We start from the raw sequence: 1,153,433 nt of genomic DNA on the forward strand, positions 1-1,153,433 counted from the left end.
AATCTCATGAGCACAGTGCCCTGAAAACAAGAGGAGCTCAAAAATATTCATTCCATGAAACAGGCCATCCCCTATTCTTCCAATCCTATGAGGAAATCTCTCAACTCAATCAGAGCAACAGCTATGCACCAAGCTTTCTCTCCCAGACTGAGAACACTACAGAAATGTGAAATCCAATCTAAGTCTAAATATAAACACACCATGTTTAAAATCCTCACGAAATCATTTCCCTTTCCCTCTTTTAGAAACAGATGGCAGGAAATCTTAAAAGTCGTCTCATAAATAGATGGAGCGAATTTGAACATTTACAATAGACATAGTCCAAACAACTTTTGCTCCTGATGTGTGTCTTCAATTGTTATTTAGTAAGGATTAAAAAAAGAAAGCCATCAGAATGGCTAAGAATGCCTATAAGCAGACATCAGATAACCCCCAAGTCTGTCAAGCCTCCAAATTTAACAGGAAAATAGTGGGAGGAAAGGAAATCTTCTAATAATCACTCAGATTCCCTGGAGGAAACAACTTTTATTCCATCCTTAACCATCTGGTAAGAGACTAAAACCAGCCTGGAAAAAGCCATGGAAAATGACTCCTGCATTGTGATTCTGGCAGAATGTTCACATGTAAAAGTCATTGGTCTCTTCCCTAGAGAAAAAAAAGTTGCCCCAATTTAAGCATAATATATGTTGAAAAAGCCAGGAGCAGTGGTTTACACATGTAATCTTAGCTCCTCGGGAGGCTGAGATCTGAGGATCACGTTTCAAAGCCAGCCCAGGCACTAGAAAGTCTGTGAGACTCAACTCTCCAATTAATCACCAGAAAATCAAAAGTGGAGCAGTGGCTCAATGGGTAGGACGGTAGCCTTGAGCTGAAGAAAAATTCATGAGGCCAGGAGTTTGGCCTAGTGGTAGAGTGCTTGCCTAGCATGCATGAAGACCCTGGTGCGATTCCTCAGTACCACATACATAGAAAAAAGCTGGAAGTGGTGCTGAGGCTCAAGTGGTAGAGCTGTAACCTTGAGAAAGCCCAAGGACAGTGCTCAGGCCCTGAGTTCAATTCCCGGGACTGATCCAAAAAAATTCATGGTTCTACTCCAAGAACTGAAAACCCAACTGGCAGAACTAGGTTTTCAAATCAGACTGTCATGTCAAACTGTATGGGATGCTGAGAAGAGAAGGAAAATTCACAAGAGTCCAGCTCAACAGAAGGGAAGCCGAACACGACAGTGTGAGCCTTTGGTTTCTAGCAACTACTGGAAGTCTAAAAAAGCTGATCAAGGCCCAGAAATGTGTTCAGCAGGAAATGAAACCACCACCTCAAAAATATGGGGCTCTGGGCCAAGAGTGTGGCCTAGTGGTAGAGTCCTTGCCTAGCATGCATGAAGACCTAGGTTCGATTCCTCAGTACCACATGCACAGAAAAAGCTGGAAGAAGATCTGTGGCTCAAGTAGCAGAGTGCTAGCCTTGAGCAAAAAGTGTTCAAGGACAGTGCTCAGGCCCTGAGTTCAAGCCCCAGGACTGGCAAAACACACATACACGTACACACACACACACACACACACACACACACACACACACACACTAACCCTCCCAAACCTCATTAACCAATCACAAAATGAGCAAGGGAGCTAAGGAGGGACTTCTCAAAAGTAGAGGTAAGAATGGTAAAGAAACACAGGAGGAAATTCTGATCATCAGTGGCCATAAAGGAAATACAAATTGAAAGAACTCTGAGATTTCATCTCATTCCCATTAGATTTGCCAACATTGTGAATGCAAACAACAAATATCCTCCCTCTCCTTTTTTTTTTAATCTTACTAGTACTAGGGTTTGAACTCAAGTCCTAGAGTGTGAGAGCTCTATCATTTGTGCAACCCTTCCAGCCCTTTTTGTTTTGTTTTTAAGATAGATTCATAGAATGAAAAGAATATGCAGGTATGAAGTAACAGCTTAATGTACACTGATCTTAGTAACTATGACAACAATAATGGTGATTCTTATAGTTGGAGACACATTAGGTAAAATCATTTTCCTTGTTTTTGAGACAGTTACTATTTTCCCTACATTGGCAAAATTGACTCGTAAAAAAGAAAAATCCTTGGTTCACTGAGTACATGCTGAGATTCTAATTGTCTCTCCATCCTTGTCCATCTCTTCCCATCCACCCCCACCATGCTAACAGCTCATCATTTACACAGAGGAAGACCGTCTGATGAGTGCTATCAAGCATTTGAAATCCTGCTGGGTCAAGAGCCTGCCGCAAATGTAACCAAGCTCAAGCAGGATTCTGGGGGCTCACACCTGTAATTCTAGCTACTCAGGTGACTGAGATCTGAGGATCACACTTGGTGACACTCCTCTCTCCAATTATCCAGTAAAAACCCAGAAGTAGAAGTGTGGCTCAAGTAGTAGAATGCCAATCTTGAGAGAAAATACCAAGTGGGAGCACAAAGCCCCAGTACCAGCACAAAGTAACAAAACAGAAATGAGCTTTGCCGTGGAATGTTACTCATCCTTATGTCCTCCTGCCCCAGGTCCCACAGGAAAAGACAATTCTAGGTTGAGATGGACTACTCCGACAAAGAATTGCCTTTTGCCCGTTACCCTTTGCATCCTGCCTGAAATCTTCTTCCAGTGAGTGCCAAAATCATGTGATAATTGTCAGGTAACAAAGCCATCCTCCTGCCTCTTAAGTACCTGGGACTACAGGTAAGCACCATTGTTTAAAGTTAAGAGAGGCAGGCAGCCTTCAGGGCAAACACTAACACATTTTCAAAGCGTTCTTTCCTTCCACTTTGGTTGAAACCTTTATGATGGGAGGGGAGACAGGGATGGGGGGGGGAGATGGAGATGAGTTTGCCCATAAGTATTCTTATCTCCCATTCTAACTTTTTTTTTTTTTGCCAGTCCTGGAGCTTGAACTCAGAGCCCAGCACTGTCCCTGAGACTCTTTGTGCTCAAGGTTAGCACTCTACCACTAGAGCCACAGTACCACTTCCAGCTTTTTCTGTTTTTATGGTACTGAGGAATCGAACCTAGAACTTCATGCATGCTAGGCAAGCACTCTATCACTAAGCCACATTCCCAGCCCCCCATTTTAACTTTTGAACCTGTCCTCCATGACCTTAAAATTAAGTGTGGACTGGTGCCTACTATATTTCCTTTCTTGAAGGATAACCTGGAACTGAGCATGCCCAGTAATGTACATCTTAAACGGGAATTAATTTGCCACCCAAGAGTTTTTTTTTTTACATGCTGCAGGTAGTATAACCTTCTACATTATTTCACCTTTTATAATGGCTTTTGTACTCACCAAGAGAAAGACCCATTGTGCTGATGGCATCGTACTTCTGAATTCTTACATTTGAAGATGGGTATTTAGGTATGTCATTCTCCTGGCACAATGCCTCACATCCTGGGTGCTGTTTGAATAATACCTCTCTTCCCTTCTTTGATATTCACTAAAAATCCCTTTTTGAAACATATCACTAGAAGGGAACATGAGTATCTGTCTCCAAGCACGTTGCTAGAAGCACTAAATATTTGTTTCATTTGATGAGAAAAAGACTAGCTAGCCTTCCTGTGACTAACAGAGGAACTGTGTCCTCTAGTGGCCAAACTGAGAACTGCATACCTGAGGCAGGTGTGATTTGGACAAATTTGGAATTCATTGATTGGGATAAGCTTGAGGTTAGCCATTCACTTCCTTGAGAGGAGAGACCAGGGTGTCCAGAGCCTGCTCAAGCAACAAAGGAAACACACTAAACAGTTATGTGGGAAGCAAGAAGAAACACTTTCTTTGTTTCCAAGAAGAAGACAAATGGAGGAGAGGGAAGGGCTGAGCCAATGGAATGAAGGTTAATTGGAGATGAGAGTTGTGGACTTTCCTGCCCCAGCTGGCTTCAAACCTCAGATCTCAATCTCCCAAGTAGCTCAGCTTACAAGCATGAGCCACCAGCCCCTGGTAATAAACATATGTATGTATTGTGCAGGGAGTAGGATTTGAACTCAGGACCTCATGTTCTTGCTCATTTTCAAGCAGAAAACTGGAGTATTGAAGTGAGTAAGAACATATTCAGGAGCCAGACTACCAGAGTCTTGCTTTGTGGCAGCTATACCTTGGGCGAGATAAAAATACTTAAAGAGCTCCTGTAAATAAAGCATTTAGGACATGTGTAAGGTCTAAAAGCTTTCACATAGAGTAAGACTCTAAAAGTCTCTTCCATATGGTTTCATTCACACATCAGGATGATCAGGCACTTAGGAACTCCTTTTGCTAAAAAGTATCAACAACTTACCTGTGCTTCTAAGTTCACTGAGAGAAGGGGAAGCATGTCTTCCCGGATCCTTTGTTCCAGCATGCCCTCCTGCGATCACTGCAATCTGCCCCAATTCATGAAGATCAGGGCTGAAAAGAGTATTATACTCAGACCGCAGTATCAGAGGTCTCTGAGTAAAGGGTGCATGGAATAAGTTGGGGTCCCCTCATTGTAATCTTGGAGGGTTCTGGGCCTACACTTCTCAAAGACGATGAGTCAAAGTTTTGCTTATCGGTGGGACCTTCGGTCTCCTACTCATGCGCTACCCTAGGTCCCACGGGCATACAGCCTTGAGCCTGGACGCGAGTGCTCAACCCTCTGTGGCCATCCTAGGCCAGATGCCACTGTTGTCTATAGAGAAAGGAGGGTATAAACAGGAGAACAGCATGTCACCCTTCCCACAGAATGAAGCTAATGCTTCACTCCGGACAGTCTGTGGGTCTGTGCTGGGGAGGGCAGTGAATAGTGTTTTATGCTTTGGAATGTGGCTGCTACTCAGTCTCTGAGCAGGAGGGCTTTCAAATCATAAAATCATGATCATCCATTCCCACCTTACCTGAAAGGTTTTCCTGAATCAAAAGAGAACTGGGACTCCTTAATAATCACCAAGCAATACCTGGCACAGGGATTGTCTGATGATAAGAAGGGAAATGGCTGGGCACCACTAGCTCATGCCTACAATTGTAATGACTCAGGAGGCTGAGATTTGAGGATCATAGTTGAAAGCCAACCTGGGCAGGAAAGTCCATGAGATTAATACTTCCGGACTCTCCAGTCCTGGGGCTTGAGCTCAGGGCCTCGGCTCTGTCCCTGAGCTTCTTTTGCTCAAGGCTAGCACTTTACCACTTGAGCTACAGTACCACTTCTGGCATTTTCTGTTTGTATGGTACTGAGGAATCAAACCCAGGACTTCATGCATGCTAGGCAAGCACTCTACCACTAATTTACATTCCCAGCCCAAGACTGAGACTCTTATCTACAATTAACCACCCTGGCAGTGTACCTGTAGCTCAAGTGGTAGCATTCCAGGCTTGAGTGAAAAAGCTCAGGAACAGTGCTTGGAGTTGGTTTTCTAGTTCCAGGACACAAATAAAAAAAAATAAAATAAAAAAGGAGGTTCCTGGAATCCCTGTCTTCATCTCCAGAGCCAAACATCTCCCTGCCTAACTTGTACAATGGAATCTCATAATAAAAAGGCACAAATCACTTCTAAAGAGCTATTGGCTTCTCGGACCTTCTGGCCTCTAGGTGCCAGAACTCTATGACCAAAGGAGAGACCTTCAAATTCCAGGCATTCGACTATCAAAAAGCAAAGAAGCATTGTGAGACAGGTATGAGAATTCTCGCTTCATGTTGGGGAGATGAATTGAGGTATGATTAAGTGATTGGCCAAAACATCACAATGGATTTAACACTTATGCCACCTGGACCTCTGCCAAAGAAAATCATCTCATCAGAGTGATTGAGCAGAGTGCTTTTCACCTGCTGTGATCCCGCTGAACTTAATCAAAAGGCATTTATTAAATACTTAATTACACACAGCGCAGTGCTCCATGCCTACCAAGAGAACTGAGTGCACCTGGCCCCGCCTCCTCAGTGGTTTATCAAAGAGAGAAGTGGGAGGAGGAGGGGGAGAAGGAAGGAAGCAAGCCAATATTTCAACACTTCTCTTGTGTGTGCCAATCTTATGTAAAAGATCTCTCTCAATATATATTTATATTTTTATTTATATCATATATGTGTGCATCCAAACATATATCTTGACAAAATTAAATGCAGTGACTGGGGCCCAATGGCTCACACTTATAATCCTACTTAGGAAGCTGAAATTTGAAGATCACATTTTCAAAAGGTTCAAAGCTTACAGGGGTAGGAAAGTCTCTGAGATTCTATCTATCTCCAATTAAATGTCTCCCCCACTCAAAACAAAAACAAAAAAACAGAAGTGAAACTGCATGGCTCAAGTAATAGAGTGCTAACCTGGAGAGGGAAAAAAAAAAGCTCAGGGGACATATTTAGGCCCAGAATTCAAACCCCAGAATGGGCACAAACAAAAACAAAAATGTAAATGCAAATTGAACTTTGATTGCATTCTGATGGGTGAAACAGACAAATACCAGAAAAAGAACAGCGAGTTGGGCAGTATCACATGCCTTTATCCTAGCTATTCAGGAGGCTGAAATTCCTGAAACCAGAATTCAATAGTTTAGCTTGAGCAGTGCAGGGAAATAGCTTAGGCAGGCCAGGGAAACCCTATCTTTAAATAAATATATACATGTATTATATATATGTACATACACTTATACACAGAGCAAATGTGGAATATTAAGTAACAATAAAAACTAGAATAAATCAATACAAGGGATAAGGGATTTCATTGTTCTAGTCTCTTATTATTTTTTGTGGGTCATGGGGCTTGAATTCGGCCTGGGCACTGTCCCTGAGCTCTTCAACTCAAGGCTACCACTCTACCCTTGAGCCAAGCCCCACTTCCCATTTTCTAGAGGTTAATTGGAGATGAGTCTCAGGTCCTTTTGTGCCCGGGCTGGCTCTGAACCTTGATGCTCAGATCTCAACCTCTTGAGTAGCTAGGATTGCAGGCGTGAGCCACCACGCCCGGCTTGTGCTAGTCTCTTGACATTTGTTTAGGGTGACAAATTTCAAAATCAAAGCTTGAGGGGAAACGCATGTCCACATAAGTTCTTGAGAAATAATTCATAGGATGTTAGGATTGTGAGACTTTAAGATGCGGCGGAGGCTTACACAATCTTTCTGTTTTGGTTTGTTGGCACAGGGTCTCAGGTGAGAGAGCCCAACACGGCCTCAAAGCAAAACAGCCCACTGTTAGAAGTCACCTTGGTAGAGCTGGAGAAGCAGAACCCCCAGGTTCAGGTCCTCCGCTGGGGCACGCCCCTCGCCACCTGGACCAATCAGCAGTGAGGGGCGGGACCCGTCTGGCGGTGGGCGTGGCTGGCGCCGAGTGGGCGTGTCCGGAGCGGGGCCCGTAGGTCTGCGAAGGCGTCGACTTTCTGGGGTGCCCCCCACGCGGTGCTCCTGCGCAGCGGGGAGGCCGGGCCGGGTGGGGGGCTCCGTGGTTCGGGAAATGGCGTCGGGAAGCCGGATGGAGGACGTGAGTGCACCGGGACGGCGTGCGTCTGTCCCCGGGATTGGGGCGCACGGGGCGGGGACCTCTCCGCGCCTGCGGCCCGTACCGGCTCCGGGGACTCGGCCCTGCCTCCGGGGAAGGGCGCGGTGGGCTTTGGATACACGGGTGGGTGGGGGGGGCGGTTCCAGCCCACGCGTGACGCGCGTCCCGGGCCCCGGAACTGGGCAGCTCACGTGACGCGCGTGCAGCCTGGTAACCCTTCCTCCCCGGAGTCGTGACGAACCCCCCCACCCCCACGTCCCCGGCGTGGCGGCCTGCGAGGTCGGGCTGGACGCCGGCCGCCCCGGAGCGAGGCCAGCCGGGCACGGATGCAAGCAAACGAGACTGAATATATAGACTTTGCTTGTATTTATGTATGGGTATGTAGATCTCCATATCTCCCGGTTTACAGCGTAGCCGGACCCATCCAAAATCCTGCAGAACTGCCACCTTGACAGTTAAATAACAAGGCTGCAATCCTGCAAGAGATAAGGTTCCTGTGTAGAGACTGGAGTTAAACCGTTTCTTCTTGCTGGGGGCCTGTGGCCTGTCAGTCTTAGCTCCTGAGGATCACACTTGCAACTGGCAACTCCTGGCCACCAGAAAACCACAACTGGAGCTGTGGCTCAAGTGCTAGACTTGGGGAGGTGGGAGGGGGTAGGTTAGAGGCAGGCCAGCTCTGAGACAGCACCCAGGTCCTGAGTTCAGGCTCCTGGGCAGCATGGGTGTGACCATGTGTGTGCATACACACACACACACACACACACACACACACAATAAATTAAAAAGTTTTAAAGTAACTGAGAGGGTAGATAGGTTAGTTTGTTACACTGTGGAACCTTTTTGTTTTAAGTATTGTACCACATACATTCTCAGTACTGGAGAGGCCAGTCCTGTGTGTATTTGAAGTCATCCTGGCTGCATTGTGAGACCTTGTCTTAGAAACAAACAAAAATGGATTTTTTTTTCTACTCATTTTAATTTTTGCTGTGTTTATCAAGCCTGTACAGTAGTTGTTTATGGAATGGGATTTTCATTTTTTCTTTGTATGTAAATTTTTTGTCAATCATATGTGTGCTGCTACTGTGGCTTCAACTGTGGCTTTGAACTCTTTTGCTCAAAGTTAGTGCTGTTCTACTTGAATCCACAACTCCACTCCCTAGAAGGGGATTTTTCCCAATACTGGGTTTTGAATCTAAGTTGGGCAGTGTTTTGTGTTCTCCATTTTGGAAATGAAACCCTGGACCTTGTTTGTTCTGGGAAACCAATCTACATCCCAGTCTCTTGCCTTTTTTTTTTTTTTTTTTGCCAGTCCTGAGGCATGAACTCAGGGCCTGAGCACTGTCCTTGGGTTTTTCTCAAGGCTAGAACCCTACCACTTGAGCCACAGCACCACTTCTGGCTTTTTCTATGTATGTGGTCCCGAGGAATTGAACCCAGGTCTTTGTGCATGCTAGGCAAACACTCTACCACTAGGCAAACTCCCACCCCCCCTTTTTTTTTGTAACAGGATTTATAATGTAGTTTACACTATCCTAGAACTTGCTAGGTAGCCCTAGTTTGCTTTTTTTTTTTTTTTTTGCTCTGGTTATTTTTCAGAATTGTTGTTATGTTTTTCAAAGTGGAGGTGTAGTGTGTAGCACCAGCCTTGAAAAAAAGCAAGAGGCTTGGGGTTGGGAGTGGTGTTGTGGCTCAAGTGATAGAGCTCTAGCCTTGAGAAAGTCCAAGGACAGTTCTCAGGCCCTGTGTTCAAGCCCAGGACTGGCAAAAACAAAAGTGTGTTGCCGGGTAAGGTGGCTCATGCCTGTAATCCTAGCTACTCAGGTGGCAGAGATCTGAGGATCAAAGTTCAAGGCCAGCCTGGGCACTAAAGAAGATGAACTTCTTTATCTCCAATTAATCTCTAGAAAACGGGAAGTGAGGCTTTGGCTCTGGTGGTAGGGTGGTAGCCTTGAGCTGAAGAGCTGAGGGACAGCTCCCAGTTCCAGAGTTCAAGCCCCATGACTGACAAAAAAAAGGGGGGGGTGAGGCCTGAGTTCAAGCCCCAGTACCAGCACACACCAGAAAAGGTGGCTGTGTGTTTCCCAGGGTGGGTCTTATATCACTGTCCTCCTGCCTAGCCTTCTGTGGAACTTAAATGACAGGGACTTCCCACCAAATCTAGCTTGGGATCTCACTGGGTTTTTGTCTGGGTGGCCTGCAGTCACCTGATCTTGAGAAGAGATGTGCTGCGGTAGTTGTGATGGTTTGTCCTGGAAACATGATTCAGAAAGCAATGACTCCAGTCTCTGTTTTCTGCCCCTCAGGGCTCCGTGGACATCATCCAGAGCGTAGAAGATGAGCCCCTGCTGGACGCCCAGCTTCTCCCCCAGCACTCCTTGCAGGCTCACTTCAGACCCAGATTCCATCCGCTGCCTACCATCCTCATAGCAAATCTTCTTGTGGTGTTACATGTGAGTTAGCTGGACAGGGGGAATCTGCAGAGCCAATGCTCCTAAAAAAATCTGCACTCCTCAGAGGGCATTTGAAATGTTTTGCGCTCATGCTTGTAATTCAGAAAACTTACAGTAGATGTCGATGTGGGTAGGGTTCCTGTAACACCGGCCAGCCTTCGTTTCAAGGCAGGCTGCCTTTCAACACAGCTCACATTGTCTCTCACTTGAATCCTTGCTTTTGAAATACCCTTTCCTTTTTTTTTCTTCTTTCCCCTGTCTTTCTCTTCTCTTTTGTGCCAGTACAACTGCTTGAACTCAGGACCTAGATGCTGTCCATTAGCTATTTCATTCAAGACCAGCACTCTGCAGTCTCACTTCTGGCTTCTTGGAAATAAAAAGTCTTACATACTTTCCTGCCCTGGCTGGCTTTGAATCGAGATGCTTAGATCTCAGTCTCCAGAGTAGCTATGATTATATGCATGAGCCATCAGCACTGAGGGTAGATTTCAGTTTTGTTTTGTTTTTTGCCAGTCCTGGGCTTGAGCTCAGGGCCTGAGCACTGTCCTTGGACTTTCTCAAGGCTACAGCTCTACCACTTGAGCCTCAGCACCACTTCTAGCTTTTTTCTATGTATGTGGTGCCAAGGAATTGAACTTTGTGCATGCTAGGCAAGCACTCTACCACTAGGCCAAACTCCCGGCCCTTCAGTTTTAATTTATTGCTTATTTAACCCCATTTAGTCAAAACCACAAGTAGCTCAGTCAAAAGAGCTTTGTGTTCAAAGCCAAGCTGGGCTATATAAGTGAGATCCTGTCTCAGAGAAAAAAAAAAAGTTAAAGTCGGGCACTGCTGGCGGCTCACTCCTGTAATCCTAGCTGCTCTGGAGGCTGAGATCTGAGGATCAAGGTTCAAAGCCAGCCCAGGCAAAAAAGGACCTGAGATTCTTTTTTTTTTTTTTTTTTTTTTTTTTTTGCCAGTTCTGGGCTTGAGCTCAGGGCCTAAGCACTGTCCTTAGATTTTCTCAAGGATAGAGCTCTACTACTTGAGCCTCAGCACCACTTCCGGCTTTTTTTTCTATGTATGTGATACCGAGGAATCGAACCCGGGTCTTCATGCATGCTAGGCAAGCACTTAAACCACTAGGCTAAACTCTCGGCCCCAGGACCTGAGATTCTTAGCTCCAAATAAAATGGAAAGTGGGGCTTGGCTCAAGGGTAGAGTGGCAGCCTTGCACTGAAGAGCTCAGGCCGAGTTTAAGCCCCATGACCCACAAAAAAATAACAGTAAATAAAGTTAAGGGGCCAGGAGCGTAGCTTAGTGGTAGCATGAGCTGAAGAGCTCCGGGACAACGCCCAGGCCCAGAGTTCAAGTCCTACTACCGACAAAAAAAAAAAGAAAAAAGGAAAAGCTGGACGTGGTGCTGTGGCTCAAGTGGCAGAGCACCAGCCTTAAGCAAAAATAGATCCAAGCAGTACAAGAGCGATGACTCAATATTCGGGTACTCAAGGTTATGGATATGGTCTTGGAGATATGAACATAACTACATAGACATAAAAATCTATGATGGGATATATACTCTATAGACATAATGTTATATAGATCGATACGTATCTATGACATACAAACTCTCAGCTTAATCTTAATTATGTTCTAAAATCTATGTGCCAGTGATTGCATATAGAGATTCCCTTCTTGGATACTTATTTGTTAAGCATGACATTTGAAATATGATCTAAAAATCAGTGTTAATAAAATCTTTCAAAAAAACATAACTGTGTCCAAGGGAGGCTGGGAGTTTGGCCTAGTGGTAGAGTGCTTGCCTAGCATGCATGAAGACCCAGGTTCAATTCCTCGGTACCACATACATAGAAAAAGCCAGAAATGGTGCTATGGCTCAAGTGGTAGAACTCTAGCCTTTAGAAAGCCCAAGGACAGTTGCTAGGCTCTGAGTTCATGCCTCAGGACTGGCAGTAAATAAAGTTAAATATAAATAATTAAAATAAAAGGGTTGAACATGTAGTTCAAGTGGCATAGTGCTTACCTAGCATGCATGAGCTTAGTCCCCAGACAAGGAGCAGCATTTTCTACAGGCTTCTTTGTATCAGAATGGATCCTTCAGAGGCAGGGAGTTTAGCCTAGTGGTAGAGTGCTTGCCTAGCATGCATGAAGACCTGGGTTCGATTCCTCAGTACCACATACATAGAGAAAGTCCAAGTTCAGTGCTCAGTCTCTGAGCTCAAGCCCAAGACTGGCAAAAAAAAAAAAAATTAAAAAAATGGATCCTTCAGGTTTAATGTAGAGAATTATAGAGAATATGTTAACTTTTCAACGTTTTACATTGTGATAATATAATTTTTTTTTTGTTTTTTGGTAATATGAATCTGTTTGGTTTTTGGTTTGTTTGGTTTTTGTTTTTCCTTGTCAGTCCCAGGTCTTGAATTCAGGGCCAGGGTAGGCACTGTTCTTTGGGCTTTCTCATGGCTAGCACTCTTACTATTTGAGCCACAGCACCACTTCCGGCTTTTTCTGTGTATGTGGTACTGAGGAATGGAACCCAGATTTCGTGCATGGTAGGCAAGCACTCTACCACTAGGCCATGCTCCTGGCCCAGTAATTCTTGAGTCTCCACAAATCACCTTGACAGATCAGATCAACTTAATAGACTCATTCTGTGTAGAACTTACTAGGGTTGGAAATTAGCCATGGATTCCTGTTCCAGCTTCCTAAGCTTTTCTTTATATCTCCCTCTGTGTTTTTTGCTAAAATCATAGGAGCAGATGCAGAGAGGTCTGCACATCTGCGAAGGGCCTTGACTGCTTACAGAAAGTAGGGCCTCTGTAATGATTACTTCCTTCTGGGGATCCAGGCACAGCCAGCAGGGGACGTAGTGCTGCTGATCCACGCCACCAGCCCCTGTTATAACAGTGGTGAAAAGGGAATCTAAGCTCACACACAGAGTTCTGAAGCTAGCCCAGGCACAAAAGTCTGTGCAACTCCTATCTCCAGTTAACCACAAAAAAAGCAGAAATGGAGCACTGGCCTTGAGCAAAATGCTCAGGGACAGCACCCAGGCCCTGAATTAAAGCCCTAGGACTGGCACAAAAGAAGTGGGGGGCAGAGAGGTGATAGTGCTGGGAACTGGTTTCTCATGATTGTAATTCTGGCTACTCAGGAGGGAGGAATCCAGAGTCTGAAGCAGAAAAGTCCTTGAGAATAACAAGCAGATAGCTGGGCTGGAGGCATGGCTCAAGTGGTTGTGCGCCAGCTGGTTCTAAGCCATTAGCTAGCAAGCCATTGTAAGTGTGAGGTCCTGAGTTCAAATCTAAGGGCTGCCAAATATATGTATGTCTATTACAAATATTTATTTATTTATTTATTTATTTATTTTGCCTGGGGCTTGAACTCAGGGCTTAAAGCTAGCCCTCTGCCACTTGAGCCACAGCACCACTTCCAACTTTTTCTTTGTATATATAGTACATATACTATACATTATATATTACATATTATATATATATATATGTGCTATACATAGGCTAGCATAAGCCATGAGTCTTCTGGGATGGTGATTTTTGTTCCCCAGTTCTACATGTTACCACTAAATCAGCCACTTTCCTTTCCAACAGGTTGTGTTCGTGACTTTAGCATTTTTAACAGGTGTGCTTTGTACCTTCAACAATCCAAATGATGATGACAAGTGCCCAGGAAATTACACAAACCCACTGAAAGTTCAGACGGTCATAATCTTGGGGAAAGTGATACTGTGGATTCTGCATGTGTTTCTTGAGCGCTACATCCAGTGTCACCACAGCAAAGTGAGAAACCAAGGCTATAACCGAATATACCGATCCACCCGCCATCTTAAAAGCCTTGCCTTCATGATTCACTCCACTGGTAAGTAGCATTGTGTGCCAGCTCTCTGTGACTTGGTTGTTGAAAAGTGACAGCAGGAGGGCCAATGGAAGCAGAATGCTCTGAGTTGCTCTGATGCCAGCATGCAGGAAGCAGAGGCTGGTGGATTGCAAGTTTCAGTCCAGCCGAGGCTATCTTTGGAGATCCTGTCTCAGAACGAACACACACACACACACACACACACACACACACACACACACACACACACACACACGTGTGTTCTTGAACTTGGACTCAAGGACTAGGCATTTTTCATGGGCTTTTTCTGTTTTTTTGCTCAAGATTAGCACTCTCCCAGTTGATCTACACCTTAATCTGAAGTCATTTTTTAAGGAGTTTTACGGACTTTACTGCCCCAGCGGACACTGAATTGTGATCTTCAGATCTCAGCCTTCTGAGTAGCTAGGATTACAGGTGTGAACCACCAGCACCTGGCTTAATGCAGCAACCTATATTGGCCAGAAGATGTCACCATCACACAAAAAGACCTAAATGACCAAATAGTAATAATAATACTCAGTTTCCCACATGACATTCTAGAAATAGTTTGTTATTGTTGTTTTCTTTTATGGTAGTAGTGGGATTTGAGAGCTTTCCTCCATCCTTGCGCCGTAACTTCACTTTGGCTTTTTGGTGGTTATTAGAGGTATTTTCTTGCCTGGGCTAGCGTTGAACCCAGATCCTCCAGTGTCAGTCTTTTGAGTAACTAGACTTGAGCCACTGACACCAGCTTAAATTCTTCTTCACATAATATCCTTAATGAATGTGCTGTAACAGTTGGACATGGACAACGTATCTCTTTCTTGTTGTTCCTGTAAGGACAACAGGAAATCAAAGGGCAGGAGCGGCAGTCTCTCATGTTTAGCCTAGGCTGACCCAAGTTTAGTATTCTGCTTTTGTTCATGAAGGACTGGGATTCCAGGATTGTGCTAACACACTGTCCCATGTATTCATTATAATAAATAACAAAACAGAATATAATTTAGCCTGATGGGATGGTCATGGTCACAACCCTGGCACTCTGTGGGACAGGAAGAGATCAATTCAAGGCCAGCCTGAAAGGAACAGCAAGTTGAAAACCAAAGCGTTGGCCTATTGTCACGTAGGGTATTTCTGCTGCACCCTGAGCAAGTAAGCTGGGAGATCTGGATGGAAGGGGGTGGTGAACAACCTGGGGACAGATCTGGATGTGGCTGGGGAGAGCTGGGGGGTGGGGCAGGTTGTGCCCCCTACACCTCTCAGAGGCAAGGAAGTGAGTCTAGATCTAAACACTGCTGAGCAGGGGTCCTGGTGTAAGGGCTGTGTCCTCTACCACAGGGAACGCGGGGAAGGCAGATCTTAAAACGCCTTACAGGAGGTGACAGCTTTCACATCTGAGAACTCTGCTCTGATCCACTGGAGTGGTACCTGGGAATCCTCTACCAATGATTGCCTTTATTTGTAGAGGTTTTATCTGCTTCCTGTTGTAATCCCCCCGGAAGGATCACCAGAGACCGAAGATCAGTGGGAATTGCAATGAGTCGTTTATTGACGAGCTCGAGCACGAGCACGAGCACGAGCACGGGCCTCTGTCCTTGATAGTCGAGTGCAGACCAGAGCCCAAAATTACAGCACCTTTAACACATTCTTTGGTAGGAGGAAGGTCTCAGCAAGCATTGGCAACAAATCAATTGGCGCAATACAAACCGGGAAGAGGGTTGTGACTAATCATTGGTCGGTTTAGCGAGCTGTCGTGCTTTGAACTGATTGGCTAATGGACGAAGAGAAAGACCCAATATGGGGTTAGTGGAGAAAGACCAACAAGGGGCCAGACTAATGGGCAAAGAGAAAGACCCGACAAGGGGCCAGACGTGGACAGGCTAATAGGCTTGTGCCTAGTTCGCTGGCCCTCACAAGTCCGGCCTTGTAACTCATGCTCCAGATCTAGGAGTGTCTGGGGCCCGGGGGGAGTGTGTGGTTGTAGATTAGCCACGAGAACAGCAGTTACATTCCTCAGGGTTTTAGCAAGCAGGTATAGAGAAGCAGAAAGGCAAGTTAAGAAAATACAAGTATAAAAATACAAATGGCTAACATAGGTTTATAGAAAATATATATTCTTTACGCTCCTCAAAACTATGATCTTCTTGAGTAGCCAGGATTACAGGTGTGAGCCACCAGTGCCCAGTTTTATTTTATTTTTTAAATTATAAAAGTGATGTTCAGAGGAATAAGTTAGGAAAAGAGTACATTTCAGTTTGGGGTTTTTTTGTTTTTGTTTTCTTTGGTTTTTTTTTTTGCTAGTCCCAGGGTTTGAACTCAAGGCCTGAACACTGTCCTTGGATTTTCTCAAGACTAGAGCTCTACCACTTGAGCCACAGCACCATTTCCAGCCTTTTCTATGTATGTGGCACCAAGGAATCAAACCTGGGTCTTTGTGCACGCTAGGCAAGCACTCTACCACTAGGCCAAACTCCTGGCCCAGTACATTTTGTTTTGGACACTGACACCCCTTCCCTTACTGGCCTTGATCTTTGAGTTTTCCTGCCTCTACCAACAGCTGGGCTTACAGAATGTGCCACCGTGCCTAGCTTTGTTTCCTTCTGTTTGCAATGCGCTGGGTGTAAACCAGGAAAGTTCTCTACCTTAACCCCTTAGTTAATTTCAGTAGGTCATATAAGAGTGCTTATGGGGCTGGGAGCATGGCCAAGTGGTAGAGCTTGGCTATTTAGGAAGCTGAGATCTGAAGATTAGGATGCATACACCCAGTAGCTCCAAATCATAAAGAATCCTTTTCTTAAGCCAGGCATGGTTGTTCACACCTATAATCCTAGCTACTCAAGAGGCTGAGATCTGAATATTGAGGTTCAAAGCCAGCCCAGGCACTTAAAGTCCATGAGACTCTTATCTCTAATTAATTACCAGAAAACCTGAAGTGGTGCTGTAGCTCAAGGGGTAGGGCAGTAGCTATGAGCTGAAGAGCTCAGGGATATTGCCCAGGCCCAGAGTTCAAGCCCCACAACTAACAAAAAAGAGTATTTTATTTTGTGGTTGTAGTTGTTGGTCATGGGGCTTAAACTCTGGACTTGGCACTCTCCCTGAGCTCTTTTGGTCAAGGCTAATGCTCTACCACTTTGACCCAAGGGCCACTTTACTGCTGGCTAATTGGAGATAAAAGTCTCATAAACTTGGCTGTCCAGGCTGGCTTTGTCTGGGATCTCAGCCTCTGAGTAATAGGATTACAGGGTTGATCTACCAGCCCTGCCTCCTTATCTCTAATTAAGGAGGCCTAGCAAGTAGTGAATCACTAACAGTGAGCAAAACAAAACAAAGCCAGTGAGACAGTGAAGCTGAGTTCAAGCCAAAGTATGGGCCAAAAAACAGAAGAAGGAAGGGAATAAAAACTGGAAAGAATAGAACAGAAAAGGTTATACAGCTGGCCATGGTACTTGCTTATAACTCAGAACTTGGGAGGCCAGGGCAGGAAGAATGTGAGTTCAAAGCCCCCCTTAGCTACATACTGAGATCTGCCTGAGGGAAGGTAGGGAGGGGTAGAATAGAAGAGATATAAATAATCCTTGTTTTCTCACTAACAGTTTGATAAACATGTTTAAGGAGTTTAGAGAAATTCTGAGATAAGATTTTGTAGGAAACTGACCTTCTGACTTTTAAAATGAAGCCTATAATCCTAGCTACTCAAGAAGCTGGGACCTGAGGATCCAGGTTCAAAGCCAGCCCGGGCACAAAAGTCCTCTCCAACTAACTGCCAGAAAACTGGAAGTGGTGCTGTGGCACAAGTGGTACAGTGCTAGCCTGAAGAGCCCAGGGACAGTGCCCAGGTCCAAAGTTCAAGCCCCATGACGGGGAAAAAAAAGAATGGAGAGTTGGAGGCTGCCTACTTCTGTAGACCTTAACTATAAATCCGGCTTTCTATGAGCCAGTTCATCTGCATAATTTGCTAGAGTGGCTCATAAGTCCTGGTGACATCACCCCACTTACATCTGTGGATTTAGACAGAGATTCTCAAGCAGTCTGGGTGGGGCTTGGATCTGCTCAGCTTTTGGGTACTCCACCCTCTTGGTGAGGGAATCTTAGTGACTGGAATCTGGATCTGATTGTCAAGAATTCTTAGGAACTCATCACCCTGGGGCTGTGAGTGCCCCCTCCCCCTCCCAGTTTCACCCAAATCTGCATAAACTGCTGTGCTGAGGAAGGGCTTGTTTTAAATAACAAGCAATTCAATCATCCAGGTAATTCTGAGGGTTTTAGGGACTTTATGCCTAGACCAGTTATAACAAAAGATGTTCTCTCCTTCCTGTCATTCAGGAAATTACTGGGGTTTGGGAGCTCTGGGCCAGAAAGCAGTCAACTATCTACTGTGTTTAGGCCAGCTGGGTTTTTTTTTTTTTTTTTTTTTTTTTTCTGTTTCTACAGTGCTGGTAAAAACAGGTCTTTAGACTCCATGTTCAAAGTCCAGGAGTTCCAAGTCTAGCCACATGTCTCATATGTGAAATGGGGAACCAGGCTGGTAAAGGAGGTTTATAAAGCACAAGAGCCTTGGGAACACAGCATTAGAGTACCTCTTCCAGAGGTTTTGAGATTAAATACTCAAATTGGGGGTGGTGAGAAAGGTATGCATACACAGCCTCAAACCACAAGGTGTGGCCTGATTGGCCTTTATCTCAGTCTTGGTTCCCTGGGGTAGTTCCTGGAAAGTGGTTACTTTTTGACTTGAACTGAAGGGGAAATTCGGGTCTCTGGAGTTTGGGGCTGTTTCACTTAAAATTACAGCAAGGCTTTGCTTGTTTGAGGGGCTGGTTCCCTTCCATACAATGTAGGTATCTGAACGGTTATGTGTGTGTACATTCAGGGCCAGGGCACTATTTTTCTTTGCTTTTCACCCAAGGCTGGTGAGCAACAGCTCTATTTCCTGGGTTTTTTTGTGTGTGATTCATTGGACCTAAGCGTCTTAATGGAGTTTTAAACCTGGATCCTCAATAGCTAGGATTTCAGGCTTGAGCCACCAGCGCTGGAATGAAAGCATTGCCCTAGCTATTGAAACAGAGGCCTGTAGGCTCATTTCTTCTGGGACACACCCACACAGGACCACAGCCAGTCTTGTGGGCTGGCCTCTGGCTGGAAGGCCCCAGAAGTGGGATAGGCTTCTGTGGACCCCAATCTCCTTCAGCCACTCCAAGTCTTCACTAAGTTATTTTCCAGACCATTGGCCAGAAAGCCAGTGGTATTTTCCATCTTTTACGTCCTTCTGTCTGTTCAAGAATCCATGTGGGATCTTGTACTGATGTGGATTCTGCATAAAGGCCATCCCAGATTCTCCTTATCCTCTGTGATTGCTCCAGTGTCCTCATGCGAGCGTATCTTTCCTTTAATGGCAGCCATGACAAAAGTTATTTTCCAAAGGGGTTCAGTGTGTGAGAAGTAATGCACCTATTCCCTGATGAATGTAACTGTAACCACTCTATACATTATCCCGACAATAAAAAGGAAAAAAAAAGGTTATTTTCTATAACTCATCATCCTCTGAGTTGGTGTTGAGTGCCCACAGAATGTTCTGGAACTTCTCAGAGATCACTACAGACATGGCAGTGGCACCAGCAGCATGTAGGTTACTGCAGATTTTCTGGAAACATCTTTAAGTTGTCTCTGACACTGGTGTCTTTCTTCCTCCTCAGGAAATACCGCACTCCTCCTCATTTTAGGCCTGCAGCACTCCTTCCCCGAGTTCAGCCGGCTCTTCCTCCTCCTCCTCCTCACCACCCTGGGCCTGGAACTCATCTGCTCTCTCGCCTGGCTGCTCTTGTATGCAGGTGAGAACGACAGCTAGGCTGGGATGATTGTGTTATGTTTTGGTTTTGCATGTATCCGTTGTGTGAGGGGAAGGGGTCATTGTGACAGTGTTTCCCAGCCAATGGCACACCCTATGTCACCACTCCCCCTTAAAACAACCTCAGCCAGACTCACGGGTCTATTTTCATAACGCAAATGATGTGGCTCATCTTCGGCCTCAGCCTCTCCTCGGTTCACTCCCATGTGGCCATGGGAAGACTTCCCTTCCTCTCATCTTGAAGCATAGCCCTGACTGTAGTTGTCAGTAAGTTCCCCTCATTAGCTGCATTTGGTCATTTGTAGAAGGGAGTAGTTATGAAAGCTGAATAAGCAGCTGAAGTGTCGTAGAAAGTGCCCAGTAAACTTCAGTGATGACTGACATTGTATAACGACAGCTTCTAGATTCCCCTATTAGTGATGCCTGGGTCCCTTCCAAATGACCACCTGCACTTAGGAATACTGTGTATTCCAGTCCCATGCAGTCCCATGCATGTTAACTTACTAGCATGTATTAGCTGTACAAAGGGGAGTTTCACCGTGACAGTTCCACACATGCATACAGTGTGGCTCGATCTCACTCATCCCCATCACACTCCTTCACTCCTATCTATTGACTTACTTGGAAAGAACAGCTAGTTATTCCAAATAATTAGAATAAACATAGATATTTTCCAGAATTGAGTACTCTAATAATAATCTTGTTCTCTTAGTGAAAATTGGAAGATTTAATAGAGCTAAACCACAACCTGATATCCTTGAAGAAGAAAAACTCTATGCGTACCCCTGCAGTATTCCTTCAGAGACAGGATTCAGGTAAGGCATGAGCTGGGAACAAGAGGATGAGACAAGTAACTGGAATCTTTGCTGTGAGGTGGAGTGGCCATCTGACCTGTCATCCTGGCTACTTGGGAGGCCAGAGAAAGAGGCTTCCACTTTCAAGGCTTTGTCGCAAAATACATTTTTTTTAAGGCTGGGGTGGGAATGCAGCTGAGTGGGTAGGGTACTTAATTGGTGCATACACAAGGCTTTGAATTCCATCCCTAATATTTCAAAGAGGGGAAAAAAAAGATAGTTATGAGCTGGCTGCAAGTGGCTCACGCTTACAATCCTGGCACTCAGGAGGCTGAGATTTAAGGATCCTGGTTCAAAGCCAGCCTAGGCAAGAAAGTTCATGAAACCCTTTATCTCTACCCACCAAAAAGCTAGAAATGGAGCTGGGCTGAAGTGATAGAACCCTACTCTTGATTTAAAGGAAAAAAAAAAAAAAAGAAAATAGCAATCACTCCCTACTCTCAGGATTCAGGGGAATGTCACGGTGTTATTTTGGATTATCCTCCCCTCCCTCCTCCATCTGTAATGCCCAAGGCACCAAGCATGTGTATTGAGAGCTAGAGCTGTCTCACTCCCTATCACTCCCTACCATGACACTGGGCAGTACTAAATTCATGTAGCCTGTTTATTTCCTGATTCTTGCAGGACTATTTCAAGCTTAGAAGAAGTTGTGGAAAAGCAAGGAGACATCATCGTGTGCCTGAAGCGGCACAATGCACTGCTGAGTAAACGGCTGCTGGCACTCACTTGTCCGGACCTAGGTGCACAGATGTGACCAGGGTGTTAATGAGAGTTGCTTCAGACCCTCCACTCGCCGGCCCCATGGGCAGTCACACCCTCTGTGGAGCCACAGCTTCCTGTCTGGGGTGGAAGCCTGGATTTGGCTCTTACCTGTGTGGCTGTTTGGGAGATCGGAGCGTGGGGGTCATTTGGAAGATGTTTGGTACTCACCTTGAGAACTTGAGAAAAATGTCCGTTTTGTACATTTTGAAATACTTTAACATCTTGGCTTATTCTGGGATCAAAGGTACAGTTGAAGAATCCTGCGATAATTTGATTCTTCATAAAAGAAGTCTCATGTGACACACTTTTAAACAGAGCTTTAAACTAATACGATCTGGGACATCTCTGGTGGCTCACACCTGTAACGCTACCTATTCAGGAGGGTGACGTCAGAGGATCCAGGTTTGAAGCCAGCCCAGGCAGGAAAGTACCTGAGAGTCTTTCTGATAATTAACCACCAAAAAGAAAGATGGAAGTGGACGTGTGGTGCAAGTGGTAGAACACTAGTCTTAAGTGAAAAGCTAAGGGATAGCACCCAGGCCCTGGGTTCAAACCCTAGCACTGACACACACACTCACACACACAAAAATTTGTTCACTTTATTTTACCCTGCAAGAAGTTGCCATGGGCCCGAGCACAGTGGCTCATGCCTGTAATCCTAGCTACTTGGGAGGCTGAGATCTGAGGATCATGGTTCAGAGCTAGCCCAGGCACCGAAGTCCATGAGACTTACCTCCAGTTAACCACTAGAAAACCAGGGGTAGGGTGGTAGCCTTGAGTTGAAGAGCTCAGAGAGCGCCCAGATCTAGGGCACAAGCTCTTTGAAAAAAAAAAAAAAAATTCATGGGGTTTGGAATGTGACTTAGTGGTAGAGTGCTTACCTAGGCATTCATGAATCCCGGGTTCACAGAAAAAAGCCCCGAAGTGGCACTGTGGTACAACTGGTAGAGCACTAGCCTTGACCAAAAGAAGTTCAGAGACAGCACCCAGGCCCTGAGTTCAAACTCCAGCACTGGCAAAAAAAAAAAAAGTTGCCATGTAGTTCAGTATTGATTATATCCTTATTGAACCAATAAGTTCAGTTGTAGGAATAGAACCTTCTTTGGCTTAAAATTTTATTTAAATTGGGTGAGAAGTGCTAATGTTTGTGTTGGATTGCACTTTAAAATGTTAACAAAATAAAATTTCACATCAACTTAATATGTAGATAGTAAACATCAGATTTCTGTGTGTGGAGTTAGGGGTTGGATTTAAGGTTTGCAGACCTTAGGCAAATGCTTTACCATTTAGCTCCATCCATCTTCAACTCAAAGGTTTTACTACTACTGGTGTTGAGACCTAGCTGGCCTCGAACTTCTTTGTAACTTGAACTGGCTTCCAAATTCTAGCCCTCCTGCCTCCCAAGTGCTGGGATTGCATATAGAGGTGCACAGCCACACCCGGTCATGAAATTCTTAAGGTTACAAATACATGTATTTGGACACTTTCCCTTGGCTGGCTCTTAGATAAAATGGAAACTCTGCCCCAAACCCATGCAGACGTCCAGGTACAAAGGAACAAAAGAAGAAGTTTAACGCGGGGAAAGGGACTGGTAGACCCCTTCTGACATAGATGAGCACGTGGGGAGAAGCACTGGCTACTGGCTTTGATTCCTCAGTACCACAAGTGGTAGCCTTGAAAAGCCCAAGGACAGTGCTCAGGCCCTGAATTCAAACTCAGTGAGCGGCAAAAAAAAAATCTCATGGACTTTAGCGCTCTGGGTGACTTTGAACCAAGATCCACAGATAGCCTCCTGAGTAGCTAGGATTACAGGCATGAGCCACCATGCCTGGCAGGACAACATCTTAGCCTCCTGAGTAGCTAGGATTAAAGGTGTGAGCCACCAGCTCCTGCCTTCAATATTGCCACTTTTCTAAGCTCAACAATGGACATTTCCAACAATAAATGAAACTAGGTATCAGAAGTGACAGAAAAACGAACAGTTGAAGTATTCTATTTACTGTGGATGCAAAATGACTGTAGCTTACATTCTAAAGAGGAACTGGATTTCTAGACTCTGTCCTCCTTTGAGGTTAACTGCAGGAAGGTTTAGCTGCTATGTCCGGGCCCTGGGGGGAAGTAGGCTTCTGGGAATTCTGGCCCAGTTAATGACTAGAGATGCTAAATAAGTGGCTACAAATGCCTTAAGCACTGTGTATAGAGTGAAACAACTGTGTGAGCCAGAGTGTGAGGCTGGTGGGGGCTGGAGCCTGGCCACTGCCTGCTTGGACTTGGTTGATAACGGGATCCATTGAAAGGCTTCAAGCAGAAATGAAGACACAAGTTTTAAATGTGGAGGAAAGCTGGGTGGGGTAATATAGCTCTATAGTGCTAGTTTATGGGTGACTGAGATGGGAGGATTGCAAGTTCAAGGCCAGCCTAGGGTATATAAGAATTGAGTCAAAAATACATGAGATGGTACTGAGTCAAAGTGGTAAAGTGCTGGCCTTGAGCAAACAACTTTGGGGACAGTGCCCAGGAGTAGAGTTCGAGCCTGGCAACCACCACTGCCAACAACATCTATTAGGAAAAATGGTGGCAGGAAGACTTGGCAAATCCCTAATGTATTATATGTATATATGTAAATAGATGCATAACATGACGTTAAGGAAACTGACTTGGGGGATTGGAGGCATGGTTTAGTTGGTAGAACGCTAGCCATGGAGCAGAAAACATCAGGTACAGAGTTCAGGTCCCTGTCTGGAACCAAAATCTGATTTGCAACCTCACTGCCAAGGAACTATACCCAGCTGTGGTACTGCGGTCCCATACCTTACCCAGGACACTGACAGTCTTCGTCACCCTAATTTGCCTGACAGCTTTGTCACTGTTGTGATTGCATTTCTATAAGTACTAAAGAAGTTGATTTTTTTCCCTTAATTCTCTGATCTTTTTATAAATAATTTCTGATGTGCACTTTTGCCTCATTTGTTCCTAACTCCTCTGAAATACTTTGTTTTGTTGGAACCAGGTTTGAACTCAGTGCCTCCCTATGGCCCTCATGTGGCTTCCCTATGCCTGTTGTGCAGCACCAGCTAGCTCAAGGACGCAAGACCAGTCTCCAGGACTTTCTACTCCCGCTGGCTACTTCCTCCATCACCCTGGTCTCAGCCTTCAGGGCACCAAGGATGATAAAGAAAAAACATGCAGAAGCTGGGAATGTGGCTTAGTGGAAGAGTGCACTTTTTATTTTTTCTCAGTTCTGCGGCCTGAGCTCCTCAGCTCAAGGCTACTCCTCTGTCTCTTGAGACACAGCGCCACTTCCAGTTTTCTAGTGATTAATTGGAGATAAGTCTCATGGACTGTAATGCTCAGGCTGGCTTTGAATCTTGATCCTCAGATCTCAGCCTCCTTAGTAGCTAGGATTACAGGCATGAGCCACCACACCCAGCTTGCCTGGCACACCTGAAGCCCTGGGTTTGATTCCTCAGCCACATAGAGAGGGAAGTGGTGCTCTGACTCAAGGGGTAGGGTGGTAGCCTTGAGCTGGGCCTCAGGGAGGACACCCACGCCCAGAGTTCAAGTCCCACAACTGGACAAACATACAAAAAGCAGGAAGTGACACGAGGAACTAGTGGTAGGGTGGTAGCCTTGAGCTAAAGAGCTCAAGGACAGCACCCAGGCAGAGATCCAGCCCCATGACCACCCCTCCAAAAAAAAAAAAGCTCAGACAGTACTCAGGTCCTGAGTTCAAGTCCTAGGACTGGCAAAAAAAAAAAACCCAAAACCCTAATCTGTAACCTTACTGCCAAGGAATTCTGCAAAAGGTTATGGCCCTAGCTTCTGGGTGCTGGTGGCCTCACACCTGTACTCCTAGCTACTCAAGAGGAAGAGATCAGAGGATTGCAACTCAAAGCCAGCCTGGGCATGGAAAAGCCCGTGAGACATTTATCTCCAATTCACCACCAGGAAACCGGAAGTGCCATTGTGGCTCAGTGAGTAGAGGGCCAGCCTTAAGTTGGAAAGCTCAAGGACAGCACCAAGGCCCCGAGTTCAAGCTCCATGACGGACCACACTGTGTTCCCAGGGTTAAAGGCACACTGTGCTCAGTTGGTTACATGAGAAACTCTTATTCGGAGCTCTTCAGAAAGCCTGGATTCTTTCTCAGCACTGGTGAAGCCACCAGTGCTATGTGGCATGAGAGGCTTAAGTTTCCATAAGCATACATTTCACTTAACACTTAGCTGAGAGCTGACTGCGCACCAGAGAGGATTCTATATGCTGGAATCCAGACAGAAAAGGCTCCTGTTTAACCGTGGGGAGGTGAGTGGAAAATACTAGTAAATTTGGTTATTCTACAAATCCGTACACTAATACAAGGGGAAAAAAATCCCACTGGTAGTGCTTTTAATCCCAGCACTCCTGAGCCTGAGCTGGAGCAGTGGGTGGTGAGTCACTCCTTCCCCATGGAATCCTCCACCATGGGCTCTTGACAATGCCTGGCCCACGCTGGGTCCTTTCCATTTCTGAGCCAGTACTGTCCTGCTCACTCCACAAGACTCCATTGCAACTTCAGTGGAGACAAACTCACCCCACCTAGGCTTCCCCCAGTGTTCACGTTTTCCCTCTTGTTAACTTCTGAATTGAGGGGACAGTTCTCAGGTCATCGCTCAAGCCCGTAGTCCTGGCCACTCAAGAAGCTCAATTCCAGAAGAAAGTTTTTACACCATAGGAAAACAGCGTGGTGAGAAAAGTCTGTGAGACTCATCTCCAGTGAGCCAGCCAAAAGCCAGCAGTGGAACTGTGGCAAGTGGTTGAGTGCCAGCCTTGGGCAAAAAAGTTAAAAGGACAGCTCAGGGTTAAAGCCTTAGTTCCAAAACACACACACACACACACACACACACACACACACACACACACGACGCCAGCCTTGGGCAAAAAAGTTAAAAGGACAGCTCAGGGTTAAAGCCTTAGTTCCAAAACACACACACACACACACACACACACACACACACACACACACACACACACACACACACACACACACACACACACACACACACACACACACACACACACACACACACACACACACACACACACACACACACACACACACACACACACACACACACACACACACACACGACGCCAGGTAGGTGGTGCATACCCATGACCCCGTGGAGAGACTCTAGTCTCCGGGTTATTTGCATGATAGAGGCCACAGTGACTTCAGTGTGGCTCAGTGGTGGAACACTTGCAGATGACCCTGGGTTTGGAATAATTATTAGATTTCTGCAGTTTCTCAAAGAGCATCTAAATCATTTCAAAGTGAACAGAAATACATCCAAGAGTTAAAATTCCACAAACCACCATAGCAACAATTTTAATAATGAGAAATGGGTAACAAGGATAAAGACATTTGATAATATGTAGCCAAAGTTTCAAGTGATCAAACTTAAGTAGATGGAAAATATTTACAATATATTTTTTTATTATTTATAATTTGAGTTAACTGAAACCAAAATAACACTTAGGAAGCCATGCCATATTGTCTCCCATCTGTAATCTTGGCTACTCAGGAAGCTGAGATCTGAGGACTGCAGTTCAAAGCCAGCCAGGGTAGGAAAGTTGGAAGTTGCCAAGACTCTTATCTCCAATTAATCACCAAATAGAAAAAAAAAAGCCAGAAGTAAAAGCTGTGGCTCAGGTTATAGGGCACCCACCAGCCATGAACAACAACAAAAAAAAAGGGGGGGTGGGGGGAGACCCAGGCTTTTGAATTCAAGCCCCAGTTATCTGGAGAGCTAGCTGTCAGTGCGGGCTGCCTGCTGCTGTGGTGATGCTGAGAGGGTCTGAAGTAGGTCCCATGTAGAAATAGGGCTTCAGAGGTTCTGTGAAAGTCTCCCTAAAAGTGCAGAGGTGAGATTTCTCAGGCATGTTATAGAAGGAGAGCTCCCCCAGCTCGTAGTCCAGGAAAATGCCAATGCACCTGGCCATCACATCTGGCAGAGCTTTGGAAAAGGCTCCTGGAGCCTCATAGCCGTCATCTTGCAGTAGCAATCTCCAGCATCCTTGAGGGCAGGATGTCCGCTTAGCTTTTGGGGAGATAGAGGCTTTGCAGACTCCAATACCCCACTCAGCCTTGTCCCCTACTTGAACCTCCCAGAAATGCCTCCCAGATGCAATCTCCAGAACCCCTAGAACCACAGTGTTGGCTTTAAACCTTTTTGGAGAATTAGAAATTTCTTGTTTCTTCTTTGAAAAGGTCACACGTTTTTTATCCTTGGAGACAACCAAATTCGGATGAGCTGTCTCAGGGTCTAGAATTATGTTCACCGTAAATTTCCTTATAAGCTTTTGCAGGGCAGAATACTGGGGAGAAAAAGTGCAGACATGTGGCCTCAGATGACGTAAAATGATGAACGGGCTAATCTCACGGTAGAAGTCCTTGTAGAAATGTTTCACTTTTGTTAGAAATTCCACTTCCGGCAGCATCATCTGCTCTTCCCCCTGGCGCAGCAGACTTCTGAGTTTTGAACCATGGTTTGTAAATTCCTTGATGTTTGCTTGGAGTTCCTGCTCTATATCCTTTTCCTCTTCTTCCAACCTAGACAGAGCTGCCTTCTGCTCCTGCTCTAAATACCGCTTCAGGTGTTCACATTCGGAGGCGAATTGCTTCCTCTGGTTTTCCAGGATCTCTTTGAGCTCCAGATGCTTTTTGTTTTGGGTCTGTAATAGTTTCCGGGCCTGGTCCAACTGCATCTTCAGGGGCTGGATGAAGGCCAAGAGCTTCTCCCGGTGATGAGAGGCGGCCTTGGCGATGGGCCTCACCCTGTGGCGACTGTGGTTGGGGGGTCGCACGCACACAGCACACAGCAGCTCCAAATCCTTCTCACAGAACAGGGTGAAGGCCTGGTTGTGTTTTTCACACATGGGGTTCTCCTCCAGCCTCTTCCTCTTGCTGCTGCCCCCGTGGAGCTGCTGGGCGATTTTGATCATCTTCCCCAACTGGACATTGCTTCTGTAGTGCCCCTCCTCGTTCTGGTGGCGGCACACAGGGCAGGGAAACATCTCCTGCAGATTCTCCCAGGACTGCTGGATGCAGGCACGACAGAAGTTGTGTCCACATTCAATGGTGACGGGGTCTTTCAGGTCTTCCAGACAGATGGGACACTTGGATTCTGCCTGAAATTTGGCCAAGGCTGCTGTCACCGCCATTGGGACAGAGAGTGAAGGTTGCCTTTGGACGGGTTACTTCACAAGTCTGGCTCTCAGTTCTCTCTCTGCCCTGCAGATCTCCCTGTCTCAGACAGGCAGGGTGTCACCGCAGTCCTGGTTTCCAACAATGGTGACACCCTAAGAAGTCTTTCTGAAGTCTTCAGACTCTTCAATTTCAGCTGCCACGAAGAGTCTCGTCTGTGCGCCAGCAGCAGTCGATCGCAGCTCTTCCAGCCTGGCACTTGCTGTGGTTGAGAAATTTTCTTAGAAGAGCTCATGGTTAAAACCCACCGGCCATTATCTCACCACTTACACATTTCCTGCCGTCCCTAAAATGTGTGTCAGTGGGTTGGAACTGGGGCTTCAACTTAGAACCAAGGTGCTACCTCCTTTAGCTTGTGCTCGAGGCCGCTTTACATCCTGTGACTGGACCCTAAATGCACTTCCAATGTCACAGAAAAAAGGAGGTGAGGAGAATAACAGAAGAGCTGAGATTGATTGGAATATATTGAAACCTATGTGGAAATGTAATAATGAAATGCCCTGATTGTGGTTTGAGCCAGCCCAGGTAAATAAATCTGAAAGTCTTACCTCTAGTTAAAGTTGAAGTATGGCTCCAATGGTAAAGAATCAGTCTTGAGCAAAAAAGCCAAGTGAGAACCTAGTACCAACACACACACAAAAAGCAAAGAATGAAAGAAGGAAGGAAGGAAAGAAATTCCCCTCCGTATAACATAAGCTTAAAAAGCTTATTGCAGTGTAATCCTAGCTATTCAGGAGGTTGAGATCTGAGTATTGCGGTTCAAAGCCAGACAGGGCACTCTTTCTCCAATTAACCACTAGAAAATCAGAACTGGTGTTGTGGCTCAAGGGGTAGGGCTGTAGCCTTGAGCTGTAGGGACAGCGCCCAAGCCTAGAGTTCAAGCCTCACAACCGACCAAAAAAAAAAAAAAAAGACTTCTGATGGGTGGAAATGCACATCTAAGAAATTCGCTTTGTGTTTTGCATTTTTGCTTCTCTATAGATGCACCATGAAGTCCTATTTCTAAGTAGATCTCCAGAATGCATAACACTGCAATCTCAGCCCTCAAGAAGCTGACTGGCCTGCATGACTGAGACTCTCTCAAAAAGCCGAAAATGAATGAACAAAAAACCCCAGAAGGGCTGAAAAGGTGGTAGAGAGCTTACCTAACATGCATGAAACCTTGGGTTCCATTCCTCAGTACCACATAAACAGTAAAAGCCAGAAATGGCGCTGTGGTGGTTCAAGTGAGAGTGCTAGCCTTGCCTAGGCCCTCAGCACAGACATCTTAGGCAAGGCAGACTAAATGGATTGCAAGGTTGGCAAATCAAGTGTGTTCACAGAAGAGTCACTTCACTTACTGTGGCACAGAGCTGCAGGTGAGGAGTACGTGGCATGCACAAAGAAGTGAGCTTCTCTCCAATGCTGCAAAAAAAAGGGGAGAGAAAGAAGAGTTAAAAGAAGAAAAAACAATAAAGGGATCAATAAAAAAAGAAAACATTGATTTTCTTTCCTCTGCTAATAGTACTGGGTCAGAACTCAGGGAGTGGGGTGGGGGGTCCTTTACTCTTTGCTCAAGGCTGGTACTTTGCACTTGAGCCACTTCTGGCTTGATTGTGAATTGTAGATTACATTATCACAGACTTTTCAGTGAAGACTGGCTTTGAACTTCAACCCTCAGATTTCAGTACTGTGACTCAAAATGATAGAGCTCAGGGACAGTACCAGGCCCAGAGTCCAAGCCCATAACTGACCAAAACCAAAAAAATTACTCTCCAGTCTGGCTTTGCCTTCACCTCCCTAGTGTTATTTAGGGATTGTGCCACTGTGTCTGAATTAGTTATTATTTAATCTCCTTCTGGGGCAACACTTCCAAAGCAAGCAATAATATTAACAAACCAGGCTGGCCATGATGGCTCTCACCTGTAATCCTAGCTACTCAGGAGGAGATCTGAGAATCAAGGTTCAAAGATTCTCATCCCCAATTAACTACTAGAAAATGGGAAGTGGAGCTTGGTTCTAGGGTAGGGTGGTAGCCTTGAGCTGAAGAGCTCAGGGACAGCAGCTGAGTTCAAGCCCCAGGACTTACAGAAGATAAAAACAATGTATGTGGCCCCACACCAGAGACTCCAGCCTACAGTCCTAGCTACTTAGAAGGCTGAGATCTAATCATATCTAATCACAGGGGTTTGAAACAAGCCTGGGGCTGTCAAATCTGCAACTAACTAGCACAAAGCAGAAGATGTGGGGACCAGAGTGTGGCTTAGTGGTAAAGCGCCTGCCTTGAATGCACAAAGCTCTGGGCTTGATTCTTCAATACCAAATACACAGAAAAAGCTGGAAGCGATGCTGTGGCTCAAATGGTAGAGTGCTAGCCCTGAGCAAAAGAAGCTCAGGAACAGAACTCAGGACCAGAGTTCAAGCCCCAGAACTTCCCCACCCCCCCAAAAAAAAGGGAGGGAGGAAGAGGGAGCAGCTTGGCACCCATGGCTCATGCCTGTAATCCCAGCTACTCAGAGGTCGAGATCACAGTTCAAAGCCAGCCTGGGCACAAAGTCCATAAAGCCAGAAAACTGGCAGTGGCACTGTGGCTGAAAGTAGTAAAGCACTAGCCTTGAACTGAAGAATTAAGGGACAGCTCCTAGGCCCAGAGTTCAAGCCCCAAGACTGACCAAGGGGGAAAAAAAAAAGTGAGTTTTAAAAAAAAGCCTGGTTCAAGCACACACAAAGCTCAATGCTTTCATAAGCGGGGTCATCTAGACATAGGAGTCACCTCGAGGTAGCTCCTAGCGTCTGGGGCTCCGTCGGCCCTCTGTGTGTTAGCGGAGTAAGCTGACTCATCATTCACAGCCCAATCCTCAACAGCTAACATAGCTTGATGCACGTGGCTGACACCTGTAAATTGTAGCTACTCAGGAGCTGAGGTTTGGGGCCAGCTCAAACAGAGATGTCTTTGGTGACTCTTCTCTCCAACGAACCAGCAGGATTCAAGCTCAAGTGAAGCTTCAGCCAGAGGTGAAAGCCAAGTTCTGGCTGGAGACTCGAGTCCCCCCCACCCCCACCAGCAAAAAAAAAAAAAAAAAAAGGAAAAGATCGGGAGGCATTGTATGCATCAATTGCTGTGCTGGCAGGCAGCTCCTTTGTGTAACTACTTAAAGATAATTTAAAAGACAAAAGAAGTTCAGACAGGCTGCACTAGTGCCCCAGCCACCTCCAAACACGAACCACCCTTCGCTTTCCACATCCCGGAGGCCGGCAAACCTGCACCACCTGGAAAATCCAGGAGCCCACAACCAGAGGAGCAGGACTTAAATCCCCCAGCCAGTTTGATAGCCATAGCCTTTGACAGGTACGACGCTCCCCCTCAGCCTAGACCCCCGAGGCAGGGGGAACCCCAACGGCAGCCCCCACATTACCCAGCCCACCCCCACTTACCTGAGCAGGCCGCCCAGGATGGCTCACCGTCGCCAAAACGCCTCACTCTAAGCTCTGAACTCACCTTTGTGGGTTAAATGGGTTGGGCTGAGGGCCCCAGCCTAGGTGGGCGGGGCCTCCGGGCAGTGGGCGGGGCGGGACAGAGAGCCGCTCCAGGCCTGGGTCTTTTATTCCATCTTCATTGGCTGGTGGAGTCTTAACTACCCTTAGCCTAAAGACTTAGGTGTCAATGTAAGAATTTGGGGCGGTGGCTCAGGCCTGTAATCCTAGCTACTCAGGAGGCTGAGATCTGGGGATCCCGGTTCAAAGCCAGCCCTGTCATTGAAGAGACTCTTATCTCTATTTAACCACTAGAAAACCGGAAGTGGGGCTGTGGCTCCACTTTTGGGGTGCTGGGAATATGGCTTAGTGGTAGAGCGCATGCATGAAGCTCTGGGTTCCACTCCTTGGTACCGCTTACAGAGAAAAAGCTAGCAGTGATGCTGTGGTAGAGTGCTAGCCTTGAGCGAATGAAGCTCAGGAACAGTGCTCCAGCACAAGCACAAAATAAAAAATAAATGTGTGTGCTGATCCAGGAGCTTGAATTCAGGTCCTGGCATCTGTCACTTACATTTTTCACTCCAGGCTCGGGTTCTACGACCTGAGCTTTTTGCTGATTAGCGGGAGCTAAGAGTCTCACAGACTCTCCTTGCCCAGGCTAGCTTCCAACCACGATTCTAAGATCTCAGTGTTCTGAGTGATCCACAAGGACCCAGGTTGTCTTTGTGTGTGGAGGGGGGGGGGAGGGATGAGGGGCGGATGGTCATGGGGTTTGAACTCAAGGGTCTGGGCTCTGTCCTGAGCTCTTGTGCAAGGCTAGCCCTGTACTACATTGAAGCCACAGCTCCACTTCCGGGTTCTCAGTAGCTAAAAGGAGACAAGGGGTAGAGCGCTAGCCTTGAACTAAAGCATAGGAACAGTGCCCAGGCCCTGAGTTTAAGCCCCAGGCCTGGCCATAAAGAAAAAAGAAAAAAAATAAATCTTCTGGACTAGGATCCTCAGACTCTAGAGTAGCTGAGATTACAAGCAGAATCAGTTGCTTTTTTTTTTTTTTTTTGGTCTGACCTAGATCTTGAACTCTGGGCCTGGCCACTGTCCCTGAGCTCTTCAGCTCAAGGTGACCACCCTACCTCTTGAGCCACAGCACTACTTCCGGTTTTCTGGTGCTTACTTGGAGATAAGAGTCTCTTGGACATTTTTGTGCTATGGCTGGCTTTAAACCTCAGTCCTCAGATCTCAGCCTCCTGAGTAGCTAGGATTATAGGTGAGCCACCCACCTTGCCCACTTTTGCTTTTTTGCTTTTTAATCCACTGGGTAGAGGCTAAATAATTAGCAAAATAATTAGCTTTCCTTAGAGATGCAAATTAGACTCCAGCCCTCCAGGACTTACAGCCCTGGGCTAATTACTAAGGTATTGGTAATTAGTATTTCACCTTTCTTTCTTTCTTTATTTTTGGCCAGACTTGGGGTTTGAACTCAGGGCCTGGGCACTTTCAGCTTAAGGCTAGCACTTTGCCACTTGAGCAACAGCGCCACTTACAGCTTTTTTCTGTGTATATGGTATCATGGAATTGAACCCTGGGCTTCAGGGGTTACAAGCATGCTAGGCGAACACTCTAGGCTATGCTCCCAGCCTGTCATTAATATTTCTGTGTACCACTACGGCTTGAGGCTTACAGTGCCCCCCCAAATGTTGTAGAGATGATATACAACTGTACTCAGTTCTTTTTAAACCAGGTCACCCCTCACTCTCCCAGTTTTTCCCTTTCACCCACACACGGGACAGACAGTTCATTTTCCACTAGTGCTGCGCCACTGTTAGGTTTGTTCATCCTTTGTTCCACCTTTCCTGTGTTTCCCCTTACCCTCCAAATACTTTAGCTTCTACCGAATTTGTTCCCAGGAACTCATCAGTTCCTTTTAAGTGTGGGGGCCCCTCCCCTGTGACTCCCCTGGCAGATGGCAAGTCCTCAGTACCACTAAGGTCACCCTGCCAAGTCAGAGTCTGTGATCTCACCGTGTCCTTCCTCTGTAGAACACCAGTGGGTCACCCTCATGACAGCGCTGAGGCGCAGAGAGGGAACTGAGAGGCAGTCCCAGACACCCTTGAAGAGTGGAGCGTGCCAGGACTTCAGCTGAGGGACTTGCTGGTGCACTGATAAAGGAATGAGATAGGTCAAGAGATTGCTTTGGAAGCAGGAGTGTGGCCTAGTGGTAGAGTGCTCGTGGAGCACACGTGAAGCCACCAGAATATGGCATCAACCTGCTGTTTAGACAGGTGGCTCTCGCCTTCAAATCCTAGCTGCTCAGGAGGCTGAGATCTGAGGATTGAGATTCAAAGCCAGCCCGGGGTCTAAAGACCTTGAGACTCTTGACTCCAATTAACCACCAGAAAACCGGAAGTGGTGCTGTGGCTCAAGGGGTAGGATGCTAGCCTTGAGCTGAAGAGCTCAGGGACAGCGCCTGGGCCCACAGTTCAAGTCCCAGGACTGACAAAAAAGGCAGCTGGGGCTCAAGGCATAGGGTGGTAACCTTGAGCTGAACTGCTCAGGGACAGCGCCCAGGCGGAGTTCAAGCCCTAGGACAGACCAAAAGGGGGAAAAAAAAAGCAGCTGACTATTGTTTGTAATCTCAGCTACATTAGAGTCTGAGGATCCTAGTCCAGAAGACTTTATTTTTCTTTTTTCCTTTTTGGCCAGGCTTGGGCTTAAACTCAGGGCCTGGGCCCTGTTCCTATGCTTTTGTTCAAGGCTAGCCCTCTACCACTTGAGCCACAGTTCCACTCTGGCCTTTTCTGTTTATGTAGTATTGAGGAATGGAACCCAGAGCTTCATGCATACTAGGCAAGCACTCTACCACAAAGATAAAAGCCCTGGTTTGAATACTCAGTACCACATAAACAGAAAAGGCCAGAAGTGACACTGTGGCTCAAGTGATAGAGTGTTAGCCTGGAGCACAGAGAGGCTGAGGGATAGAGCACAGGCCCTAAATGGAAGCCCCAGGCCCTGAGTTTAAGGCCTAGGCATGGCAAAAAACAAACAAAAAACAACCTAGACACCCATGGCTCACACCTCTAATCCCAACTACTCAGGATGCTGATCTGAGAATCCTGGTTCAAAGCCAGCCCTGGCAGGAAACTGTGAAACTTTCATCTCCAACTAATCTGCAAATAGCCAGTAGTTTGTGGCTCAAGTGGTATCAAAAAAAACCTCAGGGACAGGACTTAAGCCTAGAATTCAAGCCCAAGGGATAGCACAAAAAAAAAAAAAAAGGCAATTTTAGAACTATAGCAAAAAGATTCTTGAAAGGTTCCAATGAAAACAGGCTGAAGGGGCTGGGAGTTTGGCCTAGTGGTAGAGTGCTTGCCTAGCATGCATGAAGATCCGGGTTCGATTCCTTGGTACCACATACATAGAAAAAAGCCAGAAGTGGTGCTAAGGCTCAAGTGGTAGAGTTCTAGCCTTGAGAAAGTCCAAGAACAGTGCTCAGGCCCTGAGCTCAAGCCCAGGACTGGCAAAAAAAAAAAAAAAGAAAACAGGCTGAAGTGTCTTTAAATTAGAGTGAGTCAAGCCAGGTGTCCTGGATCTCGCCTGTAATCCTAACTACGCAGGAGTCTCAGATCTGATCATTACCTGTCAGGAAAGTCTATGAGACTTTTATCTCCAAGTAATTACCCAACAGCCCAAGTGAAGCTATTACTTAAGTGATAGAGCAGTTAAATTCAAGCAAAAAAAAAAAAAGAAAAGAAAAAGAAAAAGCTCTCAACACCAGGCACAGTGGCTCATGCCTGTAATCCTAGCTACTCAGAAGGCTGAGACCTGAGGATCAAGGTTCAAAGAACCTGTGACTCTTATCTCCAATTAACCTCTACAAAATGGGAAGTGGGGCTTGGCTCCTGGGTAGGGCGGGAGCCTTGAGCTGAAAAGCTCAGGGACAGTGACCAGGCCTAGGGGTAGGGAAAGTGCCAAGGGGTAGGTCCAGAGCTCAGGGACAGTCCCTAGGCTGAGTTCAAGCCAATAACCCTCAAAAACTAACAAACAAAAAACCTTCCAGGGCCGGGAGTTTGGCCTGGAGGTAGAGTGCTTGCCTAGCATGCTAGAAGACACGGGTTCAATCCCTTGGTACCACATACATAGAAAAAGCTGGAAGTGGTGTTGTGGCTCAAGTGGTAGAGCTCTAGCCTTGAGAAAGCCCAAGGATGGTGCTCAGGCCATGAATTCAAGTCCCATAACTGGCAAAAATAAATAAACAAAAAGAAGAAAAAAAGCTGGAGGTGGTGCTGTGGTTCAAGTGGTAGAACTCTAGTTAAGGAGCATACTTAGGCCCTGAGTTAAAACCGCAGGACTGGCCAAAAAAAAAAAAAAATAGCTTCCAGCATCCAGGCTCTAAGTCTTAGGACTGACACAAGAAAAGTTTATAGCCAGGCGTGGTGGCTCACACCTGTGATCCTAGCTACCCAGGAGGCTGAGATCCGAGGGTCATGGTTCAAAGCCAGTCCAGTCACTAAACAGCCTGTGAGACTGTTATCTCCAGTTATTCACCAGAAAAGTGGAAGTGGTGCTGTGGCTCCAGAGGTAGGGCAGTGGCCTTGAACTGAAGAGCTAGGGATAGTGCCTAGGCCCAAAGTTCAAGTTCCACTACCGAAAAGAAAAGACAAATATGTGTATGTACAATGTTAAACCCTCTTGTCTCCTATCCCAGGAAAAATCTGTTAAGAAAATAATTAGAATCTGAGGAATGTAACTTAACCCCTCTATACATTATCCCTACAATAAAAAAAAAGAAAAAGAAAATAGACAGGAAGTGGCTATGGCCTAATAGTGGTAGAGCCCTAGCCTTGAGTAAAAAAAAAAGCTCAGGGATAGCACCCAAATGTGTCCAAACCTGAAGACCCATACACCCCCCCCCCCCAGGCTGGCACAGTTACAAGTCAGCCGGTGGGGCCAGGAGTGCTTACCTAGCATGTATGAAGACCCAGGTTAGATTACTCGGTGCCACATACATAGAAAAAAACCAGAAGTGGTGCTCTGGCTCAAGTGGTAGAACCCTAGCCTTGAGAAAGCCCAAGGAGAGTGCCTGGACCATGAGTTCAAGCTCCATGTCTGCCCCCCCCCAAAAAAAAGGATGAAATGAATGTAATAAAATACAAAGTCTTCAAAACATAGTACGTTAAAAATATTTATTTAAGCAATAGATATTATAAGACAGTTGTTATATGTAATCAGTATTGTACATTATCATATATTCAATATAGGTGTTAATATATAAATACATGTATTAGATAACCATGATAAAGTCACCAAAGGGAAGAAATTAACCTTTGTCTAAGTAAGCATTTTGAGTTTCCAATTTTTTTGTGGGGGGGTGGTGGTGGGTCATGGGACTTGAACTCCGACTGGGCGATGTCCCTAAGCTCTTCAGCTCAAGGCTACTGCCCTACCCTTGAGCAAAGCCTACTTCCTGTTTTCTAGAGGTTAATTGGAGATAAGAGTCTCAGGTCCTTTTGTGCCCGGGAGCTGACTTTGAACCTGGATCCTTAGGTCTCAGCCTTCTGAGTAGTTTAGGATTACAGGCATGAGCCTCCGGGCCTGGCTAAGTTTCCAAATTTTAAACAAAATTTCTGTTTCAGGTTATATATTGTACTTGGTATAACCTTACCTACTCAAGTTGGAATATGGGGATTCAAACTCAAAACCAGCAGAGGCAGAAAAGTTTGTGAGACTCCAATTAAGCACTGGGCCCAGCGCTAGTGGCATACACTTGTAACCCTAGCTGTTCAGGAAGCGGAGATCTGAGGATCACAATTCAGTTTGAAGCTAGCCTGAGCTTCATGAGTTATCTCCCATTAATCACTCAAAAACTGTGGCTCAAAGTAGTAAGCGCTAAAAGAGTTCAGGAATAGCTCTTGGTCAGGCCCCATGACCAACAACAACAGAAAAGGAGTAAAAAAAAAAAAAAAAAGTAGAACTATGGCTCAAGATGTACAACATTCCTACACATTTTACAATATTAATTATTCAGTCTTTTTCTGAACAGAGAGTAAGAGGTTTTAAATCAAACCCAATACCGAAAAAAGGTTTCAATGCTTCGGAAAACTCATCCATGAAAGTGTGGATGTGAGTGTTGTCACTTGAATTGTAAAAGGAAACCTCACCTAACTCATAATCCAGATAAATGCCAACCCTTTTGGGCTGTTCTGTCAGGGCAAGATTGACAAGAACAGCATTTCGAGCCACATACTTATAATTGAAAAGCTGAATAGCCCAGCATTTGTTCAGTCCTGAGGTTGGCCACTTTCTGTCCTGGCAAAGGTAGTCTTTACAAACCCCTACGGTCCACGCATCCTTGTCCCCCACTTGAACTTCCCAGTAATGGCGACCGGAAGTGAATCTGGCATCCCCTAGGATGGTTGGATAATCCATAACCTGCATAGGACACAGATGCAAGGATGGTACTCTCTGGACAAACTTCACACTCCTCTTGTCTGTGGACACATATACATTCGGATGTGCTGTTTGGGGATCCAGAGTGAATTCCACTTGAAATTTCTTTCTAATCTTCTGCAGCGCTGTAAACGGCAAAGGAATAGTACAACTTTCTTTCTTAAACCTGACTGAAGGGAAGTCTGGGGGCTTCAGGCTTTCATACTTGTGCACCATCTTCTTCATGTGTGTCAGTAATTTCACTTCTGCCATCTTGCTTTTCTTCTCCATCTCTATGAGGAGATCTTCAACACAGTCCCGGTAGCTTTCAAGGTCCATGGTGATTCTATCTACCTGCTCCCGAACCATTTGCTGTTCTTTCTGTAACTTGGACAGGAATGCCTCTTGCTTCTTCGCCACAACAGTTTTTGAGCAATAAAATTCAAAGGTTAATTTCTGTCTCTTTTCTTCAAGATTATTTCCCAGGAACACCCGTTCCTTGTACTGGGCAACTAGTTCCTTCTGACCATGAGACACTTGGCTATTCAGAGAGGCAATGCAACTTTGGAACTTTAGCCTGTGGTCAGTGGCGGCCACTGGGACCGGCCTCACAAGATGGCCTTTGTGGTCAGGGTGCTGAATGCACTGGTCACAGAGCAGCTCCAGGTCCTCCTCACAGAAATGGAGAAGGTCCTGCTGGTGCTTCTCACAAGAGTGTGTCTCTTCCAGTGTCTTCTCCTCGCTTTGACTCAACAGGAGCTGCTGGGAGATTTCAATCATCTTTTCCAACTGGTGGTTGCTCCAGAAATAACCCGCCATACATGGGTGACGACAGACTGGGCAGGAAAGCATCTCCATCTGTGTCCAGGTCTGCCGGATGCAAGAACGGCAGAAGTTGTGTCCACAGTCAATGGTGACTGGGTCTCTCAGTTCTTCCAGACAGATAGAACACTTGCATTCCATCTGAAACTTGGCCAAGATTGCTTGAACATCCATTAGGCTGGGAATGAAGGTCTCTACAGTGAGGGTTTAGGGTCTCCCAAGCATAGCCTTGATTTATGTTCTCTCTCCCAAAGCTCCTGCCCTCAGCGACAGCAGTTGGTGACTGGGTTGGTTCTAAAACTAGCCTCCAAAAGCACACATTTCCAGGGCAGTCAATGAGGCTTACTGGTCCCCACCCAGTGAATGGACACCGGTTAATTAATGTCTCCTTGTTTCTGTGAATAAGAAAACATGCATTCATGAAAAATTGTTACTCACTTGGGTGTTGGTAGCTGGAATCCTAGTGTATCAGGAGGCTGAGATCTAAGGATCTTGGCTCAAAACTAGGCTGAACAGGAAGCTCCATGAAATTCCTCTGTCCAGTTAGTTATGGCTCAAGTGGGAAAGCAGTAGCTTTGAGTAATAAAACAGCTTCTCAAGAGATACTTGACAAACGAGATTACATCAAACTAAAAAGTTTCTGCACAGCAAAGGACCTAGTGACTAAACTAGAAAGACAGCCAACAAGCCGAGAGCTGGTGGCTCAGGCCTGTAATCCTAGCTACTTAGGAGGCTAAGATCTGGAGGATCGAGGTTCAAAGCCAGCTGGGACTTTTGTGCCCATGAGACTCTTATCTCCAAGGAACTGCCAGAAAACCAGAAGTGGAACTGTAGCTCAAGCCTTAGCCATAGCCTTGAGCTGAAGAACTCAGGGAAGTGTCCAGGCCCAGAGTTCAAGACCCACAACACACACACACACACACACACACACACACACACACACACACACACACACACAAACAGCCAACTGGAGATCTTTACCAGCAACATATCTAACAAAAGCTTAATATCCTAAATATATCAGGAGCCCTACAAACTAACTCCTCCCAAAGCTAATATACCAGTTGCTAATGGGCAAGGGAGATAAGGAGAGACTCCTCAGAAGAGGTAAGAATGGCAAAGAAACACATCCCTCATGGCATAAAGGAAATACAAGTCAAAACAACTCTAAGCCGGCACCGGTGGCTCACACCTGTCTGTAATCCTAGCTACTCAGGAGGCTGAGATCTGAGGATCATGATCCAAAGCCAGCCTGGGCACAGAAGGACCTGAGATTCTTCTTCTTCTTTTTTTTTTTTACATGAGAAAGTTCTTTATTTCCCAAACTCTTTTTAACTTCAGCACACAAAATAGAAACTCGTGTCTCAGCTATAGGTAAGAAGACAGGATGAGGCAGTAGAAAGTTCATTAAATTGTCATTTTTGAATTTCTCCTCAGTAAAAGGCTGGCTGTCTGGAAATGGAATTAAGGGGACCTGAGATTCTTATCTCCAATTAACCTCTAGAAAACGGGAAGTGGGGTTTGACTTAAGGGTAGGTAGTAGCCAAGTTCAAGCCCCATGACCCACACACATGCACACAAAAATAACCAACTCTGAGACTCCATCTCCCCCTCCCCCCTACTCCACCCAAGATAGTCCATGAGATACTTCAACCATCAGAAAACCAAAAAGTGGCGCTGTGGCAACTCAAGTGGTACAGTGCTAGCCTTGACCACGAAGAGGCTCTGGGATAGTGCCCAGGCCATAATTTCAAGCCCCACCACTGGCAGGAAAAGAAAAAATTTTTTTTTAATTTAGCTATAGTTAGTGCAACCTTCTGCTGGGCAGAAGTTGCGCCCTTCTGCTTACCTGGAGCAGGAGTGCAGGGGAGCAGGGTATCCTAGCAGTGATTTCCAAGCCAACCTTGCACAGACTAGGTGCTGGGCCAGGGCTCAAATACGCTCTGGTGAGAGGGCGGGGGTCTAAAACCCCACCCAAACTGGGGCAGTGGCCTGGCTAGAGGCCAGGAGAGAGGTGGTTGGCTGGAGAAAATGCCCGAGTTCTCATTGGGTCACACTTATTGTGCATAAGCAGGATATTGAGGCTTTTGTAAATCTTGATGAATCCTTTTAAGGTTATAATCCTCTCTTTTCATCTTTTCAGCCTAGCAAAATTAGGGGCTGAGGTTAATTTTATCCCGACCTCACTCAGAACTTGTTCTTTGTGTGGGTTTTTTTTCTTTTTGTTGTTGTTGTTGTTGTTTTGTTTTTGCCAGTCCTGGGGCTTGAACTCGGGGCCTTAGTGCTGTCCTTGGGCTTTCTAAAGATTAGAGCTCCAACACTTTAGCCACAGCATCACTTCTGGCTTTTTCTATATATGTGGTATCCGAGGAGTTGAACCCAGGTCTTCATGCATGCTAGGCAAACACTCTCACCACTGGGCCAAACTCCCAGCCCTGGCATAGTTCTTCTTATAGAATCATTTTCCAGCCCTGGGCAGTTGGCCTGCCCATGCCTCACGAAGGAAGGGCATTGAGGGATCAGGTCACCGAGGGCAGTTTCACACCCTGTTCTGGGCCTGGAAAAGACACCATCCACCCAATGGCTGCCTGGTCAGGACAGCTTTACTGGGAGAAGATCCCAGTGCCTGGAAGATGGTGCTCTTGCCCTCTGGCATTTGCTGATTGTTCTTCAGTTATTATACCCAGGGTTGGGGCTGCAGCCATTATAATCCACGCATCTTGGTCCTTGAAAGGCTTTAACATACTGTTGGCTACCGACTGCTCAGTACCACCCTAGGGGCGCCTTCTCTGGAAAGCATTCTTTGAGCTGTGAAATTCTGGCATGTGATATATTTGTTAAACGATAGTTTGTGTGGCCCGATGCCCACAATGACACTTATAATTCCAGCTACTCAAGAGGCTGATAGGGCCAGGAGTTTGGCCTAGTGGTAGCGTGCTTGCCTAACATGCACGAAGACCCAAGTTTGATTCCTCCTTACCACATACATAGAAAAGCTGGAAGTGGTGATGTGGCTCAAGTGGTAGAGCACTAGCCCTGAGAAAGCTCAAAACAGTGCTCAGGCCCGAGTTCAAGCCCCAGGACTGGCAAAACAAAAACAAAAGAACATAAAATTAACAAAATGCCAGCCTGAAGGCATGGCTCAAATGGTAGCACTCCAGGTGTGTACAGCAAAGTAAGAGTGTGCGCGTGCACACACACACACACACACACACACACACACACACACACACACTGAGCTCAGCCAGATGGGAGGCCCTGAGTCAAGCAGAAAGAAAAGAGAGAAAAGAGGGAGGAAGGAAGGGGGAAGAAAGGAAGGAAGGAACTCAAAATTCAGAATTCAAATGCTCTGTCCTGGGGAGGGGGTGAAGCAGGTAGCTCAGTAGAACACTCAACTGAAAAAAGATAAAAGCAGGGCTGGGAATGTGGCTTAGTGGTAGCGTGCTTGCCTAGCATGCGCATAGCCCTGAGTTCGATTCTTCAGTACTACACACAAAGAAAAATCTGGAAGTGGAGCTGTGGCTCAAGTGGTAAAGTGCTGAGATCTGAGGATTGAGATTCCAAGCTAGCCTGGGCACTAAAGAACTTGAGACTCTTATCTCCAATGAATCACTAGAAAAACAGAAATGAGGCAGAGGCCCTGGGATAGGGTGGTAATCTGGAGATGAAGAGATTAGAGACAAAAAAACGCTCAGGCCCAGAGTTCAAGCCCTATCAAACACACACACACACACACACACACACTTGTCCCAGACTTGGGACTTGACCTTAGGGCTGGGCCACTGTTCCTGCTCTCCCTTTGCTCAAGGCTAGGGCTCTACCACAGCACCACATCTGGCTTTTTTCTGTTTATGTGGTACTGAGGAACAGAACCCAGCGCCCAGGGCTTCATCATGCTAGGCAAGTACTTTAACCACTAAGTCACCTTCCCATTCAAGGGAGGGGTTAGTTTCTTGAGGTCCTTTCATGTTTTGGATAGGCCTTTATCAGATGTATTAGTGGTAAAGATCTCCCAGTCTTTCTTTCTTTCTTTCTTTCTTTCTTTCTTTCTTTCTTTCTTTCTTTCTTTCTTTCTTTCTTTCTCTTTCTTTCTTTCTTTCTTTCTTTCTTTCTTTCTTTCTTTCTTTCTTTCTTTCTTTCTTTCTTTCTTTCTCTCCTCCCCCCCTCCCCTTGCTTGCTTGCTTTTTTGCCAGTCCTGGGCTTCAAATTAGGTTCCTGGGCACTGTCCCTGAGATTCTTTTGCTCAAGGCTAGCCCCACTTTCAGCTTTTTTTGGAAGATTTTATTGTTGGTGGTTGTGGGCCTTGATCTGAGCGTCTGAGGGCCTGGGCACTATTCCCAGAGTTATTTTTGCTCAAGGGTAGCATCTACCACTTTGAGCCACTCTCAGTTTTTGAGTAGTTAATTGGAGATAAGAGTCTCTAGTGGTCTTTTCTGCCAGGGCTGGCTTCCAGTGGAGATCTTCAGATATCAACCTCCTAAATAGCTAGGATGAGAGCTACAAGGGCCCTGCAGACTATATTTTTTACCCCAGAGTTAGCTGATAAAATCCACCCAAAGAGTGGCTTCTGAAGGAGACCTGGGTAAGTCTCTATTGGTTGGGTGCAACCAACTTTACATGAGTGGATAAGCCAGTCCACCTCCCAGACTACAATACCCAGCCTCCTCCCTGATGTCTCCTGCCCAGAGGGTGGATAAGACTCTTACCTCTCCCTTTCTGGGAATTTCAAACTTGTTTTTTTGCATTTCAAAGAGCTAATCAATCATTTAGCATTTCAACTATATCGGCTCTGGATTCTACTCTTTCTCTCCAGAGCACCTAGATCTGGGCTTTGGTCCTATTGGAGTTCTCCATTTTATTGCCTTTGACAGCTGGACAAGCTCAGCTACTCTGAGGGCGAGATCTGAGGACCCTAGTTCTAAAGTCATTTGGAAGAAAATTCCATGAGACTCCTATCCCCAATTAACCAGTTAGCAGCTGGATGAGGAGCTGTAGTTTAAGTGGAAGTGCCCTAGTCTTGAGCACAAAAGCTTAGGGACAACACTTAAGACCCCTGAGTTCAAATTCCAGGACCAGGGCCAAACGGGGAAGGACAGACATAGAAACAGAACCTTTCCAGCCAATCTGCAATTAGTTTGACTTATCTTACTTTGACTCTCAAAAGTTAATCATAGGGATTAAAAAAAAAAGATAAAAATAAAAACAGCAGGAATGAGAGAGCCTGCTTAAGGAGGGAGAATTTCCAACTGGAGTCTTAGTCTTTGGTGGGGGGAAGGGGTAGACAATGAGTGGGGGACACAGATCCAGATGCATTATGCTCATCAACTGACATGTCGCCCTGAAATACCTTTGTGCAACTATTTAAAAACAACAAATGAAACATATATACAAATTCATGCAGAAAAACGCGAATACCGCACGCATTTTTTTTTTCCTTTGTCGGTCTTGGGACTTGAACTCTGGGCCTGGGTGCTGCCTCTGAGCTCTTCAGCTCCAGACTAGTGCTCTACCCTCGTGTTACAGCGCCACTTCCGGTTTTCTAGTGGTTAATTGGAGATAAGAGTCTCCCGGTCGTTAGTGCCCAAGCTGGCTTTAAGCCGCGATCCTCAGATCTCAGCCTCCTGAGTAGCTAGGACTGCAGGCGCGAGCCACCGCGCTGGGTCTGCGACTTCTCTATAGCGACCTCCGGCGCCCAGGCATACTGGGCATGCGCCAGCAGAGACTCCGCCCACGCCGGAGCGCCTGTCAATCACGGCGGCAGCCGGACTCGTGCGACTCTAGGCACACGCGCGCTCGGGAGGCAGCTAGCTCCCAGATCCCCGGTACTGTCGAGGCGTTGCACAGTCCGCACCCTGGGCTGGGCCGCTGGTCTACCTGCACCAGGTAAGCCGGGAGGACTGCGGGGAGGACCTGGAGGTGGGGCAGAATTAAGCCGAGGCTTGGGTGCAGAGAGACCTCGGGTCAGCGGACTGCGCCCCCCCCCCCAAGGCTGCGCACACAGCGTCCTAGTCTGGGCGGAGGGAAGCGTCTCGACACCCCCCCCAACCCTGCCAGCACCCCCACCTCAGACTTCCAGCCGCCAGAGTCTTGAGGGAATAAACTCCCCAAAGGACAGACAGGCAGGACCCTGCCCAGCGCGGCGACGCGTGGCTGTAGTCCCGGCATTCCCGCACCGGAGCGGGAGCCAAGCCTGCGCCCCATTACGAGACCCTGTTCCCAAACAAAAAGAAGAGAGAAGTCACGAAGATGGTGGGATCTTGTTAACTGGTCCTTCTAGACCGGTCTGAGGACCAGCGGAGGGGCAGCCCGGAGGGTTGATGGCTGTGAAGGCGTGAGTCCAGTTAAGTTCATCGCCTCCACAACAGTTCGCATCTGGGCGGCGTGGAGGCCAGCCCGGGCTTCACTTATTATTCGCTGGAGTTTTCCAGCTAACTGGTTGGTGCTGGCAGTTTGTTGCTGTTGTTGTTTTTGTCGGTCCCAGGGCTTGAACTCGGCTTGTGTGCTGTCCCCGAACTCTTTAGCTCAAAGCTAGTGATCTACCACTTTGAGGCACAGCACCACTTTGGCTTTCTGGTGGTTATTTGAAGACAAAAGTCCCAACGACTTTCCTACCCAGGCTGGCTTTGAACTGTAATCCTCAGATCTCAAACTCGTGAGTAGCTAGGATTATGGGTGTAAGCCACCAGTGCCCCTTGATGTAACTTTTTCTTTTTTGCCAGTCCTGGGGTGGGCGGGGAGCTTGAACTTGAGTCACAGCACCACTTTTTTTCTATATATGTGGTACCAAGAAATTGAACCTGTGTTTTCCGTGCATGCTAGGCAAGCACTCTACCACTAGGCCAAACTCCCAGCCCCTCGTTCTGCCTTTTTTTGGTGGGGGGGTCAGTCTTGGGGCTTGAACCCTGGGCCTGGGCACTGTCCCTGAACTCTTCAGCTTAAGGCTCCACCACTTGAGCCACAGTGCCACTTCCAGTTCTCTGGTAGTCAGCTGGAGGTAAGAGTTTCACAGACTTTGAAAGGCTGGCTTTGAAAGGATCTCAGCCTCCTGAGTAGCTAGGATTATAGGCGTGAGCCACCATGCCCAGCAACAACTTTTTAAATATCAACTTAACATTTTACTAAATTTATACACAGTTAAGCTGCAAACATAAAGGCCACAGATTCTGTTCTGCTGTTTAAGAGTTCTCACTTTTAGCTGAGCTCTGTGGGTAATCCTGGCTACTTAGAAATCTGAGATCTAGGGACCAGGTACTCAGGTTCAAAGCCACCCAGTCTGCCTAGGTTTCTTTGTTCAAAGCTGGTGCTCTACAACTTGGCCACAACTCCACTTCTGGCTTTAGGGTATTATCTGGAAATAAGAGCCTTCCTGAAATGGCTTTGAACCTTGATCATCTGATCTCAGCCTCCTGAATAGCTAGGATTATGGACATGTGTTAGGGGTGCGGGGCTAATCTTAAACTTTTTTTTTTTCCCCAATAGCTTTGCTAGTGATTGGTTTCGGAATCCATTGTAATATTGTTGTTTGGAGTCTAGGATGTTGTGACACTACAGATCTTTCCTTATCCACAGGCACGAGATTTGTGAATCACTGCATTTTGAAGATGCTCATTTGGTGATATAGCTACAAGCCTTGAGTCCTTCAGGTCCTCTGAGCTAACAGTTCAAAGACTGCCAGGCCAGTGAAAGCCACTTCTCACTGGCTGTTGGGCTCCAGGAGACAGGTGTTGCCCCGGCAGCGCTGACTGGCTTTGCCTATCACTGTCTGCACCATGGAAGTTATGTCAGGACTGGCATGTTTGCAGGAGGAAAGCTGCTGTCCCATCTGTCTGGACTACTTCAAGGACCCAGTGACCATCGACTGTGGACACAACTTCTGTTATGCCTGCCTGCATATGTGCTGGAAGGATCTCAATACTGGAGACAGGGATGACTTTCCTTGCCCAGTCTGCCGATTCCACTTTGCGCGCATGCACTTCAAAAGGAACCCCCAACTCCGCAATCTGGCTGACATCGCCAAGCAACTCCAGGTCAGGAGGAGCAGACGGCAGCAGAGGCTGGAGGAACTCCCCATATGTGAAGAACACAACCAGGTCTTGACCTTCTTCTGTTTCAAGGATGCGCAGGTGCTATGTCCTGTGTGCAGTTTCTCAGCTGAACACCAATCACACTACATTTGCTCTGTGAAGAAATCTGTCCCTTACCACCGGAATATGGTGGAGGAGTTCATTAGTAACCTGCAGAGAAGTGCAGAGCGTGCTGAAAAGGTGATCCTCTTGCAAAAGGCCAGAGCTAAGGATCTAAGAGCCAAGGTGGAACTCTCCATGGATGAGATCAACTCCGAATTTGATCAAGTCAAGTTGTTTTTCCAGGATCAGCAAGAGGCTCTCCTGAAGCAGATGCGAGAGGATGAGTCCAGCATGTTAACAGAGCTGCAGAAAAATCTGGTGACACTCTCAGGCCAGGTCTCCACTTCACTCCATCTACTGAGAGATGTCAAGGACACAGAAGCAATGTCAGACCTGGAGCTACTGACAGATGTTAAGAGTATCCATGACAGGTTTCAAGCTAGAAAAAGTCCTAAACTTGTCTCGTTCAGGGTAAAGGAACATGCTTTGGTGCTCCCTCCACAGTACTCTGGTTTGGATCCAATTATTAAGAAATTCCACGTGGATGTATCTTTTGATCTCCACACTGCTCATCCCCAGCTTGTGGTTTCTGAGGACAGAAAAATGGTGTGGTATTCCCAAGGAAGAGAGAACAGCTCAAGAGAGATACATCTCTGTGCTGCTGTTCTGAGTTTAGAGAAGTTTGTTTCTGGACGCCATTACTGGGAGGTAGAGGTGGGAAACAAAGTCGGGTGGACCCTGGGTGTGTGCCAAAACCATCTTCCTAGGAACTGGAGCAATCACGCTGCAGTGCACAAGGGTTTCTGGGCACTGGGCATGTATGCAGAGGAGAGCTATGTAGCATTTGGTCCCAGGAAAATCCAGGTCATACCAAGAGTCACACCCTGTAAGGTTGGCATCTTTTTGGACTATGAATTAGGTGAGGTTTCCTTTTATAACATGATGGATAAGTCTCTTCTCTATAGTTTTAGTGGTTCATTTACCAGTACCATTTGCCCTTTTTTCTGTCCTGGAATAGAACCTGAACCTCTAAAAATTTTACCAATATCTACATGATGGAAGGCAAGTGAGGGCTAGTCTAGACAGTGAATTTCAGTCTATTAGTTATTTCTCGAACCTTTAAATTTCTTGGGGGGGGAGGTTGGGTTTTTGTTTTTGTTTTTGGTGCTAGTCCTCAGGCTTTAACTCAGGACCTGGGTACTGTACCTGAGCTTTTTTGCTCAAGGCTAGTGCTCTACCATTTGAGCCACACAGTTCCCTTTCCAGCTTTTTGGTGGTTAATTGGAGATGAGTCTCATAGGTTTTTCCTGCCCAGGCAAGCTTTGAACTGCCATCCTCAGATCTCAGCCTTCTGAGTAACCAGCTTCTGGCCTACATCTCCTCATTTTGAAGCACAAAAAAACCCGAGGTTGTTGCTAGCTGTAGTGGTAAAAATTTGTTCCTCCCAGCACTCGGAGATCCAGGCCAGCCTCTGGACCACATACCCTCACTTTTTAATTTAATGTTTTTGAGGCTTCCCAGGTCAAATTTAGAATCCAAAGTTAGGGAAGTTATGTAAGTCCTGGCTACAATAAGCTATATCCCTAGCCTAGATGCCAGCTGCTTTAGATGCTAAAATACTTCAGCTTATTACTAAATCCTGCCAATTGAATGCTTTGCTTTGAATGGGAATAGTGATCCATATCTATAATCCCAGCACTCAGGAGAAAATAGGCTAATAGGCTAACCTGAATAGCAGAGAGACCCAACTCAAAAAAAAAAAAAAAAAAAAAAAAGAGAGGGGTAGCCAGGCTTCAAGGCTCACACCTGTAATCCTAGCGACTCAAGAGGCTGAGATCTGAAGGTCAAGGTTCAAAGCAAGCCCAGACACAAAAGGACCTGGAACTCTTATCTCCAATTAACCTCTAGAAAATGGGAAGTGGGGGGGCTGGGAGTTTGGCCTAGTGGTTAAAGTGCTTGCCTAGCATGCACGAAGACCTGGGTTCGATTCCTTGGTACCACATACATAGAAAAAAGGCGGAAGTGGTGCTGAGGCTCAAGTGGTAGAGCTCTAGCCTTGAGAAAGTCCAAGGACAGTGCTCAGGCCCTGAGCTCAAGCCCAGGACTGGCAAAAAAAAAAAAAGAAAAAAGAAGAAAAAAATAAAGTCATTTATAAAGCTGCTTCTATTGTTATTTAGATACTGTTTCCCACCTGACAACCTTATCACAGGGTTTTTCTGCTTCTGTACCTTTCAAAAATATTTCAAAATTATCTGTATTTTTTGTTGTTGTTGGTTGTGGGACTTGAACTCTGGACCTGGGCATTGTCCCTAAGCTCTTCAGCTCAAGGCTTTCACCCTACCCCTTGAGCTACAGAGCCACTTCCAATCTGTATTTTTTGTATACTTGCTATTTCAATAGATAAATGAAGGTTTTAACTTTCCAAACCTTGATCCTCAGACCTCAGCCTCTTGAGTAGCTAGGATTACAGGCATGAGCTACCGCACCCGGCTTCCAAATACAATTTTTTAAAAAGCTATTAATGGGGTCATGGCCCAAGTAGTAGAGTGCTAGCCTTGAGCAGAAAAGCTCAGAGACAGTGTTTAGGCCCTGAATTTAAGCCCCAGGGCTGGGCCAGAAACAAAATATTTAGGATAGTTTTGGCAGGCACTGGTGACTCCCCTGTAATCCTAGCAAGTCTGAAGGCCAAGATCCAGAGGATTGTGATTTAAACCTAGCCTGAGCAGAAAAGTCTGTCATCAGCAAAAGGCAGAGGGCAGGGTGGGGATGTCCTATGTATTATTTTACTCAGTGGTTTGAGTTCCTGTGCTAATTCATCCTCCTGTGTACAAATGAAACCTATATCTTTGTGTATTTGAGACTGCCATGATAATTACTTAAGAATGTGCTTAAGGTTGATTGAGATATGTCATAAATGTGTAAAGATGTCACAAAGCACACGCCCCCTCGCCGCCTTGTACAAGTGATATATCTAATAAAGAGAGCTATAGCTTTGATTCTTGTCTGCCTCTGTCACATACCCCTGCAACCATACTTTTCACTGTGGTAGAATCCCTTGAGCCAAAAGCTGTGGAACAGATTTGGAAACTGCTAGGAAGAATTTGTTCTAACCCAGCCTGGGTTATTTTCATTCCTCTGGGGCTAGGGATCAAGACCAGAGCTTTCTTTGTACATGTTAGCTAGTATAGTAGGGCATACTATACCCTACTATGTTGTGTGCCATTGAGGTACACAACATCACTTTTTCTTTTTTTCCCCTTTCCCAGAGCTTGAACTCCAGGCTTAGGAACTGTCTGTGAGCTTTTTTGCTCAAGGTTAGCACTCTACCACTTGAGCCACAGCACCACTTCTGGCTTTTTCTTTTCTTCTTTTTTTTTTTTTTACTTGGGTCATGGGGCTTCAACTTGGCTTGGGCACTGTCCTTGAGCTCTTCAGTTCAAGGCTACCACCCTATCCTTGAGCCAAGCCCCACTTCCCATTTTCTAGAGGTTAATTGGAGATAAGAGTCTCGGATCCTTTTGTGCCTGGGCTGGCTTTGAACCTTTATCCTCAGATCTTAGCCTCCTGAATAGCTAGGATTACAGGCATGAGCCAGTTTGCCCAGCTCTTTTCTTTTTCTTAAATGCTGACACTTGGGCTGCAACTCAGAGCCTGAGTGCTTTTCTTTAGCTTTCTCACTCAAAACTGGCATTGTACTTGAGCCATACCTCCACTTCCCATATTTTTGATAGTTAGAGATAAGTTTCACACACTTTTCAGCCACTGATGCCTGGCTTCACTTTTCTTCCTAACCTTTTTTTTTTTTTTTTTTTTGCCTGTCTTGAGGCTTGTACTCAGGGCCTAAGCACTGTCCTTTGTCTTTCTCAAGGCTAGAGCTCTACCACTTAAGCAAAAGCACCACTTCTGGCTTTTTCTATGTATCTGGTACCAAGGAATGGAACTCTGGTCTTCATGCATACTAGGCATTCTACCACTTGGCCAAATTTCCAGCCATTCCCTTTCCCCGTCCTTGTATCTCCCTCCCTTTCTCTCTTTTCCTGTGTTTCCTGGGACTAGAATTTAGGGCCTGGGCACTGTCCCTGAGCTTCTTTTGCTCAAGGCTAGCACTCTACCACTTGAGCCACAGCACCACTTCTGGCTTTTTCTGTTGATTGTGGTACTGAGGAATGGAACCCAGGGCTTCATGCATGTGAGACCAGCACCCTACCACTAAGCTGCATTTCCAGTCCCCATTTTCTGTTCTTTCTTTTGATAGAGTTTCACTGTATAGCCCAGATTAAGCCTTGAGCTCATTAAAAATTGTCCTCCAACTTGTGATTGTTCTACCACTGCCAAACAAGTGCTGGGATTACACGGTATTCCATCATGCCTGGCTCCAGCTGACTGTGTGTGCGCGCGTGTGTGTGCTTCTATATGCCACATCTGGGATTGAATTTAGGGCCTTGTCGCTGTCCCTAAGCTTTTTTTTTTCCCTCAACACTGGCACTCCACCCCTACTTCCTGCTTTTTGGTGGCTAATTAGAGGTAGGACTCTCCCAGACTTTCCTGCCCAGGCTGGCTTGAGTTGAGATTCTTAGACCACAGGGCCCTAGAATTATAGAGATGAGCTACCATGCCTGGCTTTTTTTCTTCTTTTTTATATTTAAGGCCACACCTGGCGCTGGAAGCTCATGCTAGTAATCGTTACTGTGGGGCCTGAAATCTGGGGTGTTCTGTTGGAAGTCAGCTTGGGCAGGAATGTCCATGAGACCACCCAAAATGAAAAATGCCAGCTGCGGAACTAGCTCAAGTGGTAGAGCCCTAGCCTTGAGCAAAAGAAGCTCAAAGACAGCACCCAGGCTGAGTTAAAAACTCCAAAGACTACAAAAAACTTGCTGGAAGGAGGGGGTGGGGAGATGGAAATGGGGACAAAAACATGAGAAGGGGTGTCAATGTGTGAGAAGTAATGCACCTACTACCTGGTGACTGTAACTGTAACCCCTCTATACATTACAACAACAACAACAAAATCAATAAATAAAAAGTTGCTGGAGGGTAAGGCGGTAGCAACGTCGCAGGCTCCCAGAAGACAGTGAAGGAGTGACAGCCAATAGTGAGTGCCTGCTGGCCTGCCACTTCGTTCAGTGTAGACAGTGGGGGAACCCACTGTCTGCAAAGGGGGCTTGAAAGGGAGCTAAACTGATCCAGAGCTATACAGCCCAGGGGGAAGTTAGGATAAAGTCAGTCTTAGCCATCTGGTTTCCTCCCTGGCAAAGGTGGAATTAAAGTGATGAAAGGATGAAGCAAGACTAACCTTCAGGTTTAAGCAAAATGGATGAGACCCACCCCGTCAGATTCAAACACTAGACATTCTTCCCCTGATCAATCATTCTCTTCCTGTCACTGCCTGTCCAACCTAGGGAAGGAGCCACCATCCTTGTGGGTGTGGCCTTAATCCCTTTGCTCCTGTATATCACCCACTACTCAATCGGAGGTCTGATGGAGACTTCTCTGGAGGTGCCATTCGAGATTCTTCTCTGCAAGAGCTTCAGCACTCCTTGCTCCAGGTAAGCAGAAAGGGGTCCTGGTGGGTGGGGCTTAACCCAGATGAAGACTGCAGATAATGTTACCTGAACTCAAGTCTGATTATTATTTTTTTCTTTTTTTGTGGGTCATGGGGGCTTGATATTTGCCTGGCTGCTTTTCAGCTCAAGGCTACCACCCTACCCTTGAGTCAAGCCCCACTTCCCAGTTTCTAGAGGTTATTGGAGATAAGAGTCTCAGGTCCTTTTGTGCTCGGGCTGACTTTGAACCTTGCCCCCTAGATCTCAGCCTCTTGAGTATGTAGGATTACAGGCATGAGCCACTGCTCCAGGCTTCAACTCTGATTATTAAAAAAAAAAATACTGTTTTTGAGCTGGAAATACGGCTTAGTTGTAGAGTGCTTGCCTAGCATGCATGAAGGAAGCTCTGTGTTCGATTCTTCAGTATCACATAAAGAGAAAAAGCTGGTACTGTAGCTCAAGTGATAGAGTGCTACCCTTTAAAGTTAAAGAAGCTCTGCTACAGTGCCCAGACCCTGAGGTCAAGCCCCAGGACTGGCAAAAAAAATTTTTTTTTTACTTAAAATGTAATTATGCATATTTTAGTTTGTAGTCATTGGGTCTCTAAGAGTGTCTTTTGGTCTCACCATCTGCAAGTATCTAGAATCTTGTATAATAGATCATTTCCCGGTGTAGTTTTTTCTTGGGGGAGTGGGTCATGGGGCTTGAACTGGTCTGGGTGCTGTCCCTGAGCTCTGCAGCTTAAGGCTAGTGCTCTACTACTTGCGCCACAGCACCACTTCTGGTTTTCTAGTGTCGAATTGGAGATAGGAATCTCACAGACTTTAGTGCCCCGGGCTGGCTTTGAACCACAATCCTCAGATCTCAGCCTCCTGAGTAGCTAGGATTATAGGCGTAAGCCACTGGTGTCTGGCTACCTCAGAGTATTTTAAATCTAATTTCCATGTATGAGAACATGCGCTATTTGTCTCCTTGAGTTTGGCTTACCTCACTTAACATGATTTGTTTAGTTCCATTGTTTCCTTGCAAATGATATTCTTTCTAATGCTGTGTAAAATTCCACAATTTTTGAATGCACTCAGCTTTCGTAAGGCATCTGAGCTGTTTCCCAAATTTGACTATAGTGAACAGTGCAGCAAGTATTTTTATGCTCAGGGTAGATGCCTAGGAATGGTGTGGCTGGGACACAGGGAAGGTCTACGTTTAGTCTTTTTTTTTTTTTGCCAGTCCTGGGCTTGAGCTCAGGGTCTGAGCACTGTCCTCGGACTTTCTCAAGGCTAGAGCTCTACCACTTGAGCCTCAGCACCACTTCCAGCTTTTTTCTATGTATGTGGTACCGAGGAATCGAACCCAGGTCCTCGTGCATGCTAGGCAAGCACTTTAACCACTAGGCCAAACTCCCGGCCTACGTTTAGTCTTTTGAGGAACCGTAGGCTGCTGTCCAGAGTGGTTATACTAGTTATGTTTCTACCAACACTGCGATAGGGTTCCTTTCCCCAACTTTCCTTTCTGCCAACTTTTGTTGTTTGTTCTTTAATGTTGGCCAATCTAACTGGGGTGAGATGGAATCTGAGTTGTTTGATTTATATTTCCTTTAAGACAATGAGGGATGATGAGCATTTCCTTATGTGTTTCTTTATCAGTTTTTCCTTTCTTCTGAGAAGTCTCTCCTTAGCTCCACTGTCCATTTAGTGATTGGTTTAGTAGTTTGGGGAGGGATTAGTGTATAAAGCTCCTTGTATATTTTGGTATTACGCTTTTACCAGATAGACTGTTGGTAAAAATCTTCTTCCCAGTCTGCTGGCTGCCTGTCTAGTTTAGTAACTATGTCCTTTGCTGTGCAGAAACCATTTTTTTGTCAGTCATGGGGCCTGAACTCTGGGCCTGGGCATTGTACCTGAGCACTTCAGGTCAAGGCTAGTGCTCTACCACAGTCAGCCAGCACACCACTTCTGGTTTTCTGGTGGTTAATTGGAGATAAGAGTCTCATGGACTTTTGTGCCCACGTTGGCTTTGAATGGAGATCCTCAGTTAAGTAGCTAGGATCACAGGCATGAGCCACTGGCATCTGGCTCCATTTGTTTTTAAGTTGCCAGTCCTGGAGCTTGAACTCAGTGCCTGGGCACTATCTTTGAGCACTTTTGCTCAAGGCTAGAGCTCTACCACTTGAGCACAGCACGACTTCCTGCTTTTTCAGTGTATGTGGCACCAAGGAATCGAACCCAGGACTTTGTAAATGCTATGCAAGCACATCCCAGCCCAAGATTTGCATTTTTATTGATATATATTCTTCCTTGCTCTGCTCTACAGTACTTTTCTTTGTTTTTGTTATAGAAACCTGATCAGTGGATTATCAAGCAGTTTCACAGTGGAACTGCTTCATGCTTGTTCATTTGCATTGATTCAAGTTTTCTGCTTCCTGTGAATGAGGACATAGTCAAGGCTGAATTGGTTGAGCACTAATATCTGAGTGCCTGGGGAGCAGTCCCGCTCAACAGCTGTGTCTGGAGCTGAAGGAAGGAGGCAGCCACAGCTGTGTGGCCCCTCACAGCCTTACTTGAGTTCCCAGAGGACTGCATTTCTAGAACCTTCCGACACAATGGCCTCTGCAGCCTCCCTGGCTAAGCTCCAAGCAGAGGCCACCTGCCCCATTTGCCTGGCCTACTTGAATGACCCGGTGACCACTGAGTGCGGACACAACTTCTGTTACTCTTGCATCCTCCAGTGTTGGGAAGATCTCCAAGAAACCTTCCCCTGTCCCACCTGCCTCCAGTTTTGTCTTTCCAATGACCTCCAGAGCAACAGGCAGCTCCACCAGCTGGTGGAGATTGTCATGCAGCTGGGGGGCACTCAGAGCAAGGAGGCCCAGTGTGAGCAGCACAAGGAGGCCCTGAGCTTGTTCTGCGAGGAGGACCTGAAGCTGTTGTGCACCCAGTGTGGGGTCGCTCCCGATCACCGCCACCACCACCTCCTGCCCATTGAGGAAGCTGCAGCAGCTCAAAAGCAGAAACTGAAAAAGTACCAGATGTCCCTGAAAGAGCAGATGAGAAATATGAAAATGGCACACAAGAGGCTGATTTCCAAGTACCTTCGCCTGATTCCAAAGATGCAAAAGTGGAGGAAGGAACTGCAGTTAGAGTTCGAAAGATTTCAAGAATTCATGAGCACTCAATACCACATGAACATTGCCTATCTCACGTTAGGAGAGAAGGCATTTGAAGCCAAACTGTGGTCCAACATAAGTGAAATTTTAGACCACCTTGCCAAGCTCAAGAGTCTAGGGAGTGAAATGACAGAGAAGAGTCAGCAAGCCGACGATGTCGATTTCCTGAGAGGTGTGAGGAGCCTTCAGGAGAGATACAACAACGCCCGCTTCCCCCCGCTGCTTTCCTTTGAGTTAGAGGAGATTACCTATTTCCCTCCACATTATTTTGGCCTAGAAAAATTAATGTGCACATTTCAGGTAGACTTGACATTCAATCCTAAGTCTTCACACCCAGATATCCTGACAGTCTCGAATGACAAGAGGACTGTGGCATTAGTGACACAACCAAATGGTGCTGACTGTTCATCTCCTTTGTGTGCCACTATCCAGGGCCAGGACAGATTTCAAAGTGGAAGGGCTTTTTGGCAAGTAGAGATGAAAGGCACAGGCCAGTATTCCTTGGGAGTGTGTGAGGAATCTGTTGAGACCGATTCCCAGTTTCTCTACAGCCGCAGCATTGGCCAGGACAGCAATCCCAGCATGCGGGTAGGGATGGAAAGGGTTGGTATCTTTCTAGATTATGAGCTTGGAGAGGTTTCCTTTTATGATATGAAGAATCGGGCATGCCTTTATTGTGCTTGCACTGCTGAGTTTAGAGGTGCACTTGTGCCCTTTTTCTCTATCAAATGTCATTTCCCATCAAGTCTTTCTATCAGTTTTGACTCAGAGGAAGAATAAACTGGACTCGTGGGTAACTTGTTTTTTCCCTCCTCGGTTGGGCCCTATGGTGAGGACGTGGAATGAAGGCTCAGACCCACTTCCCTGCTCCCATACTGCCTGACACGACACTTGATGACAAAGGAGGAGAGCTGATTATTCATCTCATGGGAGTGGGGAGCACTGCCTAGTGGTAGCCTTGAGCTGAAGAGCTCAGGGACAGCGCCCCAGTCCAGAGTTCAAGCCCCACAACCATCCAAAAAAAAAGAAATACTTTTTTTTTTTTTTTTAGAAAGTAGCTACTTTATAGATTATTTTTTTTGTTTTTGTTTTAGGGATTAAACCCAGAGTTTAAGTACTAGGCAGTGGCTAACCTCTGAAGTAGTTCCTCCCCAGGCCTCTTTTGTTTTCTCTGGTACTGAGACTTGAATTCTGTGTAAGAAGTAATGCACCTACTATCTGGCAAATGTTACTGTAACCTGTCTATACATTATCCCACAATAAAAAAGAATAAAAATATCTGTGCACCCATGTTTTTTTAAAATGGCATACAGTGGCTTGGGATGTAGGTTAAAAAAGGGTGAGTCACGTTTTCTGATGTAGTTTATTAGCATACACATAGGATTTCACTGAGACATTTCCACATTGGTATACAATGTATTCCATCAATCTCTCCCCCTCCTCCATTATCTCCTTGCCCCAAACAAGTACAACAGCTTTTGCTGGTCTATCTTTCTTTTTTTTGGGGGGGGGGGGGGAGGGAGGAGGTCATGGGGCTTGAATGGGCCTGAGCACTGTCCCAGAGCTCTTCAGCTAAAGGCTACCGCCTTACCCCTTGAGCCACAACCCTACTCCCTTTGTCCAGATAAATTAGAGATAAGAGTCTCAAAGGTAATTAGTGTCCAGGCAGGCTTTGAACCTCAATCCTCAGATCTTAGCCTCTTAAGTAGCTCAGCCCCAAACTATTTCTCTTTTTATTTTGCCAATCCTGGGGCTTGAACTCAGGGCTTGAGCATTGCTCCTGGGATTTCTCAGGGCCTAGAGCTCTATTACTTGAGCCACAGCACCACTTCCAGCTTTTTTCTATGTATGTGGTATTGAGGGATCAAACCCAGGTCTTTGTGCATGCTAGGCAAGCATGCTCCCCCACCCCCAATTATTTCTGATAGCATTAGTGTCTGCTGGCTTAAAAAAAAAAACAAAAAACACTCTGTAATGCTTGAGCTTGGCGCTGTGGCTCACACCTTTAATCCTAGCTACTCAGGAAGCTAAGATCTGAGGATCAAGGTTCAAAGCCAGCCTGGGCACAAAAGGACCTGAGACTCGCATCTCTAACCTCTAGAAAATGGGAAGTGGGGCTTGGTTCAAGGGTAGGGGTTGAACTTGGCCTGGGCACAGTCCCTGAGCTCTTTAGCTCAAGACTACCACCCTACCCTAGATGTGTACTAATTATTACAAAGGAGGGAAACCATGGAGCCTATGTTCCTTTGGGTATGGCTTACTTCACTTAATATGATTTTCCTCCAGGCACTAGTTTGGTTAAAAGTAAAGAACTAAGCCTGGTGCTGTTGGTTCACACTTGTAATTTCAGGAGGTGGAGGTCTGAGGATCATGGTTGGAAGCCAGCCCAACTAGCAAAGTCCTGCTAGACTCTTAACACACACACCCGAAAACAAAAAGGGACAAAGAAAGCTGGAAGTGGCACTCTGACTCAAAGGGTAGGGTGGTAGCCTTGAGCTGAAGAGCTCAGGGACAGCGCCCCAGTCCAGAGTTCAAGCCCCACAACCAACCAAAAAGAGAAAAAATTTTTTTAAAGGAAGTAGCTATAGATTCACATTTCCTTTTTGGTTTTAGGGATTAAACCCAGAGCTTAAGCATCAGGCAGTGGCCAACCTCTGAAGTAATTCTCCCCAGGCCTCTGTTTTCTGTGATACTGAGATTTGAATTCTGCACCCTAGGCTTCCTAGACAATTTGCTTTACACCTTGAGCCATTCCCCTTTTACTTGAGATTGTCTCACTATAGCTCAGCTTTGCCTTGAACCCAAGGTCTTGCTTCAGCCTCTGGAGTGCTAGATTAGAGGTGGAAGCAATTACATTGATATGGGGTTTGGGGAGAGGATATTACACATCCCTCCAGGTGGGGTTCCAGGTCTCACCCCAGACCACAACGCAGATAGTTTCATACAAAAAGGTGAATTTATTGGAGAAGTACATAGTGAGCTGGTCGGCCAGGGACACAGTGCAGACTCAGATTTGGCGGGTATCCACACAAAGATGGTCCCTCCCACAAACCAAGCAGATATCCTTTCTCATGGGGGAAGGGGATAAGGTTGCCCCATCCCTGGATGGGCAAGGGTAGCTGGGCTGTTTTACTATTGTTGACCTTCAACAGTCCCCAAGAGGACAGGGTGCTCTTAGCATGTTCAAGATGAAGGAGTCAGAGGCCAGGAGTTTGGCCTAGTGGTAGCATGCTTGCCTAGCATGCATGAAGACCCTGGTTCGATTCCTCAGTACCACATAGGTAGAGAAAGCCAGAAGTGGTGCTGTGGCTCAAGTGGCAGAGTGCTAGCCTTGAGGAAAAAGCCCAAGGACAGAGCTCAGGCCCTGAGTTCAAGCCCCAGAACTGGCAAAAAGAAAAAAAAAAAAAAAAGATGGGAGTCAGTCTTGCTCCCCTTAACAACATCCAGTTCAAGGCTTTATTTTTTTTTTTCCTGAAGTAAAAATACATAAACATTGAGGAAAATAAAACCAAACCCAATATTTTATTGGAAACAACTGTAGTAATACAAGTTCCTTAGTTGTCTATAAAATAGGCTAACGTGAGGCTGCTACTTGAGTCACTGAGTCCTTATTTTTTTCCTCTCCTTTTGCTAGTTATCGAATAAGGTCTCTTGAATCACAGCACAGCTGGGTGTACAGGTATCATGTCAATTGTTGATGACATGAACTGGCTCATACATGCCTAATATCATGAAGAAAAAGTCTTCTAATAATTCATCACTCAGAATCTGTTACTGTACAGATTTTCAGGGGTTTACTGTCAGTCCCAATGTAGAAATAAGGCAGAAGTGCTTCATTAAAATGGTTATTATTGTAAGTATGGAGAAGAGATCTATCATCTAGATTGTAAAAGGAAATCTCACCCATCTCAATGTCTAGGAACACGCCGATCTTACTGGGTGTTACTTTTGGCAGGAGAGAGATTCTTTCAGGCCCCAAGGCAGAATAATCAGCATCCATGCACCGAATTGCCCATATGCCCTCCTGCTTTAAGAGCTGTTCTTTCTGATTCTTCTTCCTCCTGGGAAGAGACTGTTTACAAACACCCACGATCCAATCACTCTTGCCTTTCACCTCTACCTCCCAGTACTGCCTTCCAGAATTATAACCCCTAGAGCCCAGAACAGCTGGGCAAAGATAAAATCTGCTAGGCAGGGGAGGCAATTGTTGTCTGCGTCCATATTGCACAGTTTTCCCATCTTCTGAGATCTGGAGTCTACAGTGGGCCGTTTCAGGGTCTAGAATGACATCTGCCTGGAAACACTTGACAAGGGGGTTGAGGCCTGAATACTGTGGAGGAAGCCAGTTTCCAAAGTCTTTGAAAGTGAAAGAAAAGTTTTCTGGACTCTTCAAGCATTTATGGCTGTCATAGATACTCCTGAGATCTGTCAGCAATTCCATTTCTGACTGTACACATTTTCTCTCCACCGCCTTTAACACATTTTTCACAGAGGAGGCATGTTCTGAAGTTTTGGCAAGGCTTTCATTTAGTTTTGCTAAATTAACTATTTCTTCTTCTTGTAACTGCTTAAGAAGAGTCTCCTTCTGGTTTTCGAGAAACAACCTAAGTTGTTCAAATTCGAAGTTTATATCTTTCTTCCTTTGCTCTACCTTTCTTTTCAGTTCCAGGGGTCTTCTTGTCTGCATGGCTAGCACCTTCTTAACTTGATCTATCTTATCTTTGTATCGATCCATGGAACATGCTAGTTGTTTCCTATACAGGCGTGCAGCCTTCTCTATGGGCCAAGTACGGTGATGTTTGTGACTAGTGGAGCAGCACTGGTGACATAAAACCTCCAGGTCCTTCTGACAGAAAAAGGCCATGGCTTCTTTGTGTTTCTTACACATGAGCTTCCCTTCTGGTGTTTTCTTCTTGCTTCTCCTAGTGGGGAATAACTTAGCGACCTCAGTCAAGCTACCCAGCTGGAGATTGGTTGAGAATTTCTTTTTTGGACATTCAAACTGGCAAGAAGGGCAGGGAAAGCTGTTCTGTGTGCCCTTCCAGGAAAACCTGATACAAGGGAGACAGAAGTTATGCCCACAGGGCATGGTCACTGGGCTTTTGAAGTAGCCCAGACAGATGGGACAGCTGGCCTCAGCTTGGAGGTCTTCCAGAGCTGCTGTAAACTCCATTGTGTCTGGAGCACAGGTGTGGTCCTGGGCCATGCTTCTTTCTATCAGGCCCAGTCCTCTGGCTTTCTAAGAGCTCCTAGTCTTGGAGAAGCATGCACACTCTTTAGATCTTCCAGAAGGCTCAGCTTTCATTTTCACTGGCTTGCCATGCTGATGTCAGCCCCTAAAGAACATGTGTAAAAAAAGGAAATTAGGAAGAGAAGCAGGGCTGGAGTCAGGCTGGGTACCAGGTGGGAAAAGAAAAGGAAGGTGAATACATACTTATGACCTGTAAAAGGCAGGCCAATGTGGCACAGTACCAGCTACGAGTAGGAAAGGTCCAGCAAGAGAATGAGACTGAGTTCCTGGCCTGATACCAGCATCCACGTGAAAAATGCATTGTAGTTGGGTGCCAGTGGCTCACACCTATAATCATAGTCAACCCAGGAGGCTGAGATCTGAATATCGGTTTGAAGCTGGCCCAGAGACTCTTATCTCCAATTAACCACCAGAAAGCCAGAAGTGGAGCCTTTTTTTTTCCCCCTCAAGTTTTCAAGTATTTTCTTCAAATGCTGAATCATTTTTTACCTTCCCCTCCAGCAAGAAAAAAACAAACAAACAACAACAACAACAAAACAGCTTTCTGTGACTTGTGTTATACAAACAATAGAGTATGGGGTTTCAAAACACTTCCTCCTCTAGGGAGTGCTGGTCCCTCCTTTCCCAGGCCACTGGAGGACTCTGGTTTAGCTTTGAGCTTCTATAAAAGCTCAAGGACAGTGTCCAAACCCCAGGACTGGTACATGTATGCCCACATGTGTATTTGCACAAAGAGTACAACATATACATAAACTCGACATGTTTAAATAAAATCCTCAGGCCAGGATTTTTGCCTAGTGGTAAGAGTGCTTGCCTAGCATGCACAAAGACCTAGGTTCAATTCCTCCATAGCACATACATAGAAAAAGCTGGAAGTGATGCTGTGGTGCTGTGGCTCAAGTGGTACAGTGCTAGCCTTGAGAAAGCTCAAGGACAGTGCTCAAGCCCTGAGTTCAAGCCCCAGGACTGGCAATAAATAAAAATAAATAAAATCCCTTTGACAACTTTGAAGCTTTCTTGGTCAAGAAGGTAATCTCAGGTCCAAGCAAACGATTTCTTCCTAGGGACAAAGAACAGATATTTGGAAGTCTGATGCCTAATATATTGAAAACATTCTGAAAAGAATTCAGTAAGCTGTATGACAATGGCTCATGTCAGTAATCCTAGCTACTCAGGAGGCTAAGATCTGAGGATAATAGTTTAAAGTCAACTCAGGCAGGAAATATCTGTGAGACTTTTTATTCAGCCCCTGAGTTCAAATGTGAGAACGAGAGGGGGGTGGGGGGGGGGAGGGAGATGAAAGTAGGGGTTGGGAGTTTGGCCTAGTGGTAGAGTGCTTGCCTAGCATGCACAAAGACCTGGGTTTGATTCCTCTGTACCACATGCATAGAAAAAAAGCTGGAAATGGTGCTGTGGCTCAAGTAATAAAGCACCAGCCTTCAGTAAAGAAGCTAAGCTAGAGAGTAAGGCCGTAGATTCAAGCTCCAATAGCCTGCATGCACATATGCATCCTTTCTCTCTCTCACACACATACAAGAAAAATGCCCTTTTCTTTTCTTGCCAGACCCCGACTGAAGCACTCTACCACTAGGCCAAATTTCTGTCCCTTCTCCCCTTATTTTTTTTCTTTTGCCAGTCCTGGGGCTTGAACTCAGGGCCTGAGCATTGTCCTTGAGCTTTCTCAAGGCTAGAACTCTACCACTTGAGCCACAGTTCCACTTCGGGCTCCCTTACCCCACAATGTATGTGATACCTGGTTTTTGTGCATGCTAGCCAAGTACTCTAGCACTACGCCAAACTCCTGCCCCTACCCCATTTTTATTTTTATTTTTTTTGCCAGTCCTGGGCTTGAGCTCAGGGCCTGAGCACTGTCCTTGGACTTGCTCTACCACTTGAGCCTCAGCACCACTCTGGCTTTTTTTTTGTATGTATGTGGTACCGAGGAATCGAACCCGGGCCTTTGTGCATGCTAGGCAAGCACTCAACCACTAGGCCAAACTCCCGCCCCCCCCCCCCATTTTTAAAATACTCACTCATACCAACTTTAAGCAAATAAAGTTCATGTACCAAGCAAGCCACTCACCCATAAATACAATACTTCCCCTTTCCCACATACAGCTATGTACTCTCTTCCTCTCCCTGCACTTCCTTGCAATCCCAGAACAATTGAGATTACTGGTAAGGCTGGGTGCTGGAGGCTCGCAGCTGTAATCCTAACTACTCAAGAGACAGATCTGGGAATCAAGGTTCAAAGCCACCCCTGGCACCAAAGCCTGTGAAACTCTTATCTCCAATAAACCACCAGAAAACAGGAAGTAGTCTTGTGGCTTAATGTGGTAGAGCACTGGCCTTGAGCTGAAGAGCTCAGGGATAATGCCCAGATCCAGAGTTCAAGCCCCATGACTGACAAAATAAAAGAAAAAAGTAGTGGTGATGGTGAGGGCAAAGCTCTGACCTGTCAAAGTGGTGAGCTAGCTAGTTCTTTCATTACAGGTATTCTCTTACAACCCTTCCCTTATTAGGAAGATTACATCTTTCCTCATTTAAACTTGCCAGCCAGGTGGTTTGCCATGCTAGCACTTGGGAGGCAGAGGTAGGAGGGTCATGATTTTGAAGCTAGTAAGGACTACATCTTGACATGGTCTTAAAAAAAAATACTAATAATCAAAATAATTCCTGTCAGTAACTCTCAATAAGCCAGGACCAAGTTTTTTTTTTGCATCTTTTATTGTAATTGATAGAAGGGTTACAATATATTCGTCATATGGAAAGTGCATTACTTATCACTGCTACCCCTTCTCATGTTTTTGTTCCCATTTCTTATCATTCAGAGCCCTTTCTGTCTCAACTTTCTCTGCAGATGATCCCTTAACATTTGCTTCTATTCACTTGTAACCATGCTCTGCATGGAGAAAGCACTCACTGCGCAGGCTATCATTTTCCTCAGTCAAAATTTTACTCGGGAGACTTAATAGCAAGATGGCTCTATGCTAACTGTCACAGCTATGATCAGTCTTCTATTTGGCTGGATTCAAATGTACCAGCAGAACAGTTCTATGGGATGGGAGATAATCTCAATTGGAAGTATAAAAGCCCACAAGGACTTGCACTGCTCCTCTGGCAGTATGCTAATTGGTATACTGAACCCATGGTACTTCTTCAGACTCCACAGTACTTTCTTTCATTCCCTCCCTTCTCCTCCCTTAGGCTAGTGCTCTACTTTAACCACACTTGTCACTTTTGCCTCTTTTCGAATAGTTTATTGGAGATAAGAGTCACACAAAACTTAAGCCTGGCACAGTGGCTCGTGCCTGTAATCCTAGCTACAAGAGGCTGAGATCTGAGGATCAAGGTTCAAAGTCAGCCCAGGCCCAAAAGGACCTGTGACTCTTATCTCCAATTAACCTCTAGAAAACGGAAGTGGGGCTTGGTTCAAGGGGAGGGTGGTAGCCTTGAACTGAATTGCTCAGGGACAGTGCCCAGGCTGATTTCAAGCCACATGACCCCCCCCCCCACACAAAAAAGAGTCTCATAGACTTCCTCCACCAGTGCCTGGCTTCTATTGGAAAAAAAAAATCCTGTAAAGCACAGGTCATAATCCCTGACCTGGAGCCACCTGTACAATAGAAAAGTATTGTAAAGGCAGCCAACACCTGTAATGACTGACCTCGGGGAGGGTGCGGTAGAAGATCCCATGTGAAAGGCCAGCTTGGATAAGCCTGGAGTCCTGAGTTCCATGTCTAGCACTGCAGAGAAATGTTATAAACGTCCCAGATCTCCCGGCTCCTGGCCCCGGGCCCTCCCGGGACTCCCCCTCGCCAAGGCTCCCCAGGCCTCGCGGCCCCGCAGGGCCTGGCCAGGGCCTGCTCTTTCCACAGGCCCTCCTCGGCAAGCCAAGGCCGAGGGCCGGCTCTCGGTGGACGCCCAGACAGCTGCCAGGAACAAGCATCACCCCCCTCCCAGCCTGGCTGAGCCACCACCGGCGCGCTGACTGCTTACCCGCAATGGAAGGCCAGCGCCAAGGCCAAGGGAAAGGCTGCTCCAGCCGGAGGAGGCCCGAACCGCCGCGCGGCGCACGCTCGAGATCTCCCTACGACAAGCGCTTGCCTTCCCGAGTTACCGCCGTAGGCTCTCGCGGTGATTGGCTCCTCTCCACAGACTCGAGCGCTGATTGGTGGGTCTACCCCGAGCGGGCGGGGCCGGGGGGAAGAGCGTACGCCGGCGGCTTGGCCCTCGGTAGTGGGAAGCACGTGAGGCGATGCCTTCGGGAGCTGGAGGGAGACAGAGGGAGGATGGAAGTCAGCCAGCCAGCCGGCAGGGTGGTTTCCAGGCTTTCCCCACCCTCTCCGCCAGCGCTGCCGGAAGCCGGCTTCCCGTAGCCTGGGGGGGGGTAGATAGCCCCAGGGTGGACGTTTTTGCATCTCAGCGGGGAGCAGGGCGGGTCCCTGGCCCACCTGTGCGGTTCCCCCAGGCCTCGGCTGAAGGCGGAGACTCGTCTGCGGCTCCCAGGGGACGCCGGCTGGGCTGCTAACCCGGAAGAGCTAACCCGAGGTCAGCGGGCTGCCCTAAAAGGGAGGCAGGAAAGGGCGGTAGTCAGAGAGTGGTTCCAGCCCGGTGGCCCCCGCCTGTAATCCTAGCTGGAAACAAAACTGATCATCCCATACCTTTAGGAAATCCAGGGGCCCGAGCCGTGGCTCAAGGGGTAAAGTGATTGTTGTCCGGTTTTGTTTTTTTCCTTGTCTATTGAGTAACGATGGCTTGATATACAAACTCATTAAAAAAAATAGTATTGAACAGAAGATGGCCATCTTGCTTAAGAAAAAGCTAATTCACATAAAGAGGTGACTGTGCATGCAAGTCTCTTAGACTAATGTGGGGACTGGTGTCTGAATGCTTGCTAACCGTGCATGAAGCCCGGGTTCAATTCCTCAGTACCACAGAAACAGAAAGAAGCAGAAGATGTGCTGTGGCTCAAGTGGCAGAGTGTTATCCTTGAGCAAAAGCGAAGCTCAGGGACTTGGTTTATTGTTTTAAATGGTAGTGGGGCTTGAATTTAGGGCCTGGGTACTGTCCTTCAGCGTTTTTCCCTTAGGGCTGAGGCTCTACTACTTTAGCAAATCTCCATCTCTCTCTTTTTCTCTCATTGTTGTGAGCAGGCGAAGGAATTCACCAATAGGCAGGTAATATGATGCAAAAATACTTTATTAGGTTATACTGGGATCATACAATTACTATGTTCTAATCCTCACCTACCTGATCCTATTCTGCCTATCGAGCACACCCGCTGGACTCACCTCTCCGAACTCTTCTTAGTTCCAGAGTTGAACAGGGCCTGCCGATCTTGAGAGGGACAGCCACAAGTCCTGCCGTGGTGTGGCCTCCAGGGCCGTGTGACGAATCTCAGGCCTCCTCGGTCCTCCCGGCAAAGAGCAGCTCCTGCAGACCAAAGATCCTGGAATCAGCAAAAGTGCTGTCCCTCATTCTGGGTCCCTTGTTTATATTGGCCCTTGGTTTGCTCGTCTCTGGCCCAAACTCCTTCCTGCTTGACTCGAATTGGTTACGCCTTGGTCCTTGCTTGGTCTGGATTGGTTACGCCCATGGTCAGTGGTGCCCAGACATATGCTGGTTGTTTACTCTAGCTACTGCTCTATCTATTCTGCCCAGGTGGGTGGGCTCCTATGATACTATATTTTGTAAACCATGCTCCTGACGGTTCCTATGGTTACAGTCATTTGTGTCTATACATCATCATTTTTATCTCCTATGTCCATAAGCCTTTAGGTACAAGTTTGTATTGGGAATATATTTTTTTAGTTTCATTTCATTACTGTATTGCATTTAATTACTCTTCTCATTTTCACTATTTCATATATGCATTTAGCATTTCACAATATTTTCATCGTATATCATTTTCATATTACATTTATTTTATTCATCATGCTAATATTTTCACTCTATTAAATGCTCACAACACTCATCTATCTATCTATTGCCTATATTGGGGCTTGAACTCAGAACTTCCTATACTTGCTTGGCTTTTTTTTTTTTTTGTCAGTCCTGGGCCTTGAACTCAGGGCCTGAGCATTGTCCTTTGGGCTTTCTCAAGGCTAGAGCTCTACCATTTGAGTCATAGCACCACTTCCGGCTTTTTTTTTTTTTTACGTATGTGGTACTGAAGAATCGAACCTGGGTCTTCGTGCATGCAAGGCAAACACTCTACCACTAGGCAAAACTCCCCGCCCTTGCTTGGCTTTTTTTGCTCATGGCTGACACTCTTACCACTTGAGCCATGCATCCACTTTCAGTGCTGTTTTCTGGCAGTTTTCTGGAAGTTCATTGGAGATAAGAGTCTCATGGACTTTGTGCCCAGATCTCTGCACCTGAGTAGCCAGGATTACAGGCGCGAGCCACTGATGCCCAGCCCACTTCTTTCTTTTTAAAAATTAGCTTCTATGAATTAAACAGCAAGTGGTTTAATTGTTACATATAATATATTCTAATCCATCTCACCCCATCACTTTCTCTTCCCCAAACTATTCAACAGGTTCCATTGTTCTAGTTTCATAGTTGCAAACAATCTATTTTTACTATAGTCATCCTCTTTCAAAATGTATTTCAGGAAGTGGCGCTGTGGCTCAAAATGGTAGAGCCCTAGCCTTGAGCAAAAGAGATGGTGCTGGTGGCTCATGCTTGTAATTCTAGTTGCTCAGGAAGCTGACATCTGAGGATTACTGTTTAAAGCCAGCTCAGGCAGAGAAGTCCTAGTGAGACTCATCTTCAATGAACAAAAACAGGAAGTGGGGCTGTGGTTCAAAGTAATAGAGTATTAGTTTTTTTTTTAGGACAAAATATTTTTTTATTGTAATTAATAGAAGGGTTACATTATATTCACCAGATAGAAGGTGCATTATCTAACAGTCATTGCTATCCCTTCTCATGTTTTTTCCCCATTTCCCTCCCCACTCCTCTCCCACCCCTCCCCTTAGAGTATTAGTCTTAAGCCAAAGAACTCAGGGACAGGACAGTGCCTAGGCCCTGAGTTCAACCATCATGACTATTAAAAAAATTTATTTATCACTATTTTCTTTTTAATTGTCCCTTCTCCATAGTCTCTTCATTTGGTTCATGTTCTGTATTTATCCATATATAATTATCTAAATAATATAAATTGGTATGTACAGGTATGTACAAGCCCATAAATGTATGTCTTTTAGATCAAGCTTCCACATGTGAGTGAAAACACTTTTTTTTTTTTTGGCCAGTCCTGTAGCTAGAACTCAGGGCCTGAGCACTGTTCTTGGGTGTTGTGCATATAAGGCTAGCACTCTTACCACTAGGCCAAACTCCTAGCTCCTTTTTTTTTTTTTTTTTTTTTTTTTTTTTTAACCAGTCCTGGGGACTGAACTCAGGACCTGGGCACTGTCCCTGAATTTCTTTTGTTCAAGGCTAATACTCTACAACTTGAGCCACAGCTCCACTTCCAGCTTTTTCTGTTTATGCCATAGTAAGGAATTGAACCCAGGGATTCATGCCTGCTAGGCAAGCATGCTACCACTAAGCCACATTCCCAGCCCTGTTTTATTTTTTGAGCTTAGCTTGTCTCACTCAAACCAATGTCTTCCAGTTGCATCTACTTCCCTGCAAATGGCACAATTTCATTTCTTTGTGTAACTCTGTAATCTCCTCCTCCTATTCTTTTTCTTCCTCTTCTCCTCCTTTTCTTTTTCCCAGTCGTGGGGCTTGAACACTGGGCCTGGACCCTGTCCCTGAGCTCTTCAGCTCAAGGCTACCACCCTACCCCTTGAGCCACAGCACCATTTCCGGTTTACTAGTGGTTAATTGGAAATAATCTCTTGGACTTTAGTGCCCGGGCTGGCTTTAAACCTCAATCCTCAGTTCTCAGCACCTGAGTAGCTAGGATTACAGGTGTGAGCCACTGCACCTGGGAAGGTCACATCTTCTTTTATCTATTTGTCTGTTGGGCATGTTCTCTGCTGCCATCATTTGACTGGTGTAAACAGTGCTTCAGTAAACACAGGTGTGCAGGTCTTTCTGATATATTGGCTTATTCTCCTTGGATATATTCCCAATACTGACTGGTTTGAAGGTCTACTTTTAATCTTTTGATGAACTGCTATCTTTTTTTTTTTTTTATCAGTCCTGGGGGGCTTGAACTCAGAGCCTGAGCTCTGTCTGGGTTATCTTAAGGCTAGAGCTCTACCACTTGAGCCACAGCACCACTTCTGGCTTTTTCTCTGTATGTGGTACCAAGGAATTGAACCTAGGTCTTCCTAGCCAAGTACTCTACTACTAGGCCAAACTCCCAGCCACTGGTTTATAGTCTTACTGACAGTTTTATGAGGATATGTTTATTTCACCTAAGTCTTCACCAGCTGCTTTTGTTTTTTATTTCCTTGGTGGCTGTCATTCTTACTGGAGTGACATGGGAACTTGGTATGGTATTGAATTGCATTCTCTCTCTCTTTCTTTCCCCCTCCCTCACTCCCCTCCCTTCTTCCCTCTCCCCCCCTCCCTCCCACACTTTCTTTGCTTTGTTGTGAGGCTTAAACTTAGCAATTCATGGCCTGGGTACCGTCCTTTACTTTGAGCCACAATTCCACTTGTTTTGTTTTTCTGGCTAATTGGAGATAAGAATCTCACAAACTTGCCAGGTGTGGTGGCTTACGCCTATAATCTCAGCTATTCAGGAGACTGAGATCTGAGGATCTGGGTTCAAAGCCAGCCTGTGCAAAAGAAAGCCAAGAGACTCTTATCTCCAATTAATCACTAGAAAAGGGGAAGTGGGGCTGGGGCTCTAGGGTAGGGTGGTAGCCTTGAGCTGAAGAGCTTAGGGACAGTACCCAGGCCTAGGGGTAGGGCGGTAGCCTTGAGCTGAAGAGCTTAGGGACAGTACCCAGGCCCAGGGGTAGGGTGGTAACCTTGAGCTGAATTGCTTGGGGACACTGCCCCGGCAAGAGTTCAAGCCCCATGATCCCCTCCCCACAAAACAACAACAACAACAAAAACAAAGAATCTCACAAACTTTCCCACTTGGGTTGGTTTTGAGCTATAATCCTCAGATCTTAGCCTCCTGGGTAGCTAGGATTACAAGTGTGAGCCACCAGTGCCTGGCCAATTTTGAACTCTTGTTTTTTTTTTTGTTTTGTTTTGTTTTGTTTTTGCTTTCTTTTTGTGGCCTGGGTGCTGTCCCTGAGCTCTTCAGCTCAAAGCCACCACCCTACCCTTGAGCCAAGCCCCACTTCCCGTTTTCTATAGGTTAATTGGAGATTAAGAGTCTCAAGGCTGGGCACTGGTGGCTCACACTTGTAAACCTAGCTACCCAGGAGGCTGAGATCTGAGCATCTTGGTTCAAAGCCAACTCGGGCATGAAAGACTCCTCTCCAATTAATCACCAGAAAACCTGAAGTGGCACAGTGGTTCTAGTGGTAGAGTGATAGTCTTAAGCTGAAGAGCTCAGCAACAGAGCTCAAGCTCAAAGTTCAAGCCCAAATAAACCCTAACACACCCATCTATATACATATATACATATAAATGGATACTTTTGTTTTGTCCAGGACTTATTCTAGTATGCCACTTTTTGCAGATGTGTCACTGTTTTTGAGTTTTGGTAGACTTTGAGAGAGTCTTTGTCCTGGTTGTAGTCATTTTGAAATAAGCAGATCGTCAGAAATGTATCTAAAGGCCGAGTCTTAAATTCTTCAATTAAAAGGTATAAACAGGGGCCGGGAGTTTGGCCTAGTGGTAGAGTGCCTAGCATGCACAAAGAACTGGGTTCAATTCCTCAGTACCACATACATAGAAAAAAGCTAGAAGTGGTGTTGAGGCTCAAGTGGTAGAGCTCTAGCCTTGAGAAAGTCCAAGGACAGTGCTCAGGCCCTGAGTTCAAGCCCAGGACTGGCAAAAAAAAAAAAAGAAAAAAAAAAACCAAAACAAAGAACAAAAGGGATAAACAATGGAAATAAAGGTAAGTGTTATGAACATTCTAATACATTCTCTAAGCATTTCTTGTATAAAGGACAACTCAACACTCAAATCATACCAGATTTTATTAAACAATTATTGACGTTCTATGAGCAGAAACCTAGCACCAATTAATTACAATAGCAAATACTTGTTTGTTCCCTCGTTGATTTCAGTTTTGATATTTGGTGCTTGTTGTGGGGCTTGAACTTAGAGTGTGGGCTCTGTCCTTGAGCTTCAGTTATTTGAGCTACAAGCTTTACTTCTGTTCTTTAAAAAAAAAAAAAAGAAAAAAAAATTTTTTTGACAATTAATTGGAGATAAGTCTCATGCTTTGCCTGCACTGGTTCTGAACCTCAGTCCTTAGTCTCAGTTTCCTGAGTAGTTAATGATTGCAGGCACGAGGCACTGGTGCTTCACCTAAGCCTGATTTCTTTTTTTCCAGTCCTGGAGCTTGAACTCAGAGCCTGAGCACTGTCCTTGGACACTTTTGCTCAAGGCTAGTGCTCTACCACAGCACCACTTCCAGTTTTTTGCTATTGTATGTATATCTAGGAATCGAGCCTGGGTCTTCGTGCATGGTAGGCAAACACTCTACCATTATGCCAAACTCTTGGCCCCAAGCCTTATATTTTATTTTATTTTTTTTGTGGGTCATGTGGCTGGAACTCTGGGTCTGGGCACTGTCCCTGAGCTCTTCAGCTCAAAGCCACCACCCTATCCTTGAGCCAAGCCCCACTTCCCGTTTTCTAGAAGTTAAATAGAGATAAGAGTTTCAGGTCCTTTTGTGCCTGAGCTGGCTTTGAACCTTGACCCTCAGATCTCAGCCTCCTGAGTAGCTAGTATTACAGGAGTGAGCCACCTGGCCCAGCTCCCAAGCCTGAATTTTAACTGTTCTTTTGTGAATATGAGGATCTGTACTTTAAAAAGTTAGGGCTAGGGGGCCGGGAGTTTGGCCTAGTGGTAGAGTGCTTACCTACCATGCACAAAGACAGGAGTTAGAGTCTTCGGTGCCACATACCTAGAAAAAGCCAGAAGTGGTGCTATGGCTGAAGTGGTATAACACTAGCCTTGAAAAAGTTCAAGGCCAATGCTCAGGCCCTAAGCTCAAGACTTGGGACTGGCAAAAAACAAAACAAAAAAGTTAGTGTTATATTGCATGAGAATATCTGAACTCTATAAAGTATTTTTTATGCAAGATGTACAAATGATGGGTCGGGAGTTTGGCCTATTGGTAGAGTGCTTGCCTAGCATGCACGAAGACCTGAATTCGATTCCTCGGTACCACATACATAGCAAAAAGCCAGAAGTGGTACTATGGCTCAAGTGGTAGAGCCTCTAGCCTTGAGAAAGCCCAAGGACAGTGCTCAGGCATTGAGTTCCAGGATTGGCAAAAAAAAGAAAAAAAAGAAAAAAAAAAGATATACAAATGAATACATGTTTTTGATAAATATAATCCACAATAGCTTATATTTCTTATCAGAGGCACTTATGGAAACTAATCAAAATTTATCTATAAAATATTCTACAATTTCAGCAGGGCACAGTGGCTCATGCCTGTAATCCTAGCTACTCAGGAGGCTGAGATCTGAGGATCAAAGTTCAAAGCCAGCCTGGGCACTAAAGGCCTTGAGACTCTTATCTCCAATTAACCTCTAGAAAAGGGGAAGTGGGGCTTGGCTCAAGGGTAGGGCAGTAGCCTTGAGCTGAAGAGCTCAGGGACAATGCCCAGGCCCAGAGTTCAAGCCCCACAACCCACAAAAAAAAAGAAAGAAAACATTCTACAATTTCATTGATAATATCTATTCTAATGATATGTAAGGCATTTTATCAAACATCCTTTGTGTGTAAATTTAATTACAATATTAAAAAATTGCAATACATGCACCATTTTAAAGTAAGACAAATCCCAGTTAGTGATTTCTGCTCTGTTGATGACTTCAACTAACTATTACTTGGAAAGTAGAAAAGTCATACTTTCATAAAACAAAAATAATTCATAACTTTCCTCCCTTAATCTCTCAAAATAAATAGTCATTTCTCTTTATCCTTTAAAACCAGGCAATGCAACTAATTTCAAATTTAGCACTTAAATGTCTACAAAGTCAATATATTTGGATAATTGTAACAGTATAGAAAATTTGGAATTCTTGAACTTTTAACCATTTGAAAGTTCTAAGACAATAACAAGCATTTTTCTTTTTGGTCCATTAAAAAAAAAAACAAGTCCCAGAAAAGATGAGAGACCATTGTAATTGCAGGCAAATAGAGGTGAATCAGCATGGAATTGGTTCTCAATTTGTCTCAGGAAGAAGACAGTCCTGTGAATCAAAAAACCATCCTAGGTACTCTTAATGCCTTTTCTTACAGTAGCTTCTAAGCAATCATACTGTTACACAGTGAAGTTTTTTGGGTGGTTGGGTGTCATTTCTTTACTCCTGTCTTGTGGCAGACTCGGTCAAGTCAGCTGGGGAGCTCTATATTTGCAAGGTAAAGAAAAAAAAACACATTTAGTTTTTAGCAACCTTTTAATGCAATTATACTATTCAACAGTTGAAAGATCTTTTACAGGAGCATTGCTGAGGCCAAGGTTTCTCTAGGTAGTTTGGCTGGGCCCGTTCTGAAGGCATGAAGCCTTTCTATCCTTACTTCATTTCTGGAAGCATTTCCTTCCTTCACATCTAACTTCCTGACAGTTGCAGTGAAGTGTAACTAAACACTAAGAAGATGCAGGAGGCGGGTTCACACCTATAGTCCTAACTGTTCAGAAGGCTGAGATCTAGGATCAAGGTGTACAGCCAGTCTGGACAGGAAAGTCTGTGAGACTCATGTCCAGTTAACTACTAAAACTGTAGAATTGTGCCACGTGCTGGTGGCTCACGCCTGTAATCCTAGCTATTCAGTAGGCTGAGATCTGAGGATCATGGTTCAAAGCCAGCCTGGACAGGAAAGCCCGTGAAAGCCTTACCTCCAGTTAAGAAACTCGAAGTACAGCTGTGTCTGGAAGTGGTAGAGTGCTAGCCTTGAGCAAAAGAGTTTAAGGACAGTAGCTAGTCCTTGAGTTCAAGCCCAACAACTGCAAAAAAAAAAAAAATCACCAGGGAAAGCTGCTTGATGACATTCATGATGCTGGAGGAGAAGCAACTGAGGATGGAGAGTAAGTCTGGCCGAAGCCTTAGTGGGGACTTCATAGGGAGTGCAGGCTGGAGCTTGAGGTGCTTGGAGAGCAAGTAGGGCATTGGCCACCCAGTTCAGGTCCTAAAGGAGGGATTTCTACAGCTGCCCCAGTCACAAGAGGCTGGGTCACTGAAGATCAGGACAGAAGAGTGGTCACTGGATTCGGAAGAAAAGTCTGTGAGAACGCAGGTCGCTCACTAGGGGGCACTGTGCGACCGTCCTGGCTTCATAATGCCGTTTTTCTCCACAAGGAAGTGACCTGTTGCTGTGAGGAGTTTAGGGCTAAGATGTTTGCTTGCCATGCGTGGCGGCGCTGGATTTAGAGAGAATGGGGTGAGAAAGGCCAAGATAAGACAGCTGCACACGGATTTGGGAGGCAGGGCAGTGGTTGGGTCAGGATGTCCTAGTAAGGAAGACCAGCAAGAAGAAGAAAGACCTCTTCAATGACAGGCAAGGGTGACAGATTTGCATATACTACAAATCTTTTCTTAGCCATTACCTCTGACAAGTGAAAACGGGCAGCAGAATCCAGTGGGAATTTTACTTTTGACTACGTTCTGTGGTTAGCTACTCAGGAGGCTGAGATCTGAGGATTGAGGTTCAAAGCCAGCCCAGGAACTAAGTCTGTGAGACTCTTATCTCCAATTAACCACTTAAAAACCAGAAGTGGTGCTGTGGCTCAAGGGGTAGGGCGATAGGGTGGTAGCTTTGAGCTGAAGAACTCAAGGACAGTGCCTAGGCTCAGAGTACAAAAGCCCCATGACCGACAAAAAAAATTGTTGATGCCACATATGTATATGTATATATATATAATTCATATTTAAAAACTAGAGTGTTATTAATAGGGCTTATAGCTACCCAGTGCATATTTGTAAAGAAAAGCATTGAAATATTGCAGTTGGAAGAGGAAAGTTACTAGAATCTTCTTTCTTTCTTTTTTTTTCTTCCCTCTCCCCACTTTTTTTTCTTTTGAGCCAGTACTGGGACTTGAACTCAGGGCTTACTTGCTATCCCTTGGGCTTTTCTTTTTTCTTTTTCTCTTTTTGCTAGTTCTGGGGCTTGTGAAATCAGAGCCTGGGCATTGTCCTTGAGCTTCTTTTGCTCAAGGCTAGCGCTCTACCTCTTGAGCCACAGGGCCACCTCTGGCTTTTTCTGCATATATGGTACTGAGGAGAACTTCATGCATGCTAGGCAGGCATTCTGCCACTGAGCCACATTCCCAGCTCCTCCCTAGGCTTTTTCTACACAAGGCTGGCACCTTATCAACTGAGCTCCTCCTCCTGGCTTTTTTGGTGGTTAATTGGAGGGAAGAATGTCATGGGCTACTGTCCTTCTCTGGCTGGCTTCCAACCTCAATCCTCAATTCTCAGCACCAGCTGGAATCTTGAGCTTCCCCACTCAACCCTCTCACATTAACTTAGAAGCAAGCATTTTCTGACAGCCCTTCTCTTCCTCTCTTCCATTTTAATTCACTTATAGCTAAAGGTGATTACACAGTATTTCTGTGAGAAGAAAAAGAAATACATTAAAAAACTCCATTGTAAGCAGCCATCACCTTTCTCTTTCATCACAGTCAACTATGCTGAGGATCACCGAGGAGCATACAGAGCCGCCCAAGGCCCAGCAAGGAAGGGTAACAGGACATTCTGTCTAAATGACCTAATGGTCTAAAGATGCTGAAGAGTTAATCCAGAAAGTAGCGACAGTCACTTGTTTACCTTACCTGTCCTTTCAGTCTGGCTTGACTCTGATTCACAGAGCCTCATGCAGATTTTATCTAAAGCATGCAGAAGAGTAGAGAGAAATGAAAGGGAGGTTTTGCTGAGAAGTGGCTACCTTTGTTGCAAGACATAGAAAGTGTGAAAAGTATTTAGGTCAGTGAAAATTGTGTTATCAGATTAGAAGGTAGGACTTGTTATTGGTACTGTCAGAGCAAGCAAGACCTTGGGAAATTATCTTAAATGTTTATCTTACATTAGTTTGTCTAATAATCACTAGATTCCACCAGGTGACTTACACATTGGTCAGAGAACTGTAACTAGATGCAGAACTAGCCTAAACACAGAAAATAAACAGATGCTGTAACCTGAGCAGGCCTATAAAGCTATCAGTTAACTTTCCTAAAGGTTTGTGATTATGAACTGGCTTATATACCTTTCATTTAAATTTCCCTTGCTTTACAAAATTGGTTTATAGGTCAAAATTTCCCTTAACTCTGCCAATTTGAATTTCACTATTCTATCTGGTTTACTTGAAGCCCTGATTTTTTTTTTTTTTTAATACTAGGGAACGTTTGGAAAAAACCAAGCTAAATTGTGACCACAAATTTGTGCTTCTATTTTGCAAAGGTATCTTGTTCTGTGTACACAGAGTCTCTTGTTGTTGTGAAATGCCACTCTGCTCTGCTTTGTTATTTACAAAAGAGTGATGGGGAAACCACCATTTCTTCATTTCCCTTAAACCCAGATTTTACTGTTATTTTATAACAGGTGACATTGAAAAGCTCAGCTGGAAACATTATCAGCGCACACCAAAGGATATTTTAACATATTAGATCCCTTTAAAGCATGCCTCAATCATGATTAATTAGCTTCTCAGGAATCTTCTACTGTATCTTTCTAGATTTCTCCACCAAGCTTTCTTTTCATAATTTTTTTTACAGCAAAGAGTAATTTGTTCCAGAGATTTGCTTTAAACACTTGGCTTTTTGTCTCCTCCCGTGATAAATGCTTATTACCAAGTTGCTGTTCTCTAATTTCATTTCCTACTACAAGGTTTTCACTGGGATTGAAAAGCACGTATTAAACAATAGGCATAGCAACCATTCTTTCCACCCATTCAATACAGCCATAAAAGCCACCATCTACACACTAACTGAATAAGCTAATTTAGCAGATGCCAGTGTGTGTTAACCAACTGCAGGCCATTTCTGGTGTTTTCCTTCAGAGGATATATTTTTAAATGGACTAAAGGAGTTAAAATAATTATAACGGGACATCAACTTATTTATTAGTATTTAGTGACAAACTTTGGGCAGCGATGAAAGCTAGTTGATGGAAGCAGTATTATAGAAGACGGAAGGTGATGTGAAATCATTGGTTCTTTAGTGACTATCAAAACCAAAATGGGTGGCTGTCCATAATTTTTCCTGAAAGCTACATCAGCAGACCAATGTTGTTAGTGAGGCTGGAGAGCTGTCATGCCATTATGACTAAGCTGATTTTTTATAGTAAACATGAGAATATGGAGACTGGCGTACTGTATGGCACCATTGCATAAATGTCTCTAAATGAGAAATGTGCTTGTTCTGGTTAACATCTGTAGCTTTCAGTATTTTCCCAAACACGTGTTTAAAGATACTTTAAAAAAAAATCTCTTGGTGCTTGGTATTTTAATTATGAAAGTTCTCAAGCACACACAATAATGATATTTCCACTGAGCTATCCCTCAGGGTTATCAGGATCTTCCTTGTCTGTCTTGCTTTCTTCCCAATACACCATGACATTTCATGCTGCCACTCAAGCTCACACAGCTCCTCAACCTTTACATCATCATATGCCATTTTTACATATTGTAAAATAGTATAGTTAATTCAATAAAGGGTGAATCTTCTGCCAGAAATATACCTCAGGGGAAGGGCACTCTTGAGTGAAGAGGTATACAACGTCTGTGAAGGCAGCTGTGTCTGTGCAGTTTTCTTCTCAGGACCAAGTTAGCTGAAAAGAAAGAAAGGAAAATAATTGGCTATTGTGTTACCTAGAGAATGATTATATAGTACCTTATATAAATGTATATAATAGTGATAGCTATTGAAATCCTTTTAAGAAGGTTTATGGAAGGCAGAGAGTGTGTCCTAGTGGTAGAGTGTTTGCCTAGCATGCATGAAGCCCTGGGATCAATTCCTTGGTATCACACACAAGGACAATGCCCTGGCCATGAGTTCAAGCCCCAGGACTGGCAAATACAACAAAAAAAGAAGGGTTAGGGGGACAAGGGAGAGAGATGGATGAGTGATTTTGTTGGGGTATACTGCATGCATGGAAATGTCAAAATGAAACTGTCCCTTGTACAGCTAATCCATGCTAATAAAAATACCTTTTTTCCCCTACTCTTGGGGCTTGAACTCCAGGTCTGGATCTGGGTGCTGTCCCTGAGCTTCTTTTGCTCAATGTTAGCATTCTACCACTTGAGCCACAGAGCCACTTCTGGCCTTTTTCTGTGTTTGTGGTGCTGAGGAATCAAACCCAGGGCTACATGCATACTAGACAAGCACTCTACTACTAAGTCACCTTCCCAGCCTGATAAGAAAAAGAAATCTTAAAAACAACAATAAATCAGAACAAAAAATAACAAAGCAAAATTGGAGTATATTTGCAGCTAAATTGTGGTGTGGCCATTTCCTATTTGTTCATACATTGGTAAAATACAAAAATGAATGTGATGCATTCCTAACAGTTAATGTTAGGAGCTAGATCTTAATTGTCACAGCTTTTGCTTACAAGATTTCTTCCTAAATACTATTAGTACTTTTATTTATGTAAGAAGTTGATTGCAAACATTTTACAGGGCTATTGCACAAGGTTTTCTGTATTTTGGAAAAATGTAAATGGTGAGTAGCAATTGTAAACAACACAGAAGGAATTGCTGATTTGTAGTTGTACTTTTTCCTTCCAAATGCAAAAGAGAAGATCAGAGGGCATCATTTGAAATAAGCTGACAGCAACCAAACATCCCATGAATTAGAAGGCAATAAGTTATGCACCACATTGTTTACCTAACAGAAGAAATTATATTATCCAGTGAATAACATGACAAATCAGGATGTGTGTCTGTCCACTTTTCTATTGAAACTTAGGTCTGAGTTTTGTTTTTTTTTTTATGCAGAAATCTTTAACTTTCAGAATCTTTTTGTTTTTGTTGTTGTTCTGGTCCTAGAGCTTGAACTCAGGGCCTGGGCTCTGTCCCTGAGCATTCTGCTGAAGACTAATGCACTACCACTTTGAGCCACACCTCCATTTTTGGCCTTTTAATAGTTACATGGAAATAAGAGGCTCATGGACTTTGCCCAACTGGCTTTGAACAGCAGTCTTGAGATTTTAGCCTCCGTAGTAGCTAGGATTACAGGTGTGAACAACTGGCATCATTTTCGAATTCTTTTACTTACCAGGGCCTTGAAACCTTATGCCCTTGGCTCTGAAGTAAAAGCACCTTAGGATCATTTTGCTTACTAAGTCTCTGTTGGTTAAATACATCATAGCTGATACCATCCTTGAAAAACAGGCTAGTTGCATAAATTGTTTTGTATCTTGACCATACCTATTTTGGGTTCTATAGGCATCTATAGTTTAGATTTACAGATCTCTAGAAATATAAACTTCCCCCATCTCCCTCTCCTGGGGCTTTAACGCAAGCTCTGGATGCTGTTCCTGAACTTTTTCCACTGAGCACTATACTACCTGAGTCACAGCAACTTTTGCAGCTTTTTGGTGTTTATCAGACAAAAGACTCTCCCGGACTTTTCTACCTGACTTCAAGCGCCGATCCTCAGATCTCAGCTTCTGGAGGAACTAGGATTACAGGCGCCCAGCATAGGATTCTTTCATGATTCAGCTAACATATTGTTTTGCTCCAGTCAGCCACATGCTTTTAATAAACTGATTTGGAGTTTACATTTCACGTAATTATCTATAGGTTTATTAACTCTCTAGTCAACATTTCTTTTAACTTGTGAGGACAATGTAGCTACAATTGCTTAGGCACTTTCTTATAGCAGTGTTATATATCAATATATATACACATATGCAATGTTTTAAAAATACATCCATTAAAAATACTCCAACAATACTGTCCCCAAGTAGATAGAAAACTTGTGAAGTCGTACCCATTTCTCATAGCCGCCCCTCACTTCAGTGACTTCCAGTACAAACACACTCACACTCAGCACAAAAACAAATCGTTCGATACAAGATCCATCAAAGTCCTACCTGGTCTCTGTCCGGTGGTAAGGAGGAGACTCATTATCAAAACAAAAAATACACAAAGAAGGTGTTGAAATCTCATGTTTCCTCCCAGCCACAAGCCGGGAAGGCCACAACTCCGGAGAGAAAGCAGACGGTCGGGACAGGGTTTGCGCCGGGTCTGTGCGGGGCTGCTCTCATTCCAAGCAAGCTGGGCGAGCAACCAGCTGCGCTCTCTCCAGAAAGGTTAATGATCACATCAGGCGAGGCTACCCGGGCGCTGGGCTGTGTGGTCTGCGCCCACGGGGCTGCAAACCCCTCCTCCACCCGCGGCTCCTCTCCCTGCCCCTCCCCTTTATTTCCATAAGCAAATATTGGGGAAATGGACTATTCAAGCCGAGAGAGAGTGACTTAAATTCAACCTGGACCTGGAGAAATATGTAAAGCGAGTCCTGACACGGCCCCCTCCCCTCACCATTTGCATCTGTTTAAACTCTTGCATTGCCCATCTTGGTCCCACATGCTGAAACCAGGGAAATGACAGGAAGTCTCTCTTTTGTCCTTTCACAGGGAATTCTCAAGCGCTTAACTCAAGTCTCCCAAACATGTGCCGAAATGCTTGATCTTTACCAAATCTACTACAAAGGGTGACTATTTACATGAATCCCCTAAATGGCCGAATCTGTGTGGGGTTTGCACCATTAAAAGATTCCTGGGGGGCCGGAGTGGAGGGTGTTTAAGCTTGTTCTGAAATAAATCAGTAAAAACTTTGTATTTTCTTAAGTGCAATTGTTAAAAAAAAAAAAAAGGACTGGAGAGTATGTTCCTCTGCAAGCAGCCGATTCTTTTTAAAAGAGAATTTAGGCACACCACAGACCCTGGAGGTCTGTGTTCAGTTATAAATTTATATGTGGTGGAATACCAGGAATTAAAGTAGTGTTCAGTTCATTTCCCAGTGAATTCGGAAGACACAAAAGCAGTCTAGTACTGTCCTTGCACACAGACACCAAGATCTCTTTTGTCTTAAGTGCTTCCTTATCTGTAATACATAGTTATTAGAAATGAAAGTTTCTGTACTTACTATAAAGTGAATGGAAAGGTTAGTGTAGCTGTAATGTGACATGCAAGTACACAACCAAGTTACTAAATCTAAAGCATATGGAACTTGAGGACTACCAGGAATTGTGCTGAATGTGGCTTCTTTAGGTTCAGGTAGTTGGTATATAACATTGGTTCCTCAGTACTTAAAATAGGTCTTGCTTTGATGTCTGCAAAATTTTCTCCCAATCCAGTTATACCTGCAGTTTCTAATAGACAGAATAAAGAAATTTTTACATCGTTAAAAATCATGGCTGGGCATTGATGTCTTCTGCCTGTAATCCTAGCTCTTTGGGAAAGCTGAGGTCTGAGGTTAGTTTGAAGCTAACCTAGGGAGGAAACTCCCTGTGACTTATCGCCAATTAACCACGAAAAGCTGCAAGTGGAGTTTGTGGTTCAAGTAGCAGCACCCTAGCCTTGAAGGGGGAAAAAAAAAGCTTAAGGGAAGTACCCAAGCCCTGAGTTGTAGGCCTGGAAGAGGTAATAATAATGACAATGATAATAATAATAATATAAAAATTGTATGACCAGCATGCTCCATTATTGCATTAACCCTTCTAAGGTCCAAATTTTGGTTCTTATTTAAAAACTACCCTATTGAACCTATGATAAAAATAAGAATAACTGGGGCTGGGAGTTTGGCCTAGTGGTAGAGTGCTTGCCTAGAATGCACAGAGACCTGGGTTCGATTCCTCGGTACCACATACATAGAAAAAGCCACAAGTAGTACTGTGGCTCAAGTGGCAGAGTGCTAGCCTTGAGGTAAAAGCCCAAGGACAGAGCTCAGGCCCTGAGTTCAAGCCCCAGGACTGAAGGTTGAATAGTGTCCCTCCAAAATTCCTGTGATCAGTCTGGAATTCAGGGTTGCAACTCAAGTACTCTTTCTTGGATAAAGGGTCAACCCAGAAATAACTAGTTAAAATGGAAGGCACACTGGAGTAGGGTGGCTCCTAAGTCTAATAGAACAGCGTCCTTAGAAAAGAAGGGGAGACAGAGACTGGAGACACTGGGTCCCACAGAGACACCCTCAGGTGGCAGAGCCACAGGTTGGCATATGCTGCTGTAAACCAAGAAAGGAGTACCAAGTATGCCAACAGCCATCAGAAGCTAGGGGGGAGATATGGAACAGATTCTCCTCAGCCCTCAGAGGAGTCAGTTCTACTATCATCTTGATTTTAGACTTCTTCCTACTGACCTAGAATATAATGAATGACTCTTGTTTGTAATACTTCATTATAGCAGTCCTCGTGAACCAGTGTATTTGAATGTATACATATTCTGCAGCTATGCATATTTTCTATATAATTAATTAAATATATTTATTTTACAGCAGAATACAGTGTATCAAGGTAAGTAAAAAAGTTATTTACAAGCCGGGAGTTTGGCCTAGTGGTAGAGTGCTTGCCTAGCATGCACAAAGACCCTGTTTCGATTCCTCGGTACCAGATAAATTGCAAAAAGCTGGAAGTGGTATTGTGGCTCAAGTGGTAGAGCTCTAGCCTTGAGAAAAAGTCCAAGGACAGTGCTCAGGCCCTGTGTTCAAGCCCCACGACTGGCAAAAAAAAAAAAGTTATTTACACATTATAATCTTAGCGATTTCTTCTCTCTTTTACAGATGGAGATAACATTCATTTTCTTGAACAAGCATGAAATTAAGTGACTTGCCCTGAATCTCTTATCTAGTGTTCACCACTCTACACAAATGGGCATGTCTCAACTGAAGTCATTAAACTGTGTGTGTGTGTGTGTGTGTGTGTGTGTGTGTGTGTGTGTCCTAGTCTTATGGGGTTGAGCAGGGCCTAGAATGCTATCCCTAAGCTTTTGTGCTTAAAGGCTAGTGCTTTACCACTTAAGCCACAGCTCTACTCTTCTTTCTTTCTTTCTTTCTTTCTTTCTTTCTTTCTTTCTTTCTTTCTTTCTTTCTTTCTTTGTCTTTCTTTTCTGGTTGTGAGGCTTGAACTCAGGGCATGGGCACTGTCCCTAAGCTTTGGCTTTCTGGTAGTTAACTGGAGATTAGTCTTTGAACTTTCCTGCCTGGGCTAGCTTTGAACCATGTTCCTCAGATCTCAGCTTTGTAAATTGCTAGGATTAAAGGCATAAGCCACTGGCACCTGGCATCAATAACATGTATGTGTGTATATGGTACTGAAGATGAATTCACTGCCTGTGCCTGCTAGGCAAACAGCTATATTTACTTCCATTTTTCTCTTTTCTTGTTTTTGCTTCTGCTGTGTGTTTCTTTCCTTTGGAAAGTTCTACTGTGCCCCAGTTTTGCTGGAGTCTCATCGGTTCTTCAGGGTTTTAATTCAGTCATTCAAGATTAGTTCAACAGGGCTGGGGAAGATTATTTGTCTAGCATGCACAAGGCCCTGGATTCCATCCCCAGGATTCCCCCACAAAACAGGGAAAAGATGTGCTTCACAAATGTTTGCTGAGTACTTTATGTTCCTACAGTGTTCCTGGCAGTTCATTCTAGGTATATAAGGAGGGACCAGACATAGCCCCTACTCTTAAATTTTCTGTTTATTTGCTCATCAACTTTTATCAAATGAATGTCATTTCCTTATACATGCATTAGGTTTTCCGTATTCGCATTTCCTGATTCTTGTCAATAACTGAGATTTTAATTCTGTTCTGGTATCTGGAAACTTTCCTGTGTTATCATAGCCTTTTCACCACCCCGGGACTTAATGCCTCCCCTGTGGGCCATAATATACTGCTCCTGTCTGACAGCTTCTCGAGGACATATGGACTCCTGCAGAAACCAAGACCCCTGGGACCCAGAGCCTTGTCCTTGCTCCTCTTGATGTCTTCCCCAGAGTCTACAACTATGGAGTCAAGTGAGTTTGGAAAATTCAGGAGATATTTTGAGAGTGTGTGGGTGAGAAAGTAAAGCTACGATGGCTCCAGAAGTGAATCAGGATAAAAATAAAGGAGTATGTGGAAAAGATTAAAAGAAAGAAGAAGAGGAGGAGGAGGAGAGGGGAAGGAAAAGGAGAAGGAGGAGGAGCAGCAAGGCATCAGGATAACAATTTATGCAGCTTAAATAAAGATAGGTTACCTTTCAAATCTGAACATCTGTGTTCCTGTGTCACTATGGTCCCCATGATTTGCACGCAGGAAGTAGATTATGTGGAAGTAGGAATGTTTGTTTTCTTCATTGTATGTTTTCAGTATCTTTCTTTTTGTTGTTGTTGTTGAAGTAATGAATTGGTGAAATTCCACTCCAAGTATAGTAGTATAATAAATTAGACCTTAGGGACCGGGAGTTTGGCCTAGTGGTTAAAGTGCTTGCCTCGCATGCATGAAGACCCGGGTTCGATTCCTCGGTACCACATACATAGAAAAAAAAGCCGGAAGTGGTGCTGAGGCTCAAGTGGTAGAGCTCTAGCCTTGAGCTAGGCCCTGAGCTCAAGCCCAGGACTGGCAAAAAAAAAAAAAAAAAAAAAATTAGACCTTAATGCAGTCTGGATTTGCTCTTAACTTTTGATTGAAACACCTCTCTCTCTCTCTCTCTCTCTCTCTCTCTCTCTCTCTCTCTCTCTCTCTCTCTCTCTCTCTCTCTCTCTCTCTCTCTTTCTCTCTGTGCGTCTGTCTGTCTGTCTGTCTCTCTGGTGGAATTAACTCCTGTGCACAGATGGAAACAATAACAATCCTGGTGGGAACAGAATGGGATTTAGAATGAATCTTTCTAACATTGAGTCCGTTGGATTCTTGATTTGCTTAATCCAGTCAATTCTGACCCTTACAATTCAAACACCCTCACCTCAGGTGTCTGCCTGGGGCCTCATTTCTTTTTGGTACCCCCATTGCTTTGCTTTCTAACTCTTAGCACTTCAGGGAACTATACTAAAAGACTTAACTTTTAAATGTGTTTTTTTTTTTCTTTTGACTCTTGAATCATTTCTTGGTCTAGACCAATCTAATGTTTTAAAGTTTTCATTTCCTACATTAATTCTCTTAAGCCTCCCTTGCTATTGTTGTTCATGAGCTCCAAATTAGCACTAAAGAATAAGCTAATAATTATACTTGTAGAAGTTAAATCACCCTAAATAAGAAATGACTAGTTTCAAAAACGTATATGACCAAAATTGGCATTCTCCCTTCTTAGAGGAAATGGTGGATTAGACATGCTGGAGATATCAAATGTATAAAATTAGAATATTGGTGTGGTGAAATACTTAGTATAATACTTAGAAATTTTCCCAGGGTCTTCTTGGGCACATGTGCTAGTTGAAAAAATATTACTGATCATAAATACCACATCAAGTTACTATCTAAGCCAAAACATATATTTTCATAAGAACCCATAACTCCAAGAAAGGCATGCACTTTTGAGAATATGGATATCTTCCTAACCTTCCTATCTCTGGCAAATCTGAAAAAACAACATAGTCGTGAGTGTAACAGATAGTCAACTCTGTCGAAGGTAGTAATATATGTGAGTGATCATTACCAAGGCTATAACCAAATGGCATCAGTAAGACTCTTTCCTGTTATTAACAGGAAAATGGTGATCTTTACATGGTTTTCTAATGAGGAACAAATTGAAATAAGAGATGTATTCAATGGAAGAGAAGAGATCTTACTACTATTTCCCATTAAAAAGCAACAGGTGACAAATACAGTCTAAATGCTCAGTGTGTTTATAGGAAAATGGAACTAATTTAAGGGGATGATTGGGGTGAGGACTGATGGAAGGGGTGACACGGATAAAGCTGCAGTGTATAAGCTGGTCATTCACCTGTTGCTCGTGCCTGTAATTGTAGTTATTCAGGAGGCTGAGATCTGAGGATTACAGTTTGAAAGAAAGTCAATGAAACATTTTTTTCTAATCAACAAAAGCTGGAAGTGAAGCCTGAGTGGAAAAAGGTTGGCCTTGAATGCAAAAGCTAAAGGACAGTGTCCAGGTTCAGAGTTCAGAGTTCAAGCCCTAGTACTGATTTTTTAAAAATGGACATATTGGGGCCGGGAGTTTGGCCTAGTGGTAGAGTGCTTGCCTAGCATGCACAAAGACCAGGGTTCACTCCTCGGTACCACATACATAAAAAAAAGCTGGAAATGGTGCTGAGGCTCAAGTGGTAGAGCTCTAGCCTTGAGAAAGTCCAAGAACAGTGCTCAGGTCCTGAGATCAAGCCCAGGACTGGCAAAAAGAAAAAAATTGACATATTGATTTGAACACCTCTGTACAACTATTTATGTTTTTATTATTATTTTTTTTTGGTCATAGTGCTTGAACTCAGGGCCTGGCTCTCTCTGTATCTTAGCTCTACACTTAAGGGTAGTGCTCCACCACTTTGAGCCACAGCTCTACTTCTGGTTTTCTGCTGGGTTTGGCTTTGAAGTGCAGTTCTCAGATCTCAGCCTTCTGAGTATCTGGTCATCAGGGCCCAGCTTACATTTCTTTCTTTCTTTCTTTCTTTCTTCCTTCCTTCCTTCCTTCCTTCCTTCCTTCCTTTCTTTCTTTCTTTCTTTCTTTCTTTCTTTCTTCCTTCCTTTCTTGCTAGTTCTGTTCCTTGAACTCAGGGTCTGAGCACTGTCCTTGGGTTTTCTCAAGGCTAGAGCTTTACCAGTTGAGCCACAGCACCACTTCCAGCTTTTTTCTACGTATGTGGTACCGAGGAATCAAACCCCAGTCTTCATACATGGTAGGTAAGCACTCTAACACTAGACCAAACTCCCGGCCCCACATTTAAAAAAAATTTTTTTAAGAGAGGAATTTGAGTCTGTCCTACTTTTAACCTTGTTTGTGTACTTATATCAAAAACAGTCTCAGGTTTCAAATAAACCCAAATGCCTCCTAAGCAACAAGTTTTGTTTACTGGATAAATTATATATGATATAAAACTGCTAATAAACTCTGTGCTAGAATTCTTTAAAGGCATATTTAGGACCTTGAGATTCATGGAATTTATAATCTCTGTTGACATGTAGTGTTTGAAAGGTCTGTCATTCAGTGTTTAAACAGAGACCAGAAATTTTATATTTAAATCTTGGCCTTGGTGATTTTGTTCAGGACCCAAAGTGAAAGGACTTTTATATAATGGAAATAACATGACCTTAAGGGTCAGGCAACTTAAAATTTTAGTCCTGGCTTCTGTCACTATGTCATTTGGTTTTGGTCAAATTAGTTGATCAAATTCTTTGCTTAAAAAAGTGAGACATTGGGTCCGGGATTTTGGCCTAGTGGTTAAAGTGCTTGCCTAGCATGCATGAAGACCCGGGTTCGATTCCTCGGTACCACATACATAGCAAAAAGCCGGAAGTGGTACTGAGGCTCAAGTGGTAGAGCTCTAGCCTTGAGAAAGTCCAAGGACAGAGCTCAGGCCCTGAGCTCAAGCCCAGGACTGGCAAAAAAAAAAAAAAGTGAGACATTGCCAGGCGTGGTGGTTCATGCCTATAATCCTAGCTCCTCAGGAGGCTGAGATCTGAGGATCAAGGTTCAAAGCCAGCCCAGGCACAAAAGAACCTGAGACTCCAATTAACCTATAGAAAATGGGAAGTGGGACTTGGCCTAAGGGTAGGGTGGTAGCCTTGAGCTGAAGAGCTCAGGGACAGTGCCCAGATCAAGTTCAAGCCCTATGATCCCCACGAGAGAAAGAAAGAAAGAAAGAAAGAAAGAAAGAAAGAAAGAAAGAAAGAAAGAAAGAAAGAAAGAAAGAAAGAAAGAAAAAAAAGTGAGACATTTAGGGACCAAGAGCTGGGCCTAGTGGTAGAGTGCTTGCCTAGCAGGCACGAAGGCCCAGGTTTGATTCCTCAGTACCACATACAGAGAAAAAAGCTGGAAGTGGTGCTGTGGCTCAAGTGGTAGACCACTAGCCTTGAGAAAAAAGCCCAAGGACAGTGCTTAGGCCCTGAGTTCAAGCCCCATAACTGGCAAAAGAAAAAAAAAACCCAAACAAACAAAAAAAGTGAGACATTTAAAGAAATATTTAGATACTAGCCTAGCATGTATAGGGCTGTGAGTTCAATCCTGGCACCACAAATGGAGGAGGGAGTGAGACAGATATTTGGGTGAGATAGTCTAAGGTCCTATGACCCCTAACTTGAGGTTTTTTGGTTTTGTTTTTTCCTTTGGTGGGTCACAGGGCTTGAACTCAGCTTGGCATGTCCCTGAGATCTTCTCAAGGCTATCGCCCTACCCTAGGGCGTTATCCCTGAGCTCTTCAATTCTAGGCTACTGACCTAAGCTTGAGCCAAGCCCCACTTCCCATATTCTAGAGGTTAATTGGAGATAAGAGTCTCCAGGTCCTCTTGTGCCTGGCTAGCTTTGAATCTTGATCCTCAGATCTCAGCCTGCTGAGTAGCTAGTATTACAGGCGTGAGCCACCGGCTGGATAACCGTGCCTAGCTTTAACTTGAGTTTTATTTTGATTACTTTTGGCTGAAAAACCTAGAAGGGTCTTGAATTCATTTTATTAACATGTAATGAGCACTTATTATATGCAGGAATTAATTTTTGCATTTTTATGGGAGAAAAATAAATGACCAAAGCATCTGTGACACAAATACATTGGAGAAATTGCATTCTAATTGATGCATGAAAAAGAAAATTCAGAATTTCTTTTATTTTTTTGCCAGTCCTTGGGCTTGAACTCAGGGACTGGGCACAGACTGAGCTTCTTTTGCTCAAGTATACTGTTCTATCACTTGAACCACAGCGCCACTTTCAGCTTTTTCTGTTTATGTGCTTCTGAGGAATGGAACCCAGGGCTTCATGCATGCTAGGCAAGCACTCTACCACTGAGCCACATTCGTAGCCCCTTGGGGGGTGGGGGGAATTTTTCACTGTTCAGGAGATTCATCCTTTCCATGATCTTGACAAAGGTCATAATGATATAAGACTATCATTTTCCTCCTTTCCTTCCTTCCTTCCTTCCTTCCTTCCTTCCTTCCTTCCTTCCTTCCTTCCTTCCTTCCTTCCTTCCTTCCTTCCTTCTTTCCTTCCTGCCTGCCTGCCTGCCTGTTTGCCTGCCTGCCTGCCTGCCTACCTGTCTCAGGGCCTGAGAAAGTCCTTGGACTTTCTCAAGGCTAGCAGTCTACCCTTGAGCCACAGCACCACTTCCAGCTTTTTCTGTGTATGTGGTACATCAAACCCAAGGCTTGATGCATGCTAGGCAAGCAAGCACTCTGCCACTAGGCCGTGCTCCTGGCCCAAGGCTATCATTTTCTACAGAGTATCATTACTGTTTTTCTTGTTGTTGTTCAGTGAATCTAGTGCAATTAATCTTATCTCAGGATAGTTCAGTCGTTCAACCTCGCCACTTGTTTTCTTGACTTTCATCCTGATAAGTGGGCAAGGATTTTTGCAAACTTTCTTTTTTTCAATCCCGGGCACCCAACATGGACGCTCTTTATAAGAATGCTGAGCCAGGCACAGAGGCACAGGCCAATGATCACAGCAGGAAAGGCAGAAGGATGCTTGCATTCCAGCCTGTCTTTGTCTTGAAGGGTCCTCCCTGCTCTTTAAGGAGGCCTGGTGAGCAGTAACATAACCAGAGCTAGGGGGACTAGAGAGACAAGCCAAGTGTGTGAAATAAGCCAGATGGAATGTAGAAGTGTAAAGCCAGGAAGGAGGAGGAAGAGGAAGGAAGAGGGGCCGAGAAGGAGGAGGAGCAGGAAGAAGAGGAGGAGAGGAGGAAGAAGAAGGGGAAGAAAGGAGGAGAAGGAAAAAGAGAGGTGAAGAAGGTCTTGGAGGTGGAGGAGGAGTGGGAGAAGGAAGAAGAAAGCAGAAAGCAGGAAGGTTTCATTTAAGGCAAAATCTGTCCAGAGTTGGAATTTTCCAAAGGAAAGGACTTAAGGAGAGGGCCTTCATTTCAGCCAAAACATGTGCGAGAGTAGGAGTGGATCCACTGTATTACCCTGTGAAATTTCAAAGGTAGAGAGTAAATGTCAGGCCCTATCTGGGGCCTGCAGGGTTAGAAGGCCACGGTTATCAGCATGCGAAGGAGGGGATGGCTTTGAGGGACTAGAAGAAGGTGAACCCCTCTGAGGAACTGGAAGAAGAGAGAGGGCTCTCAGGAAGGTCGAGTGCCTTTGAGAACTGAGACCAGGGATGAAATATAGAAACTGGTGAGAATGACAAGAGAGAACTGATAGGGATCAATGGTAATCCTGTGTGGAAAGGTCAAGATGAATCTGAAGTAGCTGCGATTCTAGGCATGAGCCATTGGTGTCTCACAAAGCTACTATGTTTTACACACCTGATTTGTCTATAACACAAGTGCGAAAATGTGTGGAAGACTGGAATGCTAACTTGTCAAGAAGTGAATTGGATGCATTATTTTAATTTCATACCCTTCTTGTACTGAAATCAGAGGTCCTGGCTGAAGTTAATTTCTCTCCCAAAGCACATTGAGACAGCACATATGGATCCAATTACTTAATTTTCTGCTGCATTGTGATGGGAGTTACATCACTCATTTCAGCCAGTCTCTCTGTAGATAAACTGAAGGATGAATCCTCCAGCTCATCCTCAGCCCTCACTGGAAGAAACCAAGCAGTTGCAGATGCAGTGGAGTGAGGTGTTTGGGGGGTGTGGAGGGGAGGGAAAGGGAGCAAATCACATTTGAAAAAGGAAAAAAATGGGGCACAACAGGAAAATAGGAAGAGATAGATAGCTAGGTGCCAGTGGCTCACATTCCTAACTACTTAGGAGCCTGAGATCTGGGGACCATGGTTCAGAGCCAGCCCTGGCAGGAAGCTCTGTGAGATTCTTACCTCCACAGAAAACTAGAAGTGGTGCTTTGGCTCACAGTGGTAGAGTGCTAGCCTAGCCTAGAAAAAAAAAAAAAGCTCAGGGTCAGTGCCCAGGCCATGAGTTCAAGCCCCACAACTGAAAAAAAGAAAAAAAGGAGAGAATGAGAGGTGCTCCATTCTGCAGCATTTAAGGTAATGTATTTAATCCATGCATTTCATTGCATCTGCAGAGAGTTCATAGAGGGCTGTGAAAGAAGGTGGCTTTCCAGACTCAGAGCTATAACAGACTGTTCCTAATTCCCCTGGGCAGTGGTCTCAGGGGTACCACTTATTTCCTTGTAGAAAAATCCTTGTCAAATGTAAGTTCTGAGCAGCGAATTCCTTTCCCTCCCTCCCTCCCTCCCTTCCTTGCTTTTTTTCTTTTTGCCTTTACTGGGACTTGGATTCTGTCCCTTAGCTTTTTTTGCTTAGGGCTGGTGTTATACCATTTGAGTCACAGCTCTACTTCTGTCTTTTTGTTGGCTAATTGCAGATAAGTCTCACAGACTTTCCTCTCAAGCTGTCTTTGAACCACAGTCCTCCAATCTCCTAAGTAGCTAGGATAATAGGTATGAGCCACTCCTGCTTAGTTTCTTCCTTGAAAACAAACAACAAAAAAGCACGATCTCTCATTATTTGAAAGCAGTATCCATCTGAGAATAATACTAACTTTTGTAAGTCTAAATATGACAAAATATAAAGAAGTTCTATAACATGGAGGAACTAGTTTATTTTTTAGTAATCTTTGTTTGTTCTTTGAAGGACATTTCTTCACTAAAGAGCTGACTTTTAAAGGCCTTTATTGGCCAGTCAGGGGAAACCATAGTTTCCAGAGTTCAATCTTCCTTGTGTGTGTTTTTGTGTTCTGACCACCCATGCTACAAACCATTTTTACGGCTCAACAACATTTAGGTTCGGGAGGAAATGTTTACACTGGAAGGCAGTTTGGATTTTTCTTTTTTCCTTTGTGAACTAATTTCCCATGAGAGAATGCTGTCACCATCCACAGGGAACAGACAATAAAGCCCAGGGTGGCACAGTGTGCCTTGAGAAGCTGTCTGTGGATCACCTCATCCCAGACAGAGGGAGCTGTTCAAATACTTCCTCCTCTCTTTTTGTGTTCAGAGCTCAGAAAACAGCTGTCCACCAACAACAAAAAAGTCACCTCTGGATTAATGACCAGTACATTTTTACTTATATAAATGCACAAAGGTACAATCTATGTGCTTACAAATTAGATGAATAAGATGAATAATACCCATTTTAGGGGGTTTTGTAAATCCTGAGAAACTCAAACACCTTGGTATAAGGCAATAACTGATCACTTTAATTTAAAAGCCATGTTCAAGTTACAAAACAACAAAAGAGTTATTAAGAAGGTCAACTGTCATATTTTTTCCAAATTTTGATTTGAAACCTTAAAGTTTAGCCATGATTAATTTAATTATTATTTTTTATTGTGTTGGCAAAACTGCCAAAACTCCCAAATGTGTTGGCCTGTGGATGTGGCTCAAACAGTAGCACTTCTGCCAGCCTCAAACCACAGAACCACAAACCACAGCAGCAATAACAACAACCAAAACAAAAAGCCAACAAACATCTTTGCCTACGCTACTTTTTTCTTATTTTTCTTTTCCTTCCTTCCTTCCCACCTTCCTTCCTTCCTTCCTTCCTTCCTTCCTTCCTTCCTTCCTTCCTTCCTTCCTTCCTTCCTTCCTTCCTTCTTTCCTCCCTCTCTCCCTCCCTCCCTTTCTCTCCCTCCCCCCTCTCTTTCTTTCTCTCTCTCTCTTCTCTTCCCTTCCCTTCCCTTCTCCTTCCTTCCTTCCTTCCTTCCTTCCTTCCTTCCTTCCTTCCTTCCTTCCTCCCTCCCTCCCTCCCTCCCTCCCTCCCTCCCTCCCTCCCTCCCTTCTTTCTTTCTTTCTTTCTTTCTTTCTTTCTTTCTTTCTTTCTTTCTTTCTTTCTTTCTTTCTTTCTTTCTCTTTCGTTCTTTGGCCAGTCCTAGGGCTTGAACTCAGGGCCTGAGCACTGTCCTTGAGTTTTCTCAAGGCACTCTACCACTTGAGCCATAGCACCACTTTCTGGCCTTTTCTGCATGAACCCACGGCTTTATGCAGTCTAGGCAAGCACTATAGCACTAGGCCACATTCCCAGTCCTATTTTTCTTTTCTTTTTTTTGTGAGTCATGGCATAGGTGCTGTCCCTGAGCTCTTCAGCTAAAGGCTACCTACCACCCTACCCTTGAACCAAGCCCCACTTCCCATTTTCTAGAGGCTAAGAGTGCTAGCCTGGTTAAATTTTGTGCTTTAAGTTTTGTTCTGTTCCTCATTCTCTCCTATTCTCTGGGATTGGAGTTTCTTTTCTTTTCTTTTTTTAATATATTTGTATTGTAATGAATAGAAGGGTTTCCTTATATAAGCCAGATAGAAGGTGCATTACTTCACGAACATTGCTACCCTTTCTCATGTCTTTATCCCCATTTTCCTCCCCCCACCCTGTCCCTCATCTTGTTTTACCCCCTTCTCTATCCTATTTCAAATAAACAATTAAACATATATACAATATATCAGAAAACAAGGTAAGATACTGTAACAATATGAGCTAACCAAAGAACAACAAAAGAGATGAGAAATAACAGTGCATTGAGAACAACAATCACATATATGGCTGTTGTTTCTATATCTTGGAGGTCCTTTCATTTAGCCTCATCCTATATGGCCTTATGTGTCTAGGTTTTGTCCTATTGTAAACCAAGGAGAGTCCAAGGTTTCTGCTGATTATGACAAATGAGGGAAACCATGGAGCCTATGTTCCTTTGAGTCTGGCTTGCTTCACTTAATATGATTTTTTTCTAAGTCTTTCCATTTGGGATTGGGGTTTCTAAGCATTTTAGGTGTGGATGGAAGGTAATGCTGATGCGCTTGGTTTTTTGTTTTAGCTCATCCTGATGTTCCCCAAAGCTCCTGGAGTGTTGCTGTGTTCTTCGGTGCTTTTTTGAAGGTAGGTGGCTGTCAGCTGGGCCGGGGCTTTCCAGGTGTATGTTGTCAAAACCCAACATAAGTAAGTTCTGCTTCAGTTCACAACAGTCTCAGCAAAATCAAGTCAGTCTTGCTGTCAGACAAGATGGGTTCTTTTGCAATAAAGAATAGATTGGGTTAATATGAGTTGGGGCCTTAACAATTTCTATGATTTTAAGAAAATGACAATGGAGAAATATGGTCCCTTGAAGGTTGGTGGCTTAAGGATATGAGACAGTAGAGACCTTTATGTGGAAGTTTCTCCTTTTTTCATACCCTCCCATGGCTTCTCTTCCTGAATGAGGTAAAAGTTTCAGGAAGTTTTTCTTTTTTTTTTTTTTTTTTCTGCCAGTCCTGGGCTTGAGCTCAGGGCCTGAGCACTGTCCTTGGACTTTCTCAAGGCTAGAGCTCTACCACTTGAGCCTCAGCACCACTTCTGGCTTTTTTCTATGTATGTGGTACCAAGAAATCGAACCCGGGTCTTCATGCATGCTAGGCAAGCACTTTAACCACTAGGCCAAACTCCCGGCCCAGGAAGTTTTTCTTCATACTATCTCTACCACTCTTCCAGTCTTTGGAGGGATTGTATTTACAAACTTAGATCTATCACTTCGCTTTTAAAAGATTCTTCCAGTTGGCATTGGTGATGGCTCATGCTTATAATCCTAGCTAGATCCTAGATCTGAGGATCATGGTTCAAAGACAGTCTAGGCAGGAAAGTCTGTAAGACTCTTGTCTCCAACCACTTAAAAGCTGCAAACAAACAAACAAACAAACAAACAAACCCAAAACAATAACAACAACAACAACAAAAAACCTAGAACTTGAGCTATGGCCCAAGTAGTAGAGTGCTAATATTCAGTTAAAAAAAAAAAAAACCTAAGGAAATTGCATACACACACACACACACACACACACACACACACACACACACAGTTTAACTCATTTAAAAGTATTTATACTTCATGGTTTAGAATAATCTAAATAAATTTAACCATCTGTCTATTTACAAAACTTTTCCACGTGAACAAATGGACCTTAACTATTGATCTCAAAATAGCTTGTTATTCAAACATTGTGGTCAAGCTAAGGAATAGATATGAAACTTTGCTTTTATAGACAACAATGATTTCTTTCTCCTTCTCTGCCATCACATCAAATTAGTTTTGCTCAGGAAGATTTCCATGCCCCATGAATATGAATATTCTTTAAAAAAAAAAAGGCAGTTTTTTCCAGCTCTGGCTGTACATTGCATATGTTGACTCTTGCCTCTACATCGAGAAGCATTCAAAGATAACAATTTTATTTATTTTTATTTTTTATTATTATTATTTTTTCTATGTATATGGTACCGAGGAATCGAACCCGGGTCTTTATGCATGCTAGGCAAGCACTCTACCACTAGGCCAGACGCCCAGCCCCAAAGATAACAATTTTAATAGGAGAAGGTAGATAGGTAGATACTTATTTTCCAGTGGGAATCAGATCAAGGAAGGACTGGAGAGCCTTCACAGCTCTCAGACCACCTGTGGCAGCTGATCCCAGGCCAGCACCACATGAAGCCAAGAGCTGCTGGTGGGTACACGTGGTACAAAAAACACCTCATTCATGTTGTGCAGGGACATGTAGTGTATGTAATCGGAGACCTCATCTGCATATTTCACAAGGGAATGGAATTTGGGAAGAATTTGAATAATATATTCTCATGTGTTCTCTCTCTTTCCCCCTCCTCCCTCCTTCCCCCCTCCCCCTCTCCCTCCCTCCCCCTTCTTCCCTTCCATCCCCAACTCCCCTATTGGCCAGTCATAGGGCTTGAACTCAGGGCCTGAGCCTGTCCCTGATTTTTTTTTTGCTCAAGGCTAGCACTCTACCACTTTGAGCCACAGTGCTACTTCTGGTTTTCTGGTGGTTAATTGGAGATAACAGTTTCATAGACTTTCTTGCTTCGGCTGGCTTCCAACTGAGGTCCTCAGATCTTAGCCTCCTGAGTAATTAGGATTACAGATGTGAGTGACCAGGCTTATGTATTTCTTTTTATTCTTTCTCTCTTATTTCAATAAAGACAGTGTAATATAGTAGTTATGAATGAGATAATCTTGAATCATGTTAACTGTGTCTCTACAGTCCCTCCCTGTAAAGGAGTATAAAGCTTGTTAGGAAATGAGAGATCAGTTAATGAAAATATACACCAAGTACTCAGTACTGGGCTTTATCAGTGACAGACTACATATTTATACTGTATTTATATTTTATTTATATCGCATAGATATTTCATGAGAGGGGTCTTGAACTTAAGCAGCTATTTTTCTCTCTGCCTATCTAGAGGGTTAGAATTATAGGGATTGCACTACCATACCCCATCCTGAATTTTTAAAATGTTATTTATTATTTTTGTGGTGGTTGTATTGGGGTTTGAACTCAGGACCTCAAGCTTGCAAGGTAAGCACTTGAGCCATGCCTTTAGCCCTTTTTCACTTAGCAATTTTTTGGATAAGGTCTCAAGTTTTTGCTCTATCTGACTTATGTCTCCTATCTAGCTGAGATTAAAGGCATGGGGCACTACACTGAACCCAAAGTTTGATGCTTAAGTACAACGAAGGAGCACGGTACATAGGAAAATGGAAGTAAAGCAGTCACTTCTATCCTGTGTGTTTCCCACGCCTGGCTTGCTAGATTGTACTACTAAGTCATATTTTAGAATTAAAGTATGTTGAAGTTAAAATATTTGAATGCCTCCCTAAATTTCAATAGTTACATTAGTGAGGGAGTTCACATTTTTATAACCTCTATTTTCTATCATGTGGTTCAGATTTGAAGAACAAAATTCTTCCCTGCTGCTGGTCCTCTACTGAGTGGAGGTAAATTGTTGGAAAAAATGTATAATTAAAAAATACCTGCACACATGGTTACAAAAACATTCTGGAAATATTCTGTTGTCTTTTCTTCTTTTAGCCACACTAAGATGTATTGAAAGGAAGGCGCCTGCCTCTGCCGAGGAATGTTTGAAGTAGATAAATTTGTGCCTAGGAGTTGGGAGGTAATTACAAGACAAATGACTCACACATCCGGTAGAGTCATGGAGGGTTAAACTAAATATTTCAAGCTGTTATTTGGTTTGTTTACTTATGTTTATATGAGGTTAACAACTTCCACAACAGCCTTTCAGACAGTTGCTTCCAGGTGTCTTCTGTTGAGCGATGGACTCATTTCAGTTGCTTTCTGGGGATATATTTAGAATAGACACGGGCAGGGGCATAGCTAGAGATGACAGCTGTGCAAGAATTTGGAGTTTTGCACTCCTGTTTTCCTCTCTTCCTCCTCCTCCTCCTCCTCCTCCTCTTCCTTCTTCTTCTCCTTTCTCTTTTTTCTGTGGATCATGGGGCTTGAACTCTGGGCCCCTCCTTATCCCTTGAGCTTCAGCCCCACTTCCCATTTTTCTAGTGGTTTCTAAGAGTCTCGGGTTCTTTAGTGCCTGGTCTGGCCTTGAACCTCGATCCTCAGACTTCAGCCTCCTGAGTAGCTAGGATTACAGGTGTGGGCCACAGCACCTGGCTTGGAGTTTTGCTCTTCTTCACTGCAGCTATAATGTAAAGTTGGGGAAATGAAGTGACTATGGATAAAAGGAAGACTTTGATGGTGTGTGTCTGTGTGAATGTGTATGTGTGTTGTGATCCTTACAGGCTAGCAAGAAAAGTTATTGGAATGAAGAATGAAGAACACAGTCACTGCAATACATCTTGATTCATGAGATTGATAGTCATTTAGTTATTATTTACTTACATTAGGTTTTATAGTGGGTGCAGGGAATTGGATCCTGATTGCTCATAGTGAACTACATCCCAGCTGCTAGTTTGAGAATTTTCCCTTTTATTTTCTTCCTTCCCTCCTCCCTCTTTCCCTCCCTCCCATTTCTTCTACTTTTTTGCTATCTTCATACCCGGTTGCAATGTACTTTGAATCTTTCCCCCTCTTTCTTTTCCCATCCCTTTCCCGAATCCCCCTAAATAGTTCCATCCTTAGAATTATATTCTAAGTACATGTGTATATAATATACATACACGCATACCCATTAATATACATGTGATTTAGATCTAGCTTCCACATATGACTGAGAACATGTATTTTTGGCTTTTAATTTTTTTTTTCTGTTGGTCCTGGGGCATGAACTCTGAGCCTGGGTGCTGTCTCTGAGCTCTTCAGATCAAGATTAGTACCCTTGAGCTACAGCACCACTTCAGGTTTTCTAGTGGTTAGTTGGAGATAGGATTCTCACGGACCTTCGTGCCAGGACTGGCTTTGAACTGAGATCCTCAGATCTCAGCCTCCTGAGTAGTTAGGATTATAGGCGTAAACCACTGGCACCTGGCTATTTTTGGCTTTTTAAATTTGGTTTATGTTACTCAACATGATGTCCTCCAATTCCATCCAGTTTCCTACAAATGAAATAATACCACTTTTTCTTATGGTTAAGTAATAATCCATGGTGTAGACATACTATATCTTCTTTATCCATTTATCAATTGTTGGGCATCTCTATGCCGTGCTTCTGTGAAAAAAGCTACAGGACACACGGATAAGGCAGGTGTCTTTCTTGTACATTGAGTTATTACTCAGTGTTAGACATTTGCCCAGTAGTGATATTGTGGGAGTCAAAGGGTAGGCCTATTTTTCTTTTTTTAAATTTTGAGGTAACTTCCACATTGATTTCTATAGTGGTTCCATGAATTTCCATTCCTACCCATCATGCATGAAGGTCTTTTTCTTCCTCAAGCACTTAACAGTGTTGTTTTCTTGATGAGGTCCATTCTGACATAGAATCTTAATGTAGTTTTGATTTACATTTCCTTTGTGGCTAATGATGTTGAGCATTATTTTTCCTGTATCTATTAGCCATTTCTGATTTTTCTTCTGAGAACTGCTTGTTCAATTTGCTTTTGCATTTAATAATTGGCCTATATATATTATTCTGTTGTTTCACTTCTGAACCCTATTATATTCTGAATACTAATCTTTATCTATTGATTAGCCAGCCAGAATATTTTCTCTCATACCATGAATTATCTCTTGGTTTTGATAACTGTTTTTTTTCTGTGCAGAATTTTTTTTTTTTTTTTTGTCAGTCATGGTGCTTGGACTCTGGGCCTGTCCCATGTCCTAGACCTCATCTGCTCCAGGCTACAGCCCTACCCCTTGAGCCACAGCTTCACTTCCTGCTTACTAGTGGTTAATTGGAGATAAGAGCCTCAGGTTCTTTAGTGCCCAGGCTGGCTTTGAACTGTGATCCTCAGATCTCACCCTCCTGAGTAGCTAGGATTATAGGCATGAGGTAATGAGCTCAGCTCAGTGCAGAAACTTTTAGGTTTGTTATAATATAATTCTCAATTCTTACTGTGTTTTCGTCCATTTTTTTTCCTTTTGCTGGTTGTGTGGTTTGAACTTGGGACTTGAGTGTGTCCTCGAGCTCTTTTTGCTCAAGGCTAGTGCTCTACCATGTTAAGGCATATTGCCATGTCCAGTTTTCTGGTGGTTAATTGAAATAAGAATCTCATACTCTTCTTCCCCAGGCTGACTCTGATCCTCAAGTCTCAGTCTCCTGAATAGCTATGATTACAGGTGTGAGCCACCAGCTCCTGGCAATGGGGTCAATTTTTTTTTTTTTTTTGGTCATTCCTGGGGCTTGAAATCTGGGCTTGGGTGCTGTCCCTGAGATCTTCAGCTCAAGGCTACCACCCCACCCCTGGGCCTGGACATTGTCCCAGAGCCCTTTAGCTCAAGGCAACTGCCCTACCCCTTAAGCCACAGTGCCACTTCCGGTTTTCTAGTGGTTAATTGGAGATAAGAGTCTCATGATCTTTAGTGCCTGGGCTGGCTTTAAACCATGTATTTCTCAGATCTTAGCCTCATGAGTAGCTAGGATTACAGGCGTGAACCTGGCTTGGGTTAATTTTTTTTTTTTAATGTGTGTATCAACTTTTCTTTATCACTATACCTCTGTAGTATAATTTGAAGTGATACTTTCAGTATTATTTTATTTATTTTTGAACTCAGGATTATTTTTGCTATTTGAGGTGTTTTATGCTTTCATAAGAGTTTTTGGATCGATAAAAACTTACTCTTTACCCACTATCAGTAGTTCTGGTATAGTCAGCAATCCTTGTATTATCTGCTTTCCTGGCCATACCAGGAATTGAAGGTAAAATTAAGCATCTGCAAATAAACTGTTAACTGTCCTTGTGCTTCCACTCTTTCCTGCCCATACAACACCAGACTGTGAAATTCCTTGGCAGATACATTGTCTTGTTGCTCTTGGAATCTGTCCAGTGTCATTTTCTGTCATACAGTTGTTTGAGAAATATTTACTAAATGGATATATTAACTTATTTTAATAACTTTTTATATAGTGGCTTAGAAAGTGACATGATTTGTATTTTTTAAAAATTTACTCAACATCTTTACTAAGTTCCTACCATATTGTAGGCATTTGGTTAATCCTGGGGTGAAATTCAACAGTAAACAAGATGAACATGGCTTAATAATGTTCTATATGTTCAGGCTCATAAATTCTAAAGTTATAGACTATACCAATTCTTTGATGCTGTGACTCAATAGACTTGATGACAGCTCACAGCTGAAAGGAAGTTTGGGTACAACTATATTAATGGCCTTGTGTTTCAGATGCAATAATCGAAGTCAAGAGAGTTGAAGCGATTTGTGCTCATTATTATATCATATTATTTCAGCTCCCATCATAGCCATGAATTTTCTTCCCAAGGCTTTATCCACAGGCATTTATCTTGCTGCCAAGCATTCATTTAAGTATGTAGACAAGCTTTTCTTCTTCTTCTTTTTTAAATGGATTCTTGTGAATTGTTTGCATGCCTGAATTTAATCCTACCTTTAACTTTCAGGCATACATGGTTATCTGTTCTTTGTAATTTGTCATTTAGGTAGTCATTTATGATACTATTTTTATTTGGGAAATAAGCTAGGATGTTCCTTTCAAAACCCTTGAGAAATGCTAATTAATGTATTTAAAAAGAAACACATTCAGCAAAGGCCCAATCTAACCTGACACTTTTTTCTGTATAATCCATGTACAAAGAAAGATTTTTTTCTTTCTTTGTTCAAGCTTAGTCCTGGGGCTTGAACTTAGGAACCAGGTACTGTCCCTGAGCTTCTTTTGCTCAAGGCTAGCCCTCTACCACTTGAGCTATAGCACCACTTTCTATTTATGTGGTAGTGAGGAATGGAACCCAGAGCTTCATGAATGCTAGGCAAGCACTCTACCATTAAGCTACAGTCCCAGCCCAAGAAAATTATTTTTTATATGAAATTAAAAATGAATCTAGTTTTTGTTGTCAGTTTTGGGGCTTTAAACTCAGAGCCTGCATTCTGTTCCTGAGATCTTTTAGTCAAGACTACTGCTTTACCATTAGAGCCATAGCACCACTACCAGCTTTTGAGTGGTTAATTGGAGATAAGAGGGACTTTTTTTGTTGTTGTTGTTGTTGTTGTTTGTGGTGAGACTTAAACTCTAGGCCTGGGTGTTGTCCCTGAGCTCATCAGCTCAAGGCTACCATCCAACCATGTGAGACACAGCCCCACTTCCCATTTTCTTCTTTCTTTCTTTCTTTCTTTCTTTCTTTCTTTCTTTCTTTCTTTCTTTCTTCCTTTCTTTCTTTCTTCTCTCTTTCTCTCTCTCTTTCTTTTTTTGCCAGTCCTGGGGCTTGAACTCAGGGCCTGAATACTATCCTTGGGCTTTCTCAAGGCTAGAGCTCTACCACTTGAGCTACAGTACCACTTCTAGCTTTTTCTATGTATGTGGTACTGAGGAATCGAATCTGGATCTTCATGCATGCAAAGCAAACATTCTACCCCTAGGCCAAACTCCTGGCCCCCCACTTCTCATTTTCTAGTGATTAATTGGAGATAAGAGTTTCACGGACTTTTTAGTGACTCGGCTTCTTGAGTAGCTAGGATTACAGGAAGGGGGACTTGTATAGGGACTTTTCTGCCCAAGCTGACTTTGAACCATGATCCTCAGAACTCAGCTTCCTCAGTAGCTAGAATTACAGGACTTAGCTATTGGTGCCTACCTTCTAATCTTGTTTTTCCAAAGTAAAGACATGCTCATTCTCTTAAGTATGCTTCTGCTTTTTCATTACAACAAAAAAGCTGAATAATTTTTCTAAATCTAATTTACTATTTGAATCTCTGAAGAATAAGTTTACTCATTCCTAACTTTTGCTATATTTCTCTCTCCTTTTCACTGCTTGAGACATTAAAATATATTTAATAGAAATTGGTGTGACTAGCCTCAAGCTAAATAAAAAAAATAACTGTTCTAGGCTTTTTTTTTTCTTGGTCTTTTCCCTCAATATGGTTTAACACATATTTCTTTTTTCAAAAAAACCCCTATATATGCATATATATATATATATATATATGTTAGAAGCTGGTGGCTTATGCCTGTAATCCTAGCTACTCAGGAGGCTGAGATCTGAGGATTGTGGTTCAAAGCCAGCCAGGGCAGCAAAATCTGAGAAACTCTTATCTTCAAGTAACTGCCAGAAAACCTATGGCTCAAAGTGGTAGAGTCCTAATCTTGAGCTGAAGAGCTCAGGGACAATGCCCAGGCAGAGTTCAAGCCCCCCCCATATATATATATATATATATATAGATATATATATATATATATATATATATATAGAGAGAGAGAGAGAGAGAGAGAGAGAGAGAGAAGAGAGAGAGCCTGCAAATAATGTTTACCTCTGACAGACATAAAAGCATTCCACAGCATATATTGAAATAATTTGTTAACGAGGCAGTAAAAAACAGACTCCCTGTGGGATGTGACTACATTTTGTAATATAGGGGTCTTTTTTTTTTTGCATTCTTTATTGTGGTTAGTATGACTCTAGCTTCTCATTCTCTACCTCTAGATAGTAAAATCTAAGTAATTTATGTGGATTTAAATGCTTAGGGTTCTTTGAAAAGGAAGCTCTGGACTGATAATGGAAATCATCAAGAAATGCTTTTTGTTTTACTTAAGGAGATGTGTTGAGTTTAAAAATATACAACTTCACTTTCAGCTTTACTCTATTTTCATATATGTATATACAAGTAATATATGTATAGATACAAGTATATACATATAGGTATTCATTAGAAGGAAACTAGCTTCAACTTAATAATGAGGTACCATCTTTTTCTAGATTACATTACAAAAAGAAAATATTACATTTTCTAATGTTCATGGCAAAATGACAGAATGAATGTTGACATCCTTTTCAGAGTCAAAGTTAATCAGACACAAAGGATTTTCAAAATGTTGTCAATTGTTATTCAAAAGAAGTTATTTGAGTTGGGTCCTGGTAGCACAAACTTGTAATCCTAGTGATTTGAGGATTGACAGAAAAATCCAGGAGAGCCTGGCGGTGGCTCACACCTGTAATCCTAGCTACTCAGGAGGCTAAGGGTCAAGGTTCAAAGCCAGCCCGGGCACTACAGGACCTGACTCTTATTTCCATCTAACCTCTAGAAAAAAATGGGAAGGCTTGGCTCAAGGGTAGGGAAGTAGTCTTGAGCTTCATCTCAAGGATACTGTCTAAGCCCAGGGGTAGGGCAGGTAGCCTTGAATTGAAGAGCTCAGGGACCCACAAAAATAAATAAATAAAAATCAAAATCCAGGAGAGGCTTGCTCTAACTATCCTCTCCAGGAACCACTGATAGACACGAAAGTGAAGAATCGTCTCTGTAAGCAGATTATTGTGCAGTGCATCAATAACCAAAAGTCTGCTAAGCAAAGCACACAGAGCAAGCAGGATGCCCAGGTATTTATGCCTAACAGCTCTCCCCCCCCCCCCCCCCCCGTCCATTCCATCCTCAAAGGAAAAGTTGAGAGAACATCAACAACGACTTCTAGTAAAAAAAAATCTTTGTCCCCAGGTCTTATCCTGCCTCTGAGTCTCACCTCCTTAAGTGACCTTGCACCTGAAGACTGACGTCTTGCTCCTTTCACTGAAACTGCTCCAGTTTTTTGAGGCTTTTGAAATGCAGAATGCCCAATTTAGGCCAGAGAATTGATTTGCACAGTTTGAATGATAATAGAGACAACTATAACAACAAAAGAAAAAAAATCTGTCAACAGTAAATCTGCCTTTCACTTTTACACAGACAACCCCAACACTGAAAACACATTTTAAAAATTCTCCATTCAATCTTATCTTTAGAGAGGGAACATTTGGTGGGTCTTGATTTTGGGTCTATCCCTTAAATTGCTTTGAGTTTTGAATTACTCTCTTTAGTTAAGCGTTTAAGTCAAGTTTCAATTCCTGGGGATAAGTTAACTCCTAGTTCAGTTTGAGTTTAGATAAGACACTACAAAATCTTAGAAATTTAGTATGATATGAGTTAGTCTAATAACACCCTGTTCTTCATTCCCTTCACCCCCATAAAAACAGGGGCCGGTTGATTAGATTTACCTTTAATAATAGTTGATTTGCTTTGCTTTAAATTCAGAATAAAAGGAATTTCCTTTGAAAGAGAGAGAGAGAGAGAGAGAGGGAGAGAGAAAGAGAGAGAGAGAGAGTAAGAAAGAATAATAACAACAACAAAAAAGGCCTAGAGCATAGCCTAGTGGTAGAATCCTCCCCTAGCATGAAGCCCTGGGTTCGATTCCTTGGTAGGACATAATCAGAAAAAGCCCGAAGTGTGCTCTGGCTCAAGTGGCAGGGCTTTATTTAGCCTTGAGCAAAAAGTGTCCAAGGACAGTGCCCAGGCCCTGGGTTCAAGCCCAAGGCAAAATAAAATAAAATAAAATAAAAGACAAAAAGGGGTTTCCTTGAGACAACACTTCTATAAAATATGCTATCATCAATTTCACTCTTCATTATCCTTTCTTCTCTTGCTTTTTGAGTCTCACGTACCAGGCAGGCCTTGTCACTTCTCTGGACCTGAGATATCTAGCATTGTTTCTAGTTTTGAATTTTGTGGCATTTCTTAATTAATGCAGTTCCTTTGTAACAATAACATTTGTGGGTGGGGGGGAGGAGGGGCTTGACCTCAGGGCCCGGGCCCCTTCCTGAAGCCTCTTTGTGCTCAAGGCTAGCACTCTACTACTTGAGCCACAGCTCTACTTTCAGCCTTTTGTTGGTGACTTGGAGATAACTATCACTCAGGTAGGGCACTAGTGCTTCCCACCTGGAATCCTAGCTACTCAGGAGGCTGAGAGCTGATGATCACGGTTGGTTCAAAGCCAACCTGGGCATGAATGTCTTGAGAATCTTATGCCAGTAAATGCCCAGAAAAATGGAAGTGGCACTGTGGCTCAAAGTGATAGAATGCTAGCCTTGAGCTTAAGAGCTCAGGGACAGCGCCCACGCTCCAAATTCAAGCTCCACAATGGACCAGAAAACAAAAAACAAAACCAACGCCCCCCCCAAAAAAAAAACCCAAACAAAAGAAAACAAAACAAGAATCTCACAGACTTCTTGCCTGGGTTAGCTTTTCCAGCCTGGATTCTTATATGCCAGCCTCCTGAATACAGGCTGAGCCATTGATGTCTGGCTTCTTTCAGTGTTTAGAAAAAAGCTTCCCGGCTCCTTTAATCTACCATGTAGACATCTCTCCTTAAGTCAAGCAACTTCTTTTTGGTGGCAATGGAGTTTGGACTCAGGACCTCATAGTTGCTTGGCTATTGCTCTACCACTTGAGCTATGCCTCCACTCTGGCTTTTTCTTAGACTTTCTGGTGGAACTGATTTTCTCTCAATCTCGAAGGATTATACTATGAGCCAGCAGTGACTGGCTTCTCAAGCAATCTTGACATGATCTGCTTATTTTATCCTTTACCATTCTCAAGAGGCGTCATTTAATCTGAATCTTTACAAATGTAATGTTGAGATTAGAAAACAAAGCTTTTACACCTGTGGTCCCAGATCACAGGAAGCATTTGTTGCTGTAATAAATGTGTCACTGTATGCTACAAATGAATTATTAGCAGCTGATCTTTGAGTAGAGCCAACTACCGCTTTTTATCTTACCAGTTTCACTAACAGGTAAGTTATCTTTGCTTTCTCAGACTGTCAAGAGGCAAATATGTAGTTAATTTTTAAAAAGCTTACATGATTTTTTTCTTATTAAATAAATAGCCCATGTGGCATTTGATGTTCAAAGATTACAGGAATGTTGATTTAGAGCATGAACTTTTCTGTAAATGCTATCCTCCTCTTAAACCAACATACCTAAATATGTTACAGATTTGTCAACCATGTTTTATACTTAGTAGCTCAGATAGGAAGAGGACTTTGAAGTTTTAAATTCTGACTCTGTCTCTTACTCGCTGAAACATTATAGATTGATGGATAGATGGAGAAATAGACAGATAGACTGATAGAGTGATTGCTTGTTTGGTTGTGGGGCTTGAACTCAGGGCCTGGGAGCTGTCCATGAGCTGTTTTTGCTCCAGGATAAAATTACCACTTTGAGCCACAGTACCATTTTTCAGGTGTTAATTGGAGATAAGAATCTCACAGATTGCCTGGGCTGGCTTTGAATCAAGACCTTCAGATCTCAGCCACCAGAGTACCTAGGATTACAGATGTGAACCAATCAAACCTGGCAGTTGTTTTTTTTTTTTTTTGGCCAGTCCTGGGGCTTGAACTCAGGTCCCAAGCACAGTCCTAGGGCTTTCTCAAGGCTAGAGCTCTGCCACAGCACCACTTCCAACTTTTTGTATGTATGAGGTACTGAGGAATTGAACCCAGGTCTTACGTACATTCTAGGCAAGCACTCTACCACTAGGCCAAACTCCTGGACTTTTTCATTTTAAATTATCGTTTTGTGATGCTACCAGTTGAATGTAAAGCCTCATGATCCTAAGCTTGCACCCTAACACTGCTAACACTGAGCTACAACATACACTGCCCAGAATATTCTTTTTCTCTCCTGCTGGACCACACTGATTCTGGCTTTTGTTTTAAGCAGTTGTGGTGACTTGCAATAATACTGTCATGACTTAATTATTCGAGAGTCATATGTGCTACAGAAAGGCTGGATTCAAAACCTTTGGCTGTAGAAATAACTACTAGACTAGTTGTTTATTGAAATTAAGTAAAAAACACAAAATATATTTTTTACAGACATACCTTCTTTCAGTTTTTTTTTTTTTTCCTTCTTGAAGTGGATGGATCAAGACAAAGCTGAAAGGAGATGTAAATTTGAGTCCTAATTAAAATCCATTCCCATTCTGGAATTCCATTGCTGTGGCATTACAAAACCCCTAAAAACCAAAACCAAAAACAAAAACCCACTTCTTTTTACTTATTCTCTGGACAAGAAGTAGGCTTGTAAAACCCCGATTAGTTCTCAAAGGTACATAGAGATAGACAATGGAACAGATCTTGCAAGGAAACCTCAGAAGGGCAATAAAAGATGAACAGAGAAGAAAGCAAGCTAATCCCCTGTGTTCTTGGCTGGGTTTCCTCCCATCTCTACACACCCCGTAACACCCAGGCCCTCAGAGAGGGGATTGTAAAAGCCGTGGAGATGGAATGACAAGCATATGGCTAGTTCGTGCAGAAAGGTTTTGTGCTATTCACTCTGCCCGGTTCTACTTTATTTTGAAAAACTTAGATAATTTATTTGACAGTTTTAGACAGGGTTGTCACTTAAGAGATGAAAAGAAGGAAGAGGAAGAAAAGTCAGAATGGAGGCATTGAAATAAGCCTAGCTGGGTAGCCTACAAAGAAAAGTGTGGAGAGAGGGCAGAATAGAAAATATACGTAGCTCTCATTTGCATATCACAGGGATTGATTGGAACCTAAAGCACACAGCGACAATAGGAGTATAGTTATAGAGTTAGTTTATAGAAAAAAGCTAAAGAATAGTTGTAAGTTTTAAAGGGCAAAGATTTAAAAGTAGTCATGTGTACACCTGGCTTCTCCCAAAGAAGAATTTGATATTTCTACATTAATCAGTGAGGTGTGTGTGTGTGTGTGTGTGTGTGTGCATTCAGATACTCTCTTAGCTTTTCCCCTAAAGGCTAGTGATCTACCATTTGGGCCACAGCTCCACTTCTAGCTTTTTGGTGGTGGTTAATTAAAGATAAGAATCTCTCAGGCTGGCTTTGCACCGTGATCCTGAGGTCAGCTTCCTGAGTAGGTAGGATTACAGATGTGAGCCACTGGCGCCTGACTAGTCTCTCCTTCATTCTTCTTCTTTTTTTAACATTGAAGGTAATGGGATTTTTTTTTTTTTAATGAGAACCACTCTCTTAAAAACTTGTGGCTTCTGCTTCTACTTGTTTGGTTAATAACAACAAAGTTAGAGGAGATGGAGTATGTAGAGTATGGGCTGTGGCCAAGGTAAGAAATTGGAAATCGTGAATTTATTTACTAATAATACAAATTAGAACTCGATTGAATGTTGCTTTCGAAGGGAGAGGAGAAAAGTGAACCTAAAATACTAGTTATAAATTATTTGAACAAAGCTTGAATGTGCCCAAAGTCTTTTTTTTTGCTCTTGTATCTTTCCAGACTTTGCCTTTGGTTTTTGATCATGCAATCTTTTCCCCATGACCCCTTTGGTAACACTCAGTCATGGATGGCATCTAAGCCTGGATGGCATCTAAGCCTGGGTGGCTTCTCACCATGAGGGGATATGTGGAGAACACTCGTGGGGCTCAGGTCTGCTGTTTCCTGACTGAGATAATATTTTATCAGCATCCATGTCTTGTGTAAATAGTGTGGGAAAGTGATTCGGTCCACTGATCCAACCACTGACCCATGAGTTGACAGGGTGAGGACAAACTAAAAACTTTCCAGGTAGATGGATATTGAGTTCTGGGCAGTTCTTACCCAATCAAAAGCCTTCCTCCTCCCTCTTATAAGAACAGAACAATGAAAATACATTATTCCAAGAAAGCAAACAGAGCTAGTTTCTGATCATTGGTAATATATTGCTAGATTTTCATCATCAGTTTGTGAAGAGTTTTCAATGGCTCTCTATACTTAGAGAGATCACCGAAGTAATTAGTATGTCATCAAGCAGGGACTACATCTGTTTTCTCAATAGGATAGATTGCAGGTATTATTAACATTTCTTCTTCTTTCTTCTTTTGCTGGTCTTGGAGCTTGGATTCAGGGCCTTCCTGTCCCTGAGCTTCTTGGTATTCCAGACTAATGTTCTACCACTTAAACCATAGCACCACTTTTGGCTTTTTCTGAGTGGCTTATTGGAGATAAGAGTCTCATGCACTTTTTGCCCGGGCTGGCTTTGGTACTGAGGAATAGAACCCAGGGCTTCATGCATGCTAGGCAGGCACTCTACCACTAGGCCATACTCCTGGCCTCTCAGCCATAGTCTATTTTTTTTTTTTTTTTTGCCAATCCTGGAGCTTGAACTCAGGAAAAAGAGCACTGCTGAGAAAGCAGGAAACCATTCCAGAGTAATCACAGCTTCAATAAGACCACTCTCCAATGGCCGAAGCTGGGGTGTGTGCATGCTAGTTAAAAAGGCCCATTACGCTTTTTGCTTCCTGTCACGCCATGTACAATGTTACTGTCCCAAAGGCACTGAGCATTGCAATCCATTATATAATACTCCCCTGTCCCAAATAAAACATAGCTTCAAGTCAACGGTTCTGCTTGCCTGTCTTGTCTAGGAAACAAATAAAAAACATGGCTGAGATTAGTATTGGTGCTTAGGGTTGCTGCTTGCAAAGTTTATGCCCTTGGTGCTTTTCAGCTGAGTCTATATTGTTTGCTCTTATAACATTACTTACAAAGAAAGAATTAACAGCACTTAACAATCAAATAAAACAATCAAATAAAAACAGAGAATGGGGGGCCAGGAGTTTGGCCTAGTGGTAGAGTGCTTGCCTAGCATGCACAAAGACCCAGGTTCAATTCCTCAGTACCACATACATAGAAAAAAAAAAAAAGCTGGAAGTAGTGCTGAGGCTCAAGTGGTAGAGCTCTAGCCTTGAGAAAGTCCAAGGACAGTGCTCAGGCCCTGAGCTCAAGCCCAGGACCGGAAAAAAAAAAAAACAAACAGAATGGAAAATGGTGCTTAAATTCTTTGAGCCTCTATTGTGTCTACTGTGCACAAAAATGGATAAAGGCATAAAGGAAGAACTTTTGTTCAATAGTGGACTGAGAAAACAGTTCCAAAGGTGAGAATTATAATTTGGAGTATTCGAATGCCATAAGAAGTTTTATTTTTCTGCCAAGTACTAGTGGCTCCTGCCTGCAATCTTTAGCTCCTCAAAAGACTGTGATCTGAGGGTCTCTGTTTGAAGCCACCCAGGCAGGAAAGTCCATGACACTTTCAGTTAACTACCTAAAAGCCAGAAAAGGAGCTGTGGGTCAAGTGGTAAAGTGCCATTTTTGAGTGAAAAAGCCAAGGGATAGTGCCCAGGCTGTTAATTCAAGGCTTAGTATTGTGTATACTGGATTGTTCTCTCTCTGTCTCTTTCTCTCATTATTATTATTATTATTATTATTATTATTATTATTATTATTATTCTAGTCCTGGGGCATGAACCCTTCAGACCCCCCCCCCAAAAAAAAGAAAAGAAAAGAATCATTTTCTAGGTTCAGATAAACCCAGTTTCCAAAGTTTTAGTCAGATTACAATTATCATTTTGTGGTCAAAGAAAATAAATCATTATTTTTGTTCCTGCAAGTGAAACAAACGAATGTGAGTATTTCACAATGGAGTTTGTTATTTGATATATTTCCTTAAGATAACCTGAAAGCAGTACTTAGAAGCACTAAACTTTACAAGTCAATGTAGTCTGGTCTCTGTAGACACTTTATACAGTCTCCATTAAATGATTCTTTAGCCACCAGCTTAGGAGACATTAGAACAATGCTATGGATGATCTTAGGACGTCCTCCACCAGCCACTCGAGAACTAACAAAGACAAGCAAACACTGATAAGACATCAGAGGACCTCTGCAAAGGTCTTTGCTCTGGGAGAAGTTTCAGGTCCTCATTCTTCAAATTCAGTGGAAGAGCAAAAGAACTCTTCTGTCCTTCCTCCTCTGCTGCTATCTTCATGCGTTGCAATATCTCTGATTTTCTAGATTCAGGTTAATGGCAGACTCCAGTTTCTCAGATAGTGTGAGGCCCATTTCCTTTTTGTGCTGTCAGGTGGGCAGGCATAGTTTACAAGTCCAGGTGAAGATAAGCCTTTGTGGTCTCTCATCATCCACAGGTTTTCATTGTAGCACACTAATGGCTGTATCCCCCTCCCCCGCCTCCAGCCCTGCTTTTTTTTGGTGGGGGGGTTACTGGCAGGGGTTGCAGAGGAGGGTGACTGGTAGTGGAACTTGAAGGTAGGTCTTGAGTATTTGCTTGGCGTTTCCCTTGCAGACTAGAGGTCTACCACTTGAAGCATGCCTCTACTTCTGACTCTCGGCTGGTTAATTGGAAATAAGAATCTTTTGAGTTTGTCTATTTAGGCTAGCTTTGAACTGTGATCCTCAGGTCTTAGTGTCCTGAGTAGTTAGGATTATAGGTGTGAGTCACTGATACCCTGCCCGATTCTTATTTTGTTAGCATTCATTCTCCAGGTTCTTCCTGGAGATTAAGTAGTTGAGGAGTAACAAGTTAGAAAAATGCTACATGTGAGCACTAACTTTTCTTTTTTCCAAAGTGAGTCTTATTCATGCTCCTCCCCCGCCCCCAAAGCAGAACTGAGAGTGTTGAGAATACAATTCGTTTCCTTGCAAAATATGTTAAAAAAGAAAAGGCAGTATTTTGGCTACTAGGACAGAAGCATGGGTTCCATCAAGATAAACTTGCAGCCACAAATTCACATAGAATCCATTAGGGATGTATTAAAAAACAAAAACAAAAACCACAGGGTGAGCCAGGCACTGGTGGCTCATGTCTGTAATCCTAGCTACTCAGGAGGCAGGAGAGCTGAAGACTGTGCTTCAGAGCCAGCCCAGGCAGGAAACTGTGAAATTTATTTTTCTTTTTCTTTTTTCTTTTTGCCAGTCCTGGGCTTGAGCTCAGGGCCTGAGCACTGTCTTTGAATTTCCTCAAGGCTAGAGCTCTACCACTTGAGCTTCAGCACCACTTCCAGCTTTTTTCTATGTATGTGGTACTAAGGAATGGGACCCGGGTCTTGGTGCAAGCTAGGCACTCTACCACTAGGCCAAACTCCCCACCAAACCCAGTTAACCCCCTGAAATCTGAAGTGAAATTGTGGTCATATGGTAGAGCACCAGCCTTGTGCACAAAGAGGCTCAAGGACAGTGCCCGGACCCTGAATTCAAGCCCTACAAACATGACAAAACAAAAAAATAACAACTCTCCCTCCCCCCACACAGGGCAATAATAATCTCTGGAAAAGGACCAGACAAAGATGATTCCACCAAGCAGGCACATGGGAGTGTAAGCAGAAAGATCACATAGCTGGGCAGTGACAGAACTTTAAGATGACCAACAGGGCCAACAGGATTAGGTGAGGAAATGAGTGGTGTCAGGAATGTACGTGGAAACCCCTAGACCAGAGACATTGCAGGACCTTCTCGGTGAACTTGAGTTTTGTCTTGTATTCTGATGCCAGTCCTGGGGCTTGAACTCAGGGCCTGGGCACTGTCCTCAAGCTTTCTCAAGGCTAGTGCTCTACCATTTGAACCACAGCACCACTTCTGGCTTTTTCTGTATGTGGTGCTGAGGAATCAAACGTAGGGCTTCAGGCATACTAGGCAAGTAATCTACCACTAGGCATGGCCCCTGTCTCTAAGCTTTTTTGCTCAAGGTTGTTTTTTTTCCCTACCAATGGGCCATAACTCCACTTCTGTTTGGTGGTTAATTTTGCGATAAAAATTTCACAGTCTTTCCTTTTTCTTTTTCCCTTGGGAGGCTTGAAAATCTTGACTTTCATATTGCAGCTTCCTGATTGATTAAGATTATAGGCTTGATTTACCAGCGCCCTGGGCTCTGTGCAGATTTCTGAAAGAGCCTTCTGGTCACATGTTGGAGAATGGATGGAAGAGAGCCAGTACTAATGGGGGACTCTCAGTTTTCCTCCTCCTCCTCCTCTTCCTCCTCCTCCTCCTCCTCCTTCTTCTTCTTCTTCTTCATGTCCTAGGGCTTGAACTTAAGGCTGGGGCACTTTCCTTGAGCACTTCAAGGCTAGTGCTCTGACACTTGAGTCACAGCTCTACTTCTGGCTTTTTCTGTGTATGTGATACCGAAAGATGGAACCCAAGGCTTGGTGCATGCTAGGTAAGCACTCTACTACTAGGCCTCACTCCTGGCCCCTTCCAGTTTTCTTGATGCAAGTGAGTAGAGCTGGGTTTGGGTGGTGATGAGAGAGTGAAGAATGGTACATGAATTAAGTCTCTAAATAGGATCCTTGGTAGTTCAAAAATATGTGAAAAGATGAAGGAAAATAATTTAGTGAGTAATGGAGGAAGCACTAAACATAAAGTAGGAATGATTATGATTTCTTTTGGTGTGTGGCATGAAGCCTAATTGTTAATATGTTAATCTCTAATATTGAAGGGGTAAAAAATGCTTCATTCCAAGAAAGCTAGGAAAAAACAGAAATAGAAACTCAGACTATTTTATATCCAACAAAATATTATAGTAAGTTAAGATGAATGCAGTTGTCTTTTTTTTAGACAGTTAATTTTAAATTCCTTTTATGATTAGGCCAGAGAATATATATTTTGGTACCAAGAACAAAATGTTTAATTGGTCACTCAATTCAGAATTATAGATTTTGCTTCTCCCTTTTGAATTCTTTTCTTATATAGCGATGAAGCCATAATGTAATTGGTAAATTATCCCTATTAGACCCACAGCATTCATGAAAACTTGGAATGGAGAAACTTAATTTGAGCTACAGCTTATGGAAATGTGTTTTCTACATACTCTAAACTGTCAGGTTATGTTATTTGAATGACAAGTTCAGCAGCCACAAAATACTTGTGCATGTGTGTGTGTGTGTGTGTGTGTGTGTGTGTGTGTGTGTGTGTGTTTGCATATATGTTTGCATGTGTGTGCTAGTTCTGGGGCTTAAACTTAGGGCCTAGGTACTATTCCTGGGCTTAAAAATTTCTTTTCCCCCTCAAGGCTAGTTCTCTACCACTTTAAGCCAAAGCTCCCCTTCTAGCTTTTTGCTGGTTTACTGGAGATAAGAGTCTCATAGACTTTTCTGCATGGGTTGGCTTTAAACTGCCATTCTTAGATCTGAGCCTCTGGAATCATATAGGATTACAGATGTGAGCCACCAGAGCTTGACAAAAGAGTTTGTTTCTGAGAGGAAAATCAGTGGCCTGAAGGTTAATGATAGCCACATATCAGCAAATCAGTGTTATCCAGGCTGGGCAGTCTTGTACCCATTTTTGCTGTTGAAGGACAGAGAATTAGTCTATTCTGAAATTGGAGGACAATTCAGTTTATGTCCTTTCATGTATATCTCTTGCAAGTTTCTGTTTTTTTGTTTTTGGTTTTTTTTTTGCCAGTCCTGAGGACTGAACTCAGGGCCTGAGCACTGTCCTTGGGCTTTTTCCTCAAAGCTAGCATTCTGCCACTTGAGCCACAGCACCACTTCAGGCTTTTTCTATGTATGTGGTACCAAGGAATCTACGTATGTGGTACCAAGGAATCGAACCTGGTTCTTTGTGCGTGATAGGCAAGCACTCTACCACTAGGCCAAACTCCCAGCCCCTGGTCTTTTCTCTGTACAAATATGTCTTTTTTTTTTTCTGAAGGGACAGAGCTGAAAGAGGAAAAAGTTAAAATTTAAGCTAATTGGTCTAGTCTCTGGTTAGCTCTTCAAACAATAAACTAAGCTTGAGACAAACTCAAAACCACTGAATAAAGTTGGCTACTTGAATTACTTGTGAATTATTTATTCTTTGTTTTCAGGTAGCATAAATAATAGATCGTTAGTTTTGTTCTTAGAAAAATTTGCTTTTCAGCCAAGTGTGGTGGGGTATATCTATGGCTCAGCATCTGGGTCTGAAGCTTTGAATGGTGAGTTCTAAGCCAGCCAGGACTACAGTAAAGACCTTGTCTCAAACAAAAACAACAACAACTACAACAGAAATGAAATTGCTTCTATTTTCAAGTCATTAGCCAGTGAGCCTCATCTGGATAAATGCAGAAGTAGCACAAGGAGCACTCTGTGTGTGTGTGTGTGTGTGTGTGTGTGTGTGTGTGTGTGTGTGTGTGTGTGTGTGTGTGTGTGTGTGTGTGTAGCTTATCAGTTACCATACCTGGAATACCAAGATTTTCTTTGGAAAAGAGTAACCTGTCTGGTCTTCCTCTCCAGATCAGAGGAGATATGAAGTACTTTGGTCTTTAATCAGTTAAAATACTGCTAGTTGGAAGAATAACAAACAGTGGGTGGGTTTTCTACCTATTGTAAAGCACAATACAATGTTTACTTATTTGCAATACTATACTTTCTTGAATCTCTCTCCCTCTTCTTTCTCTTTTCTACCCTCACCCCATCTAATTTTTCCCTCAAGGAAACTTTCTCTTATCTCCTGGTATGGACCGGAGAGCAACCCTTCAACCCCTTCCAGCACAGGCTCCAGGAGTCAGTTTGAAACACAGTTTTATACATCACACCTCTTAAATTTTTAATTCTCCTTTATAGGCCTTTTAAACATGACATAAAATGGAAAACTGTCTGGAGTAATAAACATAAGAATCTTCTCTGGGAAGTATACAACACAAAGTTTTTGAGAGATACAGGAGAGATCCATCCTTCCTCCCTTCCTCCTTTCCTCCCTCCCTATCCTCCTCCTTCCCCCCCCCCTTTTTTTTCTTTGCCAGTTCTGGGCTTAAACTCAGGGCCTGCACATTGTCCTTGAGCTTTCTCAGGGACAGCACTCTGCCACTTGAACCACAGTACCTCTGGCCTTTTTTGTTTATGTGGTAGAGAGGAATGAAACCCAGAGCTTCATGCATGCTAGGCAAGCACTCTTCCACTAAGATACATTCCCAGCCCCCAGATTCAGAGATTTCTCATTCAGTTGACTTCCATTCTTGCTGTAAACCTGAAACAATCGAACATCTAAAGTAAATGGAGAGAAGTTCATTAACATTTTGAAAAGGAAATTTTGTACTTGAAGAGGGTAAAGTGGAAGAATATGTTATTTATCTGAGACAGTTCGTCTACCACATGGATCAACGTGCAGACTGGAATGGCGTAATCTTTCTTGATTTTAGTAGAACATGGCCATTAGGCGTGTGGTGCTTTTGGAAGCAAGTAGGATGGGTTTGATTGGTTGTGCCTGAGAGATTCTGTTTCACATGTCTCCTTATCATTTATCCTGACAATCTTCTTAATTAATTGGCCAGAACTTCTCATTTCTAGGTACTGAAGTACTAGATAAGCAGGGATAAAGGGAGTGACTGGTAAGCAGCCAAGTATTCTAAACCTCACAGCAGATTATAGATTTTTCTATTTGCCAGTAAAAGTATGTCTAGCAAAAGTCGGGGTGTGTAAATGATTTCAGGTAATCACCACCAACTTTATTTTTGCAACATCCCAAGCACTGAATTAAATGTTTATTTTAGTTTTGCCAGTCCTGGGGCTTGAAACACTCTTCTTGGATTTTCTCAAGGCTAGAGCTCTACCATTTGAGTCACTGCACCATTTCTGGCTTTTTTTTTTTTTTTTTTTTTGTGGGTCATGGGGCTTGAACTCTGGGTCTGGGTGCTGTCCCTGAGCTCTTCAGCTCAAAGCTACCATTCTACCCCTGGAGCCATGGCCCCACTTTCTATTTTCTAGAGGTTAATTAGGAATAAGAATCTCACGTTCTCTAGTGCTCAGGCTGGCTTTGAACCATGATCCTCAGATCTAAGCCTCCTGAGTTGCCAGTAGTACAAGTGTAAGCCACGAGTGCCACCAGTGCCTGGCTAGTTCTATTGGTCTTTAAAGCCTATGTTGGTCCTATCCGAGGCAGTGAGTTCCTTTCACTTTGTTTTCTGACCTGGGTCCCTTCTTGGCTAAATTGGCTGAACAGTCATCTGGCAGCCTATCTATCTATGCTAGGGAGCCATCCTTGTGAAGTCTTGCTGGAGTGAAAAGCACAGAAGAGGGATGAGTAGGGATGAGTTGTGTCCTTCATGCTACTGGAACCCAGTGGCCAGCAGCTGTGGAGGTTCAAGTTGTATCAGCTATGCATCACTGTCACGCATAGCTTTCTGTCCCTGCTTAACATCTGTCTCTAAGATAACAGGAAATTAAACTTGTAGGAAAAAATTTGACACAATCACTTTCTCCTAAATGCTTATATCTGGTGGATGTCCATAGTACTAGAACCAAAGGTTAAAAAGATGTGGACTTAGATCGGGAGCTGGGAGTTTGGCCTAGTGGTAGAGTGCTTGCCTAGAACGCACGAAGACCCGGGTTAGATTCCTTGGTACCCCACATACACAGCAAAAAGCTAGAACTGGTGCTGAGGCTCAAGTGGTAGAGCTCTAGCCTTGAGAAAGTCCAAGGACAGTGCTCAAGCTCTGAGCTCAAGCCCAGGAGTGGCAAAAAAAAAAAAAAAATTTGCATCTGTGTGAACTACACTGCTTCAAGTTTTAAATATGCATGCTATTACTTGATATAGGCATTCAAAATTTATGCCATAGCATTGTAAGGTGCATAGTTTTTTTTCCTGCTTCCATGGGCATTTCAGATGCAGAAGCAGTAAATCAGGCAACACACCAGATTATAATTTTTCATCACGGGAATCAAGGTTTATAAATTATTATGTTTATCTCAAGTTTCAAAAAAGCAGTTAGAACTTATGGGTCATTTCTCTTAGCAGCTGGGAACACATGTAGCTGGGACCCTTCTCCCTGTGCTGTCTTAATGATGATGATGATTTTTGTGATGATTATTATTACTGGGGCTTGAACTCAGGGCAAGGGTACAGGCTCTCAGCACCCTTTTATCACTGAATGCTGGCTCTCTATTGGTTTGAACCACACCTCCATCTCTGGTCTTTTGGCGGTTAATTAAAGATAAGATTCTCTTGGACTTTCCTACCCAGGCTGGCTTCAAACTACCATCCTCAGATTTCAGCTTCCTATGTAGCTAGCATTACAAGTGTGAACCACCTGTGCCCAGCTGCTGTCTTATTTTTGCTACCATTTGGCTGTGTACCATCCCATCAACCATCACACCTCAGCTGGCACGGTGCTCCTATAGGAAGACTAAATATTGTTATATACGGCTGAGTAGTGAGAACGCTATGAAGCTTTCTTCCCAGTATGGAGTTCATTCATGAGTGACCACTGAATCATCTCGGAACTTTCTTGCTCTTTCCCTTCTCTTCGGTGCTGTAAATCCCCACAGATGTCTGCTGCTATCTCTTTGCAGGGAAATCTTGGTGGTAATTGCCTAGGTAGCTCTGGGAACATCAATTTTTTCAATTCTGTCATCTTCCTCTGAGTAATTTTTCTTCTTTTTAAACTCTTTTCTTGTCTTCTTTCCCTTCATTTGGTGTTCTTCCTCTATAATAAAAATAATTAGGAAAAAGAGAAGAGGAAAAGGCATTATTAACCATTTGGAAATAAGTAGGAATTAACTTTGGGTTATAGAAGGACTTGGGTATTTGGTAATGTAGTGTTTCCTATCTGCTGGGAAAGAGTTTTACACAAAGGGAAAGATGACAAGCAAGGGGAGCAAGGAAATCTGACCAATAAAAGCAGATGATCAAACACATACTTCTGCCTTGGGAATGTTTTTGCTCAACTCCACAAAGGCTAAAGACAACATGGGAACCATCTCTAAAATATACGAGCACTTAAATTGATGAGAGAATAACCGAATGTGAGAACTAGGCAGCAGAAGAGTTTGTAAGGGACCTGGTGTTAGATTCTGGGAACCCAGAGGGCCTCAGAGCTGTTGGTCTTTGAGGATGTTACCCATGCCCTGAAGACAGGGTGGGGAGTTCTCTGCAGTGGGTCTGAGAGTTAGGGACCTGAAGAGGTGAAAGCGTGATAACCAGGTTGTGCTTTCCCTTTTCTTTTTTCCTCTAGGCAAGCACTCTACCACTAGACCACATTCTCAGTCTCTACTTCCTGATTTTGAAAGCTTGTGTTTCAGTACAGACTGTGTTGGAAGGAAAGATGGGGAGCGGGAACATTGTTTTCATTGTAAATGGATGATAAGTCTTTAAAGAAATATGTTCATTCTGACTCAAACATGTGTACATGCATTGAGACATGATATTCTATAAACCCAAATACTTATTATATATTATATTACGCATTAGTTGAACAATAAATCTAAACTACAAAAGAATCTCACATGATGTGAAATATATCTTTTTGACTTTTTTTAAAAAAAATTTTGGTGGTTAACCGGGCGCAGTGGCTCATGCCTGCAATGCTAGCTACTCAGGAGGCTGAGATCTGAAGATCATGGTTCAAAGCCAGCCTTGGCACTAAAGTCAGTGAGACTCTAATCTCCAATTAACCACCAGAAAACCAGAAGTGGTTCTTTGGCTCAAGGGGTAGGATGGTAGCCTTGAGCTGAAGAGCTCAGGGACAACACCCAGGCCTAGAGTTCAAACCCCAAAATTGACAAATATAAAAGAAAAAGAAAAGCAAACAAACCAACAACCCTCCTGCACACAAAATTTGGTGGTGATCTGTAGTTTGAACTCAGGACCTTGTGCCTGCTAGCAGATGAGCTGTGCTTCCAATCCCCACTTACTTTGTTTCTTTTCAATGCCAGGGGTCACCCTAGGGCTTTGCATTGCACTGACAGCATCTCTGACCCCCTTCTATCCAGAACTGTTTGCATCTAGCAAATCTGAAACTTATTCTTACTAAACAACAAGCCAAATGTCTGAGAACCAGTGCCACAGAAAATTAGTGTAGACTAACTAATTACGAAGGCTGACTATGTGGGTGCTGGCGGCTCACCTCCGTAATCCTAGCTACTCAGAACACTCAGAGCTGAAGATGAAAGTTCATAATGAGTCCAGGTAGATATACTGGTGAGACCCTTTAAAAAAATTGTCAATTATGGGGCTTGAACTCAGGGCTTGGGCACTGTCACTGAGCTCTTCTGCTCAAGGCTAGTGCTCTATCACATTGAGCTACAGCTTCACTCTTGTATTTTCTGGTGGTTAATTGGAGTTAGAGTCTCACGGACTTTCATGCTTGAGCTGGTTTTGACTCATGCTCTTCAGATCTCAGCCTCCTGAGTAGCTAGGATTACAGTGAGGCACCAGTGCCCAGCATGGTGAGACTTTTATCTCTAACTAGCAAAAAGCTGGGAAGAGAGGTGTAGCTCAAATGGTAGAATGCCAGCTTCAGTAGAAAAAGTTAAGTGAGAGCCCAACACCCTGAATTCAAGCCCCAAATACTGGTGTGTATACACACACACACACACACACACACACACACACACACACACCCCAAAGAAAAAGATGGCTGAAAGTATCATAATATAACCCTTTCAGATTTAGTAATTATAACATCATATGTTTTTTGCAAGTAGGCCAATACGTTTGTATCGTTTGTATATTGAACTTACTTTAATAATAGATTAAAATAGATATATAAAGATAAGCAAATCTAAAGAAGTATGTTTTTTGTCCTAATGAAAAGTATTCATTATTTGACTGGAAAATATTGATCCTAAATGTTCTAAGGGATGACTAAGAGTTACTTCTATATATTCTATAAAGTAAAAATAGGAAACTTTGTCTTATTTTCCATGTCAGACTTGACTTTAGTTACTTCAAAGTTTTCTCTTTTATTTTTCTGAAACCTTGGTTATTGGTATAGTGAGAGTCAAAACTGGTACCAATTTATTTGCAATGTTAGAATTTATAAGCATCATATGAAGTTACTTAAGACAAATTACACACATGGCACAATTTATTAGGTTACTTTTATAGGGATTTCGCAATGTGTAAAATATGCAGATAACTCAATTTTCAGAATTTGGCTTAATACTTGAATGCTGCTCCATTTTAAAAGTTCTTTTAAATGAAGAGTCATTCAGGGTGATTCAGGTAAAGTATTTCTTTTGTTTATAAAACCTTTTTTTTTTTTTTGCCCATTCTGGAGTTTGAACTCAGGGCCTGGGCACTGTCCTTGAGTTTTCTCAAGGCTAACACTCCACCATTTGAGTCATAGCAACACTTCCAGCTTTTCTGTGTATGAGAGGAATTGAACCCAGGGCTTCATGCATTCTAGGCAAGCACTCTACCATTATGCCACACTTCCTGCCCCTGTTTATAAATTCTTAACATTTTCTATTTAGATATTCTCCTAGCATGAGTTTCTTGAATATAGATCAAGAATTGGCATTATTATCTGAGACATAATAAATTCGGTATATTAAGATTGGACACTAGCTATTGTTTTGTACTATTTCTCCATTTATAATTTCTGAGAAATTAACTTCTATGACTTTGTTTCTCCTTCTATACAATGCAAAATTTAACATTTCCATGGCTTTGTTAAGCAGAGAATATATGTAAGATATGTGGAAACACATACCATCTATGTATTATTATGTACCAGAAAAATTACTTCTTCTTTTTGTTTTGTTGGTTGGGGGGCTTACACTCAGGGCTTGAGAACTGTCCCTGAATCTCTCAGCTCAAGGCTAGTGCTCTACTACTTTGAGCCACAGTTCCACTTTCTAGAAGAATTACTTCTAGCAGGCAAAGGCAGAGCGTTTACCCTCAGCTACTTATTACTTTTCTGAAATGTGTTTTATAATATTAGATTCTTCCAAATAGGAATCACTATTCAGTAGACACTAGTAATGCATGTATTATTTTCCAATAAAAGCATGGCATTGAAGCTGTATCTGAAGACCATTTCTACAATCCTAAATTTTTCCTGACAGCACAAGGCTATGGTTGGTGGGGAGAGTAAGAAAAGTATTGAACCCCACCAAGGGCTGAGTGAGGATTTATTGTGAGGATGGCATGGTTCTGCAAAATTGACCCCAACAGATGCAGCATGAAACGCATTTCCATAAAAATACTTCGCCAAGTATGCTTTCCAAGTATGTCTACACCAAAAAGTGAGGCTGTGCTCCCAGACTTTCTTCTAAAAGATTGACTTCTTCAAACACTAACGAGATTAGAATAGAAGAAAGATGAAAAGCAGACGTATTTTCTTAGGCAGATGATGGTGTCCACATGTTTATATAAAACACATTTTCTGAAAAGATAGGGATTTGGAGGTCAGGGTTAAGAGATGGAGACTTTCCATTATTCAAGTCAAGGGAGATCCAATTCATGACATTTGAGATTCAACTGTCAGGCAGAAAGAACACAGAGAGCGCTGGGCTTGCCCTGATGGGCTCCACTGGGGTCTGCGCTCTCTCTCTCTCTCTCTCTCTCTCTCTCTCTCTCTCTCTCTCTTTCTCTTTCTCTCTCCTTCTCCCTCTCTCTGTTCTCCCTCCACCCCTCCCCCATCCCTTCCTTCCTTTTTCTCCCTCTCATTCATTCATTCATTCATTCATTTTCCCCCTTCTTTCTTTCATTTCCCTCTCATTTTTTTGCCCAGTCCTGAGCCGTGAACTCAGGGCCTGGGCACTCTCCTTGGGCTTACTTTTATTTTTTTGGCCAGTCCTGGGGCTTGAACTCAGGGCCTGAGCACTGTCCTTGGACTTTCTCAAGGCTAGAGCTCTACCACTTGAGCCACAGCACCACTTCCAGCCTTTTCTATGTATGTGCTACCGAGGAATCAAACCCAGGTCTTCATGCATGCTCGGCAAGCACTCTACCACTGGGCCAAACTCCTGGCCACTGGGTTTACTTTTACTTTTTCTTTTTCTGTCAGTCATGGGGCTTGAACTCTGGGCCTGGACACTGTCTCTGAGCTCTTCAGCTCAAGGCTACTGTCTTACCTTGTCCTTGGGCTTTCTGAAGACTAGTGCTCACAGCATTACTGGCTTTTACTGTGTATGTGGTAGGGAGGAATTGAACCCAGGGTTTCATGCACACTAAGCAAGTACTCTACCACTAGATAGGCCACACTCTCGGCCTCCTTTCTTTTTCTCTTTCCATTTCCTCCCAACCCTTTTCTCCCTCTCTCTTTTGTTGCCTTTTTTTTTTCTTTTTGCCAGTCTAGCTTGGAATATTAAAAACCTGAAGGAAGGAAGCTGGGAGTGGTTGCTCACAACTGTAATCCTTGCTACTCAGGAGGCTGAGATCTGAGGATCAAGATTCAAAGCCAGTCCCTGCACAAAAGGACCTGAGACTCTTATCTCCAATTAACCACTAGAAAATCAGAAGTGGCACAGTGGCTTATGGGGTAGGGTGGTAGCCTTGAGCTGAAAAGCTCAGGGACAGCGCCCAGGCCCAGAGTTCAAGCCCAACGACCAACCCCCTGAAAAAATAAGGAAGGAAGGAAAGAAAGCAAGGGAAAAAGGATGATAAGGAAGGAAGAAAGAAAGAAAAGGAAAGTAGAAAAGCAAGAAGGAAGAAGAGAGGGAAGGTAGAAGGAAAACAAATAAATAAATGTACAGAGAAATAATGCATTTATTCTTTGGAAATTGCAGTTTATCCTGCAAATATTCCCTTTAGTATTGTTTAGGGAATAGTAAAATGGATCACAAGTTACCTCAAATATCAATATCTTGTATATATAAACAAGAAAATGTTTGTGTGTGTGTGTGTGTGTGTGTGTGTGTGTGCCTGCGCGCGCATGTGCTGGTTCTGGAGCTTGAACTGAGGGCCTGGGAGTTGCCCCTGAGCTTTTTTGCTCAAGCTAACACTCTATCACTTGAGCCATAGCTTCACTTCCTACTTTTTAGTAGTTAATTGGAGATGATTTGCCAGGCTGGTTTGAACCATGATCCTGAGTAGCTAGGATTATAGGCGTGAGCCACCAGTGTCCGGCTTGGGACAAGGTCTTTGATGAATTCTTTCACCTACAGTGTATACTAAGCCTTGAGGTAGCACTTGAGTGACATATATTCTGGGTCTGCTGAGGGAGTTTAACTATCACCCATGGCAACCTCAGGCTAGCCTCCATGACTGTAGCTGCGGGTAGATGGGAAATGGTGTATGGAGTAAATTGCTTGGCAAACAGCTTTCCAATAACATTAAGTTCCTGGGAAAATGTGTTGTAAAAATAAATCCTATTATTTTCCCCAAACCTGTAAAGTTGATTTTTCTTTAAGGTTATAATTTTTGATGCAAATTCAATATTGGTTAGTTATATATACTTTCCTAAAAGTGTTTAGACTCTCAACCGTCTCCAATGGGCAATCCCTGATTGCTTATGTGGGTTTTAGGAACAGCCACTATGTCTCATAATGCATGCTTTTTTTTTTACTGTTTGCAAATTGAGGCTTGGAATGGGACTCAGATTGCTCAGAGGATTACTACTATATGTAGCTGTGACCTTTAGTAACCTGTCCTGAAGATTTCTTTGCAGCTACCACTATAAGGAAGTGTCTAATGCTTATCATGCTCAAAACACAGGTTGCTTTTTGGTAAGAGACACACAGATGATGTCAGTACATTCATTGTGTAATGGAAATCTGAATCGATACCTCAAGACTATAGGGAATATATATTTAGTGTCTATATAATTCTTTGAATGGCTAGGGTTCACCTGAATGCAGCATCTCATTTTATCTTCACTCCGAGAAGGCAAATGTTTTTCTCCATTTTACAGAGTAGGAGACAAAGGCTTACAGATAGCTGGTGATGGGCCTTGGAGCATCAGAATTGATGATGTTCCGAGAAATAAAGTCTACACCAATAAAAATGAGCAACAAAACCCAGTTTGGAGTGGTTTTTAACTGCTCTTATCCTGGGGAAATTTTTCTCCTTTTACAAGGCAATTTTTTGTACTCATATAAAAACCAATGTGTAGACCAAGAGAACAAAATAGAGAACCCAGAAATTAGTTCACATAAATCTGGCAAACTGAATGTTTTTTTCTTGCCACATCAGGGGTGTCAAATCCAGGTTGCTGCACATGTGAGGTATCTTTTACTGTTGGGCTGCATCTCCAGACCCCAGACAACTCTGTGTGTGTGTGTGTGTGTGTGTGTGTGTGTGTGTGTGTGTGTGTGTGTGTGTGTGTGTGTGCGTGCGTGCATGTGCGCACGCACGCGTATGCCAATTCTGAGGCTTGAACTCAGGGTCTGGATGCTGTACCTGAGCTTTTCTATCCACTGCTAGATCTCTACCACTTGAGCCACAGCTCCGTTTTCAGCTAAAAAGTCACACACTTTCCTGGCCAGGCTGGCTTTGAACTGTGGTCCTTAGATCTTAGCCTCCTGGGTAGCTAGGATTATAGGCATGAGCCACTAGTGCTTCATTCCAGCTAACTAACTTTTTATTTTTTTGCAAGTGCTGGAGCTTGAACTTAGGGCCTGGGCAATGTCCTTGAGCTAGCACTGTATTACGTGGGCCACAGCACCACTTCTGGCTTTATCTATGTATGTGGTACTGAGGAATCCGGGGCTTCTTGCATGCTAGGCAGGCACTCTACTGCTAGGCTACACTCCCAGCCCACAGCCAATTTTAGTACTTTACTTCTCTAATCAGTGCATTGAGTCCAGCTGTGTCACAGCTATGTTGATTCTGGTTCTGATTCCTAGGTGGATCAATAGTAAGATGCAAGCGTTTCCTTTTCCCTCATACCCCAAGTCAGCTTTTCTTGTAAACTGTTGGTAGGTATTACTTACCTGAGCAGCTTTCATTCTCTCAAACAGGAGTCAACAAATCATATCCTTCAATGTACTGACGTCATAGCTAGATTTCTATTCATATAAATCTATCATGCTGTGTCTAATGCTACCTGTTTTGCAGTCTTTCAAGTTTCTTATGCTCATCTGGTAGACTTTTGTGCTCCACAAATACTGTATCTGAGCTGGACACTGGTGGGACACACCTGTAATCCTAGCTACTCAGGAGGTTGAGATCTGAGGATCACAGTGCAAAACCACCCTGGGTATTAAAGTCCAGGAACTCTTATCTCCAATTAACCACTTGAAAATGGGAAGTGGGTATGGCTCAAGGGTAGGGCCTTGAGCTGAAGAGTATAGGGGTAGCACCCAGGCCCAGAGTTCAAGTCCCATGACCCACAACAACAAAAACAACAACAAAGCTGGAAATTGAGAGGTGGGTGGGTCAAGTGGCAAAACATCAGCCTTGAGTAGAAAAAGCCAAGTAGGAGTATGAGCCTCTGAGTTCAAGATACACACACGCACACACCACACACACTGTATCTGGATACACAGCACTAAGAACCAGTGACAGCCAGGCATCTAGGCTCACACCTGTAATCCTAGCTACTCAGGAGGCTGAGATCTGAGGACTGCTGTTCAGAGACTGCCCGGGCACAAAAGTCCATAAGACTCTGATATCTAATCAACCACCAGAAAACTGGAAGTACCACTGTGGCTCAGGGTAGTAGAGCTCTTGGGTGAGCCATAGGGTTCAAGGACCACACCCAGCCCCTGAATTCAAGCCCCACAACTGACAAAAAAAAAAAAAAAAAAGAACCAGTGTTATCTAGCAGCAACACCGACCAACTCCAAATTAAACTGCCATTTGTTGTAGAATGAGCAATCTCAGGCCTTAGTGTGTAACACAAAAGCGGGTGGTCTGGGGAGTCAAGTCTGGAATGTCTTTTGTCTGTCTAGCCATATATTTTACCTCTCCCCTGGGAGTGGTGAGAACATCTTCCTGCTCTTACAACATCTACATTGACCATCCCATTTCCCAGCTGGGCCCCTGACCCCCACTTTCTTCCTAGACTGCTCTTCTTTTAACGTTTACTTTTTAGGGCTTCCAATCTTACTTTGTTTTTCAACAAATGCTGTGTAAGCGGGGAAACTGACTACGGAAACTGACTACGCAGCAGCGCACCAGAGAGGGAAAATGATTCTCAGACTCTTGTCATTTCTAACTTATTAGAGCTGAACTTGGATAACTAATTTAATTTTTCCTGCTGAGGATCTAAGACAGGGGTCTTAGCACATGTTCATTAAGTGCCTCGGAAAGAAAATGTCAAAAAATCACCCAAGGACTTTACACATTTTTCTGTCACAAAGAATACTGCTTTTCTATTTTTTTTGAAGTTTTTCTAGGTAACATCTTAGAAATTTGTAGACATGTAGAGAATCAATATATGAGAAATAAACCATACACATAAAAATTATTAGTGTTAGTCATCAGTCTTCACTCTATTTTTCTTCATTGTAGAGCTACTGCCTAATTTTAAGAGAACAGTTTTTTCTTTTTTTTGTCTGTATTGGGACTTAAACACTGGGTCTGGGCACTATCCCTGAGCTCTTCAGCTAAAAGCTACCGCCCTACCCCTTGAGCCACAGTGCCACTTCCGGTTTTTCTGGTAATTAATTGCAGATTAAGAGTCTCATGGACTTTTCAGTGCCCAGGCTGACTTTGAGCTGCAATCCTCATATTTCAGCCTCCTGAGTAGCTAGGATTACAGGCATGAGCCACTGTACCCTGAGAGAGCAGCTTTTTAAAGAGAATCCAATGTTGGTATTTATTCTACCAAGCTCTTAGGATATTTGGCCCAGGTCTTATCTACTTTGAGACAAGAAAAAAGGCTATCCACATTGGAAATATAATGAAGGAATTAATGATACACATCTGTCATGGTGCACAAAACCTCTGGGTACTAGTATCTAGCCAAGTGCTGGCATGCAGTTTAGCTCACAGGGATGACCCCACATAGCAGGGAAAAATTATTTTTCTTAGACTCAGGTATTTGCAAAATAGTTCTCTTTTAATGGCCACATGCTATGGCTGCTTTCTAGAAATTGAATGGATGAACTGATATGGTGCCTGCTCTCAAAACGAGCTGCATTCTCCCCTCTAGTGACCCATGAATAAACAGATTAATAATTCTCCATTTTATTGATTTGCTTCCCTCCCTCAAATAGGCGTGCCAGGAGTGCTGTTGCAGAGAGAATATTTTGATTTCATCTAAAACAAACTTGAAATTTGTCCTCAGAAATAAACAACTGAAGCCATCTCTCATTCCAGTTAAGTTCAGCACTTTGGGTGAGGGAACTAGACAAGATGACCTTAATCCCATTTATGGCTCTGTGTATGTAACTGCACAATTGGCTTATAAAGGCAGAGGGCTCGTCAGGTGCCATGAGCAAGAAAGACTGCAAAAATATAAGTAGTCTGAAAAATATGGATGCTAATTAAGAATCTACAAGTTGATCAGCAATTCCTGTCTATTCACTTTTATTTATTTATTTGCCAGTCCTAGGCCTTTAGCTCAGGGCCTGAGCACTGTCCTTGGGCTTTCTTAAGGCTAGAGCTCTACCACTTGAGCCACAGCACTATTTCTGGCTTTTTCTATGTACATGTGGTACTGAGGAATCGAACCTGGGTCTTCATGCATGTTATGCAAGCACTCTACCACTAGGCTAAACTCCCAGCCCTCTACTCACTTTTATAAACCAGTTTGGAATCCAGACATTGTGCCACTTTCCTCCAGTTAATATAACAGGAGTCCTTGGTGCCTGGGCCTTTGGCACCCACAAAACTATGCCAATGAGGCATTAGCCTAGCGGGCCCAGTCATGTGGCCCCCACACTGTGGAAATAGCTGGGCTGACCAACTTGCAAGTCTGCTTCTAATTACTAGATAAATGGAAATAGACACAGTCATCATCTACATTATTATTATTATTATTATTATTATTATTATTATTATTATTATTTGTCAGTTGTGGGACTTGAACTCTGGGCCTTGGCATTGTCCTGAGCTCTTCAGCTCAAGGCTATTTCCCTACCCTTTGAGCCACATGGCCACTTTCAGTTTTCTGGTGATTAACTGGAGATAAGAGTCTCACAGACTTTTTTTTTTTTTTTTTTGCCAGTCCTGGGCTTAAGCTCAGGGCCTGAACACTGTCCTTGGACTTTCTCAAGGTTAGAGCTCTACCACTTGAGCCTCAGCACCACTTCTGGCTTTTTCTATGTATGTGGTACCAAGGAATCGAACCCAGGTCTTTGTGCATGCTAGGCAAGCACTCTACCACTAGGCCAAACTCCCGGCCCCTCTCACAGACTTTTTAGTGCCTGGGCTGGCTTTGAACTACGATCCTCAGATCTCAGCTTCCTGAGTGGCTAGGATTATAGGTGTGAACTACCATGCCCGGCCTCATCTATATTATTTAGGATCACACTGTTTTAGTGAGTTCTTTCCTAATAGTAAAATGTCCAAAGGACTCTCTGTGAGTCTCTTTCAGGTAGAAAGAACTATAAGGCTTTTTGAAAAATACCATTTATTTATTTGTTTAATCAGTCATGGAACTTGAACTCAGGGCCAACTCAGGCTTGAGTGCTGGTCCTAAGCTATTTTACGAAAGGGGAATAGAGGATTTTCTAAAGGTCAGATTGTCAGATCAGTTCTGAAAGATTTTGTGTTCACTGGAATGTACAGGAATTTTGCCTCATGAATATTTAAGGCTGTGCGCTGGGCAGTGAACCCTTAAGTCAACAAGGAAATTCACGTCCAGCAGCTGTTTAGTGAAGTGACATTGAGGCATTTATGGGCTTTGTGAAAAGACAGGTGTGTGTGTGGGGGGCCACAGAGTCCTAACTGCGCCGTGCCCGGGGCTGTGTTGTCGTCATCCTGTTGTGTTAAGAATATGGCCACACACATTCTGAAATTTGTAAGTGTGCCTTGAACAATTTTCTGTTTTCTTTTTTGGTGGTGGTGGGGTACAAGTTAGCAAATCTTCCCAGAACAGGGGACACTGCCTTTGTCCTTTCGAAGTCCTGTGGTATCTGCTATAGCTTCAGCAGCATCACTCAACAAACACTTTTTCAGTGACATTTGGGTCACACAACTTCACACAAATCAAAATGCCCAACCATGCCCAAATCTACTCCCTCTTCCTCCAGAAAAGACCCCTAAACATAGCACTAGAAAACCAGAGATATGGGCCTGGAATCTGTGTTAGTGGTAGTTGAGTACTTGCATAGCATGCACAAAGACCCAGTTTTGATTCCTAGAAAAAGCTAGAAGTGGTGCTGTAGCTCAAGTGGTAGAGCTCTAACCTTGAGAAAGCCCAAGGACAGTGCTCAGGCCCTGAGTTCAAGTGAAAGAAAGAAAGAAAGAGAAGAGAGAGAGAGAGAGGGAGGGAGGAAGGGAGGGAGGGAGGGAGGAAGGAAGGAAGGAAGGAAGGAAGGAAGGAAGGAAGGAAGGAAGGAAGAAAGAAAAACAGAGATACTTAAAAATCACGAGAAGTGAGACTTCCTTGGACAAACTGGATTCTTTGGGAGTTCAGGTAACAGAACATCTAGGATAAATGTGAACAGCTTCCTCATTAGTTCCTCACCTATAGAGTGAAGAAACCGTTTACAAATCACACATTCCAGATGCACCCTAACCATATGAACAAGAGCAGCAAAATAGTAATAAGATGTGTATAATATAGTAATATATAACATTATATTATCATCTTTTATATGATCATATTTTCATTCCCACAGAAGGACATAGTGGGTAATTTATTGCCTTCCCTAACTTTCAAATGAGAAGGGGGACTCTTAAAGCATTTTCATGACTTCTGTCATTACAAGAGTAGAATTGGCTTTTCTATGGGCTTTTCTGCCCAGGCTCTGGCTTGGAACTGCTCTCCTCAGATCTCAGCCTTCTGAGTAGTTGAAAAGCAAATTTGTGTGTGTGTGTGTGTGTGCGTGTGTGTGTGTGTGTGTTGGTAATGGAACTTAAACTCTGGGTCTGGACACTGTCCCTGGGCTCTTCAGCTCAAGGCTACCACCCTATCCCTTGAGCCACAGTGCCATTTCCAGTTTTGTGGTGACTAATTGGAGATAAGAGTCTCACAGACATTTTAGTGCCTGGGCTAGCTTTGAACCCGATCCTCAGATCTCAGCCTCCTGTGTAGCCTGGATTACAGATGTGAGCCACTGTGCCTGGCTGAAAAGCATTTTAATTAGCATAAATCCTGTAGGGATTTTTGCTGTGTAGATAGAGTTGTACAACAGTAGCCCAAACAGCTAAATGAATTCTTAACAAACAGCGTATTTTTTTTTCTCTGACTGGACATGCCAGTACTTTAAGAGTTTTTCTTCTCTGGGTTGGTGGTTCACCAGCCTTGGGCATTGTTTTTACCCACTGGATTCTGTGTACCATGGGTGAGGCCCATAGGCTGTTCACCTGCGGTTCCCACAGCCTCCCTGGAAGGGAGGGTCTGGCATAAAGATGTGGGATGCCTTGTGTTTGTCAGGAAGCTGTGGACACACCTTTGATGAAGGATCATTACCCACCTAGAATATCCTGATTCCCAGATGGGTCACTTACATTTTATCACTTCCTTCTGGTCATTAGGCCAGACAGTGTTCAAAGACCAGGCCTGGCGCACAGGTGAATGGCAATCTAATCAAGAGGAAGGAAATAGCTGCCCCTGCATCTGCTGTCCTCTGAAGACACACACAGTTTCCCAGTTAGCTCTTCACAGGGTTCTGTGAAAAACTCAGGGGCAATGGATGAATGGAAACAATTCTTTATAACTGAAGGGAATAAAGAAGAACAATGGTTTGGATGATAGTAAGGATGGAAATGTACCATCCAATCATCCATCTATCTATGGATTTTTTTTTTTTATGACCAGCCCTGGGGCTTGAATTCAGGGTCTGGACACTGTCCTTAAGCTTCTTTTGATTGAGGCTAACATTCTACCACTTGAGCCACAGCGCCACTTCTGCCTTTTTCTGTTTCTGCGGTACTGAGGGATTGAACCCAGGGCATCATGCATGGTAAACAAGCACTCTACTGCTAAGTCACGTCCCCAGCCCCACTTCCAGCTTTTTGCTGGTTAATCAGAGATAAGAATCTCATGGACTTGTCTGCTTGTTGGTTTCAGACCACGGTTCTCAGTCTTCTGAGAGGCTTATAGGCATGACCCACTGGTACCTGGTTTTCTCTTTGGTTTGTAAGATTTTCCACACAGGGTGAGACTGGTGACCTTCCTTCCTTCTTTCCTTCCTTCCTTCCTTCCTTCCTTCCTTCCTTCCTTCCTTCCTTCCTTCCTTCCTTCCTTAGTCATGGGGCTTGAACGCTGGGCCTGGGCGCTGTCCCTGACTCCCACTCAAGGCTAGTACTCTACTATTTTGAGCCACAGTGCTACTTCCTATTACACTTTCATTCTTACAAAGATAAATGATAGGACGTGGTAAAGGTGAGCATTATATTAGTGACAGATGAAGATGTGCTGTAAAACTTCCACCGGATGAGTGAAGTGGAGAGAAAATTAATTTGCCGGGAAAGAAGGAGCAAGATTGAGGTAGACAACAAGGAGACAGGCACGGCTAGCAAGTGAGCAGAAGCTACCAAGGTGTCTGGACGGCCCTGGGGAGTCTTCGTTCCACTCAGCAGGCAGGGGTGGAGCGGAGGTGGTTTCTACCCCAATGTGAGATGACACAGAGAGGTGCAGACAGTGTGGTGTTCTTCCCAAGTACGCTTGGTGCTGTTTGTAGGTCTCTAATGAGTTAGATGGATGGGGTTTAGTAGGTCATTAATGAGTTAGATGGATGGGGTTTAGTAGGTCATTAATGAGTTAGATGGATGGGGTTTGGTAGTTTGCCGTCAGTCTCACCAAAAGAAAAGCAGAACAGCACAGAAAGTAGGAGGGTGGAGTAGCCCAGGGAAGCCGGCATGGTCGGGGGAGCTTCCATTCAGTGGCATGCATGTAGGTGTGCAGTGGCAGCTGGGGTGGGAATCCTGCAGTGGGCTTTCATCAGGAAGGCTCTAGAGTCACTGAGTGGGACTTCTCCATGGGAATTCTGAGCTGGAGTCCTGATACTAGCGAGAGTTGTTCCTTCCTCTATGTGATAGAAACATTTCTATCCCAAGCAGCTATATTATCTTACATCCTACCCATTTGAGAGGATCAAATAGACACTGGAACTAGACTATGCCAAATACAAAGGAAAAAAAGAAAGGAAAACAAAATAACAAGACAGATTTATTCTCTTCTGACTATTGCCATATGGACAGAGCCTCAAATCTAAGGGCTTCTATAGTAATTTCTCTCTTCCCCCTCCCTCTCCTCTCTCCCCTCTCTCTCCTTCCCTTCCTTCCACCAGTCTTGGTGCTTGAACTTAAGTCTTGGGTGCTATCCTGTATCCTTTTCTCTCAAAGCTAATGCTCTACTATTTGAGCCACACTTGCAGTTTTTGGTGGACAGTTGCATTTAAGAGTCTCATATAACTTTCCTGCCTGGATTGGTTTCAAGCAATGATCCTCCAATTTCAGCCTCCCCTGTTTCTAGTATTATAGGCCTGAGCCCCAATTTTACTGTAGGTTCTATAGAGGGGGGAGGAAGTGGTATAGGTGGTGATTGCTTGGCAACTGGGGGATTTGTCATTTAGCTCACTGTGTGGGAAATATTTATCTCCAGTGAGTTTCAGGGAGACAAACAGTTTTAACTAGTGTCAGCTAAATCATTTGTGAGACAAGGAGCTGGAAGTTCTATGTCTGTCCATGTCAGCAGCTTTAGACATAAAAGGAAAGGGCTTTCCTTTTATTCCTGTATCAGATAAACAAGGGAGTTTTCTGGTTTTACCAAGGTCATGAGAAAAGCAACCCAAGCCTTATCTACATCATGTCAGGAAATGTAGTTCTTTTCAATGAAGCCATTTCTTGGAACCTGGGAGTGAAGGATTTCAGAAAAGAAAGGTTGAAACACATAACTCTTTTCCTTTTCTTTCTTTTTTTCTCTTCTATCTTTTCTTTCCTTTGTGTGTATGTGTGTGTGTGTGTGTGTGTGTGTGTGTGCGTGTGTGTGTGTGTGTGTGTGTGTGTGTGTGTGCCAGTCCCTGGGCTTGAACTCAGTGTCTGGGCTCTCTCTGTCTTTGAGCTTTATGTTCAAAGTTAGTGATCAACCACTTTGAGCCACAGGGTCATTTCTGGCTTTCTTTCTTTCTTTTTCTTTTTGGTAGTTCATTGGAGATAAGGGTCTTGTGGACTTTTCTGGCGAGGCTGGCTTTGAACTTCAATCCTCAGATCTCAGCCTGCTGAAAAAAGTAGGATTACAGGCGTGAGTCAACATGAACCACCATGCCTAGACACAGGTTATCTTTGAAGGCTTTGTTAGTGACCTACTGCGCTGTCTGAATGGATCAGCTTCAGTTTAGGGAATGGACATCAGATAGAGGAGAAATAAAGACAGAGAAAAAAAAAGAAAACAACAAAAATGGACCATGAAAACATAAAGGAAAATTCCATTTTCATGTCTGGTCCAATCTCTCCCTTCTTCCTGCTGATGGATTTCAAGGAGACAGACAAGATGGTGAAAGGGATCCACTAGGAATCGCAGAGTTAGTGGGTCTGAGGTCTTACTTTTAGATTATCTCCTGATGAACTGAGTGTCCAAGACATGCAGCATTAAAATTATTATTATTATTATTATTATTATTATTATTATTATTATTATTATATAGGTTGTGGGGCTTGAACTCGGCCTGGGTGCTGTCCCTCAGCTCTTCAGCTCTAGGCTACTGCCCTATCCCTTGAGTCACAGTCTCACTTCCTGTTTCCTAGAGGTTAATTGGAGATAAGAGTCTCTTGGTCTTTAGTGCCCAGGCTGGCTTTGAACATTGATCCCTCAGATCTCAGCCTCCTGAGAAGCTAGGATTACAGATGTGAGCCATTGTGCCCAGTGCAACATGGTTTTTCAATCTGTTGTTACATCTGAAATATGCATCCTTAGATTCAGAGTTTCTTAATCCAAGCATTAAAATTTAGAATTATGGGAGGGCATGGCTTGTTAAAGAGATGACAGAGTGTCACACCCAGCATATTCTCTAGGTGTTTGTTGGTGGGTGGGAATATAAAGTGTTTTTGTAGTGTCTGGCTCTGGCAAGAACCAGAAGGTCAGTGGGTGTTTTACTATTTTAATTCTTCCTGATATAACATCTCATCATCCCCAAATACCCCCTAGCTGAAGTATCTAGTTCTGCCAGAACTAGATATTGCTGCTGTTACCTTTCTTTAGGAACAAAAATAAAGAAATTCCACCCTCACTTCTCCTTTTTTTCGTTGTTGTTGCTAGTCCTGGATCTTGAACTCAAGCTCAGGGATCACACCCAGGCACTCTTTTGCTTAAGACTAGCACTCTTATTACTTGAGCTACACCTCCACTGTTGACTTTTTTTTTTTTGGTAGCTTATTGGAGATAAATCTTGAGGTCTTTCCTACCCAGGCTGCCTTTGAACCACAGTCCTCAAATCAGAGTAGCTAGGATTCTAATTGTGAGCCACCAGAGCACTTGACAAAATTGGACTAAATTCTACCCCAAAGCAAAATAAGATGTATGAATTCCAGAGATATATCAAAAGAAAGAGCATGTGCCATATTTTCCTTCTTTTTGCTAACTGGAATGTGTGAATGCTAGTAGGAGATAGGCCAGCTGTATGGGTGTATAATGTGGAAGATATGGTTTAAAGATGGCTAAGAAGCAAGGCAGAGGACCTGGGTGGAGAAGAATATGTACCACATGTCAGGCCCTGTGCTGACATGCTGTGAGAGAAATAGAGACCATCTACTTTTGGTTTTATTTGTATTTTCTAAACACTGTGAAGCAGAATGCTGGCTTTATGGGCTCCTGGGATTCCCAGCATAAACTGGAACATCGTTAGGTTTTGTTTTTTTTTTTCAGTTGTGGAAATGTCATATATTTATAAAATAAGAATAATCTAATCCATAGAGAAACTTCCTTTTTGTAACTAAGAACTAATGGGGAGAGGGCTGGTTAGGAAATGCTGTTACAATTTGTATTTTGGGATAAAAAAATCTTACTACAAATTCATTTAATTTTTTTGGCACATGTTTTATACATACACACAAGCATATTTTTTTGGTCTCAAAATTGTGGTATGCCCCCTAGTTATCATCAATTTTGTGTGAAATTTGGTGGACTCTGAAGTGCCAAGTGCACCCACTGGAATTATCTACTTTTCTTGTTAACAGTTTTTATTGTTACTGGCAGTAACTTTTCTGTGTAAGTTTTTTTTTCCCCCCTTTATGTCTAGGCTTTGGATAAAAACCTAAAAAAATCTATCTTTTGCCTTTTTTGGTTTAGTGGAATCAACCCCTTCCTCACAGACACACACATGTCACCAAATATACATGTATGATAACACACAAAGATACCCCCCCCACACACAGATACCTACCCAACCACAAAATAAAGCAAAATGTATACTCACATACAACTAGAAACAGAACCGAATTCATCTCTGTCCTCCCTACTTTGTCCCTCCCTCCATCCATCCTTACTTTTTTCCCTCCTGTTTTTTCTTTCTTTCCTCCTTCCCTCCTTCCATCTCTCTTTCTCCATCTCTTTCCCCTTTTCCCATTCCCGTCCCCTTTGCTTCCCCTCTCCCTCTACCTCACCTTCATTCTTCTCATCAGGGCTAGTGTAGATGGAAGCTAGAGTAAATAAAGAAAAAATAACAAAGGCGAGTAAAATGAAAGCAGTTTCCAGGTTGGTGAATGGAAGCTCCATGAACTACCAGAAAATTCTTCCCCTGAGAGAGAAAACAAACATTGCATTGGCATTCTGTTCATCAATGCTCAAAAGTATGTAGCTTTGTGAAACCTAGGAAGGTATCTCTATTAATGTCTTTGACTTTTGACAGGAATGGAGTGTGGGCTCATGATTTGTAACCGCTGGCATACATATAAATGGAGAAGATACAATGCACATCCAATTTATGTTAATGCTCCTTGGCATTTTTTTAAACAAACTCTAGGAATAAAGATATGGTAGATTTCATTTATTGAAAAAGGCAGTCATATAATGTTGATCTCTATCTAGCCCTGAGTAAATGCAAGCTTAGGCTAAAATCTTGGGTGCAGATACCTTGGCATTACCAGCCAGGTGGTAAATATCAAATCAAAGCAAATTTTACTGTAAAAAATCTGATCTTGGATCTGGGTGATGGTGGTGCAAGCTTGTAATCCAAGCTACTCATGCAGCTCAGATCTGAGGATCATGGGTCACAGCCAAGACTGAGCAGGAAAGTCTGTGAAACTCTTATCTTCAATGAACTACCAGCAAACTAGAAGTGGCACTGAGGGTCAAAGTGGTAGAGCACTAGCCTTGAGCAGAAAGAGCTCAGTGACAGTGCCCAGGCCTGAGAGTTCAAGACCCATGACCCACACAGGAAAAAAAAAAAAAAAAAAGGCTTCCCTTGGCTCTTACATTGCTTTTTAGCAATATTCTTGGCTGAATCCTCCAATCTAAACCAAATAAAGACAATGTGTTGACAATTCAAGCACGAAAACCTCTACTTTCAGACCTAAAAAAGTAAGGCTCATGTATTTACAGAGGCAACAGTAGCTCTTTTGGGGCTTATCTAGTTAGCAGGAACTTCTCTCTATCTTCCAGTGTTTACTAGACAAAGGCCAAATATTTAAACCATTTCCAACAAAGGTGGGGAATGCTGAAGACCCAGAAAAGAGGTTTCTCTTCACTATAAATAACTCATCTCAAAGTCTCTTCCTACAATCTTGGTTAAGGAGGCAATTCATTGGAACTCTCTCCTGAGGCTTCAGGTTCCTTTAAATGTGTTTTTCAAATGACTTCACCACATTCTCCAGATGAGATAGTAGACTTGAGGTGATAGCTTAAGTTTGCTTTTTTTCCTGAATTCTCATTGGGCCAGGAAATGAATGCCTCAAACATCAGATGATTTCATACAGATTTCTGCAATTTTTAATTGGGGGCTTTTTTTTCTTTTTTTTTTTTTTTTTTTTTGCCAGTCCTGGGCTTGAGCTTAGGGCCTGAGCACTGTCCTTGGGCTTTCTCAAGGCTAGAGCTCTACCACTTGAGCCTCAGCACCACTTCTTGTTTTGTATCTATGTATGTGGTAACCAAGGAATCAAACCCAGGTTTTTACCACTAGGCCAAACTCCCAACCTCTCTTTTTTCTTTTCATTTTCTTTCTTTCTTTCTGTTTTTTGAATATTGGACAATAGTTTTGGGGATATTTGCTCAGAGAGTTTCAACTTCTTATGTTTCTATAGAACTGAATTTTGGACATGAAATATATGTATGTGGCATATGATACATATTTTGAAGTAGATATTGTAAAATATAAATCCCTGCTAAATAGGCTAGATTTTTGTCTTGGAACTTGTTTGTTCATAGTGTCTGCTCATCTAGCTTTCTGGTTAATGATGGCCTGGCATTCTAGAGTGTGTCTCTGCTCTCTGTCCTGAGTGGATACACATTTGGGTTCTATCTCAGGCCTTATTTATTATTCACAATAATACAAAAAAGTACTTTTAACAGTACAGGCATTTAAATTCAGGGCCTCTTACTTGCTAGGCAAGCGTTCTACCACTTGAGATTTGCCCCCAGCCCTCAATTATTATTATTAATTTTTTTAGATCGAGGGGCTTGAACTCAGCCTGGATGCTGTCCCTGAGCTCTTCAGCTCAAGGCTACTGCCCTATCCTTGAGCCAAGCCCCGCTTCCCATTTTCTAGAGGTTAATTGGAGATAAGAGTCTCAGGTTCTTTTGTGACTGGGCTGGCTTTGAACCTTGATCCTCAGATCTCAGCCTCCTGAGTAGCTAGGATAATAGGCGTGAGCCACTGTGTCTGGTTCATTTTTTTTTTTTGGTGGTACTAGGATTTGAACTCAGAGTCTTGAGCTTACTTGGCTTGTGTACTGAGGTGGAGCTTTATCATTGGAGCCAGTTCCCTGAGCTCTTTTTGCTCAAGGCTAGCTCTCTAGCAGGTGAGGCATGCCTTCACTTCTGGCTTTTTCTGCGAGTAACTGGAGGTAAGAGTCCCATGGACTACGTCAGCCCTGACTTAGAACTGTGATGATCAGATCTCAATCTCCCCAGTAGCTAGGATTGTATACGAGCATGAGCCACTAGTGCCTGGAAACATTTTCATAAATATAACTTTACATACAAATTTCTGTAGGAAAGATTCCTCAGGTAGGTTGCCAGGCCTACAATATAGTAGTCTTTGGTAAGTTTTCCTTGGGAATTGCATTTATACAGTGCTATATAGAAGGGTCTCCTTCCTCCATTATCTCCTATGATTCCCCTCCCTGCTCCCCCCCCACCAGGCATGCATCACTGTACCTAGCCATGAGATACCTAGAGCTGGGATCATAGGCAAGTGCCATCTACTGAGCTAAAGGCTCATCCCCTGATCTTTACTTCCCAGGTAGGTGGAAATATAGGTGTGAGCCACCACCTCCGAAAGAATCCTCACTTTTAATCAGTACATTTTCCTGGCACTACCAACCAACCCACAACATAACCCTGATAGCATTACATTTTACAAACTATTATGTGAATTGATTGTCGGGAGATTTATCTGATAGGTGATAAGAAAGGATAGATTTGGTTGCATGAGGGAACTGAGGTTTCCAGTTATATGATAGACTAGAGGAAAAAATGAAAAGACAGAGAGGAAGATTAGTAGCTCTCTTTTAAGATTTTAGAAGCAGGGACAGAGAAGAATGAAGCTAAGCCAGGAGTTTGGCCTAGTGGTAGAGTGTTTGCCTAGCATGCACAAAGACCCAAGTTCCATTCCTCAGCACACCATACACGGAAAAGCCAGAAGTGGTGCTGTGGCTCAAGTGGTAGAGTGCTAGCCTTGAGAAAAGACCAAGGACAGTGCTCAGACCCTGAGCTCAAACCCCAGGACTGGGGGGAGGGGGGTAGTGGTGGCGGGGAAGAATGGTGCTAGGACTGTGTTGAGGGAGGATTTTGGAAGCTTGTTGCTATGTAAAATGCAGAGGTTAAAAATAAAATACAATGAAAAAGACTAGAGAGAAGGATCACCAGAGCACAGAGATCCAGAGTCATATGTGAGTTGAGTGGAAAGAATACTTCTCCTCCTCTCAAACTGCCCCGTGGCAGTTTGCCACGACGGATGCCCTTGAATACAGTCCATCTGCTGTCCATCAGTTTGAAATGACCTTGCACATGCCTTATGCTCCCTCTGAACACATGAGGACTGTTTGTTTTGCTCTGGCATCACAGAAAACAGAAAATTCTTTTACTGACAATATTCTGTGAGGAAGATTTCCTCAATTTAAAAATAATTATAATGGGGGTGGGGTGGGAGTGGGGGGGGGTGGGAGAAATAAAACAGCAGAAAGAGAAAGAGTGCCACCTAATGGTGGATCTGAGTGTTAGAAATGGGAGCTTGAGACTTCAGGTATCACACTCTTGCAAAATGGTCTACAAGATCTCCACGTCTACTCCACTGATGTTCGTTGAAAGGGTTCAGCAAGGAGACACATCATATACAGTGAACTATTAATCCTGTTCACTGTCCCACATGCTTTATTGTGGGCAATAGGAATACATATCAAAGTATGGAATGACCTTTGGACTTTCCATAGACATTGGACCCAGGAATTCCACTCCTAGATACTTAGACAAGAGCTTGCACGTACATCTAATAGGCTTCTTCATAATAGCCAAAATGGGACAAAACTCAAATGTTCAACAAGAGAGGGGCTAAAGAATCTGTCACATGCTCACACAACGAAAGACAATCCTAAAACAAAAAGAAATGATTTCCTGACCCATACAACATGAATGAATCTTAACAAACATTATGAATGCATGTATATTTTACCAAGAAAGAGAAAGGCACCTACTCCTTGAAGCGGAGATGACAGTAACTGACAGAGTAGTAGAATAAAGGAATATTCCAGATCTGGAGAGGTGGATGTGTTCTATATGTTGATATGGGATTTGAGCTATATAGGTGTAAGTAATTATCAAAATGCATAAAAATAAAATCTTTGTGTATTTCAGTGGACATGAATTTTATCAAAAGGAAAATGTTAAGCAAATATTGAAGTCTTGTTAGTGATATGCCTTGCTAATTGTTTAGAGATGAATTTAACTGAGCTGTATAATTTAAAAATACACCATAGAAGCTGGGCACCAGAGGTGTATAACTATTGTCTTTGCTACTCAGAAAGCTGAGATCTGAGGTTTGTGGTTCAAAGCCAGCTTGAACAGAGAAGTCTAGGAGACCCTCATCTCCAATAAATTACTCAGAAAAAGCCAGAAATGGTGCTGTGGCTCAAATGCTAGAGCACTAGCCTTGGCCACAGAGAGGCTCAGGGTCAGAGTCCAGACCCTGAGTTCAAGCTCCAGGATTGATAAAAAAAAAAATTAAAAACAAAAATTCTTTGTACTAATGACCCAGATAAAAGGATTCTTGATTAGACAGGTCATGAAAAACAGCATTTATGTTTGTTTCTGCATATATTTGTGACAAGAAATTGCATTTCAGTGACTGATCTTGAATTGCTAATTGGCTACTCTCCGTCCTGACAGAGAAGAGAGAGGCCTGTGAGCTCAACTGACATTTCTATGATTATCACAGCCGGCAAATCAATCATAGCAGTTTAATTGAGTTAGAATTTCTGAAGCATGTCCCTTATCTGAATGTCTCCAAACTGAAAAATCTAAAAAAAAAAAATGGCCACAGATTTTGATGATCAAATACTTCTAAAAGAAAGAGAAACATTCAGAGGGAAATGCAAATCATTGTCTGCTTTTAATCCTAAACTGAAAACAGGGGAGTCATTATTTAACTATGTCCCTCAGAAATATTTCTCTTGAAAACTTACTTCCTGCTTTCTCTACAACATGGTACAGTATTTTCAACAGTACTAAGAAGTATGAGAATCTGGTGAGGTCGTGTGGTTTAATCAAACTTGCTTAAGTCTCTCTATAATCAAATGAAAGACTAAGAAATAAAATTCCACACATGGATCCATGAAAGATTACATTCTTAGTTAATAGGAACTAATAGGAGAGTTGTTTCGAGGCAAAGAAAGTTTGGAAATTTTATAAAGACTTACCGGGAGCATTCCTGTCCCCAAGAACAGCCAGTATAAGAAATTCGAAAGCCTGACTCAAACAGAGTTGTCAGTGTCTTAAGGCCGGGAGCAGACAATCTGCTTCTGTTAAAAAACATTTTCGTCTGCTCTCTGGCAGGTCATGAGAAAAAAGTAACTACTTCCTGTTGCCATTCCTTCACCACACTCCTTCACCAACTAGCTGGAGTTGTCTTCGGGAGGAATCTATACTGGAAATGGGGAAAAAAAATCAGTCTCTTGTGAATAGTTGAGAAGGAAGCAGGAAACTGTATAAGTGAGATTCAAGAGTTTACTTTTCCTATGACACTCCTTTCTGCAAATACTACTAATATATACAGCCTGGAGCACACAACCCAACTCCAACAGGTGGCTCCTATGAGTGACGTGCTTGAACACAGGTAAATTTCCGTAGCATTCTTTAACTTTCATGATAAAGGCCAGGTTGAATAGAGGAGAGTTTGGTTAACAATTAACTTTCCCACCCCTATGTTCCTTGGGACTATATATCTAGTTGCCAATGCTTGCTTTTCCTTTTCCTTTTAAAATAATGTATAGAGGGATGACAGTTACATCAATTGGGTAAAGCACATTTCTTTTTGGACAATGTCACCCTTCCCTCACTCTTTCTCAGTTTCCCCCTCTCGTCCCCATCCACAAGTTGTGTAGTTCATTTTCAACTTAGAGTCCAGGGAGTACCACTGCTGCATTTATTCACCCCAAGTCCTATTTCTGTGCCTCTCCTTACACTCCCAAAGGCATGTAAATGAACAAATAGAACAAGAAAGAAAGAACAAAACTGGCAAAGAACCTCTTGTTTTCATTTCCTGGAGTTCCATTTTGTCTTAAAAAATGTTTATTTTTCTACTTGGGCTTGAACTCAACTCAAGGCCTGGGCACCGTCTTTAAGCTTTCTCAAGCTAGTGCTGTACCACTGGAGCCACAGTACCACTTCTGGCTATAAATGTGGTATGAAGAATGAAACCTAGGACTCTGTGCATGCTAGGCAAATACTCTACTGCTAGGCCACACTCCCAGCCCCTGTCATGATTTTTTTTAAAATTTAAGTTTTATTGTAAAGTTTATTGTAAAGTTTTATTGTACAGTGGAGTTAGAGTTCCATAAGTCAGGTAATGACTGTTTTTTCTGAATAGTGTCACCTCTCCTTCATTTTCTCCCAGATTTCCTCCTCCTGATCTTCTACCTACCAAGTTGTATAGTTTATTTCCAACATAGTGCCTACTTAGTATAACTGCTGAATTGGCTCTCTCCCTTTGTCCTATTACTATGCATTCCCTTCCCTTCCCCAAATCAAATAAACTTATATACAAGGCAAAGGGTTCAGAAATCAAAAACAGTGATAAGAGGGAATAAATCAAAGGGAGGAAAATAACTGGTCACAGTACAATAAAAAATCTCTTGTTTCCATTTCTTGGAGTTCATTTTGATAAGCATCATTTTATCATATGTGTATAGATATTGAGCCCTTGTGATCCACTCCTAAGAATATCCACCTTTGTACTCACTGTGTGAATGCTTAGAGTGTTGTTAGATTAATCATGTCCAAGTGTAATTATTTGTCTTTTCTTATAAATTGGATTTACTTGTAGATTTATAGGAACATTGTAATTTTTACGAAGGGGGAAACCCATGCAGCCTTTTGTTTCACTGGGTTTTGTGTACTTTGCTTAATGTAGTTTTTTTTTCAAGTTTTTCTATTTCCCTATAAATGGGGAGATGCCATTTTTTTTCTGAGGGAAGCATAGAATTTCATTATGTATATATGCCACCTTTTCTTGATCCACTGAGTGACATCTGAGTTGATTTCATATTTTAGCTATGGCAAATAATGCTGCAATGAACATGGTTGTGCTCATAGCTTTAGTGTGGCCTTGTTTGTGTTATGTTGGATAAATATACAGCAATGGAATTGCTGGGTCATAGGGAAGCTCTATGTTTACTCTTTGGAGAAACCTCCTTAATACTTTCCAGAGTAACTGAACAAATTTACATTCCCACCAACAGAGTGGTAGCACTCTCTTTTGTTCACATCTCTGCCAACATCTGCTATTATTAGTTTTCTTAATAATGGCCATTCTATAATGTGAAGCTAATTGAAAGGACCTCCAGGATATTGAAACAAAAGCCATATAATGAATGATTGTTGTCCTTAACGTACTATGTTGTCTCTCATCTCCTTTGCTGTCCCTTGGTTATCTCATATTGGTATAGTATCTCACTTTGTTATCTGATATATTGAATTTATTTGTATTTGGATATTTGAAATTTGATAGGGAAGGGGGGAAAACCAAGACGGGTGGGGGCTGTGGGGGGGGGGAGGGAAATGGATACCAAGACATGTGAAAGGGTATCAATGTATGTGAATTAATGCACCTTCCATCTGGCAAATATCATGTAACCCTTTTACTAATTACAATAAAAAAAATGTACAGAGTAAAAAAAAAGGCCATTCTAACTGGAACGAGATGGAATCTCAGTGTTGTTTTGATTTGTATTTCTTTTATTGCTAGAGATGTTGAACATTTCTTTATGTGTCCTGTGGGCTCTCTTATTTCTTCTTCAGAGAAGCCTCTCTTTAAGTCTTTAGCCTACTTATTAATGAGGTTGTTGTTTCTTTGGGATTTATTTTTTGTGGGTTCAATTTTTTGAGCTCTGAGTATATTTTGGATATGAGACCTTTGTCTGAGACATAGCTAGTAAAGACCTTCTCCCATTCTGTGAGCTTTTTATTTATTTTGCTAGCTCTGTCCTTTGTCATGCAGAAACTCTTCAGTTTGGCCAGGAGTTTGGCCTAGTGGTAGAGTGCTTGCTTAGCATGCATGGGAGGAGGGAAGGAGGATGTGGGGGATGGTATGGGGGTGTGGGGGGTGTGTGGGTGTGGGGTGTGGGGGGAGGGGGTGTGGGCTGCGGGTGGGGTGGGGTGGGGGTGTTCAATTTCACCATACCACATGCACAGAAAAAGCTGGAAATGGTGCTGTGACTCAAGTGGTAGAGCTCTAGCCTTGAGAAAACCCAAGGTCAGCAGCGTTCAGGCCCTGAGTTCCAGCCCTGGGACTGGGAAAAAAAGGAAAGAAATTCTTCAGTTGATGTAATCCTATTTAATCAGCCTTTGTTTTGATTTTTTGTGATCCTGGATTTTTACTTGAGGTTTCAACCTGTGCCAAGGAGCTCTAGTGTTTCCCGCATCTCTTCCTGTAATATTTTCAGGGTATCTGGTGTTACATTGAAGTGTTTGATCTATTTAGAATGGATTTTGGGGCTGGGAGTTTGGTCTAGTGGTAAAGTGCTTGTCTAGCATGCAGGAAGACCCAGGTTCGATTCTTTGGTACTACATACATAGAAAAAAGCTGGAAGTGGTACTGTAGCTCAAGTGGTAGAGCTCTAGCCTTGAGAAAGCCCAAGGACAGTGCTCAGGCCTCGAGTTCAAGCACCACAACCGACCAATTAAAAAAAAAAAAGGAGTCGTATGGAAATCTGAGCATCACAGCTGCAAGGCAGCCTGGATAGGAATGTTCTTATTTCGACGTAGAAGTTTCCTGCTTTGGCCTGAGCTTTCCATGATAATACATTACTGGTTATTTATGTCTTTGTGGGGCCTCTTGCTCTTGCTAGGCTTTCTTGCTCACTGTTAGCATTCTATCACTTGAGTCATGCCTCCTGCTTGGCTTTTTGCTGGGTAATTGGAGATAGAATCTTAAGACGTTTCTCTCTAGGCTGGCTTTGAGCCTTGATCCTCCTGGTCTCAGCTTCCTGAGTGGCTAGAATTATAGGTGTGAGCTACCAGCGCTTAGCTAATCCACTAGTACTTCTGTAACTCGGAGGTTGCTCTCTGTGGCTGTTTCCAGCCTCCGAGGCTGATGGGTATCTGAGAGCAGCTGGATGACTGATGGCAGTGACACTGTGATCCACAGTCTGCCTGCTACCTGATTTGCTTTTTCTTATGTCACCAAGTCTTATCCCTCTAAGTCTCCTGAATCTCCTGGTTCTTTTCACTTGAAAAAGTCCCGCTTGCTCTGTGGTTGTGTAGGATTGCAAAGGAGTGTGGGACAGACCCACAGTAGGTCTGCCAGCCCTCTCCTTATTTATTTATTTATTTATTTATTTCTATTTTAGTTCAGGGGCTTGAACTCAGGGCTTAGGCACTGTCCCTAAGCTATTTGCTCACAGGGACACTTAGGCTCTTTGAGCCACAAGGGACACTTCTGGCTTTGGAGAGGTTAATTGGAGGTGGCTTTGAACCGTGATTCTCAGATCTCAACCTCCTGAGTAGTTAGAATTACAAGTGTGAGCCACCAGTGCTTGACTTTTTCAGTATTAAAATATGTATCCCGTTATTTTAAAGTACAATGGATCATAAAAGGTAAGTTAGCATGGGCCACTAGGTGGTGCCATCATCACAAGGATAATCTGGCATCACAAAAAAAAAATATTTAAAATAATCTATGTACTATTATGCAAAGAACTCTGGCATTTTGTAAGTTAAAAAAGTTTGAGCATGGTAAGTTGTATGAGATTTTTTAAAACCTCAGGAGTATATATACAAATCATGAAGCAATATACACAAAATAATTGAGAAAATTCTTGTTCTTATAGGAGTCTCTATGTTTAGGACCCTCTATGTTTAGAGGCTTAGATTTTACCTTTTACTTTACACAGTAAATTTTTTAAATATATTTTTATTGTAATTAATAGAAGGGTTACATGATATTTGCCAGATAAATGGTGTCTTAATTCCCACACATTGATACCCTTTCACATGTCATGGTCCCCATTTACCTTCCCCCTCCCCCACCCCTCATCCTGTTCCCCCCCTCCCGCACAGTAAATTTTTATATTAGTTGGTTTAAATTCTTCAAGATATACAAATCACCTGTAATATTAGCTACTCAGGAGGCTGAGATTGGAAGATCATGGTTTGAAGCCAGCCGGGGCAGGAAAGTCTGTGAAATTCTTTTTTTTTTTTTTTTTTTTTTTTTTTTTTGCCAGTCTTGGGCTTGGGCTCAGGGCCTGAGCCCTGTCCTTGGACTTTCTCAAGGCTAGAGCTCTACCACTTGAGCCTCAGCACCACTGCCAGCTTTTTTCTATGTATGTGGTACCGAGGAATTGAACCCGGATATTCGTGCATGCTAGGCAAGCACTCTACCACTAGGCCAAACTCCGGGCCCCTGTGAAATTCTTATCTCTAATTAAGCACCCCAAAAATTGAAAGTGGAGCTGAGGCTCAAATGATAGAGCTCTAGCCTTGAGCAAAAATGTGCAGGGACAATGTACAGGCCATGGGTTCAAGCCCCAAAACACACCCTCCAAAAGATGTACAAGTTACTACTCAGGAGACTTAGCTTAGAAGAGCATTTGGCATGCACAGTGTCCTTGGGTTTATCCCAAATGCCAGAAAGAGAGAGGAAAACAGGGAAAAGAGAGAGAAGGAAGGCAGGGAGGGAGGAGAGAAAAGAGAGAGATGTATGAACATGCCATGATAAAACGTGTTGAAATTATTGACAAGTTGCCAAAAACGTGACAAAAAGTAAGGTAGGAAAATGTTTCAATAGCTCTGTTCTTTGAGAATGTTGGAGGGGGTGACACTGCTCCAGGGATATTGTATTCATAAACTGCTTTGTTAAGTAGCACCTCTTTGGCAAAACTGCTTTTATTTCTTTATTTTGTGGGTCCTGTGGCTTGAACTCAGGGTCTGAGCACTGTTCTTGAGCTTTCTCAAGGCTAGAGCTCATCTCTACCACTAGGCCACGCTCCTGTTCTTGCAAGGCCCTTTGCAATGACCCATTTTGGAGTTCCAGCCCATTGGAGGATCCTAGCCCCACACTAACCACGTCCCAGGATCCGGGGAGCAGATAACACATCATCACCCTCAGTCTCTGAGTTTGGGCTGTTTTGCCACAGAGTACTGGGTCCCAGGAGCACAAACTGTTTCCTGGGAGGTGGATTTAATGTGGGAAGCAGGCCAACCTCAGCAGACCTGGGGCCAGGTGAGGGGCGCTGTGAGAGAGGGCGAGGAGCCATCTTCGGAGCTGGAAAGGTGCAGGGTCAGGGGGTTTGCAATCTTTCCTGCCTGCAGACACCTGGACAGGGCAGAGGAGCCATGGATGAGGTCAAGACTTCCTAGGTAGGACAATGAAAGGGTAACGTGGTTCTTTTCGGGGCACATGCAAAACTCATGGATAGAGATGAGCTAAACAGTTTTGAAGAGCTTCAATAGGTCATAAAAGTTTCACAAGGTACAGAATGGGCAGAGGTGAAATCTAGGGCATTGCCTGCCACACTAGTGTTTAGGATGAAAAAAAAAAATCCTTTCAAGCTCGCAGTGGTGGCATCATTATTCAGTCCTCAGAAAGCCGTAAAGAGTATTCTGTGGATGGCGGAAGCTTTAAGCTGAAGAGCTCTGCCCAGGCCCAGAGTTCAAGTCCATGAAGGACAACAAACAAACCCAAATAAAATCAATAAAACTTAATTCTTACTTTAAAAATAATCCTAGCTACTGAGGAGGCTGAGATATGAAGATCACAGTTCAAAGCCAACCTGGGCAGAAGAGTCCCCATGAGATTCTTATCTCTAACAATCACTCAAAAATTGGAAGTAGTGCTGTGGCTCAAGTGGTAGAGTGTGAGCCTTGAGTAAAAAGAGGCTTAGTGACAGCACTCAGGCCCTGAGTTCAAGCCCCAGGACTGGAAAAGAAAAAAAAAAGAGTTAATAAATTCTTTATATAAGAACATCATAGGGAGCCATGAGTTTGGCCTAGTGGTAGGGTAGAGTACTTGCCTAGCATGCACAAAGACCCAAGTTCGATTCCTTGTTACCAAACGCATAGAAAAAAATCCAGAAGTGGTGCTGTGGCTCAAGTGGTGGAGCTCTGGTCTTGAGAAACCGAGGGACAGTGCTCATGCCCTGAGCCGAAGCCCAGGACTGGCAAAAAAAAAAAAAAAAAAAAAAAGAACACCATAGCGTGGCTAGCAGTCTATAAGAACTCAACAAACATTAGCTATGAGCATTACTGTTTCAGACTTTTCTTAAATGTCTTAATAAAGACATTTAATCTCATCAGACCGTTACTTTATTAAAACATTCCCTCTAGGAAGTTAATTGATATGTTTTTATATTTTTATTATATTATTAAAATGTCTTCAGAGCATTTAAAATGTTTGATGTTATTTAGACCAGTTCTATTAAATGAAATGTTAATTTAGATGTGGAAATTTTTGAATCTAGATGTGTTTTATGTTCAGAATCTTCTGGTTTAGATAGAGTAAATGATTCCTAGAACAGTCCCTGAGGAGAGCTGACAGAATACTGGGTTATAAAACACATGAACATTTCTATAGCAAAACCCACAACCATTTTTCACTCACAGAAATAAATAATTGCAAAAAGCAGCATTGTATTAATATGGATTTATTTATTTATTGGGTTTGAATTCTGAGCTTTACTGGGAATGGAGGGGTAGGCATTGAATGCCTGTCTCTTGAGATTATAACTCTTGATGGTTTTGAACCACAAGTCTCAGATCTCAGTCTCCTAAAAGTAATGTACCTACTACCTGAAAAATATAACTGTAATACTCTCTATACATCACCTTAACAATAAAATACAATTAAAAATGCTTGTTTTGATTGGACCTGAGTGTCATTTATTTCTTTTTCTATTTTTTTTTGTCAGTCATAGGGCTTGAACTCTGGGCCTGGGTACTGCCCCCGAGCTCTTTGGCTCAAGGCTACGGCCCTACCCCTTGAGCCACAGCCCCACTTCTGGTTTTCTAGTGATTAATTGGAGATGAGTCTCATGTTCTTTAGTGGGCAGGCTGGCTTTGAACCTCAATCTTCAGATCTCAGCCTCCTGAGTAGCTAGGATTACAGGCATGAACCACCACACCAAGGTACATGAACATGTTTTCTTCTTCTTCTTCTTCTTCTTCTTCTTCTTCTTCTTCTTCTTCTTCTTCTTCTTCCTCTTCTTCCTCTTCTTCCTCCTCTTCCTCCTCTTCCTCCTCCTCCTCTTCTTCTTCTTCTTCTTCTTCTTCTTCTTCTTCTTCTTCTTCTTCTTCTTCTTCTTCTTCTTCTCTTTCTCCTCCTCCTCCTCCTCCTCCTCCTCCTCCTCCTCCTCCTCCTCCTCCTCCTCCTCCTTCTCCTTCTTTTTCCTCATGGGGCTTGAACTTGGCCAGGTGCTGTCCTTGAGCTCTTCAGCTTAAGGTTATTGCCCTACTCCTGGGCCTGGGCATTGTCCCTGAGCTCTTCAGCTCAAGGCTTACAGCCCTACCTTTGAGCCAAGCCCCACTTCCCATTTTTTCTAGAGATTAACTGGAGATAAAGAGTCTCAGGTCCTTTTGTGCTCAGGCTGGCTTTGAACCTTGATTCAGATCTCAGCCCCCTCAGTAGCTAGATTACAGGTGTGAGCCACCGCATCCGCATGAACATGTTCTAATAATTGACTTGAATAATGTGACGAGTTCTAGTTTACCAATGAGAACCCATGTTTAAGATACATTGGAAAATATACTCCAGACACTGAATGTTGCTCTTATTATTTAGAAGAACATATAAATGTGTGCTTTTTTTTTTCTGGTCCTGTGCCTTGAACTCTGGGTGCTGTACCTGAGTATCTTGCTCAAAGCCAGCACTCTGCTCTTTCAGACACAGTGCTATGTTTTGGGTTTTTCTGAGTAGTTCACTAGAGATCAGAGTCTCATAGACTTTTCTGCCTGGGCTGGCTTTGAGTCTCGATTCTCAGATCTCAGGCTCTGGAGTAGCTGGAATGACAGATGCTGGCGTTGAATATCAAGAGATGAATACAAAGAAAGCTCTAGGTAGATGGTAAAAGCCAGCCTCTGATTGCATTGTTGGCTAAGGGAAGAGGTTTTCATTCGATGACTTTTGTACTTCTAAGTGAGACAAGGAACAGCAGAATCCACATGTGGGAAGGTAGAGCTGTGGACAGCGCTCTCTATAATGGCATCCAGGCTTCTATGATGTGTGGACAGAGCATCCCGCAGAGGGCGCCATCGCAACTCCCAGAACACAATCACAGCAGCTCTTTGCAGGGCTAGTGGTAGGTAATCTAGTAAGTTAGTTGCACAAACTCGCAGCCTTTGAGTAGTCTGCTCTGGAAACTGTTAGGTATGGGGTCATCCCTAAAGTACTACTGCAGGGCAACACGTGATCCTGACAATTCAGTGTACAAACACTTGGATGGAGTGAGTTTCAAGTGAGTTTCATGACAAATGGGCAAATTCAGCCTATGCTATCTGTTATCTCCAGAATAGATGACTATAGCTCAAACTTATAACATGTTTATGGAAGGCCTTTTCATCTGAAATCCCACAGTTCGAGAGGTAGATTATTTTTCTTATTCTTTTGCTCCAATTATTTATATAGGAAGGTTAAGTAATGCAAAGGCTTAGTGTAAATTTGTAGCAGAATTAGGACCTGAGCCAAAGCAGAGATAATGATATGTATGTATGTTTTTTACTTTTTATTTATTTAGTCTTGAACTCTTGAACTCAGGGTCTAGGTCCCTGGGCTTATTTTGCTCAAGGCTAGCACTTTACTGTTTTTTTTTTTTTTTTGGCAGTCCTGGGTTTGAGCTCAGGGCCTGAGCACTGTCCTTGGACTTTCTCAAGGCTAGAGCTCTACCACTTGAGCTTCAGCACCACTTCCGGCTTTTTTCTACGTATGTGGTACCGAGGAATCGAAACCAGGTCTTTGTGCTCGCCAGGCAAACACTTTAACCACTAGGCCAAACTCCCGGCCCATTTTTTTTTTTTTTGCCAGTCTTGGGCTTGGGCTCAGGGCCTGAGCACTGTCCTTGGACTTTCTCAAGGCTAGCACTCTACCACTTGAGCCTCAGCACCACTTCTGGCTTTTTTTCTATGTATGTGATACTGAGGAATCGAACCCGGGTATTTGTCCATGCTAGGCAAGCACTCTACCACTAGGCCAAACTCCCGGCCCGCACTTTACTGTTTGAGCCATAGCTCTACTCCTGGCTTTTTGTTGCTTCATTGGAGATAAGAATCTTAGGGACTTTCCTGTATGTGCTGGCTTTGAGCCTTGATCCTCAGATCGCAGCCTCCCAAATAGCTAGAATCACAGGATCACAAGTGTGAGCCACCCATACCTGGCTATTTATTTCTTAATTATTATTCTCATATTGGAATTTGAACTATGGGAACATGAGGCAAGCACTCTACAACTAAGTCATACTTGCACTCAGAAATTTTCAAGATAGTATTAGGTAGGTAACTGGCCTTGAACTCACTAGATAGCCCAGGGTGACTTTGAACTCGTGATCATCCTGCCTCTACCTTCTGAGTATTAGCTGACACATCTACACCATCATACTTGGCCAGGGGAGGCCCTTATTTGTTCTTTTTAAAAGAAAATCATTAAGTAAAAGTATTCTACCCTTCATCCTCATATAAGATGTGTTGCATTCTTCAACTTAAGGAGGTTTTATAGTTCCGTTAACAAGTCTCTATCCTATATGTGGATAATATGTCTTCTAGGCTCATAGTTGCTAATATAAACGTGGCCCAATATACATCAGCTATTAGTGTTTTCCTGCTAATCCACTCAAGAGATGAGTTGAATCCATACGCATGGATGGGGTTGTTGGGGAGGAGCATCAATTCTTATCATCTTAGTGTAAATGAATTACCACTCATGTAACAGAAATGTAGAAGTAATTATGAGCCAGGTTGTTGGCTCACATCCGAATTCTAGGTAAAATCAGAAGGCCGAGATCTGAGGATCATGGTTTTGGAAAGTCTGTGACATTCTTATTTCCAATTAATCATACAAGAAAGCCAGAAAGAGAGGTGTGGCTCAAGTGGTAGAGCACTAGCCTTGAGCAAATGAAGCTCAGGGACAGTGTCCAGGACTGAGTTCAAGCCCCAGAACATGCACAGAAAAAGCATGATATGTGAAGAGCGGAACTGGATCTTGTGGCAGAGAGCAATGTGCTGTGGGCTTCTGAACAATGAATCTCAGAGCTAACGGTCACCAGATAGCTCAGGGTATCTTCAGTCTTTGTCAGGGGTCAGAGTGTGCTAAGCAGATAGGTGCTAAGCAGGTAACACAGATGAGACATGAGATAAGGGTAAGACAGATTTGATCCTTAACTGCTTGGTCATTAGAGGAGCTTTCATTTCTCACTTCTTTTTTTTTTTTTATTAATTGTCGGGGTAACATAGAGGAGTTACAGTTACATTTGTCAGGTAGTGGGTACATTACTTCTCAAACGTTGAGAAGTAATGTTTTGTCCCCCTATCCCTCCCCCACCCCCTCTTAATCATCTTGGTTTTTCCCCTTCCCTATTTCAAATAAACATATAAATATATTATACCAGGTAACAAAGTTAGATACAGTAACCACATGAGATTAACCATAAGGGGGAAAAAGAGAAAACAAATAACTATACATAGTACATTAAGAACAACAATCACAAAGATAAACCTCTTGCTTTTGAGCTATTGTGATTTTTTTGGGGGGGTGGGAGATTGGTCTTGGGGCTTGAACTCTCGGCTTGGGTGTCATCCCTGAGCTCTTCAGCTCAAGGCTATTGCCCTATCCCTTGAGCCTCAGTGCAATTTCTGGTTTTCCAATGGTTAATTGGAGATAAGAGCCTCTTGGTCTTTAGTGCCTGAGCTGGCTTTGAACCACGATCCTCAGCTCTCAGCCTCCTGAGAGCTAGGATTACAGATGTGAGCCACTGCACTTGCACTTCTGCTAGGAGAGCCCTAGATGTGTACTAATTATTACAAATGAGGGAAATCTTGGAGCCTATGTTCCTTTGGGTCTGGTTTACTTCATTAAACATGATTTTTCCAAGTCTTTCCATTTCTTTACGAATGGGGTGATGTCGTTCTTTCTGATGGCAGCATAGAATTCCATTGTGTATAAATACCAGATCTTGTTGATCCAATCATCTACTGAGGGGCATGTGGGTTGGTTCCATATCGTAGCTATGGTAAATAATGCTGCAATGAACATCATTGTGCTAGTAAGTTTAGTTTGCCCTTGATTACTATAGCTCTGTAATAGGGTCTGAGATTTGGTATTGATATTCCTTCATTCTATTCTTTCTGCTAAGGATTGTTTTCACTATTTGGGGTCTTTTGTTATTCCATATGAATTTTTGGATCACTTCCTTTATTTCATTAAAGAATGACATTGGGATATTGATGGGTATTACAATGTACATAGCCCTTGGTAGGATTGCCATTTTCATGATGGGAGGTTTTTCAAGTTCCTTAGTTCTGCTTTCATTTCTTTTTTTTTTTTTTTTTTCCAGTTCTGGGCTGGAGCTCAGGGCCTGAGCACTGTCCTTGGACTTTCTCAAGGCTAGAGCTCTACCATTTGAGCCTCAGCACCACTTCTGGCTTTTTTCTAGGTATGTGGTACCGAGGAATCGAACCCCGGTCTTCGTGCATGCTAGGCCACACTTTAACCACTAGGCCAAACTCCTGGCCCTGCTTTCATTTCTTTTTTCAGGGTTTTAACGGTTTTACCATAAAGGTCCTTAGTTATGTTAATTCTTAAGTATTTTATTTTCTTTGAGGCTATTGCAAAAGGAGTTGCTATCCTGATTTCTGCCTCACTCTTCTCATTTTTGGCATACAGGAAACCCATTGATTTTTGAGCGTTAATTTTATTTCTTGCAACTTTGCCAAAGTTTTGAATCAGCTCAAGTAACTTGAGAGTAGAGTCCATAGGGTTCTTTAATTTCTCACTTCTAAGATGGCACTTCTCTATTTCAGTTCCAAGAAGAACGATCACATAGCCAAGAGGGAGAGGAGCCTGGGGTCCTGGGCTTGGAGGAGACAACCAGGAATGAGAACTCAGGGCCTGGGCACTGTCCCAGATCCTTTTTTTTTTTGCCAGTCCTGGGCTTGAGGTCAGGTCCTGAGCATTGTCCTTGAACTTTCTTGAGACTAGAGCTCTACCACTTGAGTCACAGCACCACTTCCAGCCTTTTCTATGTATGTGGTACTGAGGAATCGAACCCAGGTCTTCATGCATGCTATAGGAAAGCACTCTACCACTAGGTCAAACTCCCAGCCCTGGAGCTTCTTTATGCTCAAGGCATAAAGTGTTCAATCACTTGAGTCACAACTCATGTGCATATATACTAAGTGACACTTAATTATTGTTCTACTCACATTGAAATCCTACCTCATCCCAGGTAGCAATTCTAGTATGGAGGAAACAAAGTTCTTAAGACACTGTGCTGTCCCCAACATTGCTGACTACATCTGGGAAAGAAGAAGAAAATGACTCCAACCTCATCCTTCCCAGCATCCTTCATGTTCACTCTGCTGGGTTTTCTTTATTTCTTTTGTAATAATTGAGAATTTTAAGTCATGGTTGTCTTCTGGGATTATTTAAACTTCAGAACTATAGTTTCTAATTTTAAAGATTTACAAACCGTAGTGCTCTGATTTTGTGAAATGGTCTCAATTTACTAACAGGTATTGATTGTCTAACTGGATAAATGAAACGAATTCTTGGGTGAGGCAGAGCAAAGGTAATATTGCAATACAGCTGTTGTTTGGTTTATCTTAGACTATGTACCTCACTTCTTGAGGTTCATGCCTCTTCCATTTACAAACTCTATGCCTCTCTTTGTAACTCATTTCGATTTTACTGTGTGAGCTCCGCTTCCTCCTCCTCCTCCTCCACCTCCTCCTCTACCTCCTCCTCCTCCTCCTCCTCTTCCTTTTCTTCCTCCTCCTCCTCTTCATCTTTTTTTTCCTCTTTTTTCCCTCCTTGGTTCTGGTACTGGGCTGGAACTCAGGGCTTTGTAGGCTGGCACTTACTACTTGAATCCTTCTTCCTCTTCTAGGGTTTGCTGATAAGTTGGAGGTAAGAGACTCATGGACTTTCTTGTTCATGCTCGCTTTGAACTGCTACCCTCAGATCTTAGTCTCCTGAGAAACTAGGATTATAGGTCTGAATCACCAGTTCCTGATGTCATGTTTTTCTCTTATGGTACTGAGTATGGAATCTGGGGCTTTATGCACATGCCATGTGAGCATTCTACTGCTTGGGCCGTGTCCCCATCCCTTTACTGTGAGGTTCAATTCAAAACAGCTCTAAGCATTTGTGAGGCTATACTTTTTTTGTGTGAGGCTATACTTTTTAATAATCTTTCCTAGCCTGCAGTTCTTGGTTTTCTGTTTGGTTTGCACTACAGCATAATGCTAAGAATACGTCCAGATTGTCTAAGAAGAAATGTAGTCTGGCTATCTTGGATCCCAGAGTAATTAATTCACCTGCTTGCTCCATGACAAGTGCCCTCTTGGTCTGAATGGTTGGAAGACTAAATGGGAACCAAGAAACAAAATTTCATTTGCTCTTAGAGGATTTTAGGGGGCACAGGCTTTGGCAGGTTTTTTTTTTCCCTAAAGAAACCCCACAAAATTTACAGCTTTAATAAAGCTGATCCAGTCTTTCTCACTTTTATGTGGTGAAATGTGATTTGATATTCACTAGAGATAAAGGAGATAGAGTGAGGGCTTTTGCAAGCCTCCTGCTGGAAAGCTAACTAGCACCACCAGAAACGAATCCGAGGATCATCTGTGTATTAGCTCTGAACGAGTCTGGGGAGATGAGGAGATGAGGAACGTGCTAGGGGTTCAAGCAAGAACAGAACTGCTGTGGAGTGGGGTTTAAAATAAATGCTCTGAGGTGTTTTTAGGTGTTTTTGTGCATCTGAAAAATCCAAAGGGAAGCAAAAAGAGCCCAAGGGCTTAGAGGGCTTTAGCTGCTTCACTTCAATAGCTCACAAGCTGTCCTGGGTCTCTAGATGTCTCACCCCCAGTTCCAATAGGAGTGCAGAGTCATTTAGTTACATCAGGATATAAAACAAGGTGCCATTTTAGCTTCCTTCTTTGTCTCTTTGTAGATCCAGTGAGAGCAAATTTGCCTGTAATGACAGATCACAGGCATCTAGCCCCAAATGGAGTCTCTAGTTGTCATCCATCATCACGACATTTCAGCTTTAGCAAACATGGCAGCTCCCAGAGGAGCACAGTGCAAGACAGAGGGTGGAGGGAGCAAGGTGTTAAGAGTCATACATCAATAAGGGGAGGGAGGAGGAGGAGGAGGGGGAAGAAAGAGGAGGAGGGAAGAGGCTGATGGGATACATCCTCTATCAGCAGCACCTAGAGTCTCAGCTCAATGAAATTCCTCTTTGCATTAGAAAAAAAATATCTAGAATGCATATCCACAGATCATAAATGTCCGATACTCTGCAATCAGAAGCAGAAGTTAATGTCTACTCCCTTAGAACTGTTGAACCCTCCTTGAAAGACAAATCAGAGAAAGGGAACATAGAGGTTTAATTTTGATTTGGTTGGCTATAAAACCACCCAGAATTTCTTTTGGTGAATGTGGTACTGTGTGTGTGTGTGTGTGTGTGTGTGTGTGTGTGTGTGTGTGTGTGTGTTTCATTACAAAGTGCAATTTATAGTAAAAATCAAATACAGATTGACTTATTATTTAACCAAATGTCATATACCCCTATTTTACTTTTTACTTCATTACAAGCCATTTAGGAAAATGAGGAGGGATTTCAGAATTAGAGTTATCTGTAAAATGTTTGCTTAAAGAAAGGGAAAATAAATACAGACATATTAGAGAACTAAGGTTGGTGGCTATCAATAGAAAAAATAAATCTACAAATGTCATTAGTTCACACTGTGGGTATGGAATTCTTAGCGTTTTGTTTTTTTTTTTTCCAGTCCAGGGCCTTGAACTAAGGGCTTGGGCATTGTCCTTGAGCTTTCCAAGGCTTGTGTTCCATCACTTGAGCCACAGCATCACTTTCAGCCTTTTCTGTGTATGTGGTACCAAGGAATTGAACCTAGGTCTTTGTGCATGCTAGGCAAGCACTCTACCACTAGGCCAAACTCTCAGTCCTATTCTTGGCTTTGATTTTCAACAGTAGACATGGAAGTTCATTTATTCAAGCTTTAACTTTAGATGCTCAGATAATGATGGGATCCTTTAATATACTTGCCATGTAGTCCTGGGATAGTATCAAATTTGAATGAATAGCAACGGGAGTTCCCCTCTCTGTTACAGAAGTATCGGCTATATTTCCAGAAGACAACTGGTTATTGCATGTGAGTGGAGTTGCCATGTTGGACAGGAGAGTTTTGTTTTGCATTTCTTCTTCAAGACGCATTGTGCTGGTTGATGATTTGTTTTTTTCTAATAATGCTAGGAAGTAATTAAAAGCTGCCTATCATTTTGCTAAAATGAAAAACTAGGCACAGACAATGTAAGTTCATGCTGTAAGGGAGATCCACTGAACATGAGAGGCTTCCCCCCTCCCCCCCCTTTTTTTTTGGTTTTCACTTCTTCCAGATGCTGGAAAGAAAAGTCATCCTATTAGGTTAGAAACTAAGTTTTCAACAACTTGAGTAAAGGAGGGGGTGAACAGATGTTTCTCCACAAATTCCAGAGCACTGTAGAGGTCACAGGGCTGTAGGCAGGCAGCTGCCTCTTAGACTTCTGTGTGTGTATGTGTGTGTGTGTGTGTGTGTGTGTGTGTGTGTGTGTGTGTGTGCAGTTTGTGATACATAATTTTTTTTTTTTTTGCCAGTCCTGGACCTTGAACTTAGTGCCTGGGTGCTATTCTTGGGCTTCTCAAGGCTAGAGCTCTACCACTTGAGCCACAGCATCATTTCTGGCTTTTTGCTATGTATAAGATACTGAGGAATTGAACCCGGGTCTTCATGCATGCTAGGCAAGCACTCTACCAATAGGCTAAACTCCCGGCCCTGTGATACATAATTTTTTGACCCATGGAAGAAGTGGTTTTCTGCAAGTAGGTGAGATGGTGCAGTTGATTTCCAGCTGTTGAGCTCAAAAGAGACTGAATGAGGTGAAGACTTCAAATGTTGAACTTTGCCCTTAGAGATTAGAGATTTAAAAATTCTATTGTTATTATAGAAGTGGTGTACAGGGAGGGTTATAGTTACAGATGTGAATTAGAGATTTTGATAAAGCATAATTACCCAATTGAAGCTCTTCATAGAGTGACTCTGCAAAGGATCGTTTAACAGAGAACAGGGCCATAAGACCCATCTTGTAACCAGTCTAGTCTAGAGTGAAATGATTTCAGGAGATAGGAGGAATATAACAATACACCTTCCTCTCCCTTCAGTTTCTCTTCCTTTAAGGAACACATTTATTATCCCTGTTTGCTTCTCCTGTGAGAGCTTCCCATGGTAGAAAGTTACATTTTTGCTTTGGATTTGAATGCTAATCAGGTAATGAATTGATGTTTAAGACTTGAAAGGGAGCCATTTTGGAAAAATGAAAGGAAGATTCTCAGTATATGCTCTCATTTCTGGTGGATCTTGTATAGAAGTTTCCACAACTCCTGTGATATTTTTGTGGAGTCTGGGTATTCAGGCATTAGCATAGCCTTTTGCAGGCTTTGCAAGATGTTGATTGGTCTCCAGGAAATGACAGACTGTGACACATGCTCTGGAGGAATCACCATAATGGGCAAAACTAGATCTTAAGCTCTTAATGCTTCTGCCCTTTTTATTAGAGGATTAACTTCTGGAGGAAACTTTTAATGTCTTTATATCTTTCAAAGCTGTAGCTTTAGATTTGTATTGTATAAATTTTTGTTAGTAATTCTAACTAGAATCAACTGTAATGTGTGGTTCTTCATTTTATTTTAGTTTTTTTCATAGATCTCTGGCTACATATTTAAAAACATGTGTCATCCTGAAAGCACTATGTTAAGCCAAAGGAGCCAGACACAGCGCACACAAAGTATGATGCACTTAGAGGAAAGCCCAGGGCACTAACACATGGAGACAGTGAGGAGGTGGGGATTGGGGGTTACTGTGTAATGGTGCCGAGTCTCAGCTGGGGATGATGGAGAACTCTGGAGATGGACATAGTATAGTGGTGGTTATATCAAAGTAGAAATCTATTTTATGCTAGTGAAATGTGTACTTAAAAATGTAATTTTTCTGGGGCTGGGAGTTTGGTCTAGTGACAGAGTGCTTGCCTAGCATGCACGAAGACCGGGATTTGATTCCTCGGTACCACATACATAGAAAAAAGCCAGAAGTCGTGCTGTGGCTCAAGTGGTAGAGCTCTAGCATTGAGAAAACCCAAGGACAGTGCTCTGGCCCTAAGCCTAAGCCCAGGACTGGGAAAAAAAGTAATTTTCTAGCTGGCCGTGGTGGCTCACGCCTGTAAGCCAAGCTACTCAGGAGGCTGAGATCTGAGGATCATGGTTCAAAGTCAGCCTGGGCACTAAAGTCCTAAGACTTTTTTTTTTCTGGGTCATGGGGCTTGAACTGGGCACAATCCCTGAGCTCTTCCGCTCAAGGCTACCACCCTACCCCTGGGCCTGGGTGTTGTCGCTGAGCTCTTCAGCTCAAGACTACTGCCATACTCTTGAGTCAAGCCCCACTTCCCATTTTCTAGAGGTTAACTGGAGATAAGAGTCTCATGTCCTTTTGTTCCTGGGCTGGCTTTGAACCTTGATCCTCAGATATCAGCCTCTTGAGTAGCTAGAATTATAGGTGTGAGCCACAGGCCCAGGTCGTGAGACTCTCATCTCCAATTAACTACCAGAAAACTGGCAGTGGTTCTGTGGCATAAAGTGGTAGAGTACTAGGCTTGAGCAAAATTGCTCAGGGACAGTGCACAAGCACCGAGTTCAAGTTCTACAACCAACAGCTTACTCCTGGCCCTCGCTTGTAGACATGATTCATTGATGGTTTGAGTTCTTTGGTTTCACTAGTGAGTTTTCACATTGCTTGAGATGCTTTCACTTTTTTTCTTTTTTTTTGGGTGCTTGTTCTGGGGCTTGAACTCAAGACTTAGATGCTATCCCTGAACTGTTTAGCTTGAGGCTAACCAGTCCCATTCCTAGCTTTTTAAATTGGAACTAAGAGTCTTAAGAACTTTCCTGACCAGGCTGGCTTTAAGCTATGATATCCTCGTATCTCAGCCTCCTGAATAGCTAAGGTTATAGGCCTGAAATACTAGTACCTGGTTCTACCATCCCATTTGACAAGGAAAAGCACCAGTAGATGGATCACAACTCAACCTGGCATGTGCACAAAGTGAGACCTTAACTCAAAAATGTAGAGAAAGGCTGGGTGTGGTGGCTCAAGCCTGTAATCCTAGCTACTCAGGAGGTTGAGATATGAGGATCAAGGTTCAAAGCCAGCCCTGGCACAAAAGGACCTGAGACTCTTATCTCCAATTAACCTTAGAAAAATGGGAAGTGGGGCTTGGCTCAAGAGTAGGGCAGTAGCCTTGAGCTGAAGAGCTCAGGGACAGTGCCCAGGCTGATTTCAAGCCCCATGACCCCCCCCCACTACAAAAGTGCAGAAAGGGGCTGGCAGCATAGCTTAAGTGATCTAACTTTGTCCCTTTCACAAGTGCAAGGGTTCAATTTCAATGCCAGGCACCACCAAAATAAGTAAACAAATTAACTATGTTAGTTGCCATCAGAAGCCTCATAACAACTTCTTGGTTGTCTATTTTCTTGGAGATTACTTTGCGTTGTAGTGGTGTATGGAGGAAAATTCAATGATTCACTAGGATTTGCATCATCTTCTATGGATACCATCTTGGGTTTTTCTTTTCTTTTTTGTTTTTGCCAGTTTTGGGCTTGAGCTCAGCACCGTCCTTGGACGTTCTCAAGGCTAGAGCTCTACCACATGAACTTCAGCACCATTTCCGGCTTTTTTTTATGTATGTGGTACTGAGGAATCGAACCCCAGTCTTCGTGCATGCTAGGCAAGCATGCTACCACTAGGCCAAACTCCCAGCCCTGGGTTTTTCTTTTTCAAATGAATTATGAGGCAGGGAAATGGGAGCAGGGGCAAAGATTATTTGAAAGTGAGAGTAAAGCACCGGGGAGGGTGTGGATGGCCTATGGGCTACTAGTGGGTTGGACAAATCTCCCAGCAAGGACTCCTGGCTGTGAGGCCTCCTTAAGCTGTCGGGAGTTCTGTCAGTCAGCTTCCTGAGCAAGGAGGAGGGAGGAGAAGGGGGAGAGAGGAATGAGAGAGGAAAGAGAGGGAGGAGGAACCCAGAAATCAGTAGTTTGCTTTCAGTCTTTCAGTGTGTGTGTGTGTGTGTGTGTGTGTGTGTGTGTGTGTGTGTGTGTGGTCTCCCTTTTATATCTCTTAGGGTGGGGTCTCAGCTGTTTGGTTTCCAGTTGGTTTGATGCCCACTTCACCCCACGGGAGGGGTGACTGTCCCCTCAATGGTCTGCTCCAGGGTCTTCAGGAAGAAGGGGCAATGTTTCCATTAGGCTCCCCCCGCCTACTCTCTCTCACCTTGTCTTTTTCTGCCTGTCTCTCACTATGATGACTTCAACTAAACTTGCTTCCATTTATCATGTGTCCTCCAGTCCAGTTGGTTATAACTACATCATTCTTCTCAATATTTTCTCAGGGCAGTTTGCTCTCCTGGCTCTCCTTGTACTTGCTCAGGAACAGTCTGATAAGCCCTGTCTAGTTTTTGTCCTTCTGAAACATTTTGCGTTGCTTATTTCAAGGCTTTAAGTGGTCTTTTAAGTGGAAAGTAATTCTTCTTCATTGGGAATCACTTGCAGAGGTCTGAAATACCTTAAGTTGCATAGGTTAGCTAATGATAGTGCAGTTTGGGCATTCTACCTAGCATTTTTGTTCATTGTTCCTAAATGGCTCATAAATGTTATGTTTCATGAGTACAGGCAAAGTACTATGGCATTTTCATCTGAGCCTGCTGTTCTCACATCACATAGCTGTTCCATGTGTCTATTTATGAACTTGAATTTAATTATGAAGCAACACTTCTGCTGTATAGGATGCTGAGCCAGGTTTAATTGATAGAATTAAAATATTAATCACCAGTCTATTTGCTATGAGATTAAAAGAACCAGCATATGCAGACCTGAAATTTTTTTTTAAAAAGAACTAGCTGCCACACTATTCAAAATAGCCAAGATACAGAAATAACCCAGATGTCCCACAATAGATGAGTGGATCAAAAAAAAAATGAGGTACCTATATACAATGGAATTTAACAAAGTCATTAAGAAGAATAAAATAAGTGATTTCCAGGGAAATGGATGGAGCTAGAACAGATCATGTTAAGTGAAAGCCAAGATCAAAGAGACAAACAGTACATGTTCTCTCTGATATGCAGAAATTAGATATAAAACACATAGGAATATGAAAAAAACTACACAAAGATTCTAGATACTCACACACAGTGAGACCCAAAGAGGATTTTCTTAAGAGAGGATTACAAAGGTGCAATGCCTAGATGCCTCTTCATATTTATATAAAATTATATACATTCTGAAATGGACTCCAAAGATATGGAAAAAAAGCTTTTTTAAATTTTGTTTTCTATTTTTCTGATGATTCTGTGTTCTTTACCTTATATATGGTGTATTCACCTGCATATTTGTGGGAGGTAGGATGCTAAGGAAAAAGGATGAGAAAGTACAGCAGTGGCATTGCACTGGACAATGATGAAAGTGAACTATAAAGCTTGTGGGTAGAGATGGGAGGGAGAGAATGAGGGAACAGATGACACTGTATGAAAGGAAATGTACTAATTACTGGTCCTATGTAAATGTAACCCTTGTATAGATCACCTTTTAAATAACAACACAGTAACTGCTAAAAAAAAAGAAAAAAATGAAGTAGCAGGTGCAAATGGTAGAATAGAATAGCATACACAAATTGTAAAATTTTGTCTGTAAACTCAGTGTGATCTGTGGAGATTGGGTTTGCTAAGGATAGTATTTGCACCGAGAAGTGCCAAGGTTTTAACTTGGGGCCTTAGGCTCGCTAGGCAGATGATGTATTACAAGTCACAGGTCTGGCCCAATTGAGCTAAATTGTAAAGGAAATGGTGGCCATGACTTAGTGGAAAGTGCGGAGATGTTGTGGTTTCCTTTGCTGACATTCTGATTTATATTATCCTCACGTCATCGTCAGTCATCATCATCATTCTCTTACCAAAGCACTGGCCATGAGCTGTTCAGTTACACTCCTCACTCATTGCTTCATATAGTTAAGAGGCCTCCGAGTTCAATGAGATGATTCCATACTAGTGCTGTATTTCAGGATCTCATTGCTTATTTTCTTCTTTGATCCCGGGGAACAGTGTAGAAATGACAAAGGAAATGAATAAGGAAGGTTGGGTGACTTTTTTTTTTTGTTGTTAGTCATGGGGCTTGAACTCAGTGTCTGGGTGCTTGTACACGAGCTCTTTTGCTCAAAGCTAGGTCTCTAACACTTTGAGTCATAGCCCCACCTCCAGTTTTCTGGTGTTAATTGGCTATAAGAGTCTTATGGACTTTGAATGGTGATACTCAAGTCTCAAGGTCTTTAGTGCCCAGGCTGGCTTTGAACCGCAATCCTCAGATCTCAGCCTCCTGAGTGGCTAGGATTGTAGGCGAGAGCTACTGGTAAACAGCAATCACCTGAGTATAAACAGCAGCTTGATACCATATTCTGGTGGCAAAAATATTCATGGAGTTTTGTTCTACTTCAGTCTTATTTACCTAAGAAAATTCTGATTTCTAAGATTGCAGAAAAGCTTCCTGGAGTTTTGGAGGCCCCAAGACTGCAGGAAGTGGTGCTGTGGCTCAAGTGGTAGAGTGCTATCCTTGAGGTGAAAGCCCAAGGACAATGCTCAGGCCTTGAATTCAAACTCTAGGACTGGCAAAAAAATGATTTATGTAAATAACCAAATACCAAATTTAAATACCAAATCACAAAGCAGTTTATGGAAGTATATCTTGATAAGTGCCACCCCTTCACCATTCTCATCCACCTTCTTCCCACCCCTCCTCTTACTCTCCTTAGTTCTGTGGACTGTACAGTGACCTACTGACTGCATTTCCCTTTCTTCTCTCATGATTCATTTACCCTCCTCCTCTCTGCCCCACCACCCTCTTGAATGTATCAATTTCCTGGTGTTCATTTTCTTGGACTTTGACCTAGTCTTTCTACAAGACTAAATTCTTTGAGTGGCTGGGAGCGTGGCCTACTGGTAGATTGTTTGCCTAGTAAGCACAAAGCTCTGGGGTCAGTTCCCCGGTACCACATACACATACAAAAAAGCTGGAGGTGTTGCTGTGGCTTAAGTAATAGAGCGCAAGCCTGGAGAAAGCTGAAGGACATTGCCCAGGCCCTGAGTTGAAGCCCCAAGACTGGCAAAAAAAAAAAAAGACTAAATTATTTGAGTTTTTCATAGAGTCTAATAGAATTATATATACACATGATGGAATTCTACCCATCAATTTTCTTATGAATGGTAAGATTTTTTTTTTTTTGTGGGTTGTGGGCCTTGAACTTGGCCTGGGCGCTGTCCCCGAGCTCTTCAGCTCAAGGCTACTACCTTACCCTTGAGCCAAGCCCCACTTCCCATTTTCTAGAGGTTAATTGGAGATAAGGGTCTCAGGTCCTTTTGTACCCGGGCTGGCTTTGAACCACGATCCTCAGATCTCAGCCTTGGGAGTAGCTAAGATTACAGGTATGAGCTCTCATACCTGGCTCATGTAAGACTTGTTTTGAGTGAGATATTATTTTTTTTTTTTTTTGCCAGTCCTGGGCTTGAGCTCAGGGCTTGAGCACTGTCCTTGGACTTTCTCAAGGCTAGAGCTCTACCACTTGAGCCACAGCACCACTTCCGGCTTTTTTCTATGTATGTGGTACCAAGGAATCGAACCCGGGTCTTCGTGCATGCTAGGCAGGCACTTTAACCACTAGGCCAAACTCCCGGCCCTTGAGTGAGATATTATATTGAACCAAGTACTGTATGCGAGGGTGCTTTGTAAGCAGTAGAATAATTCTCAATATGTATTATAACCTACTTCTGACACTCCATTGTGTATGTAAAGGCTCTTTCTTTTTTTCCTTCCTTTTTCCTCCCTCCCTTCTTCCCTTCCTCCTCAACCTTGTCTGCTTTCCTCTTCTCTGAAAGATTTTTTCTGGATTTTTCACCTGTAAAATTAGAATGAAACATTTACCATACAGAGTTACAAGGATTACCGTGGATTCCATGTCAAGTGTCAAAGTGCTTACCATAGTGCCTGACAAGTACAAGACCTGGGGCATTTTAGTTATCTTCTTGGGAAATGTTTCTAGGGATATTTAGCATAGATTGGTCACCAAAGTCACATCTGAGAATAAGATGGATATCATGTCTATTTAATGGTGATCATCTTCATTTATCATGGAGACCTCCCCACAGGTATGGAGGTAATGCTCTGATTTTGTGAGTCCCCTGAAGGGGTCTCAGGTAGTTCTCAGAGGAGGACAGAGGAGGAGGGAGAAGGCTATCTGTGGAGTCCTTCACACACCACTGTAGATGAGCTGAGCTGGGTTCATACTGGTCATCCAGCCTAGTGGAAGCTTCGAGTCTTTTGCGACTCAGTGCTTCTCTGAGAGGAGTACATATTCTTAGTCACAGACCCTCTCTCAAGCCTATAGATTTGAGTCCTTTAAAGCTGATGTGCCTTACTGGGGACAGGTGACACGTGTCTACAGTCTGTATTCCAAAGCAGCAAAATCATCAGGTTGAAGCCAGCTTGGTCGGTGTAATGAGACCTTGGTTTGAATCAACAAAGAAATGATATGCCTGCATGTGATCTTTCTTTTGAGGAGTCTCATTTCTTATGATTAAGAATTTTTATTTCCATTTTCTTTGGTTGTAGAATTACTAGAGAATTCTTTTATTATTATTTTAAATATTTTTGCTGGTTCCAGGGCCTGGGCACTGTCGCTGAGCCTCTTTGTGCTCGAGGCTAGTGCTCTAGGACTTGAGCCACAGCTTCACTTCTGGCTTTGGTAGTTAATTGGACTCTCACAGATTTTCCTGCCCAGGCTCTCTTTGAATTGTGATCTTAATCTCAGCTTCCTGAGTAGCTAAACTTATAGGTGTGAGCCACTCCTACCTGGTTGAGAAATGATTGCTTAACATTACATGGGGAAATTAAGCAGAATTCATACTCTTTTTGAAGGCAACATAATAATCACAATAGGAGAGTTTAGAGTTCCATGCCAGGACATCTGGGGCTGAAGAGAGAGGACCATTGAGCATAATTCTCCTTCTCCTACTTAATTAAGAGTATCTCTCTATCATCTGCTGTTTAAGTCAGTATTTCAAAAGTCGAGGTATTATATATGAATCGCATCTTACACAAAATATACATTCATTAGAAAACATATCTTCCTTAGTCTTGATGAGTTACTTATAACTATCATGCTATGGATAGTATAGTAAGGATGATTTTGTTTTAAGTCTGACATATGTAGTCCCATAATGTTTATTATTATTGGTGATAAAAATAAATTTCAGTATTCTAAGAGATCATCAAAACATCAGAGCATCTGTTAGGTTGAGATGTTGCTCCCTAGGGTATTCCTTTTGAATGCAAAATTTTTGTAAGCTAAATTTAGCTAACAAAGGTAAATTTACCTTGGTGTCTTAGTCTATTTGTGCTGCTGTAACAGAATTCCCAAGACTGAATAATTTATGAAGAAAATAAATTTAATTTTCACAATTCTAGAGGCTGGGCTGAGGTACCTGCATATAATAAGAACATTCTTTGTCACTGATAACATGGTGGATAGTGAGATTGAGAGGAGGGGGAGGGAGAGAGAGAAAACTCATTTTTTTTTTTTTTACCATCTCCTCCCAGAGAGCTCATGTATTTTTTTTTTCCTGGTTGGTTTTGGGGCTTGAATTCATTGTCTCTGAGAAACTTTTTTTTTTTTTAAAGATTTTATTGACACTGATTTTTACATCATATTTCACATTTAATAAACAAGTATTCAAGAAGGGAATCTATATACAATCATTGGCAGATTTTAGAACATAATTAAAATTAAGCTGAGGTTTTGTATGTTATAGATATATACTAATCTATGTAATAAAACATGTCTATAAAGTATATATCCCAGCATAGATTTTTTTGTCTATGTAGTTACGTTTATATCTCCAAGACCATGTCTATAACCTTTGGTACCCAAATATTGAGTCATTGCTTTTCTACTGTTTGGATCTATTATCCACATATTAAGGATACCATGAGTTTTTTGCTCCTTTGGTTTTGACTTATCTCACTCAACATGATTCACTCTAGTTTCATCCACTTTGCAGTGAATGCTATTCTTTTTGCCTTTGTTAATCTTTTTTTTATTGAAGAATTTATTAACATTGATTTTTACATCATATTTCAAATGATGTATTTAACAAACAAATATTCAAGAAGGGAATCTCTATATACAATCATTGGCACTTAGATTTTAGAACAAAATTAAAATTCGGCTGAGGGTTTATATGTCATAGATACATCTATATAATAAAACATTATGTCTATAGCGTCATAGATTTTTATGTCTATGTAGTTGTGTTTATATTTCCAATACCATGTCCATAGCATTGGGTACACAAATATTGAGTCCTTGCTCTTGTACTATTTGGATCTAATATGAATGCTATTATTTTATCTTGTCTGTTGGCTATGTAGAATTCCATTGTGTATCTATCTATCTATCTGTCTATCTATATTTATCTATCTATCTATCTATCTATCTATAGATTTATATATCTCACATTTTTTGTATCAATTCATCTGCAGTAGGGCATCTCGGCTGTTTCCATCACTTGGCTATTGTGAATAGTGCAGAGGTGAACGTAGCTGAGCAGGTGTCCTTATCATATCTTGGGTTATGATGCTTCTCTGAGTGATTTTACTCAAGGTTAGCATTCTACCACTTAAACCACAGCTCCACTTCCAGCTTTTTGCTGGTTAATTAGAGATAAGAGTCTTATGGACTTTCCTGTCTGAGCTTGGTTCAAACCACGGTCCTCTGATCTCAGCCATCTGAGCAGGTGAGCCCACTGAAGTATGGCATGTTTTGAATTTTGAGGAAGCTATAAATTATATTTTCTTTATTATAGAGTGCCTCAAAAATTAAACCATTCATTTCCCTAAAACTTGGCTTCTTATTTTCTCATGGATGCAAGTTTAAAATATGGAGAAATTATTTTTGGGGGGTTCTTTTAAGAAATTATTGTTATTATAAAGGTGATGTACAATGGGTTTAAGTTACATAAGTCAGGCAAAGAGTATCTTTCTTTGTTTCTTTATTTCTTTCTCTCTCTCTTTCTTTCTTTCTTTCTCTTTCTTTCTTTCTTTCTTTCTTTCTTTCTTTCTTTCTTTCTTTCTTTCTTTCTTTCTTTCTTTCTTTCTTTCTTTCTTTCTTTCTTTCTTTCTTCTTTCTTCAGTCCTGGCGCTTGTACTCAGGACCTGGGTACTGTTTTTGGGCTTTTTTAAGACTAGAACTCTAGGGCTGGGAGTTTGGCCTAGTGGTTAAAGTGCTTGCCTAGCATGCATGAAGACCTGGGTTCGATTCCTCGGTACCACATACATAGAAAAAAAGCCAGAAATGGTGCTGAGGCTCAAGGACTAGAGCTCTAGCCTTGAGAAAGTCCGAGGACAGTGCTCAGGCCCTGAGCTCAAGCCCACGACTGGCAAAAAAAAAAAAAAAAAGACTAGAACTCTACCCTTGAGTCACAGCATCATTTCTGGCCTTTTCTATGTATGTGGTACTGAGGAATAGAACCCAGGGCTTCCTGTATGCTAGGCAAACATTCTACCACTAGGCCATGCTCCGGCCCCAAGAGTACATTTCTTTTTGGACAATGTCACTCTTTTCCTCACTTTCTCCTAGCTGTTCTCTCCTGTCCCAGACGACAAGCTGTATGGTTCGTTTTGAACATAGTGTTCAGTGAGTACCACTGCAGCATTTGTTCACTCGTTGTCCCTCTATTTCTTTTTTTAAATTTAATTTTATTGTCAAAGTGATGTACAGAGGGGTTACATTTGCATATGTAAGGTAATGAGTATACTTCTTGTGGAATAGTGTTACCCCTTCTTCAATTTCCTTCCACTTTCCCTCCTCTTGAACAACCTCCCTTCCCCCTCCAAGTTGTAAAGTTTATTTCTTTTTTTTTCATATATTTTTTATTGTAATTAATAGAAGGGTTACATTATATTCACCAGATAGAAGGTGCATTACTTCACATACATTGATACCCTTTCTCATGTCTTGGTCCCCATTTCCCTTCCCCACCCCTTATCTTGTTTTCTCCCCTTCCCTATCCGATTTCAAATAACCAAATACGCATATGTACAATATATCAGATAACAAGGTAAAATACTGTAACAATATGAGATAATCAAGGGACAGCAAAAGAGTTGAGAGATAACATAGTACATTAAGGACAGCAATCGCTCGTTATATGGCATTTGTTTCTGTATCCTGGAGGTCCTTTCATTTAGTGTCATGCTATATGGCCTTATGTATCTAGGTTTTGCTCCATTGCAAATCTCTGCTAGGAGAGCCCAAGGTTCCTACTGATTATGACAAATGAGGGAAACCATTGAGCCTATGTTCCTTTGAGTCCGGCTTACTTCACTTAATATGATTTTTTCTATGTCTTTTAATATGGAAAAACTCTTGATGCAAAACTATTGTTTTGTAGAACAGTGCACAAGCACCTGTCTTATTTCTGAGTTTATGTAGTGCCCTATTATATTTTGTATGGCATAAACAAAAGAAGGCAGAAAAAAGGAAAAAAAAGATACTGCAATTATTCACCTTTTCATCATGAACTGTACCTGCAGATTTTCACGGGTCTAAACAGTCCACGTGTTCCTCTGTCATTTACATATCTTTGCTACTCATAAAGTTGCCATGACTCATTTACATATCTTTGCTACTCATAAAGTTGCCACGACTTATTCAAATGACCCAGGAACGGAAATGCTAAGCAGCCCAGAGCCAGAGACTGAGAGGTGGGAATTAGCTTAGTCTTCATATTTGCTCATATTGAACTTTCCTAGGTGGGCAATGATGACTCTTGCTCCAATTAATTCATTGACCTCATATTATCCTATAAAAAGTACTCAAGGATATTTTTATTTGATGCTGTGAGGATATTATATGACTCTCAATAGCACATTCTGACCATTTTTCTTCTTCGAATATTTATGCTTTCTTGTAGTTTTTAACTTTCTTTTTCATTTTCTCCCTGTCATCAAACTTTGCTCTATTCTTTCTGTGGATAGGAAGCTCCTCAGATTTAAAGGGGACTAAAGATACATAATACATGGTTTTTGCCTGGGAGAGCTTTGCAAAGGAGCAAGAGGTGAAGTAGTGACAGAAGACCATTAGTGATTAAATACCATTACAATGAACTTTCAGAGAGAGGGTTGTCTGTTAGTGGGTGCTTTGGGGATGAGGGGCTTAGGCAGGGATTTAGAAGAAGCTGTTGTGTGGAATAAAAAGTATTATAACAAAGCCCAGAAGATTTTGATTCTCATGGTAGACTTTGTCTTGGGTGTGTCAAGAATTATCCTGAGTCTCAATGTCCTCATCTATAAATTGAAAAGCTAACACATAGTTTCGTGTGTGTGTGTGTGTGTGTGTGTGTGCATGTGCATGTGTGTGTCAGTGATGGGACTTGAACTCAGGACCTGGACACTGTCCCTGAGGTATTTTGCTCTACCCTTTTGAGCCACAGCTCCACTTCTGGTTTTCTAATGGTTAACTGGAGGTGAGAGCCTCACAGACTTTCCTGATCAGGCTGGATCCTCAGATGTCAGCCTCCTGAGTAGCTAGGATTATAGGCATGAGCCACCAGCACCCACTCATATACAGTTTTAGAGTTTTATTCAGACCTAAATGGGATTATTTGAGCAAATATCTAGTTTTTCCAATAATGGCCAAGGTTACTGTCTCTTGCTGTTCCTGGTGAAATTGATATGGTGTTATATTTACCATTAGATTATGAAATATTGCTACGTGCATCTTACAATAGATTCATTATATTGTTTTACTGACTCGCCCACTTTGAAAAAAGCGAAAAGTTATGTCGGGAAGGTCTAGAAAATGAACTGAGGGCTTCCTCTAGATAAGAACTGGGCAGAACTGAGGACTTCCACCTATCAGCCTATCAGTAACGAATGCTGTCAGTGATTGGCCAAGTGACCGTGGGAGCACATTGCTCTCTAGCCAAGACTATAGATGAGTGCATATGCTCTGGGAAAGCACTGTGGATACAGCCTTGTGAGAGATCATGAAGGGGGCCCAGAAAACCCTTGTCCAGATTTCTACACTACAGAAAATGTGAGACAGTCAATAAGTCTTGTTGTAACATGCTATGTTCTAGCGAGCAGAGGTGGGGGGTCTAATATGATACTCTGCTATAGATGATGACTGTTCTACTTTAGTTAAGAAATACTGTCTAGGTAGGTCACCAGTGGCTCACACCTGTAATCCTGGCTACTCAGGAGGCTGAGCACTGAGGATCATTTTTTGAAGCCAGCCCACACAGGAAAGAGTCACAACTCTGTTTCTAGCATGCTGTTGGTTAATTGGAAGTAAGTCTTCTGGACTTTCTTGTCCAAACTGGCTCCAAACAGTGATCCTCAGACTTCTGCCTCTTGAGTAGCTAAGATTATGGGCATTCTAGACCTTTTTGATGGCATTTTACAAACATCCATTTAAAGAATGGAATCTGTTTAAGAATGTGTTCTCCAGCTTGCTTTTTCCCCATTTCATGTCTCATTGGTATGTATGCATGCCAGGTCTTTAAATCTACCACATTCTTTTTCTATGTCTGGTTGACATTATGTATCCAGAATTCTTTAGAAATAAGTTGGGGAATCTTCATTTAATGACAGCAACTGGGGCTTATTTTTATCTTTATTTTATGTCCTTGTATACAAAATACACACGACTTTTCAGTAAAACCTCAGTAGTAGATGTTTCTTACATTGCCTTTGTATTCTGTTATTTATATTAAAACTGCCATCTCATGTTAGGACAATGATTTTGTGACTCTCAGACCCCACTTCCAGGACTCCAGCCTTAATTTGTTACATTTTCATGAAACATTAGCATCTTTCAACCCTACTATTGCATTTAATTGTAACAGAGAGTCTGTACACTAAGCAGAACATAATGATTCTGTTTTGTATAAGTAGATGTTGAGTTGTAGAGGAAGTTACCTAACTGCTGAGTATTTTGTGATGTGATATTGGCTGTAGAAAAAGCAGGAAGTGGTGCTGTGACTCAAGTGGTAGAGTTCTAGCCTTGAGAAAGCCCAAGGACAGTGCTCAGACTCTGACTCCAAGCTCCAGGATTGGCACAAAACAAAACAAAACGACAACAACAAAAAACCCTACTCAGTGTAGTTTTCTTTGGATAATTTAATATATTCACAAGAATGGTGACCTATTGTGTTAACTCTCCCTGCTTTATTCCTATAAAAGTTGGGGAATTAATCTAAATAAATAACGACTATGGCCGGAGTTGTAGGAGATGATTAGAATAGATTTTGACGTACCCTAAAGGATTTTATATGGAGGATCTCTGAAATCTGTCATGCCTATTGCTTATGTGTTAGGAAGATACAATGAGTGATTTTCTTTCTCTTTCTGTGTTTTTCTAAAAAAATCATGGATTTTCATGGATTAAGAGTTTATTAGAGTTACTGTGTAACTTCACTCTTTTCTGTATTTTTTTAAACTTTTACATCTTTTTGCTTTATTTTTTCCCCACATTTTTTCTCCAATCCACTCCAGCCAAATTGTCAAATAACCCTGAAGAGAAATTCAGATTCTTTGAAAGCTTTTCCTCAGAATAGCTTAGAAAGTGTTTGAATTGTTGGTATTTATCTTTCACAATAACCGTTCATGAGAATGGCCAAGGTATTTTCAGAAAGTAGACCCATGGGGTGTTTTGCTTAGCAATTGCCATCTGAGTCCAGTGATCTTATTTTCATTCAGTGAATTTGAGATCTTTTTCATTGCTAACACAGAGACTGAAAAAATTAATAGACATTTCCTCAGGGGTCTTTGAGTCCTTTAGGGACCGTTTATTGTTTCAGGGGATGATTCTCCTGATGTGTACGTATCATTATTTAAGAGTGCAGATCAAAGAAGAAGAGATTTGCCCTTTGTGTAGAGTTTGTCGTCTTTTCCATACATCTGCATGAAAACAAGATTTTCCCTCCACTCCCCCAAAACTCATTAACATAGAAATCTCTAATCTTTACTTAGACATGATTTTTTTCTTAAAAAAAAAAACCTAAAGAATTAGGGTGCATTTTTTATTAGCCTGATATTTTTCATCTCCATGGTGTTTTACAATACACACAGGAAGATGGTGTGTGCCGCGTGAAGAAAGCTGCGCAGTGTCTAGATGGTGAGAATGAAGGTCATTGCTATCTGTCCAGTGAACAGAGGTGAGGAGCCCCAGGAAACAGAAGAAAGGCCAGAGCAAACTAATTAATACATTAGAGGATACCCGGAAATAGGTCTGCTGTTTTGCTGCGAATGAGATGAACTTTAGAAAGCAAACTGAAAAGAGAGAGAGAGAGAGAGAGAGAGAGAGAGAGAGAGAGAGAGAGAGAGAGAGAGAGAGAGAGAGAGAGAGAGAGAGAGAGAGAGAGGGAGAGGGAGAATTTTAGCATTCATTAGATAGACCTTATTATTTTCCCATGTAATCTCAGTTTATGAGCCAATCCCTCTTATCTTGTTTGTCTTACAATACATTGATAATAGCAATGAGGATTATGTAAAGATTATTGGCAACAAACCAGGCTGTGGGCAGTGTACTTTGCACTGACCCTGTTCAATCTGTCCCAGAGTTTCTCAGGTAGGCTCAGGGATGCTTGCTTTACAGATGTGACCAGTGATTCATAGCCTGCTCAAGGATGAGAAACTACTTAGTGCCAGAGTGGGAGTCACCCCAGCTGAGTCAGGCTCCAGTGACCCTCTTGGGTTTGTTGTTTCAAACCAGTAGGTGGAGTTGAACTCTTGTGAATGTGAAATGAGAGCAACGCAGGGACGGAGCACTAATAAGCACTAATAATCACATAAATATTCATGGGGGAAAGCACTTTGCTATTCCCACCTGTTCTTTGTGTCAGTCATTATTTAGCCAACCAAAATTTAATGGACATCGCTTATGCAAAATCAAGTTGAATGTTGTGAGCACTGGCAAAGAAAACCAAAGATTCCTGCCTGAGCTCCAACATGCTGAATTCAGATGGTGGTGCTGGGGGATGGGAAGAGAGCACAAAGATGTGGAAAACATGAAATGACTTAAAAATTTTATTCTGTTGATGATTTGAGCACTATAAATGACTAGCATTGTATAAAGTGAAGTGAACACAGGAGACTTTTCCAGATTCTTCTATCCTCAGAAGCACAGTCACTAGAAGATTTCAATCATGAAGGTGATTTTTACAATCTGATTTACTAAGCGTCTTTCTTCCCTCTCTGTATTTGCCTTGGTAGAAAGACAGTCAGTGGAAGGCAGGAGTTGTGGTCTTAGGGTTACACACTAACAGTTGAACCTCAGGAAGGGCTTTCAGGGCTGTGATGGACTGCAGAAATGGCCAGGAATCATAATCCATCAGACATACCTTTAGGCAGTTCTCTGCTGCCCAGATCCTGGACTGGATTACCTGCCTTGCTTTTTGACCAAATATCCTCAAGCAGATGACACAAAAGCAGAGACGTGTGTGCATAATTAGGTGGCCCTTTGTTAGCTCCTGCAGGTCTGTGAGGGCTATGTAGAGTCAATGAGCCTGAACAGGAGCAGGTGTGTGTATTGCAGCTGCTGCTGCTCCTTCCTCTTTTCTTGTTTGGAGACAGGATCTTGCAATGTAGGTTACTTTACTTTGTAGTCCAGACTTTCCTTGAACTTGCAATTCTCCTGCCTTAGCCTCCCAAGTTCTAGAGTCAAAGGAGCATGCCACCACCATGCTTAGCTAACTCAAGAGTTCAAGGCAAACCTAGTAAAGGTGTCCTGTCTGAAAAAAACAAAACAAATACCAAATGGGCTGGAGGTGTAGCTCAGTTGTGAATCACTTGACATTCATTGCAAGAGGCTCTGGGTTCAACAAACGGCAGCAGCAAAAACATATATTTTTTTCTTTTTCTTTCTTTTTTTTTTTTAGTTTGAATCAGCCAAATTGGTATCAATTTGGATAGTCAATACCATTTACATGTACAGTTATTATTGAGAAATATTCCTGTAATTTTCTTTTCTTCTATTTGTTTCAAGTATTGATTGTTCTTTGCTTTTGGCTCATTTATCTTAAGAGTTTGCTGCTTTACTGGGTTAAACATTTGATTCCTTCCCCTCCAATTCTTTTTTATTCATCTTAAGAAATTTTATCCCTTTCTGAGCTCTTTTTTTTTTTTTTGGCATTTTTCTTCCTCGTGTCCCTGTAGGATTCCTTCAATTATCTTCTGATACACTGCTTGAGTAGTTCTGAATTGTTTCAGTCTGTGCTCATCTGGGAAGATGTTTCCTCCTTCCATTCTAAAAGGCATATGTTGCTGGATGTAGTCATCTTAGATGGCAGTTATTTATTTCTCAAGGTTTGAAGTATATTATTCCATGCTTTTCTGGCCATGAGAATTCTGGTGCTCTTGTGAAAAGTTTTCCTTTGCTAATAAATGGATGTTTTTCTTTTATATCTTTCAAGGATAGTGGTAGAGCTCTGTCCTTGAGCAAAAGAGTTCAGGGGTAGTGCCCAAGCCCTGAATTCAAGCCCTACAACTGACAAAAACCAACAAATAAAAAAAAACTACCAAAAAAACCCCAAGCCCCCAATCCAACAGCAACAACAAAATAAAACAGAAACAAATCAGATATATAAATGGAGTAGAAAAACAACTGGAAATATCAATGGCACCAAAGTTTAAAGAAACTTCTCCAAGGACAAACAACATACAAATTTCTACTGTTTAGAGACTTTCACAATAGTGAACTTTCAGGAAGTTAAAAAAAAAGTCAGAATTACAGAGCAGAGGACTTGCAGGGGCTCTGAAACTGGCGATGGATGATAAAGATATTAACATAGGAATTATTCATGGCTCCACTTTGTTTAATATTATTTTTCAGTTCTTGACACTTTTAGCAATAGGTTTTTCTATTGTTCCATCTGGTACCGTTCAGGGTAACCTGATTTCAGTTTGTAACGTCATAAGTCTTGCTGAAAACTCATTCAAATATTTTTCAATTGATACTATCTTCTCAGGTTTGACTCAGTTCATGTTTGCTGGCAGACTCACATCCTCTGGTAAGCTGATTTGTCCTTTTTAAGTTCAGGAAAAGCAGATCAGACAATAACCCTGCTAATATGGTTTGCATTTATATTTGTCCCACTCTTGTTAAGAGATTAATAAGATGCATGTCCATTGTGACTGCCGGTTGATGGCTCGGAGAATCTCATTTTCTCTGAGAGGTGTGAATACGGACATGCGCAGTGATGCCGCAGTCGGCTCGTTCTTGCTGGCTGTCCTACCTTCTCCTGCCTCTTCTGGCCTCCCGAGTTTCACTCTTGTGAACAAAATGGGACCCCTGGAGCAGGAGACATTTGAATTCAAGATATTTGCAGTCAGATCTCCTACCAGAAATGACCATGACCTGTACGTTTTTACTTCTTTGTGATTTTGTAAGCTTGGGAACAATTAATATAAATTCTAATCTTAGACACATGGCCTGGCTCTCTACTCATCTTCTCCCCTGCCCCCTCTCCCCCAAAGAACTAAAAAGAGCAAATAGTTGTTCAAGAGATGGGGATGAGGGAAACTGGGCAGAGGGCCCACGTTAAAACATCTTTGAATTTGCTGAAAGCAATTGTGGAAATTGCAAAGGAGGGAGGATGTCTCAGAGATCAGTTGTCTCTCAGTTCCATTTTTCTTTTTGGTGGTCATAGTACAGGTAGGAAATGTCATGCTTCAGGAAAAACGAATCTCATCTCCAAAGCAGTGGAGGTGGGTGATGGCGGCAGAGTGACAGACCCCAAGAATTCTCTAGAGAATCTGTGATACCCATGATAATGCGCACAGGGGGTGCTGGGAACTGTCACCCAGGCGTAGCATGGAATGATAATTAAGCTTTTGTCATCCCATCTGGGGTTTGCCTTTCCTACACAAAATCCTCTCTATGCTTCTGTAACAGATGTTTTGATTTTAATGCCGGTTTTTTTTTTTTTTGTTCTCCCATCCTGGGGCTTGAACACGGAGCCTGGGCACTGTCCCCTGAGCTTTTTTACTCAAAGCTAGCACTCTACTACTTGAGCCACAGCTTTACTCCAGGTTTTTTTTTTTTTTTTTTTTTGGTAGTTAATTGGAGATAAGAGTGTCACAGGCATTTCTGCCTCTGCTGGCTTTGAATTATGACCTTCGGATCTCAGCCTTCTCAGTAGTTAGGACTGCAGCTGGGAGCCACTGTGCCAGGCTGACTGTAGCTCATTCTTAAGCACTTGCTCAGTAGAGAGGAAGGAGACCCCTCAGTCATTCCAGACCTGGTTCTGGATTGATCTCTATTACACCGAACCCATGTTGGATCATAAAATATAAGGAAATTATAGTTAATATAATTAATAATATATCTATACTATAATTATTATAAGATAATATATTATGCCATATATTATATGTGACATAATCGATATTATATTCTAATATACTTGCTATATTATGATAATATAAGTAATAATATAGTTAAAATATAGTTTAAAATAATACTACCCAAGTATTGAGGCAAGCCACATTTGGAAAGGGCTCAGACCTGTTGGAGAAGGGTTGACCACCCCGCAGCAGAGCAGATGGCTGCCATTCAGCTACTTGTGCTGCAAATTGCTGGAAGCCTTCTTCTTTCAGTCTTCTATGAATGTTTCACTGTGCATTCCTATCACAAAGCTGAGGAGACACAGGATCCAGGAGCAGGAGGGAGACAGACATCTCCAGCTCTGCAACAGAGCCTACTGGCTGTTTTCAGTCTGAGGAAGGCATGCCCTTACCCAGGGTTGGCAGTCCACCTCTCCCTGCCCCCTTTTCCTACAAACAAAAGACTCAGCGGTCATTTTTTCCTTCAAGATATTAGGGCATGTTGATATGTGCATTTCCAAATAAATTTCTTATGTGTGTATTTAGAGAAAGAAATGGAAAACCTTCCAGAGAGTCATATTCAAATAAACATCTCCAAATAACCCCAAGAAATGAAAATATTCCATCTCTGTAAAATAATAAAGGAGATGTAATTCATAAACGTGAGGAATATGCCTCACATTGCTTTCCCACCTTCTGCCCAGTTCTCTTTCATATCCTTTTGTGTTGAAGCCTTCCATGTGTGACTGACACTGCCCCTGTCACACAGAAGCTCAGAAAACAAATCCGGAATCACCTAGTATTCTCTTCTCCCTTAACTCCCTCTTTTTCTCTTAACTTTTCTTATTTTTTTTTCTTGAAAACATTTCTCCTACTTAACTTTTTCTTTCTTTCTTAGGCAGCTCTCTCTGCTCTTCTTTTTCATATATTTTTTATTGTAATTAATAGAAGGGTTACATGATATTTGCCAGATAGATGGTGCATTAAATCCCATACATTGATACCCTTTCACATGTCTTGGTCCCCATTTCCCTCCCCCCCACCCCTCATCTTGTTTTCCCCTGTTCCCTATCCAATTTCAAATAACCAAATACAAATATATCCGATATATCAGGTAACAAAGTGAGATACTGTAACAATATGAGATAACCAAGGGACAGCAAAAGAGATGAGAGATAACATAGTACCTTAAGAACAACAATCATTCATTATATGGCTTATGTTTCTATATCCTAGAGATCCTTTCATTTAGCGTCCTACTACATGGCCTTTTGTATCAAGGTTTTGCTCTATTGCAAATCTCTGCTAGTAGAGCCCAAGGTTTCTACTGATTATGACAAATGAGGGAAACCATTGAGCCTATGTTCCTTTGAGCCTGGCTTACTTCACTTAATATGATTTTTTTCTAAGTCTTTCCATTTCCTAACAAATGGGGAGATGTCATTCTTTTTGACAGCAGCATAGAATTCCATTGTGTACAAATACCACGTCTTGTTGATCCACTCATCAACTGAGGGACATCTAGGTTATTTTTTATTTATTTATTTATTTTTGCTGCTCATCTTGGAGCTTGAACTAAGGACCTGGGCATTGTCCCTAGGCTATTTTTGCTCAAGGTTAGAGCTCTACCACTTTCAGCCACAGTCACTTCCGGCCTTTTCTGGGTGGTTGATTGGAGATAAGAGTCTCATGAACTTTCTTGCCTAGGCTGGCTTCAAACTATGATCCTCAGATCTCAGCCTCCTGAGAGCTAGGATTACAGGTGCATATTACCAGTGCCCAGCTTTCTTGCTCTACTCTTTTGAATTCATACGTTCAATTGTTTCTCACCTATTTTCTTATTCAGCCTCTAAGAGTCCTTGAACTACTTTGTCAGAGACAGAACCTGCTCAGAAGGTGGAGGCAGGAGGAGAGGGAGGGTTTCTCCCCTCTCTTTGCTGCGGTAGGCAGGGATGCTGGGAGCAGGAGGAGATTAGAAATTTCGTCCCATTCACCCTTTGTCCTCATCAATCTTTGCTGGCTCCTCTGAAGAGATATGGTATTCAATATTTAAATCTTCTTTCAGAAATTCTTGGGATTTACAACCTAGGGCATAATTTGTCTTGTTCCTTGGGAAGTGCAGTGAAGTGACGTGTGAGTGCACACACACACACACACACACACACACACACACGCACACCATCCATTCTCTATTATGGAAATTCTCTTCCCTCCAATAGCCTTAGAACCTGAAGACAACTGTGTCCCTCAAGTAACTCTAGGAACAGCTTCCTGCCATTTGTAGGGCTGCTGTAGGAATGGCAGGCAGCAGCCTGGGTGAGAGCAGAGGCGCCTGTCATGCAGGAGGTGTGTTTGAGGAGGCACAAGATTCTACAGCAGCTGCTTTTACTCAAACCAGAAAAATAAAGTTGCTTGAATGGAAGTATCAGTTCCTTTAAGAAGTACATCTAGAGCTGGGCGAGGTGGCTCATGCCTGTAATCCTAGCTCCTCAGGAGGCTGAGATCTGAAGATCATGGTTAAAGCCAGCCTGGGCACAAAAGTCCACATGACTCTTATCTCCAATTAACCACTAGAAAGCTGGAAGTGGCGCTGTGGCTCATGTGGTAGAGCACTAGCCATGAGCTGAAGAGCTCAGAGACGGTGCCAGGCCCAGAATTCAAGCTCCACAACTGATCAAACAAAACAAAAAAAGTACATAGAGGATTTTTAGTGCTTGAGAGAAATCTGAAAGCATTTACTTTCTAAACATGGCCGTCCTTTTTGATAACATCTCTGAGTTTTCTTTCCCTTCTGGACGTAGGGTAAGGTGTGCTTGTGTGGTTCGGTCTCCGGCATTTCTAAGCTAAGAGCATTGAATCACTGATGCAAGTCTTCCAGCTCTTTTCCTCTTGGCATGTGGACTCATCTCACTTGAGATGATTGCTGCCCCACGAACAGTTCCTCGGATAGGAGGACGCAGAGCAGAAAGAGCTGCCACTGAGCAAACAGCTGACATGTGCATGAGAAGTAAGATTAAGACGGAATGCGGTTCCTTACATCACTCAATGATTTGGACCTATTTCCTGGACAGGAACATGTACCGAGCCCGAACAACTGGCCTGTGTATGTATGTACATACATACAGGAGAAAATCCACGAGAAGTCTTGTTTTACTTTTCTCTTTTGCAAATTTTACCATAATGTAGTTTTCTTTTTAAATTTAATTTATTTTTTTATTTTCGGGATAATGTATTAGAGGGGTTACAGTTATGTTTGCCAGGTAGTAGGTACATTACTTCTCACACATTGATACCCCTTCTCATGCATGAGAATTTTTTTTTTCCATTCAGAGACAAGAAACAAGAACTATTAACTCCAATTAATTACCAAAAAGCTGGAAATGGTGTTGTAGTTCAAAATAGTAGAGTACTATCCTTGAGGACAAAGGCTTAGGGACAGCATTCAACCTCCAGGATTGGTGCAGGGACACACACACACACACACACACACGCACGCACACGCACGCACACACACACACACAAAGTTAAAATAAACATTTATACATTCCCTTTCTTTTTTCTTTTTCTTTTTTGCCTGTCTTGGGGTACGAACTCAGGGCCTGAGCACTGTTCTTGGGCTTTCTCAAGGCTAGAGCTCTGCCATTTGAGCCACAGCACCACTCCCAGCATTTGTTTTTGTATGTATGTGGTACCAAGGAATCAAATCTGGGTCTTTGTGAATGCTAGGCAAGCACCACTAGGTCAAACTCCCGGCCCAAAAGAAACATTCAATAGAAAGCTCTCCCTGGGTAACATTGATTAGGCTGCATTGTACTTCTAAGCTGATGAATTTAAATTCCTTTATTAAAATTTTTCTATTTTATTGCTGGGGTGATGTACAGAAGGGTGGCAGTTACATTCATCAGGTAGTAGGTACATTACTTCTTGAACATTTTTACTTCTTCCCATGTTTTTCTCCCACTTTTCCTCTCCTCACACCTCCCTGAAATTCCTCTTTATGACTAAAGACAATAAAAATATAGGATAAAAAGAAGAAATAAAGATGGCTGGGAGTTTGGCCTAGTGGTAGAGTGCTTATCTTACCAAATTAGAATCATGGTTACAGGGAGAGGTCCTTGCTATAAAAACAATTTCAGTAAAATAGGTCCCATACCTTCATGCATTAAAAACAACAACCTCAAAACAGAAGCACCACAAAATGGAGAAACTTGACCTAATTCTGTAGAATTAGTTGAGATAAATGTACAGAACTATCTATCGATATCTATTGATAGATTTATCTGGAGCAGACAAGAGGGACATGAGAATTATTTCATTTTCTTTATTTTTTATAACCTATTGTCCATATATTCATTCATTTATGATTTTATTTGATAAATGATATTGAATGCTAGCCATTGCATAAAGCTGGAGATAGTATGAATAATGCATAATATCTGTTGCTATCCTTGTAATTAAATTAATAACCAGTTCTTGTTCAGAAAGACAAGTGAATCATGAGGTCATTTCTAAATAATTTGCATTTAAATATCTGCAAAGTCTTATGCAGGCTGAATTCATGTCATTAAGGAATGTGTATCAGAGCGGGTAGGAAAGCTTCTTGTTGGCTCTGCTGACCTTTAGTCTTTACAATTTTAAGATGGGTTTTAGAAGTACTCTCACTGTGCAATACAAATTTTAATGGATACTAAGGATAATTAAAACAACTGGTCTGGAAATAGATACATGAGGAAATTGGTGAACTGAAGAGGTAGAGGACTTCATTTTGTAAATGTATTTAATTTGGATATATCAAAGGAGTCAGTGTTGCATAGTTTTCCTTTATATAATGGTACTTGAAGAAGTGTTTCCAGGCTGGAATCTCAGTACTCAGAAGGCTGAGGGAGGAGGATTGCTTGAACCCATTACTTTCAAATCTTCCCCAGGCAGAGAAAAAGCAAAAAAATGAGGAGCAGCAGCGCCCCCCAGTGGTAAACTCCATTCATTTCAGGAGGCTTTCAAGGAGCAGCTATTTGTAGTGAGTGGTATTCAGTACCTTGCCTCCTAGGCAAGGGCTCCCAGTCCTTTGGTTTTTACTTTGTTTTTCAGCTATCACTCTAAATATTCCTGCCTCCGTCTGTGCTTCTTCTACCTTTGACTCCAGAGTATCTGGGACTACAGCTGAAAGCTACCCCATTCCACTTTTCTTTTTTGACAGGGTCTTGCTAAATAGCCCAGACTGGTCTAGAATTCACGATCCCTCTACGTTCGTAGGCTCCAGTGTGCTGGGATTACAGCTGTGTGCCATCCTGCTAATATTCACAGTAGGTCTTGGTGGTTTGTTGTCTCTTGGTTTTGAATGGTTTCCTACCACAGCGTATTTCTACTACTAAAGATACTATTCATCAAGATAAAAATCTGAATGATGGAAAAGCAACACAAAAGAAAAATATCCCACAGACTAGAATCTATTGGGAGAGAATACAGAGAAGAAAATGTGTGAAGCCAGGCACAGGTGTCTCATGCTTGTAATCCTAGCTACTCAAGAGGCAAAGTTCTGAGGATCATGGTTCAAAGCCTGCCTGGGCTGGAAAGTCTGTGAGACTCTTATCTACAATTAAATACTGGAATCCCAGAAGTAACACTAGGCTCAAAGTGGTGGAGCACTAGCCTTGAGCTGAAGAGCTCAGGGACAGTACCCAGGCCCAGAGTTCAAGCCCTATGACCAACCCCTCCAAAATATGTGAGAGCAAATTTGCTGTTCAGGGGGTGAGTTTTCAAGGTAAGAAATGTCAAGTACTCAATAAGGAGTCTTTGCTGGAAATCCCCCTTGGAGGCTGGTCTGCACACAAGTGCTCCACTTTTTAATTTTTCTTAGTTTTGTGTTCTCTCACTTGAATGCCGTCTTAAGAGCTCTTCTGCAGGCTGACTTATTCTATTTTTGGTGATCCCTTCAACTCATCAATAATCCTAAAAATGTCTAAAATGTGACACAATATACAATCTGCGCTGTACTTGAATGTCAGGTTAACATTTTGGAAGCAAATACCATTCTATTGCACGACATCAAGCTATTTAAATATGAAACAACACATTAGCCGTTTCCTGTATTTGTCACTAGGGATACTCTTGATTTTTCCAGTGAGGTTGAAGGGCTTTTTAACCCCATGTTCCTGCCAGAATTACCACAGCAGTTTGCTAGCTCTTGCTGCCTACCAGCTCGCACTTGCTTCTGGAACACAGCACACAGGAATTGCCTATTGTGTTGATATTGATCCTGTTCTCTGACACTAGAGTTATAAAGATATCCTATGACAGAAAATTTGGCTCAGACCAATAAGTACAGGTAGAAAAGATGGTGTATAAACACGCTGTTTTCTCTTTATTTAAAAGACAGGTTTGCCTGGGCACTGGTGGCTCATGCTCTTAATCCTATCTACTCACAGGCTGAGATCTGAGGATTGTGAGTTCAAAGCTATTCCAGACAGGAAAGACCAGGAGACTCTTACCTTCAGTTAAGCACTGAAAAAAAAAAAAAAACCAGAAGTGGAGTTGTGGCTCAAGTGCTAGTATTGCTGCTAGCCTTGAGCAAAATAGCTCAGAGACAGCATCCAGGTGCTGAGGTCAGGCTGGAAGGAGCGTGGAGGGGAAGGCAGGCTTGGTTATGGAGGATGAGAGGAAGGAAGAGAAGAAGGTAGAGCATAGAGCAGCTTTTGTATCACTCCTTTCATGGACTGTGTTTTATAGAAATTAAGAGGAATTGCTAAGATTGTAGTATGGCTGTATCAGGGAATAACGAAAGTGAGATTTAGGAAACAGTCAAAATATATACTCAGATATGGATGAGACAGACACCTGTCAGGAAGAGAATTTACATACTCAGTCTACATGCTCCTAAACCCAATACACACACTCATACACACTCAAACACATTTTTGCACACTTATACATACAGTCAGAACCCAATTACACACTCACACACACACATACATGTAGTCATAGACAGACACATTCACACACAGAGACCCCCCTACTCATACATAGACACACACAGACACTCAAATTTACACGCACTCACACATACACACACGATGTGTGTTGTGGGGCTAGATCTCTGACAGGAGGTAAGTGTGAACGACGTGCACACAGAACACCCGCTGGGAGGATGAGCATGAGCAGGTCTCGTTTATTGTTGCGCAGATCAGGAATTATATAGCCCCAGTACCCCAACCTCCTGAGTCTCCCCAGCCAATCACCTAGCAGGGAGTTGATGTAAGGCACTTGAGGCGGGTACTGATTGGTCCTTGGGGGGAGTGCGGGGAGCATGGACAGCTCATGGCCAGCAAGCTAGGCAGACGTACCTGTGGGTCATGTCTCTATGAGCAGGCAGTGTGCTTCTACTGCTGCTCTAGCTGACTCAGCCAGATCTGACTGGCTCGAATCGCAAATACCCCCTTTTCCTTTAAAAGGACCATCATTATGGTGACCCATTGCTGGAGGCGTCACTGCCAAGAGTGCAGGCACTTAATAATTCCCCAAAGAATAAGCCCTAGTAGCACAATGCTTCCCCAGATAACTACAGAGGATGGCGAAAACCATTGTTGCAGTTTTTTAAGTACATCTTCTAAAAAGGTGGCAGTGGGAACAAGGTGTATGGTAGTCTGATTTAGGCAAGTAATGTCATGGAGTAAGTGCTGAGTAAAGTTTAAGTAATTGAGAGACCAAGGGCCTTTGATGTAGTCACTAAGTTCAATGACATTGGGAAAGGTGACAGACAGAGGTAGTCATCGCATTGCATAGTCCTCCTTGTTGCAGCCTAAGAAATGTAATCTTTTCTTGGAGCAAATCTGTTGTTGGAGCACGAGAAGGCCTCCTTTAAGATGATTGGCAACCTGCAGGTGCTGTAGCTCTATGGATGACAGCTGAGGGATGAGCTGATTTATCTGCTGTATGGTGGACACACTCTGAGACAACGATATGGCAGTGGTGGTAGCAGAAACTACTGAGGTGATGATTGCAATGATCAATCCTATTGCTCTCCTGGGGTGTGGATGAATTAGTTAAACCATGCCCTGGATCTGGGTCCGGGGCCATGGCTTGAACCTGTTCTACCAATCCCTTCAGAGCTCCCCAGGTGATGGCATGTGCTCTAGTTCGGGGTCTATGTCTTCTCCTCCACGGGCTGTCCGACGTAGTCGACACATCTCTCTTGTGGGCGATGACGGCTGGTCGGACATCTCGAGTTGGAATCTAAATAGGTTTGTCGCTCGCGTCTGGAAAGATACAAGCAAATCCTCTTCCTTGTGCCATTAGGGGAGCAGGGTCTTTTCACCTTCTTGTGATAGGGTCCTTCCATCTAACCAGGGGGCTGGAGTAGGTGTTTTCATGAGGACCCGGGTGTGGCAGGTGCAAATGTCAGGAAAATTTTCACTGTAAGACATAATTTAGTTGTGTTTGGGGGTGTTTGAGCCCTAGCCCCTCCATTTCCCCCTTTTCTTTTAAAAGGAGGGTCTTAATTTCTCTGTGAGTGTGTTCGACAATGGCTTGGCCTTGTGGGTTATATGGGATACCTGTGTGGTGTGTAATGTTCCAAAGGGTGCAAAATTCACGGAACGATTTGGATGGGTAAGCAGGGCCCTTGTCCATCTTAAGGGTCCAAGGAACTCCCATAATTGCAATGGCGTGTAACAATGCTTTGATGGTGTGTCTGGTCGTTTCACCAGTTAGGGCCAAGGCCCTTGTGAAACCTGAAAATGTATCTATGCATATGTGGACATATTTTTGTCTGCCTAATTGGGGAACCTGGGCTATGTCTATGTGCCATTGGGTTTAAGTCCTCGTGGATTTATTCCCACAGATTATAATGTCCCCAAGGATGAAAGAGGCGCACAGGAGGAGCAAGAGCGAACCATGTGTTTGCATTGTTGGTGTGTTAAATCAGAAAGTAGCTGTTTGATAGTAGTTGCTGGTAAATGGAAGCGACCATGCAATGTGCGAGCTTGGTCTATGGATGTATTGGTAAGTAAAATTACTGGAGTAATGGCCTGGTCGATAGTTTTGTTACCGGCAGCTAGAGGTCCGGGGAGATTAGAATGCGATCTAATGTGTTGAATGTACCAGGGCCGGGCACGATTGTCTAGTATAGCCTGAATTTTATACATTATCCGTGTTATATCCTGACCATCGTCCCTCAGTAGTGCCCCCGGTAAAATAGTGACAGTTTGCACGGCATAAAAGCTATCAGAAAAAAAATATTAAGAGGTTTAGTGGGAAAGGATGTAAGGGCAAATAATATGGGTAACAATTCAGCAGTCTGGACAGACGGAGTGTTGTCGAAGCATATATTTTTTAGTATCAGCATTATAAAATCCATAAACAGTTTTGCTAGCATCCATAACAAGAACAATGGCTCAAAGAATGGGTTTCCCTCTGGGACGGGCAGGGCACTCCCATGAAAGTGGGAGTTCTTGAGTAACTTTTAAAACGGGCTTTTTGGGCATATGATTATCAGTGTTAAAATAGCATTGGATGACTTTTAAGGCTAATTCTTCTTCAGATGTTAGAAAATCAAAGATTGTCTTTCCAATGGGCCAGATAAGACAGTCAGGGAATTGGTCATAGGTTTGACAGCATCGTTCTGCTCCTTTAATGGCTAAGTTGCATAGCATGGTAATGGGCGTACTAATTTTTGGTAAATGGGAAGTGGCTAAGTGTATCCATTGCAATATACCATGGGTTTGCATCAATGCCGCCATTAGGCCTTTGTTATTTATTATAATTAGGGTAATTTCTTCAGTGGTATCTAAAAACACTGAAGGGGTTGACCATAATCGGTCAGCGACTTTTTGTAGGGCTTGCTTAGCATGAGGGGAAAGTATGCGAGGAGAGGTTGGATCAGAGGGTCCTTCGAGTAATTGAAACAAGGGTTGGAGCTTTTGGGTAGGGAGATGCATAAAGTCGTGCACCCAATTTATATGTCCACATAACTGTTGCAATTCAGTTAAGGTATATTGAGGCTTAATAGCTATTTTGGCCAATTTGGGGTAATTTTTTGATCCAGATGATATCCGAGATAAGCATAAGGTGCTTTTTTTTTATTTTTTATTTTTTAGGAGTTTCTTTTTTTATTTTTTATTGTAATTAGTAAAAGCGTTACATGATATTTGCCAGATAGAAGGTGCATTAATTCACATACATTGATACCCTTTCACATGTCTTGGTACCCATTTCCCTCCTCCCCCCACACCCCTCGCATAAGGCGCTTTTATTTGAACTTTTTTGGGTTCAATATGGAGGCCCAATATTGCAAGGTTCTCTTTAACTAGTGTTAAGCAGGCTTGTATGGTAATAACATCTTTATGTGCTAGCAAAATGCTGTCTATATATATAGTGGATGCAAAAGCGTTTAGAAAGTAAAGGCCTAATTGCATGGGCAACATACATCTGACACAGTGTAGGGCTATTTTTCATACCCTGAGGGAGAACTTTCCATTGATAACTGAGTGGGTAATTGACAGTTAGGCTCCCATATTGAGAAGGCGAAGTATTCCCTATCATTGGGGTGCAAGGGGATAGAAAAGAAGCAGTCCTTAATATCAACAATGGCAACGTGCCAGCCTTTGGGTATTGCAGAAGGGTGTAGGAGTCCAGGTTGGAGTGTTCCCATCTTTTTCATGTGATTATTAATGGAGCGTAGGTCCTGGAGAAGTTTCAATTTTTTCTTGAGCCCTTTTTTGGATGACAAAAATAGGGGATTTGGGGCCGGGAGTTTGGCCTAGTGGTAGAATGCTTGCCTAGCATGCACAAAGACCCGGGTTCGATTCCTTGGTACCACATGCATAGACAAAAAAGAAAGCTGAAAGTGGTGCTGAGGCTCAAGTGGTCAAGCTCTAGCCTTGAGAAAGTCCAAGGACAGGGCTCAGGCCCTGAGCTAAAAGCCCATGACTGGCAAAAAAAAAAAAAATAGGGGAATTATGGGGGCTGGTGCTAGGTTCTATGTATCATCTTTTTAGTTGCTCCTCCACTAGAGCCTGGAGATGGGGGAGCTTTTCAGGAGAAATAGGCCACTGCTTGACCCAAATGGGTTTGGTGGTATCCCACTGGAGTGGGATAGGCTCTGGTTGTACAACAGTGGCCGCTAGAATTGGGGGTACTGAGTGTGATTAACGGCTCGATCTGTTATGATGTCCTCATAAAAAGCCCTATCATCTGTTGTTAGCACAGTGCCCATATTAGAATATCTTGTCCCCAAAGATTGCATGGGAAGCCAGGGTCGACAAGAGGTTTAAAAGCCCCGCTGGCTCCATCACAGTCTTCCCACTTCACAGGCCATTGGACCTGAAGGGAGGCAGCTTTTCCACCGGGAACTATGTTCCATCCTAATCCCTCAACTTCTTCTTTTCTAAGGACTGTACAGTCGGCTCCAATATCAATGATGCCTTTAAATTTTGTTCCATTTATCGTAAGTTCCATTCTAGCTTTTCCATTTTGGATGGGGATAGTCCATAGCACTTGGGGGGACGGTTGCTGTTGTTGTCCTCTTGGGGTAGGGGCTGAGGACTGCCCCTTATCTAGTTTAAAGGCTGAGGCCTAGTGAGGCCCAGTGAAAACCCTTTTTGCATTTTAGACATACGGACGGGGGTTGTTTTCTTTTTGGAGGCCCCCGAGGTGAGGGGCAATCTTTTTTAAAATGACCAACCCCGCCACATCCCCAACAGGGTCAGGCTCGGGGGCCTCTAGGGGGCGCGTGGGTGTTAGTGGTCATAGAGGCAAAAGCCTGTGCAAGCGCAGTCATGGCATGCGTTGAGGTCCCCAAATCCTTGGTGGCCATGATCCAATCAGTGACCTCCTCATTTCGCTCTGGTGCAATGACTTTTCTACATTCCTGGGTGGCTCCCTCCCATATTAGGGTCTTAGCCAGCGTGTCCCCGGCTCCTGCATGTGATATTTTCTGGGCCACCGCCTCCTGAATGCGGGCAATAAAGTCAGTGAAAGGCTCACTGGGGCGTTGTATATCCCCTTCCTTAGAAGGGACAGAGGGGATGCATAGGCTCCCTCTCCCTTTAAGCACTCAGGGTCTCCCATATTAGCATTAGGTCCCGCAGCAGCGCCTTGTCGTTCACATTCATCATAAAAAGCAGCTTTCCATAAGAGAAAATCTTCTGAAGACAGGCTGCTTGCATTAAGCTTTTCCAATCCTGGGGACAGTTAAGGTCAAGGCGAACGGTTTCAAGCATTTGCTGAGCGTATGGGGAGTGTAACCCAGCTTCCCTGATGGCCGCCTGGTGTTCGTCAAGCACCTTGGGGTCATGGGGATACCAGTGATTGGGTCGGGCGGCAGTCCGGTGGACGTTCACCGGGAATGCGAACCGAGGCTCGTCCATGGGCTTGGATGCCATTGCCATCTGTGGTTGGGGGGCCCACAAACAACTGTTGTATTACAGGGGGAACAACAGCTTCTCCCTTTTGGGCAACACCGGATATGTCCGCCCAAGGATAGAAAGTTCCCTGTGGGGGAGTCCCAGGCTGACCTACACCACCTTAAGAGGCAATGGGACAAATGTCCTGGGACTGATCGTGCGGCGGAAGTGGCTTGGTGAGCACAGCGGGTGGCATGCTGAGTCACGTGACGGCGGAAGGTGTGGATCTTCCGCCATCTTGGTGGAATTGTTTGCTGCGCCACAAGAAGGCGGAAGTGCTTGAGCAGCTCCGCCATTTTCTGCATTTTCCGGCTCCTCCCGTAGCGAGGCGTTAAACGCCTGCGGAGTTTTCCCCTCCTCGGTCCCCGACAGGCAGGCTCGGATGGCCACCACAGTGGGGTAGAAAGTTGAGGGCAGTTCAGCACCTTCACGAACGTTTTGCGAGCTGCCTGGAGGACATGGGTCCAGCTGTCTGGATCCCAGATAGCCCCGGCGTCCATCCACGGGCACAGATCATCCTCGAGTTCCCATATTGGGCTACTTTCTTTTTCTGATATCTTTGTCCAGAGCAGGGCAACAAGCGCTCGTGATTGAGGCTCCCGCACTGCGGGTGGAAGGTTGCCCATGGAGGCCTCACCTTGCACTAGACCATCCGTCTGCCAAGACCCCCAAGCCCCATGTTGGGCGCCACTGGTGGGGCTAGATCTCGGTCAGGAGGTAAGTGTGAACGACGTGCACACAGAACTCAGGCCGGAGGACGAGCATGAGCACGTCTCGTTTATTGTTGCACAGATCAGGAGTTATATAGCCCCAGCACCCCAACCTCCTGAGTCTCCCGGGCCAATCACCTCGCAGGGAGTTGATGTAAGGCACTTGAGGCGGGTACTGATTGGTCCTTGGGGGGAGTGCGGGGAGCGTGGACAGCCCATGGCCAGCAAGCTAGGCAGACGTGCCTGTGGGTCATGTCTCTATGAGCAGGCAGTGTGCTTCTACTGCTGCTCTAGCTGAATCAGCCACATCTGACCGGCTCTACCCACAGTGTGTGAAACAAATAAAACACTTATCTGAAACAAAGGTGAGATTTAAAAATCTTGGAGAAGTTTGAAATTGGAAGTGCTGTCAACTTCTCACCAGAGCTAAAGAAACACACCAGTAAGGACTCCAATGAGAACCTGTAGAGGAAGAGAAGAATTCCATTTAACTTCTGACTTACTTTTTAGAGAAAATCATTGAAAACACACACACACACACACACACACACACACACACACGCCATTAATCTTCTGCTCCAAGATCAAGGAGCACATGCATAAGCCTTTACCAAGAATATCCATATTTCAGTCCCAGATGAGTAGAAATGAAGACACAGGCTCTGGGCTCTGTCCATGCTTGGAATTCAATCATTGCGCAGTAGCAATGCAGGTGGAAGTTTTGACTTTCTCATTTGAACTTTGCTCAGGGTTATCTGTAGTCTGAAAGGTTATAGCTCCATTTGGTCATTGCTCATGGAAAAGGCTCTCTTGGCTCCAGAGACTCTAAAAGAGCTATAGTTCCTCCTGACCACTTCCCAATTGACTGCATTTCCCAGCCCCACCTGGCTGCATTGTACAAAAGGTTCGAAATTGTATCAATGTTGCTGTAATGGCCCTGCCACTCCTGGGGAACAGCTGGCTTATGTGTGTGGTGGAACATATGCCAGTTAATAATGGTGTATTTTCTTCCGTTCTACACGCATGCATAGTTTTAGCAATCCAGAGAAGCCAGGGCTATCCTGATACCAATATTATCTGATTCCTCTATTCACCTTTAACAATTTACAGAATGTACTGTCATCTAGGTATCAAGTACTATGTCAGTGTTGGGATAAATCAGTGAAATGAGCATACATCTGTACACTCCTGCCTGTGCACTCTCCATGTGACAAGGAGTCCCTATCTTCCCCACTGAGTGTGTTTTAGTGGATGCTGAGGGTAAGGTCGAGTCTGCACCTCTCCTTTGAACTTTCTGTGCACCACAGCTTCCTTCATCTACCACTGTCACCGCCATGCACGTGGCAAGTAGATCCTGCTTATGCTTTCTCTATCTTACTTTCTATTTTAACCTTAAAACTGTCTCAGAGTGGGGATAGATGGAGGGAGAGGATGACGGAAGGGGTGACACTGGTCAGGATGTGCTCATGAATAGACATGAATTGAGACCCCACAACTACTTATAAAAAGCCAAAAATATTATCACTGATTGCTTTCTTCTCCTCTTCCTCCTCCACTTCTACCTCTTCCTCTGCCTCCTCCTTCTCTTCTTCCTCCTCCTCCTTTTTTTATTGTTTTTCCATTGTTCTTTTTCTTTTTCCATATATTTTTTCTTTTTTGGTACTTTTGAACTCTGGGCCTGGGCCCTGTCTCTGAGCTCTTTAGCTCAAGGCTAGCATTCTACCACTTTGAGCCAAAGTTCCCCTACTGGCTGGCTTTGAACCATCTTTCTCAGATCTCAGCCTGCTGAGTAGCTAGGATTATGAGTGTGAGCCACCAGCACCCAGCTCCTTCTTCCTTTTATTTATTTATTTTTCTTCTTCCTTTTAACAAATGGGGCAATAAAATAGGTGATTTGATCACACACAACTTAAAAATGGGTCTGAAAAATTTCCATCTGATACGAATATTCTACCCACACATACCCCCCCCACACATATATATGTTTTTTTTTGTTTTTTGTTTTTTTTTGCTGGGTATGGGGCTTGAACTCAAGGCCTGGGATAGGCTCTGTCTCCGAGCATTTTTGCTCAAAGCTAGTGCTCCACCACTTCCAGGTACAGTGCCACTTCTGGTTTTCTGGTGATTAATTAGAGATAAGAGCCTCATGGGGACTTTCCTGCCCCAGCTGGCCTTGAACCACAGTCCTCAGATCTCAGCCTCCTGAGTAGCTAGGATTACAGGTGTGAGCCATTGGCACTTTTTTTTTTTTTTTTGCCAGTCCTGGGGCTTGATTGTAGGCCTGCACTGTCCTTGGTCTTTTTCCTCAATGCTAGCGCTCTGCCATTTGAGCCACAGCAGCACTCCTGGCTTTTCTATGTATGTAATACTAAGGAATCGAACATGGGTCTTTGTGCATGCTAGGCAAGCACTCTATCACTAGGCCAAACTCCTGGCCCCACTAGCAACTTTTTATTGTTATTATTAAGATGTTGTACAGAAGGGTTACTTATTTCTTTGTAAGAATATCCTGATTTGTCACAGGGAAGAACGCAAATAGGTCATTTATGAAAGCAAGGGAACAAATATTCTGTAAACTCTAATTTTATAAAGAAGATTATAATTTTCAATTTGATTTAAAAAATCTATCTTTGTATTTGAATTGTGTTTAGCTTAGCTTCACCTTGGCATTTCAATGAAGATATGATCGTATAGCCTGCTTCCCTCCATCTTTCCCCCCTTTCTCTCTCTCTCTCTTTCTTTCGTTCAGTAAATGTCTGTTGTATACAAATATCTTGTCTATGCCCAAAGTAGTAATTTGATTTTTTAAAAAAATATTAAAAGGTGTCTGTTTGTTGCACAAGTGAATTCCTCAGAAAGGTGGCTAACTTCTTACTGTTTCTAATAGTGCTCAGAGAGTGTTTGTGGTTATTGTGTTGTGGTTGGTTAGGGTCTGTGTTCAGGGTAGGGTTTCGTGTTCCCAGCCTCTGAGTGTTTTATTTTGTTCTGGACCATTGAAGAGAGACGCTGATAATACTTCATCATGAGGCATTTTTAGCAGAGGATGATTTTCCTTTTTAGAAAATGGAGATAAAAGTCTATTATTCTCAACTGGGTGTGGTGGCTCATGCCTGTAATCCTAGTTACTTAGGAGGCTGAGATTTGAGGATTGAAGTTCAAAGGCAGCCTGGGCACAAATCTGTGAGACTCTTATCTCCAATTCACCACTAGAAAACCTGAAGTGGTGCTGTGGCTCCAGGGGTAGCCTGAGCTGAAGAGCTCAGGGACAGCGCCCAGGCCCAGAGTTCAAGCCCCATGACCGAACCCTCTCCCCCCTCAAAAGTCTATTATTCTCTTCTGTTTTATTTCTTAACATATCCTCTAATATCCATAGAGGTAGAGCAGCTTAAAAATCTCTGAGAAATTGTTTCAACATGTGTAAAAATATATTCCCTTACCTAATTTGCCACCACAAAGATAAGAGACAAGATATTTTAGGAGAAAATTTATAAATTTTACTGATTTCCCCCTTCAACGTTTTTTTTCTTGTTCGTTGGCAAGATGTGATTCTGCTAAAGCATGCAACAGAATCCAATCCAACTCTCCCCTTCCAGTTGAAGTAGGATCTCTGCAGGATTTCAGACTGTAAAGACATTACTTGAAAGGGGATGAATAAATTGCTATAGTTGTCAGAATTGCCCACTTGTATTTAAATGATTGCTGAGTGATCAATCAATCTAATGAAAACAGTCTGACATGCTTTTGGCTCATGCCTGAAATCCTAGCTATTCAGGAGGCTAGGATATGGGGATCATGGTGGTAAGAAAACCCAGACAGACAAGTATATGAGATTCTTATCTCCAATTAACCAACAAAAGCCGTAACTGGAGACATGGCTGTAGTGGTAGAGTGTCAACCTTGAGTGAAAAAATGAAGGGACAGAACCCAGGCCCTGAGTTCATGACTAGTACTAGTGTACACACACACACACACACACACACACACACACACACACACACATCGAAACCAAGGAAGATTATGTACTCATTTCAGTACTTTCTAAATAAAATGTCACTTTGATAGCCATTATATTGGATGGTTTTGAACTTGTGTGTGTGTGTGTGTGTGTGTGTGTGTGTGTGTGTGTGTGTATTGGTACTTAAACTCAGGTTCTGAACTCTGATCTTTAGCATTTTTGCTAAAGGCTAGTGCTCTACCACATGAGCCATAGCTCTACTTACAGCTTTCTTCTAGTTACTTGAAGACTTGAAGATAAACATCTCGTGGACTTTCCTGCCTGTGTTGGCTATGAATTATTATCTGTCCTCAGATGTTAGGCTTCTGAAAAGCTAGGATTACAGGTGTGAGCCACCAGCAGCCACCTAGTTATTTTCCCCTAAAATATAATTTGATTGTTATTATTAAGGTAGGGTTACCATTTTATAAGTCAAGGAACAAATATGGTTTTTTTTTGAGAATGTCACCTTTTCCTGCACTTTTCCTCAGTCGGACTTTGTTTTTACTAGTATCATATTTGCGATGTCTTGATGTATTACCCAGGGAGTTCTTGATTTATTTCCTTGCCAGTATTTTCACTGCCTATTTCTTATAATCAGCAAGTACAAACAGTGCATTGGTTAAGAGCATTTACCCTGAGGGCAGAGAGCTGGAATTGGCCTTTACTTCTCTGTGAGGATTTGTGGAAATCATTGAGCCCTGCCGAGGATGGGAGAGGCAACTCCCTCCAACCCCAGATATGTCTCTGCGGGGTATCCCTCAGATTTATGAATATCCACTGATTTGGAAATGTTTTCAAATATAAGAATGATCTCAAGGGTGAATCATCTTGGATGTTCCAGTAGGTTCTAAATCCATTATAAATGTTTTTCACAGGGGAAGGGCAGAGAGATTTGAAAGAGACCCCTGGGGGTGAAGACAGGGAGGAGAGTGGCTGCACACAGGCCGGGCAGCACCTGCAGTCACCAGGAGCTGGGAGAGGTGAGTAAGATGTTCCCAAGAGCCTTTGTGGCGACCATGGTCCAGTCAACACCTTGGTTTTGAACTTCTGATGGCCAGGTATGTGAGAGAATAAATTTCTTGGTGGTTTTTAAGCCACCAAGACTGTGGTAATTGGTTACTATAACATTGGGCCAACTACTGTAAAGTTTATAAAACAGACTTCATAATAATGACCTCTAAGGCTCCCTGTGCGAACCTTGCAAGGCAGGCAAAGAACTTGTCAAGGAGGAGGAACTGTGCCATGGAGTGAAGCACCCACTGAATCTCAGAAAGTATTAGTGTTGTTCAGTGAACTAATGCCATAGGAAATAAACTGCATGATGGCAATATATAGTTGTAATTTGATCCTCCTATTACAAAATGGGATGAACTCAATTGGCTGGCCATTTCTATGAAATCTACCCCAGCAGTTCAGTTTGCACTGCACATAAATAGTAGTCTTGGTCTTCTTTTTTCTTTGCAACTCAAGGCCTTGTACTTGTTAAGTAGGGTCCTCCAGTGCGGCGCTGTACCTCCTATGCCATCTACTGATGCAGTGGCAGTATATTCTCACTAGTACTTAATATCCATCTTTCTCTTCCCCTCTCTCCTTTCCTGCTCCCCTCCTAAATAATCCCATCCCTGTCCATGAATATGTATGCCTTTAAAAATAGCTCATATAGAAATATGAGGGAAAACGTCACATTTGACTTTCTGAGCTTGGCCAACCAACATGATCATTACAAATTTCATATTTTTGTCTTCTTCCTTGTAAAGAACAAGACCATTTTTTTCTATGTGTAATATTTTATAGTATATACCTGTTTTTGGATATCATGGTTAGTTCCACATGACTATGCAGATACCTTTTCTTACATACTGATTTACATTCTTCAATACATGCCCAGTAGTGGTATGACAGGAGTAAGTTACCTGTACTTTTAGTTGTTTCAGGAGACTCCACATTGATTTTCATAACGGTTACATGAGCATAACTTCCAACTTAGAGTGCATAAAGGTTTCTTTTCCTCTCTCTCCTATTTCTCAGTATTTGTTGTGGTTTGTTTTCTTGCTGGCCATTCATACTGGAGTGAGATGGGATCTTAATATAGTGTTGATTTACATTTTCTTTATTGCTAATGATGTTGAACATTTCTCAGTATGTCTGGTAGTCATTTATTTCTTCTGAGAATTGTATGTTGAATTCACTTTATTAATTTAATTTTTTGAGCTTAATTAAAAGGTTTTTAGTTTAACTTTTTGAGTTCCTTATATATTCTGAAAAGAGTTGAAAATTTTCTCCCTTTCCAGGGATTGTCTCATGGTTCTGGTAATTGTTTCTTTTGCTATGCTTTTTAACTCATGTAATCCCATTTGTGAATTCTTGTTTTTTTTGGGGGGGGGAAATTGGAGTCATTTTCCAATTTTCAAATCTTGCTTCACATGGCTTGAACCATGTGAAGTCAAGTTTTGTACAGAGTGAGAGATAGGGGCCAAATTTCAGTCTTCTGTAAGTAGATAATGCGCTTTCCCAAAACCATTTGTTGGAGGCAGTCTCTTCTCCAGCACATATATTTTGCATGTTTGTAAATAATTAGATGGTCATTGCTGTGCGGTTTTATTCCTGGTTTTTTTCTTGTTCACTGAATTTTTGAGTCTATTTTCGTGCCAGTGCCATGCTGTTTTTGCTAATATGGCTCAGTAGGATAATTGGATGTCTGATATTGGGATAATTCCCATATTGCTCTTTTTGCTCAGAATTACTTTTGCTATGAGTATTTTTTCATGTTTCTGTATGCATTTTTGGAATGGTATTTCTATTTCTGTGAAGAATGATACTGGGCCTTTGATGGGTATTGTTTCTGATTCTTGGCCTCTATTAATTGCAAGAAGGTTGGCAATGAAAAAAATAATACTTTCTAGGATGCTTATATACCTAGCTACTTGGAAACCTAAGAACTAAAAGGTTATATGGTTCAAGGCCAGCCTAGTTAGAAAAGTTGACAAGATTCCTTTACCAGCCCTATCGCTGTATCGAGGTGTAGCTATCATACTAAGATGGTTCCAGGTAAGCCTAAGCAGGAAAAGAGATAACATATTAATGAAGCTTGTTGAGATTGGTTTGGAAAACTGGGAAAGTAGATTAAGTAGATTGATGGAGGTGAGAGGCTTATCAAGGCACATACTATCCTTTGAACATAGGAAGGAACATGTAGTCTTATAAAACTCTTTAGTCAGGGAAATATTTGCATTTATTGCACATTTTTCTGAAAAATCCCTTTTGTTTTGATTGATTATGATATAGGCAATCACAAGAAATAACAAAATGTCTCCTTACTCACACCCATATTTATATTCTGTATATTTTGTGATAATCAGGCTCAACAGGATTCCTCTTGGCTTTCTTTTCTCACTCACATCCTTTCTTGGAACAAGTTTTTATGTCAGTTGGAATGTATATATTATACCATATATAGTTTTTTAGGTGATGAAGGAACTCTATTTTAAAAGACAGAGATTCCCAGGCCATCAGAAAATGTACCCATTCATGGAACAGTAGCACAAAATGAATACTTTATATCTCAATATTGAGAACTGTGTCATTATGGTATAAATGGCCCACAGCTACAATATTCAGCAGGGTGCCGGGCGTTTTGTTGGCTATTTGATATATGTTTATTACATGGGAAACATTTGTATTACCCCAGTTGTTTCTGTTGCTGTTTTTGTCTTTGGGGTTAAGTGTGTGGGTTTTTCCTTCTACTCTTACTGCTTATGGATCATGACCAGTTCCACATCTTCCTTGGCAAAATAAAAACACAGGAACAGTAGGTAGTTAGGAGGACTTGTTAGGCATAACTCTTAGAAATCTTTGGCAGCCTTGTAATACATGCATGGAAGAGAATATTCCTTCTACAGACCTGCTAACTGGGGAGCTCAGAATTGATTTATGCTGGCTTTGCATGTGAGGATGGAGCATGAAAGAGCTAATTTCTGAGGGTGCTTTGAAGGAGACAGGAGACAGAAGCTGGGGTAGGGAGCAGATGAGCCTCTCTCTTAGTGGTATCTGGGCACCAGTATTGCTCCCTACTGCTCTTTGAGTCTGGACTGGAATATAAGACAGGGCATGCACAAGTTGCTTCTTCTGTATTAGGTATATAAAAATGACATCTACACTGGTGCAAAAGGATAGTTCAATAGAATGGAATGAGAGAGAGAGAGAGAGAAAGACAGAGAGAGAGAGAGAGAGAGAGAGAGAGAGAGAGAGAGAGAGAGAGAGAGAGAGAGAGAGAGAGAGAGGAAAAGGAAGGAAAAATATACAGCATGAAAGATATTACAAGAATGAAGCATGATCTCCATTTATGGGAGAGACATTTTCTAAATATGAGTTTTACATTTACACTTAAGAGACATTTATTAGGTAGAAAAATCTAAGTCTTATGTTAGGGACTACTACTCAACACTAAAAGGGAGCAGACTATTCATGCTCATAGCCACTGGCTACATTTATGAGAAATTCTAAGGAATAATAAAAAAAGATCCAAATTTCCAGTGTCATATTCTATGTTATTCCATTGTTTAATATTCTGGGGTGCTAGAATGATAGAAGTAAAGAACAAAGTAATAGCTGCAGGATTAAGGCCAGAGTAGGGGTAGACAGAAAGAAGGTATAAATACGAGGAGGATTGTGTAGAGATGGCCAGATTCTATGCTCTGATGAAGTTCATATTAATTTCCTAGGTATAGTATTATGCTATGATTATTTCAGGTATTACTACTGGGGAAAAGTAACATGGAATTTCTGTGCTTTATTTCCCACAATTGATGATCTCTACGTAATGTGCTGACTTACGAGAATAAGAGAAAAATGTCACCCGTGGGATAAGTTGTTTAAATATGTTCTCTTACTTCTTAGCTATAAATAGGGAGAGTTGTGTTAAACATTGCCTTAGCTAAACCCACCTGTGTAAGAAAATAGAGAGTGAGAAAAACCAGCATTTGATAACATTGATTCTGGTGGAGGGAAGGAACGGCTTTATGTACATAATTTCATCTCCAGCTAAAGTAGAGTAAAACCCTATTATGATTAAATAGTATCATCATCATACCTAATTCCTAAATTAGAGGTATTTTCAGCTGCCTAGTATTCTCATTTATCTTTTAATTGTTATGTAAGTTTGAAATCCTGGGGCCAAGAGCGTGGCCTAGTGGTAGAGTGCTTGTCTAGCATGTATGAAGTTCTGGGCTCGATTCCTCAGTACCACACACACAGAGAAAGCTGGAAGTAGCACTGTGGCTCAAGTAGTAGAACACTAGCCTTGAGCCTAGAGAGGTTCAGGGATGGTGCCCAGGCTCTGAGTTCAAACCCTGGGACTGGCAAAAATAAATAAATAAATAAACATAAAACACTAGCACTGCTTTTGTTAGGGAAAAAGATCTTAGTTCAAGGAATATTTAAAATAGAACCAAAGATTCAAATTTCAATGCTAGTGAATGAGGCTGTTTCTAAGAGGCTATTTTAGATCTGAGAGAAAAATAACAATCCTCATGTTAAAATTATTCAAAATTGAAAGCAATGCAGAGGGATTCAGATGAAGAGGGAGGAGGAAAATTAAACAATTTACTTTTTTTTTCTAGTCCTGGGGCTTCTGTCCTTGGGCTTTCCTCAAGGTTAGAGCTCTACCACATGATCCACAGCACCACTTCTGCATTTTTCTATGTATATGGTACCCAGGAATCGAACCTGGGTCTTGGTGCATGCTGGGCAAGTGCTCTACCACTAGGCCAAACTCTTGGCCCTCACTTTTTTTTTTTTCTAAGCAACAAAAAGCCCTGCAAACACACAAACCATAGGCAGGACCTGGCTTCGTCATCCACTCTGCTGCAGTAGCTTCTCCAGTCCCCGCACCCCACTCAGGGCGAGGTGTGAGATCTGGTGTTCTCCAGGCAGGTCAAAACTCTCCAGGTCTAGAGGGTGGAAGAGGAAGATTTTTTTTCCATTTCTGGGTAGGTGTCCTCTGAGGCAGGGACAGAGCTTGATGCTCTCTCAGTCTCCCCAGTCAACGTTTCTGCCAGTGAAGTGGAACTGCTTTTGTTGGACGGCTCCTTAGTCTCCTCTGGTTTCTTGGTTTCTCGGCAGCTCTGTTAACCTGGCAGTTTTAGGTAAGGTTAGAGGAGACCTTCCCAACCCGGGGTGTGGAAACCTGAGTCCCCCAGCTAAGGCTTTGACAGGCCTGGACCCCAGATTCAGCCCCTCCTTAGGAGCCATACGGGGGCCTGGTTATTTCCCTTGTCAACAAAGAGCAAGAGAAGATTAGCCATCCTGGATTTCTAGGGATGAGATGTGTGTGTGCAAATGGATGCCAGCAGCCAGACTCCCACTATTTAAGTTTTAGAAGCAAAGTAGTACCCAACTATTCTTTGAACATAGGAAGGAGCAGGTGGTCTTATAAAACTCTTCGGTCAGGGAGATGTTTGCCTTAAAAAGCATGCTTATTTTTTTCTGAGGAACCCCTTGTATTTTGATTGTTTATGATGTAGTACATGCAATCCCAAGAACATACTAATGCGTGAGGAAGATGTACATTTTCCTAGATTTTTGCAGCCGTTGTAATTCACTTTTGAGTGGATAATCAGTTAGCTTGCGGTTCTTTCTAGTGACAATTTTATGTGTGGCATATGTTCTACTCAGCTGCATAGAAGCATCGAATCAAAATAACAGGTCAAAATAGCAGGGCTTATTTATGGCCAGGCACTGTGCTCAGCATTTGTGTGGATTGTCTCAGTTAACCCCCATAATCACGCTCGGAAGAATGTGCTGGTATGTTTCTCGCTATCAGGGTGGCTTTGGCAGCTCGCACGAAACCACATAGCTCCTTGTCTAATAGCTTTCAGATTGTTTTTATTAGCATATATTAATTGTACAAAGTGGTCCCATTGTCATATTTTCACATTTGGATTTAATGGATTTTGCCCAAATTCATCTTACTAGTCTTTCTTATCCTTTTTCCCTTCCTTCCCTCCCTTCCTTTTCCTTCCTTCCCTCTCTCCCTCCCTTCCTTCCTTTCTCTTCCCCTTTTCTTTACTTCTTTTCCGTCTGTCTGTCTGTCTGTCTGTCTGTCTGTATCCTCTCTCTCTCTTTTTTTCTTTTGTGTGCTGGTCCTAGGGCTTGAATTCAGGCAGGGTGCTGTCCCTGTGTTTGTTTTGCTTGTCAAGGCTAACACTGTATCACCTGAGCCACCGTTCCACATCCGGCTTTTTGGTAGTTAATTTTAAATAATTATCTCAAAGACTTTCCTGTGTGGGTTGTCTTCCAGCCATGATCATCGGATCTTAGCCTGTTGAGTAGCTAGGATTAAGAGCATGAGCTAGCAGTGTTCAGCTGGTGTTTTCTTTTGAAAACATTTTTAACAGGTTTCATTACTCTATTTTCATATTTGTCATTTTCACCCTGACCAGTAGTTTGATGTGGAATTTAATGGGAATCTCTTTTCTTTTTGAGAAAGCGTCTCATGATACAGTCCAGGCAGTATTCAAGCTTGTAATCTTTCTTCCTCAGACTCCCGAGTGTTGGGAAACTTGCTTTTTGAAAATACATTTCGTCATTTAAGGAAACAGAAGGTGTACTTATTATGCCCTGATAGTAATCTTGGGATCACAGTATTGTATCAGAAACTCGGTGGGTGGGCTTGGGTCCCTGAGACTCTTATTTCTAACACTGCTCCCCCTACCTCCAAAACAACAATAACCACCATCAACAAACCAATCAGTCAAACTAACACCTTCCTCCTCCCCCCCCCATCACCTCAACACATAGAAATGGAGTTCCAGTGGTAAAGCACTAGCTTTGAGCAAATGAGCTCATGGACAAGACTCAGGTCGTGGGTTCAAACTCCAGGTGCTCCCCCACTTCCTGTCCAAAATAAACGAATAAATGAAAGATTTTCATTTTGAAAGACTCGTTCCAAATGCAGAATTTTTCTCAAACATTTCTTTCTTTTTCTTTGTAATTTAATTTATCTTCAGGGTGAAGAACAGTGGGGTTACAGTTACACATTCTTCTCCCACTTTCCCTTCTTCTCCAATTCCCACCCACCTTCCTACCCAAAAACATTTTCTGATTCCCTTAATTGAACTCAATGTCTTTGCCTTTGACTTACTGTAGCACTCTTAGATTATTTCGAATAGCAATTTTAGCTATTGTGCGTTTTCTCTGCTACCTTAATCATTGGATGGAGAGGCCTACGTCACATGTGGGGCCTATATGTCAACCCCACTTCCCAAATGATGGAAAGGATGTTGCCTTATCATTTGAGCTACTCAGACTTACAGAGTTGATAAATTGCAGATCAGTGATTCAAGCTCTAGCTCCTCCATCTATCTTGGGTTCTGATACCATGCTAGCCCTTTTTCACCTTTTTCTCTGTCACAGACTCTGTCAAACCTTTCTCGTATCTGTTTCCTCTATGGTGTGTTATAGAGTAAGGGATCAACATATATTTGTTGAATTAGATAGAATTTCCTACAGTGAGGGCTGAGAGTGTGGCCTGGTGGTAGCATGCTTGCCTAGTATGCATGAAGCCCTGGTTTTGATTCCCTGGAACCACATACACAGAAAAAGCCAGAAATGGCACTGTGGCTCAAGTGGCAGAATGCTAGCCTTGAGCGAAAAGTATCCAAGGACAATGCCTAGGCCCTGAGTTCAAATCTTAAGACTGGCAAAAAAAGAAAGAATTTCCTTCAATGGGAATGAAAATATCCCTTGTGCAAGTAGAATAAATAAAATGAATCTGGTATTTGTCACAAGAAAAAAATATATTTAGAAGCACATGATGCTGATATTGTACCAAAAGAATTACCTTACACATGGTGCTTTAATCTCTTGTGTCAGTCTCCTCCTCCGGATATGGACATTAAAAATAATGCTATCTCATTGTATGTGTTCCTGTGACCTTACTTTATTGTTGTTGCTGGTCATGGAGCTTGGACTCAGGACTTGGGTGATGTTCTTGAGCTCTTTCACTCAAGGCTAGCTCTCTCTCACTTATAGCCACCGCAGCACCACTTCTGGTTAATTGGAGATAAGAGTCTTATGGACTTCCCTGCTTGGGTTGGCTTTAAACCACCGATCTCAGTCTGGAGTAGGTAGGATTACAGTCATGAGCCACAAGTACATAGCTTGGCCTTATATTTTGAGATGAAATATAAAACAAGAGCACACAAGATAATGCTTTCTATTCTTGCATGTTTTACATTGTCTTTAAGCTGAGATGGTAAGCCAGCTCTGGCTCTAGTTATTTAAGATGAAAGTTCTTACCAAACATAAGTGATTGTCAAATCATGGGTTCAGACTCTTATTTATAAATATCTGATCTCTGGGAGGTGTTTTTTCATCCTCTCCCAAATTTTGAACCCTTACCTAATCAGGAAAAAGATGTACTTAGCAGTTATATATTTCTGACTGTTTTTCATCATTGAGCACATTTCCTTGGAGCTCATGAGATAGATGTTTCAATGTCAGAGCAGGAAAACTTTTTCCTATGGAAATACTTTAGTGTCAGTCTTCATTAAAATAAGGATCTCAAGTGACTTAATTCAATTCCCAGACATGGAAGAACTCTGCAGCAGTCCGTGTTAATATAGACACAAATGTAAACATTTGGTATTAGTTGACCTGTTTAGGGGTATCTGCCAAGCTCTCATCTTTTTTTCTTTTTCAGTCCCGGGGCTGAAACTCAGGGCCTGAGCTCTGTCCTCGGGATTTCTCAAGGTTAGAGCTCTACCACTGGAGCCACAGCACCTTCTATGTATGTGGAACTGAGTAATCAAACATGGACCGTCATGCAAGCTAGGCAAGCATTCTACCACTAGGCCAAACTCCCGGCCCACTCTCATCATTTTTTTTTGACCTTTAGCTTTGGACCTGAGCCATTTATAGTCTTATTAAAATGCACATGTATGAAGATTCCTATTGTTTATGAAAATCCTATGTATGGAGTCATAGTTTGATTTCCCAGCATCACTGCAGATAAAGTTTATAATGGGGATGTGATTTCAGCAATTCACCATCCAAAACCAAGTCTTTTTTTTCCCCCAAACCAAGTCTTGAAAGAAAGGAAGGAAGAGTGGGAGGGAGGGAGGAAGAAAGGAAGGAAGGAAAAAATGTGCTAAAGTGATGACTTAAAAATCGAATTTCTTTCTCTTTTTAAAAAAAATGTCTTAAGCTCTGCCTTTATTTAAAGTAGAACAACACATATTCCATGTGTTAAAGCTCTACAGTTCAGTTTAAAACTATAGTAAGATTGTATGAAGGAAATAAATGTGAAAATGTTTCCATAATTCTCCTCCTGCCCTTATCCTCATGACAGCAGGATACTTTACTCAATTTGATATCAAAAAACTATTTTTTATGGCAATTTAAAGCATTAGACTCCATATGTGGCACATGGGAAGAAGTATTTTAAATTTTTCTCTAGAAATGTAAACATCATTGTGGACACAGGGAAGAAAGAGTCAATGGAGAAAAAATATGTATTTACTGCATTTAATGGAAGATTGTCATGGTGCTTTTGCAAAATTAGTTATTTTCATACAAAGGCCCTGCGTGTCTTTCTTAGTTCTGCTTTTTCTTCTCACACTAGGATCATTTTCACAAATTCTCCTTGATTTTTCAGTGACAGACACCTCTCTACGTGTGGAAATAACACCTGTCAAACCAGATGTTGTTTTGGCTTGTGCCCATTGGTTTTGCCATTCTCCAACCTCCCTTAGTATTCTGTATATTTTACCTCCTGGGAAGTCAGCCAATTTAGATGCCTAAGTATCGCTTACTGTACATGTCTCTGTGTGCATGTGTTATGTGCACATGTGTGTATTTTTTTTTGCCTTGCTAGAATCCTTGTTATAAACCATGGAGTCTTCTGAACAATACTGAATATGTTCAATGTGCTTTAAAAATACAAACCAAGAAAAACAAGTATCAGTGTTAAACATTCAGACAACTTAAAAAAGCATCAGTGTTGAAGTCTTGAATCATGGGATGTTCCTTGGGCTCTAGAAGGCGCAGGCTATTCGTTACTCCTGGCTGGTGAATAGCAGTTAGTAATGAAAGGGGTTTTTCACTGATAGAGGATCAAGGACATAGAAACTGCTTTGTTCACTTTGAAAAATGAGATGATATTGAATCTCACCAGCAATGGAGTGCAAGTGGTTTTCTGTTCGGGAGTGATGCTTTGTATGTTAATGATAACATTTGACACTGATAAATGCTAACATCTACTGAATGTGACACTTTGTGACAACAACAATAACAATATAGTTAGCATCTGCAGAGCATGGTCTATAGGGTGGTGGCTTAGGGTAAATGTAGTTTTTGAAGTATAATGTTACTTTACTTTTATTTACTATTTTCTTTTGTATGTTGGTAACTAGGACTTGAACTCAGGACCTCTAATTTGATTAGTGCTCTTCCATTCTAGCCACAACTCCACTTTTTTTTTTTTTTGCCAGTGCTGGGTCTTGAGCTCAGGGCCTGGACAATGTCCTTGAGCTTTCTCAAGGCTAGCACTCTACCACTTGAGCCATAGTAATACTTCAGACATTTTTCTTTGTGCAGTACTGAACCCAGGGCTTCTTGCATGCTAGGCAAGCACTCTACCACTAAGCCACATTCCCACCTCTACACAGCTCCACTGTGGGCTGTTGCTGCTTAGTTGGAAATATGAATCTCCAAGGATTTTTTTTGTGTGTGTGTGTGTGTATGTGCCTGACTGGCTTTGAACCATGGTTATAGATTTCAGCCTTCTTAGTAGCTAGGATCATATGTGGGTATCATTGGAATCCAGGTTTTAAAAGTTTTTATTTGGGACCAGGAGTTTGGCCTAGTGATAGAGTGCTTGCCTAACATGCATGAAGACCCAGGTTTGATTCCTCGGTACCATATACATAGAAAAAAAGCCAGAAATGGTGCTGTGGCTCAAGTGGTAGAGCTCTAGCCTTGAGAAATCCCAAGGACAGTGCCCTGAGTTCAAGGCCCAGGGCTGGCAGAAAAAGTTTTTATTTGTTAATTATTTAAAAATTATCTTTAAGTATTTTGAAAGAGCAGTTTCAATTCCACATAACAATTTATGAGTACAAGACATGTTTATGTCACCCCTTCTATCTTCTCTTTTTCCCCAGTACTCTAGTTCCATATTTCATGTATATATTATTATTATTATTATCAATATATTCATCTGCCCTTCTCTCCATTCCCCTCCCTACCCCTTTACCTTCTCCCATCCTTACAACACATGCTGTAGTTTCCTATGATTCATTTGTTTATTATTTTTTATTAAAGAATTTATTAACATTGATTTTTACATCATATTTCAAATGACAAGTTTAACAAACAAGTGAATCTCTATATACAATCACTGGCACTTAGTTTTTAGAACTTAATCAAAATTAGGCTAAGGGTTTGTATGTCATAGAAACATATTAGTTTATGAAATAAAACATCATGTCTACAGAATCTTAGGTTTTTATGTCTATATAGTTATGCTTATATTTCCATTATAATTTGTTTATTTTTCATGGACATATACACACACACACACATATATATATATATATAGATAGATAGATAGATAGATAGATGGGACACATCATGATGTTTTGATACAGTGTGCACATGGAATGCTCAAACCCGTCACACTTATCATATCCATCACACTTATCATTTCCTTGTGACGAGTTCATTCAGAACTTCTTTTGTGTTTGAAAAAATACCATGCATTTTTGTTTACTGTGGTCACCGTGCTGTGCACTAGAAAACCAGATTTATGCTTCCTGATTATGCAAGCATCTATAGCCCACATGCCATCTTTTTGTGATACTTAGCAAACAACTAAGAATGGATACTATATGATGGCATTTTAAACTTTGTTCAGTTGTTGTTGTTGTTGTTGTTTTGCTAGTCCTGGGGCTTGAGCTCAGGGCCTGAGCACTGTCCTTGGACTTTCTCAAGGCTAGAGCTCTATCACTTTAGCCACAGCACTACTTCCAGCTTTTTTCTATGTATGTGGTACTGAGGAATCGCACCTGGGTCTTCGTGCATGCTAGGCAAGCTCTCTACCGCTAGGCCAAACTCCCGGCCCTCAGTTGTGTTTTTTTTTTTTTTTTTTTTTTTTTAACACCGTTACTCTTAAATTATATTTCCATAAAGTTCAGGTAGTACATAGATATGGAGGTAGGAAATGGAGGCCCTGTGGTCTAGGATTCAGCATCAGGAGCTGTTTAACAGTTTCCTACAGGAATTATTAGATAATTTTCTATGCTTGTACAAATATGCATAAATTGCACAGTTTATAAAAGCTAGTACTATCATATACTTACTCGGCAATTGCTTTCTACTTAATCACTGTTTACTGCTAGTATTTGTGCATGTATGGATGTGTGTGTGTGGATATATATGCTATATATTATTCTCTGTACGACATAATCAAACTATAATCATCAATACCAATGGATGAAAATTGACTGTGCATTCTCTGTTTTGAAATGATAAATGATGTTGGGGAGTAAATGAAGCCGTGCTGCACACATTTATCCATTTCCTCTTTTTTTTTTTTTTTTTTTTGGTTGAGAGCAGCACTGAGGGAAATTTTCTAGTGCCACATTAAGAGTAAAAGGCAGTGCCCCAGTGTGACTCAGATTTGATTCCCACACCTTGTTCTCAATCTCTGCACTCTACCCCAGTGGCCTTACAATACCAGGGCTATATAACACATATATTTTCATGTTTACCCATAGCTTCTGTCTTTCCTGTCCAGTAAATTCCAGACCCTGCACTTCATAAACTGGCTCTGGGACAGGGGAAAAGCCAGAGGAGCCAGGACATTGTTGTGAGAAGCTAGACCATGCAATGAACTCAGGAGTGGGTTGGCTGTGCTAAGGATGAATGTTGAGGAAAACGAGGTCATTTCTTTTGTGCATCTGGGACTGTGTGGTTGGATTTATGATATTTATAAAGCTTCTATTCTCTAAATTAGTTTCACCTGCTTTTCATGAATGTTTAATTTCAGCAATCAACAAGTTTTCAAAGAAGAGAAACATCTAGACTTTACTAATTTTTACTTATTACCTTTGAAGCATTACATGACTGCAATAAGCATTGATTACCTTGGACTTAATATTTTCTACTTTCAATATATATATATATATATATTTTGTCACTGAGAAAATTAATATGGCTACAGGCAATGCCATGAAACTCACTGAAACGACATCATTTCAGTGAAACCAACATGATTTCATTCAAAGTAGGTCCATTCTGGCAGAGAAAATTGCATTTTCCTCATATTTTCTTTCTCCTTAAGATATTCCTCTGCCTCTGGCTTAAAATAGTTTTCAATACTTTGTAGGAGGTCAACTTTAAAGGCTGTTTTTTTCCTTCATATCCTACCTTTATCACAGTGGTCTTTTTGTTTGTTGGTTTGTTTGTTCAGCACCCGAACTTGGGTACTGTCCCTGAGTTTCTTTTTGCTCAATGCCCACATTCTACTCCTTGAACCACACCACCACTTCTGGATTTTTCTGAGGAGTTTATTGAACATAAGAGTCTCGTTGACTTTCCTGTCCTGCATTACTCTGAACCAGGAGCCTCAGACCTCAACCTCCTGAGTAGCTAGGATTGTAGGTGTGAGCCACTCCTTTATATTTGTAGATGGTATCACAGTTTCACATATTGAAGTATAAGGCCCTTTCATTTGACTTCTCAAAGAATACTTCATTCCCTTATTTTAAATTTTTCTTTATGTATCATTAAGATAAAACAAATCGGGATACAAAAATCTTGGATTAAGTGTCAGGAGAGTGACGAGGCTCCTTAACCCAAGTACAGATACTATATTCCTATGCCCCCCATAGACGTAGATGATGTCTGACTGTAGAAATGCTAACCATGTAATAATAATAATAATAATAATAATAATAATAACAAATTTATTCTATTCTTTTTGTGGACAAGAAAGAATTCTTCTTTAAAGTAGAATGTGATTGTTGATTATCAAATGTATTTTCTTTTTTTTTTGCATTTTTTATTGTAATTAGTAAAAGGGTTACATGATATTTGCCAGATAGAAGGTGCATTAATTCACGTACATTGATACCCTTTCACATGTCTTGGTACCCATTTCCCTCCCCCCCACACCAAATGTATTTTCTTAAAGTAGTAGAAGTAGGGATTCTTTGGCTTGATGTTTTGGTCTTGTTTTGGCTGATGTCACAGAATACTGCACACCTGGCAAGAATTGAATTGGCTCAAATTTGGAGGTGAGGTGTGCCTGCCAGTGTCAGATGCCAGCATGTGGGCAGGAAGGACCTTCTGCTGTCATGATGTGGTGAAAGGGGTCACAAGGCAGGAGGAAAGTGTGAGAGAGAGCAAGAGGCCCATCTACCCTTTTATGATGGGCAGAGCCCTCACCACCCGCTCACCGGGCCTGTAGTTTGTAACCCTGTTCCAATGGTAGTTAAAGTTCAAATTTGTTTTGAACAACATTTCAATGAATAACATTTGCTGTTCTAAAGATATAGACCTCTCTGCTCTTCAGTATTTTTCAGGAACTCCCATCTATAGATAAATATATTATGTATATTATATATATTTTTCTGGTGGTTAATTGGCGATGAGTCAGTCTCATAGACTTTCATGCCCAGGTTGGCTTTGAATATGATCCTCAGATCTCAGCCTTCTGAGTAGCTAGGATTACAGGTGTGAGCCACTGGCACCTGGTTTACTTCCAGATTTTTGATAGCTATTTGGAGATATCATGTGTGATTGCTGTTCTTAATGTACTATGTTATTTCTCTTCTCTTTTTTTGCCCTTATAGTTAATCTCATAGTTACTGTATCTAACTTTGAGAGGGGGTGGGGGAAGGAAATGGGGACAAAAACATGAGAAGGGGTATCAATATGTGAGAAGTAATGTACCTACTACCTGTAACTATAACCCCTCTATGCACTATCCAGACCAAAAAAAAAAAAAAAGAGTCTCATGGTCTTTCCTGCCAAAGCTGGCTTTGAACCATGATCCTCAGACCTCAACTTCCTGAGTGGCTAGCATTATAGGCATGAGCCATTGTCATCCAATTTTAAATAAAGTAATTTTTATCTACGAAAATTGTTACTTAATTTATGCCCACATTTCTATATTTAGCTATATATAGCCACTTTGTAATTATACACATTTCTGTTATTTATGAGCCATATCAGCCAACACACATCTGTGTTCACAGACCAAACCTTCACTAAAATAGTTGAACTCGGTGTCTCCTATACATGTGAATGATTTTGGTGCAGAGGATAAAATTTATTTAGCTTGAAAAGGAATACAACTTCTGATGAAAATTCTGGAGATTTTCTGGATACAACATGGTAGCTGTAGTTGATAACGTACTGTTGTTGCCAGAAATTTAGATTCGGGTATGCTCTATCCCTGAGCCATACCTCTGGATCCTAGTTCACTTCTTGATAATGGCATTGGGTATCTCTTGAAACTGCGTCTGGACTCCCTCCACATCTGTACTCTCGTAACTACTGTTTTTCTGTTGTTCTGGTCCTTCATTTCACATAGGGAAGTATGCCTCTTTCCTTTAGCTAGACACCTTGCTTAAATCACTATCTAAATTTTTTTTTTTTTGGTCAGTTGTAGAGCTTGAACTCTGGGCCTGGGTGAGGTCCCTCAGCTCTTCAGCTCAAGGCTAGTGCTCTACCACTTTGAGCCACAACAACACTTTTGGTTTCCTGGTGGTTAATTGGTGATAAAAGTCTCACTGATTTTCTTGTCAGGGGTGACTTTGAACTCCAATCCTCAGATCTCAGTGTAACTAGGATTATAGGCATGAGACACCAGTGCCTGGCTTATCCGCATTTTTTTTTTTTGTGGGTCATGGGGCTTGTACTCTGTCTAGATGTTGTCCCTGAACCCTTCAGCTCAAGGCTACCCCCTACCCTTGAGCCAAGCCCCACTTTCCATTTTCTAGAGGTTAATTGGAGATAAGAGTCTCAGGTCCTTTTGTGCCTGGGCTGGCTTTGAACCTTGATCCTCAGATCTCAGCCTCCTGAATAGCTAGAATTACAGACGTGAGCCACTGTGCTGGCTTATCCACATTTTTCTTGTACACATGAAAGTTGGAATGGCCAAGCAATTTTCCCAGGATCTCAGTACTAAAAAGAAGAATTAAGATAAAAAAAAATACAAGTCTGTTGACAGCTCCTCTCAAGTTTACCTGTAGGTTAGCCAAAATAATATGCATAGAATGAGATAACATAATAAATAATATATTAAAATGTAAAACCAAAAATTAAAAATGAAATACCTGAAATGAAATCTTGCATGTAGCAACATGTCTATTAACTTGCCATGGAAACATGCGTATAAGAATCCAGTGTATTTGTAACAGATTGCCAAATTTTGACTACAGTTGTTTACTTTGTATGTCTGCGCATCAGATTCATTGTCCAGAGTTCAGCTATTTCCCATAAATTATATACTCAGAGAATTAAAAGATAAGATTGGAAGAGTTTTTTTTTAAAGCCTTATTCTGCAGTTTTAGGAATAAGTTGAGGGGAAACAGCTGATTGTTCTGAATTACAGAATCATGAGAGGTCTGTGCTTATCATTAATTCATATTTTCACTGGATTGGCTGAACACAGTATTCTATGAATTCCTTTTCTCTTTTCATGGCTTGAGGTCTTCTGTGAGATGCTAACTTAGGTTAGATGCAGAAAGTAATTCTCTCTGAAAAAAAAAAGAATGTTTTTATTTATTTCTAACTTGGAGAGTCTGAAGTCTGTCATCGCAAGCATTAAAATATTATGTGCTTGACCAACCAAGAATGAAGACTGTTTGGCTGCACAGAATTTCTGTATGGAAAACCTCCTTCCAGCGGTGGTTTATGGAGCATACCCACAAAGTCAATATGACCACAGTTCAATTGATATTTGTTTTATGTAATCAAATGAATAGCACATTTATCCAGAGGAGGGCTAATGTAATAGTTAGATTATCAGCAAGGCAGCAGGCTGCATGTGGAGAAAATACTTTCATATCTGTAATATAATGTAATAATGAATGCAAAATTTCAATAATGGCCTCTTCTCTGCCGGGAAGGGGTGGCCACTGATTGACGTGGTTTCCCTTCAGAGCATGGCAATCATCATTATTTTCCAATGGTGTTGATTTCCCTATGAGCAAACAGTACTCATCTATGTTCTTCTTAATGTCATTTTCAGCAATCATAGGGTATTAATTCCAGTTCCCTTTTCATTTCCTAGATCTTTCTATTTACTCGCTGTCACTCTAGTCCTGCTCTAATGTTGACTAGGCGGTCCTCTGGGAGAGGAGGCAGTGCTTGCTCTGTTCCAGTGCTCTGTTCCAGTTGGGTCTTCTAAAGAAGGCACCTGTGTCTGGTGATACTAGAAATGGAAGAAATTAAGTGTGGTCTTGACTTTCAACTCCATTCACTCCTCAACCAACCCAGTCCTATTATGAAAGACAGTTCTCATCTCCCTAAATCTGACTACAAGGCTGTGTTTTGCAGGGATGATATCACAGTTGATTTCCTTGGTGCATTTTCCGTGACAAACCAGGCCCACTTTCTCTGTCTTCCCCTGGCCTGGTTTCCATGACAACACATAACCCTGTGGATTTTCCTACCTTGATGGCTACTCCTTTTTAAAGGACTCTTCTGCTTATTCTGTTGTGGCCTCTAGATATTGCTTCCATTTCATACTGGACATTCATTATCTTTTCAATGACCGTGTTTGGACTAATGACAAAATATGAGCAGCAGGGACAGTGAAGGTAAAAGGAGTGGAGGGTATGGAAGCCTATGGGTCAGGCAAGGAAGCAGAAAAATCAGAAAAGTCAGCCTAAGTGTTAGGGCTGTTATGTTCTTAGTAAGGGAGCTTCTCAGCAGAAACTGCAGCTTCTGATAAGAGGGAGATAGAAGGAGATAGAGAGAGATAGGGCTAGAGATGGAGAAACAGGGGAGGACTGGGAGAAAGAGAGGAAGACGTTGTAACAATTCTCATCTGCTCCAATTTAGGCGTGTGTGTGTGTGTGTGTGTGTGTGTGTGTGTGTGTGTGTGTGTGTGCATGTATACCAATACTGGGCCTGGAATTCAGGTTTCACATTCTCCCTTGACTTTTCACACAAGGCTGGTGTTTTACTATTTGAGCCACACCTCCACTTCCAGCTATTTGTTGGCTAATTGAAGAGAAGAATATCACAGACTTTCCTACCTGGCATGGTTTCATATCTCAGCCTCCTGAATAGCTAGGGTTATAGGTGTGTGCCACCAGTGCCTGGCTTTATTTTAATTTTGAAGACAGTGTTTTGCAATGTAGCTCAGGCTAGTCTGGAACCCATTAAACTAAACTGGCTTGGGATGTGTGATCACACTGCCTCTGCCTCCCATATCTGGAATTATGGGCATGTACTACCCTACTGGCAGTGATTACAATCTTTAATTGCCCTACATGAATTATGTATTCATTCACCCAGATACTTCTCTTTTAGCCTCTACTGTGTGCTAGGCACTCCCTTTACTTGGAAATAAGAGATGAAAAACAACTGAGGGTGTTATTGCTCATTTTAACTCTAATGCTATAGTGTTACATGTAACTGACAAGGAAAATGATTATAATTTTCCTTCTCAATCTCTTCTAATGTTCAAAATTACTGCCATCGTTGTAATGGTGTTATGTGTAATGAAAGCATTCATTTATGGTTTGCATTCTGAGACTGAACTTACTTTTTTTTTTTTTTTTTAAAGATAATAGCTGATGAGTAAGTCAATTTTAGGGTTGTTCTTTTTTGTAAGGTAAGTGGTAGCTTTGTTTTTCTTATTGAGGTTAACTACTGCAGGAATGCACACAGCCATCCCCTCTCTAGCATATACTTGTGTGATTGACATCGTAAGCTTTAAAAACCACTTCACTTGTCACTGTGAATTTAATGAAAGGGGACAACCATGGTCTTTGTGTGAACCATGTCATGCCTGCTGCTTAGACTTCCAGTGTCTCTTGATAAGGACCATCCCTCTCATCTTTACCTTTATAGTTGGACCCAATAATGACCACATGCACTCCTATTTTCTGGTCCGAGTGCAACAAGGTTTATGAAATATAATTCGTTGAAAACCTGGTAGCCTTTGAAATATGATGTAAAAATCAACGTTAATAAATTCTTTAATAAAAAAAGAAAACCTGGTAGCCATTTCCCACAGACTTTCCCTTGTCCCTTTCACGTGGCCTGCTTGCCATGGTGGGCCTGGGCTCCTTCTTAAAGGGTGTGATGGCACCTGCCCACAATAGATCTCAGTCCCCAAGTGGCTGAGGTGGGAAGATGGGGAGTTTGAATCCAGTCTGGGCTGCATAGTGACACCCTGGCTCAAAACCACATCATACAGGGAGTGGAGCTGAGGCTCAAGTGGTAGAGTGCCAGAAATCCTTGAGCAAAATGATCATGAAGGATGTGAGGTCTTGAGCTCAGGCCCCAGTACTGGTCCCCCCCAAATTAAAAAAAAAGCAATGATGAAGTTAATGAAATATTAAACAGACAACAGGGAAAAGTTGTTAGGTAGTTCTTGAATTAAGAAAACAGGTAATTCTCAGGCAACAAAGCTTAACCATTAAGAAAAAGCAAAGCTACCAGTAGGAATGAAAAAAGAAATGTAACTATGAAAAGATGTTTAAAAAAACAAACCATACCTAATGTATAGTCACCAAGAAGAAGACATGTTCACCTCCATTTCCTAAAACCTTTTCAGGTTTATTCTACATAAAAAGAATAACCAGGGGCCGGGAGTTTGGCCTAATGGTAGAGTGCTTGCCTAGCATGCACGAAGACCTGGGTTCAATTCCTTGGTACCACATACTTAGAAAAAGCCAGAAGTGGTGCTGAGGCTCAAGTGGTAGAGTTCTAGCCTTGAAAGAAATCCAAGGAAAGTCCTCAGGCCCTGAGCTCAAGCCCAGGACTGGAAGTCATTTCTTCCTCTTATTCTGTAGGAAAGAACTGTTTAACACACCCACTTTTTAGTGCCTCGATGTAACGATACTGCTCTTAGTAATTTCAGTGTGAGTCCAGAGAATGAAGCATAACACCAAGCATGAATATAATAACTATGTTATGCTAGACCTTGGACAGTCACAGGAAAGAACCAGTCAAAAGGACAATGGAGCCTGGTATTTAGCACAGTAAGCAACATTTGGCACAATTAAAGATCTAGGTATAGTGAGCGTCAAGACTGAGTGCCATCATATATGAATCTCTGGTACCAGTTTAAACCTTTTTTTTTTTTTTTTTTGGCTAGTCCTGGGCTTGAGCTCAGGGCCTGAGCCCTGTCCTTGGACTTTCTCAAGGCTAGAGCTCTACCACTTGAGCCTCAGCACCACTTCCGGCTTTTTTCTATTTGTGTGGTACCGAGGAATTGAACCCGGGTCTTCGTGCATGCTAGGCAAGCACTCTACCACTAGGCCAAACTCCTGGACTCCAGTTTAAATCTTTTGTTCCCCATATAAATAAGTATGTTAAACTGGAAACCCTTTGCACATTATTTGAAAATAAAATAAAGCGTGCATAAAGCTTCCATATATCTATTGCTATATGAACAAGTAAAAATCGCATATTCATATAAAGCATGATATTTTGATGTAAGCAAAACAGAGTAGCTAAATCAAGCTAACAAATACGAGCTTTGTCTTATATAATTCTCTCTCTCTCTCTCTCTCTCTCTCTCTCTCTCTCTCTCATCAATTTTCAGCAGTCGTTGCCACTGGAATTTACTCGTTGTAATCACCATGATGTATAATAGATTTTGAAAATGTATTCGGCACATCTAACTGAAATCGTATGTCTTTGATTAATAGTTACCCCAGTCCCAAGGCATCATTTTATTCTGTTTATGTGAGTTCAGCTTGTAAGTGAGATCAGGGGATGTTTGTCCTTTCATACTCAATGCACTTAACATAATGTTCTTAAGCTCCTTGGGGTCACCAATGGCAGTAGTTTCTCCATTCATTTGTTGATGGGTGGTGAGGTTGATTCCATACCTTGGTTATTGTTATAGTTTGGAGCTTGATATTCCCCCAGGGGCCCAGGGGTTAGGCCTCTGTTGCTTGGTCCCCAAAGTGGCATTATTGGGAGTTGATAAAACTTTAAAGAGGTGGGCCCAGTGGGAATTTCACAGGCTATTGGGGACTTGCCATAGAAGCAGATTGTGGGATTCCACTTCCTTTCCTTTTTCACTTTCTAGCAGTGGAGTTAGCACTTTTGGTCTGCTAAACAAGATTTGCTAATGCCTTGCCCTGGGCCAAAAGCAAGGGGACCAATGGAATCATCACTGACATCCCCAGAAACCTTTTCTCTTTGTAAGTTAATTACCTCAGGTATTTCATTATAGTTATATGATGTTAACAAACACAGTTATTGTAATGAATATGGCAATGAAAATACAAGTATGCTGTCTCTTCACCTTGCTGATTTATCACCCAGAAGTCTGATGGATGAATCATATATTAGTTCTATTTTTAATTTTTTGAGGCAATTCCATACTGGTTTCCATAATAGCTAGGCTACTTTGCATTGGCAGTGAAAGTGTGGATAAAATAAGCTTTCTGATTTGGGGAGGCGTAGGAGTGGATGCAATAACACATGCAATTTTAAAGATATACTAAGCTTCAAGTAGCACATATCTAATGTTTTATATTATTATGTATGTTCATATTTAAAGATAAATGTATATACATAAATATATTAACATTCAGTTAATGACATATTTGGTAATTTTCTGTTATGATTTTTGTGTCTATGTCTCTCCATTCTTTTTTCTCTTTTTTCATCTCTCCATTCTTTATTATTCTAGTAGCCTGGACAAGCATGCAGTTATATTTACAATGGGTTTACACTGGGTGAACCATTTGTTTTTAATTTCCATGTTTATCATATCAGCAGTGTTGGCCTCATTAAATTAGAAGTAAAAAATATTAACCTAAAATCAAGGAGACCCAAGTGTTGCATGGACTTTTGTATTATTTTTTTTAAAAGTAATATTTAGTGATTGTTTTGTGCCAAATACCATAATTTTTACTTTATTTTTATTTAAAAAAACAGTATTATTTACATTATTTTACAAAGGAGCCAGATATGATTTTAGAAGTTGGGAGCATGTCATCCAAGTAAACAATGCCTTTGTTGCTATCAGGGTATATTCTAATAGAAGAATACAAAAGATCTTTGCATGTGATTATCACTGAGAAAAGAAAAATGGGTGGGGGATGACAGAAGACAGGGGAGATGGTGCTTGGATAAGATCACAAGTAAACAATTTGATGGAGTCCAACTGATTTGCACCTGAATATCTGCAGCAGAGGGGAGAGTTTTTCATGGCTTGAGTGAACAGAGGGACAAGCAGGCATTTGAGAGGAACATGGGTAGATGAAAGTGGAGAAGTTCTGAGGGCCAACCTAATGATCAACTCTCAGAAACACCAGCAATGAACGTGGACTCTATCCTTCAGAGCTAGAAGACATGGAAGGTGTTGAGCACAGACCTGGTATTTCAGAAAGGTCATGGCTATCACTTAGGGAAATGTCAGTGGTGCTTTGCCATGATTAACACAGACAAATGCTAATGTACAGAATGAATCTACAGACTTTGTCTCCATATAGATTGGAAACAAAGTATGCTCAGCAATGATTATTTTATTACCTTGTATACTGTATACCTTTCATAAGGATGTGATTTAAAAAATGTAATGATTGAGAGAGTTTTTTTTTTAACCTAAGACCATTCTTTGTAGTTTAAGTCTATAAAATAATTTATTCTACTTTCAAGGATTGTCATGCCACAGAAATCTGGACTCATTCTATGCTGAACTTTTCATTCTTCATATTTTGTAAATGTCATATTGTGTATGAACTTATTAAGAAGTTCTGGGGGACCGGGAGTTTGTCCTAGTGGTAGAGTGCTTGCTTAGCATGCACAAAGACCTGGATTCGATTCTTCAGTACCACATACACAGAAAAAACTGGAATTGGTGCTGTGGATTAAGTGGTAGATCTCTCACCCTGAGAAAGCTCAAGGACAGGGCTCAGGCCTTGAGTTCAAGCCCCAGGACAAGCAAAAAAAAGTTCTGGATGACACTAAGAGGGAGTATTAAATGAGCACTCCACTGGTTTCCATACAATAGAAATTCAGCTACCACAGAGATGAGCAAAGTCAAACTCTTGAGAAAAAAATGAAATAACCATGTTTTACTGTTTTTCGTTATAAGGACTTAATTAACAAAATAGATGACAATTAGGGCTAAAGGTATGCTGGAGTAAATGACACAGGGAAATGTATGAGCAAGGAAAAGGGGTTTTCAGAAGACAGCAAGACATTATCACCTTACTCTACTTCTGAAATGTCATGATGTTCCTTATTTCTGGGATAAATGAAAGCCTCTTGGACCATTCTGAAATGGCTAAAAAAACAGAATAATATATTCACCACACAAACTAGGGAGGCCTTAGAAAAAGGGAACATGACATTTTCTCTCACAGCTGAGTTTCCTGGTGAATAAAGCTTGGAAATGTCTGTTGAAAATTATTACTGCACAATGAGATTCTAAATAGAATGTATTACCATTGAAGACAAACTTTCATATTTTATTATTCCCTGCAAAACAATAAATTATATTTATTTCATCAGTAATGACCTATTAGTGAGCTTAAATTAATGAAAAGTGAGAGAATGAACTGAATTTGTTCTATTGAGGGAACTATGACCTTTCTAAATAAAAAAGCATTGGATGTTTTGATTGAATCAGTTTCAAGAAATGTACAGCTATGTGTGTGTGTGTGTGTGTGTGTGTGTGTGTGTGTGTGTGTGTGTGTACACCAGTCTTGGGTCTTGACCTCAAGGCCTGGGCACTGTCCCTGCTGCTCTACCACTGAGCCACAGCTCCACATGTGGCTTTTTGGTGATTAAGAGGAAATAAGACTCTCACAGACTTTTATGCCCAGGCTGGCTTTGAATTTTAATCCTCAGTTCCTCAGAGCCTGTTGAGATGTACAGTTTTTTTTTTATTGTTGGGATAATGTATAGAGCGGTTACAGTTACATTCATCAAGTAGTAGGTGCATTACTTCTCACACATTGATACCCCTTCTCATAGTTTTGTCCCCATTTTCCTCCCCCATCCCTTCCCAATCATCTTGTTTTCCACCCCTACCCTTTTTTATTTCAAATCAACAAATAAATGTATATACAATATACCAGGTAACAAAGTCAGATACAGTAACAATATGAGATAAGGACCATAAGGACAAAAAAAGAGAAGAGAAATAACAGTACATTAAGAACAGCAATCACATGAGATAAAGCTCTTGTTTCCATATCCTACAGATCCTTTCATTTAGTCTCATTCTATATGACCTTATGACCTAGGTTTTGAGCTATTATAATCCTCTGCTAGGAGAGTCTTAGATGTATACTAATTATTACAAATGAGGGAAATCATTGAGCCTATGCCATTTTTTTTTGCCAGTCCTGGGGCTTGAAATCAAGGCCTAGGCATTGTCCCTGAGCTTTTATTTTTTTGTCAAGGCTAGTAGTCTACCACTTGAGCCACAGCACTACTTCTGCCTTTTTCTGTTTATGTGGTAAACAAGGAATGGAACCCAGAGCTTCATGCATGCTAGACAAACACTCTACCACTTAGCCACATTCCCAGCCCTGAGATTTACAGTTTTTTTTTTGTGTCAGTGTGGGACTTGAACTCAGGGCCTGGGCACTGTCCTTAGACAATTTTTGCTCAGGGATAGCACCTGCCACTTGAGCCACAGTGCCACTTCTGGCTTTTTCTGTGTATGTGGTTCCAGGGAATCAAACCCAGAGCTTTGTGCATGCTAAGCAGTGTGCTCCAGGCCCCAAGATGTACAGTTTTTAATCACGTGCACAATTTCCATACCATTTCTGACTTCCTTATCAATAAGTTAAAATATTTTACAGTTGCTTATTTTCCTAATTTTCTTACAAACACGATTACATATGTTTTTCCACATGCAACTGAACTTATTTTTGGTTAAAGATATGAAGACAGATACAGCTAAATGTATATTTACTAGTATCCAACAGTGTGATGTGGAGTATAATAGGATTTCACACTTAAAAGACCCAAATAATTCTTCCAGAAAACTCTTGGATCTGATACATTCTTTTCTTTTTTTTTTTTTGCCAGTCCTGGGCTTAAGCTCAGGGGCTGAGCACTGTCCTTGGATTTTTCTCAAGGCTAGAGCTCTACCACTTGAGCCTCAGCACCACGTCCAGCTTTTTCTAAGTATGTGGTACCAAGGAATTGAACCTGGGTCTTTGTGCATGCTAGGCAAGCACTCTACCACTAGGCCAAACTCCTGGCCCCTGATAAACTCTTTTAGCAAAGTAGTAATAATAATAAAGTCAACATACGACTGGGAAAGAGCAAAAGAAGGTGTGACATGTTCAAAAAGAAGTGTACTTATTACTTGACTTATGAAATGGTAACTTCTGCACATCATCTTAATAATAACAATGAAAACATATAAAATCAGTAGCTTTTCTGTCTATCACATTCACACTTCATAAAAAAGCAACTAAAAATACCTTACCATAAAGTTAACCCAAGATTAATTATAGGCCTATACAAGGAAAACTGTAAGACAACAAAGAAAATATAGAAAACATAGAAGATGGAAAGACTTCCCATATTTATAGATTGACAGAATTAATATTGTCAAAATGGCCAGATTACTAAAGCAGTATAAAATCTAATGCAGTCATCAAAATTCCAATGGCATTCTTCATAGAAGAGTGAAGATGAAGAAGAAAGAAAAAAGAAGAAAGTAGAAAGAAGAGACCTAACATTCATTTGGAAAGAGCAATCCTGGAGGTATAAAATCTGACTTCAAATTATATTACAGAGACAAAGTAATAAAAACAGCAAGGTATTGGCATGAACACATAGACCAATGGAATAGAATAGAAGATATTGAAAGATACCCAGGCAGCTATGACTTATCTTAAACTCATAAAAGATACCAAAAGTATACATTGGAGGAAAAGCCTCTTTAACAAATGATGCTGGAAAGACTGGATATTCACATGTAAAAAATGGATACTAGAACCTTAGTCCTCAGTCTTACAAAAAATAAACTAGGCCAGGAGTTTAGCCTAGTGGTAGAGTGCTTGCCTAGCATGCATGAAGACTCAGGTTCGATTCTTTGGTACCACATCCGTAGAAAAAAGCCAGAAGTGGTGCTGTGGTTCAAGTGGTAGAGCTCTAGCCTTGAGAAAGCTCAAGGAAAGTGCTCAGGCCCTGAGTTCAAGGCCCAAGACTGGCAAAAAAAATTAAAAAAAAACTAAAAATAGATCAGGGACCTAAATGTAAGAACTGAAGGATTGAAATTAGTAGTGGAAAACAAGAAGATGGTCTTCAATATTGAAAAATAGAGGATGATTCTCTAAATAGGAGTCTAAGAGCTCAAAAAACAATCAAGAACCACGAAAAGGGATTGCATTAGAGAGACTTCTGGCATGTGGGGTGCGTGCGTGCATGCGTGTGTGTGTGTGTGTGTGTGTGTGTGTGTGATGGAAGGAGTGACATTGAGCCAGTAGTCCTCCTGTTTATGAAGTTATGAGTAGAGAGATACTTTCTATAGTATTTTAAAATCAGATGCCAGTCAAATTCTTTTTGTCCCTAGTCACTGTCAAATCTTCTGTTTCTTACTTATTTGTTGTTCTACTTTTAAAAAGTTTCAGCAAAGAGTTCCTTTGGTTTCCTGAATCTGCATCTTGGAGTGTTTAGTGAGTCTGGGGTATTTCTCAACTCTTATCACTTCAAATAATGTCTATGCGCTATGTCTATGCGCTATCCTTTTTCTTGTAGATCAATCTATTCGCCACATTTTATTCATTTAGTAATTGCTGATGTCATTTTCCTTTCTTTTTCTCTCATACCTGTGGGAATTCATCTTCAGTGATAGTAGAGAGATTCTGTGCAAAGACAAAGGCAGAGATTCATCATTTTTGTCTGATGTGTAATCCCCTCGCCAGCTGCGTCCTCTTGATGGATGTTTTGAAATCTGCATTTCATGAGGTTTAGACAATGAGAGGTTGAAATGCTTCTATAACTATTCGGTTTCATTTTGTAAACTCCCTTCCTGTCATGTTTTTTTAGCAGCTCTCGGTCCAGTGCTTGCCCGATGTTGATGGTGTCTTTGCTTCTTGCCACAGTGAACATCACTGATTTCCTTTGCTAATTCAGATTTACGAAGGGGAAGCTGCCATCTTTCTTTGGGCAGCAAATGTCTTTTCGGTGTTCTGTAATCATGGCCAATTCTATATCGTTGAAAGTTAAAAAACCAGCATTTAGGAAGGCCCATCTAAAAAGCTGGAAACTTAGTCAACTGAACTAAGCTCTACGAGAGCAATAATTTGAGTACATCTCTGCTTTTTCTTTTTCCTTTTGTCAGTCCTGGGGCTTGAACTCAGGGCCTGGGCACTGTCTTTGGGTTTTTCTCAAGACTAGCACTCTACCACTTGAGCTCCAGAACCACTTCTGGCTTTTTCCGAGCATGTAGTACTGAGGAACCGAACCCAGGGTTTTATGCATGCTAGGCAAGCTAGGGCACACTCCTGGCCTCCATCTCTGCTTTCTTAAAGGACAAAAATGTAATTTTTTTTTGTGGGTCAGGGGACTTGAACTTGGCCTGGGTGCTGTTCCTGAGCTCTTCAGCTCAAGGCTACCATCCTACCCCTGGGCCTGGGTGTTGTCCCTGAGCTCTTCTGCTCAAGGCTACCACCCTACCCCTTGAGCTACAGCCCCACTTCCCCTTTTCTAGTGATTAATTGGAGATAAGAGTCTCACAGTCTTAAGTGCCCAGGCTGGCTTTGAACATGATCCTCTGATCTCAGCCTCCTGAGTAGCTAGGATTACAGGTGTGAGCCACTGTGCTCAGCAAGAATTTAAATTACTTACTTTTGGTTTTGGGAGCTATGAAAGATAACTGAAACTCATTTTTGCAACTATTTAAAGATGATAAAAAGGAATTTTATTAGAAATACAATTAGACACAGGGTACAACCTTGTATAAACCAGATCCTTATCAAGTTACTAAGATGGGTCTGATGGGTAAAGTCTTAGGTCGTCATGTTCATCTGAAGGAATTCAACCTTGCCAACACACTAAAGGCCCCCATGAGAGTGAGTTTGCTTCTGATGCTGTGTGGTAGAGAAGTGAGGGGGAGTTGATAAGAAGAGTCTGGCTTGGTTAGCTAGAGACAGGGTAGCATGCCTTCTCATTTGGCATCACTTCTTGTCCTGGTCTTGGTTATGCAGAAAATAACTCAAACAAGACATCACTAACTTCTGTTTATGAAGTTCATGATTCTTACAATGGTTAGTCAGTCAATGTGCTCAGAGATGTTGGAGGCGAGAGGGCACTGGTGAGTCATTACAGTTCTTTGTATGCATCAAGTGAAATGTACTTTAAGAACAGTTACTACATGCCAAATGAAATGTACTGTAATCACAGCCATCCTTTGAAAGTTGTATTCTTCCTTTCAGAGTCTAGGGAATAGAAAAAGGAAACATATTTAGGGAAGTGTTAGAAAATAAACGACTTTGGACATTTGGTGTCAAGTTACTTTAACAGGTGTATACAGATGGATTCTTAGTGCCTAGGAAATATGTCAAGTGTGGACTTTAGGTCTATGATATAAACTATATTCTCCTCAACCCATTACTATATTTTTCCTCACTTTGTAGGTTTTAGAAAACCCTGGTTTAAACAAACAAATATTCAGGAGGAAATACTTGTTTTCTTTTTTCACTTTTTGTCTAAGCCTGTGTCTTGAATTTGGTATCTGATGCTTTCATTGATTGGCTGTTTTTCTACTGCCTCATACTACCTCTGCCATGCCTCCAACTCTAAGGAGAAAATGTTTGCAAACTATTCATTTGACAAGGGGTAACAATACAGCATATGTAAGGAACTCAACTCCATGGTAGGCACAAGTAAACAAATAAGTACTTTAATTGCAATGAGCAAGTCTGATCAAGATATATTGTACTCATCTATTGACCTGTTGAACTGAAACCCCATTGTAAAACTATTTAGAGATAATAAAAAATGACCAAATGATCTGAGCACAAATTTTTCAAGAGAAAGAAAGTATACAAAATGTCCAAGTATTTGAAAAATGCTTAGCATCTTCAATCATCGGGGTAGTGCTAATCAAAACAAATGAGAGGTCATTTCACATTAACAAGAACGGATATTAATAAAAAGGACAAAAATAGTAACAAATGTTGGTGATGATACAGATAAAGGGCACATACATGATGGGAATGCAAATGAGTGTAATCATGATGGAAAAGTGTGGAGCTAGGAAAATAAATCTAGATGCAGATTTTCTATATAATCTGGCAATTCAACTCAAAGCAAAAGGAAATCAGTCTGTGGACTCAATGTGGTCTGTGCTCATTTGTTCACTGAAACACCATTCACAGTGACCAAGATATAGAACCCACCTAGCTATCCATCAAAGACTAATAGAAAAGGACCAATAGAAAAGATGGTGGACACAACGATGTTCATTGCAGCACTATTTACCATAGCGAAGATATGGAACCAACCTAAATGCCCCTCAGTTGATGAGTGGATCAACAAGATGTGATATTCATACATAATGGAATTCTATGCTGCCATCAGAAAGAACAATATCGTCCCATTTGTAAGGAAATGGAAAGACTTAGAAAAAGTCATATTAAGTGAAGTAAGCCAGACTCAAAGGAACATAGGCTCAATGGTTTCCCTCATTTGTCTTTTCTTGGTGTTCTATCTTTCTATATTAAAATTGTCTTATGCTTGTTTTTTCATTGTTCCCATTACACAGCTATATATTACAAAATTGGATATACTTTGCAAGTTATTTTTTCTTGATTCCATTCTATAGTTACAGATTTAAGAAAAATTGATACTCTGTCTGTATAAGCAAAAAAGCTTCTGTTTTGTTACCAAGACCAAAATCCCTGCTCTAATTTCTTTTTTTTCCATGTGCATAACACAAAAGAAAATACTTCTATTATTTTGAAAGCCATGCTGTGGAGCTTACGATGACTTCAGAAATGTACTATCTTTATTGTAAAGAACATATACAACTGTGATTCAGTAAGAGTGGAAAATGAGTTTCTCGCCCTGTAGCTGGTCCTGCAGCTACAGGGTCTGGAGAGATATCTCACTGCTTTGGTTGTTTTTATGATGGGAAAAATTGGAAGCCATACTTTTCTTCATTTGCAGCATTTTGAATATTAGTTGGGGTAATGGATGAAAAATGCTTTTGTAGTCTGTAGATCTTTCTCTCAACGCGAATCAAGCTTCATTGATGAATTGGCATGGAGAGGACCTGTGGCATCCATTTGATATGAAGGAGAAAAATGAAAGCTGTCTGATAACACAGGCATCTCCTGGGCTACTAGGGATGCTGATAGTGAAGCCGCCTCTCTGTCAGTGGACTCAGAACTGTTCAGATAAGAAGCTTAACTCATGACAAAAGTGTGAGGCAGAACTGGTAGAAAGAGAATTTCTGTTTATAAAAATTACAAAAAGACATCACAAGTGCTATGGAAGGGTATTGTCCTTCTACCTTTCAAGCCTGGCCTCTGGAATTAAGAATCCATGAATCTAATCATGCAGTGGCTTGGGTATAAAATGAGCAGATAATGATTTTTCCTGCCCATTCATCATAGTGAAATGCTCTTCCTGAAATAGTTCACATTCTCAAGAATCAGTATCAATCGGTTGCCTCTTCATTGTACATTTATAAACTCTATTGCTTGATGTTTTCATAAACCTAGAGAATTTCCAAGATCAAAGAATTCCTAGTAAATCTTTGCTAGAGGGCTAGGAATAAAAATAAAGGCTGAGAACAGAGTGCAAGCCTATAATCATAGCTAGTTGGGAGGCAAAGATCAGGAGATCACTACTGGAGGCCATTCCAGGCAGGGACAGGTGAAACCTGGCTGTCAGTCCAGCCACCACTGAGGGACAATGGCCAGGAACAGTGCATTTGGCCTGTCACCCTCAATGACACGGGGAAGGACAGGTGAGACGAGCTCAGCGTAGATATAGGTAGACCTAGGCAGAAAGTGGGTCCCTGTCTTGAAGATTACCAAAAAAGGCACAAGGGGTAGAACTCCTGCTTTACAAGCATGAGACTATTCAGGGCCCAGTACCACCAATTAATGGCTGCTAATAAAATTTTAAAAATGTGTAGAATTTTGGCAATTCATGATATAAATAAAATATAAGTGATGTTAATAGAACTTCTTTTTGGAAATGTTATCTGATTATTGGGAACAAATCAAAACCCATCTTAAACAATGAGACAACTTTAGTTGAAATTCTTCACCAGTCGATCATTGAAAATGAAAGGGATTTTAAACCTATGTGAAGAGCTGAGGGGAAAGGAATGATTCACACTCTTATTCTTGAATGCATTTGATTTACTCCCCTTCCGTGTCTGTCTGGAAATGGAACTCCGCAACTGTTCTTTTCCTGGGCTGTGTCCCAAACCAGGTACAATTCTGTCACTTCTTACCAAGTTAATTCAATGTTACCAGAAAGTTTAATAGGGGAATAAGGAAAATACTGCAGGGCAACGTTTCATCAAAACTTCCATTGAATTTTCTCCCTCCAAGTTTTCCTCTTAACTGTGAATTATTTCCTTCCTCTCACCCTCTCACGTCTCCTCTGTACTCCCACTCCTAGCCACATTATCTCTGAATGTCCTTCCTCACCTCCTTTGCATATTCGATTTGGCTAAAGAAAAGCTCCAGTTTGAAAGTAGTTTAGTTCTCTGACCATGGAAGTCTGTGTCTGGGAGTTTTCTGCCACCCCATCCTGACTTGCCAAAATCTCCCAGGGGAAGTGGGGAGGTTGAGAGGGCTCAGAAAAGAGCAGTCCAATTTTTCTAAGTCTAATGAGATTTTTTTTTCCCCCTGAAAGTAATTATCATGTAAGTAACATTTATTAAGAATCGCTATAGGGGTCCGGAGACCGTTAGATATATTATTAATATGGGGATGACAGTGCAACCAGTAACAATACACCCAAAGCAAAAGCAAGGCTTGTGTCCTCACAAAACTCAGGTGGATGGGAAATTATAACAGAAGCAGAAATTTGAATGACGAGAGTGCTATAATGTGGTAGAATGTAAATTAGCTTCCTTAGGGAACTTAGTAGTATTCTCTGGGGGACTGAACTTGAAAAAGGATTTGTGTGTGTGTGTGTGTGTGTGTGTGTGTGTGTGTGTGTGTGGAAGGCAGTGCTAGGACTGGAATTCGGCTCTGTGCTTGCTAGGCAGGTAATCTACTTGAGACGTGCCTTACAACGGCGACTGACTGAACTACAGTCCTCTTGTTTCTACTTCCCATGTAATTGGGATGATAGATGTGCACCACCAGCTTTTTTTTCATATATTTTTATTGTAATTAATAGAAGGGTTACATTATATTCACCAGATAGAAGGTGCATTACTTCACATACATTGATATTCTTTTTCATGTCTTGGTCCCCATTTCCCTTTCCCCACCTCTGCCCCTCATCTTGTTTTCTTCCCTCCCCTATCCCACTTCAAATAACCAAATACACATATATACAATATATCAGATAACAAGGTAAAATACTGTAACAATATGAGATAACCAAGGGACAGCAAAAGAGATGGCAGATAACATAGTACATTAAGGAGAATAATCACTCGTTATATGGCTTTTGTTTCTATATCCTGGAGGTCCTTTCATTTAGAGTCACACTGTATGGCCTTATGTATCTAGGTTTTGTTCTATTGTAAATCTCTAATAGGAGAGCCCAAGGTTTCTACTGATTAGGACAAATGAGGGAAACCATTGAGCCTATGTTCCTTTGAGTCTGGCTTACTTCACTTAATATGATTTTTTTCTAAGTCTTTCCATTTCCTTACAAATGGGGCAATGTTGTTCTTTCTGAAAGCAGCATAGAATTCCATTGTTGATCCAGTCATCAACTGGGGAGCATCTGGGCTGGTTCCATCCCTTTGCTATGGTGCTGCAGTGAACATGGATGTACCACCAGCTTTTTCCAGGTTGAGAGGGAGTTTCGTGAACTTGGTTTTGCCTGGCTGACTTCAGGCTGTGAAGGACATTACTGATGTCAGCCTCCTGGTTTACTAGGGTGACCAGTGGGAGCCTCTGCTCCTAGCTAGGAAGAATAAGATTCAAGTAGGCAAAGAAAAAGGAAAGTTCTCACAGACTTGCCTGTCTTTGAACTTCAATCCTCAGATCACAGCTTCCTGAGCTATCACTCCCCATCTCCCTCTCCACCTTGCTACTGTTTCAGATTTTTCCTACTCTTGAGCCTCAGGGAGGGAATAATGTATTGATTCCTATAGAGTTCTCTGAGTGGAATTGTATAATATGTGATCTTCTGAATCACTTAGGATGATGATACTTACGTGACTTCTGAATTCTATCCTGTAGGACCACGTGCTCAAGGATTGGTCCCCAGCCTGTGGTGCTGATGGAGGGATGGTGGGGTCTTTAAGAGGTAGCCTAGTTGGAAGTGTTCCAATCATAAGTGACAGGACCTGGAAGGGGGTAATGGGGTGACTGCCTCTTCTCTTCCCCTTTTCGGTGTGTAGTTGTCAAAAGATGAGCAGTTTCCTGAGCAATGCGCTGTGACCATGATGCATTGCCACAGAAAGGACCCAGCAACTATATCTGTGCCCAAATATACCTTCCATTTTTAGAAGTTGATTCATCTCAGGTATTTTATGAGAGAAATAGGAAGCTGTCAGCTGTCCAGCACACACACACACACGCTTTATGAATTGCTCATATTTAGTGGCCACATGAACATCTGGGGTAATAGGAGAAAAATGATGGTTTTAAAAAAATATTTGTTTTATTTCAATGTATATAGGGTTTACAGTTATATTTGTCAGATAGAGGGTGCATTAGTTGTCACACATTAATATTCCTTATGTTTTTGTCCCCATTTCCCCCCACCTCCCTTCATTTTTCCCCTCCTATTTCAAATAAACAAGTAAACATCTATACAATATAAAACCATGTTTTTTTTTTTTGTTTTGTTTTGTGTCATGCTTCACACAACAGGGACTGTTTATGGGGATCAGGCACCCATGTGCAGGCAGTAAGGTGGAAAGTAGAAATATCTTTTAAAATGTGGGACATGGAGTTTGTTGATGACACATTAAGAGATCTGTGTGTGTAAGTGTGTGTGTGTGTGTGTGTGTGTGTGTGTGTGTGTGTGTGTGTGTGGCATTGGAATTTAAACTCAGGATATTGTTCTTTCAGGGTAGGTGCTCTACCGTGTGAGCCACACCTCCAGCCTTTCATTTTTTTTTGTGGGGCCACAAGGGTGTAAGTCCTATGGGAGAGAGAAGGAAATGAAGAAATAGAGAAAATGTGAAGATAAGGAGCTAGAAATGTTATTGTCATGTATGAATCCTTTCAAATAGCCAGGAGAAGAGAAAATGTAAATAGCAGCTGCATGTAGAAGAAGCTAGACAGGAAAGGAAGAAAAGTGGCAAGGAGAGCTGGGGGGGGGGGGCGGGATTGGTAGTCAAGGAAAGCCTTATGGAATCTTGAACAATTCTGAGAGATTTAGTTATTTAGTTATCTCTTCATAGAGGAGATCTGGACTGGGGAAAGAGATTTCAGAAGACAGAAAAAGCAAGGACCCTTTGCAGGCCCCACAAAGGAAGGAAGGCTGACAGTTCAGGATGGATCTGTGCGTCTTACATTCGAAAGGTTTGAGACTCTCCATGTCCAGGCGTCTGTTTCCTCTGTCATTTTTTTCTATGTGCACAATACAAAACAGATTGGTGAGCGAATAAAGAAGGAAACAAAGCAGGAGTCAGATTGTGAAAGACAATTTGCTAACTTAAAAAAAAAAAGACAAAGAAAGGCAATCTGCTAAATAAAAAAAAAAAAGACAGAGTTTTAAGGAGTTGGAAGCCTTGGTTGAATTTGTCTTTTAGCACCTGTGTTTTGATGTAATATAGAGTGATTGTGGAGAGAGACTGAGGAGGCCACTGAAGAATTTAGACAAGAGGTGAAGTCTTGAAGGAAGGTGCAGGAATGTGAATAGGAACAAAAAATACACTCAAGGTCTGTCCAGAAGACGGAATAAGTTAGGTTTGTGGCTGATAGGAGGTTGGGTTATGGTGTAGGGGGGCAGGGGTGGGAAGTGTGATTTCTACATCAGATGGTACCAGCAGGAGCTGGTGTAAGGTAATTGTAATTAGATAGAGTGGTGGAGGGGACAGTGGGTGAGGAAAGTAGACTCAAGGCAAGCATCAAAGCCCAGTAGTGAAAGACTTTACTGTTGCCTTTGGTTGGAAAATTAGCATTTCTAAATGTTTCTATTTTTAAGGCAATTCCAAATTATGAACATAAATGATTGGTGAGAGGGAAAAAGTTCTGTAAATTAGATTTTACTACACTGACAGAGAAAGAAATGGAAAGTAAAGAGAGCTGAGATTTTTAGCTCAGTCTAGATGAATGAAGAGGGTGAGGGTGGGCAGAGAATATTTTTATGACCTAGAGGAAGAGACTTTTCTTTCAATCTGTTTTTTGGATTTAAATTTTATTTTTGAATATTTTTATTACCCTTAAATAGTGTACAAAGAGTTGCCATTCATCAAGGCATTTTATAAGTACTTAAAGTAAGAACATTTTAATAAGTATGAGCTTCCTAAATAGGACTTTGCCTCATAGGGAAGGAATTTCATTATCCTGAGATGTGTTAGTGTCTACTAGACACTTACTTTAGTCCTGTAGAATCTCATAGAGTTCAAGGACTGAGAGAGCCTTTTGAATACGAGACTCCATTAAATGATTATCATTTTGTTTATAAAGGCTGACCATCATAATTTGAATTAAATTAAAAATGGTATTACAGACCTCTAGACTTGCCTTCTACCTCTCCTGTCTCCTGTGTTCTCTCATTTTTGCATGCAGCATTCACAATGAATGGAAGGGTCTCTCTTCTTATCCATTTTAACTTCCTGCCCACACGCAGGCTGGCTGTAGTCAAGTTCCTGTCATGTCAATTATACCTTTCAATGCTTGTCATCAACACTTGCCAGTCTATAACTCAGCTATGCTTGTTGGGATGTCAGAAAATACACATTAAAAAAATGAGACGTGTTTGCTGGTTGGTCAAGCAACTAGCATCTGGAATTAGCCTTTCTGAAATCTGTTCAAAGCTTAATGAACAGATCAGTTTGACTTTGCAAATAAAGAATAACTTGGAGAAAGGGATTTTTTTCATAAGATAAATATTTTTTTGGATATACTATGGTATACAAAAGACATATTCAGAGAAAGAAGAAAGTATGGAGAAGGCCTGGCAACAGGGATGGGTGGTGCCCTATTAATATGCATTCATTGCTTATCAATGGTGCTTTTGAATTTTCTTTCTTTTTGGAATTTGACCTCAAGATTTTATTGTCTTCATAACAAAAGATGGACCTTAGATATCATGATGGTACTATCTTCATAATAAAAGTTGCAACTTAGAACTGAATCACCTGCCCCTTTCTCTTTTTATCTCCTCCCAGTTCAGAATGTTTGCATCTCTTAATAGCTGGTTCAACACATTCAAGTCTCAGTACAATCTTCTTTGTAGTCTTAGCTTTTTTCTGGAAACTTGGCTTAGTCTGATAACCATAGCCACTCTATTTTCTGTCATAACGATGTTTTCCCTGGGTATAAAGAGAAATCTTTGCCCTTCTTGTACTGTGTTACTTTGTGAGGCTGGTGCTTGCCACATTCTTACAGAAAGACTGGCGGGTTTAGGGAACGTTAACCATGACGGCATGAAGCCTGCAGCAGTGCCAAAAGTGTATTTATTTATTTCTATTATTATTTTTTTGTGGTTACAGGGCTTTTCATTCAAGGCCTTTCATTGAACCAGTGCCCAAGTCCTTTTGATTTAGTTGTTTTTCAAATAGGGTCTTGAGCTTTAGCCAGGCTGGCAGAGGACCACAACCCTCCTATCTTTGCCTTCTAGTTAGCTGGGATTACAGACGCTTGCCAATGTGCTCATCCCTGGTATTTTAATTTAATTAATTAATTTATTGTTTTGGTCAGTCCTGAGCCTTGAACTCAGGGCCTGGGCACTGTCCTTGGGCTCTTCAGCTCAAGGCTAGCACTCTATCACTTGAGCTCCAGCACCACTTCTGGCCTTTTCTGTGTATGTAGTACTGAGGAATCAAACCCAGGGCTCTGTGAATGCTAGCTAAGCAGTCTACCAGTAGGCCTTGCTCCTGGCCTATTTTTATTTTATATATCAATTGCCATCACTATCTAAAGGTTTTTTTGTGGGTCATGGGGCTTGAACTCGGCCTGGGCACTGTCTCTGAGCTCTTCAGCTCAAGGATACCACCCTACCCCTGAGTCTGGCTGTTGTCTCTGAGCTCTTCAGCTCAAGGCTACTGCTCTACCCTTGAGCCAAACCTCACTTCCTGTTTTCTAGGAGTTAATTGGAGATAAGAGCCTCAGGTTCTTTTGTGCCCAGGCTGGCTTTGAACCTTGATCTTCAGCCCCCTGGGTAGCTAGGATTACAGGTGTGAGCCATGCCAGCTTTCTGAAGGCTTTAAAGGTCACCATATGTTGTGTCTGAAAATAGCTGAGGGATTAACTTTCTAAGAATTAGAATTTATCTTTTTGAAGTGGATTCTACATTTAATTAGTTTAAAAAGTGGTGTGAAAATTCCAAATACAAATGAAAAGTTTAATAAATTTTAACATTAAGTACTTACACAAAGGAGATGCCATCTGACGAAGCTGTTTATGAATCCATTGCATCTTGATCAGTGTCATCCCTTTCAACATTTCTCATCCTCCCCCTCCACAATTTTTTTAAATAAAAAAAATTCTGGTCATCTTTCCATAATTATGCAACGCGTTTCCATTCAGAACGTCAGAGGATGAGTGCAATGTACCTTGATCAGCGTGATCCTGTCTACCATTCTGCTCTCTATCCCAGCATCCCTCATGCCCTCAAGTCAGTAGTTTCTCAAATATAAATTTGACATTTTGATGATTCAGAAGATGCCGTTCAATGATGAGTGGCGATATTTACTGAAATACTTTGTTTATGAAGCTCCTGTTATATATAAGAAAACCATGGTAAACTCCAAAGAGATACTCCAGAGTAATACAAGGAGATCCTGGGCATGCGTGGATTTCATGGATGGAGCTTGCAGCGTTTTCAGATTTTACATTCCACACTTGCTTGCTACTGTGTTCCAAAGTGGGGAGTGGACTTTCTCTAACTAGCCCACTGCTGTGCCTCTGAAATTTTGGATGGATTTTCTATGTGGGTCAGAAAATGAATCTGTAAGTGAAGTAAACCAATAAAATGCTAATCTGTTATGAGTATTTTAAGGGCCCGTTCTTGGAGTAACTGCATGACTTTGGGAGGACAAACATGTCATCAATTTTTAGTGCCCGGAGATCCCATAGACATATATTAAGAAAGAAATAAGTTTTGCAAGGCAGTACAAACTGTAATTGATCATGCAATTGCCATTGCTCTTTGTTTTCATTAGAACTGTGGATGTATAAACAAAATTTATTGAATAGCAATCTTTGGATTTATATTCAAAACTTTAGATACTTAGGCATTGGGTGCAGCTGATGGCTTTTCTGACCTAACTGGGATGGAGAAAATTTTATTCATAGAATTTCAGGGAGGCTGGGCCTGCTTCGCTAATAAATAGCTCCATGAGAATAAATAGGATTCTCCTTGCAGGGATTGTAAGTTGGGCGGTATGGAGTGAGCAAGGCTTCAGAATGGGACAGGAGGAGAAGAAGAGTAGAATCACTTAACATGGCCGAAGGCTACAAGATTATCCAATGTCCCATAATGCCCATCTTCGCTAGAAAATGATGTCATTGGACGCTATTAAAATTAGGCCATCGCAAGAATGGAGCTTCTTTTCCTTTCTTCTTTCTTCTTGTGTTAATGGGGATTGAACTCAGGGCCTTATGGATTGCTTAGCATTCTATCAATGAAGCCAGCTTCCAATCCTTTTGCTTTTAATTTGTATTTCAGGTAGGGTCTTAGGCTTCTTACCCTGGCAAGTCTTCAACTGTCATTTTACCTCCACCACTTGAGTAGCTGGGATCACAGGTGTGTATCATCATGCTTGCCTTTGTTTTAGAGACACAGTCTCACCAAGTTTTTGCATGGGCTGGCCTGAAACTACAGTGCTTCTATTTCTGCCTTCTGAAGAGCTGGGATTCAAGGCATGTACCACCATGTCTGGCCATTGAGCTTCATTTCCAAGATAAAAGCTGAGAACAAGGCTAAGGTATTGTAGAAATTATAGAGAAGTTTCTGATCTTTCTAGGCTGTTTTTTATTTTTTATTTATTTTTTGTTTTTTTATATATTTTTATTGTAATTAATAGAAGGGTTACATTATATTCACCAGATAGAAGGTGGCATTAATTCACACACATTGATTGCCTTTCTCATGTCTTGGTCCCCATTTCCCTCCCCCCCCACCCCTCATCTTGTTTTCCCCCCCTTCCCCATCCAATTCCAAATAACCAAATACGCATTTATCCAATATATCAGATAACAAAGTGAAATATTGTAACAATATGAGATAACCAAGGGACAGCAAAAGAGATGAGAGATAACATAGTACATTAAGGATAACAATCACTCATTATATGGCTTTTGTTTTTATATCCTAGAGGTCCTTTCATTTAGTGTCACACTGTATGGCCTATATATCTAGGTTTTGCTCTATTGTAAATCTCTGCTAGGAGAGCCCAAGGTTTCTACTGATTATGACAAACTAGGGAAACCATTGAGCCTATGTTCCTTTGGGTCTGGCTTACTTCACTTAATATGATTTTTTCTAAGTCTTTCCATTTCCTAACAAATGGGGCGATGTCATTCTTTCTGACAGCAGCATAGAATTCCATTGTGTACAAATACCACATCTTGTTGATCCATTAAATGCATCAACTGAGAGGCATCTGGCTTGGTTCCATATCTTTGCTATGGTGAATAGTGCTGCATTGAACATTGTTGTGCTAGTGGATTTAGTATGTCCTTGTTTCTGGACAATTGGGTAAATGCCTAGTAGTGGAATTGCTGGGTCATAGGGGAGCTCTATGTTTAGTCTTTTGAGGAACTGTTTAGGCTGTTTTTTTTTTTTTTTAATTTTTTAAACTGGTCATGAGGCTTGGACTCAGAGCCTGAGTGCAATCCCTGAGTTATTTTGCTCAAGGGTGGCACTCTACCACTTTGAGCCATAGCAACACTTCTAGTTTTTCTGGTGGCTCATTGGAGATTAGATTCTCGCCAGCTTTCCTGCATAGGCTGGCTTCAAACTGTGATCCTCAGACCTCAGTTTCCTGAGTAGTTAGAATTACAGGCGTGAACCACCAGCTCTGGGTTTTAGGCCATTGTATTGGTTGTTTTGTTCAAATTTCCTTGAATTCTTTTAGGGAAAGAAATGCTGCTCATGTTCTTGCTTTTTGGGGGGAGGTGGAGGGTGCTGGTACTGGATTTGAATTCAGGGCCTGAGCTTGAACTTTGAACCATGTTCCATTTCTGGCTTTTTGGTGGTTAACTGGAGATGAGAACTTATGGACTGTTTTTTTTTTTTTCCCCTAGACTGGCTTTGAATTGCAATCCTCACATCTCAGCTTTTTGAATAGCTAGGATTATAGGTGTGAGCCTCTGGTGCCTGGCATGTTTTTTTTTTTTTTTTTTTTTTTTTTTTTTTTTTTTAGTACAAGGAGGTATTAGGTTACTGTGTGGGCATTTCTGTCCCTTTTCTTATTATGAACTGTGTGTGTTTCTTTATGCCTACCAGATTAAGAGGGTATTTCTGGATAGGATCTGCCATTCTTCCCATTTTTCCAGCTTCTCATAGTATGTGGTATAGAATTGAAGGTCTACTTATTACTGTTAATTGCCCCAATAACTAAAGGACAGCAGAAGTAAGTTCCTATTAGTTTGACTGACTCAAAATATGATTGGGCCAAGGTTTCGCAAGAGAATAAAAAAAAGATAAAAGAATTGGCAGAAATATAAGGATATTGAACACTGCAATTTAAATCATATATTGATTTACATATATAAATTAAGGTAGATATGTTGATTTTAATCAAAGTTAAAGGCTTTTTTTTTTCCAGTCATGGGGCTTGAACTCTGGGCCTGGGTGCTGTCCATGAGCTCTTCAGCTCAACCTACCACCCTATCCCTGGGCCTGAGTGTTGTCCCTGAGCAATTTCAGCTCAAGGCTGCTGCCCTACCCCTGGGACTGGGTGTTGTCCTTGAGCTCCTCAGCTCAAGGCATTAGCCTTAGCCCTTGAGTCACAGTGCCACTTCCAGTTTTCTAGTGGTTAATTGGAGATAAGAGTATCAGGGTCTTTAGTGCCCAGGCTGGCTTGGAACCACGATTCTCAGATCTCAGCATCCTCAGTAGCTAGGATTACAGGTGTGAGCCACCATGCCTGGCTAAGATTAAAGTTTTAATACATCTCACAAAACCAACCCCTCCCCTCCAAAGGCAATGCTGCAATTAAAAAAAAAAATCTATGGTTTAGGTTGAGTACAGTGGCTCATGCCTACAGTCCTAGGAACTTGGGAGGCAGAGATCTGAAAGCTAATGGTTCAAAGCTAGCCCATGTAAAATGCTACCAAGCTCTTCATCTCAATTAAAAAGTTGGGCATGGGGCCAGGAATTTGGCCTAGTGGTAGAGTGCTTGACTCACATGCATGAAGACCTAGGTTCGATTCCTCGGTACCACATACATAGAAAAAAGCTAGAAGTGGTGATAAGGCTCAAGTGATAGAGCTCTTGCCTCAAGAAAGTCCAAGGACAGTGCTCAGGCCCTGAGCTCAAGTTGGGCATGGTAGTTCATGTCTGTGATCTGTGGTAAGTAGAAGGCTGTGTAAGGAGGAGGATAGATGTTTTAGGCTGATAAAAATGTGACAGTTGATCTGATAAATGACTAAAAGCAAAAAAAAATAAAAAGGAAAGAAAAAAGTGGGCTGGGTGTGTGGCATGGCTCAACTGGTAGAGCACCTAACTTGTACAATCCTAGTTGAAGCCCAGCTCAGGGTGACGATTTGCTTGTATTCATGACATACAGTCTTCAGTGCCCTCTTCCCACCAAACCTACAGCTTTCATTAGTGGAGAAGGGGTGGTGGTTTAATATGAGGCTCACTTAGCTGTGGTTGTAATGGGAGAGGAGGCCAGACTTCAGACCAGCTGCATTGCAATCAAAGTGACCTGCTTGTTAAATGTAGATGCCCCATTATGAAGCTCTAAATTGGTTTCTGGAAGAGGGGGCTCAAAAATTTTTATTTCTTTTTTTCATATATTTTTTATTGTAATTAATAGAAGGGTTACATTATATTCACCAGATAGAAGGTGTATTACTTCACATACATTGATACTCTTTCTCATGTCTTGGTCCCCATTTTCCTCCCCCCACCCCTGCCCAAGAATGCTTATTTCTAAGAGCTCGAAGTGTGGCTTCTATAGTAGAGCACACATTTTGGAGTTCAAACCCCAACATCACCACTCAACAAAAATAACAAGAACATCCAAAAACCTCAAAAGAATTTGTAATCAAGGTTTCTGGCCTAGCGTACAGCTAATACTGTAGTTTTTGAGTTGAAGGACCACTAATGAGATAGAGTAGGAGGAAAATAAACAGGGAATACTCATAGTTCCTTAGAGTGGCAGGGAAATATGGCGGCTTTGGCTTTATAGCAAAACAGCTGGGTGTGTGATTAGCTGATATAGTGAAGGAACCACCAATGTTTCCCCGTCTTCCTTTCTGTACTTAAGTGTGAATTGGAGTACTAGAGATCCAGGTGATGAGTGGAGACAATTTGTGTAAAGAGCAAATCAGGTGCTTGTTAAGTCACAGCTTTAATAACATCAAAGCCTATGAGCTCAATGCAATCATATTACTCTGCCTCCATTTTCTCATCCCATACCCTTAGCTGGAAGCCCAAAGATCCTACATTTGAATGTGTGCCATAAATTCATCCCCAACCCAATCAAATCATCTCCTTTACTACATGGATTACAATCCATAGATTACAAATATGATCCCACACTAAATAAGTCATCAGAAAGTGAAATAAAATCTGCTTTAGGAATGTGGTAGAATCATTCAAAGTTTCCAGGAATAATGACAAAGGAAAAGTACAGGCTCCTAAAGAGATTTTAATCTATTTATTTCTTTGGTGCTTGAATATAGGGTCCCCCTTCCCTCCTTCTCTCCTTCTCTCCTTCCTTCCTTTCTTCCTTCTTTCCTTCCTTCCTTCCTTCCCCGCCCCCCCCTCTCTCTTTCTTTCTTTCTTTCTTAAGGTTCTTGCTCTTCCACTCAAGTCACAACTTAACTTTTAGTTAGTTTTTTTAGCTAATAGCCTCACAGATTTTTTTTTTTGCTGGCTCTGAAAGGTGATTCTCTTTTCTTAGCCTCCTGAGGATTAAAGGCATCAACCATCACCACATAGCTAATTTTTATTTTTAATTGGCAGAGAGAAGAAATATCTTTCAAGACAATTCTAGATATTTATTTTCCAGTTTACTAGTTGGTTATAATTCTGGTGTTGAATTCCTAGAGAGAGAAATATTCTGGTAGTGGTTTAACTTAATACAGCAGGCAATTAACAAGAAAAGAAGGCTTCCTTATAAATCAGTTGATGTATTCTTGTTGGGGGCCGAGTAACGCCATTCTAATAACTTTCTGCTGAGACCTGTAGTAGGGGTAAACAAGTGGACCTCTTTATCCTGCCCACCTGTTGTGCTGATAGGCTCCCGCACCCAATATAAGGAGGGGAGTTTTAGAGAGAGAGAGAGAGAGAGAGAGAGGTTTCTGCCTTGATGAAGCTGCGTGGCGTTTCTGTTCCTGCTCCAGAGAAGCAAGGCTGAGTGCGGGAGGACAGTGGGCCCTCTCCTCTCGCGGCTTGGACTGGTTGGGATGTGTTTTTCCCATCCCTCCTCAAGAGGGACTGGGGATGAAGGACCCTGACATATTCTTTTTAAAATAAAGCCATCTAGGGAATAGATTTAGCAGTATTTTTCGAGAAGTTTTCTAATGTGTTTGTTTCTGTCCAATGTTAGGATTGATTTTTACCTTAAACTCCAACAGAGAAGTCTGTTTTCTGAAACAAAACAAGTAAAACCCTCTCTCCTATTTAAAACAAGGGAGAAAATCATTAGTAAAGTAAAAGCTGAGATGGCCACAGAACTACAGACCTTCACCCAGAAGCCCAGTCTGGGTTTGGGCCAAATGAAGTTCAACAAAGCCCTTCTGAATAAAGGCTTTAGATTTCTAAATTTCTTTAGAAATCTGCTCCTGAGGATTCATGACAGCTGTAGATAGTCTGATAAGCACAGATTGCCATTGAGGCAAGGACAATCAGGCAGGCCACCCAAAATGGAATCGCCAAAATCAAAGAGAGGACCTCAGATTGCCTAGAAGACAACATACATTTGACCGTATCTTACCCAGTTTCCAGGCATGAGGTGTTTAGTCAGCATTTTACTATATCATTAAGCAGTGCTGGGATGAACTAGTGAGTAAGGGAAAATATGGGCTATGACCCGGAAGAGCTAAATAGCTGAGAAACTGGAATTCTACTTCGTGTGTGTGTGTGTGTGTGTGTGTATGTATGTGTGTATGTATGTGTGTGTGCGTGTGTATAGGTGCATATGTATGCATACCTGAGGTACACATATTCCAGACTATATATTGTTATTATTTTACAGAATAATTGTTTTATTTGTTTCCTTAATGAATTTCCAAATTCACTTCTCTAACACAGTGTTACTGAGAGATCATAGTAGAAGCGATTTGACTTGATTTTCCATCTAGATAGCAGAGCAATGAAGACTTATAGTGGTCAGGTGGCCTGCAACACTCTTGGGGAATATGGCCTTTAGAAGGCTTATCTGGAGGTGGAAGAACTATACATTTTGAACAAAAACATATTCCTTTATAATAGAGAAAAGGCATTGTGATTGGTTGTGCAAAAAAGTGAGGTCAAATGCAATAGGTAATGTGATTATTAGCCTCTCTTTAAAGGACTTCAATAGGAATCTCAATTCTTTTATGGGAAGATTTTTTTTTTCATAAAATGTACCATTCCCAGTGGGCCATAATTCATTGGCAAGGACTTGTTCCTTGCAAATGTGGTGACAGTGTGACATTTGCCTTTTTCATACATTTCCTGAATTTCTTTTTACAACTCAACACTTTATATTTAGAGAAATGAATAAAGAATAAACTTCTAGTTCTAATTCAGTCCTGCTTTTATTGAAACACCAGTACCTTTCAGGCATAATTTTGCTATTCTATCTTACTAAAAAACTGCCATTTTGGTGTTTTCAAGAGTTTCTATTAGGTTGGGCAGGTGGCTCATACCTGTAATCCTACCTGCTGGGGAGGCAGAGGTTGGAGAGATTTTAGTTGGAGGCCAGTGAAGACCTCACTCATCTCAAACAATAAGCTGATATATTGATATCTATCTGCCACTGCCGCTATGCAGAAAGTATAAATAGGAAGATGGTGGCCTGAGGAGGTAAAATGCAACACAATTCTGGAAAAAATTACTAAAGTAAAATGGTGTTAAGGGGGTGGCTTGGAGGATGTGGCACCTGTTTTCTGAAATCCCAAGTTTAAAATTCCAGTATGCCCTCATTTTAAAAAAGACTTCTAACCCTATCATCCAGTGCTTGGTAGGGCTAATTTTAAGCTCTTCTATCTTCTGGGTGACTTCTGTCGTTTCTGAGGAGAAAGCTGTCTCAAAGGCCATATTATGATGACCACTGTGCCAAGTCAGCAAGATGGGCTTGAGTCAAAGCTTTAATTGTTCCTTTCTGTTTTCCTGTGACACTGGGACTAGAACTTAGGGCTTTACCTGTGCTACGCAGGTGCTTTAGGGCCTCGTGCTTTTCCTCAGGCTGGCTGTGCACTGTGATCTTCCTATCTCCACCTAACCAAGTGGCTGAGATAACAGGCATGTGTTATCATGTCCGGTTTGATGGTTCCTTTTAAAGTTTCTGAGTACTTTAAATGAGGTAGCTTTGGTCATCTTTTAAATTTTTTTTTCCCTATGTGACCTGGCAAGGAGGGACAGGAAGAGGCAGTTTGATGATGAAAAGACTTTTCAAAAATCCTCGTCTTTTTCCTTTTTCAAATTCATGCATATGGAAAAACATGACAGAGCAGCACCTCAAACTACTTCCAAGATGATTAATTGCTGGGCAACAAAGGATTTCCCCCATCTTCAGGAAGTGTCTCTTTATGGTTTACAATTAATGTGTCTCTTCTGACACAGTGGCTGTCAAGAAGGGGAGGGAAAGCTTGTGTTAAATAGTGAACGTATCTCCATTTGTCATAAGCCTGTGCTAAGCTTTTCAGAACTGCTTTTCATTTTCTTTGCCTGGAGCTGAATTACCTCTAAACAGGGTAAATCTCTCTCTCTCCCTCTCTCTCCCTCTCTCTCCCTCTCTCTCCCTCTGTCTCCCTCTCTCTCCCCCCCCCCCTCTCTCTCTCTCTCTCTCTCTCTCTCTCTCTCTCTCTCTCTCTCTCAGTTCTATGGTGGCTGAAGCTTAAGTGTTAGCCTTTTGAGACATTCCAACTCAATTTCTTTTTTTTTCTTTTAAATATTAACCAGGAGGCCATAAATTAGAAAGTGCATGGATTTTTTTCTGTTATAATACCACTTTAAGGTCTGACAGAATAACTTCACCTCATTAAATCTAGTTGTGGAGCACTAAGGTTTATTAAAAGGAGTTGTAATGAATGTGTCGACTTAAAGCGAGAGCTGGGTGTATCAACTAGAATCAGAGTTTATGGTGATTTAGGGAGAAAGGCATTTTTTTCCCTTCTGAATTATTTTATGACATTTGTGAAAATTTCAAAAGTAAGAAACTATTTAAAAGATGATTTTCTCTTTGAAAGATTGTCATATGAATTTAGCATTTTTCATTCTTTAAAATGCAGGCCCAGAGAATTATAGAGGTATACACCTATTTTTATTCCTTCTGAATACTTGGACAGAAGGAAATAAATTATAATTAAATTTATTGACTTGTAGGCCTTTTCATTTGCTTACTGATCTAAATCGTTTCATAAGATAATGTAACGTTGATTATTTGGCTTTTGTATGAGAAACTATTATTAGGAAAAACATCATCTTACTGCTAGATTTAATTCTTAAAAATGGAAATAGATAGCCACAGCCTAATTAAGTTTCTAAATAATGGAGGTAAAGGAGTTCAGTGCTCAGATTTTTTTTTTTTTTTGCCAGTCCTGGGCTTGAGCTCAGGGCTTGAGCACTGTCCTTGGACTTTCTCAAGGCTAGCACTTTACCACTTGAGCCTCAGCACCACTTCCGGCTTTTTGCTATGTATGTGGGGTACCAAGGAATCGAACCCGGGTCTTCATGCATGCTGGGCAAGCACTCTACCACTAGGCCAAACTCCTGGCTCCTCAGATTTTTTTTTTAATTTACTTAGAGTAATCTACAAGATTTTGCTCTTAGAAAAGCTGTTCAAATAGAAACTTTATTGTCTTGCAAGGCAAAATTTACTTCTGTTGAGGGGTGAGCATTTGCCAAACGTCTGGAAAGCAAGCACACAGAGCAGGCAGGCTGCCTCCCACCCCAAATCTCTGAATTTGCCCCTAAAGCAGCAGGCCCCACCCCTTTGGTCACATTGGTTGAGCTGAGACTCACAATCTGCTTCTGATTGGCTAGTTTGAACAGGGATAAAATGTATTTACCTAAGGTTACTTTGAAATAACATTAACTGTACCCAAACAATCTCTACCCATACCCTCAGCTATTTCTTGGACAATCTGAGGTTCTTAATTCTACCTAGAATAGAAACAGGTTTAAGGCAGAACCTTACAGTTCAAAAGCCCTGCCCTGTTCCAGAGCAACACCTTCATTCCCGACCAAGAACTAAGCCACCAGGCCAAAGCCAGAACTTTTAAGCAGCATACTTTGATAGAAAAGATAGTTTATCTGTCACTGTTTGGGTCTGCATTTTCACTTCTGGATATACCCTTCATGGGAGTAATCTTCCTACTTTCTCCCTTGCTCTGGTTTGTCTCCTTTACTACTTGGGCTGACTTTGATCTGTGGTCTGCAATCCTCCTATATCAGCCTCCGGAGTAGCTAAGATTACAGGCAGGAGCCTCCAGTGTCCAGTTCACATCACTTTTTCTTGGCTTCTTCCTATCCAGTAGCCACTGTCCTCTGTCTGTCTCTTTGTCTTTTCTTTTTTTTCATATATTTTTATTGTAATTAATAAAAGGGTTGCATTATATTCACCAGATAGAAGGTGCATTACTTCACATACATTGATACCCTTTCTCATGTCTTCTCTTTGCCTTTTCTATTTGACTTTTAAATCTCAAACAGCCTTTGGGTGTTTCCATTTACACAATCTTGTTATCCATTTTTCTGCCTTTAAATATAGTCTATATTACAATAATCCCCAAATATCTCAAGCCAAGTCTTTTTCCAGAACCTACTTACTTAACATGCCGTTTATATGTCTAATAGATATGGCAGGCTTACATGTTTTCCTCCAGATCTGGTTGTCTCAGGGCAGTCACACCTGAATTATCTTTGACTTGACTCCTTTCTTCTTACTCCTATTCAGTGTATATATAAGAAAGTGTCTGCTTTACTTCCAAAGCATTTTCTGTTTCATACTCTCCATTGATGTCAATTGTCACCTTAGGTCAAGAAGCCTGAGGGACTGCTATGTTTTCCACTGGTCCCTGCTTCAAGTTTTATCTCCCCTACAAGTGACTTCATGCATCCACTTATGGAAATCATTTACTGGTGTGAAGAACTAATTTCTTTAGGCACAAGAACAGATATAGAACCATGAGAGCTATGTGCCCCCACTCCTCATGTGTGCCTGTGTGGGGCATGGGCTCTGGAGTCAGGGGACTATAATCTAGGTGGCCTTTGAATCTGGGACAAGTATGGCATTAGAGGAGAAAATGGCTTTTAAGAGATTTCAGGGGTGGGGTGGGGGTGGAGGAAGTAGAATCCTAGTATAAAATATGCATGTGTCTTTATGCCATCTTACTTTGTACGTATACCTTGGATTTTCTCATAGTCTTGCATGTGTGTGTTTGCATGCACAAGTGTGTGTGTGTGTGTGTGTGCTTTTCAAATTTGTTGGACTGGACCAGAGATGTTGTGATGATTCACAGAATAGCATATTCAATGTTTTCAGCCTGTTTTGGCACTTTTGTGTATAAATCCTTTTGTTTCTGTCATTTCAAAGATTACAAAGGTTTTACTTGTTTTGAGACAGAGCCTTGCTCAGTAGTCTAGATTGGTCTGCAATGTCTGAGCCTTCTGCTTCCAATATAAAAAGCAGAGATTGGGCTGGGAGTTTAGCCTAATGGTAGAGTGCTTGCCCAGCATGCACTCTAGACCCAGGTTTGATTCCTCGGTGCTACACACATAGAAAAAACTGGAAGTAGTGCTGTGACTGAAGTGGTAGAGCTCTAGCCTTGAGAAAGTCCAAGAACAATGCTCAGGCCCTGAGTTCAAGCCCCAGAACTGGCAAAAACAAACAAACAAAAAACCCAAAACAACAGTAAAGCCACTGGGATTATAGGCATGTACAACTAGCAGATCAGTTTGCCTTGTATTCTTGATTCCAACAATCACTATAAATCTCTTGGGTTTTAATTTTTGTTCTTATTGAGGCAGACTCTCAGGTGGCTTGGCACTTAATATCCTTCTGCCTCAGCCTCTTGTGCTAGGATTATAGGCATGTACCACCATGCTCAGCAAGCTTTTTAATTTCAACCATGAAATACACAACTCTATTGGTTCCAAAAACCCTAGCATCACTCACCTTGAAAGCAGACTTTCACTGCTGAAATATTACCTGTGCCACAGAGAGAAAAGGTGCCTCTCCAGGGTCAGTGTACCTGCTGCAGTACAGAAGTTCAGGACCCTTCAAACATGGACACTTAACCCAAATATCACCCCATTTGTTTGACTATTTAAAGGGCTGACCTTTTTTTTTAATATAGCAGTTTAAACAGATTCCATATGTCTTTTATAGCTGAACTGTTCTCTTTCCAACTTGAGTTTTTAAAAGAAATGTGTGAAAGGCTTTATATCAGATACTGAGAAGCTCAAAATACTAAAGGAGCTTAATTAAAGCCACTGGAAAATTCACAGTAAGAGACAATAAAAGCAGCAAGCAGGATAAATCACACGGTTGGGTCTAGAAGCCTAAGGGGCTGTGGGGGGAGAGCCCATAGGCCTGATGCCTCCAGGACAATCTAGCAGATCAAGGGAGGCAGAAAACAAAGTTGAATCTGTGTAAAGATGGAAATCCCTCTTGACAAATGTGGCTAACTCAAAGTCTGTAATAAGAATACCTCGAAGAGCCCATGTTCAACAAGATCAAATCATTTTTTCCCCCTTTTCTCTCTATGGTAAGCTGGAGTTTTGTGATCATATACATGATATAGGACCAGCCTCCAGTGAATTCCCTCTCAGGTAGACTTGCAGTGGCTTATATGATGCTTAACATTCGTATGCAAGGATTATGAGTAAAGCTAGAATCACCCAACACCTAACATCTTCTGTGGGTAACAGGGGTAGATTATTTGCATCTCTGATAATCTCTACTTTTTTTTTTTGCCAGTCTTGGGGACTGAACTCAGGTCCTGGGCATTGTCCTGAGCGGCTTTTGCTCAAGGCTAGCACTCTATCACTTGTGCCATAGTACCACTTCTGGCTTTTTCTGTGTATGTGATACCGAGGAATAGAACCCAAGGCTTTGTGAATGTCAGGCAAGCACTCTACCACTAGGCCACACTCCCGGCTCCTCTACTTGCTTTATTATTCCACCCTTTCTTTGCTTGGTGTTTGAGCCTTTGGGATGTGCTATAATATGCTTGTCCAAAGATAACTAAAACAATGGAATCTAAGGAGGACTTTCACACTTAAAAACGTTTCTTTCCATCCCTCACTGTGTTTGCAAAAGTCGATCATATTGACATTTTTATGAATGTTCTGATCATGTACGATCATTGCTGATCTTATGTATCCCACAGGCTAGATCATAGGAAGAATTATAGCGCTCTGTAACTGACCATGTGGCTGTTAGAAGTTCTAAGAGAAATCCCAACACATTGCTACATGGATTGGACTGGTTACTGGGGAATATAATGAGCTTGCTGCTTTTTGTTGTTCTTGTTGCTGTTGTGTCCACAGCAGTGGGGCTTGAACTCTGAGCCTGGGTATTGTCCTTGAGCTCTTCAGCTCAAGGCTACCACCCTACCCCTGGAGCCACAGTGCCACATCCAGTTTTCTAGTGGTTAATTGGAGATAAGAGTCTCATGAACTTTAGTGCCCGGGATGGCTTTGAACTGTGATGCTCAGATCTCAGCTTCCTGAGTAGCTAGGATTACAGGCATGATCCACCATTCCTGGCTTCTTTTTTTTTTTCTCTTTAAATGCCAGTTCTGGGGTTTGAGTGCTTCTTTTATTCAATGTTAGCACTCTGCTGCTTGGGCCGCAGTACCATGTCTGGCTTTTTCTGAGTAGTTTATTGGAGATAAAGCTTTGCATGGACCTTCCTGCCCATGCTGGCTTTGAATCATGATCATCAGATCTCAGCTTCCTGAGTGGCTTGGGTTATAGGTGCCCAGCAACTTTCCATCTTTCTAGTAGCACATCAATAACTCCAGGCAGTATGTGTTCCTGCATGGGCTGGGAAAAAATGACACTGTTACTGCTGTTTGGCAAGGCAGAGTCAGAGTCTGGCCAAGTCTTATGCTGGTCAAGAAAGACTAATATCACGGAAGGCAACTAAACTCTGCCAAGATCGGATTAAAGGTGTGTGACAGGATTTTGTTATTGTTTATTTCTACACATGCATGTTAAGTATTAAGGTAAATGTTATTTCTTATATTTCATTTAAAGTTCAAGTCTGTCTGGGGTGGGGGCACTAGTGGGAGGAAGAAGGGTGAATGGAGAGGTGAATGAAGATGAATGTGGTCAAAACACTTGAAGTACACGAGTGAAAATAGAACAGTGAAGCTTTCTTTTTTTTTTCATGTGTCTATAGGCCATTTTTTTATTGTAATTAGTAAAAGGGTTACATGATATTTTCCAGATAGAAGGTGCATTAATTCACATACATTGATACCCTTTCACATGTCTTGGTACCCATTTCCCTCCCCCCCCACACCCCCCACCCATCTTGGTTTTCCCCCCTTCCCTATCAAATTTCAAATAACCAAATACAAATAAATTCAATATATCAGATAACAAAGTGAGATACTATAACAATATGAGATAACCAAGGGGCAGCAAAGGAGATGAGAGACAACATAGTACATTAAGGACAACAATCATTCATTATATGGCTTTTGTTTTAATATCCTGGAGGTCCTTTCAATTAGCTTCATACTATATGGCCTTATGTATCAAGATTTTGCTCTATTGCAGATCTCTGCTAGTAGAGCCCAAGGTTTCTACTGATTATGACGAATGAGGGGAACCATTGAGCCTAAGTTCCTTTGAGTCTGGCTTACTTCACTTAATATGATTTTTTCTAAGTCTTTCCATTTCCTAACAAATGGGGCGATGTCATTCTTTCTGACAGCAGCATAGAATTCCATTGTGTACAAATACCACAACTTGTTGATCCACTCATCAACTGAGGGACATCTAGGTTGGTTCCATATCTTTGCTATGGTGAATAATGCTGCAATGAACATTGTTGTGCTAGTGGATTTAGTATGCCCTTGTTTCTGGATGGTTGGGTAAATGCCAAGTAGTACAATTGCTGGGTCATAGGGGAGTTCTATGTTTAGCCTTTTGAGGCACTGCCATACTGCTTTCCACAGTGGTTGAATGAGTTTGCACTCCCACCAACAGTGTAGTAGTGATCCCTCCTGGCCACATCCCCTCCAGCATCTGTTATTATTCGTTTTCCTGATCCTGGCCATTCTAACTGGAGTGAGGTGGAATCTTAGAGTTGTTTTGATTTGCATTTCTTTTATGACCAGAGATGTTGAGCATTTCTTCATGTTTCTATAGGCCATTTTTGTTTCTTCTTCAGAGAAGACTCTCTTTAAGTCTTTGGCCCATTTTTTAATGGGATGGTTGTTACTTTGGAGATTAGTTTTGGAGTGATTCAATTTTTTGAGTTGTTGCTATATTTTAGATATGAGGCCTTTGTCCGTTGTTTGGTTGGTGAAGATCTTCTCCCACTCTGTAGGCTTCCTAATTAATTTACTAGCTATGTCCTTTGCCATATAAAAGCTCCGCAGTTTAATGCAGTCCCACTTATCCAGCCTTTCTCTGATTTGTTGTGATTCTTGGTCCTTATTAAGAAAGTTTCGACCTGTGCCAAGGAGGCCTAGTGTATCTCCTATTCTTTCCTGTAAAGTTTTCAGTGTGTCAGCTTTTACCTCCAGGTCTTTGAACAGTGAAGCTTTCTGACACTGGTTTGATGAGTGAGCAACGGGCAAGAGGAGAGTGCCACAGAAGGGCCGTTTGTAAGGACATGTCAAAGGGGCAATCCCTCTGTCCTGATAATTGATGCTAAGAAAAATGTGCGAAAAAATTGAAGGTCGGTGAAAAGGTGTTAGTTGTAGAAATGATAAGAGTTGTGCCGCGAAAAGAGAGCAGTCCTTTGGTGAGGTAATTTGGACATTTTGTGTTATAGTTCCTGATATACGTCCTCCATTCTGAAGACAGTGATATTTGGACTCAAAACAAAACCACTCCCTGAAACAAAGGCCAACCATTATCGCTTGCACATCCCCTTTATTCATACAGACTCCAGGAAGCACTTACTGAAAGCATGCGTGACTCACAAAGCTCATGGAGATCGTCTGTTCAGACTACATTGTATAGGAGAGAAATGAAGATTGAGGAATCATGAAGTCTAAGGTGGGGCATAAATCCCTATCTAGTCAGAGCCTTCTCTAGAAGATATACTCTTGCTGGGTGCCAGGGGCTCCCACTTATAATTCTAGCTACTCAAGAGACTGAGATAGGAGGATCTTAATTCAAAGCCAGCCCAGGCAAGAAAGTCCGTGAGACTCTTATGTCCAGTTAATCACCAAAAAGAACTAAGCCGAAGTGGTGCTGTGGCTCAAGTGGTAGAGCAATAACCTTGAGCGAAAAAGCACATGGACAGCACCTAGGCTCTGAGTTCAAGTCACAGGAGCAGCATACACAAATAATTATGTTCTCCATTTTCCTATGGCATGAACTTACCATCGCATACCCAGCACTTAACACAGTACCTGACACTTCTAGGGAATATGTCTGCACTGATTAGATCCAGCTTGAAAAAGAAGTGCAGCAGTGGAGCCCACAGGACTCAGATGAAAGTGAACTATGGAACTCATGGATGGAGATGGGGAGGGAGGGACTGGGAGAGAATGAGGGAACAGATGACACTGTACAAAAGGAAATGCACTTATTACTTGGCACATGCAATCCCCCTGGCTATCACCTCTATAATAACAATTAAGAAAATTAAAAAGAGATTTTATCTATCTATTATCTCATGGATGGCAGGAAGTTTCTATCTGTTTCTTCAGGTGTTTTAAAACTACACTTGGAAATCTTTCACAGAAATCAGAATTTTAAGATCTCATTTAAGACTCAAGAACCCTGGAGACTGGTATAGAGAACGGTCTTCTCTGGGGACTCCAGTCACCTCGCTCATAGGCTATGGTAGGTGGGAAATGGGGCCGTGGTGGTGTGTTCTGCTGAAGTGCTTGAGTGGGGTGAATAAGCAGAGGCAAAGCAATGGAGATATCTGTTGCTCGGAGGTTAATAGAAAATATCCATGCTTTACTGAGCATAACTCACTGCATAAAAGATGGTGCATGCTTGCTTAACAAGGTTACTCAGCTCGGGGAGATTTGTGATGTAATTCTCCATCAAATCCTCTCACCTACAGCGGCTGGTCAAACCTTGCAAATGGAGTCAACTAAATTAGTCACTTGAAATTCAAGTGCCCAGACTGTACTTTCTTAGGATTTAGGTCCTTGTTACTGTCACTGCCTGGGGAATGACACTTCCTAATTGAGGGTACTTGGGAATACCCAGAGGCTTCTGTGCTTTGAGCCTCAGAGGACATCTATTTATCTCATTTAGATTCTGGCTATTTACTGAAGAAAGTCATTAGTGTCAGTACAAGGAGACAGTGTTGGAACATAATGAAGAGCCCCCACAGTGCAGGTAGCAAACTGTTGAATGTTCTCTGGAAAAACAAAAGTGAGACCAAGCCAGGCACGGGTGGCTCAGTCCTGTAATCCTAGCTGCTCAGGAGGCTGAGAGCTGAGGATTGAGGTTCATAGCCAGCCTGGGCATTACAAAGCTGTGAGACTTATCTCCAATTAATCTCTAGAAAATAGGAAATGGGACTGTGGCCCAAGGAGTAGGGTAGTAGCCTTGAGCTGAAGAGCTCAGGGTCAGTGCCCAGGCCGAGTTCAAGCCCCATGACCAAAAAAAAAAAAAGACCAAATTAACAGAAAAATTGCAGAAAGCCTAAACATAGGGTTAAGAATGAAGAACATGGAAAACTAATGTTTCTCATGTTTCCAGCCAAAGCACACAGAAAAATAAAGAGATGGGAGAACTCTTATTCAGAGTAATGCCAGATTACTTGTGGTCAGACACTTCCTAAGACATTAAGCCTTAAATATTCTTCTTCTTCATTTTCTTTTTTTTGATGAGTCATGAGGCTTGAACTCTGGGCTTGGGTATTATCCCTGAGCTCTTCAGCTCATGGCTACCACCCTACCCCTTGAGCCAAAGCACCATTTCTGGTTTTCTGGTGATTAATTGGAGATAAGAGTCTCAAGGACTTTAGCACCTAGGCTGGCTTTGAACTGAGATAGCCAGATCTCCGCCTCCTGAGTAGCTAGGATTATAAGCATGGGCCATTGTGCTGGGCTGAGCCTTAAATATTCTTATAGTGACTGGTGTTGATGCATGTGCTTGTCTCTGTGTGCATGATAGCATATTGTTTGCATACTCGTGCACTCTAGCAGAAGGCTGGTTTTCATTAGCTAGTTCTAGTAATGTCATACAAAGTAATAACATTTTTCAGCTGTTGTTACCATCATCTTGGCTGATGATAGGTTTGGTTTTTATTTTGCACTTCAACTGTAGAGATATTTTAGCTGATCTTCCCAATTCTTCTCCTTTCCTTCACCAGCCTTTCCCGTGAAGAGGCTCACCCAGGGATCATAGATGGATCACAACCTCTGTATAAGACTTCTTCTGCACATCTACTTTTTGTAATCTTCAAAGTCTTAACCCAGCACAATCGCTCTACCATTGGTCCGTCCTCCTGTTAGACTATTCTGAAGGGAAATGGATGGATATTTGTTCCTCCCCTACTTTGTTCACACTTTTTATGCTTTCTAAAGTTCTGTCTCCCCTTCTGTTGTAGTGGGCTGGCTTGTGATGTTAACAGGACATTCTCTGACTTGTTCTAGAGATCTTCACTCAGCTTCCTGAGTGACAGGCACAAGCCTCTAGCACTTGGCTAGCGTAATTGTTTAGGCTAGAAACTTTGTGGACAACTGCGTATATTATTCTTCTTGGTATTCTTTATGTCTGGTAAGGGGATGAATCTCATCATCAGTAGTAGTATATTTTGGATATACCAATGAAGGAGCCAGATCCTATTACTTACAGGAGATCTGAAGATATTCCTTGGCTCATCATTATTTATTTGGATCAAGTTTTGAGCTTGTGCCACTAAACTGAAGGGCCAATATCACAATTTTTTCAGAATAACAAGTTAATGGCCAATAGCTAATTCTTCCATAATATTATAAACCTTGCAGCAAAGTTAATCATTTACTGTGTCTGATTTGTCAGCTCCCTGAAACTTGGAGCACAAAAGAATGGCAAAGGCCTAATTGCTTCTAAACTACTTTCTTCCCACAAAGTTGCTTTCTCACTTAAGTCATAATTCCTGTGCAGTGCTATCCCCATGGAATGTCAAACATTTTTTTTAATAAAAACTCCATATCAGAGCCTGCATAATGCAACCAACGTATGGATGGTATTAGGTAGAGTTGTCTTTTCCATAAGCTTGGTGCCTTGGAGCGGATGGAAGCTGTCTCTCCCTTCCTTCATTTCTCCTCCACTATGGCAAGGATGAGTATCAGGAGATCATCAGTTGGCCTGTCTCTTTTTTCACTCAAACACTGTCGAGAATGGTATTTACCAGCAAGATGGAAGCTATCTTTCCTCTCGCCTTAGGGCTCCATCATGTAATTTTGACAGCCTTTCCTTTATTAAAGAAATTGTGTCAATTAAAAAAAACTGGAACTTTCTAAGATTGAATATCAAATTTTAGATGCAGACGGATTTCTTATGCCAGATTTAAAAGGGAATTTAGGATCAAATTAGAGAAGATTTATACTTTCGAGAGGCCCATTAGTATAATGATTTTTGTACCATTCCTTCAGCAGAATCTATTCAAGATTGAAATTTAACCAGATACTATGCTTTTTAAAGTCATTTACTAGTATGAGTACTACATGCATGTCAGCCATTAACATGTATGGCATGTGTAGCATGCTGTGACCAGAGGAGGAGGGAGTATTTAAGAGCCTGACCTGCATAGGGTGCTGACAGATGAGGTGCTTGGTAACCATAGAAGCTATGGTGATGAGTCTCATCAGATGACAAAGCCTCCGTTACTAGGGCTTGATGGGTTCTTTCTAAACAGCAGTAGACACATTCCCCATAGAGCAAGAGTATACCATGTTCCTGTATATGTACACACACACACACACACACACACACACACACACACACAATTTGCTTTTTATTGAAATAAAGAAGTTCTAAGCCCTGGATGCATACTAGAAATAACTATGGGGTTGGTTAAACAAAAAAGCCTCTGTTGACAGGATCTTATCCTAACCCAATTAATCTGAAGGCCTGGGGATGAGGGCCAGACCTGAACACTTTTCAAAGCCGCCCCCTGCCCCCTTTGCCCAGGTCATCCTATTATGCTTTAAAGTCATATCCAAAGTGAGTTTTAACTTGCTGCTACATAAGGGAGCTGCCAGAAGTCCCAGAAAGACATTCAAAACACCATAGCATGACCTTCCCCTGTCAATAGGCTACAGAAATGGTTATAAATTGGGTTGGTTTGCTTCAGTGCCCTCCCTGCTCACTATACTGCAAGCTCCCTCTCCAAGGCATGGTTTCCAAACAACAACAAATGCCAATGTAACTGAAAGGTCAAATCAAAGTAAGAAGAGGGTGAGCAGATGAGCCTTCCACTGTATCCAGAACAACCTCTGTTCACAACCGTCTACACACACACACACACACACACACGCGCGCGCGCGCGCGCGCGCCATGAAGGACCAGAGGAAGATGAATGGCCCAACAGAAAATTTTAGGCATACAGAAGTTCTTCCTTAATTTCAGCAACTCTTAGTAAGTCTAGTCTGATCGTCTGGGCTGGTGTGTGTGTGTGTGTGTGTGTGTGTGTGTGTGTGTGTGTGTGTGTGTGTGTGTGTGTGTGTGTGTACATGTGTGTATGTGTTCCATGTTGCTGTAGTGTTGGCTTTTCATCAGCTAAATTGGTCCCATCTTCTCTGCAATGGAACTCAAAATAACAAGGAAAATCCCTAGTTAATATAAGAAAAAAGCCTCTACATGATAAATCAAGCCTTTCTCCCAGCTTTTAACCCACACAGCTGGCCCGCAGTGCGCTCTGCATGTCAAGGGCACAGGCTCCTGTCTGCTACCCAGGCCTGTGGAGTTGGGTGACCCCAAGGGAAAGTTTGGGTTCTTTCTTCCTCTTTAAGATTCACTATTTGTGCCAAACGGAGTAGACAGCCAGCAGCTATGGTTAAAAAAATAAAATAAAACCCTCTATTTGTTCCAGTTGGTTCTTTCATTCCCTACTGGGCCATCTTGTAAATTGGCAGTTATAAGTAATGACAAAGAGTCCCTCTCAAGGTTGGCAGGTGTGATGAGTAAAGTCACATGCTGACACATATCACCTGCAGTAAAACAATCTCTCTGCTGTACCCCTGAGATGGGAGAAAATGTAAAAAAAAAAAAAAAGAAGATAAAATAGAATGTCTCCTTCTTTATCGGGTCTCTTCAATACATACGGAAACCTCAGTTTTCTTTCACCATGAGCTTTGAACTGTGGTTGATTTAATCTAATAACAGCCTTTGTATTCTTTAAAAAAATTTATGGTAATTAATAGAGGTTACAGTTATATTGGCCAGATAGAAGGTGCATTACTTCACAAATATTGATACCCCTTCTCATGTTTTTGTCCCCATTTCTCTACCCCACCCTCTCCCCTCATCTTGTTTTCCCCCTTCCCTTTCCTATTTCAAATAAACAAGTAAACTTCTATACAATATACCAGATTACAAGGTAAGATACTGTAACAATATGAGAATAACCAAGGGACAAGAAAAGGGATGAAAAGTAACATAGTACATTAAGAACAACAATCCCACATTATATAGCTCTTGTTTCCATATCCTGGAGGTCCTTTCATTTAGCCTCATCCTATATGGCCTTATGTATCTAGTTTTTGAGCTATTGTAATCCTCTGCTAGGAGAGTCCAAGGTTTGTACTAATTACGACAAATGAGGAAATCATTGAGCCTATGTGCCTTTGAATCTGGCTTACTTCACTTAATATGATTTTTTCCAAGTCTTTCCATTTCCTTACAAATGGGGTGATTTCCAAGTCTTTCCATTTCCTTACAAATGGGGTGATGTCGTTCTTTCTGGCAGCAGCATAGAATTCCATTGTGTATAAATATCGCATCTTGTTGATCCACTCATCAACTGAGGGGCATCTGAGTTGGTTCGATATCTTTGCTATGGTAAATAGTGCTGCAATGAACATTGTTGTGCTAGTGGATTTAGTATGTCCTTGTTTCTGGACGATTGGGTAAATGCCAAGTAGTGGAATTGCTGGGTCATAGGGGAGCTCTATGTTAGTCTTTTGAGGAACCATCATACTGCTTTGCCTTTGTATTCTTGATTCAGGAAACATGAGCTATTTGAAGGGAACTAGAAAGAACAAGCTGGAGTCCTTGCTGATTTTATGTTGGTAAGCAAAGTCACTGTTGGTGAAAACTAGGATGATCACACTGGAAAGATCCAGTGATGGGTAAATAGAGCCTATCCACTGCAGTGCTTCAACATTGCCTCAGACTACAGCCACTAAATCCAACAACCTGGAACGAAACCCACCAATTCATTACTGAAAAAAACCAACAGCTATCTTTTTAAAGAGTCATAGCACTTTCCAAGTGAAGTCAGATCAGATTGGCACCTATATACATGCGGTAGAATAGATCCAGTACTTATTTATAGTTATGTTTTTTTGGTATCACATCAAAGATAAATTGTGTGCACTCTGATTTTTTTTGGACTATTTTTTTTTGGCTTCAGACAAGATATACCCTTTTGGCTTGATGCCAGTTTAATTACATATATAGTTAGTAAGTTTGTGGGTTTTTCTTTTTCTTTTTTTTTGCCAGGGCTTGAACTCAGGGCCTAACCACTGTCCTTGGGCTTTCCTCAAGGCTAGTGCTCTACCACTTGAGCCACAGCACCACTTCTGGCTGGTACTGAGGAATCGAACCCGAGTCTTTGTGCACGCTGGGCAGACACTCTACCACTAGGCCAAATTCCTGCCCCACTTTGATTTTTTTTTTGCAAAAATGGACTTCCTGTTTATATATGTGTATATATATGTATATATAGAGAGCGAATTTAGGTACATAGTTGCAGCTTCACTGTGTTGTGAGTTTTAAAAAATAAGCTCTTGGGGGCCAGGAGTTTGGCCTAGTGGTAGAGTGCCTGCCTAGCATGCACAAAAGCCTGGGTTCGATTCCTCGGTACCATATACATAGAAAAAAGCCTGAAGTGGTGCTGTGGCTCAAGTGGTAGAGCTCTAGCCTTGAGAAAGTCCAACGACAGTGCTCAGGCTCTGAGTTCAAGCTCCACGACTGGCAAAAAAAAAACCTCTTGGTCATCAACTGTCATGGGAGTTATGTTCCAGTGACCCCTGCAATAGATATAAATCCGACAAGTAGCAATAAGGTACAGAGAGTGACGACTATATAATGCTGTTACTTTGTAATTCCTGCTATTGGTGAAGTATCAGCCCTAGTACTGACTTGTTTTCTGAGCTAGTGAAAAAATAAACTTGCATTGATGAGAGTCTTTGGTTTGGGACTATAGTAATTCAAATTTATTTTCTTTCTATTAATTACAATAAAAATATCTGAAAAAAGTAATTGGATTAAACAGAAAGGTTTAGAATTCTTGACCAAGTATTGAAAAGAGCTATAATGCATTATTACATCTAGAAAATTGTTAGAAGTATTAATGTGGTTAATCTCTGTTAATCTCTTAACTTGCTATGCTAAACAGTAAACGAGTTACACTCCTTTAAATAACATTGTGATTTGTTATCTTAGTAGAAATTTGAATAATTTAAAAGTGAGATTGGCTATACTCACAAAATCCGTTTCTGCTATGAGCACAACAGCCTTCAGTTGGAAAGTTTATATACCAGAAAACTATGGCCAGTGAATCGTACCTTTGCTCCATAATATTTTCATTTTCACCATGTCCACTAGCATTATACCACCATAGGGAGTAATAGTGAAAAAGATTGTTTTAAAATGGAAAAGGCTCAACTTCATCTCAGCTTTGTACCCATCTCCATGTCTCACGGAGTGTAACATCTGGTACGTCCAGTTATTGTACTTTTAAATGAAAAAAAAATCTCATCTCTTTGTAGTCTTCCTGCCCTCAGCAGTCCATTTCCAGTGCTTCTGACCATAATGAAGTAGAAGAATCATGTCAAGATTAAGGGCTAGGCATTGATTTGGTGTATTACAAAGAATATAGACTTCCTTAGAAATTCTGTTATTTCTCAACATTATTTCAATATCAAACAAGTAGGTAAATGATGTCTCATTGAATGTGAAGCCCAAGAATGTCATTTTCTGCCTTTAATTCAGCTACTAGAGGCAATTTAAGACATTGGTAGAGGGGCATGGTCAGCTTTCCTGAAATCAAGGCATAGGACATTGCAGTTTTCCATGGCCAGGTACAAAAGGAATCAGCTTCAATGACAGTGGATGTAGCAACTGTAAACAACATCTTCTGGGCATTTGAGCAAGCAGTAACTTGTTGGAAGTTGAAATTGAAAACAGTGGTGTTTTTCTTAATAGACAGCTGTTGTTTTCCCTCTGTTCTGGCAGCAGTCTCCTCTTGTGGGAGCTGAATTTCCTTCCAGTTAACTAATGATTTTATTCTATCTTCTTGGTCACAGGAGTAATAAGATAAACCAAGCTGGAGTGCTTAGTGGATCAAAGTAGGATGTGCCAACAATGCGATTGAGATCTTTAAACATTAGTAGCTATCTGTGTCCTCAGATCAGGGACAAGCTCTGGGTGTCCTCCTGTGTTAACTGCTTGCCTGAGGGAAAGATGATTGACAGGGAAGCTATGATTAATAGAAGAGCCAGATAATGAAAACCAGAAGCCAGAGCAAGATATCTAATGGAAGGATGTAACTATGGCTTCCTTTTCTAATCACTTAGGCACCTCCCCAGTACATTCCTACTTGCCAGGCAAGTGTTGCAACTGTAAAATGATTTTTTTTTGTGTGTGAGTCATGGGGCTTGAACTCTGGGCCTGGGCACCGTTCCTGAGCTCTTCAGCTGTAAAACCATTTTTATCTGTGTCATGGAAATTGGAAACTTTGGAATATTAATCCTTATGTGGAGATACATAGGTGAATATATATGAAAGATTTAAAAATAGAGTACCCTTCCTATTAACTATGTAAATTAAAGACACTTGAAAAACAGCAACTGGGAGATGACTTTGACCTTTGCCCTGAAAATCACAAAATCCCCATGGTGAGAGACACTGGCTTTAGCTTAGAAAGAAAGGCAACATTCTTGTCTCAAAGGATGAGAAGTTAAGTCTGAATACATACTTTGCAGACCTTATCAGGACAATTCTTATTTTTAACCTCTGTCCACAGCAGTCAGATCTTCATTGGACTATTTTTTCTGTCAATTCTCTTTTTTCTGTCTTTTAAAAAAATTATTTTTAGGTCCATGATTGGGACTCGAACTTGTTACCCACTACTCAGTTGCCTACCAACTGAGTCATGACGCTAAACTTTCTCCTGTCAGTTTTGTTGTTGAATTCAGCTGCGACCCTCAGAGGGTGTAGATGGAGTTTTTCCACCGCTACATGGATTATTTACTAAAGCTGATGTCGCTTAAATCATCTCCTGTCATCATTTTGATATCATAACATAACTCGCTAGCCTGAAGCCACTCTATGGTGACTTTTTATTCTAAAGAGACTTGATTCACTCTGGGTTGACACAGAGATTCATATTGATTATTTTTCCCTCCCTGGAGAGTGAAATCAACATCAGAAAACGATGCTGATTTGGTTTTTTCATTTATCAAAGTGAGTTGAAAGATATTTTGAAAGTTATTAAGAGTTATGTCAATTCACATTTATCAAAGCCACTGTAGATATTGAGCTGTAGGTATCTTATCCAAGGGATATTAAAAAAAATCAGAAAACACAGCCATGTTCACGCACACTAACATACTCAAACTGAAAACGTTTTCTTCTGAATACTTACCAATACAGTATGTTTATTTTATAATAATGAATTTTATCTAAACCCTTAAAATAGTTAAAAAAGGCCTCTTGTTTCCATTTCCTGGAGTTCATTTTTTTCATATTTTTTATTGTAATTAATAGAAGGGTTATATTATATTCACCAGATAGAAGGTGCATTACTTCACAAACATTGATACCCTTTCTCATGTCTTGGTTCCCATTTCCCTGCTCCACCCCCTCACCCCTCATCTTGTTTTCTCCCCTTCCCTATCCTATTTCAAATAACCAAATAAACATATATACAATATATCAGATAACAAGATAAAATACTGTAATGATATGAGATAACCAAGGGACAGCAAAAGAGATGAGAGATAACAGTACATTAAGGACAACAATCATTCATTATATGGTTTTTGTTTCTATATCCTGGAAGTCCTTTCATTTAGTTTCATACTATATGGCCTTATGTATTTAGGTTTTGCTCTATTGTAAATCTCTGCTAGGAGAGCCCAAAGTTTCTACTGATTATGACAAATGAGGGAAACCATTGGGCCTATGTTCCTTGAGTCTGGCTTATTTCACTTAATATGATTTTATCTAAGTCTTTTCATTTCCTTACAAATGGGGCGATGTCGTCCTTTCTGACAGCAGCATAGAATCCCATTGTGTGTAAATACCACATCTTGTTGATCCACTCATCAACTGAGGGACATCTGGGTTGGTTGGTTCCATATCTTTGCTATGGTAAATAGTGCTGCAGTGAACATCGTTGTGCTAGTGGATTTAGTATGTCCTGGAGTTCATTTTGATAACTATTATTCTGTATGACCACATGCACATAGGCAAATAAATAATTAAAAATATGGAATAAATGAATAACAATCTCAAAAGGAGCTAGTTGTTTTCTAACTGCAGAAGTAGTTACTGCTCTTAGAAAGATTACCACTTCAATACTTCCTAATAAGCTGAGGACTCACTTGGAGAAATACTGTTGGAAAGCTCATTAGCTTTCTGAACTCTCTGTGGTTGGGTTTATAGGACCATAATTCTAACCATTTCTGGTTTCATCTGTGGCTATTGCCATGAAAGATTATTTTTTTTCTCATACTGATTGGGAATAAAATTTTAGAGTCATCAGCAATGGCCAGAGTGTAGAAAAAGGTGCCTACTGAAGTCTTGGCAGCCTAAGTGTTCACTGAGAAAAATAAACAAATTGTTTTGGATGGGAATTGAAACTCTGCTTAACCTGCAGAATTAGTCTAGAGGAAAAGGAAACTCATGAAGAGCAGGCTGCTGGTAAAACATCAGACTGAGGGAAGTGCCCTCAATATGCTCAAATCAATTATGATTAGACGGCTGGGTAAGCGGGGTGTGGAATGCCGAGCAGGTCTAGAAGCAATCTGGAAACCCACTTGCAGGAATAATGAGATACAGGAATCAGAAGTCTTGACTTTGACTAGACCTGGAGCACAGGCAAGGAATTCTGCCACTGGAACAGATATCCTTGGATCTGGGTAATGTACAAATAAAGTTGCTCAGGACCTGGGTCTTCATCTATGTTTTAACCATCATTGTAAGCATCTCATGTATTTGTTCACTTAAATTTCCCAGCGGCTTGAAAAGGAGGTTATATCTTTAGTGTTATGGAAAAAAAGAATTAATATTCAATTAGCTAGTACATGGGCTGCGTGGGTGGGGCCCAGGTTCCAACGTGGCTTTCTGTGCTTATGCTTCAGTTCCATGGGCATAGCACATGTTTATGATGGTACTATTTAATATATCACAGCATAGATTTGTGCTTAAAAATGTACATTCCTATTCTGAAAATAGCAATCGAGTGATTCTAAGTTCCGATTTCCTCAACGTAGTCTTGATTAAGACATGTATTTACATCCTGGTCCATAATAGCTTTCCCTTTTCTCTTCAAAGAAAGACTATGGTATGAAGATGGCTTTGCCTTTCTGATACTTCTTAGTTCCTTTTTTTTTCTCTACTAATAATTCTTTATTGGTTTAGTTTCTAGAAAGAGTTTATTTTTATGTTCTTAAGGGCCCTTGGCTCTGCTTATAAACTCTTATCAGTATGAATCTTGGACAAAAATGGGTTGATTTCCTTATATTAACGTGGACTGCCTGAATGGACTAAAAAACTATATCTGAGGAACTCATTTCATGAATAAGGACAGACATGGATGGCTTGGGATATCTCAGGTTGGCATTAGCTATAACACTGAGATATGGTGATGACAAACTACCTTTTTCTTCCCCAGTTCTACCTTGCCACAAGGTAGACTGTGACACTCGCACTCCTCAGTCTGCTTGAAGCCTTTCTGGAAGAGCTGGGTTACTAGGTGCTGAGGCTGAGTATGTGACTCTTGTTACCAGGCCACCTGGCTTACCCTGTAGTTGTGGCAGGCTCTGTGGGAGTTTCAGACTTGCCTTCTTTTCTCTTGTTGCTTTTATTTTTCCATGTTCGTCAGCTGCTCTGTTCCTCCTTTCCAGAGTCTCCAAGGTCTTTCTCATTTTCTCTCCATAGAACAGTCTCTCCTTATTCACAGAGTCACGTGGAGCAAGCTCCTGATCAGCCCCTCCCCCTTTCTGATACAGTGCCTTTTTTGTCTTTTCGAGTGAATGTAATCATTGAAAGTAGGAAATACAGCATGTTAATTCTAATTCTGTATCTATGTTAAAGTTTATTGGTTAAATAAGAAGAAAGACTGATTAAATAAGAAAAGTGTTAACTCATTCTCTAGAGAGTAGGGATCTACTTCCATGAGATTAAAAGGAATCCAAGTTGTTCACAGGGGAAATGTTGTTTACATTACATTCTCAGTTTGATCATATTCTGAAACATTTAGACATGGTATATGGCAAATATCAATTCATTAAGATTTCAAAATGTTCTCAATTGGTAACTAAAAATGACAACCTTTGATAAACACGTACACATTGTGCATACACAGATGACAATAGTGTAATTGTGTGTGATGTAATGTGTTTGCTACTCAATAGAAAACAGAGCATACTAATCTCATTGCAGATACTAATATCATTGGATATGATAGCAATGTTTGTTTACTATTGGCTTCTATCTTAAATTACTACTTGTTAGTTTCTTTTCTTTTTTTTTTTTGCCAGTCCTGGGCTTGGGCTCAGGGCTTGAGCACTTTCCTTGGACTTTCTCAAGGCTAGAGCTTTACCACTTGAGCCTCAGCACCACTTCCGGCTTTTTGCTATGTCTATGGGGTACTGAGGAATCGAACCTGGGTCTTCGTGCATGCTAGGCAAGCACTCTACCACTAGGCTAAACTCCCGGCCCCCCTCTGTCAAAATCCCGGCCCCTACTTGTTAGTTTCTAAATGTAGTTTGGTTATCACACCCCCCTAACAGCAATCTGCAGCATGTAAATTGAGCTCGGTGAAACATACTATGCTGACTTTGTAATCTCTTTATTTTTTCCTAAAATAAGAGAGGAAAAGAGAAATCAGACCAAGGAAAAGGTATTAGTTGTTTATATGAGTATATCTATACAAGATATTAGCAAAGAGGGGCAATAGCTGCTCAGGAAGAAAAACATCTTCAGCTGCTTTTTACAAATATTTTCTAAATCTTAGGCTAATTCCATTGATTCACATCTTTGAACACAAATTTTCTTTTAAAAGTATCATATAATTTCTTCTAGCTCAGAATGGCTAATAAATGATAATAAGTTTTTTTTGGGGGGGGTTGTGGGGCTTTGATCTGGGCATTGTCCCTGAGCTCTTCAGCTCAAGGCTACCATCCTACTCCTGGATCTGGGCATTGTCCCTGACCTCTTCAGCTCAAGGATACTACCCTATTCTTGAGCCAAGCCCCACTTCCTGTTTTCTAGAGGTTAATTGGAGATAAGAATCTCAGGTCCTTTTGTGCCCCCAATGTCTTTGAACCTTGATCCTCGGATCTCAGCCTCCTGAGTAGTTAGGATTACAGGTGTGAGCCACCACGCCTGGCTTGATAATAAGTTTTTAGGAAGAGTTCATTCTTGTTGAATACCTGTTATCAGTCTGTTCTAAAAATTAGCAACTGTGAAAAATAATCACTTGTAAAATCTTCAAAGTTTTTGTGAAAAACACTATGTAAAAGTGTAGTGTTCAATATATATGTATACATACATATATATGTATTTCTTTTCTTGATGCTTATCCTGGGTAAAATAGGAACATTTAAACTCTTCTCTTTGATTATTGCAATTCTGCTATAGAAAACAACCTACTTTTATCGATAAAGAATTTAATTCGGCCACTTGGTGGTGTTGACTATTTACCTTCTTACTTTCTTTTGCAAGAGATTGTCTTTTTATAATCTCCCATTCTCTTTCTCTTTCCCTTGTTTAGCAAATATTTTATTAAATCTAGATAGTATGTCTGTCATACTCCATGAATAGCTTGTAAGGAAATCATACAAAATTAAACTTCCTGATGTCTTGCTGATTTGACGTCCAATAGAGTCATATTAAAGCTGTCTTCGACGATGCTTCCTCAGGGGTCACAGATCCCAGATTTTGTAATTTATGCCATCAAATATTTTTCTCATATTACTTGCTCAAATGATATATTTTATATCAAAAAGATAAGATACAGCTTATTGGAGGCAGCGTGATCAGGTTAATAAAGGGAGAATTCACGTCCTAAATGTGTATCTTAAAGTGTAGGTTTATATTCGGACTAAGCTGTAAAACAGTAGATAAATTCCAGTAACACACAGCAGAGACAGGAAAAATTGAGCATATTACTAACAGCAATGGGGAAATAAAACATTTTCAGGTGTCACAAATCATACTTAAATAGAAACAAAATGGCTATATTTAAAGTGTTAAATTTTTTTTTTTGTTTGTTTTAAGGTTTATACTTAGGGCCTGGGCACTGTCCCTAAGCGATTTTACTCAAGGCTACTTCCCTACCCCTGGAGCCACAGTGCCACTTCCGATTTTCTGGTGGTTAATTGGAGATAAGAGTCTCACGAACTTCAGTGAGCCAGCCCGGGCTGTCTTTGAACCACTCAGCTCTCAGCCTCCTGAGTAGCATGACCCACCCCAGCCAGGTGCTTCCTGGTATTTTATGAAGCAGTCTTCCCCTCAAATGAGATAAGACATTTCAACTTGCTGATGTTCATCTTATTAAGCTGTCTGTTAATTGTTCAAAGGAGTTACACACTGAAACTTACTTCTGCTTATACCATACTTTAGTCAGTTTCATCACATATTTGTGCAATGTATGGCCCTGTACATGTTTTTATATATGATTATATTTTAGATCTAACTTTTACATACTAGAGAAAACATGTGTCCCTTGACGTAACTTACTTCATTAACATGATTCCCCGGGCCCATCCATTTCTCTTCAAATGGCATAATATTATTTGCAAGGCATCAGGGCTGTTTATGTAACTTGACTAATGTAGACAAGAAAAGGTGTGTGCAGATGTCGTTATTGCATCCCAACTTGAAATCTTTTGAATGCCCTGAAGTGGTAGTGCTGGATTATAGGGCATTGCTATTTTTGCATTTTTTTTTGATGAATTTCACACTGACTTTCATAGTAGTTACACTAATTTACATTCCCACCAACTGTGAAATGACTATTGATTGGCTGACTCTGTAATTTAGCATCCATTTGGCACATATTAAAGAAATCAAAGTCTCAAATGTAAAATCTCATAGAATAAAAAATCTAGAAAAATTAGCCTTCTTATTAAAAATATAAAAAGTGTAAATTTGTTCTAAAATCAACTGCTCCATCCGAAGCCTTAGAAATATTTGGATTTCTTTCTGGCCCTTCTTCCTTGCACATTGTACTCACATAGAATAAGAAAAGAGAAGGTTTAAACTGGGCATTGGTGAGTTAGACTTGTAATCCTGGCTACTCAGGAGGCTGAGATACAAAGATGGCAATTTGAAGCCATCTGGAGCAGGAAGTCCATGAGACTCTTATTTCCAATTAACCAGAAAAAAAAAAAAAAGCTGAAAATGGAGCAGTAGCTCAAGTGGTAGAGTTCCAGCCTTGAGCAAATAAGTTCAGGGATTGCATGCAGGCCTTGGGTGCAAGCGCCAGGACTAGTACACATACCAAAAAAAAAGGTTTAAGTAGATGGGTCAATCTTTATCATTATTCTTTCAGTAATTCCTGCAATATGTGTTAAATACTTAACATATATTTTCTAAAGGTATAACAGAGTAATTAGTTTCGATTATTTATTTTGAATTCTAAGTTACAGCTATGTAATGAAGATATGGTCAAATCTGCCATTTAAATGGGAATTATCAATTAATACTCTGTAATTACATATGAAAAAGCAAAAAATGTATTTTGAAGCATCCTAGCAATATGGAAAAAACAACTTATTTTTTTATAGATACTAAGTTGGTTAATATTGTGCTTAGTTTTCTCTTTATAGTCTTTTAATTTTCAGTTTTTATTTTAAACTGGTATGTAGAGTTGTGTGTATCTATATAGCACCATCTGATGTTTTGATATATGTGTACATTATATAATACTCAATAATGGAAAGTTGAGCTGTGGCTCAGCTTAGGTGGGGAAATTTTATTTTAAACTTTTGATGAGTATGTATTAATCATACAGATAATGAGCTCAATAGGATGTTTCCATATATGTATATAATACACTTCAACAATATTCTCCACCAGTCCTTGAAACCCTTCCCATCCTACAGTCCTCTCCAAATAGCTTGTTACATTTCTATCTTCATTAAAAAAATTTAGATTCTACACATGAGAGAAAATAGTTCATATTTGTCTTTCTGAGTCTAAGGTATTTCACTTGCTAGGATAATTTCCAGTTCCATTCATTTTTCTGGAAATGAAATAGTTTTGTTTACCTTTATGGTTGAATAATCTGTTGTGCACATATACCATGCTGTTTTAACCCATTGATGTGTCTAGGTTGATTTTATAAGTTGACTATTTTGAATAGTGCTCCCATAAAAAGATTTATTGTATGCTGACTTAGATTCCTTTGGTTATATATCCAGCAAGTATATTTGGTGTGGATCATATTTAATTTTTTTGAGGAATCGCCTTCTGACTTCTATAGGAGTTGTATTAATTTACAATTTTCCTTTGGATCCTTGCCTTCATTTGTAGTTTGTTTTCTTGGTGATAGTCCTTCTGACTGGGTAGAAGAGAATCTCAACATAATTTTGATTTGTGATTTGCCTGATGCTTAAGGTTGCCAAAATTACTTTGCCATGTATTTATTGGTCATTTGTAAATTTTCTTTTGAGAAGATCAGTTAGTTTTCATACATGTAGTTCAAATTTTTGTTGCTTTGGCGTTTAGCTTTCTCATAGTCTGGATATCAATGTTATGTCAGATGAATAGTGGGTAAAGTTTCTCTCATATTCTATAGTCCATCTCTTGACACTGGTAATGGTTTCCTTTGTGATATAGTGATTTTTTTGTTTGATACAATCTCATTTCTCAATTCTATTATTTTCTGAGCTATTGGAGTCTAGTTCAGAGAGCCACTGCCATGAAGTGTTTTTTCTAGGCAGCACAACACGTGATTTGCTATCATACTATAGAGCCATATAACAAAATATCATGGTACTTGAAAAAACACATATTCCATTAGAAGAAAAGACCCAGAAATATACTCAAGTAGCTAGGGATAGCTTATCTTGAACAAAAATGCCCCCCAAAAGACACTGGTGAAGGAATAGCTTCTTCAATAGATAGAACTGAAAAAGTGGGCATATATACATACATACATACATACATACGTACGTACGTACGTACGTAGAAGATTGAAACTAGATTCTCTATGTCTAATCCAAAACAAAAATCAACTTCAAAATGAGTCAAAGTCCATAATATAAGTCTTGAAATGTTCCAATTGCTTCTAAGTTTATCTTTTCATGTCAAGTGTGAGTTTTTTTAAATTCATGTAGATGTTTTACTTCTATAATTTAAAAGATGAATTTATTTTTTGTAAAGGTCAGATCGTTTCCTGATTTACTTTTTCCAAGTTGCTACCCTAGGGTGTGAGGTTGGAAACAGAAACTAGACTAAAACTAAAGTATGCAAAAAGTGGTGATATTTTCTCATGCTGTGTCTTGCATTTCTCTTTTTCTCAGTATTGGTCTTATCCCAATTTTCACAGTGTTGTAAAGAAGATAGAGGTAGCAGTATTTACATAAATCATATCAGGCATCAAAAGAGCTCTTGCTTTTCCCCGTTTGTGTCCGTGGTCGGAGACCTGCACTGTTTCATAGTTTAAGGAGTGGTGATAGTAGGAGTGTCAGATAGCAGACTGCCAGAAACCTCTGGGAACTTAGTTGGCAAAGAAAATCCAAGTAGAGTAGAAAACGGCAGCCTCTTTTCCAAACAAGAAATAGGTACCTAGCAGTCATAACACATGTGCAGATATGAATGCACACACACAATTTGTGAAATGCATTAAATATTATTATGATGGAGTAAAATGCAAATTCATGTCTAGTAGCTGGTGGCATATATTAGTAATCCAAGCTACTTAGGAGGCTGAGATCTCAGGATTGCAGTTTGAAGTCAGTCCAGACAGGAAAGGCCACAAGACTCAGCTTCAGTTGACCACCAAGAAGCTGGAAGTGGAGCTGTAGCTCAAGGGGTAGAATATTTAGCTTTGAGCACAGAAGCCTCAAGTTCAAGCCCTGGGATAGCAGGAAAAAGAAAAAAAAGTCATTAAATATGCTACAAATAAGTAGCACTATTAACTTTATTTTGAATTGTCATTTATGCAATGAGATTTTATCAATCTTTGAGTGCATAGTATGTACAATCTTTTTCATAGGCTGGAATAAACTATATTACTATTCATTCATTCATTCATTAATTTATTCAAGACTAGTGGTAGAAGTCTGAGCTAGCCTATTGTCAAGATTACTGAGAGTGGGAGAGATTCTGATGGCAGAACTTAAAGAGAGCTAATTTAACAGTGTATTATGGAGCACAGAAAGGAGAAGAGTACAAGTTACAGTGTATCAACGCCTGACAATATTTTAAGAACTTAGCAATAAAATGTGAGTGCCCAAGTATGTGTCAGTTAAGTAACAAATATGGGAAGAAATATTTTGCCTTTCTTCTTTGTAACTCGTACTTTACATCACGCATTGTTTTGTTATTGATTATTATAAAATAACAAGACAGCAAGAGAATGCCAGAACTATACTAACAAAATATCAATATACTGACAGATGTAGGACTTTTGTTTGTGGTTTTACTTTTTGCAAAGAATATATTCAAATGTTTCATGATATAATCAATATGGTTTTGGAAGAATACCACTGAGAAAATCCTGTTGGTTTCTAACACCTAGGAGGGGTGATTTAATATTGAACCTGTCCTGGTGCTGGTAACTGTGAGTAAACAGATACGGTGAGAGACTGGAGAGATGGAGGTTCTGCTATTACATGTGAAACATGTTTCATACTGTGAGATACAGCACTGGTATTATGAACACAGCAAGCATAAAGTTGTACCCAGTATTAGGTATAACTTGAAGGGTTTCTGAAATAAGTTTGGATTGCCTTTTGTTTGCAGTAGTGAAAGTTGTTGAGAGCAAATAAAGCTGTTGGTATGCCTTTCTAACACAGCTTAGTAAGTAGTTGGGCCATGTCAATTTCAGTGAATTCCATGCTCTATACTTGGCCCATGGAAAAACCAGTCCCATGAAAGCTTCATTGCTTTATTAATTAATTGGTTGATTTTGTTCTGAGGGGGTGCCTCAGGACTGAAGACTCTGGGCTTCTTATTTTCTCAGAAAAAAACTTTATTTTCTTTATTTATTTTTATTTTTTTTAATTTATTTTTTTTGTCAGAGGGCTTACACTTACATAGGTGAGGTAGTGAGTACATTTCTTGTCGAACATTGTTACCACCTTCTATGTTTTCCTCAGAAAGAATGAAATTGTGAGCAAAATGGGGACAAAAACATGAGAAGGCGTAGCAATGTATGAGAAATAATGCATCTATTATCTGGCAAATGTAACTGTAACCCCTCTATATATTACCTGACCACAAAAAAGAAAAGAAAAGAAAGAATGACAACAACAAAAAAGAAAAGCAAAGAAAGAATGACTTTGCCCCATTCACAAGGAAATGGAAAGACTCAGAAAAAAAATCATATTAAGTGAAGTAAGCCAGAGCCAAAGAAACATAGATTCTGGGGTTTCCCTCATTTGTGATAATTATTATATATCTAGGTTTTTCCTAGCAGAGGATAATAACTTTATTCTTATCTTCACTAATCCCTTAAGGTCTGCTCATTGAAATAATTTAAAGAAAGCCAATCAAAGAGATTGTCTTACTGTTATCAAATCATCCTTCCTTACTGTATCTGCTTTGTGACACTGTTTCTATCAAGTCCTCCAAAGTCAAGGACAAAGCAAAGGGCCAGAAGCAGATACAAAAATGTCAACAAAACATTAAATTTTCTTTTCAGATAGTTCCTCCCTCCTCTCCCCTTTTGTGGGGCATTTGTGTTTAAACCCAGGGCTTGGAGCTTGCTCAGTTGCTTGCATTGCTGGTCCTCTACTATTTGAGCTATGCTCCTAGGCTTGGTTTTTTGTTAGTTGTTTAAGCAAATTGAGTCTCACAGACTTTTCTGCCTGGACTGGCCTTGAACTGTGATCCTCTGTGCCTTAGTTACTTAAAGAATAACAATTTATCATGTACCATTGCTTGGCTACCATTATATTTTTCATGTTTGTGTTTCCATTAGCACTATTGATTAAAACTGAAATGTCAATCAGAAGTCAACAGAAGGCTGTCAAAGAGGTCATCTAAGCTTTTCTAGTGGTCAAAGCTGGCTCAATTGCAACAACAAAATTGCCCAATTAATTAATAAAGCAATATTTGGTTGTAGCCCAAAGCTAGAAGTAGAGGTAATTGTACAACAATGCGATGACACTAAATGGCACTGAATTGTTCATTTTAACACAGCTAGTTTTAGGATATATGAATTTCCTCTCGATAAAGAAACAAAGAAAGGACAACCCGAAAAGGCAATTAGCAGCAGCTTTGGCAGCAGTCCATCAAGAACAAAAGGTTAACACAGTTACAGAGGAGCATGGCACGGCTCCAGGTTCTTCTAGATTCGTTTCGGTTTCCTTAGATTTCTAGAAAAAGATTATGGTAAAAAAAATTGTTTTGATTTCTATGTGAAGAAATAAGAGCATAGGGGGTCTAGGTGTTTGGAGATGTGGTCTATGGCAAAGTATGAGCCAGTTCTGTGGATGAATATATGGACTCACACTTACTGACTTCTGAGAGAAGAGGAGGGATACATGACTAGCTGATGTGGAGCTCTGAGCACATGGGCCAGCTCACCACTCCTGGAGGCACCAGGATAGATGCTGGCATTGTTAGGTCAGTGTTAAATGCTGCTGAGCTACTGCTGGTCTTAATGACAAACCTTTATTGTAAGCACCTCCTTTAGTATTTAATATTCTACTTTAAATGTGTTGGGATGTTGGAGGTGAGTGAACACTTGAGTCCCTAATCATCAGCTGAGACCCTTCCCTGGGGTTCTCCATACTTGAGTGAAATACTATCAGCCAATGTCCATCAGGCAGTAACTGCTGCATCCACTGGGGCAATAGACACCCCGAAGAAGCCATTTGGCCACTGTGGCTTGCTGCCAAGGTATAGCTTTGGTCCTGGAGGAACTGTCCCCAGGAAACAGAATGTGCACAAGGTTTGGTGACACTAGCCTGAATGGACATGGGTGATTGGTGGCCTATCAGAAACACCCGAAACACTGTGTAAATATAACCTCCACTTGCATCAGGGGTGGTTAGGATGGATGGGTGTCAGAAGGGACGAAGCTCTGAGGGGCGGAGCCTCGATCGATGCAGACATGGAGAGTCTTCCACGATTGTCACACCCCTTTCTGGTGGCATAAGCAGGCTGTTCAGCTTTCTTTGGAGTCAGCTGGGAGACTCTGTGCTGCCTGCTGGTGCTACAGTATTGGGCACAATGAAGGCTTATATCAACTTGTATTTACTTGCCAATTCAAAAAATGTGCTTTTATTATCTTTAAATTGTTATCCAAAGGGAATGTCATTCAACACATCTATAAGTATGGTGCATCTTGAAGGATGCCATGTCTTTCATTCTTCTCCCTCATACCTCCCGGCACAATGCTTCCTTTCAATTTCATAGTTTCATAGGTTGTGCTCTGGATAGGGTGACTGCATTCTTCCCTCCACCCTTCCTCTCTTCATTTCCTTTTATTCCCCCAACGCCCCCCACAAACCCCTTCAAGTGCCAGATTTCTGGTATTTATTTTGTTGGACTGTGAGTTAGTTTTCCTGAAGAATTTCACCAATTTTCTCCTGTAAATACCATACTTTTAATACATTTGAATACACTTGTATCCAATCCATATGTTTGTTTACTTGTATGTTTATAATTGAGATCTAGCTTTCACGTATGGGAGAAAAGGTATGTCTTTTGTCTCTCTGGATAACATTATTTTGAGACTGGCTAGTTGCTGAGAGCATACCTAAAAATACTGTGTCCTCCCACCCCCAATAGTAGACATATAAAATAATCCCATTTAGAGTCCAGGAATGGTGACAAGCACCTGCAATTCCAGCACTTGGGACACAGGGGCAAGAAGATCATGGCCAAGCAAGCCTACAAGGGATAGCCTGTCTCAAAACAACCAAGAAGTAAAAATCCTCAGCTATTCCCAGTCAGCCATTTGAGGTCCTGTGGTGGAAATGGAATAAATTAAGCTCCTTCTGTGTAACTTCCAGAGGGCTTTGAGCCTGCTCTTCCTCAGGACTGTGGCTCAGCATGCCATGTGTCGACACATGCTGGGACCTGGCTGGGGCTTTTATTATGTACACCATTGAGGGGGACACTTGTTCTCTGTGTTTCCACATAAGCTGTTAGGAATTTTGCCAGGTTTAGCCAATATTGTAAGTTGCATGCCCAATTAAATTTTAATTTCAGATCAGTAAACAAAAGTCATAGCATAAATATGAATCAGTTGTTAGAATGGGGCATATTTATGATGAAAGCTTATTTGTCCAGAGTTCAAATTTTATTTGGCATTGCTTCAGATAAACCTCTTAACCTCCTCCCTGGTGAGTAGAATCTTTGCTATTTTTTTTTCTCCAATTTTGTGCAGGTACTAGGGACTCTAATTTAGGGACTCATGTTTTTACTTGGTTTTGTAAAAGCTCAACACTAGGGTTCTAGCATTTGATCCATGCCTCCACTTTTGTTATTTGCTGGATAATTGGAGCTAAGAGTCTCTCACATCTATCTGCCTGATCTCATTTTGAACCTCAGGCCCTAGTTCTCAGTCTCCTGATTATCTAGGCTTATAGGCATGAAGCAGCTTCTACCAGCATCCATAAAGATAACCATACAGAAGACGTGTGGCTACCTTCTATCTCCTATACAACTTTTCAATGACACGTCTCAAGTTTTTCATATGGTTGTTTGCCTTTTTTGTTTTGTTTTTGTTTCAAAGAATGAATTTCTAATCTTCCACTGAAGAGTATTTTACGTGTAGTTGAACTTTTGTTGAGCAACTTTCCCATGTTACATCTATTTTCAGAGCTGTAAACACAGAGTTCTCCATTTCTTTTTTTCCCCTAGTTGTGGGGCTTGAACTCAGGGTCTGAGCACTGTCCTTGGGCTTTTCTCAAGGTTAGCACTCTGCCACCTGAGCCACTTCACCACTTTCAGCTTTTTCTACGTATGTGGTACCCAGGAAGCGAACCCTGGTCTTCATGCATGCTAGGCAAGCACTCTACCACTAGGCTAAACTCCCGGCCACGTTCTCCATTTCTTGATGTATTTGTCGTCACTTCCACAGGGTTTGGGCTTGGATGGTGGTACATGTTTTTCTTCACTCATTTTGCTGCAGTCTATTTAGAGCTTAGGTTCCTCAGTTCTGTAATTGTCAGTGCCTATCTCTCTTCCAGCTTCCTAAGTTCCTCCATTCTTGGAGAAACAAAGAGAAGTGTACATTTTAACCCATTTTCCTCAACTGCAGGACAGATTAGATGTTTAATAGATGACATTCAAGGAACAGTGACCTTAATCTTTTTTTTAAAGTTTTTGTAGCTATTCCCATCTCTTATTTTCATTATTCTATTTCTTTTTTCATATATTTTTATTGTAATTAATAGAAGGGTTACATTATGTTCACCAGATAGAAGGTGCATTACTTCACATACATTGATACCCTTTCTTATGTCTTGGTCCCCATTTCCCTCCCGCCACTCCCACTCCTCATCTTGGTTTCCCCCTTCCCTATCCTGTTTCAAATAACCAAATAAGCATATATACAATATATCAGATAACACCAGGTGAAATACTGTAACAATATGAAATAACCAAGGGACAGCAAAAGAGATGAGAGATAACATAGTACATTAGGGACAACAATCACTCATTATATGGCTTTTGTTTTTATATCCTGGAGGTCCTTTCATTTAGCATCATACTATATATGTATCTAGGTTTTGCTTTATTGTAAATCTCTGCTAGGAGAGTCCAAGGTTTCTACTGATGATGACAAATGAGGGAAACCATTGAGCCTATGTTCCTTTGAGTCTGGCTTACTTCACTTAATATGATTTTATTTAAGTCTTTCCATTTCCTTACAAATGGGGCGATGTTGTTTTTCTGACAGTAGCATAGAATTCCATTGTGTATAAATACCACATCTTGTTGATCCACTCATCAACTGAGGGACATCTGGGTTGGTTGGTTCCATATCTTTGCTATGGTGAATAGTGCTGCATTGAACATCGTTATGCTAGCGGATTTAGTATGTCCTTGTTTCTGGACAGTTGGGTAAATACCAAGTAGTGGAATTGCTGGATCATAGGGGAGCTCTATGTTTAGTCTTTTGAGGAACTGCCATACTGTTTTTCATAGTGGTTAAATGAGTTTACACTCCCACAGAGAGTGTAGTAGTGATTCCTCCTGGCCACATCCCCTCCAGCATCTGTTGTTATTAGATTTCCTGATTATGGTCATTTTAACTGGAGTGAGTTGTTTTGATTTGCATTTCTTTTATGGCCAGAGATGTCGAGCATTTTTCTTCATGTGTCTATAGGCCATTCTTATTTCTTCTTCAGAGAAGATTCTTTATAAGTCTTTGGCCCATCTTTTATTGGGATGGTTGTTTCTTTGGAGATTAGTTTGGGAATGATTCAATTCTTTTAGCTGTTGATATATTTTAGATATGAGGCCTTTGCAGTGACCTTAATCTTAACTAAATTCAGGTTTTTTTTGAGAACTAAAGTGGAAGAATGGTTCCCAACTAATAAGAGAATAAGATTATGAAACAAAGATGTAAGAGAGCAGGAAAAATATTTATGAAGAAGCACATTCCATTTTCTCACAATTATTAGGAAACAAAAACAAGTAATTTAATTTACATTATAGTATTCATGTTGAAATAGTTTAAAATAAAATAAACATCTTGATCAAGTTGGACTTATACCAGGAATGTGCTAATTATTTCAAAATTAGAAAAATCTGTTAATATAATTAACTCGGAGACATGAGGAAAAATCTATCTTTATGGAATAAAGGAGGAGTGTGATAACCATTCCTATACTGCCTCAAAATAAAAACCCACAGAAATATAAATAGATTTCAATATGTAAATACAAATACATATTTATATTTATGTACATATATTTGTATAAAATGTAAAGACTAAAATCCCTACTTAGCTGCCGAATATGATTTATTTAATAGAGAATTTTATGTATAGAGGAGTTACAGTTACATTTGTCAGGTAGTGGGTACATTACTTCTTTGATACCCCTTCTCATGTTTTTGTCCCATTTTCCCACCTCTCTTCCAATCATCTTGTTTTCCCCTTCCCTTCCCTAATTCAAATACACAAATAAATGTATATATAATACACTAGGTACCAAAACCAGATACAGTAGCAACATGGATAAGCCATCACTGGGGAAAAAATAGAAAAAAAATAACTTCACATAGTACCTTAAGAACAACAATCACAAAGATAAACCTCTTTTTTTCCATATTCTGGAGTTCATTTCACTTAGCCTCATCCTATATGGTCATATGTACATAGATTTTGAGCTATTGTCTGTTAGGACAATCCTAGACATATGCTAATTATTGCTGATGAGGGAAACCATGGAGCTTATGCTTCTTTGGGTCTGGCTTACTTCACTTAATAGGATTTTTTCCAAGTCTTTCCTTTTTAAAAAACTAAATGGGGTGATGTCATTCTTTCTGATGACAGCATAGAGTTTCATTATCTATAAATGCTACATCTTCTTGATCCATTCATCTGCTAAGGGGCATCTGAGTTGGTTCCATATCTTAGCTATAGTAAATAATGTTGCAACTATCATGGTTGTGCTAGTAGCTTCAGTATGTCCTCATTTATGGACACCAAATATAGTTTATTTATGCCAACAACTATTAAATAATATTTTTATTCTCATTTCTAATCAGAGCTTAACTGTAAAAACTGATGTGATAATTAAATAAAAGGTAAGTACAGACTTTCATGATTTATAGACAAAATGAGAATTTTCATAGGAAATCCAAGAGACTCTATAGTGGATGCATGAAAAGCACTTGAGATAGTTCAGTATGATTACACACTGCACAGTAAATCCACAAAAGTTACTTTCAACTTTTACAGCAAAAATGCTAAGAAAGTATAATCTTTAAAGGATACAAAATACAGAAACCTAGGTAAAATCTAACAAATGAGGCTTTAGGCTTTTGTAGAGATAATTATGTGGTATATTAAAAGGAAAGTCTAGAGCTGGAAATGAAAAATAATGTATATATCCCTCAGGCCCTAATTAATCTTTAATTTAATACATTTGCACTTAAATTCTCTAAAGACTTTTGCTGATATTTTTTCCCATGGGAAACTGAAAAGCAGATTTACAAGTTCTTATGTACCAATGGAGGCCAAATATAACCATAAAAATCTAAGAAATACAAACGGTAAGGATTCATTTTAGCATATGTGGTGAATTTGTAAAAATATAAAAAGTGACACATTGCTGTAGGGTTTAAATGCCAGGCTAGAGTAATGCAGCTGATTGCTATGAGCAAGATTCATCTATATAAAAAAATCTTAAAACTTCTGAAGGTATTAATATAAACGTACAGAGGATACTTGACCTGTTCAGTACCTATTATGGGGGCCCATTATGAAATGCAGTTGAGTATGTATCACATAATATACATATATTTACTTATTTCAGGCAGATTGAAAGCCTAAATGTGAAAAAATGTGTAATATCAGAAAAAATAATGATTTCAGCCAGAGGGTGTCTTTCTTAAATAAAATGTAAAATGTAGAGCCAAAAGTAAAAAAGTTTATGATCTGGTTTGCATTAAGAGGATAAATTTCTGCATTTCAGGAGATACTGAGTCAAGGAATAAGTTCTCTTTTGATTAAAATATTTTCAAGAAAAGATTAGTGTCTATAATGTGTAAGAAGCACTTTTTTTTTTGCCTTTCACATGCCTGCATGGTTCCTATCTTTGCCTTTTCCTTCTGGACCCAGAGGAAGAATTTGTGCTGTTTTTAGACATCTGAGAATTTTCCTCTCATATCATCAGCCGTTCTCTGTGATTCATTTACATTCTTCGATTGTGTTTTTCTATTCATTAAATAGAGACAAAAATAACAAAATTCTAGTATTGCCATAAGCATCCTATGAAATTAGGAATATTGATTTTTATTTTTTACTGTAAAGAGCTATAGACTTTAAGAACTTGTAATTGGTAAATCTAGGTTTTTAAGTATAGTAGGATTTTTATTCCACAGAAGGTTTTTTTCTTTATGTAGTATTGGACTCTAAAATGTCTACAGAAAACACTTGCAAAAAGTTCACAAAATAGAACCCAGGGAAGAAAAGAAAACTGCATACTAAATGTAAAGTGGGTACTGCAGAGAAAGAGATACATAACTTCATACAGACTAGTCTTTTTTCCTCCCTAAGATGACATTTCTTCTTCAAAATGAATCAGAATATCTGAATTATGAAAATACATGTTTTAAAACTGATTAAAATGATGTATTATCTTATGTTCAAATTAGTAAATTAATATAGCACATTGAGTGAACAGCAGGACATAAAAATACTTTAGAACAGTATTATGAAGCATTGCAGATGCTTTTTTTTGGAATAGCTGTTCATTTCCTAAATAGACTTATTTGATAGCTTTTCTCATTTAATAAAAGAATGAATTGGAAAAATACGAACAGATTGTGATAACCAAAAATAAATGAACTTGACAACCTGGAAGAAGAGCAGTTGCCAATGGACTGAATAATAATGTAGGAGAGTTCTGTCATACAAAATTTATGTATGCATAAGAAGTAAAATGTCTGACATTTAAGTTTAGAACAGGCTGCCATGAAGCAGATTTTGGAAAAAAAATACCATTGGTAATTTCTCCCCAAATAATTTTTAGTCAAATGTATAATTGGCTAGGCTTTACTGAGTAATTTGAAATATCTTGTTCCTTCCTTCCTTCCTTTTTTCCTTCCTTCCTTTGATTAGAAAAACCCCCACAAAATAAATATTCTAGTGAACTTTATGACAATGAAACTATGGTTCTTTTTGATTCAAATCTGTATTATTCATTAGAGGGAATAATCTAAACCCTTGCTTGAATATTGTGATTAGAGTAGATATCTCTAGAAATAATCTTTTTTTAAAACAAAACTAGCAATGGCAATCTCATTCTTATTGTCTATGTGATGTTGATCGAGTTCCATAACTTATCTAAGCCTCAAATGACTTGTATAGAAAGAAAATAACAATTCGGGAATGTTGGGATGATCAAAAGGCAATAATACATCTGATAGTGCATTCAAAATTATAAATTATGCAAAATAAAATATGCCTATGCATATGTATTTTTACTCATTATCATTTCCCCTGGAATTTCATGGCACATGTATGTGAGTATTCCAACAATTTCAGCCTTCATTTTCCATTCATATATCTGAGGGATTGTAGAAATATTTAAGCAGCCATAAACCAATCAAGCACAAGCCTAGATAAAACTCATCTATGTTTTTTCTATTGTAGCTGAAGAAACAAAGGCATAGAAAGTAGAGAGAAACCCAAAGACAGCTTCTAGTCACAGAAGGAGCAGGGCTAAGGAGTTCAGCTGTCCTGACTCCCTCTTTGGGGCAAATGTTTTAGTATTCCATTCTGCTTCCTTTCCATGCGCTAGGGATGGAAACCAATGCATAACGATGCCTTTCCTTAGAAGCCTCTGGGCTTCTTTCAAATAACAAATCATCATTGCATACTTTCTGTGATAGGTAGTGGGGAGGGAAAGATGGCTAGAGTACAACTGAGGGGCAAATATGCAAAGAAAAGAGCCAAAATAAATGGAGAATCATACAATAAAGTTATATAATAGAATTTTACATAATAAACTTGGTGATGATATTGAAGAAAGGCCAGGGAAGTCATAGAGTAGATTACAAAAAATACTTTTTTTCAAACTGATTTTGATGAAAAGAATCTTCTCTCCCTGTGTCTTCTCCCTCCATCTTTCTTTCTCCTTCCTCCCCTCTCTCTTCTTCCCTCCCTCTCCTGTTCTCCCCATCCCTCATTGTAGGTGGATGTAAGGTAACCTGAGAGGAATCACTGAAAAGGAAAAGTAGAGACCCAGGAGTGTTTGTAGATTTCATTGCTACAAACTATAGAGTGTGAGGGAGTGATCATCAGAGTTTATTTCATTTCTAATAATACTGGTAGAGATCAATGCAAATGGGAAGCTATGAGTAAGCATATGGGGAAACCAAAACTTCAAGTCAAGTTTGGGCAATATAGAACTTGAATAAAAACAACAACAATGCAATAGAAAACACAACAGTTTTAATGAGGACAGACTGGTCTCTTTTGAAGTTTTTTTAAATTTTAAAATAGCACCCTGATTATGGGAAAGGAGAATTAAAAGGGTTAAAAACACATTTACAAAGTCAAGCTATGTGCCTGTAGTTTGAAGGCACCCAGGGCAAGAAAGTCTATGAGATTGTAATCTCCAATTAACCACCTGAAAACCAGAAGAAGAACTGTGGTTCAAAGTGGTAGAGTGCTAGCATTGGGCAAAAAAAAAAAAAAAATGGCAGTGACTAGTCCCTGAGTTCAAGCCCCATGACCAATTAAAAAAACCCAAAACATAAAAAAAGTACACAAAACAAAAGATCCCTTCCCCCAAACTCCAGCATGTACAAAGTCAAACTAGGGCTGTTTAAAGGAAATGATGGGGATTTGATCTGAAGCAGTGGTATCGGAGATGGAAGAATGGATGATGACATAAAGGATGAGTCAGGAATTGATATTTAAGCTCAGAGAGGCTAATGGGCTCATGGGCGCAGAGCCCATGATTCCACAGCTAGGTCCATATTAACTCAGTGTTGGGACCAGCTTCCTGTGGTATTTCCTGAGTCAGGACCTCCATCACCTAAACTAAAGGAACTGAAGGAGCTTGACAAACACACCCAACAACAGTACTGCCCCCTCCCCCCGACTCTTTTTCATTTAAAAATGTTACGCTTTTAAACCAACACTTACACATTTTATCCGTTCATTGGGTACCATGTGATATTTTGACATGCATGCAGAACGTGAAACTGGTGTACCTATCACCTTACACACTGATGGTTTTTTTCCGTGAAGATAATAAAAATATTAAAAAATCGTGTGTGTGTGAACATTCCAAATCCTTTCTGCTAGCTAGTTTGAAATATTTAATTAATTTTTGTCATTTATATTCATCCTTCTGTGCCAGAGAACAGTAGGAGTCCTTATTCCTATTCAACTGCTCTCCTGTATTTATTAACTGTTCTCCCTCTTCCCTCACCTGCCTACTTTTTTTTTTTTTTTTGCCAGTCCTGGGCTTGAGCTCAGGGCTTGAGCACTGTCCTTGGACTTTCTCAAGGCTAGAGCTCTGCCACTTGAGCCTCAGCACCACTTCCAGCTTTTTTCTATGTATGTGGTACCAAGGAATCGAACCCGGGTCTTCGTGCATGCTAGGCAAGCACTTTAACCACTAGGCCAAACTCCCGGCCCCTGCCTACTTTCTTATTCTGTGGTAACATCTATTCTATGCTCTGATTCTTCAACTGAGAAGAGATCAACACCTTTCTTCCACTTGTGAGAATGTACAATGTTTTTCTCTACCTCACTTAATTGGCTTAGCAATATCTTCTTCAATACCATTCATGTGCCCACCAGTGACAGAATAATTCTGTTCTTGTTTCTATGATTGAATAGTCTGCTGTAAATAGATATATGATAGCTCACATATAGCAAATATTATAATGTATTGCAATGTACTATATAATATATATTAGAACATGATTTATAACATGTAATGTATAACAAATAAATGTGCATTATATGTACATAAGTTACTTTATCTCATCATCTGATGATGGATTCCTAGATAGATTTTGTACCTCGACTATTGGGAATGGTGCTGTAGTAGATGTGTGAGTGCAGACGTCTCTTCATGAGAGTGCTCAGGTTCTGAGTATAAGGCCCAGGACCATCAACTCCCCTCCCCCAAAATAAAGAAAAGCAAAAACATGCTCCCTCAAATTCCTACCTTCTAATGATAGAGGACATTTGAATGATCATGAAAAATAGCCAACTATATGTAGACAAGTTTCCTACTAAAATGTCAAATATCCTCATTCAAATTGAACCGATAAAGAAAAAGTACACTTATGTACATATATACCAAGTAAAGAAATTGGGAATTTTTTTTTCTTCCGCATTGCTTTTCTTGGCATTTCTAGAGATACAATTCTTCTTAGTGGCTAGAAAAGGCTCAGTTCCTTTAATTTGACCAGGAAAAAGTGATGTGTTTCCTTTTAAAGAGAAATCTGTTCTTTATCTTCTTTCTTCCTTCTTTTTCTTTTACCACGGCTGGGAAATCACTATAAACTAAAAGTGCAACCCATAAAGCCTTTGGTAGTGGTAGAGTGATATTCTTCACATTTGGTTCACACGGAGAAGTTCATCACAATTAGTAAGGAATGAGAGAGGGGCAGTTCCCAGTGGATTTGGCCTCCCACCAAATAAATCATTGATGAGCATGCAACATTACATTTTTGCCTTCCTTCTCCATTTTCCTTGTGTTGTATGACTCTACCAGCCTCTAATGCTCAGTACTGAGCATTAAAAGCTTAGAGAAACTTCCCAACAGAAGCTTAGAGTTCAAGTGTCAGCAGTTTCCTGTTCTGACAGAGGCCAGGCTCTCCTCTTTTTTCATTAGTTATGAATTTTCTTGAAGCTTAGTTTTCCTTTTTTTAAAAAAGAGATCATAATTTATAAATGGCTCTGTGCACTTGTGCTTAAAAAAATCTCCTCTTCCCAAGCAACTTTTCTGATTTCTCATTTATTTTAGGACAATTTGAAACTAGTTTTTAAAAATCATGAACATTATTGGCTTTAAAAAAGAACTTGTACTGCAAAGATATGGAACCAACCCAGATGTCCCTCAGTTGATGAGTGGATCAACAAGATGTGGTATTTATACACAATGGAATTCTATGCTGCTGTCAGAAAGAATGGCATTGCCCCATTTGTAAGGAAATGGAAAGACTTGGAAAAAATCATACTAAATGAAGTAAGCCAGACTCAAAGGAACATAGGCCCAGTAGTCTCCCTCATTTGTCATAATCAGTAGAAATCTTGGGCTCTCCTAGCAGAGATTTACAATAGAATGAAATCTAGAGACATAAGGCCAAATAGTACGACACTAAATGTAAGGACCTCCAGGATAAGGAAACAAAAGCCATGTAATGAGTGACTGTTGTCCTTAATGTACTATGTTATCTCTCATCTCTTTTGCTGTCCCTTGGTTATCTCATATTGTTACAATATTTCACCTTGTTATCTGATATATTTTGTATGTGCTTAATTTGTTATTTGAAATTAGATAGGGAAGGGGGGAAATCAAGATGAGTGGGTGGAGAGTGGGAGAGAAATGGGGACCATGTCATAAGAAAGGCTATCAATGTTTGGGAAGTAATGCACCTTGTATCTGGTGAATATAATGTAACCCTTCTATTAATCACAATAAGAAAAAAAGATTAAAAAAAAACTTGTTACCTCTCTCCCTGAGTCAAATGGAAGACTGATGTTGCTGTTTCTGACACAAAGAAAGCATTATTCTGCTACGTCTCTTTTGTCTCATGTTGTTTCTTTTATGAATATGATTGACGTTATGAATGTAATTGCACACATGGTGTTTATACTTAGCCTGGGTTGATAGTGGCATGGTTCCACCAGCAAAACCAAGGGTAAAGGAGTTTGTGTTGCCAGTGCCAGCTCCGAGCTAGTACAGAAAATGGAGCAAAAATGTCTGGGTTTCCCCCAAACCTTCCATCTCTTGACCTTGTCTGTTCCCCAGCTCACTGCTTTGAATCCCTTCTGTCTCTAAGAAACAATTTGTAATAGGAGGACTACCTCTTAACTTCCTTTATATATGAAGGGCATATGAAAAGAGCAATATTTAACTCCAAGAAAGCCTCTTGGCATAGATGTTTAAACCATGTGAGAGACAGAACACTTTTACTTAGACTAAAGGAAAGTCAACATTTTTTATTTTTCAGTGTTTCCAGTAATATTAGCACTGAATACAGATCTCTCTGTGTCTTTCTATCCTATATGGAAGGAAGATGTCTTCTTACTCATTCTCTGACCCCAGCAGCTGCTTGCTTCCTCTTCTTCTTCCTCCTCCTTTTCCTCTTCTTTTTCTTCCTTTTTCCTTTTTTTGCAGAAAAAAAATCAAACACAAGAGCTGGGAATGCCAAACAAAAATCACTCTTCCAATAGAGTGATTCACCCAGCCTACATTTTAATTCTCCAATTACATGTACTGATTACATTTTGCTGCATAACCATCTTAGTGTCTCACAACAACACCTATTTATTGCCTAAGATTCTAAGGGGTCTGGAGACTGGCTTTTTTGTTCAGATTCAACAAATACTACTATGACATCACTTGCCTTCATACTTTCCTAAAGCTTTGTGTTTTCTTCCAAGTCATTTGAAAATTCATTTCCTGGCTCCTAATGTAGTAGAGGTATCTCCTTTCTCAGAGACTTCCTACACTGTCCCTTTCACATGCACACAATAGAATTGTTGGCCTCTTCTCCTTCTTCTCCTTCTCCTCTTCCTTCTTTCTCTTCCTCCTCCTCTTCTTCCTTTTTTCTTCTTTCTTCTCTCCTTTTCCTCCTTTTCTGTTCCTCCTCCTCCTCCTTTTTCTCCTCCTGTTTCTCCTCCTCCTCCTCTTCCTTCTCTTCGTCATCATCTTTGTGCCTGCTAGCGCTTATATGTGTGTGTGTGTGTGTGTGTGTGTGTGTGTGTGTGTGTGTGTGTGTGTGTGTGTGTTCATGCCTGTACTGGGGCTTGAACTAAGCACCTCATGTTAAATATTGACGGCCTACCATTTGAGCCATAGCTCCACTTCTGTCTTTGTTACTGGTTAATTGGAAATAAGAATTTCTCAGACTTGTTAGCTTGGGATGGCTTTGAACCACAATACTCAGACTTCAGTCTCTCCAACAGTCAGATTAAAGTCATGAGCCACTGGCACCTCGCATTTTGAGCTAGTAGAAGGGCAGTTGGGAGGGCTCTTTTTCAGAGTGCTCTGGTGGGGTTTTATAAAACATATCAAACTAATCAAAGGAGTGCTTTCCTGACACGTTTTGTGTGCTCTGCTCGTTTGAGCAAGTCATTTATGCTGCCCACAGGCAGGGATTGTGGGGGTGTTTCTGCCTTCCCCCCTTTAAGAAACATCCTTACAGGGCTGCTGTGAAGGTAAAGGGAGCACCGGTGGGAGCACAGCAGGCTGACTTTCCTGTTGCTGCTGTTTCTTCCAAAGGCCTTTCTCATCTGCAAGGTGGAGAGGGTGCTATTTTTCCACTTTCCCAGGGCAGGGTGACAATTTGACCACAAAATGCTTCATTGCCCAGGATGAAAGCCTCTTTATAAAGCCAGCCTTTTTTTTTTCCTTCAAAAAAGAAAAAAATATAGAAAGAAGTCATCTGTTGCTAGGGAAACCACAACCTTTCTGTGTGTGCTTATTTAGAAAAGAGACATAGTCAAGACTCTTCCCTGTAGGGACAGGGATAGTGCATTATGTTTGTGAGAATAAACAACAAAGAAATACCATTCTTCTTAAAGGAAAAAAAATCCATTATCTTTCATCTTGCTGAAAATATTTGATTCTCAGGGGGTTCAATTTGAAATTCATCCTCTTTGTCCCTCTGCCATTTTAGTCTGGCTTGCATATGAAATTTTCCTTTGAAATAAGCAGAATCCTTGGATTGGAACAAAATTTGAGGAGATGAAGGGGTTTGGGTTAAGCTAGCAAAATTCTGTCACAATGTGGCACGGCAAAGAAGCCAAACTCTCCCCTTTCTGTCCATGTTGCACCTGGGCACAAAGTCAAGAAACACTTTCAGAACACTTACAAATGTTCTGAATACTTCAGCAGACTCCTGTTTGATCACTCAAATGAGCATGTTTTGGTACAGATACCATGACTCTATTCATACTTTTGAAAAGGAATTTCTATTTTCAGGTGTCTGAATTCTTAGCTAAGATAGTTTGATTCCTTTTGACTTTATCACTCCATAGACCGCCCAGCGCCTTGGCTCTTCCTTTGCTGATGGTAAGATGGCCTTGTGTAGTGAAACTCTTTTTCAGTGAGTCTGAGCGAATTCATTGAGCACCCACCTTTTTATGGACCACTCCATCTCCAAGGAACTGTGCTTTAGAATTTCTTCAGGGGTGGTTGGCTTGTGAAAATACGGAGGTGGAACAGAATGACCCACGATGGAGATAACCAAGTGAGAGTTTCTGATCTGCAGAAATAATAATCTTACTTAACAATAGTGCCTTGGATGGGATCATGGGCTGTGTTAGCCTTCTGCAAACCTTCTGAGGGCAGTGTTACTTATAGTCTTGAAAGGAAGAGGAAAAAGTCCATCTGAAAACCGGTGACAAAGTTATTTTGAGTTGGGTCTTTGTGTACAGTGTGTATGCTACCAATTATTGTATGGTTGGCTATTATAGGAAAAAATAGGCCCCCATGTTTTCTTCTCTCCTTTGACAAAAGTCCTATGCTCAGAACGTCATTCTTACTCCCCCAGGAAGGGATTGGATGATCACCTGAACTCAGAGGGTCACATTCCAAAGCCATCTGCTGATTAAACAGACCGCCACAGAGAACTCACATGGCATCAAAGTACCCACATGGTTCTGACTGTGGGAATAATTGCTCTTGCTCCAGCTGTCTCCTGTGTCTTGTTCACACGTACCTCGGTTCTGTGATCCAGGCCTGTGGTGAGGGGGCAATATTTTATTTATCATTTGGTTCCTGCATTCAGGCTTATAAATTCGAGCCATTAAACCTTCCTTAAAATACTCAAATGATTAAAACCAGAATTAAAACTGATGTTATGTGAAGAATCAAAGACATGATGGAAATATTCATAAAAAGAATGCATGTTGGTTTAAAAAAAAACCTGTTAAGCTGGGTGAAAGTGGCCTATAATGTTAGTATTTAATATTATAGTTGTAATCCTGATGACCTAGGAGGATGATACTGGGAAGTTGGAGGTTTCAGAGTAGCCTAGGATGGGGTTATGAATCCATGAGGGGAAGAAAGGAAGAAGCTGGGTATGGTATCACACAACAGTCCTCTTAGCTGCCATAGAAAGCCTGAAATAGGCACAATGCAATCCAAGCATACCTCAAAGCAGGGGCTGAGGCCCTTGATCAGAAATAACCCAGTAAAAAGGATTGAAGTTAATGGCATAAGAGATTGAGTACCTGCTTACCAAGCCTGAGGCCTCAAGGTCAAGCTGCAGTACTACAAAAAGTTGAAACACACACGTATTTCAGCAATAATTTGGATTACCATTTTGTCATCATCCCAAACTTCATCATAAAAAAAAAGAACTTGGGTTAGCTTCCTGGTGAGGCAGAGTCCCTCACGGAGGGAGGATGTGACAGGAGAGGGTACTTACTCCTCATCTCATGGCAGCCAGGATGGAAAGAGAGACAGGAGGAGGGGCTGAGGTCACAATATGATCTGCATCCCTTTTCCATGTGCTCTACCTCTCAAAGATTCTTCTGCCTTCCAAGAGCAATGCAGGCTACAAGTAAGCCTGGAACAAATGGTATTTGGGGTCATTGGAGATCCTATCCATTACAGAATTGTATTGAATAGATTTGGTAATTGTTCTTCAATTTCCACAGGGCTTACATTATAACTTTCCATAACAATACTCAGGCCCTGAGTTCAAACCCAGTATTGGCATAGATGCATCACACACACACACACACACACACACACACTCACACGCATGAACGTGAAACAAAACACAACAAAACAAAAAAAGAGAAGGCAATTGAAATGGCAGGAAAAGCACCAAAAACTGGAAATGGTGCAATGGCTACCTGTTCTGCCAGGTATAGTGGGATACAGTAGTTTGAAGTGGCAAAGAAGCTTGAGAATTCCTCTTATCTATTGATTTACTATTTCAGACAGATTAACATCGTGTGATACACTCAGAGAAGTAATTATATACTCAAGAATTATATCCAAAAGAATTATATATCCAATATAATTCTAGAGTAGAATTTAGGAATTATATGCTATATTTTTAGTATATTTTCAAACATCCAATTAAACTTGTCGTTAGATCACTCACACTATTTCCTCCCCTTCTCCTGCTTTTCTTCCCCTTAGTTGTACTAGAGTTTGAACTCAGGGCTCACTTGCTAGGTAAGAGTGCTGCCACCTGAGCCATGATGCAAGCCCTCCCTTTTTTCCATATTTTTTGGTAATTAATAGAAGGGTTACATTATATTTACCGGATAGAAGGTGCATTACTTCACAAACATTAACACTTTCTCATGTCTTGGTCCCCATTTCCTGCCCTCCATCTTGTTTTTCCCCCTTCCCTATCCTATTTCAAATAACCAAATATACATATATACAACATATCAGATAACCAGGTGAAATACTGTAACAATATGAGATTAACCAAGGGACAGCAAAAGCGATGAGAGATAACATAGTACATTAAGGACAACAACCACTAATTGTATAAGCCCTCCTTTTTTTTTTTGTCCGTTGTGGGACTTGAACTCTGGGCCTGGGTGCTGTCCTTGAGCTCTTTAGCTCAAGGCTATCGCCATACCCCTTGAGCCAAGGCGCCAACTTTCTGATGCAGTCCCCTTCCCTCCCCCTTTTTTTGCCAGTCCTGGGCTTGAGCTCAGGGCCTGAGCACTGTTCTTGGACTTTCTCAAGGCTAGAGCTCTACCACTTGAGCCTCAGCACCACTTCTGGGTTTTTTTCTATGTATGTGGTACCAAGGAATTGAACCCGAGTCTTTGTGCATGCTAGGCAAGCACTCTACCACTAGGCCAAACTCCTAGCCCCTAATGCAAGCCCTTTTAACGGAGGATCTCCTGTTTTTTGCCTGGGGCTGGCTTCAGACTTATATTTTCTTACCTCTGCTTCTCATATAGCTGGGATTACAGGAATGAGCAATTCTGCCTAATTTATTTTTCTTCTTTTTAAAATTATTTGAGAATGGAAAATAATGATCAGATTATTTGAGAATTATTTAATCACCTTAGACAGGAAATTTAAGTCATCCACACGATTCACAGATTTCCTTATTATAGGACTGAGAAATCAAATTTATCAATCAAGCTTCTTAGCCAATGTATTATATGCTATATAATATATTATAATGCATATGTATTGTATACATTGTATACAATCTATATATGTATTCTGTATAATATATAATAAATATATAACATATAATGTATATGTTAATAATTACATCTTTCCTTAACCTCCTTTGCACTGCTGCTTGTGATGTTGTTTTGAAAATAATTCCATTGGGGATGGAGGCCGGCTCAGTTGGTAGAGCATTAGCCAGTAGCGAAAGTGGCAGATATAGAATTCAAGTCCTGGTCTCAGACTTAAAAAAAAAGAAAAGAAATTAGTTCCAATAGAAATTAGTAATTAAGATAATGGAGAAGTTTCAAAAGCTAGGGGACAATCGACTCATTCTTCTCCTTGGCCATATACTTTCACACTTGTCACTAACCAGTGGAGTGTATAATTACAGGTTTGCTGTCTCTGCCTTCTGCCATGGAGAAGATGAGCAGGTCTGGTGCTAGATTTGTAGTTTTCAAATCCCACCATGAGGTTGTATGAACACAAAGACACCTGTAACATTTTGTGGTTGAAAGGAACCTTAGCAATCAACCAATGATTGATCTGAAAGCAGAGAGGTGCAAGTCTGGAACAAAAGCAAAGTCTTCCTGTTTGCTTGCCCAGCGCACTTACAGCATGCCACATAGATAGCATCAGCATTTGCGGTCGGTGTTTCTATAAAGTTACTCCACTGTGGTTTTCAGGCCTGTGCATTTCCATAGGACATGATTTCCAAATGATTTGGGAAGCCTTAGGTAGCACCAGCTACTTTTAAATAAATGAAAAACATCTTTAATCTTTATTAGGTTCTTCTTGCTTCCAGTAGCAGCGCTAAATAACAGTATGCAATCTGTCAGCATCTTCATTTAAAAATAAAAACAACCTAACAGATAGCAATATAAAGTAGTTTAAAAGTCTTATTAGCAAAATGGTGAGCAGAAGTAGGGCCAAGACTGGCTCTACTTTTCCCAATTGCGATTGTCTAGTGCTTCCATATTCCAACCGTCTATCATTTGTGTTTCATTAATGCTCTTCTCTCTTGCAGCATTATAAAACTCTCTTGAAGACACCAGTGAGCCTATGCAATGATTTAAATATTTGCATTTGTCAAATCATATGTATTTATCCTGATAAATATATAATTATAATGATATTTTTACTATTTAAACTACATGTAATTACATATATATGCATAAATATATTTAAAAACTAAAGCTAGTATGTTTGAGAGGGAATAAGTTACACATTTCCTTAGAACCTGGTGTCATTTTAGTGAATTGTCTTCATAAAAATGCTAATGCCTGTGCGATTTGAATGTACTTAGATGATTATGCACATGGACACCAAAATTGTATAAAAACCCAGGAGCAGTTGGCAGTAACTAGTCTCTGCGAATGCTAATGATGCTTGAATGTTTCCTTGAAATCACACTCATTACCTGACAATTAGAATGTCATTTCAAATTTCCCTCCCTCCCTCCCTCGCTCTCTGTCTCTGTCTCTCTCCCTCTCCCCCTCCCTCTCCAGAGAAAAATCTGCTAACAGATTTGTTGTAACAGATAGATAGGGCCCACCAATTTCAGGAAGTGATTCTAGCTGAAGAATCACTACATGCCACACTAGAGTGTTTAGCCAGACTTTTACTTTGCTTTCTCATTGAACTATTTGTAAATGACTGCACTGCACTTGTGTAGTCTTGATATTTTCATGCCAAGTGGTTTTAGCTGCACACTGCAACCCCTGTCTGACTTGGACTAGCTCATTATTAGCTGTGTGCACATTCTAGAACTGAGAATCTATACTTGATCATTTCATGTGACTGTGCAGATAGTGTATGGTGGCTGAAAAATTATGCCACTAAGGAAGACTACTTCCTGCTGGATTTCCAGGAGGATGATATCATAAGCTAACTTTTGCATAATCAAGTATTTGTAAGTTTATGTGAGAAAATATGAAAACACATTAAGGTTTAAGTAGCTATAAGGACAGGAAAAAATATGTAGTCTGATTCTCTTAATTGAACACACTATAAGGGAGTCTGAGACTAACTGTTGCCGAGATAACAAAGTAAATGTAAGTGATTTGTCAAAGCCAAAAGCTGGAAGTGATCAGTTTAAATCACTAGAGTCGGGAGGTCTACTAACTGGGATGAATTACTCAGCTCATTAGTTCAGGAATTGGCTAATGTTGTGAGAACTTCTCTAGTTATTGAGACTCTCACTTACTAGTGCATCTTGGCTAATAACATAATTTGCCATTGGAATTGACTACCTGGATCTTAAAAACAAAAACCTAATGATAATTGCTGTGTCTCTCAGATCCTATTGGTTACCTGAATTTAATATTATGAGTTTATAATGTCGAGTGATATTAATAAGAGCTAAATAGAAGTCTCTCATGTGCCTCCTTTTACAGAAACATCATTTGGAACAATCATATTCTCACAAAAATAACTTTGTAAGAGCTCAAAAAAATCCAGAAAGTGAAGGGAACACAGAAATACAGAGGTACAGGAAGTAACACAGGAAGGGGAGTTTCACATGACCAGTGTCCCCTTTTCCTCAGCCCAGGAGACCGATGCTTCTCTGTATGGAGAAGATAGAAGCAAACATACAGCTTTGTCTCAGACCTCAGCACTAGGCCCAACTCAGTGAACTCTCGGGTTGAGCTAGGACGATAGCCCCTGGCTGTAGAAGCACTGTATCATCATCCCAGACTCCATGGGCTCAGCATCCGTCCTCAGAATAGTGGTCCTTGCACAAGCAGGCCTTGGTTGGGCTCCTCAAGATCCAGGCTCCAGATGAGGATTGCTCCTTTGAAAACCCAGGTCTGTCTCTGGGTTCTCCGGCTCTAAATCTTCAGCCTCATCATCTCCTCTAGCATCAGCTTAGCCCCCAGTGTGCCCACCATCCAGTTCTTTAGATCAGAACCAGGCCTGACACCCATCCCTACAAAGCAACTCTATCTCTGTGGCCTTGTGATCTCTGTGATCAGGCTGCCTCAGTGCCCCTTGGCTGTAGGCCAAGATTCCCATGCACCAGGATTCATACCTACACGTCAGAACCCAGGCTTGCTTCCACAGACCAGAGTACTAGCTCTACTCATATGGATCGAAGCTACAGGATTGCCCCTGGGGATCCATGTACTAGGTTTGTCTGCCCTTTGACCCAGGAACAAAGTCAGTCAGTTAACAGACTTTAGGGAAAACTTTCCCATATATCCTTCAGTTGACTTGATAGACAATCTCTTGTAGGCTGCCTGGGTGAGGACCTTCTCCAGTCTATAAGAACTATGTCTTCAAATGTGAAAATCCACATAAAGCCACAGGAATTGCAGATAATCAGGGTAATATGACTCACCATTGAGACACAACAATGTATTAGTAATAGACCCTAAGCGATAGAGATCAGTGATGATACAAGATAATCATGTTTAAAGAAGCTCAGCGAGCTAGGAGAAAAATGAATACCTAATTGAGATGATAAAAAATTAACATGATGTCCAACTGAACAGTTTAAGGAAGAAGAAACCATAAAAGGAACCAGAGATTCTAGAGTTGAAGAACACAACAATTAAGCAGAAAGGAGAGATGTTATTCTACAATACCTGTTAAGAGATATGTGTAATATAATACCTCTTCTCTGAACAGTAGTATGGAGGTCCTTCAAAAAATTAAAAATAGAAGCTGGGCGCCAGTGGCTCATGCCTGTGATCCCAACTGCTCAGGAAGCTGAGATCTGAGGGTTACAATTCAAAGCCAGCCTAGACAGGAAAGTCCACGAGACTCTTTCTCTTCTTCACCAGAAGTGGTGCTGTGGAGCAAGTGGTTAGAGTGCTAGTCTTGAGCACAAAAAGGCTCAGGGACAGTGGCGGGCCCTGAGCTCAAGCCCCAGGAGCAGCAAAACAACAAAAAAAGCCAAAAAAAAAAAACAAAAAAAAAAAAACCCAACCCAAACCCAAAAAACAAAAATCAAAAACAACCCAAACAAAAACAGAACAATAAAATCACCGCTATTCTATGATCTAGCAATTCTGTTTCTGGGTATCTAGCTAAAGAAAATGAAGTCAATATACTGAAAGACATCTACACTGCTATGATTCTGGAACTTATCCACCATAATCAAGACAGAGATACAACCTGAGCATCCATCCATGAATAAATGAAGAAAGCATATGTTTGAAATATTACTCAGCCTGAAAAAAAGGAGAATATACTGCTGTAGGCAACAACTTAAACGTGGATGCTTTGCTAGGTGAAATAAAGCAAATATAAGAAGAACAGTGCGGCATCATCTAATCTACATACAGAATCTAAATAAGTGAAACTCAGACGTAGAAAGGTGACTGCCAGAACGCAGAGGGATGGGGTAGGGTTGAAGGATCTTGGTCAAATGGTGCATTGCTTGGATTATGAATGAGTTCTGGATATCTAGTCAGCCACATGGTGGCTATCAATAATAATATTGTGCTATATACTGAAATAGGCACAAGAGTAAATCTTAAATGTTCTCAATACACACACCCATTTGCAATTAAATGAGATGATAATTATGGTAATTCACATACTAGTGATAATTACTTCACAATATATGTGTGTATCAAAATACCATGTTATGTACTTCAAATGTATACATTTTTGTTTGTCAATTATACCTCAATAAAGCTGGTGGATTTGTGAATTATAATGCTACTGGGTAAATAAATAGGCATCAACTGACTAAATTGCTTGAGGAAAACCAGGCAGTTTGCCAACTTAAAAATAAGAAACATAGTTAAAATTGAATAAAGGAAAAGCTTGACATAGTATGCATGCTATTTTTGCAGCTATTTGGTTTGGCTTTTAGTCTCTACTCAGGTGACAGAATCTATGAGAATATTGGGTCTTGGTATACTATGCTTGTGATTTTATAACTTGGATACAGCTTGAAGAAGATCTTTCTAGATTCAGTGTTGAGTAGAAACAGGAAAGGTCTTTTTAGAGTCAGTGTTGAGTAGAAGCAGGAACTCTTTGTTAAAAAAGGCAAGCAAGCATGCAGAAATGGTAGTTATCCTTGAGAGATCCTAGAGAGAAACATACTCACCTGCCAAGCTCAATGAATGGTCCTAGAGAGCGAAAGGTAGCAGAAACCAGACTTCTATGGTAGTTCTACAAGATCAAGTGTTTGGAAGGCAGAGGTATGCATGGAAGCTGCAGCAAGCAGTTTATCCCCTAATGGGCAAATCCCTCAGTGGTTGACTACTATGGGGTGTACAAGCCTTCTGGAAGTACCACCATAAGTTTCATTATTTTTTGTTGGGTATCTTAATATCCAAGGGAAACCTTTTGGTCTTGATTGAATTTAGAAGTAGGCCTTTGTTGTCTGACACAAGTCAGGTGTATTTTATGACTAGAACATAGAGTCTTCTATGAAGTAATTTTTCCTTCAGAGTACATTTCCCCATTTTTCTAAATATATTGATTCTTAACTTTCCTCTCTTAATATGTTATTAGGATAATTACTTGGTAATTATTTGCATCATCAAGTAGGTGCTGTTTTCTTGTTAGCATGCCCTATGGTATTTGTCATTTGTTTAAGATAATAAGTTATGATTTTTAATGTGTATTATATTTTTAAAGTCTCATTTTTTAAAATTATTTAAGTAAAAACTGTTGCATTAATTGTATCAGAAATAATTTCCTTGGGTACCTTCATAATTCTTATATTCTAAGCCACTGGAACAGCTGGTCTATGAGTTAGTATGGCTGTAATCGCTAAACAAGATGCCAGAATTAGTTGTGTGAAAGGGGTACTCTTGGAATTCTCCCAGAAATAGCTTTGTAGCACAAATGAAATTGCACTTATTTTTTTACCCCAACTATTATGATTCTCCCACGATTCTCCACGTACTAACAGCATCTCCAGCATCTTCACTGTATTGGAGAATCCCCAAAGCACATCTTATCCATGCCTATTAACCAGTCTTATGCCAGTGAGTCATCTGGAGCTCTTAGAATATCCTCTGTTGTGATACCATTGTATGAGGTCATTGTATAAAGCCATACTTTGGGCGTGGCTGGTGGCATGCATAATGGAAATATCACAGTCATGGTCAAGCATGTTGTCTCATGATTCTTGGAGTGATCTCATAGTGCTAACATCTGTGCAGAGGCAGACAGAAGGTACTTGGAGTTTCTCTCAAAGTTTTAAAAATAGGACATTTGTTCTTCACTGAGAATCTCAAGTATTGTATGAAAATAGTTTCAAGAGCTTCTAGTGTTGTTACCTCAGTCATAGCAGAAATCTAGGAGACCTGCTCTAAGCTCCATAAAACTTTATGTTTATGTCAATTATTTTTATTGTAATGTATAAAGGGGTTACAATTATATTTGCCAGACAGTTGGTGTGTTACTTCACACACACTGATACCCCTTCTCATGTTTTTTCCCCATTTCCCTCCCCCATCCCCTCCCAATCATCTTGTTTTTCCCCTTCCCTTTCCTATTTCAAATAAACAAATAAATGTATATACAATATAAGTTCCATAAAACTTTCTTAACGTCTCCCCCTGTTCCTATTTAAGTCCAGTTTCTTTTTGTTTCTGAATCTCCTTGGTAGTTCTTTTCTCTCTTTCCCTTCTTCCCTGCCTCACTGCCTTCCTTCTGTCATTTTTCTTCCTTCTTTCTTTTGTCTTCTGTAATTCTTCCTTAACTTAGAGATGGATTAAATTGTTTTGGAGACAGAAGTAACATTCTCTTTACTGTCTCATATGTGAGACAGAGTTATCCATACAATGTGGACCAACTTAAATGGGTAGTTCCTTTCAAATAGCTCAGATTTCCAGCCTGGTAAGAGTCTTAGCTGTGTGATTCTTTATATAGGCCTAGTTTCAAGTTGGGTTATGGCTTATACAGTGTACTTAGACAAATTACTTAATACATGATTCTATTCCTTTTTCTCAGTTCTTCTTTTTCAAAAGACTCTATAGACATAATGTTTTGTTTCATAAATTATCTATGATATATAAACCCTTAGCCTAATTTTGATTATGTTATAAAAACTAAGTGCCAGTGATTGTATATAGAGAGTCCCTTCTTGAACACTTGTTTGTTAAACATGTCATTTGAAATATGATGTAAAAATCAGTGTTAATAAATTCTTTAATAAAAAAATTATTCTTGGGGTGATATACAGAGGGTTTATAGTTACATTTGTCAGGTAGTGGGTACATTACCTCTTGAACATTGTTATCCCTTCACGTGTTTTCTCCCTGTGATATTCTTATTCTTAAGTAGATCAATACATCAGTGTAACATACATATTACTACATCTTTTTCTGATTATTCTAGGGAAATGAATTGATTTTTTAAAGTAATAGGCTGGCATATAACGAATGATTGTTGTCCTTAATGTACTATGTTGTCTCTCATCTCCTTTGCTGTCCCTTGGTTATCTCATATTGTTATAGTATCTCACATTGTTATCTGATATATTGAATTTATTTGTATTTGGTTATTTGAAATTTGATAGGGAAAGGGGAAAACCAAGATGGGTGGGGGGTGTGGGGGGGAGGGAAACGTGTACCAAGACATGTGAAAGGGTATCAATATACGTGAATTAATGCACCTTGTATCTGGCAAATATCATGTAACCCTTTTACTAATTACAATAAAAAATGCAAAAAAATAAAGTAATAGGCTGGATAAACACTTGTATGTGTTCAACTCCTGGTGACTTTCACCCTTGCATGTGACATGTTATAAACATATAACCAATGTCAATTATAGCATATCTACATTTATATGTATAGCAATGTACCAGATGTGGACAACATGGAAGGAGCCACACAGAGTCCCTATAAGGATGGGGGTGGGTCTGGCATAATGACAGTTCCTGCTGTTACCCCCTCAGGTATACCTCAGCTTTTGAGTCATGGCCACACAATTCTTTACGTGAGCCTGGCCAGAGATGACATAAAACTGAGAAGCAAAAATCTAGTTTATTTTTTTTGTCAGTTATGGGGTTTGAACTCTGGGCCTGGACACTGTACCTGAGCTCTTCAGCTCAAGACTAGCAATCTATCACTTGAGCCACAGTGCCACTTTCATTTTTCTGGTGATTAATTGGAGATAAGAGTTTCACAAGCTTTTGTGCCCAGGCTGGCTTTGAATCGCAATCTTCAGATCTCAGCTTCCTGAGTTACATGCCTGATTACAGGCGTGAACCACTGTGCCCAGCCCAAAGATCTAGGTTTTACTACCCAAATCCAAACAACTCCTTCCTTCCTCCTCCTCCTCCTCCTCCTCCTCCTCCTCCTCCTCTTCCTCCTCCCCCTCTCTCCCTTCCTCCTTTCCTCTCCCTCCCTTCCTCCCTTCTTTCCCCTTTATGTACTGGGGAATTAAATAGCATCATGCTAGGCAAGCAAGCATTCTTACTACTTGAGCCAGTCCCTAGTCCTTTTGCTTTTAGTTTATTTTTCACATGGAGTCTTGTGCTGTCTGGGCTTGGGCCAGCTTCACAATCTTCCTGCCATTGTCTTCCCAGTAGCCGGGATTACAGGCATGTACTAATGTACTTAGTCCCTCAAATGTGATTTCCTTTTCCCTTTTGGTGCATCCATGTGTGTTCACCCTGAGCTTTTTTGCTCAAATCACAGCAAATCAGCCTTCTTTCTCTGGAGTCAAAGCCCTACCACTTGAGGTAGATTTGTAAAGGTCACCATAAGGTTTTGTTTTTCATTCCGTTTTTCTATGTGTGTAGCAATTAAATGGAAAAGATAGCATGCTTTAGTCTGCTTAGAATGGTATCTCTTCCTCTGGTCATGTACTTGTGTGAGGAGAGGGAGAGAAACTGATTTCTATAAATATATCTGTCCTTTCTTAGATGGTACTTCAGTGCTGTAAGTGGAGGGTAGGAATTTGCAGGCCATTAAACTCCAATTTAAGTCCTGTCTTATCCTTTTTATTAAAATACAAAAATCAAGTCTGTTTCCAGCTTGATAAAAGAACCTGTGGCTAACTGGATACTTACCTAAAAGAGACTGACTTGGAATCATGTAAGCTGTTCAAAAAATATGGCTTCAGTAATTGTTAGACATACCTGTTCTAATGAACTGTCCGGGCTCTCTGTGTGCTAGGAGATGCATCCAGCTCATTTGAAGTCATTTCTATGAAGCTTTCAACATGCAAAATGTGGTTTAGTGCTCACTCCTATGGCTTCTAAATTTTTTTTTTTTGTTGGTCATGAGATTTGAACTTTGGGCCTGGGCATGGTCCCTGAGCTCTTCAGCTCAAGACGACTGCCCTACTCCTTGAACCACACTGCAACTTCTGGGTTCCTGGTGGTTAATTGCAGATAGCATTCTCATGGACTTTAGTGCTGGCTTCGAACCTTGATCCTCAGATCTTGGCTGCCTGAGTAGCTAGGATTATAGGCATGAGCCACTGTGCCCAGCTTGGCTTCTAAATTTTAAGGGAGGACTGAAATGGTTTTTATTAGGTTAATTGACTCCCATTTGGAATTTCTAATTACCAACCACATGCGATATAGAGAGGAAAAAGATAAAATAAAGCATTCATAGAAGATGATGAGTGTATTTACATCTTCAGTTGCTTAACTGTTGAAACTAAAGGGTAGAGCAGTTTGGAGAATCATTATTTGCTGTTGTCCTAAAGTCCTTATAGAATTTCCCTAGTAGCAGAATTTTAAAAGTTAAGATTTGAAAACATATCTCGATGGACTTCCTGGCCCTGCTACCTGACTTCTCTGCAAAGATGACATCATGTCGCTTATCTCAGGCCTGGAACAGTAGTGCTGTTCCTCTGATTTCATGGGAGAGGTGCCTGATGGTACTTTGTGACCCTGAATATATTCTCATGTATGTTCATAACTTAGATGTAACTTCTAGAAAACATGTGTCCTTTGTCCCCTAAGCCTGACCTGTTTCACATAATGTCATTTTTCCCACCTATTTCCCTGAAGAGTGAAATTCCATTATATATAGTGGAACATATCATATAGTTGTATGATATATATCACATTTTGACCCATTTGTCCCTCATAGGGCATCTGGGCTGTTTAAACAAGTTGGCTATGGTGAGTAGTGTAGGAGTGAACATAGGTGTGCAAGTGTCTTTTTTGGTATCCTGGACTTGTAAACTTTTGGAAAAGTGCTCAAGGGATGCATTGCTGGATCACAAGGTAGTGCTATGTTCAGTTTTTTTTTTTTAAATCTCCAAACTGCCTTCTATAGTGGTTGTAGTAGTTTGCATTTCCACCAACACTATCATAGAGTCCCTTTCCCCTCACCTGTCTGCTAACAAAAAGTGCAACATATTAAAATTTTTCCTTTTTTGGTGGTACTATTTTAAAATATGAATACACCAGATGCGATTGGCTCAACTTTTCCCTGTAAACAGGAACTTCTGTTGACTCATGATTGCTGGCAGCTATCTGGCTATTTAGTGAATAGATGGCCTATAAAAAAATACCATTCTGGAGAGGATGCCATTGGATGCAGTGGACCATGAAGAGTTTACTGTACTTACCAAGGCTGTAATTGTCATTCTAGGGAGATGAATGTCTTACTTCAGGATTCTTTTGAACAAGTCATGAAGAACAGCTTTACCTGACCCTCAGGGTATATTTGACTTTGGTCCACAGAGCAGCAAAATCAATCTTAACTTCAAGTTAAGATCAGTGAGATTATGACCCAAATTTAAAAGGTAGAACTAATAGAAAATCAAATGCCAACAGAATCCACAATGAAAAGGAATACATGAAGACGATAGGTATCCATACCCACATGCACAGAGAGGATGTATTTTGATTGTTGCTCTGATCAGAGAGATAAGAAAAAGTGTCTTTGATGTATGACTTTTTCAGTTCTAAGAGTGACTAGAAATGAAAAGAAAAATGATGTAAGAGAAACCCTGGCCCTTTCTATATTCTTGATACTTCTATTGATCCTGAATAATTCTAACAATTTTGATTTTGTTGTTTTTCATTGAGAAGAACATCTGAACCCATTGGATTCATGCACAATAATTTTATGGGTGAACAAAATTTTATGTCCCTCTATAGCTATCCAAGAGAGACTGGGATTTTTTCCAGGAGCTATCCAAGGCCTCATTAATTTTAAGGCCATTTTCAACTACACAGATCATAGTTACTTAAGAAGAATTCTTATACCATAAGGACAAATAAAATCTCTATTAGATATTCAAGCATTTGATTCTATTCCAAAGATCATAGAGAATGTTTCCTGAAATTCTGGTAACTAATGCTAAATTGTACACATTCAGAGATGAGACGATCTAGTCTAGAAATAGATTATGTGAAAAAATGTTCTAGTAGCTTATGAGAAAATGGAATACAGATTGGGGCTACAATCAGAAGGTTTGTAACCATATAATTCCAGTCTTTTTAGCCACAGAACTTAGGGAAAAAAGACAAGGATAATTTACCCTGTATGGAGATTTAAGTTCATCAAATGTTAAGCTTTAATGGTATCTAGAAATTACCCATTCTCCACCTGACCCCACCAAAGACCATCTCCATGCATCTGATGTGTGTGTGTGTGTGTGTGTGTGTGTGTGTGTGCGTGTGTATGTGTGTGCAGTTGGATCTGTCTGACTTCCCAGGCTTTGGCAACTTGTTCCCATTGAAGTCCTTCTTTGGCTTTCTGTATCACTGTGTGACATTTCCTTTATTATTTCTTTTTCTTTTTCTTTTTCTTCTTCTTCTTCTTCTTCTTCTTCTTCTTCTTCTTCTTCTTCTTCTTCTTCTTCTTCTTCTTCTTCTTCTTCTTCTTTTTTTGTGGGTCATGGGGCTTGAACTTGGCCTGGGTGCTGTCCCTGAGCTCTTCAGCTCAAAGCTACCACCCTATCCCTGGGCCTGGGAGTTGTTCCTGAGCTCTTTACCTTAAGGCTACTGCTCTACTCTTGCACCAAGCCCCAGTTCCTGTTTTCTATTGGTTAATTGGAGAGCAGGTCCTTTTGTGCCCGGGTTGGTTTTGAACCTTGATCCTCAGATCTCAGCCTCCTGAGTAGCTATGATTACAGGCATGAGCCACCACCCACCCAGCTGCCATTTCCTTTATTTCTTCTGGAGTCCATGTAAACATGATATTTAATGACAAATGTTGTGCACATTCCTCAAAGAATTGAGACTGGAAATACCATGTAATTGTCTATCCCACTCCTGGGTATATAGCTAAAGCAAATGAACTCAGTGTGACTAAGAGACATCTGCATTTCCGTGCTCATTGCAGCACAATTCACAGTAGCCAAGGTATGGAATCAACTTACGTTTCTATCAATGAGTGAATAAACTATGTATCCCAATAGGATACTATTCAGCCATAATAAGAATGAAGTCCTGTCATTTTTCACAACAAAGGAGAGAGCTGTAGGATTTTTTTAATAAAGTGAAACAAGACAGCTACAGTAAGGAAGATTTGGCATGACCTCACTCACGATCTCGCTGATCTCACACCGGTGGTGATGGTAGGAGTAGTTCCCAGAAGCTGAGAAGGGAGGATGGGGTGATAGGAAAGATTGCTCAATGAGTTCATAGGTTTGTTTAGGCAGGAGGAATAACTTCTGGTCTTATACATGAGGGTGAGACTAGCTATTGTATTAAGTATTGATTAATGTGTTGAATATTTGAAAATAAGGACAAGATTTCAGTGTTCTTACCACGAGAGAAAGGTAAGCATATGAAGTGATGGATATGCTAAACACTGCTTTGATGATTATACATTTTGTTCTGTATGATGAAACCTCACATATAAATATGTACTATGCATTCAATTCTGGACTAAATAAATAATAAATATGAAATTCAGACTTTTGGATGACATGCAATCATACATGCACCCCCCCTCTCTTACAATCAAGTACTTGAATATTCAACCTCTTTAACAAAGCTTTGAAAAATTAAAAGTTCTTTCTTTCACAGTGCATAAAACCTAAAATCAAATAGCTGACCTTTTTACTCTAATTTTTTTTTCATATTCAGCTCCAGGTGTTTCTTTTTCCCTGTCCTTGCTCACTGGTGCAAAACTATCAAAACTCCTCAGAGATATTTTCCCTCACTGAAACAATCCAATTTATAAGGTTCAGTTGGTTAGACCTTAAGAATACAGCCGACAAGTGTTGTAAAGGTGGCTAGGTCCTAGATAATATGTTTTCATTTTCGGTGGTGAGGACTTGCCTCTTCGTAAAAATTCAACAAGAAAATAATGCAATCCTACAGAGAACTTTCTACATTGCCAATTTGAGAAGGTAATGTAGCTCTTTATGGAAGATCTTTAAACAAGAGCAGTTTTTATTACATTCAAATCACTTGCAGCTGTTATTCAATACCTTTGCAGTTGCCATAAGATCAAATCTAAGATACGGCTCTTATTATAGCCATCTGTTTAATGCTTTGTTGAGAGACTTTATTTCTCTACTTTCATTAGAATTAGTTTTTGTACATCCAAATGTCTGCAAAGGTGAGTGTATAAACTCATTGGCGGTGTAGTATTTTGTGGAATTTCCAGTCTGTTTGCACTGTAGTATGAGATGAAATTGTAAACCACACAATGCAGGCAACTTGGCTCTTTATTCCAGCCCATCTTTCACCACTTGATCTAAAGTCTGGCTCAAGGCACAGTTTTAGTCACTGATGATTGAATGAAGGAATGAGGGAGCAAATGGGTGAACGAGCATACTTTACAAGGCAAAAACAGCAAAAGATGCCCTCAATTCATTTTTTAGATACAGAAATCAGAGCATTAGCATTTCTCTATGTGACCATCTTTTGGAAAATTAGAGCCACAGTTTTTGTGATAATAAGGAATTTTATCTTTTGGATAGTGATGGAGTTTTCTTTTTTCATATATTTATTGTAATTATTAGAAGGGTTCCATTATGTTCACCAGCTACAAGGTGCATTAGTTCACAAACATTGATACCCTTTCTCATGTCTTGGTCCCCATTTCCCTCCCCCCACCTCTGCCCTTCATCTTGTTTTCCCCTCTTCCCTATCCTATTTCAAATAACCAAATACAAATATATCCAATATATCAGATAACAAGGTGAAATACTGTAACAATATGAGGTAACCAAGGGACAGCAAAAGACATGAGAGATAACAGTACATTAAGGACAACAATCGCTCATTATATGGCTTTTGTTTCTATAAGTGATGGAGTTTTCTTATCACTCGTGATCTAGTAAAGAGTCGCACACTAATGGCCACCACTATTTCACTAAATGTAGATAGAATTGTTCTAAGACTCTGTGTTAGATATCAGCATCCTGCTGATATCTCTCCATCCTCATCAAGGGAGAAGGTGTATACAGGGCCAACATGGTCAATCTGGAGCCAGGCTGTCATCTAGGGTCAAATCTCCTGTCGTCTGTCCTTGAGCCAGCTGCATCATTGCATTGCTGGGGCTCCTCACTTGTAAGATAATGAACCTAGTCATTTGGGACATACCCCCTCCCTCCCATCTTCCTTCTCTCTTCTCCCTTCCTCCCTCCCATTCTCCTTCCTTCTTGTCTTCTTTCCCTTCCTTCTTCCTTCCCACCTCCTTTCTTTCCTCCCTCCTTTTCTTTGTTCCATTCTTGCACTCTTCTTTTTCTCCCACTTCCAAGTATTGTCCCTTTAATTGCTACTTTTTTCTTTTCTTTTTTTATATAATTTTATTGTAATCAATAGAAGGGTTACATTATATTCACCAGACCGCTACTTTTTTCTATAATATTTTTGCAATTTATATTAGGTTGAAACCGATAAAATTGCTTCAAAATTTTGTTTTCAGGTCTGCCAGTGGGCATTTATAGTTTTCAGAAAGCAAACACAACACATTTAAATAAGCAAGCAAACCTACTTTATGTCAGACTTGGCTGATATTTAATCTAGGATTTATTTTGTTTTCTGTGTAGAACACTTCCCTCCCCTCCCCTTTCTACAGGGTAGCATCAGGGAAGCTCTCACTCTACTACCTCTACTGCTTACTTTTCTTTTCTTTTTTTGTACATGTGCTTCTTTTCCACATGTCAACCTCTTGGAACCTGGGATGCATGTTACAGTCTCAGAGGCTGTGGCTGTGGTCATCCAGGCTCCATAAAGTAGCAGCTATGTTTGGCACAAGCACGAATATAGTCAAGGCTGTGCATACGTGTGTCTGTCTCTGGAGTGGAGTTGTTGTGTGGCCGGCACTTCCCACTTTGAGTTAAATTGTGATTTAAAGTGTTGGAAATGTGCAAATCTATCATTTGGCAAAGAAGCAGAGCAGCGAGGTCTAATGTATATTCATGAAACAAATACTCATTGTCTCAGGAGTAGCCACTACCCTATTAGTTTTCTTTGGCAAGCAAGTCAAAGTGTTTGAAGAAAATAATGGGGTACAGAAAACACTGCTCCCAAATATAGCATCTAGGCAGCCTGAGTGATTTAAATGAAAGAGCCAGAAGATGTTTCTAACCATTTCCTTGTCTTTTTTCGGTACAATTGAAGTTTTCCACCTCTTCTCTCCCCTGTGGAAAAAGAAAATGTGAATTCACCTGTTTACTTCTACTCTGAACTGACCTGGGGTGATCACTCTGACATTGTCTCCCCTCTCTGAAGTTCCTCAAGTGACAGACAGCAATCTCCAATTCATGGAGAGAAAACAGGAGGCACAAAGAGATCAAGAACGATCTGAACATAAAAGATTTGCCAAAGTCTCCCCTAATAAAAATAGCGGTGATTTTTTTTTTTAAGATAGCTCTTTTTTTTTTTTTTCCAGTCCAGTGCTCAGGGCCTGAGCCCTGGATCTTCTCAAGGCTAGCGCCCTACCACTTGAGTCTCAGCACCACTTTCCGGCTTTTTTCTATGTGTGGGGTACTGAGGGATCAAACCCGAGTCTTTGTGCATGCTAGGCAAGCACTCTACCACTAGGCCAAACTCCTGGCCCCATAACAGTGATTTTTTTTTAATTGCCATTAAATCACATCATTTTGTTCTCCAATCAGACATTTGCATGAGAGTCCATAAAAGTACCATTTCCCAGCCAGGCGTGGTGGCTTACGACTTTAATCCTAGCTACTCAGGAGGCTGAGATCTGAGGATCACGATTCAAAGCCAGCCCCGGCACTAAAAAGTCTGTGAGACTCTTATCTCCATCTAATCACCAGAAAAACAGAACTGGTGCTATGGCTCAAGGGGTAGGATGGTAGCCTTCTGCTGAAGAGCTCAGGGATAGTGCCCAGGCCTAGAGTTCAAGTCCCATAACCGACAAAAATTATACTATTTCCCTTGGGTCTTTGGGCCTTTGTCAGGCAAATTATTATTTCATAAACTTGCTTTATTATTTTTTAAGTGGAGCTCTTTTGTTGTAAGGGGTCTCTGGCAGGAACCTTGTAATGGATAAGGAAAATATATGCCTTTTCTTTTACCACTCAGGATATATTTTCACAAGATATCCTGCCATTATGTTTGTGACTAAATTCTTTTTAGAATAGTTGCATCTTTTAACCAGTGATGCACAGAAGGCAAGAGAAAATTGCTAGAATATTTTAGATTAGATTTTGAAAAAGTTTAAGACAAAGAAAAGCTCAGGTCATTAAAGATTTATTTCAGTAGTTATAAAAAGAAAAGTGGTAAGGAAACATTGGTTCACAGTATAATTAAATTTTTTTAAATAAAAGGAGACATTGAAATAACGATGTGTCAGTGGTGCCAGTTGGGTCATGCCTGTAATCCTAGCTACTCAAGAGGCTAAGATCTGAATATCTGATTCAAAGCCAGCCTGGGCAGGAAAGTCTATGACCTTCTTCAATTAACCACCAAGAAAAGCCAGAAGTGGAGTGGTGGTCAAAGTGGTAGAATGTTAGCCCTGATTTAAAAAAAAAAAAGCAACTCATGGACAGGGGTCAGTCTCTGAGTTCAAGTCCCAGGATTAGGTGTGCATGTGCACAAGCAAGTGTATGAGGTACTGCATTTGTTTTCTAGGAGCCTTTCCTGTCCTTGACTCTTCTAAAGACCTCTAGTCTTAACTGGACTCCATCTGCAAAGGTACTAGAGCCAGATGATGAAAATTCCACAAAGCTTTATGGCAGGTACAATTCAACCCTGTAATAGATGCAATCTGTAAAACAGAGATGATATAAATATGTTTTCAGCCCACAGCCTTTTTTCATTCTGGCAAGTAAGGATGCCTATACACGATGGGATAAACTCTGTCAAACAAACAAACAAACAGTTAATGTAAGAAAAGTTAGGTAAACTGTCAGGAAAATTTAAAGGAAGAAAATATTTTCTATAACACTTCTATAATTGTTCTTCTGGCAACTTTGTTCCAAATAATACATAAGCCTCTTAACGTGTCACAATTTAATCTACTGCCATAATAGTGCATTAAACAATGAGCTAAACCTACTTATTAGTGTTCAATATTTATAAAAATATGTTAGCTCATATAGTTAATGTATCTAAATAGATTTATAATAATGATTACTCCATCCCATTGGAATGGAAAGGTTTGTCATAAAAAATTATAAAACAACAAATGTGTCAAACATATAGTATGTAAAGCAGAATGATTTAAATTTTATTTCCTTGAATTGAAACATAAGTATCTTTCATAGTGTCTTTTGTCCCTTTTTTTCCATAGTGTCTTTTTTTCCTGTGCTGAGATTGAATCAAAGCCTTGTATGGACTATATCCCCAGCTCCTGCTTGTCTTTATTAAAATGTTGAAATGATTTAGACACAGGAAATGGGCAGTTCAACAAAGGAAATGAAGATACTATGTCTCTCAGAGCTCCATTTTATTCTGTGATAAATTCACTACAGTGAATTAAGTTTGTCTTTCTCTACCAAGGGGACACATAAGAATCTTGTCTTGACTAGAAAGGTTGCTGAACACTCTGAGACTCAGTTTACCCATATATATGGTACGTGGAGTAAGAACACAGCTTTCTCACATTTGTCATTGTGGCCCCATCCATTTTCTTGTACACTTCTTTCTTTCTGAGTGTCAGTGGACCTTGTTACTTTTTTCTGAACAATAATTTACGGCAAGGATGACTATATCACTACACTGCCTATAGCATGGTGTATGCAAGACTTAGTCTTTCAAATGAATAGATAAAGAAAGTTTTTCTTCTCTGGTTTCAAAGAAGGAAGCTATCAAGAATAATTGTCATATTGTTGAAGTCCATGTGGCAGGGAATTGTATGTGACCTTTAGGAATGACAGCTGTGTCCAGCGGAAGCCCTTGGTTCTGTAGCCAGAAAGAAATGAATCTGCCAACCATTCAGTGAACTTGGAATTGGGTTTTCTCTAGTTAAAACTCCATCAAGACAACAATCACAGCTAGGGCTGAATTGCAGCTGTTAGGACCCTGAAGCAGAGCAACAGCTACAATGAGCCCAGACTTTGGACCCACAGATATAATAATACAATAGAAATACATATTATTTTAAATGACTAAGTTTATGCTCACTTGTTTGCTACCATATAGAACGAATGCAACATTAGTCTTATAAACTAATATTATGGGGTTCTCAGAATAGTTGGTAGATAGAAATAAGGAATGACTGTAAAAGTTTCAGCAGAGGGCTTAGCAAATAACAGACCTGGCTCCTATGCTAGTTCCAGTTTCCTTTGCAGCTCAATTCTTTGACATAATTCTCATCACAGCAAATTAAAATTAGACTTAACCTGGAAAGGGAGCTAAAACAAACACTATAAAGAACCAAATGAAGATTATGTGCTTGAACACTTAGCTGTGAGAATGGAATTTAGAAGAAAGTTGGGCAGAGTGAGGGGATGTGGTTGCTTTGGTGTTTGATGGTCCTTTATCACTGGGAACAGTCATTTTTCCTAGGTTAAAGTTCTTAAATTCTTCAAATTTGGAAACCATTGAAGCTCCAATATTAAACCATATTTTCACTGGTGTAACAAACAAATGATGGGGATTTCATTGAAATTTGCCCTAAACTGTCATTTATTTATTTACTTGTTTATTTTTTAATTATATGGATCTCTTAAGAAACTATCAATGTAAAATAGTCCCCAGACATTTTACAAAGATTTACCTTAACATTTACCTTTTATCAGAAATCATATTCAATATTGACTTCAATATTTACATTCTGTCTGGAATGGAGAATGGATTTATTATGCACTCCTTTTATGATATTATGAGGATAACAAGATCTGAGGAGATTACAGAGACAAACTCAGATATTTTTTCTTCACTTATTGGATTTTGTCTTTCTGGATATCCAGCATTAATTAAAGTTGCACTCACAGTTGTCACTGAACTCATCTGAAACATTCAAAAGTATAATATTAATATTTGTCTTTTATGCAGTCTTTATTGACTTCATATTTCAAGTTGAGTGGTATGACTACTGCACTGTGTGATTAGTGAACAGATTATGTAACAAATGAAACCAGCTTTTTGCTAGATCTGAACATAATAATTTGTAAATTGGCACTATGAAATCAACTTAATTAGAAATTAAAACCAGTAATAATGCAGTAATTACAATCCTAGAAGGCCTGTAACTAGTATTTTCCTAATTGTCCCAATTTACAGAATTTTCTTTCATAGATTTCTGTATACAAAATAGGTGGGGATTTTGAGTGCAACCAGAAACATTTTGGTAGCTAATTGTGACAAGGATGTATTTTATAGACTTTTGATCACATTTTTCTTGTCAAAGAAAACTTAGTAATACATCCTTTATGAAATCTATTTTGTGAAAATTCTTGGTCAACTTTTGTGTGTGTGTTTGTGTGTTTGTGTTCTGGAGTTTGCACTAAGGGCTTGGGCACTATCCCTTGAGCTTCTTTTGCTCAAGGCAAGTGTTCTACCACTTGCCTCAAGTGTTCTACCAGCTTTTCCTCAATGGTTGACTGGAGATAAGAGTCTCACAGACTTTCCTGCCTGGGCTGGCTTCAAACTGTGATCCTCAAATCTCAACTTCTTAAGTAGCTAGAATTACCTAGGCCACCAGTGCCTGGCTTTTGATTAATTTTTTTTATATGGGGTATGGGGCACTGGTTAAATGGGCAGAAAATTCTGTTTTTTTTTTTTTTGTCAGTCCTGGGCTTGGGCTCAGGGCCTGAGCACTGACCTTGGGTTTTCTTTTTTTTTTTTAAATATTTTTTATTGTAATTAATAGAAGGGTTACATTATATTCACCAGATAGAAGGTGCATTAATTCACAAACATTGATACCCTTTCTCATGTCTTGGTCCCTATTTCTCTCCCCCCCACCCTCACCCAACCTTGGGTTTTCTCAAGGCTAGAGCTCTACCATTTGAGCCTCCACACCACTTCTGGCTTTTTTCTATGTATGTGGTACTGAGGAATCGAACCTGGGTCTTCGTGCATGCTAGGCAAGCACTCTACCACTAGGCCAAACCTGGCCCTTGTTGTTTCTTTTAGTAAATCCAGTGGTGCTCACGGCTGAAAACTGAGCTGATTTTACGTAACTTTCTAGTGTTAAAAATCATGACTTGTTGCTTGAGAGATGAGTAAATAGAATTATTCTTGAAATGTGAAGAAAACTTTACACAGTCCCAAGCTAATGTAGATGTTTCTCTTCAAAAGTAAAAAAAACAAAACCTAGTGAAGTTTAGCATATTCATGGTTAATAATCAAGTTGCGGGAAGCAGGAATAATTAATGGTCACATCACCACTCCAGACCCTCCAGACTCTCCATCTCTGCTTCTGAAAACCAACCTCTGTGGTAGTTTTTGTCATGTTTGCCACATGGTTCTAAAAATCATTTGCTTGCACTTTGCCTAATTTACATGCTACCTATTGGCTTTCCTCCCAGTGCTGAACATTTGTCAAATCCCCTTCTTTTGGTAGTAGGTTAATAGGTATTCACAAGGACGTTGCTGGCCATCTCTGTAAAGTAGACAACCCAAACCTCTTTTCTTTGTTACATTACTTATAGAAAGCTAATTTTCAACCTATTAACCATATCTTTATTTTTATACTGAGAACACGAATGATTATAACCCATCTGGTCTACCTAGGATTTGATTGTGAAAGTAGGTACTGGTAGATACCATTTGCATACCCATTAGTTTTAGAGTCAATCTTTACATGAATTTTATGTGTTTTCACTTGGGTCTGATGTCTTGCATCTTTCAAAGAAGAATCCTCTCCATGTCTACTTCATGTGTTTCTTTTTCCATACGCTGCTAGTTACTTTGGAATATGTTCAAGATTTCCTAAGTTCTGTTAATATTATTCTATACGCTCTTCCCCTCTGCTTTCCTACAGATGTTTGTATTTTTCTTTATCTACATATTTTATATTTATCTTTTCATATATATTTTACATTTATTTTTCTAGTGAATAAAATTTTATATATTCTTGATATATAATATGATGTAGAAAGGCAAAAAGGGGTTGGGGATAGGAAATGGAAAATTGCCCTTTGGAAGAGTAGACAAAATTAGTTGCCTGAAACATTTCTGGTAGGAAACTTGAATTGTTTATAATCTCCAATGCATCTTTAAAAAAGTATTTTTAGAGATATTTTTCACATCTTATGGTGAAGCTAACCGAGTTGATTTTTTCTGGGAATAATTTTTTTTCTTTTAGCTTGTAGATTATTCATGTCCTTTATTTCTCCTCCCTAGTTGGTCTGCCTCTTGGCTATTTTTATAGTTCATTAGTGCCTCTATCAGAGGATGAGAAATGGAAATAAAAGGAAATGAAACTCAAATTCAGACAGTACCTATGAAACATAAAATGGACCTTCGGGAATGAAAGGAAACCCATCTGATTGGCTGTGGTGCTCTTAACGACTGAATTAAACACACTATTTGATTTCAGACTGTCATCTAGTACTCAGTTCTCTTCCCCAAATGGCTGATTGGTCCTCGTTAACACAGTGACATCCATCAGCCACCCAGCCCATCAGGCCTGCCGAGTGATTGTCTTGATCTCTGACTGGGGAGCCAGCCGACTCCACAGGTCTTTTAACTTCATTCTGTTGGATTTGCCAATTCACTTACATCTTCTTATTCCTCATCTGCCCCTTGGGTTTTGGGTTCACCTAGAAACTACAAATGTGGAGGAAACTTGTAAGTGACATTGATGGTCTGGGAGCCAATAGAGCTCATAATTTCAAAGACTTTGGAAGATCTGACTTCCCATTTTTGAGGCTGAAATGAAGGGAGGTTTGGTTTACATCCGTGCATGACCACTGGTAAAGTCCATTCTTTTCCTAGAATTTCTTTCTTCTTCTTAAAAAATATCATAGTCCTTGCTTAAAAAATAAGCTCAATAAAAAGTGACTTGTTTTCCGAAACACCAACATTAGTTTAAAACAACCAATTACATCCTTGACAGTTTGCTTAGTGTGATATTTTTTCTTAGCAACTTCTTTTTTATTTTTTTATTTATTTTTATTGTGATTAATAGAAGGGTTACATTATATTCACCAGATAAAAGGTGCATAACTTCACAAACATTGATACTCTTTCTCATGACATGGTCCCCATTTCCCCCTCCCCCCCTGCTTATCTTGATTTCCCCCCTTCCCTATCCAATTTCAAATAACCAATTAAGCACATATAAAATATATCAGATAGCAAGGTGAAATATTGTAACAATATGTTTTCTAGCAACTTCTATTCAGGTTAGATTGGGAAATTGTAAATGCCTAATGGAAATCGGGCATTTTGGGGGTTTAGATTCTTAGCATGAAAAGAATAGGGTATAGTTGGCTATGTTAATATATTAAGTAATGTGTCAATATAAATAATTTATTGTTTAGAAACATCACTAAACTATTGGCTGTGATAAACTTTTGGAAATATCTATGTATTAAAGGTTTCTCTTAATGAAAAATCATTGGATGAATTGCTTTGCTTTGGAAATAGGGCAGATAGAATCATCTAAAGTTCCTACTCAGATGCTTGTCAGGTCTTTCAAATTTATCTATCAGCTTAATATTACTCCTTTTAAGTCATAAATATTATTTATATTCCAAATAAAAGTACATTTCAAAATTCCTATATTAAATATCAGAGTTCCTCACCATTAGTAGATGAAAAACACCACAATAGTCCTCTGAATCATGGAATGATGTAAATAAGGAAATGTTTAATGCAATGAAACTACTGTGAAAGACAACTTGTCTGGCTTTCCCCATTCTTTTAGACTGGAAACATTTGTGACAGGTCATGCTAGTGAGGCAAAGAAAGACATTAGGAAGAAAAGAGAGGACCAGAAGGATGAATAGGGAATTTATTTGAAAAGCAAGGAGCAGAACTATAGTTTCTTAAATTTGGGGCTGTCTGAATATACTGTGTTTCCTGAGGATGACAGATAGGTAATCTGGTTGCTGACAGGCCTGCTCTCCTTTAAATCCTTCTTTATAATTATTACTATTTTTAAAGGAGTTATACTGTAAAGGAACTGCATAAGTATGTTGGCATTGTGTAAAACTCATTTCACACCCATTACTGATTTTAAGAACCAGGCTCAAAGATTTAAAAGGGAAGTCACTGTGCTCTTGAGAAGTAATGATCTAGAATACAGGATGCTGTGGTGGCAGATAACCATCTTATTGTGGAAAATTTAAGACAGTAGTGAAATTAATTAGCTCTTGCTGGCCACTGTGTGAGTCTGTGTCAGGTTCTGAATTCAGAGGGTTCGGTGTCCTTCCCTCTACTGGAGGTGTGGAATTCTAGGAGAGCGAACTAGAGAAAAAATTCTTTTAAAAGTAGCTGGTGCTTTACACCTGCAATCCTAGCTACTCAGGAAGCTGAGATCTGAGGATCATAGTTTAAAGCCAGCCTGGGCAGAAAAGTCAGTAAGACTCTTTATCTCCAATAAACTACTCAGAAAAATCTGAAAGTAGTGCTGTGACTCCAATGGTAGAACTCTGGCCTGAGCACAAGGAGGCAGTGCCTGGGCCCTCAGTTCAAACCTAGACCTGGCCATTTTTTTTTTTTTTTTGAGAAATCCTTTTTTTTTAATTTCCAAATTGTATTCACATCACAGAGAAAAAATATGAGAAGACCAAAAATGGCTGTCCTCTCCATCTTAAGTATTTAATTGAGATAATAGGTTGCTTTTAAAATTGATCTATAGAATACTTCTATGACAGATGACAACAGACTGAATGATTCATTAGAAGAATAGAAAGCATATATATATATATATATATGTTCTATAGTCAACATGGCCTTTATCATTTATTAGGCTGTTTATTTGCTTTAGAAAAGAAGTTTCTCAGTACCTTTTCTTTTAAACTACCTGGATTAGTATCTTTGTAGTCGTTATTAATTGATTTTTTTAAAAAAAAGTCTCATTGAGAGTTGACACTTTGCAAAGGTCGAGAATGATTTGCACGTGAATGCATTGGAAGAGGTTGTTTCAGAAAGGTCACTTGTAAAAGCAGTGGGGTGAGGTGAGGGGTGAAGTGGGGTGGGGGTGGAGATGGGGGGAGTCTCATGTCATCTTTTGTGCTCCATGAATTTCAGATACCTCATGTGCTTTTGTAAATAAGTACTTTGAGAGCATACCATAGCATGGACTTCTCCCCCATTTTAGGACCTGATTGAGGAAAAAAGAGTATGCTTCCCGTGGCAGGGCAATCAGTACACACCTGCATGGAAGAGTCACTGGAACCGTGGGATTTGTAATGCCAAGAGCAACATTAATGATGATCCCAATACCTTCTTTCACTAAAGAGACGTGCAGATGTGAGGATCAGGTATGACCTGACTTATTCAAGTCAGGTCCTGAGTTGAAGTGTCCTGTTTTTGTCAGTTCTGTGTTTTCTAGTGATGTAATATCAGCAAGCTACCACATATACTTCTACTGAGAAAAGTCTTCACCAATCTATTTCTCAAAGACAAAGTCTTCTGCTATTTATTTAAAAACGTATAAATAGAATGATACCACACAATGCACATAGCTTGAACATTCTTGTTTATATATTTGGATGCACCCCCCCCCATATTTCCCTTAGTTGCTTTGGGAAATAGAATAGGAAATAGGATACAATAATGTGTCCCATCTTACCTTTGAGAAAGTGGAATATCACATCCTTTTTTGCCTAGGCGGGCCTGGGACACCACTGTTATCATTCTCAGCCTACCAAGTAGTTAGAATTACAGATATAATCCTCCAGTATCTGGCTCAGATTTCTTTTGGGGTGTGTGTGTGTGTGTGTGTGTGCGCGCGCGTGCGTGCGTGCGTGCGTGCGTGCGATGGGGCCTGAACTCGGCCTGGGTGCTGTCCCTGAGCTCTTCAGCTCAAGGCTACCACCCTATCCCTGGGTTTGGGCATTGTCCCTGAGCTCTTCAGCTCAGGGCTACAGCCCTACCCTTGAGCCAAGCCCCACTTCCTGTTTTCTAGAGGCTAATTGGAGATAAGAGTCTCAGGTCCTTTTGTTCCTTGGCTGACTTTGAACTTTGGTTCTCAGATCTCAGCCTCCTGAATAGTTAGGATTACAGAGGTGAGCCACTGTGCCCTGCTTCTGATTTTTCGTTTAGTTTAAATTTTATTGTAAAGGTAAGAATTTTTAATATTATGTGAAATAACACTGCTTGATCTTACAAGTAAAAATTTGAGGGGAAAATAAGCCACATACAGAAAATATATTTATATATAAAATTAGAGATATTGCAAAATTCCTGTAGGGTGATGGGATCTAGGATTGTGATCGTTTACATGTGTAGTGGTTTCCATCATGGTTTGGTTTGCTGGTACTTGATAATTAATTGGCTTTGGATGTGGCTTTTATTTATCTTCTCTCTTAAATTTATGTTTTATTGTTTTAAAATAGCTGCACACGGGGGTTTGATTCATGATGTCAATTTATGAGTACAGTTCATCTTGAATAGTGTTATTCTACCCAGCCTTCTTTCTCCTCCTAATAAAGATGATTTTAATATTTTTTTTGATTCTTGGTACATTTTCCTCTTGGCTTGCCTATCTTTTCCTAGGAACCTTCCCACTTCCGCTCTTAGTACAGAACATCATGAACTGGATAGGTTATAAACAATAGACGTGTTTCTTGTTTCTGTGGCCAGGTCTCACTAACTTTCCCAAGCTGAACTTAAACTCAGTAATACTTCTTCCTTTGCCACCTGAGTAGAAATCGCTTCTGATAATAAATTTTTGTTTTGAACTTTATTCAAATTCATTCCTAAATTTGTGTTTATTTTTATATGTAAAATGCTTAATTTTTGACAGGGTACTGGTGGCTCTTGTCTATAATCCTAGAATTCAGGTGCTGAGAGCTGAGCATCGCGGTTTGAAGCCAGCCTGGACAGGAAAGTCCATGAGACTCTTTATGTCCAATAAGCCAGCAAAACAGCTCAGGGATTGTGCCTAGGCCTTAAGTTCAAGCTCCAGGAGTAGCAAACAAATACACAAAAAGCTTAATTCTCTTTCAGATCATATTCTATTATCACAAAGTTTTAAATGACATTATTACTTGTTGCTTGTTGACGTTAATAATTTTTGGTACATGTTGATTTCATGTTTATCTGTTATAATCCTTTATTAAAAGAAAATCTTCCTTGTTAGAGGCCTTAGCTTTGGATCTGTTAGGTAGGTTATGTGCATATGTTGTGTATGTAGATTACTTTATATTAAATTTCAGCTTTCTGGGCCACATGCCAACACAAAACAAAAATGTGACTTATAGGCACAAGACTTCTCAATGAGTTTGGCTTTTGCCTAGAATCTTCACATATAGATCTTATATTTTTTTTGAAAGAGAATGGAATGAAGGATATGGATATTTCTGACAATAATATATTCCCAAAAATATTCCTAAAAGGAAAAATGTTCTAAAAGAAAAAAGTGAAGAATGGATATGTAATATTATCATTATATTGTATTTTATGGAAACATATTGCTCCTTTATGTTCAGTACAGAAGAACCTTACAGCACTTAATAACATTTACCATTATAAAACTTTTATAATAATGAAATGAGATGTTCTCAAAGTGAAAAATACACATGAAATTTAAAGAATTTAGAAAAAAGTTGCAGAATACCCCAGTGATTTTTGACTGATTACATACTGAAATGATGTTTGAGTATATGGAGTAAAAGAGATATATTATTACAATTAATGAGTGGAAAGTCCAATTCAAAATCTGTAAGGGAAATCCTTTCCTTTGTATGATTATCTGGAGATAAACTGTTGGCACAGAAAGAATCCATATTTTGCTTTTACTTAGTGACTCTTGTTTGTTACAATTTTATCTCCTTTCTCTCTTGTCTAATAAAAGAAAGGATACAAGATCATTCCCGAGAAGAGTGATGCACAGGAATGTGTGAAAACTAAGGCAGAGTTTCAGGGACTGTGTGCTGAGTAGACTGGATGAAATAGAGAGGGATTTTTGATCTTACTGCTGGTGTTTCCTGTACCTCAATGACCAGTTCTCATTGTGTATACTGACAGGTACTTTACAAATCAGACACTCCCTTTCAGATCAATAAAATATTTCAGGGGCTGGGAGTTTGGCCTAGTGGTAGAATGCTTGCCCCTTATGCACAAAGACATGAGTTCGATTCCTGAGTACCACATACATAGAAAAAGCCGGCAGTGGCGCTGTGGCCCAAGTGGTAGAGCTCTAGCTTTGAGAAAGTCCAAGGACAGTGCTCAGGCCCTGAGCCCAAGCCTAGGACTGGCAAAAAATATTCTAGGCTTAGCAAAGAAGCAGATAGTGAGAGGGAAAAATCATCAAGGAGAACAATGCTAGAGTTAATTCATCTTTGTTAAGAAATCTTATTGTAGAAATATTGGGAGCAGCGGTGGAGAGAGTGTAACTGAAGATGAAGGAAGATTCTCTTACTTTTGTTCTCCTGGGAAAATAAGGACTAAAAATGAATTGGACCATAAGAAAAAAGGAGGGAGGAATTCCCAACTGACTTATTTATTTTTTTCATAAAGTTGAATATCTAAGGTTTTCAATTTGCTCCTAAAAAGAATTAGGAGACACAGAAAGATATAAATTATATGTATAGGAGGAATGAGAGTAAAGTCAACCAAAAGCTTTTTTTTATGGATAATTCTACATTTCTTAGCTTGTAGATGAGTTTTTATTTATAGTTTAACACTTTATTTTTTTTGAAGAGGGGAAGGAAGTACTGGGGTTTGAATGCATGACCTCCTACTTGCTAGGAGAAAATGTCTTTTTAGTTTGGCATTGGTGGCTCACACCTGTAATCTTAGCTACTTAGGAGGCTAAGATCTGAGAATCTTGGTTTAAAGCCAGCCAAGACAGAAGGAAATGGGAGAACTTGGAGTATTTTGAAGGCAATTTTATCTTTATCTTCAAACTTTCTATTCTATGTTTCTAAGTATGAATACTTTGTCTTCTCAGCTCACCAATCTTGACCTTGGCATTACATTTGACCTGCCATTCTTTCTCCAAGGTTAATTGACCAAACATCAATACCTGGTTAACAGAGCTGTTCATTCTAGATTACACATAGCTTTTCCATCTTTATAGCTCTTACCCATTCCTTACCTCACTTGTTCTACTACAAGAGGCTCCTAGCATATTGCAAAGAGATAGTGTCACTTCTGTATGAGACATCATCCACAGAATAATTACTAACCGTGTCTTCAGCCTCACACTCTGTTCCTGTTCCTCCCCTCAGAACATTCTAGAAGACATATTATCAAGGAGAAATTCCCTGATTCCATATACTCATCTTGGTCTCCCTGGCATTGTCCCAAAGTACATCATGCTTTCCTTTTTCTTTTGGCATGCTCCAAGCATGCATAAGTTTAGGCTTCGTGGAAACTGGAAACAAATAGTCCTGTTCATCAAAACATTTATATCAGCTAGCCCTTTAAGGGGTGTGTGTGTGTGTGTGTGGTGTTGGTGTTTGAACTCAGGGCCTTGTGCTAGCTCAGTTGGTGCTCTAGCCCTTGGGCTCTATCTTATGCCTACTTTCTGAGGATTATTTTGGAGATAATGTCTAATGACATTAAATTATTTTTTTTCTGAATGAGCTGGCCACAAATCACAATTCTCCAGATCTCAGTCTCACAAATAGCTAGGATTATAGGCATGAGACACTGGCTCCCACTCTTCCATAAGTATTTTTTAAATGAATGAATGAATAAAACCATGCAGGTCCTCCCATTACAAGTCTGTTTCTTTTTACTATGCCATCTGCTTTCAGATACGTTTTGATTTAATTCTCCTTTCATAAAAATTCAGTCTTTGCCCTAGGACTCTGATGGGAATACCCAATATATTCAATATAGATATTTACATTTTGTATCTTATTTAGGTACTCTCTTAGTTTTTCTTAGTCATAAATCTCTCAGGTTCTTTTTGAAATACTTAGCAAAAAGATCAGAGAGGAATGGCTGTTTTAGAATGAGAAATGATTAAAGCACATTTTAAATTGTGTTGGATTATCCAAAAGCAAATTAAAAAATGTGCTTCAGGCAGAAATGTTTTGAATATTGATAGTTCCTGAAAAGCATAGATGTGACACTGGAGACATTGGAAAAAAAAGAAGCAAGAAATGTATGAAATTTCCTAAAATTCATGATGATTATGGTTGATTTTATTTTTCATTGTATAGGAAGCATAGTCAAATGTGGGTTATTACTAAAGGCCCAATAGGACATGCTTTTGAGCAACAGTGCTAAAGATGAGCATTTATGGATTTTAAACTAATGCTCACTCAACAACAATCATCATAACAATAACAGTAGTAACCATATACTTATATGTACCAGATAACTATAGGATGAGTATTTTTCATGAATGATCTTCAGCTCTTGCTCTCCTGACAGATGTTATGGTCACTGTGTTTGGATGAGAATATCTATATATCTATATAGCTCTCTCTCTATGTGTGTGTGTGTGTGTGTGTGTGTGTGTGTGTGTGTGTGTGTGTGTGTGTGTGTATATAGGATGAGAAGACATCACATCCAGATGTGCATGGCTCCCCAGCCTGTACTTTCTGCAGGTCATGCTTTCTCTGTGTGACGGGGCTTGTTTCTTCTCTGGTTGGATTCACCCTGGTAAGACAAAGCCAGTGCTGACAGTGCAAAGGGATTGCATATATTGTTCCAATCTGCTTAAATTGGCTACTGTGCAAAACTGAAGCAAACCCCTAGCAGCTCAATAGAAAATCTATATGTTCCAACAGGATGCCCACGAGGGAAGCAGCACATCTCTAATTTGGAACAATCAACACAGCAGGGAGTGTGGCAGGGCTGCTTTGGAGAAATACACAAGAGCTTCAGTTATCAGAGTCGGCAGAAGGAATGGGATGCATGGCTGAAACTAAGCATTTTCTTTAGACTCAGTCTGGGATTGGATCTGGACTCAGCAGTTGAATTTCTTTTAGGTGGGGTTGAGCTATGTCATTAACTGGCTAAACGACATTATTTAGACAGAGAGCAGAATTCTGTCATCAAACAAAAATACAGAGAAAATTTGAGTAAATAGAACAATTTTCATGGTAAATCCCATTTGCTCAATAAAGTGTACTGAATAAGAAAAAAGTCACTTGGGAATGTTTGAAAGTAGCTAAAATGAATTTGAAAAATTCTATGACTTTTTTTTTTTTTTGCCAGTTGTGGGGCTTGAACTAAGGGCCTGCACACTCTCCTTGGGCTTTCTCAATTCTAGGGCTATACCACTTGAGGCACAGCACCATTTCTGGCCTTTTCTATATATGTGATACCGAGGAATTGAACATGGGTCTTTCTGCATGCTACACAAGCACTCTGGACCAAATTTCTGGCCCCCAAATTCTATGACTCTTAATTTGAAGTAGATACTTTTTATAAAAAATGTATTGCAGCTTAGATGATTTTCTTGCAAGATTTTTGAAGAATCAAGGGAGGTTGCATATCAATCAAGGGAAGTTATTAACATTTTATGATTTAATAATTTATTAAGCCATTGGGAATTATAATCAAAGTATCAGCAATCCTTTAGCGTATGTACATTTCTTTAAATTATTTCTGCACACTAATGTTTATCAGAGTATTAATGACCATAGCCAAATTATAGAACCAGACTAGGCAACCATCCTTGATGAATGGAGAAAGATATCTGTCTATCTAGTATCCAGCCATAAAGAAGAATGAAATTATGCCACTTTTAACAAAATGGATTGAATTCAAACCAGTTGTGCTATCTTTTTCTTTTTCTTTTCTTTTTTTTTGTCTGTTTTGGGTCTTGAACTCTGGGCCTGGGTGCTGTCCCTGAACAATTTAGCTCATGGCTACTCCCTTACTACTGGGCCTGGGCTTTGTCCCTGAGCTCTTCAGCTCAAGGCTACAGCTCTACCCCTAGAGCCACAGCCCCACTCCCCATTTTCTAGTGGTTAATTGGAAATAAGAGTCTCACGTTCTTTAGTGTACAGGCTGGCTTTGATCTGGAATCCTCAGATCTCAGCCTCTTGAGTAGCTAGGATTACAGGCATGAGCCTGGCTATGTTATCTTTTTCAATCCGTTTACTTTAATTCTATATGTATGTCTATGTTGCTTTGCTAGTGAAGGGGTAAAAGGCATTTTTTTGGGGGGGGAGGGTAGGGAGGTATCAGTTGTGGGGCCTGTGTGGTATTTCTGAGCTTTAGTTTTGCTCAAGGCTAGTGCTCTATTGCTTTCAGCCACAGCTTTGTTTCTGGCTTTCTTGTGATGATTGGAGTTAAGAGTCTCACAGACTTTCTTACTCAATCTGACTTCAACCCTTGATCCTCAGATCTCAGTTTCCTGAGTAGCTGGTGTGAGCCACCAGTGCTTAGTGAAGAGTATTCTTGTAGGCAACAAATGGTTGGGTCTTGTTTGATGTATTTTTTAGTCCAATCTGGCAGACTATGACTTTGGCATAAGATTCAGAATTATTGTGGAAAGGTGGGTGATGACTCAAGTCTAAGGTTCTCATACATGTGGTGTTCTGGCTCTGCTGGCAGCTAGCATGCAGAGCCCTTCTGCAGAATTCAATTCCTTGGTTGCTATGTACATACAAAAGGCTGGAAGTGGGACTGTGGCTCAAATGGCAGAGCACTAGCCTTGAGAAAGCTCAAGGAGAGTGCTCAGGCACTGAGTTCAAGCCCAAAGACTGGAAAAAAATCCCCCAACTAAAAACAAAACATTTCTCCCTTTTCTTCTCTCTTGCTTTACTGTTTCTCTATGCTTTTTGGCTGTCTTTTGATCTTTTTCTGATTTCCAATGTTCTTCCTCTTTTATAAATCCTTAGAATAAATTCCCTCCTTTGTTATATTGGTTCTCATTCACAAAGTTGAATGCAGGATACTTCTAATCTGCCATCTTTCCCTACTCTTATAATTTTTTCACACAAAAACTGAATAATAAAAACTAATACTGAGGCCTATTTTGTTCTGTTAATGAATTTGGAAGAATAATATTTAGGGACAAAACAGAATGTATGTTTAGAAAAGATGATGAAAAGAGATTTCATTTTACTTCTAGGAGAAAATCTTGTTCCTAGTTTAGGTGTTTTCCAAGTTTTCAGTGAAGTTATTTAGCTTTGAAGAGTGTTGGTTAAACATGGTGTGAACCTTTTGGAAGATGACATAGGACTTGCTTGTCATGTTCCTATTACACTGAATTTATTTGGTAAAATACCTGACATTTGCTAGTCAAATGTTTATGATTTCTTCTGAATGCTTTCTTTGCATACCAAACACTTTGGAAAAGAATCCTAGACTGTGCAGTAAAAATACATTGCAGAAAACTTTATTTGTATAACATCAATCTTATGCTTGACATCAAAAACATCATTTGAATCATTTGCATAAAAACAAGATCTTTGTGTTTCAAGTGCCTATCTCTTCCTGCTGCTCCATAGCTTATACTGGATTATGACTCCAAGTGAAAAGTAAACAGCAGGAACAGATGAACTCTTAGAAATAAAGATCCTGTTTTCATGCAAATATCTCTAATAATTAAAACAGAGACACAGAGAAGCCGTACTAAATTCTCTGGCTAAATCAAATAGAGTTTTTGAAAATTAAAAAGAGACTCTCATGTTTTGATTTAATAGTCAAAGTCAATGGAGTTTGCCTGTCTTTTTATGGATATTTATAACTTCTGGTTTGAATGCCAGTGACTTTCAGTTTGACCTCTAAGTTTCCTACCATCTTTTTTCTCCAAAGGTTTTAGGGAAAGAAACTTAAGCACAATTATTTTCTCTCAGAGTTTAGCTTTTAAACACTTCTTGAATTTGAAAAGGATGATGATAATCATGTGTGAAAATATTCATGTACGCATGTATATATTTATAAACACACATATATACAGTATTTTATATTATATTGTATCAATTAAAATATGTTCCTATGTTTCTTTGACAAAAAGTTGTTTTGGCCTTTTGGAGGATGGGACTCTCCCTCTCTCTCTCTCATCTATCTATCCATCTATCTATCTATCTATCTATCTATCTATCTATCTATCTATCTATCTATCTATCTATCTACCTTGATATAGATAGATCTCATCAGTTGTTACTCTTTTTACGTGATGTATGCTACAGTTTTGCTGTTTCCAATGTTTGTTAATGCTTATCTACATCAGTTTTGAACTTCTTTTGATAGCTATGCATCCCTCTGTTGGTCTTTCTAAAATAGCGATTCAACGTATCTTGTTTGGGTCTTTCATACTGTGTCTCTGCTGGGGGCAGCTTGACTAGGGCTAGGGGATCCATTCTCAGGCTTGGTGCTTCATATGGTTGCCAATTTGGGAGTTAGCTGGTGTTGCTAGCTCTGCTAGACTGCTGGGCAGGGCCCAATTTGCTTCCAACATAGGTTCTTACTATGGACTTCTCCACAAGTTGGATGCTGGGTTCTAACAGTGAATATTTCAAGAGACACAAATAGAAGCTACTCGTTGCTTAATCTCTGGTTCCAAAAAAATGGCACAGCGTCATCTCTTCCATTCTCTATTGATCATGCAGTTGCAGCACCCTCCTAGATTCAAGAGGAAGGCTATATAGCTTCCCCCTCTTGATAGGAGACTGTGAAAAGTTTTCCACCATCTTCCCCGTAGAATATGTCATTTTACAAGATGGATCTGAACTCAGATATTGGTACCCAGATATTGGTTCATCTTTCAAGAAGATGGGCATTCTTAACTAGTTGTTCTGGTGGGTGCTGTACATCCTTTAAAGGCCTGTGGGCTTCCTTTGCTTTGCCCTGTCAAGACCTTTCAAGGATGACAGGAGTCCTCTGCAGAGTCACCAGCCATGAGAAAGATCACACTTTCCTGTGAAATGGAAGCAACCAATGGGAATAGTTCCAGAAATACCTTGCTATTCAATTAATATAGGGTTAAAACTGAGCCTGGAGAGTGAGCTCTTCTTATTTATCTATTTTGTTTAGTTTCCCTTCTATTCTATCTTTTTATGATAAACAATGAAATTTACAGACTCAAGTTTGTTCTCATTTATTCTCTTGCCTATAAATTTCATACTCTATCCAATTACTTTTATTTATTTATCATTTGTTTTGTTCTGGTCCTTGGGACTTGAACTCAGTACCAAGAACTGTCCCTTGAGCTTCTTTTCTCAGGACTAGTGTTCTACTACTCGAGCCACATTTCCATTTCAGCTTTCGGTGGTACGTTGAAGATAAGAGTCCCATGGACTTTCCTCCACAGGCTGACTTTGAACTGAAGTCTTCAGATATCAGCCATTTTAGTAGCTAGGATTACAGGTGTGAGCTTCTGGTGCCTGGATCATACCCATTTACTTTTAAATTTGTAAAATTTGATGTCTGAACAGGAATATGGAAAGATACGATGTTTGGCAATACATTAGTAGTCTATAACATAGTTAGATCTAGCCTAAGTATACAGGGGCTACTTTTCATGGCTGTGGTAGCACTGACTGGCCCTGCCTATCTGCATTTCCAAACATGTTATCTTTCAATTTCTTTTTCTGTTTTGGGCACCATGTCAATGAATCATCAGTTAGGTGTTAGAAATGTATGAGTTTTGTATCAAATCTATTTTTATTGTGACTAACTCCAGGGAGTATTCAGAGAAAAGTATCACACAAATGATGAGAATACCTTTGCCGACATTCTGGAGACTGACTCTTCTTTCTCTCCTTCCCTCTCTCTTGATAATTTACTTCTTTGTTCACCATTGATGCACTTTCCTTTCCCCCTTGATTCTTCTATTCACATTTAGGGCATTCTATTTTTTGCCTGAATAGTTTTTTTCCTTTATAGTACAACTGTAGATAATAATCAGAACTTCACTAGCTTAACACTTCTGTGATCTGACTACTAAAAATGGGGATTTTAATTAGTGTGCCTTTGGTGACATAGCTGTGAATATAGGGAGCAGGAAGCCACTTTTTTCCCTCTACAAACCTTTACCAAATGAGCTACCTGATTGACCACTGGATTTTTAACAAAGTCCTATGATGTGAGTCTCCCAATTTAAGAGCAGCAATAATGATAAGGTGAACGAAGAGGAGATGGACCATGTCAACTACCAAAATGAGATAAAAATATTCCTTCTAACTATTTATTATTTTATGAGCACTGTCTTTTCCTAATTTAAAACATCTTTTCGGAGTTGAAGAGTAGTCAAGACTCAAAGCAAAGGTGTAATTTAAAAATATTCGCAGTTGAAAAAATCTATATATCTATAAAAGTTTCCCAAGGCGAGTTTGGTTATGTGTTCAGAAAGCGTACTCATTTTGTGGCAGGCCATAATTTCATCCTCAGCCCTGTCTTCCTCAGAAATCTCCAAGGCTCCTTCAGAACCAAATATGGTCCCAAACTATGCAAAACAGATACTTGACTATTTCCCCTTATAATTGTCTTCTGATTACTGTAACTCTACTATAGTTGTTTTATTTGTGAAGTGTTTGTTAATGGCATATGAAGGCTATTTTTTTAATGCAGTATTGGGACTTGAACTAAGGACCTGGGCACTGTCCTTGAGCTTTCTCAAGAATAGGGCTTTACCACTTGAGCCACAGCACCCTTTTGCCTTTTCTGTGTATGTGTATGCATGCTAGACAAGCACTCTACAGCTAGGCCACGCTCCCAGCTCTGAAGACTAATTTTATAGATCAACTTATATGAGTCTTGAAGGTACTTAGGTATTTGGTTAAATATTATTCTAGGTGTTTATATGTGGACATATTTGAATGAAACTAAAATTTAGATTGATGGACTTATAGGGAAGCAGATTGCCCTCTTTAACCTGGTCTGACCTCATCAGACTAGTTAACAGGACACAAATGAAACAAGGGGGGAAAAAAGATCTGTTCCTTCCCAGGCAGGAAAGTCTGTAACTTTCCAGCAGACTGTCTTTGGACCTTGGACTAGTCTTGACCTGCAGCAGTTGGTGTGGAGCTTCATCAAAGAGGCAATGTCTGCGGGGTGGGGATCATGGAATCAGACATCCACTGAGGTCTACCTTCTTGACCTAAGCCAGGAGAAGGGGATACTGAGCTCCCTTTTAGTGTCACCCCACACTACTTTATTTTAGATTACCTTTCCCCCATTCTGTGGAGAACACTACTCCTGGACTGTTTTACTATATTTATTAACCTTCATATTATATAGGGGCCTAAACAAAGCCTTACAATTTGTGCCAAAAAAAGAACAAATGCATTGACAAAATACATTAAGAACATGATTCCAGAATAGGGGGGTTAAACTTTAATGAGCTCATATCTGTAGAATAATATAGTAGACATCATTAATACTATCAAATCATAACAATGATATGTTAAGCAATTATTAGAAATAGGAAATATTAATTAAGTTTATAGCATGTACATAATCATATTAATAATAATGTAGTATTGCTAATGATAGTAACAGATATCTAGTAATGATCACAATGAAGTTCCCTTGCTTTATTAATGCTAATTAAAATAGTAAACAAGTGAGTTCTGTTACATTCCAAGAGTAATGTTTCCTACAATGAATTGGCCATTATTGTACAGTGTTGAATTTACATCTTTAGAGTTTCAACTATAATGAATTGAGTCCCTGTATTTTTCAGTCATAATGAGAGTTGAGTTTTAGATAAGAGTGTACAGATTTACTATTGAGATATAAAGGTTTTGGGTACTGTGGAAAATGGTTATAATTATTTTTTTAGAAGAATTCTTATGGAACTTCCTTCAGGATTATGGTACCTTTATGCAGTGTTATCTCAAAATATTCAGGCTATTTTGGGGTATTGCCATGGCTAGCTTCAATGAACAAATCATGCCACTAGCTCTGACTTTGAGCTGTTATATTATAATCTTCTAATTTCTTCTACTCCATTATATGCTTGCATGTAATGATGATTTAGTTATTTTTTCAAAAACATTTGAGAAATTGGAATAGGTCTTGCTCTAGCTGTTTTGGAAGTGTTTGCAACCTAAATTAAAATGATGAATTTATGATGCTGATAGATTTTTCCTTGAGGAGTGCTCAGACTTCAGTTGCAGAGGCTGTGTAGGGAAGCTTAGATTTAAATATCAATGATTACATTTTCTGTGTCCAGGGAAGTAAAGAAACTTAATTCTAAATGGATCAAGGGTTCCCTCCTGGTACCCTGAATGCTGTAATAGTGTACGGCAGGACATATCTTAAGTGAGGAGGGGATGACTGAATCAAGGTTGTGGGAATTAAGAGAAAGGAATCACAGGGGTACAGGATCGCATGCTAGAGTGGAGGGCTGTTAACAGCTAGACATGGCACAAATACCTGATCGGTTACAGTGGGGTCACAGAGCCAGCAATTCCAGAAGAAAATGAAGCATCCCACTAGTCCTTCCTTTCTTTTTTTTCTTTTTGCCAGTCCTGGGGCTTGAATTTAGGACCTGAGCACTGTCCTTGGACTTCCTCAAGGCCAGAGCTCTACCACTTGGGCCACAGCACCACTTCTGGCTCTTCTATGTATGTGGTACCAAGAAATTGAACCCGGATCTTCATGCATGCTAGGCCAGCCCTCTACCATTAGGCCAAACTCCCAGCTCCACTGGTTATTTCTTATGAGGGCTCCTCTAGTCTCTCTGCCTGAGTCTTAGCACTGGCTGAGTTGGTCACTCTGTTTGAACTGGCAAATGAAATCCAAGACCTTGTCTTCGTACTGAACAACATTTCATGACTGTGCTGTGAACCATTCATATTCCAGACTACGGAAATCTCCTGCAGGGGGCTTTTGCATTACTCTCCATCTCCTACCCTCTATTTATGAAAACATGTCAAACTGATTATATACTCATTATCTATGTTAGTGATCTTAGATACACTAATCAAAGAGAGTTAATATTAAGCTGGCTATCCCATGCTTTTAAAAATAAATGTAATTTTATCTTCACTGCTCTGTAGCTTCCACTTTAACCCACTAAGTACCTAAGTTCTTAAACCTAAGGAAGAAAATAATCCTACGGAAAGGTAAGATGACTGCTGAAACCACTCCTCTAAGAGGTAGGAGCATTCTCCCATCTTCCCTCTTGAAAGCCAGGAGAAAGCTCATCCCCAAACAAGGGCAGTTTGAGATGATCAGATCTTTTCAGAGGCCACTGTGCTCATTCTTGAAATCAAAGAGAAACCTGGAGTTCCTACAGAACTGCCACAACAGTGAGTGTCTCATCACCTGCAGTAGCAAAATGCAGGTTTAAAAACCTAGAAAGTATCCAGCTCCATCTCTCTCAAGTAAACTCAATATTCATGCAAAAAACCATCTTTGAATTAGAACCTGTTTATATATCTGTTTATATTATTTTGACAACACTGATGTTTGAACTGTGGGCTCAGATAGAGTCTGGTGTGTGTGTGTGTGTGTGTGTGTGTGTGTGTGTGTGTGTGTGTGTGTGTGTGTGTGTGCTTTGTTCAGGCTAGCCTTGAACCTCAATCCTCCTATTTGTATCTGTTATTACAGGTGTGAGGCACCACACCTAGCCTTGTGTAGTCTTTCTTATGAGTGGGGGAAAGCAGAAAGATAAAATGAAAGGAAAAGGAAAAGAATAGAATAAGGGGAAATGTGCAGATGAAGTCTTGACAAGTCAAGAAAATGAAGGGAAAGTATTACCTCTAAGCTAACCGTTGCCAAGGAACAATGGGTACTTTTCATACCTACTTTGAGTTGGAGGCTTTAGGTTTAACTGGTACTCTCGAATAAATCAATATCCAATGGCAAATACAATCTTTAGTAGCCAGACATGCCAGGAACACAAGGATATTTCTCTGCAAGGTGCCCAGCTCCTTGGGGTGTTGCATAGTGCTCTGACCAATTCAGAGCAAGAACAAGAGGAACAGGTTCTGGAGTGCTGTGAGGATCTATCTTCTTCAGGGGAGGAGGCGAGTCTTGTGAGGGTGAGTACAAGGTCCCCAAAGAGGCTCTACCTGGCTTCCTCTGTGATTTTTACTTTCCTTTGGTCCAGCCCATTCTAATCCCACAGTAGCAGCTCCAGTAATTTTGCCAGTGTAATTGTGGAGTTGCCATTTTTGTCATGTAGGATGAGGTGGTGAACTCCTCTTTTGTCTGTGCCTCCTGTGGAGTTTTTTTAATTGGTCATGGGCTTGGACTCTGGATCCGAGCACTGTCCCTGAGCTCTTCAGCTCAAGGTTACAACCCTACCCCTTGAGCCATTTCCAGTTTTCTACCGGTTAATTGGAGATAAGAGTCTCACAGTCTTTAGTGATTGGGCTGACTTTGAACCACAATCCTCACAGATCTCAGCCTCCCGAGTAGCTAGAATTACAGGTGTGAGCCACTGGGCTCAGCCCTGTGGCAGTTTTGGAAGAGCCAGAGCATGTACCATCTCCACCAGGTACCCTGTGCTCTTCTTATCTCTATTGCTGCCTTAAAGCCCTCAGCTGTTAGCTGCTTCATGAGGAGATAATGCATGTCTTCTCATTAACATGAAGTCACCGAGAGTTTTCCATGCACACACTTCTGCTCATTACTGCTAGAATGCTGCATGAATCTTGGAGCTGACTTGCAAAGGACACTGGCACTGCTAGTTTTTTTCCAGACTTGTGCTGAACATTTTTTCATTTCATCACTAAGATGTGCTGCAAGTGTTAGCTTCTCCATCTTAGGAATGAAGAAAGGAAGCCCAGAAATGGTTAAAAAAAAAAAAAAGGATGTGTACATCTCTCACAAATTCTTCTGTGAAAGCTTAATCTGCTTTGATGGAACTTGAGAGAAAGACCTTTGGAAAGTAATTAGGTGATGAGAGTGGAAGTTGATGAATGGGGACAGTGCCCTCACAGTAGAAACCCCAGAGTTCTCTTTGTTTCTCTTAGGCCATACAGAGATAACAGTGAACGGTACAGAAACCAGAAAGAGTGCCCTGAAGTTCTAAGTCAATTCTTTTTTCTAAGTCACCCAATCTATGGGACTTTACTGCTGTACCTGAGCTAAGAATACAAGTTTAAGCAACACAGTTGGGGAATTAGGAACAGGCAGAGAGCCAACTCATCCTAGTGTCAGATAACTTCTTGTTTATTTTTTAAATGTGATTCCATGGTGCTAATATCTCTGGTTAAACTGAATTTGGTTTTAAACCATTTAAAATAGATTTATCTGATAGCAAAGATTTCCTTATAGTAACTTTTCATCTCCATCCCCTACTCCAGTTTCTAATCTATCTCATTCCCTTGCTTCTCTTTTTTCTTCTCTTTTTGTTCATACTTCCTTATTTTTGCCTGCTAACTAAAAGATAATGGAGAACTTTGGAGACAAGTAAAAAACAGAATACGTAATTCAGAAGTAATGGCAGTTTAATTAAATTCTGATTTCTTTCTGCAAGTTTTATAGAGGAAGAAGATATGGTCTTGGGCTTTATTATACTATAAAATTTTGATTCTAATTCCTAAAAAGAAGCTCCCTTCTTAAGCATGCCATCTGTCTGTTGCTTGTTAAGAGTGGCTCATAGATCCCTGGACTTGTATAATAGAATATTCTGGAATGGGGCAGGTGTAGGGAAAATAATTGTCATTACTTTGTTTGCAAAATGGGGAAGACAGTTCATCTTCTCCACTTGTCCCTGGAATCCCCGTTGAAAGGCTGTTCTCCTAATATAAAAAAAAACACCATGACATAATCAGTTTCTACTGGGCTCTCCTAGAAGAGATTTACAATAGAACAAAATCTAGATACAAAGGCCATCTAGTATGACACTAAATGTAAGGACATCCAGGATATAGAAACAAAAGCCATATAATGAGTGATTTTTGTCCTTAATGTACTATGTTATCTCTCATCTCTTTTGCTGTCCTTTGGTTATCTCATATTGTTACAATATTTCACCTTGTTATCTGATATATTTTATATATACTTAATTGGTTATTTGAAATTGGATAGGAAGGGGTAAATCAAGATGAGTGGGAGGAGGGGGGAGGGAAACGGGGACCATGACATGAAAAAGGGTATCAATGTTTGTGAAGTAATGCACCTTCTATCTGGTGAATATAATGTAACCCTTCTATTAATTACAATAAAAATATATGGAAAAAAACACCATGACATTTTCTGCCACTTGGGGCTTATAAAATTAATAAACTTCTAGTAAAAGTTTCTTGTATGCATAGGATAATAATAGTGTTAGGGCTCAGAGGTGAGTGTGAATGTTTATCAATGGAAAATTCTGTCTACTGGGGACAAATATCCTAAATAAACAGTCTAATAAAAACAATTGATTTAAAATGGATTTCACAAATACTGCAGTGGTTAAAGTGGTCAGGTAAAAGGCCCCGAGTTTAAACTCCAGTATTGCTGAAGTATCTCCCCCAAACAAATGAAGCTTAAAGATAAATTTCGTTTTTCCCTGCCTTCCCTGCTCAAGAGTTACTGCCCTCCCCTCTAAGGACATGTAAGAACTATTCTCAATCTTTTGGGGAAGAGTATGAGCTTTATAGCACATAGTCTTTTCCCTCATTTGACTCACAATCGGATTGGAGGGCAAATGCATGAATGGTGACTAAGTAAATCACATTCTCTCTCTCTCTCTCTCTCTCTCTCTCTCTCTCTCTCTCTCTCTCTCTCTCTCTCTCTCTCTCTCTCTCTCTCTTCCTCTCTCTCTCCCTCCCTCCCTCCCTTTGTTGTTGTTATTCTTCTTCTTCTTTCTTTCTTTCTTTCTTTCTTTCTTTCTTTCTTTCTTTCTTTCTTTCTTTCTTCTCTCTCTCTCTCTCTCTCTCTCTCTCTCTCTCTCTCTCTCTTTCTTTCTTTTTCTCTCTTTCTTCTTTCTTTTTCTTTTGCCTGTCCTTGGCCATGACCTCAGGGATTGACCACTATCCTTGGGCTCTCCTCAAGGTAGTGCTCTACCACTTGAGCCATACTGAAGCACCACTTCTGGCTTTTCTATGTCTGTGGGATTGAGAAATTGAACCTGGGTCTTCATGCATGCTAAGCAAGCACTCTACCACTTGGCCACATTCAAGGCAGAACTATTTCTTGAAGAAGAAAAAGAAGAGGGGATTAAAGGGACACGTTGCTTCAGAAGCATCCACCAGGGAGCGGAGGTGCAAAAGCAGCTGCTGTAGTTCCAGGCTTGGCTCCCACTCTGGGGCCTGTCACTTGTCAGCTGTATGAACCCAGGCTGCCATTGTTTTTGTTTTCTTCCCATTCCATAGGATATGGCCAATGCATATGCAGAATGCTTCTTGCCCAAAGAGCACAGTGGTAGCCATCATTTTGTTGTTTTACCTGTGCTGGTGGAATGGGGTGTGTTGAGGGGGAGCTGCTAGGAAAAAGGAATCCTTTGGATTGGTATGGCCAAAAAGGTTAGGACTTGGATGAAAACACAAAAGGTAAATGAAGAGATGAGAACATTTACTCTGGATCAGGACTGGGTATTTGTTATTCTAGTGCTGTGGTGAATGCTGTTCCTCATGTGCTTTATCTACATGAGGTTCCAGGTCAAAGCTATTAACCACTGCAATCAGTTCATAATAGTGGGGGATACAGACTCATTGCAGCCAAGTGTTTTCACAGTGTTTTTGATAATGGCATTATAGTTAACACCCAGTGTTTTGATCAGGTGCATTTCTTGTGCTTCATGTAAACAGTCATCTTACCACAACAGTCAAAAAAGGCATCTTGCAATTTTAGTCAATTCTTAAATTCTTTTTGCAACACTGATATTTAAGCTCAGAGTCTTGTGCTTTCCAGATACATCTAAGTCTTGTCTCCAGCCCTGAATTTTATTTTATTTTAAGGACAGGGTCTTGTTTTCTGCCTGGTGTGTGCATGAACTACCATTAGCCTACTTTTGAGCTTTCTGCTATTGCTTCATCCATCTTCCTTGTGTGGAAATGAAAGCCTGTGTCCTGGACTTCTCTGTCCTACCTTCTACATAGCTTGGGATGACAGGAGAGTTTCACTGTCCCAGCTTTGGTTTGAGAAGAGGGTCTCAAAACTTTTCTGTCCTGGCTGGCTTCAAACTGTGATTCGCTAATTCTCAACCTCCTCAGTAGTGAAGATTAGAGGTATGAGCCCTAAGAACTTAGTTATTTTGTTTTTGTAATAGTTATGGAGAGACATGGAGAGGTAAGAAACTTAGATCCTTCAATGATTTGAACACATGATATAGACTTGAATTTAACCCATTAATGGAGGAAATATAATTATGTAGCACACACAGATGTTTCAATGAACACAAAAGTTTTACCACCTTTAAATTCATACCACTTAAGGTTCTGTCTGCTCTGTGTCTGGGTAAATAAGCATTCTACTGTCAAAGAGTTATATTTGCAAATGGTTGAATCTAATGTTTATAATTGCATAAACAGTAAAATCCAGGCATAGGGTCTTTGTAGTAACAGAAAGTATCTTCATTTTGTACTACAGTTGTTTTTTTTAAAGAATTTATTAACATTGATTTTTACATCATATTTTAAATGACAAGTTTAACATACAAGTGTTCAATGAGGGAATCTCTATTTATAATCACTGGGACTTAGTATTTAGAACTTAATCACAATTAGGCTAAGGGTTTGTATGTCATAGAAACATATTAATTTATGAAATAAAACATTATGTCTATAGAGTCATAGGTTTTTATGTCTATATAGTTATGTTTATATTTCCATTACCATGTCCATAGCTTTGGGTATGCAGTTATTGAGTCCTCGCTCTTGTACTCTTTGGATTTAATAGCCACCTATTAAGGATACCATGCTCCTTTTGATCCTTAGGTCTTGACTTGTCTCACTCAACATGATTCGCTCTAGATTCATCCACTTCCCTGTGAATGCCATTATTTTATCTTGTCCGTTGGCTATGTAGAATTCCATTGTGTATAAACACCACATTTTCTGTATCCATTCATCTGCAGTAGGGCGTCTGGATTGTTTCCATCGCATGGCTATTGTGAATAGTGCAGAGATGAACATAGCTGAGCAGGTGTCCTTATAAAATCTTGGATCATGATGTTTAGGATAGATGCCCAGAAGTGGTATGGCGGGATTGTAGGGAAGGTCTATTTTCAGTTCTTTAAGAAACCTCCACACTGCTTTCCAGAGTGGCTGAACTAGTCTGCATTCCCACCAGCAGTGCAGTAGGGTTCCTTTTTCTCCACAACCCTGCCAGCAACTGTCATTGAGTTCAAAATCTTGGCCATTCTTGTTGGGGTAAGGTGGTATCTTAGGGTTTTTTTTATTTGCATTTCCTTTATGACCATAGATGATGAACAGTTTCTCATATGTTTTTCTGCCATTTTAATCTCTTCTTCTGACAGGTCTCTATTTAGTTCCCTTGCCCATTTAGTGAATGGTTTATTGGGTTTTTGGGGGATTAGTTTCTTGTGTTCCCTGTAGATACTAGATATTAAGCATTTGTCAGATGTATTGTTGGTGAATATCTTTTCCCAGTTGGTTGGCTGTCTCTCTACTTTTGCTTTTTTTTTTGTTTTTATCTGTACAGAAACTTTTTAGGTAGTCCCATTTATCGATTCTCTCTCCAATCTGTTGTGACCCTGGGATTCTGTTCAGGAATCTTTTGCCTGTGCCTGTGAGTTCCAGTGTCTCTCCTACTTTATCATGTAGCAGTTTCACGGTTTCTGGTCTGACGTTGAGGTCTTTGATCCACTTTGAGTTAATGCTTGTGCATGGCGAAAGGCTAGGGTCAATTTTTAGTTTTCTGCATGTGGCTACCCAGTTTTGCCAGCACCAATAATTGAATAGACAGTGTTTGTTCCACTGTATATCTTTAGCTCCCTTGTCAAATATAAGTTGCCTATAGGTATGTGGTTCTATTTCTGGGTCTTCTATTCTGTTCCATTGATCTTCTGGTCTGTTTTTGTGCTAATACCAAGCAGTCTTTGTTATTATGGTTCTATAGTAGAGTTTGAAGTCTGGTATTGGAATACCACCAGTATTGCTCTTTTTACCTAGAATTATTTTGGCTAGTCTAGGTCTTTTCTTGTTCCATATGAATCTTTGGATTATATCTTCTATTTCCATAAAGAATGTCTTTGGGATTTTGATGGGGATTGCAATGAATTTGTTTATCAATTTTGGCAGTATAGCCATTTTCACTATGTTGATTCTCCCTAGCCATGAGCATGGGATGTCTTTTCATTTCCTAGTATCCTCTTTAATTTCTTTCATTAGGCTTTTATAGTTTTCCTTAAATAATTTCTTTACATCTTTGGTTAAGTATATTCCTAAGTATTTTATTCTTTTGGGGGCTATTGGGAATGGGATCATTTTCTTGATTTGGCCTTCTGTTTGTGTATTGTTGGTGTACAAGAAGGCTACTGAGGGCCGGGAGTTTGGCCTAGTGGTTAAAGTGCTTGCCTAGCATGCATGAAGACCCAGGTTCGATTCCTCGGTACCACATATAGAAAAAAGCCGGAAGTGGTGCTGAGGCTCAAGTGGTAGAGCTCTAGCCTTGAGAAAGTCCAAGGACAGTGTTCAGGCCCTGAGCTCAAGCCCAGGACTGGTAAAAAAAAAAAAGAAGGCTACTGACTTCTGGAGGTTAATTTTGTATCCTGCCACTTTGCTAAAGTATTTTATTAATTCTAGAAGTTTGGGAGTGGAGTTTGTTGGGTCACTCAAGTAGAGGATCATGTCATCTGCGAATAGGGATAGTTTAATTTCTTCTTTCCCTATGTGGATCCCTAAGATGTCCTTTTCTTGTCTTACTGCTCTGGCTAAGGGTTCCAGCAGTATATTGAAGAGAAGTGGAGAGAGTAGGCATCCCTGTCTAGTTCCTGATTTTAAGGTGAATGGTTCCAGTCTTTCACCATTTAGTATAATACTGGCTGTAGGTTTTCTTATATGGCTTTCACTATTTTGAGGAATGTACCTCTTATTCCTATTTTTTTCTAGTGCTTTCAACATGAATGGATGTTGTATTTTGTCAAATGCCTTCTCTGCATCCAGAGAAATTATCATATGATTCTTATCCTTAGTTCTATTGATGAGATGTATTACATTGATTGATTTGCAAATGTTAAACTAGCCTTGCATCCGTGGGATGAAGCCTACTTGATCATAGTGTATGATTTTTAAAATTTGTTTCTGGATTCTGTTGGCTAATATTTTTTCATATATTTTTATTGTAATTAATAGAAGGGTTACATGAAATTTGCCAGATAGATGGTGCATTAATTCCCATACATTGATACCCTTTCACATGTCTTGGTCCCCATTTCCCTCCCCCTCACCCCCATCTCTCATCTTGTTTCCCCCCCTTCCCTATCCAATTTCAAATAACCAAATACAAATATATCCGATATATCAGGTAACAAAGTGAGATACTGTAACAATATGAGATAACCAAGGGACAGCAAAAGAGATGAGAGATAACATAGTACCTTAAGAACAACAATCATTCATTATATGACTTACGTTTCTATATCCTAGAGATCCTTTCATTTAGCGTCCTACTATGTGGACTTTTGTATCAAGGTTTTGCTCTATTGCAAATCTCTGCTAGGAGAGTGTTGGCTAATATTTTATTGAGGAGTTTTGTGTCGGTGTTCATTAGAGAGATAGGTCTGTAGTTTTCTTTTTTTGTTGGGTCTTTCCCCAGTTTGGGGATGAGAGTAGTATTAGCTTCATAAAATGAGTTTGGTCTTGTTCCTTCTGTTTCTATTTCTCGGAAGAGTTTCAAGAGTATAGGTGTTATTTCATCTTTAAACATCTTGTAGAATTCCTCAGTGAATCCATCTGGACCTGGGCTCTTTTTGGTTGGCATTTCCCTGATTGCTTCGCAATTTCGTTGTAAGAGGTTGGTCTGTTCAATTTGTTTACCTCATCATTATTCAGTGTGGGTAGCCTATATTTATTTAAGAAATCATCCATTTCTACTAGATTTTCTTGTTTCTTTGAATATAGGCCCTGGTAGTACCTATTCATTATGGACTGAATTTCTTGGGAATCAGTTGTGATTGTTCCCGTGGGGCCTCTAATCTTGTTTATTTGAGTCTCCCCTTTCCTTTTTTTGATTAATCTTGCCAGGGGTCTGTCTATTTTGTTGACTCTTTCAAAGAACCAACTTTTTGATTTATCAATTTTGTGTATAGTAGATCTTATTTCAATCTCTGATATTTCTGATTTTATTTTTGTTATTTCTGTCCTTCTAGTTGTTTTAGAATTAACTTTTTCTTGCTCCTCTAGGTGTTTCAGTTTTTTTTTTAGGTTATTTACATGCTCTTCTTCTGTCTTTTTAATATGCGCTCCTAGTGCGATAAATTTGCCTCTTAGAACTGCCTTTGCTGTGTCCCATTAGTTCCTTTGTGATGTTTCTTGATTGTCATTACATTCAAGGAAATTTTTAATTTCATTTCTGATCTGATCTGTTACCCAGGAGTTATTCAGAATTGTGTTGTTCAGTTTCCAAGTGATTGAATGTTTTTTGACTTTGACTTCATTGTTCAGAATTAGTCTGACTCCACTGTGGTCTGATAGAATGCATGGGATTATATCAGACCTCTTGTATCTGCTTAAGTTTTCTGTATGAACTATTATATGATCTATTTTGGAGTGTGTTTCATGTGCTGCTGAGAAAAATGTAAAAAGTTTCGCCATTGGGTGGAAGACTCTGTGTATATCTGTTAAGCCCAGCTGGGCTATGGTGTTGTTTAAGTCAATGGTGTCTTTGCTTAATGTTTGTTGAGTTGACCTGTCATTTGTTGAGAGTGGTGTATTGAGGTCTCCCACTATGATTGTGTTTGAGTCTATCTTGTTCTGTAATTCTAAGAGAGTTTGCTTAAGGAATTTGGGTACTCCCATGTTGGGGAATAAATGTTTATAACTGTAATATTATGGGCATGGGTTGTACCCTTTTGTAATATATAATGGCCATCTCTATCTTTATGTACTGATTTTACTGAGAAGTTAATTTTGTCGGAGATTAAGATTGCTACTCCTGCTTCTTTGCATGGTGCATTGGAGTGGAAAATTCGTTTCCATCCTTTCACTTGGAATTTGTTTCTGTCTTTGGCAGTGAGGTGGGTCTCTTAGAGGCAACATATGGATGGGTGGTGTTTCTTAATCCAGTCTGCTGCTCTGTGTCTTTTGATTGGATTGTTCAGCCCGTTCACATTTAGGGAAATTATGGAGAAGTGGTCAGTGTCCATTGTCGTTATTTATTTTTACTTCTAAGTTTCTTTCTCTCTCTTTTTCCCTCTTTTGTGTTTAGTGAATTATATATATTTGCTTCTTGATGGGGGTTCTTGATGTTCTACAATTTGTTCTCAATTAATTAGTATTTTTTGTAACGCTGGTTTAGTGTGCACGAATTCATAAAGCTTCTCTTTGGAGTGAAATATTCTTGTTTCTCTCTCAAATGTAAATGCTAGTTTTGCTGGATATAACAGTCTGGGTTGGCAGTTGTTGGTCTTCAGGACATCAATGATGTTTTTCCAAGTTTTTCTTGCATTTAGGGTTTGTGTGGAGAGATCTGCTGTAATTCGAATTTTCTTCCCATTATAATATAGCTCCTTCTTTGTTTCTGCAGCATTTAAGATCAATTCCTTGGTATTTGGGTCTAGTGTCTTTACTATGATATGTCTAGATGAGTTCCTTCTAGGATCTTGCCTGTTTGGAGTCCTGGAACCTTCAATAATGTGAATATTTTCTCTTTTGAGGTTGGGGAAGTTCTCTGCTATGATTTTGGTGAATAATGGTTGCATTCCTTTGTCCTGAAATTCTGCGCCCTCCTCAATCCCTGTTATATGAAGATTAGACTTCTTTGCTGCATCTGCCAGTTCCTGGAGCTCTCTCTGGTAGATTCTGACTGATTTTTCCAAGGTGGTGATTCTCTGTTCCAGCTCTTTTTTGGGCGGGGTGGAGGGGTCTGAGTTAGGTTCTATAGCTTGGCACCAGCTCTGCTTTCCCGATGGGTTTGGGTCACACTGGGCTACCAGCTGGACTACCCGCTGAGATACTTACTCCTCTGCATTTGGCTGTGGGTGCTCCATTGTGTTGGAGAATCAGTCGCTCCCCTCGGATCTCAGCCACCACTTGTGCTCCGTGTCTGGGTTCCTCTGCTCGCTGTTCTAGTCTGCGCTGGTTCCTGTGTCTGCTTCTGCCACTCGCTGGCTGGGTCCTATGCTGGTTTCTGCAGGTCGGGGCTGCCCGGGCCTGGTGCCCTCTGCCGCCGCCGCTTTTCCCGGCTTGAGGCTGGTGGCGAGGGGTTGGGGAGGGGTCCTCACGTTTTGAATTCTTTGAGAAAGTTGGATGGAAGCTTTATCTGGATTTCTTTTCCAGTTTGAGTCCTTCTCTGTTGCTTCTGGAGTTTGTTGTTGTGGATTACTTAAGTTAGTTGGCTCGTGGGATTCCCTGGTTCTCTCTTTTTGTGGGAGAGAGCTAGGCAGCGTCCCTATTTTCTCAGCGCCATTTTCCAGTCCATCCACCTACAGTTGTTTTAAAAGTATTATATTTTGGGGGGTCCCGCTGCATTTCACATACTCACAATCCTCCATTGAATACATCCATTTTTTTGGCGCACATAGTAGAGTCTCAGATATTGGCTTTGAGCAGTGCATTTTTTCCCTCTGTTTATGTGGACACAAGGTCCAGCCTGCAGGCAGGAGAAGGAACAAAACATCCTTTCTGAGCTCTATTTCTTAGACTGTATAGCAGCCTTAGCGAGGGAGGGCAAAATGACAGGGAATTATTTCCAGTCACAACACAGTCCACTTGTCATTTTGTATTCTTCACCCAGAAAGAGAAGAAGCTATTTAGATTCAGTGGCTGGAACTTTCACTAAAGTGAACAAATAAAATTAATGGAGCACAGTGTGTGGCTCGGCATGTGTGTCTCTCTGTCATTATGTCATATGTCATGAATGAAACAGGGAGTTCTGAAAGACATGGAGCAACTAGCAGAGCAATCTGTAATGCAAAATGTAAAGTTCAGGGTTTTTTTGACAAGCAGTACTATTGATCAGATAGAGGTGATGGTAACACCTTAATAATTAAACATATGGGACTAGACTGCAAAGATGATGCATTTGAAGAATAAGATGTTTATAATCACTTGCCAAAAATGACATTTATTTATTCTTTAAGCCTATATCAGTAGACACTGTAAATATTAGAAAGTAGACATAGGGCCAGCATGAAGAAACTTCAGAATGCAGAAGATTGTAATAAACGCACACTATTTCTGTACTTTCTTGGTAAATAAGTTATGTTTTGCTATGGATATAAACAAATAAATCTAAATGTTCAATTTTAAACTATTACTAGGACATGTGGTAGTGAAATACTCAGTATTTCCAACATCTCAATTCACTGATAAATACTATATTTATATATAGTTGCAGTATATATAGTGATTATAGTTCAGTATAGGTTCAGTGAAAGTCACAGCACAACAAAAACTTTGCTGTTTGGCTTTATCTTATTTTTAAGACATTTCCTCCCAGTTTTACCCCTCTCCCTTGGGACTTTCACTCAGAGGTAAAACTTGCTTCGTACCTCATTTAGAACTGGGCTTGTGAGTCAGAAACATATTGCTTATGTCATTTGAAAACTTTCAAAAAATAGGAGGGGGTATAGTATGGTAGAATTTTTGACTAGCCACATTCATGTTGTGATAAAAGGAAGTTTAAAAAATCCAAAATGTGAGCAAAAAAATCACATATAGTGGTATATATTGAAATAAGTATTATTTTCTCTCTTCTCCCCCTTTGCTTTTTATTCCTCTTTCTCTTTCTGTCAACTTCTAAGATGACTGGGAGATGTGGAGTAGATTGATTTGCACAGCTTTGCTGTTAAATCACCCGTTCTGCCACCCAGAGTGTTCAAACTCTTCCTACACCATTAATCTCAACAACTGAGCTGATGGGAATTGGACTCTGAAAACAGGTTGTTGGCCAAAGGAGATATCCCCAGGCAAATAATTACAATATTTTTACCTAGTAAACTAAGCTTAGGCTGTTTTTCTTTTCGTTCTTTTGTTCTCTTCTCTTCTTCTTCTTCTTTTTTTTTTTTTAAGAAACCTAATCAAAACAAAAACAACAATCTGTTTTTTCCCATAGACTGATGAGATAACTCATCAGTCTATGGGAATTGAGATGGACATATTCAGCATCTGCAGAATCTAACTAATAGCTCAGGAAAATTCACAGAAGAGTAGATAGAAGACTCTCACTTATATGTCACTTTGCTGATAGATATCCTAGTTTGGAGTTAGAAAACAAATGCAACCATCTGTCGAGTCTCCATACACTGGCTCACTGCTGCCTGGGCTGAGTTCACAGGCTCAGCACTTTCCTTTGTAATCCCACCTTTGAGAGAATTTGAATTTGGGTTTGAATCTCATTCCAATTTTGGCTACGTGGTTTCTGCATAGGGTCAGTTTTATCATATTTGGACTGAGGGTAATAATAGTACTCTTTTGTTAGTGTTGTGGTGATTATTAAGTGAGAAGTCATCCGGGCTTATACCGGAAGTATTGCCCCAAATGTCCTGTGTGGAAGGCACTGTCCCTCGGGTGCAGTGTTCAGAGATGATGTCTTTGGGGAAACAATTGGATAACAAACATCTAATCTCATTGATGCATTAGTTCACTGATGAATTCTTAGCTTAATGAGCTATTGAGAGCTGGTATAAACTTGAGGAATTGGAGTCTAGTTGAGGAAAGTAGATTGCTGGGGCCATGCCAATGATGGATGGGCTTTGTCCTTGGCACAATTCCCTTCCCTGCCCTCCTCTTTCCCTTTTTTTTTTGCCAGTCCTGGGCTGGAGCTCAGGGCCTGAGCACTGTCCTTGGACTTTCTCAAGGCTATAGCTCTACCACTCGAGCCTCAGCACCACTTCTGGCTTTTTTTCTAGGTATGTGGTACTGAGGAATCGAACCCGGGTCTTCATGCATGCCAGGCAAGCACTCTACCACTAGGCCAAACTCCCAGCCCTCTTTCCCTTTCTTCATGGCTGTCATGAGGTGGGCAGCTCAACTCTGCCAGGATCGTCTGCCTCACCGTTCAGCCAAGAGCAGTGGACCAGGAATGAAACTCTGAATCTGTGGACTTTTCATAGCAAGGGAGAAATAACTGGCTCAAGGACTCAAACAAACTTTAGATCATAGTAAAACTTAATACTAGGTACTAATACAATATTTTTATGCTAACTCTTCCTATGAATAGATAGCAGGTTAAGTACTGAGGACTCTGATGATTGCACAGTAAGATGTTAGCCATGAATGTGTTCATAGTTGAGTTGAGGAGAAGGCATCTGACAAGCCATAATCAAGTTCAGTGGATAAAGGTGAATAGTTCTTATTAAAGGAGTCATCGCTTGTTTTTCTTATAATGGTTTCCTATGAATTATGAAGTCAATTGAGCTACACATCTCTTTCATCACTGGTAGAATGTATTTCAAAAATCCTTGAATCTGGGTAGCCTTGAGACTTGCATTGGAAAAATGAAGAATCCTGTTGCTCTACTTTGAATTTCTTGGAACAATGCTACTATTACATGAAGAAATTTTGTCTTTCTTCCTAGAGGAACAAAGATTAATTGGAAGAAAATCAAGGTAGTCTAGGAAGCACCCAGTGTCAATTACTGAATACTGAGTTAAGGCCATTGTATATCATCCAGTTTCACCAATATAAATGACCCCAGGAGAAAATAGTGCCAAATAGTGGAACTACTTAGCTGAAATCCACTGAGAAAGCACGTGGTTCTTGTGTTAAACCACTAAATTTGGGGGAGTCTTTTTTATATAGCAGTGATCAACTGATCTTATTTCATATATGATTTTACTCTACAAATTTCTTTTAGTCAGACAATTTGGAGGTTCCGAGTTGTGTTTATGCACACTTCTTTATAGTACATATGTCAGATCCTGGCACTAGACCTTTTTGGTGGTGCCTGCCAAGTTGTCATTCCAACAAAGAAAATTCTTGGAAAGGACAGTAGCTACATCATAGGGATAGTAAATAATGTGATCTAATAAAAAAGAGAGTATATTCCTTATAGGTTTCTTCTTGAAATGAGACAAACTATTTGGGGAGAAAAATACTTTGTGTAACGTAGAATAGAGCATGTGTGAAGACCTTCCTAATTAGAGTGCCAAAAGAATACCTGGCAGCATAATGGAAAAATTTCAGTGTCAGAAGATATGGGAACCTGAGCAATAAAGAAAAAAAAGGGAGGCTAGGAGTTTGGCCTAGTGGAAGAGTGCTTGTGTAGCATGCATGAAAACCTGGGTTTGATTCCTCGCTACCAAAGACATAGAAAAAGTGATGTGGTGGCCCAAGTGATCAAGTACTAGTCTCGAGAAAGTCCAAGGACATTGTCCAGGCCCTGAGTTCAAGCCCCAGGACTGGCAAAAAAGAAAAGATAAAAGAAAAAAAGGGCTTCATCATGATTGGTCTGCATTGTATCTTACATATTTTAGCAAACAAAGATTGTTCATTTAGGCCCCAGTACCACTAGCACTCAGAAAAAAGGAAAACAAAAATACCTCACATGAAGTACATAAACTATCAAATATATAAAAGTTTCATAATATAGCTCTCTATCAATAATATCATTACTGAGGGTAGTTTAATTTCTTTTTATAAGTGAGCTAATATACTAGATCAAATAGTCAAACCAGAGTCACATGTATAGAGGATTTTGTCAAAAGTAAATTATTTCAAGAACACAAGTAATTAAGAGAATCAGAGGAAATGCACAGGATTGTGGAATTTGAAGACAGCTCTTCTGTTATTACACAAATGAGTCTGTGACTCAGAACAGTTGATACATCTAAAATAAATTTGCAAATTTCCTTACACAAAGTGGGACATTTAGATTGGTCTACTCTCCTTTCCAACTATTGTCACTTATTTACTGTTTTCTGGAAGCCACTCCTCACAGATTCTAAGCTCCTTTCACGAAGGCTTATTCTTTTAGAAAGGAGGATCAGATTATTTACATAAAGGTTCAATTAGCCACAAGATTGGGACAAGGTCATCTGACTTCTCCCACATTCAATCCCCTGGGGTACTTCCCCAAACCCCAAAGGAATTGGATCACCTGCTTTCACTTCTGCCCAAAAGTTCATTATACTTTACTTCAGGGCACAACCCACTTAGGAGGAATATCAGATACTCCATTTAAAATACAGTTGGATGAGAGGATTCGGCGGAAGATGGCGACAGTTCAGGGTGACACCTACTGAGCTCCTGCCAAGATTCATGTACTGGCAGTGCAGGAGAGATTCATGTACTGGCAGTGCAGGAGACAGTCCTCTACCAGAAATTTATCCTAAGTAAGCTTTAGGACCACAGAGTACTCAGGCAGAGAGGAAAAAAAGGAAGAATACCAGCACAAAAAGAGCGTGGAGCTCCTCCACGGAGCGGCCGGGACACAAAGGCTCTTTCTGAATCAGAGTAGAGAAAGCTCTCCACGGCAGCGCAGACCCGCCGGCTGCAGACAGAGCCACACAGAGCCTGCGCAAGCCCAGAGCCAACACGGGCCGTGCACGGACGTGCCAGCTTCACAGAACCGGAGAAACCAGCAATTTGTGAGTAGCTCCGAGAAGTTTCCACTTCTGCTAGTGGAAGGGCATTGGGAGGGAGCCCCTCCCCCACCAGCTGAGAGCAGCACCATCTTGACTGCTGGCAACGACACAGGCCAAAGCAATTGGAGCCTGAGAGGTCTTGCTGAAAGCACCACCTAACTGGCAAAGGATTTCCCAGAGATCCCTTAGCCAGAAATCCAGGCCCAGTGCTGCTGAAGTCCATCCTCTTGTGCCACCTGCAGACCTGGTAAACAAAGACGCCCGCGGATCTTTCAGCTTTGTTTTACCAAATGAGCAATCTCATCCGAAAAACCGCAAAGCCAAATCGCAAGAGAAAAAGACTTTGGGAAGTGTTTAGATCCCAAATATAGTGGAGACACAAGTTTCCTAAACTCTCCCCCCACCAAAAAAAATAAAAAACTGAAAAATATCCTTTTTTAAATCTTTTTTTACCCCATTAAATTTGAATTTTTAAATGTTCTTATTTTTCTCTTTGCCATTTAACCTACACCTTTTTTTTCTAATGTTATGATTCATTCTTTTTTTTCCTTTTTTTCTCTTCTCTTTTCCCACAATCCTGCTGCCACTGTGGTCGTTCCTAGAAACACAGTGACACCTCTGGGTACAGTTTGAACAAAAACGATATCCATATTGATACAGTCACCTGCTTTTTAAACTCCGGGTTCTCAACCCTAGTATCTCTTGGGTAAGAACTCAGAACAGTGAGGAATCTTCCCCCACCTTTTTTTCTTTTCTTTTCTTTTCTTTTTTTTGTTTTGTGTGTGTATGTGTGTGTGTGTGTGTTCTGTTTTATAATGTTGCTATTTTTTTTCTTTTTTTCTTAAATTGGTATCATTGAAATCTCCTATATCAACCTCTCTCTTTTCTCTATATATTCTTCTTATTACTCTTCTTATTTTGATAAGTTTTATCTAAGTTCATCTAAACTTTCTACACAAATACTCTACCTGTCTATCACCTTAGGTCAGTTATCCTTATATGATATCCTTTCTTCATTACTATAATATTCTTACACTCCTGTATTATTCTTTTCCTACCTCCCTTGTCGTCTTTCATATTATTTTTCTATCTCTGGTCCTCTATTCTTCTTTCAACTCTTATAATGCATGGATCTACATTTGATGGTTGTTGAGCAATGCTGTGTATCTAGGTGTTCAATTATACTCTAGGTCCAGAGGGACTTAAATACAATAGAGATTGGATTGAGGGACTTATTGTTTTGGTCATAAGTTGGTCATCTGTGATTGTATTAGATTTGTAGGTAAGTGTACAAAAAGAGAGAGTGTTATTACCAATCTAAAAGAGCTAATAGCTATTGTCAGCCAACTAAAAAGGTCTAGGTTGGTTATATCTGAAAAATTATAATCTTGTTTAGTATTAATCTTGCTCCCATCCTCAAATGGGCAGAACAACAAATTCAAGAAAAATGTCAAATCAAGGAATAGCATCTCCCACCCAACGTAAAAAGGCAATGGAGCAGTCAGTGGCAAATCTAGAGGAGAGCCTTCCAAGTGCTATATAAATGCAATTGATAAACATCATTAATGAAAAATGTGAAAACATGAAGAAAGAGATAAGGGAGGAAGCCACAGCTAAACAACAGGGAACCACAAACAAGGTGATATGTAAAAAAGGGGAAGCCATAAAGGAGGCCATAATAAAGGTTTTTTCAAAGAAAAATGGATGAATTCATAGACTACACAAACAAAAAGGTGACTGAACTCCAACAAATGTCCAAAGAGAATAAAGCTGCTGAGCTAACCACTCAAATGGAAATCAAGGAGCTAAAGAAATCCATATATGATCTAAAACAAGAGATGCAAGGCATCAAAAATGAGCAATTAGAAGCAAGGGAGATGAAGAATAAAGTAGATAGCTTTGATAGCAGGTTAGACAATGCAGAAGAGAGAATTTCCGGGGTTGAAGATAATTTAGTTGTTATAGAAAAAGAACAGAAAATGAGTCAATTCAAATCTAGAAAATATGAGAGAATGCTTCAGGAGGTCCAAGATACAATTAGGAAGCCTAATTTAAGGCTAATTGGTATTGAGGAGGGTCTAGAGAAAGAGGTCAATGGTATTGGAAATATACTTCAGGGAATCATCTCAGAGAACTTCCCAAATATCCAGAAGGGCAGGCCCATCCAGATACAAGAAGCTTTTAGAACACCAAACAGACCTGACCAGAAAAGGATATCCCACCGCCACATTATAATCTGAACTGGATCAATAGAGGCCAAAGATAGGATCCTAAAAGCAGTCAGGTAGAAGAGAACAATCACCTATAAAGGCAAACCAATCAGAATAACCCCAGATTTCTCAGCAGAGACCATGCAAGCAAGAAGAGATTGGAATGATATATAACATGCCCTGAAGTCAAATAACTACCAGCCAAGAATACTGTACCCAGCTAAGCTCTCATTCATAACTGAGGGAACAATAAAAACATTGCATTCCAAGGAAAAGCTTCAACGTTATGTAGCAACAAAACCAACACTACAGAAAATTCTCAAAGATGTTCTACAAATGGAAAACCAACACAAATGTAATACAGAGAAAGACATGGCACCTAAAACTCATAACATATATGTACCACAATAACTATCAAGACACAGGCCCTAATGAAAGCTTGTAAAAATGGCAGGAACTAATAAATATTTCTCAATCCTGACTCTCAATATCAGTGGACTTTAACTCTCCAATTAAATGCCATAGATTATCTAGTTGGATCAAAAAACAGGATGCATCGTTCTGCTGTCTTCAAGAGACACATCTTACCCAAAAAAACAATCAGCTTTTGAAAATGAGAGGTTGCAATGAACTCTATCAAGCTAACGGCCCCCATAAACAGGCTGGAGTTGCCATCCTCATATCAGATAAAATAGATTTCAAACTAAAATTAGTGAGAAAAGACAAAGAAGGTTACTACATACTACTAAAGGGATCTTTCCTCCAGGAGGACATAACTATCCTAAATATCAACACACCGAATCCTGGGGCTCCGAAATTCATCAAGCAAACTTTACTTTCATTGAAATGTTACATAGATCGAAACACAGTGATTGTTGGTGACTTTGACACACCACTCTCAGGTTTGGACAGATCAACAAGGCAAAAACTCAACAGAGAAACCTTAGAATTGAACAACTGTATAGACCAACTAGATCTAACAGACATCTGCAGATTATTCCACCCAGAAACAACACAATATACATTTTTCTCAGCAGCACATGGAACATTTTCCAAAATACACCATATTTTAGGCCATAAATCAAACCTGGACAGATTCAGAAACACTGAAATTATTCCCTGCACTCTCTCAGACCACAAGGGCATCAAATTGTAACTGCACACAACTCCACCAATGAAAACCCTGTAACTCATGGAGATTGGACAACACCTTGTTGAATCACCAATGGGTCATCAAAGAGATCAGAACAGAAATCCAACAGTTTATGAAATTTAGCAAAAAGGAGCACACAAAATACCAACTCCTTTGGGACACGGCAAAGGCAGTACTCAGAGGAAAATTTATAGCTCTGAGTGCCTACAATAACAAATTAGAAAAATCACAAATCAACAATTTAATGTGTCACCTTATGCTCCTGGAAAAAGAGCAACAAGCTAACCCTAATCTCAGTAGAAGGAAGCAAATTGTTAAAATCAAAGCTGAATTAAATGAATTGGAATCCAAAAAAACTATAGAAAGAATCAACAAACAAGGAGTTTGTTCTCTGAAAGAATTAACAAAATTGACAAACCGTTAGCAAATCTTACCAAAAAAAGAAGGGAGCATACCAAAATAAACAAAATCACAGATGAAAACGGTAATATCACGACAGAAATGACCACGATCCAGAGTATCATGAGGGTATACTTCTCAAACCTTTACGCCAACAAATTTGAGAATCTAGAAGAAATAGACAAATTCCTAGCTAATATTAACACACCCACACTGAACCAAGAAGAACTAACTCTACTAAACAGGCCTATTGCAAGCACTGAAACAGAAATGGCAATAAGAGAACTTCCACCTAAGAAAAGCCCAGGGCCAGATGGATTCACAGCTGAATTCTGTAAGGTCTTCAAAGCAGAGCTCACACCAATACTTCTCAAGCTCTTCAACGAAATTGAAAATGAAGGTTCTTTACCAAACTCATTCTATGAAGCCAGTATAACCTTCATCCCCAAACCAGACAGAGATTCATCAAAGAAAGAGAACTATAGACCTATTTCTTTGATGAACATCGATGTAAAACTTCTCAACAAAATATTGGCCAACCGTCTACAACAATTCATCAAAAAAAATTATACACTATGATGAAACAGGATTCATCACAGGGAGGCAAAGCTGGTTCAACATACGCAAATCAATTAATATAATTCAACACATCAACAGGAGCAGGGACAAAAATCACATGATTGTCTCAATAGACGCAGAAAATGCATTTGAGAAGATCCAACATCCCTTTATGTTAAAAGCTGTGGAGAAACTAGGAGTCCATGGAACATTCCTCAATATAATAAAGGCTGTGTATGACAAACCCACAGCTAGTATTATACTTAATGGGGAAAAGCTAAATCCATTCCCTCTAAAATCAGGAACGAGACAAGGATGCCCACTCTCTTCACTCCTCTTTAACATAGTACTAGAATTCCTAGCCAGTGCAATAAGGCAAGAAGCAAGCATAAAGGGGATCCAAATAGGGAAAGAGGAAGTAAAACTTTCCCTCTTTGCAGATGACATGATCCTGTATTTAAAGAATCCTATAGACTCTACTCCCAAGCTCCTTGAGCTGATTCAAAACTTTCGAAGGGTAGCAGGGTACAAAATTAACCATCAAAAATCAACTGCCTTCCTCTATGCCAACAGTGAGAGGAATGAGTCAACAATCAGGAAAGCAACTCCGTTCGCAATAGCCTCAAAGAAAATAAAGTACCTAGGAATTAGCTTAACTAAGAATGTAAAGGACCTTTTTGATGAAAACTTTAAAACCCTGAAAAAGGAAACTAAAGCAGAACTGAGGAAATGGAAAAACCTCCCATGATCCTAGATTGGAAGAATCAATATCGTGAAAATGACAATCTTGCCAAGGGCTATCTACAAGTTCAACGCAATCTCCATCAATATCCCAATGTCATTCTTTAAAGAAATAAAAGTGGCAATCCAAAATTTTATATGGAATAATAAAAGACCCCGTATAGCAAAAACACTTCTTAGCAGAAAGAACAGCGCCGGAGGAATTTCAATTCCAAACTTTAGACTCTATTACAGAGCTATAATTATCAAAACAGCTTGGTACTGGCACAAGAACAGGCCTGAAGACCAATGGAATAGAACTGAGGACCCAGATATTAAACCACAGACCTATGGCCACCTAATCTTTGACAAGGGAGCCAAAAAAATAGAATGGAAGAAAGATAGCCTCTTCAACACGTGGTGGTGGCAGAACTGGTTAAGCACCTGCAGAAAACTAAGGTTGAATCCTTCTTTGTCACCCTGTACTAGAATTAACTCCAAATGGATCAAAGACCTGGAGGTAAAAGCCGACACTCTGAAAACTTTACAGGAAGGAATAGGAGATACACTAGACTTCCTTGGCATAGGTTGAAACTTTCTTAATAAGGACCAAGAATCACAAGAAATCAGAGAAAGGCTGGATAAGTGGGACTGCATTAAACTGCAGAGCTTTTGTATGGCAAAGGACATAGCTAGTAAATTAATTAGGAAGCCTACAGAGTAGGAGAAGATCTTCACCAACCATACAACAGACAAAGGCCTCCTATCTAAAATATATCAGCAGCTTATAAGATTAACTCATTTCAAAACTAATCTCCAAAGTAACAACCATCCCATTAAAAGATGGGCCAAAGACTTAAAGAGAGTCTTCTTTGAAGAAGAAACAAAAATGGCCTATAGACACATCAAGAAATGCGCAACATCTCTAGTCAGAAAAGAAATGCAAATCAAAACAACTCTAAGATTCCACCGCACTCCAGTTAAAATGGCCAGGATCAAGAAAACTAATAACAACAGGTACTGGAGGGGAGGTGGCCAGGAGAGATCACTACTACTACACTGTTGGTGGGAGTGCAAACTCATTCAACCACTATGGAAAGCAGTATGGCAGTTCCTCAAAAGACTAAACATGGAGCTTCCTCCAAGACCCAGCAATTCCACTACTTGGCATTGACCCAATCATCCAGAAACAAAGACATATTAAATCCACCAGCACAACAATGTTCATTGCAGCACTATTTACCATAGGAAAGATATGGAACCAACCTAGATATCCCTCAGTTGATGAGAGGATCAACAAGTTGTGGTATTTGTACACAATGGAATTCTATGCTGCTGTCAGAAAGAATGACATCGTCCCATTTGTTAGGAAATGGAAAGACTTAGAAAAGATCATATTAAGTGAAGTAAGCCAGACTCAAAGGAACTTAGGCTGAATGGTTTCCTTCATTTGTCATAATCAGTAGAAACCTTGGGCTCTACTAGCCGAGATTTGCAATAGTGCAAAACCTTGATACAAAAGGCCATATAGTAGGACGGTAAATGAAAGGATCTCTAGGATATAGAAACATAAGCCATATAATGAATGATTGTTTTTCTTAAGGTACTATGTTATCTCGTATCTCTTTTGCTGTCTCTAGGTTATCTCATATTGTTACAGTATCTCACTTTGTTACCTGATATATCGGATATATTTGTATTTGGTTATTTGAAATTGGATAGGGAAGAGGGGAAAACAAGATGAGGGGTGGGGGAGGGCAGAACAAAATGGGTACCAAGACATGTAAAAGGGTATCAATGTATGGGAATTAATGTACCATCTATCTGGCAAATATCATGTAACCCTTCTATTAGTTACATAAAAATATATGAAAAAAATACAGTTGGATGACGTCTTCTCTGTGTGGTTCTGTTGATAATTCAACAAATTTGCATTTCTGGAAATTGTGCTTTATAGTTACCGTTTAAAAAACTGTTACAAATGAATTCTGTACATATTAAGGGTGTTCATCCTATCATTTCCATACATACACACTATACACTTTATAATCTGTGCCATGTACATAGTCACTTGTTATTTTAAGATGACATAAATGTTTACCAAGCTCCACATCAAATACATGAAACAAAATATATTTAGACAAATCTTTTATCCTATGTACTTTATTCTCTCCTGAGACAACTGTATTCATAGACTATTCCTATTGAAATATGTATTTCTTCTTTCTTAAGCAAATATCTACATTCTGCTTACATTACTTTTGCTTCCCCTTAACATTATTTCCTAGAAACTACAATTCAGCAGGAGAGTTTATTTTGTTTGTCATTACCTAGTTCTATGTGTGTGTGTGTGTGTATGTTCATGGATAGTTCAAGTAATCATCACATTGATAGACTTTTTTTTTTTAAGCTTTTTTTTTTGCCAGTCCTGGGCTTGAGCTCAGGGCCTGAGCACTGTTCTTGGACTTTCTCAAGGCTAGTGCTCTATCACTTGAGCCTCAGCACCACTTCCGGCTTTTTCTATATATGTGGTACCAAGGTATGAAATCCGGGTCTTCATGCATGCTAGGCAAGCACTTTAACCACTAGGCAAGACTCCCGGCCTACACTGATAGACTTTTGAATTATTTTTAAGCCTCTCACCTTTCTCATCTTTACAAATGCTATAAAAACAGCCTGGTACTGTTTTTTTAAAATATTTTTGTAAGTATAATTACAGGATAGAAGCTAATTATGGTATTATAACAATGCAATATTTGAATCTAATACATTAAAAATATATAACATAACATATGACATAGAATATATTTATATATATGAAAATATATACATGTACAATGTATTATACTTATTTATATAGTAGCCTTATATATTATAATGTAAGTATATACATTTTGCTGTGCTTTTCCCTAATTATTATCCTTAGTGTTGTATTTCTCCATGGTCTCCCAAGCAAAGAATGATGACATTTTCAGATTTTTCTCCCAGTCTGATAGAAGAGACACAATAGAACAGAAGAGTACTAAAATTCCATTTCTCATTTATTAATACTTAAGATCAACCGAGCATCTTTTCACATGTTTAACGACAGTTTGTGGTTTTCTTTCTATGAGCAATGTTCATAGATCCATTCCTGTATCCTTTCCATTCATTTGATGACTATTGCTTCAGTTTTTAAGAGCGTTTGAAATATGTTGAATCTAAATAAATGTTGTAAATATGCATAAGTTCTAATTTTTATGGTTTTTCATTTTTATCCTCTCATGATATAAAGTTTTTAATATGTTCAAAGTCTTCCATTTTTATTTTGTCCCAATTATTTCTGTGTTATTGCCTCTCAATTTTAAACATAGTTATGAAAGGTTTTCCCATCTTCAAATTACAGAAGAATTTGGCCATGTTTTCTTCTAATACTTGAATGAGTTTATTTTAAATTTGAATATTTGATCTCCTTAGAATCCATCATAGTGTATCCAGATAGAAAACAGATTAAATTTTGTGTCCTATTTTTCTATCCAGTTATTTGAATATCACATTTGAATGTCCACATTTCTCCCAGTGACAGTCTGAAGCCCTTATCTCATATTAAATTTTCATATGGGATTAGTTCTATTTTTGTATTTTCGAGTTCTGTTCCACTGGTATGCAAGCTTGTTCATGGTCTAATGCTATACTCTTGTGTAATTGTCTAAGTTCTTTCATATATTTTAGTATCTGGCATAGGAAAATCCCTCCTGACCGTAGTTGCTTTTAGTTTTGGTATTTTCTTGATTGTCTACTTTCTCTTTGAAATAAGGTTTTTCCCCCCCTTAGTCCCGAGGTTTGAACACAGGCATTGGGCATTGTTCTTGGACACTTTTTGCTCAAGTCTAGTGCTCTGCCACTTGAGCTACAGCATCACTTCTGGCTTTTCCTGAGTATGTGGTACCAAGGAATTGAACCCAGGGCTTTGTGCATGCTAGGAGATCATTCTATCACTAGGCTATGCTCCTGGCCCCTCAAATAAACTTTATATCCAATGGCTAATAAACTTCCTATTCTGATTCAATGACAGGGTAAAATGAATTAACGGATTTTTTGTAAACAGCATACATGTATCAGTCATTCTCTTGCTATTAAATAAATTCTTGAAAATCCAACACTTGTTAGATTTGACAATTGTCAAAGTCAGTAACTCCTATGTTTCAAAATTTGACAATCCATCATCAGTTTCACTTAGCTTGGTATATACAGAGCAGCTGACAAGAAGAAACTTTACTTTTATTGAAAAATTGAGTAATTTTTAAAAAGTTATCCTCATGTAGTTGTACAAAGGAGTTTCAATTGAACTAGTCAGTGGTAAATACAATGCATCTAGATCAATGTTTCTTATTCATTGTATTTCTCCATTTTCTCCCAAACCCCACCCATCTCTTAAGTTTATCTAGTTCCATTTTCACATTATGTATACACTGAAAATTCTAACTTAATTTGCTCACCAGGATACCACTCTCCTGGTTTTTTCCCTATACACTGACAATTTTTTTTCACATTGACTTTGGTTTCTTCCTACCCTTTAGATCTCCAGATGAGGGAGTTCTAGTACTCAGTATTTTAACTTCCCAGTTTTTTTTTTCTAAACTCAGACTTTTTTTTATTACCGTACCATACCTTAATGGTTAAAATGTTACCCTGGAAGCTGAAAAATACTAAATTTAATTTCTTGCTTTCATGTTTACTTATAGTCACCTAAATATGACCATTTCCCATTATTGTATAAATGGCCTAAGGTTCTACTAAGAGTTCTAATAAACATTTCAAAATGAACATATCTCAAACTGAAATCTATCTTTCTACTCTACAAACTCAAATGTGTCATTTCCACTGTTATTCTTCTAGTTTTTCCCATGGAAAAGAATTCTTTCAATTGCTCAGTTTAAAAGTGTTGGTGATATTATTGAATTTTCTGCCAATTTCCACCCTGATAAATCTCACAGCTCCTGGTAGTTAATCTGCAGGCTAAGTCAACAATGCCAGTTTATAACAGGAAGTTTAGTCACATAACCTGTATGATAAAAAAATCACTATAAAATCTGGTCTCCCCACTCTCTTTCCACCTACGTTTATCTTCTCTCACTCTTTCAATTCTTGAAAATTTCCAACTTTCATAGCTTTAAAGGTATTGGTATCTGAGGTTTTCTCATGTGGAGACCATGTTAGTTCTCATGAATATGTTGATTGTTTTTAAATAAAAAGAAGGGTCAGAAGAATTTGTAGCTGAGAATAAAGCAATGTGTGTGTGTGTGTGTGTGTGTGTGTGTGTGTGTGTGTGTGTGTGTGTGTTGGTTGTGGGGCTTGAACCCTGTGCCTGGGCGCTGACCCTGAGCTCTTAGCTCAAGGCTTGCCCTCTACCCCTTGAGCCACAGCACCCCTTCCGATTTTCTGGTAGTTAATTGGAGATAAGTCTCACAGACTTTTGTGCCTGGGCTGGCTGAGGACTGCGATCCTCAGATCTCAGCCTCCTGAGTAGCTAGGATTAAAGGCGTGAGCCTCCTGTGCCCGGCTTAATGATGAAAAGTACAGACACAGAGCTTGAAATTCTGTATTGTCTTGATTTAGATAATTTTCATTGTTGGGGTAGTGAGAAAAATCGCTATGTGTCATGTGGTTCTGGGAGGAAGATAGTTCACAGGTAAAGTCTTCTCAGATTTCAAACTGCTTTGTCTCCTTCCTAACTTAGCTAAAGTTAAAGAAATATTCACATGGAATCCTTTCCATACATGACCCAAGGGAGTAAGGTCCAAGAAAACTGCAACGTGTTTATCAGCCTTCCTGTAAGAAAATATCTGAGTTATTGTGTGTTCTTTCTTACTCTTATTTAGTGTAAGAGATGAAAATGAAAAAATCCATTAAATATACCAAACGAAGCAAAGTACCAATCTAACAGGTGGAAGATAAGATGAATATCTAATGCTTTAATTTGAATGCTTTCTATGGTAGAATGGAGGATTAAGCAAAACAGAAAATCTAGTTGTCTCCCAGGCAAATGATCTTACGGCTTCCAAGAAGAATGCATGTAAAAAGATGAAGAGAGGTTAATAAATTACATTGTGGGCATCCTTGAAGATAGAATGCTCAATCAACGGATCTAATCATCTCTTAAATATATAACTTTCCTCTGGATTTGAGAGTAGCTATGAGTTTCACATGCTTTAAAGCCACAATGTAAGATGTAAGCATGTAATATTCTCATATTCAAAGATAAAAGCTTATTATCTCACTATAACAGCAAGACAGATACTCAGACATGATTTGCTATGGTTCTGGTGTTTCCTAAAGAAATTGACAGGTACAGGAAGTACAAAGGATATGTGCAGTGTTCTCTGTGCCATATGCCACATAAAAGGACGATGCTAGAAAGAATTTCCCTTGTGTACCACATCCAGGCTGGCTTGGCTGTGGTACATACAATAATTAAGATTAGTTCTTAAAAAGTTATGAATTTTTGAGTGTTTCTTGGTATTCTCATTTTTTTTCTCACTCATTCTTCTTCACAGAAGAAAGAACTAAGACTCATGCTCTGACTTCACTGACTACTGTGTAACACTCATCTCAAGAAGCAGGAGATACAAACACAAATATAGAAATTGTTTATAAGTCATTCATAAAATTCAAGGCTTTCTAGCAGATTGCCTTTGAATGTCAGGTTGAGAATACCGAGTATGAGATGATTAGCATGAAGTATTAGGTTATTTAGCATCTGAAAGTTGTTATATGTTATAGTAGGCAAAAGCGGTATCCTTGTTCTTTCTAACATTACCTTCCAGAGTTCCCCAGATAACACCACTGAATTTTATGTAATATACTTTAGAACATTTTCATAGTGTCTTTTTTTTTTTTGCCAGTCCTGGGCTTGAGCTCAGGGCCTGAGCACTGTCCTTGGACTTTCTCAAGACTAGAGCTCTACCACTTGAGTCTCAGCACCACTTCCGGCTTTTTTCTATGTATGTGGTACCGGGGAATCGAACCCGGGTATTCATGCATGCTAGGCAAGCACTTTAACCACTAGGCCAAACTCCCGGTCCTTCATAGTGTCTTTTAAAAAAAAGACATTTGAGTTAATGCTTAACATGTTCTATGTCTGCCAGAGTTTAGAATTATTCTGTTGATGGTCAGGAGTTTGGCCTAGTGTTAGAGTGCTTGCCTTGCATTCATGAAGCACTAGGTTCGATTCTTTAGTACCACATACACAGAAAAAGCTGGAAGTAGTAGTGTGGCTCAAATGGTAGAGTGAGAAAGCCTTGGGCTTTAAGAAAGTCCAAGAACAGAGCCCAGGCCCTGAGTTCAAGCCCCAGTATTGGCAAAAAAAATAATTATTCTGTTGAGTGGTTCCTTATTGATTTGCTGTTACGAATGAAAGACTGACTTTTTTGGGGGTGGGTGCAGGGGGGAACAGCTGTGGGGCTTGAACTCTGGTCCTGGGCCCTGTCCCTGAGCTTTTCAGCTCAAGTCTAGAGCTCTACCACTTAAGCCACAGTGCTACTTCTGGTTTTCAGGTTGATGATGGAGATGAGTGTCTCATAGACTTTCATACCTGGGATGGCTTTGAACTGTGATCCTCAAATCTCAGCCCCTTGAATAGCTAGGATTACAGCTGTGAGCCATGAGCATCTAGCTGGATGATTTTTTCATATACTTTTTATTGTAATTAATAGAAGGCTTACATGATATTTGCCAGATAGAAGGTGCATTAATTCACATACATTGATTCCCTTCCACCTGTCTTGGTCTCCATTTCCCTCTCCCCCACTTCCACCCCTCATCTTGTTTTCCCCCCTTCCCTATCCAATTTGAAATAACCAAATACAAATATATCCGATATATCAGGTAACAAAGTGAGATACTGTAACAATATGAGATAACCAAGCGACAACAAATGAGATAACATAGTACCTTAAGGACAACAATCATTCATTATATGGCTTTTGTTTCTATAATCTAGAGATCCTTTCATTTAGTGTCATACTATATGGCCTTTTAAATCAAAGTTTTGCTCTATTGCAAATCTCTGCTAGGAGAGCCCAAGATTTCTGCCTATTATGACAAATGAGGGAAACCATTGAGCCTAAGTTCCTTTGAGTCTGGCTTACTTCACTTAATATGATTTTTTTCTAAGTCTTTCCATTTCCTAACAAATGGGGTGATGTCATTCTTTCTGACAGCAGCATAGAATTCCATTGTATATAAAAACCACATCTTGTTGATCCACTCATCAACTGAGGGATATCTAGGTTGGTTCCATATCTTTCCTATGGTAAATAGTGCTGCAATGAACATTGTTGTGCTGGTGGATTTAATATGTCTTTGTTTCTGGATGATTGGTCAATGCCAAGTAGTGGAATTTCTGGGTCTTGGAGGAAGCTCCATGTTTAGTCTTTTGAGGAACTGCCATAGTGCTTTCCATAGAGGTTGAATGAGTTTGCACTCCCACCAACAGTGTAGTAGTGATCCCTCCTGGCCACATCCCCTCCAGCATCTGTTGTTATTATTTTTCTTGATCCTGGCCATTCTAACTGGAGTGCTGTGGAATCTTAGAGTTGTTTTGATTTGCATTTCTTTTATTACCAGAGATGTTGAGCATTTCTTGATGTGTCTATAGGCCATTTTTGTTTCTTCTTCAAAGAAGACTCTCTTTAAGTCTTTGGCCCATCTTTTAATGGGATGGTTGTTACTTTGGAGATTAGTTTTGAAATGAGTTAATCTTATAAGCTGCTGATATATTTTAGATAGGAGGCCTTTGTCTGTTGTATGGTTGGTGAAGATCTTTTCCCACTCTGTAGGCTTCCTAATTAATTTACTAGCTATGTCCTTTGCCATACAAAAGCTCTGCAGTTTAATGAAGTCCCACTTATCCTAGCTGGATGATTTTTAAAAAACAAAGTTATTTGTATTCGCTAGTTGTTTCTGTGATAGTTGGTGATCATTTATATGAAAAAATGAAATAGGGAGAAGAAGGTAGCACAAAATACTATTTTCAAGTTATCTGTCCATTGTGAAATTTGAAGTTCAATCTAAATATAACCAAGGACATCTAGGGAAAGAAGGCCCGAGAAGAGAAAACTTCAGGATTAAGGCTCTGAGTTAGAAGAATTTTCTGTGTCAGTGTGGCTGGATTAATGAATTAGAGTGAGGATGTTAAGTACTGTTTATGAGGAATGAGGCAGGTACAGTTAGAATACAACTTGGTAAATTTAGGGTAAGGAATGACATCATTATAGGTCTTTTTATTGTAATTAACAGAAGAGTTACAGTTATATTTGCCAGATAGTAGGTGAATTACTTCACACAAAATGAGACCCTTCTCATGTTTTTTGTCCCAATTTCACTCCACCAACTCCCTCCCCTCATTTTGTTTCCCCCTTCCCTTTCCTATTTCAAATAAACAAATAAACGTATATACAATAATACCAGATAACAAGGTCAGCTACTTTAACAATATTAAAAAAACCAAGGGACAACAAAAGAGATGAGAAATAACATAGTACATTAAGAACAACAATAACACATTATATGGCTCTTGTTTCTATATCCTGGAGGTCATTTCATCTAGCCTCATCCTATATGGCCTTATGTATCTAGGTTTTGCCCTGTTGTAAACCTCTGCTAGGAGAGTTCAAGGTTTATACTAATGATAAATGAGGGAAACCATTGAGCCTATGTTCCTTTGGGTCTGGCTTACTTCACTTAATATGATTTTTTCTAAGTCTTTCCATTTCCTTACAAATGGGGCAATGTCATTCTTTCTGACAGCAGCACAGAATTCCATTGTATATAAAAACCACATCTTGTTGATCCACTCATCAACTGAGGGGCATGTGGGTTAGTTCCCTATCTTTGCTATAGTAAATTGTGCTGCAATGAACATCATTGGGCTAGTGGATTTAGTATGTCTTTGTTTCTGGATGATTGGGTAAATGCCAAGTAGTGGAATTGCTGGGTCTTTGGGGAAGCTCCATGTTTAGTCTTTTGAGGAACTGCCATACTGCTTTCCATAGTGGTTGCATGAGTTTGCACTCCCACCAACAGTGTAGTAGTGATCCCTCCTGGCCACATCCCCTCCAGCATCTGTTGTTATTATTTTTCTTGATCCTGGCCATTCTAACTGGAGTGCTGTGGAATCTTAGAGTTGTTTTGATTTGCATTTTTTAATGGCCAGAGATATCGAGCATTTCTTCATGTGTCTATAGGCCATTCTTATTTCTTCTTCAGAGAAGACTCTCTTTAAGTCTTTGGTCCATCTTTAATGGGCTGGTTGATTCTTTGAAGATTTGTCTAGAGAGATTTATTTTTTTGAGGTGTTGATATATTTTAAATATGAGGCTTTTGTCTGTTGTATGGTTGGTGAAGCTCTTCTCCCACTCTCTTGGCTTTCTATTTAATTTGCTAGCTATGTCTTTTGCCATACAGAAGCTCTGCAGTTTAATGCAGTTGCATTTGTCCAAACTTTTTTAAAAATCTGTTGTGTTTCTGGGTCATTATTAAGAAAGTTTCAACCTGTGCCAAGGAGACCTAGTGTATCTCCTATTCCTTCTTGTAAGGTTTTAAGTGTATCTGCTTTTACCTTGATCCATTTGGAGTTAATCCTGGTGCAGGGTGACATAGAAGGATCCAACTTTAGTTTTCTCCAGGTGCTTAACCAGTTCTGTCAGCAGAACTTGTTGAAGAGGCTGTCTTTCTTCCATTCTATTTATTGTGTCTCTTTTCAAAGATTATGTGGCCATAAGTCTGTGGGTTGATTTTTATCTCTTCTGTAACTAAGCTGTTTGGTTACTGTAGCTCTGTAATAGAGTCTAATGTTTGGTATTGAAATTTCTCCTGTGCTGTTCTTCTGCTGAGAATTGGTTTTGCTATACGGGGTCTTTTATTATTCCATATAAAATTTTAGATTGCCTCTTCTATTTCCTTAAAGAATGGTATTAGAATATTGATGGGTAATGCATTGAATTTGTAGATAGTCTTTGGCAGGATAGCTATTGTCATGATGTTAATTCTTCCAATCCTGTAGCATGGGAGGTTTTTCCATTTCTTCAGTTCTACTTTAATTTCCTTTTTCAGGTTTTTAAATTTTTCATCAAAAAGTTCCTTTACGTTCCTAGTTAAGTTAATTCCTAAGTAATTTATTTTCTTTGAGGTGATCAAAAAAGGAGTTGCTTTCCTGATTGTTGCCTTGCTCCTCTTGTTGTTGGCATAAAGGATGGTGGTTGATTTTGAGGGTTAATTTTATACCCTGCTACCTTGTCAAAGTTTGAATCAGTTGAAGCAACTTGGGAGTGGAGACTATAGGGTTCTTTAAATACAATCATGTCATCTGCAAATAGGGAAAGTTTCACTTCCTCTTTTCTTATTTGGAAAGCTGTGGGTTTGTCATACACAGCCTTTATTACACTGACGAATATTCCATGGATTCCTAGTTTCTCCAGAGCTTTCAGCATAAAGGGGTGTTGGATCTTGTCAGATGCCTTTTCTGCATCTATTGAGACAGTCATGTCATTCTTGTCCTCTCTCCTGATGATGTGTTGAATTATATTGAGTGACTTGTGTATGTTGAACCAGCTTTGCCTCCCTGTGATGAATCCTGTTTGATCATAGTGTATATTTTTTGATGAGTTGCTGAAGACAGTTGGCCAGTATTTTGTTGAGCAGTTTTGCATCAATATTCATCAAAGAAATGGGTCTATAGTCCTCTTTCTTTGATAAGTCTCTGTCTGGTTTTGGGATGTGGGTTATGGTGGCTTCGTAGAATGAGTTTGGCAAAGAGCCTTTGCTTTCAATTCCATGGAAGAACTTGAGTAGTGTTGGTGTGAGCTCTGCTTTGGAGGCCTTAGAGAATTCAGCTGTGAATTCATCAGGCCCTGGGCTTTTGTTGGATGGGAGGTCGCTTATTGCCATTTCTATTTCAGAACTTGAAATTGGTTTGTTTATTTGAAATAGGTTTGTTTGTTTCATGCTCAGTTGGGTATGTTAATATTGGCTAGAAAGTCATCTATCTCTTCTAGATTCTCAAATTTGTTGGCATAAAGGTTTGAAAAATATTCCCTTATGATGCTCTGAATCTTGGTAATTTCTGTTGTGATATTTTTATTCTTGTCTATGATTTTGTTTATTTGGGTGTGTTCTCTTCTTTTTTGGTAAGATTTGCTAAGGGTCTGTCAATTTTGTTAATTTTTTCAAAAAATCAACTCCTTGTTGATTCTTTCTATACTTTGGACTCCAAATTATTTAATTCTGCTTTGATTTTAATAATTTCCTTCCTTCTACTGGAATTGGGATTGGTTTGTTGCTCTTTTTCCAAGAGCTTAGGGTACACCATTAAATTGTTGGTTTGCTATTTTTCCAATTTTTTAATGTAGACACTCAGAGCTATAAATTTTCCTCTGAGTATTGCCTTTGCTGCATCCCAAAAGAGGTGGTATTTTGTGTGCTTTATAGGTCTTAATGGGCCCCTGTAGTGGTTCTGTGTAGAAAAGACCCAAGTAGAAACAAGAAACTTTTCAGGATTTGATGACCATGTGCTGAATGAAAATGCTAATGACTCAGGATAGGTGATACTAAGATGAATTTGTTGATAGACTTGACATGGAATTTAATATAAAGAAGATGCAAGTAAATGATGTTGCAATATACTGATGAAGAATTTGGAGGCAGAAATGTTGGGAATAAGTTGATTTGAGAAGCTTATGGAAGCAAAGCTTTTTGTATATTGTCTTCTGAAGGACACAGAAGAGTTTGAATCTGAAGTCAAACTTTGAAGTCCTTTACTTGATGATCATAATTAAAGCTGATAGAATGAAGTGAGTTAACCTCAGGAGGTCATAGGAATAAACTCCCAAGGGCATTTACTATCTAGGCAGTAAAGAAGCAAAGCCATCCATCACAGGAAGTTGAGATGACTCATTAAGAGAAATAGTAAGAATTATTTTGGAAGCTGAAAAGCTAGATGCGAAAGTTTGTGAAGGAAATAATCATGGTTTTGATGTTCCCCAAATTCAAATTAAATTCAAAGACCAAAAATGAAATGTTGAGAAAAAAATATAGGGATGACAAGTAACTGGACAACAGGTGTTGTCACAGCATGGTTGGTATAAAATCTTGATTGAAGTAAGTTCTAGACAGAAGTGGTAAGCATGAAAATAGAATCATGGAATTTGAACAGATGTTTGATTTTTATTTTTTTAAGAATTATGAAGATAAGGTAGCAGTCTTAAAGAAAATTAGTCAAGATGGAGGAAGCAAATCTCTATGTTGATAGCAAGATCCAGTGAAGAGAAAAATCAACAAAGCAGATTATAATTCGAATACCTGAAGAAGCAGAGTCCCTGGGCAAAAGAAAGGAAATTGTCTCTTGGGCATAATAACTAAGCAGATACAGCTGTGTTTGGTTGTATTGTACAGATGGTACATTATATGAGGATGAAGAAAGCAATGAAAATGTCTTGTAAGTGAATAATGGGCATGGAGATTCATTCTGGACAGGCAGAAGATAAGGCATAATTGAAGAATGAGTTGTGAGGAAAATGTAGTAGATCTTCAGGCCATGAGCTGAGTTCATGGAGATGTGAATGGAATGGGTTAAGCAATGACCAATCATGATCTTGGGGCTGATTAACATGATCACCAATGTACAAGCAATCACAAATAACGTTAAGAAGTCTGATTGCTATGATGTCTTAGTAAGAATCATCTTTAAGTTTGGATAAGTGGCTATATTGGTTTCTCATTTAAAATTTGGAGAAGAATATCAGTGGATAGAGACCATATAATCCTTGTTGTTTAGAAGGAAATTATATAGTATTTTAATTATTATTTGGATTATAATGAAATTTGCTGCTAAATGGATAGCCAGGTGTCCGATGTGGCTTCCTGGATACTGAAATAGAACATAGTATATCTTGTCTCAGATCAGCAGTTCTGTCTCAGTGAAAACCCAGTGTTCCAATTGCTTCTGCTCTTGATAAGTTTGTGTTCAGTGTCCAAATGATTTTGGTCCTCCATACAAAGGACAAAGATAGACATAGATAAATGGAACAGAAGTGGCAATAAGTGGAGCAGACAGAAGCAAGGCTTGAAAAAGAGCAGAGCAGAAGTTTATGGATTTGGTAAGAATTAAAAACTTCATAATTTTTTTTGCCAGTCCTGGGCTTGGGTTCCGGGCCTGAGCACTATCTTTGGGTTTTCTCAAGGCTAGAGCTCTACCACTTGAGCCACAGCACTACTTCTGGCTTTTTCTATGTATGTGATACCGAGGAAGGAGCCTGGGTCTTGGTGCATGTTAGGCAAGCACTCTACCACTAGGCCACACTTCTGGCCCTCTAAACTTTGTATTTTAAACATAAAAGTAAATGCACACTGTAAAACTGGAAGAAAGAGTCAAATGTCTTTAGACAGGAAAAAACGCATAGCTCTAATTTTTTGACAATCGAATGTCTTTGTATCCATTTATGATGAAGATTTTTTCTTTTTTGGCTAAACTGAAAGAAAGCACAAAATAATTATATGGGTCCTTGAGCAGAGACCCTGAGCAACAGAGGGTACAGTGTCCTTAAAGTTTTAGGATCAGTAGAGAAAGCTCTGAAAATTCTTTTCTTTTTTTCAAAAAAATTAAATTCCCCCTACAAATAGAGGGGTCTGCCCCTGAATTGTCACTAAATAGTGGGGATTCTATGAAGATTGGAAGTACATTTCTCCATAAGCATTGTTCCTGGTGGCCAACCTCAAAGCAGTGTCAGAACAAGACACTTCTTAATCAAGTGGGTAATTAACACACTCATTATGAAACAGCTTTCAAATATCAAGTACCTTCAATGAGATTTGTACAGATGTCAAAGCTTATTCAATTTGTGTTTGATTCCTTGGGGAACTACTATGAGCAGATAACTCTTCACTTCTGATTTCAGCATGGCCTGATTCTTTGCATGTTCCAAGGAGGCCAATGTGGTGGTGTGAATGCAGATGTGGCCTCCCACTGGTCATCCGTGGGTGATGTCCCATTCTGCACAGCTTGACAGTGTGCTGCTGCTCTTAGGGGCTGAGGTCTCATCAAGCCCACTCTTACCAATCCTGCAATGCGGGCCAGAGCTCTCCTGTAGTTTTCTGTGCTTTGTCACTAAGTCTAGTGTTGAAGGAGGAGTTGCTTGAAAGAATTTTGATGATACGATATCCACTGTGTATGTTATAACCTTTGTTCAACATCATGAACTGGATTCAGATCTTGAGGATTTCTTCTGAAAGACAAAATCCTTAGGGATCCCATGCCAAAGAATAAAAGCTGAGTTAGAATATTTCCCTCTTCCCTCCTATGCATGCTACAGACTTTCCCCTAAGAATTTACTACATCGAGTGTCTAATTCTTAGTTTGGTGGCATTGGACACATATCTTGCTAGTATAAGGACTACTTTAACTAAATATTCAGATATTTTAGTAATATCATTTTGTAGCTGATTAATGATCCTTACTACCAAAGGAAGTAAACAAAATGACTCATTTCATCAAAACACTGAATGTGTACAGAGTAAATTGCAGAAACAAATGCTGATTGTGGGTGCACTAGGAGAGTTTTTATAGTAGGAGTTCTTCCAGTGATTGGCAGGAATGGTAGGACCCGCCCTTCCTTCCTCATTTCCTGCTCTTGATGGGAACAGCCTCCCCATCAGCAGGTGCTGCTTCAACCCAGACTGAAATGTACAAAACCCTAAGGGGGAAAAAAAAACCCTACAGGGCTTTCTTCCTCATGAGTTGATAATCTTAGGCGTTTGATTAGCATAATGGAAAGATGGCTAGTACAGTGTAGCTATCTTCTAAGAAAACTGTTAGATCTGACTTAATTGACTAGCTTATTTTACAAAGCATCCACACAGCACACATAATCAGATATTTTTTGGAAGCATGAGTGGCCGGGAGTGAACAGTTATCATTAATTTCCTCTTAGAATGAATGCTTAGGTTAGAAGATGAACTGTAGGTAGTAAATTCAACTGTTTTGGGTGCTGTTTGAGACATTGCATATTTTCTGTGCATTATTTTAGAAGTTAATGTTTTAGTGTACATTGTGGATTTACTGAGTATTTGAGCAATATAAAACCAATTGATAGATGATAATATCTTTTAAAATATAATGTATTTTATTTAGGTTTTAAAAATATCTTGATCTTTAAGTAGTTTTATGAAAGAGTTACCATCCAACAAAGCAGTTTATTAATATGATGCATCTTGATCAATGTCACTCTTTCCAACATTTTTTAAAATTTTGTTTTATTGTCAGGATGATGTATAGAGGGGTTACAGTTACATTCGTAGGTAGCAGGTACATTACTTCTTGAACATAGTTATGCCTTCCTTGTTTTTCTACCACTTTCCGTCCTCCAACCTCCTACCAAGTTGTAAAGTTCATTTCCAACATAGTCTTGTGAATATTGCTGTTATACTGGTTTACCCTTTGTCCTTTGTCTCATTATCTTGTTTCCCCCCTTCCCTTCCCTGAGTCAAACAAACAAATAAATGTATATACAATATACCAGGTACAAAAGCCAGATAAAACAACAGGGGATTACCCATAAAAAAAACCTCCAAAAGAGTAAAGAAATGACTTCACATAGTACATTGAAAACAGCAACCACACGATAACTCTCTGCCACCCTATCCTGGAGTTCATTTTGCTTAGCTTCATCTTTTCAACATTTAAAAATTTTGTAGGATATGTATTGAATATTTGATGGCTCTCTTCTCCTTCTTTTCATTAGTTCTTCATGCCTTCCTTTCGCCCTCACTCCATACCTATCAAGTTCCATTTCTTGGTGTTCATTTTGTTGACCTTTAATTTAGCCTGCCTATATTATTTAGTTTTGAAGAAAATTTTTTTCCTTCTACTCATACCTATCACCACAGAGTAAATACTCTCTCACAAGTAAAACTTACAAGTTAAAAACTAAAATTCCTCCAAGAATTAAGCTATTAAACCTTGATATGCCTTAGTTTCTTTCTGGTTTTGAAAATTTAACATAAATGAATCCTACCAAAGGACTACATTGTGATGTTTAGAGCTTACATATAAAGTGCTTTTACCAAAAGCATCCTGCATATATTACTCTTTCTCTTCTATCCTGTGGATTGTCTGTTGATTCTGGAAATTGTTTCCTTTGAAGTATAGAAAGTTTTTAATTTGATGAAACTCAATTTGTTAATTCCTTCTCTTTTATACTGAGCAATTAGAGTACTATTTAGAAAGTAATTGGTTATGCCTACATCATTAAATGTTTTCCCATAGTAATTTCCAAGTTTCCAGCTTTACATTTAAACTTCGTATCCATTTGCATTGATTTTTTTTGTGCAGAGTGAGAGTGGAGATGTAGTTTATGTCACCTACATGAAGATGTCTGGTTTTTCCAACATTATTAATTGAATGGGCCAAGAGGGTGGCCCTAGTGGTAGAGGGTAGAGTGCTTGCGAAGTATGCATGAAGCCCCGAGTTCAATTCCTGGGTACCAAATGCACAGAAAAATCCAGAAGTGGCGCTGTGGCTCAAATGGTAAAGTGCTTCAGCCCTGATTTCAAACCCCAGGACTGGCAAAATAATTAATTGAAGAGTTTGCCTTTTCTTTGGCATTTGTTTTAGACATTGCCAACAATCAGGTGGGTGTGACAGTGTGGACTTATTTCTAGATCTTCATTTTTCTTCCTTTGGTCTAATGCCTGTTTTTGTGCCTGTACCATGCTATTCCTAGTGTCATCATTTATATATGAAGAACATATATATATATTTAAATATATATAGTATGAAGTTATTTATTTATTTATTTATTTATTTATTTATTTATTTATTTTTTTGCGCTAGTCCTGGGCTTGAGCTCAGGCCTGATCACTGTCCTTGGACTTTCTCAAGGCTAGAGCTCTATCACTTGAGCCTCAGCACCACTTCCGGCTTTTTTCTATGTATGTGGTGCCGAGGAATCGAACCTGGGTCTTCGTGCATGCTAGGCATGCACTCTACCACTAAGCCAAACTCCTGGCCCAGTATGAATGACTTTATAAAGATTGATATTGAGTCCTTGTGTTTGCTAGGTAACACAAGCTTGTCTTTATATTCTTGATTCCTTCTAATTTAATTCTGTTGAAAGAATTTTTGTTTATTTTTACTAAAATTGCTTTGCTATAGTCACATGTGCTTGTTTTTACACATACAAATTCTGCCACAAATGTTATATAAACTTGTCTGTTTATTTTCCTTGGAGTGTGACAAATTTGAATCTAATGGTAACATTTTTAGTATTGCCACAAAGGTTTTGTAATGATTTATTTGAAAACATTTGTATGGATCATAGAATAGGAATACTTAAGTAAAGCTCAGAGCATGTGTTTGAGTTAGATTAAGGTACTGAAACAGCTCAATAACAAGAAAACAAGTAGCTACTGAAGTGAGCAAAGGAGTTGATTAGATCTTTCTCAAGAGAAGACAGGCAACTTACCAACAGATAAGTGAAAAAAATACTCAACATCTCTAACCATTAGGGAAATTAAAATGAAAACTGCAATGAAATGTTACATCATTTGATTATTATCAAGAGACTAAAGAGAATAAATATGGCAAGGGTGTGGAGAAAGGGCAACCTTGTACCCTGGGAACAAGATGTAAATGAGAGCAGCCATTAATGAAAGCAACATGGAAGTTCCTTAAATAAGTAAAACCAGACAGAGCTAGTGTGGGTTCATTGAATCACAGCACTCAGGAGGTCAAGGCAGGAGGATCAGGAGTTCGGTGCCAATCTGAATTCTATGTAGAGATCCTGTGGCAAACATCATCAATAATAAAATAAACACAAAACAAGCCACACAAATAAATACACAGAAGCTCACCTAAGTAATCTGGGCTAGTAGATGTTTTATTGTTGTGACAAAATACCTGACATAAAAATGTGACAGGTGAAAGATTTTCTTTTCTATCTCTTTTTCTTCTCTTTATTTTTCTTTCTCCCCCCCATCCTCCTCCTGCTCCTCCTCCTCTTCCTCCTCCTCCTCTTCCTCCTCTTTCTTCTTACTAGCTAATGGTTTCAGTTCACCGAAACCATTTCTTTCTTGTCTGGGCAAGGCAGAAGCATCTTGGAAGAGTAAAGCCATTCACTTCCTAACAGTAAGAGGCCAAGAGCAGAATATGTCCTTCAATCTATACTTGTACCTATACCTGTACTTGTAGCTGTTCCTGTACTGGTATCTATATCTATATCTGTATCTGTATCTATATCTAATTCGATATCTATCATTGTAGAAGAAGCTGGAATGTTGGCTTTGGAAAGAGTTCTATAAACTTGAAAATTTCTGTTTCTTCCTTGTTCCATTAAGTAATTAATGGAACAATTAATGACAATTAATGGTCCTCCTGAAGATTTTTAGTTTTTGGTGATGGGGCTTGAACTCTGGGCCTGGGTGCTGTCCCTGAGCTCTTCAGCTCAAGGCTACAGCCCTATCCCTAGTCACAGCCCCACTTTCGGTTTTCTAGTGGTTAATTGGAGATAAGAGTCTCACCAACTTTAGTGCCTGGGCTGGCTTTGAATCCCAAACCTGAGATCTCAGCCTCCCTGAGTAGCTAGGATTAGAAGTGTGAACCACTGCAGCCTGCTTTGAAGATTTCAGCTTCCTTTAAGAGTGGCAGTGCATCCTTGTGTTACTGCAAAAAGGACCACTACATTTTTCCTTCCACCACCCAGCCTCTCTAATATTTTATTGTCCTTGTAGCATTTTTCTTGGAACTCTACATCCTAAAAATGCACTCCTTAAAAGAAATATGAAAGATGCATCCTTATTTCACAATTTAAAAATAGCTATGTGTGAAGTTAAAATAAAATAGTCTTGTAGACTATAAAGGCCCTTGAAAGGCCTTATCATTTTAAGAGTGGAAAACATGCACAAAAGTAGAAATTTTGTCAAAGAAAGCCTGTTCTTGGAATTTACTCAGTGCCTTTATCTTGGAGAGAAATATTCAACTGTTAAAACCAATTCAGAATTAATTTACCTTATTTTTAAACACAGAAAAATAGAAAAATCATAATGATTCTTGTACTGGTCAAAAGCACTGTCAGAATGTATAATTTTGTGACAAATTTTGGAACACATTAGTTAAAACATCTTCGAAGCTGGACACAGTGGTTCATGCCTATAATCCTAGCTACTCAGGAGGCTGAGATCTGAGGATGGTGATTTGAAGCCAGCCCAGGCAGAAAACTCCACAAGACTCTCATCTCTAATTAACCACTCAAAACCCAGAAATGATGCTTTGGCTCAAGTGGCTGAGTGTTCTCTTTGAGCACAAAGAGGATCAGGGACAGTGCTGAGGCTCTAAGTTTAGGCCTCACAAGTGACCAAAAACAATCCTGTACAATACATTTTATGTGCTACAGAATAAATAAAATAAAGTGGGGTTGGAAACAATGCAATTGTAGCTGAAATTGTAGTCATTTCTTTCTTTGACAGTTAGACACTATAATGATCTTGACTTCTTTTGACTAGAAAAAAAACCCATGCACTTCTGTGGTACAAGATATTAATGGCATCGTACACAATTCCTTGCTCAAATTTCTAAAAAATAACAGATCCTGTAGCTTTCTGCTTCAAAGTCAGGCTGTGCAAAGTGCTGTCCTTGGTGCTGAAATGACCATTTAGGGACCCAAGTAGAGAGTATAAGGGTAAAGTTAACACACACACACACACACACACACACACACACACACACACACACACACACACAAATACTCCTTATGGCTAAGCAATTAAGTGCCTGCAACTTCCATTAATTTGTAATAAATTCCTGGAAATTTAAAATCCATTAGTTAACCTATGTCCATGTTTCTGCCTTACATGGACTTCAAAAGTCATGAAACAGAGCTCATGCTAACAAAAGACAGTGCGCACTGATCTACAAGCTGGAATAATTGTTTATTAATCTCTATGTTAAGTTATCTAATGAACATTTACCAACAAGGTAAATAATCTTGTAGTTAGAAAATATGAATAGCTAGCATTTATTTTGCTGGGTACTGTCAACATGCTTCATATAGATCAGGCAATGAAATCATCTCCTCCTCCTCCATAAAATCAACTCTAACACCCCATTTCATAGATGAGGACATTGAAATACACAGCTAGAAAATAGTGTAGACAGATTTCAAACTCAGGCAAAACTGGTTCTTGCAGGTGTGTTTTTAATTAGGACAGCATACTATCTCTGCATGACAACTCAAACCTACTTCATAGTGACAGTGTAGAGAGAGATAACTGAGATAATTTAATCCCTGTTTGTAATTAATTGTGATGGTTCATTGGGTATTTTTTTTCACAAGGTAGAAACAAATCAGTCCCCAAACTCAATAAAGGCAAGAATAAAAGCCAGAGTACTTTTTATTCTGAATTTTCTGAAAGGAATGATCACCAACAACAATGAATTCAGCTTTAAGTTTGAAAAGGCAGTCTTCCATAATGGTTACAATTCAATGGCCACAATTCATGGTGCTATATACCACTTTATGAACTTTCCCAAAACTTTCTCTTTTTAAACCTTAGTTTTCTTACCAACAAGTTGAGGGAAATAATACCTATTGTACAAAGTTGTTTTTTTGATAAGGAGGATTAATGCATATAAAGCATTGAAAATAATGGCTGGCAGTTCACAGTCCTCAAAGACATTAGTTATAATTATTGTATTTATTTATGACATTAACTAGGTGGTGATTATCTGCTTGCATGCTAAAACCCATTCTTTTTCTTTTATATTAGCATTGAGTATTCATGCAAAATAATGGATTTCAGTATGATGTTTTTAGGCTAGAATTTAAATGTTTTTCTTTTTTTGTGGTACTGGGGATTAAACCCAGGCTCTTGGGCATCTTGGGCAAGCAACCACCACTGAACTACACTTCAGCAAACACTGACTATGGCATTTCTATTCATGTATATAATGTACTTTGATTATATTCATCACCCCCAATTGCCCTCTCTTGCCCCTACCTCTGAAAAACCTTATTCTTATTCACAAAATGCTTTGTGGTCAGAGGATATTATTTACATATTTAATTATTCTAATGAGTTGGTTTCATTTTTAATGTAGAGGTTTGACTGCTTTCCACCTACCATCTGCACTATATTGTTGACTGTAAATTGAGTAAATTAGAAATAACATGAATTATAAATGTGGACATGTAGATAAATAGTGTTTTGTACTGTGCAGCAAATTTACAACAGGTGATGTTGGTTACAAAGGCATAAGTACTAGCTGTGTACATTTGTGACTGAATCAATGAAAGTTAACAGAACCAAGCCTTCTTAATCATTATTGGTTAATTAAAAACTAAACAAACCAAGGAAAAACATTTATTTTTGCCACAGTGAAATGGTCAGAAGGCACATTGTATAAATACTTGGTTACTATAGAATGTAGTATGTTAAGGAACATGAACACTTTAGAAAATATTACAGTGACAATTCTTGAGAGATATTACTTTGTTTTCATATTAAAATAGTGTCTTTCTTTTAGAAAGTATTAACAATTATGAGAAATTATTCTATACTTAAGACTCCTATTAAGTCTTGGTAGCGATAACTCTGATAGTGCACATTAATAATTTCATCCACTTTGAGGCTGCCTAAAAAAATTATCCAAGGTCAGAATTTAGAGACAAGGATCCATTAAAAAAATCCACAAAATAAAAACAAAAACAAACAAAATACAATTTAGATTCTTAAAGGCTATAGAGTAGAAGACACAGAAAGTAAGCCAATCAGGACAATAGAGCCTGAGGATTTATACACAAAATGGCCTGGGAATAAAAGTTAGAGATCACACCAGGAGGTTCATGATGTTTGACTTTCTGGATTAGCCTTATATTACAAATTTCCATTAGTTTAGCTTTTAAGATGCATGTTTGAAGTTGGGTCGGATTTCGTTTTAAATTTTATGATTGCCCATATTTCTTCAACTTTACACAAGCAATTATAGTAAAATTAAATAAGATAATTCATACAAAGTACTTAATGGTATACTGATTTTCAACAGAATATTTCCATTAGAAAGATGAAGGAAACTTTGCCATGTAAAGAATATTTCAATGTGAATGGATATGTCTCTGAAACAGAGGTTACCCAAACTGATGATGCAGGAACACTGTCTCTTAAATAAAAGTTCAGTGCATGTAGGTGATCCATAGGGGAATAAACTGGAAAATTAGAGTCAAGAAAGAATTATCTGAGTGAGATTATTTTAGTACAGAAGACTTCAGTGCCTGGGGGAAATATATACCAATAAAGTCAATTGTGTTTGAAACAAACAGGCATCTAATTAGCTATGGAAAAAATAAGAGAAATAGCGATATATATATGTGTGTGTATATATACATACATATATATATATATGATTTTGACTTTTTTCTCCATGGAAAATGCTTGGATATGTCAGGATTTGAAAAGCATTTGGAAGGACTTGGAGTTAGAAGGTAAAGAGTTACAGTCTTGATGAGAAAAATGGCCCAGCAGGTAAGCATTGGAGAAAGAAGAATCTGTCTTGGTAGAGGACGTTTTGCGAAGCAGGCAGGGAGTGGAGAGATGCTGTGGGCATGCCATGAGTTACAAACTCTTTTAATGGTTGGGTTAGGACTGCATATTCTGCTTTGATAGGAAACAAGCCATAATCTGCTGGGATTTAGGAAAGGATATTTTAGTAATGAAAATACAGAGACGTGAGTGTGGTTAAAAATAACAACAGGTGAACATTAGCTAGATTGGAAAGCCATTACTCCCTTCAAGCCTAATTAACCTTCAGTTCACATGAAAATCTGGTCTAGGGCTGGAATGAGAGAAGAAATGGTAGTTTTTGGAGTGAAGTCACATCTTTCAGAATCTCAGTGCAGCATGCAGGAAATGGAAGGAATGTAAACCAAGTGTCTTTATTCTTACCTTATTGTTGCCTTCAAACTCAAACCAACCAGAAATCATAGGCAAAGAAAATTTAAAAAATTGGCCCTCTAGAACACTGAGAAAGACAAAGACCATAGAATAAGTGGATGTAGAAAACAGAATAGACATAACAAGATTTGGGGGAGGGAGATCTATATGAGGACAATAGCATGGACATTTTTCTTCTTTGGAGTAGGAATAAAAGAACTTTCACTTGTACTCCTACTGTTGTAGGGTCCATGAATAAAGAAGACTGATTAGGAAATGCAGTGATACCAGGAGTCATGTTTTGGGATCTATGCATCAAAATCTAGTAGTCAAAAATAGTATGCAGCCGGGTACTGGTGGCTCACGCCTGTAATCCTAGTTACTTAGGAGGCTGAGATCTGAGGATCGTGGTTCAAAGCCAGCCTGGGCACTAAAGTCCATGAGACTCATCTCCAATTAGCACCAGATAACCGGAAGTGGTGCTGTGACTCAATGGTAGAGCCCTACTGTTGAGTTGAAGAGCTCAGGGACAGGGCCCAGGCCCAGAGCTCAAGGCCCATGACTGACAAAAAAATATCATGCATTTCTATAAGGAATTGATTATTCTAGTAGAATGTTAATTAGAAAACCATTGTTTTCCCTGTTACAAGCTTTGAAGGATGGTGGCGACAATTTAACTGAGCAGGGATTCCAAAAGACAGAAGAGGAGGAAGAAGAGCTGGAGACAGATTTTTTTTAAAGAACATAAGTTGCAAAAGATTCATATTAAATGGTTAAAAATGACATTATATTCTAGTTGGGTTAATTTAGTTTCCAGGAATTTCAATGGTAGTGCTGTCTTAAGGCTGCACTATTCACAATTTGTTTGCAGAAAGGAACAACATACAAGACTACAGAGGACTATAATAATTTCTCAGCTTGCTGTGGGGGAAAAATATCTTCACAGTGAAAATTCCCCTCCCACTGGATGAGGACAACTGCAGAGAAACTCCCCTGTAAGATCAATGGCTTTGGGGCCTTAGGTTTCTTGGCACCAACTTTGGAGAGCTGGTTAATGTGACAACAGGAACCTCAAGTGTGGATTTATCACACTGACTATTCTGTTAGGCTCAGCAAAGTCTTGACAAGTGGTATACTGGTCAGTTTCAACTTTTTTCCACACTTCATTTGTTTAAAGTTGTTTTATTGACACCATAACCTGACTTTCAAAGCACTGATTATCATTCAAATATTATCAACTCCTTTGTGGTGAATTTTTGATAAATATTTTCCCCATTGTTATCTCTAGTTATTCTTCTGTGGTGGATCACATGAAATCAAATCACCCATGAGAGTTCTTGGAGCATGTAAAGCTTTACATGTACTGATAAAACTTTTGAGAAACAGCAAGTATTATATGTAAACTCACATAAATGTATAACTTTTCTCTTTTTCCTAAAGAAGATATTACAAGTTGTGAAAACAACAACAACAACAGCAGCTGCAGCATGAACAACAAACTTTTACTTGTTGGGCACCACAGGCTCACATCTGTAATCCTAGCTACTCAAGAGACAGATTGGGGATCACAATTCAAAGCTAGCTCAGAAAGAAAAGACTACATAATTCTTCTAATTAGCCATTGAAAAAGTTGGAAGTAAAACTATGGCTCAAGGGGTAGAATGCTAGCCTTGAGTGAAAAAACTTAGGGACAGTACCCAGGTCCTGAGTTCAAGGTCCAGAACTTATTCACTGACCCAAACCAACAACCACCACAAAACCCAACCAACCAACCAACAAAAACATCTTATACTCTACACTTTTTTTTGTGTGTGTGTCCTGGGGCTTGAACTCCACTTGGGCTCTGTCCCTGAGCTCTTCAGCTGAAGGCTACTGCCCTACCTTTGAGCCAAGCACCACTCCCAGTTTTCTAGAAGTTAATTGGAGATAAGAGTCTCAGGTCCTATTGTGCCCAGGCTGCCTTTGAACCATAATCCTCACTCAGATCTCACCCTCCTGAGTAGCTAGGATTACAGGCGCAAGCCATTGTGCCCCAAGCATTATATTCTACACTTGAAGAACTGTCTGTCAGCTTTTAAACTTGTATTTTTTGGTCACATTGTTTTTCTTTTGTGTTGGGCAAGCTCACTTGCTTTTGTTACTTCATTATCTTGTTGGTTACCTCTGCAGGAGATTGTGCATTTTTAAAAAAATGTGGCTAAAATCCAGGGGAAGATAATTCCATTCAGTGTTTGTTCTTTATGTAATTTAATCATAATGTTTGTAGAGCCTCTTGAAGCCCTCCAGACACCAGAATATGGGCCTGTGTGGGAAACTCTATGCAAAAGAAAGAGGTTGCTGAAAATTTGGGGCCTTGTGACAAGGAGTGTAAAGTGAGACTGAAAACTTTTTAAACTCTTGTAACAAAGAGCAAAGGGTTGCTGGAAACTGAATCTGATGAAAAAAGAGTACAAAAATGTGGCAGAAACAGACTCAAAGGAACATAAGCCCAATAGTCTCCCTCATTGGCCATAATCAGTAGAAACCTTGGGCTCACCTAGCAGAGATTTACAATAGAACAAAATCTAGAGACATTAGGCCAAATAGTACGACACTAAATGTAAGGAACTCCGGGATAAGGAAACAAAAACCATATAATGAGTGACTGTTGTCCTTAATGTACTATGTTATTGCTTTTGCCATCCCTTGGTTATCTCATATTGTTACTATTTTTCAACATGTTATCTGATATATTTTATATGTGCTTAATTGGTTATTTGAAATTAGATAGGGAAGGGGGGAATCAAGATAAGTGGGGGAAGGGTGGGAGGGAAATGGGGACCATGTTATAAGAAAAGGGTATCAATGTTTGTGAAGTTATGCACCTTCTATCTGGTGAATACAATGTAACCCTTCTATTATTCACAATAAAAAAAGTTGGAAAAAAATGTAGCAGAAGACTTTAGTTCTACTAACAAAGAGCAATGAGAACCCAGCCAACATCTATAGTTTAAAATGTTGTGGAGTGAGGAAGCTCACAGCTAGGATTTGAAAATTCAACACACCCCGCCTCCCATAGAAATTGAGGCAGGTCAACTTACCAGACAGGGAGCTTGGCTGGGAGTGACTTCACAGGTAGTGTGCAAAAATGATGTAATTAATCAGGTATGCAGAGTAGAGAAAGAGGTAACCCAGCTAGGACAAACAGCTATCTCTTCTGTAAAAATCAGCCAGGGAGACCTGGAACCTTATGTTGATTTCATAACATGGTTAAAAGATAATCTTCATAACTGTACTACAGACTGAGTTGAGACTTCTCCAAATGATTACTGTTTAATAATGCTAATTGTGTGTTAAAATGCTTTACACTCTATCAAGGCTGCAAATGACAATCTTACAAGTTATCTTAAAGCTTGTCATGACATTGGCTCCTCTGCTGCAGCCATAGTTGGACTCAAAAAAGTATTAAAATGTTTTAGATGTAAAAAATGGGATAAATAAAGAGTTAAAAATAAGAACTTCAAGCAAATCCAGAGCCTTGTATAAGTTAAATAACCCACTAGGATGAGGGCTGCTAGACCCTTCCATAAACTTCTGTTACATCTATAAATTGATTTAGGAAGAATGTTCTCTTTTTTCCAGATTTTCTTTATAGGCCTTGAAGACTAAAAGCCCATCTAGGAGAGGTTCAGAATTTAATCCATATACTATAAGCCTTGCCAATAAAGTTGTCTAAACACTTTCTAGGCAAGGGTAAGAAGTGCTGTTTGTTGTTTCTATGTTTTGTCTCATAGTTTGCTATGTTTATCTAGCACTAACATAGTTTGTGTTTGTTTAACACTGACCATGTGGTTCTCTCATATCAGGCAAATTGGAATCCCAAAAGAAATTGCAGCCAATTTTCATTTTTATAACCTAAGCATGCCCTAAAACTTTTGTGCATAAATGTGTGTGTGTATATGTGAATATGTTCAAAATAATCTATTTTAATGTTTAGAATCTTTCATCATGGTGTAAAACTATGATTTGCTTTAGATGAGAAAAGGACTTGGGAGGCAAAAATTGACTTAAATTTTTATTGCAAAATATAGGAAGAAAAAGACTAAGGACTTAAGGTTCAAGTAAATGGCTGAACTTGTGGATATGTCTTACATTTATAAAATAGAAAGTTTATCAGCAGAGTTGCTATGTAACTAAATTGGCTGTGATTTAAATAAGGTCATCATTAATATAGTATAAAGCCAACATCTTATCCTTTATGTCTGTTTCATATAGGGACTATCTTTCTTTCCCTTACAGACAGAAACCAAAAAGCCTAACAGTGCTGTGAGCCATGTGCTTAGGCTTCCTAAAATCTGCCCTTTGGGTTGTATTAGAAATTAAAAAGCTTAAGATGAAAATCAGGCAAAAATTTAAAAGGCTTTAAAATGAGAGTTAAAAAAGGGTTAATCTGTATAATACAATTTTGTTTCATTACTATTCTGCAATTAGATTCAAATTAGAAAGAGCAAAATTGTTCTGAGATCCTTAGTTTATTAAGCCTGGATACTTAGTGCAGTAATTCCTATATGTAAGAGAAAATTATGCTATTTGAGTTCAAAGGTCTTCCAGCTAATGCAGTCTGAAGAAAAAATAAAAATAAATTTCAGGCAGACAGGAGAAAAATGGGTATTGCCTAGTGGCTCTAGGTTTCAAAAGGGTTAACTTAAATGTGAATTAACGATGAGAGTGGCCTTGAAAAAGAGATTTGAAAAGAAAAATGATCCACAATATATGTTTTAGTGTGAAGAAAGAGAAAATTAGGACTAATAAAGTTTACTTAAGTATTTACATTAAGGTCCTTCAAATAAACATCTTTTAACTAAAATGCTAAATATGTCTGATTTCTAAGTACGTAAGTGGCCTTAAGTACAGAATTTCTGTAGCCATCCTAGCCAGGCCCACAGAGAGTGAAAAGGGGGACAGTGACCTAAACACACTTGAGCCTCACCTCCACAAAATGTCTAATGTCGAAAGCTTCTTCTTCTTCCTCCTCCTCCTCTTCCTTCTGCCAGTCCTGGGGCTTGAACTCAGAGCCTGGGCACTGTCTTTGGATATGTTTTTGCTCAAGGCTAGTGTGCTCTACAACTTGAGCCTTAGTGCCACTTTTGGCTTTTTCTGAGTATGCAGTACCAAGTAATCAAACCCAGGGCTTCCGCATGCTAGAAGAGCACTCTATCACTAGGCTACACTCCCAGCCCAAGTCTCTTTATTTCTAAAATATACACAATCGATTTTACCAAATAATTATTAAAAGCTATCCTATTTCAAAAGCACCTCCTAATTTTACTAAGCAAAAAGAGGAAGGCACTGCAACAAAAATTTATTTTTATTTTTAACATTTAGTATTCCTAAACTAACTGAAGCAAGTTATTTAAGTTATTTAGCATCTCTGTGCATCAAGTTTCTGGCCAAAATGAGGGTAAGTGTATTTATTTTAGAATATCATTATGCGGTTTAAATTTATATATGTACATGCATGTCCATTACATATGTGTATATAATATATACTCATACATACAAATGTATATAACATATGTGTGCAACATATTTATATAACATATGTATTGTATATATAATGTTTAGACAAGTGCATAAACATAGTAACCTTATTATTGTCCACAACCATTTGTCCATAATTATTTAGAACCAGAAATAGCTAACCATTGAAAAAGTGTAAACAACTCATTTGGCAGCAAACATGACCTGCCCTTTTATTAAACTTGTTTTTATCACACTTGGTTTAACCAGAAATTTCACTACTGACATTTTTCTGTGTTCATTTTCATGGTGTTAACCCAGGCCTCAGTGAAGATCTTATTCAAAATGCACTATACGTTCTGTGTACATTTCCCTTTTATTTTTTTGTACAAAGGGGTTTCCATGGACCATATCAATCAACGAGCACAATGTCTAGTGCTCAGTGCCACCATTTACATGGCTCTCTCCCAGGTCTGCCAACACCACCCATCTCCTCAAGTCAACGGATTCCTCATCCCCCAGCTGTATAAGATATTATAACAGTGTACATCTACCCCGCATCTGCCTTGACTCCCCTTGATCTTGCTCCTTCTTGACAACATATGGCTCAGCTGGCTAGCAATCATTAAACTAAACTGTGAGATCTTATTAGAAGGACTTATAGCATTGCAGTCCTCAAACTTTAGTCAACATGTTTGTATGTTGATACACATGACCCTCTGTATGTCCTTAATATATGTTTGTAATTAAGAACTAACTTTCACATACAGGAAAACCTGAGCCCCTTTTCTGTTTCTGACTTAACATAATACTTTCATGTCTGTCCACTTTCCTGAAAATGATATCATAATTTTCTTTCTCATAGTTAAGTAAAATTCAATTGTGTACACACATCATATCACATCCTTAGTCTACTCGTCCGCTTTAGGACACCTGGGCTGTTTCTGTAACTTAGCTACAGTAAATACTGTAGACATGAAATCTCTAAATGTTTTTACTGTGTGTGTATCTTTACTGTATCCTAACTTACATCCTTTTGACAAGTGTCCACAAGTGGTATCTCTGGATACCACTGACATAGGTAGTGGTTGCAGTAGTTTATGTTCCCATCAATACTATAATAGGGTTCATCTGCTTCCACATCCCTATCCACGTATGCTGTTGTTCATACTGTTGGTGGTGCCATTCTTGGAGATGAAATCCCAGTGTTATTTTGCATTTCATTTATTGCAGAAGTTAGGACACATTGATCTAGGCATACTGCAGAGCAAAACTTGCATTAGAAACCTTTTGAGGGCCATTCCTTCACCACCCCGACTTTTTTGTGTCAAGGGATAGCAAAGGTCCTTTATAGATCTCCCATTTTCTCATCTGCTCTTCCTGTCTTTCCTCTTGTCCCGGTTCCAAAAATTTGCTCACATAAGTGGGTTCCCTGTATGACTTACAGGATTTAGCTTAGGAGCCTTCATTTCATTGGTATGTTAGAATTAGTTTATGAATTTTATATCACATTTCTTCTTTATCTTCTTTTCTTGTAAAGTCCTCTGAAATAAGAGGCAGGGAAGGCAGATGTGGTTAGCTTCCATTTCTAGGTGAAAAATGTAAAGTGGCTAGGTTAAATGAATTACTTATGCCATAAATCACATCATTAAGAGAATTAGGTCCAGAAGGAGACCTAGCACTCTTGAGATTTTTCTTACATGACTCCAGTGTGTGTTAGGAATTACAGTGCATTTGGACAAACAGGAATGTCTATTAGGGACTTTTCTCAGCATTTTTTTCTTTTTTATATACTTTCATTGTAATTAATAGAAGGGTTACATTACATTCACCAGATAGGAGGTGCATTACTTCACAAACACTGACATCCCTTCTCATGTCTTGGTTCCATTTCCCTCCCCCCTATCCCTCATCTTGTTTTCTCCCCCTCCCCATCCCATTTCAAATAACCAAATAAGTATATATACAGTATATCAGATAACAAGGTAAAATACTGTAACAATATGAGATAACCAAGGGACAGCAAAAGGGATGAGAGATAACATAGTATCTCTTAAGGACAACAATCACTCATTATATGGCTTTTGTTTCTGTACTCCAACATTTCTTTTACTGCTAAATTCAGTATGCATTTGAGGAAAATCAAAACTCAAAGATTGCATGACACATGCTAAAATAAGTCCACATTTACCTTCCAACAACTTTTATTTTAGGGAAAAACTGTTTCAATACATTCTTTTATAATTTGCTATTATTATATATAGAGTTGCCTTTTCCTTCCCACAAGTGAAGTGCCTGTTTCAAAAGAGAACTATCCCCTCCGCCTTCCTTTAAGTTTTAAACAAAAATAATTCTCAAATGACTACTTCTCTGCCATATTAGTCCCAATGATTGGAAATATTGGCTGAGTAGCAAGAAAATGAGCTTACAGTCAAAGACAGATTTTTTTCCCATAACTGAAAATATTTAATAAGAGACAAGTGTTCCAAAAGCAAGGTTAAAATAACATTTATAATTAGGACACAGCCCTACACCAAAGAAGTTTCTATCTGTGAACAAGTATGAAGATTCCCACTATTTGTTTACATTGTTTAATTGGTAAACAAGCAATATAAGAGAGTAACATACATTGAAAGAATGATTATGTACTATGTGTTCCTCTTAATCGTTCTGTAAATCCATTCAAATAATTCTTGTTAACAGAGTTGTTAAGTATCAGTCAATAATATATATTAATAACATTTCTCAAAAAGGTAAGAGACTTTGAAATACTCTATGAAAAATATGTCTGCTTAAGAAAATTGGTTGAACATTTCATTTTTTATCCCACTTTCTCTAATAAAACCATAAGGGGCCTTTATATAAAATGATCAGTTTTTACTTTCATAGATCCACTTTTTTATCTAGAGAAGATGCTTGTTAAGGCAATCTTTTTATTTAAGTAATAGTGATATATAATTATTTTTAATTTTTATTTCATTTAAAGTAATCTTTCTAAGAACAATATCACTGGTGTTTGCTTTTTGTCTAAAACTTTTAAAAAGTACATTAAAAAGTAAACTATGTTTAGTAGCCTCAAGGTAAGTTTTTTTTATAAATAACTTTAGTAGCATTTCATTAGTAGGGATAATAGAAATAAAAGAAGTGAGAAGTTTTGAAATTGCTTGGAAAGTTTATATTACTTCACCTGAAGGAAAAATTATCTGAAAGCTGCTGATATGCTATTATTAGGGCAGGTTGTATGTGTTCAGAAAGATTAAATCTTACATTTGACTTCTAACTACTTATTTAGTTGACTAGATAATTTTTGTAACCCATCTAAGTTTTGAGTTTCTCATTAAACAGTCATAATGCTAGGTACATCAAAACATTAATCTGTTTTAATTTATTAATTATTCACAGTTGACAAATTCATGTCTAGGAAAACTTATTTTACATATTTATTAGTCATAAATTTGCTTATTAATTTCAATAAAACCAGAATATAAAGTTTCTATTTGGTAAAATCCATAAAGGAAAATGGAATAGTATCTACATTTTTCCTACCCAAATATCAGTTGATTTTTGAAGAGAATTCTTTGCCATCCCAAAAGTTACCATAATATCAACAATTGAGGCAGACTTAATATAGCCACTCTAAATCTTTAGTTTTGAGGTTTAATATATTCATCTCTTACATGTGATCAGAACAGAAGGTAAGGTTGTAAGATAAAATCTTTTGGATCTACTTTTTTCTTAGAATAATAAAACCTTAACTTATTTTGGTGCAAGTCCTGGGCCTTGAACTGAGGGCTTGGGTTCTATCTCTGAGCTTCCTTTGCTCAAAGCTTGCACTCTACCACTTGAACCATGGCTCCACTTCCAGCTTTTTTTACTGACAGTTTTGTGGAGATAAGAATTTCACAGACTTTGTCTTTGAACCATGATCCTCAAATTTGAGCCCTATGAGTACTTAGGATTATAATTTTTTTTTGCCAGTCTCAGGGTTTGAACTCAGGGCTTGGGCACTGTCCTTGGACACTTTTTGCTCAAAGCTAGTGCTCTGCCACTTGAGCCACAGTGCTACTTCTTTTTCTTTGTATGTGGTACTGAGGAATTGAACCCAGGGCTTCGTGCATGCTATGCAAGCACTCCACAACTAGTCCACACTCTTGGCTCCAAAGTCTCTATCTATCTATCTACCTATCTACCTATCTATCTATCTATCTATCTATCTATCTATCTATCTATCTATCTATCTTTTTTATCTTTTTTTTTGTCAGCCCTGGGGCTTGAACTCAGGGCCTGGGCACTGTCCTTGGACACTTTTTGCTTAGGGCTAGTACTCTGCCACATTACCACTTCCGGCTTTTTCTGTGTATGTGGTACTGATGAATGGAACAGGGCTTCATGCATGCTAGGCAAGCACTCTACCATTAGGCTATGCTCCTGGTTCAGCCTGTACATTTTTAATGACAACAATTGAATATTTTATTTTGGTCTGTTTGTAGCCATCCATTTAAATAAAAATATCTTGAAGCTTACAAATCACCAAGAAGTGACAAAGCATGTACAGGATATGGGGAATATTTTGACTCTTGGTAGTTGAACACATTCTGGGTAAGGGCTGTTGTCAAGAGGTAGTAAGTTCAAGTTGTTAAGATTATAAGGTTGTAGTGACAACCACAGGACCCTATTTTTAATTCTCAGAGAATTACAGAATCACATCGCTGATGACTTTTCTATCAGAGCAAATAAAGTATTATGTGTGAATGCATTATGTGTGAAAGATATGATTGCTTTCATCCTTTAGAACATTGATTGATAAAAATGAACTGCTGAAGAAGTATTTTCTGATCACTATAAGCACTGAACTCCCCTGATCTGGGTACTACTACCTGTGACCTTCTTGTACCCAGGCTTGTTCATTAGCCAAGAGAATGCTGAAGAACAGCAGATAAAGAGAGGCAATGAAGATAGATGGACCATCAAAGAAGCAATCTAAAAGGGAGGTTTACAACTTGACCTTCTGATATTCTTAGCACAGCATCATTAGCCGTTCTAATTACTTTTTTTCCAAGCAATTGGATCACTTTCTTATCTCAAAGACTGCCATTGTTACCTTCCCAGTTCTTGCTTGTCACAGTTTCTAACTAGTCTATTTCCCATTTGCTCTGACATTTTTTTTTAAAAAGCCTCCATTATTTATAATATGTGTCCCTAGAAGTTTGTGTGTTTTATATATTCTTATGTGCTTTGGAAGAAAGAGTAATGGCTATCCTTTAATATATTTTTTTAAAACCTTAATTGAAGGTAAAGAAATTAGAATGATTATTTGTGCTGGTGATGTCCAGAATAATTTAATTCAAAAATACTATTGACACTTTTTTTTTGCCAGTCTTGGGCTTAAGCTCAGAGCCTGAGCAGTGTCCTTGGACTTTCTCAAGGCTAGAGCTCTACCACTTGAGCCTCAGGACCACTTACGGCTTTTTTCTATGTATGTGGTACTGAGGAATCGAACCCAGGTCTTTGTGCATGCTAGGCAAGCACTTTAACCACTAGGCCAAACTCCTGGTCCCACTTTTAGATTTTCTACATTAGTTCCCAACTATGATCATCACAACTTTTTAAAAGATATATTTTTAAAATACACTTTCTGATCTTTCTTTGTCACCTGTACTCACTTACTATTTTTTTCCCCAGAGAAAATTCTTACCGTGTGTCACAATTTTGAAGTGCATTAACAAGTCTAACACAATGTCTGGTTTTCAAATTGTCATTGGCATTACTTTTATGATTATTGTTGAGCCCTCTTTGGAGTTGAATACAGCAAGGGATCTGAATTCGTTATGTGACCCGTTCCTGGTGTTTGATGCCACAGATTAATGGTGGTTGAATCAGCCTCATGGCCCACAGTTAGAAAATAAGTGTTTCCAGTGAAGTCTCTCAATCAGCCCTAACCTTTGGTGTGGTCCAGGGTAATTTTTGTTTCTCAGGGGTGATAGGTGGAAGGCAATTCTGGAGAAATCAAGAGGACCCTGGAGGCACAGTCAGCTCAAAGCACCAATGTTTGAGAGCTGGCATCTGAATAGCAGGAATTTTTAGTTTGGAAGTTGCTCAAAAATTACATAGGATGGGATCTTACTTGTGTGTGTGTGTGCATTAATACTGGTGTATCTTTGAAAGTATTGAGTCTGTTACCACTCTTCTGATAAAACTGTGAATACTTGTCTACAGCACTGAATTGCTAGCCAAGCACACATGGTTATTACTTGTAATTATAGCCACTCAGGAGTCTGAGATCTGGAGGATTGAGGTCTGAAGTCAGCCACAACTCAAAACTCTGGTAGACTCCATCTTCAAAGTAACCAGCAAAAAGCTAGGCTGGAGTCATGACTGAAGTGTTAGGGTAGCAACCCAACAATGAATGGAAGTGGGCAAGACTAGCAAGCATGAGGTCAAGATTCAAATCCCTTTACGGAAAAACAAAACCGAATTAAAAAAAAAAAACAACGCAAAATATTATTCTACCATCGATTTCAGTAAACTTACATCACGAGGGGTGGCAAGGCTGAGTGAAGATGCAGGCCTAGGGTGAAGCTACAGGAGAGACAGCTGGGAGTATTGCTGAGAGGAGAGGGGGAAAAGCCCTCTTCAGGCCCAGGGCGAGTTTCTGCTGGTGGCTTTATGCCTGTGAGCGCACCTTTTTGGTGTCTGGGTCACACATACATCAAGGCAGTTTCCCTGTGTCTCCCTGCAGACTCGCATCCACGAACAGTCTCAGCCTTTCTTCATCATTTATGCCATCTCCCAGGCTGACGTTGACCCATCATCCTGAACTTTCTGAATGGCCTAGATCGGGACTCGCAGGTGACAGGCCATTCTTTCAGTGCCATCTCCCATACAGGAAGCCAAGAAACTTTCTCCTGTCTCCAGCTTGGCAGTCAGTGTGGAGCCTGGGAGCGCGCTCTGGGTCCAGGCCCAGCTCCACCTGAGCCCACCTCACCCTCACCCCGCCAAGTGACCCCTTCTGGAGACCTGTCCTTTGTCCTGTCCCTGACTCTGGCGATGGGGCCGCGCTAGGGTCTGGGAACTCTCGGGGTCTGGTGCTCGCCGCCTCCACCCACTCGGCGTTCCCCGCGTGAGCGCTGGATTATTCCAGTTTTTGAGCATGGCAGATTTCCACCCGATGACATCATGGGAGCCCAGTGAGTGCGGGCTCCGAGAGGGGGACGGAGCAGGGGAGGGGGAGCGGCGGAGAGGAGAGGGCTGGGGAGCCGAGCCAGAGCGGGGGCTGCCTGGCCACCCGGCTGCGCACGGCAAGCTGGGGAGGACTGGGGAGGAGCGCTCGACCGGCTGACAAAGGATGCGAGGATGCGGCTTCCCCGGGACGCCGGCCGCGCACTGCCGGGCTGCCGCCTGAGCCTCTGCACCCTCCGCCGGGTGAGTGATCGATCGCCGCCGTTCCACCCGCCCGGCTGCGGTGCGCCCTGCCTTCCGCGCCGTCCCGGGAGGCTGGTGCCTGCTCTGGAGCGAGCGCGGGACTCGGCGCCAGCGCTAAGCCGGGGGCGCAGGGAGCCGGCGCCTTCGCCCCGCGGGTGCGCTCTGGAGCTCCAGCGACTGGCGGGGGTTCCGGGCGGGTGTTGGGAGCAACTCTCTGGCGGCGGGGTTGGCCGGGTAGGGGCGGGCTGCCTGGGGGTACTTTTCCTAACCAGACCCCGGTAGCCGCCCCGCGCTCCGGTGGCGGGTGGCGGATCCCCGAGCGTGCTGCGCGCGCGGTCTGTGCGAGGAGCAGCTTCTCAGTGGTCCAGCCGCGCCCCACGGAGAGCGCGGAGCCGCGGGTGAGCGCGCTCCCCGGGCTCCCCAACTCCCGGTGGGCTCGAGGAGGCCAGCACCCGACTGCCCGGGGAAAGAGCGCACCGCGGAAGATCCAGGGCAGCCTTTGTCTAGGGTCTTGCGTGGATGCGCTCCGAGCGGAGCCAGGCTCCCAGCCACTGTGGGGGTACAATCCTGGTTCATGGCACCCCACCCGCCACGGCCAGAGGTCCCATTGTGTTCGCGCGGCAGGCGAGGCTGCTGAGAGCTGGGACCTGAGAACCCCACCGGGGTCCTGCGCTCCCGGGGAGTGTCGCAGTCCTTCAGGTGTGGAGAGAGCTTCGGGGGCTCCAGGAAGTGTGGTGGTCGGTCAAGGTGGAGGGATGCCCAAGTTTTATTTCTGAGTAGTGCCTGGAGAACAAACTTAGTGAGAATGGCTCTCATTTCCCTCCTTCCCTCCCTCCCTCCCTTCCTTCCTTCTTTCCTTTATTTCTTTCTTTGGTTCTCTCTTTCTCTGTGTCTCTCTCCAATGTGTCTATTTGGGGGTGTACGCACCTGGCAGGTGGATGCAGTCAGAAGCATGTGCAGTAGTTAGAGCTCCACATTTTCCATGGCAAGTCAGGGAGAGGTTTGCATGCTTGCGTGGCATCTTCTCCCTTGTACAGCTTTGCCGGCTCCAGGAGATTCAGGACTTGATCACCAGGTAAAGGAGTTGGGAGCTCTACCCGTCAGGTATCCACCTACCTATCCCTGCCCACGCGTGTTGGCTTCCTGCTCATTAGACGCACGTTGCTTTATCTATGAATTCCTTATGTTTGGGAAGAGTCCAATTTTCCAATCATGAAAAGTGAGGTTATCTACAGGAACATTTGTGTTTCCAGTCAATTCTTCATGCCCCCACTCCCTTCCCAAAGAAAACCCACTTTGAGAAAAAGGAACTCGTGAAAATTGGCTATTCTAGGTTCAGATATTTTTTTTTTAGAGTTTTCCACCACTGCAACATAATCGTTCAGTGATTCCATATTCATGATTTTAGGGTGTAATAATTACTGGATATCAAGTAGGTTCTTGGCACACATTTGGTATTCCTGGATCTAACAAGATGACAAAAAATATTATGACAGTTATTTACTCAGAAGCTTATTTAATCTTTTTTAAACTCATTTTTCTTCGGAACGTTTCTTTGTCTTTAAAGATAGGTGATCTAACTGAAGCTTTCATATATAAATGAGGATCAAAATACATTTCATTGATTGGTAATTGTTTATATCCCCAGTCACAGAGCGTCTGAATGCTTTCCAAGAGACAGCAGTGAAAATTACTGGGATAAGAATGTGGGAGAAGTATAGAATGGCTCTGGGGAGATAAAGGGGGAGGTTTTTATTTTCTTTTCTAAATATAAGTAGTGACACTAGAAAGGTGTTCAGCGGGTGTGACACTAGTTTTTGGAATAGATTCTCGTGTCTTTGACAAATGCATAAGTGCACAATTACATTACAATATGTTCAGAGACCTATAATAGGACCAAAGAGATTGTCTTTATTTGAGTCATGTGGGGTTAGCAACTGGTATTATTTCATTATTCAGAAATAATGTTTATTTTATTATTTGTATCTTGAGTTCGTGTTACAAAAAAGCTCCATCTATGGGTTCAAAGTTCTAACTTCCTTCTTGCCATTTCTGTACAGTAAAGCATAGACATAGTTACAGTAAAGTTATCAGTGAACCTGTTGCTTGTATTGACAAAAGCTTTCCATACTCACTGTGGTAGCAAAAATGTTTCCAAAAACCAGGTCCAGCAAACAGGTTTTTATTTATTTATTTTTCATTTTGCCAGTGTTCTTATGTGATAACATGGACCTGACACAAATACATGCTTCCACATAAAAATATGTATAATTCAGACCAGTTGTTCAGCAATGTCAGGTGAGAGGCTCCATGAAATTTGGTTCATATCAAATAAGATTACCTATAAAGTAGGAAGTGTTGTTAATTTGATATGGTAAATAAAATGTAGATTAAGAAGATCTAGTCATATTTTATATCCAAGACATTAAATTTTGTTTTAAAATTTTCATTCAAGAAAGTCAAATGTGCTTTAGTATTTTACTATACAAGAATTAGATAGTGAAGAGGAAAGACCTCAGAAAATACTAAGGCAAATAAGATTTGATACCTTTGATAGGAAGTACAGTATTTATTTTGTAAAGAAACGTGAAGTAGCCAGGCTCATGCCTAATCCTAGCTACTCAGATGCTGAGATCTGAGGATCACAGTTCAAAGCCAGCCAGGACACTAAGAATGTGAGACTCTTATCTCTAATCATTTAGAAAATGGAAGTGGGGCAGTGGTTCAAGGGGTAGGGCAGTACCCTTGAGCTGAAGAGCTCAGGGATAGCGCCCAGGCCCAATGACACTACCCCACCTAAAAAAAAAGAGAAGAAAAGAAAAGAGACATGAAGTAAAATGAGTTATGGACTACAGATTATTTTATGGTTCCTTGATATATTTCACAAGTGCATTGGTTGTTTTGCAACCCAAAGACTCTGACTTGGAAACAATGAGGAAGAGGCAGAAATTACATTGTAAGACTAAAATGAAGTCCTAGTCGTTCTTAGGACTAAGACTAAGAAGGACTAGGACTATTCCGAGCACAGGGAGAAGAGCATATACCAGTTTTTTTTTTGTTTGTTTTTTTTCAGGAAAGCCTTACATGTAGGAGGGGCACTAACTGACTGATCCCCTCCTGCTTTCACTGTTCCAGTTGGTTGATCTAACAGATACTTTAGTATCTCCAGGTTGTGAAATTTCCTTCACCTTTCTGGAGGTGAAGTTGCATTTTGAACTCTTTCAGAAGGTTGTCTTGTGGCCTTTCCATGAGGCTGACTTATGGTCTTTTCTCACTCAAGGGTACATATGGACCACAAAACATGTTTTTCACTTTTGCATAGGTTTTTTAGTATGGAAATTGGTGGGTAAATCCTTGACCAAAAAGTTCTATTACGTAGTTTTTATTTTCCTTCTGAAATTACAAAATAAGACTGAAAGCCAATCATTGTAGCATTTTTGAGCATATGAGGAATATGATAATAGTTTACTCAAAGGATAAAAGATGTTCCTGGAGGTTTTATAAATAAAATTAAAGAAAATTTGAAGCAAATGCTTTAGAAGCCACCATTATCCCCTTGCTGTATATTGCAAACATTTTTACAACTAAATGGGCTATTCCATCCGTTAATAATTAATTTTCTGCTTCATAATAACACTACATGGGCAATGTGTGTTCTGGTTTTGACTTTCTAGCACTAGGACTTGTCAGACTACATAAACACATAAACAAATAGAGGAAATTAAAACAAACAGGAAATTAGAACAAATAGAGGAACATTACTTTCTGTTCATATAAAACAATGAGCATAATATATGCCTTCCTGTTTTAACTGGGATGGGGGATGAGTAGCACGATGTGCAATGTATAGGAAATCAATTAATGAGCAGAAGTGATTTCTGAAAATGTAGGGAAAAATGTGTTAAACATTTGTGAACTTTTAAACTTCCAATTACTTAAAGGACCTACAGTCAATTTAGATTGCAATTTCTAATTCAAATATCTATAATGTCAATTGATGACATCCTTAGCAATTCATTTGTCATGATTTACTCATGAAATTATGAAATTAGTTTTTACGTCTTTATATTGACAGTTTCCTGGCAATAATTCTCTTGTGGGGCTGAAGAATATTTTTATACATGTGGAAGTCTAATGAATTTTTAAGGTGTGCATATATTTGGTTGGCTGGTCCTTTTTTTCTTTTTTTCTTTTTTTTTGTTTGCCAGTTGGGGATTGGACTCAGGGCCTGAGCACTGTCCTTGGGCTTTCTCAAGTCTAGAGCTCTACCACTTGAACCTCAGCACCACTTCCGGCTTTTTTTCTATGTATGTGGTACCCAGGAATTGAACCTGGGTCTTCGTGCATGCTAGGCAAGCACTCTACCACTAGGCCAAACTCTTGGCCCTGGTTGGTTCTTTTTTAAGAATTTACCTTGTTATTTCTTTGACTTCTGGCAGTTCTTGAACTTGTAAGCCTTATTGTTTTGTATTTTGAAGGGACTATACAATTGTCTTTGGTAGACAGATTTTTCGTCTGTTTTTATTTTCCTTCAGTTTTACCTAATGCAGTTTTTTTTCATTCATCTTTCCTCATTTCAGGACTTCTTATAGTTGTGTGGATTAATACCTTTCATTGGATGGAATTTTAGGGTGAATTTTCAACGATTATCACTGTGTGTGTAGTACTACCATCATCATCTTTCTGAGATCTCAATTCACATTTACTAAGTGGTTTCACTACACCCATCATCCTGTCATGCCTCTTACTGATTTCTGTGCTTTTTTTTTTGACAATCCTAGGGCTTGAACTCAGGACCTGACCCTGCCCTTAGGCTCTTTCAAGGTTGAAGCTCTACCACTTGAGCCATAGCATCATTTCTGGCTTTTGATCCTGGGACTTTGTGCATACTAGGCAAGCACTCTACCACTAGGCCAAACTCCTGGCCTCAATTTCGTGCTTTTTGAAATTCTTTATATATTTCCTTTTAGCCTCTTTTTCAATTTAGTAATCACCTCTGAACTGTGTCTACTATTCTATCAAGTGTGTTCATGAATTATTATTATAATGATTGTATTTTCTGTTTTCAATTATGCCAATTGGTTCTTTCCTATTTATTTATTTTTTGTTATTATTTCTACTTTACCTTTCCTTTATTTATATATTTCAGCAAATTTTTAACTCATGATATTTTTGTTTTTGTCTCTTTTCTATTCTTTTCATTTTTTTCAGGGTTGGGGATGGGAGCCAAGGAAGATGGTAGGCAAGCTTTCTGCTACTGAGCTACAGTCCTAGCCACACATTTTATATTCTGCATTTTATAGTTTTTAAAATAAATATGAATCATTTGTCTAATGAAAATGTGAATTATTGTTACTTGAATTAAAAATCATCAACAAAGATTCAACATGTTAACTTCTGTTAAATCTGAACGGATTGCTTATGGGTAGGTTTAAGAAATACTTTTTTATGCATGTATATAGCTATATAAGTGGTATTTCACGATGCACTAACCTAAAAGGCAAGTTGAGGCACATGGAAAGAGAGAACATAGATTGTATAGGAGGTAAAATGAGAAGGGTCACCATGAAGTACCTAGAATAAATGCTCTGAAATGCAGTCCAAGGGGTCTGATAGCGAAGACCAGGAAAGTGATGAGAGCACATCAGTTCCTACTGTGACACTGCTGAACAGGAATGGTATAGATTGTTAATCAGTCCTTGGTCATTTTTCTTCCCAAGCCAGAATTTCAAGAAGCAGGAGATGATATTGTCCAAGGCATTTATTACTCTAAAGGCCTCACTATGTCTAAACTGAGGCAGTTAAAGGGAAAAATTGACCAAATTGTGAATCAATGCCATGTAAGAACACATGAATATTGTTCCAGATAGGAGTTTGTGGATTCTGTTTCTTTCCTTCCCTTTTAAAGTTAATGTACATTAATTATATAAAATCATATATTTCATTATAATATTTTCTTTAGATTTGACTTTTTATTACTGATTCATTTTTTTATTGTAAAGGTTACCGTTACGTAAGTCAGGTCATGAGTGCATGTCTCTTTTTGAACACTGACACCTCCTCCTGCTCATTAGAACTGCATGCATGCATGCATGCATGCAATATACCTTGATCATTTTCATTCCTCATTATCCTCTTCTACTTCCTGCCTGTCTCTGTCTTCCTCAGTATGATGACATTCTTTCATTTATGTCTTCTGTTCAATTTATGTGCAGTAAACCAAGTGGTAGCAATCTTTTCCCTTTTTTGTTTTGCAAACTTTTGCTTTATGGTGACATACCTAACAGATTGTTTGAAGAGTTTGCTTTTCAAGAGTGTAAGACAGAGCATGTGCATCTAGTCTTGAGACTGTTGGTCATCCATATTAACATGACCATATTCATTAGAATGAGAGAGAATAACTTCATGCTGCCATGATTTTCCACAGTGTTAACTCTGCTGGAGATGATGGACTCTGAACTCACAAGTTCCTCAGTGCTTTGTGGAGTATTCATTTTTGCTTGGTAGATGTGAATGGATCATTTAGATGCTGGTGACCATTATGCCTTTGGGGAAATATTTTAACCTTGGATCACCATATTATAACCTTGAATTACCATATTATATTAGGGGATATTTTTGTCATGCAAAACAGTTTTCAAAATTAAACAGGAAGATTTAGTCTTACTACCTGAAGAAGGGGAGACAAGTGGAATTTGGAAAAAGCTCAGGATTGGTCATGGTGACCTATTGGGAAATCTCCCCTGGGAGGTGACATTCCTTAAAGTGTGAAATCTGTTGGAAGATTTGGTTTCCTTATCTGCAAAATGTGCCTAACAAGACTGTCCTCATGAAATGGCTATTGAAAAGATTTAGAGGTAGGAAGTAAATTCTTAGATAAATAAGGAATATTGTAAGTACCTCATATTGCCATTTAAAGCAGTTCGTCACTTTAACTCATCAAGTATGTTTTCTTTTTCTTTTTTTTAAACTTGATCCTTAGACCTTAGCCTTCTGTGTGGCTAGAATTGCAGGCATAATCATTGCTGCCTAGCTTGGCTGTTCTCCTCCTCTTCTTCTTCTTCTTCTTCTTCTTCTTCTTCTTCTTCTTCTTCTTCTTCTTCTTCTTCTTCTTCTTCTTCTTCTTTTTAGAAAAAAAAAAAAACTCTGCAACCTTACTCCCCAAAGCATTTGTTCTGTGTATATGTTATTTCCTGATTACTTCTTTAGACCCATTTTCCATATGAACCGCCTCTCCTATGTGTCTTTGCCTGTGGTTTCTAGTTGGATTTGATGACGGGAAATACACCAGCAGAAGCCTGTGGTGGAGACTAGAGGGACAATGTAAGGAAATTCGTTTCTCTGGATCCTCTGTCTCTGAGGAGGGTTGTGGTAGTAAATGCATATGTTCATGCCCACAATTTTGCTGTACCCCTTCCCCATTCTACCATGATTTCTTCCACTGTGCTTTGCCATCAGATCCAGGAGGTAGTAATGGTTGTGAGAGAGCTGATAAAAGAGCCAACAGCTTCCTCTTTTTATCCTGTCACATTGCTTAGTCTCAGTGAATATGGCATCTCTTTCCACCAAGGGTCTGACATACAGCTAGTTAGAATTGGTGATTTATTGGTTCTATAGATTGTTTGAGAGAAATTCCATTTTAATAATAGATTTTTTTCTATCCATATACTCTATCTAGTTCTTTTATGTGCTCTCTCTCTCTATATATATGTATATATATATATAATTTTTCCTAGACAGTTCTTGCTTTGCTGTTTTGATATTTATTCTCTTGGTCTGTATTGTTTTTGTTGCAGCTGTGAATGAGAAATTTAAAAGGATATAAGCACTAACTGTTTGTTGCTGATGTATATTGATTTTCACATGTTGATTTTTCTATCCAGCAGCGTCAATAAATAATAGTTTCTAATAGTTTTATTCAGAGCATATTACATAGGTAGATAATCATACTGTCTGTATATAATGTGAATAATCGTGATCACTAAAATTTATGAAGAATTTACTTATTGGGAAGGACATACCTTTTTCTTCATGTTTTCCCCTGAGAAAATCTCACTGTATAGCCCTAGATCTCCCTAGGTAGTGAATGCCTCAGTTACAGGACAATTGGTCCTGTAACTTGACCTGATTGGTCAAGGCTTTGATGGAGCATAGCTCACTGTCTCCCTCTGTCTAGTCAGGGGTCCCTTGCAGTGTAGAGTGTTGATCTCTAATCAGTATGTTACAGCAAACTTCATAACATATACATTTACAGGGAGAGGGCAACTGCAGCATGGCTAAAAGTTAGTGTAATCTTTTCCTTGTTTTAAAGTCTTATAATATTTCATATGATCAATTTAACATTTTGATTCTGATTTTTATTACTTTGTGTCAATCCTGGGGCTTCAACTCAGGGCCTAGGTACTCTACCTGAGCTTAACTTTTTTCCATTAAAGATTAATACTCTGCCACTTGAGCCACAGCTCTATTTCTGGCTTTTTGGTCATTAATTGGAAAAAAGAGTCTCACAGAGTTTCCTACTTAGGGTGGAAACTACTTCCACATTATTAATGTGGAAGCCAATTTATTTTCTTGTGACTGTATTTTTAAGTTTTACCATTTTTGGCTTCTAATTCATTGATGAGTTTCCAATGATAAGGTCTTCTTATATTTTTTAATATAAATTCTGTTTGGTCATTTTATGCACATGCTGATGAATTTGGTTTTGAAAGTATTATTTAGGATTGTTGCAACTTGATCTAGATGTGGAATCTTTCTTGAATTGTATTGTCTTAACTTTGGTATTAAGGCTGCATCATCTTTTGTTTTGTTTTGTTTTATTGCTGGTCATGGGGCTTGAACTCTGGGCCTGGGCGCTGTCCCTGATCTCCTCAGCTTGAAGCTAGCGCTCTATCACTTTGAGCCACAGCACCCCTTCCTTAAGGTTATATTATCTTAAAAGCAAGTTTGTGACATTTGCTTTTCCCTTCCTTCCTATTTTCTCAGAAATGTCCTGCATGATTAATTTCTTTTTTTTGGAATGCTTGGTAAAATGTTTGTTTCTATATCCTGGAGGTCCTTTCATTTAGCCTCATCCTATATGACCTTCTGTACCTAGGTTTTGAGCGATTGTAATCCTCTGCTAGGAGAGTCCTAGATATGTACTAATTATTACAAATGAGGGAAACCATTGAGCCTATATTCCTTTGGGTCTGGCTCACCTTTGAAAGGAGTTGTAGGTAACAAAATATATCAGTCCACATTTTTCTCAAGAAACTCTTTAAATAGGATCATTTTTTCTCTAACTCACATTTTACTCATAAGTTTGGATATTTCTCACAGGAGCGTTTCTGAGGGATTTCTGTTCTTGAAGATGCATTTATGTCACACATTTATAAAAGAAAAAAAATCACTATTCTGTGAATAGTTGGCTCTTTTGGAAGTAAGTTTTATTTAAAGGACATTGGAAGCCAAACTCTACCTACTTTCTTTTAAATCTCATAATTATGTATTTTGAAATATATTTTTGGCTTTGTGCTTGTTTTGAATATGGTGGTTTTAATCTTTAGTTTTTCTTGGTTTTATTAACTGCGCTAATTTATTGAATATTTTTTGTTTATATTCTATACTGAGGATAACAATAAATGAAGGGACCAGGGAGAATAGAGTTTGAAGAATTAGAAATTAGAAATATAGCTAGAAAAAAAGTAAAGAAAAAAATAAGAACATGAAGGAAAGCCAACCTGGATAAAACTACATACTATGTCAAATGGTGAATAAATTTTCTATGAAAGGGAAATGGTTATAGGAAGGGTTAAGGAAAAAATCATAGAAAAATTGGATATTGAAAAAGAATTTGATGCCTCATGACTATAATCTTAGTTACTGAGGAAGCTGAGATCGTGGTTCAAAACAAGTCCATACAGAAAAGTCCATGAGAAAGGGGTATTAATGTATGAGAAGCAATGTACCTACTACCTGACAAATATAACTGTAACCCCTTTATACATTATCCTGGCAATAAAATACAAAAAAGAAAAGTCCATGAGACTCTCATGTCACGTTAAGCACCAGAAAAGCCAGAAGTGGAGTTCAAATGGTAGAAACTCGCCTGGAGCTAATTTGCTCAGGGAAAGCATCAAGGCCTTGAATCCAAGTCCCAGGACCAGCACACACACACACACACACACACACACACACACTGAAACATGAGATGATAAAACAAAATGAAAAGAAAAATGAGATGACACCTCTCAAGTGAAGGTTAAAACAAATATGATTACACACAAATTGGCAAAGAGAATATGGACAATTTAAAAATGTATGCACAAAGTCAAATGTGAATGCATAAATAAATAAGTACATCAGTATACTAAAATGTGGGAAAATGAAGACTATTTGTGAGAGATTGTACTTTATTAATATTGTGGTTTAGATGCTTACTTTAATGACCATAAAAGCTCACACAAAAAAGAATACCTTCAGGGAATTTTCCAAATTCAGAAGCAATCACTAAATTTCAGCAAGAAACTGACTATTTAAGGACCCCTGATAGTTGCTTTACTGATCCTCAGAATGTTAATTATGATACTCTTGATAATGGTTGTCCAGGACAATTAATGAGGTGAGCAGAAGCAAATACTCCTGGAAGAGGTGCCAATACTGGCTTGATAATGCCAATTGCATGCAGTGTCTCTGGGAGCTTGCACTCACCGTGGTCACTAAAATATGATGCTCTCTGAACCAATGTTATTTCCACAGTCAAAAACATCTATGTCTGTGACCCTCTGATTTTGCTGTGACTCACAATCACCCAGATATATCCTAAAAATCCAGATTTGTTTTTCTCCCCCTGAAAGGTTTTTCTGACCATTTCAATGGGAAGGAGCATCTATCATCTTAGCAGACCCTTATTCAAACAGAAAAAAAACACTTATTCGTGGCATTCAAATTGTAGATATTTTCAGCAATGATAAGGGCTATTTTAAAAAAACAACAGCAGACATGATTACTTCAAGGGACTCATTAAAATAAAAAAAAATCAGCTCTAGAAAGTCCCTCATTATTTCATAGCAGAGTGTAACTATGGTTTGGACATTCTGTTGCAAATAATTTACCCACCCCTTCACATTTTTAAAAAATATGGCCTGCATGCTTTGCTGATTTGCACACAGGAGAGATGACTCCAGAGGTGTAACTGGATAGGAGGACTTCAAGGGGTGTGATTGCCCAGCATACACTTCAGAAAGTGTGTGTCTCTTGTCCAAGAGGCAGCCTTGGGGGCATTTGTCCTGATGTGGGGCAGATATAGATATAGTTCTGTTCTTTTCCTTCCTTCCTTCCTTCCTTCCTTCCTTCCTTCCTTCCTTCCTTCCTTCCTTCCTTCCTTTCTTTCTTTCTTTCTTTCTTTCTTTCTTTCTTTCTTCTTTTTTTTGTGGGTCATGGGGCTTGAATTCAGCCTGAGTGTTGTCCCTGAGCTCTTCAGCTAAGGCTACCACCCTACCCTTGAGGCAAGCCCCACTTTCCGTTTTCTTTTAATTGGAGATAAGAGTCTCAGTTGCTTTTGTGCCCGGGCTGGCTTTGAACCTTGATCATCAGATCTCAGCCTCCCGAGTCGCTAGGATTACAGGTATGCATCCGGCCAGATATAGTTTCTTAATTAGAGAATCCAACTGCAGACAGACATTCTGCTGAGCACTGGCTCAGAGCTTTTCAATGCATCAGACAATGCTCAAACCGGCAGCAAGTGGAAGAGATGAAATGCTTCCCTCAACACATCGCTTCATCGATACAGTGCCACCTCTCAGCACACCACACACATGCACTGACACACACCACTGGAGTTAATAGAGTGCTCACAGGCAGGATAGGAAGGGCCACCTCTCCTGAACATTCTCTAACAGCTGGATGAAAAGAAACCAAATTGCTCTCCTATGAAATAATGCCAATTGCCCAAGCATTATTTACTTCGAATCTCTAGAAAGAATCAAGAATCTTCGCGTTTGTAATTTAAAGTTAAGTTTCCCAGAGTCATAAGAGAAACATCTTTTCTTTAATGGGCTGCAATAACAAAGTGTGTTTTTATTGTTCTCCATATAATATATATACACATATATGTGTTTATATATATGTATTATAATCGCATGCTTGAACTGAGGGCCTGGGCACTGTGCTCAAGGCTAGCACTCTACCACTTGAGCCACAGCACCACTTCTGGCTTTTTCTGTTTATGTGGTTTTACTGTTTATGAGGAATTGAACCCACGGCTTCATGCATGCTAGGCAAGCACTCTACCACTAAGCCACATTCCCAGCTTTGCTTGTATGTTTTTACCTTTTCTAATGGCCTCTTTGTTCAGTGTCCAGTCTGAGCTAGGAGATGATTTAAAAATATTACTGGACAGAATTTTCCAGTTCATAAACTATCCTGATCCTGTTGTGCCATTCAGAAATGATGTTTATTTGTAAGACATTAATTACATGAATAGATCAATTACATTATGTGAATCCAACACATTTTATAGCTTGATAATCTTACCAACTTCTGTCTTTAAGCGACAAACTAGTGTGCTAGGCAGGTCTACCAACTACATTTTGCCAAGAGTAATATCTTTTATTTCCTTTTAATTCTATGTATGCCCACAAACCAAAATGCACATTGAAAATGCTTTATTTATTTATTTGTTTATTTTTGTTGGTCATGGGGCTTGAACTCAGCCTGGGTCCTGTCCCTGAGCCCTTCAGCTTAAGGCTACCGCTCTACACTTGAGCCATAGGACTACTTCCAGTTTTCTGGTGGTTAATTGGAGATAGAAGTCTCATGGACTTCTGTGCCTGGGCTGGCTTTGAACCAGATCTTCAGATCTCAGCCTCCTGGGTAAGTAGGATTACAGGCGTGAGCCACTGGCATCTTGAAGAAATGTTTTACTTTTGAATACAGATTTTAGCTCTCCTGCTCAAATGGGGTTCATTTTCAAATTCTTATTGTTTTGTTTTCTCTCTCAGTTTTCCTCAGAACTCTGACACCTTTTCTTTTGTCTTCTAATTATTTCTCTGATACAAAAGCAACTGTCTGGGCTGCACTTGTGTTCGCAGTTGGTCTCCCCATTATGACTCCTATCAGTTTCTAGGCATCTAAATAGAACCACTAAAGGTCAACACTCAGCCTCGGTTTGTATGCTTGCCTAGCAGTGGAAACTTTATGGGGTTTGCTCTGACTCGTGTCGTGGGTTCACATTGCATAATATGAACTGAACATTGTAGTTGCAATGATTTTGTAGGGAGAGTAATTCCTGTTTTATTCATTAGGAAATCATCATTCCTAGCCTGTTATCAGCACTTCTTCCTTCCTTCCTTTGTTACCCCCCCTTACTTTGCCACCTGTTTGTTGCCTGTACATTGAGAATCTGTAGCTCCATGAGAGACCTGGAAACCCTGAAATGTCTTCTAGAAATGGACATTTACTTTATCTTCTGAGGTTTTGTGTGTGTGTGTGTGTGTGTGTGTGTGTGTGTGTGTGTGTGTGTGTGTGTGTTTAACCATTTCTCAAAAATCTGCTTTGTGCAAACTCCATACCTAGCTGAAGATTGTATTTTGTCAATATTGAGGAGAACGTAAAAATAACTGTTTTAGTTTTTATCCATCACACATTATTATCAACTGTCACTTCAAGTACAGTACTCATGATGAAATACTCACATTCATTTTTACAAAGCCTTAGTCATTATAGCATTCTGGCTTCCTATTGCATTGAAAATTGATGGAACTGTGCTCAGAAGATTTCTCCCCCCTTTCTTTATCCCCTCTTTTCTTCTTCCTCCTTCCACCTCAGTTCTTTTTATTTTGCTATGTGGGCTAGGTTGGCTTGAACTGACAATCCTCCTATCTTAGCCTCCTGATTGTGAATCATGACACTCAGGTAATTGTGCTGGTAATAGCAGGGTACACTTGTCTTGATAGCTTTGCAGATCAAGGTCCAGAACTAATGCCATGTTTCCCAGAGATAGGAAAATCTTTGGGTACACCAAAGCTTGTGGAGTCTTAAATGTCAGAGTAGATTCTATTGGTCATGAACTATTTGTTTTCATTAGAACCAAGACCATTAGTAATGGGAGATTATCTGGCTTAATTTTTGGTTGTATTTTTCATATGTGGAGGAGCACATGCAGTATGGAGGCAGTCTTAATGAGTAATGTAATTGTATGAATGAATTGAATGGATGTCCATTCTTATGGCATGGTCATATATAGCTAAAGACCAGAAGGCTCTATTTTCAGTAAAAACAAACAAACAACCCCCCCCCCAAACTATGTGTTCTGTTTCCTGTGCTTTGTTTTCTAATGATTCATGGTATTATTAAGTCATTCTGGGTTCTGAGTGTTTTTTTTTCCATCTAAAAATGATATTGAAACTCCCCATGAAGGTTTGAGTTCATGGCTCTTGAACTCGAGGTTATACTCTGCAGCCTTCTTCAAAAGAGAATCAATATATTCTCTGAAGTTAAATGTTTCATGTATAACTGAGGAACTAGACATCTTCTTACAACAAGCCATGTCATGATCTGGGTCAGACCAACAAAGCATAAAACTCATGAAAAGATGGGATGATACAAAGCTCAATATCACTGTAGGGAGGGAAACTCTTGTTTAAAATGAGTAAGTATTAATTAAAGATTATCCTACTTCTTTTTTGTTTCTTTTTTTCATATATTAGGGTAAACCTTTTATTTCTCTCTATCACCCCATGTTAAATAAATCTAAATGGATTATAAGCTGCTGAGAAAAATGCTATATTCATTATATAAAACAGACCTTCTATAAAGAAAATAAAAATTCACCCAAAACCAATTATTTGGAAAATGTCTAGATTCTTTCTTTCCCTCCCCCCCCTTTCTCTCCCTCCCTCCCTTCCTCCCTCCCTCTCTCTCTTTTACTAGCTTTTAGAAAGTTTTGGAAACATAAGATTGCCACCCCATCTAAACCAAGAGAAATGTTCATTTTTCATTTAACTTATAATTATTATTTAATTCTAACTGCTCTCCCTCTTTAAAAGAAAATTCAGTAGAGCTATAATTGGATGAGGGGAAGACTTTCAAATGCTATATACTGACAAAATGAAACTATAATAAATTGTATTAAATGTCATGAACACAAACAGTTTCTACTTACTTTAATTAGCCCTAAAATAGGTATTTTTCATTTTTGTTTCTTTGGATACCTTTGTTCTTATTCCTGGTTTACTCTATTGTCTCTAAATGATGTATGTGAAACACCAAACTTCTCAGTGATAACAGAACTCACAAATAATGGTTATCTACCTCTCCACTAAGTAGCTACTAAGAGCTTCCACTGATGTTTCCTTTTAGTTAGTAAGATTAAGAATATGTTTTGATTATTCTACAAAAGAAATATGGCAGCACAGTGCATCTCCAAGACTAAATAATTAGCCCATTTTGGGAAGTGGGTTATTGAATAGAAAATAGGGATGGCTAAGAACAAGTAAAGGAAAGAAGGTGAGCCTGAGATTTAACATGGCACAGGAATTGCAAGCAGCAGACTCCTTGGGAGAGTGAGATTCTAGCGGACAACATGCAGCCCTTTGCCTAAACAATATACTTGCTGTTGGCAAAGAAAAGAACATACCCCCTTCTTTATTGATGGGCTCTGAAGGCCGTATCTCAGCCATTTATGTCATTGAGCCAGGGAGATAGAGATAAAATCTGCCATCTCCCAACAGTAAAAAGAAGAGATAGAAAAGAGGTTTGCTAAAACATCACATCAGCTTTTCATTCAGCTCAGTCCTGATTCAAGCTCCTCCTCACAATGTACTTACTTTATTATTCTATGTATTCATCCACAGTTGTTAACTCAGACCAGTGTGCTTAGCAAACATCCATAAACAAGCAAAGGTCTACTCCTCCCTAACACTCTTGCTGGGAGAGGAGTCCCAGTTAAGAATATCAGAACAGTGTGAATTCAGTTCTTACTAAAGAAATGTGAATACTGGCATATGAGTAAAAAAAGCAGTCTAAAGAAATTCTTCTTAAGAATATTGTTATTTTGTTATCATTATTATTACAGGGGAGTTCAGGGTCTTGCTTTTACGTGAGCCATGCCCTAAGAACGTTTGGTTTTAGTTTGTCCTTTGAAAAAGATCTTAAATCGGTTTCTGGTGGCACACCTTTATGATGCCAACTACTCAGAAGTCTGAGTTCTGAGGATTGTGGTTCAAAGCTAGCTTGGACAGGAAAGTCCAAGAGACTCTTATTTCCTATTAACCACCCAAAGCCAGAAGTGGAGCTGTGGGTCAAGTGGTAGAGCACTAACCTTAAGCAAAACAGTTCAGGGGTAGTATCTAGGCCTTGAATTCAAGCTCTAGGACTGGCATGTAGATACACACACACACACACACACACACACACACACACACACACACACACACACATAAGAAAAAGGGTTTGCATTAAAAAGGCTCTTACCCAACTGCTATCCTACTGTTTCCATCTCCTAAGTAGCTGAAATTACAGGAGTGGGCCACCATGCCTGGCTAGGATTAAATTATTTTTAAATTTCCATCTCCTATATTTTTCAAAAAGATTTATTTTATTTTATTTTTTAGTTTCAGGATAAAGTATAGAGGGGTTACGGTTATATTCACCAGATAGTAGGCGCATTACTTCTCACACACTGATACCCCTTCTCATGTTTTTGTCCCCATTTCCCTTCCCCAACCCCATGCCAATCATCTTGTTTTCCCTCCTTCCCTTTCCTATTTCAAATAAACAAATAAATGTATGTATAATATTCCAGGTAACAAAGTCAGATACAGCAACAATATGAGATTAACCATAAGGACAAAAAGGAGAAGAGAAATAACATAGCACATTAAGAACAACAATCATACAAGATAAAGCTCATGCTTCCATATCCTAGAGATCCTTTCATTTAGTCTTATCCTATATGACATTCTATGCCTAGGTTTTGAGCTATTGTAATCCTGTGCTAGGAGAGTTCTAGATGTGTACTAATTATTACAAATGAGGGAAACCATTGAGCCTATGTTCCTTTGGGACTGGCTCACCTTTGAAAGGAGTCTCTCTTTAAGTCTTTAGCCCATATTTAATGGGATGGTTATTTTCAAAGAGATATTTAATGAGGAAAAGTCCTAATTCCTAGGGACACCACAAAAATTTCTATGATGGTTATGACTCTTGATCATTCATTCATTCATTCATTCATTATATTCATACTCTAGTACCACACATTATTCTCAGGTGAAATATAATAGAGCCATCTTTGAAATATTTCAGTATTGGCTCTGAAGACTGAACATTTCACATGGTTTAAAGTTTCTATTTAAATACATATACACATACATATGGGCCTACGAACAATATTTGTCAGGATTATTTCTCCCTGGGTTCAATACAGTAGATACCAAAATGTGAAAGATAAAGACTAGATTACCGGGGCCTTTTTTGGTCTACTCATTAAGATTATTCTTTACAGAATAAATGTATGTGATCAATTCAATTCAGCTCTATTTTCTCTTCAAGAAATGATGGTTTCTAGATACATAAGGACTTATAGGATGAGGCCAAATTAACTGTAATCCCTTTATACATTGAAATAAAAAAAAGAAATAATGGTTTATAGGGAATCATAAAATCACATTTGCTTCTTAAAGCAGAATTATTTTATTTCATGCCAATAACTCTATCCATTCAGTAAAATTTCATTTCTGTACATTTCTATGAAATGAATGCTTAGTTATACCAATATCCTTTCGTCTCTTTACTATATGAATTCAACTTCTAAGAGACTCATTTTCTATATCCCTGGACATAGAGGGAATTATCTGTTTAGATCTGCTAAGCTCATTTGCTCAAAGCTAATGAGAACTAAAGCTCAGCTCTGATACCCAAGGGACTGGCTGGTCCTGAACTCACACATTTGCAATCCCAGCTCTTAACTCATAACTGATTTTGTCTCAGTAGCAATCAAAGCCTTGGCTAAAATTTGTATGGATGTTAAAATGTGTTAAATATAAATACCTGATCTTATTACTTATTCAGTCACCAGCAAAAGAATGTGAACAATTTTATTATTGTGATACTCATAATAGATCTTTTATTAAACTCATCAAAGAGCTTCTAGTATTTTCTTTTTTTCCATATATATTTTACTGTAAGTAATAGAAGGGTTACGTTATATTCACCAGATAGAAGGTGTATTACTTCACATGTCTTGGTCCCCATTTCCCTCCCCTCACCCCCACCCCTCATCTTGTTTTCCTCCCTTCCCTATCCAATTTCAAATAACCAAATATGCATATATCCAGTATATCAGATAACCAGGTGAAATACTGTCACAATATGAGATAACCAAGGGACAGCAGAAGAGATGAGAGACAATATTGAACATTAAGGACAACAATCACTCGTTATATGGCTTTCTATATCCTGGAGGCCCTTTCATTTAGCCTCATTCTATATGGCCTTATGTGTCTAGGTTTTGCTCTATTGTAAATCTCTGTTAGGAGAGCCCAAGGTTTCTACTGATTATGACAAATGAGGGAAACCATTGAGCCCATGTTCCTTTGAGTCTGGCTTACTTCACTTACAAATGGGGCGATGTCATTCTTTCTGACTGCAGCATAGAATTCCATTGTGTATAAATACCACATCTTGTTGATCCACTCATCAACTGAGGGACATCTGGGTTGGTTACATATCTTTGCTATGGTAAATAGTGCTTCAATGCACATCATTGTGCTAGTGGATTTAGTATGTCCTTGTTTCTGGATGATTGGGTAAATGCCTAGTGGAATTGCTGGGTCATATGTTTAGTCTTTTGAGGAACTGCCATACTGCTTTCCATAGTGGTTGAACAAGTTTGCACTCCCACCAACAGTATAGTAGTGATCCCTCATCTGGCTGCATGACTTCATCTGTTGTTAGTAGATTTCTTGATCCTGGCCATTCTAACTGGAGTGAGGTAGAATCTCTGAGTTGTTTTGATTTGCATTTCTTTTATGGCCAGAAATGTCAAGCATTTCTTCATGTGTCAATTGGCCATTCTTATTTCTTCTTCAGAGAAGACTCTCTTTGTCTTTGGCCCATCTTTTAATGGGATGGTTGTTTCTTTGGAGATTAGTTTTGGAATGATTCCATTTTTTGAGCTGTTGATATATTTTAGATATGAGGCTTTTGTCTGTTGTATGGTTAGTGAAGATCTTCTCCCACTCTGTAGGCTTTCTCTTTGCTAGCTATGTCTTTTGCCATATGAGCTTCTAGTATTTTCAATGCATTATCTAGTTCTGAAGCTAAGGATTTCTCTAGTGTTGGCAAGAACAAGAGTAACATATGTAAGTTGAAAACAAACAGCATATAATACAACTAGAAATTGTGGCCTACTGATGATAGATTTATGAACTAGTCTAATGCATGACATATGAGAACTACTTGATTCTTTTTTCTCAAAGTGAACACTGAGTTATTGCAAGAAAAAATGCTTTTGTTTATAAAAATGTGTTGAAGAAACAAATAAGCAGAAAAAAACCTTTCTTAATTTATTTTTAAGTTTCCTGTCTTTGTAGTGTCTACTCATCCTTGAGGATAAGTACGTTCTTTGCTATTTCTATTTGTATTTTTGTAAGTATGTTAATGGATTGGAAAAAGAGGTGAAATTCGACAGATATAGTTTGTTTTGTTTTTTTTTTGACAGATATAGTTAATTGCGTTTTGTTTTTTTTTATCTAGTGGAAATTAGTACATTTATTTTTGATTGGCTGTTGGTCTTGAATTCAGGGCTTGGTCACTGTCCTTGAGCGCTTTTGCTCAAGAATAGCATTCAATCACTTTGAGCTGCAGCTCCCCTTCCATTTCTCAGGTGGTTAATTCATGGACGTTCCTGCCTGGGCTGGCTTCAAACCATGTTCCTCAAATCTCAGCCTCTTGAGGCGCTAGGATTCCCGGCAAGAGCCACCAGCACCAGGCACATTAGTACATTTTGAATATAATTATTTGTTAACTTTTTTCCATGCTGTTAGTTTTTCTTCCTCTCAAAGAAAACTCCAGTTTATAACATTTTTCAAAGCCTGCATTTTCTTTCTACTTCAGATATCACAAATTTTTAAAGCAAGTTTCAAATATATTAATTTTTTCCATATTAATATCTTATCAGAGTTGATATTTGCAAATATTTTCTCCAATTATATAGATTGCTATTTCATTTTCTTGAATTCTTTTGTAATGTAGAGATGTTTTAGTTTAACCTAGTTTCATTTATTTATTTTGCTGCTCATGAGGATGAGATCTGATGATTACAGTTTGAAGTCTGCTTGAGTAGGAAGGTCCATGAAAATCTATCTAATTAATCACCAAAATCCAGAAGCAGAGCTGTAGCTCATGTGGCAGAGCACTAGCCTTGAATAAAAATGCCAACAGATAGTGCTTAGGGCACGAGTTTAAGCCTTAATATTAGCACATACAAAAAATGAAAGTTTCTTCAAATTTGAAGAATTTGAGAAAGATTACTTTTCATTTTTAAAATTTAATGTTTGTAGAAGTCATCAGATCCTAGGTCTGCTTAAATGTGCTCAGGAGAGATAAATACGGATTTATAGTTGTAAACTCCTGTTGATGAAATGTGTCTTTTATGGCTATATGATGCCCTCTTTTGTTGTTTTTACAGTTTTTGAACAAAAATCCATTTTTTTCTGAAATAAGTATATCTATTGCAGCTTTCTTTTGGCTTCCAAGTGTACAGATATTTTTATTCACTTGTTCGCTTTCGTTTTACTTTTGTGAATATCTCTTAGGCTGAAGCAAAGTTGCTTTTGAGCAGCACACAGTCTTTTTTGTCATAAACTCTCTCTAGAGAGAAACAAAGGGATGCATTCCTTTAAACTTCTCCTTAACACTGCTCCCAAAGGATGAAGGCCCAAGATGTGTTTGCATGCCCATCTTCACTGTTACCCTTTTCCTTTATTCAAGAAAGATTCACTCTCAGGCTTGGTGGGCTAAGAGTCTATCTTTAAAGAAACTGGAGTCATGTATATAGTTGAGGTCAGAACCCTTTGCCACATAGGAAGGAGTTGGCTGCTGGAAATTCTTTTCTTTTTATGGCACAATGCCTATGCTGGGGGTATAATTTGTGCCTGAGTGTGCTTCACTATTTTGGATCCAATGTGAATGTTTCCTGAACTGCCTGGTACATAGGAACTGATTCACTGTTGTTTTTCTCTCAGAGAAATTTGATTCACAAGTAGGTGTTAATTCAGTGCCCTCATCTGTGGAAAGAGAGTCAAGGGTTTCACCTTCCCCAAGTAGCTGGTATTCTCTCCCTTTTGAGCTTCCGAAGAGTTGTTTTTGCCTGATTAAGATTTTTTTTTTTGTCAGTTGTGGGACTTGAACTCAGGTTCCTGAGTGCTGTCCGTGCATTTTGCCACTGTGGTTTCAGTCACAGCTCCACTGGCTAATTGGAGATAAAATTCTTACAGACTCTCTTGCCCTGGCTGCCTTCAAACTGCAATCCTCAGATCTCAGCTTCCTAAATAGATAGGATTAGCGGTGTGAGCCACCACCAACTTCCAACCTGATTAAGCTTTTCTCTCTCATGACTTGAACTATATTAACATGCTGCCTTTGTGATTGATATTTTTCTGCTGGAGAGTACATTGGTAATTTCATGAGACCCTGGCATATGGTGAGATGCCTTCTTCATACTGCTTTCCAAAATTTCCCTTTGTCCTGACTATTTGAAAATTTTATTGCTAATGTGACTTAGTAAACTCAACTTTTTTAGAAATTTTTATGGGGTGAGTATGAGGATACCTTTACTTTCCCCTAGATTTGAAGAACATAAAGCTATCATTTCTATAAATTTACCCATTTCTTTGCATGTTTTTAGACTACCAACATACTATTATATGCTCCCTTGATAATGATAATGCTAAATAAATAATATAAGTGTTTTTTGTGTTTTTTTGTTTTCAATTTTATATTTCTTCTTTTTCTTTTTGTTTGTTCAGTTGTGCTGTTGACATTCAATATTTTTTGTAGTAGTCATCTTTAGAATTTCTCTTTAATTTTAATCAGATAGAATACAGGGGATTATATCAGTTCTCTTGTATGTGCTTAAGTTTACTACCTCTTTCTCATTATTATTGTTTTTTAACCATTGAGTGGTTTTAGCTCTGTTTCTTGTAACTTACTGAGTTTCCATAAAACAAGTGTTTTGAATTCATCAGACAATTTATAGTTTTTCATTTCTTTGCAGTGGCTTAATGAGAAAATATTGTGTTCCTTTGATGGTTTCATATTTCCTATTTTGGGAGGTGTTCCTTGCAGTCTCTTGTTGTTGCTTTTGCATTTGAAGAAGTCATTATCCTCTCTAGCATTTGCTAGTTAGCTTTGGGGGAAGCTTCCTTCTTGGTCAGCCATGAATGAGGCAATGTCAAGTTTCTTCCTTCTTCTTGATCCTACTTTAGAAATAACTTTTAAGATTCTGTACATACTCTTGATCCTGAAAACTATAATAAGGGGCTGAGAGTCTCATATGGGTTTTGTGCAGAGTGGATTATTTACTGAAATGCCCAAGTTCGTGTGCCTTCTCTCAACTATTCAGAGTCAATCTGACTGACCTCACGACTCCTAGATTTATGACTGATCTTGTTTCTTCCTTATTCTTATACCTCCTAGTATGTCACGTTATACTGCAGGAATATCTCAACTAGCTATGAAACCTATTACATACCACTCATAGAGATTTCATTATATATTTAATTGCAAAAGTACTAAGTAGAAATAATATCTACAACACCATAATCCCATCTTAGAAGTAGCAAAAAAAGAGAAGCATATTTCACGGAGGCAGTTCTCAAACAACAAAATGCCTTAAACAGTTATTCCTTTCTCAGTCAACTCACAGAATCTATTTCCCAGAATTACAATCTTGTGATTCTGATTTCTGATTCAGACTACATCACAGATGCCCAGTTAATCAAGACGCAGTTAATGTGTGGCACTAATTGCATCAAGTTTTAGGTGCTGAAGTCAAGGCTCTTCCTTCTTGTGCTCAAGGCCAGCTGTGATGTAAATTTGGAAGTGCAGTAAAACTGACCTTCCTTTCTGCATCTTAGTCCCAGGAGTCTAACTTTGCATATATACTGTTTCTAGAACTCACAATATGTGTGGCACTCAGCTATGCAGTGTGACTAAGGACCACCAATACCTAGCTTTAATCTTATTCTTTTCTACATTACAAAGTACTAGGTCCTCACAACTCAATTTCCTGAGCCAAATTCTGGTAGAAACATGATCTGTACTAATTTAGACCAAGATGTGTAAATTAGTAATATTTTTTTAGGTAAAAGCAAATATTTGATTTTCTAAAAAGTATCTTTTGCAGAAAAAATGGGAATGCCATATGATCCAGAGGGTAGAAGAATGTGGTGTGATACATAAACTTCAGTACCCTGATATAAAGGGAACAGGACTGAGGGATATTTAAAAAAATTTCTACTGGAATTCTTATCATTTTGATTTGTAATACTCTCTATAGGAACAGGCAGATTGAGAGAAAGAATAGTTAGAAGAAGACTAAGAAGAGGTACAAAAGGAAGACAGGACCAGAAGGAAGATAACTGCTTTGAAAGCATTGTTTGGGATCTGGATATATTTCTAAGGAACAAGACTATTCAGTCTTTGATTACCCACATAGTTATTAAAATGAATTGCAATGATACAGACTTTGATACTGCATTATTGTGTTTCCTCTGATATTGTAGTTGTTTACAATCTTACACAGTTAAAGGGCAGATAAGCTTATCAATATATTATCAAAAAGATGCTACCGAGGCAGAGAACATCAAAGACTTAATTCAGAGATATTTTTGCTAGAATGTAAAAAACAATTTGTCTTGAGAATTCTAAGTTATATTTACATGCACATATCTTTCTTTCTTTCTTTTTTTTCTGTGGGTCATGGGGCTTGAACTCTACCTGGTCATTGTCTCTGAGCTCTTCAGCTCAAAGCTACTGCTCTACCTTTGAGCCAAGCCCCACTTCCTGTTTTCTAGAGGTTAATTGGAGATAAGAGTCTCAGGTACTTTTGTGCCCGGGCTGGCTTTGAACCTTGATCCTCAGATCTCAGCCTCCTGAGTGGCTAGGATTACAGGCGTGAGCCATCACTCCTGGATGTACACGCACATTTCTAACTTATACATATACCTAACACTACATGTAAATATGACCAAGGAGAAGAAAATGGGAACAGTCAAAGCATTCTTTTCAACTATTCACAAAGAAACCTGCTAAGACTCATGAATTGTTTTTCTTTTGCTAGTCCTGGTCTTGTGTTCAGGGCCCAAGCACTGTCCTTGGATTTTTTTCCTCAAGGCTAGAATCCTACCACTTGAGTCACAACACCACATCCAGCTTTTTTCTATGTAGGTGGTACTGAGGAATCGAACCTGAGTCTTTGTGCATGCTAGGCAAGCACTCTACCAGTAGGCCAAACTCGGACCCCACGACTCATGATTTTTAAAGAAAAGGAAGAGAAGTTCACTTCTATAGCATTTCAATGGCTGGGTGTTAAAACCTAAAAAAATGGATGTCTATCCACCTGTCAAACATGAGAAAGCAAGAAAACAAAAGTACAATGTTCAAATCCCAGGGCACAAATGAAGAGTCCAGAACCAGAGGGGTGTGCATTCATTCCCTTTCATCCTAATCAGTCTTGTAACATGTTGCTTTGTAAAGCAGTTGAAAGAACATTTTAACATATTCCTATTTGCATTTTCTCTCTTGCATAGGAATTTGTTTATCAACAAAACTTTTGCAATTCATACAACCTTTTGTTTATTAATGAAATCACTAAGCTTATTTTTAAAGTAATGCTGGTTTTTTTTAAAAATTATTGCTTTAAATAAGAAGAAGCACAAATGTTAGTTTGGGGGTATAAATAGGACTAATAAAATTATTTGAAGAGAGAGGGGAAGGAAGGAAGCAAGATGGGAAGGAAGGAAGGAGGAAAGGAAGGAAGGAGGAAAGGAAGGAAGGGAGAAGAAAAGAAACAAAGGAAGGAAGGAAAAAAATAAAGACACAAGATCTCATTGCAAAGGAGCCTTGCCGTGAGCAGGCTGTGGCCTTTGGGGATCCAGTCTTCTGTCAGTCCATCCCACACTATTGCCTCTGTGTGGAGCACCGGGGATGCGTGGACTCCGGGGTCTTCACCCGGGGACATCTTCTGTCCCTTGTATTCCTAAAGAAACACCTGCCTGCCTTGTTTTCTAAACGACAGACTTAATAAACAGGCGGTTCGTAACTTTCAGAGTTGGAAACCTAGAGCTTTGGTTTGGCAGCTGAAAGTGGAGTGCCGGTGCGTGGGCCTGCGTGGGCTCCCCCAGCCATGTTCCGTGGAGCAGTTGTGTGGATGCCCAGTGAGGCTCCAGAGGTCACTCGTGGACACTTTCCTGTAAAGGTTTTGCAGGCTCTGAGCCTGTTCTGCGCTGCCTGTGCTGTCCAGGTGACCCAGAGTTCAGGTGCAACAGCCAGAATGGCTCTCATTCTCCTCCTACCTTATTTACTCCCTTCCTCCCTCCTTCCCTTCCCATCTCCTCCTTCTGTGCTGAATGCAAACCTGAAGCACAGGGACTGCTTTCTCTCTCTCTCTCTCTCTCTCTCTCTCTCTCTCTCTCTCTATATATATATATATATATATATATATATATATATATATATATATATATATATATATAAACACATTGGGCAGGAGAGCCTTTTAAATAATGAAAGAAGCAGATGTTACAGTTTCCACAAATAAAAGATTGCCACAGAGGTCAAGTGTAGTTTACTTTTGCCAAAGCACATCTGTTTGTCTCTGATGATAATGAGGATTTTCTTTGCTTCTGGCATTTAAAATTTTTCATCCAGGGATCAAGTGAGAGAATTTTCTTTTGAGTGGAAAGTTCTTTCTCCAATAATGAGGTAAAGATGCAGAGCATTGTGGGAATTGGTAAAGGATATTCATACAAGCATTACATATACTCACCTTGCTAATCTATGTAAAGTATTTGAATAATCCTGATAGAAGAAAAGATTCCTAATTCACAGTCTATTCTGTGGCACAAATGTTTAAGTGATATTTGTAATTTATTGTGCCTTCTTCATTCAAGTGTTGCCATGGAAATATGTAAATTCAAATTTAATTTGTTTCCTAGTGTTTCTCTGACCTTGATTCATGGACTCAACTAGACATGAGGTACTATAGTTAAGTTTCTTCTGTTGTCCATGTAAGGAAGAGTCTTACTATGTAGTCCAGGTTGTCCTTGATCTCAGGTTCCTCCTGCTTATCCTTGAAAGTGCTGAGGTTACAGCAATGTAGTATTACACCCTGCTCTATAGTTTGGATGTTAACTATCTTCTAAAAGCCTAGGTGTTTGAAGGTTTAGTTCTGACCGATGGTGATGATGGGAGGTCGTGGGTCCGAGTGCAGAGTGTTTCCCTAGTGACCAGGAAGAGATTGAAGTCCTCTTGTTTCTTCTCTTTTACTTCTGTGCCCTTGTCAGGAGATGCACAACTTTTCATCGACACATTCTGCTGCCATGGGAAGCATGCTGGCTTGCTGTAGGCCCCATCAAAGCAGCCAATGAACCATGGGCTGGAGTCCCCTAAATGGAGCCAAATAAACCTTTTCATCCTTTTCCTTGCTATAAATTAGTCTCAGTTACTTGTCATAGCGGTGGGAAGCTGACTAACACATTGCTCTTCGGTTCTATTTTTTTTTTTTTTTTGCCAGTCCTGGGCTTGAGCTCAGGGCCTGAGCACTGTCCTTGGACTTTCTCAAGGCTAGAGCTCTACCACTCGAGCCTCAGCACCACTTCTGGCTTTTTTCTATGTATGTGGGACAGAGGAATCGAACTCAGGTCTTCGTGCATGCTAGGCAAGCACTCTACCACTAGGCCAAACTCCCAGCCCTTCAGTTCTATTTTATCTGTAGCTTTTTGACTGCTTGGAGAAGTCCATGAAGGCTGACACAGAATGTTTTCACTTGTAATTGTTCTAATAACCACCGCCCCCCCCCCGTGCTTGCAACCCAGCTGTAGGACTATGCAAATAACTTTAAATCATCAGTCTAAGATCATTCTTTACTTTTTATAAGTTAAATAAAACAAACCACCTGTCTATAATGTTAATGCATCATTGTCTTTCAGAACGTATCTGATTGGTTTGCATAATATTTTCCTTATGTAGACATGAGAAAAATATTCACTGAGGTTTCAATCTAATTTTAGACTTTTCTTTCTAGACATATTTGGAGACCCTTAAAAAAATCCATGATCTATAACCCAGTCCCATGCTCTTCTCCCCTTACCGCCTCTCTCTAGAGTGAAGGGTCCTGTATATTCTAAATTGGGATGGATACAGGTTTTTATCTCAGCCCAAACATCTCTCCTGAGTCTCAGACTTGATGCCTAACTGCATGGTAAACATGTTTTCTTGGATGCCTCACAGACAACTCATCCTGGACAGGCCTCAGGCAATCTGCTCCTGTTCCTGTTTCACACTGGCCGTGTGCTTTCCAGATGCAAAAGCTGGAAGCTACACGAGCTGGGAAAAAGAAAAATCACTGTAGAGCCCCATGAGTTCTCAAATTCCTATAATCAAATTAGAAACCAAGTTGTTAAAGACTGGTTTCTTCTGCTATTATTTGCCCTTCTTTCCTTCTCCCTACAGGCAGTGCTAGAGAAATGAATTAACCAAGGACGTGGCCTACCTATCTCTGCAACCTCCTCTCATCTTGGACTTGAATTACAAGGGGAAGTGAGAGGGTCACTTCCTGATGTAAAATCTTTTCAAGGTTGCCAGGCACAGGAGGATGGCTCATACTTGTAATCTTATCTACGCTTGAGGCTGACATGTGAGGATCTTGGTTTGTATTCAGCCCATGGATTGGAAAGTCCATAAGACTCGTATCTCCAGTTAACCACAAAAAGGGCTATGAATGGAGGTTTGGCTTAAGTGGTAGAGTACTAGTCTTGACAGGCTCGGGCAGAGTTCAAACCCCAGAACTGTAGAAAGGTGGGAGGGAGAGGGAAAGAGAGGAGGGAAGGCAGGCAGGCTTTCAAGGTCATGTTCAGCCTTTCAAGGATACAATACCCCATTTTACTGATGCTACCCAAACCATGCTACGTGGGTTCCCATCCCTTGGTCCCTACTGTAGCTCAAGTTGGGTGGCGCATGCCTTTAATCCAAGGTATTCAGGAGGCTGGAATTTGAGGACTGTGATTTGAGGCCAGCCCAGGCTAGAAATTTCATGAGACTCTTATTTCCAATTAACCCCCATAAACCCAAAAGTGTTGCTGTTTCTCAAGTAATAGATGCCAGCCATGAGTGCAAAACCTCAGGGACAGCAGCCAGGACCTCATTTTAAGCCGCAGTATTTGTACACACACACACACACAGACACATACACACACACACACAACAACTCACAGTTGTTTCATATATTGCATCCACTTACCACATGTGTAGATTTTGTGCTCACTTTTCCTGCAGTTTCTGTGACTCAAATCTAGAAGAGGGGTTTTGTGGGCAACCTGCTTCCCTTGAGCTGTGTTTCTCCCTTTGTTTTCTCACACCCCTGTGAATACAAATTGCAGGGCCTTGTCATTATGATTTGTAGTTACTGATTCCTTGTCCCTCTCTGCATTAAACTAGCTTGAAGTTGTTGAAACTGAGGATATTTTTTTCTATCTATCTATCTATCTATCTATCTATCTATCTATCTATCTATCTATCTATCTTTCTTTTTCTCTCTCTCTCCCTTCCTTCCTTCCTTCCTTCCTTCCTTCCTTCCTTTCTTTTTTTTCTTTCTTTCTGTCTGTCTGTCTGTCTGTCTGTCTGTCTTTCTTCCCCCCCTCTTTTTTGTCAGTTGTGTGTCTTGATTCTGGGCCTGGGCATTGTCCCTGAGCTCTTCAGCTCAAGGCTATCACTCTACCACTTGAGCCACAGTGCCACTTCCAGTTTTTCTGGTAGTTAATTGAAGGTAATAGTCTCATGGACTTTTGTGCCTGGGCTGGCTTTGAACCAAGATCCTCAGCTCTAAGCCTTCTGAGTAGCTAGGGTTACAGGCATGAGCCACCAGCACCAGCTATATTTACTATTTCTATTGCAATGCTAATGTAGCATCTTGTATCTAGTAGATCCCTCAGTCAGTGTAACTTGTCTGCCTGAACACAAGGTAACAGCGATAATTACTGCTAATCTTTACATATGGCAGAATTTGCCCTGTGCCCTATGCATGTATATTCACGTTAGATCATGACAAGCCAGTGAACTAGGTGCTATCATCACCTCTATTTAATTAGCTCGCTATGAACTTAAACAAGTAAGTAAAAAATATAAGACTGGACTATTAGCAAATAGTCCTTAGTTTGTCTCTAGAATCTACAGTCTATGAATTAGTAAACTTTGTAGTTTGACTAAAAAATTAGTCAGAAAACCAGTAGTTTTCTTACTGCCAAGTCTAGTTTATGTAAATGAATAACACTTTGAATTTCCCAGGTACCACTCAGCTCCATATCACAGATTCCTGTAGTCAATTTGCTCCATTCCCACTTTCTCATCCATATATCAATTCATTGGTATTTTTCCATTTTCTGGTATCATATCTTTCCCCTGCAGGGCACTGGCTGTGGACTTGTGTGTCTTTTGATTAACTGTAGTTGTCTAGGCAACCAACTAGCTCTTAATTTTTTGAAATACTATTTCTAATATAGCTGTTGCCTTTTGTTAAAATTTAATTCCCTTTATATGCTGATACCCATGAGATTCATGCTTAGGTCAGACGATGAAGTGTATCCTAGGATCCAGCCATTTCACATCTGTGACCACACTCAGACTGGTATCATACTGTATTTCATCCTGGTTGGAGTTGATGTTCTCATCCTTGAGTCTCTGAAAGTTCTAACCAGCAGATTTAGGGGTAATAGATGAAGAAATGCTCATGGAGTGATAGCTCATATTTAATATTAAATGATTAAGACTCTAATGCCACCGTGGGGTGAGGGATGGGTTAATAGACAGAGGTGGTGAAAGTAAAGCCATCTCCTGTCACCTCAGCTTCTGTAGGTTGAAATTAGCTTCGGGCTAAACGGAGTTATGATAACAAAAAGGCATATTCTGACAGGTAGATAACAAAAAATAAGGAAGCACTCAGGTGAATATCTGCCGGTGGTACTCATTCTTGTCTTTCAACAGAATTCCTGAAGGTCACATATAATCCTGTGTCTTTACTAAGGAGACATAGGATAAACAACAGCACAGGTACTATTCCTATAGAATTCCTGCAGGCTCCAAGCACTCCAATCAAGTCTCCTGGAGCTGACCACACTCCCCCACAACGGTTCCAGAGTTCCCCCAAGTCTCCAGAGAGGAGATGAATTTCTAGGCAATTTCACTGAAATTCACTTTGTACTTTTAAGATTTTTTTTCTAAGTAGGCTGATATTTGAAGGATCAGTTCAAAGTCAAGAAAGGTAAAAAGTTTGGGATGAAAAAATAATTATGAATCTTAAAAATTTTTAAAGAAAGAATGACATCGCCTCATTTGTAAGAAATGGAAAAAATCATATTAAGTGAAGTAAGCCAGACTCAAAGGAATATAGGCCCAATGGTTTCCCTCATTTGTAATAATTAGTAAAAACCTTGGACTCTTGTAGCAGAGGATTATAGTAGATCAAGACCTAGATACATAAGGCCATATAGGATGAGACTAAATGAAAGGATTTCTAGGATGTGGAAACAAAAGCTTTATCTTGAGTGATTGTTCTTAATGTACTATGTTATTTCTCTTCTCTTTTTGCCCTTATGGTTAATCTGGTATTGTTGTTGTATCTGACTTTGTTACATGGTATATAGTATATCCATTTATTTGTTTATTTGAAATAGGAAAGGGAAGGGAAAACAAGATGATTGGAGGGGAAGGGAAATGAGGACAAATACATGAGAAGAGGTATCAATGTGTGAGAAGTAATGCACCTACTTCCTGACAAATGTAACAATAATCCATTTATGCATTATCTGGACAGTAAAAAAAGAAAAAAAACTAAGGACAGTTTTCAAATATTACTATAATTAAAACTTCTGGAATAGATTAAAAATGTAGCACAATGATTCATGACTTTAATACTGAGGTCACTATTCCATGCAACATGTGTTTAAATCTTAGAGGAAACATGCCATTTAAACATTTATTTTTATTTTGTACTTAGCTGCAAGGTAGCAGTTAGTTTGTGTGTGGTATGGTTTGAAAATGATAGCATACTTTTTTTTTTTGCCTTTTTTTTTTTTTTTTGCCAGTCCTGGTGCTTGAACTCTGGGCTAAGCACTAAGCACTCTGGGCTTTTTTTCTCAAAGCTAACACTCTGCTACTTGAGCCATAGCACCAATTTTGGATTTTTCTATGTATGTGGTACCAAGGAATTGAACGGGGTCTTTGTGCATGCTAGGCAAACACTTTACCACTAGGCCAAACTCCCGGCCGTCATACATTTTTAATATAGCAAAATATTCTCATCATGTTTCAAATATTTGAGGTTTCCTAACTTGGTGAATAATCTCATTTGAACATGCAATGGCTAATGTTTTTTCTCTTTTCTTTTCTTTCTTTCTTTCTTGCCAGTCCTGGTGCTTGAACTCAGGGCCTAGGCATTGTTCTTGGACAAATTTTGCTCAAGGCTAGCACTCTGCCACTTGAGCCACAGCACCACTTCCGGCTTTTTCTGTGTATGTGGTACACAGAACCCAGGGCTTCGTGCATGCGAGGCGAGTACTCTACCACTAGGCTATGCTCCTGGGTCCGCAATGGCCCACAATTTTATTTTTAAAAAATAAGTACTTTAAGTCATCTGAAGCTACTATATGAAGTGAAATTGGGACCGATTTAATACTTTATATTTATGTAGACCCATGATGTGACTACTATTTATATAAAATATCTACTTCAAAAAACAGAATCGATTTATAACTTGTCTTACAAAGTTCAGTGTAAATATATATGAACAAGTGCATATAGATACATAGGATATATTTTTCCTTTTTCACTGATCTATTTGTCTACTTTTTTGTAATCTATGTTTAATTACCTTGTAATATATGACAAATGTCTTTGTCTTCCCATGTTTTCTTCAAATATTGTTTTTTGATATACTTAGAAATTTATTTTTTCCACATGGACTTTAGCATCATCTTTACTCAATGAAAATTTATAGATATTTTATTTAGCATTGTATGAACTTTATATACCACATTTTGAGAATCTGTATTTTTTTTTTTTTTTTTTTGCCAGTCCTGGGCTTGGGCTCAGGGCTTGAGCACTGTCCTTGGACTTTCTCAAGGCTAGAGCTCTACCACTTGAGCCTCAGTACCACTTTTGGCTTTTTGCTATGTATGTGGTACCGAGGAATCGAACCCGGGTCTTCATGCATGCTAGGCAAGCACTCTTACCACTAGGCCAAATTCCCGGCCCCGAGGATTTGTATTTTGGTTTTATTCATGCAAAAAAATTCATCTCCTTTTTATTACATCATATTTTGAATCCTTTCTAGTTCATTTTATTATTTCATTTTTATAGATCTTGTGAGTTGGTTGTAAAATTAAATCTATTTCTAAAGATTTTATAATTTTATTGCTATTTCAAATATTTTTTCTCACTTCCTTTTCAATTACTTCTGGCTAAAATAGAGAATAAATATTGATTTCCTTTAACTTCTCTTAGACTGAACTTATGAAATTATTGTATTAAGCATTGACAGTTTTAAACAAAGGCTCTTGGGTTTTCAAAGCAATCATATTTTCAGTTCATCATATAAAGTTTCATATAATCTTTTCCATTATTTATACAGTTAATTTTATTTTCTTCTCTAATTATATTTACTAGATCTTTCAAGTCATCATGAAATAACACTGTGATTCACTGTGCAGTTCCCAATTATGATTGGAATTGCTCTAATGTTTCATATTTGGAATAATATTAGCTGTTGATTTTTAAGTAATTGTCATTGCATGTCAGCAGTGTCCTTTTCTTCTGTTTTACTTAGAATTTATTTTGAAGCATATAACATGTCAAGCACTTTCCTATCATACTGTCATGCTTATGATTTTTATCTCTGTTGATTAGCATAATTGATATCAGATTTCATGAAATGGAATCACTCATATGCACATATTTTTTTTCCCCAGTCCTGGGCTTGAGTTCAGGGCATGAGCCCTGTCCTTGGACTTTCTCAAGGCTAGAGCTCTACCACTTGAGCCTCAGCACCACTTCTGGCTTTTTTTGTATGTATGTGGTACCGAGGAATTGAACCTGGGTCTTCGTGCATGCTAGGCAAGCAGTCTACCATTAGGCCAAACTCCCGGCCCTTATGCACATATTTTTAATAGTCTCTCTATAAACCATTCTTGAGCCATCAGGTATTAAGTAAAGTTCATCCTTTTCATTTGCTTTTAACAAATAAGAATAACAAGGCTTTGGCATTCGGGTTATGCTGTCTTCTTAAAATTAGGCAAAACTGTTCAGTGTACTTTTACCTTGTTGGATATTTTATGTTGCAATGAAATTATTCACTCTTTTTTTTTTTTAACCAGTCCTGGGCTTGGGCTCAGGGCCTGAGCACTGTCCTTTTGACTTTCTCAAGGTCTAGAGCTCTACCACTTGAGCCTCAGCACCACTTCCAGCTTTTTTCTATGTATGTGGTACCGAGGAATCAAACCTGGGTCTTCATGCATGCTAGGCAAGCACTTTAACCAGTAGGCCAAACCACGGCCAATTATTGCTCTTTTAAGTCCATATTAAATTTTCTGAGTCCATCTAGCTATTTCTAGATCTTTGATTTACCTTTTCAATCTTATTATTAGTAATCATTGTATTCCAACCTTTCTACTTCCTAGGTTTTAGATCTCTTCTTAGATAATCATATGTTATTGTGGTGTATATTATTTTCTGTTCATTCACAATTCATTGCCAGGGTTTCAGTTATAATCTTATCACTCATTGAATGTTCTTTGAAAGAAGTGGTGATTTTTTTTCTCAATATGAACCATTTTCTGTCCTATCTAACTCTTCCTTAAGCAGGGGTTAATTTGACTTATTGGTTCTTTTGCAAAAGTTTTGAATTTATTTATTCCCTTTTGTTTCAATAATTTCTGCTGGTTGATATTGATTTTGTATTCCTCTTCTTTTAGTGCTTTGTTTAAAATTAGTTTTTTTTTCACACTCTCTTGCCTTTTAATAAAGGCTCAAAATGCTGTGTACTTAACTTCTACATCTCCTTCGGTTGTCTTTTAGGAAATTCATTTCGTCCCCTCTCTCTCTTCAGGGTCCACACATATAGATTAAACTAACGTTGAGTTGAAAATATATGAAAAACCTTGTGTTTGTTGTGAGCATGTTCAGACTTTAATGTTTTAAACCATTATTCCTCCAGACAGCACAGTATAACTCTATTACTGTAGCATTATATTAGGCTTCATAAGCATGAAGTATTTTAATTATATGAGTTATTATGGTAATGAGTTATTAGATGTTATATTAGATATTACAATTATCTAGAGATGACTTCAAGTATAAAGAAATACAAGCCTAGATTATTTGCAAATGCAAAGCCATGTTGTATGGGGGGAATTGAGTATCCTTAGATTTTGGTATCCAAGTGAGTGTTAGAAATAGTTCCCTGCAGATACTGAAGACCAACTTCCATAATTTTCATATGCTTTATTTTTAACTGCTGCTTTCCTCTGATCCAGAGGTTATTTCTGGAGTATATTCAGTCATTTGAAATAGGCTAAGATTATTTGACAGTTTCTACATTTATTAGACTACAATAAAAATATCTAACATATAGGATGCCTATAAAATACCCACAAAGTTGCTTTGAGGCCAAATATGTAATTTATTTTTGCTGTTTCTTTTCTTTTATCTTCTTTTTGGTATGACTATGGAATATGTGATACATAGAAATGTAATTTTCTATATAGGTATAATTAATAAAGTTAATTTCTGTGATATTTGAAGTGGATATCTTCTAAATCTCAGTCATTGTCACTTATAATTTTATCCTATATTAACTATCCCTTTTCCCTTTTATTTCTGCCAGTTCTGCTCTATTTATTTAGTATGTGTATCGAGGCATGTTCAAGCTTGTGGGCTTAACATCTCTTTATAAGATATAATTACATGTAATGACATCAAATTCCAACGTGTGTAGTGATTTAATCCCAGGTTCTGTTGGATCTGACAATAATGCTGACATTTCTACATTCATTTTGTTTGTATTCAGTGTATTTTTTTGCCTTGTTTCAGTCTTTTTTCATATTACACAATTTTCTTTGATTTTTACGAGTCTCTTAAGTGAGCATTTTTTAAATTCAGATATTTTAATAGCAGAATTCAGTAAATGACTAATATATTTTTATCTCTTTTATAAATAACTATTTTCCTTCAGAAGAAATTGTCCTTCCTTAACTGCCTCTTCACGCTCTCCGTCTCTCTCTGTCTCTCTCTCCCTCTCTAAAGATACACACCACACACACACACACACACACACACACAGAATAAAGAGCTATAGACTATCTTTACTTCTCTTTTTACTTCTCTTTTTATTCCTTGTAGGCTGACACACTTTGCTTTCTATTTCTTCTACCACAACTTGTAGTTTTGAGGTCAGTATAATAATAGTTTGGCTTATTCAAAGCATTACTGTTCTGTATTATTTATGACATTACTTGAACCATTACCCACCTGGATTTAGTTGTTAGTAAATGCATTAAATGCATCACTTAAACCTCTCATCACCATTATTTACTTTCTTGCTTATTTCCCTAAGTTTCTCATGTTAATTATTTCTGTTCTACTCCATTCAGAGGGCATGCCTCTTTATTTACCCTCAGTCGTCTTTAATATTGAAGATGATTGATACTTTCTCTAGATTATTGGAAAGTAGTTCTTTTTTTTTTTTTTGCCAGACCTGGGCTTGAGCTCAGGGTCTGAGCACTGTCCTTGGACTTTCTCAAGGCTAAAGCTCTACCACTTGAGCCTCAGCACCACTTCCGGCTTTTTTCTATGTATGTGGTACCGAGGAATCGAACCCGGGTCTTCGTGCATGCTAGGCAAGCACTTTAACCAGTAGGCCAAACTCCCGGCCCAGGAAAGTAGTTCTTGAATTTACATAGTATGTAGATGTTTTTCTATGAAGTTCTTGCATCCAGTGTTGCAGGTGAGAAGTTTCATGCTAGTCTGATCATGATTTCCTTGCAACTAATTTATGCACTGTAGCTGGAATAGTGCCTTATCTTACTTTCTGTCCTTAATGGCTCTGTTTTGCCAGAATGTATCAGGAGTTTCATTTCCAGTGTCTTTCTCAATTGTTAAAAGGTGCCTTTACTTGGGTCCCGAGTTTACAAAAGCAGGTCACCATTCCTAGACAAAGTTAGTTAAATGCTTAGCACCATGAATATAGTAATACAGATTGTCCTTTTGTTATCTACCCAGCATCTGAAATAGAAGATAACAGTCAATATCCATTAAATGGAAATTGGATTTAATGATTCACAATTAGACACAAGGATGTATGAACAATTATGATGGTTGTAGAAATGTGGCAGAAAGGAGTAGACTTAAGGGGTTGGTATCTTGTACAGAGGAATTGCCATTAAGTAAATCAGTTCATGAATACATCTTAATCAGTGTCACTCTTTTTAATTTTTAAATTGTCTTTTAATCTCTATTTTAATTTATGGTTTACTTATTTATGTAGGTTTGATTCTCACCCTAGGGAGACCAAAAAAGTAAAGTAAATCCTTGGTCTTGGGACATTTTCACGTTTCTTTCTACTACACATGGATTTATTAAAATTCTTTTAAGTAATGGTGTTCCTAATTTTCTAGGATTAATAATACTTGAAAGCAAGTCAGAAGGGAATCCGTGAGAGGAAGGCAGCCTTCGGGAGATGCTACTTCTCTGTTGGCTCAATCTGGGTATCTAGAGCATGTGATTGCTGTCAAACCTCACAGTGTAGATGCTCAGAACAAAACTTAAAGACATCCTTGAACTCTTTTCCTTATCATGACAAAGCAGGTAAAATAAATTGAGTAGCAGAGTGCTGGTGGCTCATGCCTGTAGTTCTAGCTACCCAGTAGTAGATTGAGATCTGAGGACTGGGGTTCCAAGAGAGCCCAGGTGAGACTTATCACCAATTAACCACAAGAGAACTGGAAGTGATGCTGTGGCTGAAAGTGAACGCTAGACTTGAGAGAAAAACCTCATGGACAGTGCCAGGCCCTGAGTTCGAGTCCCACAACTGAGCAACAATATTAACAAAACCCGAGTATTATTGAGTTGTCTTGATGATCTGGAATCGGGATAATGAATTTAAATAGAAATACTTGTATTCATGTGTCATATAAATGTATATATTATAGAAGCTATAGATGATGGTTAGGTATTGAGTTTTGTTTTCTTCTGTAGACAGTGCTTATTTATGTGCTAAGTGACTTGGAAAGCTAATTCAGGATTTGCAGGGTCTTTGCACTGCAATTATCTCATACTGCTTCGAGGTATTGGGTAACAATAGCCAAGAATTCACTGGCAGTGGATCTGTACTTCACACAGTCACCATTCAAATGCACTTTTATAGACTAACTTGCCTTGCTTTTCACTGTACAAAACCAGGTAATTCCTTCTGCATTGACCATGGTCTTAAAAATGCCTGCTGCCTCTTTTGTCCTGTAATGCTTTCTCCCTTTGTAAGATGCTCTTTCTCTCTGACCTCTACCTTTGTATCCTATACAACACACAATCACTTTCACTTAACTGTTTCAGAATTAGGTTGTAGCAGTCTAAAGGTTTCATAGTATCTCACTCTTCCAAGGGGAGATCGATGGTAGATTGATTATAACAAAACAAAATTGCATTCCACTTCTCTTCCCCATTACTTCAAATATTTCCTTACACTGTGATTTTTACTTTGGGCCCCACGATCTTCTGCATAAGAGTTGATAGTGCGTGATCCAAAGTCTGAAATTGAAAAGAAGTAGGAGTGTTTTGAACATTCACTGTGAGGATTTAGAATCTGTTTTCATTTGTAGTGTCAGGGATTGAACTCAGGGCTTTGTACATGCTAAGCATGCATTCTACCATGAGAACTATGTACCCAGATTTATTTATGTTGATTTTAAGACAAGATCTCAATGTTACTTCTGTTCAGATTGGCCTTGATCTTGCAATTTTCCTTCTTTTACTTCCTGAGTAAGTTGGGATTAAAGGCACACACTCTCATATCCGGCTCAACAGGTTTCATCTTTATAACAACTTTGTGAAACAGTGTGCATAATTATTTCCATTTTTTCCAGATAATAACCCTAGAATAGGGCGATATTAAGTAATTTGAGTCTGTGCTTCTACCTATATACTATGCTGTCTCTTATAACCATGAATTTTCACTCTCTAGAATTAAAACCATAGCGTGATTTCTCTCTTGTCAAGTACAACTGCATATTTAAATTTAGAATATGGATCAGGATGGAATCTTTTATTGTAGATGAAAGCAATTCCAACTTGTAGATCTTCATTGACTGTATATTGTGGTTGGTTGTGAGATTATGAAGTACATTAAGTACAACATTCAGATGCTCAAATGAACAACAACAACAACAACAACAAATCAAAACATGCTTGATGTAATTTGCATGGACTGTGGCAAACACGTGTGAGCCCCTATCTCCCATGAGCCTCTAGTCTGTCAGTAGCTATTCACCCATGTCACTGCCCACCTGCAAAAGACCCTTGTCTTTTGTCTAGAATTTTACTATTCTAATGTTTGATTTTTTTTCTTTAGGGGAGTCACTTGGTTGTCTGCCACTTTTGACTCTTCTTTGTTTGTGTTTCTTAAGGAAAAGTGCTCTCTGACCATGACTGGGGTTTTAGGTTTACTCAGTCTTAGATATGATTAGGCTTCTGCCAATGAGATATGGGCAGATATGTGCACAGCATTCAGGTGCTATTATTTGAAAGGAGGATTCTATTTTTCATGTCCTTGCCTCATTACAGGGAGTGAGGCTACCTTTGGCCTCTCCTGTATAAGTAGACCGACAGAGGCTATCAAGAACTGGATCACCGATTGAGATGGGGTCTTTACTAACTTTTTTGTCTGGGCTGGTTACAAGCAGTAATCCTATGAAACTCTACCTCTACCTATATAGCTGGGATTTCAGGGGTTGAAATTTATTTTCTATGCTTTATTTTATATAATTTAGGCACATTATTTCAAAATGACAACATGTTAATAATGACACTGTATTTTCCTTGCTTTCTGTCCTTTCCTAAATCCTATGTTCCTCAACCCCTAATGAGTCCTTTCCCCCCTTCCCCCAAATAATGGATTGACCTAGACCTGAATGCTGACTCAGTTACAGTGAGCCTATGTGTCTTAGTGCTTCAAAGAATGACTTGCCAGTGTGATCCATTATTCCTGAGTGTTGTAAAATGGCTCACCTCCTTTCTCAAAACATGCAGGCCTTGTCATTGTTTATCAGCTATGTTATTGTTATCAGCTATGACCTAGTTATGGTCCATAGGGATTTCAGGTGACGTACATCTCCTGGCACCTTCCAATATACATGTGACACATCTGGTGTGAAGGATTTCGTAAGGCCGCTGAAGGCCTTCAGCTCTGAGAGAGGACAGCAGATGGCCCAGGGCAGCTGCGACCACCAGTTTTAAATAATTTACAAAGTGCTTATTTCTTTAAATACTAGACACATTTGTCTCCATACATTTTCGTTTAAAAAATCATTATTATTTTATTATTAACATTTTAAAATGATTTTAAGCAGTGGTACAAGAAGGTTACAGCCATTTAACAAAGCAGTTTAGAACTGAATGCATCCTGACCAGTGTCTCCCCGCTTCAGCATTCTCACCCCCTTGGGATACTCCTTCCCTTTCATTTCTTAGTTCTTTGGTGAATACGATGAATTCTTGGCTGTGCTTTCTCCCCCTTCACCCTCTCCCTTTGGTTCCATCCCACTTGTAAGTACCCATTTCTTGGTGCTATTTGGTTGGGCTAAGATCTAATCTTTCTAAAAAATATATACTATTTGAGCTCTCTATAGAGCCTATTATATTTCAATTAATTCATTTGTATCCATTTGCATACCACCCAAAGTGTTTACTTATAAACACCTCCTATCTACTGCCAACCAGAGAAATTATGCAACGTTTTTTCCTTTGGGTTTGGCTTACGTTTTCCTAATTGTAGCAATAATACATTGAGCATCTCCTACCCTTACCCTGACATCCTTGGCTGGATCCTGCTGGTGCAGAACATAGTTCTACAGCATGGAGTGATTTTGGCTTTCCAGAATTAGAAAACTTTGATATAAACATGCCTCATTGGGGCCTCAAGTTCTCACGTATGGGTCTTGTTCTGACAGTGGTTTGCTAACTATTGTCTCCAGATAGTAATGCATGCTTTGCATTGCCTCTTTGCTTTCCGCAAGATGACACTGTAATTGAAAGTTAAGGATCTGTGGAATTTTTTTCTTTTAAGTTCAATTAACTCAACACAGAAGAAAACTGAAGTTGGCCTGAGCTGCTTTTATTGGCATTGTTCACTTTGTTTTAATGGGATCCGAAATGTTTTATGGAGCATAGACAAACTTGGTGTTTCGTGCATAAAATTAGCTTTTCCATCTCCTTTACCATTCTACCATACTCTAGTAAACTGTGGAATAACCTTTTACTTTTTTATTCATGTACTTTATTAAATGCTTGCTTGATTAGTGGCTTTGAAAATTATTCCTGTATGTTGTGGAATTATCACTAGTGAAAGAGCAGTTTTCTGTGAGAATAATCAAAAGATACATGCATTCTGACTTTTTTTTATTGCAACAGGAGAAAAGGATTTGAGGGCTATAATTTTACTTAGTGTAGAAGAAGAGAAAACACCACATTATAAATGTAGTAAATGTGTGACATACAGGGACTTGATACATGTGAATTAGTGAATAGAGGTGATAATGAAGAAAGGCAAGAACAACATTGCTGAGCTATCAAAGAACTAATAGATTCTTAAAGCTTTGTATGACTTAGAAATCTCCTGACAATCAGGAGAGAGAGAGAGAGAGAGAGAGAGAGAGAGAGAGAGAGAGAGAGAGAGAGAGAGAGAGAGAGAGAGAGAGAGAGAGAGAGAGAGAGAAACTATTGCATGCCTAAATTTCCAAGATCCCTGTAAGAAATAATATGTCAGTTTCAGGCACTTACTGGGAGTTTTCTTGTAAGAGGAGACTACTGTGAAGATGTATAGTGCATGTTCTATCTAGTAAGTCATGATGAATGAAATTATCCATTTGGATGCAGATCAGAAAATGCCATAGGACAAGTTATGATTGAGAAAACATTCCATAGAACATGCTGAATGAGCACAAATGAAGGACCGTCCAAAAGCTGTAGCATAACTTTATCTTCGGAGCAGTGATGGGTTGAAGCAAGGAGAGTGTCAGCTCTGATGTAGCTATTGAAGAATTCCCTCCGGCGTTTGAGTGGGAAATGAATTAAAGGATGCAACTCAAGCTAGAAGGCTGTTTTCTTTCAGGCAGAAGAAAATGAAAATTGGAGCTAGGAGAGATTAATAGGGATACAGAAAAAGCCATAGATTTATGAATTATTTGTGAGACAAATCTGCAAGAGTTTGTTAAATGATTGAATGCAGGGGAAAGAGGGGAACATTTATTCTGACTCTTCTGGTGCTGGTGTGGGTGCTGGTGGATTTAATTTTCATTCGCTGAGTAGGAAATCCAGGGAGAGTAGAATTTGGGGAAGGAGATATATTTAGTTATTCAGGAGTTTTGTTTTCTTTTAGAATAGAGATGCATTTAGCTTTAGGAGCTATATTAAAGCTGGTGATAATGTTACTTAGAAAGAGAGGAAAAGGAGTAGAAAGAAGAAACAAGAGCTCTAATGAGTATATTCATGTCACTACCTTGCCTGCTGTGTCTCAACTTTGGTCTTACATTTCTGAAAAATGAAATATAAAGTAAATAATGTTTTGACCCTTCAGTGGATATAAACTTTGGCTCAGTTTAGAAGATATCTAGGGCTTAGTCTGTTGATATTCAGCTTGTTTAGGGGAGTCATCAGATGGATTGGGAGTCACTGTAAAGCCACACATGGCTTTTCACAGAGCTACATTTTACCATTTGCTTCTGAGTTTTCCAGATGGAGACGAAATATCCTCAAGTGCCAGCGCCATTATTTATTATCCATCTTCAGCACCATTATCCATCTTCAGTGATGTCTTGGGGTGGCTTGTAGCTACTTTGTCACTCCAATATGTAGTTATGAAGTTTGTGGACCTGTGGTGATGAACCTGTGCCTCCATATTGTATTTTACAAGAGTAGAATATCTTCTTTAGCACATACCTACCTGGAAGTGAACAGAAGGACATTTAACATGTTTTTGTATTTTTATTCAACATGAAGAAGCCCTGTAAGAAAGATGAGATTGTTCGGAACTTCCAGAGATAACTTCTTGCTCCAATTTGGGTAGCTAGGATTAGGGCATCAGAGGAAAGTAAACCATTTATGAGGGTGAGAATGGAGGGGAAAAAAAAAGAGCCTGAATTTGACTGGGGTATGTGTTAAAATAATCTGACCTCTGTTAATATGTTCAATTAACAGATGTTAATCAAAATATGTGAGTCCGTTAAATGAAAATGACGTAGAAGAGCTTCATTTGCCATTAATATGTCAAACACAATTGCATGACAATGAATTGTGAGAAGAGTTCTCATGGTATCTACTCAGTAGAACTTCTTCATTGACCTGAGCCATGTTTTTCTGTGTTGGAGTTACCATATCTAGAAATTCAACTGACAGTTTGTCAAAGCTCTTGAAAGTTCTGTAGTAGCAAGAAATTAATGCCGTCTTCTACACTGGTGAAGGTAGTGCCTCAGATAAAAATGGACATTGTGACTTGTGGAGAGAGAAGTGAATGATGTCTGGTCATTATGGATTTTCTTTGAAGTCAGAGATTAAAGGGAAAAAATGGAAAGGAAATTCAGTCTGAAATCAAAGATAAGAGAGGGTGAATCATTGTCCAAAACATTCGCTAGCAAGGCACACTTTTCCTTTCCATGTATGGAGGACTTACGTGACCGGATTGTTGAGTGTTTTTTTTACTGGACACATACACTGTACAGCCAAATTCTCAGTCATCCTACTAAGTGAGTCTCACATGAAACAGTTTACATCAGTGATTATTTGCAGATAGTTTTAATTCAAGTGAAATTATGAATAATTCTCAAAAGTCCTATCTAATGTGATTATGAAAAAAATACTTTACCCAAAAACATCACAGCAAGATTAAGGTGAGTCAAGATGGTATCTGAAATCCGGTTTTTCTCAATTTCATAGCAACTGGTAATGAACTACATGGATAAGTTTATAAATGTCTTATTGCTTTTCAGAACTTAAAACAGTTTAGCCAGATGGTTAGTGGAAAAATTCCTGGTCCAATTGTTCAACAAATAGTAATTTTGAAGAATATGTAGTTTCTCTTAAAATGTGAAAAGCATTGGTTAAGCATATATGTCCCCTTTTGGAATTGGACCAAATGGTTAATTTTAGTTATTTTCCTATTAATTCATAGAAATAAAGAAAATGTAACTGAGAGTCACACTTTATTGTTATTATTTTCTTCTTTTCTAGCTGTCTGAGGATTATCCCCCAGAGTACCAGAACTTAGAGAAAAGCTTGGTATTAGGAGTGATAATTCTTACAAGGTTTACTGTATATCCATCTGTAAGCAGTTCAGAATTGAGCTCAGTCAACTAAAAGGAGAAACTGCTCGAGTACTAAGTAAGTGGTTAAAAAGCAGCCTTTGCCTCTGGAGACAAAGTGGAATTAATGGTGGAGAACAGCTTCTGCCTCTAGAGACAAGAGTCCCTTTTCTAATGCTTTTGAAATGCTTCCATGTTGCTGTACCTGGGTTTCTTTAAGATTCCTTAAGACAAGTCATCAGTTGAAGGCAAATGTTTTAGTGGGATGTTTGAGCATACCATTTTTTCATATATTTTTATTGTAATTAATAAAAGGGTTACATGATATTTGCCAGATAAAAGGGAGCACACCATTTTAATATACTAAGCTTTTCACAATTAAATCTTTTTCAGTTTGTAATGTGAACCCACAAGTTGCTAAATGGAGAAAAAAAAGTCAGTGTTTACCATGCCTGTTTATTAGAAAAATTCTAAGCTATAGAGGATAAACTATATTTTTATATAATCTCAGTTATTCTACTTGATCTGTCCCTGGTTTTCTAAGGAAACCATATTGTTGCTCTTTTATTAAATGCTCTAAAATTAAGTAGCTGTATTAATTTCAATAAGCAAGTTTTCAATTTTCAGATAAACATAAAACTTTCTTCATAGATGGAATTGTTTTAATGCTCCCTTCAATGTACATGTTCTTTGTAAAAATACATTATCCTCCTGTTTGATGATTTGGAAGGATTGTCATTTTAGGGGTTTGTTTCCTTGAATAATAAAGAAACTGATTTTTTGTGAAAAAGAAATCCTTCATTGTATATTATTTGGTTATACCACTCTACAGAAGAGAGCTATAAAAACCAAAGAAAGAAAGAGAGCTATATAATTGATTTCTCAAAATGAGCCTAGTAAGGGTAACTCAGGACCATCAGTCCCTGGCCAGCCTAGCAATTCCTCAAATTTACCAAACTGATTGGATCTTTGTATTTGGTTGACTCAGTACCATGAGTGGCTGCTAGATGCTTACTAGGTTCATGGCAGCTACTTTTCCTTTCCTTTCCTTTCCTTTCCTTTCCTTTCCTTTCCTTTCCTTTCCTCTCCTCTCCTCTCCTCTCCTCTCCTCTCCTCTCCTCTCCTCTCCTCTCCTCTCCTCTCCTCTCCTCTCCTCTCCTCTCCTCTCCTCTCCTCTCCTCTTCTCTTCTCTTCTCTTCTTTTCTTTTCTTTTTTTGTGAGTCATGGGGCTTGAACTGAGCATGGGCGCTGTTCCTGAGCAATTTAGCTCAAGGCTGCCTACTACCCTACCCTTGAGCCAAGCCCCACTTCCTGTTTTCTAGAGGTATAATTGGAGATAAGAGTCTCAGGTCCATTTGTGTCCTGGCTAGCTTTGAACCACGATCTTCAGATGTCAGCCTCCTGAGTAGCTAGGATTCGAGGCGTGAGCTACCTTGCCCAGCGGCAGCTACTTTTTCTAAATGCAGCAGTAGTGTCTTTTACCCAGCTGTCTGTTCACGAGTGCTGTACCAGGTGTTCTTCATCCATATGTGAGGGAGTGATCGGCAGAGTTCCATCTGTCATCCTTACTGGACCCACAGTAGGGAGGTGTTCACAGGGCTCGCTTCCCGTCTCATCTGCTGAGAGAAAGGAGATCTCATGGAATGACTCCTTTGCCTTGGAACAAGGAACAGAAACAATATTAAAGTACTTCCTCTTTTGTTTGTACTGAATTGAATACAAGTATGATTTGAAGTTAGTATTTGTTGGTATCACTCACCTTCAATGTCAATTTTAATGACATTTCAAGATCCTCTGTGAACTATGTGCAGATCATAACTATCATTGTGATTTTTCCCCCCTAAGAATTAAATGAATCTAATCAAACTAACAGTCTATGAAAGATGGTTGGTCTCAGAGCATTAGGTAAGAAGGTGAAATTTCCAAGCCTGTCCCTCCAGCTTTTCTCACACTTGCTCTGTAGTCACTAATGTGCAGTTACCCCATCTGGAAGATATAAAAGAGTCAGTGCAGCTTTAAGACAACCTTAAAATTTGGCATGTTTAGTAGGCTCAAGGGGCTGACAGTGTGAATGAATGCACATGACTTGAAAGCATTTACAGCACAATAGTTTTGAAGGCTTGAACATTAAACTCATAAATTCTTCCTGAAAGGAGGAACACCAGGATATGCAACCATATCATAGTTTATCATTTTACTTTGTGCAAACCAACAACTTACATTTTTGGTGTGTGTAGATTCTGTCTCCTAACTGTAATACTAATTTAAGGCAAAACTAAATCTTTGAATTTACTGGAGTCTTTAGTGCTTACCTTATTTGACAATAGAGAAAAGTAGCAAGCATAATAAAAGGCAGAAAATGTGCTGGTATTTTCCAATCTAATTTGTAACAAGAATGTCTATTCTGTGGAATGGCAAGAAAATGATATGAATTCAGGTGTTGAATTCAGGTGTTAAATTCCCTTTTGCCTAGGAGCTCAGGCATTGGAAGTGAAATAGGACAAAGATTTCATAGGTTTGGGAAGAGGGCTTTGACCATATGTTGATCTATCACCCATTGGCCTACCCATTGATTTACACAGTCTTAAAACTCTGATGTTGTCTAGTTCTTTCTGTTTGTGCTGAAGATCACAGCAAAGGCAAATCCTTTAACCAGAATCATTGTAGCTACTTTCTAACTTAAGAAACTCTTTGTTTATCAAGGAGTTATATATAAAAAAAAGCAGGTCAGGTTCTTATTCTCAAGACTTTGAATTCATTTGTGGTTTTCAGCCTTGGGATCTAGTTGGGTAAGCAGTAAGATCTAAGGCTTGAACAACTTTAGTTTCTACTCATGTGTTCATGCAAGGCTTTGAAATGATTCATTCAGGCAAGATTCTCCTTATTCCTTTTGGTCTAATGGCTTATGACTAAATGCAGGAAGAAATCATATGTAACATTTCTAAATATTACCCACTCTCAGCATTTAAAATATTCAGTGAATTGCTGTTGATGATGGTTAATTCATAGCATGTTGAGTACCTCAGTTTTAATCAATATCTTTTGTATAAGAGGCTAAATATTTTCTCATTTTATTTTATAAAGCATGGTCTCAGATGGATGATAAATGGACTCAAGAGTCTAATTGTTTTAATATATAAGCTCTCTACATGTGCACTGAATATTACAAGGGCACTCATTTGTATTTTCATTTTTTTCTTTGTCTATTTTGGCTTTGGAAAGAATATCTTAACTTCTCTTCATAGCAGACATACATTGTGATCTAGGTGCATATGGAAAATATACAGAAGTTTTACTAGCCTTTGAGGAATAATATTTGAAATGCAGTTCATACAAAATAAAGATGTCAAATAAATATCTTTATTTTCATTGGGTCACACTGAAGTCTTGACATCTGCAGTAAAAATGTGTTCCATTTTAAATTTAGTGTTTTAAGGATCATACACTCTGTTCATTTTTTAGTGTTGTCCGGTATCATATCTGAAATGAATTACTGCCACTTTGGTCTTCCATTCCCAAGGGTTAAAAATCGTATCTCAGTTTAAATGCTCTTTTTTTTCTTTTTTTTTTTTTGCCAGTCCTGGGCTTAAGCTCAGGGCCTGACCACTGTCCTTGGACTTTCTCAAGGTTAGAACTCTACCATTTAGCCTCAGCACCACTTCCGGCTTTTTCTAAGTATGTGGTACCAAGGATTCGAACCCGGGTCTTCGTGCATGCTAGGCAAGCACTCTACCACTAGGCCAAACTCCCGGCCCCTAAATGCTCTTTTTTTTTAAATTTTTTTTTTGGGGGGCAGTCCTGGGCTTGAGCTCAGGGCCTGAGCACTGTCCTTGGACTTTCTCAAAGCTAGAGCTCTACCACTTGAGCTACAGGCACCACTTCCGGCTTTTTTCTATGCATGTGGGTACTGAGGAATCGAACCTGGGTCTTCATGCATGCTAGGCAAGCACTCTACCACTAGGCCAAACTCCCGGCCCCCCAGTTTAAATGCTCTTTAACTTCAATTTACTACTCAAGAGTCTGTTCCAAAATAGTCTGTGCTTTTCTCTTGTAGTACTTCTCCTATTTTGTAATTTACATTTATTTGATTAGCAGCTGTCTTTCTAGTTAGAGTGTGACCCATTTATGCACAGGAACATTCCATCCTTGGTCCCTATTGTTTTCAGTGATTAGAATAGTATCTGGCATATAGCATACACTAAATTTGCCTTGAGTAAATTAAGCTTCATATGGGCAAATGAAAGAGTCCATTATGATCCTCGAACTGTCACTTAAGATTTTACAAATGATGCCAGAAACTTCTTAGGCTAGGTCTACTCTCAGAAATCTATGTAAAAGGTCCAAGGCAACTGTTGTGAAAACTGGATAAAAGTTGAATTTCTACTTTCTGCATTTAGCTTTCTTCTTCCCACAAACAAAATGAAAAGAACACTTAAAGTCTCCTATGGATCGACCCAGGTCTGGGTCTCATAAACCTTAATAAACAGGCAGCATCTAAAAACAAGGAATCCAATTCTCAGGACAAATGATGTTGTTTGCATTTATCAGGAAGCACTAAGAGGTTACAGGATCAAAGTGCTTCGGGTGTAGCAATAAACAATGTGTCTTGCTATGGATCTTGCCTTGGCACATTGGACTGCAGTATATTTCCATCAGGGAAACCCAACCCGTGAAGTCCAAAGAAAGTAACTTGGAGAGTTTGTATACAGTTTTGGAAGTTATCATTAAAAAATCTTGAGTTTGATCTGATTGATAATGTTATATTCTGACTCTAAGTCATTTCAAGATGAATAAAATTGACAAAGAAGTGGGGGGAAAAACCACACTAGAGAACGCATGTGACTTCTTTATTTCCAAATGCAGTTGCAATAAATGTAAAAAGTTGTAGTTTACTAGTCAGTAATATCTGCCTTACATTATTGGCTTGATTTGCTTCTGTAGAATTTAATAAGCCATTGCTACAGGCTTCACAGTTGGTGTTTTTTCCCTCTGTAACTTGTTCTGGTATTCATGGGCTATCTTCAGGGACATCTACCCTTGTTTTACCCCCTTTGGTTATAGCTAATCATGTAACACCATTCTGGCATCTTTTGTGCAATCTCCTACTTATGATCCTAATTGCAAGCTTCTGTACTATTTTATGGCTTCCAGTCTTCCAATCTTTGGGGATTAATTCATAATTTGATTGCTTTCAAGAAAGAAATAGCTTGCACAGTTCCATTTGGAAGAGATTGAATAGAGTATCAGCTTGAGATGTTAAATGCCAGCCATGAATAGGGACAGGGGAGCTTTTACTCAGATTCATCAGTCACTTAGGGTGTTGATTATCCCAGCAATGCCCAGAGGAACTAGAAGTTTCTTCTTTCCTAGTAGCAAGGAAGAAAATAGAAGTCACATTACCTTGTCTCCCATGAAATTCCACTTAACATTTGGGAGCTGAAAGGTGAATGCATGCGAGTGTGTGTGCGTGTGTGTCTGTGTGTGATGGTGATATAGGATCAAGGCAAATCATGTAATGGTATGGTAATAAGGCATGATGAGGTAAGCTGCCGAGTTAATGTGACTCCTTCAACAAAAGTAGTTCAAAACAGATCATGGTGACAATTCCATGCAGGAATGAAGGATGCTGAGTTCCTGAACACCTATTATGTGCAGGCAAGGTGAAAGATGGCCTTTATATATACAATCCTACTTACTTCATATTGAATCTTGAGAGTTATCAGAGATAACGTTGAAGAAAAATGTTAAGTTCTTTATCTAAGCTGGCCCAGTGTATTTGCTATTTTCCTCTTGGTGCTTCTCCAAATCTATTTTCTCATTCCAGTAGTGCCCTTGCTACCTGTGAAGGAAAACATGTGCTCTTAGACCAAAAACTATGTTTTCTAAATTTATTGTACAGAAACAACTCAAAGTTTCATTACAATTCATAAAGTTTCTCCCTATCTGTTGTTTAGCTTCTATAGGCATTGCCATGGTTTAGCCTGTATGGTTTTCCAATCTCAAATGCCTTTTCTTTCTCAGCTCTTAAATGTCTCCCATTTTCAATATATTAAATGCTTAATTACATGATGATGTTTTAAGATCTGATTTCATCTTATTTTACAGTGTCATTTTTTTAATGATAGCTCTTCAGAGGCCTTATTCCAGGCAATTTTGTTATGTAGTTGTCTATATAATTTAGCTTTTTCCTTAGCTTTCCCTTGTCTACGCAGATCTTCCTAATCCTGTGAATTCTCGCTTAAGTGCTATTACCCTTTGTGTTGTTGCCCTGAATCAGACTAAATGAATACATTCTCCTGTCATGATCACCTTGCATATATTTGATACAACAGTGCTTTCCTTGCAGTAATTTCATGCAATTTTATTTCCCCTACTAATTGCAAAATACTAGTTTAAGAAGTGGAAATTGCTCAAGACATGGAGAAATTGCTAGAAGAGAAATTCTTTGTGGGGGAATAATATAGGTTTTAGAATTTCAGGTAATATTGATAGCTATGGATGAATCATGAAAGTAGGCATGGGTATGTGAGAATTCTGTCTACCTCAAATAAGGGAAACCATGCAATCTTTGTTTCCCTGGGTCTGCCCTACTTTACTTAATATAATATTCCCCATGTCTTCCCATTTCCCTAGAAATCATAGAATATCATTATTTTCAATAGGCAAGTAACATTCCATTGTATATATTATGTACTATATTTTCTTGGTCCATTCATCAAATGAAGAACATCTGGGTTGATTCCATATCTCAGCCGTGGCTAATAGTGCTGCAATGAACATGGTTGTACTGATGGCTTTACTCTAACCTTATTTGTGTTCTATTGGTTGCCCAGTGGGATTGCTGTTTAGTTTTGAGGAACCTCCATACTGTCCTCCAGAATGGCTTGCTTAGGTTTCTTTCCTGCTTGGGAGGAAAGAATATATATATATATATATATATATATATATATATATATATATCCAGCACTCAATGATGGTACTTGAGAACATTATGGAAAGCAGTCTGGAAGGGGATTTGTGTTCTATGTCATTTCAGTGGATCCCAATAAAAGAACTTACTTTTGTTTAGCCAAAATCAGTATAACCTCAGCTGAAGCACTAATTGAACTGGCAAAATTTTAGGTTAGTGGGGAAAAAATTCAACTTAACTTCCCGTGGAAAACTCTGCTTTGTGTACTTTTGATTACTTGACTCATTTTCCTGTAGTTAATACCCATTTCAATAATAAAGGAAATTTCTAATTTTCGGTCATTATTTAAGGCCTGCTGCTTTCTTAGGTAATGATTTCAGTACTATTATAATATTTCTAAGATTTCCATTGAAAATGTCAAAGTTGTCAGGACTTTTAGTGCTAGTTGGTTTTCTATTAAAGGAGATTTAGGAACTGTAAATTCTTGTAGTTACTAAAGAATTAGTTCTAGGAGATAGCTTACGGAGAGAACAAAATCCTTGGCACAAAGCCTGGAACAAAGTAGCTACCTGACAAATACTTGCTGGCTGACCACAAGCTCACTATGTACCTTTAGTGGTAATTCTCAGCAGGTATTTGACTGGTACATGTGTGTGTCAGGAGGAAGATATTAGGAAATTCTTGAAATATACACTTTTAGGTTGTATTTTATATGAAATGTTTTTCTCTGTAAAGAAAATTCACTTGAAACATATTTTTACTTCTGGGTTGTGTTTAAAGTCTTATTGTCCTTAAAAATATGTTTTTGTTTTACTCTACAGAGTTCACTGCATGAGAAATGAATTATCTTTTACCACTTAATTGTATTACAGCAATGGCTGTATTGCTTCAGTCTTTGCATTGGTGTAACTTGGGGGCTAATAAAGAGCGAATTTCTTGGTATAGACATTATTCATAGGGTGATTCTTACCAGTTAGTAGAGTTTTGTTTGTCTAAAGAAGCAACAACATATAGCCTATATATAATAATATTACAAGTAAGGTATTAATATCCTTAAAGAATAACATTGTGAAAGAAAAATCCATGTGAAACTCTGGTGGGAGTGAAATTTCATTTTATTGAAAACTAGCCTGAGAATTCTTTAAAGAGACCACGAGTCCCTGCAAAGGCGTACTTCATTTTATATGAAACAAAATATAAAAATGATTTAAAATATAGCAGAGGATTACAATAGGGCAAAACCTAGATACATAAGGCCATATAGGATGAGAGTAAATGAAAAGACCTCCAGGATATGGAAACAAGAGACATATAATGTCTGATTGTTGTTCTTAATGTACTATGTTATTTCTCATCTCTTTTGTTGTCTCTTGGTTATTCTCATATTGTTACAGTATCTTACCTTGTAATCTGGTATATTGTATATATGCTTATTTGTTTATTTGAAATAGGATAGGGAAGAGGGAAAACAAGATGAGGGGTGGAGGTTGGGGGAGGAAAATGGGAACCAAGATATGAGAAAGGGCATCAATGTGAAGTAATGCACCTTCTATCTGGAGAATATAATGTAACCCTTCTATTAATTACAATAAAAACATAAAAAATATTTAAAATACATGGAAGGAGATTGTCCACACTCTAGGCTTCCAGTCAAGTTGTAATTGGGTACTTTCAGTGATCTTCTAGGAGGGTTATCAAATAAAATAAAGGATATTTATTTAAACTTGGATTTCAGAAAAATAAACGGTAACTCCTTTAGCGTGAATATTGGGCCATGTTGTAGACATTGTGATTCAGTAGGTTAAGGGAGGTTAGAAATGGTTAAATTAAGTTATTGATGAAGCAATTAATTAATTAAGAAGTATGAAGGATTGAACCTGGAGCCTTGAGCATGCTGGCAAAGTTTTCTACCTCTTGAACCATACATTCAGCCCTTTGTTTCCATTTTGCTTTCAGACTGGGATCAAGCCCCCTTTACACATCCTGCCTTGAACTATTGTCCTTCAGCTCTCTCTTCTCAAGTGTCTAGTATTATGCTACCTCATTTAGAGTGGAATCCTAATTTTTAAGGAGTTTCTGAATCACTTCTCACTATCAGGCCTGCATGCATGAGCCTTTAGAAGCCCTGAAGTATACCTGGCACGGCTCCAGCGTCAGCCTTCCAATCTGATCCCCTGAGTTCTTTCTAATCCCTGAGGTTTTTCTAAATGGCGTTTCTTCATTTGCCATCGTCATCTCAAAGTATGGAGTCTGCAAACTGCATGCGTGCACAGGTGAAGAAAGTATGCTGTAATTCCTCCTCGTCTCTTTATATATTTTGCTGAATGTATAACACCTTTCTCTTAGTCAGTTACATAGGCTTTCTGTTATTATTGTTACCATTCTTACCATTTTTACTGATGGTGTCATATTTATGATGATGGCTAGACAAATTCTTTTGATTTTTCAATGGTATAGAGGTGAAATTCATTCAGGAGGAGCTGCACTGCATGTTTTGTATTTTGAATTTCCAAAAGCCATGAACTAGCACTATGTATTATGCTACTCTTCTGTAATGTTGGAGGGTCACAGTCACCTACAGGTCCTGTGAGCTTGTGCTCATGAGAGTGAAAAAAAAATCTACAATACAAACCTTCAATCTTCAGCAAGCTAGGTATACTAAATATATTTCTCTAACTTTCTGTACGCTGAATGTATGAAGGGATCCTTAGGATAGAGTCCCATTATAATCAAGAAATGTTGTATTTTATGTCGAGTATTTATAAGTGTATTTAATCACTGAATTTAGGGTTTACATTTGGGAGAGGAGGAAGGAACAAAGAAAATGACCACCTAAGAGCTTATTATGAAAAGCACTTATTATTTGTTTCTCCCCAGCATTCTGCACTGTCATTTTATTATGTAACAGTTGTTTTCTAAACATATGAGTTAAATGAATAGGGTAAACATGTGAACTCATGCAGTTTCTGTTCATTTTGGGGGGATAAATATTGGATTTTCATCTCAATGGAGTCAAGGTGTATGGCGACCTCTACTTAAAATTAGCTTTTCTTTAAAAAAAAAAAGATTATATTCATTGACATTCTTACCAACAGTATAAATCTCTACCTTTTGTGAGCTCTGTTTTCAGATGGTCATCTCCTTGTTTCCTTGATACTGAGTTGAGTTTCTTGTGCAGTCTGAGTAGGGATCCTTTGTCTGGATGTGCTTTGCATTTCATCCTCCTGCTTTGCGCAGGCTGGCCCCTCCTTTCGCTCATTGTTTTCCTTTCTGTGCAGAAGTGTTTCAGTTTGCTCAAAATCCTACTTGTCGGACTTTGTTTAACTGCCTGTGTATTTGGTATCAGATCCCCCCCAAATTTTTGTTGTTCTTTTTGTTCCCCTAGGCTATTGTCCTAAAGCATTTTCTCTGTGTCTCCTGTCATTTCAAGTAGTTTCAGAGTTCTGAGGGTCTTACATTGAAGTCTTTAACCCATTTTTTGAAACTTGCTGAGAGACGGAGTCTGCTTTTGCTTTTCTGCATGGGGACTTGCAGTTTCCCCACTACTATTTGTAGAAGAGAGAGTCTTCCCCATAATGTATGTTTTTGGCGAGCCCACCTGAGTGACAGCCCAACACAACCAAGTTGTGAGTGAAGAGCAGCTTTATTGAGGAAGTCCCTACACTGACCAGGGTCGCAGCATGCAGGCTGGGGAGCTGAATACTGAATACTGTGACCCGACCAGCCCACTGGATAGGGTTTTTAAAGGCCAAATCCACCTGTGTCTGGTCACACGCCGGTGACCAATGGCCTTGTAACACACACAAAAGATTATACAGTCATACCAGACCACATGCAGGGGGCCAGTGAGGTTACAGTTTGTCTCAAAATGGTTGTTTAAACCAGTCTGTCCCTTTGTTTTAAATTGGTATGCAAGTTTGGCAGGCAAAAGGTGGGATTTCTTAGGCGGGCAAAGGGCAGGGGTTTTTCTTAGGCGGGTATGTTTCCTCCTTTCAGGGAAGCTGGCTGGCCTGGATCTGGAGAGAGATTACTAAAGATATTTTTCATAGCTTAAGCATTGCCTAAGGGCCACCGTCGCCTGGTGAGACGAGATGGAATCCAGAAGGCCACAAGATGAATTCAAGTTTACACTAAGGTTATGCATAATTTTTTTAGGCCCCATTTCCTATTTTGAATACGAAGATGATTAGGCTCGTGATGGAATTCTGTGTGGAATTCAGCCACACAGTCTTGTCCACAGAGATCATGTGAGTGGACACAAAGCATGTTAGGCTAAGGGAATTATTTGGGTGTAGAAAGACAAACACCACAGAATTTCACTAGTAAGTGGACTCCTAAAACACTGATCTCATAGATATGTAGAGCAGAATCATAGTTACTAGAGACCGGGGAGAAGAAGTTGGGGGTAGGATAAGAAATGGGGTCAGTGGTACAATGGTATTGTTTGTTGACAATAAATTCTGGTGTCTGTGGGCATGGCAAGGGAAACATAATTACCTGTGGTGACTTATGTGCTTTAGAATCTCTCAAAATAGTTTGAAACAGGAATTCAATTAATAAAGATATTTTAAAGTGATTATTTATTTTGAATTGATTACTACCCTTAATTTATTCATATGATTATATTTGTTAATATGAATATGATTTATCAGATCACCGTATTATTTTGATTTATGTGTATTTATTAGATACATACAAATCTTGCATGCAAATCTAAAAGATAAAGTTAATTTTAAGAATGAGCTGGGCATCAGTGGCTCATGCCTGTAATCCTAGTTACGTAAGAAACTGAGATCTATGGATCAAGGTTCAAAGCCAGCCCATCGGTAATAGTCCCTGAAACTCTTATCTCCAACTAACAATCAAAAATCTAAAAGTGGCGGGATGGCTCAAATAATAGAACACTAGTTTTGAACAGAAAAACTTATGAACAATGTTTAAGCCCTGAGTCCAAGCCCCAGGACTGGCACCTAAATTATTTAAAAAATGCATGCAGTTCTTCAATGCATCTATTGAGAATGAAGTAAGGAATTTGATGCACTATAAGAAAAGTTCTTAATTGTATGAGTGACAGAAAGTGAGATTGAAACTTCAGTTGTATTTGAGATAAAAAGAATTACCTGTCAAGCCAGGTGTGGTGGCTCACACCTGTAATCCTAGCTATTCAGGAGACTGAGATCTGAGGATTAAGGTTCAAAGCCAGCCCAGGCACAAAAGAATCTGAGACTCTCATTTCCAATTAAGCTCTAGAAAATGGGAAGTGGGCCTAGGCTTGAGGGTAGGGTGGTAGTCTTGAGCTGAAAAGCTCAGGGACAATGCCCAGGCCCAGGGGTAGGGCGGTAGCCTTAAGCTGAAGAACACAGGGACAGCACCCAGGCCAAGTTCAACCCCATGATCCACACACACACACACAAATTTACCAGTCATCCAAGAGGCATAATGACTTTATTTTGATTCTATATCTTCCATTGCTTGAATTTTTCCTTTTGTTTTTTTTTCTACTAATCCTGGGCCTTGAACTCAGGGCCTGGGCACTGTCCTTGGACTGTCTCAATGCTAGAGTTCTACCACTTGAGCCTCAGCACCATTTCTGGCTTTTTTCTATGTATGTGGTACCGAGGAATCGAACGTGGGTCTTTGTGTATACAAGGCAAGCACTCTACCATGAGGCCAAACTCCTGGCCCTGAACTTTTGCTTTTAATACTGTGATTTTCTGTGGAAAAGCAGAAGACAATAGTCATTAAGTGACACATCAGGTTATCAGTTTGTCAAACAAATTTAGATGCCATGTTCTATGTTATGGTTTTATTCCTGATGTAATAATTATTTGTTAATTTAGATAGTTTGTAATAACTTCATAGAAATGACTGGATATGTAGAAATATGTAGTTGTGTCATAAGGCTAAAACTCAAACACTCTTATTTTATCAGCAAAGTATTTAAATGTTTATATACCAAATGAGATATGACATATAACTAGACTAATGATGAATATACCTAGACTACTATGAATTTAGATGTTATGAAGGTTGTTTTAGTGTCCATATGAAGAACATTCCAGTTTAAGCTTTAAAAATATCTACACTCTCTCCACTCCTCTTTAACATAGTATTAGAATTCCTAGCCAGTGCAATAAGGCAAGAAGCAAGCATAAAGGGGATCCAAGTAGGGAAAGAGGAAATAAACCTATCCCTCTTTGCAGATGACATGATTCTGTATTTAAAGAATCCTATAGACTCTACTCCCAAGCTCCTTGAGCTGATTCAAAGCTTTGGAAGAGTAGCAGGCTATAAAATCAACCCTCAAAAATCAACTGCCTTCCTTTACGCCAACAGTGAGAGGAACGAGGCAATAATCAGGAAAGAAACTCCTTTCACAATAGCCTCAAAGAAAATAAAGTACCTTAGCTTAACTAAGAATGTAAAGGACCTTTTTGATGAAAACTTTAAAACCCTAAAAAAGGAAATTAAAGCAGAACTAAGGAAATGGAAAAACCTCCCATGCTCCTGGATTGGAAGAATCAACATTGTGAAAATGACAATCTTGCCAAGAGCTATCTACAAATTCAATGCAATACCCATCAATATCCCAATGTCATTCTTTAAAGAAATAGAAGAGGCAATCCAAAATTTCATATGGAACAATAAAAGACCCCGTATAGCAAAAACACTTCTTAGCAGAAAGAACAGCGCCGGAGGAATTTCAATTCCAAACTTTAGACTCTATTACAGAGCTATAATTCTCAAAACAGCTTGGTACTGGCACAGGAACAGGCCTGAAGACCAATGGAATAGAACTGAGGACCCAGATATTAAACCACAGACCTATGGCCACCTAATCTTTGACAAGGGAGCCAAAAAAATAGAATGGAAGAAAGACAGCCTCTTCAACAAGTTGTGCTGGCAGAACTGGTTAAGCACCTGCAGAAAACTAAAGCTGGATCCTTCTTTGTCACCTTGCACTAGAATTAACTCCAAATGGATCAAAGTCCTGGAGGTAAAAGCTGACTCACTGAAAACTTTACAGGAAGGAATAGGAGATACACTAGGCCTCCTTGGCACAGGTCGAAACTTTCTTAATAAGGACCAAGAATCACAAGAAATCAGAGAAAGGCTGGATAAGTGGGACTGCATTAAACTGCAGAGCTTTTGTATGGCAAAGGACATAGCTAGTAAACTAATCAGGAAGCCTACAGAGTGGGAGAAGATCTTCACCAACCAAACAACGGACAAAGGCCTCATATCTAAAATATATCAACAGCTCAAAAAATTGAATCACTCCAAAACTAACCTCCAAAGAAACAACCATCCCATTAAAAAATGGGCCAAAGACCTAAAGAGAGTCTTCTCTGAAGAAGAAACAAAAATGGCCTATAGACACATGAAGAAATGCTCAACATCTCTGGTCATAAAAGAAATGCAAATCAAAACAACTCTAAGATTCCACCTCACTCCAGTTAGAATGGCCAGGATCAGGAAAACAAATGACAACAGATGCTGGAGGGGATGTGGCCAGGAGGGATCACTACTACACTGTTGGTGGGAGTGCAAACTCGTTCAACCACTATGGAAAGCAGTGTGGCAGTGCCTCAAAAGGCTAAACATAGAACTCCCCTATGACCCAGAAATTCCACTACTTGGCATTTACCCAACCATCCAGAAACAAGGACATACTAAATCCACTAGCACAACAATGTTTATTGCAGCACTATTCACCATAGCAAAGATATGGAACCAACCTAGATGTCCCTCAGTTGATGAGTGGATCAACAAGTTGTGGTATTTGTACACAATGGAATTCTATGCTGCTGTCAGAAAGAATGACATTGCCCCATTTGTTAGGAAATGGAAAGACTTAGAAAAAATCATATTAAGTGAAGTAAGCCAGACTCAAAGGAACTTAGGCTCAATGGTTTCCCTCATTTGTCATAATCAGTAGAAACCTTGGGCTCTACTAGCAGAGATCTGCAATAGAGCAAAATCTTGATACATAAGGCCATATAATGTGAAGCTAATTGAAAGGACCTCCAGGATATTGAAACAGAAGCCATATAATGAATGATTGTTGTCCTTAATGTACTATGTTGTCTCTCATCTCCTTTGCTGTCCCTTGGTTATCTCATATTGGTATAGTATCTCACTTTGTTATCTGATATATTGAATTTATTTGTATTTGGATATTTGAAATTGGATAGGGAAGGGGGGAAAACCAAGACGGGTGGGGGGTGTTGGGGGGGGAGGGAAATGGGTACCAAGACATGTGAAAGAGTATCAATGTGTGTGAATTAATGCACCTTCTATCTGGCAAATATCATGTAGCCCTTTTACTAATTACAATAAAAAAAATAAATGTAAAAAAAAAAATATCTACACAGGCCGGAAGCATACCCTAGTGGTAGAATGTTTGCCTAGCATGCACAAAGCCCTGGGTTCGATTCCTCAGTACCATATACACAGAAAAAGCTGGTAGTGGTGCTGTGGCTTAAGTGGCAGAGTGCTAGTCTTGAGCAAAAAATGTCCAACGACAGTTCCAAGAACCTGAGTTCAAGCCCCAGGACTGGCAAAAAAAAAATACCTACACAATTAGGAGTTTATTAAAATTTTACTCCATCTTTCAGGTTGTTGAGCACAACTAGATTACCCTGGTTACATACTGAAAAAAAGTTCTATAGTTATTTTGTTGGAGTGGCTCTTTTTGTTTGTGGAATATTTTCCTGTTCTTCCTACTTGTACTTTTCTATTATTATTATTATTATTGTCATTATTATTTTGTGCATGCTTTACTTGTAATTTCATTGCTAAGGGCAAAATAAGGTCCAAACTGATCTATATTACTAATTTCTGAAATCAACAGTTCTGTTGAGAAAAGGAGACAATAATAACAAGTATTAATTTTTCTTTCACATAGTGTGTAGCCACAGTTTAGCCTCTCTAAAAATAATACAGTGAAAAATTGGACAATTACTAGGCTATTCAATTTAAAATACAAAATCGATACCTTTTTCTAAGGATTAAACCCATCGCTTTGTGCATGCAAAGCAAGTACTTTTCAATTGAGTTACATCTTCAGCCCTAATGAAATATTTTAACAGTAAGTAGCATTGCAATTTTTAGTCTCATTTTTGAATATAATGAAAATAATCATTCCTAAGTGATTTGTCTTATAATTGTCTTTGTCTGAAAGCTCTCAGAATTCTTTACATTTCTATCATAGATGTATTATTGTTCAGCATAATCAGGTAATCTTTTATTATAAAATATTTATATATTAATCTCAACACTTGTCAAACTACTTTTGTAAAATGAACATTTGCTGAAGGGGTTGGCATTTTGTTTATTATCATGCTCTCAGTTCATGAAGGAATAACAGAATTAGCTACTGTAACTGCATATGAGTTTTTGCTAATAAGACTTGGAGAACATTCACTCTTGATAAGTTACAACTTTAAATATATATGGGTTACTTTGAATTTAATTTCTCCATGCTGTGTTTGAAGAAGATATACCAAAGTGATATGATACTGAACTACTCTAGTGTTTGTTCAGGAAGAAAAATGGTTGTAATAGATGACTATTTTGGGAGATTTTTAGAGCAATTCTTTGACACATAACATGCATTCTAGATGCAAGGTATGTATCCGTGGGAGGAAATTCTAGTCATAAACTTAGAAACCAGTTTATCTTTCTTATTTTGCATCACAAACCTGTAAATGCTTTTTTATAACTATTTTGAAGTGCTTATCCAAAATAGCTTTTCAGCAATTTAAAGACGATTTCATCTATTAAGGCCTTAAATACTCAAATACTTAATTACTTACTTGCTATAATATTGTATAAAGTAATATGTACAGTCTATTTCCTGTAGAATTTTTCTACTGTTATCAACTCATCCAAACTAGTCAACTATTTCCTCCTCTTCCTCCTCTTCTGACTCCTCTTCCTACTTCTCTTCCTCTTCTTCCTCTTATTTTTTGCTCCTTCTCCTCCTTTTCTTCTTTTTTCCTCCTCTTTCTTTACTTTTCCTTCTTTCTTTTTTTTAAATGTAAGGACAGTAAATGAAATGTGAATAATTTAAATGCATTTCCATTTGACCTGTACTTGTAAAGGCACTGGAATGCTCAAATAAAGGAATTAGTAAAAATATTTAATCCCAGGGCTGGGAATTTGGCCTAGTGGTAGAGTGATGCCTAGCTTGCATGAAGACCCAGGTTCGATTCCTCCACACCACATACATAGAAGAAGTGGTGCTGAGGCTCAGTGGTAGAGCTCTGGCCCTGAGAAAGTCCAAGGACAGCGTTCAGCCCTTGAGCTCAAGCCCAGGACTGGCAAAAAAATAAAATAATAATCCTGGGCTGGGAGTTTGGTCTAGTGGTAAAGTGTTTGCCAAGTATGGATGAAGCTCTGGGTCTGATTTCTCTGTACCACGTGCATAGAAGAAGCCAGAACTGGTTCCTTTATCCAAATCATTAGCCAGTTGAACCACCACCTTTTCCTGAATAATTAATTTTTTCACCTAGTTTAAAAATGCCATCTTTATGATATGCCAAATAATTTATTTATTAGGTTGACTGCTATTCTTTCTATACAATACTATTGATTTTTCTATCCTTATGTTGATATGTTATATAGCTTTGTATATTTAAGCATGTGTGTTACTGTTTATGTTATAATTTCTTATTTTTGTTGAAGACATTCTTTGATCACATAATGCCCTAGGTTCAAACTTCAATTCTAGCTTGTTCTATATTGGTGATGTTCAGGAAATATTTCTCTAAAGCTCAGTGAACTCATTATTGACATGGAAATGTTAAAAATACATTGGCAATAATGATGATATGTTTTATGAGATTACTGAGGATTAAGTGAAATAATCTGTTAGTAATTATTTATATATACCACACATTGACTATTCAGTAAATTCATAATCTATTTCAATGTAATATGGAAAAATTTTCTTTGAATCAGTCTCTGTCATAAATTTTAGTTTCTCTCTGTGCATACTTAAGAATTCTGGTAGGGGAATATGCCTGTAATCCATGCTTCTGTGCATGGTGAGGCCTTACCATACATTGCAGTTTAGCAGAAATAGAGTGAGTTTTTCTTCTCAAAACATTTGTTCCATTAGCATAGGCACTGATATTTTGGTATATGTATTTTATATTAAAATATTCATACTTTTGTATTTACATGCAGGTACTACTTGTATCATATACCTACAATGAAGAAAATAACCACATATAAATTATGATGCAATTGGATTATAACTTTTCTCCTCCCATTATGTATTATTTAAGATTTCTTTTCATTGTGGGATTGGTAGAGTGACTCAAGTCATAGAATGCTGTTTAGCAAGTACTAGGCACTGGGTTCATGACTACAAAAAAAAAGGATTTTTCTTCATTTTAAATTTTTAAAATTTTTATGGTGTCATTTTTGACACCTACAAGTATGTAATTTAGATCCAGTTCTAAAAATGGCATTAGAACAAATGATAATGTGACTATGACATGGATTAAAAAATAAAATGACACTGAAATTTTTCCTCCTGACTGAATTCCCCTCAACCACTCAGAATTACTGGTACCCTTTTAAACTTTTCACTGATACTTCTTGCAGCTTACAACTTCGCTATTTTTCATAATTTTGGGTTTCATATTATGTCAACAAATTAAACAATTTTTCCTGAAGCTGTTTCTTTTTTAATGTATATTTGAAAATTTCGCCTATATTTATATTTACAGGTTTAGCTGAGGTGTTTTAATGACTGTGGGTCATTGTTGAAATAGAGCAGAAATGATTTTTCCTTATTCCCTGAAAATTGGGTGTTTTCCCTCCTTTCTTCATATTTGTTTCTTGCTATTACTATGCTGTATGCATTTCTCCTTGTGCTCATGGGAGCAAAACTGATGAATCACCATCTACCTAAATTTATAGCTTAAAAAATAATATAATGTCTTAGAAAGTGCCTAAAACAATTTACACCATGCCCAGCAATGAATGACAATTTATCTTATTTCACATTCTTGTTAGCAATCATTCCTTTTCTATAATTTAACTGCTAGTAGACTAGCATCATGATAGAAGAAACTACTTCAACACATTTATTATTTATCTGTTTATTTTGGTACCAGTCCTGGGACTTGAACTCAGGACCTAGGTGGTATCCCTGAGATCTTGTGCTCAGAGCTAGTGCTCTAAAATTTTGATCTCTAGCTCTTCTTTTGTTTTTTTTTGACAGTTGGAAATAAATATCTCATGGACTTTCCTCCAGGGGCTTGCTCCAAATCACGGATTTTAGCCTCTTGAGTAGTTAGGATTACAGGCAATTTTAATTAGCACGTTTTCTGACCACTGATGAGGTTGAGCTTCCTTGCATGCACTTTTTAAAAATGTTTTATCGAGGGGTTACAGTTATATGAGTCAGCTAATGAGTACATTTCCCTTTGAATAGTGTCACCTCCTACCTCATTCTCTCCCAGGTTTTCCCTTCCCAACATCCCTCTCCACAAAGTTGTATAGTGCCTGGTGGGTTTCACTGCTGAAATCCTTTATTTGCCTTTTGGTCCACTGCTTGTGCCATCCTTTGTGTGCTTCCCCTCCCGCTCCCCAAATCATATAAACTTACCTACAAGACTAAGGGTACAGAAATCATAAACAGCAACAGACAGGAATAAGCCAAATGAAAGAAGAAAAGTTATGCTGCTAGCTTTAGTGTGGCTTGGCTTGTGGTCAATTGGATAGATTTGCATTCACTCCCCTCTCCCCCAAACCCCTTTGCTCATGAGGCTTGAACTGTGGGCCTGGGCGCTGTCCCTGAGCTCTTCAGCTCAAGGCTACCACCCTACCCCTTGAGCCACAGCACCACTTCCAGTTTTCAGGTGGTTAACTGGAGATAAGAGTCTCAAGGACTTGAGTGCCCGGGCTGCCTTTGAATTGTGATCCTCAGATCCCAGCCTCCCGAGTAGCTTGGATTACAGGCATGAGCCAATGCTCCTGACTGCATTCACTTTTCAGCCATTCTTTTCCCTTTCTTGTTTAGATATTTTACTTATCTTTTTCTCTCAGATTTTCTGTTTCTAGTTGATTTTTGAATAATTAGACCATATTTTTGAACATATATTCATTCATTGTGTAAGGATTAGTTGATGATGTTTCATTATTTCAGAATATCTTCAAAACCGAGGAGCCATGTTGCAATTTCATTGTCGATGCGTTTTTTTCCTCCTTCACATTTGTATTTCTTGGCTAGGTGAACCACTAAAGGTCACAAAAGCTCTCATTGGTGTTTAACGAAAAATGTAAAAACAAAAAAAAGACTAAATGTGGGGGAATGTACTAGAGTATTTATGGAGTAGGAAGAACACCAATAGGACGGGGAGAGTAGCTACCCCAGGGGAGCTCAGCAGATTCCGTCAGTCCGTCCATGGATCTCAGGTGAGGAGAGATGCTATGATAAACTCTAGGAGATTTTAGAGCAAGAGAAGTAACATAATCTGCTATATGTTCTAAATGCATACCTCACCTTCGGTCAGGAGAATAGACTATAGGATTCCAGGGCATAAGTAAAGGAATCATCGAAGAGGCTACCTTAAGAAGTTTTATACAGGGGCCTGGAGCATAGCTTAGTGGTAGAGTGCTTGCTTAACATGCACAAAGCCTTGGGTTCAATTCCCCAGTACCACATACACAGAAAAAGCCAGAAGTGGTACTATGGCTCAAGTGATAGAGTGCTAACCTAGACAAAGACAGTGCCCAGGCTCTGAATTCAAGCCCCAGGGCTGGCAAAAAAATGAAAAGTTTTGTATAAAGAACCAATGAATTAACAACATAACATGCACAGACTGACTGAAAAAGAAATAGAAAGTCTACTTATCTTGCTTTTCCATATTGAATTACTAGGTAAAATTACCCTTCTCCAATTAAAAAGGCCCAGAAAGACTAGGCAAGGCTATGAGATGGTTTTAGCAAACATGAAGAATATGTGATTTTATTGTTACAGAAATTCTTTCAGAGGCAAGAAAAACAACTGTACTGCCCAACTAGCTCTGTCCTACTACTTCCACATGCATGTTCATGTTAGGTAATAATGTAAGAAAATTACCTTTGAATATAAACCTATGAATACAAAAATTGTAACAAAAGCACAGAGTAAATAACATAGTACACTATCATAGCCAACTGCAAGTTATCAGAGGTTCTGAACTTGTCTGCATAGTCCCTTCTAATCACATCTTCTAGTAATGGACAATTCCTATTGAGTTGCCAAGTTTTGTTGTTATTCTGTGAATGATGGTCAGAATTGAGTCACTAGCCTTATCCAAACACTCATATATTTATCTTCAGAAGATCAGCATGTGTGTTTCTTTTTTTCATATTTTCCTGTGATTCAAGGCAGGATCAGGAAACAGAAGCCATTTTACATATTCTAGTATTACAATATTTATGAGAGGCTTCAGATGTTTTTGGAAAAGCTAGGACATAAAGACATTAGGACAGCAAATAAAAAGGACTTCAAATGTGGAACGATCACAGGAGTCCTGTTGTGTATCAGACATGTCAATCTGAAAGACCAGAAGTAGGGGAAAAAAACTAGACTTCATGTGGATTTCTGAAGTGTATAAATCCTATCCAATGGACAGTGGGAGTTTATGAGGCAATCTGCAGGCCATCATTCTGGAGCTGAATCTGCCATGCTGCATGAAAAGATATCATACTCTTCTTTTCTATTGCTCACTAGCAAATTAGACTCAGAACAGTGTATGTGGACAGAGGCCTTCTTTGTCTTAGGGTAGCCGTGGTAGAAGTTGACTATCCAGCACAATTGTCCTCCCCTTTGCTTGTGCTTTTCATTTTTCCTTCTACTGTTAACCCTCTTAATATGCATATTTTATAATCTATATCTAGCAAGCGTGATATGTAAAGTCATTTTGGGTTTGAATCTACTGTTCATATTTCTTCTAGTTCTCATTTGTCTTTGTTATAATGTGTTGCATTGTGTGTGTTGTGTGTGTGTGCGTGTGTGTGTGTGTCTGTCTGTCTGTCTGTCTGTGTGTCTTGTTTTGTCTTAGAGCCTCACACCATCTTTGAAAGATAATCTAAGGAGTTTCCTGGAGGTTTATTTGATGGAGTGTATTCCCACAGAGGATTTATTTGTTTCTACCAGGTACTTTTGGCTGTTACCATCCTGGGATCATATTGAATTAAACCCTCAGCTTTTGGGGATCATGTAGCTATTATAAGTTTGAGATGAAACCTATTAGAGAGCTAAATTCTGGTTTTAAACTCTGCAGGGGCTATATTTTTCCCTTCACACAGAATTGAGACCATAGGAAATTTACTTACTGACTCTCTTAGCAAATGTGTTTTTCCCATCTCCCTTTCCCCTATTTTATCACATCTAAAATCAATACTATTTATCACAAAGAAAATGGAATACATTTCTTGATGCCTCCCATCCAAGATGTTTTATTCTATAAGGTAGAATACATAAAATGCAAGAACACAGTCCAGAACTTGCCATAAAAGTACGGTTACAAAATCTAAATTAACACAGAATCAGTCAAAAACCCATCAAGCACAGAACACAATTATGTGAAAATCAAAATTCCCCCCTTACACACACACACGTGGAGGAACAATCTATCATTTCTTTTTCTTGGTTCTACCAAAACATGATTTTGTCCATGCTATTTTCTTAGACTAGGATACAAATCCTTCAGGATAAAATAAATTCTCTGTTTTATTTAAACTGTAACCCTTAGTTTTAAATCTATTGTCTGTTTTTATATACAATGACTCTCTTGACACCCGAAAGGGGATTTGCTAATCCTGTATCCTTTTCTGAACTATAAGAAATATTTAATTTGAGAATCTGGAGACAGAAATCTGAATAAGTAGGGTGAGTGGGTCTTGAGAGGGACAGTTACGATGGAGCAAGCCAGTGATAGATACTGTATGCTGACACTTGCCTTTTTAGAAAAACTATATGTAAATAATGAACATATTTAAGGCCATCATACCTAGTACTTTTTAAAGTGAGAAATATAGTTGGTATCTAATAATAGAATAACCATATTAAAATTATTTTAATGCTTGTATTTTCTAATACTAATTCATATCAGCATCTCATTTGATACTTAATAACAAGACAAGTAGATATTACCATTTGGGTTTTCTAATAAAATAATCTGATGTCCCATACAATGAAGAGACTTCTGAACATCATGTGCTCAAGAAAAGACCACATGTGTACTTTCCACAAAAGACCTGCAGGGCATACAGGATTGCTATCACAATCCGTTTAGCATTGTATTCTATCAATCAGGTAACTTCCATTGATTCACTTCATTATTCACTTGGGATTTGTTGAGAACTTTTCTGCAATATTTCAGACATGATTCTGATTCATACAGCGGTATACAAAATGCTCATTACTCTCACCCTCAGAAATTACAGTGACACATTGGAGAGAGAAGTTAAACAATGAAATTCCCAATTATTTTGAAATTTTAAATGTGTTTTCCTAATTCAGTTAGGTAGGAGAGGCAGTTAATAAAACACTTCCCTAAGTCAGTTCCATTTAAATGGAATCCTGATTAATAACTTGTCAGGAGAAGAATAGTGGAGGTTGAAGAAAGAGTAAGTATCAAGACATGCATCTGGGAATGTCATGGTAGCTCCGGGTTAAGAGAACCAGAACCCAGCCCCCATAAAAAGGAACTTTATTCTTTTATGTGCGGGGCACATTAGTGTCCCGCATTGCTGTAACCAAATACCACAAGTTGGTGATTCGTAAACCACAGAAATTCAGTGTCTTACATTACTGCAGGTTAGTGGTCCCATCACCAAGATGTTCACAAGAGGTCCATTGGCGGTGTTAGGAGACTTTCTTTCCTTGCCCCTTGCTTTGCTTCAGGTAGCTCCTCAGTTTGTGGTAGCAGAATCTGGCATTCTCATTATGTGTGCCCCTGTCCCTTTGTCCAGTTTCCTTCATCTTAGAGGAATGTGGCATTGTGGATTTGAGCCCTCTAACGTTTCATCTTAGCCAGATACCTCTGTAATTTCCAAATCAGGCTCAAGGAGAACTGAGGGAACTTTCAAGTAAATAAATGAACTTTTGATGGGCTCTGTTCAACTCATCACCTGTTAATTATGTGAAATAACTAGTAAATAAAGTAGTTCCTAAAGGAAGATGATTCTGTGATCTCATGAAAAACTTTGTATCACTACCATATTATTCGACTGTTCAGAGGCACAAAGACACACCTGTGTGTCTCCTACTTCTAGCTCCTGAGAGTAAGGGATTCTTGCAGAATCCAGATGCTGAACATTAGATAAATGCTTTTAGCCTCATACAAACTGTTACAACTGAGATTCTATAGGTCTACTAAAGTTGTTAAATCTGTGATATAACCAAGTCATTTGTATGTACTGCAGTAAATCTCTGGATTGAAGGAAAGCAATGTAAAGGAACGAATCAATCTGCTTTTGCTGACTTTAGCTTTAAGTTATGTTTGGTTGGTCAAGAGAAACATCTCACAGGATCCCTTATAGCCCCCTTGGTAATTAAGAACATCAAGTGGAACCATTTCTAGAAAGTATGTCAACTGGAGAAAGATAAGAAAGGGTAGAGAGTTAATTTACCATTTGTTCAAGTGAAGACAGATCCACAAACCTCACAAAATTTAAGTAGTCTTACAGGACATGCTATTGGCAGATTTATCTTATAGTCATTCCTTTTCTCTTAGAGTACTTCAAAACAAAGCAATGAATTGATCCCAGTAGTCTCATTATTCTAGAGGCTTATAAGGTTAAAAATACCTGGAGTTTTGTGAGCACTGATAGTAAAGGTTTGTGGCATTAACACATAAGTGCATGTTTACAGCACCAACCAACTCATATGGAAGCTCAACAGCCTAGATTTAGAAGCAAAGATAAAATATAGATTTTTTTTCTTAATGCCAAGAACGTTCATTTGGTTGGTGAATTATCTTCTTAGAATGATACTGGTGATCTTCGTCATTGATGATGTATTAAAAATCATCGACAGATACCTCTACACTGTCAGCACTCAAGAGGATGGTTTTCCAGCAGCCATATTTGAGACCAGAGATTTCCTCTGTGGCAGTCATTCATGGCAGTGATAATAAATAAATATGAAAATTGCAAAGACTATCACTGAAAATCCTTTAGCTTATCTTCAAAGAACTGACCACTGTAAACCCAGTGGCCCTTTAGAATGAATTCACTTTAGATTTGCTATTTATTGTTAAATATAATACTGGAAAAAAACCCCTTAGTTTTACCTTTCTATGTATTCATGGTCTTTTTTATTAGAAGTACTCAATAGCTTGTCTATTTTATAAAAAACAAATTCACTACATGTAAGTCTATTCAGGTAGTATCAAATAGATCTTTAATATCCATATAATTGCCTTTCTAATCTAATGTATGATGGCAAATACTAAATTTTGCTGCCAAAAGTATTTGTCTCTATAATTCTGAAATGTTCTTATTTTTCTCCATTAATGAATGTCTTTGACACTGAAAAAATAATAATTTCTCAAAGAATCAAACTGAACCTACTAAAGAAAAGTAGTTATCTGCTCCATAAGCCAGATGGAAAATAAATTCAAGTATTCTTTGAATATATATTTAAATTCAAAGGGAGAAATGTACTTTAATTTGATACTCAAAATAGAAATGTATTACAAAATGTCGGCATGAAGCGATCAAAACATAAACCTTGAAGTATGTGTCTTTGATATTCACACATGGCAGAAACTCATTTTGACAATTGCATTCAGAGGAAAGAACTCTAAGACATAAAAGTAAGATAAACTACAAGCCTTAGGATAAGTGTGGTAGTCCGCTTTCCATCACTTTGACAAGATACCTCAGAAAAATAACTTAAAAGAGAAGTGATTTATTTTGCTTTATCGTCTGAGAGATTTCAGTTCATGTTGTCCTGGCCTCATTGTTCCAGGCTAGTGATGTGGCAGATCATCACGAAAGAGTCATATGATAAAGAAAACCAGCTCATTTCCTGGTGACAAGACAGAGAGAAGGGAGAGGGGAGGGGAGAAGGAAACAGGGAGGGGGCTGAGGTCCCAGTGTCCTCATCAATGGTGACTCAACCTCCTTGCCCTATCCCCCACCATTTCCCAGCAGTGCTACATCTTATATGTCTAAATGTTTAAGCCAAAAAACTTGTTTCTTCTTTGTGATAGTGAGGGTTTTTCTCTGGCATGGGACTTCCCAGTGGCTTTGATTTTGAGGCATGGTGTCATGAAGGAAGTCTGCCTCAGAACTGAGGAAGGTCCCTGAGCTGATTCAGTGCCAAGGAAGCTACTGATCATGGGGTTCTGATGTGGGAATGAGGGGTTTGGAAAGGCGCTTCTAGGTCTCCTGGGTTTTCTAGAGTATCCTCTTGTTGCTGGGATGACTTCATTGATTTCTTTTCCATGTGTATATAATATAATATTATACATCATAATATAAGATGTAACATAATATATAGTTACACATAAAAGTCTTTAATATTAGAGAAGTATTGTTTCTTTTGTATACATCTGATCAAGATGATGGTAGAATTCAACATGTACTTAGTTTTCTCATAAGCCAAAGATATAGAGCTATTTTCTAATACAATGATTTAAACTATATTCAGCTATATAGTTAAACTCATAAAAATTGTATCATTTGGGGAGGGGGGAGGAAATGGGGACCATGTCAGGAGAAAGGGTATCAATGTTTGTGAAGTAATGCAATATAATATAATATAACCCTTATATTAATTACAATAAAAAAGAAAAAAATTGTATCATTTAAGTGACAGAGGTTTTATCACCAAGTTTTCTTTTACATCCATACATAGGCAGATTTTAAAAAAATCACATCCTTTCTAGGTTTAGCAATCATCTTATCTCTGAAAATAATTTGAGAATTTTTTCTTCCAGCACTCTATTTTGTGACTTAATAAAGAATATAATTAATGATTTCTTAGAGAACCTAGTGAATCATTTTCTATGAAGTCCATTGGTTTGATGTCCTTTTTATATAAAATTATTTAATTATTTTGTATGTTTATCTTCTCCAAGTTTGAGTTTCCTCTTCATTGTCTTTTCAGTTCTGAGAAGTAGCCTTTCATCTTGGGATTTTCACTCTGCTGAGATTTCATTAGCATGTAGCTAAGCTATGCTGTCAAGTCTGTATGGAGAGTTATGCAGAAAGGATTGATAAAGCAATGAAGAAATGGTTCAATAAGTGAGGTCTGGAATTTTTCATGATCACTGAATTATTTTTTTAAAGTTTTGTTTTATCCATACTACATGAAGTAATTTGACTTTACCATTATCCTGGTGACTAGATTGCAAAGCTTCATCCATTACATGGTTTGTAAGACAACAATCTAAAGGCCTAAAAGTGATCATTGTTTCAATATGAATTTCCCTTTGGCCTTAGACTAGAATTTGGCAATCTATAGGATATGCAGGACAGACTAGGAGACGTGCCAAGAAAGAAATCTGTTAGGGTAACTGCACATTTCATTATATATAAGCATCCTCAAATCTCCACAATCTCATCTCATGGCTTATGCTACACACACACACACACACACACACACACAATATTTACAAATATATTTTGGTGTATCATCTAATCAAATAGAGGGAAAATTTTTGTGAGCTTGAGTTTGGTGAATAAATTTGCATGTGCTATTTTGCCATAGAAAGAATGACTTCCTCTATCACATTGGACAAAGGACAAATTCAAATAAATTTTACTAGTGAGGCATGAACTAAGCATTTAATCATTCAAACACTGACAATCATCGTACTGTTAATGCATTATGCTAGCAGACAAATGTTCATGGCATTATGCCTCTTGATCATTGTCGTAGGTCTCCAAATTTTAGTAACAAAAATATGTCCAAGTCTGTTTTGTGTTCTTCTCAATTGAAATCATAACAAAACCAAATAGGGAATAACAAATTAGGTCAATTCAAAAAAAAGGAACAAAATCATACTTCTGAGTGATAATGGATGGCTTAATTGAATCTTCGGCATTTTCTTTGTAAATTAGATTACCCCTCTGTTTTAGCCAATGTTATAATATCTTTTCCTATTTCTCTAGATTCTACTAATTTTCTTTTTTTGTCGATCATGGGGCTTAAACTCTAGGTCTGGGCATTGTCCTTGAGCTCTTCAGCTCAAGCCTACTGCGCTACTCTTTGGGCCACAGCACCACCTCTGGGTTTCTGATGGCTAACTGGAGATAAGAGTCTCATGGACTTTAGTGCTTCTGCTGGCTCTAAACCATGATCCTCAGTTCTCTTCCTCTTGGGTAGTTAAAATTATAGGCATGAGCCACCAAGCCTGGTTTAGATTCCAATAACTTTTGAAATCTTGAACTATTTTTATCCAACAGATCATATTATTGTTAGAGTTCATCAAGTTTTATCATATTTATGTTCAACTGCTCAATTTACTTATTTGACTTTGGATGACCCTAGAATGATAAGCAAGTTTGTTTGTTTGTTTATTTATTTTTGCCAGTCCTGGGATTGAGCTCAGGCCCTGAGCACTGTCCTTGGGCTTTCTCAAGGCTAGAGCTCCAGCACTTGAGCCACAGCACCACTTTCAGCTCTTTTCTACCTATGTGGCACTGAGGAATTGAACCCAGGTCTTTGTGCATGCTAGGCAAGCATTCTACCACTAGGCCAAACTCCTGGCCCCCATAATCAAGTTTTTAAAACATAGTTAAAAGTACCACAACATACACTGGTATGCCATGTTAATTTGATTAATTATGAAACTTTAAAGGGAAATTTAAGAGTTACAGTTTTCCAAAATTCATATAATAAGTGATTGTTGTCCTTAATGTACTGTTATCTCTCATCTCTTTTGCTGTCCCTTGGTTATCTCATATTGTTACAATATTTCATCTTGTTATCTGATACACTTTATTTATGCTTAATTGGTTACTTGAAATAGGATAGGGAAGGGGGGAAATCAAGATGAGCAGGGGGAGGGGAGGAGGGAAATGGGGACCATGACATGAGAAAGGATATCAATATTTGTGAAGTAATATACTTTCTATCTGGTGAATATAATGTAACCCTTCTATTAATTACAATAAAAATATATGAAGAAAAAAAGAGATACAGTTTTCCTCTAAATTTATTCTAGTCTACCCAATCAGATCAAAACTGTACTGAAACCATCCAATCTTCACTATGCAATTTAAGAGATTATCTAAAACTTAATAACAAATGAAAAACCGTATGATATCAAAGTTCATGTGAATATCTCAGAATAGCTCTCTTCTATTTTTATTGACTTCTATCCTTGTTCTTTGTTTTAAAATTTAATTTGGGGTTTTTTTAAATCAATTAAAGATATCCCATTCTTCATCCTGCAATCTGATGGCAGGATGATTTCTAACATATTTTTCCAATAGATGACTTGCATCTGTGCATTACATTTTTGTGATTACCACAAGGTCATTATTTAGTGTACTTCTAAATAGGGTACCCCAAATCATGACAATATGATAGAATTAATTGATAAACGTTGTATATGTTCTCACCGCTCAATTCACCCATTTCTCTTCTCTCCTCAAGTTTCTCTGTTCCCTGGAATACATCAATGATGGGATTAGACCAGTTAACAGTCCTAAAAATGGCCTGTAAGTTTTGTAGAGAAATAAAGGATTTTCTCTCTCTCCTTCGAATTAAAAGCTAGAGTTGATTAAGCTTATGAGAAGAAGATACATAGAGAACCTTATGTCATACAATTAGAACTACAGGACTACAATTAGGCCTTCTGGACCAGATATGCTGTTGTGAATGTAAAGAATAGGTTGTGAAGGAATTTAAAGGTGTAACGGCCAGTGGGCACACAAATGAGAAAAAAACTAAATAGACCTATTACTGATCGAAAGATAGGGTTAGTGGTTTGGATAGGAGGTCAGACTGGCCACATATTCTTCAGGCTCCCTTCAGTTGAACTCTGTTGAGTTGTTTGAAGGCCAAGAGAGGCAAGGAAGCCATGGAAGGGAAGTTGGAGCTCTCAGAGGTGAGGTATTAATGTATAAAGGAAACAGCTATCTATACGACAAATGGAAAGTGCTGATGTAGAAACTACATAGCATGTTGTCCAGAAAGTTCAGCCTTGGTTATAGATGGAGGAACAAATGCTAAACAGTGGATTTTTTTCATGTAGACAAAACACAATATTGGAAAACTATGCCATCTACGACCTTTATAGCTTGAGTGGTGAAGTCAGTATCTGGCTTCAAACTTAAAGGAGAACCTGCCTCTTTTTATAGGGGCTAAAGTGGTTAGTGGATTTAGTTTGAAAGTAACACTATTCTCCCAAATTCTATACTCAATCTATTTTACTTGTGTTCTATCAAGCCAGCGACAAATCCAAGATCATAACACAGCTGTTAACAACAGCGTTTAGTGAATATGTTAAGCCCACTGGCGAAACCTGCTTCTCAGGAAAGGGATTACATTAAAATATCACTAATCATTGATTAATGCATCTAATTACCCAGGAGGTCTGATGGATACTGAGTTATTTTTGTACATACTAACATAGTAAGCATTATGGAGCTTCAGTGAAGTATAGACGACATATATTTAAGAAATATACTTCATAAGCTACACCAGCAATAAATAGTGATATTTTTTTTCTGATGGATCTGGGAAGAGTAACTTGGAAACTTTCCTAAGATGATCCACTATTCTCCATGCAATTAAAAACATGATAGAAATAACTTTTAGAGGAACACTTTTGATTCATGAGGTAATCTCCCAATATTAACAGGAGTTTGGAAGAACTTGAGTCCTATCTTTATGGTGAAGGATCTAAGATTTCAGTGGAGTAAAAATGAAGATGTGAAAATTGAGAAACCATTACAATAAAAAGCAAAGTTTGAAGATGTAACCAAATTATTGCAACTGCACTTTAAAACTTCAACAGATGAGCAGTTGCCTCCAAAGGAAAATTAAACAAAATATCCTCTTGAATGAAGCATATTCCTAATGAAGATGCTGTGGGCATGAAATGAACATGAAAGATTTAGAATATGTCATAGACTCAATTTGATAAAGTAGTCATAGACTTTAAAAAGATTCTCTTTTTAAAGAGAGAGAGAGTTTGGCCTAGTGGTAGAATACTTGCCTAGCATGCGCGAAAATCCAGGTTCAATTCCTTGGTGCCATATACATAGAAAAAAGCCAGAAGTGGTGCTGAGGCTCAAGTGGTAGAGCTCTAGCCTTGAGAAAGTCTAAGGACAGTGCCCAGGCCCTGAGCTCAAGCCCAAGACTGGAAAAAAAAAAAGATTCTCTTTGATGTTAAACAGCACTGCATGCTACAGAAAACACTTTGTGAAAGGAAGAGAAAATTGATGCGATGAATCTTACAGATTTTTTATTTTAAGAAATGGTCACAAGTAGCTCAGCCTTTAGAAACTACTTTTCTATCAGTCAGTAGTCATTAGTATTCATCAAAAGAACAAAAGGTTCTGACTCACTAATGACAGGTGCTTGTGACCATTTTTAAATTCAACAAAGTATTCCCAAATAAGCTATACTCATTACTTTTTAGGCTAAACAAAAAATAGCACAGTCTATCTTACAACGAAGAGAATACAGTATAGTATATAGCCTGTATATGCTATGGGATATGGGAAGTAAAAACTCCTGGTTCCCAGGTTATTGTGATGTTTGCTTTTTTTGTAGTGCACTGGAAGCAAACGCACTGCATTTCTGAAGTACGCTTATATAAAATCAACAGTCAGTTCTGTGAAACTGCTGATGAGGCCAAGGAAATCGAACAAAGAAAAGGGCACATATGCACTTTGAAGAATTCTGTGAAGACTCATGCTTTCAGGAGTACATGTTAACCATCAAGGTGTACATAACTCATGGTTTTAATACTGGAAATGTTGAAAGGCATTTGGATAATCAAAGTCTCTCAGTACATGACTTTTTCAAATTTTGTCAAAACACTTAGTTGTATTCTAAGCAGGTTGAATGACTCAGAATGTTCTGCTTCTTGACAAACAAGTCTGCACACTGTGTAATTCAGCAGGAAGAAAATAAAAGATGGTAAGGACTGCCTAACTACAGTCATGGCAAACCCCAGATTCTGCTCTCCAGGGGAGCATTTTATTTTCCTATGAGTTGCACATGTACAAAAGAAGTTACCAAATACTAAAAGTCTCAAAGTGAAAAGAAAAATTGACTCTAGGCAAATTGTGGAAAAACTGATTTTTTAAAAAGTAAGTATAAAGGGAGGGAACAAGATGATTGGGAAGGGATGGGGGGAGGGAAATGGGGACAAAAACCTAAGAAGGGGTATCACTGTGTGAGACGTAATGCACCTACTATCTGGCGAATGTAACTCTAACCCCTTTATACATTACCTTGATAATAATAATAATAATAAGTAATAAATTATATGTCAGGCATACAGCCAAGAACTAGTAAATAAATAAAATCAGGTATTTATCAAACCAAAATACATACTCCAAAATTCTTGGAGCAAAGATCATGACCAATGCTGTTTGATCCCTTTCCTTTGAAAGGCAATTTAAATTTCTCCTGGGCAATAAATTACTATGATAAGGTAACTTTAGGCATATAAGCTGAAGAAGTAAAAAATGATAGTTAAAACATAAGTCATAAGAAAGCTGAGGGCCAGGAGTTTGGCCTAGTGTGAGAGTGCTTGCCTAGCGTACATGAAGCCCTGGGTTCCATTCCTCGGTACCACATACACAGGAAAAGCTAGAAGTGGTGCTGTGGCACAAGTGATATAGTGCTATCTTTGAAGAAAGCCCAAAGACAGTGCTAAGGCCCTGTGTTTAAGCCCCAGGACTGGCAAAAAAAAAAAAAAAGTGAAGAGAGCTGAGAAAAAAAAACAAAATAATAAAACCACTCCGGAATCAATACATAGGTTAAAAAACACCAATAGTCTAGAGCTATTCATTTATTTATTTATTGGTTGGTGGATTGTTTTATTCTTGAGCTTTCCTGGGGCTTGAACTCAGGGCCTGAGCATTGTCCTTGAACTATTGTGTTCAAGGCTAATGCTTTACCATATGAGCCACAGCCTTACATCCTGCTTTTTGGTGGTTAACTGGTGATAATTGTCCCATAGATTTTCCTTCTCTGGCTGGCTTTGATTCTCAGATCACAGCCCCCTGAGCATGAAGCACATACAAGAGTTATTTATATTATACGTGAATAGTTAGAATCCCTGAGGCTCCAACTCTAGGTGAACTGAATATAAGAAGCTTCTTTATCAAGACCTCAGAATTACCCAGATATGGTCAAATATATTCTGTGCATTCCAAAAATATTTATAAACGTGTAAGGACACAGTGACTAAACTGGAACGATACCCAACATAGTGGGAGAAAATCTTTAACAGCAATACATCAGACAAAGGCCTAATATACAAAATATACAAGGAGCTCAAGAAGCCAACTTCTCCCAAAGCTAACAAACCAATCACTAAGTAAGCAAGGGAGCAAAGGAGAGACGTCTCAGAAGAAGAGGTAAGAATGGCTGAGAAACACATGAGGAAATGCTCATCCTCTCTCATGGCCATAAAGGAAATGCAAGTCAAAACAACGCTGAGTTTCCATCACACCCCGGTTAGACTGGCCAACCCTCTGAACTCTAACATCAGCCAGTATTGGTGGGGATGGGAAAAGGAATTCTAACACATTTGGCGGGAATGTAAGCTGGGTCTGACCACTCTGGAAAGCAGTCTGGAGTTTCCTCAGAAAAAGAAACCTAGAGCATCTGTAGTCATGGGTATGTGCTCTGAGCCCCATGAGCCAGGGGTGAGAAAGACGCCAGCACACCCAAGGTCATTGCCCTACTGTCCAAAACAGCCCAGGTATGGAAATAGCCCAAATGTCCCACGAAAGATGGGTATGTCCCCAAATATGTGGTATCCATATACAATGGAATTTTACACAGCCATTAGAACGAAGAGAAATATGCCATTTGTGGGGAAATGGATAGAATCATGTTAAATAAGGTAAGCCAAGCTCAGAGAGACAAATGACACACATTCTTTCTCTGTGGAAGTCAGACCTAAAATTCGGTGAGATCTGACAAATAATACAGGATTCTAGATACACACAGTGAGACCAAAAGAGGAAACTCTTAGGAAAGAAACATAAAGAAGCAATGACTATGTGTCTCTTTATACTTACATAAAATTACATATATATATTCATATATATAAAGATCTAAGTTATGGAAAAGGGATCTTTTTTCTTACTTTTCATAATTCTGTCATCCTTATCTTACGTATGGTGTATTCAAGTGCATATCTTCAGAAGGATGCAGGGAAAGGTACAGAACTCGAGGGAAAAGGATGAAAAAGTTCAGCAGGGCAGTGAGTGATGAAAGTGAACTTTTCAACTTGTGTGTAGAGATAGGAGGGAGGGACTGGGAGAGAGCGAGGGAACAGAAGATACGGTATGAAAGGAAATTTCTTTTTTTTATCATCCACACTGGTGTTTTTTTATTATAACTCAGAAAAAAAACAGAATGGCAAGAGTACACAATCTCAAGCAACACATTACTAGTGATTAATTCAATATGAAGGAAAAACTAGTCATTTTGAGGTTACTCATCCAAACTCTAAAGACTCTTCTCTTTATTTACCCACCCAAGAACCAGAATTGGTGCAGTGGCTCAAATGGTAGAGCATTAACCTTGAGCAAAAATGATTAAGAACGGTGCCTAGGCTCTGAGTTCAAGCTGCCAAGACTTCTACCAACACACAAAGAATATGTGTACCCAACTGTGTGTTCTTCTATGTTCTCTGAATGTTTCAGGAACTAACAAGGAAATAAAAGACGTTAACACAAGCTGGACATGGTGGCTCACACCTGTAATCCTAGCTACTCAGGAGGCTGAGATCTGAGGAGTGACTTTCACAGCCAGCCTGGGCAGTAAAGACCACTAAAGACCAAGAGAATCTTATCTCCAACTAATCACTAGAAAAGGGGAAGAGGGCTGTGGTTGAATGGGATAGGGCCGTAGCCTTAGGGTGAAGAGCTCAGGGACAGTGCCCAGGCCCAGAGTTCAACCTCCATAACCTATCCAAAAAAAAGCGTTAAGAGAGATTTGACTTCTGTGCAAATTTTATAATAAACATGGGATTGCATCTTCCATTCAAAAATTGAACTGGATGTAGTATGTCATTATTATAATGCATGGACCACACAGTGGGAGACGTTAGGGGAGTAGTAGAGAAATCGATGCTTTCCATGTTCTTGGCTGATTAAAAGTCATTGAACATTGGTTCTGTTTGCTACTTTTCTTCTATGCGAATCACTTCTTTGATAAACACTGAGACATGCCTTCCAGATCAAAGACTGAAAAGAAATTTCCTGACTCATGTAATTGTAATCCCTCTGCACATCACCTTTACAGTACAATTATATAAATAATAAAAACAACCTGAAGCAAAAAGAAACCACCACCACCACCACTTTTAAAAATCTCGTTTCCTTTTCCTGACTAACTGCCGTTGTTAGCATTAATGAAAACAACATGCTTGAAGTTCATAATTGCTTTGTGTTGTGATTTGGCAATTTTTAGATCTATTGCTAGCATTGAAACCAAAGCAAAACCACTGAACTTGATTTTGGAAGGATGTCTATAGAACAGAAAGAAGAACTTTTGGGTAGCAATGAGTTTCTTTTAAATTGAGAATTTAATAGAATAAAAAAGCAGTAGCAGAGTGTTTCATAATTAACAAGGCAAAGAACTGTTCTGTCCATTTTCGTATCAGGTGTTTTATCTTTCTATGTGCTTACATAATCCTCCATAGAGCAAGTTGTTTATATATATTTAATTTCTTATTATTCTTTATGGCCAAAAATATTTGAATGCTCCTGGTCTTTAGAAATGTACATACATAAGAGTAAAGAAGAAAGCAGAACAGACTGTTGTGAAGTATAGAGCAATGTCAAGGAAGCAAAAGTAGCGTGAAATATGAAGTGGTCAAAGGTATCAAACAGAGTCCTAGTCAGGCTTCAGGCTTAACTGAGATGGGATATGAGCCATTACATGTTATGGGGATGAAGTGCTGGTGTCAGTGAAGAATAAAAATTTAATTGGACAGTGGATGAAATAGCTGGATTTCAAAACAATTGCACATGTTTTGCTTAATGATGTGATTGCAAAAGGTGACCAAGAAAGCAGTAGGAAATAGAAAAATTAGAAAAGGAAAGAAGATGGAACAAATACAGCAGAAATATTATATATATATCAATATGTATTTTTATATATACATGTATGAAAATAGCATGATAGATCCCACTGTAAAATGTTAAATAGGGAAAAGAAAAGGGATGCATAAAGAATAATATAGATGGCGTCACTTTGATCAAAACACACCTTTATATGTATATGAATATTACAAAGAAATCCCTTTACAGAACTAATTTTAGCTAATTAAATTTTAAGAAAGAACTTGGACTGATATAAAAATGCAATTATGTCATTGGGTAAAAGTGATTTATACAAGGATTTGAAAACAGAATGAAAAAGGACTAAGAAACATGCATGGATGGAAACTTTGTCCAATTAAAAAGTGCAACGTGTTGGAAGGAGGGCTTTGGATTTGGAAGCATGAGGAAGCAGAAAGGAAGAAGAAGATAGAAGAGAGTTCTATAATGCCACAAGCCAAGGTAGCATTACTGGTGCACAGTTGACAGAGATAGATGTGGCCCAGTGGAACAGAAAAAAGTCCACACTGCAGGAACTATTAGCATAAATATAAGGAATTAACAGTTTCTGGGGATCAGAGAACAAAAATATGCTGCTTATATTTGCAAGGTATGAATTGAAATGTATTCTCAATATGACATGGAATCCATTTAATCGTTTTTATTGATTCTGATACTGTGTTTATGGATTTAATGAGCTAACCTTCCTTTTGGTACCCTCAAAAGTAAGTATGTCTTGTATTTTTGTGGTCATTTGCAGGCATGGACAGAGGGGTGAAATACTCTATTTGTACATAGTAAACACAGGAAAGCTGGGCCATGCTTTACATTAAATGAGTGTTACATATGCTCTGTCATCCCAGCTGTAATCCTGACCAATGTGAATGCAATGGTAATGAGTCAATAATATACTAACACACACACACACACACACACACACACACACACACGTGCGCACACTTACCAGGCAGGTTATTGATTGGTTGATGGAATTACTGTGACCTTACACTCATGGGAATTTACCTACTTACTCAGTATTTGCTAATTCAGCATTTATAGTGACTGTAGAGCACAAACTTCCACAAATAATAAGAATTGATTGCATTTTAAAATCACTCATATGTAAACAGGCTATTCAAGCAGAATTCCAACAGCTCTTGAAATATTTCTTAGATTTGTGTTTTATTCTGCACTAATAAATCATTTGCAAATTGAAAGGTTTGGATAAATATATGACTCATATTTTTCTTAACCAGGGCCTGGAAATTGATAAGTTTTCCTGACAGATTCTTTTCTGAAATGAATAAAATATATTTTGCTGTCCTTCCAAACAACTCAAACTCGAATAAATTTCATAGTGTTTTATTCAATTGCTAAGGATCTGTCAGATGACGATCCTTAAAAATGATTTGCTAAATGAATCTTTAAATAGTATTTTCAAAAATGTCTACTCTTTTATCATCTGAGCTGGTATAGACAATAGCATATGGAATGTGTATTTTCTCCATCTGGTTGATATATTTAGTACACACAAATTTGTAAAATTCAGCTAGTATTATGAACACTTCCTTAATATTTCCTAAGCCTTTTTGCTTTATTGGTCCAACTGTAGCTTTCCAATTGACATAATCTAAAATGATGCTGATATCAGCAGCTAGGAAAATTAAGTAGAGAAAAGACTTCAGAACTAAGAACTCAATAGTATTTTTTGTAGGAACTATTGACTAAAATGCACAAGAACAGTCTTATAACTAGGCTTTTAGACCCATGAAAGAGAGGTCATGTAATGAAATAGTCAAAGATACCAGTATTTGAGCCAAAGGATTTGACCCATGACCAAGCACTTAATATATAATGCAGATCCATCTGAAAAATTTAGTGGTACATCTATTAATCAATTTCACAGGCATTTAATAAGCCAGATAAGTTTAAGTGAAATATTTCTGTGATTAAAAAGGTGGAAATGATTGCAGAACTGAAGAGAGGTCAGATGGAGACTGTAAATGCACTAAACCGTGACTGAGAAGCTCTAAGTTCATGTCCTTCCACATTTCTGACCTTCAGAAAGTGTGAGATAAAAAATGCAGCTTTGCTGTTGCAAGTCTTTATTGGGGGTGACTTGGTATGCAGCAATATAAAATATTTTTGTTGCTATTTATCATTAATATTTGTGGTAAAAAATCTTCAATGTTCTTTTTTTTTATTTTTGCCAGTCCTGGGCTTGAGCTCAGGGCCTGAGCACTGTCCTTGGACTTTCTCAAGGCTAGATAGAGCTCTACCACTTGAGCCTCAGCAACACTTCTGGCTTTTTTCTATGTATGTGGTACCAAGGAATCGAACCCGGGTCTTCATGCATGCTAGGCAAGCACTTTAACCATTAGGCCAAACTCCCGGCCCCATCTTCAATGTTCTTGTTTGTGTTGTTCATTGTGATTTCTTAGAATAAAGTAAAATAAGCTTTGTACTGTAATTTTAGGGTTTGGGAATATCAGGAAGATATGTTTTGCAGGACACATTACTTCTTATATTAGAGAACAATAAATGTGGGAAAATAGAAAATAGAAACCTTAAGCAATGCAATATTCCTTGAGTCTAAAGCCAGAAACTGAATTCAGTCAACATAACTTGGGGATGGTTCAGGTACCATTTCTTCCTTCCAAGTAGCTGGACTTAAAGTTATGAGCCACGGTATCCAATCTGTTGTGTATTTAAGAGTTTAGCCAAGTTAGTTCTGATACCAAGGTATACCCTTAAAAACTTTAGTCCAATTCAATCTGTTAGAGAATTTGTGTTTATTATTGACTACTACTTTTATAAGTGTATGAAAATAATACATTCAGTGAAAGAGAAAGACTAATGAGATTGAATCACTGTATTAATCATTTGCTCTTCATAGAGAATATATATTTATATTTATATTCATATCTGCCTTCTCTTGGTGGGGCATTCTTTGGGCAGATTGATCAGACATTAATTCTTAAAGAGTGAAAAGGTAGCTTGTAGTTATCAAGACCTCTGAACAGTATGAATAGTGTTTTAGAAATGAACAGAACCATATTATGAGAGCCACACCAGAGGCAGGAGTGAAGAGTGTGGGCCTACTGCTGACTTTTTTCTGTTTATGGTCTAGAAGGATTTCTCTTTAGGTATTTCAAACATTTTAGGTATTGGGATTGATTCTAAATCAGACCTAAGTGTGAAAATGAGGTTCAAGGAGAAGTTTTGTAGGAAAGATAAGAAGGCCCTCCTATGGGAGGGTCATAGTATTAACACCATTATATATATTATACATATATATTATATGCATATATCTTATAAATCTGGTACATACTATATAGCTGGACTTAAAGTTATGAGTGGTGATACCTGATCTTTTGTGGATTTAAGAGGTTAGCCAAATTAATTCTGATAGCAAAGTATAACTAGAAAAACTTAGTCCAATTCAATCTATTAGAGAATGATAAGTATTATATATGTATTATGTTATATATAACATAATAGATAATAAAATATGCTAATATGACATTAAATATTACAGTGTTACATATAACATTGTATACTATATAACATTGTATTATATATTATAATACATGTATTATATAATAAATTACTATATACTGCTATATAATATGATAAATAACAGTCTCACATATTACTAATAATTAATATAATACAATGACAAAAATGTATAGTATTATGTATAGCATTATGTAGTAATATCTTATATATTAATTTTATATATACTGTCATAATAAAAACATTCAGTCATTTTCACTTCAGTGATAAAGTGATAAAGTTCATAAAATAATTTTACACTCAATAGTAATCCAATGTAATACATGATAAAGAATTTTAGAGATGATACTATGTAATATGTGGGTTTTTAATTGAATACGTAGAGCCTATTATCTGTGGGTCAAAGGACAAAAGCACATGGTAAACACATGGTTATCATATATTGTATAGATTAATTAGCTGCTGTGTTTATAGTAAGGACGACCTTGAGATTTAAAAGTAAACCTTCAGGATAGGAAGCAGGGATTTGTACCGCTGATTACTGGTTGTTAGTGATTTGTTGTGTGATCATATTTGTGTATTTCCTTGTCATTGTATTGTAAGTCACTGGCTATTACATGAGCCAGTATAATCTCTCACCTCTTTTGCTTCATTGCTTCATGCATACGTATTGGGATGATATGACATCATATTATCCTATGCCATATAAACACCTACACACCAACTCTAAGAATAATTTTCAAGTATTGTGTGGCATGTGTGCTGTTTTTATAGCACTGGGCACAAGTGGAACATATTAACCTTCAAAATTAGCAGTCATTTTCGTTCAGCATTCAAGTAAAGACTGTGATTAGAACCAAAAGATGATGAATGAAAATGATGCTGCTTGATTAAAATTAGGTTTTACTAAAATGAGTGCTGACTTTGTTCTTTGTGAGTTAATCAAGCTTGTCAAAGGGATGGTTGCCTTCTTTTCTTAGAGTTAGATTCTATGTACATGAAATAATATGGTGGTTTTATTCTAAAATACCTCGTTGTTCAGTTAGAACACTAAAACATTTATATGTTTCTAGAATATTAATTGATGATATGTTTCAGGGGTCATCCAGTCTTTTTCATTGTAATTATAGTGGTAAAGTGCTTAAGTTGTCCATAATCAGTCATTAAGGACTTGGAAGAAGAGTTCGTTATAGACTTAAAAGAGAACTCTACTGTCACAATGCGTTACTTTCATTTAACATTATGGCTATGACCTATAAAATTAGAGGTTCACAGGAAACTGTGCAGCAGGAGCATATTCTTTGGAGAGCTTAATGTTCAGTATTTTATGTGTAATTTGGGCTAAGAGTTAGAAGCAAAAGACAGGACCTTCTGAAATAAAGATGTGAATTTTGGCCCCAAATTCTTAGTAGCCCACTCCATATCCGAATGCCGACACTCATTTCACACTTGCTAATTTTGTTCTCTTAGGAATGTATGTGTCAAGCTCTTCAGCAAAAATACTAACCATCTCAAACTTGAACAGTCTACTTACTCTGCGTTGACCCACATTGCAGAAATATGTCCAATGGGGAAAAGAGTATGACTTCTCAAAAATCTAACAATTGGATTTTCTAAATATAGCACACTCTAAAAACAGATCATTTATCCATCAATGAAATTGTGCAACAGGAAGCCATATTGCAAAAAATGTAGGGAATGGTAATGGGTACCAAGACATGTGAAAGGGTATCAATGTATGTGAATTAATGCACCTTCTATCTGGCAAATATCATGTAACCCTTTTATTAATTACAATAAAAAAAATAAAAATAAATGTAGGGAATGTTGTGGAAGGAACGTCTGTGGAAGTATATGTCACGAATGACATGTACTTTTCAAAACTTGTCATTACTTTCTTAAAGCAATATTTCTTATGCTTTTCTTTTTCCATCAGTGCACCCATAATATCCATAGTTCAGACAGAACTTGGATAGCAATTGATGAGGGAGAAGGGCTACACAGTTCTGTACCACATTAAAATACTAGACTACATTAAGCTACCTCTGAGAATTTCCGGAGAAATTCTGTTTCCATATATCTTCCTGCTCTGTGTTGAGGAATATAATCATGCTGATGTTCTAGAAATTATGAAAGTATTGTGTGAGTGAATGACTCATTATCACCTTACAAATTAGCACACTGCACATTGAAAGCAGAAATGCATTATCGTTCACTCCAAATAACAATAGGAACATATATTAGTTACTGACGGCAGCATAACAAAGTACTGTCAAATTTAGCAATTCAAAACAGCTCGACTGGCTTACTGGGTTGTTCTGGCTCAGGTTGAATAATGCAATTGAGATCAAGCCTGGGCCGTATTAAGGAGGAGGCAAATCTGGGTGAGGATTCCACATTTGAGAAAGATAACATGTATGGCTGTTGATGAATGTTTGGTATTGGCCTCTGTTTCATGCTTTTCAGAATGCTGTCTATGACATGCCCTAGAATGATCCAAAAACAGAGCAGGCAGAGGAAGCTGCAAAGATACAATTCTGTCACCAGTTGTTAAACAACACAGCCATCCTTTGTACTTTATCATATTCATTGTTAAAAGTAAACCCAGTCATCAGAAGAGGCAGCTTCAACCTTCCCCAGTAATGAGATTAGCCATTTTATAAAAGCATTTTGGAACTTGAGTTTATTCTGTCTGCCCGTTCTCTCATGGAGGCACAGCGTTTGTCCTTGTGGGAAGACTCATTGCAAGTCGTTGCCACCTCCCCACACACCAAAAGCTGTCCTTTTGCCTTGGATTTCTCAACATCTAGACCTACAGGGAATTTGTTGTTGTTCTTTCTACATGATCTGTTCTGAGGAATTTGGTTATGGTAACACAGACAGGCTAAGGTCGCTAGAACTTAATGAGTGTTTAGAATAGTAGAGACTTGTTTCTAGGCCTTGACTTTAGGGCCTGGCTGCTATCCCTGAATTTCTGTTATTTAAGGCTAGTGCTCTTGAGTGCCAGTACTCACCTGAGCCATTTCTGGATGTTTTTTTCTTAGTAGTAGCTTTTTGGAGGTGAGAATCTCAGGGACTTTCCCTCCCTAGCTGACTTGGAACTGTGATGCTCAAGTCTCCACCTCCTGAATTGCTAAGATTACAGGCATGAACCACAGGTGACTGGCTAGAGACCATTTCACATAAGTGTAAAGCTGCTTCCTCATAACCTCATTTTCTACCTTAAATTGCCTGACATATACAGATGGTCACCACAGTTAGATTGTTCGTCGTTTCTATGGTTTCAATTTTTTTTGCTCTGATTTAAGTATCAACTTTCCTTTATTTGCTGATTTAACCATGGTCTTAGGTTGCAATTTTCTGTCATAAATGACATACTTTCTCCTTTCTTCTTTTAATTAGAATTGGCATTAGGAATACTACTCCCACGAGCATTTAAAAAATGTCTTCCTTTTCAAGAAAGACAATAGTTTTTCAAACATTTGTTCACACTGAGATAAAACTTTAGATGCTAGGAACTTACACACCGTACTCCTTAGTTTGGTATTTAATTGTAAAAGACAATGACTTCTCTCATTCTTATTTTAATGACTAAAAATTTTAAAATATTATATATGTACACTGACTTGGTCCCTGATGAGTGCAGTAAGACTAAAGAAAACATTCCGTTGTCCCAGACCTGATAGATTTGTGATTTCACAGTAACTTCCATGGCAAATTAAATGATTCTGCATGCCCATTAACTGCTAAAAGAACTTTTAAAGTAAAGGTTGTTAACTATGATAATTAACCAAGAGTAAATCTATTTGTTATAACATTCATTTAATTCAATTAGAGAAAGTCATGTGTTTAATTCATTCCTCAGATATTCTCTAATAACTTTAGGGATCTTTTAAGCTAATGGGGCCAAAGAAAATAGAAAACACAATCTTTCACTCAGAGGAGATGTGTACCTATAAAGTAAGCTTGAATATGTAACGTTACATCATCACTACCATCACCATCGTTTATCAGTTGTTGAAAATTTACTATATAAAATACTACATTACATACATTCAAGATTGTGTTTCTAGGAATATTCAATCACTTAAATCTAGTCTTCAATGTTACATCTTATTATCTACGTGCAGTAGATTGCTTCCACATTTTCTACTAGTTACATTGCCTCTCCTTCCTATCACAATGCATTTATTGCCTCAAAATCTTGTAAGATGTCCTGTAACTATGCAGTCATAGAGTATAAGATCATAAGTAGTGAGGGTAAATGGATTGTCTGTAGTGTGTTATTCAATAGTTAGCGTTTTATAGTTCTTGATTTTACAAAACTCCTTCAATTGTCATTTCTCGATGCCCTAAGAATATGACCATCAAGCTATCAAGTGTATGTTACTCCTGCCTCGAATTCTAGCTGCCCAGGAGTGTGAAATTAGGAGGATTGTAATTTGAGGCCAGTCCAAACAAAAAGTTGAGAGACTCCCTTCTTAACAAATAGCTTAGGCATGTGTCTGTCATTGCAGCTGTAAATGGAAAGCAAAAGATAGGAGGATTGCTGTTCTGACATCTCTATCTCAAAATAATCAGTACCAACAAAAAGCTAACGAATATATACATATATATGCATTTAAATAGATTTAATATATTTAAGCATATTACCATTAGTTATCTCCCTGCAAGGCAGAATGACTTTGAAATCTACTTAGGATCAGAAAACATGGAAAAATTGAATTTATGACAAAATTTATGGAACATATTAAATCAGTAGATTATTAATTACTTGAGCCCAGTAAATTTGATGATGAACTTGAAGAAACTGCCAGTACTTTTTAGAATAGCACTCAACCACATGAGCCACAGCTCTATATCTGGCTTTTAAAAAAATGGTTAGTTGGAGATCAGAGTCTCTTGGCTTTGAACCATGATCTTTTGATTTCATTCTCCCGAGGAGGTAGGATGACAGACTTGAGCTAGCGGCATCTTGCTCTGCCAATACTTTTGAATGTGCTCTGAGCACTGTTTTATTCTTACCTGTAATATATCAAGACAGAATTCCAGTTGCTTCATAGTCTCATGAACACCTTTTAAAATCAGTTCTTAAAATGTCAGCTGCTGTAGTATAACAGTGAAAAAAATCAGAGCATGAATAATGAAACATGAGTAGAAGCTCTTTCTAGCTGGGAAGAGCATTCTTTAATTTGATCTCCATTCACTGTAGAATGTTATAGAAGAAACTATGGCATCCATCATTCACTGTGTACTTTCCCACATTCTTCCATCTTCATCACGTTTAGTTTCAGCTATCAAAATTAAATTCTCCTGGCACAGAATCTTGGCTGATCTGGAGAAAGGCAAAGAAAAACTGACAACAGAGTCCTAAAACTATTTATGTTGGAAATGAACTTTACAACTTGAGGGTGTTGGGGGAAGGGAAAGTGGAAGAGAGGGGTAACAGTGTTCAACAACAAATGTATCACTATCGTATGTATGTTACTGTAACCCCTCTGTACATCACTTTGGCAATAAAAATAAAGAAAAAACAAAGTATTTCCCCCCAAAGAGGACAACCTTGTGAGGAAATAATCTATTTATTAAGCAAATGTTTCTTCAGTGTCTCTATAAAGACAGCCTGGTAAGCTCTGCTCCAGTGCAGAATAGAATGCATTTTGGTACAGGCAGGCCAAGTAATCCTACGATCGCCTCTAGTCCAAAGTGAGTTGTGCATTGTGTTGTGTGACTCATGACTGTGGGGCTGTGGCACTGTGAAGCAGAAACCCTGGCATCTGTTAGGGATATCCTCTCCCCCATCCCAGGGAAATCCCAGTAACGAGGTAGAAAACCATCATGGTATGGAAAGCTAAGGGGCTCTTGGTTCATTTTGTTGCATTTTTTAGTTGTGAAATTAGGAATTTATGATAGAAAGTTTTGAAAATCAAGATGCTCACACCCAGGAAAAGCTCTACCTGAAATTCCACATGCAAGTCAAATCCTAACTGAAGTATGATTTCCGTCTACTTGCCAGTATCTTTGTATTGCTTGGTATATTTGAGAAAATGGTTTGTATATAATCTCACATACTTCATTCTAAAGATTACTACATATTAACTTACAAAAACAAGTTATATCAAATTGTAGCCTTAATGCTAAGTGGGTGTTTATTCTAGCATTCTAAGTACTCTGAAAACTATCTATCTATCTATCTATCTATCTATCTATCTATCTATCTATCATCTGTCATCTATCTATCTTTGTCAGTCATGGGCTTGAACTCTGAGCCTGGGTGCTGTCCCTGAGCTATTCAGATCAAGGTTATTGCTCCACACCCTGAGCCACAGCACCGCTTCCTCTGAACACAATCTACATAACACATTTAGTTCATATCTCAGGCTTTACCAACATTCACATACTGAGATAACTATGAATTAAGAAAATGGAATTTTACTCATCCACTAGAATGAATGATATTGTACCATTTGTAAAGAAAATGAAAGATCTAGAAAAAAAATTATGTTAAAAAAGTAAGTCAAGCCCAGAGAGACAAAGTATACATGTTTCCCCTTATGTGGTAGCCAGATTTAGCTTATAAACTTATAAGTAAATACATTGGTTATATGCAAGTGTACATAAAATACTAACTGAAATACAGTAGATTTGTGGGAGCTCTCAAATAATGAAATTCCTTAGAAAGCTCCAAATCAAAACTCAGCAAAATAAAACATCAGAAAGCAGGATCTCAAAAGGGGTGGAGTGGGATCAAGGGGAAAAGAATGAGTGAATGAAGAGGCCCGAATCCAGTGTGTAACTTACAAAATTAGTTAGACTGAGGGAGAATGTGGGCAGAGGAGGGATGAATGAAAATATTGAACAGGGTGACATTAATCAAGATATATTGTATTTAAAAACTGCTTTGTTAAGTGGAAACTCCTATGTATGAGTACTGCAAGAGACTAATTTTCAAAAGGAAAGAAGATAAAAAAGAAAAGAAAATGGAATCTGTTAAATGAGTGGGGTCGGTAGGGTTAGAGGAGATGGGCGAGCGATAGGATGACACTGATCAACATGCACTGAACTCATAAATTAACATGTCAAATGGACACACTTTGTAAAATTACATAAAGATAATAAAGTCATCTATTGAATATTGAGCATTTAAAATGTTTTTATTATTATAAAGGTTATATACAGAGAGGTTACTGTTACATAAGTCAGGTAAAGAGCACATTACTTTTTGAACAAAGTAACCCTTCCCTCCATTCTCTCTCTGTTTTTCCCTCCCATCCCAAACCATAAGTTGAATACTTCATTTTCAACATAGTGTCCGTTGAAAATCACTGTTGCATTTGATTATCCTTTGTCCTTCCATTTCTTTACCTCCCTTCACCCTCCTCAAAACATATAAACAAGCAACACCAAAAGAAAAGAAAATGAAAACAGCAACAAAGGGAAAAAGAAAAACACCTCATTTTCATTTCCTGAAGTTCATTGTGCCTTTGTGTTCCTCTCCTAAGAGTAACCTCCTTTGGTCTCATGATGTGTGAATGCCCAGAGACTTGTATAACTTACTATGTCCTAGTGTATTTTAGATCTAGCTTTCACATTTGAAAGAAAACGTGCGCCATTTGTTTCTCTGAGCTTGGCTTACCTCACTTAACATGATTTGTTCTAGCTCCATCAATTTCCCTGCAAATGACATAACATTGAGCTTTTATTTAAAGTACTTTTCTCTAGTTCAGACTTTTGTAGGACAAAAGGAGAGGCTAGTAGGTCTCTGAGATAGAATGCATTTTTCATGCTTTCCATATAGGTTAGGATAGGTAAGAGAGGGCCTAGAGATATTTTTAAAGTAGAAGAAAGCACAAGGTAAGAAACAGAGGATCAGTGCTTATAAAGTGTTTACTTTTCCATTCTTATTAGAAGATAAATAAAAAGTAAATAAGTAAAAAAGAAATGTTCTGAGACAAAGGCGGAGGTGTTCTGAATGGGAATATTAGTTTTTTCCTTCTTTTTGTGATGGTTTTGGTTAAGACATTTAGCTCTTGCTTGGTCTTTTTTGCTCATAACTTGTCTTTTATCACTTGAGCCCATGTCCAGTTCAGCTATTTTTCTAGTTGATTGCAAATGAAATTTTGTGGACTGTTCTGCTTTACCTGGCTTTGACTCATGATTTTCAGATCTCAGCCTCCTAAGTAGCTGGGATTTCAGGCTTGATTCACAGGAACACATTTCTCCTTTTTAAAAGAATTAATTCATTATTTAATGATGTACATTTATTTTAAAATAGAAAATAAAAAATATTTTGATGTTTCAATACATGAATGGTTGTGTAATGTTTAAACTGGGATAAATATATGTCTCCTCAAACAATTATCTTTTCACTTAATGATGGAAGCATTTAAAATCCATTCTTCTTGTGTTCTGAAAAGTATAGGTTAGTCTGCTTCTTTGTATAATTTAGTAATAATAGGTAAACTAGGATAACTGAATTGCTTTCAACAGTAGAATCTAATGATTATGTAGTAGTTGAAAAATTAGCCTCGAATCTCTAATATATTTTATAGTAATCTCTAATATGTAGTCATCTCTAATAAGATATTTTCTCTATAGATTTTCTTTTACAATTCTGCATTGCATTTTGGCTACATTTCTTTTTATGCTATTGTTAAGGTATACTATAAAAGACTTTCATGGAATAACAATGTGCAAATTTTGTTATTTGCAATAATATGTTTAAAGTTAGTAGTCAAAATACTGGATTATAACTGTGACTGATAGTTTTAGATGACAGAAAAGTATATATGTTACCTTTTTTTTAAAATTAGAAACTTTTATTTCAGTAGCTGTGCTCCTGTGGCTCTTGCTGACATTATTTATTTATTTATTTATTAAGAAATGAGATACCTGTGGCTCACAACCTAGAGTATAAGTTCTGTATTCTATCATTAAGCTCAGGATAATGAAAGTTTAAACGTTTTTCTTCACCAGTAATTAATCTAATCGAAGAACTTATTTTGTTTTATTAATAGAAAAATTAAGTAAATTTGATCATTCCTTGGGTTCCAAGTAATTAAATTTCATATAATTATTTTTCAGTCTGCTGCCATTCTGTGTAAAGCATCCATTTTCCTCTTTTTTTCTTCCTTATTAGAATCACATAGCCTTTCACCTTAAATTGGAAGATTTAATGAAGCAGTAATGAGACTTGCAAATTCAAGAGAATGTTTAACAGTGTTATTTTCCAAGACATTTAGAATAAAGAGCTGTAATTGCACATCATTTTTCCACCTCTTGGCTATTGGAAAGTTTCTCCTCAAATCTATTTTTTATTTCTAAACAAAAGAATCTACTGCCAACATTAGTAGTTAATGTGATTTCTTCAGTAAAGGTCAAGTGAGAAGAAATGGCTAAACTATAAAAAAAAAAAACCCCAAAAACCACAACACATTTATGTGTTCCAGGCCCGTCCTCATATGTATTTCCTTTCCACAAACACTTTCACGTGATCACGGTAATGCATAATGACTTCAGTGCACTAGAAGAGACATTATCATTTAAAAATACACAGTATAGGGCTGGGAGTTTGGCCTAGTGGTAGAATGCTTGCCTAGCATGTACGAAGACCTGGGTTCGATTCCTCGGTACCACATACATAGCAAAAAGCCAGAAATGGTGCTGTGGCTCAAGTGGTAGAGCTTTAGCCTTGAGAAAGCCCAAGGACAGTGCTCAGGCCCTGAGTTCAAGGACCAGGATTGGCAAAAAAAAAATACACAGTATATTTCGCTCACCAAAAATGAAACAAAACAAAAAAACAGTGCATCAATCATTACTCAAGCAAGCAAATCAAAACCATTCTAAGTATCTCAAACCCCAGCAGAGCCCTTGTTTTAGAAATATTTCAAGGGTGGAAGGATGGGTGTTCATCAGTATTAAAAGTTCTTTTTACTGTGCCAGAAGAAGAAAGCATTGGAACTAGAAATCAAGGACCATTCTACCGTGGGGCTCTAAACTGTTCTAAATCATCAACACTTTCCAGAAGTTTCGAAGACCACCAAATCTGGCCTCAGAAGCTGATGGTAATACCACTGAAAACCAGAGAAAGAGGAGCAAGGCGCCCTTTCCACCTCTGCTTCCTTTTACATCTTCATTTAGTAGAACTGTAAAGGGACCTGAAAGCCAGACTGGGAAATAAAATTTATGGGGTTTTCATTGCTCTGAAATGTAAATGATGAGGAGAGACTGACAAAACTGTTGATACGATCAAATAAGCAAATGACAGTCACATCAGGAAAAGCACTGTGGAGTTTGATGTCCTTCCTGAACTTCTCATGAACTCATTTCTTTTCCATACCTGTACACGTAGTGGAGATAACAGACAGACATATTACCATGTCCAGCTTGTTCAGATGGTAATATTTTCCTCTTCATCTCTGCTTGTTGAGTAGCTTGGATTGTAGGAGTATGCCACTGGGCATAGCCTGCTTTGAAATTTTTAATAATAGGAAATATGCATGTATTTTTCTTTCTCATGCCTGTATTGACTTTCAGTCTTATTTATAACTGCTGGAGTCTTGTTGATTCATAATATGATTCAGTCAACATTTCTGATAGTAATCATGTACCTTTGTAAAGCCATAGGTTTATATAGTTCAGTGTACTTTCTTTGGAAGGAAAGAGCAGAAAATACCTAGGATTCATGTTTTCTTAAATCCAGGTCCTTTATCACAATCTGAGTATGCATATTTGTAATTATATTCTACATTGTATATTTTGAACTTTTCCATTTAAGTCTATGATCAGTTTCAAATTGTATCAAATGATGTAGGATTGAGGGTCAGTTTCCTCTCATGTTTCCATTGTTATAGCACCCATTTATGATATTCTCTCTTTTTTTGTCGGTTGTGGGACTTAAACTCTGGGCCTGGGTGCTGTCCCTGAGCTCTGCAGGTCAAGGCTACTGCCCTACCCCTTGAGCCACAGAGCCACTTCTGGTTTTCTGGTAGTTAATTGGAGATAAGAGTCTCACAGATTTTTAGTGCTTGGACTGGCTTTGAGCTGTGGTCCTATGATCTCAGACTCCTGAGTAGCTAGGATTACAAGTGTGAGCTACTATGCCCAGCTACTTTTGATATTCTTACAGGTACGTTTAGTTTTATTTTTATCCTTACAAATTTTAATAAGCATTGAAAAACACAGACCACTTATTTCTGGTTTTTGTTTGACAACTATGGAAAATCAAGTAAAGTTCAAAGCCATCATGACAATAAGAAGTGTATTTTGCTTTTCAGCAACAGTGACCTCACTATTAACTTGTAAATTTATTTCAAAAACCTCTACTTCAGCTTTAGATAGATTCCAAAATGACAAACTATGTAAGAAAACTAGGGCATCACTAATAATTGACCTAAGACATTTATTTTTATTTTTTAACAACTGCCAAGGGTTTCAATGATTTGAGAAAAAGTTCTAAGATATTATGTCAAGTATTTTTTAATATATCCTTTGCTTTTGCCAACATGTTATGAGTTCTCCAATTCCTAAAACTTTCTTTTTTTACTTATTTATTTTTTTATATTTTTATGGTAATTAATAGAAGGGTTACATTATATTCACCAGATAGAAGGTGCACATACATTGATACTCTTTCTCATGTCTTGGTCCCCATTTCCCTCCCCCACCCCCGCCCCTCATCTTGATTTCCACCCTTCTCTATCCTATTTCAAATAAACAGATAAACATATGTACAATATATCAGATAACAAGGTGAAAATACTGAAACAGTGACTTTCTAAGTCTCCAGTACGGTGTGTTATCTAACAATTTGTCTATGTAGGAGATAAACAGTCAGCAGAAATTCTAATATAAGAGCCCCTCTGTGCCATTATGAAGCCCTGTCTCTCTCAATATTCCTGTTAAAGGATTGGATTTTACTATATATATATATCATATACATGTGTGATACATATGATATGTATATGTATATATATGCATGCACATGTATATATGATAGACATGACATGTGATATACACATATATTTAATGATTGTCAACTATTTTGCCACATTTTAAACTTAACTTTAATTTACACATCTAAAAAAACCCATCAGAATGTCAGAGTTAATGTTTTTTTTTCTTTTCTTTTTTTTCCAAATTTAGATATAGGTAACACCTGATCGTCGATATGTTCTATGTTGCTTTAGAGGCTGCTTTAATTCAATTTGCGCATGGTGTTCTTCTCACTGTTAATTCTGTATTACACTTGCACATGATTTCCATGAAGTCTATTTTTTTTCTTTTCAGAAGCCACTCAGGAATATTAAGAAATTTGTTTCCATATCAGAGAAGTGCCAAATTATACCAAAGAAGAGTGGTATGAGAGTGAAAGACAGTGTGTTTCTAGGTAGGTGAGGAATAGATTTATGGCATTCTATTTACTTAAAGAGGAGGATCAAGCACCCTCATGCACAAAAGCTCCTTGGTCTGTCTTGCTTCGGTACCTCTGAACCCGTCTACCCTATTGACAGTTCCTTTATGTTGGAGTTTCCAATATTGTATAGAAGTTCATTGTATCAGAGACTCTTTGTTCTTTGGTCAATCTGTCTTGTTTTGTCTTTGGAATACAGCTAGGCTCTGTGGTCCAGGATGCCTTGCACTAAATATCACTAAGTTCTTGCCTGATCAGTAATTAGATTTCATCACTTGAGCTACAGGAGCTCCCTTGCCTTTTGCTCATTCTCACTGCTGAGATTTTATAAAGATGGACACCCAGATGGGTGTGATGGTGGTGTACCTGCAATCCCAACTCCTCAGGAGGCAGAGATGAGGTGGCTCACCATTCGAGACCACTCTTGGAGATTCCACCCCCTTATCTCAACAAGAGTCACATGTCAGCTATGATCATGTCTCTCATCCTAGCTATATGGGAGGTAGAGGTAGGAAGATCATGGATTGACCCAGGGCAAAAATGAAATGTTATTTGAAAAATAAACTAAAGCTAAAGGGCTTGAGGGCATAGCCCAGAAAGTAGCAAGCACATGATTCCCTGTTCAAACCCAAGTATTGCCACCCCCCTCAAAAAAGTATTTCAAGATGGGAAAGCTGTAAGTTGGAAGGAAATGATTCCTGAGTTGCCATTTGGTGGAAAGCCATGTGGTCAGGAAGTACATTCTATCCTTGACTTGGACAAATGAGCTACTTCCTCAAGATTTTCCATGTTTTACAGTCCGAAGACCATTCAGTGTACCTAATGTTTATGCCTTCCAATGGCAGCATGCTCTTTCCACATAGTGTTGGGTTGTAACAATGCAGTTTCTAAAGGAGGGAAGCGGGAGGCCTGTGTCATGGAACTGGAACATACCAAAGCATCTCTGTGTTGTTAATTTCAGATCAAATAAGAAAACATGAGAAATTAGTTGCCACTTTATGGCATTTGCATTCCCTCTCTTAATCATTGGCCCTGCTTTAAGAGGCTTGGAAGATACCTGCTGACTTCTGTGATGTAGGCAAACCCAAGCAGAAAAATTACTACGTCTCTCTGGGGAATGCCTTCAGATGGTCCCTGGAAAGACTCAGAACATACAAATACATATTTCTACAGCTTCAGTGGAAAAAAAACTCCTTCTTGCTCCTTGCTCCTCACGCTTTTCCAGTTTGCAGTGGGGAATGGGGAGAGTAGGGAGAATCTAGACTGGGAGATTGAAAGACAGGATCTTTTAATTCTGTTACTATCTCACAGAAATACTTCCCTGACACTCTCTTTCAAATAACCTTCTCATCGCATGTGAGTCAAATTCCACAGTCTTGACAAGAACTAGCGGGCACAGGCCCTTGCTCAACTTTCCAGGACTCTTCACAGTTTCTGTGCATTGATTCTAACCATGTTATTTCTCGAAGAGTCAAAGAGATGAGAGGTTCACACTCAAAACAGTCCCATGCCCAGAGAATGCCACTCAGAAGGCTTTACCTGGCAAACACTGACTAAATATCTGACTAAATATCCCCTCATGCAGTAAACTTTTAAAACCAATATCCATCCAAAATTGTCTTCTTTGGTTTTCATGTTTTCTTAATAAAATGTATTTTTCCTTTATGGAAGCAGTTTCAGTTTGTATTTATAAATTTGCTTTTATGGCAACTGGTTTGATATTGCCTGTTTTATTCTTATCTGGAACCATTTACAGTGCCTGTTACAAAGAAAACTACCAAGAAAGGCATATCGAATAAATGAATCCCAAATAGAACATTAAAAAGGCTGTTAAATTTGCTGGCATACTATTGACTGATCATCTATGAGCTTTACAACACTTTAAACAGTGTGATCGGATTATACTGATGTTATTGGGAGTACTGTTCTTATGAATTTGAAAGCATAAAACTGCAGTGACATATGTATTTGCCACATATATTTCTGTTCCTCAATTTTCTTAAGAATGGCTTTTATGCTGGGTGAGGTATCAGATGCCTATAATACCAGTTACATGGTATAAAGATAGGAAGCAGTAGGGTCATGAGTTCAGGGGCAGTTTAGGTAAAGTTAGCAAATCTTGTCTCAAGAACAAAATTAGAGTGATGGGCAGCTGGGCACCAGTGCCTCATACTCTCAGAATATTGAGATCTGAGGGTAACAGTGGAAAGCCACCTCAGGTAGGAAAGTCCATGAGACTCTTGTCTACCACTAATCAGCCCCAAGTCCAGAAGTGAGGGCTGTAACTCAACTGATGAAATGCTAGCTTGAGCAAATAAAGCTCAGAGACATTGCCGGTCTTGAGTTCAACTGGAAGAACTAGCACACCACACATCAAGCAATCCAAAGAGCTAGAAGATGGAATGGTAGAGCACTTGTGAGCCTGCATTCGGCCCTTCTTCAGTCTTTAGCACCTAGAAGTTAAATGAAGAAAGAATGGCTCTTTCTTCCTTCTTTCCTTGCCCTGTCCTCCCCCCTCACAGAAAATAGAGAGAATTTTCTAAAATAAATTAATGTAACAAGTGCTTAGAAGACTGCCTTCATACTGCAGGTGGGCTATTCCATTTATTGCCAATTTTTAAAATTTAGTATCTATGTTAGTGATAAATTATCATAGTTTTAATGATAAATTATTAATGACAGGTGGCCTTAATTTTAATGATTACTTATTACAGTTTTGATAAGATATGAGGAATAATTGATTTTAGTTTTCATTTGGTTTTAGTACAAGTGTTAATCGTGATGTCGAACTTGATTTTTTATTGTAATTTACAGAGTATTTTTTACTTTTGATTTGTTTTGTTAGTGTAAACAGTTATATGTAATTATTTAATATATTTACTTTATCACAGCTAAATATATGCATATCCTAGTTACTTGTATAAAGTAAGTTTTGTCTAATCATTTATTTTATTTTTTCATATATTTTTTATTGTAATTAATAGAAGGGTTACATGATATTTGCCAGATAGATGGTGCATTAATTCCCATACATTGATACCCTTTCATATGTCTTGGTCCCCATTTCCCTCCCCCCCATTCCCACCCCTCATCTTGTTTTCCCCCATTCCCTATCCAATTTCAAATAACCAAATACAAATATATCCCATATATCAGGTAACAAAGTGACATGCGGTAACAATATGAGATAACCAAGGGACAGCAAAAGAGATGAGAGATAACATAGTACCTTAAGAACAACAATCATTCATTATATGGCTTATGTTTCTATATCCTACAGATCCTTTCATTTAGCGTCCTATTATATGGCCTTTTGTATCAAGGTTTTGCTCTATTGCAAAGCTCTGCTAGGAGAGCCCAAGGTTTCTACTGATTATGACAAATGAGGGAAACCATTGAGCCTATGTTCCTTTGAGTCTGGCTTACTTCACTTAATATGATTTTTTCTAAGTCTTTCCATTTCCTAACAAATGGGGCAATGTCATTCTTTCTGACAGCAGCATAGAATTCCATTGTGGACAAATACCACATCTTGTTGATCCACTCATCAACTGAGGGACATCTAGGTTGGTTCCATATCTTTGCTATGGTAAATAGTGCTGCAATGAACATTGTTGTGCTGGTGGATTTAGTATGTCTTTGTTTCTGAATGACTGGGTAAATGCCAAGTAGTGGAATTGCTGGGTCATAGGGGAGCTCTATGTTTAGTCTTTTGAGGAACTGCCATACTGCTTTCCATAGTGGTTGAACGAGTTTGCACTCCCACCAACAGTGTAGTAGTGATCCCTCCGGGCCACATCCCCTCCAGCATCTGTTATTAGTTTTCTTGATCCTGGCCATTCTAACTGGAGTGAGGTGGAATCTTAGAGTTGTTTTGATTTGCATTTCTTTTTTTTTAACAGTTCCAAAGATACCCCAATTTCTTTTTATTGCCAAAAATTAAAAGTCAATTATGAGATGATTATGACACAACCATTTCAAACCTAAAAATCTAATTATTTCCTTTGAGAGATCAAAAATACCAAATAGATTCTAAGTGCTCTATGTTAACTGAAGTATATATGTAAAGTAAAATACAATTGAGCTTTAAAACATGGAATATACATTTGTGTAAGCATTATGTTCTTGGGAATGTAATCTACAGAATATTTTTTACTAAACCTTCGAAACCTTGATACTTGCACATGAAAACTCATAAAAAATATCTAGGTACAACTGTACAAAGAAACTGACACTAATATACATACTTTCATAGAGAAGTGAATGCTTCAACAGTTGTGTGTTTTGGTAAAAGTTTGATTTGCATTTCTTTTATGACCAGAGATGTTGAGCATTTCTTCATGTGTCTATAGGCCATTTTTGTTTCTTCTTTAGAGAAGACTCTCTTTAAGTCTTTGGCCCATTTTTTAATGGGATGGTTGTTACTTTGGAGATTAGTTTTGGAGTGATTCAATTTTTTGAGTTGTTGATATATTTTAGATATGAGGCCCTTGTCCGTTGTTTGGTTGGTGAAGATCTTCTCCCACTGTAGACTTCCTAATTAGTTTACTAGCTATGTCCTTTGCCATACAAAAGCTCTGCAGTTTAATGCAGTCCCACTTATCCAGCCTTTCTCTGATTTGTTATGATTCTTTGTCCTTATTAAGAAAGTTTCAACCTGTGCCAGGGAGGTCTAGTGTATCTCCTATTCCTTCTTGTAAAGTTTTCAGAGTGTCGGCTTTTACCTCCAGGTCTTTGATCCATTTGGAGTTAATTCTAGTGCAGGGTGACAAAGAAGGATCCAACTTTAGTTTTCTTCATGTGTTTAAACCAGTTCTGCACAACTTCTTGAAGAGGCTATCTTTCTTCAATTCTATTTTTTTGGCTCCCTTGTCAAAGATTAGGTGGCCATAGGTCTGTGGTTTAATATCTGGGTCTTCAGTTCCATGCCATTAGTCTTCAGGCCTGTTCTTGTGCCAGTACCAAGCTGTTTTGATAATTATAGCTCTGTAATAGAGTCTAAAGTTTGGTATTGAAATTCCTCCTGCGCCGTTCTTTCTGCTAAGAAGTGTTTTTGCTATACGGGGTCTTTTATTATTCTATATGAAATTTTGGGTTGCCTCTTCTATTTATTTAAAGAATGACATTGGGCTATTGATGGGTATTGTGTTGAATTTGTAAATAACCCTTGGCAAGATTGTCATTTCCACGATGTTGATTCTTCCAATCCAGGGTCATGGGAGGTTCTTCCATTTCCTCAGTTCTGCTTTCATTTCCTTTTTAAGGGTTTTAAAGTTTTCATCAAAAAGGTCCTTTACATTCTTAGTTAAGCTAATTCCTACGTACTTTATTTTCTTTGAGGGTATTTCAGAGTTGCTTTCCTGATTGTTGCCTCGTTCCTCTCACTGTTGGCGTAGAGGAAGGCAGTTGATTCTTGAGGGTTAATTTTAAACCCTGCTCACCTTCCAAAGTTTTGAATCAGCTCAAGGTGCTTGGGAGTAGAGTCTGTAGGATTTTTTAAATACAGGATCATGTCATCTGCAAAGAGGGAAAGTTTTACTTCCTCTTTCCCTATTTGGATTCACTTTATGCTTGCTTCTTGCCTTATTGCACTGGCTAGGAATTCTAAAACTATGTTAAAGAGGAGTGGAGAGGGTGGGCATCCTTGTCTCATTCCTGATTTTAGAGGGAATGGCTTTACTTTTTGCCATTAAGTATAATACTAGTTGTGGGTTTGTCATACCCAGCCTTTATTATATTGAGGAATGTTCCATGGATTCCTAGTTTCTCCAGAGCTTTTAACATAAAGGGGTGTTGGATCTTCTCAAATGCCTTTTCCGCGTCTATTGAGACAATCATGTGATTTTTGTCCTTGCTCCTGTTGATGTGTTGAATTATATTAATTGATTTGCGTATGTTGAACCAGCTTTGCCTCCCTGTGATGAATCCTGTTTCATCATAGTGTATAATTTTTTTGATGAGTTGTTGTAGACGGTTGGCCAGTATTTTATTGAGAAGTTTTGTATCGATGTTCATCAAAGAAATAGGTCTATAGTTCTCTTTCTTTGATGAATCTCTGTCTGGTTTGGGGATGAGGGTTATACTGGCTTCATAGAATGAGTTTGGTAAAGAACCTTCATTTTCAATTTCGTTGAAGAGCTTGAGGAGTATTGGTGTGAGCTCTGCTTTGAAGACCTTATAGAATTCAGCTGTGAATCCATCTGGCCCTGGGCTTTTCTTAGGTGGAAGTTCTCTTATTGCCATTTCTATTTCAGTGCTTGCAATAGGCCTGTTTAGTAGAGTTAGTTATTCTTGGTTCAGTGTGGGTGTGTTAATATTGGCTAGGAATTCGTCCATTTCTTCTAGATTCTCAAATTTGTTGGCGTAAAGGTTTGAGAAGTATTCCCTCATGATACTCTGGATCTTGGTAATTTCTGTTGTGATATTACCATTTTCGTCTGTGATTTTGTTTATTTCAGTATGCTCCCTATTTTTTTTTGTAAGATTTGGTAAGGGTTTTTCAATTTTGTTAATTCTTTCAAAGAACCCACTCCTTGTTTTGTCGATTCTTTCTATAGTTTTTTTTTTTGGATTCCAATTCATTTAATTCTGCTTTGATTTTAATAATTTGCTTCTTTCTAGTGGGATTAGGGTTGGTTTGTTGCTCTTTTTCCAGGAGCCTAAGGTGACACATTGAATAGTTGGTTTGCGATTTTTCCAATTTGTTATTGTAGGCACTCAGAGCTATAAATTTTCCTCTGAATACTGCCTTTGCCGTTTCCCAAAGGAGCTGGTATTTTGTGTGCTCCTTTTTTGTTAAATTTTATAAACTGTTGGATTTCTGTTCTGATCTCTTTGATGACCCATTGGTGATTCAACAATGTGTTGTTCAATCTCCATGAGTTACAGGGTTTTCATTGGTGGAGTTGTGTATTCAGTTCCAATTTGATGCCCTTGTGGTCTGAGAGAGTGCAGGGAATAATTTCAGTGTTTCTGAATCTGTCCAGGTTTGTTTTATGGCCTAAGATGTCGTCTATTTTGGAAAATGTTCCATGTGCTGCTGAGAAAAACGTATATTGTGTTGTTGCTGGGTGGAATAATCTGCAGATGTCTGTTAGATCTAGTTGGTCTGTATAGTTGTTCAATTCTAAGGTTTCTCTGTTGAGTTTTTGCCTTGTTGATCTGTCCAAAGGTGAGAATGGTGTGTTAAAATCACCAACAATCACTGTGTTTTGATCTATGTATGGTTTCAGTGAAAGTAAATTTTCCTTGATGAATTTCAGAGCTCTGGGATTAGGTGTGTACATATTTCGGATGCTTATGTCCTCCTGGAGGAAAGATCCCTTTAGTAGTATGTAGTAACTGTCTTTGTCTTTTTTCACTAATTTTAGTTTGAAGTCTATTTTATCTGATATGAGGATGGCAACTCCAGCCTGTTTATGGGGGCCGTTAGCTTGATAGAGTTTATTCTAACATAATGTTGAAGCTTTTCCTAGGAATGGAATGTTTTTATTGTTCCCTCAGTTATGAATGAGAGCTTTGCTGGGAACAGTATTCTTGGTTCGTAGTTATTTGAGTTCAGGGCTTGGTATATATTATTCCAATCTCTTCTTGCTTGCATGGTCTCTGCTGAGAAATCTGGGGTTATTCTGATTGGTTTGCCTTTATAGGTGATTGTTCTCTTCTACCTGACTGCTTTTAGGATCCTATCTTTGGCCTCTATTGATCCAGTTCAGATTATAATGTGGCGGTAGCATGTCCTTTTCTGGTCAGGTCTGTTTTGGGTTCTAAAAGCTTGTTGTATCTGGATGGGCCTGCCCTTCTGGATATTTGGGAAGTTCTCTGAGATGATTCCCTGAAGTATATTTCCAATACCATTGACCTCTTTCTCTACACCCTCCTCAATACCAATTAGCCTTAAATTAGGCTTCCTAATTGTATCTTGGACCTCCTGTAGTGTTTTCTCATATTTCCTAGATTTGAATTGACTCATTTTCTGTTCTTTTTCTATAACAACTAAATTATCTTCAACCCTGGAAATTCTCTCTTCTGCATTGTCTAACCTGCTATCAAAACTATCTAATTTATTCTTCATCTCCCTTGCTTTTTTTTTTAGTTTTTTTTTATTGTAATTAGTAAAAGGGTTACATGATATTTGCCAGATAGAAGGTGCATTAATTCACTTATATTGATACCCTTTCACATGTCTTGGTACCCATTTCCCTCTCCCACACACCCCTCACCTGTCTTGGTTTTCCCCCCTTCCCTATCAAATTTCAAATAACCAAATACAAATAAATTCAATATATCAGATAACAAAGTGAGATGCTATAACAATATCATCTCCCTTGCTTCTAATTGCTCATTTTTGATGCCTTGCATCTCTTGTTTTAGATCATGTATGGATTTCTTAACTCCTTGATTTCCATTTGGGTAGTTAGCTCAGCAGCTTTATTCTCTTTGGACATTTGTTGGAGTTCAGTCACCTTTTTGTTTGTGTATTCTATGAATTCATCCATTTTTCTTTGAAAAAACCTTTATTATGGCCTCCTTTATGGCTTCCCCTTTTTCACATATCACCTTGTTTATGGTTTCCTCTTGTTTAGCTGTGGCTTCCTCCCTTATCTCTTTATGTTTTCACATTTTTCATAATGATGTTTATCAATTGCATTGTAAAGCACTTGGAAGGCTCTCCTCTAGATTTGCCACTGACTGCTCCATTGCCTGTTTATGTTGAGTGGGAGATGCTATTCCTTGATCTGACATTTTTCTTGAATTTCTTGTTCTGCCCATTTGAGGATGGGAGCAAGATTAATACTAAACAAGATTATAATTTTTCAGATATAACCAACCTAGACCTTTTTAGTTGGCTGACAATAGATATTAGCTCTTTTAGATTGGTAATAACACTCTCTCTTTCTTTTTGTACACTTTCATACAAATCTAATACAATCACAGATGACCAATTTATGACCAAAACAATAAGCCCTTCAATCCAATCTCTATTGTATTTAAGTCCCTCTGGACCTAGAGTATAATTGAACACCTAGATACATAGCATTGCTCAACAGCCATCAAATGTAGATCCATGCATTATAAGAGTTGAAGGATGAACAGAGGACCAGAGATAGAAAAATAATATGAAACACTAGGGAGGTAGGAAAAGAATAATACAGGAGTATAAGAATATTATAGTAATGAAGAAAGGGTATCGTGTAAGGATAACTGACCTAAGGTGATAGACAGGTAGAGTATTTGTGTAGAAAGTTTAGATGAACTTAGATAAAACTTATCAAAATAAGAGGAGTAATAAGAAGAATATATAGAGAAAAGAGAGAGGTTGATATAGGAGATTTCAATGATACCCATTTAAGAAAGAAAAGAAGAAACAAAACAGCAACAAAATAAAACAGAAAACACACACACATACACACACAAATGAGTTCTTACCGAAGAGATACTAGGATTGAGAACCCAGAGTTTAAAAAGCAGGTGAATGTATCAATATGGATATCGTTTTTATTCAAACTGTACCCACAGCTGTCACTGACAGCAGGATTGTGGGAAAAGAGAGGAGAAAAAAAGAAAAAAAAAGGAATGAATCATAACAAAAAAAAAAGGTGTAGGTTAAATGGCAAAGAGAAAAATAAGAACATTTAGAAATGTCAATGAAATGGGGTAAAAAAATTAAAAAAGGGTACTCTTTAGTTTTTTTTTTTGGTGGGAGGAGAAGTTAGGATACTTGTGTCTCCACTAAATTCGGGATCTAAACACTTTACAAAGTCTTTTTCTCTTGTGATTTAGCTTTGCAGTTTTTCGGATGAGATTGCTTGTTTGGTAAAACAAAGCTGAAGGATCTGCTGGCGGCTTTGTTTACCAGGTCTGTGGGTGGCGCAGGGGAATGGACTTCAGCCAGGCTTCCCACTAAGGGATCTCTGGGAAATTCTTTGCCAGTAAGAAAGATGGTGCTGTCAGCAACACCTCTCAGGCTCCAATTGCTTTGGCCTGAGTCATTGCCAGCAGTCAAGGTGGCACTGCTCTCAGTTGGTGGGGGAGGGGCTCCCTCCCAATGCTGTTTCTGGAGCAGAAGTGGAAACTTCTCCTAGGAGCTACTTACAAATTGCTGGATTCTCTGGTTCCTTGAAGCTGGCAGGTCCATGCACTGCTGGGTGTCGGCTCTGGGCTCGCGCAGGCTCTGTGCAGCTCTGTCTGCAGCCAGCAGGTCTGAGCTGCTGTGGAGCACTTTCTCTGCTCTGATTCAGAAGAGCCTTTGCTCCCTGGCTGCTCAGTGGCGGAGCTCCATGCTCTCTTTTCGCGCTGGTATTCTTCCTTTTTTTTCCTTTTTTTCCTCTCTGCCTGAGTTCTCTGTGGTCCTAAAGCTTACTTAGGATCAATTTCTGGTAGAGGACTGTCTCCTGCACTGCCAGTACATGAATCTTGGCAGGAGCTCAATATGTGCCACCCTGAAGCACTGCCATCTTCCACCGATCTCCTAATCATTTATTTTAAAAACAATGAGGATTTAAACTCACACATAGTTTCATAATCATTGAAAGTTAAAACTTTTTTCTCTGTCTCTCTTGTCTCTTCTATCTTTCTTTCTTTATTATTTTACTTTTAACATTTTATTGTCAGGGCAATGTATAGAGGGGTTCAATCTCTCTCTGTAGTACTAGGGTTTGAGCATGACCTCCCCCAGTTTACCACTACACACTACAGTCAAGTCCCTAAAACTTTTTTTTTTTAACGTTTAGGTTATTTTTCAGAGAGTCTCTTCCCTCCCCTAAGGCTAGCCTAGCCTGGGACAATGATTCTCTTATGAATTCCATCCTCATAGTAGGATTGCATACATCTTACCACCATGTCTAATTTACTGGTTGAGATTTGAATCATTCTTACCTTTCCTTAGCTGTCCTTAAAACTTGATCCAGGGAGGATTACAAGTGTGAATTAAAGTGGCTAACTTAAATATTCTTGATTTGAAAATTAAGATGAATGTAGATTCTGTTGCAGTAAGTTAATAGATTTTAATTCTTTTACCTTTTATTAATTTGAATACTGACATAATGAATCATATGAATTTTAGAAAATAAAACAGTCTAGTTTATTTTGGTTTAATGAATGTGCTTTTTTTTCCCCTAGTCCTGGGTCTTGAACTCAGAGCACTGTCCTTGGACTTTCTCAAGTCTAGCGCTCTACCACTGGAGCCACAGCACTATTTCCAGCCTTTTTCCAGGTCTTCATGCATGCTAGGCAAGTGCTCTTACCACTAGGCCAAATTCCAGGCCCTAATGAATGTACTTTTTGGAGCAAGTCTGAGCATTCAATAGGAAGAGAGAAAAATGACATGGAAGCTTTAGCTTGACTGTGTGTAATGAAGTAGAAATTTATCTGTTTTCAATTCTGATCAAAAATAAGTGAGGAAGGTAATTTCCTGGTGCTTTTATTCCATAGAAAAATAATTCTGAGTATGTAAAATACAGTAGAATAGAAAAGAAGAATAAAAGAGTAGAGAGGAATAGAATATTTCATTCAGAGGCTTAAACCTGATTTTTAGATTTTTTTTTGTCAGTTCTGGGCTTGAGCTCAGGGCCTGAGCACTGTCCTTTGACTTTTTCAAGGCTAGAGCTCTACCACTTGAGCCTCAGCACCACTTCTGGCTTTTTTCTATGTATGTGGTACTGAGGAATCGAACCCAGGCCTTTGTGCCCGCTAGGCAAGCACTCTACCACTAGGCCAAACTCCCTGCCCCTGATTTTTAGATTTTGGAGAAGATATTTTGTTTTCTGTAGATAGCAGGGTCAAGGCCAGGCTCTTCCTTGTGTCTTTAGACAACTTATCCTACATAAACCTTGCTTTGGTGTGCCAAATGTGGGTGAAACATACTGAAGTAAAATCTTGGTTCAGTCTGTGGTTTTCTCACTAAATGCTAGAATGTAGCTAGCTTTTATAAATGTTTCACATATGTTACATATATTTTTAATCAATGCCTAATTATAAAATTATTTCCTAGATACTAACTTTACATGTTTAAATATAAAATGTTTATACATGACTCCATTAGGCAACATTCAAATCCTTAAAAAAGGGATGTACTAAATCACTAAAGAAAAACTAAAATAATTTCTCATAGAAACTATGGACCAAACTTGGATCATTTTGGTTAAAAAAGTTGTTGAATACTCCTTTGGATAACTCTCTTTACCTTGAAAGAAATGAGGCACAGACAAATGAGGTACAGACAAATACTGAAGTGGCAAGAAAGAGTTACATGATATAAGTATAACGTTAAATGTTCCTCTTTAAATTTACAAGTCCTTGAACTTGTTGCCTTGAGAAGATATGTAGCGTACTCTGCTCTAAATCATGTCTCAGCTCCCACATAGTGCCTTTTCTCAGCCCTGTCAGACATTGCTGCATTTCTGATGTCTGTCTCAGGCCACATCTTCAGGACTGTGACTTCTCAATCAAACAAGCATCTTGCATATTTTATGAATCATAACATATTCCTAATACAGAACGGCTAAGTATAACCGGGTCATTGTTACTGAACAGTGAGTGGCACAGTTAACGTCCTTTTCCTTGCAGAACTGGCTCTGTACTTAAAGAGAAGAGTGACTCACACCAAGTGGAAACATTGATATTAGTTTTCTTTTGTGTGGCTGTCTTAGAGTAGTAAAAGTAAAGTGAATTTTGTTGTGGTGGTCCATGTTTAAGGTCTAAAGGAAAATATCACTCATTCCCCCAAATTTTGTAAGTGAAAAGTTTTCTTAATTTGATCAGTTACATGTGAATTTCTAAATATTTATTCTCCTTTTACACACATTTCAAATGGTGATCTATCAAGCCTTTTTTTAACCATCTTTTGCATTGAAAGAATGACATAAAAATCCTAGAGTTTTTACGTTAAGTAAGGCTTCATGTCCTGGCTACACCAGAGAGAGCGACAGTATCTGTGCTTCCCATGATTGGCAGATAGTGAAATCACAGTATGAAGACCATGATATAGGGCCTGAGTATTAGCGGAATTAAATTTTATGCACAAAATTACACAAAAATATAATGACTTTGACTTTGGGATTATAAATAGAACAGATTAAGGAATGCATACTTTTTCCTTGTAGTTGGATGTATTCACATATTTTTTAATTCAATAAGTATATAATCACACAGATTTGGCAACTGTCGACTAACTCCTTTGCTTCATCTCCATTTCAGTCCCAATTTCCCACCCTTTTCTTTTGTATTGTCCCATTGTGTTGGGAGGTAGAGCCTGAGGGAGAGCAATTGGAAAGGATGTTGGGGTGAATTTGATTGCTGTTGTTTATATGGATGCATGGAAACCCTTGTGTTGTACAACTAAGATATGCTAATCAAAAAGGATTCCAGGAAAGTAAGTGAGGATGGTCAAAAGTCCAGTGGCCCCAAGGTAGGAGATTCTGACTCCTCCCAGGGGAAGTGCCCTGAGGTGTTCGTGCAATACTAGAGCTTGGGGCATGATGTGAAGACTGAAGGCTCACACAGGTACCTGACACAGAACACTCCCCATGTCACAGAAGTTAAGAACACTTTGTCACACCTCTGAAAGTGAAACAGGGGGAAAAGATGTTCCTATCTGTATTTTAGAGGTTTCTTTCTGGTGTTGGTATATATGCTGGACTTACGGAGGTAAAGTGAGGGATAAGCCTTCAACTCTAGCCAGAAATTTGTTGTGGAAGCTGTATAAAAGAAGCTATTGAGGGCCAGAATTGAGTAATGGCTGTAGGAATGGTAAGGGAATGGGGAATGTAATATTCAGGAAGAAAAGGAGACATTTGAAACACTTTAAGATTATTAACTGATCTAAATATTCTCTTGCTATGTGTGGGTTATAGGATTTGGACATATCAACACTTTAAGTACATATAAGCCAATTATTTGAATAGGATTGTTATAATCCATAGTATTTTTTTCTGTAGTATTTTTTTTTAACTACTAGAACCCAAGCGTACCTAAAACTTTGAAATCTTATCCAAAACTGGAAAATAGACATCTAAACCGTAGAGCTGTATATCTACACATTTTTATGAAAAAAACTATGATTAAATATGCATGGAGAAGTAACTGTCATTATCAGTTAAAAGAGATACAACCTACACTCACAGGACAAATAGTAACAGTGAAACTAGTAATAATTAGAATTTAACAAGTGAAATAGCAGTAATTGAACTCTGATATAATGGAAGACACCCTCAATGCAACCTTTACCAGTTACGGTATTTACAAATGTATTGATTGCTAGAAAATTGTAGCATTTTTCCAATATTCACGTTGAATCTTAATGTTAATAGATGTTCTTAATTCGTATACTGTTGCAGACTTAATTGATTCTAGGAAGTCATTAGCTTTAGTTACTATTATCAGACACCATTTGACCTCTAATAGTTCATGTAATTTATACTATGGGTAAAATAAAAACCTATAAAACCACAGTGTAAGAGCACAAAATAGATTTATGTAATGCTAGGTTAATGGAAAACCAAGTAAAGGCAAAATCCAAAGTGATCAACAAGGTAAAATGTGCCTGGCCGCTTGTCAGACTATATTGCTGCCTAGGTCGTCTTTCAAGTCTAATTTTGTTCGGAAATGCTCTTGCTTTATAAATCATATGAATGAGGCCAAGAGAGTTTGAATCCTAGGTCATAAGCTCCAATCTCCCAGAGAGTTACAGAGCCAGGCAGTGGATGACATCTGTCCCCAGTGTCATCAAAATCACCCAAATCAAAAGAGTTTGGAAATTTGAGCCATAGGTCTCATTTCGTTTAACTCTATGAAATGTTCTAGGTTTGCTTAAAAACATCTGTAATTTCCGAAGATCAGAAGGCATTTAGTGGCTGGGCCATCTTGTCCACCTCATGGTTATAATGGCTCTTGTGCCTTATTTGTTCTCTGATTGACAGTAATAAGAGATGCAGAGCCGTTCCTCATCTGTGCTCATTCTCAAAGGTCCAGTTACTTGTTACTTCCTCAGATCTTAGTATCCTCAATCCTCTGATCTCATTCTTTTCACACTGCTAATCTACTAGACCAATACGTTTCCTCTGCGCAAGAGTCTCTATATTTTTATCTTGGTTGATTGTCAACATTCCAAGTGTATGACTGTGTGGTATCTGAAGCCTCATACACTGGAGTCTTCTTAGATGCTCCTCACAAGAGTTTCCCGGATTATGGTACAGCTGCAGTCTGCCTTTTCTTTGCATACACTGATTAAACTAACTCTGTGAATAAAAAAAAAATCTGTAATTTCTGAAGCATTATATTTCCCATTAAAATATGGATATATCCGCTACATAATCTATATCCATATATATAAGTTCATGTTTTATCTTAAAATCTTAATGGTTTTCTTTATAATAACATAGGAATTCTAAGATTTTGCATTTATAACTCTAGTTGGAAAAATATTTTTATTCATTGAACAAACACAAGTGCTTGTTACATAGAAATAATTAGCTAGATGTGTGGGGAACAAAGAATTTGGTAAAGAATGAATCACATCTTCAAAGAACTTGAGTGACCATGACAAAAGTAATTTTGCTTTCTGAATGAGTGAAGGTCTCAGGCATATGAAATGATATGCTAGATATTAAGCACTTTAAATTGTTAAAATACTAAAAATGTGATTTTATCATTTGAGATATAAAGGTTGTAATCAGACTTTTCTCCCTTCCTATGAGAAATCCATTAAATGTGTCATAGAACTTGGCCCTAATGTTTCAATATTAGTTAGTACCATTTTGCTAAATTTTATTGTAGAGTGACAGCATATAATTAAGAGAAGTAGACTGAGAGTGTGAAAAGTTAATTAACCGTGAGATGTTTGACAGACAACAGATAATTAAAAATTAAAATTAAAATGGGTGTTTTGAAATTTTTAATTGTGTTTTATTTCATGTGCTGATGCCAGGCTATGTGCAAAAGGATGCTTTCCACAAAGTAGACGGTGGTGTCCTGCATTAGGCCCCCAGAGAAGGCACTTCCCACCCACAGTGTCTCTAATCTGTCTGAAAGTAATTTTAGAAATGAGAATAGTGCTGTGGCATTAAGATTTAATTCTCTGTTGGCACCACTAGGAAGAAATTTCTAAAAGAAAGAAAGCCACACAACTCAAACAAAAATTAGATTTCTTATGCTTTTGTATTTTCACAAAAAAGAGATAGTACTTAGGTATAGTTCATTCATGAAGGAAAACCATTTTGTGCATGACTCACTATAATGCAGCTTGCACCTTGTACCTTGTGTCTCTACTTCAAGTTCCTGACACTTTTGTTTTGTTGATGATTTAGATGTGCTCCTCCTGTAATTTGCAAGAAACAGCACATTTTTGGAAATTATAGACTGTGCTCATCAGTACCCTTGAAATGCATTTTGTCTACTGCATATTAAAAGTTTTAAACGACTGAAATTGTTTAAAGAAGTTTGAGCTGTCTCTTAAACACTTCTCACCACAGTCATCCAGTGTCTTGGTATATATGAAAGCGAGCATCATAGTGGGTTAGATATGTTGTAAGTATGTTTTCTAGACATTCATGAGTTGTTTTAGAAGCTTATTCTCCAGTTTGATGGTAAGGAAGCATTATGGAACTTTTAAGAATTGGATAGTGGAAGCCAGGCACTGGTGGCTCCTGCCTTTAATCCTAGTTACAAGGCCCTTTGGACTGTACTCTGACACAGATTAGAGTACTGGCTTGAATTCCAAAAGAAATCTGTTCCTTTGCAGAAGTAAATCTGCTTCCTTCCCACAGGAGCTTTGCACTGTCCTTGAACATATCTTGTAATGTCCTGTCCTCAAGAGATGTAGAGAGCTGCCAGGTTCATGGAGTTCATTCCAAAACTGGATATGTCCAGTGTCCATAAGTTTTGTGCAGATGCCAAGAGTATTGGCAGGATCAGAAACCCACAAGCATTTGCACTCAAAACAAAGTGATTGCTTCACCTACCATGGAGCACAAGCTTGTAGCATCTCATATTATTGCTAATAAAAGTTCCTATCTATTGCTTTATAAACATGGAGCCAATTTTTGACATTCATAGAAAATATAGGTCAACGATTTTTGATATTTAACCTTGAGATTTAATCTTGTATCTTAAAGATCCTATCTACATAGATGAGATTATCTCATGAAGAAATTGGCAATATATACCCAATTAAATGATAGGAACTTAAAAAAAATGAGCTGTCCCAAGACTTATTTTAGTTAAAACCTTAAGAATTCTTAAATAACTCAGCACTGTGATTTTTATTTTGTTTTGTGATTTAGATTTTTATCTCTGAAGAAGATATGGGCAAATTTTAGCATTTTACTAAAAGTAATCCCTTTCTCTATTTGCCTCAGGTCATATTCTTTCCTCTTAAAGAGAATGTGGTAGGAAAGAGGCCACTAAAAGGAAGGATAATCTTCCCAGCAGAGTCCCATGAGACTAACTGATCCACAGAGCATGTTGCTGGTTTAATGCGAGTTGGTGTCAAAACTTTAGGAGTTGGCTAAAGTGTTCTCCAATTTTCCTACAACTGGAGTACATGGCACATGGTTAAACAATAACCTAAATTCTTTGGGGGTAACATATTGTTTTTTTTTAATTGAAAGTGAGAGCAATATCAAAATCAATAAAGACATTTAAAAAAATCTTTGAGGAGATCTTAGGCACTAATAATTATATTATTCACCTTCATTGATTGTGCAGTATCAGGATTATTGCATATTTCAAAAAAATTTAAATAAAGTCAACATTTACCTGTAAGGTTTGATAAAAGCATATACTTACGCAAAAATTTAGCTGTTGGCCTGCAATTGTTTTTCTCAGTACTCAGACTACCTCTTCCAATGTCGAAGGAATTTAAGTGTTGACTTTCCCCCCAAAAGTGACATATTTTATAAAGTAGGTATGTTCTTATTTCACTAAGAAAAGGTATTTCATTGGTTAATCCCCACAGAATTTGCAGCAAAGATATGTGTGTCCATAATTCTTCTTTCAGATAAAATAACATGAAAGTCTGGTTGCCTAAATATGTTGATTAAAGCAATCCATCTTTAAGCTCTTAATGTTGTCCTGGAGACTAGATGACACAGGAGACAGTAATGGAATCTGTTCAGCCAGCACGTTAGTAGTTTACTAGATAAAGTATCTTTGCTGGGTGAAGAATTTAAAAGTGATTAATCTTGGAATGAAATTTCCCTAATGAAGTTATTGAATTTAATAACTGTAATATTTCTTCATTTAAATGAGTGCTCAATTCAATAAAAATAACCATTCCATCAAATACCTTAGGTGTGCTTATGTTTATTGATAAATTTCAGTATTAGAACTTCAGTCAGAATGAATGTAAATGCCACATAAAAGAAATCCAAACAGAAAACAAACCTCATGACAACCAGGGTATTTGTTTATTCATAATATCTGTTATGGGGACTTAATTAGAATTCTTAAAAACTTACTATTTATTTTCTTTTTGTGGGTCACAGGGCTTGAACTCTGGGCTTGGGCACTGTCCCTGAGCTCTTCAGCTCAAGGCTGCCACCCTACCCTTGAGCCACAGCCCCACTTCCCGTTTTTTAGTGATTAAGTGGAGATAAGAGTCTCTCAGACTTTAGTGCCTGGGCTGCCTTTGAACTTTGATCCTCAGATCTCAGCCTCCTGAGTAGCTAGGATTACAGGCGTGAGTCACTGCACCTGGCCTTAATGTTTTTTTTGTTTTGTTTTGTTTTGTTTTGCCAGTCCTGGGCTTGAGCTCAGGGCCTGAGCACTGTCCTTGGACTTTCTCAAGGCTAGAGCTCTACCATTTGAGCCACAGCACCACTTCCGGCTTTTTTGTATGTATGTGGTACCAAGGAATCGAACCCGGGTCTTCGTGCATGCTAGGCAGGCACTTTAACCACTAGGCCAAACTCCCGGCCCCCTGGCCTTAATGTTTTTATCATTATTATTATTGTCTGTTGTGGGGTTTGAACTCAGGACTTGAATGTTGTCTCTGAACTCTTATGCTCAAGGGTAGCAATCTACCACTGGTTTTCTGGCGATTGGGAATAAGAGTCTCAAGAACTGTCCTGCCTGGGCTGCCTTTGAACCATGATCCTCAGATCTTAGCCTCCCGAAGAGTTAGGATTACAGTTGTGAGCCACTGCTGCTTGGCTCTTAAAGACTTTTGAATGTCGCAAGATGGTTTTTTTGAATGTCCAATTTGATACTGTTTAATACCAGTAGATCAAATTTCATGTTGCTTTGTTAATTTTACCTTTTTAAATCTTTAAGAATTTTTAATCATTAAAAATGCTTGTGAAGGGCTGGGAGTTTGGCCTAGTGGTAGAGTGCTTGCCTAGCATGCACAAAGGCCCGGGTTTGATTCCTCGGTACCACATACATACAAAAAAAAGCGAGAGTGGTGCTGAGGCTCAAGTGGTAGAGCTCTAGCCTTGAGAAAGTCCAAGGACAATGCTCAGGCCCTGAGCTCAAGCCCAGGACTGGCAAAAAAAATACCTGTGAATTGAAATTTTAGCATGTTGCTCATTTTGAGGAGCTCATTTGTTGCACAACTCTTATGACTATGCATCACTCTGCATCCTCTTTTACCCATGTGGGTGCTCTTCACCATGGGATGAAGATTCTAATGCGCATCAGAAGTGGGAAGTATTATGAGTCTCAAATTGAATCACTTAATCCACTGAACATCCCAGCTGAGCAACATGGTACCCAGTAGAGTATCTGTGCTTTGCTCTTGTGATCTGGTGGCTGACCTGCAGTTATAGTGGGATGAGCCATTCTACGCTGAAGACTGTATTATGAATATCCAATTCATCATTGCCAACAGCTGTAGATACTCTCAGATATGGTGATTTAATGAAGTCTAAGGAGGCCTTCATTCACCTTTCTTCTCATGAGTGTCCTAAATGACCAACTCAACTGATATAACTATATATGTGCATATGTGCATATACATATACATACATGTGTATATGCATACATACATATGTATATGTATAGATAGACAGATATAGTGACTTGTGGGGCTAAACTTTCAAGAGAATCAGTGACTGATTATGCCATTGCTAACCTGTTATTTGATATTGCATCAACATCAGTTGGTTGCTATGGAAAGGTTTACCAAATGGCAGCTACTATTTGACATTGGTGTAAGCATTTTGGGGGGAGAACCACTGTTTTGGAGTGAAGATTATAACCGTGTGTGTATGTAACAAAGGATGTACAACTCTTTTGGTGAAAACAGTTGCTATTCCTTTTATGTAGGAAGTGGGCCTAGCGATCCATTCACCAAACAGTTATTGAAAGTATGGAATCAGTGATATGTGGTAAAAGCATACCAGTACTCTTCAGTGGAGCTTTTATCTTTGCATCTAATGGGACATGGAGAGAAACAGAAACAATAGATGGAAAATTAAAGTGTAGTTAAGGGAACAATGAAGAGAGGCCAACTTATTCTTCATGGTAGTGAGTCTCTGCCCCTACTAATTGTACTGGGTAATATTACATCTGAATGGTGATCGCTCTCCCCATTTTTCTTGTTTCCCATTACTTTCAGAAAAAGCACCCTAGTGAACTTTCAAGATTCTCACTCAAACAACCATAATCCTCTCGCTACAGGGGAGCTTCCTAATATAGACCTTTCTTTTCTGCCTCCCTCCCATGTTTCCCACCTTTAATAACCCATTGACCAGGAAATTCTTTTCCTTCCTCTCTTCAGATGTCACTATCTTGGGAAGGTTTTTTGTTTGTTTGTTTGTTTTTGCCAGTCCTGGCCTTGAGCTCAGGGCCTAAGCACTGTCCTTGGGCTTTCTCAAGGCTAGAGCTCTACCACTTGAGCCTCAGCACCACTTCCTGGCTTTTTTTCCCTCTGTATGTGGTACTGAGGAATCAAACCCGGGTCTTCGTGCATGCTAGGAAAGCACTCTACCAGTAGGCCAAACTCTCAGCCCTAGGGAAGGGTTTGTTTTTTTTTTTTTAGATTTAACCTTTCCATGAATTTCAATATATATATCTGTTTGGTGCCCTCATAAAATTCTATACTCTATCATGAAGTTTATGGCACCTTATTCTTTCTATGCTGTATTTGATATTCCATGATGTCAATTGGTTACTCTTGCCACATGGTGTCCTTCAGGCCTGTGCACAGACCCTTCCAGCACCAAACCTGGACACCGTTGTTGAAAGTTGTACATGCAAAAGAATAGGAGAATTAGAAATGTGGGAACAAGCATAGGATGCTTTCCTTAATGATTCTGAAATGAGAAAATTTCTATGTGGGAAAAAATGGGTACTTGATTCAAAATCAAGAGGCTTCATTTTGATTTTACCCTGTAAAAATCAGATCCTACATAGCAAAAAATCCAAATAAAACAAAGCCAAATATTGAAAAAATACATAGTGGGGAAAAGATTTTCTACTTTTAATGCAGATGGAAGAGTGCCAAGAAATAGCAGTGGACTAAAGAGCAAAGCATTGGAACAAGCAGTTCCTAGATTCGAAGGTATGTATGTAGCACTGGGAAAGTTCTGTGGCTGATAAACTATGCTGTTTGGGGAGTGGCTGTGAATGAGGCTGGCAAAGCAAGTGATCTACTACATGAGCCAAACTCCAGCCTCATTTTGCTCTAGTTATTTATTTATTTTTTTGACATAGAATCCCAATGTCTTTCCTGGATTGCAACCTTTCTATTTATACTTTTCCACGGGATGATAGGTAGGTACCACCATGTTGAGCTTTTTCTGGTAAGATGATGTAACTAGTGAACTTTTTGCCTGTATTGGCCTTGAACTACAGTCCTCCTGACTGTAAGAACCTGAGGAGCAAGGATTACAAATGGGAGATACCATGTCCAGTTTTCTTGTGCATGAATTGTGATATTAGTGTATAATTGAACTGTCTGTATAAAGAATAACTTGTCAATGATTTCTAAAATTGTAAATAGAATTAGTAATCTCCCTTTGGGAGTTTAACTGAGACACAAATCACAGAGTTAAAATGATATTCACACAGAATTATTCATCTTACTATTCTTTTTAACAGTAAAACATTAGAAATATAAATACCAACCAGTTAAACAATGGTTAGATAAATCATAATGCATCATTACAAGGGAATGCTGTATGTGGAAGAAGCTATGTGAGTATTTTTATGGATTGATTGATCTTTGTATCAGGACTGGGCTGGAATTCTTGGCTTATTTATGTGTGTGCAAGGAAGTTGGTCTACCATTTAGGCCATATTCCCAGTCTCTTTTTGATTTAAAATGACAATATTTCTAAGTTTTATTGTTTTAAAATGTTTCACACATATATAAAGTAACTCATTTTATATAGTAAAAGAGCTCTATGCATTCATATTTGATTATTTTGCCTGTAGCCCTTAAAAATGAGAAATGCAATTTCCTAAAGTATATAGTGAGAGACTGGGAAAATGGGGAGTTTTTCAGTATATACTGTTTTTAGCCGTTGTTTTGATTGGGAAGTTCTAAATTTTATTAAAATTTAATAATGGAACAGATAGCAGATTTTAAGTTTTAAAATGTGAAATATAAGGGAGGAATAATTTTTAGGGCTCATTCATGTCAGAGAGAGACAATAAGCCATATCAGTAACATTCTTCCATCTTAAATGCTTTTGATAAGAAAATGAGGCATTTAGGCATCTATCTCTTGGTCACTTCAATTTGGAGGCTCTGTCATTTGACATAATAGGCATTTATATCATGTATCATGCCAAGATATTTTCTGCTTACCTTAGGAATAGAATATAGCAGTGTGTTCTTAAATTTTCAAAGGAAAAATAAGGAGTGTGCTTTGGGAGAATTTTAATTCATCCATTTTTTGCATGACATGCTTTTGTTTGTTTATTTTTCATATATTTTATTATAATTAATACAAGGGTTACATTAAATTCACCAGGTAGAAGGTGCATTACTTCACAAACATTGATACCCTTTCTCATGTCTTGGTCCCCATTTCCCTCTCCCTACCCCCACCCCTCATCTTGTTTTCCCCCCTTCCCTATCCTATTTCAAATAAACATATATATATATATATATACAATATATCAGATAACAAGGTAAAATACTGTAACCATATGAGATAACCAAGGGACAGCAAAAGAGATGAGAAATAACATAGTACATTAAGGACAACAATCACTAATTATATGGCTTTTGTTTCTATATCATGGAGGTCCTTTCATTTAGCATCATACTATATGGCCTTATGTATCTAGTTTTGCTCTATTGTAAAGCTCTTGTAGGAGAGCCCAAGGTTTCTACTGATTATGACAAATGAGGGAAACCATTGAGCCTAAGTTCCTTTGAGTCTGGCTTACTTCACTTAATATGATTTTTTTCTAAGTCTTTCCATTTCCTTACAAATGGGGTGATGTCGTTCTTTCTGACAGCAGCATAGAGTTCTGTTGTGTATAAATACCACATCTTGTTGATCCACTCATCAACTGAGGGGCATTTGGGTTGGTTCCATATCTTTGCTATGGTAAATAGTGCTGCAATGAACATAGTTGTGCTAGTGGATTTAGTATGTCTTTGTTTTGACCTGTGCCAAGGAGACCTAGTGTATCTCCTATTCCTTCTTGTAAAGTTTTTAGTGTATCTGATTTTACCTCCAGGTCTTTGATCCACTTGTAATTCATCCATTTTTAAAATCAACAGTCTCTAGAACAATATATTGGGACTTATTGCACAGTTAATTGTTTCCTTTTGGTTTAGTTGAAAATTAATGAATTTACTTTTAAATTAAGCATATGATTATTCCAGCTGCTCTATTGGTAGTATAAAATATAGGAAGTTAAGAGAAATGATTCTAATTTCTTTGTTTCTACTTTCTAAAAGTATATATTGGCTTGTTTGTTGCTTTCCTTCACATCCTGAAAACAATTTAATAAGCATATATGTATCTACTTTTAAAAGTATGTATATTATGTTATAGATTGATACTAAAAGGAAAAATAAAAACTTCCCAAACAAAATGAACTTGAATTCATTGGACACAGTGCAGCATACCTACAGTCCCAGCTAGCTGTGGAGCTGAGGTGGGAGAATTTATTGAGCTAGTATGTTAAAAACCCTTCTGGGTAATATAGCAAAACATTAGAGAGAGAAAGGGGAGGGAACAGGAAGAGAGGAGATAGAAGATAATTAAGGAAGGAAGGAAGAAAAGAATGAAGGAAAGAAAGGAAGGAAGCAAGAAAGTTAGAAAATGGGAAAAAGAGGAAGAATAAAGGGAAGGAGGGACACTAGGAAGGAGAAAACAAAGAAAGGAAAGAGGAAAAGGAGGCCATGAAGAAAGATGGAGGGAGAAAAGGAAGAAGGGGAGAAGGAAGAGAGATGGAGGCAGGGAGGGAGGGTGGAGGGACGAAGAAGGAAAAGAAGCACATGATTGGATAGATGAGTGGAACTGTGAAGGGAGCGACATTGATGAAGATTGGTTGTGCTCATAAATGACATGGTGAAATGAAATCGCTCAGTACAACTCCTTAAAATGGTATTTGAATTCTTTTTTGTTGTATTTTATTGTCAGGATAATGTATTGAAGGGTTACAGTTACATTTGTCAGGTAATGAGTACATTACTTCTGGAACCTTGATACCCCTCCTCATGTTTTGTCCCTCTTTCTCTTCCCCACCCCTCCCAATCTTCTTGTTTTCCTCCTTCCCTTCCCTATTTCAAATAAACAAATAAAAGTATATACAATCCGCAGGTATATGGTTTTTTTAATTAAAAAAGAAACACATAAGAAAATAAAACATGCACATTGAACTAGTCAGTTGTTACTATGACAAAACTCCTGAGGAAATTTATACTAGGGAAGAATGTGTTCTGGCTCATGGTTAGGTGAGCTATTGTCTTTGGGCATATGGCACTCAGTACTTGCTGGTGGGAGGGAGCCCGTGGTGAAGAAATCACCCGTCTTGGCAGAGGGTGGGGGGAGAAGGAGGGAGGGAGGGCAGGAGGGGCGAGGGAGGAAGAAAGGTAGGTGGAGGGTGGGAGCACAGAGTGTTAATGTTCTCTTCAAGGACGTATCCCACCAATGACAAACTTTCTGCCACTACTCCCCACACATACAGGTTTCTTCTATAACCTCCCAATAATGCCTTAAAGTAGGGACAAAATCTTCAACACAGAAACTGCTGGGGAACATTCAAGATACAAATGTAATTCTTTGTAAGTTAGTATTCTTTCATAATTCTTTGCCATTTGCTTTTCTTTCTTTCTTTTTATCCACTTACAAGTACATCTTGCTACCTTGCTTAATTTCCATGGCATGTATTTGTCAAACAAATATAAATCCTATATGACTGGTTTTTTGATCTGACCAGAGTGAATTTTATTTTTGAGGCTTTTTATCAAATACTTTAATTGGATGAACAACTTGCTATATCTTGTTAGTCAAACGTATTGATTATGCTTTCTAATCTTCCAAAAATGATCCAGCCCTGTTGATTTGTGGCTCTGAGGGTGTGACTGGAGAGCCTGTGGGATCCCATTAGCCTTGTATTAATGCTTTCATGAGGAGCTCACTAGTGTTTCTAGTGATTACTAATTTCACTGGCTTAGGCATGTTTACTTGTGAATTTTGTTCTCTATTCCACCTTTCTGAATTTCAGTGACCAACAAGAGTATACCTTTCCCTTGAACTCTTTTATTTGCTCTATTTACTTTTAGAACTGTTATCTTTAAGTAGCTGGGCAAAGCAGTTGTCATTTGACAGATCTGTTAATGAATACAATGCATCTTGACCAATGTCTTAGTGGTACAGCTTGTCTTGTCTATTGTAAGTTCTATGCATGCTTTATTCCAAAGAGAAAAAAACTGTTTGTGGCAAATGATTTAACTTGGTTTACATTTGAAGAATTTGTATTGTGACACTAAAAACATAATTTCAAGAAACTGGCAGAGTCCTTTGCTGAACAGAAGTTTTTAAAAATGCAAGTTCATGAATTGAGTTGCAGCAATGTAAAAGAATTTCTATTTATGAAGAATAATAACCTATGTTAGGATTATATTGTCCTGTTCTAAACTGCATTCATTACACTGTGAAAAATAAAATCACAGCCTAGAGGTATAGCTCAGTGGTAAGGCATTTTGCTTGTATGCATCCACAAAGCTTTGGGTTCAATGTGTGAGAATGTGTGTATATACTATATATCATACATATAAATGGATTTGTGGGTATGTATACATATATGTATGTATATATATGTATCATATAAATTATATATACATATGTAATAACTTTCCTTCCCACACGTCATAATTTATCTCTAGTCATCAAAAATTAATTGTCATCAAAACCATTATGGAAATAAATAACAAGAAATGGGATTTTTATTTAGGAGGTTTTATTTTGAAAGATTTTTATAATTCTGAATCATATTCTATGCCCTAGCAATGGAGTCCTTTTCAAACAAGTGAAAGGTCTCTTCTTCATGAAATCAGTTGTGTTTTTTTTTTCTGTAGTAGATACATTTGCTAAGATTCTGAATGTTTTAGAAATTAAGGAATAATAGACAAATATAAAGAGAAGTTTTGATATAGACACATTCTGTATGTGCATATATGGTTCTACATGTACATGTTATAATGTATGAATGCAATATCTATATACAACAGAAAACAAAATGTATTCAAAAGAGACACATGAGGCTGTATGAAAAGACTATTTAAAGCAAAATGACATTGAGATTTCTTCTTTCCCCAGTCAGTATGGTTATTATCAGAGAAAAGAAAAGAACAGGATCCTGGGTAAAAAGGAAACCTTTTACATGCTAGTGGGAATGCAAATAAGTTTGGTCAAATGGAAGTGCGTTAAAATACAAAAAGGAGAACTTCTATATTATCCAGCTATTAGTATGTCACCAAGAGTCAAATTTAGTTTTCTATAGAAGTTCCTGCATACTTATCTTTGATACGTATCAGTGAATGTATAGAAAAAGAAAATTACACACCTATACACACATACAAATACAATGGGTTTTTAGAAGTTTTGGCACTATTGTGGTAAGTACTCTACCACGTAAGCCATGTCCCAACCATTTTTGCTTTAACTTGTTTTTCAGATAGAATCTCACATTTTTGTCTAGGCTAGTGTTGGACTATGAAAAATGGACAGGAAATGATAATCCCTATTGGCTCATTGGTAAAGAGAATCAAATATCCAATACCAGGAATCTTATTCACTGCAGAGGGTTTCTTTCCCCCCCTCTTTGTTACAAACAGTCAGTATATTTAAACTCCCTCTCAGTGGAAATTATTGAAATATTCTTTTTTCTTTTTGTCAGTCATGGCGTTGGAACTCTGGGCTTGGGCTCTGTCCCTGAACTCTTGAGCACAAGATTAGCGCTCTACTACTTGAACCATAGTGCCACTTCTAGTTTTCTGTGGTTAATTGGAGATAAGAGTCTCACAGACCTTCATGCCTGGGTTGGCTTTGAATCAAGATCCTCAGATCTCAGCCTCCTGAGTAGTTAGGATTATAGGTGTGAGCCACTGGTGCCAGGATGAAATATTTTTAAATGTAGCAAAACTTCTCAAATTTTTTTTCCCACAACTTATTGTATTATAGACCGTAGACTTGTTGTTTGGGTGTAAGCCAAAATTCCTTATCACAGAAAATGAAGTCTCTTTGGAGAAGATTTATCAAGGATGTTTTATAAAAGGACATTTTTCACAAAAGCCTAGGAAAAAGAATGGATGTGCAAGGTTTGCTTATTAAAAGTGCCCTTTACAGCCTCTCTGTGTATATTTTAATTCTAGGCAATTAATTTTTAGAGTTGACTTTATGTCATATATGAAACATTAATTTGAAAACTAGTATCTTTCAGTGGTTCCAGACTTATTTTAACTTTGAAACTACTTGGCATTTATATAGTAGTGGTTTATTTGCTAAATCACAGGTTGATACAACTTTTCCCTTTGTATCTCCAAATGTCACATACTTTTGCATAAACATATGGCTACCAGAAATTGATGCCAAAATAAATTACAATATAAAGGTAGGAGAAATGTGGAACTTAATATTTTCTGTTCCTTTTTTTTTTCTTTTGGAGTTGATCTTAGAACACATGGCCTGGGCCACTGTCCCTGAGCTTTTGTGCTCAAGGCTACCTCCTGAGCCACAGCTGGTTGTATTTTTGTTTTGTTTTGAGTACTTTATTGGAGGTAAGAGTCTCATGGATTTTTACTGCCCTGGATGGCTTCGAGCCACAATCCTCAGACCTCAGGCTCCTGGGTAGCTAGGATTGCAGATGTGAGCCTCTGGTGCCTGGCTAATTCCTGCAAGTAAAGCTCACATGAAATGAAGGTTTTCTGTGCAGCATCCTGTGCTGAGTGATTTGACAGTAACTTTTGTTGAATCCTATGAAGAAGAGGCCATGGCTTTTTCCATATTCATCTTGCTCCTTTTGTTGCCTGGGAATGTGTACCACCAGACTCAGTAGTTGAGAAGCCACTCAGAGATAGAAGACTCTTGGACAATATCAGGAGAATCAGTCCTTTCCAAAGCTCCTGTGCTGGGAGCATGGTCCATGTTTTCTAATTTCCCTTTTTGTAAGCTGAGGTCGTGATATAAGCTATGATCTTAAGAAAATCAACAATGAAAACAAGAAAAAAACCCACCAGCAGACCAGGAATAATCTACAAAACTATGATGCAATTTTCCGATTTGTAAAATAGATGGTTTTCCTTTTGGAATATGTCTCTTCCCTATGCCTTTGATGTGATTATCTCCTTTAGTATTTTCACTGAAGCTGTATTTCTCCAACTCTTAGGTTAAACATCTCATGAGTTTAAGAAACCATCACCATTTCACCACTATCAGATATAAAGCTTCCTCTGAACAGAGAAAACAACCTAGCCCTCCCCAAATATGGCATGCTAATTAAAATCATCGTGACATTTAAATTCCATATACAAAATAGCATCATCAGTTCTCTGTGATTTATTCTGAGAGGCAAAGAGCGAGTCACTTTACTGCTTGAGCTCCTTAGTCTGATGAGAATTCTATAGCAAATTATAATCATTTGTCTGTTACCTCCTCATTAGTTAAAAGTGTTAAATTAAAGGAGGGAAAACTTACTGGCATCAGTAGACTTGCCCTGCAGTGGCATGACCCAGCCTTTCTGGGGACTATGACCTGTGCCCCAAGTTTTTTCCTTCGTCATAATGGTATCCCTTCAGCCATGTTTCTTCTAAGTATCCCTCAATACAGGGTTTTGTTGATGGATGCTGAGTGCTTCACACAGGCAGGGCCGGGGCAGGTTCTAACTATCTCCAAACCTGAAGTTATTTCTTCAGAGACTGCCTCTTTGGCGATAAGGATGCCCACCAACACTCATGAGGACTTCGGTGTAAAGTTAAAAGGTAGATGATGATGGTATGTTATGGTGGGGTTGTTTGACTTTAGAGATAGGGCTATTTTTGAATTGTAACAGCGACTGAGTTCAGGGATTGTATTTTTTAAATCCTATGGGTTCAAGATTGTGAAATCACCACTATTCATCAATGGCTTGTCTTAGATTCCTAAGGGAGTGCTCTGTGACATTCTTCTAGTGCAGCAGGTAATCTCTGGGAGAACAATGATGGAATTGGTATCCCTCTCTGACCAGTGAAGTCACCATGCCAATTGGCTAATTTGTCTTCTAAATACTAGGATTATATTTATACCCCTTCTCTTTTCTTCCTCCACCCCACTTAGACTTACATACAGAGGGATAGAAAATTTCATATGCATTGGCACAATATTTTGCTGCAACTTATGAAATGATAGCCCTTAGTTTCCCCTTAGTTTTGGAGTTTCTGCTTTTCTTCTTGAATGTATCTACCTTAAATCTTGTTCTCAGGTAGCTTGTATCTAGTGAGCCAGTGGTCTCAATCACAGGAACTACTGTTTTCAATAGAACAGAGAAGAACCTATTAGTTTACATTTGAAGGCAGAACTCTTTTTCTGTAGAGTCTTCTCCTTTGACATTCACAAGCAGGGCAATGCTTGTGGCATGACAATTGTGATACACCAGAAATCAAAGAGTTTAGATTCTGTATTCACATTTGACCTTTAGTGATTGTGTTATTTTAGTAAATAATTTTATCTTTTATTGTGTAGTACTGAGTAGGTTGGACTCAGGACCTTGTAAATGCGCATTGTTTAGTCCAGGGTTTACTTCTGGCTTTAGGTCTTAGTTTTATGAACAATAAGGAACACCACTTGTGTGAAGTTATGCGTCTGAATTTACTGCCCATGGAATCATTGGATGAGGATGAGGACTGGTGCTGTCAAAGGACTGAGTCTCACTGCTCTATGCTGGAAACTGATCCACATGAAGTATTAGGAAAGTTACCTTGGTCAAAAGTTACTTATATGTTCATGTATATGTACTAAGGCAGTCCACTTACTTAAATTAGTGATACCTGGGGATAAGTAACATGCCTAATTCTGTTGGTGCTTCTGAAGTACATCTATATCTCCATCTCTGTCTGTCTCTCTCTTTCACACACACACACATACGCGCGCGCGCACACACACACACACACACACACACACACACACACACACACACACACACACATCCCTGGGTAAGAATAGAGGGGCATATTCAGATATATATCAAATTGACTTTAAGAAAAAAGTAAAAACAATTCAAGAATGAATTTGAACAATTAAGGTGCTTTATGGAAAGTTAGTACCCTTTCTGAAGTACCTGATGCTTGGTTACTTGGAATTATAAGCTCAGTGTGATTGCTTATACCTATACTCTCAACTACTCAGGGGGCAAAGATCAACACTGTCATGGCTGAAAGGCAACTATAGGCAAAGAGTTACTAAGACTCCCATCTCCATCAACAAGCCAGGGATTTTGATGCATGCCTATGGCCTCAACTATGTGGAAGGACAGAGTAGAGGGGTTGTGATCTGAGGCTGGTCCCTGGGGATAAACTGGATCCTATCTGAAAAACAATTAAAACAAAATATGGCTGAGGGCATAGTTCAAATGAGAGTGCTTGCTTGGCAAGTGGAAAGTCATGAATTCAATCCCTAGTACTATCATCAATGAAAAAAAATCATAGAAGGCCTGAAAACCTAAAGTCTTAACCAGTAGACATAGCCATGACATTTCCATAAAATCTCTAGGTGACAAAATAAATCAACAACTTAAAATGGATCCTGATGTCAGTTCTTCTCAGCAATGCTTGGTCTTGAAATGTCAATTTCTCAGATTGTGACTACATTCATTCTGGATATGATTAAATTCTCTGATATCATGATCCTATATTCTTGTACATTTTATTGCCCTTAGGGAGTTAATAATTTAAAGCAGTTAAATATTAATTTTGCTAAGCTATTGGTATTACCTGAAGTCATATAAAAATGGGGGTTGCTGTCTTTTTTCCTTTCAATAAATACATACATATATATATCTTTTTCTCCTTGAACAGAAAAATATCAACAGAGACTATATAGATACCCTCAGGTAATGCTGGATAGCACAGATGTGGGGTCAGGTTCCACCTGTACTTGTGCAAGCTCAGGGCTTTGCACTGGGTTCAGGCCTTGGAAGAACAGCTGTGAAACGATTGTGTCTTTCTCCCTGACTTCTTGACATGGTTGTCATGGTAACCACATTTAGTCAGGGTTGCCTTAGTGACCAAAGAAGCTTGAGAGAAGAAGGGAAGAGAGACTTCCAGGTTGCATTCATACCACTCAGTATTTTTTTAAGCCTATAAAACTTGGTCTTGAGCTTATTTTGTGTTAACAAATTGGTATTTACATTAATTTTTTTAGCCTCGTGTTCCAGAGAAATGGAGATTGCCATTTTTGTTTTGGCAGTGGCTTGAGGAAGATGGATGAATAGTTTTTGGAAAATTGCTGGGTTATTAAAGTCTGAGGGAACGTAATTTGGAAAAGGTTAAATGAGTGTACTAGTTAGGGTTTGCAAGAGAAACAGAAAGAGATGTGTATGTGGAGCGAGCACCGAGGGAGAGAGTCAGGGAAAAAGAGAGAAGGAGAGAAAAAACAGGACGATTTGTTTTTTGGAATGGTGTTTTTCTTTAAAAGTGGTCGTGGGGGCTGGCTATTCTAGAATCTGCTATTGGCAGGTAGGATAGGGGTCCATGTTCTGTGTACTGTTGCAACGAAACATGATTTGGAAGTAAATTTTCTTCCTCTTCTTAGAACCTTCTCTCCTTTATGATCTTCAACTCTATACCATAGAGGGCAGACTGCTTTCCTCAGCAAGTCTTTATTTCAATGCCTATTCCACCATTTCAGCACTTCTACTGATATTTGAACCAGCAACTGAGTATCATAGCCAAGCTGACACAAATGAGCCATCATAAAAATCAATACAAATTCCATAAAACTTATTCAAAAACCACCATAAAATGATGTCAACTACAAACTTTATATTGCTTTTGGGGAAAACCTAATAAAGTAAACAATAGTTTAGAAATCCCAAGTCTAACTACTAGAATTACTCATGGGTACCTAATGTAGAAATGGAACCAGATTGTAGGAATATATATATATATATATACATATATATATATATATATATGCTTTAAGGCTTGCATTTTCTTGGCTTTGGTAAACATTCATAAGTAGAGGGACAGCATAATTGCAACAATAGAGTAAGTCTACTCTATCATATGTGTTCCACCTTTAGGATCTTAGTTGCACAAAATTGAAAAGCTCAAAGCTTGCTAATACTGTGCCAACTCTAAAGTTGAGAAGATGGGTGCTCAAATAGGTTGCCACTAGTCTAACTTCAGTCAGTGTGAAATACAACTGGGTAAATTACAATGCAGGTGAATGTTTTGCTGCCATCGCTGTTCAAAACTATCATAAATAGAAGATGGTTTTCTCATTTTTATATCCATTGTCTAGATGAACCCAGAATATCTGCATTTTTTCTTTTAAAGGAAATCTACTCTTTCTAGAATTATGAGCCATTGGAAAACTACTATTAACTTTCTAAGGCATATCTACATTTTTTCTTTCCTGAATAATTAACCAGAATTCATTTTTTATTCTTTAAAAATATTTTATTAATCTTTGAGCAGTTATAAAAAGGAGTTGCCATTTTACACAGCAATATGCAATGCATCTTAATCAGTGTCACTTCTTTTTATATTTATTTATTTTATTGTCAGGATGATGTACAGAGTGATTACAGTTACACTAACGAGGTAGTGAGTACCTTACTTCTTGAATATTGTTACTCCTTCCCATGTTTTCCTTCCACTTTTCCCACCCCTCCCAAGTTGCAAAGTTCATTTCCAACATATTGTCCTGTGAATATGGCTGTTACATTGGCTCACCCTTGGTCCTTGTCGCATCATCTTGTTTTTATCCCTTCCCTCCCCTGATTCAGATAAACAAATATATACATATATATGTATGTATATATATGTATTTATATATATATGTGGTACAACAGGTGAAAGTCAGATACTACATTAAGGGGGTAAACTATAAGGGAAAAAGTAACAACAAGAGAAAACAAACAAACAAGTAAAGATAACTGACTTCTTAAGCAGACTGCCTAACTTTTTCCTCTCTGGCTGAAATCTCTGTATTATTATGTCCCACTTGGTATGACTCTTTAGCCCTGAACTTGTCGCTAGAGTGCTAAAACTGGTTTCTTGGCAAGAGTTCAGATAGATACAACCCACACTTCTGCTATCTTCCCTGTCTCCTTCCAGAATTCATTTTTTTCCCAAATTTATTTTTGAGAATAATATTGCTTGTGGGGTTGAAGATAAGGATGATGTAGACACCAAGGCATATGTATGCAATAATTTACCCCTGTAAATTGTTGGATGCATATTTTCAAAATCAGCTTTCAATTCAACTTCAACCCATTAAAGAAACATTAAGTCCCACAGGCTTCACAAAAGTTCTTGCCTACCAATATATCATATCTCCTTAGGAGACAGTTGGAAGAATCCATCTCCCAGACCAGTGATGAGATGAGTCTTCTCCACCAGTCTTTCTGCTACATCCATCCCTCCCAGTGGAACTCTTCTGGGGACCACTCTCAAGTCCTTTCTGCTTCCTCAATGATCTGACTATATTTCTGAAATAAGTCTAAGAAGGAAAAGAAGGAAGGGGGAAAGGAAGGGAAAAAGAAGGTGGGAAGGAAAAAAGAGGGAGGAGAGGGAAAGAAAGGAAGGGAAGAAGAAAAGGAAGAAGATAAGAAGGGCAATATTCCTTTAGGGATATTTACTGTTCAACTCTGTTTTTACTTCCCTCCCTCTCACTGGAGGAGCTGAGAAGTTGTAGGCAGTGATTAGGGATGAGTCACATGACTGTGGTGTCTTTGAAGCTCTCTTTCTCATTCTATGTCTGTCACCAAGGGTTTGTTGTATAGAAAGCCAAGGTTGTACATATAAATTCTCAGATTTGGTGAAACTAAATTGACTTTTAATGAAAAAAATGCTTGTTGTATATTATTGAGAATTTATTTGTTATTTTATCAAGGTCTATTCTATATAAGAATCTAGTAATAAAAGAATGCATTTTTAGTAAGCTCAGTGTGCTTACAGTGTTCTCTAAAACACAGGCAAGATCTTAAATTTTATAATATTCCATGAAGGGAAAATTAATTTAGAGGTCTGAACATGTTATCTTTCTGACATTTGTTCCAATTCAACAAATATATAAGCAGTTGCTAGAAAATACACTCTATATACTGTCCATGAAGTGATTATATTCTCAAGATTAAGAATTTTGATGCCTATCAGTGGAAAAATGAATAAAGAAAATGTGATATATACACAAAATGGAGTTTTGCTCATCCATTAGAAAGAATGATATTGTACAATTTGTAAAGAAATGAAAGACACTGGAAAAATTACATTAAGTGAAGTAAGTCAGGCCCAAAGCAACAAAGGATACATGTATTGCCTTGTATGTGAAAGCTAGATTTACCTTATAAACTTATCAGTAAACACATTGGGTGGCATGCAAGTGTATACAATGTATTAACTGAAATACAGTAGATTTAAGGAAGACCTCAAATAGTGTAATTCCTTAGAATACCAATGGAAGTTAAAGTTGAACAAAATGAAACATCAGAAACTGGGTACTCAAAATTGGTGGGGTGGAGTGAATGGAAAAGGGGTAGATGAATGAATAGGAGAAGATGGGAGAGGGGTGCAGTCAAGAATCCTATGCCTCTCCTATAATTAAAAAGAGTAATGGAAGGGCTGGGTGGGGTTTAGCTAGATGAGAGTGTTGAAAGGGTGACATTTATCAAGATATGATGTATTCATAAACTGGTTTGGTAAGGGGCAACTCCTTTTTACAACTACTTAAAGATAGTAAAAACTCATGGAAAGAATATTGGTTAGTTTCTAAGTTTCCATTTTATTCTAATTAAGTACTTTGTTCATGTTCTTTGTTTAAAGTATGAAAATCATTGTGATAATTTATGGATTCTGAGAAACATTTTGAAAGCAAATGAGTAGAGGTACACAAATACATCCTTTTAATAATATTCTTCTGTTATCTTTTTATTAATATGGCTTCATTGTTTAGGCATATTTCTAAGTCAAAAGCAAATCACCATGATGAAAACACTTAAACTCAAATTCACATGCTCTTTGTATCGTTTATTGTCATGGAATTAGCAAGATTTTTAGTATTCATAGGGAATGTATTAAATAAATAACAAGAGTGTTTCTAAAAGAGGCAATATACTATCAAGTACAAATATATATGTAGAATGTATTTCCTTGTAGTTTAACTATGATCAGACATTGGTTCCTATATAAGTGGATATGTTTTAAAATTAAAAAAAATCAAATTTGGAGTCCCTGTAGTCACCAACAGTAAGTTGTTATGTAATTTTAAATTAATTTCATCCGATTTTCTCTGACACCTTTATTGAAGTAGAAGGAAGTCATCATAATTACCCATGAATATTTGTGCCTGGGTACACGAGTCAATTTTTCATGCCAATCAGCACTGCATAAGGCCTTCTCCCCAGTGTTCTGGATGACATTTCCTCTCACCTCCGAAGGGATTTATTTTGAAAACTCCTTCCTTCCATGGAGCTCATATTTAGATGCCTTTTAAACATATTTTATGCATATTTAAGAAAAATCCTATTTAGATTCAAATGGCTGATATGACCTTGAATGATGGGTCAATACCAGCACAAGGCACTCTCTGAGGGAAGACACTTTAGGCAATAAAAGTTTATTGAACACGTGTTCTGTACCTCACGCAGTCACTTACACTGTCTCCTTTCATCTTCACAATTGTAGTGGTTGTTAAATGCAATGCTGTTTATGATTCAGGCTCAATAAACACTTGCTGCTTAATAGTAATAATGTCCTTGGTGAACCCAAGAGTATATAGACTGAAAAATATCAAAACCTCTCCCACCAACGTATCATTAGCTCAGAAGATAGTCTCTTGTCTATCCTCCTTCCCCTCCCTCTCCCCTCCCCCTCCCCCTTTCTCCTCCTCCTCCTCCTCTTCTGCTGCTGCTGCTGCTGCTGCTTCTTCTTCTTCTTCTTCTTCTTCTTCTTCTTCTTCTTCTTCTTCTTCTTCTTCTTCTTCTTCTTCTTTCTTCTTCTTCTTGCAAATTCTTGGGTTTGAATGCAGGGCCTGAGCACTGTCCTTGGGCTTTTCCTCAAGGCTAGTGTTCTACCACTTGAGCCACAGCACCACTTCTGGCTTTCCTATGTATATGAAAGAAGTTGAACCTGGGTCTTCGTGCATGCTAAGCAAGCACTCTACCATGAGGCCAAACTCCCGGCCCCTCAGAAGACATTTTCATGAAAAGGAATTGATTTCTGCTAAGTCTCACCAGAAAATAAACTTGTACAAATTTGTATGCCTGTGTGTTTGTGTGTGACCACATAATGAGGCTTTTAAAATGGCTTGCTCAAATTTTTTTCTGGATGTATTTATCATTTTCATTAAAATAGGAAAATCTGATTAAAAAAATGCAAAGAGCTGGCTCACATCACCATCATCCCCTCCAGCACTCTTGTGTTTTTTTTGGGCATCTGCCTTTTAGGGAGGAAAGCTTAAAAATTTGGCTATCAAAATACACCTGAGTCCAATTAAGCAGGCCAGAAATGCAGGGAGCACTAAGGTGTAAGTACACTAGTCAGAAAGCGACACATGAGTTGGTGATGTTAAATGAAGGGTGAGTGCATCTTTTGTGGAGGTGATAGATATTTAATTCACCGAGTGTTTTGGCTTGTGTTTTCTGCCTGAAACGGATGCATGAGTGGGTTACCAAGGGGGTTCGCTATCCTCTAAAGCAAAGATGGTAAGGAAAGAAGGTCTCAAACCAAATTACACATGGTACTATGATCCAGCCACACAGCTTTCAATGCCAAGAAGTCCTGGGTAACATCATTTTTTTCTTTTTAAAACAACTTTTATTTTGGTAAAAATAGTTAATATCTCATATAGCCATCACCCAAATATATACTGTTTTTTCAGACATTTACAGTTGTATTCTAAGTTTGTTTTAATAAAAAGCTCTTAATAAATTGCCCTAGAGTGGCAATGAAACATCTTCTTTCTAACCTTACTTTTAGGAGCCTAAATTGGTTTTTGAAAAATAAACTATGAAATAAACATGCAATTATTCAGAAGAGATAGGAGACATGGTCTAAAGACAACGCCTAGAGAATTTATGATGAAGGTACCAGCACATTAATGGCAAAATGTTCTAGTTAGGATGAGTTGATTAGCATGATTTTTTAAAAAAATGTATTGGTAGCTTCTTCTTTCCACACTTATGCTATGTATTTTAACACACATAACAGTTTTCTCTTTGGTATTTATAAATGGCTACTATCCCAAAAGCACATATTTCAAAATGAAGGGCAAATTGAGAGACTTGCTGTTTTCTTGATAAAACGTGAACTGTCTTTATAAAATAATACTCAGATATGAATTTTTTGATGTAAGATTTTTCTTGGGATAACTTGATTGTATAAGTGCAGAAATAATGAAGAGTATTTAACTAGCTTCACACTTCATTTGGACAGTGATGGGATTTTATTGAGTGAACAAGCTCACCCTACATGCCTGTATATTTATCATTTTGCACATAAAATAAGGGTGGCAGAGGAGAAGGCGTGGAGAGAGACAAAAGGAACACTTCAAAGGCAAGGACCCTTATTAGGCTGATAGAATTCTATCCCCAGGTTGATTTTTAATAGGCATACAATCCTTTGAATTTCTTATCCTAAACTCCAGAGAGGGTGTCTTAAAAGCTAACTCTCTCAAGTCTGTATTTCTCGCATGAATTAATTTTTTAAAACAATCTTTGAAAATGAGTTGCTGCATTATTTGCAAAGCATATCCAGCCTCTGTAGCTTCATATACAATTAAAATAAACAGGGAGGTGGGGAGAATGCATCTGGAATGGTATTTTATTCCTCTGCTGATGTGCCTAGTGATGATTCTGGAAATCCGCTGACTGGTTGGTGTACTGCAGTAATGGAGACAAGTGAAAGAAGACAGTTAGAGGGAGGACCATTCCTGCATAACTGATAACATCAAAAGATGAAGGAAACCAAATTTAATGTCATCAGGCTACTCAGAAGTCAAGTCAACCTGACACCCTCTCTCTACCCACTTTTTTATTGTCCTAAATTTCAGGGTCTTTCATCTCATGTTTACCTTGTCTTTTTATTCTACTAAAAAATATCCTGTATGGTAATAGGTAGTCCACATTCATCAAACACTGCTAACATGTACATTGGAAATTGTAGACATCTTAGTCACCTTGTGCTACCAGGCATCTGTCTACAGACCAGGTATCTTACACAATTGCCATTTATGTCCTAATAATTTTGCAAGTTGGAGTCCCCAAATCAGAGTACCAGTGTGGTCTGGTCCTGGGGAGGGCTGTATTCCTCTTAGCTGGCAGTAGACCCACGTTTCTACTGTGTCCTTGCATGAAAACACACACACACACACACACACACACACACACCACACACACACACACACACACACACACACACTTCCCCTGCTTGTGCACACATCACTGCTTAGCTGTATCCTCTTAGATTGTGTAATATATTGTATTCACTCAGTTGAGTTATACATTCTAAGTTTTGCTAGACCCATGAATTAGCTAGAAATCCATTATTTTACAAATTATTGTTAATTACAAATAGCTTTATGCTGTTGATTATAGCATGAAGTATAGTTATTCTTAAACTTGTCTTGATGGTGAGAAGGAAGAGAAAGAAAGGGAAGGGAAGGGAAAGGAAGGGAACGGGAAGGAAGGAAAGGGAAGGAGAGGGAAGGGAAGGGGAAGGGGAAGAGGAAAGGAGGAGAGACCTTGTAAATCTACTTATATTGATTGCAATCAGACTATGACTCATTCTGATATATGTGAAACTTTCTGTATAACATTTAATCTGCATCATTATTTTGGAGCTCCCATTTTATTGGTGTGATATTCTTTTTATTTTCTTCCAGTAGACAATTTATTATACAGTTTTTTCTAATGTATTTTATATTGTTTTCATATATTTTTATTGTAATTAATAGAAGGGTTACATTATATTCACCAGATAGAAGGTGCATTACTTCACAAACATTGATACCCTTTCTCATGTCTTGGTCCCCATTTCCCTCCCCCCACCCCCACCCCTCATCTTGTTTTCCCCCCTTCCCTATCCAATTTCAAATAACTAAATACAAGTATATCCAATATATCAGATAACAATGTGAGATACTGTAACAATATGAGATAACCAAGGGACAGCAAAAGAGGTGAGAGATAACATAGTACATTAAGGACAAAAGAAGTGCTATTTTGTTTTTCATCAAATCTAGTTGATACTTTGAAAAAGTAACTGGGTTTTATTTAGTTTTATCTTCTTGTTTTAGGTTTTTATAATATAAAATATATTTCTTTTATATGTTGCTAATTCCTGTATCTGAACTTCTCATAGATCTGATTTGCTCATCATTATTTTTATGATTATCTCTGTGTTTTTAGTATTTTGAATATTCTAAATGTTTATTACTGTTGGAATTTCATTTTTGCAGTTTTCTGAATGAGTTCTGGGATGAATGGTGGTTTTCTCCAAAGTTTCCATTTTTCTTTACCAGCTCCCAGAAAGAACTATATGTGCAGTACTACTACAAATAAAAACATTCTGGAGTAAAAACTATGTGAAGTATGTCTAGAGGTAAATTCTCCTTTTCATGTCAAACGAGGTGAATCTAACTTAGCCTTAAGCCACAATTACAGTAATACAGTAGCCTGGGGCTTTATGTTTTTTCAGGTACTCTACCTGGGAAGTGATAGCAAATGCTATTTCAGAGCTTTTAATCTATACAAGTCTACAAAGAGAAAAATTCAAATTTGTAAGGTCTAACAACTACTCTTGAGCATGCGTGATTCACTATCCTGGTTTCTGCTTTCAGTTTGGTTTTATCTTGAAGATGATATTGATGGTGGAGGTGATGGTAATGATTTTGACATCACATGGACAGCTTTAAGAGTATACTTCTGCTAATTTTATCCAACTTTGGTAATTGACTTCAGTCAGATGATGGCTTGGTGTATCTTGTAAGACAAACATGCTAGAATTTACACTATAGTGTCCTTCTTATCTTTTTGTCTTTTTGTGCCAGATATAGCTGTTATATAAAGAGCTTAGAGTCAATTTTACTTTTATGGAGTCAGATTTCATATCATTTAATTGTGTGATCTGTCTTCTGTTATCTTATTACATGCTTTTCTGATCTTTAAAATTCTTTACATGGGTTAGCTTTTAAAAGTCTCAGGGAGAAGCAATGCCTTAAGCTGATCATGATGAAAGCATAACTGTCAGTTGGAGATTTGTAATGAGAAGAGAGACCCCATCAGCAATTGAACACATGTACTTACTCTGGTTCACACAGTTTCTTTTTTTCAAAAGGGACATACAAGAATTTGTACCCAAAGGTTTGGTTTTTAATGGCACTTACTTTTCTGATAATGGATATTTGGTGTTCTTTTTAAATGTAAAATGGTCTCTAATTTTTATTATCACAACAGGATTCTGAAGTCACATGATAAAAATGAAATGTCAATAGAGATTTCTACTGAAATATGAAATTGGAAAAAATTCACAATTCGTCCATCTGTAGGATGGTGAATGAAATCCCTACTTTGTACCACCAAGAATCTCATGGGGACTTTTCTGCCTGTGCTGGCTTCAAACTGATTGTCATATCTCAGCCTTAGAAGTAGCTAGAATTGCCGGCATGAGCCACTGATGCCTGGGCAATCTATATGTTTTTAATGAGATAAAAGTAGAAAGTAAGCTATTTAGGAGGAGGAAACAATAGGAATGGAAGACATGAGAAGTATGTGTAACATGATTAAACTACCGTTTAAACATGTATGAAAATGTCTTAATGGAATCCATTATTTTTACAACTCATATGTATTAATAAATACATAGAAACATTTTAATCTAAGAAAGATGTATTTTGAGTCCTTGCTTGAGATGGCAATTAGGGAGCTTGTTTCTAGAAATTAAACTCAGTGGATTTCAGTCATTTTCACCATAGCTCTGTAATTCTTGAACTGATAGAATTAATCACATGCAATAAAATATCTGTTTTCATCTCAGCTATGCTGCCTGGTGATAATTTGATGTTAGCTTGGACAAATATGTTAGTAATATCTTATTCAGAAAAGCAAGCAAGGCCCGGTGACATAGCTTGTAATCACATAGGGAAGCAGAAGTAGGAGGATTAGGGTTTGAGGCTGGCCTGAGCCAAATCAAGACCTTAATCTAAAAATCAAACTAAAACAACAAGGCTGGACTTGTGGTTCAAGTGATGCTGTCCCCTCCCCCAAACAAGTTTCTTTCCTTTAGTGATCAAAAGCTAACTGACATAATCCATTGAGCCTTTTCATTCTCAGAAACAGATACTTTTCAAAAAGCTATAATTAATTACCAATATGTATTTCTTTCAACCACCCCTGACGGAAGGTAGAAGGTAGGGATTATAGACAGGATGATTGGTTTCACATAAAGAAACTCTCGACAGAAATTGCAAATCCACTGAGGCTAGAAATGACTTTGTTGCATGAAAATCTGTAACATTCACAAAAATCAAATGACATCATTAGGTCTTTAGTAAGACTGGTATAATTTTCATGTTCTTGAAAAGATGATTCATGTTAATTATGTAAAATTATGGAAACTCATTTTTTTGCCTCAGAAAATGCTTGTTCTGATTATTTATAATAATCAGTATGAGATTTCCAATAGATGGGGCAGAGCATGTTGAAGCCGGAAAGTCCCAGGCTTGGGCTATGCAGCAATTTCCTCACATGCTGTCCCTCATTTTGTGAATTGGATTACCCGCACATATTACATAAGCCCAAACCCAGTTTCCTCATATATAAGATAAGGAATCAAGGCTGGATAATTTTTTTCCTTTTTCTGTTTCTTTTTTTTTTTTGCCAGTCCTAGGCTTGAGCTCAGGGCCTGAGCACTGTCCTTGGACTTTCTCAAGGCTAGAGCTCTACCACTTGAGCCTCAGCACCACTTCCAGCTTTTTCTATATATGTGGTACCAAGGAATCGAACCCGGGTCTTCGTGCTTGCTAGGCAAGCACTTTAACCACTAGGCCAAGTTCCTGGCCTCCTTTTTCTGTTTCTTGAAGATGTAATTCTGCACTTTAGCTTTTACAAGGCGTCCATTAGCAAATTTTAAAGCATGAGTGAAAAAAATCCATTTTTTAAAAAAACTAAAATGACAAATGACAAGACATATTTCACATTTCAATAGCTACCTTTGAAGCCCATTGTTGTGAATGTTTATTCCATAAGACATGCAAAAATACACGGGAAGTATTACACTATGTTTTGAAGGGTATCAACTAATTTGTCAAATTTTCACAAATATAACAATGTGTGAAGTGTACCAAGTTCACATGTAGCTTTAGTTCTTGAGTGGCATAAAACACCATATGGAACAGAGAATTGCAGTAATTACACTTCTCTGGCGTTTATAGTTCATGGAACTACTTTTGAAAGCATTCTTTCAAATTCTTCAAATTTGAAAGACAAGTCATAAATATGCTAACGCAGAATGTACATGTTATGTATAAATACACATAGCCTCACCTGAGTTGTTTTGTGTATTTATCTTAAAAGCCTAATTTAAGATTAAAAATAACACCTCAAATTGTAGTCAATTCTAGTACTATTATTCTTATTACTTTGGCCTCACTGGTGCTTGAACTTATGGCTTCATACTTGTTCAGTTGTCTTATGGGGCTTCTTTCTGGGTTTTCTTGCTGGGTTTTCTTGGCTGGTGCTCTCTCACTTGAGTCACCCAGCTTTTTACAAGTTATTTTATTTATTTGCTTTATTTTTCAAGAAGATCTATTTTCTTATTTTTGTATTAACTTTAAATAGTTATGCAAAAGGGTTTTTAATGAAACATGTCAGTTCAATGAAACATGAATGTAGTGAATCTTGATCAGTATCCCCACTTGCATCTTCTTCCCCCATTTGTCCCAGCCTTGCAGGTTAGAGTGGTAGTCTCAGGGACTTTTCGACCATGACTGTCCTCAGATCACAATCCTCTGGATCTCAGCCTGCAAATAACCAGTGTTTCAGGCCACCTTCAAATCCTAGGTTAAATGAACAAATGGAAATAGGTCTTTATCTGTGACAGGGTTTTCATTTCATTCTAATTATTTGTATCATGCTTATTCTTTATGTCAGCTTTGTCTATCAGGGGACTTCCTGTTTGAGAGTCCCAGTTGTTTATAAATACTGATCTGTGAAAGGTCAAACAATGTTGCATACCAATTAGACTGCATCTTTTAATTATTTTGAAACTGATTTACAGTAAATGATGTTATTCATAATTTTGAATGAAACTTATTTTAATAATTTCCTGATAATCAGGAATAATTAGTGTGCAATAGTTTTATTTATATAATAAAATTTTCATTATGGAGATTTAAATGGAACATATTTTATCATACATAAAAATATATTATCCATATATGTAACATCTATAACCTATATATATTTTTCATGATAATGAGGTGAACTTAACACTTGTGCATCTTAGGTTACTCCTCTGGAAATTGAGTTATATCCCTAACTATTTTATTCTATTTTTTAATGTTTGAGATAAATAAAGCCTTTTAATGTGGCAGTGGGATGTTCTTTTCTGGTCAGGTCTGTTTGGGGTTCTAAAAGCTTCTTGTATCTGGATGGGCCTGCCCTTCTGGATATTTGAGAAGTTCTCTGAGATGATTCCCTGAAGTATATTTCCAATACCATTGACCTCTTTCTCTAGACCCTCCTCAATACCAATTAGCCTTAAATTAGGCTTCCTAATTGTATCTTGGACCTCCTGTAGCGTTTTCTCATATTTCCTAGATTTGAATTGACTCATTTTCTGTTCTTTTTCTATAACAACTAAATTATCTTCAACCCTGGAAATTCTTTCTTCTGCATTGTCTAACCTGCTATCAAAGCTATCTACTTTATTCTTCATCTCCCTTGCTTCTAATTGCTCATTTTTTGATGCCTTGCATCTCTTGTTTTAGATCATGTATGGATTTCTTTAACTCCTTGATTTCCATTTGAGTGGTTAGCTCAGCAGCTTTATTCTCTTTGGACATTTGTTGGAGTTCAGTCACCTTTTTGTTTGTGGATTCTATGAATTCGTCCATTTTTCTTTGAAAAACCTTTATTATGGCCTCCTTTATGGCTTCCCCTTTTTCACATATCACCTTGTTTATGGTTTCCTCTTGTTTAGCTGTGGCTTCCTCCCTTATCTCTTTTCTTGTGTTTTCACATTTTTCATTAATGATGTTTATCAATTGCATTTGTATAGCACTTGGAAGGCTCTCCTCTAGATTTGCCACTGACTGCTCCATTGCCTGTTTATGTTGAGTGGGAGATGCTATTCCTTGATTTGACATTTTTCTTGAGTTTCTTGTTCTGCCCATTTGAAGACGGGAGCAAAAACCAGATGGAGGAATTTTGGTCATGCTTTTTACCTTCCAACAGTCTTACTTCTCCTATTCATCAGGTCTTTGTTTCTATTCCTTTTGGAACAAATTATTATAGACAAATTGAGTTAAAACAGTGCACATGCATTTTTGTGAACTTTAGAGGTCAAAGTTGGTCTTTCCCGGCTAAAAATCAAATGTTAACGTCATATTCCTCTCTCTGGAAGGAATAGGTTTTCTCGCCTTCCCCAGCTTCTAAGAAAACTTTCATCTCATGGATTCTGACCTCCATACTATCTTCAAAGCCAGAAGTGGCTGATGAAGTCTATCTCATGTCCTGTGACATCACTCAGGAGACACTGAATGCCTCACCTTCCTTCATTCATGATCACAGTTACGATTCCCTGTTCCCTTGCCTCAAGATGAGTTGGGGAAAGGTTGGTCCATGAAGACTTATTCTTGTGTTAATGTCTCCTCTGTTATGTGAGCTAAGTTATTTCTAGATTAGGGGACTAATAAGTGAACATTTCTGGGAGACAACTGTGTGCCTCTACTCACTTTCCTGAAAATGAATGTATTTCTAGAACAGAATAACTTTATTTTCATATCTGTTGCAATTGGTCATACTGCTCTGGTTATACAGTTATGCATTAGTTGGCTTATTTAACTATACAATACACTGATCTGTTATATAAATTTACTCCCGGCTAAGTGCTATCCTCTGAGAGGACATGGTATTATCTGAATAGAGCCAAGCTAAAAAAGATCAAGTTCAAGACCAGAAGGGCAGAGTGTCACAGTTGGAAGTTATTTTCCAGTTATGCTTTGCTGGTCCATTATAGAAATGTCCCCCCCCGCCATGTGAGGAAAGCCATGCCATTCTCCTTATTACATATACCTTGCTGTTGGGAGTCAGAGAGCCAGTGGTTTCACAAACAGTGTCTTGTTGCACACTACTTGAATCCCAGGGAAGATTTGAAAGCAGCGCTGTCCAGTTGCAAATTCTTTAACACTTGAGGCAGTCAGAAACTTTCTAGAAAATAAAGTTCATAATAAATTCTCTGAAATCCATTAGTGTCTATTCAGATGAAATGTAAAAGTAAAATGCATAAGCTTGGCCCCTGTGACAGATTGTTAAATAAGAATTAGTCTCTGTAATTAACTGACATTAGAATTTCACTTTCTCATTGTATGCAAATAAAACCAACTATTTGCTTGTGTGTGTGTGTGTGTGTGTGTGTGTGTGTGTGTGTGTGTGTGTGTTTGGCAGTGACTCTTCCATCTCATTTTTATGAGGCAACATTATAGTGTCTAAATAGAAAAACCCAGGACACAAATAATTTATCCTATTGAATAACAAAGAAATTTCCATGAATAAATCAGGAAATCAAATTACTTTTCGTGTTGGCCAGAACCAAATATGACATTTATAACTGCAATAAAAATCATGATGAATGATGTTCAAATGTCAGAAGTTTTAACATGTCACATCAATTCATTAAATATCCAGTAATTTATAAGATAACCCACACCTCCAAGTAGTGGCTTAGATTTCTTTATATGACATATTTAATATCTGCTGTACTCCAAAAGTTGATTTAATCTGATGTTGAGTATGTCCTAAAAAAGTATATAAACTCATTGTATTTCTGACCAAAAACTTGATCTTTTACTACTGATACAAATCTAAAAATGGCTTTATTTTATTTTATTTTTATTTTTTCATATATTTTATTGTAATTAATAGAAGGGTTATATTATATTCACCAGATAGAAGGTGCATTACTTCACAAACATTGATACCCTTTCTCATATCTTGGTCCCCATTTCCCTCCCCCACCCCTGCCCCTCATCTTATTTCCCCCTTCCCTATCCTATTTCAAATAACCAAATATGCATATATACAATATGTCAATATATCAGCAAACCAGGTGAAATACCGTAACCATATGAGATAACCAAGGAACAGCAAAAGAGATGAGAGACAGTATATCACTCGTTATGACTTTTGTTTCTAAAAATTGCTGTATTTGATTATATTATTATTATTACTATTATTATTTTACTGAAGGAGTTCTTGAAACTGTTGCTAGGAAACCAGCTTTGGAAAAATAAGGACAAACTACAATAAGAAAATCTACTGGTTAAAAATGGAGAAGGACACTGAAAAGCAGCTATTTTTTGAGGAAATCTTATATGTAGTAAAAAGCTTTTTTAGAACTAGTCCTTGTCCTAGTTGCTATTCCATAAGGAAGAAAAAGTTAGTCTGTTCGTGGAGCCATGTACCCTATATTCTGATGTTTCATGAACATTCTATTGAATTCTATAAGGATTTACATTCCAAATGCAAAAATATTGGAAAGAGTCTTTTGTAAGCAATACTGTACATATGGAAGATATAATATTTGATTTCAGTAAATTTTAAATGTAGATGAAGAGCTTCACCTATATACCCAGATACACACACCCAAGACATAATGGTTGTATTCATTTCTTTATTCATGTTAATTGCTCTGAATAGGTTGCAGGTAGAAAAAATCAATTTTTGCTACAATTATGTAGAATTGCACATCAGAATTAAATGTTTTATTTCAACAAAGAACATTTTAACAAACCATGTGGTCAGTGACTAGAATAGAAATTTCTCTTGAAATTGGATTATGCTTAATAAGAGTCAGCTTAGTAAATAGCATCTTAGAGTGACACTTTCTCGGGGCAGGAGGTCAGTCATGGGGCTTGAACTCTGGTACTAGGCGCTGTCTCTGAGATCTTCACCTCAAGTCTAGTGTTCTACCGCTTGAGCCACAGCACCACTTCCTGTTTGCTGGTGGTTAATTGGAGATAAGAGTCTCAAGGACTTTCATGCTGGGCTGGCTTTGAATCATGATCCTCAGATCTCAGCCTCCTGAGTAGCTAGGATTACAGGCATGAGCCACTGGCATCTGGCCTGAGGCTGTAGGTTTTAGTCAGTGCATTCAGTAAAAGCAAAATGGAAGGAATGCCAATGACCTCTAATGATCTCTACAGAATTGAAACCTATAGGAAAGCAAACTGTGAGCAGTGAAACTAAAACAGGAGTTGAAAAAGCAAGAGGAAAATGGAGTCATGATTGATTGTGCAGAAGGGGTTCATGCCTGATGTAACTGTTTGTGATTAGCATTACTAGCTTGTACCATCAGAGACTAGAGGTAAGAAGTTTCCTTGGAGAGTTCCCATTATCTGCTTTCATTAGTTAAGTAATGTTTAGTATTGATTCATTTGGGAATCATTCAAGGACAGAAGCGAAACCAAGTGAACTAGCCTCATGTCAGTATCCTCTGCTCACAGGTAAAAGGTCAGGTCTTTTCTGGCTCCTTTCAGGATACCATTGTATCTGGCACTGTTTTTAAAATTTAACTCACAAACATCTTTCCTAAAATTTGATCTGAAGTTTCAGGAACCTCAGTTTACATTGTTCCTAAGGTTGACTTTTTTCATATATTTTTTTATTGTAATTAATAGAAGGGTTACATGATATTTGCCAGATAGAAGGTGCATTAATTCACATACATTGATACTATTTCACATGTCTTGGTCCCCATTTCCCTCCCCCCCACCCCCACCCCTCATCTTGTTTTCCCCTGTTCCCTATCCAATTTTAAATAACCAAATACAAATATATCAGATATATCAGGTAACAAAGTGAGATACTGTAACAATATGAGATAACCAAGGGACAGCAAAAGAGATGAGAGATAACATAGTACCTTAAGAACAACAATCATTCATTATATGGCTTATGTTCTATATCCTAGAGATCCTTTCATTCAGCATCCTACTATATGGCCTTTGAACACACACACACACACACACACACACACACACACACACACACACGGTGCAGGGGAGAGAAAGGGCAAAAGAAAGAGGGAGAGGTAGAGCAAGGGAGAGGAGAATAAGAGAAAGAACAAAACGTAGGAACATGTCAAGTGAATACAGAACTAAGAAAGCCTTCCTCCAATGATGCATTCAGGTGATGCTTTCTTCAGGAACAATGGGAGGCAACTCTTTTTGTACTTCAGTTATGAAGATCTTTCCCTGTTATGTTTCCAGAATTAAAGAGACACATTTCATAGAGCCAGCTACAAGTGAAGCTCATTATAATTTAAATGATATTTCTTCACAAATTTTGTCCCATAACCAGTGTGTCAGCCAACCAAAGAAACAAATGTAAAGTATCCTTTTTTCTTGTTTTGTTTTGTTTTGTTGCTAATTTTCTGGAAGCAGAATATATGACCTTTTTTCCTGACTTATTGGGTTATAAATAATATTTTCTTTTCAACACATTCCACACAGCACTTTGACTCTTGTGTTGCTACTGGCTGTTTAAGAATCTGAGTCCCTGGTTTGAATCTACTATTTAAAATATCTGTGGGGATATAGGCCAAGATCATATTCTTATCAATCTGTACTCCATACCACTTTATTCTAAGCTAGGAATATATACCACTAATTTTGAAAAACAAATGTCCTTTTGTGTCCTTTCTTAAAGGTAATGTTCACATCAGGTTCTCTAGTTTGTTTTTGATGTAAAGAAAACTAGTAACAGACTCTTAAACATGCTGAAGAATTTCTTTGGCTCTTGTGATCAGTGACATAAAGTATTGGTCAGATTGTATACACAAGAAATAATAGCCACATGTTGGGTAGATTACTTCAGTTATGCACTCCGGTTTTCTCATCTGTCAAAGGAACATTGATAAGACTTCCCTAATAGTGTTTTGAGGAGGTTATTTGAAATTAGTTTGTGTGAAACTTTTAGAGCATTGTTTGACACGTGAGGTTCCAACTCAGGGGAGATGAGCTGTTATTCACATTGCTGGTACCTCCTGAATGATCAATGTCTCCTAAGTTCTCCCGAAGAGGGGGAACTTGCTGTATTGATTAAAAATGCCATATCTAGCAAAAGCTTGGGGAATTTACAGTTTTGTGGACATTAATAGTCTGCAGGGTTTGATGTTTTGCAGGATTATGAGAATAAACTTTATAATAACCAAAGAAATGATAGAATCATGTAAGGGATTCATTTTTTGAAAATCTACATGATAAGAAACTATGAGTTGTTTCAGTTATTTCTTCCAATCATGCAACTCTCTCCTCTTTCCAGCTCACTGGCTATCTGCAGCTGTTAGGTAATTAGTTCCTAAGCTGTCTCCCTTAGCTTTGTCATCACTACTACAGGACACCCCCCCTGAAGAATCAAGTGATCAAAAAATAAAGGCAGGCCTATAAAATTTAGGAATAGCCACCATGGATAAGAATGCTTTCAAACCCCTTACTTTGTGCGCAGTTCACATGAATTTACTTCAGAATAAATCTACTGTTCTCAGTTCTTAACATGAACTTTTGATCATTTGCATTTATTTAGTTTTGTTGGCTTTAAGAATTTTGTTCTGGTGGGGCTGCGAGTTTGGCCTAGTGGTAAAGTGTTTGCCTAGCATGCATGAAGACAGGGGTTTGATTCCTCAGTACTGCATACGTAGGAAAAAAAGCCGTAAATGATACTGTGGCTTAAATGTTAGAGCTCTAACCTTGAGAAAGCCCAAGTACCTAAGTTCAAGGGCCCACGCTCAGGTCCTAAGTTCAAGCCCCAGGACTGGTTAAAAAAAAGGAATTTTGTTCTAGTATATAAGTCATAACAGAGACATAAATTCCCCTGTGATTTGGAAATAGAGAACAAGCGATCAAATACAAAACTGGAATTTACCCCTTTGTTATTAATGATCTATTCTACTAAGTGTGGAATAAAAAGACATTGTATTTGTTTCTTTTTGTATATGCTTTTTATTAAATTGCTGGGATTATATATAGAGTTATTACAGTTACATTCATCAGGTAGTAGGTGCATTATTTCTCACACATTGACACCCCTTCTCATGTTTTTGTACCTGTTTTCTTCCCCCACCCCCTCCCAGTCATCTTGCTTTCCCCCTTCCCTTTCCTATTTCAAATAAACAAATAAACATATACACAATATACCAGGTATATATGTACTTTTTAGCCACACATCTTTTGAAATATTTTGAGAGGGCTATTATTATTCAGTATTAACCCAGTGAACACAATTAATAGTGTCAGAATTGAAATTGTGAAACTTAGTCTCCATTAATATTTTGAAAGCAGGTTGATAACAGGATTTTTCTTAGTGCTATTAAAAAATAATCACTCTGTTGATGTTTCATGAAAGATAGGACTGTCATGTTCTATTATCATATTACTATAGAAATATATTAACATAATTATTTTACTGAGGCTAGTTCTCCTTTTGACTTATTCTAGACTTATTCAGTCTAGTAAGTTACAAGGTTGTGTATTAGGAAATGAAAAAGTCTTCAGGGAAGCCCTGACAAATTTTAAAATTAGAAATGTATCAGACATGTCATTCCTATGACATTTTCATGATTCTATAACATAGAATTTGGTATTATGGGCCGGGAGTTTGGCCTAGTGGTAGAGTGCTTGCCTAACATGCACAAAGACCTGGGTTCCATTCCTTGGCACCACATACATAGAAAAAGCCAGAAGTGGTGCTGAGGCTCAAGTGGCAGAGTCTAAGGACAGTGATCAGACCCTGAGTTCAAGCCCCAGGAATGGCACAAAAAAAAGAATTTAATGTTATCATGAACTGCTTAGTGACATACTCTCAAATTCTGGCCTATTTAGCAATTGTAGGAAATTTTATAGTTCTTGTATCAATAAAAATTTAATGGTCCCAGAATCCAAGTAAGTTTGATGCTTCTTTGCACTCAGTATAAACTTTTTTCTATTTATCAGTTGTATATTAGATTTTTCCATTCTCTAATCACATTTCCTTTTATGTTTTATATGATTTTTTTTACCTAGTAGGTTGAAACATCTGTAACTGCTATAATCAGATTGTATTGTAAGCTCTGAGTGTGCAGTAGTGAGGGGGATGTTATTGAACTTTAGTTATACTCATGAGTTTGATTTTAAAACAAAATATAGCATATTTAGAAAGACAGGATAAACTGTTTTATCCAGAAAAATTATCATACGTTTCATACACACTAACATTAGTCCTTAATGCAGAGCCCTGTGAATACAGAGTTGTTAAGAAACATAAGTTCTGATATAATATATCTAATTGTAGGTCTTGTGGGTGACTTTACTTTATAATTCAAAATAAATAGAAAAAAAAAAAGAAAATGTGTCAGAATGAACTGGGACATAGCTTAGTGGAAAAAGACTTGCCTAACACATGCAAAACACTGTGTTGGATCTGTAGCAGAGCCAAAGAAATTTTTTATGGCAAAGGAATTAATATAAAATGAGCTTCAATACCAAAAATAATATTTAAGGAAATATGAGAGCTGTGAAATTGAATTGAAGAGCATCACAATTGCAATATCTTTGACTTGTGTAATTTATTTCATGTTTTAAATTCCAAGTGCAGTTTCTTTTTTTCCCTAGAGATGAGCCAATTGTTTGCACACTAGTTTTTTTGTGTGTGCCTTTTTTATTTTAATGAGGTTATGTTAAAAACAATCTTTCCCCACAGATCTAACTATAGCAATCTGTGTCAATAGTCTGTTTCCACAGTACGGAAAGACATAGATTTTAGGTACAGTTAGCTCTATATCACAAACCCACCTTCCGCAATACCCTTTTGCTCCTCCACATCACACAGATTACTTCCTTTGCCAATGACTGAACTCAAGGAAATACATACTTCAGTAGTAGCTTTTTATTCCACCAAGAACTTTCATGGTGTGAGTATACAATAGCTCCTATATGCAATATAAAGTAACTGACTCTTACTTTTGAAAGTGAAAAGAGATTTGAGATTTTTTTCCCTTAGAGCTTACTTTAATCACTTGGGTCTTCTTTTGATAACCATAACTACTTTCTTAACCACTGCAGTACCAGCTCAAATTCAACACTGCTCTTCCCTTCTCACTTCTAAAAGCTCGTAGGCCAACTCCAAGACTGTGGATGATTTAGGAATAACCAAATGGGTTACAACCTAAGTAAAAGTAACCCCGAAAACTAAACGTTGATGGTAAGTTCCAAAATAACCAAGAATAAAGAGAAAACATGCTTTAAATATTTGCAGGGGTTCTCTTGCAGAAATAGGTTTTTGGATTTATATGGAACTGAAGGAGTCACAAAGTTTATGTCCAAGAAGACTCAGTTATTCATTTGAATAAGGGGCACCTAAAAATCAAAAAGCACATTCTGAATCAAAGTATTTCAAAGGCCCTCAGGAAATGTGCAGTTCATATTGAAAATAACCCATTATTCTGCCCCAACTTTGGACATGTTAATAGATGTAAATTCAGATGTCTCATATTGTGGTTGCTTGGAGAAATAAAACTTGAACTCTGGTACTGGGTGCTGTCCCTGAACTCTTGAGCTCTACTATTTGAGCCACAGTGCCACTTTCCGTTTTCTAGTGGTTAATTGGAGATAAGTGTCTCATGGACTTTCCTGTTCAGTTTGACTTCGAGCTATGATTCTCAGATCTCAGCCTCCTGAGTAGCTAGGATTACAGGCATTAGCCATTTGCACTGGCAGGAAATTCGTATGTTTCTGAATGATTCTTTGACAGAATCTACATAGTCTTTTTTTCTGTTGGTTCTAGATTTTGGATCAACAAAAAGAGGTATGTTTAGTTCACAGTTATGGGCTGAGAGGCCAAGTCATGAAAATCCCATTCTTTCACCTCATGGAGATGGGGGTCAGAATAGGAGGATCACATTCCAGAGAGATCACATGACAAGAAGGGGTCAGGCTTGCTCCCCCACTTTTTTTTTTTTTTTGCCATTCTTGGCCTTGAGCTCAGGGCCTCAACACTGTCCTTGGACTTTCTCAAGGCTAGAGCTCTACCACTTGAGCCTCAGCAACACTTCCAGCTTTTTTTCTATGTATGTGCTACTGAGGAATTGAACCCTGGTCTTCGTGCATGCTAGGCAAGCACTCTACTACTAGGCCAAACTCCCGCCCCCCCGCCACCTTAAAAAAATAACTATTCTTTTTAAAAATAACAATCTCTCTCTCTTTTTTTTGGCCAATCCTGGGCTTGAACTAAGGGCGTGGGCACTGTCCTTGGGCTTTCTCAAGGTTAGCACTCTACCACTTGAGCTCTAGCACCACTTCTTGGCTTTTTCTGTGTATATGGTACCGAGGAATCTAACCCAGGTCTTTTTTAATTTTTAAAATTTTACTTTCTTTGAATAGTTGTACAAAGGAGTTGCCATTGAACAAACCAGTTTATGAATACAATATTTCTTGATCAACATTCTCACCCATCCCTCCCTCTGCCCCTCACTTATTAATTTTGTAGGGCATATTTTGAATTTTTGACTGAATTCTTGATTGCTTCTGCTCTTCTTTTGTATACTACTCTTCCCTTGACACCCCCTTCCGACCTCTTTCTAATACCTGCTTCCTAGTGGCTATTTTGTTGAATTTTGTCTTTATAAGGAATGATTCCATTTGAGTAGACCAGGGGTCTTGTTTTCAGCTTTCTGAGAAAGATGATCAGATCTGAATATTTCCATAGATTCAATGTACAACAGATTCTAAGGAAGGAAGACAGTTAAATAGGAGAGCAAGCAATCAAAAGAGAGAAGTATTTATTAACAAAATGATCAACTGTGAAATTATCTTAAGTCCCTTTCTATTTGTTGCTATTGACTATACTATTAATATTGAGACTGTCTCCTTCGAAATACTAGAGAATGGAGATATGTAGGATCCCAGGTTTGAGATTATAGTTTGAATTAACTTGTGAGGTTCTGGACTATCACTGGGTTGTTTGTAGGGGTGAATTCTATGACTGGCTTAGGGATTTAGGGAAGGGTAATATAATCCAAGGTTTTCTGCACGCTAGGCAAGCATTCTACCACTAGGCCATGCTCCTGGTCTAACAATCTATTCTTGCAGAATCTGACCAGTACCCTATGAGAACTATATTAATCCCTGCCAAAAGGGACAAACATCCCCAGACATAAGACCAAGCTCCTACCCCTGAACTTTGGAGAGGCATAGGCAAACCATCTCCAAGCCAAAGAGACAGCATGCTTGCTTTCGTACTTTGTGTCTCTTATTATCTTACTTAGTAACATATATTTATGCTAAAATAAGCTCAAAGAGTTTAAAAAATAGAGATTAAAATGATTCTGTTTTGACTCCTGAATATAATTCTCCAGTTTTCTTCCTAAGAACCAACTATTATAATGTGTATTTCCAGAAAGATTGGGGCTATATGGGCAATGGTGGTGGTGGTGGTGAAATATATAAATAAATAAATACAAGTGAAAGTATTCTCTTGATTTAAAATGACCAAATACTAATAATAAACACCCCATTAAAATGACAGCATCCCAAATATCTTAAAGTCACTAAGCAGAGTCTTTATCATCAGAGAGTGACCAGGGAAAATCTGAGACAGTCTTCAATTAAGAATATATTCTCTCAGAAAAAAAAAGGACTCTCATTCATAAGTACCACTTTTAGTAACAAGCAGAAATTTGAATGACTATGCCTGCTAGCATAATGAAAATTACCTGAGTTTTAAGATAACCCTTGAGAAACCATCAATTTAAGATAGCCTTGGAAACCATTATTCTGGCAGAGCAAAAATCATTGAGGATTCTGTGTTGGTAATGCGTTTGGAAAGCAATTTGGAAGTAAATAGAGAAATTGTTTCCTTGGGCCCATTCATGAAATTTCATTGCAACATATAACTAAAAAGACTTCTGAAAGATAAAGACATTTATAATGCCCCCCCCAAAGGACAAACATCATAAGTATCCATTAGATAGAAATGACTTGGATAACAGAAGTTGGATACTTACTGCTAATGGGATACTATGGTTATAAAACACCTTGAAGAATTTTTTAATATAGTAAGTAAATGACTTATATGTGAAAAGTGTGATCTTAACACTGTATCCATTTAGAAAATGAAATCTAATGTCTGGAGTGGCAGCACACCCCTCTAATCTCAATGATACGGGAGGCAAAGATAGAAGGATTGCAGTCTGAGGATGTTCTAGGTGTGAGACCCTATGAGAACAATAAGCAGAAAAAAAGGCTGGAGACAGGAGTCAAGTGGTAGATGTTCAGGTAGCAAGTTCATGGTTGTGTGCTCAGATACCAACAAAGAAAAAAAAAGAAACAGGGAAAGAAAGCAAGTAAGAAGGAAAGCAATAAGCAAGTGTGAATAATAGACTAGATAGATAGATTGACAGATGATAGATAGTCAGATGAGAGGAAGGAGACAATATTAAGTGGACCTTGAGTTAGATTGCCTTGAGACTTCTGTAGCCTCAATCACTTAATAAATGAAGTTGCTCATTTAGGCCAATGAGAAGACCACTAATAGCTAACATGGCTTGAGAACAAGATTCTCTACAAATACACATAAAAATTAGTTATTTTTGAAGACTATGACGTTATCAATATCCTATAAAATCTATCTATCTATCTATCTATCTATCTATCTATCTATCTATCTTTCATCATCATTATCATTTGCCTGTCTTTATCTTTCTATATGTGATTATCACTATAACAGGGATAACAAGGATATTTTCTCACTTTTTTGTGTGCCAGTCCTAGAACTTCAACTCAGGGCCTGGGCATTGTCATGGGGCTTGTATTGCCTAAGGTAGCTTTCTAGCACTTAAGGCACAGCTGTACTTTTGGCTCTTTTGAGAGAAGAGTCTCACAGATTGGCCTGGGCAGGAAAGTCTGGCCTCAAGCCATGGTCCTTCTATCTCAGCCTCCAAAGTAGGTAGGATTACAATTGTGAGTCATCAGTGTGCCTGCCACTTTCTTGACTTCACATGCAATGCAATACAGTATAATTTTGCTAACATGTCAGATATAAATAATGTATCTATACCTAGTAAAAGGTTATAAAAATATAAGAAATGGAAGAAAAAATAAATACCCCTTGATTAAAAAAAGACAAATTCAGAATAGGAGGTATTTTGTAAATATGTGTGTGTGTGTGTGTGTGTGTGTGTGTGTGTGTTATGTAAAAGTCAGAGGAATGGAGTCCTAACTCAGGTAGTAAGGCATCTACCTAGCAAGTTCATGATCCTTAGCTCAAACCCCAGTACTGACCAGAACATTTACAAATTGGGGATAAATTCTTCTAAATTAAATAAGGCTAGAATACATAGAGAACAAATGTAAAGCATAAATCCTGGTGAGACCCTAGTGAAAAGAAAAAAGAAGGAAGGCAGTAGGAAGGATGTGAGGGTGACAGGGAGGGAGTGAAGAAAGAAGAAAGGAAGAAATTAGTATGTTTTTCCAGTGGAGATATAGGGTCAAAGCATTGCTATAAAAGCACTTACATTTTATATACCCAACATATGCCACATGTATTCATAACACATCTTTCATGTAAGAAATTCCCTTTGAATGCAAACAAATTTGCTGTGGGCTTCTCAGGAGTGATACGGATTAAAATGGTGGCTAGGTTACAAGCTACTGAGTGTAGCAGGCACAGGAAACAAGTGTGCGAATAGGGAAACAGCAGTAGAATTTAAAAAGGATTGTTACTCCCTTTGATTCTGTTTCCAGCTTCAAGTTGTGGGCAATCAAAAACAGTATTTTCATTGTTTACCTACAATCACTGTAGAGAGCGGAAAACTACAGATTCCTGTTAATAAAATCAGATATTAAATCGTTTTTTTCAATCAGTTCTTAGAAGTTGCTTCCTTGAAGAGTTTTATGATGTCACTATACAAACTGCTCTCCCAAGTTTTAAAACAAATGAGGTTTATAATTATGAGATTGTGTTTCCAAATATTGAATATAATTTGCTCTACAGGAGGAATATTTTTTTCAGAAGAATGTACAACTCCTATTGTTTATGGAAAATTAAACAGAAACCTTATTTCATCCCTGCATATAATTTATTTGACTTTTTTGCTTGGCAAATACTATTATAAACCCTCTTGTAAACCGGTATCCCATAGCAACCCCACTGGCATTTTACCTCTGTGTCTCCAGCTGAATTCATGTCTCCAAAGGAAACTACCTTAGCACTCCAAAGAAAGCAATTTTCAGTCATTTGAAGGGGGAGGCTGGGGAGAGCACCCTCCTTATTTTCCTCTGTGGGATAGAGCTGTCCCTTATATTTAAAGTTACAAATACTTGATAGCGAAGCACCTTGTCAGTTCTATTTAAATCTCAATGTGGACCGGAAGTCAGATTATTGCACACACACACACACACACACACACACTATCCTTTTATTGGCAGACAAATCAAGGCCAGATAACCCTGCCCCCAAAGGCAGGAAAAAGGAAGGAAGCAGGAAGTCTTCCCTGCTAGAAAGTGTATCTGAGTTAGATTTTTAGTGAGAAGAGTAAAATTCAAATATACTTATTTTTGAATTTACTGAAGCATAACTGTATCAGTTAAATGATTAATATGTGCTGAGGGAAAGGTGATGCTCTGGAAAGAAGAGCAAGACCAAACCATCACTCCAGGATGTTACTTATACTCTGGGCTTGGACTTCTACAGTGGGAAACCTCAGTTTCTTAAGTTAGGAATGGGTGTGAATTTCCCAAGATGTTGTAAAGACAGCCTGAAACTCACAGAAAACCTTTTCTTGGGGGATGGAGCTTAGTGGTAGGGTCTGCACCTACCATAAGCAAGGCACACTGTAAGCTTCTCACACAGCAAAACAAACAATAAACAACAAATAGCAAGCAAACAAATATTTTTGTAAAGACCAAGCATTGTTTAATTCAGGATTTCCTAGTCTAGTCTTTGATATCTGATTTGTCATTTTATTATTGCAAGTGCTTTCATACACTATTAAAATATAATGATATTATAGCCTGAAGTATGTTTCTGCAAAACAATGAAATAAAGTTCTTGTTAGCATTTTGCTATCTTGAGGGGAATAACGAAAAATGAGCTGCTGTTTTATAATCTACTCTTTGAAGACAAATAAACATAAAAACCAAAGCTACTCTCCCTCCTGCCATTCAGAATCCGAGTTTAAAATGCTTTATTTTGTCCTTGAATATACATTCACATTTTAATAGGCACTTTCAAGTATAATTATCTTGAAAAAAGTACATTAACATTCTATTATTAATAATTTCTGTGAAGAAACTAAAATTTAGCTGAACTTACGCATGTTTATTCTTAACTCCACACATTTTTCCTAGATGTACCATTACTTTTCAAATTTAAAGTATATTTACTATAGTAATATAATAGTTTTTGTAACCCTTTGTCATATTCAGATATTTAAATTTGTTGCATATGCTTCTACCAAATCTGGACCATAAATGACAAACATTTTTGAAATTTAATAGTATAGGATTTGCCTCTCAAATTAAATATAAGGGCCTGTGTGAAGCCCTGGATTCAATTCACAGTGTTAGGGAGAGGGGAGAAGCAAATGTAAACTCACTTCTTTTTACATTTTCTCTAAGTGTAAATTTAGAAAACATATCCAAGTAGAGATTTATTTAGAACAATGATGTTAACTAATAAAACCCTTCAGCATCGGAGGATTGGGAGAAGAAACTTGTGGAAAATATCTATGTTGCGTCAATATGTTCTGTTGAATTGATGTGTAAAGTCAAAATTAATTCAAAGAAAATTTAAAGAAGTAGTGGAAATGCTTATCATTGGATTTTTCAATGATTGATTTTCTGAGACTGTTGTCTTTGATGGAGAGAGAGAGAGAGAGAGAGAGAGAGAGAGAGAGAGAGAGAGAGAGAGAGAGAGAGAGAGAGAGAGAGAGAGAGAGGGAGAGAAACAACTGGCATAGATGTGCAGGTTAGCCCATGTCAACCTTCTTGTGAGGTCTAATGGGCTTTGGGTTAAATAGGGAGGATTGGAGTCCTTGGAGTCGAGTCAGCTTTCTGATTGGTTGGTCTTCTTTATATTTCCTGTAAGGTTCCAGTGCCAAAGAATTAATTTCCTGCCCTTAAATTTCCTCCTTCTTTTGTCCTTCTTACTTCCTTGCTCTTTTGTAACCCTCATTGCACATTTTTAGCTTAGCAGTTTATCCTGCCCTCTGCAAACTCTATAGGCCACCATTCCTTGTCTGGTTTTCTATTAATGTGCCATCCCTTCTGTTAATTTATTCATATATATGTGTATGTATAAATATATGGTAGTACTGGGGTTTTTGAATTAGTATCTCACTCACACTTGTTAGCTAAGTGCTCTACTACTTGATCCATGCCTCCAGCTCTTTTTGCTCTGGTTGGTTATATTTTTTGATATAGAATCTTGCTTTTTATTCCAATCAGACTTGATTGTAATCTTTTTCTTGTCAGTTAGGAGGCCTGTGTGCTGTTGCTAAGTTTCATTGTACTCAAAGTTACTGCTCTACCACTTGAGTCATATTGCCACTTCCGATTTTTGAGTAGTTATTTAGAAATAAGCATCTCATGGGGACTTTTCTGCCAGGGCTGGCATCAAACATTGATCCTCAGATCTTAAGCTCCTGAGTAGCTAGGATTACAGGCATGAGCCACTGGTGGCTGGCTGGATTGTAATCTTATTTAAGCTTCCTGCCTTAGCTGAGATAATAGGCACATGCCACCATGGCTGGCTATTAGTTTATTTTTAAATAATTCATTCCACTTTTAATAATGGGAAGGTTTCAAACAATATCTTTAAAATTATAACAGCATGGCTACAATAGATGGTAATATGAAGTTCATCTGAAGTCCTTTATGTTTTCTTAGCGAGCATATCAAGCCATTATAAAAACTCAATAATCAAGTTCCAAAATCGATTTACAACTTTGAGATTGTATCTGCAAATGACAAGTGGCAATTGAAGCAGCAAAGAGGTGTCAAATCTTAGTCCTTTTACCACAGAAAGTAAAACTACCCACAGTCTATAATTCTAGATAGACTGATGTTTTGCTAAAGTTATATTTTGAACTTCTGAATGCCAGCTATTTTTCCAAGAGGAGATATTAAAAAAAATCATCTGTACAGTTTCTTGAGTTCAACTTTTCTGTGTGTGTGTGTGTGTGTGTGTGTGTGTGTGTGTGTGTGTGTGTATGCGCGTGCATGTGTGTGGGGCTTGAACTCAGGGCCTGAACACTGATCTTGAGCTTTTGTACACAGAAATTGGTGTTTTACCACTTGATCCACAGCTCCATTTCCAGCTTTTCCCCCAGCTTTTTGGTGGTTAATTAGAGTTAAGAATCTCACCGACATTTCCACTTGGACTGGCAAAGACTATTTGGCAAAAGGTTATTATAGTGGTTTATATTATTTCAATGCAAAATTTTAAAGAATAGTATAATGTTTTCAGCCACTGATAAGTTGGTTTCTCATTAGCACATATTATTACTTAAATTTTATTTTGCATGTCTCGTATCTTCCAAACCCTCATGTTGTTTTCTAATACAAGATTCTGAAATGTAAGAAACTTCAACAATTGTGTTATAAGCAGTTTTTTCCAGTGCTGATATAAAAGTATTGGAAAGCTGGAATCATCCATATCATTAATTGAAATTATATCAACCTTGCATCATAAGCTGTATCTAAAATAACTTTGGCAGTATGCTGCATTTCTTTCTAAATGACTTTTCTGTAAAAAAAAACCCTCAGTTTTGAAATACAATTTTTAAAATTATGTGTGATATCAGTTGGTGTGTTTATTCACTAAAATATTCTTTCACAGTATCATCAAGTTTTACTATGATCTCTGCCAAACACAAGAAATTTTCATTATCACTCTTACAAACTTTCTTGGCTTATCTTTGGAGCATCATTTCTTTGCCAAAACCAGAATTGTTTTGCCAAAACCAGACTATGCGTTCAACAGCAACATGCTATCTCGTCATTTAGTCTATGAGTGAATAAATATAGCCATTGATTTTTCCAAATTATATTTTAATTTTAAACATAGCAATGTGATTATTTGCTCATCTATTTAATATCATCTAGCCATTTATTACAGTCAGTCTTTGATCATTCTTACATATTGTTTCAGTATTTTCATCCTCAGAGAAATTGAACAGATATAAAATCCTCTAACTAGAGCAACCAGTGGGCTATTTTTTATTTGAAGTAGTCAAGATATTCTAAAAGTTTCTTTCTGCTCTGTCTTTCATGAAGATAAGCTTTCATTTGTCAGATAGTTAATTTTCAGCAAATTTATTGCTGAGTATCTACAAATAGGTCCACACTTGGGGGTAGTAAGGGAATGTCACTGGTTCGATGAATTCTTAAGATATTTTTCCTCTGTTAAATTTTCTCAGAAGTCAGTATTCTTTATCATAAAGGAGCAGAGTGATTTCATGTCATGGCCTGTCAGTGGAGACTGGCTGAAAATTATGGCTCTTTTCTCTGTTTTACACAGTTCACAGCATTCTTTCAAAAATCATTTCAGTGTTCTAAATAGTTTCTTTTTGTGTAGGAAGTTTCCTATGTTTTGTTTCCTGTTTCATACTTATTATAATCAAGTAAATTTGTTCTAATAATTGTCTTCTGATAAGTTTTTCTTTATTTTCAATACCGAGGAAGAAAAATAAAAGATACTGTGATGAAGTACATATGAGAAAAAGTAGCAAGCATTCACATAGCTTTTTGTACTGACTGCAATTATATATGCATATATATTTAAATGCGTATGATGTTGTTCATGTTTGTTTTGGGTTATTAGATATGTTCTTGTGTTCTTAATTCATATCCTGTGAAAAATACAAATATACCATGTACAAGGCAATGTCCTGAGTTCCCTAGAGACCAACTGACTACTGCTCTGCATCTTACTGGAGAAAAATCTTGAAATATGAGAAAGAAAATATTTTTAAAAAGCCATACTCATGATTAGTAGAAATTACGGGCCCTGTGTCATTGAAGCAGTCAGATCAGGCGACCACTTCCTTCCTCTGATTTGGGCAGGACTAAGCTCATTATCTATAATGGTGACCCCCATCCCTCACCCTTCTCATACCCTTCTCATGAAAAAAGTCTAAAGCATTTGCCACAGGATTGTTCTCTGTGCCTTTGTTATAACACGGGCAGATGTCTCTGCACCTGTCAAAAACATTTTTTCACATAAATAAGGAATTCTTCCATAACTATTTTACAACAAATAAAAACAGATTATGTGAATTATAGTAAAATATGTAAATGATTAAGATGCCACAATATAGAGCTGATCAATGAAACTTTTATTTTTATGAATATATGTACAAAGATGAGGGCCAGCATGCTATAGCAGTTAGCTTATTTAGAAAGGTCAAATGTTCAAATTATTGTTGCCCAGGAGATAATATTGATATCATTTTGGAACTGAGCTACTTGTTTCAAATCACAGATGGTCATATATATTGTAAAAGTCAGCTCTTTTTTAATATTAATGTTTAGTTCTTCAAATTTATTCTTCCATTGTAATCATAGGTATAATGCTTTATGTTGACCCTATTATAAAGAGAAAAATAGCCCATCTCCATCTTCTTCATATTCATCAGCATTCTACTCAGAACAGATCATCAACTCAGACTATATCTTCATGAAATAATTAGTTCAAACGGAAGCCAGATATTCTAGTCTTATTTCCCTTCCCTTCCCTCCCCTCTTCTCCCCACTCTCCTCACTTTCCTTCCTTTTTACTCCCTCCTCCCCCTCTTCTTTCTTCCTTCTTCCCTCCCTCCCACCTTCCGCCCCTCCTCCCTCCCTCCCTCTCTCCCTCCCTTCTTTTCTTCCTTTTTTTCTTTGGTTTTTCTTCAGTGTTTGTTATTCCTTTGTCATTGTGGCTGTTTCTGAGTTTTAGGCAAAAACAGTAGTTCACAAATGATAGCATGTAACAACTCTTTCTCTTTTACACTAGATAGATAATGTTGGACACCTTTAATAGAAAATCAGACTTGGGTTGATTCCTTGTTAATACATGGAAGGGTGCAGATGTTTTGAGACCATATGGAAATCTGGATAAATTCTTTCATGTGGCCTAAAATTCACAAAAATCAATACTATATTACTCTTATAATATCTCCATTGTACCATACTGTAACATTTATTTAGAGAAAATTGTGATTTATATGTATGCATGTGGCCTTTTCATTGTATAAGTCAGAATCTCTTTATAATTGTTCTATGCTTAGACGTTCAAATTTATATATTTTGATTTTCAGGAAATGTACTGGAGAGGAGTTCTGAGAGGACAGAGCCAGTTGTTCTGCTGTGAATAAACAACATTGCCATAGTTTGTAAGTTTATCTATTTTATCTTTTTTAAGTAAGACCTTTTCTTTCAGAAACCCTATTATTTTCATGTGGAATTAGAGCTGAATCTTGTTTTTAATGAGAGGCTTAATTAATTACTTTTTCCAAAGTTTGTTTTAACCTCAATAGTATTCAATTTCAGTAAACATTGTAAAAGCATTTCTTCATTAGACTAGCAGTGTTTCCAGGTATCTTTCAGGCTATATTTTAATAAATTGTTGGAAGGACTTTATCATTTGGTGGGATGGCTCAAACAGAAAGTGATATTTAAAATACTAATATAGCTTGGGCAAAATATGTTTGTAATTATAATGTTCACTATTGTAGTGTGCAAATATATTTACTTGTATTGCAGACTTTGTTCCATATGACCTCCTTGTGAGAAAGACTTTCACTAGTCCAGGCTCAAAAATGGATTCTGAGACAAAACGTATAGTGAAGGTGAAATTTTAATGGTGATTTTGCATGGTCAGATGTCTGGTGGGCAGGAGACAATCTGTTACCTGCATGCCAGTCCCTTCCTCGGTTGCTCATTGGCTAAGTGAAGGTTTTGCAATCTTTCTGAACATCCCCTAAGTTTCATTGCTTTTGTATTCTGTTTCTTTCCCTCTTTAAGTATATGCTTGTTACTCATAGTTGGCTATGAGTACATCTTACTTGCCTGGAAGACTACAAGTTACCCCAGTAGCAAGTTGTTGAGTAAGTTCATAGTAATGTTCTACCCTGGAATCAGATATCTAGCTTTGAAAATGGGCCACCAATAATTATTTCTTATACTTAATTAATTATACTTAAGTCATTAACTATTACTATCTATAGAAAACTGGATGACTTTGTCTCTCACTAATATTTAAATTTTATAGTCAGTTATTATATTCACAGCAATGGGCTATGCACTACATGACTTTGATTTGTTTAGACTCAGATTCATTTATTCCATAAGACATTGAGACAAGCACAGGAAATTGTAGGGGAGACTATGAATGACACCACAATGAGTATTTTCTGAATTTTCAGATTATGACTGTTCTGATTAGCCCAAAGTTGATGTGTGGATTTTTCATAGTTTCAGAAACACAATGCAAAATAAATAGATTTTTCTCTTTTGTAAACACTGTTTTCTGACACTTGAACTAAAATAGCCTCTTTGTTCTTAATTAGTTCTTACAACAAACCCAATAGATTGAGATAATATCTTGCATGTCATTTATTTTGCATTCATTTTTGGCTTTTTATTTAGTTGGTAAACTATACCAACTAAATAAAAGAAGCAATTTTATTATGTACCAGATGAGATCTTGATATAAAGTGAAGGGGTTTTCATTTCACGGTGATTATATACTGCAGATATTTATTGGGTCATAAATGGAAAATAAGACTTAGATGTCTACTAAAGCACTTTTATCCCAAGTCAGACAAAATTTATAAGCCAAATATTATAAATCTAGGCTTTTATTAGTGTAGATTTCTTTACTGTGAGACTATTTTTTTTTGACAGTCCTGGGCTTGAGTTCAGGGCCTGAGCACTGTCTTTGGGTTTTCTCAAGGCTCTATGGCTCTACCACTTGAGCCATAGTCCTACTTTTGGCTTTTTTTCTATGTATGTGGTACTGAAGAATCGAACCCAGATCTTTGTGAAAGCCAGGAAAGCACTCTACCACCAGGCCAAACACCTGGCCCTTATTGTGAGATTTTTTTAAAGCACTAAAATAACTAAATATACTACTTTTTACATTGCTTTTTATTTTTATTTTTTTTGCAATTGTGTCCCTGAGCTTTTTCACTCAAGACTAAAAAGCTAATTAGTGCTCTACCACTTTGAACTGCAGGTCCACTTCTAGTTTTTAGTGGGTAATTGGAGATAAGAGTTTTGAGATAAGGTTCTCTTGGACTTCCCTGTTTTTTACTGCTAGCCTTACATCCCAGCCTCTTTGGTAGCTATGGCTACAGTTATGAGCCTTCAACTATGTTGAAAAACAAAGGTATTTTGTAGTGAAAGTTAGTTGTGATGTCATTCACCTAAACTTAGTGCATATTTTTCCCAAATATATTGCGAAGCCATTAATTGTATCATCAAAAGTGACAATTTGTGTCAGAAAGAACTCTAATTACTTAGAAGAGTAGTGAAGTAACTGAAAATTTTGTGTGCCTTTCAGAGATTTTATAGATCTTGAAGAAAAAATACATTTCACCCAACATAATAGAAACTTGGATTTCTATGAGTGATTTTTACTTTATAGAAACTATTGTAATAAGTCTATTTCATGAAGATAATTTAGTTTCAGTAGATTCACAGGTTATTTGGAGTAAAGCTCTTAACACCTCTACATGGAGAGAACAAAACTGTATATAATAAAAACACAAATGAGTAAGTATAAAAATAGGAGTTGCTTAAAGGAAGACTCAAAAGTCTTCAATTAAAAATTTATGCATAGAATAAAGACCATCAGGACAGCAAGCCTCGGACCCCAGCATGATAGTCTACCCATTCTTTGTTCTGATGATCTAGGGCATTGGTCTTTACTGATTAAAAGAAAGATGCTTATTTTTTCCTTTTTTATTCACAATCACTAACAGTTATGTCTTGTGTATCTGTGATAGAATATATACCCAAATGGAATTTATTACCAAATCTCCATTTTCACAGTACTCTCTTTCTCTCTCTATATATATATACATATATATTAAAGCTTAATAGAACAATATGAATATTCTTTTGAATATTTAAAAGATTTTCTTTCCATATGAAAAGCTCTCATTTGTTTTTCCAGTGTAATTAACAACCATGTCTTTTCGTTTCATTTGTCTTAACACTCATATTAATGAATTTGCCTTTTGTCCTGCACTGAACTTGATATCGAAAAAGGTTTTATGCACCATTGCTTCTTAATATGCCACAGGTAATTAGCTCTTTTAGAGTGGCTTCTAAAATACTTCTCTAAAATGACTAGAGACTTTCATAGGAAACAGATTAATCTCAAGATGATTTTGTATCAAGATGAAAGACATTTTGAGTAAGAAATTATGAAATTACAGAAAATGGATAAAGTATCATAGATAGATGAACAGAATGTATTTCCCATATACTCTTCAACCTGTTCTTTTTAATTTTATTATTTGAGCGATGTATAGAGGGGTTACAATTACCATTAATGAGATAGTGAATACATTACTTCTTGAACATTGTTAGCCCTTCCTATGTTTTTCTCCCACTTACCCCCCCCAACTCCTCCCATGTTGTAGACTACATGTCTAACATATAGTCTTGTGAATATTGCTCTTACACTGGTCCATCTTGTTTTTCCCCTTTCCTTCCCTTATTCAAATAAATGAATAAATGTATCTGCACCAGGTACCAAAATCAGATATAGCAGCAACAGAGGATAAACTCTAAGGGAAAAAGAGAAAAAAAAAGAAAAAAAAAGAGTAAAGATATAACTTCACATGGTACATTAATTATAACAACCACAAGCTAAATCTCTTGTTTTCCTGTCCTGGAGTTCATTTCACTTAGGCTCTTCCTAGATGGCCATATGCAGATAGCTTTTGAACTATTGTGTTCCGCTGGTAAGAAAATCCTAGATGTGTACTAATTATTGTAGGTGAGGGAAACCATGGAGTCTGTGTTCCTTTGGGTCTGGCTTACTTCACTTAATATTATTTTTTCCAAATCTTTCCATTTCCTTATGAATGGGGCAATGTTATTTTTTTCTGATGGCAGCATAGAATTCTATTTTGTATAAATACCACATCTTCTTGATTCATTCATCTATGAGGTACATCTGGGTTGGTTCCATATTTTAGCTATGGTGAATAATACTGCAATGAGCATGGTTGTGCTGGTAGGTTTAGTATGTCCTTGTTTCTGGATGATTGGGAAAATGCCAAGGAGTGGGATTGATGGGTCATAGGGGAGCTCTATGTTTAGTCTTTTGAGGAACTTCTACACTGCTTTATACAGTCAACCTGTTCTTAGTAAATACATTTAAAAAATTGCTGAAAATCTTCCTATGGAATAAGAAGGATGTATGTGTTCTAATCTGCTATATATATTCTGTCCCTTCCATAACTGACATCCCCTGGGTCTCTTGTGGATTGAACAGCCTGTAAATCTCAGACCTTTTATTTATGCAGCTGAAAATATGGATTCCAACTTTGTGTTCAGTGTGGTGGAGACCATGAATCAGAGCTGTGCCAAGGATGAAAATGCAGGCATTTGACAGAGCTTTGATGTGTCTTCATACAAATTCTAGCATGGGCCATATTTCAAATGCTAAATTTGGAAAGCAAATAACGTTTTCTACTTTGAAAAAAAGGAAAAATGTGTGCCTTTTAAAGCCCCAAAGGAGGAAATTGGATTATTTACATGGCTTTTTAAAATGCTAGTTCAACATTTATCTCATCAGCATTTTAAATATATATGAAAGTAAAATAGTTTCTCGCTCTAAGTGCTTCCCTATTCGTGTTTTTGGTCTAACAGGGACCAGGAACAGAGTGTTATCTGCTTTAACATGAAGACAGACAATAGTTTCATGCCATACTAAATGGTCCTGGATATAAGTTTTTCTCTCTCTTGTTACCAAATCAGTGATTGCAGTGAACTCTGTTCAAATGACTGAAAATCCAACCAACTGATCTTGGAGTTTGAGATTTTAATTTTTACTCTGAGACACCTTTTTTTGTTTTTTTAATTTTGTTTCCTTAGAATCAAGTGACAGATATTGCTTCTGGTTAAGATTTTACTACGTTAAAGTCTTCAGGATTGTTATGGTATTGGTGATTGCTATAGGTAGCTATGGAAGTTGAGTTTGTTGTTGCTGGTTCTGGGGCTTTACGTGCTATGCCTGGATTTTTTTGGATCAAGCTAGCAGTCTATCACCTGAGCCACAGCACTACTTCTTGCCTTTTCTGAGTATTTATTGGAGATAAGTTTCACAGACTTTCCTTCCCAAGCTGGCTTTGAACTGTGATCCTCAGATCTCAGCCTCCTGAGAAGCTAGATTGCAGGAGTGAGCCATTAGCTCCTTGCTTGGAAATATATTTCACTGAGATGGTTTTGGTTTGTTTACTGAAGTTTTTTGGTGGTGTTATTGTTATGTTACAAGTATCATTCATAAATACTAAAGATATGTTCTTATATTTCCATTAAACCCCAAGTGTTTCTCAGAATTATTCTTGAATATTAAGTGACTCTGAACAAGATAATCAGATGCTCTTTCCTTTTAACTGGAAATATATTTCATTAGTAGGATTCAAATAACTTAATAATTGTTTATTGTTGCAACTTAATGGGAAATAGCCCTTAATTGTATTGAACTCGATTTTTTCAATGTTTGCTTTGAATCCACACATTTCATTCCCAGTCTCAAGGTAATTTTATATGCCTGCAATCTTTGTGAAGTCAACACCATGTAAAACAATTTCCACTCCTTGGGGATTCTTACACATGCTGTTTTATGCTGCATTTTTGCAGTCTTAGCTGTGAATCACATATATATGTATATATATATATATATATATATATAAACAGGATTGGCATGGTATAGCTAGAATCCCAGTACTTGGGAAGACTGAAGCAGGAAGGCTGGGTGGCTAGTATGGGCTGCACAGAAAGACTGTCTCTGAAAAACACAAAGGAAGAAAGGAAAGGAGGAAAGAAAGAAGGAAAGAGAAAAAGAAAGGGAGGAAGAAAGTGAGAAAGACAGCTTTTTTTCTACAGCTTTAATGGTTATGAAAATATGATTACTGGCATCCACTCCTCAACTTTCATTCTGTGCCCACTGAACCTTGTTAAATCCCAGGGACTTTATATATATATTACACGTTCTCTGTATCTTGAATGGTGGTGTTATCTACTCCTCTTATTGTGCTTCCATGGAAGTCTTCATTCAGCTGGCCTGTATCAGTATTATAAAGCAGCTCTCTCCTCCCTCACCAATATGGTTTCATTGAAACCCGTATGTGTATCCTCAGCAAGTGTGAGGCTTAGAAGTGCAAATGATTTCTTTTCCTTTACCTGACCACAGAGTTCAGCCTTTTTGAACAAACTAGACCACCCACGCTCTTCATGTAGGCATGTTCTGCACAGCAGAAAGACCTGGACAGTGTTTTGAAAGAAATCTCTGAACCTTCAGGATGCCTCTTATCCCAGCCAGGCATCTCTCTTGTTTTCACTAAAGCCTGGAAAGTTGAAACCAGAACATAGATCAATCATGACCAAACCCACCTTAGTTATTTCAAATAGAGAAATGTTAAATGAATAATAGACTAGCTGTAACAGAGGTTGAGGGAGGTGAAGTGGTTGGATTGAATAAAAGAAAATGGAACTGTAACCCCCTGTAATCATCTTGATAATAAAAATAAATTAAAAAACAAAAATTGGTAATTAGCCTGAGGTGCAAAACCTTTACTCATACACTAAAATTTCTCTGGCTAGAATCCAGACATCCAGGACATAATCGTGCATAAGTTAGGAAAGGCAGAGTTCTCGCTGCTGCTGTCCAGCCCTGCAGTGCTGAAATGTCTCCTCACAGCCCTGCTGAAAACTTGAAGTATAGGGAGTCCCTCTTCCCTGGCCAACATATGTCTCCAGATCAGAAGTTTAACTAAAGGAATGTGGGGATAGGATAGTTCACTGAGAGCAGAGGGACAAAAGTTTCTCAACAGCTGTTTTCATCTTTTGTCATATTAGATAACAATAACATCATTTATCTACCATTTGTGTTAAGCTCCATTGTCATACAAATGAAGAGGCTGTTTCCCTTTCCATGGAAAGAGCAAGTGTTTTGAAGTTCCTGTATTGCTTTCTTTCTTTGCGGCTTAGTTGTATTCACACTATATATGCTAAAATCTAAAGGCCATATCCAACCTCCCTTAGATAAAATCATAGGAAAAAAGAGAGGAAAAAGACAAGTGTAACCAACCTCCTACTATGTGACTGAGTGGTTCTAGCTGCTACCTACTCACGGACATCAAAATTCCTGGCCCTTCAGCCTCTGGATTGTAGGATTTACAACAGTAAATAGTAATAATAATGAATACACAACCAGTAGCCTCTGTGCTCTCAAGCATCTGGTGTTGAGCAGGGAGTTTTGTTTTCCCTCATCCTGAAGCCTTTTTACTCTGATCCTCATGCAATGGACTTTCTTAGTTCATCTTGCAGAAAATCTAGTGAAATGTCTTGGGTGTCTCTTGCTCTTATAGGTTCAATTATTTATACATGTGGGACTGAGTTTGTGGAGAACCCTAATACAAATGGTCTTGCAAGGGTTTACAGATACTAGCACTTATGAAATATGACATGATAAACAGATGCAGCTTTTTTTGTCAGACCTGGGGCTTGAACCTGGGCACTGTCCTTGTACAGTTTTTGCTCAAGGCTAGCACTCTGTCACTTGAGCCACAGTGTTGCTTCCAGCTTTTCCTGTGTATGTGGCTCCAGGGAATTGAACCCAGGGCTTCCTTTATGCTTGGCGAGCACACTACCACAAGGCCACACTCCTGGCCCCCAAACAAAACATAACTGGATGATGATCTTCTTGCACTGGGATGCTTCTTTTTTCTCTATATATTTGTTATTTCCCCCCACAAAGTTTTGACTGATGCCAAGTTAATGGTAGGATTTAAGCATTACTAAATGAATGCATATTTATCATAGATACCATCCTATGTTCTGTAGATTTCATTTCTTGTTCTTTATGTTGATGGATCAATGACATAGAGTGAATGAAACATGTTAAAATTTCTCATTCTGTGGAGAGCATGCAGTTACCAGCAGATAGATGTACCGTGGGACCTCTCCTTCATGGTATGTTTAGGTAATAGTCACATTACCTTTAAATTTGACATGAGAATAGATTACTGGCAGAACCCCCTCAGCTGGTCAGTGCCCTGTAGTTGTTGCCAAAGTCAGTCTTGGTATTCTTAAGTAAGGTGGTTTTCTTGGCTTATAACCTCCTTTTTATTTTTAACATTTCAATCTAGCCAGGTTCCCGAAGCAATATAATTTGCTTTAGTTTTAGGATCTCTCTTTGCTCTTACAGCTTCAGTGCTTTATTCACTGTGTTTGAATGACATCTGTGACTTCCCCAGCAGTTTGCTCTAAGCCTCACAGAACGTTCTCATTGGTTTTCTTCCTTCTTGGATATCTTGGGGCTGTATTTCCTTGCCCAATAATGCTGGAATCACTACTGATGTCTCTCTATCTCATGGGATTAAATTTGAGTTTACATCAATTTCATTTTCAGCACTACCTTAAATTTTATCATGTGCTTTCTTACTATAAGATTATTTATTTGTTTTATTTTATTTATTTGCTAGTTCTGTGCTTGATCTCAGGGCCTGAGCACTGTCCTTGGGTTTTCTCAAGTCTAGAGCTCTACTACTTGAGACAAGTACCACTTCAACCTTTTTTTTTTATATATATATGGGGTACAGAGGAATTGAACCAGGTCTTCGTGCATGCTAGGCAAGCACTCCTGGCCCCAAGTTTTAATTAATTAATTACTTTTGCTGGTCTTGTAGCTTGAAGTAAATTGCCTAGGTTCTGTCTCTGTGCTATTGTGCTCACAAATGAACTTTGTCTCCACTTTTGGCTTTTTGGTGGTTACTCAGAGATAAGAATCTCACAAACCTTTCTGCCCAGAATGTCTTTAAACCTTGATCCTCAGATAGGTATAAACCACTTGCTCCTGGAGAGTTTTTTTTAATATCTCCATCAGATGTGTTTATTATAAAGCTGGACAATATGACATAGATAATAGAAATGATATTTCCAAAGAAAAATATTAAGCACCAAATATAATGGATCTATACTCCTTCTTTATTGTTTAAATTGTTTTTTAATGAAACCATAAGCTATTATTATTATTATTTTATTATTTCACAGAAGTGGAATGACTAAAGAAGTGAACAGGAACAGTGTCAGTCCCTTCATGTACAGAGAAAATTGTCTTGCCAAATTGTCCAAATCTGTCTCATTTCTCAGTCCGTATTTCAAAAACTCCCAGTACTACAAGCTTAAATGAAGACTGTTTTTAATACTACATTACAGGACAGAAATGTGTTTTACTCATTTAAGTTGTATTTAATTTCTTAGGTATTTTAATTTTATAGCTTGTTAGTTCTTTGTGTTTATACTTGGAAAATATTAGAATAATCTGCTTTGCTATTAACCTGATGCCTTTTGAAGATATTTCTTCAGCATGAATTCTCATAAAATATTTTAATATATTTCTGTGAATACATATACACACACTCATATATATATACATTAGTGACCAAAAATTACAACTAATTAAACTTGAGACACCTCAAAGACAAAAACCTTAGAGACAAAGTTTATGTGGCAAAATGCATAAGCACTTTTCTAACAATGTTAGTTGTTAGTTACCTGTATTTTGATTTTTTTGACATGTGAATTAACACAACTTCTTTTTTTTCTGGTTTAGAGGAAAACATTTTATCTTATTTCTAATGTATCTTCATATGTTTGAAGACATTTTTAGGTCATATCTCAGTTTAACACCTGTATTTAATTTTCTGCAGCATTTCTGTGTCAATCATCTTATCCTTCAAAGTAATGCCAAGTGTGGAATTGTTCAAGTAATGAAAGCAAATATGACTCACCTTTTACCCAGATCCGTTAGTTGTTCATTATGTCTTCTAGCTTAAAAAACGTTTCACGAGGCTATGGCATGAAGTTAGAGTTTACTCAGCTCCTTGATGAGGCCAGAGAGAGAGAAAGAGAGCGAGAGCGAGAGCGAGAGCGAGAGCGAGAGAGAGAGAGAGAGCGAGAGAGAGAGAGAGAGAGAGGAGAGAGAGAGAGAGACAGAGAGAGAGACAGAGAGAGAGACAGAGAGAGAGAGAGGTTTTCTGTGAAAGCCTTTGGATTATGGCTAGATTTGGTGAGGAAATTATTATAGGAAGACATGCATTAAGCTGAGACCCTTGACTGAAAATAGAACTGGCAAAGGATTAGACTATGGTCAGACAAAATTTTCTCTGAAAAAATTTTAATTGTTCTCTGTTTTTATCTGACTTATTAATCACAGAGAAGATCTGATAGTCTTGAGAGTTTCTTGAATGCCTTTATTGCATATATACTCATTAAAGTAATAATTCCATATTTGAGATGATATTTATTTCAGGAAAATTTGAAGTATTTTATTTATAATTGTACTTACTTGATAAGATCCATAATATATCTCCCTAGTTATTATTATTTTTATCATTATTATTATCATTATTTCTACAATGGACTTTTAGAGAGAATAAAACTATTCTTGCTATTCTTATCCAAACTAACACTTGAAAATCCATATTTGATGTGTAAATAAGAGAAACATCAGCATTATGTTAAGCCTCTAAAAACATTATGAATACCAAAATTCTTTTTTGGCGGACATTATCTAGGAAATCTATAATTTAAAAAATTTGACTTTTCTTTTTTGGGGGCTTTTCTTACTAACAAAAGCAATCAATTCCTATAAAATTAAATATCCTATTCCTAGAGTAAAATTTCCTTTGACTCATAGAAATGAGAAATTATCATTTTTTTCATGAATTTTTTTCTTGCTTCAGTAGTATTTCCTTTTTATCTTATTTATTTCCAAAAACTAATGAAGAATGCATAATCATCAGTTGAACGATTTCTGTGCATCAAGAATGTTTACAATTTAGGCTGCAGAATTGTCACACATATAATGAAAAAAATCCCAATTGGCATTTTCTTTTGAAAAATCCATAGTAATTATACATACTATACATCCCTGTTAGTACCCAAGAGTTTAATTCTTGATAACCATGCATTCTTTAGCATTCAGAAAACTCTTTCATTATAATATTCCTCCTTCAATCTGAGCTGTGATGTCAAGGAGAATTTTGCAAATGAATTGATAAGCTAATGTCCTGCTGAGCATATTATGAGTAGTTTCTCATTCTCTATCATTCAGGGATTAGCATATTCTTGTTTTGCCAATAGCTTGAGATGCATCATTCGGTGATTTATTTGAGATTACTCCTTTTTAATATTTTGCCAGTCCTGGGCCTTCAACTCAGGGCCTGAGGATTGTCCTTAGGCTTTCTGAAGGCTAGAGCTCTATCACTTGAGCCACAGCACCACTTCTGGCTTTTTTCTATGTCTGTGGTACAGAGGAGTTGAATCCGGGTCTTTGAGCATGCTAGGCAAGCACTTTACACTAGGCTAAACTCCTGACTTGAGATTAGTCCTCTTTTTAAAACAATACCTTTAAGTGTTTGCATAAAGGACTCACCATTCAATAAATTGCTTTATGAGTACAGTGGATCTGGATGGATAACAGCCCTTTCATATTTCTCTACCATTGCTCCCATCCCTACCCCTACCTTGCTTTCTTCATTTCATAGGGTATGCATTGAATATTATAAATACATTCTTCCCCAATCCTCTCTTCATTCAACATTACTTTTTTTTTAAATGCTGGCACTTATTACTGTATATTTTTCTTCTACCACTGTCTTTCTTGTACCCAAAATATTCAGGAAGTTGCATTTTATTTCATTAGATGCTAGCATCTTTTTGATTTCCTTTATTTCTATGATTCACAATTATATTGTTCGATCCTCCATGTTCATTTTGTTTTGCTGTTGATTTCTAGTTTTATTCCATTGTAGTCAGAGAGAACACAGGTCAGTTTTAAGACTAGCTTTACATCTTCACAAGGCTTACTTTGATAATAAAATATAATCTGTCTTTGTCTCTGAGGATTCTATGGTGCAGTTGTTGTGTAAAGGTCTTGTTACCTATGTTCTTTCTCTATAACTTCAGACTAGTACATGGGATGGGTCTAGAAGCTGGGAATGGCTTTGTTTAGCTCAAGATTCATGATGTTTGTCTGGGGGTTATTAGCACATTTATGAGTGCTGATGAAATCCAGAATGCTTTATAATCATCTCTGATTTCCTTTGCAGTGCTTCAGAGTTTTAGTGTATGTGTGTATGTGTGTATGTGTGTATGTGTGCATGTATGTATGTATGTATGTTTACATGTATACATATTTACATGTATATATGTAAGTAAGTATATTTTATATAAAATATATTTAAGATGTGTCCCAAATGGAAGAATAGTTTTTCCATCTATCCTATCTACTCTGATTCCTGCATAAGGACAAGATATTTGATTGGTCTAGCTAATTTCCCTTTTATCATCAGGCTTTGGTACCAATCTCATGTGTTCATTTAGTGAACATAGAATGGAGCTCGTATATACGCACTCACTCACCACTGGAAAATACTTTTTCTTTTTTAAATTTTGTTGGTTGTGGAGCTTGAATCCCTCAGCTTTTTGAAAAAGCTCAAGGATAGTGCTCTACCACTTGAGGCACAGCTCCCACTACTGGTTTTCTGGTGGCTAATTGGAGATAAGAGTCTGCCCAGGCTTTCATTGAAATGTGATCCTCAGATCTCAGCCTTCTGAGTAGTTAGGGATACAGGCAGACCGAGTTTCAAATGTTGATTCTAGTTTAAGTACTCCACATGGACCAAGTTGAGTTGCCGTAGCAATTTGTGACCTGTATACAATTAATATCTTGCTTCTCCTTTGCATAGCAAGTCAGGATGAAGGCACAGAATTTGGTTAACTTCAGGCCTAATCATATTGCTTGTTTCACAAGTTTGGAAGCAAGAAGCAGTTTGTGAATCAGTCTACTTTTAGCACACATATTTCGTTGACACTTGTTTCAACAAAATAAGATGTCGAGTTCCTTGATGTCTTTGTCAGTGGCCTTAAAATAATTGCTAGGCATATAGAGCATTAGTTTCTATGCTCTAAGAAATGGGCACGTCTCTTCAATAAACAAAATTTTTACTATGTCATTTAGTTTTTCTTTCTTTGTGAAGTTACTTTCTAGATCATGCTGCAGACTTGATCATGATTCATTGCGTTCCCATACTACTCTGCTGAATGGTGAAATCCTATGTAAAATTACTTAAGGATAAAAATAAATAAAAGGAGGTGGATATATAAGTATTACTGCAAAGATCTTTTATGAGTGGCTTTGTTTTCTCTTGCTTTCACTTGTTGGTGAAGGAGACATACAGATACATGTGTTAAATTGATGTATCTAAGCTGGTGAGACTAAGAAGGGATCAACTATATCCATTGTCTTTGAGGGTCATTTATTTCACAAATTCATGATTTCATGCTTTGTTAAAAACAGAGAAACCGTTGATGACTGAAGGTGAAAGGAGAAGATAGGCTTCACTGGAGAGGAACAGATTTCACAGGGAGACTGACTTTGGCAGGAAATATACACATGCATGTATGGACAGGAGAAGGCTTGGGGAAAGCTGCCTCCTAGGGCTATTTCCACAATTTAGAAAACACTAATTTAGGAATCAGTTGCCTGGCTCTGCTGGCAAGGTAGATAAGATGACATACATAGAGCACTGAGAGTGGGCCTGGGTACATTTGTCAGCCAGATGGTGTGAGGCATTTTATTAGCACATTGTCCTTAGGTGATGTCTTAGTCAAGTTGACTATTAAGAGTAATGCCACTCTGTTGGAACTAGAGACAAAATAAAGCATGTTCCAAGAAGCAAAGACAAGACCTATAAGTAGGTGAAAATTTAGGAACCAATTGGTTTTTCTCCTGTCTGTTTGTCTAGTGTGTGTGTGTGTGTGTGTGTGTGTGTGTGTGTGTGTGTGTGTGTGTGTGTGTGTGTTTCATTCTCAGTTGGAAGGACCCAATTTTCCAGCACATTATAAGGACAAATGATGTCACTTGGGCATCTATATGCCTCTGTGTTTCCCACTCCAATCCCAAACCTAGCTAAGAAATGTGGCTACATGAAAAGTATGTTTTCCCTGTTTTTTGTTACAAATCTATGACCAATGGTGTGCTATTCTTTTTCACCTGGGTGCATTCACAGTATGAGTATGTGGACAGGCCCTAGGGGGCCCTTGAGTTGCTTAGCTTCTGAATTCTCTTTCTTGGTGCATGTCAAACTTGTGAAATAAGCAATGTGTGTATTCCTGAAAGTAACTGTATTTTGTGCTTTCACTGTGACTTGCAATCTACAGGAAAAATGGGGTTTTCATGAAGCTGCGTCTCCACAAATCACTGCTAAAAACTGTAATTGTCCAGGTTGTGTCTAAATAAGAAAGATCAATAGGAATAATATATTTTTTATCTACAATTTTGGCAGAAGGGAGGTCTTTTTCTTTTTTCTTTTCTTTTTTACATATATTTTTTATTGTAAGTAATAGAAGGATTACACTATATTCATGAGATAGAAGGTGCATTACCTCACATACATTGATACCCTTTCTCATGTCTTCATCCCCATTTCCCTTCCTCCCACCCCACCCCTCATCTTGTTTTCCCCCCTTCCCTATCCAATTTCAAATAACCAAATATGCATTTTTCCAATATATCAGATAAAAAAGTGAAATACTGTAACAATATGATATAACCAAGGGACAGCAAAAGAGATGAGAGATAACATAGTACATTAAGGACAACAATCACTCATTATATGGATTTTGTTTCTATATTCTAGAGGTCCTTTCATTTAGCATCATACTATATGGCCTTATGTATCTAAGTTTTGCTCTATTGCAAATCTCTGCTAGGAGAGCCCAAGGTTCCTACTGATTATGACAAATGAGGGAAACCATTGAGCCTATGTTCCTTTGAGTCTGGCTTACTTCACTTAATATGATTTTTTCTAACTCTTTCCATTTCCTTACAAACGGGGCAATGTCATTCTTTCTGACAGCAGCATAGAATTCCATTGTGTACAAATACCACATCTTGTTGATCCACTCATCAACTGAGGGACATCTGGATTGGTTCCATATCTTTGCTATGGTAAATAGTGCTGCAATGAACATTGTTGTGCTGGTGGATTTAGTATGTTTTTGTTTCTGGATGATTGGGTAAATGCCAAGTAGTGGCATTGCTGGGTCATAGGGGAGCTCTATGTTTATTCTTTTGAGGAACTGCCATACTGCTTTCCATAATGGTTGAACGAGTTTGCATTCCCACCAACAGTGTAGTAGTGATCCCTCCTGGCTACATCCCCTCCAGCATCTGTTGTTACTAGACTTTTTGATCCTGGCCATTCTAACTGGAGTGAGGTGGAATCTTAGAGTTGTTTTGATTTGCATTTCTTTTATGACCAGAGCATTTCTTCATGTGTCTATAGGCCATTTTTGTTTCTTCTTCAGAGAAGACTCCTTTTAAGTCTTTGGCCCATCTTTTAATGGGATTGTTGTTAATTTGGAGATTAGTTTTGAAATGAGTTAATTTTATAAGCTTCTGATATATTTTAGATATGAGGTCTTTGTCTGTTGTATAGTTAGTGAAGATCTTCTCCCATTCTGTAGGCTTCCTAATTAATTTACTAACTATGTCCTTTGCCATACAGAAGCTCTGCAGTTTAATGCAGTCCCACTTATCCAGCCTTTCTCTGATTTGTTGTGATTCTTGGTCCTTATTAAGAAAGTTTCCACCTGTGCCAAGGAGGCCTAGTGTATCTCCTATTCCTTCTTGTAAAGTTTTCAGTGTGTCAGCTTTTACCTCCAGGTCTTTGATCCATTTGGAGTTAATTCTAGTGCAGGGTGACAAAGAAGGATCCAACTTTAATTTTCTACAGGTGCTTAACCAGTTCTGCCAGCACCACTTGTTGAAGAGGCTGTCTTTCTTCCATTCTATTTTTTTTGCTCCCTTGTCAAAGATTAGGTGGCTAGAGGTCTGTGGTTTAATATCTAGGTCTTCAGTTCTATTCCATTGGTCTTCAGGCCTGTTCTTGTGCCAGTACCAAGCTGTTTTGTTTACTATGACTCTGTAATAGAGTCTAAAGTTTGGTATTGAAATTCCTCCTGCGCTGTTCTTTCTGCTAAGAAGTGTTTTTGCTTTACGGGGTCTTTTATTATTCCATATGAAATTTTGGATTGCCTCTTCTATTTCTTTAAAGAATGCCATTGGGCTATTGATGGGTATTGCATTGAATTTGCCCTTGGCAAGATTGTCATTTTCACGATGTTGATTCTTCCAATCCAGGAGCATGGGAGGTTTTTCCATTTCCTCAGTTATGCTTTAATTTCCTTTTTCAGGGTTTTAAAGTTTTCATCAAAAAGGTCCTTTACATTCTTAGTTAAGCTAATTCCTAGGTACTTTATTTTCTTTGAGGCTATTGCGAAAGGAGTTGCTTTCCTGATTGTTGCCTTGTTCCTCTCACTGTTGGCATAGAGGAAGGCAGTTGATTTTTGAGGGTTAATTTTATACTCTGCTACCTTTCCAAAGTTTTGAATCAGCTCAAGGAGCTTTGGAGTATAGTCTATAGGGTTCTTTAAGTACAGCATCATGTCATCTGCAAAGAGGGAGAGTCACTTTCTTTTCCATATTTGGATCCCCTTTAGGCTTGCTTCTTGCCTTATTGCTCAAGCTAGGAATTCTAATACTATGTTAAAGAGGAGTGGAGAGAGTGGGCATCCTTGTCTTGTTCCTGATTTTAGAGGGAATGGCTTTATCTTTTTGCCATTAAGTATAATACTAGCTGTGGGTTTGTCATACACAGCTTTTATTATACTGAGGAATGTTTCATGGATTCCCAGTTTCTCCAGAGTATTTAGCATAAAGGAGTGTTGGATCTGGGAGGTCTCCTTTTACAAATATTTCTTTGTCTTTATTTTAGAAAGTGCCATGGTTGTATTAAAATCAGTGAACAATATCTGCTGTTACAATTATATTTCTGTTTTCTTTTTATTCAGAAACCTTTCTAGTGTTGCTAATTTAGTATTTATTCACATCAAGGTATTTTTGTCATTGACATTCTCTCCTAGTTATATATAGTTTACCATTAAGAACAAGTTTGATCTTTGCCCAGCACATTTTAGAGCTTCGTTTCCTCTGAAAGTAATTAATAATTTCCTACAATAATCTCTCGAGATTTCAAGGATTCTCTCTCTGCTTTTCATAATTTTAAAACATGTGCTACTTTTTTTTTAGTTTTGTCTAACGGGTCAATGTGCTGAAAAGCATACAAAAGATAGAGCACTATTAGACATGGTGTTTTTGAAATTTATATTTGTTAAGAAATCTTATCATTGGGGAGATTTGCAGAATAGAGGCTTTCTTCTTTGGACTCCAATAGTTTGAGAAACAAAGGAAAGAATTTCTTTGGGAAAACAAAGAGATCCCCAAGGCAGCTGAAGTTTGTGGCAAAACAGTAAGGTTGGCAGAGAAAAGTAGCAAAATGTTGACAATTCCAGTCCTAACTCCTTTAAAGAGGTGCAGACAAAGAAGACCCTGCTGCAAGGTAAATCAGTGGCCTCCATGACAGCTCAGTAGACCTAGCAAATGGACAAATCCATTCCTGCGGAAAGCATCAAACCCTGGTGTGGGTTTTGATGGGTCAGAGTCTTCCCGGGAGAGACTGGTCAGATTCAGATGAGACAGGCATTTATTACTCTAATTTCAGAAAAAAATGGAAGTGAGATGATTTCTTGTGGAAGAATTTCCTGCTTGAGACTGAATTACTCAGAGAATCAGATTTCCTTAGCAGCCTGAAAGCTGCGTATATTGCTCTTGTTTCCATATCCTGGAGGTCTTTTCATTTTGCCTCATCCTATATAGACTTAGGCATCTAGGTTTTGAGCTATTGTAAACCTCTGCTAGGAGAGTCCAAGGTTTATACTAATTATGACAAATGAGGGAAACCATTGAGCCTATGTTACTTTGGGTCTGGCTTACTTCACGTAATATGATTTTTTCTAAGTCTTTCCATTTCCTTACAAATGGGGCGATGTCGTTCTTCCTGATGGCAGCATAGGATGTGTATAAATACCACATCTTGTTGATCCAATCATCAACTGAGGGACATCTGGATTGGTTCCATGTCTTCAGTAGTATTAAGTCTACTAATGCCTCATTATATTTTTGCTGCTGGCATAATCTAGTTGATATGAATCCTACTATCTTGCTTCCCCTAAAATATTCATAAAAGATACAATGGCACATTATTCTTTCAAGTCAAGAGTACAGCAGTCCAGAGGAAGGAAGTGTGAATTTCTATTTCCTATTGTGTGTACTTGTGGTGGGAGCCAGAGTCACACAGCAGGACACATTTTAAAAGCAAAGTTTGTCACTAGGAAGCAGTGTGTTGTCAGCAACAACCACAGAGATGTCTCAGAGATACAGAGAAGAGCAGCACAGAATTTCAAACAAAGGAACAAAACTTAAATATTCATTATAACAAGTTTGGTTGTTTGAGGAAACTGTCATTGTTTCCTCTTTGAATATTATTCTAAGCTAAATAAAATGAAGGTAAATTTAAATTACTAGTCTTTGCTTCTGGATGCTTGGTAATATTTTCTGAGTATTGAGAGCTATTATATTTTACCCATTATTGATTTTTATTTTGAAACAGAAGATGTACATTTTTGACTTATGATTTCTCTATGAAAATCATACAGTTTACAAATATTTTATTGTCTTTAAGTAGTCGTACAAAGTAGGTACCACTCAACCTTTCAGTTTATACGTACAGTTCATGGTAATTGTTATCACCCCATTTAAAATTTTGCCCCCTCTAATACAGTCTATATCAAAAAACTCAACAGGAAAAGAGGAATTGTGCTTTCTCTTTTTCCACATCTTTTACATTTGAAAGATAATTTTGAACACTTTCTAGAACATTATTTGAACACTATGCTAATTAGTTACTATTTGTATAACCAACACTGTCATGTACAAAGGAAAATGTGTTTTACTTGGAAGAGAAATAAGTGTGGTTTATTTATTATTACTTGTTAAATTGGGAAATAAAACAATGGTTATTTTATAGCTCAAAGATCAATGTCAAATCCGATTGAAAGATTACAGTTTTGAGTTTTGAGAAGATGCAGTGAGGCACGGATGGTGACAGATTGTGAGTCCTGGTCTTTCTTTCAAGTATTTAATTGCATATGAATATATGGCAGCAGAGTTCTCTATGCAGCCTTTCCAATCTTTCCAATCAATAATCCCATGCTATTCAATTGAGATGAATGTGCCATTTGTCACCTAAGGCTGAATTGCTTTGAGTGGCAGGGGGCACAAGCTAGATGTGATGACGTGTCAGTGGTGAGAACTGAATCATTGGAGTCCAGTGAGAGTACGCGGTCATGTAACTGAGAAGATGTACTGAATAGATGTGTCAGGGCCTCGTTTGTGAGTGAGGCAGAAAATGGGATTTCAGTGTGAGGGGAAATCTTGACAGAAAGTTCATAAAACCTAAGAACAATCAGTGAAATGTTGGGTGTGGTGGTCTATGCCTGCCATTCTAGCAATACTGGAATATATGCAGCAGGATTGTGGTCAACCTGGGCATTTTTCTGAGAATTTACCTGAAAAATAAGAGAAGTAAAATGCCTGGAGGCACAGTGCAAAAGTAGTATTATGTCTGCCTAGCAGTGCAAATGCTCAGTTCTAACTCAAGTATTTAATGAAGAAAGAAAAAGAATATACATTGAGTAATTGTATCATGAACAAAGTTTTCAAATGATCCCCATTTGAGTGTATAAACATATATTTTAGAAAAGTTCCAGATAAGGTCCCGTTGAAGTTCATGAGTTCAATTTCAAATCTAGAAAAAAAAATTCCTGTATATTTATTACATGGAATACAACTGATTTTAAGGCTAGTTCATATCATGTATGTGTCATATATAGTGGTCAATGCTGCAAAATTCTTGTAAAAACAGCTATATTGAGTGTTTTGAAAAATGTTTTCTACAACATCGTTTTCTGACTATACTTCTTATACTGTAGATAAAAATGTAGTTTGAAAATTTAAGAAGATTGACTGAGAAATGACAGCTTAAATGTATGAAAAAATTAAGTACATGAGAATGGCAATTAGTCTCATTAAAATTGAGGGAAACAAACGTCCTGGCCACTGCAGTAGGAATTGATGATGTAATGTTTACAGGTAACAAATTCAGTCACTTAATTCCAAATTTATAGTCATATTTTCCCATTAGACTATTTCAGTAGAAATATGTCAAAAGGAATATAAGTTCTAGGAAAAAATAACAATTTCACTCTAAGGTAGTGAAAGATCAAATTTACTTATTCATAGTTTGAAAAATGTGATGAATCAAAGATTCAAAGATAAAAAGAGTCCAAGATTCCTCCCCAAGTGTATTGGGAGTAATACATGAAATTATGAAGATTGGAGAATATATATAATATGGAAAACTCCATATCATATTGATATACTAATTGATACAAATTACAGAATAGCCTTTTTTGTGTGTGTGTGCGGGGGTCCTGGAGCTTGATCTCAGCCTGGGTGCTGTTCCTATGCTCTTCAGCTCAAGGTTATTGCCCTACCTCTGGACCTGGGCATTGCCCCTGAGATCTTCAGTTCAAGGCTACCACCCTACCCCTGAGCCAAGCCCCAGTTCCCAATTTCTAGAGGTTAATTGGAGATAAGAGTCTCATGTCCTTTTGTCCCGAGCTGACTTTGAACCATGATCCTTAGATCTCATCCTTTTGAACAGCAATGATTACAGGTGGGTTACAGGATAGCCTTTGAAGGAACTTATTTTAAAATGTAGTAATGATAACATGGTAAGCAAGAATAAGTCAAAGATTCTGATGTGTATGACTTTTGATTAGTCTCTTTTGTTTTTTACTGATATATTCAACGCAAAATATATTTGGCACGCAGGTGGATTGCAATAATTTGAGTGTGCCATTGAAAATCAAATTGATGAAGAGTAAAATGATAAGTTATTTAACGAATGTCTATGTAATCAAACAACCATTGTCAAAGAGAACTGATTAATAAGCTGATAACATTTTCAGGAGCATTTTCTAGCTATAAATAACCTGTTTCTCCACATTTTTGCAAGCGATGGCATAGGTTATTTATATATTTATCAAATTATAATGCAATGCAGAATGTGAAGGATGAAAATATATAGGAAAATAAAGAGGAATATCTTGAGGTTTTTATAAAATTCATTCAACTTTCACTAATTATGATTATGAATTCTTATTTATATTGATGGAAATGTGTTTTGTGCAACTTCTACTTAGTTTTCCTGATTGTATTTCTTGTTGGAGATAGGAAATATTGAAACTTTTCCTAGGAAGAAGCTGTTTAATTATCAAAAAACTGTCATGATTGATTTTATTTTACCCTGAAAAAAACTTAATTTTTTTCAACTACTTATGAAGTTACCTGCTCTGGCATTTTTTGCACTATTTCTTCATTGGTCATAAAATTTTTTTACATAGTTCCTTTAAGCATCATAACTTACTATAAAGATACAATGAAGAGTACTTTGTAAAATAAACATACTGTTCTATAAGTTTATTTTTTGAAGTACTATTTTCTATGTCTACAGCTTGAGAACACATTAGAAAGCTGTTCCTAAATTAGATCGATATCTGCAAAACTTTCCAATATGTCTTGTAACATATGTTTTGTCTAAATTTCTATTTCTTTAGCTTCAACTCAAAAGCCAGTTCTGAGCTAAATTCTCATGCTTTCTAGAAAAATTGTAAATCTAGTATAACAATGTGAGAAAATATAGATATTTCAGATAAAATTGACAACTTTAATTTTTCAACTCTGTTATTATTATGTTTAAGCAAAACTAGAGTATTAGCAGAACATGATGCAGAAGCATAGCTAAGATATTTTGGGATATGAAATATCTGAATTAAAGTAGACAAAATATTCTACAAATAAGAAAATGGATACCCATCTTATTCATGTTCATAACAATGCTAAATGATGAGCCTCAAATATATTACTTACCTATTTGAAATCTATGACCACATCAAAAAGTATATATTTTGTTTTCATAATTTTTCCTTCTTTATGAAAAATATTAAGGCAAACTTTAATACCTAGTTTTTATTACTTTAAATATAATAAATGTTATTTGAAATAATTCATTATTTAAAATAGTGCCCAAAATATATGAAAAATAAAATAAAATAAAATAGTGCTCCATGACATAGAATATGGTGATTCATCAAATAATACAACTTTGAGAATTTTATTTGTAGGATGTTCAGAACAGATGCCATTAATAAGAACAGACAAAAGTGATGGTGCTCTCATGATTATTGACATGTGCAATTATTTACATCACTTTAACTTTGACTTTGAACTCATGAAATATCCCAAGGAAGCTTACATGTATGATTTTTTTTTGCTATGCCAGCCTATTGGTACAATATAAACCATAATGTCTTTGATATGGCTAGGCATGCCTTTCCAGGAAAGCTAAAATATCATGTTTGGTTACCCATTGTGAAAATGCATTAATTATGTTGAGGTTATTATTTATTTTTAATGCAGAATCTCAACTTGAAAAGGCTAGGACAATTATCAGACATCTTGCCCTGTCATGCTCCTCAACTGCTGTATTTTCCTTCTTATCTGTTTTTGAAATATTTAATTTAATTGTACATAGGGGTTACCATTTCATAAGTCAGGTAATGTGTACATTTATTTTGGGACAATGATACCCCTTCCTTCACTTTCCCCGTTTCCCCTCCCATTCCAGCCCATAAGTTGCATAGTGCATTTTCCCCATAGGTTTTTTCTTTTTAAATATGTGCTTCAACTCCATTTCTTTTCTAAATCCAAGAAAGCATACTATGGGCTTCTAGACCTTCAAGAAATCAATCCTTGAAAAAAAGGTTAGAGCCTTATCACAATTTATCTCAATAGAAAAACTTGATCTATAGCATTCTTCAGATGTTGCTTATCACATTGCTAAGAGCAAGAGAAAGGATCCCAACATGTCCATCATCAGAAAGCACTTGGCAAAGCCATGTGCCCTGAAAATGTCAAGCTAGTGCCTGAGCCAGTATAAGGCATCAATGCCTCGGTAACAATACAGTAATTCTAGAATTACTGATATTTCTTTTTAATATTTTGAAGCGGTTCCTGGAGGAGTTGGCAACTTTTTATTTCCCTTCATCACGCTCAATGAATCTGCTCTTGTTCTTTCAGAACAACCAGCTTTTATGTGCATGCATCAAACATGAATGATGAATTCTATTTGATGAGCCCTTTTTGCAAGCTGTTAAGGCCACTGATATCTTCACATGGTTAGAAAAAAATTCTGTGCCAACTCAGTCTTCAACTGGAAAGAAAATCTTTTACCCTGCTTAGGAAGAAACACCTGCAGGTTTTGGCAAAGGCTCTGAAATTGCAATTTTAGGGAACAAAGTAGTTCAACAGGCATCCATGTGACTCGCTGGTTTCTATATTTGTGCATATTTGCTTCAGAGATAGTGCCATCCCTCCCTAAAATATTTTCCCCACTCCTTTAGAAGTGGCAAATTTTTAACAGATGCAGAGGAGATGGAATAATTAACTTTTTGATAAATACGTATTAAAATCAAGAAATACAATAAAAATTGAAGATACTCTTTTACTATAACAATGGATTTTGGCTTTGAGAGAATATGATTTTTAAGCCTTTCTTTAAGAGAAATGATTGCCTTTGTTAACCAAGGTTAATTTTCTCTGTACATTCAGAGGGGGAAAAATAGCACCATGACTTATTTAGATGGAAGTTTATGTTGTTTCCCTACATAGATGAAATTGAAGTTTGTGGGCAGTGAGAGGAAGTGTGGATCTGCATTTAGGACTTCTGTCTTTCTGACTTGCCAGTGAGCCTGTGGTTCGGATCCTCAAAATAATCTTGTTTGTGAGCTAAGATGGTTACTTTGTGGCTAAAAGTTGTATCCTAAAGATTCCATTCCCTAAAACCCCCATGTAACCTTAAATGTCCTTGTACCATATCCAGATATGATGAATCCTGAAAAATCTGTACAGAATTGTGTAAGAGAGTGTGTTTAAAAGAATAAATATGAATCTTCAATGAAGAAAAAAGGATGAAATGACAGTTGGGTTAACAGCAATGTCTGCCATATGGACTGTATTGGGTATAGGTTTTCCTTTGGCTCAACTGATAAAGCCTTTGTGATTTGGATAAGGTAATGCTTCTATTTAATGTGCTGCTGTCGTTGCTGTTATGATTAAGATAAAAAAGGAAATGACCGAGGTCCATATACATTAGTTGTGAGTCCCTCTGAAATTTGAAAATAAGGGGAGGCCTCTTGTTCCAAAAGCAGACATAGGCATGTCTCCTTTCAGCAGTGAATCTCTTTATTTGTCATGCTGTTTTTAAATTTGCAATTTAGAGCTATATACCCTGGGGTGAGTGTAGAAACTCACAGATGCTTCTGTGTCTTCCCTGAGTACTATATAGTCCTCCCAGGATTCACACTCCAGCCTCTTCTGACAGAAATGTGGCCACAGTCACCAAGCCAATGTTCCTGGAAGTGAGGCTTGAGAGGAAGCCTCTCCTCAGGAGAGGTGATAAGGAGATGACAGACTTTAGGAACATGTATGACTTAAGGCTCCACATTCTCGTATTGTCCCTTAAGATTTTACAAAATAAAGTACAAATTCAAAGATAAGATCCTAAGAGAGTTCATCTTTTAATTTTTTTTATTTCTCTTATCAGTTATTGGACTTGAACTCAGGGCCTGGGCTCTGTCCCTGAACTTTTTCACCCAAGGCTAGCACTCTGTCACTTTGAGCCATAGCACCACTTCCAGTTTTCTGAGCATTTTATTGGAGATAAGAGTCTCACAGATTTTCCTTACCCAGCCTAGCTTTGAATCATGATCCTCAGGTCTCTGCTTCCTGATTAGCTAGGATTAGACAGGCATGAGACACTGGCACCCTCACTGGGCTAAAGGAGCTCATCTTGAAATGTCATGTGTGGAACCATTTTCTGATCAAAAAATCCTATGTGATCAGTTGGTCACAATCAGGAATGTCAGACCTGGGTATGAGTTCTTCTGGTAAATGAGCAAGTTAACAGGTAACATGACTGACATTTTTAGGTTGGATTTCTGATAGAGCCGGATAGGAATTCTCTCCCGAAAGTGACTCATTGGAAAATCTTCCCAGAGAAGCATTGAGAGAAAAATAGAGAAAAACAGGACAAGAAGTGAGGTACATATTGAAAAGTTCTCATTAAAACTTTGCCTTGGAAACTATCTTGAACCTGTGTGGGTCATACTTCTCAGACAGTCAAAGCATTTGTCCCTCCAAACCTGTCAGTGATCATTTAAGGTTATTAGCTCAGAACATACATTCCCAGGCACTTTCTATTGTCTTAGCAACAGAGGGCCAGTGTTGGCTCTGGAAGCCTGAAGGGAGCTGACCACAAAGAGAGGCAGGTACTTCTGGAAGGCACAGCTGAGGGAGTTTTAGCATCATTGTAGTGGAGAAGAATGCAAGGAGTTGATTGGATATGGGCCTACCACTAAGTAATAGCACACTAAAGAAGCCATCTAACGGAAAAACACTTCTGAGGAATACAGTTGGACTTTTTTTCCCCCTGCAGCAAATATTTACACACTTGGAAGCTTCACAGACGTATTTCAAACTTACGGCGAATATGATCAGCACATAGTAGAGTAAGCTGAACAAAAAGTCAGTGGTCAACACTCACATTTCTTTAAGAAACATTCCAATTTCTTCAAGAAATCAAGTGTCTCTTGGTTCTAAGACAACTCATAGAAATTTCATAATGGGAGAATGGACAGTGGCATATGCTTAGGGATATGGACATTTTTCTACAGACTGACTATAAATTTAATCCAGTAATATCCCCCAGAGGACCATTATTCTAAAGACTACATGAGCTTCTATAATCAGTACTGCTAAATAAATTTAAGACAAAATGGGAAATGTTTCAGTTGAATAAAAGTTCAAAGCAAGTGTCTATTTCTTTATAACGTCTATCATTTTATGTCATTTATTTTTTCCTTACGATGTCTGCTTGGCATTGATGTGCATGGCAAACTCTCCAAGGACACTCGACCACAAAATCAAATCTGATCATATAATTCAGGGTTATTTTCTTCTTTGTCATTTCATTAACTCACTGCACCTTTTTATATGTGCTGGATTATTTATGTTTTTCATTCTTCCCACTTAAGTGGTCCTGAACACATTGAATAGAAGAATTAAATTAGATAACACTCAAAGTCACTTGTAAGTTTCATATCCCATGACACGTGTGCTAATAACGAAAAGGGATAATTTTCTAACAATGAAAGCTGTTCCATGTCAAGATACCCTTCTCCATGACCTAGTGAGCTACTCATGTACTTTTTCAAGCAAAGTTTGGTAAGAGGAATAACAACTAGTTTAAAATGTGAGAGGATTCCATCATTAGATAAAGGAGTGGAATGGAAGAGCATTAAATATCATTTTCATCTTTGAGAATGTAAGCCAAAACAAGAAACTGAGGAGAATGGTGAGGTGTTTGACCATTTTCTTTATGGACTGAAACAAAGCAATTCAGCTTAATGGAAGGGGCATATGAAAAATACAGTGAGGCAGTACTTTAAATGTTCCTGATGGCGAGGCATAGTTAGGATAATATACTTCCCAGAGTTAAAGTTACCTGAGTCTAAAAACAACAAAAAAAGAGAAAAGTCAATATGATCCAAGTATTCTAAACACAAGCCCATAACACAAATTTCTTGAGCATGGTTTAGAAAATGAAGAAATCAAGTCTACTTGAATATTTCCAATCATATGCCCGTGGTGCACTGGTATGCTTTATCCAACAGGGTCTTACAAGACACAGAGACTTTGACTCAGTGTAATCGTGGCATTACTGAATGAGCCATCCTAGACCTGTAGTTTGCTGCCTTAAATCCTGTGTAAAATAATGGCAAGAATGTTCAAACACAAATAATTTCATGGAGTTTAATCTGTAATCACTAGAAACTCTCATAGATTGCTTGTAAAGAACTGTTGAAGCATATCTTGTCTCTCTTGTGCATTTGGATAGAATTATTTTCCAGCCAAGAATTTTCTTAAAAAGCTTTTAAAAATGATTGCATTTTACAAAATACATTTTATTTTCTAAGCAAACATACTTTTGAAAGGATTTAGAGTGTATTTGAGAGAGAAAGAAAGAAAGAAAAAGAAGGGGAAGGAGTAGGCTCTGGAAATTGAACTTGAGATCATCCTCCTGCAAGGCAAGTGTTCAATGGTTTTACTACCGAACAATATACTCATCCCTGGAAAGATTATAAAGCAAAAAAGTTGAAAAGATTACAAGAGACAGTCACTGATTAAAATATTTGCAAAAACATCGAGATGTAAAAATCTCTACTCTAGATATGAGGCCTTTGTCTGCTGTATGGTTGGTGAAGATCTTCTCCCACTCTGTAGGCTTCCTAATTAATTTACTAGCTATGTCCTTTGCCATACAAAAGCTCTGCAGTTTAATGCAGTCCCACTTATCCAGCCTTTCTCTGATTTGTTGTGATTCTTGGTCCTTATTAAGAAAGTTTCCACCTGTGCCAAGGAGGCCTAGTGTATCTCCTATTCCTTCTTGTAAAGTTTTCAGTGTGTCAGCTTTTACCTCAAGGTCTTTGGTCCATTTGGAGTTAATTCTAGTGCAGGGTGACAAAGAAGGATCCAACTTTAGTTTTCTGCAGGTGCTTAACCAGTTCTGCCAGCACCACTTGTTGAAGAGGCTGTCTTTCTTCCATTCTATTTTTTTTTGGCTCCTTTGTCAAAGATTAGGTGGCCATAGGTCGGTGGTTTAATATCTGGGTCGGTCTTCAGTTCTATTCCATTGGTCTTCAGGCCTGTTCTTGTGCCAGTACCAAGCTGTTTTGTTTACTATGACTCTGTAATAGAGTCTAAAGTTTGGTATTGAAATTCCTCCTGCGCTGTTCTTTCTGCTAAGAAGTGTTTTTGCTATATGGGGTCTTTTATTATTCCATATGAAATTTTGGGTTGCCTCTTCTATTTATTTAAAGAATGACATTGGGCTATTGATGGGTATTGCATTGAATTTGTAGATAGGCCTTGGCAAGATTGTCATTTTCACGATGTTGATTCTTCCAATCCAGGAGCATGGGAGGTTTTTCCATTTCCTTAATTCTGCTTTAATTTCCTTTTTAAGGGTTTTAAAGTTTTCATCAAAAAGGTCCTTTACATTCTTAGTTAAGGTAATTCCTAGGTACTTTATTTTCTTTGAGGCTATTGTGAAAGGAGTTGCTTTCCTGATTGTTGCCTCGTTCCTCTCACTGTTGGCGTAGAGGAAGGCAGTTGATTTTTGAGGGTTAATTTTATAGCCTGCTACCCTTCCAAAGTTTTGAATCAGCTCAAGGAGCTTGGGAGTGGACCCAGCAATTCCACTACTTGGCATTTACTCAACCATCCAGAAACTAGAGCATACTAAATCCACTAGCACAACAATGTTCATTGCAGCATTATTCACCATAGGAAAGATATGGAACCAACCTAGATGTCCCTCAGTTGATGAGTGGATCAACAAGATGTGGTATTTGTACACAATGGAATTCTATGCTGCTGTCAGAAAGAATGACATCACCCCATTTGTTAGGAAACGGAAAGACTTAGAAAAGGTCATATTAAGTGAAGTAATCCAGACTCAAGGGAACTTAGGCTCAATGGTTTCCCTCATTTGTCATAATCAGTAGAAATCTTGGGCTCTTCTAGCAGAGATTTGCAATAGAGCAAAACCTTGATACATAAGGCCATATAGTATGAAGCTAATTGAAAGGACCTCCAGGATACTGAAACAAAAGCCATATAATGAATGATTGTTGTCCTTAATGTACTATGTTATATCTCATCTCTTTTGCTGTCCCTTGGTTATCTCATATTGTTACAGTATCTCACTTTGTTATCTGATATATTGGATATATTTGTATTTGGTTATTTGAAATTGGATAGGGAAGAGGGGAAAACCAAGATGGGGGGGTGGGGGAGGGTAATGGGGACCAAGACATGTGAAAGTGTATCAATGTATGTGAATTAATGCACCTTCTATCTGGCAAATATTATGAAACACTTTTATTAATTACAATAAAAATATTAAAAAAAATCTCTGCTCTAGGAGATTTCTACAATGAGTTGATCCTTCTTACATTCTGTCTTCATATAATCACAAATCCACTCAATCGCTTGTCAACCCATTGCGAGTGGCAGCTATGATTTCTAATCCTGCTGTCAAGGACTGGCGTGAATCAGGGCTTTCTTAAGCCTGTAGGATAATAAGGAATCTGCTGGGTTTCCTGGCTTTGCCCAGGAGGTAGAGACAAAAACCTTTACTATCTGTGGTAAAGCAGCAGACGAGGTTCAGGGTTGTCAGACCCCCCCCTCCTCAAGTTTAATAGATAGGATATAGTGCAGCCCAGCTCTGTACACAGAAATTTCTGCTGCAGTGAAGGAACTGTCAGGTTAGAAAACTTGTAGTCTTTCAGCAAACAGATAGCAAAATGAATTTTTTTATACTCAGGAGAAAGGCATTATCTTTATTATCCTGATTTGAGAGAAATATAATCACTAACTTCTAGGGATGACTATGTAATTATCCTTGAAAAGATAGCACAAAACAGAATGCTGTCACAAGATTTGTGGAACTACCTCAGAGAATTTGTAGAATACTTAGGCATATTGCTATTAGATTTTAGACAGCAGAAGTGAGATAGCAAATGTTAATCATTTATATTCTATTTATCATTGAAGACCAGATAGGTGGATAACATAGATAGATGTTTTCACGATCTGTAGTATCTTTGTAGTACTAGAACAATATTCTTTTCCATTGAGACACATGAAATTTTTTTTTTTTGCATTTTGGGAAAGGATTGTGGGAGAGGGCAGAAATGTGTTGTAAACGATAAACCTGAAAGTGTTTCCATTATTTTGAGATGTCAGGCTTATTCTCTGTAAACTCTACGCTAGCACTAAAGATTTCTATAGTGGTAATGATGGTCTTTTTCTTTTCCTGTGCCCCTTACAGAATAGTTGGTAAGTAAGTATCTGGACTATGAAATCATTCCTATCACAATGCTAACTCCGGTATTTCCTCATTGTGTGATCTTGTATGGTGGCTACTCTCTGTATGTGATAGGTACTTACAGTGAGGAGGGAAATATTGGCATTTTCTTGCATTTTGCAACTTGGAGTGTTTGCCATATGCTTCAAATGCCAAACGCGAACTATATTATGAGAGTACAAATTCAGGAAATACAGAAAAATATGAGCAAGATCATTAAGCAGTCTTCCTCCAAGTATAAGCACATTTAGCATTTTGATTTATTTGCTAAAAACAAATATACAGTACTTTCAGAAGCACAAACTATGAAGTATATGATACATACACATGTATCTTGTATATATAGTATTTATATACATACATACTATATATGCTAGGTGTGTGTGTATATATATATGTATATATATATATATATACACACATATACTGGTATACCAAACTCTTCTTCATTCTTCAGAATGGAGAAGAGGGAGGATTGCAATCAAGAATATAATGTCTATCCTAGAAAATGAGGGTAGTGGGGGAGGTGGAGGAGAAGGATGGTTAAGAATGTTGAGCCATATAATGAATGATTGTTGTCCTTAATGTACTATGTTGTCTCTCATCTCCTTTTCTGTCCCTTGGGTATCTCATATTGTTACAGTATCTCACTTTGTTATCTGATATATTGAATTTATTTGTATTTGGTTATTTGAAATTTGATAGGGAAGGGGGGAAAACTAAGACGGGTAGGGAGGGGTGGGGGGGAGGGTAATGGGTACCAAGACATGTGAAAGGGTATCAATGTATGTGAATTAATGCACCTCCTATCTGGCAAATATCATGTAACCCTTTTATTAATTACAATAAAAAATTTAAAAAAAAGAATGTTGAAAGGGGTGGCAATGATCAAGATATACCCATATTTTCATAAATTGCTTTGTAAAATGGCACCTCCTTTGTACACCTACTTAAAGATAATAAAGGCATTAAAATATATTAAGTGCATTTCTGAACTTCCTTAAAATATGTATTAAGCTCCTGCATATCAGTGGCTCTGCTTTCCTGTGTCACGTAGGTGTGTCATATTTTGGCAGCAGCTAATCTGTTTCCAGCCATAGATTTCCATGATCTTCCTTACACCTTGGAGCCACATTTCATTCTATACAAGATGAACATTTGTCGAGTTGGAAGGTTTAAGAGGATAAGTGTCTGAATCTCTTTTGAAGTGTTGTGCCCAATTGTCCTTCAGTGAGGAGGGAGGCCTCCACTCTCATCTTAAAAGTATTACTGAATTTGCTGTCTAAAATTAGAAGAGAAAGGGAGGGAGCAAGAGCACAAGTTAATATGATAATCAACATTTAATATGCTCATGAACACTGGGGCTCATGTAGTTCTGTTTTCAGATGTAGCAGACCTGAAATGAGCCTGATTCACGGCACATCCATCAATCCTGATGTGATGATGAAGCTCTCTTATGGCCCCTTGTTTTGAATAAGAGAACCCAGAGAGTCTTTTCAGCAGTATTAGGGGCCATATTGCTTCATTGGAAACCTGTAAGAGGAAGGGTGGCTGTTTGGTATACCTTAAAAGAAAAATAAAACCACCCCTCTAAGGGTTGATAAAAGACTGCAAAATGAGCAAATGGCATTTCAGAACATTGATGATCATCTACTGGGATATGAAAATGCTATGAATGAGGATGGAGGACACAGGAGGTATAATAATGTAGACGGCTTAAGTTTTCTTGGATGCATAGAATTTGGGATGCTTATTATAAGGCAACCGTCCAGTAAAAAAAAATTTGGGGTAGTTTTTAAAACTACGAATCCAGAGTTCAGGGAAGTAGACTAGGTCAAACACGTACATACAGCTGTATTTAAACTTCATTGTAGTATAAACATGGTCCTGTCTAAGAAATACAAAAAGAGAAAAAGGAAAACTCAAGTATAATTCATCAAGATCCTGAAGTACAGATGCTTGGTGTATACACATGCACAGAGTCTATGTAGCAAGAATTGATTTGAAAGTTTCTGTTAATCACACATTTTAATTCCTATGTATCTTCTAAAAGAAAGAAAAATTCAAAAAGCAATAATATTGTTCATATTTTGAATAAAAATGTTTTGAGACAGGGTATTACTATGTAGCTCTGGATGGCCTTAAACTTGTGACTCTCTTGCTGTCTCCTGCACGTTGGCTAGCCTTCTGCACACTAGACTTTGGAAAGAAATGAACATATGGCAATTGTATTTTTTTCAGTGTGTCTTAAGAAATGACTGCTAGATGTTACAAAATGATATTTAGCATCAGATATTATGTGTTCAGGACCAGTTGTAATCCTTAATGACTGTGTAAATTAAGAAATTAATTGACTTCTCTGATTCCAACTATAATAATATTTGAAAAATGGATTATAATACCTGAACCCCAAGAGAGCAGAGAGGAATAAAGCAGTTAGTACTTTTAAACTAATCACTAATATTTTATGCATTAGGCTTTTACTATCTGTTAATTAATGTTTAAATAAATATTGGCTTTTAATGAACATTGTAATTATTCTCTAGACTAGAAGTTTCTGTGTAAGAGAAGTAGACAATGACAATTTTTTGCTCCCCACTTCTAGATAAGAATAAATTAGATAAGAAGTCCAAGTGAATGAAACCTCTTACAAAGACAGCGAAAAGATAATGAAATTTAATATATTTAGCAATGAGAAGATGGAAAAAATTGATGTTGACAATTAATTCTAGAAAGAATTCCTCAAGAGCGTTTCAATATTGATTGAAATGTTCAGTGGAGAAAAATAACAGCAGCAAACTTTCTAAGAAATTAGAAGTTTTAAAATGCATTTTGTGGCATGATAAGGATAAGACAATAGGTAAATAAATTGAAATCTTCAAATTGAAATCTTCAAATTAGAAACTAAAAGACAAAGCCTATATTAGTTCTATGAATAATAGGGGAAATTTCTTAGTTTCACTTCCACAAAAGTACACACCCAGATCAGTTCACCTTCTCCATCATTCTCTCTCATCACTTTTGCCCTTAGGACAATTTCTGCATTCTCAATACTGTGTTTTTCATATGCAATGAAGAAAGTACATCAATCATATTCAGCTACAGTTCCTCCGTGTCCTCTACCTATTTCTGGCATCTAGAACAGCAAAGTTTTACTTTTCTGTCTTTTATTATATTTGACTGTATATTAATTATACCAAAGGGTTTGCCTTGGTATCTGACATACACATATATTTAAGTCAAACTGTTCTCTCTTTCCCCATCTTTTCTGTTCTCCCATTCTTCAACAGCTTTCAGGGAGATTACTTAAATATTTTTCATGCATAATAAATTTACTCTGGCTTTATTTACCCTCCATTATTCCCTTTTCCTCTCCTCAGTCCCCTTTATTTTCCAAACAATCTATTAGTTACGATGAAATTATATATATATATATATGTGTGTGTGTATGTGTGTGCGCATATATATAATAAAATGTAGGTGATAATAGTTGATAGATGCTAGTAATGGATAGTTGGTAGATGAGAGATAAATAGATGCATACATGGATGAAAATAGATAAGTAGATAAGTAGATGGATGGATAGATAGACAGATAGATGCCTTTTAGATCTGAATTCCACAGATGACTAAAATTTTACAACATTAAGTTTTTCAAACTTGGCTTATCTCACTCAACCTGATGATCTCCTTTTCTATACAGCTATATAGATGGTGGCTGAGGACATGAGCTTTCTGAGTAAGAGATGAAGGGGCATTAAGGAACATGTGACATCTGCATACACAATGGTTGTCATAGAGAAAAAGAAGCTCAGGCTTAATCCTAATGTCTTGTAATAGGCTTTTGGTTTAGAGAGAAACATAATCTTTATTATACTGGACAGCCCCCAAACAATCTTCCTTATATCACAGAAGGAAGCTCTCTTTCTAATCCAAGGTTCTTTTTTCTGACAATATTCCTGAACAAAATGGCCAGAGGGAAAGCTCTTGGTATCTCTGTTCACAAGATTTCCAGAAAAACAAAAGCCTGTTGGAGAATTGTCTTTCTTCTTACAGCAGGAACTTTCTTCCAGATATTATTAATTAATATAATCAATCTAAATAACTCAATGTATAAACACCATTTCATAGTATTACTTGATCCTAAGAATATTTTTAATTTAACAAGGGGAAATCCAAGGACCAAGATCCTTCCTACTAAAATCATGCAATATCTACCGAATGAATCTTTGGATTATTCTCAATTATACCTTGCAATCCTTGTTCTGCAAGTATAATTCAAGTTAAGAAATATTAATAAAGGTGCAAATGCATTAGACCTGCGATATGTGAATGAACCTAAATAACATTATGTTCAGGAAACAATTGCATTCTGTGAATGAGATGTGAGTTATATAAATCGAGCATAGCTTAGTGAAAAACCAGTGTTGAAATCTGGGACAGAGAGAAGGAAAGAGGGCAAGATATTTTAGGAGATTACACATTAAAAAGTTTCATGGAGAAGAAACACTAAAAAAAATCTCAGAGGCCGGGAGTTTGGCCTAGTGGTTAAAGTCCTTGCCTAGCATACATGAAGACCAGGGTTCAATTCCTTGGTACCACATACATAGAAAAAAGCCGGAAGTGGTGCTGAGGCTCAAGTGGTAGAGCTCTAGCCTTGCGAAAGTCCAAGGACAGTGCTCAGGCCCTGAGCCCAAGCCCAAGACTGGTAAAAAAAAAAATCTCAGTAGAAAAGAGGAAAACACCACAGCTAATATTTTTATGGAAAAAGGTTAGAAAGAGTGCTAACGTTTGAACCACGGAACAGAGATCATTTGTGCAACTTAATTATGTGAAATAAAATTCCCTCTGAAGTTTATAATAGGTAATATATTTTGATTTGTTTTATTTAGAAAGTTTAGGGCAATAAACCAAATAAAACAAAACTTCAAAGACATGGAATCGTGATGACAGAAGTCCAATATTAAATGAAATGGCTCCTGATATTATGTTGGATGTCATATTCCCCAATCAAATGAAAACATAATTTTAAATGTTGTAATTGGACAGAGATGAAACTTAAAGGAGAAATAGAATATCACTTCAGGAAAATGGATAGAAAAGGAGATCATCAGGTTGAGTGAGATATTTTAAATTCCCATTTTCTTGAGTTAATATGAAGTGTGTCTCTTTTACGATTACTGGATGTTACAGCCTCTTGATTTCCAGATGATTTCAGGAGAATTATTTGAAGACTGGAAGAGAAAAACATCATGTAAGAAAATGTGATTATCCAATTTGAGGGAGGAAGGGACAGAAAACTAGGAGAGGTCCCAGGCTTAATTCCAGTCACCTGCCATCTGTTTCCCTGGAGTTTAATTTCTCTCAGGGAGTGATTTAGTGTAATTAGGACATGAATCTACTTGTTCAGCCCAAAGAGACTGGAGCTGGAAGAACAGAATCACCTCATTCTTGGCTCCTGGCCAGGTTGAAGTGTTTCTGAGGAAAAAGTAAAGAATACAATCATAAACATATTTACTCTCTTAGGAAGTAATACTAATTAAGAGAAATAGGTTGAATAGTACTGGTGATGGCATTTTTCAACAGTACTAGTTCCTCTGAGGAGGAGATAGTTATGACACTGTGAATTATAGCATTAAGGAGGAGAGACTGTGTCTTCTTCTCAGTCCAGGTGGATCATTTCTTTTTCCTCCAAAACATCCATCTTAATCTTAAAAAGAACATTTGTGTTCCATGAGAGGTACACAGTGAAAAGCTAAGGAAAACATCCCATGTGGTCGTAAACCAGTGGTTCTCAAGCCTTTGCCTATCAGCAAAATCGCTAGGAAAGTTTTGCCAAAGGAGTATTCTGGGCCCTATCTCCAAGGTTTCCATAGCTGCGGTGTCCAGAATATTGGGATATGACCTCAAAATTTATAATGAACTGTGAAGTGATGTTTGTGCTATTGAAAACCACAGTTTTAACTTACTGGGAAAATGGAATGGAAAACTACTTTGATACTTTAGTTAAGATATCGCGATGTACCTGATGAAGCATTTACTAACCTGGTTCTCTACTTATGGACCTTCACCCACTCCACAAATAATTGAGAAAGCCTAGGAAATCACATGGGAGTAATTGTAATAAGAGAAATGAAGGAAGCAAGCTTGAATCCTATCCACAAAGAAGTCTTCGGCTAAGAGAAGAAATAAGCAACATGAAGCAATGATATCTGATAGACAGGTTAAATGCCAAAATAAAAAAAGTCGATTTGTCTCTTATTTCTTTTTTTTTTTTTGTCAGTCCTGGGCTTGAGCTCAGGGCCTGAGCATTGTCCTTGGACTTTCTCAAGGGTAAAGCTCTACCACTTGAGCCTCAGCACTATTTCCGGCCTTTTTCTATGTATGTGGTACCGAGGAATCGAACCTGGGTCTTTGTGCATGCTAAGCAAGCACTCTACCACTAGGCCAAACTCTGGCAAATATCATGTAACCCTTTTATTAATTACAATAAAAAATATTAGAAAAAAGTTGATTTGTTACTATGGTAGACATAGAAAGGAGATATTTCTGAGTCTCATAGGGTATGGTAGTTCTGGTAAGATAGGCTTTATACTTCCAGGCCTAAGCCCTCTTCCAGGCACATAAAAAGATCTTGTTTGTATATGCAGATGATGGCACAAAATGTATAGTTTATTCAAATGACATATATCTAGCCATGTCTGCAGCATACTGAAAGCTAATAGTTGGCCTGGCTAGTTTTAGAATACCATGTGTGGTAATTTTATGTATTATAAGCCTATTAAACTTGTCACTACCATCACATACAAGACTTAAAATTGAATTTATTGCCCGAAAGCTAATAAAATTGCACACCGTCAAGAAAGGTAGTAGTGGACACATATTTTGCAAAAACATGCGCATGATTTTAGTCTTTTAGCATAAATAACTAGATTTATATTACATCGCACCATTTATTTCAGATACTTTCTAATTTGTAGGTTAAAAAATGGTCAGTGTTAGCACAATGATGTTCGTTGCAGCAAAGATATGGAACCAACACAGATGCCCCACAGTTGATAATTCGATCAACAAGATGTGGTATTTATATACAGTGGAATTGTATGCTGCTGTCAGAAAAAACGACATTGCCCCATTTGTAAGGAAATGGAAAGACTTAGAAAACAATCCTATTAAGTGAAGTAAGCCAGACTCAAAGGAACATAGGTTCAATGGTTTCCCTCATTTGTCATAATCAGTAGAAACCTTGGGCTCTCCTATCAGAGATTTACAGTAGAACAAAACCTAGATACATAAGGCCATATAGTATGACACTAAGTGAAAGGACCTCTAGGATATAGAAACAAAAGCCATATAATGAGTGATTGTTGTCCTTAATGTACTGTGTTATCTCTCATCTCTTTTGCTGTCCCTTGGTTATCTCATATTGTTACAGTATTTCACCTTGTTATCTGATAATATTGTATATATGCTTATTTGGTTATTTGAAACAGGATAGGGAAGGGGGGAAAACAAGATGAGGGATGGGGGTGAGGAGGGAAATGGGGACAAATTCATGAGAAAGGGTATCAATGCTTGTGAAGTAATGCACCTTCTATCTGGTTAATATAATGTAACATATTAATTACAATAAAAATGTATGGAAAAAAGAAAAAAAGAAAATTATCAGTGTTACATCCTAAACTTGTTTTCTAGACTTGAAGCTCTCAAAGCACAAAGCAAAATCATTTTGGAACAATAAATATATGTACTGGTGCTCAAAAATATTAGGTTTAGACCATTAAACAGGGAAGGGAAAAAACATTGTCCTGCATAGTTAGTGTAAAACAGGAGATCATTATGATGATCATAACTTAAACGTGTTTCTAGTCTAGAAATTAATTGGTTAATTAATTAATTAATTTAGTGCCAGTACTAGGGCTTGATCTAAGGGCATTACATTCTTTTTTTGTAATATATAGAGGGGTCACAGTTACATTCTTCAGATGGAGGGCATAGCATTCCATTGTGTATAAATATCACATCTTCTTGATCCAATCATCTACTGAGGAACATCTGGGTTGGTTCCATATCTTTGCTATGGTAAATAGTACGGCAATGAACATCATTGTGCTAGTGGCTTTAATATGTCCTTGTTTCTGGATGATTGGGTAAATGCCAAGGAGTGCAATTGCTGGGTCATAGGGGAGCTGTATGTTTATTCTTTTGAGGAATTGCCATATTGCTTTCCATAGTGGTTGATTGAGTTTATTTACATTCCCACCAACAGTGTAGTAGTGATCCCTCCTGGCCACATCCCTTCCAGCATCTGTTGTTATTAGATTTCTTGATCCTGGCCATTCTAACCAGAATGAGGTGGAATCTCAGAGTTGTTTTGATTTGCATTTCTTTTATGGCCAGAGATGCCAAGCATTTCTTCATGCATCTATGGGCCATTCTTATTTCCTCTTCCGAGAAGTCTTTCTTTAAGTCTTTGGCCCATCTTTTAATGGAATGGTTGTTTCTTTGAAGATTTGATTTGGAGGGATTCAGTTTTTTTTAGCTGTAGATATATTTTAGCTATGAGATCTTTGTTGTATGGTTAGTGAAGATCTTCTCCCACTCCATGGGTTTTCTATTTAACTTGCTAGCTATGTCCTTTGCCATACAGAAACTCTGCAGTTTATTACAGTCAAAGGGCCTTACATTCTTGTTTAATTTTTTCACTCAAGGCTGGCAGTATACCAATTAAGCTACATTTCCGCTTCTGGCTTTTTGCTGGGTAATTGGAGATAAGTCTTGGATTGGCTTCAAGCTAGGATCTTAGCCTCCTGCGTAGCTAGAACTACAGGTGTGAGCCACTGGTGCCTGGTCAGAAATCTACTTTATTTGTCATCAACAAAAGTTTATCTCAATTTGGAAGCAAAAACTAAAAGAATTGAAAAGTAGATTTCACATTTTCAATTCTACAAATGTTTTTTCAAGTAATTACTTAACTAGAGTTTTGTAAACACATACTCATTCACACCTATGTGCATAAAACTTCATGAGGTGACACTTATTTTTCTAAGATGAACACATGTATTCTTAGCCTCTTGTACTTAGCTGTTCTGAAAATATTAATTGTCATAAGGCAAAAAGTGCCCATCTTACTACAAATCCACTTACAAAAAATATTTCTCAGTAAAGACCACTTCCATTTTCTCAAACTAGATGTCAAGAACTTTTGAATTGCTTGTTTAATATTTGTTTAAACTTTTGAGTGGCATTGTATTACGGTGGAAAACCCACATGGCTGTGCTTTCAGTGTTTTATGTCTGAGGAATGTGGATGTGAAGAGAATGTTTTAAATAGATTAACTTGAGATGTGGTGAATAATAGATGAAAATTCATACTTCAGAGAGCAAGCTCTTCCTTTTCATAGTTCTCTCTGTAATGCAACTTCCAGTGAGCAAGTGTCATCGATGTGTGTGAACTGGGAAGAGTGTAACATATATATATATATATATATATAATTAACTGTGATTACATGAATGAGCCTTCTATTTTGGGTGGGAGTCATACGTAGAAAGAACTGATTTGAAGGACTTCTCACCTCTTCACCTAATTTTGTTGCTTGTACTTTTATTGGTACATGGAAAATGCAATTTCAACCAAATCTCTTTCCCTGTATCATTATTGGCATGTCAAAGTCAATATATGTTGTGATTCTGATGTGAATTGGGCTTCAAAGACATACAAGGTCTATACCAGAGCCTGTGGTTCTTATGGAAGATATTTTTTAAGACATCTTCCAACATGGGACTTACAAACAATACTGTGTGTTGCCATCTAAAGAGTAAAAGAAATATACAAACATTTTCTGTTTCCTCAGGGTAATAGAGATGAATGCATTATTTTCCATTTTAACCTATTAAAGATGTCTGTATGTATTTTTCTGTATGTTTAAATTTTATGCATATTTTTTAAACTATTTATGTTTTGACAGTTTGTCATATAGTGTGGATACTAGGCCTTCTCAGCTAAGTAATTTGCACCTATTTTCTCCTTGACTGAGCAGTCTATAAGAAAGGAAATTGTATTTATACCTATATAAAATACATAAAAATATATTTTATGAATAATATATTAGATTTATATAACATATGACATATGTATTGAATATATTTATAATTTGGAAATATGTATTTAAATATATAAACTATATAACATTAAAATGTTTTTAAAATATATCAAAGTATATATTTATACATTATGTATGAGTATAAATATAGTACTTATTGAATTTCTAGGCTTGGGAATTATTATTATTATTTTTTGTGGGTTATGGAACATGAACTTGGCCTGGGGGTTGTCTCTGGGCTCTTGAGCTCAAGGCAACTGCCCTAACCTTAAGCCAAGCCCCACTTCCTGTTTTCTAGAGGTTAAATGGAGATAAAAGTCTCACATTCTTTAGTGCTCAAGCTGGCTTTGAGCCTTGATCCACATATCTCAGCCTCCTGAATAACTAGGATTATAGGCATGAGCCACTGCGCCCTGAATTTTTGTTGTTGTTGTTGTTGTTTTCTAGAGCTGAGGGCCACACTCAGGGCTTTGCACCTGCCAGGCAAGGGCTCTTCCGCTAAGCTAAATCCCCAACCCCAGGAATTACATTTTTAATATCAAATGATTGTTTTCCCTCCATTTAGATGCTGAAGACATGCTCTTTTGTTACTTTGCTTCTGGAAATGTTCTAATTTTAGAGTTTACATTTAAATATATGATCATTCTGGGCTAATACTTGAAATACATTAGTAAAGTCACCAGATCAGGAGACATTTTCCATTAAAGGTTCTATAAGCAGGGACCCTTGAAACAGCAAACAGTCTCTGGGATTGTTAGCTTCAACAGCAGAAGGAATTTAAGGGAAAAACCCTTCATTGAATTGTCCACAAGAAGGAACAAGCAGTGAGGGTAGGGTTAGTGTTACCTGGCTTGAGTAAATTCATCAAGCAAACAAACATATAGGCTATCACTAGGTATCTGGTTTCTCATCCTAGAATGATTAGAAAAGGTAACGGTGGCCTGAACATGTGAGAAGTTTCTAGAAGAGATGACTTTGGATCTGCTCATTTGTACATGAAAAACATCAACAAAGACGCCTGTTGGTGATTGGGGAGATGGAGGGACATGGATGAGAAGTGGGTAGCTCAAGACAGAAAGCCAAGAAAAAACATACTTTAGGCATTATTGGTGTGCCCAGCATGCATGGGAAGGACAAAGATTTAAGAATGAAGTCACAGAACCTGGGCACGTAGTCAACCTACTTTATGAACTGGAAAGACCTACGCTGTGCGATCACCTTTGCTTTTCTCTCCAGACCCATTGTCTGCCTTCATCCACTCTGTGTTGGTCCCTGGAAGACTAAACTTAATGCACTGTCTTGCTCCATCTACTATTCCTATGGCTTTCAGTAATCATTAAGAAAAAACCAATATACTTTCAAAGGTTATAGGATAAGAAGCATGTTCTGGGTATTTATGTCATTCCTGCTGTTCCTTGCATTTTTTCCAATTGTGTAGAACCCTTATAAGACAGCTTTTCTGCCACAAATACAACTTTTACAGAGACCTGGTAACTTTCTTTGTATTTCCTTTATGCTTAGGGGTTGGTAGGCATTCCTATTGTTTCTAGTCCATGAATGCTTCATCATCTCTTACAGATTATTTTTGCATGCTCTTGGTATGACTTTCTGATAAACTGTAAATAAATTATCTTATATCTTCTTTTTGTTCCGCTGAGATTTTAATTGCTACACACATTTCCTAGTTCTCTACAGCCTTGTCAGTCTCACTGTGGTGAAAAGAGCATCAGTCTTTCATGCTAACAAGTATCTTTCTTTTCTAGCCCCACTCCTAGATGGAATTTTGGTGAATAAACATAGACTGCTTGTTTCACTTCCACTAGTTTCTTTGTCCTGTACTTCTCAAACTAAATATAAACTGTCCATACTGTGAAAGAAGAGAAAATCAAAGAGGTATCTTCTTTTAAGTGTGGCTTTCACTCAACAAAGACTTTATGTCTATGGCTCATTTTCTAATATAATGATACATTAAGAAAAGAATTCTGTTAGTCACATTTTATATGACTGTATTCATTGAGGCAAAATAACCTAGTGATTCTTAAGCATTATAATTTCATGGAAGGTATGAATCTTGGGAATGGTTTTTCTAAAGAAAATACTGTGGTGCCTTTTGTATTAGTTCATTTATTTTTCATTATGTAATTGTAGAATTATGTATGAAAATTTACAACTTGCACAAATATTTCCTTTCCAGTGGCAATCTAGACATGATAAGGCTATAGTGAATCACATTGAGCCAACAGCTCTTAAAAACCAGAGGTTTTTATGCAGGATTGAAAATATATTGGATTAAAGAAGAGCCTGAGCATTTCTGGGAAAGAAAGAATGGAAGACTGATGAATGAGGAATGGAAAGAAGAAACTGAATGGTACCAAGAACACTGAATGGTACCAAGCAAATGGAAGACTGTAGACCAAGATCTATAGGTACTGAAAAGGGCTCCAAAATAGTTGGGAAGACAATTAGATGTATTGCTTATCACTTTTGCTTTGCACTTATGCAACACACTCACATGTTTAACATTAGCTATGATTATAATCAGGCATTGGTTTTTATTAGTCTTTGTCTCTAATTACCTTTACTTTCTAATGACCTAAGCTAGTGGCATGACTTTAATATCATCTCTAGGACATTAACTCCACATTTTCATTTCCAGCTCTGTTCTGATGAACTTCAGACTTGCATATTCAGTAGCTCATGGGTGTCTAATTTGCAACTCAAAATCTACTTGAATTCCCATTCATTCTACCTATCTCATTGATCACCTCATACAACCAGTTACTTAAACCTCAGACCTTAGAATTTATGTTTTAGCTGTTTCTCCTCAGACTAATCTAATCTTGGAATCTTGTTGATTCTACTTTTAATTATTTCCCCAAATCTAGTTGCATACAACAAACTCCATTGCTAACACTACCATGAGATATCATCTTTAACTTGGAGATGATATTACTGATGCTTTAGAATGCTTATAGACATTAGATAATATCTATTCTCCAAAACTACAAAGAATAAATATCTTCTTTGCTCAATTTCTCACCACTAAGTTTGTAAATAAATACCTTCCTTCAATTTTCTCACCACTAGTATTTTTGATCTTTTCTTTCTTGCATTACTGGGAATTAAATATAGGGTCTTGTGGTGGTTGGGCCATTATTCTACCATTTGAGCCACACCCCCAACCTTTATTTAGTTTTAGTTTGTCAGATGGGACCTTAAAAAGACATTTGTCCATGATGACCTGAAAATGCAATCTCCTTAATGCTGCTTCCAGAATACTGAGTGATTTAGCTCACTAGGTTTGTTTATGAAATGGGGTCTTGATACTTTTTCTCTTCCATGCCCTTTAAATATACTCTTTCTAAACTGGAAGCCTGTGGTTCATGCCTGTAATCTTACCTAATCAGGATGCTGAGATCTGAGGATCGTGGTTTGTAGCCACCCAGGCAAGAAAGCCAATGAGACTATGATCTTCAGTCAATCATAGCAAAACCCAGAAGTGGTTCTGGGACTCAAGCGGTAGAAAGCTAGCTTTGAGCAGAAGGAGCTCAGGGACAACATCCAAGCCAAGGGTTCAAGCCACTGGACCAGCAAAAGCAACAAGAACAAAACAAAACCGAACAACCCCAACAATCCTTCTCTTCTACCCTCTGACTAGTGAGTAGTCAGTTCTCCACTACCTGCATGGAGAACTAGGCCTTTAAGCTTCAGCCTTTTTTGGGGGGTGTACTATATTTTTTCCATATATTTTTATTGGCCCCCATTTCCCTCTCCCCACCCCTGCCCCTCACCTTGTTTTCCTCCCTTCCCTATACAATTTCAAGTAACCAAATACACATATATCCAATATCATATAACAAGGAGAAATATTGTAAAAAATATGAGATAACCAAGGAACAGCAAAAGAGATGAGAGATAACATAGTACATTAAGGACAACAATCACTCATTATATGGCTTTTGTTTCTATATCCTGGAGGTCCTTCATTTAGCATCATTCTATATGGCCTTATCTATCTAGGTTTTGCTCTATTGTAGATCTCTGCTAGGAGAGCCCAAGGTTTCTACTGATTATGACAAATGAGGGAGACTATTGCATCTATGTTCTTTTGAGTCTGGCTTACTTCACTTAATAGGATTTTTTTCTAAGTCTTTCCATTTCCTTACAAATGGGACGATATGGTTCTTTCTGACAGCAGCATAGAATTCCATTGTGTATAAATACCACATCTTGTTGATCCACTCATCAACTGAGGGACATCTAGGTTGGTTCCATATCTTTGCTATGGTAAATAGTGCTGCAATGAACATTGTTGTGGTAGTGGATTTAGTATGCCCTTGTTTCTGGACGGTTGGGTAAATGCCAAGTAGTAGAATTGCTGGGTCAATTGGTGGAGTTTGCACTTCCACCAACAGTGTAGTAGTGATCCCTCCTGGCCACAACCCCTCCAGCATCTGTTGTTACTAGTTTTCTTGATCCTGGCCATTCTAACTGGAGTGAGGTGGAATCTTAGAGTTGTTTTGATTTGCATTTCATTTATGACCAGAGATGTCGATCATTTCTTCATGAGTCAGTCGGCCATTCTTATTTCTTCTTCAGAAAAGACTCTCTTTAAGTCTTTGGCCCATCTTTTAATGGGATGGTTGTGAAACTGGGCATTTTCTCACCAATTTATTTACCTAGTCTAGTGAGTTTCATGAATTTTCTGAAATGGTATTACCTATTGAAATGAGCATATAAATATAAGTATCTTGGATGCATTTTAGTTTTTAATAATAGCTGAAAATATAGTGAAAAAGATGATGTACATTTTTATCCTTGTATAACTTTGATTCATGTAAATTTAATATCAATTAAGCAATCTGGTCCCCCACATTTCATATCCCTTCAGGAAGCACATTTCATACCTTTCCTAATCATTTGAGAGCAATTTTATAGTTTAAATGTGCCATTTCCCTATTTACTTCCAATGGTAGCTTATTTGTTTAGAGAAGACAAATCTTTTTAGATACTTGCTTGAGTATCCCAGTAATGAAGCAAATATATACCGTATATTTTATACTCTCCAACTAAACAATAGAAAAATGGCAATAAACCAATAGTGCCTGTCATATCATTTAAAAATCATAATTAAGAGAGATTATCATTGAGGGAGGAAAACCCTTAAACTGTTAGAACTTTAAAGGAAAATGCCTAGCAAATCACTAATAAACTCATTCTCAGCAACTCTTATTTGTTAATGAATTAAAAGCAATCTCTACTAATTAGATCTATGTCGCCTAGACTGGCCTTGAGCTCACCATTCTCCTGCCTCTGCATTAGAGGCAGGGACCACAACAACCAAATTCTTTCACTTTTCATTCCCTTTAACTTAGAATTAGGAAACCCACAATGTTGCATTTTACTGCCTATGTTAAAGACATTTTGAGTATTGTTCCTGTCCATACTTTATATATATTTGTGTGGTACTTCTTAGTGGCTTATTTACCTAAAAGCCTTCTTTATGAAGATATTTTGCTTCTCTGAAAGTTATGAAAAATTGCCCATTCCTCAATCATGATGGCAAGAACTGAGCTTTAACTCAGCATGACGTGGTAGCTCTCTGAAGGCAGCAGGCCCTGGAATCAGAGAGAAAACACTGTTCACGGTACAGTGAATGGAATTCACAGGCACCTAACTCCTTTCCTCTCCAAGTTTCAGAGAGATGATGCTGAAGCAGCTTAGGGCGCCATGCACATAGTAGGTCTGTGCTATAGCTAACCAGTGCCGAGCCAACTTTCAGGGACTCCTAGCAAAACTGACTCATTTTATTTTTTAAGGGAAAGGCATTTTTAGTTATCCTGATTTGAGTGAAACGACTTCCAGATTGTAGACCACACAATCATATTTGAAGATAACACAAAGCAAGAAGCTCACCCAAAAATTTGCTTCTCAAAATTTGCTTTGAATGAGTCTTGTTCCAAATCTATGGGGAGCTTACATTGATTAAATATTATTCATACATAGAGAAGCTGTGGATTTAAGTTGTGAGGTTGTTGTAGAATTTTCCATGGATAGTGGCTAATTAAAGAGGGTAAACCCCCTGGGTTTTCTACTTACATACATTATGAGATTCAGCAGACTTTAGATCCTTGGTAAATTGTTAAACTTGTCTGATTCCAGTAAGATAATTATTTGAAAAAACTTGGATCAAACATAGTAATGCTATGTCTTCAAGTACTAATTTAGGTAAAAATTATGTGGTCTTTTATTAGATAAAATATTAAGGAAAATATCAAAATATAGAGAGATATATAAGATAAATGGAGATTAATGGCATTTCTCATTTATATCTCCATTATAATGGGGTGTTGTGTGTGTTCCAGTGCATATAGTGGAAATGAATCGATAACACTTTTGTAAAGTTGCACAAATGTGGAGGGATCTGCACTTGGTACAAAGTTCTGTTGGTCAGCTAAATGATTTCATAAAGTTATTTCATTTCTCTGAATTTCACTGTCTATAAAATGGATGCAACAATGGCAGTCATTTTGAAATCTAAGGAAATAGTTATGCACGCAGGAAACAGAAAATACAATAAAAGTATGAAGTAAAGTATTGGAATGTAGGATCTGAGCATGGTGCTTGGGGTAAGCACCCAGGGTCCTACTAAAGGATCAACATACGTTACAATTGTTATTCTGGCTTTAGAAGTGACTCTGTGACATTTCTAGTATCCCTGCCAGATCTTAGTAATGTGGACCCATGACTCCACTATTCTATATCAATATGTGAAGTATTTTAACTCCCCAAAGTATTTGGCACGTGCAGGACTTTCTAGTCATTTTCAAAGCTAATGTCTAGTAAGTCACACTTTAATGTGACAGTATAGGGTGTGGAATGAGCATTGTGTGAACAACAATAATTTGTCCCTAGATTCTTCCTGTAGGACACAGAGTAGTCCACTTGCTCATGCCATTAAATTCCCCCTTCTTACTAATGATACCTCTTCTGCTACCTACTACTACCATATTCCCTCTCTCTCTCTCTCTCTCTCTCTCTCTCTCTCTCTCTCTCTCTCTCTCTCTCTCTCTCTCTCTCTCTCGTGTGTGTGTGTGTGTGTGTGTGTGTGTGTGTGTGTGTGTGTGTGTGTGTGTGTGTGCTCATATGCACATACCTATGCTGGGGCTTGAACTCAGCGCATGGACACTTTACCCTCGCTTTTTCACATAAGGCTGGAGTTGTAGTAGTTAAGCCGCAGCTCCATGTCAGGTGTTTTGCCTTTTATTTGGAGATTAGAGTCTTATGGACTTTCCAGCCCAAGCTGGCTTTAAACTTAGATTCTCAGATCTGAGCGTCCCAAGTAGGCAGTATTACAGGCGTGAGCTGCTGGCTCTAGCTTTCTAAACAGTTCTGATCGTCTCTACCCAGCCAGCACCTTCACAATGAAAACATCCCTCGAAAAAGTATACTGAGTCCTTCATGCTGAAAATTGCATTGTGGCTGCTATCTGCACCCCACAGGCTTATGCCTGACAGTGTATTATCCCCAAACCAAATCAAGCCTATCTTATAAATCTTAACTCCTCCACAAAACTGTCTCCCTCTGCTTCTCTGCTCCCCATGCAGTGCCTAAGAACGTTCTGGATACTCATCAAACGAAGTTGTTACACTGTAATTAAAGACCAATGCACTCACATATGTCTGTTTCAATTAGGTGGGTCTTGCATATTCAGGTAATAATTTCATGATTGACTGCATGTAGAAAGCTTGTATGAAATGTAGAAGCCCCGGTTAGCACACAAAGAGGAAATGATAAGGGATGATGAGTAAAGTCAGCATATTATTTTTGAGATATCAGCTCACAGGGAAATAATTGGCACATTTCTTTTTCAAGAAAAGCTCCTTCTCAGAGACAAAAGAGAGGAACTATTTCCATTGCTAGTTTCATTTTAGGGAAACTCTTGGGATCCTGATTTCTTTAAAATTCATTATTTCGAATAGTTGTACCAAGGAGGTGCCATATAACAAAGCAGTTTATGAGTCCAGTGCATCTTGATCACTGTCATCCCCTTCAGCATTCTCACCACCTTTTGACTCACCCCTTCTCTTGTTTTTCTTAATTTCATGGTAATTAAACTGAATTCTTGACAGTATTCTTCCTCTTCCCCACTGCCTTCTCCCTTTTATTCATCTACCTCGCTCCCCTTGGTCCTGCTTGCCTCTTGCATATACTTATTTCCTGGTGTTGGTTTTGTTGAGCTAGTCTTTCAGAAGAGTGTATGATTTGAGCTCTCCATAAAATCTATTATATTCATTCCTTATATTCGTATATTCACTATATTCGTATATTCTAATTCATGTGGAACCACTTGCATACTGCCTAAGCATGTCTGTCCCATTGTTTTCTCTCTCAACTTATAGTCCTTCTCCTTTCTACCAAGTAGCTGAAGAGCAATTTGGCAGGTTACCCAAGCCACACAGCAAGTCAGTATGGTTTTAGGATTTGTCCTCAGCTCCATCCGCCCTATGATATCTGATATAAGAGATCATCTCCAGCTTCTTTAAGATTTTATAGATCTCCACCAGGGCTTTTGGTTGACTGCTTCAGCCATGTGTTTCTGCCTGTGTAGGCTCTCTGTACTAACCCAGATGAATACAAGCCTTGTCCCATCACGAATAACCTTTGTCATCTCTGCTTTCCACAGCCACCGAGGGCCAGTGACCAGCACTCCATGCTTCATCAGCACAGTTCCCTTCACATTACTTTAGGGAGAAATGGAAAGTGGTGATTCCCTTCCTCAAAGATCATTCTCTTTTCCCCATCAATGAGATCTATTCATCTGCTCTCAGAGAGCAAAGCCATCCAAGGATCCCTCACATGATACAAGTTTTGTTTTAGGATTGTGACAGAAAACAGATGGCACATTGAAAAATGGCTTCACCAAAAGGAATTTAAAGAAGGCAAAGTTGTAAAAGATCAAAAGAGGGATGGCGAGTCACCCAGGAAGCGACTAGTCTAGAAAACCTATGGGAAGCAATAGAGAAATTGAACAGTACCAATAGCTTCCATTTTGTTGCTATTTCTCTCTCTGTCTCTCTGTCTCTCTCACTTTTTATTTTAGGAGATGAATTATTTTATCATCTTAATGCAGAAAATCAGACCACTGAAGGCTTTTCTTAATGAGCACTTACATAAGTGCATCTCAAACATTCTAATATGCTGGTTTCCATTTTCATTCATTTCACTATTTGTTTTCTATTTGCCTTTGATATTTCTTCTCTAGCTTGTTAGCTGTATTGAAATGTGTGAATGGAGTTCCATCTATTTGGGAATTTTCTAGATTTTTCTTGATATTCATTTCTAAGTCCACAGAAATGAGTTAACACACTCTTGATTTGCTTAGTTCTTTGAAATGAATGGAGGCATTTTATTGGCCAGTTTATGAGATATTTTGTATGCATTTGATAAAAATACAGTGGGTGGGGTTGGTTCACAGAACGGATATAGCAACTATTTCCATCTTCCCTTTCAATTACTGAAATACTAGTTTTGACTGGAAACTCAATTGGGCCACTTTTATTTTATTCAATTTCTACTTTTTATTTGTATATCTGTTATGATGTGTATTCATATTTATAGTACTCTAATTATTTTTCAATTTGAATATACTAATTGTGCAATGAGGTCTGTTTCACTGTATTTATAACTCCATATATTCATATTGTGCACTTTTGATGAATTTACCCCTCTGTTACTTAGCTGTTATTAATAATGACATATATAGTTATATATAAATATAAGTATATATAAAAACATGTGTGATATATATTGAGGACACCAGAATCTGATTGCTGTAGAAAATTAAAAGATATACAATACTTTTTCGTACTGCTTAAGAAAAGAAAATATCGAAATGATTACTAAATTTGGGGACCAAATCATTAATCCATATCAGCTTACTGGCATGGGAGTACATACCTGTAATCCAGGCACTCCTGATGCTGAAGAAGGATTGTAAGTTAGAAGCCATACTGGGTAATAAAATGAAACCTTATCTGAAAAATAAAATAGAGTAAACATCTTTTTATTTGTTTTTCTCATAAACTAATTGCATTGTTGCTTTAAAATATTCAACAGCTAATTTTTAAATATTTTATGCTATTAGTTTTACATTTTTTAAAAATGTCTTTTCTTTATGAAATTTTCTCATGATAATAAAAATAGCTTTGGTTCTTCAAAGTTAACCCATTAAAATACCCTGTATTATTCATTCCTCTCTTTAGGCATTTTAGATAGGAAAATGTGTGTACATTTGTGCTTATATTTGAGCCAATCACTTTAAATTATAGATAAGATAGGTGTAATTGACAAAGAATAGATGATAATTAGGTGAGTGCATTCTTTACATTTTTTTGTCCCCAGTTAGTGATTTAACTTCTTCTTTGATAAGGTCAAACACCCTTATGATTACCTATTTTTTTTCTGTTCCTATTTATAATATGCAGTTAACACAGTCTGTCAATTCATATCAAATCCTACTTCACTACAATATATCACTTTCACATTATCATATCTATGTGAACACAACTTTATATATAAAGAATAAACATGAAACTTTATGTTACAAAATTTCCCAAATTAAGCAATATTCAAAAGTTGACACACCTAATATTTAAAAGGATATTAATTGTTCATTTGGAGTTATATATTATTTTTTTCTCTCTTGGATTTTATTAAAGCAAGTAATTAGGTTATAAAATCTATTCAGTTATTGATCACTGGTAAATTAATATGTCATTCCCCATTTGGTAAAAACTTCATTTTAGTGTAAGAGCCATGAACAAAAATGAATAATTATAATTTCCATTTTTAAAAGTTAGAAAATGAAAAATGGGTTCTTCTCATCAAAAGATACCAACTCTACTAGGGCCAGGAGTTTGGCCTAGTGGTAGAGTGCTTGCCTAGCATGCATGAAGACCTGGGTTTGATTCCTCTGCACCACATACAAAGAAAATGCTGGAAGTGGTGCTGTGGCTCAAGTGGTAGAGCTCTAGCCTCGAGAAAGCCCAAGGACAGTGCTCAGGCCCCAAGTTCAAGGCCCAGGATTGGCAAAAAGAAGATATCAACTCCAAGTTATATTCCAATTTCAATCTAATCATTTTCTATTTAGTATTTCATTTGACTGAGAAAAATTTTAGGTGAAATAAAATAGTATGCCCTTGTGCGGCCATTCTGAATTGGTGACAATCAACTTACAAATAAACATTGATGGTATTTTAAAGTTTTATCAGATTTGGTTTTATCAATTGGTATCTATAAAAAACTCAGCACCAATAATGTCATAATAAATTACATGTTCATCAGCTCAATGATATCAGAAATTATATTTTGTCCATTACCATGCATGGTTCTTTGGATGATAGTTTTTTGAAGTCTTTTTTGCCAGTCCTAGGGCTTGAACTCGGCTTAGGTGCTGTCCCTGAGCTTCTTTTGTTTAAGGCTAGTGCTCTACCACTTGAGTCACAGCACCCACTTCTGGATTTATTATTAATTTTTTTAGTAGTTTATCGACGATTAGAGTCTCACAGATTTTCTGGCCTGGGCTGGCTTCAAACTGTGATCCCCAGATCTCAGTCTCTTGAGCAGCAAGAAGTATGGATATGAGCTGAGCCAATCGTGCCTAGAAATAATAATTTCATTGAAATTTTCTAAGTCTGTTGATCATTTTGAATCTTTAGATATATAGCTTATTGATAGAAGAAAATATATATCTCCTTTCAGTGTTAATCATTTGGAAAATATGTCTTAGTTAAAGAGGAGTAAATAGATTAACTGTCTGAATATTGACCTATCATGTCTTAAAACACTTCTCAAAATTTTCCTTATGCTGAAAAATCAGTGTCATAACAATTACTTATTCTGAATATAATAATTGCATGCATGTTTAAACTAGACATTTTTCATCACCAGAGGACCGTGTGAGGAGACGCCATGGCTGGCCATCTTGTTCACAAATACAATCTCAGCTACTCAGAGGAAGAGATGAGGCAGTCTCAGGTCAACAAGGTCAAACACTCAAGATTTATCTTAATAAACGTGGTAGATGTTGTGGTTTACGTATGTAATTTCAAGTACAGGAGGTATACATAGGACGACTGTGGTCTGAGACCAGCCTAGGTAAAATGAGTGAACCCTATCTGAAAAATGAAGCAAAAAGTGCTACTGTGGGTATGGTTTGAGTAGTAGAGTACTGCCTAACAAGTGCAAGGTTCTGAGTTCAAATCAATTGCTGGAAAGAAGGAAGGAAGGAAGGAAGGAAGGAAGGAAGGAAGGAAGGAAGGAAGGAAGGAAGGAAGGAAGGAAGGAGAGAAGGGAGGGAAGGAGGGAGGGAGGTTGAAAGGAAGGAGGGAAAGGAAAGGAAGGGAAGAGAAGGGGGAGGGAAAGAAGAAGAGAAAGAAAGAAAAAGAAGAAAGAAGAAAGAGAGAGAGAGAGAGGGAGAGGGAGAGAGAGGAGGCAGGCAGGCATGCAAATAGATTTTGGAACTATGTCTCTTAATCTTAATAATTATCAAATTATGAAACACTCAAACATTAAAAAAACAGCAAATTGCAGTTTCCAAAGAGCAAGTTTATGATTAATAATTATGTTATAAATGATATGACTTGTAGAAAACCTACTAGTAATAAATAAATGAAGAGAAAATTAATGTCTTAAGCAATTGTGTTTATCATATAGTTCTTATTTAAAACACGTCTACCCTATACTCATACTCATTAACTGAGCCAGTTTTGGAGAAAGAGCTGAAGTATCTGAGCCGGCAGATGGTTCACACAGGATCTCTGTCATCTGCTGGTAGAAACACCTTCTTTAATTATGTCAGAATACCTTATCTCCAAGGATGTAGTCTAGTCAGTTGTCTTTCAAAAACAATAGAGTACTTTCTAATCTCCTTCCAAAATGTCAAAATCCTGTGATTCTATTTTCTATTCAAGGCTAACAAAGTAAGAGAAATCCCTCTAAGGGAATAAAAATAAGGGAAATTTTCCTATATCCAGGCTTAAATTTTAGTTAAGTATCCAGGATAACATCACTGGCTTTTTCTTGTGTCCATCTGCTTGACCAGGAGTGTCAGGGCCAATTCTTAGCTTGAACTTTAAATATAGGAAGCATGTCATTGAATGTACCCTTTAATTTTCCGATACAAATGAATGATAATGTCTATGTGATGGGAAACTATTGATTCTTTCCTTAAGCCACTGAAGGTCTCAGATAGGTTGTGCTGGTCAGATCCAAGGTTTATGCGCTTCTGGTGATATGAAAGTGGAGACCTCCCTATGCACATGGGCACATTGCACTTTCAAACATTAATTCCACGTTACTTACATCAGTTATTTCCACTAATTGCCAAGAAGATAACATAGAAAATGGAATTTCATTATAACATGTGTCAGCCAGCTAATTAGTTCTTAATACCTGCTCATCTTATTTAAGTTTTAGAAATTTTTAGAGAATTAATTTTTTGAAATTTCATAATAAATTAGAAAAGAAAAGCAATCAGTCTCATTATGCTAATAGAAAGATAGTGTTCATGATGATATTCTTTTGCTATGTGCATAGTATAATTCAAAATAAGCACAAGTGAAAGTTAATGTCTGCTGCAATTATCCCCCATTTCAATGGCTGCTCTGTTTATTATCAGGTCCTCAAAAGACTGAAATCAATTGCATGACTCTGTTGCAGTATATCTAGACATAGACCTGGACAAAACTTAGATGAATACTTGCCAGAGAATGCAAGCGAAGATTTTGAACATTAGCCCAGAACATCACCTTTTGTGCTAAAACTTGATCTTTCATTTGCTTTTTTTTCCCAAAAAAGTTTCAAAAGATCTTCCACATTAAAAGGATGTCCTTCTAGTTACAACAGACACAGCAAGAGACACTACCAAGTAACTGAATTTTAAGTATCTGAAAAACAAATATAAAACCTCAAACCATAACATTTTATAAATTCTCTGTTACATTGCATACATCTTAATAAATTCAGAACAAGCCATGATAATCAATATTTTTTCTCTCTCTTTATTTGGCTAGTTTGAGTTGTTCCCTTCCTCTTCAATTTAAGAACATGCTTCAGCATTTCCATAGTAAATGTAGCTGTAGCACCTAGATCCTTTCTTCTTGTCCCTTACTGGGTACCAGGGCCTTGTGCAATGAAGACGTGTCTTGTATTCTCCGTAACAATCTCTGACAGCAGCCATTCAACACCTTTATTGGAAATGATTGAAAAGCCATTCCATCCTTTTTTTTCTCTTTTTTAACAAAAAATTCCTAAGGATTCATTTTAAAATATCCTTTCCTCAGTGCAGAGTACTGTTTTTCTATTTTTTCTAATCATTTAAAATTCTTAACTACATTATAGATCCATGTGTCTATAATTTTGACATTGTACATCATAGCTGTTTTCCCTTTTTCTAAGCTGTTGTTCCTTCTCTAAGTTTCTATCAGTATCATATTCTAAGGACCATACATGGCCTAATGTGTGGCCTTACAACTTTCTTGACTGATTTAGAATTGTGCTTTCTTAGTACTCAAACCTTTGACATTTGCATTTGTTTTCAATGTTATCTTTCCAATATTAATACTACATTGTGAATTTCTTAAACTGATTTTCTTGTGTAGGTCACATCTCTCTAATGATGTGTAGTTGAATGTGGAGATTATAACACAGGACTGCAAACATTACCTCTTGCCCTTTCATTTCCAGTACAGTCCAGAAGACTCAGAAGATGCTTAATAAATGTCTCTTGCATTGCTTTATCAGTCTGTCCAATTAATGCAATACTGGATTCTTCATACCTTGTCTTTGCCTAATATTATATTTCCTCTGTGCTTAATTACATTCATTATAAACCTCTTTAAAACATTTTAAAGAATTTATTAACATAGATTTTTACATCATATTTCAAATGATGTGTTGAATCTCAATATACAATAACTGTCACTTAGATTTTAGAACATAATCAAAATTAGGCTGAGGGTTTGTATGTCATAGATACATAATAATCTATGTAATAAAACATTATGTCTATAGAGTCATAAGTTTTTATGTCTATGTAGTTGTGTTTATATTTCCAATGCCATGTCTATAGCTTTGGGAATGCAAATTTGAGTCCTCGCTCTTGTACTGTTTGGATCTAAATTGAATTGACCAAAATTGGGATGAATTTTATGAAAGTGAACTAGAGCATATTTTATTTTAATCTTCTTTTGTGTACTAGGATACCAAGGACAAGAAGAAGGACCAAAGCAAATTATTTCAAGGAAAACTGAGCTCTGAGTAGCACAGTAATCCATTACAGATGCCAAATTCAGACAGTTCTAACTAGGTTGTGGACACTGAACAAATAAGATACATATTGGGAATAGTATCTGTAAGAGTTTCTGAAAGGAGAATGTCACATGATACAGGGAGAAAAGAGTTTATTTGTGAGAGCCAAACTGTTGGACAATTCTAGTATAGGGTGGAAACTAATGACGCAGAGAGAGATTGTATAGCAAGAGCAAGAAGGAGATATGGCCATATCCCATGAGGAAGTGACCTTAGAGTTTGGGGAACCTTTCATTCTCTGAAGGAGTGTGTGACCCGAGCAGATGAGGAAGTGATGTCAGAGGAAGAGGAAGTAATCTTAGAGTCTGGGGAACTCCCCCTGCCCTCAGGTACTGTCATTTACCTGGGTTACAGGTGCTAGTCAAGGATTTCCAGGGAGGGCCACATGCAGTTTTGCATGGAGAGAGAACATGAAGAAGAGGCCATTTTTCCCTGAGATGAGCTAACCTTATCCAGGTAGAGAATCAACACTACCGGGGAACAGTAATGATAGTTCATAGTTTCTACACACATGCAAAGAAAAGCTTAGAATTCTGGATCATGTATTGTTAGCTGTGTGTGCAATACAAGTGAGTTGAATGGCTTTCCTCTATAGCTAATGCTTTTTAGAGCTTAGTTGCTGAGTGCATCTGTATTTCGTTACTTTCTTGGAAGCTAATTATTGTGTGAAATAGGCAGTGCTCCCACAGGACAAATGCAGCATCCCGAGTTTGCTGAGCCCTTGGCTTGTTTTCTAAGCAGTCACACCAGAACCTTCATGCCCCTACATATCAGAACACTTGATGCTGCTGTAGGAGAGGAAGTGGATGCGTGTAACTCATTGCTGTTAGTGGTATGCATGCCACGGTACCAAAACAGCCCTATCTTAGATAATAGTGTTAAAACATGGTTGTCCCACTGATACAATTTGAAAATTTTAGGAGCTCAATTCCTAATACAATACTTCACAAATGTGTATTGGTTTGCTTAGTTCGAATATGCTTTTAAAAAGAGATATAGCTGGGGGGGAGGGTGATGGGTACCAAGACATGTGAAAGGGTATCAATGTATGTGAATTAATGCACCTTCTATCTGGCAAATATCATGTAACCCTTTTATTAATTACAATAAAAAATTATAAAAAAGAGATATAGCACATTTCCTCTCATTTAGTATATAAAATGTTCTAAAGAAAAACCCACAAATATCCTTTTCTGGAAATTCAATTTATATTCTGTTTTAGGATACAGGAAAGCTAATTGAAACAGCTCAACCATATAAATCAAATTAACTTAAAATTAAAAATATTATTTTTTAGAAAAAAATCTCATAGTAAACAAAGGATAACTTCACATGCATAATGAAATACAGGATTAAGACAGCCACTGAGTTAATTCAAGCTAAAAATCTCCTTTCCAGTTTCTTTAATGAATATTTCAGCAAGAGTATAGAAGTCTCATTTTATCTTAAAAATTGTCTTGGTTTTTAATGGAATCTTTCATGGGTTTGAACACTGACAATATTACTTTTCTAAGGATGCTTATAATTTACAGTTTTAGTATTTGTCACAGACTATTAGATTTACAGACTTCTATTTCCAACTTTCTCTTAATTAAGACAATCCTAGAAGGAAGGATTAACAACCATTCTTAAAGACAGGAAAGGTCCCCTGCACACTTATGGATCACAGATGTGATCTGTAAACTACAGAAATGTTTGCATGTTCTCAACTTAACTTTGGAAGTGGCATTGTCCGGAAGGGGTTGGCCTTCAGACCTTTTACTCAAACTTCTGTAATGCTACAAATACACTTTGTAACCTAAGGCTGACAATGAACAAATATCAAGTTAAATGTGGTATGACCTCTTTTTTTCTTCTAAATCAAGAAGTTGTAGCTGCACAAACTATAGCTTGTTGTGCTAAGGCTGTTTCACTGACATAGTTCTTCTCAGACTTAGTTGAAGAATCAACTGTGATTATTCTAAAAAGTGTCTATTTCAATGCCCCACCAAGCTTTGCTGAATTGGAATCCATACTACTGGGACTTGGGTTTACTAACTATGCATTTTTTAAAATCTCCTTGGCCTGGCATGATGAACGGTAGAGATGAAAACCATGGAAAGGTGACTGAGATAAAAAGAGCTGCATAACGGGGAAGGACTTGACAAAACATGGAAAATGATGAAATTGTTGAAATTAAAGATGGATTCATTAAATGACAAACCCTTTGTGCAACTCCTAGAAGAAGGTTACAGTAAATAGAGTTTGGGGCTATCTCTATACTGTTTACTTTTGGTTTTGTTACAAACAGAATAACCACCTTCACCAAATTTCCTTTCTACATGAAGCTTAAATATTATAGTATCCTATTGGAACTGTCATCATCATTGTGAAATGGAAATATCTGTTTGACTAGAGATAAATTCTAACTTATAAAACAGCACCTTGGGATGAAAATATCTGTTTCCATCTCTGTCTATTTTGGGGGACTGAACAAACACAAAAGACATTGGGAAAGGCAGGTGTGGTGCCTCACGCCTGTAATCCTAGTTATTCAAGAGGCTGAGATCTGAGGATCAAGGTTCAAAGCCAGCCTGGCCACTAAGAGTCTGTGAGACTCTTATCTCCAATTAGCCACCAGAAAATTGGAAGTGGCACTGTGGCTCAAGGGATAGGGCAATAGCCTTGATCTGAACAGCTCAGGGACAGTGTCCTGGGCCAGAGTTGAAGTCCCACAACTGACCAAAAAAAAAACAAAAACAAAACAAAACAACAACAAAAAGACATTGGGATACCTGATCTATTCATAATGTCCAGAAAATGTATCAAATGAAAGAAGAAAACTTTGTAAAGACAGAAGGCCCTCAAAGAAGAAGAAATCACCGAGAAATGTGATTTTTACAGTTAGTATATTTTAAAGATTTCATTTCTCTGAAAGATTAAACTATTTTAAAAAGTCACTTGGCTTTGTTTATAAAGAGCAGACCCTGTAATTCATTGTTCATTTTCTCCAAATTCTTTAATTCTGTGGATAACAGAAAAGCTGTTAGCCGAGTCATTTCCTTCATGGAAGAGCAAGGCAGAGTCACAGGCACACACTGAGAGAGCAGGGCAGAGATCTAGGGCTCACTGCTAATGCCTACTGATTTTGTTGTCTATTACCAAGACATGCAACCAACAGTTAGCTTTCCATAGGCTGTGCAATCCCGCTCAGTCTCTCTCCTCTGTCAACTCCTCTTCCTGTCTCCTCTCTCTTCCCTTTCCTTTCTCTCCCTCCCTCTCTCTCTCCTTCCCTTCTATCTCTCCCACCATAGTGGCTGCTCTTCACTTACAGGCAGTCCTCTGACCTAAGCAGATTATTGCAGACATTAGAAGCATGAAGGACAGAGCCTGCTACGGAGCTTTTCAAGGAAGAGATTTGACTCTAACTAGGACACTAGCTTTTCAGCCTTCTGCTTATTTACCTAGTCAGCAGGATACAGCTTCTCTGGGTGCTTAGTGGGCTCCCAGGGAATGTGGGGGGGGGCACGAGGGTGGGAAACAAAAGCAGAAGTGTCAGCCCTGCAGCAATTGTGGGAGTGTGTGCCATTAAAGGAAGCGGTTGCTAATAAGGGCCTGTGAGACCTGGGTTTCCTTGGTTTCCATGACAGTTATTAGGTACCATAGAAATTGAATTGTCTCCCACAATGCTCTGAGGGGAGAGGGGGTGCTTCGGTGACAAAGCAGTACAGTTATGACTTGCAGTAAATCCTCCTTTGGAGAATGCAAAACTCCCTGGATAATTTTGCCCTCATGTACCTTTCCAATTCCCCTTTCAGTGGACTTGACATTTTAGCCAGAAGACCCTGGCACTGGCCGCACCCTATCTCAAACACTATTTTTCCCCCCTTTTTATTTAGACCTGAGCTTGGCAAAGCAAGGATATGAACAATTGTGCAGGTGGGCTGCTGAGGGCGAGTGAAGAGATCAGGCGTCCAATCAGGGCCTGGCAACCTGCAGCCCTGCCAATATGCCCCTGCACCAGATTTCTGTAATCCCTGCTCGGGAGACTGCCAGCAATGGGAGAAGTTCAATGGGCAGAAACAAAGAGAAGAACAAGGAAGGCGAGGTAAGAGGAGATTTGCCTTGACAAAATTAGAGAACCACGGATTGGAGCCAACACAGCTTGCTCGCCTGCTCGCTCACTCCCTTGCTTGCTCTCTCTCTTTTCTTACTGTGAGCAACAGGATGTGGTTGAAGTTTAAGAGCAGCTGAATTCTAGCTGTCAGCTTCTAATAGAAGATTAGGAGAGAATCATTTGTAATAGGGACATAGGAAACTTAAGTTGTTTTCTGAATGGAGAATGGAAACAGATCAGTAAGGACATTTGGCCTTTAACAGATAAACACTGCCAGCCTTTTTTGGAGCAATCTCTGGGGCCACTGTTAGCATCTTTGACTCATGGGGTATAACCCAGATGTCCTGAATTGGTCAGGGGTGTTACTATTGTCCGTTTTCAGACATTGCGATCGTTGATGATTACTCATTCTGCTCACTGCTCATGAAGCTAACATGTTTGAAAGTAACTTTCTACACAAAGCAGCAGACCCATTTATTGGTAGTGTATGGATGTATGTGACTTTTACTTGATGTTGTTCCATTATATTTTATTATTTATGTTAAAAACATCGTTTGAGACAACATAGTATATAATATTGAGCTTATTATATTTAGACATTGTTTTGGAGTGAAACTAACCCGTTATTGATATGCTAAGTTGTATGAAAGTTTGGATATGCACACGTGTTTCAAAGGGTTTTAAGAAAGGGATTGAACAGAGTAAAGCACACTGGGTGAAAAGTAAGTACTGCTAAGATCCCCTCAGAGGGCTCTAGAAATTAAAAATGAAGCAGGCACTCATTTAAAAGTCCAATGTACACTTTGCATCCCCACATTAGAGAGATTGTGACAAAAGGACAGGGAGTTTGAGGTTAGCCTAGACTACCAGCAGAGACCCTGTCCCTCAAAACAGAACTGAATCTGTAGTCCTCTTGTATCTTTTTAAAAGAATTACAGCCATGTATGTATGTATGTATGTATGTATGTATGTATGTATGTATGTATGTATATGTATGTATGTATATGTATATATGTACCTACGTATGTATGTACGTATGTATTTATTTTTGTAGGTGATGAACTTTTCCTATTCCAGGTCTTTAGGTTAATCTTTTTGCTCAGGGATATATGCTCAAGACAGAAGAAACAACAAACAAAAGTTTGAAACAGCAATTGAAGTATCAAGTGGGCTTGATAGGAAGTGGTTAATCTTGCATATATCTACAAATGACAAGATATTTACAGCTCCTTCCTGCTTTCTTTTACCTGTTTTCTAAAATGTCATCCAAGAGTAATGAATTCTTGATGTAGCTGGAGTATGCAAAAAACTTCAGGAGAGTTTTCTCCCTAAGTTAGTATGTGACAGCCTTTTACTTTAGCAATTGCTTCAACATTTGCACAACAGTCTCTGAGAAGGAAATATATTTGGTAATGAAACTCTGTAGATCAATATTAGTTGGAAATTCTGTACTATATCTTTCCTATGATTTGGCGATGTCTTAAATACATCAGTGTGTGTTAAGAGAAAGAGGGGACATGGAGCAATCCTGTGAAAACAGATATGGAATACCATGAGCAAGATATGCAAGCATTAGAGATTACTTACTTACAACTTAAATCTTTGGGCAAAGTTACCATGTATTGATGAAAACTTCATAAGATTTTTGAGTCCAGTTTTTTTTTTAATTATTAAGTATCAATTTGTTGGGTATCTGGAATGACAAGAAATGAAAACACCACTTCCTTTGAATTTCCTATCAGATCTCTGCTGCTACAGATTTCCACTTAGCATGAATCAGATAAAGTGGAATGGCTTACATGGCTTGAAAATCTTTCTTTTCTTCATTCCCTCCCTCCCTCTCTCTCTCCTTCCCTTCCTTTCCCCTTCCCTCTCCTTCCCATCCCTTCTCTCTCCTCCCCTTCCCCTCCTCTCTCCTCCCCCCTCCCCTCTCCTCTCTCCTTTCCTCTCCTCTCTTTTCCTTTCCTTTCTTGCCAGTAATTGAACTCATGGACTCATGCTCTTGCTTAGCTTTTGCAATAGTACAGTGGTACTAGTGTATATTTTCAAACATTGTCATCAAACTTTGCAAGTATTTGTATGGAAACAAGTATTTTTTTGTTTCAAGGCAAACACACTTTGATAGGATGACCAATGTAGTACATTTCTTCTTGCAGAATAAGCACAACCAGGAGATAAGGGACTAGATAGAGATTTCTTACTTGTAGTCAGTAAGGGATCAGTAGAGATAATTTGTGAAGCAATAGTCTCCCCTAACAAGGAAAATCAATGCGTTTTATTGAGGAAAGTAATCCATATTCATATGAAAAATACACCTATTTGTGTAGAAGCGAGCATGTGTTTCAGATCATAGTTACATATTAAAAAATAATGATGGACACAAATGACTTTGGGAAGAGATTTTTGCATTATCGTAGGAAGAGTTTACTCTGGGAGAGCTATGAAAATGTGAGCCACAGTGACTGTTTTCAAATTGTTATTTTATAGGTGTTGTACAGAGGGGTGACAGTTACGTAAGTCAGCTAATGAGTACATTTCTTCTTGAACAGCGTCACCCACTCTTGTCCTCTCCCAATTTTTCCCTCTAATCGCTCCCACAAGTTGCATAGTTCATTTTCAGCATAATGTCTATTGTGTCTCATTGCTGTATTTATTCATCCTTGCCCCACCATTTCTATGCTCCTCCTTACTTTCCCAAAGATGGATAAACTTACATACAAGACAAAACGTGCAGGAAACAAACAGTGATAAAGGAAGGGAAAAAAAAAACTCTGAAGCCAAAGTAAAATAACAAAAAGGTATTGTTTGCACTTCTTGGAGTTAGTTTTGACACACATCATTTGATATGATCACAGCCCCATTACTAGGGAGCCCCTGTGACCCTCTGCTGAGCATGTCCTCCTTCCGGCTCCCTCAGTGAATGTCTAGAGGCCTGTTGAATTTGTCATGTCAAAGTGGATGACTCCCTGACTCTGGATGGCTACTTGTTTCTCTGGAGATCCTCAGTTCAAACAAAAGCAATGTTTACGGTATATTGGCGGTTTTTTAAAAGGGGATTTCCACTTCTGTAGTATAGGTAGGGAACTTTCCTTAGAAAATGTAACAATACTTTCCACAAGGCAAGTCAGTGGAGTTCTTACAGGAGAAAAACTAGATTGACTGTGAGAAATGAATGGAAACTTCAAGCCTATATATATATATATATATATTATATATATTTTTCCCCCTGAGCTCTTCAGCTCAAGGCTACTGCCATAACCCTTGAGCCACAGCACCATTTCTGGTTTTCTACTGGTTAACTTGTGATGAGTCTCACTGACTTTAGTTCCTGGGCTGGCTTTGAACTGTAATCCTCATATCTCAGCCTTCTGAGTAGCTTGGAGTACAGGCATGAGCCACTGTGCCGGGCTAAGAAGTACTTTTAAGGTTTCAAATACATCTTTGTTTCTAAAGGATGTTAAACGTTTCTATTGGACAAATTATTAAACTGTATAGACCATTAATAACTTCTTTATATGTGTGTAACCTTTATTCTGTTTTTATCATTAAGTAGTTGTAAAAAGGAATTCCCATCCAACAAAGCAGTTTACAAGTGTTATGCATCTTTATCAGTTATCTCTTTTCCCCATTGTTATCTGTCTCTCTCATTTGATAAGCGAATCCTAAACAGCAATAAATGTCTTTTAATATAGGCAGCTAAATTAAAATATGTGTCCTCTGTGTTAGAAATCAGGATTATGGAATACAGCAAATGTTTTCTGTAAGTTAAGTGATTTCTGCTACCGGGAGGTTAAGCATCTGTTGAGCAAATGAGATATCTGATTTTTAATTTCTTATTGTTTTTGCTTGTTTTAGCCAAAGATTCCATGTGCATATTTGAGCAGATAATCAGAATTCACAATTAAGAAGTTGCTAACTTAAACATAAGCCAATTTAATTTCTACTTCACTAGAAACTCAGAGACTCTGAAAAACGAATCTACTAATGACATAAGTTTTTTTTCCCTCTCTAATTTTGCCATTTGTGGAAAAACCAAAAGAAAATACAAATGTATTTATTAACTACTATTGAAATCCTAGGCTGTAAAAGACAACTTCAAATTTATTGATGAATATATAATGTGATATTTTTTGCATGGCATAAGATTCTAAAGATTTACTTATTTGGACTGGGTATAATTTTTTCTTTCAGAGACATCAGCTCCAGTTAAAAATCAGTGACCCATTCTTCTATTTCATTTACAAGATTTTATTAGCACAGTGCAGATTTTAATAGGACAGCCAGAATGATGATCATAGCCACTTCAATTTGTTATGAATTAGATAAACGTAAATCTATGACAAAGGTATGGGTTTAGTATAATTCCACAGATTGACTTTATTTTATATCTAGATATATTTAAATTAGTGACAGAATATATGAGTGCAAGCCCCAGTGAGTTCTGGGAGGGAAAATACCAATTAATCTCCTTAGTAGCATGGAATGAAATGGTTTGGCTAAAATAATTTACCTACACCTTGGGAAGACCAGGATGTTGTGGAAAGATATTTCTCTAAAGATGTACATGGTATCACACTTGTTTTGTTCTAATGAGCGTTAAGAGACAACCAGATTAGCGTCTTAATACCTTTTTCTTTTCTAATTATGCTTTGCTTCTATTAATCTTTCCTTTCTTTTTTCTTCTTTTTTAAGTTATGCTAAACCACTTATTAAGTTGTAATTAATTCATAGTAGAGCTTTGGGCCCATAAGACATCTGTCTTTTACAAGGGTAGTAAATTTCATTCTTCAACTTCTTAGCCCTCTGATAGTGACTTAATTTTCTCCTGTAAATTTGGAAATTGTACATGAATCTTAATATTCAGTCATACTCTAAGACATACATTATAATTCTCTTGGCCTTGTAGGTAAATGTCTCTTAAACTCACAAGTGTTTCAGTCATACTTTGGATGATTCTAGTATTGCAATATCAGCTACTGTATTCTCCATCAGTACCCAGTGGTTATTCCTGAGATCGAGGAGTCACAAAAGAGAAAAGAAAAGGCTATGAGCCTTCCTTTCCTGTGACAAATGTGCTTTACAAAGAAATGAGAGGAAACAAAAATATTTTTGTTTGTGCATGAATTTATCTTGGCCATTATTTGGATTATGTTAAAATTATCTACTTTAAATTTTCCGTTCTATATCCCAGAGTATACTTAGCTTCTTTTACTTTTTTCCTAGTATGTCACTCTCACATTTAACCTATGGGTTTTTTTTGTTGTTGTTTATTGTTGTTTCCTCAAGGGGTAGCTGCAAAATTGTTATTCAAAAATTGTGAAGTTCAGTGAATTGGAAAAATAAGTCTTTTAAATATTTGTCTTTATTTTTAAGTGTACCAAATGATAGATGTGTCGAGTCTCATTTTGTACTTAAAAGCAGAAAAAAGTTACAAAAGCCACATTGAATTTCAGAACTGAGCTAAGATTAGCATTCAGGTCATTATAATTTCAAATCCTACGTAATTTCTTTATAATTAAAATACCATCATTTTTTTCACATTCTTTGAACAAAGTCTGTAGAAACAAAGGACACATCACATCAGTCTACCAGAATCAATTGCAAACGCCAGGCTTTAGTGAAATTTTGGGAAAGAGAAATTATTTTGCTCCTAAAATCTTGTGGTGTAGAATGAATTATTCTCTTAGAGTTGGTTCTCATTAAGCCCTGAGCTCTGGAGAGAGAGAGAGAGAGAGAGAGAGAGAGAGAGAGAGAGAGAGAGAGAGAGAGAGAGAGAGAGAGAGAGATCAAATGTCTTCCCTATGAACTAATTCAATAGATACCCTTCATTGCCTATGCCTTTTGTGTTTCACGTTACAACAAAAAAAGAACCCTAAATGTTAACATGCCAAAATACAGTTGCAATCACTTTCTGCTTTGTTACCTGTGCTGTGACTGATTTCTGAAGTGTAAATAGCTTGGATTTGGGTAAAGTTGTCACAAGCATTCATTTATGAACAACCTCTGCTGAGAGCATACTTAAGCAGAGCATATGGGTTAATATTACTCTGTATGAACCAAATGAAATGCATCTTTAGCACATGTGAATCTGACCCTGGAGGGAGAATGCCAGGGGGTAGAAGGCTAATTCTCTCTTGCATTACTCTAGAGGAGCATTTCCCAACGACTCTCCTGAGTCTGAATATTAAGAGTCCCATGTGCTTAGAATGAATTCCACTGAGTATGTTAATAGGGTTAAAATACTTCCTTATATAATGGAAGTCAGGAAATTTCCATAGTATTATTTGCTTTTGGCAATGAAATTAGCATAATTCACATCATTTTTTAAAAGCAGATGGTGTGGGAAAGTGCATTAATAAGTAAGACTGAGTAGCAAGTTATATTGATTATCAAATGAAAAAATTAGCAATTACTAGCATACCCTTGTGAGGCTATTTAAAATTGTGATATCCACTTAGTAGGTAGATGCTAGAATGCCTCCCTGTTGTTAATCTTTAAAAAATGATTATGAATTCATGGCTAAGTTAATGAAAGCCCGTGTGGTCATTGTGTTTGAAAGATGATTGAACAAAGCTCTTTCTTGAAATCATTTTTTTATTATCTTTAAGTAGTTAATACCAACGATCACCATGCAACATGCCAGTTTATGAATATTATGCATCTTGATCAATGGCATCCCTTGAGCTAAGAGCTCCATGTAGAAAAGTCTTGGAACACAGGAAGAAGAGGTTTAAAGACACTGTTTTAGCTAGTCACAGTGGCTCATGTCTGTAATCCTAGCTACTCAAGTGGCTGAGATCTGAGGATTGCAGTTCAAAGCCAGCCCGGGTGCTAAAATCCACAAAACTCTTATCTTCAGTTAATCACCAGAAAACTGGAAGTGGCCCTGTGGTTCAAGAGGTGGGGCAGTAGTCTTGAGCTGAAGAGCTTGGGGGCAGCGCCCAGGCCCAGAGTGCAAGTCCCACGACTGACAAAAAAAAAAAAAAAAAAAAAAAAGACACTGTTTTAGCAATCAGGGTTGTTAGAACTTGCCGATTGGTCAACATTTACATCAGCTGTTTGCAGCACAAATGGAATGCGGACAGTGCCCGCCTGGATTTATAATCCTTCAACTTGAGGCCCAGGAAAGGGGAAGAAAAGGGCCTGGGTATTGCTTTCCCCCAGCTCATTCCCAGGAATCTCACCTCAGCCCTGAACAGTCGCTTTCATAAACTGCACATGAGGATGAGAAATGACATCTGCCTGTCTCTGTTACCCTGCTAAATAATCAAAGAAACCCGACAGTCAAATAGAACTGGTAATAAGACTTTGCTCTTAAGAGAGTCAAAAGGAGACTGAAGAAAAAAAAATCTAGAGTGCTCATGGGAGCTGAGTATCACTTTTCTGTTTTTCACTTGGATTTTCCCATTCATCACATTGAACTTATCTGGATGACAAAAGCAAAGGGGAAAACTTTAGTAGGATAGCTTCAGCATTCTTAAGAATTGATGCTTACTTATACTGTCCCCATGAATAAAAGGGAATTTCTTAGGGAAAAATACGTAGCATGGGGCAGGCATAGGACATGCTGTGTTTTCAACCATGAAAATCAAGGTCGTATGGGATTCAGAAAGCAAACATTTGAAGCGAGGCACCAGCTCTGTGGCTTCACATACAGGCACATTCTCTTCAGAAAGTAATTATTCCTCCCTGTAAAACTAAACAGGCTCTTGTTAAGAAAGTGGTAGATGCTTGTGACTCTGCAGTGACTAAAATTTGTGCAGATGGAATTCTAAAACAATTCTGCTTTTCAATTTTACTCAAATTAGAAAGTACTTTAGACCTTTATTACTGCAATATTGCAAAGATTTGACCATCCAACTCCTAGCAATAGCTTTTATTTTGAATCCCAAATAACTTTTCATAGAAGCAACAAATGCAGCTCTGAGTGCAGTTGATTCAGGTTTCTGTGTAGTCAGGCTGTTATAAACAGAGAAGGGATCTTGTGCCTGCCCGTGTTGGCATCCAACCTGGACATTGTATTTGAGGCCTAAGAAGCATGGAAGAGAGCTTTATGTGTCAGAATTAGAAGAAATGTTTTTCAGTTGTCATGGTAATGATTTGTCCCCAAATTTTAATGCATTAAGTAACTTGTTTATAATGCCTTTATATTGTGTGGGTCAGAAATCTGAGTGATTCACAGCAGAAAACGTCACTGTGAGTGACTGTGATATTAAGTCTGTGATTCTGGGAGGGACTTAAAGGCTGGGAAAGTCATTACAGAAAATCTCATTCTCTCAGATGTTAGACACGTGGACAGAGGTGATTAGGAGAATAAAATCACCTCTCTATGCATCGTCACATTCTCACAGCATGAAACATGTACTTCTATGGAATTCGAGTTTTAAGTGTGAGTTTTCAATGAACAAATCAGAAGTCTCACTGCCTATAACATGGTATTTACCCAACATCAGTTAGGCAATAGCACACTGGACAAAGTAATCACATATGTATCTGCCCAGAAACAAAGCAGATGTGTGCAGAAATCACCTTGATGGAAACTGTGTCAATAATTTTTGGATTCTAGCTTTATAACTACTATAGAAAATGCTGTGTTTCTCTTTGCCTTTCAGGGAGAAAAATGATAATATCTTTCTTCTCTCCGGTCTTGGAAGTATCACTTTATTTTTCCAACAACTACAAGTCCAGGAGCTTTCACCTAAACTTATAGTTTTAGATGAAGCTTCTTGAGCATTCTACTATAGTTCTTTTCCATCTGCAGATGAGTTACCCATTGACTGCACTTTTAAACATGTCGAGTAATGTTCATACATAATCTTACAAAACAGATACCTGACAGTAAGTGGTTCATAGCAATTCGGGAAGCCAGCAAGGCACTTGTCATAATTTCTTAGACAGAGTCTAGCCTACTTCCCCCAAACACTGTTCTGCTCTCTGAATTGTAACTACTTCCCTAAGTTAGTGTTTTCTGTGTGTCTTGTATTTAAATGAGAAGGCAACTCAGACATTCTTCTTGTTCAAAATGGTGGCAAGGCCAATGGTATCTTTTCATTTCAGACTGATTTTGTCCCTTGAGATCCAGGCTCACTAGTCTTATTAAATATATTATGCAGTTTTGCATCTCAATTTATAATCTGTTCTACCAGAAAACATACCCAGAAGTCTCTCTCTGATAAATTCTTGTGTACTTTGATTTTCTGTGAAGATGCTGAATGTGAAGCCCTTAAAATTCTCAGAATTGAATTGTTTAACTGAAGATGCCTGCCAGGGATATTTTTAAGATTCTTGGAAGGCTCCTGTCTCTGCAAGAGACACTACTTCCAAGTGTTTAAGCCTTAATCAAGGGTTTGTATAATCATGCCCTTGATTTCAACTCTGAATTAATATTTACTTTGAAGCATTTCATGAAGTTGAGGTTCTGCTTTTCAAACCCAAGTCCAAGCTTTTGTTTGACAGCTTTTCCTTACTTAGTTTGTCTCTCCATTTTAATCTCACATACACCCCCTTAGATATTTTAAACATCATAAGCAAGTGTTGCCAACCTTTTTGTCATTAAGAACAGTACAATCACTGACAATTTCTTCTAAGCGTTCTCATTTTTATTTTTTTACCAGTCCTGGGCTTGAGATGAGGGCCTGAGCACTGTCCTTGGACTTTCTCAAGGCCACTTGAGCCTCAGCACCACTTCTGACTTTTTTTCTATGTTTGTGGTACCAAGGAATCGAACCTGGGTCTTAGTGCATGCTAGGCAAGCACTCTACCACTAGGCTAAACTCCCGGCCTGTGTTCACATTTTTAATCAACAGCTGTTTGGATGTCCTTCCACCTTTTGCTCTCTCTTCATGATGTATTAGTTATGGTTCTTCAGAAATACAGGGACAAGGAAGTACCATTGTGGCCCATGTGGAAGAACACTAACTTGAGCTGACAGAGCCCAGGCCCAGAGTTCAAGCCCCATGACTGATAAAAAAGATGCTGCCATAGAAACACAATGCATATGCATTGGGCTGGGGAACTGGTGGTCAGGATGTCAGAGATCCAATGACTAAAGTTTTCATCACAAGTCCTTCTAGCTTCAGCTGCCACCACTTCCCCAGCCCGACGCATATGTTTTGTGTTTCTATGACAGCATCTTTTTATTCCCAGGTACCATGTTGCTTATATAATCACTATTACCATGTAATAAACCTAAATCTTACTGGCTTAAAATACACAGTCCTATTATTATGGAGTCTACCCATTCAAAATTTAGGTAGGGCATAGTAATGTGGGTTTTTCACTACCCCAGAGTACCTGGAGCCCTAGTTGTAAAGTATCAACCGTTAAAGTGTATCTCAACACTTGAAATCATTTTATTGCTTGTTCACTAACCTGTCTGGCCCGGGTTAGGAAGAACCCAAGAACAGATGATCAACTGACCATTTAGCCATAGACATCAATAATCCTCAAGTTGTCAGATGCCTTAGATAGAGGCTAAGGGTTTTAAGAATGGTGATTTAAAAATTGAGGTTATATTGAGTCATGTTTTTATGATCAACTCTTAGAAGTCATACAGCAGTATAATAACCAGACTTATTGGTTGGAATGGTTACCGGGTCACACTGTTCATGAAGAAGAGACATAGACTGAGACCCTACCTCTGAAACAAGTAATGCTGAGTAACATGGGAGAAATATTTAAAACAGTCACAGAGAAAGGGGGGTGACTTTCATTATCCACATTGTCTAGTCCACAAACTTGCAGCTCAGTAAGTTATGATACACTCTGTAATAACATATGTTTAATAAGCAATAAACCAAAGTAATCTTTTGGGAATAGCCATATGAAAGCTACTGTACCTAACCCACTGAGCTATTAAAAATGTGTCTTTGTGAGGCCGGAGTTTGGCCTAGCAGTAGAGTGCTTGCCTAGCATGCATGAAGACCCAGGTTCAATTCCTAAGTACCACGCACATAGAAAAAGCCAAAAGTGGTGCTATGGCTCAAGTGGTAGAGCTCTAGCCTTGAGAAAGCCCAGTGACAGTGCTCAGGCCTTGAGCTCAAAGCCAGGACTGGCAAAAAAATGTGTCTTTGTATCCTAGCTCTTTTGGTGGAAAAATGCCTGTGATTTAAAATTGTTCATATATTCAACAAATACTTGTTTGTGACAGGAAACACTAAGGATATCGGTAAGCAAAGAAGATGTGTTCTCTGCCTTTTATAGCACAAAATTTGCTTTCTTGTCATCTTAGAATTCTTGTTACTTTGAGCCATAGGTGCTTTTTCATTTTTACTAATGAGAAATATAGCTTTTTTCTAACATGTGTTTCTGTATTTAGCCACAGTGATTGCATGGTAGTAATCCCCCCCCAGACATTTGATATCATCTCTTCCATTTGCAGCCTTTGATAATGCCCTTCCTACATCTGTGGCCTCCTTTCTTCACCCAACGGGAGAGTAGGAACAATGGTGAGAGCTGATCCCTGACAAATACCATTGCAATTTGCCCCTCTGGCTCATCTTAAAAAGGAGATAAACCAGACTAGCACATCAATGATAAATCCTATACCCCACTCATTTCTATTACCTTTGGACTCCAGGTTTGTGGGTCACTAGAACATGTGAGTGAGGCTTAGACCAGCAGGCCCCACTGGAAGGAAAGATGCCTGAAGAAGCCTCTCAGAGATTATTTGAGCTGATCCAGGGCTTAATATCTACCCTTCAGAATAAGGAGCTAAGTAGATGCTGTTTAAAATCACTTGTTTTGAGAATTAGCTGTGCATCAATGGAAAACTGGTGCAGTGGTCTTCTGTAAAACGTAAATGGGTGCTTTTTGTTCTAGAGTCTGAATCTACACTTGATAAATTTGTATGCCTTGTCTGGATCAGCCTCCAAAGATGTTAAATGCAGATTTTATGTTTGCTATACTATATTTTGAAAGGATATGGCAATCTAGTTTAATACCACATTTACATATAGAAATTATTTTGCCATTGCTAGATTGGTTAATTTCAGCTGCCAAATGAACTTTATAATCGTTGCAGTTACACTGATAATGACTAATTTCAGTTCTTCTAAATTGAGCTCCTTAAAATTCTTATACCTAACAGAGCTCCTAAAACATACACATGAGACATTTTAGTACAAATATATCTTGTCATATAAGTGAATATGGCATATAAAAACCCAACAGGCAACTGAACAATTGCAAATGTAAGAAATGTTCTTTCTTTTGGATAATTCATATTTTACTATTTTAATCAATTTCGAATGACTACAAAAAGGCATTATTTGTTTAATTCTTCCGTATGTAATGTTGTTTTCAGAAATCTCAATAATTGTAGATAGTATCTTAAGGAACTGAGTATTCTCATCTTGCTCTCACAACTCGATAGTATAGTTCTGTGATATAACTTGTATAGAGATATATTTATTTAAAGTGTTCAGAATAAGAGCCTGTTTTGCATTTGGCCCAGTCTGGTTTCCTACCTTTCTAATTGCTTTCTGTTTGTTTTAGTTTCTACACCTTTGCCCTGTTCTACTCTTCACATTTGGAAACACTCGCGACTTTTTCTTTATTTTGTTAACTTCAGATGTTTGCTCTACTCTCTCCTCTGGCTTTTTCTTCTATTGTTCCTTTACTATTTCCAGCCCTTATGGAGGCATTTCCCTTGGCTTTGGTTTAGTGGAACCTTTACTAATCAGACTAGCAAGTATCAAGTGATAAACTTGTAGTAGCAAACTTTGAAACACAACTTAGTTACACATTGTATAAGCATTCTCCTGCTCATTAGTGGATTCTTTATGGCCCATGAGCTTTTCTTTAGTCAGTGAAGCTCATTTCTCCCCCAGAGATTCAAAGTTAAGATTTTCACTCACTTACCATTCCTTTCTCCATATTTCTCACTTGCATTATTTTACTGTTTTTTCTGAGATTGTGCTGTAGCACCTTACCTCATCCTCCTACTTTTTGAGATTCTGTTCAATGAATAGAGACCACTCTTTGGAATTACTTTTTGTACTCTTCCTTGAAAGCAGAATACTAGAAAGAGACGTGTTTTGTCTCTGTTCGTGTTAGAGTCATAGTGTTCACAGCAACATTGGCACATGGTAGTGCCACAGTCTACATTCCTGGAGTGAAGAAATGTTCTCAGACCTGGTGAGATGTGATTGTTACCCTAGTCTGAACTGTGTAGGGTTTAACTTGAATCATATGTTTAGCTCTAGTAAATCATTGAGCACCATTGTCAAAATAAAACATTCAAAAAAATGACAACTGAAGTCAATGAAGGGACTTGAAATATTTTTTCCTTAAAAATCTGTTCCAGGAGCATATGTTGATATGTTGTAGGACACTGAGATTATATATTTAGCCATAAAATTTAAAAATATCTGTAGATTTGAATTGGAAGAGATTAAATATATCTAATATGAATAATCATTTAATTTAATAATTAAAATATTAATATATTTACTATTAATATATTTAATTAATGTTAAATATATTTAATATTAAGTGCCCTAGCACTTAATATAGAATTAAAAGCATGCTGCAAGTCACAGTCTAATGATAAGTTTGATTAAATGCACCTGTGCTTCTTTTTTTCTAATTGTATTTTATTGTTGGGGTACCATATAAAGGGATTACAGTAACATTCATCAGATAGTGGGTACATTTCTTCTTGAACATAGGTATCGCTTCTCATGTTTTTCTCCAACTTTCTCTCCCCCCACCCCCTCCAAGTCATTTTATTTTCCCCTTCCCTTTCATATTTCAAATAAACAAATAACCACAGTATACCAGGTAACAACCTCTGATACAATAACAACATGAGCTAAACCATGAGGGAAAAAATACAGAAAAGAAATAACTTCACAAAGCACATTAAGAACAATAATCACAAAAATCACAAAAATAAACCTCTTGTTTCCATATCCTAGTTCATTTCACTTAGCCTCATTCTATATGATCATATGTACATAGCTTTTGACCTATTGTGATCCTCTGCTAGGAGAGCCCTAGATGTGTACTAATTACTACAAATGAGGGAAACGAAGGTTCCTTCGGGTCTGGCTTACTTCATTTAATATGATTTTTTTCCAAGTCTTTCCATTTCCTTACAAATGGGGTGATGTCATTCTTTCTGTGAATAAGTACCACATCTTCTTGATCCAATCATCTACTAAGGGGCATTGGGGTTGGTTTCATATTTTAGTATGGTAAATAGTGCTACAATGAACATTGTTGTGCTAGTGGGTTTAGTATGTCCTTGTTTCTGCACATTTGGGTAAATGTCCAGCTGTGGGATTGCTGGGTCAGAGGGGAGCTCTAAGTTTAGTCTTTTGAGGAATTACCATATTCCAGAGTGGTTGAATGAGTTTACATTCCAACCAACAGTGTAATAGTGTTACCTTCTGGTTGCATTCCCGCCAGCATCTATTGTTATTAGATTTTTTAATAATAACCAATCTAAATGGAGTGAGGTGGAATGTCAAAGTTGTTTTGATTTGCATTTCTTTTATGGCCAGAGATGCTAAGCATTTCTTCATGTGTGTATTGGCCATTCTTATTTCCTCTTCAGAGAAGTCTCTCTGTAAGTCTTTAGCCCATGTTTCATTAGGTTGGTTGTTTCTTTGAAGATTTATTTTGGAAAGATTCTTTCTCGGTCCTACTTTTTGGCTCCCTAATTGAAGATTAGGTGACCATAGATCTGTAGGTGGATTTGTGGGTCATCAGTTCTATTCAATTGGTCCTCAGGCCTGGTCTTGTGCCAGTACCAAACTTTTTTTTTTTTTTTTTTTTACTATAGCTCTGTAATAGTATGACGTTTGGCATTGCTATTCCTGGCATTGCTGTTCTTTCTGCTAATGAAGGTTTTGGTTATATAAGATCTTTTATTATTCCATGTGCATTTTCCATATATTTTTATTGTAATTAATAGAAGGGTTACATGATATTTGCCAGATAGATGGTGCATTAATTCCCATACATTGATACCCTTTCACATATCTTGGTCCCCATTTTCTTCCCCTCCACCCCCACCCCTCATCTTGTTTTCCCCCGTTCCCTATCCAATTTCAAATAACCAAATACAAATATATCCCATATATCAGGTAACAAAGTGAGATATTGTAACAATATGAGATAACCAAGGGACAGCAAAAGAGATGAGAGACAACATAGTACATTAAGAACAATAATCATTCATTATATGGCTTTTGTTTCTATTCCTGGAGATCCTTTCATTTAGCATCCTACTATATGGCCTTTTCTATCAAGGTTTTGCTCTATTGCAAATCTCTGCTAGGAGAGCCCAAGATTTCTACTGATTATGACAAATGAGGAAAACCATTGAGCCTAAGTTCCTTTGAGTCTGGATTACTTCACTTAATATGATCTTTTCTAAGTCTTTCCATTTCCTAACAAATGGGACAATGTCATTCTTTCTGACAGCAGCATAGAATTCCATTGTGTACAAATACCACAACTTCTTGATCCACTCGTCAACTGAGGGACATCTAGGTTGGTTCCATATCTTTGCTATGGTAAATAATGCTGCAATCAACATTGTTGTGCTGGTGGATTTAGTATGTCTTTGTTTCTGGATGATTGGGTAATTGCCAAGTAGTAGAATTGCTGGGTCATAGGGGAGCTCTATGTTTAGTCTTTTGAGGAACTACCATACAGCTTTCCATAATGGTTGAATGAGTTTGCACTCCCACCAACAGTGTAGTAGTGATGCCTCCTGGCCACCTCCCCTCCAGTATCTGTTGTTATTAGTTTTCTTGATCCTGGCCATTTTAACTGGAGTGCGGTGGAATCTTAGAGTTGTTTTGATTTGCATTTCTTTTATGACCAGAGATGTTGAGCATTTCTTCATGTGTCCATAGGCCATTTTTGTTTCTTCTTCAGAGAAGATTCTCTTTAAGTCTTTGGCCCATCTTTTAATGGGATGGTTGTTACTTTGGAGATTAGTTTTGAAATGAGTTAATTTTATAAGCTGCTGATGTATTTTAGATATGAGGCCTTTTTCTGCTGTATGGTTGGTGAAGATCTTCTCCCACTCTGTAGGCTTCCTAATTAATTTACTAACTATGTCCTTTGCCATACAAAAGCTCTGCAGTTTAATGCAGTCCCACTTATCCAGCCTTTCTCTGATTTGTTGTGATTCTTGGTCCTTTTTTTTAATTGTAATTAGTAAAAGGGTTACATGATATTTGCCAGATAGAAGGTGCATTAATTCACATACATTGATACCCTTTCACATGTCTTGGTACCCATTTCCCTCCCCCCCACACCCCCCACCTGTCTTGGTTTTCCCCCCTTCCCTATCAAATTTCAAATATCCAAATACAAATAAATTCAATATATCAGATAACAAAGTGAGATACTATAACAATATGAGATAACCAAGGGACAGCAAAGGAGATGAGAGACAACATAGTACATTAAGGACAACAATCATTCATTATATGGCTTTTGTTTCAATATCCTGGAGGTCCTTTCAATTAGCTTCACATTATATGGCCTTATGTATCAAGATTTTGCTCTATTGCAGATCTCTGCTAGTAGAGCCCAAGGTTTCTACTGATTATGATGAATGAGGGAAACCATTGAGCCTAAGTTCCCTTGAGTCTGGCTTACTTCACTTAATATGATTTTTTCTAAGTCTTTCCATTTCCTAACAAATGGGACGATGTCATTCTTTCTGACAGCAGCATAGAATTCCATTGTGTACAAATACCACAACTTGTTGATCCACTCATCAACTGAGGGACATCTAGGTTGGTTCCATATCTTTGCTATGGTGAATAGTGCTGCAATGAACATTGTTGTGCTAGTGGATTTAGTATGTCCTTGTTTCTGGATGATTGGGTAAATGCCAAGTAGTGGAATTTCTGGGTCATAGGGGAGTTCTATGTTTAGCCTTTTGAGGCACTGCCACACTGCTTTCCATAGTGGTTGAACGAGTTTGCACGCCCACCAACAGTGTAGTAGTGATCCCTCCTGGCCACATCCCCTCCAGCATCTGTTGTCATTTGTTTTCCTGATCCTGGCCATTCTAACTGGAGTGAGGTGGAATCTTAGAGTTGTTTTGATTTGCATTTCTTTTGTGACCAGAGATGTTGAGCATTTCTTCATGTGTCTATAGGCCATTTTTGTTTCTTCTTCATAGAAGACTCTCTTTAAGTCTTTGGCCCATTTTTTAATGGGATGGTTGTTACTTTGGAGGTTAGTTTTGGAGTGATTCAATTTTTTGAGTTGGTGCTATATTTTAGATATGAGGCCTTTGTCCGTTGTTTGGTTGGTGAAGATTTTCTCCCACTCTGTAGGCTTCCTAATTAATTTACTAGCTATGTCCTTTGCCATGCAAAAGCTCTGCAGTTTAATGCAGTCCCACTTATCCAGCCTTTCTCTGATTTGTTGTGATTCTTGGTCCTTATTAAGAAAGTTTTGACCTGTGCCAAGGAGGCCTAGTGTATCTCCTATTCCTTCCTGTAAAGTTTTCAGTGTGTCAGCTTTTACCTCCAGGTCTTTGATCCATTTGGAGTTAATTCTAGTGCAAGTTGACAAAGAAGGATCCAACTTTAGTTTTCTGCAGATGCTTAACCAGTTCTTGGTCCTTATTAAGAAAGTTTTCATCTGTGCCAAGGAGGTCTAGTGTATCTCCTATTCCTTCTTGTAAAGTTTTCAGAGTGTCGGCTTTTACCTCCAGGTCTTCGATCCATTTGGAGTTAATTCTAGTGCAGGGGGACAAACAAGGATCCAACTTTAGTTTTCTGCAGGTGCTTAACCAGTTGTGCCAGCACAACTTGTTGAAGAGGCTGTCTTTCTTCCATTCTATTTTTTGGCTCCCTTGTCAAAGATTAGGTGGCCATAGGTCTGTGGTTTAATATCTGGGTCTACAGTTCTATTCCATTGGTCTTCAGGCCTGTTCTTGTGCCAGTACCAAGCTGTTTTGATAATTATAGCTGTGTAATAGAGTCTAAAGTTTGGAATTAAAATTCCTCCTGCGCTGTTCTTTCTGCTAAGAAGTGTTTTTGCTATACGGGGTCTTTTATTATTCCATTTGAAATTTTGGATTGCCTTTTCTATTTCTTTAAAGAATGCCATTGGGATATTGATGGGTATTGCGTTGAATTTGTAGATAGCCCTTGGCAAGGTTGTCATTTTCACGATGTTGATTCTTCCAATCCAGCAGCATGGGAGGTTTTTCCATTTCCTCAGTTATGCTTTAATTTCCTTTTTCAGGGTTTTAAAGTTTTCATCAAAAAGGTCCTTTACATTCTTAGTTAAGCTAATTCATAGGTACTTTATTTTCTTTGAGGCTATTGCAAACGGAGTTGCTTTCCTTATTGTTGCCTCATTCCTCTCAATGTTGGCATAGAGGAAGGCAGTTGATTTTTGAGGGTTAATTTTATACTCTGCTACCCTTCCAAAGTTTTGAATCAGCTCAAGGAGCTTGGGAGTAGAGTCTATAGGATTCTTTAACTACAGGATCATGTCATCTGCAAAGAGGGAAAGTTTTACTTCCTCTTTCCCTATTTGGATTCACTTTATGCTTGCTTCTTGCCTTATTGCACTGGCTAGGAATTCTATGTTAAAGAGTAGTGGAGAGAGTGGGCATCCTTGTCTCGTTCCTGATTTTAGAAGGAATGGCTTTATCTTTTTGCCATTAAGTATAATACTAGTTGTGGGTTTGTCATACCCAGCCTTTATTATATTGAGGAATGTTCCATGGATTCCTAGTTTCTCCAGAGCTTTTAACATAAAGGGGTGTTGGATCTTCTCAAATGCCTTTTCTGCATCTATTGAGACAATCATGTGATTTTTGTCCCTGCTCCTGTTGATGTGTTGAATTATATTAATTGATTTGCATATGTTGAACCAGCTTTGTCTCCCTGTGATGAAACCTGTTTGATCATAGTGTATAATTTTTTGATGAGTTGTTGTAGACGATTGGCCAGTATTTTGTTGAGAAGTTTTGCATCGATGTTCATCAAAGAAATAGGTCTATAGTTCTCTTTCTTTGATGAATCTCTGTCTGGTTTGGGGATGAGGTTTATACTGGCTTCATAGAATGAGGTTGCTAAAGAACCTTCATTTTCAATTTCATTGAAGAGCTTGAGGAGTATTGATGTGATCTCTGCTTTGAAGTCCTTATAGAATTCAACTGTGAATCCAACTGGCCTATTTTATTAAAGAATGGCATTTGGGATATTAACAGGTATTACATTGAATATGTAGATAGCCCTTGGTAGTATTACCATTTTCATGATGCTAATTCTACCAATCCAGGAGCAGGGGTGGTTCTTCCACTTCCTTAGCTTTATTTTAATTTGTTTTTTCAGGTTTTTAAAGTTTTCATCATAAAGGTCCTCTACTTCCTTAGTTAGTTTACTTCCTGAGTATTTATTATTTACTATTTTGGAGCTATTACAGCAGGAGCTTCTTTTCTGATTTCTGCCTCAGCAACCATGCTTCTTTTCCAGGTAAAGGAAAAACAAATCTCTATACTCTGAAATGTTATAGCTAGCTCTTGAGAAAATGGTAAAATTAGAATCAAGATTTCCTGATTCCTATTACATTGTTCTTTATACTCTAATTGTCTTTCTTTCTACTTAGAGTCATTTTTTTCCAAACCCTGGAAAGGGTTGTCTATCTATCCATCATCCATCTATCCATTTATTCATCTATCCATCCACCTAGCATTTATTGAGTACTTACCATTTGTGTGTATGAATTCTCTATTATGAAGGAATCATTGTATTTCCTATGTGGCCTGATTGACTTCAGGAGTCTTTGAGATTCAGGGGAGAGCCCAGTAGCTGCAAATTCTTTGCTCCAACTGCTCCATCCCAGTAATCAGATAAACAATGTTTAAAAACTATAAAAATAGAAGTTTACAATGTGTCATAACTTTTCAGCCCAATAACCGACCCCTAAACAAGTACTTTTAAAATCCTTATAAGTACCTAACACTCTATGAAGAGTTTACAAACAGAATCTTTAACATGACATCATAAGAATGGTGTAAGTCTTAGTGACTCACATTGGAAGCTGTTTCTTTCCCCAGGGCTCTGTGAGCTCTACTGTCATCAGCTGTCTTCAGTCAAATCTGTCCTTTACCTCTGCTCTAATGGTGGCCCTTTAGTGACATTATTAAAAGAAAATGTTGGTTTGAGTCTAAATTGTGCTTATAATATCATCTTTCATATGTCGGGTAATTCTGTGACTTTGTTCCTCCTCTTAGTCTTCTTTCAAAGGAACATGTGTTATAGACTGAATGACTTTACCAGTTGACGTAGAATTATTTCCCATGGCATTCCATATTTCTACTTCAATCTATATAATTTTTGTTGAATGATAGTATATTAATTAACAGTGCATCGAGTTTTTAAAAATTGGAATACAGGAACACATTGCATGTAGCATCCGTTTCTGTTTTGTGTCATTCATTTTGATCTGTTGCCCATCCAGATGGACTACAGCATATGCTACGTTTATCACTGGAGATAAATAATGAAAGGGCAAGCTTACAGTCGAAAGAACACCATTTTTATTTTACACTAAATCTGAGTTAATTTTTTGCAAAAGCACAAATCATGTTAAATAAATATTTCTATTGTCCCGCCATATAACAACTTCATTGGTAAGAACCAATAATTCCTCAAAGCACTATTTTCTCCCTGAAATATACCACTACTCGGACAGATATCTCTCTGGACTCATAAAAACATCCTGATTTGAGCAAACATTCACCTTAACTGATAGAAAATGCCATAGGGAACCTACACATTTCTCTGCTGCTGCTCATACACTTTCTGTACTTGAAGTGGTACTCTGAAATATTGATTTTACCCAATAAGGACATGCAAATAGAGTTTCCCAGCTGTGCACCTGAAGAAGGCAAATGTGTCCTTGGCATTGTGTTAGCTCCATTTCTCTCCTAGGGATGTCTTTCTACTTTTTTCTTGTAAAGGAAACCAGAAGAGCACTCTAGAGAGTACCTAGCCATCCAACATCACTGCAGATCTATTGTAAGAGGGGGAAAAAATCCAGCCACATAACCACAGCTACCTGCAAGGCTCTTCTGCTTGTTCTTTGTGACATCTGGAATCCAAGCTGTTTCTAGGGCCTCTGAAACCTATGGAGAAGGCACTGTTACAGCACCATTTTCCTTTCTGCTTTACCCAGGCCAGGGGACCAAGTAAGGTTAACCCTTCTCATTAATGCTCTGTTGCTAGACACAGTTAATTTAGATAAGCAATTCCTGAGCCAGGAAGTGCAGTCTTTATTTTGTTGCCTTTTATTTTTCCAGGCTGATTGTTTCTGGTGCTGTGTGGGATGAAGGGAAGATGAAAGAGGAGAGATGTTGAATGAGGGAGGAAATGGTTGCTGAATATTCCTATATGGCCGTCTGCATCTATAATCCCATACCTGTCAGACAGGCAAACAGTATTGGAAAGGAAATCCTCCAGCTACAGGAAAAGCAGAGAGTTCTTATTTTGTGTTCCCTACAGAGTGGGAGCTCATCAAATGCTGTTGAATTGTAATGGTGTTTTTGTTCAATACTCTGTGCATGAATTAACTACTCTAAATATTATTTGATAACTGTAATGCATGGAAAATAATGGAGATTTTTCTGAATCATGGAACAAATTCATAATACAAGGTAGTAGGTATTATCTTGGTTACAGCAGTAAAATACAGCTCTGAAATTCAGATTTAGCAAGCCTCTTATGTGACTCATTTAGTTTCTCTGTCTATATAGCAGGAATTTCAAGTCAAATGCCTCCCAGAAAACTAGGGCTTTGAATTTTTTTCCTGGATAGGTAAGGGTTAGAGAATAGCATTTGTGGAACATACAAAACTCTTTGCAAATAAAACATTCTTGAAGTGGGCAGAGTGCTTCCACCTGCTCTTCGAACACTTGGGTTGGGATTTTAAATCACAAATTCAAGGTCATTCTGGGCCATGTAATGAGACCCTACTCCAAACTACAAACAAAATTACAAACACACAGCATTTTTGTGGAAATGAATACATGGAGTCCTGAGTTTGATCAGATGACTGGGAAATACATTCATCAGGATGATTTTCCTTATGATGATTGAAAACATTACAATTTCAGACTCTTATGAATGCTTAATTGACATGCCATCAAAACCTTATTCTGAAACCCATCCCTATGTACCCACAGTGATTTTAACTTCATGTGTGAACTGAGAGGATATTTTTGCATGTGATTACCACTTAAGTCAGTGAATTTTCAGGAAGAAGATACAACTGTCATAAATATGAGCAGGCTTCAACTAATCTGTTGAAAGTCATTCATACAACAATAACAAAAGCACGGACTATCCCAAGCAGGAAGGAATTTGTGAGCACATACGTGTCCAGACCCAACATGCTCTAGGTTTTTGAGTCCTGAGTTCCCGTTGTCATGTAAGCTTCCTAATGTGTCTTCCCCCACACTGCTTTAGATACAGAGAGATCTGGAGCAAGGTAGAAATATAGATAACTATACATAAGAGTAGATAGGCATCTAGATTTCTAATTCCATTTTTCTGGAAAATCATCAGTGTTGCAACCATCAAATTCTTTTGCTGTTCCTCTGTGCTGCACTAACGGAAATACTAAGGACCTGAGAAATTAAAAGGTAAGGAATTGAGGAAAATAGGGGAGAAACTGAGAACAGGAAAGGCATTGACAGTTGGAGACTAAATATTGTTTCCTGAACGTTTTTTTAAATTATGCGTGTTATGCAAATGGCCAATGTGAAATGCCAGTCTTAAATTATCTTTAAAGTACTATTGTGAAGCTTCGGTACAGACAGTTACTTCATCCATCCTGCATCATCTCCTCTGCTCTCTCCTTCATTCCCCAAGCTCATCGCTCCTGACTCAAGCCTGGGAAGCACCAACCCGACTTTCAGACAGGTTAACTTAGTAAGGAATAGTAACTGGACACCATCACTCCTCTGCTAAATGACTTTGATTACTTCCCACAGACTTCGTGGTGAATTTAATTCTCTTGTCATGTTGTGCGTATCCCTAGCTAATATAATTTCCAAGGACACTTCTCCTGCCCAGTCTCACTTGCGTCCTGTCATTTTCTGATTGCTGTAGATTTATTGATGTACCTACTACTGTCCGATTACACAGTGTTGGAAGATTTTCCTTCTATCTGAAATGTCCATTTCCTGTTCTCTGGCATTTGCTTTCTAAATGCATCACTGAAAAGGGAACTCGTTTGGTAGATTACGCTTAATTGCATAGTCTTAGCATCATTCTCCCCTTAGCACTGTGTGGGACATGTCTTATGTGATTGTGACTGTGCACACGTAGTAGTTTTTAGAAGACTGTGTTACATATTTCCCATTGTCCTGATGGAACTCTGAACTAGACAAACATCATTTAGTCCCTCTACTGTGACACCAGGCAAATTATCCCTTAAGGCTCGATTTCCTTATCTGTACAATAAGAAGTAGTAGGAACATTAATAAATTATAGTGTTTTAACATATGAAAAGTTCAGAGGAGTTCCTGGCATATTTGCTTTGGTTCATTTATGTATTGCCTCTTCAATCAGTGTTGAGTCCTGATCACCTGTTACATACTGCCCGCTATTTACCATTGCCACTCTGACCATTATTGGATTCCTATTTCTTTTTGAATGCTGAGCAGCTAGCCCAATAACTGTCCCATAGATGTTCATTACATATTTATTGATACAAGAATTGTTTTGGTCATTAGGCTTAAACTCTGGGAAATTGGATGCTCAGTTTTAATCCTATTTATTAGATAAAAGTTTACAGATTATAGCTATGAAAAAAATGCTTTATACCCTAAAGCTGTTTTTCTTAATGGTAGGGAATTTAAATAACCTAATTAAAATGAAATAATATCTTCCTTGTATGTAAAATAAGTATGTTTATAAAGACAAGGCATTATGAAATCACACTAGAAACACCAATTTAACAAATAGAAAGATTGTATATTTTATTCTTAATGTAATATTTAAAAGTTTAGTATAATTAGATATAATTTTTCCATTGAAATATTAATAATCTCAACCCTAAGGCAAATTCAATATTACTTGTCAGGCACTACATATATTTTAATTCTTGATAATAACATAGCATCTCGTGCTAACTATACTGAACTTTTATGTTTTTTTTAATGTTGCCATGTCTGTCATTTCTCAGTTTCTGGTATAGTATAAATCTCACTTAGTATTGTGAGAATAGAAAATGAACTCACATACCTTTCTTATAGAAATAACGTGCTAACTATACTGAACTTTTATGTTTTTTTTTTAATGTTGCCATGTCTGTCATTTCTCAGTTTCTGGTTAGTATAAATCTCACTTAGTATTGTGAGAATAGAAAATGAACTCATATCCCTTCCTTGTAGAAATAATGTGTACATTCTTAGATAGCAAGCATAGGGCCTTAAGGTGGATATATTGCAGTCAGTGTGACTTCCTCAGCTTTAGTGGCAAAACCTTCTTTCTTGGTAGCTCCATTCAGGAGCTGTGGTTTTTCAAGGCAAGAATCAGTCCATTCAGAGATAATGACTTATTGAACTTGGCTAAACTGTGCAGTGTCAGCCATTGCAGGCTAACAAAGCAGAAGTGAATGCAGTGCCATTCTAGACACAAATATGCCAATAGTTCTAATAAAAATGTCATATTCAGTACCCCTGGAGACAAGACAAGAGCTAGGCCTGAAACCTTGATGTGAACATTTGGAATGTTTTTAGCACTTCACTCTCATTGCCTTGAAAGAGGGAAGTGAAATAAGTGAAGCCTAATTCTAAGAAGTCCATACTCTGGATTGCTCAGTGTCAGTGGCATTAGGACGTTTGATTTTCCTCCATAGAGCAGCTTCCTGATATGTCAGTGAAGAGGCTGAGGCTGACGTCTGTAGGATGTAGAGAAATGAGAATTCCGTGGGAGGCTTCGTGTAAAGTGTGCATGCCTGCCGCAGTGACAAGCCTGCACCCAGAGATATCTGAGGTGAGAGACAGCTAGATATCTAGGTTTCTAGAGAGATATCTAGAAGACATCTGGATTTCTAGGGACATATCTAGATTTCCTATCTACATTTCCTCACTGGGGAGAGCACTTTTCAAATTCAGAGTTTGAAACGAATTCTTACCTTTCCACTTGTCCTCTGCAAAATGTGTGGTGGAGATGCTACGTCAGAAACCTGTGATCCTGTTTCCTGATTCCAATTGACATACACGTTAATAAATGTCTTGAAACTTCTGCTTATTGAATTACTTAAAAATCTAAGATTTATGTTCCATTCTTTTTTACTTCAAGGAAATAATTATATAAGACCTTTGCCCTATAAAACCATAGTAAAATTATTAACAATTTCTATTTTAAGATTGACTTTAAATGTACATGCAATCAATTCACTTCCAATGACACATGCCATTCCGTGATGGTCTCTGTTGATCCAATAATAATAATAGTACAAACTCAACCCAGAATAAGCTCAATGCTGAGAATTTAAACATTTGTGAGTTCTAAATGAAAATACAATTTTTAAAGCATATTCTATATATTTGGAGGAAACCAGAAATGTGACAGTCATTGCATAGAATGACTCTAAGAAGACAAAGACAAACAAACCTGAAAATCCATCCTATGGAATGGATTACAGAAAATGGCGATCACAATGGTAAGAAACAGAGCTAAATATTTAGTTGGCCTGATTTACATGGAGTTTTTTTTAACACATTACCATAGCCTAGGATTTTCATTTGTGTCTATTTACTCTGGACATCAATCATCACTTAGGAATTTCTTTAAAATGAAAGTTCATTAGCCATGGTTTAGGCCCTTTGAATTAGAAACTCAGATAGAGACCCCCAAATCTGGTTGTAGCAAGCCCTTCAAGTGGGCAAAGCATTGTAACATAACAGATTATACATCCATGCTGTAAGTAACATTAATGAAACTCAGTTTTAAAATATAACTGTGATTGCTAAATAAAAACTGAGTAAGTTGCATGCTTCTGCTAGTCCTGAACATAGCTACAGATATTCTCTGCTTTCTCATTCATCATCTAGAGATAGTAAGCAGACTACACAGGGCTAATAAGTGATTATTTCTAAAAAAAAAAAAAAACAAGTGATAGAGTGGTGATAATAATCATAGCTGCAGGAGGCAGTGGAAAGGGCCAGGCAGTGGAATTTAGACAAGGTAGGATATAGTTCTGTTTAAGCTCTGTTTTCCTAGATACACATCCCATCTATTGACTGCTGAGTAACAAAACTACCTGAAGACTAATGGCCTAAAATGCAGATAGATTATTTCTCACAGCTCTACATTTACTAGGCTTGACTGGGAAGTTCATATACGATGACCTCTCATTTTTCTGCTGGTGTTAGAATCCCCAGTCTTTGATGACCAGGTTGGATATTCAGAACTGGTTCCTTGCTCATCTGTCTTGTACTTTTCTATACTCTGTGTGTCTCTTCCCTGTGAGCCTCTCCATGTGCCTTCAGTTCCAGCAGAATTCTTTCTGGGTAGGAATTTTTGAACCATGCGTCTGGTTTCTAAGAGAGAGGACATGGAAGCCCCCAGTCTTCTGAAAGGCCAGAGACAGATAGAATATCAGTCCTACCACATTCAGTTGGCCAACACAATCACAGGTCCAGTTTTGTTTCTCAAGTGTAGGTTCCGGGAGGCATGGTTTCTTATAGGACCACAATTATTAACTGTGAGTCACTAATAATCTCTAGAAAATATTAGGTTTGGCCTAGATAATGTCTGGATCTCTCTCTCTCTCTCTCTCTCTCTCTCTCTCTCTCTCTCTCTCTCTCTCTCTCTCTCTCTCTCTCTCTCCTCCCTCCCTCCCTCCCTCCCTCCCTCCCTCCCTCCCTCCCTCCCTCCCTCTCTCTCTCTCTCTCTTCTCTCTCTCTCTCTCTCTCTCTCTCTCTCTCTCTCTCTCTCTCTCTCTCTCGCTGTGTGTGTGTGTGTGTGTGTGTGTGTGTGTGTGTGTCTTTCTCTCTTTCCTCTCTCTCTCGTGTGCTCTCTCTCCTTTTTTTCTTTCTTTCTCCCCATTCTTTTGGTCATTTTGCAATTTGAACTCAGAGTCTCATGCTTTGCTTGGCAAACGCTTACCACTTGAGTCATGCCCCCATTCCTTAGGGTATTCTTGTATTCTTGTGTATAGCTTTAACTTTCCATGACTCACTGCACCTCCTTCCATAAAATGTAATTCACCAAAGAGAACAGTAAAATGTACTTTAAATGAAAATCATCAGTTTTCTAGTCCTCTAATCCCTTAATTTCAATGGGGTAACCAGTCTGTGCTATTGAAAATGAAAATTCAAAGAAATTTTTCTTTGAGTTACCCCATCAGCAACCTCTCAAAAATATAGTCTTAGATTGGTGAAGCACTTTGGCTCTCACTTCGTCACTGCAGGCAGAGTACACAAATACCTTAGGCTACAACCCAGCCCCAAAGTGTTCACATACAATTACTACATTTGTATATGTAAATTTTACAACTTGTGTAGTACTTTATAAATTCATTAATGTGGAGGGTTTTATTTTTTTTACTTTTATCCCATTTAAATCTCTACTTTTTAAAAGCATAATAGTTTTATTCTGAGCCAGATGTTTTGAAGTGCAAGCTTCTATAGAGAGATGCAGTGCTCTGGAAAACCTGTTGAGTGGAAATAATGCAATGTCTTAGAAGTATGTATTGAATATACAAGCCATGTTACTTACAGGATGAGGCCAGACAATACATCTTTATATGAAATTCATGAAAGTTTTTCATTTTACCAAAAAAGCAAAACAAACCCTCAGCTATGACTACTTTTAAAAATCACTTTTAAATTTCTTTTCTCCAAAAAAATAATAAAGGAAAAAAATAATAAAGGATTTTTCAGGAAAATGGAATTCATGTTGCCAGGGGATCATTCTTGAATGTTCTAAGAAGAATGACTGAGCCAAGTGAGGGAGAAGATGGAGTTAAGATGTGTTTAAGGCTGTCTGTGGATGTACAGCTTGTTGCACTTTTATATATTTTATCCTTAGGATAACTGGGTGTTATTCAAGTTCTCAAAAGGTTCTCTGAATCTAGTGTGGAGGATATACTGCAGTAGAGCATGAATTAAGCAGGGAGGTCTGGGAAAATTGACAATAGAGATCTGTACTTGGGTAGTAGTTGTGGTTCTGTGGAGAGCTGGACAGATTTTCCATGTACTGTGGAAGTAGTGTGGATCTATCTATGGACCATGGTTGAGTATGAAAGACAATAATCAAAACTGACTGACATGCTTGGCCTAGGAAATTCAGTGATGGACAAATATATCCTCTTCCTTAAGAGAAGACAAAAGAGCAAGTTGTAGAACAAGGAAACCAAATTCTGAATGTGCATGCAGAATTGCTCATCATTGTATCTGGCATATGTTCTTCATCAAGCTGTGTCTCTCCTTTCATCCCTCCTTTTCCTTCATCCTTCTTTCTTTTCATTCCTTCCTTCTCTCTCTCTCTCTCCTTCCTTCCTTTATTCCTTCCTTCATTGTTTCCTTCTGCCTGCCCTCTATCTCTCACTCCCTTCCTTTTACCTTTTATTTTTCCTCTCTTTTTTAAAAAATTTCTTTCTGCTAAAACTCACAAAAGAGTATCTTTTAATAAATGGGAAACGAATTAAAAGGCCAATTTCTTGATGGCAAAGCAGAACATTCTGGCATCCACATCAAATTAGATTCTAGGTGGTGTAATTTTCTGGGCAGCATACTATTGTTACTAGGTTTTATACTTGTTTGGCATCTTTTGCATGAAATTAAACATTATTATACCTGATCTATTTTTTGTATTAGTTTCTCATTATGGTTAATATATATACATGAAATTTTGAAAAGAAATGTGTCATATTGCCTTGATGATGGCAGAATTAAATGAGTTAGAATTTAGTATCAACTTAATTAAGTAGCTGCCATAGTTTTTGCAGAAAAACTTGTCAGCTGTAACGGCAATTTTTGTTAATAAATTTAAAGAAAATATATTGAGATAATCATGGTTTCCTTTACAATAGTCTTCAACCATTAAAATAGTTTTTCATGTATTAAGAACCACACAGTTTCTCTATTTATTGGAAAGATTAATACAATTCTCTGAGTTTCCAATAATACAAGTGTGGTGGGAATAATTAAGTGAAAATGTACAGCAGAAGTGATCTCTTGGAATCTTTTGTCTAAATATTTATCCATCACAGTATGGGGAGATTCAACTTTCCTTTCATGAAGATACAACTCTATATTTGTCATTATTCCACATCACTAATCTTTATCTACTTATTTTCCAAACCACTTATCGGTCATCTTAGCACATAAATTATATTATTTTCTTAAATTATTTCTGTATCTTCTGTTAAAATTTTGTCTAAACTTACTTCAATGATAATGTTTCCTATCCTGTTGCTTATAAAAATATTCTCCATGGCAACATCTTTTTATTTGCTTAAAGGAACAATTAACCACTTGAAATTCTTATTACTAATTTACCAATGGATTGAAAAATCATAATGTTTACTTTCATTTAAACTGGGAAATTCTGGAAACATGTTGTTTTCTTTTTTCAAATATTATTTATTGCTATTTTAATATAATACATGCAAAATATTACATATATAACAAATATAGACACATACATGCATTTACATGTGCATAAACACATATATACATAATATATAGTATTCTGAATATAAGTGTATTGCACCGAGGGGTTACTATTTCATATGTCAGGGAATGAGCACAATTTTGTTGGATGTCACTTTCCTCCAGTTTCCCCTTGTCCAGAGTTGAATAATTCATTTTCCATAGATTATATAATGAATACCTTGACTGTATTTGTTCAACTTTTTTCCCTCCGTAATGCTGGTTTCTTTTTTTTTTCTCTTATGTTTTTTTTATGCTGGTTTCTTTTATTGGTCAGTTTAACAGTGTCTTTTGTCTTTAATGATTGAATTTCCAAAATAAGATGTCATGTGCTGTGTTATTCATGTCAGCAGTATTCCTTCAACACATTTTCAAATTCTTACCATATGTGAGAGATTTTTCTGTTTTTGTTTCATGACTAAAGGAGTGTAGGAAATTTAGCTACCATTTTAGAAGGGTGTCTTTTAAGGTTTTTTTTTTTTGTAATTTTGGGTTTGGATTTGCAGAAATATTCTGAAGACAGTACAAAAGGTTCTGATGGTACACCCACAGTTCAGATTCTTCTAGTGTTAACATCTTACATAGTTATAATTTTTACATATTAATTTTTTATCAAAAGTAAGGAACATGTTTTGGATAATAATAACTTTATTATTTCACCTTTTCCCCCATTTTTTATGCCAGAATCCTACATTTTATTTTCTTAGCATATCTCTTTGTCTCCTGTCTAGGGTAGTTTTCAGAAGACTTTTGAGTTCTTTGATATTTATACACACAATAATGATATATTCATATGAATGTGAAAGCTGTTTAATTTGATTATCATTTTACTAGACATTGAGTAAACGTCCATCAAAATATTCTCTTCTTGGCACTGGAATACAGACATGATAAAAATACTCTTTTTCCTAGGAGGTTCTATTGTAAACAAAGCACAAGTATTGTAATCAGGTTGTGAAGAGGATGTAAAGGGAAATGACTCCCACAGGAAAGATGAGACAGGGTCTTCAGAAGGAATAAGTGAGACTTCTATAAATGGTTTGGTGATTGAGACCAGTGAACTCCAGGCTAAAGGACACAGAGATGAGTCGCTGAGTATTATTATAGACAGAATGGATATGAAGAGTGATGAATGAGTTGTAAAATAATGTAGTAGCCAGGATTGTCAGATTCGGAGTCTCCTGTGTTCTGCTAAACAGTGCAGACTTGAAGCCATTGGAAATGGACACCATAGAAACGTCACCCCTTCAGAGCGCATCTTGTGATTCCTTGCCTGAAGTTATATGGCAGGGCTTGTCCTAAGATCATTAGATCTTTCTGATAACTTACTAGACTTGTATTTAGAACACTGTTTTTCTTTATCTCAGATAACTATTCGATACTTATTTTTAATTACTATTTAGTAATGATTAAAAAAGTTATTAGGACAGAAGCTATCATTCATACGCAATTAAAAATTCATTTCTCATTAATATACATTTTTAAATTATCACAACCTAATGTAAACAACTACAAATGATGGTGTTCACTTATGTTCTACAAATGGGAGACATTTTCTTTTTGAAGTAGACGGAAGGAAGGACACAGAATGCTGTTAAAATTTACAATTGGCTTTCTGAAAGCAGAAACAAGGGGTATTTCTTTTATAGAATACTGACATTTGAAATTCTAAACAGTTTAAGAGTTTATTGCGATCTCCAAGACAAGCATCAAAAAAAGCAATTTTATACTGAGTTTATACAAGATGCCAGAAGCAAAATTATTAATTTTAAAGCATGGACATACTGTTCTTTGTCTTTTTGTGAGACACTAGTGCTAATATATCTTGCTGTTCAGCGTGGATTAGCATTAATGGGGGGGGAGACTGGATGCATATTTGCATTAATAACAAACTCCAGGTGATTTACATATACGCCCTGGCAACCAAGGGAGTAATTTAGTAATCTAGTTCATTAGATTATTACGGTTTTGTGAAGTATTTGATAGTCATTAATAAAGTCATGGCTACAGTTAGTTTTTAAAAGATGATAATCTTCTAGGACAACATAGCCATGCTGAAATTCTGAGGAGGAAAGAACATTATGTATAATTGATCTCTTAAAATATGCATTAAATTTTTACCTAAGCACATGCAAGGAAAAAAATGGGAGAATTGTTTTTAAGCATGTTTAAATGTCACTCATTAAGTTTCACTCCTTCTGATTATGTATTTTTAATGACTGAATGAAATTTGGTGTATCATTTCTAAGAAAATTTTAGATATGGAACTTTAGATCTTGAGTTCTTTAGCCTAACATTTAGGTTTATGCTAAACTGAAACATACTTTATTTTTTACAATAATGATCTGAATTTTTTAGAATTTTAAGAAGTAGGACAATATCTTACATGGTTTCTAAAAGAAATGCAATCTTCTTGCTACTTTATGTTATTTTAAAATAAATATATGATTTTCCTTTTAAAAGACCTTTCTCCTTGTACTTCTTTAGTTCTCTATAAACTTAAAATGCCTAGTCTGACATATGCCTACTATTATTAGGGTTACTGTGATTTTTTCCCATAAAGAAGCGAACACAAATATCTAAGATAGTACCTTCAAGATGCTATTCTTTATTGATATAAATTGAAGACAGGACTAATTTGCTGTAAAGCATCATATAAATTGGTTATTCTGGGTTATACTGTCTCTAAATTGCCTACCTAAGTTTGCCATTCTTCACAAAACCAGCTGTAGTAAAATACAAACATTCATAGGTAAGCATGAATATGTTCCAGTTAAACTTTGTGAACATCCAAACTTAATTCAATTTTGCTAATTTTTTAACGAAATATGTTTTAACCTGTTGAAAGTATAAAAGCCATCTTTAACTTTTGGACTATACACTTGGTGTTTGGCCTGTAAGCCATGGCTTGCTGACATCTGTTAAGACAATGAGTATAGGAATGTGCATAGACCATGAGACTTACTTAAAAAGAACTAGGGGAATTCTTTATATATAAATAGAAATACTGGCATTATAGATATTGTTGTTCTTATTGACTTGGGGAGAACAACAGAGCATGAAAGATCAAAAGGTAGAAGCATTAAGAAGTAAAAGTCATTTTCCGTCTAAGTACTAAACACTATTTTAGTATTTTAAGTATTTCATCCTGCTTTAACCTCACCTTAGGCACAGGAATAAGTACCATCTTACACATGAAAACAGTTGAGGCTTACGCACATGTTGAGTTTATATTGTAAGAAATTGGAATTCTTCCAGGTCTGATGTTAAGTACACTGTACCAGCCTAGCCACAATGACTTACTCCATCAATCTCAGGCATGTTATGTCTCAAATGAGGGACAATGTTGCAGAAAATGTGATAGTTATTTGAAAATGTCCAGTGTATAGAGGGACAAAGTGATGTGTTAAGAGGCTAAGACAGAGGAATGGTGAGCACTGTTGAACTTTCAATAGACTGAACATTGTCTTTCATTTCCCTCTTCATACACATTTCTTCCTCCTTGCTTTTCTAGCCTTTCAAGTCCTAGGAAAATGTATTAGTTCACACTATCTTGTGTCTCTCTTTTCTGGTCTTGGGTTAATTTATGAAAATTAAGCTCAGTGCTGCTCCCCTGGCACTTCTGAGTCCCTAATGAAAAAAACTTTGAAACACAAAGGAGCCTCCTTTCTGTGGTGATTTTTCCCTTAGGCTCTGAGCAAATTGTACTGGGTTGTGTGTGGTCATAGATGACAATGGAGGTAGCTGATAGGAGGTTGTGTCTTTCATAGACCATTGCCTTTTATACTTGGAAAAGCGGATCACAGCCCCACAGCTATCGAAATAATATGCAAATTATAGCTGATAATTTTGATCCTAAATACTACATAGATGGAACGGTGAATGTTTCATTAGTACAAATATGCACCTTATGCAGATTCTCTATTCATTGTGTAATGAGCCTGTTGGGAAACATAACCTACATTTTTCTCTTAATGTCTCAGTCTCGTATTTTATTATATGTTTAATTTCTAGGCGTTTTAATTATCCTTTGTTCAGGAATCCCTGTTCAACATAAGAATCTTGGAAAGACAACAGCGATGTCAGGTATCCTTGGATTATTGTTTTGAGCTAGGATAGGGGAAGAATAAAAGACAATAAACAATCTATAATTTTAAACAACTTTGATTCAGAGACAGACAGGATGATTGTATATTTGGAAGATCAAACTCCAGTCTAAGCTTCATATGCCTTCATGCTTATTCAGTGAAAAGGAAGCGATTTGTATAGGGTCTAACAAAGTAAGGAGTCAATAGCATCTTTGCTTTTGCTGCTACTGATAATTGTTTTTAGATTTAGGAAATACTCTGTCTTTTGCAATATTAAATTATGTCATGAAACCAAGAGAGAGGATGCACAAATAGCAAATAATCTTGTGTAACTAGGACATGTGTAATGCAGTCTGTGGCATATTTGAAATAGTGGCCTGATGACTTTTGCCTGCCTGCTTATAAAGAATATCTTTCTAACTTACCTTAAGCTCCATGAAATAACAAGGATGCTTTTCAAGTAGAGAGGAATGTTTTTCATATTTCTTAATTGATGCCTTAGACTAACTAAGCTATCCCTAGAGCCCTAAGTTCACATGACTTTCCAGGCCATTAGAAGCAAGCTGTGAATGGCAGTGACATAGTGGTTCACTCACACCTTTGCTTTTCTGATTTACTCTCGCTTGGTTTCTAGGTGTAGTTCTTGCTTTCTTAGGCTGTCATGTTTCCACTTTCTACCTGATCCTTATACTTTCCTCTTATAAGGACTCTGTGATTATATTGAATCCCCTGGGATAATTCAAGATCATTTTTCTTTTTGGACATATATAAGGAAACAATATTTTCACTATTTCTTTTACCATAGTGGTCACACACACACACACACACACATATCTTTGTGGGAGCAATTTTTTCAGGCTATCATTATTACTATTTTTAAATATATTATATCACTGCTTATCTTCTTTCTATTCTAAATACCTAGAAAAAAGTAACATAAAAAACCTAAAATCTGGTACATTGTTGGTGGCTTAGTTTTTGTATGAAGCATAAAAATATTTCCAAATCAATTAATTTTTAAAATGTCTTAACTCTCAAAAAATTTTAACATCTCTTTCCTTATTTATACCATTCTTTGTTTACTTATTGAGTAAAAAATTCAAATAACTATCCGTTATTTGATGAAAAGGCCATGTTTATTCATTCCCTAGCAGCTTGTATAAAAGGTAAAAACTGTCCATTTAATAAATTCTGCAAATAAGTACTTCTAATTTAAATACATATCTGGATTTATTTTATAGGAAATATAAAGAGGCTGATAACAGTTTCCTAGAGATTTTCATGATTAACATCTTAATAAAATGTTGCAGTAATATATAAGGACATTTTTATAAATAATGCAAATCCTTCTCAGGGAAAATGAACCATGGAAAAATTGAATTGTTTTTAATTGCTGAGAACTACTGAGATGCTTCTGTACCACTGAGAGCATAGTCACAATCATGTGAAGTTTGCAAGATTGTTGGAAACCAAATTAATCAACATTGATTGTTCATTTGTGCTCAGCATAATCTGAAGCCTTTGGGGACGCAAAATAAATGAAAGCATGATCGTATCTATCTATTTGGGAAGATAAAATACATATTCATATATATTAATTCCATTAGAAGTTCAGACACAAACATGATGGACTTGATTTAGAATAGTCAGAGAACTGGCCAGACTCTATTTAATTTTCTTTTTATAAAGAAATGCTTTCCTTATGAAGTATATAGGATATGCCTCAAAATATATACATATAGGGCATATGTATAGATAGCAAAATGGTAGCTACAATGAAGCAGATGATTCTATCTATATAATCTTATACAGTGAACTTTTTGGTGGTAAGAGCAGTCAAAATCTACTTATTTAACAAAAATATCTCTATGAAGCTAATATTACACTCATCCCCAAACCAGGGAAAGACCCAACAAAAAAAAAGAGAACTACAGACCTATCTTTCTAATGAACACAGACACAAAACTTCTCAGTAAAACACTAGCCAACAGCATCCAGAAACAAATTTAAAAAATTATACACTACTATCAAGTAGGCTTCATCCCACAGATGCAAGGCTGGTTTAACATTCGCAAATTAATTAATGTAATACATCATGTCAATAGAGCTAAGGATAAGAATCATATGATAATTTCTCTGGATGTGGAGAAGGCATTTGACAAAATACAACATTCATTCATGTTGAAAGCACTAGAAAAAATAGGAATAAGAGGTACGGTCCTTAAAATAATTAAAGCCATATATGACAAACTTACAGCCAGTATTATACTAAATGGTGAAAGACTAGAACCGTTTACCTTAAAAATCAGGAACTAGACAGGGATGCCCACTCTCTCCACTTGTCTTCAATACAGTGCTGGAACCCTTAGCCAGAGCAGTAAGGCAAAAGAAGGACATCAAAGGGATCCACATAGGGAAAGAAGAAATTAAACTATCCCAATTTGCAGATGACATGATCCTCTACCTGAGTGACCCAATAAACTCCACTCCCAAACTCCTAGAATTAATAAACCACTTTAGCAAAGTGGCAGGATACAAAATTAACCTTCAGAAGTCAGTAGCCTTCTTGTACACCAACAATACACAAACAGAAGGCCAAATCAAGAAAATGATCCCATTTGCAATAGCCCCCAAAAGAATAAAATACTTAGGAATTAACCAAACATGTAAAGGAATTATTTAATGAAAACTATAAAAGCCTAATGAAAGAAATTAAAGAGGGCACTAGGAAATGGAAAGACATCCCATGCTCATGGGTAGGGAGAATCAGGATAGTGAAAATGGCCATACTGCCAAAATTGATATACAAATTCAATGCAATTCCCATCAAAATCCCAAAGACATTCTTTACTGAAATCGAAGATATAATCCAAAGGTTCATATGGAACAAGAAAAGACCTAGAAGAGCCAAAACGATTCTAGGCAAAAAGAGCAAAGCAGGTGGTATTATAATACTAGACTTCAAACTCTACTATAGAGCCATAATAACATAAACAGCATGGTATTGGCACAAAAATAGACCAGAAGATCAATGGAACAGAATAGAAGATCCAGAAATAAAACCACATACCTATAGTCAACTTGTATTTGACAGAGGAGCCAAAGATATACAGTGGAACATACACAGCCTATTCAATTATTGGTGCTGGCAAACCTGGACAGCCACATGCAGAAAACTAAAAATTGACCCTAGCCTTTCGCAATGCATAAGCATCAACTCAAAATGGATCAAAGACCTCAGTGTCAGACCAGAAACCGTGAAACTGCTACATGATAGAGTAGGAGAGACACTGGAATTCATAGGCACAAGCAAAAAATTCCTGAACAGAATCCCAGGGTCACAACAGATTGGAGAGAGACTCAACAAATGGGACTACCTAAAAATAAAAAGTTTCTGCACAGATAAAAGCATAGCTACTAAAGTAGAAAGACAGCTAACCAACTGGGAAAGATATTTACCAATAATACATCAGACAAATGCTTAATACCAGTATCTACAAGGAACTCAAGAAACTAATCCCCCCAAAACCCAACAAACCAATCACTAAATGGGCAAGGGAACTAAAGAGTCTTATCAAAAACAGAGTTTAAAATGGCAGAAAAGCATATGTTAATCATCCATGGTCATAAAGGAAATGCAAATAAAAACAAACCCTAAGGTACCACATTACCCCAAGAAAGAATGGCCAAGATTTTGAACTCAGACGATGACAGATGCTGGTGGGGTTGTGGAGAAAAAGGAACCCTACTGCACTGCTGGTGGGATTGTAAACTAGTTCAGCCACTCTGGAAAGCAGTGTGGAAGTTCCTTAAAGAACTGAAAATAGACCTTCCCTACCATCCCGCCATACCTCTCCTGGGCATCTGTCCTGAACATCATAACCCAGGATATGATAAGGACACCTGCTCAGCTATGTTCATCTCTGCACTATTCACAATAGCCAGGGGATGGAAACAATGCAGATGCCCTACTGCAGATGAATGGATACAAAAAATGTGGTATATATATGCAATGGAATTCTATATAGCCAACAGACAAGATAAAATAATAGCATTTGCAGGGAACTGGATGAATCTAGAGCGAATCATGTTGTGTGAGACAAGTGAAGACCAAAGGAACAAAAGGCGCATGGTATCCATAATATGTGGCTATTAGATTCAAATAGTACAAGAGCAAGGACTCAATATTTGTGTACCCAGTGCTATGGACATGGCATTGGAAATATAAACACAACTACATAGACATAAAAATCTATGATTCTATAGATATAAAGTTTTATTACATAGATTAATATGTATCTATGACATATAAACCCTCAATGTAATTTTAATTATGTTCTAAAATCTAAGTGCCAGTGATTGTATATAGAGATTCCCTTCTTGAATACTTGTTTGTTAAATACGTCATTTGAAATATGATGTAAAAATCAATGTTAATAAATTCTTTAATTAAAAATACTGGTTCCTTCATCCATTCAAAAATCCAAAAAATATCACTAATACATAAGTTATTAGCCATGTTAAATTGTTATTATAAAAGTGATGAACAGAGGGCTTACAGTGATGTAAGCCAGGTAATGAGTACATTACTTTTTTATTTCTTTACATTTTTATTTAATTTTTTATTTTACTTTTGATTATCAGGGTAATGTATAGAGTGGTTACAGTTACATTCACCAGATCATAGGTGCTTACTTCTCACACATTGATACCCCTTCTCATGTTTTTGTCCCCATTTCCTTCCCCCAGCCCCCTCCCAATCATCTTGTTTTCCCCCTTTCCTTTTCCTATTGCAAATAAACAAACAAGAGTATATACAATATACCAGGTAACAAAGTCGATACAGTACCAATAGGAGATTAGCCAAAGGGCAACAAAGGAGAAGAGAAATAACATAGTACACTAAGAACAACAACCACACAAGATAAACCTCTTGTTTCCATTTCTTAGAGACCTTTTCATTTAGACTCATCCCAGATGACCTTATGTACCTAGGTTTTGAGCTACTGTAATTCTCTGCTAGGAGAGTCCAAGGAAAACCATTGAATCTATGTTCCTTTGGGTCTGGCTTACTTTACTTTGCAAATGGGGTGATGTCATTCTTTCTGATGGCAGCTTAGAATTCCATTGTGTATAACTATGACATCTTGCTGATCCAATCATCTACTGAGGAATATCTGGGTTGGTTCCATATCTTCGCTATGGTAAATAGTGCTGTAATGAACATCATTGTGCTAGTGGTTTTATTATATCCTTGTTTCTGGATGATTGGGTAAATGACAAGTACTGGAATTGTTGGGTCATAGGGGAGCTGTATGTTTATTCTTTTGAGGAATTGCCATATTGCTTTCCATAGTGGTTGAATGAATTTATGATTCCACCAACAGTGCAATAGTGATCCCTCCTGGCCACATCCCTACCAGCATCTTGTTGTTATTAGATTTCTTGATCATGGCCATTGTAACTGGAGTAAGGTGGAATCTCAAAGTTGTTTTGATTTGCATTTCTTTTATGGCCACAGATGCTGAGCATTTCTTCATGTGTGAATAGGTCATTCTTATTTCCTCTTCAGAGAAGTCTTTAGCCTATCTTTCAATAGGTTGGTTGTTTCTTTGAAGATTTGTTTTGGAAAGATTCAATTTTTTTACCCGTAGATATATTTTAGATCTGAGGCCTTTGTCTGTTGCATGGCTACTGAAGCCCACTCTTTGGACTTTCTATTGAACTTGCTAGCTATGTAATGAATACATTTCTTGTGGACATTGTTTCTCCTTCCTTAGTTCTCTTCCAGGTTATCCCTCCCACAAGTTATATAGTTTACTTTCAACCTGGGGTTGACTGAGTATCACCACTGCATTTGATCACACTTTGTCTAGTGAGGTTTTTATTAACTTTGTTATTCCTGCTGGGCATATTTCCAAATTTTGTTTATCCTACAACTTGCTATTGTGTATTTGATCTGCATCTGCCTACCACTGCTCTGGTGATTAACATTGGTTCATCTTTGTATTTGTAATTTTCCTATTTTGTGAACTTTTGTTTTGTAAGTTATTCTTATTCTATGCATTGTATATTGAACACTGTAAATGAAATATGGAACTGATAAAAAATAAGAAATGTACAATGAAAATCAGGGAGAGACAGGATGTGCTATGGTAGATTTTGTATGGATAGTATAGGAAAAAGTAGAGACCCAGTGAGAAGCACTCAGGAGGATGAGGCAGGAGAATCTGGACTTTGAGAACAGTCTGGGCTACATATCCAGACATTATTTCAAAATCAACAACAAACAAGCATGAAAAAGAGGAAAGACAGAAGGAAGAAAAGAAGAAAGACAGAAGGAAGAAAAGAAGAAAAAAGGAAAAAGGAAGAAAAGAAGGATGGAAGGAAAGAACCTGGTGGTTCAATAAGGACAAATAGTGGATTTTAGACTTATGAATAGCAGATAATCAGAATATTCTAATAATCTTCAGGGAGAAGCCTAGAAGCCTAGAATTTTCCTTTTCACTTCTTTGCATTAGTTCATCTTTTGAAATGGCAAGATTACTTAATAAATGATTTTGGAACTCCTAGAGAAATTGTGGTTTCAATTAAATTCATATGCAGAATATTGATTTGCTAATTATAATCTAGTTTATAGAGCTAATGAAGTATGCAACTGATGGAAAAAAATGTAACTGCAACATTGCTCGACTGGATTTAGCAACTCAGAAAGATGTAGTCAGTTTTTTTTGTTTGTTTTGTAACAGCCAAATTGTTTCAAAAATATTGCGAGTGGTTATTTCCTTCTTACTACCATTTGAAAAATATCTTCCTTTCCTCTAGTCATCTTCATGAAGCCCAAACAGATTGAAAATATATATCACATAGAAAAGAATTACATTTATTACAAAATAGGACAACAATAATTTTCTCTTAATTGTATCTACTCATGTCTCCACTTAGAGCCTTCCAATGTTTTATAATCAAGAACCCTAGAGGGGAAGGGACTGAGGCTGGAGTCCAATTTGTGTTTTAGAGAAACATTAGAGGACATAGGTTTCTATGAAGTGACAGGTTTTTTAAGTATGGTATTATTTTGTTGAGATCACTGAAAGTACAGACTGATGTTGAAAATTTAGGAAGCACCTCAAGTGTGTAAAATTCAGCATTTATGGTTGTTGCTCATATGTATAAGACGATACATAATTTTATGGTTTGCTTGTACCTCACTGGCTTTGCTAATACTAAATTTGCTTATGGAGAAGGAAAAATGAAGCAGACACATGGGCTTAGCGTCTAAAGATTCCCAGGACATGAATACTTATTTCATATAGGTGTTTACTGCTTCCTTCTAGCACAAGTACCCAAACATACTAGACTTAAACTAATCCTGCAAGTCTTTAGTGAGTTAGATTGCTATGGACCACTGTAGATACAATGTTGTGTGGAAATACAGAAATGACTGGATTTCTAGTGAAGAGATAAATGTTCTAATTAAACATCTGCCAGGGAGTAATGTGACTTTGAACAAGTTATGTTAAAAGTTTGGTCTCCCTTGGACAGGGCTTTGGAAGTATTAAAAGTTGAGTTTTCTGGAGCAAGTGGAATAAGATTTGGGGCTTCAAGATGTTCCATAGATATCAGTTTTGGGGAAAGGAAAAGTGGGATTGAGAAGGGAAAGAATTGAAACCTAATGTCGATCCAGCATAGCTTTGGCCAACCTAACAGAGCCTGGAGGAGAGCTTGCACATTGTAACTGATCAGCATGGCTAGGTCTTTACTAGTTGTCTTTCTTCCTCAGTCACTAGAAGAGGAGTGATATCAGATGTGGGTGTTTTGTACAGTTAAAATGAACCTAAAGGGAGTGACAGCACCTGGGTTGTTGACTGATTACACTCACTGCAACTGGGTAAGTATTCTGTTGAAGGGAAATCCAATTCCACGCCTACTACTCTGAGAGGGAAAGGGGCACATCAGACTGAAGTGTTAGGAGAGCACATTGTATTGAAGGCAAGGTGCAAATTAGAACATGATCTGCGAGGGAAGGACAGACATGGTTCACAAAGAATTGTACACCTTATCGGCCTCAAATAACTGTCACTCTTCTGTAGATCATCACTTTAATAACAATAAAATATTTTTTAAAAAGGGGGATCTGTTAGATCTAGCTTTCTATAAATTGTTGGCAGCTAGCTTAATTTCCTTGAAAACTGTAGAACCAGCCTATAAATAATGATCCTCTTGAATACACATAAACACTTACACAAAGCAAATGCCACTGCACTCTTTAATTACACTTTATGGGGTTTGTGTGTGTGTGTGTGTGTGTGTGTGTGTGTGTGTGTGTGTGTGTGTGTGTGTGTGTGTGTGTGTGTGTGTATGGGGTGGGGGTGAGTCTGGAATTTAACTCCTTTTTCTTCATGAACAGAACATCAGTTTTCCTGGGGAAAACCACTGCTCTCTTGCAAGTCCTCAGCCCTCAGCTCTCTCTTTCTCTCTTTTTTTAGGGAGTTATCCTCTGCTCTCTTGTGGATGAGAGATACATACCCAAGTCGAGCTCAACCAATGAGACTCAATTTTCCTTAGAAAATTAAATTTCTAAAAGAAATGACTAGATTAGGAAAGAAACATTGAAACTGACTCCTCAATATGGCAACTACTTTAAGTAACTGGAGCTGGCTCTTCCTTTGCTTAGGGTTTTTTTCTATGAAATTTATGTTTGATCTTGTTAGCTATAAATTATCCCAATAATTTCCTTATTAATGCTGCTGTAATTATTTTAGTTAACCAAAGTTGTCTTAGGTTATTTACAGAGAAATTGTAATATGACATTCTAGAAAAGCTACTCTGACTATTTCGAAATACCTGTCTTTGTAATAATGATCATGCAAAGAGTTCTGCCTAACAGTCCTGTGAAAGGCCCTGAATTCAGCCCCCTGTCCAAATACTGGAAGAGCTATTTTATCTATTTTGTCCTTCAAAAGAGATTACTTATCCAAATAAGTATAACTCCATATTAAAAGTAATTTGTTATTTGTGTAAAATCTGAAGTAATTAGTAAGAAGGACAAGGTTTTATTAAAATATTTCAGTTCATGTTCAGGGAGAATTTTTTTCATATATTTTTTATTGTAATTAATAGAATTTTTGACTAAACAGAACTATCTAGAAAACATCTAGGGAGTTAATAAACTCTCCTGTCATGTCCTTATGAAGAGGAGTAAGTAGAAGAAACAAATATCTCGATTTATAAAATCATTAGAGGGTTGTATTTTCCTGGCAATTTCTTATCACTGTATCATCACTAGGACATTGCATGGCAGAACTATTGCAAAAGGAAAATAAGCCAAAGCACATGCAAAGAAGAAGCCTATTAACATAATTTCAAACACTAACTATGTAACGTGTTATTTCTTCACTTTTTTCTTATGAATGGATTATTTCTTATTAGCTGTCTTTATTGTACAAGGGAGGTTTCATTGTGACATTTATATACACTCATCCAGTGGTTCCTGCTCAAACTAAACCCCACTATTATTCGCTCACCCCTCTACCCACCTCGGAAACCAATTTCAGCAGGTTTCCCTGTTTCCTTTTCATGCATGGTTATAAACCACTTTGACTATATTCATCTGGATTGACCCTGACCTTTAGCCATGACTTTAACACTGGTACCTACTCAAGCACAATTTTTTATTATTCTCTGTTTCATCAAAATGAGTAATCGAAAATCAGGAAGCTACCTCAACACGCTTGCAGGACCTCCTCCTTACTGGCTTGTTGGGAATCTTAACAGGAGTTATAAATACATGGAGAAATGTTGGTTTCCTCTCCAGAAAAGGAAATCCCTTCTGCCTCTGGATGTAAAGTGAAGACTTGAAACCTGTGACTAATTTCTATGCTTCACTGCTTTATGCTTCTGCACTTTGAGAATGACTTCCAAATTGGTCGTGGGAGATTGGCTCGTTCTTCAGCGGAAATGATAGTATGGAACATTACAGCTTCACAGACATCTCACAAAATCAGACGGTGACTCTGGAAATAGGCAGTATAAAACATGCTGACATGCCGTTTTACTGTTCATGAAGCTGAATGCAACCGTTTTTAATGAGAAGGTGCTGCAGTTTAACCACCCTTGCAGATGAAAGGAGGTGTATTGCCTACTGGGCCCTGATCAAATGTAAACACTGAAAAAGTTCTTTGGCTTAAGAACCATGACAAGTAGCCAGGTTTACTTAAATTTGTAAATGAAATATTTCAGAGACTGAATTAACACTGAAAATTGAATCATAATTTTAAATCATATTTTAACATTTTTATAGCATCTGCTATGTACTAAGCAGCAGTTTAAGTACTTTACATGTGTTGAATGTCTTAATCACCATCACAGTTCTCTGACATGCTTACTATGTTCATCACGAAGGACAAAACAGAAATACCCTTTATCAGGGACAAAACCAAACAATTGATGAATATATCTGAGGAATCAGTAGTAAATAGGGGGCCATCATCCCCCAAAAGGCAACAATTAGCAAGAGCAGGACTCGAAAACAGGAAAAAAAATCACAATTACACTGTATGTGAGCATCCATATTTCTAATAAGATACTTGCTGGATTTCTAACCTGTTCTACATCTGACAGAGTTATTCTTGTTTCAACACTGACCTGCCTTCTTTTCATTTCCTGGTTTCTCAGGTGTTTTTCTTCTCTTTACCTTATTTGCATGAATTCAGTACCAGTTTCAATTCTAACTCTCTCATGAAGCTTTTCCTCAATTTGCCTTTCTTTTCTGCCTTTAATTCTCAATGTAGAGATCAGGCAGCTCAACAAAGAAATTTTTGAAATAGGTTTTTGTTCCTATTTTATATAAAATCAAGACATTGATTTTTCTTCTCAAGGACTAGTCAAGTAAGACTCAAGTAAAAGGTTTCTAGCCTTTATAGGCAATGCACATTTAATATTTAATCAATGCACCTGTTTATCTGCAGCGAGATGGGAAAACATCATACCTTACACTGCTGTGTATTTCCAAATTTCTAGTATAAATGTTTGGCATAATAAATAAAACCCATTAGGAAAACAAATATTCATTAAGTGTTGACTCTTGGCCAGATAATTTCGTACACAACACTGTGAGGAAACTATGGTGATCACTCTTGTTTTTCAATAGAGACAACTAGCATTAAGAGATAATCAGTGACTGAATACATAATCTATGCTTCTTTCTAATCTTTGAGTTATTTTTTGCAATGCAAATTCACTTTTCATCATAAGGTTCCTCATTTGTTTTCAGTTTTTATTAAGTGAGACTTATGAATTTTTCATAGCAGGGCGAAAAAATCTCAGTAAACAACTGTATAGTTTGTGTCCTTTGTAAACAGAGTACTATTTTGAACCTTGGGCTATTTCACCTGACCCAAGTCTTACAATGCATTAAAGATTAGTGGAAGATATAGATGTGGGAGGTGTGTGTGTGTGTGTGTGTGTGTGTGTGTGTGTGTGTGTGTGTGAAGAGTAACACATGCCTAATTGGCATATGCAGCTATATATATATATATATATATATATGTTTTCCTCCTCTCCTGGGTATAAAGATACTTATAGAGACAAATAAATACACACATATTTCAATACCAGTGGATTAAAAATAGAATATATAAATAAATAAAGCAGAATCCACAAATAATTTGCATGAACAGGTGGCTCAGATTCCTGGTTGAAGTTCAAGTTTCTATAAGAGATTACTACAGGGTAAGTGCCTTAGGCACCATTAATTTATTTCTTAAGTTTTTTGAGGCTTCTAAATTCCCAAGTCTGGGTGGGTATCAGTAGATTAGCTATCTGTTGAGGATTTTCTTCTTGCTTGGTAGCATTATGTTTTCATTGTATCCTTACATGGTGTGGAGAGAAGAAAAAAGAATCAAACTTTATCATGGTTTATCTTGTAAGAGCACTAATTCAGTTTGTTAATTCAATCAGTAGAGTGACAACAAACACTCCTGCCGCACTGTCTTCTTCTTCATTTAATTTTTCCCTCTGTCTAAATGTGGTTCAGAAGATATGCCTTAAGATTGATGGGCTCTGCACACTGTCCTAAGCCTCAGCTGGAAATGGAACTGAGCCCTCATTGTGATCCTGGACATCATTAAGAAAACGCTTTGAGTGATATAAAGCTTGAAGTGGTGTATATTGATTTTATCTGGCACAAGAGATACTTGAGATCAAAGTCATCATTAGTTGCTAAACAGTTTATTTGTTGTTCAGGAGCATAGGACAGGATTGACAGATGGGTGACAAGAAGGAATGGGAAGAACTATAGAAGCACTTGAACAGTGAGCATAGAATATAAAGAATGATCAAAGATTATACACAGCAGTGGACACTTCCAATACTTCTGAAAATCAGATGAATGTAGAACTATTCTGTAGATGTCAGTCAGACATTTTCCCACAGCCTTTTAAAAGTCCTAGTCTTGGATGGCCAAATTTGACTCAGTCAAATCGGAAGTTTTATCCACTATCAAGTCACACACACTATCAAATGTTATTGAATAATCAGCATATAAACACTCAAAAGACTCTGACAGAAGAAAGGGAGAGGGAGAGAAAGAGAGAAGGAAGGAAAAGAAAGGAAGGCAGAAAAAGAGACAGGGAGAAGTGGCAAGAAAGAAAGGAGGGGAGAGAAGAACTGGAGACATTAAGGTAATATCCTATGTCCTGCTTCCTATATTCGATGCACTCCAGTCCCCAGAATGATAGATGAGAACCCTGTATTATGTCTGCAGGGCTGTCTCAAATAATTAGGAACATTTAGAAGGCAGACCATCTGCAAATACATCCCAGAGATTTGTATGTATTCAGGGTCCTGAACCTCAGAAATTACAAATTGCATTCACTCTGTAATCTTTATCTAGGAGCACCTAGAGAGTTGAAGTCTCTACATATCAGTAGGCATTATTAGCTTAATTTACACAATGCAGTCAGAACCACTAGACAAACCAAGTCACCTGGTTTTCCTTCTCACTTGAGGTGAATCATCTGGGTTAAAGGAGTGAGAAAGAACTTTTTAAACCACCCCTCTAGGTATGTTATGTAAGATGTGGCCATGGCGGCAGGGATAGGAGACATGTAGACATATTTTACAGCTCCACGACATCAAAAATGGTGTTCTTTTTTCCTCATCAAAGTTGACTAGGCCACCTCCCAACTGGATGCCCAATCCACTGAAAAGCAGAATCTGACAGAAAGCACACAAGGGACAGTTTTCCCAAGAGGGACAAGCCAGTCCCAGTATTAGGCACCTTCCAGCCAAGATGACAGTAATCTGCCATTGTTAAATTGCCAGATTGTATTCCCAAACACACATTTGTATTCCAAGCCCAAACTAGTACCACTGACTACAGTATCAGTACTTTAGTTTTCCATTGTACAGGGCCAATATAGCAATTTCAAACAAAAACATGTACCAGGGGTTTGATAATCAATAATGATCTGGTCTTATTCATATGCTCATATATATTCATTATAAAGCAGAGGTCCTGCGAGGATCAAGAAATGACATAGTGATAAGTTCATTATAGTATAGTTTAGAGAGTATAGTCTTTTTAAAAAGTGAGATTTGTCTTATAAAATGGAAGAGAGGTTTTGAATTAATGCCATCTGTCCTGTCACAAAACCTGTGGGTCTGGAAATTACAGGGCCAAAGATGCAGTTTTATTGCTTACTATTTTAACTCCTAGTCGAAACCTTGCATTTCTTTACCATAACTTAGAGTCTGAATTTTTTACTTCCTGTGGAAAAATGTGCTTTCACCAGAGAACACAACAATGGCTTCACTGAGTTATAGCAGCCTCTTGGCTACTTTGTAATTCTCTTGTCAAGAAAGAATATGTCTATTCCAGAAAGAGCATGTATATTATGTTACATTATTGAATCACTACTGCTAAAGTAAACTAGGGGTTTTTGTTGGCAAATATAGGTTATCTGGAATGCCCTAAATACAATGGCAAAAGTTAGTTTAAAAAAATTTTTAGCAGACTGGCAGCCAATATATAGGAATATTATAGATTTAAATTCTTTAGGAATGAAGATTCAGGTTATTCTACATATGCCAATGACAAAGGACATGTGGAGCCTGGATAGATGGTTATAAACTGCAACTACCTACATCATCAGCAATAAGACATGTCCACTACACATCTTTTATGATGCATTTAATTGTGTGAATATATAGCATGCATATGTTTGTATACATTTATTAAGGCCTTATGACCCACTGATTGTTGCTATTACTTTCTAAAGTCATAGTGATGATATTTTAGTTCAAAATTTATTCTTTGGATTACAGAAAAACATTCTCCAGGGCTGTGACTATAACAGAAGAATAGTGAACATCACTGAAGAGGCATGAATTGTCAGGGGAGATACTTCTTTCTTGTTGATTTGTCACCTCCAGCACTTCCTCAGCAAGAAAGAAGTTAGGCCCACTGAGGAGTCTTCACATAGCAAAAAATTTATTTAAGCCAAACTAAATTTTGCTAAAGCTGAAATGGTTATGAAGCAGTAGTACCCACTCCTTTCCCAGAGAAACTCAAGGCAGGCAATCGAGCACCCTGAGTTTTCAGTCTTAGGTAATCTTACAAGTAGAGATGGAGTTTAATGATAATAGTTATGTTGTATTAAGGATACGTGTACAACTGTGGAGTTTTCCAAGAAATAGGCAGGCATTTACAGGAACTGGGTAAATCTTACTTAATAAGATGTCATCGGGATGAAAGCGGTGATTTGAGGGATCAAGCATTCATAAACCCACAACCTTAATGGGACATGAATTAGATCTCTGGCTAATTCTTACCATGAGAAAGGCCTCAGTTGGGATTCTGAGTCATTCACGAGACCAAGAAGTAGCCTTCACTATACCTAGATGCTACCTCAAAACAATGGTGGGGCAGGACATTTGGAGAAATAAGCGTGGGTTATGATACTGGCACCCATTCTCTGGATCCCTGGTGGCATTATTATTATTGTTGTTTAAACTCAGAACCTTGCATTTACTAGGCAAGTTTTGAGCCCTGAAATCAAAACTCGCACCCTTTTTGTGTACTGATAATTTTAAAAATTCTTAAAATGATATGTATATATATTATCATTGAGTTGTTATGCAAAGGAGTTACCATTTACTGATTATTTTTAAGATAAGGTGTTATTTCCTGTCCAGGTCCTATCTGAATTGTGATCTACCTACTTTAGGCTTCCTGTCCTAGCTAGAATGACTGATACACACCAACATGTCCAGTTTCTTCCACTGAGATAGGTTCTTACAGACTTTTTATGACTCAGTTGACCTAAAGATGCAGTCTTCTCTGTCTCATCCTCCTATATCACCTACCACAACCAGCTGTTGGTTTGGAATTTTTTGCATGTATGCCCAGGCTGGCCTTGAATTAAGATGATCCTTTATTTTTTGAGGACAATTTCTATAAGATTTATTTCAATTTTGCCTATAGTCCACCCTAAACTTTTGATGCAATGCAGTAAAAGTTATTTTTTGAACTCCTTAGGACCATTAAAAATGAAGTTTCAGAATCATGAAATCAGACACCAAAGTCTCCTGTTCACTTTGAGAATATAAAAGAAATACCTTGATGGCTTAAATTTTGCATGACTTCATTGATATACATGAAGTGTTCCATTTCCTCTCACTGCAAACATGCAAATGTTTGTTAGTTGAAGGAGACATGCAAAATTCTACATTATATTTTAGTTTCAATGACTGCTATTGATTTTGCTATTTCTTTACAAGGACACCCCTCACAACTTACTTAAAATGGAAATTTTTCCCAGCTGCAAATTTTCTGTGCATACTTTAATTAGGAGGAAAAAAGTATGCTATTACTAATTAAAAAAATAACTGTAGTGACCAAAAATAGTCAGTTATTCTGAAGAAATTCAATTCAGCACAGTCACTTATTAGTTGTAAGAGTAAAATTCTGAATAGATCTCATATGACTTATTTCTTAAGCATCTTTCATGTGTATTGGGTATATTATGCAGTATAATAGTCAAAGAGCTATTTTTAACTACTTGACGAATTGTCTTTATTCCCCAATAATATTTCTTAACAGTTTATTAGAGACAGAGTATTAATTTGAGATATTTCTACCAGGGAGTACATAGAATATTCTGTTAAGGAGCTATTGCTCCTTAACATATTGAAAGAATAGGCAGATGTCTAGGTGAAGTCAACTTGTATCTTCCTGCAAACCCTCAAAATACTGCATATCTGGGCTTTTGCTCTTTAATGGCTTCATGTATGAATAAAAATATTACATTACTTGCTTTCCCTTAATACTCTTCTTTTTATTTTTTTTGAGTGGAACTTGCTGGAAGTATTCTCAGATTTATTGGAAGTACTATCAGATTAATAGCAAAACAAATGTTCCTAATTTCAGTTCTTTGCCAACTTCACCCTTGTCTGTGTCAAAGTCTTTAATTTGCATCCTACATATAAAGACCAAATTCAAAATCACTGGAGACCAAGTCTAATGAAACTAAACTGTGACCTGGGACCTTCAAAAGCTCTTTCTGATTTAGGATTATGCAGAGGATTGTTCAAGAATATAAGCCATTATCTCATTATTTTGTACTTTTATTCTAAAGCTGGATCTAAAACAAATTTATTCATAAAAATGAAGGAGAATACAATGAAATAAAATTTGTACAAATACAAGTCATATTACCGCTTACATTATTTTTTCCTCTAGTTCATAGCAGTTTTAAATATGAGCAAATAAAGAGAAGAAGCAGAACAAAACTTTTGTTAACCAGCTTTTTATCATCACAGTGAGATATCTAACATAATCTGATTATGAGAGATAAGGATCATTTTGGCTCATAGTTTTGGATATTTCTGTTCTTGGTCAAATGGCCCAGTTGCTCTTGTGCTGTGAAGTGGCTGCTCATCTCATGGCAGCCAGGAAGTGAAGAACATGAAGAGAGGAGGCTGTGATGCCAACATTTTCCTTCTTCCCATCAGGTCCCCCTCTAAAAGGTGTCACCGCATCTCAATGCCATGGTAAGTTTTATCCTAGAGGCTTTGTAAAAACACTTTTCCAAAACATAGACATGATTAGATGAAGGTGCATTTATAATTTCATGAGACAAAGTCTCAGTAGTAACTGTACTTAATTAATTGAACAAAATCTAAGAAAGAATTGTGGTAGATAAATAAAATGGAAACAAATCACTAAAAATGCCCCTATATGATGTTGCCTTTAACATAGCTATGCCATTTTCTATTACTATTATGCTGTTTTCGAAGATGATGATGATGATAATGATGATGATGGTGATGATGATACTGAGGATGAGGATTAGAATGCTATTTTTATTATTTCCCTTTGTTCCTTTTTATTCTATGAGTCATTTATACTCACTAACCTGACACTTGCTAAGATATTATTCCTGCATCATATAATCATGTTTGACACTTTTCCTTTGCCTTTGCTTTCCCTTCACTTGTGAAGCTAGTATTCTAATATTCACATGTCCAATGTCCAACCAGCCTTGAAAGTATAGCTTAAATGCTTGGAATCTTTGATGGCTCTCTAAAACAGAATGTTACTTTCTTCATCCTCTGAAATGGTAAGCACAGCTTTCCATCTTGCATTGCAGCTTCAAAAAGTATGACAGTTCATCTCCAAGGCTATGTCTGAGACATGTGCAAATTTTTCAGTATTCCATGCATCATGCATAATTTCTTTTTTTGGCGCAGTTGTTCCACAAATACTTGTTGAATAGATTAACCAGTACTGACATACATTTTTAGATAAAATATCTTGCTTTTAAAAATCAGCTTATCTAAGACTACTTACTAAAAAGATAAAAGCACTTACAAAACTAAGTGGTATAAAATTGTTTAAATAATTTGACTTGCATTTCCTAGAACACAATTATATGTCCAGTTATTATATATCCATTTATCTATCTCCTCTCTCTCTATATCCTATGTCTATCTATTTACTTATCTATTCTGTCTATCACTGTCTTTCTATTGAAAAAGCCTGGAAGAAAATATCCTAGATACTGATACTATTTATGTTGACATTGTATTATGGATGAATTTAAACTCCTTACCTATATGATAATTTTGAAAATCCCAGTACATTAACATTATAATCATAAAAACTTAATATAATACATAATTTTATTAAAATAAATTACTTTGCCCTCGACATTAATATGTACATATATTGCTATCACTGAAGAGTTTAGTTTTGAATTAAATAGATTTAAGCAGATGAAGCAATTTAGCAAATTTGCTTTTGCTTCCAGCATATTGACTCTGCACTCACTGTGGTGACACAGCTTGTGGGATGTGTCTTGCTCCCTTACTTTTCTTCAGTCTAACAAGTTTGTACTAAGAATCTGGAAAACAACTTGAATAAATTGTAGGCAACTTTTAACAAAACATGTGAAATGAATTACTCAATGTTTCTCATTCAGAGCTTCATAGAGAAAATATTTTAACTTGTTTAAATTTTATAGAGAGCTAAAAGCATGGAGAGAAAAATGAAATTCATTAAAAGGAACACAGTGATTATATATATACATGTATGTGTAATGTACATATCTCAGATCTTTAGAATATTTTTAAATGGTTCATTTTGAAATTGGATTTCACAGCAGTGCACACAAAGGAATAGTGAATCAATATTTGGATGATGATTTGAAGAGAAAGATTTGTCATTCCAAGAAAGCAATTAGGAAACTGTTTGAGTGCCCATCTTCCAAAATTTATTTTCAAATGATTACATGATTGTCGCACTGAGTTTAATCAATTTGAATCACCTTTAGCATGATCTTCAAATATATTAACATCTTCTTTTTTTCCTGTTTGGGTAGTTCTAGGGTCTGAACTCACTTCTATGTTTTTCTTAAGTAGGTGGCTTTACCACATGAAACCTAATTCTGGTCTATTTTTTTATTTCCTTATTTTCCAGAAAGCTTTTTGTATTTCTGTGGCCTTGGATTATGATTCTGCTCTTTTTTCCTCAGGCACATACTACTACCACTGGCTATTTAATGTCATCTCTCAGTAGGACTTTTGCCAGACCCCATGATGGGTACACATGGCTGATTTTAGTCTACATAGAGATCTCCTTGATTCTTTGACAAAATTTTCTTTATTAGTACACCTTTTCTAGGATAAGTGTCTTTTTTTGTCGGTCTTGGGGCTTGAACTCTGGGCCTGGGTTCTACAGCTCTCTCCCTAAGCTCTTCAGTTCAAGGCTACCACCCTACCATTTGAGTCACAGCACCACTTCCTGTTTTCTGGAGGTTAATTGGAGATAAGAGTCTCACAGATGTTAATGCCCGGGCTGGCTTTGAACTGGAATCCTCAGATCTCAGCCTAGGATTGCAGGCATGAGCCCCCAGAACCCAGCTGATAAATGTCTTCATAGGACTTATTTGTTTATACTGAGTTCACTTTACTGTTGAAATATTTTTAGCCCTAATTCATTTTTGTTGAAGCGCGCGCGCGCGTGTGTGTGTGTGTGTGTGTGTGTGTGTGTGTGTGTGTGTGTGTGTGTGTGTGTATGTGCAGCCCATCATAATAAGCTGACAACAAAGGTGTCATTTGGGAGTATTTACTGATACCTGTCATTTAAAGAAGAATGAATTGCCTCTTGTGAACTCAGATGACAACTTTGTCTAAGATAGTTACATAGAAATAAGCTAGAAAGAAAGATTTAAAATTCAACTGAATTAAAAAAATGCAACACCTAAGTCAACAAATTGTTTTGAGACTGGCAAACTACAACAGCCACGTGTGAATAACAGATGGGAGCTTTAAATATATTCAACACTCTGCGTATTATGAAGAACCTGGTTGCCAGCTATTTCTCAGTAAAGTAGAGCTGGTCTGTATGACAAATGGTATTATAATGGCTCAAGGAAGCTTATTTTCTTTTTGGTACATAAAATTGCTCTAAAATGGAAAACCCTGTACTCCTTTTTACTTTTATTTATGATACAAAGGTACACAATGCATTTCTAATTTGTTAAGGTTTCTAAGAAATTCTTCAACTTGTAAATACACTAATTTAGAATCATCTCTACACAATGTGGTATATTGTTCCAGCTACTCAGGAGCCAGAGGTAGGAGGATTGTGGGAAATGACTAGCTGGAGAAAAGCATGAGACCTGCTTGGAAGCAAACTAAAGCAATGGAATAGCTACTAACATTGATTCAATTGGTAATTACCTCACCCAGAAAGCATGCTGTCCTGAGTTCAATTCCTCCAACCCCAGAAAGCCATAAATGAAAGAAATAATAGGTTTTTTTTTTCCTCCAAAATTTTAATCCTGGATTTTCTCAGGATTAAACCACTCAGATAAATTGATGTTTTTCTCTATCATGGTACCATTTTTTTAAATTAAGAATTTATTAACATTGATTTTTACATCATATTTCAAATGACATATGTAACAAACAAGTATTCAAGAAGGGAATCTCTATATACAATCACTGGCACTTAGATTTTAGAACATAATTAAAATTAGTCTGAGGTTTATATGTCATAGATACATATTAATCTACGTAATGAAATATTATGTCTATAGAGTCATAGATTTTTTTTATGTCTGTGTAGTTGTGTTTATATTTCCAATACCATGTCCCTAGCATTGGGTACACAAATATTGAGTCCTCACTCTTGTACTTAAAGAAACATCCAAGGTGGTAGTGGTACGCTGAAAAAAAATACCCTACTAACACACTCCGAAGTTACATTGCTAGAGCTTATTAAGATTCTTAACTCTTTTGTAATTCAGGGTCATTCTAAGAGGGTTCTCGTAATGATCAATATATATGAACACTGACATCCAAACTGATTCCCCTTTTCTTCGTAGAATTCACCATAAATTGACCCTGAAATGATAAGGAACATTTAATGTAAACATAAACCATATTTAACTACTTTTCTCTGAACCTAAAGAAAGAAAAAAACTTATTATGGCAAGAAGATCCATAACTGATTTCACTTACTTTATTTTGAAAACTTGCAATTAAACTACAAAATTATAAGCCAGGCTTCAGTGGCTCACATCTGTAATCCCAACTACTCAGGGGGCTGAGGTCTGAGGGTCAAGGTTCCAAGCCAACCCTGGCAGAAAAGTCCCAGTGAAAACCAAAAGTGGTGCTGTGGATCAAATGGTAGAGTATTACCGTTGAATGCAGTGTCTCAGGGACAGCGCCCAGGCCCTGAGTTCAAGCCCCATAACTGACTATAATAAAAGGATATGTGAAATCATAACAAAAATGGTTCTTAATCACTAGCCCATCTAACTCTGTGAGTGCTTCCTCACAGCAAGGCTCATAGCAAGGCTATGGGCAATTTGGACTGTGATTGCAAAGCCAACACAGAGTGAAGTGTCCTCTGAAGGAAGAAAGAAGGGTCAGAGTGACAGAGCAGGAGGCTAGCTCCACAGACAAGCCAGGTCTTCAGGACTCTGCACATATAGACAGTCCCAAAATACAGATGGGATTTAGAGAGCAGAAAGGAGCATGCCATTGAAGAAGAAATCGTAGGGAAAGAGTAGTTGTCAATACCTTCTCTGGCATCTCTAACCCAAACTGAGAGAGTTCTTGCATGAGTGATGTTTGTAAGAAGGTGAACAAATGCATGGCCTCTTGGTTTTTATGCCTGAATAATGTTTAGTCCATGTTTCTGGCTTGATGAAATGAGTTGTTTTTGGCGGGGGCGGGGCAGGGGTGAGGGAGAAAGTATAATGTGATCTCATACCATCTACTATTGCCTGAATGATCAGAGCCACAAAGTGCTTCTATCCTTTGAATATTTTCTCTGTGTTAGATCCTGAAAGGTGAGGTGTTTTTTTCCCCCCTGTGATTGTCTCATTTTAAGTTAATTCTTTTGATAGCCCCACTAAGAAGCCTATGACACATTATTCACTACTCTTATTTTAATGCAAAGAAATGTAACCAAAATGAGTTAATTACTGCACAAATTGCATGCTACTAAGTTGGGCCAGTAAGATGTATTCAAATTCCATTGTATTTTTTTCATATATTTTATTGTAATTAATAGAAGAGTTACATTGTATTCACCAGATAGAAGGTGCATTACTTCACATACATTGATACCCTTTCTCTTGTCTTGGTCCCCATTTCCTTTCCCCCTCCATTGTATTCTTTCCATTGCTGAGTAGGGCAGATTCTTTCCTATAGGCCTTTATATCAACTGTCCATCACTTCCTCCAAAACACTACTAAGATGGGAATTTCCTTGAGAAATAGTGCCAAAATATGTTAGAACCAGCGTACTGTTAAATATTTCTGATTATTTTGAATTCTTAAAACAGGGCCAGGAGTTTGGCCTAGTGATAAAGTGCTTGCCTAGTATGTACGAGGCCTGAGATTCGATTCCTTGGTAGCACATACACAGAAAAAGCCAGAAGTGGTGCTGTGGCCCAAGTGGTAGAGAACTAACCCTGAGAAAGCCCAAGGACAGTGCTTAGGCCCGGAGTTCAAGCCCTAGGACTGGCAAAAATTTTTTTGGTAGGTGAATTATTTATCAATATTCACATTTCTTTTTTGTTGTTAATGTTTTCCTTAATGAAAATAGTTACTGTGAATTTTAGCAAGGACTGTTGTGACAAAAATTCACGTCAGGTCTAACATCTTCCTCCAATATTTTCATAATAGAGTTTCATCAAATAAAAATATTTGAATGCTTGTTCTTGAAATGAAACGATTGTAGCTCATACTATCTTTGGTAGCCACTGGTATTTCTCTGGATTCTTGCTCACAAGCTTAAGAAGAAATCCATATTATCTCACGATTGTAAGTTAATACAGATTCTTAGGTCAAAAAATAAGCAGTCTCTTGAACTGGTGTTTTTGATGACCTCACCAAAATCTCTCTCCCTTTAATAACCAACAAAAACTCATGGCGAATGCAACTACCTTCCTCAGAAGCTCAAGCTACAGATTTACTATACATCTCTATAAATTTCATATTCAGAGATAAATTTATATGCATAAATTAAAGACATATTCTTATTTTTCTTCACTAAACGGCCTTTGAAAAAACAATGCATTTATTTTCTTGTTCTTTATGACTGAGTCCTAACCAATGAGTTGTCAATCTACATTGAGCCAAAATAAGCCACACAAATTAAGTAAACATCTAATTCATAGCAGTACAAAAGCTAGGTATGTACTCACTTAGCATTTATTAACGTCTATGATATGCTGGGCTTGTGCCCACTGCATGATAGTAAGAAGAGGGGACATGAATGTCCGAAGGAAAACCACCCTTGTCCAAAAAGTGATGGAATTGGTGCTAGGAGATCTTCACTTTTGATAACAAATACGATCTCACAGGCTACTACCTGGACTCTCTTCTGCTCTCTTCTTTTTTATTAGAAACATGTAATCCTGCCTACCACATTACAGTAGCAGAGCCTTAACTACCCTAGGTTTTGGATGCAAATTGTGAGAGAGGGAGAAGGGATTCACCTGAATTTCCTGACATTTCCCCACGGGCAATGTAAGAACTCCACAGAGCCAGTAAGATCCTTAGATCTGTTTGTGGGAAAAATAGAAGACAGAAGCTTTCCTCAATTAAGATAATATATTCTGGGGAGCACAATGTCATTTCACTACAAATTGAAACTTGAGTAATTCCCTCTCTGGGAGCACAGAAAATTAATCAAGTGCTCCATCACCATCAAAAACTACAAAGCTCATCCTAGACATCAACATACATGTAGGTGCAAATAAAATGCAAAAATATAAAGGGATTTTGGTACTCTGATGAACTTCGATGAGTTGAGGAGAGTAAGAGTTGCCATTGTTCTGTAATTTTATACTTATAAAAACCAAAAAGCATAAAGCAAAGATGTTTTTAAGGCTGGGCACTGCTAGCTCATTTCTCAGGAGGCTGAGATTTGATGATTACAAAGCCTGAAGCAGAAAAGGATCTCCAATTACTAAAAGAAAGCCACAAGTCTAGCTGTTGCTCAAGTGGTAGAGGTTAGCCTTGAGGCAAAAGATCTTAGGAACAGTGCCTAGGCCCTAAGTTCAAGCCTCAGGACCAGCACACACAAAAAAATTTTCTCAGCTATTATATATCTGAAAATATATCTCCCCAAATATCCTTCAATCAGATTGCAATCATAATACAAGTTCAACTTGCATCCTGACATCATTTATCTTAGAAATGCCTTTCTGTGATTCATTTCAAATGAAAGAAGAATTGGTTTTCTATGAAGGTATCTTTTACATAGTTCTTCATATTTATCCAAGTAGCTTTATTTCATGTGAAATTACCCCTAGTGACTGCCAATGATTTTCTTTTGTTCAAGCTGTGCTTCTTTTCAGTTTCCATGGATTTCCCACAGCAAGTTAAGGCCACTAGAAAATGCTGCTCTCTGCTGCTAGGTGATGTAATTGTTTTGTTTTGTTCTGCTTTATGTGGCTTTAACAAGCAAGATGAAAATGAATGCTAAGCATCTGAGTGATTCACATGTACCACCAACCTAACCTGTAGAAGATAGCAAATGATACTAACTAGGAAAATGGCGAGAGCAATTAAATAAATCAAGCCTAAGTCTAATTCAACAGCCAGCTTCCTTGGAGTGCAGATTATTTCTTGTATGCAATTTTTTTCCCTGACTTAACACTGTTTTGTAGGAACTCCAAAAGGCTTTTCATTCTTCATTTCATGGAGCTACCTACAATATTTTAGACCAACCTATACCTAGAAATTTCTGGCTCTGAGGGGAAGTGTAAGTAGATAAAACTTCTTTCTTCCATTCTTTTGTTCAGAACCATTCTTTTTTGGCAAATGTCTATTCTCTCCTTCTCTTTAACTAAGAGAAGCTCAAGCTTTTACCCAGGCACATGGGTTTCTTGAAATAATGAGTACATTTTCTAGGCAGGCACTGATGGCTTATGACCCTAATCCTAGCTACTCAGGAGGCTCAGGTCTGAGGGTTTCATTTGAAAGCCAGTCAGAGCAAGAAAGTCCATGAGACGCTTACCTTTAAACACCAAAATGCCAGAAGTGAAGCTCTGGCTCAATTGGTAGAGTGCTTGAGCAGGAAAGCTTAGGGACAGTACCCAGGCTCTGACTTCAAGCCTCAGGATTGGCACCTCTCTCTCTCTCTCCCTGTCTCTCTCTCTGTCTCTCTCTCTGTCTCTCTCTCTGTCTCTCTCTCTGTCTCTCTCTCTGTCTCTCTCTCTGTCTCTCCCTCTCTCTGTCTCTGTCTGACTCTCTCTGTCTCTCTCTCTGTCTTTCTCTCTGTCTCTCTCTCTGTGTGTCTCTCTCTCTGTGTCTCTCTCTCTGTCTCTTTCTGTCTCTCACACACACACACACACACACACACACACACACACACACACACACACACCAGACTACTACTACCATTATTTGTTTATAGAACCAAATTTCCCAACATCTCCATTAGCACCTAGGTCTACCTAGAAATTGAATGTTCAAGTGAGAATGGAACTCTTGCTATCTCCATTCTTTCATCTTGGTGCCTAAATGCAGATGTGATGACTGGACCTGCAAAAAGAATCCTGAGGATGTCCACAGTGCTGATCTACCAGCGCTAGTCTAAGGGTCTTTGTTTTCTCAGAGATGCTAAATAGCTAACTTGATGAGACATCTTGTATGTGTTGGCCAGGATTTCTATAACAAAGCACAACAGACAGGACTGCCTCAATAAGAGAAGTTTACTTTTGTCCTAAAGACTACAAGTCTGAAGTCCAGATGCTAGCAGGATCAATTATCAGAACTTCTCCCCTCCCCCACCAAATTCTCTCTGTGTGTTGATGTAATATTTCTTCTGGGCAGGGCTTATCTGAGTTTCCTCCTCTTACAAGGATATTACTACTGGATTAGAGCACACACAGAGAACCTCATTTAAACTTCAGACCAGCCACATTCTAAGGCCTTACTGATTGGGACTTGACTATGGTTGCAACATACCTCTTACACTGTTCTTTGGTTGTTGTCCTATGGTTCTCTTGGGAGATGGTAGAAATTTTAGCAGCTGAGGCTTAGTGGAAAGTTCAGTCATCATGGGTATGGTCTTGGAACAGATGGTAAGACTGCTCTCTTTCCCTCCCTCCCTCCCTCCCTCCCTCCCTCCCTCCCTCCCTCCCTCCCTCTCTCTCTCTCTCTCTCTCTCTCTCTCTCTCTCTCTCTCCCTCCCTCTCTCTCTCTCCTCTCCCTCTCTTTCTCTCTCTCTCTCCTCTCCCTCTCTTTCTCTCTGCAACTTCACCATGTTGTACCATGTTGCAGTGTATGCAGTGTGGATCACAGTTCCAAGGCAATAGGGCCATGGAATCACTGTGGACTAAAAGCCCTGAAACTGAGACCTAAATGAATATCTCCTCCTTAGAATTGGTTTACTTCAGGTATTTTAACATCATGATATGAAACTGATTACCAGAATTTTTGGAAAAGTTTTGGAGCAACATAATTCAGCCCATAACCAATTATGTAATTACTTCTGTGTTTGTTTATTCTTTTATTTATTTTTGTAGCCAGACAGCTGATATAACTCAAGGGATGTCCAAACCGTTGTAACTACTGATGGAAAGTGGATAGTTCAATGACCTGGGTAGGACCCGCAGTCACCACTGACTGTCTAGTATCTTTCTCCTCATTAATATTGGCTTCCAAGAATCAGCTATGCACTTCCCCTAGAGAGAAAAGCCTGCCCCACTAACATAGTTTTACAGAGCCAAGAGAAGAGCAGAAAGTGTGCATCTCGTATTCAAAACAGAAATCACATGCAACCGTAGGGATGCAATCATTTCTGCCAAACTTTACACACCAGCTCCAACTGCCTTCTAAATAGAGCGATGAAGAGAGATGGAAAACCTACAGATTCCTCAAAAATTCTACACATGGAAACGAGAGACAGTTTCTCACGTTGAATGAACTATCCTTCATGACCCTGCTAGCAGGAATCTCTGTTTACATTATTTTGAGTTTAACTTTCTGTTAAGGGATGGCAACGTATTGTAAATATTAAGTCCTGGGCATGCATTTTATAAGTGGACCTAAGTTATTCTTGATTCCCAAGTAGGAGAAACTTTCAGGAGGTTTTCACTTGATAAATAGTAAAATCTAGAGGAGCAGCCATAACACATTGCAGAAATGTTTCAATATACAAAAAAGAAGATATTCCTTTGAGAAAAGGACAAAGCCACTGAGAATCCATCTCAGCCAAGCTCAGTCTTCTGTTTTCACATTAGCAGAACATACTATTTTTTTAAATGTCTATAGCTGCTTTTGTACTAAAACAAGTTTAAGTAATACGAAAGGTACTGTTTATCATTATAAATGTTTGCTCTTCCACAAATATTTAGCAATCTAGGCCTAGAAAAGATTCATGAAATACTTTAATTTTAAACTAACTTCTCAGGCTGGGGCTGCAGCTTAACAGTAGAGAGCTTGTCTGGCATGGTTGAAGCTCTGGTATTGATCCCTAGCACTTGCAAAAATAAAATGTATTTGATTATATAGAATCAATTTACTCATAGTAATTTTTGTGGATTAGTTTATATATGAATTAATGGATTCTACATGTCTTCACAAGCTGAGGGTTTGGTCCGTATATGTAAAATGTTTTTCTGTGATCAGAAAATTGTAAGATATTTCTGCAACCAGGCTGAAACAAATGAATGCTCTAGATGAGCTACATACAGTTAAGCAATTTTATTTCCAATGCACACTAACATATTAATATTTTAACAACTGGTTTAACATGATAACTGCAGAAATATTTTCCTGGTATATTACTTGTCTTGGATAACTGCTCATTCATATTTGAACTTAGAAATATGAACAAAACTACCTGCTATTAAATGAGAAAAAATAAAAATAATGATAATTCTAAACCTTGAAACCCCGTGTGTCACTCCCCCACTAGAAAGCTAAAGTTTTTGTAGATAGTAAAATTTTACAATTACAGACATTGGCTTGTCCATGAACAAGGAGGCTTCTTGAGGATAGTTTCAGAAAGGAGTAACTCTGATTAAGACACATTATATGCATAACTTCCCACATTAAAATAAATCCTCCTTGAACAAATAATTGAAATTAGAAAGTTACAGAGATGGTACTATTTCTCTTACCCTTGAAAACATACTATAGCCTATAGCCTTTTTTTTAAAGAAATTCTGAGTGTGGATTAAATGTAATTGTAAGTGTCATTTATATTTACCACAGTCGGGTACAACCTATGGGCTTGCCACAGCTTAAGTGCTTGTGTTGGTGCATAGGAATGATAACGTTAAATCTCGTCAATCAGAATCCTGGAGTGTGAGAAGATCTAATTATCATTTCATATTCAGACACTTACTGTTTCTATTAATGCTGGTAGCTTTTATAGTAACTATTATCTGAACACAGTGTAATTGCATTATTTAGCAGCTTAAATTAAATTAACTTAATCCAGAATGAGCTGTTTACAGGATGATATTATACTGCAATATACCAAATTAACACTTATTAAAAATAAAATTTAAACCTAGATCTTCCACAAGAAAGTGTATTAGTGGAGAAAAGCACAATGTCAAAGACACACACACACACACACACACACACACACACACACACACACAGAGACAGAGACAGAGAAGGACAGAGACAAAGAGGGACAGAGAGACAGAGAGGGACAGAGAGAGAGAATAATGAAGTTCATTATTGATTTTCTTTTCCTAATTTTATATTATGGCACAATGAGATAAGCTTTATTGATTCATGGATTTTATGTTCTCTATTGCCTCTATAAATAGTTATACCTCTACTTAGTATGTTTATTCAAATGATTTAAATAAAATGTATAGTTTTAAGGTTTATTGATTTTATTCCTAGAAATATAAATACCAAGATTACATAAAGGCTTATTGGTGATAAATTATTCATAATAAAAAGTATATCATTAGGACTTTTTATATAATAAAAAGTATATCATTAGGACTTTTTATATAATTATAGTATTTCTATTGTCATTGTACAAAGTTGCCATTCACCAAAGCAGTTTATGAATACAGTGCACCTTTAATCTCCTGAGTTTATGACTGAAAGACCCATTGTTAACTAGAAAACACTATTGAGATGAGACAGTTTGTCACTGTGAATCTCACCATGCCATTTTAGAGAATCACTGTATTATATATTCATGGCTAGAATCCAGCCTTTGGTAGATGATTCAATCTCACTCACCTTTTGATGTTTAGTGTGGTAATATACACAGAATGACTTTATGTTCTTGTTTATCAGGCTCAAGGCCTGTTAGATGCTCTCTTCATAGTTTCACATAAAATTCATTGGCTTCATTGTAGGACTTGGTTTGAATCCTTGGCTGAAAATACAGAATTTTGTTCATCTCTGGATTCCTGTAATCTGACATATTTTAACCCCCTTGAAAATGTAGCACAAAACCCTGACCCTTCAAGATACATCTACATGTAGTACATTTATTTTATTGCTTTATTATTTAATTCAGAATTTCATGGTTAGATTTTTTTGTAAAATAATATGTTAGTGTTGCATGCATTAACCATCTTGCAAATCTCTAGCTCTGGTCTAGAAAAATAAATCACCATGCTCTCTCTCTCCTTCCTTACCTCATTGTCTGTCATCATTAAGATGTCTTTAAGTAGCAAATGCAACAAACATTCTGCATATCACAAGTTCGTGATTAATGCTGTTGATTGAAGCTTCCTATCATAGCAAAGTGATTTTTCAATTTGATGTGTGCTGGAAATGGTTTCAGATCTTCCTATTAGCTCCCGAGTAAATACTTTGTGGGAGTAGGCTGAGTTTAAGCTGCATTCCAGTAGCATCTGGTTGTATTCCGAATGAATCCTATGAAAACAGCTATCATATGCATATCTTCTACACATGCCGAGTACAGGGATCAGCTTATAGTACATTTGCATACATGCTAATTGTAGTGTGTTTTTCCTGGCCTACCAAGTTGAGATATCTCAACTTGAGTTGAGTATCTCAAAATTCACTGCTTAACCAAGGTGTCTTGTGCTCACTTCTACTGGTGTTGGTACATGATGGGTGAGCTTTGTAATAAAAAGGTCTTACATAAGCCTTTATTATGTATTAACCTGAACTGATAAATCTTAATGAAATAATGGAAAAGGCAAGTTTTCTTGGAATCTGTAGTGTTTTAGCTGTCGTTAGAGTCTAAATATAAGAAAGAAATCAAAATGGAGGGGGAAGACCAGAGCAAATAAGAAATTACAGCTGTAATTTATTCTGTTTTGCTCTCTTTAAGTTTCTGTTCCCATTTAGACAATTAAGATTTCATTTAATTAAAAATTCAATCTAAAAATTGAAGATTTGTGGAATGTTCTGCTTTTAAAACTTTGCAAATATGTATTTGATTAATCTGGAAGCAAGTGTTTTGTTCTCTTAGGACTTGGATTCTTTGTTTATATATGATTGTTAAGAAATAAAAAAGAGAATATGGACAATGGTATCTAAACTACATAGTTTCCTTCAGTACATTATTGAATTTTATATTGTAACCTAATATTAGTTTTTAAACTTCTTTTTACATGTACTAATTACTTCATCTTAAACAAAAATATATAAATATGTACACATTACCAACATTTCACTATCTCATCAAAGTAGATTCCATTTGCTTATTGTCTACATTGATGAAAAAACTATAAGAGAAAGAACTGAAAGTAATGATTTAGGGTAAACATATTAAAAGGAAATTTTATAAAAGAAAATTTATATTACTGAAAACAAAATTTAATTCTGAGCTTCTAAATGTAAAGGAAGTAAGGAAATGAATCACTTTGAATTTCTTATCATATGATGGAAAATGCAAGTTTTCTATGGATGTCAACAATTCTGACCCTGAAGTTCATGTCATACTTTCTGGCCCTGAAAATATCACATGAACCCAGAACAAGGATTAAGGCTAATAAATGTCAATATATGAATAGTGGATTTGTAGAAGTTGCCCATGATATTCTACATAAAAACATTATTGATTCTTCATGAAAGTGCAAAGCACATAATTACACCCATGAAACTATGATGATGATTTGAATATTTGGTTGTGTATTCTATTTTGAAACTCAAGGACATGCTCTAGATACATAATATCTAAAAAATAAAGGAAGACTGTATTCTTTATACTGTCTTTGTCAATATCAGCTTTCTTGCTTAGGATGTTGACAGGATGAGGACAGTTGTCAATCTGAAGTTAAACTGCCTCCCCCTAGTCTTGGATGCCATGGCCTAGTTGCAGATAAGACACGGCCTTGGTATACCATGCTGCAAAATAAGATGATGGAGGGGAATGGAACACGTCGTAATGATGGTTTCATGAACCTAGTCCCAAATTCATCAAGTCCTACACCTTAATTATATTCACTTTTTTAGATGTCAAAAATAAATTATAAAATGTCAAATTTGAAGAATAAAAGAAGTATATTATTTGACTTGTAATTAAATGCCTACAATTTTTATTTTCTCTGCTATATCTCCTTATCTGTGTTCTACTCTTTTTTCCCCTTGTCTAGCCTCTCTAAGGCAGATACTGGTGAACTTTGACAGTTTTCAGATTCTCTCTGAAAATGTCATTCATTTCCCTAGTTCACATACCATAGGCAAGAGGAAATCCCTTGTTTGTTTTGAGTTGCGGTTGAAGGGGGAGATAAGTAAAAGCCGTGATCAATCAACAAGAAAGTTCACTGGATTTGAAGGGAACATGAAACCATAGCTATTCATATATTTGTCCTTTTGTACAAAATAACCTGCCTACCATTATAGTGTTTTAGGGATAAAAGTGAATTTCCACATGTGCATTTGAACTCTCCACCTAAGCCAGATATTGAGAATCCTCTCTATCCCCAAGGTCTGACTTACTAAATGACTCTACCTATAGGAAGATGTATAGGATATTTCCATGTAACTCAGATATTAAATAACAGAATTTTGGGGCTGAATTACTTTGCCAGTACAAGCATTACTATCTGATTTCCCAAGCTAGAGATCAGGTGAAGAAAAAACTATATATTTAGGAAGCTTTTTACCTGAATGATGATCACAAAAGTTACGGAATCATCAAGGCTTTCCTAAACCTTAAATTAAGCGTCAGAGGTAGAGCAACCACACAAGTTGCCTAAATCTGGCTTGGAATGTTCCCAAAGAATCTTTGTCTGTGTCTTCCAGAATTTGGATGAAGTATTTACTAAAGCAGAACCATACCTGATACTGCTTGCAGTAGTTCTTTCTTTAAGTCTTAATTTCCTTTTGTTTCTGTGAAATAGTCTAAGATATATATCCATGGAAATATATGACTCAAGTTAATTCAATTTTGATATGGCCATATTCCACATCACAGGTTTGTCTTTAAGCTTGACAAACTTGGAGAAGAACCATTAAAAGAGCATGATAAGGGGGCCGGGAGTTTGGCCTAGTGGTTAAAGTGCTTGCCTAGCATGCATGAAGACCCGGGTTCGATTCCTCAGTACCACATACATAGAAAAAAGCCAGAAGTGGTGCTGAGGCTCAAGTGGTAGAGCTCTAGCCTTGAGAAAGTCCAAAGTCCAAGGACAGTGCTCAGGCCCTGAGCTTAAGCCCAGGACAGGCAAAAAAAAAAAAAAAGCCTGATAAGTTTGTTCTGGATTGAGAAGATGGCTCAAATACATCATTAGTTATATGGAGGAATGTTTATATTGAGTACTCAATAAATATTTGTTGAATGGAGTTGAAAATTGTAGTAGGTTTGCTACGTGATTATTAAACAATTTTTGTGTTATTTTGGTGCAAAATTAAAATATAGTTATGTACATTTCTCCAAGGAAATATTAGAAACTATTGCCTCCCTAATGGGTAGTTATAAATTTAGCAAAGCTTCAGTGTTAAGACATTTATTGATCATTTAAAAATATATTTGGCTGTTCACCAGTTGCTCATGCCTGCAATTCTAACTACTAAGGAAGCTGAGAACCAAAGATCACAGTTCAAAGCCATCTTGGTAGTAAAGTGTGTAAGATTTACCTCCAAGAGTTAGAGCACGAGGCTTGAGTGAGAAAGCCCAAAGACAGAACCCAGACCCTGAGTTCAAATCCCAGGGCCAGCAACAAAAATTAAATAACATAAAAATGAATTTGGTTTAAAATAGAAATAGTTTTATTAATGATGGTTTTCAAATAAAACAAAAACAAAGATTATTTTGGAGCATAATAAAAATATTTTTTCTTTCTTAGACAAGACAGTTTTAGTTGTTTTAAAGCAATGTGAAATACAATTTTGAAGTATATGTACTGATGCACTGAATAACTGCTTGTATTTGTTAACATCAAGGAAAAAGAAACAGAATTAGGAGACTCAAAATGATTTATAAAGTACAGGCACACACATGCACAGGGACCATACTGAGAAAACAAATTATAAATTCCTCCAAGGCAGAAACCTAGAGAGTGAAACTAATCATATAAATGTTAAATAAATCTTTGCTGTTTTAGGAAAGAAAGTTGCTACAGGAAAACTGACTTGTCCTGTGCCAAGGGCTGCGTCTGCAAATATGGATTTCCACTGTCTATGCCTTTGTCTCTAGTCATACCTGCTTGTTGCCTGAGAGTTCTGTGGGACTATCACCCACTTCCTTCTTGATCCTCATTTTATTAACATTCAGTCCTCTCCTCATCAACATAAAGGTTTCTTGAAGTCTCAAAGTTTAAGGTTTAACCATGGTAGAATTGAAGAAAAGGAGTGAAATTCTCTGATGTTAATTAACAGCAGATTCCAGTTAAACTGACTGTTCTGGTGGTTAGTCAATTACACTTTCACTTATTTGTTGCATGTCCACTGAGGTGTTATATGATTGAAAGAAATGTATCTCATAGGAGTGAAGGCTCATTACTAAATGGATTACACCATAGAGATTTCCTATACTTTTTCATATACTTTAGAACAAGAAATTAAAAAGTGGGAGCTCCATATAAGCATGACAGATATTAAGTAAAAATATAATAATCTGAGATTGTGTCCTTCAGATTTATCCACACCCACGTGTGTGTGTGTGTGTGTGTGTGTGTGTGTGTGTGTGTGTGTACGTGTGTAAGCAATCACACGACAGGTGCCAAAGCTGGGGCTTGTGCCTAAGCTTGCTTGCTGATTTATTTATTTATTTATTTGGCTAGCACTTTACCATTTGAGTTACAGCTCTCTTTCTGGCTTTTTGGTAGTTTGCTGGAGAGAAGAGTCTCAGGGACTTTTCTGCACATGCTACCCCTGAAACCATTTTGGCTTTCTGAGTAGTTTAGGTTACAGGTGTGAACCAGAAGCTCTCAAATTACCTATACACTGTTAAAATGAGCCAGATTTTAGTACATTAAAATACTAGTGAGATATAATTTATTTATATCATTGTACCATAAAATGCAATTTTGAATGATATTTGAATAAAACAATTATGTAGGATAGAATGGTTATTCTGTATAAACTTGTTGTTCATCATTATTTGTAGTTTTATTTTTAAAAGGTGTGATATAGTGGTCAATTCTAAGCAAAATGTTGTGCTTTTCTACTTTTAATTAAACAAGTTAAACAGATTACTTTTAAAATCACAATCACTAAACCACCTCCAATGCATACTTACCAGGCATCTTGAGATAAGAATGGCTTACAAATTTTGGAAAAATCTGAAGTAGAACTTCAAGAAGGAGATACTTCTTAAACAGAAAGTGAAGATACACAAAGGACTTAATAAGCAGAAAGTACCCCATAAAGATTAAATAGTTGGAAACTTTTTTTTCAAAGATGTCAGGTAAATTTATAAGATTACATGATTTGTTTGAGTGGATAAGTCATTTGAGACTTCTGGGTCTTCAGTTTTATTTTGAAGAACTGGTGTATATATATATATATATATATGTTTTTTTTTTAAATGAAGGCCATTCGAAATGGTCTTTGGAGAGTTGCACTTAAAGGCACCATTCAAAGTGAGCGGGTGGGCGAAGATCTCATGCTTTCCAGCAGAAAGGAAGAGAGGAGGCCAACAGGGAAGGCTGCTATAATCCACAGAACCAGACATTACCAGGAGTGAGAGTGGAGCCCCCAGAGCTGGGGAGAGCCTAGCTGTGAGGACACAAGGAAAGAGCATTTATTTACAATAGTAACAGTGGATATATCTGCATATTGTGACTAGCTACTGATAGCTCTCAAGAAAATCAATCATGCTCTCCTTATCAAAGAATGTGGGATTTGGGCCAGGAGCATGGCCTAGTGATAGAGTGCTTGCCTGACATACATGAAGCCCTAGGTTCGATTCCTTGGTACTACATACATAGAAAAAGCCAAAAGTGATGCTATAGTTCAAATGGTAGAGTGCTAGCCTTGCGAAAGCCCAAGGATAGTACCCGGGCACTGAGTTCAAGCCCGAGGACTGGCAAGAAAAGAGAAAACAAAAACAAAAAGAAATGTGGGTGGGATTTGAAAATTAAGGATATTTTACAAACATGTTTTTTATTATCCTTAGGTAATTGTACAAAGTAGTTGTCATTCACAGTAACAGTTTAAGAATATAGTGCATTTTGATCAATGTTTCCCTTTGCAATGTCTCCCCCACCCCTCCCAACACACCTCTCCCCTTGCTTATCTTAATACACTCAATTTGTTTTTGCAATTTATAGCAAAGCAGTTTATGTGTACAGTGCATCTTGATCTGTGTCACCAGTTTTCTAGGACAGCACCGTCAGCTTTTTCCTTCCTGAAATTCTTTATTGAGAGGAGAGACCAGCATTAAAGATGTTCTAGATGATTTTAAACAAGTATTGACAAATTATGCTATGAAGGTATTGTGTCTCAAAGGTTTTCTCATTGAAAAGAGGAACTGACCATCAATAAAAGTAGAACACTTTGTGTTTGCAGTGTTAGTGCACTGAAGGTACTCTAAGAGCTAGAGCTAGACTCTATTCTGGGAGACCATTTCTCATTAGGAAATCCAACTGCTAGAAAGAATGCACATTGTCTTCTTAATATTTAACCAGATTTTAAATAAGAAATCAGCATCTCTTATGGGAATTGGAGCATATTACAGCTGTCAGGCCAAATTGGCAAGACTCTCTGGGGTCTAAAGTTATCCTTGACATTAGACGGACAGAGTTGCCTTCATGTTTTCCCCACTAAGGCTCATTGTGGAATATTGCCTACTATACTTTACAAGGCATCTGACACCTGCACCACCCATCCCCAGACATGTTTCCTTGTCCTTTTCTGAAGAGATTCTTGGGGATACAGAAAGTAATAAGAAGTGGGGCTTTGTTCTCCCAACTGGCAATATTTTCCTACGCATCCAACAGTTTTATAGCAAAATTTCTCCTTTAAGTGATGTGGTATCATTCTATTTTCCTCAAGACTTGAAGTTTGGCGTTGATATTTAAAGAGCAATGCTTTTAGACAGGAAGACAAGGGGAGCCAAACACTTGAGGCAAAGAGAACGTTTGCATTGTTGATTCTGAGGTTCCCGAAATGAGTGCTTTAGTATACGGCATAGAGGCAAGATTATAGATGCCATAGATGTTCCCATAAATTTAGCAAAAACTCTGAATATCTGAGATAGGACACAAAGATTGCTCTGCTGGGAAGAGAAATGCCAGTCCTGCTGTAAATCTTTACTGCTCAGGCCTTCAGGATCCATTTGTCACTCTACGATTTTCTATAACAATTTTAACTCTGAAAAAAAATATCCCCAGGGCTGAAAACTTATTAAAACTCTCTGTGTGGAGCAAGTCTGCTGCACTGGGGTCTCTGAGGAGCTACAAAAATAGAGAAGGCTGATTCTATCCTTAGGGACTGTAAATCTAATGACAATCACAGGCAAATAGAAAGGATTATGTATATGATAGGAAACCAAATATTAATGAAGATGTCTGCATTCATAAAATAAGCTGAATGAAGCCAGCCATGAGTTTCTGTAGATTCCTCAAGAATGGAACACATGCTAGTCCTACTTGGAGCTACTATTGAAATCCTCTGAGTATGAAACAATTTATTTACCTTTATATATGACGATTTTCCATACCTCATGAAATAGTACAATCATTAACTGAAAGAAAACAAAGGTAATATTTTAACAGGAATATTTGCTTTGCAAAGACCACCCAATTCATTTATCATCTAAGTTGTGCTTGAAATCAAGTTGTTTCTTTACTATTTTATTATGTTCCTAAGGTATAAATTGTTTATAATTAATGATTTGAAATAAACATTGGCAAAGTTCTCATCACCTTGGCATACAGTTGCTCACTTATCCAAATGTTGACAAACTACTGTCTAGTTTGTCAAACCAGGGCCTGCCATAAATATCTAACATTACTTGAACAGATTTATTAGTGACATTTCAGAGCTATTAATAATATTAAATGTCAATTGTTAAAACAATGTCTTGACATTTACTATGTCATGTTACCTGTTACATACATTTATGATGTATCTAGCTTTGCTCCCGAAATTCTGAAGAAATGATCATATCTATATTCCTTCTACACCTCCCATAATACTAAGCACAGGACGTCTTCCTCACTAAACAAGACAGAATATCTAAAATGAAACTCTTTAATGAGACTCTTTAACAGGACCATGCAGCTTTCCTTGCTTAAGTCTTCATACACAATAGATTAAAATAAGTATATTAAAATATATGTACTGAATAGATTTAGATCTGCTACCATTGTGGGAAATTGAAGAGAGCTCTGTAATACTTTCCATCATTTACTCTCTTAGAAGTAGTGTCCAGTAGTCCATTTCAGGACAGTCTCTAGGTACTTTTCTGTAGGTCATGAACTATGTGTATATTTCATTTCTGGACCAGAAATATAGAAGCAAGATTAATTGTGAGAATGCAAGGATCACTATGTGATAATATTGAAAAAAACATTGTGGATAGGAATATAAGAATGACTGTTGTCCAGTTTTTCTCTAATCTTTAAATTTTATACAATTGTCATCATCATTCATTCATTCATTCAATAAACATGTAGTGAAAGACTAGCCTTTCACAGTAATTATTCTCAGCACGTGCTTTTGCAGTGAACAAAACCTATGGAGTTCATGACTTGGTGAGAATAAACAGCAATAAAAATCAGCATTAAAATCTTCTAAGCAGACCATGCACTGATGCCAAGCACTTCCAAACTTAGCTATTTAGAAGGCCGTGGTCTGAGGATCAAGGTTCAAAGCCAGTCCAGGCAGATGTATCTGTGAAATTCTTATTTCCAGTTAAAATGCATAATGCCAAAACTGGAGGTATATTTCAGTGGCAGCACTCCAGCTGCGATCCAATAAGCTAAGCAGCAGTAGATTTCCTGAGTTGAACACACACACACACACACACACACACACACACACACACACACACACACAGACACACACAGACTTTCTAAGTAAATGTTGATGAAGGCACTATGTACAAAAGAGAAAAGCATAAAGGACTCATGGATTTCTGGAGAAGAGGACCAGAGAAGACTCCTGGAAGTTGAGTAAGCATAAGGACGGGGGGAATGATAACCAGGTTGTGTTTCTACTGGGAAGCTGGCTTCCAAGCAAGCTGAGATTGCTGTAATGCTAAAGTCCCTGGTATGTAAAAAATATACTATTGCTTAGATTACTTACACACATACCCCATTGCTATGTACTAAGGAAAAACCAACGAGAGAGAGAGAGAGAGAGAGAGAGAGAGAGAGAGAGAGAGAGAGAGAGAGAGAGAGAGAGTGTGTGTGTGTGTGTGTATGTGTATGTGTGTGTGTTGACTGAGACTGGGACTCTGTTTGAATCCAATCTCCTCTAGTGACTGAAAATTCGGGTTTAAGTATAAATCTAGAGGTCAGGAGAAATACCAAGTTTGTCTGGACATTTAGAAATCATCAATATTTAGATGGTATTTAAGACAACTCTTTTTTCATATATTTTTATTGTAATTAATAGAAGGGTTACATTATATTCACCAGATAGAAGGTACCTTACTTCACAAATATTGATACCCTTTCTCATGGCATGGTCCCCATTTCCCTCCCCCGCCCCCTGCTCATCTTGATTTCCACCCTTCCCTATCCTATTTCAAATACCCAATTAAGCATATATAAAATATATCAGATAACAAGGTGAAGTATTGTAACAATATGAGATAACCAAGGGACAGCAAGACATGAGAGATAATATAGTACATTAAGGACAACAATCACTCATTATATGGCTTTTGTTTCTACATCCTGGAGGTCCTTTCATTTAGCGTCATTCTATATGGCCTTACGTATCTCAGTTTTGTCTATTGTAAATCTCTGCTAGGAGAGCCCAACGTTTCTACTGATTATAACAAATGAGGGAAACCATTGAGCCTATGTTCCTTTGAGTCTGGATTACTTCACTTCATATGATTTTTTCTAAGTCTTTCCATTTCCTTACAAATGGGGCAATATGTTCTTTCTGACAGCAGCATAGAATTCTATTGTGTATAAATACCACATCTTGTTTTCCACTCATCAACTGAGGGACATTTGGGTTAGTTCCATATCTTTGCTATGGTAAATAGTGCTGCAATGAACATCGTTGTGCTAGTGGATTTAGTATGTCCTTGTTTCTGGATGATTGGGTAAATGCCAAGTAGTGGAATTGCTGGGTCATAGGGGAGCTCTATGTTTAGTCTTTGGAGGCACTGCCACACTGCTTTCCATAGTGGTTGAATGAGTTTGCACTCCCACCAACAGTATAGTAGTGATCCCTCCTGGCCACAACCCTTCCAGCATCTGTTGTTATTAGATTTCTTGATCCTAGCCATTCTGATTGGAGTGAGGTGGAATCTTAGAGTACACTCTAAATGTTTAAAAGAACTCTTAGTGTTGCTTTAGAAGTAAGCTTGAATGAAATAGAGATCTGAGTACAGAGCTTTAGTCTCTTTTTTTTTAGCCTGAATTGTAGGGGTCAAACAAGAACAATAATTCCAACTGAATCCTGTTGATTTGGTTCCTGGTCTCATTATCCTTATTATTAGTATTAATTATTATAATCAACTGCAAACCAATGAACTCTGGTATCAATAGAACAGGAAATTATTGTTTTTCCTTTCTCAGCACACTCTATATTTAAGATAAATTTAACAGAAGATAAGAAGGTACAATCTGAAAATAAAAATAATTTGAAAACTTAGGGAGCACCGTTTTCACATTGCATTTCATGATTGGTTCAGGACATCATTTATATTTCACAAAACAATGACTTTCAGTTTCCATGAATGATGCCCACAACAAAGCGATCAAACTAGTTTTATTGGGCTTCCATTTCCACTTTGCCTGCATGTACTGTCCAGTGTTAGAGTCGTGCTTACTGCATGGCTGAGCGATCACGACAAAGTGGAGAGTTGTCCCGGGTGGCAAGGAATTTTGTTCATTTCCTATTTCTTATGTCATAGCTCAAGCGCTCATGGAGCCTGCCCACTGGCAATAACTACAATTCAGTGCACTCAGAAGAGAAGAGGCAAATGTTAACTGATCCAACCTTCTGTATAAAACCTGATCCAAAACATAAGATCTTTTTCACAAGATGTAAAACTTGGTTAAGTTTGTGGGACAGAGCCTAAATGGCAGAGGCCCCCAAATATATTGTCTGTCTTTTCTTGTTTTGTCCATACTCTCCACTTACTTGGGTAACCACATGCACAATCAAATATGGAAAAGTATTTAACTCTGCTACTGCTCCAGGAGTGAGAGTGGCATGCTGAGGTTTAGCTAGTTGCCTCAAAAAAGCTAAATACTGTGGTACTTATCAGCCATCAGGAAGTGTGGCTATCTCAGGAAAGCAGATACAATGATTTAATTGTATTCAAAGGGGGTCTAATTGGCATTTTGAAAGAGAATGGGAGATGAAGGCAATAATGGAGCTAAAGAATTATAAGTCATCCTAAATTGCAGAAAGAAACATTTTCTTGGTTTAAACTGATCCAAACTTTAATCTAGTTTCTAGATGTTGGGCAGGTAATTTATGCACACATATTATATGTATATATGTAGCTAGGCATGCATCTGTGCATATATCCATGTAAATATACTTACTGTCTTTCAGAAAGGTGTTTTAACTGTGTCCTATTTGTTCTTGTAGAACCTGGCAATGAGGCTTAACTCTTCATTCACTAATTCATCTAGCAATTGTATGTATGCTTACTATAAATCTATGCACCTTTGTACCACATATATTGGAGAGGTATCAATGATTATGAATGATTGAAACCTTGTTTTAGATTTAGAGTGGTAAGCAGACAAAGTGTTAGATGTTATAATTAGGATTCTGCAGTAATATAAAGGAAAATCGCCAAGCAATTATTTCCTCTATTAGCTGTTTTGAAGGATGGCTGGAGTTGGTTCCCTGTCTGTCAGTCCTTCCACGAACAGGAAATTATCTTGTTTTGTATCTAAGTGGCCTTCTTATTCTAAATCATCATCTCCTGCTGCTTTATTTCTGGGACTACACAAAGAAAATAGAGAAGTAGGTTAAACATTTTAATTAAAATACCAAATGATATTATTAGTATGATGTATTGAGGAGTGCCATGAACATTCTGAGTCTGTCTTCAGCAGTGACCAAATCTGCAGCAGGCAACAATTTCTGATCTCTCTAAGGCCTTTGAGCTGTGTTTGCCAGAACGCCTTTGATGGTGTTTGTTCCTGCTGTCAGGTATGGATGTGGCTCTGTGGTTCTATCACATGTATATGGATCCGTGGCACGTGGGAGAGGTCCTTGGCATATACGTGGCTCATTGACACATGTGCCTTTGTAGCATCTATGTGGCTCTGTGGTAATTTGTGACCCCAAGGCATGGATGAGTTTGGTACTCCATAGCATGTATGTGGTGCCATGGCATGCATGGAGATTTGTGGCACATATGTGACTCCACAGCAAGCATGTGGCATCTATGTAGGTATGCATGGTGGCTCTGTGGCATACATGGTAGCTTTGTGGCTTGTTTTGTGGCCATATGGTTCTCTCTTCCATGCTATGATGAGTCCAGAGAATGTTTTAGGGACATATTGTCCTTCTAAACATCTTTCCTTTGCTGTTTTTGTAACAAGTTAATACATTTAATTATGAATGTATCTCCATGAATTACATTTTCCTGGTATGCATAATGCTTATGACAGAGCATAGACTCCATGATAACAGCCATAACCATTGGTGCCTTCCAAACTCAAGCAGCGAGGTGCTTAGGATGTGGCATCTCAAGTTCATTCAAACTCATGTGCAAGCTGCTTGGTGCACTGTAATGAGCCTGAAGGATTTACTTTCTTCATTTCCAACGCAACAGTTCTGTGCATCTATGTTCTAAACATCATAGATCTGCCTAAGGTTTTACTCATCAAATAACCACAAGTAGATGAATAAAGCAGCACATAAAGCTATGGATAGCTTCATACTAAATTGTGCATTTAAAGGGTTTGAACACTAGTAGAAAAACTGGTTAGGGTTATGCATGTTTTATTTCCCTTCTGCTTGGTGTATTTAGCGTGTGAACCAGTTGAGCAACTTAGATGCTTTGACTTTTAAATATTTTACTTCTGCTTGTTTAAAATTCAATTTACATGGTTGCTTATAGATTAGAATTTCCTTTGAGAATTCAAGTAGACAGTCAAGAGTTTGACCTAGTGATAGAGTGCTTACCTAGCATGCATGACGTTCTGGGTTTGATTCCTCAGTACCACATGCACAGAAAAGCCAGAAGTGGTGCTGTGGCTCAAGTGGTAGAGCACTGATCTTGAGGAAAGCCCAAAGTCAGTGCTCAGAGTTCAGTCCCAAGAATGGCAAAAAAAAAAAAAAATCAAGTAGAAATATAGTCCCCATTATGTGATAGAAAGACGTAGGACTTAGTGAAACCATGAAGAGAAAGTTCTGTCCCAAGGGATGGATTCCTCTATTCATGGGTTAATATGTTGGGAGTGACTTTGATATAAAAATGAGTACTCATTGGCTTACATGTCCTGGGTTACCATGTGACATATTATGACACGATGGCCCTAGATATCAAATAGACACTACTGACATCTTCTTGTATTGACAGAGCCGTGAAGCTACCTGAACTTCCTTTCTTCATAAATTATCAAATCTATAGAATTCAGGTTTAGCCACCAAAAAATGGAGTAACACAAACATGAATTTACTAAGCATTCTGTTTTGTTCTATATTCTGTGTTTTTAAAAGCCACTGATATCTTTTAGTGTCTCATTAAAAAGAGACAAGTTAATGTTCTGCAGTGGCATTTGATAACTGCGGAATACTAAGCAGGATGCAATCTTTTAGCCAAATTATTTGCCAATTAAAGAAAGACCTATTAAATATTAATTTCCTCCAGGACTAGAAATACCTAGGAAAATCCTTACGAAGGAGGAAGAAAAGTTGACATCAGTTTGCTGTTTTGTGGTGCTTTGGGGCAGCAAATTGCAGAAATCACACTTGGCTCTGTTCGCATTGGTGTTTAGGTGGTAAATGTCATCAGTATCCCACTATTTCCTGGAAGTACACAAGTCTGGGAAGCTCAGATTCCTAGGGGACATGGCAGGGCATTATGGGATTTTGTTAGAAAGTCTCTCTTTGCTGTGTATGATGACAGCTTCTTTGGTCTTTGCTTTCTTTCATTTTTGTGAGCTGAGAGAGTTCATAAATTTCTGTAGGCAGAAGTACTCCTTGGTGGAACATATTTTGGTGGATTAAAAAAAACTGTCCTGTAGATCTATATCCTTGGGAAATTTATGTTAACCTTTAAAAACGATAACCCAAAACCTGAGAGCAATGCGCATGTGCAAATCATCTCGTGGGGCCTTTCGAGCTTGCATCTTGTGGCTAACACCTTTTCTTCTAGGTTTTCTTCTTTAAATTAAAATGATTAAATTAGAATTATTCATCATATGAGCTGGAAAGTAACTGATCTATGTTTACTATATGAAGACTAGGAGGCATAAACACAGACCTATCCAAATGTTATGTAGGACATTATAGTTATGTGCAGTTTTGTGAAGTTTTTTTTTTAAATTTTGTATCAGTTAAAGCAAATTAATTAAAATAAAAAGATTAAAAATAGCTGACAAACTGTTTGACAAAATTTAAATTTCTTTAAAAAAATGCCTGAGGAGAGGAGGACAGTGGTGGAAGGAGTCACGTGAAATGAGAAAGGAAGGGTGAGCAAATACAGTCATCTTATCAACAATGTACATTAAGTAAAACTTGATCTATATAACTTGAGGTCAGGGGTGGGAGAAAATGATGGAAGGGATGACATTGGATCAATATACCTTTTGCATTCAGTACCAGATTAGGGAATTCAAACTTCTTTGTACTAAATAATAACTTATGATGCCACCAATGAATTAAAGAGCATATCCAGTGCAGGGGGTGTGTGGGGGGAGGGGGATTTTGCCTCTCTTGAGAATATCAGCAGAGATGCCTGTGTTTCCTGCACCCCTGGGCACCCTTGGGTCATTTTGTTCTAACTACAGCTTGGCAGTGATCTCAGTGGTGGGTCCATCATGCAGCTTCTCTGCCTATCATCTATTTTCATGCCTGCAGTACCATAACTACCAGACCCAGAGGCAGGTACCCGATTTGCATATCTCTCAGTGTTCATTTCCTTTCGCTGTGTACCCATCTTCCCTGGAAAACTCTGGCATTGAAATCACCATCTGCCTGAAATCAGTCTGCCTGCACCTTCTGTAGAGAATGATGCTGTCCTTAAAACTGTGTTGCTCAAACCTTGATACATAAGGCCATAGAGTATGATGCTAAATGAAAGGACCTCTAGGATATAGAAACAAAAGCCATATAATGAATGATTGTTGTCCTCAATGTACTATGTTATCTCTCATCTCTTTTGCTGTTCCTTGGTTATCTCATATTGTTACAGTATCTCACTTTGTTACCTGATATATCGGATATATTTGTATTTGGTTATTTGAAATTGGATAGGGAAGGGGGGAAAACAAAATGAGGGGTGGGAGTGGGGGGGAGGGAAATGGGAATCAAGACATGAGAAAGGGTATCAATGTATGTGAAGTAATGCACCTTCTATCTGGCGAATATCATGTAACCCTTCTATTAATTACAATAAAAATATATATAAAAACTGTGTTGCTCTCTTTCCATTCTCTTTCAAGTCTGTCTCAAGACAGCACTGTCATTTCTTGCCATCCACACATTGGCTCAAATCATGTTTAGTTTTTACCAGACACAGTTTGAAAGGTTTTGTATCTGTGCACCCAAATTAACTCTCCAGAAAAGGAGGTGAATGCCACTGTCTTTTGGCCATATTCACACAACTAATGGAGGTTAGAAACAAAGTTTCAGCCCCAGCCTGCCTGGCTCTGAAATTCAACCTATTACTTCTGACATACATTTATTGTATGTATGTATGTATGTATGTATGTATGTATGTATGTATGTATGTATGTATTTATCCAGTCCTAGGCTTGGGCTCAGGGCCTGAACACTGTCCTTGGGTTTTCTCAAGGCTAGAGCTCTACCATTTGAGCCACAGCACCACTTCTGGCTTTTTTTCTATGTATATGGTACCGAGGAATTGAGCATGATAGGCAATCACTCTGCCAGTAGGTCAAACTCCCAGCCCCTACTTCTAATCTTTTATTGTCTATTAGATAACTATGATAACATGGGGATAAGAGAAGAAAAAAATAAAAAATTTCAAATCTTCAAGCAATCTGTGTATTATGTGACAAATTCAAGAATGCATTTCACTCCTTAATTCTGGCACAAAACCAAAGGAGCAGGGGTGTCCATTATGGAACACGTAAAATCAGATGAAGTCAGCAACTCCATTTATTATTAACAAGTGTTCTTGATTCACTCATGTGTGATGCATGAGGCAGCTTTGTTACAAGAATATCTATTCGAGTGAAACAAGGAGAGAGTAACAGTGGGAGTCACCAGGTTGGGAAGGCATGGCTTCTGATTTGTAAAAATCATATTAAATGTGACTCCCACTGTGCCTGAGGGAGGACTAAACCCAGAGAGGCAACCCTGAGCCCTAGATTTGAGAAAATTAACCAGCATCACTTCTCTCAATCTTTTATTCATTGTCTTTGCTTCTTTTCATCCATCGTGTAAATGGACAGTGAAAATCAATTCTGTATGACTTTTTTAGAGAAGAAATAACTTGAGACTTACAAAGAACTTAGAACCACACCTAGTACATAGTAAAGGTTCTATAAAATCTACAAAAGTTACGTGTGTGTATCTCAATGTGTGTATATATATCTGCTTATTGAATGTCACATATATGTAATGAATATATAAACATCTTTGGAACAAAAAACAGAAAAGATGTTTCCCTTTAAAGATTTATCTTCCTAATTGTCTTATTTTTGTATCATTCCCTGATTCTTCATTGAACTTAAAGTATATTAGGGATTTCTCTGTAGTGGTAAAGAATTGCTATTATTTCCTCATGAGAGGAGCTGATTTTTCATATCACCACTATTATGCCAAAGGAGATGGTCAGGAATCAATGCATATGTGAAGAATTGTCATTCCGTGTTGTCTTTGCCTTGGCAAAAAGAGGTTAAATGAATTTTCTGGCTCATTTATAGCCAGAAAGTCCCAGAGATACATTGTATGTTTAGTTCAGTGACAAATGCTTCCTGAAATTGTGGAGGTTTTTTTTAAGCACTTTCAAAAGCAGACAGCCCCAAATTTCCTCTCTCATCTCCACTCTGAGAAGCACTGCATTTCTGCAAACAAAAATGAAAAGCAAGTCTCTTACCCTGCAGGAAATGGAAATAAATCAGTAAGTAGGCGTTGATATTGCAGACAGTACCCACAATTCTCTATTTATGTACCTTCCTTCATGAAGTGATGTGGAATGTATTATTTAATTTATAGAAATGTTCACTCTGGCTAACCTCATAATCAAGATCTTTCATTTTCACGATGCTCCTTTGATGGGATGACAGTCAGAAGCATTAGACAGCCATATCTAAAAGAGGTGGAGTTCAGACTGCTGTCACATTTAATAAAGAGCCCACCCACATGCCTTTGACTGTTATTGGGGTTACAGGCCCAAGGAAAGTTCATCGGTGTGTTTCTGTTATTAAAACTGTTCATAGGTTATCAGATAGTGTTTCCCTACACACTGTATGTCATCTCTTCTCTCTATTCTATACCTTAATCTTTTCTGTTTTGATGCCAACCGAATTGGAGATGTTTGGCTTGTTCCTTCTCTCCTTCTTTCCTTAGTCTGCATGCAGTTGGGGTGACTTGAGGTTGATACCTCACATTTCTACCGCCGCTGCTCCTCCCCTGCACATCCACAGCTAGACAAGAGATTAGCATACAGTGGATGTCAAGTCCTGGTTTGTTGGGTGGGGTTTTTTTCACTGTACTTTCTAAGGTGACCTGGGATCAGTTTGTGTGTCTCAGTGTGGGCACTTAGCAGGGGCAGGGTTCTCATTCAGGAGGAGCAGGGTCACTTCCTGCTCTTCTTCTGTTAATATGGTTGTCCATGTGGCTGGCAAGCAGACAATTTCCTCAAACTTCGTCACAGTCCTACTCCATTCCCCCCTCAAAAAGACTTCTTTCCTTTGTCAGTGGAGGATGGCAAACACTCTGAGAAGAGTGTAAAAGGATGCCTGGAGTAACTAGAATACCTGAAATAGTTGTTTAAAATCAAGATAGTACATGGTATGTGAATATACTTTGTTTACATATATTATGTTCAGAAAGTAAGAAGTTCTGTTTTTGAAAGGCATAATTTAATCAGAAATTCACAGAAAAGTTGATTTAGTTGTTATTGGTCAGATCTTACAACAGCAATAATTATTTCTCTTGATAATGGGCAAATAATGTTTGGCCGAATAAGGTAGCAAAATCTGCATTTAGGTAGTAGTATAAATTTATTCAAGAAAAGTTGCTTTCTTGCATTTACCAAAATAATAATTTTTTTGTTTTCATGTCATTTAAAAGCTAGCAATAATAATTTAAAGGATTAAAGTAATTAAATATACTTAGATTAAAATATAGAAAACTTAAAAAATCATTGTAAGAATTGTTCATTAAAATAAATGTAAAGTAGCATGCATTACTATTGCTATGATTTCTTACTAAAATTGCGTTTTTCTATATGCTAAATTTTTCATTATATTTAAAAGGCAAGTTGCAAATTATATTTAATGATGCCAGAATTTGAAAGCCAAGTATTTTATTTTATTTTATTTAACCTCTCTTTAAAAGACCATGTTGATCACGTTACTTGTCACCCACAGCACCTTTGCTAACACCGATAATCACTGTAGTCTGTGTCTTCCAAAACTAGCAGGAAGTGCGCGCCTGCTTTCAGCTTTCTAGTTTCATTGCTTCTTTATGAAGCCTATATTTTATTTCTGTATCCTTTGTCCTGTGTATAAGTTCATCTGATTTTGGGGAGTGGAAGGGGAGCACAGAAATGGTGAGACAGAGAATGAACCAATGCAGCAGCGATACTCAGTAGGCAGTATGTTGGAAATGAACTTGACCACTTTGGTGGGGGGAAGAGAAAGGAAAAGTGGAAGAAAACGAGGAAGGGGTTAACACTGTTCAAAAAATATGTGTACTCCTTACCTTTGTGAAAAGCCTTATTTATTAACTGAACTATGGAAAAGTCTGTTTGAATAACCTGGAGTCAAATGTGAGAGAAATGCTGAGAGCATGTGGTATCGCTAGCCTTCCCCATCTACTCTATTACAAGAAAACTTTTGTCATGCAACATTTAGATGATAAGGCTGAGTAATGATTCCTTCCTATGGACAGTGTGGGGGGGGGGGTGTATGTGTGTGTGTGTTTTCCAGGGTTTTTAACTCAGAACCTTGAGCCTTCTTGCTCTCAGTTGATGCTCTATCATTTGAGCCTTGTCTCCAGTCCAGCTTTTTTTGCTGGTTAGTTGAAAATGGAGTCTTGAGGACTTCTCTTCCATCTGCCTTAAACCTTAAGCCTCCTGGTCTCTATCTCTGCAGTGGCTAGATATACAGGTGTAAGTATCAGCATGAGGACCTTATATCACTTTCTATTAGGGCTAATGCAATGGGGAACTTCACAGAGTGCACAGGAAAGATATGCTGCAAAGCTCTTGCAACACTGTATTCTGATGGTCATTGATCTAAGTGTTCACTGCTGCCTAGAGTTTCCATTTTAAAACAATTAAGATGAAACTGGAACCAGCCCGACCCAGAGACCAGGAAGACAAGGGAACTGCACCAGTAGGAGAGGAAATAGCTTTCCTTTCCCCTCTCTTGGAAAGGAAGATAACTGACAAGGGCTCTTAAAGCCAACTAGGAGAAACAAAGTCCTTCTCCTAGGCATCTAGCCAAGGAAAAGAACATTCTGTTAATCATTACTCATTGTCAGTTTGGCCAAAGAATGACTGTGGGTTTAAGGGTGTTTTTCTTTTGTTTTGATTTGATTTGTTTGCACCTGGGTGGCATAGACTCCAGGCAAATTTCATCATACGAGCAGCCAGTTTACAATCTTGGGTGGTTTCCTTGGGCTGGAACTTCTGTCCTTACGAACTTCCTTGTGGAATCTGTTTTACCTTGAACCTAGTAGGTCTGGTTTTCTTCAAGTCAGGCCCTAGACTTGATAAAATGGAGTTCCTCCTACCTCTCTGCAGAGCTCAGGGGGCCACCCTTTTTGTTTGCATTTGCCCCATAAAGGAATCATTATTAATTACATTCTGTGTCTTCTTCTGTTCTACCACTGGGTGCCTAGGATTCAAAGGCTTTGCTTGCAGGTGGGATTTTTGGACATTCCTGACAATACTACTCATTGCTCCTGCTTCTCTTCTGCAAGATTAGGACTTCAAGGAGTGAATTTGTTTAATTGAAACAAGCTTTCTCTCTTCAGCAAAGGGATAAGTCGAGCAGGATACCTACATTTGCTGTTGTGGATGGCAGATAGGCATTAGGAATCACTCATCCTCAACCGTACTTAGAAACACTGAGGCAAATTCCCATCTCCTATTACAGATGCTGGGGAAATCTGAAACAAAAATCATTTACTTAATAGAAGGAAATAATGGTTAGTATTTCATTTTGTTTCATTTCCTCACAGGAATTGGAAAATATGAGTGACTTCTCTGTTCCAGGGCATAGAGCAAGTCCAAATACTCTCCTTAGAGTCTGAGCAAGGCAAGTCAAGACTGTCCTGACTCTAAGAGAAAGTCAACTCATTTAGCTCAAAAGAAAAGTGTTCTTTTCTGGAGGTAAAATTTAAGATAGGTTTTTCTCAAATATTTGTGTAGATGACTAAAACACCAGCAAAAAAACCCCTCCAAAACTATATTTGCATACATGATCTAGATATATATATACAAATATTTACCTGCAATGCATTTTATAAAACAACTTACAATTACTTTATGCTATAAATATCTGTTACAGTTATTTTTATTAAAAGATTTTATTAGCACTGATTTTTACATCATAATTCAAATGTCAAGTTTAACAAACAAGTATTGAAGAATGAAATATCTATGTGCAATAACTGGCACATAAATTTAAGAACAAAATTAAAATTAAGCTGAGAGTTTGTATGTCAGATATATATCAATCTATATATCAATAGGTCTATAGAACATAGATCCCATCATAGATTTAATGTCTATGTAATTATATTTATATCTCCAAGTTCATGTCAATGACCTTGAGTACCTGAGTGTTGAGTCATCTCTCTTGTACTGTTTGGATCTAATAGCCACATATCAAAGAAACCATGTACCTTTTGTTCCTTTGGTCTTTGCTTACCTTACTCAACAGGATTTGCTCTAGTTTCATCCACTTCCCAACGAATGCCATTATTTTATTTTGTCTGTTGACTATGTAGAATTCCATTGTGTATATATATGCCACATTTTTTGTATCCATTCATCTGTAGTAGGGCATCTGGGTTGTTTCCATCACTTGGCTATTGTGAATAGTGCAGAGATGAACATGGCTGAGCAGGTGTCCTTTTCATATCCTGGGTTATGATGCTCAGGGTAGATGCCCAGAAGTGGTATGGCTGGATCGTAGGGAAGGTTTATTTTTAGTTTATTTAGGAATCTCCAAACTGCCTTCCAGAGTGGTTATACTTGTCAATCCACCAGCAGTGCAGTAGGGTTCCTCTTTCTCCACAACTCTGCTAGAATTTGTTGTTGTCTGAGTTCAGAATATTAGCCATTCTGGTTGGGTTAAGTTGGTATCTTAGGATTGTTTTTATTTGCATTTCCTTTATAACCATGGATGGTGAGCATTTTCTCATATGTTTTGTTGCCATTTTGAAGGTAAAGATTTATAAATTACTTTTTGAAATTGCTTAAATCTTATTAAATAGTTAAAATAACAAATTTTCAAAATAATTCAAAATTATTGTCTATCTTGTTAATCACTTCAGTTTTATGTCTTAATATTCTCTATTTATAAAATCTAAGTTTTAAGGTTATTATAGCATACTTGGTATACTTTGAATTGGGAAATTTGTACATTGTATAGAATTTGATTAGTTTATAAATTAGTAATTGGATAATGTATGAAAGTATTTAATATAGCAAGATTTCCTTAATCATGCTGCAAGTGTCTAGTTCAGCATCTTCACAGGTACCACAAATTGGAACCAAAACAAAAGCAAAATTAAAAACACCTAACATTTCATATCCATTTGTTTTTCATCTGCAGTGTTTGAGGATTTTATCTTTTCTCCTCAATTTTTGAGTTTTAAACACTATACGCATTCCTCCTCCAAATCCTTTCTCCATCTTATGCTTTCAGAAGTACCTAAAGATCTATACTCATGGTATACTGTTGAAGGCCAAATAGAAACAGGAAGATCAAGGGGTGGAACACTAAAACTAAGACATGTCCTATAGTTATGCATTATATATGTAATATATTTTTGTATGTAAGCAAGTAATCCATGACTGGGAAGTTGCAAGATTTTGGAGCAAATGGCTAAGTTTAATTTTGGTCATGTTAACTTGAACTGTTGCTTTACCAAGCAAGGCAAAGGACTGAGTTCAAAGTCGAGTTCTGCCAAAAGGAGGGCAGGTGAAGTAAAATGAAGAAAAGAAAATGTTGATTGATGATAAAATCTGATAGGGATTAGATGATACTCCAAGAAAGCAATAGGAAAAAAAATGTAGATCAATGATTCTTAACCTTGCCTGCTCGTTAGGAAAAACGAATAGTGCCCAAACTCAAGTCTAAACTAATTGAATAAAAATGTCAGGGAAAAGATTGATAGCAGCGGTAATCTTTTTTGCATCTCTCCAGTTAATTTACGTCGACTGTGAGGATGGAGAAACACTGTTGAAGAGAGAGCAGAGAACTAACTCTGCACACATTTTAAAAAAAGATTAATGATGAACATATTGAGATTAAATCACTGGTGCCTGTGTTACTTAGACATTTAATCAAGAATATTTCTTTAATAATGAAAATAATGGATCTGGAGATCACGAGTGATGACAGATCAGAGGAACTGGTAATATAAGCCTGTCATTATCACTTATATGATATGGTTGTTAATACATTCACTGTAGAGCTGAACATGAACAATATACATTAGTTTTTTAAATATTGTGGGGCTATTATATGCCTCTCAAAGCATCCGGTAATTGATAGTAATTAAAATGGTTTAATAGAATTTATATTGTATTCATAAAATAATCTGTTTTTTAATGGCCTACTACTCATTAAATATCATTAGCTTAGCATTTTGTTCTACCCTCTCTTTTTTCTCCCTTTCTTTCTTTCTCCCTTTCTTTCTTTCTTTCTTTCTTTCTTTCTCTTTCTTTCTTTCTTTCTTTCTTTCTTTCTTTCTTTCTTTCTTTCTTTCTTTCTTTCTTTCTTTCTTTCTTTCTCTCTTTCAGACAAGGAACAGCGAGGGCCATAGACCTTCCCAAGGGATGGGAGGTTGTGCTAGGGACTGGATTTTGGGCTTATATCAGGCTTAACAAGGAAGCAACAATTAAAAAATGGGTTATGGTCTCCTAGGGGCCCAGGGTGGTGTTCTTGGCCAAGCCCACAATGGAATGCTCCACCTTGGGTGTGGGGGCCATTATCCCCTGGGGACCAAGGCTGCCTGAGGATAAGCTCGTGAGCATGCACCTGGTACGTTGCTTGACCTTGGGAAATGAGACAGGAATCAATCCTTCATATTCCATCTTTCCATACATACATAAAAAGATTGGGCCTAGAGGGAAGAGGCAGATCCTTCATATAGGGTCTTTTGGATACATAAAGAGTTTTGCCAAGAAGGGAGACAAGGGAAAAGTGTTGATGGTTTTCTTTCTGGCTACTTCCTGCTGACACTGGGTGTTGTTTTTGAGGGTGGTCTCCCTTCAGGTCATCCTGTTGAAGGGCTGGGGTTCCAAGGGCCTCTCTTCTGCACTGAGGAGCTGGTATCGCATTGCCATGAAGAACTCTGTCACTCTTTGTGAGGTGAAAGTTTGGACCCATTTGTTCCTGGCTCCCCTGGATTTCCTTGAATAATGACATATCCTGCTGTGTAAGGGGAACAGTAAGAAAAATGCCATCAGTAAAGCAGTCAGGGGCTCCCGGGACAGGCAGGTCTGAGATATGGGAGAATGGATTTAGAGAAAGATTTATGGCTTTCAAGCAGGAATGAACTGGAGATTCAGATTTTTGAGTGGAGGCAGGCAAGAGGGTTTAGATAGGAATGCCAAGGGGTGAGAGATGTCATCTCCTTTGACAGAGAAGAGCTAAGGCCTGCCCAAGATTTTTGCTTATAATAACTGGGGAAATACAGTTTGTTAATTTTCTAATGAGGTAATGAAAAAATGTGTTTCTACAGGTAGGATTGTAAAAGAGCAGTCTTGATTGTTAATTTTCTGAGTTAACTACTAAGTTAATGAAAGAAATGACAACTACAGGTAAAATAACATTTGCTGTTACTTGATTGCTTCTGTTCAGCCCTTTTCTCTTTCCCTTTCCTCTTTGAAGTCAACACTATTGACTCAGATTTAGCGCTATCCTAGCCCTAACCTCCATCCTGTTCTGCAAGAATATTTCAAATTGCCAGTTTTGCATTTTTGTTTAGAGGCCTCAACACAGGGCATCTTAAAGGACAGGGAACAGATCGGAAGCTATTTTAATATTCATAAGCAGAACGGCAGAACACGAATTAAAGTAAAGAAAGAGACAGAAACAGACAGGCAGGGAGACAAACAGAAATAGACAGGACATGGAGACTGAAGTTGAGATAGACTTTGAGGTCAGTCTCTACAGTCTGGTGGCTGACTGGAAAGGTGGAGAAGATAACATCCATTGATGACTACATCTATGTTTCAGGAGCCCAAGAGGATGGAAACTTAACAAAAACACTAGTGTTATGTGAGGAAACAATCTTGAGGATAATTCCATTTTTCAATATAGTCATTCTATAATTTATAAACAGACGGTGACAAATGAAGAGGACTATGAAAAGTGAGTCTGGACTAGTGGTGAGACTTCTTTACACACACACACACACACACACACATATATATATGTATATATATATATACATATATATATATATATATACTAAAGATGGATTGAACTTAGCCATGGGGGAATTGAACTTAGCCTTATACTGGCTAGGCAATTGCCCTACCACTTAAGAACCTTTATTCTTAAATTTTATATTGTCCATTTTTGCTGTCAAGTTTATCAGGAGAGTTAATCTGAAAATAGCTTTATTTAAAAACAGATTATATTTAAATCTAGTAAACTTTTTACATTATAATTACAGTATTTTCTTTACTCAGCATATATGTCTTCATCATGTAGTGTTCTCTAGTTCTGTCATTGTCTCTGTCTGAAATTTGTTGTTTTAATTTTATTTTTGCCAGTTCTGGGGTTTGAATTAAGGGCCTGAGCACTGTCCTTGGGCTTTCTCAAGGCTAATGCTCTATCACTTGAGCCACAGTACCATGTCGGGCTTTCTCTGTGTGTGTGTGTGTGTTACTGAGAAATTGAACCCAGGGCTTGGTACATGCTAGGCAAACACTGTAGCACTAGGCTACACCAGAAAACCAGAAATGATGCTGTAACTTAAGTGGTAGAGTCCTAGCCTTGAGTTGAAGAGCTCAAGGACAGAGTTTAAGCACCATGACTGACAAAGAAGAAGGGAAGGGAAGGGAAGGGGAGGGGAGGGGAGGGGGAGGGGAGGGGAGGGAAGGGAAGGGAAGGGAAGGAAAGGGAAGGGAAGGGAAGGGAAGGGAAAATATCAGTTGCTTGGCTTTCAAGGGTTCGTTTAATTTTCTCTCTTCAACGCCCCTAAGCTGAGCCAGTCACTCCTTCCTATGGCAAGTGATGACCCCCAATAGCCTGCTGAGCACTGGATTTAACCAGACCTCATTTGTATATTTTTCAAGAAGAGTTTAACAATTTATAAAATAGCAATTAGAAAAAAAACTGAGTTTACTTTCCAAACCAGAGAAAAATCCAAAAAGATTTGCAATGTGTAATCTGTCTTTAGTGAATGAATCAGGCTGTGGCATTCATGAGTATTTTCACAGCATCTCATGACAGGAAAAACAATTAAGGAGGGATTTTCCTTCATATTGTAGTTTTTATTGTAATTAATAGAGGGGTTACAGTTATATTCGCCAGATAGAAGGTGCATTACTTCACACACAAAACTCATGTTTTTGTCCCCATTCCCCTCCCCCACCCTTCCCCTAATCTTGTTTTCCCCCCTTCCCTTTCCTATTTCAAATAAGCAAATAAATGTATATACAGTATGCCAGATAACAAGGTAAGAAACTGTAACAATATGAAAAGAGCCAAGGGACAACAAAAGAGATGAGAAATAACATAGTGCATTAAAAACAACAATCACACATTATATAGCTCTTGTTTCCATGTCCTGGAAATCCTTTAATTTAGCCTCATCCTATATGGACTTCTGTATCTAGGTTTTGAGCTATTGTAATCCTCTTCTAGGAGAGTCCAAAGTTTGTACTAATTATTACAAATGGGAAAGACAATTGAGCCCATTTTCCTTTGGGTCTGGTTTATTCACTTAATATGATTATTTACAAATCTTTCCATTTTCTTTTCTTTTTTTGTTTTTGCCAGTCCTGGGCTTGAGCTCAGGGCCTGAGCACTGTCCTTGGACTTTCTCAAGGCTAGAGCTCTACCACTTGAGCCTCAGCACCACTTCCGGCCTTTTTTTTTTTCTATGTATGTGGTACGGAGGAATGGAACCCGGGGCTTCATGCATGCTAGGCAAGCACTTTAACCACTAGGCCAAACTCCTGGCCCCAAATCTTTCCATTTTCATGTTGTAGTTTTAATCAGCACCGATTTAAAGTTATTTGGAAAGAAATTGTAAAAGATTATTTACATTTAGGATATTTTATTGTTGGAACATATTTTTACAACAACTTCCTGGAGTAAAAAATCCAAGACTGAACGGGTCTTGGTCACAAAGCTATTTGAGCATGTATGACCAAAAATAGATGCTGGAAAGAGCCATTACTTACGGGAAAACTAAAATTCAACTTTCATGAATATTCAAACTAAGTAGAATTGCAGTAAGTAGGAGATTATAGAAATATACAAACATGAAGTAAAAATTTCCCAAAGAATCTCAGAAATTTCACCAAGTACCACAGATGCTTCAACATGTCTATAATTAAAGTGACCTTTAAAGCTGATTTACTATTTTTACCCAACAAGTGTAGAGAAGTTAAGACATAAAAGTTCAAGTGTGGGGAAATACAATACTGTGACTTCCTAGCTCACTAACAAGATCTGTCATTTGGGTATTGTTTGTTCTTGTTTCTTTGGGCCTTGAAAGATTTTATGGGAATTGTGGGAAAAAAAGCACATTTTACACTCTATGGTTTGTGCCCCAAATATATGAAGGTATGTGCATATACTTTTATATATACATATTAATGTATATGTATAATTATGTATATTATATGTTATTTACACATATATGCACAATGCACACGTACATATATGTACCTGCTATGTAATAACACATACATATAATATGTATATTATTACATATTATGCATTACATTAATTATAGTGAAATTCATAAGACTGGAAAATTTGACTTCATACTTATCACTTTATACTTGCCCTATATTTTCATAATTAGTCACAGACTCAGTTTGGGACAATACATGATTGGTATTATTTCCTCAAGTTTATAAGATGCTTTTTATTTTGAACACTTTATCATGATACCCAGTATTACCCCCCATAAAATAAGCTACCAATTAGCTAGAGAGGAAGCCTTAAGAAAACTTTACAACACTTCAATTTTCTTCAATCTACTGAAAAGAAAGAAGATGCCCAGTAGCTGATGATATCGTCCCTAACAAAATGATTTTATTTCTAATCCCCAGTGAGTCTTACTTTCCCAGTCTGTTTATTATTTCTAAATACAGTTGTGAAATGTTACCACAAATACCCACCCAAGCAAACTAGCATTTTGACATAGACTATCTTGAAAGTATAGATTATTTACAATAAAACAAGACAAAACCCCCACTTCTCCTTAAATGCAAATAATAAATACTTGACTTTATTTTTTAATATATTGCATTATTTCACAATAATCATTTTGGAAATCAAAGAAGAAGATTTACTAGCCATATCCTACATATTTATTATAGAAAATGTAAGTATGATTTTCTCATATCAGATAGTTCTTCATGGAGATTTACAGATTCTGATCAATTCTTTAAGGAGTTTGTTATATGTTAAAGTCTTTTGTTATAGGTAGAGATTTATCACTTTTTAAGAGTCCACTTACCAAGATTTAAATATAAAGCATTATTAGGCATTTCATCCCTAAGTGTTGGCTTCATCCTCCCTTTGGGCAGGAAATCTATTTAGTTCCTTTCTGGGTAATGTGCTGCCAGACAGCTGTGCAAAGTCTCTATTTTCCATTGAGCAAAGCAATGGCCAAGGTATTGATGCATATGTAAGATTTTACTTTTATTGGCATATTCAGGGATTTATCTCTAGATATGTCTAGTGAAATATCCAACTCTGATGGTTAATTTTGTTCTATTACTTGTCATATATTTTGTTCTGAAGTTTTTCAAAAATGTTAAGCTGTTTTTTTCACTAAACTTAGTAATAACTTCTAACACCAAACATGCTTCCTTGGCTATCAAAACTCATTGAATTCTGAACATTATAGATGAGGAAAATAGTAATTTTAATAAGCTATATAAAGCAAACTTTTCTTGCTCTTGATTTGGATTAATCCTGAATGAATCCCGAGTCTCAAATATGAACAGACAATGGGGATTTTTGTAAAACTCCATAATAAAGGAATAAAAAAGAATACCATATAATTTTCTTATAATGCAAATGTGAACATAAATTATATCTCCTAAGTGCATTATTTTTCTGGTATATATGAACATAAAAATCAAGCATGAAATTGAAATGTTTGTATTTCTGCAAATCAATTCCAGCCTTTCACTATCTTTTTAGTAAAAAGTTCTTTAGAAGACAAAACTTGTATTCTTGGTTCTCTGTCTGATCTCTGCATCTTGCCATGAAGAAGCAAGTCCTCATGAAGTACTGTTTTGATATTGGGATAGATGGCATTAAACTAATGCACAGTAGGTATTATGTCCAACTAACACCATTAGTGCCCTTTACTGAGGACCTTAATTGTGTCAGTTCACATGGAAAACAATATTGCTATGTACCAACAACACTCTATGATTATGACTGAGAATTATACAACACAAAAGACAAGAAAGCATTTTCACCTATGGTTGTTATGATTTCATTTCCACTTATTGCTTGGATTCCAGTTTTTTTCTTATTTCTCTGAGCTACAACAGAAAAGGCAATGTCTAAGCAAGTTGTTTGCTGTTAATTTGTCTCAATTAGCTTCAGTGGAACATTAGGTAGCAATTAGAGAAAAAGTATACCTGACATTCAGTTTCACAGAACTAAATTAATTTTAAGTAACCATTGTTTTTACAGTGCCAGCAAACCACACCAAAAAATGGATGCCTACACAAGTGTGCTATCTCTCTTCTGTTTTGTTTATATCCTAAAAGCTTTTGGACAAAGGCAGGGATAATGGAAAATTGAATTTCTTTAAAACAAAATCTTTTCAAGTGGAAAATGTTTCATATACATCTTAAGGACAATAGTGATGTGGAAACTTCAAGTATACTAACCAATAAAAAATAAGTAATTTCTATTATGAGTCATTAGTTTCCCCACATTATTGTACATGAACAACATCATGTCTTGTATAGCCATATTATAGGTTACACAACATGAAGTGTTGTATATTACACCTTTATCCCTGTAACTGAAGTAAGTTCCAAACTCCTAGAATAAGATCAATATTTACAAAGAGAAATATCTCAGACCTTGTATTTCCCTGCTCTAACATCCAATATTCTTTGCATCAGTCCACTTGTATTCTCCATGATATGAGCTTGAGAATTTGATACACATCATGTCATGGATAATATATTAATGACAACAGAGTCTTAATAGGTCACCACAGGAAAGGTAAATAAGACATATAAACTTGCCTTGAATCATGAGAGGATTCATAAATATCCTATGTAATTTCTTCTAGAACAGTCATTAACGTAATATCATTGAATAGCTATAGTGTTATCTTCTTGGAAGAATAATGTCCCTTGTGAGTATACTGCTTAAAAGCTTCCTGCTTTTCTAACTTCCTTTGGATTACCTGATGGGTAATATATAGAAGGAAACCTTCAACAGTAACAACTTCTAGTATGTGATTTTTTTAATTTGATAGTATGTTTTGGGGTCAAAGCAAGCACGAGGTGAATAGCATTGAGGAAAATGTTTACACTTGTTCTGAAATAGTAGTCTTACTGGACCAGTGCTTTCTTTCTGCAGTTTACTGAAATGTGCAAACTTGAGGCTACCCGTCCTCTGAGTGATGCCACTAGATGACTCTTGTTTCTGGGATTTACCATGGCCAAAGGTCACGGGGCATCTTTCTAACAAACACCCTAAAAAATAGCTTCCTATTTATATCTGACTGCTCAGAGGCCCTAGTCAAGCTGGCATAAATCCCAATATTACCATGGACCTAGACTAAGCTTGGGGCCATAAAGTGTGATATGTAAGCATTACTAAAGTCATTCATGCCAACTCCAAACAACACTACTCCTGATTTCCTTATCTCTCTACAAATCTTGAATCCTTTGGCTGAAATAACTTGGCTTTCCTAGGCTACATTTAAAGTCTAAGACATAACTTTGCTGTACAATGTGAATTAAATTTGAGGAAGGTAGTTCATATATGGTAAATAGCCTATAGAATACAACTTAAAAATTTGTATTCAGGCATATGGCAACAAAACATTATCATATGGGACTTAGCTTTTTAATTCATATAACTTCATTCATCTTTTCTAGAAAAAAAAATCCTCTGAGATTGAATAGTTCTTTGCTCTCATTACACACGCAATCTTTGGAAAGATGTGAAGTCCAGCAAAGCCTCTTTGTATTTTATTATGTCAAAATTCAAAGTTTTCTTTTCTTCTTTTAATACTAGTTTGACTTTTTCTCTACAGTGAAACAGATACATTTGAAATGTCAAATTTATTTTCAGATGAATTTTCACAGATGCTGTTTTAGAAGTTACAACTCACCCAAATTTAGCTTTCAGGAGATCTATTCCAAAATACACATTTATGTGTGTGTGTGTGTGTGTGTGTGTGTGTGTGTGTGTGAATATATATGTGAGAATATTTCCATGTATATATCTCCTTTTCTTCCTTTTTATTTTGTGATAAAATTAGAAGTCTCCAAAAGCTCATAGGTTTCCGTGCTTTTAAATTATGTTTTCCTATTTTAGTGTCAAACTGTTGGATGGTTTCCTACAGTGTATTTACTAGTTCGATTCCAATATTCTGTGTGTACATAAAGTAACTTATGGTTTCTGTCATAGCATAAGAAAGTGTCTATGAATTTAGTTTTATCTATATTATATAACATATTTGTACATTTTCATGCATACTGAGAAGAAAATCTGGGTAAGAATCATTGGCTTTTCTTTAATATATTGAAGATAATTTACATTGACAATGTCCATTTTTCCCTCCATTGATATTAGTATTGGTATTTATGTGACATTATTGAACACTGTAATTTGTTCTTGGTCCTGTCCATTTAGGATACCAAGACCAAGTAAGGATATTTCTAAAATCAATCATGATAAGAAATAACACACACATTCATCAATAAGAGTGCTTGCAAAAATGGTGCCATGTAATTTATGTGTAAAAAGAACTATGGCTATTGGCGAAATATGAGAAAAAGATGTATGGTTATCTGGATCATATACATCTTATAATTTTCCCCAAAAATAGTAGTTGAGAGAACTCCAAATATATTTGGAACATCAGACTAAAAATTAGCCTAAAGGTTCTACACTGATAGCTGGTGCTTAAACATTAATAAATGCTCTTAATGACACCCACAATATTTTCTACATCACAATGTACGTTTAGGTTAGAAACATTAGAACACATTTAACTCTTTGTGTATGGCCTTCGCAGTGAGAAACATGTACCTACTTTAGAAGATATATATTGTCAAAAAGATAAAAATAATGTCTTTATTGATAAGAAATCCAAGAGAAAATTTAACCAATAATATGAGAGGTAAGTAAATAAGGCACACAAATATCCTAACATGAACAAAACACAGAGAAAGCTATACAGGACAGTTTTTATTCTTAAGGATTAAAAAAGTATATCAGAAAATCTATGCTTATATAAAAGTCCTCAAAATCAATCCAGAAGTTTACACAATCCGTATTTATAGTCTTGTCCATTTTTCAAAGGACTATACAGATTTCACATTTATGCTAAATAATGATACAACCTAGCAATGGAGTTCTTAAATCGGACAATCAAATGTATGAAAAGATTTGATGAAAGGGTTCAGTCAAACTTAACTGTTATAAAGATGCATAACTTTCAAAAAACTATACATTAGACACATTTATGCCAAATAGACAAATACCCCAATAACATTTATGATACAGTACATAAATCCCTGAATCCCTGTGGTGGAGATTTAGATTATTTTAAATAACAAAGTTATTATAATCATAACTTAAATCCATGTGTTGATGCATTTCTCAACAAATCTATTTGAAACATTCACTTGCTATTAAGTCAAATCCTTACTAATCTTTCAACATCTAAAAATGTTTTACACTGGGAAAAGTGAAAAGCAATATTTTATTCAGATATCTTTATGTTATTCAGAGACATCACCTCAGGCATTCTTATACTCACCGCTTATAAGCCTTCTTGCAAACACAGTTCCATGACCAGAATAAATAAAATAATATTAAAGAAGAATACATGTGTTGTACTCTTACCAAAATTTATTCTTTAGAGGCATTTAATTAAATTCTATAACTTCCTTTTTCATTTTCTCAGTTTAATTTTATTTTCAGGATAATGCGTAGAGGGGTTACAGTTACACTTTTCAGGTAGGTGCATTACTTCTCATACATTGATACCCCCTCTCATGTTTTTGTCCTTGTTACCCTCCCCCCCCCTCCCAATCCATTTCATTATATTCCCTCATTTCCAAGATAGACAGGAGTGGAAACTGGCATATTGTCGGTCAAAACGTGATGATTGTGTTAGAAAGTTTGAATAAAATAATTTTGTCACATCTGATTTCTCATATAATGTGGACTTTTCTGGCCAGCCTCCTGAGGGTATTTTTGATGAAAAATACCCAAGATGAAAACTACTTTTACTCAAACTTTCTAACATTCTGTGCAATTTTTTTCCACAACAAATAACTGAAAGAAATGCTTTTGATAAAATACATTGGAATAGATAGTTATTAGCCTTTATAAGTATGTAATTTCTCTGATCATTTCTTTGGAATATTTAGTAAAGCAACATTCTTCCACAGACCCAAAAAAAACAAACATTTCATATTTTTGCTTATGAATTTTTTTAACTTTTAGAACACTTTCAGCTTTACAGCAAAATTACAAACATAATCTTAAGGAGTTTCCATATACTTTATACTCATTTTCTACTAGTATTAGCCTCTTCTTTTAGTATATTCTCATTGATTCCAAGACATTTGAAGATACCATCTCAGTAAATTAAAACGTACACATTTGTTAACTTTCAGATTGCTGAAATACATTTATCATTCTAAAAATGTGTTCCAAAATCTTGTCTAAGAGGCTGGGAGTTTGGCCTAGTGGTAGAGTGCTTGCCTAACATACACGACCACCGGGGTTTGATTCCTCCATACCACATAGATAGAAAAAACTGGAAGTGGTGCTGTGGCTCAAGTGGTAGAGCTATAGCTTTGAGAAAGCCCCAGGACTAACACACACACACACACACATACACACACACACACACATACACACACACACACACACACACACACACACACACACACACACACACACACACACACACACCTTGTTTAAAATGAATATCCATGCATGCAGGCCCCCGTGGCTCATGCCTACAATCCCTGTCTATAGCAGCAGGATGGCAGAGGTGAAGCTCTTCTTCACCCATAGCTGGGCAGGATGTGCCACCTCTGACATCATGGTGAGGGCCTCATGGGCACTGAGACATAGAGGACTTTGGCTCCATGGCAGCCCAGAAGCAGCTCAACATGGCGGTTTAATCTGCTGTTAGAATAAGAAGGGAAGCCACAAGGAGGGAGACGGTCATGTTGAGGTAGAACCAAAACCCTACTTTCACCTGCATGAGAATGGATAAAGGCGTGGCTCAACAGTTCAGCACCTGCCCAGCAATCTATTACTTTGGCTTCCCACCATTGTTGGGGTCACAGACCTACGCTATTAGGTCCAACATCCCTTACTGAAGACAGCCTCTTGCTGGTTCCAATTCAGTTCAGGCTGCTGGGTGCTGGTGGCTCATACTCAGAATATTGGCTACTCAGGAGGCTAAGATCTGAGGATCAGGGTTCAAAGCCAGCCTGGCTTGGAATTTGTTAGCCTTTTCTTGCTTTGTTGACCTTGAGTGTGTGGTGTGCTCTTTTGTAGAATTCTCCTGTCTTGAGTGTTTTCCTCAGGATTGGACGGGGATTATGGGTGTTGGAGAGAGAAGCATCAAAGTTAAAGTAGCAGATTTTGCAAAATCACATTTCATGTAACTTTAACATTCTAGAGATCACCTGGCTGAGGTAGGATTTGACTTTGTCCACTTTAAAGTTACTTGACCTTCCCATCTTTCATGGTTGTACGTGCACCTCCATGTGCAATCCACAATGGAGTAATACACTTTAGAGGGTAGTAGAGTTACCTTAACAAAAATACGTGTAATTCTGCACAAAATGATTTTCTGTATTCTTTCTGTTTTATTGTCATTATTTTTATGATAGGATAAAATCATGAATATTTATCTTATATTTGGAGTTATTATATGATACCACTGCATTTTGTTATTCACATCCCCAATATGTCTTCTTTTGTTCAACCTTTTAGTGCTTTCTTATTTCTTAGAACTATCAATGTCTCAAGACTCATCTTGTCTTCTTGCCCCAGTCTTGGATGCAGGCAATTATCCAAGACCCGAGTTCCTTTTATTAGGGAAGAGTGTTGACGACTAAAGTATTGAAGTAAGTCTATTCATGACCACTAGTTTGATTGCTTCTAGGTCTGGTCAGCTGACAAATCGAGACATGATATGCATATATGCTGGCCCATATGTTATATATTATATGAATGTATCTGTATGAACTCAGAACTGAGTTCACAGTAATGTCCTCTGCTCTGATTCCTTACACAGTCAACCTGACTGCAACCTCTACCTACAACACTGAGAAGCCTGACTCCTGCTATCAGACATCTATTTCATTGTTGGGTTCTAGTTTACATTTTCGCATTTTCAGAACCATTAACCCACAGCACCATGGCAAACAATTGTAAGAAGTAGAGCGCACTGCTTATGTACCATATCTTTTGCCTCTTGCCTTACAGATTCATTTCTAAATGAACTCAGCTCAGTACATTTATCCTCTCCCTCTTCAGTGAGGTGTTATTTGAAATATATATTTGTGAAATATTCAGATTGTATTTGTCATGGTGTGTATTGATGCTAGGATTCTCAGCATTTAAAATGTTGAGCTAATTCACATACATGAAGGTTAAAACTTTAAGCTATGAAACTCTATAGATTTTTCACAAATACAGAGTGCAAGGTATTTATAATTAGAATATTGTACCTAATAGCTTCACTACCCACACGGGTCATTTTGTTATTACTATAGCACGGATTTTTCCAGGCTATCTGCTCATTGGAATCAAGCAGAAAGTAAACCTTTTCTGTTCTTAAAATAACATTTAGTGCACTTAATATTCACCCAGCCTTTTAGGACTCTGTGTATTTATGAATAATAAATAATTCTATGGATGCCCCACAATTTTTTATGCATTCACCTTTGAAGGACATCTTTGTTGTTTTCAGGTTTAAGTGATTATGAATAAAGCTGTGGCAAATATTTGTGTACAGAGTTTTATGAGACAAAAACTTTGAAATTGGTTGAGTAAATGTTTATAAGTACATAGCTAGATCCCGTGGTTAACAAAAATACCAAATAATCTTTCAAAGGGACAGTATCATCTTGTATTTCCATGAGCTAAACATTCCTGTTACTTTATATTCCTGTTACTTGACAACTTCTGGTGTTATCCATTGCTGGGAAGTTAGCTTTTCTAATAGATGCATAGTGGTGTCTTTTTGATGGTAATGCCTATTGCTCTGATGAGACGATGTTGTCTATCTGATCCTAAACATATTTTCAATATGGATGTCTTCTTTATGGAGTTATTTGTTTAGATCCTTTCCTCTTCCCCTTTATTAACCTGGTATTTTGTTTCCTTGTTGTTGCTGCTGCTGTTATAGTTGTTGTTGTTTTGGCCAGTCCTGGTGCTGGAACTCAGAGCCTGGGCAATGTTCTTGAGCTTTCTGAAGGCTAGAGCTCTACCACTTGAGCCACAGCACCACTCCCAGCGTCTTCTGTGTATGTGGTACTGAGGAATCAAACCCAGCGCATCATGCATGCTAGACAAGCACTCTACCGCTAGGCCACACTTCTGGCCCTTTGTTGTTGGATTTTATATGCATGTATTCTCTGTTTTCTTTCATATTTAATATCTTATGTATTTTCTCCTAATCTGTGGCTAGTCCTCTTATAGTATGAAGAGTCTTTCATGAAATAGTTTACAATATTAGTAAGTCCAAACTTACTAAGTTTTTTTCTTTCAGTCATGATTTCAGTGTTAGAGCAAAACCTTATTGTTTATCACAACACAATTTATGAACGCTTTTCTTCCAGAAGTTTTATAGTTTTACAATTACCTTTAGGTCTGAGATCCATTTGTGAAAGGTCTAAGACTATTCCAGATTTTTTTATTATTTTGTTTTATATGTGGATGTTCAAAAACATATATTGAGAAAAGAATACTGTGTCTTTTATTAAAGTCTTTTGACAGTTTAGAAGAGGTTGATTGTACTTTTGAGTCTGCTTGACTATCTACCATCACCTACAGATGAATGTCTTTCTTATATTTTTAGTGTTTCACATTTTTGCCTATTGTCCTCCAGCTGTGTTATCATTCAGGATTAGTGGTCTAGGTGTTGTACTTTTGTAAGTGTGAACAAGTTTATCAATGCCTACACAATAGCTTGCTGGGATTTATATCGGAACTGCAATGAGTCTGTTGTTCAAGTTGGGAGAGATAAACATGTTATCAATATCATATCTTCCCATATATGAGAATACACTTTCACTACAGCTATTTAGATTTTGTGTTTTAGAACAACTTGACAATTTTCATGCAGATCTGTTAAGTATTTTGGTGCTGTAAAATTGACTTTTCATTTAAGATTCCAGTTGATAATTGATGGTGGTGTATATGGATATATATATATATATATATCAGCGCTGTCAGTAAGCAAGTGGCTACTGTATATCTGTCTTGTAACTTATAAATAGTTCTTCAGTTGTCTTATCTTTTGGGGGGTCTTCTGTTGGTGTTCCAGCTATACATATGTTAAATCTTAAAATCTATCCCATAGGACTCCATTCTATATTCTTTTACCTTACCTTTAAGAAGTTTATATTGCTTCACATTTGAGTTCACTGAAGTAATTGGTGTGAGAAAGACATGTATATCACATTACCCTTATCTAAGGAGTAACTCATTTTTGTGTGTATTAATTGTGGACTTGAACTCAGGGCTTGTGCATTGTCCCTTAGCTCAAGCTTAGTACTCTACTACTTAAGCCACGATTCCACTTCTGGCTTTTTGGTGATTAATCAAAGGTAAGAGTCTTACAGACTTCCTTGCATGGTCTGGCTTTGACCCACAGTCATCAGACCTCAGCCTGCTGAGTAGATAGGATCACAGGTGTGAGCCACTGATACATGGCCTGCTCCTTTTTTTTTATGATAACAATGAGGATTAAACTCAGTGTCTCATGCTACAAAGCAGATGGATGCGCTATCACTTTGGCCATATTGCCAGTCCCGAAGAGTAACTTTTAGAACACACTTAGACAAACATGCAAAAACCTTAACACATCCATGAAACACAATTTCTCAGAGAAATTCAGCTTCATTATTGTTTCTTTCATTATAGAAAGCAATCCCCACTATTATCCTAAGGTAGGTGGACATTGCCAATAGTTAAAAAATAATACCTTTTATTTTGGAGGTACTGGGGCTTAAACTCATGACTTTGTGTTTGCTGGGCTGCCACTTTACCCTTGAGCCATGCTTCCAGTGACCAAGATTTTCCAGTGGATGATATATGAGCTAAACAATTTTGCAGCTAAAACCCAGAGATACTCCAATTGAAATATCACCTCAAATTGTCATGCAGAACCACAGTGTTTTCCAGGAAGTGTGTGTGTTGTAACCAAGCCTGATTGTTGTGTGGGCTCCTGTGCCTTTTTCTTTTAGAGTATCCTTTTAGGGTATGAGATGCACTTTGTAATGGAATTACCTTTGGGGTTGTTACAGTTCGTTTTCACTCAAATTCCTTGGAATTTTATTTAGAGTCTTCTAAAAGCAACCTTCCTTTTAACCCAGTGCTAAGTTAACAATATCATCTTTCATGTTTCCTAAGGCTCAGTGTAATGCTATCATAGCTCTTGATATACATTGTATATTGGAAAAAGTTGATGCACTTTTCTATTTCTCTTCTTGACACTAAGTAGTCGATTTCTTCCACTCCTATATCAATAATTCCAAGCATACAGGAAATTCTTTGGCATCCAGGAAATGCTCAGTAAATATTTCCTAAATTCAAAGTTAATTATTCTCCCTAAGATACACCCAGTTGCTTTTGGGGGTATTTTTTCTCTCTTAATTTTAATTTGTTGTCAATTTAGTCCACCACGAATGCACTATTCTCCTATTTATTGAATTAAATGTCTGCTTGAAGTGGCATATTAAAAATTAAGCTTAGTTAAGTCCCAATTTCCTGTGCTCATTATATAAGTTGCTTATTGCTGCATCTCATATTAACTTAGCTCAATGGCTGGATTGCAATTAACATGAATGCTTAATGGCCACTTTCCTATTCCAATACTAATGATACTTCCAGTTGAAAGTGCCTCAGGGTTAATTATTGATGCGTATAATTTTCCTCCAAGTCTGGCTGACAGTACATTCTCCTCTCTAAGCACATGATATGGACTCCTAGACATATGGAGGGAGAAGGCTTGTTTGAAGAATCTCAGGGATCAACATTTTTGACCTTGCCCCCACTAATTCTAAAATCTATAGCATCAATGATGGGAAACAAAACCTTCAAAATATGGCATGTCTGTTTTACAATAGTTGAAAAGAATAGATTGCTGAGAACAGTTGTGCATTACTTACGAAAATTCAAGAGATGCGACTAGGAGCATGAACTAGTGGCAGAGTGCTTGCCCAGCATGCATGAAGCTCTGGGTTTGAAGCTCTTGATACCGTATACATAGAAAAAGCTGGAAATGGTGCAGTTGCTCAAGTGGTAGAATGCTAGCTTTGAGAAAGCCCAAGAACAGTGCCCAGGCTGAATTCAAGCCCCAGGACTGGCAAAACAATTTTTTTTATAAAAGATTCCAAAGGTGGGCTGGGAGTTTGTCCTAGTGGTAGAGTGCTTGCAAAGCATGCATGAAGACCCAGGTTTGATTCCTCAGTACCACATATATAGAACAAAGTCAGAAGTGGTGCTGAGGTTCAAGTGGTAGAGTTCTAGCCTTGAGAAAGTCCAAGGACAGTGCTCAGGCCCTGAGCTCAAGCCCAGGACTGACAAAAAAAAAGAAAAAAAAAAGATTTTAAAGGTGAGACAGTGTAAGTCTACTTTCCTCTCTCTCTGCTTTTATCACTTCATTTCCAAACACTTTGAGCCAGATAAAGACTGATTTGGGCACAGATAATGCTTTGATTCTACGGTACTAGCCAAGGCAGGTGATGCATTTTATACAGACATGTCACTAGGAAAAATTCCTTTTTCTATATTATGATGTAAATACCTTGATGTAAATAACATGTGTTTGATATACCATGTATATCATGTACTTTCTATATTTTTGTGTGCTCTTCATTAATATAATAAGAGATACTGTGATTCTGTGCAATCTATCACTTCACGTGTTTAATTTCTTTGTAAATATTCCTATAAATAGGTCCAAGATAAATTATAAACTTTCTATCCATAGCTGAGTATTATATTTATTTTCTTTTGTTTTTCCACGATGTCATGACAATAATTAATACACTCATACTCGTTAACACATTATTCATATGAAGGTTTGTTCTTTCACTTTTTTATTTACTTAGCCTAGCTAATCATTCTAGAGTTTTCACTGTTGCATGCAATAGAGAATGAAAATGCAGTTGACATTTTATGGAATCCTAAAAGTGGAAGAAGTATGCAGTCATTCTGAGCAGAGCAAAACATTGGAGAGCAGAGTGACCAGAAGTCTATAGACATTAACATTCTCTAGAGTGGATTAATACATGGAACCCAATTCAAGGAAATCAAAGTAACTCTCATGTTATTGGTCTTCCATTCTGTTTCAATGCCTCTAGGATAGTCAGTGCTCCATAAATATTTGAGTATGAATGTGGGCTTCATAAGCAGGGCACACTAAACACTGCCACCACATATCCTAAGCCTGATAAAAACAAAGGTAATGTTATTTCATGTGACTTCAGAATCAAATGGGAAATCAGTTGGTCGGCTTACTAAACACACCCTAAAAGGAGCACCCAGAATGTCATAGTTCAGCGAGACACTTTGCTATGCTTTTTATTCAAATATAATTTCAATATTTTATTGTAAATCCTGCAGTGATATTAAATCACAGAGCTGAAAATTTTTTAAATAAATGGTAATGACTTAATGCTTTAGTGGAATATTGTTTGTACTTGAAATGTTTTGGATGTTATGTATCATGGTATTCCTGTCTTTTGTATAAAACCATCCATTTTCAATTACTCCTGGCACACTGAAAATAATACAAGTAAAAGCTGATGAGGGCTGGTTCTAGTGGCTCGCTATAATCCTCACTACCCAAGAAGCTGAGATCAGGATTGCAGTTTGAAGCCAGCCTGGAAAGGCAATTCCAATGAAGACTCTTCTTTCCGGTTAACGTCCAAAAGTCTGGAAGGGAAGCTGTGACTCAAGTAGTAGAGCACTACCCTTGAGTGAAAAAACTAAGGGACAAATGCTCAGGATCTGAAGTCACACCCCATTAGCAATACACACAGACACACACACACACACACACACACACACACACACACACACACATGCACACATTTCATTAAGTATCTTTAACCTAATTTTATCTAAGTTTTTATCCCTTCCCTGTTTACATTGTTCAGATCCATTTGACTTGAGTATTTTGTCACCTAGAGTAATAACTCATCAATCTGCAGGGCAGCTTCTCTTTATGTTACTTTTCTTAGTGCTCTGAAATATGCTATTTTGAATCCCTGAAATGTTATAAAGCAACAACAGATTGCTAATTGCTTTGGATGCTGTGAAAAATAATTACTCCACATTATTTTTGATATTTAATTGACAGTATAATGCATTTAACTAAAGACCTGCAATAAACTATTTCTAATTACTGAGGGTGGTGGAGTGGAAAAGTAGGCTGTAAAACTTTACAAAGGACCCAGTATTTCTCAATTATGTTAAAAAGTCCTTGTGGATAGGAATTTTTTAGAGCCAACCATTTCCCCCAAATGTAATGTTCTAGAAAACAAAGAGTTGGGGAGAGTATTTCTATTTGCAACAACCTAATAAAGATTTTTAAGATTGTTACTTTTTTAAAGGAGATTTTACAGTAATACATATGTACATATGATATCTAAATTTGCTATCTTGGGGCTTTTTCCTTGGTAGAACTTTATAAGAGAAGTGAACAGAGCCTGCTCAGAATCAATAATCTGTGTTCAGTCTCTTCTGTTTCTGTAGAGCAATTAGCTTTAAAATTGCATCAGGCATCATTTGTTATTTGTCATTGACATAGTCATGTGTCAATGATGATGTTTGAAGAATGGCTGATTGTGTAAAGGTAAAGTGAACTGACTTTCTGTCCAGTGACACCAAAGACGGGTGTATAGTACAATGCTTCCCCGCGCGTTTCCTTAACAAACTGACTTAACAAATCTGCTACACTTGCACTGTTTGTAATCCTTATGTACTCAGGAGGCTGAAATCTGAGGATCGCGTTTCCAAGCCAGCCTGGTTAGGAAAGTAAGACTCTTATGTCCAATTAAGCTACTAACAATGCCAGAAGTGGAGTTGTGGTTCATATGGTAGAGTACTGGGCTTAAGAAAAAGAAACTCAGGGACAGCAGCCGGGATCTGAGTTCAAGCCTCAGGACCTGTACCAACCAACCAAACAACCAACCAACCAAACAAACAAACGTTAGCCTCATTGATAAGATGTGTCATGTTTTCATCATCTTGTTTCAATATCTGCAGGTTATTATTAATGGTGGCCAGCATGTTCTTAGTTTCCTAGGCAAACTTTCTCATTAAACTAAAGCATGTTTTTTTTTTTCTGAGTAGGATATGACATTGTTGATTTAAATTCATGTATGTGCATTTTCTAAAACACAAATAAACGAAGCGACATGTTTCAGGGAATGTAAATTATTTTCAGAATTTCAGGAATTGAAAAGGGGAAAGAGGAAGGAGAAAATGCTGGGCTGGTGTGAAGCGATAGCCAGAAACCCTCACAGATTCCCAAACGCCACGCGAACACCAGAGAGCTCAGGGGAAGCAGTGGATGCCTTGCAGACCTCCACGCTGGTGAGTGTAAACTTCCCTCAGTTCCTTTCATGGACATGCAATGCCTTCCATCAACCCTGGGGGCGGTGACAGCCTTCCCAGGAAATGTTGTTTTTCTTTTCTCTAGTATTTGTGTTCACAGTGTATTATTCTCCTAGATTGTCCAATTAATAGACACTAATTAAAATGCCTTACTATCCCAATGAATGAATAATGTGACACAGAATTTAGAGTAATCAAACAACTGTCTCTTTTTCTATGACTTTGGAATTGTATCTTCATTATGTGAGCCATGTGAAAGAAATGTAATTCTTAGATTCTAGCCAAATATATAATGAAATCAGTGGAGGAAAAACACGTTCAGAGTTAAGAAAACATATTTGAGAGAATCAAAATGGGCCTTTTGTATGGTTGGCTAAAAATATCTGAATACAAGGATTCATACGTTGTCATTTTCACAGCCAACTGTAAATGAATTTATTGCAAAAGTAACTTAAAGACAAAAATCAACCATATTATTTTTCACATTTTTGTTTTTAGCATTAAGTTTAAATGTGTAGCTCTCAGATATCCACTGTTTTCCAGTGATTTGGAAAATGGAATTCATTAGCAAAAGCAACTCATTATTCAAAAGCAGTGTTACCCACTATTTGAGCTATAGCTGGATTTTGTCAAGTTATCAGGCAATAATTAAAATTTTTAAGTAAGTAAAATATAATTTTACTAAAGTGGATTTGAACCCTTAACTCTTAGCCCACAGAATTATAGAGTTCTGTTTATTGCTGATAGTCTGACATTAGCATCCTTTTTCAGATGTGTATAATGGCACAGAGAAGTTAACTGACTTACAGATAGTTGGACCACAATGAAAGAATCACAAGCATCTCTTCCTGGGGCCAGGCTTCTCTATTATACACATACTGTGTTACTTTCTTCAGGACATTTGATTCCCTTTTAGTAGAAAAGATATTCAGTCACTTACTTAAATCCATTAGCTATATTTAGTATTGTGTTAGGGGATAGCCTCCATCCAAAGCAACACAACCCTCAAATCTCAGTTCCTTTTCTTTTGTTTCTTTTTCCGTCCTGAGGCTTGAGTGCTGTCCCTGAGCTCTTCAGCTCGAGGCTAGTGCTCTACCACTTGAGCCATGACACCGCTTCAGGTTTTCTGGTGGTTAATTGTAGATAAGAGACTCATGGACCTTTGTGCCCAGACTGGCTTTGAACTGTGGTCCTCAGATCTCAGCCTCCTGGAATAGCTAGGATTACAGGCGTGAACCACCGGTGCGCTGCTAAATCTCAGATTCCTGGCATAAAAACAGCAGGTTCCATCCTCCTGTGTGAAATTCTCCTTAAGTGCTTTGTATCTTAATCACCAGCCTAAAGGAGGAGACAACTGAGTCACTGTGCATTTGAGTTGTCATGGCATATCTGACTCCAGTCCCAAACCCAAACAAATAGCCCAATGAAACTGCCAAGGAAGGTGGTAAGTGTTGTCTTTCTGTGTGTCCAGGACTGGTGATAGAACTAGCATCCAGAAAACAAACCTGCTGGAGATGCAATGATCAGTGTAACAGTGTGGACAACTGATACCTCTTTAGTCTGGCCTCACTCAAAGTCCACAGCCTTTATTTATGTATGCATCTCATCAAAAAAAAAATCACGGCAGTAGTGACCACTTTATCTGCATTGTGCAGCTCTCCAGCTTTTAAAATCAATATTTTAAGGCCCATCTCTCTGTGATCTTGACATGCCATCACTGTAACCCCGCTTAGGGATCTTACTGGGTTTCTGATCTGTTTGCTTCCTGATACTCCGTATATTTAGAAACATTCTTTCCTGGTTCTATTATCCTTCCCTTCTCTGGTGTCTTTCTCAAATTGATATGTCTTAAAAAATGGGTAGAGAAAGGACATCTTCATCTCCATCTATGCCCACTAATTCTTCAATCAGCCAAGAGGTGTCACTAGATTATGGCTGTCAGTTGTCTTCTGTTTCCTCTGAGGCACTGAATTCAAATGAGAATTTTTGTTTTGTTTTGTTTTTGTTTTTGTCAGTCCTGGGCCTTAAGCTCAGGGCCTGAGCATTGTCCTTGGGCTTTCTCAAGGCTAGAACTCTACCACCGGAGCCACAGCACCACTTCTGGCTTTTTTTTTTGTATATATGTGGTACCAAGGAATCGAATCCGGGTCTTTGTGCATGATAAGCAAGTACTCTATCACTAGGCTAAACTCCCGTCCCTCAAGTGAGAATTTTGTTGGAAGTTCTCTGTTCAGTTCCTCAGCATTGTCTCTCTACTTATCTGTGTTTTCCAAGTCTGTCATATTGTTCATTACACTCCAGAATCTTCTGATCTTCCTCTCTACTGGTAACCAATTAGTTCTCTGCTCCTGTATTTTTTAAAAACAACTTTCCAAACATGGTAAATAGCCAGATTCTATTTTCCAGTCTATTAGTTGTATAGGGATGACTGCACTGTGACATTTTCATACACACGTAAGGTGGATCTAAATCAATCCTGCTCTCCCTCACTCCCCCTTCCTTCCTCCTTGCCAAAATAGCTCCACAGGTTTTGTTCTACTCTCATATCGGCAAAAAGACTACTTCACCCATAGTTATTTTGAATTCTCATCCTTTCTCTCTTCAATTTCCCGCTTCCACTGATATCCACCCCAACACACCCTATTTATTTTTCTGTCATTCATTTTTAGTTCGTATTAATTATGCCAAGGATTATCCGTGTAGGGTTTCTCATGTCCATATGTTGTATTGAAGATGAAAGAACTCTACTGTTTTCTCTTTCCCTGCCTCTTAAATGCCTACTGATCAATACCTTTTGTTGAAATGCCGTTTGTCATCTTCTACATATTTGCACTGTAATTTGAAATTATTTACCTGCATCATATTTTCCCTCATTCTCCCCTCTCTCACTCCCCCAAAACAGTGTCCTAGTTAGTATGATGTTATATATCCATATAGTTCCTTATGTATATTGTCTAGTTCTACAAACAAGTAGAATGATACTTGGCATTTTGCACTTGAATTAACCCACTCCACATGGAATTCTATTGTCCCACAAAATAACAAGATTTATTTTTTTCTTTATCGCTGAATGCTATAACTCTATGGTATAGCATATATGATCATATTTATTCATTCATTTACTATTGACCATTTGACTGATTCCATAGTTTGGCTATTGTAAACAGCCCTGAAACAAACGTGGGTATGTAAGTATTGTGTGTGTGTGTGTGTGTGTGTATGTTACAATTTTTGGGTATATGCTCAAGAGAAATAGAACAGATATCAGGGTCAAAAAGTAGATACAGTTCCACTTTTCTTAGGAACCCTTATACTGATTTCCATAGTGATTTTAGTGGTTTACAGCTCCTCCATCGTATATGAGAAGCCTTATTCCCGATTCATTTTTTCATATAATTTTATTGTAATTAATAGAAGGTTTACATTATATTCAACAGATAGAAAGTGCATTACTTCACACCCGATTCTTGACCAGTATTTGTTTCCTTGATTTTAACCATTCTGAAAAATGTGAGATGCAATCTTTTACTTTGCTTTGTGCATTTTAATTGTTACTATAAATGTGATGTACAGAGGGGTGGCAGTTATATACGTCAGATAAAGGGCACGTTTCTTTTTAAACAATGTCACCCCTTCCCTCACTGTCTGTCCATTTTTCCCTCTTGTCCCCACTCACAAGTTGTATAGTTCACTTTTTGCAAAGTGTCTAGTGAGTACCACTAATGTATGTATTCATCTTTTGTCCTGGAGGATATTCTTAGAAGTGGAACACAAAGGTGTATTGCCTGTATATGAAATATATTAAAATGAGCTCCAGGAAATGGAGACAAGAGATTTTGTCTTTGTTTCTGTGTTTGTTTTTCTTTGCTTTTATCTTATTCATTTATCTGTCTTTGGGAAGATAAGGAGGGAACGGAGACAAAAATCTTAATATGGTTTTGGTTTACTGTTCTCTTTGGCTATGTTCAACATTTCTCCATGTATTGATTATTACTGTTCTCTTTGGCTATGTTCAACATTTCTCCATGTATTGATTATTTTTATTTCTTCTTCAAAGAAGTGTGCATCAATAAGTTTGCCCATAAATTGATTGGTTTATTTGTTCTTTGAGGTTTAATTTTTGGAGCTGTTTGTATATCATGAATATTAATCCTTTAACCGGTCAAAGAGCTGGAAAAGATTTTTTAGCTGTTCTGTGGGTTGTCATCTGGTCCTTTAACTATTTGTTTTGCTGTATAGAAATGTTTTTTAATTCCATGTTGTCCTGTTTGACCATTACTCTTCCTTCTTTTCTTGGTAATTGAAACAGAGACGTGTTCAGGAAATAATCACCAGTTCCTAAAATTTTAAAGATCCTCTCCCCCCATCACGTTCTCCTGTGGTAGATTTAAATTTCAGGTCTTATATTAACTTTTTTGATCCATTTGAAACTGGTTTTTGTAAAGAGAGAAAGAAATGGCTCTCCTGCAGTAAATAACCATTTTTGTAAATCATTTGCTCCTTTGTTGACAGATGACTACAAGAATGCAACGTGATTTTTGAGTTTTCTGTTCTGTTCACTTGGTCTTCATGTCTGCTTTTTGGCTATCACCATGATGACTTTGTTTCTAGGGTTCTGAAACATAATTTGTAGTCCAGTGTTGGCTATTGCGTATGACAACACCAGTACTGTTTTTTTTTTTAATTCATTTATTTTTGTTGTAAACGTGATGTAGAGTGAGACAGTGAGGTACAGTTACTTAAGTAATGAGTACATTTCTTTTTTTTTCTTGTCAGTGGTGGGACTTGAACTCTGGGCATGGATGCTGTCCCTGAGCTCTTCAGCTCAAGACTACTGCCCTACCCCTTGAGCCACAGAGCCACTTACAGTTTTTTGATGGTTAATTGGAGATGACAGTCTCACAAACTTTAGTGCCTGGCTGACTTTGAACTGTAATCCACAGATCTCAGTCTCCTGCCTAGCTGGGATCACAGTCATGAGCCACCACACCTGGCATGAGTACATTTCTTGATGAGTGTTATTACCCCTCCCTTGTTTTCATGTCTATTCCCTTTCACCCCTGCTTCCCTCACTGCAGGTTGTAGAGTTCATAGTGTCTTGTGAGTATCACATTTGCATTGATTCACCCTTTGTCCTCTTTTTTTTTTTTTTTACCATTTTGTTATTCTTTTTCCTGTTCCCAAATCAGATAAACATACGTACAAGGCACAAGGTAATAGACTCAAACACAGTGACGGTGGGGAATAAACTAAGGGGAAAAAGAAACAAGGAAGGAACATTATGCAGTGCTTTAGAAACAACAATGTTCGAGAAGGCATATACTTACTAACTTATGTATGTAACTATAACTCTTCTGTACATCATACTGACAATAAAATTAAAAAATAAACACTGATCATATTGGCAATAAAATACACCAAAAACCACTTTTGTTTCCATTTGTTGGCGTTCATATTAATTAGCATCCTTTTGTATGATCATGTCCATATAGCATTTTTGTGATTTTTTTTTGCTTGGACTACCCTACACATATAATAATTGTTACAAATGAAGAAACCATGGAGCCTATGTTTTTTGGGGTCTGGCTTATATCACTTAATATGATTTTTTCCAAGTTACTGTTATTTTTAATTCAGGCTGTTTAGATGCTTTCTTATAAACTACGGTGGATTTTATATTTCTGTAAAAAATGGATTTTTATGAGTATTGCATTCATTCTGTCTGGATTGAGTTTTGGCAATATGGTGATTTTTACAATATTTATTCTGCCAGTTCATGAGAATAGGAGGTCTTTCCATATTCTGACATCTTATTCAATTTATTTCTTTAAGGTTTTATAGTTTTAACGGTAGCAGTTCCTTGCCTAATACCTAGGTATCTTATTATTTTTTGAGGATATTGTGAATGGAATTGTTTTCCAAATTTCTTTCTCAATCTTTTCATTATTGATATATAAAAGAGCTGTTGTATTTTTGTATGCCAAACCTAATATCAAGCCTCTGGTTCTTTATGATCAATGATCATATAATTGATCCAAATCTATTACTTTAATAGACACATGTTAGCCATAATAATCTGAAACAAAATAAGTTTCATAAATTTATGATTTGGAGATGTTTACTTCTCATTTGAAGAGATGAGAATGACAAACACTGATGTAGTCTTAATAAAATCCAGATCAGATGGTCATCACTGAAGATATTTCCATAGCTAGTTCCTTTATCAGGCCACAGTGCATCTATTTTGATTATTTTCACTAAATTTTCTCTTATTGTGGCACCCAACTGTATTTCATGGATTCACTCTGACTGCCAATCTTCATTGATGCTCCTTTATTAGAAAATAATTATGTAACTACAAATTCATGCTCTTTTATATTTTCTTTCATCATGTGCAGATATAATATGAAAAAGGTCTGTTCTCTTTACCGCTGTATCTTCAATATTCCAGGTGTCGTAGGAATTTAATAGAATATGAGGTATGGATCAATAGCTCAAGCAGAGAGCATGAACTGAGCAAAAGCGCGATTGTTTTCTGTTTATATAGACCCACTAAGTGCCATATCTCATGTATTTAAATTCTTTCTGCTTATTAGAAATGCCATCTGCCTTAAAATATGGAAGAACTAAACTTTAAGATCAAATGCTTCTGAGATGATTTCTATAGCCAAAATAAATTCTTGGGAACTAAAATTGTGATTATAAAAATCACATTGTGTAATATATAGGATTCTAACTTCAATAAGGACACCCCAAACCATGGCAAGTGGTTTTTTACCAATGCTTAAAGGCAATAAAACATAAAATTGTCCTTTCAAAGAGATCACGTTTACTACTTAATATTTATCAAAGACATATTTCTCACTCTCTTTCCAATCATTCCTATATTCTATTTTTGGTTTGTTATAAGGGATTCATATGTCACTCTGTAGGTAATGAACCAATGTTTCCCAAAAATATAGCTTGAAAAGAGAAACAAAAAGAGGAAATTGATATATATTCCTCATCAGACCTTTTATTTTCAACAGACTCACCTGTAATTTTTGTACAAAAACTAAAATTGAAACTAATTGAAACAGAGAAGATAGTTTATGTTTTTAAACTTTGTTTAAAATTCTTTAATCACACATTGGTTTTCATTGATTGCTACTACAAAGCCTATACTTAGTACTGCCAAACGCAAGTGCGATTAAAATCCAAATTTTTATTTGAGCAACTATCCAAAACAAACACAGGAAATTAAATAACACACATAATGTCCTCCAAGAGCTTTGACATTGGTTAAGAAACTAAAATTGTTAAGAATATATCCCAGGGACCGGGAGTTTGGCCTAGTGGTAGAGTGCTTGCCTAGCATGCATGAAGACCCGGGTTCGATTCCTCGGTACCACATACATAGCAAAAAGCTGGAAGTGGTGCTGAGGCTCAAGTGGTAGAGTGCTAGCCTTGAGAAAGTCCAAGGACAGTGCTCAAGCCCTGAGCCCAAGCCCAGGACTGGAAAAAAAAAAAGAATATATCCCAATGGTTGTTATAGAAACAGATTGAATTGGAGGATGCAGACAGGAGAATGATACTTCAAATATCACACCATGAGGGAAAATTACATTTCCCCTGCAGTTTAAATTGGTATATTAGCTTTAATTGTATAGATACTGAAACAATGCCAAAACATGAGTAATAAATGACCCGAATCTTTTTCTAATGTGAAGCAATCTCCTCTCAGGAGTGAAGTCAAATCAGATCACAGCTACTTGTACCAACATATATCATGTCTGTGTACTTAGTTTAGATGTAGTTTTATTTTGTTAAATGTCAGAATTAGGGCTTGAACTCAGGATTTCACCTTCTTGTTTAGCTTTTTCACTCAAGGTGGGCTCTCAGTTGAGCCACACCTTTACTTCTGGCTCTTTGCTGCTTAACTGGAACAAAGAGTCTCTAGGATTTATCTTCCTAGCTTTGAACATTATCCTCAGACCTCAGTCTCCTGAATAGTTCAGATTATGGTGCCCAGCTAGATATAGTTTGAGTTGTGATATGCTGAGGACAAAGTTTAAGTCTTGGTAATTAACTGTACTATCTACATGATATTTAAGGCATTGGGTTTTTTTTTTGTAAAGTATTTCATTGTCTAAAAACAATAGAGCCAAGCCGCACCTATAAAGGAGAAGCCTAAAGGTGTGCTTGGATTTGAGATTCACTGGATCATCCTATTGGCAGGGGCTTCTTCTACTCTACAGTGAGAGTATTTGTGAGAATATTTCATAAAGGGAACAGGCGAGACACGTTGACCAATCCCAAGCTAGTCTAAATAGTTTAGCTCAAAATGAAAATATACCTGGAAATAACTAGTTCCCATCAAAAACAAAAAAGAACCAAGGAATTCAATCTATGTAATAACCTTTTTGTGGGTTATGGAGCTTGAGCCAAGCCTGGGTGCTGTTTCTGAGCTCTCCCTGAGCTCTTCAGCTCAAGGCTACCACTCTACCCTTGAGCCAAGCCCCACTTCCCATCTTTTAGAGGTTAATTGGAGATAAAAGTCTCGGGTCCTTTTGTGTCCAGGCTGGCTTTGAACCTTGATCCTAAGATCTCAGCCTTCTGAGAAGCTAGGAATACAGTTGTGAGCCACTGCTAACATCCTTTTGATTCAAATAGTGAGACACATAAATCACATAAACTGTTGTCTCAATGTGCAATGATAGTGTATTAGTCGTTTGATGCCTGTGTGATGTCACAGAATATAGGTGCCTATCTTAAAACTTCACAGTAACTTTGAGAGTAGATATTCATGTTCTCCTTATCCAACAGGAGAACTAAAATTCAGAAAGGTTAGGACAGTGGCAGAACAGGAATCTAGAGTCTTTGTGTAAACAGTTCACAGAGAGTCAGATGGCAGGCCAGGGTGGATCTTAAGCTGAGTCAACTCCTCTACTGATTTACTATCTGTGACACACAAGCTTCTTAAGCCCATCATCAATTATTACTATCAATGGCACTATCAAGGACAAGAATTGTGAAGTCTGCAGTGTGTGTGTGTGTGTGTGTGTGTGTGTGTGTGTGTGTGTGTGTTGTTAAAGTGCAGAGGTGACTGTCAATTAGGGGTAAATACACAACCAAGGAAATGAATGATTGAACATGTTCTAACTCCAGTGATGAAGCATATTCAAAACAAGATTTAAATCTCAGTGATCATACAACTTAGGAGTATCTTTATTCCTTAAATATACATATATATGTATATATGAATACAGCATAAAGAAATTTACTCTAGAATCTTAACTAATCCTTTACAACACATATACATGCACACATATTTTCTAGATACTTATCATATACATATATTTCTCAAAATAGAACTCTGAGGTAGAGACCATATTCCCCATTTCATAGACAAGAAATTTAAAATTTTAGTTAATTAGATATACATCAAGTATTATAGATATATAGACCTGGGTTTCAGATACACTGGTATATTTCTATCATTATATATGTTATGATTGGCAAATTATGCTCAAGGTACTATAATTATCCACAATATCTCCTGAGAAAAGGCTAAAGTTGTTTAATCAGTTCTCTATAGGCTAAATTTACTTTAAATTAGCACGGTAGCATTCAGTAAAATATCTATTCAACATATGAAGTGAATTCTTTAGGTCAGAAGCCAAAAATCACCTCTTAGCTGATGGACCATTAAATTGTTTTCATATCACAAAAGGTAATTGTCAACTGTAATTATTAGGTGAAATAGCCCATGAGGAGAGCTTTGTGATTCCACATTAAGAAACAGACACCTCAAACACAGATATGTGAACATAGACACCTAGTTTCTATGTGTCTGATGCAGCCTACAGGAATAAAATTTAATTTAACAACCCAGTAATTCTTTAAAGATAAAAATGAAATAGCTTTCACACTGCAGATACCTACTTGTCAACTTGCACAGACACATTGTCATACTCCTAAATTTTATTATTCATAGTGAAAGGAAACTACAAAAAAAAACGGGTTGTCTTGTTTTCATGGGCTGAATAATTTCACCACTGGAACTTAGACAAGCTAGGGCTTCTCAAGGGATTTAACATTACTGATATTGCTATTGTTCCTCAACGTGTGAGTATACGTAGAAAGTCGTGGCACTATATACATAATCACATTATCAACACTACAGGTGTGATTTTTGCTGTGAAATTTTGCTGTGTTTTGCTTTATGGTGCTTCGGTGATTCTGCATGTTTTTTTTTCCCCCAAATTGAAGTTTCATGGTAATTCCTCCGTGAAACAAATGAGTTAACACTAACTTTGCAACTTAACACATTCACTTTGTCTCTCTTGGTCACAGTTCAAAATTCTTTGTTTTGCATTGCTTTATTCTTTTTCATTATTATTATATCTCTTCTGGCCATCTGTGATGGGTGAGCCTGGATGGCACTCTTGTTTCAAGATGCCATCAAACATGGCTGTCAAAATCAAGCACCTAAATTAATTAATGTTGATTGAATTCATACTGATTCACCAGCCAGTTATTCCTCTGTCTCTCTCCTCCTGCTAAGAAGCCATGGCAATGTTAACTAATAACCCCACAATGGTCTTTTAAGTTTTTCAGTGAAAGGCAGAGGCAGAATCTCTCACCTTAGAACAAAGTTGATGTGATTAAACTTAATGAACAAGTTATGCCCAAGGGTTAAGTAAGGCTGAGAACTGGGCCTCTTGCACCAAAGGCTTAGCCAAGTTGAAAATGCAAAGGAAATATGAATGAAGGAAATGGAAAGTGCTACTCCAGTGAACCCACAAATGACCGAAAGGCAGAACAGCCTTGCTGCTGACAGGGAGAAAGGTTTAGTTGTCTGAACAAAGATCAAACCAGCCTCAACATTTCCTCCTTTAAGCCCAAACTTAATTCCTTGAAAGATTCCAATCCTCTTAAATTCTATAAAGGCTGAGAGGTCACTATACATCAGGAAAAAATTCTGAAGCTTGAAGAAATTGGTTGATGAGTTTTAAGGGAAGCCACCTCCTCTACGTTATGTGGAGAAGCAGTAAGTGCTGATGTAGAAACAGGAGTCAGTTGTCCAAATGGTCCACTTGAGTCACAGAAGAAGGAGGAGATGTTTGGATCATAATGGGCATGAATTTTCAATATAGATGGAAAATTTTATAGTAGAAGAAGGTGCCATCTAGAACTTTCACAGTCAAATAGGGAAGAGATGGCAAGGCTTGGATTTAAAGATTCAGAGGACAATCACATTGTCTCTTTGGGGGTTTAGTCATCATACCTTTAAGTTGAATCCAGTGCTAATTTATCATTCTGATAAATTCTAGGAATTTAGCAATTATAATCCTATTAGAGCTATTCTGTCTGTGCTCTGGAATGAATATCAAAACATGAAGAAGAGCACTGCATATTTTAAGCCATCTTGTTGAGACAAAAATATTAACTCCTTTAGCAGAGTATAGTAACTTGTGTCTATAGTCCCAACTACTTTAGAGGCTAAGCTAGGAGAATTGCTGGGCTCACAAGTTCAAGGGAAGCCTGGATGACATAGCGGAACTGTTATCCCAACAACAACCAAAATTACTACTCAATGGTCACCTTCTTCATCTTGCTCTACTAGAACAATTTTTATTAAAGTTTTATTAAAATGGTTTCATATATGTTGTGTAGTTGATGTATTAGGAAGTAATTGTGACTTGCAAATGTTATTATTTAAGAAATGCATTTGTTAAGACTCTATGTACTGAAAATAATGATTTTCAGAAAAATAGGTAAACTCCTTTTGGAGAGGAATGGTATTACAGATGCCATTAAATACATTTAAAATTCATAGAGAAAATATCAATCTATCAATATTAAGAGCTCTCTGTAAAAAAAGTACATTCCAGTCTCCACAGATGACTTTGATACGTCCTAAGCTTTGTTGAAGGAAGTAGTTTCAATGTAGTGGAAGAAGTTTCCATCCTGAAGGGGTGGCTGAATTGATAAACCCCATGATAAAACCTTAATGGCTAACATGTAGCTTCTTGTGAATGAACAAATGAAGTGGTTTCTTAGGCTGACATTCACTCTTGGTGAAGAAGCTACATACACTGTTGAAGTAACACTACTGTCAATCAAATTCAACTCAGTTACAGGATTTGGAGGGTTAATTCCAGAACTGAAAGAAGTTCTACTGTGGGTAAAGTACTAACCCACAGCCTTTAAAAACAGGATTTCTTTTCTGAGCTCTTTTAGGCTTGTGGCAGTTCTGTGCAGGAGACACTGGGCTCCCCCAGGCATAACCTTCCCAAGGTCAACACCACCTACTGGAGTGGCATGTGTTTACACTGGCACATCATAATCATTTAGAGTCTGAATATTATAGAGTCTATTTTATACAGTATATAGTAGAGCTCACTTTGGATATTGGGTATGCTTTGTGGTTGAAGAAGTTTATAATGTTTCACAGAGGGATAATATACCACTATACAAATTCTCTGTAATACAGCTATGCCACGGATCTTCCTGCATTTTATGTATTGTACATACCTAAATTTAGCGAATGCCATTGGAGAAAGCAGGTGTTGTCTAGTCTTCATGCAATGTATTTACTATTTTTGATTTATATAATGCATTGACATTGCTATGCAAAATATTATGCAGAGCATACAATTTTAAACGTAATTTTTAGAAGAAGTATAGATAATTAAATATATATATATACTCAAGGTAAACCTCAAATTTAGATAGATAAGTTGATTTTAAAACTATAACTTCAATCAAGCTAATATATATGTTCATCTCATTCTTTGGGGTGTGTGGTAAGCATACTTAAAATCAATTCTCTTAGAGATTCACAGTATACCAGCAGTGTTATGGACAGCATTATGAATTTTCCTTACCACACGCTATACCTTGCACTTCTATGCCAGTCATCTGCCTTATTCCTTGATGTTCATCTAATATTTTTGTCACCCACAGCCCCTGGTAGCCTCAAGTGCCTGTGATTTCAGCAATCATATTATTAAATTATTAAAGTTTTTATGTATTCTAATTACAAGAACCTCATTAGATATAAGATTGGAAAGTGAATCCTCTCAATTTGTGGGTGATCTTTTCATTATAGTGCTGATCAGGATATTGAAAGGACAAAAAGGTTAGGAACCTTGATCAACCAAGTCCTATATATTTATTATGAATGACAATACTAGTTATCATAGTTGCTATGATGAAATGTATTGCCTATTAATATAACATATATTTTATGGGCAGCCATAACAATCACATAGGTTTAGCTTTCCAGAATATGCCAATATAAAGCTATAAAAAGATTGAGGTCTGACAGTTTTATATTCTTATAATTCTTAAGGATTGACAAACTATCATGAATGACATGTGTCCTGCTTCAAAGTTCTGCATATTACCAAATTTTATTTGGAAAAATAGAAATAAGTCTGTACAATTTTTCAGCTCTTAAGGATATTTAGCAGGTTTGAGCAGGCCTCTAGTAGCTAGTGCTATTGCCGTGAGTAAACTTACAAAGTTAACAAGATTATTTTTTATAATGTTTATATTTCTGTGTCAAGTCTACAATTAACTCAGATGCCAATTTATAAGTACATTTTTTTCAAATTTAGTCTTAGAGAAGAACATACCATCTCTTCTCTTTGGAAACGAAGCGTAGTACAAAACAGCATGTTGCAACTGTGGAGTTTTTTTTTTTTTAACATAACAAGTCAACAAATAAAATATCTTCCCTTCCCTATTGAGTATTTGCTTGCCAGAATTGTTGAGACATGAAGACAGGCTTTTCATTTGCCCTACCTGTTGCTTTGTGGATGTGGATTTGATAATTAAATTGCAGTTCGCCAAGCTTCTGGAAAGTTTGATTGACATTACCTGGACACAATAACCTAGAACACATTATTTCACTGCCATCGTTTCATTTCCATGGAAATCTCTGAATTGCTCTAATATTATCCATTGTCTTTCACAATGAAATAACATTCTACAAACTGTAATCCTCCCCATTTTACATACAAAAGTAGTCAGGAACACCCAGTCTGAGACAAAAAAACCAAAACAATAAATAATAATAAAGTCTAATTTTAAACTGGGCTACACAGATAAAACAATTTCAATTTGTTTAAGCTTTTAGAATTTTAATTTTAGCTTTGCCCAATGAGTTACATCAATGATGAAATAATCAAAAATTTCCTTCAAGACACTGTCATGTTCATTTTATACTTATGCCAACCACATGGATTGTGGAAGGGAGATATTATTACCTGGGGAAAAACTAACTTTGTAATCAATCACATCATTCTGAGTTTCTAAGTTGTTGACTTCTAATGTGCTCTCTGATTTGACAAATCTGAACTTGTTTTGTATGTGCCAAGAATTATGATTCACCTACATGCACAAATTGTAAACTCCATCCCTCAAACACAGTTTTAAAAACTCTACTTAAGATGTCTTTCCAATTTGTCCTCACTTCAGGCCATTTCTTCATCATAATCACCTCGTCATTTTCCTGAGTGCTTCCTAGCCTTGCTCTGTCTGTTTCGGAAAAAATTTTTCTTGGCTCTTTGGAGGCAAGGCTGTAGAGAAACTTTTTCTTTCTGAGCTGGTTTAAAACTATGATGCTCTAGGCCACGTTCTTCTAGGAAACTTGGATTGAAAGAGTGACAGGGTGTTTTTAGAGAGCTTCATACAGATAGATAGATAGATAGATAGATAGATAGATAGATAGATAGATAGATAGATAGATATAGATACATATATATAGAGAGAGAATGAGAGCGTTAAGTGTTTAGTAGGATTTATGCACTGATTTGACCTAATTTTGGTTGTTCCTTTTCATAATTTCATTCCTTGAAACTTCTGCTTAATTTTATTTTTGCAGTTTCAATTATTGTGATTCTAGACTTTTATCCTTTTAACAAAGATTTAGATTATATCAAGTTTTTAAAAAATTATTTCTACACATGGCAATTTCTCTAAACTGGTTATAATGTTCTTCAATGTCTATCGATGAATCTTAAAATTACTTCAATATTTTGATTCCGAATACATTGACTGTGGTTTTATTAAATCTAGAAAAACAAAATAGAATTTTCCTGTGGGCCTGATGTTATTTGATTGTCCTTATCATTAGAGTCCTCTAGATTATTTTCTTCTGTCATGTTTTAATTACCTCTTTTGATCAAACTGCTTTGTAAACATTCATGGTCTAGTAGTGTTAATTATAAAATGGATGGTCCAATATAGAAAATCATCAACTCAGTTAATTACCTAAGACTAATTTGATGACCATTGTTATTAGTTCAAAACAGCAATAACAGTTTCTAAGTGATGATAACCTGTATTTGCTTAGAAAGTTGTTTTGCTGTAAAATTGGAAACATATATCACTTTAACTCTTCTATGCCCTAGTGCTTAACTTCTGGGTTAGTCAGCTTTGCCTCACTAGGATGAAATGCCCAAGATGGACAAATATATTAGAAGGAGGAATGGATTGGTTCAGTTCATGGTTTCTGAGATTTGAGTCCGTATGAGGAGTATGAAAAAGCCAGACATCAAGGTAATGGCAAAAACATGTAGTGCAGACTATTTACCATGGCAGGTAAGAGAGAGAAGGAGAGAAGAGGGGGGCGAGAGGGAAAAGGGGAGACAGAGAAAGAAAAAGAAACAGAGACAGAAAGAGACAGAAACTGAGAGACAAAGATTTTGTCTTTCTATAACAGACACTCTGCTAAGCTCATGAAGCTATGAACTCATAAACAAATTAACCCTCCCTTGAATTCAGAGTCCACCTGACCCACTCTCCACTCAGTACCTCCATGTCTGATCGGTGCTGTGTTCAGAGCAACAAACCTAGCAGCTTGATATTTTTTAATGCATACTTATATATGAAGTCCACTTTCTGAAGAAAAGGGCCAGAGATTCCAAGACATCTTAATAATATCTATGACCTCTGCATCCAATTGATTGAAAATGTCCTGCCCCTCCCCTGTCTTGCCTAACACTACAGGTTAGAAAAGAAATAGAACATAGTACAGAGGGTGTTTCAATCATTACTGTTCTATTTCCTCAATTGTGTTGCACTACTGAGCCATTGCAACAATGAACCAAATAATCCAAAGCCCAAACTGGGTGCTCCTGAGAAAAAGTGAAAACTAGCTGTCTCCATAAAGACACACACACACACACACACACACACACACACACACACACACACACACACACCCCTTTAGTTCCCAAAGTAACAATGGAATTACAAAAGGTTTGTATCTAAGAACTTCAAGAATTAGGTAGGCTTTGCAAAAGAAGATACTCAAAAAGTAGTCAGTTTAAGTCCTAACAAAGCATAAAATCAGAATAAGGTAATGCTTTCTTTTATTTTAGTTATTGACACTAACTTCTTACAATCACACCAATTTTCTTCCTCGTATGCCTGGAACCAGTGGCACAGGAAGAGGTGAATATACAGATCAAAAGTTGTTCTATGCTGTGCTTTGCAAAAGGATGAATATTCTGTGACTATGGAGCCACAGAGCTGCTTTTCCTCCTTGATGGAGATGAAACCAAATGGCCTTGGTTTCTGAGCCATGGAAAGAGAAATCTTCTCCCAAGGCCTTGGAAATAATAGAGTTGGAATTCAAAGCTATGGTTTTCCACTTTCATGATCTTTTTATTCTACAAAGGCTACATTTCTTTGATTTGTAGAATTGAGTGAAAGAGGGGAAGAAATGAAAAATTAGAGAGCCTAAATGCTAATTAATGTGTCAGTTGCTAATCCCACTGACAAAATTTTTATCACTGATTTTACGTTTATAGTCTTTGAACTTTAAAATGTTTGACCTCTCTGTATTTTAATTCAATGGCTAATATGAGTGATTTAATTTGCCACACATTGGAACTATGTATGGTTATGTTAAGTATTCTACAAATATTAATTGAATTTCACTACTGTTAACCCCATATCCAGCATTGACCAAACAGGGCTCTTGGAATAAGTGCAATTAATCAAATATTTAAGAATATATAAACCAAGTATTTAAGAATTTAAGTTATTTAAGTATTTAAGTATTTAAGAATATATAAACCAAATATTTAAGAATATATAAACCAAGACATGTGAAAGGGTATCAATGTACGTGAATTAATGCACCTTCTATCTGGCAAATATCATGTAACCCTTTTACTAATTACAATAAAAAATGCAAAAAAAAAGAATATATAAACTAATGCAGATAAGTATTCAATACATAGTTGTTTATGAATATGTTACCAAAATTGTAAGTTAAAATAATAAGAAATAATTGATTATAGTATAAAGATGTCCATTAGATAATCCAGTTAAGAAAAGGAAATATCTACAAATAGAATTTTAGCTGAAAGTGTCATCTAAAAAAAAGTTTACACTAAGGTCCAATTCACACATCTGATGTGGTGCAAATACTTTTTTGAAGATCGATGAATTCATGATAGTGATTTGACAATGTATTCACATAGGACTACATAAGAAATTATTTCTGCCTACTGACCAACCTTGGCTCTTATTCTCTTTACTCAGCCTTTTTTCCCCTAGTTTCTTCAAAACAGTTTAGGTGTAATTACAAGCATCTGGGCCCACTGATTTTATCTTAATTTTGCAGTTATTGCTCAAGCTACAGACGCTCTTTCTAGAAATACTGCTTTATTGCTCATTTAGCAGAAATGAATGCAATATGGTTGTTGTGAAATAAGTGATTTCTGGCAACCCTTAGAGACAATCTTTACTACTCTATCTTGATAAAAAAGCATGGCAATTTCCTTAGAACAGGTTACTTGTAATAGTATTTACTTTTTTCCAGTCACAAAATGGGGAAGCAAAGGTAATTAAAATAACAGGAAAAGATATATCATACTGTATTTTCATTTCCTTCACTCATTTCCCCAGATTTCTTAAAGAATGTTAACCACAGAGGTGCTTTCCCATATTATTTGTCCCTCGGAGGGAAAAATGCACATGTTCCTGGAATATTTCTTATAATATTCTGATATTTTATATAATTTTCATTAATTAGTCATTGAAATTTTAAAGTCCTTGAAAGAGTTAGATATCCTTAAATCTTGTTTCACACTGGGGCCAGGAGTTTGGCCTAGTGGTTAAAGTGCTTGCCTAGCATGCACAAAGACCTGGGTTCAATTCCTCGGTACCACATACATAGAAAAAAGCCGGAAGTGGTGCTGAGGTTCACATGGTAGAGCTCTAACCTTGAGAAAGTCCAAGGACAGTGCTCAGGCTCTGAGCTTAAACCCAGGACTGGCAAAAAAAAATCTTTTTTTTTTTTCAGAGCCCAAACCAAGACAAAGGATTGTTTATTCTTAACTTGTATTTCTTTCTCTTTTTTTGCATTTTTTAATTGTAATTAGTAAAAGGGTTACATGATATTTGCCAGATAGAAGGTGCATTAATTCACATACATTGATACCCTTTCACATGTCTTGGTACCCATTTCCCTCCCTCCCCACACCCCCCACCCGTTTTGTTTTTCCCCCCTTCCCTATCAAATTTCAAATAACTAAATACAAATAAATTCAGTATATCAGATAACAAAGTGAGATACTATATCAATATGAGATAACCAAGGGACAGCAAAGGAGATGAGAGACAATATAGTACATTAAGGACAACAATCATTCGTTATATGGCTTTTGTTTCAATATCCTGGAGGTACTTTCAATTAGCTTCATACTATATGGCCTTATGTATCAAGATTTTGCTCTATTGCAGATCTCTGCTAGTAGAGCCCAAGGTTTCTACTGATTATGACGAATGAGGGAAACCATTGAGCCTAAGTTCCTTTGAGTCTGGCTTACTTCACTTAATATGATTTTTTCTAAGTCTTTCCATTTCCTAACAAATGGGGCAATGTCATTCTTTCTGACAGCAGCATAGAATTCCATTGTGTACAAATACCACAACTTGTTGATCCACTCATCAACTGAGGGACATCTAGGTTGGTTCCATATCTTTGCTATGGTGAATAGTGCTGCAATGAACATTGTTGTGCTTGTGGATTTAGTATGCCCCTGTTTCTGGATGGTTGGGTAAATGCCAAGTAGTGGAATTGCTGGGTCATAGGGGAGTTCTATGTTTAGCCTTTTGAGGCACTGCCACACTGCTTTCCATAATGGTTGAACGAGTTTGCACTCCCACCAACAGTGTAGTAGTGATCCCTCCTGGCCACATCCCCTCCAGCATCTGTTATTATTCGTTTCCCTGATCCTGGCCATTCTAACTGGAGTGAGGTGGAATCTTAGAGTTGTTTTGATTTGCATTTCTTTTATGACCAGAGATGTTGAGCATTTCTTCATGTGTCTATAGGCCATTTTTGTTTCTTCTTCAGAGAAGACTCTCTTTAAGTCTTTGGCCCATTTTTTAATAGGATGGTTGTTACTTTGGAGATTAGTTTTGGAGTGATTCAATTTTTTGAGTTGTTGATATATTTTAGATATGAGGCCTTTGTCCGTTGTTTGGTTGCTGAAGATCTTCTCCCACTCTGTAGGCTTCCTAATTAATTTACTAGCTATGTCCTTTGCCATACAAAAGCTCTGCAGTTTAATGCAGACACTATGCTAAGCTCATGAAGCTATGAACTCATAAACAAATTAACCCTCCCTTGAATTCAGAGTCCACCTGACCCTCTCTCCACTCAATACCTCCATGTCTGATCGGTGCTGTGTTCAGAGCAACGAACCTAGCAGTTTTCTTAGAGAACTTTGGAAAACTTATGCACCAATATCTAGAGAAATCGATATTTTAGGAGGTGGTGCACAACATATTAGTTAGTCTTCCTTAGTAGTGACTTTGGGATGACTCCTAAAACATCTTTTGAAATTTCAAAAGATGGTAAATCTATAGATCATTCACTACTGACCACCCCCCAATTAGTTATTATTTAAAAATTCTATACACTTAGTTTAATCATAGGATTTTGTGGGTTGTTTTAGCAAGGAATTCTTTATATAAACACCACAGCAGTATTCTCTCCCTCCCTCTCTCCCTCCCTCCCTACCCCCCTCTCTCTCTCTCCCACTTCTGCTTCCCAAGTGTCCAGTGATGCCTTTGCAATTTCTTTAGGAATTGCTAATGGAAGGAGCTAGGGCACTGCAGAGTCCTGTGGGTGTTGCTTGCAGACAGGAGCAGTTTTAGTGCCACAGGAGGATCTCAGTTCACAGGACAGAAATAGTCAACAGGATTTAAGAGGAAAATAATTGATTTCTGAAATACCTTGAACTCTTCGGGTATTATCTGTTTATTGGCTGATGTGAGAGCTGGCCCTGCTCCCTGGAGTTTAAAGAAGCTGACAACATCTTGTTCAAAGTCTCCCCTGATGGAACATTTATGACAGAATTTTCATTTAAAAGGTTTTCAATTTCTTCCAGTAATGATTCTTGATGTTCTGTGGTGAGTCTGAGGACTTTGCGAAAAGTCAGCTTAAAATGGAACACATGAGACATAATTTTTTAAAGTCTCTACACTTGGTAATATTTTGTTGTTTCTAACTTAAGTGAAGTGAAATGGAAATCTATTTTATTATAGAATATAGACTGCATTTATCTTTGTATAATTTTTGATTGTCACCAGAATTTTCTGTGCATAGATATTAATAGAAGACATTTGAGAGAGGAATTTTATATGATTCCTAATCATAATTAATTTTTATGTAAGATCTATCTAGTACAGATATGAGATCAGAAAAATATACCTGGAATGTGATAATAATAATAATAATAGTAATAATAATAATAATGAGTAGCAAATGAAAGAGAGGTTTTTGTGGGTTAATTTATTTATTTATTTTTTTGCCTGTCCTGGGGCTTGACCTCAGAGCCTGAGCACTGTCTTTGGGCTTTTTTTCCTCGAGGCTAGAACTCTACCACTTGAGCCACAGCACCACTTCTGGCTTTTTCTATGTATGTGGTACTGAGGAATCGAACTCAGGTCTTCACGCATGCTAGGTAAGCATTCTACCACTAGGCCAAACTCCCTCTTATTCTCTCTCTCTCTCTCTCTCTCTCTCTCTCTCTCTCTCTCTCTCTCTCTCTCTCTCTCTCTCTTTCACACACACACACACACACACACACACACACACAAATATTCCATCTGCTGCTTTGTGGTCTTAATATTTGTACTTTTTGCTCCCTTTCTGATTGGAAAGCCCCGTTCTCTTTCTCTAAATCATGTATCCTAAGTATGAGAATGACTTGGGAATACACTGGTTTGGACAGGAGTGGAAAGGGTTAAATCTTGTTAGTGGTCCAGATCTCCTGTAGACCTCAATCACAAAACAAACAAGCAAACAAAAGAGCCTTTCAAAATGAGAATCAAATTTAAGTTAATATTGATTATCACACTACTTATTAGGGTTTCCAAAACAAATTTACAAATCACAGGTAGCACAGCGAGCAGAAATTTACTTCTTTGTTCAGAATAAAATTTCTGCAATTGGCCTAGTGGTAGAGGGCTTGCCTAGCATGCAGGAAGATCAGGGTTCGATTCCTCCGTACCACATACATAGAAAAAAACTGGAAGTGGTGCTGAGGCTCAAGTGGTAGAGCTCTAGCCTTGAGAAAGTCCAATGACAGTGCTCAGGCCCTGAGCTTAGGCCCCGGACTGGCTGTGTCCTTGGCCTGTAGATTGCTGTCCTCTGGTTAAATCCTCCCATGGTATTCAAGAAAGAAGAGAATGTTCCTCTAAATCTCAGTATAAATTAAAGATTAATATGATAGAGAAGAGAGAGGTAGATTAAAATTAAGATGGTAGTTACAATGCTTAATTGATCAGGTCTGTAATCCTAGCTACTAAGAAGGCTGAGATCAAAGGATCACTGTATGAGGCCAGCTCAGACAGGGAAGACTGTGAGACTCTTATCTTCACTAAACTATCCAAGAAGCCATAAGTGGAACTGTAGCTCATGTAGTAGAATGCTAGCTTTGAGCAACATATACTCAGGGACAGTGCCCAGGTCCTGAGTTCAAGTCCCAGGACTGGCACCAAAAAAAAACAAAAGAAAAGAAATCAACAACAAAAAGAGTTAAGTAGATCTCTAATATATCAGACAAAATGAGTGTAAATGATGTGAGATGCAAATAGATGTGCTGTTTATTATTCAGTACATTGATGTACTAAGTAATTTATTAAATAGGCCAGTCAGTGTTACATAGTTTCTAAAAATAAACATAACAACTATACCAAAATAATGGAAAGAAAAGATTAGGAAGGACAAAAGAGTAATCTAAATTAAGCTTAACTTCCAAATGATGAGACAACCCCAAAATATCACAATAGTTATAAATGACATATATTTACCAAGTAAAAAAGAAAGATTGTCATATTGTAAAGAAGTAAATAAATATGATGTTATGCTTAGTTCCAGAGCTATAGCTAAAAGTCTAAAGATCATAGGTAGAAATAAATAGTATATATATTCTACTTCTGCTTTTCCTTGCTCAGACACAAGAACACAAACTTATATGGTTGTAATAAAATTAGAAAAGCTAGTTGTTATGCTAAAATTTACAGCTAGAAATAAATCTTACTACCAACTGAGTTTCAAGTTTCTAGAAAAAAGTTTCAATTTCCTAAAAAAATGTGATTATTACAAATTCACATGCATTAAATAACTTTGAAATTGTAACCTAATCCCTTAATATAATGGATATATCCTTGTTATAAAAGAAAATCCTTGACACAATTCTAACAGTAAAAGATAGATCAAAGGAACAATATAAGCTAAAAAGAATCAAGCAAGACATTGTGTACCCTTTTATATAATTACATTTTTGTACCTGTAAAAATAAGTTTGAATACATAAAATATCTAGGAGTTGATCTAACAGAAAAATATATATCTATAAAATAAATAATAAAGTTTTAATGAATAACATTGAAAGAAGAGTAAATGTGATTGAATAGGAAAAATCAGTTTAACAAACTGACATTATTATGAACTTGATTTATTGGTATAATTCCATTCTAATCCATGAATTTTTGTGAATATTGGTAAAGTGGAATTAAAATTTAAATGAAAATAAGATAAAGAACAGTCAAGACTGGTAGAAAAAATAAAACAATTAGAAAGCCATGTTCAAACACAGAATTTTTTCTAATTTTTAGTAGTAGAGTTTAAAAATGTCTTAGCAGTCAAGACCAAAAGAACAAAAGGCGCATGGTATCCTTAATATGCAGCTATTAGATCCAAACAGTACAAGAGCGAGGACTCAATATTTGCATACCCAATGCTATGGACATGGTACTGGAAATAAAAATACAACTACATAGATATAAAAATCTATGACTCTGGCCGGGAGTTTTGCCTAGTGGTTAAAGTGCTTGCCTAGCATGCATGAAGACCCGGGTTTGATTCCTCGGTACCACAGACATAGAAAAAAGCCAGAAGTGGTGCTGAGGCTCAAGTGGTAGAGCTCTAGCCTTGAGAAAGTCCAAGGACAGTGCTCAGGCCCTGAGCTCAAGCCCAGGACTGGCAAAAAAAAATCTATGACTCTGTAGATATAATGTTTTATTACATAATATGTATCTATGACATAAAAACCCTCAGCCTAATTTTAATTATGTTCTAAAATCTAAGTGCCAATGATTGTATGTAGAGATTCCCTTCTAGAATACTTGCTTATTAAATATATCATTTGAAATATGATGTAAAATCAATGTTAATGAATCCTTTAATAAAAAATGTCTTATCATTTAACTCTTATTTTCTCTATATTCTGTGCTTATGTATTGTATTTCATAATTATTTTTAATTCATGTTACAAATCTGCTGTCACTGCTGAATCAGAAACAAAAGCTATTTTACAGCTCCATGACTAGAATCAATACTGATGTTTACATTTAAAAAATAAAATACAATAAGATTGGGAAAGATTGTAGAGAACATTGAGAAGAGTAACACTGACAAAAATGAATTGCACTCATAATATGATATGTGGAATTTTTTTTTTTTGCCAGTCCTGGGCTTGAGCTCAGGGCCTGAGCACTGTCCTTGGACTTTCTCAAGGCTAGAGCTTTTACCACTGCAGCCTCAGCACCACTTCTGGCATTTTTCTATGTATGTGGTACCGAGGAATTGAACCTGGGTCTTAATGCATGCTAGGCAAGCACTTTAACCACTAGGCCAAACTCCCGGCCGATATGTGGAATTTTTTATACAAATACTTTATACTTTATACTTATACTTTATACTTTATACTTAAACCCCAAATTTTAAATACATTTTAATATAAGTAAATGCATGCAAAATTTAGAATATTTGGAAGATCCATAACCTTTAAGATCCGGCTTAACCCCCACAGATCCCGTTATGCATTTTAAAACTACGTGTATCTGTGTATATAGTTATAAATTTTTAATAGAGTCACTGCCTTATTATGTATTCAGTTTGTATTCTATTTTTTAGTCAGGCACATTTATCATGCAATAATGTTTGGAGCCTTGTAAAACCTGCAGAATTTTTATTATGAAAAGATAGAGTTGAATATAATATGATTGATCAAGCAAGTTTTTTCAAGAAATAGGAATATCTTAGGAAAAAAAACTTGAAAATTCAGCAAAAAAACCCAAAAACCATAAGGATTATAGAGCTGGGAGTATGGCCTAGTGGTAGAGTGCTTGCCTAGCATGCATGAAGACCCAGGTTCAATTCCTTGGTATTACATACATAGAAAAAGCCAGAAATGGTGCTGAAGCTCAAGTGTTAGAGAAAGTGGATATTGCCCAGGCCCTGAGTTCAAGTCCAAGGACTGGCAAAAAAGGAATTATATAGTAAGTAAAGTATATGTTGTCCAAGAATTATTATAGTAAATATTGTGAAGAATAAATTTGCAAAAGAAAAGAAAAAAAAGAAAAGGCAAACTACACAACTTCATTCCTGTAAAATACTTAGCACAGAAAATTACAGGTAAGTGAGAGAGAGAGAGAGAGAGAGAGAGAGAAGAGAGAGAGAGAGAGAGAGAGAGAGAGAGAGAGAGAGAGAGAGAGAGAGAAGGAAAGTGAAAAGTTTTGGAAATGGATTAGATACACATCACACACTCTGACATCATCCTGAATCATAGCACTTTGCAATTCATATGTTACCAAATTTATCTGTTAATTATGAAAATGTAGTATAAAGGGTTTTCCTTAAGCAGCATGTTCAGAGTGGCCGGTATTTATAGTTTGAATAATGCATTTCTTTCCATAAGTATTAAGAAACAAAGTAATATATTAAACTTAATAGCCCAACCAAACACTTTTTCATTCCATCATTAAAATCAGAATGAACTCCAAAGCCATTAAATGTCCTGAAAGGAAAGACAAAAGTCCCAAGGGAGAAAACTTTTGTGGCTAGCGAAATTCTTCCCTGGAAGGCTTGATCTTTTTCTCCATCTAGCACAATAGAATTACAGGCCTAGGGGTGGATCTGGGCCCCATCAGATAATTTTATCAATCTACCAATGCCATGACCACTTCGTGAGGCTTTCCTGCTTGCTGGTTTTAGTCATGAGAAACATTCCTGACCCAATGTAAGTGGAGAATGAAGAAGATAATCTTGAGGTTGACATGGCAACGAGCATCTCTAGATAAAAGAGATATTTTATCTATCTATTTCTACTTTTCAGGGAAGAACAACATTTTATTGCCTTTCAGTTGAAAAGAAAATCATGTTTTGTATGTAGATAAATTTATAAAGTATCTGCTCTCAGGCAGTACTGTGCTGAATGTTTCTTTTCTTCAGTGTGCACAATGCTGCAAAAACCATTAAAGGAATCTATCACATTGTGGAGGCGATATTGTGGAGAAATGTCAGTACTCTGTACATGCTAATGTCCAAAACTTACAAAGCAATAGAGCAGCGTATGGCAGAGCTGAGGGATCCAAGACACCTGTCTCAAATATTTTTCAAGATACTTGTTTCAGGTATTCTTCACTACTCTGTACTTTCTCCACGGGCCTTTCTATTGTTGCTGTTTTCTTTTGTTTTGTTAGTACTGGAGTTCATACTCAGGGCTTCATGATTGTGAGGGTGGGACTCTAACACTTCAGCCAAACACTTCCACCCCATTTAATTTTCAGATACAGTCTTATGCTTCCCCCACATACACCCTCATGGTGGCTTCAGACCATCCCTTCTACATGTATCTCCTGCCTAGCTAGGATTACAAGTGTGTAAACATGTATTGTCTACATGTGTTATTTCCTTCGTGGGTTCCTGGTCTAACTGACCCCCTAAAACTAGCAGCCACCTTGCAAAGACCAGTAAGGAAATGGCAATATATCTGTTTAAAGTATTGTAGTCCTGTACATTTAATTGTAATTCCCACATACAGAAAATTGCATCTAAATCAGGAATGACTGATTATGTTTTTACTCTTCAGTTAAAATAGTTATTCAAATGTTGTAATTGCATTCGATATGCTTTAGAAGATGATAGCAATTAAGTAGTTAGAATTTAGCTATAGACATGATGGGGATTTACTTATAGAAGAATTATATCTATACTTTAATACAAATTTACAGATAGAGACTGAAATATGCATTGCAAATATTAGATTATAAAGAGCAGAATATATTTATTGAGCATAAAGAGATATTGGTATGAGTTATAATTTGGAGTATGCCACTCAGAAGAACAAAATACTAAGTATGAATTATACTTGTAAGCCATTCAATCAAGAATAAGTAATCCAATTTTTATTTGGATTCTAAATATTTATTTAGAATCAAGCATCATTTCCTTTATATTTTTATAGAAAGTTTTTCTGAAATTAAAGAAAAAGACCTTATGAGTTAAGTGCTTCTGTTGTACTGGCATGTTTTTAATTTAAAGATATTAATATTTGCAAGAACAAAAGCAGTGAAAATTCTTTAAATAATCAATGATGCAACATCAGTGAAAAAGAAGGAAATAGCTTGTTATCAGAAATAGTGTTGACATTATTAAGTATCATATCTTTCTTCTGTTGATAAGCAGTAGGAAAATTTCTCAGAAATAGTTTTTATCCGAAGAGTTTGAGGAGCAATTAACATTTGAAAACAAGACAATTTCTACTAGAGTTATAGACACAAAGGTCAACAGGCAGAAGTGATTGTGAACTAGTGAACTGTAAAGGAGAATGCAAGGTTTGCTTAGCCAAAGTTCAGGAATGATGGAAGAAATTCAGCTGGGTGGAAAGAAAGGTAATTGCTAATAGACTGGAAACCTAACTTGTTCATAGGATATCAGAATGAAATCAGAGGCTAGAAATGAATGGAAGATTCAAGATGAAATTGGAATGTTACATGGATTAAAGGAGGCAGGAATTGATACCTGAGTAGATAAAATTGCTCCTGTAATAAGGAAAGGTGCTTTCTTTTAGGGCACCTAAACTCTCACCCTATAGTTCTATAATAATCACTAGTGCCAAACAGAGGTGGTTTTGAGTTGGTGTGGTGCCACAGGATATCAGCCAAGCATTTTTGATTGACACATTACTCCAAAAAGTTGACATGAATATGTATAATACCCAGCGCACAGATAAAAAAATCTTAAGATAGTTTGAGTGTTTTACATTAATCCCTTTAAATGAAATGATAAGCCTTAAAATAAGTTCACTGTGATATTGCTTTGGGTTTCAGGAATAGTCTAGGCGTGTGGCTGTGCATGGACTGTAGATGATAGACTCCATGCATTATGAATGAAATAATGGAATATGAAAGGTACCCATCTGTTTTCTTACCATTCATGTCTGTCTAACTCAGATGTGACACACTTTCAAAAACACCTTGGAATGCCTGAGTTTGATAGTATATGGGCCTCTATAAATTGTATTTGCTGTTCCTTTCGAACTCAAAGTGCTGTGGATTTTGAATGTTCACTGTAAATTCATTTTTGGAATCGTTTCTAAACCCAAAGTCAACAAGTGAGTGATTTTCTCACTTTTCAAAATTACATTCAGTGATAGTGAACATATGGTAAACGAATAAAAATTATTCTATTATTCATGACAATGAAGTTTACCTGATGTTTAGTACTCATTCTTAGTCATATTTCTTCAGAAGTAGGGCCTTTCATTTCTGAATTTTTACCCATCCTCAGTGCTGAGATTACAGTTCCATGTGTGTACACTATTACGTCTCATTCCTCTGCTGCTTAACACGTTCACTATTCTTTTGTCCCTGAGATCACAATGCTTTTTGTTTAGTTTGGGCTCTTACTATTTGAGAGGAGAAAAATTAATATGCCCACTGCTATGACACATCTCTGGGACCACTTTGTAAGAACTATGTTTTTAACTATTAGTTTCTTGAATATTACAAAACTTATTTTACACTAAAAGGAAGGTAGTTTTTATTTTAGGTTTTTGTACTGCTAAAGAGATGCTATTAAGCCTTTTAAGAGCTTATGAAAATCTGAACCACTTGTAGCTTCATTACATGGAAGTCATGGTATTTTTGTCAGTTAAGTAGCTTTGATGAATTATTTTATGCCTATAAATTGAGTCTTTGAAAAAAGCTACTACCACATGTCTTTTATGGCTCAAGGACATTTGATTTTATAGATTGCAATGGTAAAAGTTTATCTAGACTATGTGAAAAGACTGAAATAATGAGAGAAATGTACTTTTAAGCTGTATGCTTGTTTTCAATTTTGAAAATTATACATTGAACAAATAGTTACCACACATATCTATCATATGACTGTCTCTTTCAACATTCCTCAGCTCTATCAAACAAGTGTTATAAAAGAATCAGTAAGAGAGAAGACAAACAACAGAATATTTGAAAAAATGGAAATTCTACTTATTTGTATTGAACCTTCTTTTTGTGTAATTTTTCTTTCTGAGTAGATGCTCCTTAAATGCTTTCACAACATTGCTTTCAAACCCGATACATGCAATTCTTACCATTTTGTTACATCACTAAGAACCGTGTTTAATAACAGCATCTGGAACACTGAACTTATACATTCTGAACTTTACTAATATGTGAATTTTTCAACATTTTTTCCTGAAGGCAATCTAGATAATTTTCTATAAATTTGAGTACTTAAGGATTCTATGTCCCCACAGAGTAAAAAATAATGAATGGTATTATTGAGGATTTTGAAGACATTTCTATTTCTACCCCCACAATATTTGCATGTTTAAAAATAAAAGACTGATTATCATTCACTCTAAGCTTGCATAAGACCATATCTCTTAGACAAGAACCTTTTTGATTTTTTGGGCTCATTTAGATTATCTAGAATATTCTCACCACCTCAAAAATCTCTAATAACCTCTTCCTAAAATCCATTCCACTATAGCTGGTACTATGTCACAGGTGATCATGTATGAACATTTCTAGGGAACCTGTCAAAGCGGCATTGCTTTCTTTATCATTTGTAAAATTTAGGATAAATTTGTATCATTTAGTAGATTATAGGGGTAGCATTGTATCATTTGGTGGATTGCACATATATATATATATATGTATATGCATATACTTCCTTCTTCTAATGAAGTATTAAAAAGTGTTATCATAGTTGCATTCTCCAATGAGCAGACACTAGCACGAACAGCATATTTTTCTTCCATGTATTTTCATAGTGTATTAGATAAATTAGATAAATATTTTTGGAGAAAAAACACCATACCTAGTGTCAGCATTTTGCTTTGATCCTGGCTAAATGGAATTAACAGAGACATTACTTTAGACCAAGACTTGACAGCACAGATGTAACTAAGTGTCATAATACAAAATGTCTACTACTTTAGATTTTGAATATTTGTTAGAGGTTTTAATCAGAGTAAGCCAAAGAAACAGACAAGCAAGCTAGACATTAGCAGGGAATACTGGGGAAATTTTCAATAATAAATTTACCTAGTTGGAAACTAATTACATTTATGTCACCTTGTCTTTGTGGCTGTAGTTAACTTTAAGTTGGAATATTTAATTTTTAGTAATGCTAAGCTCTAAAGTCTGTGACTCTGGCTTTCTATAAGCATTATACCTGCATGCTCTACGTAATTAAGAGAAACTGTCTTGGTGTTTTATTTAGGACTATCTCTCTGGCATTTCTTTTGTCACAACGTATTGGTGATAGGATTCCGTACTTTGCAGCCAATATCTTGACTGGCACACAAAGATATTGATTAGAAGGAAGAGTGTTCTACAAGAAAGAGGTTGCGAGGTCTGAAAATAGAAATCTTTGCCTGTGGGACTAGACTTTAGCAGAGAGTTCTTGGAGAAACGTAAATCAAAGATATCTAAAATGGAATATATGTTTTATGGAAATCATAGGCTTTCAATCTAAAATTGCAGTTTAAGAAAAAAGGTTTATGTGGAAAGTAATTGTTAGGGGAACCTATTTATTGATGGCATGTTAGCATTTCTGTCCGCTAAGCATTCGCAAGAATTCAATGATTTGGGGTTCAGCAGTTCCTATAAAATAAAACTGTCTTCTGATTATTATTTTCCAGAAATGGAGAGCAATACAGCAAGTGAATTTTCAAAGACAACTTAATGTTAGTGTTATAAATAGAAAAGAGATTCACCTCTGTAATTTTAGCCTGCAGCTTGGAAGCATTATCCTCAGGCTGCCTGACAGACACCCAAGTGTTCCACAGGTCAGTAAACGCTGTGTCCCTCAAGCATATGGACATTTTCTCTGCCTAGTAATCCAGGAAAGGCAGACATCCTGTACAGGAAACAGGTACCCCGAGCAAAAAAATGGAAGGGGATATCCTGAATTCTCCATGCTGCTCCTTTTAAACTTACACCAGGGAAGGCACTGGTGCTCCACCCTAAGAAGTGTCATGGCTCTCTCCATGAAAGGTGGCAGCTAAGACTCATTCAGGAACAGGGAGCTGGGCACAGTAGCTCCTGCCTGTAATCCTAGTTATTCAGGAGGCTGATATCTGTTGATTCCAGCCCAGGAAGAAAAGTCCTCCTGAGACTCTTATCTCCAATTAACCACTCATAAACCAGAAGAGAAACTGTGGCTCAACGTGGTAGAATGTTTAGCCTTGAACATAAGAGCTCTGAGTTCATGGCTTCGAGTTCAAGCCCCCAAACCATACACACACACACACACACACACATGCACGAACAGGAAGAGAGACAGCTGTGGGATCTGGTGGCATATTTAGTGTTGTTTTTGTTCAGTATTGTGAGAATTCCCTTATAGCCAACCAGATGTGATGGTGGTTCACAAGTCTATCAGCTTTCTTTAAATTCAGCCTGAGCCCAAGGACTCCATCACTTGTAAAGATCCTTGTATATTAAAGACACCCTACATTAAATACCTTCCTGCTTATACTTGCTAGATTTAGTTCTACTTTCTAAGTATTAAAACTCTGATAGAGATATTTTCTGTCTTTTTATTTTTTGGATTTATGGGTCTTCAACTTTACCATGCTCCCAGCTTTGATTTACTATCTACAAATGAGTGATAAATTTGGACCTCATGTGATGTTTTGAAAAATAGATCTTACACAACAACAGTGTATGACATCTGTCTGTCAGATAATTGATAGCTATTGGCTGTTTCGCTATTTATCAAATTGAGTATTTTAGGCTATCCATTCTTCCCATCTTCCTTTATCTCTGAATTAGATCAGCCAGTGTAATTTTTCCTCCTTCTATATCTGATTTTGTTTCATATTATTATGTTCCTGACCTGTGTCTCTGTTCTGTCACTTTTTATTCCCTGCTACAAATTCCTTTCATTGTTTATTTGCTGTGAAGTTCAGTCCAATGACACACAGACACTGCACTATCTTTAATACCCATTAAACTCTGCAGCCTTACATGCCAGGAGCAGTAGTTCCTCTATTTTCTTGCCAGTTCCACTAGCCTGATGCTACAGCCTGCCCTCACCTTATTATTCTTTATCCCTGAGAACCTGTGCCTGGTTGCCTAATACCATTTTCAGGACCTTCCTCAGGATGCTGTGGTTTGAACGGTTTATCTGTAGCTGCTCATCCCCATATTTCTAGGTAGTGGCAGTCTATCTGAGACCATTTCTTATCTCTTACAAGTGATAAAACCCTGACCACCTGAAAACTCCCAGAAGGTTTGTCATATCTCCCAATCAGACTGCTTGGGCTTCATCCTATCCAATTTCTGTTTCTCTAGTGCTAGTCACAAAGCCAATGCTATTGTCTTAAGAACTATTTTCCTTCCTATAATAGTATCAATAGCATAAGTTTCTTTGGGTAACAATGTAATATGGCTTTTTCTACATCATACACTCATACACACACATATATATGTGTGTGTATTTGCATAAATGTATGTATATATACATATACATGTGTGCATATGTCTATAACTATATCTCTATCTACATCTATAAATATGTTCAAACATGTATCTGAAGAAACTATGCTTTGATACAAGAAACCCAGTTACAGATAATGATTGTGACTGAAGGTAAAACATCACATACTGTAGCTGAGAGGAAAAGTTGTGTCAGGTGGGAATCTGAACAAAGCACTGACTATACCTGGTTTCACAGAAACAAGAACTGGAAAGAATTTCCTTGGTGCTGCTGGCAGTCCTCTTAGACGAATGATAACAGCCCTTAGAAGGGAATTTTCTAGCTGCAGGAGGACCACAAGTAGGTACAACTCACATACACCTGCACACACTTCTGTTCATTTTTGACTCTTGCCCTTCTCCTGGAAATGTTTTCCTTTGTTGTATAACCTCTTTGCCTTTCTTTTTTTTATTCCTCCTGTGGTAGGAAAAGATGAATCTTGACAAGGTGACCTGTAGAAATTCACTGCACCCACCTCTATTCTTGATTCACAAGACACTTTCCATCTTTTAACATTATGTTCCAGCTTCATTTCCTGGGGATTCTGTGTCAGCTCCTCATTTTATGAGCGAGAACATACCTCTAAGGGCTTCTGAGTGGGCCATGGTCAGATCCCAGCCTCCACCACCTAATGGGACTCATGCAGAAGGACAAAATAAATCTGCTTGATAGATTCTAGGGCAAAACTTTTATTTCTATTTATTTTGATGCAACTAATTGGTGGTCTGTTGATTTAGTTCCTTCATTCTTGCTTCTAGGAAGATTTCTTTCTTATAGTTTAATGATCTTTTTTTACTGTAAAAATCATTAATATCCAGAAGTTGCATGAGTGAACAAAGCTATAAAAATTTAGATGCGAATCCAAGGAAAATTCTCAGTAAGTGAACAATATTTTGCAGAAAGGTATTTTTCACTACCATATGTGAGTTTGCACATAAAAGAAATTGTAAATGAAAAAAAAATCTACTTGTAGGGCTTCTTCAAAACAGTCTTAAACTTGAAAAGTTAATGTGTATTTTAAAAGGTCAGTAAAAGAGTCTTTCATTATACCTATTCAAGACTCTTAATTGTCAAAATTATAGTCAAAGATTAAATCTTATTGCCTCAGTGTGGGGCAGGCCTAAGGGGAAGCAACAAGAAGAAAATCACTGTTTTAGGAATTTGTTCCCCAAAAATCACCAAAAAAAGAAAGAAAAACAGAAAATCAACCTCTTGAAACCAAATGTATGTTGTTATTTGTTTCACTAAATGTTTTTCAAAGATGAGAGAAGACAAATAGCCCCTGTAGATAGGCACAATATATGAACACTTACCCAAAGCAGATATGAATTGTTAAATAAGCACACGAAAGAATGTTCATTCAACATCATTATGCATTAGAGCATTACAAAGCAAATCCCCAGGGAGATAATTTTACATGCCACTTGAATGGCTGGAACTGAAAAGATGACAATGCCAGAAATTGGTGAATGTATGAAGCAACAGTTTCTCAGCTCCTTATCTAGTTAAACATTTATTTACTATCTAATCTAACAGTCTCCCTCCTGGGTATATTTATCCACTGAAACAAAAACCATATGTACCCATAAAGTATATATCCAAATATTTTAACAGTTTGATTTGCAATAACCAAATTGTGAAATAGCCAAGAAACATCCATCAAATGACAAATAGATGAGCAAATGCTGGCTTATCTGTACAATAACTGAATATGTAGGAATGTGGTTGAATCCAAAACTACTCTGCTATGAGAACCTGCACACCTCACAATGTGAACCATGTGACATTGTATGAAAGGTTGAACTAAGAGAAAGCCATCCAATTGTCACTAGCACTAATTTGATGATGGAAAGAAGGACTTATCTGCTAAGAGAACCCAGAGAACTTTATCTGATGAAGGAAATAATTTGAATTATAGTAGTAACAATTATACAGCTGTATGTATTTACCAGAGTCATGGTACACTTTAAATTGTTCAGTTTTATTACACACAACTTATGCCTAAATAAAAATCATAAAGGCAGTGAAAGCTATAGAGGAGAGCAATGTGAAGAAAAGATACAAACTGTTTTTGACAGTCTTGCTTGTGCTTCTTACTGTTCTACTCCTGCAAATCTTCCCAAAACGCAAATATAAACCTATCAAAACAATAAGCAGATAAATCCCAAAGAAACATATGGTTAAATAAGCGATCTTAATTTCTGGGTGTTTAGCTACGAAATTATTTGGGGGAGTAATCAATTGGTCATTTCCTGTGTGCTTGTTTCTGCACAGAAGTGTTGGTTTTGTAATAATAAACATTCAAGGGAGACCCCTAAGAAAAATACAACACATATGCAAAAGCCACAAGTTTCATTAAAATGGTTTGATGCAGACAGCCAAGACAAATTTAAATATGTCCCTTATAATGTTATTAATTTATGAATATAGCCAATCCTCTTTAAACAGACTGAGTGAAATGGTCTATGATTTGCCAAAGAAAGTATCTTTTAGCAGAGTTTACACTCTCAATAAATTCTAACTGTGCAGTTACTGTCTAAAAGGCCAATTCATCTTTGGAAAGGACATACCTTAGCATGTAGTTTAAACATGATTTATTGACCAAAGCTTCTGAGGAGGCAGTGCCTGGACACAGATAATCATAAAATGCTTTCTGACTTGGACCACATAAATTGAAAGTTGATATCTTTTCTTTTTAAATATGAATTTAAATGATTTATTTTGGGAAGGGATTCAATTTAAAAGACCAGGTGATTAAGTACATGAGTTGGTAAAGAATAGGAAGACACTGTATCTTAAAGGTAGAAAAAAATAGCATTAGTGATTCTAGTCTCAAACTTACCTACATTTTTGGTGCATTACTAGAAAATATATGATTTCAACTCATCTTTTATATTATGTAATATCTATATTTTATATTTATATTATAATACAAATCTTTTGTATTATCTTTAGGTAGTTGTTTAAGTAGGTGTTTTTCAATTCAGCATATAAGTTTGTGAGTACCATGCGTCTTAATCATCCATGTTACCTTCCATCATTCTCTTCTATTGGTTCCAACTCCACCCAATCTATTTGAGGTATTCAAAAATCCCATGCTCAAGAAAGACCTTTTCTCGATCAATGATATATAGCAGATATTTTTTCTGTGGGTCCTGGGGCTTGAAGTCTGGGCCTGCTCACTGTTTCTGAGCTCTTCAGCTCTAGACTATCTCCCTACAACGTGAGCCACAGCCCCACTTCCCCTTTTCTAGTGGTTAATTGAAGACAAGCGTCTCACATTCTTTTGTGCCCAAGCTGGCTTTGAACCACAATCCTCAGATCTCAGCCTCCTGAGTAGCTAGGATTACAGGTATGATCTACTGTGCCCAGCCAGATAACTCTGTACATTGTTTTCCATATACTCTTTGCACAGGGAGACAGCCTGTGCTTTTGGAATGGGTTGGCTTGAGGTGTTCAAATTTATGCTTTCAGGTGGAACTGTCCTTCAAATCCGGAACCACAACCATTAGCTAGGATAGCAATGAGTGTTGGGGTACTTGTTTTGGAGTCTGGGCATCAGCAAGCATCCAGTTCCAGTCAGAAATGTATTTTGGGGAGGACAAAGAGTGGGATCTTGAGATAGGGTCTTACTGCAGAGCTCAGGTTGGCCTTCAGCTCTCAATCCTCCTGTCTCAGACTCCCAAAACCAAGGACTGTAGGTATCTGCCAATGTATTCGTCCATGTCTGTGTGGCATTATGTTTTTGCATCTTGTCATTTCTACCAAATATCCTGTGTATGTGAATGTGTGTGTAAATGTCATGTCTAATACTTCATTATAAAATAGGTTTTGGTGTTTTTTTGCCAGTCCTGGGCTTGAGCTCAGGGCCTGAGCACTGTCCTTGGACTTTTCTCAAGGTTAGAGCTCTACCACTTGAGCCTCAGCACCACTTCCAGCTTTTTTTTTCTATATGTGGTACCGAGGAATCGAACCTAGGTCTTCATGCATGCTAGGCAAGCACTTTAACCACTAGGCCAAACTCCCGGCCCTAAAATAGGTTTTGAATTAAGTGAAATGGCCCAATGTAGGCCAATGCAAGCATTTTGAGCATGTGAAAGTCTATACTAAACTATATTGTGTAGCAGATCAGGTTCATTAAGTACACTTTCAATTTACATCTTCAGGTTAAAATGAGTTTGTTAGGATATACTCCATTGTAACAATAGGAACATCAGTATCACCAAAAGGCAAAATATGCTAAGTATTTGGGTTAAAGCAAAAACCAACAGTACTAGAATTTTGATGCCTAATCTTGGGTATACACTTTACTAAACGTCAATTATCTAAGTAATAAATACTTAAAAGATAGAGAGCAGATGCTAAAAAGTGGTGGATCTGGCTGGATGCCAGTGGCTCACACTTGTAATCCTAGCTACTCAGGAGGCTGAGATCTGAGGATCATAGGTCGAGGACAGCCTGGGCTGGAAATGTCCATGAGACTCTTATCTCCAATCAACCACAGAAAAAGCTGGCAGTGGAATTGTGATTCAAGCGGTAGAGCATTAGCTTTGTGCAAAAGAGCTCACAGATAGCACTCATGCCCAGAGTTTAAGCCCCAGACCTAGAAAAAAAAAAAAGAAACAAACTAGCAGATCTGGATTTTAAATAATACCATCCATGAGTACTTACAGTAATTTAATGACAATGACACATGCATCAGAAAGAGTAAGAGGGAGTGGGATCTAAGCAAATTATGAATTTCCCATTTTTCTCTCACTTCCGATATGATTTCAGTTGCATGGCCTGTCATCGTCTTCTTGCCATAGATACACTCTGAAGCTTCATTCACCAGTGCCAGGGAATTATTAGGACCATTGCCAGCTCAGTTCCCCACATGCCGTTCTCTCACCGTGTCTATGTTGCTCATCTGTGGGTGTACGTAACACTGCAGACCATGCATCTGTGGGTGTACGTAACACTGCAGACCATGTGCCAAGTATCGCAGATCAGCCATCACTGGCTCCTCTAAATGATCTCACATTTCTGATTGTCTCCTTTTCTATCCACTTCTCTACTCAGATGCATTCGTATCCTATTTCCTTCTCTTATAACATTTGCCTAAAGCTGGGTGCCTGTGGCTCATGCCTATAACCCTACTTATTCAGGATAGTGAGCGTGTGAAGGATGGAGCAGGACCTTCAAGACCACGACACCTGTGAGAATCATGACAAATGAGGAAAAGCAGAAGGGAAGACAAAGTAACTGTCCCTGAGTTCTCTGTCATTTGAAAACCATTATGAAGAATCTCTCAGGCAAGTTTTCCTTTTGGCATGATAACTTTGGCCCTAGCCTCAGAGTTCTGTAGAAGAAGATAAAACTGGATCCTCCTGAGGCTTCTAAAAGTCTCTGAAATACTTAACTGAGTAATTTGTATGAAATACTGAAGGCCCAAGGATATGCATTCTTTTTATGGTTAAAAAAAGAAGCAATAATATTAGCATAGTTTTGGCAAGGTACTTGTTTGAACCTGGTAAAAACTTGGCTCCTTTTCAGAAAACAGATTCCTGGGCGGTTTGAGAATAAACAACTTATCTTTGCTCCCGCTCCATCTATGTTCAGTTATGCTTAGTTTGTGACTACTATGACCTAGTTAAAACCTCTCTTTGCACTCCTGCGGCATAGCCAAATTCTTGTTGGGCTCTTAGAACTGGCTAGTACAAGTTTTTTCCCATTTTGTTTTCTGTTAAAAATCTCTCTTTCATCGTCTGCACCAGCTGGCTCCAAACCATTTGGTATATTTAAAGTCTTGAGACGGTAATCTTCCCATTGGGAAGATTGTAGCACATGAAACATTTGCCAGGCAAACATAATAGAGGTCTTTATACCTCCTCCACAGGCAAGCTTATGAATGTACCAGCATGCTCTCCTACTTCTGTCCTTTCTCTGATGCCATGGGGACTTCCCTTCTCAAAGAGACTTGGCAGTTCAACATCTGTGTGATGGACAGAATTCTAAAATGCTTCTGGTTACTCTCACCTCTTTGTTTTCAATATGCTGGATTTCATTTGCATGCAGAGATGACGGACATTGTATGACAGTTGACTTTAAGAGTTTACCTGGATGACTTAACCTAGTCATATAAACGACTTTTTTTGACCCATTGCTGACAGAAAGTCAGAGATCCAAACAGAGATGGGTTTAATGCAGACTTGAAGATAGATAGGAAGGAACCACCCAACAAAGAATGTGCGTATTATTGGCCAAGAGTGTAGCCTAGTGGTAGAGTGCTTGCTTAGCATGCATGAAGCCCTGGGTTCAATTCCTAGGTGCCACATCCACAAAAAAAGCCAGAAGTGTGCTGTGGCTTATGTGGTAGAGTGCTAGCCTTGAGAAAGCTCAAGGACATTGCCCAGGCCCTGAGTTCATGCCCCAGAACAGAAAAAAATAATGTTTGTGGTCTTGAGTAACCAAATTCCCTCTGCTGACATACTTCAATTAATAGAAATCTGCAATGAGAAGAAAATAAACTGCACCAACATGAACAATGTAACTGGAAGTGTATTTCCCTACAGCCTTCAGATAAGCCAGCTGGTCTACCCTGCTCATGCTTTGCCCTTACCTGCTTAGGAAACTCATTTGTCCTTGTAGAACAGATGGAATACATGAGTTTTTGAAGCTACTAAATGTATCAGTTATTACACTGAAATAGAGAAAAAAAATTGCATGCTAAGTCAATTCTTTTTAGCGATCTTATCCATTAGATGATTTCCTTTGACTTTTCCTTGCTGCCCCCCCTCCTTTTTGACTTTTCCTTGCTGCCCTGTTAGTGCTGCCACAATCACCTCCACTCCTAATAGGAATTGCACATCCTATATTGATAAAGTCTCAATATACTGTACCATCATATATTGTACATGTATAATCATAAGAGGCAATTGATCAGATTGGCTTACACAATGAGAGACTGATGCCTCAACTAAGGCATCATAAAGCTAGAGAGCCAGGGAAAACAGTAGTAGCTCCGAGAAAGAAACTTGAGGCTCAAAATGAAAGGAAGGACAATGAGTCAGTCCCAGGCCAATGGGAAAGACTTGGAAGACCCATGGAAAATCTCTGTGCAAACACATGGTGTTTGCATGGTGGAGCAATTAGGAGGCTAGTGTTTCTGGACAGCCATGACAGTAGCAGCAAAAAGCACAATTACTCTATCAGGGCCTAGTGCAAGTACACATTTCCCCATTTGGCCTCCTAAACTATGCTGCTTACTCAAGGAAGATCTCCCCTAAATCTCCCCCAACACTATAATCTTCTTAGGAATCACCCTCACAGCTTTACCCCCAATTGTATTTTCCCAGTTTCCCATGTGTCCTTCAGGCCAGCCGAGGTGGCAACCCAAATCCAGCCTTATAATGGAATTCTGTGATAGGTATCTAAGACAACTCCCCAGTCAAGTTTTATGTTATTCAAAAGCTGGTTCTTGGCACTGTTGAAAATTTCGAATGGGTGACTTTTGCTTGTTTGAGGTTGTCTTGTGCTTCACAGAGTATTTTATTAGATTCCATTAATACCTTTGCTTCCAGCTGAGGGAAAATCACTTGGTTGAAGTCTGTTGCTCTAGAGTTCAAGGAAACCATATTAGGTTTTTATTGAGCAAAGACTAGCTGAAGGTGCTTATCACAATCAAAGATCCAGTCACTTTTTTTCTATAAGATATACAGAAGAATAATGCTATATATCCATAGAACATTATTTAGGTGAAGGCATGATTAAACTTGCTTAATGAAAAATATCTAACTTAAGTCTTAATTATTTCACTTCTGAACTGCAACTTTCTAAGTTCATTTGCTTAATTAAGTTTTAATTTTGCAGTAATTTACTCTTTAATTTGTAATACCCTGGTTAATATTCAGCCTTTTTGAAGTACATTCTTCTATTTTCAACTAACTGTAAATTTGCTAGAAGAGATGAAGACAAAGGTTATGTTTTATTCTGCGTCTTCTTAATGTTTTCTCTGAACTTTGATGTATTGTTTCTTTCCAATCCCCTTCCATTTTTTTATTCCCACTTAATCCTTTGTTTCTGTCAAATACCTTTGTTAAATTCTATGCCACTCTTTTCTCTCTAGAAGGATTAAAACAAGATCTGATGCTGAAACTTTGTCTCAGAGTTGGCCTAAATCCTTATCGCTCAACGTGTGTGTGTGTAGGTGTTCAGTAAGGAAAAACATATTGTGACAACCATGCAGCTACATTATGGACAAATATGAAACTGCCTTTGAATTTGTATTTTATGCTGAAGTTTATACTTAATGAATTGAGTATATCAGGTAACATGTATAAACCTTCTGTGTTCTTGTGAGAAATAATTGTTTTCCATGTAGAAATCTGAAACATGATTTTAAGTTTAAAACCATGTGTGTGTGTGTGTGTGTGTGTGTGTGTGTGTGTGTGTGGACAGAAAGAGAGAGAGAGAGAGAGAGAGAGAGAGAGAGAGAGAGAGAGAGAGAGAGAGAGAGAGAGAGAGAGAGTTGATGCCACAGAGTGGAGCCAAGTCCAATTTTAGAGGGGCATAGATGTGAGATTTAGTCTAGCATTATCACACCATGTTTGCTAATAAATTATTCCAATACTACTTTCTCCATTCATAAAAAAGAAATGAGCCAACCTCGTGGATTTTTTGTGAAGGTTACATAGTACATGTTAAATATTTAGACCATGGATAGTAGGTCTTTGGAAAAAAATTCAGTTTGTGGCACTTGTTATATTCTTGCCATCTATACTTAACAAGACAGAATGAATTTTGAGAAACGTGCTGTTGGGGAATTTCCTCATCATGTGACCATCACTTATTTGAAACTTAGTGAAATAGTTCAGTCACTCAACACAGTCTCACATGGAGTCAACAGGCTTAGTAGACACCGGTTGAGTAAGGTTGCCGCCACCATAAAACAACATCCTGTTTCATGGTAACCTTTTTTGCATACTGTAAACACGGTAAAGAAATAGTCCACTAAACACATAAAGTAACGAGGCCTTAATTGAGTAATCATGAGCAAATATTAAATGAGCCAGGATTGTTTGTGCCATGTTTTGTTACAACATGTAGTATGGGTGGGTTTTTTCCTCCATCTTCATCACACACATGTGCGGGAATGTGTTACACTATCACATTAACAACAATTATGACATCACTAGCCAGGAGAGGTTTCTTCCTTCCATTCAATTTTTTTTATTTTTTATTTTTGTGGGTCATGGGGCTTGAACTCAGCCTGGGCCCTGTCCCTGAGCTCTTCAGCTCAAGGCTACCACCCTACCCTTGAGCCAAGCCCCACTTTCCATTTTCTAGAGGTTAATTGGAGATAAGAGTCTCAGGTCCTTTTGTGCCCCAGCTGGCTTTGAACCTTGATCCTCAGATCTCAGCCCCCTGAGTATCTAGGATTACAGGTGTGAGCCACTGCGCCTGGCATTCCATTTAAGTTTTATGGGGCCTGCTGCTATTCCTGTGGCCAAGTCTGTGTTTTACATCTCTAATCTGAGAGATAAAAAACTTTGGCTTGTCTACTAGCTATCTGCTTTTCCTCATCCTGGAGATATATACATATATATATATTTATATATATATCAAAAGTTTATTTATTCATATTAACATCTACAACATAAATTAGCATATAGTCTCAAGTTACTTGTTAAAATAATTTCATCTGCTTTTTTAGGAGCACAGCATTCTCTATAATGGCCTTTTTCTAACTAGGAAAGACAGGACTATTAACTATATTATATTAACTATATTAATTATACCCAGTCACATTGTAGTTTAAGGAGCATCCTCACACTAGATGCTTTCAGCATTTTTGTAACTGTGTAAGAAATTGTGCTATTTAATGTGTAATGATTTATTGTCAATCAAAGAGCTAATGGCTTTAGGAAAAGGAATAGAAAGGAATAGGAAATTTAATTCTATTGTGTAGGTAGAATGATTATTGACTTACAGTTCTTATTTTGCTGCCTGCCTATTTGTCAGAACTCAAACTAAAGAAATGAAACTCAATTTGGTTTTACTGAGAGATGAATTTTCAGAAACAGACCACAAAGTGCAAAAGGTTATACTCCATAAAGTACTAATGAGCACTGCATTGTTCAAGACCCAGGTAGACTTTTAAATCTATTCAAGATCTATTCCATCTTGAAAAACAATCATTGCCTGTGCATTTTCTAAAAACCAAGTCACAGATTGCCGTAATATTCTTTTAATAAAACATTTCAAATCTTTGTTCATGAGTTTTTGATTAAAGGTGACTGAACAATCTCCATTTGGCAGCATTTTTTTTGTTTTGTGTGTCTGCCCCCTCCAGAGTTGAATAATGCTGCTTCTACTTCTAATTTAAATTCTATCAATAATGTCCTAATCACCACAAACCAAAGCACTTTGTAATGACAATTCTGATTTGTCTTTAAGTTTGAAAGCATGTGACAGTTACAAAGGCTTTAGATGTTTTAATCTTATTTAGATATTTAAATCTTATTCTATTATCTATTGATTCATCTATTGAAACACACAGGGATGCACACACACACACACACACACACACCCCTCTGGCTATTTTTTTTTACCACTGCTTGGGCCACACAAACATTTACAAGCATTTTAACGTGTCTGCAATTGTATGATATATATGCATTTGTTAATGAAAGCAGGCTTTTGATCATGCCTGTGTGTCTACCTAGCATTAAGAAAAACAAACAGGTAAATAAGCAGACTATAGATATATAGTTTGTTGTTTTTATACTTTTTTGGTGGTTTAGAACCAAGGGCCTTGCTCATGCCAAGTAAGAACTTTACCACTAAGGGATGTTTCCAGACTGCATTTTAAGTTTCTGATGGGACACTCTAGAGAGAAAAAAAAAATAAGGCAAGTGAGGAAGGCTTGATGTTTCAGTTGCAAGATAATCTGCATGAAGTTTCTATTCCTTAGAATAAGAATTTGGGCTTTTGGAGATGATATTTTACAAGACAATGTTTTTCCTTTTAGAAAAGAAGCAGCTTTCAAGTGTTGGAGGTGGCCAAAATTTTCATAATATTAACTTAGGTATAAAAAAATAGAATGTGTCAATCCAGAGGTGGAGGCAGATTTTAAGAAAAGGGGGAAAAGTCCAACTTTAACTTTTCTGTCACTCAAGCTAAAACACAACCTTGGAGAAAAGACAATGTGTGTGTATTCTCTAATGATAACTGGGCAGAACCAAAATTAGTCAGATTTTCATGGGTTATGAGAAAAGACATTCCTTTAGTCTCGGTTATTTTTCCTTCCCTAAGGCGATGAATAAAATGTCAAAGAAGGAAACCATGTGAAACATGTGAAAGGGTATCAATGTATGGGAATTAATGCACCATCTATCTGGCAAATATCATGTAACCCTTCTATTAATTACAATAAAAAATACATGAAAGAAAAAGAATCAGGCAGGCCTTATAAGACATACAGACTATATATCTTTTTTTTTTAAATCTGGGGGGGGCATGTCATGGGACTTGAACTCTGGCCTGGGAGTGTTTCTGAGCTCTTCAGCTCAAGGCTACCTCCCTACCCTTGAGCCACAGACCCACTTCCCGTCTTCTAGTGATTAATTGGAAATAAGAGTCTCAAGGCTTTGTATTTGTATTGCCCAGGCTGCCTTTGAACCATGATCCTCAGATCTCAGCCTCCTGAGTAGTTAGGATTACAGGCGTGAGCCTCCCACCTTTCAGGCTATATATCTTTAGGTAAGATATTTATTTTTTCTGCATTTCAGTTTGCTTTTCTGAAAAAACCATAAAGCTATAAACCCTTAAGAGTTTTATAGGAATTGAATAAAATAATGAAATATATATCACAATACCTGATGTATGATAATTATTACTTCTACCACAGAAATAATGCATGTATCTATTGAAGCTATATAATATCAGAATTAACTTAATAATTTAGCTTACTAAATGCATAAATAAATGTATCTGGTTAAAGTTGCAATGCTTTTATTGTAGATACAAAAGCATAAAGTATTCATGTTTCATTGACTCATAATTGAGAATTGTCTTGTAGTCCCACATAGCTTTTTGTTGTTGTTGTTGTCAAGATATATATAATCCATGGGTTCTGGAAAAAAGTGTCTCTGGGAAAACTTATTACTAGGCATTTAATTGTATAGTGCTGTATTTTCTATGGATGGTAATAGTAAGACAGGTGTAGGTTAACTTGTAAAGAAATAGCCTTTGTTTGTGGGCTTGGTGCTTTCATCTACAGCCTAGGCAACTGGATTTGTAGGCTGTTTGCCATGGAACATGATGGTCAACCTAGGGTAGAACTAAGCTAAAAGACCCAAGGCAGTGTTTTCATGGGTATGTTATATAAGAATCACAAATCAACTAATGTCCTCTGCCCATCGACTCACAGAAATATAGGAAAGTCATATGTACTTCCAGAACTTGATAGATGTAAATATAATTCTTAGATTTAAGTTTAATGTATTATAGATCAGAAATATGCATTAGGAATGAAGGCATTTATTTGTGTCTTTCTTCTTAGTCTCCCAAAGCCAACAAATGCATTTCTAAAAATCTACTTAGTCCCATTTCTGCTAAGAAGAAATAAGCAAATGATTTTTATCATCATTAATATAGGAGGGATATTTCCTCTCCATTGTTTCTCAAACATGATTCTTGATTAGAAAATATCAGTGATGATTCAGCGAATCTACAGATAATGTCCCAACTTCTCAACAGATAATGTCTAACTTCTAAAGTGTGAGTGCTATTTGAAGGGACAGAGGTCCATTCTATTTTCTCTTCTCTCTTAAACACTGAATGGTGGTGGTTGAATTTACGGCACTTTTAAAATTATGTGCAAAGTTTTCAGTCTTTCAGAAAAATAACTAAAGGGTAAAGATGGGAGAGGTAAGGAAGATAAACATTCTCTTTTTTTGATTGATATTTTTCTATGTGTATTTTACCAAGCAAAAACAGAAATCTCAAAGGAAATATTGAGATGATTCATAAGTGACACACTTCCAGTGAAAAATAACATATTCTTTCATGTCCTGTTTAGGCTATTTCATCATTCTATAATTTGTCAGGAAATTTTTGAAGTTCCACTCCTATTGTGTTGCATACTAATGATGGGAGAATTCACTGATGATCACAGTATAAATTAAGATGAAAAAGTCATTAAGCCTGTCATTCAGGATCCAGAACAGATGAGAGAAAAGAATTTTTTTTCCTGAAATATGACAGACCTTTAGAGCTCCATTTTCATTTTACTCCAATTGGAATTTCCTCACTTTGAAAAATGAAAAGTTTCCAGTCAACAGTTATTCTGAAAATGAGAGTTATCAGTAAAAATGGCTAGAATTAACAAACAACTCATCACATAACTCTAAATGTAATAAATAATCTCCTGAGTATACACAAACCAGCTTCAACATACAGACTATGATATGGAGTCCCAGATTAAGCTATCAGAGCATTTAATAAATGAAAAGGAAAAGACTGAAACTAATAGCACTCCGTTTAACACATACCTGTGTCTAGCAGTCACCTTTATAGTCCCATTTGGGTTTTCTATTGATACATTTACCTGCTCACTACAGATGCTACCAGGAAGTTTGAGACTGAGGCCACAGCATATTCAGATAAGGATATATATCAATAATTTCTCTAATCCCAAAGGGTAAATAATTCTCATCACCAAAACAAGTTTTTTCAGAATAAGAACCGACTACCTGCGAACTTTTACAATGTATTGAGATGAATGTGCACAGCACTGTCTTTTTTTTCCCCCATATTAAAAATCAATGAGTGTAGTCATAAAAAAAAACTATTTCAACTACTAAAAATGTCTCAAGGCGCTTCTATGGGATAAAAGGCATATTTGCATTTTTTTGCCAGTCCTGAGGCTTGAACTCAGGGCCTGGGCACTGTCCTTGACCCTTCTCAAGAGTAGCATTCTACCACTTGAGCCACAGAACCACTTCTGGCTTTTTCTGTATCTGTAGTACCAAGAATCCAACTTAGGGTTTCATGTTTGCTAGGTAAGCACTCTACCACTAGGCGACACTACCAGCTTAAAACTCTTCGTTCTATTATTTGTATTACAAAATTCACCACTATCTACTTGTTATCAAAGCAGGAAAATAAGGTGTTTTGTATCCCTCATTTTTCTTCATCCTTCACAATTTACAAATTACTAAGACCTGGTGTTTCATCCTAAACTTCATTATATCTAAACATTCTAGAGCTACTAAGACCTCCAAATCTCTATTCGTGGGTGTGTTAATAAATAAGGAATGAACATATATTTGTCCATGAAGAAGAATGACATGTGACAAAGCACAGAAATAAGAACAGGTTATAGATTACTTCCACAGTGACTTCCCCAAGAACTAGGGCCTACATGGACTTCTGTTCTCAGATTTCATTAAGGACAGAATGAATCATAAAGATTTGTGGTGCAGATCCCAGAAAAGAACTGTATCCGGACTGATTTATAGTGAAATAGGAACTATAAAATCTTCTCATTTAAGGTTTCACTTTTACTACATTTATAAAAAATAAATGCTAAAGTTATGCTCAGAATTCTGGGAACATGTTTACAGTCCCAATGACATGAACATAGACTTGTGTTTTACTTCTGTGGTTTATTTCATCCTCTGAGCCTTTCAGTATAATTAGTGTTGTTACTTGAAGCAGGAAGATGCATGATTACTTTACAAGGAGCAGAAGAGTAATCGTCTCATAAAATGTCCATAATGTGCATCAGCAAACTGCACAGCTAGAGTGTAAAATCCTAAATAGTTAATATATAATGTCAAAGTCAGATTGTGATCCTATAGTAGGCTCTCTAGAAAAATACAAATATATATATATATATGTAAACACACATATGTGTAAATATTTCTCATGCTAAGCAAACGTTTAAACATTATTTGACTTTTCATGTTATTAAGTAAGATAAATGCACTCTTTGTATAATTTGAGTCATAGCACATTGTTATATTCAACATGGTTAAAATAGTAATACTAGGGGTTGTATGCTCTACTTGCTGGGCTCTGATATTCACACCTATAATCCTAGCTACTCAGAAGGCAAAGATTTGGACAGTTTGGTTCAAACTCAGCTAGGTAGGAAAATCTAACAACACCGTCTTCAGCAAAATGTCGCATGGAAGGCATGGCTCAGCTGCTATAGAATCATGAACAAGAAGCTAGATGATATCAAGTAAGAGAGAGGGGGTGGAAGAGTGAGAGAGACAGAGGGAGAGAGATATTTTCAAAACTTCAGGACTAGCTGGGTGCTGGTGACTCATGCCTGGAATCCTAGCTACTCAGCAGGCTGAGATTTGAGGATAACAGTTCAGAGTCAGCCTGGGCACTAAAGTCCAGGAAATTCTTATTTCCAGTTAACCACTACAAAACTAGAAGTGGCACTGTGTGGCCCAAGAGGAAGAGTGCTAGCCTTGAGCTGAAGAGCTCGAGAAGGGCACCCAGGTTCAGAGTTCAAGCCAAGTGACCAAAAGGAAAAAGAAAAAAGAAAAACAAACAAATAAACTTCTGGACTATGAAAATCTTCAGACTTACATTAACGTTAACTTTAAAACATATTCAACACATGTATATTATAATTAAAAAACTTTTTGAATACATAAAAATAATTGAAAAATCAGACAATTCTGAAAATAAAATATAATAATACAATTTTGGCCTTAAATAGACATAAAGGAAAAGACATATTTTATAGATAATCCCAGATAATAATTGCAATTTTCATTTTTTTTCTTAGTCATGAGTCTTGAAATCAGAACCTGGACACTGTTGCTGAGATTTTGCGCTCAAAGCTAGAATTCTACCACTTTGAGCCACAACTCCACTTCCAGTTTTTAGGTGCTTAATTGAAGCTATGAATCTCATGGACTTTTTAACTCAGGCTTGGGCTCGCTTTGAACTGTGATCCTTTGATCTCAGCCTTGTGGGTAGGGAGAATTACAGTATCTGTCTGCAATTAGAGTAACACATTCATAATTAATTTTTGCCATTTTTGTTAAACCTCTGTATTAGCAATCCATTTTTACTCATTGTTACAACAGAATTCTATAAAAGGTGTTCATAAAATGCCCATGTGTTAATCATACAAGTCATATATACAAATCTGAAATAAAATAATTTATAAATGAATATATGAATAATACAAAGTAAGGAATTGTTTGGGGGAATCAAATTTAGAGGAGACAGTATAAGAATATACAACATTCAATGGCATCACATGGACAATCACCTCAATTTTGCAGTTCATTTAGCTAGTTAACATTCTAGGGTTACTGTGGAGAGAGGTCCTGTCATATTGTCTTAGTTCTCATTAAAGAAACAGAACAATTCTTTGGCTTGAATTGGCCAGTACTATCATTGTATACGTTGAGACAAAAAATAAATGAGAGGTCCACAAACTCTCATTAGATAAATTTTTAGCTGCAAAACTGTGCGACCATTATTCATTTTCTTCACTGGCATCTGGTGTTCAGAGTTGGGTTAACAACTGGGAAGAATGTTCAAGAAGTAGAATATAACTCCATAATAACAGGCTTAGCAGAAATATATCTAATTGATGAAAATGTTATCATTTTAAAGAAAAATTACAAGGAAAGTGAAAAATTATAAGTATGATAGTCAAATTATAAACCTTGAAAGTTAGACAGATCATAAAAATGAGACCATAGCTAATTTCTGAGTTGCTAATTGGTTCAGCTTTTTCACATAAAGAAAGGGGACTTTTGTACAAGCTCTGCAGTGTAGTAATATCCCCAAGGAAACACCTTCCAACTTTATTTCTACTTCTCAAACTCCTGAGGAAAATTTACATCATGTTTATCAAACTAGAGCTAGAAACCATTTTCAATATAGTGAAAACCAGTAAATCACTGCCAATCAAAAGATGAGAAATTCTTCTTTTGTTCTCCTGCAAATAAGGTAAGGGCATCACTCTCTTCGTTGTAAAGTCAATGATCTTAAAAGGCATCAAGTTATTGATGATTTATTTTGGAACATTAATAGGGCCTTGGAAACACAGCAGGGCTAGGAGCATAGCCAAGTGGCAGAGTGCTTGCCTAGCATGTGTGAAGCCCTCAGTTCGAGTCCTCCATACCACATACACAGAAAAAGCCAGAAGTGGCACTGTAGATCAAATGGCAGAGCATTAGCCTTGAGCAAAGTTGCCAAGGCCAGTGCTAAGCCCTGAGTTCAAGCCCCAGGACTGGCAGAAGAGAAAAAAAAAGCACATAACCAAATGAGCATGTAATGTCATCAAGTTCCAAAAGATGAATTTGTGCTCTATATCAGCTCTATCAACTCTACTGAAACTGAAGAGACAAAAAGGAACTAAATACGCAGTTAGATAAAATTCACATCAAAGAAATAGGACCATGTTGTGATAATCATTTTTTAAATTCTGCACTTCTGTCTTTCCAGATTCTGTGCAAAGGAATAGAAAAGAGAAGAGAAAACTCATAATACATGCACACTGCCATAGCTCATATCATAGGCCTCCCTGAACTATAATCTTTGATTATGTGAAGTTCATTTCGACTTCAAGCAGATGAAATCGAATCATTGACATCCCCAACTGGATTGCCAGATGGAATCAGATCTTAATTAACTTTTTAGCTAGAATACAGATGTGCTGCTTGGAATCATTATCAAAAAATCATTTGCTTTCCACAAAAGGAGAAGCTCCGGTGGCAGACTGTATCTTCAAATGATTGATCACATCATAATATCAATAACCTCAAAATGTTTTTGATCATTTATTGACCCAATGAAGAAAAAGCTTGTAGACCAGTATTAAACACATGTAAGGTACATCATCAATACCTTTAAGGAGATTAACTTATTTACCTTATATAATGATCTATTTGTATATATTATTCATTTCTAAAAAATTACATTGCTTTTGATAAGCTGTGAGGCATTAATGGAAGAGTACTATTCTGAAAACAGAAACTTACCAGCCATTACATTTAATGGTTCATTACTATCAAATATTACAATGCATATTATAGAGGGGGTAAATTTAGCCCCTCTATATGCATGTGAATATCATAGTGAAACATCTTTCCACAATTAAATAAAACAAATTAAGGGGATACAAAGAATACCAAGTAAAGTCTATATATTCTACAATATTTGAAAGAGAAGCAGTATGAATAATTTATTCTAAAAAATTTAAGTTGACATAAATGAGATGTAAAATTATTTAAAATTATTTTGAAATGATAAAGCTACTTATAAAATGTATATTTAAGGTTTAGTGGTTTTTTTCAAGCCATACTGGTAAGTGAAATAACTAAACTAGTAATCACTGGTAACTCTACTACTAAGATACTAATTTTTTGAAAAATGTTTCATAATATTTATAAACCTTTCACTTGCTCATTCCAAACTTCATAAGTGAAAGATAACATGTAAAATATCTCTGTTGTCAAGTATTGAGTCACTTTCATAAGTTCAGTACCAAAGACAAAAAGAGCAAAACAAAGCACAAGAGGCATCTGTCTTGTGAAAAGCTTTAGGCTGTGAGATAATAAAAAGCTGGCATTTTAAGACGTTAGAATCAAGCTTGGATTATTTAGTATGTGGTTTATGATGTCAAGGTAGAAAGCATCGATCATCTATTCATCTTGCTCATAAAGTCATCTCATGTCTTTAACCTGGGTATAAAATGTTCACAGAGTGAATTGAAATTGCACTTTATAGTTCTGTTCTTCCTGCACAATAATTTATCTACTGAGGGAAATTGAGATAGTTCTGGTTCCCCAAGTCATGAGGGGAAAGACATCCCATGGCTCCTGATCACATTTACTCAACAGAAAAAAAAGTCATTTCCAGTTGTAATTAGCATATTAGCCTCTTATTCCCTTACAAATGTCTCATCCAGGAATCCAGTTCTTGAAGTTGGTCATAGTGGAGGGGGTCTCACTACATCTGAGTTGGAACAAAAGAATAAATCTAACTCTAACCCTCCTGTTTCCCAGCATGAAGTCCTCTGAGCATGCTCATTTCTCAGATTTCTTTTTTTTGCTGTCTATTATTTTTATTGCAATTAATAGAAGGGTTACATTATATTCTCCAGATAGAAGGCACATTACTTCACAAACATTGCTACTCTTTCTCATGTTTTTATCCTCATTTCTCTTTCCCTAACCCCTCCCCTCATCTTGTTTTCCCCCCCTTCACTATCCTATTTCAAATAAACAGATAAACATATATACAATATACCAGATAACAAGGTAAGATACTATAACAATATGAGATAACCAAGGGACAACAAAAGAGATGAGAAATAACATAGTACATTAAGAACAACAATCACACATTATATGGCCCTTGTTTCCATATTCTGGAGGTCCTTTCATTTAGCCTCATCCTATATAGCCTATGTATCTAGGTTTTGCCCTATTGTAAACCTCTGCTAGGAGAGTCCAAGGTTTATACTAATTATGACAAATGAGGGACACCATCGAGCCTATGTTCCATTGGGTCTGACTTACTTCACTTAATATGATCTTTTTCCAAGTCTTTCCATTTTCTTACAAATGAGGCAGTGTTGTTCTTTCTGATGATCCACTCATCTACTGAGGGGCATCTGGGTTAGTTCCATATCTTTGCTATGGTAAATAGTGCTGCAATGAACATCATTGTGCTAGTGGCTTTAGTATGTTCTTGTTTCTAGACGATTGGATAAATGCCAAGTAGTGGAATTGCTGGGTCATAGGGGAGTTCTATGTTTAGGCTTTTGAGGAATTGCTATACTGATTTCTATAGTGGATGAACAAGTTTGCACTCCCACTAACAGTGTAGTAGTGATCCCTCCTGGCCACATCCCTGCCAGCATCTGTTGTTATTAGATTTCTTGATCATGGCCATTCTAACTGGAGTGAGGTGGAATCTTAGAGTTGTTTTGATTGGCATTTCTTTTATGACCAGAGATGTTCAGCATTTCTTCATGTGTCTATAGGCCATTCTTATTTCTTCTTCAAAGAAGACTCTTTAAGTCACTGGCCCATCTTTTAATGGGATGGTTGTTTCTTTGGAGATTTGTTTTGGAGAGATTCAATTTTTTTAGGTATAGGTATATTTTAGATCTGAGGCTTTTGTCTGTTGTATGGCTAGTGAAGATCTTCTTCCACTCTGTGGGCTTTCTAGTTAGTTTGCTAGTCCTTTGCCATACAGAAACTCTGCAGTTTAATGCAGTCCCATTTATCCAAATTTTCTTTGATTTGCTGTGTTTCTGGGTCTTTATTAAGAAAGTTTCGACCTGTGCCAAGGAGACCTAGTGTATCTCCTATTCCTTCTTGTAAAGTTTTCAGTGTATCTGCTTTTACCTCCAGGTCTTTAATCCATTTGGAGTTAATCCTGGTGCAGGGTGACATAGAAGGATCCAACTTTAGTTTTCCAAAGGTGCCTGTTCTGTCAGCACCACTTGTTGAAGAGGCTGATCATTCTTAGTTTTCAATGACTGCATTTATTCATTCCAAACCAGTGTAACTTTCCTGTCTGAATATAACTCCCTGGAATGACCAAAACATCAGTTCCAACCCCTTTTGAACTTGACCTTCTCAGGCTCTTATCCCACAGCACCGTGTCTAGCCAAAGAAATCTTAGCCCTGAAGTTATTTAAACATCACTGTAGATTAAAATAGAAATAGGAAATTTGAGGGTACAGGTATGAGTGAGAGACAAGAGAGTGAGTGATGGAAGGGTCACATTAATCACATGCATTATACTCGAGTATAAACTGACTCATTGAATTAAAACTCTTTGTATAACTCTTAAAACTAAGAAATATTTTAATAAAGTCATTCTAAAAAATTAATAGCAAAAATAAGAAAGTAAGTAAATAACTTTAGCTTGATGCATATTTTATTATCTCTTTCTATAGAATGCCATGATTCTTTTTGGGGGGAGGTGAAAGGGGAAGTAGGGGCTTGAACTTGTGGGGTCTGGGAGTTGTTGTTGAGCTCTTTTGTTCAAGGCTAGTACTGTACCACTTTGAGCCACAGCACCACTTTCAGTTTTCTGGTGGTTAGCTGGAGATGAGTGTCTGGTGGACTTCCCTGCTCAGGGTAGTGTTGAACCATGATCCTTAGATCTCAGCCTCCTGAATAGCTAGGATTACAGGTGTGAGCTACTGGTGCCCAGCCATGATTCATTTTTAATAGAACTAAGCAGGAAAATTAAATTGGGACCTAAGAAATTAATTTCAATGCAGAGATGATTGCTCCAAAATATCACTTTGACTGCTTTAATAGAGTGAACTCAAATGCAATTATTGTGAGTTCAGTATGCAAATTCTGAGTACAATATGCAAATGCATTCGCATATTGTTTGCATGCCAAGACTTGATCTCTGTTGTAATAACTACTTTTTTTTTTTTTACCACAGGCTAAAATAGCAATCTGATTCAAAGGTTTTTTTGGTTGGGCAAATGTAAAATAAGTTCTGAAATGTCCCTTTTGTTTATCAACAGAATATTTGATTTATTTATTATTGTTGTTTCCTTGGCTGTGAAAACAAGGTTGCAATGAGTTGGGTTACTCTGGTTGTCCTTTTCTTTGTTTCTTTTTTAATTGGTCGATAGTGGGACTTGAATCTAGGCCTGGGTGTTGTCCCTGACCTCTTCAGCTCAAAGCTATAGTGCTCTACCACTTTGAGTCACAGCACTACCTCCAATTTTTTGGTGGTTAACTGGAGAAAAGGGGCTGATGGACTTTAGTGCGTGGACTGGCTTTGAACTGCTCAGACCTCAGCCTCCTGAGTGTCTAGGATTACAGGTGTGAGCCACAAGAATTCTGTAAGGGGTCCCCCCCATTGCCAAAATGGCATTGTTATCATAACTTCAAAATTATGTGAGCTTAGGACCTAAGTGACAATTTAGACTTGGCCTAGTTTTGTTCTGGCTTTATAGTATGTCAAGTCTCTTCAAATGTAAGGATTTATCATATAACATGGGAGAAACATACATGGTGACTGAAGGCCTCATAGCTATGCCTCCTAAGACAGAAAGTATTTCTTTATGTGTGCAGACCATGAGATTTGTAAAACTGATGTTGAGTTTACAAAGATTCGGATTTATGAAACAGCCATTAAGCACTGCAATAACAATTATTGTCTGCTTCATGTGAAATGTGATCCTTGAAATCTACTTAAAGCTTCAACATAATAGAGAGGTGGATCCATTCTTCTGCATCCTTGTGTCTGTGCCCTACAAGTCTGTCAATAGGTAGTAAAAGAATTTATAGCTAGAAAACATCTCCATTCCTTTTTCTTTGTAGTTTTGCCTCATTTGAGATTTTTCTGCCTTTTTCTGGCTGTAATGGAAATTTCAGAATCTTAAACTGCTTACTTCAGTAATTGGAATGTAAACAGCAAATTGTATTAATCATGTGAATATGATAATATAATATATATTATTCAAATTTTACTTGATAATTCCAATAATATATAATAGCTAAATCATGGTCTGATTTTTTTTTCATTTTTTTCCCTCTACATACAGCTTCCTTATCACCCAGCAACCCCATTCCTGGACCTTTCTACCCAAATGAACACCAAGCAGGCCAAACTAAATACATCACCACAACCGTGCTCCTTGAGGAATCATTTGCATACCTAAGATAGGAATTAAACCCACGTGCACTTCAGTGGATGAATGAATGAAGAAAATATTGTACATACATACACACACAGTAGAATTCTATGCTTCCATCAGAAAGAATGACATTGCCCCATTCATAAGGAAATGGAAGATGTGGAAAAACTCATATAAAGTGAAGTAAGTTAGCTTCAAAGAAACATAGGCTGCATAGTTTGCCTCATTTGTAATAATTAGAATGTGCCTATAAATCTACAAGTAAATCCAATGGATAGTAAAAGACAAATAATTACACGTGGACGTGATTAAACAGTACTCTAAACATTCACACAGTGAGAACAAAGGAGGAAATTCTTAGAAGAGGATCACTAGGGCTCAATGTTTCTGTGCATGTGATTATAAAAATGATGCTTATCAAAATGAACTCCAAGAAATGGAGTTATTATTATTATTGTTATATTGTTTGTGGTTATATTCATTCCTTTGGTTTATTCCCTTTTGTCACTGGTTTGGGTTACTGTACACTTTATCTTATATATGTTTATCTGATTTGGGTACAGAAAAGGGAAGCACAGAAAGGGTAGGACAAAGGCTGAACCAATTAGGCAGATACTATGTTGAAAATGAACTATACAACTTAGGGGAAAGGGATGTCAGGAGGAGAAAAACTGGGAGAAAATGAGCTATACTGATACAATTGACAGAGCTTTGAAATAGGAATTACAGATAGTGAACTGAATTTTATGACCAGTTTTACCAGATTTTGGATTTAAGCATTGAGAGAAAGGAAATATCTCATTGTCCACTCTTACATTTGACCTGTTTTGGTGGTCACAATATAAACTAAGAGAATGTTTTGTAAGATCAGCATCCTAAGATGTGAAGTAATATTTGAGTTGGTTTGAGTGAGAAGAGCTGGTTGTGGTGACACATGTCAGTAATTCCAGCTATATTGAAGGAAAAAGCAGGTGGATCACAAGTTCAAGGCCAGCCCAGGCAAAAAACTAGTAAGTAAAACTGTCTTTGAAACAAATTTTTCATAAAGGCCTGAGGATGTAGTTCAAGTGGTAGACCAGCCTACACAAGGCTCCAGATTCAATCACTTGTATAGGAAGTTTAAAAAAAGAAGTGCCAGGTGCCAGTAGCTTACACCTATAAACGTAACTACTCGGGTGGCTGAGATCTGAGGATCGCAGTTCAGAGCCAGCTTGGGCACAAAAGTTCATGAGACTCTTATGTCCAATTAACTACCAGAAAACTGGAGGTGGCTCTGTGGCTCAAGGGATAGAGTGCTAGCCTTGAGCTGAAAAGCTCAGAGACAGTGCCCAGGCCAAGGGATAGGGTCGTAGCCTTGAGCTGAAGAGCTCAGGGACAATGCCAGGTCCAGTGTTCAAGTCCCACAACTGACCAAAAAAAAAACTATGATTGACAAATGGACTTAAAGTGAAAGCATTTGGATGACAGATGTCTGCAGGCACCTAGTAAAGTCAGCTGATGGAATAGCATAAAATTTTTTGTATTGTTCATCAGAAGCCCAATATAAATACATTTAGTAGTAAGGGCTGGATGATTTGAATTCAACTGACGATGTATTATTGGAAATAACAATTCACCTCCTGGAAAGACAAGGTCAGATGGTGTTTTCTGGGTAACCTCTCATTTAGAAGCTGTATTATTAAGCTTGGTTACTTTCCCGTCAGAGGTTCGGGCTACTTAGCTGTTTTCCTTCTAATGACATTGCTACATTATATGGCATTACTTGTGAGTCTAGTTTTGGTGATTTTATTTTTCTTTGCAGGTACCCAGTAGTCAAAGGAACAAGTATCATTTGAACAAATTATTTCACCTCTTAAGTCCTTTGCTTAAAAAGAAGAAACTTGGGTCATCGTACTGTGGCTCCCTGTTTATTTATTTATTTATTCTGCATTACCTTCCCAAATAACAATGTCAGAAAGAGCAATTCAGTTGAAGCTACTGTTAGCGTTAAGTTTGGAAATTAAATTAATGGAGAAAAACAGGACCTCTCAATATAGTCAGGGACTCAGCATGCAACATGTTGGTATCTACTAAACATAATATTTTTTATTGTTTTGGTCATTTATGAGGCTTGGACTCAGGGCCTGGGAGCTGTCCCTGAGTTTCCTTACTCAAGGGTAGCATTCCATCTCTTTGAGCCACAGCTCTACTTTTTGGTTTTCTGGTGGTTCATTGGAGATAAGAGTCTCAAGGACTTTGCTGCCATAGTTGGCTTTGAACTGGGATCCTCAAATCTCAGCCTGCTGAGTAACTAGGATGACAGTCATCCCTATTCCCTTAGAAAAACAAGTGTAGAAAAATAAAGGCCTCCAGAAGAAAATATCTCTAGGATGGAAAAATTATATGTGGTTGAAAAATGAGACTAGAAGCCAAATTGAAACTTACCCTTTGAATCTTTGTTCCTCCTGTTGTGCTTTTGCTTTCCTCTCTCCATCCTCCTCCTATGACTGTTTCCTTTGCTTCTTTTCCAGTGGGGTACATTTGGTCCTTCTCATTTTGTCTTTCTCATATCTGAATCTGATCTCAATTCTTCTAAAAATGATTTATTGGAAATCAATGCTTCTATACAAGTGTGAATTTTTTTAAATGCTCTGTCTCAGAGAAAAGTCTTGAATGGGTTAAAATCAAAGCCATAGAATTTAAGTTGTGGAATACTGGGATTTGTGCTTTGGCAAGTTGGGAGGAATAGATAATGCAAAGAGTGCTGACATAACTTCCCTAGAAACACCAGCCCCAAATTCCCGCCAGGTCCATGAGCACTCCACACCCTGTCAGCTTTTCATTATCATCATATTGGTTGGTCATAATTATGAACTTATTTATTGGTATGTGATTCCATCTGAAAATTCAACAGAGTCTAGGTAGTCCAGTAAATCTCATACTATGCAGTAATTTGCTGTTTTCTCTTCCAATTTTTATTGTTTTCTTCCAGCGATAGCCACAGATTTAATTTGAAGGGAAATCCCTCTTTTTCCCTTGGCTCAGATGATTTAAAAGGAAAAGAATCCTCTTGGCGGGAAGAGTGATGGCCACAACATTAATCCAATGAGAGAGCCCATAGGACAGTGAGGGAAAATTGTCTTGCTCATTCTTTGTCTTTGTCACAATTAGTCTTCTGAGTGTGAAAGCAGTGTTAACTTACAACTCACCGAGGTGCTAATGAAAATATTTCTTGCAGCTGCTGTCTGTGGGACATCTAGTCAGGGGATTTAAACATGTGCTGCTAAGACTGTGATTTGCTCTAAACTTCTTCTTTACCCACATTCTATTTCTCTCAGGGCATTTATGACAACATTTTCTCTCCTGCAGACAGCCTCCCGTGAAAATAGAACTGTGGTGATTAAAAAAATCAGAGAAGATAGAAATACCACACAAGGAAAAATCATTTCTTTGAATATTACATAATTAGAATATTAAATTTAATTTATTTTTAATAAACCATAGAATACTTACCCAGGGGAAATCTGAGAAAGTAACTAATTCAAAGCAATCATTTTATCTTATTTTCTTTCCATTAAGTAATGCAAGAAAATGTATATGGAATAAATATATGGGTAGGTATTTAAAAGAGCACACAGAAGCAAAACTCTACATGCCATGTTTGGAAGATTATTGCTATTATGTATACATATTTTTAACTTTATTGCTAAAGAAAATGTGTTTTGCAAAGTAGTAGAAATTTGCATTTGCACTAGGAGAATATTAGTGTTTGTAATACATTCTTGCTTGGCTTTGATATTGTTGAGTTTTCTAGTTTCACTAATTTTTATTTGGCTGATATTTTGTATTTTCTTGTGAAGTCTTCTGAGTTTTACTGAGCATTTATAATCATTTCTTGAGGCACCTCCTGAGATTATTTTTGCAAATCTTTTACAAGGCACCTCCATTTTTCATTAATTTTCATTAGTAGCTTATATAGTGTGTGTGTCAATGCTATATTAGTTACATGTTTGGTGAATGCTGTATTCATGTCTGATTTGTATTTTTGCCCTGTTATGTGCTAAATATTGCTATTTAAAAGTGCTTAAAAGTGAAAATGTAAGCCCCCATGTCAAAAAGGTACTCAAACAAAAACCAAACTTGCATCATTTGAATTCATGATCTAGTCACCTACAGTCTACAACATATTGCTTTCACGTGAGTTTTTAATCTTATTCAACATAAACTATGAAAATAATATCATCTATGTTTGACTTTTTTCTCTAAATGTTTTACCTCTGAAGGGGAAGGTTAAGACAGTCTTTCCTATTCAGCATTACAAAATGCTTATCTTACATCACTGTAAATCATTTTGTAGATTTTTTTCATACTTAGCTGTTCCATCTACTTGGTTTGAGTTTTTAATACAGTATACGATGAGAGTCTAATATTATTTTGCAAATGGCTGACAAATTATTACAGCCTCATTTGGAGAAAAGTCAGTTGTTAACTTCATGAAGTACAAATCTAAAATATTATATCTCTTATAAACTCTTTGATTGCATCCATATAATTACAAGCTACTTTTTTAATTCCAAAGAAAAAAGTTATTAGTATACCAATTCCATATAGTTTTAATTTTTCTATGTATTAAGAAGTGTCTTCTCCCTAAGTCTTTCTTTCAAATGGTCTTGGTCATTCTTTTGGTTTTTGGTTCTGTCTGTATTGTTTAATCAGTTGGACTGTCTTCTCTACTTGCTCTTCATTTGTGTTGGAATGTTTGCTGGCACTGCATTAAATCTATATCAAAATATAGATTATGTCTGCTTGAGAAAGGGTGATATCCCCCAAGAGATTTCTGCAATCATGACATTAATTGCATTTTCTATTGAAGTCTTACTATTCCATTAAAATGTTAATATAAAGTATAAAAAACATGGATTTTCCTAGGCATATCTCTTTATTTAAGGAAGAATACTTTTCCTGAAAGTGGATATGGTGATACAGTTTGGGAATTTCACCTATTCAAGAAGTGAGTCAAAATTCAAGATTCTACCTAAAAAAAATAAAAGCCAGGCACAGGGACTCACGCCTATAACCCTAGCTACTCAGAAGGCTAAGATCTGAGGATCACAGTTCAAATCCAATCTAGGCACTAAAGTACAATTGACTCTATTCTCCAATTAACCACCAGAAAACCAGAAGTGGTTCTGTGGCTCAGGGGGTAGGGTAGTAGCCTTGAACTGAAGATTCAGGGACAGAGCCCAACCAAAAAATAAAATAAATAAAAGCACAAAATTATCAAAAAGGATTGGGGGCATGGCTTAAGTAGAGTGCTTGCTGCATATACATATATATGTATGTATATAAAATATGCACATACATATATATATGTAGTGTGTGCCTCTTCTGACTTCTGAATATGCATTTTGTTCTGCATAAATAAGTACATTATCTTATGTTTTGCTAGTCCTACTATCATAGGTGTTCTCACTTCCACTGAAGGACACTGTTTTCATGGGCTACAGAGGAGATACATGTGAAATCCTTGCATTGGAAACTGGGATTGCAAGGGTCTGAATCTACTGCCCTCTCTCCCTGCTCTTGATCTAAATATATTCTATGCCACTGGAGTCTGATGGACATGTTGTTTACTTTCAATGACCTCCAATCATACACCGATGCCTTCCCTGCTGGTGCAGAAACTGGCCACCTGACACAATGGTAAAATAATATCAATTTCTCCCCAATGGCCTACGGTTCCAATACATTACCATTACTAATACCAATAAGATTCATTATAGACAGTAAAAAATCTGGAAGGTATTCATGGAATGAAAGACCCAAAATAGTAAAAAAAAAAAAAACCAAAAAAACAAAAAAAAACGTTTTACTCTCTTCTTCTCTATTCTGATTAAATACAAGTTGAGTTTTAAACACTGGAGTCTCTAAGTGTTTTATTATGTTGCTTACCTTTTTCTACATGCTTCTAGGTTATGATGGAAATAAAATAATCTGTGTTTATTGACTTATTGGCAACATCAAATTCGTTGTTAATTTTAGCCCTTTCTCAATGTCAGTCATTATAATTCCAGACTATTTTAGCTCTAGAATATCAATTTTGTTCCTTTATAGGGTTCATTTTGTAATCTTGTTGACCATTCTAGTTTCCTTCCACTTTCTTGAGTCATTGATCCCATCAATAATTTTAATAAACACCTTGAGAATACAGATTATTTTCTACTATCACTGAACTCAAAATGTGGGCATGTCATGTTTATCTCTCAGCTTGTTTGGTTGCTTTCATCTGTAGTATGTTATTTTCTTATGAAGTTTAAGAATTTTTATTACCCTGTGAGGTTTATTTTGAGAACAAAGAATAAGTTACATCAGAGAATATTTTTTTTAATTTTTTATTGTAATTAGTAAAAGGGTTACATGATATTTGCCAGATAGAAGGTGCGTTAATTCACATACATTGATACCCTTTCACATGTCTTGGTACCCATTTCCCTCCCCCCCCACACCCCCCCATCCGTCTTGGTTTTCCCCCCTTCCCTATCAAATTTCAAATATCCAAATACAAATAAATTCAATATATTAGATAACAAAGTGAGATACTATACCAATATGAGATAACAAGGGACAGCAAAGGAGATGAGAGACAACATAGTACATTAAGGACAACAATCATTCATTATATGGCTTTTGTTTCACTATCCTGGAGGTCCTTTTAATTAGCTTCACATTATACGTCCTTATGTATCAAGATTTTGCTCTATTGCAAATCACATCAGAGAATATTTGTATTTGCTTTTGCCAGTATCTTGGTGTTATACAGCTTGAGATCACCGTAAAATAAATTCTCCACATGAAGTAACTTTGTCCAGATAAATATTAATAATATGCATGGGATGAATTCAGTTACTTAAGGGAGAATGTTTCTTCCCTTCTCTCTTTCTCTCTCTCTCTCTTTCTTTCTTCCTTCCTTCCTTCCTTCCTTCTTTCCTTCCTTCCTTCCTTTGTTTTTTGAACATTGTTTCTTGCTTTTTTTTCTTTTTTTCTTTTTTGCTGATCTGGAGGCTTGAACTCTGGTCCAGGGCACTGTCCCTGAGCTTCTTTTGCTTAAGGTGAGTGCTCTACCACTTGAGCCACAAGTATCACTTCCAGCTTTTTCCTTCCTTCCTTCCTTCTTTCCTTCCTTCCTTCCTTCCCTCCTTCCTTCTTCCTTCCATAGTTTACTGGAGAAAAAAGTTTTGCTGGGTTTCCTAACAGGGCTGGCTTTGAACTGCCATCCTTAGATCTCAGCCTCTTGAGTAGCTAGGATTATAGGCATGAGCCACCAGCACTCAGTTGAACTTTGTTTCTTTCACCTCAGTGAGAGGCAATGTGACACAAAGTTGATCTTGTCCATGCAACCTTGAATCGATTCCCATGGTGAAAGACCAATTTCTATGGTCTGTTTATCTCTGGATTTATGGTTTCATTCCATTTTTAAGCTCTGAATAAGGAATCTCAGTGCTTTAACTGTTGACATTCAATGATGCGGATGAAGACTCAAAAGAAAATCATAGTCAGGAATACAGGGTACTGATACAAGGAAAGAAGAAAAGCAGAAAAATCAAGAATGTAAGTACCAAATGTATGCACTCACAGCAGATGAGAATACAAAATGCACAGCCATTACAGAACATAGTTTGGCATCTGCTTAAAAAATAAATCACAGCTCTCATACCATCTAGCAAATGAACTTCTGGTATTTATCCAAACTTACATCTACACAAAATCCTGCATGTAGCTATTTCTAACAGCTTTACTTAAAGTCATTAAAACTTGTGAGAAACCAAGTTTCCTTTCAATAGATAGTTGGATATATAAATGATGCTACATCTAAATGAGGAAGTATTATCTGCTATAGAAAAAAATAAGTGATCAAGTCATAGAAGAAATAAAGGAACTTAAATCTTATACATCACTTAGAGAATGAAGCTAAGTTGAAAAGACTCAGATATGAGACCACCTATACAGCATTTAGTTAAAATCAAAACTATGGAGATGATTAAAAAACAACAACAATATTTTTTAGGGATACATGGAAAGGGAATAATGAGTAGGCATAGTACTGAGGGATAAGAGGATAGTGAAACTATTTTGCCAGTCCTGGGGCTTGAACTCAGGACCTGTGCATGTCCTTGGACACTTTCATCAAGGTTACTGCCCTACTACTTCAGCTACAGTGCCACTTCTGTTTTTTTCTGTGAATGTGGTAGTAAGGAATTGAACCCAGGGCTATGTTAGGCCAGCACTCTACCACTAGGCCACACTCCTGGCATAAAACTTTTTAAATTATCTTACTAGGTGCGTACACCCCATCATAAGTTTAACTCCATATGATACATAAGATTAAGAGGATGAGTACATATGGTCTTAGGATACAGGATGTTGGTAATGGGGAAAGCTATGCATAGTGAAGACAAGAGACATATACAAAATCTACTTCCTCTTAATTTTTCTGTGCATTTATATAGCTCTAAAAATTTGAGTTCTTTATATTCTTTTTTTCTTGCTTCTTCCCACTCCCCTCCCCACCCCAGAATTGAGGTTATCCCTGAGCATTCTTTCTCAGTGTTAGCTCTCTACCACTTGAGCTATAGCTCTACTTGTTGCTCTTTGGAGATTACCTGGAGATAGAAATTCCTGCCCAGACTGCCTTGGAATATGACCCTCAGCTCTTAGTCTCCTGGTCGGTAAGGGTTATAGGCCTAAGAATCACCAGCTCCTGGCTAGTTTCCATTTTTTAAAGTCAAAGTAACTTCCAAAACACGTAGAGGAAAATAAATTGTATTTTCCATCGGATATCCTGCTCATTACAATACTGGCTCCTAAAAGTTTTGTTTTGTTTTAAAATCATGGCATGTAAGGGAAATGTACAACTTAGAAATGCAAATTTCAATTAGATGTTGCAGTGTTTGAGAAGGTAGAAAGAGGAGCTACAATGGATCTGCCTGAAGCCATTGGAGACATGTCTCTAGGGAATCAACCCACCCAGCTTCCAGCCAGTCAGTGTCTGTGCCTGCTTCAGCCTGTGTCCTCAGTAAGAAATTTGCTCTATGTTTGCAGGACTATGTAGTTAAGTATGTAACCCAATACATGTTCCTCAAAAAACAAGGCGGACAGAAATATTTAGAATAAGTTGTTATGGAAAGTTTCATCCCAGGTGTTAAGATTTCTATCTTTCTTTTAAAAAAAAAAAAAGCATGTATGTTGTACTGCTGAATTGATCTTATTTTTTTTTCTGCTTTGAACCCTTCAGAATTCAGTCAACTATCCAGCTTTTTTTTTGCTTTTTTTTTGTGGTTCATGGGACTTGAACTTGGCCTGGGCACTGTCCCTCAGCTCTACAGCTAAAGGCTACCACCCTACCCTGGAGCCAAGCCCCACTATCCATTTTCTAGAGGTCTTTTTGTACCCGAGCTGACTTTGAACCTTGATCCTCAGATCTCAGCCTCCTGAGTAGCTAGGATTACAGGGGTGAGCCACTGTGCCTGGCCCCAGCCTTTTATAGCCGGAAGAAAAAGAAAAACCAGGGCCAGGAGCATAGCCAGTGGTAGAGTGTTTGCCTAGCATGCAGGAAACCCTAGATTTGATTCCTCAGTACCACATACTCAGAAAAAGCTGGAAATGGCACTGTGGTTCAAGTGGCAGAGCACTAGCCTTGTGCAAAGGTGTCCAAGGACAGGGCCCAAACTCTGAATTCAAGTTCAGGGACTGCCAAAAAAAAAATACATATCTTTTGCTGAGCTCAGTGACTCATGACTGTAATCCTAGCTTTTCTGGAGGCTGAGATCTGAGGATCAAAGTTCAAAACCAGCACATTCACAAAAGGACCTGAGACTCTTATCTTCAATTAACCTCTAGAAAATGAGAAGTGGGGCTTGGCCCAAGGATAAGGCAGTAGCCTTGAGCTAAAGAGTCCAAGGACAGTGCCCAGGCTGAGTTCAAGCCCTATGACCCACAAAGAAAGAAAAAAAGGAAGGAAGGAAGGAAGGAAGGAAGGAAGGAAGGAAGGAAGGAAGGAAGGAAAAACCAAAATTAACACAAAATTAAAATCTGTTTTTCATAATTTCTCAATTATCTTAAGTTTTATGGGTTTTCAGGCTCAGGTGTATCCTTAATTTTATTGCTTGTTTGATTTTTTAAAAATAAGTTTTCTCATGTTTTTTCTGGAATAAACCACATACTCAAATGCTAAATCTATACATTAAAAGATAAATATTGGGGCCGGGAGTTTGGCCTAGTGGTTAAAGTGCTTGCCTAGCATGCACGAAGACCCGGGTTCGATTCCTTGGTACCACATACATAGAAAAAAGCCAGAAGTGGTGCTGAGGCTCAAGTGGTAGTGCTCTAGCCTGGAGAAAGTCCAAGGACAGTGCTCAGGCCCTGAGCTCAAGCCCAGGACTGGCAAAAATAAATAAATAAATAAAATAAAAGATAAATATTGCTTTACTATAGGGAAAAAAGGCAAAAAATGCTGATTTATCTTTTTCCGTTCAACTGTAGCACATGCAAGTCAAAATCAAGGTAAAAATGCTCTATAAATATTGCTTTCTATTTTCCATGTGTTATTCTTGTGATTTTCCCCTTTTTCCATTTTTGACCCTCACATACTATCTACCAACAAATTCAGTATTTCTTTCCACTTTGCTGACAAGCAACTGTAGATCAGAGAGCTTAAAAAACTGCAAATTCAGATTGACCCCCAAATACATGCTGATTTCAGTGCCTAGACTGAGACCTGGGAGAATACAATATGATGAATTGCATGCCATTTTTGTACATTATTCATGAATGGGATAGATGGACTTGAATCCTAACTCTGTACCTAAAATATGAAAATTTAAAAAACAACTCCTCTACCTGAAGATTTCTCCTGAAGAAGGGGAAGACTTTTGTTTGATAATATAAATGAAATTTTGAGAAAAGTCTCCAGTGAGTCCTTAAAGTCTTCTTGTCTTGATAAAAAATGCACACAGTAATAAATCAATCACTGCTCCCTGTGAGGGGTTTACCAGCAGTCACTTTGAAAATTGCTCCACCACCTGCTCACAAAATAGAAATTGATTTGGAAATAGAGGTCAGTTTCCAAATGTAGATTGATATTTCATAGAACAATTAGATTTGAAATACTTCTCACTAAAACTAAGGTGATTGATTTTATCCACTTAATCAAAGCTACAGTAGTACCTACAAATAAAAGTCTAAGGTGTGGCATAAAGCACATATTTCAGGATCTACTGTATTTATTTGTTACAGTGTTTGTTAAAGCCTAAATGATATTATGGGTTTCTGCATTATGAATTTATTTAATTATTCTGATTAAATCTGTTTAAATAGGAAAGCAACTCATGTACAGACAATTATTGCCCAGTTTCTTTGGGCATTCTCTTTACTAGTATCAGCCACATCAATAACAACTCATCATTACATTTATTCTGTTGCTCCTCATAGAGTATGGATGGACAGCAGTCTTTAGATGCAGACATCTTATGCATATCCTTCTTGTCATTGCTTTAGGTACAGTTTTGAAGGCCTGGAAGTGAGGGAAATGGAATGTTTTTTATAGAACTTCCTTATAGATGTTTTTTTTTGCCAATCCTGGGCTTGAGCTCAGGGCCTGAGCACTGTCCTTGGACTTTCTCAAGGCTAGAGCTCTACCACTTGAGCCTCAGCACCATTTCCGGCTTTTTTCTATGTATGTGGTACCGAGGAATCGAACCCAGGTTTTCCTGCATGCTAGGCAAGCACTCAACCACTAGGCCAAACTTCCGGCCCCCTTTTTAAGGTCTTGTTTGGACCCCTAGAGAACACCCAATGTTATCTGACTGTCCAAAATTCCTTTCCTATGCTGCTTCCTTCTGAAGACAAGTTTATTCAACACCTCTGTCCCCCTTTTCCAATATTTATCTTTAAATCAGAGTCAGGAATGGTGTTCACAATACATATTTTATATTCCCCAAATTAAGAAGAGATAAGCTTAAAAAACACTTTTTCAAGATACCATTAAACCACAATTGGGGAGCATAACAAGAAAGCCACTTGGTCTCATATGCCTTTTTGTTCTTTGTGTTGAAGTGTTAGACTATCTTTACTAGAGTGCCTATTTATATTTATATGCTTAACTGACCAGTTGTCAGTAATGAAATCAGACTGGGAGCTCCTCAGGGTCACACTGAAATCTTATCAAAGGAAGCACTCTTAAAAATAGAAGAGAGAAACTGAGCAAAGAAAGGAAAGGGCCCAGCCCTCCTGGTTCCTCTTCCCAGAAGAGCTGAAGCTGTCTCATGCCTATCTGCACACTAATCATCTAAACACTCGATACAAACAACAGTTTCTTTTCACATTCTTTATTTTTAAAATGAAGCGAACCTTTGCATATAATCAGTGTACATAATTGCATCTTTGGCTTACATGTTTCTTCTTTGAAATAACTACTCAAATCCTGTCGCCTTTTACAATTCTCTTAACTCAAGCTGTCTATCACGTGGATAACTGGTTTGTGAGACATCACTAGACACTGAGTAGGAATGTTTTACCAGTCCATAGAGAGTAATAACAGGTCCAGGACAACGCTGATGGCCTTGAAGAAGCCCAAAGGTTATCTTCACTCTGACGACCAAGCCATCTATCCTTTTCTTTGATTTCTCCTTTCCTTTTCACTGGGTTTCTTTCTTCCTTGTCCAGGCCTGTCAGAAGCACCCATGGGTACTAACAAGTCATTTTAAACTGATGAATCTGTTGACAGGCAAATTCAGTATCCCCCTTTTCACAATCACGCTGCGTTGTGACAGCAGACATTGGCCAAGATGCAGCTTTAATCCCTGTCTTTGAAAGCTATTTCTCTCACACATATACTGAAACACTGCTTGATCACCGTAGAGAACCATCTCCTAACCTCGACTTTATTAGTCTTGAGGTTTTACAAACTGAGCTATCTGATCTAAACTATTCCTACCTCTTAGTACAGTGCAACTGCTCACCAGGAGAAAATGGAATGCATGAGAATTTCTCATGAAGAATTCTCAGGGCATGAATGCTTACATTAACAGTGCAAGTGATGCTACTAAAATGTCACTGGGGTAATGAGGGGGTGAAACACAGTGACTAGAAAAACCTGAGAGCAGAGATGGTCTGCTGACTCATCATCGTCTAGCTGAAAGTCTCAGTCTGCATCTATACAAAGCAAGAAATTACTTCTTTACCTGCTTCCACAAAGCAGAGCAAAACCAGCTATTTTAGTTATTCAATAGCATTTATGAATGAGATCTACATAACAAGGTTTATCGGGAATGAAAAGAAAAACACAAATTTAAGGTGATGATTCTATGTTTTTCCTATAGTCCATTGACCAAAATATTCCTAGAAAAGAACCTCCCTTGGGACACTAGCCCAAGTCTGCTATAAAATAGGCAAATATTTTCCATTAACTGGAACCATCCTGCATCTTCCATCTCAGGACTTGAAGTCCATGTCCTTTTATAGCCCAGACTGGCTACTCCTAGCTGGAGGAAGTCTTTTTGATCCACTTTGATAGAAATTGAGAATAAGCTCAGAGATCTTTTATTATTGTCTTGGGTTCCCAAGACCTAGAGTCTGGATTAGTTGAAAAGAGTTCCAATGCCTCAAATGCTCAAAATGCTCAGGAGTATTACTGCTTGCCCCAGGGAGCCTGACTGAGAGGCATGCGCATAAGCTACCCTGTCTAAGTCAGAACAAGGCTCAAGTACATCTGTTCCAGCAGGAAAAAGGGAGGGGGCCCTCTATTTCTCTCACCCTGCCCTGGGTCACACATGTTTTTGTTTTTGTTTTCTCTCTAAAGCCCAGAAAAATAGCTACTTGTGTCAGCAACCCATAACTTAATATCTGAGGTATTCATTCTGAACTAGTGGGAGATGAATCTAGTAATTATTTCTATGTATACTACACACGATCATAATTATTTGATGGTTTATTCGAAGCCAGAGACATACTCGATTTACACGACTGTGATGGTTTACATATGAAATGCTATTCACACTCTCATGTATTTGACCCTTGCTCACCAGTAGTGGTGCTATTTAGGGAAGTAATAGGGATTTTGTGAAGTGGGGCTTATTAGCTGGAGGAAGTAGATTCTACATGGCTTGCTTTGAAGGGTTTCTGGCTCGCCTCCCTCTGCCCTCTCTGGCCACCAAAATGAGAACTGCCCTGCTCAGTCACATGTACCTCCAAAGCTCTGTGCCAAAACAAGTCTTTCCTCAATTTGAGTTGTTTATGGTCATAGCAACACAAAGTAATTAATACAACTACTGAGCAAAGTAAATTGCTCATTTATAGTATGTCTATACTTCTGAGGTTATTTAGCTGTAGTGCATATGTACTTTTCTACATTAACTCTTGATTTAAAAGTTTGAAATTCCATAGGCAAATTCTGGAAGTATTTTGAATATTCATATCGCGATTTTATAGTCCCAACCATTTGAAGATCATAACTCTAACCAGTCTGAAGTCACAATGTTAGCTTGTTTTGTCCTTCCATTGCTATATATTTTATCTTCAAACCAATCCAAGCAATTCCTGACACAAATACCTGGAAAAAAGTCTTAAAAATACAGATATCTGGATACTATTTCCTATCTACAAATTTAGAGTCTTTGACAGGACATAACAGTGATGGGAATTTATGATTTTAATAGATTGTTTTATTGAGTTTAAGAACTGCCCATTTCTAGCCTTTAGGCCACAGCACATTTTAGGCTCTGCTCATCTATGATTTCCCATGGCCTCTTCAAGTACTTTCCTATAGATGAGGCTTCTGGAAAGAAGGGAGATAACTTGAGGCAGGACCATGTGGCAAGACAGTAATTCCAGATCCTCTTCCTACCCTCAGTCATTGCAGTAAGTTCCTTACGCCTTTTGATGTGCATTTTAACCAGGATTATTTCAGAATAGAGTATCACGTAGATGAGCTGGATAGCAAGTTATGTACCTGTGGACAACTTACTGTGGACAAGTAGATGGGCCGACAGTACAGATTCTCTTTCCCATTGTTCATTGCCTTTTTCTCTCTGTTCCCATGGGAAACAACTACCATCATTTCTGTGACAAACCCCAAATGGTGCTGTGGATTGGCACCCGAAATTGTCTTCTCTGTGCCAGGCTTTCTTATATGAGGTGGCAGGTCCCAAACTATCTGCCGTGGAATGAGCATCACTTTTAGTACTGGTCAGTTGACTGTCATGTTTGATGTTCATCAATGTCCACTCATAGCAAGCTGGAGAAGAAATGTAAGGGGAAACAAGACTGTTTGGGGAAACAGCTGAATTGGTAAATTTGATAGAATATCATGCAAAGGATTTTCCCTTATCATTTTGGATCATGTTCTCCTAATAAAAACAAGATTAGAAAATTTGTTCACAATGTGTCTATATTTAAAAATAATAATTTAAAATGCATATGTTAGTGCTCTCATGATATCACAAGTCCTGACAAAAGACAGCAGGTAAAAAAATAAGGTTAAAGAAATAGAAGTGATAAAATATTCTACCAGCTCAGTACTGTGTGCCACTGAATTGCTTAATTAAATTGATAGTTAAAAACAGCTGAAATAATAAATTTTATGTTGCAGATTTATTTGATCATAATTTCAAAAAATTTGCATGATTAGTGTGAAAGTCAAGAAATTAATGTATCAGTCCAGGATGACGGATATGCCCTACAGCTTTGTTAGAGAGTACAAAAACTTAAAAGAAGAGGAAATACACACAAAAACATACACATTTCTTTACTGCGCAAGGTCAGATCTCTTGTGAGAGATCTGAGGGAAAATGATATATTCCCGGCCTTATGAACTTGGGAAAGTTGCTAGACTCTTGAATGTTACATTTCCTGATTCTTTAGGGGGAGTTAAGTTTGAAAGAATTTTCATTTCTTCAAATATATATACCCTGACACCCTCCATCAAACATTTTGTAATCCTCAGGAAACCTTCACAATATAGATAATTATTCCAGTTTGATTAATGAGGAAACTAAGACTTTAAAAACATGATGTAGGGGCCAGGAGTTTCGATTAGTGACAGAGTGCTTGCCTAGCATGCACAAAGACCCAGGTTCAATTCCCAAGTACCACATACGTAGAAAAGCTGAAAGTGGTGCTGTGGTCAAGTGGTAGAGCACTAGCCTTGAGGAAAGCCCAAAGATAGTGCTCAGGCCCTGACTTCAGTCCCCAGGACTGTCAAAAAAAAAATAAATAAAAACATGATGTAAACCTGTTGAAGACCACACTGCAGACAATGGCAGATTTAGAGTGTGTATGCTAGTTTCTATCCCCAGGCCAAATCGCATACCTACCTCTCAAGAAGCAAAAACAGATGCAATCATTGGAGAGGTTTTGTGTAGTTTAAGCAAAATCTACTAAGTTGCTTTCAGTGACCAACTAAAATATGTTTATATGCTTCGAAAACTTTTGAATGCATGTTTTCTCTATTGAACTCTGTATAATCAATACATCAATGAGAATTTTGAGCTCTTAAAGGACAAATGAAAAGCAACATTAAAACAATATCTCAATACAAAAGCAAATATCCCATTCTCATATTAGATAGACTTGTTGACTGATAGTTATTAGATTTCTTTCCCTATCCTGCTATACACACACACACACACACACACACACACACACACACACACACACACACACACACACACACACACACACACACACATACACACCAAGCAATAATCCTAAGCATGGAGCCATAAAAATATAAATCAAAGAACATTATGAGTAACAGATCCGTGTGGATATTAAGTAGGAAAGTGAGCCCCACACACAAAGAGACAGAAGATAGAAAATGTCTCTCACAGGACAACTTGCAGCTGTCTCATTCCTAGGGGAGAAGTGTTTACACCAATAGGTGTTGTTCCATATAAATGGCAAGGGCTCTTCATTCACTGGGTGACATCTCTGTAACTCTTTTCTCTGCTTGCTGCTGGGTGTTCTCTGGTCATTCTTGAGTTAAAAGCTGGGTTATCTTTGTGAACTACCTGCTTTTGACTTTCTCTCTCTCTCTCTCTCTACTGACCGGTTCTTTATTCTACTATCTGCCACAACTGAGATGGGTTGCAAAAACTGGAATCATGTGGGAATACAATTCTCTATGAATTTCTTATAAATCTGCACATTTTACCAATACACTGTCTGTAGTCTTTGTTATCATTTAAAGGATGCAAAGTCTTGAAAAAGAGGCAAAATTCCTCACTCTACACTAAAGAGTAAGCATACATAATTATAACTGATTTGAGTTCCTCCAAACTCCAGGGTTCCCCCCAATTTATAGAACCCAATTTCTAAAACCAATATCATAGTATACCACAGATGAGACTCTGGTAAGTCATAACCTACCTTTGTCTCGGACCCAATCAGTCTCATGTCTTCTGCTTACATCAGTGAAGCTGTGGCAGGCTGATTTTACCAGAAAGGTTAAAATCTCCTCCTATTTTCTGTTGGTTACGATGGTTTTGCTTTGACAGCTATTACATTTCGAAAAGAATGATGTGAGTCTGGATCTTTAATGAGGCCAAATAGTATACTGGCAAACAAGACGGGAACCCTGCCCGGAGGAGGTTTCTGCAGAATCACAGCCAGTTAGTGGGAGCATGACAATGGGATGGGACATGGAAGCAGGTATTTTGTCTTTTTCAAGAATCAGATCATTTGTGCTCCTTCACATGGTATGTAATCATTGATACGTCTCTCATCTTAAATGACTGTTCAAATGATGAAGTCTGCCTGTTATGGTCAGATGATGTACACATGAATAAGTGAATGACAAAAAGATTATGAAAAGAAGAGGTAAGTCACAACTATTTTTCTAAGCATTAATCAGGTTTGTGACCTTAAGAATAGAATGTCACATCGATGTTGTTCTTAATGTACTGTGTTATCTCTTGTCTCTTTTTTGGTGTCCCTTGGTTATCTCATATTGTTACAGTATTTCACCTGGTTATCTTGTATATTAGATATGTGCATATTTGGTTATTTGAAATAAGATAGGGCAGGGGGGAAAACAAGATGAGAGGTGGGGGTAGGGGGGAGGGAAATGGGGACCAAGACATGAGAAAAGGTATCAATGTATGTGAAGTAATGCACCTTATATCTGGTGAATATAATGTAACCCTTCTACTAATTACAATTAAAAATACATGGAAAAAATACAGAAAAAAAAGAATGTCACATCGAAGAAAATTAGTCTTCCCTGAAAGGCACACGATGAGAAAAGTAGACTATCACCACATAATGTTTTGTGAAGTCCTGTCGTACTAACCTGTTGCCATGTTTTAAAGAAAACATACCTTATTCTTAAGGTGAGAAACATGAAATAAAGATTATTTCTAAAATCTAGCACATAAAAGAGCTTGAAACAATTAAATATAATTGAAAACTTTTTCTAAGAGAAAAATATTTCTTCCTGAGGATTTATTCTGAATGTCACATTGGTGAATTTTGCATGATTATCTCTTATACTATTTTAGTTTTTCAATACTGAATACTGTTCTTGAAAACTTTTGAGAAGAGATTTTTGAGTTCATGACATTTCCATTTATTGTTCTTTTATTAAGACTATGGTGTACTTTGAAATTACTTTTCTGCCACCCTTACCATACAAGTGATTTTTCCATTCTCTCTGAGGTAAATGTCAAGTGTACAATGTCCTTTTCAGTACAGTAAATTTTCCCATATGTGATAATCAGCCTTCTTAATTTGTGAATAATAACTTGTACAATGATGACATTGAACTTGACAATGAAATCCTTACCAGCTGACTTTGTATTTTAAGACAACAGAGTCTGATTTAGTAGAGCCTCTACAAAATCTTTCTAGGATGGATCCAAACATGGGATAAATATTTTTCACCATTCAGTGTACTGTAAGGTACATGAAGTCTTTTAGAAATACGGACAAATATTTACTTATGTCAGAATGTAATGCTAATGGCCTTTAGTCCAGAAAAGACCTCCTTTTTCTCTGAAACTTTATGAGCTTGGCCACCCCTTGTCCTCAGTCCAGTATGCAATTTTGATTTTCTGAACTGCACATTAAGATCTGTGCAGGGAGATCAATTCAGCTCTTAGCTTCAGCTTTTAGATCTTCATCCATTGTTGCCTGGCTCATGTTCTTGAACAGAAAATCATGGCAATTGGGATGTATCATAGAGGAAGTTCTTTTCTTTGTGATGCATAGGAAATGAGACTAAGGAGAGGACCAAGAATCAGAGATTACTCATGAACATACTTCCTTCAGCCATCACCTCTTTCCTGCTTCCAGAATTTCATCAAAGAGGGACACGAGGGACCAACTATTAGACACTTGAAACTATGGGATATATTTCATATTCAAACCATAACATACAAATAAATGTTTTATTTTAGATTAAAGAAATGAAACTAGATAGGAGACACGGTTCAGTGAGAAATACCCCACATGGGACTGCAAGGTACCAGATCCTAACCCAGTGCTGAAAATAAAGAAGCAAGGAAAAGAAATATAAGCCAAAATGTTAGAAAATTATGTACTCTGAAGTATTGCATTGAGTGTATTTGATTTATATGCCCCAGTGCTATTTTCTTCCATTGAGCAAGGAATTGCCAGACAAAAGAATTTTATAAAAAGGAGATTGCAACCATCCCCTGCTGTTTAAGAAGCAATTGTTGTTTCAGTTAAAAATGGCATATATGTTGCTTATCGGACTTGAGAACCTGGAATATTCATGAAATTTGAAATTATTTATAGTATATAATGTACTTTAGGCTTTAAAGTTTAAGGAGTGTTTTTCAAGCCATCTCTTTAACTATGACCTCTGTCTTTATGACAGTGAGATAGTTTTACTCATCTTCAATCTGAACAGACCTTGAAGCACTGTTTTTGCATCTGTGAGAACTGATGTTTGCAAGACAGTTGTGTTTAAAGGAATGGCTCAAGAGGTAGAGTGCTTGTCTAGTAAGCAAAAGCCCTGCGTCCAAACTCATTACGACCCCCCCCAAAAGTAATCATCATTTTCAAGAAGAAATATAGACCTTTCCTCGGAACAAAAGGATGTTCAAGGCATGTCTTGATGGCTGTCCCAAGGTGACTAATAACACACTACTCTTCAGTTTAAAGGTGATTTTTTTACATCCAAATGGGAACTCTCCTGTGTCTTATCACCTAATAGATAATAATACTTGATGGAAAATTCATATAAATTATGCAAAAGCTCCCTGATGCTAAATGTATGTTATCATTGGAGCCATGAATACAGTAGGACTCCAAGTCGAGAAGTACCCAGGTTTCCTTTACCAAGGAATGTAAATGGTCTCAAACATAGATTTTAATTTTCTGTTAGAAGTTTCTACAATTAATTCAAAGTATTTATATTTGCCTCAGGGACTTGAAATCAATTTGAAACACATCCTGAGCATTTTTCAGTTGATTACACCAATTCAGTCTGGTGACCGACGGTGGTATCCTCTCACCCTTTTGATACTTTCTTAGAAGCATATTCATGGAGCCCTCCAATTTACTGGTGTCTCATAACCACACAACCCTAACCATGTCTTCTTTAACACAGCCAACATCTACACAACCAGATCTAAACTCGTTTCTGGGGCAATCAAAGAAAGCAGTCAATGCTAAGAAGTCTCTTAAAAGAACAAAAAAAGCCACAACTAAGTCAAGAACTTAGAGGCACTAGGAATGTACAAGTGCAGTTACATTAGCAGGCATCTTTGTTCCCCACGAATGTAGGTAGCTCTTCCTCTGTGCCTCACCTATGAGAAAGTAGCTGTAAAAATTTACATACAGCCCTAACAGGTCTGTAACCAAGGCTTCACTCATGATTACATTTATGTGTCAGGTGCCATTGTATATGTCTCCCAGGGACTTTTTGGTCCCACTCGCTTTGAACCACAATCTTAAGATCTCAGCCTCCTGAGTAGCTAGAATGACAGGTATGAGCCTCTGACAACAGCTGGTTTGGCCTTTTGATGGGGTGTTCCACTTATAGTGACTGCATTTTCTCTTTAACTTTCTCTGATAATATAGTCCCTTCAGATTATCTTAATCCCTGATATTTTATTTTCACTTTGTTTTATTCCACCAGCAAGACTTTCAGTGGAGCTTTTGATTTCCATTATTGGGTTTTTCTTTTTTCTTCTTCTTTTCTTTTATCTTTAAGTAGTCCTACAAAGGCAGCTTATCCACAATGTCTGTGTCTTTATTGAATTCCTCTCTCATAGTCTTCTATGCACTAGTTTAATCATGTGTTTGTTGGAATTTTCTTTCATCTCACACATCAGTTTATTTGTATCTTCTTTGATTTCAATCAAGTCTTTATCTTTTCTAATTTCATTCATCTTTCCAGCACTTGCCTTTTGGGAAGATGTATTTCCTTTTTAGCACAATAATCCTTCTATGTTGAAACTTACGTATCTAAGTACATGTTTGGGTTGGAATATTTAACTTTTAACCTTGGTTTGGGTATATGCCAGTATTTAAGTACAACTGGGTTATGATACGGTTGTGATGAATTTTTTTGTTTTTATTTTTGGAGGATGATTTATCTCAGTAAGTAATTAGGACATTTTGTTCAAGGTACTGAGTCCTGACTGCTAGTGTAATCAGGCAGAAAAAAGGTCATTGTAGAGAAAAATCACTAAAGAAAATGACCCATTATGAGAATGCATTTGTCCTTACCTTAGCTCTGGTATGTTGGGAAGAATACCGGCGCATGGAAGATGCCTTATGAGAAGGTAGGAAAATAAGGGTAAAGGTAAGATGGAGGCAAGGGAGATAAATTAGTCACAACGACCAGATGTGTGTGTTACAAAAAGGCAGCCAGTCTAGACACTGAGGTTAGCAGAAAAGGTTAATGAGAGAGTGAGTGGGTATATTACATAGATAAGGGATACTTAGTGATATGCTGAGGAAGAATGACAAAAGGAAATAAAGGAATGATAAATAGATGAATAAACTAATAGATCAACAAAAAGTGACTGGCAATGTTGTTCCTTTCTGAACATATAGATAACAAAGGACACTGATTTGGGAGTACAGGGAGAAGAAAGGATAAACATGACTATACAGTTTGTCGAGGGAAAGAAAGCACTGATGTGGAGGTAAATGGAGAGGGAAAGAGAAGATGTGTTTTTGAGGTCAAATATTGAAAGGTGAATGTACAGGAACCCATGTTCAGACACTAAAGAAAAGGCAGGAAAGGAACTAAAAAGAAAGGGAGAACAAGAATACCCAAATTGAACATACAACAATATCCAGAAAAAAATAAGTGAATGAAAGATACAGTATTTTAAGAAGTAAGATTTAGATTATTTTAATTTTTTTTTAAGGCAGAAAATAAGTTCTCTCACTGTTGGGAAGCTATTGATGGCCTCATATCCCAGTGTCCAGCAGGTGGCAGTGTTCTACACACTGTAATCACAGTGACAGCCTTTGGCTGGAGCCCAGCAGAGATGATTTCCTCTCCTCCACTTTGTACAAATTCTCAGCCTTGTTGGAGTCAGCTTAGTGAAGATTTTGCCCCAGCATGCCTCTGAAGTCTTCATTTTCTGCAATGATTTCCTCAATGGAGCTGACTTGGGACCTGGAATTCAACCAGACATGGATGCCCTCAGCTTTGTCTTGTGACAATGCAGATGGCATGTGAGAGACCAGGGCAGAAGCTTTTCCTACAGGTTTCTCTTCAAGTGGCTGTTGTCACCAATATCCCAGTGGACTTTCTGTCAACAACCAACACATTCTTCTTGCTATCATTTTTATTTTCCATTTTAAGAACAGAGTTGTACAAAGTAGCTATGCTCATGTGTCCTTGTGTTCTGCTCTTATTTCTCTGGCATAGATTCTGGAGTGAGAGTACTGCATAAAATAAGGTTGTTAACGATATGTATTGCCAGATTGCTTTCAAGTAATATTGAAAAATAAAAAGTCACACTATTAGAAATTTTTTTTGGGGGGTGGGTCATGGGGCTTGAACTCTGTCTGGGAATTGTCCCTGAGCTCTTCAGCTCAAGGCTACAGCCCTACCATAGAGCCAAGCCCCACTTCCCATTTTCTAGAGGTTAATTGGAGATAAGAATATCAGGTCCTTTTGTGCCCAGGCTGGATTTGAACCTTGAGCCTCAGATTTGAACCTCCTAAGTAGTTAGGGGTACAGGCGTGAGCCACCAGGCTCGACCCCACTAGCAATTTTTGAGACTATTCTTTCTACCTATCACACCAGCAACAGAGATGATTGCTCGTCTAAATTTTCCCTGATGATATGTAGAAAGCAATGTTCAGTTGCTTTTATATCTTCCAGATTTTTCTTGAGACTTTAACCATCTTTCATATGTTTATAAACAGCTTGAGTCTTACTTTGTGACTTTCGGTTTCAATCTTTTACTCACTTTTTTAATATTGAGTTACTTTCTGTCACCTTGTTGTGAATAGATATAACTCTTTCTTACATTGTAAAACTTAAACTCTATTCACCCTATGAGCTCCATAGTTTTCTCACTTAGCTATTTTCTTATTTATTTCAATTTTTTTTACATTTCTTTGGATAGTATATAATTAAATACAGAGATGTCACAGATTCTGGTTCCTCTTTAGTTACAGAGTTTGCCAATCTAAAATTGATCTTTAAATTTAGGTTCATTTTGAATGGTTTGTTGGAACATATAAGACTCTGTGGTAATGTATGCATGTGATAGAGATCTGTTATACTTTCAAATGAATAGCTAGTTGTCTACAGTATTTACAACATCAATTTTCTAACCATTCAAAATTGATATAAATATGAATTTCCCCCACCATGTTCAAGCCTCTATACAAGTTCACACACACAGAAACACACACACACACACACACACACATACACACACACACTCTTATGTAAAAGTTGCAATTATCATAACAATGACAATAGTACTTGAAATGTTTCAGATGGCCATCAAGTTACCTAATCTTGTCCTTCTTTAAAATACTGTTAACTTTGAAGCAGGAACGGGGAACATTCTATCGTGCCAAGGATTTCAATGAGAATGTCTCACACTGGCTTTCTTACAGAACACTATTTCATTTTTCTTACACTAAAAGCTTCTCATTCCCTTACTATGATCTTCCAATTAAACAATTAATGCATACACAGAGAATCATATGTAGATAATGCATGACTTGTGTTACATATTCTTCAATGTAGATCATTCAATTTTAAAGACAATAATGTCTTTTTCCTTATAGTAGAATGTTAAAAATACATTTAATCCAGTTTTGATAGTGACTTCCTGATTTGGCACCTGTTTATCATTTCTTGTACCAAAAATCCAACTATGTTTACTAAAATCAAAGTTGATAAAAAAAATGACTATGAATAGGGACGGGAGTTTGGCCTAGTGGTAGAGTGTTTGCCTAGCATACACGAAGACTCGGTTTCGATTCCTCAGTACCACATACATAGAAAAAAGCTGGAAGTGATGCTGAGGCTCAAGAGCTAGAACTCTAGCCTTGAGACAGTCCAAGGACAGTGCTCAGGCTCTGAGCTCAAGCCCAGGACTGGCAAAAAAATTACTATGAATAATCACAATAAGTAAACTAATAATAACAGATGGTATAAAACCAAAGTGAAGACATTCCTTGAAAATACTAAAATACTAGAATAGTTCTGTGAACTACTGGCCTCTCTACATGCTGGGAATGACATTCTAATATCCAACAATCTACCTAATGACCCCACACTTTTTATGCAAGCCTGACAAGAACTTCTTGTTGGTTCCAACTTTTATTGACCTACAAGGTCATTATAATTTGGGTACCAGTAAGATTATTAGATTCTGAAACAGCTTCCATTTAATCTAAGGTAAAGTATTTAAATTGATCATAATGAGGTATGACAACCATATTGACTAATCTACAAAGAAGAATTTGTCATTGCGCGTGCAATGGGACAAGCTACCCAATTAATTACTAGCAAATTGGACAGACACTTGAGGAAGTGTTCCAAGATGGAAAGGGCTTCCGACAGTTTGCTTCAAAAGAAAGGCAGACTAACTTTCTTAATAACCTTGGCTGGAAAAAATGAAATATCTTTTTCATTCTTAAATTTTATGTGTCAGAACTAACCCACCTCAGAGGCAGAGTTGCAAAAGAGGTACACTGAGAAAGGTATGAGAAAATTATCAATGGTTTTCTTTCCTTGTCAATAATAATGGAAATATTGCAACCTTGTAATTGACAAAAGATTTTCAATTCTAACTCCTTTTATCCTTACAAGGATCCCCAAGATGTTATCTCCTCAAGATCAAGTTCACAAATGTCACACAATCTACTTCTATTAGAGCTAGCTCACCACAACATGAACTAATTGAAAAGTCAATCTCCCTGAACATCACAGCAGCACAGCAAGAGAACACATGGCTGTACTCTCACACACTGATCAAACAGATCTTTAGAAAACTTGTCCTTGAAATGAAAACATACCAACCGTCACCTAAGTTTGTTTCTTTCTTTCAATGTCTCACCTTGAGTAAGGAGAACATACAGCCAATTGATTTCACTATAAAAGATCTTTTGAGACACTAAAATATTCAGCAGATGCTACCCGTCCATTGGATTGTAGAACGCTGGTGAAGAATGTGGAAATTACCTTACTCAACCCTGCTGCTGAACTTCCTCACATTTGAAAAGGGAATCTCTTTTAAAGTAGTTTGAAAAATTTAGCAATCTAGTGGACATTTCCTAGTTTTCTTCTTCTTCTTCCTGCAGTAGCTTCATTCTTATTCCTTAACCATATACTCAAGTATCCTGCAAATGAAGGAAACATAACAAAATACACTCGAGGACAAGTCTGTTTCCAAAGTCTCTTACTGCATGCAGTTTATTTACCTGTTTTATGCAATCATGTGTCAGAACTCTGAGCTGCAATGAAAAGAGTAATAGATTGATTTTGGTAGCCAGAGTCTAGAAGAGGAGTTGAGATGTCAGTAGAAAAGTGCCTCTCTTCATCACCAGAGAAAGTTAATCAGGGAAACATGTCCGTGGGTAGCACAGCCATTCATCTCTTGCTGGGTGGGGAGGGGGCCGTTGTGCGGTGTAACTAATTGCATTGTTGTGACTCATCTCAGTCTGTAATAACAATGTTGCACCATGACATTGTGGTTGGAGGAGATGGATGCTGCCATGGCAAGGCCTCTTGGTAGCAGTGAGTGTGCAGAGCATCTAAGCTGCTGAGGCCACATGCTACCACCTCTGAGTCTCTGCAGTTGTCTCAAGTAGGCAGCTCAGCCCACCTCAGATGCTGTGACAGATGCTGTGACCGCAAGTCACTTCTCAGAAATGACCTCTGCCAAAAACATACCACAGGTCCACGTTGAGGCGGAGTCGAGAAGATGAACAAAATGCAAGGAAAAGGAAAAGGAGGGAGAATCCTTTCACTGAGTAAACATGTCACTGAAAATGTTGATTCGGATCCTTCACACATCTTTTCTATGCAGAAATGATCTTTCCAGCATTTTTTGTACAGAAGAGATGGACGGTGACCGCTTTCTACTTGCAGAATGTAGAACACTGTACACCTTGGTTTTTTCTAGTCAATGATCCGCTAACGTGTGATGTGTAATTGGCAGAATAGAAAGAGCAAGCAGATGCCTAGACGTTGGACTCTGAGCCAGCCTGACACGCATAGATACTCCGGGCTTGCCAGATTCAGAGGCTCGCTGGCCTCTAACAGGGCAGTGGTTCAATTTCTCAGTCTTTTTCTACTTTTAAAATTACATGACTTTACAAAAATACCATTTTCCTATTTTTTTCTAAACTGGAAACTCTTTAACCCCTAAGGGCAGAAAAAAGTATTAAATTTAAATCTGTAAACATTTTTTTAAGTCTTAAATTTTAAAACAACTCAGTGGGCATTTTAAAGTTTAAAAAGCAAATGTTTTAAAATGTTAAAGCATCACAGAAAAGACCAATCAAGTGTATTTTGGAAGAACATAGTAAAGGGGATTTCCCATGAAGCTGACATGGTCAGACTACTGGCACTGAGAAGCAGAATTTTAGAATTTTCTATGTGTTTATACAAATGCGGAAATAATGGGATTATATATTTTCTTTGTGTATTTTATTTTCAAAGAAATTGCACAATTTCTTTGGAGCAATACCATTTCTTGGAAATAAATACTCTAAACTTGATGACTGCTTAGAGGATAACTGACATGTTTTCAAAAGTGAACTTATTAGAGAAATACAATTTAAGAGAAAAGTCATTCTGTACAAGCAATTTGTAACTTAGTCAAAAGAAGATTGAGAATATTCAGCCCTCTAACCTAGGTTGTGCTTTCTCTTCTCAATGATAAACAGATTGCCACATTGTCTTTTAATCGGTGTTCCTAATTTTATTTTTCAGAATGACAAGTCCCCAGGGAGATCTGCAAGTCGATCGAGTAACATTTCAAAAGTAAGTGAAATACATTCCTGTTCTCATTTATTGATTTCTACATTTCATGAGCTCAATAAAGATTTATAATTTTTGACCTGGAATTGTTATCTGTCAGCAACACACAAACTTGTGGACAGTGTTAACTATTCCATATTTTAGTGTGTAAAAACACATGATTTGATGTTGCAAAATTAGTAAAGCCATTTCTCCTCTTCCATGCTGAAAGATTCTGGATTTTGAGAAAATCTGGAAAGTATCTTGCCTAGAAAACAAAAATGAGGACCTGTTCTGTAAACTGAGGCACCGTGGGTTGTGTAGGCTCTGTACTTGAGAACTGAAAGTAATTTAGGGTTATTTGTTAATAAGGGCAATTTTGATTTCTGAGAACATAATTAGGACCCAGGTGAAGTCACTTGGAATGGAGTTTGCTATTCAGGACCATTCACTATTTTAGCATTCTTCCACATCCCTGACCTTAATTTTGTATTCGTAATTCTAGACCACTTTTCTTATAAAGAACCTTGAAAATAATAATATATTCTTGGCCTTGCAGAAACTACATTGAGTCTGAATTCAGGGGAGTTTGTCTACTGTTTTGCTTTGTGTTCAGAAACAAAGGGCTTATTTGCACATTACAAAGCAAGAGTAGGAATGATCAGCATTTTCCTAGGTTCCATTTCCAAGCCCACTTCTTCTAGTCCAGAAGGACTGTACACACACATACACTACAGTGGTTACAGAAGCAGAACCCAGAGTTTAGGAAACTTATGAAACATAGTAAGCAAGGCTGCCCATTCTCCATGAGGAGACTGTGTCTCTGTCTTGCAACGCATTATCAATGTAAGTATCCCTCAAAAGATAAACCAGAGCAAAAAGCAGGCAATGTGTTTGCTTGTATGACATAGGGATGCAAGAGACCCATAGAGAATTGTACAATACCTCACCATGGCTGTGTGCTGAATCATAAATATCTCCTAAAGTCTCAGGTGTTAGTGGCATGGATTCCAAAAAGATGCAATTTGGAAAAAGCAGAGTCCTTAAGTGGCTACACCCTTGAGGAGAATCATGGGAACTTCCCACCCTATCCTGGCTGTCTTTCACTCGCTGTCCCACCAACCCACCCATATCTTGTGACTAAGAACACCATTGTAACCACGCACCCATCGGTAACAGGCTCTTAATGTTAACGTGGACTTGCAACTTCCAAAAATGAAAACCAACTCTCCCCTTTTCCATAGAAATAAGTGATCTAACGTATTTGCCATAGTAACAGAAAGCTAATGTATTGAATGCTTCCAATTCCCTTCAAATATTGGTTTCTTCAGAGATATTTGAAAGGCAATATGGCCTCCAGGTTGAGGACAAACTATGGAGAGTGAGAGGCTGAGTTCAAGTCCTTGCAATGACTTTGGGACAATCACTTTGCCTCTATAAGATGGGAAAGATAATAACGTGCATCACCAGAAGGAGGTTTTTTCAGTGTATATGAAGTCATACAAAACCTTATGAATGCCTGCAAGCCTATTCTCATAGGAGTGAGCTTCATCTGCAGATGGAAGCACTGTGGTGACATCTTTCTGATCTAGAAGATGTACGTCGAATAAGTAACAACTTAGATCCTTTTAAACAATACTGACAATCCTTTCGTTGCATCAAGCATCATGATGTAGACTCAAATGCATCTTGTTTACAGTGGTTAGCTTTATTTATGTTTTTTGGGGAAAAATGAACCACAAAAAAATGAATCACAAGTATAGTTTACTCTTCTAAGAGCTCCTTTTTCATTTTCTACTATATGTTCCGGTTTCCTTAAATATATATTTGTGAACAATAGTGAATCCTCATAGATCAGTGTTAGTATAACTCGTAATTAGTATCTCCTGTATCGTTTCTCTGCTATATGCTATCATCATTACCAGGAAACTCCAGAATAGTCCTGTAAAGTCATCCAGAATAGGAATGGCAAAGGCTGCTCCAGAGACTTAGACTGCTCACCTTGTAGCTCCCTACTGAAGAATCAAACTTTCCAATCATCAATTCTTGTTTAATCTTGTTCAATATCATAGTGGAGTGATGGGGGAAAACTCTGTATTCCTTAATTCCTCATACTGAGAAAGTTGAGATAGATAAGACCAATGTGTGTATATATACACGTATTGTGCATATTGTTACAGGTGTGAAACTACATATATAAATACAATTTAGGAAAACCACAGCAGTATATCTGTAGAACAAATGATATAACACCCCTCCACTCACTCAGAAAGATCTGCTGGAAAGCTTTTCAACATTTGTATATTAGTTTTTATTTCTAGTTTGTTTAGTCAATATAAGATAGACCATAAGCCTTTTTTTTCCTTCTTTTTTTTGGAAATTAGGTATGATTTGGATATGTTAGAGTTGATCCAGGAGCTACAGAGAAATCATGCACATTTGAGATGATTTTTTGAGATATTGTTCAACTATGTGGGTCTAAACGAAGCAGCACTCATGAATCATTAATCCTTTGCTTTTTTTCTTTTAAAAATTGGCTTAGATATTACTAGTTGTTGTTGCTACTTTAATGCACATATGGCTCACAAATAATTTCCTCAGGGTAAAAAACAATTTGATTGAGAGAATTTTCCTTTCTTTCATCTCTGGTAGATGAGAGGTTTTTCTATCCAATTGGAAGCATTGTTTAATGTATCTCACAAGACAAAAAAAACCCCAAATTATCATATAGACCCAAAGCCTTTACTTAAAGTTCAACAGAATTTTCTTTTAAATATAATACTGTCTTTTTGGTATGTTAAGTCAGTCTACAGGAGCCATGAGCATGGCCTAGTGGTAGAAGCCCTGGGTTCGATTCCTTGGTACCACAAACCCAGAAAAAGCCTGAAGCGGTGTTGTGGCTCAAGTGGTAGAGTGCTAGCCTTGAGAAAGCTCCAAGGGAAGTACCCAGGACCTGAGTTCAGCCCCAGAACTGGTGGGAGCAAAAAACAGCTCACAATATTGAATCTATTTATGTAAGGAAATTAAAAAGCCACTGCCTTAACAGAATAATATTTCAGCTATTTTCCATCATTTCCCAGAATGATAGGTAGGTTGTAAAATTAGGGACTAGAGGGAAATGAGGTGAACTAATTTGAAGATTTAACTTAGAACCTCAATCGAGATTGAGCCCGCAACCAAAATGGCATGACTAAAGGTGATGGGGGTGAAAGTAACAAAAGCTGAAAAGTTCTTGAATTCACTCCTTGACTAGTTTCACCTAACTATTTTACATATAATCCAGAACTCTCAGACTTGTCTCATCTAATTTTGGCCATGAATTCCAATAGCCACATAGCCTACTCCAGACTTCTGTATTAAATATGCAGTAGGAGCAATAGGAAGGTGTTTTGGGTAAGACTGTCCAGAGAAGATGAGAAATTTGCGCAGAGGTGATGATTGGGAATGGAAATATCCTCTAGAAGAAGTCTGAATAGATAAAATCAATGAAGCCCCTTGATCCTACATGGGGACTCCAGAACATAAAATTCACTTATAAAAAATCACCTCACCCCAGGCCAAGGAGCAAGGCTATTTTCCTTTTGTTGTTGTTTGAGAGAAGAAGACTCCTAGACACTTTGACTCAATGTACTTATAGATGAACTGTCCAAAAGCCAGGTGAACCGCCAGAGAACAAGCCCTTTCTGCTCACTAGATGTGACTATACACTATTATTTCATTAATATAATGTGTAACTCTAGTGCTTGACAATTACCAGTCCATTGGTCAGCTCCCATCTACAGTGTGACAGGGCTGCGGACAGCACTGAGTAATGTACCTCGGTTTGCATGCCAGGTACATGAGCACTGCTTTTGGACTTCTGTGCCATTGTGTGTTGAAAGTAACACATGACACATCAGTAGTGTTATGCACATGACAGCGTGCTGCTTGGTTCTAGCAGAGGCAGAACATGCAATACAGCTCAACAGAGCTCTGGTCTGGTTATATTTGGTGGAGTCCATTATCTATTGCCTGAACCACCAAAATTATTCACTAAGCAGGCAGACATTAAATGCTGCCATGCTAAAAAGCAATCATATTTTTATAAGTCTACTTTTCACTCAATGGCCAAAAAAAAAATAATAATCCTTCTCAAATACAAGCCAGTAGGATCTTGCTTGGTACTGTTCAAAATTCTTTTGTGTCATAAATCCTGACCGTGGCCAAAAAGACATATTTAAGCCCAGAACCCTTCCTCCAACTGTATTCTTATCATTCTTCCTATCTGTCACTCAGTGCCAGGAACACTGACTTCTTACTGGTCCCCAAACTTGGGTTTTGTCCTCTAAGCTACTACTTCCTTAATGATTATTGCACAGATGTCAGTGTGTCTGGCTCTCCTTCCTCTTGCCCAAATATCATCTTATTAATGAGGAAGTGTCTTTTAGTTCTGTATGTACATATGTATGTATGTATGTATGTGTACGAATTTTTAATTAAGTGATTCATTTCTATAGAGAGTATCTGTGCCTAGCTCAGGCTGGCCTCAAACTCAAGATTGTCATACCTTAGCCTCCCAAATTCGGGGATTACAGACATGAATTGCCATGCTCAACTTCATTATTACTCTTTTAAGAAAGTCTTCCAAGCATCACATCACCTAAAGATACTTCAAAGCAAGAAGAATCAGGCATTAGATGTGAGATAAGGATATTCATACCCTCTCCCAGCAAGAGCTTCCTGGATTCACTCAGCCATTATCCATCATCAGTCTTAGAAAAGTCAGCCCTGGAGAAGCATAAATCTCATAAGATACAATGTGTTTTTTATTAACTTCCTTAAGTCATGGCGGACCCTTTGTAGGAACAAGAGTCCAGTCCAAATTCAAAGGGTAAAGTGAGACTTGTGGGCATATTTTGTGATTTCTGAGAGGAATCTGTGCCCCCATAGTGGTCACTGAGAGCTCTGCGGATGTGTGAGTTTGGATTCAAGGCAGGGACTCCCACAGTGAAGCACAGTGAGTCCTTGCAAAGCTACGAGTCCCATCTGGCCACTTCCATCTCTCCATAGTAGTAGCCGTCAAGTAAAGAAGTCTGTCCACATTCCGGCTAGTTTTGATTAACCTGAGTGATTCTGTCTGAGACTGTCTTGTGTTCTGACAAGTGGTTGGTATAACAGAGTGTGAGATACATTCTCTCTTGTCATTTGCTTCATAGTTCTTAAATTATGTTATTTAAAAAAGTTAGAACCATCCCCATTTTGTTCAGCCTTGAGGATAATTGGAAGAATTGAAAATTCTGTTTAATGGATGTTTTGCGAACATTTGGGTTGACAGTGAAAGGACTTCACCTCTAAAAGAAGGAAATAACTTTTCAGTTTTAAAGGCCTCTTTTTGCCTCACTTGTAAGTAAGTTACTAAAGTCCTGAATAGAAGGCCCACAAAGAAGCTAGGATCAATAGCATCTTATTTCCTCCAACATCCTGGCAGTAGGATATAGCCTCCTTTCAGTGCTTCATCCGTGTATTGCCTTACCACTCCTTCCTCCCAGGGACGTCTTGAGCCAAGATAGCATTAGCTGAAAACAGAGTCAGTTGTTAAGAATCACTGTGTTTGCCAGACTCAATGGCTTACACCTTTAATCCCAGCTACTCAGGAGGCTGAGATCTGAGGATCATGGTTCAAAAGCCAGCCACGGCACTAAAGAACATGAGATTTTTTTTTCTCCAGTTAATCACTAGAAAATGGGAAGTGAGGCTATGGCTTAAGGGAAGGGTGGTAGTCTTGAGCTGTAGAGCTCAGGGACAATGTCCAGGCCCAGAATTCAAGCCCCATGCCCCTCACACACACACACACACACACACACACACACACACGCACACGCACACGCACACGCACACGCACACACAAAAAGAATCACTGTGTGGAGCTCAAATCCAGACAAGCAGCTGCAAATTGGCTCAGGACCCAACACAATGGGCACGGCTGACTGTTGGCATTTAAGAATGATGTTATCCATCTTCTCAGCTAAAGAACCCTATTGCCAGAGCTCTTGACATAATGCCCAAGCAAACACAGGCTCCTAAAGAATTCAGAGAATAAGTCATGCCAACTTGGGCTTTTGACATAGATAAAGTGTCCATTTTAATTTGGCTTTAAGCTCTGTGAAATGTTATTCCCTATTTATAATTTTTCCTCTTTTAACTGTAAGATATATTAGAGCCTTGTGAGATGAATTTATGTTATTATGGTTTGTGTGGTTATTTTTTTAATGTTCCTAATATTGTGAGCAGTTGTTACTTATTGTACAGGTTATGAGGAAATGTCTTTCTCCAAGACCTAGTCCTTCAGATCAAGGTGAAAAAGATTTGCGGTAAGAGATAGATGGAGGAGAATGACGGAACTGGTAACATTGGCCAAAATGCATTGTACTCATAAATTGATATTTTGAATTAAAATCCTTTTGTACATCTACTCATAAATAATGAAAAAGAAATACTAAATTTTTAAAAAGAGCTGGTTGCTGGTGGCTGACAACTGTAATCCTAGCTACTCAAGCAGCTGAGATTTGGGGACTGTGGTTTTTAGCCTATCCAAGTAAAAAAAAAAATATCCATGACATTCTTATCTTGGATCTGTGGCTCAAGGCTAGAGTGCCAGCTTTGAGCAACAAAAGCTCAGGGACAGCATCCACAACCTGAATTCAAACCCTAGCGCTGGTCCAACAAATAATTTTTTTAAACACAGATGGAAAAGAATATCCCATACAAGTGAATTTTTAGTTGCAGATGCTCGGGTTTTGATTGTAGAATATCACTGTCTAGCACAATAGCCCCTAGCCACATATGTATATTTCAATGTAAATTACTTGTCCTCATATCATTTTCAAAATCTTTTCAATTGCAATGAGCTAAGTGATCATGAAGAGGCCACAGGAATAAATGACAGAGCCCTATTTGTTAGAACCTTGCCACTGGTGTACTGTTGGACCAGTATTTGATTTCCATTAAAATTCTGAAGGCAAATGACTAACATGCAAATTCACAGTGCCAGGAATGGAAATTGGCTCAGCATAGAACATTTTAATCTCATCATATGAAACGAAGAACCAAAAGGTAACTCTTCCAATAGAAGGGATTTATTTTAAACAAGACTGATTTCACTCGATTTACTCAAGATGCATGCAGATATTCCTATATATCAGTGTCATAAATCTCTAATTAAATGGGGATATGAAGTTAAAATCTATTCATCAATACATTTTCTGAGATTTGAGGAGGTAGAGACAGGAGACAATCTTCAAAGAAAAAGGAATGAATTATGTTTCTTGGCACTGTCTCTGACTTTCCTTAACTGAAATCTCAAACCATCATCGTCATGATGGTTTGGTAGTTGCATTTTGTGTATATTTTTACCTATGATTTTATTTTAGGGAAAAAATCTACATATGTCTAAACTCATGACAGGTTTCATTTAGTTTCTCCTTTCTGTAGCAATGTATCTGCCAAGAACTTGGACATACTTAGTTCAAATATTTCACAACCTTAAGAAGCATTGTTTGCTAGAGTTGGATGAGGGGGTTTTTTGTTTGTTTCAAATGTTTTTCTTTTTTTCATATATTTTTATTGTAGTTAATAGAAGGGTTACAGATTGAAGGTGTATTACTTCACAAACATTGATACCCTTTCTCATGTCTTGGTCCCCATTTCCCTCCCCCCACCCTCATCCCTCATCTTGTTTTCCCCCCTTTCCTATCCTATTTCAAATAACCAGATAAACATATATAAAATATACCAGATTGGATGAGTTTTTAAAATTGCCTTAATCCCTTCCTTTGCATACAAAAGCTGATATATGTCATGGGATCATACCACATCTTAGTGCTTTTCTTTTCATCTTATAGATTATTCGATTTTGATTATTTATTTTAACTTTTGTACAATTGGCTTTTCTCCCCTTTTGTTGTTAAAATTTACTCTTGGTTCTTCTTCTCTGGGTACATTTAACTTAGTTACTTGCTATCCTTTAGTTTTGGTTACCTGTTTGTGTCCTTCACCATCTCCTGTTTTTGAGCTCTTTCCATGTACCCAACAGTGAGGAGGCAGTGAGGTTGGCAGCTGTGTTGTTAATATAATTAACGTGCATAGTCAATTTGGACTGATTAGGACAAACAAATCCATTTTGAGGCAGTGGATAGTTTACCCAATTTGGCTGTCTTTGTTGATCAGATTAACGGGATAATTGTCAAATCTCCATCTCACTAATTACTGCAGAGACACATTATGTATTCCCTCATTTGATTCTCATTTCATTGAAATTTACCACCAAACTGTACAAAGAAATTATGACATATAAACCGAATGACTTGAACTGAAATTCAATAACCTTATGCATTGTTCGCCACCTTGTTTTTCTACTAATGCACAGAAACGGGGAAATTATGAAAATGCATTATTATACATGGTGCTAGTGGCCCATGTCTATTTTCCTGGCAAATAAGGAGACTGAGCTCTGAGGATATCAGTTCAAAGCCAGCACCTGGACAGGAAAGTTCAAGAGACACTTATTTCCCATTAACTACCTAATAAGTCAGAAGTGGAGCTGTGGATCAAGTAATAGAATGCTAATCTTGAGAGAGAGAAAAAGAAGCTTTGGATCTGAGCTCAATCCCTCTGACTGGAAAAAAAATAAATTCATTATTCTTACTGTTACTGTCATCAGGTCCAAAATGAATTCAATATCTTCTCTACCAATAACCGATGAAAACTTCGTCTTTCCTCTCAAAGCATCTCAAGTTCAATGTCCTCGTTTCTTCAGAAAAAAAGTACAACTAAGATCTCATTACAGACCTTCAATCTATCAGAGGATTTGCTTAACTGATAAATCCATGAAGAAATGATTATTCAGGAAAGATCTTTTCTCTATGTGTTGTACTAGGAGAAAAGAATATAGCTTCAGAGAACTCATATTGATCATAAAGGCCTAGACAGATAACCCAGTAGTTATATTAAGGTTTTTTCTTGATTTCCATGCTCATGTCTTTTCCACTAGTCTAAGATGGCTTTGTTCAAAGTAATACAGGGAATATGTAAAAATTAACTTTTGTGATGTCCCCTCTGAAAACATATGAACTGAAAGCTAATAACTTTGAAGGTCACTAATTCATGAATTATCAAAGAAATTTTATAATTTTATAAAGTTCTGGTAGAACTTTGTTTTGCTGTTCTAAGAAGAGAAAAAGATGGCTAAAACTATAATTTAAAAATCATAATTATGGAAGTGGAACTGTGGCTCAAGGAATAAGGCCGTAGCCTTGCGTTGAAGAGCCCAGGGACAATGCCCAGGCCCAGAGTTCAAGTCCCATGGCCAAAACACAAAAAATAAAAATTAAAAAAAAAAAACAGTTTGGGCTGGGAGTTTGGCCTAGTGGTACCAAATACATAGAAAAGCTAGAAGTGGTGCTGTGGCTCAAGTGGCAGAGTGCTAGCTTTGTGAAAAAAAGTCCAAGGACAGTGCTCAGATCCTGAGTTCAAGCCCCAGGGCTCACAAAAATAAAATAAATAAATCATATTATATCTTGGGCTCACATAGTGAATTACAATAACATACTTATTTAATACATGGGTATGTATTATAGTGAAGAGCATTTTTAATATGAGTTGAATCTTCTTTTGCTGCTTTGCCAAATGGAAAAATTCAATGTGCTGAATTGTGAATTATCTAGAGTGTTTTATAGATAGCATGTTTACAAGCATAGAAATAAGATGGGCTTATCAATGGGTAGGAAAATGGATAAATGTAGAATGAGATAATACCGGAGAAATTTTGGAAATTTACATATTAGATAACCTGATATTTATTCCACAATTCTTTCAACTTTTATGTTTATTTGAGAGTTTTATAAAATGTTATAGAAATACTGGAATACAATGGCAGGTATAAAGAGAAGAGGTTTGAGAATCTAACAGCAAAAGATAAAATCAGAAGCATCACAATGAATTAAATATGAGTTCTTGAGAACGTGAATATCATTGAGTCATGATGATGAGAAAAAGGAAATAGTGATTGTGATAGCTATTTGAAATAAAGCAATAAAACATACTGGTTTAATTTAGAAAAAGGGTAAAATAAAATGAGAGAGAAATTGAAATAGTATGGAGAGATTTCTAGCCTGGTACAACAAATCACTGGTGAGGTTCTCTGAGGTCTTGATGACAGAGACCGGTGTTGGCTCTCTTTCTGTGTAGTTAGCATTCAATTTAGTTTGGTTTGGTGTTTTGAAGACTGTCCGAACTGGAATTCTCCTTGTCAGGGGCAACATTCTTTCTAATCAGCATCTCACAATCCTATAGTGCTTCTTTAATAGGCTCAATTATTATATGTCCCATCCCCCATGCTTTTCCTTCAGTGCCACATTGGCACTCTTCTGTCAACAGGAGACCATGTCTTTCTTCCCCTTCACCAACTGAACGGAGCATTAATGTCTCTATTTTGTCTTCAAGACTGGGCCATGGAGGGTAATGCAGCTTCCTTCTCTTGGGGCTCCCCCTCACCTTGAGAGCTGTGAGGTGCAGTTTCAGTGTGCTGGTTGGGTTCAAGCTCCTGCTGGAGAAAACACATAGTTGAAGGATTTGTATGGGGGAAAGGGGAAGGAAAGGAGGAAAGGAAGGAAGGGAGAGAGGACAGGAAGGAGCAGGGTGAGGCAAGAGGGAAAGGAGGGAGAGGCCAGAGGAACCACAAGAGATGTGCAGGCTCCCAGCTATTCACAACTCTCCAGCCCAGCTGGCAGGCAGGAGACTGAATGAACCTCCATGTAATTCCTGCCTCAAGCCTTCAATCCTCTTTAGCTGGCAGAAAATGGAGACAAAACTTGCTTTTGCTGAGCCCTGTCCGGATTGCAGATTTATAAACAACTGTTGTTATTTTAGGCCACTAAGTTTCGGGATAATATGTTACTTTGCTGTTATAAGTGGAGCACAAATGCATACAGGGTTTTTTTTAATGAAGTTACTTTGCTCCAGCAGGAATGCCCAAATGTTTTGAATGCCCAATTGTTTTAAGCACACAGAAAAATGAACCTTCACTTTTACAAGTGGGAATATATCTTATTCCAACTAGTTTTTCTCTCCAGCCTGCATTTATGCTTAGATTTGGTTAGCTTCCTATTTAAAATTTTTTAAAGAATGAGAGATAGACAATAATCAATGGAGTTCCTAAAATCTAAATGGTGAACATCAAACTAAGAGGCCTCGTGTATTTTTGTATAAAATAGGAAAAGATAGCACTCATTTAAGACCTTTGAATTCCATCTGTCATTTTGGTTTATGGGATAGAAAAGTCAAAACAGTACACTCCTGTAAGACACAGAATGCGGGTGCCTCTTCTCAGGTGCAGTTCAGAGGCAAGTTGGCACCGTTGGTGATCTGGTTGACTTTCATTTAGTCATTTCATGGCTGTTTTTGGCTTTTTCTGCCAGTCTGGGGGTGGGGCGCATGAACTCAGGGCCTAGGCACTGTACTGAGACTTCTCGAATTACTATCTACCACTTGAGCCATAGCACAACTTCCGGCTTTTTCTGTGCATGTGTTACCGAGGAGTGGAACCCAGGGCTTCATGCATGCTAGGCAAGCACTCTACCATTAGACCACATTCTTGGCCCCACCTCTCATGTTTATTGAAAGCCTAATGTGTGTGTCTGAGTGTGGATCAGAAACACATACACACACACACACACACACACACACACACACACACGCATGCATGCATGCACACACACAACAGAAACATACAGGATACAAATCATTTAGGAACTCTTTACATCATGTAAGTATATACTGATGAACTTTGATAAGGAGTTTGGAGGAATGTATGGAGCATCTTGGAGTTGAAACTAGAGCTTGAAATTTATTCTATAGAAGTGGAAGTTCTAGCTAAAGAAGATGATGTCATAGGGAATAAGTATACAGAAAAGGGGTCTAGAAGTCTGAACATAGCTTTGTAAGAAGCATTCCACTCAGAGAGAGAGGGTGACAAGGAACCCCAGAACAGCACCAAAATGGCAATGGCAAAAAGAGCAGATGAGTTTATTTGAAATAGGAAAGGGAAGGGAGAGGAAACAAGATGTTTGGGAGGGGTGGGAGGTGGGAATTGGGAAGAAAAACCTGAGAAGGAGTATCAGTGTGTGAGAAGTAATGCACCTACTATCTAGCGAATGTAGCTATAACCCCTCTATACATCACCTAGACAATAAAATATAAAGTAATTGAAATTTGTTTACAAAGAGCGGGTGAGGAGGAAGCATAGGCACAGAATCCCAATCATATGAGTCTAGCTCCCTTGAGTTTAGGGAGGATTACCTCTGAGAAAATACCATTAAGTTTGACACAGATATAAGCACTAGTCATTCCCACCATCCCGAGAAAGACCCTTAATTTATAATAAGGCACAAAGAGGATATTAGAGGGTCATAAAGAAAAGAGCTCTAAATTAGACTGCAAAACTATGAAGTCTTTCTGAATGGGTCAAACTCAACCAGTTTTATAGGGAAAAGTAACAAAAAGTTAGAAATTAATGGCAAAGTTATAGACGAACAGAAAAACATGTTCTGGACTTACTAATCGATCATCTGAATGGTTGCATTCAAGAAAGGAACAAGAAAGGAACTGTGAGATAAGTACATTCTATCCTTGGACTAACTTAAGGAGGAGTTTACTGTGAGAATTATGGGAAAGATTCATTTAAAAAGATTCCAAACAGGACTGTAGTATATAAAGAGTATTATGGCTAATCTATTTAGAAAAAAAGGGAGCAATTAGTTAAAATGCAATGGAAGTTGGCCTGAGTGAAATGTAGGAGTGTAAAATAAAAAGTGAAGGTAAAATAGAGTTACCATTTATCTTATCTACTTTTTGTGCTGAGGCTGGGGCTTGAACTCAAGGCCTAGACACTGTCCCTAAGCCTTTTATTGTTCAAAGCTAGCATTGTACCACTTGAGCCACAGCTCCACTTCTGGTTCTTTTGGTGATTCATTGGAGATAAAGAGTCTTGGGGATGTTCCTGCCCAGGCTAGCTTTTCATTACAGTTCTCAGATTTCGGCCTTCCGAGTAGCCTAGGATTACAGCCTTGAACTTCCAGTGCCCAGCTGGAACTACTACTTAACAGGTGGAAAATGCATGACTTGCAGAATTCTGAGCTTGGAAGGTAGAAGAGAGAGGAGATAAAGGTTTGATTTCTGTCCTTGTTTCCAGTTCTATGTGTGGATCCATGTCCTACTATTTATTTCTAAAGAGAACACAGAAATGGGATTGTGAGGTGTTGTTTAAATTGTTTTTTCCCCTAAGTGGGAGTAGGTTCAAAGTGTGGGAATCTAGGCTGCAAAGACAATGGGTATATCAGCAAAAATGCTCAGAGATTTTTTTTCAATGTGGACAAAGAACAAATTAGGGGGCTCTTTATATATTTGTAAACTAATCCTGAAAAAGCTAATGAATTATTGGGATTCGTGGCACAAGTTTAAACATTAGGTCCAGCAATTCTGATTTGACACACTCTCTAAGCACTTTGATGAGACCGGAAGCAATTTCAACTCTCTCTCGTTCAGTGGATTGGGGTCTTGTGAGTGGCACATACCACATGCAATGACTCAAAAGCACCGCTCATACCTCCAGCGTCACTTCTTTCTGTGTGGTTCCCAAATTGAGATCTGGATACATCAGGGCCTCCATAGTCTAGGCTTCATTTTTGAAATATTATGACAGGTGTGTAAATCAAACATTCAGATCTTGGCATGTGCTTACTACCAAAGAAAATGATTTCTCTACCAGTGGGTTTTCCACAAAGTGAACACCTAAAAATTACTGTGCTTTGTCTAGCTGATGAAGTAGCCTGCTTAAATAAAAGATAATCTGTGAGTACACAAAAGGGTTGGAATGTAAATTTTATTAAACTTCCATAATTCTAAGAATTCAATATTCAGGAAGAAAAGTGTAGGAAAGCACAGAGTATTCCTGGAAACATAAAACAAATCCCAAAGAGACACAGCCAATAAAGAGAATCATATTCAGTGTACAGCTGCCAGTTTTATTCCACATAGTTCACACAAATAGCTTATTTTCTGCCCAGAAAATGCTCCAAGATAGTGGAAGACTTAAGACATTTGTTTCCTGAAAGGAGTCTGCCTGACATTTGAACTTCCTTATAAAATTGTTTTAAATATGTATCAGCTTGAAGAGCCTACCAAAATAGAATAATGCATTTTCAATTTAGACTTGGTTACACTTGACCTGTTTTAAAGTGCTCCTCTAATGAAATGGAAGCTCTACCAAAATTAATTCTATGCAAAAAGCAGAACAGCTCCTGTTATTTAATCATAATGTATACCATTCACTTTGCCTAGCATGGAAACAATAGAGAAATGGCAGTTGTTTTAATCTGGCAGGCCTGATAACATTGTTGTAATAATCAAAATGAAGTTCAAGTACTTTTCTGACCTGACTATAACACTCGGTTTTTACTATAAAAAAGAAGGAAGGTCAGAGAGCCAAAGAATTCTATCTGTTATCGTTTTAGCTTGTAGTTGCACTAATAATTTGATATCAAGGGCCATTGAACTGAGGAAGGAGACACCAGAACCTACCTTCTACATTGCTGTTACTCATTTATTCTAAGTAAATCAATTCTCCATATTTTAGGTGAATTAACTCAAGAATATATCCTTTCAAGTTGTTCAGAATTTTTTGTATTTTTCTTTTCTTTTTTAATATATTTTTATTGTAATTAATAGAAGGGTTACATTACATTCACCAGATAGAAGTTACATTACTTAACAAATATTGATACCCTTTCTCATGTCATGGTCCCCATTTCCCTTCCCCCCACCCCCCTCCACCCCGTTCATCTTGTTTTCCCCCCTTCCCTATCCTATTTCAAATAACCAATTAAGCATATATAAAATATATCAGATAACAAGGTGAAATATTGTAACAATATGAGATAACCAAGGGCCAGCAAAAGAGATGAGAGATAACATAGTACATTAAGGACAACAATCACTCATTATATTCCTTTTGTTTCTATATCCTAGAGGTCCTTTCATTTAGCGTCATACTGTATGGCCTTATGTATCTAGGTTTTGCTCTATTGCAAGTCTCTGCTAGGAGAGCCCAAGGTTTCTACTGATTATGACAAATGAGGGAAACCATTGAGCCTATATTCCTTTGAGTTTGGCTTACTTCACTTAATATGATTTTTTAAGTTGTTCAGAATTTTTTTAACACATGAGAAAACTGAGGCTAGAAGAATTTCAATGCTATACAACTGTTTCTTCGTGTGTGTGTGTGTGTGTGTGTGTGTGTATGTGTGTATGTATGTGTGTGTGCGCGCCCCAAATTCTACTTAAGAGTTTATAAATTGCTATCCCAGGTCCCAGGTTTTCTTTCTAGTATTTTCCTTTAAAACAGAAACATGATTGAGTGCTGGTGGTGCATACATATAATCCATAGAAACTAAGGGGGCTGAGATCTGAGAATTATGATTTGAAGCCAGACCAGGCAGACAGATGAGAGATGTTTGTCTCCAGTTTTTCAGCAAAACATCAGGAGTGGCGATGCTGTTCAAGTGTCAGAGAATACCACTGTGAGCACAAAAGCCAATCAAGTGTTCAAGGCCCCGAGTTCCAGCACTAGTATTTCCACTTGCAGAAAACATCCTATTAAATTAGAAATTGAATCTTGGGCCCCGCACTACCACTTTACCTAGCTCTTTTTTAAAATATTATTTTAAAGAATAAAATCTCTCTAATCCAGGTTGACATTGAATTCATGATCTCCCTAACCCAATCTCCTAAATAGCTGAGATTATAAGCGTCCGCTACTGTATCCAGTCTTAATTCTTATTTTCAAATCCAGTGTCAGTGACTATAACTTTTGGTTTTCAAGTTTATATGAACAGAATTATTTTTCTTGTTATTTTTATGTATTTATGTTTATTTTCATTTGATAGATACAATTAACTTTAATTTTGAACCTAGGCCCTATTGTGCCCTATTGTGCTGCTCTTACAGTAGTTACCTCAGCTGAAGAATAAAGTATTTGATCATTTATTACATTTTATTTTCTTATTTGTTGATGTTGGGGCTTGAACTCAACCTGGGCACTGTCTCTGAGCTCTTCATCTCAAGAATAGCAGCTCTACTACATTGAGTCACAGCATAACTTCCCGTTTTCTGGTGGTTAATTGGAGATAGGAGTCTCATGAAAGAACTTCTATATGGGACTGGTTTTGAGCTTCGATCCTCTTATCCCAGGCTCCCAAGTAGCTAGGATTACATGCATTACATGCATGAGCTACCAGTGCCAGGCTTAAAGTGTTTATTTTTAACCATCAATTTTCTTAAATTTACCAATATCTATATGATCATTAATATAAAACTATTACCTTATTTCAAACTACATTCTTTTTTTTGTTTTTCATTTCCCCTTTTACTTACTTCTTTTTTAGAACATAAGGATAAAGTTAATAGTTTATTAAGTGGATCCTAGCAATTTTCTTCTCTTTCCCCTTCTTCTTCTTCCTACTTTTCCTCCCTTCTTTCTCTTTCTTCTTTTCCCTTCTTTTCTTTTTTCTCTGCTTCTAAATATCTCCTCCCTCTTTCTATTTCATAGACCCTCTGTTTTTTCTCTTTTTCTGTAGTTATTTGGATGCTTATCTAAGAGTAGGCTGATTTTTATGTCTTAGAATGTCTAAGATTTCCTTGTTATCTCATCTAAATACAATTGATAACTCTCCACTACTTTCACATTACTACACCTTTATTTATTTATTTTTTGCCAGTCCTAGGGCTTGAATTCAAGGCCTGTGAGCACTGTCCTTGGGCTTTCTCGAGGCTAGCACTCTACCACTTGAGTCACTGCACCACTTCCACCTTTTACTATGTGTGTGATACCAACTAGAGTGCATGCTAGGCAAGCACTCTATCACTAGGCCAGACTCCTGGCCCCAGTACACCTTTATTCTTACATCAAATGTTTCAGATCAAAATGTTTGACAACCTGATTGTTTTTCTGGCGAGGATTTGTTGTTACTCATTAAATACTTTTGGAATTTCATCACTGCTTTGACATTCCTAAATTATATTAAATGGGTTAGGTAATGGATTGGCTTTTCATCAGTTAAGGTCCTCATCCTCCATTACATTTGGACAATTATATTTTGTGTGGAATTTTTGCATCTCTGTTATTTAACTCCATCATCTGGAAGAGTCCTTCAATATTTTCTTTTAGATCACTAATTAGAGTATATCAGTCATATCTTCAGGTGTTTCTAGCTTGATATTTGCACCTTATATGGTTTTCTATTTCAATCATTACATTTTAGTATTTTCTAGTTTATATAGTATATTTTATATTATAGTATGCAGTATTTTCTAGGATTTTTTACTATAGGACTCATTTTTTTTGTAGCTTGATATTGCTAGCATCTTACCTCACCAGCTTATACAAAAATATGCCTGTTGTACTTGAAATTCTTTCTCCAATTATTGCGATTCAGTTTTTTATATATTATTTTCTTTTATAATAATAAGTTGCTCAACCATCTAGTGCTTATCCTGTTGGTTCCTATTTCCCTGGAAGTATGAGTTCCTTCCATCTGGGGGCGCTAGAGAATGGATAAAGCCCAGGAGTACAAACCAAGGTAGAAACTGTCCAACACACTGCTATTGATATCCCTCCAGATGCCATCATTGGTCCTGGTCACATCTTTTTCTGGGCTTTGGCAGGAAAGCTTCCTGAGGAGGAAACTTCCCTTGTTAGAATAAAATCTAGTTGCCCAGGAAGAAGGAAGCTAGAGGCATTGAAGTTCCTCAGGACATCTCTCAGTCTCCCTAGATGTCATTTCTCAGTGGAATACTTTGGGGTCCTCCTCTTTTGTGTTTTTCCTTGTTCCCTAGCTTAATTGTGTGTTTCCTTGTTCCTAGCTTAATTGTTCCTGAGACCAGCTTTCTGGGTGCTGATAGTAGCTTTGATATTGAGAGAGAAAGCAGGGATTATTGGAGGACAGCTGAGGGGATTCACATGGTGAATGAGGGTGAATTGTGCTGAGTAGCTATTTGTGTCAACCCCTACTCTCCTTTGCTGTTTGTCTCCTACTCTTTCTTTGTTGGTTGCACATTTCATTTTAGAAGAAAAGGAAAAGGTCCTGAGCAGTCTCTGTTCATTTACCTTCTTAAAAAGAGTGGGAGTTTTGTTTTTATTATCTTTTCCTGCTGTTTCTTTGATGAATCAATAGTCTCCATGAATCCCAACTCCAATTCATGAATGGCATTTATGATAGATTCTAAAAGTAAAGTTCAATGCTTCAAATCTGGGGGATATGACAGGTACAAAAAAAGAAAGCTTGTATGTTTTTGTAGCAGGGAGCTTATAGATTTCTCTAAGAAATCATTGCTTCATTTATGCTTCTATTATAGGTTATCGTATCTCACTTTTTTGGTCACTTGAATTTCATGGAGTAGCTCTTTTAATATGATAGAAGAGTCAGTCATAATTAATAGGATAACTTTTTTCTCTTAGTATTTTACAAGGAGCACCGTCTAATGCTGGTTAGAGTAAAAACACATTCTTTTCTGAAAAGTAACTAATGGAAAATGCATGATTGAAGCAGTAAAGCTCTTTCCTAGCAAATACAAAGCTCTGAAATGAAACTCTGGGATAACACACAAAAAAGAAGCAAACAAAAACCCAGGAGCAACCTGAAAAAATGACATTTGTACATTTGTATTGTTTAATGATTGACATAATTTAGCTTTATATTCATATAAAAATACTCTAAAGATGGGCAGAAGTCTCCTTACGAATATCATATGATTCGAGAGGCTTCTGTTTTAATTCTAGGCTTAACTGAAGATTATAAAAAAATTAGATATATAATTCTGTGCAAAACAAGAGATTTTATGACTGCTATGCTCAAGAAGTTGAATATTAATTGCAACCGTTTCTAGGGTAATTTTCTTGTGTACAGTATAGTCCTCAGCAAGAATGAGAAAGTCAGTCTAGTTAGTGATGGGAACTATAACTAGGGATTGACTCTGTGGGCTTGTTCCTATCCCTCTGGGCTCAGGCAAATCCACAACACGATCTGTGTTCAGCAGTTAACATCACTTCAATTTCCAACCTGAGCTCAGAAACATAACCATACACCTTGTGGAGATGTCTGCAGACAGGCGCACTACTCAATTTTTTTTATCTTGTTTTGTTTTAAAAATATTTTACATCTAACTGGTTCTTTAAAAATAATCTCAGGGCTGGGAGTTTGGCCTAGTGGTAGAGTGCTTGCCTAGCTTGCACAAAGACCTGGGTTAGATTCCTTGGTACTACATATATAGAAAAAGATGGAAATGGTGTTGTGGCTCAAGTAGTAGAGCTCTAGCATGGAGAAAAACCCAAAGACAGTGTTCAGGCCCTGCGTTAAGCCCCAAGACTGGCAATAAATAAATAAATAAATAAATAAATAAATAAATAAATAAATATCTCAAACAAATTTTTGTTCATAAAACCATCCCCATGTAATTCACTCAATGAATATTAAATGACCAAAAGACAGTACAGAGACAGAAGAGAAAACAACAATAATAACTACAAACAGATTCCTTTACTAAAAAGCTTCAAGTCCAGGTAGAAGACAAAGAATAGCACACATTCTGAGGTTTGTGGTTTGAGTGTCCTTTCTATTTACCTTTTGTAAAGTGGGAATTTTAGAGTGTTTTTAAAATCAATTTTAAAATGAGAGCATATTATGGTGGTTAGAAACAGGAAGTATAAAGCAGAACTGAAGTCTATGAAAACAGACCAAACGCCAAATTTCTAAAAACATTTCATTCTGTAATGGGACATCCTGTTCTGAGCAAACAGCTCTCTGCATGTAAACTTGACAGCAAAGACCATCTTCGGCTCTCAATCCATTCATGGAGGCAAAATACAGCAGCCAAACTTTATCACGTCACAGGACACTAACAAATGACATGTTCATTTTTCAAAACACACAAAAACAAATAGTTCTGGTATTCTGATAAGCCAAGAATGTCAATGGCTTGGGCTTTTATTAATATTTGTTTTCTATATTTAGGATGACAATGTGTATAACATCCTCAACAAGTAATTAAATAAGATAGACTACCTGTAACTCACCAGATGAGATTTCAGTGAGCATGTTTGCAAGCTAGAACAAACACTACTATTTGCCTGAAGGGACCTGGAAAAGATTCAAAAAAAGCTCATTATTCACCCAAGTCCCCACCCCCTGCCTCTCTGAGAAATTATCAGAGCAGGCCCAATGAAGTAGTGAAAGTGATCACTTGCAGTTACCCTATGTCCTTTATGAGTGTGTAATGAAACAGACATGTCTAAGTGTTATTTGTCACAGATTTTTTCCATGTCAGAGTGAGGATGACAGGGGTCAATTTTCTATTTAGAATTTTGCTGTTCTATGTGGAGGAAAAAAATAGGAAAGACAGGAGAAAATATAGATGATGAAGAGGGCGAGTCCTAATTCTCTAGTGATACTGTCAGAAGAACTCTGAAAATTTTCATCACATACATTAAAAATGTCATAATGATAATTAACTTCAGTCTCGCATAGCGCATGTAGGAGACAATCCTTCATTGCCTGTCAAGTCTGAGAATGATTTTGAGTTGGATCTCTTTTGAGAGAGAACTAGCTTTTCTTTTCATCATTTTACCATGTAGAGCATCTAACTCTTTTGGAAGAGGAAGAAGCCATCAAAATTCTCCTCAAACTAGTGATATTTTATTTTCAACTTCTTGTTTTATGTTTTTTGTTTTTAAGCAGCCTTGGGACTTGAACTCAGGGCCTAGGCACTAGATACCTGAGCTTTCTCAAGGCTAGCACTCTACCACCAGACCGGACTTCCAGCTCTTAGGCTCTGTTTTGGGTTTTTTTTTAAGATGTTATTAACACTGATTTTTACATCATATTTCAAATGTCATGTTTAATGAGCAAGTTTTCAAGAAGGGAATCTCTATATGCAATCACTGGCACATAGATAGAACATAATCAAAAGTAAGCTGAGGATTTGTATGTCATAGATGCATCTCAATTATATAATATAATATTATGTCTATAGAGTATATATCCTATCATAGATTTTTATGTCTATATAGTTATGTCTATGTAGTTTATATCTCCAAGGCCATGTCCATAACCTGGGGTACCCAACTATTGAGTCTTCTTCACTCTTGTTTTATTTGTACTGCTCTTGTTTGATACGTGGATATAATATCCACATATCAAGGAGACCATGCACCTTTTGTTCTTTGGTCTTGACTTATCTCATTTAACATGATTTGCTATAGTTTCATCTACTTCCTAGCAAAAGCCATTATTTTATCTTGTCAGGTGGCTATGTAGAATTCCATTGTAGATATGTACCACATTTTCTGTATCCATTCATCTTTAGTGGGGCATCTGGGTTGTTTCCATGGGTTGGCTATTGTGAATAGTGCAGAGATGAACATGGCTGAGCAGGTGTCCTTATCATATCTTGGGTTTTGGTGTTCAGGGTAGTTGCCCTGGAATGGTATGGCAGAATTGAATGGAAGGTCTACTTTCAGTTTTTTGAGGAACCTCCAAACTGCCTTCCAGAGTGGTTTTACTAGTTTGCATTCCCACCAGGAGTACAGTACGGTCCCTCTTTCTCCACATGCCCACCAACATTTGTCTTAGTTCAGAATATTGGCCATTCCAAACAAAAAGAATATTGGCCATTCTAATTGGGGTAAGGTGGTATCTTTGGGTTGTTTTTACTTGCATTTCTTTTATGACCATGGATGATGAGCATTTTCTCATGGTTTTTCTTTACTTTTTGCCATTTTAACCTTTGTTTTTCATAAGTCTCTCATTAGTTCCTTTGCCCATTTAGTGATTTTTTGTCGGGTTTGGAGGGGATTAGTTTCTTGAGTTCCATGTAGATATTGGTTATTAAGCATTGTTTGATGTATTATTGGTAAATATCTTTTCTCAGTTGGTTGGCTGTCTTTCTACTTTAGTAGCTATGCTTTTGTCTGTGCAGAAACTTTTTATTTTTAGGTAGTCCCATTTGTTAAGTCTCTGTCCAATCTGTTGTGACCCTGGGATTCTGTTCAGGAAGTTTTTACCTGTGCCTTTGAGTTCCAGTGTCTCTCCTACTCTATCATGTAGCAGTTTCAAGGTTTCAGGTCTGATATCGAGGTCCTTGATCCATTTTGAGTTAATGCTTGTGCAAAGCAATAGGCTGGGATCAATTCTTAGTTTTCTCATGTGGCTTGCCAGTTTTCCCAGCACCAATAGTTAAAGAGGCTGTATTTATTCCACTGTATATCTCTGGTTCCTTTGTTGAATGTAAGTTGACTATAGGTATATGGTTTTTATTTCTGGATCTTCTATTCTGTTCCATTAATCTTCTGGCCTGTTTTTGTGCCAATACCATGCTTTTTTGTTATTATGGCTCTATAGTCGAGTTTGAAGTCTGATATTGTAATACTACCTGCACTGCTCTTTTTGCCTAGAATTGCTTTGGCTATTTTAGGTCTTTTGATGTTCCGTATGAACCTGGCCTCTGTTTTTAATTATCTCATTGAGAAAACATTTGAAACAATTTGTAAAAACTGAAATTTGCTTACATGTAGCTAATTTGGGAGATCTGGACTGCTTGACATTATGACACTAAGCATGGTGTGGGAATTCTCCTGTGCAGGAGAAATGCATTGTTCTGAACTCTGGAATGTTCTGAGATTGTTAGAAACAGGATCAGAGCATGACATACCATCAGCAACAGTGCTTCACACTGGCACACTAACGCTCACGGATATGGGTGCTCTCATGTCACGAGACCCTTCCTCTCATAAACAACACAAAATTATGTTGTATGACTATGTTTGTATAGCAGCATATGCCAAGGTGCTCCAGATTCATCGTTCTCCATTCATATATATTATTTTCATGATCCCTTAACATTATATTATGACAAGTCCTAGAACCCTGCCTCTACTGTGCTTTCTAGATAAAGTGACAGGAAGAATGTCATCCATCCTGTGAGAAATTTAAATCAGGTCTATTTCACACCATAATCCAGGCAGTTTGGAGGCTAACGTGTGAAGGTCACAAATTCAAGGTCAGCCTGGTCTATAGAGCAAGAAGTTGTCTCATAAAAGAAGAAAAGTGGAGGAGGAGCAGGATGGGAGGAGGATGAAGAAGATGAAGAAGAGAAACAGGAGGAGGAGGAAGAAGAAGAAGATTTAATTTGAGAAAAGGTGTTTCCAGTTTTAAAACAAAATTTTAGTGATTGATTTGCACTGTGTAGATGATTTATAAGAGAAACCACCCAGTTTCTATATGTCAAAAAAGTCATTTAATGAACTTGCTGTCTTAGATCTATATCTGGCCATTTAGTGAGAAACATGAGCTTGATGGGATCCCCATAAATGCTGAAGTCCTGATTTAATTAAATGTAGGAGTATGTTTATTATGAGTCAAGGCAAGTAGAGACAGAAGCTTATAGGTTCATGGCAATAAACTCTAAATTGTCCATATTCTTTTGTTGAACAAAGTGCTTTCTTGGGCTCTCTTAGAATTTTAAATTCCATCAGATTTACTATTTCTGAGAAATAAGGTAGTGAGACTTGTTTTGTTGGTTTAATTTTCAGTGTCCAATCTCTACTTGGACCATGCAAATTCACTCACCACAGCTAATTGCATTTGTCATCTGTTTGATGTTTTTGTCAGATTTTTTTTAACTGTCCTATTTTTGGCAAGCTCATTGCAGGCTTGACTTAGCTCTCTTAACAGTTCAAAATTCTAACGAATATTCTAGTAGCAAGAGATTGTAGAGGAAATTAACTGTACAGAATGGAAGTCACTAAATCTTAGACTCAAAGCATTAGGCTTCTAAACTGGCTCCCCATTTCTGAATATAAGATGACAGATATTACCATGAGCTCTTGTGTGTTGGCTGTGTTAAAGGATGGAGAAATCTGGGGACACAATGTGTTGGAGAAAGGATGGGGACAAGAACACAGAGACCCTGGCTTGGCCACTTGTTCTTGGGTTGCTCATTAGCCTCCACAAGCAAGAAATAAACCTTTTTGTTTTTTTTAAGTTGATCATCTCATTCACCTGTTATAGTAATGGAAATCTGACTAACACGTGTATCTTTATGAAAGGCATCCCAATCTGTTAAGGCCTTGCTCCCATCTAGTGTAGATGAGAAAAAGATGGTTCATCGGGGAAGTTGGCTGTGCTTATTTAGTTATTTTCTTTGTTTGTTATTTTCCTCAGCTACTCATTATGTGCACACCCTCATATTGATCCCCTCTCTGCGTGCTTGAGTTGGGGAATGGAATATCACATAGAAACAGCTATAGCAAGAATCCAAGGGTTTTGCAAGACTCAGTCTCCTCTTATCTATGTGAAGGATATGTTCTAAGACCCACGGTGGATTCCTGAACCATGGGATACTTCTGTAGTCTGTTTCTAGCTATACATATATACACAAGGTTGGTTAGTATAATTCAAAGATAAAACACAGTAAGAGATTGGCACAAAAAACTAATAATAAAGTAGAGTACTTGCTAGGGCTGGGAGTTTGGCCTAGTGGTAGAGTGCTTGCCTAGCATGCACGAAGACCCGGGTTCGATTCCTCGATACCACATACATAGAAAAAAGCCAGAAGTGGTGCTGAGGCTCAAGTGGTAGAGCTCTGGCCGTGAGAAAGTCCAAGGACAGTGCTCAGGCCCTGAGCTCAACCCCAGGACTGGCAAAAAAAAAGTAGAGTACTTGCTATATTTCATAAGGTAGGAGTCACTGGAGCATATCTCTGCAATGACTTGATAGCTAACTTGATAACATAAACAATGACTAAGGGGTGACATTCACTGTAGTATAGGTATTCTGGGAAAAGGAATGACCCACATCCTGGGTGAGATAGAGGGAGACCGAAAATAATGGACAATTTAATTCTTGTGACTTTACTTCTACATTTTCCATTTCATAATTCTGAGCTGAGTTAACAGCGGGTACTTGAAAGAAAAGAAAGCACATACATTAGAAGAACCAATGTCTAAATAAGCAGAGTTTCCAGAGAGTATTATAAGAGAGTTCTGACTTATATTTAGTGGAAAAATCTAGTGTGGCACTTTTTGTGTGTTGGATCATCATGTGTTAAAACTAATAAATGATAAACTGTTCTGTTGCCATTGCATGCTGGACTCAATATCTTTAACTCATAGAGATCGGCAAGAGGCATGCTCTATGTTGCAGGTATTGTTTTATCCTGAAGAATCTATTTAAAAATTTACCAGTCCAGTCTTTCGGATGGATAGATGTGGAAATAAACTTGTGGACCATCACCACTTATTTATTCTAAGAAACTTCTCTTTTATGCAATGTATTTCTCATTTATAACTCCCTGCTTGTAAATTTCTCTTCCATTGTAGCATCAGAAATTCTTGTGGGGCTCCAAGAAAATAAACAGACTACAGTAAAATTCAAAAAAATTAGGAAAATGGGGGCATTTTTTAATACAGTGTAAACCAATGTGAGGGCTCTAGTAGCCTTTTTCAGAGCGGAGAATCTATTTGTCCTAATAGAATTTCCAATGAAATGCAGTGCACTGTGCTCAAAGAAAAACTTATTTTTAGGAATATGCTGAGCCAGGTACATGATTTACCAAAAATGAAGTTAAGTGCAGCATATTCTAGAAAAAAATGACTTAACAAGCCTTGGCTCTTGCCCTAAGCTTTCAGCTTGAGTAATACTGTTTGTCTTCTGTAACCAGGGTGATTGGAGAAAAGCTCAAAATACAGTTACTTTGGGAACATAGGCTGCAGTGAACTTCATGTGCCTTTCTCTTTTCTTCCTGAAGCTGATACATCCAATGGTGCTCCAAGGCACAACTGGGCAGGACAAAAAGAGCTTCAATCACTATCCCTGCGTACTTTATGCTTACATTTATTCTGACCCAAGTATTGAAATCCTATCTCTTGCTTTTTCCTACCACATCTATTCCTCTTCGAATGACTAGTTTTCATGGATAATGTGATGGTGATTTATTTAGTCTTTCTCTTTCTTCTAAGTTGATTCTTGGTTCTTTATTCCTTTTGACTTTTCCTTTGACACTATATATGCTCTTTTTTCCCTTTGGCACTTCTTGAGTTTGAACTCAGGGACTTTGTGCTTGCAGATGCTGAGCAGAGCAGATGCTCTACTACTTCTTTAGATCAGGAACTTTGTTTCTATAAAGGACCAGGCAGTAAATATTTTCAGCTTTGTAGACCATAAAGTGTGTCACAATTGAGCTACCTTAAAATTGCTAACTCATCAAAGCACAAAACTATAAGCAAGTCAAATATAGTATTTCTAATCTGTATTCAATACAATAAGTATTTATTCACAAACAAGAACTAATTCATTATTACCTTTATTATTTAATAAAAAATAAATTACTTAATCTCAACCCCACCTGTATATGGATAAACACTAAAAATCTAAAGTCTGCTTTCAACTCTACCTTCTAGATAAGGGCAAAAATTAGCACAATCACAAGAAATGCTACATTATTTATAAATACCTATATATTAAGCTCAGTTAAATTTATGAAATATTTGATCTAAATATAAGGTCACAATACCTACTGACTTCCTGTAATCTGCTCTAAGCAATCAGATCTTTGGTCTAGAAACTATAACTCTTGGAAAATAAAGTCATGTTGGCACAGATTAGAATCACAGTGTCTATTGATAGACACACAAGGCATCAACTTTGTCTTGACCTTCAATTCACATATCCTGTTGAATTTTGCACAGTGAAAATGAAGTCAAAGAAGTTCTGACTTTCAAAAATAATTTTTAATTATGAGATAATTACAAAGGCTATAAACCAGATTTGTTGCTCATCCTATTTGTTGTTAGCACCATTCTTGACAAGATGACGCTAATAAAAATAAGGAAGGCATATGAAAAGCAAACAAAGGGGTTGAGGATTTAGCTCAGTGGAAGAGCAATTGCCCGACAAGTACAAAGCTGTGAGTTCAATCTTCATTTCTGAAAGACAGAGGGGAGGGGGGGAAGGAAGAGAAAAGAAGGAAGAGAAGGAAAGGAAAAAGAAAGGAGTTAGGAGTAAGAAGTTGATTTGCAGGATTCTTTGGTGCTCTTAAATATGCATCGGAGTTGTTTCTCAATAGAATTAGTGTTTTCATCATTGTGACAAAGTATCTGACCTAAGTAACTTGAAAGAGGAAAGATTCAATTTGACTCCTTGTTTCAGTTCACAGGTACTTATTTCTACTTGCTAATCCCTATATGATTATGCAAAACATAATCACCTATATGGTGAATTCCCAGGTTAATTATTCTCTTCTTTTTTTCCCTCTTAGTCTATCTGGGTCTTCAGCCTAAGGGGTTTTGCTCCCAACTCTTATTCTTACCAATTTGTTAATCATCTTTGGAAATACCTGAACAGACACTTTATTAGTATCTTAGACTTTTCTTGTCCTAATCAAATTGACAGTGAGATCAAGATTAGCCATCACATCAGCCAAAGTTCTATTTTTGTTATGACTCTTGCATAAAACATGCTTTGCCTTGAAGTGAACTTAAATATAATTGCTGATTTTTTATGCCCTGAGTTTAACAAGTTAATTAACAGCTTCCTTGTTTTTGTCATTCCTGGTCAAACGAGGGATAACTTGATATATTAGCTGTTTATTATAACAAAGGAAGAAGAAAAAGGGCACCCTTTTCCCTTCAGAAGCCTGCCAGCTTGTGAGTATCATAATAGTTAATTTCTTTTAGATGTTTCCCCTCTTCCCCCTATATTCTTAATCTTCTTATACTATTATTAATCATAATAACTAAATTATAGGAACTATAACAACATTAATGCTTTTTCTTCCCCAAACAGTTCCTATTTGATTTCCCTATGCTCTCTCAATCAAAGTCAAATGATCATTTTATTCTTGAGAAGTGACAGATTTTAGGAAATAACGATGTAGATATTAAATATTCTTTAACTCCATATAGCAGATGCAATTTAGAAATTAGCATGTATGAAAATGCAAGAATGACATGACATTAATCCAAAAGCATTGTATTTATCAGATGTTAAAAATGACTTCAGGGACAAAAGAGACTGTACTTACAGGTTGACATGGTGAAATTTTATGTTAAAACCATTAAAATACAAATTAGACATGAAGGAACTATGGAACAGAGGCCTGCTTTTTGCATTCTGTGTCTCTATTATTCTTCCTTGGGCCTTTGAAATAGAAAAATGAGCATGTTTTTACACACATACAATTATTGAGTGAACAAAAAGATGACTTTAACAGATATATGGTCCAATTATTAACATATTAGCATAAATATCTGCAAGTTGATTATTCTAAAATTAAATGTGATTTTGCTTAGACTTAAAATGCCAGTGACCCCCTATATGCACCTACCTTATACAGTTACCTAGACATGAAGTTGACAATCAAGTTATCTTGGTAGACACGACAGAAGATGAGATGCTAAAGAGAGTACACGCAGTTTCTGACATTTTTCTATATAAACAAGAAGAAAGATGACTGTTCATGTGTTGAGTTTTTCCTAGACTAAAATCATCTTTCACTCTGAAATCTGACTTTTACCTGTTCTCTTCCAGGGCCAGACATATGTATACAACTTTGGTAGGCATCCTTGATGCTGTTTGGTAGGTTATCTTTTTAGACAGACCTTTGAGATAGGCTACTTAGGATAAATGAGTTGCTTACATTTGCCTAAGCTTGTCTGGCTCCAGAGTTAGCTGGTAACATTTAATGTCTTCAAGGAATCAGAGTCCAAGGTTATTCTGAAGTAATTTCATTAATAACCTTTTTGAGCCATAATTGTTACATTTCCTGATGGCTTACATTCTCTGTTTTAAAGTTGATTCCTGAGTAAACCCGGATAGAATGCTTTAGGTCCTGCCTATGTGTTACTGTTCTGAAGAATTGCTTTTCATTTATGCAATCTAAATAAATACAGACCTTCTTATTCCTAATTTAATTCCTGTCTCAACACAAAGTTTCAACACAAAGAGAAATACAATCTGGACTCTGTAAGCACTGGAGAACTCTGTCATGAAGGGATTTGTGAGGATGGTCTATGAATTGGGTGGGGCAGGGGTGAAGAAGAAGTTGGATCCAGGTCAAAGAACACATAATAAGGATGTCTAAAGATATCCTTCCTTATCTCTTTCCTCAGGTCCTCAATAGGTGCTCATTTTTGTCTTACCCACAAAACTCTTAAAACTTCTTTCAGCATCCTATCATTCTATCTCTAATCTTCTTTCTTATTAGATCTTATTTATATCCTTTACAAACTTGCCTTGGTGGAGAAATCTTTCTTTGACCCGTATCACAACTTTCTGCCAAGCCAAATAACACAACGAAGACTTGGTAGAAAAGCAGTGATTTTTTTAAGGGAGATGTGAGGGAAGGGAACTACTCAGCATATTTTAAACTAAATACACTAACAGATTTCAAACACATATCATTATTCTTTTCTGAAGATGTAACAAAAAATAATTTTTTCCTTTGCTCTTTCTTTCTTTCTTTCTTTCTTTCTTTCTTTCTTTCTTTCTTTCTTTCTTTCTTTACTCCCTTTCTTCCTTCTTTCTTTTTTTGTTGGTTGTAGAGCTTGAACTGGGTCTTGGGCTTGTGCATGAGCTTCTCTGTGCTCAAGACTAGCACTCTACTACTTATTCTACAGTACCACTTCCATTTTTTGAGTGGTTAAGACAAAAGTTTTATGGGGACTTTCCTTCTCTGGCTGGTTTGGAACTACGAGTGTCAGATCTCAGCCTTCTGAGTGGCTATGATTATAAACATGAACCTTAGATCTGTTAGACCTAAGTCATTGCCATCTTTATTATTTAAATCACATTGAATAAATTGGTGTTTATAGCATAGAAGTAAAGATTCTCTTTGATCTTAGTACCAGAATTGTGGTTGTAATAATTATGTTTTGTAATATCCCAAGGACATTGTAGACCACAAAATTCTTTGTATCAGAGACCTGAACCTTACTTAAAACCAAATTAGGATTGCTTTTCTGACCAATGTCCTTAAAATGGTAATAATAAATGATCTTATTAAACTTTGTAGTAGATCCATTGATCTTATTCATGTGAGTCTATTTCTTTGATCTGTGATATGTCCCACTGATGAGTTACTACCGATATTCTGGTTTTGGTGCTATTCTAAATCAAATTTCCTTTCATTTTAGATGACGTTTATCACCAACTGTACTCTTTTCTCAGACTCCTTCACTTAATACATATCAAATAAGCTTTACCATTATGTAGAGCCTTGAAGGCCAATCTTTAAGAATCTTGCTTCACAGATTTGCTGATTGCAATCAGATGTGAGGTACAAGGAGAAAAGGGGACACACGAAGGTCAAAATGCTTAAAGGACAATGAAATAATAGGAAGCAGGTCTTGATAAAATTCTGGGTGTTTCTATGATGTAAAAAGAGAATTTAAGGTGAAAAGCACAGAAGTCAAGTATCAGTATAATGTTAGGATGACGGCACTAGAACACTCTAAACCTGCATAGGACTTCTTCACAAGATGATAAATTCCCTCTTCCTGGTTCGACAGGAACCAGATAAGGACCTGTTCAGAAGGACATAGATTGCAGAGTCAAAGGGAAGCTAGGCCATGACACCCTTACCTGTAAGGTTTCCTCTGGCCCAGAGGCTACATTAAATACATTCTCAATATACATTCGTTTAGTGGATAAATAGCTTAGTTTCATAGCCAGAACATGTTTATTCAGATGATTTTTTTCACCAAATTTCTATTCTGTGGAACCAATATATTTCACTGAGTACTTCTTTGTTCACCATGATACTCACAAAAGGAATTTTTAGCAGCATTTCCCATCTGCAGCTCTACAATCATACTTTAAGGGATATTATTAACACACTCCTAAATAAGGATAGCCATTTGTAAATGATTTTGCATGCCTCTTCTTTGTCATACTGTCCATTATATATGGGGTGGTTCTAATGGCAAGCATCTAAACTGGTTAGGGCAGCAAGAGACAACAGCTTTAGAATCTTCTGAAACAAGAATTAATTTTCCAAATGTCAAGGCCAATTGGCAATGGTTAACATTGCCCCCAGAGTACAATCATGGCCTGGATACCACGGAGACAAGTTGCCTTGTGTTGCCTATAAATGGATTCTCCAAAAACCTAATTTGAAATTACTGCCTTTAATTATATTGCTGATATAAATAACTTTGATAAAATTAGTGCAGCTGGCCTCCGGTTTGTTTTCCCCATTTGAATGCACTGTACAATGTAATCATCTGAAATAAACATCCATTACCAAAAATTTGTTATTTTCAAAGAACATATTATTCTCCTCAACCAGCCAATTGTTACGTTTCCCTCCACAACCCCATTTCAATCTTGTGCCTATTAAAGAGATGAACAAATTACCGAGTTCTCATAATACGCCAACTAGCAAATTAAAACAATACATTGCTGTTGAATGGAACTCTGCATTTAAAAGATTTTAATTCACTTTTATCTTCATTAGCCATGTTTTCTTTTTAAATGGAGCCTGCCAGCCTCAAAATTGTTAAAAGCGTGTTCTTCTTTGAAGATTATAATTATATTATCTCCTAGGTAAAAAAAAATCCAAATCTTCAAAGGAAAACAGAAGATGAACATCCATTTAATATTACTTCTCAAATCTAGAGTCTAAGGAAAGGATCTGAAGACTAAAATAAGACCTTAGCCTTGGCTCATTGATTTTTTTTTAAAGGGCAGAATTGCCTCTTCTACAGTGGAGGCTAGAATGCTTTGCTTTGTTCATGGTAAGGGGATTGATTGCCATCTCTATCTGCACTGCAATCAGGACAGGATTTACCAAGGTCAATTCAACTCTGTTCATCTATCACCGTGCTCAGCTCCACTCCATTCAACAATTACCAAGCTCAATTCAACTCCACAATTCTTTATTAGTGATCTGCTACACACATCAAGATACCAAGAAGTTTTCCAAAATGAGCAAGACATGGCCTCTTCACTTTGTTTTGTAGCAAAGCAAAAAATATTAGGTATAGAACATTGGAAATGGGTAGACAAGGGCACAGCTGATGAAATAGATGCTAGAGCAAGATTAATACTGTAAGGAAATTCAAAAGGAGCTCTTGGAGTTCAGAGAAAAGATGTATAAAAGCTGAAAAATTCACTAGACTTTGAGGGAAATTCTGAAGGTAGGCTCTTGCTGTTTCTTTCTCAAAATGCATGGAAGTGCAATATGGGTGTGTTTGGATAAATGGACCACTGTTTGACTCAGGAATTAAGAGAAATGGACTGAAAACCCAGAACATAAAGTCCTTTAAATCTTAAACTATACTTAATTTGCTAGGTCACTAGAACTATTGAAATCATTTTGTGAAGGGGAAAGGAAATGATTGAGGACAATAACTCTCAAACCTTAGGAAAATAAATCTCAAAGGTGAGTAGACTATAGATTTCCTTTTAAATGGAAGCAGTGAGACGCGTTAAGTTTACTTTTTGCATTTCTTAACAATTACCAACTGCATGAAACCAAAGGAAGGAGAGGATATGCCTTGGGAGCTGACTTAGCTCCATTTCCAGGCCTATTCCAGGAGCACACAAATGGCAATGGATGCAAACAAACACAGGACTAAACTAGCACATTCAGTGACTGTAATCTCTACTCATGCATTCTCTAAATATGTACTTTGTTAGCTCACCTTAACCCACCGGTGTCTGACTTTACTGTTTTTCCTCAATGTGGGTCCTATGAGCTTGTACAAGTAGCTTGCCTGAGAAACATTCCCCAGCAAGAAGGAATGACTGAGAAAAAGAAAAATCAATAAGACAGACACAGAGGAATCAACAGAAAGATTATAGTGTAGATGACATGGCAACAGGATTCATTCATTAGGACTTCATAAGAAATGCAAAGGACTGACCACCTGAAGAGCTGGCAGGGAGCTGGTGATTTTATCCAGTCCCTGCCTTCCTTCAATTGAGGAATGTCTACGGATTATATGTTTACACTTCCTATTACACTTGAGCACAGGCATTCATACAATGTCCTTGGTTGATAGTTGTCTCGGGGAACTTGCCATTCACTTCCAAACCCATTTCCAAAGCAGTTTTCAAAGCCTTGCATTTATAAATAACTGCATATCTTATAGTCCCAAATGCCAAAAGTACCACGTGCATGCTTCTCCACCCTCTAGATTTGTGAGAAACCTCTGAATACTAGAGAGATGAGATGCTTACTAGGTTATACACATGCATTGTTTATAGTTTTGAGCTCATATATTAAAGAATGTGTCTCTATTATTTTTCTGAACAAGAAGTTTTTGTCTCTAAAGTCATCATGTTTCTGTCCCTTCCTGCATCAACTATCTTTTAGGATAGGAAAGGGAGTTCCCTTTCAAAATTTTATAAATATACTCAATTCTTTTTCTTCTAATACTTGAATGGCTTGTTTGATTACATTTAAGTCTTTCATTAAACTAAAATTTAAATGTAAGCAGTAAGCTTGATGCTTTTCCAAGTGATTAATCATTGTTCAATAGCACTTTGAATAACTCACCTCTGTTCATGATCTGAGGTAGAATTTTTTGGATAGATGGATAGATGATGATGATGATGGTGGTGGTGGTGGTGGTGGTGGTAGTAGTGGTGGTGGTAGTGGTGGTGATGGTGGCACCTATACATTTTTGAGGGGGTCATGTTTTATTGTCTCTGCGATCTGTGTTCTTAAACAGCTCTCAATCACACTTACCCCTGTTAAGGGTGACCTCCTGCAGAGCACTTGCCTTTACTCTTGCTCTTCCCTTTAGCAGAATACCAACCACCAGATTGCCACGGTTAAAGTATATGGAAGTTGCCTGTTCGCTTCTATTACTCCTCAACAAAACAGAAGACTAAGCATCTTTATTTGTCTCCTATTACAAAATCAACTTTTAATTCATGTTTCCTGGCACAAGAATCAAAAGTGAAACAAGCTAGGTTTCATTTTGTCTCAGTTGGGTTCTACCATAAGGGACAATAGATCAAAAACATTTCCTACCTAATTTACATGCTGTCTTCATTGGTTACAGGTAGTTCTTCTAGGAGATTATTCTTCCCAAAAAAAACCCCAAACTCAGAAAACAATAGAGAAAGAGCAAATGCTAAAGGATGTTTGTTATTAATGAAATGGGGGGAAAATAAGCCTCAATCCCAGGTGGAAGCCAGTTTGGAAATTCTGGAAGTTACTACAGAATTTGCTGAAAATTTACCCTTTTACAGAATGGGCAAACTACTTTGTGTCCACTGACAATAGCTCAAAGGTTGTCCCAGGGATAGTACCTTCCAAATGGACAGCCAAGCAAGAGCCTTTGGAAACTAGGTAAGGTTTAGAGCAGAGGAGAAGAGAGGCCTAGACCCTCAGGTTGCAAGCAGTCAACACATTGATGAACTCATGTGGGCCACGAGCACAGGGAACCCATCTGCTACAGTAGCCCACCAGCAACCGGAATGTGTAAAACTAACATTGTACATGAGCCATTCTTTATGAGTAACAATGCTTATTTTCTATTCTCTTGAGTCCTAGGTACCCAACACTTAATTTGGTGTCATGGCAGACCAAAAGACACCTTCCAAAACAAATGTTCTTAATATGCTGCATAATGATTCGATGACAAACCATGTTCTCATTGTACAGACAAAAGGATTTTCAGATACGTGAGTTTGCAAATTTCACAGCATGGGGAACCATCGTCCTGGTAGCTGACCATGCCATTAAATACCCAGAATGTGGCTCATATCCACGCCCTCAGTGCTTTGAGTGCTCTAGAAAGCTGTGTTGATTTGTTTTGTGAAGATAAGTACCAAACTTCACAAATGACTTTTACTCAGATTCTACTCTGTGCCCAGCTCCCGACTAGTTCTCCAGATGTATGCGGAATGTAAGCTGTTCAATCTACGGGCCCATTGTTCACTACTTCAAGAACAGAAAGGCCAAGGTTTTTATAGCATGCAGCTATATACTTCACTGTATAAAATTTCCTTATGTCTCTGTTCAAAAGATTCAGAGATGAAAATAACACTTGAGAAAAGTGAGTTTTCAGGGCTGGTTTCAAAAGATTTTAAGTACACAATATTTGTTGGTTCAGAAAAAAGAGGACCATATTAATCAAATATGTATGAATCTATATCAGATTATTGAAGCAGGCAGGGTGTGCTTTTCTTTCCTCTAAGCACATTATTCTCCTGCTTGGACTATTTTTTTAACTTTTTAAAAAGCATTCCTCTTTTCCTTGTAAGATTCAGGTAAAGTCTGTCCTATACTGTTTACCAATGGCCAAGTAGGTTAGATTATCACAAACTGGTTGCCTTTATCATTTACAATATTGGAGATCAAAAAGCTACACAATGCATCACACTGGGCTGACACAGTAGGGCTATGTTTTTTTCTGGAGGCCCTAGAAAACAACTCATCCCAACATCTAGCACAGGGCTCTATGTCTTTACTTTCAAAGCCAAAAGAATAGCATCTTTCCTCTATCTGATCTCTACTCATCTCCTTCATTTTCTTCATGGTTTTATTGAACCTACCAAAATAACTCATAGCAATATCAAAATCATAGATAGATAGATAGATAGATAGATAGATAGATAGATAGATAGAGTTCTTTTTACTAGGCAAGAAAAACTATCTACAACATCCAGAGCTCAGGGTGTAGACAAACTCAGGGGACCGATTTTCAGCCTATTATACCTTCTCACTGATTGTTTTTCTCATGTTTTTAGTTGGAATGATTTTTCTCTTCTTTGGGTATCCTCACCATCAGCATAGGAGGATCCTCTTACCTCTCGCATGGGACTTTTGAGAGCTATTCTAAAATGTGGGGTTAATCTATCTACTCTTAAAAGTCAACCTCTTGTTTAACATTGCATATTTCACCTATGCAATCAGACTTGACCCATAACTTTCTTGCTTTCCTCCGGATTAATGAAGAAGATCCTACATTTCTGGTGAATCAGAAAGCAGAAGGTGGAGCCACATCTATGCTCAGACACTATTCGTGAGAACCTGCTCCATTTTCTCTATGTCCTTAACACTAGAGTAAAAAGAAATACATTTAACCCATACATTTATTTTATTTATTGAATATTTGAAAAGGTTTAAAGTGACTATGGGCATATAGCCACTCAAAATCATAAATTATTGCTTTCTGCTTGTAAAAATATTAAGGACCTAGAATGATAAATAAAGCCACAGAACTGCCATGGTCAATTATCAGTACATCCTGGTTTTTGATCATCAGCAACAGTATCTATATTTAACCCAACTTGACTTATTAAAATCTAATAGAATGAAGAAAATGCTGTTTCAAAAGTAGGAGTGTAACAAAATGTACTCAGTTTTGTTTAATAGTCTGAAATATTTTAGGCTGTCCTCTAGAGACTCAATATGTCACAGGGTTAAAAATATATGAAAAGTTGAGAAAATTAAAATGGGAAGCTCTTGTTAGTTTCACTAATAATAGTAACTTAGGAATTTAAAACATTTCAGTGTTTTAAGAAACATTATAAGGGGTCTTGATGTTAACTCAAGGTAGTATCTAATGACTTCATAGTTCTTTGATTGTTCACAAGAATTTTATGCTTGTATCAAAGCATTTTAGTTTTTGATTTCATAGGATCTTCAGAGTTAATCATTTGTTTCCCAGGCAAATTAAGTTCTTTCTCTTCCCCAAAAGAATTATAGTAAATCGAATAGGAACTTGTGGAATCATCTTCCTCTCTCACAAATGAAGCAACAACAGAGTAGCGCAGTCTATCAGCTGTTCCAAGTTCCTCAAATTAAGTTTTACTTTTGCAAACGTGCTTTCTGACTTCCTACATTTGGTGAGCTGCATTCTGAGCAACATGACTGCCAGCCATGCTTGTTGTAATTTTTTAAATATGTGCAAAAAAAGCAAAATATCGACCATGTATTACCTTAACCAAGATGCCAAATTATCTAACTTATTTCTCCAGGCTAGCAGTCCAACAACAGGGGCAGCCCCCAGGAGCCAGTCCAGGTTGTCCGTCTGTCCATCCACACAGGACATCTGCAGGTAAGGACTGAGCCAATGATCTTACTCAAATGTTTCTTAGACCAAATGTCTGGTATTTTTCTTTTATATTCTGAAAATGTGTGGCTGTTGCTTCTGCTTTACATTTTCACAGCAATTTGCACTGGCTTAATTTTATTTTCCTTTGAATTCATTTTCTTCTGTTGATCTTCATTTACCAACTTCTGGTCATGCTCTCATTTCTCATCCTTCTCTCTCTTTCTCTCTCTCTGTTCTCCACAACTTTCCACTCCATTCCCATTTCCCATCCTTTGCCTGCTGCTATGTCTAGATCTGCCACCTTGCATGACATATCAGAAGACGCATTTGAGCACTGCCCCCCTGTCATGGTGCTGGCCCCAGCTAGGAAGGAATCTGGTAAGAAACCAGTAAAACAGAAGCCTAGGAGGAGGTGCAGGGCCTCTGAGAGATTCGATTATGTAGAAGAGCAAAAAACAGAGAGAAGAAATGACTGTCGCCTGCAGATTGCAAGTCCCAGGTGGAGAGAGGTCCATAGAGATTCTTCGGATTCATCTTCCACAGATGAGAGTCAGTGGATTCAGGCAAAAAGGAGAGCTCAGGTTAAATTCCGACTGTCGCGAAGGAGAAGAAATAATACTAAATCAAGCAGAAGTTTGGCTGGCTCTCCCACTCCGAATGGACTTGAACTTGTTGAGCTGAGATCCAAAAGGGCGAAGCCACAGGAGCTGATGGAATGTGAGAGGTGCTCTTTAAAGCTCTGCAGGGGAAAAGTTACAAGGTACCAAGAATACAGCCCTCCACTGCCCAGAGCGTCCTTTGAGGTGAAGCGACCTCCAAGAGGCAATCAAGGAAGCAAAGACAGAGGCTGCCATGGAGATGATCAACTCTTGCATATGCTTAGGCACAGTGAAAAAACCAGCAGCAGATTTTCAGAAATGGATTCCAGCACTGACATGCTGACGGTTACAGAAGGTGGTGCATTTGCAGAGGACACGGGGTTCCAGGCGAATAGTCCTGTTCAGAAGCCTCTCAGTGTCCATCAGGGAGGGGCCGATAATTTGAAAGTGTGCAGGTCAGTAACTGTGGTAGAGAAAGACTGATGTCATCCAAACCTGCTGTGAGTGAGGTGGCGGATGGTGACCCGATCTTGGAAGATAATGTGTAGGCAGGCTGTCATTTGTCTGACTGGATTTTTAAAAAAATGCTAACAAGAGAAAAAAAAGATGAGAGAAAGAAAATAAAATCCAGGGGTTTGATCAAGTGTCTCATGCCATTTTATGGGGAGGAAATAGAAATGTGAATGTGTGGACCCCTCATTGTTGAAAGCAAATCTGATGAACTGGGTTTTAACATATATTTTGAAAAGGCTAGGATTCACCGAGACCAGATTGTTATGCATCAGAGAAACTGCCTCTGCTGTTGTTTCTAATTTGTCCCCCCACTGCCTGACTCAGCAGGGTAACCCCAGGCTGAAAGGACATGGACACAGGTTATGGACACAGCAGTGGTGATTGGGCCTCTTGGGAAAGACAGTCACATCATGACCGATTTTAACTTGTAGATGCTTGGTTGCTATGCAACTGTGTTCTTATATTGTTAACCCTGTAGCATATGTTTTCAAAGTAACAGTGTTGTGTGTGTGTGTGTGTGTGTGTGTGTGTGTGTGTGTGTGTGTGTGTGTGTGTGTGTGTGTTTTAAAAGCCAATTTGTGGGACTCTCTAGGTCAGTAAACAAAAAAAATGGGGAAATTTTAAGCGACACAAATTTCAAAACTTTCATAGTCAAGCCTGTCGTGTGAGTTGTTTGGATCCTGTAGAATTTGTTGTTTTTTTTTTTTTTGGCAGGATGCTGGATGGCTTCGGTGTGTGGTTATAAAATGTGAAGTGACTTTATAAAACATGTATGCCTGTTTTATATGGACCACATGTCCCACAGAATGTGGTCCTGGTCCATTCAGTGTGGGAACAGGTGGAAGAAAGGTCTGATTGTGAATAATTGATTCTCTGAAAGTGTTATAAGAAAGTCATTTTAACATGCTAATTCATGGATTCATCTAGGCAATAACTGTGCATCAGGCTTTGTTTTAGACATTATAATATTTGTGTTGTTTATGACATGATAGAGCTTCTAATCTAAAGGGTAGCATGATACAGATATAAAACAACTTATTTTACAATTATTATACATGTATAGTCATGATTTTTCATCAAGAAGGCTTAGCTTCATTCTGGGCAATCAGGAAGTTCTTAACAGAAACTGCAAAACAGCCATAGGATCAAAAGACTACAGGAGGGGCCGGGAGTTTAGCCTAGTGGTAGAGTGCTTGCCTAGCATGCATGAAGACCCTCGGTACCACATGCATAAAGAAACAAGCTAGAAATGGTGCTGTGGCTCAAGTGGTAAAGTTCTAGCCTTGAGAAAGCCCAAGTACAGTGACCAGGCCCTGAGTTCAAGGCCCAGGACTGGTACAAAGAAAAAGACAACAGGAATTTAGCAAGGACAGAATCAGAGCATGCAAGTGGAGGATGCTGTAAGCAGGAAGTCAGGGAAAGAGGAGGAGCTTGGCAGTGCAGGGAACTGAAAACCTGCTGTTCTGATCAGGATGTGGTGAGTGAAGGGGCTGGACCATGAAGATGAGGATGGAGGAGTGGACTGGGCCAAATGAAACATGCCAGGGGATTTAAAGATTATTTAAAAAGTAAAGTGACACCATACTCATTTGTGTATTACTGATGGTTGCTTACATACCATTTTGAGTATGAGTTATATGTGGCTTTTCTGTAAAGTTAGGGGATAGGCCAAATAATATTTCTGGTCTATACAGAGAACTCCAAACCTGTTGTTATTTCTCCTTGCAACATAAGAGAGACAAAAGGAGCTACCTTTAAATGAAATGGTAATAGGAGAAGAAAATAATGCTTCCAATATTCACCTTCTGCAAAAGTACTGTACTGTAGAACCATCTGTATACATATTATTTCACTTACATTTCTACAATTAATATAATGAGCCTAGTGGTACTGTTTCCTTCTGTGAATCAGTGTCAAAACACCCCAACTAAAAAGTGCAACGGACAGTTTTAGTATGCTAGATACTGAACATAAAATGTTGAGGTTTTCATGTTAAGTGGCCTGATTTCTAAGTGGGGAAACTCATGGCACTTTTGAAAAGAGAGGAGTTAAAGACCACAGGAAGGTGATGTTAAGAAGATAAATTGTTCAGGAATTTGAAAAAAGAAAATTGACTCAAATTAAAATGGCTCAGAAACCCTTAACAAGACGAGTGACTAGAGTTGAAAAGTCAAACTCAGATTGAATTAAATGTGTGGGCCATGTTTCAGACACTTAAGTCAGACAAAAATACTTTATTAGGCAAATGTGGTTGTGACTCACATTGCAATTAAGAATATATAGTGGATTTGTGTAGCTGGTTGGAAGACTCATCTAATAGCAACCAACTTTAAAGGCATTTTGGAAAAAAATGTAGTGTCTTCCAAGTTATTTAATTCTGTTCTTTATTGTCTAGTGGGCTCAATGAACTGCATAATTTCAAGCTTTTGCTTTAAAAGCTGAAGGTAGAAAGCAGGAGGAAGGGGAAAGAATATTCATGATTACTTCTTTGAGCACTGGGGCCTTCTGTAACTAGAAGCAACTCCGAATCTAGGCACTGGAATGGCTCATGTCTGTAAATCTCAGCTACTTGTAATGCAGAGATCAGAAAGGTCAGTTTGAGAGCCGGGAGTCTGGCCTAGTTGTTGAGTGCTTCCTAGCATGCACAAAGACCCGGGTTCGATTCCTCGGTACTGCATACAAAGAAAAAAGCTGGAAGTGATGCTGAGGCTCAAGTGGGAGAGCTCTAGCCTTGAGAAAGTCCAAGAACAGTGCCCAGGCCCTGAGTTCAAGCCCAGGATGGGCAAAAAAAAAGGTAACAGTTTGAGACCAGCCTGGAAAAAATGTTCAAGACCCACATATGAACAAATAAAGCATGTGTCATAGGGACAATCTATAATCCAGATACCTGGGGGTAAGGGACACAGTAGGAAGATTACAGTTTACAGCCTACTTAGACAAAGGATCTAAATAAATAACCTACAACAAAAGGGTTAGATATATAGCTCAAGTATGCATAGCAAAGAAATAAGGCCCCTAGTAATAGCCCCTAGTATCAGAGAGGTAGGAATAAGGAAAAGGAGAAGAAGAAGAAAAAGGAGAAGGAGAAGACGGAGGAGGACGAGGAAGAAGAGCAGAAGGAGGAGGAGGAGGAAGAGGAGGAGGAGGAAAAGGAGGAGGAGAAGGAGGAGTAGGAGGAAGAAGAAGAAGAGGAAGAAGAAGAAATCCTTTTGTGTAGCATAGCGCATAGCTACCCAGGTCTCTGAGATTGGTGCTGACTGCTGACAAAGCATCCTAGACATAGCACGAGTTTGGGTAGGCATACTCTACTGTGAATTGGCTAAGATGCCATGACAAAAGGTTATGGAGGGAAAGAACAAATGATATTATTCCATCCCACCCAATGAAGAGCAGCAACCTTAATGGTAGATGTGGTAAGAGCATCAGACAAGGGAATCAGATGACTCCAAAACCTTTGCTCTGGAAAGACAGGAAATGATGAGTTGTGGACAGATGCAAGAGAGATCAAAGGTCAATGGACTTGAGAAAGACGTGATGAGTTCACCTATAAGCACGTTATTGGATCCCAATGGCTTTCCAGTGTCATATACCCACAGACGACATGTGACATGTTATTGAAATCCAGGACAGTAACCAGACCCATCATTCGTGAACTATACACAGTACAACACTAGTCAGTCACATATGTGGGATAATTTGTACTTTCATGATTGCACTAACCTTGAGAAGTAGACATTAAACTTGGAAGTTCTTCTTATGGCCAGGAAGAATAGAAATTTAGTCAACCTCCTCAGAGAGGTGACAACAATGATTGGAAATTGAGTTAGATCTTTACAAGGGATCCTATGAAGTAGAAAAGCCAGCAGTTTTATAGGCAATGAAAATGGGGTCGAGGGCATTGTGGGAGGGGGGGAGGGAAGCTGACTATGGGAGAAGCAGCTTGAACTTGCATCCCTACTGCTTCAGACATGCATAGACTGGCCCAGCCTTTGCCACAACCACAAAGTGGAAGAAGCTCCTGGGTCCTTCCTCCTTTTCTGTTCTGGGCATTTAGTCCCCACACGGACACCATATCTGCTTTCATACCCTCCTCACTGCTTTCTTCTGAGAAAACTCTAATAGTAACATGTAATTTGGGATTGAAATCACCATGCTATTCTATCTCTACCTGTGTGCCAAGGGAAAGTCTTCTTTTTTATGTAATGTCTACCTTTAAAAACTCATGAATCAGACCATGTCAGGACCTCACTGAAATTTCTCAGTAGCCTCTACTTTGCACTCAATGGCAGGTGTACAATTGTTACAAGGTTTTAATTCTGCAGGTAGAGGATCTCCATCAAATCTGCCCTCTCCAGCTCTCCTGCCCACCACTAGCTGTGACTTGTTCATGCTGGTCTGTGCCTACTCTTCCTTCTCACATGACCCATATTGTCATAACATGGCTCTTTTGACCTCCTAACACTGATTCCTATCATTTCTTGATTTAAATGTCATTTCTTTTGGGATTTACTTCCATAGAAAACTTTACTCATGTGTGCGTAGGGATCCTAGAACTTGAACTTAGGGTCTGGGCACTGTTCCTGAGCTTTCTTGGCTCAAGGCTAGTACTCTGCTTGCGCCATAGCTTCACATCTGCTTTTTTGTTTCTTTGGGTTTTTTTTTGGGGGGTGGATATTGATAGCTAATTGAAGATTAAGAGTCTTGTGGACTTTTCTGTCAAGGCTGGCTTTAAACTGTGATACTCAGATCTCAGCCTTCTGAGTAGCTAGGATCATAGATATAATCCACTGGCATCTGTGTTATAATTATTATTTTCGTGGTACAGAGGTTTGAACTCAGAGACTCATGCTCTCTACCTAACCAATGTACATTTGAGACACATTGTTTTAGGTGTTTCTGTGTTTTTAGGTTGAGTTTTATATATTTTCCTATACCAGTTTAGACCACAACCTGCCTATTTACTTACATCTGAGTTAACAGATTGTGTACTGGCTGGGATAACAAGTATATTCTATGACACCAGCTTGTTGGATGTCTTAGGTTCTTGCTACCTTTTTGCTCAGGCTGGCCTCAATCCTCAGTCCTCCAGCTGTCTGCCTCCTGAGTAGCTGGAATTACTGATTTGGACAACCATGTCTGGCACATAGTAGCCTAAATTTTCATTGCTTTTAGTGATTAATGGTGTCCGACTTGATCTCTAACATATCCAAAACATCTGAAGTAAAATACAACATACAGAACATGCTCAACACATGGTTTTCAAATGACTAAATGGAAGGAAAATTAATTTTTCATAAAGGTTGATAATTATTAGGTGAAATATTAGCTCTGAATGCTGGACTCCTCATTTGCTCAGGTTCTAGTTCTAATGATTATCAACGTTGACTTCAGGACTTGTGAACATGGAGAGTCCCAGTCACTTCTAACCTGCTGATTCAGTGGCTGGAGCAATGAAATGTGTATTTCTTAAATGTTCTTAATGATCTAATTCATCTAGGGCAGGGACCACCTCTTGAAAAATACAGTTTTATATTATAAATTCTCCTCCTTTGAAGTGGGAAGATAAAAGAGAAGGAAGAACTAAAAGATTGAGTTTGGGAAACTAAATGCTCATAGTTTTCTGTCATGTTCCCTGGAATGCTGACAGGAGCAGAACTAAGATAACTTCATTGGGTTATGCCAGGGCAGTGTGTGTGCTACAACTAAAGCCATGAGCGGACCAAGTGTTTTCCAGGAACTCAGCCAGAAGGGTTGGGCAGGTTGCTTCCATTCAAAACCACTTCCTCAACCCATCTTGGAATCCATAAATTTTTTCCACCTTGGAATCCATAAATTTCCTGATATCTCAGATTTCAATTCTTGTTCCTCCTATGCTGAATGTGTTCCATCTCTAATAAAGTCCTGTGGTGTCACTTTCTAGAAATTGCTTCTGGTCTCTGCCTATTTTCTCATGCCTGTTGTCCAGTTCTGGTTCTTCTCTACACTTCCTATCTCTGCCCATATCCACCTTATTCACTTTCTACCTGTTTTAGGCAGATTTCTCTATGAGGCTAAAATGGACAAAACCAACTCAATGAAGCTTAAGCAAGAAGTGGACTTTTAACTACTGGAATGATGAAGCCAGATGGTTTCAGACTCTAAAAAACATCCAACAACATGATTCAATGATTTTTATTCTCTCTCTCCTCTCTGTTCAGCTCTCCTGCTTTTGCCATTTTCTCTGACTGCAGACCTGTTTCCTCTGTAGAAGAGGGAGGATGTAGTGTTAGCAGAGGTCACTGCAGGTTTACATTTACTGACAGTGGCCTAAACTCTTCAAGTGCTTACCCATAAAATGCCAGGGAAGGGATATAATTAGCCTGCCCCAGGTCACAGTCAGCTGTGTGCCAATCATTCATTCACCAAGGGTCAGGGCATCAAGTTTGGGTGAAGTCCTTGCATAAGAAGCATGTATTTCAATCACAGCTATCAGCAACCCTTTCAAAGTCTTGTAAATTGGAGAAAGGACATCTGACAGTCAAAAGAGCAATACCTGTATCAGAAGAAGTGAAAATCCACACTCAATTTCAAAAACTTTAATACTCCAGATGTAAAATTTACCATTCATAATTTTATATACATAAGAGGTTAAAATAATGCTAATTTGGATAGACTAGGTTAAACACACTGTATCATTACATTATTTTAGAGGAAGTATAAAAAGAATTATAAGCTGGTATGGGGGTAGAGAACAGTAGTATTCAACTATCCTGCCATTACTTACAACTCTTCTTCCTCCTAAATGTTTTTCTTTTCCCCTCCAGATGCCCAGGCTCAGCCGTGTTTCAGTATTCTCAATTTTGTCCTATTGTCTGAAGCTTTTCTGGGCCGTTGTGATCCACTGCGCTCTTTTCCTTCTTAGAATTCCTATATAATTCATAATCAGTCTGTCACATATCTTCTTTGCAGTTATTCTCTAGTTTCGTTCTCTTTTCCCTGCAGTGTTATTCTTTGAAGATAGGTAAAAACTGAACTGCTTCTTACTTGCTTTGTTTTATATCCAGAACAATAGCCTACAATATTCTCTTGCATAGCTCAAATATAACTTTTTAAATGGCTTTTATAATCAATGAATGAAAGGAGAGGAAAGTCCATGAGACTGTTAGCTCCTATTAACTACTAAAAATCAGAATTAGAGCTGTAGGTCCATTGGTAGAATGCTAGCCTTGAGAATAAAAGCTCAAAGACAATGGCCAGGCCCTGAGTTCAAGCCCTAAAAGTGGCATTTTTTTAAAGAGGCAGAGCCCAAAGATAAGTGATAATTCCTGGTACTATTTTAGCTCAAACTTGACCCGATGAACAATTTAAGAGTATTCTCTAATATTATGTCGTAGGTTTTATATATCACATATGCTCTCATTTTTATTAAGAAATATTTTTGTTCTCTCCTAAACCCTACCCATTCTCTCAAGTTGCCTGGTATCAATCGCTTGGTATTCATTTTTTAACATAGGAGTTAAGCCATTGGACCCTTTCCTACATATATAATACATTAGTTAAATTCTTTGTGTGTATCTGTATATGCATATTTCTACATGTTTATAATTAAGGTGTAAGCCTTTCTTTTTGATGACCTCACAGGCAAGCAGGTTGCTGCAGGAGTCAACATCCAGTGAAATCTGAATTTCATACATAATTCATAGAGCCTCTCACCAGCCATAGTTACAAGTTTGGACTTTCACTGGCAATAGAAACATTCCTGCAGTCTTTAAGTAAAGCAGTGGGTCTTGGTTTGGGGTTTTAGACAGTCATGCAGGCTGTTGTCAGAAAATCATATTGGTAGGATGACATCGAAAGCCAAGTCACAACCAATTAGAGAGCCAAAGCTGTATCACAGGAAAGAGCAGAGTAGAAATGGAGGAAAAATAAAGAGATAGATGGGGATTTTTTAAATATCTTGAAATCAAGTAAAGCAAGACTTGATGATCATTTATACACATGGGTCTTTTTTGCTCTCAAGTTTTTAATTTAAAATATTAGGTCGAAAATGGGGACAAAAACATGACAAGGTATATCAAGGTGTGAGAAGTAATGCACCTACTACCTGACAAATGTAAGTGTAACCCCTTTATACATTACAACAACAATAAAAAAAACAGTTAAAAATTAGGTTGAGTATAGTACCTACCTTAACTATTGAAAGAAAACTCTGCTAGAGAGAAATAACTAAGCAGGAAAGATAACTTCAGTTTTGGATATAGTGGCCCACAGAAAATATTCTGAGACAAATTTCCAGGAAGTGGCATGAATAAAAGTTTAAAGTTCCAAAGAGACTTTTTTGTCATTGGATGAAGTACAGAGGTTCACAAGTATTCTAGTGATAATTGTTATGTTCTCCTATGGGGGGAAAAAACCTTTTAACTAAGATGATGAAGGAATGGTAACCCCTGTAAAATAGCATTAGTTCAATAAGAAGTTTCATACATGGAGAGACAGATGAACTGCAGAGCTTCCCTTTTGTTTTGCATTTAATTTAGATGATCCATAAGCTCAGAGAGAACATTTGAAGATACATAAAATAGAAGGATGGCTTTATTGTCTCCACCAAAAAAGGTAGAAAAATATGGAATACTAGGTGGAAGAATTAGTCACGTCTAGGAAATAGCAATGTCTTACTTTGCAGTAAGAGTGAAAGAGAAAATGATTGATATCGGTACATTCAGATTTATAGATTTTTAAATTGTTAGGCAAACCTCTGAGAGTAAGGAAGTTGCATATCTTGCATATTTTTGCTAAGTCTAGCAATGGTAAATGTAGGAAGGTACATAAGCATTGTTGAAAGCTTGTGCAAGTTCCTAAGTATACCTAAGAAGGTCATAGACAGTAAGAAATATAACTTACCTCCACTGGATTGCATCAGCCACAGACAAAGAGGGGGCCGTTAAACATGACCTCAAATGTGTGGTGGCATTGTAGAATATCTACATTATTTACCAGCTTGGCTCTTATAAATTGGCAACATGAAAGTGGAGGAGAACATGAAGTATCGATAAGATTCTTTAGAGTCAACGAGCATTTCAGTAAGTGATTTCCCAATGCACTCATTCCATTGTCAGCCACTGGGAAGCTGTACGTCCGCTCACCATGGCAATTGCCTTGCTGTCTGCTCATCGAAGACCTACAGAACACTAGCCTATGTTAGCACCTGTCACTTTCTTGGATGTATTTTTTTTTACTGGAACACCTTTTATGTTTTTCTTTCTGAGTTTCTAATGGTGAGAATGTCCTATTAGACTACTTCCTTTTATTACCTACCTGTGGACTCTAGCTTTATAATCACAGAGTGATGGCTTTTGTCCCACTTTTGTTGCTTGTTTCTATTAGTCTTTCTAGTTGCATTTTGATAGAAAACTGAGATTGATGTTTTGTTGTCAAAATGCATCCTATGGCTAATGGATGAGCTGTCAAGCACTTAATGTTCACATGAGATGTTACCCTAAGTGATGAAAACAGGACGTTCTTCTTTTTTTTTTTTTTTTGATGGTCCTGGGGCTTGAACTTAGGGCCTGAGCACTGTGCTTGGACTTCTTCCTCAAAGCTAGCAATCTCCCACTTGAACTTCAGCACCACTTCTGGCTTTTTCTATCTATGGTACCAAGGAATAGAGCCTAGGTCTTCGTGCATGCTAGGCAAGCACTCCACTGCTAGGTCAAACTCTCAGCTGGATGTTCTTATTTCTAAGAGGCAACAGACACTAGACACAGCTCACAAGTTTACTTTTTCTGTGTGCTTTGGTGTTTGATTTGTTGAGTCTTGTAGAAATTAATACAACCTTTGTCCTGGCCATTTAAATGACAACTGTGTTGGTAGGGAATATAGATAGGAACATGGCTGGTAACATGCCAGGGACAAAGTGCTTGGCAGATTATTCAACATAATCAGATACCTTCTGACTCTGGTTAAATGGCCTGCTCATCACTTAGGCAAACATAAAATGGGATAAATGAGATGTCCATTGCATATGAATGCATTCCAGACATCTTCCTAGCAGGATACAGTGTTTTAGAACTAATTTTCTTCGTTGAAGTCTTCCATAAAAACTCTGATACACAGCATGCTTCTTTATTTTACGCAATAAGGCTCTTTTCCCAAGAAGCAATGCATTCATAATACCACATTGTAATATGTTTGTGGTTATTATGCAATCTATGAGCATTTATCTCAGTAGTTTTTATTTTGAATGAACAAAACAGTGATGATGTACACATAGAACTCATGAAAAATAACTCAAAATTATTGTAGAATTATATATTTTAAAAACATGCATTATTCTTAGTAGGGTTTCCCCCCCTCGCTTTTTCCAGTTTGAGAGATATAATCCTTCTAGGAATAGAGTGTCAGTGTCATCAATAATACTGATTACCTTAACTGGTAAATTATTCTATATGACTAAAACCAAATGGATTGAGTAATTACCTGCTAATTTGGCTAAGCAGTTTACTACAGTTTTTGGAAATACAATGAACACTGTAACAAACTAAGGATTTATTATCATAAAACTATACTGGTAAACGTTTTATCCCTTAATAATTTCTACATTTAATACCTATGCAATCATACCAAAGGGCAAAACACAATAAAATATTAGATATTTATTTAAGCCGGACACTGGTGTCTCACACCTATAATCCTAGCCCAGAAGGCTGAGATCTAAGGATCAAGGTTTGAAGCCAGCCCAAACAGGAAATTCCATGAAACTCTTATCTAATAAACTACCAGAAAAGCCAAAAGTAGCCCTGTGGCTCAAGTGATAGAGCACTAGCCTTTAGCAAAAGAAGCTCAGGACCTAGGACCCCAAGTTCAAGTCCCAGGAACTGTACAAAAGTATTTAAATGGTTTGTCTCCTTCTTGGTGTAGAACAACATGCATTGAAGTAGGTAACTTCCTTTAATGATCTTATATCACTTTAGCAATATGAAATTTCTCCTCCCTGAGTAAAAAGTGATAAAACACAAGCCACCCTATTTGTCTCACATAAATTCATTTCACTAATATTTTATATATTACCTTTATATCCCCTGTATATTTATGGAAACAGAAAATGACAGAAAAAAATGTAAGCTGATAGATATCCCTTGCAAATAATATTATATTATTTTTCCTGATAATATTATATTATTTATTTGTAAAATCAAATAGATAGACAGGTAGATACAAATACACTCCCCCCAGCCATTTCCCCATTGATTGAAGGCTATCTAGGCTGTTTCTATAAATAAGCTATAATGCAGCACTGAATGTGGTTGTACAGGTAACTTTACCTGTTCTATAATCTTCCAGATAAATGCCCAAGACAGGTATCACAAATTTATGTTTAGTTTTATATCTATTTCTAGCTTTAGGGTTTTTTTTTGAGAAAGCTCCAATCTGCTTTCCACAGTGATTCTTCAAGTTTACATGCCCACCAAATCCAACCCAATAACATCTCTAAGAAAGTCTGTAGCCTCTTCTGTTTTTCAGAATATCTGTCTTCATATACTGTAACTAAGTTGAGAATTAAATCATGAGCCCTTGGTTATTTCATCTTGTTATAATTATTCACCTTGTTATCTGATATATTTTAGATGTGCTTAATTGGTTATTTGAAATTGGATAGGGAAGGGGGAAATCAAGGTAAGTGGGAGGAGGGTGGGAGGGAAATGGGGACCATGTCATGAGAAAGGGTATCAATGTTTGTGAAGTTATGCACCTTCTATCTGGTGAATATAATGTAACCCTTCTATTAATCACAATAAAAAATTATTTAATAAAAAAAGAATTAAATCATGAGAACTCAGGTTTTCAGGTGTTAACTGTGGAGACAGACAATGCTCAGAGGCCCTGAACATAGACTAATCTTGAACATCTGTCCCAGGGAGCTTTAATTAAAACCAAAGTCAGCTTGAGTCCCATTCTGCCACAGCTCTCCCCCCTCCTTTGCCAGGGAAATGCCTCCATTCTACAGACTTGACTTTCACACATTTCTCTTTATTTTCCCCCTTCTCACATTGTTAGGCAAGCACTCTACCATTAGGCCAAACTCCTGGCCCCCTTGTCACATTGTTACAAGAGCTTTGCTCACTCTATCATTGACCTTGACTCTTACAATATGTTCTTTTTGTATCTAGTCTTCCTTCACTAATATGTCCTTCTTTTCCTAGGCAAAGACTTTATATATTTACTTATTTCCATAATAACAAAACATGAAGACTATCCTCTTAATGAGGTTTAAGTATAACTTATTGTATTTATTGTTAACTAGGGTTGCACTACTGTACAACAGATCTCTAGAACTGAATAATTTTGTATGACTGAAAGTTATACCAACCAGAAAGCACTTATCTCCTACCACCCAGCCCTTTGAAGATCCTAGTGTATTCTCTGATTCTATGTATCTTCAACTATGCATCATGTAAGGGACGTAGCATAATATTTTTCCTTATGATATTGGTTTATTTATCTTAGCATTAGTTCCTCAAGATTTATCTAAAAGTATATTAACTCTGTTGTGAAAGATTTCTATTTTCTTTTTTTATTATTTTGGGGCTCAAACTCAGGCCTGGACACACTTTCCCTGAGCTTTTGTGCAAGACTGGCATTCTATCACTTGATCCACAGCCCCACTTCCAGTTTGCTGGTGATTAATTGGAGATAAGAGCCTCATGGACTTGCTTGCTTAGGCTGACTTTAAACTTCAGTCCTCAGATCTCAGCTGCCTGAGCAGCTGGGATTACAGACGTGAGCCATCAACACTCTGCAAGTTTTCTCCTTAAGGTTGAATGCTAATCCACTATACATGCATTCTTCATTTTCTTAATTTGCAAGTACACACGGTCCTTCCTTCATCTTGACTATTGTGAGGAATTGTACAATGAACATGGGAATTCAAATATCTGTTCTACTTCCAAATATTTTAGATAGTGACTCAGAATTAAGACTACAGGGAATTCGGTTTTCAACATCTCTTGCACCTTTTCACATTCCTAACAGCCTCTAATGCTTCCAGTTCTTTCCACCTTCAGGAGGACTTGTTGTCTCTTTTTGGTAAAAAGCCATTCCAATAGTTCTGAGGAAATATAGAACTGTGGTTTGGATATGCACTTTTCTGGTGACTCATGTTGAGCAACCCCTGCTCCCCCCCAACATACGTGTTTGCATGAGTTCTTTGGAGAAATATTTACCAAAGGCCATCTTAAAGATATGATACTTACTGGAATTCTTCAATATTCCCCCTGACATTTAAAGCTCTTGTGTCCCTGTGTTTGTGTGGGTAGATGTTGAAACCAAGTAAAGGCATTGCAAAGATTGTATCATCTTACCTTAATTTTTGGCTTTGTCTCACTATACTTTTAACCCAAAGTTTCTTTTTATCTTGGCCATATATTGATGATGAGTAAGCTGACCACTCCTACTTCTGTGATTTCACTGAGAGTGATCCTCTGGTGCCTCAGAGTATCCTACCAACATCCATCACCATTTGTTAAAACTATTCTTCAATTCCTAAATCACCTCTTCCACTAGGTTTCAGCTCCTTTCCTTTGTCCCACTCACAATCTTATAAAACCTTTCTTATGCTCACATATAAAAACATCTGATATGGACCCCATCCACTCCAACTTGCATTGGAATGACACGTGTAACTGTTCAGCATAGACTGTCAGAGTATAATTTCCCTAAATGTCAGACATTGAAATTTGAGAATCTTTGTATTTATCACAGCATCTTTGTAAAATCTGTAGATATCATATAGTCAACAAGTTATTTATAGAGAAAATGAATGAACAAAGAGTGCAATCATCACTCAGTGTTCAGAACTGCTTTAAGACACCAACATTTTGCTAACACACTCACTTGCTGGTGTCAAAGTATTAACCTGTGGAGGAAAATGTCTAAGCAAAAGCATTCTCAGCTATCTATAAATAAAATGCTTGCTTTGACAATTATCCACGGCAGTGTGAGACTTCCTTTGATGTAGTGCTTGGCAGGTGAGATTAATGCATGGACGAAATTGAAAAGAAGTCATGGTTGAAGATGAGCTTAGTTGCTTTTGGACACCTAGTAATAACAAAGAGAGAAGAATCACAAAATCAGTGTGAATTAAGACCTCCTTTCACATGCAGAAAAAAAGATAGACTAAAAACTTGCAATTGGGTGATTTATCTAAGAGCTCTATTGTTATTGATGTACAAAAGCTTTATTCTGTAACTAATCATATTTTTTTCATTATGTCTGCATAGAAAATCCAAATGAGTTTGTATTATCTGTCCTTTTGTTTTCCCTGTTCATCTCACTGCATTCACATAATAAAATCATATTCTAGTTATGAGATTATCCACTTAGAAATATCTCTACTTAATTTTTCAGTCTTATTAACAAACACACAAAGAGATGCTTACAATAAATGAAAAGGTAGAGAAAATCTTGACCTTGGAATAATTCTTAATATTAATTATCCATTTGCTTATAACTTAGGATCTGGGATCTGGGAATGTGGAGAATACTGGAGAAGCCTAACATAGCCCCAGATGTGCCTTCATGTTATAGCGCTTCTCCAGCATGAACAAAGCCATATTAATAAAGAAGACAAAAAAAAGCTGGTGCTCTGTGCTTAACAACACAGTATAGTTCCGCTTAATGGAAAAATGTCCAAAAAGATACAACACAGCTTTTGATCTGTCCTTGGAAGACTTGCACAGGTGTTGCTAAGCTGAAAAGTAACACCAGGTGTTGCTTCCTATGCTAACACAGGAGACTGAGTACAAGTGGGATCTGATGTGCCCCATAAGCTGGGTGTAGTGGAGCCCCCCTCAAATACTGGCACTAGAGACTCAGGCAGAAAGATCAAAATGTCCAGATCAACTAGGACTAATGAGAACCTTTGTCTCTAAAAGAAAAGGAGAAAGACAGGCAAGCAGGCAGAAATAGAGGGAGGAAGGGAGGGAGGGAGGGAGGGAGGGAGGGAGGGAGGGTAGAGAGGGAGGGCAAGAGAAAGGAAGGAAGGAAGGAAGGAAGGAAGGAAGGAACGAACGAACGAAGGAAGGAAGGAAGGAACGAACGAAGGAAGGAAGGAAGGAACGAAGGAAGGAAGGAAGGAAGGAACGAAGGAAGGAAGGAAGGAAGGAACGAAGGAAGGAAGGAAGGAAGGAAGGAAGGAAGGAAGGAAGGAAGGAATTTCTCAAGGAGGTTTAACCCACTATGAGAATGGATTATCAGGTTGAATGACAATAGAGCAATCTGAAAATTTTTCAGTCCAATCAGGTTTAAACTCCTAATACCAATGGTGTCAAACCATCTTCAGAGAAGATGAAAGACTCAAGAGAAGCAATGGCAATGGAATCTGTCCGATCCCTTGCAGAACTCAGTGTCTGTGAGTGCAAATGAATCTTGGCCTCCTCTGCTTCCATTGTTGGCACAGCAAGGTGATCATTATCTTCTGCATTGCATTTCATCTGTGGGATATCTGGTGGGAAGAAAAAGCTGCTGATGAGTTGAGGTTTTGGATTTGCTCCAGGAGTAGAGTTGGGAGCCAAGAACATGGCTATGTCATTGTCTTTGTTGTTCATTCCCCACAGCTCTGTGCAGATGGTCTGAGAGTCTGACCAAGTCAGTGGTGACAAATTAGGGTAGGAAATTACACTCGGGGAGTCATGCTATGCAGAAGCTTCTTTGCACCTGAAAGTATTCCCTTGAGAAAATGAAACACAGTTCTTAAACAATCACTTATGTATGAAGAGCTGTCATTCATCTGTAGAAGTGAGAAAATTCTCACTTCTCAACACCAAGAAACCAAATTTAGGATTGCAAAAATTGTATTTATTTTCTATAAGATAATGTACTCTTATAATGTCATAATTTTAGTTGTATTTCACATTTTCAAGGTATCTTAACTCTCATGCTTAATGTTATCTTAGAATAGTTATTTTCATCTTTATGAAGGGAATGTTTTGGCTTTTATTCCAGAAGTGTATGTTGAATCCATGTGAGTAAGAAGGCTGGAGGCAGCTGTTAGCAAAAATGAGATTAACTACTGTCCATCTCCTTCTCTGTTTATTAAGAGGCACTTCCCTTTTTATAAAACTGCAAATCACTTTGTTTGACTTCCTCTATGGCTCAGATAGAGGATAAAACTGGCACACCTCAGTTTAGTTCCTCAAAAACAAATTAAAGTGTATGTGCGTGTGTGTGTGTGTGTGTGTGTGTGTGTGTGCCACTTTCACTCTAAGTGAGATTTCCAACACATAGATAAAACACTGGTCATTGGTGATAACAGCTGAGAATTTCTAAATTATGCTCCATGCTCTGTACATGTGTCCAAGAAAATCCAGTCCAGTAGAGTTCAGTGGTTAGTCATCTTTTACTCTTACCACTTACATTAATCTTAATATCAATGCAAATCACATAAAAATTCTTCCCCACAATTAATAAACATGAATGTATTCAGCTCAGGACAATAAAGATATAAGAATATCTCCTAGATGAAATAATTTATGAAGAATAAAGACTCAACCTGGCTGGTCTAGGCTTTCAGAGCAAAGATATCTCAAGAAGTGAGCATGGCAAAGAAGGAATAGGTAGCTGATCTTTCATTAATAATGTGAGTTGAAAATTTATATAAATCTTAAATTTAATTGAATCGTGTCACTTGTATCCCAAATGAAGACGCTTTCAGAAGGACTTAGTCAGCAAGGCAAAGGTATTTGGAAAAATGAAGAACAAAAAGAGGTCCTTACCTTGACTTTAAATATAATGTGGGTATAATAGAAGAATAATCTTCATAGTAAGGAAATATTGCTAGTTCTTTCATCATAGCCCTTTGAGGTGAATCTTGACAGAATGATAAAGTATAAGCACAGAAATTAAGTGGCTTAAATAAAAGCATATAGTACTTTGCGTTTACACTCTTATTTTGTTGATCATTTTATAGTAACAGTGATTGTTTTGTTTGGATAGCGTAACCTTTGTGATATTCTCTAAGATATCTAATGTGACTCATCTCATGGCCACAGATTTTGGATCTAAGAAAAACGACTCTTAAAAGTCATCTAGGCCACCTATCCTTAGAAGACACTGAATTCAGTTTCAGATTTGCCCTCTACAAGCCCCCAAAGTGCTGCTTCATCTAGCATTCTGTGAGGTGTGGGCTTCCAGGAGTTTCGAATGTCTCAATAGCTGCCTCATCTGTACAGAGTCAGAACTTTGACCTGGAGTTTAGGAACATAGGATCTCACAAACCAATTACTGCAAACCATTAGGCCAGCAATGTAAATCAGCTGAATTAGTAGTAAACATAGTAATCCCACGACACCATAACTAGCCGTAATAGAATTAACAGTCAGTTCAAGCTGTATGTGCTTCAAATAATTAAATTAACTAAAGAAATACTTGATCATCTGCCATGGGCCAGGTGCTATACCCTTTCATCTCTTTAAATGGTCGTGACATCCTCAGAGGTATTTCTAATCTAATTTTAGAAAGGAATACACTGAGAATTTTTTCTAGTTTACCAGGATAAAGAGCAGAGAGTGAGTCAGGATCTGACCTCTTCCTAAAAGTTCTATAGAATGTTTGTTCCTGTCACAATGGGGGAGAAGGGGGAGTGGATAAGGATTAGAATAAAAAAGATATGAACACACTCCTGAGAAATAAGAGTGACTTCTCTGTACAGTCATCTCCCTACTTCCTGTCACTTTTACCATCAGTATGTCTCAAGCACTTGTCTCAGGTTCACCCTCTGCTCAGAACACTAACCACGAGATGGTTTCACATGCTTTGCTTGCATAGAGTCTAGGGCCCAGGCTCAGTGTCTCCAGGCTGTATTCTCTTGTGTATCAGAACCCTTCTTCCGGGTCTTTCCTGCTTCTCACCTAGTAATTGGGATGGTTAGAATGCACAGTAGAGTGACTTCCCACTACCACATCACAATGGCAGCAGTGTTTCCTGTACATTCATGCTGTCTAATCTCAACTGGAACCTCACGGCTGCTCCAGTTTTTATATTCATGCTTTTTGACTTTTTCACACATTCTCCAAGTGCCTTTTTCTAACTATTTACAGTCTCCGTAATACTTTAACCCTATGCCTCCTTCCCTCTACTTTAGCATGCATTTATTTCATCCATATCATACTTGATAGTTCATCCTATACCTCCTGTATTTCTCTGCCTTTCCCATGTTCTCATCACTATCATTTTTCCATTGACTTATTGCTCTTAGAGAAAATATGTCAATATGTATATGTATACTTCCAATTTTCTTTTTTCACATATTTTTATTGTAATTAATAGAAGGGACACATGATATTTGCCAGATAGAAGATGCATTTATTCATATAGATTGATACCCTTTCACATGTTTTGGTCCCCATTTCCCTCCTCCCACCCCCACCCCTCATCTTGTTTTCCCCCCTTCCCTAACCAATTTCAAATAACCAAATACAAATATATCCGATATATCAGGTAACAAAGTGAGATACTGTAACAATATGAGATAGCCAAGGGATAGCAAATGAGAGATAAGATAGTACATTAAGGACAACAATCATTCATTATATGGCTTTTATTTCTATATTCTAGAGGTCCTTTCATTTAGCGTCATACTATATGTCCTTATGTATCAAGGTTTTGCTCTATTGCAAATCTCTGCTAGGAGAGCCCAAGGTTTCTACTGATTATGACGAATGAGGGAAAACATTGAGCCTAAGTTCCTTTGAGTCTGGCTTACTTCACTTAATATGATTTTTTCTAAGTCTTTCCATTTCCTAACAAATGGGGCAATGTCATTCTTTCTGACAGCAGCATAGAATTCCATTGTGTACAAATACCACAACTTGTTGATCCACTCATCAACTGAGGGACATCTAGGTTGGTTCCATATCTTTGCTATGGTGAATAGTGCTGCAATGAACATTGTTGTGCTAGTGGATTTAGTATGTCCTTGTTTTCTGGATGATTGGGTAAATGCCAAGTAGTGGAATTGCTGGGTCAAAGGGGAGTTCTATGTTTAGCCTTTTGAGGCACTGCCACACTGCTTTCCATAGTGGTTGAACGAGTTTGCACTCCCACCAACAGTGTAGTAGTGATCCCTCCTGGCCACATCCACTCCAGCATCTGTTGTTATTAGTTTTCTTGATCCTGGCCATTCTAACTGGAGTGAGGTGGAATCTTAGCATTGTTTTGATTTGCATTTCTTTTATGACCAGAGATGTTGAGCATTTCTTCATGTGTCTATAGGCCATTTTTGTTTCTTCTTCAGAAAAGACTCTCTTTAAGTCTTTGGCCCATCTTTTAATGGGATGGTTGTTACTTTGGAGATTAGTTTTGGAGTGATTCAATTTTTTGTGCTGTGAGCTTTTGTACGGCAAAGGACATAGCTAGTAAATTAATTAGGAAACCCACAGCATGTGAGAAGATCTTCACCAACCATACAATGGACAAAGGCCTCATATCTAAAATGTATTTCCAATTTTCTAAAGATATTCCTCTACTGTGTGTCTTCTTCCATAATCTCTTGATCTCACAATGATCTTCCTTTAACAGCATTTGCTGAACATGTAGTGTGAACTATTAGATTCTAGCAATTTCACATCTATTTTTAAACAAGTTCATGGTTTTCATGCCCAAAACTAAATTGAATAAATATTAACAGAACTTTCTGGCTGGGCAGTGGTGACTCATGCCTGTAATTCCGGCTACTCAGGAGACTGAGATCTGAGGATCACAGTTTGAAGCCAGGCAGAAAAACTTCTGAGGCTCTGGTTGAAGTCATAAAGTGCTAGCCTAGATCAAAAAAGCTCAGAGGCAGTACCCATGAGTTGAAGTCCTCAATTATAATAATAATGATGACGATGATGATGATGATTTCTTTAGTAATATGCTATCTGTCTACCACTATTCTTTTTTATGAAAAGACAGATATAGAGACAGAATAGATTATATATCTTCATTCATTTATTTGACCACTAATTTTTCACTTTTGCTTAATAACCTTCAATATTTGGGTCTTTCCTCACATACTCCAAGAGCATTTTGCCTTAATGAATTGAGTTCCAGCTAGGAATGATTGCCAAGCTCTGAAGCATGTTGACTAGTTCTGAGTGACTAACACCCTCATGAACTATGTCATTAGTGTACGTGGAGATTATCCCGCTAGAGAAGGGTATGGAAGGAATGGTAAGAGGGAAGTGCGAAATAGCCTTACTAAGAGCTGGCCAAGAGAAGGGACCAGGTGGGCTCAGAGTCCCTTGTCTCCTCCTGAGTCACCATGATCGTCATGTTCTCACGACCTCAGTGATGGAAGTAGCTGGCAAGCCATGGCCCTGCCTCCTCCAGGTTCTTTCTCACCCTTCACAACCAATCTATCTCTGTCTGCATTTCTTTGCAAGAATTTCTTAAACAAGAATTAAGAAAATAGCGATGAAGGAAGTGAATAGATTGATATTTGATTTTTGACAAATGTTTACAAATCTGTGTTTTAAAAACATTCATTCTACCAAAGCGAAGAGTAGCAAGGGAAGCAACGGAGAGCCAGAAGAGTTATTTCAATATCAAAATGAAGTCTACTTTTCTTACTTTGGGGTGTGTAAGGGCTACAGCTCTTGAACCACACCCTCTAGTTCTTTTTATTTATTCTTAGATATAGTACAAACCTTTTCCTATGCTTCCAAACCATGATTCTCCAAACTCAGACTCAGGAGTAGCTGGGGTTGCATGGATGAGTTACCATTTTCTTAAATCACAGCATATGTTGATTAGATTGTAGTCAAGATATAGTAGAGTATTAGCCTTGAGCAAAATTGCTCAGGGACGACACCCAGACCTTGACTTCAAGCCCCCATCCCAGTGTACAAATGAATGAATAAAGAAATGAATGGATGAAGAAAAATGGCAATGAAAATGAACCAAATGTTGATTTTTTTCCCTGTTGGAAATAACTTTAATTTTTATGAGGAAAGTGGTAGTACTGTTTGTTCTTTCATGTCAGCATTTTATAGGATCATTTCTTAAAAGGACATTTTGAGACCCAGAAAGTTGGATTGTACTCAGCAAGCTGGTCAGTTTAGTTTGAACTCAATAATCAGCTCAGTTTTTGTTTAAAGCTACTTATAAATAAATTACTTTTACCATTTCCATAAAACATCAGAGTATCAGAATCCTCTGGCCTCTAGGAAAAAATTCTCAGATGGCGTTACCTCATAAAGTTCTTTTCCAAGTGAGGAATTTTGTCCAGAGAAATAGCAGGTTTAATGCAAGGCTGAGAGGGACTTTCATTCATATTATGATTATATTGCTTCTCTATATTATCTTTTCAGTTTTTGTTACTGGCAGATGTTGGATTTATTTGTAAATATGTTTTCAATATTATCAATAATAGTCATAATTATAATATGTTCATAATTATAATGTTCATAATTAGAACACAATATTCATAATAATATTCATGCACTGTCATCACCAAATACATTTTCAGGTAGGGGCTTGCAAACATTTTCTGAAAAGGAATCATAATGACATAATCAATACTTAAAGAAATAATCAGTACTTTGGACTTTGCAGCTAAATGGTCTCACAGCTACTACTTGATTCTGTTTCTATACTGCAAGCATAGATGTCAACAGTATATAAAATGATGAGGGATGCTAGGTTACAATAAAACTTTATTGATAAAAATTAATCAGTGGGGGCTGGGAATGTGGCTTAGTGGTAGTGTGCTTGCCTTGCATACATGAAGTCCTGGATTCAATTCTTCAGTACCACCTAAACAGAAAAAGCCAGAAATTGTGTTGCAGCTCAAGTAGTAAAGTTCTAGCCTTGAGCAAAAGAATCGCAGGGACAGTGCCTGAAAGGAGTACTAAGTAAAGAACTAAGAAGTTCAAGAGCTTAAGAAGCTGATCTTGTTCTTTACAATTCATGGATTTCAGCAGCTCCAAAAATAAATAATCCAGTCAGAATGTTTTTTAAACGTTGCATTCAACTCTCAATATTTCCAGTTAAATCAATTAGCAACTCCTAACTGCTGATTAAATCATTAGAAGTATTGCAAAGATGAGATTTTAATTCACTACCTGAAGTTATGAAAGGATTACATCATCACATAAGAAAATTAATTATCCTTAAAAATCTGAATATGAGAGCAATAAAGATTTCACGGATCATAATCTATGAAAGAGAATTCATAATAATTGAGAAACTAGTTGAACATTGAATTTATTGTCGAAGGTAGTAATTAACATTTCAAATGCAAGAATGTACTGAGCTGAAATTTCATGTCTGTAGTAATTTTTGTGAGTTTTCCACAATGATAACCATGGACAGCATATTGTGACATACTGGGTACACCTTGTGACATAGTAGGGATGCATCTTTTAGGAAAATATTTGTAATTATTTCTATTTTTATTTATGTCTTTCTTTTTGCTAGTCCTGGGCCTTGAACTCAGGGTTTGGGCACTGTCTTTCTACAATGTACACTATTGCTCTGTGGCTTGTGCTATGCCACTTGAGCCACAGAGTCACTTCGGGTTTTTCTGAATATGTGGTACCAAGAAATAGAACCTAGGGCTTCGTGCATGCTAGGTGCATTCTCTACCGCTAGGCTATGCTCCAGGCCCTGCAATTATTTTTAGTATGAGATGTTGGGTATTAACTTTTTTTTTCTTTTTGTACGCTACTCAGGACTTTGTGCTCTGACTCTGCTTTTTCACTCAAAGCTGGCGTTCTACTACTTGAACCACAGCTCCACTTTTAGCTCTTTGCTTGTTAATTGGAGATAAGAGTTTCTCAGACATGGCTGCCCCATCTGATTTCAGTCCACAATCCTCTGGTCTCAGCTTACCGAGGAAGTAGGGTTCCAGGTGTGAAACACTGGCACCTGGCTGGTAGAAAATCTTCAGAGTTCTTCTGTAGTAATAAGATATAAAATTTAATAAACTATACCCCATAATTCTATAAAACCACCTCAAAGATAAAATGTTATCCACAGACAGAATTCCTTCAAATAGTTCAGCCACATAACTTTTATATCAAACAACCACAGTGACTAAGCTGGGGAATCTAGCTCCATATTGCTCTTAGAATTCATGTCAGTGGAAGAATGAAATGACTGCATGTTTTGGAAGAGCCAGTGTCTAGTGCCTTGAAATCTAGCCCTAAGAGGTGAAAGTAAATTAATATTGATGGTACTTTCGGTGATAGCATGGGAGTGGGGGTGAAATGTCTGAGTGTTCTATGTCCTGATTGTTGTTTCTAGAGTCTGGTATCAGCCAACAGGGTACATGTCTATTGATGAGCATTGTTTTCCGCAACATCTCACACTGACAGCTGTGCCCTCTCCCAGGATCTGTCACTGCGAAGGGGATGAAGAGAGTCCCCTTATCACACCCTGCCGCTGCACGGGGACCCTGCGCTTTGTCCACCAGTCCTGCCTCCACCAGTGGATCAAGAGCTCAGACACGCGCTGCTGTGAGCTCTGCAAGTATGACTTCATCATGGAGACCAAGCTGAAGCCCCTGCGGAAGGTACAGTGCACGCTGAGCTGGGATGGGAGGCAGAGATCTTGCCCAGCAGGCTATCCAAAACCCAGTCCCTTCTGCAATAACATTCTTCTACTGGCCGAAGGCTGTCATCGCCACCACAAACTGCTGGGCTCCATGTGAAAGTATTGCACGTCTTTGCTGGCAATCCTACTATTCTGTTTTATAACCTAGGAACTCTGCTTTACACATCAGTCTCCCCACTTTGAAAAATGTGTGTGTGTGTGTGTGTGTGTGTAGGGAAAATGTAACTGTAATTTGATGCAATTGACTTGACCCTGTTACCAACATTAAGATCTGTAAGAATAATGTACATTCCCAAGAATGATAGATTCCATTAAATAGTACCAATTCATCTAATTCCTTGAAAGCCAAGTACTAGATGATAGAAACAAATGAGTTCTTGTTATTTTTTTACTATCTTTAAGTGGTTCTACAAAGGAGTTGGTATTTAACAAAAAGGTTTGTGGGTACACTATACCTTGATCATCACCTCTTTCAATATTCTCACAAATCCCTCCCCTCTGCACCTCTTCCCTAACTATTCTTAGTTTTGTTGGACACAAGTAGGATTCTGGACTGCACCTTCTCTGTCTTGTTCTCTTCATTAGTGTACCCCTTTCCTCTTGGCCCCACCCAATTTCTTTGGGTACCTGCTTCATGGGGTTTACTTTTGCTGAATTTTGAGTTTGCCTTTCTAAGAAATTACACTATTGAGCTCGCCCATGAATCTTCCACATTTTGTGTATACTTGCATAGGCCCCAATGTATTTACTTACAGGTTGATAAGCTAAATTTTGAATGATTTTCTTAGATGAGGTGTAGGCTCCTTTTACTTTTAATTTTATTTGAAGATTGGTTTGATGTTTAAGAAAAATATTTTCCTAGTGTGTATTGAACTGTAGGAGAGACATAAGTATATTTTTAATCCACAAAGCTTACCTTCAAATTCTTTATTCAATTTTTTTTCTAAAGTATGGCTGTAAGTTTCTGAGTCAAGTTTAAAGTTAGCATCTCAGTCACAGGATTAGTTATAGAGGATATAAGTAAGGACATTGAGGTTTATATAATTCACACTTGAGAGCTGGCCTCTGATTTTAGCATGTAACTTATTCAGCTTTTTGTCTGTCTGCAGACTTAGATATATATGGATGCCTCAATCTCCAAAGGAGAGTATGGAAACTGCAATTTAAATAATGAATCAGCCCAGAGCTGCTTTTTCTTTTAAATTGAATGCAAGCTAATGTGGATAGGGAGAACATTGCTGGAAGATAAATATGATGGGTTTCAGAATAAGCAGGATATAAAGTAAATACCAGTGTTCTAGTGGGCTGGTGGCTGACCACTGTAATTCTTCATTAATTCCAAAAATTATGGAGAGGGAGAACAATATTCCCAGCTTCTGTGGATATAAAAATCTGCAAGTGGTTTGTAGATGTCAAAAATTATGCACAGAGTACCTTTGAAGTGTGAGTTATCTTTTTTTTCTTTTTAACATAGAATGGCCTGAATGCCAAAAGGTGACACTCTGTTCCTCTAAGACCCAAAGCAATCGATTCCAGAAATAGAAATGAATGTTTATTCTTTGTTCTTTCTTGATCCACTAAGCAGATGCCCTGTGTTGTCTAGAGATGCTAAGTGGTGTTTTGTGTTCCCTCAGGGAATTACAAGTTGTTTTATTGCATCTGTGTTTCTTTGGGTTTCTCCCACCATCTTTCTAACCAAAGCTTTTATTTCAACTTTGTCAAACCTAGCATTTCAACTTGAGGGCTAAAATCTGGGTTGACAACATAATCAGACTCATTTTATATTACCTTTCTTTGCTACCATTTTTAATGGATAAACTAAATATGATTCTGGGACGGGAACTGAAAGTAAATCTGTTCTATCTGTAGCTTTTGAGGAGCTATCTTTTAAATACAACTTGAACCTTGTCTTAATATTCCATTACCAATAATTTACAACTCCACCAGGAATTTCTTCTCAACTGACCTATTTATAAACCAAATAGAAAGGAAGCAATTACATCAATCTTTTAAAATATTCATGATAATGAATATGTTGCTGTCATCTAATGGGTGCCTACTGACTGTTGATTAATGAGATATTCTAGTTTTTTTTAAAAAATACCAAATCTTTCTTTGATCATAAATATTGATGAAGGACCACATCTCAACATCCTTTATTTTTAATAACACTTTTGTCCATTCAGGAAGTGTTAGAATCCAACCTAGAGGCAATGTCTCAGCATCCCACAGATGTGTTTCATCTGAGCCACAGGCCTTACAACTTGAAGATTAGTTTCCAACATTTCAGTGTATGAATATTTCAAGCAAATTACACATGTCAAAATTTGCTTAGAAATCACAGTCTCTAGCCCTACTGGATTCATATGCCCTGTATGCCAACAACAAATGAAGCAAAAACGTAGCTGAGCCCTTCAACATAGAATTTACTTTCAAGTTCCTCTCATCTCTTCTCACTCATTTTCTGATTCTGAGTCCTCGGCCGTCTCTACTCACCTGACTTTGTATCTCTGTGGCCTGAAAGATGGATCTCATGTCCAATTCCTGTCATCCTAAACATAGGAGCATGCATTCTATTCCATATTCTAGAACTTATGGTACTTTACAACCGAGGAAGAAGAAGTTTTGCAGATTCTCAGTTTGTAAATTATGGATCACTGGAATGATACTGTAGAAGAAGGATCTGGAATGAGTTCAGATTATGTGTGGTAATATGAGCTATCCAGACACAGGTTTCATAGTTTTCAGTTGTTCTAGATGGTTTGTTTTGATGGCACTGGGATTCATCAACAGTTTTCTTTTGGTAGGTTTTAAGTGGTAATAAAAAATGCCAGGTATAGCATTTGATTGGAATATATTTGAAGTATATCCGATTAATTGCTCTCTGCTCAGTAATTCCATTAGTTTATAACATTCTAAAGACAAAGCCCATGAAACAATTAATTTAACTAATGAATCTGAATTTCTGCCATTACCCAATGGAGATTTTGTTTAAATGAAATGACTTTGTAAGTAGAAAGGGACAAATCTTCATAGTCTGAAGAAACTTGGGGCTTAATAGTCTTTAAAGATATTAGTAAAATCATACTGCACTAATTGATGTTACTATACCAAGAACTAGAATTAGCAAATTCATCAAGGTTTCCAGAAGAAAATCTTTAAGGGTAAAATAAAATCAAGATTTTATTCAAGGAAAACGCATTTTCATCATCTTTCAGTCAGTAGCTTAACCCCTTTAATGACATTCAGTAAAAGTCCGATGAACTTGCTGGGTTTTCCAGGGCCAGAGGTGATTGTTCAAACCCAGAAAATCAACAAGTCTCAAATAAATAAAGTACAGTGATGACGGAGTGAAACTTGGAAAAGTCTATAGTATGGGTTAGGAAGCATAAGCTGGCCAAATTCTAAGCTGTAAAGTTGAATGAGAATTTTGAATCCTTGCGAGTTTTGAATCTTCCTGAACAAGAGAAATTAGGTGTTAAAATAAAGCCAAATTTATAAGCATAGAAAATAACCCTAACTTAATCACTTCTTCTTTCCCCTATGATATATCTTTATACACTTTTCCATGTATAAATTCTTGACAACTGTATGTTACATAATATTTAGCTCCCCATATTTTTGGTCACAGTCCACTGTCTATCTTATGAGAGCTTAACAAGTCCATTTTACAGAACAGAAATGAGAGACCATATCAAGCATAATACAATGCACCCCAAAACTCTGGATTCAAAAATTGTTCTCAGTGAGTGAAGCCAGGTGCTACTTCATAGCTGACAAAGCATCATATTTTAATTTTGTTATTTGTGATGGTATACATTTATAGTCTCAACACCCCAGAAAATGAGGCAGAAAGACCTTGAGTTCAAGACTAGCCTGAGCCAAATAATGAGCCTTTGTCTAAAATAAAAATTCTGATGGTGATGATGATGGTTGATAATGACAATGATAAAGGTGCTTCTAGTACTGGCACCTTAATTTTGAAATTCTTTGACAATCTCAAGTTGTATTTCTAGAGTCCCTATTTATTCCTATTGGCAAATTCAAGATCTCCAGTTCAGATCTTTCAAGAAGCCTGCAGGAATGTATAAAGGAGAAGGATTCTTTAAAAAAAATAGAGGAGAGACTCAAAAAAACATTCTCCAGATTGTCTTGGAAAAAAACAACAACAGAAAAAAAGGTGATTCAAAGCACCATTCTACCTAGAACTTGAATAGCAACATGGAAAAATACATTGAAAACATTTTTTAAATCATCCACTTGTGATACCCACACACAAAATAAAGAAACTTTAACTGAATCCATTTCTGATGGAAATCTTTCAGAAGAAATGTTTCTACAATAAGAATTTCTTTCCTAACATTTCCCTTCCTTATCCATGATCTTTTCCCACTTGCTCAGTTCTAAATATACATTTTCATTTTCTTTTTTGTAATTTATTTATTGTCCTTACTTTTAAATTATCTTTAAGTAATAGCACAAAAATCTTTTAGTTCAATATGCCAGTTTATGAGTAGAGTACATCATAATCAGTGTTCTTCCTATTCTGTCCCAACTCCATCTGTCCCCGGTAAGTATTGGCTCCATTGTCACATATGCACATTGAATATGATGATCTTATTCGCCTGCTCTCTGTCTCTCCGGTCATGTATCCCATCTTGAATTTCCCTCCTTCTGGCAAAGTCTGTTGCAGCTTTCTGGCATTTATCTTGTCCAATCCTAAGTGAATTGTTCTAAAGAGTACCACCCGTGCAATCCTCTCTTGTGCCTATATATTACAGTCAATCTTGGGAACACATTTTTTTTTAATTTTTACTCTGCTTTCTCTGGCCTTTATAAAGATGGCTTGGAGGCCTTTCTATCTATCTGTATATTGTTGTTTCTTCCTCTTTCGTGGTCTGAGAACATCAAACCCTCCTTGGCCATTCCTCCCATAGACCGTTTCATTGTGTCACATAGCTCTTCCTTTTCTGCCCTACGCAACACTGTGACAATAGAATTTGGCAAGATTCTCTTTTGATTTTGGTCAAGTGTTTTAGCGGGCTTGAATATTCTTACTCCTTCCTAGAGTTTTCAAAGATTTGGAGTGGGATATCCCTTCTTGGTGCTCTGTGAGACTCTAGGAAGTGGGAGCTGCATAAGGAAGTGTCCCAGAATGAAGTGCTGACATCTTCAGGCATTCTCCTTTGACGGGAGCTCAGTTCTGAGGATTAGATGATGGCTGTCCCATTCCAACAGACATACAACCCTGCCAGCAAGTGAAACCTGTGCAGTAGTATAGTCCAGGTGAAACTTTCTTCATGCTTCCTGTAAAACTATCTGTACTCATCATTCTCAAAGGGTGTTTTCTCCTGTCTTTGCTTTCGTATCTCAAAGTATATCTACTCTGAAGACAATTGATATTCTAAGTAAGTTAATATTCAAAACTGTTTGCATGATAATGCCAAGATGTCTTGTATCACATATGTAGGAGGTGCAAAATACATGTATTTCAGGACTTCTTTTTCACAGATACTTGGGATTTATCACATGTTTCAACTGGAATACTACTAAGTTAATTAGTCTTTAGAAGTTTTAAAGAAATAAGTATTCATCTGGAATCAATATTGTGGTATTCAAAATAGAAATATTGTTTTCTGGGCAGCCAAACAGCTTATTGTTGTGAAACTCCCATCTACCAATACAGTCCTCTCTCTGGATGGGTTTGAATTCATGCCACCAGCAAATGATGTCTCGGTAGTTGTTCTAAGAGGAACTCAGCAATGCCCTGTTGATTCATTCGCTCAGTTTACTGTAATGAGTACTGCTTAGTAATGTTCAGTAATGAGCAGGACAGAATGTATTCTCTAATCTCGAAAAGCAGAAAACAATCCACAATAAGATTGGAAAGAAAGGAAGAATAGCCTATAACTCCAAATGGACAGAGTTAAGCCTTTATGATCATTTTCCTTTGTAAGATATCCCTAAATAAACATATGTCAACAGGACAAGACAGAAAAGCTAGAAGCACATAGCACAATAATAGCCTTTTCTCTTGTTCTCCATACTAATCTGGAAGTCAATACTCAAAAGTGAGATCACCAGGACAGAAAAGAACTGGAATATCAAGTAGGATTTATTTAAGCTAGGTTTGGATAAATAATCCTTGAATAGTTTTTTTAGTTCTGATTAATTAAATGCAACCTTTTTCCAGCACTTCCATATTTCTTAATCTAATTACACACTGTTTGATTCTGTTTCTTTCTTTGAAAACTAATTCTTGATGTCTACGGCCTCAATAAGAATGTTACCTTATATTAGTATTATAGTTATAAAAATAGACACTTAATTTTACATTATTAGCCTTGCCATCAAAGTCTAGAATCACTTTCGAGTTTCATCCTTGAAAAAAAAAACTCATTTTTTTTAACAAATATCAGGACACAAATGGAGATTTTTTTCCCTTACATATTATACATTCTGATTTTTTTTCACACATAAATTATGATTGAGGTGAGGGAATAATATTCCAATGATCCATAGAAAAGCAAACAGCATCAAATTAGAATGTGCAGATGCACACATATACACATACACACAGGTAGAAATCAAGATTTCCCCTAAGTATCACATCATAATTGAGTTTTAAATTGCTTTTCTATTTAAATATTCCTCCACTAGAGGATCTTTTCCAGTTACAGGGTATTTTTCTTTTTGTTTTTTTTTGTTTTGTTTTTAGTTAACTTTTTATTTTTTAGTGTAAAGGTGATGTACACAGGAGTTACAGTTACATAAGGCAGGCAATTAGTACATTTCTTTTTAAGTGTCACCTTAATGTGTATTTTCAGTAATAAAGCTATAAATAAAAGCTGTCAGACACAAGCAGATATGACATAATTATCTAAAGAAGTCCAAAGCCTATTCAGCTAGTAGGTTGGATGTGAAGATAATGGTTGCCTTTGGGGAGAAGGAAGTGATTCTAAGTGAGAGGAAAGGAGGGAGGGAAGGCGTGCTCCATGGTATTGTCCTTCTGTCCTCCACTGAGAAGCAGTAGTGTAGACATGGATATACACATTCAATGCAGTACTTATTTGCTGCTTTGCACACTCTTCCGTGCATAGGTTACTTCTATTAAAAAAAGATGAAAGAAAAGAGGTTTATAATTATCAATGTTCATTTTAAAAATAGACAGGCAGAATATTTTTCATATTAGGTGTATACATTTGTAGAAGCATGATTTAAACATGTTATTTCATTTTCTTTAATAGCCTGGTACTAGTACAAATAAAAACACATTTTTTTTACTTTGTTTTTTTGTGGTTTGTTTTTCTTTTTTTAATTTTTTATTGTAATGTATAGAGGGGTTATAATTACACTCACCAGATAGTAGGTACATTACTTCTCACACATAGATACCCTAAAGGGTATTTTTCTTAATTCATTATTCCAATTTTTAAGTCTTGCATCACATATTATTTTCACTTAACTTTTTTTGTAGGAAAGAGAGAGAGCCTTACTAATGTAGCCAGGTTGACCTGTCACTTTCTGTCCTCCTACCTCTGCTTCCCAAGTGCTGGAATGTGTAGTAAGACCTTACCTCTAAAATTTTTAATATAATTCCATTTAATTTTTTAAATAAAATGGAAAAGGTGTGGGGAATGAGGTACAGGACCACATCAGATCCTTTCCCCGTTGTCACTGGGAGACAATGAATGAAAGAAAAGAGGTGACTCTTTTACTCCACTGGTGAATCCATCAGAGTAAACATGAATCAAGTTATAGGGTTTTTCCTAGAGCATGCAAATGATTCCATTTCAAAGACTTACCTCCATGGACTCTACTCCCATCTCATTACACAGAGAGTCCTACAGTCAGGAGACAACAAATGCCTTAGTCACCTTTTATTTGAAATGCAAGGAAATTAACTGACTAACTAAGAAGAAATAATGACTTTGACCATGGAAATTTCTCATCTAGCAGAACAGTAGGTGCTCATTCTGTCCAGGTGCTTAATTCCTCTGAGCCTTTCAACAATACTGCCATCTTGAAAAGGAAGAGATTGGACACATGTAGCACTAAAGTTTCTCTCAACTTAAAATTCTTTAAGGTCATGAAAAGAGAAGCAGGGAACTCACTTTAAAAAAGAAGAAAGACTAAAGATACTGAGATAGGAGTCAAATTTGACACTGAGACTAGTCTAACGATTGTAAATTCAGCCTGAGCTATACATACAGAGAGACTCTCACTTCAAAAGAAGGAGGAGGGGAGAAGAGAAGAAGGAAGGGGGGAGGGAGAGAGAGAGGAAAGGAGGAGAAGGAAGGAAGCTTCTGTGTTATATGCACTGAAACGGCAAGAACAAAACAAAAAATAGACAATGTCTGTGGTGCACTAGACTGTGTGGGGCAGTCTCTTTGCTCTGCAAGGAGAGAAGCTGGAGGCTGAGTGGTGAAGAAATGTTCTCACAACTCTATAAGCAAATCATGGTGGGAAAAGCCAGTACTTTTTCTGAATTAAAAAAAGGAAGAGGAAGTGCTTAAGGACTTGATGTTAGGTCAGGGAAGAAAGAAGAGTGAAGAGATCAAGAAGGAAGAAGAAGACAAAGGAGGAGACCAACGTAGGGGAGGAAAAGGAGGGTGGTGAGCAGGAAGAAAGATGGTGAAAGGCAGCCAGGTCTATGCCCAACCCACACTTCTTTCCTAATAAGTTCTTAATTGATAGTTAAAGACCAAGGTAATGTAATTCTTTCTGAGGTTTCTGACAGCAATTCTATTGTGTAACCCTGGGGCATACATGAAAGGTCTTGGACCCTAAGAAAGAGGCTTGGATGGGCTAAGCATCACATTCTCTACTTGAGACAGGATAGAAAATGAGAGCACATTTCAGGTCTCAGTAAGTCAGTTTAGTAGAATCTAAAATAGTTGATCTTTATTTTCTTTAAGGCAAGAGTTCCTATAAACATAGTACTAATGTCTTTCAGGGTAAAAGTTGATGCTGTGATAACGTACTTTTCTTTAAAAACAAATTTAACAAGTTTTAGAGCCATATCCTTTTATGTATGTGAGAAATGGATTATTTTCTTAGAGACTACTAAATTCCCACTGGACTTTAGTCACAAATAAGATGACAATAACAGCCAGTGTGTCTGTACAGCCACAGAGACAGGCACAAGAACTGTCCAGTAATGATTTCCTGCTCGTAGTTTAGCTTCTTAAGGATATTTACTGAGCCACCACAATGGTACAATTGCTATTCCTAGCATGAAAATTGGAGTGCTGAGTAAGACACCAGTTCTCTGACCTCAGAGAATTTCTGTTCTAGTGACATGAGGATGGAGGTAGAGAGTTTGAAAACGAATTGGTTACATTATCTTAAAATAGACTTGAAAAATGGGATAGGGGATCATTCTAGTTAACTCAAAACAGGGTTAATAGAATTCCAGCTACTGAATGATAACTCAAGGGAAATCTGGAGGAAGTTTTGAAAAAGAGAAAAAAAACAACTTCCATTTCATAGCTACCTCTCTCTTCTCTGACAGGAGGGAAATTAAGATGAAAGGTTTCTGAATGCATATAAGGAGACAGTGCTGGGAAGAGGCACAAAGATAACCCTGTCCAGGTTAGCTGAGAAAAATAACTGACAATGGCTATGGAAAGTTGCTTCCTCAAAGACAATTTACATTAGGAACCAGAGAACTCATAGAAATTAATGAGGAATTCTGATCTCATGGTGACAAGAAACCGGTAATACCAAGAGCAGTAGAGCCTGGCATTCTGGTGTAGGGGTGCTAGCTCATCTAAACCAAGTGACCAAGTGACAGCTACACCGCACTAGTAGAGTAGTGCTAGTTTTTATGTGAGTCATGTGAGCCAGGGCAGTTAGTTTCCTTTTCTATCAGTAAAAGGGAAGGATCATTGTAGGAACCATGTACCAGATTTGGAGGTTTGTGTGGAGGAAATTGTGCTTGTCCGAGTGATAGAATGCTTACACAGAAGGCTGGAGTCCATAGATTTGATCCCCCAGCACCCAAAGCAAAAATAGATTGCAATGTTAAATCGAATGATTTAAGAAAAAAGGAAGATGATCTGATTAGACTAGTGAAGAGAGTAAGACATTTTTTTACTCTCTTCTGTCTTGGCTTGTCACAGCCTCAGAACTAGTCCTTTAGCCCCAAGGAATCCAAAATCCTTGAGCACTTAAAAAAATAATGATTAGAACTCACTGACTCTAACTTCTTATTGTATAAGAAGTTGGGCATGGGGAAATGCCTAAGACACAAAGATTATTAAAGATGTTGCTCAAAATTATACAGGTGTATAAAATGACCAGAATCAAAGGTTTTAGTCCATGTTGTATTTTTGGTCATTATAGATATTTAGATTCTTTCTTTTCTAAAGTACAGCTCTTCTTAAATGTGAATGCAGAAAGTGGACTCAGCTATGTCACCCAAATGGCTCTCATGTCATGTGACCCCAATAAGCCAATGGACAGAGGACTAGCCCATTCCCAAAGAAAGTCACTGGCATACACTGAGTTTTTTCTTAGATTAAGTAACTCTGCCCTTAGTCCTATAACTGTGTGTCTGTAGTAGTTGCATTTATGAGAGTGTCAACTTTCTAATGTCAAAAGACTCTAGCTAAGCACGCTTGATGGCTTTAGAGGGGTGTGTGTGTGTGTGTGTGTGTGTGTGTGTGTGTGTGTGTGTGTGTGTGTGTGTTTGTGTGTATTTTCTGCATTCTTAGCCTGAGGAAGAAATTCTAATCTTCAGCTGGGAATCAGAAGCTACCTATGGGTAATTCTTACACACGTTTCCCATACAAGATGTCTGTATTTCTTTCTGGCTTATCATCCGTGAGTCATGGTTGATGCTGTGTTCACATTTAAGACAGAGAACTGTTAAGCCATGCTTCTATTTATCCAGCAGCATTTCAAGATCTGCACAGGTATGGAAGGGCTGATCCCTCAGACATGAAGCTAATGGGTTTCACTGGCCTGGAGTGCAGGTGCCAAATCCATTACTTAGGCAGAGCCCCTAAGGCCCAGGAAAAGGAAATCAAATGGTAGTTTGGAGTAAAAACTTTCCCCATTTTTTGCCTTCAAGGTCAGTGGTGCAATCTTCTAGGTTACCTTGGTCCTGCTCATATCAGAGTTCTCATTGTCTCTGGATGTATACTCTGTGAATTATAGAAGTTCGCTCTAGAGTTTCTCAGCTTTGTTATTACAGAGGCAAGTCCTTCACCCCTAGTATGTATCCCTCTGGTCCCAATTCATTTCCACAATCTTAAAATCAGGAAATAATTTTTTTAAAGCAAAGGCAGCCTAGCCCACAGCGTGTCTCCTTCATTCAGGGTCCGTCCCTGATCATATCAGATGAAGCACAGTGTGAAACAGTGGTGAAAACTAGATTCATACTGCAGTTTAAGTCAAAGAGCAGCCTAGTTCTACCTACCATTTCTTTTTCTTAAAAGAAATATCATTTTGTGAGATGACATTCCAAACTCTTATTCAGAATTGCTTTAGGATGCTTTTTATTAAAGCAGACCAACACAACTATGAACTGTGAACAATGTCACTGAGAGGTACCAACTGGGCAATGGAAACATGCTTATTCAATAATGTAGGTTTTCAATAACAAAGCTTTGTGTTTGAAGCCTCATACTTCACAGATAAATCTCTCCTTGGCCCTGCCAGCGTAATTGGGCTAGAGGTTACTTATGTTAACAGGGTTTTTTGTGTGTATGGCACTTATAACTAGCTTTGTTGTGAAAGTCATTGTTTATACTCATTATTTAAGAAAAGCCTATAGGGACAGTGATAGTCCCCAGGGAGAAGCTTTGTGGAAAAGGCTCAGGAAATCAACAGAATCAAGCAAAAATGGATTCTTTTTTTCCATCCTACAGAATTAATCACTGTGCAGAGAAAATGCGGGAAGCTCCTGGGTTTGGTCTAAGGCACGGTATTTCAGAAGAGGGGAGATCGAACATTTTACTTGAGCTCTCCTCACTGCCTTACCCACTGAGATATTTTCCATCTCTTTTCTAACAAAGTTCATGATCAAAAATTGAGAACTAATATATCATAGGTCAGATAACACTGGCTTGCTGTGGAATCAGTTTTCCTCTAACCTAATTTGGTAAATAGCTTGCAAGCTTGACATACCAGAAGTAGGTCCTGCATTGCCAGGGATTCCTTAATGCAACTGTTCCATGTTGTCAAGGCAACCAACTTCACTGTTTTCTTCCCTGTGGAAAACCATTTCCACTGTTGCAAACCTTAAATCACAATCATCTCTTATAATACTCGGGGTCAAATATGTCTCCTATATGCAAAAAGCTGTTACTTCTTTTACGAGATATCATATCGTTACCATGAAAGAATTTGACTTGGGGGATAAAGTGTATACTAAAGCATTAAAGTTAAAATAATCTCATAGCATTTAGATTATGCCTCTTGGGTCCCAGGAGATGCCAGGATGTTTATTCTAAGCAGTTACATTTTTTTTGGAGCTGAGATATTAATGTTGGCATATTTTGACTAATTTCTATGTAAATTGGTTGCAATCAACTGCTTTCTCGTAGTTTTTGAAATTAAATCTCTACAAAGACAAAGTAATTTCTGGGATTAATATTATCCACCTGTTGTTTATTTTCTCTCCTTTTTCTTAAGAGTGAAAACCCTGTTTTGAGAGTCCTTTCATGCAAGTGGAATCACTTTACAATTTTCAGACACATTCCAAAGCATCACATCTGAATTCAAACAAAAGTATCGCTTCTCCTCCCATTCGTTGCTCCCATCCCCTAGGCCCCCCCCCACCCAGACACTAGAATAAATGTACATGTGTAAAAATGGAGTCACAAAATTTGAGGGCATTGATAGGGTTGAAAAGATGAAGGAGCAATAGAGATCAAGATACATTATAAACTGACTGATTGAATTAAAACCTTTTTGTCCAATTACTTAAAGATAATATGATGCCAAAAATTAAAAATAAACATATTTTCTCAAAGATCTTGCTGCAGATTGGTTGCTTTAAAGGAAAAATTCCAAAGGAAGGCATTAAGAAATGTTTGAAGGAAGTTTTTTGCTAGTTCACCTGTAATAAGAAATATAGATCTGGTTAAGATTCTCTCAGAGATGTGAAGAGCTATGGTTTTTGTTTCTTTTAGAAATGAATGTCCACCATACATTTCTCAAGATAGCCTGGATAGTAATTTCAGATTATGCCTAATCAACCCCCGAAGACTGTGGGTCTAAACTGCCAGTTAGTTTTTCAAATATTTATAAGATTGTCTCCCTTTTACATTTCTTTTGGGAAGCTGATTGCGTAAAGAGGAATCATGCTTCAATTCGAGATTCCCGAAGGCCTCAGAATACAAATATGTGGCTTTAAATGAAGTTTCAGTCTGTGACTTAATGGCCCAAAGGATTTGCATGTTGCACATTTATCAGATGAAGCATACCTCAGCTCCTTTCAGCTGCCACTCTTCTTTCAATAAACCAAAGAATGGATTTTTTTTCCCTCCAGATAAACTGGTACAAATTATCCTATCCACTTTGGAAGAACTGGCATTATTTTCTTTCCATTATTGGAATTTGACACATGAGACAGTTAAAAGACTAAAAAGGCTTTTAGGGTGCCTTTCTCAACTCACACGTGTTGTATCCTTCTGAGATTATCTTCACTTGTTCCCAATGCTCAAAAGCATTTAAACCCAATTACAGAAATCTATACTAAACCCTTAGGCGATTGGTGAGAAAGCTTGTGGTAAATGCAAAGCCCTACAGCAAACATAGGCAGAGGAGTGCTTGGGTCCTGGACACAGTTAGATGGGAAGAGTAATGTGCATCCTAAACCTGTAGCACCCAAAGTAAAGAGGGAAATGTCATCAATTAAATGACTTATAGTAGAGAACTAGAAATGTTTTAGTCAACACGCAGAATATCGTGTCACTGGGACCCTAAAGAAAAATTCCTCCTGGGATTTCATTGTCAACTCAGTAGAATGAAATTATGCTTTATAGGAACAACTGTATACTAAAAGGTGTTGCGTTGATAGCCAAGGTCATCAGCCAGAAGGCACTGATTCTAGTGCCTTTCCTGTGCATAGACCCAGTGAATGCTTTCCAGACCTGTATTCTTATTATTATAGTGTCATAAAAATGTGGGTGAGAGAGGTTAAAGAATTGGATTACATCTTCCCAGGTTTGACATAGCTGGCCTTATGATGTTCTTGTGTATGGTTGATAGTGTTATTGTCTACTGCTTCAATGGTCAGAATGGGCAGGAGGTGGAGGAAGCCATACCTGGGTGAGTTATACCATACTTCTCTTGGCAGCTGTTTGTTGGGACTGGGTATGATTGGTGAGTACATGCTTCCCACTGAGATTGAAAGACTTGAGGACACTGCAGACACAGAAATTTACATTTACATGCTCAAAGGAAGCATAACTCAGACCTTGAAAATAGCTGGCTTTACCAGAAAGATGACCACAGGCAAGTTTCACAATGAAACCACTTTGTATGATTAATGTAAGCTCGTAAAAATTTCATAAACTTTTATGCTTCAAATATGTGCAGGATATGAGGCAATTATATCTCAATAAAGTTTTTCTAAGCAACAACTAATCTAAGGAGAAAACAGGGATTGAGTGGCTCACATTTATTCAACTCTGCCTTCTTTCTTCTTACTAATTACAGAGCAGATTTTCCCAGTACTACTCTTCTTGATAACCATGTTTGAATTTCTTCCTGTATGCACAAACACCTTGGGGCACTGGGAATGGAATTGACCATGCTGGTTATACAGATAGCTACTGAGGGAGGCATGGTGACATAAAAGGTGACATTCTTACCTGCTGGCCAAAGGGTGAGTTTCTATTCCCAAGCACCACTGGTGCAAGGAATGGCAGGCAGCATGGGAAACAATGTGAATAATCAGTAGTTCTTAAAGAAAGAAAAAAAAGGACTGTCTTTGTGATGTGACTCAGTCCCTGGGTGACTTTTCTTTAATGCTGTCATTCAAAGTGGCCCATTTTTAGGCCTGTTTTGCAAGTTCTCTTTGAGTGAAGAGACTATGCTGGCTGATCCTATGGACATCATTCAGACTTCTTTTCATGCTCTTCTCTCGCTGCTCTCTCCTCTGCTTGGTTCAAGGGAATTGACATTTTTTTATCCTGGTCTTCAGCCACTCTACATCTCCCCATTTCATTCTACCAGTGTCTCACAAGACAAGAATTAAAATTCAGTTCCAAAATGGTCAGAATGTTTTTATGCCAATAGATGGGCGTGTACTTGCAAACTAAGCAAGACAGAAGACATACATTGTAAATGAGATTATGAATGATTTTATCTATTTAATTTTTCCATATTTTTTGAATTTTCTACAATGAAGAGACAATTAATGAAAGCAAAGACTTACTGTACAATACGTGAGTCACAGGGACATATTTTCATTTTGAAAGAAAAGGATCTACACAGACAGACAAGTTAAAAAAACTTTTACAAAGAAACTATCAATAAATGAATAAAAATAAATCAGTGAAGAGATAGAGGATCAATAGGTTTGCGGAACAATTTCTTCGGGTTGTCCTGGGACCTTTTGTTCTCTGAGAAAAGAAGAAAGGAAGTGAAATGAGTTAAACTTAGTCTCAGGGCAGAAACTTGACCCAAGGAAGTTGACCCATGTGAGTCAATGTCACCCTTCTCCCAAGCTGTAGTCATACTTAATAATACTCTGTCGGGATCCATGTCCCTTTTCAGCTCCTGCACCACATGGTACCCAATCACTCTCTAGCTCATCCTCATACCTCCATGAACAGCCCTTGCAAAGCTCTGACAACCTCAAAGCTTTCTCCCCTTACTGATTGAAGATTTGCTTCCACTTAGTTCCATTCACAACCATGGTCCTCATCCCTCATCTGGGTTCTTGAAGGATCTGAAGTGTATAGTCCGTTTCTGTCTACTCTGCCCTTTTACTGTGGATGTAAATCCAAACACAAAGGCTTCATCTTCAGATCCTCTCACCAGTGTTTGCCAGTTAGCAGAAGAGAAATCCCTGGCTAAAACCAGAGCTTTTGCTGTCTCCCCAGCTCTTCCCTACCTCTCTCACTTCCTCTATTCCATGCCCCTCAAGTGTTCTCTTCCCATTGTTTTCTCCAGGAGAGACCAGCTTACATTTGTGTCCTTTATGGTCTTGGCTTTACACCCCAAGAATTTTCTTTGAACAAATTGCCTTAAAAATTCTAGGGCCGGGAGTTCGGCCCTAGTGATAGAGTGCTTGCCTAGCATGCACGAAGACTCAGGTTTGATTCCTCAGTACCACATACATAGAAAAAAGCCGAAAGTGGTGCTGAGGCTCAAGTGGTAGAGCTCTAGCTTGAGAAAGTCCAAGGACAGTGCTCAAGTCCCGAGATCATGCCCAGGACTGGCAAAAAAAAAAATTCTAGGGATAATATCATGTATTCTCCCTGCCTGTGAGCCTGTTACACCTCCACTTCATCTGACGACCACAGATTTTCTTCTGTAGCTTGTATCCTTCCACCTCAAGCTCATATTTCCTCTTCTGTGGTTGCTCTGACCAATCCCTCTTTGGCACAATTCCATGTCTTCTCACATCAGGGAAGTCCTCTTCTCTTCTTTACTACTTTGCCATACAATGAGCTCATAAATCAGAAGGTTTGCATGACCTTCAGTAGAAAGATGAGGCTGAAAGAAAAACACTAAAGATTCCTGGCCTTTTTTCAGCTTGACAAACTTTGCCACTTTGTTTTAATATTAGTAAATTATAAGAATAATATTAGATATTGTAGCATTTCATTTCTACCTCCTTGCTGGAATACAGTGGTGATGAAGAAATTGACTACTGAATCTGCAGTTGTTTATCAGGATTCATAAATGATAAGTCCTGCTACTAAACATCTGAGAATGAAAGGTATAAGTAAAGAGGCAAAGCCCCTCCAATTTAATTATATTATCAGAAAGAGGGGAAAGAGAAATAACAGACTATTAAATACAGACTTTGGAATAAAATTTCCACACAAAATTACTTCTCACCTTTAAACTTTAGGAATGGAAACAAAATATGTTCTAGAAAATGAGTAATTATCACCTGCGTCTCCAGGAATTTCACACAAAGAACCTGCAGATTTAAAGGAATGTTACAAGAAAATAAAAAAAAAATCCCAAAGGCCCAGATAAATCACTCTGGTTTCCTCAGAATTACAATGTGTTCCTCCTGAGCCTCCCCACACCCCCAAAATTATATTGGTCCAAACTGCCTTCTCCCAAACTGGACAAAAGAAAAAAAATAAATTTGAGTATGGCAGGATGGAATGGGAGTGTCCCTTCTTATATCGATAGTGAAGCAAAGCTAAATATTCTTATGTAAAGATGAGTGTGAATTTTACATTTTCTGCCACAGAGCAGGAATGGCAGCAAGTGCTCTGCAGCCAAAGTGGTATAAATGAGAAAACACAGCCAGTGGCAGCTGCAGTGCCATTCTTTGTTTTCGAGGCATACAGTCTCTGAACCTCAGTCGCATTTCCAGCCTGTGAGATTATATGTCTCTAACCCTTCCCTGGGCCAAGGTTTCGTCATTTTGCAAATGTCTATGTCACTAAATTAGTTCCTAAAGGAACAGTATCAAGTGCAGACTTTTGATCTGGATTGCAAATGATCTGACACTAAATTAGTTGGTAAAGGAACAGTGCAAAGTAATGGAAAGGATCTCAGATCTCTGAGAATCCAGTGAACATCCACAGGCTTTCACCAGAAAAAGTTAAAAAACACACAATATTCTGCATACCATTTAAAGAATTCATATCCTGTTAGAAAGCACCAAAAGCATCTCATCTCTACACAAAAGACATTCTTTATAAATAAAGGTTAAAAAATGGGAATATAAATACCAAAATTATGTTCCAGTATAATATATTTAGCCAGTTATTCACATTTGGTATCAAAATCCTCAAAACTAATTTTAGTTATGGAACTAAAACACTACTTGTTTCAAAGTATTGTTACATTTAAATCTTAAGTCAATACTTAGGTTAATGTTTTACTAGCTGTCATTTAAGATGAAGTAGTGTCTACCTGTATCAGATTTACTTCAAATAGTTTTATAACTTAGAGACTCTGACAGTAAAAGAAAGAATTCAGCCCAATCACATTATACACAATATTCAGATATCACATTGCTCTTAAACTAGGGAGGAATAAGATGATGCAAGAAGGAAAATCAATAGTAACAATGGGCTGACAATAGAATTGAGGTTGAGGTTGGTACAGACAACTCAGTGTTCTAAACTGAAACTAATTTTGTGTGCTACTATCCAAAGGAATATTCTAGAAAGATATTTCTAGACACACACACACACACACACACACACACACACACACAAACACACAGTATGATTAGGAATGTGATCAAAATCTAAGCCTACCGTCTCTTACTAATGAGCATTATACAGTCTCTGAATGAACCATACAATATTTCACAATTTCAACCTTAATATAAATTTCATGGAAACAGAAATCTTAACTATCTTCTTTCTTAACACCTAGAACAGTGTCTGACACTTTAATAATTAGTTCTTCAATTAAAACAGCCAACTAATAATTTGTTGCACTACCCTGAGCACCTTAGATTGGATTCCTGGACCTCCACTAGAAAAATAAGACATTTCTAATGAGTCATTTCAAAGGTCTTTCAGGCTTCAGATGAAACTCAGGAGCAAAGCACTTAGCTAGCCTGTCTATACCCCTGGGTTCAATCACCAGCGATTAAAAAGTAAGAATCTTTCTGTCCTAATATTTTCATTCTCTATGATTCTGCTTGTTGCATGGGAAACTTCCTTCCAGATGGTGAGGCTACAGTGATCCTCGCAGATAGAGAGGAACACTGCCCAGGAAGGAGGCCTGTATATAATGGGTCCCCAGTAAAGAGACCAGAAGAATGTGTATACAATAAAAATAACAGTGAGAAATGGGTTATGTCCGTTCCAAGTATCATAGTCGCAGGCTTCAATTTGTAAGGAAGAGAGAATCATCTGCCTTAGGATTTATGATTCAATTATTCATTTTGTTATTTTCCCCTAATGAAGTTATCTTCTCTTGGATACAGAACTACTGATTTGTCTGTGCAGAAGCTACTGGCTTATCTTCCAGAGGATATGAAATCATATTTCTCACTAGCCCCTCCAAGAGAAAACAGACAACCATATATTGGTTAAGATTTTTTTAAGATTGTTTTTCTTAAGTACATCTGCTCATTTCTTTTCTACATGATAATAGCAGTTCATTCGGAAACAGGATTTTGTTTGGGGGGTTAACGAGTGAAGGAGATACACGTGTTCACTCTTAGGAAACAGTGCTAGGTGTTACAGTGCCTCTTTAAAATATTTCCCTAACCCCTTTCTTAGGAAAGTATTTGACAGTCTTCAGCATAGATAACAATCACTTGCAGTGCATATTAAGTGTATAGATTCTGTCAGGCACACACTTGTAATCCTAGCTACTCTTTGGAGGCTGAGATCTGAGAATCATGGTGCTAAGCCAGCAGGGCAAAGAAGTCCTGTGTCTCTTATGTCCAACTAACTGCAAAAAAAAAATGTGAAAGTGGAGCTCTGGCTCAAATGGCAGAGCACAAAAGCCCAGGGACTGTGTCCAGACCCTGAGTTCAAGCCCGAGAACTGGCACAAAACATTAAAAATTATTTTAAAAAGTAGATTCTTTAATTGTATTTTATTGTTAGGGTGATGTACAGGGGGGTTACAGTTGCATTTCTCAGACAGTGTGTAGATTACTTCTGGAACATTGCTAAACTTCTCATGTTTTTGTCTCCCTTTCCCTCCTCCCATCCGCTCCCAATCATTTTGTTTCGCCCTTTCCCTTTCCTATTTCAAATAAACTAATAAATGTATATACAATATACTAGATAACAAAGTCAGATACAGTAACAACATGAGATAAACCATTAAGGGGAAAAAAAGAAAAAAGAAATAACTTCACATACTATATTAAGAACAACAATCACAAAGATAAACCTCTTGTTTCCATATCCTAGACTTAATTTTGCTTAGTCTTATCCTATATAGCCATATGTACTTTATTTGCTTTTTCTTTCATTCCACAAAATATTCTATTTCACACACACACACACACACACACACACACACACACACACACACACACACACACACAAAATCCCAAGTGGAGCTGTGGCTCAACCATAGAGCCGTTATGCCCTCTAGTGGCTGACTTTATTCAGCATCTAGATATTACCAATTAGGGAATCTCATCTATCATAAAAACTTGACAGGAAACAATGATTGATTTTGCATTCCTAAGAGTTCCTCTTTTCTTGCAGAGAAGCTTATTTGTCATTTTAAAAAGAAATCTGCCAATTGCCTACAGTATTATCTTTACCCAAATGTGAATATCAATTCCTCCTTCCCCCAATCCTAACTTAATATGTGCATGAACTATTGCAAGAACGACAATCAGATATTTCTATTTAGACTGAATACTTAAGAGATGAATCTGGACATAGGAGGCATTGATCTCTGTTTCCACTTTCAATTTCCTTTGACTATGCATCCTAACTTCTGCTAGTGAAAGGCTATTTCCTCTTACTCCTGTTACCAAGAGAAGCACAGAGGCTGCATTCATTCAGAGAACACACCACACATTCACACACACACACACACACACACACACACACACACACACACACATGCACTTGTCCTTTCAGATTGGAACGTGTAGAAAAGATGTCAAGGAATTATTATTGTTGTATTAAAGTAGAAAAGAGCTAGAAGTAAAAAAAAAAAGATTCTAGCAAATTACAATACACTCACAGAATATTCACAGAGCATCTAAAGTTTTGATTCTTAGCCGGGGAATCCATGTTTGTCATCATCTTCAGTTCCATGAAGGGACAGATTGCATCACGTTTAGTTCCTGATTTGTGTTTGTTAGCAAAAGCCTCAATGAATCTGTGACATTAACCAGTGTCCTTTGTCTGTATTACATCACAACTTTTGTGTTTCTCAACTATCATCAAGTTTGTAGAATTTCAAATTTGTAACGTCTAAAATCATCAGATTTCTCTTCAAGTGATCTTAAATGCATTGTTAGGAGGAAAATTATTTAAAAGGCACAGCCATCATTGGCAATTTCTTAATATCTTAAAAGTTATTCCTCCTAAATATTCAGGTTAGTGGCTCCATTCTCAAATGGTGTTGAAATGGTAACTTCTGCAATTAGATTACAATATGCCTTTATCTGAACTAAACAATACTATGAAGAGTAAAATTAAAAATTAAATTGTTTATTTTAGTGGCTAATGTGCTAACTCAAAACCATTTAATTTTAAACCAATTCACTGGCTTTGTGACTTTTCTCAGCCAATCTGAACTGTTTTATCACAGGCAAATAGCCCAACACGGTCGTTGATTTCTTCTTCTCTCTGGACTAGTAACCATTTCATGGCAAAGGGTGACGAACCCTGCTTCTAGTACAGACTTCCCAGAGGCCACTTCCCTGCTCTTCCAGGTGTCATCCAACCTTAGATTGCAGTGGTATAATGGAAGGATTATGAAAACCCATCTCAGCCCCTGTGGCCAGAACTTTCCAACTTTGGCACCTTTGATGTGGCATCTCCAAAGATTAGATTTCTAACAAATTCACAGGGTGACTCTTGGAAAACTATTCCACACTCTTTGAGAACTACTATTTCCTAGAAATGAATTCTCCAGAGACTTCTCCAAGACAGCAAGTCCCAGAACCTGTGAAGGTCATACTGACAACTTTCAGCAATGAAGGCAATGCAATAAATCATAAACATGTTATTCTAGGTCTTGTTGTATTTATACCCGACACACCCCTTCAATAATATGACAAGGTGGATCAGAAAAAAATTAGACAGTTAAAATGTGGGTTTGCATTTGTGCTGACCTAGTGACCCAAGAAGCTGGGAGCTCACGGGTGACTGGCAGGGGACTCCTGGAAGCAATTCCTTAGATGGCCTCAGGATGGCTGCTGTTGGGACTTTGCGCCACCTTGTGGTGGCTTCTGGTTGTATCTGTTCACAAATTCTCTGATGATTCTGAATCCCATGACTTGGAAAACAGAAACAGAATTGAGCTTTGTGCTGAAACGGTTTAGCCAAAAGTAGTCATTGCCTTGTGTGTTCATGTTGTGCAAATAAGCAGCCTTGTTTCTTCACACATACAAAAAATTAAGTATATTTAATTAGGCAACATTTTCAAATTTGTATCCCAGGACAGGATAAATGCTGGGAAATTTCGCAGAGACAATGTTTGCATTCATTTCTACTGCAATTCACAAGTCTTTTCGCAGAAAAACAAATTCCTTGTAGATTTCTGAATAAATCAGGGTTCTATTGGATTCATTCCATTGTTTCAAGGTTTCAACAAGAAACAAACAAAACAGGGAACAAAGACCCAGAAAATATAAAGCCTAAACCAAGGTCCAAATGTGGCTTGACAGGAGGTGCCAGCATTCTGTGAAACTGATTTGCCAACCTTTGCTGCTAGGCTTGATTCTCAAAGCATGAAGAAACATGAAAGGGCAGGAAGAGGGGGTAAGATAGTTTTTTGAACAGTGGTGGCCTGCCAAGCTTGCTTGCCTGCTTCTAACCCCCTTGGGGCAGGGAAAGGAAGCTACTCTCTGTTTGCCATTAGTGCGCCTTTCCACCTCTTGGAGAGCTCTATATGCTTCTTTCCCCCTGAGGGACTTCCTGACTGAATATTTGGCTGTTCAGGGATCACAGGAGCAGGGAAGTCGGTAGTCTTCTGACCCCGCTGGTGGCCTTAACGGTGGGAGCTCTGCTTCATCAGTTCCAAGCCACTGGTTTGTGTTTTCTGAAAAGCCTTGCTGGAAGAGCCAAGTGCCTGGGTGATGCTGGCACTGAAACTGCTCTGAGAACCCAAAGGACTCAAATCTCTTCTGGCTTTGCTACATCCATAGGGCTAACACTAGTAATGTCATCTGTCAGGTCATGTGGGGACACAGGACAGGCATTGTTTAAGAAGATGGGTATAGGGATCAAATGTGATGTGAATTTTCCAGGTAATTGTCTATTTATTCCATAGACACTCCTTGAACGGTTTTCATTGCTATCGTTGAAATAATGTGGAAACTGTGATTGGATGGAAACAGAGGAAGAAAGATGAATTGTTAGTTTGTTCTCATAGATCTCTGTAAGATAATCTCTGAGGTCAAGAAGGAGCCAGTAGGGGATACTATTTACAAATAAAACTTTGGGATAATTCTAGACCATTTAGGGTGTTCTGCAGACCCTCAAATCTGGTCCACCCACATGTCTATAATTCCTGAGCCAAAGATCTGATTTCAAGGTCAGCTGGGTTTAAGTAGACCCTGTCTCCTCCTTTCACCAAGAAAAAAAATCAGATCAGGTTTTAAGGATTCTGCTCTCTTAAAAGTTAAATTGTACTCTGTTGACCCTCAGACTGAAGAGGAAGGGTATGGAACATCACTTGATTCTTATTGTTGGAAAATTCCATTTGATTAAAAAGTAGCCGAGAGCTCCAGGAGACAGAGCTTTGTTTTCCTTCCTCACAACATGATGCTCAGAACCGACCATCGCTAGCCAAGACTGTGCTCCTTCAGCTCGCAAGTCTTTTCCTTGAGACTGCGAGATGATTTCTGAGAGTCTTTCTGACAATTGTGACTTCTCTGTAGCTGGGAAGAAAGCATGACAGGAAGAACATAAATGACCATTCTCATTCCTGGATGGAACATGCTGATGTCTGCAGAGGTATCTTTTGCCATTTCTGTGGTGGAAATAATTTCAATGCTATCCTCTACCAAGAGGATTAGAGAAAAGCAGTCCATGTCTGAACACAGCGTGAATCCTAGCAGGATTAGCCTAGCCCTGAAGGTAGCCATTCTCATGCCCAGACTTCCTGTCATGACCCTACTATAATCTCTTTCCCATGAAATGAGGAACAGGAGCCCCAAACCACTGAATGATCCCATTTCCATCCAAAGCTGGTGACAGATCCCAACTCTGACCATCATGACACAGATGGTGTGGCTCTTCCACACACTGCACTGTGCACTGTGTTGCTGGTGTAGAGGAGCAGGGAGGTCTTGGGAAGCTGTAAAGACCTCGCATCAGCACGACAGAATTGTATAAAGAATCATCGGTTATGAAAAACTCATACATGAACTCTACATATAAAATAATCCCAAAGTACTTTATTCATACATGAAACAGAGTAATGAAACCATTAACATAGTTTAGAAGGGAGGAAAGAGTGTAAGACAGAGTCATGGGAGGGGTGGATTTGAGCAGAACTCATTATATGCATAGATGGATAAGTCACAATGAAAGCCCTTTGCTAATAAGAAATTTCCACTTGAAAACAAAGAGTATGCAAGACTGTGTCTGGTTATATAATATCCCAAGGAGACAGTGTTACCTATTTATAACTTTTCACCATGAAGAAATGATGGGAAAGAACATGCAGGAAATGTTCTCCAACTCTTATACCGTCTTACACCTATCCCACTCGTGTTATTGAATGACACATCGAGTGGGAAAACAGAGATGCCTTGCTTTACTTCATCTGGAGAATCAAAAAGAAATACTTTGGTACCTCTTTTGTCAACTCTAACTTCTACTTAACAATCTACAATGACTTCCTAACACACCAGCCAAAGTCTTCTTTGACTATTACTGTGTCACGCAAAATGACCCCCAAATTGTACTATTTTCTTTCCATGAGTGTCTATGCATGTCTGGGAGGCTAAGTGCCTGGGAAATATTATAGTGATGAGCCGGGTTTTGTGTGCTTTCTTTCTAACTGCAGTGGGAGAAACTACACATGACCACCAGCGAGAGGAGGAAAATATTCTGCTCCGTCACGTTTCACATCATCGCTATTACTTGCGTGGTCTGGTCTCTGTACGTGCTGATAGACCGGACAGCGGAGGAGATCAAGCAGGGTAATGACAACGGTGAGAGCATGTCCTCCTGTCCTTCTCCTGGTTTCCTCACCTAGCAGCTAGCGAGCACTGCACAGCGCAGCTGGGTCTCCATTGAGGTTTCTAGGTGGGATACTGGAAACAAAAGCCCAACAGTCTCAGTGGGCCTTTCCTGGCTAGGTCCTAGATTAACTTTTACTCCAAAGCATTGACTCCATGGGGCCCCAGGTGAAGATGGGCAGTACATAAAGTCTATGGGAACCTTCCCGTGGAGAAGCACATTGGTGATGTTTACCCTTCAGGGTTTTGAGGGTCTTGAGGATGGGGAGGACCAGTCTCTGCTGGTCATAAAAGACCAATAGGTACAACACGTGAGACGCTTCCAAGTCTTCTTTCTTTCGCTCCCTCGTTGTTTCCTTCAATATACGAAAAGATAACCTTCTCCCAGAGAATAAACTATGCTTTTCTAGTACTACAGTAAGATTTTGTAAAGTAGATTAGCAGACTGGGTTAGAGTTACAGTCATGCCCAGTTTAATCATGAACAGTAGCATCAAATTTGAAAATATTCTTCTGTTAAAATGGATAAATCAGTTAAAATTGAAGCAAAGAGTCAGGTAGACTGGGCACACATGGAGTGCCAGCATTTAGGAGCTGAGGGCAAGAGGATCGTGAGTTTGAGGCTAGACTGGGTTACATGGCAAGACTCTCCCTCCCTCCTCTTCCCCTCACACACACAAATAAAGACACAAGCAAAACAAGAAGAAAAATGGCTACAGACTAATTTTGTATTTGCTTCTGAAGATATCAGTTCTGAGATATGTAGCCTAAATAATAAGGTAAAGCAGTAAGAAATCTTCCCTCACACCCCAAGAAGGTAACACTGTACATTTGTGATACTAATAAAACTGTCTATGCCTTTTCTCTCCAAGAACAGAAAACTAAAGAAGGGAAAAGATGGGGTAAAGTGAGAGGAAAAGAAAAAGAAAAATGTGTTGCCTCCTGTGTGGTTTCATCCTGTGCTTCCAGTCTTTACCTGATGGTGGCAGAACTGCCCATAGTTGTGGTGGCTAGGATAGCTTTAGAAAGCAGAGAGGCTGAGAGACGGAGAAAGGGAACATTCCCCATACACTGTGAGCACATTTTCTGTGATTTAGGGAAGGAGAGTTGGTGTCAGGCTTACAGATCCCACCATTCTGTCTGAAAGAACAAAAATATTGCTGGGAGTAAATGCTCAAACAATAAAACAAAAGCAAAAACAAAAAACATAAGTGGTATAAAGATTGGATGGGGTCTTTTGTCATTGTTGGGTTTTGTTCAGTAATAACTCATTTATACACTGCATCATTTATATTAAACTACACTTTTCCCAAGGTTGCTTGTTTTTAAATGCTATATTACATCTGGAATAAATAAATGCACCATAGATTTTTCCTTTTAGATGGATGCACTGTCCGCTACCTTAGTCCTCAAATGTTTCCCTAACAATCCAGGGAAGACCTGTTGGCTGGAGACCAAGATACTGCTCTTACTCACATGCTTGATTTAAAGCTCTGGGTTTGAGAACCATACATTTGATTTGAGGTGACATGGCTTCATCTTCTTCCAGTGGTTAGCCTGACTTGGCCTGGCTCTGGAGCCTCTATTTATGGAGGGAAGATGCAGGCAATTCTCCTACTGACCACTAGAGGCAGCATCACGTTTCCTGGACATGCAAACCTCTAAAGTCACTTCTGAGAGAAAAGCACTCTTGCATTTATTTTATCCATTGTGCTTCTAAGTCACATGGGAGCTGGGATTATTTATTATACAATAAACAGTTAAATTGTCTCAAATTAAATTGCCACCCAAATAGCACCAGAACCCAAGAAACACAAAGCTCTTCTATTTTTCTGTACACTGTTCTAGTTATTCTTACCACGCAGGTGTAGACAGTATGTGCAGCCATTCCCACATGCAGCAGTAGGTGGCAAGTGGTGGGGGCAGGTTCTGGGGAGAGGCAGGGAATCTCCTCCCCCACTAGAACAGGTTCATACAGTGAGGCCTTTGAAGCTGGCTGTGAGGGTAATTTCTTTGTGATGTTACCTCCAGCTCACAATGCACCTCAGCCAGCCCATGCACCTACTTTCTTCCTGAATGTCTTCCTTGAAGGTCTTCCAGGTACCCCTGAATGCCATGTGTCTAAACTCATAGTTCACTCCTACTTCTCACTCTGAAAACATGGGAAAGATATCATCATATCCAAAGCCAAATACATATATTCAGCTTTATTCCTCTTTCTCCTCCTCTTCCTCCTTTTACCCCTCTTCTTTCTTCTCCTTCTCTTCCTCATCTCTCTTTACCTTTTGCTCTCTCTCATTCTCCCCTCCTTTAAATCACTTACCAAATCTTACATATGTCTGACTCATAAGACCCTAGAATCTATTTAATTGCTTCCCCACTGACAATATCTATGTGCAAACTCTAATTTGTTTACTCAGAAACTGAAAACGTTTCTTGTCTAGATTTTCTCGACCCATGATCAATAATATAAAGATGGCAAATTACAAAACCACAAATCCAATCAAATTCAATTTCCTCTTCACATATGAGATCAAGCCCCAGAACCAACCACAAAAAAATTAGTGTCATGATGAAGGACTTTATGTATATGTGTGTACACATGGGGGGGACACGGGACTTGAATTCTGGGCCTGGGCACTGTCCCTGAGCTCCAACTCAAAGCTGCCACCCTACCTCTGGGCATGGGCCTTGTCCCTGAGCTCTTCAGCTCCAGGTTCCCACTCTACCCCTTGAATCACAGCACCACTTCTGGTTTTCTGGTGGTTAATTGTAGCTAAGAGTCTCATGTTCTTTCGTGCCCAGAATAGCTTTGAACCACGATCCTCAGATCTCACCTCCTGAGTAGCTATGATTTACAGGCATGAGCCACTATGCCCAGCTCGAGATTTTTAAATTAGAAAGCAAGATGTCTGTGAAGGAGCTGAAGCTGAGACCATGCTTACAGAGCTGGACACATGTAACATCCATGGTGACCTCTCTGAGCAACGATGCTAAAATTGTATTTGAAAACTTGGTTTCTAACAGGCTCGTTTCAACTCCACTTTTCCCTCTCATTGTACACTGTTCTGAGGCTGCTGGCTTTTAAATGCTATATTATGATTTTCATCTTTCTCTGGTGTTGAAATGCTGATTCTGAATTTATTTTTAAAGCTATTGGGGAACACTGCATAATTTACAAGATAACAGGTTTTAAATCCATCTTGAAAACCTTCAAAAATATATGAAGGGGAACAAAGTGTCCTTTTCCACTAGACCTAAGGTTGACTATAAAGCGGCAACATCATTTGAACTGTAATGACAATGCTGAGAGAAAACGTCATGTGCTTTCAAATGCTATTTTCTTTTAGATTAAATTTGTTGGATGCCTTAGACCTCTCCCTCCCCCCTCTACATATACATATACATATATATATATATATATATATCCTTTACTGGCTTCCTCTTTGCCCTGTGGCAAGCCCCACTTACCTCAGAACTAAAATAGATGGTACTTGAAACCCTGATATGAATTCCCCAACTTGGGTAATAATTGTTCTTCCTGCCTTATCTTTGCATGTGTTAATGAACACTTCAGTATAGTATTTTGTGTAAAAACAAGACAATAATTTGAAAGAAATGGCAACAACAATTTATACTACAATTTGAGTATGTCCTCTCCATTAATTTGGGATTTGTGTCAGATTTATGACTATTCACATATGTGAATATTGGAAGTAGGAATCAAATTAAAACGTGAAGTTCATTTGTTTCATATGAATCTGTTATACTTATCCCTAAGGTAATAACGTAATTGCCCTGTGCCACAATCCGCCTGGTGAGGTAGAATCTCCCACTATGACACTATGTTAGTGCTCAATAGGTTTTGAATTTTAGAGCATTTGAAGTTAGGAAGCCCAACCTATATTAAGAGATGGAAGGGGCAGATAGTAAAGTTATCCCAGAGTTATTCAGAGAGTTTTTAGCATTAGCAACATCTTGAAAAGATTTGCCAGCTGCTGATGAATCAGTAAATAAGAACATTCACAGAAAACCAAAAATAATACACTGTCTCTGGGTAGGTGTCAGAAGGCCAGGACCCTAATTCTGTCTTGGTTACTTACTGGCTTGAATATAATGACCTCTTGTGAACATAATTTCTATGTTTGGGAAACTACAAATGTCAGATTTTGTGTCTTCAATTGGTTCTTTGTATGCTGTATATGCCAGAATTCGATTTTGTTTCAGGTGAATTGAAACGCATTCAGATAAATCATACAACTGTATCATATGTGTTTATCCCCAAAGAATATTACCAATGAAGCGAATTAAGAAAATGATAGGTGAAATGGCTGGTATTCTTTAATTTATTCAACTAGAGAGACGCAACCAGGGAAGAAGGAGCGGAACCATCTTACATACACACATTTCCTTCTGCGGGCACAGTTTATAACTCTGTATAACTTAAGTACTGAGCCCAAAGCATTCCAATGGAACAGTGAAGTACTTTATATAAAGGTGTACTGTCCCCACATTTGGTGAGTCAGGCTGTCTTCTGTTTGTAGAGTTGAAATGGCTTTCAGTGCATTCCGGGTACCTCCAGTCACGTGCGCTGAGTCAGCAAAACATAGTGGAATTCTAAAGTTGGAAGAGAACTTACATAGCTTTGTTTTAAACGAGAATTTAAAGTAATATACTCATTTCCAGCTATGTTATAAAACCCAGTGGGGATGTTTTGGTTCTTTCACTTAAAGAGAAAACAGGAAAATGAGATAGCCCTCCTAGACTCTGGAGGTTTCTATTTCCTGGAGTCAAGGTGGAATTCCCAGGCTGAAGCCTAAGGACATTAGAAAGAGCTGAGCAATAGGCAACAGGGAAAGTTCTGTTTTACTCTACAGCTCAAGTAGCTGGAGCGATGTCACATTCAAATCATTCATATCATGGTGATCACCATTTATAGAACCCTTTCCAGGTGCCAGGAACTTCTAATTCAAAGGATGCAAAATAAGAACCCCATAATCTGAATAAATACTATTTTTCCCTTTTTTCCATCTTTTGCTTGTTTGGTTTTGGGGGTTATACTTTCTAAAGCAACTGCTTTGCAACTGAACTACCTCCCAGCCCTAGCTCCATTTTTAAATGTTGCAACAGTTGACGTTGGTGGCAAAACAACAAAAACAAAAAATCCCAAACTTAGTGATTTAAATCCACAACTATTCATGTAGCTCTTAGTTCTGCAAGTGAGCTAGGTATTTCTTCTGGCAGGGACTGGCAGCAGGGCTAGCCCCACTCATGTTACCTGCAGACAGCTGGTGTTTTGTATGTGGGTAAGTAATTTACAAATTTTGGTTTTAAATTCTTTATATATAGTTAGTTTTACGTGGACACCTCAGTGTCTCCTGTTGGCTTTTGTCTCCGTCAGAGTCCAAGGATCTAGAAAGAGCAACTGATTTCTCTTCTGCTGTATTGTCCCTTGTTCATTAAATAACATTTTCCTATAACTCATTCACTGATTTCTCTGTTCTGGAAACACTGTACTTTTGAGAAGTTGTGCAGCATTTTGATTTCTCCAACTCTAAGTTCTGAAGCATTCAACAACATCGTGAAGGAGCGCACTAGAGTATCATGAGCCTTTCCTAGAAAACCTATTAGCATAGTTTTTGCTTTGGGATGGCATAATTCCAAGTACTAAATCACATAAGTGTAATTACAAAAAGGAGGCCTGGAAGAAATTAATACTCTAAATTGAGAACCAATTGCCAATCCTTGTGAAATTAGTGTTCTGAAATGAACATGAGCCAATTAAATTTATCATGAAAGATAAGGTTTCTATTTCTTACCAAAACAATGATAAGCAAAGTATCTGCCCCCCGAAATTCCAGTCCAAGAATTTCCAAGCAACATTTTCCATTAATGCATAGGAAATAGATAAAGGTACAGTTTATTTCTTAACCTATGGAAACTTCAGTAGAAAGCATTCAAGCACAAAGGCAACAGCAGAGACAGTTCCGTGAGCTGTTCCATAAATGAATCGATGACTGAATTGCCTGAAGTTGTATTCTCTAAATTCTTCCAAACTAGAAAGTAGAGAAAAGCCTGTACATTTCCCAATGTTGGCTACAGCTTTGTAACACAGAGAGGACAAAAGACTCCTTAGGCTGTACAAAAGCATCCTCACAAAGTTAGACGTTTTCCTTCCCTTGTTTACCTCTGTCTTTTGTTATTTTGTACATTCTTTCCTCTTTGCAAGAGACAGCATAGAAACTAACACAACAACACTGTGTATAAAGGCAATTTGGTAAGTCTCAATAAAAGCATACAACTGTGTCTTAGAGATGAAATCCAGTGCAGTTTATTTCTAGTGAGTTTTACAAGGTTAAAAAAAAACCTCATAACCTCATAAAATCTTATTACTTTCTTCATTAACAATAAAAAAATCTTACCCACTTAATGAAAGGTAAGAGAAAAGACAGATTATTGCCTAGCATTTGATCTATGAGTTTGAACCCAAATGGCTTTTGTATGTGCTGTTAGGAGAGACTCTCCACACTACATGCAGTCCAGAGACGCAGTGTAAGCTTTGCCTTCCCAATAACATCTGGATAAAGGATGTGATGGGCTGAGTAAACCAACCAGAGTTACATAATGAAAGAACATGTCAAGTAAATTCAGAGAGATTCCCCCCTCCAATATTTCAAAGAAAGAAAAGTAAAGCATTTTTAAAAGAAACAAAGACAAAAGTTTGTGTGCTAAGGTTCAAAGGAGTCAGACTTAATGAAAGATCTGTTTTCAAATGGCAAAAACATGGTCAAAATGACCATCATTAATCAGATTGCATTTGTTTGTTCACAGTGTAAAGTAAGCATTATCACAGGATTAGCATGTCCAAAAAATTTTTGACACATCTTGCAACTTCAGCTATGTGAAACCCCAAGAATAGCATTGTCCTTGCTGGTGAGTCTGGGTTTATAAGAAATGCCTGCTCTTCTTGAGAGAAGAAATAGACAGGAAACATCATTACTTCTGATTACTCTTAGAACTATAATATGCTTCCACATGATAGAAAAAGGGCCTGGTGAGGGCTTGCTTTCAGAAGAAAAAAGCAACTATGACTAGTAAAAACATATAAGTAGTATAGTTTTATAACTCTGCTCACTGTGACAACAACAACAACAACCTCCAACTGAAACCATGGTGTGTTTGCATCTTGTAATTTGTTTCCATTTCTGTAGTTCCTTTGAGAGTTCCCTCTGCTGAGCCTTTTCCACGACAGCCTCTCACATAAAGCATCGGTGACCCTAAGATTGGCAAGTGTACATTGGATCATGATATAGTAAACATTTATGTGTGCGGTTGTTGTGAACTGATTCATAAACTGGTTTATTTTGTCACAGAATGTCAATTTCTTGTAATGATGGAAATTCAGAGAAAATACAGACATGCAAGTAATGGATGCTTGTGAGTGTTATGATAAAAATGAGTAACTGCATGTCTTCAGTCAAGAAATTCTCTGATAGGAAAAAATGTGCTGATCGTAAATCTTAATCCCCTCTTGCTTAGTGTCTCTGACATGCATGTGGCACTCATGACTTCATCTGCTTAAAAGTATTTTAAATACTAATTAGGAATAAAATTCAAAGATGGTATCCACAATCTACCACAATTCTCACAGCACATATTTGGTACTGGGAGAAATGAGATCGTTTGCATTAACCAATGAGAATGTTTCCTCATCTGTAATTTTAATATGATCTCTTTAGGTTATTTGAAATAACTCAGCTCATTTTGGTTGCACATTTTACTAGCTATTAAAAATATATTATCAACATCATGTAGCAGACAGGTATGCTCTTTCAAAAAAAATGGGAAAGAAAAAAGGAGTTAACATTGTCTCTTTTTTTTTCTTGTCTTCCAATTTCTAAGGTGTCCTTGAATGGCCATTCTGGACAAAACTGGTTGTAGTGGCCATTGGTTTCACAGGAGGTCTTGTCTTCATGTATGTACAGTGTAAAGTCTATGTTCAGCTGTGGCGCCGGCTGAAGGCCTACAACCGTGTCATCTTTGTGCAGAATTGCCCAGATACTGCCAATAAACTGGAGAAGAACTTCTCTTGCAATGTGAACACAGACATCAAGGACGCTGTGGCAGTGCCTGTAATGCAGACAGCTACAAATCCACTGCCACCTGCAGAAGCAGGGCCCCCTGAAGTTATACCTGTTTGACGGAACTAGCTGGGAGTTTCTTCACTGAAGGATATCTTTCTAGCCCTCAGCCACTACACACATTGCAAGGGATACTGCATTGTTCACTCCTTTATCCTCTCCCTTCTCCTACTGACTCATTTTTTCCCCTTACTTTGCTCAAAGAAAAAAAAAAGAAAGGAGGAAAAAAATTAATCAACTGACCAGGATCCTGTGAAGCAGGGTCAACAGTAAGATGTGGAAATGAGAAGTTTTCTGGAGAGCATTTGCTAAGACAATTAAGAAGCAGTGGCATAAGGATTGCTTCTAGGCAATGATGAATGACTGACTCGACTTGACTCTCTTCAGGGTAGCAGGAGAAGAGTTCAAGAATACAGACTTGAGTTGTAATGTGTGTTTCTTCTTAAGGTTTCATATTGTTAGCCATCTCAACTGGAAATAACAAATATATTTGGTCTCAAGCCTGAAATTGTCTCCTTTATCCCTTTCATGATGGAAGCAAACTTGGAAGATGTTTGATAGACTTTGACAGCTGGGTTTATGGGTATAGCGATGTCTGGTATTTTGATAGATGCATGTTTGTTTGTTTTTTAAATGGATGCAAGATACATTTGAAAATAGAAACATTTGGAATTATGTTTAAATCACAAACAAAAGATTTACACTGAAATTGGGAGGTACACTAGCCTTGTTTGATACCCTCGCCCAAGTTGAAATCAGTTTCTCGTCCTGTATTTCAAATACAGTGCTGTCCATAAGGCAGGAGCTATGTATGCAGGTGACACATGTAAATTTTGAATTTCCTAGTAGCTGTTGAGCACATGGGTAGCTTATGCCTGTAATCCTAGCTACTAAAGAGGCTGAGATTTGAGGATCGTGATTCAAAACCAGCCAAGGCAGGAAAGTCCCTGTGACTCTTCTCTCCAAAAAATGACTAAAAGGACCGCAGTGGACCTGTGGCTCAGGTAATAGAATGCTAACCTTGAGCAAAAACTCTGGGATAGTGCCTGGGCCCCTCTGTCATAAACAACCCCCCCCCCCACACATGCACATCCACACAATTTCCTAGTAGCACCATTAGAAAAAGTGAAAATAGGTGAATTTTGATAATTTTATTTAACACAATATATATATGATTTTATGTTGTCAGTGTAAAATGTTATTGAAATAACTTAATACTTTTTTACCAAGTCTTCAAAATCCAGTATGTATTTTATAATACACATCCACATTATATTAACTGAATTGAATAGTACGTCTCTAAAATTAAATACTAAGCCACTACTTCATTTAGTCGTTGAATATTTCAAAATAGCAGCTCAATCTGTTCTTTTACTTAAAAGCTTTATTTAAAGGTAATAATTTTTTTAAAGCACTAGTATCCTGGTTTGAACTAAATGAAATTGACATTTCTCTCAAAGGTGAATACAACCAAAAGTATAGAAAGATTAGGCTTGTTGTAAAATTAACTTATTTGCTATGATACAGCAATTATGGTAGGGAAATAAAAATTAAATATTTTATTATTAATTTAAAGGTGTAAAGATGTTTTTTAATCCACAGATGTCAACTTGACAGATGACTAATTATAACCAAGAATCTAGGCCCTACTTCCCTGGCTCAGTTCAACAGCAAAAATATTCAGCAGGTTCCATGGTGTGTAAAACTTTAGGTTGTTTAGGACACCATGGTGTATTTCATACAGTCATAGGAGATTTGAATATGATTGTTACTAATGTGAGCTAGATTAAGAATTGTTACCACAGCAACTTTTGAAAGAACAATGTTCTACATACAACATTATGGGCTGTCATATTTATTGTCATGCAAGGGGCAGAGATGCCATAAGAACCAAAGCATGGGTACTATGTTTCACAAGCCTGGCTATCACCTCAATGCACTTTGTAATTACCAGTGTATGCATTTTTTACAGATTAACAAAGGGAAAGGGGTGAATTATCTTTTAATGAAGAAACAATATAAATATTAGCAGAGGTTGACACTGATTCCAAAAAGGCCCATTCCTAGACATAAAGAATGGTAGGAAAGGGAGAAAGGAAGGGAGGCAGGCAGGGAGGGAGGGAGGGAGGGAGAGAGAGAGGGAAGGAAGGAAGGAAAGAAGAAAGGGAGGAAGGAAAGAAGGAAGGAAGGAAGGAAGGAAGGAAGGAAGGAAGGAAGGAAGGAAGGAATCAACTCTGTGTGTGTGTGTGTGTGTGTGTGTGTGTGTGTGTGTGTGTGCATGTGTATTCATGTGTATATACAGGAGATAAATGTAAAGTATTCAGTAAGGAAAGAAAAGGCTTAAAACTCATGTTTCTAAAAATATGCAGGGTATGGAATAGATAGACCAAGAAAAAACAAGTGGAGATAACTAGACTGGACCAAAAAGTCATCACAAAGAAGTATGTAAGGGGATATTCCTTCAGCAAATTACAACTTTGTATTAACTTCCTTTTAAGTTTCCATTTCAAAGAAAACACACACACACACACACACACACACACACACACACACCGCACACACATGAATAATAGGGTTTTGTGTGATTTTAAAAAAATGGTCCCCAAGGAACTAAAGCTGATTTTATTTTACAGTTGTTTAGCCAATTGAAAAACAAATGGTTTTCCAATATGTTGTCGGCAAATATTCCTGGGGAGAAAGTCTAGTCACCATCACACACAAAAAATATTGATTCCTGTTTTATTTGTTCAGGAATAAAAAGCATTATTTAGCTTAAGTACCCTAAAATACTTTTTTAAGCAAAATAAAGCACACCTCTTATTCACAGTAGGAGATGACTGGCTATAATAAAACCACTCTATCCATGGGTACATTTAGTATGCAATAAAATATTCTAGAGTAAAAATAAAGACAAACTTATTGCCATATTAATGATAAAGGATAAAAATTATGCTTTGGAAACTACACCTAAAATGTTGTAATTGACCGTTACAGGCTTGGCTATAATCAAATGGGAAGATGCTGCAGTTTCCTAACAGCTTAAAACCCAACATTTAATTCTGTCTTGGACCTTCAAAACTCTAAACTGGATATTACTTTTAAAATTTTCACAGCAACAAATTTCTTTACAAAAATATGATGTCTACGGCTCAAGCAATCTAAAATAATTACATTCATTCAAAACCTACTGCTAACTTTTCTTTTGACTTTCTATGTAGCAGTGGCATTCTTGCCCCCTTCATGCAATGAGGATTTGGATTTGTGATCACGATATATTTTGTTGAACTGATTTGCTGTTTAACAAGAAAGATTGCTGTACAGAATAATAATCTCTTAGTGTAAAGAATAAAGCTAAATTGAAACAAACGCCTGAATTGAAAAATGTTACATGCATTTGTACCATTAGTAAAACCAAATTGAGGTCGCTCTTTGGTTAATTAAAAATGGTCAATTTTATGGTATTGAACAAAAGATTCAACTAAAAAGGAATAATATTTGAAGTTTTGTAAAGTAAAACAGAAAGGCAAATAAATTTAAGCACACAAGAAAATGAAAAGTAAATAAGTGGTCCCAATAGCCTGCATACAACAATGCAGAAATTGAAGGCATCTTTTTCAAACGCACCAGCATTAAAACTTACTTATAAGGAGCCGCCGCTCTATGTGATTATAGTCCCTGGAAAACGGTCTCATTAGTTGTATTTCTAATTTTGCAAAAGACTCGAGTATTACCCTTCAAACAGATACTTTGGCTGGAAAAAGAAAAAAAAAAGCTCATTAGTCAGTGTCGAGTGGCTCACACCTACAGTACAAGCTACTCAAGTGGCCAAGATCTGAGGAACACAGTTCAAAGTCAGCTTGGACAGGAAAGGCCAAGAGACTCTTATCTCCAATTAAACACACTCCACGCTGGAAATGGAACTGTAGCTCAAGTAGTAGAGTGCTAGCCTAGCCTTGAGCAAAGAAGCTCAGGGACAGTGCTCAGGTCCTACATTTGAGCCCCAGGACAGGTGCCCCTCCCCCCAAAAAGCTCATGAACATGATATTAAGAGAAAACATAATGAAAAATGGGAAGATTATTCCATTTGCCGGACTAGTTACTTTTCCTTGCCTTGCTAATGAATATTTTGGAACAAAGAAAAAGTCATCAAGCTTATTATTATCATTATTATTGTACTTGTTATAGAATAATTGTGTAAGGATTATACTTTAATTAAGAGAGATGAAAAGTTTTTTCCCTTAAATCAGCCCAATGGTGCTATTTTACCTATCAATACAGTTCACAAGAAGTACTGTTGTTTTTGGGCTTCAGGGTTTCCTCCACATTTGAAGACAGCCCATTCTGAATTTGGATATCACATTAAGACAAAGAAGAATATTAATTATTTTAATGGTGTGCAATTTTAGAGATTGGGCATTTGTACTTTTTCAGTTTTACATAATTCTCTTTCGTTACCAACTTACTGTTTGTGAACAATGTATGCTCAGATAAAACTAAAAAAAAAATAACTGTCTGTGAAAAGACTTTGTATATTAAACAAGTGATTCAAATCATTGCTGTAGCTTCTATATGTTTTGCCTTTATCCTAGAATTTCTGCGTGTTTGTATTTTACTTACCACAATCAAACCCCTTTAATACTTACGGTGTTAAAAATGGAGTGGGATTTGGGGCAGGACCTGAGCATATGTGTAATTGTTTTAAAGTAAATATATACTGGAAAACCTTGGCTTTTATCAAGAAGAATAAATCAATGCATTCTCCCACAGAAGTAATATAGGTAGAGCATTCTCCCACAGAAATAACATAGGGGGACTTTCAAAAATTATTTTTTTAAGTTTAAGAACTATCACAGTATGTCCTATTAGATTTTCTTGTACATATATATATATATATATATATATATAGAGAGAGAGAGAGAGAGAGAGAGAGAGAGAGAGAGAGAGAGTCGGTTGTGGTCCTGGGTGCGGTCCCTGAGCTCTTCAACTCAAGGCTACCATCCTTCACCTTGAGCCACGTCCGGTTTTCTGGTGGTTAATTGGTAAGCGGCTCACAGACTTCAGTGCCCGGGCTGACTTGAAGCCACAATCCTCTGATCTCAGCCTCCTGAATAGCTAGGACTACAGGTGTGAGCCACTGCGCCCAACTTTATAATATTTTAATATAGTTATTACTATTACAGGTCACTTGTACTCAGAGATTAAAAATTAGTGGATAACTATATGGATAAAAATTAATGAAGCTGGGCTCTGGTGGCCCACATCTGTACTCTAGCTACTCAGGAGGCTGAGATAGGAGGATCATGGTTCAAAGCCAGCCCAGGCAAGAAAGTCCCTGAGACTCTTATCTCCCATTAACTAGCAGAAAACTGGAATTGGAGCTGTGGCTCAAAGTGGTAGATATCTAGCCTTGCATAGAAAAGCTTGGGGATAGTGCCCAGACCATGAGTTCAAGCCTCACAAAAACAACAAAAACTTATGAAAATACTATTCCTCTAAAAGAAGTTCGATGATAACACACTGCTTAAATCCTTTTCCAAACACACAATCTCTTTCCCTCTCCTCTTTCTCTCCCCCTTCCCCTCCTCTCTCTCTCCTCCCTCCTCTCTCTCTCTCTCTCTCTCTTCCTCTCTCCTCTCTCCTCTCCTCTCTCCCTCTCCTCTCTCCTCTCTCCCTCTCCTCTCTCCTCTCTCCTCTCTCCTCTCTCCTCTCTCTCTCTCCTCTCTCTCTCCCCTCTCCCCTCTCCCCTCTCCCCTCTCCCCTCTCCCTCTCCCTCTCCCTCTCCCTCTCCCTCTCCCTCCCCCTCCCCCTCCCTCCCTCCCTCCCTCCCTCTCCCTCTCCCTCTCCCTCTCCCTCCCCCTCCCTCCCTCCCTCCCTCCCTCTCCCTCTCCCTCTCCCTCTCCCTCCCCCTCCCTCCCTCCCTCCCTCCCTCCCTCCCTCCCTCCCTCCCTCCCTCCCTCCCTCCCTCCCTCCCTCCCTCCCTCCCTCCCTCTCTCTCTCTCTCTCTCTCTCTCTCTCTCTCTCTCTCTCTCTCTCTCTCTCTCTCTCTCCTCTCTTGCTCTAGCTCTCTGTCCCCTAGGGCTTGAACTCAGGAGCCTGGACACTGTCTCTGAACCTTTTTGCTCAAGACTAGTGCTCTGCCACTTGAACCATGTCTTTGGTTCCAGCTTTTTGCTGGTGTATCGGCAATCAGAATCTCATCCATGTTTCTCCCCAGAGTGACTTAGAACTGCAATCCTCAGATTTCAGCCTACTGAGGAGCAAGAATTATAGGTGTAAGCTACTCTTGCTTAGCAAGAGCCCTAAATTTGAATCTTGAATCAGAGTAAACAGATCTCCTGGCCCCATGAGCCTACAGGCCTTTTCACTAGTCTGACAGTTTGTATGAATTCAAACTTCTGCCCAGATTGGCCATCTAAACTCATAGTCTTCCTTCTCTTACCAAGCACTCCTGGACCAAACATCACAGGCAGTGAGTCTCAACTCATGATCCTAACAGAGGTCATGGGGTGGAGACTTCCCAGGGTAGAAAGGATGTGAGGGCAGAGATATAGCTGGAGAACAATAACTTTAACCCCAGACCCTAGGATAACACACACACAAAAAGTGTTATTGTTAAACCTGTAAACACTGAATGGCTGTGCAGGCAGAGGGACCAAGTCTTAAATGGGAAATGTTGAGCAAAAATGACTAATTCAGCCAGCAAAGAAAGATCTTAATGGAAAAAGTTACACAGGTGACAAAAGGACAAGATGCCATCCTTCCTTATGGCTCCTACAGGAAGATGCAAGACAGCGAGACAGCCTGGTGGCCAGGGATGCCACAGGACAGGGGCGAGAAGATGCGTCATTGTGAGAGGCTGAGTCCTTAACAACTCTAGTTTCTTAGGCTGAAGTTATATGAGATTTGTACTGGGTGATAATAAGGAAAAAGAGAGCACTGTAAAACCTCAGAGAACTAAGAGATTATTATAAAGTAGCAGTAAGGTACCTGTTCAACCTTCTGCCTCTGAAGTGCAGAGCATAAGAACAGAAATGCTTCCAGATGAGATGAAAAGACTTTGTAAAGGTGCTGTATGTCAGTGAAACAAATTATTGATTAGACTATTAGTCAAGATTCTAACATGATTGCTGAAGTTAGATGAACTCTGAAATGAATCATGAATATAAGTTCTTGGTCATTTTATTCCTTGGTTTAGAACAGAGGTTGACAAGTCAGTAATCCTACCTACTCAGGATGCTGTAACATGGAGAACTAGATTGTAGCCCTGAAAGAAAAAGGCTGTGGGACTCTATTTCCAATGGAAGAGCAAAATGGCATGGCTTGGCACTGAGAGGCTCAGGGCCTTCCGTTCAAATGCTGTTAACGGGAAAAAAGAGAAGATTCAGAAGAAAGCTCTTCTCTTCTACTGCCCTGGGTGGGCTTTCCTGCTCTTGAGTCCATCAAACAGGGTAAATTTTTTTCCTTCCTTGTTTTAAAGGGTTGAAGTAAAATAATTTTGATTTCCACTAGTTTCTTCTGTCTATACTTTCTTCTGGTGTCTTCATACCTGTTCAGTCCACAGATATAAGTGGCTGCAAGCCATCTGCCATTATCCTACCTTCTCAAGATACATTACACTCTAAAAACAAAATTCCAGGTCATCCATATCATGCTTTCCTCCTATTTTATACATGTGTAATGTTTGAGGGAAGCTTCAGGTTACAAAGCACACTTTATCTTTTTGGTATTTCGAGGGGGGGGGGATTGTTTTTTTTTGCCAGTTTTTGGGCTTAAACTCAGGGCCTGAGTGCTGTTCTTGGGCTTCTTTCCTCAAGGCTAGCACTCTGCCACTTGAGCCACAGCACCACTTCTGGCTTTTCTATGTATGTGGTATTAAGGAACTGAACCCAGATCTTCGTGTACGCTAGGCAAGCCCTCTACCACTAGGGCAAACTCCCAGCCAAAACACAATTTTTCTATCATCACAAATCAAGAAGCACTTCAGGAACAGTTTAGAAAATAGATTTATTCCTCAAAATGTGAGATTAGGCAGTCATAAACATATACAAGAAAAATACTTACATCTTTTAAAGAGTTCCTGTTGATTTACATATGGTTTAAATGTATCCCGGGAGAGTGTAAATGTTGGGAACTTGGTTTCCAGTGTGACAAGACAAGAGAAATTTTAGGAGGTGGGATGAACTAGGATTACAGATCATCCACTCCGGGCTTCCTGTATTGCCTGCGATTTCCCTATGACTCACATGTTACACAATAAAGATGTTTGGAAATACTCTCTTAAGCCATGAGGGAAGCAAACTGTTCTGAATTTCCAGGCAGTGTCAGGTATTTCACTGTAGTAATGGAAAAAGAAGACCAATCCAACTTCTGTTTTTAAAGCAAGTAATTACAAATGAAGAGCAACCTATGATTTTTAAATAAAAATGCTAACACCAGTTTTGACAAATGGGACTCTGTGAGAGAATAAATTCCACATTCTTGCATCGAGGTTATTTATTTTTAACAATTAATGGATACAAATTTAAAGGTCCTCAAACTATTTATTTTCAACTCAATGAAAGACAAAAAGGCACTGGAGTCATTTCTTCATCGGAGTCACTTGAGTCACCTGCAAGTTCCAATTCCCCTAAGTCTATGTCCACAGGTAAATTAGTTTTCTTCTTTCGTTTCTTTGGAACTGCATCATCAGCACAAACTTTTGTCATTTTAATGTTTGGCAATTTCTTCAAATCAAAATCCCATTCCCTAGACAAAAGGAAGAGAACAGAGTGTTGAACCTTAGGTAAAGACGAGCTAAAACTCTGAACATAACAGAATTACAAAAACAAAAGCAGCTGATACTTGCTTTCTCATATCCAGATGCCTCTTCTCAATCTGTACATACATTCACAGCAAACAGGCAAGTATTCATTTATTCTCCTTAACCTAAATATTGCCCCATCTCAAATGTAACAACTATGTCCTACTCCTAAATAGCAGTTAGAAAAAGATTTTCTTTTCACACACAACGGTACATTGTAATTGAATCTTAATCAACTGTTATTCTTGTAAGAGAAACTTCCACTTTTTCAAATTCAGTATTCTCTGTGACAATTCAGGACAATTATGTTAGTAGAAATGGAAAAACCATCTCAAACACTGAATTCTAATAGATACTAAGGGACAGTATCTATCTCTTCTCTCACTTCTGGCTTTCCTTAGAAAAGGGAGAACATAAAGGATTTCTGAAACAAGAAGTTCATTTGCATTTGAGTATGCCTGGATTCCAGATTTGCTCATTTCCATTAAAAAAAAAATAAGACCTTTTAATTTGATCTAGTTAAGACTAAACTGATTCATATACAGCATTTTCAAGCATCAGCAACCACTGGCATGCATCTGCACTCCTGCTACTCAAGTGACTGAGATCTGGAGGATCCTATTCAAAGCTGTTCATATTTAACAGCTGAACACAGAAGCCTAGGAGACTCCATCTCCAATTAAAAAGGCCTGGTTCAAGTGGTAGAAGGCTGTGAACAAGCAAGCAGAAAAACCATGAAGTCCTGAGTTCAAGCCCGGGTACAGAGATTTATGTTTGGGGAAAAAATAACAAACAAGAACAAAAAACTGAAATCCTACTGTATGGTTTTCCTAAAAGTATAAGGTTTATAATCACAAGGGTCTAACTAGATCAAAAGATGTTTAATAAAAAATCTGTCTAAATTATATAAAATAAATAATAAATAATAACAAATCTGTCTAATATTGCTATTTTATTTTTAAAAATGAATATTGGAAGGAATACTTCTTTAAAGTATCACGCTGAAGCACCTATTCTAAAACAAAAGGTAGAGCATCATTATTTCACTATCAGGTGTTTCAAATCAATATGACTATGGAAGTTTTTACTTTGTCTCATAAATGCGAAAGGTTAAGAAAAATCTCTGATTTTCATTCAGCTCTAATGTACTGACTCAAAAAGAAGGTTTTTACACTCTGTGTTTCATACCCATTTTCCAGGGAACAATAAAAAATACTCACCTAAAAATTTTAAGATTACTTATATTTAAAATATCTGGTATCTCTGGAAAAGAAAATGATTTACAGCCATTAGTAATTTCTTTCCAAATTACATCATTTTATACTTTTTTCACTACTATTTCAGATACTATAAACAATGACACCATAACACAATTTTAAAGCATTGCTGTAACAAAAAAATAAAAGACATTTTGGTTTCAGAAGACATGTTGACCCAAGCTTGTAATCCATCAATTCCTTTACTGGAGGAAGGGAGAATGAGACTTCAGGCTAGCTCAGATAATACAGTCAAGTCACAGGCCAACATGAGCTACAGAGAGAGACTTTGGGGACATAGCTCAACTTAAGTAAGAAAACACTTGCCTAGCATCTACAATGGCCCCAGAATCATCTCCAGCACTACAAACAAAAAGAAAATAAAAGGCAAAAATGCTATTAAATAATAAATTCTAGCATGAACAAGAAATTATATAGTCCCAGTTGTCTTTACAGTAACAACTCTTGACTCTGCTTCCAAAGTGCTAAGACATCTATAAACTTAGAAAAATGAAATCCTATATTTTGTTAAATAACCTGCATTTTGTTACAGAGTAGATTACAAGGATATAAGTGTGGATCTATCTAGTTCTAGAGCTACTTTTTATTGCTTCTCAATTAAGAAACTGACTTGTCAGCAATGAAGAGGAACTAACATCTGCTTCAAAGTTGCCATTATTATTCACAGAATACTTCCTTTAGGGTCCTATATTCCATGTTGTTTTCTTAAATTTTATTGCACTATCCAAGAAAAATCTACGGAACTTGAGTGCCTATAAAAGAACTCTAGAGGAGCCGGGAATTTGGCCTAGTGGTAGAGTGCTTGCCTAGCATGCACAAAGACCTGGGTTCGATTCCTCGGTACCACAGACATAGAAAAAAGCCAGAAATGGTGCTGAGGCTCAAGTGGTAGAGCTCTAACCTTGAGAAAGTCCAAGGACAGTGCTCAGGCCCTGAGCTCAAGCCCACGACTGGCAGAAAAAAAAAAAGAACTTTAGAATACACACTCGAATCTACAAGTGAAAGCCGCTACTCTGTTCCTGATTATACTACCAAATCATCAGATATCTCTTTCCTAAGAGAAGCCAGAAAATCTTTACTTTTCAGATAAACTCAGAAGTTATTATTTTATATTGACAACTAATAAGCTAATCAACTTGTACTTGCAGGCCATGTAGCTATTGAAGAACCACTAATCTGTGACTTTACAAGTCTCAGTAGCAAAGTCCCTCTCCTATTAAATAATTTTCTTCAGACAGTACTGATAGGCTAACAGCATAGCTCTCTTTAAGAATTAGACATACTAGAATACTAATAAATAAAATTGGATTTCTATAGATTCTAAGAATGATTTTAATAGTAGCTGTGTAGAGTATGAGTTTTAAAAATCAGATTTAGTATCTAAAGAAATCTAAGATGCAGTTGGAAAGGGATAAGCTAATAATTCTGTAACAAAGAAAAATAGGTTCTTGCTGGTAAAGAAAGGAAAATACTCTAGACACAATAGAAAGATAAGATGTCACTCTCATAAAAATACCATATAGCATGATGCTAAATGCAAGGACCTCCATGATATAGAAACAAAAGCCATATAATGAATGATTGTTGTCCTTAACATACTATGTTATCTCTCATCTCTTTTACTGTCCCTTGGTTATCTCATATTGTTACAGAATTTTACCTTGTTATCTGATATACTGTATATATGTTTATCTGGTTATTTGAAATAGGATAAGAAAGGGGGGAAAACAAGACGGGGGCGGAGGTAGGGGAAGGGAAATGGGGACCAAGACATGAGAAAGGGTATCAATGTTTGTGAAGTAATGCACCTTCTATCTGGTGAATATCATGTAACCCTTCTATTAATTACAATAAAAAATATATGAAAAAAAAAAAAGAAAAATAGGTGCATGCTGGGAAGGAAAGGAAAATACTCCAGACACAGTAGAAAGATAGGATGTCACTGTCATAAAAATGAAAACTTTGCTAGGAATGCAGAAAAAAACTCAACCCAAAAATTATTCACAGGAGATCAAGATCAATCAACAGAAGAGAAGAAACTGAACCTGTGAAGCAAGCTGCACAGGGGAAAATCACCAGGAACGTACCAAAGCCATAACCTTCGTACTGCTGCCGCTCCCGCTCCATGGTCTGCTTGATGACAGTCTCGCGCGAGGAGTGCCGCCTGCCCTGCCGGTCCTTGATGCTGTTATGTAACTCGATCTGCTCCAGCTCACCACTGAATCGACCTAGATACCTGAAAAGTAGGGAAAGGAAGTGAGCTGCAAAATCAATGTAATCAATGTAGAATGTAATCCAAGCCTTTACCTGCCCATTAAGAGTCTCCATTCCTGAGCTCCTCCTGTCCTCAAACCTCTTCACCCCTTAACTGGATTCACATCCCACTATCTGATGAACTGAGGACACTCCTATCCAATCAGCGATTGGGTGTCCATTCAGATGTATCCAAGTGCTTCCCCTCACACGTGAAACCTGTTAGTAACCTGCTTCTGTCTCCAGCTCCTACGCCAAGCCTGCTCCACTCTTGGCCTCCCCACTTTAAGACACAGAACAATCACTCATCTTATAACCACTACTTATCTTGCTGAAGCTGAAGCAAGATAAGTAAACAGCCTATTTGATTCCTCTCTGTCTGTTACTCTCATTACATGATGAAATGTCTACCTAATTCATTTCTCTGAATTGTTTCACTTCTCTTCATCAAACGCTAATAACCAGGCAGAATCCACTATATCGCCCCAGCACTGTTACACTGGCCTCTCAACAGCCTTTTTGTAAGGCCAAATCCCTTCTTGGTACGTTTTGCTCCTTGACCTTATTTGAGCTTCCCAAGTCATGTGGAGTCATTTGGAGTCCTTGCTGCAGACATCTCCCACTGTGCCTAATGTCCTTGAATAAGGTCCAAATTCTCAAGACTGACCTCCAGGGCTTTCATTAGCCAAGTGTCACTTGCATGCTAATCCCTTGGGACTTGTCATTTCGGACTACAAAACATCTGAGGCTCACTCCCACTCCTGGGTCTGAAACATGTTCTCGGGCTAGAGGCTCCTCAAGCTAGCTACCCTACATTTACTAACCCTTACATGAAAGGAGCCAGTGCATATGAAAGGTTTTTTTTTTGTTGTTTTTGGCCAGTTCTGGGCTTGAGGCTTAGGGCGTGAGCCCTGTCCTTGGACTTTCTCAACACTAGAGCTCTACCACTTCAGCCTCAGCACCACTTCCAGCTTTTTTCTATGTATGTGGTACCGAGGAATTGAACCCGGATCTTCATGCAGGCTAGGCAGGCCAAACTCCTGGCCCCCATATGAAATTTTTTAGGAAGCCATTCTAATGACCCTATTCTAATACCTCTCTAGGGCCCAGAAAAGATCACAAACATAATACTTTTCTATTAACAAAATTCAACTGTTCTTGTACAAACCATCTTAAAAAACAGACTAGAGTGGCTCTTTTCTGGTCCTTAGCTCATAATATGCCCAGTGTTTACCTTTCAATTAATTGACAAGCATCTTTTTTTGAATATCTTGTTTTTTGAGGGTCCAGATGATTATGAAACCACTGCAGTTTTTCACCTATGAACAAGAAGTACCAAGACAGTTTAGCCCCAGAAGTCATCATTTAAGCATAGTCATTGTAATTCTCAGTTCAATCATTTAAAACAGAAGCAATATCACTTTCACATTAAAAATATAAAACTCAGTGTAGACTTAAACAAATCTGTCAGAAATCAATCAAGGCTTCACTGATAAGAACAAAATATCAAAGCTGGCTGGACACCTTTAGATTAGGTCTATAAACCTAGACGGAGATCTAGAGTATCATAGTCCAAACTCAGCCTTGGCAGAAAAGTCCTAGAAGCTCTAACTTAAAAAAAAAAAAACCCAGCAAAAACCCTAGCAAGAGTTCTTTGTACCACCAAAGAAAGCAAGTAAGAGACCCTGTGTTCAATTCACAGTACAGGTGAACACAAATAACATTTCACTAAGAAAGCAAAAAGAAAAATTAATATCGGGCAAAAATGCACTCTACTCAAGCCAGGGTTTCAAATAAGCAAACCCACTTACCAATAAGGTTGAGCCGCAAGGCCTTTTCATTCTTCATTCTTAGAAGGAAAGTGTACATACATTAGAAAACTTCCAAATCAAGTTCTAGAAATCTGTCAAAACAGCAAAAAGAAACACTGCCCAAAGAGCATTCATTTAAATGTCACTCATTTACACTTACAAAAACAACTGTAAAACAAGCATGGAATGGTGTGATGATTAACAACGAGTGTTAACTTGATTGATCTAACTCACTTTTTGAGTACTGACACACCATCCTTGAGAATTTCATACCTAATCTCATGCAATGAGTCACAGTCAAAACACAGATGCACTAAAAACTCTGTATAAAATTATGTTCAGGCTACATGTATTAGGTTATATATGAAGCACAAATGTATTTTGTGATTAGGCTTGATTCTCATCATAGGCATATAGAATATATGTTATATGCAAATATTCCAAAATCTGTAACAACCCAGAATCTAAAATACTTCTGGTATCAAGCATTTCTGGTAAAGAATAGTCTCAACCTATACTTCCTAAAATAGTGAATGTAGGCCACTGCCACTACTAAGGTCAGTAGGCGGGTTCAAAACCAGAATTAATCAATGCTAACCAAGTTGCTTTTCCCTCTATCCTCCTGATGCTGTCATGTTACATTAAGAACAGAATGTAGAGTTAGTATGTAAGTTTTACAACCTTTGCACCACCAAGAACACTAGTGTACCTATGGCTCAGACCATCCGTGGCTGGTAATGCTACTACTTCAGTAGTTCTAATTGATAAAATGTCTTAGGTGATACACAGGAAAAAGATAACTAAACACTATCAAGTTACAGCACAGGACAGTGGCTATCATCAGAAAGTGCCACCATGGCAGTGACCACATCCACACCATCTGGAAACAGGTTGGAAAGGCAACGCTGCAGGTTTTGTGTCTTGGCAAAGCATCACTATATAACCACACCAGCTCGTATGAACATGCGTTGAACATCCACAACAACGTAAGGCTAGTCAACAGCTTTTATACAGTCATTACTTCACCTACCGTAAGGAACCTTTGAAACATTTTTTTTCAGACTCCTGAACACTTCTTTGTTGAAACAAACTACTATTCCAATTCATTTAATTGTTTCAGTTAGATAAGCTCCCTAAGATTGTGTTCAGTTTATTTTTGGTACAAAGAAAATACTGAACAAATATTTATTAAGGGAAGGAAGAGAGAGAAAACCAAGGAATAAATGAATAAAGGAATTTATTTATAAGTAAAATGATGAAAAGATACTCACTTTTCCTTTCTTTCTTGTTTGTGGGCCTCCCGCGTAATCTGAGCTGCTTTCCTACTGTAGGGATGGATGACCTTTTTCTCCCGTCCTGTACTTTTTCCCTTTAGTATTTTAGGCTAAAACACAGGAACATAGATACATATAACACAACAAATCAAGTGAATATAGTCACAAACATTTTCTTTAAACATAAGCTTTAAGAACAAAAACAGAAATACGATAAAACAGAAACTTTACACTGAGTAAAAGGCAAAATTTTTTAAACTTATTCAGTAATTCTAGTAGTATTTGCTCCCATAATTATAACATCAATGATATATTCACAGCAATTTTCAAATAGTGTAAGACAAAAAAGGAAGGTATAGACAAACCCAATAAATTTGGCTTTTCAACAGCTCCACTTTCAGGGCAGGTATTTAGAACAGAAACAAGAGAGTTGGGCTGGAAATGTGCATTATAATTGAGGAGGCCAAGGGTAGGGAACACAAGATATTAGTGTAAGTATTCTGAGGCTGGTCAGTGAACCAATAAACAAAACAAAACAAAGCTGGCCTCATAGTCTGTACAAGTTAGGAACAAAGGAAATAATAGAAGTCATATGAAAATCAGCATCTACAAATGTGAACCCGTTTTCCTCCCCTAACCCTGTACTACTTAATTTGGCCATAATTTCTTCACTCTTCCTAAACATCTCAGTATATCTTTTCCCCTACATATTCCAGTATCTTATCCTACCCAAATTATTGATCAGGTTTGGCTAGGAATAGTGGCTCAGGCTCACACTTGTCATCTCAGGTACTCAGGATGTAGAGATAGATCACAGCTTGAAGCTAGTCCAGGGGGGAAAAGGCAGAAAAGCTCTCACTCAGAAAATAAGCTAGGCATGGTAGCACACACTTGTAATCCCAGCTACTTGGGAGGCTCACTGTCTGAAGCCAGCCCAGACCCTAACTAGAAAACAAAACAAAAACAAAAACATTAAAAAAACAAAAAAACAACTAGAGGTATAGCTCAAGTGGCAGAGCAAACTGCTTTACTTCAAAATGATTTGAGAAGAAAGAAAAAGCCACAAAATACCAAGGCAGGGGAAGGGGGAGAAGAAACAGAAGTTATCTGAAGCTGTTAGGGAATTAGAACTGAAGCTACATAGCACAAAATTTCTTTTAAAGACTTAAAAGAAATAACTTACAACTGTTACATGTGGTAATGTCTTCATAGCTTTTGGTCTTTAGAGCACTTCCAACACTCAGCACAAAAAGAGTACTATAAAACTCAGGTAATATTCTGCCTCAGCAGTAGTTTAATGATTCCCGGTATAATTTATTTATGAAAAGGTTGCCTTGAGGCAGGATATGAATACATAAGGGGAGGAAACACAGGCAGGAAGATTTACTATATTTCAGACATTTTCATTATTTTTGAGCAACAATAAAAAAAATGCTTCATTAAAGAAAAAAATTTGAAACACAGTAAGATGTTAATCTACTAAGCAGTAAAACTCCAGTTCCAATCAGTTTGACAAACAAGCTGTTTCTACTTAAAGTAGTTGCTCCTAGAGAAAACCAACTTTCTGTCACTGTTTCAGGTGCTCAAAAAAAAAAAAAATAGTCTGATAGGCTGCCCAAACAGATGGATGATAACCCTTCCCAAAACTTGTAAAAGAAGCTGTCTTCGCGCACGCACACACACACACACACACACGCACGTGCGCGCGCACACACACACACACACACACACACACACGCTAAAATCTCTACCAATTGGATAAATGAACTTCTGATTAGGATTATTTCATTTCTGAATCTGTTCCTAGAACTTCAAATGTACTTTTCCTTAGAAAAGTACATGGGTTCAGAATGATGAACAGTTTTCAAAGTGCACATTAAGACAAGAGATAGCTTTTGACATCTTTCGGCATTTATAGTCCAAAAACTTATCTAAACATTCTGTGGGTACGGCATACAGTATCCCCTATGTATTCAGGATTTAGAGTAGAATTAAATAACAGGGAAATTTAAATGAATTGACAGGGAAAAACTTTGTGTGTATGGACAGAAACATCACAATGAAAGGCCACTTGTACAACTACTATATGCCAATAAAAATATCTATTAAAAACCAGATTAGAAAAGAGAGATATTCTAATTTAAAAGAAATGCAAGCTGTGTCAACAAAAAAGAACTGTTATGACCGCCAATGACAAAAACTAACACTGTGTTTGTGAAAGTGCACTAATGTTCTCATAAATTGGTAGGGACAAACTGGCACTGCTGAAGAGCAACTGACAGTTCCCATCACAGTGAAAATCATACCATTTATGATCAAGGAGTTGTCTATCTTCTCCTTTATTCTACTGACATATGTGCCAAAAGAAAAATATAGTACAGCCATGCTGCATTCCTGGCAGTACTGAAGAAATAAAAGCAATTTAAGTGTCCATCAAAGATGTTACATTTCAGTTAAAGTACAAAATGGGGTCCTAAGCTATTTAAAAACCAAGTCACCCCAATTCCTTATGGTTCTGATTTTTCCCCCTTCCTTTCCTTTCTTTGGGCAGAGCTGGCTTTTAAACTCAGGGCTTTCCACTTGCTAGGAAGATGCTAATGCTCTCCCATGGGAGCCATACCCACAGCCCTCCCGTTTCTCTCACTGTAACAGAGTCCCTGAGATTGGGTATTTAGGATGATAGCAAATCCAAAATCAACCTGTTATCCCCAAGGGTCTCCTGTGGAGCTGATAACAGTACTGATCCACTCATGTGGATTCTTCCACCAGGACCAAATGCCTGTTACTGAGCTTCTCGAAATACTGCCACTCAGAGGAATCAAGTTTCCCACACGTGATATTTTGGGGGACACACTCAAACCAAAGAGGAAGATCTCCAAAACTGAAAAAGAAGGAGGTACAGGAATACATACAGCACAGCTTATGTAGAGGCAATTGAAGACCTTTATATCTTTCCTGTGCACATACATCTGAACCTATAGCTAAGAACAGGTAAGAGTCTCTCAAGTGAACTGGAGCATTAGGCAACAAACCTGAGAGAAAAATCCAGTGTGTGTGTGTGTGTGAACTGGAGCATCAGGCAACAAACCTGAGAGAAAAATCCAATGTGTGTGTGTGTGTGTGTGTGTGTGTGTGTGTGTGTGTGTGTGCAGTAGGCAAAATACTGCCCTACCTCAACCTTAATATATGTTCCTGCCCTATTTTCTAGGAGTTTATCATTGTACACAGCAAAACGGACTTTATAGATACAATTGAAAACCTTGAGGCGGGGAAGCTCTCTAGAAGCAGCCATGTAGACTTAACAGAAAGCGTAAGGGCTCTGAATAAGGAGGTAGGAGAAATCCTGAGAGAGAAGCCCAGATCTTCACTGGAGATTCTAGGCTACTGGCTTTGAAAATTGAAGAAGTCAAGAACCAGGAACCTACGGACGGCCTCTGGAAGTTCAAAAGCAAGACAAGACATGCTGCACTTGAAGCTTCGAGTGTCCTATCTCAAGCCTACAGGTAAAAGAAAAGACTGCTGGCGAGAGTTGGGGGAAGCGTCGCCCCAGAGGCCCTTGGTTCCAGGTTTAGAAGGTCTTGTGCCTGTTTCATTTCCAATGAAACCCGCACAGCCACGGCTAATGTGCACAACACGTGCTCCTGTTCCGGACCCACGGACAGTCCACTTTCTCCTCTTCCAGGGCTTCACGGTGACACGGGCAATCCGGGAACGACTCTGTTTCCGAAACCAAGACCACACGACAGCCTCTGCGAGGCGAAGGCGGGGCAGGAGGTGGGGCAGCAGGAGGGGGAAACTGAGTCCCGACTGTCGGCGGGAGGGGGAGGGAAGGGCAAAGCAGAATGGACAGAGGGGGAAACTGAGTCAGGACTGTCTTCGGGCGGGGGGGCGGCGGTCGGTGGACGTCCGCATCCCCAACTTGAAGAGAAAACCCGGAGGAAGGGGGACGGGGAGGGGGGAAGGAAGGGAGGGGGAGGGCGGCGCGCGCATGCGCGCTCGGCCCCGCCCCGGCTCCTCCTCAGTCCAGCTTAACTCCTTCGCGCCCTCGCCCCACCCGAGCCTCCGCGAGGACGGAAGCAGGGGAGAACCCACCATCGTGACTTCTCAGCGCCGCACTCCGCACCCCAAAGGCCCGCAAACGTCACCGCCGCAGCTGCAATCCGGCGCGGTCCCGTTCCTTCCGGGATACACGTGCGTGCAGAGGAAGCCGGGGGGCGGGGGGTGGTGTTGGGGGGGGGGCGGGCCGACCAGACCGGAAGGGGCGTGGCGAGTGCGTCCCTTCAAATCGTCCCCCCGGAAACGGACGCTCTGTCTTTTCCGGGCCGTGGTGCATTTTTCTCCCCTTAGGCCTAAGAACGGCCCTCCTCCTGCTGGGTTCCCTGAAGAATTGGGGAGCTGCAGTACGGCGGAGGGTGGGGTGCGATGGGGTGGACACTTATCTCCACAGCCTGCTAACCTCCTGGAACAACGCTTTTGGAGGATTTCTAGTTCGCAGCCACTGAGCCCCTCAATGAGGCAGGCTTGGGCATGGCACAGGTCCTAGTACAGTGAAAGGCCCTGCCATCTTCCTCTCCTAGGCCATGATTACAGGTCAGCACAGGAAACACATTCGTACACCCGGGTTTATTATCGTGGCCATAGCCAAGTTACAGAAAGAGCCCAAATGCACTGCAAAAGATGGAGCGGATCAAGAAAAGAGGACATACACAGACATATGGAAATGCAATTTTACTTACCCATCAGGAAGAATAACATGTCCTTTACAGGGAAATGGATGACTGTAAAAAAGTAATGGACGTCAGGCTCAGAGTGGTCAAGGGCACATATTTTTTTCTCATCTGTAGAAGTTACATCTAAAGCATAAAAATGTATATAAATATAGAGACATAAGCAAATTTACAAGGGAGGATAGCAATGATGTAACTTGAATCAATTAAATTATAGTTTCACAAAGTGGACACCAGGAAGCTGAAATGTGTTTTCAGGAGTGAGAAAGATTAAATGAAAGGGTAGTCAGAGCAGATGAATGGAAAGATGTAGGATGAATGATTGGTGTAAAAAATATTCAATGTGTGAAGTAAAAATAGAACCAGGGAACTTGAGGGGATAGGTGGGGTTGGGCAAAAAGATGTGTTGTACTCCTAAATCATTACATTGAATTGAAACCCCTTTGTACAGCCACTTAAAGATATTTTTGAAAACTAAAAATTAAAAAAAAAACTAATCCAGTTTTTCTTCACAATTAAAAGCCTTTTCTGGTCCACTTTGTGATTTTCTTTTAATCACAGAATATTGGCATTCCATGCAACAAATATTTATTGTGAGTTGACACTTATGCTCCATGTCTTGGGTGCTTTAGCACTGTCTTTGATCCTGGCTTTTGCTTAGATTCCAGAGGATCACATAATACAGCCAATAAATATTTCAAATACCATCTAAGAGATCTGAAGGAAATAGAGCTGGTGAAGGGGTCAGGAAAACTGTTTCATACATAGTGGTCTCTAAACTCTTTTAGAAATGATAGTGAGCAGAGACCTGAATAAGAAAATCAGTTATAGGCTGTTCCTCGAAAGACTAAGCATAGAGTTCCCCTATGACCCAGAAATTCCACTACTTGGCATTTACCCAATGGTCCAGAAACAAGGACATACTAAATCCACTAGCACAATGATCTTCATTGCAGCACCATTTACCATAGCAAAGATATGGAACTAACCCAGATGCCCCTCAGTAGATGAGTGGATCAACAAGATGTGATATTTACACACAATGGAATTCTATGCTGCTGTCAGAAAGAACGACATCACCCCATTTGTAAGGAAATTGAAAGACTTAGAAAAAATCACATTAAGTGAAGTAAGCCAGACTCAAAGGAACATAGGCTCAATGGTTTCCCTCATTTGTCATAATAAGTAGAAACCTTGGGCTCTCCTAGCAGAGATTTGCAATAGAGCAAAACCTAAATACATAAAGCCATATAGTATGATGCTAAATGAAAGGACCTCCAGGATATAGAAACAAAAACCATATAATGAGTGATTGTTGTCCTTAATATACTATGTTATCTCCCATCTCTTTTGCTGTCCCTTGGTTATCTCATATTGTTACAGTACTTTACCTTGCTATCTGATATATTGTATATATGTTTATTTGGTTATTTGAAATAGGAGAGGGAAGGGGGGAAAACAAGATGAAGTGGGTGGAGGGAAATGGGGACCAAGGCATGAGAAAGGGTATCAATGTATGTGAAGTAATGCACCTTCTATCTGGTGAATATAATGTAAACCTTCTATTAATTACAATAAAATATATGAAAGAAAAACAAAAAATTCAGCTATAGGAAGAAGCTCCAAGCATAATATAGGTGACATGTTAGATATGAATGTCAACTTGTTTAAATGGTAAACAAAAATGTGTGGCCATTAGACTCTTGATCTAGGAGCAGAGAATTTCTTACATGACTTGTTTTCTGGGAAAGAGGAGGTACTGGGCTTCTAACTCAGGGCCTAGAAAGTACTATATCTTATTTGTTTATTTATTTATTTTGTTGGTTGTAGGGCTTGAACTCAGAAACTGGATGTTGTCCGTGAGCAGTTTCATTCAAGGCTAGTGCTCTATCACTTTGAGCCTCAGCTGCATTTCTTGCACTACCATTTAGGCCATACCTTTATCCCCAATTCCTGCCAATCATTTTGGAGATGAAGTCTCAAGGACTTTTCAGCCTGGGCTAGCTGAATTTCATTAGTAGAGTTTTAAAGTCCTGGGGACCATGACATTACTCATTTTCAAGGTGAAGTTCAAGAGAAACATCAATGATTCTAAACTCTACAGAACCTACAAAACTTCCCTACAAAAACCTTCACTCCAGCAATGGCTAAAACCTTCCTCGACAGAGGAAGGCTATTTGTCTTCTCATTGCTGGATTTTTTCTTCCAATCAATCTATTCTTTTCTGGTCTATTTTCCTCTTCAGTGCTCATTCTTGGTGAAGCCTGTTTTCTTTTATTACTTTATTTTCTTCTATTTTTTCCTTAGGAGCTCGGATTATTTTCAGAAAATTAGCTTTCTGTCATCTATCATGTAAAAGAGTGGTAATTTCCTTTGAACTGTTTGTATGACTCCTCCATTCTGCTACTGTAAAGATGTCTTTCAGGATGAAGTTGTTGTGACATAAATGTTTAAACATGGCCCCTGTATATCAGCCTCTGTATGCTTTCCATCAGACTTGGGATTGTTCAAATCCAAATGTTTACACATTCATTTGCTTTAAGTGAAGCCCTAAAAATGTTGTTTGTTAGCCAATTAAAGCCTGCCTGTTTTGCATACCCTCAATCTGTGCTCAGCATCTGGTAGTCATAGATATCACAGATGACAAATGCTGGTATATGAGAAACCCCAAGCCATTGTTGCTCTCCGGAATGTTCTACAGACTCTATCATAACAGAGTAGTGTCAGATACAATCTCTTCTCTAGACTCCCTCTTTTCTTCTCTGAGTAGTGATCTCTACACTCTGATTTTTGTACTATATAAAATGCCGTCAGAGACTGACTCCTCCACCCTCTACCAATACTTGCAACTCTGCCTCTGCTTCTTCTAAATAAATTGCACGATAGTGCCATCTAGTGGTCATATATTTTTTTCCTAGCTTAATCCCCTAAATGCCTGGACCTTCTTACTGCAGGTAGGTAGGTTACAAATACTTGCTACTGTTTAATAAATTGATAGCGAAGCACTGGGGACATGGATCAAGTGGCAAAGCAAGTGCTTAGAAAACCCAAGTCCCTCAATCCAATCTTCAGTACCACAAAAAGATATCTATCAGTATATGTGTGGGAAAACATAGTAAACTTAGATGGACAATGAGTTTAAAAAGCAGAGCTTACTCTACATTTCCACTTACAATAAAATTTGTAATGAACATAAGCACAGATTCTTGTCCATATACAGAAGAGAACTGAAACAAAATAGGATGAAGCTCTCACTTGATAAAATTAGGATTCAAACAGGGAAAGCTAAGGAGACCCTATCATAACAAACAAACCATGTACTGTGGTGTATATCTGCCACCCCAGATACCTGCATTGCATAGGTAGAAGGATATGGTCCAAGGAGAGTTTAGGAAAAATACAAGAGCTTATCCAAAAAATAACTAAAAAAATTGGTTGGGAGCATGATGCAAGTGGTAGAATGTCGGCATAGTGTTGCAGAAATCACAAAGAAAGGAAGAGTGGTGAAGAGTGAGACAGAGACAGAGATGGAGAGATAGAAACAGAGAAAGAAAGGGAATATGGAAAAGGAGAGAAAATGGGAGGGGGAAAGAAGAGAGGGAAGAGAGGAGATGAGCCAGGAAGAGAAGAGAGGGAAAGAGAAGGGAGGGGAGAAGAGAGGAGAACTGGACTGAGGTGATTACACAGAGAAAATTCCATATGAAAACTGAAGTTATGCTACTTCGTGTGTGTACACACATGCATACATGCATGTACAAGCATGCTATATGTGGGAGTATTTTATCTCTCCCTCCCAACGGACGTTGGAATCCTGACCTCTAGTAACTTAGGCTGTGAACTTATTTGGAGGTTTATAGAACTGTTATATATGTATACTATAAAGTCCTTCCAGAAATGTGTAAACTCTTTTGACAACTATGGAAAACAGTATGGTGATTCTTCAAAAGACTAAATCTAGAACTACCCTATGACCCAGCAATTCCACTACTTGGCATTTATCCAACCGTCCAGAAACAAGGACATACTAAACCCATTAGCACAACAATGTTCATTGCGGCAATATTTACCATAGCAAAGATATGGAACCAACCCAGATGCCCCTCAGTTGATGAGTGGATCAACAAGATATGGTATTTATACACAATGGAATTCTATGCTGCTGTCAGAAAGAATGACATCATCCCATTTTTAAGGACAGGGAAAGACTTAGAAAAAATCATATTAAGCGGAGTAAGGCAGACCCAAAGGAACACAGGCTCAATGTTTTCCCTCATTTGTAATAATTAGTACACATCTAGGGCTCTTCTAGCAGGGGATTACAATGGCTCAAAACCTAGGTACATAAATAAGACCATATAAGATGAGACTAAATGAAAGAATCTCTAAGATATGGAAACAAGAGCTTTATTTTGTGTTATTGTTCTTCTTAATGTACTATGTTATTTCTCTTCTTTTTTTGCCCTTTGGTTAATTTCACATTGTTACTGTATCTGACTTTGTTACCTGGTATCCTGCATATATGTTTATTCATTTATTTGAAATAGGAAAGGGAAGGGGGGAAACAAGATGATTGGGAGGGTGGGGGGGGAGAGAAATGGGAACAAAAACATGAGAAGGGGTATCAATGTGTGAGAAGTAATGCACCTACTACCTGGCAAATGTAACTGTAACCCCTCTATACATTACCTTGACAATAAAAAGTCCTTCCGGAAGTACCTAAGGTGAAATGAGGCCCTATGGTGGCCCTGCTCCATGAGTGATATCTCTATAGAAATTGAAGATGTAGTCATGCTTGGTGACTCAGATTATGTAACTTACCTATAATCCTAGACAGGAAATTGCACATTGAAGGCCAACCTGGACTATATAGTAAGACTCTAAAAACAACAATAAAAGGAAAGACAAGTCAAACAGATATGCACAGAGAGGAGACAGGATGACAGTTACTCACAGATCACAGAGACTAGCGTGTGTATTTCCTTCATAGCTCTTAAAAGGGTTCGCCTCTATGGACTCATTGATGTTGCACCTCTCACCTTCAGACCTGGGTGACACTAAAATACTGCTCTTTAAATCATCCAGTTTGGCACTTCTTCACAGGCCCACCAAATTAAGTACATTTCTCCAGAGTACATCCAGGGCTCTAGTTTCTTCTTCCTCCTCATCCTCCTCCCCCTCTTGTTCCTTCTTCATCTATTTTCTCTACCTCCTCCTCCTCCTCCTCCTCCTCCTCCTCCTCCTCCTCCTTCTCCTCTTCCTCCTCCTCTTGCTCCTCCTCCTCCTCTTCCTCCTCCTTCTCCTTCTTCTTCTCAAGTAATCTATTAATCCACATTAAAGTTAGGCTCAATATTATCCACCATTTTTCTGAGCTAATAAGATGAATTTCTTGTCAGTCATTTTATTATCTGACTGATTCATCATTCTGATTGTTTCATCTCCCCTACCTTTATAACTTCTCCCTACATCACCTCCTGTTTTTTCCTAACACTATCCAAAACATTTCCTAAAATACTCCTATAGTCAAGACATTCAGATGAAAAAGAACTTTCCACTGGACTTTGTCCTCAAGCTCAAAGCAAGAGAATCACACAAGATACTAAAACAATTCCACTTGGCTCTGTTTGAAGCCTTGATTTCTGGCTTAACTGCTTACTTTCTCAGCATGAGTTGGCCCTTTCTTTTCAGAGTAGAAATTGTCTTTCCTCACTCATAACATTGCTCACTGACTTTCTCTATTATTAATTTGACCAAAGTTCTGCCCTTTGTACAAAGCTTAGGCAAGAGATTCTCCTCCCACATGTCTTCCTGCTCAACTGAGACAGTACTTGAATCTCTGCCTGTGTCATGCTCATAGGCATTAGCTACGATCATATCTGTCCAGCTCATGTTTCATATTAGAACTCCAACTCTTAGAGAGGGACAATCACTTTTCATTCCTCTGAAAAGCATTGTGTAAGGCCTGTCATCTCTCAAGTATGCAATTAAAAAGTACACATCATTCCTATAGAATAACAAATATACTTTGGTTCAAAAGCCTGCTATTCACTGCATTGTAGATAAATTTTTGAATTTGAAAACACTGTAGAGTAAGTTTTATGTCTACACAGTACAGCCAAAATACTAACCCTTGAGACAGCACCCAGTAGAAATTGAGAAGTGGCTGCCAGTTTTCCTTTTGTCTTCATGTTATAACTTTCTAAGTTGACACAGACAATGCCAGTTTGCTACGTTTCCCCCCGTCTCAAATATTGAGTGCAGTTTTCATTAATGGAAAATGAAAAATGAAGTTTGAATTTTCTGAGTCACTTCCTGAGAAAGAAATGAATTGGCCTTTTATATTCTTTTTTGTTCTTTCTTGTGCAGGTCAACAGGCCGGGATGGTTGCTGCTTCAATTTTACAGTTGAGGGATACAATTGAGCAAATGACTAGACAACAATAAAGTACAGGGTCTTGCCACAGAGTTGCCTGATAAGCCAGGGCCTCACTAAAATCTGAAAATTTATGTGACAGCAAAATAATCTTAAATCACTTTCCATTTTCTCCCGTGTCATCTCACGATCACAGCCACGGAATCTGAAAAATATACTGAAGCACAGTAATAAAAGAATACATTTATTCCAACGATGTTTAGAAATGGACTTTCTTGGACATTGTTCTCACTAGTTACTTCCATAGAATATTTATATGATGACCGTGAGTCATCAAAATGAAGGTTACTTCTCGAGATAATCTCTATAAGAAGAAAGGTAGTTGTGATTTGATGTAACTTGATGTGCCTTTGAAAGTTCCCTTTTAAGCCATTCAAATGCAAATTGCTTTGTGTTTAACAGAGCAGTATGTAATATTAACTAGGAAATTTTAGCTAGCTGTAACAACCAAATGTTTGATGGTGCAGAGGTTTGGACTCAGTGTCTTGTGATTGCCTGGCAAACACTCTCTACTTGATCACATCTTCAATTCTAATGATGGAATTTTTTTGGTACTTTGTAACAATTTAAGATTTTACCTGTATTAGGTATGAACTTTCAATTCATAAGAACTGCCATTCTGAAGCTCTTGTAAAATAACTCGAATGAGTCTTTTATCTCATGGAACAACTAGAAACTGGATGTAGAAGACCACACTAACAACAATTTAAAAAACCCAAGATGAAGATTTCTATACACTGGAAAAGAGGAAGCACAGAGAGAAGAGGAATAAATGAAGGGAAGCACGGCATCTTTGTGGCTTCCCTTCTGTGGCAGCTCCAGATGGAACTGTGTGGGGTGGGGGAGTGTCTGACAGAGCCATTCCAGCTTCTCTGAGACAGATGTGAGGGCAGAGATGGAGGCTTAGGAAACAGAACTGGATAGAAAATTGGAGGGCCTAATGCTTACAAGAAGACAATTGCCTCTATACAGCTCTCCAAAAATTGTTGAAGGGATACTAACCAAAATTATACTCATAAATGGACACATTGAATTAAAACCCCCTTGTATGACTACATAAAGATAACATAAAGTAAATGCAATTTAAAAGAAACTACCTACCTAACTATACTCTTATTCTTTTTCTCTTCTACTCTGAACTTCTTTATTGCTTTTTCTCCCCTTCATTATTAGAGTTCTGAACGTTTCAATGATCTAGCTACCGTTAGGAATGTTTTCAGTTGTAGAGAATAGGAAATCAGTTCACAGGTTACTTTAATATTTTCTTAGTGAATATTCTGGAAGTCTTGATCTGAAGGCTATTTGTAAATGCATAAATATCATAAAGCATTCAGACCCTCGCTCCTTCAGTTCTACCATAGGCTTAACACCTGTTGTCTTCAGTAACAATATGGCTTCCCAGGTTCTCACATCACATCCTCTGGTGGTAGAGGCTATAGTGCCAGTGGCGTGGAAGGGAGAATCGAAGGAAAATATCACAGTTCTTTTGATACTAATTCATGTTTAGCAGGAAGAAAGATTTTTCATAGAAGTTATTCTTACCCAAGAAGTTATTCTTGGATATGATCTGACTTGACTGGAACATAACCCAACCCCGATTACTGGCATAATACTATTTGGTGTTTGTCTTCAGTTAAAGGTGCTTTCTTACAGTGACAAAGATAGGCCTACTTATCTAAATCTCTTTTACTACCCCCTCCTCAACAAGCTTCATGCAGGTCAGTGTCATCTTCATCCTTTGTTTACTAAGCAAACCAAATTCACACCTTGGAAAATCAGATGAATTCAGCATTAGTTCTTCCATACAGCTCCCTCTTAATAAAACTCTGGGTTAGGCAGCACATAAATAACAATTCAGTGTTCCCAACCTCTAATATTGCTTTCCCTCACATAGTGAAAATGTAGGTTATTTTTAAGAAAGTAAGTAGACTTCCTTGATAATTGGTAATTACATGTTCTCTTTTCTCTGCTATAGCCCAGTAGAAATCGCACTTATCCATTTCTGCTATTTAGATTCCACTCTCTCCACATAGCCATTGTGTCTATGTTTTATTTTCATCGAAAGCACCACCATGAATGCTTCTGCAAAGTATGAGAGAAATTATAGTGAAAAATGTAAGCAAAGGTATGATAGGGAAGTTGCTTTTTTACATTTGATTTTTGTGTTCCATTTTCTAAAAATAGACATTAAATCAGGAGTTATAATGTGCATCTCAAGGCTGGGCAGGGAGGTACACAGGTGTAATTCCAGCTACTTGCAGATAGAAGATTGTGGTGTGCGACTAGACTCATCAAATTTGATGCAAGATGTTAAGAATCAACTGAATATAAGAAGACCGGGGACTTGGCTTACTTGTCCAATGAAAGGTTCACAAGATTTTTTATTTTGAATTCCCTTCAGTAGACTTGTATTCCACAGTTTGCCACAGGCCCCTGCAATCCTCTTCTATTAGCCCTGACAATTATGTAGTTGTTGTATTTCACGACTTTGTGTGGATAAACCAAAATTCTAAAAATGAGTCATTCTTTCCTAGTTGTGAAAATATTTGGCTTGGTTTCCTAAAGAACTTTCGAAGTGAATGATGCAATCTTCTCTAAGACAGCTAAGTTTTTGTCATGCTGCCTTTAAAAATTTCATTGACCTTTTCTCAGGAATAGACTTCTAAAATAAGGCAATACAGTTTGGTACCATGTATTTCTTTTGTTTATTTGACTTAATTGTGTTTTAGGCACATTGAGGAATTCTGCATAATCCAATAGCACATATTTTATACTTAAGTATTAACAGTTGTGTCATTTAAAATGTATTTCAGAAGACTAATATAATGAAGGAAAATAATTAATAAGGATATATGTATCCCAGAAAAACATTAGAACAAATACTTCATACATTCTGAGAGAAATTCATACTCATTATCCAGAGCATTAAATCTCTGTGACCACATTCTGTTCTTAACAAATTTGACCTTTCTATTTAATACACTAGGAAAGTTATATAATAATTTAATTTCATGGAAGAATCTGGAAACTTGAAAAGGACTGTTAAGTCATCTTGATTCTTGTCTATTTTTCATGTGGACACCAACTCCTAGGTTGTTTTTATACACTGTGTTTACAGGTATATAGACCAAGAGTTTTTCAGCTGTTTTCCAGTCACTACTTTCCTATCATCCCCTATAGTTTGCTATTTCAATGCTATAATTATTGTTCTTATTATGATTATTATCCTATCAGTTCATGGGTGGTTTTGAATCAAGATATATAGCTGATCTTTAACTCAAGTTCCTTCTGCTTCTGTCTCCTGAGTAATGGGATTACAGAGAACTGTGCCATACTTAGCTGTGCTATGATTGTTTTTGGTTTTCTTTTCCTCTACTATCCATCTTCTTTACTGCCAATCTTAGTCTAGTATGCTCACATTTTCTACCTCTTCATTTTCTTAAAGAGGTAGGCAAGCATTAATTTGCAAAGGGCATGGGGAGTGGTGAATGCAATATAATTGCTCGAGGACTTGTCATTTCATCATTCCTTCAGTAGGTCTTTCCATAAAATCATTACTGTCTATATTGTGACAGTAATGATGAAGCTAGTTGGCATGGCAAATAGTATTTAAAATATATTTGTGAGATATAAAATGTGACAGTATAAATATAGAGATTAGCACAAATTTCTATTAAATTGTTTGCATCCTGTGCACTAAAATTGTCCAGTGAGCTTTTAAAATTGCTTGTGTTCTGATCTACTTCATTGGGTGTGAAACCTTTTAGCTAAATGTCCTAGATAATTTTAAAGTACACCGTTGTTGAGAAGTATGTGTCCCTAATCTTGATTTGACTTTAATGTTCAAGTTAATGGATACATGTAAATAATAAGGAGTCCACAATCAGGACATGGAAATGTATTTGATAAACTCAGCTACGTGGGAAGCATAGATAAGAGAATCATAGCTTGAAGCTGGCACTTTATTAAAAATGTGAGGCTCCATCTAAAAAACAGAAAGACCAAGAGATATGGCTCAAGTAGTAGAGCCCTTACCTAACAAGTTTGAGGTCTTACTATAGACAGAGTAGTATAAATAAATACCTTCTCAAATGCTAGTTCCCCAAATTCAAGATCAGCTTGTGTTGGGTGGAACTCAATCATTTTTGGAGTCTTGATTTGAATGTGAAATCAAGGTTAAGAATTATTGCTTGAGAACCAAAGTGTTCTAATATTACAGCATAGGGAAGGTTGATGCTGCCATTTCCCTTTTTTATATAGCAAGTCTTTCGTCAACTGGAGTTATTTTTGTTTTGAAAATTAGTAGTAGCCATGGTTAGAAGGTAAAGTGAGACACATTAAAATATTAGAGTGTGTTTGAGCAGCCAGTGATTCATGCATCAAGTTCTTGCAGATGTACAGAAACACAGCAAAATGGGGCCAAGAAAAAGAGTTGTATCAGGGAAAAGTAAAATCTAGCAGCAACACTTGAGGCCTTTGCTTAGGGAGGGGACAGTTAGTGGACAGTGGCGTTCCCTAAGAAAGGTGAAGCATTAGACATTCCTCCTGCGAGTAGTTTTAAAGTTTTTTTTTCTTAGACTTGTGAGGAAATGAGTCATTTTATTAGACTTGTGAGGAAATCAGTCGCTTTTATTATTTTTAATCTAAGATTCAGAAATTTTAGTTACTCTGAGAAAGTCCCTGTTGAGAGAGTGTGGTCATAAGTTAGATTAAAAATGACTTAATGAGACTGTCTACCACACAAGTCTTTCATCAATGAAAGGCATGATCTCGCCAGTGGCTTCCTATACAACATATGTGTAAGATTTATACACGTAAGATTTAAGAACGTTAACAATATTAACCTGCCAGCAAAAAAAAAGCAGTCATACACTAAATGAAAGGACCTCCAGGATATAGAAACAAAAGCCATATAATGAATGATTGTTGTCCTTAATGAGCTCTTTTGCTGTCCCTTGGTTATCTCATATTGTTACAGTATTTCACCTTGTTATCTGATATATTGTATATATGCTTATTTGGTTATTTGAAATCTGATAGGAAAGGAGGGAAAACAAGATGAGGAGGAGGGAAATGGGGACCAAGACATGTGAAAGGGTATCAATGTTTGTGAAGTAATGCACCTTCTATCTAGTGAATATAATGTAACCCTTCTATTAATTACAATAAAAACATATGAAAAACAAAAAAAGCAGTCATATCCAGTGTACATTATATTAAAAAATGAACATCTGTATGTAACTTGAGGATAGGGACAGTGAAGGAATGGTGGAGCACAAAAGAAGGGGTGACATGGATTAAGAAGCATTGTACTCATAACCTGGCTTATGGAGTTGTAATGTCTTTATACAACTACATAGTCATAATGATAAAAATAATGATATGGCAATGTAATTCATTTAGGTGTGACAAAGAGGATGGATAAGGCTGCACAGAGCACAACCACGCATGCGTGGACCTGAGCGCGTATGCGCAGATAGGGCATCTGGTTGACCGCGGCCTAGCTTAGGAGCAGTCATCTGACTCTGCCGCGCATGCGCTCTGCCTCCTCCACGTTTCCAAGTTCTCTCCTCAGCCAACGGACAGCGCGCCGCCATGGCTACAGCCAAGGGCCCCAACCCCGATGCGGAGACCGTGCAGGTGTTGCGGGACGTGGCCAACCGCCTGCGGATCCATTCCATCAGGGCCACGTGTGCCTGGGGCTCCGGGACCCCCGCGGCGTGCTGCAGCGCGGCGGACGTGGTGTCGGTGCTCTTCTTCCACACCATGAGGTACCGACCCGCCGAGCCCCGGCACCCGGCCAACGACCGCTTCGTCCTCTCCCAGGCCCCCGCCGCGCCCCTCATCGCCGCCGCCTGGGCCGAGGCGGGTCACCGCGGAGGCGAGGAGGCCTACCCGGCGCGGAGAACCGACGGCGACGGGCAGGGCCGCCCCACGCCGCCGAGGCTGCCGCTGGCGCGCGCGGACGCGGCCCCGGGCTGGCTGGGGCCCGGGCTGGGCGCGGCGTGCGGCCTGGCCTTCGCCGGTAAGTACTTGGACCAGGCCAGCTACCGCGTGTTCTGCCTGCTGGGGGACGGCGAGGCGGCCGCCGGCTCCGTGTGGGAGGCCCTGGCCTTCGCCGCGCAGTACAATCTGGACAACCTGGTGGCCGTGTTCCACGTGGGCCTCGCGGGGCCCAGCGGCGCCGCCTCCCCGGAGCAGCGCGCGCACGCCTGCCGCCAGCGCAGCGAAGCCTTCGGCTGGAACACCTACTCGGTAGACGGCCACGACGTGGAGGAGCTGTGCCAGGCGTTCTGGCAAGCCGCCCAGGTGAAGAACAAACCCACCGCCGTCATCGCCAGGGCCTTCCAGGTCCCTGAGGGTGCCGAGGGCTGGCACGGGAAACCCGTGCCCCAGGAGAAGGCGGAGGCGGTGATCAGAGCCATCGAGAGCCGAATCAAAACAGACCTCCGGCTCACCCCGAGGCCCCCCGCGGAAGACCCGCCGCAGGTCCACGTCAACCACGTCAAGATGGCCTCGCCGCCGGCCTACAAGTTGGGTGAGAAGATAGCCACGGGGAAGGCCTCCGGCGTGGCCCTGGCGAAACTGGGCCACGCTCACAAGCGAGTTGTCGTTCTGGACAGCGACACGAAGAACTCCACCTTCTCTGAGATTTTCAAGAAGGAACATCCCGAGCGCTTTGTCGAGTGCCTCATGGCCGAGCAGAACATGGTGAGCGTGGCCCTGGGCTGTGCCGCGCGCGGACGGACCATCGCCTTCGCCAGCGCCTCGGCCGCCCTCTTCACCCGTGCGTTCGATCAGATCCGCCTGGGAGCCACCTCGGACTCGAATGTCAACCTGATCGGCTCTCACTGTGGGGTGTCCTTTGGCGAGGATGGACCTTACCAGATGGCGCTGGAGGATCTAGCCATGTTCCGAAGCATCCCCAACTGCACCATCTTCTACCCAAGCGATGCTGTCTCCACCGAGCATGCGGTGCGTCTGGCTGCCAGTACCAAGGGAATGTGTTTCATTCGGACCAGCCGGACGGAAACTGCGGTGATTTATGCCCCACACGAACATTTTGAGGTCGGGAAGGCCAAGGTCATCTACCACGGTGCCCACGACAAGATCACCGTTATTGGAGCTGGAGTGACGCTTCACGAAGCCTTGGCAGCTGCGGATGATCTGTTTCAACAAGGCATCTCGGTCCGCGTCATTGACCTGTTCACCATTAAACCTCTGGACGCTGCCACCATCATCTACAACGCAAAAGCCACAGGTGGCCGCATCATCACCGTGGAGGACCACTACCGAGAAGGCGGCCTTGGGGAAGCCGTGTGCGCCGCCGTCTCCGGGGAGCCCGACATCCAGGTGCATCGGCTGGCGGTGACAGAGCCGTCTCGAAGTGGGAAACCTGGCGAACTGCTGGATGTGTTTGGACTCAGTGCCAGACACATCATAGCAGCTGTGAAATATAATTTGATGAGTTAAAGCAGCTCATTTCTTAACTCTAAATCTGTTTGCTTTGGTCTTAAAACATTGGAGTCTCCGTATTCAGTTTATCTTTACATGTAATCATCATATTTATTTTTATAGTCGGACATATTTAAAGGCAAAGCTATTTGATACCATAATTTCTAATTCAAAAATTCAAGTTATGAATTTCCTATAATATTCTCTCTCTATAAATGGGTATATATATGTCAATCATTTTTGAATAGTTAAAGTGGGTTACAAAATTTTAAGATAAAGCTGGGCGTGGTGGCGCATGCCTATAATCCTAGCTACTTAGGAGGCTGAGATCTGAGGATCTAAGTTCAAAGCCGGTCTGGGCACAAAAAGACCTGAGACTCTTATGTCCAATTAACCTCCAGAAAACGGGAAGTGGGGCATGACTCAAGGATAGGGTGGTAGTCTTGAGCTGAAGAGCTCAGGGACAGCATCGAGGCTGAGGTTAAGCCCCATGACCCACAAAAAAAGAAAAGAATAGGAAATAAGTCACCTATCCAATACACAGTTTTCATCATTAGCTTGTGTATCATTTCTTTGCAAACTAAGAAAATGTGAATTTAATTGTAGCCTTGCTTAGCCCAGATTTTGAAGCAAGTTTAATGTTCATGTAAGTCAGTGGCATTCTACACCTGGAATGTTGACTGCAAATGCCTTGAAATGTCCTCTGCTGTTTATCTCCCCTCCACAGTCTAGGCAATGGAAATTCCTAGGATGGACCACACTGCTGATGGTGCCATTCTGTGAAGAAATAAAAGCAAAACTAGTTCAAGGTTTTGTAATGCATTCACTGCCCTGAGAAAATTCAAGACAGTGAATTTCTTTCTTTTCCTTTTATAATTTTCATGACCAGACAAAATCACCAACTTGATTATATTTAACAACACACGGCAAATAGTTCAATAAAGCAATCATAAAGAAGATATCTTACTTAGTTTCTCTTGTGTATATGTGAATTGGTTTCCCTGACAAAAATTGTAGTAAGGAGACAATTGGACTAAAATATAAAACAGAGAGAGGTAGGTCATCCAACAAGAACAACAACAAAAAAAATCTCAAAAAATTTTCAGGGCTAGAGCTAAATCACTACAATTAAACTGAAAAGAAATCCCGAAAGCAGAACCCTTACTTTTTGAGTATGTAAATGGGACACGACATCTCATGGATCAGATGACTACATGGAGAGATGTGCCTTGTCATTAGTCCATTTGACTGTTCTTATTCCCAAGTTTCATAGTTTCATTGTCATACCTTTTAATATCCAGGAGTGCACGTCCTCTGTTTCCTCTGCTTTTGATCTTTATTAATAATTTTTGGCTAATTTAGTCATTTAATTACACATCTTATGGAGTTTGACAACTTCTATGAAAGTTCAATTGCATTGTGAAGTGATCACATCAGGATTATATTCCTGTTCATCTCTTGAAGAGACCATGTGTTTTGAAAGTAATTTAGGAAGTCACACTAATGAGATTAAATCACTGAAGTGATTCCAGCAAGTTGGGTTCAAAGTCTTCAGACTGATGTAAGTGTTTCATATGGGGAAACTGAAGGTGTGCAGGCATGAACATTAAGTGAATCTCCGTCTGGATTCTCTGGTCTACATTTTGTTCCTGACATTCATCTGCTTGGGAATATCACTGATCCTTTCTAGAATTCATTTGATAATTTTCACTCTTCTACATTTCAAAGAAGGGCAAACATCTCGCCTGTCTATAATATTATCACTTACTGCTAAGTTATAATATCATCTTAGTGCCAAGCCAGGGAACATTGGAAAATACTGGGTTAGGCAAAGCCTCAAGGGAAGTCCTACAAATTACTAGCAGTAAATCATTGTGTTTCTCCTTATCTTTTAGTTTCAGTAGAAGTAAAGCGTTCATATGGAAAGTTGTTTTGCCACCATGAGTATGGTCTAAATTCAAGATATTTTGTAGATTTAGTGTTGTTATGATAAACATTTTTATTCAGCCTATTTCCCCCTCACCATTATTGTCCAGGATTGCTGTTGAGAATCCCAGGACAGCAAAATAAAGAACACTAAAAAGAAATACAAAAGATTATAGGGGCCAGGAGTTTGGCCTAGTGGTAGAGTGCTTGCCTAGCATGCACGAAGACCCGGGTTCAATTCCTTGGTACCACATACACAGAAAAAAATCCAGAAGTGGTGCTAAGGCTCAAGTGGTAGAGCTCTAGCCTTGAGAAAGTCCAAGGACAGTGTTCAGGCTCTGAGCCCAGGCCCAGGACTGGAAAAAAAAAAGATTATAGCAACTTATTCACCTGGTCTACTGGTTCTTACAAGTCTTCAAGCTTTGATTTTTCATGAGAGAATGTGCTTATGAAAATTTATCATCCTTCTCATTAAAAAGGAACCTGGTAGAAACTCTCATTCACTTGTGAGAATACTGTGAAATTATACTTTACATATAAAAGCAGAGGAAGTTAAAATTCCATGATTATTTCTGACAGCTCAGTGGATTAGTTTTCTTTGAAGCAACTTGATTAGATTGGCTTGAGACATATTTTACTTTACATATGACAAGATTTCCTTTGTATAAGATCCCCCTTGCTATCACTGATAAACTTTATTATTTATTTGTTTATTGTTGGCAGTCATATTTTATATTCCTGCCATGTGCTTATTGGATCTAGACTCACTTTATTTAGGTATATTATCAAGGCTACTGGATAACTAGAGCATTTAAGAGACAAACATTAATCTTCCTGTGTAAACCTTGTACAGGCTCAATATCTTATTTCTGATGATAATTTCTACAAATTAGATAAAAAGCTGCTCTCCTATTATCAGAAGTCTTAAGAGCAGGTGCAGGTCAAAATGTACTCTTATTTGCAATCTAGGTCAGTCTAGGGCATGGTGACCTGAGCTGTAGAGAATTTGCCTCTTTTAGTCAGAATTAATTTATTTCTTTCAGATTACTTCCAACCCTCTAATTCCATTAGTTATATTGAAATAGGATATAATAATGATATCATAAAGGCAAAAGCAAATTCATAATGTAACAGATGCTACATCCTTAAAAGTAATGACTAAGAAATTGACATAACCTTAATTTATAAGTGAAGGGTAAGTTATTTTTTTTAAACAATTGGTCTAGTTAACTGGGACCCTTTGTAGCTGGTAGAGATGGCAACTGCTGGTCTCAAGCATGGATTCGCATAGAGAACATTCGTTTCCGCTCGATTTTTTTCTAACATTAAATCTGAATTGAAGAGGAAATTACGTTCTGTCTGTCTCCCATCATTCTTATTATCATATCTGTGTAACACTTTTCTTTGTCTCATTGCTGCGGGCATTGTAATTGGAAAGAGTCAACTTGTGTGGCCATGATCTCAGTGAACCTTTATTAGCAATGAAGATATAAACAAAATTTGTGACATAATGTAGCATTTAGCTGGTGCCATGGTGTACATCTTTAATTTTAGAACTTGGAATGGTAATTAAGGAAGACTATGGGATGCTGAGACAGGAGGCCAGCCTGAGGAGCATGCTGAAATATGTCTAACACCCTCCCAAAGAAAGTGTACATTCTATAAACATACAGAACAGCACGGGTCCAGATGCCAAAGCAGTGTTATGCACTATGACAGAAAGGTTTGAAATTATTATTCTGAAATAAAAAATGACACCAAATAACAAAAGGACCTGTGTTGGAGTAGGGAAAATGAAATAAGGTGGTTAAGGTGATGATAAAAGTTTCTAAAGTTTCTATAGTAGTATAAATGTCTAAATATTGACAAGATCACCCTCCTTCCCTTCATCTTTCTCTTCTTCCTGTCTTCCTTCTTTCCCTTTCCCTTTCCATCCTCCTTTCCTTCTCTTCTTTCTCATGACTGCCTAATGGGAACTAGACTTTGTAGGCTCAAGAAATCCTTCCACCTCAGCCTCCTGGTGACTGGCGATACAGATATGCATTACGTTCAGCTTACTAAAAATACTAACACTAACTGCATGATTTAAGGGACTCAGATGAAAATTAAACCAAGGGTAGAAATCTGTCTGATCACACAGGCTGTGTGTGCATGAAGTTGATGGCAGATGTGTCCATTTGGTGACCTGTCTATGAACTACAGAAACGAGATGACTCAGAAAGTTACTTATGTGCATAGTATCAACCATCTTCACTTTTGACTCCTTTTGGCTTTGCAAATTCATTCCCTTTCTCATAAAACATAGAATATAGTTAGTTCTGCCTCCCATCTAACTTTAAGACTCCTTCTTTGGTTAGCCACGTCCAGTATTTTCGAAAACTATTTCCCAGCCATTCAGGTATTGAATGGAAGATGGAGCTTGTTCTATAATACCATCTTTATCCTGAAAGTCCACTCCTGCCTTTCACTTGCCTTTCACTGTTCTCTTTGATCTTAAGTGCACTTACCAAGCATTCACCAGACTAAGATTGACATCACTTGTTTTTTCATTAAAAAATGAAATTAGACTGGATGATAATATATTTTCCAACCATTTGGAATTGCTCTTCTTCTGGACTTGTGTCTTTCAGCATGACTATATATTGCGAAATCATAATGGAAAAGTTTTTACGCAGCAATTAATCGATATACGTGGAATAGCTTTTTGCCCTAAGGGAGCAATTGAAAGATGCATTTTATGATTAATGTTGACTTCTGTTCTTTAAAATTTAGCTAAATCATACACCAGTTGCCAGACCTTTCATGTTCACAAAGAGCTTTCTGTATCATGTTCTTTTTTATAACCACTCAATCTGTCCTCTACTTCAGAGTTTCTCTGTATATTTTTTCATTCTATCCCATAGGAAATATGTGTATTATGTTGAAGATGCCCCGTTAGATTTTAAAAAGTTTTGGTCTTTTTCTTCTTTTTCCTTTTTTTAAGATTTGGTTAGAACTATACATCATTAGCCGTGGTGCAAATCACACAGAGATATTAGATTGGAATATATGAAACTGCCATTTTTGTAGGTCAAAACTGATAAATTATTAGCATTTCTCTGGAACTTAACCACAATACTATGACTTATTTTTATCATACGGATGTAGCATTTTGGAAATGTTCATTAATGTATTATTTTTAAAAATAGCAGAAATTTGTGGTTCATGCCTGTGTTGTTAGCTAAGTAGGAGGCTAAGATCTAAAGAACACAGTTCAATGCCAGGTAAGATCGGGCAGGTAAGTCTGAAAGATATTTATCTCCAAATAACCAGAAAATGCTGAAAGTGGAGATGTAGTTCAAATAGTAGTGTACCAGTATACACACACACACACACACACACACACACACACACACACACACACACTCATTACTTGAGCCACAGCACTATTTATAGCTTTTTTTCTGAGTAGTCCATTGGAGATGAGTCTCATAGATAACCCACCTGGGCTGGTTTGGAATTATAATCCTCAGATCTCAGCCTCCTGCATAACTAGGATTACAAGAGTGAGCCACTGTCATTCGGGTATTTTTAAAGTTTAGGAGTAGTTTCTTTTTTTTTAGTTTCTATTGACAGATTTCCTCTAGCTTTTATAAAAGAGGGTTTTTCTAAGCCCAGCAACTTCATTTGTCCAATGGCAACAGAAACTCAAGAGAAAATATATTACACATCGCCATGTTCTGCTTACTCCTTCCACCATCCTAGCCAGTTCATTTCTTCTGGCATGTCTTTCTGTCATTGTAGTTTCATTAAGTCAACACATTCATTAGGACTTTTGATTTTCCCCTGGAAATGAAGTGTCAGCTTAAAACTGGTATAGAGTATATCATATCTTTGTAAGCTTTTTTTTTAAATTCAGCTTACAAATAAAAAATATATAGTACACAACTAGGTACTGAAACAGGTAAAATTGAAAGCACTTTGCACCACTCATCTCAGAAAGTTCCTCATTTCTCGTGTCTGTGTGTGTGTGTGTGTGTGTGTGTGTGTGTGTGTGTGTGTGTATTTGAGCATTTCTATTTCTTCCTTTGTAAGTCCAATCAGCATGTCCAATCAAGGTGTCCTGGGAAATGCTGAGCTCATCTAGCTTCCTGTCCATTATAAAACAATAGAGTCAGGTTGACATAATTCTGAGATAAACGTATACAGGCCAAAGTGTCATACATCCAGAAATTGGCTCAGTCCTCTACTTCTTAGTATAAGGAAAAAATAAGTCATTTGTAAAATCAGTACCTATTGGTTAGATATGATGGGCTGTGATGGATGACATGCCCCAGCAAAAGACACCACGTTGGGAACAATAATAGCAGTTGGAGTGACTGTCTGATTACTTTTATTGTATTCCACTGTCATTCTTCAAGAAGCATCCATTTTTGCACAATGGCCAAAGAAACTTTAAAGAAATATATGATAGGAGCATTATTTTTTTATCTTCTTTACGGTTGGTCAGGGCCAAGACTTTAGTCACTTGAATAATCATAGTACTCAGAAACTTGCATGACATTTGATCAGTGCCATTAAATATCTGTTAAACTTTAGGAATATTTGAATAAAAATTGAAAGTGGGACATTAGGGAATGCTAAAGGAAACTGAAGGCATTTTTTAACGCAGACTCTGGAATTTATTATTTGAGTAGGAACTACTAAATAAGCTTTAGAGTAATTTGGTTATGTTGTTAAAGTAGAAGATAGTTTAGAGGATGAAGGATTTGACAACAAAGAAATCTAGGAAATTGAATAAATTAGAGATTCAAAGCCACCCTTTATTCAGACAGTCCCTGTCCGGCTGTAGCCAATTGTGGTTCAAAAAATCTTATGAATTGTATGTCCTTCATGATAGTGTGATGAAATCTTGTACCATCCTGATTATCCTGGGATGTGACTTATCTTTGTGTGCAGCATAAGCCTGCTGTGTATGTTACCTCAGTGGCCTTTTCCATGTTCAGCTTACCCATCCAAACCTTGGACTCACAATGCTCATATTCAAGAAACTCTCATTTAACTTTTAAGAGTCATCTCAAAGTTCAAGAGTTGTAATGCTGGCATTTCAAATTCTCTGAAGTGAAGTTTTAAAAGACAACTTTTAATTGAAAGGGGGAAAGTCTGTTATTCATATATGTGTTTAAGAAAAATGTCGTCTATATAGGGCCTGGTACTGTCCATGATTTCAGATATCCACTGGAGATCATATATGTATCCCATATGGATAAAGGCTGCAATTGTAAACATCTGTGTTTTTATGACACTTATATGTTTCTACTCATCTATCAATCATAGTTCATTTCTTTGTGTGCTGATACCAGGTCTTGAACTCAGTGCCTTGCACTATTGCACAATATTTTTGGTCACAACTGGTGCTCTACCAATCCATTCATGCCTCATGTCAAGCTTTATTGCAGGCTAATTAGATTGAGATCTCTTGGAGTTTTCTTCCCAGTCTGGTTTTGTCCTCAGAGTCAAAGACACCAGCTAATTAATTAGAATTTTAAAACAGATAATGCTTAATACCTACTTGTGACAAAAATTCTTAGAAAGATAGAAATAAATTTAACTTCATTAAAAAGTACAATGAAAAATTACAGAAAGCATTACAGTTAGTTATAAAATGTTAAAATATTCCAATTAAGGCAGAAAACAATTTTATGAGGAGACCTACTGAGAAAGAAAAGTAGCTCTCCTGATCTGACATATATCAGCTGGTTGTTAATTTGGCATGGATAGGGCAAAGCTGTAATTAACAATTTCTGAGAAAAGACACACTAGACAAGATTGGTTTGTGAATACCTGCAAGAGTATTTCCTAATTAGGTTTGAGTGTGGTGAAAAAGAGATGAAAATTATACAAACCATGATAAATGGGAAGTACCATTTTCTGTATATGACATGAGTGACTGCAATGTCCTTACCAGAACTTTAGCACCTTTCCCTTCCAACTACCTACTAAGTAAAAATTAAGAAATATAGTATTAGAATTAACCCTACTTTCTGGAATACATAAAATAGCAAAACTGACTTGGATTTTCTCCAGAACCACCTACCCAAACACATCCAGTAAAATGCCCTTTGCAGCTTGCCCTCAGCAAGATACTTCATTGTGTTCTCAAGATTAATTGTCTTTCTTATACAGCAAACATGATCAGAATTATGTTTGATTTGGGAAATCATATGGCCTTTGAGTTGTGGGTATACATATTACTGCAAATAGGAAATGTTCTAAAAGCAATGCGGGAAGAAATCATATAGTCCTAGAAAGAAGGAAAGAGAAGCAATACCCCCAGGATAGATATGTTTCACTTACAGGTAAAAGGAATATTCCAAGAAATGAATGAGGACTATGTATTGTTGAAGAATCTGTGTCTTGCCAGAGTGTTGGACAGAAGAGTAAAGGGCCAAAAATTCTAGGGTTGTACTCGTGACTTGTGTATTGATGCACTGGGGCTTAGCAGTGCCACCTTTGAGGACAAGGAAGATGATGTTTATTACTACAAGAAGTCATCATGAGATCTAGAGATCTGTATACAGAATTAAATGATAAACTAGAGAATGAAGGTTGATTTGCAACTCTTAGGCTTCGTGTAGCAATTGACATAATAAGAAATTAATATAATGGGGCCGTGAGTTTAGCCTAGTGGTAGAGTGCTTGCCTACCATGCACGAGGACCCTGGTTTGATTCCTCGGTACCATATACATAGAAAAAAGCCAGAAATGGTGCTGTGGCTCAAGTGGTAGAGCTCTTGCCTTGAGAAAGTCCAAGGACAGTGCTCAGGCCTTGAGTTCAAGACCCAGGACTGGCAGAAAAAAAAGTAATTAAAATAATGATTTTTTTTATATGATCGACCCTATTTGTCTCAAGCAGAATATGGTCATGGAGCTATGAGATTCTAGGAGCATTATAAGTATTGGTTCATTTTTTTTTACTCTCTTTCAACAGCAAGGTAGAGGCTAGACAAGGAGCCATGTTCCCTAGAATTCCATTTTGGCCTCTTATTTCACACAAGATACCATGGCCTCTTATTTCACACAAGATACTATGGCCTCTTATTTCACACAAGATACTAGTGGCTTTTACTGAGCTTCCAGGGGTAAAAAAAATATGGAGGAGGGTCCGGGAGTTTGGCCTAGTGCTTGCTTAGCAAGCATTAATCCCTGGGTTTGATTCCTTGGTACTACATACATTAAAAAAGCCAGAAGTGGTGCTGTAGCTCAAGATAATTCAATAAATTCCAAGGCCATTGATTTCCTATTTAATGTATTTGCTTTACTTATACATTGAGCTCTTTGATTTCCCTGAATCACTTAAAATGGACTGAACTGATCTGAAGCTAAACCAATGTGTGTAAGGAATGTGGGATCACAGGGTTTAAAAAAAAAACCCTGTTAACTTCTAACTTGTCCTATTTTTACTCATAAAAAATAACTTGGATGCATTTTGGTTTCCTACTCTACAAAATTGAAGGTATGGAGAGATCTTGACATCATTTTAGACTTTGTAGTTGTAATCCTTGTGGTTGTTTGCATACATTGTGTAGTTGCTAGCATCATTTTAATAAAACAGAGTAATACATTTGCAGGCATAGAAGAACAGAGTGAACATCAACACCAAGGTTTCGCCAAAAAAAAAAAAGAAAACAAACAACAACAGCTAAAGGTTAACTAGGAAATCTGAGTTTAATTAATTGAGCATTTTTCAGGGCTACTAAATCTGCCATTTAGACTTAAAACAAACAAGAGTACAATTTGTTAACCTTGTATTTAAGTATAATGGCCTTGGAATTTATTAAATTATCTTGAATAGGGAAGAGGTTTCTAACACTAAGCTGGGAAAACCTATGCTTTGTTGAAATGACTTCAAAGCTTATGTACACATAGTTAACCTGTGTCATTACAGAGCAATTCCCTTTCTGCATTTTGTCTCTAAAAAATAAAAAAAAATCTTTGGCTGCCAGGAACTAGCTATGAGAACAGTGCGATTTCAAATAAATTAAATAGCAACAATAGCTCTGGCATTATGAAGATGAAGTTTACAAATGATTGGATTGCCTTTGAACTGTTTTCACAAAGAGCAACATTAGCTTACGATACAAGGACCTTTCCATTATCAAAATTATGTTATTTCCTCAAACTGGTTTTATAAAAGGGATAGGTAATTTTATTTTGTACTATCAAATGAAAAAGCAGCAGCATATTTTTATGCAAAGTAAAATAAAATGCAAATATACTTGTGTCAATATGTAAATATTATCAACCCATCTATATATATATATAGGTATTTATAATATGTACATCAACATTATGATGTCAATGAGTGCATCATTCCAAAGTAATGCTAGAAAGTTTATGTTAATTATTAGTATATTTCTTAGTTTAATCAGAAAGGGTAGCAAGGATAGTTCTGGTTATAGTCTGCCTTTAATGTTATTCTCTAATTCTTTATGAACCTGAAAACCATTAAAACAGTGGAACTTTCCCATCTGAAAAAATTACTGTAATTATACTCAAATGACTATCAAGATTATAAAATGACTTCCTATAAAGCATCACCTTAGAATAAAGAAGACATTTGTGTAAGACATTTGTGAACCTCAATGTGAGGTTCACAAAGTGATTTTCTTTAAAAAAGCAATGAAATATAAGCAGAAAACACGTTTACTCTTTTATTTTTGGTGTGAGGCCAAAATGAATGTGGTAAAATCTTTAAAAAATATTTTGCACTGAAATGTTTCCAGAAACACAAAGCATTTGTTCTCGGTCATAGTCCATTTACCCGAGACCATGTTCCTCTAGGAAAACGTGGCATTTCCTCTCTCATGTCACGTAGATTACTATTGAAATTGGTATTACCAAAGGAATTATTGGTTGTCGGCATTTCCCTTCGGTGATCCTGACTTTTCAGTCATTACATTTTACTTTCCTACTGTATTCATAGCAAAGTATTCCAGACTTGGTGACCTAAGAAAGCAAACACTTATTGTTCTTGATGTCAGATACTCCAAATGTGCCACAGTAAATCAAAATCAAGATAACACACTCCTGGAGGCTCCAGGATATATATTTTTGCTTCATTTCACGTTCATTTATCAAATGTTTATTAGAAACCACTCCTTAAACATACTTTTCTTGGCACTGGTAATACATAGATGAGTAAAGATAATTCTCTTCTGGAATCACTGATTTGGCAAAGACTGGAAAACAATCAGTGCAACTGCAATATATTGTATGACATATACTAGCCACTCGGAATGAGAATCAAGTATAGTTTCAATTCAAAAATATCTATGTCATCTGTCAGGGTAGCTTATAGCTTTGGTAAGAACAGGACTAGGATTCCAACTGTACCACTCATTGCTGTTGTAAAAGGTGTATCCTTTTGCACTTTCCTGCTGTTCTTGCAAGCGCCAACAATAACTGCACTCCCAACAGTACTTGTAGTGAATGAAGAGCTTGTTACATACCAGGTATGGTGACTAAAACTTTCAGACATGTAAACTCACATTATCCTTGCCACAGCCATGGTAACTATGCATAGTGGTCCATTTTCTCAGATGAGGAAAACTGGGCCAAGAGAAGTTAAGCAGTTTAGCCAGTTTTGGAAATAAGATGTAATAGAATAGATATTCCAGATCTAATCATTCTGGCTCCAGAGACAAGGTCCTTTTAACTGTCTCAGTCTTCAGCCTCTTAAACAAGATTTTAATTACCTGTAGCAATTATGAGGGTGCTATATCTATGCTAACTCAACTTTTGGATTTCACAAGTCATGCATTAATACAGGGTATACTTATAATGATTGGAAGAGACAAATAGCATCTTTATGATTACTGGAATGCTGACAGTTCACTGGAGCTAATGTTATGTTTCCTTCAGTCTGTCTCACCTTTGCCTACTGCCAATATCTTTCTCTTTTTCACAAATGGTTAGAGATAAGCCTCTGTAACAACATTTCTTCTTTAAAATCATTGCAGAAGTGCCCTTCAAACATGCATTGCTACGAATCATATCGGAAGTCTTCCAGAGGCCTGTTTGATGTCTATTTGGAGCTCAGGATAGGAGGGTTCTGAGGTGGCCATTGAGAAGAGACTGGAAAACCAGACCTTCCATCAAACCAATTCTGTTAATGATTAATCCACGGTCCATTGGTCAATGAGGGCATGGCTTTGAAGGATACTTTGTCTCAGAAGTTTTCATCTCACACTCAGTTTCCTGGCTCCCATATGGTAAGGGAACTCCTCCATCAAAGACGCCCACCAGCCTGAGACCCTGCCTTTCCCCAAGGGCAGAGTGATGGAAACAGATGATCTCAGACAGAATCTCTGAACTCATGATCGCAATAATCCTTTCCTCCTCACTCCGGTATTCTGTCATTGTGACAGAACCCTGACTAATGCAATAAGTTTTTAAAAGTGGAAAAAAACCCTCGGAAGCAAGAAAGGTCTTGGAAGATAGACAGATCCAAGTCAACACATATAAAGTGTAGCATCTCAAGGCTGGCTTGTCTTGCTTCCTATGTCAGACCGATATTCTCTGTCCTAATGACATGTGAACTTTCAAAGTAACACATCACCATCTTTTGTGACATATTCTATGCCTTATAAAACTATTGCTTCTGTGTTTATTAAAATATCTATAGATGAATATTGACTCCTCCTATTATTCACTTGGAACTTATTTTTAATACAGAGGTTCAGTTAACACATTAACAAACAGTTTGTTCTGGGTCAGCTTCTCCATTTCATTTCCCACAGTGATCTTTAATTAGGAAAGAAACGAAAAATTTGAAGACTGACAACCTAACTTCTTTTATTTCAAAACACGCGAACACATTGAAAGGTGTCACTGAGTAAAAGGAACGAGACAATGTATATAAAATGCTTGGTCTGTGATGTCTATGACTATATTCTCTTTCTCCCCTTCTCTGTGTAGATAGAAGCACTCATAAATGTGAAGAGCTACTTATGAGTGCAAAATAAAGCACAAAATTCAAAGGATTTGAAATGTGTCTAACAGCCAAGTAGAGTCTTTATCCTAGCTCGTTCTACTCAGAAGACCAGTGCCCTTTTCTCAAAATGACCACTGTTGTCCATTTTATTTTACTCACCTTGTTTACAGAGCTATTTCAAACATTTTAAAAACACTTGGCCTATAACAAGTTCATTTTTCATTTTTCTTTGGGAATTCATAGGGAAGAGAGTGCTCAGATTCTGGGTGCACGCCTTTGCCTTCATGAGCTGTGAATGATGAAATTAATTGAGTTCAGAGCCCTGAATTTAGTCTTATCCCTTCAATAATTTTCTCTGGTCAGTCATGCTCATCCTACCCATTTTTCTTTATTCAGCACAGTAAATCGATAGTTTCTTTGCATAGTCATTGGTATGGCCTCTCTTATCTGTCCCCTTTGAGGACGTTTTATATGTCTGTAGAAGTCTTCTCTAGTGAGAAATTTGCTGTAAAAATTTTGGGTTAGCCGTAATATTTTCACTTTATCCTTGTTCAGCTAGGACTGAATAATTTTCACATCAGAGAAATTGTAAAATCTTTGGAAAATGCTACCCAGGTCTAAAAATTAGCACTCCTTTTTTTTTTTAGAAGGGATAATGCCACCCTATCATGATACATTGTGTTAAAGACTTGTACCTCTTATGGAAATGAAGATATTAGAAATCTTGATAAGGCAAGTTCTGAATAGTCTCAGGTTATTGAATGCAACATTATAACTGTTAGGACAATTCCTTCCTGGACTAATTAGACCATGCATTAAAATTTTTTTATCTGGTGTAGAGAGAGAAGGAACATTTGGTCTGATTTAATTTAGAAACTCTGAGAATACTTCCTTCCCTAGCCAGTAACACACTTAGAAAGAAATCCTCTTTTATGCTCTGAAGATGATAAAATTAAATTTCAGCCAGAGGTTTACTGAGAATGTGTCTCAGTCTCCTATGGAGTTTAATCACAGAAGGTAAGTGGCTTCTATATAGACAAGGTAATGTCGGTTGGCTTCACCCCCTCTTCTGAATTTTAAATAGTAAGAAATACACTTATGACAATAAAAACAAAATTAAGCAAAATATGAAAATTATAAAAAAAATAAAATGGTGGAGAAACTTTTCTTTATTGAAACTAGTAACAACTACAACTTCATACTAATATCGTAAATAATATCTTCTTATACAAAGCAATTTTTATAGGTAATGGGAAAATTATATTTTTTAAGTTGGAGTAGTTCTTCTTTTCTTGGAATCTTCAAACATTTTATTATATAAAAAGCTTAACATAAAGTACTAATTTTGGTACTATAATAATAACTAGAATGCAAATACTAACACTAATTCTAATGTGAACAAGTTAATATTTATTTTTCCAGACTATGTAAGTATATAAACAAATTTAAAAGAAGACATGCATTTTGGCTTGCTTTATATGAACATAAGAATTGTACAAAATAGAGAACATCTCAAGTAAAGTCTTGACAATTATGGCTCTGTATTAATCTGATACAAAACAGGTACACAAAACTTGCTTTTACTCATAGAAACGGAATGTTCTGTAGTTATCGACCAACCATCAATACTGGCATGTATCTCAATAAATATAAGTTTGCCATAAAAAAAGAATTGTACACCAAATGAGCAACAGATAGTTTTTGCATTATCTTAACATATTCAACAAGTAATAAAACACTGTGTCTGCTAAGGAGTGCACAAAGCATAAAAGAGCACATTTTTCACAACCTTTTCAGAGAAGAAAATATCCTGAGCATTAGAACTCAGTAGTAAAAGTGCAAAGCAATTTTTCAAGAACCTAACTGAAAGACAGCCCAAGGATATAATGAAAATCTAGATTAATGTGCTAGATGTGAGGGAATTCATCAGACCACCGAGCGAAGGTTACAGGGTGAGTGCCATTCCACCACAGGCAAGCTCCAGTACTTCTGCTTGAGATGTATTGTCCTTCATCCCTAAGGAGTATAAGTGCTTCAAGTTGAACTAAACATCTGTTACCATGATGCCATTAGGTTTCTATTGAGTACACACCTGAAGTGTTTTCACTCAGCCCATAAGCAGTGCTTGGAAGAACCTCTCTCTCCATTCCCTTTGCAGTCTTGTCCTTATGGCTCAAGGACTCCTTTTAGCTCCAGTTAGCCCAGACAACTTAACATCAGGCTGGAAACTTCACAATATCTTCCTCAAGCTGATTTCCAACCTGGAGAATCTCCTGTTATGCCCCTTTCAAAGATACACACCTTTGGTGATCTTACTTAAAGGACAAGGTCTATTCATGAGCAACAATCTTCATCATCCTTTCTTGATTAGTTTTTGTAAGGGCCCCTAAATAGTTTTGCATCCTTTAGTCCTTTATGCTTTATTCTTTTACAGAATTACACGTCTTAGCATACTGCCATTTATTTTCATGGGGTGAATTCCTTCACTGTTTTTTATTTTATATTTATATCCTAGAGGATTTTCTTTCAGGTAATACTTATTTTGTGACTGCTGGGTAATTATTTTTGGTGTGATTTTGTTTAGACTTTTATTCTTTGAGAAAGGGTATTACTATTCAGCCCAACTGACTTGGAACTGGTGATCTTTCTGTTTTTCCCTGTCAGTCCTGGTATGACAGATGTGTGGCACCCTTTAAAATATTTTGGTTTTTAAAAGGTGAGAATCACAAGTATATAAAATGCTTTTAACTTCTTTTTTCTTCTTGTTTCATGGCTTGAACTCAAGGCCTTGCACGTTGCTTCAGCTTCCTTTTCCCGCTGTTGGCACTCTCCTATGTATGCCACAGCCCCAACTTGTCATTTTTCTGGTTAAATTGGAGACAGAGAGTCTTAGACTTCTTTGCCTGGATTGGCTTGGAACCATAATCCTTCACATCTCAGCCAAATGGAAATGCCTCAAACTTCTGGAAGATAATTTTCTTTTCTGAACAAAATGAGCCTGAGCATAGTAAAGAATATCTTTCTTTTTTTCTTTTATTTTTTTATTGTAATTAATAAAAGGGTTACATGAAATTTGCCAGATAGAAGGTGCATTAATTCACATGTATTGATACCCTTTCACATGTAAGAATATCTTTCAAGGTCCTAGAAGTCATCATCATGAAGCAAATGAGTTCTTGGTTCCCATCAACTTTTCCAGGATCTAGTATAATGAATATACCCCTTAACCTCGAAGTCTTATTGCAGTTCAAATGGGTTCAAAGTATCTCTCAAACACTTATCTTATGCAGATTGCCTCATCTTTTGGAGTATAGTGCTTCTATATGCTTCTTAGAAAAAGTTATAAGCAGAATTATTTTGTAGGGGTTTCTGCTAAAATATCTTGGTTTGTGATTGTGCTCTGTGGAATATGAAATGCGTTCACAATACACAAGATATGGTAGAATACAAAGCTATCATTATTTGTGTGTGATTTTCTATGACACCAGTGACTTCCATATTGCTTCTTGTACCTTTAGAGATGTGGCTTAATGGAGGGAAAGAGGGATGAAAATCAAGTAAACCAGTGACAGGGACCCAGTTCTAAAAGTTTTCTCCCTACGCAGCTTCTTTCTTAATTTTTCAAATATCCTGAGTCATACCATTGGAATTTAAAAAATATATGCTTACTAGTATAAATTAGTGAGATTTTTCACATATACATCTATCTACTTCTAGTCTCATATTGAAAACCTTTTGTACCTCTTTAGTTTTTCTTTTTTTTTCTTTGACCTTCTGGACTTTTCTGAATAGTTTATTGGGGATAAGACTTTTGTGGACTTTTCTGTCTGGGCTGGCTTTGAACTGTGATCTTCAAATTTCAGCCTTCTGAGTAGTTTGGATTATAGGTGTGAGCCGCTGGGGCCTGGCTTCTTCAGCTTTCTTGCATGACCTGTTTTTGTGGAAGTAGTCTTCTGAGAATTATACAATAATCTCTTTACAAGAAATCTTCCCATCACAATTCTCTTCCACATATGACAAAGTCAGATTGGCTTCCACCTGTTTAACAGGGAATAATCTGAAGTGTAAATTGACCTAAGGCATGTTCCATCACCTTCCCACATTATTCATTTTCTACTCATCTCCCCATTCCTACCTTCAGCTCCTCTACTCTATATCCAGTCTTCCTCTTGCTGCCTTGGTTTCAGTCATGGATTTCCCTTCATCTGTGTTGCCATGTTGGATCCATTATCTAGGCCCATCACTGTCTGCTCTTCCTTCAATCTCCTTCCATATCTATTACCTGCATCATCATTTTGGTTATTTGTTACATTTTTCCTTTTAGAGTTGACTTTGAAAATGTCTCCATTATCTCCTAATGTCTCTGCAAATAATTTACTGGCAATACCATATATGTCTTCTTGTCCTATCCATCTATTATTTCGATGCTAGGTATGGCATAAAAGCTTAATTTCCCCTTGCTAAATTTCTTTGTAAAATTGATCTGAAAACTTATTGGAAAAGTTACAAACATGCAACTTATACAAATATGTTACCATTGTTGCTAAACTGGTTTCCATCCATCTTTATCCAGTGATGTTTTATAATTATTTTTGTTAGCTTTCAATTCTTTCCCAAAAGATAGTCATTATTTTTCACTGTAGACTCTAACAAGTCTGCACATCCATAATCTCCCATAGTAAGATTCTTCCAGTAGTAATAACCAATGCTGTCTATTAATACATTTTGCATGCTCTAAAACCCAAAAGCATGTGAATTATTTATCATTTATATATCCTATCTATAATCCTTGAGCACTTATGAAAGCTACTATTTCTCCTAAATACAGAAGGAACTAGTGAGATTCGCCCATATGTAAAACAGTCAAAACAAGTCATTATTGGAATTCATTGGGCTTTAATTCCAAAGCCTTTGATTTTTTCTTATCAATGCTTCGGATAATTTTTTCTTGCTTTCCTATGCTATCAGATCAATTTTAATGTTATTTTAAATTGAAACAAAATCAACAATATAAAACTTTATAAAAAATAGAGAAAATGTAAAGAAAACAGCCAGGTGTCAGTAGCTCATGCCTATAATTCCAGCTACTTAGGAAGTCTGAGATCTGAAAATAATTGTTTGAAGCCAACCAAGCCTGCATATTTTCTAATATCAGGTATTAATGTAAAAATTCTTAAGTTTAAGGGATTTTAGGATCGATAATAAAATGGTTCTCTCATACTACACATTTCATGTTCATAAACATTTCCATTTGTACATTCTTTTTGAAAATGTCCAAAGAATTGGTTAAATATTCTGATAGGGGATGTGTTGATGAATAAAATTTAAGAATATAAACTGTATTTGTTATAAGACACCATAGCCAACAAACTTCACATAGATTTAGTTATTTATAGGAAACTTTCCCCAGGTAACTTATCATTGCTCATGAGCCACTTGTTAAATTAACAAGCTGGACAGCCACAAAATTGTGCAAATTGCAGAAAAATAAAATATAGTCTTAGATGTTATAACCTGTTTATGAGTCCATGTTGTAATGATGAAATTGTTGCTAATTGACAATAAACTGCAGAGTAGGGGAAATATTCTACTTGTAAATCGCAAATGTCAGGTGCTGGCATATACCAATTCCTAAAACAGGAAAATCTCTTGCCTTGAACACAGAGCTGTGGCTAGTAAAATGAGCTTTCAGGTGTAATATACATGTCACACGAACTTAGATGAGAAGTGGTCTTGAGTAGAGAGAATTTGTACTATGTACTCTATTTCATCAGGTTCATAATTTGGAAAGCCCTGAAAATCCAGGTTTATTATAGAACACAATAAATCTGACACTTTTATTTTTGCTTCTGAGGTATTTCTAAATTTAAAGTTTGCACCACAATGGAACTGGGTTTCACACAGACTCAGAATCAGGATTTTCCCTCTATCAAAATGTATGTGATCCTCTCTATTCATTTTTTAAATATAAGAAATGAAAAGAAAATTATAATTTGGGGAGGAGTCCTGGATCCTTACAAATATAATTTTTGTGTAAAAATGAGATGGACATTTATAGTACTATTTAAAGCAGTTCACTTGGTATCCACACAAAGATTAGTATTTTGGATAAAACCTAAATTTGAAGAAATATATTCTCTAATTACGCATAACAAATTAAGTGTATATAAAAGATAGGTAAATGGGTTCCAGCCTTAATTTTTTTGTTTCCAGCCTTTCAAAGCCTATTCATCTAAATATCTAGTTTTGTCTACCAATGTTCTTACTAGATTTAACATATTGGTAGGCCAATATGTGACAAACATCACCACTCAATTACCGTCCTGCTTAATATCAGGATCTGTTTTAAAAATATGGTCTGTTTTAAAAAAATACAATAAACAATTCTAGCTTTATTTCTTCATTTTGTGTAAGAAGATAGTAGAGGAATTCACCTATATCTATCTATTCTATATTAAGCTACTTCTCTGCATAATAAAAATATTACAATGGAGGGCCGGGAGTTTGGCCTAGTGGTAGAATGCTTGCTGAGCATGCATGAAGACCTGAGTTCCATTCCTCGGTACCACATACATAGCAAAATCAGGAACTGGTACTGAGGCTCAAGTGGTAGAGCTCTAGCCTTGAGAAAGCTCAAGGACCGTGCTCAGGTTCTGAGCTCAAGCCCAGGACCGGCAAAAAGTAATTACAATGGAAAAGGTAATGGTAATTCCTCAAAAGATTACTATTCAAATTTAAAACCTACAATATCTAACAAAAATGTCATCAGAATATTGAGAAATGGATATGAATAACATTAGCCTATTATAACTGAATAATTGCTTTTCTTGTCATTGGGGAACAGTTTTTCTAGCAATGATTTTAATATTCATGCCACCAAGTCAAATAACCCAGGATATCTGTCTTCTGCATACTTCTAGAGAAACACTGACACTTATTTAATTGTTCTAATTTTCACTATTTCTTTTTAAATCAAACTCAAGAAAAACTCATTAGTACAGAATGTCATGTTTACTAAATGTAAGTTTCCAGGATCACATATATTTTACATTAGCTAAACTTTTGACAGAAACTTAATCATCATCTTAATATTAGAAATAAAAAATTCTTCAAATCATAATGTATATGGATTTCAGCTATGACCTGCTGCTATGTGTGATTCAATTGTATGTTAGTGGATACCTCCATCTTCTTTGTCCAGAATTGTTATTATCTATTAGTGTTAGGGATTTGTTAAATTGAGTATTCATGTGTGGTTCATTATTGAACAGATATTTGTCATGGCCTACTTAAATTAAGATCATTGCACTGTATCCTTTTGGAAGTATAAAGATAAATATGGAACCATAGTTCTTACCTAGTTGAAAGAATACCAGCTTTCAACATTAATTTGTAGTTAACTAACTAAATAACTGAATTTAGAGTTTTAAAATTTCTTCTGAACAAAAGTTACATGCATACAATAGTTTATGGGCAATTAGAAGCAATAAATCATGAATAAAAATAATGAAATTTGGGGCCGGGAGTTTGGCCTAGTGGTTAAAGTGCTTGCCTAGCATGCATGAAGACCGGGTTCGATTCTTTGGTACCACATACATAGAAAAAAGCCTGAAGTGGTGCTGAGGCTCAAGTGGCAGAGCTCTAACCTTGAGAAAGTCCAAGGACAGTGCTCAGGCCCTGAGCTCAAGCCCATGACTGGCAAAAAAAAAATAATGAAATTTGTGTCATTTTGGTGAAGGGTTTATATATACTACAAACTAGGTAACACAAAGGTTTAATTTGAAGCAAAGGTTTATTTCACTGGAGTCAAAAATGAGATCGGGATGGGAAACCAATTTCTGGTAAGAACGTGTGTGTGTGTGTATGTGTGTGTGTGTGTGTGTGTGAGAGAGAGAGAGAGAGAGAGAGAGAGAGAGAGAGAGAGAGAGAGAGAGAGAGAGAGAGAGAGAGAGAGAGCTATTAAGTCCAATCTCTTTCACTATGGTGTTGAGGTAGCATTTGGAATTTTTATGCAAGTCAGATTAGAGTAGGAGTTAACGACCTGAGATGACTATTATATAAAGAAATATGCTCTCCCAATTTTGAGGTGGAGGTTGACACTTTTCAAAGGGAAATGTCCATGTTACCAGACTTACTGCAATTCCTCTGTATATCACCTTTACAATAAATTTTTTATTTTATTTATTTATTTATTTATTTATTTATTTATTTATTTTTGCCAGTCCTGGGCTTGAGCTCAGGGCCTGAGCACTGTCCTTGGACTTTCTCAAGGCTAGTGCTCTACCACTTGAGCCTCAGCACCACTTCTTTTTTCTATGCATGTGGTATGGAGGAATCGAACCATGCTAGGCAAGCACTTTACCGCTAGGCCAAACTCTCGGCCCCACTATAAATTTTTTAAAAAGAAAAATTGTTTTGATATGAGATGTGCTTTCTATTGTAGAGGATAGCAAGAAATATTGCTTATTCTATTAACATTGTGAAAAGTTTTAATTATTGCAACATTAAGGCAAAATTTCCATCAGTGTGAAATATGTCATTTTGTTCTTATTTTGATTTAGGAGAAATATTTTACAAGGTTCAGGATTTGAAAGTCCCCTCATGGCTTAGCCATATGAAGTCACAGTGTCTTCTATGTACACAGAAGTATCTGTAAAACTCAGAGGGAAAAACTGCAGAAGTGACTGTGCCTGCTATTTTGCTCTCTGAGGTGATATTGTGGAAAATTAAAAGCATAAACATTGATGTCAGAGCCTTGTCCAGATCCAGTTTCTTGACCAGAATATGTTGTTGGACATACTTTGTTAGGATTTTGGACAGGTGATGTAATTATGCGTTTCAATTTCTCAGATGCATTATGCAGATTCTTAATGCTCACCTCAGCCTTATTATAATAGATAAATTAAATTTATACTTGCACATTTGATGAAAACTAATCTTAAAATCATTGTTACCTAATGTTACATACACGCATTTGGGACTTTGAGTGAATCAAAATAATGTTACTGAAGCCACTTAGGGTTTAGTTATGTTACTTAATCAGACATTAGACAACCTGGCACAGTTTGATCAGCCCATATAGGTAAGAATACAGAATTCTCCAAATATTGAATCCTAACTCTGTGGAAGGTATATGACTACTGTTGATCTGAGCTTTCATAGTTGAGTTCCTAAATGCCTTATGCTTGGAATATTGTTTTACTTGTTTATACTGAACAAGGGAAATAATCATTTTTTAGGATTACATATTTTTTTATTTCAATGTACAGAGGAGTTACAGTTATAATCTCCAGATAGAGGGTGCATTATTTCTCACATAGTGATACCCCTTTTTATGATCTTGTCTTCATTTCCCTCCCCCCTCATTTTTCCCCTCCTTTGTCTAATGAACCAGTGAACATCTATATAATATACTAGGTAACAAAGTGGGATACAGTAACAATATGAGATTAACCAAAGGGCAATACAAGAGAAGGGAGAAAAACATAATACATAAAGAATAACAGTCACTTATAATTAAGCTCTTGTTTCCATGTCCTAGAGGTCCATTAATTTGGCCTCATCCTATATGGTCTTATGTATCTAGGGTTTGAGCTATTATAATCCTCTGCTAGGAGAGTTATGGACGTGTACTAATTATTACAGATGAGGGAACCCATTGGGCTTATGTTCCTTTGGGCTTTGGGTCTGGCTTACTTCACTTAGCATTATTTTTTCCAAGACTTTCCACTTCCTTACAAATGGGGTGATGTCATTCTTTCTGATGGCAACATAGAATTCCATTGTGTATAAGTACCACAGATTGTTGATCCACTCATCAACTGAGGGACATCTGGGCTGGTTCCATATCTTCTCTAGAGTAAGTAATGCTGCAATGAACATTGTTGTGTTAGTGGATTTAGTGTGTCCTTGTTTCTGGATTGATGGGTAAATGCCAAGGAGTGGAATTGCTGGGTCATAGGGGAGCTCTATGTTTAGTCTTTTGAGGAACTGCCATACTGCTTTCCATAGTGGTTGAGTTTGCACTCCCACCAACAGTGTAGTAGTGATCCCTCCTGGCCACATCCCCTCCAGCATCTGTTGTTATTAGATTTCTTGATCCTGGCCATTCTAACTGGAGTGAGGTGGAATCTTAGAGTTGTTTTGATTTGCATTTCTTTTATGACCAGAGATGTTGAGCATTTCTTCATGTGTCTATAGGCCATTTTTGTTTCTTCTTCAGAGAAGACTCTCTCTAAGTCTTTGGTCCATCTTTTAATGGAATGGTTGTTTCTTTGGAGGTTAGTTTTGGATTGATTCAATTTTTTGAGCTGTTGATATATTTTAGATATGAGGCCTTTGTCTGTTGTATGGTTTGTGAAGATCTTCTCCTACTCTGCAGGCTTTCTAGTTAGTTTGCTAGCTATGTCCTTTGCCATACAGAAGCTCTGCAATTTAATGCAGTCCCATTTGTCCAAGCTGTCTTTGATTTGTTGTGTTTCTGGGTCTTTATTAAGGAAGTTTTGACATGTGCCAAGGAGGCCTAGTATATCTCCTATTACTTCTTGTAAAGTTTTTAGGGTGTCTGCTTTTACCTCAAGGTAAAGGAAATAATCTTAAAACATTTTTTTAAATTGCTGATGCTACCCTCTGACATCAGGTCAGTTTTAAAGATATCATCTGTTCCCTCTTATGTCCTTTCTAACTCAATTTCTCCTAACCAGATTTTGTTTAAATTCATGCTTTCAGCTGATAGTAGACAAACATATGCCCTTTATCTCCCTACCACATGGGAGGCTAATACTAGTTGAGAAGGGCTAAGCATCAATAACTCCCTAAATTCAGAGACTTGTGAGCAAGAAGATCTGTTCTTCTTCTGTAACTGTACCAAGTACAGGTACAAAGTGAGCAAAGTGGCTTTTCTTTATAAGATTTCTGCTTGATGAGACGGACAGCTTCTTGGCATGTTTGAGCTGAGGCCACCCAGGGCAGTGCCATTCCCTCGGCTAGAAGGGAAAAGGAACATGGAGAGACATATGTGGGAGAATTGGTGAGTTATAATTGAACTGGCACATGTGACCTCTGATTGTAATCCACTGAGTAGAACCTAGCTCACATAGCCAAAGCTGACTGCAATGAAATAGCCTGGTTTTTGTGCCAAGAAAGAAGAGGACAATGGATTTTAATGAAACTCTAGCAGTCTTTGCCACGATTTTCACTGTCAGGGAAAAATGCACTTAGCTAGAATGCTTTTTGTATTCAGTAGATGCTTTTGGAGAATATTTCCCAAAATGTCAGAAGCAAACAATTTTCTCTGTTTCAGTGTCTTGGAAATGTTCAGGTTACCTAGTGATTTAAAAAACAAAACCCAGAAACAATATATTTTAAAATTTATGTATACCACTGGTAAATATTAAAAAGGGAAGGGACTGAATAGGATATCTATTAGTTTGAAAATTGACCCCTAAGCAAAACCATTAATCCATGCCAATTTCATGTTCTCCTTGGATCACCATGGTAATAGAAATGAATCAGCTTGGGACCAAATCCGTACTTCAAAAATGTTATTCATATCAGGGATCATTTTCTACCGTTTTCACATTCATGTTTTCTTTTTGTAAAAACGAATGTACTCTTGATGTTAACCCTTTCCTCCAGCATCAATATTGTAATTTTGCTGAATAACCTTGGAGTTATAAGCAAGAGATAAGGGATCAAGGCATTTCACTATTTATTCTTGTGCTTAAAGACATACAAAAGAGCCTTACTGTGTTTTGTTATTATTATTGTTTTTGATAAATATAGCCATAAAAACAAATGGAACCAATGGAAGAAATGAAAATGACAGCGGATTTAGGCCTTTTTTAGCCTAATTAAAAATTATTCTATTCTAATTTTGCAGGGAGTCATGAAGCTTGAACTCCAGGCCTGGATATTGTCCCTCAGCTCATCAGCTCAAATTGCTGTACTTCTCAGCATATCAGTTTCATGTGTAAATTCCCATTCTACCTGGAAATGTCCTGACATTTATTAAGAAACTATTGTGTATAATAATCATACAAATAGTGCTTTTGAAGACACAAACAAATGAAAGAAGAAACAAGATTCCAGTTGCTTAGAATCTTGTGATCTATTTAGGGATCCAGAGAGTTAATTAAAAATACGCACTCAAGTGAATAGATAGAAATTGCTTATCAAATGTTGAAGAAAAGAAAAATCCCTGTGATACATGATAGCAAAGACTCAGACATTTTCTAGTTGTTGTTTATCTTGAGTGTGTTCATGTATTTATTAATAAAAATGCATATAGATATTATACGGTATGTGTGCACAAAGTTGCATAGTTCATGTCTTCAAAATCAGGACTAGCAGTTTTGTTAAGTACACCTGGTTACTTATTCAGTCATTTAACCAAACATTATCTATTCCCAAATGAAGTATAATTCTTGACTTCTGATACCAACAGCACAGTGGAAAAGGGAAACAGTCAATAGATTGTTATAGTAAAATGAAGCAAGGTCAATGACTTGGAAATTGCACCGTGTGATAACAAAAGCTTATTGAGTTCAGAGGAAAGAAAGCAAACTTCGCAAAGGTAATGAAGTTGCAAAAAGATAAAGTATATTTATGGCTGTTATTACTGAAGGTGAATTTCCTCAGATAAATTCTGTCATATGAATAGATGGATGATTCGGCGAAAATATAATTCATTTGCAGTCTTTGGAATACCTGGAAGGCTTTCAGTACATTGAACTGTCTTCTTTGTGTTTTTTTTTTTTTTAATTTGAGTCAAGTGCCTTATGCTTGCCAGAAAGGTGCTTTGCCACCTGAACTTCTCTAGCCCTTTTGGTTCTTTATTCTAGTTGTATTCCGGATATGATATGTTTTTCAAGAGGCTGATCTAATTAGTTCCTGGTATGCACTTTCAGCTGCAAGATCTCAATGACATCTGTCCCCCATTTTGGAAGGATCTTAGGTTTATTAGGGGGGGTCTAGTTTCTTTGATGTGAAAGACTAAATTATGCTACCAGTGGTTTTAGGACTCTCTTATCTAAGGACTGGGACAAAACTGAGGGGCACATTTTCATTTTATAGATTATTTTACCAGCTGGCTATCTTTTCCAGGCTAAAGAATTTCCATCATTCTTAATAAAGTAAATCATTCAACCTATTTTGGGCCTACTGCTCAAATGTTCTATTTCCTGCAATTGTAATATTTGGGGAATCTCTCACCCCAAAGTTCCAGCAATATAGGAGGTAGCACAAACCTACAGGATTTTTCTACATTTGTTTTTGTTAGTACTCCCTCTGTATTTCATGAAGTAGACAATGATGTGAAATAGGGACTTAAATGCAGCTTTAACGAGGTAAAATTGACCTAAATAAGCTGTATATATTTAAACTGTATAATAAATAATTTAGGGGGCATGCATATATGCCCATGAATACATCATTACCATATCCATTACCATCAAAATATTCTGGTGGTGTGTGTGTGTGTGTGTTCACACACTCATGCCAGTACTGGAGCTTGAACTCAGGGCCTTTTACTTTTGCTATTGTTTGGGCTCAAGGTTGATGCTCTCCCACTTGGGCCATGACTCCATTTCCAGATTTGGGGGCATTGAGTGGAGATAATAGTGTCATAGACTTGACTTTTCTCACTGACTTTTCCTAGCTTTGAAACATGATCCTTAGTTCTTAGTCTCTTGAGAAGCTAGGATTACAGATGTGAGCCACCATTCTCATCTCCACCAGCCTGTGGCAATTCTCTGTCAGCTGTGGGTATTAGTCAAAATGGATCTATTTTCAATCACCGTAAACTTGTTTGCATTATTCTAGAATTTTTTGTCATGTATGATAGATGTGTTGAATCAGTAATTAGTTTGTTATTGCTAAGTAGTATTCAATTTTATGGCTATGTAACCATTTCTTTAACCATTTACTTGCGAAAGAACATTGGAATTAATTCTAGCTTTTAGTTCTTAAAAATTGAAATGCTATAAATAGGTAAGTGCATGTGTTTAAAGATATGTGTTTGTCTTTTCTCTTATGTGAGTGAGAAGTACCCAGAATACACTGGTTTGGTTATGTGGTAGGGGTATATTTGACCTTTAAGAAATAGCCAAATTGTTTTCTAGAGTGAGCCATTTTATACTCTCACATGTTGTGCATGATAATTCTACTTCCTCCAGATTCTCACCAGTTTCCAGTATGGGCAGTGTCTTCTTCAAGGAGTCCTTTATTTATTAATGTTTCAAAGTTCTTTATGGATCATAATACGCTTTGTTTCCAATAGATAGTTAGCTTTCAGAAAGATTATTTTATTTTTATTTTTCACTTCCTCAACTATGTCTTTTGAAGAACTATAGTTCTAAAATTTTGATGATGCCTGATTTAATCATTTGTACATTTGGTGTCTTACGTACAAAATAGTCAACAAACACATGATTACAAGGACTTTTCTAAGAGGTTTTTTTTTTGTCAATTGTGGGGCTTGAACTTTGGGCCTTTGGCACTGTCCCTGAGCTCTTCAGCTCAAGGCTAGCACTTTACCACTTTGAGCCACAGCATCACTTCTGGTTTTCTGGTGGTTAATTGGAGATAAATGTCTCACAAAACTTTTGTGCCTGGGCTGGCTTTGAACTGCAATCCTTAGATCTCAGCCTCCTGAGTAGATAGTATTACAGGCATGAGCCACCAGCACCTGGCCAGTTTTAAAACGCTTTTTTTTTAGATTTAGAATCCATGTTTTTGCAACTGTGACCTCTTGGTGTTGAAAGATATCTACTGTTGAAGGCTGAAATTATTTTGATTTATTTCAGTTATTACAAGATAACCTGTTTCAGATCAGAAAGCATCTCTTTTTCTTTTTATTAGAGACCAGATCAAGATTTTTACTCAGCAGGTTTCTTGGGAAATACTCTCCAAGAAAACTGGGACAAAATAGGAAGCAAAGCAGTTCCCATAGAAGTCCTAACAACTCCCATAGGGAGGGATGCCTCTGCAGTTTTGTACCAAGTTGAGAAAGAGAGACTTTGTATCCCTCCTTAGCCAATCATGTAATATAGGCCATCCTCAGAAAAACGATGCATTGGATGAGTTAGAACATTCTTGCAGATAGACAGCTATGAGCCTTCAGTAGTCACTACTCACAACTGATAGGAAATAAAGTGCCTTGAATCTCAAGAAGGAAGGTGGGCCTTTGTTAAGAAAGTTCTGACCTGTGCCAAGGAGACTTAGTGTATCTCCTGTTCTTTCCTGTAAAGTTTTCAGGGTATCTACTTTTATCTCAAGGTCTTTGATCCATTTGGAATTAATTCTTTTTTCCATATATTTTATTGTAATTAATAGAAGGGTTACATTATATTCACCAGATAGAAGGTGCATTACTTCACAAACGTTGATACCCTTTCTCATGTCTTGGTCTCCATTTCCCTCCCCTCACTCCGCCCCCATCTTGTTTTCTCCCTATCTGATTTCAAATAATCAAACAAGCATATATACAATATATCAGATAACAAGGTGAAATACTCTAACAATATGAGATAACCAAGGGACAGCAAAGGAGATGAGAGATAGCATAGTACATTAAGGACAACAACCACTCATTACATGGCTTTTGTTTCTATATCCTGAAGGTCCTTTTGTTTAGTGTCCACTTGAAATCAATTCTCATGCAGTGGACATATAAGGATACACTGTAAGTTTTCTACAGGTGTTTATTCAATTTTGACAGCACCATTTGTTGAAAAGCTGTGTTTCTTCCATTCTATTTTTTTTAGCTCCATTACAGAAGATTAGTTGGCCATTGGTCTGTGGTCTTCAGTTCTATTCCATTGGTCCTCAGTCCTGTTCTTGTGCCAGTACCAAGCTATTTTTATTACTATAACTCTGTAATAGAGTCTGGAGTTTGGTATTCATATTCCTCCAGTGCTGTTCTTTTTGCTAAGGATTGTTTTTACTATACAGGGTCTTTTATTGTTTCATATGAATTTTTTGATTGTTTCCTCTAGTTCATTGAAGAATGACATTGGGATATTGATGGGTATTTCACTGAGCTTGTAGATAGCCCTTGGCAGGATTGCCATTTTCACGATGTTAATTCTCCCAACCCAGGAGCATGGGAGGTTTTTACACTTCCTTGGTTCTGCTTTTTAAAGTTTTCATCATAAACGTCCTTTTACTTCCTTGGTCAATTTAATTCTTAAGTAGTTTTTGAGGCTATTGTAAAAGGACTTGCTTTCCTGATTTCAGACTTGCTCTTCTCATTGTTGTAATACAGAAAAGTCATTGATTTTTTTGAGGATTGAGTTGACAAAATTTCAAATCAGCTCGAGTAACTTGGGAGTGGAGTCTATAAGGTTCTTTGAATACAGCATCATGTCCTCTGAAAGAGGGAACGTTTTGCTTTCTCTTTCCCTATTTGGATACCCTTTATGCTTGCTTCTTGCCTTATAATTCTGGCTAGGAATTCTAATACTATGTTAAAGAGGACTGGAGAGAGCAGGCATCCTTGTCTCATTCTGATTTTGGAGGAAATGGTTTTAACTTTTCACCATTAAGTGTAATGGTAGCTGTAGGTTTGACATACACAGCCTTTATTATACTGAAGAATGTTCCATGTAGTTTCTCCAGAACTTTTAGCATAAAGGGGTGTTGGATCTTGTCAAATGCCTTTTCTACATCTATTGAGACAACCATATGATTCTTGTACACCCGTTCCCGTTGATGTGATGAATTATATTAATTGACCTGAATATTTGAATGAGCTTTGCATCCATGTGATAAATCCTGTTTAATCATGGTGTATATTTTCTTTTGAGAAGTTGTTGAAGTCAATTACCCAGTATTTTGTTGAGAAGAAATGGGTCTATAGTTCTCTTTCTATCATGAGTCCCTGTATGTTTTGGGATGGGGGTTATGCTGGCTTCATAGAATGAGTTTGGTGTAGAACTTTCAATTTCATTGAAAAGTTTTAGGAGTATTGGTGTGAGTTCTGCTTTGAAGGCCTTATAGAATTCAACTGTGAATCCACCAGGTCCTGGGCTTTTATTGAATAAGAGATCTCTTATTACCATTCCTATTTCATTAGTTGAAACGAGTCTATTTAGTTGGTTTACATCTTCTTGGTTTAGTTTGAATATATTAACTTTCTAGAAATATGTCCATTTCTTCTAGATTCTCAAATTTGTTGACATAAAGTTTTGAAAAGTATTATCTTATGATGTTCTGGATCTTGGTAATTTCTGTCATTATTTTGCCATTCTCATCCATGATTTTGTTTATTTGGGTGTGCTCTCTCTTTTTTGGTAAGATTTGCTAAGGGTCTGTCAATTGTGCTAATTTTTTCAAAGAACCTAATGCATGTAGGCAAAAACTCTAGCGGAGCTATAACCCCAGCTTTTGATGGAAAATTTAAAAACTGCAGTCAGAACTTCATATGAATTGAATGAACATGAGAGTTAACTTCACTGTTATTTATTTTGGTTTAGAATTCTTCTACTTTAAAATGATTTGTTATATTTTTCCTGTGAGTTAGTATACTTACAACCTCATAAACTCAGGGAAGAATCCTCAAATTTTAAGGCAAATAATAATAATAATAATAATACTTGCTAATTTTTTCTATCTGTCATGGGGTTTGGACTCTGGACCTGGGTGTTGTCTCTGAGCTCTTCAGCTCAGGGGTGCTACCCTATCCCTTGAGCCAGAGTACCACTTCCCATTTTGTAGTGGTTAATTGGAGATATGGGTCTCACAGTCTTTAGTGCCTAGGCTGGCTTTGAACCATGATTCTCAGAGCTCAGGCTCCTGAGTAGCTAGGATTACAGTATGAGCCACTAGACTCACCAGGCTACTTGGTGTTTTTTAATTAAGCATTTCATCATTGTCTCCCATCCCCCCTTTCATAGTCCTCTGATGTGCATGGGAGCTAGAATTCTTCACCAATTATTTCATGACAGATACTCATACATATATATGACATATACATATATACATATATACATATATATGACATATATATACATATACATATACATATATATGTATACATATACATATATATGTATACATATACATATATATGTATACATATATATGACAACTGTCAAATGAAGAGTATTGTTTTGAAAACAAATTATTAGCTATGAATTATTGTGTTTCTTCAAATGGACATAAAATTCTAAGCTAAGGTTAAAAAAACATTTTGTTTTAACTCTTAAAATGTTCTTTAGGATTCATGTCCATCACAACATTCGCAAAGTACAGAGTTACAAACCAGAATTTGTACAATGCAGAATTAGAGGCCAGGCTGTCCTCCAACTTGCTGGCCTCTTGCTTCTGCCTGTTGTGTACTGAGACAACAGACATATCCATTGTGCCCAGCAAAGGGATATGACTGTGATATTCAGAACATCTGTCAGTCAGGACAAGGAGAATGCAAGACACAAACCCACCCCCTGGAATAGTTAAAAACACCTGGCCACTTAAAAGATTGTGACTTAAAAACATCAGAAATTTTACTTTCTAAGAGCATATTAATGTCTGAATTTATCCTGAAACCTAAACTGACTAAAAATTAGATAAATTAGTTTTTAAAAATTACTTTCAGGCCTGTGTATATGAAAGGATAATGACTCTGGGTTGGGAAATAAATGAGATGAGCCCAATAGCATTGTCTGTCTATTTCACTACGCAGGAAAATGTTACTATTACAGTCCCAGGGAAAAGGTGCAGGCCTGAGTACAAGAAACAAAGCTGAAAATTCAACAACATCGAAGGACATAGAGTTTGCAAATGAAGTCTAGGCAAGGAGAAAGCTGTCAGAGAACAAAACTGTAGAGTTCTGCATCCCATTTCCTTCTGTTCTCAGAAGTGAACTTTTGCACTGACTCATGAGAGGAGAGGGCAAATACCTGAGAAAAGAACCATCAGAGGAGTAGAAGAAACAATGCTTCAAACACTGAAAGCAGGGTCTGTTTCCACCTCTCAGTATTAGAACCTTGTAATCTATGATGCATTGATTAGACTTCTGAAAGATTTTGTTTGCGAAGTGGAGAGTTAGAGTGCAGAGAGAGGGTAGAAATAGAAGGTGATTATTTTCTGGTTCTGCTCCCAAACTCATAAAAGCAAGAACCAAACGATCATTTTATTTTCAGGTAATTTTGTTGTGTGCAAAAGTAATGGTCAAGAATGATTATGGGAATAGAAAATGTTCACAGTCCACGCCCCTGCCCCGCAATTTTCAGTACCTGAATATTGACAAGCATTCATAGAAGAAACATACTTACCTTTATTGAGTAGAAAACTAACAAATATTATAATTAACAATTAAAGACTTCAATGTAGCTTTAATAGCCATAGTCTAGAAGTTCAAAATATTAAGAAAAGACAAGCTGGGTGCAGTGGCTCGCACTTGTAATCCTAGCTATCCAGGAGGCTGAGATCTGAGGATGACAGTTCAAAACCAGTACAGTCTGTGAGACCCTTATCTCCAGTTTGCTACTAGAAAACAGGATATGGCACTGTGGCTCAGGCGTAGGGTAGTAGCCTTGAGCTGAACAGCTCAGGGACAATGCCCAGGTCCAAAGTTCAAACCCCATGACTGGCAAAAAAAAAATAAGAAAAGAAAAGACAGAGAATGTATGAAAAGGGACAATATAAAATGTTTAAATGAACATTGCATTGAATTGCAGGAAAAGCATATGAAATAGATCACAAAAACAAGTACACATTTCAAAAGTAAATATCAAAACAGAAACGATCACAAATAAATATGAACAAAAAACTTCAAAAAAACACCTTTACTCAAGTTTGAAGGTATAATTCAAGTGTGAAGACCAGAGTCTAAACAGAAGCATCACTAAGAAAAAAATAATTCTCAGCTGAGCAAAAATTGGAAAGTTGAAATATGCATTTAGAGTCCCTAAGAAGAGCAGTGAAGCATGGGGGGGGTGAAAGAAATAATGACCAACATATTTCCAAATTTAATAACACTAAAAGAATTTGAACTCCAAGTACAAAAGGCACAAAAGCAAAACATCATCTGAACTTTTCACAAACTGATCAAAAATAATGACAGAAAATCTAAAATGCAAGCAAAGAAACCAACAGGAGCCAGTTACAAATACAGAAATAGAGGCTACAGTCAGAAAGAACACCAGGAAGAAACAATGAAACAACATTCTCTAAGACAAGAACAATATGTCTACATATGTATACAGATATGCATGCAGATAGATCTATATCTATATCTCTACATATATAGAAGGAAAAAGCATTTTCCTTCTAAACTGTGATATCTTGATAGATTCTTTTTTTAAACTTATTAATAGATCTCTTTATTTAACAGCATTCTAAATAGGTAATATAAGATTCAATTATTCCCAATACTTCTTAATTAATTAAGTCCTAGGTAAGTTTCCCACTAGATAACCTACCAGATAACCAATCAATTCAGTGACATGAATTCAATCCTACTAATTTAATATAATCATCATGTAAACCAAAGCTGTCTTCATTAAGATCTGATGAAGAGTAGTCAAGAATCAAGAAGCATGAGTGTAGTCTTCTCAGGCATCCTATACAGTTTCGACTCTAATGAGTTTAATATTTAGTTTTCCTCCTTTATTTTTCCCATTTAACTGAACACATGGAATAGACTAGAAACTGCAGATTTCAATTTATCACGTTCATCAACCTTGTATTTTCGTTAAGGTTTCTATGCCTTAATTAGGAAATATCAAATTGACATTTGCTTATGTTTTGCTAAAGGATGAGTAACACTTTCCTGACCATATGATTACTGTACTGTGAAAGAAGAAAAAACAAAGATCTCAGGGTTTTTTAAATTATTTATTTAACGTGAAAACAGTGATATTCTTGGAAGAACTATCCAAGTAAAGTTTGATCCTTTCTTTAGTGGTCTATTCCAATTGAGACTGCAAAAGTGGAAACAAAAGCTATTTTGTGTGAGTGTTAGAAATTGCAGCTCAACAGATACAAAACACTGAATCAGAGTTCCAAAGAAGGCTATGAAGGTAGGCAGTTATACTGATTGATCTCACACCTAATTATATGCTTTCATGTCATAAAGCCATCAGAAAATTTTATGTGTCATCAGGAAATGTCATTTAGTCACATTACAGATGGTGAAGTATAATTCTGAAATAATTCTGAAAGCTTCCTGTGATAGGAATTTACTAACATTTCATGGGCAGAAATACTGAGCTTGGGGAAGCTGAAAGAAATTTTCTGAGAAAGTTATGTCCTGAAGCCTTCTCCTACATAAATAATGGTGTAAGGACCTTAGATTCAGAAGATTTGACCATAAATCATGCAAACATCCATTTTGAATGGAAACATATATTATGTACACTGAAGACATGTTTGTGAGAGATTTATTTCATACATATTTTTTGCACATCTTTCTGATTTACCTCTAATTTTAATCTCTGAAGTGAGAAACTACCAACTCTTCAGTTTTCAAGTGTAAAGCATTGTAAAAGTCATCTCACCATACCCACACAGACATTTCATTTATTTATTCTTCTGGCAGTCTCTAAGATAGGGATGGAAAGAGATAGAGAGAGAGAGAAGAGGGAGATATAGACAGAGAGGGGGTAAGAAAGAGAGAGAGACAGAGAGTGAGGAAACATTATCTGGGTTTGATTCCTTGGTACCACATACGCAGAAAAAGCCAGAAGTGGTGCTGTGGCTCAAGTGGTAAAGTGCTAACTAGCCTGGAGAAAGCCCAAGGACAGTACTCAGGTCCCAATACTGGCAATAAAGAGAGAGAAAAAGTTTCAGCCATTAGTTCTTTTAACTGCGTTCATATGTTGTAGAGTTCCCACCCTTTGTCATGTGGATAAAATTCATGTTCTTTTTGTACTCTTAATTTTAACCTGACATTGTCTATTCCTTGCAGTAGGCTCAATTTATTTTTTTTTTATTTTTTGCAAGTTCGGTGCATGGAATGCAGTGCCTGAATGTGTCCTTGGGCATTCTCAAGGCTAGAGCTCTACAACTTGAGCCACAGCACCATTTCTGGCTTTTTCTATGTTTATGTGGTACCAAGGAACTGAACCTGGGTCTTCCTGCAGGCCAGGCAAGCACTCTACCATTAGGCTGAATTGAAGATTGACAAAATATGGGTTTAGATTTAGGCTTCTCCTCTTCTTACCCTTCTGGTGCTATTTTTATTGTTTAATAAAATACTAGCCATTCGTGATTTAATGGTACTCAAAAACAAACATATGTTTACTGTAGATTTTTTTTCTTGCAGCTGTGGGACTTAAACTCAGGGCTTAGACTCTGTTCCTGTGATCTACTACTTTGAGCTACGACTCCACTTTTGGTTTTTGAGTGGTTAATTGGAGATAAGAGTCTCACAGAGACTTTTCTGCCCAGGCTGGCTTTGAACTCCGATGCTCAGATCTCAGCTTCCTCAGTAGCCTGGATTATGGTGTGAGGCACCAGCGCCTGGCTCACAGTAGATCTTTGCTGTTAATAATGTTTGACCAAAATGAGATAAAATATTAATGCCGAATCAGAAGAAAGCAATAAACCGTAGACACTGAGGAACAGGACTGAAATACTTTTACTTCAGTAAACACCAGCCAGCCTACCTGGAGAAGTAGTAGAAAGCAAATCTCTAGTGTCTTTCCTCCATTATCATGATATCATATGTCCTGCTGGAAACAAACGAGCAAGAAAATGGGATAAGTCTGGACAGCTACTATGAAGAAACCAAATCAAGTCTAAATAACAGAAAGCAATGCATTTTGATAAGTCACAACCTTTCTTTTCATGCTAGTCACATGCATCTCTCAAATGAGAAGCATAAGTTTTCTCACAACAAAGAGTAGATGGAACTTTTTCTTCGCATATCCAGGCAAATTGCAAAGAAAGTCCAGAATAAAATAGTAGTGACTATCCCTGATTTGGAAAGACACTTTTGTTTTCACTCCAGTTTAAATTATTTAATAATTTTCCTTCGTTCTAGGATGAATTACAGTATACACAATATGATTTAAGGTCAGAAGCTATCTGGCTGCCAATTATTTCTCTGGCCTTATTTCCTGTTGTGGAAAATTTTGAACATCCCCAGCAATCTGTACATATCTCTTCTTATTAAAAAAATTCTGAGCATAACATCTTTGTTAAAAGCTTTTCTTTCTATTCTATATAATTCAGTATACATAACCTGGAATATATACATATATAATCTTTAAGTAGTTGTACAAAGGAGTTGCCATTTAACAAAGCAGTTTATGAATACAATATATCCATATCAATGTCAAAGTTTCTGAAAACCTAAATGAGTAGCAACTCCAGCTAGCACTATGAATATAACTAGCATCTTCTCCCCAAGGTGAGGTTGAATTTATTGCTTAGGCAGAATAGAATATCATTTCCATACAAAATTGAAGAGTCTGCTAGAGAACAAAGCATTCTCTCTTCGTATCTTTGCAAGATGTTTAGAGACCCCTCCCCCAGTAGATATCTGACTCTCAAATAGTACCAGATCTTAGAATTAAATGTCTTTAATTTGTTACATAAAGATCCATCCATCATGCAGTGTCCATAACTTTTGCATTTGGGATGTGACATGAAATTTAACAGGAATTGCTCATTCCTTTTTCATTATTTCATAGATGACAAATTCTTAGTAACTTCAGTATTTTTTCTTTACATTATTCAGTTTGATCATTTTCTCATCCCAAAGAAGCAGATGATGGCTTTTGGAATGTCTGAATTGCCATCACAACTGAATGCTTTTGTGATTTGTGGCCACTGAGAGGTGAACTAACGCTTACTTCTCCAGTTCACTGTTGGAGTCCAAGTCCAAATGGTCAGATAACAGAGACAGCATTTCAGTCACTCACAGATTTGCCTATATGGTGTGGATCTGCCAGACAAAGGGAGATTTCGTTTCTTAGGTTGAACAGAGCAGAGTGATGTTAGACTTCATTATGCTATCCAGAGTCGAATACTATTTAAATCTTATGTGTGGTGGTTGGTTTGTTTTTTAATCTGGAATTCACACAGCAGCACAAATACTGTATCACAAGCTAAGTTCTAAAGTAAATGCACCATCTCAACCTTCTGGAGATTAGTAGTCCAAAATCCATGTCGGTTGGACTGGTTCCTGAGAGAGCTGTGAGGAAGCATCTGCTCTGTGTCCTGCCTAGACTTTGGAAGCTGTCCATCTAGGAAGCTCCTCAACCTACAGATTCATATAGCACACTTACCTCCACTTTCAATCCCGATGAACTTCTTCTCATGTGCATCTTTCTACATGTGATACTGAACAGGAGACCATTTCTGACATAGTGTTGATAGAAACAAAACGAAGACAAAGAAGAATCCAGGCACATGTTTAAATGAAAAAGAAAAAGGTCAAGAAAGGAGCACTACTGCTAAATCAATGCTACTCCTAAATAGGAGAGGGTAGCCTTGGAATGTGCTGCTGGAGGAAGCTGGGGTCTGGGAATTTCCGATTGACCATGAATGTGGTATTTTCAAGACATCTCTGTCTTGTTTAGGATGAAGATGAGTGGTAAATTCATCCTTGGAGACATTGTGGTGACACACTGTTCTGTGGTGACCTGGGTTGATTCCCCTGTGATTAAAGGTAAGTAGGGGAAAGGACATAGTTTTAATTGTAGTGGTCATTAGTTATGGACTAAGGTCCCAATTCTTACTTTTCTTGTTCCCGTTGGTCCCCAACTCTCACATAGATAAGTACGATGGTCTTATTGGAGCAAACAGTCTCTAATAATCTCATTGTAATATTTTACCTCTGTAAAAACTCTATGTCTAAGAAATGCACATTCTGATGCTCTAGGGGTTAAGACTTTAACATGAATTTAGGAGTAGAAAAGAATTCAATCCTCACTGGGAGGTGATGTCATGATTTATTGGAAATTGGAGATCTTGTTGGCCAGAGTCTTTCAAAGCAGGAAACTGTTGGGGAAGGCCGTGATAGAATAGTCCAGGATTGGAGGAAAGAAGAGCAAAGCAAAGATGTTGAGATGGGGCTCACCTACATGCTGAAACTTTCCATTAACGTTTTCATGGATCTCTCAGGAATTTTCTGTCAAAAAATAAATTCCTTTTTCTCAAGCAAAAAACTTCAGAACAATTAAGTAATGCTAAGAAAAAATAGTAAAATTATGACTAAATGTATTTAGGCATGATAATTTCAGATCTTGGAGTCTAAGTTTGATAGAAGGGTAGCAGAATTGGATTCTCTGAAGACAAAAGTTAGAAGGAAACAATCTATTTAAGCTTAAAGGAATTTTTTATATCCTCTTACTATTTAACATGAGCAAATACTGTGTAAGCTATAGATTTGATTAGCAATAATTCATTTAATTATAGGAAAAGATGAACTATTTTGAGCCTTAAAAATTAATATGAAATCCATTTCCCTTAGAACAGGTAAAATCCCAAAATTCAGGGAAAGAAAGTGCTTCTGAAGCAATTCTACAAATTACTCTTTCTGAGTGCTGAAGCTTCCATCGGTTTCTTAATCCCTATTAACCAAAAGCCTTGAATTGTGCTGTGACCATAAATGAGTTACTTCTTTGCACTACTTTATGACTGATCAAATTTATCTCCTCTCTGAACTGTTAAAAGGGATTAGGAAAATTTGAATTTACAGGTCTGACCTCACATCAGCACTTCAGAAAATACATTCTCTTTTGGTATTGTGTTTTAATATTTTTTAAATATTAAACTTTCCCTAACTTTCATAATTGATGTATAGAATATGAGTACCATCGGGAATGTTCAGAACCCAAGGTCTTGTAGTCTTTCTAGCTGTTACTTTTTGGCAAGTGGGATCTGGGTGGCTGAAGCTATTTCTTCTGTTTCTTCCATGGGTGATTCAGTGATTTTCTGAAGAAGCTGGCCTTGTTTATTTTCTTATGTAACTATCATCTGGCACAATTCATTTCCAGGCCTCTCAAACTATAGCTGTGAGCCACAAAACTCAATAAGCCAAAGCAGGCAACCCCCACCACCGAGTCACAATTCTAAATTGTTTTGCATGTAATCTTTTTCAAGGCTTTGTACATCCAAACACACATTCAGGACTAACTAAGCAAATGCATTTTTATAATGGTTTCGGTAAAACAGTGATTAGTGGTGGAGTTCAGGAAATGTCAAAAGCTAAAAATTCTGTGTATGCCTTTAGATAAAAGACATACATTGCTTTCGCTCGGTTATTATGAAGGGTAAATGAAAATAAATGTAAATGAAAAGAGGCTTTCTATTTTTATGAGGTTTTGCATAATGGTTCGACACTGAGGTCAGGACAATGAAAAATATTTAGAGTACAATGCAAATGTGTATCACTTTATAGCATCACTGTATCTGAATATAGTTTTATTTAATAATACTATATTTAGAGAAATCAAAATCGGAGCTGGGCATATTGGCTCACTCCTATATTACCAGCCTCGAAGAGGCAGAGGCAGGAGGCCGGCATATGTGAGGCAAACCTATCTATGTTAAAAGGAACAAAAGGTCTCAAAAATCTATTCTATCCTCAGCCCTAAAAATAAAACTGTTTTCTGCTTTTCTGAAGAATAAAGAATCATTACTAGAATTCTTCTGCATTGATAGCCAGAAGTTAAATCCATTTTTTGTGTGTTATTTGAATACTTCCTCTTTGATATTTATTTTTCTTATTCTAAGAAGCACCAGCAGGGTGAGTCTCCCTGGGGGGATTTAGTTAGGACAGGATATGGACTGAATACTTTGAGATGAGTCCTACCCAAATCATATGTATAGAAACTGAAAGAATAACCTGGAAAACCCATTTATGCTATGTTTTCTTTGGCAGTTCAGACATTTTGTAATGGCTGGCAAAATGGTGAGCTTGTGCAATTCAACTCTCCTGGAAGTAAGGTTGAGAAACTTCACTTTTAGAACTAGAATATAATTTATGAATTTGATGGCTGGTACTAAAACAATTCCCTTATTCTTTTAAAGAGAATAAGAGGCAACATGGGCAAGTAGATTCTGATTTACACAACAATGCAAGGCCATGGTAATAACTTCAAGCTGAAAGCCTGCAAGGAATTTCCAATAATTAATGAGTGGAATTAACATGCAACTTTGTCTTTAGTACTGAAAAAGAAAATAACAGTAGAGTTGTTCTGCACTTTAAACATTTTTACCCAAAGTGTTAAGATTCATTTTTGCTATCAGACATAAATGTGTAAAAATGAAAACAAAGTAAAACTGAAGGGTTATTTCATAAAGCGTAATTTAAAGCATTAACATGGTGAGAATGGATTTCGTTGCCAGGAACACACATTAGGTCTGTGTTCAGCATTCACCTTCTGCTTCAGCCTTCTATGTGCTGGAAGAAGGTTAATGCTCACATATAAAACTGGGGGCAGAGAGAAAGGTGAATTTTGATGTGTAAAGACAGAATAGTAAGATTATATTTGTTTCTTAGAAGTGCTGTAAGGCACTGGGATTTTGAAAACTTGTGATTGGTAGACACACAGGGTGTAGCTGATGGAATAGTACATGCCCTCCTAAAAGAAGAGTGAGGACTTGTCCACTTCTACCTAAGCCGTAGAATAGAAGCAGAGTGGGTGTGGGTGTGTGGGGGGTAACTGAAGAATATAGCAGCAAAGGATCTCATCCACACGTGGCCTTTTGAGAAAGAGCAAGACAAGTTAGCCTTCTAGTGACTGGGCAATAATCAGAATCATTTTGTGTTTGAAGAAAACAAGGACGAACTGTCTATGAGAATAAGTGAATAATAATAAATAGTAAATTATTTTATGATTCCCAAATGAGGAAGCCCTGTTGATTGTACCTTGTTCTCTGACAGTCACGGTTATAGCTTTGATTGTTGTCAGTGCATCATTCTTTAATGAAATGGACATGCTGAAGCTTTGTAAAAAAGGATTTATATCCTAATGATTTGCATTAGGCAAAACATGCCACTTGCTAAACAACCACTTTTATTCCCTTTCACATATCACTCCCCATTCAGGCAAAACACAACACACTGAACAGTGGTTATTCTCTACCCAGCTCCTAATTCCAGCTAAGCCTTGCTGCAATTATTCAGAAACCTTTATATTCTGTTTTCTTGATGTAGATCCTTTTTCTAGGAAGAAATGAATAACACCAGGTAGACATATCAACTTTGTCTCAAAACTGTTACCATTTCTAAATGCAAAAGAACACTATTATTTGATTTATTTAGAAAAACAATTTGGACTATAGAATAACCAACAAAGCTTGAAAAACCTCAGCTATGTTTTCTCAGTAGGTTCCACCATACCCATCTAGCCACAGCGACACTTCTGGTGTTTTACATATTTTTCTGCCAGAGCAGTTATGACTCTTTTAAAAGCATCGGTACAAACAAATTATTTTTTCTCAGATTTTGTTTAAACTTTATTTCATGTTTTACTTTAAGTAGTTGTCTAAAGGATTTGCCAAGCAGTTTATGAACATGATACATACTGAACAAGGTCACTTCTTTCAACATTCTCACTCATTCGTCTCCTGCCTGCCCCTTCCCTCACTGGTCTTAATTTTGTAGGTCATACATTGAATGTTTGATCACATTCTTTCCCTCTTCGTTTATTTCCCCCTATCCCATTGACTCCATCCCAAACCTTTTAGAGCATTTTAGAGACAGTAAAGGTCTCAGTAAATAGATGCATTTATGTTGACAAGAATCAATTGACTCACCGTTGTAATCCGAAATCATTTCTCCAATTTTTATATAAAATAATCTCAGTAAAAATCCCTTTCCCTTTTTTATAGGAATTGACAAGCTGATTATAAATAGCACAGCACACACACACACACACACACACACACACACACACACACACAAAAAAAAAAACTGTGAAGAGCCATGACCGTTTTTCAAAAGAAGAAAGCACTGAAAGTCCCTACAATAGCCAAAAGGAAAGAGAATCTCAAATTTTCATGCACACATCTGAAATAGATATGGACTAAATAGAAAATCTGGTCCAATGAAGTATTATTTTCTTGCTCACTCTTATGAAACAAGACTTATCTACAATTGGAGGCACTGCCCAAATTTTGTTATCGGAGAAATTACACAGATGTCAGTATGTCAAGACCCCTAAACTTTGTCATTAGAAAGGAATAGAAAAATATGCTTCTTGGAAAATTTGTACCAAAAATTCTGACAAGAGCCCCTCTATTATTTCTTTATGAGATTATTGGAATGAATGTACTATGAAGAGACTACATATTTCTCTGATGGTCTTTAATTTACAAACCTTCTCTAGGCATGAATTTATTATAGACAAACCAATTATTTATATATTTCTTGTTCAAATACAGTGGTCAAAGCCCATGATTCACTAACAGGAGAAGTGGCTTTGTGCAGTGACTAGAAATGACTTGAATCAAGTTTCATCCATATGTATTTAATAAATTAATAGAAAGTGAGACGTGTAGATTCTTTCTTAAAATGAATCTAACAGGGGCCGGGAGTTTGGCCTAGTGGTTAAAGTGCTTGCCTAGCATGCATGAAGACCCGGGTTCAATTCCTCGGTACCACATACATACAAAAAAGCCGGAAGTGGTGCTGAGGCTCAAGTGGTAGAGCTCTAGCCTTGAGAAAGTCCAAGGACAGTGCTCAGGCCCTGAGCTCAAGCCCAGGACTGGCAAAAAAAAATGAATCTAACAGCACAGAAGAATAAAAGATGAAATAAATATATTTCCTTAAGATTGTCTCAGGAATTGGTTGATAGTAAGATTTAGTACCATTTAGGTAGTAAGACTTGTACTGATACAAGTTTCTATCAAAAAGTCTTTAAATAAATAATTGTTAATTATTTTTGATAAGCCTGGTGATCTGACCTAACAGAAATTTATTCTCATGTGGTTTAGGGTATTAGAGCTCTAAGATGAATTTGTAGAATGGTAAGGGAGAAGTAATTTCCCTATATCCTTCAGTGTCTATAAACTGCAAGTATTCCTTGTTTGGGAGTTCTGTATCCCTCTATTCTGTTATCATATGACTTTCTTTGAACTTGGCACCTCTCCCTCAACTCTAATTTGTTTTGGTTACATTGACACTACCCTGAACATCCAGAATCATCTACCTATTTAAAGATCCTTGGCATAATCTCATCTATAAAGTTCCTTTTCCCTGAGAGATGATTTATCCATTTCTTTGAGAAACCAGGACAGCTGTCTTTGGGAGAATATTGGTTTTGCTTACCACAATATAAAGCTTTGGATTTACTTAGGGCCAATACTTTTCTCATGTTGCTACCTGTGAACCTTTTGTTTCTTGCTGCGGTTACTAACTAGTGTTCATACTTAAAGATTCTTCTCTTATATGAGTCCTTAGGAAACTGGGAAAGTGTTGGTTTTTCTTTTATATTAGTATTTGAGTAACTAAACAATTTCATTAAGTACAAAAAATGAGATGTCCACAGTGAAAACTCACATCCAGAGAAATAGATTCCCAGACTATCTGCCACTCTATTTTCATTCTCACCTGACAGCATTTATTGACCATTTCTTCTGCTTGAAATGCTGTTTCCCCTTGTCTTCAAAATTCAATTTCCTCTTGGTGCTTCAGTGAGGACCGTTTCCATTTTCTTATTATTCTACTGCATCCTGTCTGTTATTCTACTACATCCTGCCTGCTTTGGTGAACATGATGTTGACATTGCTATCCTTTTCCAGTGGGGTCTATTTTCTGTCTAATCTCCAATCTCATGACTTCAGATAAGCCGCCTGTAAAAGACATGGGATGTACATTTATCCAGTACTAACCTCTCCCCCAAATTTCAGACTTAAAAAACTGGCTGCCTTTAAAAAAAACCAATACCCCAATTAATGTCTAATTGACATTTTATATTTATATGTCCAAAGCAGAATTTTTGAACTTTCATCCATCACCATCTCAATATATGACAGTGTTTTTATCCCCTTTTATCCTCAGCTAACTAGGAAAACACAAACACACACACACACACACACACACACACACACACACACCAGTTATTTTTTATTCCTCTTTTGTTGCATCCCCATTAAATTCAACATCAAATTCAGTTAGCTTCATTTATTGCTTTCCCAGGTTTCAACACCACAACCAAAACTCTTGTCCATGATGAATCCTCTGGTATAACGCATAGTTCCTTTAGCTGTCACTGTTGTTCTTTCAGGTCATCCAGAGGGGTCTATCACAAATGCATAATAGATCAAATACTGTTTGTTAAAAACCCTCTGAGTTCTAATCTTAGACAAAAAAAATCTCCTTTCTAGAATACTTTAGTATGTTTGCTATACTGATTCTTCGAATGGCTCCAGGGAAGACATGTACTTGGAGAGAAAACTAAATGTGAACAGCCAAAGAGGCATTCTGTGTAGACATTTAAGATGTAGACAGCTGATTTCTTTTTTTCATATATTTTTATTGTAATTAATAGAAGGGTTACATTATATTCACCGGATAGAAGGTGCATTACTTCACAAACATTGATACCCTTTCTCATGTCTTGGTCCCCATTTCCCTCCCCTTCATCTTGTTTTCTCCCCTTCCCTATCCAGTTTCAAATAACCAAATACACATATATACAATATATCAGATAACAAGGTGAAATACTGTAATAATATGAGATAACCAAAGGACAGCAAAAGAGATGAGAGATAACATAGTACATTAAGGACAATAATCACTCATGATATGGCTTTTTAGACATTACTGATGTTAGGGATGAAATTAGAAGCTATGTTTGGGCTTCAACCACCGATGTCAAGAAAGGTGATGCCTAATGTGAGTAGCAACTTTTGAAATCCAGGTTCAACACAGTTGTCAGTGTAGGTAAACAGACTCGGATTGCAACTCAAGTATTAAAGCAAGCCTGTTGGCTGTTGGTATACAGGCAAATTCTGGGTCTATGGCATGGAGACAGTTAGGGTAATAGGGAAGCTAAAGGACACAATGGAAGTCAAGAAGACAGAATTACTGCCTTTTTTTGTCAGTTGTGGGGTTTGAGCACTGGGTCTGGGTGCTGTCCCTGATCTCTTCAGCTCAAGGCTGCTATCCTTCCCCGTAAACCACAGTGCCACTTCTGGTTTTCTAGTGGTTAATTGGGGATAAGAGGCTCAGGGATTTTAGTGCCCTGGCTGGCTTTAAACCACGATCCTTATCTCAGCCTCCTGAGTAGCTAGGATTACAGGCGTGAGCTAGAATTACTGCCATTTTGTTCAGCAACCATTCTCTGATGATTATCTAACTAGTGCCTGACAATTTTTAAATTTGTTTGGTTTGGCTACTTCACTTCTAAAATGAATGCCTTATTGGTTTCTCTTGAGTTCTTGTGCTCTTATGGTCTTCTGAATTCCCTTCTTAGTAGCAATTTTTCATTAGAAGTTTTTATTTTAGAACATTAAAGAACCTTCCTTCTCCTAACAAGCAACCTGAAAAAGGGCACGTCTTCAACTTGAGTGTGTTCAAGGTAACTGACCTCAGTTCCTTACCAAGCCGTAATGTTCTTTTTCATGTGTAAGTATGTACTTTGGTCAGTTGATAGGCTTTCAAGTCATTAGTACATTAGACAGTTCAATTTTTCATGATTCATATGCTCAAAAAATCAATTTCTGTGCGTATCTTTAACCCCATGTCCTAGACAGTCAATAACTTTTCCATCACAAAATCTTTTTGCAGACATGGGATGGTGTTTTGTGTAAATGTCCCATAATGCCATCTCCACCTCGTGATCTCATATCACTTGCATCCTTCCCTGAATGTTATTCATTATAACCTTAAAATAAGTGGGGGGTCCGGGAGCTTGGCCTAGTGGTAGAGTGCTTGCCTAGAATGCATAAAGACCTGGGTTCGGTTCCTTGGTACCACATACACAGAAAAAGCCAGAAATGGTGCTGTGGCTCAAGTGGCAGAGCCCTAGCCTTGAGTAAAAAGTGTCCAAGGACAGTGCCCTAGGACAGGCACAAAACAAAAAATTAAATTAAAAAATTAAAAAAAATAAATGGAGTCTCATAGCTAGAAATGGTAATGATACCATAGATCTAGATGTGATGATTGTGATGTACATAGCCACTTATCCCCAGTAGTTTTCCAATTTCATCACATATTTTTTAAAAAATATATTATTGTTAAGCACTTGTACAAAGGAGTTGCCATCCAGCAAAGCAGTTTATGAAGAGGATACATCTTTATCAATGTCACCCCTTTCTTTTCACCCTTTGAGAGAAAGAAAAAGCAATCAACCATTGTTACTAGCTTGCTAATACGTATGAACAACAGAATGAAACCTAGATGAAACCCCAGAATTTCTAATTCCTAATCTATTTCTTTTTCCATCTGAGCCACAGTGGCCGTTAAACAGTAGGCAGGAAAATGCATGGAAGGATGTAATTACAACCATATAGTAATCTTTTTTTTTAACCCTCTGTTCCTTTTCAGTTCATACCCAGACAGAAAAATGTGTGTTGGTTTGTTTTCTTTTTAAGCCAAGCTAACCTAATGGAGGGGAGAATAAAATTGTCCCCATGGCAGTTACACAGGAAGAATTGACAGCGCTAAGACATCTCACCCAACAGTCCCCACTCAGAGCAGACACAGTCAGCCTAGCAATAGCCTTTTTTGTGTGTGTGCACAGTGAAGAGAATACAAACCTTGCTGACAGTGGAACAGGCAGTGACTCGACCTTCAAGAACCTTGTACAGTGACAGAGTAGACGACAGACACTTTCTGCAGAAAGTTAAGGGACCTTTCTGCTAAAACTACATGATGTTAGAGGGCAGGCAGGTATGGTGGGTAAACACTTCCAAATCATCATATTTCAGCAACTGAAGAGGAAAACAGCAACTGACAGAGAATAAAGTTTCTCCAGTTGAAAGAGGAATAAAATGTGTGTAAATTGCAACTAAAGCAAAACATTACGTATCCATAGTGATTTCTACATTAACCCTAATTATGTGTTTGCAGTTGGAGGAAAGCATCAGCAGAGGGTGTAGTCTTTATCACAGATTTGAACAGTAAATTCCTTTAATCAGGATGGTATTCCAGAGTTTGCAGAGTGTAGCTCTAGGGGGTGCCATTCACACAGATTATGCTAAGCATAGAGCAGTGTTTCAGCTGCTCTTCTGACTGTCTTATCTATCATCTGCTTGTATGAGCTTTATCTATTGGGGTGTGTGTATGTTTTCTTTCTTGCCTTTGCTAAGAGTGCTATCACAGAAAAATCTCTGTAACTATGTGATGCAATTTTCTTTTCAATCCCAGTCTTTGATTTTACTACCTAAAATTTCCTTTTCATTTGTCTTTGTGTAAGGTTGTTTTCACTCACTCTTTTTGAGTGAGCCTTGGCTATAGAGAAAGTGCCTGATGCCTAATAGAAACTCAACAAATATATGTTCGATAAAGTAAATCAATATAATAACATTTTGGTGGTTAATTGAAAGAATGAAATAACAGATATGGAACAAAGAAATTCAACTCCTTAGTTCCCTTTTGCTTTATCACATTTGCCTGAAAAACAAATCCAATCCTACCTAAATCCATCTGTTTATGTTCTGTGACTACAACTACGTATCTGAATTTGGGGGGAGAAAAAACACACGATCTTATTGATTGGTCTTTTATTTAATGACATGACTTAAACTCAAGGAGTGCCTTCAGTTGTTCAGTTGGCTAGAAGTTCAAGTACATTTCTTTAATCCATTTCCTTTCTCTTCTATCCTTTGTAAATGATTTTATGTTATCTTGTTACCTTTTATTTTTATTGGTAGTGGGGCTTGAACTCTGGTCCTGGGCACTGCCCTGACCTACTCAGCTCCAGACTATCACTCCACACTTTGAGTCAAAGCACCACTTCTGGTTTTCTGGTGGTTAATTAGAGATAAGAGTCCCATGATGGAGCTGGCTTTGAACCATTATCCTCAAATTTGGGCCTCCTTTGTAGCTAGGATTGTAGGCGTGATTCACCAGCTCCCAGCTTATTGTTATCTTTTTGTATCCTAAAACCCCAACCAGCTCCTCCTCCCTCAGTTGATGACCTTGTTTATTAAGAAAATAAAACAGAGCAGAAACATTCTATACAATTTCTCTAACAATCTACACTCTATCTTTCTCTGGGCAGAGTTATCATGATGGGTTGAGCCTGGATGTATCTCATTGGAATCCACATTCGAAGAGTTAATATCTTAAAATAGGAAACGTTAATACCTTTATCTCTGGCTTGTGTTTTATAAGTCTAATAGGACACCTTTCAAGGGTTTGAAACATTGGTTTACAAAATTTTCCCCCTCAGACTGTCTTTGCCTCCTCCAAATGGGCAACCCAGGTTTAATTCCCCTACCATTCTACCACCATACCTCCCACCACTCTTGTTGTGCTCCCTTTAGGGGTGCAAGGTGTGCAGAGTCAGCAATCTGCATTTATTGTTACTGTCTATACCAGGAACGAGAGCTGGATGCAGGTACCAGGTGAGTCAGAGTTAAGTGCCTGACCCTTGGCATCTTGGGCCAAGGCAGGGTAAAGCCTGCTGTGGAAGTTCCACAGCTCCTTCATACAATAGGCAACCAACGGGGGCTTGTGGTTCCACCTAGAATCCCAGCCCCAAGCGCATCTGAGGAAGCAGGTTAGGAAAACAGTCTATCTCACCCAAAATATTCAATTTCATTTGACAAGTTGATGGATTTGAGGTTCAAGACATGCTCAAATATTCTGCATGCACCTGAGACCATACTCTGGTGGGTTCACACATAAAAAGCAAATTTTCCTCCCATATTATGAATTTGCCTTCTTCCAATCAACTGAAGGCGTAATGGGAGCAAAGGACTTATCACGTGTAAGCAGGAGGAAGTTTGTGCAGCAGTTAGCCTTTAAATTGAACTATGGCACCAGCTCTTTCTAGGTGGCCAGCCTGAACTCTGCAGATCCTGTACTTGCCCTAAAATAAATTCTCTTTCTCTCCCTCTCCCCCTCTGTGTGTGTCTTCTCACTCTAAAGATTACACAAAGAGAGAGAGAGAGAGAAGAGAGAGAGAGAGAGAGAGAGAGAGAGAGAGAGAGAGAGAGAGAGAGAGAGAGAGAGAGAGAGAGAGAGAGAGAGAGAGAGAGAGAATCTGTTGGGGTAGAAAATGCAGACCAATCTATTCATCTGCTTGCATTAGCAACATCACCACTGAGGAAAGAATGACTTCCTTTCCTTTGACTTTGAGTCTGCATTTTCATTTTGCTTTGGGTCCTAAAACATGCAGCCAGTCTTAAGCTGCCTGTATTTTCTCTGTCTTGCTGTGATTTCTGTAGTTGATTTCTAAGGCTAGCCTCTCCACTTTACACAAGAGATCTTGTTTCCTCTCGTCTGCTCAAGAATAACATTTAAAAAATTCTCTTCACTTTCTTCTGTATGATTACTCTTGTACATCATCCTTCTCTTCTCAGGCTAAGTTTCAGTAATTTATATTACCTCTGGGGAAAAAAATCCTCTTCTGATCCCATGTACCCCTTCAGTCATATATTATTTCTCCGCTTGGCTTTAAGTTTTTAAATAGATTATTTAATATTAGCCATCTTCAGCTCTTCCTTCTGTCTAGAACTTGCAAGCTGCTAAACAAGGTAATTTGCTTACTCTGCTGGCTTCCAATGGCTTCTAAACCAACTTTTACCCCACCCAATGCTCATGATCATTCTTGTATTTTAATATTCTCTCACCATATCTGCACAAGCTATTCAGGTCAGCAGAGTCAACCAGAGAGAATGGAGATGTACATTACCCTGATTAGTCCAAGAGACCAATTGTACAATGGAGTACCTTAGCAGAAATACAAAAAGTATAATCCCCATCCTCTCTGACCTAGCTTGTATCATATCCTTGGTCACCTTTCTCAAGCAATTTAAAATGCAGAATCTCCATTTCCTTTGTTCACTTAGGCAAAGAAGAAATAAATTACATATTCCTAGAAATCTTGGGAAGTCAATGCTTTCTACAAGGAAAAAAAATAAAAAGTAACCTGTTAAATGAATTTGTCTTGTTACTTGAAACAGCAACCGTGGGTAGCAAATAGTCTCCTGTCAGAATGATATTGGTAATTTTGTCTTCAAATGTTGGTTTGCTATATATGTCTGGGTATGTAGGCACTTAAAGCTGTAGCTACAGGAAAGACTCTTGAAGAGAATTTTATTTTTGCCAGTCCTCGGGCTTGACTTCAGGGCCTAAGCACTGTCCTTGGGCTTTCTCAAGAACAGGGCTCTACCATTTGAGCCACAGCACCACTCCTGGCTTTTTCTCAGTATGTGGTATTGAAGAATCAAAACTGGCTCTTTATGTATGCTAGGCAAGCACTCTACCACTAGGCCAAACGCCCAGCCCTTGAAGAGGATTTTATAATGCAATATTTATTCCAGGAAGCCACATGTCCCAAGTCTTTAGAACTCAATGGGAGTTTGTATTTATGATTTCTTTTGTACCAAAGAACAAAGGTAATGAAAGTACACGGAAATCACAGAAGCCAAGCTAAAACCTGGGCAAACACATGGAAAACTACAGGAAAAAAAGAAGAGGCAATGGGCAAGATACAATCCATGGAGGGCAGATGCACATCTAGTCTCCTAAAAAAATAAATATTTGATAACCATCAGTTATGAAAGCATCTATCTCTGTGAGGAAAATTCTCATTCCTTTCATCCTGACCCAGGGCTCGGTGTTGGGAAGCTTTTCCCTTTTCTCATTATTGTTTCCAATAAACTTAAAATCACAATCTCCATACTGTACTGTATTCCTCACATATATGTATTTTTTCTTTCAACTATATTTTTTGAGACAGCTTTAGATATACAACAGAACTGAGTGGAAAGTACTGTGATTTCCAATTCTCACTCCTTTCACTGTCGTTGGCCCAAAGTGGAACATTGGTTATAATCATGAGTTTATACCGACATGCTGTCACAATTTGCTCTTGGCATTGTACACTCTAAGGTGCTGAGATGTGCATAACGACATACAGACATCATTACTATACCTCACAGAATAGTCCCTCAAACAAGCTCTGGGATCTACCTGCACGGATGGAGTGGGACCTCCCACTCCATCTAACCTATGATTTTTCTACTCTCCTACAGATCTGACTTTCCAAGTACTGTGTAACTAGAATCACAGAGTGTCTTTTTCTCAGATTCTTTTCATTTATTATGGACAGTTCTGGGGTCTTCTGTTTGCTAAGCAGACACTCTACTGCATGAACTACCAGTATTTGGTCCCTTTTTGCACTGATACTTTTAAGATTTGATCTTGCTTTGTGCCTAGGTGAGACTAGACTACAATCTTAGTTGTGCTTTCCTTGTTGCTGAGATGACAGATACGGGCCCTAACATCTAGTCACTGTGTTTTCCCCCAAAGGTTGGGATGACAGTCTGTCCTACTGTACCTAGCCATTCATTGAGATGGAGTCCTTGAACTTTCATGCCTGAGTTGGCCTTGAACTATAATCTTCCATGACCTCATCTCCCAAATAATTAGGATTACAGGGTTGAGCCACAGCACCTGAGTGCAGATGACCTTCTTTCACATAGAAATATGCATTCCAGTTTCCCCCAGGTCTTCCCACAGCTTGATAGTTCATTTCTTTGTTAAGGCTAAAGAATATTCTATTGTCAAATGACCTCAATATATTTAGTCATTTGCTTATTAACAGACATCTAGGTACATTGAGGTGCAAGTCTTTATATGAATATCAATTTTGAGTTCAATTGGTAAATGCCAAAAACTCTAATTAGTAGATTATATTAATATTAATTTTGTACATGACCTCTTTGAAGATGCAATAGCTAATTTTAAGCATATTTTTGATAATTTCTCTACTAAAGAACTTCTCAGAGTAAAATATTTGGATCAGAAATAGAAAATCCCTTTATGGTTTTTGAAATATTTATGGCTAAGTTATACTCAAGAAAAGGCTTACAGATTTATGGTCCTTTGAGAAGTTCATGAATATTATCAGACAACATTTAAATCATCACTTAATATGTTTTTAGAATTAGTAGTGTCATTAACATATGGAGAAAAATAGAAAATCATCAAGGAAGAAAATTAATACAATTAGGGTATATATTGGTGGGTCTTGGACTGCAGAAAATAGGGGTATATCTACTGTTCACAAATTCATTATGCAATGTAATCCTTATAAAAGAATTTTTTTCTTGCAACATCATACTAACCAGAATGAAATTATCCTGGAAGCAAGAACATAAGTACTTACTGAAATTTTACTATTAAAAAAACCCTCCAAGTTTTTAGAGTCTCTTTTTATCCCTTTTTCTAAAGCATTCTGTCAGTAATGAAGCTGTTTAGATGGGATAGTGGTTAAGAGTCCATTTAGCTTCTGGCCAAAAGTGATTTACTGCTGGAATTCAGTGGAGATTCTGCTATAACACATTTTTTTCTTTAGTGTGGTAGAAAATTGTGTAATTGCCACTCAGAGATGATTTATAGGGAGAGTAACCAGAGAGCTGGCATGGCTGTCACTGGCCCAAAATGCTTCCTTCCTCTAACTACGATTTCTTTTGCTTATTTGCTTTCATTCTGCTGGTCCAGGCTGAAATTCTTGTGAGGCAAGGGTAACAAAAATTATTTAGGAATAATAAACAATGTTTCTATAATTGTTTAAATGGAATTCTATGCTTCCATCAGAATAACATTGCCCCATTTGTAAGGGGAAAAGATTGTATTAAGTGAAGTAAACCAGACACACAAAAACATAGGCACCCCCATAGGTTTCCCTCATTTTTAATAATTAGAATATAACTAGCATAATCCTAGCAGAGGTTCAAAATAGCCCAACAACTATGTGCATATAACCACATAAAATGGTGATAATCAAAATGATCTCCATGATATGGAAACAAGAATTTTTTCATATATATTTTATTGTAATTAATAGAAGGGTTATATTATATTTGCCAGATCGAAGGTACATTAATTCACATACATTGATAGCCTTTCTCATGTCTTGGTCCCCATTTCCCTCCCTCCCCACCCCCACCTGGAAACAAGAATTTTTTATAGTTGTTTTTTCCTTTCCCTTCCTTCCTTCCTTCCTTCCTTCCTTCCTTCCTTCCTTCCTTCCTTCCTTCCTTCCTTCCTTCCTTCCTTCTTTCCTTTCCTATACTGTTTGTAGTTATTAATTTTGTCTTTACATTTTCACTCCTCTGGTTTACTCCCCATAGTCACTGTTTTTTATTTGGCTACACTTGTATAGAAGTTTATCTGATTTGGGGAAGGGACTGGAAATCATAGAAATGGTGGGACTGAGAGAACCACTAGACATTATATTGGAAATGAAATTTACAACTTGGTGAGGAGGGAAGGAGGGATGAGGGAAAGCAGGATAAAATGAGGGAAGGGGTAACACTGTTTAATCTTTCTAGCTTTTGGTACATTTGGGATAAAAGTTTGTAAACTCTAGGGGTTTCAATCTCCATCAAGATATTAAAGAAGAAAGACAAAAGGAAAAATATTCATCTATACCTAGAAGAACATCTTTGCCTTTGTAAATATATGTGTGAAGCCATCTGGCCTGAGCTCTTGTTTCTCTTCATAATGAGAAAAAGAGATGAAGCACCTCTATAGGAATTGCATACAATACAATTGTTTTATTTGGAATTTCTTTACAAGCTCCAAGGGTAGTTTTACAAACTCTCCACCAATAACAGTATCTATTCGTAGGAAACATTGACAGTCACTGCTAAATATTGGTCACACAATAAAGATACCTCATGCTAACTTGTTGGTTGCTTGCTAATACACTTTTCTGAGAAGAATTACTTAATTTTGCAGTTTTGCTGTCACAGATAATGCTTTTAGGAAACAGTTCTAACACCTCCAAGACCTGGCATTACTCATTGTTCACCAGGACAACAAGCCCAGTTAGGAGAAGTGGCTAACTCTAATAAATCTGCCAGATGGTTGCTGTCCTTCATTGCGTTTGAGGATGCATCACTTCCCTTCATCCAGGTTGCTAGGGTGATACGGAACTGCTTTCTTGAAAAAAAAAATCCCTTTCGGTTGTGAGATCAAAAATGTGAATTAAAGTGAGCACAACTTTCAGAAAGAATAAAAGCAAGCACAAGAACGATTGGAGATGAAAGATACAAGAAAACTCTAATAGAGTAATACTCTCTTTCCAAATAGCCTATGATGCTCACTCTGAATAAGAGTCCTTGTGGTAAGCAACTGATCTTTCTAGGTCCTATTGAGCTTCTAAGCTAATGCTAAATTTTCAGTCACTATCTAGATATACAGTATCTTAGATATACAGTATTATGGATTCATGCTTTCAACTCCCTTATTGGGAATTTATTTGCCTTAAAAAAAGAGAGATTAGTTTTTGAGTGATTCAATTTTTTGAGTTGTTGATATATTTTAGATATGAGGCCTTTGTCCGTTGTTTGGTTGGTGAAGATCTTCTCCCACTCTGTAGGCTTCCTAATTAATTTACTAGCTATGTCCTTTGCCATACAAAAGCTCTGCAGTTTAATGCAGTCCCACTTATCCAGCCTTTCTCTGATTTGTTGTGATTCTTGGTCCTTATTAAGAAGGTTTCGACCTGTGCCCAGGAGGTCTAGTGTATCTTCTATTACCATCCCATTAAAAGATGAGCCAGGGTCAGGAGTTTGGCCTAGTGGTAAAGTGCTTGCCTTGCATACACAAAGTCCTGGGTTCGATTCCTTGGTCCCACATATACAGAAAAAGCCAGAAGTGGTGCTGTGGCTCAAGTGTAGAGCACTAGCCTTGAGCTGAAGAGCTCAGGGACAGCGCCCAGGCCCAGAATTCAAGCCTCGCTAGTAAAAAACAAAACAAAGCTCTCTTAGGGCTGCGAGTTTGGCCTAGTGGTTAAAGTGCTTGCCTAGCATGCATGAAGACCCGGGTTCGATTCTTTGGTACCACATACATACAAAAAAAAAGTCAGAAGTGGTGCTGAGGCTCAAGTGGTAGAGCTCTAGCCTTGAGAAAGTCCAAGGACAGTGCTCAGGCCCTGAGCTCAAGCCCAGGACTGGCAAAAAAAAAAAAAAAAAAAAAAAAAAAAAAGATGGGTCAAAGACTTAAAGAGAGTCTTCTCTGAAGAAGAAACAAAAATGGCCTATAGACACATGAAGAAATGCTCAACATCTCTGGCCATAAAAGAAATGCAAATCAAAACAACTCTTAAGATTCCACCTCACTCCAGTTAGAATGGCCAGGATCAATGCTGGAGGGGATGTGGCCAGGAGGGATCACTACACTGTTGGTGGTAGTGTAAAATTGTTCAACCACTATGGAAAGCAATATGGCAGTTCCTCAAAAGACTAAACATAGAGCTCCTCTATGACCCAGCAATTCCACTACTTGGCATTTACCCAACCATCCAGAAACAAGGGCATACTAAATCCACTAGCACAATGATGTTCATTGCAGCACTATTTACCATAGCAAAGATATGGAACTAACCTAGATGTCCCTCAGTTGATGAGTGGATCAACAAGATGTGGTATTTATACACAATGGAATTCTATGCTGCTGTCAGAAAGAATGACATTGCCCCATTTGTTAGGAAATGGAAAGACTTAGAAAAAATCATATTAAGTGAAGTAAGCCAGACTCAAAGGAACTTAGGCTCAATGGTTTCCCTCATTTGTCATAGTCAGTAGAAATCTTGGGCTCTACTAGCAGAGATTTGCAATAGAGCAAAACCTTGATACAAAAGGCCATATAGTAGGACGCTGAATGAAACCATCTCTAGGATATAGAAACATAAGCCATATAATGAATGATTGTTGTTCTTAAGATACTATGTTATCTCTCATCTCTTTTTCTGTCCCTTGGCTATCTCACATTGTTACAGTATCTCACTTTGTTACCTGATATATGGGATATATTTGTATTTGGTTATTTCAAATTGGATAGGGAACAGGGGAAAACAAGATGAGGGGTGGAGGTGGGGGGAGGGAAATGGGGACTAAGACATGTGAAAGGGAATCAATGTATGGGAATTAATGCACCATCTATCTGGCAAATATCATGTAACCCTTCTATTAATTACAATAAAAATATATGAATAAAAGAGAGAGAAAACTTCGGAGTAAGTGACATTTGATGTTTATTTCATGAAACATTAAGAGAAAGTTTTTCATAGGAAAACTCTCCTGTAAAACGATAGTAAACTAACAGACTTAGATTTCATAAAGTAGATATTGTCCAAGTTAAGTTATTAGTAGGAGCAAGGAAATGTAACTATCAGATAAATAGATAAAAATCTAGATATGAGTTGGAAATACATATGAGCCAGCCCTCATACAGAATAGTACTCATAGAAGTATAGTACAGAGAATGAGTGGTAGTTGGAAAAAGTTATTAACATTTGTAACGACTGAGTATGTAGTTTAAGGAAAACATTTGCTTAGAATGTGAAAAGCTTGGGGTTTTATTTCACCACACGCATCCCACTGTACATTTACAAAAAAAAGTAAAGAAAAGAAATGTACTTAAAACCAATCATTTTTAAGCATTTGTTTCTACTATGCATTTATAGCAAAAGATATATATATATATACACACACATATATAACAATTGTAGAATTACTAAAACTAATCAGACGTAATATGACATAGCTTTTCATATAACATGCATATATTTTAAATCACGGTATTTTTACTAATCTTTACATCATAAGATCTCATACAATGTTCATGATATGTGTAATTTTTGTACTATTTAGGGACTAAGTACAAGGTATATGCGCAGTACAGACAAAATTTATTTTGTCAACTCACTAATGGGTGAATGTGTAAATGAAGAACCTAAAAGTATTTTTAGTATGTCAATTTATTATATACATAATATATGTATCTTTCTTGGGACTTTGAGATATTTTAGATGTTAAATCATCCAAAAGTTCCTCAAAACCTATCTGTGTGGTTGCTTGTAGCTCATTCTTCTCTGTATATGTTCTTGGTTGTGTAGATCAGCTGGACCTATTTGACTTGCTCTGTATTTACCACTTAGGTCTATTCAATACATGCATAAATATTTATCTGCATCTATATCTATATCTATATCTATCCCTGCCTGTCTGTCTGCCTGCCTGCCTACCTATCTGTCGTCTGTCTGCCTGCCTGTTTGTTCATCTGTTCATCTCTGTTACTGCTTGAGGCAGAGATGGGCATGTACAATTTTAGTTAATAAAGACAATATCTTTTGGGTGTGGTGAGGAGGTGAGAGATCTCCAAATCAAATTGATGTACACCTCATTTATCCTCCACCATCAAAACAAAAGTATTGTGTCCATCTAATAAGTACAGTAAAAACAGTTTAGAAACAAATTTCATGATAATGAAAGAATTGGTCATTATGTTATTACAAATCAGCTGGAATCATTCTCCCACCATGGAAGTAGGATAGTGTATGAAGAAATTAGAGACTGCTTTATGCTCATTTGGGCTGAGACTTTATCAATTCAAGGTCAGGTTATTTGTGTGCTATAGGATTTACTTCCAGTCTTGATGATGATATAGTTAAGACAATATGGTCAAATTGGTATAACACTGCCTTTTATTTACAATTTCATAGAATGGCAGGCTTAATAAATTAAATTCCATGGACTCCTTATATATTATTATGAGAATATTTACATTGAAAGTGTCATATAAAAATGATACATGCTAGGGCCGGGAGTTTGGCCTAGTGGTAGAGTGCTTGCCTAGCATGCATCAAGATCCAGGTTCAATTGTTAGGTACCATATACACAGAAAACGCCAGAAGTGGTGCTGTGGCTCAAGTGGTAGAGCTCTAGATTTGAGAAAGCCCCAGGGCAGTTCTCAGGCCTGAATTCAAGCCCCAGGACTGGCAAGAATTCAAGTGTTGCAAAAAGAAGAAACCATGGAAAAAATCCATAAAACATGATTAAAAAACATGTCATATAGGGCTGGGAGTTTGGCCTTGTGGTTAGAGTGCTTGCCTAGCATGCACAGAGACACGGGTTTGATTCCTTGGAACCACGCACATAAAAAAGCAGGAAGTGGTGTGGCTCAGGTGGTAGGGCACTATCCCTGAGGGGTAAAAATAAGCTCAGTGCTCAGGCCCTGAGTTCAATCCCCAGGATTGGCAAAAAAAAAAAAAGGAAAAAAACATGTCATACTTAGATACCACAGAGAAGACAATTCCTTATATATAACACACAGCCATTATTTTTAATGAAAACGTTTTCATGCAAGAAATAAGGACTTAAAGTATTCATATTCTTGTGCATTGCACCCACAAGGTAATTAAACTTACAAAAAATAATAAACTAAATAAAAGAAGGTGATCTTCAGGAAGCTATTCTTTATGTATGAGCATCAAAGAAACGAGCAAAAAATTCTAAATGTACAGTTTGATACACCACTTTTTCCAAAACATTTTTACATTATTGGCATGAAATAGCTCCTCTAAGTATAGACATACACAGGGTTCAATTCCATAACAATAGCATTCTCATGAGTAGGAACCAGTACAAACTAAACTGGACACTGTCTTGGAAATTATGTTTGTTCCAAGGCATTCTCTTCTATCTTCACAGGTGTGCTGAGAATGAGTGCACTGGAAAGGCTTTATGTTATTTGCCACCTGCCTGTCTGTAGTCCTTAGAGAATGTAGAAACACCTATAGAGGCATCGGTGGATAAAGTCAGTTATAGTATCTTGGACAAGGACATATCAGGCTCAAAATTAAATGAGCTTGGTATGCCTGAGACTCATCTCTACTCAAGAGATTGGGATCTGGAAAATTGTGATGCAAAATCAGCCTATGTAAGAGATTGGTATGCCCAGTTGTCCAGCATAGAACCAAACTATCCCAGATCATGAAATAAGAGGCAGAAAGGTTGACAGGAGTCCCAGCAATATAATCCTGTGCAAGCTAAAGATGTCATAAAGGAGAAAACAAGGGAGCTTTGCCATTTCTCAATTAATAATCGAAATAGTCCTTTGTCTTACTGGATTTGGAAAGAATATATACTTAATCAATTTTATTTTTTATTTTAATAATTTTTTATTTCCATGTATAGAGGGATTATAGTTATATTCTTCAGATAGAGGGTGCATTACGTCTCACACACTGATATCCCTTCTTATGTTTTTGTCCCCATTTCTCTGCCTCCACTCCCTCCTCTCATTTTTCCCCTCCTATTTCAAATAAGCAAGTAAACATCTATATAATATACCAGGAAACAAAGTGGGATATTGTAACAATATGAGATTAACCAAAGGGCAACACAAGAGAAAAGAGAAAAACATAATACAAAAGGAATAATGGTCACTTATAATTAAGTTCTTGTTTTCATGTCCTGGAGGTTCATTAATTTGGCCTCATCCTATATAACCTTATGTATCTAGGGTTTGAGCTATTGTAATCCTCTACTAGGTGAGTTCTAGATGTGTACTAATTATACTTGATCAATTTTAAAATGCTTTTTTTTTTCTGGGCCTGGAGTTTGGCCTAGTGGTAGAGTGCTTGCCTAGCATGCACAAAGACCTGGGTTCAATTCCTTGGATACCACATACATAGAAAAAAAAAGTCAGAAGTGGTGCTGAGACTCCAGTGGCAGAGCTCTAGCCTTGAGAAAGTCCAAGGACAGTGCTCAGGCCCTGAACTCAAGCCCAGGACTGGCAAAAAAAAGTTTTTGTTTTCCCTGTAATAAAGTGCAAATGGTATTTTTAGATGACAAAATATGAAACCACTTTTTCTAGATCTGAACTGAAAACCAAAACATAAAGCATTTTCTGATTAGTTTATCACTGAGGAATTAATTCACAGGATAAAGGGAAGTATGTATAAACGTGGAGAGTTTTGAATTTTTTTTGTTTTATTCACATCTTTCATTCATTGTCACCACCCACTCCATTCTCACCTTGAAATCTCATATCACATCATTCAGTCACATCTTGTTATCATTAGTGCCTTCATCTATTTTTCATTGGGTCTTATGTCATATATTAGGTTAGATTTGGTTAAGTCCACTTCATTGTGCTATCCTGATTCATGTGGTTTTTATTCCTGTAATGCAAGGTGCTGCTTCCTTGAGGCTCATGCTACATTTGTTTTGAATGACTGGTAAAAATGTCCATCTAGGGCCGAGACTTTGGCCTAGTGGTAGAGTGATTGCCTAGCATGCACTAAGATCCAGGTTCAATTCCTCAGTAATACATACATAGAAAAAAAAGCCAGAAATGGTGCTGTGACTCAAGTGGTAGAGCTCTAGCCTTGAGAAAACCCAAGGACAGAGCCCAAGCCCTGAGTTCAAGGCCCATGACTGGCAAAAAAATATCCATCTATAGGCCCAAAGTCTGTGGTCTTTCCAACAAACCTTACTGAATGAATCTACCAATAAAAGAAACCAAAACAATGATCACTGTGTCGTGCTAAGGTCTATGGACATCTGCTACCAGGGTCAAAATGATTATTTGAATTTTAAAATCAAGAATTACACTGACATATGAAGTTGGAGAAAAATACATTTTAATTGTGCAACATCAAAGAATGGCCTTGCGGGTAAGGCCAAAAGGGTCTGCAAAAAACATGCCATCACATATTTCCCCAGAATTGTAATCCACACAAATTATCTGTAGTTAAGGCATGCCAGAGGTGAGAGAGGAGACTCTGCCAGATTCCTTGCAACAGCTGACTAAAATCAGCTAAGAGATAAATAAATAATTGCCAAATATGTACAGATAAGACCTTTTGGAGTTTCCCGCATCCTCACTGGGGTGATATGCTTATCTTTGGGGGGAGAAAGAGAATGAGAGAGAGAGGGAGACAGAGAGGGAGAGAGAGAGAGAGAGAGAGAGAGAGAGAGAGAGAGAGAGAGAGAGAGGGAGACAGAGAGGGAGAGAGAGAGAGAGAGAGAGAGAGAGAGAGAGAGAGAGAGAGAGAGAGAGAGAGAGACTTACAGAAGATGCCATTTTCCTAAGAGAAAAAAATGTTTTTACATTTGTAAGAATCCCAATAAGTATTTATTAATTTTATAAATCATCTAAAAATTCATCTGGACAGCTAATTTACAAGAATGAATAATAATTCTTCAGTCTTAGATAATGAAGAGCAATTATGGAGTTATACTATGCTAAATTAAAAAATGACTTATGGCATACTTCAGGACTCCTGGATAAGAAAACTAAGCTTCACTAGGCAGTTTCAGTCTTTCTATGGTCTAATCAAGTGTCCTCATCTTTCCAGCTGTCAGAATCAGACTAAAGACTCCCTTTTCCCCACTCTACATTTGAATTCTAAAATTTCCACTCATTCTTCTCAGCCCACTTATCACTAGGACTGTGACTGTCACACTTAACCCAAGCCTCATGTGAAATAACACAGCATACGCTTCTTTACAGGCATGACAGGGCTCCACTGTAGCAAATCTATTCTAGATTACATTTTGTTGTTGTTGTTTCTTGCTTTGGTCAAGAACCCTAGTCAAGAGGCTGGGAGTTTGGCCTAGTGATTAAAGTGCTTGCCTAGCATGCATGAAAAAAAAGCCGGAAGTGGTGCTGAGGCTCAAGTGGTAGAGCTCTAGCCTTGAGAAAGTCCAAGGACAGTGCTCATGCCCAGGACTGGCAAAGAAAAAAAAAAGAACCCTAGTCAAAATATGTAATAACTTTTATTTCAGTCTTCCATTTTTACAGCTCTCTTTTAGATTCCTTAATTTTTTAAAATTCTTCTTATTGTAATCTAGCAAATGTAAAAGATCCTTTTCAAAACATTGTCAATGCCAACAATTATTTAGATCAGTTGACTAAATAAACTAACAGGAGATGGTTTTACTTGTATGTATGTCCAAGTTGCTATGACTACCTTCCTATTATCATGAACACAAATATCACAACAGCGTGATAAGACATGCAATTTGTTGAATTAAATATTTCAAGTTACACAATAAAATTTCCTATAACATAGCTGTATGAAGGGTGACTGTATCTTTATACCCGGCATCTCACAAGAAATTCATGAAGCTAAGCAAGAGAAACGTATTTGTTCTTATGAAGATCTCTGTAGCTCAGTGTTGCAGATCTAATATAATGAAGAATATAAATTATCTCTAAAGACATTAATTATCCTCACCATCAATATCTAGCATTCTCTTCTCCTTTAGTAGTTAAAATTTTATTTTCCAATAAGAATGTGCAGCAGAGAAAGTTTTTCTTTAGGGATTTCCATAGCAGAGAAGGCTAGCCATTAGACCTAATGCTGGCTCATGAGATCAGTCCGTTGCTAAAAATGGTGGCACAATAAACCCCCGCAAAACCTAATGGTTTCGATCATCTTTTATTTCTTACATTCATGGCTTTGAAGTTTCTCGCAATTCAGATAATATAGGATTGACCTTTAGATTTCTGTGCTTTGCCTAAGATGTAAGCACAGCTCAGCTTCATTAGTCTCTTATCTTCCAGGGATTATCAGCACTCAGGGGCTGGTTCTTCTCAGGAAGAAGACCAAGGCCAGCAGGGTAAGTCCCACCACCCAGCACATTTCAAGCCTTGGTTTATTAATATTCCATTGGCCAAAACAAATCCTATGGTCAAATCTAAAGTCAAAATGCAAAGAATTCTATACATCCACCATGAAGGCTCAATAAATCACAGCTGACTCCACCGTCAGTGGTACAGATTTCTCCAGAGATAGATTCAGTAGGGTATATATTTATTATGAAAGGATCACACAACTCCAGCAATTGAGAAGTTGTGTGACAGCCCATCACCAGCTAGATGTTCTGGGATGTTGGTCGTGGGATTCAGGCCAAGGACTGGAGGACTCAGAACCCAGGAAATCAATGGTATAACTCAGTGGAAGTTAGAACTCTTGAGTACCCAGGAAACATGAAGCTGGTTAAAATCCTAAGAGTCCAAAGTCAGTAAATCAAGAATATTTATGTACAAAGGAGAAATTAGCTTTAGGAAATATCATATCCTTCTGTATTTATTTTCTCTGAGTCCCCAGACAACTGGATAGAGACTGTCAATACTATCAACATTGAGGGTGGGGCTTTCCATCCTCTTTTATTTTCTAGAATTTCCTTAGCCAAGTCAATGTGACACCTAAAATTAACCATTATGGACCATGATCATGAGATAAAAGTGCCATGGCATATCTACAGATGGAAAGACAGGAAAGATTGAAATTAGTTCCTGAGATCATCAAATACAGCCACTGATAGCCCAATCTTTTTTTTTTAATCTTCTGAACTTACTTTCTTTTTAACTGATAGCCAAATCCACTTTTAAATAACTAAAAGCTGGTGTCTTACACATGTAACCAAATTCAACTATGACATTTTCTTCGTAGCAATCGATAAATTTAAAATCAAACATTTCAAAAGAGAAAGTTTGTAATGGCAAATTATTTGATTAAATTGTTTCTGCTTCCTTTGGAATGACAGGCTGTGTACCTATAGAAATAAGGCAAATGGTCAAGAAAAATAAGAATTCTGGATTTTACTGGCTTTTTCTGGCTGTTTTTAGAAAAGTCCTAGAAAAATAAACAAAATTCAGACTAGAGTTAGCTGGTATGACAGGAGAGATGGAAGGGTTTATAGTTTTATTAAGAGGGTGTTTCATAAAGTTACATTCTTAAATGACAGAGGGCCCTATGATTTGAAGCCCTAGAGGATTGAAAAAGTCAACTGCTTCCATGGCTGGGTGCTTCTATGATTAGTGTCTCAAAAATAGGAAAACACAGCAGTTAAGGCTGCAATATTGTTATCAGAATGCTAGCATAGGAAGCCAAGGATTGAATTGAACTGTGTATGTTATTCAGGCCTACCTAATCATCATTTTTCTCATGCCTTAGCCTAAGGTACATGGTAAAAATGAGCAAGCTCATCTATACTTGCAATGGCTACAGAAAGCAACCTCTTGATTGGACCAGCTAGAATGCAAATGGCATGCTCAAGAGAAGCTAAAGGTTGTGATACCAGAGGCTAAGTCATCTAATACAATTGACATCTTCACACCACAGAGGCAAGTACCCCCAAAAAATCTGGAGACCAACATTCCTGTCAGCACAACTTAACATACATTTTGAGCTCTGACTACTAGATTCATGAAATGCTTTTCAAGGAATGGGTAGGTGGAGAATGGAGTCAAATTTGGGTGGTGTTGAGCTTAGTGTGAGAATGTTTCCCATTTATATCATAAAATAAGCTTTGGTGTATACACACCAGTCCATATATATATATGTGAATGTGTGCGTGTATTTATATATAGAGAGAGAGAGAGGGAGAGAATGGTTTATATATATATATACACATACATACATAATGAAACAATATTGTTATTTTGGGAGAAATCTGTAAACCAAGTGTTAACAGTTATTTTATTGATAAGAACATTAATTTACCAGCAAATAAACCATATTAAAAACAAAGATGGTAACTATTACAACTCATCACTTCTTAATCAATTTACTACAGTTCATGATATCCTGTTCTTCAGGTCATTTACCTCTTTGATGTCTATGTAATGCTATGTTACTATGCAAGTCTTTCAAACTCCATGTTTGGTAACCCAGTGTTGATAACTTAATCCAACCACGTCAGTAGCATGTACTCTAGAAAAATCTCACATATTATAAAGTAGAGCCCCCCACACCCCTACTACAGCCAATTGTTAAATGTTTAGAAGCCCATTCTGACAGACTACCAATAGCCTAATAGTCCAGGGATAGTGTTTGACATATAGATATTAACACACATATGTATTATGTATAAAATATGGGCTTGTACAGACTATGTACACACATGGTCTAATATGGCCTCTATATTATATAGTCTATATATTATATATAATCTTTATATGTTATATATAATATGTTCTATATCTATAATCTATATATATTATAAAATCCAAGCTTAATTATTAACACAGAAGGTTTCTTTCTTTCTGAAAATCATCCCAATTTAGATGACACAATGTGAAGCCCTCTTTACAGTACAGTGCTTCTCATCCTTAGCCATGATGACATATTGGGTTAGATATTTCTTTGATGGAGGGGAATGACCCAGGCCTTACAGAAGGGTTTAGAAATATCCCCGACTTTTACATAGCAGCTTGCTGCAGCTTCCTCCATCTGCTTGTATCAGTCCAAAAGATATCCAGACATTATTAAAGAATCCCTAGGAATGAAATTTCCCTTTTCTGAGGACCACTATTATGCTGTATAACCTATAAGGGTAAAAGAAATCTAAAAAAAGAAAAAGCTAAAAAAAAACCAATTCTCACATGAGAAAGGGTATCAATGTATGTAAAGTAATGCACCTTCTATCTGGCGAATATAATGTAACCCTTCTATTACTTACAATAAAAATATATGAAAAAAAGAAAAAGAACAATTCTCTAGGGCTAAAAGAAATGATAGTGCCCTATGCCTAGATCATTTGTTTTCATAAACATGTAGCATATATCCTTCTCTCTCTCTCTCTCTTTTATTTATGTGTATGTCTTCAAAAAGAAGCATCCTTTGGATAGGTTTTACAACACAGGGGTCTTTCTCTGAAAGGAGCTTAGATCCCTGTCTTTGAATTTAATACATAGAGGGATGGAGCCTTATTGCCCTGTCTATGCGGGAGATTGACCTAAATACTTGATTCCAAATTGTAACCACCTGCTTATTAGAGAGAAAGAGAGGGCATTCTATTTTGAATAAAAATAATCATCTTGTACAGATACCCACAATACCAAGTAAATTTGGTATAAACTATGTACAGGAAGTAGTTTTGTAACGTTCTCTTATCTATGAAATGTCATTTATTTCAAGAACACCCAAGTGATGTATTACCTATTTTCATTTTTAAAAAAAGTAAAATTTCAGTGGGGAAGGGTAACAATATTTGAGAAGAAATGTACTCACAATCTTATGTATGTAACTGTAACCTCTCTATAAATAAAATTAAATTAAAAAAGATTTCTGTCCTTACAATTTCTTTGGTGGAATTTATTTTATGATTAAGTAGTTGTACAAGACAATCACAGTTCCACAAATTATTAGTACAATGCCATGGAATATGAAGAAGAAAGTCGTGTTATCTGTTAGATATTTCTGGGCAATGATTATAGTATATTATAGCAAAATGTGATAGGGGAGCTTGGTGGAGTGTTTCCCAGTATGTATGAAGTTCTGGTTTGTTCTTCAATACCACACACACAGACACAGAGAGATTTAAAATTAACATGATAATGTCTATTCCAAAGATAATCCTTCTTCCACTCCATGGGGACTTTACCATTAGCAACCTTTTGTGGTCTAGAATGAACATTTGGCCTTCTTCTCTTTAGACTAAGGAGTCCAATACATGTGCTTTTGTGTGTGGATAGTTTTCATCACTATTTCTAAAAATATCATATACCTAAGTAAGCATGAACTGTATTTGGTCTCAGGGAACAAAGAAGTAAAACAGCAATATAAGCAAAGCTAAACAGAAGATTAAGTCAGAGATGATATATATTATGTATTTGGGATCCTGGGGTGAAATTGAGCAGGGAACAGAAGAGAGCAACATATAAAGCCGACTAAATACGGGGGAAAAAGCTTATTTATGCACAGAGAACCAGACACATGGAAATTAACTGAAGAATTCAGTCACAGAATCTAAGCCTAAAGATCCAGTGTCTTCCTATGTTGGAAATGAGCCATACAACTGCAACCCCTCTGTGCATCACCTTTACAATGAAATTTGAAAACAAAACACAGCTTCAGAAGATTCAGTGTCTTCAAACAGAGGAATACCATGTCTTCATGGATATTTCCAATTCACAAAATATGTTTGTGAGAACTTGCTATATATGTCTTTTTAGTAAATTGTCTTGAAATCCTTTTTTTTCCTTTCTTTCTTTTCCTACTAACTCTGCATCAACTCCTGAAATAAGAGAGTGAGGAAACGATGATTATAGATTCTGATTTCAGGCTTTATGGACTTGATACTCTAGTAGAATATTCTCAGAAGACTCCCTGGCTGCCTCTTGTCTTGGCTACCCTTAAATGATTCCATGTTATTTAACACAATCTAGTAGCATTTTTTTTGCCAGTCCTGGGGCTTGAACTCCACCTGAGCACTGTCCTTGGGCTTTCTCAAGGCTGGAGCTCTCAGCACCACTTCTGGGTTTTTCCGTGTACGTGGTACTGAAGTCTTTCGTGCATGCTAGGTAAGCACTCTATCAGTAAGCCAAACTCCTGGCCCAACTATTCATATTTTTATGTAATAAATAAACACAAAGCAAACATTTCACAACAATAAAAATACAAAAGAAAATAATTCTTCTTCTTGAAATAATCTTAAGCCACTAAACCCCCAATATGGAACTGAATCTGAGCTTTTGCTTATAGTTGAAATTTACAGTGGAGTCATTTTTTATAGGTCAAAACAATTGACTTCTTGTAATTTCACAGTCATATTTAGTTATATTTTTATTTATGGATGATAATAGAAAGAAAATACTTTAACATGTGTGCTAATATTAAAATTTATTTTGAATAGAATTTTGTGCTTCTGGTGAAATAATGAAAATACATGGAAGGATATAAAAATTACCTGAGATGGCGCCTGTAGTTTGGCCTAGTGGTAGAGTGCCTGCCTAGCATACACAAAGGCCCAGCTTCGATTCCTCAGAACCACATACATAGAAAAAGCCAGAAGTAGTGTGGTGGCTCAAGGTAAAACATTAGCCTTGAGGAAAGCCCAAGGACAATGTTCAGGCCCTGAGCTCATGCCCAGGACCAGCAAAAAAAAAAAAATACCTGAGATAAACTAAATTCCTTATACTGGGAGTGGGGGTTAAAATAATGTGAGTGAGAAGTGACCTCCACTATATAAATGTATTCAATATCACTTCGTAAACAACAACTTGATATTGGAGGAAAGGAAGTTGTCAAAAAAATTCAGGAGCTATAGATGCGGTTCATTAGTAGACCCTATTAGACTCAGTATATGCAAAGTCTTGAATTCAATCCACAGCACAAAATGCTTAAATAAAAATAAAACCCTGAAAACTTAGTGGATCAGTATTTCACTTTCATCTGTCTTCTCTGTGTTATTGAAAACTAACATCTGGTTCTTAGAATAGGTGATTTACTCACATTTAGAACAGAATAAGCTAGCATGGTTAATGAGCTTACCCATTCCCTGTATTTAATGCTATCACACTAAAGCAATGTATTTTTACATATGAGCATCAAAACAGACGAACATACTGGTGAACACATCCACAGAATGATGGGAAATACATCAAAGAAAACTGAAGTCAAAACAGCAGAAAACACACTGAAAAGGTCAATTGAAGTGGGTATTTTTGAGTCTGGAGAATTCTTTTATTTCACAGGCTTTCTGGTCCACGAAGGAAATTCCAGCCAGTCTATGTGTTTGATAACACAGCTGTCACTAAGGAAACTGTAGAAGACAGCAAAGGCTCCAGGTCCTAGTGAAAGTAAAACCCAAAGACGACAGTCTGTTATTTAGCTTGCTGCTCTTGACTTGTCAATATGCCAAAGAATCAGGCTTATTTTGAGAAGGAAGAGATGACGATAATTACTTGCAGTTACCAGAAAAGAGAAACAGGTATGCATCTGCAACACTCAACTTATCTAGAGTATTGTGACATATGATGAGTCAAAGTAGCCCAGTTTCCTAGTAGCAGGTAACAATTTAACATCAAGAATTATGTTTCCTCTAAAAGGGGAAGGTTTTTTTTTAATATCCTTTGTTCAAATGGTAAACTAACCGAGGCAAAGATAGTTTACAAATGAATTGGTTTACTGCAATATACTGGAAAGTAGAACAAGCAGAAAGAGTAGAGGAGGGGTGGGGGGAAAGCAAGGATAAGAGAAAGGAAATTATTGAAACATTGGGTGTTAATAATGAACCAAACACAATTTATTCAAATGGTTCCCTTCCATGTGGTTCTCTTGATGCTAATGATGAAGTCAGAGGAGGATTGTTCTGTCAGGGCAGTTCTCGATGATACATGCCATTTCAGAATGGAGTCACAAGGAGATGTGACTAAATGTGTCTCAAATGGCAGTTGGAATCACCAGCATATAAAGTCTTCGAAACTATGTCATCTCAGTTTCCAGAGGTCAAATATTAAAGGCAAATTTGCATGTAACTGTCAGTGTGGCTATCTCTCAACCCATTGTCAAGGAAGGCTTTCTTTCAGTCAGCCCCTTGCCTCAGTTATAACTTGTGTTACAAGATAAAGCTCAAAATGGAGGTAGCATTGTCAAAATATAGTCTCATTAATCATATTCAAAACACCAAAGTGTTTAAATTCACAAGAATCAGAACACAGCAAAATGCACATCACAATAAATGCATATTAATAAACATCAAACAACACTTAAAAGCATAAAGATTAAACAATATTACCATTTAGCAATGAAATGAATAAACAGCTTGGGGAAATGTTTATGTATTTAATTATTGAGAAATTCCTAAAACAAACTTAGGGGACCCAGAGTTTGGCCTAGTGGTAGAGTGCTTGCCTAGCATGCGCAAAGAGCCAGAGTTCGATCCCTTGGTACCACATACTTAGAAAGAAAGCTGGAAGTGGTGCTGTGACTCAAGTAGTAGAGCACTAGCCTTGAGAAAGACTAAGGACCATGCCCAGGACAGGCAAAAATTAAAAATAAAAATAAAGCAAACTTAGTTTATGAGGAGCCCAAATTAGACATAGTGGGAGTTACAGAAACAGAACAAAGAAAAAGGAAGAAAGGAAGGAAGGAAGGAAGGAAGGAAGGAAGGAAGGAAGGAAGGAAGGAAGGAAGGAAGGAAGGAAAGAAGGAAGGAAGGAAGAAAAAGAAACGAAACATATATCAATGCAAACGCCCAAGTCAGTCTTGGAAAATTTTACTTCCTGATTTGCAAACGTTCTTTGAAGTTCCAGTATTCGGAGTTTGTGGGAGTGATAAAAAGTTAGAACTATGAATCAAGAGAGCAGAATTCAGACTTCAGAAGTAAACCCTTAACTTCATGTTCTATTCATTTTGACAAGGTGACTATGATAATCCCGGGGAAAAATATATTGTTAACAAATATTGCTGAAGCCACTGGTTGTTCACATAAAAAATAATGATACTGAACCTCTGACTCAAAATATTTACAAATTAATTCAAAGTGGATTATACAAAAAATGTTAGGCCCATTACTCTTAGAAGAAAACTCACAAGACATTTCTCTGAACTTGGATTAGGCAATGACTTATTAGATATTATACCTTAAGGAGGATTATAGTTCAGGCCAATCTGTGCAAAAAGCAAGATTCTATCTCAAAGCAAAAGCAAAACAGTGCTGGAGGTATGGAGATAAATTGCTGTCTAGCACTTATAAGGCCACAAACTCAAACCTTAGTACCAAAACAAACAAGTAAGCAAACAATAACAAAAAAAATCAGATGTGCAATAGACACATTACAGATGCTTAGCCTTGACAGCTAACAGTTACTGAACATCTTTGTGGTTGCATTGTTTAATACATTCTGGTTACTTGACAGGCTGATTGGTGGGAAGAATTTCAGATTGCTAAGTAGAGTGTAGGTATCCTCAGTGAATGATAGAAACAAAGATTAAGAGGAAATGAGCACAAAGTCCAAAATTACAGCGAACTTCCTGTGACTAGTACTTAGTTTTTACTTTTTGCTTTGTTTTCTCCTCTTTAATTGCCACAATCAAAGTTATCTATTGAGTAACCAATTAAGCTGTAGTTTAATTTAGGGTTTTTTTTCCTGTTTGTTTTATTTTTTTCCAATCCTAGGTCCTGGATGCTGTCCCTGAGCTGTTTTTGCTCAAGGCTAGTATCCTATGGCTTGAGCTACACCTCCACTTCTATCTTCTTGTGGTTATTTAGAGATAAGAGTCTCACAGATTTGCCTGTCCAGGCTGGGTTCAGACTTCAACCCTCAGATCTCAGTCTCTTGAGTAGCTAGAATTACAGGCTTAAACCACCAGTCCTGGGTGATCATTTTATTTTAAATGGCATGCAAAGATATTCATTACATCTCTAGAGGAAGGTCTTGTTATATCTCAGCTTTCTTTAAAAGAAGTTGTTATAATGTTACAAATTTGAAGTAGTTTTATGCCAAGCACATTTTACATTGTAAGTGCAGGGTATCCAGTGACTCAGCACCAACCAGAATTGTAAAGTCTAACAAATTCTATTGGTAGTCTAGAAGTTTTGTCTCCAGGAATGCAGAGCTAAATTGTCAGCATGTTACTCAAGATAGCATCTAAAAAAGATACAATTTTTTAAATAGGAGATAACTGGAAGCTATAATCAGGTGACTCCTTTTAAACACAGACTAACATAAATACATGCATCAGGAACATGTGGAATATCCATATTTACTGTAGTATGTTCATAAGTCTCTACCCAAAACAGGAAAAATAGTTTTTAATTTATTATTTTGCTACTTCACAGGTGATACGCAGAAGGGTTACATACACCAGGTAATGAGCACATTTCCTTTCAGACAGGGTCTCCTGTTCCTTCACTTTCTCCTACTCCCTCCCTCCTGTCTCTACCAATGTACCGAATCATTCACTTCCTTCAGTGCCCACTTAGCTCCAGAGCTGCCCTTTTTCACTCTTTTCCCCTCGAGTTCTGTACCTTCCCCTCCAGCCTCCCACATACATATTACCATACAGAAGGTAAAGAAAAAAGAAAGAATCATCAAACCCGAAAACTTCTTTAAAAGAGAGAAAAAAAGAGGTCTCTTGTTTCCATATCTTGGAGTTTGTTTCAGTATGTGTACTATTTTGGATAAATATGAGAGGCGTTAGGCATTGCACCTTTGTATTTCTCTCCTAAGAGTATCTTCTTTTGGTCTCACAGTGTGCAAGTATCTAGAATCTTATATAATTTATCCTATCCCAATGTATTTTAGACCTAATTTCTGCATATCAGTGAAAACATATGTCATTTGTCTCTCTCATCTTGGCTTACCTCGCTTAAATAACATGATTTGTTCGAGTTCAATCCATTTCCCTGCAAATGCCATCATTTTATTCTTTCTAGTGGCTGTGTAAAAAACTTCCACTCTGTATAGATGCCAAATTTTTGGATCCACTCATATATTGTGTGTCTGGGCTGCTTCCACAACTTGGCTATTGTGAATAGTGCGGCAATGAACATGGATGCAGATGTGTCCTTATCATATCCTGGCTCATAATAATTTATATTAGATATGTAGTTATAGTTATCTGTATATTTTCATATTTATTACATTCACTGTAATCTAGAGTAATGTTGCAAAACCAAATGCATTAATATTTCTGCAGCAAATTAAATATATTGTTCACCGGGTCAACAGTTTCGATCAGAGGAGGACAGCAAAGTCCAATCAAGGATCGTAGGCCTGCATTTAGAGCAAAATACTAACAACAGGAATTTTCATATTGAAAGTACAAGAGTCGCTGAGTGCTGGTGGCTCTTGTCTGTAATCCCAGCTACTCAGAAATCTGAAATCTGAGGATCATGGTTTGAAGTCAGCCAGAAAAGTCAAGTACAGCATCTAGGCCTTGAATTCAGGCCCCATAACTGACAGAAAGAAAGAAAGAATGACTGAAGGAAAGAGAGAGAGAGAGAGAGAGAGAGAGAGAGAGAGAGAGAGAGAGAGAGAGAGAGAGAAAGAGAAAGAGAGAGAGACAAAGGGATGGAGAGGGAGAGGGAGGAGGGAAGGAGAGGGAGGAGGGAGGGAGGAAGGAAGGAAGAAAGAAAAGAAAGCAAGAGAAGGAAATAGAGAAAGAAAGGAAAGAGGAGAAAGAAAGTTAGAAAAAGAAAGAGAAAGGAAGAAAGAAAGGAAGGAAGCAAACAAGAAGGAAGGAAAAAAAGATTATACTTGGAACATTTTGAAATCCTTTACTTACTCAGTAGTAGTTTTATGGTGAATTTTAGATGAATAGGGGGCTCCAGTCAAAATAGCATCGGAAAAATTTTTTCTAGTGTATTTCCTAAAGATCTACTACTAAACTATGTTATCTCTCATCTCTTTTGCTGTCCCTTGGTTATCTCATATTGTTACAGTATCTCACTTTGTTGCCTGATATATCGGATATATTTGTATTTGGTTATTTGAAATTGGATAGGGAACAGGGGAAAACAAGATGAGGGGTGGGGATTGGGGGAGGGAAATGGGGACCAAGACATGTGAAAGGGTATCAATGTATGGGAATTAATGCACCATCTATCTGGTAAATATCATGTAATCCTTCTATTAATTACAATAAAAATATATGGGAAAAAAAGATCTACTACTAAAAAAATGTCCTGACTTTAACTCTTTAGAGAATGCACATAATTTGACCTGGACTGTGTGAATAGCATTAGGCTGACCTAGGAACACATCATAGGGAGTACAACAGAATGATTGGAAGTACTCAAAGTTGTCTAGGTCCAATAGTCTAGGGCCTGGAGTTTGACAAGCTGCCATCCTGTATTTCCTTAATGAATTCTATGATCCGATGAGCAAATTATAGATGAGCAGAATGTTTCATCAACCTACCTGGTATGGGAAAAATTGGTAGACTAGAATATCACTGTTTTGTAACCCCCAGAGAGTTCCTGGCATAAGCATCGTCAATTGTTAATGCTGTAGAGGAAGATGGAGGAATAGTCTATTGTCATAGCGACAGTCATCCTCTTATTGCAAGATTGGTCATGTTCCATCTCCGGTCAACATCGAAATTGCTCCCCATTTTACTAAGAGGGAAAGTCAGAGTACTTACAAATGCCAGCAAAGGTGAGTAAGGCCTGCCTCTCAACTCCTTGTGCACTTTACCTCTGCTTATTGCATTTCTACTACAATGGTTTCCTCTTTATTCCTTTAACACTGAAAATGAGTCCTCCACTTAAAGGCTGAAAAATTTCCCCAGAGTGCCCTTTTTCCTGCTACTCACATTTTCCTCATTTTTTCCTCACATTTTTTTCAAGTCCTTGTATGAAATTCGTCCTCTTAGCTAAGACTACAGAATTATCCCATTTGAAATTATACCCAATTTGTTTTTCTCCTGCCACATCACTTCATCGTCATTATTGTTATTATAGTATTATTTTTTAAATTTCTTATATATTATATTATAATCTTGAGGTGCTAAGGCTCTTATCACTCTTGTTACTAATGCTTGACTGGCACATTCGTAAAGACCTATGTTTGATGCTCAGCACGAGAAAGAAAAACAGAACGATGGGGTGGGGGAATATGTGTGCAATTTAAGGTTGTCTTATGTCTCCCCCTTCAAAATGTGTACATCAAAATTCTAACCCTCTGGTACCTCAGAATGTGATCCTACTTGGAAAATGGATCATTGAACATGTAATTCGACAAGTTGAGCTGACTTTCTACTGGATGGCAGGGAGGAAATCTAATATGACTGGAGTCCTTCAGGGGAAAATAAAAAGGACACCTTTAAACACAGAAACACAAAAGGAGAAGGGGCATCACGGGACAGTAAGGAAGACATGGGAGTTAAGCAGCTGTAAGGAGCATTGAAGAATGTCAGCAAGTCTGAGCAGTTGGGATCAGCCAGAGCCTGGATTCCTGCCCCCTTCAGGCCTTCCCCACCCCCACCCATGGCAGTTTCGCACTGCCAGCACTGCAACTGTGAGACAATCAATATTTGCATTTTATTGTCTCTCAGATTATGGTACTTTGTTATGGCCAGCTTTAGGAAGCCACACACATCTGCATATTACATCATTAATTGCCGTTTAATTAATTTTATGTAATCCAAGGTGGCTTTGAACTCCCCATCTTCCTGCCTCAGCCTCATGAGTGCTGGGATCACAAAGCAGGTGATGAGCATACCCAGCCAGACTCAGTAAATTTTAAAGAAAAGAAAATTGGTTTCTATAGTTGTAGAGGCTTTAAAACATGATGCCATAAGATGATTTGGAAGGGGCAGAGGGAGGGAAACAGGGACAAAATCATGAGAAGGGGTATCAATGTGTGAGAAGCAATGCACTCACTACCTGACAAATGTAACTGTAATCTCTCTATACATTATTGGACAATACAATTGAAAAACAAAACAAACAGCAACACCAAAACACGATGCCATGTGTGAGTATCCAGTGAGTTCCTTCTCATCTCACCATAACATGACAGAGGGCATCAAACAGCATAGAAGTTATGGCAATATCCAAGCCACTGCCAAGATAATGGCCATGTCTCATGAAGAAACTCTCATGATAACTCAATGATCTCTCAAGGTGCCACCTCTTAATATTGTTATGATGGCAAATGAGTTTCCACATGAGTTATAGAGGTGATATTCAAATGACAGCAGTGAAATACTTGATAAATACCTTTTGCCTAAAATAATCATATTACAAATGTCATCCTTATTTCATCATTTCAGTTGCTTAACACTGTTAATAATTTAAATAGCCTCTAAAACTCAATTTAACCTGCTTCCTGAATTAAATATTTTAAAATAATTGTTAAAATAATGAGGTTGACTGCTTATAATTTCATCTCCATCTATTTCCTCTAGCCATGGGTTTTGGGAGGCTACATTAGAGCAAGAAACTGTGTCAGACTCCAAGAGAGAATGAAAACAGAGTTATGTAATCAGCCCTGGAGCAATGGAAAGTTGACTGAACAAAAATTGCTTAACTCAGTAAGCAAGTCTCCATGGAAGACAGTCTCATTCCTACTAATTTTCTAAAACCATTAATCCCAACCTCAACGACTTCAGTCCAACAACCCATTCAAACTGCTCAACTTTCAATTATTAAAATCATTTAGTCATCTCTAATTAGGGAATATAAATTACTTCCATTGAGTTCAATAGTTTAAGAGCCTCAGGTTAATTTACTAAGTTTAACTAAACTCATCTATCAACCACTGTAAAAGTTTGGCTGTTATATATTTCCTAATGTTACTTACTCTGATAGGATGGATTGTCTCCCTGTATGTTATTTGTCCTCATCAGTGAGTTTTATTTTCTTCTTGTCTTTTCCCCCTTTTGAACTCTCACAGTAAACTTTGAACTTCAGTGTTCAAGTAGAACGTGTTTTTAAAATAACCATTCGTTCTTCAGCACAGATTTTTTTTTTGTTCATTGAGTGACATGAGTTTTGAATCCAAGTATTGAGAGAGAGAAAGCTATGTTCTGACCATAGCTTTAGTGTGGACACACGTAGAGTGGTGACACAGGATAATATTGGTTGAGGACACTCTTACAAGGCAGAGATAAGTAGATTCCTTTAGGACATAAAAAAAGGAAAGAAGGAAAGAAGGAAGAAAGAAAGGTAGAAAGAGAAGGAAGGAAGGAAGGAAGGAAGGAAGGAAGGAAGGAAGGAAGGAAGGATTAAGTGTGGACATGTTTTCTCCCCTTTGGAAATACAATATAAATATAATATATCTTTGGAGATATAACATAAACATTGAGAGAAGGACTTTCACATAGCACCAATGAGGCTAGAGGAACGCATGTTTTAAAAGCAGATGGGGCCTTGTATCTAGAAAGGAGTAGGGAAAAAGAGTGCTGGTGTATAGCCATGAAAGTGACACCATGGATATAGCAGAGCACTGTGTTGGGAAAAGAGAAGCAATGAAGGACCCTGGGGCTGAGTCTCAGGCCTTGACTTTTGGGAGAGACCATCCACTGTACAGCTGAAGCTGAGGCTGATATACCATGAAAGCCAACCATGATTGTGACTCCTTGGCTGGAGGTCAGCAGAAGCTTCAGAGGTCACCTGATGCCCAACAACATTTTTTCCGCAGGTGAGATCACAGCAACTTCCTGTGTGTGCTGATATCATTGGGGGAAAGGAGAATGGAGCAGAACCAAAGTTCTAAGGCAATACTGGACTTCTAATTGGTAAAATATTGAAACTCTTAGTTACTTGAAAACAAATTATTTTATTTGGTTTTATTGTTTTTCCTTGGTATGAATAGGAATCAACATGGGAAATGCTTAAACCAGTTATAAGTTCTGAAAAAAGACATCAATATTATCTCATACATATAACCCTTATGTGCAAATACTCAAATAAGAGTATGTTTTTACAAGACTTTAAAAGTTGTCAAAACAAAGCTGGAGATGTAACTGACTGGCGGAATAGTTGCTTGGCATGCACAAGAACCTAGATTTGACCTGCAGCAGCATAAAAACAGAAACAAAACTCAAGCATCCAAACAAATGACTGGCAAAAAAACAAATGAAATGTTCAAATACTTAAAAGAAATTGACAATGTCTAGCAAGACAGCATATAAACTTCATATTGCAGATGTAGTATAAGGAAATACCATGAAATATTACTTTGTATGTCTGTGAATATTTAGTCTTTAAAATTATTTAATAATTAGAAACACAGATGTCATTCAAATTTAATATTTTAGAACATAGAAGATATATCTGAAAGTAGTCTTTATTGGGTGGTGTTGAATGCAGTAAAAAAACAATCTGGGAAAAAATGTTAAGCTTACTTGATAAATCAATGTGCATTACTAGGAAGTAGAGTTAAATTGATAATTTTACCACTTCTCAGTAATATAAGATATAATTTTTCTACAGAATTTTCAAAAACGTGACCGATGTATAAAATTATAAATATGATTTAAGCATACATTTGCCATTTAGTTATGAGTTCCTGGATATATTGAACATTTTTTGTGTGTGGGTCATAGGACTTGAACTCGGCCTGGGCATCGTCCCTGAGCTCTTCAGCTCAAGGCTACCACCCTACCCTTGAGCCAAGCCCCCACTTCCAATTTTCTAGAGGTTAATTGGAGATAAGAGTCTCAGGTCCTTTAGTGCCGGGGCTGGCTTTGAACCTTGATCCTCAGATCTCAGCCACTTGAGTAGCTAGGATTACAGGCTTGAACCCTGTCCCGCCGGCTAGATTAACCATTTTTGTATTGTCAGAAACTCAACACAGATAGCAATGGGGGTAGCTAGCTAAAAGAAATTTCTCAAATGAGGAGTTAAATGTTCTTCAGGGGGAAAAGAAATACCATATTTTTTTCTTTTTATGTGTATGGACAAGAACATTGAGTTGGTTATGTATTAACTGTTATTTCCAGCAAAGACATGGTTCTTTTACTGACAGGTAACATGAAATGCTTTTCTTGTTGCTGTTGTTGTTCAATGAAATTACAGCTGAGATGGATAGCTCCGTACAGATGCACAAAGGGATTACATTCGGACACACCCTCGAGTCTCCACAGGAATGAAATCCCCTGTGTCAGCCCCAGCTCTACTCCTGTCGCCGTCGTGAGTATCAGCCTTGGGTTTCATGCGTGTGGTTGTTGCTGCTGTGTGTCTGTTTTCAGTGCCCACGGGTGGGGATCAGGACAGGTGGAGACAGCGAAGCAGAGCCCTCAGGTCGGCCTTGATCCCGTTGTTCAGGAAGCCATAGAGGACGGGGTTGAGACAGCAGGACGTCATGCCGAGCAGGTGGCACACGCAGTACACCAGCTTGAAGTGCCTGTTGGAGATGAGGTTGTCGTTGAAGTCGGTGACCACGTGGAACAGGTGGAGGGGCATCCAGCTGACCGCGAACACCAGGATCAACACGGTCAGCCGGTAGAAGACGCTGCGCGATCGCCTGTGGATCCGGCCCCCCGCGCGCCTCCCGCGGCCCCCCCGGGCCTCCGCGCTCTCCTCGGGCCTCACCTCGAAGCAGGTAGGGACCCCAGGCATCACCTGGCCGGAGGAGGAGGAGGAGAGCGCGCCGCCGCCGCCGCCCCCTCCGCCACCACCGCTGCGCGCGGGGCCCGGGCGGCCCCGGGAGGCCCCAGCCGGGGCGGGCAGCACGCAGGCGGTCTTCTTGCTGTAGCGCCTGCGGTGTCTCCGGATGAAGGCGTCGTAGCCCCAGCGGCGGCTGCCGGATGATGGCGGAGGAGGAGGAGGAGGAGGAGGCGGCCTGGCTGCCGGGGGCCCGCTCTTGGGTGCCGCCGCCGGCTGCAGCGCCAAGTTGACCATCTCGTTCTCCTCCAGCCTGGCTTCCCTGCGGGCCAGGCCGCAGCTGACGCTCCTGCAGACGCCCGTGTGGCTGACGGTGAGGCAGACCAGGGGCAGGATGTACTGCACCAGCAGCAACGACAGGGTGAAGGCGATCCGGTAGGAGTCCGAAGGCCAGGCCTCCACGCACAGGTACCTGCTGCTCAGCCACGCGGGGCCCAGCGCCTCGCGCAGCTCCACCAGGCTGTGGAAGACCGGCAGGGGCGAGCAGAGCGCCAGCCCCAGCGTCCACACCGTGGCGATCAGGAAGTAGCCGTGGTGCGCCGTCAGGGTGTTGGACGCGGGGCTCTTGATCATGTGGTACCTGACCACGGCGATGGAGATGAGGATGAGCGTGGACACCAGCACGCACACGCACTGGAGGAAAGGCATCAGGTGGCACATGACCTTGCCGAAGATCCACTGGTCCAGCAGGACGGAGGTCAGCGTGAAGGGCGAGCAGAACAACACCACCAGGATGTCCGAGAACGCCAGGTTCCCGATCAGGAAGTTCACCGTCGTCTTCTGGCTGCGCTTCTTCGCCACCGCCATTAAAATCAACAGATTGCCCAGGAAGCCCAGGAGACTGACGAAGGTGTACAGCCCGATGAGGAAGTACTGGAAGTCGTCCACGCTGCCGCTCCGGTAGTCGTCCCACACCGGGAAGTCTGCATCCCGCGTGGCCCCCGTGCCGTTCTCGGTCACCATGGTCGTGTTCTCCTTCGCCTGCAGCTCGAGATCCATATTAGAACCCTGCAGGGAATCAATGAGGACATCCCCCCCGTCAGCTTGGGGGGAAAACCAAGGCAACACCACTGACTGGAGGGCCACGACTTAATCCACCCGGGGGGAAAACCAAGGCAACACCACTGACTGGAGGGCCACGACTTAATCCACCCGGGTTTCAGAGCCTGGGCCCTTGTTGCATCCATCCAAGAAGATTTAGAAAGGCCTCTGCTCGGCTGGGAACCGTAGTTTTAAATGCAGCCCCAGGACAGTGACCTTGACCTTGAAGGTCATCATCGGTTGTAGAACGTGCTCCACTTGGACTACAGCTTTGCTTTTACGTTTGTGTGGGAAGTAAGAGGAGGAAAGGGTAAAAGCCAAATGAAGACCCGCAAGGAGTGTTGGCCTAGTGGTAAAGGTTTGCCTTGCATGCACGAAGACCAGGGTTCTGATTCCCCAGTACCACATAACACAGAAAAAGGCCCGAAGTGGTGCTGTGATTCAAGTGGTAGAGCTCTAGCCTTGAGAAAGTCCAAGGACAATGCTCAGGCCCTGAGCTCAAGCCCAGGACTGGGAAAAAACAATTTTTTTTAAAGTAAACATCTGGAAAAAATAATTTCCTACAGAAAACTCAAGGGAACAAAAGATAATGCTAATGAATAGATATCTCCACAGAGATTACATAGCTATTAAAAGCATTTTTGCTATGTACCAATAAGTATACATTCATGTCTAGATCACTAAGTGAAAGGTTACATTTAAAGCTTTAAAAGTGGCATGTGGGTCTGGGAGTTTGGCCTAGTGGTAGAGTGCTTGCCTAGCATGCACAAAGACCTGGGTTCGATTCCTCGGTACCACATACATAGAAAAAAGCCGGAAGTGGTGCTGAGGCTCAAGTGGTAGAGCTCTAGCCTTGAGAAAGTCTAAGGACAGTGCTCAGGCCCTGAGCTCAAGCCCAGGACTGGCAAAAAAAAAAAAAGTGGCATGTGTGCCTAAATGTATGGTATACACTGTCATCTTTATGAAGGACCTAAAATCCTGGTCTAGTCAATTTACACACAAAAAAGTCTTTCATGTGGAGATTTGCCATAATTAAATTAGCTTCAGTTTTATATATAGTTATAAACAGTATCACAAGTACTTAGAATCTGCTTAGTACTTAGACTTGGAGGTACTTAGCACTCTTCACTCAGGATTGCAACTGAACTAAACACAGGATAAAGCCTGACATCACTTTCTTGATTGTGCACCTGTCTGCTTTGCTCTGAGTCTCTCTCTAGCAGTCACCTGGGATTCTGGGACTCACCAGAATCTATACCTTAATCTTGATAGCTGGGGACTGAAACTACTACAAACAACAGCAAGGCTTTCAGGGAAGATAATGGCCCCGAAGGAAGACAATCGCCTCTAAAGACAAGGCTGCACCATGAAGCATGTCAGGTGATAATGGGGATTGCAAATTCTAGGGAATCCCTTTGTGGAACCAGCACTAAGGTCACAGTCAGCCATGACGCTCCAACTGCAACAGCTTTGTTTTGAATAGCTCTCCCTCATGCCAGAGAGCTATGATCCTGAAGCTTTGCCAGCACATGGAGGTGAGCCAAAACACTTAGCTCCCCTCTTCTCAGGATGAACTAATGTCTGCTCCCACTCTCCACGATTGCTCCTCTCTTTCATTAGTGAGTGAGTGCACCTGACATGTCGGGAACCCCCAGAGTTGGCCCTCTGGCCCAGGACTCTGGTTGAAATCAGATGCTAGTCATCATTCTGCTACAAGAAAAGTTGAAGGTTTCTTTAAAAAAAATAAACAAAAAATACTTCCCCCAAAACAAAACAAAAAAACTCAGCTTTTATTACTGATCTTGTGGAAATGGAATTCCAAATGTTAATTGCATGCCTGTAAAGATAGATATATCTGAGTGTCTCAGATAGCATTAATGTGCAATTTATGTCAGTATTGCTTCTGGAGAAAAAGGGGTGACAAAAGTGACTTGCAATGGCCTTCTGACTCATTTGCCTTATGACTAGACAATCACTTTCCTGGAACTCCTATGGTTAGGTGAGTTGGCTTCTAATGAAAGCAGCTTTGATTGGGGATTCTGCCTAATTCCCTGATTCTGATGACCCCCTGGCTTTAGTTATCTTATTCAGGATCACATGTTACAAATATTACAGGCTATTTATAGCTGTTTTCTTGCTTAACTATTGCTTTGACTCCTTCCCTTCCTTCCTGTCTTCCTCCTTTCCATTCTTTCTCCCCTCTCTGTTTCTCTTCCCATTTTATTTTTTCTCCTCCTTTACTTGCAGATCCTTTCCCTTGCCTTCCCTTCCTTTCTTTCCTTTCCCTTCCTTCCCCCTTTCCCTCCACTCTTCCTTCCTCCCTCACTTCCTTCTTTCCTTCGTTCCATCCTTCCTTAATTTTTTTCCTGTGGGGTATGATCTCCTTATGTAGCCAATACTCGCCTAGAGCTCACTAAATTGATCTCCATCCTCCTACCTCAGCCTCTGGAGGGATGGAATCACAAGCATGTATCACCATGCTGCTCCTTCCCATGTTTTTCTCCCACTTTCTCTCCCTCCACCTTTTCCCCTCCCAAGTTGAAAAGTTCATTTCCAATGTATTGTCTTGTGAATATTACGGTTACACTGATCATTTACTAGCTTGAGTCCATTTTTCCTCCCAGCTTTGTGATTGGAGATAGTTTCAAACTGACTTTTTCTCTCCCTACTGTGACAATGCATTCCAAGTAAAATTGCTCAGCAAAATGTAGTCAAGTTTGTAGCAATGAAACAATGTGGTTTTGAGTCTAAAATTCAGATTGTTTCCAAGGTAGTCAATTCCACTCTAATTGAAGAGGAAAGCTTTAATTAGTTTCATGATGGGGAGGTACATTAGGCATAATAGATACCAGGGCAATTTTTGTTAGTAATCATTTGAAAGCAGTTTAGTGTTCTCAGTTTTAAAATAACAAATGAATCACCCTAGAAGTATTCATAATAGAGTAAATATGTGATATGTCTATGTTTACATATATTTAGATAGATGTTTTAGAACACGACTGAGATTAGAAAAAAATTTGACTTGGCCCCAAAGTGCAATGTGCAGAAACATATGTACAAAATTGACAGTTTATTACTTTTAACTTTTTTAATTTGATATGTTCTTTAATAAAATTAACATAGAAGCACCAGGAAGCAAAAATTTAAACAATATCACATATTTTATTCAAATGAAAAAGAAACATGTCAGATTGGAGAGTTGCTAAGCTTCTTCCATTTTAAATATACGAGCATAAACTATTTTAGTTATTAAACAATGAAAACCACTGATATCTTAGCTACTGGATGAAGTAAATGCCATTCTAACTAATCACTGGAAAGTGAGAAAAAAATGAAAATAATATGCTTTTCCTTTCTTAAGACATTTAAATATTTTAAGAAAGTAGATAAGTTGTTAATTTAAAAGAGAGCTTGATTCATTAGTGAATAGCTAAATAAAATTATTTGATTCTTCCTTCCTCCTCTCATTCAATAAGTTATTGACCATCTGACATGCTGTGTTCTACTCTGTTTTGATGGCATAAAAATAACTAATACAATATAATGTGGACAGGAATTAATTCAAAGCTTTCTATGAGGGATTAATTCAAAGTCATGTGGTTACTGCAAACCCCCAAGTGGAGGCTGAATGAATGGTATTCTTATGACTCTAATGAGATATTCAGTTAAGTAGATCACAAAACATTGCACTGTTGTAATGTATAATATATAAGTATAACGAACACTTACATTCCAATTGATAGATTAACTAGATTATCCTGCTTTTTTTCCTGTGTCTTCTATCTTGTAACATCCATCCATTCATCCATCCAGATATCCATCCATCCCTTCATTCGTTCATTTGATCTTTCACCTAATCCCATCCAAACCATTCACCAGACAAACATAAACACACATAGCATGTAAAGTGCTCTGCACAAAGTAAACACTCTGCCAGTCTTTATTTCAAGGCACAAATTCTCCTAATCACTAAATTCTGGAGATTATCATGAGGACATGTGGCAGTGATGTTCAGTTTCTTTAAAAGTATCTCCTTGTCAGGTGCCAGTGGCTCAAACCTGTAATCCTAGTTACACAAGAGGCTGAGATTTGAAGATCATGGTTCAAATCCAACCTAGGGAGTAAAGTTCATGAGACTCTAATCTCTAATTAGCCACCAAAGAGCCAAAAGTAGAGCTTCAACTCTAATAGAATGCCAGACTTGAATGAAAAAAGTTAAAGGCTACCACCTAGATCCTGAGTTCAAGTGCACGTATGCCTTAAATGCATAAATATTTTTTTTGTAGTGAAAAATAAACAGAAAAAACATTCAATAAGATTTAAGTCATCTCTTTGAAAGTTGGAAGTCTAAAGTAGAGGAATTACTTTCTAATTTAAACAAAGTAAATTTAGGCAAGTAAATAAATACAAAAAGTAAATTTAAACAAGTAAACAGATAAATACACAAAGATGTTTTCCCCTAAAACTTACCCTTTTAACTTCTCTTTTTTCTTCCTGGAAAAGAAAACAAAACAGTAAACAGACCTACGAAGATGTAAATCTCTGTTTTTCAACAAGTGCTATAATGAACCCTGTACACTTCCTGTGGCACGCATATTCTGTAAGTAATGAAGGCCACGTCATATGAGAACTCTACTTCAACTTGCATTACTCTAGGAATTATGAAATAGAACCCAAAAGAGAGGGTTTTGGCAATGGAAAAGAGAAATATTATTTCAGAAAAAAATCTGATACAGAAAGTGAACCCTTTCTTATGTCCAGTTCCTGGACAATGAAATCTTCTCGATACATTTTTTTTAACATCTTGAGAAAGTCAACAGTCCTTTAAAAAGAATAACAGGAGGATCTACTAAGAACAGATTTGTTCATTTGGTTACAATTTCTTTGTTAAGATGATTTCCTGTCTTGGGAAAATGCATGCTATCCTTCTCTCAAAAGGTGCCTATCACACAAAATAATAAAATTAACTCTATAGCAACGATATATCATCAATTCTGCTGTGATCTTGGAACCATGGCAAGAGTCCATGTTCCCGAAGAGTCTCACGATTTGTTCTTCCAGTTAGGATCTGGTAAAAATTGGGAACGGACAGATAAATAGAGCTCTGTTCCATTAACAATCACGCTCCCTTTTGAGTTCTAACCACGGAGTTTCTCTTCCTTGGAGAAACCTGAAATTTCAAATTGAATTCAGGCTGGGAAAAAAAGAAAAAAAAAGCCACTAAGAGAACCTCAAGTTGTTTCCATGGGCGGTGGAAAATGCATTTTTGGGGCGGGGGTGTGGGGAGGAGGCGGGGGTGTTTGCTCTAGCCTTTCTTCCAGCATAAAAAGGTCTGCCGACTTGAGGAGGACTCTCGTCCCCGGCGTCCCGGCGCGTGGCAATGCTCACGGCTGGCGTTCCCCGAGCGCCAGCTTGGGGAGCGCGGCCACCTCCTGGGTCTCCTCCGCCAGCCTTGGGCCAGCAGGGCGGCTGGACGGCCCGTGACACCCCGCGGGGCTGAGCCCCCGCGCAGCCCCCGCCTCGCCCGCCGCGCCAGGCTCGCCCCCCGACGGGGGCCGCGCCCGCCCCCTCCTCCCCGAGCCCCGCGCGGACGACACCTGCGCGCGCCCCAGACCTGCTCCCGGGGTCCCGCGGCGCCGGCTCCTCCCAGGTGAGTTGGGGACGTGAGGGACCTGCCGGGCGGAGAAGAACACAACCCGATCCCTTCCCCGCTCTCCCTTCACGCGTGACAACTGCCCGGCCCCACCCCCACCCCCACTCCCGATCCCCAGCCGGGCGGCCCCAGGGGAGCCCCGCAGCGCTTCAGGACCAAGGACAGGGGTGCGGGCTCCGGGATGGGGCGGTGCACGCGGGCTGGCTACCGGCCCCGGGCAGCAGGGAGGCCTGTACCTCGGGGCACCCCGGCCACTGCCAGCGCCTCGGCTCCCGCGGTGCACGCGGCCCCGCGCGCGCGGTGGCTTGTGCGCCAGGCGGCGACAGCGACCCGCGGGAGCGCGACCCGAGCGGGCGGGCGGCGGGGGGGGGAGGGGGGGCGGGAGGCGCCTGGGGAACACGTGACTGCTGGGGGACCCCTCCAGACTCCGCTCCTAGGCGCCTGCTGTGCCCCAGCGTCTCTGAAGGGCCGGGGCCTGGAGCCCCAGTTCCTACCTCTGTTCTGGGGAAGACCTGGGGAGAAGAGGAGGGGCGCCCGTGGGGCCCGCCACCTTGGCGCCTGGCTCCCCGCTCAAGTTAACTTGGCCAGGCAAAGAGATCTCCGTCTCCCTGCTCCCGTGACCTGCGTGGCTGCGTGGGTGCCGGCGCCCCTCCGAGAGCCTAGACGTCCCGAGTGCCAGCTCCAGGGCCCGCCATCTCTTTGTTCTGGGGGAGCAGGGCGGCACAGACACGACCGCGAGCCTTCACAGGGCAGCATCTTGGTCCAGGTGCAGCGGGGTAGATAGGACTGAGTGTGTCCGGACACGGGGGCTAGGGTGGGTGTGGGAAATCCGTGTGGACCTGGGCAATGAGGGGTCTCAACACGACCTAACAAGAGAAAAGAAGAGGAGCAGGTGAACAGAGTTGTTGCTGGCCAGAGAGAAATTATATATATATATATACACACACACACATCTCTCTATATATAATTATATATATGCAAGGCAAGAGAGAAATTATATATATATATATATATGCAAGCCACCAACTCCACAGGAAATAAACAGGCCAACCAAAATTTTGCCTGGCCTCTGATCTCAACACAGCGTGATTTCCACTCCTGATGCTTGCAAATCTGCATTAGGTTTCCCCTGCTTTTAAGCTAATCATTACCTAGTAGATACTTTAGCCATGTGAGTGGGTGTGCAAGTAAGGGGTGGGGAGAGAAGGGAAGGGAGAAGGAAAGGCAGAACTATGGCATGACAAGAGGTGTGTTATATGAACTATCATGTGGCAATTAGGGTGTCTTGAGGACAATCCTGTCGGCCAGCCTGGCACTCTGGCAGCTACAGCTGACTTAACATTGCAACTTGTAAATCTAACATCTGGGGTAGCCATTGTCAGCTGTCATTCCAGAGGTTAGATGATCCTTGTAAGCTTATTCTGCTCATTTTACATGTAATACTCCAGGGCTCTACGTAGTGTGAATGTCACTTCACCAGCTAAGGAATTACCCACAAATGCCTAAGTGCTTCCTGAATGTAAGTTGTTATTCTTTGCTTTATTTCTGAAACAGTGTGCTCTCCCCACTGGCTAAACACAGTGGGTATTTAAGTATGGCCTGTGGAGTCTACACTGGGGGAAAAAAAAAGAAGATGGAGGAGGCATCAATAAAGAAAGACTTTAAGAAAACAAGTGTTTAAACTTGGACTTCCTTAACTTTAGCCACTGTACCTTAATGTAACCACACATGGCCCCAGACACTCCTGCCTTTGAGGTGACGTTGATCAAGATCCATTATACTCATAAATGAACATATTAAATCGATATCCTTTTGTACAACTACTTAAAAATAAGTTTTCAAATTCCGTTCTCCCATCCCTTGCAGTATTTGCACACCTGCTTCAGATACACATTTAAGCCAGCTTCTCATGAAACCCACAGTGATTATCTTCAAACATCAATCGACGTCTTATGCTATTGCCTACTAAAATTTGTTTTCTTTTGACAAGAGGAAACTCCAGGTTGAAGAAAAGGCTATTGTTAGAGTGTTGAAAATAAAAGCCCCAGATAGAGTCTGATAACCCGCCTATTTTCCTTTCCCAGAGAGCCATAAGCATGCAAGCCTCAAAAAGGAGAGGCGAAATTCCTTCTTTAAATTCCTATATACAGTATTAAGGACACACAGTGATCAAATTAGTAAGAATCATTTTTTTAAGTTAAAGAAATAATAGAAAGGATTCAAGATTATATCTTATCACTCTTCTAGGTACACAACAGGGTTATTTTCTTTGTGTTTTATAACATAGCAGTCACATAGAGAAAATGCCATCTCTGGCAACATAATGGTAAAAGTCCATCTGTGCATTCTGTAGTTTTCCTACTCACTAATTCTGAAGTGCTCCCTTGGGAAATTAAGTTGCTTTTTATTCATATTACAAAATTAAACTGGCTATTTCCCAGTTTTCATGATTCCTTATAGGTTAAGAAAAAAGGTTTATTGGTAGAGGTAAAACTTGTAGACCACTTGGGACTCCCAAGACGAATTCCTAAACAATCATGGCTGGGCTATTATTTTTTTGACAAACATGTGTGGTGTTTTGGTTAAAGTTATTTTTCTATTTCAATAATAGCTGCTGATTGTGGAGAACAAATACGAAAGGGTTTTGATACAATCTCATAGGATACATGGTGCTGAAATATTAGTTATGAGTGATAAGGTAAGTGAACTAGAGAAAAGAACATTACTGAATGTTGTGTTCACTTTTTTAGAGGGCAATGGGTATCTGAACCCAGACTTGTTGCAGGCCGGGCAAGTAATCTACCACAGCAGACACGCTTCCTTTCTGTCATGTGGCACAGTAAATTTAAATCCGTAAGATTTATAAGATGTGAAAAGGACCACTTTTTGTATCACCAAAAATGTTTGTGATACTCTTTGCTGCATCGATGTCTTTGGAACAGTCGATTTAATTTGTCATAAAAATAAACACTTCAGACTTAACATAAATAACTAACTTACAAGTATTATTTTGGTCCATCATGGGTCTTGAACTCAGGGCCTGAGCGCTGTCCCTGAGGTCCTTTGATCAAGGCTAGTAATTTTATCACTTGGATCCATCCACAGCTCCACTGCCTACATTCATTATCTTTATGAAAAGACTTCTTTATTAGTACATACTGATTGTGTAAAGGATGTTTACAAAATGAATCCAGAGTTCTGAGCATATTTTCATTTTATGGAGCAATTCAATGATAATTTTGAGTGCCCGAGGGGAAATGTAAACACTTCACTGAGCTCCTTAAGCAACATTTTATTTCTCCTTTTGATGCCCTAATGATTAAGCCATCAAATATAAAGCAGTGACTGTTTTCCAGACAGATGGAACAATATTCCTTTGGAAGTAAATTTTTCACACTAAATTACACACACATATGTCTGTATTTGTGAATATGTTTATATTAATGTGATCATACATCACATGCAAACATGCGTGATAGACAGACAATTCAAACACCTGAGTTGTGGTCAGGTTTTGTCCCACATTGTCAGTGTGGCTTTACGGAAACCTATCTTGTCAAGGGTGAGAGGTCAAGGGGAGGAAGGACAGACTAATGTAGAAAGAAAGGCAAATGCTGTCATAATATTTGATTCCACCTATGAATGTGGAGTCAGGTAACTTGAGGCCAGATGGGAGCATGATGGGCTCAATCAACATGTGTTATACTCATACGCTGACATTTTGAAGTGAAAACATTCTGTACAACTACTTAAAGATAATAATAAATATTTTTAAATAGGTACTTTATTGATCTTTACTTTCTTAGTCTGAAAAAGGATATTTTATTTTATTTTATTTTGCCAGTCCTGGGCTTGATTCAGGGCCTGAGCAATGTCCTTGGACTTTCTCAAGGCTAGAGCTCTACTACTTGCGCCTCAGCACCACTTCCGGCTTTTCTCTATGTATGTGGTACCAAGGAATCGAATCCGGGTCTTCATGCATGCTAGGCAAGCACTTTAATCACTAGGCCAATCACTAGGCCCTGAAAAAGGATATTTTAAATAACAAACCCTGGAACCTTTTATAGTTCTGAAATATCTATGAGGCCATTCATTATCATGTACCCATTAAAGACACCTCGGTAAAAAAGCAGTACTTTTTCCAGGCATCAGTGGCTTCCTGTAACTAGCTACTCAGGAGGCTATGGTGCAAGGATCGCAATTCAAAGCCAGCTCAGGCAAGACAGTCTATGAGACTCTTTTAATTTTTTTTCCTCTATCATGGGGTTTGGACTCTGGGCCTGAGCTCCATCCGTGAACTCTTCAGCTCAAGGATACCACCCTTCCCCTGGAGCCACACTGCCACTTTTGGTTTTCTAGTGGTTAATTGGAGATAAGAGCCTCTGGGTCTATAGTGCCCATGCTGGTTTTGAACTGCGGTCCTCAGATCTCAGCCTCCTGAGAAGCTAGGATTGTAGGCATGAAACTACCACACCCATGGGGTTCCATGAGACTCTATTCTCCAATTAACTACCAGAAAACTGGAAATAGAGCTGAGGCTTAAAGTGGTAAAGTGCTAGCCTGGGAGAAGAAGAGCTCAGGAATAGTGCCCATGCTTTTGTATCATCAGAAAATGTTGATAGTCACATATACTCTCTCTAATCTATATGAAGAAGCAAAAAGAAAGGAAAAGCAGAAACAAATCAGGAAAAGGGAGAAAAAAAAGCAGAAACAAAATACTTGATAGTTTGCTCTTATAACTGGTATATCCTCTTTCATGCAACTAGTAATAGCTATACAATTATATTTGATACTTTCTTTCGCAAAAGAGGTTAATATTTTACATATCCACAAGTCATCTCTCATCTCTCTATATCATTTGGAGAACCTGGGTTCCTTCAGGGACATAATATTTAATCATATAAATTCATAGGTATGCCATCTAGACCTTTAAAAAAACAGTGTTCATTGGTATCTTGTAAAGCTATTTTCTTTCAAATAATTTTCATGGTGAATTATTCTTTTCAATCTAGTTATATCTAAATATAGCTGTTCTATATTTAAGTTGCAATGAAAGGAAACCTATGATTTATTTATTTTTTGTTATGTTGGTTTGTTTTGAATAGTCTTTAAAAAGAATGTTTAGAGAACTCTTCAAAGCCTCAGCCCAGAATCAAAAGTTAATGTGATTGAATAACCATGCTTTTCCAAAGTTTGTGCTACCATATTTGTACTCTGATCATTTTTCACAGGCATTTCAACTTTTAAAAGCATGTTAGCAAACTGGTAGGAAAAAAGATACTTGGAATGTTTCATTTAGGAGCATTTTTCTATCTAGCCTATTTAGTAACAGGGTACAAGATCCATTATTTGGCTCTACATATGTTATGGAAAGAAGAATAAACACATAAAAATGGAAGATGCTAGGGGAGATGACTGAGAGAAAGACCCTATGAGAAAGAAGCTGAAATGTAGTTACCAAAGGCAAAGGCAAACGAAGACTCTTAGAGAACAAGATGGTCACAAAAGGCCAAGGATGCACAAGGGATAAATATGAAGACTAGATCGTGCCCAGAATTTTCAGCCATAAATTCCTGGGCAAAGTTAGTTTCAGGTATGTGCAGAATAACTGCGAGAAGAGCAAATGTGTCTTACTATCCAAGAAAAGGAAGGTGGCTTGAAAAGATGTACATAGGGAAGAGAGTTCCTGTTAGGAACAGAGGAGATAGTTTGTCTTGGTTTGTATTTTAGTTTTGGGCCCAAAAGATATGGTAAATGAGTGAGTAAGGAGATGTTGCAGTTAACACTTGACATCAACAAAACATAGTAGACTAGGACTGCAGATGGTCACCCAGGGAAGTACAGCAGAAGAACACGGTGACGATGAATCTTCTCTGTTCCAAGTCAGCAGGCTGGGGTGACTCACAAAGCCCGGGGGTTGACACAGCTGTTCCAATGATCCACTGCCAAAACCAGAAATATGAGAGTGCTAGAGTAAATCCATGATGGACTTTACACGAATGGAAAAGAAACAAGAATCCAGTGAATGTAAGAGTACAGGGTAAGGAGCTGACATTTCAGAATATCTCATAAAAGAAGAACTCAGGTCCAAGAGTGTCTGGGAAATCCTTAAGGCTTATCTAAAGTTCTAGTCTACAGTTTATTAATATAATACCTGTGACATTGAGTCATTTTTACCTACTTGCTACACCATTGGTAGCTAAGTGATCTCATGAGTCCAGAGGAGTTAGATTGCATAATATTTCATAGTTGGATATTGGATTTTTGTCTAGATTTATATGTATCCGGGGGAAGGAAAATGACAGCTAGTTCTTAAAACAAGAAGTAAGGACAGGATACATAAGCTTAATGGAGTGATATGGAGGAATTCTTTATAGTACCCCTCTCTGTTCCCATTCATGATATTCTTAGATATTGATAAGGAATCACCCCCTATAGTGGAAAGAATGTAGTTTTATATAACTTTATAGTGTGGGCTATCAAGTTTTCAACCTACTGATTTTGACTACTTGATGTGTTATCTATCAATCTATCTATCTATCCATCTATCTATGATGTGCTACATGTAAAGTGCTATATATACAATGATAGTGTGTAAGAACAGGCCTGAGATTACAGTAGGGGTACAGGAAATATTGGCAATTTACAGACATTTGTCAAAGATGATGGAAAGTCGGACTCATATTCATCTTTGTCAACAATTTACCTTGTCTCTATGAATGTTGGACACCTGAGACAAAATGTCACAATTACTATTAAAATGATAACAGTAACAATCACAAAGGTCCTTTCATTCTCCCATGTAACTATCACATAACATTACATCTTATAACACAGAATTACCCTTTTGCTAAATGTCTGAAGGTTATATGACAGTATGAATCCCACAGAAAAATATCTGTGTACTTACTAAATAATTTAAGGAACTTTGTTTTCTAGAATATTATTCTAGCAAGTTTTAAAAGTGTCCCAAATAGGTAGCTTATGCAATCCAATGAAACTTTATTGAAGTGCATTCCAATTTCAGATCAAGTACAATCCACAAGCAATATTTGGCATCTTCTACAAAAAGGAGATAATTGAACAGTTTGTCTAGGTACTTGTGTACTCATTTTATAACTAAACTGTCACTTGTTTATAATAGTGAATTCTCTCCAAAAGGCCATTGAGTTAAAATGATTATACTGACTATTTAGTGGTACTGACCAATTTAGTCCTATTTCATTATGTCTAAGAAGTGGGCTTAAAAAAACTTAACGCTCAAACAGTACAAGAGTGAAGACTCAATATTTGCATATCCAATGCTATGGACATGGTACTGCAGATATAAACACAACTACATAGACATAAAAACTTATAACACTATACACATAATGTTTTATTGCATAGACTAATATGTATCTATGACGTACAAACTCTCAGCCTAATTTTGAGTATGTTCTAAAATCTAAGTGCCAGTCAGTGATTGTATATAGAGATTCCTTTCCTGAATACTTGTTTGTTAAACACGTCATTTGAAATAAGATGTAAAAATCAATGTAATAACTTCTTTAATAAAAAATCTTAATGCTGTAGATTAAGATTCATTTATGGGCCAGGAATTTAGCCTAGTGGTCAAGTGCTTGCCTACCGTGCATGAAGACCGGGTTTGATTCCTCAGTACCACATACATGGAAAAAGCCAGAAGTGGTGCTATGGCACAAGTGATAGAGCTCTAGCCTTGAGAAAGTCCTAGGACAATGCTCAGGTCCTGAGTTCAAGCCCCAGAACTGGCAAAAGTAGATGCATTTATAATTATTGATATGATATTGATTTATTGGTAGAATTTTCTTCTTTCTGGGTTTCTGTCTGTCTATGTTTCTCTCTCTGTGTGTGTGTGTGTGTGTGTGTGTGTGTGTGTGTGTGTGTGTGTGTGTGTGTGTCTTATGCATCTCTCCTATCCACCCCCAACAGTAGCAGAGCTTGGATTTAGGACCTCTTGTTCTTGCTTATCACTGGAGCTCATCTGAGTCTCTCCACCAGTCCAGCATTTTGATGATTATTTGTAGTTAGAGTCTCACAGATATTTCTGTCTGATGTGTCTTTGAAATCTGATCCCCCAGATCTTAGCCTCCTTATGCTTTTAAAGCACATTTACTCAACAATATTCTTTAAGAACACTATTCTTTTGTGTGTGTGGTGGTGGTCATGGGGCTTAAACTTGGCCTGGGCCCTGTTCCTGAGCTCTTCAGCTCAAGGCTACCGCCCTACCCCTGAGCCAAGCCCCACTTCCGATTTTCTACAAGTTAATTGGAGATAAGAGTCTCAGGTCCTTTTGTGCCCAGATCACAGCTTTCTGAGTAGCTAGGATTACGGGCCTGAGCCACCATGCCTACTGTGCCAGGCTAAGAACATAATTCTTGAAGGAAATTCTATCCTAATCAATGGAAGTTTCTCCTATTCAGTATAACCTGTTTTCCTTCTTTCTTTTTTTTTTTACATAGAATTTTAGTGCCTACCAACTCTTTGTAACAGTTTATCTGCATCAGGGCCAAGTAGCATTTTAGAAACTTTAACCTACAAAAGCAGAAATTCAGCAGGGCAGGAATAAAGCAGAAATTCAGCAGGACAGTAATTCATTACATGACGTAAGTTCCAGTACCGAATACAGTATTTTTTTCTAGACAATTATCAGATCATAGAATTTATTTTTATTTTGAAAATTTTGAATTTTCATTTGTTAATGTTTCTCCCCCTCTCCTCCTGCTCCTCCTCTTCGTTCTTCTTCTTAGATTGAATTCAACTCTTGTGCATGCTAAGCAAGCTCTCCACTACTAAGTTCTGAATTATGGGATTTAATGGCTGGGTAAGACATAAAAATGTTCCACTTTTTAAACTATAACATTAAGATTTACTTACATTGATGAGTAGATCATCTTCTATAGTTTAAATGGTATCTGAGACTGTTGCCCAAGAGAACAACAGATCATTATCTTAGTCATGGTTTTTGTGTTTAGCTGTTATGAAATTTCAAAAGAAATACTCAGAATTTTATGTTTCTCTCTCCTTAGAGAAGGCATTTTTTTAAAAAAAAATCAGAACTAATTTTCCACACAGGAAAGTATGCAAATGGCTAATTAAGAACAGTAAAAAATAATATGCTCTTACAATTCAACATAATGACCTTTAAATTCATTGTATTATCTCCTGAAGAATTCCATCTACTTCGCCTATTGTAAACCTCTCAGAAGACTGCATTCTAAGGAGCACCTATAGTATTTACATTTGTATTTTTTTCATTCCTAGCTTCTCTACTTTACATATGATAACAGTCTATAATTATATTTCTAGCAATTTTGCTATTGATAAGTATTTCAAAACTTCTTGTGCCTTTGTATTTGATATAGAGAATGGTCTTTTCAGACCAATAAACGCCCAAAAGTTAGTATTTGTGATTTCTATCTTAAAAATGGAGCACTGTAGATTTGCCTCATGAATAATACTTCATAAAACTGAGTTAATAAGATGGCAAAACACAATAGCCATATCAATGCAGACTTTGTTCATGTACCTATTAGGATTCTTGGAACATACACATAGTATCCAAGCCCCAGTTATAGTTTCACCACAAAATGATATTTCTTATTATAGAAACCATGTTTACATATCATTATATAATCTTGGTAGAGAGTCCAATTGTGTTATTAGTAATTCTTGCTCCAGGCTCAAACAAGATCAAACTCCTGACGAGAATGTGACAGAAAAGAAATGAAACACAGAAAAGATGCATGGAGTCATAGTAAATATAAATGTGTATGCTATTGTTCCTTGAAGGAATGGAGACAGCCATATCATGTTTTATCTTGGCTACTCAGGAGGAAAAGACGAAGGACCAGGATTTAAGGCTACTCTCAACCAGTAACAAGCTGAATGTGCCTGTCTATTATCCCAGATGTGTAGAGTGTGGAAACTGGGGGACTCTAGTCTCAGCAGACCTAGCACAAATGTGAAACCCTATAAAAGTCTTAAAGTGAGTCTTATAGCTTTTCTTGGTGCATGTGTGTGTAAATAAATACATGCCTGCATGATGTAAGTTAGGTCTACCATTTTACTTTATCTATTAGAATGGTATTAAAATACATACATGCATTTATTATTACATACTCAACTCATAGTATGTTTGTATTGTGGTTTTGGCTTTTCCCAAATGTATAAACATGTCTAAGAACAAATATTTTAGACATTTTCTGGAGAGAAAAAAAATGCCAGAAATGGTGTACATCACTATCTACATGAATGAAGAAACTCTCACTGAACTTCAATTCACATTTAGTCAGGCTAATAATCAGAAAAAAAGAATTTTAATTGTAAATCTCAGAAGAATGGTTCCAATTTTTAGTTTGTTTCTAGTTAGAAGATGAGTGTGGGGGGGGTAGTAGAATATTTCTGCATCTTCAAGGCAGTGTCCATATCTTAAATAAAAGGCTATTTTTCGTTCGAAGAAATTTTCAGACATCTGCACCAGTAAATCTTGCTTACATATGACTATGTGTTCATTAAGTAACTGGCTTCCAGAACAGAAACCACATAAAATACCTGAGATGTGAGTGCTAAACCCGGATTCCCCAACTATGTCTAGGCCTGCCTTTGACTTCCTTCGTTATTTCCCTTTTTTCCATCCCAACCTTCCCTCCCTCCCTCTTTTCCTTCTTTCCTTCTGTCCTCCCTTCCTAGTTCCCTGTTGTAAAAGATGAAGCAGTGAACAGGGGAATATTCCTTCAAGGGGGGGCTCCACACCCCCTAAACTTCCCTCCAAAATGACAAGCAAACACAAAAAGCAGCTAGGTGATTGGAATGAATCACTCTCAATGCATTTGTTTTCTGAAAGGAGCAAACAAGGTGGTTAGCTGAAAGCTCTCCCTCTCTGTCTCTTTCTCTGTCAGTCTCTGTCTGTCTGTCTGTCTGTCTGTCTGTCTGTCTGTCTGTGTCTCCCTGTCTCTGTCTGTCTCTTTCTCTGTCTGTCTCTGTCTCTGTCTGTCTCTTTGTCTGTCTGTATGTCTGTCTCTGTCTGTCTGTCTCTGTCTTTCTCTCTGTCTCTTTCTCTGTCTGTCTGTCTGTCTGTCTGTCTGTCTGTCTGTCATATCTGAGGCATATTTCTTTGGCTTTTGCAAGACTTGACTTGAGGCTGTTGTTATTCGCCAATAGTGTGTGTGTGTGTGTGTGTGTGTGTGTGTGTGTGTGTGAGAGAGAGAGAGAGAGAGAGAGAGAGAGAGAGAGAGAGAGAGAGAGAGAGAGAGAGAGAGAGAGAGAGAGAGAGAGAGAGAGAGAGAGAGAGTGTGTGTGTGTGGTGGTGGGGAGGGGGGGTTGATAACTTTCCGGCGCTGGTGAGGAATTATCTCAGCCACACAAAAGCAAGTAGAAAAACGCGTGAGTGGCGAAGCTGCAGCGACCCAGGCCGAGGCTCCCCGGGTCATCCTGGGCCTGCAGCCCGGCCTGGGGCTCGGGGGCTCGGCCCTCAGCATGCAGCCAGCAGGACTTCGGCCACAAGATGGCACTGACCCGCAAACAAAGGAGCTGGCTGTGGCCTTGACTTTCCCTTTTTCTTCTTCTTCTTGTTTTAAAGCCCCTGCTCCGGGGCGCACGGGGCGGCAGCGGGGTGTTCGGCTGCGCCCCGGGCGCGCGAGTGCCCAGCGTGGAGCGGCTCCGCCCTCCCCGGTGCTCCCCGGAGCCGCGGGCCCCGCGCCCCGAGGGCTCGCCAGGGGTGCGGGGGGCGGAGGGCGCGCCTCCCGGGGCGCCGTCACGTGGTCGGGATGAGGTGGAGCTCGGCTTTAAGGGGGCGTCCCTTCCCAGCTTCAGCGATCTCCGCGGGCGAGCGGAGCGGGAGGCGCCGCCGTCCTCGCCCGTCTCTCCCCTGGCTTCCCCGCACCTTCCCGCGCCCCCCGACGCCGACGCCCGGACGGCTGCGCCGCCCACCACGGAAGTTTCCAGTGGATGCCTTGGCGGGGACTTTGAAGAAGTCGCTTGTTGGTGGGACGAAGGTAGGGGAGGAGACGAGAAAGGCCGTGAGTGCTCCCCCAAACCTGGGGTGGCTGGGGCGGGGCGTGGGGAGACCCCCACCGCCCCCGCTGTCTGGGCGGGCAGGTGGCGGGGTGCTCCGGGACTTCCCGCCTTCCCGGAGCGCCCGCCACCCCGCGCGCGCCCGGCCCGGGCTTGGGCTCGGGAACCCAAGTTTTCTTCTCTTGGGTTTTCACGAAGGCCCCGCGGGCGGCCGGTGGCCGGTGCTGGAGTTGGCGTGGAGTCCCCGGGCTGGCTGCGCTGGGCACGGTGGGTTCCAGAACCCCCTCTCCTTTCGGCCCCGCCGCCCAGGTGTGCGGGGCTCCATACGCACGCCGACCCTAGCGCCAGGTGCACCTGCCCTGCCACTCACCCGAGCTGGGATGGAGCCCCAGACCCCTGCCCTCGATTTGTGGAGTTGTAACCACTGGACTCCAGCAGTCATCCTTGGAGAAGGTGCGTGGTGGAGCAGGCTGGCTTAGGAGAGGCAGGACGGAGGCCCTGGGGGCCTCCTGGGCTGGATGTGCCCCTGGGTCCTCGGCTAGCCTGGGGAGATGTGAATGGGTGAAGGACGGATGTGTTAGGCTAAGGAAAGCAAATTGGCTTTGGATTTTGGCGTGGGCTTGTTCGCCCTGGGCTGGGGTGGGTATTGTCCTGCTTTGCCTGTCTCTGATGCTCACGGATGGAATTTGTTCCTGAGCGAACACAGGGGCTCCTAGAGAGGCATGTGTGTGGAACTGTAATTCCAGAACTAGTTCCATCGTCTGCAAAAGCTGGCAGGTAAGCATGCTGACAGGGATCTTGGTAACTCAGTACAGGGACTGGAGAAAGCCTGCCTTCGGGATCCATCTCAGAGATTTTACTATCCACACTTCGACCCTATGAGAAATCCAACTTGGGATAAGGAATGGCATCCACAGGCAGGAGATGCAGAGGCTCAGCTTGTCTGCTTCTGTAGGCATTGAAACTGAGAAAGAGTAGCCAGCTGTCACTCGGTGGGCAGGCTTCCTTTTGCAGAAAAAGAAAAAGCTCTTCCTGCCTAAAGCCCAGTTCCCCGCTCCTGCCCACAGCCTCAGCTTCCCCGTGGCTCCCTCCTTTTCCAGTCCTTCCTCTGGTGTCTTCAGGCCGCTGTTAAACCCCCCCCCCACCGCCCCCATTTCAGAACAACAGAGAATTATGTAACTCATTTAGATAAGCTAGCAGTAACTTTGGGAGGCTGTATCTAATCAGAAAGGAGTGAACAGACAATTTGAATTTGGAGAGGCAAAAAAATCCACAGCAAGAAGCTAAACATTCTAATTGGGAAGAAAGGGAAGGTAACTTTCCTTTGCAATGGGGAATCATTTACCAGCAGGTGATTGTATACATGCAATGTCTATTCTGTCTCTAAATGTACGTGGTAGCTACACTGAGGTTTAACAGCTTTTAGTTGCTTCAGTGTCCCTGGTTGTATCATTCATTTTATAAATATATCTTGGAACAGCAAATGTCAGATTGTTTCCTTTCCAAAGATAGGATATGTCAACTCAGTACTGTTATTTTTTCTGGCAATTATCCTTTCTTGACATTATACGAAAGCCAAGTAAAAATATACATTTTTATTCAACACAAAACTGCTTTACCAACCAGAATAATGACAATTCTGTGCACAAGCTTAGACACATTTCTGTAGGAGTAAATTAACCTTTTATTCTGCATAGGTAAATTGACATCTAGTTAGTGGGAAAGCCACTGGGCCTCGTAAATCTATCATGTTGGGCGTGCTAATCAAATATAATTTCCGTGTTTTCAGAGTAATGTTTCAGTATGCTTCCCTAAAACAAATGAATGCATGGTTCTCAAAGTTGTCAAAATGAGTTGGTGATACATTTTTAAAAACTGTTTTCCCGGCACTGGGAACAACTAGGCTTCTTGCTCCTGGGTGACTGCATTGTCATCCTGATGCCTCTCTCTACTTCTCTCTCCCTCTCAGTGTGGTGAAAGCAGCTCCCAGAGGAGTTAAGTCTAAAGCAGAAGCCATAGAACTTCATGGGTTTGGCAAAGGCTGTTCAGCACTTCCCCCTTTCTGGGCTTAAGAAGTTAAGACCGGGTGGGGAGTTTGGCTGAGTGGTAGAGTGCTTGCCTGGCATGCACGAAGACCCGGGTTCGATTCCTCAGTACCACATATACATAGAAAAAGCCAGAAATGGTGCTGAGGCTCAAGTGGTAGAGCTCTAGCCTTGAGAAAGCCCAAGGACAGTGGTCAAGCCCTGAGTTCAAGGCCCAGGACTGGCAAAAAAAAAAAAAAGAAGTTAAGACCATCCCATCAGAACAGGTCTGCAAGTCTGTGTCCCTTCTCTTCATTCTTCCCCAGTTCAACATCTATTCCCTTTCTTCTTAATCGCCTATAGATCTCTGCCCATTAGTCCTATTCCAATTGCTGTTCAGCACACCAGGTATGCTCCAGCCCTAGGGACGCTGTGGTTGTGCCTTCCAGGTAGGATGCACTTTCTGAGATGTCTGCATGGCTTCCTTCCTCAGCACACTTGGGGGAATGCCTTCTCTTACCACATAGTAAGAACTACCATTCTCAGTCCCAATTTCTCACTTCTTTGTGCTATTATTTCCCATGGCATGGATCAGTGTAGTCTACCATATCATTTACTACTTTGTCTTTTCTTGACCTTGTCCACAAGACTCCGAACTTAGTATAAAGGTCCCGGCTGTCTGCACTAAAACCAGGCATGGCACAAAGGAAGTGTTAAATAAGTATTTGTTGGCTGAATAGATGTTCCTTCAGAACCAATTCCTACTTTTATGGGAAATATATCTAATCTAATAAAATGACTATTAGACTTAACAATCATTTTGCATATAAAAAGACTAGGATGGAATAAAATAATGTCCTGTTTAACTCAGGAAACTACTATTTCTGCCATGCCCCTGCCATCTCTGTAAATGCCATCACTCAAGTTAATCTTTTCCAAGTATTAAGATGTATGCACAGTTAAAGGCTGCAGGCATGATTCCAAGAGTAGAGCACCTGCTTAGGAAGTAAAAGGCCCTGAGTTCAAATCCTAGTGCCATGAAAAATAACTTATGTAGAAGTATGCACAATGCCTACTTTAAAATCAATGCCAGCCAATCAAGGCTTCCAGGCACCACATGGTGATTTGAGGGCATACAGAATTTGGATTGGGGGGGGGAGTGAGACTGACAGAAGACCCATCTACTTGGAATGGCAGGGAGGAAGATGCAGAACTGTATTTGATGGACTCAGATTATGCAAGCTAGCCTAGAACAAAGAAAGGAAAGAAGACATGACTTAGATGTCTTTACGTGTCAGAGTGAGGAATGTCAAAAGGCCACAGCTCATGTGTTTCATATCTAAGTCATCATTTCTCTGGCGATGACAAGAAGCCTGGAGAAGATCATGAGAAAGTATTTTTGCTGCTCACAGTTCCACGGATACGTTAAGTAATGAAGAAAAACGGATGAGTAACAATTAACATCTCTATAGTAACCTGAATATGAAATATGATGCTAAATTTTCTTGAATTCTGCAAAGAAATAAGAGCTTTCAAAAAAATCTTAAAAATGGTTACCCATTTCTTAGATGGTTGTTCTCACACCCTACCATTAAATTGATCATTCTATTTCTAGGGACTTCTTGAGAAAGTATGATTACTCCATCAGAATTACAAAGTCGGGGCCGGGAGTTTGGCTTAGTGGTAGCGTGCTTGCCTAGCATGCACAAAGACCCGGGTTCGATTCCTCGGTACCACATACATAGAAAAAAGCCGGAAATAGTGCTGAGGCTCAAGTGGTAGAGTGCTAGCCTTGAGAAAGTCCAAGGACAGTGCTCAGACCCTGAGCCCAGGACTGGCAAAAAAAAAAAAAGAATTACAGAGTCACTCCAGGTTGTGAAATAGAATATTATTTCTAATGATATTCACCCTTAAAATCATCCACATTAGCATGCTTTAATAACTTTAATCCTTTCATTTGATTGGGGATAGTGACCTTTATTTCCACTCTTCAGTTCTATAAGACCCAATTATAGTTTCATAATAGAAAGAAAACACCTTATATTCTAGAAAGCAAACACACTAAAGAAAGGTTTATTAGAGTCATCACTTAAAAGGCAAGCACGCTTTTGTTCACTAAATGTCTTATTTTCCTTGTAATGGAAGTAAATCTACACAATTCTCTTCTGTTGTAACATAAGAAAGGACAACTCAGGCCTAGTGGTAGTGTTTGCCTAGCATGCATGAAGACCCGAGTTCAGTTCTTCAGTACCACATACATAGATACAAAGGCTGGAAGTTGTGCTGTGGCTCAAGTGGTAGAGTTCTAGCCTTGAGAAAATCCAAGGACAGTGCTCAGGTCCTGAGCTCAAGCCCAGGATTGGCCAAAAAAAAGAAAAAAGAAAAAAGAAAGGACAACTCAGTGTCTCAGCTCAGCACAAAAACCTGCTAATTAGCACAGGAAATCCCATCTCATATATTTATTTAGTAATGTAGGAAAAATCAGATCCTTCTTTCTTTTTAAAGGAGGCTTTAATCTGTACAACACTCTTCTCTGTGTTTTGCCTTGTTAGTAAAAGAAGAATATTTATGTTACAAAATGCTATGATTACAACCTTTCCACATGTTGTGCAATTACAGACAAGGGGGCATAGCTTAAAATTAGAGTGCTTTCCTAGCATGCACAAAGCCCTGAATTCAAGCTTAATCAGCACATATGCACAAAAATAAAAATTCCAACTAAAATCTATAGCCTCGCATTGGATGCATACAGATTATGGGGAGGAGAGAAGATATTACATGGGAAAAATCTTTAGAAATCCTTTAAAGGCTTCTGGCATACTAGTAAAATATATAATGTCTTAAAGTTAGGATGCGTGTATTGGATATAAAGTTAGTATATGGAGCACTTGCTACTTGTGAAAGCAGTTGTTACCATAATGTTATTGGCATTTATTAAAACATATTTCATTTGGTCCTATTTCTTACTTGGATATTTAGGTGTAGAATTAAGCCAAGTTCTGTATAATATACAGGCCAAACTAGAGAAGGTCTTTTTTACCATTATATTTTCTGAATTAAATACCATAGTCTTTCAACAGTCTTTTATAAAAGAATGTTTTGATGTTTCACTGCATTGATTATCGCAGTTTGAATGTTTTTATGCTCAATAGTGTATGCCTTGAAAACCAGTCCAGTGTGTAGTGAGCAGTTATCTTCTAGACTTGAGAAACTTCTAGACTTGTTTTTCCGTTTCTACAGTATACAAATAATGTATTAAGTATTGTTGCATTCCCTTGCGTGTCCATAGTTTGTACACTATGTGGTTTGTTACATCTTTACATTCTTTCAGTGTTTAAGATTATGTTGATAGTATGGTGTGAATAAGACTTTGAGCAATATGATATATATATATATAATCTTCATATCAGTAGATTGTCAAAACTCAGTGAACAAATGTCTAAATAATAAGTACCAGTGACTCATACTTTTAATCCTACCTACTCAGGAGATTAGGATCTGAGGATCAAGATTCAAAGCCAGCCCAGGCAGAAAAATCTGAGTGGCTCTTATGTCTAGTTATCCAGCCCAAAGCTGGAAGTGGAGATAGAGCTCAAGTGGTAGAGCTCCAACATTAAGTGAGAAAGATATGCAAAAGCTTGAGGTCCAGTCCAGAGTGATGTGCTTTTGGAGGCAGGGCTTCATATCTATCCAAGGCTAGCCTTGAACTCATTGTGTAGCAGTCTCAAAGTAGCATGAAACTTGTGCTCCTCCCACCTATGTCTGCCAAGGGCTGGAATGTGACCTTATGTTTGTATTGTGACCTAAATGTTTGTATTGCTTATGCTATTTAAAAAAGTATTCACGTGATTACATTTTCTTTACTCCTTGTGATGTCTTCAATTGAGAGTTCCCTTTTTTTTACTTAATAATAGTATTTTATTGTCGGTGAGATAGAAGGGTTACAGTTACATTCATCAGGTAGTGGGTACATTACTTCTTCTATGAGTCAGAATGCATTGTGATGGCCCTCAAAATTAGTAACACAATTGGTCATTTTCTCTTTACAGGTGGGTCAATGCAAGGGAATAAAGAATTCAGAATAATTGTGGTGGTAAATGGCTTCGGATATGTGGAATAGAAATATGCTGAACATTTGACCTGCTTTGAAGAAACAAACCTCCTGTTTGTCTAATCTATTACCACCCAAGCAACACAATGAATTCAACATCATTTTCCCAGGTTGAAAATCACTCCGTTCACTATAATTGGTCGGAGAAGATTTCCCCATTTTCAGCTTTTGAAAACGATGATTGTCACTTGCCCTTGGCTGTGATATTTACCTTGGCTCTTGCTTATGGAGCTGTGATTATTCTTGGGGTCTCTGGAAACTTGGCCTTGATCATAATCATCTTGAAACAGAAGGAGATGAGAAACGTCACCAATATCCTAATTGTGAACCTTTCCTTCTCAGACTTGCTGGTGGCTATTATGTGTCTCCCCTTCACGTTTGTCTACACTCTCATGGACCACTGGATCTTTGGGGAATTGATGTGCAAATTGAATCCTTTTGTGCAGTGTGTTTCAATCACAGTGTCCATTTTCTCTCTGGTTCTCATCGCCGTGGAGAGGCATCAGCTGATCATCAACCCGCGAGGATGGAGACCCAATAACAGACATGCATACATAGGTATTGCTGCGATCTGGGTGCTGGCTGTGGCTTCTTCCCTGCCCTTCCTGATCTATCAAGTACTGACCGACGAGCCCTTCCAAAACGTGACCCTAGACGCGTTCAAAGGCAAGTACGTGTGCTTTGACAAGTTCCCGTCAGACTCTCATCGGTTGTCGTACACAACTCTTCTTTTGGTGCTGCAGTATTTTGGCCCACTCTGCTTTATCTTCATATGCTACTTCAAGGTGAGACAACCTTCCTACCCCATCACTGCCCTTGCTTTTTCCCCTTTCCACAGAATTCCGCATCGACCCGGTGGCTCGGTTTGAACTTACTGGTGTTGTTGTTCCTTTCTAGATATATATTCGCTTAAAGAAGAGGAATAATATGATGGACAAGATGAGGGACAACAAGTACAGGTCCAGCGAAACCAAAAGGATCAACGTCTTGCTGCTGTCGATTGTGGTGGCCTTCGCGGTGTGCTGGCTGCCTCTCACCATCTTCAACACTGTGTTTGACTGGAACCATCAGATCATCGCTACGTGCAACCACAACCTGCTCTTCCTGCTCTGTCACCTCACCGCCATGATATCCACCTGTGTCAACCCCATCTTCTATGGGTTTCTGAACAAAAACTTCCAGAGAGACTTGCAGTTCTTCTTTAACTTTTGTGATTTCCGGTCTCGGGATGATGACTACGAGACCATTGCCATGTCCACCATGCATACAGATGTTTCCAAGACTTCTTTGAAACAAGCGAGCCCAGTGGCATTTAAAAAAATCAATAGCGATGACAATGAGAAAATCTGAAACTGCTTGGGGCACATGGCCCCAAAGGACCCCTTGTTCAAAAGCAAGCACAACCTGCCATGTTGCTGTCCCGGCCTGCTCTCCCCACGGAATCATGTGAACAGCACTTGCAAAAAAAAAAGACTAGGATTTTCTTGACTTGCATGTTGTTGCATTTGTTACAATCGTCATGATTACATGTGGACACAAAATGTATGGGCTGTGTAATCTTCTGGTAGTAGAGATGGCCAGACTTTCCTGAAGTGCTTTTACTGTGTTGTTATATCTATAACGTAAAGCTTTCTCTATTGTATTTATTATGATTTAGTTTCTTTGAAGTGTTACTATGAGCTGATTTCAGAAGTAGTAGTTGTCTGAGACTCTTATGATACCAGTCCATCCTGATTACAGTAGATGCTCAATACACCAGAACATCTTCAGGTAATGGCAGAAATCATTTCAGTCTGTTACAAGGATGAGGGATGTAAAAGCTACCCTCGAGGTGTAGAGCTGAATGACGGCCTGATATCATTGGGGAGTGATCTGCTTTTTTAACATCTGTTAAAGAGAGAACTTAATTTTCTCCTCCTAATTGAGTATCACTTAAGACAAAAATGTATGAAGAATGGTTTTCAGCTGTGACTCTCACAGGGAATTAGGCCACCCATAAGAAGTAAGTGGAAAAAAGTAAGTGGAAAAACAGTTACCCTAATTTCACAATCATTATGGTACCTGACAACCAAAGCATTTTCAAGTAATTAGTTTAATAAGTAAATTAGTTTTGCTGCAAATAGTTAAATTATATTCATTTGAATTGATAGCTTTTTTCATCCTTTATAAACTGTTTAGTATTCATCAAGCTTTCTGGTATGAATATATATTTCAAAAGGCACCTCCAGCTTACAATATATAGAAACAAAAAAATGTATTTTCTATAGATCAGTGCCTATGTAGTAATTTTTTAAACTGTCATTGTCCACCTTTCAAAGCAAAGAACATCAAGGGACAATGTTTAAAAATGTGTTCACTCCAGCCAGGAGAAATAATACCTAAAAATGTCATATAGCCTGTGTTAAATTGTCTAAACTGTGTGTGACTTGTAGAGTCTTGTGACACGTACACTATGTGAGGAGTACTTATGTCATGTTAATACCCTTAATTTCATGTACCTGTCATCATGAGTGAACCTCAGAATCATCATCATCTGGAGAAAAGACGCTGGGAAGAACCAAGGCAAATCTTCACTGTATCATACCGCATATTAACAATGTATTGATTTTAGAAGGGCAAACACGTTTGCTATTAAAATTGGTTTTACTTTTTCTGAATAGTCTCAGTTTATGTCTCTCTTCGTTGCCTTTTTTTCTTGTTTATGACCCAGGTGATGTTACCACCACATCCAAGATCTGCTAGCTGATGGAACATTTTCTACCCTTGGTTGTAACTAACAACTGCTCTTGGTGTCACCCTTGCAAAGCATAAAAGCTCCAAAAGACAGAGGGTCTCCTCCAGAACTTTGCCCACTAGTGCAGAGAGCATGGGTTTTCAAAATACACTTGTGAAACAAATGCATGACTAATAGCTAAATTTTATCCCTTCACATTTATGATCCTATTGAATTCACATGCAGATATTTCCTTGGAATCTCTTTCCTAAGTTCCCTCTGTACCAAGAAAGGGATTTCTCTTTTACTGTATTATTGTCAGTCCCAAGTGAAACCCAAATGGCATTTTAGGTATTTTACAAACTTGAGCCATCCACTTTGAAAGTTAAACAAATATCTAACTTTTTCCATGAATGTTGACATGAAATCCAGTCATAGCCTAGACATTTAGACAAATGCAATTATAAAAACCAACTATCAGCAACTATTGGAAAATTCCATCATAATTTTTTATTCACACCTGGAATTCTTTGCTGCTTTATCATTTTTCTGCCTTTGGGGATTACTGAGAGATTCTGTCTTTCTATATTTACTTAGGTTCTGCAGCCACAAGTTACAATTGGGAGTGGTCTAAATGCATAAGTGATATTTTTTGTGAGTTCATATGCTGATATGGCCACTTCTGGGATTTGAGGATCTTTATTTGGCTCTGTAGGCTGGGCTTGTACATGAATAATGAACTCTGTATCAAACTCTGGTTTTCCCAAAGATGTTGATGAGCTAATAGCCTGTAGTCAACAAAAATGAGTTGGAGTTCAGGGAAGAATGACTAGTATGCAAACCATGGAGACAAAAAAAACCAATCATTAATTTAGTAAAAGCCCAATTTAATATAGCATTATGAATTTTAAATAGATTGAGAGTAGCCAGAGCTTTTAAACTTCATATGTGCCAAATAAAGTGCCAGCGTGTGGAGACTGACTTATAGTATCACCACTTCAAACAAGTGGAAATCAAAGCTCATGCTGAAGTATTTATCTAAGCCACAAACTGAGGCATAAGTGGAAGAATGCCTCAGTTCCTGGCCTAGCTAGTGCTATTAAACTAGTGGCAAAGGTATCCTTAGGATATCACTCTAGAATATAATTTTAATGCTAGTAGGTGAAACAGAAAAGAAGGAAATGAAACAAAAACTAAAAAAATGAAATAGAATGATTATACAAAACATTCCCAAATTATTACATACCACTTTTCAGTTGCAAAATAGATACCTTATATATTGTTTATCCATTCACATGATTATATAGAGTTTTAGGCTGTTGAGAATAAAGCTGCTGTGAACATTCATGTACAAGGTTTTGTGTAGATGTGTGTTCTTTTTTCTTGTGTACCTATACATAAGAGTGACATTTCCAGCCACCTGCTAACTCTGTGTTTAGCTTACAAAGAAACAGCCTGACAATTCTCAGAGCAGCTGCACAGTTTAAATCCCTACCAGCAATCTATGAGGGCTCCAATTTCTTCACCATTGTTTGTCGTACTGATCAGGCTCATTCCATTGGTTGTAAAGTGGTTTTTTATTATAATTCTGATTTGTAGTTCCAGAATGACTATTTTATTAAGCATAGATTCTCGTGTTTAAAGGACATATGTATGGAAGTGTGTCTATGTGTGTGTGTATGTATCTTCTTTGAAAAAATGTGTATTCAAATCTTTTCACTTGGAGAGTATTTTTTAAATTATATATACATATCTTTGCAAATATTTTCTCATTCTGTGGGTTTGCTTTCACACTTTAATTTTAAATGATACATTCCTAGGATGAAAACTGATATAAGAGGCATTAGAATTATGAAAATCTACTTTTATTTTCACAGTGACATCTATGGGAAGAAGACATAAGCAATATGTGAGCACATACAATGTGTCTGAAATTTCGTACATGACTTCCTTTGACCTTCACAAAACATCTACACAGTTACCTTTCTCATCCTTATTTCAAAGATTAGGAAATGGCAACTCAGGCAAGTTAACCAGAATTCCAGATTCACTGGATCCATGCAAGACAAAGCATATGTTACTCGCCAAGTCTCAGTCTAATCTATCTAAATTCCTCCTCATTTTCTAAGCATTTCTGAGCTTGGTCAGCATATAATTAGTCAGGAGATGACCACATTTAATGAGAGAATTCCATGTGATGTTTTACCTTCTCCCTGTGATAATGCCTTGTGTGCATTTGCTGCATTTGCACTAAATATCCCCTGAGACAATGTCACAGACTTATATGCATAGCAGATTTGGCATTTACATTTCCTAACTCTCCAGAGATGTAGAAGAGAAGCATTTGTTGATTAAAATGGTCTCCTGAGAACGATACAATAAAAGCAATATCTGACATAAGAATTCTTATCAGATGCTTTTACTTCTACAGTATTTTCTGATATTCAATCAGCATGAGATAAACTTTAAACCTAAATTTCTGTAACTACACAGTCCATGGATTTAGGTTTAAAGTTTAAAAAGATAAAGCTTTAAAACATTTTGCATAAAAATCATCTAGTAAACTTTTCTTGAGAATTTGTCAGAAAACAAATGCATTTTAACTAGAGACAAATGTTTTAAAATTCTAATAATGTTAACCTTAAAAAATGGTCATTAATAAAATCAACATCAACACCAAGAAGTTCCATGATTTCTGTTTTGTTTATAGCTTCTTTCCTTCCAGAAGAGAACTTTGGAGACTGTTATATCTATTGTACATCTGCCTCCGTTACAGCAAATAATCTTACCAATACATTATAATTCTGGGGCACATACATGGTTTCTAATTCTCAGCTCATATTTGTGTCAGGACTCTCTACACTTTTTCAAGCTCCCTGTAGTTTGGACGCAATGTTCCCTTTCTAGCCAACTCTGTTGGTCTTCTCACCAGCTTAACTCAGTATTCTCTTTTCCCCCTTTCTTTCCTTTTAGCCTCTAGAGTAGCTAGGATTATAAGAAAAAGCCACCAGCACCCAGTAACATAGTATCTTTGGCTGGAAGAAGTAGCAGACAATGAATTGAAGAACTCAAGTCCAGTCTTTATTGAACAACATCTGTTTATGTCAATAGCAATAAAATGCAACTGTCTCTACCAATGAAGATCATTTATGTTAGTGAGGAGATGTATACAGAGTTGTACTCCTGCACACTGTGCGCGTGGGAGGTGTAACCTTACACACACATTCATGGCAAATTGCATTTAATTTTACTCGTTCTGATTTATTGACCAAGACACTTTCATTGCCAAACAATAACTAAGTAAACTAGTTGGTAAAGACAATGAATGAGTCGTATCAAGGGACAGCAAAATAGTACTGATATTAGGACTAAACATCTCTCATTTCCTGTCCCTCCCTATGCCATGTAAGTAACCTGAGAAATAGCTACACAGACAAGATGATGGCAAATCTCAGAAGGGGACTAAAATGCCATTTTCCATGTCATTCAACCTTTTAAGAACTGAAATTGCTACTTGCATTAATTCACTATCTCTTTTTACTAGAGCCTATACTTAGCCCAACAGCTCTTTATATTAAAACAAAGAAACTTTTATTTAAATAGTGTTTTGCATAGAGCGAAACCCAGTTACATAAGGCCATACAGTATGATGCTAAATGAAAGGACCTCTAGGATATAAAAACAAAAGCCATATAATGAGTGATTGTTGTCCTTAATGTATTATGTTATCTCTCATCTCTTTTGCTGCCCCTTGGTTATCTCATATTGTTACAATATTTCACTTTGCTATCTGATATATTGGACAAATACATATTTGGTTATTTGAAATTGGATAGGGAAGGGGGGAAATAAGATGAAGGGTGGGGGTGAGGGGGAGGGAAATGGGGACCAAGACATGAGAAAGGGTATCAATGTATGTGAAGTAATGCACCTTCTATCCGGTGAATATAATGTAACCCTTCTATTAATTGCAATAAAAATATATTAAAAAATAGTGCTTTGCAGTTCATAGGTTACTCCCTTATATTTTGCTTTGTCTTGATACTTTCTATGATTCTTTGCATTAGACAATAAGCTAAGTTTTATGGCTCAGAAAATTCAAGATTAAAGAAAGAAAAGAAGTAAGATGTGTAATGCTGATCATAAACCTAATGATGAATCATGTTGAAGCTTAATGAAGGTATATCTAGTTAGTTTTGCTGTCCTGTAATGCCTTAAATATATTTTCACAGTATAACTACTTAAAACATCTTAAACTCATTCACAGTTTTAAGGTAATATTGGTACACAGAGAGAAAAACACATATCTGAGAAATATGTCAATAGAACAAAGGACAAATCAGATACTCATTTCTTTCCTTTTCTTTTGCAATTACTGGAGATGAACACAGGGCCTAAGCACTGCCCTTGTCCCTTCTCAAGGCTAGAGCTCTAACATTCGCATCATAGTGCCATGTACGGCTATTTTCTATGTATGTGGTACTGAGAAATCGAACCCCAGTCTTCGTGCATGCCAGGCAAGCACTCTAATACTAGGCCAAACTTCTGGCCCCAGATACTCATTTCAAATTAATGTATTAGATCATACCAAATGAGCACTGTATTTGCTGTCATTATTATCATTGCTATTATCAATACTATTATTGAATGGTCTATTATACAGAAAAATGAGTGAAAGGTGTTTTCTTTTTTTCAATGGGGTTACTTATATGAAAAAAATTCAGGGAAAAGAAAGAAGAAAATTAAGTATAGAAGGAAATGAAATTTAAACTTACCTCAGTTCATAAAAAAATGACACCCAACACGTCGAGGAGAGTTGTTGACTTAGATATAGAACATGTGATTCTACTTTTGGAAGACAATGACATTATATTCATGGACTTAGGAATCAGGAAAAGATTTCTTCCTTAAATGAGATTCAAGAAAGCACATTTAAAAAAAATGAATGAATTTGACTACCTTGAAGAACTCTTATTCACCAAAGACATCATTAAAAGATAAAGATGCATGTCACAGATATGAAAAAATATTATATGAAGCACTAGTGCACAAATTTAAGAGGATTGCAGTTCAAAGCCAGCCCAAGAAGGAAGGCCTATGACATTCTTATATCCAAGTAATCACCAGAAAACTGGAAGTAGAGCTATGGCTCAAAGTGGTAGAGCACTAGCCTTGAGCAAAAATTCTCAGGGACAGTGGCTAGGTTCCGAGTTCAAGTGTGATGACTGACTAAAATAAGAAAAGAAAAAAATTTTAACAGGTACAATATTTGAGCACAAACTTCATGCGAAAAATTAAATTTTGGTAAATGTGCAAGAGATATTTTAGCATCACTGATAATCAGAAAAAGATGGACTGCAACAATAATAAAATACCATTGTAGACCCATCAAATAGGATAAAATGAGAATAGCATAAGCTCCAGACAATGCCAATAGGAATATGTATTAATTTAACCGCTTTAGAAGATAGTTTAGAAATTAACTAATAAAGCTGAAGATATGCAAATCATATCATCCTGCAATTTTAACCCTAGGAATAGAACTCATTAAATCTTCTCACGTGGACTGAAATTCATTCTATGTAAAACAGGATCTGGAGCCTCACTACTAATTATACCAGACTAGAAACAATTCAAATGTCCAAAGACAGCAAAATGGAGAAGTAATTATGGTGTAGCCAGAGACTGGTACATTTTATAGTGAAAAATGAAACCTTGGCTTCCTTCCAAAATTTTTCAGATTCCATTCAATAAATGAATCTAGAACGCATAATACATTTTGTATGATTCTACTCATAAATAATTTTTAAAACCTTCAAAATAAACTACATTATTAGGAATGTGTCCATAGTTAAGAAACTATGAAGGAAATGTCTATCATAAAGGTAAGACAACCATTGCCTCAAGCAAGAGTGAAAGGCTGAGACATTTTGAAAGACACATAGGGATGTAGGGGGAGTATATTATTTTTCTAATTAGGTGCTCTCTATAATTATTCATCATGATATTCAGATACACTTCATACAGTATTCTGTATTGCATGTCATAATACTAGGGCTTTAATAAGTGAAATTAGTCAGAAAATTTCATGAAATATTCCACATTATCAAATTTGAGTACAATGAGAATTTGGGATTAGGAAATAAAAATATAATCATATGAGTTTGGTTTCCTGCTGAAATTGAGCATATATATGAATATATATATACATGTGAAATATGTGCATATACATACATATATGTATATGTATAAATATGGATACATATATCTATACATATAAATATACAAACACATCTATCTACACATATTTATGGATGTGTGCTTTCTATTCATACATAAACATAGTGCTTACAGTAATCATCAAGTATGTTTTTTATTTCATATATTAGGAACCAGTTAGCAAATACGGAGCTATATTTTTAGTTTTAAATAAAACTTTCCATGCACTCATCGCTAGAGATCAGAGAATGACAATACAGCTGTACCAGTGTTGGAAATAACAATGAAGACCCCGAAGACAAAAAGTGGCCAGTGAGATTTTCACTAATCAGCATGTTTATTTTAGTACAAGTTATCCTCCCACCATTTGCTATGTTTAGAGTCTATTATTAATATTTACATGGATGGCACGTCTTCCTTCAAAACCTCGCTCCTTTCTTTGTTGGGTTGGGCTTTTAGGAAAGGATTGTTACTTAGCACAGGCTAATTCTCACATGAGTCTTTACAAGAAGAATCTGACAAAAGTACAAGCCAATGGATTCTTATTAAGTAAAAATAAATAAATTATGGGTCTCATGGCAAGAGATTTGGCCATAAAAACCAGGAGCATAGAATGTCAAGACTAAAATATATTTATACATTAAATGAGAACATTATGAACAAACACACAGAAAATAGTGCTACCATCATAATGTACATGGAAGCCAGCCTCTCATCTCATTTGACACTTAGGAGTCCTTCATTCCTCACTGTTCAAGGAAATAGAAAACAACGAAATAACAAAGAGATGTTCTTTCTAGAACTTTTAGTGTTTTCCCTTCACCAAAGGATTTGCTTTTTTTCCTTTTATTATTACTAGCATAGACGAATTATACAAAGCATTCTCATTGTGATATTTACAACATATCTATAATTTGAGCAAACTATTTGTATCTATGTAGTACTCTCTCTTGACTCCTCTTCCTTCTCCCTATGTTTCATTAATAGTTTTGTTATTCTGTTATCCTGCACATATATGTATATAATGTCCTTCTATCAGATTTACCATCTCATCCCTCCCTAAATCTTCTGATTCTCCCCCAAAACAGTGCCTCTTTTACATGTCATTAAAAATATACTTTTAGGTCTTTTTATTTGGAATAGTGGCTTATGGTCCCACCAACACAACAAAAAATTTTAAAAAGATGACTTTCCTAGAATGAAAATAGTATTTGGCTCTTCAGTCTTGTGTAATAATAGCTCACATTCATATTTTTAACATCTGATAGGTGTCTTAAACATACTGTTGCCTTGAATCTCATAAAATTTCATAAAATACCATGAATTTCCTCCATTTTTCCCATAAAGGAAGAAACTGAGACATTGAAAATAGGGAAGGAAGCTGTGAGTGTGACCTAGAAATTACCTAAGATGAGCTATTTTCTTACCCTAGACTTTTGTACTTTACATTTAATAAGAAATAATACTGGAGTAATACTGGAGCTGTGAGGACAATCTCATACTTGAAGCAAGAACCTAGAGGGGAAACATCAATATTATATATAGAGAGATAGATATATATCATGAAAAAGTATTCATTTCTACTTAGAAAAGCATTTTCCCCAACTTATTCACAAACCTATGAAATTTTGATAAGTATGAAATAGCTTTTTCTATAGTGATAAAAGTCAAAATAAGAAACTACTTGTTAAGCATGTCTCCTCAAGAGTGGCTTAACCATAAGAACAGATGGATTAAAAGATGATGAAATTAGGATACTGGTAAACCACTGGACGAAAGTTCAGCCAATGCTGTCACTGTTTATTTCCAGTCTTCATTTTCCATTTAAATTACAGCATGACCAAAATACAAATAAAATAAAATAAAAAACAATCCACAACAGCAATGCAACAGAAGTAAAAAATTACTCTGTGAGCTGATGAATTACCCATCCTAAATTATGTGGATGATAAGCGAGGTGTACAGCTCAGTAGTTCTGACTTAATTTGACGGTTGGTGATTTAATGATCATTTTTGCTCACTGTTTGTACTTACCTGATGTCAAATTTACTTAACTTTTGATAAAAGTGATAAAAGCTTTTTGATAGTTATTTTGGAGATGGAATCTTGTGAACATTTCTACCCAGACTGATTTTGAGCCTTCCTCCTCTGCATCTCAGGTTCAGTAGTAACTAAGATTGCAGGCTTACCTCTCACTTTTTAAAGAGCAGGATTCACTATTAGGTCTCAAATTCCTGCCTGCCTGGAAATCACACCCATGACTTCAGGAGCATCTCTTTCTAGAAGGCAATTTAAGGTGGTTGAACAGTAAAGAACAGCTTTCCATATTTGTTCTTGTAATCCACTCCAGAATTCACCCACCACGGTCCTCCTTCTGACTCACTAATCTATAAACACAAGATAGTTAAAGGTTGTTTTGAATTTAAACCAAGGTTTCAGTCCGAATCTTACATTCTTATTGAACCACACATCATTTCTTAGTATATTTTTGGCAAATGAGCAAATCTGGAATCCAACTGTATAGCTGGCTATTCAGTTCCTGGTATGGCTCACAGCATGGCAAAGGCTGCAAAGCCCAGAGTGTGCAGAGGTCAGAACATCATAAGCCAGATTGTCATAGCCAAAAAGATTACCGGTCCATTGTCCAGGCTAAGTTGATGCCTGGAGCATATCAAGAACATTTTATTCAAAGAAATGAAACTGTGTTTCTGCTGCTCACCATCCTACACTAGGGAATGCTGGCTCAGACCTGAATTTCCATACTCTGGCAGAGCTGAAGAATCACAGAAAGAGTGAATTTTTAAAATGCGTCTTTGATTTTTTTGTGCCTCTTCTGAAGGTTTAACTCAGGTTAGGGATTTTTCCCTTACCTTTTCTGCTCAAGTTTGATGCTCTTCTTGAGCCTCACCTCCACCTCCAGATTTTTGGTAAAGATAAAAGTCTTATGTTTATTCCTGCCTCTGCGGGCTTCAAACCAGGATGCTCAGATCTCATTCTTCTGAGTAGAAAGGAATTCAGGTGTGGGCCACTGGCACCTGGTATGAAGTTCTTGAATTTTGAACGTACAGTTCTAGGGATAAGACACAGATTCAGAGAAGGCTAAATAGCACAATGGCAAGTAGCACTGGAGTTGGCATTGTGGCTCCAAGAATGTGAGCTCACCATTTTACCACATGGTCCTTTCACACACACTGTGTGGATGTGGAGGGAAACAATGTCAGGAACCTGAGCATGTGAGAGAAAACATAGACACTGCCCGTTCTTTCGAAGTCCAAAAACAACAGCAATAATAAGAAAAGTTTAAAGATGTGTTCTGTGGTCAGGATGTACACAGAGTAAATGCCCAAAACCGTATTGACGCAGAAAAGACCAAAGAACAGCTAACATGAAAAGAAGAAAATGCCAGTTGTACAATGTACAGTATTTGAAACATTTATTCTGACTTTCAGCAGGCACATTCCAGCATACCAGTTTTCATGGCTTTATTTGTTGTTTTAATGGCTTTTCAAATACTTCTTTTCTTCACAACAACTTTACTTATAAAAATAGGATAAATTTCTGGCTGTTGGGCAAATGAGGTTAAAATTATCTAATGCTGAAAATATCTTAAGCAGCTCTAAATAAAGCAACAAGAGCATGAACCAAGCCAATTATTCAAGAACAGCTTTATCTTGTTGAAATTGCCACCCAAAGATGACATTTCAGCCCAACACAGGTGGAAAGGCAACTGATTTATGAGGAACTAACAGTCTGTTTCTCTAAAGGTTAAGACAAACTCTTAAGACATCCAATTATAAATATATCAAACAGATGTCCAAGTCTTAATTTTGACATATGATAAAAATATAAGATATAAAAAATTGCTAGAAGGCAACTTTATATAAATTGATTATCATTTCCAAATAAGAGGTTAAAAAACAACTCAATCTTAAGAAATTAACTAGGTGGGCCAGGAGCATAGCCTAGCGGTTGAGTGCTTGCCTGGCATATACAAAGCCCTGTGTTCAATTCCTTGTTATCACATATACAGAGAAAGCTGGAAATGGCACTGTGGCTCAAGTGGCAGAGCTCTAGCCTTGAGCAAAAAACAAAATGTCTAAGGACAGTGCCTAGGCCCTGAGTTCAAGCCCCAGGACTGGCAAAATAAAAGAGAGAAAGAAAAGAGAAGAAAAGAAAAGAAATAAACTAGGTAGTGGACATCCATAATCCTAGCTACTCAGGAGGCTGAGATCTGAGGATCATGTTTCCAAGCCAACCTAGATAGGAAAGTCCGTGAGACTCTTATCACAAATTAGCTACTTAGGAAAAGTCTAAAGTGGCACTGTAGCTCTAATGGTAGAGCAACAACCATGAGCAAAGAACGAAAAAAGAAAGAAAGAAAGAAAAGAGAGAGAAAGAAAGAGAGGGAGAGAAAGAAAGAAATATGTAAATGTCATACACACTCATTACAGATTATTCCATGCCCTATTAACATGACCAATTATTTTAGTTTTATTATTATGTTTTTGTTTCTGCTGTTATATGCAGTTTTAACAGCTAAACAGCTCTGCCAGACTGGTTGATTATTTCCAATGTGTGATTCACAGGAATTTCACCAAATGCTAAATGTGTTTTCCAGTAATTCAGGCCATAATTCATACCATTTAGGTACTTAGAATTTCACTGTGGTCATTTTTTACTTTGCCTAATATTATTCCCTTTTAGAAAAGTTCATTACTTTCCAGCCATAAAAAATTTAATGATTTTTAATGTTGACAGAATTCTTTGCAATGTTAAATGCTGTAATTCATGTTCTAAAAAGAGAGGGCAAAAGGCCCAGTTTAAGAATATTTTGTTCTTGTAAATCTATTGTGAATGGGTTATGACTTTAAGGTCAAGCATTTACTGTTTATTTGGGGCCATTAACTTCTTATAGAATGTTGGAGTAATGGTTTTAGCTAGATATTCTAGATACTTTGAATTTTGCTAGTCTTTCTCTGATTTGTCCTATTTTACAATCATTATTTATTTTTGTTTTTGGTATTAACTTTTTTCTATTTTCTGTATAACTTTAAGTACAAAAAGGTTTATTTCCACAGGCCTCAGGAAATGGGTAAAAGTCACAGGACAATCTCTCTTCCCACCAAAAAAAAATTGCATATTTGGTAAGAGTGTTTGAATCTTGCAATGCTGTGCAAGATTCTTAATCAAGACCTAAGCCAGCCTGCAGTGGAGGTTTTATGTCTTGTCAGGTTCCTGGACCAAAGCCGTGAACTGTTGAGTGTGGTGGACAGCCATGAGGACAGATAGATGGCAGGCACCTTGCAGGTAGGGAGGAATGCAATTCCTTGGAATGGCAGGGTTTTTTTTGTGTTTTTTTTTTCTGCTGCTTATGGGGCTTTAATTCAGGGCCACAGTGCTGTGCCTGAATTCTTTCGTTCAAGGCTTGCATTCTACCACTTGAGCAAGTGTTCCACTTCCAGCTTTTTTAAGGGTAGTTTATTGGAGATAAGAGTCTCATGGACTTTCCTGCCCAGACTAATATCTGTGATCCTGAGATCCCAGCCTCCTGAGTAGCTAAAATTACAGGTGTGAGCCACCAGCATCCGGCTTCCTTTTTCTTATTCTTAAAAATTACCTCGGTAGGAAGGTGGCAGGCAGGGATATCAGAGGAAAGAAAGGACATAAGACCCAGGGCACTGTGACTACAGTTGGGACCCGAGAACCTAGTATGTGATGGTTGATGTGGACTCCGGATGGAATGCAGAGTGATGGAATGCTGCTAGGAAACAAGTTTGCTTTTGGACCAGGAAACCCTCCCCTCACTTGTCAACTTGAAGTTAGTCTGAAATCATACGAGCTTCTGTTACCTCCATGCTCACTGTTAGAAGAAGATTCACTAGTGTGCACATTCTGATGTTAATTCCTGGGACTGCTGTTCTTCCCAAAGGATAGTTTGTTCATAGAATAACTTTTCCCCTAAAAAGCTCAGAACTGAAACACCACAGTCCAGGTGTGCCAGTCCCTTAAGACCAGACTGGTAGTACAACCATGCTGATGTGGAGAAGCTGTACCTTCCTGCAGAAGATCAACTGCTGTCCCATCCCAAATCTCAGCCTGAGGTATATTCAGTGAAGGCAGGTAGCTGGGCTTCTCTGGGCAAAGAAGTAGTTAAGAGCAGAAAGGTAGAGGAAATCTAAAAAAGAACCATCTTGATACAGATTCATCCCATGGTGTGAAGGGAAAGGGCAAAGAACCTACTGGCTCTTGGCTTATCCAGCGATTTCTGTCACTGTGGTGACCAACCTTTGCCCATTCCATAAGGCCTTGAACTACTCAGGGACTGGGAACTCATTAAAGTCACCGCCTTCTGTAGGAATGAGGACATTCATCTCAGAAGATTTGGCACTTTCTCACAATCCAGAGAATTCTTGGTCAGGTAAGCATGGCAGCCATCTGTTTTGTTAATGGAAATGGTTGGCACTTACCCATTACCTGAACTTTGACATCTCTACTGTTGATTATCTCCACAATGCCTACTACATCATTAAATACCAGACCGAGTTTCTTACAGTTATCTACTGTAATGGAATTAATCTTGCCTTTGATTTGCAATGTGGTGTTCACACATTTGTATATGTAAACCACCTGCTTCAGCTCTGTGTCATCAATTACCAGGTTGGAAACATTCTGATTTTCTTCTCTCCATTTTTTGCCCTACAGTTCAAGTAGAGCCGGCTTCTTCTTTGTGGCTGGTTTGGGAGATAGGCTTGTTTGGGGTTTAGGTGCAGAGAATGGCTTAGGACCACTGTGTACTGGGCGACTCTGAGCTTTCAGGGCAGGATTCTCGTTAGTCTTCATATCATCATATACATGCTTCAGGGCATGTGTGATGCCCTCCTCCTGATTAATCTGTGCAAACAGTGCTGAGCGGGAGGCAGAGTCATCAGAGCCTGAACTGGTAGAGACTGGCAGGGCAGGTGGGCCTGGTGGAGGGGGAGGGGGACCTGATCCAACAGATGGTCCAGATAGTAATCCACTCAGTTCTTTGGCTCCGGGCCCTGTTTTGTTCCAGGCCAGTCATATAAGCCTGCAGCTCCGTCCATATACTCAAGTAAGCTTTGACCCAGTCCACATGCTTCTTATCCACATCTTTGTACTCTTTGAGGATTCGGTTTGTATAAAACATGGCAGCATCATTCATTTCTTTCACATAGGGGGGAGGTTTAGGAGCCATAGCCACCCAGCCTAAGGCCTGGATGCTCTCACTGACAGCTGACAGGTGATTAAACAACTTGCTGCCTCGGTTCTTCTCCCAGAAGGTTATCACTTCTTGGATCTGCTCTGAGATGGGTGCCAACAAATCAGTAAGTTTATTATTGGCTGGCTGCTGGCACTGAGCAGCTGTAATTAGGAGAGCTCGTGTTCCAACTTCAGACCTGTGTGGACCATCTCCGCATGCTTCTGCACAACTCCTCCGATCTCTTTACTGATCTTCAAATACTCTGTCGCAGGACCAGCAAGCAGAGAGTCAAAGGCTTGCACATATGGAGCTGCTCCTTTTGAAGGATTGTCTCCATACCCACGGTGAATGTCAGAGGGATGGGATACTGCCTCCAGGCGGCCTACTGCCTTCTCCAACCTTTCTACAGGATTTTGAATGTCAGCCATGATGTACCACCTCAAGAGTTGTGCCTCACCTCAGGTCTGTGATCAGTGGCTCTCGCAATCATTATTTATTATAGAGCATCATTAAAGCAAAACAGAACCAACATTATTCTCTATAGCCAATATCTATTCCTCATCTCCCAGCTGGTGGGTGAGGACTCTGCCTACCACTCTTGTTCCTGAGGTCGGTAGACTCAACAAGTCCTGTCAGAAACCATCTTTCTCTTGCGTTGGGACTAGTTATAGCATGTCCTGATAATCATTTTATCTTCACGAATGCTCAGTTCAGTTCCCCTTCCAGGAAGGTGATTTCTATCATGTATGACTGAGAAATCAAGCAAGTAGGAATTATGAGGAATTTATAGAGAAATGAACTGTGATCAAATAATACCACTGTAAAGGGCAGACAAAGACATTCTACACAAATTAGTTTACACTTAGAACACCAATTCAACACAGACTTAATCTATTCCATTTATACTCATTATTTTCTCTCCAGAAGGCAATGGAAAATAATCTTACTGATTTAGTTTCTGAACTCAAGGCTAAACATTCATAGTGATTGGGTTAAATATATCCAGTAACCCTTTCAAGCTAATATCCACTTAATCTTATTAAGAGGATAATAAATGTTGTTTCAGACTTCTAACACAAATGATCTCCTAATGGGCATGCCTTCTAGCCTTACACTCATATTACTTCTGTAATACCTAGGTCAATTACATTTATAAACAAAAAGTGAAATCCCAGCCAAGTGCTGATGGCTCATGTTTTCAATTCTAGCTCCTTAGGAGGTTGAGATATGAGTATTGCAGTTCAAAGCAACAATTAACCAATATAAAGTCAGAACCAAAGGTGCGGTTCTGATGGTAAAGCACCAACTAAAACAACAAAAAAAAAGCCAAGTGAAAGCAGCATCAGGGGCTGAGTTCAAGCCAGCACACACACACACACACACACACACACACACACACACACACACACACTAAACCCTGGAATGCTTCAGGCTTCAGATTCACAAATGTACTTACTTCTTGTCAATTTCAGGAGTTGTTTATTTTCCACTAAGGAAATTTGCATCAGTAATGAAAACCTGCCATGATTTTCCTAAGCATGAGCCCAGGATTCCTGTTTTCTGGTGACTCGCGTATTTCCGAAATGTTTCTATTCTTCAGTGTGTGTGCTGTGTTACACCACTCAGACAACCTCTCCTGGCTGCCTCAGACAAAACTGGTAACTCATGTGCATTTTGGTTAAAGTATGAGTTTTTAGTCATTGTTTTTCATTATGTTTTGCTTATGGAGATACAATTGTTCAAGCATTATATTTTCAAAGGCTTTTTCAGCCAATACATTTGTATGTACATTTAAAAAAATATGTTGGATGTAATATGGGCCAATCTAGGAGTTCACTATTCTTTTCTACTTACTCTCTTTTACTGATATAGAGGTGTATGCTTTCTAAGACCATACTACATTGATTATTGTAGATATCCAGTAAATATTCATTTTAAACATAGAATTGTTTCTCCCAATTTATTCTTCCTTTACAAGATTGGGCTGGCTAGTCAAGGCCTACACATTTCCATATAAATTTTAGAATAAGATTGTCTATATTATTATACATTCTACATGTACAAATTGTTTAAAAGTAATAACTAAGGGGCCAGGAGTTTGGCCTAGTGGTAAAGTGCTTGCCTAGCATGCATGAAGACCCGGGTTCGATTCCTTGGTACCACATACATAAAAAAAAAAACTGGAAATGGTGCTGAAGCTCAAGTGGTAGAGCTCTAGCCTTCAGAAAGTCCAAGGACAGTGCTCAGGCCCTGAGCTCAAGCCCAGGACTGGCAAAAAAATAATAACTAAGGACCAGGGACCTGGCTCAAGTGACAGTGCCTATCAAGCATGCCATGAGTTCAAATGCCAGTGCCACCAGAGCCAAAAGTAATGGTGAAGCATAAGATGTTTCCTTTCTTCTTTCTCTATGGTTATTACGATTAAGTAGAAGACAGTATTCCAAATAAGAATGTCATGATCACATTCATTAAAAAAAATAAAATGTGTGCTCCTGTGGGTATAGGTCTGCTTTTAAGAAGGAAGCATTTTAGGACCAGTAAATGTTGCATAGCATCTTCTGTTTAGAACTACTTGAGAAAGATTGGACACAGAAGAATGAACTGTAATAATATATCTGAGTCCTGCATACATGCCCAAACTGTTGTAGGTAAGCACAGTTATTCAGAACTGTCATTTTTCTCTTCTGTTTCAAATGGCAGCAGCCTTGGAAGAGGGCTGATGTCAATATAGCAAGCCTGCCTTTCTTTGACCTGAAATAATCAGCTACCCGGTCTACAGCTGAGATTAAAATAACTTTGGATTCTTTGTTCCGTGATCACGTATTTGAGTCTGAATGCAAGGCAACAGCTCATTATTGTTTTTTAAAGCATATTCCATGGAATATATCTCTCTGAACAACTTATATCCTTCAATCCTCCACTTGTTGATGAATAAAATCCTTATGAGAGCCCACAGATAATTTTGGAGGTGCTCTGGGAACAATACAGATACTCCCCAAATCTGGTGACATAGATCCTTCCCTGAAATTAGCTGACTTGGGCCTTATCTAGTGACACAGGCAGCTGCAACCATAACTCTTAGCCCTGCCATAAACAAAATGTCCTGCTTTCATGCACCTCACAAACTCCACATCCCACACATGGTTTCAGCATGTGACCTTCTTCTTACCATTAGCCCAGTGGTGACCATAAGTACATGGACCAGAGATGAAACTGTGATCTTAGTCCTCTCCATTTTACCATATCTCAAGAGCTTGGAACCCATTAAGACATGTTACCCAATCTATGGGCACAACAGCCTGGTTGCCAAGTCTGCCCACTCTCATCAAGGTATCTTTACCCAAAACTTACTAACCCCAGGTAGACGCAGCTCTCTGAGAGGAGAGAGAAATGCTCTGGTTCTGTCTTGCCACTGGAAAGAGAAATCAAAAATAAATTTGCTCATTGGGGTTATCTCATAAGTACACATTTTCCTCTAAAATGTAGAGTAGAAAAAGAGAGCAAAGTGCTGTGAATGTGTGAATATGAAGAAGGATGAATTACATCTGGTAAAAAATGCCCCCAAGATATATTTCCAAATTGAGAAGTGTAGGTGGTTTTCCTGGAAGCCAAATATGCTACAAGGCGAGGTTTCTGTGTTGTTGTTATTCTCATGCTGCTTTCTCCAAAAGTTGTATTTCATTTTTATGCATTATATAAGAAGTTCCATTATAAAGACTGAAATACATCTGAGTGTCCTCTTGTATTTTTGCCTTTCCATATTTCTCTACTTGGATCTAGTATTATTTTTTAAATTTTTTATCTAAAGCTTCAATCCATTTGGAATCTACCAAATACATGGTATAGATATATGTAGAAAATTAACATGAGAGTATGCCTAGAACAATGTGTATTTCAAGGAAACTCCAATCTAAGGCAAAAACAAAGCTGTAGAAAAGAATTCTTGACTAGGTAGTAGAATGTACGGAAATATCTAGAGCATTTGGAAAAAGAATTGGGTGATTTTTATAGTCCAGAAGCATCTAAGGATAGGGGTATGACTGCTTGTTCACAATTGACTCACAGTTCTTTTAACACAACCATGCATACACAGGGAATTTGGGGGTTTTGTTTATAGGAAAAAATGAGTATGGGTTAGGGTATTATTTCTTTGTGTTTATTTTATTTGAAGCATCTGATTTGACATTTTTTTCTTCCTCTTGTTTTCTGAACTTCTCTTTCCTCCATGTCACTTGAGATTTCCATCCACAGCCTCTCCTTCACATCTGCATGTGGTGAGCTGAAGCTCCCAGGCTAGTTTGCTCCGATTCTAATGTTTGAAAGAAAGCCCTAAGAACAATTACTTTCCTCCCTTCTTTGCAATTAAGGTTTATTAACTACATTGGAATCAGTATTGTTTCAGATCCCAGCTTTTATGATCTCTTCCTTTTATCCTTCACAAATTAGTTTAGGGAGACCATACTTGTATTAGCTTTGCTAGGAAAACCTGGGTGCGTAGCTGATTGCTTCTAGTGATAGTAGACAGTTCAACTCTGCTCTCCTCCCTCACAACTAGACACTGAAAAATATATTGAAAGTACTGTCATTATCCTTAGTACTGAAAGTCTACTATTTCCCTAGAAGGAACATATGTATATACATATGGTTTCAAACTCCTCTTAAACTCCATTTTTACTTAGATCAGGAGTGTACCTGCTTTAGGTCCATTTGCTACAGATGTGAATGGAACTTAGATAACCTTCTTTGAGCCACTCCTGGGTCTCACATCAGAAGAATAGCAAAAACTTCTATTCATTGACCTCTTCCTATATTATTTTTGCCTGTACCAGGGTTTGAATTGAGATTTTTTCATTTGCTTGCTTGGCTTTCTTGCTTGATTGGCATTCTACCACTTGAGCCACACCTCCAGACTAGCTTTATGCTGGTTATTTTGGAGACAGAGTCTCATGGATTTTTCTTGAGAAACTGATTAGATTCAAGGATAAACTCATTGACTCATAAATGATTTGAAATTGTTTGTGAGAGTGTCAGATATCAGGTGAAACAGCCTTGATGGAGTAAGTCACTAAGAGTATGCTCTGAGGTTCACAGCTTGTCCCCTGGCCCCTTCCACTCTCGGCTTCCTAGCTGCCATGAGGTGATCAGCCTTCCCCTGCCATGTCTTCCTCTGCCTCACCTCAGGGCCACAGCAAAGAGCCAACTAGATAGCAAACAGAAACATTTGCAGTAGGGACCTCAAGTCAATCTTCCTTCCTTTGACTGATTGATTTTTTGTATGAAATAAAATGCACCATGATGCATTATATTTTCCCCTCTGGTCTTGTCTTTGAACTTCTGTCATCTCATAGGGTTATAACTTTATTGTCTCTAATCATATCAACAGCCTTCACCCTGCATAGAAGGTGATATCCAGCATTGTGTTTATTGTACGAGAGGATGATTGTCTTCATTGTTTCCTTCTTTCTTTCTTTCCAAACAGAAAGAACTATTGTCCTAATTATCAATTCCAATTTACTTTCCGGATGAATTTTCTAACATGTAAACCCTATCAGTCTGCTCATTTCCTTGTTTCTTTAGCTGTCCTTGTATCTTCAAAAGAGAAAGGACATTTCCCACATGGCACCAATGTCCATTGTCTCTAGATACAGTCAGAGGACCCATAGGACCTATAGAGTATATAGATAAACACAGATAATTATTTCACATGCAATACTCAGAGGGACATTACCAGGTGATGGGGCCAGGTGTAAGCCAGCAGGATAAGACCTCCTTCTAAGCTCTGTTTCAGAACATCCTTGGGTAATACTAAATTGGCAGAGAAATTTCCAGAAATAAACTATGATGACTTTTCTCATTTAAAAGCAGAAGTGGTACCACTGGTTAACAATCAGTGCCAGCCAAATGTGCTTTGATTCTTTTCCTAGGCCATCTGTTCCTCTCTTTGTGCTCTTTATTGTAGCATGTGTTAAGATCATTGAACAATATTAATGAGAATAAGTAAAATCGACTTTACTTCATTGAATTCTAAATTACTAAAATATCTAATCTTGTTTTCTAAGAAACCATCTTTTTTAACAGTAAATATTTTTTGAAATGAAGTGATTTTGTGATATATGTTGCATTGTTTGGTTAAAAACTAAGTTGCTGCTGTTTATAGATAAACATATAAACATAAAAACCCAAATCAAAACATACACACATTAATGGATTTTTTTAAAGATGACAATTTATTTCTCTATACTATAATAGCTAGAGGAGGGATACTTAGAATTTGCTGGAGCACTGCAACCTACACATTTGCTTATTGTATTGTTTTCATTTGCATCTGTCAGAGAGGAAAAGGCATAGCCCCCAAAACACAGAATATTATTTAATTTGTATGTGGGGCGTGTGTGCGTGCACGCGCTGATCCTAAGGCTTGAACTTAGGGTCTGGATACTGTCCCTGAGCTTTGTTGCTCAAGGCTTGCATTCTACTATTTGAATCACAGCTCCACTTCTGGCTTTTTGGTGGTTAATTTGTAGTAACTGTCTCATGGTCTATTCTGCTCAAGGCTGGTATTGAACTGAGATCCTTAGATCTCAGCCTCCCGAGTAGTTAAGATTACAGAAGTAGTTATCAGTGCATAATTTGTGTGCTTCATGAAGATATTGGATAAAATTGTGGATTGTTTCATTTTTAGGAAGAGAGAAGTATAGATTAGCAGAGAGAAGAGTAAATGTGTAAAATCCTGGCAAGGAAAGAAGTCAGGCAGAGTCCTGTCTCCTGGCTTCCATTTTCTACTTTGTAGTATTAGAATCTCCCAGCTTTTACCTGGGCATGTGTATGCCTTTGCCCCTTGCAAGCTTCACATTATGCTCCCGGCCTCCTTTGTTCAAGCTGATGAGGCTTGTAAGATTTGAAGTATGGTTATCTCCTTATAGAAGTTTTCTTTGGTCTGCTTCTTTGTAATGACTAGAAAATAACAATGATCAGAGAAGCTGTAGGTTGAAGACAGAGAACCTCCAGAATTTAAGACTTCAAAATGATTACTTATGCAACACTTCTTTCAGTTTTAAAACTTGACATTAAAAAGTAGACTCTATGTCCCCTCTATAGGATATAGATTTCTTCAGCCAATAGGGAGGAGGGCAAATGCAGTGTGGTTTTCAGTGCTTTCCCAGAAGAGGTCATGTGACCCCTGACTTGTTTCCTCAGAAGAGTCAAGATGTTTCCTCACTGGAACCCCAGCCAATGGAAGGACTATATATAAGTGTTTTCATGGTAGCCACAGATGAGCCAATCCATCAAGACCTCCTCCTTAAATACAGACTTGTCTTAGAGTTACCTCCAGGCAGTCTGTAGGCAGTTACACCATTCTCCGCATTGTCACATCTTTCCAGCTAAGGCCTTAGATATCTTATAATAAATTAAGCCATTCTCCTCAGTGCTCTATTTGAATTCCTTACCCCTAGTATCTGGGAATGAAATTAAATGCTTACATATTTTGTAGAGTCCTTCTTAGAACAACTGAACTTGTTCCTTAACTAAGAAAAATATCCTGTCCGAAGTGATTAAACTAGGTAATGTGTCACACCAATGTAATATTAAAGACCTAAATCAATCTTGAATAATAACTGGCCGACTCAAAGAACAAACATGTACCTATGTCTCAACAACAAGAACTTGGGACAATTTTGTCAAAAACTGTTCAGATCTCTGGAGATAAATGGAGACTGTGCTAAAATTTGATCCCCAAATATGGTTAAGGAGGAATTTATCTGGTTTATTTAAAAAAAGATGTCACTCCAATTTATATATTTTTTCTTCCTTTGTAACTTGCTCATAGGACTGAGAGTGGACTAAGCCTAAGGTAAGCTTAACCTATGGTGCATGCTACATAGAAAAATTGTCAATGAAAATTCCTGTTACTGGAACATATAGTTTCATTGCCATTAAACACTTGACTTTTGAGCCACTAGATATAATGACAATGAGGTCCACAAGTAACAGCATTTGACTCTGATAACCCATAATCCCTCCACTCCTCTCAATAGGATTAATGTCCATCTTCAATTGGTATTCCATCATTGTCAGCAACAGGATAGAAATATAACACTAAGTTCTTTTACCTCTCTGTACAGAATAGAGGTAAATATAAATTAAAATACATACATACATCATGACCTCTATACTATGGAGAAGGATAAAAGAGTTGTGATTTGTGAAACTCTGTTCTAAGAGATCATGAACATGCAAGTATCAATAGAGACCTGACATGGACATTATTTGCCTTTTCCGTGACTTCCTTACCTCTACTATCTTGGTTTCAGAATGGTGGGAAGAAAAAATTACAGGGTGTCAACAGATCTGAGTCACTCTGATAAATTAGAGACATTATTGTTACATTCCCTGTTGGAAATCAGTTATAACTAAGAGAACTGGACACACATCCCCTACTTTGAGCCAAAAGTAAAAGGAATAAATGGTCCCAAACTGAATGATCTCTGAACCTGGCCTTAAGGATTCCTGGAAAGTGATAGATTGAAGATGAAAATCCACCCGCCATAGTCAAAACTGGATTTAATTCCACTTCCTGTCTTTTCAGTTCCCTTTTACTTTCACTCTAACAGTGGAGATGAAACAAAAATTCCTTAAGGCCAGGTTTAATTTGTTAGTCTATATAAACTACCTACAGCATATATAACACTTTATATAAAAGGCTTATAAAACACATATTTTGGATTACTCTGTTGAAAATGCCAACCATATCCAACAAATGTCCATGATATTTTTGCCAGTCCTGGGCTTGATCTCAGGGCCTGAGCACTGTCCTTGGGTTTTTTTTTTCAAGGCTAGAGCCCTACCACTTGAGCCAAAGCATCATTTCTGGCCTTTTCTATGCGTGTGATACCAAAGAATCGAACCCAGGTAGTGATAACAAAGGGAACTGGATACACACCTACATGGAGCAAAAGTAAAAGGAAGAAAAAGTCCACAGCTGAAAGGTTTCTATGCCAGATTTCTATGCCTGAAGAAAAGCAGGGTTCAATGAGAAATGAATAATATTGAACACAACACAGCAATCCTTCTTGTCATGTTAATTAGGTGGCAAACATTGCATCTTCACTTCTTGTATTCTCCACAATAACTGGGGCATGATTTCGACTTTCCTAATGAGGAAAATAAAGTTTGAAAAGATAAAATCTTAAGGATACAAAACTAGAAAGTTGTGGGAAGTGACTGATAATGATAATAGAAAGATGAAGGGGACAAAAAGCTGAGGTGACTGCATTGCTCCAGAGTTCATGATCTCTGTCTGCTCTTGGGAATAAAAGAACAATTGGTGTTTTTTCGATGTGGCTATTCTGAATCAGCTACTGTTACAAAGACCTGATAGAACCTAGAATTAATAGTGAACTCTTCCAGAAGCTTACCAGATGCCAGAAGGCTTATGATTCATAAATATAAAGTTAAATTACATATGTTGCATATTTATAGGATGAAAGTCAGGACAGGTCAGGGCATCCTCAGGTAATGCAGAAAAGAGGTATATTAGGCTAAACAAGATAATTGGAAGCTGGCTACTAAGAATTTTGTTTCAAGCTATAAAATCAACATAAACTAGGCTAATGGAGTAGGTAGGCTTTCTTTACAAAGCCCAGGAGTGTCTAGGGGAATTCCTCTGGCACTTGGCAAATGGTTCAAGCTGATGAGAACTGATCTTGAAAACTTAAAATTTACTTCCCTGCTCCACATGTTTATTGATGGAACAATTTGGGTATACTTAAAAACTTTTGTGATAACATTCTTGCAATAGAAGAGCTACTCACATAGGCCTTAATAGCAAGTTGTCCATCAATATTTTTTATTTGAGTCAGTCTATTATGCCATTATTTATTCTGATTATCATTATTTAAATCATATTAATTCTAATATGATTTATTTTATTGCTATTTGTATCATATCTGCATAGAAATCATATTTAAACTTCATTTCTAAAATATTATTATTTTATGATTTTTGTCCATTGTGGGGCCTGAACTCTAGGTTTGGGCACTCTTCCTGATCTCTTCAGCCCAAGACTAATGCCCTACCCCTTGATCCACTTCCAGTTTTCTTGTAGTTAATTGAAGAAAAGAGTCTCAGGTTCTTTAGTGCCTGGGCTGGCTTTGAACCACAGTCCTCAGATCTCAGCCTCCAGAATGGCTAGGATTACAGGCATGAACCCCTGCACCTGGCTCATTTTTTAAATCTTTTGAACGTTGATGTCTATTTCTTGTTTTCTCACACTGGCTAGCACTTCCTATGTGACATGGAAGAACAGTACTCCAAAAGTGTACCATTCCACTGTGCCTCATCACGAGCAAGATACTGCCAAAAACTGAACTGCCCTGGAAACCCTTCTTAGCCACCTTGCTCCCTGCCCGCAAGCCCTCATTGGGAGTCAATGGTGGAGTCTCTGGTACTGATAGAGAAGGTTTCTGACAGCAACAGGCTTTTCGACCCCTCTGGAGAGCCTCACACCTGGGGAACGAATTACTCTGCCATATTTGTCAAGCAGCCTGCATGCCAACTGCTCCATGGAACAAGGCTGTCTAGTTAGAATCCCTTCAGCTCTCAATAATGATTTCTAAAATGAGGTATTTCTAAAACTGAAAGATAATAAGGAACCACTAATTTCTTTCCATTTTTTTTGTAAAAATAAATCCTATTGTAAAAGCAATGTCAAGGAAAACAAATCTCATAAAGACCTGTCTTGACACTGTCTATGTCCTTTCCAACTGGCCAATCACTGTGATCAAAACTAACTCATCATTATTTATCTTAGACTTCACCAAGTTGCAGTGCAAAAGCAAAATTCTTTTCACACAAGCTCAAAAAATAGGCATAAAGATTTATCTAACCCATGGTCATCTGAAATGATAGTTTGAATCTTGAGCCAACTGCTTTCCATGTTTTTCTCTCCCCACACCAGGATGTATATTTAAAATAACATTTATTTACAAAACTGTATCTTAGCAACTGTGGCACAGCACAAGAGTGTGTTATCTAAAGCAAACCAATACTGGCCGTAAACCATATAAGCAAAGCTGCCAAATGTGATTGATATAGCTCTCCTGTGATGTTGGGACCTGAGGTGTTACATGAGATTAAAGGCACATTTTTTTTCTTTTAGACCTGAAGTGATTCTTTGCTGGGGCTTGAATCAAGGGATGGGCAACAATTCTTATTTCAATTTTACAAACTGCGATTTTAGAGGCTATCTAGTCCAGACCTTGTGATATTATAGTGGTATAGGAAAACAAAACAAAACAGAAGAGGTGATGAAGAAAAGTATGATTTGTTTTACTCAGAGTGTACAAATACTGTGAGAAAACCGGGTTCTAAACTCTTGCCCAGATACTCCAATAACATTTTCCCTTAATTCTTCTAATAAATAAGAGATTCATTGCAGAATAGCTAACCAGGTTTCAAATCTATGGCTTTGAAACAGAAGAAACAAAACAACAATGAAACCACTTTTCAAATTATTTAAGAACACCAGAACTTTAAGGCCTAGCAATTTAAGAGGCTGAGAGAGGAGAATCACAGTTGGAAACCAGCACACACAGGAGAGTCTGTGAGACTCTTATCTCCAATTAACTATGAAAAAAGGCAGCAAGTGAAGCTGTGGTCGAGTGAGCAAAAAAACTCAGGGACATGGCCCAGGTCCTGAGTTCAAACCTTAGAACTGGCAACACAAACAAACGAACAAACAACTAAGACAAAAAAGAAACTGAAGTCTAGAGATGTTAAATACTTGATTCTAAATTTGAAACCCCATTTACTTCATCATGGTCTTAAAATGAATATTAAAGGAAGACTCTGTGTTATTATTTTATTTGAAATGAAAAAGAAATCATCCTGTGAAGAAGGACAGACAGGAAAGGGCATGGGGGAGAGTATGTCTCTTCTACAGACTGCCAAGGAATCTGTAAAACAAAACAGTGATTTTGGAAAAGGCAATCAATATTGGTGATAAGGTGAAAAGATACTCTTTTTATGCCTACTCATCGATCATTGTTAAATCATTAATGGCTGTTACATGAAAACTACTGAAACATTTAACAATTATAAATAATTGTACTGAGTATCTTGGATAGTTTAAAATGGGACATAATTAAGGGAGCAAATAAGGGAAATTTACTTTGACTTTTAACTAGATTGAGCAACCATGCTCTTTTCTTAAGGTCTTCAATAATATTTGAAAATTTTAAGCAACATTTTTTTAAAAAACCTACGTGTTTGCTAGCATTTACTAATACTTCATATTCTCTATAAAAGGTGCTCCTATCTTTGATTTGATCAGTTTGGAACATTTGCACAGGTCTTAATAGTGAAAAATGTTATTGTACTACCATAAATATTTGAACGTGTTTTCCCTTATGATCTATCTACTTGAAGTGCAAGTGATGGTTGGGTAAGTTAGGCAACTACTCTGAAATGCATACTGACCAATAGTTAGCAATAAAGCCATAGCAAGAATCCAGTTCTGAATTGTACACCAGGTGTTTTACCAAAACATAATTTGCATTGAAATGAAATCAAGTCTTAGCAGTGTCATTCCTTTTCACATTCCAGTTACCATGTCAAGTGCAACAAGCCACATCCCATTACAGATCCATTTGTTTATGTCTGCACTAAGAGATACCTCAAGGTAACTACTTGCAAAAACATTATCCAGAATTTTTGCTAAAAATGGTTTTTCAGGTCCTCACTCTAGATTCAGCAAATCAGAATTTTAGGGGCTGTACATTTTCCCATGCTTCCCAGGTTATTTTCATACATACTAAAGAGACCTACTTGTCAGGAAACAAACCGGTCTGTAGTTTCCAAATACAAACTGCCCTAACTCATAACTACATTTTCAGACTTCTTTAATTGCAACTCTTCCTAATGAATGTTATGCTCCGGTAAAGTCTGGTTAGAGTTGTCTGACCAAACCTCTGCATTTTTGTACACATTCATTCTCTGGAAAAATCTTTCTTCACCCTTCTACTTAGCTGGCAAACTGCAATCATTTCTGAAATTAGGTCAAGGTTCCTTTCTTTCCCCTGTCTTTCTTCTATTCCTAAAGTAAAATCAATTACTTCCACACATGTTCCTCAAAACTCCTGAATTTACCAGCTTATCTTGGGCAGTCTTATGCTCTCAGCCCATAAAAGAAAGGATGTTTGAAGAAAGAATAACAAAAGTGTGTCAGGGGTAAAATAACATCACAAAATTATGGTAAATCACCAAGTTGTAATCATGTAGAGACTATTGAACTATAAAGTGCCATAGATGATACCATTGACTCAAAAATATAATTCTATCATTTATAGTATTCATGGCAATAACTACTTGGCATTTACCCACCCGTCCAGAAACAAGGGTATACTAAAGCCACCAGCACAAAGATGTTCGTTGCAGCACTATTTACCATAGCAAAGATATGGAACCAACCTAGATGCCCCTCAGTTGATGAGTGGATCAACAAGATGTGGTATTTATACACAATGGAATTCTATGCTGCTGTCAGAAAGAACAACATCACCACATTTGTAAGGAAATGGAAAGACTTAGAAAAAAATCATATTAAGTGAAGTAAGCCAGACTCAAAGGAACATAGGATCAATGGTTTCCCTCATTTGTCATAATCAGTAGAATCCTTGGGCTCTCCTAGCAGAGATTTACAATAGAACAAAACCTAGATACATAAGGCCATATAGGATGACGCTGAATAAAAGGACCTCCAGGATATAGAAACAAAAGCCATATAATGAGTGATTGCTGTCCTTAATGTACTATGTTATCTCTCATCTCTTTTGCTGTCTCTTGGTTATCTCATATTGTTACAGTACTTTACCTTGTTATCTGATAAATTGTATATATGTTTATTTGGTTATTTGAAATAGGATAGGGAAGGGGGGAAAACAAGATGAGGGGTGGAGGTGAGGGGAAGGGAAATGGGGACCAAGACATGAGAAAGGGTATCTATGTTTTGAAGTAATGCACCTTCTATCTGGTGAATATAATGTAACCCTTCTATTAATTACAATAAAAATATTTGAAAAAAATATTTATGGCAATATGCAGAATAAAAAAATCCTAAAATAAAAATCTTCATACCAGTCCATATCTATATCAATGGCAACAATACTCATTTATTTCATCCCTTTCTTCTCTTATTTATTTTTATTTTTATTTTTTATTGTTGGGGTGATATACAGAAGGGTTACAGGCATTACTTCTTGAACATTGTTGCTACCCCTTCCCATGTTTTTCTCCTGCTTTTCCTCCCCTCACTCCCTCCCACTCATGTCTCTCTCTGTGTGTGTGTGTGTGTGTGTGTGTGTGTGTGTGTGTGTGTGTGTGTCTTTCTGAGTTTGTGCCATATCTAAGGGTTAAAGACTGCTGCTTTTCACATAATCAGGCTGCTCCTATTATTTCATTAGCATTATAAATAGATAAGAGAATTTGGAAGCAGTGTCTTCTCTTTGGATATTATTTTTCTTTCTTTCTCTTGCCTTTATAGACAAGATAATTGTTTCTTCACCAAGATTTTTCTAAGTGTACAGTTCATTTCTTCTCCTACTTGATACTGTGACATTTTCATAAGCCCATCTAGAAAATTCCATTAGACAGACAAAGTTTTGTTTTATATATTCATCTTTAAGCCAAGGGCTACTTTTGTTAGAGCAATTTTTTCTAAATAATATGATAGAGTTAAGACAATTAAATAAACCATCTAGCAGGAGAAACAAACTTGAAGTTTGAATAGGAATAGAAAAATATGAAAGAATGAAGAACAGAAGCAGTCAGCATTAAGAAATCTTATTTTGGAGGCCATATTTTTGCCATTATTTTTAATGTTGGCAATGCTAGAGATTAGTTTGTAGAATAAAACTGCTTCAGTTTGGCTTATGATACTGGTAAGAGTGATTAGCTGCTCTGTCCACAACTTTCCAAGTCTCAGAGGTTGTGACCAGAGTTGATAAAAGCCGGAAACCATGAACACAAAATGATCATGTTAGAACGTAATGCTTCTAAATTGGCAGTCGATTGAAATCATATTTCCTTCCTGTAAATTATTCAAGAATGAAAAATGAAAACAGACAATCCAAAAGCCTCGTCATTGGTATTTCTCAAAAAGAAACTTTTTAATCTAGGCAGTGAATGAAAATTGAATTTGCATAGATTTGATCTCTGCTCCTGTTGGATGGGTTGCTGTTGTTGTTGATTTCATAGGGAAATAATTCTGCTGATGAGAATTGTTGCTGTGTGCAGGCAAGTTTCGCCCAATGGCCAACAACTTTCTCCTGCAGAGCACAGGTTCAGAAGATACTCTTCCCCAATGTCATTACTTGCCAGCTGCAGCTGTCCTTTCTGTCTGCGCTGTGGCTGTGTGCCCACCAGGTCCCTCACTGAAATCAACAGGTCCCAGGCTGTTGGGGGAGCTGACAGCTTCTGTGGCTTCAGGCTGTTTCTTTACTCCATTGGTATAACGAAATCCCATCAATCACCTAAATAATTTTTACTGTTTATGAATTAGCTTGATTAGTTTTCAAAACGAAAACCTGCAGCGATTCTTTGCAAGCATAAATGCTCAAAATCTAGAAGAAAAACATATTAAAAGTGATTTAGGAAGCATACATTATAAAAGAATTAAGTTGTCTTGCTCCTGTTAAGTGGCAATGGTTACAGTTAAATAACACCTCATGTAGTTAAAAAGGTGTGGGTGGTGTGTATAAGTAAAACAATTTAAAATATGTAAGTCTGTGATTATATAAATAAAATGCATTAAGGCAATGTTATTAAACAGAAAACCCCAAATACACTGCCAAAGCACCCATAGAAGCATAGCAATTACTTTCTTACTTTTAACAGCTACGAGCAGTACAGTGTCTTCCATTCCAAAGTCAAATGTCATCTAATATATTAATAACAATCTGTGCACCATCTTGGCTGAAGTTTTAGGGAAAATTCAATTTTTAGCCAGTACAACTTCTTCTTCAGGCTACTCCTTTCATTCTTCATTCTTAATTCATAATTGTCATGACCTGAGATGGAACTAGTTGTTCACTAGAAAACACATTGTACTTGATCATCATGTAGATCTGAAGCTGTGGTTTCTTTTTCATTTCTATGGCATTTTGAAAATGTATGGTAGAATTCACTGAAATTTGGTGTAGTAGAGTTTTATAGTTGGCTTCCTAATTCGAAAACCCAGTAATAATAAAGAAATGGTTTCAGAAGCAAATGAAATTCCACTGAACAAAAATAGACCAAACTATTCAACATCTGCAATTTGAATTGTAATTTGAAATGTATAAATAGCCTTGAAAGGTCCGGGGGCCTTCTTTCTCATTTGTTTAGAGCATAGATTGCAATGTGAAGAGTGTGGGAGGATTGCAGAGATACAGAAGAGGCAATGAGATAAAACTTGGGTTTTGATTCCCTGACTTATGACTAGTGTTGAACCCTGTAATATTTACTCTAAAAACAAGATGCTGTGATTTGGAAGGGAAGAAGACTTTTAAAATGCTCCAAGTAAAATCAGACAGGTGTACAATGGTAGAAGCTGGAATTGGAGGGAAAAAATGCTACCTTTCAGTTCTCCTTTATGTGGAAACTGAACACAACTAAAACACACTTTCCTAGTTGGCAGTGCATTTGATCAGCTTTTCGATATATTTGGAGGCCACTGACTGAGAGGATTAAAGTCAGGGGGCACAGAAAGACTCAAAAAGATGGACTAGAAGGTGATGTACATTCTTTCTCCTTTTTCTCTTTTTTTTCTTTTTAACCAGTGGGTTTTACCCAATGCTATGTTCAGGAAGGAACTCTCACAGTAGAAACTAGATGACCAAATATCTGTTGAACTCTCATAATTTGACCTCACATACTTACCTAAGGATGAATTTCGAAAAACAATGAGCTGTGTTTAGTAATGGGTTTGGCACAGTATCATGGCATTTAATTATATGATGTCGCCAATCACTGTTTCTTAAATGCTATGTAGCGTTAGTGAAAAGGGCTTGATTTTAATGAAAGCCTTCATGTGTCAAATGTATTCAAAATTAGCTCTTGATTTTAATGCAAGTTTTCGTTCCTGAAATGTACTAGAAATTAGTCCTGTATTGTTACTAACTATACATGGTCTATTATACATCAAATAGAGTTAGTAAGATGATATTCTGAGGTTACTTGGTTAGTATTTGATGTGGTCTAGCTTAAAGTACTCGAGCACTATCAACAGACAACATCTAGCATTGTGGTGGTTAAAGGTCAATATGAGACTGCCACTAAGTAAATACATAGTCCATAAATCAATTAATGTGTCTGGGGTGGCATCTTAACTAAAGTGCAGGGGCTTTGAGGAGGCCTCCAGAGTGTAAATAACTATTATCACAGGCCTGGAAGAAAACCAGGGGAAAATAGAGCGTGGGTATGAAGATTAAATCTTATGGAGGAGAAAGGCCTGGTAGTAATTAGACTATGCACTAGTTAGTCTATGTAATCTCTGAAGTCTCATGTTTCTAAGTTCTTGTATCATAAAGAACCCTTTTAATGTATGAATTACAGGGGCTAGTGCCTGTAAGTCTAGGTATTAAGGAGGCTGAGATCTGAGGATCACAGTACAAAGCCAGCTTAGGCAGGAAAATCCACGAAACACTTATTTCCAATTAACTATTAAAAAAAAGCCAAAAGTGGAGTAGTGATTTAAGTAGTAGAGTGCTATCCTTGGGGGACAAAATGCCCAGGCCCTGAGTTCAAGCCCTAGGACTGGCACTAAATAAACAGACAAATGAACTAGAAAGAAAAGAAGAGATATATGTAACCTGGTCCTGTGATTTTAATTAGTAAAGAAATTTTGTAAGAGGCAGTATATGTGAACAATATCAGACTTAAAAGATGACAAACAGGAGAGAAAACCTGGGTGAGAAGGATGGAATGGGTCACATAGTCCCAAAAGAAATGTACTCTTTGCTTCACCTATGTAAGTGTAATCTCCGCTTGTACCTCATCTTCATAAGAACAACTAAAAAAATCATTCACAGAAAATGGTGCTGAGCAAAACTCCAGGAGGGAAATATACTATGCTTTGCTTGCTTGGACTGTTGGTCTCTTCTGTGCTGAGCTAAATGTAAAGTTCTCTACTTCAGTACATTGGACTCCAAAGGAACTCTGTTGATTTAGAAGACATTCACTCGATTGCACGAATGAACACACTTTCCATGATGCTTACTTTTGCTACACTCCTCTAAAAAAAATCTACAACCTTCAGTATGAACTCATAAGACCTACCAACCATGTAAAGCAGCTATGTTATCACACTGCATATCAGCTATTTCAGATATTTCATTAATATATAATGAAGAGGTATGATAAAGTTTGTACCTCTCTCTAAAAAGAGAAATCAAGGCTAGCTTTTAAACTTAAAAATCACACTGTTGAAAATGGTAATCCATTAATAAAACGAACATCTCTGACTCTACCTAACCTCAATCAATTGTAAGATGGATGAAAGGGGGAATAAAAGCTTTCCATGTTTTCTCCTCTCTCTGTTTTAGGCAAATGTAATGATATAAAACCCTCCAATCTGCATTCAATTAAGTATGATTTTCTTAATTATTCATATTAATCTTCTCATATAGGTCTTTCTGTGAGGACATGGTTTCCCCTTTCAAGACCAATTTTCCAAAATTGCCTCACAAAACCATTGTGGTTCAACAAGTGGGTTCTTACTGTCTGATTGCTGCTGTTGGAGAAATATTCACTGAAATTATCGCTATGCTTTGATTAGAAGTGCTCATTTCACTCTTTTTTCCCCCTCTTCAGTTGTTTTGAAGCCCAAGGATTGTTAGAACTAGGAAATAATGTTTTGGCCAGACAAATTTACATGAGTTGATTGAATCCCTAATGCTGGAAGCCTGATCTGTGAGGCCTTTAAACCATTTGAGTCTTTTGCAGAGGGTTTGGTTTGGGAGATCTGCTTGGGGATTGTGGGCTAGTGCTTTCATCTGGAAATCATGTTCACATCAGGAGTCTGTCTCACGCCTCCAGTTTTGGCTCTACAAAGCATTTGCCAATATTGGACAGCATTCCTTAACATGGAAAGCTCTTAGATGGCAAACATTATGACACTTATACCAAGTTAAAATAATAACACCATTCAATGATAAGTCTGTACAATAAAAGAGCAAACAATGTGTATTTCAGGATACTCAGTTCAATGACTAAAAACCAAAAATGGAGATCATGATTGTTTCTACAGATTAAAGATCATTTAGCTATTCTATGTAAAGTAAGGCAACAGTCCTTATAGTCAGCTTCCATTCCATTATTTTCCTTAGCGTTTATCATCTATGACATTCTCATATTTTATTTTTTCCTTTTATTTCTGCATCTCACCAGAAAAGTTTAAACTCAACCATGTATTCTTCACTCATTTATGCTCAGCACCTAAAATGGTCCGGGAAGTAGAAAGTACTCAATAGATATTTGTTGACAGATTGAATGGATGATTGCTGAATGGGATGTGAGAGGCGATATAGTTTTTTTTTAATGAGTGTTGGAGACCTGCAGACAATGATTAAACCCATTTACTCATTTGTTCAACAAATATTTACAGAGTACATATTTTCCCCAAGCACTGTACTCAGCTTAGATATGCAATGTGGAATGAGATATGGTCTCTGCTTACCACAGATAGATTGGCAAATAACCTTCAAAAATCAGAGTGGCTTCAGCCCTTTGTATTTGCTCATCTGAGACCTTGGTAGGCCTGTCACCTACCCAGGCTTGAAGCCTTCTTCATGAGTCTGGTAAGGTAATATCCCACCATGCCTCATGAGCTGCAGGAGAGGCTACACGCACCCTGGCATATATAGGAACCTCTATTTAACATGTGAACAATCTTTGCTACTTACAAAAATAACACAAAGATATCTGAAAATAGAACAATAGGCCCACAGACCATACATTCGGTTCTGGAATGCTTCCAAAATCACAGGGGTTATTGGTAATCTAATCTGGCCTTTGGGCTTCTTTTTATTGGTCAACTAAAGAAAATATACATAATTAATGTCAGGATAGAATAGGTCTGGTCCTTGAGTCAGAGGACTTAGAAGAATTCATATGTGTATTGTGGCTCTGATTTTCTAGGTGACCTCCACATCTCACTTGCAATAGCTGCACCTACAGAATGAGTTGTAATACTTCTCAGCCATGTAATGTTGCATTCTTGGAGAATGAAGCAAAATCATTTTATGAAAATGCTTGTGAAACCAGGAAACCTAGGCAACATGAGGATGTAAGTGGCTGATGTAGTGATGATCCATTTTATGCTCGGGGGAACATTGGAAGTAATTTTCTCTTTCTCACCTTGTAAAAACTCACAAAATTCCACAATTAGACTCCTTATACAAGTAAAGCTATTTCTTTTTTTAATATCTCATTAACACTTCAAATTTACCATTGTGTTTTCTTTTTTCTATTCTAGGATTGCAGTTTATAAGATAAGATTCCTACGTCCTGGGCAACTTCCTTTCTTTGAAGAAAAGAAAAAGATAAAAAAAATTAATATAAATACTTCATGTAATCAATCAGTGTGTTTGGTAAAGTAGAGAGACAGAAAATATGGCCAGAGATAATATTCATATAAATTTTTCATCTTGCCTTACAGACTACTCTCCAGACCTGGGAGTTTGGCCTATGGTAGAGTGCTGACTTAGCAGGCACGAAGCCCTGCTGAAAGTCATGCTGTGACTCAAGTGGTAGAGAGTTAGCCTTGAGAAAGCCCAAGGAAGGTGCCCAGGCCCTGAGTTCAAGGCCCAGGACTGGCAAAAAAAAAAAAGAAAGAAAAAGAACAAAGGAAAAGATCACTCTTAAATAAAGCTTTTGAAATCACAATGGGTATATTAGCTCTTCATGCTAACGTCTTCCAAGCTCACCTGTGTAGTCATTGGCACTGTAAATTTGGTTATTTTCTTCTCAGATTTATCTTCCTTCGTGTCTCCATATGAATAGACAATTTTGAAAATTCAGGTATTTGCTTTCAAGGACCTGGATATAATAATATTCACCAATATTTTACATTTATTTTAATCCTAGTGTTTGGATGTGTATATGAGTTATATATCTCAAGAAAAGAGAAAATTAAAACCTTTGGAAATGAGAAAAAATAAGACAACTTTGTGAATGAATTCATTGGTACATTCATAGCTGAGTGGACTATTAGGACAGAAGGCCTACATGGAGAAAGTACAACATAGGGCATTTCTTTGAGGGCTATAACCTGTCCCTTCTTCACTCTCCCTGCCTCCTGTCCACTCTGAGGTGAATACTCTGCCCTTCCACATATTCCTATCTATGGCACTCTGCACATGGTGAGACAGAGCATTCTGGGTCCAGAATTAAAATAGTATTCATCGATGGACGGGGCCTGAATTAAAATAAACCTTTCAGGCTGTGGGTGGTGGCTCTTGCCTGTATTCTAGATACTGAAGAGGCTGAGAGCTGAGGATCATGGTACCAAACGAATTCAAGCAGGAAAAAAGTCTGTGCGACTTTCTTACCACCAAAAAGCTGGAACTGGAGCTGTGGGTCACATGGTAAAGCATCAGCCTTGAGTAAGAATAGCTCAGGGAAAGCACTCAGGCCTTGAGTTTAAGCCCCAGGACTGGCCTCAAAATAAATAATAAGTGAGTAAATATCTAACTTTTCTCCATTTCCACCCAAAGCAGAAGGCATGAAAGAGATTAGGCATCACACTGTACCATCTCCTCAATTTGTTGATTAGCACAGCAGGGGTTATATATGCTGTATGCGTAGTGGACAAGATATAGAATGAGAAAGGCCTATCTAGGCCAATGGGTGAGATAGAAAACTGAACACAGCACCGGGACTTCCCTCATGAGTAAGAGGGGGAGCACTCAGAGAATGTCATATATTTACAGGACACCTAAAAAGACTCAAGGAACAGCTAATATCTAAGTAATTAAAGATCTTCAGAAATGACATTTACATGCCAGAAACCAAGCTCTGATTACCAAAATCAACAGTCTTGCCTACTGGGAAGACAGATATCTTCTCAATACTTCTTTAGACAATAGCTGAGCTAATACTATCCTCTTCCCCCTTCTCCCCCAAAGAAGAGGGAAGGAAAGTATTTCCAGAGCCACTTGGGTTTGTCTGGCACTAATTTAACTACACCCCTACACTACCTTGAGTTAGTTACATTCTGAGCTCCTGGCTCCCTGATGCCTACTTCTCCATATTGCTTTTAGGACTTCATTACAGTCTTGGGCATCTTTCTTTCCCTCCCACTCATTTATTTTTCTGTGCCATTCTTTATTTTTAGTGTTTCTTTAACAGCACATTTCCAAATCAACTGTTGTAATTGAAAATATTTTCCACTTTGGACAGGACATCTGTGCCACAGCTCTACAATTAACTGTTGTCAAATGAAAGAACATGAGGAATTCCGTGAGAACACTGACTGCCCTACATCAAAGTGATTTAGCCTTTGGGTGCCTCATTATTTCTCACTGTGATTAGGCAGTTATTAAGAGAGGTAATTTAGGTAAAACCACTTTAGACCTTGGAAGCACTGTTCAAATCATGGACATTGTTGAGGTTGGTTTAAAGGCGGGGTGAAAACTGGGTTGTTCTGGGACAGGTCTTACCCTTCACCCAATTTTATGCAGCCTGGGAGATGTTCCTCTGGAAATCGTTACCTGGAAACTTGTAACTACTATTTCTAGCACACTGGTCTAATTTTATTGTTAAGTATTAGAGATTTAACTACTAAAGATTGTGTAATACTGATGATACTTAGTACCTATTAAGGTTCTAAAGCCCACAATTGCACCATAAAACCCACTATATCACTTCCGACTTCTCTGTCTCCAAATGTCTTCATATGGCACCATGGTATAAAAGGTAAACATAAATTCTTGCATCGTGAAGTTATGAACTTACGGCCATATTTAACCATTTACAAATAGTTGTATGTGTTTGGACACTCAGCCTTAATTTCCTTAAATATAAAATAGTAAACTCTGTAGATTTGCTATGGATAATTATATTCATTAGAGCTCTTTCACCGTAACTAATACAATCATTAAGGAATGAAAAGAGAGTAAAGCAAGGATGAACAACTTTACAAGGAGCCTTTGAGTAGGATAATTCTCTGGATGGCTGCAGAAGAATTCACTGGATCTTGCTTATAAGCAATGACTTTTCTCCTCAGACTTGAACATCATACAACATGGCTAACTATGTGCCAAAGGTGACCTCCCACACCACTGAGCTGAAACATGAAGGTGGTTTCTCCTGATAAGTCTCGATATGCCTTGGCATTTTACCCAGTATAAGGGCACATCGGTTGTCAGAGTACCTGGAAATGCTAGTATCTGGCAATTTTACTTTATGACTCAGGAAATGTAGGAAAAGCAGGGAATTGGTTCTAAGTTGGAAAACAACCAATTCCCATAGTAATACATAGGAGAGCTTCCATGAATTTTAATGTTCAACTTTCTCCTTGTGTCTCCCTTAAATAGTTTTTATAATCTCTTAGTAGTTTTTCAGTTCTCTATATCCCTATTCCTTATTTTATTCTGATATTTTTCTGTCCATAATGTATACATATAAACATTAATATTTGAACATGATCAAAATGTGATTTGTCTATAGAAAAAGGTTATTCTAAGCAAAGCATAAATATAATAGATGCCAGAAAAAAATGGAAAAAGAGAGACACTGAGGGGAAGGGGACTGTATGTAAAAGAAGGGCTCTCAGATGGATTAAAAAAGGTAAGAGCCATTTCATTCATAGATTCTATGATAAGGACTGGCTTCTCAAACTTCTCTCCTTTAGTTGACTCATCATCTATATAAAATTAACTACCTCATGAAAATTTTGTGAGACTTAAATGAGAAAGTACACAATGTTCTCAGGAAAATCCAACCAAGGAATGATTGGTCACCATCTTTCCCAATAATAAAGCACAGGAGGGTACACATTCGTATTTAGTGACTCTAATTCAGGCTTATGGTTCCTGTGCCAAAGTTTCTTTCTGATTATTAGAATCGTGCCTTCTTACTTGCCTTTTGTAGCTACTTTTCTTCATTAAAGAAATTTGCTCTCATTCTTGCCTAATTTCTAATCTCTACATGACTTCCAATCCTACAGATCTGATTCTGCATTATTTTATGAAGTCTGTATTCATATTTCCTAGATCTTCCTCTAGGAGATATATATCCCTCTAGGTCCTAAAAATATTAGGAATAAGGCTAGGAGTCTGTGACTCACGACTGTAATCCTAGCTACTCAGGAGGCTGAGACATGAGGATCTAAGTTCAAAGCCAGATCAGGCAGAAAAGTTCCTGTGAGACTCTTATCTCTAAAAACCAACTCAAAAAAGGAGTGATGCTGTGGTTTAAGTGGTAAGTGTTTGCCTTGAGCACGAAGAGGCTCATGGGAATCACTCAGGCCCTGAGTTCAAGCCCCACAACCAATACCACCAATAAACTACAAGGGATACACCGCGAGAACTTGGCATACAAAGTGACTAAGTTATACCTGGGATTTTCAGTGTTACAACGAATGATGCAAGTTACAGAAATAATTTCTAAGACTACAAGACTTAATTCCTGATTCTATGATCAAAATTTAAACTGATTATCCCACATTTTGCATACTAGTTCATTCCTCTCAATTTCAGGTTCATAACACTGGAGTCAAACATCAAACATAATTTTGTCAAGCTCAAAGTATTTTCTCAATAGCCGAAAACATATACTGCTTACATACACACATACAAAATCCTTCTTGAGTCTTACACCAAGTTGCCCCTTCAGACTAACCATCACCATGTTCTGACAAAGACAGACATTTTTCTTTTTCCTTTGCCTTGAGCCATCTTAGTTTTATTAACTGGGCCTTTACAAAAGGAGTTGACAGAAGAGGTTATTGACAGATGCCTTTCAACATAGGCAGGATAAATAAATACACAAGAAAGTACTGAACGTGGCTGGTTCATAAGCCTAAGTTATGGTCTGTATATGTAATTTAGAATGGTAGAGGGAGGGAGAGAAAAGTGAATGACTTTTGGAGAAGACAAATGGGTCCTTACAAGAAGAGATGGGAGACATTGACAATCGCAACAGCGCCCCTCTGGTTGTGGTAAATTTGTCTGTGGTTTTGTTTATGAAGATTCGATTTGATCCTTGGGAGGAGATTTATTATAATTGAGTTCTCTCAGGAATCTCTGCTTTTAGGAGATAAGAGATTTCAGATATCCCAGTCTTCAGCTGGAAATAGTTCTGATACAAAAACTGTATACTTTGAGGTGGTGTATGCTAATGCCTTCCATCAGTCTTGGCATCTTTAAAGCTGTGTTACCAGCCTTCCTTTTCACTTCCTCCAATGCAAACCTTGGAAATCCTATCTTCCTTCAAAATCTGGCTCAACTGCCCTTTCCAGTGCCAATCGCAGATAATTATTCCTCCCTAGGTTTCTTTGTGGAACCACCTTTAGAATTAGGTCTTCAGCACCTAACATCTGGTCTACCTTAGAGCCATCTTGTTTTAGCTTCTGTACTAGTCACTGCTGTGGTTTACTGATCCTTGTAATTATAGATAGAGTTTAGGTTCTAGGGAGGCACTACTGGAAGATAGTAGAACCAATAAGAAGTAAGATATTGTGGGTGGTTCTTAGATCACTGGGGCATGTTCTGAAAGATGATTTAGCACCCTAGTACTCTCTAATTCTTCTCAGATTCCTGGCTCCTAAGATGTTTTCCTCAACTACACAATCTCAGCCTAGTGTGCTACCTTCCCTAAAGGCCCAGAGTATTACCTAATCATGGCCTGGAAAAGTCCAGAACCATAAGCTCGAACAAATCTTTTCTCTTTATAAATTCATTGCTTCCAGTATTTCAGTAGAGTAACAGGACATTGTTCAAATAATTGGTCAGCTCCTTATTTTGCTCTCATAACCTAAAATTCATATTGAAAAAAATACTATAGACTATAGAGTAAAATCCTCAATGCTAATGTGATAGAAACCAGCTCTAAAATGTTTACATGCACTTTTCATACAGTTTTAATTATACATTTGATTCAGTCGGGTCAGAAAGATATTTTTACAACTCTACAAAGTTAATTTGGTGATTGTCTGGCATTTTGTCTCCTAAGATTTTATTATTAGATGTGCATTTTTGTTAAATTAAAATGGGGCTCACTTTTGAAATTTATTAACAATCTCTTTCAGAGGGTAATGCATTTGTAATGCATTCTGAGCTCCTTGAATTGAAATATCTGTAGAAATGCTAAATATTATTATGTCATATGATTAGCATTTTGGCTAGAAACCTTTCCCTCTAGGCACATATGGAGTTTTATTTTTATGCATAAATTTGCATAACTACTTCACTATCTTTCACAGATGAAAGACTTAAGACGTTAACTTGACAAATATCATAATCCAGACATCAGTTTCAGTGGGTTTGAAACTACTTAATAGAATATTTTCATGTCTATTTAGCTTGCAGTGATCTTCACTAGTTCTCATTCTCTCTCTGTCTCTCTCTCTGTCTCTCACTCTCTGTCTCTCTCTGTCTCTGTCTCTGTCTCTCTCTCTCTGTCTCTCTCTCTCTCTCTCTCTCTCTCTCTCTCTCTCTCTCTCTCTCCCTCTCTCTCTCTCTCTCTCTCTATCTCTCCTCCATAGAGGCATTAATTAGCAGTCACTGTGAATGGACTTAATGAAGACACTTAAAAAAAGACAAGAATAACTTACATGGTTTCATTTGATATTTTGAAAACTCTATGGCAACATAAAATATGCAGGAAAAGTTTCTTCAGAAAGTAATTACAGATTTTACCCAGGAGATATTTTGCACAGGCAAGTTGAGTGTGCAGTGGCATTTCAGAGTTTATTTATTCCCTTTCATCTTTATGCAACGTAAATGCCTCAGCTTCCTTGGCCTACACAGGAGATAACCTTAACACCTACTCCCCTCTGCTGGAAGGCCAAGTTCAACACCCTCATCTCCACTCTACCTGATGAAGCTGCCTTCTGCCAGGCCAGGGCCAGGATTCACGGAGTTGACTCCTGCTCCCTCCAGGGACAGAAGGGGACCTCTACTCCAGCTGCCCACTGGAGAAACCACTGCTGACACTGTTACACTGAGAGGCATCTTGTCCTCTGTCTTCCCCTCAGGTGGGTCCCAAGCTGAGTTTACTTAAGTACCAGTGTGGCAGAGTCAATGAAAATGGCTTCGCACCTCCCCTACAACCACTGTCTGCTCAAGGCCCTCATGTACCATCAGAGCTGGTACCTGCAGCAGGACTCTGCCTCACCCGGACGCTGGAGGCTTAGTTAAAGTTGGGGTGATTGTGCTGCTGGCTATCTTTCCTCACTTCCACGGCTGTCTCAGAAGCCTTGTTACAGCTGGGCAAACGACTGCACCTATGGACGGTCTCACCATGAGCTGGATTTGATTGCACTGGCTTCTCTCAGTCAGGGACTTTAAAAAGCATTTTTTTTTACAAGACTGCAGCCAAGAAGTCAGCCGGGTGTGCATCCTGGACTGAGCAAGGATCCATTTCCAAGGCCACGTGGTTGTCTAGGAGGTTTTAGCTCCTTACAGATTAGACTGAAGGAATCCTCGCCTTGACAGCTGTTAGCAAGATCTCTCTCTGAGCCCCATCATGTGAACCTCTCCATACAGCAAGGTTCTTTATCGAGGGTAGCCCAAGAAAGAATCAATAGACAAGGTCTGCCAGCAAGATGGAAGCTTCCAGTGCAGAAGGGACGACCCATTGTCTCCGCTAGACTCATAAAACCCAGGGCAAGTCACCACTATGGCAGTCTTCATGACAGGAGACAGGTTAAAAAGATCCACCTGTCAAAATACAGTGCTTAAGTTAGGTGAGTTGGGTGTATATCATTGTTTTTCAATACGTAAAATAGCAAAAGATCCCACTGGTACAACTGATCCTTAAATGGTTGTAGTGACTGTCTCATAGATTGGAGAGAATTAACTTAGCTAATGCATTAATATGTGCATTAAAATGTATGTTGAATATGCACAATGGAAACATTTTTATTCTTATTCAAGTGGCTCAAACTTACATCATTTGTCTCTCATTTTACTTCTTGTTGGAAATCTAGGGGTTTACACACAGGGTTGATGCTTGTTAGGCTTGAGGTACATTCCCTGGACTTTTTAGTATTAACATTTTAGTTTCTAACTTTTTGACTGGCACTCATTTATCTAACTGCATTGTTCCAATCACTGATTACCCAGTAATTATGCCACAATCTTTTTAAAAAATGGATCCATTCATTCATTCACTTAATTATTTTGAATCAAAAGCAGCCCCACATAGAATGCCTGGTAAGAGATTTCAGCTTAAGAAAGCTGTTATTTTTAAAATACTGAAATAGTGAGGGCAGCTTTGATATCCATTTGCCCATTTTGCATTACCAAGACAAAATATCTTAGGCCAAGTGAGTTGATGAAAGAAGTTTTCTTATTTATAATGTCACAGTGAGACCCAATATCTGTGTGAACCCACTGAAACATATCAATTTTACCAAAAAAGTGCCAATTCCTATTCATGCCCCCAAGTCATGTTTCTGTTAAAATTAGATATATGTCAAGCAAATAATACAAAATGTTATGTAACTCCAGGATACAACATCCCTCTAAACTTCAAAATAAAGACATTTGCTTCGCCAAGAACAAGGGAAAAACAACAACCCTAGCAGCATCCACAAAAGAACCTTTAAAAATATTTTATTTTTTGACTCTCACAGTTACTTTCTTCCTTCAACCATAACTCCACTACGGTATCCTTTTTAAATGTCAATGAATGAACCCCTAGATGTTTTTAAACTAAACTAAAAAAAAGGCCTGGACAGTTTGTTTCAAACCTCATGAAAGTCTGCTAGGCTGTCCAATAATGAATCATTTATTCTGTGGCCACCTGGGAAGTGTGGGTGGTGTGAGTTCTCCAACCATCTCTTGATGATGTCCTTGGAAAGGAAGAGTAGGTGTCATGCCAGTGTTCTCTTGGTTTTCTCTTAATGCCAAACAGATCATGTTGTGTATCTGATAGTCTCATCCCTAACACTGCTGAATCCAGCCTATCGTCATTACATAAAACTGTGGCATGCAATGGCTGCTTACTATAATGCAATAGAAATGGGATTCAGATGGCAGAGAGCCTGGTTTTCCTTCACTCCCTCTGAGTTCACAGACTAGCTCTATAATCAGGCTACAGAGAGCAATATGATTTACTCATCTCTCTCCTCATTTGCACTAAAAGTTCTCAGCATGATTAAAAAGGTACACACACACACACACACACACACACACACACGTGTGCGCACACGCGCTCAAAACTTCTCTGGATGAATTGAGCTGAGGAAATAGTTCAATCCCAGAATATGGCAGCTACAGAAATATGTAGATTGAAATGTTAGGCTCATGATACAGTCTTGTTTTTTTTTAACACAACCCATTTGAATCACAAGTCTACATATTCAGTACTGATTAATTTACCTAGCTATTTCTTAATGCTTTAAAGTCAGCCACAGATTTTTGAAGGATGTGAAATTTAAACTCTCGCCCTAAACTATGAAATACTGTAAATACCCTAGCTGAATTTTACTATCTTTCATAGCTTCTAAGTTTTATTTATTTGTTTTCAGAATAAAGATAAGAATGAATATATTTGAATATATGAATAATTATGGAGTAAGGAAAAAAAGCATATCAAGCTAGCTCACACCTGTAATCTTAGCTACCCAGGAAGACTGCTGTTCAAAGCCAGTGAAGGCTTTCATTTCTCTAATTTAACACCCAAAAGCTGAAAGTAGAGCTGCTGCTCAAACAGCACAGCACTAGCCTGGTGTGGACAGCACCCAGACCCTGAGTTCAAGCTCCAGCGCCAGCAAAAAAGTCAATCAACCTCTAAGATAAGACAAATCAAAAAGAAGATATTTTATCTTTCTTCTAGTCTAGATTTACTAAATGTTTAAATGTAAATTTACTTTCAAATTTTATAGAGACTCACTTCCAGAGGAAAGCATTAAGAGTCTGTAGCTCTAGATTTAAAATAGAAAAGTATTGTTATGAAAAGCCCTCCCATCATAACATTCTAACACATGTTCTTTCACTCATCACCACAACTCATTAAATTTAATAATTATTTTTCAAGTGTGTATGATATCAGCTACTCTATATAGGTAAGGTTACCCAACTTGTAATACACTTAATAACACTGGTGGTGGTTTAACATCTGAATGCTTCTTTTTGACAGAGACAGTGGAGGGTTGGTGCTATTTTACAAATTATAGAGCTCAGACCCTGAGTAGGTGAGTCATTTGCCCATGACCCCATATGTTTAGAAATGCAAAGCTGGAATTCAAACAGGCAAAATGGTGAAATCCTCAGCCTTTGCAACTTGTGATGGTATAGAGATGAAGTCGGGTAGTTATAAATAAATAGAGTTTATTTAACAAAGTGAAAGTAGAGGCCACTCAGGAGACTGAACAGTGGGAATAGAAAGACAAATGGCAAATGAGTTGTCTGCCCATGTGGTCTTGGACCACTGATTTATGTTGTTCTGCTCCACTCCCCTATCTTTCTCCCTTTAGGCAATTTGTCAGACTGTGATTAGTTTCTTTAAAATGATTGAGCTAGGGAGCTGGTGGCTCATATCTATATTCCAAGCTACTAAGGACGCTGAGAATTGAGGATTGTAGTTCTAAGACAATTAGGACTGGAGAAACCAGGAGACTCATCTCCAGTTAACCCTCAAAAAGCCAGAACTGCAGCTGGAACTCAAGTACTAGCCTTGAGCAAAAAAGCCCAGGACAGTACCCAGGCCTGGAGTTCAAGTTTTGGGCTGTCACCAAAACAATCAGAAGAAGAAGAAGCAGAAGCAGAAGCAGAAGCAGAAGAAGAGGAGGCGAAGGAGGAGGAGAAGGAAGAGGTGGAGGAGAAGGAGGAGGAGAAGGAAGAGTTGGAGGAGGAGGAGGAGGAGAAAGAGGAGGAGGAGGAGGAGAAGGAGGAGGAGGAGGAAGAAGAAGAAGAAGAGACAAGAATGGTTGGTATAAACAAAATTGTAGGCTAGCCTGGCTATCTGAAATTTATTTTTTAACCCCTCAGCTTAACCACAAGGTTATTCTGTCCTATACCAATCAGATACTCTGCCTTAATCTTTTTCCCTTCCAACCCCTTCTCTGTCTATCTCCCATCTACCCACTCTTTCCTCTTCTCCTTCCTATCAGCTTCTCCTTGCCCATTCCTTCTCTCCTTCTCCCCCTTCTCTTTGACCTCAGTCTATCTTTTCCTGCTCTTCTCTCTCCTCTCCCCTTCCCTCCTCTTCTTCCTCTTTCCCCTTTTCTTACCCTTCCTTTTTCCCTTCTCTACTTTCTCCCTTTTTTGCCTTCCTCTTCTTCATTTCTTTCCCTCTCCTTTTCCTTCTCCAGCTCTTCTTCTGCCCTCCATCTCTCTTTTTTATCCCTCTTGTTATTCTCCTACAGTTATCTCAATATAAAGTACTTTTCTATTAATTTCATTTGATTACAGTTTTAGAGTTTTTAAAAAAAGTTCTTGTCAACTCTGTGGTTGCCTTAAATATCCTAATTTTTAGGTTAACAGAAACATCAATGAACGTGTCATGAACGTTATCTTCACTACCTCATGCTGCTCCTACATTTATTATGAAGATTTCAAAGCCCTCAGACGATAAGAAGTTTGTACCCTTTGCATGTCTGTCTGCTGAATCCTCTGTGGTTTGACAGTTTGGAGTAATTAGCAAAAGATACTCATTATTTGTTTATTTTGGTAGTTTGTTGCCTGAATGAAAATGCACGGCTCAGTCAAAGGAATTGTTATTATTCTGTAGTGTTATCTCCAGAAAAGTCTAATTTCCCAAGGGTTATAATTGTATTAGTTACACGTCTCAAACTAATTCATTCTTCTTTTAGAAAAATCACAACCTAGAAACCCTATATAATCCCCAAGACATTCTTGCTTCAATAACAACAAAAAAGATTTTAGGGACTTGGTGAAAATTCAGTTGCATAAAAAGTAGGCCATATTTTATACTGTGAAACTTGGACATTTTTTAATTCATGGAAAACCAAACCAGTGTTTTTTTGTTGGTGGTGGTGTTTTGATTTTTGGTTTTTTCTTCTTCTTTTGTTTGTGAAAAAGTGATACAAATAAAGCCCTATGATTTTTATGTTTAAAATAAAGTAGCGCCACACACACAAATACCAAGTAAGCAAATTCCTGTGTGGTTTTGAAAGTTCAAGACTGGGACCAAGAAATCTACATTTTACTTTGTTTTCTTTCTTTCCTTTTATCATCTTTTCTTTTCCGTACTTACATTTGAACTCAAGGTCTTATATGTTGGAGGCAGTTGCTCTATTAGCTTTTTTTTACTTTTGTTATTTTACAAATAGGTTGATATTTATGCTCCCTGAGGTTATAGGAACAAGCTACTATATCCAGTGTTTTATTGGTGAAAGGGGTCTCCTGAACTTTTCCTCAAGCAAGCCTGTAACCATGATTCCTCTAATGTGAATCCCAAGTAGCTAAGAGTACAGCTATAGCCACTATGTTCAGCTCTACTTTCCTTTTTACTTGAAAGAGCTTTTACTTATATTCTATTCCAAGGGAATTTATCTATGTGATCTTAATATGTTTCCTAGGCTACCCTTCATCTCTCAGACTTAAGCAATCCTCATTCCTCAGTCCCCCATAGTTGGGGTGGAGATACACGTTATCACATTTGCCCAAAGAACTTGCTTTTTAAGTTATGCTAATGATTCACTAAGAGTTCAAAGGCCGAATTGGAAAAGGATTCTGTGTGCCAATTCTATCTACATATTGTATTTCAGAATTATTTGATGTGGAATATAGTGGCTAAACACTTTTGAAGTCTTGAATTAACACACAGGCAACTATAGAACCACAGGGAAAGGAGGGTTTTAATAATCAAGGCCATGTTTCATTGTGTTTTCGGTTCTTCTAACAATATTTTTCTTTTTTTCTCCTCCTTAAACATCCTTATATAGACTGGCAATTTGAAAATAGTTTTCTTCACAACATTTTTCATTTCTACCAAACCCAGAACTTAGAAGAAATCTCTTTCGCATGTTATTTTGGCATTCCTAATCTTTGTCCCTGAAAGAAATTGGCAATGAAAACAAATAAAATGGAAATTTCTTAAATCCAATCATCAAATTAGATTTAACTGCTGTTCTAGGAAAAAGCTAGACATTTTCAGAATTCTTCCCAGGCCATTCAATTTGCTTAATATTTTGTTTCAAATTTTCTTCTGTTGGAAGGTTTATTTCTTGCCAGAATTAATCATTGAGAGCTGTTTTTTGTCACTAAAATGTGGCCATCTTTGAAACCCTTAAAGACCAGCCTACTACTGGTCATATCTGAAAGCAGATGAGATGCTTTATGAAATTCAGTATATACCACATTCTTTAAAAAAAAATCTACCTTTTCTATGCATGGTTTAGTTTCTTCTTGGGCTACTGACCCCAGAGAATGGATGAAAGCTTCCCTCAATGCTCCAGTTGCCACACAAAGTCACAGTCCCTTGAGATACACATATGAAAAGAATTTCAGAATGTCTTACAGTGAGGAGAGTCTTAAGGGGAAACTTTTAGCAAGGATTTATTTTAGTATAACAGGGTCATGAGAAGGGAGATATAGAAAAAAGAGAGAAACATTTCCTGTTCCTCATTCACTAAATGGAATGAAAGCACTCAAAATGGCAGCTATTATCTGCTGCTTTTATTTTGCCTGAGCCGGGGAGTAACTCTGCCATGTTGCCTAACAACACTTTATAATTAGACAATGGGTTTGGGTAGCCAAGCTGGATGCTGCTCATTTATTCTGAAATATAGAGATATCTATGGATAACTTGATAGCAGGTGAGCAGAGGGCTTATTTTTCTCAGATAAGCTGTCCTCTTCTTATTTTATCTACCCATCTATAAAGTTGCATGGTTTTATCAGCAAAGATGACAGCAAATATAGTTCCCTTTATGTCTTCTAGGCCTTTGTATTTAGCATTTAAGTTTGACTTCTCTTTTGCATTTGCTTCTTGGGTTTAACTTCTAATTTGGCCTTTGCTATATTTATTAAATATAATCCTCCTCTCTCTATCTTGACTCATTACTATGGAGACAATTTTCATATTTTCATGTAATAAACATTATAGAAATAAATCATCATTTCCACATTGTTCTTAAATAATCTCTTATGTCTAAGTGGTATTAACATTGAATTCATGGAACTTGACACTGTTCATGACAGAATTCTTACATTAAATATTCGTGTTCCTTCTTTGGCATAAGATTAATACTGTAATGATTTGTAAGGTTCTTATATTGTATGGGAATTCAGTCATGGAAAAAACAGAGAAGCCACATTGCAAGAGGTCAAATTGGGAGTCTTTATTGGAAAGCTAGCATCTACATGTGGACTCCTGAATCAAAGACCTACAGCACCTCAAATGCACTTAACACTGTTAGGAAACTGAGCCATAAGAGCAGGAGGGGAAAGAAAGAGCCGAAAAACAGTATCAACGAACCAGATCAAACCCGGGAGAGCTGAAGTGGGATAGAATGATGACCTGAGTCGAGCTAGGATATAGGAGACAGGAGGCATGGATAAAGGCACCTGAGCTGGTTCCAGCCTAAGTAGGGCCAGGGGCAGGGGTCAAGGCACAGGAGTCTTGAATTCAAAGCATAGGGCCAGGGGCATGGGGCAAGGTCCCAGGAGTCTCTTTGAGTTCAAAGCACAGGACTGACAGGTCTTGTAACCCATTATCCAAGTTCCTATCCCTCCCTCCAGAAATTCAGGCATGCCCATTACCTGGTAGTGGAGCTTCCCCGACTCTGTATTCCTTGGATACAAGATGGCATCAGTGAAACCCAATACCCCTTCATCCATTATGTAGCCAAGATTTAGAATCCTTATTTCACTTAAAGGAAACAAACATTGAAGAATCCATTGTCGGATTCTTCTCAGAAATCTCTATTTTTTTATAGTACACAAGTGTCTGATAGTCCAAGGGTAATTTCAGAGGAAACCAGTTACCAATTTTTAAACGATACATCATCCTTTTAAACTACTTGTGATACTAACAGATATAGGGGCTACTGCAATTTTTGGCTTCAGTAAAAATGGGTTCTCATTTGAAGCTTGTTTGAAAATTGCAAATAAATTCTGTTCGTGCTAACAGAAAAATTCTAATAAGGAAATATTGCATTCCATCCTTCTCAGGAGTAAGATTCGTTTTATAATTAAACCCTTACATCTTAGGTCTGAGAAGTGGTATCACTTACGATAAATGAATGGGGGGAAAAAGCAAGCTCAATATTACTTATGAAATGTTCTTTAATTATGAGTTTTACATGTGAGGGAAAATAGCATTTCATACACATCAAAGAAACTGTGCTTATCTCTAAAAATAGAATCTATTAAATTAATTATCATATGGAGGAAACACTCTACTTGTTCCTGGAAGCATTTTAATAAACTCTGTGTTGATTTAGCTGTAAAAGCAATATGGGTCTTTATTCCAGCTACATGGTCGGCAGGTAGGAGAATCATAGAGGCCTGTCCTGGCAACAGGGAGATTCTACTAGAAATATACATCTGAGGACTGAAGCACGGCTTGCTTGATAACTGGCTTGTCTACCAAATGCAAAGCCCTGAGATCAAACACCAGGTCTGCCTTTTAAAAACAACAACAACAACAAAAATGGTACAGGCTTATAGAAGTCCTTTTCGGAAAAAGAGCTGGCTTTTAAGTTAGACACCCATTATGTCTTCTTCCATATAATATTACATTTAACTATGTGAAATGAACAAATTTCTGTATTTAAAAAGACCCTAAAATCAAATTACAGTACAAAAAGAGAGCCAATTTTATATAAAGTCCTTTGAAGCATGGCTGGTACATTACAAAGGCTCACCATGTGTTAACACTATAAAGAAGTGTTTGGCAATAGAATCTGAAATTTTGACTCATTGGAAAGGAAAATTGCATCTCTTCTCAGTAATTTTTTAATTGAACTATACACACAGGAAAGAACAAAAATCATAAAATATACCTTAATGAATCTTCCCAAAGGGAGAACATTCTGCATGATCTGTTTGATCAGTTTTCAGAAGCCTCCTGGGGTGTCCACCCAATTATGACCACTCTCCTTCCCAGAGGTAATCCCTCCCTATGAAAATTCTAACAGTTTTGCTTAGGATTGAATTCCATGTACACAGAATCATTACAAACACTGTAGCATGCTTTTGCTCAAAATATTGATTTCACTGGGCCTGTAAAATTTGTAATAGGTAACCCAGGAAGTATACAAAGATACACTAGCCAAAATATGGTATTTGCAGAAGAGAATTTATAATTACTTAGAAAAACAAATCCCTAATCCAACCAAATAAATGCCAGGAAATGGGGACTTGAATTGGTATAGGGGGAGATGAATGCAGAGAGGACAGACGGTGGAGAATGCATGATAATATTCAATGCATGTCCTAAGAAATTAAGAACATTGAGGGCAGAGGCTGAGTTAGAAGGGATGAGGGAGAATGATGATGTCGATCAAGATGCACTTGCTGAATATAATTCTTTTGCACAACTATTAAAGGTAATCAAAACATAATATAAAAAAGACTTGATATCTTTACTTCCACCTGTACCTGTCTCGTTGGCCCTGGGTCATTCTACTTCCTTGCAGCTACTTGGAGTTTCAAGAACCCCAGAGCTTATGGATGAATTCTGTTCTAATGGCTGCCAGAATGTGATTGATTCTCCAGGTGCAGTGACAGTATTAGCTTCGTGCTCAAGTCACTCATCCTCAAGTAATGACTGACTAAACCAGTTTGACTCCCCGTACTACCCTTTCCTTATATAATCTGGGAGTCAACAACGGTCCTACCCACCTACCCTCTTTCCTTCATCCCACACATACTCCCAAAAACTAAGAACTCCTAAGAAGCTGGGCCACTTTGCCTTTCCAGTATTAAGCTTTCGGAATATATGCACCCATAGAAAATCTGTTTAGCTGAGTGTTGGTGGTACATGCCTGTAATCTTAGCTACTCAGAAGTCTGAGATCTCCAGACCAAAGTTTGAGGCCAGTTCAAGCAGGAAAGTCTGTGAGACTCCCATCTACAATAAACCACTCAGAAAAATCCAGAAGTGGTGCTGTGTCTCAAGTACACTAGCCTTGAGCAAAAGGAGCTCAGGGACAGTGCCCAGGCCTTGATTTCAGCCCCAGGGATGGCACACACACACACACACACACACACACACACACACACACATTTGTACTTGTGAGAAATACTATATATGCATGTGGAAAATACGATGGTGAAAATACATGTTTAATATTTATTTATTTATTTATTTATTTATTTATTTATTTATTTATTGGTAGAACTGGGAAGCAGAAGATCTGGGTGTAGTAGTGGGAGCCTGGACAGGAAAAGAAGAGAGTAAAAGAGAGTGAATAATGTCAGAATGCTCTGTGGTACATGTGTGAACATGGATCCTGGCCTGGGCAGGGCTGAGTAGGGATGAGAGATGAGTAGGGACGAGGGATGAGTGATCCAGGGGTGAGTCTGATCAAAGTACATTGTACACGTATATGAACATGTCAAAATAACCCCCCTAAACAACTCACTGATACTGATAAAACAAATCTGTGGGGCAAGATCCTTCCCGCCCCTTTTATTTTTTATTTGCCTTGGTTTGTATTAGTTTGGCTTATTTTTGCTTTTGTCTCTACTCTTGTTTTGTTTTGCATCAAGTGCGTAGATCTGATTTATTGGGCTATCCAAGAGTTACTCCTCCGGTTCAGGATTGAAGCAACAGAATCCTATAACATGCATTTACACTAGTTTTAGACTCCATGTGAAAGTATACCACAGAGTTAGCTGCTTCAAACAACTGGCTTTCATGTCCCTGGTTCAGAAGTCCCTCAAGGCTGAACTCTGTTCAGGGTTTTGCATGCTGATGCCTGCAAGTGCTGAGGTTGACCTTCATCAAGATCAAAGAGGTGGAACAGAGCTTGCCAGAGCTTTGACGGAAAGTGGAGCATTCATTTCAGGTTCAGTCTATCAGGTAGACTATCAAGTCTATCAGATAGAGCAGTAGCTCACATACTTGTGAGGAATATCAAAAGACACACACACACACACACACACACACACACACACACACACACACACTCCATTTAGGGCAAAATGCCTTGTTTTTCTCTGAGGAAAATTGTGAAATACTTTGATATTGACCAAAAAATGATTTTGTCTCATGCACATTCATGTTTCTATTCTTGCATTGCCTTTGTGCTATTTTATAGCCTCCTGAGTTGTGAGCCATAGATGACAGGCGATGAATCTTTCCCAATGTTTCGTTAGGTAGCTGGAACTGACTATTGCTTAGGAATGGGCTTGCATCTACTTACAGATTTCTTTCCATGCCCCTTATTTGCTGGTATGTATTCTGCTCTGACTTTTTCTTTGAAGCTGGTTGTTTGAAGTATCATCCTGTCTCCGCCATTAGTTAATGAGGTGGGTAAAATATTTCACATGTTGTGTTCATGATATATTTGTATAATCAACATAATTTTACCCTTTGAAATAATATTCTACTCAGGGCCAAGTGACTTGTCTTTAAATGACTTTATTTCCATACAACAAAATTTGAAATTCTACCAGAAATATAACCCAGAGTGATAAGGTCTGTAAGGGGTGGCTCAAATGGTAGAAATATTGTAAGGCCCTGGGTCTGAACTCTACTACCATCCACAAAATAAAACCAAAAAGCATATTCTATATTACATTATTATTTTTCATTTGCATACCTTTTTTATAGGAGGTAAGACAGATTTTTCCATTTAACCAGATTTGAAGATTTTTGAGGATCTCAATTCTTATTTAACATACATTTTAGTCATTTCTATGATTCTCTTGTTCCTCGTTCCTTGGACAGGAATAGAGTTGGCCTTTAAGTTACTATTCTGATGGACAGCAGAGCCTACTTCACAAGTTCCATACATACATAATGCCACAAAAATATGCATTTCATCAGATGATTGGATTCTCTAACATATTACAGTAATTTCACATAACTATTGTGATAAAAACTCCGGGTTTATAATTGTCCCACTCCTTTTCTAGAAGCTTCCCACATTGAGAGAAATGATGGTATTTTAAAATTTCTTTGGCACAACTGGTTCTGTCTTGTGAAGTCTTTCTGTGCCAGCTTTTCAGGGTGTTTTCTTTTCTTTTCTCCTTTCCTTTAATCTCACCTTTGTTTCTTTCATTTTCTCTTTCCTTCTCTTTCTTTCCTTCCTATTGTCATATATTCTGCTTCATTCATCCTATTCAACCTACATTTTTCTGGACTGGATTCCCACTATGAGAGAGTACAAGTGATATTTGTGTTGTCCAGCCTGCCTTATTTTGTTTAACATCATGATTCCTAGTTCCATTCATTTTTCCTGCATATTGCACAATTTTATTCTTCTTTGTGGCTTAATAACACTCCATTGCACATATGCATTGCACATTATCCATCTATTCATTGTTGATGGATACTTAATCTTGATTCCATAGTCTTTTTAAAAGGCATACTAGATATCACTTACAAAGGGTGTGCATGACATCAAAGAGAAGCTTTGAAAACTAATGCTAGAGGCTAGTTAGAACAGCTGAAATCTGCAAAGGATTCTGAGACTGTGAAGTCAGATAACCAAAAGAAAAACAGAAGTTGTGCCCTTGAAAACAAGAATCGTGTCTTTGAAGCTGGAGACACATTATTTCATGAAGTAGAGTGTGGTCCATGGCATCTTTCGGTGCTGAGAGCCCAGGAAAGAGTGGAGTAATGTAGAATCCATTACATCTAATAACTTGGAAAAGTTTTACAATCAATGTCAATAAATTTAGTGGGAAAGGAAGCTCATTTCAGTAGGTTCAAGAGTAAATTGGGAAAGAGGTATCAAAAATAAAATAAAAGAGAAGCAGCATGTGTTCCATGTAAACTTATATAGAAATATACACATATATATCCATACATATTTGTGTATATGAGTATACGTATATATATGTACACACCCACATATGTATACATATATAGAGAAAGCTAGTTTTGTTGATTTCCTGATTGCACCATTTCGGCTATATTTAAATCACTTAAAGTATTTTTAAAATATCACACAAAGAGAAGTAAGCACCAAAAGGTGTGATGCAGTGCTACCAAAAGTTCTGAAGGGGTTATTTATTTTTTAAAAAAAAACTGAACAGTAAAACTTTTGGTCAAACAGAAAAGGACTTCTGGGCATTTTTGAGTAAGAGCGTAATGCTTTCTTTGTTATTTCTGTAACCTGCAATTGTTCACTCACAAGTTTTATAAAGATATTTCTTTTCTTTTGTACTGACCAGGTGCAACTAGAACAATGATAGTTATGCTCAAGAATCGGGTTTATTTTCTATAGTGTGCACATGAAAAATAGGAAATGAAATATTTCTGTGGTATTTTCTTGGAAATGATATGATGACAATTGACCCAAAGTAAAGGAAAAATGGAGGAAAGAAGAAAAAAAGTGGTGTTGGAAAGAATTTGGCTGAAATCAAAGAATTGGACAGAGTGGACTATTGGAGTAGTTGAACTGAGAGAGGATTCTGAAGGTAAGTGAACAGGTCAGAGTGTGAGGTGAATACTACAGAAATTTCTGTGATGCTGCAGTTACTGGTAATGAGTGCCTGGGTCATGGAGCTACATAAATTCCCTACAAAGATGGTGGAGAGGGGATAGGAGTTTTGCCTAGTGGTTAGAGTGCTTGTGTAGCATGTACAAAGACCCAGGTTCAATTCTTCGGTACCACATACATAGAAAAAAGCTAGAAAGGGTGCGGTGGCTCAAGTGGTAGAGCTCTAGCCTTGAGAAAACCCAGAGAGTGTTCAGGCCCCGAGCCCAAGCCCAGAACTGGCAAAAGGAAGAAAGAAAGAAAGAAAGAGAGAGAGAGAGAGAGAGAGAGAGAGAGAGAGAGAGAGAGAGAGAGAGGAGGGAGGGAGGGAGGGAGGGAGGGAGGGAGGGAGGGAGGGAGGGAGGGAGGAAGGAAGGAAGGAAGGAAGGAAGGAAGGAAAATGGTGTAGAGAATTGCAGGTAATGAGCTCAAAGAACTGGAAGAACTGGAGGGCCGATAAAAACACTTTGGTGAAAGATGAAGATTTCAAGCCATCTGTAGTTGAGGAATGACCCATATTTCGGCTTACAACAGTAATAAGGTGTGTGTTTGTCTGTAATACTGGGTAGTTGAGGGAGAAGAGAGTGAAAGTGTTGCTATATCAAATACAAAAGTGCAAAGCTTAATATAAAAGCTAAAGGCCACATAGGATGAGGAAATGAAAGGACCTCCAGGATATGGAAACAAGAGCCATATAATGTGTGATTGTTGTTCTTAATGTACTATGTTATTTCTCATCTCTTTTACTGTCCTTTGGTTATTCTCATATTGTTACAGTATCTTACCTTGTTATCTGGTATATTGTATATGCATTTATTTTTTTTATTTGAAATAGGATAGGGAAGGGGAAAAATAAGATGAGAGAAGGGGGTGGGAGGGAAATGGGGACGAAAACATGAGAAACGATATCAATATTTGTGAAGTAATACACCTTCAATCTGGCAAATATAACTATAACCCTTCTATTAATTACAATAAAAAGAAAGAAATTTTAAAAACTAGTTTTGAAGAAGGAAGACAATAGTAAGAATTTTATAGATCCCTGTGTTTTGACCTTATGGGACATGTGAAAGTGTGCATGTGGAATAGTGTTTTTAAGAAATGAAGAACTAAACTAAGCTAGATAAAATTTGAATATTGATGAACTAATTTTCTTCCCCAAATTTCCCTGTGGTAGGGAGATTGCATAAACACTACCTTATCCCCCAAATCGGATAGAACAGAAAACAGGATTTTTTTTCTGTGTAGTATTTTATAAATTGAGTGAGTGTGTGTGTGTGTGTGTGTGTGTGTGTGTGTGCGTGTGTAATCTTAAAGCAAAATACCTTGATTTGAATAATATTGAGTTTCACAGACCAACAACAACATCAAGATGTGGAAAATTGTATGGCCATATGAGAATCTAAATTTCTCCTTAGACTTCATATTGTCCTGTGCTTATTCTTCAGGGAAACTTTTTCTGTATAAATCTTAAGAAATCGGGATATAATTTTGGAAAATTTTTTGAAAGGAAAGAAAAAAATCAGAATAATATCAGTAACAAAGTAAAAATCTGAGACATGGCATTTAAACAAACAATGGCCCTGAGTCTACATTTCTACTTCCTCCTAAAATTCCTTCTCTTCTTCCCCTTTCCCTTTATCTTTTCCTCCCCCTTTTCCTCCATCCCTCCTATTATTTCCCTTATATCTACCTCTTCTATCAGTTCATTTAATTCCTTGAATTTTGTCTAAGCAGGAAGTTGTTATCTTCCTTTATAGTGAATTATTTTCCAGCATCAGTGATGTTCTGCCCCTCTGAGTCAACCAAACCCATTAAAACATTTCTTGTTCTTTTTCTTTTAAAAGTTTATCACAAGTAGTTGTACAAAGGAGTAGCGATTCAACAAAGCAGTTGATGAATACAATGCGATGAAAGTCAACCCATTCAACACTGAATTTGTTTTGTTGTTACACACACAAAAAAATCTACCATTGTCTAAAAAAAAAGAAGTGTACTCATTACATGACTTACGTAAATATAACCCCTCTGTTTATCACCTTCATGATAACAATAAAAATATATGTGTATATATAATGCCATTTTAGTATCTATTTGTTCTTATTTTCATTGCTTTTGAAGTATCTTCTACAAAATCCTTTTTATTTGGGTGTTAGTGAAAAAACATCACTGTTAGCAGCTTCAGTCTTATGGCTGATTTGTCATCTCAGTTTGGACTTTTGGTTTGCTATGTACCTTCAGAAGACTGGAGTGCTTTCTTTTATTCATGGTCTTCTGGATGCATATCTCACAGAATCATCTTTACCCAAGGGTTTCTTGTCTGCAAAGCTTTCTGTTTATATGCTTCACAAACATAAAATTGAATGCATTATTACATCTGCATTAATGCATTCGTGGAAATGCCTTCATCTTATTCTCTAAAATAAAATTCTTATTGTAAATTTGTTCTGTTTCTCTAATATTACCATTAATAGCATGCCACTTACTCTGAGTTAGTTGTGACAATACTGTGTACATGTGTGTATTCTAATGCTATACCCCTTAAATAATGATATCAATTATTTTTTTTAGAAATCTTTTAAAGAATGTTAGGGGACATAAATCAAAAGGTAAAACAATGAGGAAAAGTGTTAGCCTTGTATTTACATTCTGAATTTCTCTTTTTGGTTATTTTATTTTCAAAGTAGCGTCTCACTACTGTAGTTCAGGCTAGCCTTGAACTCAGGACCCTCCTGCTTCAGCCTCCAGCATAAGGAATGAAAGACATGAATAATCATGCCAATCTTTACATTCTGAATTCCTGCTGTCCTAATATCAATCACATTGATCAATTTTAAATAGTAAAATTTCAGTCTATAGTTGCAAATACCCTAAGATCAGGAACAACTTCCTCCATTTAACAGAACTGAGCTGGAATTATTGAATGTCACATCTGAAGAGCTGTACAGAATTTCCTATTCTAGGAGGAGAGGGGGAATAAAGGAGTCAAATACCTTATATAATTTTTTCCAAGCTCTAAAATATATAACAGTCATCTATTGCAGGCTGAATTTACAAAGAAAGGACCCAGCTGCTTTCCAGATTTCATTTAACTATTCATGAAAATCCAAGTAAGGAGGCCCTGAAGCCTAAGGATAACATATTTTGCTGCATGAACAGAAAGTACAGGAAGTGATGGGCTCTAGTTAGGTACTCAGACTGGTGAGACCATTGACAAAGATTTATTCTTTCAACCCTTACTTCTTTAAGATTAGGATTCCCTCTGCCTTCCTGACATTGGCCTTCTCTGTGTGACATGACTTACTCTCCAGAATATGGGCATTAGTGACTATGTAAAGACTATTATTTTCATGCATTCCACTTGGCCAGTGAGACTTGTTTTCAAGAAGCCACATGCTTACTTTTTAGTAAGCATTCATGTATTACAGCTCTCTCTCTCTCTCTCTCTCTCTCTCTCTCTCTCTCTCTCTCTCTCTCTCTCTCTCTCTCTCTCTTATTCAGAGCTGAGTAGCTGTTCCACTTGGTTGCCTATGAGGATAAAAACTTACAGCTATGATGTAGTGGTAATTAAAGTTTGCACGGCACAAACTGGGCTATGGGATAGCTGACTACTATAGAAATGAATTTCATGTGCACTGTTCGTTCTTTGTCCTTGCTTAGCTGTAATTTAGCCCTTTATACTAGAGTTGATTTGTCAATCACTGTTTCTTAAGGTTTTCTTGACCCTTTAACAGCTGCCCTTCTCTGTTTCTCTAATTCTGGTTTCCTCATGCTTCTATTACACATCCTGCCTTATGCACAAGATGTTTGCTAAGGTTCTATCTTTCTGAGAATACCTGTACTTATAATGAAGGGATGCTCCTAAAATAATTTAAATCATTTGGAGCCATTGCTTGACATATAGAGAATGAACTATAAAAACACTCAACAAATATCAGAACAATAAGTTTATTCCCAAACCTGTCTGTCAGCTATTTAATGAAGTAAAAGTGATGGATGGAATTTCTCTAATGAAAAGACAAAAGCTAGACTGGAAGTGTTGCTCAAGTGGTGGAATATTAGCTTTGAGCAAGGAAGAGCGCAAAGCATTGAGTTCAAACCCCAATTGAAGCACATATATACACCAAAGGAAAAAAGACTATCATATTATCTAATCATAATAACAACAAATCCAACTATTTACTTCTAATAAGATAAACACAAAGATAAAATGTAAGGAAACAGAAAAGTTAAGAAAAAAAAGTTATTGAAAAGATGTACTATATATTCCCTGAAAAAGGTTCGTGTGACTACATTACAGTCAAGCTAATAGATTGCTTGTCTGTGATTTCAAGTTAAAGGATATATTTTCTTAATTACATAATTCAGATCCCCAGTATTCTACAAAAATAAAAAAGAGGACAGGCATGTATTCCATCCCTAGACTAGACTTTATTTGATACTTTAATTTCTGTGAAACTGAAATTTCCAGTCAGTAAAATACAAACACTAAACAAATGTTACTACTTCTTATGGTACTACTAAGGGGGAAAAATCAGAAAACCAAAAGTGCTTTCAATGATTCTAACTTAGAACTTGAAGTTGCAGACAAAAATAAAGTCAAATATATTTGAAGCCACAGGTAAGAATGATAGGTTTGTAGGATCCCGATTACAGAAAGAATGGAAGTTTTGAGGAGTAAACCCAGCACCTCCAAGTTTCAAAATTAGTAGAGAAGTAGAAACGATACTACCAAGAAGTTTGGATGAAAAAGATACCCAAAATACTAGAGAAAGCCAAGCTGTGGTAGCTCCTGCTTATAATCCTAGTTATTCTGAGACTGAGTGGTAAAAACAAAAAAATTATAGTTCCAAGTCAACTCAGGCAGAAAATTCCATGAAATTCTTATCTCAAAGAATCCTAGGTGAATCCAATAAGGTTTGTCATTAAAATCATCTCAACTGATGATGAGATTGAACACAGGATAGCGAAGCCGAACATCAGCATTCATTTGTGAGAAAACAGGTTGATTATGCCCCAAACAGGTATCGTCAAAAGTGTAGAAAATCATGATGAATTTACCAAGTAGAGGATTTTAAGCTAGAAGTCATGGCCATTAGCTCCGTATCTTTGGTATAGGTGCCTTTGAAGCAGTTCGTGTCTTTGCTTGAATCACTTTCTACTCTCAGACAAATGGGGTTTGCAGCAAGCTTTGTGGGGTTCTTGGTTCTGGCAGGAAGATGGTGGGAGAGTTTGAGGGTTCGGACAATGTTACTGGTGCTTTGAACATGGAGGACTCATACTAGGTAATTGAAAACGCAGCTTCACATTTATTTTCTTGTACCATCCCATTAAATCTATCAAGTGGGCGTAATCTTTATCTGTGAAAAGTCAATCCTTTTTACTTTTTCTAAGGCTTAAAATGACATTATCCAAAATTGTAGCTGCTGCTGTAAAATTGGATTTTGGGGTCTATTCAGTCATGCATTTGTTAAAATCTTCAGGCTCACAGGTAAGAATTTAAATTTAAATTCAAAGTATCTAACATTCAGTAGAAATAAAATTTCATTTCTCAGCTGCCTTAGACACATTCTGCATTCTCAATTCTTAAGTTCCTCTGGAGAAGCATATAAAACATTTATTAGCTGTGTAACCTTGGGAGACACATTAAGCCTCAGTTTCCTTATCTGTAAAACAAGGATAATAATTATATTTACTTTAAGTTTTGTAGAGAGAAGCTTGTTTAATACTTACAATAATGGCTTGATAGATGGAAAACTGCCATTATAGTATCACTGCACTTAGTATTGTATCTTGTTGTATTCTGTATGTAGTTTCTCTCTGACTGTAGGCATTATTTATGCAGCATTTAGAAGGTTCTGGACCAAGCATGTGCACTTATTTTCCAAATTTACAAAGCAGGTAAGTCACTTTCTACAGATGCCAAATATTAGAGACTTGGCAACCAGAAGTGTGAACTTCATAGTCTTCAGTCTTGAATCTAAATGAAAACTGTTCCCCATTTCTTGGGAAGCAAGACTCTGATTCTAGATGATATCCCTTAGCTTTATCAGCTCATAGCTAGCTCCACTTTGGGCTTTATAGTGGTAAATGAGAAATAAGAGTCAGCAGAACCAGTGGAAATGTATATTCAGCCAGTTCTGGGGTTTGAACTCAGGGCCCCGGTACTGTTGTTGTGCTTACTTTGCTCAAGGGTATCGGTCTACCACTTGAGCCGCTGTGCCACTTCTAGCTTTTTCTGAGTAGTTTATTGGAGGTAAGAGTTTGATGAACGGGGGTGGGGGGAAGGAAATGGGGACCAAGACATGAGAAAGGGTATCAATGTTTGTGACCAAATGCACCTTCTATCTGGTGAGTATAATGTAACCTTTCTGGGCCGGGAGTTTGGCCTAATGGTTAAAGTGCTTGCCTAGCATGCACGAAGACCCAGGTTCGATTCCTTGGTACCACATACATACAAAAAAGCCGGAAGTGGTGCTGAGGCTCAAGTGGTAGAGCTCTAGCCTTGAGAAAGTCCAAGGATAGCGCTCAGGCCCTGAGCCCAAGCCCAGGACTGGCAAAAAAAAAAAAAAATGTAACCTTTCTCTTAAATAAATAAAAAAATATATGGAAAAAAATAATCTCAAAAAAAGAGTTTGATGGACTTTTCTGCCTGGGCTGGCTTCGAACCACCATCCTCAGATCTCAGTCTTCTGAGTAGTTGGGATTATAGGCATGAGTGACTGGCACCCAGCTGGAAATAACTTTTAAGACCTAGTAAGCAGGTTTTAGTTTTTTATTTTTTATCTATTTTTTTAATATTTACAATATAGGGAGAAGGATCAACTTGTAAACTCTTTATCAAATGTTTCATCTCAGGAAGTTTGTTTTTATATTTTGAAGAATATATTGTTTTACATGATTTCCTGTAGCTCACAAGTTAATACGAGGTAAATTGTCTTTTAATTTCAACAGTGATCCCGTAAGCTTCTCAGTTTTTCACAGAATTAGCCTGAAGCTATAAAGTCTTCAGGCTAAGTTTAGTAGCTATTAGAAATAATGCAGTGGACAGGAGGCAAGCTCTGGAAGTACTGGAGGTAAATTCAGGACATTTTGAGGCATTCAAGCACTTAGGAAAAGTACCAATTGTGAAAGAATGACCTATTTCAAAGCTAGGCACAGGTACAGCCTATTCTTACCCTGAAATCCAGAGATCATCCCCACCTCACAAAAATATTTATATCTGCAACACTAGCCATTCTTAGCTCTCATTAGATTAAGGTGGATGACAAACATGTATCATCTTAGGCATAATCTGTAAAACACCCTTCTTACTCCCTCTCCTAAGATTTCATTGTTTTTATTTGTTTGAAAAAATCATTACAAGCATATATTATGATTTATTATGTTTTGAGGCACTGCAGAAGCTGATGTGAATTAGACAAAGTTCCTGGCTTCATGGGATTTAATTTAATGAGAAAGCAGAGATGATAAAGAAACAAATGAGCATAATTTCATAAAATGTATTGGAAATATATATTCCAATACATAGTATTGGAAAATAACTTAGGGAGTGAGTGTTCTAGTGGTAGGGTATTCATAGATTGGGGGGTGTCCTGGCAAGGCCTCAGTGCTGGGGGCTAGAGTGTTAAATCTGAGAAAAGACATATGGAATGGATGCATAAACCCTGCTACTATGAAGAGCAGAGAGGACGGTCAGGTGAAGAGCGTACTTGCTCAGCTCAAGGTTGATCAAAACTAGGATATTATTGGCACATGAGAACAGGAGATGGAAGAAGATAATGAGAGGAGAGGTGAAGTTTAGATGGAGTCTAGAAAACTACAGGGAGGACTGTGGAGTTTAATGCTATTAGAAATAGTGTTTGAAGCAGGGCATGTCATGATTTTCTTTATTTTCTTATGTGAAGTTCTCCAGTTCTCTCAGATGAACACATATGCAGTTTTCTTTAAAGAACTGGCTAAGATAGCACACTTACTGTGGAGCTTTCTACTGTTCAGGGATGTGATTTGGAGGAATCCTAGATAAACAACGTTCCTAGGGGCTATTTCAGGTGGAGTCAACGAGGATTTTAGACACCATAGGAGGCTAAAGCCTTTCATTCTGAGTTTACAAGAACAGATCAGTGTCCCAGGCCAAATCCAATCCATGAGTTAGCTGAGTGGCCTGTCAGGCAGTTCTCTACTCAGTGACCCTTCTGAGATTTGAAGTATCCTTTTGTCTTTCTTATTTTAGCATTTGGTGTGAGTCAATAACAGGGTGTTTTCTTTCATAAAGAAAGTCTGAGGCAGTCTTCACAGGGTAAACTTTGTATAAGTGTCATGAAAGTTGCATCTGCACTGAGGTTGTCTTGTCTTCCAGATATCTCTACACTGGGGTGGAAATTCCTGGGGTCAGGAGTCTCATACTACTAAGAATGGGCCCTGTAAGATGCATCAGTGAGTGTTTTGACCATCATTCATTTTTGTAGTTATTATGTCTCTAATAATATACTATACATTTTGAGTACTTAGTTCTTCTATTTGTATATTCTTCCCATTTGTATATACCTCTATTATACAATATGCTTCTACTGTAGTGCATTTCTCCATTACATTACAAATCAACTTGGTTTTTCCACTAAATTGTTAATGTCTTAGGAACAGGGACTGAGATTTATTTGCCTTTCTGTGCACACAGTTTATAGCTCAGTACATAGCACATAGAAAATGTTAAGTAAATGGTTACTGAATTTTACACAGAAATATATGAACTATCCATGATCTTATGCTTCTAGTCTTTTCCATTTAATGCTAGTCTATCATTTTAAAATCAGTTTTTGGCCTTTTCAAAAGACTTCAGATTTTTCTCAGACTCACATTCATGTATTTACAGAATTTTCTAGCTTTTCCATTTTTTTTGATAGGTAATACCAACTTTTAGTTTCCTGATGCAGAGGTTGTAGAATAATTTGAGTATTATTTGATGTGTGGAATTTCCTTTATTCTATTTCATTAGTTCAAATTCTGGTTCAACTTTCATTACCTAAATCCTTGAAAATACAACAGACATTTTGCTACCTAAAGCATCATTCAGACTAAAATTTCTTCACTCCTAAGGTTTATACTGTGTGTCTATGGAAGATCAGTATCAGTAAAACAGCATTTTATTTATAAATTATGCAGTTTCATTTTCAACTTCTTGCATACTGAACATTTTTTATGACATATAAATCACTTCTATAATGCCTTAGGCAATGGTACATTACCTAAATAATTTTTTAACATTTTTTATTTCATTTTATTATTTTTTTAACAGTCCTGTGGCTTGAACCCAGGGCGTAAGCCCTGTCCCTGAGCTTTTTTTGCTCAAGACTAGTATTCTGCAACTTGAGCCACAGCTCTACTTCCAGCTTTTAGATGCTTAATTGGAGATAAGAGTATCTTATCCTAGGCTGACTTCAAATTATAATTCTCAGATTTCAGCTTCTCACATAGTTAGGATTACAGGCCGGAGCCACCAGCACACTGCTGGAATTTTTTACTATTTGAGACAGGGTCTGTCTCATGCCTGAACTGGCCAGTAACTCACTGTGTAGGTTTGTCTCAGGTCCTTGCTGCCTCCAGCTCCCAGGTTCTGATTCTGCACTAATATGAAGCCATGCCTGGTTTACTAGATAGCCTTTTTGTCTCCATTTTACAGATAAGAAAATAAGGACAAACAAAAATGGCAGAATGGAGAATTACACACAGGTATATTCAGCTGTGAATCCTGAGCTCTGAATAATCACTACTCACTATGAATAATCATAATATCTCAAACATAAATTTCTGCTTATAAAACTTTTCCATGATACAGTCCTACTAAATTTTATAGAGATGCTATACTTGTATTCTCTTTTCCATGCTTCAGATTTCTTTCTTTTTATATATTTCTTTTTTTGAATTGTCTGGATAATGTATATAGGGGTTACAGTTACACTGGTCAGGTAGCAGGTGCATTACTTCTCACACATTGATGCCCCCATCTCATGTTTTTGTCCCCATTTTCCTCCCTCCACCCCCTTGAACACTTGTTTGTTAAACTTGTCATTTAAAATATGATGTAAAAATCAACATTAATAAATTCTTTTAAAAAAGGTGTTTTCAAATATTATATAATTTCATATAAGGGAATTGAACATCCTCAGATTTTGTCATCGGCTAGAATGGAGAACGGCTCTGCCTTGAATCTTAAGGAAGACTGCTTTACACTTGTCTTTTCTATGAGAGGCTACTACTGTGGATGGCTCTACTACACTGAATAATTTATAAAATTCCTTAGCATAGTTCTTTATAGCTATACGTATTCATTCCGTTGTACCAGATTATTATTACTTTAAATGATAATGCCAATTTCTAATGTGAAGATCTACTAGGAAGCAGAAAATCCTGATCCCTTCCTCATGAAGAATTCTTTGCCTGCCCTCCTTACAATATAGACTAATGGTTTCCAGGAACCAATCTGCACTCTAATGGGTAAAATATCCAGAAGCAGCTACATTCCGTCCATCGTGACTGCTGTCTTGATTCGGAGAGACTTTTGGAGAAGCTCTTTGGAGATGATTGCTCAAGGTGATTTCTGTCTATAGAGCTGCCCATTTCAAACTTAAATTTCCCTTTAATAAAATATCTGGAAGTTTTGACTTTTCAAGATCTCCTGACTCAAGATTCTGCTGTACAGAACCTTGCACTCTACGGGAAGTCCCTTCATCTCTTCATATACAAATATAAATAGAACCTGCTCCTACTCAAATGCAGGCCTAATCCCCCAAAGGTGGAAGGGATGGCATGAAGGCTCTACTACGGGTGGGCCACGCCCCCTGTGCGCGCGCCATGACGTCACACGCTCTCCCGGAAGTCCCGTGCGTGACGCAGAGGGGGCGTGTCCCAGCCGTCCCGCGTGTGTTTACCGGTGGAAGGCGGGAGCTTCGTCGCTGTCCCGGTACCGTCCGGCGAACCGGGAGCTCGTCTGTCTGTCCGTCCGTCCGCCCGGAACGTGAGGCAGGCTGGGTCCGGGCGCGGCGCCATGGAGGTGGTGGAGGCCGCGGCCGCACAGTTGGAAACTCTAAATTTCAGTGGCTCGGGCCTGGGAGTCGGCCCGGGCCCGGCGGATCCGGGCGTGGAGGACCCGAGTCCCGCGGACCCGTGTCCGGACTCGGCCCCCGAGCCTGGGTCTCGGCCGCCGCCGCCGGAGAGCCCCGCGGAGGTGCCGGCGGTGGAGGGGCCGCCCTCCGGGGCACCGCCGCCACCGCCGGGCGCCGAGGCCGTGGGGAGCCCCGCGCCGCCGCCGGAGCCCCCGCGCGTCCTCCCCGGCCCGGACCCCGCACGGCCGGCGCCCGCCCTGCAGCCCCCGGACACGTCAGACTCGGACTCGGACTCGGACTCGGACAGGTCGGGTACCCTGTGGCCCGGGGCCCCTGGGACGCGCGGGGTGGACCGGGGCCTGGGCGCGCGCGGGATGCCCGCCGGGGCCCGGGACCGGAGGAGGTCGCGGACACCTTGACGGTGCACGTGTGGCCGCGGAGCTGGCGCCGCACTCGTGCCGTGCACCACCCGTCGCGTGGAGAAGGGAAGCTTCACACGATCGGTTTTCACGGCCCTCCTAGGTCTGGGGGCCTCAAAAGGTCTACGAATGGACTTGTAACTTTTAGCTGGGATGTAATGGGCTTTTTTTTTCACCCCCCCCCCAACTTGGCTCTGTTGTCACAACTTTGGAACATTGTGTCAGATCCTAACTACTGTTGGAGTGGGTGGAAAGATTATTTCGCGTTTGCAGGGGTTTCTAAGCTATCTTGTTCATTCATAAATTCTAGTCGGGAGCCCGCGTTCAGAAAGTTAACTAGTTGTTGAGTCTTTTGTGATCTGCATCGGGGTTTTTATGCAACTTTCCACCCCCTTGTTTCTTTCCTTGTGCTGTGAAAATATTTCCAGCACTTGATGTTACAGAATTTCACTGAACATTGTCTACAAATCCTTTTGAGTGTGCCCTATGTTTGAGGGTGTGAAGCGTATTACGAACAGATGGACACCTACTGAGGAGATGAGTGGGAATGTAGAAAGATTTTAGTAGCAGGAAAAGGGTTGAATAGATTGGGTGCGAAATAAGCTAACGACACATAGGGTTTGGTTTAAGATTATAGTTACCTTGTGGTTTTTTTAGAAGTCCAGGTCCCTGGAAAAATTTAAGTCACTGGAAAAATTGAAGTCAATGGTAGGTTATTTGGGATAAAGTATTGAAGGCATACCTAAAACAAGCTGGAATAGTAGAGCCAGTGAAAATTTATGTAATGCCCAAGAAATTTTCGGAGTAGAGTGGTTAGGTTTGAGGAGTTTGTGATGTCTGAGAACTGAAAGTCTCCTCATTGGTAACTTGCCCTTGCTCAGTAATCAGTCACATGCTTATTTATTATACTCAGATGTCTGACATGTAACATGATAGCAATAAGTGGGTGGAGTTTATATTAGATGTTTTGAAAATGTTAGTTGGAAGACTAGTTCCCAACATCATAGTGAGTTTTCGAATTCCACCAGCAGTGATAAATTAGATATTTCATCCTCTTCTTTTTTAATATCATTATAATACTTGACCATTGTTTTCTCTTCTCTACAGTGAAACAGATTCAGATAGTTCTAGTTCCTCCTCTTCCTCCTCATCTACCTCATCATCTTCCTCTTCCTCCTGTGTATCACTTCCTCCCGTGCTCTCAGATGGAGAAGATTTACAAGTGGAGAAGGAAAATAAGAATTTTCCTCTTAAAACAAAAGATGAGTTGCTTCTTAATGTAAGTATTCAGATTTGTTAAGTTTTTCATGTTTTAAAATGTACTGTTATGGTATTGATAACTACGTTTGGCTTATATTTGGCCCATAAATTTGATGTGTCATTTCCTCAGCTTACTCAATATGTTTTGCCATGCCTTGTCTTTCTTACTTTTGCTAAAAAAAAAAATGATTTGGCTAATTTGTAAGGTTGTTTTAAACCCTGGTGTTTGATCATGTTTTTTGTTTTTTTTTTTTTTAATTGGGGAGTTGACTTAGATTGGTGCTTTTTTTAAAAAAATTATTTTTAAAAATCTTCCTTCGAAAGCTGTCGTGGAAGAAATTGTAGTAACCTGGGCTATGCCAGGTGCAGTAAACAAGACTAGGCCAGTTTGGATTTCCATCCTACATTCTAGAAAGACCTGAAGAAAAAAAAAGGAGAGATAAATTTAATTATTGCAAGTGGTTTTGGGATGTATGAATGTTTATTTGACCTATAAGAAGATTTCATTTTACTATTTATTTGCTTTATAACTTGGAAAAGTGAGATGATTTGTTCCTTTTTGTGCTATTTCTATAACATTTTGGGGAAAGATGGAAAACTCAATTATATCAGATTAGGTTCTGTGATTAGCTGGTTTTTTTTTTTTTTTTAATTAGATTAGGAAGCAAAAATAACTTGCGAATCCTTTATGTACCACTCAAGCAGCTAGAGAGAGATGGTCTCCCTGGTCCTTCCAAGTCAGCCATCCATGATTTGTGGGTCTGGAATAATATTAGCATTACTTCAGAGTTTTATTTCTGCAGTTCAAGGTAAAGAATAGTTTTGTTCCAAATATCAAGGGTGTTGTGGTTGCAGGTATTTAGGCCTCTGAGTTCTTTGGTAGGACTGGCAGTTTGAGTCACTAATGAATGCCATAAAAATCAAGGGGAGGACTTTTTGCTAGCTTACCTGGAGTCTGGTATACAACCTTGGACCAGAGTATTGTGGGTTCAGATTGTGAGGTCATGAGTCACTGGTGTTAGAGTGGGGAATGGTGTAGAAGGGTTTAAGAGCACGTGTAGGAAAGTGAAAGCTTGAAAGGGCACCCAGGCAGTGAGATGGTAGGGACCTGGACCAACTGCTAGGAAGCAGGTGTGAATATGTGTACTTTGAAGAGGGTGGGCTGAAGATGTACCATGTAATCCCTGCCTGGTGTGTGGTCTCCATCACAGGGGGAAGGAGGCTTAGGATTCCAAAAGAAGCCCAGGCGGCAGCAGATTGGTATTTACTTTATACAGTGAATATGGGAAGTGATTATGCTGTTTTGCTTGTGGCTGTAAAGAGCAAACTGAGACTACTCTATGGAACAGAAAGCTTTATTGCAAATTTTTGCGTTCGGAAGTCATGGGAGTGATGGGCGTTAGGACTGGCCATGCTTATTTCCTTCATGTGTTTCTTGGATGTTTCATAGTTTAGTGTCTGTCTGTAGATTCATCTTTTGCAGCTTTTTTTTTTTTTTTTAAGTAAGTGATCATGCATTCTTCCTGAGAAGTGTCCCATTTTGCTATAGCTGGCTCTGGCTGTACATATGGGCTGTTTTGTACAGTAGTTTTCATACTTCATGTGGACTTCTGGAACAAAGATTGCATGTCTTAGTTGGCATGAAGCCACTATTTCTATGCAGTCTATAGTTTAATTACCTAGTGAAATTCTGAAGAAAATTCTTGAACCATTCTATCCATTTGGTCTTGACTAAAAGACATATATAAAAGACATATTAAAATGCTCCGTACAGTTTATGGCAGTTTTACAGTTTGTGCTAGACATTTAGTTATTCCTTGAACATGGACATTCTCAATTGAACATAGCTTTACATCTTTTCTAGAGTGCTTTATCTTGAGGCCTTTTCTATTCTATCTAGACTGCTGAGCTTCATTACTCCTTGCCTTTATTCTGCTTGCCAAGCAGTAATGTTGCCTCTTGGGATCAGTTTCTTTAAATCGTTCCTATTGTTTATAAACAAGCTCCCAGGCATCTTTGTGTTGGTTGGACACCCCTATTCTGAAAATCTGGTATCTAAACCTTTCTGAATTCACAAAGTTCTTTAAAATAATATATAAAGTCACCTAAAGTCTATATGTATAAAGTGTATATGAAGCAAATGAATTTCATGTTTAGACAAATATTTCAAATCCAAAAAAAATCAGAAATATTTCTGTTGCTAAGCACTTCTGATTAGTCACTTAGCCTGTACTAACCATATGAATACAGGGGAACTGTGGTAAAGTAACTCAGAGAAATCTTGAGAATTTAACCTTTTCATGAAATTTTATTTTAAATCAGCTAATCACCAAATCTTACCATCACAAGATTTGGTTTTAATTCCATTAAAAATTAGGTCCAGTGTAGTGTTGCACACCTGTAATCCCAATAGCAGAGGTGTCAAGTCACAGCCATGCTCACATGGGCTAAGTAGCGCTTTTGTGAGTGCTTTCTCAAAAATAAATTTAAAAGAAAAAAAAGGGAAAGCTGGGCATGGTGGCTTGCACCTGTAATCCTAGCTACTCAGGAGGCTAAGATCTGAGGATTATGGTTCAAAGCCAGCCCTGGCACTAAAGTCCCAGAGAAGCTTATCTCTAATTAACCACCAAAAAACCGGAAATGGTGCTGTGGCCCAAGGGGTAGGATGGTAGCCATAAGCTGAAGAGCTCAGGAACAGTGCCCATGCCCAGAGTTCAATTCCAATGACTGACCAAAGAAAAACAAGGAAGGGGGGTGGTGAGAGAAGAAATTATTAGTTTACCATAGATGAACTGAAGAATGAGTCTTCACAATTATATCTTAAATGTAATGCAATAGAATAATAATGCCTTTAACCATGAGTCCTGGTGTAAGGCTGGAAAAGTAGCTGTAACCCCACATAACTATAGCATATCTTATAGCTTTCTGTGCCACTTAGATTTATTCAGTGTTTCCATGAGCTACTCTGAACTAGTTTATGTTCTAAACTCTTCATTAAAGTAAATCAAATAGAATTGAATTTCAAATCATAAGAACATTGGACTTATGAGATTCTTTTTTAAAAATTTTTTATTGTAATGTATAGAGGGATTACAGTTACATTCGCCAGATAGTGGGTACATTATACATTGATACCCCTTCTCATGTTTTTTCCCCATTCCCCCGCACACCCCCTCCCAATCATGTTGTTGGACTTATGATATTCTAAACTATTAACCAGAGAATGTTTTATTAGTGCTTAATGCTTTCTTTTCTATATACCTAACAGTAAAATTTTAAAATTATAACTAGTGCTTTTGGGGATAAAAGTGGATAATACTTTAATAGTGATTATAATATACCATCGGCATGACCAAAGGAAAAATTAGTGTGAGTGAACAATTCATGAGAAATTCATTTTCATAATTCAAAGACTGCTTGTATATGGTGTTATAAAAGAAGTGGACTGGATAGTTGGGTTGAGTGTACACAGCACCTGTAAATTGTGGTTTGGGGTCTGCATTGATATTTATTGGATACTGTTTCCAAGTCCTATTTGTAAGTTTTGTCCTGAATGTATGCCTCTTCTAATTACTGCCTTCTGTTCTAAATATGAATAAGCAGTTACTGTTACTTAACTCCGGAATGCCTCATTTTTAAATGAGCATTTTTCATTAGAACTTGGTGCTCTTCAATACACAGATTTTTGTTGTTGCTTCTGGTGTTTGAACTAATGGCTATGGTGCTTGTTAGTAAGTGCTGTATCACTTAAGCCATACCTTCCCAGCCATTTTTGCTTTATTTAATATATATATAGTGGGTCATGGGGCCTGGACACTGCATGGGCATTGTCCCTAAGCTCTTCAGCTCACGGTTACTGCCTTGAGCCCAAGCCCCACTTCCCATTTTCTATTGATTAATTAGAGATAAGAATCTCAGGTCCTTTTGTGCTGGGTTGGCTTTGAACCTTGATCTTCAGATCTCAGCCCTCCTGAGTAGCTAGGATTACAGGGGTGAGCCACCGTGCCCCTGACTATTTTTGCTTTATTTTTGAGATAGAGTCTTGAGTTTTTGCCACTGTTGAACCATGGTCCCCCAACCAATACCTTTTACAGGGTTATAGGCTGTGCCACCATCCCCTGGGACAGCCTCTGATGGCCCTCCATTTATCTCAGAATCCCATATATGGTGTAACAGTTTGGGACCTGCCACGCCTGATTAATACTCAGACTTTTTTGAAAAAAAGTTTTATATTTCACTGTGCACAATTATTTCCAATAAAGTTCATATGAAAGACGAGTGAATTGTAGTAAAAGATGTAGCTCAGTGGTAGAGTACTTGCTTGGCATGCTTTGTTTGTTTGTTTGTTTGTTTTTTGGATTGATTGTGAGTCCTGAACTCTAGGCCATGGCACTGGCCATAAGCTCTTCAGCTCAAGGCTAGAGCTCTACTACTTGAGCCACTTCCCCACTTTCGGTCTTCTGGTGGTTAAGAGAGATTGGAGATAAGTCTCACCGACTTCTGTGACTTCTGTGCCTTGTGACTTCTGTGCCCGGGCTGGTTTTGAGCCACAATCCTCAGCTCTCAGCCACCTGAATAGCTAGGATTACAGACATGAGCCACCAGCGCCCAGCTCTAGATTTGATTTCTATTTTTTCCCTTATATTTTCTTATTGTAATTAATATAAGGGTTACATTATATTCACCAGATCGAAGGTGCATTACTTCACATGTCTTGGTCCCCATTTCTCTTCCCCCACCCCTGCCCCTCATCTTGTTTGCCCACCTTCCCTATCCAGTTTCAAAAAACCAAATACGCATGTATACAATGTATTGGATAACAAGGTAAAATACTGTAACAATATGAGATGACCAAGGGACAGCAAAAGAGATGACAGATAACATAGTACATTAAGGACAGCAATCATTCATTATATGGCTTTTGTTTCTATATCCTGGAGGTCCTTCCATTTAGCGTCATACTATATGGTCTTATGTATCTAGATTTGATTTCCAATAACACATAAAAAATTTGAAGGTACAAACAAATGACTGTTTTAGGTATTATTCCAATAAATGCTATTTTATTCAGTATTCTTTTATATTCTGTGTGTGTGTGTGTGTGTGTGTGTGTGTGTGTGTGTGTGTGTGTGTGTTGGTACCAAAATTTGAACTTCATATTGCATACTTGTCCTATTGTTTGGTTGGTTCTCTGCCACTTGATACGTGTATCCAGCCTAGCTTTTGTTAGTTATTTTGGAGATGGAGTCTCATGGACTTTTATGTCCTGGCTGACCTGGACCTTAGCCTCCTGAGTAGCAAAGATTGCAGGCATAGACTAATAGATCCATTTGTAGACGAGTACCATCTAGTTTTAGTATTATAGATATTTGAATTCAGCTTTGTACTTGCTAGGCTGACTGTTTACCACTTGTGCAGGGCCTCTGGCTTTCCAGCCTACAGCTTTCCTGAGTGCTGAAGAAAATAAAGGGCCGGGAATGTGGCTTGTTGTAGATAAGAGTGTTTGCCTAGCATACATGAAGCTCTTTGATTCTTTTTTTTTTTCTTTTTTCTTTTTTTTGCCAGTCCTGGGCTTGAGCTCAGGGCCTGAGCGCTGTCCTTGGACTTTCTCAAAGCTAGAGCTCTACCACTTGAGCCTCAGCACCACTTCTGGCTTTTTTGTATGTATGTGGTACCAAGGAATCGAACCCGGGTCTTCATGCATGCTAGGCAAGCACTTTAACCACTAGGCCAAACTCCTGGCCCTCTTTGTTTGATTCTTATGTACCACATAACCAGAAAAGGCTGTAAGTGGTGCTGGGCCCAACTGGTAGAGTATTAGCTTTGAGCAGAAGCTCAGGCCCTGAAGTGAAGCCCCAGATTGCTAAGGAAGGAAGCGGAAAAAAAAAAAAGAAAACCAATGTCTGTTAAAGAGTAAGATAACTGAGTGTAAGCATACATGCATGCTTATACTGAAAGAAAGTGACCTGGCAGTTTTGATGATAGACTGTCAGTAGTATATGGTAGGTGATGTGAAAAGCTGTAGGATTGAGTGCAAGAAGTGGTACTCGACTATAGTGGTCACAGAAGGAATCAGAACTTAAATTGAAATAGGGAGCTGAGAAAAAGATGACAGATAAAGAAAATGTGAGCTTTCCTAAAAAATCTTGGTTTTTGTCATGTGATTATAATTGTTTTAATGTCATTTACATGATAGAACTCAGGGAAAGAATATTTGTTCATTTACCATCCATCAATCTATTTTTGCCAACCCTAAAATCAACATGTTCTTCATCTTTTAACATTTCAAAAAACATGAGGCAAATAATTACAGGCGTGTTACAGTCAGTTGACAGTGATTTTTCTGTTAGTATTATATAAAATCAGTCTGAGAGATGATACAGTGGACTCCTGTTAACATAAAGGGTATACTTAAAAGTAGATTTGTTATCGAAGTTTTATGGAAATTAAAATTTTATATCAGATTTATATTTGGATTTTTGAAGACATTATTGTAAACTTATTTCTGTGACAGTGATTTTAGAGGAAAATAGGATGAAAACATACTTAACTAGAAGCAGAAAATGTAAGACATTTCAAATTATTGGCTTTTATAGGGAAAATATTTAATGGGCTAATTATTAAGTAGAATGTATACAGCAGGGTAACTATTGAGGGCATTAATATTAATTATAATAACTAAAAAAATTGCTGAATTCCATGGAAATTTGTAAATTAACTCCCTGGAGAAATTTATGAATTAGAAGCTCAATATTGAATATGGTCATAGTTGACACAAAGTGTACAGACCTAATCCATTCTTTTTTTTAATATGTTTTGCCAGAAAAAGTAAAAAATTGCACTCATGGCTCTCAGTACTCCAGGGATTGGACCCTGCTTTCCAACCATATCTGAAAAGTGAAGGCTCACCTAATAGCATCAGGTAACTGGCTGCCAGTGCATGTCCTCTTTGCTTGGGTAACATGAGAGAAGTAGCCAGATAGTTTTCTCAGTCTTCCCCAACCAGGTAGCCAAAAAGAATAATTTTTGGTGCCAGTTTGATCCCTTTATCTTCCATTTGGAGGGCCACTTTTGACATAACTCCTATTTCATTCTGGGAGTTTTAGACACTCATCTTTTGATTGGTGTGGCTATAATTTTAATAGGATGGAGTTTTAAATTGTATATGCTACTTTTTTGCTTAACCAAATAGTTACTTAGATAATAAGAATATAATAATTTTACATATAATATAGACAGTAACTGTTTATCAGTATTTTAGTGGTGCTGTTAAATTTGGTATTTTTAATGCCCCAGTGTCTTTCTAGAGAATTATAGCAATTAATTTTGTTGTAGTTGAGATACAATTTCTATATTAGCTATGTTGACCTGAACTCCAACATGTTTTCGATTGTGTTGCTAGCCATTTGTATTATTTAGAACTTGTATTATTATTTTATTCAGCTTCCTCCTTACTTGTGGATGAGAAGCTGATAATAAAGAAAGTGACATGCGTGAGAACGTGCAAATGAGGAGAAACAGAATCAGGACTGCTGGGATTCCAGAGTGTGTTCTGTTTTAATTAGCAGCATGTATAATAGTTTTGAATTCTGGTCATTTTAACCTGATTATCTTGTTTTTAAACAATAATGAAAAATACTGTATATTTTGTCATGGTGAAGGATGTACATCTAATCTAATTGTCTTTATTCTGTATTGCTTCTCAAAAAATTATGCTGTAGAATTGTGGAATGTGGTAGAAATAAATAATTGAATATCTTCAGTACGTTGAAGATTTATAGAATGTGTGTGAAACACTGTGATGTGGCTGATAATTTATATTCTCATGTGTTCTTCTCTTTGGCAATCCTAGCCTACTCTTCAGTGTTAACCTTGAGAAATATTGAATAAACATGTCCAGAAAACCTTTTTGGTACTCTTTGATTTTTGAACCAGTAATCACTTTAGAATCCTAATGTTATTTACTTATAGTTGTGAATAATGTACACTTAAGACAAGTTTTCAAATGCATTTTAAGGTAATGAGAATACAGATTAATCATACATCTTCTCTTTCTATCTATATTTAGGTAAGCTGTAAGATTTCATAGTAATACAATATGCCATCAAAATTTAAAATTTTGGCTGGAAGTAGATTGATGTTGCTAAATATGGGGGTGTTTTGTAAAGCAGCACTATTGATATTAAATCATTGTCCAGAACGTCATTCTGCCAAGAGAGGAGTGTGCTTTGTCCATGTTGTCTTAGTACTAGAGCTCCTGAGCATTTTAAAGGTGTCAGGTATAGGCTGAGGATGTAGTTCAGCAGTAGAGCATTAGCCTGGCTTGCACAAGACCTTGGGTTTCATTCCCAGCACTACAAAAAACAAGTAAATTTTTTAAAAAGAAAGAATAAAACAAAAAATTTAAAAATGCAGTCAAGCTCATGACTGCTGACTGAATTTTTACATTGTATTTAGTTCTAATCAATTAAATTTAAATGTACATAGCCAAATAGAAGTAAATGTCTTAGTATTCAATCTGTAAGCACAAGGAATCATTCCTATCCACTCATTTTTCCATGATGGTAGTAGGGTAGTCCAAGCTCATACATTTATCTTCTTAACTTGTATTAAATGCACTTCTTTTCTTTTGCTTATTGTGTGATGAAGGTCTTTATATCCTAAGCTTCTACATTAAATGTTTTCAGTTTGTCATGGTGTCTCTTCTAGATCTTCAAAACCTATATATAGAGTCAAAACAGTAATGCCCATAAGTATGTATGTTCTGGCCTTTTCCCCTCAATTTTGGTGTTTGGTTTTACTTCTCTAACACCTGTACACACCCCTTTTGCAGATAAAAAGCAAAGTCATTTTTTATTTCCTTTAAAGAAGATTGTATAACTGAGGATATTATCTTAGCAGAGACAGATGCTGTGCTATCATGTAGCCAAGTGTTAATCTAATAATTGTAATGATGTTTGCTGATGCAAGCTACTGGTATCTATGCATCAGTCTTGGGCAGTAAAACTCCCTTGGAAGCCTGCCCCTTCCATTTTTGCTGGAGTTTGAACATAGCTAGCCAGGACTGGCACTGAACCACTCAAGCCACACTTTTTGTCCTGAGCTGATCTGGCAGTCTTTCAGATCTTAGTCTCCTCAGTAGCTAGGATTTTGGCTCCTGTCAGAAGCCTGCTTTTTATTTTTATTTTATTTTTTCAAGAGATTGGAATTTAAATTTTTTTGTCATTCCTAGTGTACTCTATATTGAATTATATTTCATTTTCTCATTTTCCTTGACTCATAAAACATTTGACTTCTGAGATTTGATTTGCTAGGTTAGTTCATTTAATAAATGTATAATGGATACCTACCACATGCTAGCCATCTTTCCTTATAAATAATCAGGGTTGAGTAGACCTTAGTTCTTGTTAGATCTGTTGTGTAATCAGGGGAAACAAAACAAGCAAGTGAATCTGAATGGTAGTATATTGTGAGGAAGGAAAACATCTGGGGGATTTAGTAAAGAAGGGCTAGAATTGGCAGTGGTGCCAATTTTAGATCTCTTACCAGAAGACTGGTGGCACTGGCATCCAAACACCAAGACTTGATTACTGCCCATTCTAATGTGGCAATCCAAGGATTTTCTTTTGACTTTTTTGGACACCTGTCTCTTTGTAACCTTCTAAAGTTCTGCTTCTTTGAGCTTGCCAAAAGATCTTTGTGGTAGCCCATCTCTTGGATAAAATCTTGCTGACTGATTTTGTCTTCCTCTCTTAGTATGCTATGTAAAAGAAAAAGATACGATCTGTTTTTTTCTGATTCAGTCCCCCAAATGTGTACCGTTCTCAAAGCAAATGTATAATGTGTGGCTTTACCGTGGACATTGAAAGATGAACTTCTGTCAAGTTCTTCTAACAAGGAATTGAACAAGGCTGATTTCCTTTGCTTATCACTTGTGTATTTTGTGCACATATCCTTTATTGTATACTTGTATACCTCTTACATTCTTTTTTTTTTTTTTGGTGGGTCATGGGGCTTGCACTCTGGGCACTGTCCCTGAGCTCTTCAGCTCAAGGCTATCACCCTACTCCTGGGCCTGGGTGTTGTCCCTGAGCTCTCCAGCTCAAGACTACCACCCTACCCCAGAGCCACCCCACTTCCCATTTTCTAGTGATTAATTGGTTTTTGTGCCTAGGCTGGCTTTGAACCTTGATCCTCAGATATCAGCCTCCTGAATAGCTAGGTGTGAGCCACTGCACTGGCTTATGCATTTTCTGTTCTACAGAATATTTGGAATAGAGATATTGTACCTCTGTCTCCCTCTCTCCCTCCCTCCCTCCCTCCCTCCCTCCCTCCCTCCCCTCCCTCCCTCCCTCCCTCCCTCCCTCTCTTCCTCTCTCTCCCTCTCTTCCTCTCTCTCCCTCTCTCCCTCTCTGTCCCTCCCTCTCCTTCCCGCTCCCTCCCTCTCTCTCTCTCCCTCTCTCTCCCTCCCCCTCCCTCTTTCCCTGTCCCCCTCCCTCCCTCCCCCCCCCCCTCTCTCTTTCTCTCTCTCTCTCTCTTTTGCCAGTCCTGGGGCTTGAGCACTGTCTTTGGGTTTTCTCTAGGCTAGGGTTCTCCTCTTAAGCCACCACATTAATACTTGCCAGATAGAAGATGCATTACCTCACAAACATTGATACCCTTTCTCATGTTTTTATCCCCATTTCCCTCCCCCCAACCCTCCCCTCATCTTGTTTTCCCCCCTTCCCTATGCTGTTTCAAACAAATACCAGATAACAAGGTAAGATACTGTAACAATATGCGATAACCAAGGGACAACGAAAGAGATGAGAAGTAACATTAAGAACAGTCACACATTTTATGGCTCTTGTTTCATATTCTTCCAGCTTTTTTCTTATGTATGTGGTGCCAGGAATTGAACCTGGGTCTTTGTACATGCTAGACAAGCACTATACCACTAGGCCAAACTCTCAATCCCAGTAGATCCCTTTTGTACCTAGATTTTTTTTTTTTTTTTACTATCACTAGGCAGCTTCATGCCTTTGATACTCTTTTTTGGAATCTGTAGAAAAATGGATACACATTGCTACTGGTTCCGAGGGTTACTGGACTGGAATTGGAAGTTATGGTAGTGGTAGTAATTGGAAGTAGGCAATGGTGTCTGCTTATGTGTTATCCTTGGAATTTGTTCTATAGGAAATCCAAATGGTTCCCCATTCATATTTCAAATTTCTCATTCTATTAGTTCACAGATGAAACAAAGCTGCTGTTAGATTTAAGAGGGCCTGGCAGACTCTTTCTTTCATTCTGTGTGTCAATTTCTTTTTCACATCAAATATTCTAGTTTTATGTATCTTCTTTTCTTTTCCATGTTCTATTAAGAAGAGAACCTCAAGATTTCATCTGACCCTATACTTTAAGCTCGCAGCCTACAGAACATTGGTATAATTATTCTTAGGGTTTAAAGTATTCTAGTCAAACACCACACCCACTGTCATCACAATTGCCCAACACTCGAGATTCTGAAATACCAACCAATATCATTTAAAAAGTAAACTCTATGATGTACTAATGCTATATGTAAAGGAGTGAGACTTATTTTTGGAAATGGTTACATTGTGATAGGGAAATTATTTTTAATTATTGTTGTGGGTCACGGGGCTTGAACTCTGGGTCTGGGCACTGTCTCTGAGCTCTTTCAGCTCAAGCCTGCCAACCTATCCTTGGAGCCACAGCCCCACTTCCTGTTTTCTAGTGAGTAATTGGAGATGAGTCTCATGGACTTCAGTGCCCGAGATAGCTTTGAACCGCGATCCTCAGATCTCAGCTGCATGAGTAGATAGGAATACAGGCGTGAGCCAGTGCACTTGGCTAGAAATTAAAAATTTTAGTATGATACTTTCTTATGTTCAAATACCCTATAAAGAATCTGTTTATAATAGCAATACAAGTATTAAATAACTAGAAATTTATAATAGCCAGTAACATATCACTTAGCTTAAAAGAGCCTTTAGTGCTTATGTAAGATTTTATAAAAAGTACTGGCCAATACTAACAGCACCAAATTGACCAAATGGTTCTAAAGTTTACTTGCTAAAACAAACGTGAAAACAGGCTAAAAAAAACCATGTGAAGTACCTAAATATTGATATAGTTCATATGGCAACTAGCGTTTCCCAAATACTGCATTTCATTAAAACAAAACAAGACAAAAAATGACAAGTTGCTGAAAGACTTAGTACTGATACTGGCCCAGATCATGGAATGATCCAGTTTTAGTTTAAGCAGTGGGGAAGGAAGGGTTTCAAGTTATTCTCCCACTTTGCTGATTTTATGTAGAATTACTTCCTAGCAGTGTCTGTAAAGATGAAGCCAATATCTATTCCATAGGCGGATACAATTATGAATGGAGCAAATAATATTACAGAAGGAACCAGAAAAGTGAAAAATATATCAGAGAGCTCAGAAATAGCTAAGGTTTGTGAAATAATCTGAATGCTGAAAACATAAATGTGCCAGGATGTCTATTTACTAAACAGAAATTTGAATTAAAATCAAAATTCTTTAATACGTATTTTGTGACAGACTGGTACCGTTATCCCTCTAAAACATTAAAGCTCTTCTCTGCGTAATTCCCTGACATTGTATTCTCAATCATATTTTAGAAGGTTTTTCCGTGTCTGATATACTACAACACAGTACTTTCAATCCAGGAACTTGAAAGAAAAGGCATTTGTTACTTAATATGTCAAAATGGCAAGTGGTTGTTCTCTCCCTAAATATACTTAAAATAATTCTGAGAGATAAAGTTATTTTTCCCAGCACTGTGAAAGCTTTAACCATAAATAGGAATGTTGCTGACTTCCCTCTACACTTATTTGGTTGAGACCCTTAGTGTATCTCTTAAGTAATCGTTAGTAAAAATAAAAATAGCCTGTCAGCTGGGCACATTGGCTCACCCCTGAAGCACTAACTGTTTGGGAGATCTGGGAGAATTTGCCATTCAAGTGCAACACAGGCAAATACCAGGCCCCATCTCTCTTTCTCATGTATATCTTAAGTAGCTTGCTTCTGGGAGGTACTAGCATAAGAATGAAAGGCTGCATGCTTGCCAGGCAGATCCTCTGCTGCTTGAGCCATACTTCTAGCCCCTTTGTTCATCTAGTTAGTTCTGAAGTAATGACATGCATTTTGCCCAAACCAGCCTGGATTCACTTAAGACTAGACTTCAGTCCTCCCATCTTGTATCTCTACCCGAGTCATTAGGATTTGAAGTTAGAGCAACCATTGCTTGGCTAGATGTGTACTTCTTAACTTTAAATGATTTTTGTTTTTTAAACTTTTCTTAGTTCCCATAGGGGAAAGTGATTAGCTGTTCATCTATGTGTAGTATATTTTATGTTATTTAGGTTTTCTCTCTTTTCTAATATTCCTTCAAAAGCTAATCTTTCTCCCAAATAACTCCTAACAAAAGACACTGAGGGCCTGGTCCTTTCAAAATTTCTTCAGAAAAAAACCTCTTCCTTTTTTATTTTTTTTTGGTGGGTTGTGGGGCTTGAACTTGGCCTAGCCGCAGTCTCTGAGCTCTTCAGCTCAAGGTTACCACCCTACCTTGAGCCAAGCCCCACCTCCTGTTTTCTAGGGGTTAATTGGAGATAAGAGTGTCAAGTCCTTTTGTGTCTGGGCTTGCTTTGAACCTTGATCCTCAGATCTCAGCCTTCTGATTAGCTAGATTACAAGTGTGAGCCACCGTCCTTGAGCCACCCTGAGCCATGTGCCCCAAAACTCCCTTCATAGTTAATATCATCCAGTGAGAGTTACAAACACAGTGTATTTATTTAATCTAAAGGCTAACTTCAGCTTTAGTCTTAGATTTTTTTTTCAAGTACATTTCTACTTTAGCATTTGTTTCCATAGCAACTGACATGCAGTTTACATTTGGGTCAAAAAAGAAAAATCTGTAGGTGTAAAAGAGTTTAATTTTTAAGTTAGAAAGAGAAAATATGAAGTAAGGCCTTCCTACTTTTACAGATGACTACTTACAAGAATTTCATATTTGCCTGAAAGGTGGGTAACATTCATTACTTTTCCCCTGAATAGCCCAAACATTCACTCTTCCATGCCCAGCCCCAGGAAAGACCAATGCACATGTATTGTGCTATTTAATTACTGTTAAATTAATTAACCAAGTTACCAAGGCAACACAAAGAGGAATTTCTGAGTTCTCAGTAGATTTCTCTTTGAATGGAATGAATTTCTTAATAATAGGGTTTTTGTTGTGGTGGTGGTAGTAGTGGTGGTTGTTTGTTTTGGGTTGGGGGTGTCTCTGGTTTAGATGTGGTTGGACACAAGTCAGACTGGTAACTTGATTCTATTAGTCTAACTGGATTTAGGGTGTGTATTTTAGAGATAGTAAATGATATTGTAATGTCTATGAAAAGAGCATAGAAAGGGCAATATCAAAGAGATGTTTAAGAACTTATTGATACATCTTCAAAGATGTGTATAACACTTCAAATGGAAAACATTTTTCTTTTTTTTTTTTTTTTTTTTTTGGCCAGTCCTAGGCACTGAACTTAGGGCCTGAGTGCTATTCTTGGGCTTTCTCAAGGCTAGAGCTCCACCACTTGAGTCACAGCACCATTTCTGGCTTTTTTCTATGTATGTGGTACCAAGAAATCGAACCCAGGTCTTTACGCATGCTAGATAAGCACTGTACCACTAGGCCACACTCCTGGCCCCCACATTTGTCATTTTTTTTAGGGTTACTGAAGCTGGAGAAAAATTAACAAAAAATTAATTTTTTTGTTTTTAATTATAGGAACTACCTTCTGTTGAAGAGCTCACTATCATTCTTCCTGAAGATATTGAATTAAAGCCTCTTGGATTGGTTTCAAGTGTTATTGAACAGTTAGGTATGTAATTTTTTTTTTTTTTTTTTTTTTGCCAGTCCTGGGCTTGAGCTCAGGGCCTGAGCACTGTCCTTGGACTTTCTCAAGGCTAGAGCTCTACCACTTGAGCCTCAGCACCACTTCCAGCTTTTTTCTATGTATGTGGTACCAAGGAATTGAACCCGGGTCTTCATGCATGCTAGGCAAGCACTTTAACCACTAGGCCAAACTCCCGGCCCTAGGTGTGTAATTTTATTAGCAAAGATTCGTATGCACTAATAATTATGTCATGGCCTTGATGACTAGTAAACTTTCTTTGAAATATGTATGTCATATATAATAGCACTTTACTCATTACATTTGAATTGATAAAATTGAATCTTCCATGAATTTATTTTTTTTCTATCAAAACTTCTGTTTTAAGAAAAACATGGGGCGGGGGTATCAGTGTTCAAGAACTAAGTACCTGATGAATGCAACTCTAACCCCTCTATAGATCACCCCAACAATGAAAAAATAAGAAAAAATAAGAAAAAAAAGTCTGACCCTTAAAAAGAATGAATAAAAACACTTTAGTTTTTACTGCCATATTTACTGTTTTCTCCTAGCCTTTTCTCTTTCCCTTCCCTCCCCTCCAGTTTTCACTTCTTGTATAGCTGGGATTACAGCCCATTCTATCGTGCCAAACTTTATTAAGATGAGATCTTAACAGACTTTTTGCAAGATGCGTGCTGGTCTTGAACTGCACAGTCCTCCCATTTTCTGCCTCCCAAATAGGATTAAAATCTTGAATTTTTGTGTCCAGTGATTCATTAGCTTCTCAAAATGTCCTAAGAGCTGTCTTACCCGCTCCTTAAATTTGTATGCACGTTCTGTGTTATGTGTGATACAGGGATTTTCCTTCAGGAATCTGAACTCTGCTGATAAGAGGGAATCGCATTAGCCCTGGACTCTCAGAAGACAAAGCTTAGTGATTTTTATAGAAAAATAAATAGCATTTCCACCTTTAGGCCTTCTGTGGCCTAAAATGTCTTCCTCTTTCTAGCTCCCTCTAGGTCTGTCCCCCGCACCCCCCCCCCCCCCCCCCGACTCTCCTGGAGCTTCCTCTTGCTTCCTCTTGCCTCCTTTATCCCTTCCTAAACCTCCTGAAAGCAAGGCTATGTAAACTTGCCCCACCCATGGCCGTGTTCCTGTAGATGTCAGGACTGCTGAACCGCAGACAACTGGAAGTGAGGAGTCACAAAAGGCACCTTTCTCCAGCATATCTTTCCTACTTCTGCAGGACCTACGTCTTCATTTTAAATATGAGATAACATCCATTCACTCACTCAGGAATTTGAGTATGCCTGTCTTTGTGGTAGCCTGCTATTGTGCCTCCCACCTTTGAGTTTAATAAACTAAATTGAAGAAGTCTGTCAAGTAGAAACAGTAACTCAGGAGTGGACTGACTATAGCTGGCATCAGGTCTTGAGTTTAAAACCCAGTATTGCCAAAAAAGAATTTACACATTTGATGTATCAATAAATGATTAATATTCTGTAGGAAAGAATTATAGAATGAGAAGACTTATTTCTAAATTAAGAGTTTGTGACTGGATGATTATACTATTTTGCTGATAATGGTTTGAGATAATGACTGTTGGACTAATGAGTGAGTAAATAATATATCCTGTTAGACTTTATATTTTAATTTTTTCTCAGAATTATGGCTTTTTATATTAAACAAAAATATTTGTACTCCATCTCTTCTGCTATTTTATAACTAAATTTTATTTGCAGAAGGGGAAGTATTATTGAGATGCTATCTGACCTTAAATTTCATTATAAATAATGTTGGAGTTAAAGCCTAAATTCTTTCTAAAGTTTTGAATTATCTTCTGATTAAGCCTTAAAATAATCTGATTTTATTTTTGTCTGCTTTTCAGTAATAATTGAGTCTTTGAGTAATCTGCCTCCAGTTAATGAGGAGACTGTTATTTTCAAAAGTGACCGACAAGCAGCAGGAAAGGTTAGTGAAAAACTCAGGTTACATGTTGTTCTGTTTCTCTTTTGATTGGTTTTCCTAACTTGCCCTTTTGGTCCTAAGAAGACTTTACTAATTTTAGTAAACAAATGTTCTCAAGTTTCAGTACATTCTTGATTTCTTCCAGATTTTCATATTAGTTTATAAATTGGTTTAGTATAGCTTACTCTGCTCTACATGTCATTATTCACACATGGGAGTGAATTTTCTTTCTTAGTGTTTGTCAGGTACTTTGCTAGGTCTTTGGTCTATCTAATATATAAGGCATAATTCCCTAATTCCCTACCCTTCAGGTACTTAAAGCTCAGGGATAACTGCAGAGTCTAGTTCTTAACCCTTCTTGATTTGCTGTGAACAATGGCTCTGAGTCTTTGGCTTCTTTAAGAGGAGGAATCTGTTCCAACTGGGAAGCGATTTCAGTGATAGCGAAATGTCATTGTGAGTACCCACTGGGTATTTATGTATTTCCATAACTACCGCAGGTGCAGTCCCATAACTCTTACTAGTAGAATAGCCCTTGCATTTCTCTGAAAATCCATACACTGTACCCAGCAAGTAGGCAATCCTAAGCAGTTTTCCGAACAGAAAACCTTCAGAGATAAAAAATACCAACCTAAGTATTCATTTTTAAATTGAATCCCAAATGTAAATGCTTAATGATTTGAAAACAAGTAAGCAACCACCTGTTTCCTTTGGAAAAACAGCTTACTGGGGTATACTTTTTTCCCAAATGAGCAGGAGTTGAATTCTTTTTGTTCTAGAAAATAGAATTATGTTATTAGAAAAGCAACATCAAGCAAACCCCCCCCCCAATATTTTAAGCCAGATTATTGCTTTAAACTACATCACTGCTTTAACTCAGTAACCTTCATTGACCTCTGTCATTTTCCTGTTGTGTCACTCTAGCACAACTTGGGGAATCAGGCATTTCTTCCACTTTATACACACATGCATTTTGGTTTGTGGGCTAGTTTATCAAGATAGAAAATCAGGATTAGAGTTGGCAAGAGATATTTTTAAAATAAAAAGACTTGTCCAAAGGGTAGAGCTATAGTTTTTTTCCTCTAAAATACAGAGGGCTGGATATTTTTGTGCTAAGCTTGGGTCTGTACTTTTGGTTAATATGTAGAGGTATTGTATTATAACCTATTTGTTCTGTATGAAGAGTAAGGATAGATGAGATTTGAGGCCAGGAATTTGGGGTTGAGTAGATGAGTGTGCTGTGAGTAGTTCTCCATGTCCATTGGCTTCCCTTAGGAAAAGACAATTTTTTACCTTGTCAAAAACAAATACTTCCTTTGTATCTTGAAGAAAGTAGCATCAGCAATGGGGAGGAAAGGGAGCAGGAACAAGGGGATTTTGTTTTTAATATTGTTGTTATGACTTGAACCCAAGACCTGAGATCAAGAATAGAAGGACTATAAATACTCTCCCTCTTATTTTTTTCACTCATGGCTGGTGTCCTACCACTTGGGTCACACCGTCACTTCTAGTTTTTTGATAGTGAACTGTAATGAAAGGCCTGTGGATTTATCTGCCCAAGGCTGGCTTTTATTTATGATGTTCATAATACCTGCCTTTTCTTGTAACTCACCGACAATTTTAATTTCAAACTACTTTACCTTTCACCAATTAAAATCTCTAAATAGACAATTTTTTACATCTCTTGATGTATATTTCAGTTTACATCTCTCAATGTGTTGTACCTAAGTAAGTCTAATAATGATCATTTCTGCTACTATTTGTCTTTGAAATGGGTCAGATAAAAGTATAGCAGATGTTTATGTCCTTTGATGTTTGCTGTAAGCTGGGGGGGCAAAAATGACTGCTAACTTTTTAAGTTTTTCTTAGAGAGGTTTGTAAGAATTGACAAGTAATGAGAAATTGGAAAACTGAGACAGGAGGCTAATGAGTTTCATCTCTACTCTGGATTTTGTGGGCGGCCTGGTCTTTGTAGCAAAACCCTGTCTGAAATAAAAACAAACAAAAACTGCATTTGATTATAAATCTAAACACTTTGAAGTGATTCTTCCAGATAGTGATGGGCTGAGAACCAATAGAATCTCTCTGTCAAAGAAACTGGCAACCAGAATATACAGTGGATGTTCTTTTAGATGATAAAAAACCTAAATTGGTTATACCTTCAGTTGCACCCTTTTCCTCTCTTCTTTAATATTAATAACACTCAGTGATATTTTGTGTTCCTTCTAAAATTCACTTACAAGGATCTAAAAGTATCTAGACAAGCACTCTATCACTAGGCCATACCCCCAGCCCCTAAAGGTGACGTTTTAAACCTAAAAATCATATTTAAAAAAAAAACAACAACACAGAGTAGCCAAGTGTGGTGGTTCATGCCTGTCATCCTAGCTACTCAGGAGACTAAGATCTGAGGATCACAGTTCAAAGCCAGGCCGGACATGAAAAGTCGATGAGACTCATCTCCAATTTACCACCAGAAAACCAGAAATGACGCTGTGATTCAACTGGTAGAGTGTTAGCCTACCAGACTTCAGGGACAGAGCCCACGCCCAGAGTTCAAGGTTCATGACCCACAAAAATGTTGTCACAAAGGGACAAAATTGAACTCATCTAGGCTCATTTCCATCCTCAGATTCACATTTCTGTCTTTCCCCTTTTCTCCCAGTAACAGTCATTTCTCTCTGGTGAGTAATGAAGTTTATCCTCCTCTGTATGTCACTGGATAAGCAGTCTTTAAATTGTATTTTATATTGCAGTCTTGGTTAGTAGGATGTGATGACTTTCTGCAAGTCTTATGTATGGATGCAATGTGGTACTTCCCTTCTCAGTTTTCATGCACACTTAAGCTTGAGATACAGTTTGTACAGTGGTTAAAATAATCACTTAGAAAACCAGTTGACAAGGGTACTCGACATGCCTATATTTGCTTCATTTTTATTAACGAGGAGTGAGAAAAGCACAAAGTGATGGTAAAAGATAATTTAGATGGCTATAGAGGAGTCTTATTTCTGAGACCAAACACACTTTCAGCCATTTATTAGGTTTAGAGACTGTAGTCTTTTTGGTTTCTTAGTAATAAATAACTTAAAGTTCCAGTCTAAACTAGAACCAACCATGGTTTGATTTCACAGAATTGTTAACTCTGTGCAAACAACAGAATTTTCCTAATACGTGCTCAAGGAAGAAGCTTGATTTTGTGCTTCCATTAAGATTCCAAATGTAGACAGCAACTTTTCAAAAGTTACCAGTTAGCCAGGCACCACTGGCTCAAGCCTGTAATCCCGTCAACTCAAGAGGCTGAGATCTGAGGATAGGATTCAAAGGCAGACTAGGCATGAAAGTCTGTGAGACTCTTATTGGCAATTAACCATCAGAAAACTGGAAGTGGTGCAGTGGCTCAAAGTGGTAAAGCACTAGCCTTGAGCTGAGGAGCTCAGAGACAGCACCCAGGTCCCAGCCCTACCACAGACCAAAAAAAAAAAATTTACCAGTAATAATTCTTTGTGCCTCACAACTTAAGTAAACAAAAATAAATATGCTCACAATTGATATCAAGTAGGTACCACCAAAATGATTTGAATTTGTCAAGGAACATACTTGTTAGATTTTTTCTTAAATTAAAAAAGAAAATTGGAGTGAACTGATGTGTTTATAATCAAAACATGAATACATTAAGTAAATAAAAATGACAAGTGTAAACAATTACCTATTCCTCTAATATTAATGAAATTATCTTATTTTAGAAATTATGGGGTTTTTTTGTTTTTATTTTTTGTGGGTTATGGGGCTTGAATTCAGCCTGGGTGCTGTCCCTGAGCTCTGCAGCTTAAGGCTATAGGCCTGTCCTTCAGCCAAGCCCCACTTCCCATTTTCTAGAGGTTAATTAGAGATGAGTCTCAGGTCTCGTTGTGCCCAGGGGCTGGCTTTGAACCTTGATGCTCAGATCTCAGCCTCCTGAGTAGCTAGGATTACAGGCGTGAGCCATCGTGCCCAGCTGTTATTGTTTTTTAAATAAAATATTGCTACTTTTTCAGGTAATTATTGTCTATCTTATACAAGGCGTTTTTGCTCCTATTTTAGATATTTGAGATATTTGGACCTGTTGCACATCCATTTTATGTGTTACGGTTTAATTCTTCAGATCATATTGAGAGTAAAGGCATTAAAATAAAGGATACAATGTACTTTGCTCCATCAATGAAAGACTTCACCCAGTATATCTTCACAGAAAAACTTAAACAGTAAGTATTGATTGATACATTAGTTCTTCATTTACATTTTTTAAAGAATAATTCTCATTGTTGGGATTAAATGGTGCTTGTCTTCGAGGGAACTCAAAAGAGTTCTTTTATCTACTAACATCTTCTACAATGTATTGATATTATATCTCAATTTTTAAATGTTGGAATGTTATATGAGTTCAAGTAGAATAGTTTTTCTATAAAAATAAATGGGTGCTTTGGAAAGATATAATGAAGCCACTGAAAAAATATTACCCTATTAGGAATGGAAAAGAAACTACAAGAAGCCGGAGACCTTATTCCTTACTCCCGAAATACCTGACACTGAGTTAGCACACACATCCCTTTTAGTTCTAGCCGTCCCTTTATTTTAGAAACTTGAAAAATTCAGACTCTGTATTTTTGTAGGTAAGCTTTTGCAGAAAATATGAAGGATCTTTTATTTGGAAAGTTGCCTTGACACTTCGTGAAAATATTAGCCCCTGCTTCTTAGCATAAAAAGGTTTTTAAAAGAAAGAGATGACAATTTTGTCTTACTGATTTAATCCATTTAAGAATCCACATAATTAGCTGAAGCAACATTATCCAAAATTAAATCTTCAGGCTTTGTAATGTCAGTTTTCCTAAATAACTGCTGACAGACAAGATGAGTTAAATACATAAAAGTCATAAAAATATTAATGCATTTAAAACTAGTGCCTAAAAACAAAATACTTTTATTTCTTAGAATATTAAGATGCTATTGTGTATATTTCATATAATTACCCTTTAAAAACTAAACTATTGTAGTTTGAAATATAAACAAAAAGCTTTTAGGAAAATGTGCCCACTTAGATTTTAAATAATAAGAGTAAGCTAAAGGCCAGTGGATTACATCTGTAATCCTAGTTACTCAGGAGGTTGAGATCTGGAGGGTCAAGGTGAGGGCCAGCCTGAACAGAGAAGTTCCCTAAACGGAATCTTCAAAAGGACGATCAAAAAAGCAGGCTTGGAAGTATGGCTCAGTTGATAACAGCAGCCGCCTACAATTCCTTTCATTTGTTTTTACATTTTCTCATCTGTAGTTGGTATCGAATAAACACTTGTTGAATAGAATGTCACACAAACATTTCAGGTATTTTAAAAATCACAATGTCAACACCCATATCCTCTATACACTTAGCTTCTTATCACCTTGTCTGTGTAATTCTAGTACATGTGTCTAGGTCCTGTTAAAGGAAAATCCCGTGTCTTCAACTTTGTGTAGATTTCTGTATTGCTAGTTTATAAAAACCCAAATGAGTCTCATTTTTTTTTCCCCAGGGATAGGGGATCAGATGCATCTTGGAAGAATGATCAAGAGCCACCCCCAGAGGTAAAAATACTAAGCCTGATGACTCGATGTTTTGCAATAGGATGTGACTTAATCTTATATGTACCTGTTTACTTTTTCTTATTGACTTACAGGAGTTACAAGAGCAGGATTTCATTGTTACATCAATGTGACCCTTGGCCACCCCTTTATACCTTTCATCTCATTTCCATCTACCTTGTCATTTCCTCTTCATAGCAACATTGATAGCTGATGTGGGAATGGTCATTAGTTTAAAAAGCTTTACTCAGTTTGGTCAGTTGATCTTGGGGACATGAAGACATTTTATTATACATGCTGGGGGGGGGGTTGAGATATAAAAGTATTAGAGTCTATCTCCATGTTTTTACGGTATAATTATCTTTCCACAAAGACACCTTGTCAAGACAGTATTTGTATCCCCCCTAAAAGGTTGAAAATCTAGTTTCTCTAACAAGGTAGAATGAATTTGAAAGTAATATGTAAATAGTAAATGATTTCATAAGAGTTTGGTTAAACTCTCCATGGCAATAGTCATGCAGATTGTCTCTGCTCAGTTCTGAGGAAGTCTTTTGATATTGTAGGGTTGAGGTATTTTTAAATTTTACTTTTAGCATCTTAGGTTTTCAAGCAGTGCCAGAGGTCATGGCACTTAACCAGTAATGACCCTAGTGTAGAATGCACACTGTCTTTTCTAAGTATCATATGTACATGTGATTGTTCTTAGGACTCTGTGTGTCCACTTAATGTTCTCTTATTAGATTTCTAGCACTTTGTTACTGAATTAATTGCTTAAAAGTGAAACTTCACAGAGTACTTGAAATTGCTCTTGTGATTTCCAGATACTATAATGCTTCTGGTGTTTAAGTTAATTACAAACTGAAATCCCGCATGCTATATACTGTTTGTTTTTCCTAGGTTCAGTCTAGTTCATGAGATATATAGAGGCTTGAGTATGTAGTTGTTGATGGCATTTTGTAGTCGAGAATGATCAGTCTCCTGATATTAATCATAGATAAGATTTAATTGGAAAAAAATTATTGTGGGGCTACAGTTACATTCATCAGGTTGTAGGTGCATTACTTCTCACACATTGATACCCCTACTCATGTTTTTGTACACAGTTCCCTCCCCCAGTCCCTCCCAATCATCTTGTTTTCCCCCTTTCCTTCCCTATTTTAACTAAACTAATAAACGTACATGTAATATACCAGGTTACAGAGTCAGATACAGTAACAACATGAGATTAACCATAAGGGCAAAAAAAGGGAAGAGAAATAACATAGTATATTAAGAACAACAATCATACAAGATAAAGCTCCTGTTTCCATATCCTAGAGATCCCTTCATTTAGTCTCATCCTATAAGACCTTATGAACATAGGTTTTGAGCTATTGTAATCCTCTGCTAGGAGAGTCCTAGATGTGTACTAATTATTACAGATGAGGGAAACCACTGGGCCTATGTTCCTTTGGGTGTGGCTTACTTAATTGGAAAATGTACTGTGAAAAATACTGGGAAAGTTAAAGAACATAAAAAATCTTGTACAAATATATCTTATTCATATGATATATAATTTGATCAAATCTATGGTTCATAGTTGAATACATGATAAAGGAATGAAAATGTAGTTTACTTTGCATATAGTAAAGTGTAAATTTTCTTGTGAATTTAGGAAATGGTAGCAAAATTTCACCCAAGAATCACTTCAGATAAATGATTCCTAATTAAAATTAGCTCCTTCTTTTGCTCTTGAGTTGACTTATTTCTTCAGAAAGGCATGGTGTTCTGTATTGCTTTTTCTGTTCTCTGATTTTACTGTGTAAGAAGCTGTCACTGTCTCATAGAGCCATCTTCCCTTTTGTTCAGGTCGTATTTTCATGGCTGCCCATACCCTTCCTGCTCCCTGAACATTCCCCTTCCCTTGCCTCAAAGGTATCTCCCATGGGCAATTGACCTGAAGTAATCCACAGCAACAAGTCGTTCTTTACTTTTTCTCTTTTTATGTTTTTATCTTCATTCCCTTTCAGCACTAAATTATAACGCTTGTTCACTGTATTATTTGTCTTGTTTTCTCTGTCTCATTTTTGTTTTTTGTTTTTCGGTTTTTTTTCCAGAACTGGTGCTTGTATTAAGGGCATACCCATATAATTTTCTCTTTTTTTATTTATTTATTGCCAGTCCTGGGCTTGAGCTCAGGGCCCGAGCACTGTCCTTGGACTTTCTCAAGGCTAGAGCTCTACCACTTGAGCCTCAGCACCACTTCTGGCTTTTTTTCTATGTATGTGGTACCGAGGAATTGAAATCAGGTCTGTGCATGCTAGGCAAGCACTCTACCACGAGGCCAAACTCCCGGCCCTAATTTTCTCTTTTGACAAAGTAATTTTAAAGGACAAAAATTTTCCGTTTGATCTCAATATATTCTAACATCTATCATGCAAGAATTGACCTGTGTTTCAGAAGCTTAACAAATTAACATCAGTTTAAAAAGAAATCACTGAGAAGCATCTGCATAGCAAACACAGGGTCCTGAACTCAACCTTTAGGGCTGTATGCACATGAAAAATCTCATTATTACAAAATGATGCTGAGGCCAAGTGTTGTGGATCATGCTTATAATCCCAGCTACTCAGGAGTCTGAGATCTGAGGATTCTGAGCTCCAGTGAGACTCTTATCTATAAATAATCACCATATCTTTTTATATGAAGTATAAAATCTGTTTTCTAGTGTTGAGAAAAATAAAATATTCTACTTGTAAGAAACCATGAAAAGTCACATTTTTCTATTGGATCTAAAGTGTATAAAACATGATTGTTTCATGACTCTTTGAATTCCTTTGTCGGCTGATATCATAATAAGCCCATATCATAATAAGCCTTTAGGCTGGGCTAGAGATTACACTTCCAGTCAGGAGTGCTCTTGGCTTAAGATTGCTAAATGCTGACATTTTAATTACCTATCTGAAGCTATTTAGCAATTAAGTAGACAAATAGAAAACTTGAGAACACTGATTATGGTCCTGTGTTAATGAAGAGTCAGTTAGGCAGTTAATAGATCAGTTGATAATACTGAGTATTGAAAAGGGAATCTTATTTTCCTGCTTACCTGGTAAAGAGCCAGTTTATTATCACATCAACTAGTGAGTTAACAAATTCCTGAAATATAAATCTGAATCCTTTTGTCTGCCAGGCCTTAGATTTCAGCGATGATGAAAAAGAAAAAGAAGCCAAGCAGCGGAAGAAATCTCAGACTCAAGGTCGGAAAAAACTTAAATCTGAATTTACGGAGCCAGGTGAGTGAATGCATTATATAGCCATTTTTTATCTTCATGTACATCTTTATCATCAGCATACAACTGGAGAAGACAGCTGGATTTTTATCTGTGTATTTTCTAATACCCATCTAGCTTTGGAGGCATTAGACAGGGTAGGATGGAAGGTACAGAGACTCATAAGGATGTCTATGAGCTTTAAGATGTCACACTCTCTTCCCAGGTACCAAAGTTAAGCTTTGTTCCAGTCATTTGTGCCATCAGTACTTTTTTCTTAAAAAACTCATTTGCTTCATTTTTAGAATACAGTAGATGAAACTACTTCATGTGTGTGTGTTTTTTTTTTGTTTTTTTTTTTTTTGCCAGTCCTGGGCTTGAGCTCAGGGCCTGAGCACTGTCCTTGGACTTTCTCAAGGCTAGAGCTCTACCACTTGAGCCTCAGCACCACTTCCGGCTTTTTTCTATGTATGTGGTACCGAAGAATCGAACCCGGGTCTTCATGCATGCTAGGCAAGCACTTTAACCACTAGGCCAAACTCCCAGCCCCGTGTGTGTTTTTTTTTTAGCATGCATTCCCATTATGCTTATCATCTTGTCTTTTTCCTTTCATACAGTGAGACTTTTTGAGATCATTATAGATTCACATCTAATTGAATGCAGTAGTAGGTGAGAAACTGTGTGACCTTCACCTCATGTGATTTATATATCCATTGAATTTTATGACTGCATTCCCTTCCCTTCTCTTCATTCGTTTACCCCTTTATAGAGTATTGTTCCACTGTGAGAGTGTATCACAGGCTGTTTAGCCACCCATCTAAGGAAGAGTATCTATTATTTCCACCATATAAGGAATAAAATAATATTTGTGCACAAGATTTTATGTGATAGGAAATGATCATTGGTCAAATACTCAAGAGTGTATTGCTAGGTTGTAGATAGTTACATTGCACTCTCACTTTCTTAAGAAACTGCTATCCTATTTTTCAGAATGGTTACAGCATTTATATTCTCAGATTCTGTGCATTCCCACCAGCAGTTGGTGGTGTCATCATTTAATTTAGGAGTGTACTTTAATCAAATTGTTGATTTAATTTGCATGTGACTAATGTCTAATGCCATTTTCTTGTGCCCATTTGCTGATGTATAACTTATAAAACTCCATGTGCAAAAGGGAGTGGGTAGGGGAAGGAAGTATTGGTCCTGAGACTTGAACTAAGGGTTTAGATGTGGTCCCTGAGCTTTTGTGCTTGATGCTGATGCTCTACCACTTAACCCACAGTTCTACTCTGGCTTTTTGGTGGTTCCTTGGAGATGAGAGTCTCATGAACTTTCCTGCCCAGGCTGATTTTTGAACCATGATCCTCAGATCTCTGCGCCAGTTATACAATGTTTTTAAACTCATCTTAATAAATACCAAGAAGTGAGTTTACTGTATCACTTGTTAAAAATTTTCTTAGCTTTGAAAGAAACTGCTAAAGTATTTTCCAGAGTAGTTGTACTATTTTACTTTCCTGCCATCAACAGATAAGAATTCCTCTAATTTGATGCTGTCACTCTTTTGGATTTTTGAATTTAAAAAAGGGTGTGGTTACATTTCCCTAATGGTAAAAGACACAGTATTTTCATGTGCCAGTTTACCATCTCTTCGAAATATCTGTTGAGGTCTTTGGCTCATTTTTTAATTGAATCAGGTTGTGTGCACATACAAGTGAGTGAATGTGTGTGTGTAAGTGCATGTGTACTGGAGAGTTTTATCAAGGATTTATTTATACTAAATTACTAGTAGACAGAGTTAGTAGAGAAATATAACAGTCTTTCATTAGCATGTCTTTGCAACTACTTTCTCCTAGCCTGTGATGTCTTTCATTTTCTTGACTGTTTTTCACAGAGAAAGAATTAATGTGAAAGAAATTCATCTTAGCAGTTCTCTTCTCATTTGTGTACAAACTTCAGGTTATAGCTAAGTGCCAGTGGCTCATGTCTGTAATCCTTACTACTTACAAGGCCGAGATCTGAGGATCACAGTTCAAAGCCAGCCTGGGTATGAAAGACCATGAGACTCTTATCTCTCGTTAACCACCAGAAAAATTAGAAGTAGTTATATGGCTCAAAGTGGTAGAGTGTTAGCCCTGAGCTGAAGACCTCAGGGACAGTGCCCAGGCCTAGAGTTCAAGCCCCATAACCAACAAAGCAAATTAAAACCAACTCAATGGGCGTGGAGCTTAAGTGGTAGAGTGCATGCCTAGTATGCAAGAAGCCCTGGGTTTGATTCCTTGGTACCACATACTCAGAAAAGGCCAGAACTGGTGCTGTGGCTCAAGTGGCAGAATGTCCTCGAGATTGGGACCCCACAGGAAGAACATGGTGTTCTGGGTTTTTTGCTTGTTTGTTCTGATGTGTGGTGGATTATCCAAATTAGGTAGGTAGGCTTTCTTTCTCTTGACTTTACAGTTCATTTAAAATGGACTATCATTTATTAGTGATTAAAGAAAAGACATTGACATTCCAAGTAACGCTTTTTTGACATATTAACCTTAATTTTAAGTATTTGTTTCCTATTTGAAGGTGAAGATTTCTCTGAGGTACATCAGAATTGGAATGCCTACGGCTCTTCTGAGCATTCAAAGGGGTATCACAACAGAGAATTCTCCAGAGGTTTTCCCAGGGGCCGGTATCCTCGAGCCAGCCACAGCAGACCTCCACCGCAGCCATTTTATGCCTCAGACCATATGGTGTCTCCGGAGACCTCAGGATTTCCAGCACCGAGACAAGATAATCCTTTCCTGCCCCACTATCCCTTCCCGCCTCCAGTGTATGACATGCAGAACTTCTCACTCCCCCCACCTCCACCCCCCTCCATCAACATGGGCTGGGCCACACCCAACATGGCACCTCATCCCTATAATGTACCATACTCTCTTCCCCCACCTCCTGCCCCTCCTCCCCCCCTGCCTCCCCCAACCTCTCCTGGGGATAGTAATATCCCTTCTCATTTTGGACCTTACTATTAGATATGTGCATGCATTTCCAGGGAAATGTGGACTTTGCAGATTGTATGTTAAGGATTCTTTTTTTAAGGAAAAGAGATTATGAAGCTAGATTTTTGAAAACTATAAAATACTAAATGAGTTATAAATTGATATATATATACACATATATATTTGTAGCCTTTGTCATATATTCATATGAAAATTTCATCTCATTCCTAGGGGAGAACTCAATCATGTAATACTTAATTAAAACTTTGAATCATGCCTTCCACTACCCTTAGCCCTAGGAAATAAATAAAGTATGGTTATGGAATGCATATTGTCATGGATTAATATATTTTGGACACTGATGGTATGGCCATTTTTGCTATCATCTGGAAATAAGATGTTGAAGTCCTCGCTGGCTGGGTGGCTCTCCCATGTAATCCTAACTACTCAGGAGGCTGAGATCTGAGGATCACGGTTCAAAACCAGGGCACTGAAGTCTGTGAGACTCTTATCTCCAATTAACCACTAGAAAATGGGAAGTGGTGCTGTGGCTCCAGGGGTAGGGCAGTATCCTTGAGCTGAAGAGCTCAGAGACAGCGCCCAGGCCCAGAGTTCAAGCCCTATGACTGACCAAAAAATAGATGTTGAAGTCCTGCCTTATTGAGGGTCTTTAAAATAAACTATTTTTTATAATCTTTTGTTTTGAAAATTGATTTTGATTGTACTGCAATTTAACAGTAAGTTTTTTAAATCACTATACCTTTTTTTAAAATAACTGCACTGTACCATGTGATCCTTACTTTCAAATAGCACCATACATTCACCACTTAGACTCAAGGATCTAACCTAGGGCTTCCCACATGCCAGGCAAAGTGCTCTAGCACTGAGCTTTCCCAGCCCTCAAGCTGCTCTGTTAACTCTTAAGACTTCATCTATTCTAATAATGTATGTGAATGTAAATTAAATACCTTGCACAGATATGGATTATATGTACTAAAGTTCTAGAAAGCTATAGAAACATTTTTTATACTATGGCTGAAGCTGGAGTTGAGGAGTATCTCATTAGCAACAGCAATGTGCTCGCTAGGTACCTTAGTTATTATTAGTGAATTAGACCTTTACAGTTACTTAGTATCCTGCATATGAGGTGGAAATCTATGTATTAAATGGAAAAGCATTTGATTATATAGGCAATGAAAAGAAGTATTGAGTGTTTAGTATATTAAAAAATGTAGTTAGGTCCATGACTAAGGAGCATACTCAGAAAGTCAGGCAGAACTCAGGAAGATTGCAGATTTGAGGCCATCCTCTGGTCTCAAGAAGCTAGAGGCAAGAGCCTATATTAAAACAAAAAGCCCAAAGTGCTGGAGGAGTCTGTGGAAGTGCTGTTGTACTTACCTCTCAAATATTTAGTCTCTAGCATTTAAACCTCTATCTTTCTCTACTTGCACAAGGCTGATGGAATGGGAATGAATTTTTCAATATCCTGTAGTTGGTCATATCACTCTATCTCCCAAAGAGAACAGATTGACTTTGTTCATGTGGTGAAATGTTTTTAGTTAGATGGGCTAAATATTGTTTCAAACAAGAGCATGCCTCCGATAATAATAAAATAGGACAAATGTAGAAGAAGAAAATGTAATAGCATAGAATCAATTAAAATACAGTGAGTAGAGATGGTGGTCTGCAGTGTTTGGATGATAGAAGTGACTAAAATGTTCTCACTACCAATAGCGAGTACAGCATGCGGAACCTGATACTGTTATCTATTTGAACTCATCAGAGCTTATATCGCATGTGAGAATCATTTGTGCCCCTCTCCCAGCTCTTAAATATCTACTTGTTTATGTGCCGTGTGGTGTTTTATCACTGTCAGACTCAGTTATGGAAGCGCCCTTAGTGTGTGGTCATTGATAGCAAATGATTCATTTCCTTTAACATTAGTTTGGTTTTTGACTATGTATAATTGTTGGTATATAATTGGTGTCAGTAGGAGTTCTGATGATTTCTGTTCCGCATGACTGTGGACAGAGAAGTACTTAAGAAGAGAGAAGGCATAATTTTATGGATGCATTCAAATAGTATTACTTTAAACTGCATAAAATTGCCCAGGATGGCAATCTTCATATGGTTCAATATAATGTATAGATTAATATTATTTTCTGTATTTGTCTTCATAGCACCTCTCCTGGTCCACACTGCTGCATGGAGGCCTTTGAGAAGTGTTGTCATAGAGGGTAGCTGGCAGAGATTCTTGGTTGCAAACATTTCTGAGAACCTTATCTTGCTGAGAAACTAGCTAATAGATCACAGAGTATACCAAAAATAGATTTTTGTTCACACTGTTAAAATGTGACTTTTAAAGGAAAATTTATTACTATGAGGAAAAGATCATGTTGCTGTTGTAAAATGCAATGACTTCCAAATCGGAGTTGATAAGCTTCCCTCAAAACCAGTTCTAGGAGGCCATTTTGGGAAGCTGATATAGAAGATTCTTGGGCTCTAGAGCAACGTTCTGGGTTTCAAGGGTCAGGTCTGGCTACTTGCCCAAAATGCCAAATAGAAGATGCATATTGGTGAATGACAAAAGAAGTTTATTATGCAAAACAAACAAAAATGGGGTTGCCAATCTCTAAGGATGATGAATTGGGATTGAGTGCATTCCTTAAGATACAGAAAATAAAAGATAAATCAATTGCATTTCTTTGGGGTTCATTTCTGTATTAATCTTCCTGTAAGCTTGCAGCCATGCTGCATAAAGACAATAGAGTGCTAACCTTTAGAAGGAACAGAGGGTTATGGATATATGTATCGATAAGGTTCCCAGAGAGTTTAAGAATAAGAAAACACTAATATTATTTTTCATATTCTAAGAGATACTTGTTTCCTCCACCAGATTTTCTCTGCATTAGGATAAGGAAGCCACTAGAGGCCATTCACTAAATTTACTTGTGAAATACGGGGCGGGGTGGGAGGAGGATACTAAAAACACAGAAAGAAAAGAAATATTACAAGCAAAAATTTATGAATCTTTAAGCAACTGAGAAGTACATATAATTTGCTGTTAATATTTCTGTGAACAAGCCACTCAAGTGAAGCTGAATGTTCATCTGTTCATTTAGTCTGAATATTTGTTGTACGTTTGTTGTTGATTTGTTTTATGATGAGGATGCAGTCCTTAGCAAATGCACAAATCTAACAAGTGTTGTCATACTAGGATATGTTTGTACAGGTTTTAGCCTGTAGGAACCAGAATGAAAAGTCAGATTTGCCTCCAGTGGAGGAAAAAGTAGGAAAATAATTCACAGAAAACAGGATCCTAGGGCTGAATTGCAGAAAATAAGAGATAAACTTGAGAAAAGCTGTGAACTATCAAGCAGCGTGGTAAATACTCATACCAGGAGACGGATAGGCATGTGTGGGAGGGAGAGCAAGTGTGTGGAGAGCCGGGAAGGCAAGCAAACCCCGAAGCTGGAAAGAACTGAAACCCAGATGACAACTTCTGATTTTGTCATGGAAGTGATGGCGAGCCCTAGCCACATAATTCCCTACTGGATTAATGACTGATTTTGATTGATGTTCTAGAAATAGCTCTTGCCTGAAGAATGAATGAGGAAGGAGAATGGGAGAGAGGCAGGCTAGGAAACGAGGATCCCAGCACTCTCGAGGCGATGGTGAGGGCTTACTCGTGGTTGAAATAATGCAAGTGGTGGATAGGAGTTTAAGGAAGTGGAAGTTAACAGGACTTGGAATGCTGGGTTGAGGTAGAAAAGGAAGAAAGACCTATGAAATGTTGCTCAGGATTATAGTTTGCAGATGTCAGTTTATGAAAAAAAAAAGGGTTGGGGTGTCAACTTCACAGCAGTTTTGTGAGGTCAAAAATAACAGGATTCCACAAAAGGAAAATAAAACATTTTAAATTTATATTAAAGAGGGCTGGGAGTTTGGCCTAGTGGTTAAAGTGCTTGCCTAGCATGCATGAAGACCCGGGTTCAATTCCTCGGTACCACATATAGAAAAAAAAGCTGGAAGTGGTGCTGAGGCTCAAGTGGTAGAGCTCTAGCCTTGAGAAAAGTCCAAGGACAGTGCTCAGGCCCTGAGCTCAAGCCCAGGACTGGCAAAAAAAAAATATATATATATATATATATTAGAGATACTTGTGCAAAAAAAAAAAACCTATTAGAAACTTATCAGCCATATTTAACCCATATGCCTTATAACACTTGTAAAAATAGTTACAGGAGCCAGGCACAGTGGCTCTCGCCTGTAATCCTAGCTACTAAGGAGGCTGAAATCTGAGGCTCATGGTTCAAAGCCAGCCTTGGCACTAAAGTGTATGAGACTCTTATCTCCAGTTAACCACTAGAAAACCAGAAATGGGGCTGTGGCTTAAGGGGATTGGGTGGCAGCCTTGAGCTGAAGAGCTCAGGGATAACACCTAGGCCCAAAGTTCAAGTCCTTTGACAAAAAAAAAAAAAAATAGTTCCAGGACAATTCAATCTGATAGTTTTTCTTTTTATAAACATACTTTTTTTTACATTTGTTTCAGTGTTTCTAATAAATCTGTAGTTCACATTTCCAGGTTTTGTTCCTGTGTATTTTACATTTGCTTCTATTTAAAGTAATTTGTTAGAAGGGCTGGGAGTTTGACCTAGTGGTAGAGTGCTTGCCTATCATGCACAAAGACTAGGGTTCGATTCCTTGGTACCATGTGCATAGTAAAAAGCTGGAAGTGGTGTTGAGGCTCAAGTGGTAGAACTCTAGCCTCGAGAAAGTCCCAAGGACAGTGCGCAGGCCCTGACTTCAAGCCCCATGGCTGGCAAATAGAAGAATAATTTGTTAGAGTTTTATTTTTTAAATAACATAAAGTTGTTGTGTCAGAAGTTGATATACAAGTAGTAAGGAAATGTAGGGTTTTTTTTTAATTTCTTTAGACATGAATAACATTCATTTCAATGACATACAGATGACAATTTATCTCTTCATGTGTGGTGGTATCATTTTTTAAAATGTATTTTCAGCAGTAAGTTAGGTTTCCAAGATAGATTGAAGCATGTTAACAAATGTGTTTATTTGCTAAATGTATTTGTTGGAGATAACATTTTAACAAATATCCTATTAATTTTGTTTACTTTAGAAAAAGCCACTTTGCTTGAAGAAAATTTGTTGTCATAACAACTTGGCAAATATGCAGGTTTTTCATTTTGCTTTCAAAATTGTACATCAAACAATTGATAGAATCACATCAAGCAGCCATTTGCACAATCTCGTAGCATTTATGTACATTTAAAAAATGTAAACCAGAATAAATAATCCTATTGCTAGCATAGTCAACGATCATTAAAAGGAATTGACTTTTTTATTTGCATTTTAAATCATTTAAATCAAACATGACAAGTATCAGTATACATAACAGCTGTGTCAGTCAATTCATAGAAACAGGATGTGAACAGTAAATTCCCCCCTAAAAAATGTTCTAAAAGTAAACTTTTAGAAATGATAGTGAAACTTCGTCTAAGCAATGCACCAGTAGCTCACATCTGAATCTCAGCTATTTAGGAGGCTGAGATCTGGGGACTGTAGTTCAAAACTAGCCTGGGCAGGAAAATCCATGGTATTCTTATGCAGTTAACAACAAAAAGCCAGAAGTAGAGCTGAAGCTCAAGTGAGTGGCAGAATGGTACACTTGAGCAAAAAAAAAAAAAGCTCAGGCATAACACCCAGGCCTTGAGTTCAAACCCCCTAAACTGACACACAAAAAGTAAAGTACTCCTCTGTATATGAAAGTGGCAAAAATGGAAACTTGATTATCAGATGGAATTGGCAGAAGCTGTAAAACTACCTCTGTTCTATACCATGAATACTAACCTTCATAAACAAGAACTTGGACTATCAGTGCTCTTTTCCAGACTTCACCCATCTTCCATCGCCTGCCAGATGTCCTTACTTGGATAGCTAACAGATTGACATGATGACATTCCCAAAACAATTCAGAACCTTTCCATCCAAACTTGCTTCTCTGAACATTTCTGCTGTCAGTCTACCTAATTGCTCCGGCCTCAGACACTCAAAACCGCAAGGATCAGTGGATGCTTTTTACTTTACCTTTGGAAATGGTCTGAGAAGAGTGGCAGTTAAAGCAGATAACCTATTTTCTAATTTTCCAGAGGTAACTAGCTCTCTCAATGTAAATGTTTCAAGTGGGTTGGCAGCCATTAACATTGAATATCTTCCTCTTCCCAGATAATCCTCCTTCCTCATCACTGCGTTAATATGCTCACTTCTTCAAAAATCAGGTAAAATTTTTGGCTTTGGGTGTAGAAGAAAATATTCACTTGACACTTTGGGGGGAAAAGAAAACAGTAAATATACACTAGCTGTAGTTGCATCCTGAAATCTGTGTGTTTGTTTTTTGTTTTTGTTTTTTCCTTGCCAGTCCTAGGGCTTGAACTCAGGGTCTGGGCACTGTTCTTGAGGTTTCTCAAGGCCAGTGCTCTGCCACTTGAGCCACAGCACCACGTCCAGCTTTTTCCGTGTATGTAGTAGTGAGGAATTAAACCCAGGGATTCATATATGCTAGGCAGGCTGGGCCACGCTCCCAGCTCCTGAATCTATTTTTAAAAGATACTTTTTTCTATTGCTATCAAATAAGGAGTTTGTTTTTGAAGAGCCTTCAAATAGTTACTGCTGGAGGTTAGAGGCATAGCTCAGCAGCATGCCAGACAGTAAGAAAAAAATCAGATACTGTGTTTGAGTCCCAGTGTCAAACCTCCTCCCAGAAAAAGAATTTGTGGTTTAGTGTGCTTTTCTTTTTCCTTCTGGGATTTAACCTGTGAAAAAGAATATAACTTTTAGGGACTGTGAAAAGAAAAGCAAATTCAAGCAGCTTGGTTTGTTTTTAATCTGTTTTTCAGAGTATGAATAAATCCCTAGAGATTGTAGTTCTTGTCTTCAGAGTACAGTTATAAATATCTGTGTTATAAAATGGCTAGAGCTTATCAGTTTGAGGTTTCCAAAAATCCATAATGGAGTTTAACTTGACAGAAAGAAAAACAGAAAACTAAAAAGAAAAAGGTTCCTGATACCCAAGATCAGAGGAGTAATAGAGGAATTAGGATCAAAGCATACTATAATTTATGATAACAATGCTTACTTTGGGAAGTTAATGAATGCTAATAAAAATAAAAAGCTTAAAGGCAGCTTCAAATCTATAGTTCCTAATCTACCATCAGTCCATGTAAAACTAATAACTGCTATGTCTGTATACTCCTTTCTAGTAAGTCAGGGTAGAAGTCATGTGAGGATTGCAGCTCTTTCTTTTCAATGCTCAACCCACATGAAGGAAAAAGGAGCTCATCTAGAATCAGGAAGTCAGACACGTACCACTGGCCACATGTACTTCTGATCATCTTTATAAGCGCAACTCCAGCTCATCTGGGATGGCACAGGTGTCTAAATCTGTGCAGCATGTGAGGTGATTCTGAGAAAACACCTTGCTGTGTAAAATGATGTCACTTTGCACTCTGCATGGAGGAGCATTCTTCTTATGGCAGTAGAATTCACAGAAACATGAGTCATGCTTTCCTTGGGCCCTGGACCATGGGTTTACATCATTAACTCTTGCCTGTCCTGTGCCTCCTCTTTTTGTATTTTACTATATTCACTCACTCATAGGAAAGTACTTGAAATGATTAGCCTCATGCTAAGCATATAATCATTGTTAATGTTTCAGTAATAGTATATAGCCAGAATATATCACCTTTTTTTAAATTTTTTATTGTAATTAATAAAAGGCAGATAGAAGGTGCATTAATTCACATACATTGATACCCTTTCACATGTCTTGGTCCCCATTACCCTCCCCCCCATCACCTTTTTTTTTAAATCATGAAATTAAGCACTTCTACTTGGGAGAAAGTAGAGCAGTGGAAAGAAATAAAATTCCAGGGGCTGGCTTAGTGATGGAGTGCTTGCCTAGCATGCATGAAGATCCAAGTTCGATTCCTTGGTACCACATACATAGAAAAAGCCGAAGTGGTGCTGTGGTTCAAGTAGTAGAGCTCTAACCTTGAGAAAGCGCAAGGACAGCACTCAGGCTCTGAGTTCAAGGCCCATGAATGGCAAAAAAAAAAAAAAGAGAGAGAAAGAAAGAAAATTCCAAAACTTTAGGTGGCTGGAGTCTTTTTTTTTCTCTTTCTTTTCTCACAGTCATGAGTCTTGAACTCCGAGCCTAGGTGCTGTCCCTTAGCTTTTGTATTCAAGGCTAGCACTCTATTTCTACTCTTCTCATAGATTCCAACAGGCAACCTAGGAGGTATCAGAAAAGTTACAAATAAACTACTGGCTAATATGTTTAAGTGAATGGCTACTAGAAAAATAAAAATATGCCATAGACTATTCTCTAGGTATTTTCCTTGGCAGGTATCTTTACCAGATCCCTCCTCTTTCTTCCTCACTTATTATTGTTCCACAGTCTTCCATTATGTGAGCAGAGATGATTAAATTATTGAAGAATGATATGACATCTCAAAGATGAATTAACAGTGACTTCAGATGCTGGGACTTCTCAGAAAGTCCCAAGATGTCAATGTCCCCGTAAATATTGAAGTAGCCAGATAAAAATACATGCAGGGAAAATATTTTTTCTCATCCTTTCTCATTCAAACAAGTTTCTTAAGCTTTGAAATACACCTAATAATGTAATGTGACATAATGAAGAATTGGGAAAACAGTGACTGTCTCTAATGCTTCCATTTCTTTGTGTCAAGCGAAATCCGAGAGGTGATATTGCTTCCACATGGATAGAGCTTGATTCTCAGAAGGTGATAGTTTCTTATTTGGGGTTTGTACCCATTTTTAAGCATATATTTGTACAGTGATTATGTACATTGCACATCTAGGGTCTTCAATTTTTTTAAATTGTCGGGGTAATGTATAGAGGTGTTACAGTTACATTCACCAGGTAGTAGGTGAATTACTTCTCTCACATTGATACCCCTTCTAGTGTTTTTGTCTCTATTTCCTTTTCCCCACCCTCTCCTGGAGGTTGAATTTCTACATATGAGTTTTTAAATTTTTTTTCCCTGAGCTCTTCCTTTCACGCCTACCACCCTACCCCTGGGCCTGGGCACTGACCCTGAGCTCTTCAGCTCAAGGCTACTGTCCCATAGGGTCTTCAATTTTTATGGTGAAGAATTAGGAAAAAATATTTTTAAAAGGCTTTTGGAAAGATTAATAATAATAATAATAATAGCCAGAAAATACTATTGTACATTGGGCTTTTAGTTTATTAAAGATTTTAATCCTCTCCAAGGTCCTGCCTAATGGAACAAATTGTAGAGAGCTAATGGCTCTTGGGGAAGCAATCGTTTTAATGGTTGAGCCAGGGTAGGTCTCTCAGGTAAAAGCTTGTTTATAGATTGTGCTGAGATCCGAGACTGAAGTGAGGTCACTCTCGTTTGAATTGAAGTCAAATCATTCCTGTAAGACAATCTAAACCCAAAAGGGAAAGAGGGAAAGTGTCCTAGGAAGAAAATTGCATTGTGCTTGGACTCACAGAGTAAAGGAGCAAGGTTCTTGCTAAGGTTCTTGCCCTTAGCAAGCCCAAAATTCAGCCAAAGAAATACATTTTATTTTACTTCACTCTTGAAATGTGTTCAGGAGATAATTGCATTTGGGAGGGATGAAATTTTCCTTTGCTACAATGAAAAATTAATCCAGTTGTATTGGTTGTCTTAGGATATTATTTCTGCTAAGAAAAAAAATTTCTCTGAAAAAATAAACTATCTCCAACAAAATTATAACAATAAAAAGGTATTTTCTAGAGACAATACGAAAGAATATATGAATTGGTTGAACAGTAACTACATTTTTAAAAATAATCATAAATAGTAGGTCCAAAGTGGAAAACCTCAGCTTGTAATTATTTCCTTGTTTTTCTCCAGTTTTCTCTTTGGGGTCTAATTATAGGCAATATTTGGTAAGTACTCAAAATTATTATTATTTTAAGTACTAATTTAATAGATGGCATCTCATTGCTACTAAGAAAGTTATACAAGAGTGATTATTACCTGCATTCATTCATGCAAGAAAGTATTTCAATTAATTTACCAGAGCCCTAACAGCAGGAAATGGCCCAGTTGAGCTCTGTATCTGGACTGAACTTCAGTCCAGAGCCTGTGGCTCAACTCTTAACTTCAATAGCAGCCATCTTAGAGGAATTTACCAACATGTAATAGTACTGTGGTAATGGCAGTAGGGATTCTGCAAACCCCTGATTTAAAACGAAGGAGTAGGGGCTGGGAGTTTGGCCTAGTGGTTAAAGTGCTTGCCTAGCATGCATGAAGACCCGGGTTCGATTCCTCGGTACCACATACATAGAAAAAAGTCAGAAGTGGTGCTGAGGCTCAAGTGGTAGAGCTCTAGCCTTGAGAAAGTCCAAGGACAATGCTCAGGCCCTGAGCTCAAGCCCAGGACTGGCAAAAAAAAATAAAAATAAAAATAAAACGAAGGAGTAGCAGTGATGGCTGCATTTACAGTATGAGGGATAACTTTAACCATATGAAGGACGACAAAAGATTTGTCTTGAGCCTAATAAAAATTGCAACTGCTGCATTTTTTGGTTTGGTTTTGTTCTGTTTTCAAATCTATAATTTTCCTGATGTGTGAAAAAGCACTGGACTGATTGTTGAGTTGAGGATATATAACTACTTGGATTTATCTTACACACAAATATTTCTAGTCAATTATACTAAATCACTAGGAATTTCACAAGACTTAAGTGATCACTATTGAAGTCAAAAAGACCACTCTCCCATTTTTAATATTATTCAGAAATTAAAATACTTAATTTCTGTTACATTGTAAATCATTTCTTAGTGCTCTTCCATTCTAAGTTTGCATGATAAACCAATAAGCTCTGGGCCGAGGATGATTAAGTCTCCTTAAATATAATGCCTATTTTTGCAAGTTTAAAACAGCTAAGTAATGTCAGAAGTAAAAATATCAAGATCTATGTCTCTGTTATGTTCAATGACATTAGGGACAAATTAAGATCACACATAGGAAATATAGCAAATCACAGTCAAATATTAACTGAAATTTTATGGAGGCCTTTCTAGTGTGTTTTTAATTGAATAGGTATGTTCAATTTTTATTAACAATCCACTTTTGTGAAATGCTAAATACATCAAATGTGGCCCTGAACAGGTACTACAAAGTACATGTTTATTTCATGTATCAGCAGAGCTTTACAAATTATTTATGTATACTGTAGTGTTATGTGCAAAGTCGTTTCATGGAAAGTATATTTATCTGTTTACCTGCACCAACATAAGATTTGATGTAAAGAAGCAACTAAGAACAACAAAGCTAGATTCCAAGAAAATATATAGTAATTCTAACAATCACAGATCATGCTGCTCCTGTTGCTTTACGAGTCAAATGAGCTGAAACAGAGAAGAAAACATCTATGTAATATGTGATATATATGTGCATAAGCACACATTAATATATATATATATATTTGTGAGTGTGTCATTTAGCTTGTATAATTAGCTTTACTATTTGGACCTTTGTTAAAACAGATATATACTTTCTCCTTTCTACCTTCCTTTTGCTTTATAAACTGGAAGTAGAAAAATATTGGAAAGTAGGGAAGGTATTTTCTTTGATAATTCACCCTATGCTAGATGAAAGAGGAAGGATCTGAGTTTGAAGTCACAGCCTGCAGCATGAAATAAAACCTAAAGGACTTTATTCCGAAAGGAATCTCAGAGATTGGAGTCACTCAGAGTCTTAATATGATAGAACTGAAAGTATCTAAAAGGGCTAGTTTCTCTGAAGCTAGAAAGAAAAAAAAGTGGTTAAAGAAAAAGAAACAAAAGTGAAAAGGGGATTAACTTTTATCTAGTTTTGAAATTCAACTTAGGCTTTCTGTTTCCCTTTCTATAAGATGACATACTTGACTATGGGATGATTCAGTTCATCTGTTCAGGAAAGGTTGATTCCACAAGATTCCCTCATGACATGAGGAAGATAATGGAAGAACGAAGTCAAAAGCTCTGGGACTCTACCATAAGTTCTGTTTCCAGTCCTCCTTACTGAATTCATGACACCTGTAACAATGAAGCAAGACTGAGTGTCTGCAGGACTAAGGAGAATCTGAGTTCAGAGAGAGCATGGAAAGGCTCATTCTGACTATATGAACACTCTCCTGAGCTGGTTCAACCTTAGATGCAGAAATCTCCTAAGATCCACCTTTTCAATGCACCACTGGAGAAAGTAAGAGAGAATTTTAAGTGCCTTGAAAAACACAAAAATAGAAACAAAGCAACCAAAAATTATATCAGTCAAGAATATTTCAAAAAGAAAAGAAAGACAATGTACTCATTACCTGACTCATATAATTATAATTTCTTGGTACATGGTTCTGTAATAACAATGAAGTAAAATAATTTTTAAAGAGAATATTATAGCAGGGCACTGGTGGCTCACATCTGTAACCCTAGCTACTCAGGAGATCTGTGGGTCAAGTTTCAAAGCCTGCCCAGGCACAAAAGTCTGTGAGACTCTTATCTCCAATTAACTGCCAGAGAATGACAGTGGCACTGTGGCTCAACTAGTAGAGTGCTAGCCTCAAGCTGAAGAGCTCAGGGACAACACTCGAGCCCTGAGTTCAAGTCCCATGACCAACCAAAAAAGAAAAGAGTATTAGAGGCCAGGGTTTTCAAACACATACTGAAAAATGAATTGAACATCACAATAACAACACTCAACATGATGAAGTAGGACGCAGCAAATGGTGTTTCAACATATGCCAATAAATATGATCATTTTAATCCAACATAATCCCATTTGATTATTTCATTGCATGTAAAAAACAGTTTGACAAAGATTTCAACATGTTTTATGATAAAACAAGTTGTGCCAATTATGTATAAGATATAGCAGAAATGTACCTCAATATAACGAAAGCCATAGATGAGAAAACCACAACTAAGTAGTTATATTCAATGTTGACAAATTGAAAGCCTCTGCTCTAAGATGTGGAACGTGACAAGGATAACTCTTGCCATTCTTATTCAATGTAGTGTAGTCATGTGTCACTTTAGGATAAGATTACAGTCTGAGAAATACATTATTGAGTGATTTCATTATTGTGTAAACATCAGAGTGCACTCATACAAACTAAGATGGCTATAGCACTGGAAAATATAATTTATGTTACCAGTAATGTAGAACATTCTGTCACTGGTCAAACTGTTGTCATGCAGGACCAGATTGAATTGAAATTCCTTGTCAAAGCAACCAGCAAAAGGCATCCAAATAGGAAAAGAAGCTCAATGATCACTGTTTATAAGCTGGTTTCATTCAGAAAAAAACATAACCCCCTAGAAATCTCTTCAAAATAGCAAGCAAACTGTGACTGCAGGATAAAATGGTACACAAATATGTATAGTATTTCTATATAACACTGAATTATCAAAAAGGAAACCAAGAGAACAATCTCATTAACTATAGCTGTAGAGGAAATAAATAAAATACTTAGGGTTGAATTAACTAAAGATGTAAAAGACTTTTATATTCTAAAAATTATAGAATATTGATGAAAAATCTGAAAAAAAAGAAAGAAATGGAGCTTATGCCTGTAATCCTAGTTACCCAAGAGGCTGAGGTCTGAGGCTCACTAAAGTCCGAGAGACTCATATCTCCAATTAATCCACAAGAAAACCGGAAGTGGCTCTGTGGCTCAAAGGGTAAGGTGGTAGCGTTGAGCTGAAGAGCTTTGGGACAACACCCAGGCCCAGAGTTCAAGTCCCACAGCAGATAGGAAAAAAAAAAGAAAAATAAAAGAAATGGGAAAGTATTGCATGTTCATGTATTATTATAATCAATACTATTAAAATGTCTGTAGTACTCAATGTTATCTGCAGATTTAATTATAAATTGCATACATTTAATGGAATTTCTATTAAAATTCCAATGTAGACATTTGTCGGGGCACTGAGTTTTGAACTTTACCCCAATAGAAGAGTAGATTTGATTACCCCAAGCTAAAAAGACTACACAACAATTAACAATGTGCAGGGGTGATCTACAGATCAGGAGAAAATATTTGCAAGCTGCATACCTGAAATCTATATAAGAAGTTCAAGTAACTCAGGGAGGAAAGGAGGGAGAAAGAGAGGGAGGAAGAAATAGGAAGGGAGAAAAAAACAAAAGGAAGGAAAAAACACAATTCAATCCTAGACTGACATTTTCAAAAAGAAGCCACACAAATGACCAATGGCCGTACCAAAAAAAAATGTTCAGTATCAATGATCATTTGGGTCTTTGAGACATATCTCACACCTGCCATCAAAAAGGGTAAAAGTTAAGTGTTAGGATATGGAGAAAAAGTAACCCTTGTACACTAGGACTGTAACTTATTACAGTTATGTGTAACTGTGTAAGTAAAAGACTTACGTGTTGCAACAATTTCACCTCTGGATATTTAACTAGACTTTATGAACACAGTATCACAATATGTTGAATTGATATATTTATTCCCATGTTCTTTCTGCACTAGTCACACTAGTCATTAAGTTTATGGAATAATAGGAAAGGAGAAAGAAAAATGTGGCATAAACACCATGGAGTACGAGTCATCCTTAAAAAGAGGAAAATTTGGGCTGGGAGCGTGGCCTAATGGTAGAGTGCTTGCCTAGCATGCATACAAGACCCAGGTTTGACTCCTCAGTACCACATACCCAGAAAAAGCCAGAAGTGGTACTGTGGCTCAAGTGGTGGAACTCTAGCCTTGAGAAAGCCCAAGGACAGTGCTCAGGCCCTGAGTTCAAGCACCAGGACTGGCAAAAAAAGAAAAGAGGGAAATTCTGTTACTTACCACCACATAGATGGAATTGAGAATGGTCTCATTCTCTAATGTAAATGGAAAAAGCCAGGTATGGAAGGACCAAAACTGCTTGTGCTTGCTTCTATCTGGAATTTACTCAAACTCACAAAAGGAGAAATTGAATAAAATTTGCCGAGGAAGAAAGCGAGGGACTGGGGGAAATGATGGCCAATGGAGAGGGGGATCTCAGACAGGAGGAACTTTTTTCAGTTCTCTTTCAAAGCCTGCTGAATATGGCTAACTAACAAGGTTGTACATTGCAAAAATTCTTTAAAAAATCATTTCAAATATTCACATCACAGAAAAGTCTCTTGGATGATAAGTGCATTCATTGGTTTGATTTAGTTATTTCTCTACACAATCCTAAATCATTACATCATTTGAAATCTCCTAAATTTAAACAATTATGAATCATCAATGTATACTTGAAAACATGGCAAGAGCCCTCTCGCCTCTCCCCTAGGCAAATCACAACAGTAGCATAAATTGATTCTGTCCTATTCGTGCAGCAGAGCCAAGAGTCTTCAGTCAGCTGATGGGTAATTGACATCTCTTAGTGGTTCCAAGTGTCTTCTAGTTACAGTTGCTTTCTTAATCTAAATCTAATGAAAACTGAAACTTCAAACTTCCAAGTGAATTTTGGTATGGCTGTGTCCGGCTGGAGATGGAGCCTTTTACACCCATGGCCCAGTAAAAGTTGCTTTGCGCAGACATATGCATAGACACAGACACACATACATGTATACACATACTGTCTAGGAAACCTACAATGATGACAGAGATGACGCCGTTAGAGTCCTCTAATGAAAGGATTTCCTCCACAGTTTTTCCTCTGATTTCTAATCCTCCTCACTCCAGCTAGATGCTATGATACACAGTAATTCCTTCTCTACAATATAAAAATCTCCATGATCTAATTTCTTTAAAATTGGTGTAGAAAAAAAAGAATTTTACAAGGTTTTTCTTAAGTTTATCAGTCTAGACATAGTTTTGTTCTATAATTCTGACAGTTTCAGTAGATATTTAACAATGAAATGATGTGTGATTCCTCTCTCTCTCTGTCTCTCTGTCTCTCTGTCTCTCTGTCTCTCTGTCTCTCTCTCTCTCTCTCTCTCTTTCTCTCTCTCTCTCTCTCTGTGTGTGTGTGTGTGTGTGTGTGTGTGTGTGTGTGTGTGTGTGTTGTGGAACTGGGAACTGGGGTTTGAACTCAAGGTATTGCACTCACTAAGCAGGCACTCGACCTCTGAGTCACATCCCCAAGCCTTTCTTTTACTGGTTATTTTTGAGATAGGAACCGTGATCTATAATTGGTTTCCTTTAGCTGTAATGGTAGGCATGTATCACCATGCCCAATTTCTTTCTCCCAGAGTCTCCCAGAGTTCTCTACCTGGACTGGCCTGGTACCAAGATTCTCCTATTCTCAGCCTCATAAGTAACTAGGGCTAGAGGCATGAGACAATGGGGTCTGGTTCATGCCATTTATTTTGTATGGATGACTGGAGAGGGGGGGGGCGCCAAGAAGAATAAGACATTTTATGTGCACACAATGACAAATTCTATTTTGCTTTAAAAATATACCTCAAATAGGTTCTTGACCTTTTTGTCTTGAATGAATAAAGACCAAGTTGAGTGAGCTACAAAGTCTCTTAAAGTACTGCTTGTCTTGGTATATAATCATCTTTGATTGTCAGAAAGGCTTAGAGATGACTGAAAGAAAAAGGAGACTTTTGATAGTAGTGCACTCACCTCATGGCAGAGGGTTGGAATTCAGTAGGTTATGTTTGCTCTTGTGCTAAAGTGAGTATGGAAAGTATAATTCATTTCTTTCCTCCTAATTCTCTCTGAGGGTTCAGAAACCACTGCCATCCTGAGAATGTTTATTCCTGAACTCAATGTGCAATGCCACCTTCTTGATATTGGAATCCTGTCTTCAAGTGGGCCTTTACTGGAAACGATACCAGCTAAGTCCTTTAACACACTTACCATTTCTGATTCAAGTCAGCCAACCAGAAGCCTAAGATTTTCATTTTTCTTTGAACAAATGTTTACTGATTCAGAGGAACATAGGCTCAATTGTTCCCTCATTTGTTATAATCAGTAGACACCTTGGGCTCTCGTTGCAGAGATTTACAATAGAACAAAACCTAGATACATAAGGCCATATAGTATGATGCTAAATGAAAGGACCTCCAGGATATAGAAACAAAAGCCATATAATGAGTGATTGTTGTCCTTAATGTACTGTTATCTCTCATCTCTTTTGCCGTCCCTTGGTTATCTCATATTGTTACAGTATTTCACTTTGTTATCTGATCTATTGGATATATGCATATTTGGTTATTTGAAATCAGATAGGGAATGGGAGAAAACAAAATGAGGGGTGGGGATGGGGGGAGGGAAATGGGGACCAAGACATGAGAAAGAGTATCAATGTTTTTTAAGTAATGCGCCTTCTATCTGGTGAATATAATGTAACCCTTCTATTAATTACAATAAAAATATATGGGAAAAAAAAGTGTTAACTGGCTTTCCCTGTTCCAGAACTAGAGAAGAATAAACCACAAGTATCTACTTTAGCATCTTACAGTCCAGAAAAAAACAAAACCAGACCAGAAAAGAAGGAAAGATTTCAAACGAATGGGATGGGTACCTCAGTGGAAATATTAGAATGTAGAGACAGCAAATACAGGACAGAGCAAGAAAAAGAGAGCACCTGGGAAGTGGTACCTGTGCTATGGCTCAAAAGATGCAACAGCCTTTAAGCCAGGGCACTTACTGGTAGAGAGCAAGAGAAGGACTTGGTTAAAAAAAGAAATGCGCTTATTACCTGCCTTGTGTACCTATAACCACTCTGTACATTACCTTTCTAACAATATGCTTTGTTTTAGAAAACAAATGGAACTTCCAGGGCTAAGTTTGAGAACACGAAATCATGGTCATCATTGCAGCAATATTTAGTTATATTCTGCTTGGCTCTAGGAAATTTGCAATCATTTCTTTGCTAAATCATCTCTGGTGAGCAATACTTAAGAATTGGTACAGAATAGCATCTTTATAAGATACATCTTTATAATACTTCATCATTTTCATCTTTCTAGTGTACATCTTCATATACATCTTCATAATACTTTATCACCTTTATCTTTATAGCACCTATCTTAATATACTAGTATTATTATCTAAGGGTGATGGAGCCCGGGTCTTGGTGCATGCTAGGCAAGCATTCTACCACTAGGCCAAACTCCCAGCCACTCCTTTTTCTTTTTAGTCTTCATCAAAGCAACAGATTAGTGTTAAGGCACAAGGAAGGACATAGACCGCTTCAGGGAAATGCAGTCTTGCTCAGTGTAGCATGGCTGTGGCATGGATGGTGGTAGAATCTACAGAAGAAGGCCATTGCTGCCAGCTCCTCCCAGCACCCACTCGAGGATGGAGTTCTGCTTGATCTGCAGTTCAGACCCAGACATTAGATCCATCTCTTTCCCCAAGATGATAAACAATAGATCAGAAATATCTCCTCTCTCTCTCTTCTACCCTGCGTGTGGCAGAGTTCGAGAATTTGCCAGTAAAGGCAGTCAGCTTGCTATCTCGAATACCTTGACATAATAGCTCCAGCCTCTCGAGATATAGATTTGCGGGGGGGGGGGGGGGGCTGGGGCAGTGTTAGAACTCCCTCCTTTTTTTCCTTGTAGTGTGTGCGAGGCTAGCACTCTACCACTGAGCAACATCCCCAGCCACTTCCTGCCATTTTTCTGGGTCCCATTTGTAGTCCAGACTGGCCTATAAATGAACGAGTATTCTTCCTCATCCTCTAAAGAGCCTGGATGACAGGACTGCACCATCTCACCCAGCGTGAAACACACTCGCGTCCTTTGTTTTGACATATTCATCAAATGATCAAGACCTCGTGTTTATCCAAACAACTCTGCCACTGAACAATTCCTTTTGCTCTCACCCCACCTACTTCCAGTTGCAGCACTCAGCTGTGTGGCTGTAAGGAGTGTAGCTCGTGCTCAGGATTGCATGATTTGTGAATTCTTCATATATTCATTGAATACTACTTTATGTACACTTATATGTTAAATCACAAAAAAGATTCCTTTCTTTCTTTCTTTTCTTTTTTATTTCAGTTGGTCACAGGGCTTGAACTCTGAGTTGGGTGCTGTCCCTGAGCTCTTCAGCTGAAGGCTGGCTTCCAGTTTTCTGGTGGCTAATTGGAAATAAGACTTAATGGGAGATGAGTCTTATTCATGTCTGAGCTGACTTTGAACCATGATCCTCACATCTCAGCCTCCTGAAGAAGCTAGGATTACAGGGATGAACCACCCACATCCGGCTTCTCTCCCTCCCCCTCCCTTCTCCTTTTCCCTTCCTTGCTTGCTTGGTTGCTTGCTTGCTTGCTTTTGTGTAAGTCCAGTTCTACTCAGACATCTAGTGAGTTTTGGGTACTCTTGTAGAAAACTCTGAGAAATATGGCATGCCAGCCCTTGTAGTTCCCTTGAAAGCATTTGTCTGAGTAGTAGATCTTCTTGCAGGTCCTTCTGTCTCCTGGAATGCAGGGAGAAGCAGAAAAGCAAGTGAGTTGAGTGAAGAGCACTGGTTTCATATCCCAGCAGGCCAGTGAAACAACCAACAGAAATTTATTTCTTTTTATCCTTTTTATACTCCTCATTCTAACTGGGGCAAGATGATGCTTAATTATGGTTTTGTTTGGTAGTTCCCTGATGATTAGGGGTGTGGAACATTCTTTTTGTATACATTATACAACCATTTATATGCCTTCTTTTAAGCTATCTATTCAAATGATTTGCCCACTTTAAATTTGGATTATTATCATTTTTTCTTTTGACTTTCATCAGTGTTTTATCATTTTCATTGCAGGTATCATTTCTTTTTCAGTAAAAATTATTCTTAGATGTCCTATTATCTTTGTAAATTTTATAAAATCATATCATCTGCTATCATGGACAATGTGACTTCTTCCTTTCCAATTTGGATGCCCTTAGCTTCTTACTTTTGCCAGCTAGCTCTTCTAAGACCTCAGCTGTGTGCTGAGGAAGAAAGGTAAAAGCAGACATCTTTATCTTCCTTTTGAATTACTCACAGATAGCCTGTAGTATTTTTTGGTGTATATTTATTTCTGTATCTATTTTTCTTTTTAGTTAAAAAAATTAAATCATGGAGGATCCTGGCTTATTGACATTTAATCATCTTTTGAGATTATGTGATTTTTGTGGGTTTTTTTCTATGTGAAAGAATAACTTGCAAGTGCTGAATAATCCTTGCACAGACAAAATAAACCTCACTCGACTCAGGTGTAAGATCCCTTTAATGTGTTGCTGGGTTTGGTTCACCAGTTTTCTGTTGATAAGGTTTTATCCATCTGGGTGATTTCTATTATTATTGTTTTCCTAATCTTTCATCATATTGAACATCTCACTGAAGTTCAAGCCAGGTGACTATTGATTCATTCTTCAAGATTCAGGTGTGCGTGTGCTTCTCCTCTGGAAAGACCTTCTCCCTGTGTAAAGCACTTGGCCTATCCTGGGTCTGTACCACTGCTGTAGCACTGCTATAGTTATGTGTGATTCATACTTTTTCCTGTCTAGACTACAGGCACTTTGAGCATTATTTTATTTGTGCTTACATCATCAGTGTCCTTCACTGAGGCACAACAGAAATAAATCCAGGAAGTGGGATTTTTTTTCCTTGAAAGAATGGAAAAATAGAAGGAACATCCTTTTAATTTGGTCATCTATTAATACAATGGTGAGATGAAAGGTAAGTGAATTGAGACAGCATTTTATGTGCAGGTAATTAGTTATCTCAACAACTATATTAAATTTCATTTGGGGCTTCTTTTTTCTAGGTTGACCCTCAAACTTTTCTCTACTTTAATATAAAGGGAAGAATATGTTTTCTAATTGAACATGACATTATTGCATATGATCGATCATATAGACAACGAGAGAGCAAGCTAAATTTTATTAGAAATAAGGAAAATATATTTCAAGTGAGAATCAATGAAGCAACATTTTCTTGCTTTATTATTAGCACATTAATGACATTGTTTCTCTTTTAACTTCCCTCAACCCAGGCAAGTAAAAATAACTCATGACTTGCCTTTCAAAAATTATATACTACCATTAATTGGGATTAAAAATGCACTTCTCTTGAATATTTTTGGCTACTTTTCCTCAGTCAAATTTCCTTATCACTTACCTTTTGAACAGACTGCAGTATAAAACCAAGAGCCTTGCCATACATAGGCTTAGGACTGTGTGTCACTTCTGTTCCAAGAAGCTGCTGCAACAACAGGTTAAGTTCTCCAGGAAGCTGGATGGACACAGCAAGCACCATTCTTGGGACTCTTCAGGGAACTCTCTGACCATCAAGAAGTATCTAGAGGGAAGGAGACAGGATCAGACTGAAGCAGCCATGAAGTTGTCTATGTTGAAAGCAGTCACCCAGTAGAGGGACCCTGTGATTTGACAGCTGCCAATACTCTTGGAGGGGGAAGAGGGAGGGAGGGAGGGAGAGGGGGGGAAGGGGGGAGGAGAGGGCTATTTTAAAAAGTCAAATATAAATCGTGCAACTCTGCTTCTGTTTGCTTAGTGGAAAAGAAGATAACAAAAAAATACCAATTAAGTAAAACTTATTCGATCTTTGAGTTTGTGTGGATAAAATCATAGGTGTTAAAAATAGAATATTGGTGCCATTATAGGATGCAATAAACGATTAAAATATTGTATGTCTGCCTATGTATATAGATCTGTACATACAGGTATATAAAAATATAGATATATCTCTATTATGTCATGTACTCTCCATCCATCTATCCATCTATCCATCCATCTATCCATTCTCTAAGTTCTTCTGTGATCACAGAGAACAGATTTCAGGAAATTATTTGCTGATAACAGCCTCAAAGGTTGGCATTTTCAGAGAATACAATGTATCATTTCAGATTTTACATGACTAATCTCTTGCTAGAAAACTAATGGAAATGTTTACTGACTAAAAGGAAAGAGCCTTAGGCTTGATGGAGACTTGAAAGTTCTTGGAGATAAAATAGAAAGTTGATTTCTTTGGATTAGTGAAAACAATGAGAGTAAAATTGTCTTCTCAAAAGGAAAGCACTGTTACTTTTTTGTTCTTGTTTTGTTTTTTGGTCTTGTTTTGTTTCTCTGAAAGGAAGAGAGGTTGAAGTCTTGGAGGGAGTCCTTCAGCAAGTAAGCTAAGGGTCAGAAGACCAAGAGCCCTATACCCACGTTCCTGGAAAGGAACTGACAAAGCACAGTAAGGCCTGAATGCCAGACTCTTCTGAAGCTCCAGAACACACACACACACACACACACACACACACACAAATACACACTTAGCTCTTGATTAATAGTATTTAATTTTGCCTTCTCATCACCAATATAATCTATCTACTTAGCAAATTAAATTCAAAAGAATGGATACTTTAGAACAATCAAAGAGACTGCTTTGTCACACCCAAGAGTGCTAAAATGCTCTAACCCCCTTGCATCTTTCTTTTCCCATGTCTCCCTCACTGGTTTCTGGTTCACTATGAACTTCCTGAATTGAGGAGGGGTCTGTATTAGGTATCTGCTTGTTTGGGTCCTTCTGTTTCTGTGGTGACAAAGGATGCCACATGGCTTATTGGATATTTATTTGCTGCTTCTGCTGCTGTGATGGTTTCCCTGCTCAGAGCTTCCAATTTATTCTTCTTGCCTGATGGCCTCCTACAGAGACATTGTTTCTCTTGTCTGCAGAAGCAATGGAAGTACACTCAGCCACACTCCAGTATCAGTGTGTGGGAACAAAACCAGATTCTGAGCTAGAACCCTGTGCCTTTCCCCTCCGCATGCAGCTTCTCTTTGTTGAGACTTTTATGCCCTTTTCTACAAGCAGATAATCATTTTAATATATTGCTCCTGAAAAGCAAGTAAAGATGAAGTCTGATCTTGCTTCTTCGGGAAATTCCTCACATCTTTCCTGATGATTCTGCCTGCCACAAGGTAGGATGGTAGCCCTTGTCTCAGGATCAAATGTCCTGTGTCCCTTCCCACAGACAGTAGGATTCTCATCAAATGTTTGTACAGAGGAGGCATGCTTTCCCAGGACCCCTGGAAGATGTCTTACTTTTATCCAGCCATGGAAAAAAGCAGTGTTTGGGTGGGGAAAGAAAGTTTTTTAGCAGTTATTTGAACAATTTTTTTTATAGTTAATGTAGTTCTTTTAAAAGACTTAAGCTGGATATGGTGGGGCTTTTATTTGAGCAACATGGGAGGCAGAAACTGGAAGGAAAGCTAGTGTGGCTAAAAAGAGAGGTGTGTTGAAAGCTTTCTTGTGGTGCCAGCTTTGTGAAATACCCTGGGTGGGAAGGTCACAGTCCAGGGTAGACCTGGGCACCAATTTAAAAACACAAAACCCTATTTACACAATAAGCTTTGATGACTTAAGTGGCAGATCACCTGCTGAGTAAAAATGCAAGGCTGTGCATTCAACCCTAGTGATACCATAAGGCAAAGGTTTCAGTCTTGTAAACACCTTCCCCTATATAGGAATGAAAGGGATTCAAAATGAAAGAAATAGAACCAAACAAGATGAAAAAGAGAACCTTGAAAACATTTTAAGTATTAAAACGGTAGCAGATATGCACTCTTGCACTGTCAATCAACTGTTTGGTCAGAGTAACCCTCATATTACAGGCCTTTACCTTGAGGCTGCCCTCCCCCGCTTATGGGCCAGGGTGTAAACTGGTATTCTTTTCCTCCCACAGAGGGTACAAAGCCTGGGTTAGGACATTCTTGTACACTTGGCAGATTAAGGAGGGCCAAGAGATCTTGAAGTCAATTTAGTATGTTAATGTGAAACTAAGTTTTCTGTCAATGTGGTTTCAAAAATATTCTTTGCTGTGTAACTCATATTTGTTTAAAACAGGAGGTTCAGTTTGCTGTGGTGGTTTTCTCATATGTGTCGGGCTTGTTCAGAACATTCTAGATGATATCCAGCTCTATTTTATTCCATTCTCCCACCACACAATGTTTTCATTTCTGTCCTTCCAGCAGTCTAGGCTATCTTACAGAACAGACTTTGCTGTTTTAGTCTTTTCTTTCCCATCATTATAATAGAAATAGATAGGTTGATAGATATAGTTATATATATGCACATATATCAAGAGAGATTCATAGAAGTAATGTAATGAACAAATAATACTTTGTTTCCAGAATATTTGAGAATATTGAGACATTTCTACCATAGGCATTTTATCAGTTTGACTTGGTAAGCACTTTTAGGTAGAATAATGGATGACATTAGGCATCAACCTTCAATATGTCCATTTTTATGTCAATCTTTGCTGGGCTAGAGACATTATTTGGATGCCTTCCCACAAATGTAAATTTGAATATACAATTTTAAGTAAGGGCAGGAGAAGGACATAGATTCTGAATTACACTCTTCTATAACATTAAAAGAAAAATATGTCTTTGAAACTGGGTTTGCTCCGGTCAACCGTCTACATAGAAAAAAAGGAGGAAGACTTTGGAGGGGAATATATTGAATTTGAATTCTGATGTGTAGCCAAGGGGCGTGTATATCCTGCCTGAACTCACCCTGAACTACCTTCTTAGCATTTGTGTCGCTGAGGTTTACAGAGTGAAACATGCCTATAATAATGGCATGAAGACTCAGCTTTCCTTCTGCAGCTACCAAAGAGAATGTGCAAGTGTTCCACAGAATGTTCCTCTCCCCTTTATTTTCTCAAAGAAAAGTCTCTTGCTTCCTGATAAAGGGAAAAGGATGTACCCAGAGACAAAATGTAGTAAAGGAACCGGAAGGGAATCCATAGCTTAGTGGTTAGATGAAGCACTTTTCAGCAAGTTTTGGTAAAAGGACACAGGACTAATGTCAAAGGATGAAGGAAAGATGCAGAAGCAGAGAGAGTATTTTTGTAACAAGAAAGTGTGGATTATACAAACACATTTGACATGTCTTAATTTAAACTACCTCCTAGCATTCATTTGGGATCACTGGGTGCAGTGCCACGCTAGGATAGAAAGGTGTGGGTCTTGATAATACTTACAGACAAATAAATCTGAATTTGTAAAGCTGTAATAGGCTAGAGAATGTTGCTGGGAGAGCAAGTGTCACACTAAATGGTCTTCTTCATTGCTTGCTTTCTTCCTTGCTGCAGCAGAAGCAACGACAGGCTAGTGGAAAACTTGTCAGTTGTCGGCTGTGGCTGGGAGCTAAGAGCCTCTGTTTCTCCATCACCTGGGTATATGCAGTGAATGTTTCACAAATCAGCACAAGTGCCTTTGGAAAAAATGTTGGTTATATAGTTGGAAGAAAACCTTGGAGCAGAAAATTAAAGAAAAATTTAAGATGATTGTTGATTGAACGTAAGTCAATTGAGTTATCCTGACAGATATAACTCATGCCATGATGTACGTACTAGCCATTTATGATTGCCAAATAGTTTTCCAGGTTCATTTCCTGAACTTTCATTCAGGTTATAGCTTAAACTGAGATAAAATCTACACTAACTAAACCACAAAATGACCTGCTTTAGAAACTCCAAGCAAATAAAATACTGGAGATCTGCAACTAATAATAATTTTTTGAGATATGTATTATCTGTCATGCACCATTCCTTAGGGGTAGTGATTAATTGACTGGGAGGGTGGGATAATGGATCGTGTGTGTGTGTGTGTGTGTGTGTGTGTGTGTGTGTGTGTGTGTGTGTGACAGTACTACCTGTTTGGTTTCCTGTTTATTATAGAATAGAAATCAGACATGCATCAAACTCATCCAAGATGATCACAATACAAAGTTAAAATAGAAGAGACAACCATACAGCGAGACTTCATGTCTGTGGAAAGCTCTTGTGGTGTTGACCACTTCTCGGCTTCAGTTGGCCCATGTGTGAAGGCAGAAATAGCTTCCTGGTTTAGAACTGGAGAAATAAGTGGGAAGAGATCCACAAAAGATCCACAGTGGCAAGTCGTGTAGATCGAAAGGAGAAGAGCCTCTGCTTCCACATTTCTTTTGGAAACGGAAAGAGCCGCAAATGTAGTAATAACAACCTGCCTGCTCCCTGACCCGCAGTTAGTTAGAATCTAATTACAATAGCAGTTGGGATATCATTTGCTGCTCACTCCAAAAGAAGACACATCGCATTGGAATTCCAGCTGGGTTTCTCCCCACCCTTTTCCCCCTATAGATCCAAGCAGGGCGTGGGAGAAAATTGTCTGCAATTATGGCACCGGAGAATCTTTGTAGACTGATTCCTTGTCCACCCTTTTCTTACTCCTCCTGCCTCCTCAGGCATAACAGGTAACGTGGAACCTGCTGCTTGAAAGAATAAAGACTTATATTTATATCCATGAGTCATGAGGAAAAATCTTTTGGGAGAACTGATACCTATTAAAATAATGTCTTTCTTCTAAATCTATGGCTTATTAACGAAGCAGGGAAAGAGTGAGTGGTTTGTTTGCAAGCGTTTACAGAGTTGGGGAAAATAATGAAAGTGGTCCCATCTGGATTAGAAAGAAAATTGATTTTGTTTGGTTTGGATTTTGTTTTCTGTTTTGGGGTGTTAGTTTGAATTGACTTTAACCTCATTTAACTCACCGAGGTTATCTAGATTCTAAACCTGAGGGACTGACCGAGCAACATTTACTCATAAATAATTTCAAAAGGTATGGGGAGGAAAGTTCCAAGTGAGATTTTTGAATCAATTCTATGCAATTGTGTGTGCGTGTGTGTGTGTGTGTGTGTGTGTGTGTGTGAGTTGAGAATAGATACTCAAGTTTAGAGCAAAAGTAAGATTAATGAGTGTTTACTTCCTGATTATCTGTCGAGATAGACTTACAGATACCAGAAGAATGCATAATCAGTGGTTTGAGACACAGCTAAGATTTTCTCAGAGAAAAAGAAAGTTTACCTCAAACTTACCTTTCATAATTCTTGTGTGTGTGTGTGGGGGGGGTGGTTATGGGGATTGAACTTAGGCCTGGGCACTGTCCCTGAGCTCTTCAGCTCAAGGCTACAGCCCTACCCTTGAGCCAAGCCCTACTTCACTTTTTCTAGAGGTTAACTGGAGATAAGAGTCTCCTGTCCTTTTGTACCCTGGCTGGCTTTGAACCTTGATCCTCAGATCTCAGCGCCCTGAGTAGCTAGGATTACAGGCATGAGCCACCATGCCTGGCACCTTTGATACCTCTTAGCAATCAGTTTGTGATGAGAACATGACCCAGAATGGACAAAGGAGTTGAGAACCAATGTGGGAAGAGGAAAAGTCTGTCAGCCTTGCTTCGTATGACACAAGTCATTCTACATTCATTACTCTGTTCTCTTTGAGATTAATCTTTATTCTTTTTTTTTTTTTTTTGCCAGTCCTGGGCTTGAGCTCAGGGCCTGAGCACTGTCCTTGGACTTTCTCAAGGCTAGAGCTCTACCACTTGAGCCTCAGCACCACTTCCGGCTTTCTTCTATGTATGTGGTACCGAGGAATCGAACCCGGGTCTTCATGCATGCTAGACAAGCACTTTAACCACTAGGCCAAACTCCCAGCCCTAATCTTTATTCTTAAGGCAATAGTAAAAACCATAGAAATCTTAGCATATGACCTGTCATAAAACTAATAGAAATGTGTATGTTTACTCTGATAGTTGATTCCATACATGGCCTTCACTCTGATTACAGGCCAGAACTGACTGCTTAAATTCCTGTCTTTTCTTTTTAATAGTTTTAGGATGATTCGCGAATCAATGACCTCATAATATTTTTTAAATGTACTTAAATTTTCTCATAACTAGAACCCAAGAAAGACAACTCTATTTTTTATCCTTTGCCATGTTGATGTTCATTATCTGTTAAAAGTCTCAACCAATGTTTGTTACAGCTTGTTAAATGAGAATACATTGGAAACAAACATTTGTGTTCCTTAAGGTACTTGATAATTTAGTTTGTCTGTTGACTTGAAATATCCATTTCCACTGTAGATAATTTTAAGCTATTTGGTGTGTGACAGGAAACCTGAGGGAGAAAAATCTATATGATTTTAAAGAGCTTTAAGGTTCTTTAGCAATATGAGCCAGCATCACAGGAACATGTACCAAAGAAACATCTT

At 38.3% G+C, this 1,153,433-nt stretch overlaps 13 protein-coding genes, 2 long non-coding RNA genes and 1 pseudogene across 25 annotated transcripts; 8 read left to right on the forward strand and 8 right to left on the reverse strand.

Annotated features, from left to right (window-relative positions):
* Positions 1-7,314: 7,314 nt before the first annotated feature.
* Tmem192 (transmembrane protein 192) lies at positions 7,315-24,201 on the forward strand. Its single transcript, XM_090354224.1, has 6 exons — positions 7,315-7,450; positions 9,772-9,918; positions 13,524-13,791; positions 19,479-19,613; positions 20,343-20,445; positions 21,109-24,201. The coding sequence occupies exons 1-6, from the start codon at positions 7,424-7,426 to the stop codon at positions 21,236-21,238; spliced, it is 810 nt and encodes a 269-aa protein (XP_090210350.1). The 5' UTR covers positions 7,315-7,423; the 3' UTR covers positions 21,239-24,201.
* A 2,838-nt stretch (positions 24,202-27,039) lies between these two features.
* LOC150049352 (tripartite motif-containing protein 75-like) lies at positions 27,040-28,446 on the reverse strand. The gene has a single exon (XM_090353722.1). The coding sequence runs from the start codon at positions 28,444-28,446 to the stop codon at positions 27,040-27,042; it is 1,407 nt and encodes a 468-aa protein (XP_090209848.1).
* A 138-nt stretch (positions 28,447-28,584) lies between these two features.
* LOC150049353 (tripartite motif-containing protein 75-like) lies at positions 28,585-39,361 on the reverse strand. Its single transcript, XM_090353723.1, has 5 exons — positions 38,011-39,361; positions 33,961-34,098; positions 31,968-32,088; positions 31,680-31,738; positions 28,585-28,691 (listed from the first exon to the last, which is right to left on the reverse strand). Exons 1-5 carry the CDS (start codon positions 39,359-39,361, stop codon positions 28,585-28,587), a joined length of 1,776 nt encoding a protein of 591 aa, XP_090209849.1.
* A 7,595-nt stretch (positions 39,362-46,956) lies between these two features.
* LOC150049354 (tripartite motif-containing protein 60-like) lies at positions 46,957-48,418 on the forward strand. Its single transcript, XM_090353786.1, has one exon. The coding sequence runs from the start codon at positions 46,957-46,959 to the stop codon at positions 48,367-48,369; it is 1,413 nt and encodes a 470-aa protein (XP_090209912.1). The 3' UTR covers positions 48,370-48,418.
* A 7,037-nt stretch (positions 48,419-55,455) lies between these two features.
* On the forward strand, positions 55,456-56,799 carry LOC150049355 (tripartite motif-containing protein 75-like). Its single transcript, XM_090353724.1, has one exon. It carries the CDS (start codon positions 55,456-55,458, stop codon positions 56,797-56,799), a length of 1,344 nt encoding a protein of 447 aa, XP_090209850.1.
* A 2,685-nt stretch (positions 56,800-59,484) lies between these two features.
* On the reverse strand, positions 59,485-65,795 carry LOC150049356 (tripartite motif-containing protein 60-like). Its single transcript, XM_090353787.1, has 3 exons — positions 65,725-65,795; positions 65,270-65,541; positions 59,485-61,355 (listed from the first exon to the last, which is right to left on the reverse strand). The coding sequence occupies exon 3, from the start codon at positions 61,223-61,225 to the stop codon at positions 59,777-59,779; it is 1,449 nt and encodes a 482-aa protein (XP_090209913.1). The 5' UTR covers positions 61,226-61,355; positions 65,270-65,541; positions 65,725-65,795; the 3' UTR covers positions 59,485-59,776.
* LOC150049357 (uncharacterized) lies at positions 65,747-94,219 on the forward strand. The gene is made up of 3 exons (XR_016538992.1): positions 65,747-65,821; positions 66,584-66,737; positions 94,157-94,219. It is a non-coding gene; the product is annotated as an uncharacterized LOC150049357 (long non-coding RNA).
* Apela (apelin receptor early endogenous ligand) lies at positions 72,661-80,657 on the reverse strand. The gene is made up of 3 exons (XM_090354225.1): positions 80,413-80,657; positions 78,055-78,144; positions 72,661-73,728 (listed from the first exon to the last, which is right to left on the reverse strand). Exons 1-2 carry the CDS (start codon positions 80,486-80,488, stop codon positions 78,056-78,058), a joined length of 165 nt encoding a protein of 54 aa, XP_090210351.1. The 5' UTR covers positions 80,489-80,657; the 3' UTR covers positions 72,661-73,728; position 78,055.
* A 97,420-nt stretch (positions 94,220-191,639) lies between the features above and the next one.
* Marchf1 (membrane associated ring-CH-type finger 1) lies at positions 191,640-890,272 on the forward strand. 8 transcript variants are annotated; one of them, XM_090354229.1, is made up of 10 exons: positions 191,640-191,738; positions 196,604-196,708; positions 546,262-546,336; positions 711,856-712,004; positions 794,405-794,455; positions 831,511-831,590; positions 831,880-832,641; positions 856,046-856,226; positions 881,101-881,248; positions 889,177-890,272. In XM_090354229.1, the coding sequence occupies exons 4-10, from the start codon at positions 711,894-711,896 to the stop codon at positions 889,473-889,475; spliced, it is 1,632 nt and encodes a 543-aa protein (XP_090210355.1). In that variant the 5' UTR covers positions 191,640-191,738; positions 196,604-196,708; positions 546,262-546,336; positions 711,856-711,893; the 3' UTR covers positions 889,476-890,272. The 8 variants fall into 8 exon arrangements, with proteins under 8 accessions (XP_090210355.1, XP_090210356.1, XP_090210357.1 ...); XM_090354230.1 differs by lacking the exons at positions 191,640-191,738; positions 196,604-196,708 and adding an exon at positions 511,350-511,507; XM_090354231.1 differs by lacking the exons at positions 191,640-191,738; positions 196,604-196,708; positions 711,856-712,004 and adding exons at positions 511,350-511,494; positions 605,619-605,827.
* Positions 838,866-850,544, reverse strand: LOC150049360 (uncharacterized). Of its 2 annotated transcripts, none has more exons than XR_016538993.1 (4): positions 850,466-850,544; positions 849,448-849,541; positions 839,027-839,231; positions 838,866-838,940 (listed from the first exon to the last, which is right to left on the reverse strand). It is a non-coding gene; the product is annotated as an uncharacterized LOC150049360 (long non-coding RNA). The 2 variants fall into 2 exon arrangements; XR_016538994.1 differs by lacking the exon at positions 850,466-850,544 and adding an exon at positions 850,222-850,256.
* Positions 890,273-897,400: 7,128 nt separating the features above from the next.
* On the reverse strand, positions 897,401-908,219 carry Tma16 (translation machinery associated 16 homolog). The gene is made up of 7 exons (XM_090354235.1): positions 908,090-908,219; positions 904,828-904,940; positions 903,557-903,594; positions 902,980-903,064; positions 901,580-901,728; positions 899,436-899,478; positions 897,401-898,160 (listed from the first exon to the last, which is right to left on the reverse strand). Exons 1-7 carry the CDS (start codon positions 908,120-908,122, stop codon positions 897,962-897,964), a joined length of 660 nt encoding a protein of 219 aa, XP_090210361.1. The 5' UTR covers positions 908,123-908,219; the 3' UTR covers positions 897,401-897,961.
* Positions 908,220-921,550: 13,331 nt separating this feature from the next.
* On the forward strand, positions 921,551-923,507 carry Tktl2 (transketolase like 2). Its single transcript, XM_090354236.1, has one exon. It carries the CDS (start codon positions 921,582-921,584, stop codon positions 923,457-923,459), a length of 1,878 nt encoding a protein of 625 aa, XP_090210362.1. The 5' UTR covers positions 921,551-921,581; the 3' UTR covers positions 923,460-923,507.
* A 77,277-nt stretch (positions 923,508-1,000,784) lies between these two features.
* Npy5r (neuropeptide Y receptor Y5) lies at positions 1,000,785-1,008,780 on the reverse strand. Its single transcript, XM_090354237.1, has 3 exons — positions 1,008,728-1,008,780; positions 1,007,584-1,007,607; positions 1,000,785-1,003,080 (listed from the first exon to the last, which is right to left on the reverse strand). Exon 3 carries the CDS (start codon positions 1,003,069-1,003,071, stop codon positions 1,001,674-1,001,676), a length of 1,398 nt encoding a protein of 465 aa, XP_090210363.1. The 5' UTR covers positions 1,003,072-1,003,080; positions 1,007,584-1,007,607; positions 1,008,728-1,008,780; the 3' UTR covers positions 1,000,785-1,001,673.
* An 11,854-nt stretch (positions 1,008,781-1,020,634) lies between these two features.
* Npy1r (neuropeptide Y receptor Y1) lies at positions 1,020,635-1,029,105 on the forward strand. Of its 3 annotated transcripts, XM_090353788.1 has the most exons (4): positions 1,020,635-1,020,783; positions 1,023,190-1,023,275; positions 1,026,876-1,027,722; positions 1,027,835-1,029,105. In XM_090353788.1, the coding sequence occupies exons 3-4, from the start codon at positions 1,027,024-1,027,026 to the stop codon at positions 1,028,285-1,028,287; spliced, it is 1,152 nt and encodes a 383-aa protein (XP_090209914.1). In that variant the 5' UTR covers positions 1,020,635-1,020,783; positions 1,023,190-1,023,275; positions 1,026,876-1,027,023; the 3' UTR covers positions 1,028,288-1,029,105. The 3 variants fall into 3 exon arrangements, with proteins under 3 accessions (XP_090209914.1, XP_090209915.1, XP_090209916.1); XM_090353789.1 differs by lacking the exon at positions 1,023,190-1,023,275; XM_090353790.1 differs by lacking the exons at positions 1,020,635-1,020,783; positions 1,023,190-1,023,275 and having other exon boundaries at positions 1,026,811-1,027,722.
* Positions 1,029,106-1,042,081: 12,976 nt separating this feature from the next.
* Positions 1,042,082-1,043,519, reverse strand: LOC150049365 (adenylyl cyclase-associated protein 1 pseudogene; annotated as a pseudogene).
* A 51,370-nt stretch (positions 1,043,520-1,094,889) lies between these two features.
* On the forward strand, positions 1,094,890-1,126,038 carry Naf1 (nuclear assembly factor 1 ribonucleoprotein). Its single transcript, XM_090354238.1, has 8 exons — positions 1,094,890-1,095,323; positions 1,096,543-1,096,714; positions 1,111,496-1,111,589; positions 1,113,490-1,113,572; positions 1,117,650-1,117,810; positions 1,119,113-1,119,164; positions 1,122,331-1,122,433; positions 1,124,978-1,126,038. The coding sequence occupies exons 1-8, from the start codon at positions 1,094,959-1,094,961 to the stop codon at positions 1,125,421-1,125,423; spliced, it is 1,476 nt and encodes a 491-aa protein (XP_090210364.1). The 5' UTR covers positions 1,094,890-1,094,958; the 3' UTR covers positions 1,125,424-1,126,038.
* Positions 1,126,039-1,153,433: the final 27,395 nt, after the last annotated feature.

Source organism: Megascapheus bottae, chromosome 20 (genome assembly GCF_031878675.1).
Source record: "Megascapheus bottae isolate mThoBot1 chromosome 20, mThoBot2.hap1, whole genome shotgun sequence".
NCBI lineage: Eukaryota > Metazoa > Chordata > Mammalia > Rodentia > Geomyidae > Megascapheus > Megascapheus bottae.

Excerpts from the sequence above, each read along its gene's own strand:
- LOC150049354 (XM_090353786.1), top strand. The coding sequence starts at position 46,957 with ATGGAAGTTATGTCAGGACTGGCATGTTTGCAGGAGGAAAGCTGCTGT.
- Naf1 (XM_090354238.1), top strand. The coding sequence starts at position 1,094,959 with ATGGAGGTGGTGGAGGCCGCGGCCGCACAGTTGGAAACTCTAAATTTC. Across the intron at positions 1,096,715-1,111,495 it reads AAGATGAGTTGCTTCTTAAT|GAACTACCTTCTGTTGAAGA; the intron begins GTAAGTATTCAG and ends TTTTAATTATAG. Across the intron at positions 1,113,573-1,117,649 it reads ACCGACAAGCAGCAGGAAAG|ATATTTGAGATATTTGGACC; the intron begins GTTAGTGAAAAA and ends CTCCTATTTTAG.
- Tma16 (XM_090354235.1), bottom strand. The coding sequence starts at position 908,122 with ATGGCTGCTTCTAGAGAGCTTCCCCGCCTCAAG. Across the intron at positions 903,065-903,556 it reads CTTGCGGCTCAACCTTATTG|GTGAAAAACTGCAGTGGTTT; the intron begins GTAAGTGGGTTT and ends TCTTGTTCATAG. Across the intron at positions 899,479-901,579 it reads GTACGAAGGTTATGGCTTTG|AGATACCAGATATTTTAAAT; the intron begins GTACGTTCCTGG and ends TTTCTTTTCCAG.
- Marchf1 (XM_090354229.1), top strand. The coding sequence starts at position 711,894 with ATGCTGGGCTGGTGTGAAGCGATAGCCAGAAACCCTCACAGATTCCCA. Across the intron at positions 712,005-794,404 it reads CCTTGCAGACCTCCACGCTG|AATGACAAGTCCCCAGGGAG; the intron begins GTGAGTGTAAAC and ends TTTATTTTTCAG. Across the intron at positions 856,227-881,100 it reads AGCTGAAGCCCCTGCGGAAG|TGGGAGAAACTACACATGAC; the intron begins GTACAGTGCACG and ends TTCTAACTGCAG.
- Tktl2 (XM_090354236.1), top strand. The coding sequence starts at position 921,582 with ATGGCTACAGCCAAGGGCCCCAACCCCGATGCGGAGACCGTGCAGGTG.
- Npy1r (XM_090353788.1), top strand. The coding sequence starts at position 1,027,024 with ATGAATTCAACATCATTTTCCCAGGTTGAAAATCACTCCGTTCACTAT. Across the intron at positions 1,027,723-1,027,834 it reads TCTTCATATGCTACTTCAAG|ATATATATTCGCTTAAAGAA; the intron begins GTGAGACAACCT and ends GTTCCTTTCTAG.
- LOC150049355 (XM_090353724.1), top strand. The coding sequence starts at position 55,456 with ATGGCCTCTGCAGCCTCCCTGGCTAAGCTCCAAGCAGAGGCCACCTGC.
- Apela (XM_090354225.1), bottom strand. The coding sequence starts at position 80,488 with ATGAGATTTCAACACCTTCTTTGTGTATTTTTTGTTTTGATAATGAGT. Across the intron at positions 78,145-80,412 it reads TACCACCGGACAGAGACCAG|CTAACTTGGTCCTGAGAAGA; the intron begins GTAGGACTTTGA and ends CTTTCTTTTCAG.
- LOC150049353 (XM_090353723.1), bottom strand. The coding sequence starts at position 39,361 with ATGGATGTTCAAGCAATCTTGGCCAAGTTTCAGATGGAATGCAAGTGT. Across the intron at positions 34,099-38,010 it reads AGCATTGAAACCTTTTTTCG|TGCACCAGCAAGTCCCTCAG; the intron begins GTATTGGGTTTG and ends TTCCTTTATCAG. Across the intron at positions 28,692-31,679 it reads AGGGTGGTTCGTGTTTGGAG|CAAGTGCCAGGCTGGAAGAG; the intron begins GTGGCTGGGGCA and ends TCTCAACCACAG.
- Npy5r (XM_090354237.1), bottom strand. The coding sequence starts at position 1,003,071 with ATGGATCTCGAGCTGCAGGCGAAGGAGAACACGACCATGGTGACCGAG.
- LOC150049356 (XM_090353787.1), bottom strand. The coding sequence starts at position 61,225 with ATGGCCCAGGACCACACCTGTGCTCCAGACACAATGGAGTTTACAGCA.
- Tmem192 (XM_090354224.1), top strand. The coding sequence starts at position 7,424 with ATGGCGTCGGGAAGCCGGATGGAGGAC. Across the intron at positions 9,919-13,523 it reads ATCTTCTTGTGGTGTTACAT|GTTGTGTTCGTGACTTTAGC; the intron begins GTGAGTTAGCTG and ends CCTTTCCAACAG. Across the intron at positions 13,792-19,478 it reads CTTCATGATTCACTCCACTG|GAAATACCGCACTCCTCCTC; the intron begins GTAAGTAGCATT and ends CTTCCTCCTCAG.
- LOC150049352 (XM_090353722.1), bottom strand. The coding sequence starts at position 28,446 with ATGGCGGTGACAGCAGCCTTGGCCAAATTTCAGGCAGAATCCAAGTGT.